Below are 973,590 nucleotides of genomic sequence, written 5' to 3' on the forward strand. Positions count from 1 at the left end.
AGAGAAAGCCGCACCCCTTGAACATGGAACAAGGAATCCAGTCTTCCCAGTTGAATGAGTTTTGGGAGGATTTACTTTGTGACATCTGTGTCCCAGTAAACAATTGAGCAGTACTGAACTGCCAGTCCCAAAGTCTGAGAACGGGATTTGTGACTGAACAGTACACAGAGGCCATGAATCTACTGAAAGAAGCTTTCTATACTCAGTGTTTCAAACAAATTTAGCCACCATTCGGGGACATGCAACAGCAAAGAATATTCACAATTATTAATGAGGCGTGTACTGGGTTATTTCACTGCATTTCACTAATGTTTGGAAACAAACGATTTTCAGGAATTCTGCTCCCTGCACCATTCCAAAGACCCATTGCTCGTCAAAGCCAGTGAGGAGTATGATCGAATATTCCCTACTTGCCTGGATAAGTGCGACTCCAACAACACACAAGACTCTTGACATTATCCAGGTAAATGCAGCCTGCTTGATATCCATCAGTCACCTTAAAGTCCCATTCTGTCCAGCTTCAATGCATAGTAGCAGCAGCACACACCCTCTGCATGATGCCCTGCAGCAACTCACTAACTCTGTGCAGACAACATTTTCTCTATGGTAAAAACAGGACTGCAGATGCTGGAAACCAGATTCTAGATTAGAGTGGTGCTGGAAAAGCACAGCAGTTCAGGCAGCATCTGAGGAGCAGGAACATCAACGTTTCGAGCAAAAGCATTCATGGTCCCCACTAACACAAAGGAAAAAGGCAACATACAAATAGGAACACCATCAGCTGCAAACATTCTCCTAACTCACACAGTATCAGAACCTAGAAATTATATCTCCATTGTTTTATTGTTGCTGGATCAAAACCATTGCAGCAGTGGGAGTGGTGAGAGCTGGGGGCTGCTGGGAAGGTAAATTTTTCCTGTTAAATACTTACATCATGAGTAAGTGGAGAAAATACACAACCGGAGCTGAAGCAGACACGGGGTCTGCTGGGAATGTGAACTGATATATTCAGGTTGCGGCTGAACCCGAGACACCACACGTGTAATAGAACATAGAACATAGAACATAGAAGGATACAGCGCAGTACAGGCCCTTCGGCCCTCGATGTTGCGCCGACCGAGTCCTACCTAACCTATACTAGCCCAATAACTTCCAAATGCCTATCCAATGCCCGCTTAAATGAACATAAAGAAGGAGAGTTCACCACTGATACGGGCAGGGCATTCCATGAACTCACAACCCGCTGTGTGAAGAATCTACCCCTAACATCTGTCCTATACCTACCACCCCTTAATTTAAAGCTATGTCCCCTAGTAACACCTGACTCCATTAGCGGTAAAAAATGTCTCCCACCCATCTACCTCCTCTAACCAAAACAAAAAGACCCTGTGTGGAGGGCTGCTAAGATAAGGACTTTTAAAATGTATTCAATCTCTGTTGGCAATTTTAGAGCAGAGGGGATGGAGGCTAGGGCAGCTGCATATGTCTCTTGCAGGATGTGGGACGTAAGGGTCACCACTAGTGTCTCTGCTGACTTCGCCTGCGAGAAGTGCACCCAACCCCAGCTGCTGACAGACCATGTTAGGGAACTGAGGCTGGATGAACTTCGGATCATTCGGGAGGCTGACGGGGTGATAGAGAGGAGTCATAGGGAGGTAGTCACACCTAAGTTACAGTGTAATGATAGCTGGGCGACCATCAGGAGAGGGAAAGGCAATAGGCAGACAGTGCAGAGACTCCCTGCGGTCGTTCCCCTTGACAATAAGTATATTGTTTTGGATACTGTTTGTGGTGGGGAGGGACCTATCAGGGGAAAGCCACAGTGGCCAGGTCTCTGGCACTGAACCTGACTTTGTGACTCAGAAGGGGAGGGGGGAGAATAGGACAGTGATAGTGCTTGGAGCATCAATGGTTTGTGGAACGGACAGGAGCTTCTGTGGTCGTGAACGAGACTCCCAGATGATATATTGCCCCCTGGATGTCAGTGTCAGGGATGTCTTGGATCAAATCTACAGGATTCTTAAAGGGGAGGGTGAGCAGCCAGAAGTTGTGATATACATCGGTACCAATGACATAGGTGGGGAAAGAGAGGAGGACCTGAAAAGTGAATATAGGGATTTAGGTTGGGAGCTAGAAGGCAGGATGAGCAGAGTAGTAATCTCAGGATTGCTACCAGTGCCATGTGCTAATGAGGCTAGAAATAGAGAGCGAGGGCAGATAAACATGTGGCTGCAGAGCTGGTATAAGAGGGAGGGCTTCAGGTACATGGATCATTGGGATATCTTCTGGGGAAGGTGGGACCTGTACAAGGATGACAGGTTACACCTGAACGGGAGGTTTGTGAAAGACATAGACGGTCATGAAACAAAGCATCCTAAATCAGGCATGGAAGGGATGCACCCAGTAAAAGCCCCAAACTCCAGTCCCATGTGAAGGAACGAAAAGGGCAACAGTAATAAGTGGATTTATTATTGGAGCCATCCACAGTGAGATAGGGGTCAGCTGCCACTAATACAAGGAAAATGCTGCAATTGGGGCACACAGACCACTTAACAAGGGACTGCAGGGTACCAGGCAGTTAGCACCATCACAGAAGCTAGGGTCAAGACCTCGATCCATGCTGCTTGAAGGACCAGACAGAGAGAGAAAGAGAGAGAGAGAGAGAGAGAGAAGCAACAATTATTTGGAGAATCCACTGCCTAACTCTTTGTACTCTCAGTTGGATAGAAACTCCAGAGTGTGATAGAACCATGCATCTCCACAATGAGTGCACAGATAGGACAGTGTGCGACTGCCCCTGGTAGGTGGTGAGATGGAAGACTGCCCCATCGACTCTTTATGGGATGGGGGTCCAGAAGAACACTTAACCCCTCCTGAGGTTCTCGTGCTTCCGTGAGAAAATTCTTCTCAGTGGATTCACTGGACACCAGCAGGAGGGGCACAGAAAATCAACCTATAGAATTATAGAGACAGTCTGCCACACCCAGCAATGCTGGTTAATCTCCATACAGACACCGAGCACATTTTAGACTCAGACCTTAAGATGAAGTTCAATGCATCTTTCTACCAGCCAATTGTTGCACTTGGCGAATGCCATCACACAGTGAGGACCCAGCAGAGATTTCAACAGGCCCGTTCACATAGAGAATCTGTACCATGAGGGAATTGTGGATTAGACCCACCAAAATGACTGAGGACCAGTAGCACAGGCAATTCTCACAGTGCACAAGAGTGTGTTCACCAGTCACAAATAATCACACACATTCCAGTTTATTCAAGCTGGAAAAAGACAACGTTGTCAAGGAGAATACTGAGTTAGAGGCTACTAGACTAGACGGGATTGAGGTTTACAAGGAGGAGGTGTTAGCAATTCTGGAAAGTGTGAAAATAGATATGTCCCCCGGGCCGGATGGGATTTATCCTAGGATTCTCTGGGAAGCCAGGGAGGAGATTACAGAGCATTTAGCTTTCAGCTTTATGTCATCATTGTCAACAGGAATTGTGCCAGAAAACTGGAGAATAGCAAATGTTGTCCCCTGTTCGAGAAGGGGAGTAGAGATAAGCCTGAGAATTATAGACCAGTGAGCCTTATTTTGGTTGTGAGTAAAGTGTTGGAAAAGGTGATAAGAGATAGGATTTATATTCATCTAGAAAGGGATAAGTTGATTAAGGATAGTCAATACATTTTTGTGAAGGATAGGTTGTGCCTCACAAACCTTAGTGTATTCTTTGAGAAGGTCACCAAACAGGTGGGTGAGGGTAAAGTGGTTGATGTGGTGTATATGGATTTCAGTAAGGTGTTTGATAAGGATCCCCACAGTAAGCTATTGCACAAAATATGGAGGATTGGGATTGAGAGTAATGTAGCAGTTTGGATCAGAAATTGGCTAGCTGAAAGAAGACAGAGGGTGGTGGCTGATGGGAAATGTTTATCCTGGAGTTCTGTTATGAGTGGTGTACTGCAAGGATCTATTTTGGGACTACTTCTGTTTATCGTTTTTATAAATGACCTGGATGAGGGCATAGAAGGATGACACTAAAGTTGTTGGAGTTGTGGACAGTGCCAAAGGATATTGTAGATTACAGAGGGACATAGATAAGCTGCAGAACAATAGTGTTTAATGCGAAAAAGTATGAGGTGATTCACTTTGGACGGAGCAACAGGAATAAAGAGTATTGGGCAAATGGTAAGATTCTTGATAGTGTTGATGACCAGAGAGATCTCAGTCTCCATGTCCATAGATCCCTGAAAGTTGCCACCCAAGTTTGATAGGGTTGTTAAGGAGGCATACATGCATTAGCTTTTATTGGTAGAGGGATTGGGTTTTGGAGCTATGAGATCATCCTGCAGCTTTACAAAACTCTGACGCGGCCTCACTTGCTGGTACGTTCCTTCCTCAGGTTCATGACTGAAAAAGAGCTCCTACAGACTTCCTACCCATGCCTTTTATTGCTCATTCAGAGCCCAATCTTATCTCATAGAGTCATTAAGTCATACAACGTAGAAACAGGCTCTTTGGCCCACCATGTCTATGCCGACCAACAAATACCAAGCTCCATTAATCCCATTTCCATGCACCTGATCCATAGCCTATTCTGCCCTGGCATTTTAAGTACTAATCCTGATGCTTTTTAAATGTTCTGATAGTACCTGCCTCTGCCACCCTCTCAGGTAGCATGTTCCATACATCTACCACACTCTGGCTGAAATGTATTTTTCTCAAACCTCCTCAAAATTCCCCCTCACCTTAAACTTTATGCTTCTGGTCTTAGACTCATCTGCCGGAGGGAAGAGGTTCTCAGGATCCACTGTGTCTATGCCTGTCATACTTTTGTATGCCTCAATCAGATTTACCTCCCACTCCGACCGAGCTTCCTCTGCTCTAAGGAAAACAAACCCAGACTGTCCAGTCTGTCCTCGTAATTGAGACTTTCTATCCCCAAGTAACATACTGGTGAATCTCCTCCACACCCTCTTCAGTGCAATCACATTCTTCTGATCGTGTGGTGATCAGAACTGCACACAGCATTCCATCTGTGGCCTAACCAATGTTTTATAAAGTTTTAACTAGACTTCCTTGCTCCTATATTCTTCACGCTGGCTAGTCAAGGCAACCATCCTATACACCTTCTTCACCACCCTGTCTACCTGCGCTGACACCTTCAGGGGATCTATGGACTTGTACACCAACGTCCCTTTAATCCTCAGTGCCCCCAGGAACTTACCATATATTGTGTATATTCTCTGATTGTAGGATATGGAGATCTATGGAGCCTGCAGGAAAATACCAGAATCAGAGGGAAATAAAATGAAAAAAAGAAAACAGACATAAGAAAAGTAAACAGCATCACAGACAATGCACAATGACCAAAGATGAAATGGAATCTAATTCACTGACATTCAATGTGAAGCCAGATAACTCAACAGTATTTACCTGCACTGTTCTGAATTCCACAGGAGGAACCTCATCGATCTGTCCATCCTGGAACACACTCACAGGACCTGGATGTGAAGACTACCACCTGAACTTGGTGGTAAAGCTGAATGGTATGTGAACTGGGTAAGAGGAGGTATTGGGGTGTGATTACAGGGGGAATATTTGGGAAATACAAAATGAGATTTGGTAATGTTTTAGGACAGAGAGCTGCCATTGAACAATTATGGAGTCTTTATTAAGTTGAAATTACTGCGTGTATAAACAGGTAGAGCCATGACAGACAGCAGACACAGATTTCCGAGGAGCTAGTTTTGCTGGATATTCTGTTGAGGAGGTAACAGCCCAGATATATGGACAAACGTGTAGATGGGGTTAACATGATCATTTCACAAAGTTCTACTGCAGATATTAATAAAATGATGAATGTTCTATTCAATGCTGTTTCTAGAATCTGATGAAATATTTTCTACTGACGAAAGCCCCTCATCATTGACAGCGCCAAAGGGACACAATGTGACTTTACCCTGCCAATTTGAACTTGACAACGCTTTGCCCTTCACTCTGCTTTGGATCACATCTGGAAATATTAACAAGTGTCTGTCCTCTGTTCACATTGAGCAATATGAATTTCATTTTAACACCCGCTGCTGTGTGGATGGCAAGTCAGCACAAAGAATCTTTAACCACAGCTCATCTAATCCTACTGGTAAAATACAGTTCCACAACCTTACCATTCAGTCAGTGGAGGTGATGGACACGGGCAGGTATCTCTGTGTTATACACGGTGTGACGAAAGAGAAACCTATCTGGAAGATTGCAGCAAACATCTCCCTCACTGTGACAGGGTCGAGTGTGGAATCTACTCAGAGCCCCACCTCAACATCTGGAATATCCCAGGGGACCAGTGATGGAACTCCCACAAACAGGAAACGTAAGTCTGACAGTTGAAATAGGAGTCATTCAACATCAACAATAATTCACCTGAGGGATGTGTTGTGCAGTTTGTATCTGAGGTAAAAGTTAGTTCAACTTCATTTGTTAACCAGTCGCCCCAGGAAACCTGCAGTGATGTCTGGAGTAGTGAATCCTCAGGCAACTCAATATCTGGAAGATACTCCATGATCAGCAGAATAGCTCACACAAACAGGAAAATTAAGTACAACAATCTGGATTATGAATTATTTCACATCAGAAATTCCAGCTGATAAATTCTGGATTTGTAGAGTTTGTAGCTGTTCTATTTCCTTCCTTCATCATGAATAATTCCGGATTCTAACCGGCATGTCAGGTAACCAGTGTAACCAACTGTACGTATAACACACAGCAGCACAGCGTCCATGCGTTACTGCTTCCTCCCTCTAGGTCCTTGTGCCATTTGCAGTAAGATGCGGATTTCTATCCTGGTTTTATACATGGTCGCACTAAGTTGCATTCACGGAGTGACTTACAGAATGAGAAGGGTAAGAAGCTCCAATGAAGGTATGTGAGAAAATGTAAAATGTTTGATCTCAATCTGGAAAATAGAGTTTCAGAAAAACTACTCAGGATGATTCATAAAATCATAATTCTAACAATCTCACATATTAATTTATCAAAGGGGAAATTACACTAAATAATATATATTATACTAATAGAGACCCTCCAAACTGTTATGCTACTCAATTTGATCATGCCTTCCCTCTCTCTTAAATCCATTTATCACTTTGGTTCGGTATCCCTTAACATTCATACCTAACAGAAAAATCTCTCAGTCTCAGTTTTTATATTTTCAGTGAACCCCAACACAGCAGCATGTTAGGAGAGACAGTCCCATTTCCACTGCTGCTTCACTTCCTGATATCAGCCCTGTAACTTCAACACCTTGTTTTCCAGCCACACACTAGAGAAACATTTTCTTTCCTTCTCCTTGCCTAAGTCAATCCTTCTGGTTATATGTTACTCTGTTAGATCATCCCACAGTTTTCTGCATCAAGCCTAGTCCATACAAGCTGTCCTCATTACCAAATTCTTTTAGCATCATGGGAAATCTCCATTACCTCCCATCAAAGGCTCATGTTGTCCTTCTGAGGTGCAGTAGACAGAACACGAGCATAATTTCTACCTTCCTACCCCTTTGTATTCCAACATGCATCATATACAATTTGTAAGGTGCAATTAAGGAGGGCCAATTGGATCCCCTCTTTTTAAGCTCCTCAGTTGGTAAAAACAATAGTTTTAATTCATTTTACTGTGCAACTGTACCTCAGACCAATCAAAATGTTGTTTGCTGGTTAACCTGAAGTGAACAAGGGGCCAATTAAAAGGTTTTTTTTTGTTTGAAAGGTGAAGCAGTTTTATTGTTTTCTAAACCCCAGAAAATTTAAAGCAAATTTATAACAAACACACAAACAAGGTCAAATATGTGTAAAAGGGAAAGTGTCAAGTCCAAAATAGAACATAAAAGAATATGCAGTTTTTGGTGTTAGGTTATAACCTGAGACTATGGCTGTTGAATTGATACCTTGTATGCTCAGCAGTGGTGAATATTGGAGATATCTTTGAAATTTTGGTGAACAGGTGGTTCTCCAATTTACATTATTACAGGATTGTGTTCTTTGAGAAATACTGAAAGAAAACAGGGAGTGGGGAGAGAAAGTGAGAGAGCAAATGCCCTCCAGTTCCAGTTATATATCAATCTTTTCCTCTCTCTAATGCACTGCCAAAGCAGCTGCTGAAATATGGTTTATTTATATATTGCCAAGCTGGCTTCATCGTTTTCCAAACTGGATAATTAGCACTTAGGTCTTTCATACAACATGTGAAACCTGTCCACAAAGCTGTAAGTTAAACAAGAGGTACAGATTTAAGTTTCAATGCCTTATGACAATTAGGTAACTTTCAGCTCAGACTGGACCTTGTTTATTGATTGTTCTCATGATCAGTTGATCACAGAAGCCATTTTCATCATTTTGTCTTCCTTTTAAAAAGAATTTTAGTGCATGACGATGAAATCACAAAATGTGAAAGCTGAAAAATCCATTATCCATATTTAATCATTACCATGACAAGTTTAAAATTCTATTCGCCTTTTTAACTACATTTTGTAACTGTCCACTATCCTTTAGTGATTCTGTACATGAATCCCTAAAGTTCTCTGCTCATACAGAATACTTAGATTCTCATTTTCATATTCTCCACCATCGGAGCAAACTGGATATCTTTACACTTCCACACAAGTGGAGAATGTTGTGGTTTTTCTAACCCTCCTCAAGTAATGTTCCAGTCCAAGCTAACAATAGATTTATTGTTCCTTGGATGCTGCCTGACCAGCTGCGCTTTTCCAGCAATACATTTTCAGCTCTGATCTCCAGCATCTGCAGTCCTCATTTTCTCCTAACAATAGATTTAGTCAAATTAATGGCTTCTTGAAATATTCTATTTGTTTCATATCTTATCTGTGAACTAGTGTCTTCTTCTCCTTACTTTCATTCTGCATTTATAGTTGTGCAGCTGTGGTTGGAGTCAGTGACAATTGGAGATGGGATTGAAGAGTTTTCCAGTGAGATCCAGGTAGAGTTTCTTTTTCCAGGAAAACCAAAGGAGCACAGATTCAGGGTAACTGTACAGATTGGCTAGGATCAGTTTCAGTGCTTCCGTTATATAAATACAACAAGGGGTCTTATGTAACTATTAAATAGCTCACTTTGAGATATACTTTTTGAATTCACCATTTGATCTGTTCAGAAGTCCATTTGAAATCACTTCCTGATTTTGACAATTCCTGAATCTGGAGAGTTTTGGAAAATCTTGTGCAGTATCCTACTTACAATAATTTTACATTGTTCAAACCTTACGTTATCAAATGCTCCTTATTGTTACAGATGGAGACAACCATGATATTCAGGAAGTGAGATGTGAGTAGATTCAGTCTTTCAGTTTCATCACCTCAGCAAACACCAAGACTCTTTGATCTTTGGATCACGTAATGAGAAAGTCCCAATTTATTACTGTATCTGCATGAAGTGGAGCACATTAAAGGTGTTTCCCTCTCTTAGTATCCAAAGTTAAAAATCACACGACACCAGATTATAGTCCAACAGGTTTATTTGGAAGCACTGGATTTCACAGCTACCTGATGAAGGAGCAGTGCACCAAAAGCTAGTGCTTCCAAATAAACCTGTTGGACTATAACCTGGCTTTGTGTGATTTTTAACTTTGTCCATCCCAATCCAACAGTGTCACCTCCACACCTTACTATCCAGGCAGAGAGCACAGGGACCATAAATGTGACAGTCCAGCTGATATCCTCAAAACCCAATGTGTTTTCACAGGTTATAAGACGGTAGACGCTCGAACTGCAAGGCTTCCTGCAGATAAATCTTTCACCTAATCGGCTGATTGAATCAAACCCCTGGCAGCAGCTGCTTGGCTCACTGACCGTGCTGCAGTAACATGGTTACCAACGCAGAACATAAAGACTGTCACTTTCCACTCTCAAACGGCAGAGGACCCGGGTCATGGAATGTTGTGGCTGGAATATGGGATATGTTCAGGGCTGCAATTGACGGTCTTTGACAGTTTCATTGTTAATTCAACAAGGATGTGACACAGTGTGAAATTCATGGAGTTTCACATCAGTAGCAAAGACCAATTTCAGTCCCTGCTGAGGAACAACAATGCAACACTGCGAACGATGTCGCTAATGCAATGGAGAGGCATTCAATAAACATTGTTTCAAATATATAATTGAATGATGTGATGCATTATCCCTTAAGCAGGAATTTTATTTTAAAAAATTTTAAAATGACCTACCGGTAGTGGCCAGAGGTGTTTTCCCTCCACAGAAGGAGCGGGAGCAGCTGTGGAAGTGACACGGACCAGAGGGGCTGCTGGGAAGGAAAGTAAGTGACCATATATATCAGCAAGGTGGCAAGCAGGGTCCGGGACATCTCCGATCAGGTGCATAAGATTCTGAAAGGGGAGGGCGAACAGCCAGAAATCGTGTTACATATTGGCACCAATGATATAGCCAGGAAAAGTATCGAGGATATAAAAAGTGATTTCAGGGAGTTAGAGTGGAAGCTGCAAAGCAGGACGAACAGAGTAGTGTTCTCGGGTTTCCTATCGGTGCCACGAGATAGCGAGGCGAGGAACAGTAAGCGGGCGCAGCTGAACACGTGGCTGCGCAGCTGTGTAGGAGGGAGGGCTTCAGATATGTAGATAACTGGGATGCCTTCTGGGGAAGGTGGGACCTGTACAAGAAGGACGGATTGCATCTGAACTGGAAGGGGACCAATGTCCTGGGTGGAAGGTTTGCTCGAGTTGTTCAGGAGAGTTTAAACTAGTATGGCAGGGGGGTGGGAACCTGAAAGGTGGGAATATACCAGAGGTGAGAGTTGATAGAGATGAGGCAATAGCAAGAGGTAGTGCAGCCAGTGGGAAGGAATTTCCTGGGAAAGAACCAAGGGATCGGTTAAAGTGTGTTTGCTTTAATGCAAGGAGTATCAGGAATAAAAGTGATGAGCTTAGAGCATGGATCAGTACCTGGTGCTATGATGTTGTGGCCATAACAGAGACATGGGTTTCTCAGGGGCAGGAATGGTTGCTGGATGTTCCAGGGTTGAGAACATTTAAAAAGAATGGGGGGGGGGTGTAAAAGAGGAGGGGGTGTAGCACTGCTAATCAGAGAGGGTATCACAGCTACAGAAGTTTCCATTGCCAAGGAGGCTCTGCCTACCGAGTCAGTATGGGTGGAAATTAGGAACATCAAGGGAGCAGTCACCTCATTAGGGGTTTAATACAGGCCCCCCAATAGCAGCAGGAAGATTGAAGAAAGCATAGGTGGGCAGATTTTGAAAAAGTGTGAATGTAGTAGGGTAGTTGTAATGGGTGACTTTAACTTTCCCAATATTGATTGGAACCTCCTTCAAGCAGATGGTTTGGAAGGCGTTGTTTTTGTAAGGTGTATTCGGGAGGGTTTCCTAACTCAGTACGTTGACAGGCCGACAAGGGGAGAGCCCATTTTGGATTTGGTGCTCGGCAATGAGCAGGTCAGCTGTCAGATCTTGCGGTGGGAGAGCATTTTGGGGATAGTGACCACAACTGCCTCACATTCTCCATAGCTATGGAGAAGGAGAGAAGCAGGCACAATGGGAGGATATTTAATTGGGGAAAATGAAACTATGATGCTATCAGACGTGAGTTGGGAAGCATGGACTGGGACATAGTTCCATGGAAAGGGCACTCTAGACATGTGGAGACTGTTTAAGAACAGTTGAGCGAGTGATGCTCAAAGGTGTCCCTCTGAGACAGGCAAGAAGGAGTAAGATAAAGGAACCTTGGATGACGAGAGCGGAGGAGCTTCTCGTCAAAAGAAAGAAGGCAACTTACGTAAGGTGGAGGAAGCAAGGGTCTTGCTCAGCTCTAGAGGATTACAGGCAGGTGAGGAAGGAGCTCAAAAATGGTTTGAGGAGAGCCAGGAGGGGACATGAAAAAGATTTGGCAGGAAGGATAGGGAGAATCCAAACGTATGTGAGGAATAACAGAATGATCAAAGAAAGAGTAGGGCCGATCTGGGATAGCATAGGGAACTTGTGGATCGAGTCTGAAGAGGTAGAGGAAGCCCTAAATGAGTTTTTTGCTTCTGTCTTTACAAAAGAAAAGGACCTTGTAGTGAATGAAATCATTGAGGTGCAGGTAAGCAGGCTGGAACAGATAGAGACTGAGGAAGTTCGTGTGTTGAAAATTTTGACAAACATTAAGATTGACAAGTCACCAGGTTCAGACCACATTTGTCCTCAGCTGCTTTGGGAAGCAAGAAATGTGATTGCGTCACTACTTGCAAAGATCTTTGCATCCTCGCTCTCCACTGGAGTCGTACCTGAGGACTGGAGAGAGGCAAATGTAATTCCTCTCTTCAAGAAAGGAAATAGGGAAATCCCCGGCAATTACAGACCAGTCAGTCTCACGTCTATCGTCTGTAAGATGTTAGAAAGGATTCTGAGGGCTAGGATTTATGACCATCTGGAAGAGCATGGCTTGATTAAAGGCAATCAGCATGGCTTTGTGAGGGGCAGGTCATGCCTCACAAACCTTATTGAGTTCTTTGGGGATGTTACTACACAAGTTGATAAGGGTCGAGTAGTGGATGTTGTGTATATGGACTTCAGTAAGGCATTTGATAAGGTTCCCCATGGTAGGCTCGTTCAGAAGGTCAGGAGGAATGGGATACAGGGGAATTTAGCTGTCTGGATATGGAATTGGCTGATCAACAGAAGACAGCGAGTGGTAGTGGAAGGAAAATATTCTGCCTGGATGTCAGTGGTGAGTGGTGTTCCACAGGGCTCTGTTCTTGGGCCTCTACTCTTTGTAAATTTTATTAATGACTTGGATGGGGAGATTGTAGGATGGGTTAGCAAGTTTGCAGATGATACAAAGGTTGGAGGTGTCGTTGACAGTATAGAGGACTGTTGTAGGCTACAGCGTGACATTGACAGGATGCAGAGATGGGCTGAGAGGTGGCAGATGGAGTTCAACCTGGATAAATGCAAGATGATGCATTTTGGAAGGTCGAACTTGGAAGTTGAGTACATGATTAAAGACAGGATTCTTGGCAGTGTGGAGGAACAGCAGGATCTTGGTGTGCAGGTACATAGATCCCTTAAAATTGCCACCAAGATGGACAGGGTTGTTAAGAAAGCATATGGTGTTTTGGCTTTCATTAACAGGGGGATTGAGTTTAAGAGCATTCAGATCTTGTTGCAGCTCTATAAAACTTTGGTTGGACCGCACTTGGAATACTGTGTTCAGTTCTGGTCGCCCTATTATAGGAAAGATGTGAATGCTTTGAAAAGGTTTAAAGGAAGTTTACAAGGATGCTGCCTGGAATGGAGGGCTTATCTTGCAAAGAAAGGTTGACTGAGCTCGGACTTTTTTCATTGGAGAAAAGGAGGAGGAGAGGGGACCTAATTGAGGTAGCTGAAAATGTGTTGCTGGTTAAAGCACAGCAGGTTAGGCAGCATCCTAGGAACAGGAAATTCGACGTTTCGGGCATAAGCCCTTCATCAGGAATGAGGAGAGTGTGCCAGGCAGGCTAAGATAAAAGGTAGGGAGGAGGGACTTGGGGGAGGGGCAATGGAGATGTGATAGGTGGAAGGAGGTCAAGGTGAGGGTGATAGGCTGGAGTGGGGTGGGGGCGGAGAGGTTAGGAAGAAATTGCAGGTTGGGAGGGCGGTGCTGAGTTGAGGGAATCGATTGAGACAAGGCGGGGGGAGGGGAAATGAGGAAACTGGAGAAATCTGAGTTCATTCCTTGTGGTTGGAGGGTTCCCAGGTGGAAGATGAGGCGCTCTTCCTCCAACCATCGTGTTGTTATGTTCTGGCGATGGAGGAGTCCAAGGACCTGCATGTCCTCGGTGGAGTGGGAGGGAGAGTTAAAGTGTTGAGCCACGGGGTGGTTGGGTTAGTTCGTCCGGACGTCCCAGAGGTGTTCCCTGAAGCGTTCCGCAAGGAGGTGGCCTGTCTCCCCAATATAGAGGAGGCCACATCGGGTGCAGCGGATACAATAGATGATGTGTGTGGAGGTGCAGGTGAATTTGTGGCGGATATGGAAGGATCCCTTGGGGCCTTGGAGAGAGGTAAGGGAGGAGGTGTGGGCGCAAGTTTTACATTTCCTGCAGTTGCAGGAAACTAATTGAGGTATACAAGATAATGAGAAGCATAGATAGAGTTGATAGCCAGAAACCTTTTCCCAGGGCAGAAATTGTTTACATGAGGGGTCATAGTTTTAAGCTGTTTGGCAGAAAGTATGGAGGGGATGTCAGAGGCGGGTTCTTTAAGCAGAGAGTTGTGAGAGCATGGAATGCGTTGCCAGCAGCACTTGTGGAAGCGAGATAATTGGGGATATTTAAGAGACTGCGGGACATGCATATGGTCACAGAAATTTGAGAGTTTGTACATTAGGTTTACCTCACATGAGGATCAATGGTCGGCACAACATCGTGGGCTGAAGGGCCTGTTCTGTGCTGTACTGTTCTATGTTCTATGTTCTAAATTAATAGAACAGATGATCTGACAGTTGTCAATGAGACCATTTTATCCCAATGCTGCCAATGCTTGATTCATTCTAGTGTTAAAGTTGTTTGACAGAGTAGATACAAGCCAACTGTGAAGAAGAGGGGAACATTAGTACAACATTAGAGTTAGACCTCTTTGGAGTAAAATCAAGAAGCACTTTTTAACCACAAAGCTTAATAGAAATCTGGAGCAACTTCTCACAAACAAAGGTTTGGTGACTTAGAGTTGTCAGGGGGTCTCTGCGCTGCCCTCTCCACTTCCTGACTCACAGACTGCAGTCAGTGGGAATAGGCAACAGCACTTGCTTCACAACAATCTTCAACACTAGTGCACCACAAGGCTGAGTTCTCAATTTCTTACAGGTCGTTCTGGTATAACATGTGCTTCATCAACACAAATTGGCTATAACATGATTGATGAACTATGGGTGCAGTTTGGATAATGCAAACTTCCTACTGAACAGATATAGCAATTATCTGTGCTGAGCTTCTACAGTGTGGTTTTATTTTGTGGTTTTCCATAATGCAATTTTCTATAACATGGGCTCACAGCGGAACACAACTGTCATGTTATAGCAGAATGACCTGTACTCTACTCCCTGTCCACTCCTGACTGTGTGGCCAAACTACATCCACAAGTTTGCTGATGATACCTTGGATCCCATGGGCTCTTAACTTTTGGACCAGTCTTCCATGTGGGACCTTGTCAAAGGCCTTACTGAAAGCCTTAGCTGCACAATCCTCATCAACATATTTAGTCACCATTTCAAAAAACTCAATTAAATTAATCAGACAGGATCTCCCTCGAGGAAATCTGTCCTGACTATCTCTGATCAGTCACTGCCTTGATCTCAGAATTTCTTCCAGTAATTTCTCTACCTCTGATGTCTTACTAACTGGTCAGTAATTATCTGGCCTATCCCTACTGCTCTTCTTGAACAAAGGAACTGTATTAGCTATCCTCTAGTCATCTGGCAGTTGGCCTGTGGCCAGAAAAGTATTAAACATCTCTGTAAGGGGCCTAACAATTCCCTCCCTTGCCTTCCAAACCAGATTGCGATACATCTCATCAGACCCTGGGGATTTATGTTTCATTATGCTACTAACACATCTAATATCTCCTTTTTATTTATCTTAGCATACTCTAGACCCTCACCATCCCAACTAAAATCCCCGGCTACAATGTCTTTCTCTTTTGGGGTGGTATAGTGGCGCAGCGGTTAGCACTGCTGCCTCACAGCGCCAGGGACCTGGGTTTGATTCCTGCATTGGGTGTCTGTGTGGAGTTCGTACATTCTCTTTGTGTCTTTGTGGGTTTCCCCAGATGCTCTGGTTTCCTCCCACAGTCCAAAGATGTGCAAGTCAGGTGAATTGGCCATGCTAAATTGCCCATACTGTTAGGTGCATTAGTCAGAGGGTAAATGTAGGGGAATGGGTCTGGGTAGGTTACTCTTCAGAGGGTCGGTGTGGACATGTTGGGCTGAACGGCCTGTTTCCATACTGTAGGGAATCTAATCTTTGTGGATAGAGATGAGAAATATTCATTTAAGATCTCACAATGACCACTGGTTTCATGCACAAGTTGCCCCTTTGGTCCCTAATGGGCATCAAATCTTTGTGTGGAAATCCTCTTGATATACTAATAAAAAGCCTTAGAATCACCCCCTCCCATCCCAATCACATCCCTCTTAATCCTTCTCCAACACTTCCCTCACTGTTAAACCTAACCCAGGTTGAATACCTCATCCACTGAATAGCCCCACTTTTATTATCATTGGCCTCCAGGAAGTTGAACCTATCTCCAAGTGTGGATATAAATAGTGATACAAAACTCATTGATGGCTCCCCACTCTGGCTATCAGGCTGGCCTCTGGGGGTGGACCAGCTAAACTATGGTTGGTATCTTAAATGGCGGCTTCACCACAGCCTTCAGCCTGTGGGTCAGGTGACTGAAACCTTCGCCCTTTCATTAGTATGATGTTGTTATGGGGCAACATTTAGGTAAGAAAGAGGAGGGGGTGCCAGACAAGATCCTTGAGGGTCACCAGAGGTAACAATGCAATAACATGCGCAGGAGTACAGTCTTAGCAAACTGAATAACCAACAAGAGATATTGGAAGGTGATGGTCAACTCATGTCAAAGAGATGAAAACATGGTTTTTGGTGATCAGAGTTGCCGAGGAAATGTCATTTCCATTTTTGGGTTTTTGTTAGTTCATTCAAGGCATGTCGGTGTCTCTGGCGAGGCCAGAATTTATTGTCCATTTCTAATTATCCAGAGAGCACTAAAGAGTCAACTACATTAGTGTGGGACTGGAGTCACAAGTAAGCCAGACCAGGTAAGAATGGCAGTTTCCTTTCCTAAAGGACATTGGTGAACTAGATGTTTGTTTTTTTCTGACAACTACATTCTTAATTCCAGATTTTTATTGAATACAAATCCCACCACCTGCCAATGTGGGATTCAAACCTGGGTCCCTGGAACATTACCAAGGTCAACAGTCCAGCCATAATGCCACTCATTTGTTACATCCCTTTAAAGTCTGGGATGAGGTGGAGTGAGAAAGGGAGGATGATGGATGGGTAGAATAAACATGTGGGAAGAAGAAATGAGCGATAAAATGTGTGGTGTGTGGTGAGGTTTCTGGCTGGCCTATGGGTGAGATGTGTGGGTGGGGTTCAGGGTGGCATGTATTAGTGGTTTTTGTGGTTGAAGTGTGGGTGAAAATTTTGTCCACGGTGTATGTTGATCAGAATCTATGTACCAAGGGTGAAAAGCAAAAATTTGAGATACTTGTTTTGAAAATTGAATTGAAAATGCATTTTTGACAAAGTAAATAAGCGAAGTAACACGTGATTGACGTGATAAAAATCTAAAAGTATTGAGAGGAAGGTAGGCCTTTAATGACAAGATCTGTGTTTATTGAATGTTGTACCCCATCAAAAGCTTTCAAAGACTTCACCAGAAAGTTATTCTGAAGTAGGAATATGATGTTTGCCATTGTGAATGAGGAGATAAGGAATTGTAAAGTTTGAGATTATAGAACCGAATAAACTAGACAGAGATGAGAATAAGGATTCAGGATTAAGAAAGGACAAGGGGTTAACATTCAGAAAAGCACAGTAATTCAGAGACTACACCTCAATAGTACTTCATTGGTTTTAAGTTGAAGTGGTGAATGGTGCTATATAAATGCAAGTTCTTTTACATTTTGTTCTCAAAACAATAATAAAACTGGAGCTAGAATTGTTACTAGAGCAGACAGGGAGGATGGGGAAAGGGAAAGTGAGAGTGAGGCCACAATGACAGAATCAGATTAGATTACTTACAGTGTGGAAACAGGCCCTTTGGGCCAACAAGTCCACACCGACCCGCCGAAGCGCAACCCACCCATACCCCTAACCTAACACTATGGGCAATTTAGCATGGCCAATTCACCTGACCCGCACATCTTTGGAATGTGGGAGGAAACCGGAGCACCCGGAGGAAACCCACGCAGACACGGGGAGAACGTGCAAACTCCACACAGTCTGTCGCCTGAGTCGGGAGTTGAACCCGGGTCTCTGGCACTGTGAGGCAGCAGTGCTAACCACCGTGCCGCCCACTCAGTGAGTGGAATCTCCTCAGCCCTGAACAACAGGGACTAGGGCGAGAAATTTAGGAGAATTGTGTAAAATGTCTAGTGAAGCTTTTCTCAATGCTGAGACTTACACTTTCCAAATAAGTCCCAGATGAGATTCTCACTAGTCAGTGGTCAGTAGTCCATTAATAGGGATAATTGCACATTATCACCCTCATTAGTACTTAATCTCAGCTCTCCTCTATCCTACCACCCACAGGATCGAAACTAGCTACTGGGAATTCCTGAATGGAAGTCTGAGTAGATATCTGACAACTCTGATTTGTTACTTGTTCCGCTAGAGCTCCACTGTGGACATTCAAAACCAACATTTCAGGGCAGCAACTGCAGGTAGCCCACATCTACACACACTGGTATCAGGCAGATACTAGCTTCTCCACATCTTTACTAACTGTAGTTTCTGCACGTCCACACTGCACTTTACAGCTCAATGGATCTGACGGACTAAATGCTGCTGCAAGGGTATGGTGTACACAGGGTTAGGCTCCCAGAGCCGTGTTTGCCAACACAACAACTGTGCGCAAAGGGCTCTGCCTGTGAGATCCTTTATGCATGCCCGGACTCTCAGCCGCACCGCATGCTGCCCTCGAAGCAGCTGTGGTGGGGACGAGACTGTCACACACCTCCTTCTGGAATGTGCCTACGCAGAAGAAGTCTGGAAAGGAATGCAGTGGTGTTTGTCGAGGGTCGTCCCAAGCAGCGCCGTGACGTGGGACTCTGTGCTCTACGGTCTGTTCCCCGGGATGCACAGTGAGACGGACATCAACTGTGCCTGGAGGATCATCGACTCGGTGAAGGACGCTCTCTGGGTGGTCTGAAACCTGTTGATCTTCCAGCTGAAGGAGTGTTGCAGACGGCACATTCCAAGGTCTAGGACTACGTGTTGAGGGACGCGCTGAAGCTTGGGGCAGCTGTCACCAAGGCGCCATGGGGAAAGACCACCGTGTAACATCAGCCTGCTAGGAAGAACAGGGGACCCACGCAGTCATTTGGGCTCTGCTGACGCCTCACTAATTATATGTACATATGATTGATAAACGTACAGACCTGCATATACAAATGATAAATTCTGATCTCTGTATGCAAAGAAATGGAATGTTTGCGTATGTATGGCATGACCAACTGTACAGACCATCAAACTATTTTATGAATAAAGTATATTTTTGAAATAAAAAAAAACTGTGCACAACTATACATGCGCTCCTTGGTTAATACATGGTTCAACGCACTGACATTATGACATTGACTTTATATCTGACGTCACACAAAAATGCATGATCATACACGTGCAGGGAAGCTTGCATGATTTTGAACTGGGATTCACTGGTGGGAAGAGATGTTTGCAGGATATTGGGGGTGTTGCCGGATTGAGAAGAGGAAAGGACCCATAAGCCAGAGGGTGGGCCTGGGACAAGGAAAGCCCAGGTGTTAGGAGGCCCTTTCTCTTTCTATCATCCACACTTCCTCATGGCTCTTACAACCCACCTTCTCCTTCAGGTCTCTGCCAGATTCTGACCTCCCTATCTCTCCCACTCTCCCCATCCTGATCTCCACCCCGGTCTGTCTTAATCTCTTCCTCCATAAGACCATAGGATAGAGGAGTAGCATGGGGTGGCACAGTGGTTAGCACTGCTGCCTCATAGCACCAGGGTCCCAGATTCAATTCCAGCCTCAGGGACTGTCTGTGTGGAGTTTGCACATTTTCCCTGTGTTTGCTCCGGTTTCCTCCCACAGTCTAAAGGTGTACAGGTCAGGTGAATTGACCATGCAAAATTATCCCATAGTGTTACGTGCATTAGTCAAAGGGAAATGGGTCTGGCTGGGTTACTCTTCGGACAGTCAGTGTGGAATTCCTGATGAAGGACTTTTGCCCGAAACGTCGATTTCGCTGCTCGTTGGATGCTGCCTGAACTTCTGTGCTCTTCCAGCACCACTAATCTTGAATGGTCTGTTTCCACGCTGTAAAGAATCTAATTAAAAAATTTGGCCACTCAGCCTATTAACTCAGTTCTGTCATTTGATCACGGCTGATATGTTTCTTAAACCCATTCCCCTGCCTTGATCTCCTTACTAAACAAAAAACTTTCAATCTCTGTTTTAAATACACGCAATGACTTGGCCTTGAAATACACAGAGATCAGTTAGGGATCTGGCCAGTCGTCAGTCAGAACTGCCCAGCCATTCAGTCTGGGGTTGGGGGAGGTGGGCCGGGGAAATGTTCTGAAGAATTGTCATACTGGACCCAGAACATTAAGTCTGTTTGTCTGTCAACCGATGCTGCCTGACTTGCTGACTTTCTTCTACATTCTGTATGTGTGCTTTTTCCGATTTCAACATCCATACATACACACACATATAGACTCTCTCTCTCTCTCTCTCTCTCTCACGGATATACACACTGTTATGAAGATGTGGGTGTCCTGTACCTTTCAGAGAGTTAAAAGCTAGCAGTGACAGCACCAAGTGTCTTCAATAAGACACAATGCCTAGAAATAACAAAACAGATTCACATTAGGCTAATGAGTTTAAATTGTGCCCCAAAAAATACCAATCTCCAAAGCAGTTTCAATTGAGTACACTGATAATCTTAAAATCCAATGACATAATCCGATGCTTTGGGGGTATAAGACTGGGGAAAGTTGAACAGTTGAGAGGAGAACCGCTCAGCTACCAACACATAAAAAGGCTGCCTGAAAAATAGCGCTCTTAAAAGCACCTTTATCGATCAGTAACCTGTGAAGCAGAAATTCCTAAATAGAAGAAAAGAAGATTGGCATTCTGAGAAAACAAAAGCTGCCTGGTTTTGAGATAAGACGTTTTGTGTTGTAAATCGTAATCGGGAGTTTTATTGGACTAGTATTATAGAAGGGAAGGTAACAGATAGGTTAGAGTAAGGAATTGTAAATAGTTTTTAGTTAATTATTCTGTTATACTTTAAGAAATAAAGTTGTTAATTTTTACTTTTAACTATTTCTTGGTCTATCGAATTTTCTCAGATTACTGCACGGGATAAATCTATTTTGTGTTGTTGGTGTTAAATTAAGCAGGAGAGTTTACCCCATGTTGTAACAATGCTCACATAATCACTCACTCACAGACAGATCCACATATACACTCTTACACACACTCTCACACATTCAAACTCACTCACACACATTTATCACACTTACTGTGGAACCCATTGACGATGAAATCATTAATTGGGGTTGTTAACCTGTGTCAATCAGGGAGCCTTGGCTGACAGAGATAAATTGGAGATTCCCTGGTCAAACTGGCCATAAACAGGTCCAGGCAGAGGGCTGTGGAAGGGGGTCGTGAGGGCTGACTGCCTGCCCCTCTTCTGCATTTACGTTAAGAGCCCGGGTGTCTCTGGAGAAGGAGCACACGGTGTCCACCAACACCCTGGAGTTGTTCAGGAGAGGTGGGCACCGCAGGGGGTGGAGTGCATCATTTCCCCCTCCAACTCTATTTTGATTTAGTCCCTGCCCTCCCCTGCACTGTTTTGATCACACAGCATTGCCCCTTGATGTGAAGGGCACTGCTTGTCACTGGCCACTCGGGTGTTTTCCTATTTTCCTGGTGATGGAAATTGAATAAAGATTTGTACACTTTATGTCTTTCACTGTGTCTCATACCTGCACACACACACACAGGGGTGCTGGGGAAAAATAAAAAATAAATAAATCGGAGATTCCCTGGTCAAACTGGCCATAAACAGGTCCAGGCAGAGGGCTGTGGAAGGGGGTCGCTAGGGCTGACTGCCTGCCCCTCTTCTGCGTTTACGTTAGGGCCCGGGTGTCCTTGGAGAAGGAGCACACCAACACCCTGGAGTTGTTCAGGGAGCTGTGGGCACTGCAGGGAGTGGAGCATATTATTTCCCCCTCCAACTCTATTTTGATTTAATCCCTGCCCTCTCCTTCACTGGTTGATCACACAGCATTGCCCTTTGATGTGAAGGGCACTGCTTGTCACTGGCCACTCGGGTGTTTTCCTATCTTCCTGGTGGTGGAAATTGAATAAAGATTCGTATACCTTGTGTCTTTCACTGTGTCTCACACCTGCACACACACAACATGGGTGCTGGGGAGAAAAATGAGCACTACCGCAGTTAGGTGGTAGTGTGGGGGTAATAACAAAAAAAAAGCAAAAAAAAAAGCAAAAAAGCCCAAAAAAACCCAGGAGATTCCCTGACCAAACTGGCCATAAACAGGTCCAGGCAGCGGGCCATGGAGGGGGTCATTAGGGCCAATTGCCTGCCCCGTTTCCATGGTTATGTTAGAGCCCGGGTACCTCTGGAGAAGAATCATGTGGCATTCACCAACATCCTTGAGCTGTTCAGGGAGAGGTGGGCACCGCAGGGAGTGGTGTGTATTATTTCCCTGTCCAACTCTATTTTGATTTAATCTCTGCCCTCCCCTTCACTGTTTGATCACACAGCATTGTCCTTTGATGTGAAGGGCACTGGCCGCTTGGGTGTTTCTTTTCTTCCTGGTGGTGGAAATTGAATAAAGATTTATACAACTTGTAAAAAGAAAAAGAGAAAAAAATAAACAGGAGATTCAGACAGTCTCCTGACTTCAGGGACTGACTCTGAGCTGGTTTGTCACAGCCAGTGTACTATGTAAATTTAAATCAAGGGTGAGCTTGGTGATGGGAACACACACACACACACACACACACACACACACACACTTTTAGAGTAAGGGAGGATAGATTGCCCAAAAAAGTCTGTAAAACATAAAACAAGAATTGGCAAATGGAGTTTAATATAGACAAGTGTGAGGTCTTGCATTTTGGAAACTCAAATCAAGGTAGGAGTTTGTGGTGAATGGTAGGGCCTTAAGGAGTGTAGTGGAACAGAGGGACCTAGAAGTTCAGGTGCAATGTTCTCTGAAAGTGAAGTCACAGGTAGACAGGGCAGTGAAGAAGGCTGACTCTGGTGAGCTCAATTTCAGTACTGAGCTGAGTTTTCTGTTCTTTGAGGCATATTGCTGTGGAATTGAATTCCTTCTTTAAAAAGAATCTGGCTCCTTCAGAATGGAAAAAATTAATAGACTTGGTCCAAGCTTGTTAGTTGGATGGAGGGAAGGATAGCATGAGTTCCACATAGCTCAACTCCTGCACCAATTCTCCTCAGAAACCCATATGCATGAAGCATGTAAGTAATTGAATTAGACATGCTGTCGCTCTCTGTCAGTCATTCAACCATCATTACATATTCCAATTATAGCTCAATAATATTTTAACAGTAGGTTCCATTGTCTAAGTGACTAGTCTTTAGTAATTCACCTTCCATAGTTAAACACTTCAAGAACAGTTGCCTGTTAATAGGGTAGGATGGGAAATCATTTGCAAACCCAGTTTGGAGTGGGATTGTTGTCTACGGTGGGATTTGCAGACTTTCTGTCTTATTCCAATAGGATTGTCTGGTGGGATGATGTATAATGTAATGTAGAGTCAACAAGTTTCTGTGACAACAAAGTTTATTCCTTTCAGAAGTTTAATTCCTGTTTTAAGCTGGTTAATTTAAAATGAGCATTCAAATAAGCATGGCTTCATGACATATGGAGCTCCTGAGTTCTGACTGAGGACACCCTGTGGAAATACAAACATAGAATGAGAAAAATTACTGGCAGTTTCAAACTATTTTTCCAGCAGATTCCATTGAAACACTCAATTTGAACCAAAAAACATAGAGTCCTAGAGTCATGGAGTCCTCCATGGAGCCATGGAGACAAGCCCTTTGGCCCAAACTAGTCCATGCCGATCAAAATGTCCATCCATGCTAACCCCATTTCCCTGCACTTGGCCCATATCCCTCCAAACCTTTCCTATCCATGTATTTGTCCAACTGCGCTTTAAATGTTGTTAATGTAGCCGCCTCAACCACTTCTGCTGGCAGCTCATTCCATATGCGCACCACACTTTGTATACAATAGTTGCCCCTCAGGTTCCCTTTTATTAATTCCCCTCTAACCTTAAACTCATGCCCTCATCCTCGATTCCCCAACTCTGGGATAAAAAACAGAGTGTATTAACCCTATCCATACCTCTTGTGACCTTATACACGTTTATAAGATGCCCTCTCAGTCTCCTACACTCTAAAGAAAGAAGGCCTAGCTTCTCCAACCTCTCCCTATAACTCATAACCATTGCGTCCTGGCAACATCCTCATGGGCGGCACGGTGGCACAGTGGTTAGCACTGCTGACTCACAGCGCCAGGGACCTGGGTTCAATTCCCGACTCAGGCAACAGACTGTGTGGAGTTTGCACGTTCTCCCCGTGTCTGCGTGGGTTTCCTCCGGGTGCTCCGGTTTCCTCCCACAGTCCAAAGATGTGCGGGTCAGGTGAATTGGCCATGCTAAATTGCCCGTAGTATTAGGTAAGGGGTAAATGTAGGGGTATGGGTGGGTTGCGCTTCGGCGGGTCGGTGTGGACTTGTTGGGCCGAAGGGCCTGTTTCCACACTGTAAGTAATCTAAAATTTCTTCCGCACTCTTTCCAGTTTAATAACATCTTTTCTCTAGCAAGGTGACTAAAACTGACCACAATACTCTAAGTACAGCCTTACTAACGTCCTGTACAACTACAATATAACTTCTTAATTTCTATACTCAATGCCCTGACTGATGAAGGCCAGTGTGCCAAAAGCCTTCTTCACTGCCCTGTCTACCTGTGACTTCACTTTCAGAGAACATTGCACCTGAACTTCTAGGTCCCTCTGTTCCACTACACTCCTTAAGGCCCTACCATTCACCACAAACTCCTACCTTGATTTGAGTTTCCAAAATGCAAGACCTCACACTTGTCTATATTAAACTCCATTTGCCAACTCTTGGCCCACTTCCCCAGCTGATCAAGGTCCTGCTGTTATTACTGACAACATTCCACACTGCCCACAACACTGCTTGCTTTAGTGTCATCAGCAAACTCACTAATCATGACTTGTACATTCTCATCCAAATTATTGACATAGATAAGAAACAGCAATGGGTCCAGAATCGACCCCTGAGGCATTCCACTAAGTCAGAGGCCTCCAGTCTGACAAGCATCCTTCCACTATTGCCCTCTGCTTCTTACCATCAAGTCAATTGTGTATCCAATTTGCCAGCTTCCCCTTGGATTCCATGCAATCCAGAGCAGCCTACCATATGGAACCTTATCAAATGCCTGACTAAAATCCATACAGACGAAGTCTACCTCCCTGCCCTCATCAATCATCCTGGTCACTTCATCAAAGAACTCGAACAAATTTGGGAGGCAAGATCTCCCACTCACGAAGCCATGCTGACTATTCCTAATCAAATGCTGTCTTTCCAAATGCATTCTATCCTATTCCTCACAATCTTCTCAAGCAAGTTGGGCTTTCCTCTTTTAAAAAATATGATAATGGGTGGCACAGTGGCTAGCACTGCTGCCTCACATGCAAGTGACCTGTGTTCGATTCAAGCCTTGGTTAACAATCTGTGTGGAGTTTGCATGCTCCCCCCATCCCTTTGGTTTCCATCAATGTGCAGGCTAGGTGGGTCAGCCATTATAAATTGCCCATAGTGTCCAGGGATGTAAAGGAGAGGCAAGGGCCTATTGGTACTATCACTGAACTGCTAATCCAGAGACTTGGGTAATGTTCCGGAAACCTGGGCTCAAGTTCCTCCTTGGCAGATGGTAGAATTTGAATCCAATAGAAATATGGAATGAAAACTATTATGATCATCATGAATCTATTTCCGCTTGTTAGAAAAACCCACCCAGTATATTAATGCCCATTAGGGAAGGAAACTGCTATCTTCACCTGGTCTGGGTAAAAACAATGACTGCAGATGCTGGAAACCAGAGTCTAGATCAGAGTGGTGCTGGAAAATCACAGCAGTTCAGGCAGCATCTGAGGAGCAATAAAATCGATGTTTCGGGCAAAAGCCCTTCATCAGGAATACAGGCAGAGAGCCACCTGGTCTGGCCTATGTAGGACTCCAGACCCAAAGCAATGTGGTTGACTCTTAACAGCCCTCTGGGCACCCAGCGATGCCCTCTTCCCATGTGTGAATTTAAAAAAGAGGTTAGGTGGATTAGCCATAATAAATATGGGGATAAGGTAGGGTTCTGAGTGGGATGCTCTTCAGAGGGTGGGTGCAGACTTGATGGGCTGAATGATCTCTTTCTTCACTACAAGGATTCGATGATTTGTATTTGCAAAATATTACCTTTCATTATCTCATGACATCCCAACGTCCATTTCAGCCAATTAAGTAATTGTTAAGGGTCACCTTTGCTGTGATGTAGGATATGTGGCAGCCAATTTAGGTACAGCAAGTTCCTTACAAGTGGCAACATGATAGTTACCAGTTAATCTAGTTTTGATACAGTTTGTTATGGACAGGAGAGGGATGATGGGATAGCTATTCCTCTTCTCATTTCTCAGATGTCTGTGACAAGATATATTTGAGAAGAAATCTTTTAACTGTTTGGTGTTGTGCTTCTCAGTCATCAACATAAAATAAGTTTTTTGGGTAAGTTTACATCAGAAGTAAAGGCATTGTTCATTCACACAAAACTGAAATGTAAAGACAACAAAATACATTCACTTTCTCATGCTCACAGAAACACAAACGCAAGGAAAGATGGATCCTCAAGACAAAACATTTGGTTTTGTTATGAGGACAAATACGAAAAGAAAATCAGATGTGCCAGTTTCAGTGCTTTAAGATGTATGTGGTGCAGGCCTGAGGAGCTTGTCTCTTGAGGCACTTTGATAAGTAGAAGTTGGCAGCCTCAGAGTTTCTAGACAAAATCATGGCCAATTTTCTGTTGAGAACCTTTGCAGGTGAAGGCAAGTTTTCTTTAATTCAGTCATAGGACATGAGCGTCCCTATGTGGCCACCATTTAATGCCAATTCCTGGTTGCTTTTCAGGAAGTGGTGGTGAGCTGCAGTCAATGTGTTATAGGTGGACCCACTGGAGGGAGTTTCGGCTTCAAAGTTTGGAGAGCTGTCTCACAGACTAGTCAAGCAACAGCTCATGGAATCATACCTTACAGTCAATGTCCCTGACATGACCACTAAGAGTAGTTCAGTAGCAGCACTCCCCCTAATCGAGCTCATGGAAGGCTCTATGAAGGACTCAAACAGTGAGACAATCTGGGCAGAGCTCAGAAATAGGAAGAGTGCGGTAACAATGTTGGGACTGTATTACAGGCCTCCTAACAATGAGTATGAGATAGAGGTACAAATATGTAAACAGGTTGCGGCATAAGGAGGGAGGAGGTATTGGGTACTCTAAAAGGCATCAAGGTGAAACAAGTCCCCAGGTCAGGTTACTGCAGGAAGCAAGAGAGGAAATAGCTGGGGCCTTAACAGATTCTTTGCAGCATCCCTGAGTACAAGTGAGGTCCCGGACAACTGGAGAATTGCTCCCTTATTTAAGAAGGATAGCAGGGATAATCCAGGAAATTATAGACCGGTGAGCCTGATGTCAGTGGTAGGGAAGCTGCTGGAAAAGATACTGAGGGATAGGATCTTTACATTTGGAATAAAATAGGCAACATGGTTTTGTGCAGGGAAGATCGTCTTACCAACTTAATAGAATTCTTTGAGGAAGTGACAAAGTTGATTAATGAGGGAAGGATTGTAGATATCATATACATGGACTTTAGTAAGGCATTTGATAAGGTTCCCCATGGTAGGCTGATGGAGAAAGTGAAGTCGCATGGGATCCAGGGTGTGCTAGTTAGATGGATAGAGAACTGGCTGGGCAACAGGAGACAGAGAGTCGTAGTGGAAGGGAGTTTCTCAAAATGGAAAACTGTGACAAGTGGTGTTCCACAGGGATCTGTGTCAGGACCATTGTTGTTTGTGATATTCATGAATGATCTGGAGGGAGGTATAGGTGGTTTGACTAGCATGTTTGCAGATGACACTAAGATTGGTGGAGTAACAGATAGTGAAGGAGACTATCAGAGAATGCAGCAGAATATAGATAGATTGGAGAGTTGGGCGGAGAAATAGCCGATGGAGTTCAATCTGGGCAACTGCAAGGTGATGCATTTTGGAAGATCCAGTTCAAGAGTGAACTGTACAGTAAATGGAAAAGCACTGGGGAAAATTGATATACAGAGATCTGGGTGTTCAGGTCTACTGTTCCCTGAAGGTGGCAATGCATGTCAATACAGTGAATAAGAAGGCATACGTCATGCTTTCCTTCATCAGATGGGGATATTGAGTACAAGAGTTGGCAGGTCATGTTACAATTGTATAGAACTTTGGTTTGGCCATGTTTGGAATACTGCATACAGGTCTTTACCTTTTGGTAAAGGATGTGGATAGTTTGGAGAGGATGCAGAGGAGGTTCATCAGAATGTTGCCTGGTATGGAGGGCATGATTTGGAGGTGCCGGTGTTGGACTGGAGTGTACAAAGTTAAAAATCACACAACACCAGGTTATAGTCCAACAGGTTTATTTGGAATCACAGGGTTTTGGAGCGCTGCTCCTTCATCAGGCAGTTGTGGAGGACACTAGCTCTGAAGAGAGGTTGAGTAGATTAGGATTATTTTCATTAGAAAGATGGAGGTTGGGGTGGGGGGGGAACCTGATTGAGATCTACAAAATCATGAGAGATGTAGATACGTTGGATAGCAAGAAACGTTTCCCAGAGTGGGGTCTCAATTACTGGGGGTCACAAGTTCAGGGTGAGATGGGAAAAGTTTAAGGGAGATATGCATGGAAAGGTCTTCACACAGAGGATGCCTGGAACGTGTTGCCAGTGGAGGTGGTAGTAGTGGGCAGAATAGTATCATTTAAGATGTATCTAGACAGATACAGAAATGGTCAGGGAGCAGAGGGAAACAGATCCTTAGAAAATAGGTGATAAGTTTAGATGGAAGATCTGGTTTGGTGCAGGCTTGGAGGGCCGAAGGGCCTGTTCCTGTGCTGTAATGTTCTTTGTTCTTGTCCAGTCCTAAAGGATATAGCTAATATATTGCGTCTGTGGTAAAGGAAAAAGAGGGAAAAACATACTTGGCCTCATACTTAGTAATCTGCCAACTACAAATGCATCTGTCCATGACAGTATTGATAAGGGTGACCATCACATGGCACTTGTCAAGACAAAGTCTCACCTTCACAGTGAAAATACCCTCCATCGTGCTGTGTGGCATGACTGGCAAGCTAAATGGGACAGATTTCCCATTTAGAAACAGATCTTGTAACTCAAGATTACATATTCACAAGATGACGAGGACCATCAGCAGCAGCAAAATTGTACTCCAGCACAATCTGCAATTTCATGGCCTAATATATCCCTCATTTGACCATTTAAGCAAGGGGATCAACTCTGGTTCAATGGAGGGAACAGGAGAGCATGCCAGGAGCAGCACCAGGTATACCTGAAAATGAGATGTCAAACTGGCAAAGCTGCCAAATAGGATTTCTTGCATGCCAAACAGAATAAGCAGCAAGTGATTGACAGAGCTAAATGACCCCACAAAAAAACAGATCAGTCCTGCCACAGCTATTTGTGAATCATGGGAGATAGTTAACACAATGGAGGAGGAGGATTCATAATTACATTGTTTGTGGAGATTCAGTGATGGTAACACTTTGGAATGTTAAGGGGTGATTGTTAGATTGGCTCTTATTGGTGATCATTGTCGCCTGGCATTTATGTGGCACAAATATTAGCATATATAATTGTGTAAAACTCAAAACTTTTAGACCACTTTTAAAGTTAAATTTATGGGGTCAACTATCATTTTGAGGGGCTGAAATTCATGGTACAGTCCAAAATACTGTATCATTAGCAGAAGCCCAATTGATCTCTAAATAATTAAAGAAACAAAAACACAACAAATTACAGAAATTACTGGATAAAGACATTAGAAACAATAATTAATTGTTAAGTTTTTAGTTATACAAAAAGTGAAGTCATAGAGTCATAGAGATGCACAGCACGGAAACAGATTCATCCATGCGGAACAGGTATCCTAACCTAATCTAGTCCCATTGGCCAGCACCTGACCCATATCCCTCTTAAACCCTTCCTATTCATATACCCATCCAAATGTCTTTTACATGTTTTAATTGTATCACCCTCCACCACTGCCTCTGTCAACACATTCCATACATGCACCACCCTCTGCATGATAAAGTTGCCCCTTAGGATCCTTTTAAATCTTTTCTCTCTCATCCTTAACCTATGCCCTCTAGATCTGGGCTCCCCCACCCCAGGGAAAAGACCTTGTCTATTTACCCTACACATGCCCTTCATGATTTTATAACCTCTATAAGGTCACCCCTCAGCCTCCGACGCTCCAGGGAAATCATCCCCAGCTTATTCAACCTCTCTCTATAGCGTAAACCCTCCAATCTTGACAACATCCTTGTAAATCTATTCTGAACTTTTTCAAGTTTCACAATATCCTTCTGATAGGAAGGAGACCAGAATTGCACACCAATGTCCTGTACAGCTGCAACATGACCTCAAATGAATGCTCTGTCCAATAAAGGAAGGCTTACCAAATGTCTTCTTCACTATCTTATCTACCTGCGACACCACTTTCAAGGAGCTACGAACCTGCATTCCAAGGTCTCTTTGTTCAGCAACACACCCCAGGACCTTACCATTAAGTGTATAAGTCCGGCTCTGTTCTGATTTGCTTTCCCAAAATGCAGCACTTTGCATTTATCTAAATTAAACCCCATCTGCCACTCCTTAGTATAAGTAGAATATTGCTTTAAATCACAATTACATGGTACATCATAAATTAAACATGTCAAAGACAAAAGTTCATTAAAATCCCACAAAATCACACTGCTCAACATCTTTAGCACCGAATAAAGCTTCATGATCTTCAGGATGAATGATATCATCATATGGATCCTCTTCATCTTCGCTGACCTTGGTTAGTGGCAGCACATCATCCGCTTCTTCTTCTTCATTTCTGTCATCCCATAGATATTCGTCCTTTGTACCGTCCAATGCCTTCGAAATTCCACATTTCTTGAATATTTTGAAAATACTGTCAGCTTTTGTTTCCTTCCATAACTCAACAATCCATAACTCACAGATCAGCGGCAGCGATGGAGCCCAAGTACCACTCTTTTCGCATATATTTTCTTCTCCATAACCCATCCAGTTATTCCACTTCTTTCTCATCATGTCTTTAAATGTCTTATTGATACCAACATCTATTGGTTGCAAAATACTTGTAAGTCTGTCAGGAATTGCAGCTATGCCAGTGTTATGTGAGCAGATGTTACCAACTGATTTCTTCACTTCTTGTGATCTAAACTGGTTCCAGATGAGCAAACTCCTTTCCACCAGGTAGTCCACCAGGTCGTAAATTCCAAACTTCCTTTATTCATTTTCTACATCTACCTTCATCCATCCAGCCTTGGGGATGCATATGGATGACAATTACTTTTGGAAATTTCTCTTTTGGCAAAGTTTTTCTCTTAAAATAGCCATCGGTTTAAACTTAATGCCAATCAGCCAATGAAGAAAGAACTAAAGTAAACCGACTTTTCTCCTGGCCAGTGGATTTACACCAATACTGTTATTCCTCTTTTATGATTCACAGTTCGATTCTCTGGCATGTCAAGAATAGAGTCATAAAGTCATGAAGATCTACAGCATGGGAACACAACCTTCGGTCCAACTCGTCTGTGCTGAGCAGTTATCCCAACCCAATCTAGTCCCACCTGCCAGCACCCAGCCCATATCCCTCTAAACCCTTTCTGTTCATATACCCATCCACATGCCTTTTAAATGTTGTAATTGTACCAGCCTCCACCACTTCCTCTGGTAGCTCATTCCATAACCACACCGCCCTCTGCATGAAAAAGTCTCTTTTAAATCTTTTCCTTCTCACCCATAACCTATGCCCTCTACTTCTGGACTCTCCAACCCAGGGAAAAGATGTTGTCTATTTACCCTATCCATGCCCCTCATGATTTTATAACCATCTATAAGGTTACCCCTCAGCCTCCAATGCTCCAAAGAAATCTTCCCCAGCCTATTCAATCTCTCCCTATAGCTCAAAACCTCCAATCCTGGCAACATCCTTGTAACTGCTTTCTGAACAGTTCAAGTTTCAGAACGTCCTTCCTTCAGGAGGGAGACCAGAATTGCACACAGTATTGCAAGAGTGGCCTGACCAATATCCTATACAGCCACAACATTACCTCCCACTCCTCTACTCAGTGCTCTGACCAATAAAAGAGAACATACTAAATGCCTTCTTCACTATCCTATCTCCCTGAGACTCCACTTTTAAGGAATTATGTAGCTGTTTTGTCCACGTTCTCAATGCATGACAACTTGTAGCCTTCCTTCTGCCGATTTTGATTATAAACTGGTGAACCTGCAATATCTTATCTGCTCACTCAGAGGCAGCTTTTGTGCAATCTTTGTTCTCTGCAGAAGTACTAAGCCATGCCTTGTCATGAATCATGTGCACCATCCAGCACTCGCTTTAAAATCCGAAATTCCATCTTTCTTTGATTCGCTTCGTGCATGGATTCGGATGGCTTCACCATTAACACATTTTCCACTTTGACAATTGTCAAGTACCCACTCAGCAACTTGTTTCTTCAATTGTGGCCATTTGCTAGGTTTACCTCAGTTGATTTTAACATTGTCTAACATTGGTTCGATCTTGCAGTCTCTCACAAGTTTCTCCCAAACATAAAATTCTCTTACTGCTACTCCAGCTATTTGTCTTCTCTGCAACATCAGTAATTTTCAGTTTAAATTTTGCTTACATTTTTAATTTTTTTGCGTTTTCTGGAGGGTATTTTTACACAAATTCATGAAGAAACTTCAAAATCTCTACTAGGTATATGACTGTATTCCATGAGGTTGGTTCTCACCTGACTCTGACCTGATGAGTCTTAAACTTTTGCACCAAACTGGTACGAATTGTACATCAAATCACATTATAGCACAAAAAATTAATTTCTTCATCATAACATTTACGTATAGGATAATACTTTGAGTTTAAAATGTTGATCTGTTATCTGTGAAATACTAGGGTTGACTTTTAAACCAGATACATGGAAAAGGCCAGATTATTTGGCCAAAAATAGGTGTTTAACTTTTACATGAGATTGAGTTTTAATCAAGTATATATGGTATTTATCACTTATCAGCCCAAACTTGGATATTGTCCAAATATTGTTGCAATTGAACATTGACTGCTTCACTATCTGAGGAGTCATGGATAGTGCTAAATACTGTGTAATCAAAAAATAAAGTGAACATCCCCACCTATGATGGAGGGAAGGTCACTGATGCAGCAACTAAAGGTGGCTGGGCCTGAAAGATTAGTCTGAGGGACTCCTGTAGTGATGTCCTGGAGTTGAGATGACTGATCTCCAACAACCACAACTATTTTCTACTGTGCCAGGTTTGACTCCAACCAATGGTGAGTTTGTTCCCTGATAGTCATTGATTCTAGTTTCGCTAGGGCTCCTGGATGCCACACTTGGTCAAATGCAGCCTTGATGTCAACGGCTGTCGCTCTGACCTCACGCCTGGAATTCAGCTCTTTTGTTCATGTTTGAACCTTGGGTGTAATGACGTCAGGAGCTGAGTTGCACTGGTGTAACACAAACTGAGGGTCACTGAGCAGATTATTGCTGAGCAGGTGCTGCTTGATAGCTCTGTTGATACCTTCCATCACTTTCCTGATGATCAGGTGTAGACTAATGGGGCAGTAATTGGCTGAGTTGGATTTATTTTGGGCGTAATCCTGCGATTACAATGTTTGAAGTTTTGCATTTTAATCTACTGCCAGCTCCTTGAACTCACTTATGCAAGATCTCAACCCTTGTTCTCTCTATATTGTTGATACCAATGTGTACAATGACCTCTGTCTTATCAACCCTGTTTTCAGAACCCCTGCAGCCACTCAGTGGCATCCCTGACCCTGGCACCAACACACTATCAAAGAGTCATATCTGAGGCTGCTGAAATGCCTGTGTGCCCCTACATAATGAATTTCTTACGATAATTGCTGCTGTTTCCTTCCTCCTCTTCTCCTGTCCAGTCAGGCTGCTTGTGGTATCAGAAGCCTAGTTCTGATTACACTCCCTTGAGGTAGCAGTGCCATCCTCAACTTCCAGAACAAGAGACTGCAGGCTACTCCTGCACTACTCGTCTGTTTCTCTTTGACTACCAGGTGCTCACCCATTTCCTTTTTCCCTCCAATCCCTTCAGATGTGGTGTGACCATCCCTCTAAATGTTTTATCCACAGATCTCTGTGCCTCATGGATGTGCCACAGTGTCTCCAGCTGCTGCTTGAGCTCTTAAACCCAGAGTTCCAATCTGTGCAGTTGGGAGCACTTCCTGCACACGTGGTCATCCTGGGCACTGAGAGATTCTGTGACTCTTCACATGTGACAGGTCAGACATTCCACTCAGCTGCCCGCATTTGCCATGATTTAAACTACCTCAGTCTTCCTTAAACTTCCTTAGCCTTACTAGCTAACTCCATCCCTAAATAATTTTAGCCTTTTTAAAAAATGTCAGCGATTTACCTGCCAATCAGTTCATTGGTTTCCTGTGCTGCTACCCTCATATTTTCCCCTAAGTCAGCAGGAATAAACTTTTATATTCGCTGCTCCATATACCTCTCCCACTGGCTCTGACTCCAAATCCTTAGGTGCTGAGCCAGATGAGATGATTTTTTAAAGTTTAGGGCGCTAAGGGTGAGAAAGGAATTGCTCCAGGGAGATTGATTTCCTCCCCTGCTTGTAGACCTCTGAAGGTAATGGAATCTCAGGCTCTGATGGTACCTTGAGCATTCCCAGGTGGTATTTGTTTAGCTGATGCCCTCGCATGGAGCCAAAGGTAAAATGCCAGCAAGCCGACAGTGTGATTCTAATCAGGGCTTAGGGCAGTTTAATCTGCTGCCGATCTCTTGGAGCAGTGACCCTCCCTCTGCCTGGTCCTGCTGGTGGGAAAATGTCCTTGAGGCTGGACTGCGTCTGGAAATGATCTGATGTTGCTCCCCGTTATTTTACTAGGCTCCACCCTCCTCCTGACCCATCAGATGTCCATGTACCTCTTCTTACACCAGCGAACCTTTAGGAACTGCAGAAACCAAAGGATGATGATAGTCAGTGTTCCTGACACAATCACTGTATACTTCACTGTGGGTGCAAGGCTGCATGTCTCTTGGCTCCCTATCATTGATTGGTTTGCTGAAAAAAACAGAGGTTGAGAGAGAAAACATTCCGTCAATTCATCTGTGAGCAAGAGCCCCTTTCTGGAGAACAATCATTTGAACAATATTAAAATGAGCAAGGTCTGGCCATTTGTTCCTTAGCGAGAAATGGCTGGTTTAACCTGATGGTGTCACCATGCCTCAGGCAAGGGGAGAGGTTGAGGAGGAGAGTCCTTTCTGGTCACCTCAGCCAGTACAGGAATTAAATTCATGCTCTTGGCCCAGATGTCCAGTCAACTGAGCTAACTGACCGAGGCATGCAGAAACCCAAGTACATCAGTTGGACTGTCCTCTCTTGGTTCATTTGGTGATTTATGGCTCAGTTTGTATCAGTCTTGTTCATTCAGTCAGTGTTCATTCAAGTTCCATTCTAAGGACTTTAACACAGAATTTACACTGCCATTGGCAGTGTGATATTAAAGAAACATTGCATCATTAAAAATGCTATCTTAAAATGAGATATCAAACTGAGGTCCTGTCTGTCTAATTGTATAATCATCAACAACAAACATTTAGATTAGATTCCCTACAGTATTAGATTAGATTACTTACAGTGTAGAAACAGGCCCTTCGGCCCAACAAGTCCACACCGACACGCAACCCACCCATACCCCTACACCTAACACCAAGGGCAATTTAGCATGGGTAACACACCTGACCCGCACATCTTTGGACTGTGGGAGGAAACCGGAGCACCCGGAGGAAACCCACGCAGACACGGGGAGAATGTGCAAACTCCACAGTCAGTCGCCCGAGTCGGGAATTGAACCCAGGTCTCTGGCGCTGTGAGGCAGCAGTGCTAACCACTGTGCCACCGTGCCACCCAAGGAACAGGTCCTTTGGTCCAACAAGTCCACATCGATTCTCTGAAAAGTTAGCCACCCAGACCAATTCCCCTCTGACTAAGGCACCTAACATTATGTGCTATTTAGCATGGCCAATTCATCTGGCTTGCAGATCTTTGGAGTGCGGGAGGAAAGCCATGCAGACATGGGGAGAATGTGCAAACTCCACACAGACAGTCACCTGAGGCTGGAATGAAATCTGGGTCCCTGGTGCTGTGAGGCAGCACTGCTAACCAGGACAGCAGCCCCTTAGTGCCTTTTGCAATTAAAATTCCCAAACTGTTTTAGAGGAACATTATGTCATAAAATTGCTCACTACTTCATAAAGTGAAATGAAGATAGAACATAGAACATAGAACAATATAGCACAGAACAGGCCCTTTGGCCCATGATGTTGTGCCGAACATTTCTCCTAGCTTAAGCACCTATCCATGTACCTAACCAATTGCCTCTTAAAGGTCACCAATGATTCTGACTCTGCCACTCCTAACCCTGACATCCCCCCTATACCTTCCACCCTTTACCTTAAATACTTGGTTAAACAGGACTTTAAAGAGGAAAGTGAAGTTGAAAGGGACAGAGCTTTAGGGAAGAGAATTGCAAAGGTCAGGGTTTGGGCAGCCGAAGCCACAGCTGCTGATATGGAATAATTAAAAAGCAATACTCAAAAAGCTAGATTTGGAGTACATACACCATGGAGAGTTGTGTAGTTAAAGGAAAGCAGAGAACGGGGGTGGGGGGGGGTGTGTGTGTGTGCAATTAGACATGAGGAAACAAGTCTGACCACGAGCCTAGTCCCAGTTTGAAGGTAACAAAGACATGCGTCATGTATGACTTGCACTAAGAAAGCATGATCAGAAATCCAACATGACAACAAATGCCCTACAGGCCAGAAAGCTTGCAGATTGTAAACCTGCTTCAAATCCCCCTTCAGATTCATACAAGAGAATTATCCAAAAATGATATTTCAGTACAATGATATTTCAGTAGACAATGATAGAACATAGAACAATACAGCACAGAACAGGCCCTTCGGCCCACAATGTTGTGCCGAACATTTGTCATAGCTTAAGCACCTAATCCATGTACCTATCCAATGATATTTCAGTGTACAAATTTATGGAACTGTCTTTGACTTTTAAAAAGTTTGTATAATACAGTTAAGATGGTAGCCAAAGGTCAAGTGACATTTTCAGCTTCTGTACAGACTAATTTTTGTTTCCAGCAAGTTCCCAAGTGAATAATCCTGGGTGAGAACTTCCCCTTTCAATGGACCTACAACAGAAGGAACCTAATTGTGGAATTTACACCTATGTTTCTTTATGGTTTATCCAAATCTCAAAATAAATAAAATTCCAGACCTCATATCAACAAATTCAAAATATTACAGGGAACGCACCAACACACTATCATATGTAGTAGGGACAGAAGGCCATCCATTCTCAAATATTTGGTGATGTCTTCTAGCTTTAATCATTCTGAGTGGACAACAATTGATCATGTGACCCCAAACAGTCTTCATTCTTTCATGCAAGAAGCAGAGAGAAACTGGTCTGTCTACACAAGATGATACAGAGAGGAACAGCACCTGCAGAAAGAGGTTATACTCAGATTTTCATTTTCCAAATTCACCATAACAAACTTCTATCTATTGACCCTGACACTGCCTAGTCCACCCCTTGGCAGACAATCTCTTTGTGAATTAATGTGCAATATCAGTTTTTCCTATGACAAGCAAAGACATGGATTTTGAGCAATTATTTTGTTTACAACCATATCTTTAATAAGTTTGTATGTGCTTGTACATGTATGTGAGTAATGTAGCCTTTCAATTTTTGGGGTGAATGTGTGAACAGATTATCCTCTCGATGTAAACTCACAAAAACCTACTGCTGAATTTTTTTTTCAATACTATATATTAGTGGTTAGGAAGCACCAATCTTACTTTCCAATAGTGCCCTAATAATAACAGGAACGAAAGAGGGACAAAGGCATCAGTTCTCTCCCTGCCCGCCCCCCTTCCACTCCCCCCCCCCACCCCCTCAACTCTACAATACATGTGCTATAGATCTGAATGACTCAACTGATGGAAAATGGGATTAGAATAGTTAAGTGTTGCTTTTGATTGGGGTGGTTGTGATGGCCAAAGGGCCTTTTACTGTGGTATACATTTCTACAATTCTATAAGGGTTTTAACAGCTGATGAGCTGAGACAGTGGTGGAATCAAGTAATATTGTGGAGATGACAATAGGTGCTTATGGTCTTGTCACACATATTGGTTTTAGGATCGCCTTGCAGTCAAATGTACCATCAAAATTAGTCTGTTGCTTTTTGTTTGGTCGCTAATGGGGTGTACAACTGGGACTAAAGAGAATGTTTTCTGCCTTCACAATGTTTTAACTGGAGGAAATCTCTGTTCATTCAGTATTGGATGTTGATAAGCAGTTTTAACATTTCTAACCAGTAGAGGGCTCAAGAGAGGTGATGGTGAAATTGAGCTGAAAACTGTAACACACGTGAAAAATAGCACTGTGCTTTTGGATGATGTCACCAAGGGGCAGTGTGCAGCTGAGAAATAGAAGGATTGGTGCAGCGAGAGAAGTCAGAGCAAGTGGAGGAAGATGGTGCAGTTAGCCATGTTAAGGCTGCAAATAGGGTGGGGAAGAATAATTTGCCTTGGTTGTAATCAGATAAGATGTCACTTGTAATCTTTTCATTTAAAAGTTCTGGTTGAATGATAAATACTGGCAGGACACCAGGAAGAACTGCCTTGCTCATCATTGAAGCAATGCCATGAAATAGTTTACAGCCATAACCCCATAAGACATCAAAGTAGGCGGAGGCTATTCAGCCCATTCAATGAGATCATGGCTGATTAGATTAGATTAGACTTACAGTGTGGAAACAGGCCCTTCGGCCCAACAAGTCCACACCGACCCGCCGAAGCGCAACCCACCCATACCCCTACATTTACCCCTTACCTAACACTACGGGCAATTTAGCATGGCCAATTCACCTGATCTGATAATCCTTATCTTCATTTTCCAGCCTTTCCTCCATGATTCTTGATTCACCTCCTGATTAAAACTCTTGTCACTCTCATCCCTGAATACACTTAATCACCTAACCTCTGCAGCCCTCCACACATTCACTACTCTCGAAGAGAAGAAATTCCTTCTCATCTCTGTCTTCCCTTTATCTGAGATTAAGCTCTCCGGTTCTAAACCCTCCCAAGGGGTAAAGGAGTAAATAACCTATTTGCATCTGCTTTGTAAAGTCCCTTAATCTCTTGTATGTTTCAAAAAGGTCATCTCTCATTCTTCTATATTCCACTAAGTACAAGCCCAACCTACTCAACTGCTCTTCAGAGGTGCAGTACCTCCATACCTGGTATCAGTTTACTGTACCTTCTCTGCATTGCTTCCAATGCCAAGATATATTTGCTTAGATAAGAGGCCCAGACTGTTCACAGTATTCCTGCCGTGGTCTTACTTGTACCTTGTATAGTTTTAGCAAAATCTCCCTATTTTTATACTCTATTCTCAATGAAATAAAGGCATTTGAAAGGCCAATGAGACCAAGGACTAAAAGTTGGAAGACCATACTTTTGTATATGCAGTAGTCTCTCAGTGGTGCATTTGAGCATCAGTCAGCAATTTGTGGTCAAGCATCTGAAACATAGTATGGAAAGACACCTTTCATCCTTTGACCTTATTCCACTATTCAATAAGGTCATAGCTGATCTGTGTCCAAACTCCACCTTTTCCCCCAATCTGTTAATTCCTTTGCTTAATAAAAAAAGTCTAGGATTCAAAATTTCTCACTTAGTTCACTACATACCGGGAAATACAATCTCTGGTAGAAATTATAGTGTGTAGTATTAAAAGATTTGTGATGACAGGCCTGCTAGGGATAGTGGTGGAGGCAAATACAAAATGGGCATTTAAAGCACTTTTAGATAAGTACATGAATAAGTAAGAAATGGAGGGATAAGGACCATGGACCGGCAGAAGGGAGTAGTTTAATTTGGCCTGTTCCCGTTCTGTATTGTTCTATATTACACATTCTATATTCCGTAACCCATATCCTGAAAATGGTTTGATCACCTAAAATCAAAAGTGGGTGACTGTGAGGATTTCAGAATTTAACATTTTGGCGGATAAGGGTGTTAAAATTACCCCATTAATTCAATTTCTCTCTCAACAGATGCTGCCTGACGTGGTGATTCTTACAAGGTTTTCTCTTTCTAATTTCTAATTTACAGCATCCATAACACATTACTTGTGTTTTGCTAAATTCTCCATCATTGGAGGAAGAGGCAGTGACTGTGTTATGTCTGCTTCTGTAATTCATTATCCGTCTGTGCTTTTCTTAATTATTTCTGTCATCGTCTGGATGGGGTATTCGATGGTATCAATTACACAGCTGGGTCTTAGCAAGGTTATTAATCAGACTGTTATATGAGAAAGCTTAAATCATCTGTATTTTCAATTCCCTGCTAATGAGTCTGTCATATTGTACAAGTTTGCTGTCTGTGAACAAATTGGGTTTCAGTCAAGAAGGAGACACTACTTTTTCTTAATGTTCCAGTAACTGAGCCAGGTCTGATTGATATTCCATAATTCTGGCAGTAAGTGCAATGATATGGGCTGAAGGCTGCTCACTGTAACTGAACCACATCATATATGTTACTCAGTTATTGCTGATTTGTGCTTCCAATACATAAACAGCAGGGTAGGTACAGAGGAAATATTTCCTCAGGCCAAATAATCAAGAATGAGGGACACAAGCTAAAAAAAAAGTAGAGCTAGGTGGTTCAGGAGCAAAATTCAGAAGCAAATTTCTCACAAGGGGTAGCAGAAACTTGGAGCTCTGGGTAGAATTTCCATATTGATTTGGAAATAGGGCAGGAGGTCTAGGTAAGGTCATTGAATGGTCAGTTGTTAGCAATTATCAAAGATGGGCTGTTGGTCTGAGTCTCCCACACACTGTGGTGTCAGAACAAGGCCTTATGGGTGGCGGACGGCCAGGGTCAGGGTCGGGGGTAGTATCAATCCTCCAGGTCGACTTTGAGCCCCAAACTTGGCCAATGGCCACAGCTGAGGCTGCAGTTTCCCTGTGGAAGGATTTTCTCTCCAACATGGAGTTGATGGCTTTACTCTTTTTTTAAAACATATAAATGTCTCTATTGCAGGAACAGGTGATGTAATGGTAATATCGCTAGGCTAGTAATCCAAAGCCTGAGCATAATGTTCTGATTCCTTGAGTTCAAAACTCACTTTAGTAAATGGTGAAATTCAAATTAAATAAAATCTGGAATTAAAAAATAACTAGCCAAATGATGTATTCACTGTCAAGTGCTGTAAAATATTATCTGGTTCACTAATGCCTTTCAGGGAAGAAAATTTGTCTATCTTTCCTGGTGGCATGGTGGTTCAGTGGTTAGTATTCGTGCCTCACAGCGCCAGGGGCCTGGCTTTGATTCTAGCCTCGAATGACTGTCTGTGTGGAGTTTGCATGATCTGCCTGGGGTTTTGCTAACTGCTCTGGTTTCCTCCCACAGTCTAAAGACATGCAGGTTGGGTGGATTAGCTATGGTCAATGCAAGGTTCTGAGGATAGTGCACTGGGTGGGTTTGCTCTTTGGAGGGTTGGCATTAGGCTGAATGGCCTCTTACACACTGTAGGGATTGTGTGATTCCTGGCTGGGCCTATGTATGACTCCAGACCCACACCAATGTGGTTGATGCTTAAATGGCTCAGTAGGAAATTAGGAATGGTAACAGGTTTTGGCCTTGTCAATGACTCACATTCGATGCAGTTTTTAAAAAAAAATTGCTGAAAAGGCACTCCAAGATGGAGTTTTCTCAAACAGCAAGAATCATAGAATCCCTACAGTGTGGAAACAGACCATTTGGCCCTACAAGTCTACACTGATACTCAAAGGAGTATCCTATCCAGACACATTCCTCCTGACTAATGCACCTAACCCACACATCCCTGAACACTATGGAGAAATGTGGCACGGCCAATTTACCTAACCTGCACATCTTTGGACTGTGGGAGGAACCCCCTGCAGAAATGGGGAGAACGTGCAAACAGACAGTCGCCCAAAGCTGGAATCAAATGTTGGTCCCCGGAGCTGTGAGGCACTAGTGCTAAGTACTGAGCCACTGTGCCACCCCATAACTCTTTCCAGGCTGAAGGGCCTATTACTGGACGCTAGGTGTGGAATCTTAACTAAAAAAAGTCAGTGATATTAAAAAGTAGCCTCAGAAAACTAAACAGTAGACCTTGATAAAATCTCAAGAATTACCTTAAAAAAAATCATTTTGACACCCTGTGGCAATATGGTTTACTCTTGTTTCTTTTACCAGCCATGATCTAACTGAATGCTGGAACAGATGCAAGGAACTTTTGTTCTTAAACTGCCTGTATTTGTTCAGGGCATTTCTATTCAATAAACATGCCCTAACTCTTCCTGGAGTTAATTCATTTTTGTTCATTTTGAGCCTATAGCTTTCAATTCATTTCCATTTACTCTTTCAATGAATCATTCACTTTTGAAAGATCTCCAAAGGCTTTCAGACACTAAAGAAGCTCCCCATAATCTTGGTCAAACTTTATGTCTTCAAATTTAGGTTTTAGGGTGCTATGGTGGCTCAGTGGTTAGCACTGCTGCCTCACAGCACCAAGGACCTGGGTTCAATTCCCACCTTGGATGACTGTGCAGAGTTTGCTCATTTTCCCCGTGTCTGCGTGGGTTTCCTCCCACAATTGAAAGATGTGCAGGTTAGGTGAACTGGTCATGCTAAATTGCCCATAGAGTTAAGTGCATTAGTCAGGGGTAAATGTAGGGTAGGGAAATGGGTCTGGGTGGGTTACTGTTCGGAGGGTTGGTGTTGATTTGTTGGGCCAAATGGCCTGTTTCCATACTGTAGGGAATCTAGAAGAAGGTGTAATCTGTACTCAGGAATCTTCCAAAGCCATCAATAGAAAGAATCTATGGGGGAAAGTTTTAACAACTTTTGTACCCACTTCATTCTCTGTATTTTAGGGAAATCCCAATTTGGTGAAAGAGTTCACCTAACCTCATACCAGCTGGTGTCAGGGTCTACTGTATTCAAGGCTTAAATTATGCGAATGGATTTAACATTCTTTTGCTTATTTTCCTATCAACACAAATGTTTGAAGGTAACAGGACAGGTTGAGAAGACTGTTGTAAAAGCAGACAGGGTCAGCTTTAATACTGGAGACAGAGAGTATAAAAGCAAAGAAGTAATACTAAACTTTTATAAATCATGTGTTAGATCTCAGCTGGAGTGTTGTGTCCAATTCAACACACTTGAGTTGGTTGCCAATTTGAATTGGATGTATTCCTGGAGGTTTCATCACATGATCTCTGCTTTCAACTGACAACCCAGTTAAACGGCCTTTCTCCAATCTCTAATATTTTTATAACTAACAAACAACATTGTTCAGAAAATGAGTTGGTCTCAGCACAGTCCAGCAGATTTAGTTTCCTATATCCTGTACACCTCAGAAAAATCCTGAGGAGTTGGCAACATCACATTTTAGGAATGAAATCAAGGCCAGACAGAGGGTGTCGAAGAGATTTACTCTAATGGTACCTGGGGTGCGGAATTTGAGTTACTGAGTGTGGAAAGACTAGAGAAACTGGGCTTGTTCTCCTTGGTCCTGAAGAAGGGTTACACCCAAAACATCGAATTCTGCACCTCTTGATGCTGCCTGGCTTGCTGTGTTCTTCCTGCCTGTTTACTTGTTGTCCTTGGAACATAGAGCATTGTGGGAGATTTAATACAGGTAGAAACTGCCTTCATTGGCAGGAGGACCATATGTTGGAGAACACAGACAAAAACAATTGGCAAAACAAATCACAGGAGAATTTTTTAAAAACTTATCCAGATTTTAATACTCTGAAATGTATCTTTTTGAAATCTGGTCCAAATTACCAACATCTACAACCGTTACTCCAGTGGTTCAATTTTGAAAATACTTGAAAAAGAGAAATTTGCAGTGATGTGAGGGAAGAGGAGGTAAGAATAATTGGACAGATTTTTCAAAAAGTCGGCACAGGAACAATGGGTTGAATGGCCTCAGTCTGTACTATATAATCCTGTCCACGAGTTGGTGTATTTAATTGAACTGGAAATGGGAGAGGAGAAAAAGCACAAAAAGTCAGGGATATGGCAGAGCTGTTCTGGGAGAGATGATCCTCAGAAGGTTGATGCAGATTCAATGGGCCGAATAGCCTCTTTCTGCACTTTAGGGATTATATGTGTGGTACGAACTGAACCTAGATGGGAACAAGTTCAGTCTGGGCAAGGTCATGATTTCCATCACAGAAACGAGTCCCTGAATTACAACAATTTCTATTCATATAGTACCTAATAAGAGTAGAAAAATGTCCCAAGGCATTTCACTGAGTTGTGATCCAAAAACATGGATGTGCAACTCGAAAGGGACTGGGTGGTAATAAATGGTTCAGTGATAGAAGTTCAGTGAGTTTTAAGAAGGGTCTTGGAAGAGCAGATGGACAAGGATAAGAATCATAAATTGGTGGAAAAATATTCTGCTTTCAGTCATGAAAATTATTGCACCTGTCACACTTTAATTCAGGAGGGGGTCCTGAATTAAAGTGTGACAGGTGCAAGAGACATATACTCCAATAGGCTTCAACATGTTCTCAAAAATATGTTAAATTGGCTGCTTTTCAGCAGAAAAATAAAAATATTGTTGGAATCAAAACCCACTGGGTCTTAATGGTGATCTCCTTGTCTTTAATCAGGTGGTTGTCAATTCTCACTCCATATACTTCATTTCAAATTAATGAGAGCTCTATGCTACTGAAAAACTGGATGTAAGTTAATTCCCTCTGAGGTAAAAATGGTGGCAGGGATCATTTAATCAGGGATGAAGGTCCCAGGCAGATCCTACAATCTTCCTGCCTTAGTCCAGGAAGAGATAGCTCAGAAAAAAAGTCTTACTGTTTTCCTCAAATTCATAGAATCCAAATTATATTAACTCACTGTAGAATCATAGAATCCCAACAGTGTGGAGACTGTATCTGGCCCATTCGGTCTGCACCCATCCTGCAAAGAGCAGCTCGTCCAGACTTTGCAACCCCATAACCCAACATTTTCCATGGCTAATACACCTAATCTGCATATCCCTGACACTATGCGGCAATTTAGATGGCCAATCCACCTGACCTGCACATCTTTGGGCTGTGGGAGGCAACCAAAATACCCAGAGGAAACCCATACAGACATGGGGAGAATGAGCAAACTCCTGAGTGAGAACTACTGAGTCACCGTGCCACCTGGATTTGAAATCGTGGTTTAATGCCCACTTCAGGCGTCAACCTCCTGCTGCTGGTATTCACCCAGTGGCCAGTGGAGAGACTAGCCATGTGGGAAGCTGGAAACGAAAACCATGCCGGGACTTCCAGGAATCTCTCATTCAAAGACATTCCACATCCGGTAAAGGGGGGAATGGCTGAGGAGCACACCACCTGCAGCCCCTATCCCATTAGCATTTCACTGGGTCACTCAGAGGGTGACCAGTGGCTGTTAGGGTGAAAGAATTTTTCCCATAGAAAAGGCCTGCCATTGTACACCTAATGCATAATTCATAGTTAATTACCACAGGAATCAATATGGTACTGTGGCCTCTCTGGTCTGCAGGAATGGTTCCTCTATGCTTACATTAAATACCTGCTGTCTTTCAGATGAGTATCACACAGAACCCTGGCAGCCTTCTCAATGGATGTAAAATATCCCATAGGACAAATGGAAAGAAGAGCAAAGGCATTTTTTCCCAATTGATCACTATTTATGCTACATTTAAAAGCAGTAATCCATATCTGGTTCACTAATGCTCTTAAGGGAAGGGAATCTGTCAACCTTTACCTGATCTGGCCTTCATGTGACTTCAGACCCACAGCAATGTGCTTGACTCATAACTGCCCTCTGCTCTGTTAGGGGTGGGAAATAAATGCTGGTCTGACCATGAAGGTAAGAGGGATTTGTCATTAAACTATATGATTGTTGTCAGAGTTCAGAAAGTCAGTACAGGTTCTTTTCTTTAGGAACACAAACATCAGCAGGTGTAGTTGATTAAAGGCAGGGTTTTATGGCAGAATGTCTTTTGTTGAAATTGTAGCAACATGAGATGGGTCCATGTTGCATGTAAATATACAATTTCATCCAGAAACATTGATTTCTGGAGATTGACACTTGAGGCAGGCATTGCCTGGCATGGAATCTAGCTGTGATGTTAGCAAAGCTTGGTACTTAGCAGACTGATGTTAAAGTAACTAGATCCCATACCAGATTGAAACAGGGCAGTCCAGAAATTAGAATTAGCCCCTGCAGATTCCATAATATAGGAGGGGAGTGGGGAAGGTTGGGCATGCTGGTGTTCACAAGACTGTAAGACCACCCATTGAAACCGCTCGGTCATTCAATTAAACACATAACAAAATAACCCAGAGATCACAGGCAAACCCATATCCCTGTGAGAAAGAAGGAATCAAGGAAGTGGATAAGCCAACCATGCTTAACCAGGAAAATTAAGAATAGCATCAAATTGAAAGTTAAATATACACTGTGGCACAGATTAGCAAGCCCAGGAATTGGAAAGATCTAAAAACTAACAGAATACAACCACATGAATAATAAGGAAGAAAGTAAACATTGAGGATAAACTTGCAAGATGGACAGCAAGAGCTTCTCTAAATATATAATAAGGGAAAGGCCAAAGTTAACATAAGCCCCTTAGGGAACAAGGCTGGTGAAATAGTAATGAGAACCAGGAAGTGGCAGATGTGAATAAATCCTTTACATCTGTCTTCAAAGTAGAAGATATTAATATCATTTCAATAATACTAAATAACCAAGGGAGAAGAGGAAAAAAAAATATAATAGCTATCATTACAGAGAAAGTGCTAGAATTTCTATTAGGCTAAATATTGACAAGTCACCTTGACATATTGGGATGTATTGGGATACATAATCATTTGGCTAACACAGATAGTAGATGTAGCACCTGTAATCTTTCAAGAATCCTTAGATCCTGAAAGAGTCCCAGAGGTTTGGAAAATTACCAATATAACACTTACATTTAAAAAAGGAAAGAGACAATAACATAAATATAGACCAATTGGCTTCTCTTATTGGAAAAGTTGCATTTAGAATAGAAAATGTAATCCAACAGGGTCAGCATGGCTTCATGAAGGGGAAATCATGCCTAACAAATTTAGATTAGATTAGATTCCTTACAATGTGGAAACAGGCCCTTCGGCCCAACCAGTCCACACTGACCCTCCAAAGAGTAACCCACCCAGACCCATTTTCCTCTGACGAATGCATCTAACAATACGGGGCAATTTAGCATGGCCAATTCACCTGACCCACACATCTTTGGACTGTGGGGGGAAATCCAGAGCACCCAGAGGAAACCCACACAGACACGGGGAGAATGTGCAAACTCCACACAGACAGTCACATGAGGCTAGAATCGAACCTGTGACCCTGGTGCTGTGAGGCAGCAGTGCTAACCACTGATCCACTGTGCCACCCACTAGAATTCTTTGAGGAGGTAACAAGCAAGATAATAAAAGGATAGAAATTTTTACATTTTTAAAAGGCTTTTGAAAAAATTCTGTCAGGCTACTTAGTAAGAGCCCATATATATAGTCAATTGGCTAACTCATCGAAGACAGATTTGGAATAAGGAAGGCATTTTCAAGATGGTAATCTGTATCTAGCGGAGTGCCACAGGGATCAGTGCTGGGGTCACAAATATTAATGAAGCGATATTAATGACGTGGATGAGGAAAGTTAATAACGCCAAGTTTGCAGATGATACAAAATTAGGTGTGAAGGCAAAAGGTGAGGATGACACAAAGAGTCTGCAGAGTGATAAAGTTAAGAAAGTGGATAAAAATTTGGTACTTGCAAAATAATGGGGGAAAATGTGAGATGATGCACTTTGGCTGGAAGAATTGCTATTACTTAAGTGGTGAAAGACTGCAGAGAGTTACAGAACAGAGGAAATTGGGAGTCCTCGTGCATGAGTTAACAAAAAGATAACATCCAAGTTCAGCAAGGATTAGGGAAAGCAAATTGAAGCTCGCCTTTATTTTAAAGGGAACAGAGGATAAAACTACAAACCATATAATGCACGAGTCAAATCACAGCGGGAATAAAGTGAAGGTAATCCACAGGAGGTTCACTCCCAGGGACACAGATTCTGTCTTATCAGGAGAGGCTGAGTAGGCTGGGCTTATATTCACTGGAATATAGAAGAATGGGAGGCAACCTTATTGAAACATACAGGACTTTTAAGGGACTTGACTGCGCAGATGTGAAAAGCTTTTACTCCTTGAGGGAGAGTTTAGGACTAGAGGGCATAATCTCAGGGTAAGGAGTCACACATTTAAAACAGAGATGAGGAAGAATGTCTTCTCTTGGACGGTAATGATTTTGTGGATTTTGTTTGCCACAGGAGGCTGCTGAGGCTGGAGTTTTAAGTTTATACAAGGCTGAGATAAACATATTTTTAATCTGGAAGAATAATGGGGAAAAGGAAGGAAAGTGGATTTGAGGATTATCAGATCAGCCACAAACCCGTTGAATAGATGAACAGAGTTAATGAGGTGAATGGGCTACTTCTGCTCCTATGTCTTATGATCTCATGTCTACCATGGCCACTTTTCTATCCTGCTTCACCTAGTCACAGCTTGTTACGTGATCATTTTGGAAGCCAAACATTACTACTCTCATAACTATGCAATAAAAAAAAACACCTTGACTGATACCAAGACCGCCCCAACTGTACAGTAATAAACTGTAGCCAGATAGAGAGCAAAACTATCACAAACTCAGGAATACAGGAACTGCTATTTGAGAAAAAAGTCAATAAAATTCTGGTATCCACATGATACAATAATAGAGTTGTTGACTGCTGGCAATGATCAAACTCTAACAATTAGTCTGTAACAGACCTAGGAATAAGGTTAGAAAAGTCCCAATGCTGGAGGAACTTGAGAACTTTAGGCTCAGAATCACTTATCATGTCTCAAAGTTACTCAGCTATTTAAGATTGAGAAATAAAAACTTAAATTATGCTCAAAATGAATGTTAAATCAAATCATAAAAATATACCTTGAACCTTTGTGAGAAACGCTAGCCACTTGAAAACAATAAGAATCATCGTGTTTCCAGAATGAACTGAAGGAAATTTTCAAAATGTTTTCTAGCCACAAAATAGGTTTTATTAGCTTTATGCTAATGAGGGGGAAGGATTGTGGGTTTCCTGTTTGATGTCAAATAGACCTTTTCAATCTATTTATAGCAATGGGATTAGTGATTTATCACATCAGCTCTCCGTACTGTAATGGGGTGGGCAGCTGCTCACATCTTGTTAGATATCAGTCATGGCCCACAGGGAGCTCACTGAGGTTAGATTCAGAGTTAAGTTTCCACTCCAGAGACAGGAGTTTAAAATCCAGTCTGACTCTCCCCCCCACCTCTTGTCCATCCCTAATTCCACAGTGGTCAGTTAAGAGTCAGCGTAATTGTTATTGGTCTGGAATCACATGTAGGTCAGACTGGGTAAGGATGGCAGTTTCCTTCCCTAAAAAACATTTATGAACCAAATGGGGTTTTTCCTAACAGTGGATTCATAGTCATTGTTAGATGATTAATTCCAGACTTTTATTGAACTTAAATTCCATTATCTGCTACTACAGCATTTGAACCAGATCCCCAAAACATTACCTGCATCTCTAGATCAACAGTAAAGCAATAACACCATGAGGCCATCAACTCTCCAGTACAATAATGAGGGAAATGTTCAGAGAAGCCATCTTTTAGATGAGATGTTAAACTGATGTTTTGTCCACATTCTCAGGTGAATACAGAAGATTTGCTGGCTCTAAGAAATAACATAATGAAAATGGATTGGTTAATCATTAGAAGTACATGTTTGTCTAAGTTATTGCTGTGGACAAATTGGCTGCTTTGTTTCTATCTTGCAACACTAAGAATAATTCAAACATTTTTCACTGACTTTAAAGAGCTTTGGGATGTTCTAAGAACATGAAATGTGCCTTATAAATGGCTTCTAGCTTTATTTTATACTCAAATGCCAATACTTTGTGCTCCATGTATGGTAAACATTTATATCTGTGATCGCTATGAACCTTTACATAAAAAGGTGGGCGGCACAGTGGTTAGCACTACTGCCTCACAGCGCCTGAGACCCGGGTTCAATTCCCGCCTCAGGCGACTGACTGTGTGGAGATTGCATGTTCTCCCCGTGTCTGCGTGGGTTTCCTCCGGGTGCTCCGGTTTCCTCCCACAGTCCAAAGATGTGCGGGTTAGGTGAATTGGCCATGCTAAATTGCCCGTAGTGTTAGGTAGGGATAAATGTAGGGGTAGAGGTATGGGTGGGTTGCGCTTCAGCGGGTTGGTGTGGACTTGTTGGGCCGAAGGGCCTGTTTCCACACTGTAAGTAATCTAAAATAAATATTCAATAGCAACAAACACATGTTCCTATACCAAGCAACTGCTTTAATACCAGTGCGAAACCAAATTTGATGAACTGATCTGGAATTGAAAGAAATGTTTACAGTAGATCATCTTTTGTTATTGAACAACCTTCAAATAAGCTGAGAATCAGCTAACCCATTTGATATACGATTGCTAAGAGAGCTAGGAGCGAGGTATAAAAAAATTTCTTTACTCAGTGAAATGCACTGCTTGGGAGATTGATGGAGGCAAATTGCATAGGAGGTTTCAAAGGAGAGCTGGAGATGTATTTGAAAGGGATGAAGTCAGAGGGCAACAGAGATAGGACTGGAGAATGGGACTAACTGGGTAGCTCATTCACGAGCTGATACAGACACCAGCTAATGGGTTGAACAGCCTCCATCTGTACTGTAACATTCTACGATTCTATCTATAATACAATAACATTTTAACGACTGTAACATTGTGTTCACAAAACTCAGTTAGCATGTCAATTAAATTAAGCTTTCCTGGTTGACATGAAAATTCATTATTTTATTGCGTATCTCTGAGGGCACGTTCATCCTGAGATGCCCTCATTCTCTACTTGAGTAGTATACACCATTCCTACTTAGGCTGCAGGTCATTTAAAGTTGTTGGCCCTCTGACTGGCCTAGCAGTTCAGAACTTGCCTACCATCCTTCAGTAAGTGGGACTCACAAGGCGGGCTATTCATTGAATTCCTCCAAAAAGAGTGCACAAGCAGGGTGGCCTCGCATATCTTCAGGGTGAAGTCTCATATTTGCCTCCACTTGGAGCAGGAGAACATAACAATTAGGAGGAGAGTAGACCATTGAACATACTATTCAAATGAACTTTTGCCTCAACTCACGTTTCTGTTTATTCCTCAATTTCCCAAACAAGAAAATTTACAACAGGCACTAAGATTTTACCCGGTGACTTTCATTTTGTTGTTTAACTTTCTCCACATTACAAGTGACTTCCCCTCTGGTCTTGGATATTCAGAAGCAGAAATCAAAATGATCACTTTAGTAAAAATTATCCATGTTTCAAATTTGACAAGCAAATTTTATATCAGTAATTTGGATAAATATTATGTTTCTAAAACTACTAAGGATGTTGCCAGAGTTGGAGGGTTTGAGCTATACAGAGAGGCTGAATAGGCTGGGCTGTTTTTCCTTGTCCTTCAGAGGCTAAGGGATGACTTACATAGAAGTTAATAAAATCATGATGGGCAAGGGTAGACTGAATAGCCAAGGACTTTTCCCCAGGGTAGAGGAGTACAAAACTAGAAGGTATAGGTTTAAGGTGAAACGGGAACAATTTAAAAGGGACAGAGGGTGGTGCATGTATGGAATGAGCTGCCACAAGAAGTGGTGGAGGCTGGTACAATTACAGCATTTAAAAGGCATCTGGATAGGTATATGATAAGGAAGGGATCAGAGGGAGATGGGCCAACTTCTGGCAAACAGGACTAGATTAGTTTAGAATACCTGATCAGCATGGACGAGTTGAACCAAAGGATCTGTTTCCATGCTGGACATCTCTATGACTCCATAACAGGATTTAAAACTTTAAAAAAGAGAGGTTTCAAAAAGACATTTGATTATTTTGTTGTTTAGAAATATATCAGAATAATGTCAAAAGTAGGTCACCATAGGGCTTCAGTTTGGTTTCTTTGTAGCAACAAGTGGCACAACGCCCACCAGGGATAGGCATGGAAGCCTTGACAGCAATGCCTTCATCGCTGGCATGAATGTAAGAAAGGCATATAGACTATTTCTATCCAATCAAACAAAGGTTGTCAGTGGCGGAAGGATTTTGAGAAGAAATTTGAGTTAAGGAGAAATGGGTGTGATGAAGATTTGCTTGGATTGATGAGGTAGTAAGTGGTTAGCACTGCTGCCTCACAGCGTCAGTGGCCCGGGTTTGATTCCAGCCTCGGGCGACTGTCTTTGTAGAGTTTGCATATTCTCATTGTGTCTGTATGGGTTTCCTCTGGGTGCTCCGGTTTCCTCCCACAATCCAAAGATGTGCAGATTAGGTGAATTGGCCATGCTAAATTGCCTCAGGGATGTGTAGGTTAGGTGCATTAGTCAGGAGAAATGTACATTAATAGGGTAGGGAAATGGATCTGGGTGGGATACTCTTCGGAGGGTCGGTGTGGACTTGTAGGGCCAAATGGCCTGTTTCCACTGTAGGGATTCTATGAATCTTTGAAAGACCATAAAACATAGGAACAGAAGTAGTCCATTCAGCCCAACAGGTCTGTCCAGCTATTCAGTGAGAGTTTAGCTGATCTGATAATCTCCAACTCCAGTTTCCTGGCTTTTCCCCGTAACCCTTGATTCCCTTCCTGATGTACAATCTATCACCTCAAGTTTACTTAACAACCCAGTTACGGCAGCCCTCTGTGGTCAGGAAAATTCCACTGATTCACTAGCCTCAGAGAAGAAATTCCACCCCATTTCCATCTTAAATGTGTGTCCCCTTATGGAAGGGAATTGCCTTCAAAAAGTTTGATATATTGGGAACAAACTGCAGGAAGGATCCCTCCAAGCACTGAGAATCTAAGAGATTTCCACATGGAAAAAGTTCTCTCTTTCTGAAAATTCACAACAGGACTGCCCAAGTAGACCCATTGTTTCAGCCTGCCCACAGAATACATCTCTTCCTACCTAGACTTGGCCTTTTCTCCCCGGTCCAGTCCCTGCCCACTTGTATTTGCAATTCCTCTGACAGTTTATGCCAGTTTCAGAATTTCCAGTTTGCAGGCTCCAGCCGTCTCCTCTTTGCCATGGATGTGTAATGCCTTTATACATCCATCCCCCATCAGGATGGGCTCAGGGGTCTCTGTTTCTTCCTGGAACAAAGACCTGAACCATCCCTACCTACCACCACCTTCCTCTGCCAGGCTCTGTCCTCACCCTGAACAATTTCTTCTTTTGGTGGCATGGTGGCTCAGTGGTTAGCACTGCTGCCTCACAGCGCCAGGGACCTGGGTTCAATTCCCACCTCAGGTAACTGTCTGTGTGGAGTTTGCACATTCTCCCCGTGTCTGTGTGGGTTTCCTTCGGGTGCTCCAGTTTCCTACCACAGTCCAAAGATGTGTAGGTTAGGTGAATTGGCTCGTAGTGTTAGGTGCATTAGTCAGGGGTAAATGTAGGGGAATGGGTCTGGGTGGGTTGCTCTTTGGAGGGTCGGTGTGGACTTGTTGGGCCGAAGGGCATGTTTCCACACTGTAGGGAATCTAATCTAATTCTTCCATCTCTGTCGCATATGTTCCAACGAGGTTTAAGGGCGACTCAGAAAAGTCCACCTTCTTCCTCAACCAAGGATTCCCCAACATCATTGCTGACAAGGTCCTCAACCAGGTCTGATCTAGTGATAGGGTTCCCCTTGTCCTTATCTACCATCCCATCAGCACCCACATCCAGAAGATCATTAGCTGCCATTTCTACCGCCTCCAGTAAAATGACACGACTGGACATATTCCCCTCCCCTTCTCTGCCTTCCGCAGGCACCATTCCCCCCCAGGACACTCTGTAACACCTATCCATTTAACTTCTCCCTCCTCAGTATCCAAGGACCCAAACATACATATAGGGCTGAAGCAGCACTTTGCCTACATTTCTCACAATCTAGTTGACTGCATTTGCTGCTCACAACGTGGTCTCCTATACACTGGGGAAATGAAGCATAGCTTTGCAGAACATCACTACCTGGTAAGGCAACTATACCATTCAAGATTGGAGACGGTTACAGAGAATGGTGAACTTGGCCTGGACAATCACAAAGGCCAACCTTCCATCTTTACCAGAATTTCCTTCCACGTACCAGGCCCGCTGTCAAGGAAAGGCGGCCAGCATTCTCAAAGATCTATCCCACCCTGGCAATGCTTTTCTACAATCTCTACCATCAGGGAGCAGGTACAGAAGTCTGGACACATGCTACAGCAGGTTTTGAAACAATATCTACCCTACTGTTGTTAGAACACTGAATGGACTCACAAACTCTTAACATTTGCCTGTATCCGTGTTTTTGTTTTTGCGGCTGTTTACCTATTATTTACTTAACTCTGCTATACTACTTAACTCTGTATTCTGCGTGGATTGCTCGCAAGACAAAGCTTTTCACTGTGCCTTGGTACACGTGAAAATAAATTCAATTCAATTCAGTTCTATGTTTGGCCCATGTAAAAGACGCTGAGCTTCCAGTTGCCTGTGACTTTAACACACACCTTGATCCCTGGCCAACATCTTGGTCTCAGGCCTGCTGCAGTGCTTCAAGCTGGAAGAACACCACCTCATTTTCTGCTTGGGGACCCAGACTCACTACTGAATTCAATAATTTTAGGGCCTGAACTATCTGATGCCATAGCCCCCAACCTCCCCACACTGGGCCTTGTTATCATATAGTCTGCCAGTGCCTATTGTTAGTCACTAACAATCTCCATTAACAGCTAATCACTCTCCCAACCAGATTGTTATCCACTCCTTTGTCTGTCCAATTGTTTTCTGTCTCTTTGTGCTGTATCCCCACCTATCATTTACTCCTTAACCCCCTCCACCCACCTTATCTTCTGCATATAAACCGACAAGTTCAGAGGAAGGATCACCAGACCTGAACTGTTAACTCTGATCAGTCTTCATAGATGCTGCCAGACCTGTTCAGCCTTTCCAGCAACTTCCGTTTTTGTTTCTGGTAAAATTTCAGGCTGCAGCTCTAGGCTCACCTCCCTCATGCAGGGTAATGAGTGAGGTGGGCCTAGAGATTACACAACTGAAAACCAACAGGTCAATCGGAGGGCATCAAATTAGTTTGGGCCAAGGGAGATACCCATTATCAAAGGAAATAGATCAGTCACCCAACAGCCCTTTGGTTTCATAGAATCGCAGAATCCCTACAGTTTGGAAGGAGGTCCCATGGCTAATCCACCGAGCCTGCACATCTCTGGATACCGCGGGTGATTTAGCATGGTCAAGCCACCTAACCTGCACATATTTGGACTGTGGGAGGAAACTGGAGCACACAAAAAAAAACTCATGCAGACATGGGGAGAATGTGCAAACTCCACAGCCTGATACTGGAATCGAACCCAGCTTCCTGGCACTAAAAGACAGCAGTGCTAACCACTATATCACACTCAAATGGAGAGTTGGATAGTGCCAGAATTCTTATTGAAATCCAAGATGGTTAAGTAGAATCCTCATGAGATTTCAGTAAAGGTAGGCATCTTCACCTTGCAAGGCAATTTGGCAAGAGCTCAGCGGGTGGGATTGGGGTGGAAAGGATCCAATTGAAAGAGAATGTTTCTGATCAGTAACCTTGTCAGGAAATTTAGCCGAAGTGTTTGGGGATTGTCCAGAGAGGTACACGGTTGGTGATTTTGCTTCACAAAGCAATTATTGCTTAAATGGTTAAGAGAATTTTTTTTTGTGAACTGCATCTGTAGTAACTTTAATGGTATTATTCATGGATCACACAAATTACTGGCCACAAATATATCCCCACCCCTTCTTGCTGAGCAAAGGGCCTATTACATTAAATCACAGGCAGATGTTCGAAACTTCTTGAACAGCTCAGTAAAACCATCAGTGCAATGTTCCCAGGCTGCTAAGAAAGCAAACAGAATGTAATGATGCATAGCAAGGGTCTGAACATAGAAATCCAGAGAAGTCATTTTAAAACTGTACTTGGCCTCAGTGACACCACATGTGGGTTTTGTGTGCGGTTTTGATCTCTCTCTTTCAAAGAGAGATTGGCTAACAGACAGAGAAGGCCAGTCAGTGCAAAAACAGAAATTGCTGGAGAAACTCAACAAATCTGGCACTGTCTGTGGAAAGAAAGCAGAGTCAACAGTTCAAATCTGCTGATCCTTCTTCAGAATCTCTCCTCACATTTCTCTGATGTACTGGCATTGTCCTCTGCAAGCATTGACTTCTCAAAAGGTAAAAAAAACACAGTAAAACTTGTAAATATCACAGGCTGGTCCGACTCATTGTCTATACTTCAAAAACCAAGGTATAATGCAACCAGGGTGATAATTTCCAAGTGTAAATGTTCTTTTACTGGTTTACCTTCTGGGTTGTATTGAAGGGTACACCAGCAACTTGCATTGAAAGGCCACAGTGGGGATACTTTGTGCACATTGGCAGACACCTGGCATGGAAAATAGTTCAGGAATGCTCTCTTTTTAAAAATTCATTCGTACGATGAGGGAATCACAGGCCAGGCCAGCATTTATTTCCCTCCCTAATTGCCCAGAGGGCAGTTAAGAGTCAACCACATTGTGAGAGTCTGGAGTCACATGTAGGCCAGACCAGGTAAGGGTGACAGTTTGCTTCCCTGAAGGACATTAATGAACCAGATGGTTTTTCCCAACAGTAGATTCATGGTCATCATTAGACTCCTAATTCTAGATTGTTATTGAATTTAAATTCCAGCATCTGTCATGGCAGGATTTGACCACAGGCCCCTGGGTCTCTGGATTAACAGTCGACTGATAATAACACCAGGCCATTGGTTCCCTTGCTCACATTGCATCTACGTGTACTTGCTCAGAGGCCATTCAGCCCATCAATGCTTTGCACTGCCACGCCATGCAATTAGTGCAATCATAGAAGCAGGCAGCTTTGCCTTTCTGCCAAACAGTCATCAGCTGGTAGGCATGTGCCAGTGGCTGATGTGGCAAGCACACTGCATGTGCAGCAAACAGGCAGCATGTCTCAATGTTTATGGGATTAGTCCTCAATCAAGTCTACAAAGACATCTGTCAGTCAAGACAAAGGAATTCAAGGACTGGCTCCTATACCAGGCGAGGGAATTGGCCACAGCCAGACTTCTGGTTGGAGGGAGTGGGTCACAATTCTTTCCTCATGATCAGTGAGAAACCTGATGTCAGGCACCTCCAACATTTCAGGTTCTCTCTGCCTGTTAAATGCTGTTGTCTCCTGTCATGAGAAAACAGAAGGCAATGAGTGAGATTACTGTGGTCAGTATGACTGTTCATTTGTTCCATGTGGGGGAATGGTGGGAAGATGACCTGAGGGACTGAGGAAACAGATTGGAGGACATGCAGGATTAGTGTGGGAGGCTGAATGCGGAGAGTGAATAGTAGCAGATGCTATAGGCAGTAGAGAGAGTGATACAATAAGAGGTTTGCTCAGAGGTGGTTGCAGTGACAGGATAGAATGTGTGAGGAGGCAGGCAGAAGAGAAGGACTTACACTGCTAGTGAAGTAAAGATCATTGACCTTCTTTCTGTGCAGCTGGCCATTCCTCTGCCCCATGGAAACAGCACTGACCTGGCTGGTGACCTCGGACCAAGCCAGCAGGGTCTGGAAGAGTAGCTTCCCCTGGCAGTGGAGGCCCTGCTTTGCAACACACCTTCCAGGAGGACCTCAGGTCCCTGTCAGATAATCACAACGCCATCCTCCCTTCCTTCAATATCTTCTGATTCTGTTCATGACCTGAGCAGGGTAATACCACGCTCATCCAATACGCAGTGGCATTTTAGAGATGGCACTGTGTGGCAGATATTTCTGGAAATGGCATGTGGTAAGAGGCTGGGAAGGCTATTAATGAGACAAAAAACACTGCAGCTGCTATAATCCAAAGTAGACAGGCTGGAAGAACACAGCAAGCCAGGCAGCATCAGGAGGTGGAGATGTCGACGTGGAGATAGACATACCTTGGATTCCAGCATCTGCAGTTTTTTTGTCTCTGCCTTCTCCTCTGTCTCTCCAGCCTTTCTTCAGCTGATCCTGCTGCCAGGTATGATTCTCTGTAATTTGTTCTAAACACCTCTCTCTGCCAAATTCCGGTGTCAGATGTATTATCTAAGAATGTCATGTACCTTTATGAATAGATGATGGTTCTTTTGGTGAGCATGGAAATGTTTGGGAGCAAGAGGGTTATTCCTCAGATGACAGGTGCTCCCCCCAAATTTCCAAATGCCCTCATCTTTTATACCCTCAACAACCTTTTAATTTCTTTACAATTAGACTTGTTCCAGGTAGTCAAATCCATCAGATTTAAATTTGATAGGTTTTCAGTATCTAAGAGCATAGTTTAAGTTAATTGCTGATTCAAGCTAATTCCAAAACATCAAAAGAAGCCTAAGTTTCCAATCATGCAGCCAATTGTTATATGTTTCCATTGTAGAACTGTCTGTACATCTGCAGCTGCTTACAGGCATTTTCTGGCTTTTCCTATAGGAGCCCTCTCTAGGAAAGTGGATTTTTGGAAATGCATCTTCTGAGGTGCAATAAGACATTGCCTTTAAAACTTCTGATTGCGAGGGGAGATCCAAGATGGCGGCGACTCAGCTAGTCTGAGTTTACAGAGCTCTTCCCAAAACCTGGGTAAAGTGAGTTACTCACCCCCACCACACTTACCAAACCACCCAAAAAAATTTCTAACCTTAATTAGCTGTTTACTATTATATTTAAGCAGTTTAATATTAAGTGGATAATGAGTAAACCAAAGGGATCCCGCAGCTCTCAGAAAACAAAGACCCCTCCCCCACCCTCCTCTCCTCCTCCGGCTGCAGCTGATGTAAAAACAGGCCTTGAAGAGATGATTGCCAGGCTGGAAACGACACTCGTCAATTTCATCGCAGAATCCAGACAGAGATGGAATGCATTCGAAGAAAAGTTACAAAAGCACAGCCAGGCTATTGAGGAATTACAGGGCCGAGTGGAGGGGGCGGAGCTAAAGGCCACAACCTCCGAGGCTGCAGCACAAACAGCTGCAGAACAGGTGCGAGCTCTGGAGCAGAGAGTCCGGGCCTTTGAAATCTACATGGATGACCTGGATAATAGAAATCGGAGAAAGAATATCCGTCTTCTGGGCCTCCCTGAACAAGAAGAGAAGGGACAGTTAGCATTATTTCTGGAGCGATGGCTGCCCCAGCTTTTAAACCTGGGGGCTGAAACTGACCGGGTACGGGTGGAGTGGGCCTACCGAGTCGCAGCACGCGGATCTGGCCCAAACCAGCACCCACGCCCGGTCCTGTTCCGGCTGCAGAGTTATAGGGAGAGGCAGATACTCCTGGACGCCTCCAGAAAGCTTGGAAAGGATCCTAAAGCTATGATTCATGAAGGATCCAAGACCATGTTATTTCAGGACTTCTCCCCGGCTTTGGCACGAAGAAGGAAGGCATTTGATGAGGTGAAGAAATGTCTAAGGAACTTAAATATTCAATACACCTTACGCTACCCAGCGACGTTATGCTTTAACCACGAAGGATCCGAGTATAATTTTAGATCACCAGAAGAGGCTAAGGAACTTTTAGACTCGTTTAAATAAATCGTAAGAGACAATTTATGTTGGCTTGCCTCTTCCACACTCCGTGGGGAGAAACGGATACTTTACTCTACTTTACTTTTGCTTCTGGGAGCAGGGTTGTCTTCCCTTGCTATTTTATGTTATTATACTTAACTGTAATTTGTTGGAGTTGTAATTTTATAGTTATGTGTGTTTGTACGTGGCATTGATGCTATCAGATATACTCAGGTATGGGTGGGGAGGGGTGGGGGTGGGGCACTCACTGTTAACTCTAGCTCGGTATTATATCTAAATCCTATTAAGGAGCGCCCGGGTCAAGGGTGGGACACTGTTTGGGAGAGGATATGGTGGACCTTTAGAAAGGAAGTAAGGCCCCCTGAGAACAAGGGGGAGGATCTCCATTCAAACATGTTTTTTTTTGTTCTTATTGTTTGGAAATAGTTTCCTTTTTATTATACTGTTATGAGTGTATTAGAGAACATTTTCTCTTGTTTGAAGGATGTAAGTGACTCAACTATACACTCTGGATAATTGTGGATTAGATTAGTAGTTAACTGAGTTTCATTGTTTTTCTTTCTTCTTTAGTATCATTCCTTTGAATTTTGATGATTATATATTTAAGATCTATTTTTATATTAATGTTTGTGCTTGAAAGTTCTGTTTATTTTTGTAAATCTGTTAAAATATTAAATTTCTAATAAAAATATCTTAAAAAAAACTTCTGATTGCATTGAATCTGTTCTGCTTCAATTGTTGTAAAGACTGGACTGACTCTATGTGAGTATTCTTCTATCGCCATGGAAACATTGTGACAGTCGATGTGATCACCAATGTTGAAAGTTGTATCTGCTGGAAGTCCTGCAATTGCTGGTCCACACATCTAGCCCTTCATTACCACTCTTGAGTATTTTCATAGCTTGATTAACCAGCTTTGTAACTGCTTGTTCTATGAAGCATATATGGTTTAAAATGTTTGAATTTGGATAGTGGATGAATGGCTTTCCCATTCTGAAAGAATGCATTCTTCTGCTGTTCTTTAATCTTTCTACTTTCAATTTAACTTTGTGCACTCCATCAATGCTTTCAGTACTGTAGTCAGTGTTGCTTTTTTTTTGGCTCAATGTTTGCTTTAGGGGTTGTTCTGTTGGCTCTACACTGCTTCTGAAAAGTCCACTCAATTTTGATATTTGCATTTAAGTTCATATTTTTAGGTTCAGCATGAGGTTGACTCCCAAGGTTGTTCAAATTTGAAGTAGCTTCTCAATAGGCATAAACCCAGCCAACGTGAAGATAGTCAGTTTCCAAATAAATCTTATTTACTCCTGCTTTTGTACTTTGGAAACTGACAGACTGCTGCTTTTCCTTTTGTTTGTTGCTACTTCACTTCACCTTCACGTTTGTAAGGCTGGCTTCTCTTTTGCTGTTATTTCTTTCAGAAAAGAATCTCAGCTGCACACCATGCAATAATATTCTTGTTACCTAAATGTAACACAAATGTACGTGGATTCTGTTTATTGAGGATCTGTGATGGGTTTATATACATCACAGACTTAAAATTCACACAACACCAGGTTAGAATTGAAAAATGTGGTGCTGGATAAACACAGCATGCCAGGCAGCATCCAAAGAACAGGAGGATCGACGTTTCGGGCATAAGCCCTTCTTCAGGAATGAGGCTGGTGTGCCAGGCAGGCTGAGATAAAAGGTAGGGGGGAGGGAATTTGGGGGAGGGGTGCTGGGAATACGATAAGTGGAAGGAGGTGAGGGTGAGGGTGATAGGCCGGAGAGGGGGTGGGGGCGAAGAGGTCGGGAAGAAGATTGCAGGTCAAGAAGGCGGAGCTGAGTCTGAGGGTTGGGACTGAGATAAGGTGGGGGGGGATGGGAAATGAGGAAGCTGGAGAAATCTCCATTCATCCCGTGTGGTTGGAGGGTTCCTCTCTCACTGCAGCCCCCAGGTCATCTCCTCTGCCCTGAAGCTCTTCAGCCATGTCCTGAAACAAAGCCTAGGAACCCTCCAACCACACGGGATGAATGTAGATTTCTCCAGCTTCCTCATTTCCCCTCCCCCCACCTTATCTCAGTCCCAACCCTCAGATTCAGCACCGCCCTCTTGACCTGCAATCTTCTTCCCGACCTCTCCGCCCCTACCCCCTCTCCGGCCTATCACCCTCACCTCCTTCCACTTATCGTATTCCGAGCGCCCCTCCCCTAATTTCCCTCCCCCCTACCTTTTATCTCAGCCCGCTTGGCACACCAGCCTCATTCCTGAAGAAGGGCTTATGCCCGAAACGTCGATCCTCCTGCTCCTCGGATGCTGCCGGGCTGCTGTGTTTTTCCAGCACCACAATTTTCATCTCTGGTCTCCAGCATCTGCAGTCTTCACTTTCTCCTAGTTGATCTTAACACTAGGTTAGAGTCCAGCAGGTTTATTTGGAAGCACTAGCTTTTGGGGTGCTGCTCCTTCATCAGGTGGTTGTGGAGTATAACATCATAAGACACAGAATTCAGAGCAAAAGTTTACAGTTATCAACTGAAATGATAATTGAAAAAGACCTGGATTGTTTGTTAAGTCTCTCATTTTTTTTAGAATGCCCATATTGGTTTCAGTTCTTTCATATTTAATCCCTAGAACTTTTTTTAAAGCTACATTCTCAAGCGAACTTTAACAATAAGTGCCATGTTAGCTCAGATAATGCATTGAAGGTGTGAAGTTAAAGTCTGTCTGTCTGTGTCACAGATATGCAGCTTCAAGTGCTAGAGTGCAAAGATGGCAAACTAACATCTACATGACTGAGGCCAGATGCCAACTTGCTGTCACCTCCTCCTACCATCCCCTCGATTATGACCCCACCTTCAAGCCATCATCTCCCAGACAAGATTTCTCTAGTTTCCTCATTTCCCCTCCCCCCACCTTGCCTCAGTCTAATCCCTTGAACTCAGCACCGCCTTCCTGACCTGCAATCTTCTTCCTGACCTCTCCGCCCCCACCCCACTCCGGCCTATCACCCTCACCTTGACCTCCTTCCACCCATCGCATTTCCAATGCCCCTCCCCCAAGTCCCTCCTCCCTACCTTTTATCTTAGTCTGCTTGGCACACTTTCCTCATTCATGAAGAAGGGCTCATGCCCGAAACGTCGACTCTCCTGCTCCTTGGATGCTGCCTGACCTGCTGCGCTTTCTGAGCAACACATTTTCAGCCATCATCTCCCAGACCATCAATAATCTCATCCCTTCGGGAGATCTCTCATCTACAACCTGATACTTCCCCAACCCTGCTCCAGCCGTTCCTTTCTCCTTCCCAAAATCCATAAACTTGACTGCCCCAGTCAATCCATTATCTCTGCCTGCTCCTGATGCACCAAAGTCATCTCCTCAGTTCCCTTAGTCCTCACCTTCCACCCATCAACCTCTGAATCCAACGCATCATCCTCTGACATTTCTGCCACCTGCAATCAGACCCCACCACCAGAGATATATTTCCCTCGCTACCCCTACCTGTGTTCTGCAGAGATCATTCCCTCCATGACTCTCTCATTAGGTGCATACCCCCAAGAAATCCACCATCCATACCGGACACCTTTCATTGCCACAGCAAGAGGTGTAAAACCTACACCCACATTGACCCCCTCACCTTCATCCAAGGCTCCAAAGGATCTTTTCACATCAGACAGAGATTTCCTGTGCATCCAAAGGGGCATGGATAGGATAAATAGACAAAGTCCCTTCCTTGGGTTGGGGTAGTCCAGAACTAGAGGGCATAGATTTAGGGTGAGAGGGGAAAGATATAAAAGAGACCTACAGGGCAACTTTTTCACGCAGAAGGTGGTTCGTGTATGGAACATGCAGCCTGGGGAAGTGGTGGAGGATAGTACAATTGCAACATTTAAAAGGCATCTAGATTGGTTTATGAATATGAAGGGTTTGGAGGGATATGGGGCGGGTACTAGCAGGTGGGACTAGATTGGTTTGGGATAGCTGGTCGGCATGGATGAATTGGACCAAACGGTCTGTTTCCATGCTGGACATCTCTATGACTCCACTGTATCCGTTGCTCTCAATGTGGTCTCCTCTACATTGGGGAGACAGGACAACAACTTGCAGAACGTTTCAGAGAACACGTACCAAACAACCCCACCACCCTTAGGCCAACCACTTCAACTCCCTTCCCACTCCACGAAGGGCATGCATTTCCTGGGCCTCCTCCACTGCTAAATCCAAGCTTCCCAACTCCTGGAGGAAGAAGTCCTCATCTGGTATGAGACAACTGGACACAGTATTTGGAGTACTGTGTCCAGTTTTGGTCCCCATACCTCAGGAAGGACATACTGGCACTGGAACGTGTCCAGCGGAGATTCACACGGATGATCCCTGGAATGGCAGGTCTAACATATGAGGAACGGCTGAGGATACTGGGATTGTATTCGTTGGAGTTTAGAAGATTGAGGGGAGACTTAATAGAGACATACAAGATAATACATGGCTTGGAAAAGGTGGACGCTAGGAAATTGTTTCCTTTAGTCGAGGAGACTAGGACCCATGGACACAGCCTTAGAATTAGAGGGGGTCAATTCAGAACAGAAATGTGGAGACATTTCTTCAGCCAGAGAGTGGTGGGCCTGTGGAATTCATTGCCACGGAGTGCAGTGGAGGCCGGGACGCTAAATGTCTTCAAGGCCGAGATTGATAGATTCTTGTTGTCTCGAAGAATTAAGGGCTACGGGGAGAATGCTGGTAAGTGGAGTTGAAATGCCCATCAGCCATGATTGAATGGCGGAGTGGATTCAATGGGCCGAATGGCCTTACTTCCACTCCTATGTCTTATGGTTTTATGGTCTTATGGTCTTATCTTCGCCTTGGGACCCACCAACCACACGGTATCAACATCGGCTTCACCAGTTTCGTTATCTCCCCTCCTCCCACCTAATGCCAGATCCAACCCTCCAATTTGGCACTACCCTCTTGACCTGTCCATCATCTTTCCCACCTATCCACTCATCCTCCCCTCCAACTTATCAGCATCACCTCCACCTGAATCTACCTATTGTCTTCCCAGCTACCTTCCCCCAGGCCCGCCCCCCACCCTCCTATTTATCACTCAGCCCACCTCCCCCGCCCCAATACATTCCCGATGAAGGACTTATGCTCAAAATATTGACTCTCCTGCTCCTTAGATGCTGCCTGACCTGCTGTGCTTTTCCAGTGCTACATTTTTTGACTCTGAACTCTCCAGCATTTGCAGTCCTCACTTTCTCCAGACCTAACCTGTCCACCTTCCTACTCACCCATCCATTCCACTTTTCCTACTGACCAATCACAATAACCCCCTATCTGCAACCACCTATCACCATCACAGCTACCTTCCCCCCAACCCCATCCTCCCTCCCTCTTTATATTTCTGAAATATATATTTATTCTTATTTCTCCCCCTCCAAGTCCTGATGAAGGGTTTCAACCCAAAATGTTGACTTTTCTGCTCTTCAGATGCTGTCTGACCTGCTGTGCTTTTCCAGTTCCATATTTATTGACACTTGAGTTCAAAAACCTGGGGGTGGTAGTCATGTAACAACTTCTGAGTACTTGATTTATTTGCATATTGAGCTCTTAAAGAGACTTTGCTCCAAAGCTGATTGAAGTAACTGCACAGAGACCGGTATCCCATCACCAGGTCACCCTTTATTTACATGTACATAGTACATGACACAGGTCTGACTTCCTCAAAGCCAGCTCTCAAAGTGAACAGAACCTTTGACACTCTTGTTTTTATCAGTCAACCAGGGTTCCCTGATTAGACCAGATTAACAGGCCCAAACAGAGAACCCATATTCTATGAGGTCTACCTGGCTGACCTCATTATAATGACTACTCTGATAACACAAACAGGGGTTACAGCCAAAACATGTCGAAGCCAGGCTAAAGGCAATGTTGGGCTATCAATGGTACCTGGCTACCAGACCATAGTCTTGGGATCTTGACAGGCCAGGTTTGACAGGCTTATTGAGCTGTGTTAAAGAGGTGTTGTGACCTTGGTGGAGGACTAACTATAATTGAGACAAGGTACTCCCCTCTTCCCCCTAAAGCAGGGTCCTCACTTTACTAAACCGCAGATTGACTAGTAAACATTGCTGGGCTACTTACTTGGCAACGGGCCTCACCTTGCAACAGGTAAAACCGTGGTAGGGGCAGAATGAGGCACTTCAAGATATATTAACTGGCCTTTAAGGACTTCAATAGGTCCAAACTGGTGGATGCCAACACCACTTCCACTAACTGCCCCTTAAAAATGGAAGACAGGCTGGGAGCTGGACTACTAATATAAGTGAGTAGGAGATTGATATGGAGGACTCTGGACTGTCCTGAGGGTACTGCAGAAATGCTAGTTTATTCTTAGTAAAAGGAGTCAATGTAATGGTTTCTGTTGCTGAGTTTGCTGCCATGACCTCTTTCATGTAGATTCACCGACAGTGAAGTTTTATGAATTAGCCCACCATAATTTGTCAAGAGGCACTGGCAGAGACTCCAGTGTTTGTTCTGAATATGACCCCACTTAATATTTCAGCCACTCTTGTGTACACAGTAATGAAAGATCATTGATCTAATGCAGCCTCTGCAATCCAATTGTCCCATTCTTACTCCATGGTTTGAATCTTATTTAATTAACTTACTTTATCAACATCCAGTTACATAAACACAGAGAGTTTGTTTCTAAGCAAACAATATGATGGACTGACACAGATGACGATCTGACCTCTCAGTCCGACTGCTCAGTCTGTCACAATCATTTCTGGAAAACATTGAGATTAAAGACTATCTGACAATGTTAAGATGATTTCTGTATCACTAATAGCCGATAGGATGTTGACTCATGATAATTAAGTAATGTTTACACGACAGATGATTAACAAAAACATTGTTTAAGCCCTCAGTCTGGCACGAGAGTTGGGAGCAGGAGAAGAATTGGTCAGCACGGCTGGCTTCTCTTTTGTTCCCACAGAAAGGGCCGATATATTTAGTAGAATGCTGCTTTTCATAAGGATAAGTGCCAAGTCCCTTCCCAAAGCAATTAACTTCCTCTAGAATACTTTGACTCTTTCCCACTCATGGCTGTTGAGCAATGAATGTGGGGCGTAGCAACAAACAATTAACTGTTCCAAAATCTTCAGAATAGCTGGGAATGTGTAAAGGTGCCAAGGTCAGTGAGTAGTTTGTCTTAATTAATTCACAATTGAAACATAGGAACAGGAGTAAACTTTTTAGGTCTGATAAGGACTTAAATGATTGTTTATTTGTATCTTGATACCATCTACCCGAGTTGGTTCCAAAATAAGTAACAAGGTTGCTTATCAAAATCCATCAACCTGTTCTGAAATTTTCAATTGATCCCCAACTTCATCAGTTTTTTGCAGAAGGAAAAGCACCTAGAATTTTTTACTGGTTCTTGTGTAAAGGGGTTCTTCCTGACAATACCGTGAATACCTTGCTCTGAAGTTAAGGCTATGTCCTTTTTTTTAATGGTTTATCCCAACAAAATAATTTTGCTCTATCGACTCTATCAAATCTTTTAATTGATTTCAACATTTTAATTGAGTCACTCCTTAGTCGGTCACACTCAAGGGGATACAAGCTTAACATATGTAACCTTTCCTCATAATTTATCATTTAAGCTGCTGTGCTTTCTTGAAACATGCCACTTTAACCAGAAATATTTCCTTGGATGATGTGACATCATCCTCCTTGTCTTTCCTAACTGATTGGTGAACCACAGTTGGGCTCTTAAAATAAAGCAAAATGCTATGGCTGCTGGAAATCTGAAATAAAACAGGAAACGCTGGGGCAACTGTGGAGCGGCAGATAGATTTACCGTCCACCACTGATACAGTGATACCAGTGTGTACTACATATAAGGTGCACTGTTGGAACTCACCAAGGGTCCTTCCAGAGCACCGTTCAAACACATGACCTCAACAATCACAAGGACGGAAGATGCAATGTAACATCATTGCCTTCAAGTTCATCTCGAAGCCACACACTATCCTTTCATTATCACTAGGTCTAAATCCAAGAACTCTTCTCAACAGCACCGTGGACTGAAATGGTTCAAGAAGACAACTCACCCTCACCTGTGATGCTGTTTGCTTTTGTTTTGGCGGCACGGTGGCTCAGTGGTTATTCCTACTGCCTCACAGTACCAGGGACCTGGGTTCAATTCCTGCCTCGGGCAAACGTCTGTGTGGAGTTTGTACATTCTCCTCGTGTCTGTGTGGGTTTCCTCTGGGTGCTCCGGTTTCCTCCCACAGTCCAAAAATGTGCAGGTCAGGTGGACTGGCCATGCTCAATTGTCCATAATGTTAGGTGCATTAGTCAGGATGGGTTGTTCTTTGGAGGTTAGGTGTGGACTTGTTGGGCCGAAGGGTCTGTTGCCACACCGTAGGGAATCTAATCTAAACCTTCTCACGGGCAACAAGGACAGTAGATGCTGGCCCAGTTGGTGATGCCCACACACCAGGAACAAATATAGAAACTATGTGTTCAGTTGAGTATCATATAAGCGTTGGCTATGGTACAGTTGATAGCGCTGTTCTTACTGAAGTGAGAAGGTAGTAAGTTCAAGGCTAGAGTACAAAGTTTAGGCTAACACTCTCAACCAGGCAGTAAAGGAGTGCTTTCAGACAAGACAATGAACCAATGCTTTGTCTGCCTTCTTATGTAGATGTAAAAGATTCCACAGTGCTATTTAAACAAAAGGTTCATGTTCATCTTCTTCAATATTTATCCCTCAACCAAATCATTAAAACAGATCACCTGGTCATTATCTAATTGTAATTTTCTGGAATTTTGTACACTGACTGTTGGTTTTCTTACATTACAGTGGTAACTGCCCTTCAAAAGCATTTAACTGGCTGTAAAACATCTTAGGACATCTGAGGTATGAAATATGTTTTTTTACTCATTTAAACTGCATGAGGAAATGTAGGTTCAGTTAATGCAATAGCAAGTTCGTAGCACTGACTGCAGGACATGAGTCATGGTTTCCAGCCCACACTTCTGGTCCCTGTAGCCTTAAAGTTAGAACAATTACATGCTGCCCGTTTCTGCCAGTTCTCACATTTTGGGTGTAATATTCTGAGTGGGTTACATAGGTACCTTCAGTAATGAAAGCAAAAATTACTGCAGATGCTGGAAATCTGATAAAAAAAAACTGAAAATGCCATAGAAACTCATCAGTTTTTGCACTTGAGTAATAACTTTGTTTTTCTCTCTCTACAGATGCTGACAGACCTGTAAAGATATTATAAAGACAAAAACCAAGGCCTGTCACATTGTAAAAGCAAATGACAGAGTGGAAGATTTGGAAACCTTGAATGTTCAATAAAGAGCGAATAAATAAGTCATAAAAGGAGCAAAGGTAGATTTGAAAGAAAATTAGCACAACATATAAAAACAGATAGCAAAAGCATCTGTAATTATATAAAAGGGAAAAGAGCAACTAAAATGAATGTTTACTGCTTGGAGGATGACACTGGGGACAGAAATGACAAACTCACTAAATCAACATTTTGTTTTAGTTTTCATTGTGGAGGATGCTAGCACCATCCCAATAGTAACAGGTAATGCAGAGTTATAGAAAGGGAGAAATTTAGAATAAACATCACCACTAGGGAAAAGGTACTGAGAAAAGTATTGGGATTGAAAGCAGACAGGTTTCCAGGGCCTACATCCAAAGATCTTAAAGGAAGTGGCAGCAGAGATAGTGGATCCATTGGTTGTAATATTCCAAAGTTCCCTGGATGTGGGAAAGGTTCCTGAGATTGGAAAAATGTTAATATAATGCTCTTACTCAAAATGAAAGGGAGGCAGAAAGTAGGGAACTACAGATCAGTTTAAGGTGTGCGATTGGAAAACTTGTAGAATCCATTATTAAGGAAGAAAGAATTTAGAAAGTCAAAATACAATCCATCAGAATCAGCATGAAGGGTAAATCATATTTCGCTAATTTGCTAGAATTCTTTGAAGATGTAACAGGCAATGTGGAAAATGGGAATCCCAGAGATGTAGTGTATCTGGACTTCCAGAAGGCATTTAATAAGATTAACACACAAGATAAGATTGTATGGGCTTAGGGGTAATTTGTTACTTTGGAAAGAGGGTTGACTGGTGAAAAAAAGGAGTCAGGATAAATGGCTCTGGTTGGCAGGATGTAACTAGTGAGGTGCTATAGGATTTGGTCTTTGGCTCCCAAGAATTTATAATCTATATTCGTGATTTGGATGCAGAGATAGAAAGTAGTATCGCCACATTTGCAGATGATACTACATTTAGTGGGAAAGTGAATTGCAATGAAGAAATAAGAAATTTACAAATAGATATGGATAAGCTCGGTGAATGGGCCAAAAGTTAGCAGATGAAGCTTTTATCATGGCTATTCAGTTTGGTCAGAGAAATAAAACGAGATCTTCATATCTAAGTGGAGAGAATAATTCAGAGTGCTTTGGTACATAGGGATCTGGGTGTCCTCCAGCATGAATTGCAGAAAACCACTATGTAGGGACAGGTAATGAGGAAAGCAAATGGAATTTAGGTATTTATTACTAAAGGAATAGAGTAGAAAAGTAGGGAAGTGTTACTGCAACTGTACAAGGCATTAGTGAGACCATACCACTTTGCATACTGTTTTGGTTCCCTTATTTGAGGAGGGATGTAGTTGGAGGTAGTTCAGAGGAGGTTTACTAGATTGATTCCAGAGAAGAGGGGTTTGTCTCATGAAGTGAGATTGAACAGTTTAGGCCTATATTGTCTGAAATTTTGAATCATGAGAGGAAATATAATTGAGGTATATAAGATGCTGCAGAGGATTGATAAAGTAGATAGAAAAAGAATGTTTCCTCATGTGGGATGATCAAGAATGAGGGGTCATAGTTTTTAGGATAAAGGGTTTCAAATTTAAGTCAGAGTTGAGGAGAAATTACTTCTCTCAAAGGGTTGTGAATCTGTGGAATTCACTGCCACAGAGTGTGATGGGGGCTGGGACATGAATTAACTTAAGGAAGAGATCAATTGGTAATGGGTTGAAGGGCTATAGCGAGCAGGCAGGAAAGTGTAGTTGAAGCCAAGATGAGATTAGTCATGATTGTACCCAATGCCAAAGCAAGCTCAAGGGGTTGAATGCCTTATTCCTGCTTCCAGTTCTTCTGTTCTGTAATTTCTTATTGAATGATGCTCATCATTCATGAAGGTGAAGAAAAATTGGATTGCAAGTTACAGCAATGTTTATCAACAGCACATTATTCCTTTTCTGATTATTGTGAAAGAGATAACATATTCTCCTGCACATAATTGGTGGCATTACCTTAAAACTAGAATCTGCCATCTGTTCAACTACCAGCAAAGGTGCCGTTAATTTCAATAGATTTAGAAGAGGACTTTCATTTCAACAAAGCATGTTGGGATAGCTTAACCTCCAGTGCTGCCTCTCACTCCCATTTATCCTTCGGTGAAAGAAAGCAAGTGGTTTCATGCGAACCCATGTCTAGGTTGAATGTGCAGAAACACAAATGTAGAAGTGAGCTGTGTAGATGGAAGCAGGTGGCTCCAAATTACATGAAAATATAAAATAGTTTGATAGAATCAAAATTCCTTTTTTCATCAGGAAGGCAGCCAAGGGTTGAAGCAAACAGAAAAGTGGAGTTAAGGCCATGGTTAGATCAACCACTGATTTAATCCTGATCTGAAAATCTTCAGATTATTTCCAGTGCACGTGCGAGTGAGGGTAAGAACAGGAAGATATGGCAGATGAATGCATGGCTTAAAGAATTGGTGCAGGGGGCAGGGATTCAGATTTTTAGATCGTTGGGATCTTTCCTGGGCCAGGGCTGATCTGTTCAAGAGGGATGGATTGCGCGTGAATTGGAGGGGACCAATATCTTGGCGACCAGGTCTGCTAGTGCTGCAAAGGAGATACAGTAATCAGAAATAGTTAGTTGAAGAGACAGGTCAAGCTAGAACATAATAGAGAGCGAAGAATGTTGGTTGGATTAAGTTGTATTTTTTCAATACAAAAGGGCTGATAGGCAAGGCTGATGACCTCAGAGTGTGGATAGGTCCGTGGGACTGGGATATTATAGTCATTACAGAAACATGGCTAAGGGAGGAATAGGACTGGCAGCTTAATGTGCTAGGGTACAGGTGCTTTAGGTGGGACAGAGGTGATGGGAGGAGGGAAGGGGGTTTTGTATTTTGCAGTCAAGGTTAGAGTGGTGCTGGAAAAGTACAGCAGGTCAGGCAGCATCCGAGGAGCAGGAAATTCCTGATGAAGGGCTTTTGGCTAAAATGTCAATTTTCCTGCTCCTCGGATGCTGCCTGACCTGCTGTGCTTTTCCAGCACTACTCTAATCTTGACTCTAATCTCAAGCATCTGCAGAACCCACCTCCGCCTTTTGTATTTGGCATTCAGACGGGTCTTACAGCAGTAGCCAAAAATGAAATAACTGAAGGATTATCCAGTGAGGCTTTGTGGATGGAGATAAGAAATAAGAAGGGCATGGTGATGTTATTGGGGTTATACTATAGGCTCCCAAATAGTCAACTGGAATTACGGGTACAAATATACAGGGAGATTGGGGAGACTTGCAGGAGCAATAGGGTTGTCATAGCAGGGGATTTTAATTTTCCTAACATAGACTGGGACTGCCAGAGCATTAAGGGCTTAGATGGGGTGGAATTTGATAAGTGAGTTCAGGAAGGGTTCCTCAAACAGTTGAAAGAGGGTCCTACTTGGGAAGGGGCAAAACTCAACCTATTCTTGGGAAATAGGGCAGGACAGATGACTGAGGTGACAATGGGAGAGCACTTTGGGACCAGTGACCATAGTTCTACTTTTTAAAAATAATTATGGAAAGGGACAAAACTGGTCCACAGGTTCAAGTTCTAAATTGGAGCAAGGTGAACTTTGCTGGAATTAGACAGGAGCTTGCAGGGGTTGATTGGAGTAGTTTGTTTGCAGGCAAAGGGACTTCTGGCAATTGGGAGGTCTTTAAAAGTGAGATAGCCAGAGTTCAAAATCTATATGTTTCTATTAGAGTGAAGGGCAAGGTTGGCAAGAATAAAGAACTCTGGAAGACAAGAGATATTGAGGCTTTGACCAGAAAAAAAGGAGGCTCAGTTACAGGCAGCTGGGACCAAGGGAATTCTTGGAGGTATACAAGGGATACAGGAGTTTGCTGAAAAGGAAATCAGGAGGGTGAAAAGAGGGCACGAAATAGCTTTGGCTGAGAAGATTAGGGTGCATCTAAACAGGTTCTTTAAGTATATTAAAGGAAAAAAAAGTAACTATAGAAATAATAGGGTCTCTAAAAGACCAAAGTGGACATGTAGGTGTAGAACTACAGGAGATGAGCGAAATCTTCAATGAATATTTCTCCTCTGTGTTTACCAGGAGAAAGACACGAAGACTCGGGAACTTGGAGAAGTTAATGATGATACCTTTTGGAGAGTACATATCACAGTAGAGGAGGTGTTGGATGTTTTAGAATGTATGAAGATGGATAAATCTCCTGGTCCAAGAACACTTCAGGAGGTTCGAGAAGAAATTGCAGGGGCCCTGCCTGATCATTTTGCATAATTGTTAGGCACGGGTAAGGTCCATGAAGACTGGAGGGTAGCAGATATTGTCCCATTATTGAAGAAGGGCTGCAAAGAAAGGCCTAGGAACTATCGAGTAGTGAGCCTAACATCTGTGGTGGGTAAGTTACTTGAGAAAATTCTGAGGGATAAAATTACATTTGGAAAGACAAGGTTTGATTAGGAGTAGCATGGCATTATGAGTGGGAGATTATGCCTCACAAATTTGTTAGAGTTCTTTGATGAAGTGACCAGGAAGGTTGATGAGGGCGGGGCTGCAGATGTAATCTATATGGATTTCAGTAAGGCCTTTCCCTCTGGAAGGTTAGATCGCATAGAATCCAGGGTGAATTGGATACACAATTGGCTTGATGGTAGGAATCAGAGGGTAATTGTGGAAAGATGCTTGTCAGAGGCCTGTGACTCATGGGGTGCCTCAGAGGTCGATGCTGGGCTCATTGCTGTTTGTTATCTACATCAATGATTTGGATGAGAATGTACAAGGCATGATTAGTAAGTTTGCAGATAATACTAAAAGAGGCAGTATCATGGACAGTGAGGAAGATTATCAGAAATTACATCAGGTCCCTGATCATCTGGGGAAGTGGGCCAAGAAATGTCAAATGGAGTTTAATATAGATAAGTGTGGGGTCTTGCATTTTGGGAAGTCAAATCAAGGTAAGGGTTTCAAGGTGAATGGTAGGGCCTTAAGGAGTGTAGTGGTACAGAGGGATCTTGGAGTTCAGATGCATGGTTCTCTGAAAGTGAAGTCATAGGTAGACAGAGCATTGCAGAAGGCTTTTGGCACACCGGCCTTCATCGGTCAGGGCATTGAGTCTAGAATTTGGGAAGTTATGTTGCAGTTGTGCAGGGTATTGGTAAGGCATGGAGTACTGTGTTCAGTTTTATTCACCTTGTTACAGGAAAGATGTTATTAAACTGGAAAGAGTGCAGAAGAAATTTATAAGGATATTGCCCGGACTTTATGGTCTGAGTTATAGGGAGAGGTTGGACAAACTAGGACTTTTCTCTTTAGAGTGTAGCAGACTGAGCGGGGGGGGGGGGGGGGCTTGTAGAGATAGATAAGATCATAAGAGGCATGGAATGGGTGAATGCACTCAGTCTTTTTCCTAGACTAGAGGGTATCAGTTTAAGGTTAGAGGCAGAACAATAAAAGGGAACCTGAGGGGCAACATTTTTACAAAGAGGGTGTTACGCATATGGAATGAGCTGCCAGTGGATGTTGTTGAGGTGGGTACACTAGCAACATTTAAAAGACATTTAGACATATACATGGATAAGAGAGGATTAGAATGATATGGGCCAAGTGCAGGGAAACAAGGAGGGACATTTTAATCAGCATGGACCAGTTTGAGCTAAAGGGACTGTCTCCATGCTGTTGGACTCTATGATTCATATGACTCACAAGGTTCAAGAGACCAAGTCATCCACTCCTCCTTGTAATATTTTTGTGCTAGTGTTATGATCTGTATTGTTCAACCTGAGAGGCTGCCATTGATTCAATCAAGAATTTTGAAAAGGAATTAGATTGCCATTAAAGATGTGGGACTGAGATGGTGATGGACAAAAAAAAAATGGGAATGTGGGACTAATCAGAATTACTCCACTCTGAGTCAAATGGCCTCCCTCTGTGCTACAAGTTCTTATAATTCTTCTCAAAGATGCTGAATATTCCAAATATGAAATGAACCAATTATAATGCTATACAATAACATGAACACAATGTTGTACAGTAAATTAATAAGATAAAAGATTAGTGTGCTAACGCATGAGAAATCATTTGTCTACTGGAGACAACACATCAATCCTGAAACATTCAAAAGAAACTGTAGCTCATTAGTAGCAGTGTCACCACAACATCAGTCACATCGAAGAAGGAATTTTTAGTCGGTCTGTAGGAGGTAGACTATTTCCTTTAATCACTGATTTTGGTTTAAACTCTGTGAGGATGGAATTTGACATGTTAATCTGCCAAACATACAAGAGGAAAATTTAGGAATCGAATTTCAGCAGATCTGCTGACTGGCCCGGATCACCATTCTGAGGCTTTACACTTCAGCTAATTGCAATATAATATTTTTGTTAAAAGAGTGAACATCCAGCCACACAACAAAGCTCTAGAGCTGTTTGCTTAGATTGTAGTAGAGTCAAAGTTTTCTGGATATTGTGGGGTACAGTAAAATAAATTTGGTATTGGATAAGTCACATCAAGATCACAAGTTCAAACTCACCAGTTGTAAGTTGTGAAATTGAATTCAATAAATCTGTCTGCCCCAAAACATTTACCAGATGGTCCCAAAAACCTGTTTTCGTAACATCCAACAGGAAAGAGAAAGTCCTAACCTTACCAGGTGCACTCTACACATGATTGCAGTCCCATATTGGTGATATGAATTGCTGTGACACATTTGTTCACATCCTGAGAAAAGAAAGGAGTCTTTTTTTCTGTAAAACAAAGAACTAGCATTTATATTTGTGTTTAATTACCTTAACCCAAAAGGGATTCACACTCAATGAACAACAAATTGAAGTGTAGTCATAGTTGTAACATAGAATGTACACCAGTAAATGGCTTCAAAACAAAGTTCCAGAAACAGCAATGTGACAATGACCAGACACATAATCTGTTTACGTGACATTGGCTGATGGAAATTGGTCAGGAAACTGGGAGAACTCTCCAGCTCTTCTTCAAATAGTTTCTGAAAGACAATGCCAAGTTCAACCTTTATCATGCTCCAGAATAGAAATACAGAATATTTTTAAAAGGGAAAGAGACAAGTAAATGTTTGACTGCAAAAGGCTTTGGTTAACCTCATACACGAAGCACAACATCAGCTACAGCAACTGCTACCTTGGATTTTATTGCAAGGATGTTGGAGTCAAACAAAATAAGAAAAAAAAAGAAAATAACGGTGACCAGAAATAGGCCATTTGGACCATCCAATAAGCTCATGCCTTATCTAAGCTAGCAGCAGTCAGCTAACCCAAAGTGATCTATTTCTTCCTATTCTGTTTCCTGCTAATTAGTCAATTCTCTATTCACCCCAATCCAACATGTTCTTGACTTGTGTAGGGTCATTGAACATTAAAGCAGAGGTAGAAGTATTCTTAACTATTAACAGGGAGTCAAAGAATAATCAGGAAAGTGGATTTGATGCCACAATCAGATCAGGCATGATCTTATCAAATGGTGGATTGGGCTTGAGGGACAAAATAGCCTATTCATGCTCCTAATTCTTCAGTTTGCTTGTTAGTATATTTTTACATTTCCTGCTGGTTTTCTCTCATACTCTATTTCCTTGCTTTTTGGCCAACTTCTGTTAGTTTTGAAAACTTTTCCAACAAAATATGACTGAAAAGCAAGAAATCAGAGTATAAAAGAAAATTTGTATGAAATATAACAATACACTGACATGCAAACAGATATTTTCTAAATTTCCCACCGTTCTTAATTTCTTTAGCTAGTCAAGGTGGTGAATCAAATATTTTCTTAAATATCTGCCATGGCTTCTTTTAGAAGCATGGAATCCCTGTAGTGTGGAAGCAGGCCATTTGGCCAATCAAGTCCACATGAACTCTCCGAAGAGCATCCCACCCAGACCCACCTCCCTACTATATCCACATAACATCATCCTATTTACCATATGTAATCTACTAATTTCTCAAAGTGAATGTTACATTCTACCATGTTATAATCATTCTTACCGAGAGGATCTTTTACTCTGAGGTAATTAATTATTCCTGTTTCATTACACATTACCTCATATCAAATAGCCTGTCTCCTGATTGGTTCAAGAACATATAGTTCATATACTCTATGAACACATCTTCCAGGATATCTTTGTCACTTAAATTCATCCAATCTATAAAATCTCCCATAAATAGTGCCATACATTTCTTATAACCCTCCCATTTCTTTTTATTGACTTATACTCTAGAGCATAGCTGTTGAAAGAGGGCCTGTCATTCATTCCTATCACTGATTTCTTATTTATCCACAATGAAATTGATTGTACATTTAGATCCTTGGAACCAAGATAATTTCTCACTATTATTCTGATCTGATTCTTTACTAACAAAGGTACTAATTTCCCTTTCCTTTTCTTCTATCTTTCTGAAATGTCAATATTCAGAAGCATTTCAGGTCCCAGTTGCACAACTGTGTGCATCTCTTCATGACTATCATTTTGTATGTATTTCTATTGTGTGTTCAATCCATTTATCTTGTTACAAATGATAAATTCATTCAGGTAAAAAGCCTTTAATTTTGCCTTTTGCTATTCTACTTTGACTTTATTTGATGATGCATGCTTATATTTGTATGCTGTGTCCCTTTCTGCCACATTCTGACTGTCATTACTTGGCACTATTGACTTGTTTTTTCTTTTAACCTGTCACATGAACTGCTTTCCCATTTAATCTATAGCCCTCTTTGCAAATAATATATCTTTCTGTATTTACATGGGAACCACATCTGGAATACTGTGTATAGTTTTGTTTTTCTTTCCTAAAAGGATCAACTTGCTACAGAAGATGTTCAATGGAGGTTCCTAGGTTGATTGCTGGAAAATAGGCTGTGTTATGTGGATTGATAGAGCAAATGAGCCTAATTCTGTGGCACTCAATAGAATCTAGGGTGACCTTTTTCTCAGAGGGATAGACAGAGTAATTACTGAGAGGCTGTTTCCCCAAAGTGCAGCATATAGAGCTAAGAATCAGATTCAGGATAATGGTTGGCCATTTAGGACTGAGATGAAGAGAAATCTCTTTGCTCAAAGTGATGTAAAGCTTTGGAATTCTCCGCAATGTCAGACTATGGATGCTTAATTTTGAGCATATTTTAGACTGAGACATAAGACCTTTGGATGAGGCATATGTCAAAAATTGGAATTGAAGTAGATGATTAGGTAACCAAATGACGGACTGGTCAAACAGCTACAGCCTATTCCTGCTTCTGTTTCCTAAGTGTCTTCAATCACAAGATTCTGGCTAGAAATGAGAGGTCTATCATTGAATCATAAGTGCCATCAAAAAGTCAGGGCAGTTTCTTTTGAACGTTGAACTACCCTTGATATATGCCCACTGATTTTCATGGTAACCTGGCAGATGTATTCATGTGGAATGTGGAATTGCAATTACCTTTCAGCTCTCATATCATTGTTGATAAATACCAGCATATATTTTGTTACAACAACTGCGTCAAAACAGAACTAGTTGGAGAACCTCAGCAGGTCTGGCAGCATCTATGGAGGGAGAAGCAGAATCAATATTTTGAGTCCACTGACCCTTCTTCAGATTGGTTGCAACTTGCAAAAGATGGTATTTTATGCTGAAGACATTTGAGGTGGAAGGGGAGTAGAAGAGAGTGAATGATCAGTGGAGATGGAATCTAGAGAGGGGCTTCCAGGTGAATCAGCGATTTACCTGCACTTTATTTAATTTAGTCTACTGTATTCGCTGTTCACAATATGGTCTCCTCTAAACTAGGGAGACAAAACAGACCAGACGACCGCTTTGCTGAACACTTACACTCTATCCATAATTATGACCCTCAACTTCCTGTTGCCTGCCACTTCAATACACTACTGTGTTCTCTGGCCACATTTCTGTTTCAAGATTGGTGCAGATGCTGAACGCAGGCTGGAAGAACAGCAACTCATTTGTTGCTTGGGTATTGTGCAGCCTTTAGGATTTAACATTGAGTTTAATGATTTTAGCGCCTGAACACCACCTTCCATGTCTTTTAACCACCCCATACCCCTAGCCCTGGCAATGCACAGGTTGCTTTCAGCACAGCCAACCCATTTTCACCACTGTCCCCATTATCACGTACTGCAGCTTTTCCTCTTCCCTGACATAGTATCAACTATCCCTTTGTCTACCTGTGTTTTTCTCTCATTTTATGCTCCATCTCTGCCTATCTGCTCACCTTTCTCTCCTTGTGCCCCCTATGGGGCCATCAATATAAATACCATCTTTTCCCCAGGTGGCATCAGTTCTGAAAAAGATGACAGGACTCAATGTTAACTGTGCTTTCACTCCACAGATGTTGCCAGACCTGCAGAGTTTTTTAAAAATTACTTTACAGTGTGGAAACAGGACCTTCGCCCAACAAGTCCACACCGACCCTCCGAAGAGCAACCCACCCAGACCAATTCCTCTACATTTACCCCTCCACCTAACACTACGGGCAATTTAGCATGGCCAATTCACCTAACCTGCACATTTTTGGACTGTGGGAGGAAACCGGAGCACCCAGAGAAAACCCACGCAGACACGGGGAGAATGTGCAAACTCCACACAGACAGTTGCCTGAGGCGGGAATTGAACCGCCTGTGCGCTGTGAGGCACCACTGTGTCACCATGCCACCCACCGTTTCTCCTGCAATTTCTGTTTTTGTTTCAGATTTCTAGCATCCTTAATTCTTTGTTTTATTCTAATATTGAACAGCAGTTATTTATTGAGAGCCACACTCCTGCTTCACACTAAACACATGTTCATGGCTCAAAAAAAACATGGAAGTATAAAAATTACAGACAGGAGTCTCATCTCAATTTTTATGAACAACTTGACACTTCTCCTTTAAGAGGCTGAAATGGAATTGGCTTGGTGTGTGACTACTGTGAGGGAAAAGGCTGAAGCTGATTAACAAGCAAACAATAATTTATTCTTCCTTTCATTGAGGGTTATATCATAGTTTTGGCTTATTAAAATAACCATGAATCCCTGCAGAAATGTATTTATAACTGTTATTGACAAAGAAATAAGAGTACAGAGTGTTCTAATCTGAGAAGTAAAATCCACTGAGAAAAAAGATAAAAGTTAACTAAAGAAAATAAATGTCAAGTTAGAACTGAGCTCACCATTGGGTCTGGAAAGCTCTGTTAAGCACCATTTGACTTCAGTCAAATATGGGGATATGGGATTTGATCACTTTCCTGGTCCTCTGGGAGTTGAAAAGTGTGGCTCTGGAAAAGCACAGCAGGTCAGACAGCAACCAAGCAGCAGGAGAGTCGATGTTTCGGGCATAAGCCCTTCATCAGGAATGTGATGGGGGCAAGGAGCTGAGAGATAAATGGGGTGAGGTGGGGTTGGGAGTGTAGCTAGCTGGGAAGGCGATAGGTAGATGCTGTTGGGGTCTGATGGTGATGGGTTGGAGCGGAGGGTGGAGCAGGTGGATGGGAAGGAAGATGGACAGGTAGAATAGTTCAAGAGGGTGGTGCGTAGTTGGAGGATTGATCTGTGATAAGGTGGAGGGAGGGCCAACTACACGACATCAACATCAATTTCGCCAGTTTCCTCATCGCCCCTGCCCCCACTTCATCCCAGACACAACACTTCAACTCAGCACCACCCTCCTGAACTGTCCTACCTGTCCATCTTCCTTCACACCTATCCACTCCACCCATCCACCGACCTATCACCATCACACCCCACATGCATCTACCTATTGCCTTCCCAGCTACTTACACCCCAGACCCACCCCTCTCTGAGTTATCTCTCAGCCCCATTCCCCCCATCCTCCACATTCCTGATGAAGAGCTTATGCTCAAAATGTTGATTCTCCTGCTCCTCGGATGCTGCATGACCTGCTGTGTTTTTCCAGCGCCACATTCTCAACTCTTATCTTCAGCATCTGCAGTCCTCACTTTCTCTTAGTCCTCTTGCAAGTAATCTTCCATTTATTTCCTTTTCGGATGCTTTCAAAACCAGTGGTTATAAACATTATAGAGTCATAGAAATGTACAGCATGGAAACAGACCCTTCGGTTTCACCGACCAAATATCCTAAACTAATCTGGTGCCATTTGCCAGCACTTGGCCCATATCCCTCTAAACCCTTCCTATTCATGTACCCATTCAGATGCCTTTTAAATGTTGGAATTGTACCAGCCTCCACCACTTCCACTGGCAGCTCATTCCATACATGCACTACCCTTTGCGTGAAAACATTGCCCTATAGGCCCCTTTTATATCTTTCCCCTCTCACCCTAAACCTATGCCCACCCCACCCCAGGGAATTGACCTTGCCTAATAATCCTATCCATGCCCCTCATGATTTTATAAACCTCTATATTGTCACCCCTCAGCCTCTGACGCTCTAAGGAAAACTAACCCAGCCTTTCCCTATAGCTCAAATCCTCCAACCCTAGCAACGATCTTGTAGATCTTTTCTGAACTCTTTCAGGTTTCATAACATCATTCCTATAGGAGGGAGGCCAGAATTGAACGCAATATTCCAAAAGTGGCCTAACCAATATCCTGTACAACTTCAACATGACCTTCCAACTCCTATACTCAGTGCTCTGACAAATAAAGGAAAGCATACTAAACGCTTTCTTCACTAACCTATCTACCTGAGACCCCACTTTCAAGGAAATATGAGCCTGCACTCCAAGGTCTCTTTGTTCAACAACACTCCCAGTACCTTATCATTAAGCACATGCACAGTTACAGAGATAGAGTTGGGGGTGTGAGTCTGAGTACTGTGCTCTTTGGAGGTTTGGTGTGGTCTCTATGTGGCTGAATGGCTTGCTTCCGCTGTAGGGATTCTAAGAAAATATAGATACATGGGAACACCACCTGCCAGTTCCTTTCTGAGCCACTCACCATCATTCTTGGAAACATGTCACCGTTCCTGCCCTGTCGCTGCATCAAAATCCTGGACTTGCCTCCTGAAAGGCATTGCGTGTCAACATATAGCACAAGTGGTTCAAGTAGGCAGTTCACCTCACCAGTTTCTCAAGGGCAGTTAGGGATGGGCAATAAATTAGGGATGCCCAGCCAGCGATGCCCACATCTGAGTGAATTTTTTTAAAAAATGCTTTCTAACTGTACAACAAGATTTCCCTACTTCTATGTTCTATACCCCGACTAATGAAGGCAGGCATTTGGTATGCTTTCTTCATTACCCAGTCTAACTGTGCTGACTCCTTTAGGGATCTTTGGACTTCTGAAGCTTTGGACTTCTGAAGGGATGTGAGATGGCACAGTGGCTCATTGATTAGCACTGCTGCCTCAAAGCATCAGAGATCTGGGTTCAATCCCAGCCTTGGGCAACTGTTTGTGTAGAGTTTGCACGTTCTTTCCGTGTCAGCATGGGTTTCCTTTGGATGCTCCAGTTTCCTCCCACAGTCCAAAGGGATGTAGGTTAGGTGAATTGACCATGCTAAATTGCCCATAGTGTTGAGGGATGTGTAGGTTAGGTGCATTAGTCAGGGATAAATGTAGGGGAATGCGTCTGGGTTGGTTACTCTTCAGAGGGTGTGGACTTGTTGGGCCAAATGGTCTGTTTCCACACTGTAGGGATTCTATGGTCAGTGTATAAGATCTACCCTAATTTGCCTTTCCAAAATGTAGCACCTCACATTTATCTAAACTAAACTCCATCTGCTGCTCCCTGGCCCATTGTACTCTGAGGTAAGCTTACTCACTGTCCACTACACCACTAGACTTCTGCCAATAAATCTAACAGGTAATTCAAGAGAAACTTCTTTAGCATTTGGAACTTATCACCCGTGTGGAATAATTGGCATAATTAGCACACATTAATTAAAGGGAAATGCTCAATAAATGCATGAGAGAGGTAGGAAAGATTTTTTTCTTTATTCATTCATGGGATAAAAGCTCCCATGTGTTGAAAGAGTTAGATAAAGAGGGAAAGGAATAATATCTTTATACTGAGAACACCAGAATAGTAGATGAGCTAAATAATCTGTTTCTGTGCTGTGGATTCTATGCAATTCTGTCTGATCATGACTAGAGATAGAATTTAGGGGTAATGACACCCTTCCCCCTTGTAGATATTTCTATGCAGCATCTATACTCTCTGATAAACTAGAGGAATGTGGGATTGATAATTAGAAGCCAAAGGGGGTAAGTCAGTTTTTCCACATCCACAATAACCACACCTCCCAATCCATTGGATCATCTTCCATTTGGCAGCCTCACTTAGAACTGATGCAAGATACTCATCAGAAGTGTGTGAACTGAAGTGAAAGATAGCCAAGAAGCTTAGAGTTTCACACAGTCTGAATGTGAGTTGCCAGATGAATCTCACACATTCTAGTTGCTGAATATGATAGACCGCTGCATAATAATAGTTGATGGGTCTGTGAATAGTCTGTGAAGTTGAAAGGTTTGAATTATGAGTGGATAGTTGGGCAGTTGGCAGCAGAACCTTGGCTGGAAATGTCCTAGCATCACATTTTAAAATGAGAAAATACAGAATACATATAACTTTCCCAGACATCACAAGAATGTATTTGCAGAATTGAAATAGGAAATTCCCAAAGACATGAAGACTGCTTTTCAAACTCCTGGCCCTGAACTGAGGCTCAAGCCTGCGGAGGTGTGTGATTGTGTAGTTCAACATTCGCACCGATATTAGTTTGAGAACTATAGTTCCTTGCTATAGTTATAATCTGTTTTTCAGATGTATTCAGTTTGTAGGAGCTGAAGAGGTGAGCAGGTGATAACTTTTGATACTTCATTGTCTCATCTCAATATCTCAGATCAGGAGCAATAAAATCATGTTTATCCTGCGCAAGGGTACATACTTGGTTCATAGTAGTCTCTCTATTCTGTGCCAGTTTTTTTCCCATTTGGCAATAGCTCCCTTAAAGTTTCAAGTCATCCAGATAATTTTACCTATCTTGAAAGCTTCCTTCCATAATGTCTCTCACAAGACCACTTCCTCTCAAAATGTGCTCTATCGAGAGTCTCTGCCTTCCCTAATCATATTCAACATTTCTTTTTGTCTATTCACTCTCTATAGCATTTCATCATGTGTTGCTTTTTCTGACTGGCTGATCGTTTCCAACAAACCCACATTTCAAAGTTATTCAGCAAGTTGGTCTCCTTCCATAAGGTCCATACCACACATTCATATAAAACAGTACTTCAAATCAAGTTCTTTACAAGTCCCTTTCTGAATAATACCTTTCTTTCATTTTGCTATCCTTATTTCTTTATTGCATCTTCCACCCACATGTATTATGCTTCCAAAATACATGAATTCTTGCACGTTTTTATTTTCATCCTTCTATGAATACATTAGTACATCTTGAAGTTATCACTGATACCTCACAGCACCAGGGACTTTGGTTCAATTCCACCCTCTGGCAATTCTTGCATATTCTTCCTATGACTGGGTGAGTTTCCTCTGGATGCTCTGGTTTCCTCCCACATTCCAAAGATGTGCAGGATAGGTGGATTGCCCATGCTAAATTGCCCATAATGTTCAAGGAAATACAGGCTAATGGGTTAACCCGAGGAATTACAGGTTACAGGGATGAGTCTGGGTGGGATGATCTTTAGACCGTCAGTGTGAACTTGATAGGCTGAATGGCCTGCTTCCATACTATAGTGATTCTATAATTTTTTGAGGGATGAGCTTTGATTTTGTTAGATTAGATTAGATTAGATTACTTACAGTGTGGAAACAGGCCATTCGGCTCAACAAGTCCACACCGACCCTCCGAAGAGCAACCCATCCAGACCCATTAATGTTTGCTTTCGTTCCAAACTTCATGCCTTTTGGTCGGGGTTATCCTTGGGCAAAGGGATGATTGAATATAGCAAAAGTCAGGAATCTGTTGTGTTAAGAACTAGTTAACATTTCCCCCCAGCCCTTTAAACTTCCTGATTGTCAATAGATTTCACCGACAGCCTTCAGTTCATTGTGTTCCTGTTTTCCATGATTTATTACAACTTTGAAAATAATCTGAACTTAAAATTTTGCACAGTTGCACTGATGAAGGGCTTTTGCCTGAAACGTCAATTTTCCTGCTTCTCGGCTGCTGCCTGACCTGCTGTGCTTTGCCAGCACCACTCTAATCTTGACTCTGAACTCCAGTATCTGCAGTACTCACTTTCACAGTTGGCAATACAGCCAACTAAATAGGTCCCATAGCTTGGGGGATGGTTTAGACCTATCTCAGTCAGTATCTGAATCATAATGTTCAAGAATATTATCATTGCCATTACTGCCCAAATGGCAACTGAAACACTGAATCCCAGTTGATGCTCCAGTGCAGAAGGCAGAGTGTGTAATATTGTCAGAGGTGTTGCCTTGCTTAACTAATCTTTTGGAATTCTATGAAGACATTATGAACATGGGAAACAACGGAGACCCAGTAGATATGGTTTATCTAGATTTCCAAAAGGCATTTGACAAGGTGCCACCCAAAAGGCTGCTGCGTAAGATAAAAATGCATGGCACTACGGACAATGTATTAGCATGGATAGAGGATTGGTTAAACAACAGGAAGCAAAGAGTGGGAAATAAATGAGTGCTATTCGGGTTGGCAATCAGTGACTAGTAGTGTGTCTCAGGGATCAATGTTGGGACTGCAAATATTCATAATTTATATAGATGATTTGGAGTTGGAGATTATGTGTAGTGTGTCAAAGTTTGCCGATGGTACTAAGATGAGTGAGAGAGCAGAGTGTGCGGAGGACTGCGAAACTTTGCAAAGGGACATCGAAAATTTAAGTGAATGGGCAAAGATCTGGCAGATCCAGTACAGTGCTAATAAATGTGAAGTCAGCCATTTCAGTAGGAATAACAGAAAAAAGGACAATTACTTGAATAATAAGAAATTGCAGCATTCTGCTGTGCAGGGGGACCTGGGTGCCCATGTGTATGAATCACACACGATTGGTCTGCAGGTACAACAAGTAATTACAAATGGCAAATGGGATTTTGTCCTTCATTGCGAAAGGGATTAAACTTAAAAGCAGAGAGGTAATGTTGCAGCTGTACAAGGTGCTGGTGAGGTCACACCTGGAGTACTGTTTGCAGGTTTAGTCTCCTAACTCGAGAAAGGGTATACTGGCACTGGAGGGGGTGCAGAGGAAATTCAGTAGTTGCTTCTGGAGTTGAGGGATTTGGCTTATGGGAGGTACTAAGTAGACTGGGGTTATATTCATTGGAATTTAGAAGAATGGGGGAATCTTATAGAAACATATAAAATTATGAAGGGAATAGATAAGATAGAAGTAGAGAGGATGTTTCCACTGGCAGGTGAAACCAGGACAAGACAGCATAGCCTCAAGATTAGGGGGAGCAGATTTAGGATTGAATTGAGAAGGAACTTCTTCACCCAGGGGTTGTGGATCTAGGGAATTCCCTGACCAGTGAAGTGATTGAGGCTTCCTCAATAAATGTTTTTAAGGCTAAGATAGATAATTTTTTGAACAGTAAAGGAATTAAGGGTTATGGCGAGAGGGCGGGTAAGTGGAGCTGAGGCCACAAAAAGCCATGATCTTATTAAATGGCAGAGCATTTAATGGGCCAGATGGCCTCCTCCTGCTCCCAGATCTTATGTTAAACCAAAAGTCTGTCTGCCTCTTCAGATGCATCAGGAGATCTGTATCTGTGTGTCGGAAGTATTCCTGATGTTCTGACTGAAAACAACAAATGTTGGAGATCACAGCGAGTCAGACAGCTCCCACGGAGAGACAGCAAGCTCATGTTTTGAGTCTAGATGACTCTTTATCACAGCTGACATGAAGTGTGGAGCAGACAGCATGCATACTATAGTTTGGGGTTGGGAGTTAGTGGTATGGGTGTAGAACAATGGTGTGTCTCCTGCCAGACTTGAAAGGACAGACAGTCCCACTGGGATAGGGGTAGAGGAGATAGCTCAGGATAACAGAATGTAACAAGGTTTGTGAGAAGATTTGTAGCTCGGGTGCTCGTTGTTGTGGTTCTGTTCGCCGAGCTGGGAATTTGTGTTGCAGACGTTTCGTCCCCTGTCTAGGTGACATCCTCAGTGCTTGGGAGCCTCCAGAGCACTCAGCCACTGACTCAATCAATAAGCACATCGACCTGGACCCAATATACCGGCCACTGCAACGGACAGCTGGAACTGACAACCGGAAGCGGCAGATTCAAACCACTACAAATGCTGGAGGAAACATCACAGAAGCGCTTCACAGGAGGCTCCCAAGCACTGAGGATGTCACATAGACAGGGGACGAAACGTCTGCAACACAAATTCCCAGCTCAGCGAACAAAACCACAACAAGAATGTAACAAGCTACAAGCAAGTGATGAAATGGGAATTAGTTCACAATTTGAAGGCGTTGAACACAATATTAAGTCCAGAAGGCTGTAAAGTGCCTGGTCTGAAAATGAGATGTTGTTCCTCCAGTTTGTGCTGTGATTCACTGGAGCATTACAACATACTAAGGACAGACATGGATATACGAGCCGGACATTGTTAAAATGACCGGCAACGGGAAGGTAACGTTTGTGCACAGATTGGAGGTGCTCTGCAAAGTGGTCACCCAGTCTGCATTTGGTTTCTCCAATATAGAGTTGGCCACATTGGATGTAGTGAATAAAATACACAAGATTGGAGGAAGTACAGGGGAAGTGCTACTTCAACTGGGAAGACAGTTTAGGCCCTTGGATGGTGAACAGGGAGGAGGTGAAGGGGCAGTGTTGTAACTTCTGAGGTTACATGGGAAGGTGCAAGAGGGATGGAGGAGTGGTGTTGGTGATTGTGAAATGGAATAGGGTGTCCCAGAGGGAATGATCCCTGTGAAATGTGGACAGGGAGTGAGGGGAAGATTTGTTGGGTGGTGGTGTTCTGTTGGAATAGTCTGAAATGGCATAGAATGATCCTTTGAATGCAGAGGCAGGCGGGATGAAAAGTGAGGACAAGGGGGACTCGATCGTACTGTTGTGAGTGATGGGAAGGGGCAAGGATGGAAGCACAGGTGATAGGTTGGATGTGATTGAGGTCCTTGTCAACTACAGTGGGGGGATACCACGGTCATGGAAGAAGCAAGTCATGTCAGCAGCTCTGGTTTGGATATCGTACCTAGCATTCATCAGCCAATTAAAAACTGAGGAATTGGCTATTATTATATTTCCTGTGGAAACCTTGCTCTACATAAGTTGATTAGTCTAACAACATGGATTAAATATTAAATTATGATGTGTTCTGAGATGATATGAATACAACTGTTAATTGAAATTACTTTCTTCAGTTATTTCCTCTTCACCTTTTGTGAAGACACTTTTAATGGCCTTAAATATCCTAATGCCCCTTAAGTTATATTATCTATTAAGTTATATCCTAATGCCCCTTAAGCTTTATTATATTGAAAGTGAAATGCAGGTGAGCCATTTCCAGGATGTTTCCTTACTGAAGACAGCTTTTGATTTCTCAGCATTCATTTCGGAAATTATATCTAATTTGCTTTATTTTTTCTGCAATATGAATCTTGGGGTTGGGAAAGTGCTCTTCCAGGATTATTATACAGCACGGGCACAGTGGAATAATACCTTTTCATCTCCGTGTTTGAGTCAAGACTTAGTTCGTTGGATGAAAGTCTCCTTTTTTCTTTGATTGCAATGAACTTGGTAAATTTCGGTCTAGTTCCTAGAAATCTGTAACATAAAGCTGCTTTCTTGTACTATTTGCCTCTAAGTTAGAGTATCAATGGCTGAAAATGATGGTTCAAGTCATAGAGTCATAGAGAATAGAGACGGGGAAGAAATCCTGGCTTTGTTGGTGACACTTGTATTCAAAAGTGAATTGAAAGGAAAAACACTTAATTAATGATGGAACTACACAATAGCACTGCCTTGCAACATACCATTCAGCCCATCAGATCCAGTTCATTAACATTTTGCTAGAATTTACATCATAGATTTGGAGAATGTTCAAGGAATTGAGTGCTAACTGGCTAGACTTTGTATTGAAAGGAACAGAAACTTCTCTCCATCTCCTACAAAATAACTGAGTACTGTCAACTGAGAGTTCCTGGAGCTGGTCCGAGATCACAGCCGTGCACATCAATGGCAGCTGCTAAGGTGAATTGATCTCTACAAGGGGAACATGGACTGCTCCAATTGAGGGCAGCCCTGGTAAGTAGCCTTAATCTTCGATGAAGATGTGTCATTGTCTTTCTAGTTCCTTGGTCAATACCGGTGGATCAACCAGCTTGCTACATCATTGCAAAAGGACAGTTAAATGAGGGATCCAAGATGGCAGTGGTCTGAGTGGTCTGCTGTGCTGGGCTCTGTGCCATACCCCCGAGCAATGTGGACCTTTACCCACCCCTCACTAACTACCCCCAGGAGACAAAAGTTCTAATTTAAACTTGTTGATCATCTGGAGCTGCTGAAATCATGTGTGATAGTTTTAAGGCCAGGATGAAATCAAAGGGGCCTAAAGGAGCACAGCAGACAGGACTCTCCCTACTGCATCGAGGGTGCCTGCAGCCAGTGTTCAAACTCCTGTGGCGGCCCCTCTGGATCTAACAGCACAGCAACACTTACTCTTGGAATTTGCCAAACTCTGAGAGAAGATTGAAGCAGCAGTAGAACGACTATTTGCCATGCTGAGGAAGCAGGAGCAGGAAATCCAACTATTGGACTGAAGAATTGAGGCAGTGGAGGAGAGGACTGCGGCATCTGAGACCATGGCAAAGGTCTCAGGAGGAAGGATCAAAACACTGGAAGACCAGGTTCGGGACCTTCAGGAACAAGTCGGCGACCTGGAGAATAAAAATAGGAGAAAAAACTTGCAGCTTGTGGGTCTTCTGGAACGTGAGGAAGGTGAGGATCTTGTAAGCTTCTAGAAGGGGTGGATCCCCAAGTTCCTGGGGCTGGAGTTGGAGTGAGCAAGGAACGGCCTACCGGATCCAATTGCGCAGGTCCGGGTCGGACCCGTGCCCCCATGCCCCGCGTGGTCCTCGTGCAGCTCCTGTATTATAAACAGTTAATAGTTGAAACAGCAAGAAGACTGGGAAGAAATTCACAGGATTTAATGTACAGAGGCTCAAGAGTAATGTATTTTTCAGGATTTCTCTGGAGCCCTAATTAAGAAGAGAAGGGCATTTGATGAAGTCAAGAAAGAATTAAGGAACCTGAACATTCAACATCCCTTGAGGTACACAGCCGTGTTGCGTTTTACCCACGGGGAACGGTATATAACTTTGACTCCGCAGTAAAAGGCAAAGGACTTTGTGAATTCTTCGAATTGAAGGACTTGAGTCGGGGTGGGAGGGGAGGGGGCATCGTTGCGGACAATGGTATAGGATATTTTAATTGCCCCCTTTTACTCACTTCTCTTTCCCCCTTTCTTTTTTGTGATTATTGGCTTTATATGTACAGCCTTGTTGTAAAACTGGAAATATTTTACATGTCGGTTGGTTGGGTATTATCTAGGGCCCCTTTTTTTTACTGCTGTCCTTTTGATTTTGTATTGGGCTGGATATAGCTGTGATTAAGATGAGTGGAGGGGGGATGCACATCCATTGTTAGCTTTCAGAATGTAAATAACAGGTTTTCCCCATTAGTGAATTGCCTGAGGCTAGGGCAAAACCTCAGCTACAGGGAGTTAAGATGGTAGTAAGGATTGGGAGAGTTGCTTCAGTCAAATGTAGTGATTAGTTTTTTAGTTGTAGTAGTTTTTATAGGAGTAGTTTTTAGACTTCATACAGTTAATGTCTTTGTAGCTCATCTCACCTCAGGTGAGCTTCCTTCTCTTGGGAAACTATGGGCTGCCCTGGATGACCATGGCTAGTGACTTGTTCAGGTGAGGCACCCGGAATATAAAAAGGGAGCCATTCTCCTATTAAAAGAAAGAAGATGTTGTCAAGCCTTTGGAAGGAAAGGGTGAACATTGCCCTACTGCAAGAGATGCACATAACTGATAAGGAACGTCTGAAACTGCAGTGGGCGGGGTTATGGCAGGGTATTCTTCTTCTCCTTCAGCTCTAAGAGTAGAGGATTGGTTATACTGGTAAGAAGGATTGTCCCTTTCCAGGTAACGGGGCAGATTAAGGACAAACATGGACAGTTTATCATTCTTAAAGCTGTAATACATGGAGAAGAGTATGGCGTCTTGAATGTATATTGTACCCCCAGTGCACCCCCTTGCAGTTGCTAAATTAATGAATCATGGGTTGTGCCACATGATCATAATCACCTAATAGATCCTGAAGTTGACAGGGTGCCAATGGGCCTGGCAGGTATACCCGCACAATCTAAGCAGTTGGTGGACATGTATGAAGAGTTGGGACTAGTGAACATGTGGGGGCATCTCCACCCTATTGGAAGAGACTTAATGTTCTATTCCAACCCATACAAGTGCCATACGTGAATTGACATGTCTTTTTTATGCCAATTGACGGTATGGACAGAACACTGGTGTGCAAAATTGTGAATATAGCTGTCTCGGATCATGCGCCAGTGTATTTAGATGTTAAAATAAGGGTAGTGGAATGGATGCATGGCACTGTCACATGGACCCATTTCTGTTAAGGGATAGCAAATTTGTTGAGTATATCAGAAGAGAGTTCAGGGCCTTCTGGGATATCAACTAATGTACGGCCAGTAATCCGGCAATACTTTAGTAAGGCATATTTTAGTTTAGCCACTAAGGCATATTTATGAGGCCTGATCATTTCATATTCTGCGACTAGAAGGAGGCAGAGGGAGGAGCAGCAACGGATGCTGGAGGCCCAGCTGCAGATAGCGGAGGAAACATATTATAATAGGCCCTCTTTGGTCAAGTTGCAGCAGGTCACGGCCCTCTAGGTGGCTCTCAACTCATTGCACATACAAATGGCTAAAAAAAAGGTCTCCTTTGCTAAACAAAGACAGTTTGAATTTGGAGATAAGCCAGATGGATATCTGGCATGTTTGGCTAAGAGGAAAAATGCTATTAGGGAGAAGGCTGGTACGATTACCCTTGAGTTGAAGAAGATTAATGTTAGATTCAGGGAAAAGTTCACAGAGCTATATTGGTCGGAGGGAGGCGAACACGGTGCAGCGAGAATGCAGTCCTTTTTTGAGAATCTGGACCTCCCCAGTATAAACACGGAACAGGCTTCCCTATTGAATGCGCCTGTAACGGTACAGGAAGTGCAGGAAACAATAAGGCATCTCAAGGGTTGCAAAGCACCAGGGCCAGATGGATTCCCAAGTGAATTCTATGAGGAATTCATAAATGCGTTGGTGGAGCCACTTCTGGGGATGTATAGCTATTCATATGCACAGGATTGTCTGCTGCCCTCTCTTAGGGATGCTAATATCGCTCTCATTTTAAAGAAGGGGAAAGACCCTGGAGAATGTGCTTCACATAGACCAATTTCACTGTTGAATGTAGATTTTAAAATTCTATCCAAGAAGCTGGCTCTGAGGTTGGAAAAGGTCCTGCCCCATATTATAAAAGAAGATCAGACAGATTTTGTTAAGGGCCATAGCTCCTCCAACAATATCAGAAGGGTGCAGGTATGCCAGCAAAGATTGATCCCAGGTTTTGGTGGTCTCCCTAGCCGCGGAAAAACGATTTAATTGGATAGATTGGCCGTATCTGTTTGGAGTCCTAGAGTGCTTTGTTCTGGGGGGGGGATCCTTTGCCAGATGGGTGGCAATATTGTATAATGATCCTAGGGCAGCAGTCATTACAAATGGAGCTAAGTCAGATAACTTTAACATTGGGAGAAGTAGTTGACAGGGGTGTCCTCTCTCACCGCTATTATTCACCTTGGCAATTGAGCCTGAAATAGTGGCGCCAAGGGTGAGAATGCAGGAGCATAAGATCACCCTATATGTTGTCGACGTCCTTTTGCTCTTGGCCAATCTGGAGAAGTCTGTTCCTTGACTGATTCAAACAATTAATTTATTTGGTGGTTTCTCAGGCTACGGGATCAACTTTACAAAATTGGAAGTGATGCCGGTGGGGGGATTAGTGGAGGTGCCTAATCTGAAGGATGGAATGCAGTTCCCATTTAAATGGTCGTCCAAAGGGTTTTTGTTTTTGGGAATTTTATTACCCCTTCCTTCCACCAGCTGTGTAAAGCTAACTATGTACAACTATTGGAGAGGATAAGACAGGATTTGCAGTGGTGGGAGGGGTTACCGTTGCCATGGTTGGGTTGAATAGCCCTGATTAAAATGAATGTTCTTCCTCACCTGCTGTACCCCATGAGAATGCTCCAGTTGTTGTTACCCAGACGAGTGTTACGGAGGCTCAATGGTTGGCAAGAGGCCTTCATTTGGTGCCACAGGTGTCCTCTAATTAAATTTACTAAATTGCAGTTTTCGCAGGGTGAGGGAGGGGTGGATCTTCTGGATTTGAAGAAATATCAAATAAACGCCCTGTTAGCATATGTTGGTGACTGGGTACGGGGGGAATTCGGAGTCAATTTGGTTTGACATTGAAGCCACGCAATCGAGATGTCCTCTAGTTAATTTATTATTAATGGATAAGATTAAATCCGTGACCGAGCAGTGTAAGAATCCAATCGTTTTAAATACAGTGAAAGCCTGGAGTTAAATGAGGTAAGATGAGGGCAATTGGTCTAAGACCTCGCCGTTTGCCCTGTTGGTGGGAGCCTAATGATTTAAACCTGGGGCAATGGCCAATTCACCTGGCCTGCACATCTTTGGACTGTGGGAGGAAACCCACACAGACACAGGGAGAATGTGCAAACTCCACACAGACAGGGTTGCCTGAAACTGGAATCGAACTTGGCACCCTGGCGCTGTGAGGCAGCAGTGCTAACCACTGAACCACTGTGCTCCCCAGATATATAGTGAAATGTAAGTTAGAACATAGAACATAGAACATAGAAAGATACAGCTCAGTACAGGCCCTTCGGCCCTCGATGTTGCGCCGACCGAATCCTACCTAACCTACACTAGCCCAATAACTTCCAAATGCCTATCCAATGCCCGCTTAAATGACCATAAAGAAGGAGAGTTCACCACTGCTACTGGCAGGGCATTCCATGAACTCACAACCCGCTGTGTAAAGAATCTACCCCTAACATCTGTCCTATACCTACCACCCCTTAATTTAAAGCTGCGTCCCCTAGTAACACCTGACTCCATTAGCGGTAAAAGGTTCTCAGTGTCGACCCTATCTAAACCCCTAATCATCTTATACACCTCTATCAAATCTCCCCTAAACCTTCTCTTCTCCAATGAGAACAGCCCCAAGTGCCTCAGCCTTTCCTCATAAGATTTTCCTACCATTCCAGGCAACATCCTGGTAAACCTCCTCTGCACTCGTTCCAATGCCTCCACATCCTTCCTATAGTATGGCGACCAAAACTGCACACAATACTCCAGATGAGGCCGCACCAGAGTCTTATACAGTTGCAACATGACCTCAGGACTCCGGAACTCAATTCCTCTACCAATAAAGCCCAGTACACCATATGCCTTCCTCACAGCACTATTTACCTGGGTGGCAACTTTCAGAGATCTGTGTACATGGACACCAAGATCCCTCTGCTCATCCACACTACCAAGTAGCCTACCATTAGCCCAGTAATCCATCTTCTTGTTACTCCTACCAAAGTGAATGACTTCACACTTAGCTACATTGAATTCCATTTGCCACATTTCTGCCCAGCTCTGCAACTTATCTATATCCCGCTGTAACCTACCACTTCCTTCCTCACTATCCACAACTCCACCGACTTTTGTGTCATCCGCAAACTTGCTTACCCAGCTTTCAAGCCCTTCCTCTAGATCATTTATAAAGATAACAAAAAGCAATGGTCCCAAAACAGATCCTTGTGGTACACCGCTAGTAACTGCACTCCAAGATGAACATAGTCCATCGACTACTACCCTCTGTCTCCTTCCAGCCAGCCAATTCCTAATCCAAACCTCTAATGTATCCTCAATGCCATACCTCCGTAGTTTTAGCATTAGCCTACCATGGGGAACCTTATCGAACGCCTTACTAAAATCCATATACACAACATCTACTGCTTTACCCTCGTCCACTTCCTTAGTCACCTTCTCAAAGAACTCAATAAGGTTTGTGAGGCACGTCCTGCCCTTCACAAAACCATGCTGGCTATCCTTGATCACGTTATTCCTATCCAGATGTTCATAAATCTTATCCCTTACCATTCTCTCTAAGACTTTGCCCACCACTGAGGTCAGACTCACTGGCCAATATTTACTAGGGCTATCCCTACTCCCTTTCTTGAACAAGGGGACCACATTCGCTATCCTCCAGTCCTCTGGTACTATTCCCGTTGACAATGACGACATAAAAATCCAGGCCAATGGCTCTGCTATCTCCTCCCTAGCTTCCCATAGGATCCTAGGGTAAATGCCATCAGGCCCAGGAGACTTATCTATTTTCATCCTCTCCAATATTCCCAGAACCTCTTCCCTGCATATTTCCAGGCCATCCATTCTAATCATTTGTGACTCCATATTCACATCAGCAACAGTGTCCTGTTCCTGAGTGAATACTGATGAAAAGTATTTATTTAGTGTCTCTCCAATCTCCTCCGCCTCCACACACAACTTCCCACTACTATCCTTGACTGGACCGATACCTACCCTAGTCATCCTTTTATTCCTGACATACCTATAGAAAGCCTTTGGGTTTTCCCTAATCCTACCAGCTAAAGACTTTTCATGTCCCCTTCTCGCTTCTCTTAGTTAATGGAGAATAAGGGAATCTCATGCCTGGGAGATTTGTTCAAGGGGGTGGTCCTGATGTCATTTAGTCAGTTAAGCCAGAAATATGGATTGTCTAATATGGACCTTTTCCGGTACTTTCAGATAAGGGGCTATATACAGAGGAATACCATGCTCCTGGCTCAGTGTTACAAGTCAGACGTGGAGAGAAGAGTACTTCAGTGTACGGGTGCTCTTTCAGTCAATACTTTGTATCATTTACAGAAAGGTCATGCCCTGGGGACGTGGAATCGACAGCTAGGAAAGGATATTTCATCGGATGTATGGGAAGATTAGATTCCCTACAGTATGAAAACGGGCCCTTCAGCTCAGCAAATCCACACTGACCCTCCGAAGAGTAGCCCACCCAGACCCATTTCCCTCCCACTTAACACAGTGGGCAATTTAGCATGGCCAATTCACCTGGCCTGCACATCTTTGGACTGTGGGAGGAAACCCACACAGACACAGGGAGAATGTGCAAACTCCACACAGACAGTTGCCTGAAACTGGAATCGAACCTGGCACCCTGGTGCTGTGAGGCTGCAGTGCTAGCCACTGAACCACTGTGCTCCCTAAATATATAGGGAAATGGAAGGAAAATTTCAGTATGTAACAGAACGCAGGCCAAGCAATTGAAAATCTTACACAGGGCTCATATGGCGCCAGAGAGGCTTGCGAAGTTCAAGAAAAGAGTGTCATCAGGGTGTCCCAAATATAACATTAGTATAGGCATTCTTACACACTGCTGCTGGTCATGTTGTAAGGTCCAGAGATACTGGAGTGCTATAGTAAGGGAGCTAAAGGACATACTGGGGATTGAAATTAACATGAATCTGGTATTTCTTCTTCTTTGGAAACACCACCAGGTCTTATGGAGTGGAGTAGGCTGGAGATCGAGTATATCCTCCAAGATTATCTCACAAATATGGTGCACCACAAAACGGAGCCATTTTACAAGACATGGCAGACCTTTTGAGATTATATTGACACAGACATATCAGCAATACTGATTAGGGTTGTAGGTTGCCAAATTTGCACTCTCTGGGGAAGAGATTGTGTAACATTCTTACCCACTGTGTGAGAAAGAACATTCTAGTGAATTGGACTTTGGAAAAATGACCAGGTCTTATGGGGTGGCGTAGTCTGGTGATGGAGCATCTCCCCCAAGACCACCTCACAAATATGGTGCATCACAAAATGGAGCAATTTTACAAGACGTGGCGGCCCTTTATAAATTATATTGATGCTGACTTATCAGCAATATTAAATAGGGCTGTGGTATAGCTGTGGGAGTTGGTATGGGTGCTCGTGGGGCGCTGGGAGGAGGAGGCTGGGGTAAAAAGAATAGGGGTACTATAGCTGGTGCTCCCAGGGATGGGAGCCTCAGTGGAGGTGTTATGAGTGAAATAGAATAAAGTAGTGAGATATAATATAAGTTAGTTGAATTTAGTTTAAGTTGATATTTATTTAATTTGTTTGTAGTTTAGTTTAAGCAGATATGTTTGTTTTGGTAGAATAGTAGATCGTTCATTAATAACAGTATCGCGTTATGGCTTTGTTGTGCTGCCTCTACGTTTCTGCTTTTAAGTGTTTTTTTGTATATAGATGTTTTGTAAAAGAGTTAAAAAGGTCTTCAACAAAAATAATTATTTAAAAAAACAACTACATGTTGGCCAGACCAGATAAGTATAGTGAGGGAATTCTCTTAACCATTTAACAGCAATTTGGTTGATTAATCTAGTAGTTTAGTCACCAATGTAACTAGCTTTTAATTTCAGTTTTATCAACTAATTAAATTTAAATTCCTCCAGCTATTGCACTGGGGATTTTTGCCCCCTCATCTGATCCTATTTGCTAGAATAGTTTAATGTTAGTTCATTTTGTCCCTTACTACCATAATTTAGTTATCATTATCCATATCACTATCATGCAATATTATATTGTTATTTCTTACTAATGTGGAATAACTCATTGTCTGAACTGGAGTTATGGTTTTATCTAAAGATGTGGAAACTAGTCAACTGAGTCAAGCATCAAGAAGCTCACATCTCCTGATTTAATTTACATTTGAACAAAACGGTGCACATATTGAACATGAATGGTTTGCCTGCAAATATTCAGCTTGGAAATACAATAGAGTCAGAATCAGGAATATACAAATGGACTATATTCCAGCTTGGCAAAGCAGAAGAGAAAAGGAAATGGATTTGGAACAGCAAGAAATGGAAGGCTCTGTTCCTGGCTGCCTCTCAAAAGCCAGAATTAATGATAAAATAAATCAGGGAAACATTCAACAAGAATGCAAGGTTTCTACAAACTTTGCTAGTGTGCAGGATCCAGGACATCAACTAAACAGTTGTGGTATCAGGCACAGCTCTCACACGTCAAGGACACCTAAGAATTTTCAAACTTTTGTCTCTGAGTCTGTTTGTTGTTAGAGTTTGCTGCTTTGCTGTAGGATTAGTAAATAATAAAGTTCCTCTCCTTCACTGAAGAAAACATTATAGTTGGCTCTTTAATTTTTGAAGAGTTCTGTGTTTTAATTGTAGAATGATGAAGCTGCGTAACAAAAGTATAAGTTGAGATCTACTGAGGGTGTTTAAAACAGTGCAGTGAATTCACTGTTCCTCACTTAGTTGTCACAGATTCAACAAGATGCCAGTCCCAGCATGGATCACCTGTAATGCAGTTTCATTTTTTTCCTCAATACAGGTACCAGTGCCCAATAAATTGAAACCCATTTCCCAGAAACCAATCTTTAAGAGGCACACATTTAACTTCCTGATCTTTCAGGCCCTATGACAATTTGATTATCAATCAGATAGTAATCGAGGGATTATTTCCTTTGCGCTTCTGCTTTACAATTTAGGCCCTCGCAGTTCCTAGTCCCCAAGAAGAACATTTCCTTAGCTCCATATTAAAGAGAAGAAGAGAAAACAAAACCTATAATGTTCAAATTGCACAGATAATTTGGGGAAATTAAATTTCATGTTTTGAACTATCAGCTTTCAGAAGTATGTATCTCTATTAGCTGCATATAATTCCACTTGCTGAATCTTATGCTGATTTGTGATTTAGGTATTCTGCATTGTGACACTCTAATTTAGAACACTCTGTACTTCCGATTCAAAATAATACTATACCCACATTGAAGTTAAACTACTGGCATCTGTTCTGTCTAGGCCAGAGGAAATTATTGCTGATAGCCATCACTGAATCAGCAGTTTCCTTCATTTAACTGATTGGAATGAATTTATAAATTTAATTAGAGATTACTGGTAATAATGGACTGATTGATTTTGCAACTCATTCAGCCTAACCATGATTTGGTGATAAAAAGAATGAAGCAGGCCGATATTCTGCATAAATCCCCTGATGCTGCAATTTCTTTGACCTCCACAGTTCATAGCATGAGGATTTCATCGTTAATTATGCTTTCAGGGTGGAAGGACTGTGGTGTAGAAGAAAGAATAATGGAAGTGAAAGAAAAGCTTTTGATTTGCTATAGACCAAATGAAGCCACCTCAAAATATACTGGGAAGATAGCCCAGATCCTAACTTTTTTTTATTTTAAAGGTAAGTGTAAGGCATTGCATTCTAGATGCAATTTGATTGGTCAAGCCACTTCATGTTAAGCAAAACATACTTTAGTTTTACAATACTGTTAAAATACAGATAAGATAAAAACAAAATAATTAGCTTAACTGTAACTCTATCGAAATGCTTAACAAAATGGTATATCTACTAAATGTTACTAATGAACTGTTCCAATATGGTAACACCCTTGGCAAAGTCAAACTCGATAAAATAGACTATTTCACATGCAATTCTAGCAGCAGGAAGAGAACCCCACCTTTTAGCTGTAACAGAGAGAAGAATAAGAATTTCCACATCTCGCCTCAAGACCCCAACCTCTGAACGCTAAAACTAAAAATCTTGATTCTGTTGGAGCTTGACCTCACCCATTCAGGCTGCTTCTTTTGTTCCACCTTTTAAAAAACCCAAGGCCTCATAACCTACTTCCTTTATTGACTTTGAGCAGATTGTTTAGCGCCTCTGTCTCAACTTTTCTTCATAAAAGAAAGACCAAAACATATCTCTTAAAGCCTGGTATCATCATACATTTAAATAAATACAGGTTATTCTGCTATAACGCGACAGTTGTGTCCCTCTGCAAACTTGCACTATGGGAAACTGCTAAAGAGTTTGTGCTGTAGAAAATCACGCTAAGGAAAACCTTGCATAGCCATTCAGCAGCAAGTTTGCGTTATGCATACAACATCCACGATTCATCAATTGCATTATACCAACTTGCACTGATGAAACATACATTACAGAAAGACTACCTGTAGAGATTGTCACAAGCTCAGAACATCCCAAAGCACTTTATTATAGTCAATGAAGTCATTCTGAAGTGTAGCTCTAGCTATAATATAGGAAACTAAGGCAGCCAATGTTTACACAACAAGTTCAAAAAGAAGGGAATGATCAGATAGTTAGTATTAGTGAGAAAAGTCTATTAAATAAAAACAGTGGCCAAAACAGTGGGAAAAACTCCCTGCTCATCTTAAAATAGTGATATGAATCTTTTGCATCCACTTGAGAGAACAGACGTCTCACCAAATAGCACAGCACTCCAATACTGAACGAGGAGTCTTGGCCTAGAGTTGAAAAGAGAAGTTTGGCCTAGATGACTTGAGTGGGACTTAAACCAACCTTCTGACTTAGAGGTAAGACTGCTTCTCATTGAACCACAGTTTGTACTTACCAAGTATGGTGTTGTTAATGTTTTGCTTGTTTACCATTGTTTATTGTGTTTGTTTAGCGAGACTGAAGTCATCGGTTACAGATAACACTGATGAGATACAATAGACAATAGACAATAGGTGCAGGAATAGGCCATTCTGCCCTTCAAGCCTGCACCATCAGTCAATATGATCATGGCTGATCATCCGTAATCAGCATCCTGTTCCTGCCTTATCTCCATAACCCTTGATTTCACTATCCTTGAGAGCTCTATCCAACTCTTTCTTAAACAAATCCAGAGACTGTGCCTCCACTGCCCTCTGGGGCAGAGCATTCCACACAGCCACCACTCTCTGGGTGAAGACGTTTCTCCTCAACTCTGTCATAAATGGTCTACCCCGTATTTTTATGCTGTGTTCTCTGGTTCAGCACTCACCAATCAGCGGAAACATGTTTCCTGCCTCCAGTAATAATCTTATGTCTCAATCAGATCCCCTCTCAGTCTTCTAAACGCAAGGGTATACAAGCCCAGTCGTTCCAGTCTTTCAGAGTAAGGTAGTCCCGTCATTCCAAGAATTGACCTCGTGAACCTACGCTGCACTCCCTCAATAGCTAGAATGTCTTTTCTCAAAGTTGGAGACCAGAACTGCACAGAGTACTCCAGGTGTGATCTCACCAGGGCCCTGTACAGCTGCAGAAGCACCTCTTTGCTTCTATACTCAATCCCTCTTGTTATGAAGGCCAGCATGCTATTAGCCTTCTTCACTACCTGCTGTACCTGCATGCTTACCTTCATTGACTGGTGTACAAGAACACCCAGATCTCTCTGTTCTGCCCCTTTACCTAAATTGATTCCATTTAGGTAGTAATCTGCCTTCCTGTTCTTGCCACCAAAGTGGATAACCATACATTTATCCACATTAAACTGCATCTGCCGTGCATCTGACCACTCACCTAACCTGTCTAGGTCACCCTGTAATCTCCTAACATCCTCCTCACATTTCACCCTGCCACCCAGTTTAGTTTCATCAGCAAATTTGCTAATGTTATTACTAATACCATCTTCTATATCATTAATATATATTGTAAAAAGCTGCGGTTCCAGCACTGATCCCTGCAGTACCCCACTGGTCACTGCCTGCTATTCCAAAATGGAGCCGTTTATCACTACTCTTTGTTTCCTGTCAGCCAACCAACTTTCAATCCAAGTCAGTACTTTGCCCCCAGTACCATGCGCCCTAATTTTGCTCACTAACCTCCTATGTGGACTTTATCAAAAGCTTTCAAATAGTCCAGGTACACTACATCTACTGGATCTCCCTCATCCATCTTCAGAGTTACATCCTAAAAAAATTCCAGAAGATTAGTCAAGCATGATTTCCCCTTCATAAACCCATGCTGACTCTGACCTATCCTGTTACTACTATCCAGATGTGTTGCATTTTCATCCTTTATAATAGACTCCAGCATCTTTCCCACCACTGAGGTCAGACTAACTGGTCTATGATTTCCTGCTTTCTCTCCCACCTTTCTTAAAAAGTGGTACAACATTAGCCACCCTCCAATCCGCAGGAACTGAACCCGAATCTATTGAACTCTGGAAAATAATCACCAACGCATCCACAATTTCTCAAGCCACCTCCTTCAGTACCCTGGGATGTAGACCACCAGGGCCCGGGGACTTATCAACCTTCAGACCTAACAGTCTCTCCAACACCAATTCCTGGCAAATATAAATTCCCTTCAGTTCAGGTCCTTCAGCCACTGTTACCTCAGGGAGATTGCTTGTGTCTTCCCCAGTGAACACAAATCTGAAGTGCCAATTCAATTCTTCTGCCATTTCTTTGTTCCCCGTAATATATTCCCCTGTTCCTGTCTTCATGGGCCCAATTTTAGTCTTAACCATTTTTTTGCCTTTCTCATACCTAAAAAAGCTTTTACTATCCTCCTTTATATTTTTGGCCAGTTTACCTTTGTACTTCATTTTTTCTCTGCGTATTTCCTTCTTAGCAATCCTCTGTTGTTCTTTAAAAGCTTCCCAGTCCTCTGTTTTCCCACTTATCTTTGCTATGTTATACTTTTTCTCTTTTAACTTTATATGTTTCTTAACTTCCCTCGTCAGCCACGGCCACTCATGCTTCCTCTTAGGATCTTTCTTCCTTTTTGGAATGAACTGATCCTGCATCTTCTGCATTATACACAGAAATATCTGCCATTGTTCCTCCACTGTCATCCCTGCTAAGGTATTGCACCATTGAATTTTGGCCAGCTCCTCCCTCATAGCTCCATAGTTCCCTTTATTCAACTGAAATGTTGTCACTTCCAATTGTACCCTCTCCCTCTCAAATTGCAGATTGAAGCTTATTGTATTATGGTCAGTACTTATGGCTCCTTCACTTCGAGGTCCCTGATCAATTCTGGTTCGTTACACAATACCAGATCCAGAATTGCCTTCTCCCTGGTAGGCTCCAGCACCAGCTGTTCTAAGAATTCATCTCGGAGGCACTCCACAAAGTCTCTTTCTGAGGTCCAATACCATCCTGATTCTCCCAGTCTACCTGCATGTTGAAATCCCCCATAACAACTGTAGTAACAAGTGCAAATGTCAAAAGGGCTGTCATGGTCCTGTCATCAACTATTTCTAGTTGCAAAAGATTGTTTTTGCTTCTCAGAGGCCATTTAATGTCCGTTTTTCTGGTTTGTAATTCAACTTGAAGACAGAATTATGAAATCACAAGTAGAAATGTATGAAATCTTAAGCTTTTAATACCTGCTCCTGCCACCTAAATAGTGAAAAAACACTGAACCATTAACTTTTCACAGTTTTCGTTCATAGCAATAATATTTGTAGGGCTCACCTTAAACAGGGTTCAAACTCTCATTTATAATTAGTTACATTAAAATTACAAAAGCTAAATTTAAATTGAACTTGAGACCTTTTGAGATATGCTATATTCATGAAAGAGATGAATGATGATGAATGATGAACTATTTTTCATGAACCAAGCTACAATGATGGGGGTGGGTATAATTAAGTTGTAAAAATGTTATTGGTGCATCACTCTAGGTGTGCATCTAACTCTCCAATTCTCCTCATTGGAACTGCATTTCCCCACTCAACTCTTTGATGTAATTTTCATTCTCTATCTGGAAGGCCAGGGGTCAGACATATTCTCTGCTCTACCAATAGGAGGAGCCCTCCTCCAGGACATACCAGGAACTCCTAGCTCTCCGTTTCTCACCTTTGCTGCATAATTCACATCAGATATCCAAAGATGTTTTGTAAAACATCCATGCATGTTAATGACACGTCAATGTTGGATGCATCTTTTTGAAAATTATTGGAAGCTCTTCTTCCCTTTTGTGAAAATCTATTTAGATGAATTCATTTCCATGAATGCATCTACAAATACTTACATTTACATAGCCCCTGTAATGTAAAAAGTCGACTCAAAGCTCATCACAGGACCTTTCAGACATCGTTAGATGAAAGAGGCCTGAATGTCCTTGTTGCTTCAAGAACATAACTCAATCAGCTTCAGTGAAGTTGCTGAGAGGAAAGCTGTGATTTGCTTTATATAACTTTTTATTTCTTATCATAGGGAGTGGTATTATTGGTTAGAAATTACTGGTCTCCTCATGACTGGTCTAGTAATTCAGAACCTCAGCAAATGCTCCAAGGAAATGCAGCTCTCACCAGGGTACATGATGCAATTTGAATTAAATGAAAAGTCAGTCTAATGACGAACATGTAACTATTATTGCTCATTGCAAAACAACCCTCTTGACCCTACAAGGTCCTCTTAATGAACAGCTGGGGGCTTGTTCTAAAACTGGGAGAGCTGACTCACAGACTAGTCATAGTTGTACTCATGGAATCATACCTTACAGACAATGTCCCAGACACCACCATTACCATCCCTGGATCTGTCTTGTCCCACCAGCAGGACAGACCCAGCAGAGGTGGTGGCAGAGTGGGATACAGTCAGGATAGAGTTGCCTTGGAGCATAAAACATTGACTCTGGACCGCATGAAATCTCATGGCTTCAGATTAAACATGTGCAACTTCCTGCTGATTACCATGTACCTCCCTTGGCTGATGAATCAGCACTCTTTCACGTTGAACAATACTTGGAGGAAGCAATGAGGATGGCAAGGGCACAAAATGCATTCTGGGTGTGGGATTTCAATGTGCATCACCAAGAGTGGCTTGGCAGCAGTACTACTGATCGAGCTGGTCAGGTCCTAAAGGACAAAGCTGTTTGACTGGGTCTGCAGCAGGTGGTGAGGGAACCAACAAGACGAAAATCATTCTTGACCTCATCCATACCAATCTTCTGGTTACAGATGCATTTGTCAATGACCACATCAGTAAGAGTGACCACAGCATAGTTCACACAGAGAACAACCTCCACTACGTTGTGTGGAACTATCACCATGCTAAATGGGACTCAAGACTGGGCATCCATGCTGTGAACCATCAACAATAGCAGAATTGTACTCCAGCATAATCTGCAACCTCATGTGTCAGCATATTTCACCACTCAACTATTGCTATCAAGGCAGGGGATTAACTCTGATTCAATGGAGAGTGCAGGAGGGCATGCCAGGAACAGCACAATGTATAATTAGAAATGAGGCAAAAGTGAGGACTGCAGATGCTAGAAATCAGATTCTACATTAGAGTGGTGCTGGAAAAGCACAGCCGGTCAGGCAGCATCCGAGGAGCAGGAAAATCGACGTTTCAAGCAAAAGCCCTTAAAAATGAGGCATCAACTTGGTGAAGCTACCAAACAGAATGACCTACATGCCAAGCAGCATAAACAGCAAGTGATTGCAGAGGTAAGTGATCCCACAACCAATGGATCAGATCTAAGCTCTGCAGTTCTGCTACATCCAGTTGAGAATGGTGGTGGACAATTCAGCAACTCACTGGATGAGAAGGCTCCACAAATATCCACATCCTCACTGATGGAAGAGCCCAGTATATCAGTGCAAAAGATAATCAAAGCAATCTTAAACCAGAAGTGCTGAATGGATAATCTCAGCCTCTTCCACTGGTTCCCAAAATCACAGGTACTAAGGATAAGCCAACTTGGTTCACTCCACATGATATCAAGAACCAGTTGGAGAGACTGCATACCACAAAGGCTATGGGCCCGAAAACATTTCAGCAATTTGACTGAAGACTTATGCTCCAGAACTTGCCGCTCCCTTAGCCTAGTGCAGTTACAACACTGGCACCTGTCCGACAGTATAAAAGATTCTCCAGATTTATCGTTTAGGTAAAAAGCAGGACAAATCCAACCCAGCCAATTACAGTGCCATCAGTCTACTCTCGATCAAGGGTCGAGTAATGGAAGGGGTCATCAGCAGTGTTATTGAGCAGCACCTGCTCAGCACAAACCTGCTCAGTGACACCCAGACTGGGTTCCACCAGGGCCACTCAGCTCTGACCTCACTACAGCCATGATTCAAACATGGGCAAAAGAGCTAAAGTCCAGAGGTGAGGTCAGTGTGGTAGCCCTTGACATCAAGGCTGCATTCAACCGATCAAGAAGCTCTACCTAAACTGGGTATCGGGGGACAAACTTTCCACTGGTTGGAGTCATACCTGGCAAATAGGAAGATCATCATGGTTGTTGCAAAACAACCCTCTTGACCCTACAAGGTCCTATTAATGAACAGCTGGGGACTCATGCCAAAACTGGGAGAGCTGACTCACAGACTAGTCATAGTTGTACTCATGGAATCATACCTTACAGACAATGTCCCAAACACCACCATTACCATCCCTGGATCTGTCTTGTCCCACAGCATGGATGCCCAGTCTTGAGTCCCATTTAGCATGGTGATAGTTCCACACAACATAGTGGAGGTTGTTCTCAGTGTGAACTATGCAGTGGTCACTCTTACTGATGTGGCCATTGACAAATGCATCTGTAACCAGAAGATTGGTATGGATGAGGTCAAGAATGATTTTCCATCTTGTTGGTTTCCTCACCACCTGCTGCAGACCCAGTCAAACAGCTTTGTCCTTTAGGACCTGACCAGCTTTGTCCTTTAGTCATCCAGGCTCACTGCAGGAGCTCCTCAACGTACTGTCCTAGGCCCAATCATTTTCAACTGCTTCATCAATGACCTTCCCTCCATCAGAAGGTCAGAAGTGGGGATTTTTGCTGATGATTGCGCAATGTTCAGCATTATTTGTGACTCCTCAGATAATGAAGTAGTCCATGATCAAATGCAATTCGATCTGGACAATATCCACTCTTGAGCTGACAAAAGTGGCAAGTAACTTTTGCACCACATAAAGGTCAGGCTCTGACCATCACCAATAAGAAAAATAATTGCACCACTATCCCTAAACATTCAATGGTGTTACCATCATTGAATCCCACCCTGTCAACATCCTTGGGGTTAACATTAACCAGAAATTCAACTGGACCCAATAAATAAACACAATGGCTACAAGAACAGGCCAGAGTCTATGAATACTGCAGCAAGTAACTGACCTACTGACACTCCAAAGTCTGTTCATCATCTACAAGGTAGGAGTGTGATGGGATACTCCTCACTTGCCTGGATGAATGCAATTACAACAACACTTAAGAAGCTTGATACCATTCATGACAAAGCAGACCGCTTGATTGGCACCACATCCATAAACATCCACACCCTCCACGAGTGACAGTCAGTAGCAGCAGTGTGTACCATCTACAAGATGCACTGCAGAAATTCACAAAAGATCCTTAGATAGTACCTTCCAAACTAATGACCACTTCCATCTAAAAGAACAAGGGCAGCACATATGTGGGAACACCACCATCTGCATATTCCCCTCCAAGCAACTCATCATTCTGACTTGGAAATATATCTCTGTTCCTTCACTATCACTGGGTCAAAATCCTAATGGCATTATGGGTTAGCCCACAGCAGGTGGACAGCAATGGTTCAACAGGGCACCTGCTTCATCACCTGCTTCCAAAGGCAACTAGGGGCACAAATGAGAAAACCAGAAACCAGGTGGTTTGATCAATGGCTTTCTAGGGAGGGAAGTCTGCTGCCCGAACCTGGTCTGACTTATATGTGTTTCCAACCAAGAACAATATGGTTGATTCTTAACCACCCTCTGTGTAATTAGAGAGGGGTTATAAATGCTGATCTGGTCAGTGATGCCATATCCCATGTACAAATTTTGAAAATTCTTTCCTCCTGTGTCATTCTCATTACTTCTCAGAAATCCTATCCCATTGTGTTTAACTTTACTCCCAACAGTTTCCCACTATGACTATACACAGCTCTTACCAATTCTTTTAAACTGAATCTAATTTTAATCTTTGTTCTAAATGGGAGCAAGATCAGAAGTGGGGATCCCATTTATGGGGAGCGGTCAGGAATGGGAAAACTCCCATCCATCCCAGCAGATAAAATAACTCACAAGAAGATTGAGCCCGTGCTTTAAATTATCTGGGTTTGCAGCTCAGAACATAAGGAACCAACACTCTGAGTAAGCAGGATGTCAGAGTCTGTGTCTTGAGATGGACAGGTATTCATATCTTGGCAATTTGCCTGCATGCCAAGGGCTCACATGTTCAGGACCCACAATGATTCACAGACGTGCAGTTTGGCGAAGTAAAGCTAAAAAAGACCCAGAGCAAGACTGAGTCAATTTACATAACCTGGCTTTATAACTTGATTGTTTTGTATTTTGATATAATTCTAGTGAATTTGCACTGCATACCATACAATACCAGTACTTCCCTCTTGAAGTGTAACACACAAAATTGAACAATTACTTCAGGTGGAGTCTGAGCAAACTTTGCATCATTGAGGCAAAACTTCCTCTCCTTTGTTTCAATTCCCTTCATTAAGAACAACATTCCATTCGTCTTCTGTTACCCATGTCCCTTTGCTCCACCAGTTTCTAGTCTCTTGATATTAAGAAAATATTCCTACTGGTCTTTTTTAGAACCAATGTTGTTTTCTATTTCACCACATTGAACTAAGTCTGCCACTGTTTTGATCATTCATTCAATCAATATTGTTGCTTTGTAATTTCCTCTTCTTTAAAATTCAGTATCAGTTATGAAAACATATATGACACCCTATTCCTTCATCTAGGTTGTTACGACATGAAGAAAATTCAAGGCATTTCAAGATGCTGGAGTCCACTAATTGGGACATTTAACTGCAACATCATTATCCTCCGCTATGTCCTGTTTCACAATCAACTGCTGATCACTTATCAATGATTAATTTGGTTCAGAATTTGGTTTATAGAGTCCCTACACTTGCAGAAAGAGGCTATTTGGCCCATCAAGTCTGTACAAGTCTCTTAACAGCATCCCATCCAGACGCATCCCATCCCCTAACTCCTTATGGGGTCTTTACTGTGATTAACCTGTCTAACCTGCACATTCCTGGACATTTTAGCACAGCTAATCCAGCTAATGCGCACATTCTTGGACTGCGGGCAGGAACTAGAGCACCTGAAGGAAACCAATGCAGACACAGCGAGGATGTGCAAACTCCACACACAGTCACCCAAGTCTGGAATCAAACCTGGGTCCAGCCAACTCATTACTTTCTAATGAATCTGCTCAGAGATGTTATTACAGAGGTGGAACTTGAACTAAGTCAATCCGTTTGTTTCATGTTAACATCAATTAGTAATTTCACAACTTGACTACCACCTCACAATCACACTCTATTACAAATACTATCTTACATTTAAAGCATATAGACTAAAGCACATAGAATTTCAATGAGTGTCCTTTAGTTGCAGATCAGTGGAACTCCTGAAAAAGACATAAAAGCAACCACTTATTAGCTTTTTGGTATTAACACTCAGAACATTATTTCTTGAGCCACCACACATTGCAGCACAGAGGAACTATGCAGAGCAGAGAAAAATCACCAAAACAGTGTATTCAAAAAGAATAGGTACCCAATGAACACAGTCTGCTGATTTCTCAGCGACAAACCCAACCAAGCAGACAAATCGCATCCAGAAACCCTAGCCACTCCCCCCTATATCAAAGACATGTCAGAAATTACTGCCAGACTACTCAGACCCCCTGGCATCATGGCAGCCCACAGATCCACCAACACACTAAAACAGCAGCTAATGAACTTAAAAGACCCTATAGAGACAACAAGCAAAACTAATGTCATTTACAAAATACCAGGCAAGAACTGTAACAAAGATTACATTAGACAAACAGTAGAAAACTAGCCACCAAGATACATGACCACCAACTAACCACAAAACTACATGACCCTCTCTCACTGGTATCCTTACATACAGATAAGGAAGGACACCACTTCAACTGGAACAATGCATCCATCCTAGGACAAGCCAAACAGAGACAAGCACAAGAATTCCTAGAAGCATGACATTCCAACCGGAACTCTATCAACAAACACATCGAGTTAGACCCCATCTACCATCCCCTGAGAAAAAGAACAGGAAATGACATCACCCCAGGAAATGACATCACCAACCCAAAGAAACCCAAACATATAAATAGAAAGCAGGAATCATCAGTAGCGCTTCGTCCGGAAGCTCACTGAAGATGTTATCTAGTTTAGTGATGAAACATCTGAAAATGAACCTTCCAGCTCAGCGAGCAAACCTACTTCCAGAACTGTTTATATTATTTCATTGGGGTACGTCAAGGTTATAGCAAAACATTTCGAGAATTCCCAAAGAAACTGAGGGTGAAGATTTTAGTCAATGCAGAGAATTTTTTTAGGTCACTTTTTTGTTTGACTTCCTTTAAGATCAGGCTCAGCCAAGGTCAAAATTCAGAATTCTGGCGTTGTTTGTACCTTCATTCAAAAACAAATAGGCAGTCTGAAATATTTTCATCTCAAAGTGTTTTATGCTTAGAATGAAATGTGGAATTTAAAGACAATTTATTCCATATGTAAGCTGGGCAGTCATGCGAGTGTGCTTGGAAATTATTTTCTGTGGCATAGCCCAAAGACTCACAAAACATGATTTTATTGGAAGCACTATGGTCTACTCTAGGTTTCAGCTCTATGTAAAATGTGAGGGAGTGATTGGAACAGAAATGGGGCATTCAGAGGATGGAAGTGATGCAGGGCTGGAGCAGTCAAGTAGTAAGAGACAGCAGAGCTGACTAACACTTTGAGTTCCTTTATTGTTTTGCCTTAGATCAACTCAAAAGCTAAACAGGTTGGAAAGTACTCTCTATACCGAGCAAAACATGTCACCCTATGTTTTAGCCAATGGAAACTGCTCATGTTTATTTTAAGTTCTCTAAGCTAAGCCATCATTTTTCACCCATATCTCTTCAAGAACACCAATTGTGATTCTTTTATAATACAAATCATCAAAGAGTTCATCCCATGTGTTTGCTGTTACCAAAGGAAAAGGCTCTTTCTCCAACATAATGCAGCTAGGTCTGGAAATTCACATATTTCACTTTGCATCTTCACAGGCTGGAATAGACGAGCACTTGTATTGAGGGTCTCACCTCAGGGTGCCAACAGAAATCTGAGCAAAGGACTCAGGGATAACCCTCCTATTTATGCAGCTGCTAAATGGGTATGTACAGAGTTGGAAAATGAAAAGAAATTCCACACTTGTGACTGGTGTCTGCAGGAATTGCTCATTGCTGGCTCTCGGCCCATGAAAGGGAAACAGACACACCCCCTCCAGCTGGCCTTTGATTCAGGTCTGGTGGCAGAAATCAGAAATCGGACACAAATCACCTGCACAATCTGGCAATTAGCTCCATCTCTTTAATTAATCATGTCATGTGATGCACAAAAGACTTTTGCCTGAGAAGAAGAACATTTTCGACTTCCAAGTATATGCAATAAACAAAGAATGAGTGATAGACATCATAAAATTCATCCAATGAGTTCTTAACTACACTAAGAGAGCAGGACCATTTTGGCTGAGCTCAACACACCAGATGTGTCCATCCATTTACGGGCCACATGGGTGGATTCCGTGTAAGCTCTGGGGTTCTATGCATAATTTAAATGTAATTAATTCTAATTTTAGTGTTTTCTATAATGATCACCTGATTAATACATTCCTATTCATATTTGGTCATGTTTTTCTAATATGTCTCTTTTATATGTAGTAGAACGTAACATAGTGCAAGAATATATGTGTGTGTGTGTGAGAGAGACAGAGTGGGCGGGGGGGTTAGTACTAAGCAGTGAATAATGATTAAAACTCTTTCCTTGAGTATCAATGGGTAATCAGTTCATTGAACACCACTACAACTGGAGCAGATGGAAATGCATGGAAGAGTGGGACAAAATTGACGTTCCTGGCATAGATATCAAACAGGAGGGAGAATTGTATTAAAGTTGAAGTACACAGAGATTTGGCAGGGCTCCACTACATGGAAAAGACAGACTGGACAAGAGTTAGAGAATTCAGAGTAAGACAGGATTGGAGCAGAGCTGGGACACTCATGGAGTGAGGGATTGGAGCAGAGCTGGGACACATGGGGAGTGAGGGATCGGAGCAGAGGTGGCACAAACAGGGAGTGAGGGTTCGGAACAGAGCTGGGACAGTAGTGAGGGGTCGGAGCAGAGTTGGGACTCACAGTGAGTGAGGGATCGGAGTATAGCTGGGACACACAGGGAGTGAGGGATCGGAGTATAGCTGGGACACACAGGGAGTGAGGGATCAGAGCAGAGCTGGGACACACAGGGAGTGAGGGATCGGAGTATAGCTGGGACACACAGGGAGTGAGGGATCGGAGCAGAGCTGGGGGACACAGGGAGTAAGGGATCAGAACAGAGCCCGGACAAACGGAATGACAGGTCGGAGACGGGCTGGGACACTCAAGGAATGAGAGATCGGAGCAGTGCTGGGATACACGGAGTGAGGGATCGGAGCAGTGCTGGGAAAACCAGGGATTGAAGGATCGGAACAGAGCTGTGACACATGGGGAGTGAGGGATAGGAACGAGCTGGAATACACAGTAAGTGTGGGATCGGAGCAGAGCTGGGATACAGTGAGTGAGGGATTGGAGCAGAGCTGGGACTCACTGGGAGTGAGGGATCGGAGCAGAGCTAGAACATACAGGGAATGAGGGATCAGAGCAGCGTTGGGACATACAGTGAGTGAAGGATCAGAGCAGAGCTGGGATACACAGGGAGTGAGAGATCGGAGCAGAGCTGGGATACACATGGAGTGAGGGATTGGAGCAAAGCTGGGATACACAGGGAGTGAGGGATCGGAGCAGAGTTGGGACTCACATGGAGTGAGGGATTGGAGCAGAGTTGGAACACACAGGGAGTGAGGGATCGGAGCAGAGTTGGAACACACAGGGAGTGAGGGGTCGGAGCAGAGTTGGGACTCACAGTGAGTGAGGGATCGGAGCATAGCTGGGACACTCTGGGAGTGAGGGATCGGAGCAGAGCTGGAATATACAGGGAATGAGGGATCGGAGCATAGCTGGGACACTCTGGGAGTGAGGGATTGGATCAGAGCTGGGACACACAGGGATAGAGTGATCAAGGCAGAGCTGGGAAACACAGGGAGTGAGGGACCGGAGTATAGCTGGGACACACAGGGAGTGAGTGATCAGAGCAGAGCTGGGACACACATGGAGTGAGGGATCGGAGCAGAGCTGGGACTCACAGGCAGTGAGGAATCGGAGCAGAATTGGGATACACAGGGAGTGAGGGATCGGAGCAGAATTGGGATACACAGGGAGTAAGGGATCAGAACAGACCCCGGACACACAGGGAATGACAGGTCGGAGACGGGCTGGGACACCAAGGAATGAGAGATCGGAGCAGTGCTGGGATACACGGAGTGAGGGATCGGAGCAGTGCTGGGAAACCCAGGGATTGAAGGATCGGAACAGAGCTGTGACACACGGGGAGTGAGGGATCGGAACAGAGCTAGGAAGGTAGTGATTGAGAGATTAGAGCAGAACTGGAATACACAGGGAGTGAGGGATCGGAGTATAGCTGGGACACACAGGGAGTGAGGGATCAGAGCAGAGCTGGGACACACAGGGAGTGAGGGATCGGAGTATAGCTGGGGCACACAGGGAGTGAGGGATTGGAGCAGAGCTGGGGGACACAGGGAGTAAGGGATCAGAACAGAGCCCGGACAAACGGAATGACAGGTCGGAGACGGGCTGGGACACTCAAGGAATGAGAGATCGGAGCAGTGCTGGGATACACGGAGTGAGGGATCGGAGCAGTGCTGGGAAAACCAGGGATTGAAGGATCGGAACAGAGCTGTGACACATGGGGAGTGAGGGATAGGAACGAGCTGGAATACACAGTAAGTGAGGGATCGGAGCAGAGCTGGGACTCACTGGGAGTGAGGGATCGGAGCAGCGTTGGGACATACAGTGAGTGAAGGATCACAGCAGAGCTGGGATACACAGGGAGTGAGGGTTCGGAACAGAGCTGGGACAGTAGTGAGTGAGAGATCGGAGCAGAGCTGGGATACACATGGAGTGAGGGATTGGAGCAGAGCTGGGACACAAGGTGAGTGAGGGATCGGAGCAGAGTTGGGACTCACATGGAGTGAGGGATTGGAGCAGAGTTGGAACACACAGGGAGTGAGGGGTCGGAGCAGAGTTGGGACTCACAGTGAGTGAGGGATCGGAGCATAGCTGGGACACTCTGGGAGTGAGGGATTGGATCAGAGCTGGGACACACAGGGAGTGAGTGATCGGAGCAGAGCTGGGACTCACAGGCAGTGAGGAATTGGAGCAGAATTGGGATACACAGGGAGTAAGGGATCAGAACAGACCCCGGACACACAGGGAATGACAGGTCGGAGACGGGCTGGGACACTGAAGGAATGAGAGATCGGAGCAGTGCTGGGATACACGGAGTGAGGGATCGGAGCAGTGCTGGGAAACCCAGGGATTGAAGGATCGGAACAGAGCTGTGACACACGGGGAGTGAGGGATCGGAACAGAGCTAGGAAGGTAGTGATTGAGAGATTGGAGCAGAACTGGAATACACAGGGAGTGAGGGATCGGAGTATAAGCTGGGACACACAGGGAGTGAGGGATCAGAGCAGAGCTGGGACACACAGGGAGTGAGGGATCGGAACAGAGCTGGGACAGTAGTGAGTGAGGGATCGGAGCAGTGCTGGGAAAACCAGGGATTGAAGGATCGGAACAGAGCTGTGACACATGGGGAGTGAGGGATAGGAACGAGCTGGAATACACAGTAAGTGAGGGATCGGAGCAGAGCTGGGACTCACTGGGAGTGAGGGATCGGAGCAGCGTTGGGACATACAGTGAGTGAAGGATCACAGCAGAGCTGGGATACACAGGGAGTGAGGGTTCGGAACAGAGCTGGGACAGTAGTGAGTGAGAGATCGGAGCAGAGCTGGGATACACATGGAGTGAGGGATTGGAGCAAAGCTGGGATACACATGGAGTGAGGGATTGGAGCAGAGCTGGGACACAAGGTGAGTGAGGGATCGGAGCAGAGTTGGGACTCACATGGAGTGAGGGATTGGAGCAGAGTTGGAACACACAGGGAGTGAGGGGTCGGAGCAGAGTTGGGACTCACAGTGAGTGAGGGATCGGAGCATAGCTGGGACACTCTGGGAGTGAGGGATTGGATCAGAGCTGGGACACACAGGGAGTGAGGAATTGGAGCAGAATTGGGATACACAGGGAGTAAGGGATCAGAGCAGAATTGGGATACACAGGGAGTAAGGGATCAGAACAGAGCCCGGACACACAGGGAATGACAGGTCGGAGACGGGCTGGGACACTGAAGGAATGAGAGATCGGAGCAGTGCTGGGATACACGGAGTGAGGGATCGGAGCAGTGCTGGGAAACCCAGGGATTGAAGGATCGGAACAGAGCTGTGACACATGGGGAGTGAGGGATAGGAACGAGCTGGAATACACAGTAAGTGAGGGATCGGAGCAGAGCTGGGACTCACTGGGAGTGAGGGATCGGAGCAGCGTTGGGACATACAGTGAGTGAAGGATCACAGCAGAGCTGGGATACACAGGGAGTGAGGGTTCGGAACAGAGCTGGGACAGTAGTGAGTGAGAGATCGGAGCAGAGCTGGGATACACATGGAGTGAGGGATTGGAGCAAAGCTGGGATACACAGGGAGTGAGGGATTGGAGCAGAGCTGGGACACAACGTGAGTGAGGGATCGGAGCAGAGCTGGGATACAGTGAGTGAGGGATCGGAGCAGAGCTAGAACATACAGGGAATGAGAGATCGGTGCATAGCTGGGACACTCTGGTAGTGAAGGATTGGATCAGAGCTGGGACACACAGGGATAGAGTGATCAAGGCAGAGCTGGTATACAGTGAGTGAGGGATCGGAGCAGAGCTGGGACTCACAGGGAGTGAGGGATCGGAACAGAGCTAGGAAGGTAGTGATTGAGAGATCGGAGCAGAACTGGAATACACAGGGAGTGAGGGATCGGAGTATAGCTGGGACACACAGGGAGTGAGGGATCAGAGCAGAGCTGGGACACACAGGGAGTGAGGGATCGGAGTATAGCTGGGGCACACAGGGAGTGAGGGATTGGAGCAGAGCTGGGGGACACAGGGAGTAAGGGATCAGAACAGAGCCCGGACAAACGGAATGACAGGTCGGAGACGGGCTGGGACACTCAAGGAATGAGAGATCGGAGCAGTGCTGGGATACACGGAGTGAGGGATCGGAGCAGTGCTGGGAAAACCAGGGATTGAAGGATCGGAACAGAGCTGTGACACATGGGGAGTGAGGGATAGGAACGAGCTGGAATACACAGTAAGTGAGGGATCGGAGCAGAGCTGGGATACAGTGAGTGAGGGATCGGAGCAGCGTTGGGACATACAGTGAGTGAAGGATCACAGCAGAGCTGGGATACACAGGGAGTGAGGGTTCGGAACAGAGCTGGGACAGTAGTGAGTGAGAGATCGGAGCAGAGCTGGGATACACATGGAGTGAGGGATTGGAGCAAAGCTGGGATACACAGGGAGTGAGGGATTGGAGCAGAGCTGGGACACAAGGTGAGTGAGGGATCGGAGCAGAGTTGGGACTCACATGGAGTGAGGGATTGGAGCAGAGTTGGAACACACAGTGAGTGAGGGATCGGAGCATAGCTGGGACACTCTGGGAGTGAGGGATTGGATCAGAGCTGGGACACACAGGGAGTGAGTGATCGGAGCAGAGCTGGGATACACGGAGTGAGGGATCGGAGCAGTGCTGGGAAAACCAGGGATTGAAGGATCGGAACAGAGCTGTGACACATGGGGAGTGAGGGATAGGAACGAGCTGGAATACACAGTAAGTGTGGGATCGGAGCAGAGCTGGGATACAGTGAGTGAGGGATTGGAGCAGAGCTGGGACTCACTGGGAGTGAGGGATCGGAGCAGAGCTAGAACATACAGGGAATGAGGGATCAGAGCAGCGTTGGGACATACAGTGAGTGAAGGATCAGAGCAGAGCTGGGATACACAGGGAGTGAGAGATCGGAGCAGAGCTGGGATACACATGGAGTGAGGGATTGGAGCAAAGCTGGGATACACAGGGAGTGAGGGATCGGAGCAGAGTTGGGACTCACATGGAGTGAGGGATCGGAGCAGAGTTGGAACACACAGGGAGTGAGGGGTCGGAGCAGAGTTGGGACTCACAGTGAGTGAGGGATCGGAGCATAGCTGGGACACTCTGGGAGTGAGGGATCGGAGCAGAGCTGGAATATACAGGGAATGAGGGATCGGAGCATAGCTGGGACACTCTGGGAGTGAGGGATTGGATCAGAGCTGGGACACACAGGGATAGAGTGATCAAGGCAGAGCTGGGAAACACAGGGAGTGAGGGACCGGAGTATAGCTGGGACACACAGGGAGTGAGTGATCAGAGCAGAGCTGGGACACACATGGAGTGAGGGATCGGAGCAGAGCTGGGACTCACAGGCAGTGAGGAATTGGAGCAGAATTGGGATACACAGGGAGTGAGGGATCGGAGCAGAATTGGGATACACATGGAGTGAGGGATCGGAGCAGAATTGGGATACACAGGGAGTAAGGGATCAGAACAGACCCCGGACACACAGGGAATGACAGGTCGGAGACGGGCTGGGACACCAAGGAATGAGAGATCGGAGCAGTGCTGGGATACACGGAGTGAGGGATCGGAGCAGTGCTGGGAAACCCAGGGATTGAAGGATCGGAACAGAGCTGTGACACACGGGGAGTGAGGGATCGGAACAGAGCTAGGAAGGTAGTGATTGAGAGATTAGAGCAGAACTGGAATACACAGGGAGTGAGGGATCGGAGTATAGCTGGGACACACAGGGAGTGAGGGATCAGAGCAGAGCTGGGACACACAGGGAGTGAGGGATCGGAGTATAGCTGGGGCACACAGGGAGTGAGGGATTGGAGCAGAGCTGGGGGACACAGGGAGTAAGGGATCAGAACAGAGCCCGGACAAACGGAATGACAGGTTGGAGACGGGCTGGGACACTGAAGGAATGAGAGATCGGAGCAGTGCTGGGATACACGGAGTGAGGGATCGGAGCAGTGCTGGGAAAACCAGGGATTGAAGGATCGGAACAGAGCTGTGACACATGGGGAGTGAGGGATAGGAACGAGCTGGAATACACAGTAAGTGAGGGATCGGAGCAGAGCTGGGACTCACTGGGAGTGAGGGATCGGAGCAGCGTTGGGACATACAGTGAGTGAAGGATCACAGCAGAGCTGGGATACACAGGGAGTGAGGGTTCGGAACAGAGCTGGGACAGTAGTGAGTGAGAGATCGGAGCAGAGCTGGGATACACATGGAGTGAGGGATTGGAGCAAAGCTGGGATACACAGGGAGTGAGGGATTGGAGCAGAGCTGGGACACAAGGTGAGTGAGGGATCGGAGCAGAGTTGGGACTCACATGGAGTGAGGGATTGGAGCAGAGTTGGAACACACAGGGAGTGAGGGGTCGGAGCAGAGTTGGGACTCACAGTGAGTGAGGGATCGGAGCATAGCTGGGACACTCTGGGAGTGAGGGATTGGATCAGAGCTGGGACACACAGGGAGTGAGTGATCGGAGCAGAGCTGGGACTCACAGGCAGTGAGGAATTGGAGCAGAATTGGGATACACAGGGAGTAAGGGATCAGAACAGACCCCGGACACACAGGGAATGACAGGTCGGAGATGGGCTGGGACACTGAAGGAATGAGAGATCGGAGCAGTGCTGGGATACACGGAGTGAGGGATCGGAGCAGTGCTGGGAAACCCAGGGATTGAAGGATCGGAACAGAGCTGTGACACACGGGGAGTGAGGGATAGGAACGAGCTGGAATACACAGTAAGTGTGGGATCGGAGCAGAGCTGGGATACAGTGAGTGAGGGATCGTTGCAGAGCTGGGATACACAGAGAGTGAGGGATCGGAGCACATCTGAGACACACAGGGAGTGAGGGATCGGAGCAGAGTTGGAACACACAGGGAGTGAGGGGTCGGAGCAGAGTTGGGACTCACAGTGAGTGAGGGATCGGAGCAGAGCTGGGACACAGAGTGAGTGAGGGATCGGGGCACAGCTGGGACACAGGAAGTGAGTGATCAGAGCAGAGCTGGGACACACAGGGAGTGAGGGATCGGAGTATAGCTGGGACACACAGGGAGTGAGGGATTGGAGCAGAGCTGGGACGCACAGAGAGTGAGGGGTCGGAGCAGAACTATAATACACAGTGAGTGAGGGATCGGAGCAGAGCTGGGACTCACGGGGAGTGAGGGATCGGAGCAGAGCTGGGACTCACAGGGAGTGAAGGATCGGAGCAGAGGTGGGACTCACATGGAGTGAGGGATCGGAGCAGAGCTGGAACACACAGGGAGTGAGGGGTCGGAGCAGAGTTGGGACTCACAGTGAGTGAGTGATCGGAGCATAGCTGGGACACTCTGGGAGTGAGGGATTGGATCAGAGCTGGGACACACAGGGATAGAGTGATCAAGGCAGAGCTGGGACACACAGGGAGTGAGTGATCGGAGCAGAGCTGGGACACACAGGGAGTGAGTGATCGGAGCAGAGCTGGGACACACAGTGAGTGAGTGATCGGAGCAGAGCTGGGACACACAGGGAGTGAGTGATCGGAGCAGAGCTGGGACACACAGTGAGTGAGTGATCGGAGCAGAGCTGGGACTCACAGGCAGTGAGGAATTGGAGCAGAATTGGGATACACAGGGAGTGAGGAATCGGAGCAGAATTGGGATACACAGGGAGTAAGGGATCAGAACAGACCCCGGACACACAGGGAATGACAGGTCGGAGACGGGCTGGGACATCAAGGAATGAGAGATCGGAGCAGCGCTGGGATACACGGAGTGAGGGATCGGAGCAGTGCTGGGAAACCCAGGGATTGAAGGATCGGAACAGAGCTGTTGACACACGGGGAGTGAGGGATAGGAACGAGCTGGAATACACAGTAAGTGTGGGATCGGAGCAGAGCTGGGATACAGTGAGTGAGGGATCGGAGCAGAGCTGGGACACAGAGTGAGTGAGGGATCGGGGCACAGCTGGGACACAGGAAGTGAGTGATCAGAGCATAGCTGGGACACACAGGGAGTGAGGGGTTGGAGCAGAGCTGGGACGCACAGAGAGTGAGGGGTCGGAGCAGAGCTGGGACTCACAGGGAGTGAAGGATCGGAGCAGAGGTGGGACTCACAGGGAGTGAGGGATCAGAGCAGATTTGGGTCACACAGGAAGTGAGGGGTCGCAGCAGAGCTGGGACACACAGGGAGTGAGGGATCGGAACAGAGCTAGGAAGGTAGTGATTGAGAGATCGGAGCAGAGCTGGGATACACAGGGAGTGAGGGATTGGAGCAAAGCTGGAATACACAGGGAGTGAGGGATCGGAGTATAGCTGGGACACACAGGGAGTGAGGGATCAGAGCAGAGCTGGGACACACAGGGAGTGAGAGATCGGAGTATAGCTGGGACACACAGGGAGTGAGGGATCGGAGCAGAGCTGGGGGACACAGGGAGTAAGGGATCAGAACAGAGCCCGGACAAACGGAATGACAGGTCGGAGACGGGCTGGGACACTCAAGGAATGAGAGATCGGAGCAGTGCTGGGATACACGGAGTGAGGGATCGGAGCAGTGCTGGGAAAACCAGGGATTGAAGGATCGGAACAGAGCTGTGACACATGGGGAGTGAGGGATAGGAACGAGCTGGAATACACAGTAAGTGAGGGATCGGAGCAGAGCTGGGACTCACTGGGAGAGAGGGGTCGGAGCAGAGCTAGAACATACAGGGAATGAGGGATCGGAGCATAGCTGGCACACACAGGGAGTGAGGGATCGGAGCAGCGTTGGGACATACAGTGAGTGAAGGATCACAGCAGAGCTGGGATACACAGGGAGTGAGGGTTCGGAACAGAGCTGGGACAGTAGTGAGTGAGGGATCGGAGCAGAGCTGGGATACACATGGAGTGAGGGATTGGAGCAAAGCTGGGATACACAGGGAGTGAGGGATTGGAGCAGAGCTGGGACACAAGGTGAGTGAGGGATCGGAGCAGAGTTGGGACTCACATGGAGTGAGGGATCGGAGCAGAGCTGGGACTCACAGGGAGTGAAGGATCGGAGCAGAGGTGGGACTCACAGGGAGTGAGGGATCAGAGCAGATTTGGGTCACACAGGAAGTGAGGGGTCGCAGCAGAGCTGGGACACACAGGGAGTGAGGGATCGGAACAGAGCTAGGAAGGTAGTGATTGAGAGATCGGAGCAGAGCTGGGATACACAGGGAGTGAGGGATTGGAGCAAAGCTGGAATACACAGGGAGTGAGGGATCGGAGTATAGCTGGGACACACAGGGAGTGAGGGATCAGAGCAGAGCTGGGACACGCAGGGAGTGAGGGATCGGAGCAGAACTGGGACACACAGGGAGTGAGGGATTGGAGCAGAATTGGGACACACAGGGAGTGAGGGATCGGAGCAGAATTGGGACACACAGGGAGTAAGGGATCAGAACGGAGCCCGGACAAACAGGGAATGACAGGTCGGAGACGGGCTGGGACACTGAAGGAATGAGAGATCGGAGCAGTGCGGGGATAAACGGAGTGAGGGATCGGAGCAGTGCTGGGAAACCCAGGGATTGAAGGATCGGAACAGAGCTGTTGACACACGGGGAGTGAGGGATAGGAACGAGCTGGAATACACAGTAAGTGTGGGATCGGAGCAGAGCTGGGATACAGTGAGTGAGGGATCGGAGCAGAGCTGGGACACACAGGGAGAGAGGGGTTGGAGCAGAGCTGGGACACACAGGGAATCAGGGGTTGGAGCAGAGCTGGGATACACAGAGTGAAGGATTGAAATAGAGCTGGAATACACAGTGAGTGAGGGATCGGAGCATAGCTGGGACTCACTGGGAGTGAGAGATCAGAGCAGAGCTAGAACATACAGGGAATGAGAGATCGGTGCATAGCTGGGACACTCTGGTAGTGAAGGATTGGATCAGAGCTGGGACACACAGGGATAGAGTGATCAAGGCAGAGCTGGGAAACACAGGGAGTGAGGGATCGGAGTATAGCTGGGACACACAGGGAGTGAGTGATCAGAGCAGAGCTGGGACGCACAGGGAGTGAGAGATTGGAGCAGAGCTGGGACTCACAGGGAGTGAGGGATCGGAGCATAGCTGGGACCCACTGGGAGTGAGAGATCAGAGCAGAGCTAGAACATACAGGGAATGAGAGATCGGTGCATAGCTGGGACACTCTGGTAGTGAAGGATTGGATCAGAGCTGGGACACACAGGGATAGAGTGATCAAGGCAGAGCTGGGAAACACAGGGAGTGAGGGATCGGAGTATAGCTGGGACACACAGGGAGTGAGTGATCAGAGCAGAGCTGGGACGCACAGGGAGTGAGAGATTGGAGCAGAGCTGGGACTCACAGGGAGTGAGGGATTGGAGCAGAATTGGGACACACAGGGAGTGAGGGATCGGAGCAGAATTGGGACACACAGGAAGTAAGGGATCAGAACAGAGCCCGGACACACAGGGAATGACAGGTCGGAGACGGGCTGGGACACTCAAGGAATGAGAGATCGGAGCAGTGCTGGGATACACGGAGTGAGGGATCGGAGCAGTGCTGGGAAACCCAGGGATTGAAGGATCGGAACAGAGCTGTTGACACACGGGGAGTGAGGGATAGGAACGAGCTGGAATACACAGTAAGTGTGGGATCGGAGCAGAGCTGGGATACAGTGAGTGAGGGATCGGAGCAGAGCTGGGATACACAGGGAGTGAGGGGTTGGAGCAGAGTTGGGACACACAGGGAGTGAGGGATTGGAGCAGAGCTGAAACGCACAGAGAGTGAAGGGTCGGAGCAGAACTAGAATACACAGTGAGTGAGGGATCGGAGCAGAGGTGGGACTCACAGGGAGTGAGGGATCGGAGCAGAGCTGGAACACACAGGGAGCGAGGGATCGGAACAGAGCTGGGACCCACAGAGAGTGAGGGTTCGGAGCAGCGTTGGGACATACAGTGAGTGAAGGATCAGAGCAGAGCTGGGATACACAGGGAATGAGGGATCGGAACAGAGCTGGGATACACATGGAGTAAGGGATTGGAGGAAAGCTGGGATACACAGGGAGTGAGGGATCGGAGCACAGTTGGAACACACAGGGAGTGAGGGATCGGAGCAGAGTTGGAACACACAGTGAGTGAGGGATCGGAGCATAGCTGGGACACACTGGGAGTGAGGGATCGGAGCAGAGCTGGAATATACAGGGAATGAGGGATCGGTGCATAGCTGGGACACTCTGGGAGTGAGGGATTGGAGCAGAGCTGGGACACACAGGGATAGAGTGATCAAGGCAGAGCTGGGACACACAGTGATAAAGTGATCAGAGCAGAGCTGGGACACACAGGGAGTGAGTGATCAGAGCAGAGCTGGGACACACAGTGAGTGAGGGGTTGGAGTTGAGTTGGGACACACAGGGAATCAGGGGTTGGAGCAGAGCTGGGACGCACTGTGAGTGAGGGATTGGAGCAGAGCTGGGACTCACAGGGAGTGAGGGGGTGGAGCAGAGGTGGGACTCACAGGGAGTGAGGGATCGGAGCAGAGTTGGGATACACAGAGATTGAGGGATCGGAGCAGAGCTGGGACTCACAGGGAGTGAGGGATTGGAGCAGAGCTGGGACTCACAGGGAGCGAGGGATCGGAGCAGAGCTGGGACATACAGGGAGTGAGAGATTGGAGCAGAGCTGGAATACACAGGGAGTGAGAGGGCGGAGCAGAGCTGGGACACACAGGGAGTGAGGGATTGGAGCAGAGCTGGGACTCACAGGGAGCGAGGGATCGGAGCAGAGCTGGGACATACAGGGAGTGAGAGATTGGAGCAGAGCTGGAATACACAGGGAGTGAGGGGTCGGAGCAGATCTGGGACACACAGGGAGTGAGGGATTGGAGCAGAGCTGGGACATACAGGGAGTGAGAGATTGGAGCAGAGCTGGGATACACATGGAGTGAGGGATTGGAGCAAAGCTGGGATACACAAGGAGTGAGGGATCGGAGCAGAGCTGGGACACAAGGTGAGTGAGGGATCGGAGCAGAGTTGGAACACACAGGGAGTGAGGGGTCGGAGCAGATTTGGGACTCACAGTGAGTGAGTGATCGGAGCATAGCTGGGACACACTGGGAGTGAGGGATCGGAGCAGAGCTGGAATATACAGGGAATGAGGGATCGGTGCATAGCTGGGACACTCTGGGAGTGAGGGATTGGAGCAGAGCTGGGACACACAGGGATAGAGTGATCAGGGCAGAGCTGGGAAACACAGGGAGTGAGGGATCGGAGTATAGCTGGGACACACAGGGAGTGAGTGATCAGAGCAGAGCTGGGACACACAGGGAGTGAGTGATCAGAGCAGAGCTGGGACACACAGGGAGTGAGGGATCGGAGCAGAGCTGGGTCTCACAGGGAGTGAGGGGGTGGAGCAGAGGTGGGACTCACAGGCAGTGAGGGATCGGAGCAGAGCTGGGACTCACAGGGAATGAGGAATTGAAGCAGAGCTGGGACTCACAGGGAGTGAGAGATTGGAGCAGAGCTGGGACATACAGGGAGTGAGAGATTGGAGCAGAACTGGAATACACAGGGAGTGAGAGGGCGGAGCAGAGCTGGAATACACAGGGAGTGAGGGGTCGGAGCAGAGGTGGGACACACAGGGAATGAGAGGTCAGAGCAGAGCTGGGACTCACAGGGAGTGAGGGATCGGAGCAGAGTTGAGACACACAGGGAATGAGAGGTTCGAGCAGAGCTGGGACACAGGGAATGAGAGGTCAGAGCAGAGCTGGGACATACAGGGAATGAAGGGTCGGAGCAGAGCTGGGACACACAGGGAATGAGGTGACGGAGCAGAGCTGGGATACACAGGGAGTGAGGGATCGGAGCAGACCAGGGACAATCAGAGTTAGTGACTGGAGCAGAGCTGGGACATTCGGAGTATGGGATCGGAGCAGAGTTGGGACACACAGGGAGTGAGGGATCAGAACGAGTTGGGATACATGGAGAATGAGGGATCAGAGCAGAACTGGGATACATAGGGAGTGTGGGATTGGAGCAGAGCAGGGACACACAGAGAGTGACTGATCAGAATAGAACTGGGACACACAACGAGTAAGGGATCGGAGTAGAGCTGGGACACACTGGGAGTGAGGGATCGGAGCAGAGCTGCAACACACTGGGAGTGAGGGATCGGAGCAGAACTAGGATACCCAGGGAGTGAGGGATCGGAGCAGAGCTGGAATAAACAGGGAGTGAGAGGTTCGAGCAGAGCTGGGACACAGGGAATGAGAGGTCAGAGCAGAGCTGGGATACACAGAGAGTGAGGGATTGGAGCAGTGTTGGGACACACAGGGAGTGAGGGGTCGGAGCAGAGCTGGGACACACAGAGAGTGAGGGGTCGGAGCAGAACTAGGATACACAGGGAGTGAGGGATCGGAGCAGAGCTGGGACACACAAAGAGTGAGGGGTCGGAGCAGAACTAGGATACACAGGGAGTGAGGGATCGGAGCAGAGCTGGGACACACAAAGAGTGAGGGGTCGGAGCAGAGCTGGGACACACAGGGAGTGAGGGGTCGGAGCAGAGCTGGGACACACAGAGAGTGAGGGGTCGGAGCAGAACTAGGATACACAGGGAGTGAGGGATCGGAGCAGAGCTGGGACACACAAAGAGTGAGGGGTCGGAGCAGAGCTGGGACACACAGGGAGTGAGGGATCGGAGTATAGCTGGGACACACAGGGAGTGAGAGATCGGAGCAGAGCTGGGACTCACAGGAAATGAGGGATTGGAGCAGAATTGGGACACACAGGGAGTGAGGGATCGGAGCAGAATTGGGACACACAGGGAGTAAGGGATCAGAACAGAGCCCGGACACACAGGGAATGACAGGTCGGAGACGGGCTGGGACACTCAAGGAATGAGAGATCGGAGCAGTGCTGGGTTACACGGAGTGAGGGATCGGAGCAGTGCTGGGAAACCCAGGGATTGAAGGATCGGAACAGAGCTGTTGACACACGGGGAGTGAGGGATAGGAACGAGCTGGAATACACAGTAAGTGAGGGATCGGAGCAGAGCTGGGACACACAGGAAGTGAGTGATCAGAGCAGAGCTGGGACACACAGGGAGTGAGGGATTGGAGTATAGCTGGGACACACAGGGAGTGAGGGGTTGGAGCAGAGTTGGGACACACAGGGAGTGAGGAATTGGAGCAGAGCTGGAACGCACAGAGAGTGAGGGGTTGGAGCAGAACTAGAATACACAGTGAGTGAGGGATCGGAGCAGAGGTGGGACTCACAGGGAGTGAGGGATCTGAGCATAGCTGGGACACACTGGGAGTGAGGGATCGGAGCAGAGCTGGAATATACAGGGAATGAGGGATCGGTGCATAGCTGGGACACTCTGGGAGTGAGGGTTTGGAGCAGAGCTGGGACACACAGGGATAAAGTGATCAGGGCAGAGCTGGGAAACACAGGGAGTGAGGGATCGGAGTATAGCTGGGACACACAGGGAGTGAGTGATCAGAGCAGAGCTGGGACACACAGGGAGTGAGGGATTGGAGTATAGCTGGGACACACAGGGAGTGAGGGGTTGGAGCAGAGTTGGGACACACAGGGAGTGAGGAATTGGAGCAGAGCTGGAACGCACAGAGAGTGAGGGGTTGGAGCAGAACTAGAATACACAGTGAGTGAGGGATCGGAGCAGAGCTGGGTCTCACAGGGAGTGAGGGATCGGAGTACAGCTGGGACACACAGGGAGTGAGGGGTTGGAGCAGAGCTGGGACACACAGTGAGTGAGGGGTTGGAGTAGAGTTGGGACACACAGGGAATCAGGGGTTGGAGCAGAGCTGGGACGCACAGTGAGTGAGGGATCGGAGCAGAGCTGGGACTCACAGGGAGTGAGGATTGGAGCAGAGCTGGGACTCACAGGGAGTGAGAGATTGGAGCAGAGCTGGAATACACAGGGAGTGAGAGGGCGGAGCAGAGCTGGAATACACAGGGAGTGAGCTGTCGGAGCAGTTCTGGGACACAAAGGGAGTGAGTGGTTGGAGCAGAGCTGGGACACACAGGGAATGAGAGGTCAGAGCAGAGCTGGGACTCACAGGGAGTGAGGGATCGGAGCAGAGTTGAGACACACAGGAAACGAGAGGTTCGAGCAGAGCTGGGACACAGGGAATGGGAGGTCAGAGCAGAGCTGGGACATACAGGGAATGAAGGGTCGGAGCAGAGCTGGGACACACAGGGAATGAGGTGGCGGAGCAGAGCTGGGATACACAGGGAGTGAGGGATCGGAGCAGACCAGGGACAATCAGAGTTAGTTACTGGAGCAGAGCTGGGACATTCGGAGTATGGGATCGGAGCAGAGTTGGGACACACAGGGAGTGAGGGATCAGAACGAGTTGGGATACATGGAGAATGAGGGATCAGAGCAGAACTGGGATACATAGGGAGTGTGGGATTGGAGCAGAGCAGGGACACACAGAGAGTGAAGGATCGGAGTAGAACTGGGACACACAGCGAGTAAGGGATCGGAGTAGAGCTGGGACACACTGGGAGTGAGGGATCGGAGCAGAATTAGGATACCCAGGGAGTGAGGGATCGGAGCAGAGCTGGAATAAACAGGGAGTGAGAGGTTCGAGCAGAGCTGGGACACAGGGAATGAAAGGTCAGAGCAGAGCTGGGATACACAGAGAGTGAGGGATTGGAGCAGTGTTGGGACACACAGGGAGTGAGGGATCGGAGCAGCGCTGGGACACAGAGAGAGTGAGGGGTCGGAGCACAGCTGGGATACACAGGGAGTGAGGGATCGGAGCAGAGCTGGGACCCACAGAGAGTGAGGGGTCGGAGCACAGCTGGGACACACAGGGAGTGAGGTATCGGAGCAGAACTAGGATACCCAGAAAGTGAGGGATCGGAGCAGAGCTGGGACACACAAAGAATGAGGGGTCGGAGCACAGCTGGGACACACAGGGAATGAGGGAGCGGAGCAGATCTGGGACACTCACGGAATGAGTGTTCGGAGCAGAGCTAGGATACCCAGGGAGTGAGGGATCGGAGCAGAGCTGGGACACACAAAGAATGAGGGGTCGTAGCACAGTTGGGACACACAGGGAATGAGGGAGCGGAGCAGATCTGGGACACTCACGGAATGAGTGTTCGGAGCAGAGCTAGGATACCCAGGGAGTGAGGGATCGGAGCAGAGCTGAGACACTCAGGGAATGAGAGGTCAGAGCAGATCTGGGATATACAGGAATTGAGGGATTGGAGCACAGCTGGGATACACAGAGTGAAGGATCGGAATAGAGCTGGAATACACAGTGAGTGAGGGATCGGAGTAGTGCTGGGATACACAGGGACTGAGGGTTCGGAGCAGAGCTGGGACACGTAGTGAGTGAGAGATCGGAGCAGAGCTGGGATATACAAGCAGTGAGGGATCGGAGCAGAGCTGGGATAAACATGGATTGAGGGATCGGAGCAGAGCTGGGATACACAGTGAGTGAGGGATCGGAGCAGAGCTGGGATACACTGGGAATGTGGGGTTGGAGCAGAGCTGGGACACACAGGGAGTGAGGTGGCAGAACAGGGCTGTGATACACAGGGAGTGAGGGATCGGAGCAGAGCTAGGACACACAGAGAGTGAGGGGTCGGAGCAGAGCTGGGACACACAGGGAGTGAGGGATCGGAGCAGAGCTGGGACACACATGGAGTAAGGGATCGGAGCAGAGCTGGATCAGAGCAGAACTGGGATACACAGGGAGTGAGGGATCGGAACAGACCTGGGACATACAGTGAGTGAGGGATTGGAGCAGAGCTGGGACACACAGGGAATGAGGGGTCGGAGCAGAGCTGGGATGCACAGAGAGTGAGGGGTTGGAGCAGAGTTGGGATACACGGGGAATGAGGGGTTGGAGCAGAGTTGGGATACACGGGGAATGATGGGTTGGAGCAGAGCCAACTAGAAAGCCTAACCCAATCTAGTCCCATTTGCCAGCAATTGGCCCATATCCCTCAAAACCCTTCTAATCATATACCCATCCAGATGCCTTTTAAATGCTGCAGTGCACTAGCCTCCATCACTTTCTCTGGCAGCTCTTTCGATTCATGCACCACCATTTGAGTGAAAAGGTTGTCCCTTAGGTCCCATTTGGATCTTTCCCCTCTCACCTTGAATTTATGCCCTTCAGTTCTGGACTCCCCCAACCCAGGGAAAGTGCTACGGCAAGCAAACAACCCAGGTCTCTCATGATTTTATAAATTTCTATAAGATCACCCCTCAGCCTCCAACGCTCCAGGGAGAACAGTACCAGTTTACTCAGCCTCTTCCTATAGCTCAAATCCTCCAACTCAGGCAACATCCTTGTAAATCTTTTCTGAACCCTTTCAAGTTTTACATCATCCTTCCAATAGGAGGAAGACCAGAAATGCACACAATATTCCAAAAGTAGCCTAACCAATGTCCTGCACAGCCGCAATATGAACGCCCAACTCCTGTACTCAATACTCTGACCAATAAAGGAAAGCATACCAAACATCTTCTTCACTATTCTATATACCTGCGACTCCACTTTCAAGTAACTATGAACCTGCATTCCAAGGTCTCAGCAATACTTCCTTCATCAATCCTCTTCGTTACTTCTTCAAAAAACTCAATCAGGTTCAAGAGACATGATTTCCCACACACAAAGCCATGTTGACTATCCCAAATCAGTCCTTGCCTAGCCAAATATACATAAATCCTGTCCCTCAGAATTCCCTCCAACTTGCCCAACCATGTCAGGCTCACTGGTCTATTGTTCCCTGTCTTTTCTTTACCATCTTTCTTAAATAGTAGCACCATGTTAACCAACCTCCAGTCTTCCGGCATCTCACCTGTGACTATTGATGATACAAATATCACAGCAAAGGGCCCAGCAATCACTTTCCGAGCTTCCCACAGACATCTAGGGTACATCTGATCAGGTCCTGGGGATTTATTCACCTTAATGCATTTTCAGACATCCAGCACCTCCTCCTCTGTAACATGACATTTTTCAAGATGTCACTATCTATTTCCCTACATTCTATATCTTCCATGTTCTTCTCCTCAGTAAACACTGATACAAACACTCGTTTAGTATCTCCCCCATTTCCTTCGGTTCCACACACAGGCTGCCCTACTGTGGGGTCTTATTCTCTCCCCAGTTACCCTTTTGTCCTTAATGTATTTATAAAATCCCTTTGGATTCTCCTTAGCCCTATTTGCCAAAGTTATCTCATGTTCTGTTTCTGCTCTCCTGATTTCCCTCTAAAGTTGTTATCTCTGGTTTGTTACCCTTGCCTTGTGCTAGCGAGGCGAGGTATAGGGTGAGAGAGAAGTTGAACACGTGGCTACAGGGATGGTGCATGACGGAGGGTTTCAAACATAACTGGGATAACTGGGAGCTCATTCTGAGGTAGGTGGGATCTCTACAAACAGGATGGTCTATACTTGAACCAGAAGGGTACCAATATCCTAGGGGGTAATTTGCTAATCTTATTCAGGAGAGTTTCAACTAATTCAGCAGGGGGAAGGGAACCAAATTGTAGTTTCAGTGCCCAGAAGGTTGAGAGTAGTGAGGTCAGAAATATGGTTTCAAGGTCGCAAGAGTGCACTGGCAAGCAGGAAGGTGGTTCGAAGTGTGTCTACTTCAACGCAGGAGCATCAGGAGCTTGAAGCATGGGTTGGTACCTGGGACTTTGATGTTCTGGCCATTTTGGAGACAAAAATAGACCAGGGCCAGGAATGTCAGGCAGGGAGGAAGTGGTCAATCAAAGGAGCCGGGGTTCACTAAGGAAGTTGAATCTCTCGTCAAGTAGAAGAAGAAGCCTCATGTAAGGATGAGGCATGAAAGCTCAGTTAGGGTGCTTGAGAGTTACAAGTTAGCCAGGAAAGACCTAAAGAGAGAACTAAGAAGAGCCAGGAGGGGACTTGAGAAGTCGTTGGCAGATATGATCAAGAAAAACCCTCAAACTTTCTACAGGTATATCAGGAATAAAAGAATGACAAGAGTAAAATTAGTGCCAATCAAGGACAGTAGTTCTCAGTTGTGTGTGGAGTCCAAAGAGATAGGAGAAGCGCTAAAAGAATACTTCTTGTCAGTATTCACACTGGAAACAGACAATGTTGTCAAGGAGTATACATGAGATACAGGCCACTAGACTAGACAGGATTGAGGTTCATAAGAAGGAGGTGTTAGCAATTCTGGAAAGTGTGAAAATCGACAGGAATAATGCCAAAAGACTGGAGGATAGCAAATTATGTCCCCTTGTTCAAGGAGGGGAGTAGAGACAACCCTGGTAATTATAGACCAGTTAACCTTACTTCAGTTGTAGGAATATTGTTAGAAAAGGTTATAAGGGACAGAATTTATAATCATCTAGAGACGAATAAGTTGTTTAGGCATAGTCAACACGGTTTTGTGAAAGGTAGGTTGTACCTCACAAACCTTATTGAGTTCTTTGAGATGGTGACCAAACAGGTGCACGGGGGTAAAGCTGTTGATGTGGTGTACATGGATATCAGTAAGGTGTTTGATAAGGTTCCCCATGGTAGGCTGGAAAAGCGCAGCAGGTCAGGCAGCATCCAAGGAGCAGGAAATTCGACGTTTCGGGCATATTCCTGATGAAGGGCTTATGCCCGAAACATCAAATTTTCTGCTCCTTGGATGCCGCCTGACCTGCTACGCTTTTCCAGCAACACATTTTCAGCTCTGATCTCCAGCATCTGCAGACCTCACTTTCTCCTCCCCATGGTAGGCTATTGCACAAAATACGGAGGATGGGACTGAGGGTGATTTAGCGATTTGGATCAGAAATTGGCTGGCTGTAACAAGATAGAGGATGGTAGTTGATGGGAAAAGTTCACTTACTAGTCATATACCACAAGGATCTGTTTTGACCTGTATGAGTGTGTAGAAGGATGGGTTAATAAATTTGTGGGTGACACTAAGGTTGGTGGAGTTGTGGATCATGCCAAAGGATATTGTAAGTTATGGAGGGACATAGATAAGCTGCAGAACTGGGCTGAGAGGTCACAAATGGAGCTTAATGTGGAAAAGTGTGAGGTGATTCACTTTGGAATGAGCAACAGGAATAAAGAGTACTGGGTTAGTGGTAAGATTCTTGGCAGTGTAGATGAGCAGGTGTCTGTGTACACAGATCCCTGAAAGTTGCCACCAGGTTTACAGAATTGTTAAGAAGGCATATGGTGTGTTAGCGTTTATGTTGAGGGATTGAGTTTCAGAGCCACGAGGACATGTTGCAGCTATACAAAACTCTGGAGTGCCTGCACCTGGGGTATTGCATACAATTCTGGCCACCGCATTATAGGAAGAGTGGAAGCTTTGGAAAGGGTTCAGAGTCGATTTACTAGAATGTTGCCTGATATAGAGGGAAGGTTTTATGAGGAAAGGCTGAGGGATTTGAGACTGTTTTCGTTAGAGAGAAGAAGGTTGAAAGGTGACTTAATTGAGACATATAAGATAATCAGAGGGTTAGATAGGGTGGTCAGTGAGAGCCTTTTTCCTCGGATGGTAATAGCTAGCAAGTAATAGCTTTAAAGTGAGGGGTGATAGATATAGGACAGATATCAGAGGTAGTTTCTTTACTCAGATAGTACTAAGGGTGTGGAACGCCCTGCCTGCAACAATAGTAGACTCGCTAACTTTAATGGCATTTAAATGGTCATTGGATAAACATGTGGATGAAAATGGAATAATGTAGGATAGATAGGCTTCAGATTGGTTTCACACGTTAGCGCAACATCGAGGACCAAAGGCCCTGTACTGCGCTGTAATGTGCCATGTTCTAAGTGTACTCCTATTGCCTTTATACTCTTCTAAGGATTCACTTGATCACTCTGTCTAATCCTGACATATGCTTCCTTCTTTTTCTTGACCAAAACCTCAATGTCACTAGTTATTCAATATTCCCTACACCTACTAGCCTTGCCTTTCACCCTGACAGGGACACCCTGTCTCCAGACTCCTATAATCTCATTTTTGAAGGTTTCTGAGCCGTCCATTTACCTGTGAACACCTGTCCCCACTCAACTTTTGAAAGTTCTTGCCTAATACCATCAAAATTGGCCTTTCTCCAATTTAGAACATCAACTTTTAGATCTGGTCTATCTTTTTCCATTACTATTTTAAAACTAATAGAATTATGGTCACTGGCCCCAGAGTGCTTGTCCACCAACACTTCAGTCACTTTCTTGCCTTATATCCCAAGAGTAAGTAAAGTTTTGCACCTTCTCTAGTAGATACATCCACATATTGAATCAGAAAGTTTTCTTGTACACACTTAACAAGTTCCTCTCCATCTAAATCCTTAACACTATGGCAGCTCCAGTCCAGGTTTGGAAAGTTAAAATCCCCCACCATAACCATCTTATTATTCTTACAGATAATTGAGATCTCCTTACAACTTTGTTTCTTAATTTCCCACCTACTACTGGGGGGTCTATAATCCCAATAAGGTAATCATCCCTTTCTTATCTCTCAGTTCCACCCAAATAACTGGATGTATTCCCAACAATATCCTTCTTAATTATAGCCATAATGTTATCTCTTATCAAAAACATCACTCCCTCCTCTCTTGCCCCCCTTTCTATCCTTCCTCAAGCATTTGTATCCTGGAAACATTAAATTGCCATTCCTGCCCATCCCTGAGTCAAGTCTCTGTAATTGCTAATGATATCCCAGTCCCATGTTCCTAACCATGCCCTGAATTAATCTACCTTCCCTGTTAGGCCTCTTGCATTGAAATAAATGCAGTTTAATTTCTCTGATTCTCTTTGTTCTGGCCTGCCCTGGCTGTTTGACTCGCTTCTGTTCTCAACTGTACCAGTCTCAGATTAATCTCTTTCCTCACTATCTCCCTGGCACCCAGATTCCTCCAAGGTCAGCTATGAACTTCATTGTTTGTTAGACCATAAGACATCGGAGCAGAAGTTCGGCCATTCAGCCCATCAAGTCTGCTCTGCCATTCAATCATGGTTGATATGTTTTTCAACCCTATTCACCCACCTTCTCCCGTAACCCTTGATCCCCTTGATAATCAAGAACCTATCTATCTCTGTCTTAAATATAGTCAATGACCTGGCCTCTACAGCCTTCCGTGGCAATGAATTCCCTAGATTCCCCACTCTCTGGCTGAAGAAGTTTCTCCTTATCTCTGTTCTAAAAGGTCTCCCCTTTACTCTAAGGCTATGCCCTCAGGTTCTAGTCTCTCCTACCAATGAAAACAACTTCCCAACATCCATTTTGTCCAGGCCATTCAGTATTCTGTAAGTTTCAACAGGAGCACCCCTCATCCTTTAAGACTCCATTAAATATAAACCCAGAGTGATCAAATGTTCCTTATATGTTAAGCTTTTCATTCTTAGGACCATTCTTGTGAATCTCCTCTGAACACACTCCAGGGCCAGTACATCTTTCCTGAGACATGGGGCCCAAAACTGCACTCAATTCTCCAAATGTAGTATGATCAGTGCTTTGTAGAGCCTCAGAAATCCATCCCTGCTTTTATATCCTTTGCCCTTTGCCCACTTTCCTAACATATACAAATCCTTCTGCAGCATTCCTGCCTCCTCAATGCTATCTGTCCCTCTACCTATCCTTGTATCATCTGTAAATTTAGCCAGAATGGCCTCAGTTCCTTCATCTAGCTCATTAATGTATAAAGTGATAAGTTGTGGTCCCAACACTGAGCCTTGAGGGACACCACATGTCACTGGCAGCCATCCTGACAAGGATCCTTTTATTCCCACGTTCTGCTTTCTTGCCAGACAGCCAAGCTTCCATCCATGCTAGCATCTTGCCTCTAACACCATGGACCATTATTTTACTCAGTAACCTCTTGTGCAGCACATTGTCAAAGGTATTCTTGAAGTCCAGGCAGATAACATCCATCGGCTCTTATTGATCTAACCTGCTCGTTACTTCCTCAAATAATTCTAGCAGATTTGTCAGGCATGACCTCCCCTTGATGAAACCATGCTGACTTTTCCCTACTTCACCAGATACTACCAAATATTCAGAAATCTCATCCTTCACAATGGATTCCAGGATCGTATCCATGACCGAGTAATTTTCCGTCTTTTGCCTTACTCTCTTTTTAAACAGGGGTGCCCCATTAATGATTTTCCAGTTTTCTGGGTCTCTCCCTGATTCTAGTCATTCCTAAAAGATCACCACTAATGCCTTTGTTACTTCTTCAGCTATCTTTCTTAGAACTCTAGGGTGTAGTCCATCTGGTCCTGGTGATTTATCCACCTTCAGGTCATCCAGTTTTTCTAGCAGCCTCTCCTTGGTGATGTCTACCATACTCTGCTCTACCCCCTCACTCTCTTGAATTTTTGGGATATTACTCATGTCTTCCACCATGAAGACTGACACAAAGTAATTATTCAGTTCCTCAGCCACTTCCTTGTTCCCTCATTAACTATATGGTACTCAAACAGATGAAAGACTTAACAATCAATTTCTCAATGTATAATTTCAATTACATCACACTGTAAATTTTGCTATAAATTCTGTGTGTTAGGATTGAGCCCTCCACCATCACCTGATGAAGGAGCGACGCTTCAAAAGCTAGTGTGCTTGCAATTAAACCTGTTGGACTATAACCTGGTATTGTGTGATTTTTAACTTTGTATGCTCCATAACAATCTTCTGCCAACCCGACAGGCCCGGGGTGAGAGGGAAAAGTTCTAAAAGGGACCTGAGGGGCAATTTCTTCACACAGAGGATGATGTGTATATGGAATGACCTGCCAGAGGAAATGGTAGAAGCAAGCATAATTACAACATTTTAGGGATGTTTGGACAGGTACATGAATACAAAAGGTTGAGAGGGATAGGGATAATGAGTAGGCAAATGAGACAAGTTTAGCTTGGGAAACCTGGTCAGCAAGGACAAGTTGGACTCAAGGGTCTGTTTCCTTGCTGGTCTCTATTATCTATATAAAAATAATCAATTTGAACATAGCTTCCATAGACAATGAGTCTGGGGAAATAATAATGGGAAGCATAAAATGGTAAAGGTATAAAAATACTTTGCATCATTCTTCAAGGTAGAAAACACTAATAGCATTCTATGTACAGTAAATAGTTCCCTGGAACCGATAGGTTGCATTCTGGGGTATTACAGGAAGTAGCTACACAGGTAGTGCATGTGCTGGTAGTAATCTTCCAAACATGCTTAGAAATGGAAATGTCCAAGAGAACTAGAAAACTGCATTCTCTAACATCCTCATTCAAAAAGGGGAGACAAAAAATAAGTAGCCTATAGGCAAGTTAATTTAACATCTGTCATTGGAAAAATGCTAGAGTCTATCAGAAAGGAAGTAATTTCACAGTATTTAGAAATACATAACACAACCAGAGTCAGCAGGGCTTCATAAAGGGTAAATCATGCCTGACAAATATATTAGAATTATTTGATGATGTAACAAGCAGGATAGGTAAGAAAAGATGAAATACATACAAAGGCATCGAGCACATCGTCAGGAGTCAGAGAGAGAAAGCAACTTACACAGCAGTGAATCCGTACACTTACTGCCTTTACTGTTTAAGTTCATGTATCTCTGGACTTCAGAGGGCGTCTAGGAAAAATTAACAAACAGCGAAATTCAATTTGGAGGAACCTGTATGGGAGAGCTCACATCAAAGGAACAGATGAGTGCATAGTTGTTAGCGTGTAATCTTGCTGCAAGTCTGCAGTAGTGAATACAGTGGGTTCTTTCTTGATTGCATGTTTCATTGAAATCTGTCTCTTCATTACATTTTAAAAATATAAACCATAAGTACTAAGTTAGCATGGAGCACTTATTTTAGGGCAAAAAGAGGGTGCTATTTTCTGGGTCTGTAGATTTTGAAGGCGTAAAAATGGCCTTTAGAACATCAAACATAGAACATTACAGCACTGTACACGCCCTTTGGCCCTTGATGTTGCACCAACTCGAGGAATCATTCTGAAGCCTATCTATTCTACACTATTCCATTTTCATTCATATGTTTATCCAATGACCATTTAAACGCCCTTAACTTTGGCGAGTCTACTACAGTTGCAGAGTGCCTACCACGCCTCTACTACTCTGTGTAAAGAAACTACCTCTGTCATCTGTCCTATATCTATCACACCTCAATTTAAAGCTATGTATCCTCATGCTAGCCATCACCATCCGAGGAAAAAGGCTCTCACTGTCCACCCTGTCTAACCCTCTGATTATCCTATATACCTCAATTAAGTCACCTCTCAATCTTTTACTCTCTAACGAAAACAGCCTCAAGTCCCTCAGCTTTTCCTTCAGCAGTATCCACAACTCCACCGACCTTAGTGTCATCTGCAAATATACTAACCCATCCTTCTAGCTCTCATCTAGGGTCATGTATAAAAATGACAACCAGCAATAGTCCCAAAGCAGATCCTTGCAGTACATCACTTGTGACTGTACTCCAGGATGAACATTTCCCATCAGCCAACACCCTCTGTCTTGTTACAGCTAACCAATTTCTGATCCAAAACTGCTAAATCACCCTCAATCCCAGGCCTCTGTATTTTGTGCAATTGCCCACTGTGGGGAACCTTATCAAACACCTTTCTGAAATCCATATATGCCACATTAACCATTTTACCCTCATCCACTTGTTTGGTCATCATCTCAAAGAACTCAATAAGGTTTGTGAGGCACAACCTACCCTTCACAAAACCAGATTATAGTCCAACAGGTTTAATTGGAAGCACACTAGCTTTTGGAGTGACGCTCCTTCATCAGGTGATTGTGATGCTATCCCTTATAACCTTTTCCAATACTTTACCCACAACCAAAATAAGGCTCACTGGTCTATAATTCCCAGGGTTGAACAAGAAGTAGAATGGAGTACTTTAGTAGAGTGATATGCTCCTCCTGTTGGATGTGGGAGTTTAGGGAAAGTTCCCATGTTATTGATGATTATGTCTGTAATAGCTGTGTTTGGTTGTGAATTCTATTGGATCGCATGGATCAGCTGGAGTGACAGTTAGAGGCAATGAGGAATTTGCAAGAGCAAGGGGGTGTGATTGATGGCAGTTAAAGGAAGGGAGAAAAGCTGCAGATACAGTCAGACAGATGGATTAACTCCAGGAAAAGTAAGAGGACCAAGCAGGTAGTGCAGGAGTCTCCTGTGGCTATCCCCATCTCTAACAAGTATGTTGTTTTAGAAAATGTAGGGGGTGATGGATTCTCAGGGAATGTAGCACGAACAGCCAAGTTGCTAGTATTGAGACAGGCTCTAATGCAATGAAGGGTACGTCTGGTTCCAAGTGATCGATTGTGATAGGGGACTCTCCAGTCAGAGGCACAGACAGACATGTCTGTGGCCAGCAGTGAAAAATCAGAATGGTGTGTTGCCTCCCTGCTGCCAGGATCAAGGATGTCTCAGAGAGGGTACAGAATGTTCTCAAAGGGGAGAGGTACCAGCAGGAGGTCGTTGTACACATTGGAATCAATGACATAGGAAGGGGAAAGGATGAGATTCTGAAGGGAGGATATCAAAAGTTAGGCAGGAAGTTAAAAAGGAGGTCGTTGAGGGTAGTAATATCTGGATTACTCCCAGTGATACAAGTGAGGGGAGGAATAGGAGGATAGAGCAGATGAATGCATGGCTGAGGAGCTGGTGTAGGGGAGAAGGGTTCACATTTTTGGATCGTTGGAATCTCTTCTGGTGTAGAAGTGTTCTGTACAAGAAGAATGGATTGCACCTGGAATTGGAAGGGGACTAATATACTGGCAGGGAAATTTGCTAGAGCTGCTCGGGAGGATTTAAATTAGTAAGGCGGGGGCAGTGGGATCCAAAGAAATAGTGAGGAAAGAGATCAATCCGAGACTGGTACAGTTGGGAAAGGGAGCAAGTCAAACAGTCAGGGCAGGAAGGAACAAAGCAGAAAACAAGATAGGACTGATAAATTAAACTGCATATATTTAGAGGCCTAACAGAGAGGGCAGATGAACTCATTGCATGGTTAGGAACATGGGACTGGGATAGCATAGCAATTACAGAAACATGGCTAAGGGATGAGCAGGACTGGTAGCTTAATGTTCCAGGATACAAATGCTAAAGGAAGGACAGAAAGGGGGTCAAGAGAGGAGAGGGAAGTGGCGTTTTTGATAAGGGATAGCATTACAGCTGTACCGAGGGACGATATTCCCGGAAATACATCCAGAGAAGTTATTTGGGTGAAACTGAGAAATAAGAAAGGGATGATCACCTTATTGGGATTGTATTATAGACCCCCCAGTAGCCAGAGGGAAATTGAGAAACAAACTTGTAAAGAGATTTCAGTTATCTGTAAGAATAATAGGGTGGTTAGGGTAGGGGATTTTAATTTTCCAAATATAGACTGAGACTGCCATACTGTTAGATGGAGAGGAACTTGTTAAGTGTGTACAAGAAAAGTTTCTGATTCAGTATGCGGCTGCACCTACTAGAGATGGTGCAAAACTTGACCTACTCTTGGGAAGTAAGGCAAGGCAGGTGATTGAGGTGCCAGTGGGGGAGCACTTTGGGGCCAGCGACCGTAATTCTATCAGTTTTAAAATAGAGGTGGTAAAGGATAAACTGGATCTAAAAGTTGAAGTTGTAAATTGGAGGAATGCTAATTTGGACAGTATTAGACAAGAACTTTCAAAAGCTGATTGGGGACAGATGTTTGCAGGTAAAGGTACAGCTGGAAAATGGGAAGCCTTCAAATATGAGGTAACGAGAATCCAGAGACAGTATATTCCTGTTAGGGTGAAAGGAAAGACTGGTAGGTGTAGGGAATGCTGGATGACTAGAGAAATTGAGGTTTTGGTTAACAAAAAGAAGGAAACATATGACAAGTATAGACAGGAAAAATCAAGTGAATCCTTAGAAAAGTATAAAGGCAGTAGGAATATACTCAAGAGGGAAATCAGAAGGGCAAAAAGGGGACATGAGATAACTTTGGCAAATAGAGTTAAGAAGAATCCAAAGGGTTTTTATAAATACATCAATAACAAAAGGGTGACTAGGGACAGAATAGAGCCCCTCAAAGATCAGCAAGGCAGCCTATGTGTGGAACCAAAGGAGACGGGCAGATACTAAACAAGCATTTTGCATCAGTGTTTACTGTGGTGAAAGGCATGGAATATATAAAAAGTAGGGAAGTAGATGGTGACATATTGAAAATGTCCATATTACAGAGGAGGAGGTGCTGGATGTCTTGAAATGCATAAAAGTGGATAAATCCCCAGGACCTGATCAGGTGTACCTGAGAACTTTATGGGAAGCTAGGGAGGTGATTGCTGGGCCCTTTGCAAAGATATTTGTATCACAAATAGTCACAGGTGAGGTGCTGGAAGACTGGACGCCTTTGACCAGTGGTGTGCCACAAGGATCTGTGCTGGGTGCACTATTTTCTGTCATTTATATAAACGCTTTGGATGTATAGGAGGTATAGCTAGTATATATAGTTAGTATAGATAGTAAGCTTGCAGATGACACCAAAATTGGAGGTGTAGTGGATAGCGAAGAAGGTTACTTCAGATTACAAAGGAATCTTGATCAGATGGGCTAATGGGCTGAGAAGTGACAGATGACAGATGGAGTTTAAATTAAATAAATCCGAGGTATTGTATTTTGGCAAAGCAAATCTTAGCAAGACTGATACAGTTAATGGTAAGATCCTAGGGAGTGTTGCTGAACAAAGAGATCTTGGAGTGCAGGTTCATAGCTCCCTGAAAGTGGAATTGCAGGTAGATAGGAAAGTGAAAAAGGCATTTGGTATGCTTTCCTTTATTGGTCAGAGTATTGAATACAGGAGTTGGGAGGTCATGCTGCAGCAGTACAGCACATTAGTTAAGCCACTTTTGGAAAATTGTGTGCAATTCTGGTCTCCTTCCTATCGGAAGGATGGTGTGAAACTTGAAAGGATTCAGAAAAGATTTACAAGGATGTTGCCAGGGATGGAGGGTTTGAGCGAAAGGGAGAGGTTGGTTGGCCTGGGACTGTTTTCCCTGGAGCGTCGGAGGCGGACGGGTGACCTTATGGAGATTTATAAAATCACGTGGGGCATGGATAGAGTAAACAGACAAAGTCTCTTCCCTTGGGTGGGGGAGTCCAGAACTAGACAGCATAAGTTTATGGTGAGAGGCAAATGAAAAAAAAACCTGAGGGGCAACCTTTTCAGTCAGAGGGTGGTACGTGTATGGAGTGAGCCACCAGAGGAAGTGGTAGTGGCTGGTACAATTGCAACATTTAAAAGGCATCTGGATGGGTACATGAATATGAAGAGTCTAGAGTGATATGGGCGGATTCTGGCAGGTGGGACTAGATTGGGTTGGTATATCAGGTTGGCATGGATGAGTTGGACTGAAGGGTCTGTTTCTGTGCTGTATATCTTTATGACTCTAAGTGATGTTATTGAAACAAAAATGTATCTTAGGTAGTTTGATGGGGTAAATAGCCCCCTTGTGAGGAGGGCACATCAACTCAGAATGAAGGCTTGTCCCCTCAAGACAGAGCTAAAGAGGAATTTCTTCTCTTAGAGAATAATAAATCTGCAGAATTCTTTGCTGCAGAGGGCTACTGAGGCTTGGTCATTAAGTATATTCAAGGCTGAGTTAGACAGATTTTTAATCAGTACGGGAATAAATGGTTACAGGGAAAAGGCAGGAAAGAGGAATTGAGAATTATCAGACCTACTAGCTAAGATATGGAGCAGACTCAATGGGCCAAATGCCTACTTCTGCTAGCTGCTCTGATAACCCCATGGTCACAATGATCAGGAGTTATTCTGATAATTTCCTGTAGAGTGCAACAATGCAATTTTAATTCCTGGTGCCTATAAAATATATTGGAAAACCTTATTGTTAAAGCTTCATCCATAAGAAAAGGGCAATACCTGTCTGGGGAGTATTTGTAGAAAGAAAGAACTCACATTTATGCAGCCTTCCTTAAAAGGTTCCAAAGTATGGAATGAATTACTTTGATATTTGTTGATAGGTGGCAATTATGACAGCACAGCAAGATCCCACATCAACAACGGGATCATTACTTTTTTTTCTTAGCATTACGTTGACCAGCACTGTCCTCCTTTTCTTCCAATACTGCCACGGGACTTTAAGGAACTGTCTGATGAAACGGACCAGACCTCTGCAAGACTGCAACTCCGACAACAGGAAACTCCCAGGAGCGTTAGCCTGGTCTGTGCATCCACAATTTGGATTTAGTTCAGATGTGGGAGAACTAGCGGACACCGCATGCTTAAGTAAATGATCCTCAAGGGAATGTTGTGTAGCACTCTGGCATCCTAATGAGTTAAACGTTACTGAAAGGTGGTCTCATCAACTTGCACAGAGCTGGAGCGGAAAAATATATTTGCAAAATTTTGTAAAACTCACAACTTGTTCTGCGTTAAATGTCGCGACTTTCTCAGGACACTGCCTTTGCCTAATGAACTATTTATTCACCATTGCCTTCCGTGTGGTTCCGTTACAGATTGTACCCATTTAAAGTGGAACAAACCCAAGCGGTAAGATAACTTCCAAGGAATGTTTCTAGGGTTCAAGACAAGTTTATATCAGAAAATTGCTGTGCACGCTTTCTACGAAGAAATAAATCCACATAATTACTTCAATTACTTCAAAAATCAGGCAATAAGGTATTGTGTAAGTATGTTTGCAGGTTAAAGCAAGGAGTCTTATTTCATTCAGTGAAATCTTTGTGTTTCACAGATTAAAGAACCCCCAGTTGTTTTTGAATAGTCTTTGGAGGCTCATTGACGCCAAGTTACATAGCTTATTCCACATAGCCTGTCAAATGCAGCATTGTCAGTGTGCCAAATTCTTCCCAAAGCCTTAAGGGAGCATGTTCAGCTGGACATTAAAAGAACTTTCCTTGAGAATGCTGTCAGCTCTCTGCTTCAGTCGGATGGCTCGATGCTCACAAATACTTTAGCGACAGATCACACTGTCTTTGTCCAAAAAGTTAAACAAAGAATTTATTTTATGGCGCTGCCCTTCTATTCCCTGACTGAAAGCCCGTTAGATAACTCAGTAAGGAGGAATGGAACTCAGACAGGTGGGGCCTCCTGGCTCATGTTCAGCGAGTTCTCAGCAGCTGGACGCTGAACAGATCCCAAGCTAATAGCCAGCTAGGTCAGTAACCTTCGGCTGCAGCCACATGACAAGGAATAATCGAGAGGCTCGCATTTATTCGCTCTTAAGTCTAACTGTCAGTCGTCACGTCTGCCAGCCCTACTGACCACAGCATTATAAAATGACAGCTCAGGCACAGCGAATATTTTTAAAGCATACAAAGGTTTTTTTCTCTTTTAATTGTAGTGTTTGACGCACTGACTAATGCTTTCCCTGCCAGCAGTGGAAAGAAGGCACAATCCAAGCTGACTTGTTTTCCCACATATAAAGATGAGCTGCAGCCAAATCCTCAAATTCGATCCCTGCAGCTTCTATTGCCTAAGTAGCTTTTTAATGGTTTTCCTCATACTCCCTGAGAAATCTTTCTCTCCATTCCTCAATGGCACTTCTGGTCTGAATAATTCAATTAATGCAAAAAAGGGGCATTTTAATTCAAATATAAAGAATAGTTTCCACTAACTATCGAAATGGTTGGCTTGAAAGACCTCTGAACATTTCAAAACTTCGTTAAACCCCTCTTTAAATGAGAAAAAATAGAATGGTTAGGAATTGATAGGCTTGGTGATTTCTTTTTTGTCATTGTATTTGTTTACAATTATTATTTTTTAAATAAATCTAAAAATGCTTTCAACATCATTCCATCACTTCTTTCCAAGAGAGAACAGACCTGGAGTATCTCTAATGTCCTTGTTCTGCATTTTTTCAATACATCAGTGTAACATTCTTTGAACCAGGAGATCAGCCTTACAATCAGAATTCCCGTCCTATAATTCTGGCATGTATCAAGAATTTGAGTGGAGTTTGATTTGCAGTACAACACCAAGAATATATCTTAAAGTTTTAAACTGTGTTTTAGGAGGGGGAGTGATTGAGATGTATAAAATTGAGGGGTATAGATAGTGTAGACAGTGAGAAACGTTTGATGGAGAGATCAGTGACCAGTGGGTATAGATTAAAGGCATGGGGCAGAGATTAAGAGCAATGTGAGGAAGAATACCTTTCCACCCAGAGGTTAGCGGGAATCTGGAATTGACTGCTGGAAGAGTGATGGAGGCAGAAATCCTCACAACATTTAAGAAGTATTTAGAGGTGTGTACCTGCAATGCCAAGGCATGTAAAGCCAAGCGCTGGAAAATGGGATTAGAATAGTTAGGTGATTGTTTTTTGATTAGTGGGACATGATGGCCTGAAGGGCTTTTCTCTGTGCTGAAGAACTCTCTATGAATTTAATACTGGGGTGAGGGTTATTTCAGAGTTTTTATTTCCTCTATCAATGGTCAATCTTGTTGTCATTTGTAAAAGATCTGGAGCTTTAAAAACATGATTTTCAGCAACTACAAGATTTAACTTTGGATCTAATTTTCTGGTTGGTTAAACATGTTTCACTTGAATTTGGAAATCCGATTCAGGGATTTCACCCAGGACAGATAATCCCACATATTGAATAGAAAAGCCTCCCACTTCCTAAGGTCTTAGTCCCAGGAATTTGACATTCTTCTCTCCATCCACTGGAATGTGATGCTTCCCTCCCCATCCGCAGGTAGTTGATATTTCCTTCCCAGTCCCAGTTTATTTGACACTTTCCTCATCATTCCAGGAATTTGACATCCCCAGATATCAGACACTTTCCTCTCATTCATGGGAATCTGACACATCCTGCTCAGCACAGGCATTTGCCACATCTCTCCTAATCCAAACAAATTGACACCAACCTTCAAAGGGATTTCACACTATCCTCCCCATCCCCAGGAATTTGACATCCTGAAACTTTGAAACATCCTCCATCCTCCAGAAATTTGATGCATCACTCCCTATCCTTTGTGGCAGCATGATGGGTGAGTGGTTAGCATTGCTACCTCACAGTGTCAGATTCCACCTTCAGGCAACAGTCTGTGTGAAGATTGCACATTCACCTTGCATCTGTGTGAGATTCTTCTGGGCCTTCCAGTTTCTGGTCACAGCCCAAGGATGTGCAGGTTAGGTGGATTGACCATACTAACTTGTCCATAGTGTCTAGGGCTGTACAGGCTAGGTGGATTAGCCATGGGAAATGTAAGGTTACAAGGATAGGGCAGGGGGATGAGTCTGGGTGGGATGCTCTCCAGAGGGTCAGTGTGGATTCGATGGGTTGAATTGCCTGGTTTCTCTCCTGGGAATTTTACAGTTCCTTCCCAAGTGAGGAATGTGACTCTTTGTTCGCCATCTTGGAAATATGACATTCCCCTCCTATAGGATTTGACACACACTTTGTTCCACATCCCAGGAATATTATACTTCCCTCCACAGGAATCTAGCATTTACCGAAACGGGTGCAGGAATTTGGGGAATATAGCATTGTCCTTCAATCTGGAAATGTGACACTCTCCACCACCTCCTCCCACCTGGGAATTTTCACACTACCATTTTGTTGGGAATTTGACATCTCCTTCCTAATCTCAGGAATTAGACACACTCTGCCCCATTCAGGAATTTGATACCTCTTTTCCCAACACCAGGAATGTGGCACTTCACTTGCCATCAGCAGAACTTTAGAACTCTCTTCCCAACCCCTGGGATTCTGACATTTTACTTCTCATTCTGGGATTTTGACACTTGGCTCCTCTGCCACAGAAATCTGACACTCCCATTTCCATCCCAGTCATTTGGCACTTTCTCCTCTTCCCAGGAATGGGGTATTTTCTTCTAGCCCAGGAATATAGCAGTCCCCTCCCCATCCTGGAACTTTGAAACTATCCCTCACTGGCCTTTGGAAATTTTACACTTCACTCAGCAGTCCCAAGAATCTGACATTCCCTCCTTAACCCTGGGAAATTTGATACTCTCATGTCCTGAGAGTCTGACATTAATCTCTCTCTGGAAATTTGGCACTGCCCACTGTATAGTGCGGAAAAAGGCCATTCTGCCCATCAAGTCTGCACCGATCCCACCCAATCAGCATCCCAACCTGAAGTGTACATCCCACCCATAACCCTGCATTCACTATAGCTTAGCCACTTAACCTGCACATCTTTGGACGATGGAAAGAAACCATAGCACTGTGGCAGAAACACACACACAGTCACCTAAGATCGGATTTTAACCCGAATCCCTCGTGCTGTGAGGCAGCAATGCTAACCACTGAGCCACCATGCCCAATATAGAACCCCAAGTTCTATATTGCTTTCCTGACATGCATCCACTTAATGTTGTTATGAGGCCATCTGTGGTTTGGAATGTACTCACCCTGAGCACATCACTCACTCATCATATTTCAAGCAGGGACATTGGAAATGAGCCGAAATTGAATTGAATTAAAGTGGAAACCAGCCTCTCACACGTCATATTATGTTGTGGTGAAAGTTGCTGTGTTTTTTGTCAATGTTTTAAATAAAATTGGAGAAACAGGCAAATTTAAACTTTCTTTCATCTCCCTGTCTGAATGGGACGTAGAAAACGTCCAGGCTATAGATGCTAAGCAAGACTGCATAAGTAGTATCAGATCACAATTAAATATTTGCTGATGTTGATATTCTGTAATGAGATTTGTGGCCTTTCAGTAACATGCAAAGAGTTTTTCTTTGATTAGGTTTGACTACAGGTGCCAAGCAGAATAAACACTGCAAGAGCTGGGACCAGACACTGCCTTCTGCATCAGGTGTCTCTGTGGGTGCACTACCAAAACTTCTGCATTACAACAGTTACTATAGGTGGATAGTGGTTGTAGACACTTTGTGATGTTCTGAGATTGTAAAGTGGGCTATAAAAGTGCAACCACAATGAAACAGAATACAGGAAAGAGACTAAGTGCTTAGCAGCGTGGTGTAAAGATAACAATTTCTCCATCAACGTCAGCAAAATGAAAGAGCTGCTCATTGACTTCAGGAAGCGGAGTGAAGGGCACGCCCCTGTCTTCATCACTGCAGCACAGAGGGACTACGCAGAGCAGAGAAAAATCACCTATACCATGTATTCAAAAAGAATTGGTACCCAATGAACACAGTCCGCTGATTTCTCAGCAACAAACTCCAACAAGCAGACAAAGCATGTCCAGAAACCCTAGCCACTCACCCCTACATCAAAGACATCTCGGAAATGACTGCCAGACTATTCAGACCCCTTGGCATCATGGTAGCCTACAAACCCACCAACATATTATAAGAGCAACTAATGAACTTGAAAGACCCTTTACAGACAATGAGCAAAACTAATGTCATGTACAAAATACCATGCAAGAGATGTAACAAACGCTACATTGGAGAAACAGGCAGAAAACTAGCCACCAGGATACATGAACATCAACTAGCCACAAAACGACATGACCCTCTCTCACTAGTATCCTGACATACGGATAAGGAAGGACACCACTTTGGCCGGGACAACATATCCATCCTAGGACAAGCCAAACAAATACACGCATGAGAATTCCTAGAAGAATGGCATTCCAACCGGAACTCTATCAACAAACACATTGAGTTAGACCCCATCTACCACTCCCTGAGAAAAGGAACAGTGACTTCATCACAGGAAATAACATTACCACAGGAAATAACATCACCAACCCAAAGAAACCCAAATATATAACCAGAAAGCAGGAATTTTCAGCATTGCTTCACCTGAGGCACACTGCAGATGTTGGGCTGATGAAGGGCTCTGGCCCGAAACGTCGAATTTCCTGTTCCTTGGATGCTGCCTAACCTGCTGTGCTTTAACCAGCAACACATTTTCAACACTGCAGATGTTACCTAGTAGGGTATTAAAACGTCTGGAAATGAACCTTGCAGCTCATTGAGCAAATCTACATTCAAAACCTCAACCTGAGCTACAAATCTTCTCAAAACTTGCTTCCATCCATTGAATACAATTATACTGCCTCGAGAAAGCAACCAACATAATCAAAGATCCCTCTCACCCTGGTTATACACTCCTCCACCTCTTCTGGCTGACAGAGGATATAAAATTTTGAATACATATATGAACAGATTCACGAACAACTTCTTCCTCGCTGTTATCAGACTTTTGAATGGATCTCTCAAATGTTAATTCTGGTCTCTTTCTCTCTACACCTTCTCTGTGGCTGTAACACTGTATTCTGCACTCTTTTCTGCCATCCTGATGGACTTTGTATGGTACAACCTGCCAGTATATGTCTCATTCCTGAAGAAGGGCTTATGCCGAAACGTTGATTCTCCTGCTCCTCAGATGCTGCCAAACAGAAGTTTTTCCAGCACCCCATTTTTCAACTCTGGTCTCCAGCATCTGCAGTCTTCACTTTCTCCCATGTATAGCATGTAAAACAACACTTTTCACTGTATCTCGGTACATGTGACAACAATGAATGGATAAATCAAATCTTTCTTTATAGACCATCAGAGACACATTGTTTATGCTGACAACCTTAAACTAAACTCTCTGGACTTAGTTGGATATGATTCTATAGGAAGACAGTCCTCAGTACTGGACAAAAACATCACTTGTGTAGGTTTGTCAGTGCAGATTGTTCAACAGGAATAGAAACTTCAATCAATTCCAAGGTTCAGCCATCTAGAGTAAAAATTCTTGTAATCCTTAGTGTTTGGAGTCTGTTCCTTTTGCTATCCAATATATTGGATTACCTCTTCAATGAGAACCTCATTGGCAAGACAATTTGTCTGTGGCACAGGCAGCTGTTAAACAGAAGATTGTAAGGGAACCTAACACAGGTAAAAGGAAGTCTTTCTGTGCTGTTAAAAAGTAAGGGCACAATTCAGCATTACATTTTCCATTGAGTCTGAATGCATCAAGTTGAATGAAGTAATTAATTATAAAATATTTGAGAGCTTGTGGAATTTCTGACACCCAAAAAAACTTGGGCAGTGTTACATCATTGGAGTTGTGCTCCTCCACCCTCTACCAGATTTGTTTCTTGGCTTCAACCCTGCTTCAAAGTGAAACAGCAGACAAGGAACACTAAGCTCAGCTGGGTACTCAACCAAGTTAGTGACACTGTTAGCCAGATAGTCTGGCATACTTACAATGTATCTCTCAATATTTGATGTAACTCCAGTGACGCTATCCACAACAGCTGCATCTGGATGGTATTGTACTTTAATAAAATCGATGAAAAAAGTGGGTAGATTGTCCAAAGTTATTCATCATAAAATCATAGTTAAATTAAAGAAAGCAGGAGAGAAGGAAGATAGGATTGCTTGTTAGATTGAGTTTTTCATTTCCTCATTTAGAACGAGTCCATAAATTAACATGACCAAAGTTTCAAAAGGACTCTTGATTAATTTCTGCTGTCTCCCACACTCAATAGTTGATTTAAAATTCATTATCAGGAAGATTTAAATTGTGTTGGTGAAACTTAATCACGTGTTTTTGTAATCTTTAGCCCAAGCTTGCAAAAGTTATTTTCTTTCTTTTGCTCCAGTCAGGTTTGCCTGTCACTATGTAGTGCTAAAGGTTTATTGGAAAGTTATTATTTTTAAAATCTGGTGGTGTTTAGGAAACTCCCAAATTTGAGTGAACTGGACGTGAAGCAATCTTGTGTATGATTAAGAAACAAAAATTCAGCAAGACATCAGGGGTCTTGATCAATTATGCCAGACAGCCAAGGAATGTCAGACGGAGTTTAATTCGGATAAATGTAAGGTGTAGTATTTTGCTAAGACAAATGAGGAGAGGACTTACATGGTTAAGGGAGTGTTGTCCAACAGAGAGACTGAGGATTGTAGGCTCATAGTTCCTCGAAAGTGGTGTCACAGGTAGACAGGATGGTGAAGGCACACTTGTCTTCATTGGTAATAGCAATGAGTATGGGAAGTTGGGATGTCATGTCACAACTGTACAAGACACGATAAAGCCATATTTGGAGTACTGTGTACATATCTGGTCACGATACTATAAGAAAGACGTTGTTAAACTGGAAAGGGTGCAAAAAAAGATTTATAAGAATGTTACCGAGACTGGTGGATTGAGTTATAAGAAGGGGCTAGATAGGTTGGGATTTCTTTCCATGGAATGTAAAGAGGCCGAGGGGTGACCTTATAGAAGGTGATGTGTGTATGGAATGAGCTGTTTGAGGAAATGGTAGAGGTTGGTACAAATACAATGTTTAAAATACATTTGGACAGGTACATGGATAGGAAAGTTTAGAGGGATATGGGACAAACACAGGCAAATGGGACTAATTCAGTTTAGGAAATGTGGTCAGCATTGATGAATTGGGCTGAAAGGCCTATTTCTGTGCTGTATATCTTTATGACTCCTAAAAACTTCTATTCCAAATTCCACATCCATTCTTTTGGGTTCAGCAACTTGGTTTATGTAAGTGGACCACTTGCATCTTATCATCAGGAACTGTCTCTACCTGCAATATCTAATACCAGAACTGCGTGATCAAATGACTCGCGAAACTGATAAATGTACTCGGTCAATCCTCTGAAAGATGATTAATTAATATTTCAGTGAGGCAAGGCCTGATTAGTCTGATTTTCCTTTCACTGGGATGTGCTGAGCTTTTTAAAGAATTGGAGAATGTTCCATCACAGTCCTGACTTGTGTTTTGTAAACGGTGGACAGGCTTTGGGGAGTCAGGAGGTGAGTTACTCACTGCAGGATTCTTAGATTCAGATCTGCTCTTGTAGCTACAGTATTTATACAGTTGATGCAAGTTCAGTTAATGGTCAATTAACAAGTCTTTATCTGACAGTATTGTTTAATTTGTCTCTGCATTCACAGGATTTTGCTAACTTCTTTATAATTAGTACAAACTGGGAGTTTGATTTACCATCATGCTGGTTCTGCTTACAGAATTTCAACCTTTCAGTAATCACCAATCATTTTGGTCAAAAATGATTGCATAGGACTCCTATTATTTCTTCAAATATTTTTGAATGGCAGCTTCTCTGGCTGTACCAGACTCCCTAGGATGTTAAAACATTTTCCCCCGGAATAAAATATTTTGTTCATTAGCAGAGTGATTAGACTTTAAAAGCCGCAAGGTTATGCTGCAGCTGTAGAGACTGCTGGTTAGACCGCAATTGGAATATTTTGTTCAGTTCTGATCACCTCATTATAGGAAAGATGTGGAAGCTTTAGAGAGGATGCGGAGGAGATTTACTAAGATGCTGCCTGGACTGGAGGGCTTGTCTTATGAACAAAGGTTGACAGAGCTAGGGCTTTTCTCATTGGAGAGAAGAAGGATGAGAGGTGACTTGATAGAAGTGTACAAGATGTTGAGAAGCACAAAGAGTGGATAGCCAGAGACTTTTTCCCATGGCGGAAATGTCTATCATGAGGGGTATAATTTTAAGGTAATTAGAGGAAGGTTTAGGGGAGACGTCAGAGGTAGGTTTTTTACATAGAGAGTAGTGGAATGCAATACTGGCAGTTGTGGTAGATTCAGATACATTAGGTGCATTTAAGCGACTCATGAATAGGCACATGGAAGATAGTACAATGAAGGGTATGTAGGTTAGTCTGATCTTAGAGTAAGATAAAAGGGCAGCACAACATCAAGGGCTGAAGGGCCTATACTGTGCCGTACTGTTTTATGTTCTATGACTTACAGTCCACTGGAGTAGTACCAGATGGTTGGAGGGTGGCAAATGTCATTTCCTTGTTCAAGAAAGGGAATAGGGATAACCCTGAGAAATACAGACAAGTCAGTCTTACATAGGTAGTGTGCAAATTATTGGAGAGGATTCTGAAAGACAGGATTTATGATTAATGGGAAAAACATAGCTTGATTAGAAATAGTCAGCATAGCTTTCTGAGGGGCAGGTCATGCCTGACAAGCTTTATTGAATTCTTTGAGGATGTGATAATGCATATTGATGAAGGTAGAGCCATGGATGTGGTGTATATGGATTTTAGCAAGGTGTTTGATAAGGTTCCCCATGGTAGGCTTATTCAGAAAGTAGGGAGGCATGGGATATCAGGGAAATTTGGTTGTCTGGATACAACATTGGCTGGCGCAGAGAAGACAGAAGGTGGTAGTAGATGGAAAGTATTCAGCCTGAAGCTCAGTGACCAGTGGTGTTCCACAGGGATCTGTTCTGGGACCTCTGCTCTTTGTGACTTTTATAAATGTCTTGGATGAGGAAGTGGAAAGGTGGGTTAGTATGTTTACTGATGACATAAAGGTTGGTGGAGTTATGGATAGTGTGGAGGGCTGTTGTAGGTTGCAACAGGACATTGACAGGATGCAGAGCTGGGCGGAGAAGTGGCAGATGGAGTTCAACCTAGAAAAGTGTGAAGTGATTCACTTTGGAAGGTCAAATTTGAATGCAGATTACAGGGTTAAAGACAGGATTCCTGGCAGTGTGGAGGAACAAAGGGATCTTGGTGTCCACGTCCATAGATCCCTCAAAGTTGCCACCCAAGTTAATAGGGTTGTTAAGAAAGATTATGGTGTGTTAGCTTTCATTAGCAGCGTGATTAAGAGTCTATAAAGATCTAATTGGACCACACTTGGAATATTTTGTTTAATTCTAAAAATCACACAACAGGTTATAGTCCAACAGGTTGAATTGGAAGCACACTAGCTTTTGGAGCATGGCTCCTTCATCAGGTGATAGTGCATGTTTAATTCTGGCTGCTTCATTATAGAAAGAATGTGGAACCTTTAGAGAGGCTGCAGAGGAGATTTACCAGGATGCTGCCTAGACTGGAGGGCATGACTTATGAAGAAAGGTTGAGGGAGCTGGGGCTCATTGGACCAAAGAAAGATGAAAAGTGATTTGATAGAGGTGAACAAGATGATGAGAGGCATAGATAAAATGGACAGCCAAAAACTTTTTCTCAGGACAGCAATGCTTATCACGAGGGGGCATAATTTTAAGGTGATTGAAGGAAGGTTATGGGGAGACGTAGGTTCTTTACTCAGAGAGTAGTGGGTGTATGGAATGCACTGCCAGCAGTCATAGTAGAGTCAGATATATTAGGGACATATTAGCAACTCTTGCATAGGCACATGGATGATAGTAAAATGAAGGGTATGTAGATTAGTTTGATCTTAAGAGTAGGATAAAAGGATAAACACTGAGGGCCGAAGGGCCTGTACTGTGCTATACTGTTCTATATTCTATTTCATTCTCCCAGTTACTCTGTCTTCATTGCATCTATTCTGATGATGTCACCTTCCATAGCGGACATCCAAAATGTTCATCTTTTCCCTCAACCAAGGATTCCCATGCCATAGTTAACAGGGCCTATATTCATGTTCAACCCATCTCCCACAGTTTGATCTTCATCCCTTCTCTTTCCTTCCAAATGTCAATTGGGTCTCCCTTGTCCTCACCTACGATCCCGCCAACCTCCATGTCCAAAGGATCATTAGCTGCCATTACTGCCACTTCCAGAAGGATACCATTGCCAGGTGGATGTTTCTCCCCCCCTCCCTTATCAGCCTTCTGCAGGGGCCATTCCGTTCAGGTTACCCTGGTCCACTTGTCTGCCTGCTTTGATTTTGAGTCTACATCTCGAGTTCAAAACATTTGCTTTGGCGTAGGGCACTCACCACTCATGGTATTCCTCCAAGGTGGAGTATGTGCGAACTTCTGCACCATTCACTTTTGCCCTGGGGCTAAATCCTTTTCTTTATCCCTCGTTGACTGTAGCTGCTTCAGTACAGTGACTCGTGTTTTTTGATATCTACTTTTTATCAAAGTGGCTCCAAAATTTACAATTTAGATTCTTTATTATATTAGTTTATTATAACAAATCAGTGGATTGATCCTGTGAATCTCAAAGCAGTTTTTGTCATCTATTCTAAGGCGCAGAGACCAAAGCATTAAAATACAGCAGGAGCTTTATTAAGGAGGTTATGAGCTGCAAGACTGATTTGTTTCCCACCCAAAATAGCAGATGACATCTTCATGACATCAAGTGATCAGACTCAAAGTGATAGTCCACCATAGTTACCAAATACACAACAAATGGTTAGATTCTCTCTTGTTGGAGATCATCATTGTCTGGCAAATCGTGTGACATATATTTCTCACTTGGGGAGGTGATGACTTAGTAGTATTATCAATGGACTGTTAATCAGAGACCCCGGCAATGTGTTGGGTACCTGGGTTTGAATCGCACCAAGGCAGATGGTGGAATTTGAATTCAATAAATATCTGGAGTTAAGAGTCTAATGATGTCTATAAATCCCTTGTTGATTGCTGGAAAAAGTCCATCTGGTTCACTAATCTCCTCTAGGGAAGGAAATCTGCCATCCTTATCCAGCCTGGCCTATATGTGGCTCCAGACCCACAGCAAAGTGGTTGACTCTTAATTTCTCCCGGGGCAATTATGGGTGAGCAATTAATGCTGGCCTAGCCAGTGACACCCTCATCCTGCGAATGAATAAAAAGAAATATCAGCCTAAACCTCCACACTGTCCAATGTTACTACATAAAGAGACAGACTGCTCCAGTATCTGAAGAGTTGCAAATAATACTTAATATCATGGAACCATTAGCAATCATCCCCAATTCTGACCTTATGGTGAAAAGAAAGGCAATGATGATGCAGCTGGAGATAGTAATTGGGCTTAGGACACTATGCTGATGAAGACCTGCAGAGATGTCCTGGGCTGTTTGGTTTTCAACAAAGCACAACCAGCTACATTTGTGTTAGGCATAACTTCATCCAGTGGACAGTTTTCTCCTAATTCCCACTGATTCCAGTTTTGCTGGTGCTCTTTAATGTCATACTTGGTCAAATTCTATCTTGATGTCATGCACTTACTCTCAGCTCACTTCTGGAGTCCATGTCTGGTTCAAGGTTGTAATGAGGTCAGGAGTTGAGTAGCCTTGGCAGAACCCAAACTGAGCATTGGTGATCAGGGCATTGCTGAGCAATGACAGCATCGTTGATGACCTTTCTATCATTTTTGCTTATGTTTAAGTGTAGACCAATAGAACAATAATTGGCTATCTTGTCCTGCTTTTTATGGACAGACCATACCTGGGCAATTTTCAATGTTGTCAGGTAGAAGCCAGTGTTGTAGCTGTATGGTACAGCTTTTTGGAGGAACGCTAGTTCGAGAAGTTCTGCTGGTTCAGTCTTCAATACAATTACTGAAATTTTGGCAGAACATGCCAATTTTGACCTGCTGGATCTGTTCAGAATCTATCCCAATTAACATGGTAATGGTACCACAAAATACAATGGAGGGCAGGATCAGTGTGAAGGCAGAACTTTGTCTTTCAAGGACTTTGTAATGTCACTTCTTCTGATATTCTCACAGACAAATGTACAAAAGATAGAGACTGAGGAAAAAATTTCTCTTGTCAGCTCCTTTACCATTTATCACAGGCCTAATCTGGCAGCAATGTGCTCATGACTTAGCAAGTTCAGTCAGTCATAGTATTATCAAGCTACTCTTCATGACAGACATTGAAATCTCCCAAAGAAGAGCATTCTGTACACTTGACACCCTTGATATTTACTCTCAGTAGGTTTCTAAGTGAGTTAGGGTAAATGATGTCTTTGTGGTATTATCACTAGATTATTAATCCAGAAACTCAGATAACGTTCTGGGAATTTGAGCTTAAATCTTGCCACAGAAGATGGTGGAAATGGAACTGAATGAACAACCTGGAATTAAAAGTCTAATAATGACCTCAAAACCATTGTCAATTGACAGGAAAACTCATCACAAAGTCATACAGTATGGAAATAGACCCTTCAGTTCAAAACATCTTTGCCAACCAAAATCCCAAACTAAACTAGTCCCACCTGTCTGTGCTTGGCCCATATCCCTCCAATCATTTCTTATTCATGTGCTCATCCAAATATTTTTTAAATGTTGTAACTGTACCCACACTCACCACTTCCTCTGGAAATTCATTCCACATTTGAATCACACTCTGCATAAAAAAAATTACTCCTCAAGTCGTTTTTAAATCCTTTCATCTTAAAAATATGCCCCCCTTGTCTTGAAATTCCTCACCCGAGAGAAAGGACACCGGCTTTTCACCTTATCTATACCCCTCATGATTTTATAAATCTCTATAAAGTCACCCCTCAACCTCTTAAGATTCAGTGAAAAAAAGTTGCAATCTATCCAGCCTCTCCTTATAACTCAAACTCTCCTTTCCCAGCAACATCCTGGTAAATCTTTTATGAACCCTCTCCACCTTAATAATGTCCTTCTTATAACAGGGTGATCAGAATTGGACACAGTACTCAAGAAGAAGGCTCATTAACATCCTATACAACGTAGAACATAAAACTGTACAGCACAGGAATGGGCTTTTTGGCCCACGATGTTGTGCTGAACATGACACCAAATTCAACTAATCCTTTCTGCCTGTCCTCGGTCCATATCCCTCCATTCCTTGCATATTCATGTGCTTTTCTAAAAGTCCTTTAAATGCCCCTATCCTATCTGCCTCCACTACCACCCCAGCAGTGCGTTCCACACTAATACCACTCAGTGTAAAAAACTTGCCCCTCACATTTCCTTTGAACTTTCCTCCTCTCACCTTACATACTCCTAGTGTTAGACATTTCAACTCTTGGAAAAAGATTCTGACTGTTAATCATATCAATGCATCTTATAATTTCATAGACTTCTATCAAGTCTCTCCTCAACCTCCACCACTCCAGAAAAAAACCCTCCATTTTCTAGCCTCTCCTTATAGTTACCCTCTAATACCCTTTTCTGCACCCTCTCCAAAACCTCAACATCCTTCCTTAATGTGGTGAGCGGAATTGAACACAATTCACTAAGTGTGGCCTAACTACAGCTTTAACATGGCATCCTGATTCTTGTACTAAACTCCCTGACCAACAACAGCAAACATGCCATTGGCCTTCTTCACCACCCTGTCTACTTTCAGGGAGCTGTGGACTTGAACCCCAAGATCCCTCTGTCCACCAATGCTGTTCAGAGTCCTGCAATTAACTGTATACTTTTCCTTAATATTTGATCTCCCAAAGTGCAGTGCCTCACATATGGATTAAACTCCACCTGCCATTTCTCTGCCCCTATCTGCGACTGATTTGTATCCCTCTGTATACTTTGACCCACCTTCTACACTATCCAGAACTCCACCAACCTTTGTATCATCTACAAAGTTACTAATCCACCCATCTACAGTTTCATCCAAGTCATTTATATATTTCACAACAGCAGAGGCCCCAGTACAGATCTCCAGCCTGAAAAATAACTTTCCACCACTATCCTCTGCCTTATATGGGCAAAGCCAATTCTGAATCCATGCAGCCAAATCACCGTGGATCCCAAGCTTCTTTATCTTCTGGATGTGCCTACCATGAGGGACCTTTCGAAAGCCTTACTAAAATCAATGTAGACAACATCCACTGCTGTACCCTCATCGATCACCTTTCTCACATCCTCAAAAAATTCAATTAACTTAGTAAGACATGACCAGGCCTGCACAAAGCTATGTTGACTGTCTCTAATTAGGCCATGCTTTTCTAAATCTACATAAATCCTATCCCTAAGAATTCTCCCCAATAGCTTCCCAACCACCGATGTGAAATTTACTAGTCTACAGTTTCTGGATTATCCCTAGTTCCCTTCTTGAACAGATGAACAACATTAGCTACTTGCCAGTCCTCTGGGACCTCTCTAGCGGCTAGTGAAGATACAAAGATCTTGGTCAAGGTCCCAGCAATCTCTCTCTTGCCTCTCTCAATAACCTGGGGTAGATACGATCAGGCCATGGAGACTTATCCACCTTAATGCTCTTCAAGAGACCACTTCTTTCTTCATCTCAAAATGCCCTAGCATAAGAACATGCTTCACATTAATCTAACTATCCTTCATATCCTTCTCCTGGGTGAATACCGACACAAAGTACTCACTTAGGATCTCACCCACATTCTCTGCCTCTAAGCACAAGTTCCCTCCTTTATCCTTCAGTGGTCCTATTTTCTCCATTTTCTATGTATGTATAGAATGCCTTGGGATTCTATTTAACCCTACTTACCAGGGTCATTTCCAAATATTGATGGGAAATACTATAGTTCGTGTACTTTGGATGGGTCAGTTTTTATCCAATGTGTGCAGGAAGAAGGTTTCTTGACACAAGTTTTAGATAGACTAACCAGGGGACGAGGCCACATTGGATTTGGCAATGGGTAATGAACCTGGCCAGGTGTTGGATTTGGAGATAGGTGAGCACTTTGGTGATAGTGACCATAATTTGGTTATGTTCACTTTAGCGATGGAAAGGGTAGGTATATACTGCAGGACAAGAGTTATAACTGGGAAAAAGGCAATTATGGTGCAATCAGGCAAGATTTAGGATTCATAGGATGGGGAAGGAAACTGCAGGGATGGGCACAATTGAAATGTGGAGCTTATTCAAGGAACAGCTATATCATGTCCTTGATAAGTATGTACCTGTCAGGCAGGGAGGAAGTGTCGAGTCAAGGAGCCATAGTTTACTAAGGAAGTTGAATCTCTTATCAAGAGGAAGAAGAAGGCTTATGTTAGGATGAGATATGAAAGCTCAGTTAGGGTGCATGAGAGTTTCAAGCTAGCCAGGAAAGACCTGATGATAGAATTAAGAAACGCTGGGGGGGGACATGAGAAGTCGTTGGCAGATAGAATCAAGGAAAACCCTAAAGTTTTCCATAGGTATATCAGGAGTAAAAGAAAGGTGAGAATAAGATTAGGGCCAATCAAGGACTGTACTGGGAAATTATACATGGAGTCCGAGAAGACAGGAGAAGCGCTAAATGAATATTTTTCATCACTATTCACACTGCAAAAAAAAAAGCTGTCGAGGAGAATACCGAGATACAGGCTGCTAGACTAGACGGGATTGAGGTTTACAAGGAGGAGGTGATAGCAATTCTGGAAATTGTGAAAATAGATGTCCCCTGGGCCGGATGGTATTTATCCTAGGATTCTCTGGGAATCCAGGGAGGAGATTGCAGAGCCTTTGGCTTTGATCTTTATGCTGCCGTTGTCTACAGGAATAATGCTGGAAAACTGGAGAATAGCAAATGTTGCCCCTGGTAATTATAGGCCAGTGAGCCTTACTTCAATTGTGGGCAAAGCTTTGGAAAAAGATAGGATTTATAATCATCTAGAAAGGAATAAGATGATTAGGGATAGTCATCTGTTTTGTGATGGGTAGGTCGTGCCTCACAAACTTTGAGAAGGTGATCAACCAGGTGGATGAGGTAAAATGGTTGATGAGGCATAAATGGATTTTAGTAAGGCGTTTGATAAGGTTTCCAAGGTAGCCTATTGCGCAAAATATAAAGGCATGGGATTGAGGGTGATTTAGCGGTTTGGATCAGAAATTGGCTAGATGAAAGAAGACAGAGGGTGATGGTTGATGGGAAATGTTCATTCTGGAGTTCAGTTACTAGTGGTGTACCACAAGGATCTGTTTTGGGTCTACTGTTGTTTGGCATTTTTATAAATTATCTGCATGGGGTCATAGAAGGAGGTTTAGTAAATTTGCAGATGACACTAAAGTCAGTGAAGTTATAGACAGTACTGAAGGATGCTGTGGATTACAGAGGGACATAGATAAGCTGCAGAGCTGGGCTGAGTGGTGGCAAATGGAGTTTAATGTGGAAAAGTGTGAGGTGATTCATTTTGGAAGGAGCGACAGGAGTAAAGAGTACTGGGCTAATGGTAAGATTCTTGGCAGTGTAGATGAGCAGAGAGATCTCAGTGTTCACATACACAGATCCTTGAAAGTTGGCACTGGGTTGATAGGATTGTTATGAAGGCATATGGTGTGTTAGCTTTTATTGATCAAGGGATTGAGTTTCGGAGCCAAGAGGTCATGTTGCAGCTGTACAAAACTCTGGTGCGGCCATGCTTAGAGTATTGCATACAGTTCTGGTCACCGCATTATAGGAAGGATATGGAAGCTTTGGAAAGGGTCCAGAGGCAACTTACTAGGATGTTGCCTGGTATGGAGAGAAGGTCTTATGAGGAAAAGCTGAGGGACCTGAGGCTGTTTTCGTAAGAGAGAAGGTTGAGAAGTGACTTAATTGAGACATATAAGATAATCAGAGGGTTAGATAGAGTGGACAGTGGAAGCCTTTTTCTTTGGATGGTGATGGCTAGCATGAGGGGACATAGCTTTAAATTGAGTGGTGATAGTTATTGGACAGATGTCAGAGGTAGTTTATTTACTCAGAGAGTAGTAGGGGCATGGAGCCTGCAACAGTAGTAGACTCGCCACATTAAGGGCATTTAAATGATCATTGGATAAACATATGAATGAAAATGAAATAGTGTAGGATAGATAGGCTTCAGATTGGTTTGACAGGTCGGTGCAACATCGAGGGCCGAATGGCCTGTACTGCGCTATAATATTCTATAATCTATTTCATGGCCCCTTCTTGTTCTCCTAATTCTCTGCTTGAGTTCTTTCCTGCTTTCTTTATATTTGTCATAGGCCCTGTCTGATTTTAGCTTCCTTAACCTTATATATGTTTCTTTTTCCCTTTTGACTAAATTCATATTTTCCCTTGTAATGGAAGGGTCCCTTACCTTACCATTCTTGTCCTTCCTCCTCACTGGAACATGCCAATCTTGAACTCTCATCAGCAAGTCTTTAAACAATTCCCAGATGTCAAATGTGAGCTTGTCTGATAACAGCTCTTCCCAATTAACACTTCCTGGCTCCCGCCTAACACTGACATAATTTGCCCTCCCCCAATTTAGTACTTTGCCACAAGGTCCTAACTTATCTTTGTTCATCGCTATCCTAAAACATAAGGAGTAGTGATCACCGTTTCCAAAATGCTCTCCCAGTGAAAGGTACTTGGCCAAGCTCAATAGCCATTACAAGGTCCAGTATGGTCCCTCCTTAGTTGGACTATCCGTATACTGCTTCAAGAAACTGTCTTGGATGCATTTACCAAATTTTGTCCTGTCTAAGCCTCTTGCTGTCAGGGAGTCCCAGTCAATATTGGGGAAATTAAAGTCACCCACTCCGGCAACTCTGTTTTTATTGCATCTTTCCATAATCTGCCGATATATTTGTTCCTCAGTGTCTGTTAAGGACCCTATCATATAATTCTATCAGAGTGATTGCACCCATCTTATTTTTGAGCTCTCCCCATGTTGCCTTAGTGACATTCTTCCTGATTAGGCATACCACGCCTCTACCTCTTTTAACACCCTCTCTAACTAGTCTAAAACAACAAAAGCCTGGAACGTTGAGCAGCCAGTCCTGTCCCTCTCTCAACCAAGTCTCTATCATGGCCACAACATCAGAGAGCCATGTGCTGATCCAGGCTCTAAGCTTATCCGTTTTATCTTCCTTGCGTTGAAATAAACACACTTCAGCCCATTCGTACCATTGTGTTCATTTACCTGTCTCTGCCTGTCCTTTCTTTCTGATTTATTGGTCCCAACATCTCCATTCCCCTGAATCTCTTCACTTACTGAACTGCTGCTTTGTTTTAAACCCTCCTGAGTAGCATTCATGAACCTCCTTCAACTTAATGTCCAAACTCCAATTCTCAAAAGTCTGAGTAACAAAGGCTTTTAGGGAAGGAAACTGGCATACATGTCACTCCAAACCCACAGCAATGTAGTTGACTCTCAGGGCAATTAGGGATGGGCATTTTCTGAATTAATAAAAAGGAAACATGGAGTGAGTGTGTCACCTGGATCAGCTGGAGATTTCCTTGTCCTTGTCTAACCTGATGGCATGAGACTTTATGCTGTCTACAGTCAATGTTAAGGATCCAAAGGCAATTGTCTCCTAACTCTAACATCACTGTCCCACACGAGGCAAGTCAGTGGACAGTTTCAGCATTGAAGTTCTTGGGCTACTTTTGCAGAAAATTCCAACATCTCCAAGTGTCTTATTCGCTGTTAAGAAAGACATGGCATCACATCTGGTTCACTTTCTTGGCATATATCCTGCTACTGCGTTAAACAGGATTGTTAAACAGCATTGTGCTGAATGATGTGTTTTTGGAACTTAAATGCAGATATAATACTGAAATACTAATGAATTGTTAGACTGTTTTTGCTTTGAGGCACACATCAAATTGCCATGAATTATCACAGACAGCATATATCATCTCTTGCATATTAAATAGCGAGAGGGATCACGTGGAAGTTTGAATTCAGTTGAACATTATATCTGTATCTCTAAAATTGTTTCAGATCTACTGCATCTCATCAATCGAGCCTTTTGTCACTGACACTGATGTTCATTTTTTTAAAACATGGTTTTTTTTTGGCCTGCTGCCAGCGTGGAAATGAATTGTAACTGAGGCTTGGTGTTATGGCCTAATACTTTTGGCTTAGTCCTCTGGTTCTGATTCATTACTGGTGAAACTCAGACTCCATGCGGCAGCCTGGTGCACATTTCATGTTAATGGATGGCCACAAATTCTGAATCTGAAATAAACAGATCTGTGCTCAATTAAAGTAAGAAACTGGCAGCGATGAACAGGTCAGTAGATCCGACAGTGTCAATACCTTAACCAACACTGGATGAAATTTGAAACTGGCCACTGAGTACAAGATAAGCATTGGGGACCAGTTCCTATAATAGAGGTGATCAGCTACAAGCTTTCCCCTATTTCTGACAATCTTTTCCTGAGTTTTGACTGTGAGTTTTCATCAAAAATTTCCCTACACTGACTCAGGAGCTGTTGAGTCGAGGTATGTCCACGTGGCTAAACACTGCAGGTTATAGCTGACATTTTGCCATTGTGGCACTGAACCACAACTAGCTGCTCGAGTACTGATTGCTAAAGAGAGAGGAGAATCAATTGTTGCCAAACTCTGTTAAATCTTGTGCAGCACACACAGAGAAGTACTGATAGTTTGCTGTTGTTTAAATGCATGAAATTTAAAGGCTGGCTCATTATTCTCTATTCTTCTATTCTACCTTCATGAAAAGAACACAATATGTCTCTACATCTGCCCTCCAGGAGTGAAGTACTTTTTCTTCAGTGGTTAGTAATTACACATATTCAGATGAATAACTAAATTATCTTTGCCAGAACACATGTATTGAGTATACAAGCATGCATGCAACACCTGTGATTGTGCAGCTATGCAGCATTTTGGACTGCAGTGAGACCTGGACAATATATCAGTGTAACACTAAGGACTCTGAATTCTGAGGAAGAGTCACTAAACCCAAAAGGTTACCTCCAATTTCCCTCCACAGATGTTTCCAGATGTGTTGAGCTCTTCCAGAAATTTCTGTTTTTACCATATATACTTGAGTAATAGTCAATCTCATGTAAAATAATCTGGAATTTTCCATCTATCTGTTGTAAAAGTTGACCCTAGTTCTTCACAGATAACAGATGAACGTTTATGAGTCAGTGTGCCGACTTTCACGTCCCGTCCGACTTTCACGTCCCGTCCAGCTTTCCAGTCTGCCGGTTGTTCTTCTTCACTCCCTGTATTCTAGTCCGCTGGCTGTTGTGTTCCGCTCCGGGTTTTCAGAATTACCGTAATTTGATTTTTTTTTCCATGTGTGTCTCGTTTAGAGATCAATTAGGCTTCTGCTGATGATACGGGCATGAATTTCAGCCCCTCAGAAATAGTTTTCATGTCAGAGTCGACCGCATAAATTTAACCTTAAGAAGTAGTAAAAAAATGTGACTATTCCTTGAGTCTATACAGTATTTCAGATTTACCAGGTTGTTGCCTGGGCTGGAGAGTTTCTATTACAAAGAGAGATTGAATACATTGGAGTTAATTTCCTAAGTATTTAGATGTGCATTTGCAATGCCGAGGCAAACAAGGCTATAGGCTAAGCGTTGGAAACATGATTAGAGTAGTTAGGTGGTTTTTTGAGCAATGTGGATACAATGGGCTGAAAGGTCTTCTTCTGTTTTGTATGTTTGTATGTACTTCATAAAGGCAGTTTATTTTCAATCATCAGTTGCTGTATCTCTTAACAGTCTTAAAGTCTTTCAACCAACCTCAAAGATATTATAAATGTGAAAGATTATGCCTCCTGTACCAAGTACAAGTGTGGGAGAAGGAAAATGAAAGAGTAGTAGGCCTCAAGAAGCCAAAAGGATTAGCCAAGCAAATCCTATCAACAAAGGCCATTGAACAGCTTTCCCTCAAACAATGACATTTTTATTTATGTTTGTGTGTTGGGCAAGTTTTATATGGGGGTTAAAATTTTAACTAGTGGAGAGATATGTTGACAGTTCATAACTGTCATCTGTAGCTATAATCTGTACCTTTTCAATAAATACTAATTCTTGTACTGTACAGAAATTTGGTCTATGCTTTCAGTCAACTTCGGTCTAAACCCTGGGGTACTGTTATAAAATGTTTAACTTTTGTGAATCTCTGGAACAGTGGGGCTTCATTTTCAGCATGCAACCCCAACAAGGGAGGACCATCATAATACTGCTATTGTTCTTCTTGAAGTCACCTTTATAAACAGTCAAACAAAACTCCAGCCAAATCATAAGACCAGAAAAACATAAGGATAGAAGTAGGCCATTCAACCCATTGAGTCTCCTCCATTCAATGAAATTATGGCTGATCTGATAATCCTGCCTTTTCCCCATAACCCTTGATTCTCATATTGATTAAAATTCTGTCTATCTTGGAATTGAATATACTTAATGACCCATCCTTGGGTCTGCAGTAAAGAATTCTGTAGATTAACTCTGCATTTTCCAGCCGTACCTTTACCTGCAAACATCTGCCTCCAATCAGCTTTTGAAAGTTCTTGCCTCATACCGTCAAAATTGGCCTTTCTCCAATTTAGAACTTCAACTTTTAGATCTGGTCTATCCTTTTCCATCACTATTTTTAATCTAATAGAATTATGGTCGCTGGCCGCAAACTGCTCCCCCACTGACAACTGAGTCACCTGCCCTGCCTTATTTCCCAAGAGTAGATCAAGTTTTGCACCTTCGCTGGTAGGTACATACGCATACTGAATCAGGAGATTGTCTTGTATACACTTATCAAGTTCCTTTCCATCTAAATCCTTAAGTGTGGCAGTCCCAGTCTATATTCGGAAAATTAAAATCCCCTACCCTAACCACCCTATTATTCTTACAGATAACTGAAATCTCTTTACAAATTTGCTTCTCAATTTCCAGCTGACTATTAGGGGGTCTATAATACAATCCCAATAAGATGATCATCCCTTTCTTATTTCTCAGTTCCACCCAAATAACTTCCCTGGATGTATTTCCGGGAATATCGTCCTTCAGTACAGCTGTAATGCTATCCCTTATCAAAAATGCCACTCCCCCTCCTCGCATGCCTCCCTTTCTATCCTTCCTGTAGCATTTGTATCCTGGAACATTAAGCTGCCAGTCCTGTCCATCCCTGAGCCATGTTTCTATAATTGCTATGATATCCCAGTCCCATGTTCCTGACCATGCCCTGAGTTCACCTGCCTTTCCTGTCAGGCCCCTTGCATTGAAATAAATGCAGTTTAATTTATTAGTCCTACCTTGTCCCTTCCGGCCCTGACTGTTTGACTCACTTCTGTTCTCAACTGTACCAGTCTCAGATTGATCTCTTTCCTCACTATCTCCCTGGGTCCCAGACCCCCCACCTTACTAGTTTAAATCCTCCAGAGCAGCTCTAGCAAATTTCCCTGCCAGTGTATTAGTCCCATTCCAATTTAGGTGCAATCCGTCCTTGTTGTCCAGGAAATTTCAACCTCTATTTTTCTATCTACTTGGGATCAAATTGGAATTGTTTCTTGATAATTGTTTTTTGATTATTTCTGGCTATGCAGCTGATTAACTCTGCATTCTTTAGCTTGTATTTGATTGGATGGATCAAATAACTGCAAATGCAGAGCATGCTGTATTCTTATTTGATCAGCAATTCATCAATATAACTGAATCAGAGGTGTCATTGTACAAAGGGAGGTTATTCAGCTCATCAGCCTGCACCAGTCTGTTAAATCTACTTTATTGTCTGCATTCTGTCATCACCATCTACAGCACAAATATCTATTTAAGTAGCACCTCTAATATAGTGAAACATCACAATGCGCTTTACTTGACAGACAAACAAATGAAGTGGTAAGAGTGTAGAGGACCCACTCAGTTATTTATACATATTTTACATTTTGTTTTCTCTTTCATCATCAATGACAGCCTCTTTATTTTTTGCACTGGGTATCTCCACAGGAAGCCATTGCAAAATAAACACCAACACCTTTCAGTTCTGAACAAAAATTGGAATGGACTTGAAATGTTAACTCTGTCTCTCTCTTCACAGATGTTGCCTGTGTTTCACCAGCGTTATCTGTGTTTGCATTTCAGATTTCCAGCATCTGCACTATTTTGCTTTTACTTGAAATGATAGTTGGTCAGATGGCCAACACCTTGGTCAAAGTGGTAGGTTTCAAGAAGTGTCTTCAAGAAGGAAAGTGAGATAGTGAGACGAAGAGCTGGAGAAAGTAAATTACAGAGATTGGGCACTAGGCAACTGAAAGCATAGGCACCAACGATGAATTAATTCGACTGGGACAGCAGCAGAGGCCAGAATGAGAAGTTCACCGATTTTTATTCAGTCATGGGATCTGAACTTTGCTGGCTGGGTCAGGATTTACTGTCGATGCCTGAATATGCTGGAGAAGGTAGTGGTAAGTTGCCTTCTTCTACTAATGCAATCCTTGAGGCATTAGAACCGTAGGCATTAGTTGCTGTTAGGAAGGGAGTTCCAGGATTTTGATTAAACAGTAATGAAAGAATGGTGATATAGTTCCAAGTTAGGATGATGTGTGGCTTGGGGGTGAACTTGCAGATGGTGGTATTCCCATACATTTCTCCTTCTAGGTGGTGGAGGTCATAGGTTTAGAAGATACTGTCAGAGCAGCCTTGATAAGTCACTACAGTGCTTCTTGTAAATGGACACATTTGATGCCATATGTTTTTATGGTGAAGGGAGCCAATCAAACAGCTGCTTTGTCCTAGATGATGGCAAGCTTCTTGAGTGTTATTGGAGCTTCACACAGTCAAGCAAGTGGGGTATATTCCAATGCACTCCTGACATGTGCCTTGTAAATGGTGGACAGGCATTGGGGAGTCAGGAGACAACTGACTGTTGTAGCCACTGTACTTATCTGTATTTATTCACAGTCAGGGAGGGAATGGATGACCACCAAGCAAAAAAAAAAGACATCTGGACAGGCAGTGTAGGAGTCTTCTGTGGGCATTCTCCTCCAAAACAGATATAATACTTTAGGTAGCTTTGGGGGGATGGCCTTTCAGGGGGAAGTAACTGTTTTACCACAGTTGTATCTGTTGTTCAGGATAGAAGGAATAAATGTGGAAATGCTATAGTAGTGAAGGATTCAATATTAAGGATAATCAATAGTTTTTGTGTAGCCATAAACAAGATTCCAAGATGGTATGTTGCCTTCTGGTTGCTAAAGTCAAGGTTGTTTCAGAGCTGCTACAGGACATTCTAGAGCAGAAGGATGAACAGCCAGTGGTCATGGTACACATTGGTACCAACAGTAAAGTCGCCTTCGTCCCATTGGGCTGCTCCCTCATAAGAGAGAGACAACTGTTCGAGTGTTTAACCTGAGGTCACCAACTCTCAGGCAATGGTAGAGGTTGAGAAGGCGGGACCCTTAAAATGCCCTCAGTTTGTATAGAATCCTGCAGTGTCATAAGTAAAAAGATGAGATGAGGTCCTGAAAACAGAATGAAGGGAGTTAGGAAGCAAGTTTCAAAATTAAAATCTCAATAACATTGATCTCAGGATTGCTACCAATGCCACGTGTTTGTTAGAGTAGAAACAGCAGCATAAATTAGATGAATATGTGATTGGAGTGACATTGTGAAGGACAGGAATTCAATCTCCTGAGATCCTAGTACAGCACTGCAAAAGACAAGCTGAAGTATTCAAGTTATGGTCATTGGTACAACCCCCACTCCAGGATGTTGGTCGTGGAGGATGTTGGTAGTGGAGGTACTGGAGTTACTTATCACTTATCAGTCCAAGCCTGGATGTTGGCCAGGTCTTGCTGAATTTGGACATGGACCACTTCAGTACCAGAGAAGTAGCGAATGGTGCTGCATATTATGCAATCATCAGTGAATGTCCCCATTTCAGACCTCATGATGGAGGGAAGCTCAGTGATGGAGCAGCTGAAAATGGTTAGGCCCAGGATATAGCCTTGAGGAACTCCTGCAGAGATGCCCTGGAGTTGAGATGATTGACCTCCAACCATTTCAATAGTGGAGAGTTTTCCCTTTGATTCCCAATGACTCCAGTTTTGTCATTCTCAATGCCATACTTGGTAAAATGCTATCTTGATGTCAAGGGCACTCAGCCTCACCTCATCCTTGGAGTTCAGCTCTTTAATTTGTGTTTTCACACACAGGTTCAAGGGGAGGGGCAGGATATTCAGGGAGGATGTGAAGTATTTTGTTTTGCCCTGAGTCTTGAATGCTCTGTCTGGAAGGGTGGCAGAGAAGGGTTGCCTCACATCCATTTAACAATACCTGGATGAGCACTTAGCACAGCAGGACATTCATAGGTTTGTGCATGTGTTGTTAAATTAGATTAGGTTGAAAGTTAGGTGTTTGTCATGCATCGGTGCAGAATTAATGGGCTGAACAACCTTTTCTTCACTGCATGATTCTGTGATTCTATGATTTTCTCAGATAAGATGTCACACATTAATGCTACTTAATAAGAAAAGAACCCATGGTTTCGGAGGTGATCTATCAATATGGATAGATGATTGGCTAACTAATAGAAAACAGAGAGTGGGGATAAGGGGGCATTCTCAGGATGACAGGTAGTGTTGTGCCACAGGGATCACTGTTGGGGCCAATTTGTTTACAACAGGTTTTAATGACTGTAATATACTATTGCCAAGTCTGCAGATGAATATGAATAGGCTAAGCAAATGGGCAAAATCTTGGCAGATGGAATATAATGTGAGAAAATGTGAGATTATACAGAAAGAATAGAGGAGTTGAATATTATTTAAATGAAGAAAGACTGCAGAAAACTATGGAACAGAGGGATTTAGGAGTCCTTGTCCATAAATCACAAAACAAAAAGTATCTAAGTTCAGCAGTTAATAGGAAAGGCAAATGGAATATTGGGCTTTATTTCAAAAGAAATGAAGTATAAAAATAGGGAGGTTTTGCTAAAACTGTTTAAGAGATGAGTCAGACCACATCTAGAATCCCGTGATCAGTTTTGCGCCCCTTATCTAAGGAAAGATATATTGATATTGCAGGCAGTTCTTAAGTTTACGAGACTGATGCCAGTTATGGAGGGACTATCTTACATGTAAAGGATGAGTAGTTTGGAATATAAAGAAAGAGAGGCAACCTTACTAAACATACAAGATTCTTGGGGGATTTGACATTGTAGATGCAGAAAGATTGTCTTCCCTTGTGGAAAAGTCAAGGACCAGAGGGCATAATTTCAGAAATAAAGGGTAATACACTTAAGACAGAGTGAGGAGACATTTCTTTTCCAAGAGCATAATGAATCTGTGGAATTCTTTACCTCAGAAGGCTGATGAGGCGGTGTTATTAAGTCTATACACAATTGCTGGGTACCATCTGGTTTAGGCACCATTACTATGGGTGAGTTCCAGTCACTGCAACTCACTTTGACTATGTTGTCTTGGAACATGCATTCAATCTCTTTTTGAACCTGAGCCAACTTTAATGGGTTAAGTCGATATGGATGTTGTTTAATTGGAACAGCATTTCCTATATCTACATTATGCATAATTAGCTTAGTACTTCCCAGCTTATTCCCACATATTTCCCCATGCAATAGTAATAACTCTTTAAGGTCATTTCTATTTTCCTGTGGAAGGTAACTCGTCTCAATTTTTGAGAACATCCTCATGGTCCAATTTAATTTGAGGAACGTCCAATTCAGAATCCTCTGAACTTGGTTCTTCACTTTGTGTTGTAATCAATAACACTTGTTTTCCTTGTACTTGTTTTCCATATTTAAATACCTTTTGGGCCTATTCAGATGACACACTCTGTGTGATTTCTTTCTATCTGGAATCCTCATCAAGTAGTTCATCTCACTCAATCTCCTTCAGATTTGCCTATCACTGGAAGTAACACGAAAACACTTTATTTCCATTAACAAAGTTGAGTTTTTGATTTTGTGTCTGCTTCCTATTTCATCATATGCTGTGATATTTTTAAATGCTGTCTAGCTGATGCCTCCACTCTATTTCATCGTTCCCTAAAACTTGACACATAATCCAAACATGTGGTGTCTGAATTCTGACTTACCAATTTCTCCTTAATTAATTTTAGCAGTCATCTCACTTCATGCCCAAACGCGAATTCAAATGGACTGTACTTGGTCGATTCATTTGGTGCATTCCTAATGGCAAAAAGTACAAATGGATTTCCATTATCTCAATCATCTGTATAGTCTTGACTATTAGCCCTTAACATGGTCTTTAAAGTCTGATGCCACCTTTCTAGCGCTCTTTGCGATTCTGGATGGTATGCAGTGGACTTGAATTGTTTTATTCCTACGCTATCCATGATTTCACTGAAAAGTTTTGATGTAAAGTTTGACCCTTGATCTGATTGATCTCTGTGGGTAGTCCACGTCTCGTGAAAGATTTGAGTAACTCTTCTATAATCCTTTTAGCTGCGATATTGTGTAATGGAATGACCTCTGGAAATCCATTATTGTCAACAAATACTGATTCCTACTTTTTGTTTTAGGTAGGGATCCTATACAATCAATTAAGACCTTTGTAAAAGGTTTCTCAAATACAGTAATGGGTATTAACAATATTGATATATATGACATGTCTTGCAAAATCCAACTACACCCTAAAGCAGTCCAGGCCAGTACAAGTGATTTTGAATTTTAGCTTGAGTTTTGCTTACCCCTAAATGACCTTTTACTGGTCTACCTGCAAGACCTTATTTCTGTAATCCACTGCTAATATAACTTGATGAACTTCTGCCTATTTCTCATTCGCCTGAATATGTGATGGTCTCCATTTCCTCATCAAGACATCATTTTCAAGATAGTAACATTCAGGAATACACTCAGGTTTTTCTTCTGTGTACGCTTTTTGATAAAATTGCTTCAATTTTTCATCTTTCTGTTGTAACTCAGTTAATTTCTCTGAGCTAAAAACATCCACTTTGTCCTCCACCTGTTCCTGTTTTGTCTTGACCATTCAATCAAACATGGTCTTTGATAATTTTACTTCAACTTATTTATCTGTATTCTTTGATTTCTCCACCTGTTTCAACTGCTGGCTTATCACACAGTCAGGAAAAATCCCAGGATTTTTAGATTAGAATCTCTACAGTATCGAAACAGACCATTTGGTCCAACAAGTCCACACTGACCCTCCGAAGAGTAACCCACCCAGATCCATTTACCTCTGACTAATGCACCTAACACTATGGGAAATTTAGCATGGCCAATTCACCTGGCCTGCACATCTTTGGACTGTGGGAGGAAACTGGAGCAACCGGAGGAAACCCATGCAGATACAGGGAGAATGTGCAAACTCCACACAGACAGTCACCTGAGGCTGGAATTGAACCCGAGGCCCTGGTGCTGTGATGCAGCAGTGCTGACCACTTGTGCCCCTGCCCTTAATAAGGGCTCACCCGGGATCTGAACCTGGGATCTCTTGCATGTCCACCTAGCTGAAAACCCGAAGCGAGTCACAATCCCCAGGACAGGATATGTTTCCTGTAATATCTCAGTTGCCTGATCCTCAACTGGCTTTTTAACCACAGTAGGCAGCACTCCTATGTGTGATCTAGTTATATCGTTAGCAAGGACAAATTGCATTCCTGGAGCCAAGAGTTTCTCCAGTACAGTTACCATTTCTCCACTTTTCAATGGACACTCCAACCTCATTTTATATAATGGAGCACTTCTCATCTCACCATGAATTCTACATACTAGCATCTTTTCTGGCAATAGCCCTTCTGAGTTACATATCTCCTCATCTATCAATATCAAAGATTGACATGATTCTCCATCTCTTAATATTGTAACCTCTTTACCTGCTACTCCTGGCCTATGCAGGTAAACCTTACCTTCGCAAGTAAATTGTTTAAAAAGTTCTGGCATTTCCTTCCCAACCAACCTCTGACCAGGTTGTACATTCCGGTGCAGCTTTTTAGCGTCTACTGTGCTTTCCTTTGCCACTTTAAAAAAATCACTGGCTTATTCCTGTTTTCTTACATCTGTCCTCTCAGTGCTTTTTCTAAACCACCAACACTGTGACTTCATGTGGCTTACTTTACTGCAGTGAAAAGACGTCAGCCTTTTAACTTCTGTTTCCCTTTCATGGGTTTTCTTTTTACTCTATGGTATCTTTATTATCTTCATTGAGAACAATTTTTCCCTTATCAACTGAGGACTTCTCTTCTTCATGGATTGAAATTGATATTGGAAGCCAAACATTGATTTATGAACCAATTCGTAATCATCAGCCATTTCACTGCTAATCTTGCTCTTTTAACTCTCTGCTCTTCCACATGAGTTCTCGCTATCTCAGGAAGCGAATTTTTGAACTCGTCCAAAATAGTATCTAAGAGCGTCATATATTTGACCTATTTTTAATGCCATCATCTACCGATCAAAATTTTGATTGATCCTTTCAAACTCAATGTATGTTTGACCAGAGTCCCTCCTGAAATGTTGTCTGTAACCTTGTGGCTCAAGCTGATATGTACTTAAGATGGCTTTCTTCATCTCCTCATAATCCCCAGATACCTCCTTTGATAGTGATGCAAATACTTCACTCGCTCTACCTACCAGCTTTGTTTGGATCAACAAAACCCACTTGGTCACCGGCTACCTTATTTGTTTAGGAAGACAAGCAGGAGGCTGGAAGAGCAAAGCAAGCCAGGCAGCATCAGGAGGTGAAGTCATTTGTTTAGCCACTTTGTCGAATGAAATGAAAAAAACTTCTACATCCCTTTCATTAAATTTAGGCAATACTTGAATATATTTAAACAGATCCCCACCAGGCCTTTGGCTATGATGGGTTTGCTCTTTCTCACTGAGCCTACTTTCTGCCTTCACCTCCACCATTTTAAGCTAACTTCCTTGTTTTAGTGGAGAAAGTGAGGTCTGCAGATGCTGGAGATCAGAGCTGAAAATGTGTAGCTGGAAAAGCGCAGCAGGTCAGGCAGCATCCAAGGAACAGGAAATTCGACGTTTCGGGCATAAGCCCTTCATCAAGGTTCTGACCTGAAATGCTGACTCCCCTGCTCCTCTGATGCTGTTTGACCTTCTGTGCTTGTTCCAATTCCACACTTTATCGACACTCACATTTTTTTGACTGCTACACCTAAGGCAAACTAAAATACACATGAACTGGAGAACTGGCCACTCCCCTTCCATTATTAAACAACTCTTTGGCACTTTTGCCTTATAACCTCTCCTTAAAGAAACCAAGGACAAAATAACCTTTTTAAAGTGACGGCATCATCACGTTTGAAACAAAAAAGGAAGCATATGTACGGTTTAGGAAACTGAAATTGGACAGGGCCTATGAGGAATATAAAGAAAGCAGGAAAGAACTCAAGTATGGAATTAGGACAGTAAGAACGTGCCATAAAATGACCTTGGCAAGTAGGGTTAAAGAGAGTCCCAAGGCATTCTGTAAATACATTTTAAAAAATGATAACTAGGGAGAGGGTAGGACCATGAAAGGAGAGAACTTGTGCTTGCAGACAGAGGATGTGGATGAATTCCTAAATGATCTTAGTCAAGGCCCCAGCAATCTCCTCTCTTGTCTCTCTTAATAACCTAAGCTAGATACCATTTGGCCCTGGGAACTTGATCCCGGAGACTGGTGAGTAGCTAGTGTTGCTTTTCTGTTCAAGAAGGGAAATAGGGATAATCCAGGAAACTATAGACCATGACTTTCACATCGGTGATTGGGAAGATATTGGAGAGAATTCTTAGGTATAGAATTTGTATGCATTTGGAAAAGCATGGCCTAATTAGGGACGGTCAGCATGGTTTGGTGCAGGGTAGATCATGTCTTGATTGAACTTTTCAAGGAGGAGACAAAGATGATCGATAAGGGTAGAGAAGTGGATGTTGCCTGTGTGGATTTTAGTAAGGCTTTCAACAAGGTCACTCATAGTAGGCTCATCCAGAAGATTAAGATCCACAGTGGTTTGGCTGCATGGATTCAGAATTGCCTTGTCCATAGAAGGCAGAGGGTAGTGGTGGAAGGGAGGTCCATGATTAGTGGTGTTCCAAAGAGATCCCTACTGGGACCTCTGCTGTTTGTGATACATGTAAACGACTTGGATGAAAATGTGATGGGGAGGTTTGAAGATGATAGGAAGATTGGTGGTGTAGTGGATAGTGTAGAAGGTTGTCAAAGGATATAATGGGATATAGATTAGTTGCTGATATGGACAGAGAAATGGCAGATGGAGTTTAATCTGGATAAATGTTGCACATTGGGAGATCCAATGTTAAGGAAAAGTAGCAGAGAGCGGCGGGAGCTGGGTGGAAGTGAAGTCGGAGCGCAAAGCCAGTCGGGAAGGTAAGTGATTGTTATTTAAGAACTTACCTCGACGCCAACGGTCTTTTCACAGCGGAGAGCGGCGGAAGCTGGGCAAAAGTGAAGTTGGATCGCAAAGCTGGTTGGGAAGGTAAGTGATTGTTATTTGAGTGGAGAAGGAACCCGAGACACTACACGTGTAGTGTCTCCCACCCTCCCTCCTCCTCTAACCTAAAAAAAAGTAAGCTACTTAGTGTTCTTGTTTTGGAGACTAAGTGTAGAGTTATGGCAGCACAGGCAGTGGAATGTTCCTCCTGCAGGATGTTTGAGGTAGCGGTGACCACCGATGCTCCTGCTGACTTTATCTGCAGAAAGTGCAGCCAGCTCCAGCTCCTCACAGATCGCGTTAGGGAACTGGGGCTGGAGTTGGATGAACTGAGAATTATTCGAGAGGCTGAGAGGGTGATAGATAGAAGCTCCAGGGACATAGTTACGCCAGAGAACTGAGGTAGCTGGGTAATAGAGGTGGGAAGGGGAGGAGGCAGGCAGTGCAGGGATCCCCTGTGGTTGTTCCCCTCAACAATAAGTATACCACTTTGGATACTGTTGGGGGGGATGGCCGAGCAGGTGTAAGCTGCAGTGACCGGGTCTCTGGCACGAGGTCTGGCTCTGAGGCTCAGAAGGGAAAGGGGGAGAGGAGGAGAGCGCTAGTTATAGGAGACTCTATAGTTAGAGGGACAGACAGGCAGTTCTGTGGACATGGGCGAGACTCTCAGATGGTTTGTTGCCTCCTGGGTGCCAGGGTCCGAGACATCTCAGACCGTGTCTTCAGAATCCTTAAGGGGGTGGGTATGCAGCCAGAAGTCGTGGTGCACATTGACACCAACGACATAGGTAGGAAGAGGGGTGGGGAGGTCATTCAGGAGCTCAGGGAGTTAGGCTGGAAGCTAAAAGCTAGGACGGACAGAGTCATCATCTCTGGGTTGTTGCCGGTGCCACGTGACAGTGAGGCAAGGAATAGGGAGAGAGTGCAGTTGAACACGTGGCTGCAAGGATGGTGTAGGAGGGAGGGCTTCAGGTATTTGGACAATTGGACTGCATTCTGGGGAAGGTGGGACCTGTACAAGCGGGACGGGTTGCACCTGAACCAGAAGGGCACCAATATCCTGGGAGGTCAGTTTGCTAGCACTCTTCGGGGGGGTTTAAAATTTTTTGCTGGGGGATGGGATCCGGACTTGTAGTCCAGCAAGTAGGTTAGCTGTTTTTCAGGATGTCCAAGAATGTAGGGAGGCAGTGGAGAAGGTAGCACTGACAGGGAATACTTGTGACCACAGAGATGGGTTTAAGTGTGTATACTTCAACGCAAGGAGTATCAGAAATAAGGTGGGTGAACTTAAGGTGTGGATTGGTACTTGGGACTACGATGTTTTGGCCATCACGGAAACATGGATAGAGGAGGGACAGGAATGGTTGTTGGAGGTTCTTGGTTACAGATGTTTCAGTAAGATTAGGGAGGGTGGTAAAAAAGGAGGGGGTGTGGCGTTGCTAATTAGAAATGGTATAATGGCTGCAGAAAGGCAGTTCGAGGGGGATCTGCCTTCTGGAAAGGTGCAGAAGCCACAGGGTAGTAGTCATGGGCGATTTCAACTTCCCAAATATTGATTGGAAGCTCATTAGATCAAGTAGATTGGATGGGGTGGTGTTTGTGCAGTGTATCCAGGAAGCTTTTCTAACTCACGATGTAGATTGTCCGACCAGAGGGGAGGCCATATTGGATTAGGTACTCGGTAACGAACTGAGACAAGTGATGGGCTTGTTAATGGGTGAGCATTTTGGTGATGGTGACCACAATTCTGTGACTTTCACCTTAGTTATGGAGAGAAATAGGTGCGTGCAACAGGGTAGAGTTTACAATTGGGGGAAGGGTAAATCCAATGCTGCAAGACAGGATATGAGGACCATAAGTTGGGAGCATAGGCTGTCAGGGAAGGATGTCATTGAAATGTGGAACTTTATCAAGGAACAGATACGACGTGTCCTTGATATGTATGCACTTGTCAGGCAGAAAGAGATGGTCGTGTGAGGGAACCTTGGTTGACGAGGGAGGTTGAATGTCTAATAAAGAGGAAGAAGGAGGCTTACATAAGGTTGAGGAAACAAGGTTCAGACAGAGCGTTGGAGGGATACAGGATAGCCAGGAGGGAACTGAAGAAAGGGATTAGGAGAACTAAGAGAGGTCATGCAAAATGTTTGGCGGGTAGGATCAAGGATAACCCCAAGGCCTTTTATGCGTATGTGAGAAACATGAGAATGACGAGAACGAGGGTAGGTCCAATCAAGGACAGTAGTGGGAGACTGTGTATTGAGTCGGACGAGATAGGAGAGGTCTTGAATGAGTACTTTTCTTCAGTATTTACAAATGAGAGGGACCGTATTGTTGAAGAGGAGAGTATGAAACAGACGGGTAAGCTAGAGGAGATACTTGTTAGGAAGGAAGATGTGTTGGGCATTTTGAAAAACTTGAGGATAGACAAGTCCCCCGGGCCTGACGAGATATATCCTAGGATTATGTGGGAAGCAAGAGAGGAAATTGCAGAGCCATTGGCAATGATCTTTTCGTCTTCACTGTCAATGAGCAAATGTTATGCTCATGTTCAAAAAAGGGAATAGGGATAACCCCAGGAATTACAGGCCAGTTAGTCTTACTTCGGTAGTAGGTAAAGTAATGGAAAGGGTACTGAGGGATAGGATTTATGAGTATCTGGAAAGACACTGCTTGATTAGGGACAGCCAGCACGGATTTGTGAGGGGTAGGTCTTGCCTTACAAGTCTTATTGAATTCTTTGAGGAGGTGACCAAGCATGTGGATGAGGTTAGAGCAGTGGATGTAGTGTACATGGATTTTAGTAAGGCATTTGATAAGGTTCCCCATGGTAGGCTTATGTGGAAAGTCAGGAGGCATGGGATAGTGGGAAATTTGGCCAGTTGGATAGAGAAATGGCTAACTGGTCGAAGTCAGAGAGTGGTGGCAGATGGTAAATATTCAGCCTGGAGCCCAGTTACAAGTAGAGTTCCACAGGGATCAGTTCTGGGTCCTCTGCTGTTTGTAATTTTTATTAATGACTTGGAAGAGGGAGTCAAAGGGTAGGTCAGTAAATTTGCAAATGATACAAAGATTGGTGGAGTTGTAGATAGTGAGGAGGACTGTTGTCGGCTGCAAATGGACTTAGATATGATGCAGAGCTGGGCTGAGGAGTGGCAGATGGAATTCAACCCTGTCAAGTGTGAGGTTGTCCATTTTGGAAGGACAAATAAGAATGCGGAATACAGGGTTAACAGTAGGGTTCTTAGTAAGGTGGAGGAGCAGACGGATCTTTGGGGTCTATGTTCATAGCTCTTTGAAAGTTTCTACTCAGGTGGATAGAGCTTGTAAGAAGGCCTATGGTGTATTAGCATTCATTAGCAGAGGGATTGAATTCAAGAATCGCGAGGTGATGCTGCAGCTGTACAGGACCTTGGTAAGGCCACATTGGGAGTACTGTGTGCAGTTCTGGTCGCCTCACTTTAGGAAAGATGTGGAAGCTTTGGAGAGGGTGCAGAGAAGATTTACCAGGATGTTGCCTGGAATGGAGAATAGGTCATATGAGGATAAGTTGAGAGTGCTAGGCCTTTTCTCATTGGAACGGCGAAGGATGAGGTTGATAGAGGTTTATAAGATGATCAGGGGAATAGATAGAGTAGACAGTCAGAGACTTTTTCCCTGGGTACAATAGAGTGTTACAAGGGGACATAAATTTAAGGTGAAGGGTGGAAGGTATAGGGGGGATGTCGGGGGTGGGTTCTTTACACAGAGAGTGGTGGGGGCATGGAATGCGCTGCCTGTGAGAGTGGCAGAGTCAGAGTCATTGGTGACCTTAGAGTGGAAATTGGATAGGTACATGGACAGATGCTTAATCTAGGATAAATGTTTGGAACAACATCGTGGACCGAAGGGCCTGTTCTGTGCTGTATTGTTCTATGTTCTATACAGTTAATGGCAGGACTCTGATCAGCATTTATGTACCAGGGGTGGGGGGGAATCTTGGGGTTTTAGTCCATAGCTACCCAAGAGTGGTCACACAATTCGACAGGGTAGTAAAGGAGGGGTATGGCATGTTTGCCTTTATTGGTCTGGGAACTGAGAGTCAGGATGTCATGTTGCAGCTTTATAAGACTTTGGTATTATGTTCAGTTCTGGTCACCACATTACAGGAAGGGTGGAGAGTATTTGGAGAGGGTGCAGAAGAGGTTTACCAGGATGCTGCCTGGATTAAAGGATTAGAGTGAGCAGGAGAGGCTAGAAAAGCTCAGGTTGTTTTCTCTGGAGCCACAAAGGCTGAGGGGAGACTTGATAGAAATTTATAAAGTTATGAAATACATGGATAGGGTTAACAGTCAGAGTCTTTTTCTCAGAGTTGAAATGTCTAAAACTAGGAGCCATGCGTTTAAGGTGATGGGGGAAAGTTCAAAGGAAATATGAGCTGCAATTTTTTTACACAGAGTGGTAGAATGTGCTGCTCGGGGTGGTGGTGGAAGAAAATACAATGGGGCATTTAAAAGACTTTTAGATAAGCACATGAATATGCAAGGACTGGGGGGATATGGACTAAAGGCAGGCAGATGGAGTTAGTTTTATTTGGTGTCATGTTCGGCACAACATCATGGGCTGAAGGGCTTGTTCTTGAGCTGTATTATCTTCTTTCATTGGGTGGTTGTCAATACTGTAGTTGTACTGGAACAGCTTTACAATTGGCATGGCTAGTTCGAGAGCATAAGTCTTCAATTCTGTTCTTAGGATGTTGTAAAAGGTCATACCATTTGCCATGTACAGTAAGTTAAAGTAAAAAATAATGTAGCCATAGTATCTTCAGCTATGTCTTGATATCCAGGATTGAATTTAATTTATTGAAGATTGGTAGCTTTTATAGTGGGAACCTAGGAGTGGCAAAAATGGATAATTGCCTCAGTGTTCTGACTAAAGATGCGTGCAAATAAGTTGTGACTTTTGCATAGCTCTGCTGATGTCCCATATTGTTGAGGAAGGGATATTTTTGAAGTCCTCACCTCCTATATTAGTTGTTTAAATGTTGACCACCAGTCATGGTTGGATGCTGTAGAACTTTGGGCACTCCTTGGTTGTGGGATCACTTAGTGTTATTTTCTGCATACTGCATCTATTGTTTGGTATGTAAGTAGTCCTGTGACTTAGCTTCACCAGGCTGGCACCTCATTTTTAATGTGTACCTGATGCTATTCCTGGCATGCCATCCTGTACTCTTCATTAAACCAGGGTTGATATCCTGGATACTAATGGAAGAGTGAGGGTTATGCCAGGCTATGAGTTTATAGATTATGTTTGAATGCAGTTCAAACACAATGACTCATAGATGCCCAGTTTTGAGATATTAGATCTGTTTGAATTCTTTTCTATCTAGCATGTTGGTAGATCATGCCAAACAAAAGTCATGTCTGAAGTTTGTGATTTTCGAGCAGATTACAGAGTTAGGGAGGTGGGGTGGGGAGGGGTTGAGAGCATGAAGAAATTTGAAAAGAAGAAATAGAATTTTTAAATCAAGCCATTGCTTGACCAGTAATCATTCAAGGTCAGTAAGGAGGGGAACCTGACTTGGTGCAAGGCAAGAAACAAACAGCAGAAATTTAGATGACCTCAAGTTTATAGAAAGTGGAATGTGGGAAACTAATCAGGAGTGTGTTGGAGTAGCCTAAATCCTGAGGTAACAAAGGACTGGAAAAGATTTCAACAGCAGATCAGCAGAGGCAAGGGTGAACATGGAGGTAGGAAAAGGTGGTTTTAGTGCTGTCAGAAATATGAGGTAGGAGGGTTATCTCAGAATCAAATGTTACAGAAAGGTTGCAAACTGACTGGGCTAATCTGAGACTTACCTAGGACAATGATGGAAGTAGTAGTTAGGAAACAGAATTTGGAATAGGTACTGAAAGGGAAAGGGAGTTTGGAAATTATTAGATAATTTGTGAGGATGGAGGGATGAAAGTTGTTTTTGAGGATAGTGCTGATGATAACAGAATTGACAAATATAAAAATAAAATCTGAAGAGAGAACACTATGAACAAAATCAGCTAACATGGGGAGCAGGAAGTGAATTTAATAAAAACAGAGTTGAGGGAAATGATGGTAGGGCTCTTGGGCAAGATTAGGTCATAGAGGGCATGAAGGGAGATAGAGCGAGAGAAAGACTGTACAGCCCTGAAAGATTGTGAATAGTTAATTCACCGGAGAGGTAAAATAATATTTCCATTTGTCTAAATGAACTATGAATTATTCCCCTTTTTTTTGTTTTTGAAATTAATCTGTGGCAATGATTTTGACATTTCTGGTTTGGCTCAATTCCATTGCCATTCTTAACAAAAGTTATTTCAATATCTCAGTTCATTGTGGCTGCATATACTTTTGTTAAGCTCTTAGCTTCCTGTTCTGGGATGTGCACAGTAGCTGCAACTAGACAAATGCAAATTATTTTTACAGCACACAAAAAGAACTACACAACTCACCCAAAGAATGTTTCCTCTTTCTCCTTGACCTTAGTCTGGCATTTTACTGATCAGTATAGTTCACTAGATAGCAGAAAGTAACATAACCTATTATTCAATAAAGCCTGGTGCCAATCTTGCACATTTTAATGTTGTCTATTCATGTCAATTGCAAGTACTACACTGAATAAAAGATGGAAAAATCTAAACTTAGAGGTGAACTGGTTTGTACCACATGGCTACCATTCAAATCAATGCAATTTTTGAACCTGGTTGAAACGAATATTTCAAAATATGTAGGATACAAAATGATCAAACATTTCATCTGCAATGCAGAATTAAATAACTCCACAGAGGCCTATATCCCATCATCAAGTCACCTTTTATTTATACATGCATGGTACTTGACACTGGTCTGGCTTCCTCAAAGCCAGTTCTCAGAATGAACAGAACCTCTGATATTCCTGATTATATCTGTCAGCCAGGGCTCCCTGCCTGGACCAGATTAACAGCCCCAATCAGGGAACTCAAATTCTATGAGGTCCGCCTGGCTGACCTCGTTATAATCACTACACATGAGCAAATTCTTAATTTACTAAAGTAATGGATTGTAAAGTAGCTGCACAATGATAACAAATATTTAGTTGAAACAACTGGCATTTATGGCATGTTTAACTTTAGCCACAAATGATTTTGGTAAATTCTGCTTGAATGATTTTAAAGTGTAATCAATTCTTTGTGAAAGTATCACCATCTCTGTGGGGAATTTGTAAAGGTTCTTGCTTGCAATGTGTAATAATCTTATTCTTGTCCTCAGCTTGCCAAGTATAATTGTTCCTTCTCTTAAAAAAGTATTCCTGTCACTCTCCACTTCGTATTTATTGATGTGCTCTACTCCGAACCATCTGCCTACAGTGCATAATGCTTCGCCCTGTTTTGCAGAACACAGTCCTTTTCTTTCTCTCCTCCTCCTTCTCTCCATAGCTAAAATACACCCTGTTTCTTTCTTTTCCCTTCCAAATATATTTGTAAAGTGACTCATTTCCCCCCATCCTTCAAAAAAAACTTTCGTAAGCTGTTTTACTTTAGTTTGTCTTTTGTAATGTACCATCTGTGAATGAAACATTACTGTCTTTCAGATGAATTGGCAGAAAGAATTTCTGAGAAAACAATCCGCCTAAATCCCAATTTTAGACAAGGAGAAAATTAAGAAAAATGATTGTTGTTGCTTGGCCATTTCAGTTTTTGACAGGCAGAATCTATAGTACTTCTGGTTCATCCCAGTTTATATTACAAGTAGGATTTGCAATTAAGGAGTTAAACTTTTTTAATGAAATGATGCATTGTTTGTCGAAAATGCCTGCCCAAAAACCATTCTGTCTTGAACATTTTAGAAAGTTTATAATACAAACAGGCTTCAACTAAATTCAGAACCATAATCATATTATGATATTTAATGAGTACAAGTGCCCAAATGGTCCCACAACTTTTTTTTAACATGCTTCCCTGCCCAGGACTTACACACTTAATGGTAATGTCCAAGGAAGTGTTGCTGAACAAAAAGACCTTGGAGTGTAGGTTCATAGCTCCTTGAAAGTAGAGTCACAGGTAGATAAGATAGTGAAGAAGGCGTTTGGTATGCTTTCCTTTATTGGTCAGAGTATTGAGTACAGGCGTTGGGAGGTCATGTTGTGGCTGCACAGGACATTTGGTTCGGCCACTTTTGGAATATTGCATGCAACTCTAGTCTCCTTCCTTTCAGAAGGATGTTGTGAAACTTGAAAGGATTCAGAAAAGATTTACAAGGATGTTGCCAGGGTTGGAGAATTTGGGCTACAGGGAAAGGCTGAATAGGCTGGGGCTGTTTTCCCTGCAGTATTGGGGGCTGAGGGGTGACCTCATAGAGGTTTATAAAATCATGAGAGGCATGGATAGGATAAATAAACAAAGTCTCTTCCCTGGGATGGGGGGAGTCCAGAACTAGAGGGCATAGGTTTAGGGTCAGAAGGGAAAGATATAAAAGAGAACTAAAGGGCAATTTTTTTCACGCAGAGGGTGGTATGTGTATGGAGTGAGCTGCCAGAGGAAGTGGTGGAGGCTGGTACAATTGCAACATTTAAAAGGCATCTGGATGGGTATATGAATAGGAAGGGTTTGAAGGGATATGGTGGTGCCGGTGGGACTAGATTGGGTTAATCATCTCATCAAATCTCTTCCTTGATATAGATCAGTTGAAAATATGGGTGGAGAAGTAGCAGATGGAATTTAATCTGGGTAAATTTGAGGTATTGCACTTTTGGAGATCAAATGTTAACAAAAGTAAACAGTTAATGGCAGAATCCTGCAACAGCATTGATGTACAGAGAGATTTTTGAGTTCAAGTCCATAGCTCCTTGAAAGTGGTCATGTGATTAGACAGGGTGGTAAAGGAGGAGTATAGCATGTTTGCTTTCATTAGTCGGGAATTGAGTACAAGAATCAGGATGTCATGTTGCAGCATTATAAGACTTTGGTTAGGCCACACTTCGAGTATTGCATTAAATTCTGGAGGCTACCTTACAGGAAGGATATGGAGGCTTTGATGAGGGTACAGAAGAGGTTTATGAGGATGCTGCCTGGGTTTAAGGGTATGAGCTATAAGGAGAGGCTAGAAAAACTTGGGTTGTTTTCTCTGGAGTGGAGGAGGCTGAGGGGAGACTTCAAAGAAGCCTATAAAATTATGATATGCATAGATAGGGTTAACGGTCAGAATCTTTCTTCCAGAGTTGAAATGTCTAAAACTAGAAGGATGCATTTAAGGTAATAGGGGAAAGTTCAAACAAGATGTGAGGAGCAAGTTTTTTATACAGACCAATGGTAAGATTCTTGAACATTCTGCCGGGTGGTGGCGGAGGCAGGTACGATAAGGGCGTTTAAAAGATTTTTAGAAAAGCACCTGAATATGCAAGGAATAGAGGGATATGGACCGAGGGCAGGCAGAAGGGATTAATTTAATTTGACATTGTGTTGGGTACAATATAATGGGCTGAAGGGCCTATTCCTATGCTATACAGTTCTATGGCCTATGTTCTCTGATGTAAAGCGCCATTTTGAAAAACAACTTCCTTTACATTATACTTAATGAAGGTAAAACAAATTGTTGTATTCAACTGTATAAATTCTGATTTTCAGGAGAAAATGCCGTTAAATCTACCAGTTCAAAGGTGGCATGTGGAGAAGGAACTCATAGGGGAACAAGGAAATGGCTGAGGAACCGAATCAGTTCTTTGCGTCAATCTTCACGGTGGAAGACAAGAATAATATCCTAAAAATTCAAAGAATTGGGGTCAGAGACATATACTGTGACCAACAGCAAGGAGGAGGTGCTACAAAAACTGAATGGTCTGAAAATGAATAAATCACCTGGAGCAGATGGGCTACAGCCTAGAGTTCTGAAGTAGATAGTTGAAGACTTAATGGAGGCTTTAGTGGTGATCTTACAGGTATCATTGGAGTCTGGTCCCAGAGGACTGGGAAATTGCTAATGTGACACCTCTATTTAAGAAGGGAGCAAGGCAAAAGATGGAAAAGTACAGGCCGGTTAGTCATTGGTAAGATTTTGGAGTCTGAATGATGAGATTTCTGAATATTTGGAAATGTAAGGTAAAATAAGACAAAGTCAGCACAGTTTCATCAAGCGGAGGTCATCCGTTAGAATTCTTTGAGGAGGTAACAAGCAGGTTAGACTAAGAAGAGCTAATGTATGTTATCTATCTGGACTTCCAGAAGACCTTTGATAAGATTAGATTAGATTACTTACAGTGTGGGAACAGGCCCTTCGGGCCAACAAGTCCACACCGACCAGCCGAAGCGCAACCCATCCATACCCCTACATTTACCCCTTACCTAACACTACGGGCAATTTAGCATGGCCAATTCACCTGACCCGCACATCTTTGGACTGTGGGAGGAAACCGGAGCACCCGGAGGAAACCCACGCAGACACGGGGAGAACGTGCAAACTCCACACAGTCAGTCGCCTGAGTCGGGAATTGAACCCGGGTCTCTGGTGCTGTGAGGCAGCAGTGCTAACCACTGTGCCACCGCGCCACACAGAATGCAGCTGAGTAAGATTAGGGCCCATGGTGTTAGAAGTAAGGTGCTAGAATAGATAGAAGCTTGGCTGACTGGCAGCAAGCAGAAAGCAGGGACAAAAGGGTCCTTCTCAGGATAGCAGCCAGTGATAAGTGGTGTTCCGTAAGGCTCGATGTTGATACCACAACTTTTCACTTTATACACTAATGATCTGGACAAAGGAATTGAGGACATTCTGGCTAAGTTTGCAGATAATACAAAAATAGGTGGAGGGGCAGGTAATATTTAGGAGATGGGGAGGCTCAAATATGTAGAACAGGTTAGGATAGTGGGCAAAGAAGTGGCAGATGAAATACTATGTGAGAAAGTGTGTAGTCAGGCATTTGGTAGGAAGAATAGAGGCATGAATTATTTTCTAAATGTTAGAATAATCAGAAATCTGAAGTGCAAAGGGACTTGGGAGTCCCAGTCTAGGATCTCTTAAAGTAAACTTGCAGGTTGAGTCAGTAGTTAGGAAGACAAATACAATGGTGTCATTCATCTCGAGAGGACTAGAATATAAAAGCAGGGATGTACTTCTGAGGCTTTACAAGGCTCTGTCTCCTGAAGAAGGGCTCATGTCCTAAACGTCAATTCTCCTGCACCTTGGATGCTGCCTGACCTGCTGCGCTTTTCCAGCAACACATTTTCAGCAAGGCTCTGGTCAGACCACATTTGGAATCTTGTGAGGAATTTTGGGCTCCATACCTCAGGAAAGATGTACTGGCCCTGGAAAGGTCCAGAGGAGGTTCATGAGAATGATCCCAGGAATGAAAGGCTTAACACATGGGGACTATACTCAATGCAGTTTAGACGGATGAGGGTGGCTCTGATTGAAATTTTCAGAATACTGAATGGTCTGGACAGAAGGATGTTAGGAAGATGTTTTTCAGAATGGAGATATGAAGAAACTTCTTTAGAATAGAACATAGAACATCTGGAAGTCCAGATAGATAACATACATTAGCTCTTTTTAGTTTAACCTGCTTATTACCTCCTCAAAGAATTCTAACAGATTACCTCCCTGTGATGAAACTGCTGACGTTGCTTTATTTTACCTTACACTTCCAAATATTACAGCGCAGCATAGGCCCTTCAACCCTCAATGTTGCACTGACCTGTGAAATTAATCTGATGCCCATCTAATGTACACCATTCCATTATTATCCATAGGTATGCCCATTTAAATGCCCTTAATGTCAGTGTGTCTACTACTGCTGCAGCTAATATGTTCCACATCCCTACTACTGTCTGAGTAAAGAAACTGCCCCTGACATCTGTCCTAAATCTATCACCCCTCAATTTAAAGCTATCTCCCCTCGTGTTAGCCTTCACCATCTGCGGAAAAAGGCTCTCACAGTCTACCCTATTTAAAATGCAAGTACGTAAAGAGCCTGATCTGAAACACTTGTATCGAAAGGCAGTATAGTTAGCAGGCCAAGCAGCGGCTTTTATCAAGGCAACAGGCTTTTGAACTTAGCCAATGAATTGAACGAGGCACTGAAATACCATAACAAAATTTAAATCTGATGGTTTTGACAACATGGGATCAATCCTATTGAAAGAAATATTGATATATCATCAAGGGTATAAAAGAAGGGGGCAGTTGGTAAAAAACACAGAGCTAACAGCTCTCAGCTCTCTCTCAAGAGAAATTGGCTCTCACAGTCATTAGAGAAAGCATTTAAATAACAGAGGCATTCTGACAGAAGAATCAGAGGAAAAGCTGTTCCTGACAGAAGAACCAATGGAGAAGTGTGACGAAGCTGCTCTTTTAACAGGGTTATGCAGTCCTTGGCTTTTTTTTCACAGTGGTCATAACCGACACAGATTCCAAAAAATCTGGAGGTGAAGGGTCTTAGGGTCAAGTTGATAAAAGTTAACAGAGACTGCATCAGGCAGACGGCTTTCAAGTTTTAAAACAATCTACTTGTACAATGAAAGAGGTGTGGCCAGTTCTCCCAGCTCAGCTTTTATCTGTTTTTTGTTAAGCAATAGTGTGAAAGAAAGGCTGCTGGACCCAAAGGAGCAGGTCCAGGCTGGTACTCGCTCTCTGACTTCTCTCCTGTAAGACCCTGTGTTTAATTTTTACTTTCTTGCCAAGGGATGCTTATGGGGATTGTTGCAAGAATTTGAAACAGCATCATTAAGATGATCTGTTCGGTTTTCAGATAGGATAAGTTATTTGCTATTCTGTTTTCTGTTGTTTGTGTTTCATTCAGCAATCTTGTAAATAAATTCTGTTCTGTGTAAAACTAAGTGATTTGACAAGCTCATTTTCTCCTGGAATATCTGCATTACACCTTCTTAAAACAGCTAGCAAAGTTAGGGTCCGGGCTATGTTCTTGAAATGTTTTGAGGATCTGGTTTTGTCCATAACAGATGGGAGCCTCTTTGTGGGATTTGTTTTGTAGTTCCAATTTGGGATTAGGGTTGTTGGACTCAAAGGCAGCGAGTAGTAGGTGTTAGTGTTTTTTGTTCTGGGAGTTGGTTTTGGTTGGGTAAAGATTGCTTAGGGTAGGAATGGCTCTTTCAGTCGCCAAGAGTTTCCTGGGGGTGGAATAAGTGACCTTGAGGGTTTTACAAAAGGTGATTAAGGCTGGAATTAGCAGACAAGCTGGGATTAGAGCTGTCTCCTTCCGTATGGAAAGGAGAGATAATTACAGCAATAACTTAGCATTTATATTTGCTGGAAACACCATCAGAATCTTTAGAGGTAGCTGAACTTCAATTGAAAATAAAGCAGCTTGAGTTAGAGGCAAAAGACAAGAAATTGCGATTAAAAGATTAAGAGAAAGAAAAGGAGAGAGAGGAAAGGAAGAAAGAAAGGGAGTCTGAACTTCAGAAATTGGCACTTAGACAGGAAAGTCAGCTTGACAGGATGGAGATGAAGGCTGAAGGTAGGCTTAGTGAGGAAGAGAAAGAGAATGAGCAAACAAATGGTCACCAAAGGTCTGGTGAGAAACTGTTTAAATATATTCACACAATGCCTAAATTTGATTAGAAGGATATGGAAGCCTTTTTCATCTCAATTGAAAATGTGGTTAAAACAAATGTGTTGGCCAGTGACAATGTGGATTTTGTTGATTCAATTAAAACTTGTAGGTAGAGCTAGTGAGGTATTCGCATCACTATCAGAGGAAGTATCGGGGGCATATGAGGAGGTGAAGAAAGCCATCTTAAGTGCATATTGCTTGTGCCAGAAGTCTGCAGGTAATATTTTAGGAATCTAAGGAGGGGCCCTAGTCAAACCTACATTGAGTTTGAAAGGATCAAATAATGTTGATAGTTGCATTAAAAATAAAGCAAACCTACGATGCTCTTAGAGAGACAATTATTTTGGAGGAGTTCAGAAATTCACTTTCTAAAGTAGGGAGAACTCGGGTGGAAGAGCAGAGTTAACATGGCAAGATTAGCAGCTGAAATGGCTGATAATTATGAGTTGGTACATAATGCAAAGTTTGGCTTCCAGAATCAATTTCAATCTGGAGAAATACAAATTGAGGAAAAGAGAAATCCTCATTTGGAAAAGGAAAGATACATCTCGGTGAAAATCATAAGGACAACTTACCACAGGGTTAAAAGGAAACCCTGGAAGGGGAAAGAGAAATTGAAAAGCTCAAATGTTTTCAGTGCAATAAAGTAGGTCACATGAAATCACAGTGTTGGTGGGTTAGGAGAAACACTGGGAAGCCAGATGTAGGAAAACTGGCTACGCCAGTAAAGTTTGTTGGAGTGCTAACTGAAAGCACGATGGAGGCTAGAAAGCTGCACCAGAAGGTACAAGCTGATCTGAGGTTGATTAAGGAGGAAGAGCCAGATCTTCTTAAACCATATACCTGTGGAAGTAAAGTTTATTTGCATAGGCCAGGAGCAGCAGGTAGGGAGTTTACAATATTAAGAGACACAGGATCCTTCTCAGTCTGTGATGCTGAAAAATGAGGAAATTTGTACTTCTGAAGGATTATAACCAGAAAAAATAATGGGAATTCACAGTGAGACAAGAAGCACTTAATTATGTAAAGTGAGGTTAGAGTGTCCAGTGAAGAGAGGAGAACTTGTGGTAGGAGTACTGGGCAAACTCTCAGCTCCAGGAATACAATTTGTCCTTGCTCATGATATAGCTGATTCTCCGGTAGGAACTCAGGCAACTGAACTATTGCAGGACACATAGAATTTTTCCTGACTGTGTGGTAACGAGGTCACAAAGTCACCAGCTGAAACAGGTGAGATCGAAGAGTACAGATAAGAAAACTGAAGTGGAATTAGCAGAGACCCTGTTTGATCAGATGGTTGGCACAAATCAGGAGCAGATAGGTGACAAAAGCAGGCATCTTTAGCTCAGATTAACTAAATTAACTGAAATAGAGCAGAAAGATGAAAATTTAAAGCAATTATATCAAAAGGCATACATAACAAATGAATTTGAATGTATACCTGAATGCTATTTGTCTTAAAAATGACTTTTAATGAGGAAATGGAGACCATCACATATTCAGGCAGGAGACAAATGGGCAGAAGTTCATCAAATCCTATTGCAAGTGGGATATAGAAAGGAGGTGTTGCAAGTGGCGCATGAGCTACCACTTGGGGGTCATTCAGGAGTGAGGAAATCACAGATTAAAATACAAAAACATTTTTACTGGCCTGGATTGCACAAGGATGTAGTTGAACTTTGCCAGATGTGTCATTCCTTGCATAGGTCCCTTACCTCAAACAAAAAGTGGGAATCAATATTTGTTCACTATAATGGATGTGTCGACTAGATTTCCAGAGGCCATTCCATTATGCAATATCACAGCTAAAAGGATTGTAGAGGAATTACTTGAATTTTTCACTAGATACGGACTACTGACAGAATTACAATCATATCAAGGGTCAAACTTCACATCAAAATTATTCAAGGAATTATGGACAGCTTAGGAGAAAAACAATTCAAAGCTACTGCGTACCATCCAGAATCACAGGGAATGCTAGAAAGGTGGCATCAGACATTAAAGACCATCTTGAGGGCTTATGGTCAAGACTATCAGATGATTGGGATAAGGGAATTCTGTTCGTGCTTCTTGCGGTCAGAGATGCATCAAATGAATTGACCAAATTCAGTCCATTTGAATTAGTTTTTGCACATGAAGTGGGAGGACCATTAAAATTGATTAAGGATTAAGGAGAAATTGGTAAGTCAGAATTCAGAGACAACATATTTGGACTATGTGTCAAATTTTAGGGAACAATTAAATAGCACTGGAAATTAGCTAAACAGCATCTAAAAGTATCACAACATACAATGAAACAGGAAGCAGGCAAGAAATCAAAAACTCACAATTTTGCTATCAGGGGCAAGGTATTAGTGGATCTGATCAAGTCAAAAGGAAATTGAGTGAGGTGAACAACTTGACAAAAAGAAACCTCACAGTGTGTCATGTGAATATGTTCGAAAGGTATTTTGACATGGAAGGAAAGCAAGTGGAGAATGTCTTATTGATTAAACACAGAGGGAAGAACCAAGTTCAGAGGATTCAGAATTGGACATTCCTCAAATTAGATTGGACAAAGAGAAAGTTGTCAAAAATTGGGATAAGTTATTGAGTTGCCTTCCAGAGGAAAATTGAAATGACCTGAAAGAGTCATGAAGATATAAATGGAAATAAGCTGGGAAGTACTAACTTAATTATGCATGATGTAGATATAGGAGATGCTGTTCCTTGTAGGCATAACCCTCTAAAGTTGGCACAGGTTTAAAAGTAGATGGAACGCATGCTCCAAAGTGACATAATCAAAGTGAGTTACAGTGACTGGAATTCAGCCATGATGCCAAAACCAAATGGTACCCAATGGTTATATGTGGACTATTGCAAAATCAGTGCAGTTACAAAGACTGATGCATAACCGATTTCATGTTTGGAAAACTGTGTTGAGAAGGTGGGACAAACAACTTATATTTTGAAGTTGGACTTGCTCAGAGTCAGAGTCATAGATGTGTACAGCGCGGAAAAAGACCCTTCAGTCAACTCGACCAGATATCCCAACCCAATCTAGTCCCACCTGCCAGCACCCGGTCCATATCCCTCCAACCACTTCCTATTCATATACCCATCCAGATGCCTTTTAAATGTTGCAATATTATAAACCTCTGTAAGGTCTCCAGAGAATACTGGCAGGTACCTTTGTCAGAAAGAGCAAAGGCATTTTCGGCTTTCGTAACGCTGAATGGACTGTATTAATTTAAAGTCATGCTGTTTGGCATGAAAAATACACCAGCCGCATTTCAAAGACTAAACAATAAGGTCATTGACATACTACCTGACTGTGTTGTATATGTCGATGACCTGGTAATTTTTAGTCACACACGGAAGGAATAATTACAACATTTATCAGACTTGTTTGATCAACTTCGGAAGGCAGGCTTGGTAATAATCATGGCGAAAAGTGAATTTGCCAAAGCCCAAGTCACCTTGCTGGGTCATGTTATTGAACACGGACAAATGGCACCTCAGATGCAAAATTGAAGGTGATTGGGAGTTTCCCATACCATCGACAAAGAGAGCAATACTACGGTTCTTAGAATTGAGTGGATTTTATCGAACATTTGTACCAAATTTTAGCAATGTGGCTGCTCCATTTACTGAATTGCTAAAGAAAAAAAAAGAAGTTTCAATGGACTGTGGACTGTCAGAAGGTATTCGACAGCCTGAGATTTATGTTAATCACTGCCCTCGTATTAGACACACCTATTTACGCAAAGCCTTTCATGATGGCTATCGAAGTGAGTGATGTGGATGTCGGTGTGGTGCTCTTGTAAGATGATGAGGCTAGGATACAGACAGTCTCTAACCTCACACCTTTATTGCATTGTCTGAGCTGAGATGTTACCCTTTTCATAAAATCTTAAATTATCTCGAGAATATGACTTAAAACAAGTTCTGGGATTTACATATTAATGAACCGAAACCTGCAACCCATTCTAAAAGATGAAAGACTTAACAGCAATCTTGGATTGTTCAATATATCATTTCAGTTGCATGGCACTGTGTCACAGCTATCTGAAAACTAATGCTTCCAAATAAACCTGTTGGACTATAACCTGATGTTGTATGAATTTCAATTTAACAAAGTTATGCAGTCCTTGGCTTTTTCCTTCAGGGAGGTTGAAACCGACACAGGCTACGGATAGTCTGGAGGTGAAAGGTTTTAGGGGAGAGTTGATAATAGCTAACATAGACTGCCTCAGGCAGAAGGCTTTCAAGTTTAAAAAAAAAACACTTGCACATGAAAGGGGTGTTGCCAGTTCTCCCAGCTCAGCTTTTCTCTGGTTTAGCTTTTTTTAGCAGTAGGGTAGAAGAAAGGCTGCTGGACCCAAAGAAGCAGGTCCAGGTTGGTACTCTCTCTCTGACATTCATCTATAAGAACTTGTGTTTGATTTTTCCTTAGGTGCTCAGGGGTGTTTATGGGGATTACTGCAAGTATTTGGAACAGCATCATTAAGTTACGATAACCAGTTGGGTTTTCGGATAGGATAAGCTTTTTGTTACTCTATGTTCTGTTGTTTGTGTTTCATTCAGTAACTTGTAAATAAATTCTGTTTTGTTTAAAACAAAGTAGTTTGACTTGCTGATTCTCTCCTGGATTATCTGTGTTACACCTGCTTAAAACAACAAGCAAAATTACCTGGGCTACGTTCTTGAAATGTTTTGAGGAGTTTGGCCTCGTCCATAACAGATGGCACAGGACATTCCGGAAGACATACAACCTGGCTGTAATTTCAAGAGACCACATTCTATTTAGCATTCCAGTGGAATCTTGTTTTATTCAGGAATAGTTAGTAGTTAGAAGGGATTTATTCACTTTGTTAATAGTTTAGTTGATTTGTTAACTTTTAGAGTTAGATAAATAAATTGTTATTGTTGATTTTGATGTGAGTGTCAGGGATTTATTTTATTTAACTACTAGAAGTTGCTGAAAAGTAGGTTACACCACGTTTAACACTCTTTTTACAGATTCTAAGATGAAGTGTTCATTTTTGGGTGTTTCAGTTTTAGTTCTTGAGGGTGGGTCAACCTCTACTTTATAACAATAAGAAATTAAGAAAATTTGGCTTGTTAAGTAGCGTTAAGATGTACAACTTTATTTCTGAGAATGAAATTTCTCCACGAAGTTTGGGATCATGAAATTAACTGCATGATTTCAACAATGTTGATTTCTTAATCTTTCAAACACAATCCAAATAGCTTATGTTCAGGAATAAAACATAAAGAATATATTACTTCTCTATTTCCAATGTCAAATTTCAAACAATCTTCAACCTTATCCTAAACTATCTATGTATGATTCTATACCATGATTTAGATGGGATATTTAAACCATCAGAACTAGTGACAGGCTAAAGCAGAAAATATTGTATAAAGTACCAAAGGTTTGCTTATGAATGAACAATATCAGCTAAATTCAGTGATTCTATCATTATTAAATCTTTCAATAAATGATAACATGTCAGTAATAAGCTTACAATTTCATATTGAGGGCTCTTGTGGTGTAGTGGTTGTGTTTTTACCTTTGGGAAAGAAGGCCTGGGTTCACATCCCACCTGCTCCAGAGATGTGTGATAACACTCCTGAACAAGTTGATTTGAAAAATATCTGTACGATCACAATACCAACTTTCTGACTTGCAGCTTCCAACTATGACCCTCCCTCCTAGCAGTCTTGTGATTTCAGTGGATCCATTTCCCTTCATGTTCGGTGTCATTGTAGCACGAGCCTCTGGTAACATCAAACAGAAACAGCATAGATAATGTAAGGTGGGAATAACAGTAACAATGCCTGATACAACCCAGCTGAACAACTTCTGAATTTATATGAAAAAATTCTAATTCATATATAAATAAATATGTGAATACATACAAGGCAGCTTAAATTGTTAGAACTGCTGAACAGGCAGAAGAAATGATCAAATGTATTTTCAAAAATTAATCCTTACACATCCCTTACTACAGCGCGATTTCAGCATCCTGTATTTTCTACATCCCCGTACACAGCTACAGAAAGTCTCTTTCTAGCATGTTGCTCTGATCTGGCCATATTTGTATTGGCTGAGTTCTTTGGACATGGTCATACATACCCCTGCAGAATATAAATGCCATACTGTCAGATCTTTAGACAAACTACTCCCTGTAGCATATACACATCTGCTAGTGTACTACAGTATTCATTCTCTGGATAAAATTACAGTTTGTTGATGCAGTGATACACTTTAGAAGATAATGAAAATAAACTTCAATGAAAAACATCTTGCAGGTACATTTCTCCAAATTAATAAAAACATCTTAATAACTTGATGAGAAACACTGAAATATACTGCAGCCCAAATAATATTAATGATTTAATTTAAAGCATTCTATTGCCCAGAGTATCCATCATAGTATGTTGAAGCCGTGAGAAATCTGCCATTGTTTTCTGTTGGTTCAGCTGTTTTTATACAGGTTTTCATTGTTTTAATTACAACAGCAATTGAGGTCTAAAAACATTTCTTAAACTGTTTTGGCATTTGTCCCTTATATTGGCAATAGTTCTTATAGACAAGAAAAAAATATTAAATGGGAACCAAAATAGGGCTTTGGAGCCAAAAAAAATAAAAGGCATGGGAAAAGTCTTAGAAGAAAAGAAAAGGTTAAGCTAGGTGACAAAGTTTAAAGCTCTTGAGATAGTGTTACTTTTCTAAAATATATAGGGCAGAAACATTTATGTCTAATGCTAAATTCGTGGCTCATTTTTGGCTAAATATGTTGCAGCGCCTGCTGTTCTGATTATACTTGAATTTGCATTAGGGTATGTTTACTTGGGTGTTTTTCTTGGTTCGATTGCCTGGATTTTTGAAAATTGAGAAACCAGTAGTTAACATATCATTTGGCTTAAGTACACTGGGCAGATTTAATATCCAGCAAGACATGGTGCTGTTTTAGTCAAGAGATTCCAAATTATGTAGCTAGCCACAGGATGTTTCACGACCAGAATGCCTTTAAAAAACTTTCATTCTAGAAAAGAGTCTTGAAGGAAGTTGTTTTTATTCATTCGTGGGATGTGGGTGTTGCAAATTATGTCAATTTTTATTCCCATTCTGAGTTCCCCTTCAGAAAGTGGTGTTGAGCTCCTTCTTGACCTACTGCAGTCCTTTGGGTGTAAGAAGGGAGTTCCAGGATTATAACCCAGTGATAGTGAAGGAACAGTCATATAGTTCCAAGTCAGGATGTTATGTAGCTCAGAGGAGAACTTGTTAATGCTGCTCTTGTTCTTTTAGATGGCAGAGATCACAAGTTTGGAAGGTGTTTGAGAAGTAGCTGAGAAACAGTTTCAATCTCTCGCGAGAAACTCATACTAGTACACACATGCTGACTATGTATGTGCAATCTCAAAAATCCATTCCTCCATGCCTGTATGCAATCTCTGTGTAAAGTAATCTGTTTGATTGGAAACATATTAATACTATTTAGATATGCTGGGCATGAAATGGCATTGCCCCAACTTTTTGGCATATAGGCAAGACACACATTTGAGTAAAAAATGAGGTTTGCAGATGCTGGAGATCACAGCTGAAAATGTGTTGCTGGTCAAAGCACAGCAGGCCAGGCAGCATCTCAGGAACAGGGAATTCGACGTTTCGAGCATAAGCCCTTCATCACACATTTGAGCTACCCACCACATCCTCAAGGTTTCAGCATAAAGCTGTAACTTCAGCTCTTCTTGTTCCTTTTAAAAGCATACTGCATCTGAATTGGAAGGTCGTAAGACTGTGGAAACGTTTGAGAAATTATCATCATAGTATATGGAAGTAAATAGATGACTGAAAGATATAGTGCTCAATGCATCAGTAGTATAGGTTGGAGAAGAAAATACTGTCATAGTGCAAACGTCACAACTTTAATAACTGATCATGGATTACGTAAATTGCAGGGCAGGCTGTTTCAAACAGGCAGTTAACCCTGAATGTGACAAGGAAATTGACTTCTGATAAGAAGGCAAGCTGCAGACTTGTGGTCTCTGGATGTGTAATCAATGTTGGGGATGAAAGAATCTAAAGAATCATCAATAATGTCACACCACAAACTTGAATGAGAGAATATTATATAAGAATTCAACTCCAGGATGTTTTGACAGCAGAACTCGAGAAGAACAACTCTACTCAAATATAGATTTCAGCATTAATCGGGTAATATCTAAGTTGAGTTGTGAGACTTAACTTGCTTACTTGGGTCTTATTCTGGTTGCAACGTTCAATAAATTTTAAGTATTTGTTTCAGTTTTTGATTCTGTATGAGATTTCTTAGTAAGTAGCCAAATTATAGGTAGCTTGTGGTAACTTACCCACAACAATATCCCATGGAATGAAGTTGACAGGACACCAGTGAGGAAAACCTTGAAAAGGGAGTAGGAGGAGGTGGCCAATGGTGAGATCCAGATTATGCATCCAGAACAACTGGCAGCAATGCCATAAGAGGTCCAATACCTCATGCAGTTAAGGCAAACTCTGAATACATCTTCACATAAGACCAAAAAAATAGGTAGGAGCAGAATTAGGACATTTGGACCATTGAGTCTGCTCCACCATTTCATCATAGCTGATATGTTTTTCAATCCCGTCCTCCTACCTCCTCCTCGTAATCCTTGATCATCTTACCAATCAAAAACCTATCTATCTCTGCCTTCAATACACTCAATGACTTGGCCTCCACAGCCTTCTGTGTCAATGAATTCTACAGTTTCATCACCTTCTGGATGAAAAAAAAATCATCTGTTTTTATTTGAGTCTTAGTCTCTACTAGCAAAAACATTTTTTTCTACATCCACTCTATCAAGGCCTCTTAATATTTGGTTTGAATCAGAACCCCATCATCCTTCTAAGCTCTATTGAATATGCATCCAGAGTCCTCAACTGCTAAGCCATTTTTGTAAACTTCCTCTGCACCTCCTCCAACACCATGACATCCATCTTGACGTATAGAATCCTTCTTTACATGGCCAATCCATCTAACATACACATCTTTGGACTGTGGGAGGAAACCAGAGCACCCAAAAAAACACATGCAGTATTTGCAAACTCTATACAAATGGTCACCCAAAGTTGGAATGGAACCTGGGTCCCTAGTGCTGTGAGGCAGCAGTTTAACCACTGAGCCACAAGGCTGTTTTTGGGGCCCAAAACCTCTCACCATATTCCAAATGCAGTCTGATCACAGCTTCACATAACCTCAGAAGTACATCTATGCTCTTAAATTCTAGCCCCCCTGAAATTAATGCTAGCATTGTTTTGCTTTTCTAGCTGCCAACTGAATCTGCATGTTAACTTTGAGAGTCCTGACCTATTTCTCCTAAGTGCCTTTGTGCTTCAGATTTCTGAAAATAATCTACACCTTATTCTTCCGACCAAAGTTCATGACCTCACACTTTCACACAATGTATTCCATCTGCCACTTCTTTGCCTACTTTTCTAGCCTGCCTAAGTCCTTCTGCAACCTCCCTGCTTCTCAACACTATCTGTCCTTCTACTTTTCTTTGATATCTTCAAACTCACCATATCACTGCTCAATGCACGACACTCATCGTGTGACTAGTGGCATCCCATTAGGTCTGATGGCTGACATCATCTTACCCTTAGACAACTACCAAGCTACCAGCCTCCTCACACCCACCTCTCACTACCAATCCAGCTATGGCTGGCACATCCCTCAAATGGCTGCAAAAGCATGAATGTCCTGCCCCCTCTCTTGCAGGATAAGGTGGTACATGATAGAACGGTGCATAGAGACATAGAAAATAAGAGCAAGAGTAAGCCATTTGGCCCTTTGGCCTAGTACACCATTCAATATGATCTTGGCTGATCAACCAACTCAGTACCCTTTTCCTGCTTTCTCCCCAAACATTGATCTCTTTAGCCCTAAGAACTATATCTAACTCTTTCTTGAAAACATTCAATGCTTTGGTGAAAACCACTTTCCAGAGCAGACAATTTGCAAAGGCTCATGAATCTCTGGGTGAAGATGTTTTTCCTCATCTCAGTCTACTCCATGATTTTAAATTGTGACCCCTGGTTCTGGACTCTCCAATCATCAGCAACATCTTTCCTGCATTTATCCTGTCAAATCCTGTTAGAATTTTATAGAGTTCTATGAGATTTCGCCCTTCCCATTTTTCTAATCTCCAGTGAATATAATCATAACCGTTCTATCCTCACTTCATGTATCAATCCTGCCATTCCATCACCTGCCGAAGAAGCAGTGCTCCGAAAGCTTGTAATTTCAACTAAACTTATTGGACTATACAAAAACAGAAATTGCTGTAAAAGCTCAGCAAATCTGACAGCTTAAGTGAACAGAAACCAGAATTAACATTTCAGATATGGTGACCCCTCCTCAGAACTGTTGGATTATCACCTGGTGTTGTGTGGTTTCTGACAAAGAAGAAGGGCAGCTGCAGCACAACTTTGTTGAAAATATCCTTTCATTTGATTTGATATTCATAGCTATCTTATACTGGCACTGAACAAACATTGGTGATTTATATAGAGTTGAGATCAACATGGGTTGAGATACCCAGCATGAATAACATACAACCAGACCAGAACTGATGATTATTTTGTTCATGAACTTACTGGAGAGCATGGTCGCAGTTGAGGACTGCTGTAGAGGACTCAGGTGAAGACTTTGATGGCATGTCTGATGTATGTTCATTGTATATTATAATTAAAAACCTGGGTTACCAACTGGGCAGAACCATAGGCAGATTTGATTTGTATTTTTTATGCTGAGTATTACTAAATGAAGGACATAATTCCTTTTTGATTTGTCCTGTGAGTCGTTCAGAGCATTTAAAGTTTGTTGACATTTGGTTTTTATACAGAGGGACACTTCTGGCTTGCTGCTGGATTCTTGGCAAGTGGTTGTCACAAGATAGATTTAACTTTAAAGCAGAAAATGTGTTGCTGGAAAAGCGCAGCAGGTTAGGCAGCATCCAAGGAGCAGGAGAGTCGACGTTTCGGGCATGAGCCCTTCTTCATCTTGAAGAAGGGCTCGTGCCCGAAACATCAACTCTCCTGCTCTTTGGATGCTGCCTGACCTGCTGCGCTTTTCCAGCAACACATTTTCAGCTCTGATCTCCAGCATCTGCAGTCCTCACTTTCTCCTTAACTTTAAAGCAGCATTGCACACCGCAGGGATGAGGTGAAGAGGGACTGCTCAAGAGTACAGAAGCCATGGGTAAAGAAATAGCATAAAAGCCCACCTGAAAGCCAAGAACTACTCCCAAAAGAGCTTGGCCGAGGTCTTTGCAAGACAGCAGCCAGAAGGGACAGGAGTCAAAAGCAGAGGAATACTAGCAGAGGTCTGTTTCAGAAGGCCTACCACAGTATGACCACAAAAATGATGACTGCAAATAAAATAAGAAAAGTGAATGGAGAGTGTTGTATTTTAATTAAAAATAGATGAACAACATTTTTGTCAAGGTGGAATTCAAGCTTGTATGCTTGAATTGTGAATAAATAATTTCTATAATGAAAAAGGTTTACATGGGACGACAACACAGTATAAATGAAATCAGAATAGTATAATATAATTTGGATGTACAGCAACAAATTTCATAAAGCAGAAGAACTAGGCAGTATTACTGACGCCAGTTATGTGGTTAGTGAACTCATTATAAAAAACTTAGGCCTCACTCTGACGGAGAGTTTGTAAAGGAGTACATTATTGTGACCAGAACTTTATGGGTTCCAGAGAGACATTATTTCAGAAGATGAGCTTGCCTTACAAAACTAAAAATCATACAACACCAGGTTATAGTCCAACAGGTTTATTTGGAAGCACGAGCTTTTGCAGCCCCGTGCCTTCATCAGGTGGTTGTGGTTCATTGGACGACGGATGGTATGGAGCTGTCCTTATGTAATGAATGCCATTTGACCTTAGGAAATTTTTGAATTCCCTGATGGTAACTGACATCCCATTGTCCATTACCAGTACTTCCGGGAGTCCGTGTATCCTGAACGATGCTCGCAGCTTCTCAATCATCATTTCTGAGTTTGGCAAATGAACGTTATGCATGTCCAACCACTTGGAATGGGTGTCCACAATGACCAGGGATATTGAACCCATGAAAGGACCGGCATAGTCATGGGTAACCAATCCAGGATTTACGCAGCCATTCCCATTAATGTGGGGGCATTGCTGGTGGCAATTTTTGTCCTTGTTGGCACTCTGGGCACGGTGCCACACAGCTATGTCAGCATCAAACCCTTCGCACCAAAAATAGCTTCTTGCAAGCATCTTCATCTTGGAAACCCCTGGATGATCCTGGTGGAGTTCAGTCAGTATCTAGCAGCAATCTTTACTCAGGACAATTACCCTTACTCCCCATAGTAGTATGCCGTCCTGTACAGTATTTGGCCATGCCAGGTGCAGAAAGGTTTCAACTAGGAGAAAGTGAGGACTGCAGATGCTGGAGATCAGAGCTTAAAAATGTGTTGCTGGAAACGCGCAGCAGATAAGGCAGCATAAAAGGAACAGGAGAATCGACGTTTCGGGCGTAAGAAGGGCTTATGCCCGAAACATTGATTCTCCTGTTCCTTTGATGCTGCCTGACCTGCTGTGCTTTTCCAGCAACACATATTTAAGCCCAGAAAGGTTTCAATCCCAGTTGTGATGGTCCTTCTGTTTCTCCCATTATCACCAGCTCTTTTAGTTTTGCAAGGGCAGGATCTTTTTAATATCATAGAATCCCTAAAGTGTAGAAACAGCCCCTTCGGCCTAACAAGTCCACATCGACCCTCCGAAGATTAACCTCCTCAGACCCATTCTGCTACCCTATTACTGTACATTTCCCCTGACTCATGCACCTAACCTACACATCCCTAAACACCGTGGACAATTTAGCATGACCAATTCACCTATACTGGTCATCTTTGAACTGTGGAAGGAAACCGGAGTACCCGGAGGAAACCCACGCAGACACGGGGAGAATGTACAAACTCCACACAGACAGTCGCCTGAGGCTGGAAACAAATCAGGGTCCCTGGCGCTGTGAGGCAGCAGTGCTAACCACTGAGTCACTGTGCTGCCCACTGTTGTGTCCTGTCGGATGTTGTCAGTGATAACTGGAAGGGTGTCCATGAAGTTTAATACCAAAACTGACTCTTCCGGGGAGGCACCACCAGCAAGGTATCTGCCAGTGGGAGGTGGCTCAAGACATCTGCGTTAGCCACTTGGCTTTTTGTACAGTGTACTAACTTGTACTTAATTAAAAATCATAAACATCAGGTACTTGAACTTTTATGTATTGAGAATAAGGGCCCAACACTGAATTTTACTGGAAGCTATGCACAAGCACCACCTTGGCTTCCTTCAGTTGCCCTCGCAGGGGTTTACCACCTGTTATTGTGACAAATTTCTGTTTGTAAATGTTTTGGCGGAATTTTCTTAAACCAAAGATGATCACCAGTCCTTTCTTCTCTGTCTGGGCATATTTGCATTCAGCATCAGCCAAAGTCTGGGAAGCATACACCATGGGGTGTTCCTGTCCATTGTGCTTTGCATGTGTGAGTTCAAAACCCACTCTCAATGCCAATACAGCGGCTGGTATCTTGTCACCAAGTCACCCTTTATTTACTAGTGCACAGTACACCGACTGTAGTCAGCCAGCTCGTAGTTGGCCCCCTGAACTGAGGAGATTCTAAATTTCCTGGTTATTTTAGTAGCCAGGGCTTTCCTGATTGGCCAGGTTTAAAACCACTATCAAGCACCTCGTAGTCAACAAGATCTCGCTGGTTCCAATCACTAGAGATGCATAGTTAGAGTTGAGATTCAGAATCTTTTTCCCACAGTTGAAATGTCTGATACTAGGGGGCATGTATTTAAGGTGAGGGGGAAACTTTAAGGAGATATGAGAGGTAAGCTTTTTATATAGAGAATGTAGGTGTCAGGAACATACTGCCAGGGGTGCTGGTGGAGGCAGATATGGTCGGGGCATTTAAGAAATTTTTTTGATAAGCAAATGAATATGCAAGGAATGGAGGGATATGGACCAAGGGCAAGGGGGAGGGATTGGTTTAATTTGGTGTTATTTTTGGCAGAACATTTTGGGCCAGATTTTGTGTTGTACTGTTCTGTGACACATGGAGAAAGGCAGAACTATTTAGAAGCTCAGGAAAATTGTGCAGTTTTTTTCAAAGAGAATCAGGTCATTTAGTAATGAAAGGCTGAAACAGTGGTCAGTACAAGTCCTGAATCATTAACATCAGGAAGAGAAGAGCTCCAAAAACAGAAGGGCATAGAAGAGAGGCTTAAGAACCCTGTCAAGAATTAAATAAATTATGTTAGCATCGTGGTTAAGGATCTCAGTTGAGATATTAACTAAATAAATAGTATCACCATATTGCTGAAACTTACTGAAAAGAAACTAATAAAAGCCATGCCAGTTGTACAAGGAACTTTCAAGTTGAGACAGGGTGACCTTTCATTGAAGATTGAGTATCTGTGAGTTGTTCTTGAGGATAAATGCATTGAATCTTTATTTTCTGATGTTTGTGATAAGAGTTTTAAAAAAAATTGTTATTTGCAAAGTGGGTATTGTGTTTTTTTTTGCATGCAATAAACTTTGCTTGTTAAAGGTAGATTGGCAGTCTCATGTTCAGAAACTGACCAGCTCTGGTTTATCAAACCAGGTTTCAACCTGGGATCCAATTTGACCAGTATTGCCATCAGCTGGGATCATAACAAGTGGAGGTTCTTTGTGGGATTGTGTATCTTTAAAAATGATTGAGTGAGGTTCTGAGCTTAAGAATAGGAAAGTTGTCATCAAGTATATTATCTAAGCTCAAATTTTAAAATAGCTTTGATCGTTGATAACATGTTTCTGAAATAGAAAACGTATAAGAAGATAGAAAATGGTTCAAAATCATTGACAGAGTGATCAACTGAGACAGTCTGCAGCTAAATTGCAAGCTGTTACTCCTCACTTGGATAGTGCATTGGAATCCAAGTCCTGCAATTCCCGAAGTCAACATAAAGCTTAAAGATATGATAGAATCACACGAAATTCCCAGTTTCCTCACCCTGGTTGATAGACAGCATGGACCAGGTGACAGTATTTAATAAGAATTACTATTGATTACAAGTAAATAGACTATAGATCTAGGTGAACAATGCCTAACGGTCTTTAACTCTATTACTTTGAAGCCAAATCCTCTACAAACTCTCCTTTGAACAGAGACACCAACAGGAAAAAAAACAAAATGGGTATTCTGGACAGAGGGAAAACTGGCAAAGCATTTCAGTGGTCTCTGTTCACAGGATGTGCCGAGATGGTTCTTGTACTGATCAGAATGCTGTTCCTCAGTCTTCCTTCTCTGGACGCTTTCACTGATTTACAGGAAGAATGTTTATAGAAGGTCTCTGATTTATTAAAAGTCATAGCTTACAGCAACTGCTGAAGGAGAGATAAATTGGTTTTCTTCAGGTTTAAAGTGGTTTTTACTGCACTGAACAGATACAGCCCCTGAGCTGGTAGAGGTCTGATGCCTTTGCCTTGTGCTGTTCACAGGTCCCAGCTATTCAGCTATGTGAGAAATAATCAAATAATTGTTAACAGGCAAAAGGTCTGTTATTATTAACTAGTCATTAACAGTCTCTTGTAATGCATGCTGAGTTTCTCTGTATAGTGATCGCTGTACTGATGTCAATCATGACAGTGATTTCCAATTCCAATGCCATGCACAGACTTCGAATACACACAGAAGAGACAAAATTAGGGGAATGTGCTGGTCCACAGAGCAATTAGCTATTTATTTCCAGCTGAATTTCCATTTCTACATACTCCCCATCTCCAGCTTGTCAGAAAAGAACACTTAAACTACTCCTTGAACAAGTCGTTGTGTGTACAGTGCTTACAATGAGTGTCAGGATACTTGCTTTGAAAAAACTGCAAAAAACCTTCAGCAATCCTTGTTTTTTCAAGCAGTTCTTTCCCATTCTAGTCCACAATTGAGAAAAAACAGAAAAATGAAAAGTCATGGTCTTAACATGCCTCCAACCTTAAATATGAATTGTCTTTTTAACAACAACAAAACGAGTGAAACACAAACAATAAAAGCAGGACTTACATCCATATATTTTCCTTCCCCTTTTAGAACTTGACACAATTTTAGCATTTCTTAAACCTTTAACTTTTTGGATTTTAGACTTTTTCCAGCATTGTGAATGGTATTTACATTAAATGGCTGCAGCAAAAGATACCGTCTGAATATTCTTGCATTCCAGGTTTTAAACTTTTTGGTGAAGTCCGGTGGAATATAATTGGTCTAAATCAGTCTTCGTTATCATGTCAGAGGAGAGGGTTGATATCTTGGAAGGATCATCAAATGAGTTGGACACACCATTGTTTAGTCATTTTCACATTCCAATCACTAAATCTGAACTATCTGAACTAAATCTTTTCTCCCCCAGCAATTCACACTCCAACCCTGCAATTACAGCATAAATGCTGTTTCCACCACACTTCATGTCAGCTGTTATGAAGAGTCATCTAGACCCGGGATGTCGATGTTGTGGCTATTTCAGAGACATGGATAGAGCAGGGACCAGAATGGTTGTTGCAGGTTCCGGGATTTATATGTTTCAGTAAGAGCAGAGAAAATGGTAAAAGGGGACAGATGTGGCATTGAAAGTCAAGGACGGTATTTCCAGTGGCAGAAAGGACATTTGAGGACCCATCTACTGAGGCAGCATAGGTTGAGGTTAGAAACAGGAAAGATCACTCTGCTGGGAGTTTTCTATAAGCTGGCAAATATTGTTGCCTTGTTCAAGAAGGGGAGTAGAGACAACCCTGGTAATTACAGACCAGTGAGCCTTACTTTGGTGGTGGGTAAAGTGTTGGAAAGGTTATAAGAGATAGGATTTATAATCATCTAGAAAGTTATAAGTTGATTAGGCATAGTCAACACTGTTTTGTGAAGGGTAGGTCATGCCTCACAAACCCTATTGAGTTCTTTGAGGTGACCAAACAGGTGGATGAGAGTAAAGCGGTTGATATGGCATATATGGATTTCAGTATGGCTTTCAATAAGGTTCCTCACTGTAGGCTATTGCAGAGGCATGTGATTGAGAGTGATTTAGCAGTTTGGATCAGAAATTGGCTAGTTGTAAGGAGACAGAGGATGGTGGTTGATGGAAATGTTCATCCTGGAGTTACGAGTGGTGTACCGCAAGGATTGGTTTTGGGGTCACTGCTGTTTGTCATTTTTATAACTGACCTAGTTGAGGGGGTAGAAGGATGGGTTAGTAAATTTGCGGATGATTCTAAGGTTGGTGGAGTTGTGGATAGTGCTAAAGAATGTTGTAAGTTACAGAGGGACATTGATAAGCTCAGAGCTGGGCTGAGAGGTAGCAAATGGAGTTTAATTTGGAAAAGTATGAGGTGATTCACTTTGGAAGGAGCAACAGGCATAAAGAACACGGGCTAATGGTAAGATTCTTGGCGATGTAGATGAGCAGAGAGATCTTGGTGTCCATGTACATAGATCTCTGAAAGTTGCCACCGAGGTTTATAGGATTGCTGAGAAGGCATACAGTGTGTTAGTTTTTATTGGTAGGGGGACTGAGTTTCAGAGCCACAAGGTTATGTTGCAGCTGTACAAAACTATGGAGTGCCCGCACCTGCATACAGTTCTGGTCACCGCATTATAGGAAGGATGTGGAAGCTTTGGAAAGGGTTCAGAGGCAATATACTAGGATGTTCTTGGTATGCAGAGAAGGTCTTATGAGGAAAGGCTGTAGTACTCGAGGCTGTTTTTGTTAGAGAGAAGGTTGAGAGGTAACTTAATTGAGATGTATAAATTAATCAGAGGGTTAGGTAGCGTGGTCAGTGAGAGCCATTTTCCTTGGATGGTGATGTCTAGCACGAGAGCACATAGCCTTAAATTGAGAAGTGACAGATATAGTACAGATGTCAGAGGTAGTTTCTTTACTCAGTGGCTGTGGAACACCCTGTGCAACAGTAATACACTTGCCAAATTTAAGGCATTTAAATGGTCACTAGATAAACATATGCATGAAAATGGGTGGCACGGTGGCACAGTGGTTAGCACTGCTGCCTCACAGCGCCAGGGACCTGGGTTCAATTCCCGCCTCAGGCGACTGACTGTGTGGAGTTTGCACGTTCTCCCCGTGTCTGCGTGGGTTTCCTCCGGGTGCTCCGGTTTCCTCCCACAGTCCAAAGATGTGCGGGTCAGGTGAATTGGCCATGCTAAATTGCCCGTAGTGTTAGGTAAGGGGTATATGTAGGGGTATGGGTGGGTTGTCGCTTCGGCGGGTCGGTGTGGACTTATTGGGCCGAAGGGCCTGTTTCCACACTGTAAGTAATCTAAAAAAATGGAATTGCGTCGGATAGATAGGCTTCAGATTGTTGCGACTTGTGGAACCATCGAAGGCTGAAGGGCCTACACTGCACTGTAAAGTTCTATATAGACTTGAAACGTTAGCTTGCTTTCTGTCCATGGATGTTGCCTGACCTGCTATGATTTCTAGAATTTTTTTTTGTTTTCAGTTCAATGAGGTCATATGAGTTGAAGTAAAAAAAAATCACAGAATGTGCAAGAAAGCTGCTTGCAAGAATGTTTCAGCTAGTACATAAAAAGCCCAACAAGGGAGGAGGCACGTCTGGATCTAATATTCAGAAATGAATCCATGGAAGGTGCATCAGCAGGGGAGTATTTTTGAGATAGGGTAGTGATTGGAACCAGGGCCAGGTGGATCTCATTAACTAAGAGATCCTTGACTGGGGGGCCTGGATCAATCAGGAAGCCCTGGCTGACAGATATAAAAAGAAGATTCAGTACCTTTCCTCAGTCCATTTCCTTAGAAATGAAATTAGAGGCTGGAAAGCGAAGGAATCATTAAACTAGTGCAGTTTGCAGAATGGGTAGCACCAGTCATACCGATTGTGAATCCTAACAGCTCAGTTTGCCTTTGTGGGGAGCTTAAACAGTATACTGCTTCTCCCAGCTGGATAAATACCCAATCCCTCGCATAGAGGACTGATATGCATAACTGGTGGGGGGAGCTGTCCTTCACAAAACTGGACATGAGCCACACTTACCTCCAATTGCAACTAGATGAGGAGTCCTGGAAGTATGCCACAATTAATACCCATAAGCATTTGTACAATATTCAAGACTGTTATTTGGCGCATCATCAACCTGCTCTGTTTTCCAAAGAACGATAGCGAACATTTTACAAGGTCTACCCAAGTTTTCCATTTATCTGGATGACGTGCTAATAACCAGGAAGACCAATAAAGAGTACTTGGACAACTTGAACATAGTGCTTAAACATTTCCTCCCAGTAGGCGTACATCTTACACGGGAAAAATGCATGTCCCAAGTGACATATTTGTGCTACAGAGTAGGCAAAACCAAGTTACACCCATTGGAAGATAAAGTGAGGGTGATCAAAGTTGCCCCTGCTCCAATCTCTATACCAGAACTGAGGTCCTTCCTTGGGTTGATTAATTATTAGAGGAAATTCATATGCAACCTGACCTCCATCTTGGCATTCTTACTCGTGCTATTGATAAAGGATCAGCTTTGGAAATAGTTGGGTCGCCAAGAAGCAGCCTTTAGGGAAGTGAGAAAGCAGCTACTGTCATCTAAGGTGTTGGCCTACTACGAACCCAAGTGAGAGGCGGTGCTGACATGCAATGACTCCCTGTACGGTTTGGAGTAATGTTGACTTACTGGTGCCCCAATAGACAGGAACACCTGATACCACATGTTTCCTGGACATTGGCTGTTGTTGAATGCAAACATTGCCTGACAGAGAAGGAAGGTTTGGCAGTCATCTCTGTGAGAAAGTTTCACCAATACCTTTACAAACATAAGTTTGCCGTAGTAATGGACCACAAACCCCTACTAGGGCTACTTAAAGAAGACAAGGCTGTGCCATCCCTAGCTTCTGGTTGAATTTAGTGGTTGGCCCTTATTCTCAGTGCACACAATTACAAGTTGGAACACCATCCAGGAGGCCAAGTGGCAAATGCTGATGCCTTGATCCGCCTCTCACTGACATATACTTCATCGATGATGCCTCCCCTGGGGCAATCATTCTCATTTTAAACTTTTAGGACACCCTTCCCATCATTGCTGACAATGTCCAAGTGTGGACACAAAAAGGTCCTATCCTGGCAGAAATAAAGCAGCTGATAGTAATGGGAGAAACAGAAGGGCCATCACAATCAGGACTGAAATCTTTCTGGATCTGGCAAGAGCAGTTCACCATAGAGGATGGCATTTACTATGGGGAGCAAGAGTGATTGTTCAGAGTATAGGTTACTGCCAGTTACTAGCTGAACTCCACCAGGGTTATCCAGGGGTTTCCAGAATGATGATGTTGGCAAGAACACAGAACACAAAACAGCACAGCACAGTACAGGCCCTTCAGCCCTCAATGTTGTTCCGACCTTTTATCCTACTCTAAGACGAAACAAGCCTACATACCCTTCATTATACTATCTTCCACAGAAACATAAAAACATAGAAAAAGTACAGAACAAAACAGGCCCTTTGGCCAATGATGTTGTGCCGAGATTTAATCCTAACGTAAAGCATAATAACTTAACCTACGCACCCCTCAACTCACTGCTATTCATGTGCGTGTCCAGCAGTCGCTTAAATGTCCCAATGACTCTGCTTCCACCAACACAGCTGGCAACACATTCCATGCATTCACAACTCTTTGCGTAAAGAACCTACCTCTGACGTATCCTTTATAACCTTCCTCCTAATACCTTCAAACTATGACTCCTCGTACCAGTCAATCCTGTCTTGGGGAAGAGTCTCTGGCTATTGACTCTATCTATTCCACTCATTATCTTGTATACCTCAATCAGGTCTCCTCTCTTCCTCTCTCCAGAGAGAAAAGTCCGAGCTTATTCAACCTTTCTTCATAAGGCAAGCCCTCCAGTCCAAGCAGCATCCTGGTTAACCTTCCTTGCATCCTCTCCAAAGCCTCTGTATCTTTCCTATAGTAGGGCAACTAGAACTGGACATAATATTTCAAGTGTGGTCTCACCCAGGAATTGTAGAACCTCGCAGCTCTTAAACTCGATCCCCCTGTTAATGAAAGTAAAAATACCATATGCTTTCTTAACGACCCTATCCATTTGAGTGGCAACTTTGAGGGATCTATGTACTTGCACACCCAGATCCCTCTGTTCCTCCACTCTGCCAAGAATCCTGTCTTTAATCCTATAGTCAACATTCGGGTTCGACCTTCCAAAATACATCACTTTGCATTTATCCAGGTAGAACTCCATCTGCCATTTCTCAGCCCAGCTATAACATCCACACTATCCATCAATCTCTGTATCATCGGCAAACTTACTAACCCATGATTCCACTTTCTCATCCAAGTCATTTATAAAAATCACAAAGAGCAGAGGTCCCAGAACCTGATCCCTGTGGAACACCACTGGTCACCAAGCTCCAGGCTGAATACCTTCCATCTACCATGTTTGTTGGCCAGGATTAGATGTAGATAAGGCTGTATTGGTGGGGCAGTGTCCAGAGTACCAACAAGGACAAAAGGTATCACTGGCAGTGCTCCCATATTCATGGGAATGTCAGGGTAAATCATGGATTAGTTATACATGGACTATGTCAGTCCTTTCATGGGTTCAATGTTCCTTTTCATTGTGGATGCCAATTCAAAGTGGCTGGACAGGCATATATTTTATTTGATTTATTGTAGTCACATGTACCAAAGCACAATGAAAAATTTTGTTTTGTGAGCAGTATAGGCAGATCATAGCAAATAAGGACATAGAGATCATTGGGTGCTTAGACAGAGCAAGGTGTGTAGGTCACCCTGCACAGGAGATGCATAAAGCAAGATCAACATTAGCAAGATTAAAATTAATTGAAGTTAAAGAGTCCATTCAGCAGTCTAATAACGACAAGGAAAAAGCTGTTCTTGAATCTGTTGGTCCATGTGTTCAAGCTTCCATATCTCCTGCCCAATGAAAGTGGCTGTAGGAGAGCATTAACGAATGTGAGGGGTCTTTGATAATGTTGGCAACTTTCCTGCAGCAATGAGAAGTGTAAGTGGAGTCCATGGATGGGAGGTTGGCTTCTGTGACGGTCTGGCTGTGCACACAATCTTCTATAGTTTCTTACAGTCGTGAGCAGAGCAGTTGCCGTTCCAAGCCAATATGCAACTGGATAGTATGCTTTCTATGGTGCATCTATAAAAGCTCCAGTGTTCACTTGGCGAACTCAGGGATGACCATTGAAAAGCTGGGAGTATTGTTTGCTATACACGGACTCCCGGATGTATTGGTCAAGGACAATAGGATGTCATTTACCAGTAGGGATTTGAGTATGTCTTAAGTTGAATGGTATTCGGCATGTTTGGACAACTCCATACCATCCACAGTTAAGGTGCCAGAGGACTGGAAATTTGCTGACATTGTCTCATTATTATAAAAATGGAGGAATGGATAAACCAGGAAATTACAGACCAGTAAGCCCTTCATTGGTGGGAAAGGTTATTAAAAAGAAGTCTGAAGATCAGAGGCACAGCATAGATTTGTTAAGGAGAAATCACTGTATGGAAATCAACAATTTGGAGGAATTTGGAGGAATATAAAGGTATTGAATTTTAGATAACAAGCTGAAGGACACCAAAATAGTAAAGAAAAATGGCTAGAATCTAAAAGGGCTGTAAAGATCGGCCACTTTGTCCTTGGTTGAGTCTGGCATGGCAGTGGCAAAACAGTAGCATAAGGGCAACACAGCAACATTGCTAAGGTGGACCTAACAGCAAGAAATGCAACCCTGACGTTGGTGGGTCTGGTGCATGTGATGGCAAGGCGGCGGCATAGGAGAGTCGGTCCAGCGATGAGAGTTGGTGCCTGAAGAATGGTGACTTCAATGTTGGTTAGGTCTAGTGTAGTTGGCGATGAGGTAGTGGAGGAGGGATGGCAGGACAGGCGTCATTGATGGACTCTATTTAAGCTACATCTTTCTTTTCTTATTCTTAAACTATTCAAATTGACACTGGATCATGGTGACTGCAGAAAAGCTTTTCACTGTATTTTACTGTTTTTCTCAATATAAAATACACATGAAAATATAACATTCAAGAAAATAATATGCTTTCATTAATAAAATTTGATATTCAAAGTTAGCTGCTGCAAGTTAAATGGAAGACTTGGCAGGAACATCCAAGAAATACCCTGGAAAGGGTAGATCAGGAAAGAAAATAAGTATTAAAGTATCGCAATAGCACAGGTGAAGTGTGTTCCCTTGAAATTAGTAGGAAGGGGCAGATGGTTCCCAGCAGTAAAGCAATTCTTTATTAATTATTGATAATAAAAATCAGACCACTGGAGTTTTGGAATATATTGCAAAAGGAGAGGTATTCCTTATTGTTCTAATCAAGCAGGTAAAGTAAGCAAAATGTTGAAAGACCAAACCAATCGTTGATGCAGCCTGATGATACAATTTTTCCTCCAGTAGGGCGAGTGAAGAAAAAAATTAAAACAATTTAACAAGACACTTTTGGATACAGATTTGTCTGCTATCTAGGGCATTTGTTTAACCTGGATGGTTAGGTTTGCTGAGCCCTGGGCCCTGAAGGGGGGACTCATGAGGTAATATGGGTATATATACAACACTTCCGTTTTTTTAAGATTAGATTAGATTACTTACAGTGTGGAAACAGGCCCTTCGGCCCAACAAGTCCACACCGACCTGCCGAAGCACAACCCACCCATATCCCTACATTTACCTCTAACCTAACACTACGGGCAATTTAGCATAGCCAATTCACCTGACCCGCACATCTTTGGACTGTGGGAGGAAACCGGAGCACCCGGAGGAAACCCACGCGTACACGGGGAGAACGTGCAAACTCCACACAGTCAGTCGCCTGAGATGGGAATTGAACCCTGGTCTCTGGCGCTGTGAGGCAGCAGTGCTAACCACTGTGCCGCCCACACAGAGCTTTGCACCGAGCATTGTTTTTTGTATTCTTTTGGTTTTTTTTGTTTTATTAGTCACTTACTTATTTATTGCTGTTGTTTTGCACAGTGTTTGGTTTTGTTTTGTATTATAGGGTAGGTTAGTAGTTAGTAGACAGTAGTTTATTGTAATTTGCATTTTTCTTTATTATCCTGGTATTTGTTATTTGTTATATTTTCAATAACTCTACATTTTTGTAAAGTCAAAAACCGTTTGTTTTGCTAATAAATACATTTACAAAATATGTATTTTTATTAAAGCTTTTCATCTTGCACAAATAAGGACAATTTACAAAAATACACAAATAAACCACAAGTAAGCCACAAATAAACATTACTCCTGTATGAAAGGAGAGTGCCCATTGAATTGCAGTTGGAGTCTGATTTTTAGAGGCTCTTCACAAGAGAATGCACCAGTTAATGATGATTGACCATTGCTACCAAGCTTTGTTTAAAGTTTAAACCAGGCAGGTTGACTCTGATTGGTTAAGGTAATATCCTGAGAAATTAAATATTGAATGGTTGTCACTTATTTTGTTGAATTGGAACAGGCATAGTGTGTGCACATATTCATTTTGCCTGCACAGAATAAGGCCTGTCTATTAGGATGTAAACTTCCAGTACACACTGGTGCATCAAGTTGACTGACAATCCTAAATTGGTTGCCAGCATGTTTTTTTGATAGCCAGGATTATTCAACAAATGTTGTCAATTATGCCATCAGATCTAACATTGAAAACTGTTTTGTGAGTCTTGCAAATACAGGGCTGTTTGGACATGGTCACTACCAGATTGTAGTGAACAATCAAAGGAATATGTTGTCTGATGCAGTCCTTGGGACATATGACTTACATACCTGACATCGCACATCACTGAAATGTATAAAGCACATTACTCATTTGCCTTAGAGGTAGAACATCTTTTTTGGTTTAACAGCAGCATCCAACCAGCCTATGCTTGCAAAATTCATAACTGTATCCAACACAATATGCAATTGAAGGATGTTTGAACAAATAATGTCAACTGGAAGAAATAAAAATATTCCCGTTTGAGGTTTCGTTGCTGGCGTTAAAGTGTTGGTATGACTATCTGCCATTAAAAGTGAGATTCAAAGAACTTTTTCAAATAAACAATATATTCAATGATGTGAATTGTGCAGAGAGTAGTCTAGACAGGAAGAAAAATCAACTAGCGTGCATATGGTAAAGTTACTATGACAAGGTAACTTTCGGTGGCACAGTAGCCCAGTGGTTAGCACTGCTGCCTCAAAGCGTCTGGGAACCGGGTTCAACTCAAGTCTCAGGAAACTATCTGTGTGGATTTTGCATGTTGTCTCCGTGTTCGCTGGGTTTCTTCTGGGTGTTCCGGTTTCCTCCCACTATCCAAAAGTGTGCAAGTTAGGTGAATTGGCCATGCTAAACTGTCCATTGTGTTCAGGACATGTGGGTTAGGTGCATTAGTCGGGGGTAAATGTAGAGGGAAAGGGTCTGGCTGGGTTACTCTTCGGAGGGTCGGTGTAGACCTATTGGGCCAAATGGCCTGCTTCCACACTGTACGGTTTCTAAGGGACAATGAACAGAAGTGCGTTTGCAGTGGGTAAAGACATAGGGAGTGAAATATAAGTTGGAGTGATCTGAAAATGAAATAAAAATAAAAATTTCTAAATCAAATTTTCAGTTATTAGAGTCAATAATAATACGCAGATTCCCAATACCTATGATGGAATATTATGCTAACTCACAGATAACAATTGAGGTGACTTACAAAAGCTATTACAGACTCATAAATCAATTTGTATCTATAGGCCTGAAAAAACACCTTTGACTGTATACAATGTCAATATGGGGAATGCATGGCTCATCAAACTGTATCCTTGTAGATATAACCCAAAGAAATTCACCCAAGTGAAAAAAAGATAAAGTTCAGGATGGACAGTGACATTATTGAACTGAGTCACAGAAGCTAGTGCAGAAATCAGATTGATCACAACTATTGGAAGTAGATTATTGCAATAACTTCATGGTAATGTTGATGAACTAGTAGTCCAGAACTCTAGGCTCTTGTTCTAGGCAAAACAAAAACCGAAAAAACTGCGGATGCTGTAAATCAGATACGAAAACAGAAATTGCTGGAAAAGCTCAGCAGGTCTGGCAGCATCTGTGGAAAGAAATCAAAGTTAACGTTTCAGAATGAATGACCCTTCCTCAGAACTGATTTCTGAATAATAGTCTGAAGTAAAAAGCCAGTTTAATGACAACTATGTAACCACTGTCAATTATCATCACAAACCACAACTGGACCTGCCCTTAGCTGCTTGCCTACACAAGTCTCCAGACCCATACCAATGTGATTGACTCTTAACTGACTTCTGGGCATCAGGAGAAAGTCAGGACTACAGATGCCGGAGATCAAAGTCAAGAAGTGTGGTACTGGAAAAGCACAACCGGCAGGCAGCCTCCAAGGAGCGGGAAGTTGATGTTTCGAACTTAAGCTCTTCATCAAGAACTTATGCTTGAAACGTTGACTGTCCTGCTCCTTGGATGTTGCCTGACCGGCTGTGCTTTTCCAGCATCACACATTTTGATTCTGCACAATTAGGGTAAACAATAAATGCTGCCCTAGCCAGTGAACTCCATTTCCCAAAAATGAATTTAGAAAACATCAATGCAGTAACAAAGGCAGAGAAAGGCAAAGTTATTAAAACTGACTTGTTAAGGGGATCTTGGCAAGTTCCATTGATTGATTCTGCCAAAAGTATCAGCTTTTACAACACCCAATGCACTTATCTATGTAAAGTTATGCTGTTTAGAATGAAAAATATAATAGCAACTTTTAACATGTAACAACAAGGTCATCAAAGGATTATCTAACTTTTTAAAATTCATTCACGGAATGCGGGAGTTACTGGCCAGGCCAGTATTTTTTACCTGTCCCTAATTTTAGGGCGGCACAGTGGCACAGTGGTTAGCACTGCTGCCTCACAGCGCCTGAGACCCGGGTTCAATTCCCGACACAGGCGACAGACAGTGTGAAGTTTGCACGTTCTCCCCGTGTCTGCGTGGGTTTCCTCCAGGTGCTCCGGTTTCCTCCCACAGCCCAAAGATGTGTGGGTCAGGTGAATTGGCCATGCTAAATTGCCCGTAGTGTTAGGTAAGGGGTAAATGTAGGGGTATGGGTGGGTTGCGCTTTGGCGGGTCGGTGTGGACTTGTTGGGCTGAAGGGCCTGTTTCCACACTGTAAGTCTAATCTAATTGCCCAGAGGGCAGTTAAATGTCAACCACACTGTTGTGGATCTGGGGTCACATGTAGGCCACCTTAGATAAGGACAGCAGATTCCTTCCCTAAAGGACATTAATGAACCAGGTGGGCTTTTCTGACAAGTCAAGGTAGTATGTAGAGCTACAAAATAAAGACTACCATAAATTTTCCTGTGCCTAAGACAAAATTTTGTGGTGTATTGGCATGAGTGTATTTTATCAAAAGGTTCTACTGAATTTCAACACTATATTGGCTCCTTTGATACATTTATTGAAGCAAGACAAGAAATTTGAATGAACAAAAGAATGGCAAAGCGCTTTTGACAACCTGAAAACGGTGTCTGCCACATCCTCCCACGGTTAAGTTAAACTAAGCTATTTAAACTGATTCTGGATCAGTGGTGCTGGAAGAGGACAGCAGTTCAGGCAGCATCCAACGAGCAGCGAAATCGACGTTTCGGGCAAAAGCCCTTCATCAGGAATAAAGGCAGTGAGCCGGAAGCTAGGGGAGGGTGGGGTTGGGGAGAGAGTAGCATAAAGTACAATGGGTGAGTGGAGGAGGAGACGAAGGTGATAGGTCAGGGAGGAGAGGGTGGAGTGGATAGGTCGAAAAGGAGCTAGGCAGGTCGGACAAGTCTGGACAAGTCATGGACAAGTGCTGAGCTGGAAGTTTGAAACTAGGATGAGGTGGGGGAAGGGGAAATGAGGAAGCTGTTGAAGTCCACATTGATGCCCTTGGATTGAAGTGTTCCGAGGCGGAAGATGAGGTGTTCTTCCTCCAGGCGTCTGGTGGTGAGGGAGCGGTGGTGAAGGAGGCCCAGGACCTCCATGTCCTCGGCAGAGTGGGAGGGGGAGTTGAAATGTTGGGCCACGGGGCGGTATGGCTGATTGGTGTGGGTGTCTTGGAGATGTTTCCTAAAGCGCTCTGCTAGGAGGCGCCCAGTCTCCCCTTGTTCATATCATAAACAATAGTAATGGCACAGTGTTATTACAAGAAGATGAGGCATGGATTAAACAGCAGGTCAGGCTTTTTTTCATGCAAATTCAATGTATATTGACAGAAATATTCAACCATGGAAAAGGAGACCAAGTTTGACATTGGCTGTTTAACATTTCAAGTCTACATATAGAGTCATGGAGTCATAGAGGTGTGCAGCATGGATACAGACCCTTTGATCCCACTCGTCCATGCCAACCAGATATCCCAACCCAATCTAGTCCCACCTGCCAGCACCCAGCCCATATCCCTCCAAACACTTCCTAATCATATAACCATCTAGATGCCTTTTAAATGTTGCAATTTTATAAACCTCTATAAGGTCACCCCTCAGCCTCCGACACTCCAGGGAAAACAGCCATAGCCTATTCAACCTCCCCCTGTAGCTCAAATCCTCCAACCCTGGCAACATTCTTGTAAATTTTTTCTGAACCCTTTTAAGTTTCACAACATCTTTCTGATAGGAAGGAGACCAGATTTGCATGCAATTTTCCAACAGTATCTAATAACTCTACAGAAACTGTTACTTGGACATATCATAATTGTCTAATTTTCTGAAAAAGATTTAAGTTGGGGAATCAAGGATTACAGGAAAATCGCAGGGAAGTGGATGTGAGGAATGTCCAATCAGGCATGCTCCTATTGATTGGCAGATGGGCTCAAGGGATCAAATGGCCTGATGCTGTTCCTATTTCTTATGGTCTTATGGCATGAAAGTCTGAGTGTTTCATTGGGTTTTAATGCTGCAACCATACAATTTAATCTTGGAAAAAACACTTTTATAGCAGATTCTTTATCTAAGGTAAAATGAAAGAAAACACATGTCCAGATTAAAGTAGAATATGATTGCTATGGCAACTTCTTGTGTGTTTAATGACAGTGGAGGAACAATGGTGGATATTTCTGTGTATAATGCAGAAGTTGCAGGATCAGTTCATTCCAAAAAAGAAGAAAGATCCTAGGAGGAGGTATGGATGGCCGTGGCTGACGAGGGAAGTTAAGAAACATATAAAGTTAAAAGAACAAAAAAGTATAACACAGCAAAAATAAGTGAGAAAACGGAGGACTGGGAAGCTTTTAAAGAACAACAGAGGATTACTAAGAAGGAAATATGCAGAGAAAAAACGAGATACGAAGGTAAACTGGCCAAAAATATAAAGGTGGATAGTAAAAGTTTTTTTAGGCATGTGAAAGACAAAAAATGGTTAAGACTAAAAGACTGAAGACAGAAACAGGGGAATATATTACGGGAACAAAGAAATGGCAGAAGAATTGAATTGGCATTTCAGATCGGTGTTCACTGGGGAAGACACAAGCAATCTCTCTGAGGTAACAGTGGCTGAAGGACCTGAACGGAAGGGAATTTATATTTGCCAGGAACTGGTGTTGGAGAGACTGCTAGGTCTGAAGGTTGATAAGTCCCCGGGGCCTGATGGTCTATATCCCAGGGTACTGAAGGAGGTGGCTCGAGAAATCGTGAATGCGTTGGTGATTATTTTCCTGAGTTCGATAGATTTGGGATCAGTTCCTGCGGACTGGAGGGTGGCTAATGTTATACCACTTTTTAAGAAAGGTGGGAGAGAGAAAGCAGGAAATCATAGACCAGTTAGTCTGACCTCAGTGGTGGGAAAGATGCTGGAGTCTATTATAAAGGATGAAATTACGACACATCTGGATAGTAGTAACAGGATAGGTCAGAGTCAGCATGGATTTTTGAAGGTGAAATCATGCTTGACTAATCTTTTGGAATTTTTTGAGGATGTAACTCTGAAGATGGATGAGGGGGATCCAGTAGATGTAGTGTACCTTTTGATAAAGTCCTACACAGGAGGTTAGTGAGCAAAATTAGGGTGCATGGTATTGGGGAAAAGTACTAATTTGGATTGAAAGTTGGTTGGCTGATAGGAAACAAAGAGGAGTGATAAACGGCTCCATTTCAGAATGGCAGGCAGTGACCAATGGGGTACCAAAGGGATCAGTACTGGGACCGCAGCTTTTTACAATATATGTTAATGATATAGAAGATGGTATTAGTAATAACATTAGCAAATTTGCTGATGATATAAGGGTGAAATGTGATGAGGATGTTAGGAAATTACAAGGTGACCTGGACAAGTTAGGTGAGTGGTCAGATGCATGGCAGATGCAGTTTAATGTGGATAAATGAATGATTATCCACTTTGGTGGCAAGAACAGGAAGGCAGATTACTACTTAAATGGAATCAATTTAGGTAAAGGGGCAGTACAGAGAGATCTGGGTGTTCTTGTACACCAGTCAATGAAGGTAAGCATGCAGGTACAGCAGGTAGTGAAGAAGGCTTAATAGCATGCTGGCCTTCATAACAAGAGAGATTAAGTATAGAAGCAAAGAGGTTCTTCTGCAGCTGTACAGGGCTCTGGTGAGACCACACCTGGAGTACTCTGTGCAGTTCTGGTCTCCAAATTTGAGGAAAGACATTCTGGCTATTGAGGGAGTGCAGCAGAGGTTCACAAGGTCAATTCCTGGAATGGCGGGATTACCTTACACTGAAAGACTGGAGCGACTGGGCTTGTATACACTTGAGTTTAGAAGACTGAGAGGGGATCTGATTGAGACATATAAGATTATTAAAGGATTGGACACTCTGGAGGCAGGAAACATGTTTCCGCTGATGGGAGAGTGCCGAACCAGAGGACACAGCTTAAAAATACGGGATAGAGGTGAGGAGAAACTTCTTCACTCAGAGAGTGGTGGCTGTGTGGAATGTTCTGCCCCAGAGGGCAGTGGAGGCCCAGTCTCTGGATTCATTTATGAAAGAGTTGGATGGAGCTCTCAAGGATAGTGGAATCAAGGGTTATCGAGATAAGGCAGGAACAGGATACTGATTAAGGATGATCAGCCATGATCATACTGAATGGTGGTGCAGGCTCGAAGGGCAGAATGGCCTTCTCCTGCAACTACTGTCTGTTGTCTATTAATCCAAATATTCATACCAAAGTGAAATCTGTATAAGTAGAACACTTATAGTGATGAGTAATTATTGTAAAAAAATGAAAAATGCCTCTTAAATGTATTTATTTATTTATTTTCTGCTGAAGGTTCATGATATTTTATTACTTGGATTCTAAAGTGGACTGAACCACGAATAGCTTTAAGTTTGATTTGTATTTTTACATCATGCATTTTAAGAAATTAAGGATATAGTGTTAGTTTTTGATTTGTCTGTGAATACTAGAACATGGAAAAGTATAGCACAGTTTGGACCCTTCGGCCCTCGATGTTGTGCCAACCTTTTACCCTACTCTCAGATCAAAATAACCCACATACCATACATTTTACTATCATCTATTTAACTATCTAAGAGTCGCTTAAATGTCCCTAACGTATCTGACTCCATTATCACTGCTAGCAGTGCACTCCACACATCTACCACTCTCTGTCAGAGTATCTGAAATTTACTGATATATGCATTTTGTAAGAGAACCTAAAGTCTTGGAGTAGTACTTAAGTGAACAGTTCACTGAAACAGAAGTAGCAACATAGAACATAGGAGCAATTACCCATTTGGCCCGTTGAGCCTGCTCCACTTTTCAATATAATCATGGTTGATCATCCAACTCAGTACTTTGTTCCAACTTTCTCCCTCTGATGCCTTTAGCCTGAACTTCTATTTAATTCCTTCTTAAAAACATTCAACATTTTGGCTTTACTGCTTTCTGTGGTAGCGAATTTCACATTCTCTCCACCCTCTGGTTGAAGAGATTTCTCATCTCGGTCCTAAATGGCCTACCTGTATCCTTAGTCTATGACACCTGGTCTGGATCCCCTGCCACTGAGGATATCATTCCTGCATTTACCTATTGATTCCTGTTAGAATTGTATAGTTTTCTATGAAATATCCCTCATTCTTTTAAACTCCAGTGATAATAATCCCAAATAATCCAGCTTCTGCCATCCCACAAATCAATCTAGTAAATCTTTGCTGCACTCCCTCCTTAACAGAACATACTTCCTCAGATAAGGACACCAGAACTGTACATTATACCCTAGCTGTGATCTCACCAATGCCCTGTACGTTTTCAACATGGCAAGACATCCCTGTTCCTGGACTTGAATCCTGTCACTTATCAAGGCCAAAATACTATTTTCCCACTTAACCACCTGTTGCACCTGCACTGCTACTTTGAACGGCTGGCGTACAAGGACAGCACCTTCACCTTTCCTAATCTATTGCTATTCAGATATTATACCTTCGTGTTTTTGCTCTCAAGGTGGGTATTCTCACAATTGTCCATATTATATTAAATGCTATGCATTTACCCACTCAACTTGTCTAAATCACACTGAACATCTCTTCATTCTTCTCACAGTTTAACCGCCCAACCAGCTTTGTGTTAACTGTAAATTTGGAGATATTACATTTAATTCCCTCTTCCAAATCATTAATACAGTGAATAGCTGGAGCTGAAGCACTGATCTCTGTGGTACTCCGGTAATCACTGCCTGCTACTAGGGAAAAGGCCCATTTATTCCTATTCTTGGTTTCCAGTGTGTCAACCACTTCTCTACTCATGGCAATACACTACCTGCAATCACATGTGCATTAGTTTTACATGCTAATCTCTTATAAGGCCATAAGACATAAAAATGGAAGTAAGGCCATTTGGCCCATTGAGTCCACTCCGCCGTTTAATCATGGCTGATAGGCATCTCAACACCACTTAACTGCACTCTCCCCGTAGCCCTTAATTCCTTGCGAGATCAAGAATTTATTAATCTCTGCTTTGAAGACATTTAATGTCCCAGCCTCCACTGCGCTCCATGGCAATGAATTCCACAGGCTCACCACTCTCTGGCTGAAGAAATGTCTCCTCATTTCCATTCTAAATCGACCCTCTCTAATTCTAAGGTTGTGCCCACGGGTCATCGTTTCCCTGCCTAATGGAAGCAAATTCCAACCTTTCACTCTTTCTAAGCTATGCATTATCTTGTAAGTTTCTATTAGATCTTTCTCAACCTTCTAAAGTCTAATGAATACCATCCCAGGATATTCAGCCATCAATCCTATGTTAGGCTTACCATTCCAGGGATCATCCATGTGAATCTCCGCTGAACACGCTCCAGTGCCATTATATCCTTCCTGAGATGTGGGGCCCAAAATTGGACACAGCATTCTACATGGGGCCTAACTAGAGCTTTATAAAGTATCAGAAGCACATCGCTGCTTTTATATTCCAACCCTCTTGAGATAAATGACAACATTACATTTGCTTTCTTAATCACAGACTCAATCTGCAAGTTAACATTCAGAGAATCCTGGACTAGCACTCCCAGATCCCTTTGTAATTTGGCTTTATGAATTTTCTCACTGTTTAGAAAATAGTCCATGCCTGTATTATTTTTTCCATAGTGCAAGACCTCGTATTTGTTCACGTTGAATTTCATCAGCCATTTCTTGGACCACTCTCCTAAACTGTTTAAATCTTTCTGCAGCCTCCCCACCTCTTCAGTACGACCTACCTGTCCACCCATCTTTGCATCATCGGCAATCTTCTCCAGAATGCTCCCAGTCCCTTCATTCAGATCATTAATATATAAAGTGAACAGCTGTGGCCCCAATACTGAACACTGCGGGATACCAATTGTCACTGGTTGCCATTCCGAAAAAGAACCTTTTATCCCAACTCTCTGACTTCTATCAGACAGCCAATCCTCAATTCATGCCAGTAGCTCACCTCGAACATTATGGGCCCTCACCTTACTCAACAGCCTCCCTTTAGGCACCTTACCAAAGGCCTTTTGGAAGTCTAGATAGATAACCTCCACAGGGTTTCCCTGGTCTAACCTACTTGTTACCTCTTCAAAGAATTCTAACAACTTTGTCAGGCACTACCTCCCCCTACTAAATCCATGCTGACTTGTTCTAATCCGACCCTGCACTTCCAAGAATTTAGAAATCTCATCCTTAACAAAAGATTCTAGAATTTTACCAACAATTGATATTAGACTGATCAGCCTATAATTTTCCATCTTTTGTCTTGATCCTTTCTTGAACAAGGGGGTTACAACAGCTATTTTTCAAACACCTGGGACTTTCCCTGACTCCAGTGACTTTCGAAAGATCACAACCAAAGCCTCTGCTATTTCCTCAGTGACCTATCTCAGAACTCTAGGATGTAGCCCATCGGGGCCAGGAGATGTATCAATTTTTAGACCTTTTACCTTTTCTAGCACTTTCATTTTTGTAATGGATATCATACTCAACTCTGCCACTGACTCTCCTTAATTGCTGGGATATTACTCCTATCTTCCATTGTGAAGACTGACACAAAGTACTTATTAAGTTCTTCAGCTATTTCTTTATCTCTTAGCGCTAGCCTTCTTGCATCAATCTGGAGTGGCCCAATGTCTACTTTTGCCTCTTGTTTGTTTGTTATGTACTGAAAGAAACCTTTGCTATCATTTGTAACATTACTGGCTAGCCTAACTTCATTTTGATCCTCTCCTTCCTTATTTCTCTCTTTGTTATCCTCTATTTGTTTTTGTAGTCTTCCCAATCTTCTGAATTCCCAGTACTCTTGGCCACTTTTTAGGCTTTCTCTTTTTCTTTGAAACACTGCCTGACTTCCTTTGTCAGCCATGGCTGTCTAATTTCTACCCTCCCCTCCGGATAATCTTTCTTTTCTTTGGGATGAACCTCAGTACTGTGTCCTCAATTACACACAGAAACTCCTGCCATTGTTGCTCTACTGTCATTCCTGCTAGGCTCTGCTTCCACTCAATTTTCATCAGTTCCTCTCTCATGCCTTCGTTATTTAACTGTAACACCATTACATCCAATTTTGCCTTCTCTCTTTCAAACTGCAGACTGAACTCTACCATATTTTGAAAGCTGCCTCCTAAGTGTTCCCTTACTTTAAGATCTATTATAACTTCTGACTCATTACATAGCACTAAGTCCAGAATAGCCTGCTCCCTTGTGGGCTCCATCACAAGCTGTTCCAAAAAGCCATCTTGTAAGCATTCCATGAATTCCCTTTCTTTAGATCCACCAGCAACATTATTCACCCAGTTCACCTGCATATTGAAGTCCCCCATGATCACCATGACCTTGCCTTTCTGACATGCCCTATCTATTTCCTGGTACATCTTGCACCCCTGATCCTCACCACTGTTAGGAGGTTTGTACATGACTCCCATTATGGTTTTTTTGCCTTTGTGGTTCCTCAATTCCATCCACACAGACTCCACATCATCTGACCGTATGTCGTTCAGTGCCATAGATTTAATTTCATTCTTAACTAAGAAGGCAACCCCATCCCCTCTGCCTACCTCCCTGTCTTTTCTATAAGTTATAAATACTTGGATATTTAACTGCCAGTCCTGAATCCTCTGCAACACATCTCTGTGATGCTTACCACATCATAATCATTCACGATGATTTGTGCCGTTAATTCATCTACTTTGTTACAAATACTACCAGCATTCAGGTATAGCGCCTTAATTTTTCTTATTCTCATGCTTTCCAACATCTCTTGTAATATGTCCTAAGTTGTCCTTCCTTTTTGCTTCATTCCTAGTCTGCCTTGAACTTAAACCCTCCACAAATGCTAAACTGTTGCTGTTCCTTCTACCTGACTCCGTACTGTTGCTTTCCCTTTCCCTTCCCCCCAACTCACAAGTTTAAAGTCCTAGTGACCACCCTATTTATCCTTTTTGCTAGAACACTGGTTTCAGATCGGTTCAGGTGGAGACCGTCCCATCGGTACAGATTACCCCGGTTCCAAAACTGATGTCAATGTCCCATGAAATGGAATCCCTCTTTCCCACATCAATCTCTTAGCCATGTGTTTGCTTCCCTATCCTTTTGCCAATTAGAATGTGGCTCAGGCAGTAATCCAGAGATTATAACCCTTGAGGACATGAACTTCAATTTCCTTCCTAGTGCTTGATACTCCCCAACAGGTCCTCTTTCCTAGCGTTGCCTATGTTGTTAGTGCCAACGTGGACCACAACAACTGGATCTTCTCCCTCCTGCTCCAATATCCTTTCAAGCTGGTTGGAAATGTCTGCATCCTGGTACTGGGCAGGCAACACACCACACAGGACTCTCCATCTGGTTTGCAAAGGATACTATCAGTCCCTCAAATTATAGAATCCCCTGTAACAACTACTTGGCTTTTTGCTCCCTACTCTGGACTGGGCTTCTGCACCATGGTCAGCTGGCTCATCCTGTTCACAGCCCTTTTCCTCATCATTACAGGGAGAAAAAAAATCTCATACCTGTTGGATAATGTCAAGGGCTGAGGCTCCTCCACTCCTGAACTCAGAATCCCCCAACCTGCTTCACTTACAGTCACACGCTGTTGTCCCTGATCATTAACTGAACTTGAATTGAAGGGTGTGACTGCCTCCTGAAACAAAGCATCCAGTAACCCTCCCCCTCCTGGATGTGCTGCAGTGTTTGAAGCTCAGATTCCAGATCATCAATTCTGATCCGGAGTTCTCCAGCAACCAACACTTGCTGTGGATGTGGTCTCTGCCGTTCACAATGGAATCACCCAGCTCCCATATCATACCGCTACAGCATATCATCTGTCCAGCCATATCTACTTATTTAATTAATTTATACAAATTTATGAGTCAAATCATTTCTAGTACTTGTCTATGGTCTTATTCAGGTGAAAGTGAGGACTGCAGATGCTGGAAATGCACAGCAGGTCAGGCAGCATCCGAGGAATAGGCAAATCGACATTTCAGGCAGGACTCCTTCATCAGTAATGTTTCTCAGATGCTGCCTGACCTACGCTGCATTTCCAGCATCAATCTAATCTATGGTTTTATTCAACTAACCAACTATCAGTAAACTTTTAATCAATCACACAATACACTAGAAATATCAATTGAAAAGCCTTACCTTAAGTGGGACTTTATTAAAAGCCTTCTGACAGTCTAAGTAAATCACAATCACTGACTCCCCTAATCAGCTGTATTAATTAAATCAGAGAGGAAAAAAAGGATGCTACCTCTCAACAAGATATTCATGATACAAAAGAAAGATAGAACCATCCAGAAGGATAGGCAGGTTTCTTTCAGAGAGAAGCAGGTTGTTCAAAGAAAAAAGGCCTTTAACAGCAGTAGTGCAGTTTGGCAGTTTCCAAAACAGGCATGGCAGAACAAAGTAAATCCTGAGTGGCTTAATGCCAATAAGAGAGGAGCAACAGAAACAAAAGATTGTAGTGGATTAATTTAAGGAACTCATGTTAAGAATCAATTGAGAAGTATTCGCAGTGTATGGGACCCAGAAACTGACTAAATAAAGAAGATTGAGTAAATGGTGAAATTTCTATAAAGAAAGCGAGTACAGCCTTGCTAACTGAACAATGAACTTTAAAGAGAAGACAGTACGACCTTTCACTGAGATTTGAGTGTCTGTAAGATTGTTTTTGAAAGTAAAAGGATTGAATCTTTATTTCTGATATTTTAATTAGACCACCTGAAATCATTCTTCTATAGCATAAAATAGTCTGTGTTTATTTTTTGTAATAATAGTTGACATTCTTCTGCTAAAAGTACATTGGAGCCACTTGCAAATGTATCAATGACTGACTACCATGGTAAACAAATTTCAAAAATATATGCTCTGCCAAGGCAAGTTTCACTTTGGGAAATGGCTTTTTAATATTGTTACCAGTTGGGTTCATAACAAGTGGAGTTAAGGAGTGCAATGATGGCAATCCACATTGAGGTGCTGCTTATACTGACTAGCTTGCCAGGTTACCTATGTCAATGTCTCATGAGGGGGTCCTTTAGTAAGGGACATGGTTTTTAAAAAAGGTGGTTACAGTCTGAATGTAAGTTTGCTCACTGAGCTGGAAGGCTTGCTTATAGACGTATTGGTGACATCATCAGGAGTCTCTGGTAAAGCACTGGTGGCATGTGTTTAGGTTTCCTTGGGTTGGTGACATCATTTCCTGTGTTGACATCATTTCCTGTGGTGATGTCTTTTCCTGTTCTTTTTCTCAGGGGATGGTAAATGGACCCAAGTCAATGTGTTTGTTGATAAGAGTTCCAGTTGAAATGCCATGCTTCTGGGAATTCTTATGTATATCTCTTTTTGTCCTAGGATGGATATATTGTCCCAGTCGAAGTGGTGTCCTTCCTCATCTGCAAGTAAAGATACTAGTTAGAGTGGGTCATGTCTTTTTGTGGCTAGTTGATGCTCATGCATCCTGGTGGCTACCCTTTTATGAGAGAGATGCAGATAATCCTTTTTTTTCAGATAGTTGTGTGGTTTTGATGATCTGTGTCCCCTTAAGAGGGGCCTCTTGGTTTGAGATCGGTCAAAGGAATCAACAAAGGCTGTCTATTCAAAAAGTAAAGTTCATTAGTTTATTAAATTAAGGTACCTTGATCCAATTCTATCCAGCAACACAGAGATTGAAGCTTCTGTGTTCCGGGGTGAAGTCGCTCAATTTCATTTGAAAATTACACATTATTTATATATTTTTTTAAGAAATAGTACAGCCTTAATTACAAGAAAGACCAATCACATATAATATAACATGATTAACAGCAAGTTGATCCAATGATATTTCCTGGGAAAGGGTTCTTAATTACAAAGAAAAATCCAATCAATTGTAATTTGGTGATATGATTGAAGAGAGACGAATCCAATGGTATTTTCTTTAAGAAGGATATCTAATGTACATAAATTGTCATGCCATGTATTAGTTTAAGGTTAGTTCAAATGGTCAATTAATGTGTCAGTATTCATCTTGTAAAAACTCTATTGTCCTCTTATCTTTAAACTGCAAGTTAATTCTGCAAATCAGCAGTATGGTTCACAGACCATTTTGTAGTATTCTTTTAAATCGAGAAACCATTTTGTTGAAATAAAATTCTACATATTTTGTTGCCTAAATTCCAATTTTAGATCCTCATTCTCCCTTTTGGTCATTTTATGATCACACCATAAAGGCATAGATCAAATCAATTCAATTCAATAGCAGCAAAAGACTGCCATACTTCCTCTTCCTCCGAAAGGGCACTAAGGGCAGGCAATGGTGTTTTCTCATCTTCATTTAAGTGGAGAAGGAGCATTTTCTGGGTGGAGCCAATATTGTCAATAGAAGTTAATATTTTAGCAATAATACACTTAACTATAGTAATGCCAATACAAAGACCAATTAAAACAATAGCACCATACATAGCCATATTAATAAGCCCAGTTGTACCATGAACCAAAACCCCAATCTCTCCATCCCACATCATCATTCGACTGACAAAAGTGCGTATCTTACTAATAGGTGTAGTAATGTTTTCAATAAGATCAGTGACTCCCATAATGCATTTTTCTTTAACTATAGCACAAACTCCACCTTCCTTCGCAAGTATGTAATTAAGGGCATATCAATTTTGTTGGGCAAATAGGCACAATTCTGAGAGCATGTCTCTAAGTTCTATCAAGGCAGCACTTGTCTCATTTCCCAAAATCGTGAGCCCATAAATCAAATAATTACGATTCTGATGACTAATAATTCTTTGTGACTTCCTGGGGTATGTGGATAACCCATGATTACATAATTTGGGCCTGGGCGTTGAGTGCGAAAATCATCTCATCGAATAAGGTGAGTTTCCTGATAAGAAACATAGTCGAGGTCCCAAAATGGCTCTACCCATCCAATAACTGGGAAAATATTAGTGCCGTTAGGGTTATCATAATGAAGGTGGGTGTTATTACCTTCACCACATAGAGTTTGACTCCAGCAGTAATAGGGATACACTTTTCATTCCGGCATACACGAGATGTGAGGTCCTTCAGAAATGCAGTGACGTCTAATACATTTAATCATAGCACAGAGAATAATTTTAGACACTCTTAGATAAGCACACCCCCATCCCTTACCATTGTAGCAATTTGGATAAGATATTGCAAATTTATTGGAGGAAGTCCATAAACAAGTAGCAGTTGGGGATAGGTAATAACTAGAAGATATATTATGTTCTGTAAATACTTTAGTATTGTTCCATATCCCCATATTAGGATGTGGCAGGATAAAAGGATAAAAGAATCTCTCGTTGAAGTAGGAGCGTAACAAACTACTTCATCCTCTGCAAATATTTTATGATGGGTTTCTAAAAATTATAGGCTAAAGGTAACATTCCCCCTTTGTCTCTTTTATTACGTGACCTATTCAAATGAGGACAAGGCTTATCAGGGTTTCCATAGTACAACTGAAATCAAATTTACACATAACACCTTGACAAGGTAAAGACCATTTGGAGTTTTCCTGTAAATGGACTGTTCAATCTTTTTGATGCAGTTGTCTGTTGTGACAATCATCTTGGGTAATGTTCCATTCATCGAAGGAGTCAATCTCTCGGCACACAAGAATGTCATCCTGACATAGGTGGTATACAGTCTCTTGTTGCCCAGGATCACACATATAGATGGTCCCCTCTTGTATACTAATACTGGCGAAGTAGGATTCTCCTGCTCCTTGGATGCTGCCTGGCCTGCTGTTTTTTTTTGCAGCATCACATTTTTCAACTCTAATATCGGCCAAGGCAAGTCCATATATTAGGATGAAAATAACTCTATTCTTGGTAGTCATTTCTGTGGCAAGTTAAAATACCTAAAACAAAAAGAAAATTACAAATCGAAAAGGCTTTTAAATACCTGGTGGTATTGTTGCCTCCAGCAGATGGCTCAACAAGTAAGTGATGGATGACTTACATGTCAGGAAGACAATCCTGGAAAAGGCATTCCTTGCCCTGCGGGGCAGGTACCCCTCCCTGAGGGACCTTTTTAAACTCTTCAATTACATTTTATTGAGTTAGAAAAAATGTCACAATTATAAATATTGCTAGTTATTGTTGATGTTTTCTCCAAATGGATTGAAGCTACTTCAAACGCTATTGCAAAAATTGTTGTAAGTATCCTGCTTAAGGAAATTATTCCCTGTTTTGGTATTCCTCTTTGTCTCTCTTCAGATAATGGTCCTCATTTTATTGGTGATATAAATGAGGAATTGTGCTCTCAATTTGGCATCAATTGTCAACTTCATTGTGCGTATCACCCACAGGCTGCGGGCCTTGTGGAACGCTGTAACCAAACTCTGAAAACTAAACTTTCAAAATTAACTTCGGAAACGGGCCTCTCCTAGGTTAAACTATTACCACTTGCACTATTTCACCTACACTGCATGCCAGTGGGAAAGACTCGTTTATCCCCTGCTGAAATAATTTATGGCCAAGTTTTTTGTACCCCCTGGAACGATACTATTGCCCCTGTCCACTTTCACCATATGATGATTGATATGACTTCTTATGTACTTTCCCTGACTAAAATTTTGTGACAACTTCATTTTAGAGTTTGTGCAGCTTATGAAAAACTCCCCACTGGTGAAGGACTTCACAATATTTAGCCAGGATTTTTTGTCCTTGTTAAAAATTGGATGCGCCTTGGCCTACAACCCTAATGAGAAGGTCCCTTTCAGGTCCTCCTCACTATCCCTATGGCTGTCAAGGTGACAGGGAGATCTGCATGGATTTACATCCATGATTGTAAAGTTATTGAGATCTATCTAAGAAGGGGGGGGGGGTGCGGAGATGATAGATATGGTGAAGAAAATCAGAGTTAATAACAGAATCATAAAGATAATTAGACAGTGGTGAAAAAATGAATGAAGAAAAGAAGTCAGAACCAGATCAGTACATCATAGTTGCCTTTTCGATTTGTAATTTTCTTTTTGTTTTAGATATTTTAACCTGTATACAAGTATACAAGAGGGGACCATCTATATGTGTGATCCTGGACAACAAGAGACTGTATACCACCTATGTTAGGACGACATTCTTGTGTGCTGAGAGATTGACTCCTTTGATGAATGGAACATTACCGAAGTATTGTCATAACGGGCAATTGCATCAGAAAGATTGAACGGTCCATTTACAGGAAAACTCCAGATGGTCTTTACCTTGTCAAGGTGTTATACGTAAATTTGATTTCAGTTGTACCAAGGGAAACCCTGATAAGCCTTGTCCTCTTATCTTTGAACTGCAAGTTAATTCTGCAAATCAGCAGGATGTTCAGCAGTATGGTTCACAGGTCATTTTGTAGTATTCTTTTAAATCCAAAAACCATTTTGTTGAAATAAAAATCTACATATTTTGTTGCCTAAATTCCAATTTTAGATCCTCAGTTTTGGCCTCACTGACTCTGAAAGTGGTGGAGCTGGGATTGCTAATTACTTCTAAGGCGTAGCTATATAAATTCCTGTTAGGCAAACCAAGCAAAGGTAATTGGAAGTACATGGAACATTTGACTTCAAACACAAAGAGATCAGCTATAATCTTATTGAATGGTAGAGCAGGCTTGAGGGTCTGAATGGTCTACTTAAGAAACTATTTCATGTATTCATATGAACCAGAGATACTAACTGCTGAACCCATACCTTTTGTAACAATTTTTACTTTCTCCTCTGACATCCTACAGAAGACACTCTGACAAACACACCAAAACCATCTGAAAGACAGTATGCTTTCAGTCACTTCCATTAGTAACTGTTCCAAAAATGTAACATTGACTTGGAAAACACAGCATGAACGGGTGGTAAAAGTAGATTCAATAGTTACTTTCAAAAGGGAGTTGGATATGTACTTGAAAAGGAAAAATCTGCAGGTCCATGAGGCAGGAGAGTGGGATTAATTTAATGGTTAAAGGGCAGGGCAGAGATATGGTAGTTCAGACATCTTTGTTCCAAGGCATGGTTCTTTGCATAGGATATTTTGGATGACAGTATTTCCCATTTGGGAAAGAAGTCATCCCACCACAGAAAACTGCCAGCCAACTGGATGACTGGCAAATCGTAGTCCCCAAAGCACTAAGTTCAAATCGACTACTGTCAGTTCCCAAAGTAGAAGAGGTTAAGGAAGTCAGACTAATGGCAAATCTGGGTTATAGGTCAACAAAAGGTGTGAAGAGAGTTGGGGCTGGGTGAGTTTGAAATTGCTGGGTGGCGAATGGATTAAAGAGCAGTAAAACCTTGGGGGTGCCTCCGATAAGCACAGGGAATCCCAAAGGAGGTGATCCCAAACCTTGGGCTGAGACGAATCTGCACAGTTGATACTGCTAGGGTTCGAGGTTCCACTTGCTGTCAGTAAAATAGTAGCAAGGGTGGCATGAGGTATTTATGTGTTCATTAATTGGCTGCTGTAAATACCTGAACAAGGCGAATGGATCCTTGACAACTCCAAAACACCCGTAAAATAGGAGACTGGTTAAGTCTCCTGACTGCATTTTATCAATCTCATGGTTTCAAATCTGCCAGTGGTGGAACACAAAATTCCATCTTATCGTCTTTTAATCACCCTCTGAAATAGCCAACAAGCCAATCAGCCAAGGCAAGTTGGAATGGGAAACAAATATTTGACTTGCTCGTGATAATAAATCCTGAGAATAACTTTTTAAAATTGATTTGCTTAAAATCAAGGTTCAGCAAAAACTCCTGCAGTTAACATTTGACAAATCTGCTCAAAGAATATATTTTTGTATTTCTGCTCAAATATTTTAATCTAAAAATGCATCTCAGAAACTTCTTCTTTCTCTCTGAAATGCAATCTTCACTCTGGAGAAATCAGACTGAACTCAAAACATTAACTCTGTTTCTCTCTCTGTAGATGCTGCCAGACCTACCGAGCTGGGTAATCCACACTGGAGGACGGAAAAGAATTGTGGCTGTAAGAGCTGCTCCTTTTTTGAGGTATTTTCAGTGTTGGACTGTATCTGTTAGGGTTTAGAGGGATATAGGCCAAGTGCTGGTAAATGGGACTAGATTAATTTAGGATATCTGGTCAGCATATGAGTTGGACCTAAGGGTCTATTTCCATGTTGTATAAGTCTATGACTCTGTGAGAAACTCCAGCATGGTCTGCTTTTATTTGAGATTTCAGGAACAGCACTATCTTGCTTCTATTTATGCAACCTCCATTCCATATGCCAGAGGGCACCATTTTAAGGTCAGAGAATAATAAATTAACTATTTTGCTAAATGCCAGGAAATGGGAGCTATCCAAGCAACACTTTTCCTATGTCTAATTCACCTTGAAACTACTTTTAAATTACTGTTAGTCACGTGCTGTAAATAATTGGTTAACTGGTTGCTGCCTGCATAAGAATTGAAGAATATATGAAACACGAGGATAGTCCACTGGTCCTTTGAGCCTGTCCTGCTATTCATGAATATCACTCAAAGGTGCTCAGAACTGCTGGCACTCACATAACAATAAAACTGTTAAATACTTTGTCTACAAATTGGGGCAAAGATGATCCATTCCCCATATTCGTTTGGTGCTTAACTGAAGAAAAGGTGTTCATTTGCAAGAGGTTAAAAGATATTATAAAAATGTTTTCTCCGAATTCAGATGATCGCTTGTGGCACCATTAGACTTCATGTGGAACTGGGGCCAGACTCCAAGAAATAGCCTCACTGCTCACTTGTTTCCATTCAATCTCCAAGGATGGACATTAACAGTTCCCTTTCTTTCTCAGAAATGCAGCACCTCAACTCTCTTCTATTCATTTCCACCGTAAAGGACTCCAAGCCAATGGATGAGCCTTCTTTGTTCCCTGGTAATCCATTTGTATAGCTCCTAATTCGCCCAGTTTCAGTACAAGTGGGGGGGTTTAGAGGGAAGACGGAGGGTGTCTGGATGAGCCTCCCTCTCACCTAGTGCAGCTATTGTTGAGGATGCCAATATAATCCTAAATTTAACTGCTGCTTTCATCCATGGTTACCCTGGCGTTGCAAATTGTAAATCACTTTTTCAGCCTTAAACGTTTCAATTAAATCACTTCCCATTTCTCTAAGCATTTGGAAACGAAGGGTTAGAATTCAGATAGCTAGCCAGGTCTTTAGATATTTACAATCTTTTGGTTATAAATCTTTTTGAATCAACCTGTTCAGAGTTGTTGTTACATATCTCTGCATCAGGTTGGACTTGAACGTGGGCCTCCTGGTTCAGAGGTAGGGACACCACCTCTGCACCAAAGAGGGCTCTAATCTTTCATTTTGTTCTCTCTTTCATTTTTATATCCACAAGACCCTGTGCCAAGAACCCAACTCCATTATTTTTGTTTCACCCTTGACAATAATGAAACAATTAAAAAGCATTAGCCATTGGAACTGAGGGTGGGGAAAGTCGGAGGTGTTTCAATTTTGTTGGAGAGGGAATTAATGTATGCCGACCCCACGCCTTTTTAAAGGCCTCAAGGGTATTGGTGAACAGCACAGGCTTCCTCTCCAAAGGTACTCAGATATAAACGTAAACATGGAAGAGGGGCAGCAAGTCAGGAACTAGGACCCCCTCTGCAGCCAGCTGCCCAGATATGTTGATGGATGCCTTAACCAGACTAAGGAGCAGGCCCACAAAGAGATCTTCCAACTTAACCTGCCATTGTGTACAGCAGGTGCCCAAAAGTTTGGAGTATGGAGCTGAAGTGCAACCGAAAGAACAGCAATAGATTTTGAAAACAATTACTCCAAAGCACCAAAAAAGGAACAGGTGGGTTAGGAGCCTATGAAATACCTTAACCTATGGTTGCATTAGACTATTGTATGCAACACCCTCTAGCCCAGGATTCCCATACAAAACGGCAGGACTCCAGCATAGAGAGCCCTTCACTGACTATACAACAGAATGACAAGGAGTGAGCAGGTATTGGATAAAGGAGCAGAAATGGATGGTGTGTAGCAGCACCAGCTTACAGCACAAAATGCACAGGGGACAGAATTCCCCGAGACCTTATTCATTGTAGAAAGTGACTTCAGCCAGGCCAATCTCAAGAGGATGCTAACAAAATATCACCAATACATTTCCTGTCCCACCAGGTGGCTAAACACCTTTGACCATTGCTACACAACTGTCAAAAGTGCCTACTGCTCCATACTCTGTCCACACTTTGGATAATCAGATCACAACACTGAGTTCCATCTCATCGTAGAAGCAAAATTTGAAACATGAGGACACTACAGAAAGCAGTGTCGTGTTAGTTTAATACAGAGGAGGAGCTTATGTGGGATTGCTTAAAATCGGTGAACTGGTATATATTCAAGAATTCATTGACCAACCTAGATGCGTATGCCACCACCATCACGGGCGTCATTAGCAAGAATGTAGAGGACTGCGGGCCAAAGAAGTCAATCCGTCTGTTCTCCAACCTGAAAGCATGGACAAACTGGGAAATCCATTACCTACTGAAAATCAGGTGCTTGCATTCTTGACCTTTACTGGAAATCCAGATATGACCTCCGTAAGGCCATTAGAGGAACCAAGAGGCAATACCAGACTTAGTTAGAGATTCAAACTAATCACATGGACACCCCCGCCTGTAGCAAGGCCTACATGACATAACGAGCTACGGAGTGAAGCAAAACAGAAGGATGGACAAAATACCTCCCTCCCCGATATGCTAAATACATTTTACTGTCAGTTCATCTGACAATCTCAGATGCACCTGTTCCCTCAGTGACTACTCCAGAGGTCAGATCAGACTTCTTGAGAGTGAACCCATGGAAAGAGAATGGCCCAGATGGAGTCCTGGATGTGCACTCAGATCCTGTGTGGACCAGCTGCTGGGAGTATTTGCTGACATCTTTAACATCTACTTGCTACAATCTGAAGTCGCCACCTGATTCAAGAAGACCATCATCATCATCCGAGTACTAAAGAAAACACATGCAACGTGCCTCAATGACTACTTCCTGGTCGTTATAACGTGTTTTGAGAGGTTGCTCATAGTTCATATCAACTCTAGCCTTTCAGCCTGCCTTGATCATTTACAATTTGCCTACTAATACAACAGGTCCACTGCGGATGTGATCTCCTACCCCTACACTCATCACTGAAACATCTGGATACTTCTAGTTATTGACTACAGCTCCATCTTCAACACTATAATCCCAACAAAACTATCTCTAAAGTCTGAGACTTAGGTCTCTGCTTCACCCTCTGCTACTGGATCCTCGACTTCCTGATCCACAGACTGCAGTCAGTGAATATAGACAACAGCATCTCCTCCACAACAATCCTCAATACTGGCATGCTGCAAGGCTGCATACTCACACTACAAGGTTTACAGTATTCCCTATACACTCATGACTGTGTGGCCAAATTTCGTCAGAACTCCATCTATAAGTTTGCTGGCAACACTACCGTTGTAGGCCGTATACCAAACAATGATGATACAGAATACAAGATGCTTGGTGGCATAGTGTAAAGATAACAATCTCTCCCTCAATGTCAACAAAACTAAACAACTGATATCAACTTCAGGAAGCAAGGAGGAGGGCATGCCCTATCTACATCAATGGAATTGAGGTGGAAATGGTCGAGAGCTTCAAGTTCCTAGGAGTGACAATCACCAACAATCTGTCCTGGACCACTAAAGTTGATGCAACAGTCAAGAAGGCACAACAATGCCTCTTCTTCAAGAGGCTAAGGAATTTCGGAATGTCCATAATGTTTCTCACCAACTTTTATAGATGTGCCATAGAAAACATTCTATTTGTATGTACCATGGCTTGGTATGGCAACTACTCTGCCCAGGACCATAAGAAACTACAGAGAGTTGTGAACACAGACTCGTGAATCATGCAAGCCAACCTTCCATCCATTGATTCCATCTACTTTTCTCACTGCCTTAGAAAGGCAGCCAACATCATCAAAGACCACTCCCATCCCAGTTTAAGTCTCCTCCACACTCTTCTGTCAGGCAGAATATATGAAAGCTTAAACACATGTACTAACAGGTTCAAGAACAGCTTCTTTCCTGCTGTTATTAAACTTCTGAATTGACCTCTCATACTTCAACATTATTTTGATCTTGCTTTTTGTGCACCTCCTTTGCAGCTTTGATTTTATATTATTCATTTTGTTCTATCGCACTGTGCTCTTTGTATGGTATGATTTGTCTGTACTGCATTCAAAACAGAACTTTTCACTGTACCTACGTACATGTGACAATAATAAATCAAATCAAATCAAATCAAAATATAGGAAACTACTTCACATCACATGGGTGGACATGAAGAGTATTTCCAAGAGGTGGAGCTGGCTCTGGGTGTGGGATCCTGAGGGAGGCTTTAGTATCTCGGGCTAATGTGCAATTCTCTCTGAGCAGGGATATATGCACTGCGCATTTGAGCACTGTCCAATTGGTATACCATGCAAGGTCTGAGCTCCATTGTTTTCAGGCAAGGAATGGTGTCAGCTGCAAGCTGGACACGGATGAGCGCTCAGTTCGCCAACTCCTGTAGCAACACCAACCCAACTCTCCAAAACCCAGTGTTATGGATCAGGCCAGAACCCCTCAAAACATTTCAAGAAAGTAGAGCAGACATTGCTAGTTGTTTTAAGCAGGTATAATATGGGATATTCCAGGAGAGATGCAGCTGGCCTAACCACTTAGTTTTAAACAAAACAGAATTTATTTACAAGATTACCATATGAAACACAAACAAAAGGGATCAGCATATAGAATAACTTAACTTATCCGAAAACCCAACAGATTACCCCAACTTCACATTGCTATTCCAAGTACTTGCAATAATCCCCATAAACACCCTTTGGCACAAAAGGAAAAGTCAAACCCAGGGTCTTACAGGAGAGAATTCAAAGAGAGAGTACCAGTCTGGACCTGTTTCTTTGGGTCCAGCAGCTTTTTCAACTCTACTGCTAAACCCAAACCTACAGAAAAAAGCTGAGCTGGGAGAACTGGCCACTCCCTTTCAATGTACAAGCATTTTTAAAACATGAAAGCCTTTTGACTGAGGCAGTATCTGTTAACTATAATCAAATTGGCCTTAAAACCATTCAAACATAGACCTCTCAGGGACTCTGCGTTTATGACTGTTCTGACAAAATAACCAAGGACAGCATAACCTTGTTAAAGGAGGAGAATTGTCACACCACCTCCTAAAAGAAACAATCAATATTCAAAGATGGCTTGATTTTAAAACCCCTTAATCTTATACAGTTGGTATGGTGGCATGGTGGCACAGTGGTTAGCACTGCTGCCTCATAGCGCCAGGGAGCCGGGTTCAATTCCTGCCTCAGGCAACTGTCTGTGTGGAGTTTGCACATTCTCCCCATGTCTGCATGGGTTTCCTCCGGGTGCTCTGGTTTCCTCCCACAGTCAAAAAATGTGCAGGTTAGGTGAATTGGCCATGCTAAATTGCCCGTAGTGTTAGGTGAAGGGGTAAATGTGAGGGAATGGGTCTGGGTAGGTTGCTGTTCGGAGGGTCGGTGTGGACTTGTCGGTTGTTAACGTGTCGGCAATTACATTTTCTCGTCCCGCCACATGCACAATTTTCAACTTGAATAGCTGTAACAACAAGCTCCATCTAAACAGTCTGGAATTTTTGTCCTTAAATTTCTCCACAAATTTCAATGGGTTATTAGTGTGTATGATTGTCTCAGACATATTATTGGTAACATACACATTGAAATGTTGTACGCCAACACCAAACTCAATGTCTTCTTCTCAACTATCAAATATTTAGATTAGATTAGATTACTTACAGTATGGAAACAGGCCCTTCGGCCCAACAAGTCCACACCGACCCGCCGAAGCCCAACCCACCCAGACCCACTCCCTAACACTATGGGCAATTTAGCATGGCCAATTCACCTGACCCGCACATCTCTGGATTGTGGGAGGAAACCGGAGCAGCCGGAGGAAACCCACGCAGACACGGGGAGAATGTGCAAACTCCACACAGTCAGTCGCCTGGGGCGGGAATTGAACCCAGGTCCCTGGCGCTGTGAGGCAGCAGTGCTAACCACTGTGCCACCGTGCCGCCCTAATGCTGATGAATGTTCAGTTTTCTGGAGAAATACACGATAGATCTTTCTATTTTCTCGTTGTCTTCTTGTAAGAGCACAGCACTGACACCCACATCATTCACACTGATAGCCATCTTGAGAGGCTTTGCATAAAAAGATGTGGGGCAGTGGTTAACACAGCTTTCAGGCTGTCAAATGCCTTCTGACAGTTCTTCATCCACTGAAATTTTCTGCACTTCTTCAATAAGTCAGTGAGTGGAGCAGCCACACTGCTAAAATTTGGTATAAAGTTTTGATAAAATCTACTCAATTCCAGGAATTGTAGTAGTTCTCTTTTTGTCAATGGTATGGGAAACTCCCAAATTACATTTGTTTTTGCCATTGTCCATGTCCAATAACATGGCCCAGGAAGGTGACTTGGGCTTTGGCAAATTCACTTTTGGCCAGGTTTATCACCAAACCTACTTCCTGAAGTTGATCGAACAAGTCTGATAATTGTTGCAAATGTTCCTTCCATATGTGACAAAAAAAATCACCAGGTCATCAATATAAGTGACATGATCCGATAATCTGGAAATGACCTTTGAAGTGAGGCTGATGCATTTTTTTAATACCAAACTGCATGACTTTAAACTGATACAGTCCATTCAGTGATACGAAAATTGAAATTATCCAAGCTCTTTTGGACAAAGGTACCAGCCAGTGTCCTCTGAGCAAGTCCAACTTAGAAATAGTAGTTGCTTGTCCCACCTTTTCAACATAGTCTTACAAATGCGGAATTGGATATGCATCAGTCTTTGTAATGGCATTGACTTTGCGATAGTCGGCCCATAACTACTGGGTACCATCTGGCTTTGGCACCATTTTTATGGGTGAACTCCAGTCACTGTAACTCACTTTGATTATGTCATCATGGAGCATGCGTTCAATCTCTTTCTGAAGCTGTCAACTTTAGAGAGTCATGCCTGTAAGGATGTTGCTTAATCGGAACAGCATCCCCTACATCTACATCATGCACAATTAAGTTAATAGTTCCCAACTTATTTCCACACATCTCCCCATTTGATAGTTATAACTCTTTTAGGTCATTTCGATTTTCCTCTGGAAGGTAACTCAATAATTTATCCCAATTTTTGAGTCCTTATCAAATAGTTCACCTCACTTGATAAGGTCCACTAAACCTTGCCTTTAAAGATTCACTGATCACTGGAAGTAGCAGATAATATTATCTCCGATTGCAAAATTGCAAGTTTTTGATTTCTTGTCTGGTTCCTGTTTCATTGTATACTGTGATACTTTTCAATGCTGTCTAGCCAACTCTCCAGCGCCATTTAATCGTTCCCTAAAATTTGACACAGAGTCCAAATATGTGATCTCTGAATTCTGACTTACGAATTTCTCCTTAATTATTTTTAATGGTCCTCTCACTTCAGGCCCAAAAATAAATTTAAATGGACTGGATTTGGTTGATTCATTGATCATAAGAAGTACAAAAGGAACACCCTTATCCCAATTATCTGGATAGTCTTGACAGTAAACCCTTAACATGGTCATTAATGTCTGATGCCACCTTTTGAACGATCCCTGCGATTCTGGATGGTATGCAGTAGATTTGAATTGTTTTATTCTTAAGCTGTCCATAACTTCCTTGAATAATTTTGACGTGAAGTCTGACCCTTGATCTGATTGTATCTCTGTGGGTAGTCCGTATCTAGTGAAAAATTTCAGTAATTCCTCTACAATCCTTTTAGCTGTGATACTGTGACACATCCATTATTGTTAACAAATACAGATTCCCATCTTTTGTTTTAGGTAGGGGTCCCATGCAATCAATTAAGACTCTTGTAAAAAGTTCCTTAAATGCAGGAATAGGTATTAAATGTGTGGGCTTTATTACTGCCTGTGGTTTTCCAATTACCTGACATAGTTCTACTACATCCTTGTGCAATCCAGGCCAGTAAAAATTTTTTTTTATTTTAGCTTGGGTTTTTCTTACCCCTTAATGACTCTCCAGTGGTAGTTCATGTACCACCCGCAACAACTCTGTTCTATAACCCAATGGCAATATAACCTGAAGAACTTCAGCTGATTTCTCATCTGCCTGAATATATCATGGTCTCCATTTCCTCATTAAGACATCATTTTTAAGATAATAACATTTAGGGATAAATTTGGATTGCTTTTCTGTATATGCCTTTTGATACAATTGCTTCAAATTTTCACCTCTCTGCTGTAACTCAGTTAATTTATCTGATCTAAAGATACCTGCTTTTGTTATCTATCTGCTCCTGTTTTGTGTCAACCATTTGACCTAACAGGGTCTCTACTAATTCCACTTCAACTTTCTTATCTGTACTCTTCTTCAAAAAACTTAATCAAGTTTGTGTGACATGATTTCCCATGCATAAAGCCATGTTGACTATCCCTAATCAGTTCTTGCCTTTTAAAATAATGTACATCCTGTCCCTACGATTCCCTCCAACAACTTGCCCACCACCGACGTCAGGCTCACTGGTCTATAGTTCCCTGGCTTGTCCTTATCACCCTTCTTAAACGTTAGCTAAGCTCCAGTCTTCCGGCACCTCACCTGTGACAATCAACGATACAAATATCTCAGCAAAGGCCCAGCAATGACTTCCCTACCTTCCCACAGAGTTCGAGGGTACATCTGATCAGGTCCTGGGGATTTATCCACATTTATGTGTTTCAAGACATCCAGCACTTCCTCCTCCGTAATTCAGATATTTTTCAAGATGTCACCATCTATTTCCCTGCATTCTATATCTTCCATGTCCTTTTCCACAGTAAACACTGATGCATTATACTCGTTTAGCATCTCCCCCATCTCCTGTGGCTCTACACAAAGGTCGCCTTGCTGATCTTTGAGGGGACCTATTCTTTAGGTAAAAACAATGACTGCAGATGCTGGAAACCAGATTCTGGATTAGAGTGGTGCTGGAAAAGCACAGCAGTTCAGACAGCATCCAAGGAGCAGGAAAATCGACATTTCAGGCAAAAACCCTTCATCAGGAATACAGGCAGAGTGCCTGAAGGGTGGAGAGATTAATGAGAGGAGGGTGGGGGTGGGGGGAAAGTAGCCTAGAGTACAATAGGAGAATGGGGGTGGGGATGAAGGTGATAGGTCAGAGAGGAGGGTAGAGTGGATAGGTGAAAAGGAAGATAGGCAGGTAAGACAAGTCATGGGGACAGTTCTGAGCTGGAAGTTTGGAGCTGGGGTGAGGTGGGGGGAGGGGAAATGAGGAAACTCGTGAAGTCCACACTGATGCCCTGGGGTTGAAGTGTTCCGAGGCGGAAGATGAGGCATTCTTCCTTCAGGTGTCGGGTATTGCATAGTGGCTCAGCACCAGGGACCTGAGTTTGATTTCACCGTTGGGAAACTGTCTGTATGGAGTTTGCACATTCTCCCTGTGTGGTTTTAAAAGAAACTGCTTGGGACCTATTCTTTCCCTGTTATCCTTTTGTCCTTAATGTATTTGTAAAAACCCTTTGGATTCTCCTTAACTCTAATTGCCAAAGCTATCTAATGTCCCTTTTTCCCCCTCCTGATTTCCTTCTTAAGCATACTGCTACTGCCTTTATACACTTCTCAGGATTCACTCGATCTATCCTGTCTACACCTGACATATGCTTCCCTTTTGTAACCAAACCCTCAATTTATTTCATCATCCAGCATTCCCTATACCTACCAGCCTTTCCTTTCACCTTAAGAGGAATATACTTTCTCTGGACTCTCGTTATCTCATTTCTGGAGGCTTCCCTTTTTCCAGCCGTCCCTTTACCTGCGAACATCTGCCCCCAATCAACTTTTGAAAGTTCTTGCCTAATACCGTCAAAATTAGCCTTCCTCCAGTTTAGAACTTCAACTTTCAAATCTGCTCTATTCTTTTCCATCACTATTTTAAAACTAATAGAATTACGGTTGTTTGCCCCAAAGTGCTCCCCATTGACACTTCAGTCATCTGCCCTGCTTTATTTCCCAAAAGTAGGTCAAGTTTTGCACCTCCTCTAGTAGGCACATACACATATTGAATCAGAAAATTTTCTTGTACACACATAACAAATTCCTCTCCAGCTAAACCCTTAACATTATGGCAGTCCCAGTCTATTTTTGGAAAGTTAAAATCCCCTACCATAACCTCCCTACTATTCTTACAGATAACTGAAAACTCTTTACAAATTTATTTCTCAATTTCCCTCTGACTATGAGGAGGCATATAGTACAATCCCCATAAGGTGATCATCCCTTTCTTATTTCTCAGTTTAACCCAAATACCCTCCCTGTATGTATTTCTGGGAATATCTTCCCTCCGTCCAGCTGTAATGCTATCCCTTATCAAAAACGCCACTCCCCCTCCTCTCTTGCCTCTCTTTCTGTCCTTCCTGTAGCATTTGTATCCTGGAACATTAAGGTGCCAGTCCTGTCCATCTTGTCCAGTCCTGAGTTCATCTACCTTCCCTGTTAGACCCCTTGCATTGAAATATATGGAGTTTAATCTATGCTTTGTCCCTGCTTACCCTGACTATTTGACTCACTTCTTTTATCAACTCCACCAGTCTCAGATTGATCGCTTTCTTCACTATCTCCCTGGGTCCCACGCCCTCACCTTAATAGTTTAAATTCTCCTGAGCAGCTCTAGTAAATCTCCCTGCCAATATATTAGTCCCCTTCTAATTCAGATGCAATCTGTCCTTCTTGTCCACGTCACTTCTACCCTAGAAGAGATTCCAATGATCCAAAAATGTGAAACCTTCTCCCATACACCAGCTCCTCAGCCATGCATTCATTTTCTCTATCTTCCTACTCCTACCCTCACTAGCTCGTAGCATCAGCAGTAGTCCAGATATTACTATTCTTGAGGATCTCCTTTTAAAATTCCTGCCTAACTTTGTATATTTTCCCTTCAGAATCTCATCCTTTTCCCTTCCTATGTCATTGGTTTCAATGTGTACAATGACCTCCTACTGGTCCCTCTCCCCTTTGAGAACATTCTGCACCCTCCCTGAGACATCCCAGATCCTGGCACCAGGGAGGCAACACACCATTCTGTGTTTTCGCTGCTGGCCACAGAAATGTCTGCCTGTGCCTAAGACTGGAGAGTCCCCTAACACAATTGATCTCTCGGAACCCGATGGACCCCTCATTGCATTACAGCCAGTCTCAATACCAGAAACTTGGCTGGTTGTGCTACATTCCTCTGAGAATCCATCACCCCTTACATTTTTCAAAATAGCATACTTGTTTGAAATGGGGATAGCCACAGAAGACTCCTGCACTACCTCCCTACCTCTTTTACCTTTCCTGGAGTTAACCCATCTATGTGATTGTATCTGCAACTTTTCTCCCTTCTTATAACTGCCATCCATCACATCTTGTAAATTCCTCATTACCTCTAACTGTCTCCCCGACCGATCCACGGAACTGACAGGATTCACAGCCAATGGCATTTATTGCAGATACAATCCTCAGTAACATGTAAACTCTCCCTAAACTCCCACATCCAACAAGAACACTCTACCAAAGGCCATTTTTGCTTCTTCCAATCTACAGACCCAGAAAATAGCTCTGTCTTATTCCTCTGCAAAACACTGCACCAGGCTAAGTTAACACTTATGGGTTATATTTTTATGTTTAATCAAGAGACATATCTCAATAAGACATATAATCAAGAAAGAACTCCTGCAAACTTACTGTGATGCCACATTTAAAAATATTCACTTACCTATTTCTGTGCTGTGACCTCTCCCAAACAAGTTTCTCCAAGATTAGTTGTTAATTTCCACTGTTTGTTAATTTTCCCAGATGCACTCCGATGTCCACCGATACATGAATTCAAACAGCAAAGGCAGTAACTGTACAGGTTCATTGCTGTGTCAGTTAGCAGTGTGAGTTTAATTTTGTCTCTCTCCTGCACTGACCTCACCATGTGCAGCTTTTGTCTAATCCTCTCCCTTTTAAAAGTGCTGTTGTTTTGACTTTTTCTTCTCCCAAGTTCTAAAACAATGCAACGGTATAAAACAGTAATAGCTGCTCCTAGAATTCAAGGAAATCACCTCCACTAACTAAAATACATCAAAAAAGAATCAGCTTGTTATAGCCAGAAATGTTTCCTGTCCTCCATCTTGGATTACGCAGAATCCTTGTATAGATTAGATTAGATTAGGTTCCCTACAGCGTGGAAACAGGTCTTTCGGCCCAACAAGTTTACACTGACCCTACGAAGATTTCTAATCAATATACGTAGAAATGTTATTACACACTTCTGCTGCAGATGGGACTTTAATGCAGGATTCCTAGCTGAGAGGTAGGGACACTACCATTTAATCTCAGGTGTCTCCCCCACCTCCCCCATGATTTGATGCTTGTTTAAATTATACCTTAAAGATTAAAATCAGAGATAAGGAGAAACCCTTTTTACAGAGGATTGTTCAGCTGTCGAGATGACAAAAGGTAACAGGTCTTGTTCTTCCAGCTTGCGCTGAGCAAGCCTCTGTAAAAAGATTTCTCCTTATCTCTGATCTTAATCTTTAAGATATAATTTAAACTCGGCAAGATTGACTCTGATTAGTCAAGGTATTGAATTGAAAAATGAACTAGAGAATGGCTATCAACTGTATGTTGATTTGAAACACGCTTAATATGTTTACAAGTTATTTCAGTCTGCGAAGAAATGGGTCCAATTAATTAATATATGTAGCTTCCAGTAATATGCAAGTATGTGACACTGTCAGCCTGATTGACAATCCGAAGTTGATTGTGTCAACCACCATCACTATTTTTCTTTAATTTTTCTTCTTTTTTGTTTTGGAACTGTGACTTAAAATTAAAAATTGAACTTTTAACAACAGCTTTTTTAAAAAAAATAAAGAAACTGGCCAGCAAGGTAATACAGCTTAATTATTGATCAATGGATACTAGACAAATTGGTATGGTATAAAAATAGTTTTTTTTAATTTTTAAAAATCTGCTGATACAGTTTGTATTTACAACTGACTTTGGTACTCTAATGAGCCTGTGAACAATTCATCATCCAAAGATTTCATCTGGTATCAGTCTTTGGGAACTATTTATTGAACTGGGAAATCATAATTCTTTTCTTTTTAAATATATGTTTACCTTTAATTGTGTTGTGAATCTAGTCACAATGAGGCTGATTAATTTGACTTGCTACTCCTGTATTGTGACAGTTTCCAACAAACTCTTCACACAATCAGGATTATCTAGTCACATTTTGTGAAAAAATGATCTGATCAGTGTAGTCTTTACAGGAAATGTGAGAAAAAACATTTTCACCCAGAGGGTGATGGGAATCTGGAACTCACTACCTGTAAGGGCAGTAGAAGCAGAAATCCTCATAAAATTTAAGAAATATTTAGAAACAAAATCAGAAATTGCTGGAGGAATTCAGCAGGTCATGCAGCATCTGGGGAGAGAAATTGGAGTTAACATTTCAGGTCCAGTGACCCTTCTTAACTGATTGTACCTCTGCAAAAGGTTGGTAAATATGCTAGAGAAGGAATGGGGGAGGGGAAAGGAGTAAATAATAGGTGGAAATGGAGTCCAAAGAGAGAAATACAGTTGGACAGACATAGGAGTCGTGAAAGTCAGTCTGGGAGAATCAATATCTGCTAATGGAGCCCATGTGATGACAAGGCATGGTGAATGGGGGATAGATTAAGGACATGTGAGAAGATGTTCAGGCCTTAAGATTATTTTACTTGATACTGAGTCCAGAAGCTTGCAGGGTTCTCAAATAGAAAATGAGTTCTTGTTCTTCCAGCTTGCACTGAGCTTCACTGGAGCACTGCAGTAAGCCTGAGACAGATGTTGACCAGGGAACACAGTAGTATGTTGAAGTGGCAGCAACTAGAAGCTCAGGGTCTTTTTTGCGGACAGAATGAAAGTGTTCTGAAAAAGTCACCCAGTCTGCATATTGTCTCCCCAATGTAGAGGAGACCACATTGTGAGCTGCAAAGTATTTAGTATAGGCACTTGCAATGCCAAGACATAAAAGGCGAACTACAGAATAAAGGGATTAGAATAATTAGGTAGTTGTTTTGACTGGTGTGGATGAAAAGGGCCTTTTTCTATGCTGCAGGTCCCTTGGACTGTCATTATTCCACAGGATAATATTCATGTACAGAATTCAGAAACATGCTTATACACTGAGTGAATGACTCAGATCTTATTTTTGAGACTGTCAATTAGGCCAATCTTGTAACATATGAAATTGTCAGAATCCTAGCAGTGAAGGTATTAGTGTGGAAGACAATAGTAGAGACTCTACTGAGTGATTTTTCCACTAGAACTTAAGGAAAAGGAACTTATTTGACTGCTTCATTCCAAAGGTAAGTTTGAGTGCAGAATGGAGACCATTAAGATATGCTACAGATTCATATTTGACAACTATATCAACTGCATTTCAGAAATATGCAAGATTTAGGAGGTCAGGTGTCATTCCACTGAATAAATGTTTCTCATGGAATCCAAAAACAATATGTATGACAGTGAGCCTAATGGGATCCCATGCAAATACTGTTAAAACTGAACTCAGCTGCGTGAGTTGCTGAATTCATAAGTTCAATGAATACTGATGATTTGGAGGTGCCGGTGCTCATGCGGATTCACACAATTGTGGCAAGTCTAGGTCGCCATGATATTCTACTGCACTACAAATGTCTCTGGCTTTCTTAAATGGAATTAAATGATCACTTCAGTTGAATATGATGCACATCTGACCCTATAACACGCACTCATTGAGGAAGACTTCAAGTATACTTGTTGCCACACAGGTTCCCTGGCTCTCCAGGGACCCCTGACACGAACATAGTCAAAGAGAGATAGGTAGTTAGATTGAACAACATCGTCAATGTCTAGTCCTCTGTATATGCTTTGGAACAAACAAAATCAAAATTAGCAAATGAACTGGATGACACCCCCTTAAAGGAGTTCTTTTGAAAAGCAAATTGCATGTCAGTTTTTATGCAAGGACACTGGAGTACATGAAGATTGTCTTGCCAAAACTATGTAGAACTTATGTGCATCAACACTTGGGATACTGCGCACAATTCTGATCTCCATATTTAAGAAGGAATGCACTTGCCTTGAAATCAATGCAACAAAGGTTCCTTAGACTGATTCCTAACCTTTGAAGAACTAAGTAAATCAGCCCATACACTTGAATTTAGAAGAACAGAATGGAATTCATTGAAACATTCAAGATTCTGGCTCGACAAAGTTAGACGTTGAGAGATTGTTTCCCTCAGGTGGGGAATCTGGACAATTGGGGTATACTGTCAGGATAAGAGGATTAATTAGATAGGATTTAAAACGAGGAAAAGTTTCTTCACTTGCATTTTGAGTCAGTATATTCCTTCCCGAGTAACTGAACTCTACAAAGAAGAAAGTGAGGACTGCAGATGCTGGAGATCAGAGCTTAAAAATGTGTTGCTGGAAAAGCGCAGCAGGTCAGGCAGCATCAAAGGAGCAGGAGAATCGACATTTTGGGCATAAGCCCTTCTCATTTCTGAAGAGGGGCTTATGCCTGAAACATCAAATCTCCTGCTCCTTTGATGCTGCCTGACCTGCTGTGCTTTTCCAGCAACACATTTTTAAGCTCTACACATAAGTGCCAGGTCATGTTGTTGGTTCACAGAAAAATACTTAGAAGGAGGATAATTTTTTTGACTGTTCTGGATTGCAGATAATCCGTTGACTTTGATCCATTGATCAAAGTTCACCAAATTTTGTTTACAGTGTTAATATTGGCTCATAATAAGTAATCTAAGCATGTTACAAGATCTCTGAGCATCTGTGGAGGAAGGCAGCTGAAAAACAGAACCAGGTAAGGACAGAATTGGAAATTTCTCAAATGGAGTTTCCAGTGAAGACATTTGAAATGAGAAGAAATTTTAAAGAAAAATGTGTCAATTCTATAGAAAATAAAATTACAACATTACCAAAAACTTTAGGTAATCATCTTTGACTTTTCTCTTTGGATAGTTAGAAAGGATTAGTTTTGCTTCAGTTGACAGGACTCATCAAGGAGAAAGTAAAGACTGCAGATGTTGGAGATCAGAGTTAAAAGTGTGGCACTGGAAAAGCACAACACATCAGGCAGCATCCAAGGAGCAGGACAGTTGATTTTTCGAGCATTAGCTCTTCAAAAGGAATGAAGAAGACTCATCAAGGGATTATCAATGAAAAGGAATATTGTGAAGGCCAGCATTTCATTTGTCACACGTATTTCTCCATGCTTGCATCATTACTGTCCACTAGAACAAAGAACATTACAGTGCAACAGATGCCCTTTGGCCCTCGATATTGCGCTGACTTGTGAAACCAATCTGAAGACTATTCCATTTTTATCCCTATGTTTATCCTCTGACCATTTTAATGCCCTTAACATTGGTGAGTCTATTACTGTTGCATGCAAAGTGTTCCACGGCCCTACTACTCTCTGAGGAAAGAAACAACCTCTGACATCTGTCGATATCTATCACACCTCAAATTAAAGCTATGTGTCCTCATACTAGCTCTCACTGTCCAACTATCTAATCCTCTGATTATCTTATATGTCTTAATTAAGTTACCTCACAACCTTCTTCTCTCTAACGAAAACAGCTTCAAGTCCTTCAGTCTTTCTTCATAAGACCTTCCCTCCATATCAGGCAACATCCTAGTAAGTAGACTCTGAACCCTTTCCAAAACGTCCACATCCTTCCTATAATGCAGTGACCAGAGCTGTAAGTAATACTCCAAGTGCAGCCGCACCAGAATTTTGTACAGCTCCAAAACTCAATCCCTCTACTAATAAAAGCTGTATGTCTTCTTAACAACCCTGTCAACCAGGGTGGCAACTTTTAGGGATCTATGTACAAAGAACAAAGAAAATTGCAGCACAGGAACTGGCCCTTCGATCCTCCAAGCCTGTGCCGATCCAGATCCACTATCTAAACCTGTGGCCTATTTTCTAAAGATCTGTATCCCTTTGCTCCCTGCCCATCCATGTATCTGTCTGGATACATCTTAAATGTCACTATTGTGCCTGCCTCTACCACCTCCACTGGTGTTCCAGGCCCCCACCACCCTCTACCTGAAGAACTTTCCATGCATATTTCCATTTAACCTTTCCCCTTTCACTTTTAACTCGTGACCCCCCCGTAATTGAGTTCCGCACTCTGGGAAAAAACTTCTTGCTATCCACCCTGTCTATACCTCTCATTATTTTGTAGACCTCAATCAGGTCCCCCCTTCAACCTCCATTTTTTTAATTAAAATAAGCCTAATCCAATCAACCTCTCTACATAGCCAACGCTCTCCATAACAGGCAACATCCTGGTGAACTTCCTCTGCACACTCTCCAAAGCATCCACAACCTTTTGGTAATGTGGGGACCAGAACTGTACGCAGTATTCTAAACGTAGCCTAACCAAAGTCTGATACAACTGTAACATGTTACAGTTGTATAGGACATTGCAATGAAGGAAAGCATGCCATATGCCTTCTTGACCACTTTATTGACCTGCGCTGTCACCTTCAGGGAACAAGGGACTGAACACCCAGATCTCTCTGTATGTCAATTTTCCCTAGGACTCTCCCATTTACTGTACAGTTCGCTCTTGAATTGAATCTTCCAAAATGTATCACCTCGCATTTGCCTGGATTGAACTCCATCGGCCATTTCTCTGCCTATCTCTCCAATCTATCGATATTCTGCTGTTTTCTCCAACAGTCGCCTTCACTATCTGTTGCTCCACCAACGTTGGACATCGAGATCTCGCTGCTCATCTACACTACAAAGAATCTTACCATCAGCACAGCACTCTTTATTCCTGTTGCTCCTTCCAAAGTGAATCTCCTCTCAATTTTTCACATTAAAGTCTATTTTCCACCTCTCAACCCAGGTCTGCAGCTTATCTATGTTCCTCTGTGAACTACAATATCCTTTGGCACTATCCACAACTCCACCGATCTTAACGTCATCCGCAAATTTACTAACCCATCCTTCTGCGCCCTGATCTAGGTCCATTATAAAAATGACAAACAGCAGTGACCCCAAAATAGATCCTTGCAGTACACCACTAGTAACTGAACTCCAGGATGAACATTTTCCATTAACCACCACCCTCTGTCTTCTTTCAGCTAGCCAATTTCTGATCCAAACTGCTAAAATACACTCAATCCCTTGCCTCCATATTTTGTGCAATGGCCTCTCATGGGGAACCTTATCAAATGCCTTACTGAAATCCTTATACATCACATCAACTGTTTTATCCTCATACACTTGTCTGGTCACCATCTCAAAGAACTCATTAAGGTTTGTGAGGCTCGACCTACCCTTCACAAAACCATTTGATTATTCCTAATCAAATTATTTCTCTCTAGATGATTACATATATTATCTCTTATAATCTTTTCCAACACTTTAGCCATAACTGAAGCAAGGCTTACTGGTCTATAATTACCAAGGTTGTCTCTACTTTCCTTCTTGACATAGGGGACAGCATTTGCTATCCTCCAGTCTTGTGGCACTATTCTTGTTGATAATGACAACATAAAGATCAAAGCCAAAGGCTCTGCAATCTCCACCCTGGCTTCCCAGACAATCCTTGGATAAATCTCATCCGACTCAGGGGACTTATATATTTTCACACTAATTTTATGTTTTGTCACCTACAAATAATTTTCTCATAATTCCAGCAAGTTTTCTATTAGATTGGAGAGTTGTGAACATTTGCCTCTGGGACGTGTAGTAATCTACTTTTACAAAATTGCTGCTGAAATGTTGACACACAAGAAGCAGAATTTACCATACTTATCTAGATTAGATTAGATTCCCTACAGCCCAACAAGTCCACACCGACTCTCCGAAGAGTATGCCACCCAGATCCATTTCCCTCTGACTAATGCACCTAACACTATGGGCAACTTAGCACCTGACCTGCACATCTTTGGACTATGGGAGGAAACCCACACAGACACGGGGTGAAAGTGCAAACTCTACACAGACAGTTGCCCGAGGCTGGAATCGAACCTGGGACCCTGGTGCTGTGAGGCAGCAGTGCTAACCACTGGGCCAACGTGCCACCCCATCTATAGCAGGTTTGGTAATAGGGGTGCTGAATCAGTTGGGACGGTGATGGGTGAATATTCTATTTTGTTCCCATCTCCCATTAAGGTGGGGTCATGAAAGCTTGTGGTCAGCTTTCCGTTGTAAGGGATGAACCTGATGCCTCTGGCATTTGGCAAGCAGAGTGGGGAACTCACCAAGTAGGAAGCCTGAAAAGAAACCCTGTCAAAGCAGCTTTGAGGTTCCATGGGACTGGTCCTTGTTCGAAGGTACTTCACATCTGATTGAAGGGTATTTGTCAGTAAGATAGCCATTCCCTTACCCTTGCAACTGATTCTGTTTTCCACCACTCCCATTCCCACTGCCCCATTCCATAACTTTCACCCCTTGGCCCACCTCCTGCTATCAGACCAGTTGTCTGAGTCTACCGTCGAACATAAACTTTGGTAGTTGTGTTATCAGTGGAAGACATCATATCTCCACTGTTTTGTTGAGAATAACACACTTACTGTCCTGATTGGTCAGTAGCCCTCAGATGTGGGCATCTTTGACTCCAGGTAAGGATAGGTCTCTCACTAATTCTCCAGTCAATGGATGAGAACCTCATCACTTACATTCAATATATTCTTCACCAATCAGTGAAAAATGGAATAAATTTTCATTACTGAATTCAATGCATTTTATTTTAAGCTTAACAAAGGTCTGTTTTAAATATTTATGAGATATATTAACTTTAAAGATACATGAGCTTAAACATAATGCAAAATATGCTTAAGTAAAGTGGAATTGGGAATAATTTTCAGTCAGATTGCCTTTACTGTAATTCCTCAGAGTTTTAGTGTAATTACTGTGCATCCATGAAAAGTCTGGTTTTCATTCTAACATAAGCTGACGTCAGCCATTTATTGGTGCATGTTCCCAGGCGGCAACTGTGGAACACTTGATTCTACAAGTTGTCATATCACATAGAAGATATTTATACTTACATTAACTGCTCACAAAACAGTAGAATAGAGACAAATATATGGAGAGAAACAACATAAAGGATAAAGACACAAACACAGTTTATGGCACTGTTAACATTATCTGTTAGGCTGATCATTTTTTTTAAATTTCAGAAACAGAATAGCTGTCATATAACAAAAAATGTAGAGTGGGATTAGCAACAGCAAATGACGTTAACTTGACTACAACTGCTGTCAAACAAACATCAACAATATGTAACTAAGTTGACGCCTAAGCAGTTTTACATATACTAAAACTGAACTAAGTGTCCGCAAGGCTTTCTTTTCATTGTAGATCAGATCCCTTAATTACAATTCACCCATTTGCTGTAAAATTCTGCAGTTAATGTTTAAGAAAAACAGTAGGTTGACTTTGCAGGGTGTCTGTCATTTTTTTAAACAGTAAATATCATTGAAAATGTTGAATACTGCAAATGTCACTCAGATAAAGAGATCACATTTCAAATGAGCACACTACAATTATTGACATAGATGACTTGTATTATATATTAAATAATAATATTTGTTAGAAAATGGGCATGGTAAAGTTCCTGGTTCTGCAAAACATTCTGAGCTGAGCCAACATGGATCATATTATTCCACTGAACAGTCTGATGGATGCCTTGACTGAGGTTTTTGTTACCCCCTTGACTGCCTGTAATTATTTCTCTTTACATTAAAGCTTGGGTTTAGATCCCACTTGCTCGAAAAGTGTATTATACCAAGTATGAACAAGTTGAGGAAAACCTAACATTTATTCATGTATGTCCCTACACTGAGGGAACCTGTGTATCACCAGGGTCACCAATTGTAGATAGAGCCACCCAGGTCTTAATCTTTAGTAGTCTGATTAAATAACAATTAATTCTACACAGTGGGGAACAGTAAAATTTAATATACATGCCACATGAATGGCAGGGTGAAACTGAATTAATGGCTGGGTTTCCTTTATAAATCAAACACTCTCAGAATAGTAGTAACTTGGGAGAATGAAAACTGTCCTTACACGGACAGTTTTTACACGGACCAAATAAGTATTGCCAAAAGTTAGATGGACGACACAATGACCATACAATGCAAAAGGGCTTGCATTTATTTTGTACTTTTCATGATTTTTGGACAGCCAAATCATTTTAAAGCCAATGAATTACTTTCTACTGGGCAACTTAGATCCTAGAATGAAACCCGACTTGATTGACCATATGTTAATGTATGTAGTCAGTCACTGTAACAGGGTCATATGAGGTAGTATCTGTATATTACACAAAGAACAAAAGAAAATCAAGGCTTATATAATTGCTAGATCTTAAATTAAGGTTCAAAGTGTTCTCCAACACTATTATTTTGCAGATACTTGGATTCAGAGAAATTTCATTCTTATCTTAACTCTAAGTGTTTAAATAGAGGCTTACCACCTTCCTTGAATGGCCAAGACAATTTTATGATTCCTTTCAGATTGCACTGACATGAATCTTTCAGAATTCTGATGGCCTAAACCTTTTCAAATCTAATAACTTGAAGATTTGTATGCATAAGCTCTCTGGCTGGGAAACTTCACAGACTAGAAACCACTTCTGCTGGGGTGACGGTTTCTCCTGAACCAAGAGTGTGAACTGACACCTTCCATTGTGAAGTCAAAACTAAATTAATGGTCTTGATGTACTTACATGATCTATCGGTCATCATCACAATAGTATAAACATTTTATCCAATAATATGATAGGTTTTCCTCGGCACTTAAATGTAGTCACATGCTTTTTGAAAATAAGGTTAATTACACCAATATTCTAAATGACACTGTCTACCTGCTTGCATCCACCTGCTTCCATTTTGCTACTCAAATCACAAAATATATATACTGTACACATTTCATTATGGTGTAGGCACAAATGTACTTTAGGGAAACTTATTTATGTGCAGTTACATCCCACGAACAGGCGCGTGATTACCACCAGATAATATGTTTTAGTAATTAGTCTACAGGGTTGCCGTGTCACCCGTCTTCCTGTATGAATTGGAGACACCTCAATTCCATGGGTGACATGGGTACATTGTAGTCTCTGTTCTGCTACTCTGGTGCACTTTGTATGGCATAATCTGTCTGTGTTGCACAGAAAACAACACATTTCACCGCATCCCATACATGTAACAACAGTAAGTCAAACTCAAACTCACTGGATACTGCAAAGGCTACAAGCCCTGACAATATTCCAGCAACAGTGAAGACTCGTACTCCAGATCTTGCTGCTCCCTGGGCCAAGCTGTTCCACAACAGTTACAACAGTGGTATCAACTTGACAATGTGGAAAATTGTCCAAGTATGTCCTGTACGTAAAAAGTAGGACAAATCAAACCCGGCCAATTACCAACCCATTCGTCTATTCTCGATCATCAATAAAGTGATGGAAGATGTCATCAACTGTTCTATCAAGCAGCATCTGCTCAGCAACATCCTGCTCAGTGATGCCCCGTTTGGGTTCCGCCAGGGCCACTCAGCTCTGGAACTCAATACAGCCTTGGTCCAAAGCATGGGAAAAAAGAGCTGAATTCCAGAGGTGAAGTGAGAATGACAGCCCTTAACATCAAGACTGCATTTGACCAAGTGTGGCATCAAGAAGCCCAAGCAAAATATAAATGACTAGATTTGAATGTAAAAGGCATGGTGAGTAAGTTTGTGACTGATAATGAGGAAGGTTATCAAAAATTACAGAGGGATCTTAATAAGGTAGAAGACGGAGGGTGGTAGTGGGGGTTGCTTTTCAGACTGGAGGCCTGTGACCAGTGGAGTGTCACAAGGAATGGTGCTGGGTCCACTACCTTTCGTCATTTATATAAATGATTTGGATGTGAACATAGGACGTATAGTTAGTAAGTTTGCAGATGACACCAAAATTGGTGGTGTAGTAGACAGTGAATAAGGTTATCTCAGAGTACAATGGGATCTTGATCAGATGGGCCAATGGGCTGAGAAGTGGCAGATGGAGTTTAATTTAGATAAATGTGAAGTGCTGCATTTTGGAAAAGCAAATCAGAGCAGGACTTATACACTTAATGGTAAAGTCCAGGGGAGTGTTGCTGAACAAAGAGACCCCTTGGAGTGCAGGTTTATAGTTCCTTGAAAATAGAGTTGCAAGCAGATAGGATAGTGAAGGCGGTATTGGTATGCTTTCCTTTATTGGTCAGAGCACTGAGTATAGGAGCTGGGAGGTCATGCTGTGGCTGTACAGGACACTGGTTAGGCCAATTCTGGTCTCCTTCCTATTGGAAGAATGTTATGAAACTTGAAAGGGTTCAGAAAAGATTCACAAGGATGTTTCCAGGATTGGAGGATTTGAGCTATAGGGAGAGGCTGAATAAGCTGGGGCTGTTTTCCCTGGCACATTACAGGCTGAGGGGTGACCTTACAAAGGTTTATAAAATCATGAGGAGCATGGACAGGATAAATAGACAAAGTATTTTCCCTGGGGTGGGGGAGTCCAGAACCAGACGGCATAGGTTTAGGGTGAGAGGGGGAAAATTTAAAAGGGACCTAAGGGGCAATTATATTTTACTGAAAGGGTGGTGCGTATACGGAATGAGCTGCCAGAGGAGGCTGATACAATTGCAGTATTTAAAAGGCATCTAGATGTGTGTATGAATAGGAATGGTTTAGAGGGATATGGGCCAAGTGCTGGCAAATGGAACTAGATTACGTTAGGATATCTGGTTGGTATGGATGAGTTGGACAGAAGGGTCTGTTTCCATGCTGTACATCTCTATGACTCTAAATGGGGAAGTGGGCTGAGGATTAGCAAATGCAATTCAATACAGATAAGTGTGTGGTGTTTCACTTTGAAAAGTGAAACCTAGGTAGGACTTATACAGTAAATGGTAAGATCTTAAAAATTGTTTTAGAACATAGGGGTATAGAAGTACAAGTATATAGCTCTTTGAAAGCTGCATCACAGATAGACAGGGTGGTGAAGAAGCCATTTACATGTTGACGTTCATCGGTCAAGGTATCGAGTATAGGAATTGAGGCGTTATGTTACAGTTATGTAAGTTATTGGCGAGGCCGCACTTGGCATATTAAGTACAGTTTTGGTCACCATGTTATAGGAAAGACATGGCTAAACAGGAAAGAGTGCAATTAACATTTACAAGAATGTTGCCAGGACTAGTAGGCCTGAGGTATAGGGAGAGGTTTTGCCAGGATAGGACTTTATTCCTTAGAATGTAGAAGAATGAGGCGGTTACCTTATTGAGGTGTATAAAATCATGAGGGACATAGACAGGGTGAACGCATATAGTCATCTTGCCAGGGATAGTGAATTGAAAACTAGAGAGCACAGGTTTAAGGTGAGAGGGGAAAGAGTTAAAGAATACCTGAGGGGCAACTTCTTCATGCAGAGAGTGGTGTATGGACTGAGCTGCCAGAGAAAGTAGTTGAGGCAGGTACAATAGCAACATTTCAAAACACTTGGATAGGTACATGGATGGGAAAGGTAGAGAGGGATATGGACCAAATGTGGGCAATTGGAACTAGCTGAATGGGCATCACAGTCAGCATGGACAAGTTTGCGCTAAAGTACTGCTCCATGATGTATTGCTCTATGACTTCTGGAATCAATGGGTATTAAGGGCAAACTCTCTGGTGGTTGGAGTCATACCTAACACAGAGGAAGATAGTCATTATTGTGGGAGGTTAGTCATCTCAGGTCCAGGACACCTGTGCAGGGGTTCCTCAGGGTAGTGTTCTCGTCCCAAACATCTTCAGCTGCTTATCAATGACTTTCCCTCCATCATAAGGTCAGAAATGGGAATGTTCACAGATGATTGCACAATATTCAGCACCATTCATGACTCCTCACATACTGAAGCAGTCCATATTCAAATGCAACAAGATCTGGACAATATTCAGGCTTGGGCTGACAAATGGCAAGTAACTTTCACGCCACACCAATGCCAGACAATGACCATCACAAGGAAGAAACAATCTAACCACCGCCCCTTGGCATTCAACAGTTACCATCACTGAATCCCTCGGTATCAACATGCTGGGGGTTATCATTTACCAAAAACTCATCTGGACTCCCCACACAAACACGGTGGCTACAAAAGCAGGTCAGAGGCTAGAAATACTGCGACAAAGTAACTCACCTCCCGACTCCTTAAAGCCTGTCCACTATCTGCAAGGCACAAGTCAGGAATGTGAGTATACTCTTCACTTGCCTGGATGAGTGCAGCTCCAACAAAACTCAAGAAGCTTGACACCATCCAGGATAAAACAGCCCGTTTGATTGGCACTACATCTACAAGCATCCACTCCTTCCACCACTGACACTCAATAGCAGCACAGAACATAGAACATTAGAGCGCAGTACAAGCCCTTTAGCTCTTGATGTTTCGCTGACCTGTGGAACCAATCTGAAGCCTATCTATCCAACACAATTTCATTTTTATCCAAATGCTTATCAAATGACCATTTAAATGCCCTTAAAGTTGGCAAATCTATTATTGTTGCAGGCAGTGCATTCCATGCCACTACTACTGTATGAGTAAACAAACTACCTCTGTCATCTGTCCTATATCTATCAGCTCTCAAATTAAGGCCATGTCCCCTCATTCTACCCATCACTATCCGCAGAAAAAGGCTCTCACTGTCCACCCTTTTTAAACCTTTGATTATCTTATTTGTCTTAATTAAGTCATCTATCAACCTTCTTTCTAATGCAAACAGCCTCAAGTCCCTCAGCCTTTCCTCATGAGACCTTCCCTCCATACCAGATAACATCCGAGTAAATCTCCTCTGAACCTTTTCCAAAGCTTCCACATCCTTCCTATGATGCAGCGACCAGAACAATATGCAATACACCAAGTGCGGCTGCACCAGAGTTTTGGATAGCTGCAGCATGACCTCATGGCTCAGAAACCCAATCTCTCTACCAATAAAAGCTTACACACTGTATGACGTCTTAACAACCCTATCTACCTGGATGGTAACTTTTAAGGATCTACTACATGGACACCAAGATCTCTCTGCTCATCCACACTATCAAGAATCTTACCACTAGCCCAGTACTCTTTGTCCCTGTTGCTCCTTCCAAAGTGAATCACCTCACACTTTTTTGAATGAAACTCCATTTGCCACCTCTCAGTCCAATTCTGCAGCTTATCTATGTCAGTCTGTAACCTGAAACATCCTTCAGCACTATCCACAACTCCAATGACCTTAGTTTCATCTGCAAATTTACTAACCCATCCTTCTATGCCCTCATCTAGGTCAATTATAGAAATGACAAACAGCAGTGGCTCCAAAATAGATCCATGCGGTACACTACTAGTAACTGAACTCTAGGATGAACATTTCCCATCAACCACCACCCTCTGTCTTCTTTCAGCTAGCCAATTTCTGATCCAAACACTAAATCACCCTCAATCCCATGCCACCGTATTTTGCGCAATAGACTATCATGGGGCTGAAGAAATAAATAGGAGGTTGGGGGGGGTGGGGCCGAGGGGGAAGGTAACTGGGAAGGCAATCAGTAGATGCAGGTGGGGGGTGATGGAGAAGGTCGGAGGGAAGAGTGGAGTGGAAAGGTGGGAAGCCCCCACCTGGGCCCCAGCCTTACCTGCCTCTTCGTCAGATATGCTCCTTTCCTGTGATGTCACTCTGATTTTTTTCAGAATGAGCAAATTTATATGAAGTGTTTATACTCACCACTCCGTTAACCTCCTCGGTATGTGGGCCCAAATCCTCAGCTGTAAAGTTTTTGTACTCATCGCTCTGTACACCACCTCCACAGACTCCAATTCCCAGGAAAGTAATAAATTTCTTTTGCATCCTCTCAAGCAGCCTCACATCATTCCTAACGTGTGGATGAAACTATCCATTTATGCCTTATCCAAAGCTTTATCAAAGTTCAGCACAACGCTGCCACATTTGTACTTAATGTCTTCATTTATGAAGACCAAGATCCATATGTTTTGCTAAGCACTCTCTCAATGTTTCTTGCCACCTTCAATGATCAGTGTATGTGCAGCCCATTTCTTCAGAATGTGCTATTTACTCTATATTACCTATTCCTATCCCTTCTGCCAAAATGTATCCTCTCATAATTCTCTGCCTTAAATTCCACCTGCCACTTGCCTGCTCATTCTGCTGTTTTACTAATGACATGCTAAGGGCAATTTGTACACTCAATTTGGCACTCCAAATTTGGTATCACTGAAAAATTTTGAAATCCCACTCCATAAATCAAGATCTAAGCCATTTACATAGAATCAGTAAAACAACAGGCTTAACATTTAATTCTTGATCAATAACAATTTACCATCCTCCATTTGTCACGACTTGTAGTTTTCTATTCTAATCACTGATTTTTCAGGTAGACCCCAAGTCAGGCTGTGTGCCTAAAATGCATCGAGGTCAAATGATGTACAGAGGCCCTGGGTTACTAATTTAGGAGAGGATAGATGTTAAAGCTGACGAGGTCTTGAAATGCTTCCAAGAGTGCCCTTCTCTTGATATATCTATAATTGGCACCATCACCTTAGGCAAACAATGGACCAAAACTGATCTGCCTTGGATTTCCATTTGGTGTAGACCCCGTCATCAGTTGGATTCAATTGGATTTTGATCATAAAATTGTGATAGCCTCATGCTCCAGCATTAGCATCCATTCTATCAATCAAAATTAACCTGCTTGACCCTGAGCTGAGTTTTAAATCCAATCCTTATCCTTTCCACTTTAACATTGCCCACAACTGTTTTGAACTCAACCCTGTCACTCTGAAGCTCTTATAATTGTAACCAACTACAGTTTCTCAAATGATCCTCCCTGGTTTCCACTCACCATAAATCCTAATTTTTCCAAACCTGTTTATGTTTCACCTCTTTTATTTTAGATTAGATTCCCTACAGTATAGAAACAAGTTTACACCAACCACCCGAAGAGTAACCCCCAGACCCAGTCCCCTACATTTACCCCTGACTAAGCCACCTAACGCTATGGGCAATTTAGCATGGCCAATTCACCTGACCTGCACATCTTTGGATTGTGGGAGGAAACCCACGCTGATATGGGGAGAATGTGCAAACTCCATATAGACAGTTGCCCGAGGCAGGAATTAAACCTGGGTCTCTGGCGCTGTGAGGCAGCAGTGCTAACCACTGAGCCACATTGCACACTTATAAAACATTCAATGTTTTCAGTTCTCACAACATATTAAAAATAAATTTTTGACATCTTTAAATCCCTCCATGATCTTCATTCTAACTTATCACAACAAACTTTACTAGCCCTAAGTTCTTTCCCAAAAACTCTCCAACCTCTTTGTATCCCTGTCCTTTCTCAGTTACAAGTCATATCCCGCATATCGCTTCCAATCAACCTCACTGCTTCCATCTCTCTTCTAACATTTAAAAAATTCTTCTAATACTCAGGTATTCAACAAATTTTCGATCAATCTTCTAAATTTTCTCTTTCTTGGTTTGGCATTCAGAACTGAATCATAGTATCCCTACAGTGTGCAAGCAAGCTGTTCAGCCCATTTAGTCCCCATTGACTCTGATTTACCAAATAATACAGCAAGAGCATATCACCAATGTTGGCTCTGCTGCCATGTCTTCCTTTAAGTCCCTTAGTTAGTCCCTTTTGAAAAAAAATGTAAGACTACTATTAACATATTTCCCTTAACATGTTACAACATGGAGACATTCAGCCAAATCAAATCATCTTCCCTAACCTAACCCTGTATTCACAAAAACGTAAATCTAAAATATTCAATCACCTCCATATTTGACCCCAATGGTTCCCAACCAAACTTCTTGAATGACCAATACCAGGTTTATAGCATAAACAAGAGATTTAACAATTTATTAATAATACAGTAGTTTTAACAGAGCAAAGTTAAACCACAGGTAATTAATTAATGTCTAAGATTTAAACCCCAGTCTCTTTAATTTTACTTTCAACTCTCACACAAAGTCAAACAAACAAATACAGGTATGAGATAAATCAAAAGAAAAAGAAATAAATGAAATGGACCTGGCCAGTTCACTTAAGCTGTTTCCATGATTAATCTCACAGGCACATTGCATCTGGTTTCTGATGACACCTATGCATGTAATAAGCTTCCAGTAGGCTCCAAAGTATGTTTATTTAATTCTTATAACTGAGATTCTATTTTGTGAACTTTCAATAAGCTGATATTGAGAGGACACCAGGGAGCAATCAAACTCTGCCCTATAGCCTTCATAGGCACATTCCTTCAGATCCAAACACAAACCATAAATGAGTTCAAATGCTGACCTCTCCCTGCCAAATTAACTGTCTTCCCACATTCCCAGTTAACATTCGACATCTGCTTGAGCTTAAGACCTCTCCAGAATCGAAGCATCTATTGAACACTTTTCAACAGGAAACAACCTGCGAATAACTATCAGGCCTAGCCTTGTGAACAAATAAGTTTGTTCTCCTTTTACAAAAAAACAACTGCTGCTAATAGTCCAAAGGTCACCTTGAGGTCTCAGTTCAGAGTTCACAGTTCCTAACCAAAAATTATAAAAAGAATGTTTAAAAATATTGAAATATCAGCAAGGGTTCTAAAAACTGTTTAACTTTACTATCCTGACCCTACTTTGCTTATTTATACTGCCTTATTATATTGACCCTGATTTTCACTTATTCTGGCTGTTGCTCAGTTAATTGCTTCTTCCAAAAAATAAAACACTTTTAAAAACATAAAGCATTCAATCTCTATTTCTCTGTGACGTCCCTATTGATTTGTGTTTTCGAAGCAGTAAACTCTTAAAGCTGCAGTTGTCAAACTTGGACTTCCCTCCCTCTGATCACTTGAAGCTGAAGAACATACTTGTACAAACTGTAAACCACAAAAAAGATCTTACAAATTAGGAATCAAAAGAAGTGGAAAGCACCCATTCTCTTTTGCATAAAATCCCACAGTGATCCAAATTTCCAAAGTACACACTCACGCAGGTTGTGTCTCACTCTCACTTATCATTACATGACAGTAATTAATTTGGCACTGGACACTTTAATTCTTGAGATTGGGCTTGTGGTCCTTGGAGTAGAGATGATTAAGAAGTGACCTCATTGAGGTGTTCAAAATTATGAACAATTTTGACTGAGTAAAGAAGAATATTCCATTTCCACTAGTTAGTACGTCAGTAACTAGGAGTCACAATGTTAAGATTATCAGCAAGAGGGTCAGAATGAGATCAGGAGAGACTTCTTTACTGAGGGAATTGTTAGTATTTGGAATATGCTGCCTGGGTGAATTTTGGAGGTGGATTTCATAGGAGGCTTCAAGAGAGAACTAGATATTGATTTGAAAGGGATGAATTTAAAGGGCTATGGACAAAGGGCTGGAGAGTGGGACTAGCTGGGTAACTCTTTCAGGAAGGTGGTACAGATGAGATGGATCAAATGGCCTTCTTCTGCACTGTAAAATGCTTTACTAATTTATTCTATTCTATTTTATTTCAGTAAAGATTTCCTTTAATAGCAAGTAGTATGTATACAGAATCATGGAATAATACAGAATGATTGTTTAGTCACCAATGTATCTATTTCTTCTCTTTGAAAGAGATATCCAATTAATTTCATTCCCCTGCTCTTTCTATATAAGTGAATTTTTTCCCTTTCTAAGTTTACATCTGGGTCATTGGATTATTCACCCAGTCAATTAACCATTACATGAGTGTACCTATGTGTTGCCAAATTCAAGCTGATTTGGCTTACACGTGGAATCCACATTATTCACTTTATCACATTAAACTCTATGTGAGTTTTATAAAATGGTATTCCGATCTTCAACTTATTTTGCATCAGCTTGACTGCATCACAACATTCTAGCATGATCTTTCATCCCATATTAACTTATTAACAGCAAGTGATGAAAGCTGTGGAATGTGCTCACTGACAGTTCATAAAGAGTGAGAATAAGCTGATGTGTCAGCTCAGTATAGTAGCACATAGTGCTATGTCTAAGATATTTCTAACGAGTTGCCTAACTGCCAGCACTAAACACAATCTTTTTAAACACAATTTTGATTAGAAGAAAATTTAAGTCAACACTACTTTTTGTTTTCAAGATGAGTTGAGTAAATTATTACAGAATTGCCTCCAGGGCAACGTAGAAAATTTTATGAGGGTGTGCTTTTATGAGCCTACAGGAACGGAAATGGATGAGCTATTCGGCAGGAGCTAGGATTTTGATTTCCCAGTGGCAGGTTGAGATGCAGATATTATGCCAGTGGCAGGCTGATGGCTTGTAGGACATAGGTAGACAAGCTGAAGGCTGGAACCCTTCTTCAGGATTGGTGGTGGGGGTAAGGGGAGCTGCAGATACAGGTGGGGGGGGGGAAGGGGTTGGGTAGGGAGAGGGTTGGGGTGAATGGTGTAGTAGGGCTAGGTGAACATAGGTAGAGGGTACGACCTGATTGGTTGATGAAAGGAATGAATTTAGTTAGGGGATGGGAAGGAAGGTTATTTAAAATTGGAGAACTCAATGTTGAGTCCTCTGGGCTATAGGCTGCCCAGGAGGAAAATGAGGTGTTGTTCCTCCAATATGCAGTCTGATTCACTGTGGCAATGGAGGAGGCTGAGGATTGTCATGTCGGAAAAAGAATGGGAAGAGGAATTAAAATGGGTGGTGACTGGGAGGTCAGATTAGCTCCTGCAGGCCCGGTGGAAATGTTCAGCGAAACGCACCCAGAGTTTATGTTTGGTCTCACCAATGGAGAGAAGGCCATATCAGGAGCACTGGATACAGTAAACTAAGTTGGAGGAGAGGCAGTTGAACCTCTGTCTCACCTGGAAGGACTGTTGGGCCCTGGATGGAGGAGAGGGATGGGAGAGTGGCGCGGGTCAAGGGTTAACGAAGGGAACTGTCCTTGTGAAAGGCAAAGAGGGGTGGGGAGGGGAAGATGTTCTTGATGGTGGGGTCTAATTGGAGTTGGCTGACATAGGATGTAGGACCTAATATTATCCTATGGTTGATTCTCACTTGTAATGTATTCATATTCCATGAACACTAGCAACTTCTAAACATTTTGAGGTTTAAGTCTAGCTGCATGATAGTCAGCCATGCAAAGAGAATCTTTCAGAACCGAGTTCACATTTGTTTAAAAGGGCTTGCAACTGTCAACTAAATACAGTTGTGTCTGAGATCAGTGATTTTCCTTTTCAAGTAAGGAAATGTTTCTCCAAATTCTCAGAAAACCTGAATATGTGGCTAGGGAGCCCTGACAACTTTCCCCAGCACTAGTACTAAAGACACGTGTACCAGAACTTGCCACACCTATAGTCAAGCTGTTCCAACCAATCTCCAACACTGGCATTTACCCAACAACGTGAAAAATTGCTCAAGTACATCCTATACATAAAACACAGTCAATTAAGCCCTGAAAGTCTGCTCTTGTTCATTAGTAAAGTGATGGAAAAGGTAATCATCACTGCTATTAAGCAGCTCATCCTTAGCAATAACTGACTGATGAAAGTGAGGACTGCAGATGCTGGAGATCAGAGCTGAAAAATGTGTTGCTGGAAAAGCGCAGCAGATCAGGCAGCATCCAAGGAGCAGGAGAATCGACGTTTCGGGCATAAGCCCTTCTTCTTTTTCAATAACTGAATGATGCTCAATTTGTGTTCTCCAAGGGCCAGTAATCTGCTGACCTTATTAGTGCCTTGGTACAAACATGGACAAAAGAGATGAACGCGAAAGGAGAGGTGAGAGTTGATGCCCTTAATACCTAGGTCACATTTGGCAGTGTGCCATTAACCAGCCTTAGCAAACTTTGAGTTAATGAAAATTAGGGAAGAAACTCTCATTAGTTGGAGTACAGCTGGCAGAAACAAAGTTGGAGATCAGTCATTTCAGCTCCAAGACATCTCTGCAGGAGTTCTTCAGTGAATCACAGAATCATAGAACCCCTACAGTGTGGAAACAGGCCATTTGGCCCAAAAAGTCCACACCAACCCATTCTCCTACCCTAATATGCTGCATTTCCCCTGACTAATACACCTAATCTACACGTCCCTGAACACCATGGGCAATTTAGGGTAGTATCCTAGGTCCAACCATCTTTAGTTGCTTTATCAATGACCTTCCCTCAGAAGGTCAGAAGTGGAGATGTTCGCTGATGATTGCATGAAGTTCAGTACCATTCATCCTCAGATTTTGAAGCATTTTGTGTCCAAATTCAGCAAATCTTAGACTAAAGTGGCAAGTCACATTCATGCCACAGACATTGGCAATCTCCAACTATAAAGAAATTAATCATTTTACCTTAAAACATTTAGTGGCATTACCATTACTGAAATGTTCACGTTAAACATTGTGGAGTGGTGTGGGGTGGGTTCCCAATGATCAGGAAGTTGTTATGTCATAGAGATAGCAAGCCATAGCAAATCATTCTCCTTATCCCTTATCTGCAACATAGTAAAATTTAAACATTCAAAGTTACCCTAATGGTGTCCAATCAGACTTTACAATAACAGATACCAGACACCAAATTTATATTTAAGCAAAATTAATTTATTATTAAATTAAAACTAAAACTAAACAAATTAATCTAAATAATGTCAATGATTTAAACCCATCTTCTTTGAAATTAGCCCCAATCACACACTGACAGACAGACAGACACAGTTAAAGATAAATTAAAAGAAAAATAAAAGTGATGTAACTGACTAGTTCACTAAAGCAGTTTCAACAATGCATAGTATCACAGGCACATGTACCTTGATTGATCTTTGAGGATACTGGTTAATGAAAATAGTTTCCAGTAGGGCTCCGACGAATATTTATTATAACTGGGTCTTTTTTGTGAATGGCAGACACAATCCTTCTGCTGCAAACATAATCCAAAAAGTTCAACCTCTGGCCTCTCCCTGTTTTCCCATGCTCTGGCAAGGAGCAGCTAGAAAGCCAGCTACACCAGTCATTTGGCCATGCATCATGAATAGCCCAACATTAAAAAAAGAAGAAAAGTTCACCAATACCAGCATCCTCCACCAGGCTAATATCCCTGCACTGAGGCACTGACTATCCTTGATCAGCTGGGATGGGCTTGATATGTCATTCGCATGACCATTCGCAAGACTCCCTAAGCAGGTTCTTTACTCCCAGTCTGAAACAAGCCCCAGATGGATAAGGAAGTGCTTCAGTGATAATCTCAAGGCCTCATTAATGAAGTACAGCAATCTCACAGACATCTGGCAATCACTGGTCCAAGACCATCCAAAGTGGAGGAGGAACATCCAGGAAGATGTTGAGCACCTTGAGACTTGCCATCAAGAAAAAAAGTAAAAGTCAGGAGAAAACAGTGTAAGGAACGTGCTGCCACACCAATGTCCCAACCACCCTTTCCCATGACCACCTTCTTCCCCAGGTGTAACACAGGCTGCAGAAGCCGCATCAGTCTGTACAGTCACCTACGGACTCACCCTGAGAGTGGAAGAGAGTCATCCTTGTCTGTGAGGGACCACCAATGATGATGAAAGTGTTACTGAAGTAAAGAGGATGTGGATTCTGGTAATATGTTTCTTAAAAAGTTAACATTAATTACTTTGTGATAATTAAACCGCTTTTGTCCTTGTCATCCTCTATGAATTTGATATAGGTTTCTGACACAAATTCCCTTCATCACAATGATAACTCTTTCTCTGTACCTGCCTCAGTGTATTTGCAGCTCATCCATGACCTCACAATGATCCAAACAACTAATCCAATATCCTCCTTTCACCTTTACCCTCTGTAAATATCAACTCTTGTGCTTGACTTCTATCACACACCAAAGTTCAGATCCCACATAATTTTTACTCCTGTTGACTTAAATCCGCAACAAATTTATCCATATGTTTAGACTGCTTCATTGCATGATCACTGAGGTTGTAATGAGACACCAATTCCTTTCCAGTCCCATTCCTCTATTGGTCAGGATAAATTTAAGTTTAAAGAGAATGGTAATATCACTAATTATGTGGGTTTTAAACTGTACCTAATTTGATATTCAGCCAGGTTTCTTCCAACAACCAAGTATAATCAGCATATCACAAATAAAACTTACTCAAATAAATCTGCAAAGATCACTGATGAGAAAAGTTTCAACTGTGCAAAGGTAAATATGACTTATATTCTAATAGCCCAAACTTAACATGAGGTGAATATGGGTAACAGGCTTACACAGAACACAACAAATAGCAAAGGCAATCAAAGAGATCCCATGAATATCTCAGCAATTTCACCCACCATTTCCTACAGCCACTTCCAAAGCAGGTCTTAGTGACAGTGTGGGTCAGCAAATCTCATTCCCGATAAAGCCCTTATGCCAGAAACATTGATTCTCCTGATCCTTGGATGCTGCCCGAACTGCTGTGCTTTTCTAGCGCCACAATCTCAATTCAGCATATCTCATTAAAGTTTCACAAGGCATTACGAATTCTTCACTTTTGATGACCTAGCCTTGAAACTGCCTCAAAATCTGCTGTTCATTCACTGCCTCAACAACTGCTCACATTCTGTTTGGTGCACCTTCCTTCCTTGGGTCTAGGCTTCCAAGATTTTTGGAAATTTTATTCCAGTATTTACTCATTGGACAACCCTAGCTTTTCCACAGAAAGTTTCTCCAAGCCAATACTGCTCAGAACTTACTTCCTCAGCTCTAATCTAGCTCAGTTGCACACAGAAAATACTGATTGTGGCTTTCAACCTCAATCTCTGCTGTACTCAACTATTAATTATACTTCTTCTATCCCTTCATATCTCCTAAGGTTTCCTAAAACCCTCACTATACTTAAGCTTTTCAAATACTCCTAGACTTCCTTCAGCCCTAAATATACTAAGCTGAAAATGTGTTGCTGCAAAAGCGCAGCAGGTCAGGCAGCATCCGAGGAACAGGAGATTCGACGTTTCGGGCATAAGCCCTTCTTCAGGAATCAGGAAAGTATGTCCAGCAGGCTAAGACAAAAGGTAGGGAGGAGGGACTTGGGGGAGGGGCATTGGAGATGCGATAGGTGGAAGGAGGTCAAGGTGAGGGTGATAGGCTGGAGTGGGGTGGGGGCGGAGAGGTCAGGAAGAAGATTGCAGGTTAGGAAGGCGGTGCTGAGTTCGAAGGATTTGACTGAGACAAGGTGGGGGGAGGGGAAATAAGGAAACTGGAGAAATCTGAGTTCATCCCTTGTGGTTGGAGGGTTCCTAGGCGGAAGATGAGGCGCTCTTCCTCCAACCGTCATGTTGTTATGGTCTGGCGATGGAGGAGTCCAAGGACCTGCATGTCCTTGGTGGAGTGGGGGGGGGAGTTGAAGTGTTGAGCCATGGGGTGGTTGGGTTGGTTGGTTGGTCTGTGGAGAGAAAAAAAACAAACTCTGGCCCTTAAAGTACTTTTCAGTGACCTCTGAACTGACTGAAGTGACTTATTGAGACCATTGTTAACAGGATCGCATGCTTCAAATGAAGGAAACCCTTAGACCTCTTTGTCCTTAACTATTGCCATTTTCTTGCAGGTTTAAACCACAAATGCCTACAAACAACAAAAAAGGAATTAATTACAAACCCTTCCTACTTATCTAACGTTCTCCAATCATATAATATGCTAACCAATACCGTGTTTGACCTTCTCTGTCTTTATTCCTCTGGTTCTGCCCTCTTGTGCAAAATCCCTTCTTTTGCCAACCACTGTCAGTCATATCTTCATTTATTAAAGCTCAACAGTTTGGAATCCTTCCTTACAATCTTTCTCTTGATATCCTTCTGTGCCTTAAAGACCTCCTGCAAGTTTTAAATTTTGACCTTCCCAATACAATATCATTCTTTAGTTTCCATTAGGTAAAAACAATGACTGCAGATGCTAGAAACCAGATTCTGGATTAGAGTGATGCTGGAAAAGCACAGCAGTTCAGACAGCATCTGAGGAGCAGGAAAGTGACAGAGGAGGAAAACTTCTTCAAGGCAGGCATCCTTTTCCTGCTCCTCGGATGCTGCCTGAACTGCTATCATTTCCATTGCTTTTCTGTCAAGTGCATTGATTTACTCTTCCAATGAATGATATTAATGGAAGCTAATATGAGATTGTTGACTTGTTAGCTGAGCGGTAAGTTTGTTTGCAGACTTTTCATCACCATACTAGGTGACATCATCAATGCAGCTTCGGTGAAGCATGGTGACGAAACGTCTGTGAACAAACCTACCAGCTCAGCGAACAAGTCAACAACCTCATCCACAACCTGAGCTCAAAATCTTCTTGAATACTTAAAACTGGGGTCTGTTGAATTTCCACGTTAGTTACGAATATGCATTATGCAAAGTATATAATGCTAGAATGATTTCAGTGTGTAGTGATGGAACTAGGAGAACCTTGTTAACTCCAAGGTCCTTGAGTGGCTTGTTAACCCAGGCCAATCAGGAAACCCTGGCCGACCAACATAAATGGGGTATCATGCAGCATTGCCCTCTGAGAAGTGCACTGCTTGTCAGTGGCCACTTGGGTGTCTCCTTTCATCCTGGTGGTGAAAATTGAATAAAGATTTGTACACCTGTTGTCTTTCACTGTGTCTAACACCTGCACACACACATCATGTGTGCTGGGGAAAATATAAGAGTGGTAGTGTGGGGTTAAGAAAAAAAATATAACCAGGAGATATAGAGTCTCCTCAGAAAAAAAAATACATAACAGAAGATTTACAGTCTCCTCAGTTTAGGGCAAAAAAACATGAACAAGGGATTTAGAATCTCCTCACTTCAGGGGGCTACTCTGAGTTGGTTGGCCACAAGTAAATAAAGGATGACTCGGTGACAGGATATCAGCCCCTGTGTAGTTATTTCATAGTGTAAGGCTTTTAAATACATTAGTGAGACCATATTTCCATGTTATAATTTGCAGCCTGAATGTGTCTGGCTGTGTTGCAGATATGTATTGCAAAGACCAACAAAGGATTTTCTGAATATTTTTGTATCACTGTGGGTAAGCTAATAAAAGGTGTGAAGAAACACTGAAAAAATATCTTTTTGGTGAGTGAAATATTTACTTGTGGTCACCTTGGTAGTTTTCTTCAGGTTTTCAAAATTATTTCTAAAATGAAGGTCCTCTAGTCATTTATATTCTATAACCTGTCAAATATTTTATAGTCATAGAGATATACAGCATGGAAACAGACCCTTCGGTCCAACCCGTTCATGCCGACTAGATATCCCAACCCAATCTAGTCCCACCTGCCAGCACCCTGCCCATATCCCTCCAAACCCTTCCTTTTCATATACCCATCCAAATGCCTCGTGAATGTTGCAATTGCACCAGCCTCCACCACATCCTCTGGCAGCTCATTCCATACGTGTACCACTTCTACGTTAAAAAGTTGCCCCTGAGGTCTCTTTTACATCTTTCCCCTCTCACCCTAAACCTATGCCCTTTTTGTATTGTTCTTTTTTGGGTTGTAAAGAATGAAGTCACTTTTAGACAGCAGCAATGGCTACTACAGATGTCTTCTGCATGCTATTTGGTAACTTCACTGTGTTTCCTCTTAAACCAATGGATACCTTCTAATCAACCTTTTCGAGGGGAAATCTCTGTATTGAGACAGAGGATATTGGTAGAGTGTGATCAAGAAGTTTACAACTGTGTTCACTTGGGGGATGGAGCATGTAGATACTGAATTTGGACAGGTGGACTGTTAGGTACTTCAGCAGACAGATAGGGACTGAGGGGGTATGGGAGGTGTGAAAGTGGACAAATCGCCAAGTCTGAATGACTTTTATTCCAAGCTGCTGTGGGGGATGAGGGATGAAATCATAGGGTCCCCGAATCAAATTTTCAATTCCCTACTGACCATAGGGGAGATGCCACAGGACTGCAGGACAGCTAAGGTGGGTCAAAGTTTCAAGAACGGTGGTAAAGATAAACCAGGGACCATCTCATCAGTGAGTCACACATCAGAGATAGAGAAACTATTGAAAAAATTCTGAAAGACAGAAGCAAGGTTTCTTCAGGAATAGTCAACATGGTTTTGTCAGAGGGAGATCATGCCTAACAAACCTAGTGACTTTCTTGAAGAGTCGACCAAGTGTGTAGATGAGGGGTAGTGCAGTTGATGTAGTTTATATGGATTTCAGCAAAGCCTTTGAGAAGATCCCATGTAGGAGACTGAGGAAGAAGATAAAAGTTCATGGGATCCAGGGTAACTCGGCAAGTTGGATCCAAAATTAGCTCAGTGACAAGAGACAAAGGGATTGCAAGAAGGCAGTTTGTAAGACTGAAAACTAGTGTCCAGTGGTATACCACAGAGATCAGTGCTGACTGAATAAATAGCAGGATACTAGGAAACTCAAAGGAAAGGATGGATCTTGAAACGTTTGTCCACAAATCCATGTACATGAAATTGCAGATTAATAGGATAGTTAAGCAGGCAAATGGGGCACTTACTTTTATCAGTCAAGGCATAAATTATGAAGGAGAAAGTGAGGACTGCAGATGCTGGAGATCGGAGTCGAAAGGTGAGGCGCTGGAAAAGCAAAGCAGGTCAGGCAGCAGCCGAGGAGCAGGAAAATTGACATTTCGAGCATAAGTCCTTCATCAGGAGTGTATGTCGATGTTTCGGGTAATAAGTCAACTCTCCTGCTCCTCGGGTGCTGCCTGACCTGCTGTGCTTTTCCAGTGCCATACTCTTTGACCCCACATACATTATAAAAGCAGGGAGATCCTGTTAGATTAGATTAGATTATTTACAGTGTGGAAACAGGTCCTTCAGCCCAACAAGTCCACACCGACCCTCCAAAGAGCAACCCATCCAGACCCATTTCCTTATATTTACCCTTTCACCTAACACTATGGGCAATTTAGCATGGCCAATGATTACTTTGATTATTTCACTGTCTTTAAAAAGCACTTGGATAAGCATTTGAAATGTCATAACATTCAAGTCAATGGACCTAGTGGGACTGGTGAAGATTTAGGGTAGCTTTCATGGTATAGATGTGATGGGACAAAGGGTCTCTACTGTACTGTATGATTCTAAAATGTTATTACACACCTCTAGATGACTACTCAACTCAATGGTGGTGAAGTAGCAGGGCTGCGTGCAGACTCTTGAGCCCCAGGCTCATTTGCTCCTATCTGCTCTTTTTCTTTTCTTTTTTGTTTCTTCTTGTTCATTTTTCTTATTTTTAAAGTCTTTTGCAGTGGATTAATCAGAAGCATCAGTACAGCAGCGAGAGCAGGCTGTGCATGGAATGGCAGCAGCCTCCAAACCATTGGAGGCGCTGGTGGCAGCAGCAACAAGGACAGCATCCCAGTGTTCGAGGCCAGCAGTGGCAAAGCTTCTCCAATGTTCAGAAAAGGCAGTGGCAGCAGATAGCAGCACCTGAAAGGCAGAATTTTAAGAGGATGGCAGCTGGAGTGGGACTCTTAGTGAGGTGGCAGTGATAGCGGCTTGGCCCGGTCGCAGAGCCAGGGACGCCTGGTGTTGGCAGCAGCAGCGCAGTATGCCTGGAGGGAGGACTCCTGACATCATCGAGATGGAGCCAGGGACTTGTGGTTGCGGTTGAGGCAGGCCTGGAGTGGGGAGTCCTATTTATTGATGAGGTGGTGGCAGCAGCCGTTCCTGGTCATGATAGGCCTGGAGTCAGGGACTCCTGGTCATCAGCGAGGCAGCGGCAGCAGCAGAGCTGGAGACTTCTGTTTGTGGGGCAAGTGTGGGATCAGCACAGGACGTTGGTGGTTGTGGTGAGGGTTGCCCAGCCACAAAGAGATAGCACCTAAAAAGTGTGGCAGTGAGGTGGTGGAGGAGGGATTGGTCATTGTTTCGCTGGCTCAGGACTCATAATGGAGATGGTGGAACAAAAATAGACTCTCTTCCACTTACATCTTTTCATCCTTAAACTATTTAAACTGGCGCCAGATTGTGAAGCTTTTCACTGTATTTTACTGTATAATTCACTGTAAAATGCAAGTGACAATAAATCATTCAATTAAACAGAGCAAATAGGATGTGAACCCAGGCTTCCTGGCTCAGAGGTAAGGAAACTATCACAAGAGCATTTACCTCTTGAACCAATAATTCAGTTTTTAAAATAGCTATACTTCTTGATGAGCAAACTGCAGTCATCCTCCTGTACAAACAAGAGGAGGTTTTATTTTATTCATTCATGGGATGATGGCGTTTCTGCCTATGCCAGCATTTATCACCCAGGGGCAGTTAATTCTCCACCTAAACAGGTGGAATTTAAACTTTAAAGAATATTGTAAAAGGTTTTGCAATTGTTTAGATATTTCTGCATCAAGATAATGGAATTGATGCTTCTATATTCAATATAGACATTACCCATCATTCATGCTTGTACTCACTACAGTCTGATCTCTAGAATAAACTGATTATTATTAGTACATTAACATTTAAGAGTTGTATTTATTATATTTTTTTCACAAAGGGAGATAGTATCTGCAATTCAATTTCTTAAATTTTATGTTTCCCATATTATTCAAAACTTAATATTTATTCACACTTCTTGGAGTAATTCTGATGTTTAGAAAACTGATCTCGAAAGCAGGATAGAACTTAAGTAGGGAATGAGGAGAGCAAGAAGGGGCCATGAAATGACCCTGGCAAGTGGGGTTAAAGACAAACCAAACACATTCTATATACATACATAAAAACATGAGGCTAATGAGGGAGAAAGTAGGACCACTCAAACATAAAGGAGGGAACTTGTGCTTGGAGGCAGTGAATGTGGGTGAGATCCCAAATGAGTACTTTGCATCGATATTCACCCAGGAGAAGGAAATGGAGGATAATGACATTAGCGTTGAACATGCTAATATGCTTGGGCATTTTGAGATCAAGAAAGAAGTGGTATTGGGTCTCCTGAAGGGCATCAAGATGGATAAGTTCCCAGGGCCATATGGTATCTACCTCATGTTATTGAGAGAGGCAAGAGAGGGGATTACTTGGGGCCTTAAACAAGATTTTTTTGTATCCTCACTAGCTACTGGAGAGAGCTTAGGGATTTGGCGAACAGCTAATGTTGTTTCTTAATTCAAGAAAGGAGATCCAGGAAACTACAGGTGAGACTCACATTGATGGTTGGGAAGCTATTGGAGAGCATTCTTGGGGGATACGATTTACATGCATTTGGAAAAGCATGACCTAATTAGGGACGGTCAGCATGGATTTGTGTGGGGCAGATTATATTTTACTAACTTGATTGAATTTTTTGAAGGGGTGATGAAGATAGTCGATGAGGGTAGAGCAGTGAATGTTGTCTACATGGATTTTCGACAAGGTCCCTCATGGTAGGCTCATCCAGAAGATTAAGATGCATAGGATCAATGGTGATTTGACCACATGGATTCAGAATTTTCTTGCTCATAGAAGACAGAAGGATGTTTGTTTGTTTGTTTGTTTGTTTGTTTCTTGGCTGGAGGTCCATGACTAGTGGTGTTCTGCAGGGATCTGTTTTGGGACCTCTGACGTTTATGATATAAGTTACTTGGATGAAAATGTAGAGTGGTGAGTTAGCATGTTTGCTGACAATACAAAGATCGGTGGAGTTATGGATAGTGTATGGATAGGGTTTATAGATCAGTTGGAGACATGGGTGGAGAATGGCAGATGGAGTTTAATCCTGGTAAGTGTGAGGTGCTGCACTTTGGGAGAACAAATGTTAAGCAAAAATATATAGTTAATGGCAAGACCCTGAACCACATTGATGTGCAGAGGGATCCTAGGGTTCAAGTCTATAGCTCCCTGAAGATGATCAGTAGATAGGGTGGTAAAGAAGGCTTATGGCATGCTTTCCTTTATTGGTAGGGGAATTGAAAACAAGAGTCCAGGGTGTTACGTTGCAGCTTTATAAGACTTTGATTAGGCCACACTTAAGGTATTGCATTGAATTCTGGTCGTTACATTACAGGAAGGATACGGAGGTTTTGGTGAGGGTACAGAAGAGATTTACCAGGATGCTGGATTAGAGGGTATGAGCTATAAGGAGAGGCTAGAAAAACTCAGGTTGTTTTCTCTGGACTGGCAGAGGGTGAGAGGAGACTTTTGATAGGAAGTCTATAAAATTATGAGATGCATAGATAGGCTTGATGGTCAGAATCCTTTTCCCAGAGATGAAATGTCTCATACTAAGAAACATGCATTTAAGATGAGAGGGGAAAGTTCATAGGAGATGTGAGGGGCAGGTTTTTTACACAGAGTGGTAGGAGTGTGGAACGCACTGCCAGGGATAGTGGTGGAGGCAGATATGATAGGATGTTTAGAAGACTTTTAGATAAGTACATGTATATGCATGGAGTGGAGGGATATGGATGAAGGGCAGGCAAAAGAGATTAGTTTAATTTGACGTCATGTTCGGTACAATATGGTGGGCCGAAGGCCTGGTTTCTGTGCTGTCCTGTTTCATGTTCTAAAGTTTATTTGCAAATAGAAATCCAGCAATGCAACACTTGCACTTCATGTATCTCTGAAAACACTTCCGAGAATGGTGCAATGCTTCTAATAGCAACTATTTTGTTCATGGATAATGGCTCACAGTGATGAAGGAGACCACCACAAACATAATTAAGTGATGCAGTCAGGACATTTACACCTCGAGACACTGTCCCAAGGATATGAGCTCTATTTAAACTTTAGGTTACAGAAAATTTCTTCAAATTCTTCCTGCTTCACCAATGTCATTTTGTCAGAAATGGGGCTGAATCAGCAATAATGGTAATGGCCCATTCTCAGCACTACCATTAATAAAATATGACTAAGAAATTTGAATCTATATTTTTTCCTGATTTTTAATAATTTCCACTTTGCTGGTAAACTGTACTTTTGACTTTGATCCAGTACAAAGGTGATATCAAACAAATATCTGATGAAGTATAAACGGATTAAATATTTTTACCAAAATGGTAATGAACATGAATGTTATAAGCTAACCTACTCCATAGTATAGCTATGTGCAGTTTTACATTGTAAATAGGAGATTCTCTCTGAAAGTGAACTCGTGACATTTAATAATGCAGAACATTTTAATACAGTGCACTCATTATATGCAAACAATGGGATGATTTTGTGCACTGTTAATTTCGTTGATTTTCTCAGTATAATGGACATATTATCTAATCATTACTGGGACAACTAATTAACAACAAACATCAAAATAGACAAGTAATTTTCAAAATGCTGAACCAGCTTTTTAAGACTGCCATTAATTAACTGAGTTGGCCAGGAGCAGGACATAATAGTTGAAACAATGCAGGAAACAAAAGTAATGATCTTGGTATTCAGTTTGGGTTCATTTATGTCTATGAAGGCCAAAATTTACTACAGAAGGGAAATGCTTTCCCTCCTTTTGTCCCATATCCTCATTTTAACTGCCAACTACATTTGTTGAACAATCCTTTGTTTCAATTGAAGCAGAAGCAAAGCAGATGTTGTCCACATTAATGAGGTAGGGTTCTAATGGAACATTTCCATTAGTTATCCTTGAGTACTAAAATTAACTTGAATGCAGTCTAGTTGGAACCATTCTTTCTTGACTTGGTCCTTAATGAGATAGCTACAGTTGTTACTAAACTCATATCACAACTGATTTTCACAGGAAGGTGGATAATGAACACAGAACAGTACAGTACAGGCCCTTCAGCCCATGATGTTGTGCCCAGCATTTATCTAAGATATCCTAACCTACACACCCCTCAACTTTCTGCTGTCCATGTGCTTGTCCAGTTGTCACTTTAATGTCCCTAATGTCTCTGACTCTACTACCATTGCTGGCAGTGCATTCCATGCACTCACCACTCTCTGCGAAAAGAACCTACCTCTGATATCTCCGCTAAACCTTCCTACAATCGTCTAAAAATTATGACACCTCGTGACAGCCATTTCTGCTCTGGGGAAAAGTCTCTGGCTATCTATTCTCTGCCTCTCATTAACTTGTACATCTCTATCATGTCATGTCTCTTCCTTCATCTCTCCAGTGTGAAAAGCCCTTGCTCCCTCAACCTCTTTTCATAAGACAAGCACTCCACTCCAGGCAGCATCCTTGTAAATCTCCTCTGCACTCTCTCTTAAGCATCTATATCCTTCCCATAATGAGGCGACCAGAAATGGATACAATATTCCAAATGTGGTCTAATCAGGATTTTATAGTGCTGCAGCAAAACCTTCCAGCTCTTAAACTCAATCATTCTATTAATGAAAGCCAAAACACCATACACCTTCTTAACAATCCTATCAACTTGGGTGGCAACTTTGAGAGATCTTGTCTTTAACCCTGTATTCAGAAGGGCTGCAGATAACTGGATTTAATCTAACATAAAGTACTCTCCAATGTTTCATTCAAAGAGGTAAAACATGGCAGGAAAGCTCAAAGTCTCAGTTTGCTCCTCTTGCTCCATGTGGCAGGCCAGGGACAGTTCCAATTCACCAGATCAGTATGTGTGCAGGAAGTGTCTCCAGCTAAAGCTTTTGGAAACTTAAATTTCAGAGCTGGAGCGGTGGTAGGGGACACCATGGAGCATCCGTGAGGCAGACAGTATTGTGAATAGCACCCATAGAGGTGGTCACACAGCAAGCTCAGACTCTATAAGCAGGAAGGGAATGGGTGACCAAAAGACAGAACAAGAGAGATAGGCAGGTAATGCAGGAATCTCTTGTGGCCATTCCTCTGCAAAGCAGACATACCGTTTTGGATATGTTGAGGGGAATGACCTCTCAGGGGAAAGCAGCAGCAGCCAGACTAGTTGCACCATGGTTCGTTCTGCTGCACAGGGGAGGCATAAAATGTGCGTCAGGACAATACTTATCTTGTCTTGGCTCATATGTTAAGGGAATAGACAGGTGTTTCCATAGCTGCAAACAAGACTCCAGGACGGTATGTTGCCTCCCTGATGCTAGGGTAAGAATGTCTAACTGGGGGAGAGGGAACAGCCAGTGCTTGTGATACAAATTGGTACAAGCGATATAGGTAAAAGAAAGTTAAGAAATGGGACCACAAAGGTAGTGATCTCAGGACAATTGGTGCCATGTGCTATTCAGACCAGAAATAACAGGATATATTGGATGAATTTGTGGCCGAGAAGTGGAGGGTTGTTAGGGGAGGGTTTCAAATTCCTGGGTGATTGGGACCAGTTCTGGGGGACGTGCCACCTGTACAAATTGGACGTGTTACATCTGAGCAGGACTGGAACTGATGCCCTAGGGGGAGTGTTCACTAGAGCAGTTGAGGATGGCTTAACCTAATATGACGGGGATGGGAAAATATATAAGGAGTTAGAGAAGGTGGGAGCAAGGACAAAAACAAAAGGTAGAGAAACCAATTAGAAAACTGATAGGCAGAGAAACCAAGGACAAATTTCAAACAGGATTATTGAGAAAAATATTGGTAGCAAGACAAAGAATGTTAAAAAGACAATCTTAAAGGCTTTGTGGCTTAATGCGCGGAGCATTTGCAATAAACTGAATGAACTAATCGTGCAGATAGACGTACCGTAAATGGATACAATATAATTGCTGTTATGGAGATATGGCTGCAGCATGGAAACTGAATGTCCCAGGGCATTCAGTATTTAGGAAGGACAGGCAAAAAGGAAAAGGTGGTGGATTGGCATTGCTGGTTAAAGAGGAAAACAATACTGAGAAAGGATATTAGCTCAATGTGGAGTCCGTATGGGTAGAGTTGACAAATACCAAAGAGCAAAAAACATTAGGTGTCACATATAAACCCCCTAAACTGCAGTGTGATATTGGAATGGCATTGAACAGGAAATTAGAGATGTATGTGATAAGGGAATATCAGTGATCACGGGTGATTTTAATCTGCACATAGACTGGGCAAATCAAATTGGTCACAATGCTGAAGAGGAGGAATTCCAGGAGTGTATATGGGATAGTTTTCTTGACCAATATGTGAAGGAACCAACTAGAGAACCAGTCATTTTAGACTGGGTACTATGTAATGAGAAGGGAGCCTTTGCCAACCTAGCTGAGCGAGACCCCTTAGGGATGAGCAACCATAACATGATAGAATTTTTTAACAAGATGGACAGTGAGGTAGTTGATTCGGAGACTAGGGTGCTGAATCTTAATAATGAAAACTATGAAGATACAGTAGCGCCTCGACATACGAACGACCCCGTTTACATACAAATCGGTTCACGAACAGGATTGTATGTAAACTTTTGCTTCAACGTACGTACGAAATTCAAGGTACGAACGCAAAAAGCCTGTGTGCGACCACGTGGTTTCATTGTTCTGCTTTGCTATGCGCTTGTTAAACACAAAAGCTCTCGGGCCCTGTGTGATCTCATTCAATTCGTCTTTGGCGCGTACGCTGTGAACAGCCATCCAAGCATTCTTACGCTATCCGAACAATGGGAAAAATTGATTCAGTTTGCGAACTTTTCGGTTTGCGAACTGGGTTCCAGAGTGGATTAAGTTCGTAAGTCGAGGCGCTACTGTATGAGGCATGAGTTGGTCTTGATGGATTGGTGAGTTACTTAAAGGAATGACAGTGGATCTGTTTCCATGCCGTATACCTCTATGAACCTATTCGCCTAACCTTGCATGGATCATAGCTAACCCAACTAACCTGCACAACCCTCGACACCATGGGGCAATTTAGCATGGCCAATCCACCTAACTTACAAAACTTTGGACTGTGAGAGGAAACTGGAGCACCTGAAAGAAACTCACACAGAAAAAGGGAGGATGTGCAAACTCCACATAGACAATCACTGTTAAGCAGCACTGCTAACCATTGAACAACCATACTGCCCATTATTGTAATGAAACTGAGGTATATCTGTATACTTTAATATGTTTGGGCTGTTGGAATTGAAGTTTTACATGCATATTTGAAGTTAACAATTGAGTTTTAAAAATTACAACATGCATTATCCTAAGTGAGAGGAAATTACCCCAAGTTTCTAGAGAATTACTCAGAGGGCTGAAAAGGAGAACTTTCTAGATTATGGCTTTCATCTTAAAAAGTGCTGAGAAGGATGAAGTAACATGAGCTACTCAGCATTTGCAAGAAAAAGTGTTTAAAGTAATGAAATTATCATAGAATACAAAGTTATCATTAATCACAGATCAGACAGTTGGAATACAGTGGCTGGCAAAGAAGTGATTTTTTTTGGAAGTATTTTTTAAAAAAAACAATAAGGAATTGAGGCTGTGCCAGGGTAGACAATATAGACAATAGACAATAGGTGCAGGAGGAGGCCATTCTGCCCTTCGAGCCAGCACCACCATTCAATATGATCATGGCTGATCATTCTTAATCAGTATCCTGTTCCTGCCTTATCTCCATAACCCTTGATTCCACTATCCTTGAAAGCTCTATCCAACTTTCTTAAATGAATCCAGAGACTGGGCCTCCACTGTCCTCTGGGGCAGAGCATTCTACATAGCCACCATTCTCTGGGTGAAGAAGTTTCTCCTCATCTCTGTCCTAAATGGTCTACCCCGTATTTTTAAGCTGTGTCCTCTGGTTCGGTACTCACCCATCAGCGGAAACATGTTTCCTGCCTCCAGAGTGTCCAATCCTTTAATAATCTTATATGTCTCAATCAGATCTCCTCTCAGTCTTCTAAACACAAGGGTATACAAGCCCAGTCGCTCCAGTCTTTCAGCGTAAGGTAGTCTCGCCATTCCAGGAATTGACCTCGTGAACCCACGCTGCACTCCCTCAATAGCCAGAATGTCTTTCCTCAAATTTGGAGACCAGAACTGCACACAGTACTCGCGGTGTGGTCTCACCAGGGCCGTGTACAGCTGCAGAAGAACCTCTTTGCTTCTATACTCAATCCCTCTTGTTATGAAGGCCAGCATACTATTAGCCTGCTTCACTACCTGCTGTACCTGCATGCTTACCTTCATTGACTGGTGTACAAGAACACCCAGATCTCTTTAAACTGCCCCTTTACCTAAATTGATTCCATTTAGGTAGTAATCTGCCTTCCTGTTTTTGCCACTAAAGTGGATAACCATATATTTATCCACATTAAACTGCATCTGCCATGCATCTGACCACTCACCTAACCTGTCCAGGTCACCCTGTAATCTCCTAACATCCTCCTCACATTTTACCCTGCCACCTAGCTTAGTTTCATCATCAAATTTGCTAATGTTATTACTAAAACCATCTTCCATATCATTAATATATATTGTAAAAAGCTGTGGTCCCAGCACTGATCCCTGCGGTACCCCACTGGTCACTGCCTGCCATTCCGAAAGGGAGCCATTTATCACTACTCTTTGTTTCCTGTCAGCCAACCAATTTTCAATCCAAGTCAGTACTTTGCCCCCAATACCAAGCACTCTAATTTTGCTCACTAACCTCCTATGTGGGACTTTATCAAAAGCTTTCTGAAAGTCCAGGTACACTACATCTACTGGATCTCCCTTGTCCATTTTCAGAGTTACATCCTCAAAAAATTCCAGAAGATTAGTCAAGCATGATTTCCCCTTCATAAATCCATGCTGACTCTGACCTATCCTGTTACTACTATCCAGATGTCATAATTTCATTCTTTATAATAGACTCCAGCATCTTTCCCACCACTGAAATCATACTAACTGGTCTATAATTTCCTGTTTTCTCTCTCCCACCTTTCTTAAAAAGTGGTACAACATTAGCCACCCTCCAATCCGTAGGAAATGATCCCGAATCTATTGAACCTAGGAAAATAATCACCAATGCATCCACGATTTCTAGAGCCACCTCCTTCAGTACCCTGGGATGTAGACCACTAGGCCCCGGGGACTTATCAATCTTCAGACCTAACAGTCTCTCCAACACCAATTCCTGGCAAATATAAATTCCCTTAAGTTCAGGTCCTTCAGCCAATGTTACCTCAGGGAGATTGCTTGTGTCTTCCCCAGTGAACACAGATCTGAAGTACCAATTCAATTCTTCTGCCATTTCTTTGTTCTCCATAATATATTCCCCTGTTTCTGTCTTCAAGGGCCCAATTTTAGTCTTAACCATTTTTTTTCCCTTTCACATACCTAAAAAAGCTTTTACTATCCTCCTTTATATTTTTGGCCAGTTTACCTTCGTACTTCATTTTTTTCTCTGCGTATTTCCTTCTTAGTAATCCTCTGTTGTTCTTTAAAAGCTTCCCAGTCCTTCGTTTTCCCACTCATCTTTGCTATGTTATACTTCTTCTCTTTTGACTTTTGACAACTTCCCTTGTCAGCCACGGCCACCCATGCTTCCTTCTAGGATCTTTCTTCCTTTTTGGAATGAACTGATCCTGCATCTTCTGCATTATACACAGAAATATCTGCCATTGTTCCTCCACTGTCATCCCTGCTAAGGTATTGCACCATTGAACTTTGGATAGCTCCTCCCTCATAGCTCCACAGTTCCCTTTATTCAACTGAAATATTGTCACTTTCGAATCCGATTAGGTTCCCCATGGTTGGCTCATTCAGAAAGTAAGGAGGCATGGGATTCAGGGACATACGGCTATCTGGGTACAGAATTGGCTAGCCCATAGAATACAGAGAGTGGTAGTAGATGGAAAATATTCAGCCTGGAGCTCTGTGACCAGAGGTGTTCTGCAGGAATCTATTCTGGGACCTCTGCTCTTTGTGATTTTTATAAATGACTTGGATGAGGAAGTGGAAGGGAGAGTTAGTAAGTTTGCTGATGACACCAAGGTTAGTGGAGTAGTGGGTAGTGTGGAGGGCTGTTGTAGGTTGCAATGGTACATAGACAAGATGCAAAGCTGGGCTGAGAAGTGGCAGATGGAATTCAACCTGGAAAACTGTGAAGTGATTCATTTTGGAAGGTCGAATTTGAATGCAGATTACAGGTTTGAAGGCAGTGTGGAGGAACAGAAGGATCTTGGGGTTCATGTCCATAGATCCCTCAAAGTTGCCACCCAAATTGATAGGTTATTAAGAAGGCATATGGTGTGTTGGCTTTCATTAGCAGACAGATTGAGTTCAAGAGCTGCGAGGTTATGCTGCAGCTATAAAGCCCTGGTTAGACCACATTTGGAATATTGTGTTCAGTTCTTGTCACCTCATTACAGGAAGGATGTGGAAACTTCAGAGATGGTGCAGAGGAGATTTACCAGGGTGCTGCCTGGACAGGAGGGAAGGTCTTATGAAGAAAGGTTGAGGTAGCTAGGGCTTTTCTCATTGAAGCTAAGAAGGATGAGAGGTGACTTGATCAAGGTGTACAAGTTGATGGGAGGCCTAGAGTGAATATTCAGAGACATTTTCCTAAGGCAGAAATGGCTAACACGAGGGGACATAAGTTTTGATGGTTTAGAGGAGATGTCAGAAGTAGGTCTTTTACATAGAGAGTGGTGGGTACTCAGAATGCACTACCAGCAGGGGTAGTAGTCAGAAATATTAGGGCCATTTAAGTGACTCTTGGATAGACACACGTATATAGTAAAATGAAGGATATATGTAATACTTTGATCTTAGAGTAGGATAAAAGGCTGGTACAACATTGAGGGCTGTAGGGCCTGTACTGTGCTGTGCTGTTCTATGTTCTATAAGTTTAAAATAAAGAAAAATTATAGGAAGATATTATTGAGAATACTTGACACTTTAATACATTATTGGTAGTGATGGTTGCTGTCAGATGACTGGATAAAAGTGGAATCTCCTGAGGTGTCTAATTATTATAGCATTTAGGTCATTTCATCCACTGTGTCCATGCCAACTCTGCAACAGCAATTCAGCTAGGCCCACTCCAGTCTCCCCACCTTAGCCTTGATAATTTCTTGTGTCAGGTGCTTATCCAGTTTCCTTTTTGTAGCCACAGTGAATCTTCCTTCACTGCACTCTGTTAATGCATTTCTGTTTCTAACCTTCCATTGCTTTTAAAAAAATGTTTTTTATGCCTATCACCTAAATTTACTGTCTTCTGGTTCATGACTTTTCGACAAATTGCCAGGAGGAGGCACGGGCTAATAACATTATCGCTTGTCTAGTAACCTAGAGACACAGGTAATGTGTTGGAGCAGATGGTGCAATTTGAATTCAATTTTTAAAAATCTGGAAATAAGAGTCTAATGATGATGATGAAACCACTGTAGTCAACTGGAGTAAAATCCATCTAGTTCAGTAATGACCTTTAAGGAAGTGACCTTTAAGGAAGGAAATTCCCAGTCTTACCTTGTCTGGCTGATGGATCCTTGGAAATGTGGTTGACTCTTAAAAGACCGAGCACGCAACTCGAGTCAATCGACTGCAGAAAAGGATAAAAACCGAACACAACTATGGCATTGACTATGGTTCCTGAAACAACAATGGCAAACATCTATTCAGCTGCACACTCCTCCTTACTAATACAGTAATGTCAAAATTAGGAGAGCTCTCTCAGAGACTTGTATGGCCCACCAACAGAACAGACCCAGCAAAGGTGGCAGCATAGTGATAATTAGTCAGGAGGGAACTACTCTAGGAATCCTCAAATTGACTCTGGACACCATGAAGTTTCAGGGCAACAGATCAAACAAGGAAACCTCTTTCCTTAAGGCTTTGTCTGGCATTATCTCTGCACAGAAAAACAATTGCATTTTAAGTCCAGTGATGTTTCATCTGAACTGGCAATAACTGGGAAAAGGTGGATTTTATGCCCAGCAAGAGAAAAAAAGGGTAAGCAAAAAAAGAAATAGCTGACGAGTAAAGCGAGAAAGATAAAGACTAGTGAGAATCGAATGAGAATGTGAACAGTTCAAAATAGGTTGACTGTGTAGGCAGCAATCACTGAACTACGAGAGTTAAGAGAGTGGGGGAACGTAACCAATATGGTAACCTGAAATAAAGCAGAAATTGCTGGAGAAATTCAGCAGGTCTGGCAGCAGCTGTGAAGAGAAAGCAAAGTTACTGTTTTGGGTCCAATGACTCTTTTTCAGAACCGATTGGAGCTAGGAAAGGCTTGGTAATATACGGAACAACCTAGGTTATCCAAACGTTATCTGAATTTCGGATTATCCGAGTAAGATCTCAAGGTTCCGTAAAAACGTTATCAGTTAGCCAAACAATCAGTTCTCCGAATAATTATTTATTTGAACAAAATACTCCTGGCCTGTCTCATTTGGATAATCAAGGTTGTTCTGTATATGGATGTTGGGATGGGAGGAGTAAATGATAGGTGGAGATGGAGCCGAGAGAATACAGCAGTTGGGCAGGCAAAGGAATGTGTAAGTGTCAGCTGGGAGAATCAATATATGGTAATGGGGACCTGATCTTTCCCCTCATTACGCCCCACCTGGTCCTGATCCGGATCAGAGGGTGGTGGTGGAGGGCTGTTTTTCAGACTGGAGGCTTGTAACTAGTGGAGTGGCACAGGGATTGGTGCTGGGTCCACTACTTTTCTTCATTTATATAAAAGATTTAGAATAGTAATGGAAAAGGACAGACCAGATCTAAAAGTTGAAGTTCTAAATTGGAGAAAGGCCAATTTTGACGGTATTAGGCAAGAACTTTCAATTCCAAGGTAAAGGGATGGCTGGAAAATGGGAAGCCTTCAGAATTGAGATAACAAGAATCCAGAGAAAGTATATTCCTGTCTGGGTGAAAGGAAAGGCTGGTAGGTATAGGGAATGCTGGACGACTAAAGAAATTGAGGGTTTGGTTAAGAAAAAGAAGGAAGCATGTGTAACGTATAGATCGAGTGAATCCTTAGAAGAGTATAAAGGTAGTAGGAGTATACTTACGAGAGAAATCAGGAGGGCAAAAAGGGGACATGAAGGAGCTTTGGCAACAGAGTTAAAGAGAATCCAAAGGGTTTTTACAAACACAATTGAGGACAAAAGGATATCTAGGGAGAGAATAGGGCATCTCAAAGATGGGCAAAGTGGCCTTTGTGTGGAGCCATAGAAAATGGGGAGATACTAAATGAGTATTTTGCATCAGTATTTACTGTGGAAAAGGATGTGGAAGTTATAGTAGCAAAATAGATGGTGACACCTTGCAAAATGTCCATATTACAGAGGAGGATGTGCTGGATGTCTTGAAACGGTTGAAGGTGGATAAATCCCCAGGACCTGATCAAGTGTACCCGAGAACTCTGTGGGAAGCTAGAGGAGTGATTGCTGGGCCTCTTGCTGAGATATTTGTATCATCGATAGTCACAGGTGAGGTGCCGAAGACAGGAGGTTGGCTAACGTGGTGCCACTGTTTAAGAAGGGTGGTAAGGACAAGCCAAGGAACTATAGACCATGTGAATATAGAACTGGCTCAAAGGTAGAAGACAGAGGGTGGTGGTGGAGGGTTGTTTTTCAGACTGGAGGCCTGTGACCAGTGGAGTGCCACAAGGATCAGTGCTGGATCCTCTACTTTTTGTCATTTACATAAATGATTTGGATGCGAGCATAAGAGGTACAGTTAGTAAGTTTGCAGATGACACCAAAATTGGAGGTGTAGTGGACAGCGAAGAAGGTTACCTCAGATTACAACAGGAACTTGACCAGATAGGCCAACGGCAGATAGAGTTTAATTCAGATAAATGCGAGGTGCTGCATTTTGGGAAAGCAAATCTTAGCAGGACTTATACACTTAATAGTAAGATCCTATGGAGTGTTGCTGAACAAAGAGACCTTGGAGTGCAGGTTCATAGCTCCTTGAAAGTGGAGTCGCAGGTAGATAGGGTAGTGAAGAAGGTGTTTGGTATGCTTTCCTTTATTGGTCAGAGTATTGAGTACAGGAGTTGGGAGGTCATGTTGCGGCTGTACGGGACATTGGTTAGGCCACTGTTGGAATATTACGTGTAGTTCTAGTCTCATTTCTATCGGAAAGATGTTGTGAAACCTGAAAGGGTTCAGAAAAGATTCACAAGGATGTTGCCAGGATTGGAGGATTTGAGCTATGGGGAGAGGCTGAATCTCTACAGTGTGGAAACAGTCCATTTGGCCCATTAAGTCCACACCAACCCTCTGAAGAGCACCCTACCCCCTATCCTATAATCTTGCATTTCCCATGGCTAATCGACCTCGCCTGCACATCTCAGGACACTATGGACAATTTAGCATGGCCAATCCACCTAACCTGCAGATCTTTATAGACTGTGATGCTGCCTGGCCTGCTGTGCTTTGACCAGCAACACATTTTCAGCTGTGATCTCCAGCATCTGCAGACCTCATTTTTTACCATTCTCTGTGTAAAGGTTCTGACTCTGATGTCTGTCTTAAATCTATCACTCCTCAATTTGTAGTTATGCTCCCTCGCCCAAGCTGACATAATCATCCTAAGAAAAAGACCTTCACTGTCTACCCTATCTAATCCTCTGATCATCCCGTATGTCTCTATCAAATGCCCTCTTAGCCTTCTTCTTTCCAATGAGAAAACCCAAGTATCTCAGCCTTTCCTCCAGACCAGGCATTTCCTGGTAAATCTTCTCTGCACCTTTTCCAATGCTTTCACATCCTTCCTGAAACATGGCGACCAGAACTGTATACAATATTCCAAGTGTGGCCGCATTAGTGTTTTGTACAGTTGCAGCATGATATTGCGGCTCCGGAATTCAATCCCTTTACGAGTGAAACCTAACACACCATATGCCTTCTTAACAGCACTATCAACCTGGGTGGCCACTTTCAGGGATCTATGTAGATGGCCTCCAAGATCCCTCTGCATATCCACACTACCAAGGATCTTTCCATTGACCCAGTACTCTGCCTTTCTGTTATTCTTCCCAAAGTGCATCACCTCACATTTAGCTGCACTGAACTCCATTTGCCACCTCTCAGCCCAATTCTGCAGTTTATCCAAGTCCCCCTGCAACCTGTAATATTCTTCTAAACTGTCCACTACTCCACCAACTTTAGTGTTGTCTGCAAATTTACTAATCCATCCACCTATGCCTGCATCTAAGTCATTTATAAAAATGACAAACAGTAGTTGTCCCAAAACAGATCCTTGTGGCACACCACTAGTAACTGGACTCCAGGCTGATTATTTTCCATCAACCACCACTCGCTGCCTTCTTTCAGAAAGCCAGTTTCTAATCCAAACTATTAAATCACTGTCAATTCCATGCCTCCGCATTTTCTCCAACAGCCTAGCATGTGGTACCTTATCAAAGGCTTTACTGAAGTCAATGAAGTTCATGGCTCACAGAAAAGATATATCACAGTGAGAAAGATTCTAGGAAGGAACTAACCATGGTGAACAAAGAAAATTAAGAATAGTAACAAATTAAAAGAAAAAAAGATGTTGCTAAGACGGGAAACTTGGGTAGCAGAATTGTAAAAGTCAAAAGATTGTTATACACCAAAGGATAATTGCATTCACATATAATTACAATCCACACTTTTTTACTTCAATAAGCCACCTTCCATAAAACTTGCACCCTATTGATTACTAGCTCCCCATATTTATTCAAGCAATTCAAACCCACTTAGGTCTTGATTAATATACCAATCACCTCTTCTCTAATTCAATTAGGTCTCAGGTATTCCTTCAGAGCATATTAGATAACAACAAAGATGACCGAAAAGAAAATTAAAGAGGAAGAAAATAAACTATGAAGACAAACTAGCAAATCATATAAAATCAGACTGTAAGCGCTTCTCTAAATATATAAAAGGAAGATGGAGGCTAAAGCATACATAGGCCCTTTAGATAATAAGGCTGGGAAACAATAATGGAGAAACAGGAAATTTCAGAGGATTTGAATAAATATGTTGCATGGTAGAAGACAATAATTAAGTAATCAATAGGCTAATATGGAGATGGGCGATAAACATGATAACTATCACTAGAGAAAATATACAAGGGAAAATTGGCTTTAAAGATTGATAAAGACCCCGGGGATCTGATGTATCCAAGGATTTTAAAGCAAGTAATTCCAAGACAGCGGATGTAGTGGAAGAATCCTTAGATTCTGGCCAAGTTCCAGTGGATAGGAAACGGAGCATAAATGTAACATTTTTATTCAAAACGAATAGGAAATAAATCAGTTAACTACAGGCTATAGAGTCAGAAGTCTACAGCACAAAAAAAGGCCCTTTGTCCCATCGAATCTGCTCTGTTCAAAAACAATCTAACTAATCTAATCCAATTTTTTTTTGCACTTGGGCTGTAGTCTTGTATGTCTTGGTACTCCTTAAATGTTTAATTTCTTAAATGTTACAAGGGTTTCTGCCTTCACCAATCTTACAGGCAGTGAGTTCCACATTTCCACCATTCTTTAGGTGAAAAACATTTTTGTCACATCCTCTCTAAAACTCATTACCCTTACCTTATGTCTATGCTCCTTAATAGTCCTCCACCATGGGGAAATGTTTCTTCCTGTTTACCCTGTATAATTTTATGCATCTCAATCACGTCCCTCCTCAGTTTCCTCTGCTCCAAGGAAAACAATCCCAATCTATTCAATCTCTATTCATAATTGAAACTCTCCAGATCAAGCAACATTTGGTAAATCTCATCTGCACCCTGACCAGTGCTATTATATCTCTCTGTAATGTGGAATCCAGAACTGCACAGTGGCTTAACCAGCTTTTATACAGTTCCGGACAGCCAGCTGGTTCAGTGGTTTGCTCAGCAGTTGACACTGCTACCTCACAGTGCCAAAGATCAAGGTTCAATTCCACCCTTGTGTGGCTGTCTGTGTGGAGTTTGCACATTCTCCGCATGTTTGCGTGGGTTTGTCCGGATGCTCAGGTTTTCTCCCATAGTCTATAAAGATCTGCAGGTTAGGTGGATTTGCCATGCTAAATTGTCCATAGTGTCCTGAGATATGCAGGCGAGGTCGATTAGCCATGGGAAATGCAAGGTTATAGGATAGGGGGTAGGGTGCTCTTCAGAGGGTTGGTGTGGACTTAATGGGCCAAATGGACTGTTTCCACACTGTAGAGATTCTATGAAACTTTCTGCTCGTAAACTGCATTGCTCAGTTAATAAAGGCAACTATGCCTTCTTAATCTATCTTCTATCTACATGCCCCACTACCCGACCGCTGGACATGCATACTAAGGCTGCTTTGATCTCCAGTGCTTCTCAGGTCCTGCCATTCATCAGGTATTCCCTTGCAATGATAGAACCCTGGAGAGTGTTGTCGAACAGAGAAACCTAGGGGTTCAGGTACATAGTTCCTTGAAAGTGGCATCACAGGTAGACAGTATGGTGAAGAAGGCACTTAGTATGCTTGTCTTCTTGATCAGAGCACTGAGAAAAGGAGTATTGGGATATATGTTCCAGCTGTACAGGAAATTAGTGATGCCACTTTTGGAGTACTGCGTACAGTGCTAGTTGTCCTTCTATAGGAAGAATGTTATTAAATTGGAAAGGGTGGAGAAAATAATTCCAACGATGTTGCCTGGACTTGAAGGCTTGAGTTATAAGGAAAGGCTGAATAGGCTGGGACCGTATTCCCTGGTGCATAGGAGGTTGAGGGAATTACTTTATAAACTCACAAGAGGCATAGATAAGATGAAGAGCTATTTTCTCTGGAGTGGAAGCTGCAACATTTATAAAATCATGAGGGGCACAGATAGGGTGAATGGTCAAGGTCTTTTCTCAGGGGTAGAGATGTTCAAAACTAGATTACTAGGGTACAGATTTAAGGTGAGAGGGGAGAGATTTAAAAGAGACTTAAGTGCAAGTTTTTCCACACAGAAGGTGTTATGCATGTGGAATGAACTGTCGGAGGGAGTGGTAGAGGCGGATTCAATTACAATATTTAAGACATTTGGACAGGTACATGAATAGAAAAGGATAGGGACATGGGGCAAACGCAAGCTAATGGAACTAGTTTAATTTGGAGAAATGGTTGGCATAGATGAGTTGGACTGAAGGGTCTGTTTATGTGCTGTATAACTCTATGACTCTGTGGTCCTGCCCAAATGATCACTTCACACTCATCACGTCTGAATTCCTTTTGCCACTGATCAGTCTATCTGCCTAGCCTGTCTGTATTGTCGAGTAATCAAAGGTTATCATTCTCAATATTTACCACACCACCAATTCTTGTATTATCCACAAATTTACTGGTCAACCCTTGTTCATTCAAATCTAAATAATCTACAGAAACCACAAACAGCAAGTGACCAAACACTGACTCATATTGCAAAACCCAATGGACACTGATTTCTAGTCAGAAAAACATCCCCTCAAACATCACAGTGATATAAGGTTAGCTTCTTTTCCCATTAAGCTTTAAGATGTTAGCTGTTAGCCAGATGGCTATACTGATATGCTAGGTTATGGGGTTATAAATTATGGTTGAATACAATTCTGCTGTTGTGAATGGTCCACATTGCCTCACATGTGCGCAGTTTTGAGCTGCTAGATATACTCTGAAATAATTAGATATAGAACATTACAGCGCAGTATAGGCCCTTTGGGCCTCGATATTGTGCCGACCTGTGAAACCAATCTGAAGCCCATCTAACTTACACGATTCAATTTTCATCCATGTGTCTATCCAAAGACCATTTAAATGTCCTTAAACTTGGCAAGTCTACTACTGTTGCAGGCTATCTATTCCAATCTACTACTCTGAATAAAGAAACTACCTCTGACATCTGTCCTATATCTATCACCCCTCAACTTAAAACTATGTCTCCTTGTGCTAGCCATCACCATCCGAGGAAAAAGGTTCTCACTGTCCACCCTATCTAACCATCCGATTATCTTATATTTCTCAATTAAGTCACCTCTCAACCTTCTTCTAATGAAAACAGCCTCAAGTCCCTCAACCTTTCCTCATAAGACCTTCCCTCCATACCAGGCAACACCTTAGTAAATCTCCTCTGAATCCTTTCCAAAGCTTCCACATCCTTCCTATAATGTGGTAAGTAGAACTGTATGCAATACTCCAAATGCAACGACACCAGTGTTTTATACAGCTGCAGCATGACCTCGTGGCTCCGAAACTCAGTCCCTCTACCAATAAAAGCTAACACACATATGCCTTCTTAACAACCCTATCAACCTGTGTGAAAACTTTCAGGACACTGTTCATCTGCACTACCAAGAATCTTACCATTAGTCCAGTACTCTTTATTCCTGTTGCTCCTTCCAAAGTTAATCAGCTCAAACTTTTCAGCATTAAACTCCATTTGTCACCTCTCAGCCGATCTCTGAGCTTATTTATGTCCCCCTGTAACCCATAACATCCTTCAGCACTATCTACAACTCTGCCAACTCTAGTGTCATTCGCAAATTTACTAACCCATCCTTCTACACCCTCATCCAGGTCATTTATAAAAATGACAAATAGCAGGGGCCCCAAAACAGATCCTTGCGGTACACTGCTAGTAACTAAACTCCAGAATGAACATTTCCTATCAATCATCATCACATCTGTGGGCGGCACGGTGGCACAGTGGTTAGCACTTCTGCCTCACAGCGCCTGAGACCCGGGTTCAGTTCCCGACTCAGGCGACTGACTGTGTGGAGTTTGCACGTTCTCCCCGTGTCTGCGTGGGTTTCCTCCGGGTGCTCCGGTTTCCTCCCACAGTCCAAAGATGTGCGGGTCAGGTGAATTGGCCATGCTAAATTGCCCCTAGTGTTAGGTAAGGGGTAAATGTAAGGGTATGGGTGGGTTTCGCTTCGGCGGGTCGGTGTGGACTTGTTGGGCCGAAGGGCCTGTTTCCACACTGTAAGTCTAATCTAATCTAATCTCTTCTTTCAGCTAGCCAATTTCTGATGGAAACCGATAAAACACTCACAATCTCATGCCTCTGTATTTTGTGCAATAGCCTGCTGTGGGGAGCCTAATCAAAAAGCCTTACTGAAATTCATATACACCACATCAACTACTTTACCCTCATTCACCTGTTTGGTCACCTTCTCAACGAACTCAGTAAGGTTTGTGAGGCACGACCTACCCTTCATAAAACCGTGTTGACTATCCCTAACCAACTTATTCCTTTCCAGATGATAACTGTTTCCAACACTTTATCCATTACCAAAGTAAGGCTCACTAGTCTAATTACCAGGGCAGTGTCTACTCTCCTTGGACAAGAGAACAACATTTGCTATCCTCCAGTCTTCTGGGACTATTCCTGTAGACGATGACTATGTAAAGATCAAAGCCAAAGGCCCTGTAATCTCCTTCCTGGCTTCCCAAAGAATCCTAGGATAAATCCCATCTGGCCCAGGGGACTTCTCTATTTTCACACTTTCCAGAACTGCTAACACCTCCTTTTGCGATCCTCAATCCCATCTAGTCTAGTAGCCTGTATCTCAGTATTTTCCTCAACAAAGTATTTTTCCAGTGTGAATACTGACAAAAAATATTCATTTAGCACATCCTCATCTCCTCGGACTCCACACACAAGTTTCCACTACTATCCTTGATTGGCCCTAATCTTACTCCAGTTTTTATTTCAGATATACCTATAGAAAGCCTTACGGTTTTCCTTGATCCTATCTGCCAATGACTTCTCATGTCCCTTCCTGGCACTTCTTAGCTCTCTCTTTAGGTCTTTCCTGGCGAACTTGTAACTCTTAAGCACCCTAACTGAGCCTTCACGTCTCATCCTAACATAAGCTGCCCTTTTCCTCTTGACAAGAAATTCAACTTCTTTAGTGAACCATGGCTCCCTCGCTCGACAACTTCCTGCCTGACAAGTATACATTTATCAAGGACACACAGTAGCTGTTCCTTAAATTAGTTGCACATTTCAACTGTGCCCAGCCCCTGCAGTTTCCTTCCCCATCCTATGCATCCTAAATCTTGCCTGGTCGCATCATAATTGCCTTTCCCCCAGCTGTAACTCTTCCCCTGATGTAAATACCTATTCCTTTCCATCGCTAAAATAAGTACAACCAAATTAGGGTCACTATCACCAAAGTGCTCACCTACCTCCAAATTTAACACCTGGCCTAGTTCATTACAAAGTACCAAATCCAATGTGGCCTCACCCTTTGTTGGCCTGTCTATGTACTGTGTCAGGAAATCCTCCTGCACACATTGGACAAAAACTGATTCATTTAAAGTACTTGAACTATAGATTCCCAGTCAAGATTTGCAAAGTTAAAGACCCCATAAAATCTACCCTGTCACTCTCACTCCTATAACAGGGTGACCTCTCCTTTCCTGTTTCTAATCTCAGCCCATACTACCTCAGTAGGCGAGTCCTCAAATGTCCTTTCTTCCACTGTAATACTGTCCTTGATTAACAATGACACACCGCCCCTTCTTTTACCATCTTCTCCATTCTTACTGAAACATCTAAATCCTGGAACCTGCAACAACCATTCCAATCCCTGCTCCATCCATGTCTCCGAAATGGCCACAACATCAAAATATCAGGTAGCAATTCATGTTGCAAATTCACTCATCTTATTCTGGAGGCACCTGGCACTGAAATAGATATACTTCAAAGCAATGTCTTGTTGCCGATGCTCTCTTGCGACCTTAAAACTTTATTTCTGACCTCACTATTCTCAACCTCCTGTATACAGGAACTACAATTTAGGTTCCCATCACCCTGCTGAATTAGTTTAAACCCTCCCAAAGAGCATTACAAAATTCACCTCCCCACCCACATGATATTGGTACCCCTCTGGTTTAGATGAAGACCATCCTACCCCAGAATGAGCCCCAATTAACCAGGAATCCAAAACCCTCCATCCTGCACCATTCCTGTAGCCACGTGTTCAACTCCTCTCTACCCTTATTCTTCACCTTGCTCACACGTGGCACGAGTAACACACCAGAAATAACAATCCTGTATGTCCTAGCTCTAAGCTTCCTGAATTTCTGCCTTAAATCCCCATCTCTCTTCCCACCTACGTCTTTGGTAGACCACGACTTGGGGCTGCTCCCCATACCCCTCAAGGATCGAGAAAACACATCATAGACCTTGGCAGCTTGGAGTCGCTCTTGTTCCCACAGAACGCCCTATCTGTCCCTCTAACTATGGAGTCCCCAATGACTAATATTCTGCTCCTCTTCCCCCTTCCCTTCTGAGCAACAGCAACTCTGTGCCAGAGATGTGTCCCATTGCCTACCCCCTGGTAAGTCGTTGCCCCCTCCCCAACAGTATCTAAAACAGCATACTTGTTTTTAAGGGGAATGACCACAGTGGATCGCTGCACTGACTGCTAGTTCCCTTTCCACCCCCTAATGGTAACCCATCTACCTTCTTCTTTGTATCTGAGGAGTAACCAGCTCCCTGTAACACCTCTCAATAACCCCCTTCACCTCCCGAATGATCGGAAGTTCATCCAGGTCCAGCTCCAGTTCCCTAACGTGGTTTTCGAGGAGTTGGAGTTGGATGCACTTCCTACAGATGCAGTAAGCAGGGACACTACTGGTGACCCTTACTTCCTACATTCTGCAGGAGGAACATTCAACTGCCCTAACCTCCATTCTCACTTATTTTAAATTCCCAACAAGACCACAGAAAGCTAAAAAAAATTTAAACAGTCACCTTGCCAATCTGGCTCACAGAACCATTTTTTTGGTTAGAGGAAGAGGATGGGTGGGAGACACTAAACGAGTATTATTTCAAGAAAAACAACTCCCCTAATCTATAACCTCACTCGCCTGGCAGCCCGTGTCATTTCCAATTCAGCCTGCACTTTGCCTATACACAAGGTAAGTTTTTATACTTTAAATTTACCTTCCTGACAGGCCCCTTGTCCTCACTGTTGCTCCTCCCTTGATTGTGGTGGTATTGCCTCACAACACTGTGGATATCCTTGATGTGACTGGACTTCAGTTCCACAATGAATGTGCAATGCAATGGCCCTCCTGTTGTGGTACATCTTTACATGGGTCTGGCTACTTTCTCTGTATACGTCACTCAAAGAGAAATTGTGCTGTATACCATCTGATTCAGTCTCAATGCAATTTTGTTCTGGGGAACCTGCAGACTCCAATATGTGTGCAAGTTATTCAGCAGTATAAGAAATTCTCAAAATCCTTGAATTAATTAAATAGGTAATTGGTACCTCATTTATTTAAGTTCAAAGAAGTACAGTGGCATGCTGGCTCAGTGGTTAGCACTGCTGCCTCACAATGCCAGGAACCCAGGTTTGATTCCAGCCTCAGTCTATGTGGAGATTGCATATTCTCCTTATGTCTGCTTGGGTTTCCTCCGGGTGCTCCGGTTTCCTCCAATAATCTAAAAATGTGCAGGTGCAGGATGGAGGGTTTTGGATTCCTGGATACTTGGGGCTCATTCTGTGGTAGGTGGGACCGCTACAACAGGATGGTCTTCATCTAAACCAGAGGGGTACCAATATCATGGGGGGGGGGGGGGGGGGGGGGGGGTGAATTTCGTCATGCTCTTTGGGAGGGTTTAAACTAATTCAGCATGGCCATGCTAAACTGCCTATGGTGTTCAGGGATGTGTAGGTTAGGTACATTAATCAGGGGAATGGGTCTGGGTGGGATACTCTTCAGAGGGTTGGTGCGGACTTGTTGGGCTGAAGGGCCTGTTTCCACACTAGGGATTCTATGAGAAAAGATTTGTACTCCAGAACTTGCCACTCCTCAACCAAGCTATCTAATACAATACTGGCAACTATCTGGCAATGAGTCATGTTCTATACCCAATCACCTTCAGCTTCTACATCAGTGACATGCTTTTATCATAAAGTCAAATATTTGCCTTTGATTATGCAATTATTAGGTACTATACTAGTCTATATACATCTGCAGCATGATCCAGACAATGTCCAGGTTTGGAATTAAAAATGTCAAGTAACATTCATGTCACACAAGTGGCAGACAATGGCCACAGCCAACAGGAGCAAATCTAACCATCTTCCTATGACAATCAACAACACTGCCATTGCTGAATCTCCTATCAATGTCCTAGGGGTTAGTAGAAAATTTACTAATCAGGTCACCTACACTTTGATCCAAATCATTCACATACACATATGTATATATTACAAACAACTGAGGTTGTATTGAATTGGGGGAGTGGGAATTCCAATGCTATTAGGCAGGAACTGGGGCGCTCAAATTGGAAACAGATGTTCTCAGCAAAATGCACAACAGAAATGTGGAGGTTGTTTAGGAAGCTCATGCTGATTGTACTGGATTGCTTTGTCCCACTGAGGCAAGGAAGGGATAGTAGGTTGAAGAAATCTTGGGTGACAAGGGATGTGGAACATTCAGTCAAGAGGAAGAAGGAAGCTTACGACAGGTTGAGGAGGCAAGGATTAGACAGAGCTCTAGAGTTATAAGGTGGCCAGGAAGGAATTGAAGAATGAACTTAGGAGAGCTAGAAGGGGGCATGAAAATGCTTTAGCAGGTAGAATTAAGGAAAGCGACAAGATGTGAGGAACAAGAAGATGGCCAGAGAAAGGATAGTGCCAATCAGGGAGAGTGGAAGGAAATTGTGCCTGGAGTCAGAGGAGGTAGGGAAATCCTTAATGAACACTTTGCTTCAGTATTCACTAATGGGGGGGGGTCTTGATGTTTGTGAGGAACAGCGTGAAACAGGCTAATATACTCAAACAGGTTGATTTTAAGAAGGATGTGTTGGAAATTTTGAAAAACGTAAGGATAGGTAAGTCCCCTGGGCAAGATGGGATATACCCAAGGTTTCTACAGGAGGCGACAAAGAGATTGCTGTGACTTTGGCAATGATCTTTGCATCCTCACTGTCCGCTGGAGTAGTGCCAGATGACTGGAGGGTGGCAAATATTATTCCCTTGTTCAAGAAAGGGATTTGGGATAACCCTGGGAGTTAAAGACCAGTCAATCTTTAGTAGGTGGTTGGAAAATTATTGGAGAAGGCTCTGAGAGACAGGATTTATTATTACTTGGAAAACCATAGTTTGATTACAGATAGTCAGCATGGCTTTGTGAGGGGCAGGTCATGCCTCACAAGCCTTACTGAATTCTTTGAGGATGTGACAAAACACATTGAAGTTAGAGCAGTGAATGTGGTAAACATGGATTTTAGCAAGGTGTTTGATAAGGTTCCCAATGGTAGGCTCATTCAGAAAGTAAGAAGGCAGGGGACACAGGGAAATTTAGTTGTCTGGATACAGAATTGGCTGGCCCACAGAAGACAGAGGGTGGTAGTATTTAGCCTGGAGCTCAGTGACCAGTGGTGTTCCGCAGGGATCTGTTCTGGGACCTCAGCTCTTTGTGATGTTTATGATGACTTGGATGAGGAAGAGGAAGGTTGGGTTAGTAGGTTTGTTGATGAAACAAAAGTTGGCGGAGTTGTCTATAGCGTGAAGGGCTGTTGTATGTTGCAACGAGACATTGACAGGATGCAGAGCTGGGTTGAGAAGTGGCAGATGGAGTTCAACCTGGAAAAGTGTGAAGTGACTCATTTTGCAAGGTCAAATTTGAATACAGGATTAAAGGCAGGATTCTTGGCAATGTGGAAGAACAGAGGAATCTTTGGATCCATGTCCATAGATCTCTCAAACGTACCAATCAATTTGATAGGGTTGTTAAGAAGCTGCATGGTGTGTTGGCTTTCATTAGTGGGGGATTGAATTTAAAAACCACAAGGTTATGCTGAAGTTCTACAGAGCACTGGTTAGACAACACTTGGACTATTGTGTTCATTTTTGATCACCTCATTATAGGAAGGATGTGGAAGCTTTAGAGACGGAGCAGAGGAGATTTACCAGCATGCTGCCTGGACTGGAGGGCATGTCTTATGAAAAAAGGCTGAGGGAGCTAGGGCTTTTCTCATTGGAGTGAAGAAGGATGAGAAGTGAGTTGATAGAGATGTACAAAATGATTAGAGGCATAGAAAGAGTGAATAGTCAGATATTTTCCCAAGACAGAAATAGCTATCACAAGGAAGCATAATTTTAAGGTGATTGGAGGACGATTTGGAAGAGATGTCAGAGGTGGGTTCTTTTCAGTGTGTGTAGGTATGTGGAATGCACTGCCAGCAATGGCAGTAGAGTCAGATACATTAAGGACATTTAAAAGACTCTTGGATAGTACATGGATAATAGTAAAATGAAGGGCATTTAAGTTAGTTTGATCTTAGAGTATGATCAAAGTATGATCATATAGTATCATAGAGTATGAAGGGTCTGTGCTGTGCTGTACTATTCTATGTTCATGATGCGAATCTAGTGATCATGACTCAGATGACGTAGAGTCCATTTGGATGGAGACAAATAACAAGAAGGGAAAGAATACACCAGTAACAGTAGGATATAGATCCCAAACAGTATCCACACAGTTAAAAAGGGCATAAATCAACAAATATTATGAGTATGCCGAAATAATAGAACAATAATTATGGGTCACTTTTAAACTTCATATTGATTGGTTCAGGTAAGTTGGAAAATGTAGCTACAGCAATGAATTCTACAGTGAAATGAGGAGCGTTTTCTAGAACTATATTTTATGAAACTAACCAGGGAAGAGACTATCCTGGATCTGGCAATGGGCAATCAGGCAGGCTTAATAAATGACCTCCCAGAAAGTAGTGATCATAACATGTCAGAATTTAATATTCAGTTTAAGTGTGAGAAACCCGAGTTGGAAGCAACTGTCTTTAATTTAAATAAATGACAATATAATGAAATGTGGACAGTTACCTAAAGCAGACTGGGCAGTAAGGAAGCAGCTGCAGACATTTAAGGAGATAAATCATGACTCTCAGCAAAAATATATTGCAATAAGGAAGAAAACTTCTAAGAGAGGGATAAGGGTCAAGAGTGTGGTGCTAGAAAAGCACAGCAGGTCAGGCAGCATCTGAGGAGCAGGAGAATTGATGTTTTGGGCATAAGTCCTCAGAATCTGCCTGACCTGTGCTTATCTAGCACGACACTCTCGACTCTGATCTCCAGCATCTGCAGTCCTCACTTTCTCCTGAGAGAGGGACAAACCAATTATGGCAAAACAAGGAAGTTAGGAAAATATAAAGTTGAAAGAGAAAGCATATGAAGGAGGCTAATGTCAGTGATCATCACAAACACTGGGATAAATTCAGAATCCGGCAAGGGAGGACGAAAACAGAGGAAGAAAATAAACTGAAGGTAAACAAGTGAGAAATATGAAAAACTGATAATAACAGTTTCGTTAAATGGGTAAAAAGGAACAGAACAGTCAAAGTGAACATGAAGTAAAAATGTATCAAGGGAAATGGCTATAGGGAATAAGGAAGTGGCAGAGGAGCTTGTAGTGATGACAACGAGGTCAGTCCAGTTGACCTCAGAATATGAGTTCACTGATTGGGGCTATTAATCTGGTCCAATCAAGGAGCCCTGGCTGACAGATATAAACAAGAGTGCCAGAGCCCTGGTGCCCCTGGAGAAGAAGCACGCGGTGTTCACCAACACCCTGGAGTTGTTCAGGGAGAGGTGGGCGCCGCAGGGAGTAGAGTGCACCATTTCCCCTCCAACTCTATTTTGATTTAGTCCCTGCCCTCCCCTTCACTGTTTTGATCACACAGCATTGCCCTTTGATGTGAAGGGCACTGCTCGTCACAGGCCACTCGGGTGTTTTCCTACTTTTCCTGGTGGTGGAAATTAAATAAAGATTTGTGCACTTTATGTCTCTCACTGTGTCTCACAGCTGCACACACACACCATGGGTGCTGGGGTTAAAAATAATAAGCACTACCGCAGTTAGGCGGTAGTGTGGGGGTTAATATTTAAAAGAAAAAAAAGAGAAAAAAAAGAAGAAAAAAAAACAAGAGTGCCAGAGCCCTGGTGCCCCTGGAGAAGAAGCACGCGGTGTTCACCAACACCCTGGAGTTGTTCAGGGAGAGGTGGGCGCCGCAGGGAGTAGAGTGCACCATTTCCCCTCCAACTCTATTTTGATTTAGTCCCTGCCCTCCCCTTCACTGTTTTGATCACACAGCATTGCCCTTTGATGTGAAGGGCACTGCTTGTCACTGGCCACCCGGGTGTTTTCCTATCTTCCTGGCGGTGGAAATTGAATAAAGATTCGTGCACTTTGTGTCTCTTACTGTGTCTCACACCTGCACACACACACCAGGGGTGCTGGGGAAAAATAAGCACTACCGCAGTTAGGCGGTAGTGTGGGGGTTGAAAGGAAAAAAAACAGGAGTGTAGGGCACTGCAGAAAAAAGAGAAAAAAAATAAACAAGAGTGCCAGAGCCCTGGTGCCCCTGGAGAAGAAGCACGTGGTGTCCACCAACACACTGGAGTGTTCAGGGAGAGATGGGTGCTGCAGGAAGTGGAGTGCATTATTTCCCCTCCCAACTCTATTTTGATTTAATCCCTGCCCTCTCCTTCACTGGTGCCCCTGGAGAAGAAGCACGTGGTGTTCAGGGAGAGGTGGGTGCTGCAGGGAGTGGAGTGCATTATTTCCCCTCCCAACTCTATTTTGATTTAATCCCTGCCCTCCCCTCCACTGTTTGATCACACAGCATTGCCCATTGATGTGAAGGGCGCTGCTTGTCACTGGCCACCTGGGTGTTTTCCTATCTTCCTGGTGGTGGAAATTGAATAAAGATTTGTGCACTTTGTGTCTCTCACAGTGTCTCACACCTACACACACACACACACACACACACACACCATGGGTGCTGGGGAAAAAATAAGCACTACTGCAGTTAGGCGGTAGTGTGGGGGGTTAATAAAAAAAAGGAGGGGAAAAAAATAATAAAAACAGGAGTGTAAGGCACTGCTTGTCAGAAAAAAAAATAAACACTGGCCAAAGAAAAAAAAATGAACAAGAGTGCCAGAGCCTGGGTGCCCCTGGAGAAGAAGCACGTGATGTCCACCAACACACTGGAGTGTTCAGGGAGAGGTGAGTGCTGCAGGGAGTGGTGTGCATTATTTCCCCCCAACTCTATTTTGATTTAATCCCTGCCCTCCCCTCCACTGTTTGATCACACAGTATTACCCTTTTATGTGAAGGGCACTGCTTGTCACAGGCCACTCGGGTGTTTCCTTTCTTCCTGTTGGTGGAAATTTGAAGAAAGATTCGTGCACTTTGTGTCCTTCACGGTGCCTCACACCTGCACACACACAATATGGGTGTTGGGGAAAAAAATAAGCCCTACCACAGTTAGGCGGGAGTGTGGGGGTAAAAGAAAAAAGATAAAACAATAAGAAAAAGAAAAAGAAAAAAAGCAGCGTCTCACTCTGAGAGCTGGCTCTAAAAAAAAACAAGTGTGCCAGAACCTAGGTGTCCCTGGAGAAGGAGCATGCGGTGTCCACCAACATGCTTGAGCTGTTCAGGGAGAGGTGGGCACCGCAGGGAGTGGTGTGTATTATTTCCCTGTCCAACTCTATTTTGATTTAATCCCTGCCCTCCCCTTCACTGTTTGATCACACAGCATTGTCCTTTGATGTGAAGGGCACCGCGTGTCACTGGCCACTTGGGTTTCTTCTTTCTTCCTGGTAGTGGAAACTGAATAAAGATTCGTGCACTTTGTGTCTTTCACTGTGTCTCACACCTGCACACACACAGCATAAAACATAAAAAAACAGAAAAAAAGGAGTATCAGAGGCTCTGTAAAAAAAAACAAGAGTGCCAGAGCCTGGGTGTCCCTGGAGAAGGAGCATGCGGTGTCCACCAACATCCTTGAGCTGTTCAGGGAGAGGTGGGCACCGCTGGGAGTGGAGTGTATTATTTCCCCCTCCAACTTTATTTTGATTTAATCCCTGCCCTCCCCTTCACTGTTTGATTACACAACATTGTCCTTTGATGTGAAGGGCACCGCTCGTCACTGGCCACTTGGATGTTTTCTTTTTTTCCTGGTGGTGGAAATTGAATAAAGATTTGTGCACCTTGTGTTTTTCACTATGTCTCACACATGCACACACACAACATGGGTGCAGGAGGAAAAATAAGCACTACCACAGTTAGGCGGTAGTGCAGGGGGACAAAAACCAAAAAAAAACAGGAGGGTCAGACATCCTGAAGAAACAAAAAAAAACGAAAGTGCCAGAGCCCGGGTGTCTGCGGAGAAGGAGCACGCAGTGTCCACCAACACCCTTGAGTTGTTCAGGGAGAGGCAGGCACCACAGTGAGTGGAGTGCATTATTTCCCACTCCAACTCTATTTTGATTTAATCCCTGCCCTAGTCTTCACTCTTTGATCACACAACAGTGCCCTTTGATGAGAATTGCACTGCTTATCACTGGCCACTCATGTGTTTCCTTTCTTCCTGGTGGTGGAAATTGAATAAAGGTGGGCACACCTGTTGTTTTTCACTGTGTCTCACACCTGCACACACAACATGGATGCTGGGGAAAATATAAGCACTACCACAGTTAAGCGGTAGTGTGGAGCTTTAATAAAAATAAATAAACAAGAGTGCCAGAGGTTCTGTTCACTTGGAGAGCTGGCCCAAGAGATCTGGATCAGCTTCAAGAAATCTTCACGTATGATTAAATGATGACTTGGTGACAGGATACCGGCCTCTGTGTTGTTATTTCAGAGTTAAATTGACATTTTGCATCAGTTTTTACGGAATCATAGAGATGTACAGCACGGAAACAGACCCTTCGGTCCAACCCGTCCATGCCAACTAGATATCCAAACCCAATCTAGTCCCACCTGCCAGCACCAGGCCCATATCCCTCCAAACCCTTCCTTTTCATACACCCATCCAAATGCCTCTTAAAGTTACAATTGTACCAGCCTCCACCATATCCTCTGGCAGCTCATCCCATACCACCCTCTGCGTGAAAAAGTTGCTCCTTAGGTCTCTTTTATATCTTTCTCATCTCACCCTAAACCTATGCCCTCTAGTTCTGGACTCCCCAACCCCAGGGAAAAGATTTATCCTATCCATGCCCCTCATAATTTTGTAAATCTCTATAAGGTCACCCCTCAGCCTCTGAAGCTCCAGGGAAAACAGCCACAGTCTGTTCAGCCTCTCCCTGTAGCTCAGATCCACCAACCCTGGCAACATCCTTGTAAATCTTTTCTGAACCCTTTCAAGTTTCACAACATCTTTCTGATAGAATGGAGACCAGAACTGCATGCAATACTCCAACTGTGACCTAACCAATGTACTGTACAGCCGCAACATGATCTCCCAACTCCTGTACTCAATACTCTGACCACTAAAGGAAAGCATACCAAACACCTTCTTCACTGTCCTATCTACCTGTGACTCCACTTTCAAGGAGCTATGAACCTGCACTCCAAGGTCTCTTTGTTCAGCAACACTCCCGCGGACCTTACCATTAAGTGTATAAGTCCTGCTAAGATTTGCTTTCCCAAAATGCCGCACCTCACATTTATCTGAATTAAACTCCATCTGCCACTTCTCAGCCCATTGGCCAATCTGGTCCAGATCCTGTCATAACCTGAGGTACCCCTCTTCGCTGTCCACTACACCTCCAATTTTGGTGTCATCTGCAAACTTACTAACTATACCTCTTATGCTCGCATCCAAATTATTTATGTAAATGACAAAAAGTAGATGTCCCAGCACCGATCCTTGTGGCACTCCACTGGTCACAGGCCTCCAGTCTGAAAAACAACCCTCCACCGCCACCCTCTGTCTTCTACCTTTGAGCCAGTTCTGTATCCAAATGGCTAGTTCTCCCTTTATTCCGTGAGATGTAACCTTTCTAATCAGTCTCTCATGGGGAACCTTGTCGAACGCCTTACTGAAGTCCATATAGATCACATCTACTGCTCTGCCCTCATCAATCTTCTTTGTTACTTCTTCAAAAAACTCAATCAAGTTTGTGAGGCATGATTTCCCATGCACAAAGCCATGTTGACTATCCCGAATCAGTCATTGCCTTTCCAAATACACATACGTCCTGTCCCTCAGGATTCTCTCCAACAACTTGCCCACCACCGAGGTAAAGCTCACCGGTCTATAGTTCCCTTGCTTGTCTTTACCGCCCTTCTTAAACAGTGGCACCACGTTTGCCAACCTCCATTCTTCCAGCACCTCACCTGTGACTATCGATAATACAAATATCCCAGCAATCATTTCTCTAATTTCCCACAGAGTTCTCGGGTACACCTGATCAGGTCCTGGAGATTTATCCACCTTTAACCATTTCAAGACATCCAACACTTCCTCCTCTGTAATCTGGACATTTTGCAAGATGTCACCATCTATTTCCCACCATCTATGGTGGAAGATATTTTGAACATTCTTAAAGAATATGAAGGAGGATTTAAGCACCAGAACGATCACTACAGAACGAGCATTAGAAACTAATCGGGCTAAAGGCAGATAAGTCCCCTGATACTGACAGCCTGTATCTGAGGATCCTAAAAGAAGTAGTTTACAGACAGAGTGGATGCATTGGTTGTAACTTTTAAAAAATCCTTCGATTCTGAAATAGTGCAAGAAGATGGTACAACTCACAATGTGACACTCTATTCAATAGGGACGGAAGCAAAATTGGGCAACTTTAGGCTAATTAGACTACCATTTATTGTTGGAAAAATGTTGGATTCAATTATTAAGGAAGCAATATCAGAACATTTGAAAACCATAAGTTAATCAAGTAGATTTGATACAGTTTCATGGAAGAGAAATTAACTACTAAGAGAAATCTTACTATTGGAAAACTTTACCAACCCAATGCAGCAACTTAACCAATTAACTGTTCCAATAATAATAACATCCCTTAAACACGATTTGGAGGTGCAGACAGACTTTAAACTTATACCTTCAATGCATTAATTGAGCTGAAATGGCACCTATTGCTCAATTTCACTCGAGAATGTAACTTTTTAAAAATGTTCTGGGATTTACATTTGAAAGAACTGAAACCAACATGGTTATTCTAAAAGATGAGAGACTTAACAATGTAAACTTTTGCTATAAGTTCTGTGTCTTATGATCTTATATTCCATACCCACCTGAAGGAGCAGTGCTCCGAAAGCCAGTGCTTCCAAATAAACCTGTTGGATGATGGTGTTGAGTGATTTCTAACTTTGTAATCCCTTAAACAAACCCCTTGGCAAAAAGGTAAATTCAAAAATGATTATTGCAGGCAGGAGGGAACAACATGGAGTCATACAGAATGGAAACAGACCCTCGTAGATATGACAAACCCCTCATCTCTGGGATCAATCTAGTGAACCTTCTCTGAACTGCCTACAATGGCCACTACATCTTTCCTCAAGTAATTCCTCTAATTAACTCTTCCATAAAATTTGACGCATAGTCCAAATTATAGTCTTTGAATTCTGACTCACCAAATTCTCTTTAATTAATTTCAGTGGTCCTCTCATCTCATACGTAAAAATTAATTCAAATGGACTGAATTGGTAGATTCATTTGGTGAATTCATAATGGCAAAACAGTACAAACTGAATTCCTTTATCCCAATCATCTAGACAGTTTTGACCATAAGTCTTCAACTTGGTCTTTAAAGCTTGACACCACCTTTCAAACGATCCCTGCAATTCTGGACAGTGTGCAGTGGATTTGAAATGTTGCATTTCTGAACTATCTACAACTTGATGAATAAATTTGATATAAAATTTGACTCATCATTTGTTTGGATCTCTGTGAGTAGTCCATATCGGGTGAAAGATTTGAGTAACTCATCTACAATCCTTTTAGCTGTGATATTGCATCCTGGAATGTCCTCTGAGAATCTAGGAGACACATCCATTACTGTCAACAAATACTGATTCTCACTTTTACTTAGATAGGGGTCCTACGCAATCAATTAAAACCATTGAAAAGTGTTCTCAAATGCAGGAATGGGTATTAGAAGTGCTGGTTTTATTACTGTCTGAGGTTTTTCAATTACCTGACACATATGACATGTCTGGCAAAAGTCAAATGCATCCTTATGTTGTCCAAGCCAGTCAAAATGTTTTTGTATTTTGGCTTGAGTTTTTCTTACCACTAAATTACCTCCTATTGGTAATTCATGTGCTGCCCACAACACCTCCCTTCTACAACCCACTGGTAATACAACTTGAACTTCTGTCCATTTACCATCCATCTGAATATGTGATGGTCTCCATTTCCACAGCAAGACATCACTTTTAAGATAATAACATTCAAGAATACACTCAGATTCTTCTTCTGTGTATGCTTTTCGATACAATTGCATCAATTTTTCATCTTTCTGTTGTAACTCGGTTAATTTCTCTGAACTAAAAAATTTACTTTGTCCTCCGCCTGTTCTTGTTTTGTCTCAACCATTAGAGCAAACATGATCTCTGATAATTCTTCTTCAACTTCCTTATCTGTATTCTTTTATTTCTCCTCCTGTTTCAACTGGTGTCTTTCTGACCTACCATAGAGTCAGGAAAACTCCCAGGATATATTTCATGTAATACTTCAGTTGCCTGATTTTTCACTGGCTATTCAACCACAGTAGGCAGCACTCCCACCTGTGATCCAACCATATCATCACCAAGGACAAATTGAATTCATGAAGCCAAGAGTTCCTCCAGTACCAGTTCTCCACTTTTCAACAGATGCTTCGACCTAATTGTACATAGTGGAGCACTTCTCATCTCAACATTAATTACACATACTAGCACTTCTTCTGGCAATAGTTCTTCTCATCTCTCAATAATGAAGATTGACATGATCCTATATCTCTTAATACTGTAACTACTTTACTTAATGCTCCTGGCCTATGCAAATAAACCTTACCTGCACAAATACATGGTTTAAGATGATCTGGCACTTCCTTCTCAACCAACCTCCAACCAGGTAGTACATTCTGGTGCAGCGGTTTAATCTCCACTGGGCTTTCCTTTATCACTTACAAAAAAATCAGTCTTATCCTGCTTTCTGACATCCATTTTCCCAGTGTTTTTTCTAAACCACCAATACTGTGACTTCATGTGGCCTACTTTATTGCAGTGAAAACACCTGAGCATTTTAACTTCTTCTCCCCTTCATAGGTTTTCTTTTTACCATGTGGCAAGCTATCTTTGTTATCTCCACTGAGATCTACTTTTCCCTTACTACCTGAGGAGTTCTCTTTTCCCCAGTTTCTATCCCTCACGGATTGAAATTGATGTTGGAAGCCAAATTTTGATTTATAAATCGTCTGCCATTTCAGCTGCTCATCTTGCTCTTTTAATTCTCCTGCTTTTCTACAAGAGTTCTCACTACCTCAGGAAGTGAAGTTTTGAACTCCTCTAAGAGTGTCATATGTTTGACCTATTTTTAATGCCCTTATCCACTTATCGAAAATACATAGAGTTTGAAGGGATAAAACAAAGTATGTTTGATCAGGTTTCCTCTTTAGATTCCTGAAACATTGTCTGTAGGCTGCTGGTACAAGCTTATTTGCATTTGAGATGGCTTTCTTCACCTCTTCATACTCCCCAGATACCTCCTCTAACAGTGATGCAAATACCTCACTCGATCTACCTACCAACTTTGTTTGGATCAACAAAATCCATATGGTCACTGGCCACTTCATTTGTTTAGCCACTTTTTCAAATGAGATGAAAAAAGCTTCTACATCCTTCTTGTGAAATCTAGGCAATGCTTCAATATTAGCATGTACGGTGGCACAGTGGTTAGCACTGCTGCTTCACAGTGCCAGAGACCCGGGTTCAGTTCCTGCCTCAGGCAACTCTGTGTGGAGTTTGCACATTCTCCCCCTGTCTGCGTGGGTTTCCTCCGGGTGTTCCGGTTTGGGCGGCACGGCGGCACAGTGGATAGCACTGCTGCCTCACAGCGCCAGGGACCTGGGTTCAATTCCCGACTCAGGCGACTGACTGTGTGGAGTTTGCACGTTCTCCCCGTGTCTGCGTGGGTTTCCTCCGGGTGCTCCGGTTTCCTCCCACAGTCCAAAGATGTGCGGGTCAGGTGTATTGGCTATGCTAAATTGCCCATAGTGTTAGGTAAGGGGTAAATGTAGGGGTATGGGTGGATTGCGCTTCGGTGGGTCGGTGTGGACTTGTTGGGCCGAAGGGCCTGTTTCCACACTGTAAGTAATCTAATCTAATATTTAAATAGATCCCCACCAGGCCTTTGGCTACAATGGGTTTGCTCATCACTATCCTCTTCACTAAGTCTACCTTCTAATTTCACTTTTAAGTTGACATTCCTGTCTAATTGCCCACTTCTGAAGTTCAAACTCTCTCTCTTCCTGCTTTTCTTGTCTCTCTTTTTCTCTTTCTTCTGCTCAGGCCTTCCTCTCCTTTACTTTCTGTTCTGTCAGGGCTAGTCGTTCCTTTCCTTATTGTTCTGCTAGGGCTAGTCTTTCCTCTGCTTTTAACTGTAATTCAAACTGTTTCAGTTCCTTTTCATGTCAAAACTGCTTCATCTCCAATGAATTCTAGTCAATTCCAAAGACAATGATGGCATTTCCTGCAAATTTAAATGTCGAGTTATTCCTGTACTTTCGTCTCTTTTTCTCACAAACAAAGGTAACCCCAAATCCAGTTTGTTTGCCAATTCCAACAACTTTGCCTTGCTCACTTTTTGTAAAGACCCCAATCACTTCTTCCATCCCCAGAAAACATTTAGTGACTGAAAGAGCCATTACTACACAAAGCACTGTTTAAAAAAGGCGAATTAAACACCTGAAATAAAAGACACTGAAGCTTACAATCCTTCTGGTACAAAACACCTTGTGACGCTACAACTAAACAAAACTAGAAAACTCTGAATTAGGGGAACTGTTAAACTTTTAGCTTTTCAGCTCCCTTGATTCTTTGTCATCTCTGCCTTTATAATCTCTCTCCAAACAAACCCAGGACAAAATAACCTTTTTAAAGTGACAGCATTGTCCCAAGTCTCAACCAGAAAAGATGGGAGGTATTAATAGATACATTATATTTGGACTTCCAAAGGGCATTTGGTGAGAAGATTAAGTCAAAAGAGCCCATGGATTTGAAGGTAGTATATTGGCATCGAGAGAGAATTGGTTAATAGGCACGAGATATCATGTAGGGATATGGGGTTATTTTTCAGATTGGCAACCTGTAATTGGTGGGGTTCCGCAGGGATCAGTGCTGGGACTGCAACTGTTTACAACATACATTAATGACTTGGAGGAAGGAAGCAAATTTATTTTGGCCTAATCTGCTGATGATAGAAAATAGTCTGAATGACAAGTTGCGAGAGGCACAATAACAGTTTTCAGAAAGATATTGATAGATGAAATAAGTGGACAAAAAGTTGGCAAAAGGAGCATAACATGGGAAAATCTAAAGCTGTTAATTTGAAACGGAGAACAAAAGAACATTGTTATTTAAATGGAGAAAGGCTGCAGAAAGCTGCAACTCCAAGAGACTTGTGCATGAAACATGGAGAGCTACCACACAGGTGAAGCAGGTAATCAGGAAAGCTAATTGAATGTTGTCCCCTATTTCAAGGGTTGTGAGTATAAGAGCAGGGAAGTCTTATTGCAACTGTACAAGGTGCTGGTGAAACCATAACTGGAGTACTCTGAGCAGTTTTTGTCTCCTTATGTAAGGAAAAATATCATTTCATTTGAGACAGATCAGAGAAGGCTCATTATGATGATGCCTGATATGGAGGGATTTTTCAGCAAAGGAAAAGCAGGTTAGGGCTCTACTCACTGGCGTATGGAAGAATTTGAAACATACAGAATTCTTAAAGGGCTTGACAGTGTTAGAATTAGCATTAGCCTTTATTGTCACATATACTCAATGAGTACTGTGAAAAGTCTTATAGCTTTGACAAAGAATATGCCCTTACTGGAACACTGCCTAGTTCAGAAATAGCACACACTCAGGGAAACTGAACCCTGCTCTCCTATTTGACAGGTGGGGAAACAAACCACTCTACTAATAAGAAGTTGCTGGTAAATGTTGAGAGGATGAGGTGAAACATGGAACAGCGAGCATAATCTCAGAATAAAGGGATGTCAATCTAACACTGAGATAAGAAGGAATTTCATATTCACATTTTTTTGTTTTATTCAGGTTTTTCTATTTTCTTTGTGTGGCATTTTTTGTTCAAACGAAGTGCTGGTAATTGGCAGTGGGGAAATCCCTGCACTTAGGACATGACTACTGTGCCGTAAGGGCCTTTAAAGACCCACTGTTAATCTCACAAGAGAATCTGGGTCATTATATTTAGTATGTGATATCATCAACTTTTTTTGAGCAACACCTCTCAGTAGCACCTTAACAGAATTTCTGATCACCAAGTGAGAACAGATATCACAGATCGCCTGTCATATCAGTAACTCCAAAACTTAATTCACATCTGCTTTCTCCAAGCCCCACATTTTCTTCTGCTTGGAGTATTTAGCCAATATGCACACGCAAGATTATTATTTTCAGTCTATCATTCATGTAGCAAATCATTTCATGCTCTAACAAACCTGTCTATAGGAATTTCTCCCACCACCTCACTAAGTAACAACTTTTAAATTTATATCCATACAAACTATTTTTTTACTCCATGATTTTCTAAACATTCATTTTGTAATCATGTTTAGCAGTTTTTCCAAGACCAATGGTAAACTAACAAGTCTTGTTATCCAGTTGGTTCTTCTTTCCAATTCTTCAAAGATGTTAGTTTGGCTACTTTCCAGCACCACTTGTTTCTCTTCAGTCAAACCTCATTTTGTATTTAACCTATCCTCGTGGTTTCTTTCCTCATTTTGGCGAATACATTTTTCTGAAATCAGATTTCTAGCTTTGATTCACATCCTCGCTTCAACCATTTCGCAACATCACATCTTCAGAACCTTTCCTACATCAACACCAGTTTCTTATATCCTCACTTAATTATACACTTAATTATTTTTATAACTTTGTTGTACAAATACTCATTCTCTTAAACCATATGCTGTTGTAAAACGCCCAGTTCACCCATTTTCATTTGAAGGTGGTCCCTCTACTATTGAGACACAATAGCAGCCTTCTACAAGGTGCACTGCAGGAATTTAACAAGGTTCCTTAGACAACACCTTCAAAATCCATTACTCCTATCATCTAGAAGGATAAGGGAATTGATGGGGGTGACAATGGTATAGATGCTAGACATATTTGTAGTAATTATAATGAAGTCAGGACCTAATAGAGATATGATCGCTTTTAGTCAACAATTGAAGAACCAGGGGAATCTGCATAAAGGTTTTGAATAGATTAAGATGACTGGCAGAAGAATGTGAACTGGGTTTAACCCTTAATGAGATGCTCATAAACCATCTAGTGTATGTGGGATGAATGATGTGACTATGCAAAAACATTAACTTGCTGAAGCTCAACTAGACTTCAAACAAGTGCTATAACTGACTTTATCACTGGAAAATGTGTCAAGTGGAGCACGAGTTGCATTTTGATGAAAGTGGATACCCTCATTAGTCCGCCTGAGCTTGGGGAACACTGCTTTAGTGCAGACAATTACGTAGCTTCACTCAGGAAAGAGTAACTCTAGATTGGCCCACATCAAAACACCAAAACAAAGCTAAATCTTGGCTAAACAGTAAAAATTTTCTTCAGGATCCTGCTGTTAACACATAGTAATTGTTGTTGATGTGCGGATTCAGGACACCAACAGAATCCTACTAGTCTTAAATGGAGTAAAACTACTGGTAGTCCAATGCGCAGGAGAGTTCATACTCTGGAAACTGGGTCTGGTTTGCAACAATTAAATTGTTTAGCAACATCCAAATCAGAACCAATTAAGATCGACCTCTGGTTAAATAACCATCCAGTTCAAATGGGAGTCAATATCAATGTAGCCATATCAGTGGTCACAGAACCAGTTTTTACTAAAATTCACCCTGGACCCCACCCTTAAATTTATGCAAGACTTCACAATGGCTGAGAACCTATACTTGCAGATTATGGGTTCAACTTCTGTTCCTGTCTCTTATAAAAGGTAGCTGGTTCGGTTACCAATGACTGGAGTTGAAGGCTCAGACCAAGCTTGATCGGGTGAAATTGGTTGTGAGATTCACCTAGATTGAATCAACATTCTTCATGTAGAAAACGGCTACCTGAATAAAGTCCTAATGAAATACCCAGAAGATTTTCAGGGGTATCTAGTTTATCAGAGGAGCCAAAGCAACTTTTCATGTTGACCAGGAAGCAATTCCGTGATTCTGCAAGTGCCATTTGCCTTATGGATAAAAGTAGAAGAAGAACTCAGAGACTGGATAGTGGAGGAATCATCAAATCAGTCCAATTCATGGAATGGGCAGCACCGATTGTACCAGTTTTGAAGTCTGATGGGCCAGTTCACTTTGTGGGAATTTTAAACAAACAATAAATCATTATTTACAGTTGGATAAATACGCAACCCTTCAGACAGAGGATTTGTATGCAAAGCTGGCAAGAGGTTTGTCCTTCATGAAGCAACCACACTTACTCAAATTGCATTTAGACAAGGATTCTCAGAAGTATGCTACAATTAATACCCATAAGAGCTTTCACCAATATATGAGATTGCCATTCAGCATATTGTCAGTCCATTTAATATGATTACATCTGATACCCTGAGCAGATCATCCAACCTGCACTAAAACAACTAAATGGTACAACACCACAATGCTAGCTGTAAGGAAACCGTTAATAAGGTGCTCAGACACATCAATGAGGTTCAGAATCAATCAAATGAAAGGCAAATTTGAGTATGATCAACCTTTCATTTTGTTCACCTCATCACACCAATATCAACAACATGTGGTGATCCAAACCTTTTACAGCAATCAATATCGGATATCCTGAAAAGGCAGGATGACACTCACAAGAGCTGAAATCAACAAAGGTGCTAATGCCAATATATTGCCATGTGATGAGGTGGCACTCAATGGTACAACTTTTAAGACTGTTTCTCAGTGCCAAAACAGAAGCTTATTTTAACGCTTCAGAATATTTCATTGGTAGATAACAATGATCCAGCAATATAGCTACAATATACCTGTAGTCCCAATTCATGACATTCATGGCAGAACAGACCACATTATGCAATCAAATCTGTGAACAATCTGCAAGGATATAACTTTGAGATGTAAACCTCGTATCAGTATGATTACATCTGATACCCTGAGCAGATCATCCAACCTGCACTAAAACAAAGATATTCCCCTTGATCAGTAAGTTAAAGCTGTAGACTACAAAGTTGAAAACATTCTGTTATACTTTGGTCAAAGTCAGTGTGGATAGTTGAAATCAGCAACTGCCAAAGGTAAGCATATAACAGTTGCAAAAGATCATTATCCAGGATTAACCTGATAGTATTAAAGATTCATTTTAGAAGATTTGTTCATTTTTCATACAGAAATAAACCTGTATATCACAACTAAAACATTTTCTAATAACAAAAGCACTGCATCAAGACTTCATGTACATGTTACACCAGGGACACATGGAATAATGAATGCACAAGATGGCTAGCACTTGAATCCATGTACTGACCGGGTATGAGTCAGGATTTCAATGACTCATGAACGTGTTTGAAGCATACTAAATGTATCAATCTCAGCAGTGGAGGCAGTCTCCACACCCATATATGGTGTTCCATCCGCTCCTTGTTTATATCTAGCAATGGACTCAGACACAGTCCGTAGGAAAGATTACATTCTTATGAGTGATTAATTCTTTTCACTGCCCATGATTTTATGACCAAGCAACACAATGGGCATGTCTGTTGTCAAGATGATTACATTTACTTTCAGTTCATTTAGTATCCTGAATCAAATGATGTCAGATGAGATATTAACTCATTTATTGGCAAACCACTTCAAGACATATGTGCTAAGTTGGAGTGACCCATATCACTCCTGTATACACATTCAACACAAGGTAGCAGAAGATACAGTACATACTATCAGTTCAATAATTACATGCACTGACAAAACATAATTTTTCAAATGCATGATTGCATTTTCATGTAATGCCACTGAAGAAGAGATTACTAGCCTCAATGCAACAGTTGCTCAGAAGGCAATCTTGCCCAACAAACAAATCCTAACAGAGAGAGAAGCAGAACCTCTTGAAACAAACCTGGAAGAGATGTGGCAGTGAGTTAAACACTAAGTAAGAAACCAAAATAACAGTGAATATCGGAAACCAGAAACAAAAGTAGAAATTGCTGGAAAACCTGAGCAGGTCTGGCAACATCTATAGCGAGAAGTCAGAGTTAACATTTCAGATGTATTGACCCTTCTCCAGAACAGGACACAACATAATAGCAAGCACAGAAGTAGTAAAACTGTGTACAGTGCAAAGTATGAATTAGAAGTTTAAATACAATTCCCTGAATCATGTTGGGAGTACTGTCCTGGTGATTTGAATAACAAGGGCATGGAAAGGGCTTTAAATATGTACGGAGGGAGGGTTCAGACAAAGCATATAAATGCTGTAGAGAGGATCAAATAGAGAAAAGTGTTTAAAAAGACAACATTAAGGCTCTTCACTTACTATTCAGAAAAATATACATCAATTAATTTCAAAATGGAGTTAATGGCTGTGCTTTTATAACTATTATGAGGACATGATCAAGTCTACAGGATTCTTAAGGGAGAAGGTGAGAAGCCAGCAGTTGTGGTACACATCGGTACCAATGACATAGCTAGGAAAAGGGATGAAGTCCTGAAAAGTGAATATAGGGAGTTCGGTTGGAGGTTAAAAGGCAGGACAAACAGATTAGTAATCTCAGTATTGCTGTCGATGCCACAGGCTAGGAACAGATTTCCAGTGCTGCTGAACACATGGCTACAGACCTTGTGAAGGAGGTAGGACTTCATATATGTGGATAGTTGGGATACCTTCTGGGGAAGGCGGGACCTGTACAAGGAGGATGGGTTTCTCGTGAACTGAAGGGGTACCAATATCCTGGGTGAGAGGTTTGTGAAAGCTCTTCGTGAGGGTTTAAACTAGTTTGGCTGGGGAATGGGTACCATTATTATGGACCAGAGGATGGGGTAGCTAGTGAACAGGCAGATACAGAGTACAGAAAGTCTGTGAGGAAGGGTAGACACTTGATACGGCAAAGTTGCAGTCAGTGTGATGGGTTGAAGTGTGTCTATCTTAATGGAAGATGTGTCAGGGTGATGAACTTAGAATACAGATCGGTACTTGGAGCTACGATGTTGTGGCCTTTAAGGAGACTTGGATACCACAGGGGCAGGAATGGCTATTGGATGTTTCAGCGTTTAGATGTTTCAAAATGAATAGGGGCAGAGGTAAAAGTGGTGGAGGAGTGGCATTACTAATCAGGGACAGTATCACAGCTGCAGAAAGGAGGTCATCGAGGAGTTTGTCTACTGAGCCAGTATGGGTGGAAGTCAGAAACAGGAATAGAGTAGAGTTTTTTTTGGGAGTTTTCTATAGACCCCCTCAATAGCAACAGAAATACAGAGGAGCAGACTGGGAGGCAGATTTTGGAAAAGTGCAAAAGGAACCGGGTTATTGTCATGAGTGACTTCAACTTCCCTAATATTGATTGGAACCTCCTTAGTGCAAATAGTTTGGATGGTGCAGATTTTGGCAGGTGTATCCAGAAAGGACTCTTGACTCAATATGTAGATAGGCCAACTCGAGGGGAGGCCACATTGGATTTGGTGCTTGGCAACAAACCAGGTCAGGTTCAGATCTCTCGTTGGGATAGCATTTCAGTGACAGTGATCACAACTCCCTAACTTTTACTATGGTCATGGAGGGGGATAGGAACAGATGGTATGGGAAAGTACTTAATTGGGAGGGGAAATTACAATACTATTAGGCAGGAACTGTGGAGCATAAATTGGGAACAGATATTCTCAGGGAAATGTACGACAGAAGTGTGGAGGTTGGTTAGGGGGCATTAGCTGTGAATGCTGGATAGATGTGTCCCACTGAGGCAAGGAAGGGATAATAGGGTGAAGGAACCTTAGATGAAAAGAGATGTGGAACATCTAGTCAAGAGGAAGAAAGAGGTTACTTAAGGTTGAGGAGGCAAGGATCAGATAGGGTCTAGAAGGCTACAAGATAACAAGAAAAGAACTGAAGAATGGACTTAGGAGAGCTAGAAGGGACATGAAAAATCATTGGTGGGTAAGATTAAGGAAAATCCTAAGGTGTTCTATACTTATGTGAGGAACAAGAGGATGGCCAGAATGAGGGTACAGCCAATCAGGAATAGTGGAAGGAACTTGTGCCTGGAGTCAGAGGAGGTAGGGGAGGTCAATAATGAATACTTTGCCTCAATATTCACTAGTGAGAGGGATCTTGTCGTTTGTGAGGACAGTGTGACACAGGCTCGAACAGATTGATGTTAAGAAGGAGGATGTGTTGAAAATTTTGAAAAACATGAGGACTGATAAGTCCCCAGGGCCAGATGGGATATACCCAAAGTTTATACGGGAAGCAAGGGAAGAGATGCTCCTCCTTTGGCAATGACCTTTGCATCCTCACTGTCCACTGGAGTAGTGCCAAATGATTGGAGCATAGCAAATGCTATTCCATTGTTCAAGAAAGGAAATAGGGATAACCCTGGGAATTGCAGATTAGTCAGTCTTATGTTGTTGGTGGGCAAATTATTGGAGAGGATTCTGAGAGATGGGACTTATAATTATTTGGAAAAGCATAGTTTGATTCAAGATGGTCAGCATGGCTTTGTGAGAGGCAAGTCATGTCTCACAAGCCTTATTCAATTCTTTGAGGATGTGACAAAACACTTTGGTCAAGTTAGGGCAGCGGATGTAATGCACATGGCTTTTAACAAGGTGTTTGATAAGGTTCCCCATGGTTGGTTCACTCAGAAAGTAAGGAGGTATTGGATACTGTGAATTCTGGCTGTCTGGATACAGAATTGGCTGTCTAATAGAAGACTGAGGGTAGAAATGGATGCGAAGTATTCAGTCTAGAGCTGGGTGACCAGTGGTGTTCCACAAGGATCTTTTCTGGGACCTTTGTGGTTTTTTTTCAAATGGCTTGGATAAGGAAGTGAAATGGTGGGTTAGTAAGTTTGCTGATGACACAAAGATTAGTGGAGCTGTGAATAGTGTGGGAGGCTGTTGTAGTTTGTAATGGGACATTGACATGCAGAGCTGGGCTGAGAAGTGGCAGATAGGAGTCAATCTGGACAAGTGTGAAGTGATTAATTTTGGAAGGTCGAATTTGAATGCAGATTATAGAGTTAAAGGCAGGATTCTTGGCAGTGTGGAGGCACAGAGGGATCTTGGGACCCCCATCCACAGAACCCTCAAACTTGCCAAACAAGTTGATGGGGTTGTTAAGAAGGTGTACTGTGTGTTGGCTTTCATTAGCAGGGGATTGGGTTTTAGAGCCAATTATGCTGCAGTTCTATAAAGGCCTGGTTAGACCACACTTGGAATATTGTGTTCAGTTCTGGTTGCCTCATTATGGGAAGGATGTGGAAGCTTTAGAGAGGATACAGAGGAGATTTACCAGGATGCTGCCTGGATTGGAGGGCATATTTTATGAAGAAATGTTGAGGTAGCTAGGGCATTTCTCATGGAACGAAGAAAGATGAAAGGTTACTTGCTAGAGATGATAAGAAGCGTAGATAGAATGGATAGAACATAGAAAAGTACAGCACAGTACAGTACGGTCTCTCCGCCCACAATGTTTTGCTGAGCATTCATCTTAATCTAAGATCAATCTAACCTACACACCTCTCAATTTACTGCACTCCATGAGCTTGTCCAGCAGTCGCATGAATGTCCCTAACGTCTCTGACTTTACTACCACTTCTGGCAGTACATTCCATGCACCCACCAATCTCTGCTTAAAGAACCTATGTCTGACATCTCCCCTGTACCTTCCTCCAATCACCTTAAAATTATAAATCCTTGTGGCAGTCATTTCTGCCCTGGGGAAAAGTCTCTGCCTATCTACTCTATCTATGTCTCTCATTACCTTGTACACCTCTATCAAGTCACGTCTCTTCCTTCTTCTCCCCAGTGTGAAAAGCCCTCGCTCACTCAACCTCTCTTCATAAGTCAGGCTATCCAATCCAGGCAGCACCCTGATAAACCTCCTCTGCACCCTCTCTAAAGCATTTACATCCTTCCTATAATGAAGTGACCAGAACTTGACACAATATTCCAAGTGTGGTCTAACCAGGGTTTTATAGAGCTGCAGCAAAACCTCATGGCTCTTAAACGCCCTGTTAATGAAAGCCAAAACACCATACATCTTCTTAATAACCCTATCAACTTGGGAGGCAACTATGTATATGAACCCCAAACTCCTGCTGTTCCTCCACACTGCTAAGAATCCTGTCTGTAATTCTGTAGTCAGCCTTCAGATTTAACCTTCCAAAAAGAATTACTTTGCATATGTCCAGGTAGAACTCCATCTGCCACTTCTCAGCCTAGCTCTGCATCCAGTCAATGTCTTGTTGTAGCTTGCAACAGCCCTCAACACTATCTACAACACCACTAACCTTTGTGTTATCAGCAAACTTACTAATCTATCCTTCCACTTCTTCATCTAAGTATTTATAAAAACTACAAATAGAGAGGCCCAAGAACAGATTCCTGTGGGACACCACCGATCACCGACCTCTAGGTGAAATACTTTCCATGCTTTACCACTCACTGAGTTCTTTTGGCCAGCCAATTCTATATCCAGATAAAATCAATGACTGCAGATGCTGGAATCCAGATTCTGGATCAGCAGTGCTGGAAGAGCACAGCAGTTCAGGCAGCATCCAAAGTGCAGCGAAATCGACGTTTCGGGCAAAAGCCCATCCAGACAGCCACATTTCCCTGTGTCCCATACCTCCTAACTTTCTGAATGAGCTTACCAGGGGGAAACGCATCAAATACCTTATTGAACTCCATATACACCACATCCACTGCTCGACCTTCATCAACTTGTTGCGTACATTCTCAAAGAACTCAATAAGGCTTGTGAGACCTGCCCATCACAAAGCCTTGCCAACTATCTTTAATCATATTATGTTTTTCCAGAGACTTTTTCCCAGGGTGGAAATGGCTATCATCAGGGGGCATATTTTTATGGTGACTGAAGGAAGTTTGGGGGATATGTCAGAGGTAGGTTCTTTACACAGAGAATGTTGGTCCGTGGAATGCACTGTCAGCAGTGGTAGTAGAGTCAGATACATTTGGGACATTTAAGCAATTCTTGGATCGGCACGTGGATGATAGTAAAATGAAGGGTCTGTAGGTTAGTTTGAACTTATAGTAGGATAAAAGGTCGACATAACATTGAGGGCCGAAGGGTCTATACTGTATTGTACCGTTCTATGATTACAAGGAGATCAATTCTGGAAACTAAATATTCAGATGTACACAACGTTCTGAAAGAGTAGCAGGAAAGGAAGTGGGGTGGATAACTTTGATAGTACAAAATGGAAAAAGTACAAAACCAAGAAATGAACTTGGATTGCATGATGTCAAATCCATAACGGTGGAGGTAAGAAATAACAAAGGAAAGAAGACACTGGAAGCAGTGGTGATAAGCCCCACTAACATAGCTTTGCAATAGAACAGAGAATAAATCAAGATAATGAGAGCATTTAAAGGAGGCAGTACACGCAGATTCCAAAAATTAAATTTGCAAAAGTAGCACAAGACTTCATATGTTGAGAACAATATGTTGTGCATCCAACCAGGGATCGGACTAGATTGGATCTGTTAATTTCTAAGGAGGCAAATATAATAAACATTACCGTCCTTCAAGTATAAAGTAGAAAAACAAAGTTATAAAGTTAAAGGTTCAACATCACAGTCCTTCTTAAGTGCTTAGCCATACTGGCTCACTCCCTGAACTGGCTGGATCTCCCCTGCAGACGCCAGGAGACTTTGGCTGCCTGCTCTCACCCCCATCCTAGACGCCAGGAGACCTTCGGCTGCCTGCTGTACGTACTGCTGCCCACTGTGCTCACCAGCTGACTGCCAAAATCTCAAATTAAGAGACCTTCAAGGAAAAAGTGACCATAACAAGATGGTGGCACTTGAGTAGGCAGCATCCAGGCTTCTGACTCCAGGGTTTGTACATTCTGTCCAGTTTTCTTTTTGTTCATTTTTTACTTGGCATCTGGAAAGAGCTTAGTCGTGGAGGCAGCAACAGCATGCAGCTTTGTCAAGATCCGGAGCATGCCTGTGGCAAGGGGCCCGGAACGGGATTTTGGCAGTCAGCTGGTGAGCACAATGGGCAGCAGTGCGTACAGCAGGCAGCCGAAGGTCTCCTGGCATCTAGGATGGGGGTGAGAGCAGGCAGCCAAAGTCTCCTGGCGTCTGCAGGGGAGATCCAGCCAGTTCAGGGAGTGAGCCACTACGGCTAAGCACTTAAGAAGGACTGTGATGTTGAACTTTTAACTTTATAACTTTGTTTTTCTACTTTATACTTGAAGGACGGTAATGTTTAACTTTTAACTTTATTTCTTTATTTTTCTACCTCGTACCTAAGATGCTGCCAGGAATGGCGACTTTCACTGTACTCCTGCACTTGAGTACATGTGACAATAAAATCTATATTTAAATTTAGCATTTAGTTTGAGAGTGAGAAATTTGGGGCAGAAACAACTGCTAATCTTAAATAAGAGTAATTACTCTGGGGGAGGCGATGGCCTTGTGGAATTATTGCTAGACTATTAATGCAGGTTCACCGAAGTGTGTAGGAGGGCATACCAGAAGCAGCCCAGACATGCCAATCTAGTGAACAGGCCTACTTGCATGCCAAGCAGCAAGTAACAGCCAGATCTAAGTGAGCCCACAATCAATGGATCAAAACTAAGCTCTGCAGTCCTGTCACATCTAGTCTCAAATGGTTGTGGATAATTAAACAACCCACTGGAAGAAAGTGAGGACTGCAGATGCTGGAGATTAGAGTCAAGGATGTGGTGCTGGACAAGCACAGCATGTCAGGCAGTATCCGAGGAACAGGAAAATCAATGTTTCGGGCAAAAGTCCTTCATCAGGAATGAGCATTTCTGCTCATTTCTGATGAAGTGCTTTTGCCCGAAATGTAGAATTTCTTGCTCCTCGGAATCTGCCTGACCTGCTTGTGCTTGTCCAGCACCACACTCTTGAACCCATTGGATGAGGCAGCTTCATAAATATCCTCACTTTCAAGAATGGAAGAGCTTAGCCCATTAGTGCAAAACATAACGCATTCATAACAATCTAGGCCTCCTCCAGTGTCTCAGACATCTGTTTTCAGCCAATTTCATTCACTCCATAAGAGATCAAACAATGGTTGGAAAAGTTGGGTACTGCAAAGGCTATGGGCCCTGACAATATTCTAGTAATAATACTATAGATGCAGAATTATGCTCCAGAACTTACCGCAACTCCAGCCAAGCTGTTCCAGTACAGCTACACCACTGGCATCCACCCAACAATGTGGAAAATTGCCTAAGTATATCCTGTATGCAAAAAGGACAAACTCAACAGATACTTATCGCCCTATCAGTCTACTCTCAATTAGCAGTAAACTGATAAACGGCATAATAAATTATGCTATCAAGCAGTACTTGCTTGGGCAATATCCTGCTCATTGGCACCAGTTTAGATTGAGTTGCCAGGGTCACTCAGCTCCTGACCTTGATACAGAAGCTCAGTGGATTACCCAGCTTGTGGGATGATGCCTCTTTTCAGGGTCATGTTTCCATATCTGGTGCTCCTTCTAACTTTAGTTCTCACCATCTTCTCCCTCCCTACTTTTGATTCATTTTCCCTCCCTTATAAGACTCCACCTTCCTGATCCTGACTGCAGTTTAGTACCTGGGGACTGACTACAGTTTCAGCCAGATATTACTGAGACTATTGGTAGGAATGACACTTTTAGAAAAAAGATTAAAGCTTTACACAATGTATATAAAAGGTTAGGTAGAAGATTTTAAAAAAACTTATAAGTGGTAATCTCTGGTTTACTCCTGATGCCAAACTCAAATGTGGGAAGGAGCAAAGGAATAAGGAGATAAATGGATGGCTGAAGAGGTGGTGCTTTAGAGCCATATAGCACTGAAAAAAATCCTCTGGTCCAACCAGTCCATGATGACCATCATCCCAAACTTGAGTTTCATAAGCAAGTTGAGAACTAACAAGAATGTTCTCATGTGCAGCAGTGATGATCAGCTCGGGTTTCATACAGATCTGTAACTTACCTCCAACCATCTCAACACACAATAAATTTGGAAGAAACAGTACATTGTGTAACACTGTAAGGGTTAGAGGACAACACCCTTGTAAATGCATGATGTAGAGGTGCCAGTGGTGGACAAAGTCAGAAGTCACATGACACCAGGCTGTGGTCCAATGGGTTTATTTGAAATCGCAAGCTTTTTGAGCACTGCTCCGTCGATGGGTGAAGTCACTTCACCTGGCGAAGGAGCAATGTTTTAAAAGCTTGTGATTTCAAATAAACCTGTTGGACCACAGCCTGGTGTCGTGTGACTTCTGACTAAATGAATGAGGAATGAAGAGCAATGTGATGCCCAACTACTAGAAAGAAAGCAATTGGTGAAAAGAAGTAAACAAGAGATAATACCTGGTTACCAGACACATTGGCACTAGGTGAGGGAGAGCAACAAGCTGTCAAAGAAGGCTCAGTTTTGTTCCCTCTTCCCCAGACTCCTCGGTGACAAGTGAGAGCAGAGTATGACCATGCCGAGCTGTCAGCTGATATAACCAAGCCGGGGGAAAACAATACAGTAAGAGAGAGACAGTGCAATCAGGGCAGCATTTACATTAAATTATCCTGTAAAGCACGAATCATTGAAAATATAACAACCTTTCTTTAGTAATGTAAAATAGCATTTGAATAAAATCTTAAGGCAACACAAATGCATATTAACCTGTTCTCCCACTTGTTATGAGAGAATTCTCCATCAGAGTGGGTTAACTGGGGAAATATTTCAGGAGGGAAGGGGTGAACACACGCACAACAGGCAGTGGGATAAAGCAGGTGATGGAAAGTGGCTGGATGGGTGATGTTATATTAGCTCAGTTCGAAAAGGGGAGAAAGTCAACATTCTTACCATGACCACAGACTGGTTCGCAAAGTGTGTGGCCATCGCTACTTCATTCAGTTCCTCCATTCCCTCTATCTCAGTAACAGTCAGCAGCAATGTGGCATGTTTCGCCTTCATGGTATTCACAGCAACAATCTGTGACTTGGTAATCTTCTGGGTACACACCTTCAACTGCACCTTTGTTCAGGGATTCAGGTTTTAGACAGTTCGAATCTCTTCTGGGACAGAAAAGGCCTGTTCAAAACATATTGTTTAACCTGAACTGGAAAGTCATCAATATCTTAGCAGGGAGATTTGCTAGTTTCATTGAGAGCAGGGGTGGGGAGGAATTCTAAGTAGCAGTGTTAATAGAAAGATTGAGGAAAGTCCTTAAAATGAAAAGACCAAGAAAGACATGAGAAAGTTAAGAGATGTATTAACTTTGAAGAATTAAATTGCATTTATTTTACAGCAAGGGGTCTTACAGGTAAGGCTCATGAACTCAGGGCATGATTAGGAACATGGGATTGGGACAGCATAGGTATTACAGAAACTTGGCTGAGGGATGGACAGGACTGGCAGCTCAATGTTCTGGGTTTTAGATGCTAGAGGAAGGATACAAAGGGAGTCAAGAAAGGAGGGGGAATGGTGTTTTTGATGTAAGAAAACATTACTGCTGCAACTACAGAAGATATTTCTGAAAAACTGTCCAGTGAAAAAGGATGAGTAAAAATTACATAAAAGATCACCTTGACGGAATTGTACTATAGCTGTCCCCAATAGTTAGAGAAATTGAGAAACAAATATGTAGAGAGATCTCAGATACAAAAGCAAAATAAGGTAGTAATAATGGGGGACTTTAATTTTCCAAACATTCACTAGGGCTACCATAGTGTTGAAAGTCTGGCCTCACAGTGCCAGAGATCCGGGTTCGATTCCAGCCTCAGGCAACTGTCTTTATGGAGTTTGCAGATTCACCCCGTGTCTGTGTGGGTTTCCTCCGGGTGTTCTGACTTCCTCCCACAATCCAAAGATGTGCAGGTCAGGTGAATTTTCCATGTTAAGTTGCCCATAGTGTTAGGTAGTCAGGGGTAAATGTAGGGGCATGTGTCTAGGTGGGTTACTCTTTGGAGGGTCAGTATGGACTTGTGGGCTGAAGAGCCTGTTTCCATACCATAGGGAATCTAATCTAATCTAATGGTGAAGAATTTGTTAAGTGTGTTCAAGAAGATTTTCTTTTTCAATACGTGGATGTGCCTACTAGAAAAGCAGCAAAACTTGACCTTCTTTTGGGCAATAAGGCAGGATAGGACTGAAGTGAAAGTAGGGGAACACTTTAGGTCTAACGATCATAACTCTATTAGTTTTAAAATGGTTATGGAAAAGGATAAGCCTTCCATAAAAGTCAAAGCTTTTAATTAGAGTAAGGCAAATGTTAATGGTTTGAGACAATAACTTTCAAAAGTTGATTGGAGTAGACTGTTTGCAGGAAAAGGGACAATTGAGAGGCTTTCAAGATGATGCGGATTCAGAGGCATTTTGCTCCTGTTCAAGTGAAGGGTACGACTGGTAAAATTAAGGAACAATGGATGAATAATTTAGGTTCTATTCAAAAATAAAAGAGAATCTTTTATTAGTTGCAGACAACTGGGTTCAAATAACCTCTTAATCAATATAGAGTGTAGAGGCATTCTTAAGAATGAAATCAGGAAAGCAAAGAGGGGTTATGACATAGCATTGGCAGATAAAGTTAAGGATAATCCAAACAGATTCTATAAAGCAGGACAGGTGACTGAGGTGTCAGTGGGGAGCACTTTGGGGGCAGCAACCATAATTCTATTTGTTTTAAAATTGTGATGGAAAAGGATAGACCAGATCTAAAAGTTGAAGTTCTAAATTGGAGAAAGGCCAACTTTGACGATATTAGGCAAGAACTTTCGAAAGCTGATTGGAGGCAGTTGTTCACAGGTAAAGGTGCGGCTGGAAAATGGGAAGCCTTCAGAATTGAGATAGCAAGAATCCAGAGAAAGTATATTCCTGTTAGGGTGAAAGGAAAGGCTGGTAGGTATAGGGAATGCTGGATGACTAAAGAAATTGAGGGTTTGGTTAAGAAAAAGAAGGAAGCATATGTAAGGTATAGACAGGATAGATCGAGTGAATCCTTAGAAGAGTATAAAGGAAGTAGGAGTATGCTTAAGAGGGAAATCAGGAGGGCAAAAAGGGGACATGAAGTAGCTTTGGCAAATAGAGTTAAGGAGAATCCAAAGGGTTTTTACAAATACAATTGAGGACAAAAGGGTAACTATGGAGAGAATAGGGCCCCTCAAAGATCAGCAAGGCAGCCTTTGTGTGGAACCACAGAAAATGGTGAGATACTAAATGAGTATTTTGCATCAGTATTTACTGTGGAAAAGGATATGGAAGATATAGACTGTAGGGAAATGGATGGTGACATCTTGCAAAATGTCCACATTACAGAGGAGCAAGTACTGGATGTCTTGAAACGGTGAAAGGTGGATAAATCCCCAGGACCTGATCAGGTGTACTCGAGAACTCTGCAGGAAGCCAGAGAAGTGATTACTGGGCCTCTTGCGGAGATATTTGTACCATCGATAGTCACAGGTGAGGTGCCGGAAGACTGGAGGTTGGCAAACGTGGTGCCACTGTTTAAGAAGGGCAGTAAAGACAAGCCAGGGAACTATAGACCATACTTAGATAACTTACAGTGTGGAAACAGGCCCTTCGGCCCAACAAGTCCACACCGACCCGCTGAAGCACAACCCACCCAGACCCATTCCCCTACATTTCACCCCTTCAACTAACACTATGGGCAATTTAGCATGGCCAATTCACCTAACCTGCACATCTTTGGACTGTGGGAGGAAACCAGAGCACCTGGAGGAAACCCACGTAGACACAGGGAGAATGTGCAAACTCCACACAGTCACCTGAGTCGGGAATCGAACCCAGGTCTCAGGCGCTGTGAGGCAGCAGTACTAACCACTGAGCCACCGTGCCTTACCTCAGTGGTGGGCAAGTTGTTGGAGGGAATCCTGAGGGACAGGATGTACATGTATTTGGAAAGGCATGAAGTGACTAGGGATAGTCAACATGGCTTTGTGCATGGGAAATCATGTCTCACAAACTTGAGGTTTTTGAAGAAGTAACAAAGAAGATTGATGAGGGCAGAGCAGTAGATGTGATCTATATGGACTTCAGTAAGGCGTTCGACAAGGTTCCCAATGGGAGACTGATTAGAAAGGTTACATCTCATGGAATAAAGGGAGAACTAGCCATTTGGATACAGAACTGGCTCAAAGGTAGAAGACAGAGGGTGGCGGTGGAGGGTTGTTTTTCAGGCTGGAGGCCTGTGACCAGTGGAGTGCCACAAGGATCGGTGCTGGGACATCTACTTTTTGTCATTTACATAGATGATTTGGATGTGAGCATAAGAGGTACAGTTAGTAAGTTTGCAGATGACACTAAAATTGGAGGTGTAGTGGACAGCGAAGAAGGTTACCTCAGTTTACAACAGGATCTGGACCAGATGGGCCAATGGGCTGAGAAGTGGCAGATGGACTTTAATTCAGATAAATGCGAGGTGCAGCATTTTGGGAAAGCAAATCTTAGCAGGACCAATACACTTAATGGTAAGGTCCGCGGGAGTGTTGCTGAACAAAGAAACCTTGGAGTGCAGGTTCATAGCTCCTTGAAAGTGGAGTCACAGGTAGATAGGATAGTGAAGAAGGTGTTTGGTATGCTTTCCTTTATTGGTCAGAGTATTGAGTACAGGAGTTGGGAGGTCATGTTGTGGCTGTACAGGACTTTGGTCAGGCCACTGTTGGAATACTGCATGCAATTCTGGTCTCCTTCCTATCGGAAAGATGTTGTGAAACTTGAAAGGGTTCAGAAAAGATTCACAAAGCCGTTGACAGGGTTGGAGGATTTGACCTACAGGGGGAGGCTGAACAGGTTGTGGCTGTTTGCCCTGGAGCGTCAGAGGCTGAGGGGTGACCTTATAAGGTTTACAAAATTATGTGGGGCATGGATAGGATAAATAAAGTCTTTTCCCTGGGATCAGGGAGTCCAGAATTAGAGGGCATAGGTTTAGAGTGAGAGGAGAAAGATATAAAAGAGACCTAAAGAGCAACTTTTTCACGCAGAGGGTGGTACGTGTATGGAATGAGCTGCCAGAGGATGTGGTGGAGGCTGGTACAATTGCAACATTTAAGAGACATTTGGATGGGTAGATGAATAGGAAGGGTTTGGAGGGAAATGGGACGGGTGCTGGCAGGTGGGACTAGATTGGGTTGGGGTATCTGGGTGGCATGGACGGGTTGGACCGAAGGATCTGCTTCCATGCTGTATAACTCGATGATTCTATAATAAGAGGGTAAGGCCCCTTAAAAATCAAAGCAGTTGATTTTGTGTTGAACCTCAGTAAATAGGAGATATTAAATTAATATTTCAAATTTACTTTTACTGTGGAAAGAGAAATGGAGGCTACAAAACTCAAGGAAATAAATATTGATGGTTTTAAAACAGTTCACATTACAGAAGAGGAAGATTTAGAGGTGTTAGAGAACATACAGGTGAATGAAACTTATGTATCCCAGAATGCTGTGGGAAGTAAAGGAGGAAATTTAAGGGCACCTTGCAGAAATATGTGCATAATCCATTGCCATGGGTGAGATGTCTGATGACCAGTGGTTGGCTAATGTGTCTTTGTTTAAGATGGATAGTAAGGAGAAAACATACAACTATAGATCTATGAGTTGGACTTCAGTTATAGGCAGGTTGTTGGAGATGATTCTAAAATATAGCATTTATGGACATTTAGAGAGGCAAAATTGATTAGAGATAGTCAGCATTATTTTGTGTGAGGAAAATCGTGTCTCTTAAACTTGATTGACTTTTTTTGGAAGTTACCAAAAAGATTGAGCGCAGAGCAATAAACATTGTTTACCTGGACTTTAGTAAAGTTTTTGACAAGGTTCCACATAGTAGACTAAGTTAGGTGAAATGAAATTCAGGACGAGCTTGCCAATTGGATACAATAATTAGCTGAATGGCAGGAGACAAACAATGGTGGTAGGAGGTTGCTTTTTGGATTGGAAGCCTGTCACCAGAGGTGTTGCACTAGGATTGATTCTCAGTCATCTTTTGTTTGTCATTTATGTAAATGATTTGAATGAGAATATAAAAGGCATAGTTAGTAAATTTGCAGACAACACCAAATTGGTGGCCTAGTAGATAGCGAAGAAGGTTTTTCTAAGGTTACAAAGGGATCTTGATCAAATGGACCAATGGGCTGAAAAAGTGGCAGATGGAACACAATTAGGATAAATGTGAGGTATTGCATTTTACTACAACAGACAGGGGCATGATTTGTACAATAATTGGTCGGGCTTTGGGTAGTGGTGCAAAACAGAGGGACCTAAAGGTTCAGGTACATAATTCTTTGAAGTTTGTGTTAAACATAGACAAGGTGGTTAAAAAGACTTTTTATAAAGGCTTGCCTTCATTGCTCAGCCCTGAGTTTAGAAAGTGGAAAGTCATGTTGAAGTTGTGCAGGACATTAGTGAGATCTCTTAGTTTTGGTTACCCTGTTATACCATGAATATTATTAAGATAGAGAAGGTTCAGAAGATATTTATCAGGATATTGCTGGGTTTCAATTTTAAGAAAGACTGGGACTTTTTCACATCGGAGTGTAGGAGCTTCACAGGTGACCTTACAGAAATTTATAAAATCATGAGAGGTGTAGATAGGGTTTATGGTAGGTTTCTTTTCCCTAGGATAGAAGATTTCAAGACCAGGATTGTAAATTCAGGTGAGAGGAGCGGTTTTTAAAAAATCATAAGGGGTGTTTAACTTCCTGAGGAAGTGGTGAATGCAGGCACGGTTGCGACGTTTAAAAGACACTTAGATGAGTACATGAATAGGAAAGATTTGGATGGATCTGGGCCTGGAGCAGGCAGGAAGGACTAGTTTATCTCAAGATTATGCTCCATGTGGACTGGTTGGACCGAAGGGTCTGTTTCTGTGCTGGCTGACTGTCGAGAGCTGCCGGTCAAAGGGAGTGTTAAATTGCTATGGCGTTGCCCGGCTTCAAATCGTCACGCTGTCTGGGGCAACAGGCGGTGTCAAAGGGACAACATCGGATCCGGCTCGTGAATACCATCTCTCTCCAAGCGCAGTCAATGTCGAGACGCTGCGAAAAACGATTTATGTTTTAAGTTTCCTCCACTACCCTCAGATCCGACGCTGCGGTGTGGAAATCCCTCTGGAACCTTCTACGGCCGGCCACTGACATCGACAGCTGAGCGCCTCGTGCCGCGGAGCAGCAGTTAGTCGTTGGTGCTCTCGCGAGAGCAGCGCGTGCTGTCGCCGGGGAGGGGGCGGTGCACGGCGGGTGACGGTTGGAGGGAAGGAGCGAACAGTGAGCGGCTGCGGCGTGAGCTGTTACACAGCCCAGTCTCGCACGGCACCAACTACACGCAGGCGAGTGGCTGCGGCAAGCTCGGGGGCCAAGACTTATATCTATATATTTATATAAGAGAAAAAATATACATTAGTTTTTTAAATATAAAAGTCCACTCGGTATGTCTTTCCCCCCTCTCTGCTGTTCAACTGGATCTCAACTAAAAGTCTGAACTTGGATTTCTTTTTTACCTTCATCTCCAACGCTCCTCAGTTTTCTTTTTTCTTTTGAAGAGATTTAATTTTTTTTGGCTTGCCTCTCGAAATTGAGAGGTGCCACTGCAATTGTGTTCTGTGTTTGCACCCCCCACCTCCCCCTGCCACCAACTTCTCTATCTCCTGTCTGCCTTGGAGCACCGAGTATTTGGCTGAGACGGGAGGGAGTCCAGCCCCGGCTACACTATGTGGATACGGTGGCTGCTGAAACTTTCCGTGGGATTTACAACTTTCTTATCTGTTGCGGTGCAGACAGGCGTAGGTGCGGCGCAGCAGAATCCCAATGCTGATAAATATAATAACAACAGCAACCAGAAGACTGCAAATAGGTTAAGACGACGAGGCGGATCAAGCCAGGACGTACTGAAAGGGTAAATGTTACCGTTACTCATGGGATTTATTTTATCTGCGAATATATCATTTTATTTTGCACAATCTAGTCTGTCCACACCTTGCAAAAAAAATCTAAAGTCAATGATTCAACTTAAGCTAATGGCGAGATGGTTATTCTGTTTAACCAAGCCTCGGATTTCTGCAGTTAAATGTAAATCGGACGTCAAGGCAGACTTTTTAATTAAAAACACGATTTTTATTTTAAAAAGGCGGACTTGGCGAGTATGTTACATTAATATTTTTCTGTTTGGAAATCCGTGTAATGCTTTGCTGGAAGTGGTTATTGCCAATGGGCTTTTTTTTCGCCAAAGTAAATACTTTTTTGTAAATACTGAATTTTAGTTCACGATTGCATTTCCACCTCAGTATATGTAGGCTTCTCTGTTCGTCCCCTCCCGAAGCAGTTCTCAAATTCCTGGATGTGAAGTTTGCAGGGACGTGTAGGTACAGACAGAAAAGAGCCCCCCGTCTGTACCTCTGATTTCTCTGAAAAATATTAACCCTTTAGCAGATGCTGTGAATTACTGATAGCATTGCGCTCCTTTCCATCTGGAACTTGTTTGCATTTTTGAATGTACAATTCGGTGTCCCAGAGTGCTGAAGTTCGATATTCGAAGCAAGACGTGAAACTTTTGTTTTTTCTAATGTTTAAAGATGATTTTGCTGAACTTCCCTCCTACTCTTCCTCGTTCCAGGGACGAGACGGGTCGGAATCGAACTGTTCTCACAGCTTTTTTTAAACTGGCAAAGTTATCGGCTATTTTGTTGGAAACATTGCTGTTTCTAACCACAGCATTAACATATATATTAAAGTGCCAAGATGAGATTTGGGGGGTGGGGGTGTTTGAATCTTAGCTGATTATTCTGATGACTGTAATTTTTAAAGGGATACAGGGAATATGCAAGTGCTTTTATTCGCTGCGTCCGAAATGTCTTGCACCTCAGTTTTACGAGTGCAGTTAGTAGATGAAATGAGACCAGACTCTGCGATTACCCAACTTAGTTCCATTTTCGGGCCAGGTATTGAAATGAAAACAAGCGCAATTGGAAACCTAACGAGGCAGGAATAGACAGAGAATTTGAGATAAATGAATAATGGTTACCTAAATATCACTTTACGATCAGGGAATCGAAAGGAAACCCCTTGTTGGAGCACAACAGCCTCTGGTAATATTTCCCGTTTTTCGTACAATTTTTGATCGCGTATGAGGACTTTTTTTTAGAACTTTCCTGGGAGGGAAATGTGATGTCGTTTTTGCCAAGGCTTTCAACTTCTCTCCGGATTGAAACGGCAACTGGGTTGCAAGTTCTTCTCAAAATACAGATCCCTACTTTATAGCGCAAAATTTGCGAGTTGTAATGTATCCGCTACTAAATCTTTTAAAGGTTTGAAACTCTCACTGTATTTGGAGAAAACAGGAGGGAAACGTGCCGCCTTTAATTCTCCATTCAATGTGATTTTTTTTCATAAGGAATGTAGTGTAGAGCTATGGGATGGATTTTAAATTGAGAGCTCTTTCGATGAAATGGCAATGGTCAAATAGTGTGTTTTCAGCAATTCTATAATTCTAAATACTCTTTGGAATCCACATTACAGGAGGTATGTAATATCACTGGAGAGGGCACAGAGGGGAGTTACCAAGTTGCTTGGCTGGAGAGTTTATGAACAGAGATTGGACAGACTGGTAGTAGTTTCCCTTGGAGTAGAGGCAATTGATATGTTTAAAACTAAGAGTGTAGATAGGGTAGACAGGGAAAAAAAAACTTTTCCCCATGACTGAGGGATCAGTGACCAGGGTTAAGGTTTGGAGGAAACACCTTACGCCCAGAGAGTGGTGGATATCTAGAACTCATTGCCTGTGAGGGTGGTTGAGGTAAAACCCCTCAAATGTGTCAGAAATACTTTTAGATTTGCACTTATGATGCTAAAACATACAAAGCTAACTGCTTGAAAATAGAATTAGAGTAGTTAGTTGGTTGATTTTGATCATTGCAAATGTGGGTGGCTGAAGGACCTTTGTGTCAAAGATCTGTTTCGATAAAAGCTTGCCTTCAAGGATAAATGCAAGTCTTCGGTCCATTTTTATCAACAATTTGGATAGGTTAATGAGGTACGGTTAGCAAGTTTGTGGATAACACCAAAATTGGTGATTATAGTGGACAGGATCACCATAAGGTCACCATCAGCCTCTGATGCTCCGGGGGAAAAAAATCCCAGCATATCCAGTCTCTCTTTCTAATTTAAACCCTCCAGTCCCAGTAACATCCTTGTAATTTTTTTTCTGCACCCTTTCTAATTTAACAACATTCTTCCTAAAGCAGGGTGACCAGAATGAGGTACCAATAAATCTTGGTTAGATGGCCCAAAGGGCTGAGAAGTGGCAATATGGAGCTTAATTTCGATAAATGTAAGCTGGGTTGCGTTGTGATAAGGCAGACCAGAATAGGACTTGGACAGTTGCACTTGGTAGGCCCCTTGGGAATGTTATAGAACAGATCTAGGGGTGAAGGTTCATAGTACCTTGAAGGTGGTGTCACAGGTAGATAGGGTGGTGATTATGTTTGGTGCACTTTCATTCATTGGTCAGTGCATTGAATATAGGAGCTAGAACCTCATGCTGGGGCCGTACAGGACATTGGTGAGGCCACTTTTGGAATGCTGTACACAATTCTGGTCAACCTCTTGTAGGAAGAATGTTAAATTAAAAAAGGTGCTGAAAAAGTTTACAAGGATGTTGCTGGGACTGGAGGGTTTAAGTTGTAAAGAGAGGCTGGATAGACTGGATCCTTTTCCTTGGAAAGTCAGAGGCTGATAGGTGACACTTTTTTTGACATTTATAAAATCGTTAGGGACATAGACAAGGTGAGTAGGCAAGGCCTTTTCCCAAGGATAGGAGAGTCCAGAATGAGATGGCATAGGTTTAATGTGAGCTGGGAAAGATTTAGAAAGGACCTGAGGAGCAAGTTTTTCCACAGAGGGTGGTGTGTGTATGGAATGGGCTGCCAGAAGTAGTGGAGGTGGGTACATTTACAACATTTTGAGACATCTGGCAGGTACATGAATATGACAGGTTTAAAAGGATATGTCCCAAATGCAGGCAAATGGATCTAATTAAATTTGGAATACCTGGTCAGTATAAATAAGTTGGACTGAAGGGTCTGTTTCTGTGCTGTATGACTTTGACTCTAATATGATTAGATGAGATTAGACTCAGTGTGGAAACAGGCCCTTCGGCCCAACAAGTCCACACCGACCCGCCGAAGCGCAACCCATCCATACCCCTACATTTACCTCTACCTAACACTACGGGCAATTTAACATGGCCAATTCACCTGACCCGCACATCTTTGGACTGTGGGAGGAAACCGGAGGAAACCCACGCAGACACGGGGAGACCGTGCAAACTCCACACAGTCAGTCGCCTGAGTCGGGAAATGAACCCGGGTCTCGGGCGTTGTGAGGCAGCAGTGCTAACCACTGTGCCACCATGCCAGTTCACTTCACAACCAACTAATTACTTTCTGGAGCAACAGTCTTTGACGTATGTGCAAGTGTAGCAGGCAGTATTTGTTAAGGTTTTAACATTCAGAAAGTGAAACATGACTGGGATAATGTTGGTGAGGGCACTATGTTAAGCATCCTCTACAAATACATCCACATGATTGGGTGGCATTGGAACAACCAGTACTGCCTGACCCTTTGAGTGGAATATGCCTTCACCGTCACCATGAGAAAGAGTTCTCCCTACAGATCCAAACTGGCAAAAAAAGGAGGAATTTTTCACTCTGAGCTGGACCTATGACTTCCCAAATGCACAATCTGATGGCACAGCTGACTGCTATTTAAACTTAGTATTATGCTGTGCTTTTCATGGTATCAAATTACTTTTGAAGTGAGTTCACTATTGTCAGAAAAATGGCCACCAAGTTGTGCACAGCAAACAGCCACCATCTAAAATGGTATGAACCAGATTATCTGTTTTTGTAGTGTTGATTAAGGATTTGATATTAGTCAGGACTTTGGGATAACTCCCCTACTTTTGAAATAGTGTCATGGGTTCTTTTTTTTATTGTCCCTCTGCATAGGCAAATGGGCCATGGGCAGGGCAGCATGGTGGCTCAGTGGTTAGCACAGTTGCCTCACAGTGCCAGGGACCCAGGTTCAATTCCACTCTCGGGCAACTCTGTGTTTGTACGTTTTCCCCATATCTATGTGGACTTCCTCTGGTGCTGCGGTTTCCTGCCACAGTACAAAGATGTGCAGGTTAGGTGGATTGGTAAATATGGGGTTACAGGAGAAGGTGGCGGGGGTGGTGCGTGGGATTATTAGTGGGATGCTGTTTGGAGGATTGGTGTGGACTTGATGGGCCGAATAGCCTGCTTCCATGCTGTAGGGTTTCTGTGTTTTTTTTTGGAAAAATACCCCACTTAAAAGATGGCATTGCTGACAATATGTACTTCCTCAGTTCTGCACCAGAATGCCAGAATTAATTTTTGTGCTCAAGTCTTGGGATGGGCCTTGAACCCAGGACATTAGGACTTGAGCAAGTGTGCTTTCAACTGAGCTATGACTGATGCACAAATGTTTTGAAAATAAACCCTTAAATGTTCAATGTATTTGAGGAACATAACTTTATTTTTAAATCCGTTTGGTTTCTCACTGCAATATTAATAGTGCAGTCATTAGTAATAGCTATAAATTTGCAGACTGTCCAAATTGCAAACTTTAAAAATATTCTCCCTCCATTAAAAATAATCAAAGGAAATCAGTTAATGTCCAGTCTGAAGTCAGTCCTAATATTTGAGTCTAGGTATCTTCCAGATATTTTTAATCAAGCTGTCTAGACATTTTATTACGCACCTCAGGAGCACATAGCACTTGAACTCAGATCTTCTGGCTCACAGGTATGGGTGCTACCATTGCACCACAACTGGGAATCTTTCACTTTTTGTTTCATTTATCTATTTAGTACAACTCTCACATGACATTCCTTGCTATTAGATCCTGCCTAAAAACAATAACAGATACAATTATGTTTTTCATCTTGAGATTATTGAATATTGCACCTTCCACATAATTTATTAGAATAATCTCACTGGTTTTGAAGTTAAAAATCACACAACACCAGATTATAGTCCAACAAGTTTAATTGGAAGAACTAGCTTTCAGAGCACTGCTCCTTCATCAGGTGGTTGTGGAGTACATAATGTAATGCTTCCAATTAAACCTGTTGGACTATAATCTGGTATTGTGATTTTTAACTTTGTACACCCCAGTCCAACACCAGCATCTCCAACTCACTGGTTATGTGACTATTAATTAGTCTTAATGAAAAAGGCAAATTTTTAGGACTTGTGCTTTTGCTCTGAAATTCATTTCGATAGTGGTTATCCGTCTGTATTCAGCTTTCTTTTGGGAAACTCTTTATTTACATTATACAGTTTTCCTTTAATCCTCCAAGAAGTTTTAAGCCAACAGCACTGCCTAGCATACTATTTAAGAGTCTGGTCAGAAATAGAAATTTACAGTTGAGTTGGATTTTGTAGTTTCCTTCATGTTTTGAAGTTTAGGGGGTGCGTTAATTTTCCTGAAACAGTTGTACTTTATATTAATCTATGTATGTACATAGATAAATGCAGTGACCTCTGGATGATCCATTTATCCATGCCATTGGAACTTAATTAGATTAGATTACTTACAGTGTGGAAACAGGCCCTTCAGCCCAACAAGTCCACACCGACGCGCAACCCAACTATACCCATACATTTACCCCTTACCTAACAGCTACAGGCAATTTAGCATGGCTAATTCACCTGACCCGCACATCTTTGGACTGTGGGAGGAAACCGGAGCACCTGGAGGAAACCCACGCAGACACAGGGAGAACGTGCAAACTCCACACAGACAGTCGCCTGAGTCGGGAATTGAACCCGGGTCTCAGGCGCTGTGAGTCAGCAGTGCTAACCACTGTGCCACCGTGCCGTGTGAACATGTTCTGTGATTTGTAAAGGATATACCATCAGATAGAAAGTGGGCCATTGTGAATATAGTGTTATTCATGTAATAAACAATTTCCAGATATTTTCCAAGATATTCTTGTGAAAACCTAGTTTTCATATAGAAGTGGCATTGCTTGAATTAGCTTTAAAAATATATGCAGGTATTTCTTTACAATGCTATGTTTGCATTCTTGTACAACCAAGCATTATAGGAAAATTTTGTTTTAGAAATAGTGCTTGAAGTGTTGGTGATGTAATCCCATTACAGCTAACACATGTTTTAAAAATTCGTGCTTTAAAAACAGTGCCCCCCCAACCCCAATTCATCAATCACGTTACAGCGAAATTAGTGTTAACAAAATGCGCGTTTTAGGCAATATGAACAACAACATTCACAAACGGCTATTTTATATTGCCCTGCATTGTGTTCCAACTTGCTCACAAATCAACTTGTGAACAGACTTCAGAATGGAACCCATTCGTAACATGGGGACTGCGTAAAGAAATGTGCAAAATACTGTATCCAGTTGCAAAATGCGAGTTGCATTAGAGTGGCACCACTTCCGTTTTGACTATGCCTAGACGTGTTAATATAAACATAAAGATGAAGCATTTATCTTGTTAAAACATGGAGCATTTTTATCTCAATAAATTTAATTGAATCCTCCTTTTTAGGCCAAATGTTTGTGGGTCACGGTTCCATTCATACTGCTGCCCGGGTTGGAAAACGTTACCTGGTGGAAACCAATGCATTGTCCGTAAGTGAAAGAAATGGGAATTGGGGTGGCAGATGTGAAGTAATGCTGGAAGTCAAACAAGTTAATAAAGATGGGAGTGTTAAAGGAGAAGGAAATATTGTAAAGCTATTCATTTCTATATTTGTCTTGTGTTATTTAAGAATGCATTGAGATTAAATACACCTTTTCCCTCATTTCAGCAATTTGCAGGAACTCATGTGGTGATGGCTTTTGTTCACGACCAAACATATGCACATGCCCAAATGGTCAGATAGCGCCAACATGTGGTTCAAAATCAGGTGAGTGAAATTGATTTTTTTTAATGAGGTGATTTATTTATTAGAGTTTATTTTGAGAATGTAATTAGAATGGTTGAAGAGAAACTTATAGATGTAGTATCCTTGAATTTTGAGAAGGTAATTGAGATGCTACATTTAGATTAATATGCAATCTAAGGGGTCATTGACCTGGGGGTGATAGGGAGCATCAATAGAAGACTCTTTTAATAGAAAAGAAGCAAAGGTTATGATGTATAAGCTTACAGGTTATAATTACTGATGTGACTGTAGAATCTGTTCTAGGGGGTCAACTATTTCTGATTAGTGATTAGATAAAGAGACAATGTTTCCAGGTTTGCTGACCATATCAAGATAACTGGAATATAAATTAAGAATACCTGGAGGTGTAGACCAGCTAAATGAGTGGGCAACTAGAATGGCAAGGGTATAGGAACCCAAACAGGGAGAACGGCAACAAGAATAGAAACAAGAGAAAGAAGAGGCTAACCAGGAAGACAGTAAAGCAAAATTGGCAGGAGTTTGTGGGTATAATTGAGGACACTATACAGAGGTTCATCCCCAAGAAAAGAAAGATTATCTGGGGAGGGATTAGACAACCATGGCTGACAAAGGAAGTCAGGAAATGTATTAAAGAAAAAGAGAGATCCTATAAAGTGGCTAAGAACAGTGGGAAATCAGAAGATTGGGAAGGATACAAAAACAAACAGAGGATAACAAAGAGTGTAATAAGAAATGAGAGGATCAAATATGAAGGTAGGCTAGCCAGTAATATTAGAAATGATAGTAAAAGTTTCTTTCAGTACATAAGGAACAAACGACAGGCAAAAGTAGACACTGGGCCACTTCAAACTGATGCAGGAAGCCTAGTGATGGGAGATAAGGAAATAGCAGGAGAACTTAACAAGTACTTTGCGTCAGTTTTCACAGTGGAAGATATGAGTAATATCCCAAAAATTAAAGGGAGTCACGGGGCTGAGTTGAGTATGGTTGCCGTTACGAAAGAGATAGTGCTAGAAAAGTTTAAAAAGTCTTAAAATTGATAATTCTCCTGGCCCGATGGGATACACCCTAGAGTTCTGAGAGAGGTGGCTGAGGAAATAGCGGAGGCATTGGTTGAGATCTTTCAAGAGTCACTGGAGTCAGGAAAGGTCCTGGATGATTGGAAAATGGCTGTTGTAACCCCCTTGTTCAAGAAAGGATCAAGACAAAAGATGGAAAATTATAGGCCAATTAGCTTAACCTCGGTTGTTGGTAAAATTCTAGAATCCATCATTAAGGATGAGGTTTCTAAATTCTTGGAAGAGCAGAGTCTGATTAGAACAAGTCAACATGGATTTAGTAAGGGGAGGTCATGCCTGACAAACCTGTTGGAATTCTTTAAAGAGGTGACAAGTAGGTTAGACCAGGGAAACCCAGTGGATGTAGTCTATCTAGACTTTCAAAAGGCCTTTGATAAGGTGCCACACGGGAGGCTGCTGAGCAAGGTGAGGGCCCATGGTGTTCGAGGTGAGCTGCTGGGATGGATTGAGGATTGGCTGTCTAACAGAGTTGGGATAAAAGGTTCTTTTTCAGAATGGCAGTGACAAGCGGTGTCCCGCAGGGTTCAGTGTTGGGGCCACAGCTATTCGCATTATATATAAATGATTTGGATGAGGGGACTGGGGGCATTCTAGTGAAGTTTGCAGATGATACAAAGTTAGGTGGACAGGCAGGTAGTACTGAGGAAGTGGGGAGGCTATAGAAGGATCTAGACAGTTTGGGAGAGTGGTCTAGGAAATGGCTGATGGAATTTAACGTGAGCAAGTGCGAGGTCTTGCACTTTGGCAAAAAGAGTAAAAGCATAGACTACTTTCTAAATGGTGAGAAAATTAGTAAAGACAAAGTACAAAGGGATCTGGGAGTCCTAGTCGAGGATTCTCTAAAGGTAAACATGCAGGTTGAGTCCGTGATTAAGAAAGCGAATGCAATGTTGTCTCTTATCTCAAGAGGGTTGGAATATAAAAGCAGAGATGTGCTACTGAGACTTTATAAAGCTCTGGTTAGGCCCCATTTAGAGTACTGTGTCCAGTTTTGGTCCCCACACTTCAGGAAGGACATACTGGCACTGGAACGTGTCCAGCGGCGATTCACACGGATGATCCCTGGAATGATTGGTCTAACATATGAGGAACGGCTGAGGATCCTGGGATTGTATTCATTGGAGTTTAGAAGATTAAGGGGAGACTTAATAGAGATGTACAAGATAATACATGGCTTGGAAAGGGTGGACACTAGGAAATTGTTTCCATTAGGCGAGGAGACTAGGACCCATGGACACAGCCTTAGAATTAGAGGGGGTCAATTCAGAACAGAAATACGGAGACATTTCTTCAGCTAGAGAGTGGTGGGCCTGTGGAATTCATTGCCACGGAGTGCAGTGGAGGCCGGGACGCTAAATGTCTTCAAGGCCGAGATTGATAGATTCTTGTTGTCTCAAGGAATTAAGGGCTACGGGGAGAACGCTGGTAAGTGGAGTTGAAATGCCCATCAGCCATGATTGAATGGCGGAATGGACTCGATGGGCTGAATGGCCTTACTTTCACCCCTTGGTCTTATGGTCTTATGGTCTAAGAAGAAGCAAAAATGAAAAGATAGCGACAAATAGAGCCAGAGAGTGAAGTAAAATTGAGGAACAAGGTTAAAAAGACAAGTCTAAAGGCATTGTGTTAATATGCAGAACATTCACAATATGAACAACAACATTCACAAACAGCTATTTTATATTGCCCTGCATTGTGTTCAAGCTTGTGCATAAATTAACTTGTGAACAGACTTCAGAATGGAACCCATTCGCAACATGGGGACTGCATAAAGAAATGTGCAAAATACTGTATCCAGTTGCATTATGGAGACATTTGTAAGGTGACCAAGAATGGCAATTGAACATCCAGCTGTATTCAGTACTTAGGATGTGCAAGTAGGGAAAGGAGGTAAAGCATCATCATTTGCAAAGGAATGAAAAATCAGTGTAATCGTTGGAAATGGTATTGGCTTGGAAAACTGTGGAATTTGTGTGGTGTTAGGAAAAGCCAGGGAGCAGGAACATTTAGGGATTGTCTGTCGGCCCCCAAATTGTGGTGAAGTAAGGAAAGACGTTATGCAGGAAATTAGAGACATGGACAATAAAGGTACAATTTGTAATGAAGGGTGACTTTAATCTTGTAGATTGGACACCAAACAAGCAATAATACTGTGAAATATGATTTCTTAGAATATATACAAGTTCAGATTTTAGACCAATATGATGAACCAACTTGAGAGCAGGCTATCCTATACTGGGTATTGTACAATGAGAGGTTAAATTAACAATCTAGATGTTGCAGAGTCTGTTGAGAAAGAGCAACCGTAAAATGATTCAATTGATCATTAAAGTGAATGTGAATTGGAAACTAGGGTCCTGAACATAACTAAAAGGAACTACAAATGTATGAGACATGAATTGGCAATGATGGATTAGGGAACCTTACTAAAAGTGTTGGCTGAGAACATGCAATGGCTAATGTTTAAAGAACCTTGCATGACTTGCAAAAATAAGTAGGATAAGTGGTTCAACCGTAGCCTACAAAAGAAATCAGGATAGTATTAAATCAAGATGAGACTTCTAAAATTGCCAGAAAAGCAACAAGTCTGAGGGCAGTTTAGAATTTTGCATAGGACAAAATTTGATCAGAAGGGATGAAATAGAGTACGAGAATAAATGTGCAGGAAATATATTACTCCTTTAAATATGGGTGTAGGCTTGCTCGCTGAGCTAGAAGGTTCATTTCTAGGCATTTTGTAACTCTACTAGGTAACAAATTCAATGGGTCTCAGGTGAAGCACTATTGATAGGTCCTGCTTTCTTTGTTTGGGTTTCTTTGGGTTGGTGATGTCATTTCCTCTGGTGAAGTCCTTGCATACGGATGAGGAAGGACACCATTTCAAATCAGACAACACATCCATCCTAGGACAAGCCAAACAAAGACACACGTGAGAATTCCTAGAAGCATGACATGGCACTCCAACTGGAACTCTTATCAACAAACGCATTGAGTTAGATCCCATCTACTACCACTAATCCAAAGAAACCCAAACCTATAAACAAAAAGCAGGACTTATCAGCAGTGCTTTGCCTGAGGCCCACTGAAAATGTTACCTAGTAGGGTGATGAAACATCTGGAAATGAACCTTCCAGTTCAGTGAGCAAACCTATATCCAGAACCTCAACCTGAGCTACAAATCTTCTCAAAGCTCAATCCTTTAAATACGTAAAGAGAAAAGACTACTGGAAATGTAGGTCCCTTACAATCAGAATTGGTGAAAATAAAGAAGAATTGCACTCATATAGTGGTTCTGTTTTGATGAAAGAGAATGCAAATAATTTCTCAAATGTTTGGGATAAAGGGTCTAGTGAGGGAGGAGTTGAGGGGAGGGAGTAAAATAATATTCAGTTTAAAAGTTTAAAAAAAAATGAATGATGTGGAATGTTGACAAATTACGAAGGTCTGATAATCTGCATCCCAGTGTGCTTAAGGAAGTGACCTTGGATGCATTGATGGTCATATTCCAAAACTCTGAACCAGTTTGTACAGATTGGATGGCTACAAATGTAACTGCACTTTCTTTTGATTGAAAAAGAGAGAGAAAAACATGATTGCAGATCAGTTAGCCCAACACCAGTCATGGAGAAAGTACTAGAGTATAATGTAAAATACGTCATGACAGCATTTAGAAAGCATTATTTTGGTTAGGTAAAGTCAGTTTGCCTTTATGAAAGGGAAGAGACAAAAGAAAACCTGTACATGCTGGGATCCAAAGCAGACAGGCAGGAAGCTGGAAAAACATAGCAAGCCAGGCAGCATCAGGAGATGCAGAAGTCGACATTTCGGGTGTAACCCTTCAACACTGGGGATGGGTATGGGGTGAACTGCAGATAAAGGCGATGGGCAGGGTGGTGAAGTGGGTCTAGGCGAAGATAGGTAGAGGGTACAACCTGCTTGGTCAATGGGAGGAATGAATCCGGCTGGTGGTAGGGAGCAGTGGAAGGGATTTGGGGGTTGGGGAGGGAGGTTATTTGAAATTGGAGAACTCGACGTTGAGTCTTTTGGGCTCTATGGTGCCCAGGCAGAAGATAAGGTGTTGTTCCTCCAATAGATGCTGTGGTTTGTTGTGGCAATGGTGGAGGCCAAGGGTGGTAGCCTCTTCCCATTGATGACTTCCTGATGCTGCCTGACTTGCTGTGTTCTTCCAGCCTCTTGCTTGTCTACTTTATGAAAGGGAAGCCATGCTTAATTAGTCGACTTTAGTACTTCGAGAATGTAATTTGCAAATAGGTAAGGGAGAAACAATGAATATGGTGTAAGATTTTTAATAGACTTCACAGGAGGATAGGAAGCCGCTTTGGGCGTGATCTAGACAAGTTGTGTTTGGGCACACAGATACAGTATAACATGGTTAAAGTTTATACACTTCATTGAGGAAAATTAAAAGGCAGCATATGACTTAAATGGTAATATATTAGATGTCTTTGTTAAACCAGTCAATAAAAGTAGAAGGTAGGTGCAGCAAACAATTAGGAAGACATTACAAGACAGTTTATATTCTTTTTATTTTGTCAGGGGATCTGAATGTTATGAGTGAGGCTAGCATTGATTGCCCATCCCTAATTATACTTTACCTGAGTGGCTTATTGCGCCATTTCAGAGACTAGCTGAAAGTCAGCCACATTGCTGTAGATCCAGAGTCGCTTGTAGATCAGACCAAGTAAAGACAGCAAATTTCCTTTGTTAAAGGGTATTAGTGAATCAGATGGAGGTTTTCACAGCAAGTTTCAGTAGTTACATGGTTATTGAAAAACCAGCTTTTAAGTCCATATTTTTATTCAATTTTTTTCATTTGCCATGGTGAGTTTCAAAGCTCCATCACAATGTTTGGTCTGTCGGCATCTGTGTAGAGAAAGTTAATGTTTCAAGTCCAGTAGAACGTTGGCATGTAGTATTGAGAGAGGATTAGCCATGATCATATTGAATGAGGGAGCAGACTCATAGGGCCAAATGACTGACTTATGCTCCTGGTTTCTTTGTTAACAAGGTGATAGATATAATATAACATGGAGAAGTGTGAGGTAACTTCTTTTATTGAAAATGTAAAAGAATTTTTAATGATCTGTGAAACTTGTAAATGTTGATATTTAGTGGGTCTTGGGTATATTGTAGTTGGAACATAATTACCTTGCAGGTAAAGTGTGCAATTAGGAAGAATGTTATTGCTAGACGATGGAGAATAAATAAGGAAGCCTTGTTATAATTGTTTGTTGAAACTACATTTGGAGTATTGTCCCAATTTGGTTGCTAAACCAAAGGAAGGATATGCTTATCTTGGAGCCTGTCTGATGAAAGCCAATTCAATTTATTTCTGAGATGAGATGGTTATCCTATGATTGGCTAAGTAAGTTGCGATTCTAATTTCTGGAGTTTAGGAAAATTAGAGGTGACCTTATTGAAATGTACAAAATTCTGAAGAGGCTTATCATGGTAGATAATCAGATTGTTTCCCTGTCTGGAGAATCTAGCATGTGGGAAGGCAATCTTAAAGGATCCCTTTAGCAATAAACAAAAAATCCTTCAGTCAGATTATGAATCTTGGAGGTTCTGTTTCAAAGGTTTGTGGATTCTCAATTGTTGAATTTTTTTTATTATTTGGATAGTAAGTCCAGAATTTGTTGTCCTCAAGGTGGTGAACCACTGAGATACAGACTTCTGATGTCTCGAGGGAACATCAGATCTGGATGTAGCAGTAAAGTGAAGCTAAGGCAAAAGATCAGATATGATTATACTGCATGGCAGAGCACATTCAAGGAGCAGTATAGTTGTCATTTCATTTTTCTTAATGTTGTTTTCTATCAAGCTCTTGCTTTTGTGAATTATTTCTTGTTTTCTACAATCTTTTGTGCATTAGCCTAAAAGTTAAGCTAATTAATACTTAAAGGATGCCACTTGAGTCCTTTTCCTTCTAATTCCCTCTAATTTCATGGGGAAGTGCTCGATTTTTGACTTGCTTCCTTTTGGCTTATGGTGAGATCCAGATGATGTGTAATTCTGGGCTGAATTCACTGTGAAGATGTACACTGACATACCATTTGTACTGTGTGACCATATGACTTCCCGGTGCTTTACATCCCTTCATGTTTTAGTCACAATCACTATTTGTTGAGTTCTTTTTACTTGGATGAAATACTATCCTATTAGCTCAGTATAAGATTTATACTGAATAACATATAGTTGTTGACAACACTTTTTGAAGACTTGGAGCCATTTTACTATTTTGAAAGATGCTATACAAATGAACATTGATGATACGCTTCTCCTTTTGAAGTGACATGGAGTAACTTCCAGCTCCTAATAAGCATTTGGATGTGAAAGAAAAATACATCTTTAGACTATAATAGTATTATATTTTGACTGAACTGCTTTGTTTAGTCAGCTTAAGCTGTGAGTCTTGTAGTCATAAGTGTAGGAAAATTTAATAATAGAAGAAACTTAAATCATTTGGAATAAAATTAGAGTTAACAGTGCACGTAGAAATGAATGGGTATGATTTATTGCTGATTACTGAGACATGGTTGCAGGAAGCACAAGTTTGGAAATAGGCAATAGACAAAAGGTGCATGAGTATGCCATTCTGCCCTTCGAGCCTGCACCACCATTCATTATGATCATGGCTGATCACCCTTAATCAGCATCCTGTTCCTGCCTTATCTCCATAACCCTTGATTCCACTATCCTTGAAAGCTGTATCCAACTCTTTCTTAAATAAATCCAGAGACTGGGCCTCCACTGCCTTCTGGGGCAGAGCATTTCACACAGCCACCACTCTCTGGGTGAAGAAGTTTCTCCTCAGCTCTGTCCTAAATGGTCTACCCCTTATATTTAAGCTGTGACCCCTGGTTCGGTACTCAACCATCAGCGGAAACATGTTTCCTGCCTCCAGAGTGTCCAATCCTTTAATAATCTTATACGTCTCAATCAGATCCCCCTCTGTCTTCTAAATTCAAGGGTATACAAGCCCAGTCGCTTCAGTCTTTCAGCGTAAGGTAATCCCGCCATTCCAGGAATTGACCTCGTGAACCTACACTGCACTCCCTCAATAGCCAGAATGTCTTTCCTCAAATTTGGAGACCAGAACTGCACACAATATTCGAGGTGCGGTCTCACCAGGGCCGTGTACAGCTGCAGAAGAACCTCTTTGCTTCTATAATCAATCTATTATAGCATGCTATTAGCCTTCTTCACTACCTGCTGTACCTGCATGCTTGCCTTCATTGATTGGTGTACAAGAACACCCAGATCTCTTTGTACTGCCCCTTTACCTAAATTGATTCCATTTAGGTAGTAGTCTGCCTTCCTGTTTTTGCCACTAAAGTGGATAACCATACATTTATCCACATTAAACTGCATCTGCCATGCATCTGACCACTCACCTAACCTGTCCAGGTCACCCTGTAATCTCCTAACATCCTCCTCACATTTCACCCTGCTACCTAGCTTTGTACCATCAACATTAGTAAATTTGCTATTACTAATACCATCTTCTATATCATTTAATATATATTGTAAAAAGCTGTGGTCCCAGTACTGATCCCTGCCGTACCCCAATGGTCACCGCCTGCTATTCCAAAAGGGAGCTGTTTATTGCTACTCTTTGTTCCCTATCAGCCAACTAATTTTCAATCCAAGTCTGTACTTTGCTCCCAATACCTTGCGCCCTAAGTTGCTCACTAACCTTCTATGTGGGACTTATCAAAGGCTTTCTGAAAGTCCAGGTACACTACATCCACTGGACCTCCCTTGTCCATCTTCAGAGTTACATCCTCAGAAAATTCCAGAAGGTTAGTTAAGCATGATTTCTCATTCATAAATCCATGCTGACTCTGACCTATCCTGTTATTGCTATCCAGATATGTCGTAATTTCATCTTTTATAATAGACTCCAGCATCTTTCCCACTGAGGTCAAACTAACTGGTCTATAATTTCCTGCTTTCTCTCTCGCTCCTTTCTTAAAAACTAGTACAACATTAGCCACCCTCCAAACTGCAGGAACTGATCCCGAATCTATCGAACTCTGGAAAATAATCACCAATGCATCCATGATTTCTCGAGCCACCTCCTTCAGTACCCTGGGATGTAGACCATCAGGCCCTGGGGACTTATCAGCCTTCAGACCCAACTGTCTCTCCAACACCAATTCCTGGCAAATATAAATTCCCTCCAGTTCAGGTCCTTCAGCCACTGTTACCACAGGGAGATTGCTTGTGTCTTCCCCAGTGAACACAGATCTGAAGTACCAACTCAACTCTTCTGTCATTTCTTTGTTCTCCATGATGTATTCCCCTGTTTCTGCCTTCAAGGGCCCAATTTTAGTCTTAACCATTTTTTTCCCTTTCTCATACCTAAAAAAGCTTTTACTATCCTCCTTTTATATTTTTGGCCAGTTTACCTTCGTATCTCATTTTTTCTCTGCATATTTCCTTCTTGGTAATCCTCTGTTGTTCTTTAAAAGCTTCCCAGTCCTCCGTTTTCCCACTCATCTTTGCTATGTTATACTTTTTCTCTTTTGACTTTATATGTTTCTTAACTTCCCTTGTCAGCCACAGCCAACCCTGCCTCCTCATAGGATCTTTCTTCCTTTTTGGAATGAACTGATCCTGCATCTTCTGCATTATACTCAGAAATATCTGCCATTGTTCCTCCACTGTCATCTCTGCTAAGGTATTGCATCATTGAACTTTGGCCAGCTCCTCCCTCATAGCTCCATAGTTCCCTTTATTCAACTGAAATATTGTCACTACTGATTGTACCCTCTCCCTTTCAAATTGCAGATTGAAGCTTATTGTATTATGGTCACTACCTCCTATGGCTCCTTCATTTCGAGGTCCCTGATCAATTCTGGTTCGTTGCACAATACCAGATCCAGAATTGCCTTCTCCCTAGTAGGCTCCAGCACTAGCTGTTCTAAGAATCCATCTCGGAGACACTCCACAAAGTCTCTTTCTTGAGGTCCAATACCATTCTGATTCTCCCAGTCTACCTGCATGTTGAAATCCCCCATAACAACTGTAGTAACATCTTTGCGACAGGCCAATTTCAGCTCCTTATTCAACTTACACCCTACATCCATACTACTGTTTGGGGGCCTGTAGATAACTCCCATGAGGGTCTTTCTACCCTTAGAATTTCTCAGCTCTATCCATGCTGACTCTATATCCCCTGGTTCTCGATCCCCCTGCGCAAGGGACTGAATATCATCCCTTACAGGGCCATCCCACCCCCTTTGCCCGTCAGTCTGTCCTTACGATAGCATGTATAGCCTTGAATATTCACTTCCTGGCCCTGTCCACTTGAAGCCATGTCTCAGTTATCCCCACAATATCGTAGCTGCCAATTTCCAAAAGAGCCTCCAGCTCATCCAAGGATACTCTGTGTTTCAGAAGGATAGGAAAAGGAGATGGTGCAGCTTTGTTAGTAAAGGCAGCGATCGTTGTTGTAATGAGAAATGATACATGTGCTGGAGACCAAGCCTGGATAGAAATAGCAAGGGAAGGAAATCATTAATGAGAATAATCTATAGGTCCCCAAATGATAGTTCTGCAGTGGGGCACAGTATAAGCCAGGAAATGCTGCAAACTAAGAAATATTTGACAGTCATGATTTTATCATGCAAAAAGACTGCAATAATCAAACTGGTAAGGGTAACCTTGATGGAGAGTCCATTGAATGCATGAGAGTTGTTCCTTGAAGCATTCTGGAGTCCCATACTGATGACCTGGAGCTAAACAGAAGTAATTACATAAGTATGGGAAAGATTAAGCCATAGTGGACTTGACAGGAAGACTAAAAGGTTGGAAGTTGATGTGCACTGCTAGCTATTTGAGGAGATATTTAATTCTTCTCAACTAAATTATATTCCAAAGGAAGGTAGATTGCAAGAGGGGGATAAAACATCCATGGCTAAGCAAGGAAGTGAAGGATGTAAAGACAGAAACTAAGACGTACCACATTGCAAAGGTCAGTGGTAGGCTGGAAGATTGAAAAATCTTTAAAGATCACCAAATATTTACTTAAAAATAATAAAAGTAGCAAAGATAAATTATGAAAGAAAACTAGTGCAAAAAGAAAACCAGGGGATGGCAAAAACTTCTAAGACTATAAAAGGGATGTAAGTAGTGAAAGTGAATGTGGCCCGTTGGGGGGTGATACTGGAGAGATAACGGTGGGGAACACAGAAGTAGCAGAAGGACTAAAACAATATTTTGCTTTAGTTTTTATTGTGCAGGACAATTGTACCATCCCACTAGTAACAGGTAATGCAGAAGTTATAGAAAGAGAGTACTATGGACCAGACCAAAAACACTCAACATCAAAGCTAGCCTAGACTCTATCTTTTATTTTATTTAAAGACCATTGTAAGGTACTGTGTTCCAGATGTGATTCAATTGGTCGAACTACTAAGCTTAAGCAAAATATTTTCTTACACCACAATTAAAATACAAACAAGGGAATTGGTGTAACTTTAAACATTTATCAAGATAATATATTATTTAACTGTTAATCAATGTTCTAATATAGTAGCATCCCGTAAAGGCAAATTCAGCAAAACAGTATTTTCTCTCTCTTGCTTTCTCCTTCAGTCTAGGAGAAGGAAGACTGACACAAGGAATCTAGCAGCAGAGTGAGAGAAAGAGCTGTTTATAGCACCTTCAACTCCAAAACCCCAAGTTCAACAAATGAAAGCTAAACCAAAATGCTGGGTCCATGTGAGCCTGACTCCACACACCCATGCTGCTTTTGTCTTCATTTTTTTTTATAATCCCAAATCTACTTACTCAACTTTTCATGGAGCAGACATCTTGGTACCTGGTTTGCAAAACCTTTCCAAGAGAAACAGGACAGAACAAATTCCTCTTTAGAGGCACATTTTGTCACCGGAGGAACTTGGTAATCATCAGCAAGGGAAAAAGTACTGTGAACTTGGGGCTGAAGACACAATTCTCCAGGCCCCATTGGGGAAATTGTTAGAATCCAATATTAAATAGGAATAACAGGACATTTGAAGAGTTTAAACACAATCTATCAGACTCAGCATAGTTTTACGAACGGTAAATCATTTGATTAATTTGTTTTGCTTAGACTTGCTGTTAGAGGTTTAGATGGAGCATAATTTGTAAGGAGCATCCAGGAGAGTTTTATAGTGCAGTGTTTAAGTCGTCCAACTTGGGAAGGGGCCATACTGGACCTATTGTTGGGGAATGAGCCTGGCCAGTGATTGACGTTTCAGTAAGGGATTACTTCGGGAATAGTGATCATAATTCCATAAATTTTAGAATACTTGTGGATAAGGGTGAGAATGGTCCTAAAGGAAGAGTGCTAAGCTGGGGTGAAGGCCAACTGTACCAAAAGTCAGCAGGAACTAGGGAATATGGACTGAGAGCAAGTGTTTGAAGGTAGTTCCACATTTGGTATGTGGGAGGCTTTTAAAGAGAGGTTGGTTAGGACTACAGGACAGACATGTCCCTGTGAAAATGAGGGATAAAAATGGCAAGATTAGGGAACCATGGATGACAGGTGAAAATGTGAGACTAGCTAAGGAAAAAGGAAATATACATAAGGCCAAGGGGACTGAAAACAGACCAAGCTTTGGAAGAATGTTGGGAAAGTACGACCAATCTGAAACGAGGAATTAAGAGGGCTAAAAGAAGTCATGAAATATCTTTAGCAAACTGGGTTAAGGAAAATCCCAAAGCCCCTTATTCATATATAAGGAGCCCCAGCTATGCCTGTCTCTTTGGCTACATGGAATAGTCGATCTTCCGTAATTACACCGGTACCACTCCCCACCTCTTCCTCTGCTACATTGATGACTGCATTGGCGCCACCTCATGCTCCCGCGAGGAGTTTGAGCAATTCATCAACTTCACCAGCACATTCCACCCTGACCTTAATTTTACCTGGACCATCTCTGACACCTTCCTCCCCTTCCTGGACCTCTCCATCTCCATTAATGACGATCGACTTGACACTGACATTTTTTACAAACTCACCGACTCCCACAGCTACCTGGATTACACCTCTTCCTACCCTACCTCTTGCAAAAATGCCATCCCATATTCCCAATTCCTCCGCCGTATCTGCTCCCAGTTCTACCACAGAACACACCAGATGGCCTCCTTCTTTAGAGACCACAGTTTCCCTTCCCACGTGGTTAAAGATGCCCTCCAATGCATCTCCTCCACATCCCGCACCTCTGCCCTCAGACCCCACCCCTCCAACCGTAACAAGGACAGAACGCCCCTGGTGCTCACCTTCCACCCTACTAAACTTCGCAAAAACCAAATCATCCGCCAACATTTCCATCACCTCCAAAAAGACCCCACCACCAGGGATATATTTCCCTCCCCACCCCTTTCCGCCTTCTGCAAAGACCGTTCCCTCCGTGACTACCTGGTCAGGTCCCACCCCCCCCTACAACCCACCCTCCCATCCTGGCACCTACCCCTGCCACCGCAGGAACTGCAAAACCTGCGCCCACACCTCCTCCCTCACCTCCATCCAAGGCCCTAAAGGAGCCTTCCACATCCATCAATGTTTTACCTGCACATCCACTAATATCATTTTTTGCATCCATTGCTCCCAATGCGGTCTCCTCTACATTGGGGAGACTGGAGGCCTCCTAGCAGAGCACTTTAGTGAACACCTCCGGGACACCCGAACCAATCAACCACACCGCCCTGTGGTCCAACATTTCAACTCCCCCTTCCTCTCTGCCGAGGACGTGGAGGTCCTGGGCCTCCTTCACCGCCGCTCCCTCACCACCAGACGCCTGGAGGAAGAACGCCACATCTTCCACTTCGGAACACTTCAACCCCAGGGCATCAATGTGGACTTTAACAGTTTCCTCATTTCCCCTTCCCCCACCTCACCCTAGTTCCGAACTTACAACTCAGCACTGTCCCCATGACTTGTCCTACCTGCCTATCTTCTTTTCCACCTATCCACTCCACCCTCCTCCCTGACCTATCACCTTCATCCCCTTCTCCACTCACCTATTGTACTCCATGCTACTTTCTCCCCACCCCTACCCTCCTCTAGCTTCTCTCTCCACACTTCAGGCTCTCTGTCTTTATTCCTGACGAAGGGTTTTTGCCCGAAACGTCGATTTTGCTGCTCCTCGAATACTGTCTGAACTGCTGTGCTCTTCCAGCACCACTAATCCAAAAAAAAACAGTAGTACACTGCTACCTCAGAGTGCCTGGTACCTGGATTCAACTCCAGCCTCAGGCAACTGTATATGGAGTTCACACATCTCCCCATGTCTATGGGTGTTTTCTCTGGGTGCTCTGCTCTCCTCCCACAGTCCAAAGATGTGCATGTTAGGTGGATTGGCCATGCCAAGTTTCCCATCGTGTTCAATGGTGTGTAGTTTAGGTGGATTCGCATGGGAAATGTGGGGTTACAGGGATTGGGTGGGTCTGGTTCCACAGTGTATGAAATCATTGATTCTTTGAAGACTAACAAGCAAGTAGATATTGGGGTTCCAGTAGATGTAGTATATCTGGATTTCCAGAACACATTGGTTATGTGCCATACCAGGTAGATCATGTGAGGTTGAGGTAATTTATTAGCTAGGCTGGAGGATTGGCTAACCAACAAATCAGAGTTTTGGGACATAGAGCCCTTTTCCTAATTGGCAAGATGTAACTTGCGGGGCACCTGAGGGTTTGTTGCTTGGTGCCCCAACAGCTTACAATCTATATTAATGATTTTAATGCAGAGATAGAAGCTACCCCAGTCAGATTTGCAGATGACTCGTAAAATAAATGGGAAAGTAAATTGTAACAATCGTAAATGGATAGGCTAGGCAAATGAGCCAAAATTTGGCAGTGGGGTTTAACTTTTTGTAGGTGTGAGATTATTGATATTTGTCAGATGAGTAAAATGGTAATTATTATCTAAATGGAGAGAAACTTCATAATGCTTTGGTGCAGAGGGTTCTGGGTATCATGCATCACTGGAAATAAGTATGCAGGTCATAAGGAAGGCAAATAAATTTTGGCATTTATTACTGGAGGAATAGAGTGTAAAACTAGGGAGTGTAGTACGGCTGCAACTGTACAAGGCATTCGTAAGACCACACCTGGAATATTGCATAAAGTTTTGGTAGTCTTTGAAGGAGGATGTAGTTGTATTTGAAGGCAGTTTAGAGGTCATTTACTTGATTGCAAAGATGAGTGATTTGTCTTTGAGTTTGAGTAGGTTAGGCCTATATTTTGGAGTTTAGAAGAATAAATGGAGATTAATTGAGCTAGATCAGCTCACGATGATTGACTGTGCAGATGCAGAAATAATGTTTGTGGGGCAGACTAGAGTGAGCTCACAGTTTTTGGATAAGAATGAGCAAATTTAATTTAAATATGAGAAACTGCTTCCCATTGTGAATCTGTTTAATCACTGCCTCAGCATGTGGTGAATGCTAAAGGATTATTTAAATTTTGAGAAGTTGGTCAGATTATTAAATAGTAATGAATTGAAGATGGGCAGGAATGTGAATTTTAAACAGTTGAGATCAGCCAAGACTGTTTTGAATGGCAGAGCAGACTTAAGGGTTGAATTGCCTACCCTTGCTCCTAGTTCTTCTGTTGTGTTCTAATTTGATAAGGCTGTGGTGCATGAAGAAGCATGTGGGATTCTTGGAGGACTGGAGGTGTGGTGCACATGTGACACTAAAGGTTGGCCACCTAAAAGATGTGTTCTGCATATTTTTGTTAGTAATCTGGATTCTCCTTAATAGTTATGAAGTTTTTTTTATATAAATAGTGATTGCTGAGAATTACCAGAATCTGTCTTTCCCCATATCTATTTCTGGCTATGTTAATATATAGAACATAGCACAGTACAGGCCCTTCGGCCCTCAATGTTGTCCTGACCTTTTATCTTACTCCTAAAATCAAACTACCTTACATTTTACAATCATCCATGTGCCTAATCAAGAGTTTGCTTAAATGTCCCGAGTGTATCTGAGTCTACTACCACTGCTGGCAGTCCATTCCACGTACCCACCACTGAGTAAAGAACCTCCCTCTGACATCATCCCTAAATCTTCCTCCAATCACCTTAAAATTATGCCCCCTCATAATAGCCCTTTCTGACCTGGGAAAAAGGTCTGTCCATCCACTCTATCTATGTCTCTCATCATCATGTACACCTCTATCAATGTCATTTCTCATCCTCCTTTGCTTCAATGAGAAAAACACTGGCCACCTCAACCTTTCTTCATAAGACATGCCCTCCATTCCAGGCAGTGTGCTGGTAGATCTCCTCTGCACCCTCTCTATAGGAAAGATGTGGAAGCTTTAATGAGGCAACCAGAATTGAACACAATATTCCAAGTGTGGTCTAACCAGGGCTTTATAGAGTTGCGGCATAACCTTGTGGCTCTTAAACTCAAGCCCCTGCTAATGAAAGCCAGCACACCATGTTCCTCCTTAACATTCCTATCAATTTAGGTGACAACCTCGAGTGATCTATGGACGTGGACCCCAGGATCCCTCTGTTCCTCCACACTGCCAAGAATCCTGCCTTTAACCCTGTATTCTGCATTCAAATTCAACCTTCCAAAATTAATCATTTCACACTTTTCCAGGTTGAACTCCATCTGCCACTTTTCAGCTCAGTTCTGCATCTTGTCAATGTCCTGTTGCAACCTACAACAACCCTCCACACTATCCACAACTCCTCCAACTTTCATGTCATTGGTAAACTTACTAACCCATCCTTCCATTTCCTCATTTAAGTCATTTATAAAAATCACAAAGAGCTGAGCTCTCAGAACAGGTTTCTATGGAACACTGAATACTTACCATCAACTGCCGCATCCTCTTCAATGGGCCAGCCAATTCTAAATCCAGACATCAAATTTCTTTGTATCCTATAGCTCTTTACTTTTTGAATGAGCCTATCCTGGGGAACCTTATCAAACATCTATTACACCAAGGCGTAAAGTCCACGTACACCACATCTACTGCTCTACCTTCATCAATGCATTTTTTCACATCCTCAACGAATTCAGTGAGGCTTGTGATGCATGACTGCCCCTCTCAAAAACCATGCTGACGATCTCTGATCAAGCTATGCTTTACCAAATATATGGTAATTGAGAATTTGTAGTCATTACCTAGAATCACCTAAAACTACCAGGCTTGCAAAGGTGTGAAGAGTGTCAGGAGAGGAATGGCATGCAAGGTTGTTGGCCTGCGATGCAAGTGGATGGGTGAAATGATGGAATTGGATGCATGCGACCAGATGGCAAGGAAAATTAATAGATATAGCTTATTCTTCAGAAGCATTCTGTTGCATTGAAATTATCATTTACTATTCTTGAGTGAAAATTTTAGAAAAGCCATCAGGTGTATTAGATTAAGTTGGTATTGTCTGATACTTACATTATGCAGGATTAAAATCCTGAAACACTGTTCCCAGCAGCAATGTAGGTGTAACTGCACTAGATTACAGTGGTGCAAAATGCCAGGCCACCATTGCCTTGGGGCATATAATGATCTGTTGACCTGTACCCTGTAGGGCTGCTACTCCATGAGCATACTGTGGTACAAACATAGATTCCAGTAAGGAGTGGTAGTAGTGTTGCAGTGTAACTTGACTCTTGAGTAAGTAATTTATCATGGAATGTGACTGATAGATAAAATAGTTTCAACAATAAATGCTGATATTACGGCAAGCAGATTTGAAGGAGATGCAATGTTCATAACTCAAATGATATTAAGCCCATTGGATACTTCGGTCAGGAGAAAACATTTCCATAACTACTTAAGTAGGAACTATTGAATAGGATCATGGCTGATCCAACATTTGTGACTCACTTTTCTAATAGTCTTGATCATAGAGGAAGAATTATCTTAAATATACACAAAGTTCTTCCCACAGTTCACTGCAACAATGGGGTTCCAAAGATACTCAGCCTTCTCAATTCCTCCTTGTCTCAGTCTTAATTTGGCACTTTAATTGTGAGACTGCCCTGTCCTAGACTCTTCCAAGAGGGGCGACATCCTCTCAGGATTTATTCTGTCAAGAATTTATCCCCTTAAGAATCCTATATGTTTCAATGAGATCAGGAGGTTGTGGTAGAGTGTTGTTATTCAGACTGGAGGCCTTTGACCAGTGGTGTACCACAGAGATCGATTCTGCGTCCACTGTTGTTCACTTTTTATATAAAATGATTCAAATGAGAATTTAGGAAGTATGGTTAGTAAGCTGACACCAAGGTTCATGGTATATTGGTCAGTGAACCTAGGTTATCTGAAAATGCAGTGAAATATTGATCAATTGAGTCAGTAGGCTGAGGAATGGCAGATGGAGTTTAATTTAGATAAATGCAAGATGTTGCATTTTGGTGGGTTAAACCAGGGCAGGACTTGCATAATCAATGGTACGGCCCTGGGGAGCGTTATAGAACAAAGATGTGCGAGTACAGGTTTGTGTCACCTTGAAAGTAGAGTCACAGGGAGATGGTGGTGAAGAAGGCATTCAGCATGGTTTCTTGCATCAGTCAAGAGTATTGAGTATCAAAGTTGGGATGTCTTGTTTCAGCTGTACATGACACTGGTAAGGCCACGTACTGCATGCAGTTCTTGTCACCCTAATGTAGAAAGGATATCATTAAACTTGAAAGAGTGTAGAAAAGATTTAACAGGATACTACTTGGACTGGAAGGTTTGAGGTATAAGGAGAGGTTGGATTTTATCTGGAGCATAGGAAATTGAGGGGTGACCTTTTATAGAAGTTTATAAAATCACGAGGAGTGCAGATTGGGTAGATAGCCAATAGTTTTTCCCAATCATTAGGGAATCCAAAATTAGAGGAAATGGGTTCAAGATGAAAGGAGAGAGATATAAAACGGTGCAGAAGAGCAACTGTCTTTCACATAGCAAGTGGAGAGTGTCTGGCGTGGGCTGCCAGAGGTTGTTGTGGAAGCAAGTATAATTTTGATATCTAAGAAATATTTAGACAGGTAGATGAACAAGGATACATGTATCAGGATGTGGATCATAGTCAATTGGACTAGTTTAATTGTGGAAATGGGGTGGGATGGGCAAGTTGGGTTGAAGGGCCTGTTTCCAATCTGTAGAGCTCCATGGCTATCTCGTCTTGTTCATCTAAATTCTAATGAGTACAGTCCCAACCTTTGCTCATAAGACAATTGCTCCATACCAGGGATCGTCCTAGTGAACCTTTTCTGAATTTCCTCCAATAAAATAATGCCCTTCCCTAAATAAGGGGACCAAAACTGCTTTCAATATTTCAGATGTACATTTAACTGTGAAATTCTATGGCCATAAACAAGTCATATGGTTGGACTCTTGATGAAATTTATATTCATATTTCTAAATCTGTTTTTACACATGAATAGTTTTGTATTTTTAAATATTTTCATTACAATTAGAAATTAAAGTAGTACTGCTGCAAGGATATTAATCTAGCAGAAGATTTGCTATTAATTTATCAGGAATTTATCATTTCACTTGATCACAAGAAGAATATTAAAATGAATCAGACTATCAAAGGCTCCTTTTCAAGAGATGTACTGAAATTAATTTACAGAAGATTTCTTTTGGGCATTCTGGAGCAAACACTTTCCAAGTACGTTGAGATTCCCTTATACACTGTGTAAATGAATATTTCCTTGAGTACTGGAAGAGAGTAAGTTGTTTTGTTTAACTGTGCAGTGATTAGCTGAGTTTGTTACTGGCATTTATTGTGTTAAGATTTAAAATGTTTTATTTCCCAGCACTGCTAGCCAGCTAGGATTTGAATACTTAATGAGCAATACTGTTTGAGCTGACTTTCAATTATCCTGTGCAACTGAAATAAGTTCACATCAAAAGTATTTAAATGTTACTAACCCAGCATCTGCAGTACCACTTCTGCCTTACCTATTCCATAGCTCAGATATCTTGGTGGCTTCAACTAGCTTTATATTCAGTTCCAGTTTTGCTTTTTACAGAAACTTGGAGGTTCAGTTTCTGTGTCAGTTTGGATCTGATCCAAAAATGCGAGTTTTTAAACCAGTACATCACCAGCATATTCATCAAGTCATCCCGACTGGTTCTGCAAGCAGCAAATCCCATCATAAGAACTTTAACAGAGTAAATTGCGAGGAAAGCTTGATTAATTGACACATTTTTAGTAGTATAAAACCAGATTAGGGTTAGATTCATGGAGCTACTCAATCATTTACAAAAATAATGCGCACAGATGAGTTTCATAATGATAGTAAGAATGTAATGTTGCGGAGGATGCAATTTTGTGGTAATTTTGTTGGATTACTTTCCTGTGAAGCATTTGGGATTTTTTAATGTTCACTATTCTGAAAATATGAATAGATTTTCTTAATTGAAGGGGATTACAATTTAAAATGTTATATTGAGGCTAGCTGTCATTTTGATCAAGGCAACAGATAATTTCCCTCCAGCTTAAAGCTCTTCAAAACTATGATCATGTGACTGTATATTTTTATTGGCTTCTATCCTATCAAGCATGTTTTATATGATAAATATAAATTGAAAGAGTAACTTTTTGCATAACGCTGTGAACAATAAATAAATTTGTATTTGCGATTAGAAGAACTATTCATGCAATGAATTAGTGAATTTAAGACCATTTGCTAAACAGGAAATGGTGCGATCTGCATGTTTCTCCTTTTATTTCCCATGGTTCTTTTAGAACATTCATGTTTGGATAAACAGTACTTCTTTTGAACCCATGAGGTGTTTTTTTTTCTACAGCATAACAGAACAAAAATGCACTAATGTAGGAAAATTTGCGTTTTTGGCAAGAGAATGTTAGCTGGAATTTAGCAAAGCAGTTTAGATCTGCATTTATGCCAAGTGAATCTCTACAGTTTGTTGTTTGTTTGTATTTCATAGTTTTAGGATGAATATTCAATCCATAAATAACCAAAAACATTGTGACAGTTAAATTATTGAGTTGAATCTGTTTATGTTCTCTATTTTGTGATGCAGAATTAGTTTGTTGGAAAGTACAGCTTTAATAGAAGGAAATCTTGAGGTTAGATCTTTGCAAGATTACAGTCTCGAACATCTGCATTCCCAACCCTAATGAGGGAAGATGCATTTTGATGGCATGATTGAAATGTTACTTAAAAGTTAGTGGCAGATATTTTTGTGTGAAAGGCTACTCCTTTTAGTGAAGTTTCAGCTTTGGCTTTTAGTTGTAACAAAAATTAGTGTCAGAGAGACGTACAGCACAGAAACAGACCCTCCAGTCCAACCTGTCCATGCCGACCAGATATCCCAACCCAATCAAGTCCCTCCTGGCAGCTCCCGGCCCATGATCCCTCCAAAGCTTTCCTATTCAAATAACATCCAAATGCCTTTTAAATATCGCAATTGTACTAGCCTCCACCACTTCCTCTGGCAGCTCATTCCATACATGTATCACCCTTTGCATGAATAAGTTGCCCCTTAGGTCTCTTTTATATCTTTCCCCTCTCACCCAAAACCTATGCCCTCTAGTTCTGGACTCCCTCATCCCAGAAAAGATGTTATCTATTTATCCTATCCATGCCCCTCATAATTTTGTAAACCTCCTATAAGATCACCCCTCTGCCTCCGATGCTCCAGGGAAAACAGCCCCAGCCTATTCAACCTCTCCCTATAGCTCAAATCCTCCAACCCTGGCAACATCCTTGTAAATCTTTTCTGAACCCTTTCAAGTTTCACAACATCCTCCTGATAGGAAGGAGACTAGAATTGCATACAATATTCCAACTGTAGCCTAACCAATGTCCTGTATAGCCGCAACATGACCTCCCAACTCCTGTACTCGAGACTGTGACCAGTAAAGGAAAGCATACCAAATGCCGCCTTCACTATCCTATCTACCTGCGACTCTACTTTCAAGGGGCTATGAGCCTGCACTCCAAGGTCTTTGTTCAGCAACACTCCCTAGGACCTTACCATTAAGTGTCTAAGTCCTGCTAAGATTTGCTTTCCCAAAATGCAGCACCCCACATTTATCTGAATTAAACTCCATCTGCCATTTCTCAGTCCACTGGCCCATCTGATCAAGATCCTGTTGTAATCTGAGGTAACCTTCTTCGCTGTCCACCACTCCTCCAATTTTGGTGTCATCTGCAAACTTACTAACTACAACTCTTATGCTCACATCCAAATCATTTATATACATGACGAAACGTATTGGACGCAGCACTGTGGCACTCCACTGGTCACAGGCCTCCAGTCTGAAAAACAGCTCTCTAGCACCACCACCCTTTGTCTTCTACCTTTGAGCCAATTTTGTATCCAAATGGCTGGTTCTCCCTGTATTCCATGAGATCTATACTTGCTAAACAGTCTCCCATGGGGAACATTGTGGAACGCCTTACTGAAGTCCATATAGATAACATCTACCATTCTGCCTTCATCAATCCTCTTTGTTACTTCAAAAGACTCAATCAAGTTTGTGAGACATGAATCCCCCCATACACAGCTATGTTGCCTATCCCCAATCAGTCCTTGCCTTTCCAAATACATGTACACCCTTTCCGTCAGGATTGCCTCGAACAACTTGCCCACCACTGATGTCAGGCTCACTGGTCTATAGTTGCCTGGTTTGTCCTTACCACCTTTCTTAAACAGTGGTACCACGTTACCCAACTGCCAGTCTTCTGGCAACTCACCTATGACAATTGATGATACAAATATTTCAGTAAGCGGCCCAGCAATCTCTTCCCTAGCTTCCCACAGATTTCTGGGGTTTCTGGGTTTGCTTTTCTTCTAGTTCTTTGTAGTTTTGTGTTTACAAATGTTTGCAAACAGCAACCTGGTATGGGAATTATATAATGTATTGGATTTTTAATCATTAATACATTGAGCATTGATTTAATAGATTTTGATAAATGTTTATTTCTGAAGATATGAATAATCTAAAGGGAAGGAGGAAATTTATTGCAAATTTTATAACAAATTATGAATGTGTTAGAATTAGGTTTTATTGTCATGAGAAATGAAGTTTGAGTACTGGAGTGCAATGAAAAGTATGTAGTCACCTTTCTTTAGTGCCATCTTGGTTCAAAAACCAGAACATAACAAATAAAAATAAACAAAGCAAAAAAAGAGGCATCTCAATAATGGTCTTTGGAATGGTCGGCCACCGATGCAGGCACCAGGACCTGTCCACAGCCTGCAGTCTTCTGCTGACCTTGTCACGTCTGATTATCGAAAGGAGGTTTGCTCTCATTGTCTTCACCGCTCTGATTGACGGGAGGAGTTGTGAACTTGCTGCCGCCGTGTGTCACACCACCATGAGACTGCTGACATTCCATGAACAGTGTGCTCTTGTTGCCATGCTGATGACCTGCTGCACAACACTTTAAAGAAAACTCTGAATGATAAGAGATTTCAAAGAGGCATAGAAAGACGAGGGGGGAAAAGACTGGCAGATGGAATATAGTGTGGGGAAATGTAGGCTTTGACATGAAGAAAAGAAGAGCTCAATTATTTAAATAGAGCAAGACTGCAGAAAGTTTTGGAAAAGAAGAATTTAACAATCCTAATCCATAAATCACAAAAAGCTAACAGCCAAGTTCAGCAGATAAAGGGAAGGTAATAGAACATTGGCCTTTATTTCAAAGGGAATGGAACATAAAAGTAGGGAGATTTTGCTGAAACAATACAAGACACGAATCAGTCCTCAAGATCACTGTGAACTGTTTTGGGGGCCTTATCTGAAGAATGAAATACTGGCTTTGGAGGCAGTCTTCAGTTGATACCAGTATGGAAGGATTGTCTTATGAAGAGAAGTTGAGTAGTTTGGGCCTGTACTCAGAAGAATGAGAGGAGATCTTATTAAAATATTCTTTTGAGGTCTTGACAGGATAGATGCAGAGGGGTTGAATCCAAAGGCATAATACTAAAATAAGGAGCTGCATATTTAAGACACCGACGAGGAAGAAATTTTTCAGTGGGTGATGAATCTCTGGAATTCATTAACACAGAGAGCTGTTGAGGCGGCGTCATTTAAGTAAATTCAAGGCTGAATGGATATTCAATCAGTAAGGAAATCAAGGAATACAGGAAAAGCTAGCAAAGAGTTTAGGATTATCACATTAGCCATGATCTCACTAAATGGTGCAGAATGTGTGATTTTTGCTTTTCAACAAATTCATTTTAGTTTTATTTCACATCAAGTCTCCCTTTACATTTATCTCATCTCACTTAGCTGCATACTTTGCAGCTGAAGGGACAAGCAAATAGCCAAACATATCTTCATAACCATTGCCAAAGCCAAAGTATAATCCAAGGTAGAAAGTTTGCCACTTTTCTGGTTTTCAAGTAAGCAGTTGATCTCTACGCAGTGGTGTCATCTACTTGTCTTCCAGGGAAGTGTGAAAGCTAATGCCAAATAAGATTGGCGTTTATTGTAGGGCTAACAATAATATGTAAGTATATTTGTTCCTGTGTTACAGCAGGAGTCAAAGAATTTTTTTTGGCCTCGGATTTTGCTGAGGGCGACTTTTATATTTTGGGCAATTTTTCTGGAGCATCCTTTTTCACTCTGGATAACTCTTTTATTAGAGGATGCAGTCACTTAGCACTATCTTCTATATTTTTTTGATAGCCGTTTCGTTTTAGGTAAAAAGTTGGCACATGTACCAAAGTTTGCATACATCTATCTTTTAACTTGAAAGCTATAATTAAAAAGATTTTTTGCCGAAGTCATTCACCAAAGTATGGTTAAATACATCTATTATGTAAAATGATGCAACATTAATTCTGATTTTCCAGGGATTATGTCTAACTAGGAAAGATATTTGCAAATAGCTTACTGGTCATCTATGTAAAATTGAATACATGTTAAATACAATCTAAGTAAACAGTTTTCAGAATATCTATTGCTTTGTATACTCTATACAAAGACTGTTTTAAAAAGAAACTCTATACTCTGTTGTGTCTCTAGACATTTAAAAAAATGTTGCAGCTTTAGCTCTTTGATTTTGCTTTGCCTTTCACAGAAAGTTCACTTGCATATCTTCTGCTATTTAATTATAAACTCCAACAAATGTGGTCAGTATTGGATTAAGTTACATGATGCATAAAGGTTGTGGTAACTATCCAACAATTATTGGATCACCATCTCCCCTTGACTGATGCCTTGGCTCTGCTGTCACTTTAAACCCTCAACCCCCAAAACCCTCTGGGTCAGTCCTTACCCCTGGCTGACACACAAACCTAAGTATCATGCTAAGTATCATGTGTTGAAAAGTGACTTGTGATCTTGTGAATCTCTGCATGGTAGCCTTTCACCTAATTGAAAGTTATTCCTCTACCTCATCCAATCATGGGCTGCCTCTCTTTGATTTTGCTACTCCTTCAATCAGAGCTTACTTCTCTGAAAACAAGAGAGGGAACTTGTGATTGGACTGCAGCAGCAGCATTGAAGACAGAATGTGAGATTGGAGGAAGAGGTCTTCACAGAATGTGTTCATCACATAGTGAATTTTCTTAGATTGATCACCTTGCCTTCACTCATCTTCCTGCCAAGCCCCCCAAAAAAAGTATTTTGAAGGTTATGGTTACAGCAGTGCTATTTAACTGATCATCGTGATAGGTTTAACTTCATTTTAGGATTAAAACTAAATTTGACTTTTCAAATATTTTAATGTGGGATGAGAGCATTGCGGGCTAGGCCAACATTGATTGCTCATCTCTAATTTTCCAGAGGGCATTTTAAGAGTCAGTTGTTGGTCTGGAAGCGCATACAAGCCAAACCAGATGATGATGGCAGTTTCCTTTCCTAAAGGGCATTAGTGAACCTGAGCTCGCTGAACCCTAAAACTGTTAACGGGCATGTCTTTTCAAATAAGTTAGTAGAGGAGCATGCATGTTTGCATTTAGAGCCTATCTGAGAATTTTTAAGTGTACAGACTTAGAAACTGTTTCAGTGGACTCTGTCAGGGTTATTTTAAGCAAATGGTTCAGCCTTATCTTTGCCACAATGAATCTGAGAGAATTGGACCGAAGGGTCTGTTTTCATGCTGTACATCTCTATGACTCTATATGGTTACTTGTTGGTATTCACTCTGGGGCTTCTGAATTTTTCTTAGTTTTCAATCAGAAATTATTAATTCGCTTGAGTTTATTTTAAACCTACAAAAGTTTGAATTGTACAAAATGGTCTAATTGTTGAACTAAATTGCAGCCCAAACTGTTTATTTTGCAGTTCAACAGTGTAACATTCGATGCATGAATGGTGGCTCCTGTGCTGAGGATCACTGTATTTGTCAGAAAGGATATATTGGGACTCATTGTGGACAGCGTAAGTAATGTTACCAATAGATAATTCTGATTCTTAAAAAAATTGTTTTTTAAATTCAATATCCTTCAATCATAATGTAATCAACCATTGTGCTCACATTTTCACTGTATGTATTTCCTTAATAAAAGCAAAACTATTGCTGGGAATACTGAGTATATCAGACAGCATCTATAAGAGAGAAACAACTAATGTTTCATGTCAAGACAATCTTTTATCAGAACTGAAGGAAGATGGAATGTAAGTTTTTTAAAAAATGAGTGGAGTGAGGAGATAGGAAGAACAAAAGGGATGCTTTGTGATAGGTGAAGGGTGGAGCGATTAAATGATAAAGACTTCAAATTGTAAAAGAATGGTGATGGGTATAGTACAGAACCAGAAGTTGTCACAAATGGTTATGTAGCAATCTTTTGAGTGTTGCATGAAAAAGACAAAAGATCAGTCTAATCCAGCAAAACAAAACAAAGGGGGAAAAAGGAAGAAAACAGAAGAAATAAAATGACAAGTTGGGGAACTTAAGAGTTCAGAAGCAATGGAGTTCCAAATCTAAATATCAAGTTTTGTGGTTGTTTTAATACCAGATTATTAACATCAATATTTTGGCTTTCTCATTTAGCTCATATTTCTCTTATAGTGACAAAGACACACAGGAGCAAATTAGGTGGCAGATTTTGGAAAGATGCAAACATAACAGGGTTGTTGTCATGGATGACTTCAATCTCCTTAATATTGATTGGGACCTCCTTAAAGCAAATAGTTTGGCTGGAGCAGATTTTGTCAGGTGTGTCCAGGAAGGATTCCTGACTCCATATGTAGATAGGCGGACTAGAGGGGAGGCTATGTTGGATTTGGTGCTCGGCAACAAACCAGGCCAAATGCCACATATCTCAGTGGGAGAGCATTTCAGTGATAGTGGGCACAACTCCCTGACCTTTTACTATAGTCATGGAGAGGGATAAGGAGTAGACTGCATGGAAAAGTATTTAATTGGTGGAGGGGAAATTGCAGTGCTATTAGGCAGGAACTGTGGAGCCTAAATTGGGAACAGATTCTCAGGGAAATGCATGACAGAAATGTGGAGGTTGTTTAGGAAGAACTTGCTGATGGTGCTAGGTAGGGATGGATGCAAAGAAGGGATAATAAGGTGAAGGAACCTTGGATGGCAAGAAATGTAGAACATCTAGTCCAGAGGAAGAAGGAAGCTTGCTTAAGGTTGAGAAAACAAGGATCAGATGGAGCTCTGGAGTGTTACAATGTAACCAGGAAGGAACTGAAGAATGGACTTGGGAGAGCTGGAAGGGGACATGAAAAAGTGTTGGTGGGTTGGATTAAGGGCTTCCCCCAAGACATTCTACACTTGAGGAACAAGAAGATGGTCAGAGTGAGGGTATGGCTGATCAGGGGCAGTGAAGGGAACTTGTGCTTGGAGTCTGAGGAGGTTGGAGAGGTCCTTAATGAACACTGCTTCAGAATTCACTAGAGAGGGGGACCTTTTCATTTGTGAGGACAGCGTGAAACAGGTTGATATGCTCCAACAGGTTGCTGTTAAGAAGGAAGACGTGCTGGAAATTTTGAAAACTGTAAGGATAGGTAAGTCCCTTGGGCCAGACAGAATATACCCGAGGTTACTATGGGAAGCGAGGGAAGAGATTACTGCGTCTTTGGCAATGATCTTTGCATTCTCGCTGTCCATTGCACAGATGATTGGAGGGTGACAACTATTATTCCTTTTCCTGAACAAGGGAATAGGGATAACCCTAAGAGTTACAGACCAATTGGTCTGACATTGACATTGGTGCTGGGCAAATTTTTGGCAAATAGTCTGAGAGACAGCATTTATAATTATTTTACTTTTAGAGATCGCCTTTGAAGATGTGACAAAACACATTGAAGGTGGAGCAGTGGAGGTAGTTAGCAAGGTGTTTGAGGTTTCCCATATTGGGCTCATTCATAAAGTAAGGAGGCATGGAATACAGGGAAATTTGGCTGTCTGGATACAACATTGGCTGGCCTATAGAAGAGAAGGTGCTAGATGATGGAAAATATTCAACCTGGAGCTTGGTAACCAGCAGTGTTCTGCAGGTATCTGTTCTGGGACCTCTACTGTGACTTTTTATAAGAGACTTGGATGAGGAAGTGAAAGGGTGTGGATGCTGATGGCACAACATTTTAGGAAGGATATAGAAGCTTTAGGGTGCAGAGGAGATTTATCAGGATGCTGCCTGGACTGGAGGGCAGATCTTGAGACATTGAGGAAGGTAGGGCTTTTCTCGCTGGAGTGATTGGGGGTGAGAGGTGACATTGGTAGTGGTGTAAAAGATGACGAGAAGCATAGATACTAGTGGATAGCCAGAGACCTTTTCCCAAGGCGGAATATGGCTATCATGAGGGGGCATAATTTTACGGTGATTGGAGGAAGGTTATGGGACGATGTTGGAGGTAAGTGTTTTATACAGAGTGGTGATTGAGTGGAATGCACTACCAGCAGTGGTAATAGTCGATACATTAGGAACTTTTAAACAATACTTGGATAGGCATATGGAAGATAGTGAAATGAAAAGTATGTAGGTTAGTTTGATCTTAGAGTAGGATAGAAGGTTCACATAACATAGAGGGCCAAAGGGCTCTGTTTTATTTCTTATTTGAATAAAGTATCAGTCATTGTTTTTTGCGGGAAAGTTGTCAGAGGAGTCTTGAGTCCTGAGTTCGATGATATAATTCAATCTTCGTGGAGAGCTCTTTACCAACGCAGTGTGGGGGAGAAATGAGGTAGTACCTGAGACTGTTGTGGTTCTGTTTGCCGAGCTGGAAGTTTTTGTTGCAAACGTTTCGTCCCCTGGCTAGGAGACATCATCAGTGCTCTGGAGCCTCCTCCTTCTTCGCAGGAGGCTCCAGAGCACTGATGATGTCTCCTAGCCAGGGGACGAAACGTTTGCAACAAGAACTTCCAGCTCGACGAACAGAACCACAACAACGAGCACCCGAGCTACAAATCTTCGCACAAACCTTGAGTACCTGAGACTCTTATAGTCCCAATCAAATACTGTATATTTTTACATTCTAGCTTTACAATAGCCACATGCCACATTGATCTTGCAGTTTATTAAAGACACTAACAATAGCTATTTCCCTTCAATAAATACCATTGACTTATACCCTCTAACTTCTTGACTTAAACCACTTGAAGTAATCACCAAACATCATCGCTTCACAATAGCCATGTTGACCTCACCATAGGTGACTGTTTGATCTTTGGACTTTCTATTCCTTCCTGTCAGTAAGCTAATGTGACTAACACCTGTGCTCTCCAAGCTTACTTCGTACCAGCATGTTTATTTCCCTGTATCATGCCAAGCTATAACTATATTTTCCTATGAATCGCCTCTTCAGTTCCCTCTAATTGTCCTTGTCCACGCCCAAAGTGGCCATGATTTGGTTATGGCACTTCCCTAATACATAGATGCGGCTATCTAAGAATGGCCTCAATTTCCCTGTTTCTCTAAATTCTTCACTATCACGGTTGCCAACTTTTCAGCTTTGGGATACTGTTTGTGTGGGAGTGAGGGCCCCTTTATGGGGTCTACATATGTTCCTGTTTGTATGGCTCACACCTCTGCATCCTAGCTATCAAAGAATCTCTACAGTGTGGAAGCAGGCCATTCGGCACATCGGGTTCAGGGAGTATCCCACCCAGATTCACCTCTTTTTTTTTTTCCCCCCTCCACCATCTTATCCCTGTAACCCTGTAGTTCCCATAGCTAATCCACCTAGCCTGCACATCCCAGACACTATGGCCAATCTACCTAATCTTCACATCTTTGGACTGTGGGGAGAAACCGGAGCATGTGGAGAAAACCCTCGCAGACACTGGGAAATGTACAAACTCCATATATAATTGTCTGAAGCTGGAATCAAACCCAGATCTCTGGTGCTGTGAGGCAGCAGTGTTATCCATTGAGTTGCCCCGATCGCTCCCCAGATTCTCTGATCGTCCAAGTCTACCTGCAATGTAGCATATCCTTTTGTTCCTATCCATACTGTGGTGAGAAGATTGCGATGTTATGCTTTGGGTTTCTAACTGTGTTCTAAAAGGTAAATTCCCAGAATGGCCCCTTCCTTATTCTCACATACCCAGATCTGAATGAATTCTGCAACATTCCTCATTTGGTTCACTTAGCCAAGCTTTTTCAATTCTTCTAATTTCTTTAATTTTGATTGAGGAGGTAAGGGACAAATCCATATTGGTCATCAATTATGGATGTTCCTCTATCTGTTAACATCATACGCTGCTGGCCTGTGACAGTGTTTCAATAAATATTCTTGTATTCTTCCCAATTAAGAGTGCTCCTCCCTCATGTATTTGCATAAGCATCCTTAAATGCCTGCACCCATCTTGTGGGTGTCAGTCAAACTTGTCTGCATGGGACCTTTTTAAATTTGATAAATTCTGCAACACACTCTTACAGACTTTGGCCCTATTAAGGATGTGTATCTCATTGTTGGTGAGACTGACCCTCTACCAGTTTGTCCATTTTCTCCCATTAAGGGCCTATCATTCCCTTCTACGTAGACAATTTGTTTAATGGCATTGATTGAGATATTGAGATAAAAGGTTCTAATTTAACTTCCTTTCTCTCCTGTTAATTCTCCTGCCTATTTCTCCAGCCCTTAAATACAACATGCAGAGATGCCATAGGTGTGGGTCTTTGATTTATAGTGTGTTGTTATCCCACCTGTCATCATCCTTATGTCCGTATGCATCCATTTTGTTGTTCAGTTCTCCCCAATCAATATCATTTATCCCATTACAGTCTGTCAGTTTAGGTGGGATGCTGGGCACCGTCTGACCTTTGGCTGAGTGGACTACATCTGAGTGTTGTCACTCATGCTGCTGCAGCTTGTTAGCCATATTCCTGACACGGGCTGTCACAGAGCTGTCTTCTCCTAATTATCCTTTTTCCTGTCTTAGCTTGTTCTGGTATTGGGGCTTTCTGGTATTGACTATTTCTTGATCAATTTCTGGTTCTGATTAACTGATGTCTGTACCTGCAGCACTCTGGCCCCCATATCACTTTTCCTGTACCTTTTAGTTTTACAGTCCATAAGACATAGGAGCAGAAATTTGGCCATTAAGTCCATAGAGTCTGGTCCACCATTCAATCATGGCTATTAAGTTTCTCAACCCCTTTCTGCTTTCTCCCCATGAGCCTTGATCCCCTTGATATTCAAGAATCTGTCCATCTTAAATATACTCAATGACATTGCCACAGAAGGGAGTGCAGGCTATGAATTCTATAGATTCACCATACTCCGGCTGAATGAGTATTTCCTTATCTCCATTCTAAAAGGTCTTCCCTTTACTCTAAGGCTATACCCCTGGGTCCTAGTCTGTCATGCCAATGGAAACATCTTCCTGACATCTACTCTGTCCAGGCCATTCAGTATTCTGTATGTTTCAATTAGATCCCCTTTTATCCTTAACTCCAGAGTCTTCAAACATTCCTCAATATTAAGCTTTTCATTCTTGGACTATTCTCGTGAACCTTCCCTGAGCATGCTGCAGAGCCAGTATGTCATTTGAGATATGGGGGTCAAAACTGCACTCCATCCTCCAAATGTGGTCTGACCAGAGTCGTCTGGCATGGTAGGAAGATCGTATGAGGAAAGGCTGAGGCACTTGGGGCTGTTCTCATTGGAGAAAAGGTTTAGGGGAGGTTTGATAGAGGTGTACAAGATGATTAGGGGTTTAGATAGGGTTGACAGTGAGAACCTTTTTCCGCTAATGGAGTCAGCTGTTACAAGGGGACACAGTTTTAAATTAAGGGGTGATAGGTATAGGACAGATGTTAGGGGTAGATTCTTTACTCAGCGGGTTGTGAGTTCATGGAATGCCCTGCCAGTAGCAGTGGTGGACTCTCCCTCTTTATGGTCATTTAAGCGGGCATTGGATAAGCATATGGAGGTTAGGTAGGCTTCGGTCGGCGCAACATCGAGGGCCGAAGGGCCTGTACTGCGCTGTATTTTTCTATGTTCTATGCCTTGAGCCTCAGGAGTACATCCCTGCTTTCATATTCAAGTCCTCCTCAAAATAAATGCCACCATTGCATTTGCCTTCCTAACTACTGACTCAACCTGCAAGTTTACCTTGAGAGAATCCTGGACTAGAACTCCCAAGTCCTTTTGCACTTCTGACTTCTGAATTGTCTCCCCATAGTTCATGCCTCTGTTCTTACCCAAGTGCATGACCTCGCACTTTCCCACGTTGTACTCCACTTGTCCCTTCTTCGTCCACTTTCCTAACCTCTTCAAATCCTTCTGCAGTGTCCCTGCTTCCTCAAAGGTACTTGTCTTTATGCATATCTTTGTATCATCTGCAAACTTAGCCAGAATACCCTCTGTTCCTTCATCTAGATAGTGAATGTCTAAAGTGAAAAGTTGTGATCCATCATTAAGCCTTGTGGAACACCACATGTCACTGACAGCCATCCTGAGAAGGACCCTTTTATCCCCACTCTCTGCTTTCTGCCAGACAGCCAAGTTTCTATCCATGCTAGCACCTTGCCTCTGACACCATGGGTCATTACCTTACTCAATAGACTCCAGTGCAGCACTTTGTCAAAGGCCTTCTTGAAGTCCAGATAAAAACTTACATTGGCTGTCCTTGGTCTAACCTGCTCGTTACTTCCTCAAAGAACAGACCTTCCCTCAATGAAACCATTCTGACTTTGCCTTATTTTACCAGACACTGCAAATATTCAGAAATCTCATCCTTCACAGTGGATTCCAGGATCTTACCCATGACCAAGGTTAGGCTAATCAGTCTATAATTTTCCATATTTTGCCATATTCTGTTTTTAAACAGGGATATCACATTAGTGATTTTTTCCAACCCTCTGGGACCCTCCTTGAATCTAACGATACCTGAAAGATCATGATTAACACCTCTACTTTTTGTTCAGCTATCTCCCCCAGATGGGTGTAGTCTATCTGGTCCAGGTGATTCATCCACCTTCAGGCCATTCAGTATTTCTAGCACATTCTTGGTGATGGCAACCATACGCAGCTCTGCCCCCTCACTCTCAAATATTTGGGATATTACTTGTGTCTTCCACTTTGAAGGCTGACACTGAAGTAATTATTCAGTTCCTCAGCCATTTCCTTGTTCGCCACAACTATCTCTTCAGTGTCATTTTTCAGCGGCCCAGCGGCCACTTTTGCCTCTCTCTTGCCCTTTTATATATCTAAAAGTATTTCTTTTCTATTACAGGCTAACTTAGTCTCATATTCAATCACCTTATTTCTTTTTGTTGCCCTCTTTTTGTTGGTCTTTGTCAGCTTCCCAATCCCCTGGTTTCTCACTGCCCGTTGCCACATTATCTGCTTTCTCTTTTGCTTTTATGCTATCCGTGACTTCCCTAGAACAACCATGGTTGCCTCATCCTCCCTGTACCAGGTTTATTTTTCCTCTAGGATGAATGGGTGTTTCCTGATTTATTCCCAGAAGCACCTGTCATTGCTGGTCCGGTCTTTCCTTCTACTCCCTCATGCCGCTGTAGTTTCCTTTATTCAGCTATAATACTGTTTGCTCTGATTCTGTCTTCTCCCCCTCAAATTGAAGAGTAATTTCAATCACTATGATCACAGCCTCCTATGGATTCATTCACCTTAAACTCCCTTGTCAAGTGTGCCTCATTGCACAATACTAAATCTAGTATTGCCATTCCCTAGTAGGTTCCACCACTAGCTGCTCCAAAAAGCCATCTCGTAGACATTCCACAAATTCATTTTCTTGCAATCCACTACAAGCTGATTTTCCTAGTCCACCTGCGAATTGAAATCCCCCACGGTCACTTTTCTATTTCCAGCTGTGTCTTGTGCCCCAGCTCCTGTCTATTATTAGGAGGCCTGTATGTAACTCCAATTATGGTTTTTTAACCTCTAGTTCCTCAATTCTACCTACACAGATTCTGCAACATTTGACTGTTTTTGGTTTCTTACTATTGATTTAATTTGGTTTCTTACTAATAAGGCAACCCACCCTCTCTGCCCATCTTTTGGTAGGATGTATATCCTTGAATATTCAGCTCCCAATCCTGATCCCCTTGCTGCCACATCTCTGCGATGCCTAATATGTCATACCTGCCAGTTTTGGTCTATGCCACACGCTCATTTACTTTATTCTGCATGCATTCATATATAGCATCATCAGTCTTGCAATAGCCATTCCTCTTCTCATTGTCATCCGTTTGTCCAGTGTGCTTGAAGTTTGATTGCTAACCCTTTCTGTACATTGTCATATTTGTGTCTGTGCTGGAGATTTTAATTACCTCAGAGTTCTGCACTTTTACGTCCTCGTTTAATTCAGGTTTTCTAATTTTCCCTACAACTGAGCACCCCCCCCCCCCCCCCCCCCCCCACCAATCCAATTTAGTTTAAAGCCCTATCTACAGCCCTAGTCCACTGCAGTCCTTCGGCTTTGTGCACTCTGAACCTCCCCTAATCGCCATGGCTGTTCTGTCAGTCTGTGGTTTTGCACCCAACTGAATTTAGATATCCTTCTTAGAGGCCTTCTCTTTGTTCCTAGTATGGGTTCTCTAATTCTCTATCCTGTTTTGCTGTGGATTATTCACCCATTCTGCTGTCAGCTCTATATAAATAGAAGGTCAATTGTGTTTTTCTTGATTAATGACTTTGTTTTGTGAAATTTAAAAACAAAGTTTCTGTGTTTATGAAAATAGATGAATACAAACACTGGACATTATTTTTTGTACAGTGAAACAAATCCTAAATGCATTTCCAAAATTAAAAATGTTGTTTTTCAGCTACCTGTGAGAATGGCTGTTTAAACAATGGAAGATGTGTTGCTCCCAATCGATGTGCCTGTACTTATGGATTTACAGGGGCACAGTGTGAACGAGGTAAGACAATCTTGTGCGTAACTGATTCTAAACATATCGTGATTCACTTGGACTGATGCCTGGGATAATGGTGTTGGCCTATGAAGAAAGGTTGAGCCATTGGATTTCAAAGAGTGAAGTGATTTCAATGAAATATAAGATTCTGAGGGTCCTTAACAAGGGTGGATGCTGGACGTCTTCTCTTGTAGAAAAAATTTTCTATATTATCAAATAGTTACTAGCGTATTAATTTACATTAATGCTGAATGCTATGTTTTATTTGATTGTAATCTCTTATTTAATTTAGTGTGCAAAACTTATGAATATAAATTTTTCTGCTTCTGGTTTGTTTTTGACGTGTGAAATCTAAGCTATTACTCCATGTCATTCCTCAAGGAAGCAAGAGGTGTGTACAGCCTGTAGAATTCTAGAGTCAGCCATGTCTTTTTGTGACTGCTTGGTCCCAATTTATTTTGTGGCATATCTGCTGTTTAGTTCTTTCAGACTAGATAAGCTGGTTGTAGCGTTTAGAGTTGGCCACCTTTATTGAAGGCATTTATCCACCTTTTTTTTTAAAAAAAAATCACCTAGTAGGTTTGGGAACATTTTTCTTAAATTGATTCTGTGATTTCTCATCTTGTTAAACTAGCCAAGGGTGTATCTTTAAGAATGTAGCTGAAAGGCTTTTTAGCAGTATGATCATTGCTTGGAATTGCTCCCATAACATTTATTGTTTCTGTCACCTAATGCCACAAGACTTGCCACATTCTTCTTGGCAGACTGAAATATACACAGCTGTTCATTCATGACAGCATACATTTGGCCTATTCATTAATATTTCCCAGATCTTTCAGTTTATTTTACATGGACATACGTGACGCATGTTTTACTTGTCTTGTCCAGCACCAATATTTATGTGCAGGTTATCTGAGGTTGGAATCCTTAGGCAGTGCAACAGTGACCAAAAAATTGCTGGACCTCCAACCAGTTGACACATAACCAGTGTCCACTCCCATTTACTTCTCATCAGATACGCAGTGACTTATGTTAGTATTTTGATCCTTTTGTAACTTATGTAGCTTTCTTAATGTTTGACACTGGTAATCGTGACACAGATGTTTGAGGTCTTACAGCACTAAGTGTTACTCCGTCATTAAAGGTGCTTGGAGGAAAACGAAGGAATTGCATTCATAAACTATGGTGCCTTTTTAATGACCACTGAACAGCCAAAAACACTTTTGACAATTCAAATACTTTTAAATTTGTAGTCATTATTTAATCTGGGGAATGTAGCTGCCAATTTGCACAAACTCCAGTAAGTAGTTAATGACCAGAATCTATTGTGTGATGTTGATTTGAGAGAGAAATATTTGCCAGGAAACTGGTGATTCGAAATAGTGAAATGAGATCTCTCATGGACACATGAAAGGGGGCTTTGGTTTAACATTTTATCTAAAAGATCACAACTCCAACAATGCAGTGCCTTCCCAGGTACTGAACTGTGGTGTCAGCTAAATTGTCTTGTCCAAATCCTGGAGTGGGACATGAGATCACAATCTTCTGACTTAAAGTATGCTTTTATACTGACTGAATTATAGTAGTCTCTAAAGTTTACTCATGATGTTTTAGAAACAAAAATGTGTAGACCATTTAGTCCCTTGAGCCAGTTCCACAGTTATACAACATCGTGGATGATTTGTGACTTAACTCCATATTCCTGCCTTTGGCTCCTATCCCTTAATTTTTTGTTGAGCATAGATATTATCCATTTCATGTTAAAATAACAACTGATCTAGCTCCGCTGGCTGTGGAAGAGAATTCCAAACAGCTACTGCCCTTTCTAATCTGTGTCTCCTCAGTACTCTGGCCCTAATTCTTAGGCTATACCTCCTAGTTCTAGAATCCCTAGCCATAGCCATAGAGATGTACAGATGGAAAAAGACACTTCTGTCCAACTCATCCATGCTGACCAGATATCCTAAATTAATCTAGTCCCATTTGCCATCGTTTAGCCCATATCCCTCTGAACCTTTCCCAGTCATGTCCTCACCCAGATGCCTTTTCAATACTGTGATTGTACCAGCCTCTACCACTTCCTCTGCTAACTTATTCCATACATGCACCAACCTCTGTGAAAAAGCTGCCCTTTCGGTTCCTCCTCTTTTAGTTCAAACCCTCCAGCCCTGGCAACATCCTTGTAAATCTTTTCTGAACCCTTTCAAGTTTCACAGCATCATCTTTCCTTCAGCAAGAAGACCAGAACTGAACATAGTATTCCAAAAGTGGCCTCACCAATGTCCTGTATAGCTGCAACATGACCTCCCAACTCCTATATCTATACACTGATCAACAAAGGCAAGCATACCAAAAGGTCTTCACTACTGTCTTCATGGGACTCCACTTCTGAGGAAGTATGAACCTGCACTCCAAGGTTTCTTTGTTGAGCAACACTCCCCAGGACCTTACCATTTATATGTCCTGTTATTTATCTAAATTAAACTCGGTTTGCCACACCTTGGCCCAACCTAGCAAGGTTCCACTGTGTGAGGTAACCTTCTTCACTGTCCACCACACCACCAATTTTGGTGTCATCTGTCAACTTACTAATCATACTTCCTACTTTCACATCCAAATCCTTTACATAAATGACAAAAAGCAGTGGACTCAGTACCGTTTCTTCAGCACACTGCTGGTCACAAGTCTCCATTTCAAAAAGCAGCCCTCCACCCTTTTAAGCAAAAGGGGTAACAGAAACCGAGACTTGCCAAATTCCCCCGCCCCGACACTACCCGCATCAAACACTCTGGGACTGGGGCTGCACCAGGTGAAAGGCAGGACAAGGCCCACACTGCTCTTTCAAAGCTGTCTTGACTCTGTTAAACAAAAATAAAGATCCTATTACTCTGGACGGGAGAAACAAAATCAGAAAAAAAAATGCACGCCCTTGACTCCATCCCCCTCAAATCCTTTGGGCAGGGACTAAAAGTGACCAAAGTAAAAATAAGCTCTAATGAAATCAAAGAAAACAAACAACTAAGTAAATAAATTGCCACTGCTCCATCCTCAACGAATGCTACTGGAACAGTGACAGTGTGGTTTAAAATCCAGAGGATGTTCCACTGCTCATTTAAACTAAAAATAATAGCCCCCCCCCTCAAATCTCCAAGCGCATTTTGGTACAGGGACAGTATGTGGCTAAAATAAATGTCCCCTTGTAAGAGCTCAGGGGTCCAACATTGGAACAAAGTGAAAATAAAATGCCCAGCTTCCCTGGGCAACAAACCAAAAACAAACTCAAAAGGCAAAAACGAAACCTGCATTCCAGAAACAATGAACAAAATCAGAATGTTATTATCCAGGTTGATAATGCCCTCTGGCCCCATGGCTCTGAGCTGCCTTGAAAGGCCTTGATCTGTCAGTGAGGACTGTGTGCACCCTTTCCAGGGATACCCGAGCACGGATGTAATTGTGACAGGAGGCAGATGTTAAGAAACAGTGAGCCCCTCTTTCGCTTGCTGCCTGAAACTGTTAATGGCCATCTTGGCCAGACCAGAAGCAAAGCCACGAGAAGACTTGTAGAGTTCCCTGCACTGGGTGCCTGTAGATCAGGAGTGTGGGACTGAAATGCAACCAATGTTTTAACAGCAGCCCCTTAAAAGAAAGCTAAGGGTCTGCAGGCGATCGCATTCAACTTGTAAGTGGAAGATTGTCTCTTCCAGGCCACACATTTACCATATGCCAGGTTGCCTACTCAGTTGCCAGTTGCACGGGACCGCCACGGTGCAGTATACTTCGCCCTAGATGTAAGAGGGAGGACCCCTTTGTAGAGAGCCCTCCACTGTGTGGATCTCTGCTGCCTCAGAGCAAAACATCAAGGTGCTGAAGTGGAGAGTGTGCAGCATCAACCGATACAAATAACACCTCCATGCTCTTTGTAAGGGCACTGGGATCGTATCCCCGAGATGACTCAGATTGTGGGGCACCACGTCACGGGAGTGGGTCTATGGTACAGACCCAATATGAGCTGACGGACGGCAGTCAGTTTTTTCAGCATGCTTGATCAGCCTTTAGTGCACGTGAGATGTCCTTGTCAGTCAAGCTCTGGATAGCTCGCGTCATGAATTGGAGGGATCCTCTCAGTCAACTGTGCTGGCATTATCTAGTCCGCTTCTCTGCCATCCAGTCTGTCCCCAACTCTGTTCAGCTCTAAATCCCAAGCTCTCCCCTCCCTTGGCCAGTGCAAACTTGCACTGAAGGAGGAGCCTATTCCTGAGCAGCAGCTCCCTGATGAGAGCTGCCATTCCCAGAAGAGGAGAGCCCCATTGTGAGCCAACTGTATCCCAGATCCTAGACCGGCAGTTCCTGGAAGAAAACGTGAGGCCGGGCCCACTTCACGAATGGGAATGTATTGTAATGGAGATTGTGCACCTGATGGAAGAAATATATCATTGGAGCACACCACCTTGGAGGCTCAGTGTAAAGGTATCACTGCTGGGTTGAAGGCAGAAAATTGCTACTAGGTGTGAAGGTACACAAGTACCTGACCACTCCCCTCAAGCGGGAGACTGAGAACTGCAGCAGCAACCCAATTTTACCTCTCGTCCCAGAGAAAGTTTTTCCTGGATGTAATGGCAAAGCGGGGGAAGGAGCAAAATGACCAGCTGGGACCACAACATGGCAGCCACCAGCTGGTTTGTGACCAGCCCTGTAGGATAACACTGAGCAGTCCTATCCAGTGAGCTAGGTGAGTGGTCACCTTGGTTTCTAACTCATGCCAATTTGCTGGCCACGATTCCTTAGCAGGGTGAAGTTGTACTCCCAGATAGAGGAGATGAGTGGTACTCCCATGGGAAAAGACCTCAGCTCCTCTAGCTGGGGCTCCAGCATTCCTGAACACTTGTTCCAGTTGACTCTTGGAGAAGATGCCACAGTAGACCACCTGACAGTAATGCTTCCTCCGGAGATCAGCTGGGTCTGGGAACATGAGGGTCACTTTGGCATGCGACAAGAGAGCCACACCCAGCCCTGGCCCTTGCAGAGCCAAACCTGAAAGCCGCGTACCCAAGAGGTACTGGAATGGCTTCACACAGAATAGAGTTGGCCGGACAGGAGCAGCCTGAACACACTACCCCCTCAAAGCGTAGGCATGCCATCAATCTTCACTGGACACTCTGCTGTGCAGAAATCTTATGGGCAACAGAATGGACCTGAATCTGAAAGCTCATAGAGTCCTGAGCAGGTGCTTGTGATCTACTTTGTTGAATACCTTTGCCTGACTAAAGGAGAGCAAGCTGCTTGACAAGCCAACCTTCTGAGAATAATGGATCACGTCCTGGACTAGGTGGATGTTGTTCTGGTTGCTCTGTCACGGGACACTGTAGGATTGGTCTGGGTGGATCCCACCATAGCCTGAGAGAGGGGAAGCCCCTCTGCAAAGTTCAGCCGCTGCTCAGTAAATTGGGTTTCATTGTTTTAACTGGTGGTGGTGGCAGCACATACCCCTGAGGCCTTCTCTCCCCTTCAGATGCTCTCCACACATCCCATTAGTGTCTACAACTGAGGTGGTTCCCTCTGGCAGCTGAGGAGGTGTCGAGAGGGGAGCGGCATTGGTACCTGGGTGTTGGCAGAAGCCTTTGAGGCAGGGTGGTACCTCCAGAGATGCCCCATCTTCTTGCAAGCGTGACAGTGCACATCCCTGCTGACTAGAAGACTGGTTTACAGCACTTTTGTGCTCAACCATGAAGGTGCTCCTCTGTTACCACCACCTGGGCCAGGCAAAATGAAAATCTGTCAATGGAAGAAGGAGATGTGTCACAGGTGCTCCTCCTCCAGAGTGCAGTAGCGGCACCACAGTTGAACTCGCTTCTCAGCTGGTGGAGGAGAAGGAGTTCAGATGAACCAAAGGGTGAGATGTTCAATTAAAGTACCCTCTGAGCAACTACCTTCAAGGGGTGATGGGTAAGGACATCCCACCAAAAGTCAGCCTCTTGTTCCAGGGTGCAGTTCCTTCACTGCCTGTCAAGATTCTGGAATTCCCCTCCCTAATGGCATTGTGGGTTAACCCACAGCAAGTGGACTGCAGAAGTTCAAGAAGACAACTCACTATTGTCTTAAGGGGAACTAGGGACAGGCAATAAATGCTGACCAGCTCGTGATGCCCTCCTCCCACAAAATAAGTTTTAAAAATGCACCGCCTGCTCACTCTTCAGGAAGGACACCCCCTTTCCATACATCTTTGCAGCAACAATAGTGAGGGTACCGTCTACCCCTCCAAGGCCACTTTGCATACCTCAATGGTCATGTTGGGGTGAATGTAACATTTTCACCCCAAGTTCTTTAGTGGGATAAAAGCCAACGAGGCCCCAGGGGAGTGGGGAATGCAAAAGATGCAACCACCTCTGCGTAAGAATGACTGGGCCCCACCTGGGATGTTGTTTTAGAGGGTTCTATGGTTGCCATTCCCACCTGCCCACTTCAAAAACCAGGACCAAATGGGAATTGAAACTAGAGGGCATAGGTTTAGGGTGAGAGAAGAAACATTTAAGGACCTGAGAGGCAATTTCTTTACACAGAATGATGTTTATATCGGGGCAGCATGGTGGCTCAGTGGTTAGCACTGCTGCTTCACAGCACCAGGAAATCCGTTTCAATTCCCACCTTGGTTGACTCACTCTGTGGAGTTTGCACATTCTCCTGCATCTGTGTGGCCATGCTAAATTGCCCATAGTGTTAGGTGCATTAGTCAGGCGTAAATATAGGGTAGGGGAATGGGTCTGGATGGGTTACTCTTCAAGAGGGTTGGTGTGGACTTGTTGGGCCAAAACGCCTGTTTCCATACTGTAGGGAATCTAATCATTTAAGTGGATGGCATGGTGGCACAGTGGTTAGCACTGCTGCCTCACAGCGCGAGAGATCCAGGTTCAATTCCTGCCTCAGGCGACTGACTGTGTGTGGAGTTTGCACATTCTCCCTGTGTCTGCGTGGGTTTCCTCTGGGTGCTCAGGTTTCCTTCCACAGTCCAAAGATGTGCAGGTCAGGTGAATTGGCCATGCTAATTGTCCGTAGTGTTAGGTGAAGGGGTATGGGTGGTTTGCGCTTCGGCGGGTCGGTGTGGATTTGTTGGGCCGAAGGGCCTGTTTCCACACTAAGTAATCTAATCTAATTTATATGGAATGGGCTGCCAGAGAAGATGGTTGAGGCAGGTACAATAGCAACATTTTAAAAAATCATGGAATTCCTACAGTATGGAAACAGGCCATTTGGCCCAATAAGTCCACACCGACCTGCTCCAAAGAGTAACCCATCCAGACCCATTTCCTTACCCTATTACTCTACATTTGTGCCTAACCTACACATCCCTGAACGCAATGGGCAATTTTGCATGACCAGTTCACCTCAGCTGCACATCTTTGAACAGAGAGGAAACCTGAAGACCTGGGGGAAACCCACACATTTGGATAGGTACATGGATGGGAAGGGTTTAGAGGGATTATGATCCAAATTCGTGCAATTGGAATAAGCTGAGAGGCTACATGGACCAGACTAGGCCTAAGGGCCTCTTTCCAGGCTGCATTACTCTGACACTATGATCTTCCTTCACACACACACAGACTAAAAGAAACAGAGTCCCATTAGCCCTTGCCTGCCAGTTCAGGCCCTTCAGGCTGCTGTCCCAACCTGCCACCCAATCCTCAGGTCAAAGACAATATTCCCCAATGCACAGAGGCAATAGTTGTAATATGTTGTAATACAGTCATAGCGAATTAAAAAGGAGATGGCCCAGGTTCTGAACAGTTCCAGACCCCAGAATCTGAAATATGGTGTCTCATTGCAAATGTTCAGGGCTGAATCCTTCAACTGAATAAGTCCAGGCTCCAGGAGCAAGCCTCCTAGGCACTGGCTGAACAGAAGTACAGACCACCACGCTTCTCAGGGCAGCGGCAGCAGCAGCAGCAGCAGCAGCAAGCCCCAAACTTGAGTTCTTCCATGCTACAACACCCAAGGCTCCAGGCTTCAATCAGCAGCAGCTTTTCCCCACCATGTGGCAGTCTACAACTTGTTAAGGGGAAATGCAGGCTTCCAAAGGCAGCAGCAACAGAATTTCAATACCTGTGGGCAGACAGACTGCAACACACAGCTTCAGCCAGATCCAGCTGCTCTGTTGCAACAGATTTTGCTGTTCCAGCTGCCCAATTTCCAATTCCAGCAGCAGCAGAGTGCAGATTCCTGGTACAGGGAAATCAACCCACCACCACCACCACCCTATGTCTCCCACTTCAAATGAATTTTGTATCCAAATGGTTAGTTTTCCCTGTATTCCATATGATCTAACCTTGCTAACCGGTCTGGAACCTTGTTGAATGCCTTACTGAAGCCCGTATTGACAGCGCTACCACTTTGCTTTCATGAATCAGCTTTGTTACTTCAGTAAACACAATCAAGTTAATGAAACACTATTTCCCATGCACAAAGCCATGTTGACTATCCCTAATTACTCCTTCTCTTTCCAAATATATACAAATCCTGTCCCTCCGAATCCTCTCCAACAACTTGGGGAAGCATGGTGGTATGATGGTTAGCACTGCTGCCTCAGCGCAAGGGATCCTGGTTCAGCCTCTAGTGACTGTCTGTGTGGAGTTTGCTCATTCTCTCCATGTCTATGTGGGTTCCTCTGGGTGCTCTGGTTTCCTCCCACAGAGCAAAGATGTGCAGGTTAGGCAGGGGCATGTAGACAAGGTGGATTACTGATGGAAAATGCAGGGTTACAGGGATAGGATAGAGGGTTGGGCATGAATGGGTTGCTGTTTAGAAGGTTCACAACATTCAAGGATACACCTGATATAGTCATGCGGAGTTATCCATCTTGACATGTTTTAAGACCTCCACCAACATTTCCTGTTGAACATGGACACTTTTCAAGATATCGCTATTTCTTTCCCCAAGTTCTCTCGCTTCAATATCCTTCTCCATAATAAACACTGATGCAAAATACTTGTTTGGTATCTTCCTTATCTCTTGTTGTTCTACACACAATCTTGCTGATCTTTGAGGCGCCTAATTCTCTCTCTAGTTAGTCTTTTGTCCTTAATGTGTTTGTAGAATCCTTTGAATTTGCCAAAGCCATTTTGTCCTTCTGATTTCCCTCTTAAGTATATTCCTACTACCCTTCTACTCTTTTAGGGATTCACTAGAGCCTGCTATCTATACCTGACACATGCTTCTTTCTCCTTCTTGACTAAACCTCAACTTATAGTGCAATCCCAATAAGGTGATCATTGGTTTCTTATTTTTCAATTCCACTTAAATAACTTTGTGGACATACTCCCTGGAATATCTTCCGTAAGTACAGTCATAATGTTATCTCTAATCAAATCACCATTCCCCCTCCTCTCTTACCCCTCCTTTCTATCCTTCCTATAGCATCTATACCCTGAAACATTTAGATATGGATCTGCTTTGTCCAACACTCTGATCGGCGGCAGAAAGGGGAGGAGTAGAGATGGTGGCTGGGAGGAGAGAGGGGAGACTTCACAAACACTTTTGTATGAGGTGCAAATCCAGGATAGGACCCTCTGAGTCCTGTGTTCAAAAATGTAAGAGAACAGGAAGTAGCCAGGCTTAGGAGATACCATCTTTACAGGGTCAAGTTTCAGCAGAAAGTGTGTATGGCCAATGGAAATAATTTATCTTTGTCGACCCTGTCTTTTCCTATTATCTCGAAGCCTTTGATCAGATCACTCCTTAACCTAAATCCTAGTGAAAACAAGCCTAATTGTAGTCTCTCCTCAAACATGTTCCCTGAAGTCCAGCTATCATTCCTGTCAACCTACGTTGTACTCCATCCAAAGCTAATATTTCTTCTTGAGGTGTGGTGCCAAGATCTGCCCGTAGTGCTCCAAGAGGGACCTAATCAGAGTTTTATAACTTTCTAAGTTTAATGACTTGAAACTTATTTCTGTTTCTGAAACTGACAGAGTAGTGTGTGATGACAAATATGCTTCTAGAGAGGTCCTCTCTAAAGTATCGCAGGCAACTGTGCAGGGATCTTACACTTCTTGACATACACAAAACATGTCCCTAACAAATTAACATAACAGATTCAAACTATTGGCAGATGATTGTAGAGTGCTCATAGTGAGAAATTTGAGATGAAATCAATATGTAGCAAGGTGATCATCTAGAGTTGTGAAAATGGCAGAAGCAATGGGAGCTAGTTGCTGCAGTTATGCTGGGTCTTAATGAGACCACACATTGGGATGTTGTGTAGTTTGGCTTCCTTATGAGAGACAGTGCTGTTGTTATAGAGAGAATATAACAAGAGGTTTACCTCACTGATTTCTGGGATGGTGGGACTGATATGTGAAGCAATGTTGAATTGATTAGGATTATATTCTTGGCATACAGAAAAGTGAAGGCAGGTGGTGGTCTCATTGAAACCTTTTAAAATTCTAACGGGACTAGATGGGTATATGCAGGAAGAACACTCCTTATGGCAGAGGAATCCAGAGACAGGTGTCACAGCCTATGGATACACCAGGGTACACGAAGAGCTTTTCGGACTGAGAGTCATAGTCATTGAGGCAGAGTTTTACAGCTCAGAAACAGACCATAAGATATAGAAGTAGAAATGAGACCGTTCAACACTTCAAGTCTGCTCTGCTATTCAATCATGGCTGATAAGCTTCTCAATCCTATTCTTCTGCTTTCTCCTCATAACCCTTAATCCCCTAAACAATCAAGAATTCTATCTATCTCTGTCTTAAATATACTCAATGACTTAGCTTCCACAGCCTTCTGTGGCAGTGAATTCCATAGGTTTACCACTCTCGGGCTGAACAGATTTCTCCTTATCTCCATTCTTTTACTCTAAGACTATATCCTTGGGTCTTGGTCTCTCATGCCAGTGGAAACATCTTCCCAACATCCACTCTGTCCACGCCATTCAGTATTCTGTATGTTTCAATTAGAACCCCCCCCCCCCTCATCCTTGTAACTTCCATCGAGTATTGACCCAGAGTCCTCAAATATTCCTTAAAGCTTTTCATTCCCAGGACCATTCTCGTGAACCTCACCTGAACATACTTCAGGGCCAGTACATCTTTCCTGTGATATCGGGTCCAAAACTGCAATCAGTACTCCAAATGTGGTCTGACCAGAGCCTTCTAGAGCCTCAGAAGTACATCCCTGCTTTTATATTCAAGTCCCCTCAAAACAAATGCCACTTGTCTTCCTAACTACTGACTCAACCTGCAAGTTTATCTTGAGGGAATCCTGGGCTAGAACTCCCAAGTCTCTTTGCACTTCAGACTTCTGAATTTTCTCCCCATTTAGAAAATAATCCATGTTTCTATTCTTCTTACCAAAGGCTAATTGGCCTCACACTTTCCCATGTTGTACTCCATCTGTCACTTCTTTGCCCACTGTCCTAACCTGCCCAAATCCTTCAGCAGCCTCCCTGCCTCCTCAATTCTGCCTGTCTCTCCACCTGTCTTTTTATCATTTGCAAACTTAGCCAGAATGCTGTCAGTTCCTTCATCTAGATCATTAATGTATTTAATGAAAAGTTGTGGTCCCAACACTGAACTTTGTGGAACGTGACTTTTCACCAGCTACCATCCTGAGAATCTTTATCCTCTCACCTTAAACCTATGCCCTCTAGTTTTGGACTCTTTCCCCCCCCCCCCCCCCCGGGAAAAGACCTTATCTATTTTACCCAATCCATGTCCCACATGATTTTATAAACCTCTATAAGATCATCCCTCAGTCTCCGATGCTCTAGGGAAAACAGCCCAAGCCTGTTTAGCCTCTTCCTATAGCTCAAACCTCCAACCCTGGCAGCACCCTTGTAAATCTTTTCTGAAACCTTTCAAGCTTCACAACATCCTTCCTATAGCAGGCAGACCAGAATTGCATGCAGTATTCCAAAAGTGGCCTAAGTAATGTTTTGTGCAGCCACAGTGTGTCCTCCCAACTCGTATACTCAATACCCTGGTCAGTAAATATATACCTACCATGTTGCTTACAAATCAAGAACAGAAGTTTAAAAAAAACAAGTTTCACTGAAATACTGAGGCTATGCTATGTTCCGAAAGTGCTGTAATTTGAATGAGAGGTTAAACAAATGTTTGTTTATTTGTTCTGACTGACAATTAAGGTTTAGTGGCATATTTTAAAACCTGTTCTTCTTCATTGCTTTTTCTCATTGTGCTTTTGTGAATAGTAATGCTACATATATGGTTTTATGATCTACTAATCCATTTCAGATTTTAGGGAAGCTTGTAAGATTACCATCTATTCTTTTCCTGCTCGTGAAGCCATTTCTTCAAAGAAGGTTCAGAGGACTCAACAGAGTTTATTAATTTTCCTCATATTTTTATCTGTTTTGATAGTAATTATTTTAAGTTCCTCCCAGCCTTTTGCTCCTTGATTTTCCACTTTTCTTGGGATGCTTTTAATGTATTCTGCCTTGAAAACAGGATGTTTAGGAATGGACTGCTGTGTTGGAAAGCTAGCTTTTACATGATTGAGCAAATGATGACCTGTGCTATAAATGATTAAAGAACCCTAATGCAGTAGCATGGAATTTGACAGAAGTTAACCCAGGCAAAACCCAACTTTGCATAATTCAAGCATAATTGCAGATGAAATCTTGAATTTTGAAAATAAGTGCACAGCAAAGGAGACTTAATTTTACGAAGTAAACAAGTATAGTGAGAATCATGGAATTGTTACATGATAAAATAAGGTCACTTTGTCATGTCTGTGCTAGTTTTCAAAGTGGGCAACTTGCCTAGTGCCATTACCAATCTTCTCTCCTCTTCCTTTTCCATTAATAATTCAATTCTGTTTTTATTGCCTCAGTTGAATCTTCCTCCATACTGGGGCAACATATTTCTTTTCTGCTCTCCGTTGCTTGTTTCACCTATGGTCTTAAATCAGTACCCTCCCATTCTCGATTCTTCATAGTCCCATAGAGTCCGACAGCACTGAAACAGGTCCTTTGGCCCAAAATGGTCCATGCTGAACAGTACACTAACCCCATTTCCCTGCACTTGGCCCAAATCCTTTTAAATCTTCTCTGTTGATGTATTTGTCCAAATGCCTTTTAAATACTAGTGTACCCACTTCAAATGCTTCCACTGGCAGTCATTCCATACGTGTACCCCTCTGTTTAAAAAAAAAAGTTGCCCTCCGGTTCCCTTTTATTCCTTCCCCTCTAACCTTAAACTGATGCCCTCTAATCCTCAACTTTCCCAGCCCTAGGAAAAAGACTGAGTGTATTCACCTTATCCATGCCTCTCATGATTTCTTCCCCCCACCACCCAAATATAGGTTATACCTACTGCTTAGTCCTCATCAACTTTCCTGGTCACTTCATCAAAGAACTCTAACAAATTTGTGATGCAATTAGTAGGAATGTTTCCTCCCATTTACTCTTCCTGAGCCATAATGATCTTAAGGAAAAAGTTTAAAAATAGAGGCCTGTTGAAATCATGAATGGCTAAAAGACGTTTAAGTTATGGAGTGAAGGAAAAATTCAGACACTGAGAGTTCAGCTGAGGTTTGATTTTGCAAAGAATCTCTATCTGATGCATAAATTCAAGTTAAGTGAGATTTTTTGTCTTAGAAAAAACATTTGCAAAGCTTGGGCAGCCACAGAAAAGTATTATTTTGGAAAGTACCTTAATAGGAAATGCTAGCCTTTCAGGAAAACAATGATACCTGATGATGGAGCATTGCTCTGAAAGCTAGTACTTCCAAATAAACCTGTAGGACTATAAGCTGGTGTTGTGATTTTTAACTTTGTGCGCCCCCAGTCCAACACCGACACCTCCACATCATTGCAAATACTTTGGATTAGGGAGGGTGTAGGTTACCTAAGTACTTTGTTCCAGAAAATGGTCTGCTAAGCTAAGGTTGTTCAACTTGTGCAGTGGTGAGAACTAAGAATGTGTGACTCCAATGAGGTGAGTAATGGGACTTAAAGTAGGAGTTTGGGAACTTTGGCTCTTGCAGATACCTTTAGAGATTTGAGATTCTTGCAGGGTGGATGGGCAAATTGACTAAGGCGCATGTATCTGAAGCCATTCAAATGGGTACGGTGAATAAGGATGCACTGGTGTTTTTTGTCTTCGTGGGATGTGGGCATTGTTTGTTTTAGTTGTTCAGAGGGCAGCTAAGAGTCAACCACTTTGCTGTCAGTTAGAATCTCTCATATGCCAAACCAGATAAGAGTAGCAAATTTCCTTCCTTATTTTAAAATAGTTATGAAAAAGGATAAGACTTCCATTAAAAACTAAAATTTTTAATTGGAATAATGCAAATTTTAATGGTTTAGACAAGAACTTTTAAAAATTGATTGGAGTAGACTATTCACAATAAAGGACATCTGATAAGTGGGAAGCTTTCAAAAGTTTGATAACGAGAATTCAGTCATTATGCTCCTTTTAGAGTGAAAGGTAAGGCTGGTAGGATTAGAGAACAATGGATGAATAAAGATATTGAGGTTCTAGTCATGAATAAAACAGAATTGTACATTGAATATAGATGAATGGGTTCAAATGAATCTCTTGAACAGTATAAAGTGTGTCGGGGCATTCTTAAGACTGAAATCAAAAAGGCAAGGATATGAGAGAGACTTGGGAAATAAGTTTAAGGATAATCCAAATAAATTCTACAGAGGAGCCTCGATTATTCAGCGCTCGATTATCCAATATCTGACTGTCCGGCAAGATCGCAAGGCCCCGATGTTTGGCTGAACAGTTATCTGACATTCAATTATCCGGAATTCAATTAACCAATGTAGTACTCCCAACTCATGTCCTTCGAACAATTGAGTTTCCTCTGTATGTTAAGAGCCAGGGAGCGTACGGCCCCTTTAAAGATCAAGTGTGGAGTCTCAGGAGATGGGAGAGATACTAGTTTAATATTTTGCATCAAATTTTACTGTGGTGAACAAAATGGAGGTTGGAGAACTTGGAAATAAATATTAATACTTTGAAAACAGTTAACGTTACAGAACAGGAAGTGCTGGAGCTCTTAGGAAATATCAAAGTGGATAAATCTCCAGAACCTAATTTAGTGAATCCCAGGAAGTTGTAGGAAGTCAGGAAATTGCCATGCCTCTTGCAGAAATATTGTATTATCTTTAACTATTGGTCATGTGACAGATGACTGGAGAATGGCTACTGTTGCCCCTTTAAGGAGGGATTTAAGGAGAAGCCTGGGGACTACATACCTGTGAGTCTGACTTGGGTGGTGTGTAAATTGTTGGACGTGACTCTGAAAGATAGGATTTTTATGCATTTGGAGAGGCCAGGAATGATTAGGGATAGTCAGAATGTGTGAGGAAACAATGCCTCTCAAACTTAATGGAATTTTTTTTGAAGAAGTAACCAAGCAGATTGAGGGTAGAGTCGTTGACATTGTTTACTTGAAGTTTAGTAAAGTCTTTGACACTTTTCCTTATGGTAGATTAATTAGTAAAGCTAGATCACGTTGGATTCAGGGTGAGCTTGTCCATTCAATTCAAAATGAATGAAACAAAATTGTATATTGGACATAGACAACTGGGTTCAAATGAATCTCTTGAACAGTATAAAGTATGTCGGGGCATTCTTAAGACTGAAATCGAGAAGGCAAAAAGGAATGAGAGTGCCTTCACAAATAAGTTTAAGGATAATCCAAAGAAATTCTACACATAGGAACTTCAATTATCCGGCATTTGATTCTCTGAATATCACAGCTGGATACAGAGCGATGGTGTAGGATTGTTTTTTTTTGGACTGGAGGCCTGTGACCACTGATATTCCACAGGGCTGTGTCCATCTTGTTTATCTTTAAATATGATTTAGATGAGAATACAGAAGGTATGATTAGTAAGTTTGCAGATGACACTAAATTGGTTTTATCATGGACAGTGAAGAAAGTTATCTAAGATTACAAAGAGATCTTGATTAGTTGGGTCAATGGGCTGAAGAATGGCAGATGGAGTTTTATTTAGATAAATGTGAGGTATTGCATTTAGGTAATACAGACAAGGGCAGGACTTGTACAAGTAAAAGTAGGGCTTTGATTAGTGTGGTAGAACATAGACCTAGGTGTACAGGTTCTTTGAAGTTTGCACCATGTTGAGAGAGAGAGAGAGCAAGTTTGCTTTACTTGCTCAGACTTTTGAGTAGAAGAGTTTGGACATTATGTTGAGGTTGTATAAGACGTTGGTGAGATGTCTGGTTCTGGTCACCTTTTTATAGGATGGAGATGGTTCAGAAAAGTTTTACCAGGATATTACTGGGACTGGAGAGTTTGAATTTGTTGAGGAAAATTACTTAGTCTAAGACATTGAGTCTTGTTTCCGGAAGCTTTATTTTTTGTGAATTCACAAAGAGGTTGCCACAGTTGTCACTGTCTCACACTCTCTCAAACTGAACAGTCAGCCTATACTTGTACAATGATACAAACAACTTCGCTTATATTCCGTAATTTACAATCATTCAAGATAACGATAAGCACAGTGCAGCTATCGTCTTTATTCTTTGATGTTGCTCAAAGAACAGAGAAACTAACGAGCTCAAGAAGCACCCCTACTAATGAGCTGATGATACACTCTCTATATTTTGTCAAATTATAATTACACAGCCTCAGTCTTTATCTCTAGTAGTATTTTTCCACTAAAGCTATGAGTCTGAGAGCCAACGTACCTTTTTCTCTTCATCAAGTATCCCATCATGCAGCAGTGTTCTTACTGCTTCCACGAAGTTATAAGGAGAGGCTGGATATGCTGCGACTTTTTTCACAGGAGGGTAGATGGTTGAGGTGTGAGAGGTATATGAAATCAAGAGTGGTATAGATAAGGTAAATGTAGGTGTCTTTTCCCTAGGGTGGGGAATTTCAAGAGTCGGGAGCATATTTTTAAGGTGAGAGGAGAAAGATTTAATGAACAATTTTTTTTAGAGTTTTGTGTGAAATGAACTTCCAAACGAAGTGTTGGATGTGGGTAAAATTGCAGCATTTAAAAGACATTTAGATAGGTATATGAGTAAGAAACTCATTTACATGGACTGTTCGGACCGAAGAGTCTGTTTCCGTGCTGTATAACACACTAACTCTAAGTGACATAGAAATGTAGGGACAAGAGTATGCCATTTTGGTCCTTTTGAACGTGCTCTGTTTTTCAATATGACCATGTCTGATCATTTCCTTTTGCCCCATACCCTTGATCTTTCTCCTCTCACATTTAAAAATATGCTCCATAGTCTTGATCCTTTTAGTCCTGACCGATTCAGTCAATCTTTGTATGTCAGTCCAATCATCCTAAGAATCAGTTTTGTAAACTTTTGTTGCACCCTCTCCATAGCCAGAATACGTTTCCTCAGACCAAAACTGCACGCACCACTCGGGCATGGTCTCTAACCAAGGCCCTGCACTATGTGAATTGAGTTGAGTTTTTGTTACAATCAACAGTGGTTAAATGCCATCAGTGCTCACCATCCAGATAGGTTTTTAGTTTAGATTTTTATTGAAATCAAATTTCACCATGTGCTATGGTGGAATTTAAATCAATCTCCAAAACATTACTTTGGATTTCTCAAAGTAGTCCAGTGACATTAGCATTATGCTACTGATCTCTTCCATCCAGCAGGGGACAGTATTATCAGGATAGGCTGATTTTCCTCAGAACAGCGAGTGAAAGTCCAGAGGCAGTATTGTCTGCATAGTGGAAGGTTTAGGAGATATGTGCACAAGGAATTTGCAGAAGAGGGGCAAATACAAGTGATCTGTTTTGCCTACACATGCTAATTAAAGTGCTCTGTGGAGTGTCACCCATATTTACTTAATGTTAAAGTATAAGTATAATGTTCTACTGCTTACTGTACAAAGTTTAAAGATTGTTTAAAACAAGAATCTTGTGCTTTGTTCTTTTGTAAGTTCCTGAGATCTTTCACCTTCTGTACACTCTCTAAGAAAATGCCACCTAGTCAGATTCAACATGAATTCAATGGTCAGGTCTGAGGTTACACTGCCCTACTTCTGTGTTCGTTATCAGTGACCCAACCACCTAAGCATTGCTATAATTTTCTACATCCTATTCTGCTAGTCGATCTGCTCTTCCTGACATATCAGGCTATCGATTTTATTTTTTGACTGCAGTAAAAATGGTTTAATGAACATAACTTTGACATTTTACACAAAGTTTTGTGTTGTCATAGAGTCAGATGTACAGCACAGAAACAAACTCTTTGATTCAACTCGTCCTTACTGATTAGATATCCTAATCTAGTTCCATTTGCCAGCACTTGGCCCATATCCTTCTAAACCTTGGTAAAAACAATGACTGCAAATGCTGGAAACCAGATTCTGGATTAGTGGTGCTGGAAGAGCACAGCAGTTCAGGCAGCATCCAAGGAGCAGCGAAATAGACGTCGCCCGAAATGTCAATTTCACTGCTCCTTGGATGCTGCCTGAACTGCTGTGCTCTTCCAGCACCACTAATCCAGAATCCTTCTAAACCTTTCCCATTCATGTACCCGTCTGGATCTATTTAGAATACTGTAATTGTACCAGCCTCCAACACTTCCTATGGCAGCTCATTCCATAAACGCACCACTTATTGTGTGAAAAAAGTTGACCCTTTTAAAAATTTTTCCCCCTCACCCTTAACTAATGGTCTCTAGTCCTGGACTCCTCCAACCCAGGGAAAAGACCTTGTCCATTTACCTATCCAGGTTACCCCCTCAGCCTCCGATGCTCCAGGGAAAATAGCCCCAGCCTATTCAGCCTCTCCCTGTAGCTCAAACTCTCCAATCCTGGCATTTTTGACCCCTTTCAAGTTTAACAACATCCATCCTACAGAAGGGAGACCAGAATTGCACACAATATTCTAAAAGTGGCTTAACCAATGCCCCGCACAGCTGCAACATGACCTCTCAACTTTCATACTCAATGTTCTGACCAATAAAGGAATGCATACTAAACACTGCCTTCACTATCCGATCTCCCTGAGACTCTACTTTCAAGGAAATATAAACCTGCACTCCAAGGTCTCTTTAATTGGTAACACTTCCCAGGGCTTGATCATGCCTTGATTTGCCTTTCCAAAATGCAGAACCTCACATTGATCTAAATTAAACTCAATTTGCCATTCCTCGCCCTATTGGCCCATTCGATCAAGATCCTATTGAACTCTGAGGTTCTTCTTCGCTGTCCATTATACCTCCAATTTTGATGTCATCTGCAAACTTACTAACTATACCTCCTATGTTCACTTCCAAATCATTTATATAAATGATAAAAAGGAGTGGACCCAGCAGCAATGCTTATGGCACACCACTGGTCACAGGCCTCCAGTCTGAAAGGCAACCCTCCACCATCACCTTCAGGTCTTCTAACTTCAAGCTAGTTCTGTATCCAAATGGCTAGTTCTCCCTGTATTCCATATAATCTAACCTTGTTAACCAGTCTATCATGAGGAACCTTGTTGAATGCCGTACTGAAGTCCATGTAGATTACATCTGCTCTGCCGTCATCAATCCTCTTTGTTACTTCTTCAAAAACTCAGTCAAGTTAGTGAGTCATGATTTCCCACTCACAAAGCTATGTTGACTATCTCTAATCAGTTCTTGCCTTTCCAAATACATGTACGTCCTGTCCCTCAGGATTCCCTCCAACAACTTGCCCACCACTGATGTCAGGCTCACTGGTCTGTAGTTGCCTGGCTTTTCCTTACCACCTTTCTTAACTAGTGGCACCACATTAGGCAACCTGCAGTCTTCCGGCACCTCACCTGTGACTATCGATGATACGAATACTTCAGCAAGGTGCCCAGCAATCACTATCCACAGAGTTCTAAGGTACACCTAATCAGGTCCTAGGGATTTATACATCTTTAGACATTGAGCACCACTGCCTCTTAATATAGACATTTTTCAAGATGCCACCATCTATTTCCCCACATAATTAAGGTTTTTTGACAATGCAAATTCAAGATGTATTTAGCTATGCGATGGGTATGCTTTATTTGTGTACTTAATATGCTCTGAGAATACTAGCATGCATATATATAATTAGTTGTTTTTGCATGAAAGATTTATTCAATATTTGGTAACCTTGGCAGCCATCATTCATGTTCATTTAATGATGGTGCTGTCCAAAATGAAATGCTATCTAAAAGATATTAAAGATATTAAGATACCTAGTTTAGAGTTTTCTCTAATCACTGTATTAGTAACACTAAAAACAATACTTTATTTTTTAGTCAAACCATAAATTCATTTCCTAAAGTTTATTGTTTCATTAGAAATAATAACCATGAGCGAGTCCTAATGCAGCAAAAGCAGATTGCAATTATGCAACACCTTTCATACATTAAAATGGCCTGCTCTATTCACATGAGTATTATTATACAAACTTTGCATAGTGCAGTGTCAATGTGGCCAAAAGTTTAGTCAAAGAAGCAAGTTTAATGGAGGACTGAGAGGTGGGTGGATTTATAAAGGGAATGCCAGAGCTTCTGTTCGAGTAGCTGAAGGCACAACTGTCAATAGATTAGGCGATGCAAACTGTGGATGTGCAAGAGGGCAAAAATTGAGGTGTAGACTTCAAAGAGTTTTAGGTCTATAAATGGTCACCGTGATAGGGAGGGCTGAGAGTTTGGAGGGGTTTAAGAAAAGAATTTTGAAACTGACATGTTGATAGACAGAGTCATTGTAGGTCAGGGAACAATTTACTACACTAAACTCATGAGACATAAGAACAGAAATAGGCCATTCAATTGATGAAGTTTGCTCTGCTATTCAGTGAGATTGATAATCCTCAACTGCACTTTTCTGCTTCCCCCCGCCCCCTCACCCTTGATTTCTTTAATGATTAAAAATCCGTCTATTTCAGGCTTGAATATACTTAAGGAGCAGGAGAATCGATATTTCGGGCATGAGCCCTTCCTGAAGAATGTTTCCTGAAGAAGGGCTCATGCCCGAAACGTCGATTCTCCTGCTCCTTGGATGTTGCGTGACCTGCTGTGCTTTCCCAGCAACACATTTTCGGCTCTGATCTCCAGCATCTGCAGTCCTCACTTTCTCCTTGAATATATTTAACCCAGCCTCTATAGCCATTTGCAGGCCTCAACTTTTGTTCTAGGACTAGGTACGTTATTTTCCATCACCATGTGGCTCAAACGCGTTCAAAATCAAGTATGCAGTCTAACTGGTGTCATATATAGACCTGATTGAATGTTAGAATTATTATCAGATTTCCTTCTGTCAGAGGACATTAGTGAACTATTTGGGTTTTTGAACAATCCAGTTACCTTTTTTGAGCTTTTATTTTCTGACCTCCTCTCATTCATTGAAATCAAATCAACTATTGCAATCATTAACTTATTATGATGAACATAACTCAGAAATTGTACCTGTTTGTGATTGGACAGTTAGATCGTGTAAGATTATCAAATGTTAACATGCAAGAGATGCCACTGAAAACTGGTTATCTTAATAGCCAGAGGCCAGCATTTCATTTTGGAGAACACCATCATTAACTGAAAATGAGTGATTGCTAACAAGTCTATCAAATACTGTATAAACTGTTTCATGCAATCTTACAGCAAATCTTACTTTTAGACTTTATATTGGAATTTTTCATACAAGTCAGTTCAAACCTTGGTATCAATGTGGTACTTATGCTAAAATTTGTAACCTTGGTCAGTCAATTATGCAAATACTTAGCAATTTATTAACAATATAGTAATGTAAGCAGAGCAAAAATTAAACAAGAGTATTCCAATTGGTCTACGCTTTAAAGCGAAAGACTTTTATTTACAGCAAGCGTGCTAAACGGCTTCTTAACCGCCCCATCTGTATGTGATGGAAACATCAACATTATGTACCTGAAGCCTTAGGTCTTTCTATTTGACAACACCACTCAAGGCCTTCACCCTTTTTGAATTCAATAAAGGCTGCATCTTTAAATTCTGGAACATTTGCATATTACCTTGGGCACTAAGTTATGTATAACCAATAAATCTTTTTCTTAGTGTCATAATCCTTAGAAATCTCCTCTGACAGCAAAGCATATATTTCTTGTGCTTGCTTGTCGATTTACTCTGCATGAGCGATGTCCAGTCTTGTTTTGTCTAATTAATTTGTCTAGCCATTTTTTAAATGACACTAAGAATGACTCCATGTCCTTTTCTTCAAATTTTAATCAGGTCTATGCAGACTTAAACATTTCCTTATTGGACTGATGCATCTGATGTTTCCTTTTAAATTGAAACTCGTTCTCTGGCTTTCTTTTTCTTGCCTTTCTAATTCTAGTTGCCTCATTTCTTTTTTTTAATTCCATTTCCTTTTTCTTGTCATTTTCTACACCTAACTCTGATGTTTTAGTAACTCATTTACCCAGCCTGTCTTATTTCCTCTAAACCCAAGTGATGTGCTTGTACCTCAATTATCCATGCCTTTTTGGCTTTTTAAGGCAGTGCTACATCCAATTTCCCTGATAAGTCAATGAACCTAGGATTTGAAAGTTCTCTTAAAACTCCCAGGGACAATTCTTAAAATCAATCAGTGTTATTTCCAGATTGTCACAAAAGGTAAAGAATTAGAAAAACTTGCCGAATTCCCAGTTGACATGATTTTCAGACCTAGTTGACAGTAATTTTTAATAAGAATTACTAATTACTTTGGCTTGTACAGATAATTGATTATGAACTGCTGGAAACTAATTCTACTAATTGAAACTCTAATCCCCCACTTATAAACACTCCCTCAAACATACATACTGACTGACACAGAGGAAATAAAAGGCATGGATATTTGGGCAGAGGGAGAGTCTGGAAAGGCAGTTTGGTGTTCCCTGTTAATAGGGATTTGCAGGGATGATATTTGTGTTGATCTTTCTACCCAGGGTGTTTTCTCATGTTTGTAGGAGGAGCAGGTTGACTAACCACACTTGCAAAGGCCTCTGACTTATTAATTAAATATCACCGTTTACAGCAACTGCTGAAAGAAACTAAACTGATTTTCTTCACGCTTAAACTTTTTTTCTCTGCAGGGAATAGTCAGCTCTGGACCCCCTGGAGATCTGATTGGTTCTCCTTATATTGTTTACAGATCCAAGCTGTTCTGCTACCTGGAACCAATCATGTAGTTGTTGGCAGTTAAAGAAGGCCTTCATCATTAATAATTGTTCATTAGTCCACAGACCAATCAGCTACTTGTGCTATTTCAGTCCACAATCAAAAATACAAAAAAAAGGATAGACCTTACTTAATGACCATTTCCAGCAAGAGAGAATCTGACCCCTCCTGTTGACATTCAATGGCACTACCATCACTGAGTCCCCTATTATTAACATCCTGGAGGTTAGCATTGACCAGGAACTGAACTGGACAAGTTGGATTCCAGAGTGAAACCTGGCTTATTAACTTTTGCAGTTGGTTAACATGGCAATTAGTATTCAAATATATCCAATTAAGGCTGCCAATGCCCAATAACGGAGGAATTAAAGGTTACTGTACAAGAAAATAAATAAAGTTGTGTGTTTATACAACAATTTTGAAAGATTTTAACATAAAAAAGTTTCAACTTTTTTCCCCATGATAGCTTTTACAGAATCATTTCCAGTAAAGCATCTTTCCTACCTTAAGTCTTTAACTTCTTACTTACCTGACTCTTGTGTTCTGATGACCTAAACCACTTTATAGTTCTGCCAACTTGAAAAAACTTGTACACAGACTCCCATAATTTGGCGACTTTACACGTTCTCAGATTCTACAAACTAAACATTCTGAATTTTCCACCAAAACATCAGGCTAACCTGCATGAGGATGATACTATTCTTTTGCACCGAAAGCCAGTTCTACTGAACTGAACACTCAAAACTAGTGGCTTATTGTCTTTTTTTTGTATGCTGTAAAAGTTAAACGTCATAGACATTTGAGCAGTTAACATTACATATATCTTGTTAGGCACATAACTAAAGTGACATACTTGCTTGGAAATGATGATTCCTTAGTTCACAGTTCCAACTTGTTTTTGACTACGTTTTAAAAATGATATCTTCACAAAACTGAAACCACAAATCCATTGAATTTAACATTAAAATCCAAATTCCAAATAGTATATTCATAAAACTTTATCTCGCATACCCCCGAGATGAAGATTTATTCTTAAGATACATCATTGTTTATATTTAAAAGTAAAAAATATTTTTATTCTGCTCAGACATGTTATGACACAACTCCGGAATAAGTGGGACTTTAAATCCAGACCTTCCACCCAGAGATAAGGGACACTGCCACTCCATCACAAGTGCAACATTAACGTTTCTATTCTGTTAACTTGAGGAATATATGTTTACATACAATGCACTAGGCTTGTCATAACACTCAAGCAAGTCAATTTTGGCCTGAATTATATTTCTCATATTTTCTCTTGTAATTTTTCTGACTTTTCTAAATTTGTATAATGTGTAATATTATATTCGGAATGAAACAAGCTTTGATTTTTGTTACTGAACCTCTCCCAGAAAAAAAAATGTTCCTCATAAATAAGTTTGAGTGTTGTTGGATATGGAAACTTCAAATTGATGTAGAGCCAGCGCTAGGCTTGGTGTCACTACCTCCAACTACCTCCACTATCAAATCAATCCCTATCCTATATTCATTTTACCACTGCACCAAAACTGTTACTGACATCCACAGCTAGTTTAGATGGTAATTTGGTGCTTCTAAAGCTGGTGCCAGTTTCCCAGAACAGCTTTCAAATTGTCAACGGCAGATTGCAATCTTTTGTCTGTTCACATTCTTTCATGAATTCTTTATGGAAATTACTACAGTGCTAAAATTTGGAAGGAGCTTCCATTAAACTTTATTAGTGCCAATAATCTCAGAATTTCACATTTTGTCTTCAATGTAGGAATATCCAAGATAGCCCTTCTTCTTTTTATTCTAATTGACCTTCAACCACAATGTGACCTAAGTAAGTTTCTTGTTTTGGCAAGTTTACATTAAGCCAAACTACGATTCTTTGAATTAGCTCTGAATTACCTCTTTGTAATCAACCAGACAGTTCATTCAAATGAAGTAAATGTTCTTACCAAGATTGCTTTTACATTTAACCAAATCATTGATGTTGACAACACAGTTGTATAATCCCTCAACAACCTTGTTGGTTAATTGTTGAAATGTCGGCAGTGTATTTTTCTTTCCAAATAGCATGATCTTGCATTGATAAAGTTTGTCCGGTATTGCAGAAACAGATATTTCTTTAATTCTGTCACTCAATGGAAATGGCCATTACTCTTTTAATAAGTCAGTTTTTGTAATAGGATCTCCTAATAGGATCTACCAATCATGAAATTGGCTAAGAATCCTCCTATTGTCAAAAGAACAATCTGAATAGTAACTGGTGTCCATATTCATTGCTGTGTCTATCAACACATTAAAGTCCAAATGTCTTCTGGCTTCTTCATCTTTTGAAATGAGGTGAAGTATGTATCCACTCTATTCTCTGTAAATGTAAGCACTGAATATAGGTTTCTTCATAAAATAAATTTCTCCGTGATCAGAATTGATATTTAAATTACTACTACCTATTCTTTTTTCTTTTATTCTTTATTTTGTCTTTCCAAATAATGGTGTTTGGATTGTCTCTCTTCTCTTAGGATTGCAGACAGTTAACTTCAATTTCCCTTTTTTCGTTTTTCTTTTGGATGTCCAGCTCAAGCCATTTTCAGTTAGAACTTAATTTTCTAATTCTGGCAGTGACACATTGATTTCAGGTATTCCTCCTTTTAATTTAAAAGCTAAGTCATCACTAGCATCTCACCCTAATGAGATGCTAGTTTTATTTCTTTAGTCTTAGAGAAGGACTTCAAGGTGGCTCAGTCGTTAGCAGTGCTTCTTCACAGCACCGAGACCCGGGTACGATTCCAGCCTCGAGTGACTGTGTAGAGCTTGTACATTCTCCCCATGTCTGTATGGGTTTCCTCCGGGTGCTCCAGTTTCCTCCGGGTGCTCCAGTTTCCTCTCTCAGTCCAAAGATGTGCAGGTTAGGTGAATTTGGCCGTGCAATATTGCCCATAGCGTTCAGCGATGTGTAGGTTAGATGCATTAGTCAGGGGACATGTAGAGCAATAGGGTAGCAGTAATGAGTCAGGATGGGATACTCTTCGGAGGATCAGTGTGGACTTATTGGGCCAAGTGGCCTGTTCCCACACTGTAGGGATTCTAAAACAAAATCTTCTGTTACATTGTCTTCTCCCAGAAAATTCTTTGCAATGTTCAAGGCCATCTTTGTAATGTGTGTAATATTCATCACCCTTCTGTTTTATGTCAAGTATCTCCATATAATAATTTTTTTAAAGATTCACAACTACCTCTTAATTTATTAAATTTATATCTTGCAAGAACCTCTTCTTTATAATCGTAGCTGATGTTAATAGAGACAAGTCAAATTTTTAGTGTCAAACCTGTGTTGATAGATCATAACATAAATTTTATAGATTAGATTACCTGCGGTATGGAAACAGGCCCTTCGGCCAAATAAGTCCACACAGACCCTCTGAAGAGTAACCCATCCAGACCCATTCACATACCCTATGTTTACACCTGACTTGGCAATTTAGCATAGCCAATTCATCTTTGGATTGTGTGAGGAAACCCACGCAGACATGGCAGACAGTTGCCCGAGGCGGGAATCAAACCTGGGTCCCTGACGTGTGAGACTGCAGTGCTAACCACTGAGCCACCGTGCTGCCCTTTTGTAGTTAGATACTGTGGTGCTTCGTCATTGACAGCCTTGTGAGTATGTTGTGTGTTCTTGAACAAAAGTTTTTATGCAAAAGAGAACAAAGCTAACATCAGTTTTATCTAACTCTTTAATTTCTTACTTAACTAACTTTTAACAATTCTGATAGCTGGAGACTTCTTTCCAGTTGTAATGGCCTGGATTCCTTTTCAGTTCTGATAGCCTGCACCTCTCTTCAGTTTTAATAGCTTGAAAACTTTTACACAAATTCTCATAATTTGGGGATTCTATAAACTTAAGTCTTGCTGGAGGTTTCTTCACAACAAATGGACGGTCACTCTGCGACAATGGAACTGTTCTCCTGCACTGAAATCTGATTCTTAACTAAAAACATCTAGTGCCGACTGGTCTGTTTTTTTCTTTTGTCATTTAAAGTGCAAAATAAATACTTTGTCTTACGTAAAAGTGTAAAATACATGTACAGTAAGTAAAATTGCTGGAAGCAAGTAATATACTACTTTAAAGTCTTGTATTTTTTTCCAATATGTAGCTGTTCATCTTCCACAGGATCTTGATTGCCTCTTTCCCACTTCACCTCAATTTTTAATTGATCTGTATAGATATAGAAGGCAAAGAATTAGCTACAAATGTGCTAAGTCCTTAATACAAAATAGATGACATCCTCAGTGCTTGGGAGCCTCCTGTGAAGCGCTTCTGTGATCTTTCCTCTGGCATTTGTACAAATGCCGGCACAAACCACTACAAATGCCGGAGAAAAGATCACAGAAGCACTTCATAGGAGGCTCCCAAGCACTGGGGATGTCACCTAGACAGGGGATGAAACGTCTGCAACACAAATTCCCAGCTCAGTGAACAGAACCACAACAACAAGCACCTGAGCTACAAATCCTCGCACAAACTTTGAACAAAATAGATGATGTGAGAAACGAAGCTCACTGATCAATAATTTGAATCCTAGTCAAATTCTGAAGCAGTCTTTATTCATACGGTCTTGCAAGCCGGGTGACCGTAAAGTAGGTACCTCGATCAGGAGATTACATTACAATTTATACAATTCAGTTGAGTCTCTCAGTACTCCCCTTTTACTTCATATCTGATAGTTGTATTACTCTGTGCAGTTGCTAATCTAATTGGCTTACCACATCTGTCTGTGGCCTGTTGTCGGCGTGCAACCCCCCCCCTTGATAGCTGGGTCTTATTACTTTTGCTGACGCAACACTGGATCTTATTTGGTTATCTTAGTTGGTTCTAACTCCCTATGTGTGTGACAATTGCAACTGTCATGTCAATACATCTGTTTCTACCAGTCGGTCACTTTCCTTTTCGGTTAGTTATTTCTTGGTATATACTCATGATTCCGCCTTGCAATTTTTGCAGAAGCAAGATACAGTTACTTGTAACTGTTTGTGCAAGCATATCTAGCTTAACATACAACCCACCCATAACTCAGCCTTGTGATTTTTGCAGAAACAGCAACCTTCGCAAGGGCCTCTCAAAATTCCATCTTTTTTAAAATAATTTTTGTTTTCTGCATTTCTCTCATATGTCGCCCCCAAATTTGCAAGCGTCATCTCCGAGACTTCACCCATCCAAGGTCACCCATTCCCTCATTGATCAAGAGGTAGAGTTCCTCTGCCTGATTATCTTTTAGGGGCATTTGTTTTGCCAAGGCTGTCTCAATCAGCCGTTGGATTAGTCCCTGTATACAAGGTATGATACAACAGCCAATTGCTACCAGTATCCCTGCTACCACTATCAGAGAGGTGAGGATGGAGACTACCACTCCCTTCCATTGTCCAAATCATGATTCCAGCCATCCCGTGAGTGATGTGTCCACCAATGAATTCTCAGCCAGTTCTTCTGCCAAGGTGGTCAATCCTCGCAAGGCATGAGTGATTGCCCCATCAGGTGCTGTATTATTTGGAATAAAAGTACATCAGCTCCCTCCTAACATCATGCATACACCCCCCTTTTTCAGTTAAGATCATATCTAAGGCCATTCTATTTTCCCAGGTCATTCTACTGGTTGCATCAAGCTGTTCTGTTATGCCTCTGACTGCATCCCTAGTGTAATTGATGAATCTTTACTGATTATTGAAAATATAGTTTATCCAGTCCACATTCTTGTTGACCGTTACCCACCAGAATAGAGCCGATTCAAAACCTGCTGCAATCTGGTTGTGAGCCTTGTACTCATCCGGCACCCCTCTAGGAACTCCTATAGAGTCTAGATAAATCCTATCATCAAAAGAGGTGGCTAATAATGATTTTTTACTCCTTCCCCTTTTTGTTGCTAACTTCTCCTTTTCAAATGCCAAGGTGAATGGGATTGGTAGTTGTACAATTGCCCGTATCTCCCTCCAATCTGGAGGTAGGGTGGGTCTCAATATTTTGCCTCCACAGTGTCACCACAGATCCGTTTGGGGAACCATCGGTGCTTAGTAGTTCCCTCCCTTGTCTGTTTCGGTGACATTCTCAATTTCTGTACATAATTTCAGCTCCCCCAAATCTCTGGACCGATTTGTACCTTGTCTATGTGCACACGACGTGTGATTTCCAACTGCGGCTGAAAACGTGTTGGGGGTGGGGGGAGCTTTTAAGTCTTTCTTGTCCAAGGGAGGGAACATTAGAGATAGGAACTATACCTCCCTATCATTCCATGCAGTCTTAGCCTGATACAGGGCTATCATACATTTCATGCCCTTCCTGTCTCGCTTCCACCCGAGTGGAAAGGGGACGACCTGGGCCACTGGTCTACCGGAAGCACATGCATAGCAATTGCTCTTTTTCAGACTTTTTACAGTATACTTTACCCATTCAACCCAGGCATTTGCATCCCTGTATCCAGTTTCTATTTCAATGGTCTGTTTCAAGTCCTTCACCTCTAATTTTTACCACCTTAGGGTCATCGGGAGGGGTGAAAGTTTGCATCTTATCATCCAGTTGCTTTGCCCACTTTCCCTTTCCTACGCTAATTCGGAAACAACAATCTGAGAAATCATTCCCGTTTGTTTTCATTTCTATCCCAAATGTTTCATTTAATTGTACCTGATAGGTGCTCCCCCCTAGAATCGCTTCGTGTTAAATGGTTTTCTTTATTGTTAAGTACATTGGGTTACACTTTTTATCGAGACAATCGAGAGCTGGTCGGAAGGGGGCCCGGTGTACTGTGATGAGACCATTACACCAAGTACCATCCCCAAGGTCATCCCCACAGGACTCTCTGAGCTGCTGTATTGTCTCTGATTATCTACATTCCCACAATTTACTAAGCTGCATGTATCGGCATCTATTACTTGTGGATTATCAGACTCAGGGACCGTTAATAACAAGTATGAAAATGATACTTGACAAAATCCCAATACTAAGAGAGCTAACATTATAACCCTAAGCATTCTCAGCATTCTACAATAGTATTGAATCACCAAGAAACTTTACATGTAATCTATAAAAAAAAAACTTTTAGCGCTCGTGTCGCCACGCTATAATCAGTCACTCAAAGTCTTTTTAGCCTGAGTTTCAGTGGTTCTTGCATTGATTCGGCTGTCCAGACTTCTTTCTTAACCGGGGATTCCACTGGACTGTTAATCCTGGTGTAGTGAGTTCAGCCTTTCTCCGCCGTTCTTATTGCCGTTTCGGTAGCCAAAAGAGCCTGGTATGGTCCCTTCCAATCTGGTTGCAATTTAGTTTCTGTCCATGATTTAATTAGGACCCAATCTCCCGGCCAGATGGGATGAATGGTAAATTCAAGGGGCGGAGTCTGTGCCAACAAACCCTGTTTCCTGAGGAAAGACAAAGAGGAGGACAAGCCCAGTATATATGCTTCTTTAAGAACAAATCTCTAGTTTCTGGGATTGGCAGTACCCCTTTTAATCCCATGTTGGGCAGGCCAAACAATATTTCATAAGGGGACAGCCCCAAATCTTTCCTTGGGACCGTCCGCACTCACAAGAGGGCTATAGGTAAACACTTAGTCCAAGGGAGTTTGGTTTCTATTATTAATTTAGATAATTGCCTCTTGAGTGTCTGGTTCATTCTCTCAACCTTTCCTGATGAGGGTGGGTACCAAGGGGTGTGGAACTCCCAAGAGATCCCCAACCCCTTCATCGTTCCCTGGAGTACCTTGGAAGTAAAGTGAGTTCCCTGATCCGAATCTATACACTCCGCTATCTCGTATCTGGGAACTATGTGTTCAAGTATTATCTTGGATACCCCACTTGCGGTGGCAGTGGCCAGGCGATGCGCTTCCACCCATCCAGATAAATGATCAACTGTTACCAACATATATCTCAACCTTCCCACTTGGGGTAATTCAGTATAATCTACTTGGATGCTCTGGAATGGTCTTCGCCTAGGTTCTCTCCCTCCTGGGACTTGTTTCCTTAGCCCCTTCCTGTTTACCTTCCTGCATGTTATACATCCCTCACACATCTGTTTGGCGATCGTATATATCCCTTTGCATCCATATTTTCTTAAGACCAAATCACAAATTGCTTGCATTCCCCAATGACTCCCCTGATGTAGGACAGCCATAATCTCTCGCATCATCATTTTATTAGCATCTCCCTCCCATCAGATAACATCCAGCGCCCATCCGCTGTCTTTGCGCCCCTAAGTCTTTTAGTTCCTCCTCCTCCTTTACAGTAAACAACGGGGTACCCTGAGGATCCGGAATTATAGGTATTAGGGAGTATATCGCTGCTCCTTGTGGATTCAGGGCCGCTTCTTTAGCTACCTCATTGGTCAGTCTATTTCCTCTTACTCCTGGATCATTCCTCTTTTGGTGTCCATTTATATGAACTATCGCTATTTCCCTCAGGAGTAACAGGGATTCTAATACTCGTTCGATTAGTTCCTCGTGCTAGTTCTTTTCCTCAACTATTTATTAGTCCTCTTTCTTGCCGCATTTTTCCAAAGGTGTGCACCTCTCCAAATGCATATTTGGAGTTTGTGTACACCGTCCCTTCCTTGTCTTCTAAGGCTCTGAGAGTTCTTTCTAGGACATAGAGTTCACAAGTTTGGGCTGACCAGCTGTTAGGCAGTCTCCTAGCCTCGATAACTCTTCCCTCTATCCTATCTACTGCAACATATCCATTATGTCTCTTGCCCTCAATTATCTGGGAGGACCCATCGATAAACAACTGAGCTCCCGCGTAGAGCGGGATGTTCCTTAGGTCCATCCGCACTTTCATCTGATATTCAATAATATCAAGGCAGTCATGTTCAGGATTACCAGGGGCCTCCCCCTCTCCACGCCACAGGAATGTGGCAGAATTTAAGCAATTATCTGTGAATAACACGAGGTCATCCTTCTCCATTAAAATTGCCTCATATTTCAGGATCCTAGAGTCTGTGAGCCATCATCCTGCTTTTTGATTTAATATGATCTGTACCTGGTGTGGAGTGCTGACTATTAGGGCTCCCCCAAAGGTAAGTTTCTAACTCTCCTCTACCAATAAGACTGATACTGCCACTGCCTGCACACATTCTGGCCGCCCCCTTGAGACCGGATCTAGCAATTTAGACAAGTAGACAACCGGTTGTCTCATCCGTTTCTCCCCCCCCCCCCCTCCCCATCGCTGGGTTAGGACCCCTAGAGCCACTCCCGTGTGGAAGGGCTTGTCTAGGGAGGGTAATGTAAGGGCAGGGGCATGGATCAGGCTCTTTAGTTCTTCAACCAATTCCCTCTCTTCATCTGTCCAATTAAATAATTCAGGTTCTTTCTCCAATAGTTTCAGATATAATTTCTTTGTTTTCTGTGCATACGAGTCTATCCATAATCTACAGTACCCTGTTAACCCCAAGAATTTTCACAACTCCCTTTTGGTCTTGGACAGTGGCATTTCCATGATTCCCCGTTATTCTTTCTGGGCTTATTTTTCGTTTTCCTTTACTGATTAGATGTCCCAAATACTGAAATTCCTTTTCTACATACTGTAATTTCTTCTTGGAGACCCTCAATCCTTGTTGTCCCAGAAAGTTTAGTAATTTGTTTGTGGCCTCTAATGTTTTGTGTCTCTTCTTGCCTGTTACCAGAAGATCACTTACATATTGTAACAGTAGTCCCTTTGGGACTACTGAATTCCTCCAAGACTTATTCCAACACCTCACCAAAGAGATTCGGGGATTCAGTGAATCCTTGTGGGAGTACTGTCCACCTGTACTGTTGTTTTCGTCCTGTCTTTGGATCCTCCCATTCAAAGGCAAATATATTCCTACTTCCTTCTGCCAATGGACATGCCCAGAAGGCATCTTTTAGATCCACTACACTGAACCATTTATGGTCATGGAGAATCTTACTCAATAGTGTATAGGGGTTAGGGACCACAGGGTGGCAGATTTGTACTGTTTGGTTCAACGCCCTCAAGTCTTGTACCAGATGGTAAGTGCCGTCCGATTTCTGTACTAGAAGAATAGGGGTATTGTAAGGGGACTTGCAGGGCTCCAATAATCCATCCTCAATCAACCCCTCAATTACTGGCTGCAATCCCCTGCATCCCTCCGTTGAAATTGGATACTGTCTTTTGCATACTACGTCTCCCTCTCTCTCTTTAAACTGATCTCCAAAGGAGGTATTTGTAATCCTCCCGAGCCCGTACTGTGGGTTCTATTTCTCTCTCCTCTTCCTCAATCAGGATGGCCATTTTTATCACTAATCTCTGGTCCCATACTCCAATTTCCAGTCCCAAGATTATGATTAAATCCCTCCCCAATAAATTACTTCCAATATCAGGGATATATAACAGTTCGCCTTCGACTATCAATCACTTTCAATTATCATAGGTTTAAAAACTGGAACTGTAAATCCCTCCCCTTTTACCCCAGAGACAGTTAATATTTACTTCACAATTCCCACTCCTCTGGGCTTGAAATTTAGAGATGACCTCACTGCCCCCGTATTGACTAAGAAAACTACATCCTCTGTATAAGGTCCCACCTTTAAGTTTATCAAGGGTTCCTGGTGGGTCCCCAGGAGCAGGAACCCCTGACACCCCTATTCTTCATCAAAGTTCGTAAGCAGTACTGCTCTCTCTTTTCAGATCCAGACACTCCTGCTTAAAGTGACCTGTCTTTCCACAGTAGTAACATCCCGCCTGTGGGGATTTCCACCTTGATCCCTGTCCCTGTTGACTGGACCCCCTAACGGGTCCTCCTTGCCCTCTTACCCTACCTCTATTTTCAACATGCTGCCAGCCACCACTCCGGTTGCTTACTATCGATTCCACTCTTTTCTTAACTATCTCATCAACTGTGGCTACCATCATTTTTGCCTTTTGTTTTTGTTTCTCATCTTCTCTTCTCTCAAACACTTTCTGAGCTTCCCGCAACAACTCATCTAGGGGCTTTTTGCTCCACCCCTCTATCTTTTGAATCTTTTTCTAGATGTCTGGCCATGATTTTGTTACGAAATGTACCCTCAGTAGCCCTTCTTCTACTGACCCTTCCGGGTCTATTCCAGAATATTTTCTCATAGAATCTCTTAATCTTTGGAGAAAGGCTGAAAGGGTCTCATCCCTTCCCTGGCACACTTCGGCATTGCTTCTCTGATTCCCTTTATTATTAAGTCTTTGAGCTCTTTCATTTCCTCTCTATGATCTTCATTTTGATTATCCCACCCGGGGTCCTTAAGGAGAAACTTTGCTTCACCTTCTCCAGTCTGCCCGTCCTCGACTGGATGCTCCCTGTCCCAGATCTTAATTGTGGCTCCTCTAATGAGCCCTCTTTCCTCTCCAGTAAATGAAATGTTTAATATAGACATTAGTTTTGCCCAAGTGTATAAACTGGCTCCTAGAAATTGGTCGATTTGTTCAGACAATCCCACCGGGTCTTCTATGAGGACTTTCACTTCCTTCTTAAAGGTCCGTACCTCCCCGCTTGTTAGGGGTGCACTTACAAACCCGACTTCCTTATCCCCTATTGGGACTTCATGGAGTGGATACACAGTGGAACTTCCTTGTGGATCTTTGTCCAATTTTTCCTTCTGCATTTCCTTTTGTTTGTGGGTAATCATCCCTGTCGTTCTAGTTTCCCCCGGCCCTGGTCCTGGTCCTGACTTTGACTGGCTCTGGCCCTGTCTCTGCGGCTGATTCCCCTGTTCCTGCTCCTCCTGAGTCCCCTTCTGCCCTATTGGCTGGTTTGTTATATGGGGGTGGCAGATTATATGGTGCCGTGGGAGAGTCTTTCTTCTCTGTTTTAACTAAATGAATATTTGTTCCTGAACCCCTCTTCCGATGTGATGCATAATTTGATTCCTCCTGACGGAGGGGCTCTTTGGTATTGACATGTTCAAATATTAACAAACCCAGCCCTTGTCCGACCTGTACTTTGGCCAGAAGACGGTGGGACGAAGATTGGGCTCCTTAGTCCATATAAAACAACACTATTTAATCATCTTCTTCCTATCCTTTTCCCTTGTACAAGTTTTATGTTTCCAATTCCTCAACATCCTCCCTAATGGACTTTCTGGAGGTATGTTGTTAGGGACCCCACCTCCATTTCCATTTCATTTTTCCCTGGAGGTTTTTTCTTTACCCTTGGCACAGCCCATACTAAGTTCCTTCGTTAGTCCCTTATTAACTACTAGAACTCAATCCCAGCCACCAAGTCAATTTTCTTACCTTGGTCTGTGCACGGAGTTACCTGGCTCAAAGTCTCCCTGTGCCTACCATTCAAGTATTACTGCTTAACTCTTTCCTGGTTCAGAAGGACTCCCTGAGGATTCTGGTCAGTCTACTGGGAAGGGCACCCATCATCAAGAAACACGGGACCGTTCTAAAAGGGAATGGGACGCGTCTTCCCAGCCGTCGACGGTACATACTCCGTCGGTGGTGACAGGATCCTGGATGAGCCCCCAGTTGTGAGAAATGAAGCTCACTGTTCAATAATTTCATTCCAAGTCAAATTCTGAAGCAGCCTTTATTCATGTGGTCTTGCAAGCCAGATGACCGTAAAGTAGGCACCTCGATCAGGAGGTGACATTACAATTTATACAGTCCAGTTGAGTCTCTCGGTACTCCCCTTTTTAGTTCATATCTGATAGTTGTATTGCTCTGTGCAGTTGCTAATCTAATCAGCTTACCACATCCTACTGTGGTCAGTTGTTGGTGTTCAACCCCCCCTCCCCCCTTGATAGCTGAGTCTTATTACTTTTGCTGACGCAACACTGGGTCGTATTTGGTTATCTTGTTCGTACTAACTCCCTATGTGTGTGACTATTGCAACTGTCATGTCAATACATCTGTTTCTACCAGTCGGTCACCTCCCTTTTTGGTTAGTTATTTCTTGGTAGATACTCTCATGATTCTGCCTTGCGATTTTTGCAGAAGCAAGATACAGTTACTTGTAACTGTTTGTGCAAGCATATCTAGCTCAACCCCCCCACCCCCCACCCAGGACTCAGCCTTGTGATTTTTGCAGAAACAGCAACCTTCGCAAGGGCCTCTCACAGATGCCAAGTAACAAAATCAGTGTCAGACTAGTATTTGTCTTTGTTGGTGCAAGGTCTGACCTTGACGTTGATGGACAATGGGCACAGCTTGCAGCAGACAGATGCCAGAGTGTCTCCAATTCCTGGATTAACACCAACATAGACACTTTCATACTTTCTGTCTTTCATTCTGTTTCTCTCTCATACTTCCTCAATGCAATTGCAGATTTGCGCTCTCATGCTCACTGGTTCACATATTTTCTTCTAATATCATTTCTATGCTCTCTCATGGCCTTTCTCGCGCATGTGCTTTATCTTGCACCTGACCTGGCATAAGTGCTCTGTCTTGGGTCCTTGTTGTGCATGTGCACTCTGTCGTGTGCGCTTTTGCACATTTGATCCGCACAGCCCTCTCACCCCCACCCACTTCCCTGAAACACTTTCTCTTCACATGCCCCACACCCCCATTGTGCTCTTTGCTCCCACACCCTCGTGCTGTTCCTACTACAGCCCGCCCTTTCCCCTCCCAGTTATGCTATGCCTGCCCTTAATGGTTTTCCACTCTTGTCACTACTCCATTGCGCTCTTTCCCCTGCTTTCCCACTCGTTGTGGAGGTGAGGCCCCAGATTATTAATCCAGAAACTTGGCTCATGTTCTGGAGACATGGATTCAAATTCTGCAACGGCAGATGGTAGAATTTGAATTCCATTTTAATGAAGAACCTACCGATGATCAAAGAGTTGTTGATGATTGTCAGAAAAATCCATCTGATGTCCTTTAAGGAAGGAATCTGCCATCCTTACGTGGTCTACCTACATGTGACTCCAGACCCACAGCAATGTGGTTGACTCTTAACTGCCTTCTATAATAGCTTGGAGCACCAGTCAACTCAAGGGCAGCTCAAGATGGCCAATAAATGCTGGCTAGCTAGCAACACCCATGTTTGACATGTGAATTAAAAAAAGACCTCCACAGAGTTTCTATGATCTATGATCAGCACTGAGTATCTATAACAGAGGGTGTGACACAGTGCAGATGATCTCACATTCACCAAGCTGTGTAGCCTCGTGGTGAAGTTACCTGCCACCAGTAAATCACAACTGGTAACAGCAGGTATTTCTGCTCATTGTTTCAGGCACATAGTTACTTCTGGTAAGAATTAATGTTCCAATAGCTGCTGGTGATGACTGGTATTTAAGCAGTAAAGACAGGTAGATGCTGTTACTGGTGCCAACTATTTTTTCTTTCTGGGTGAGTGTCTGTCAAGGATATTGCTGTTCACGTTGAGATATTTCTGACTTTATATAGTTTATATTTTCCTAATAAAGTTGTGTTTTTTGTGAAAACATTGACAGTCTCATGTGAATATGTTCAGTCACTAATCACCATGGTAACCACCTACAAAAATTAATCTTATGATTTGACTCTGGGCTTTGCTTTACCCAGGTATTACTGTTTGCTTGATGAGCGTTATGGGTTCTTGAGGGAAAGGGAATAAAAACCACACCACCTGTTCAGCATGATAATGAAGCCCAAACAAATTGTGTACCAATGTTTCACTGAAGCTTATGACACACTGAGCCTTGAACTCATCTCACAGATGAATCAACAGTTTAATGTAGTCATATACTCTGAATCATTCCTTACAAATGATGTCCCAGGCAACACCTTTGTGCATCTCTTGGTATGTCTTGATAGACTGGCAGGACACACCCAGTAGAGGTAGCAGCACAATGTTATACAGTCATTTGGAATGTTATCTTAAGAGTCCTCAACATTGAGTCCGGACTCCATGAGGTCATCATAAGCAAGAAAATGTCCTACTGATGAAATGCTCTCCAACCTCCTATCAAAAGCTGATGAATTAACATGCCTCCATTTTAAACACCACTTGGAGGAAGCGTTCAGTGTGAAAAAGGTGCAGAATATATTTTGTGTCGATGCGAAATGTTCATCACCAAGAGTGGTTTGGCACCACTGTTGACCTGATCTAGTTCAAAAGTGGTGGATTGGATCTGTAACAGGTGCCGGGAGAACTAATGACGGGAAAAAACATGTTTGACCTCATCCCCCCAATACGTTGCAGATGTTGTTGTCTGTGATAGTATCTATAAGAGTGACCACTGTGAAATCCTTACAGAGATGAGGCTCTTGCTCACATTGAAGACGTTCTTCCTAGTGTTGTGTAGTGCTGCAAAATTACCGTGCTAAATGGGTTAGGCTTTGAAAGGTCTTGCATCTCAAGATAGGGCATCTTGATGCACACATAGAACGTAGAACAGTACAGCACAGAACAGGCCCTTCAGCCCATGATGTTGTGCTGACCCCACTGATCCTCATGTATGCACCCTCAAATTTCTGTGATCATATGCATGTCCAGGAGTCTCTTAAATGTCCCCAATGACCCTGCCTCCACAACTTCTGCTGGCAACACATTCCATGCTCTCACAACTCTGTGTAAAGAACCCGCCTCTGACATCCCCTCTATACTTTCCTCCAACCAGCTTAAAACTATGACCCCTCGTGTTGGTCATTTCTGCCCTGGGGAATAGTCTCTGGCTATCGACTCTATCTATGCCTCTCATTATCTTGTATACCTCAATTAGGTCCCCTCTTGTCCTCCTTTTCTCCAATGAAAAAAGTCCGAGCTCAGTCAACCTCTCCTCATAAGTCCTCCAGTCCAGGCAGCATCCTGGTAAACCTCCTCTGAACCCGCTCCAAAGCATCCACATCTTTCTTATAATAGGGCGACCAGAACTGGACGCAGTATTCAAGTGCGGTCTAACCAAAGTTTTATAGAGCTGCAACAAGATCCCACGACTCTTAAACTCAATCCCCCTGTCAATGAAAGCCAAAACACCATATGCTTTCTTAACAACCCTGTCCACTTGGGTGGCCATTTTAAGGGATCTATGTACCTGCACCCTAACATCCCTCTGTTCCTCCACACTGCCAAGAATCCTATCCTTAATCCTGAACTCAGCTTTCAAATTCGACCTTCCAAAATGCATCACCTCGCATTTATCCAGGTTGAACTCCATCTGCCACCTCTCAGCCCATCTCTGCATCCTGTCAGTGTCCCGCTGCAGCCTACAACGGCCCTCTGTACTGTCAACGACACCTCCAACCTTTGTGTCATCTGCAAACTTGCTGACCCATCCTTCAATCCCCTCATCCAGGTCATTAATAAAAATTACACACAATAGAGGCCCAAGGACAGAGCCCTGTGGAACACCACTCACCACAGACTTCCAGCAGAATATTTTCCTTCTACTACCACTCACTGTCTTCTATTGGTCAGCCAGTGCTGTATCCAGACAGCTATGTTCCCCTGAATCCCATTCCTCCTGACCTTCTGAATGAGCCTACCATGGGGAACCTTATCAAATGCCTTGCTGAAGTCCATATACACCACATCCACAGCTCGACCCTCATCAATGTTTCTAGTCACATCCTCAAATAACTCAAGGTTTGTGAGGCATGACCTGCCCCTCACAAAGCTGTGTTGACTGCATTTAATCAAGCCATGCTCTTCCAGATGGTCTGAAAATGTGTTACTGGAAAAGCGCAGCAGGTCAGGCAGCATCCAAGGAACAGGAAATTCGACGTTTCGGGCATAAGCCCTTCATCAAGAAGTGTGCCTGCTGGACACACTTTCCTCATTCCTGATGAAGGGCTTATGCCCGAAACGTTGAATTTCCTGTTCCTTGGATGCTGCCTGACCTGCTGCGTTTTTCCAGCAACACATTTTCAGCTCTGATCTCCAGCATCTGCAGACCTCACTTTTTCTTCCAGATGGTCATAAATCCTATCCCTCAGAATCCTTTCTAACACCTTGCAGATGACAGACGTGAGACTTACTGGTCTGTAATTGCCGGGGATTTCCCTATTTCCTTTCTTGAAGAGAGGAATTACATTTGCCTCTCTCCAGTCCTTAGCTACGACTCCAGTGGAGAGTGAGGATGAAAAGATCTTCGCAAGTGGCGAAGCAATTGCATTTCTCATTTCCCAAAGCAGCCAAGGACAAATCTGGTTTGGGCCTGGCGACTTGTCAATCTTAATGTTTGACAAAATTTTCAGCACATCAGCTTCCTCCATCGCTGTCCATTTCAGTATGCACACCTGCTCTTCAAAGATTTAATTCACTACAAAGTTTGTTTCTTTCGTAAAGACAGAAGCAAAAAACTCGTTTAGGGCTTCCCCCTACCTCCTCAGACTCCAATTCCCTATGCTATCCCTGATTGGCCCTACTCTTTCTTTGACCATTCTCTTATTCCTCATATAAGTGTAAAATGCCTTTGTGTTCTCCCTAATCCGTTCTGCCAAGCCTTTCTCGTGCCCCCTCCTGGCTCTCCTCAGACCATTTTTAAGCTTCTTCCTCGCCTGTTTGTAATCCTATAGAGCTGAGCTTGACCCTAGCTTCCTCCACCTTATGTAAGCTACCTTTTTTCCTTTTGACGAGAAGCTCCACCGCTCTCGTCAACCAAAGTTTCTTTATCTTACCACTCTTGCCTGTCTCAGAGGGACCTATTTATTCATTATTTGCAACAACTGTTCCTTAAACAGTTTCCACATGTCTATAGTGCCTTTACCACGGAACAATTGCTCCCAATCCATGCTTCCTAACTCATGTCTAATCGCATCATAGTTTCCTCTTCCCCAATTAAATATCCTCCCATTTTGCCTAATCCTCTCCTTCTCCATAGCTATGTAGAATGTGAGGCAGTTGTGGTCACTATCACCAAAATGCTCTCCCACCACATGGTACCTGATACCTGTCCCGGCTCGTTTCCAAGCACTAAGTCTAGAATGGCCTCTCCCCTCGTCGGCCTGTCAACGTACTGAGTTAGGAAACCCTCCTGAACACACCTTACAAAAACAGCTCCATTCAAATCTTCTGCTTGAAGGAGGTTCCAATTAATATTGGGAAAGTTAAAGTCACCCATTACAACAATCCTACTATGTCCACACTTTTCCAAAATCTGCCGACATAAGCTTTCTTCCATCTCCCTGCTGCTATTGGGGGGCCTGTAGTAAACCCCCGAAGAGGTGACTGCTCCCTTGCTTTTCCTAATTTCCACCCATACTGACTCGGTAGGCAGATCTTCCTCGACAATGGAAGCTTCTGTAGCTGTGATACCCTCTCTGATTAGTAGTGCTACACCCCCTCCTCTTTTTTTCCCCCCTGCCTATTCTTTTTAAATGCTCTAAACCTTGGAACATCCAGCAACCATTCCTGCCCCTGAGAATCCCATGTCTCTGTTATTGCCACAACATCATAGCACCAGGTACTGATCCATGTTCTAAGTTCGTCACTTTTATTCCTGATACTCCTTGCGTTAAAGCAAGCACACTTTAACTGATCCCTTGGTTCCTTCCCAGGAAAATCCTTCCCACCAGCTGGTCTACCTCTTGCTATTGCCTCATCTGCATCAACTCTCACCTCCGGTATACAACTCAGGTTCCCACCCCACTGCCTAGTTTAAACCCTCTCGAACTACTCGAGCAAACCTTCCACCCAGGACATTGGTCCCCTTCCAGTTCAGATGCAACCCGTCCTTCTTGTACAGGTCTCACCTTCCCAGAAGGCATCCCAATTATCTGCATATCTGAAGCCCTCCCTCCTACACCAGCTGCGCAGCCACGTATTAAGCTGCACATGCTCCCTGTTCTCGCCTCGCTATCTCGTGGCACCGGTAGTAAACTAGAGAACACTACTCTGTTCGTCCTGCTTTGCAGCTTCCATCCTAACTCCCTGAAATCACTTTTTATATCTTCGATTCTTTTCCTGGCTATATTATTAGTGCCAATATGTAACACGATTTCTGGCTGTTCGCCCTCCCCTTTTAGAACCTTATACACCCGATTGGAGACGTCCCGGACCCTGGCACCAGGGAGGCAACATACCTTCCGGGAATCCCAATCCTGACCACAAAATTTCCTGTCGATTCCCCTAACTATCGAGTCCCCTACCACGAGTACTTTTCTATTCTGTCCCCTTCCCTTCTTTGCCACAGTGTCAGTCTCAGTGCCAGAGAACTGACTGTTATAGCTTTCCTCTGGTAGGTTCCCCCCCCCCCACCAGTATCCAAAACGGTATGCTTATTGCTGAGGGGAATGTCCAGAGGGGATCTCTGCACTGTCTGACTGTCCCCTTTCTTCCCCTAACTGTAACCCATTTATCCTTGTCCTGAGCCTTAGGAGTGACCAACTCCCGGTAACTCCTCCCAATTAACCCCTCAGCCTCCCAAATGACGAATGCACGTCAGCAAGAACAGAATTATACTCCAAACACAATCGGCATATCCCCCATTTTATTGTTACCAGGCCAAGAAGTTAATCCTGGTTCAATAAAGACTTCAGGAAGACATGTCAGGAGCAGCACCAGGTATACCTAAAAATGGAATGTCAACGGAGTGTCACGACATGGCAGTGAACCCCTCTGTTAATCAAACCAAACACCCAGAAAAGCTCACCTCTCTTTGCAATCTGTTAAAATATGAGACTCAGAGAACTCCGGATTCCGCTATTTGAAGAAAATAACATCAATTTATTTTTTAAACTCTAAAATTGAACATTAAACAACATCTATTCACAACTTTAAGCCCCCCTTTCTCTTTACTGCTTATTATCTGTCTAAAACTCTATAGCAATGTGTTGTTCCAATAAAACACACTAAAATTACCTCAGCTTAATTTCATAACTATACAGGACCTGTCATTTTCAGTATCTTTCTTCTTCCAGCTGATGATCTCCCTGGGTTGTCTTCTTTCTTTTTAATGCGAATATGTTTCAGATGAAAAGGTATGTTTGATAGACAGTGTTTCCCAATTTCTTTCATCTGTGTTGTGTTGATGGGGCATTTGCTCTGTCTGATTTTCAAAATGCCTGCCTTTTTTATATCTCCAACATGAGATCGGCTCATTGGTTTGATGTTGGCAAAACAGTAAATTGAAACTCTATTCGGTTTTAGTATCCTGGGGCACAACTTAAACTAGTTAAATTTGAATTGTTATCAAAACAATAACAAACTCAAATATCCATTTCACAGTCAAATGTTATATGTTTTCAATTTCCCAGTACACTCTGAGACTGCCATCTAGTCATATGAGAGGTACTTGTAAACTCTCAGTTCAGAACAGTTTTCACTCTCTTAAAGGTACAGTACACAGCTTCAAGTTCATAACACTAGTGAAACTGCAACACTGGACTAAAACTAGAAATATGTGGAGAAATCCAACAGGTCTGGTAACAACTGTGTCAAGAGATATAGCATTGACATTTTGACTTCAATGATTCGCAACAGTTTCCTGCCCTTTCCCCATAACCTTTGATTCCCCTATTGATCAAGAATCTATCTGTCTCAACCTTAAATGTGTAGAAGAATTCTTTCTCTGCAGCTTTTTGTGGCAAGGAGTTTCACAGATATTCCTCATCTTAGTCTTAAATTGGCACCCTTTAATTGTCATTCTATGCCCTCTTGTCCTAGGTTCTCCCATGAAATCTCCTTTTTGCATTTACCCTGTAAATTCTTGTAAGAATCCTATATGTTTCAATGAGATCACTTCTCATTCTTCTAAATTCCAGTGAATCCCAAGCAGTTTAATCCTTGTTCATGAGACAATCCCTCCATACCGGGGATCATTCAAGTGAACCTTCTCTGAACTGCCTTGAAATAAAGCAACTAAAACTGTACTCAGTACTCCAGACACAGTTTCACCAGCACCTTGTACAGTTGCAATCCTGCCCATCTCACATTTATCCAGATTGAATTTTATTTGTCACTGATTAGCCCATCTTTATCACCCTGTAATCTAAAGCTATCCTCTTCACGAAGTACCACACCACCTACTTTTGTTTTATCATCCACAAACTTATAGATTGATCCTGTTGACTTCAAGTCCAATTTGTGTATATTTTCCACAAACAGTAGAGGTCCAACAGTGATCCCTCTGTTGAATCCCACTGGACATGCTTCTAGTCACAGAAACAGTTCATGATCTCTGTTTCCTATGAGTCAGCCAATTGTGGATCTAATTAGCCAAATTGCTTCAGATCCTATGGGATCTATAATTCTCCTATGTGGGACCTTAATAAAAGCCTTGCTGAAGTCCAAATAAGCTCATCTACATACCTGGTCATCTCTTCAAAATATTCGACAAATTGGTCAGGCATGACCTTCCCTTAACAAAACAATGCAGACTTTGCTTGTTTACTCGCTGCCTATCCATGTGCAGATTAATCTATCCCTCAGAATCCCATCCAATTGTTTCTCTACCACTGAGGTTGGACTAGTTAGCCTGTAGTTTCTTGATTTATCTCTTGCTCCCTTCCTGACTGATTGTACCACATTGTTTGTCCTCCAGTTCCCTGGTATCTCTCCTGTGGCTAAAGAGATTTGAAAATTAATGACAGCACCCTGCTGTTTCTTCTCTTGCTTCAGTCTGGGTGGTATTTCATTTGGCCCTACAGGTTTATTCACTTTTAAGCCTGCCTGACTACTCAGAACCTCCTCTCTGTCTTCAATTATATCACATGATGTCTATACCGACATTGTCCCTAACACGAGTGGGCACCAACATTATGTACTCATTTAGAACCCGACCGGTATCTTGTGGTTCCAAGCACAAATTACCCATATGGTCATTTGTCATTCTTGTACCTTTAATGTGTATGAAAATTAATTTAGGATTTTCCGTTATTTTACCTGTTGTTATCGTACCATGCTGCCTTTCTGCTCTCCTAATTTCCTTAAATTGCCTCTTGTGCAAACTTTTCTTGAGCTATTTTAAGCCCTTGGTTTAGTAGAATTAAAACCTGATAGGTCCCCAGGGCCTGATGCTCTGTATTCCAGTGTTCTTAAGGAAGTGTTCCTAGAAATAACAGACGCAATGGTGATCATTTTCCGGCATTCTGTAAACTCAGGATGCATTCCACTGGAGTGGAGAGTAGCTAATTTAACTCCACTCTTTAAAAAAGGAGGGAGAGAGAAAACAGGGAATTACAAGCTGTTTAACCTGACATCAGTGGTAGGGGAGTTGCTGGAGTCGATCATTAAGGATTAATAACTGAGCATTTGGAAAGTGGTGACAGAATTAGTCCTCGTCAACCTGGATTCCCTAAAGGGAAATCATGCTTGACAAACCTTCTGGAATTTTTTGAGGATGCGACCAGTAGAGTAGACAATGTTGAATCACTAGATGTTGTGTACCTGGACTTTGAAAAGGCTTTTGACAAGGTTTCACACAAGATTAGTAGGGAAAATTAAAGCTTATGGTATCAGTGTAAAGTATTGAAATGCATAGAGAACTGGTTGGCAGATATGAAGCACAGAGTTGGAGTAAACAGGTCCTTTTCAGACTGGCAGACAGTAATGAGAGGGGTACCGCAGGTTTCAGTGTTGAGACCCCAGCTGTTTACCCTGACTGCTAATGATTTGGGTTAAAGAATTGAGTGCAATATCTCCAAATTTACAGTCAATGCTAAACTGGGTGGCCGTGTGTGATGTAAGGAAGATGCTAAAAGGCTGTAGGGTGACTGGCTGAGTAAGCAAATTCTTGGCAAATCCAATATAATGTGAATAAATGTGAGGTCCTGGGGAGTGTCGCTGAAGAAAGAGACCTTGGAGTGCAGGTTCATAGTTCCTTGAAACTGGAGTCACTGATAAAAAGGATAATGAAGAAGGTGTTTGGTTTGCCCTTCCTTTAATAGTCAAAGCATTGAGTATAGGTGTTGGAAAGTCATGTTATGGCTGTACAGGACATTGGTTAGGCCACCTTTGGAATATTGTGTGCAATTCTGGTCCCTTTCTAATTGGAAGGATGTTGTGAAACTTGAAAGGGTGCAGAAGAATTTACAAGGATTTTGCCAGGGTTGGAGGATTTGAGCTAAAGGGAGAGGTTGAATAGGCTGGGGCCGCTTTCCATAGAGCATCGGAGGCTGAAGGGTGACCTTATGGAGGTTTATAAAATCATGAGGGGCATGGATATGGTAAATACACAAGATCTTTTCCATGGGATGGGGTAATCCAAAACGAGAGAGTATAAGTTTAAGATGAGAGGGTAGAGATTTAAGAAGGACCTAAGGGGGAACTTTTTCATGCAGAGGATAATGCGTATATGGAATGAGATGAAGTAGTGGAGGCAGTATTTAACAAGCATCTGGATGGGTATATGAATAGGAAGGATTTAGAAGGATATTGGCAAAATGCTGCCAAATGGGATTAGATTAATTTAGGATATCTGCTTGGTATGGATGAGTTAGACCAAAGTGTCCGTTTCTGCACTGTATATGTCTATGACTCCTGAGCCTCTATTTATCCAATCCCGTGAACTCCACAATATCCAGGATTTGCGAGATTTGTTGGTCCTATTATTTTGCTTTATTGGAATATGTTGGCCCTATACTATTCCTGTTTCCTCCAGGAATGCATACTGCGACTCTGATTTACCTAGAGTTAGATTAGCTTGAAAGTTTCTGTTCCCAGTCCACTCTGGTCAAATCATATCTCATGTTATTAAATCGGCCATCTCATAGTTTAGAGCTTATATCTGGGCCATCCCAGTCCTTTTCTATAATATTTGTGAATCTAGTGGATTAAACAGACTTTGTAGTTTGTGTGGATGGCTACCTACCTAGTGTTCTGACATATTTAAAGTGAGCCAGGAAATTATTTATGTAACTTTCAAGTAGTCACACCTCAAGTACAAGAAAAAGGCCAATGTGTTACTGTCAGGGTACAGAAAGGGAGCCGGCAGGCAGTGCAGGGAACCCCTGTGACTGTTCCCCTCAATAACAAGGATACAGTTTTGAATACTGTTTGGGGATGGGGGTGGGGCGGGGGCGACTTACCAGGGGTACGTCATGGAGTATAGGTCTCTGGCACAGAGTCTACCCCTGTTGCTCCTAAGGGAAGTGGGGAGATGAGGAGAGCATTATTTGTTGGGGACTCCATAGTTAGGGGAACAGGTTCTCTGGGAGTGAGAGAGATTCATGATGTGTTGCCTCCCGGGTGCCAGGGTTTGTAATGTCACGGATCGTGTTTTCGGGATCCTTTGGGGGAGGAGGAGCTGCCCCAAGGTATGGTCCACAAAGGAACTAATGACATAGGGAGGAAAAGAGATGGGGATTTGGGGCAGAAATTCAGGAAGCTTAGTACTAGAACAAAGAGTTGTTAGCTCTGATTTATTGCTTGTGCCACGTGCAATTGAGGCAAGGAATGGGAAGAGAGAGGAGTTGAACACTTGGCCACAGGGATAGCGCAGGACGGAGGGTTTCAGATACCTGGATAATTGGGGGTCATTCTGGGATAGGTCGGACCTCTACAAACTGGATGATCTACACCTGAACCAGAGGGTTACCAATATCTGGGAGGAGGTGGGGGGTGGGGGTGCAGTGGGCGGAGGAGGAGGTGTGGAATTTGCAAATGCTATTCGGGAGGGTTTAATCTAATTCAGCAGGGGGATGGGAACCTAAATTGTAGTTCCAGTCTCCAGGAGGTCCAGAGTCCTTAGGTCAGAAATAAGGTTTCAAGGTTGCAAGAGTGCACTGGCAAGCAGGAAGGTAGTTTGAAGTATGTCTACTTCAATGCTAAGAGGATCTCGAATAAGGTGGGTGAACTTGCAGCATGGATTGGCACCAGGGACTTTGATGGTCATTTCGGAGACATGGATAGAGCAGGGACAGGAATGGTTGTTGCAGGTTCTGGGGTTTAGATGTTTCAGTAAGAACAGAGAAGATGGTAAAAGGGGGATGGTGTGGCATTGTTAGTCATGGACAGTATTACAGTAACAGAAAGGACGTTTGAAGACTGAGGTAGTATGGGCTGAGGTCAGAAACAGGAAAAGAGAGGTCACCCTGTTGGGAGTTTTCTATAGACCTCCGAATAGTTTTAGAGATGTAGAAGAAAGGATAGCAAAGATAATTCTGGATAGGAGCGAGAGTAACAGGGTAGTTATTTATCAGATGTTTAACTTTCTAAGTATTGACTGGAAGTACTATAGTTTGAGTACTTTAGATGGGTCAGTTCTTGTCCAATGTGTGCAGGATGATTTCTTGACACAGTATGTAAACAAGCTAACAAGGGGTAATAAACCTGGCAAGGTGTTAGGTTTGGAGGTAAGTGAGCACTTTGGTGATAGTGACCACAATTTGGTTATGTTTACTTTATATATACCACACGCAAGAGTTATTTGCTGAGGGAAAGGCAATTATAATGCATTAGGCAAGATTTAGGAAGCATAGGATAGGGAAGGAAACGACAGGAGATGGGCACAATTGAAAATTCAAGGAACAGCTACTGTGTGTCCGTGATAAGTATGTACCTGTTAGGCAGGGAGGAAGTGGTCAAGCGAGGTTTACTGAAGAAATTGAATCTCTTGTCCAGAGGAAGAAGAAGGCTTATGTAAGGATGATACATGAAGGCTCAGTTTGGGCTCTTGAGAATTACAAGTTAGCCAGGAATGACTTGAAGACAGAGCTATGAACAGCCAAGAGGGGACATGAGAAGTTGTTGGCAGGTAAGATCAAGGAAAACACTAAATATTTCTATCGGTATATCAGGAATAAGAGAATGACTAGAAAAAGATTAGAGCCAATCAAAGATAGTAGTGGGAAGTTGTGCGTGAAGTCTGAGGAGATAGGGGAAGCACTAAATGAATATTTTTCGTCAGTATTCACACTGGAAAAAGACAATGTTGTCGCAAGCAGGAGTTAGCAGTTCTGGAAAGCGTGAAAATAGATAAGTTCCTTGGGCTGGATGGGATTTATCCTAGGATTCTCTGGGAAGCCAGGGAGGAGATTGCAGAGCCTTTGGCTTTGATCTTTATGTCGTCATTGGCGACAGGAATGATGCCAGAAGACTAGAGATAGCAAATGTTGTCCCCTTATTCAAGAAGGGAAGGAGAGACAACCCTGGTAATTATAGACCAGTAAGCCTTACTTTGGTTGTGGGTAAAGTGTTGGAAAAGGTTATAAGAGATAGGATTTATAATCATCTGGAGGAGTATATTGATTGGGAATAGTCAACACGGTTTTGTGAAGGGTAGGTCGTGCCTCACAAACCTGATTGGTCACCTTCTCAAAAAGACTCAAATCAGATGGATGAGGGTAAAGCAGTTGATATGGTGTATATGGATTTCAGTAAGACATTGTTAAGGTTCCCCACGGTAGGCCATTGCACAAAGTATGGAGGCATGAGATCGAGAGTGATTTAGTGGTTTGGATCAGAAATTGGCTAGCTGAAAGAAGACAGAGGGTGGTGGTTGATGGGAAATTTTAATCCTGGAGTTCAGTTATTCATGGTGTGCAGCAAGTATCTGTTTTGGACCGCTGCTGTTTATCATTTTTATAACTGACCTAGATGAGGGTGTGGAAGGATGGGTATCTAAATTTGTGGATGACACTAAGGTTGGTGGAGTTGTGGATAGTGCCAAAGGATGTTGCAGGTTATAGAGGGACATAGATAAGCTGCAGAGCTGGGCTGAGAGGTGACAGATGGAGCTTAATGTGAAAAACTGAGGTGATTCACTTTGGAAGGAACAACAGGAATAAACAGTACAGGCTTAATGGTAAGATTCTTGGTAGTGTAGATGAACAGAGAGATCTCGGGGTGTCCAAGTACATAGATCCCTGAAAGTCGCCACCAGGTTGATAGGATTATTAAGAAGGCATACGGTGTGATAGCTGTTATTGGTAGAGGGTTTGAGTTTTGGAGCCACGAGGTCACGCTGCAGCTTATAAAACTCTGGCATGGCCACACTTGGAGTATTGCAAGCAGTTCTGGTCATCGCATTATAGGAAGGATGTGGAAGCTTCGGAAAGGGTTTAGAGGAGATTTACTAGGACGTTGCCTGTTATGGAGGAAAGGTTGAGGGACTTGAGGCCGTTTTTGTTAGAGAGAAGAAGGCTGAGAGGTGACTTAATTAAGACATATAAGATGACCAGAGGGTTAGATAGGGTGGTCAGTGAGATCCTTTTTCAGTGATGGTGATGGCTAGCACAAGGGGATGTAGCTTTAAATTGAGGGTTGATAGATATATGACAGATGTCAGGAGTAGTTTCGTTACTCAGCATAGTCGGGGTGTGGAACGCACTGCTTGCAACAGTCATAGATTCGCCAACTTTAAGGGCATTTAAATGATCATTGGATAAACAGATGGATGAAAATGGAATAGTGTAGGATAGATGGGCTTCAGATTGGTTCCATAGGTCGGTACAACATTGATGACCGAAGGGCCTATATTGCACTGTAATGTTCTATATTTCACCAGTTCGCCCTTCATTTTGTAGAACAAAGCCATCTACCTTTCTCTTGCCCTTTGCTTTCCTGATTACCATTCTGGTTCAATGATCAAGGATGTGACACTGGTATATTTCTTGGACTGAGTCATGCAGAATATCTTTGGATTGATCCAATTTTATTGATATCTGTCTTTGTATAAGGGTGCCATAAACAACTTCTTTACTCTAGGATCGGGCAAACAATTGTTTCATAAGCTATAGCTATGATATTTTGATGCAGTATCAAAAATGCTATATAAATACAATTTTTGTTGCCGTACCAACCTATTTTAAACAAATTAAAATAAGGCAGATTGGAAGAAACTTTTCTTGGTGGAGGGACCAGTGATTTGGCATGGGCAAAGAGTTTGGCTGAGGAGATTTGGATGGAATGTGAGAAAAAACGTTTTCATCCAGAGGGTAGTGGCAATCTGGAACTTGCTGCCTATGATTGTGGTAAGGCATATACCCTCATAACATTTATGAAGTATTTAGATATGCACAAGGCACTCAAAGCTGTAGGCCAAGTGCTGGAAAATGGGATTAGGATAGTTAGGTGGTTGCTTTTAACTGCCACAGACTTGATGGGCCACAAGGCTTTTTTCCTGTTCTGTAGACCTCCGTGACTCTAAATTAAATTAGGGTATAATTTAGAGAAGAAATTATTTTTTGTTGGTTTTAGCTGTAACTAGACACTGCCAATTCAGGATCTGTTATAGGATCCTAAATTATACGTGCAATAATAATTCTAATAAGGCCTGACTACGCCTTATTCATTAAAAAGCTTTGTTTCAGAATAGACTATTTTGTCATAAGATAAAGTATGATTCTACTGAAGTTTCTTTCTGCTTCAGCAAGCATTTGAATAAAAAGATATCTGCACTTAATGTTCTGGAACTTCTGGCCATTGGACACTGTCCGAGTTCTTCTATCTGTGATTTGGTTTTGTTAGAGTACAGATTGTTGCTGCTTTGTACATTATTAGAAATGATTTCATCTTTTAAGTTGTTTTAACAGTGATGATATTGCATTTTTTTAAATAAAGCATTAACTTTTGTAACACATCATAGTTTTTAGTGTTCTATTGTAAAGTGAATCTGAAGGCATCTTGAATTAAAGGGAAATGTTAGTTTTCTATTTATGTTGAGGCAGTTTCACTTGGATTTAATACAAATAATTCTGTCTTATCTGTTCTCATGATGTGTATAACTGTCCAATGAAATATTGGTATACAAGAAGGCTTGAATACAATGGCCTGATATTTACTGTGACCTAACATAAGAAATAAAAACACAAATTGGCAATCTAACTCCTCAAGTCTGCTTCACCATTTAATATGATCGTGACTTATCTCAACCTCAGCTTCACTTTCCTGCCTGGTCCCCATTACTCCTTAACTAGTTAATAATTAAGAATCTATCTCTCTACTGCTTAGATTTATTCATTGTCTCAGCATCCTCTAGATTCTGGGTTGATGAATTGCATAGATTCATGATCCGTTGAGAGAAGTAATTTCTCCTCACCTTAGTTTTAAATCTACTACCTTTAGCCTTAAAACTATAACCTCTCATTCTAGGTTTCCCCACAAGATGTCTCCATTGTCGATCTCCTTAGCATTTGAGCTTAGTTAGATCTCATGTGATTCTTCTAAACCTTAGTGAGTCTAAGCCTAAACTGTTTAATCTGTCTTTGTTAGATAAGCCTTTGATCTCTGGAATTAATTTAGTGAACCTTCTCTGAACTGCTTCCGATATAATTACGTCCTTTTCCAAGTAAGGATACCATGACTGTACACAGTACTTGAGACGTGATCTCACCAACACCTTGTACAGTTCAAACAGGGCTTTCCTTTTATACTCCATTTCTTAAGCAAAAAATATCACAGTGCCAAATTCCATTTCTTGTGAGTTGGTGGGGTGGAAGAATGGAGTTTTGACTCTTAAGTGTGTGTCTTTATTTGTTCAAGCAGGTTTTTCACCCAAATTGCAGCCTAAAAGACAGATTTGGCTCCTTTTTGGGCAGAAGCCTTCCTTCTTAGGGCATGTTTTGGGAGTGGTCACAATCTAGGTGCAGGTCGAGAATCTGCAGCTGGGTAGTAGTGTACTTGTGGAGGAGCATACCAACACTTCCTAAAAATGTGGGGTTGTGATAAACTTGAGGAAAAATTAAACCCAAAGAGTAGATTATATGTGAGGCATGCAGTGTCATTAAGCAATTTAAATAGTCAACACATTTCTTGGAAACAAGTTGGTTGCCCGGATCATTAAAATTAAAATATGAGTGATTGAGGTTGGACTGGAGGTTCACTGTGATTGGTGAAGGTTTAAACTAAATTGGCAGGGAATGGGCATCAGCATAAAGGAGTAAATGGCAGCACAGTGGTTCACTGCTGCCTCACAGCACCAAGGACCTGGGTTTGATTCCAGCCTCGGGAAACCGTGGAGCTTGCACATTCTTCCCATGTATTCTTCTTCCATGGCAAATATCGAGGCAATGAGGACATTTTATCAGGTGGGATGGTAATGGGTGGTAATCAACCTCAATTAGTGCAAAGTGGGAATGGTGATGGACAAGCTACCTTCCATCAAATAAGGCCCTTACGTGAGAAATTAATGACCTCTTGCTGACATGCTACGTGGACCTGTCTTCACTTACAGGGAGTGATCAGAACTTTGTTAAATTCCAAATTGTTACGGAAAAGGACAAAGATGAGTCTGAAATCAAAGTTTTTGACTCAGGTCAGGCTGACTTTAATAACACTGGATATGACTTGGCTAGAATAAACGGGGTCTACATACTTTCAGGTAAGTCTTCTCAGAAAATTGGGATGCATTCAAGAAGGAAATATAGAGAGGAGAGAGCCAACATGTAGCAATAAAGAAAAAAGGGTGGGGCCATCAAATCCTGAATGTCAAGGTATATACAGCAATGAATTAAGAGAAAAGGTAAAGTTATAGTAGATCCTAAGGGCTCAAAACAGCAGAAGTCCTAGAGGAGTATAGATTATGCAAGGTTCAACTTAAAAGGGAGATCAAGAGAGCTGCAAGTATATATGAAAGGACACAGGTAAAATAAAGGAAAATCCTAAATTGTTTTACAGGTATTAGATTTAAATTTATTGTCACATGCAAATAAAAATACAGTGAAAAGTGTCTTTTCCTGTGTTATATAAATGTGTTGCAAAGTTCCTGCATCATATTGAAACACTGAATATAATGCAAGATTTTACTGCTATAGAGTTCATCATTCTACACTCTTCTTGGTCCTCCTCCTCTGCTCGTCCAATCATTGCTTAACATTGGCTGGCGTCTCTGTAATAGGTGCTGGGCTCTTGATTATGTGTCTCCATTGTTGTCACTGTATAAAATGTTGGTTAGACTACACCTAGATTATTGTGTGCAGTTTTGGAATCCATATTATGGGGTGGACGTGATAGCATGCGATTTACCAGGAGTGTTGCATAGGCTGGAGATTTTCAGTAATGAAGACTGATTGGTTAGACTGGGGTTGTTTTAGTCAGAGCAGAGAAGATTGAGAGCAAACATGATTGAGTTGTATAACATTATGAGGAGCATAGATAGGATAGACAGGAAGACACTTTTTCCATTGATAAACAGTGACCAGAGAGCAGAGACTGTTATTATTTGTTGGCATTATTAGCTCACTTCAAGACATCTCAAGGTATGATTGCTTCCAGATGTTGCAGAAGCAATCAGCCTGACCTGAGTGCTGGCCAGATGGAATATGTAGGAAAGGCAACTGGAGTGAACCCAGCTGTTTCTGAAATTGCAGGAAATCATGGATGAGGATGAGTGTAGTGTTTCTGAAGGAATTCTGACCAAAGTTTATTATTTGCTGAGAGTGATGGCAGTCCTATAAAGAGTATTTGTTGGTATGATTTTGAAGCAAGATTTATGAATGTGCATAAAAATGAATTTTTCCTTCATAGAAATGTAACAAATGTGTTTGACTGCCTAATAAATTTTGCACTGATACAACTAGGGATTGAGGCTTAGTTAGTTATTAGAGCCTCCATTTACAGTTATTTTTGTATTATTGTACCTGGTATAAAGTATATCTGATGAATTGTTATTGATGAAAACTATGTTAACCTGAGCACTTGATAATCCTGTATTTCATAACTGTACAGAATAGCAGGTACTGGTGGATTTTAGTGCTGCCCTAGCGACATTGTATTGTATTTGAAAAATATTGAACAGTCATCAAGTATGGCCTTTTAGAAATGAGGCATTCAATGATAACTTTGATTTGCTGTGTCTGCTTTTGCGAATTTCAGTAGATTTTGGTAATGCCCAGCCCATTTTGAGTAAGCATGTGATCTTAAAAAATATTTGCATCAGAACACCAGCTAAGGTATAATACTTCACTCAGATCAAATTTGAACCCAGATCTACCCATCATCCCTGATATCGGAAGTTACTTGAAGCTATACATAAAGTTTGTTTCAGCTTCTGTTAAAGATTTTTCAAATGGTGATCCTGTATTCACCTGCAAGGTGAAGCATTCAGCCTATTTTAAAATGGAATCAAGCTACATATTAATTAGATTTGTTTTAAATTAAACAATTCTTGTGCAGTGTTTGCAAACCATACAGAATAATGGAACAGGCCTAATAAAACCATTGTACACTTTCTAAAATGACAAATATTAATTAGGGATAACTATTTCATATGAAACAGCATTTAGTGAACAATATCAATGGAACATCTAGACTTCTGAAACAGAAAATTATTTTCTTTATTCTTTCATGGGCATAACTGGAAGGCAAGCATTCATTGCCCTTGAACCAAGTGTCTTGCTAGGCAATTTCAGAATCACCCATATTGATATGGAATTGGATTAACTGTAGGCCAGACTGGATAAGGTTGACAGATTTCCTTCCATGAGTGAACCAGGTGGGTTCCTATGACAGTTGATCGTGGTTTTGTGCTCTCTATGCCAGATATATGAACTGAACTAATATTTCATTAGCTGTTCTGATGGAATTTGAACCAGTAACCCCAGGCTATTAATCTGGACTCCTGGATTACTCATCCAATGATATTATCACTGTGCCACTGCCTCTCCCTCTCCCATTAAGTTTTAAATTACAGAGAGTCCCCAGTCAGTGAATGGGTTTTACATTTACTTAGTAAAATGCAACCTGCTTTAGTAATATGCAATATTCTTTCCAAAACAGAAGCCACATATATTCAGTTGATGTTAAATAAAAAATAGCAGTGGAAATTATTTGAGTGTGTTCAGAGAATAGATAGTTCTGACTGCCCTAAACATAAGGCCACATTTAACCAACTATGCATCAAGAAGACCTTGCCAAATTGAAGTTAACCCAGGGACGTCTCTGCTAGTTAGAGTTGCAGCTATTGTTAAAGAAGATGGTAATGTAATGATTGTTAAAACTCAATAATCTCAGTCCTAGGAAGTAACTGCAGGAATTTCCGAGGCTAAACGATAGTTTAGTTGCTTCATTAATGACCTTTTATCCATCAAATGGTCTGAAGTGGGATGTTTGCTTTTGATTGCACTATGTTTAGCACCATGCACAACTCTTTCAGAGACTGAAGCTGTTCATGTCCAAATGCAGCAAGTCTAGACAACTTCTAGACTTGGGTTAACAAGCGGCAAGCAATATTTATGCCACAAAAGAGCCAGGCAATGATCATCTTCAACAGAGAAAATCTCCCCATCACATTCAATAGCATTATCATCGCTGACTACCCCAGTATCAACATTCTAGGTGTTGCCATTGACTGGACTGAAGAAACTAAACTGCACAAGCCATACTGAGAATACAATTGAAAATCAGAGACTAGGTATTCAGCAATGAGTAACTCACTGTCAGTTTCTCCAATGCCTGTCTACCATTTCCAAGGTACAAATCAGTAATGTGATGGAAACTATCCATTTGCCTGCATGGTTGCAGCTCCAAAAACATTCAAGAAGCTTTGACTTATAAATTATACAGTGCTAGTCTGAAGTAACGGATTAGCTCTAACATGGAGTCAGTGGACTGATCCATATTCAAGAACTCAGCAGGCAACCTAAATGAGTAGGCCTCTACCATCACATACTTCATCAGAAAGTGTGTTGAGGATTGCGTACCAAAGAAGTCAATTCAAGTATTCCAGAAAATATGATGAAGCAAGAGATCCACTCCCTACTGAAGTCCAGGTCTGAAATGTTTAAATTAGGTGAACCTGGCCTGTACAGAAAATCTAGGTATGACCTTAGAAAAGCCATTAAGGACACCAAGAGACAATGCCAGACTAAACTGCAGTCCCAGACTAACTACATGAATACATGTCGATTGTGCCAAGGCTGATGTGATATAATGGGCTAAAAAGTGAAGTTGTAAAGTTTCTGCGGCTGACAGTGAGAAAACAGAATGATATCTTGGAGAGAGTACAGAATATTCTCAAAGGAGGGTGGGACCAGCAGGAGGTTGTTGTACACATTGGAACTAACAACATAGACAGGAAAAAGGACGTGATTCTGAAGGAAGAATATAGGAAGTTAGGTAGGAATTTGAAAAGGAGGTCCTCAAGGGTAATAATTTCTGGATTACTCCCAGTGCTGGTGAGGGTAGGAATAGGAGGATAGAGCAGATGAATGCTTTGCTGAGGGAAGATGGATTCACATTTTTGGATCATTGGAATCTCTTCTGGGGTAGAATTGAAAGATGGATTACATCTGAATTGGAAGGGGACTAATATACTGGAAGGGAGATTTGCTAAAGTTGCTTGAGAGGATTTAAACTAGTAAGATAGTGACCCAGGGAGATAGTGAGGAAATAGGGCAGTTGGGAAAAGGAGCAAGTCAAACAGTCAGGGAAGGCAGGAACAAAGCAGGTAGGACTGATATATTAAATTTCATTTATTTCAATGCAAGAGACCTAATAGCAAAGGCAGATGAACTCAGGACATAGTTAGAAATATGAGATGGGGATATAGTATAGCAATTACAGAGATGTGGCTCAGGGATTGTCAGCACTGACAGCTTAATGTTCCAGAATACAAATACTATAGGAAGGGGAGCAAAAGAGAAAGGGAATGATGTTTTTGATAAGGGATAACATTACGGCTGCACTTTTGGAGAGATATTCCTGGGAATATGTCCAGGGACATTGTTTGGGTGGAACTGAGAAATCAGAAAGGGATGATCACCTTATTGGGATTGTCCATAGATGCCCCAATAGTCAATGGGAAATTGAGAAAAAAATTTGTAAAGAGATCTCAGTTATCTGTAAGAATAATGGGGTGGTAATGGTAAGGGGTTTTAACTTACCAGATATAGACTGAAACTGCTATAGTGTTAAGGGTTTAAATGATGGAAAATTTAAGTTTGTACACAAACATTTTCTGATTCAGTATGTGGATGTATAGAGCACTGCGTACCAAAAAAGTCAATTCAAGTATTCCAGAACCCATGATGAAGCAGGAGATCTACTCCCTACTGAAGTCCAGGTCAGAGATGTTTAAATTAGGTAAACCTGACCTGTACAGGAAATCTAGGTATGACCTTAGAAAAGCCATCAAGGACACCAAGAAACAACGCTGCTGTCCCAACTAAACTGCTGTCCCAGACTAACTACAGGAACTCATTGTCGATTGTGCCAAGGCTGATGTGATATAATGGGCAAAAAGTGAAGTTGTAAAGTTTCTGCAGCTAACAGTGAGAAGATGCAAAATTTGACCTACTCTTGGGAAATAAGGAAAGGTAGGGACTGAGATGTCAGTGAGGGGACACTCTGGGACCAGTGACCATAATTCTACTAGTTTTAACATGTGATGGAAAAGGATAGACAGGATCTGAAAGTTAATGTTCCAAATTGGAGGGAGGCCAATTTTGATGGTATTAGACAAGAACTTTCAAAAGTTGATGGGGGGGAGGGGCAGAGGGGGCAGATATTTGAAGGTAAAAGGACGGCTGGAAAATGGAAAGCTTTCAAAAATGAGATAACAAGAGTCCAGAGACTGTATATCCCTTTAGGGTCAAGGGCAAGTCTGGTATTTGCAGGGAATGTTGGATGACTAAAGAAATTGAGCTTTTGGTTAAGAAAAAGAAGAAAGCATACGTCAGGTATGAGCAGCAGGAATCAAGTGATTCCTTAGAAGAGTATAAAGGCAGTAGGAGTATACTTCAGAGGGAAATCAGGAGGGCAAAAAGGGGATATAACACAGCTTTGGCAAATAGGGTTAAGCGGAATGAAAAACTATTTTATAAATACATTAAGGATAAAAGGGTAACTAGGGACAGTCTAGGACCCTTCAAAGATCAGCAAGGCAGCCTATGTGTGAAGCCGCAGGAGACAGGGGAGATACTAAACGAGTATTTTGCATCAGTTTTACTGCGAAGAAAAACATGGAAGATACAGATTGTTGGGCAACAGATGGTGACATCTTGAAAAATGTCCATACTACAGAAGGGAGGGGCTGGATGTCTTAAAATGCATAATGTGAATAAATCCCCAGGACCTAATCAGGTGAACCCTGGAACTCTGTGGGAAGCTAGGGAAGTGATTACTAGGCCTCTTGCTGAGATATTTGGATCTCAGGATCCAAAGATAGTCACAGGTGAGGTGCCGGAAGACTGGAGGTTGGCTAACCTGGTGTCACTATTTAAGAAAGGTGGTAAGGAAAAGCCAGAGATTTATAAACCTGTGCTCCTGAATCGGTGGTGGGCAAGTTGTTGGAGGGAATCCTGAGAGATAGGATTTCCAATTATTTGGAAAGGCAAGGACTGATTGGAGATGGTCAACATGGCTTTGTGCGTGGAAAATCATCTAGGAGATCAGAGTCAAAAAGTGTGGCACTGGAAAAGCACAGCTGGTCAGGCAGCATCCGAGGAGCAGGAGAGTCGGCATTTTGAGCATTGGCTCTTCATCACATTCCTGATGAAGAGCTTATACTCGAAACGTCAGCTGTCCTGTTCCTTGGATGCTGCCTGACAGGCTGTGCTTTTCCAGTGCCACACTTTTTGACCCCGGTGTGGGAAATCATGTCTCACTAACTTGATTGAGTTTTTGAATAAGTAACTAAGAGGATTGATGAGGGAAGAGTGGTGGACATGATCTATATGGACTTCAGTAAGGTGTTTGACAAGGTTCCTCATAGTAGACTGGTTAGCAAGATTCGAAAAGTGTGGCACTGGAAAAGCACTGGATCCCGGCAGCACCTGAGGAGCAGGAAAGTCGATGTGTTGGGTATAAGCCCTTCATCAGGAATGTGGAGGGGGAAGGGGGCTGGAGATAAATAGGGGTGTGTGGTTGGGGCTGGAGGGGGGAAGGTAGCTGGGAAGGTGATAGTGCATCCATGTGGGGTTAAAAAGTCCTACTACACCTCCATGATAATCTTCAACACTAGTCTTTCGCAAGGCTGTATACTCAGATCCTTACTATACTCCTTACACACTCACAACTGTGTGTCCAAATTCTGTCTAACTCAATTTGCAAGTTTGCTGATGATACCACCCTAGGGTGTTGGATCTTACACAGCAACAGAGTTCAAGAAAGATAGAGAGCTTAGTGGCATGGTGCAAAAACAACACCGTCTCCCTCATTGTCATTGACTTCAAGAAGTAGAGTGGAGGACATACCCCTATCTGTATCAGTGATGGTGAGATGGTCGACCAGAGATGGTCGAGAGCTTCAGGTTCCTAGGATTAAGTATTATCTGTCCTGGTCCATCCATGTCAACACTATGATCAAGAAAGCAAACCAGTGCTTCCTCAGTTGGCTAAGGAAATTTGCATGTCCATAACAACTCTTAACAATTTTTATGCATACACTATAGAAAACACCCTATTCAGATGCATTACAACGTGATGTGGCAATTGATCGACCTAAAACCACAAGAAATTACAAAGAATTGTGAACAGAACCCAGTCCATTGACTCTATCTACACTTCCCACTGCCTCGGGAGAGCAGCCAACATAATCAATGACCCCTCCCACCTTGGTTATATATCTCTTTCAACCTCTTGCTTCAAGTAGGAAATATAAAGTTTGAAAATACGTACCAACACTTTCAAGAACGTTTTTCCCATGGTAGAATCAGAGAATCCCTGCAGTGTGAAAACAGGCCATTTGGCCCAACAAGTCCACACTGACCCTCCAATAAGTAACCCACCCAGATTAATTCCCCTGAATAATGCACCTAACCTACGTATCCCTGAAAAACTCTGGGGAATTTGGCATGGCCAGTTCACCTAATCTGCACAGCTTTGGATTGTGTGAGGAAACCCACACAGACAGGGAGAATGTGCAAACTCCACACAGACAGTCGCCTGAGGCTGGAATTGAACACTGGTCCCTGGCGTTGTAAGGTAGCAGTGCTAACCACTGAGCTACCATACTGCCCTAACCATTAAGCCACTGTGCTGCCCTTTTAACAGACTTATGAACAGACCTTTCCTTTATTAAAGTTATTCTTTGTCGGCACCTTCTCTATAGCTGTAACACTATATTCTGCATTCTCTTCTATTACCCTAATGTACTTATGTAAGGTATGATTTACCTGAATAGCATGCAAAACAATACTTTTCTCTGGATCCTAGTACATGTGACAATAATAAATCAATAAAATAAAATCAAAATCAAATCAAATCTAGGATAAAACCATTTTTTTTTTGGAACCCCATTACCTTGAATGTTTGATCCCTTCACCGTTGGTGGCCTATGACAGCAGTGTACAGCAAGTGTACTGTGTATTACTCCTTACAGCAATTTATGGAACACCCCACCTGCAAGTTTCTGTTAAAGCTGTCACTGGGACCAAAATCCTGGAACTTTCTTCCTAATGATACTGGGTATACCTACACTCTAAGGACTGTGGCAGTTCAAGAAGACAGCTAACCACCTGCACCTTCAGGGCAAAAATGGACAGACAATTAATGTTGGCCTAGCCTTTAACCTCCACATTTGTGAAACAGAAGAAGTTATATTTAATTGCATATTTTGGTTTTTGCTTCATAGAAGAGGACACAAATAATATTTCAAAAATACAGGGTCTAATGAGAGTGAGGAACTGAAGGGAATCAGATTTAATAAGGAAATGATGTTGGGGAAATTGATGAGATTAAGGCCTCAAGGTCATATAATTTACATCCCAGATTACTTAAGAATATAAGAATTAGGCCATCGAAATACTGTGCATATAATAGGTATCCTTCAAGATTCAATCGCAGGGGTTTTCAGCTGGTGAAATGGCCTGGTGAGAAGTTTGTCTCAATCTTTGGGAAGCGACGCTGATTTGTGTAGATATTTGATACTATGCATTCATGAGACATTTCCATGTGTATGCACGGAAGATGGGAAACCCACTTGTATTGTGCTGTATCATCCTTCATCATTTCCGCCACCTCCAAACAGACCTCACCACCAAGGATATATTTCCCTCCCCTCCCTTAACAGTGTTCTGGAAAGACCACTCCCTCCGCGACTCCCTCGTCAGGTCCACACCCTCCCACCACCAACCCAACCTCCACTCCCGGCACCTTCCCCTGCAACCGCAAGAAATGCAAAACTCCCCCCTCACTTCCCTCCAAGGCCCCAAGGGATCCTTCCACATTCGTCACAAATTCACCTGCACCTCAACACACATCATTTACTGCATCCGCTGCATCCGATGTGGCCTCCTCTACATTGGGGAGACAGGTCGCCTACTTGTGGAATGTTTCAGAGAACACCTCTGGGACACCCGCACCAACCAACCCAACCATCCCATGGCTAAACACTTTAACTCCCTCCCACTCCCATTCCGCCAAGGACATGCAGGTCCGTGGCCTCCTCCATCGCCAGACCATGGCAACACGGTGCCTGGAAGAGGAGCGCCTCATCTTAAGCCTAGGAACCCTCCAACCACAAGAGATGAATGCAGATCTCTCCAGCTTCCTCATTTCCCCTCCCCCTACCTTATCTCAGTCCCAACCCTCGGACTCAGCACCGCCTTCTTGACCTGCAATCTTCTTCCTGACCTCTCCGCCCCACCCCCTCTCCGGACTATCACCCTCACCTTAACCTCCTTCCACCTATCGCATTCCCAGTGCCCCTCCTCCAAGTCCCTCCTCCCTACCTTTTATCTTAGCCTGGTTGGCACACCTTCCTCATTCCTGAAGAAGGGCTTATGCCCGAAACGTCGATTCTCCTGCTCCTCGGATGCTGCCTGACCTGCTGTGCTTTTCCAGCAACACATTTTTCAGTTCCTGTCACTTTGAACCTGTGTCCCCTTGTAATTGAAACTTCAACGCTGGGAAAAAGCCTCTCATAATTTTATATACCTCTATCAGGTCTCATCTCACGCCATCTTTCTAGTGAAAACAACCCTAGTCTTTTTAACCTTTCCTCATACCCAGTGCCCTGGAGACCAGGCAATCTCCTGGCGAACCTTCTCTGCATTCTCTCCAAAGTTTCTACATCCCCCAAGTCCTTGTGGTGACCAAAACTGCACACAATACTCCAAATATGGCCTTTATATAGCTGCAACATGGTTTGCCAATTCTTGTATTCCATACCCCATCCAGTGAAGGCAAGCATACTATATGCCTGCTTAATCACCTTGGCCACAGTTCTAGGGAACTGTGGACCTGCACCCCAGATCCATCTGTATGTTATTATTCCTAAGGGTTCTGCCATTTATAATAAAATTCAGAACTAAATTTGAACCTCCAAAGTGCATCACCACGCATTTGTCTGGATCACACTCCAACTGCCAATTCTGTGCCCAAGTCACCAATCTATCTATATCCTGTTGTATCCTTTTACAATATTGGGCACAATGAGCAACTCTACCAATCTTCGTGTCATCTGTAAACTTACTAATCATACCACCCGCATTTTCCTCCAGATCATTACTACAAACAACAGAGGACCTAAGACTGATCCCTTTGGAACACCACTAGTATTCATTCTGAAAAGTACCCTTCGACCGCTACCCTCTGTCTTCTATGACCAAGCCAGTTTTGAATCCATCTAGCCAGCCTACCCCAAATCCCACGTGATTGTAGTTTTTGTATCAATTTATCATCTAAGACTATATCAAATGCCTTACTAAAGTCCATATAACTGCATCTACAGCTCTTCCCTCATCAATAATCTTTGTCACTTCTTCAAAAAAACTCAATCAGGTTGGTGAAATGTGACTTTCCCTATACAAAACCATGCTGCTTGTCACTAACTAGTTGATTTTCTCCAAATGTGCATATATCTTGCCCTCAGTATCTTCTCCAAGAGCTTCCTCACCATGGACATCAGACTCACCAACCTATAATCTCCTGGATTATCCCTGCTTCCTTTCTTAAACAAGGGAACAACATTGGCTAATCTCCAGTCCTCTGGAATCTCACCTGTGGTCAAAGATAATGTGACGATTTCTGCTAATGCCCCACCTAGTTCTTCCCTTACCTTTCGCAGCAACCTGGGATAGATCCATTTTCCCCTGGGGACTTGTCTACCTTAATGCAATTTAGCATACCCAAAACATCATCCTTCAATATATTGATATTCTCTAGAGTAGTCACACACTCATTCCTGATCTCAGCAGTAATCACTTCCTTCTCCTCGGTGGAGAATGCCAATACCGATACAAAGTTTTTATTAAAGATATCTCCCACTTCCTGTGGCTTCATGCATAATTTCCCTCCTTTATCCTTGAGTGGGCCTATTCTTTCCCTTGCTACCCTCTTCTAATATAGGCATAAAAAAGCCTTGGGATTCATCGTGACCTTCTTTGGTACATTTCATGGCCCTATTTAGCCTTCCTCATTCCACGTTTAAGTTCCTTCCTGATTTCTCTATACTCCTCAAGGGCTTTGTCAGTTTGTAGCTGCCTAAACCTGTCATATGCTTCCTTTTTCCTTATGGCTAAGCTTACAATTTCTGATGAAGGGCTTTTGCCCGAAACGTCGATTTTGCTGCTCCTTGAATGCTGCCTGAACTGCTGTGCTCTTCCAGCACCACTAATTCAGAATTACAATTTTTCTTGTCATCCATGATTCCTGAATCCTGCCATTTCTATCCTTCAGTTTTGCTGGGACATGCACGTACTGCACTTAAATCAAATGGTCTTTAAAAGCCTCCTACATGCCAAACATAGATTTGCTCTCAAATAACTGCTCCCGCTCAACATTTCCCCAGTTCCTGTCTAATTTAGGTGTAATTGGCCTGTGCCCAATTATGCATCCACACCCAAAGGCCACTCTTATCCTTGTCCATGACACTCGAAATCTTACGGAATTATGGTCACTAAGCCTAAAATGCTCTCTGACTGAAACATTAATCAACTGTCCTGGCTCATTCCCAAAAACTAGTATGGCCTCCTCTCTGGTTGGATTATCAACATACTGTCTCAAAAAGCCCTCCTGGACATATCTAACAAATTGCTGTTCATATGAGCCCCTGGTTCTAAGCGACTCCCAGTCAATAAGAGCAAAGTTGAAGTCACCCCTACAACTACCCTGCTTTTTTCACACCTTCCTAGTATCTGACTACATATCTGCTCCTCTCTGACTCCTGTGGGTTGTTGGGAGGTCAATAGAAAACTCCCAACATGGTGATTTCACCCTTCCTAATCCTGAGCTCCAACCGTAATGCTTCACTGCAAGATCCCTCCATAGTGTCCTTCCTCAACCCAGCTGCGTTGTGATCCCTAATCAGCAGTGCAACTTCCCAACCCCTTTTGTTTCCCTTTCGGTCCAATTTAAAACAGAATATGTTTGGTGGGGTATTGTGCTGGCAGTGACAGAAATGGCTGCTAATGATCTTTTGCATGTGAATGCTGGTGAGATTGTAAATGACAACAAGAAGGTCCCTATCATTTTTGTTGGAGGGAAGAGAGAGGTGAGGGATGAGGTACAGCAGATGGGTCAGACATGCCTGAAGGCCCTGTCACTCTTGATGGTGGGGAATCCCTGGAAGAAGTAATGTGGACATTTTAGAGGCCCTCTTCTTGAACTTGGCATAATTAGAACAGATGCGACAGAGACCGAGAAACTGGGAGAATGGAATGGAATCTTTATAGGGTGTGAAGGTCTATAGTCATGGTAACTGTGGGTGTTGATAGGTTGTAGTGAATATTGTTGGCCAACCTACCCAGAAATATAAATGGAGATGTCAAGGAAAGGAAGGGAGGAAACAGAGGTGGACCAAAGAACAAAAAACAGCACAACACAGAAACAGGTCCTTCAGCCCTCTAAGCCTGTGCCAACACATTTTGCCCTTCCATATTAAAACTGTCTTTACTTACCGGTCCACATCCCTCTATTCCCTTCCTATTCATGTATTCGTCCAGGTGCTTCTTGAATGCTACTATTGTGTTTGCTTCCACCATCTCCTCTGGCAGCACATTCCGGACACTCACCATCCTTTATGTGAAAAGCTTACCTCGTGCATCACTTTTACACCCCCTGCCCTACACCTTGAACCTATGTCCCCAAGTAATTGACCCCTCAACCCCGGAAAAAGCCTCCTAATTTCCACTCTATCCATGCCATTCACAATCTTTTAAACTTCTATCAGATCATTCCCTCCAATCTCCTGTGTTCCATTGAAAACTAATCCAGTTTATCCAACCTTTCTTATTAGCTAAAATGTTGCTTTACCCGGCAACATCCTTGTAAAGCTTTTCTGTATCTTCTCCAAAGCATCCACATCCTTCTGGTAGTGTGGTGATCAGAACTATGCATGATATTCCAAGTGTGGCCTCACAAAAGTTCCATAAAGCTGCAGTATAACTTGCGTATTCTTATATGCAATGCCCCTTTTTTAACTATTTTATCTATCTGCGGTGCCATCTTCGGTGATTCATGGACATGCACACCCAGATCCCTCTGTATATCAATATTCCTAATTCTGTTCTGCCATTTACTGTATAATTTCCATCTGCACATGACCTTCCAAAATGCATCACCTCACAGTTGTCTGGATTAAACTCCAACTGCCATTTTTCTCTCCATGCCTCCAACTGATCTATATTCTGCTGTATCCTCGGACAATCCTCCTCACTCCACCAATCTTCTTACTATCCACAAACTTGTGAATTAGACCAGCCATGTTTTTCTCCAAGTCATTTATGCAGAGCATGAACAGCAGAGGCCCCAGTGCTGATCCCTGACAAACACCTCATGTCACAATCCTCCATTTTGAAAAGTATCCTTCCACCACTTCCTTCTGTCTCCTATTGCTAAACCAGTTCTGTATCAGCTTGCCAGATCGCCCTGATACCATATGACTTCACCTTCTATACCAGTCTGCCATGAGGGCCCTTGTTAGATGCTTTACTGAGTCCATGAGGACAACATCAACTGCTTTTCCCTCATCAATCATCTTCGTCACCGCCTCAAAAAATTTGATTAATTTAGTGAGGCACAATCTCTCCTGCACAAAACTATGCTGGCTGTCGCTAATGAATCCATTTGCTTCTGAATGCTTATAGGTCTTGTCCCTGAGGGTCTTTTCCAATAATTTTCCTACTACCGACGGGAGTTGCACAGGCTGCAATTTCTTGGATTATCCCTGCAAATCCTCTTAAACAATGGGACAATATTGGCTATTCTCCAATTCTCTGTGATCTCATTTGTGGTCAAAGAGGATACAAAAGTGTCTGTCCATGCTCCAGCAATTGTTCTCTTGCCTCCCTTGATATTCTGGGATAGATCCCATCAGGACCTGGGCACTTATCTATGCAAATACGTTTTAAGATACAAATCACCTCTTCCTTTTTAATAGCAACTTGGCTTAGAAATTCAATACTCCCTCCCTGAGATCATCCTCTACCAATTCCTTTTTGGTGAATACTGACACAAAGTGTTCATTTAGGACCTCACCTAAATCTTCTGATTCTACATGTAGATTCCCTCCTTTGTCCTTGAATGGACCAACTCTATCACTGGCTACCCTCTTACTTTTTATGTATGTTTTAAAAAGCCTTGGGATTCTCCTTAATCCTGTTTGCTAATGACTTTTAATGAACCATTTTAGCCCTTCTACTTTCTTTTCTTTCCTACTTGTCTGTGTACTCTAAGGGCTTCATCAGTTCCCATCCTCCTAGACTTGCTTCCTTTTTCTTTTTGACCAACTTTATAAATCCCTGGTCATCCAAGTTTCATGTAACATGCCATACCTATCCTTCATTCTTGTAGAAATGTGCTGCTCCTGGACTCTTATCTACTGCTGTTTAAATACTCCCATATGTCCCATATGGAGTTACCCTCAAACAGCTCCCTCCAATCAAAATTCTCCAGTTCCTGTCTAATATTGTTATAGTTCACCTTCGCACGGGCACTGCTGTTATCCCTAACCATGACTATCTTAAAATTCACGATATTATGGTTACTAGTCACAAAATGTTTCCCACTCAAACTTCACTCACTTGACGGGGATCATTTCCCAAAACCAGATCCAGTATAACCACTTCCCTGTTTACATATTGTGTCAAAAAATCCTCCTGAATGATCCTTACAAACTCTTCCCTGACCAAACTCCTAGCATGTAGTGAGTCCCAGTCAATATAGGGGAAGTTAAAACTACCCACCTAAACAATCTTGCTGTTTTACAGTTTACCAAACTCTGTCTACATATTCTGTCCTGTGCCTCATGCTAGCTGTTGGGAGACCTGTAGTATACCTTCAGCATTGTAATGTCACCTTTCCTATTCCTGAGTTCTATCTCATTCAAGAGGGGCTGCAAAGAAAAGCCTGTGAATTATGGACTAGTAAGCCTGACATGAACGGTAGGTAAATTACTTGAGAAGATTCTGAGATAAGATATAAATACATTTGGAAAGTCAGAGTTTGATTAGGAATAGTCAGCATGACTTTTTGTGTGGGAGATCATGCCTCACAAATTTGTTGATGAAGTGACCAGGAAGGTTAATGAAGGCTGGGTGGTAGACGTCGTCTATATGGATTTCAGTAATGCCTTTGATAAGGTTCCACATGGTAGGTTGCTCTGGAAGGTTATATTGCATGAAATCCAGAGGGAGCTGGCAAATAGGATACACAGTTGGCTTGATTGTAAGAAACAGAGAATAATAATACTTGTCGATCTGGAAGCCTGTGACTAATAGAGTGCCTCAGGGGTTCGTGCGGGGACCATTGTTGTTTGTTATCTATATAAATATTTGGATGAGAAAGTACAAGACATGATTAGTAAATTTGCAGATGACACTAAAATAGGTGGTATTGTTACTTGAAGAAGGTTATCAGAAATTGCAGCAGCACCTTGATCAGCTGGGGAAGTGGACCAAAAAAATAGTAAATAAAGTTTAATATAGATAAGTCTTAATATAGATAGGTCTTGCATTTTTAAAAGTCAAATCAAGGTAAGAGTTTCATGGTGAATTAGATTAGATTACTTACAGTGCGGAAACAGGCCCTTTGGCCCAACAAGTCCACACCGACCCGCCGAAGCATAACCCACCTGGCCCATTCCCCTACACTTACCCATTCACCTAACACTACAGGCAATTTAGCATGGCCAATTCAGCTAACATATACATTTTTGGATTGAGGGAGGAAACTGGAGCACCCGGGGGAAACCCATGCAGACACGGGAAGAATGTGCAAAGAATCGCCTGAGGTGGGAATTGAACCCAGGTCTCTGGCGCAGTGAGGCAGCAGTGCTAGCCACCATGCCGCCCACATGGTAGGGCTTTAAGAGTGTAGGGCACAGAGGGACTTTGGAGTTCAGGTGCACTGTTCTCTGAAAGTGGAGTTAGAGGTAGAGAGGGCATTGAATAAGGCTTGTGGCATACAGACCTTCATCAGTCAGGGCATTGAGTATAGAAATTGGGAAGTTATGTTGTAGTTGTATAGGACATTGATGAGGCTGCACTTAGAGTATTGTGTTCTGTTTTGGTCACATTGCTGTAGAAAGGATGATATTAAACTGGAAAGAGTGCAGAAGAAATTTATAAGGATGTTGCCAGGGCTCAATGGTCTGGGTTATAGGGAGAGGATTGATAAGATAGGACTCTTTTAGAGCTTGGGAGACTGAGGGTGGTCCTTGTAGAAGTGTATAAGATCTTGAGAGGCATGGATAGAGTGAATGCACTCAGTTTTTTTTTCCCAAGCTTGGGGAATCGAGGACTAGACGGCATCAGTTTAAGGTTAGCGGCCAAAGAATAAAAGGGAACCTGAGGGGCGATGTTTTAAGCAGAGGGTTGTATGCATATGTAATGAGCTGCTAGGGGAAGTGGTTGAGGTGAATATGTTAACAACATCTAGAGTCATAGAGTCATACAGATGTACAGCATGGAAACACACCTTCGGTTCAACCTGTCCATGCCGACCAGATATCCCGACCCAATCTGCCCACCTGCCAGCACCGGGCCCATATCCCTCCAAACCCTTCCTATTCATATACCCATCCAAATGCCTTTTAAATGTTGCACTTGTACCAGCCTCCATCACTTCCTCTGACAGCTCATTTCATACATGTGTGAAAAAGTTGCCCCTTAGGTCTCGTTTATATCTTTCCCCTCTCACCCTAAACCTATACCCTCTAGTTCTGGACTCCCCGACCCCAGGGAAAAGACTTTGTCTATTTATCCTATCCATGCCCCTCATGATTCTATAAGTCTCTATAATATCACCTTTCAACCTCTGACGTTCCAGGGAAAACAGCCCCAGCCTGTTCAGCCTCTCCCTATAGCTCAAATTCTCTAACCCTGGCAACATACTTGTAAATCTTTTCTGAACCCTTTCAAGTTTCATAACATCTTTCGGACAAATATATGAATAGGAAATGTTTAGAAGGATATGGGCCAAGTGCAGGGAAATGGGTTTCGTGTGAATGTGTATTTTGTTGGGTGGCACGGTGGCACAGTGGTTAGCACTACTGCCTCACCGCGCCAGAGATCTGGGTTCAATTCCCACCTCAGGCGACTGACTGTGTGGAGTTTGCACGTTCTCCCCATGTCTGCGTGGGTTTCCTCCGGGTGCTCCGGTTTCCTCCCACATTCCAAAGATGTGCGTGTCAGGTGAATTGGCCATGCTAAATTGTCCGTAGTGTTAGGTAGGGGGAAAATTTAGGGGTATGGGTGGGTTGCGCTTCGGCGGGTCGGTGTGGACTTGTTGGGCCAAAGGGCCTGTTTCCACACTGTAAGTAATCTAATCTAATCTAGACCAGTTTGGGCTGAAAGGCCTGTCTTTCGGCTATCAGACTCCCTGACTCTATGTTGCCTTGCTGCTCAAGTCCTCTGATGTATCCGCCCTTAGCACAACTGTGATATGTTCCTTTACCAGTAATGCAACTCTCCTGCCCCTTTTCATCCCCTTCTGAGACATCTGAAACATCTAAATCCTGGAACATTCAACTGCCAGCCCTGTCCCTCTTTCAGCCAAGTCTCCATAATACAATAATGTCATAGTTCCAAGTACTAACCAAAGCTCCAGGTTCATCTATCTTGCCTATTATACTTCTCGCAGGACACACATGCATTCCAGGCCTCTCCAGGTGTTCTGTATTATTTCCCTGACTGTTCTTGTTTTTCGTCATGTTTGCTTTGATTTCTATCTGTCCCTTAACTTCTGCATCACCAGGTGAAAGTGAGATCGGGGTGGAAATTGGAAGTGAAATCGATATACTTTTCCAATGTTGAAAGGTCGCTGGACCTGAAATATTAATTCTACTTTCTCTTCACAAACTCTGTCAGACCTACTGTTTTTCAGCAGTGTCTCTGGTTTTGTTTCTGACTGTCTCAACTGAACTAAAATCCTCTTGTAATAGATGCCAATATACCATTTGTCTTTCTTAAAATTTGCTGTACCTATTTGTCTCCCTTTATTGACTGATATACAAGGACACCCAGATCTCTTGGTACACTGACACATCGCAATATATCACCACTTGAATGATCCTTTTCTTTCTGTTTTTCATACCAGAGAGTATAACCATGTCTACTGCATCTGCCATGTTTGCCCACTCATTCAATTTGTCTAAATTGCCTTGAACCTCTTTACATCCTCCTTATTAACCCCACCCAGCTGTGTGCCATCAGCAGTCATGGAAATTTTGCATTTGACTTAGTGGTTAGCACTGCTTTCTCACAGCACCAGGGACCCAGGTTCAATTCGGGTGATTGTGTGGCATTTGCACATTCTGCCCATGTCTGTGTGGGTTTCCTCCGGATGCTCCGGTTTCTTGACACAGTCCAAAGATATTCAAGTTAGGTGAATTGGCTGTGCTACTTTACCTATAGTGTTCAGGGTGTGCAGGCTAGATGCATTATTCAGGGGATATGTAGAGCAATAAGGTAGGGGTAATAGGTCTGGGGTGGGATACTCTTCGGAGGGTGGGTGTGGACTTGTTGGGCCAAATGCTCTGTTTCCACACTGTGGTGATTCTATGATTTGGTTCCCTCAGTCAGGTCATTTATGTATGTTATGAATAGCTGAGGCCCAGCATTGATCCTTACTGTGTCTCAGTGGCCATTTAGGAAAATAAACATTTCATATCACTTAGTTTTCTGTCTGTAAACAAATTCTTGATTCATACCAATCTATTACGCTCTATCCCATGTGCTTTAACTTTTTCCACTAACCTCTTACATGGGACGTTATCAAAGCCTTCTGAAAATCCAAATGTGCCATATCTACTCTACTAATTATATCCTCAAAAAGCTTCAGCACATTTGTTAAGTATGATTTGTCGTTTATAAACCCACACTGGTTTTGTCCAGTCCCATTACTGCTTTCTAAATGTTCCATTGTCACATCTTTTATGAAGAGCCTAACATTTTTCTTACTACTGCTGTTAGGCTAACTTATACATAATTCTGTGCTTTTTCTTCCCCTCCCTTTTTAAATAGTGTGGATACATTTGCCGCCCTCTAATCTTCAGCAACAGCTTCAGAGTCTGTAGAATTTTGGAAGGTGACCACCAATGCATGTTGTATTTCCAGGGTCACTTCCTTTGGTACTCTAGGACATAGATTATCAGGCCCAGGTTATTTGTCAGCCTTTAACGCCACAAATTTTGCTAATACTATTTTGTTACACATACTGATTTCTTATTCCTACTGAACAGTTCAGAGGAAGAGTCACTAGACCTGAAACACTATCTCTGCTTTCTCTCCACATGTCCTGTCAGACTGTTGATTTTTTTTATCCAGCAGTTACTGTTTGTGTTTCAGATTTCCACCATTTGCTATTCTTCATTTTAATTTTGACTTTTGACTTGACTTTATAACCTTGTTAGTCACCTTAGCCTTATTTTGCACCATGGCCTCATTTGTTTCTTGCTCTTTTTGTTATGCATTCCATTTTTGCTTACCTTTCTATCTTTTGTATCTATCCTTGCTTCTGCCTCAGTTTCCCTTCTCAGATTTCTATCTCTTTGCCATTCTAGTTGAAACCTTCCCGATAATACTAGAAAACATCCTATCCCTGAGGGCATTGGTCCTAATCCTGCCCAGATGCAACCTGTCTTGCTTGTCCAGGTCCCACCTTCCCCAGGATCCAGTGTCCCAGGAATCTGAATCTCTCCCTCCTGTTTCCATTTCTTTGAGTCACATGTCCATCTGGCGTATCCTTTTGTTTTTACTCACACTAGCACATAGCACTGTAGTAATATTTTAAAACAAAACCCTGGACTTAAGAATCTAATGATGACCACGATGACCATTGCTAATTGTTGGAAAAACCCATCTGGTTCACTAACATCCTTTAGGGAAGGAATTCTGCCATCCTTACTTTGTCTGGCCTACACGTGACTCCAAACCCACAGCAATGTGGTTGATTCTTAGCTGTCCTCTGGACAATGAGGGATGGGCAATAAGTCCTGGTCAGCGCTCCCCATATACTATGAAGGAATAAAAAGTAAATCTTGAAATTACTTACCTTGAAGTCCATCTTTTTAATTTAGGTCCTGATACCCTATATCCCTTTTTATTTTGTCAATGGTACCAATGTTTATCATGACCACTGGCTGTTCACCTTTTCCTTCAGAAAGCCCTGCACAAACTCTGAGACATTTTTTGACCTTGGCACCAGAAAGGCAGCATACCATCCTGGGGTCCCTTTTACAACTGCGCAAAAAGCTTTCTGTTCACCTTATTATTGAATTTCCTCTCGCTATTGCTGCTATTGTCCCTCCCCTCTTGTATACTAGAACCACCCAGGCACCATGGCCTTGGCTTCCACTGTTACCCGCAGACATGTCGTTAATCAAAACAAAGAAACATAGAAGATAGGAGCAGGAGGAAGCCATTTGATCCTTTGAGCCTACTCCACCATTAATCACGATCATGGCTGATCGTCCAACTCAGTAGCTTAATGCTGCTTTCTCCCCATCACCTTTGAATCTATTTGCCCCAAGTGCTATATCTAGCTGCCTCCTGAATGCAATCAATGTTTTGGCATCAACTACTTGCTGTGGTAATGAATTTTATCGGCTCACCACTCTTTAGTGAAGAAATGTCTCCTCATCTTCGTCCAAAATGGTCCACCCGAATCCTCAGGTTGCAACCCTGGTTCTGGATGCACCTGCCATTGGGAACATCCTCCCTGCATCTACCCTGCCTAGTACTGTTAGAATTTTAATAGTCTTTATGACATTCTCCCTCATTCGTCTAAAGTCCAGTGAAAACAATCCTAAACATGTCAATTTCTCCTCATACTTCAGTCCCGCCATCCCTGGAATCAGCCTGATAAACCTTTGCTGCACTTCCTTCAGGGCAAGAGCATCCTTCTTCAGAAAAAGAGACCAAGAACTGTATACAATATTCTAGGTGCAGGATAGGTCTCACCAAAGCCCTGTATATCTGACTGCAACAGCACTTACCTGCCTCTGTACTCGAAACCTCTCGCAATGAAGGCCAACGTACCATTTGCCTTCTTTACCACCTGCTGTATCTGCATGTTTACCTTCAGCAACTGGTACACAAAGGTACCCAGGTTCCGCTGCACACTCCCCCTCCCAATTTATAGCCATTCAGGTAGTAATCTGCCTTCTTGATTTTGCTTCCAAAGTGAAGCATTTATCCAAATTATACTGCATCTGCCATTGATTTGCCCACTCACCCAAGCTGACTATGCTGAAGGATCTGTACATCCTCTGCACAGTTCACCGTCCCACCCGACTTGGTATCATCTGCAAACTTTGAGATATTACCCCCCAACAGTATCCAAATGGTATATCTGATAGAGGGTGGTTGGCTACAAGGGACTTCAGCATTACTTCCCCTCCTCTGTTCTGCCTGTAGTCACCCATCCCCTTTCTACCTGTTCATTCTTTACCAGCAGTGTGATTCTTTCACTGAACATGCTATCTGTGGCAGTCTAAGCTTTGCAGATGGCACATAGTGAGTTGAACTTGCTATTCCAGCCTCAACATGCAGCTGGACATACTTCCAACAGATCGTTGCCAGGGACACTGGAAGAGATATCATGGAAGATCGGTTGAAACAGCAGTATGGTATACTCAAAGATTTGGGTTGACCAGCAAAGTTGAATTTTGTCTATCGAAAAGACAAAGCAGATTTTGTGACACTTTACGTAAGACTCTGAAAGCAACAGTGGTAGAGAATATGAAGGAGCATTATTTTTTTTTAAATCCTGAAAAAAATAAGAACAATGTTGGAAGAATCATTTTGACAGTCTGTATGAAAAAATTTAAATACCTGACCTGCTTGAACCAGAAAAAGAGTTGATATTGATCTTGTAGTAACTAGAAATAGAGAGTGAGATAGAAGTAGCAATAATGGGATCAAAACTGGATAAATGACTGGATTAGATGAAGAAACTACAGAATTACTTAAAAACATGGAAAGAGCTTAACATTTATGTTTGTGGAACTGTGCAAAGGTATTTACCTACAAGGAGATTGCATTCACTACGTAGCTAAAAACAGGTTGATGTCTGGTTTTGAAACAGAAAGTAGTATTGAGAATTCTAACGGAAGAGTGGGTGTGAACAAATGGAGCTGTTTTAGAGAATCATCAGTTTAGATTCCAGGAAAGAAGTACATGGAGTATTCTGAAGAGGTAGAAAAAAATCTAGAACAAACAGAAATGATGAGTAGCTAATGGGGAACCAGAACCGTGTGATTTTAAGAGGTATTTGACATGGATGTTGCTTATCATCAATCTTCAATATTTATGGAAAATTAATGAATCCAAAGGTCTCAAACATCACAGATGGCTATCTTTCATTCCATGTGATATCAAGAAATGTTTGGAGGCACTAGAAACTGCAAAGGCTATGGACCGTGATAACATTCCGGCAATAGTAATGAAGATGTGTTCCTGACCTTGCCATGCCCCTTGCCAAGCATTTCCAAATTATCTACCTGAAAATGTGGGAAGTTACCACATATGTCCTGTACACAAAGAGCAGGAAAAATCTAACCTGGTCATGTAACACCATATCATCTTCTTAATCATCAGTAAAGTGATGGAAGGTGTCATCAGCACTACTATGAAGCAGCAGTTGCTTAGCAATAACCTGTTCAAATGACACTTAGGTTGATTTCCTCCAGGGCTACTCAGTTCCTGTCCTCATTACAGCCTTTGTTCAAATTTGGGAAAAAGGTGAACATTGGCAGGACCAATGCATGTCTCAAAGTCACCAAGAAATAGTTACATCTAGAAGGAAGAGATCGAGAATAGGTATAAAAATTTGAAATATTTTGATACATACTATCTGCAGATGGAAGATGCAACAAAGAAATAAGAACAAGGTAGTAGTGGAAAAGGCCATATTTGGTGAGCCATGATGTGGAGATGCCAGTGTTGGACTGGGGTGGACAAAGTTAAAAATCTCACAACACCAGATTAAAGTCAATCAGGTTTATTTTGGGCGTACGAGCTGTCAGAGTGCTTCTCCTTCATCAGGTAACTAGTGAGGCAGGATCATAAGATACAGAATTTATAGCAAAAGATCACAGTGTCATGCAATTAAAATGATATATTGAACAAATCTAGAAAGCTGTTAACCCTTTTGTCTTTTAGAAGGGGTTGCAGGCTTCGGTTCATTAATATGTAAATCCCAGAACTTCTTTTAAGTCAATTCTCGAGATAACTTAAGATTTTATAAAAAAAAGGTGATATGTTAGCTCAAACAATGTATTAAAGGTGTAAAGTTGGAGTATCCCAATCCTGAGTCTTTATCAGGATTGACTGCCTGCATATTGTGTGCTTTTTAGAGCAAAAATAGAATGTATCTGCAAAAAAAGGTTCTGCAAATGCACAGTCACCCCATAGACTTATGTTTGGGTATGTATGTATGTGAGGGAGAGAGAGAGTGTGTGAGTGTGAATGTGTGTGAGAGCATGTGTTTGCGTGTGTGCATGCTTGATAGAATGTGTGAATGAGTATGATGGAGTATAAGCCTGTGAGAAAATGTGTGCATGGGTGTGAGTGTAGGGATTGTATCCGTGTGTGTGTCTGAGAGAGAGTGTATGGTATGAGGGAGGTTCTGCTTAAGTGTGTGTGTATGTGTGAGTGTATAGTGTAGTGGGGTCAACTGTAGTGTGACATGAATCCAAGGGCCTGGTTGAGCCATACCAAAATTGGCTATCAGCCTTTGCTCGGCCACTCTGTGTTGTTGCATATCATGAAGTCCACCTTGAAGGATGGTCATCTGAAGATCTGAGGCAGAATGTTCTTGACCACTGAAGTGTTCCCCAACTGGGAGGGAACATCCCTGTCTGGCGATTGTTGCACGGTGTCGTGTGACTCAGCCGACGTTGTCAGCGTTCTCATACGCTGCAGGCAAGGATACCTTGAGTTATGGTACATTGGCGAGACTAAGTAGACGCTACAACAATGGATGAATGAACATCGCGCAACAATCGACAGACAGGGATGTTCCCTCCCAGTCGGGAAAGACTTTGGTCAGAGAAGTTCGGCCTTGGATATTTGGGTGATCATTCTTCAAGGTGGACTTCGAGGTATGTATCAATGCAGAGTGGCCGAGCAGAGAATGATAGCCAAATTCGGTGCCCATGAGGATGGCCTCAACTGAGACCTTGGTTTCATGTTACACTATAGGTGAAACCATTACACTATACACTCACACACACAAAGAACACATACACATACTCATATACTCACACAGTCACGTGGACCCTCTCTCATACACAGTGTCTCTCTCTCTGACAAATGCACATGCACCTCATATACTGTCACCCACGCACACATCCTGTCATAGGCTTATACTCCATCACACTCACACACACGACCAAACAGACGCGCGCACACACACACACACACACACACACACACACACACACACACACACACACACTCTCTCTCTCTCTCTCTCTCTCTCTCTCTCTCTCTCTCTCTCTCTCACCCATCTATGGGGTGAATTTGTATTTGCAGATACATTCTATTTTTGGTCAAAAACACACAACCTGTAGGCAGTCAATCCAAATAACATTTCATAAATTCCTACTTTGGACATAGAGCCGGTACAACTCAAGATTGGATACAGACAGACTCTAAACTCATACCTTTAATGCATTGTCTGAGCTGAGATGTCATTTGTTTTTAATAAAACCTTAAGTTATCTCGAGAATGTGACTTAAAAGCAGTCTCGGATGTACGTATTAATGAAATATTAATATTACTAATATCTGCAACCCATTCTAAAAGATGAAAAACTTAACAGCAATCTACATTTGTTCAATACATCATTTTAATTGCAAACTAGTGTGATCTTTTGCTATAAATTCTGTGTCTCACGATCCTGCCCCACTAGTTACCTGATGAAGGAGCAGCGCTCTGAAAGCTCGTACTTCCAAATAAACCTGTTGACTATAACCTGATATTGTGTGACTTGTAACTTTGTATTTGCCAAGAACAGACTTAAATGGAAAGCTGAATAAACATTTTGAGAAGCAACTTCAAAAGAAATTGATTTGAAGTGTTTTGTATGGATCTTATGGAAAGAGGAGATATGAATAGCTTTTAAATGTGGGTTTGGAAGAGAATGAACAGGATTTGTTGGAGAGAAGTAACAAGATGAAATGTTGTGGAGTGTAAACAGTGAAATAAATTTGTTGAATGTGATTAGGAAATTATTAGGAATAATCTGATTAGTGATAGTCAATATGGTTTTGTGAAGGGCAGGTCTTGCCTCACAAACCTTTTGCATTCTTTGAGAAGGTGACCAAACAGGTGGATGAGGCTAAAGCAATTGATGTGGTGTACATGGATTTCAGTAAAGCGTTTGATAAGGTTTTCCATGGTAGGTTATTGCAGAAAATATAGCGGCATGATATTGAGGGTGATTTAGCGGTTTGAATCAGAAATTGGCTGGCTGTAAGAAGACAGAGGGTGGTGGTTGATGGAAAATGTTCACCCTGGAGTTCGGTTACTAGTTGTGTACCCCAAGGGTCTGTTTTGGAGCCACTGCTGTTTGTCATTTTTAGAAATGACCTGGATGAAGGCGTAGAAGAATGGGTGAGTAAATTTGCAGATAACACTAAAGTTGGTGGAGTTGTGGACCGTGTAGATGATCACAAAAGTTAGAGATTTAAACAAAATAGTCAAAGGTTTACTGTTTACCTGTCTAATAGACTCAGGTTAACAAAACACTGACCAGACTTCTGTACTTTCCTGTACTACTACAGGAAAACAAAATATGAATCATCTACTTAAACTTTCCTAGGTGACTCTCTAGCCCTGTTCTTAAACCATATATGCATGCAGGCATTTACACACAAACAAACAAATATTAGGAATGGAGAAAAAAAGACTAGAATAATAGTTCAGTAGCACTAGCCTACAGGATTTGATCGGGTTTCCTTTCATTTCCCAAGTTCTTCCAATTCTAAGATTCTTATTCTTCCCAAATCCTTTACTACAAAGCCAGGGCAGTTGGCACATTAATTGTTCAGTCTTTCAGTCACTGTGTGAAGGCTTACAGCAAAAGGTGAGAAAGAATCTTCCAGGTTTTGGAATAGCCTTTTCTCTATTACAGTTTGGATGCTCTGTCCCTGTTTTATTCACACATAGTGTTTACCTGCCCAGGAGACAGTCACAGGGTTGTTGTCATGATCATTATTTGGAGATGCTGGTGTTGGACTGGGTGTACAAAGTTAAAAATCACAAAACACCAGGTTATAGTCTAACAGGTTTAATTGGGAGCACACTAGCTTTTGGAGCGACGCTCCTCCACTATCACCTGCTGAAGGAGCGTCACTCCGAAAGCTAGTGTGCTCCAAATTAAACCTGTTGGACTATAACCTGGTGTTGTGTGATTTTTAACTTTGTCATTATCATTGTCAGTGATACTGTCTATCACTTCCTTCCATGGGGATGGTAATTTGTTAGATTGGATTTGTCCTGCTTTTAATGAAAAAGACAACCTGGTCAATTTTCCTTGTTGTCTGGAATATGACAGTATTTTAGAATTAATGGAGCAGCATAGCTAGGGAAATGGCTAGCTCTAGAGTCCTATATGTTTGTGTGCATGTCTTGCGTATTCTCCCTTATCTCTGAGAAGTTGGTGGTAAACTACCTACTTGAACCTTGAATAGGGATGGAATATGGAGGGAAATGTGCTAAAATGTTGCCAAAGTCAACAGTATCTAGTGCATTCAGCTTTTTCCTCATGTCACATTAAGTGAATCAAATTGTCTAAAGGTTGGCATTGTCATGCTGGGACAGTTCTCCTTGAAAACAGTTGCAAATACATCAGCCTAGTTTCTTTTGCTGATTTGTGGGGCTGTCCTTTTGTTGAGGATGAGAATGTTATGAAGCACCTCCTACATGCTAGACATGGGATTTACAGATTGGAGTTGAATGCAAGTCATCTTATGCTGGTGCCTCAAAGGTGCCCAGATCTGAGCTGCTACACCTGTTGTTGTGGTTCTGCTCGCCGAGCTGGAAGTTTTTGCTGCAAACGTTCCGTTCCCTGGCTAGGGAACATCATCAGTGCTGTTGGAGCCTCGTGTGAAGCGCTGCTTTGATGTTTCTTCCGGTATTTATATTGGTTTGTTCTTGCCGCTTCCGGGTGTCAGTTTCAGCTGCAGTGATTTGTATGTGGGGTCCAGGTCGATGTGTCTGTTGATGGATGTTCTTGCCGTTTCCGGATGTCAGTTTCAGCTGTAGTGGTTTACTTTACATTCACTTTACATTCAACAATCAGATATACGAACAAATCAACGGAACACCCATGGGATCACCAATCTCGGGACTCATAGCAGAGGCAGTTATGCAAAGGTTAGAACATACAGCCATACCACAAATCCAACCCAAACTCTGGATCAGATATGTTGATGACACCTTTGTAATCATCAAAAACACAGATATAGAAAAAACACACCGAATCATCAACGCCACACTCACAGGAATCCGATTCACACGAGAAGAGGAAAAGGATAGCCAACTCCCATTCCTAGACGTGTTAGTAGAGAGAACACCCAACGGAGAATTCACCACAAGGGTACACAGGAAATCAACACACACAGACCAAGTCTTAAACTATGAAAGTAACCACCCCAACACACACAAACGAAGCTGCATCAGGACACTATTCAAAAGGGCCACAACACACTGCAGTACACCAGAACTGCGAAAAGAGGAAGAGGAACATCTATACAAGGTATTCGCCAAAAACGGATACCCACGCAACTTTATCACCAGATGCCTAAGAGATAGACCGAGGAACGAGGACATGCCACAACCAAAAGGACTAGCCACTCTACCTTACGTCAGGAGCGTCTCAGAACTGACAGCCAGACTACTGCGACCCTTAGGACTCATAACAGCACACAAGCCAACATCCACGCTCAGACAACAACTCACTAGAACAAAGGACCCAATACCCAGCATGAGCCAAACTAACGTAGTTTACAAAATACCATGCAAGGACTGCACAAAACACTATATAGGACAAACAGGAAGACAGCTAACAATCCGCATCCATGAACATCAGCTAGCCACAAAACGACACGACCAGCTATCTCTAGTAGCCATACACTCAGACAACCAGCAACATGAATTTGACTGGGAAAACACCACTATCATAGGACAAGCCAGACAGAGAACAGCCAGAGAATTCCTAGAAGCATGGCATTCATCCCCCAACTCCATCAACAGACACATTGACCTGGACACCATATACAAACCACTACAGCTGAAACTGACACCCGGAAACGGCAAGAACATCCATCAACAGACACATCGACCTGGACCCCACATACAAATCACTGCAGCTGAAACTGACACCCGGAAGCGGCAAGAACAAACCAATATAAATACCGGAAGAAACATCAAAGCAGCGCTTCACACGAGGCTCCAACAGCACTGATGATGTTCCCTAGCCAGGGAACGAAACGTTTGCAGCAAAAACTTCCAGCTCGGCGAGCAGAACCACAACAACGGATACCCGAGCTACAAATCTTCAATCAGATTTTTGCTACACCTGTTCTGAATCTATCCAATTTAACATAGTGCTAGTGCCACAACCTGATGTGTTACTTTGAAGGCTGGGCTTTGTCCCGACAAGGTCTGCAGAAAGGTCACGTCTGCTACTATTGTTATTGGTAGGTAGATTAATGTGCAAAAATCCAAGTAAAGCTTTCCTTTTTGTTGATTCCCTTACCACTTGCCACAGGCTAAGCCTGGTGGAAATGTTGCTGATTAATTCATGATTTCGGACAGGTTCATCATAAGTATGTCACTGAGCCACTCTTGGTGATGAACCTCGAAGACCCCATCCAGGCTTTTTAAAAAAAGACTTTTGTGTTATGTGGGTATCTTTGGCAAGGCCAGCATCAATTGACCTGACCTGGGATAATGTGCTGGAAATCAAATCCCACTTTCTCAGAGTTATCAGAAAAGCTAAAGATCTACACACAGGCATGTGCGCACCCACTTGTGGCACCCACACGCATTGATAAGGTGTGGCGTGTATTTCTGCATGGCGCACCATTTCCCATTCGGTATATGAAATAGATGGGCTGTTAATTGTTTGGCTGCTTTGCCTAGGTTTGTACCTTTGGAACTGCACTCCTTAGGATAAGTGGAGAGTTTTTCATCATACTGTGGACCTACCGTGCAAATAATCGAGGAGTCAGGAAATTAGTTGCTCACTGGAAATTCCAAATCTACAACTTGCCTTTGTAGCCGCAATACCTTTATGCCTTGTTCAGTTCAGCTTCTTGAGAGTGATACCCAGGATGCTGTTAGTAAAATGCTGATGTCCATTGAATGCCAAATGGCAGGTGAGGTGAATCGACTGTAATGGTACATTTTGTATTTCAGATTACAGAACTGGACCATGTTTCACATCAGTAGAAAAACAGATGTGCCAAGGACAATTGACTGGCATTGTCTGTACCAAAGTCCTTTGTTGTGCAACAGTTGGACGAGCCTGGGGGCATCCATGTGAGATGTGTCCCGCCCAACCACAACCATGTCGTCGTGGTTTTATTCCAAATATTAAAACAGGAGCTTGTCAAGGTAAGAAATTAATCATATGTAGAATTTTTGAAATGTAATTAAAAATCATGTTTAATTAACTTCTGTTGTTTCGTAAATACAAGATGAAAGCAATCTTAAATGTAATTAAAAATCATGTTTAATTAACTTCTGTTGTTTCGTAAATACAAGATGAAAGCAATCTTAAGGAGATTATTCATCCTTAGGGCATGGTTCCCTAAATTTGCCAAAGATTGGCTATTGTTAGTAGGAGTAAATACCAGAAATCGTATGATTACAGTGCTTGAATGTATACAATATTTTAGTGAACCAAATGCTAAGACAGCACAATATAGGCCCTTCAGCCCTCAATGTTGTGACGAGCATTTATCATAATGAAGATCAGCCTAACTTACGCAGCCCTCAATTTACTGCCGTCCATTTGCTTGTTCAGCAGTCGCATAAATGTCCCTAATATCTCTGACTCTACTCCAACACTGGCATTGCATTCCAAGCATCCACCACTCTCTGCGTAATGAACCTACCTCTGACATTTCCCCTATGCCTTCCTCCAATCACCTTAAAATTATGACTCCTTGTTACTGTCATTTCTGCTGTGGGGAAAAGTCTCTGGCTATTTACTCCATCTGTGTCTCTCATTACCTTGCAAATCTTGACCAAGTCGCCTCTCTTCCTCCTCCTCTGCAGTGTGAAAAGCCCTAGCTCACTCGATCTCTCTTCATAAGACAAGCCCTCTGATCCAGACAGCATCCTGGTAAATCTGTTGTGCACCCTCTCCACACCATCTACATCCTTCCTATAATGAGGCGACCAGAACTTCCCACAATATTCTAAGTGTAGTCTGACCAGGATTTTGTAGAGCTGCAGCAAAACCTTGTGGCTCTTAAACTCAATCTCCCTGTTAATGAAAGTCAAAACGCCGTATGCTTTCTTAACAACCCTAACAACTTGGGTAGCAACTTTGAGGGATCTATGTACGTAGTCCCCAAGATTCCACTGTTCCTCCACACTGCCAAGAATCCTGTCTTAACCCTGTATTCCGCATTCAAATTCAACTTTCCAAAATGAAGCATTTATGCAGGTTGAATTCCATCTGCCACTTCTCAGCCCAGCTCTACATCGTGTCAATATCTTGTTGTAGCCTGCAACAGCTCTCAACACTATCGACAACACCACTGAACTTTGTGTCGTCAGCAAACTTACTAATTCACCCTTCCACTTTTTCATCCAAGTCATTTGTAAAATCTACAAAGAGCAGAGGCCCAAGAACAGATCCCTGCGAGACAGCACTGGTCACCGATCTCCAGACGAAATATTTTCCATTCATTATCACTCGCTGTCTTCTTTCAGCCAGCCAATTCTATATCCAGACAGCCACATTTCCCTGTATCCCATATCTCCTAACTTTCTGAATGAATCTACTGTGGGGAACCTTATCAAATGCCTTATTGAAATCCATATACACCACACGTACTGCTCAACCTTCAACAACTTTGTCGACACATACTCAAAGAGCTCAGTAAGGTTTGTGAGGCATGACCTGCCCCTCACAAAATCATGCTGACTATCTTTAATCCTTTAATTGTTATCTTATAATTGTTCTGCTGCTTGTTCATTAAAAACAACTGATAGAAACATTTTTGAATGTTTGCAGGTTTTTAGCCAAAGTCGACCAAGTTTTATATAGTTATTTATGTAATATATTAAACATGTACTTCAGATGTAACATATCTTTTGCATTTTTATAAAATATATATCATTAGTAAAACATAACATTAGGAATAAAGTAAGACAAACTAACAGCACTATTTAATCATATTGTAACAGGAAGGTCAAAAATGAAATTTCCCTGGAGGAGTTTATGATTAGTCATCTTTAGAAAAAAAAAAATTTTTGAACAGTGTTTAGAAACATGACACTTTCACTATCATGTTTATGAAAAGTGGCAGATTTGAATATTTGGTGATATTACAGAAATGGATAATTTGTAGTAATAGGAGGCTAGAGATGAAATGCACCTTGAGAAATGTTGCAGGGGCAAGATTTTTAAATTCCTGAGCACCGACTGTTATCTGGGGAGATGTGAACTGTAGATACCAGATTGTTCCAGTTTCAACATGGCCTCGTTAGGTTTGTTTACTAGAGTTGTTGAAAAGGATATACATGTAAGCTAATTTGGCAGAGAGATGGGGTAACAAGGTACGGCATTCGAAAGGTGAAACGGGAACAAAGGATTAATAAAGCTCAGTAGCACTTAGAGAAACGAATAGGAGATTATTAGGTAAAGTCAGACTAAGAAAGTTTAAGATAGATTTACTATGCATGTATGTAAATGCAAAGAACAAGGTAAATAAGGACAATGACAAAGAGCCTTATGGGAGTATTACATTCTGGCGATTGAGGTGACCTGGTTCAAAGTTGGGCAGGATTGTTTGGAATGTATTCTTGGATACAAGAGGTTTAAGGGAAATAGGATAGTAGCATTATTTGTGAATGATAATATTATATTGCTGGAGGGAGAGGTTGTCCTGGAGGAATCAAAGACAGAATCCATTTGATCAATGTAGTGATTGTAACAAAGTCAACCAGAATATGAGTTCCCTGATTGGGGCTGTTAACTTGATCTAATAAGGGAGTCTGGCTCATTGCAACAGTTGTCTTTGTGTTGGGGGCATGCATTTCTGTCATTATGTCATTATTTGGGAAGCTTAACTTGTTCAAGCCTGCTGTTGAAAATTCGGCCCAGTATGTGGAGAGAATGCATTATTTGTTCCAGGCAAACAACATTGTGGCAGATGAAAGACAACAAGTAATTCTCCTGACAGCTTGTGGACCCACAGCTTTTTTGGTTATGAGGAGCCAAAAGTTTCCTGAGGCATAGATACTAAACCCTTTCAAGAGTTGACGATGTAGTTAAGGAATATTATGACACAAATCCTCCTCTCATTCTGAAACGCTATTGGTTTTATTCAACAGTTCAAGAACCAGGGAATTGCTGTCGGGATTTTTGTCAAGGTTAAGATGACTGGCAGAGGCATGTGACTTTGGTTTAACCATTAATGAGATGCTGAGGGACCATTTGGTATGTGGGATTAATGATGTAACCATGCAAAAGTGCCTTCGAGCTGAAGCCCAACTAAACTTCAAACAGGCGGTACAACTGATTCTGTCATTAGAAAATGTGGCAAGTGGAGCATATGAGTTACAGGGTATGCCAGTGGAAGTGGACAACCTTGCCAGGCCAGCTGAGCCTGCAGGACAGCACTGAATAAAGATAATTGCATAGCCTCAGTCAAGACATACACTGAACAGAGGAACTTGCAGTAAAATCCCAAAACAAAACCTAAACCAAAGGGTTAACATTTTCTCCAAGATCCAGGTCAGCAAGCCACTGCAGTTGCTGCCGGTATGCAGACTCAAGATAGCAAAGGAGTCCCACTAGGCCTGAATTGAGCAACAGAACAAATAGGCCAGTATCCAGGAGTGTGAACACTCCTTAAAGCCCATCTACACCTGGCTTGGAACAGTTAAATCGCTTAACAACATCCAAATCAGACCAATCACAATAAACGTTGTGTTAAATAATCACCCAATTTTGATGGATATTGATTCCTGCTTGGCCTTATCACTGATTACCAAGCCAGTCTTTAACTACATTTGCTGTGGACTCCAACCCTTAAAATATGCATAACACCTCAGCTATACTGAGAACCTACATCAGGGAACCTTTACAGATTAAAGGCACAACTTCGGTTCCAGTCTCAAATGTGAATCAGCTTGTTTAGTTACTAGTGATTGTAGTAAAAGGCTCAGGCCCAATCCTGATTGAGCAAAATTGGTTGAGAAAGATTCACCTTGATTGGCTCAACATTTTTCAATTAGAAAATGGCTGCCTGCGTGAAATCCTAGTCCTAGAAATCAATATCTGAAAGATTTTCAGGAACGTCTGGAGACTATCAAAGGAGCCAAGGCCACTTTGCGTTTTGACCAGAAAGCAATTCCACAGTTCTGCAAGGCCCGCACAGTGCCATTTGTCTTATCTGCAGAAGTAGAGGCAGAAATCAAGAGGTTGAAAAGTGAAGGAATCATCAAACCAGTACAGTTTGCAGAATTGGCACCATTGGTCATACCGATTGTGAAGCCTAACAGGTTGGTTTACCTTTGTGGGGATCTTAAACAAACAGTAAACCACCTCTTGCAGCTGGATAAATACCCAATGCCATGCAAGATGGACTTATATGCAAAGCTAGTTGGGGTTGGCTGTCCTTCCCAAAGCGAACTGCATACTTGCAATTGCAGTTAGATTAAGATTCCCAGATTATGTTACAGTTAATACGCGCTATGATAAGTATCAATATACGATACTGCCCTTGGGGTATCATCAGCCTTTGCCATTTTTCAGCAGTCAATGGAGAACATTTATCTGGATGGCATGCTAATAATGATGAAGACTATTAAAGAGCACTTAGATGTTTCTCCAAGTCAGACATATGCCTTAGAAGGGAAAAAAGTGTGTTCCAGGCACCCCAAGTAACCTATTGGGCTACAGAATCAACAAGACCAGCTTACACACAATGGAAGGTAAATTGAGGATGATCAAAGATGATCCTGCTCCCACATCTGTGCTGAAGCTTAGGTCTTTCCTTGGATTGGTGAAGTATTACAGAAAGTTGCTGTTGAAAAAGGGTCAGCCTTGGAAATGATTATGTAACCAAGACATATCCTTTAGGGAAGTGAAGAAGCTGGAAAATTGTTGGTAAATTATGATCCCAAGCGTGATCTAGTCCTGACATGCGATGCCTCCCCTAACGATATCGGGAAAGTCAAAGGTGAGGACTGCAGATGCTGGCAATCGGAGTCTGTGCTGGAAAAGCACAGCAGGTCAGGCAGCATCTGAGGAGCAGGAAAATCGATGTTTTGGGCAAAAGTCCTTCATCAGGAAATCACTTTTGCCGCTATCGGGGTAGTGTTGGTTCACAGATGGTCCAATGGAGAGGAATGCCCAATAGCGTATGCTTTGCAGACTTTGGCTGATACAAAGCGCAAGTATGTCTGGATAGAGAAGGAAGGTTTGGTGATCATCTATGGTGTGAGAAAGTTCCAGCAAAATCTTTATGGGTGTAAATTTGTAATGGGAACATACCACAAACCCCTGCTAGGACTACGCAAAGAGGAGGCAAAAGTGAGGACTGCAGATGCTTTTGCCCAAAACATCGATTTTCCTGCTCCTCGAATGCTGCCTGACTGGCTGTGCTTTTCCAGCACCACTCTAATCCAGACTTTATGCAAAGAGGAGAAGGCCAACACTGCCTACAGCTTCAGTTCTAATTCAGCAGTGGGCTTTCACTCTAAGTGTGTACAACTACAAGTTGAAACATTGTCTGGGAGGCCAAATAGCAAATGCAGACACCTTGAGCTGCCTCTCACAATCAGATATACTGGAAGAGTCTGTTTTGGTTTTAAACTTTCTCGGTATCCTTCCATCACCACTGACAATATCAGACTGTGGATGCAAAAAGGTGCAGTCCTGGCAAAACTAAAACAAGAGGAAACAAAGGGACCATCACATCTAAAATTGAAACCTTACTGGACCAGATCGCCATAGAGGATGGTATTTCATTATGGGGATCAAGAGAAATTGCCCCAAACAAAGGTCGCTGCCGGATACTAGCTGAATTCCCCTAGGGTTGTCCAGGGTGTCCAAGATAAAAATGTTGGTGAGAAGTTATGTCTGGTGGCCAGGATTGGATGCAGACATAGCTGCATTGGTAGGGCAGTGCCCAGAGAGCCAGCAAGGACAATAGTTCCTGACGGCAGCTCCCCCATGTTCATGGGAATGGCTGAGTAAACCCTGCACTCGGTTACACTTCGAATCTGCGGGTCCTTTCACGGTCATTATTGATGCCCATTCAATATGGTTAGACATACATAAAGTTAATTTGTCAAAGACAGATGACAATATGTGGGCTCCCAGAAGTGTTGATCACAAACAATAGGCCATCATTTACCAGCAACGAATTTGAGAATTTCCTAAATGGCTTTCAACATAAGGACAGCTCCATACCATCCGTTGTCCAATGGTCTGATTTGCAATGGTTTGCAGTCCAAACTTTGAAGGCAGACTGATAGAAACAGCCTACGACTTCGCGTGATATGTAATTCCTTTGATTATTGGATCACCTCTCATGCAACTACAGAGATAGCTCCAGCTGAATTGCTAATGGGGAGAAGAGTCTGCACCAGGTTTAATGTGATATTCCTTGATCAGATTGGGAGGATGAAACAATATCAGGAATGGCAATGCCATATTCAGCACTCCTGTCAGCATCAGATACCATTTACTTCAGGGGATGAAGTTTGGTGCCGAAATCATGGAAGTGGCCTGCAAGGGGAACAGGCATCATCAGCATGAGGTCAGGTCCCATGAAGTACAAAGTTTGGGTAGAAGAGGCAATTCTGAACGAGCATGTTGACCATTTGAAAGATGCAAACTCACTAACTGGCCAGAGGTCAACAGCGAGAGGGCACTAGTTTAAAATGATTGTGAGAAGAACTAAGCGACATGAGAAAATTTTTTATCTGGCAGGGTTGTTAGCAATGCCAGAAAGATATGCAGTCTATTCACTTGGCTTTCAAAAGGAAACATCTATCTAAAGAAGAGAGAATAAAGCTTAGCTAAATTGTTTTTGCAATATGCTGGCAAAGCTCAATGGGGTAAATTGCATCTGTCTATAATTGTAACTGTCCTATGATGCATTAGCACCCATTAAAAGTAATCAAGCTAATTTAGGAACTGACAATCTGATTACTGCAGCAGATGGAAAACCAACTGAACAGAGTAAAACTTTTCCCTCATTGCTGAATATAAAAAGGTTTTTTTTCTGTTTATTGTTTTTTTTCATTTTCTGTAGCATTTAAATTCTCATAATGCATGTTGACAGGATAATCAGATGGTAAAAGGTCTAAATGTGTCATCCTACAATTAATGTTCAAGTGAGATGATGTAGTCCATATAAAAATTGTAAGAAACACATCGTCAGAAATGCCATGATCAGGGGCCAGTTATGCTATTGATGATCATTTTGACCCAGTGAGTATACATATATTCTAGGAAAAATTGAGAAAACACGTTTATTACTATGAAACTGTATAATTTTGTGGGTGTCAATTATTTTGTTTAAGCTAAATATTCTGAAATTTTCATCTGTAAAATCCACTGGATAGTGTCAGATGTACAATTTGTGGGCGGCCTCACAGCGCCAGAGACCCGGGTTCAATTCCTGCCTCAGGCGACTGACTGTGTGGAGTTTGCACATTCTCCCCATGTCTGCGTGGGTTTCCTCCGGGTGCTCTGGTTTCCTCCCACAGTCCAAAAATATGCCGATTAGGTGAATTGGCCGTGCTAAATTGCCCATAGTGTTAGGTGAAGGAGTAAATGTAGGGGAATGGGTCTGGGTAGGTTGCGCTTCGGCAGGTCGGTGTGGACTTGTTGGACCGAAGGGCCTGTTTCCACACTGTAGGTAAGTAATCTAAACAATCTAAATTATCTTTGGGTGCTGCTGTGATCAGGATTCTACAGACAGCCTTTAAGGATGAAACTTGCATTTATTTAAGCATGGGGAAAGTGAGAAGTGTTTTGATCCCAGCTGATATTATCACTGGATAAATCTGAAATCTAGCTTGATAGAATTTTTTAAAAAATTAGCAATATTGTCTTTTGCTGAAACACAAGCGTGCAATGTTACAGATCTGGTTTTAAAAGTAAAATGCAAGTTGATTACACATCAGAAAAGGTAAAATAGAATATTCCAAATTCCAAATGAGTCTGATATCAGTGAAGAATAAGTTATTGGAGGGGATTCTGAGAGACAGGGTTTACATGCAGTTAGAGAGGCAAGGACTGATTAAGGATAGTCAGCATGGCCTTGTGCTTGGAAAATTGCCTGTCACAAACTTAATTGAGTTTTTTGAGGAGATGATCAAGAAGATTGATGAGGGCAGAGCAGTAGACTATTATAAAGTCTTTGACAAGGTTCTATATGGTGGACTGATTAGTAAAATTAGATCACATGGGATTCAGAGAAAACTTGCCATTTGGACACAAAATTGGCTATCCAGTAGGAGATAGAGGGTGAGTAGTGGAGAGTTGTTTATGCCTGGAGGACTGTGACCAGTGGTGTTCTGTAGGGATCGGTGCAGAGTCCAGTGCTGTTTGTCGTTTATATAAACAATTTAGATGAGAATATAGGAAGGTTGGTTAGTATGTTTGTGGATCACACCAAATTTGTTGTTATAGGAGATGATGAGGAAGGTTATATATGATTAGCCCAATTGATCAAGATCCTTTGTAATCAGCTAAGGTGTGGCAAATGGAATTTAATTGAGATAAATGCGAGATATTGCATTTAGGTAAGACAAGCAAAGACAGGGCTTACACAGTTAATAGTAGGGCCCTAGGGACTGTTGTAGAACAGAGACCTAGGGGTTCAGATACATAGTTCATTAAAAATTGCTTTGCAGGTAAACAGATCGGTTAAGAAAGCATTTGGCACATTTGCTTTCATTGCTCAGAATGTTGAGTATAGAAGTTGGGACATATTGTTGTTTTGTACTGTATGTTGATGAGTCTACTTTTGAAGTACTCTAAATTCTGATCACCCTGCTTTAGAAAAGATATTATTAAATTGGAGAGGGTGCAGAAAAAATTTACAAATATATTGTTGTGACTGAACGATTTGAGCTATATGGAGAAGCTGGATAAGTTGGGACTTTTTTCGCTGGAGCATAGGAGGTTGAAGAGTAACACTACAGGGGTTTTATGAAATCATGAGGAGCGTGGATAAGGTGAATAGCAAAGGTCTTGGGGAGTTTAAAACTAGAGGGTATAGATTTAAGGTGAGAGGAGAAAGATTTAATAAAGGACCTAAGGGGCAATTTTTAACACAGAGGCTGGTTGTGGGCGGCATGGTGGCACAGTGGTTAGCACTGCTGCCTCACAGCGCCAGAGACCTGGGTTCAGTTCCCAACTCAGGCGACTGACTGAATGTGGAGTTTGCACATTCTCCCCGTGTCTGCGTGGGTTTCCTCTGGGTGCTCCGGTTTCCTCCCACAGTCCAAAGATGTGCATGCTAAATTGCCCGTATTGTTAGGTAAAAGGGGTAAATGTAGGGGAATAGGTGGGTTGCGCTTCGGCGGGTCAGTGTGGGCTTGTTGGGCCGAAGGGCCTGTTTCCACACTGTAAGTAATCTAATCTAATCTAAAAGTAATCTAATCTAATATGTGGAATGAACTGGCAGAGGAAGTGGTAGATGCAGGCACAGTTACAATATATAAAAGACATGGACAGGTACATGAATATGAAAGGTTTAGAGGGATATGGGCCAAATGCAGGCAAATGGGATTAGTTTAGTTTGGGAAATTTGGTCAGCTTGGGCAAGCTGGAACAAAAAAATCTGTTTCTGTGCTGTATGACTCTATGACTCTATTTTTGTATAATTCATCTATGACTCTATGACTCTATTTTGTATAATTCATCGTTTAAAAAATTTCAAAACACAGTAAATACAGTATTCCATCTGTTCTTACAGAGTTTGCTTGTCTCACATCGTTAAGTTTAATTTAAATTTTTCTTTTAATTCTTTTAATTTTAATAGGTTACTAATTAAATAGTAACCTATTTCGAAATTCACTGAACCAAGTCCTTAGAACATAGAACAGTACAGCACAATACAGGTCATTTGGCCCTTGATACTGTGTTGACCTTTCATCCTACTCTAAGATCAAACTAACCTACATACCTTGCATTTTACTTTCATCCATGTGCCTATCTAAGAGTTGCTTGAATGTCCTTCACGTATCTGCCCCAACTACCATTCCACGCACCCACCACTCTCTGTGTAAAAAACCTTCCTCCGACATCTCCCGTAATCCTTCCTCCAATCATCTTAGAATGATGATAGCCATTTCCACCCTGGGAAAAAGTCTCTGGCTATCCACTCCATCTATTCCTCAAATTATCTTGTACACCTCTATCATTTTCTGATTCAGTATGTGGATGAGACGAAAGTGCAAAACTTGGGAAATAAGGCAGGCCAGGTGACTGAGGTGTCAGTGGGGGGAGCACTTCGGATGGCCAGTGACCGTAATTCTACTAGTTTTAAAATAGTGATGGAAAAGGCTAGACTGGATCAAAAAGTTAAAGTTCTAAATTGGAGAAAGGCCAATTTTGACAGTATTAGGCAAGAATTTTCAAAAGCTGATTGGGGCAGATGTTCGCAGGTAAAGGGATGGCTGGAAATTGGGAAGTCTTCAAAAATGAGATAATGAGAGTCCAGAAACAGTATATCCCTGTTAGACTGAAAGGAGAGGTTGGTAGGTGTAGGGAATGCTGGATGACTAGTGAAATTGAGGTTTTAGTTAAGAAAAAGAAGGAAGCATATGTCAGTTACGGACAGCAGAGATCGAGTGAATCGTGAGAAGTGTATAAAGGCAGTAGAGGTATACTTAAGAGGGAAATCAGGAGGGCAAAAAGGGGACATGAGATAGCTTTGGCAAATAGGGTTAAGGAGAATCCAAAGGGATTTTATAAATGACAAAAGGGTAACTAGGGAGAAAATAGGGCCCCTCAAAGATCAGCAAGGCAGCCTATGTGTGGAACCTCAGGAGATGGAGGAGATACTAAATGAGTATTTTGCATCAGTGTTTACTATGGAGAAGGACATGGAAATATAGAATGTGGGTAAATAGATGGTGACATCTTAAAAAATGTCCGTATTACAGAGGAGGAGGTGCTGGACATCTTCAAAAGAAGCATAAAGGTAAATAACTCCCCAGAACCCGATCAGGTGTACCCTAAAAGTCTGTGGGAAGCTAGCAAAGTGATTGCTGGGCCCCTTGCTGAGATAGTCATAGGTGAGGTGCTAGAAGACTGGAGATTGGCTAATGTGGTGCCACTATTTAAGAAAGATGGTAAGGACAAGCCAGGGAACGATAGACCAGTGAGCCTGACATTGGTGGTGAGCAAGTTGTTGGAGGGAATCCTGAGGGACAGGATTTCCATGTATTTGGAAAGTCAAGGACTGATTAGGAATAGTCAGCATGGCTTTGCACTTGGGAAATTATGCCTCACGAATTTGATTGAGTTTTTGTAGAAGTAACAAAGAGGATTGATGAGGGCAGAGCGGTGGACATGATCTATTATGGACTTCAGTAAGGCATTCTACAAGGTTCCTCATGGGATACTGGTTAGCAAGATTAGGTTTCATACAGAACATGCTTGAAGTTAGAAGACAAAGGCTGGTGTTGGAGAGTTGCTTTTCACACTGTGATTAGTGCTGTGCCACAAGGATTGGTGCTGGGTCCACTGCTTTTTATCACTTATATGAATGATTTGGATGTGAACCTGGAAGGTTTAGTTAGTAAGTTTGCAGATGATACCAAAATTGGAGGTGTCATGGACAGCGTAGAAAGCTACCGCAGTACAACTGATCAAATGGGCCAATGGGCTGAGGAGTGGCAGATGGAGTTTAATTTCGATAAATGGAAGGTACAGCATTTTGGAAAAGCAAATCCAAGCAGGACTTACGCACTTAATGCTAAGTTCCTGGGGAAAGTTGCTGAACAAAGATATCTTGGAGTGCAGGTTCATAGTTCCTCGAAAGTGGAGTCGTAGGTAGATGGATAATGAGGAAGGCGTTCGGTATGCTTTCCTTTATTGATCAGAGCATTGAGTACAGGAGTTGGGAGGTCTTGTTGTGGCTGTACAGGACATTGGTTAGGCTACTTTTGGAATACTGCGGGCAATTCTGGTCCCCCTCCTATTGAAAGGATGTTGTGAAATTTGGAAGGGTTAAGAAAATATTATAAGGATGTTGCCAGGGTTAGAGGATTTGAGGTATAGGGAAAGGCTGAATAGGCTGGGACTGTTTTTCCTGGAGCATCAGAAGTTGAGGGGTGATCTTATAGAGGTTTATAAAATCATGAAAGTCATGGATAGGGTAAATACACAAGGTCTTTTCCCTGGGTTAGGGAAGTCCAGAATTAGAGGGCATAGGTTTAGGGTGAGAGTGGAAAAATTTAAAAGGGACCTGAAGGGTAACTTTTTCACACAGTGGGTGGTGTGTGTATGGAATGAGCTTCCAGAGGAAGTGGTGAAACTGGTACAATTACAACATTTAAAAGGCATCTGGGTATGTGTATCAATAGGAAGGATTTAGAGGGATATAGGCTAAGTGCTGGCAAATGGGAGTAGGTTAGGTTAGGATATCTGGTTGGCATGAACGTGTTGGACTGAAGGGTCTGTTTCCGTGCCATACATCTCTATGACACTTGAGTCACCTCTCATCCTTCTTTGCTCCAGTGAGAAAAGCATAACTCCTTCAACCTTTCTTCATGAGACATGCCCTCCCGTCCAGGCAGCATCCTGGTAAATCTCCTGTGCTCCCTCTCTAAAACTTCCATACCTTTCCTAGAGTTGCAGCATAACCTCACAGCTCTTAAATTTAAATGAAAAGTTACACACCATACAGCTTCTTAACAACCCTGTTGTTGAGTTGGGTGGCAACTTTGAGACATCTATGGACATGGACCCCAAAATCCCTCTGTTCCTCCACAGTGCCAAGAATCCTGCCTTTAACCCTATAGTCTGCCTTCAAATTTGACCTTCCAAAATGACTCACTTAACACTTTTACAAGTTGAACTCTGTTTGCCATCTCTCAGCCCAGCTCTGCATCCTGTCAATGTCCCATTGGAACCTACAACAGACCTGCACACTATCCACAATCCTACCAACCTTTGTATCTTTGGCAAACTTAAAGGTGGCAACTTTGAGGTATCTATGGACATGGACCCCAAGATCCCTCTGTTCCTCCACACTGCCAAGAATCCTATAGTCTGCATTCAAATTTGACCTTCCAAAATGACTCACTTCACACTTTTACAAGTTGAACTCAGTCTGCCATCTCTCAGCCCAGTTCTGCATCCTGTCAATGTCCCATTGGAACCTACAACAGTCCTGCACACTATCCACAATCCTACCAAACCTTTGTATCATCGGCAAACTTAATAACCCACAAATCCACTTCCTTATCCAAGTCATTTATAAAAATCACAAAGAGCAGAAGTCTCAGAACAGATCCCCGTGGAACACTACTGGCCACTGAGCCCCAGAATGAATACTTTCCATCCACTACCTCTCGTTATCTTCTTTCGGCCAGCCAATTCAGTATCCAGACAGCCAAGTTTCCCTATATCCCATTCCTCCTTACTTTCCGAATGAACCCACCATGTGGAAACTTATGAAACGCCTTGTCAAAATTCATATACACCACATCCACTGTTCTACCTTCATCAATGTGTTTTTTCATATCCTCAAATAATTTTTGCTCCAAGCTTGCTATGTTCCTCCAGGAGAAAGTGAGGTCTGCAGATGCTGGAGTATCAGAGCTGAAAATGTGTTGCTGGAAAATCGCAGCAGGTCAGGCAGCATCCAAGGAACAGGAAATTCGATGTTTCGGGCATAAGCTCTTCATCAGGATTCATTCCTGATGAAGGGCTTATGCCCGAAACATCGAATTTCCTGTTCCTTGGATGCTGCCTGACCTGCTGCGCTTTTCCAGCAACACATTTTCAGCTCTGCTATGTTCCTCCAGCTAACTTCAACTAAGACTTCTGCAAACTAAAACTAAAAAGCTTTTCATGATAGGGGTGTTTTCCCCTAATCAAAGATATGTAAACTGCTGAGCTTTCTAACTGAAAGCAGCCTAATGGTTGTGAATGTTCATTCTATCTGGCTGTATAACTGTCTCAATGATAGCAAGTTCACATTCACATCTCATTTCTGGTTTAAAAAATAAATGTGGCTTCGGAGATACTGACAAATTAAGCATTAAATCTCCTCATAGCACAGACTGGTGTTAGTGCAGGGTAACAATTCAAGATATATGGGTGGGTTCTTATTGACCATGGGAGGGAAAGGACATACTCTCAATCATTATCACTCTGGTCCCAACTTGGAAATGTATGAATGACAAGGGTGTGACAATTCTAAAACCATGGGTTCTGGGAATGAATTGGGAAGATTAACCATTCAGGAAGGGACTGAACAGAAGTAAGGAGGCTGAAAGGCCTTTAGAGACAACAACACAGAATGTACATGGGGTATAATTGTTCATCTCAGGTGAGCCTGCAACTCATAAGGATGAAGTAGCAACCTTGTCATTTTTGCACCAAACTCAACTGGGCCATAACAAGAGAAAAAGGTTGCCACCACATGCAGAGTGGATGGAGTAAGTTACTATTTTTCTCTTCAGGAATAGAGTAGAATTCTTTACATGTCAGACCGTCTGGTAGTCGTAGTAATCATGCATTCGCTGATTGTGTAATGCCATCTATCAACCATCAAATTGGACTTTGTTAAAAGGTATTTTTGTTTGCAAGAGTGAACGTAAAAACATTATGACCTCAAGTAATCGTGACAGTTACATTTTTTGCATTGATTGTTACCTATAATATCAGATATGCAAAGTCATGTAGTTGCAGACCTCATAATTACATTGGTGTTGCCATTTCTTCTTCTTTCTTCTGTAACAATGAAGATAACACTTATCAGCACACCTAACTACTTGTGCAATGACATGGTCTGTGATATTCAGTGATCGCTTTATTTGGGAAGAAGCACTATAGTAGTGGATAAGTGCTTGAATTTTACTTCGCTCCTTTGGATCTGAATTAGGTGACATAACCAAGAGCACCATATCAAGACATGACATTAGCCTCTTTGCGAAGTCTCCATGACAAACTGTGTCGATGCATAATGTAGTACTTGTGATTGCAATCAGAAGTATTTCTAAAGAACAGTCTTGAAAATGTGTTGCTGGTTAAAGCGCAGCAGGTCAGAAGGGCTTATGCTCGAAACGTCGAATTCTCTATTCCTGAGATGCTGCCTAACCTGCTGTGCTTTGACCAGCAACACATTTGCAGCATCCAAGGAACAGGAAATTCAACGTTTCGGGCATAAGCCCTTCATCAGGAATGAGGAAAGTGTATCCAGCAGGCTAAGATAAAAGGTAGGGAGGAGGGACTTGGGGGAGGGGCGATGGAGACGTGATAGGTGGAAGGAGGTCAAAGTGAGGGTGATAGGCCAGAGTGGGGTGGGGGCGGAGAGGTCAGGAAGAAGATTGCAGGTTAGTAAGGCGGTGCTGAGTTCGAGGGAATCGACTGAGACAAGGTGGGGGGAGGGGAAATGAGGAAACTGAAGAAATCTGAGTTCATCCCTTGTGGTTGGAGGGTTCCCAGGCGGAAGATGAGGCGCCCTTCCTCCAACCGTCGTGTTATTATGTTCTGGCGATGGAGGAGTCCAAGGACCTGGATGTCCTTGGTGGAGTGGGAGGGGGAGTTAAAGTGTTGAGCCACGGGGTGGTTGGGTTGGTTGGTCCGGGCGTCCCAGAGGTGTTCCCTGAAACGTTCCGCAAGTAGGCGGCCCGTCTCCCCAATATAGAGGAGGCCACATCGGGTGCAGCGGATGCAATAGATGATGTGTGTGGAGGTGCAGGTGAATTTGTGGCGGATATGGAAGGATCCCTTGGGGCCTTGGAGAGAGGTAAGGGAGGAGGTGTGGGTGCAAGTTTTGCATTTCCTGCTGTTGCAGAGGAAGGTACCGGGAGTGGAGGTTGGGTTGGTGGGGGGTGTGGACCTGACAAGGGAGTCACGGAGGGAGTGGTCTTTTCGGAACGCTGATAGGGGAGGGGAGGGAAATATATCCCTGGTGGTGGGGTCCGTTTGGAGGTGGTGGAAATGACGGCAGATGATACGCAGTATACGGAGGTTGGTGGGGTGGTAGGTGAGAACCAATGGGGTTCTGTCCTGGTGGCAGTTGGAGGGGCGGGGCTGAAGGGCGGAGGAGCGGGAAGTGGAGGAGATGCGGTGGAGGGCATTGTCGATCACGTCTGGGGGGAGTCTGCGGTCTTTGAAGAAGGAGGCCATCTGTGCTGTACGGTATTGGAACTGGTCCTCCTGGGAGCAGATGCGGCGGAGACAAAGGAATTGGGAATATGGGATGGCGTTTTTACAGGGGGCAGGGTGGGAGGAGGTGTAGTCTAGGTAGCTGTGGGAGTCAGTTGGTTTATAGTAGATGTCTGTGTTGATTCGGTTGCCTGAGATAGAAATGGAAAGGTCTAGGAAGGGGAGGGAGGAGTCTGAGACGGTCCAGGTGAATTTGAGGTCAGAGTGGAAGGTGTTGGTAAAGTTGATGAACTGTTCAACCTCCTCGTGGGAGCACGAGGCAGCGCCGATACAGTCATCGATGTAGCGGAGGAAAAGGTGGTGGGTGGTGCCAGTGTAGCTGCGGAAGATGGACTGTTCTTACCAGGATTGAAAAGTTTACTCTGTTTCTTTTTTCACATACACTGCCAGACCTGCTGAGTTTCTCCAGCATTTGTATTTGTTTCACTCCATCAGTGTCCAGCTTATCTGTGACCATAGAGGCCAAGTTTTGAAGTTATGTATCAGATATTCTGGAAGCTGCCATGCTATGTGCATGCTGATGAGTTTTCAGGTTCTGAAATCCTTTCAAATTCCTTGGGTCTTAAAGGCTGCTGGCTGACGAGGATGGCCCCTTTCAAACATGGCTGATAAACCTTTACGAAATGGCCAGACTCTCTCACAACAGAAATACAACACTGCCCGTGCTTCCACCAGGACCATAATAGAGAAAACCAGGTTTCAATAGAGGTTTCAATAATTGGACTGCTCCAGCAGGGCCTTGCAAGGGTGCACTGCACAGTTGTGATTTGTTGTGTCCTTCACAATGGTAGCTGATAAATGTGGTAATGAGCTGATAAATGTGGTAATCTCCCAAATGCAGATAAAATGAAGCATCAAAAACGACCTTCTGTGGATGATGATCAGGACATTGTTAAGGAGGGATATCCAGGAGACCAAGACAGAGTTATGCATTGTCGAGCATGAGAGGTCAACCAGACCCTAATTGATATGTGCTTCCAGGATGCATACTTTGGATTTGAACTTCCTTTACATTGTGTTAGGTTTTATTGAGTAAATTGCTGTCAGCTGCTGGTCAGTCCATAGTACACATGGACCTGGTTATTTTCAGAGTAGCTGATTCAACTTTGAAGTATTTGCACTTTACAGGGCCTCCTCAGCATTTGGAACAAAGCAGCAGTCACCGAGGCAGGGCAGTGATCTGGCATGGTACTAAGATGAGGTGGCTATATGCACGTGTTGACTGAAGCCTTAAAAGCCACCTAATTTCAGCACCTTACCATGTCACAACCCCGTTACTTTTAAACTGGGAGCAAAATAGGGTATCCAAGTGTTGAGCAGTCCACTTCCTCAAGACAGACGGCAGATTAAGAAAGAGTACCTTTTTTTCATCCCTGCATCATTGGCTGTCTACTTAGACTGCTAAAATGTCCTGAAATGCTTCAGCAACCTGTAAACAGTGTTTAATATGAGAGAGGCATCATTTTGTACAGTTTCAGTCAGCAGGCAACTGAGCTACGAGGGAGAGTGAAGATGTGAACTTCCCATTACATATCTCCCAGAATTGAATAAAAATACACTCTCTGAAAAGCTGAAAGATAGTATTAAACCTATCCCACAGGTATATTTGAAATCCTTGTTGATTCTATCCTGTCATTGTCAGAGTGGATGTAAGTATGGATAAACTATGCAGGGCAGGCCCCAGATTTGGCTTCAGTTTTTCCACATTAAAGTACAATGCCTTGGTTACAGTTGACAACATAATGGCTCAAGGACCCTTAATGCTATCTGCAACGAGGGAGTCATTTGCTTCTAAGAGATGAGCAATGCTTGGACATTACAACTTCTTTCATCCTTGAGATATTTGAAGAGGGTGCTCATTTCTGAAATGGGTGCAACTTCACCAGATTTGACAACCTAGAGAAGATAGTTTAAGAATGTATTTTCTTTCTGAAAATACATGATTATTTACAATGAAATGTGATCTGTGCCACCTTTAAAGCCTTCAGTGGGATGTTTTCTTATTTTCTTGTTCACTATATCCAAGTGGAGTCTCAATTTTTGCAGCTGGGGTGAAGGGAGCCTGCTCTTTAGTCAGCCCTGTTGGCCTGAAAAACCTGGTTGATCACTCCAAGCCCTCTGAGCGAGGCCTGTCCAGATGTTCACCTTCATTGGCTTTGACTTCTGCAGGTTTTGACACCACAAGCATTGGAGAGGTACTGGGGAGGAACCTCTGGAGTTGCCTGAGAGGAAGATTCTGGGTACCTATGTGTGACTCTTTTCTCTTGGAATGCCTGCAGGTATCCCTGGTTCTCTGAGAGGAGGAAGTACCTGGAGTAAGGTGAAGCTGCATAGACGTTTATGATGAGTAGTGTCAAAGATTGATGAAGTGCATATCTGTCAAGTACTGAATGTGGTGAACCTGGGTCTTTATGGTGGTAACCAAACTGTCAATGAAGGAAGTCATACACATGCATGCTGGAACCAGTATGATACTGATAGCGTTGATGCACACCTCTATCCTTTGATTCAATTTACTGACGGCCTCTTTCCACCCAACGTTATGCTCCTGTGTCTTGTGTATTTTGATGAAGTCATTAATGGCAGAGACCATGGGATTGTTTTTTGCCTGGGGCTGAGCAAGTGCTTAGTGCTGGCAGTCCTCTGAGTATTAGATTATTTCTTTCTCAACTTGCTATACGTACATGCCCTTTACATTTTCTGCACTTTAAGACTATCAGGCCAAAACCATAAAGGTATACAAAATTTACTGAACTGAAAATAAATCTTAAAAATAGATTGTAATTTAAGTTCCTCAGAATTTCCATTAAAATACTATGGCTAAGTGTTAAATTTTACTGTCTCTCAGCGTTATCTGAGCAGAGTGCAAAAAGTAACATTTAATGAAGGTGACTGAAATCCAACAAAACTCAACAGATTCCTTTACATTTATTTAAAGTAAAAGAACTCAAATGATGTTGGCCTAACATGGCAAATTTCCTCCTCTGTTCTCCACACAAGTGATGCAAACTCCACAGGTTGTAAAGTCTAACATTGATTATATATGTCTCTAATTTATATTAAAATAAGAGTGCCTAATTTATTATTCCATATGATTTCCATTGAGCGTATTATTTTAGTTGAATTGTTTTTTGACAATTCTGGTAGAAACACTTTATTGCCATGAATTTGTTTATAAAAAATGTTTGTTTTGATTCATGCAGAATCTATGAGAAATGTAAATCAAAATATTACAAAGTATGAATGCTTTGAAATCTGAAATAATGAAACCATTTAAAGTTATGTTTTTGGGTGATCATGACATACCAACTCTGGGAATTCTTTTTACTCACCCTCAATGTCAAATACTTTAGATTAAATCTATATTATTACTAACAAAAGTCCTCAACCTCTGCCTGAACTGAGGCCCACTCAGCAGAAACTATGTTGCTGATCAGCCCTATCATAGCTTGCTTCACTAAAGCTTTTTGGAAAGATTCTGTGCTGCATTTGGCTTCCATTCTAATTCCTCCAGCTGTGTAAATTCTTGTGTTATCTGTGTCTGGAAGGAAATATGGGAAGATTAAAAGGGAAGCTTTCCTAGACTGGTGTACTTACTAGTATCACACATTTGAATTTGGAAAATTGTATACTTGCTTAAAGGACAGTGCTTGTATTCAGGCACTGATTTTAAGATAATATATTTATGATAATTTAAAAAAATTACCAGATGCCAGACATATCATAGGGATTCGTATTTGTGTTTCTTTAGATGCTACACAGAACAATTAAACTACAAATGTTTATATTCAAAACTATTGAGTAAATTCCTGCAATTAGTATGAAGGAAAGCATTCACTCAGTGAGAATCAAATTTGACTATTAAACCGTCTTAAAATTAATAATGAGGTTAAAAATTCATATCATCACATAATCTGAAGCACGAGTATCAAATTAATAAATTTTTGAACACTTATTTGTCATTAAGCAAAGGATGTAAATCCCATCCAAAAACTCATTTGCCCACTCATCCACTAAAGAATAAATGCCTTGATTCTGCTTCTAAAATTTAGGATTAATCTGTTTGATAGAGTATAATATTGAGGAGAAATCTATTTCCTCCATGTTTTTGTCCAAATTCAGCTCTACTTCTCGACACCATCTGAAAATGGATGGATTTATTTATTTATCTATTTATTTAGATTAGATTAGATTACTTACAGCATGGAAACAGGCCCTTTGGCCCAACAAGTCCACACCGACCCTCCGAAGAGCAACCCACCCAGACCCATTCCCCTACATTCACCCCTTGACTTAACACTATGGGCAATTTAGCATGGCCAATTCACCTAACCTGCACATTTTTGGATTGTGGGAGGAAACCAAAGTACCTGGAGGAAACTCATGCAGACACCGGGAGAATGTGCAAACTCAACACAGACAGTGGCCTGAGGAGGGAATTGAACCCAAGTCTCTGGTGCTGTGAGGCAGCAGTGCTAACCATTGTGCCACCATTTTCTTTGTTCTTTCATAAGATGGCCGCATTGCTTTGGGTCTGGAGTCATTGGGATTTTCCACCCTAAAGAGCAGTAGTGTAGCAGATGAATTTTTGAGAGTTAACTGAGGCTAATTTTGTATACAGATTTAATACAGGTGTTTTCCAAGGGTTGGGTAATCAAGGACTACGGGGTATCGGTTTAAGGTTAGAGAGGAAAGAATAAACAGGAACCTGAGGGGCAACTTTTCTTACGCAGAAGGTGGTATATATATATGGAATGAGCTGTCAGCGGAAGTGGTTGAGGCAGGTACATTAACAACATTTACAGGGTATTATGGGCAAATACATGGATAGGAAAGGTTTAGAAGGATATGGACCAAGTGCAGGGAAATGGAGTTACTGTGGATGGACGTTTTGGTCAACTTGTGCCAAAGAGCCTGTCTCCATGCTGCAGGACTCTATGATTCGATAACTGAATTTAAATGACGTCAGTTACTGTGTTGGGATTTGAATCACTGGACCTCTGGATTACTAGGCTAGTAACCTGACCACTATGCCCTTATTCTTTCAAAGAAATTAGGCTGTAATTGCATTGGAATATATATATCTTATTTTTCATTATTGCTGCATTAATATATATCCAATATCAAACAGGTGTCCTATGATGCCAGCTGCTTGTAGTTATATAGAATATATAGAAACATATAGAATCCCTACAGTGTGGAATTAAGCTATTTAGCCCAACAAGTCCACACTGACCCTCTGAAGAGTATCTCACCCAGACCATTCCCCTACGCTATTACTCGTCATTTCCCCTGACTAATGCCCCTAAGCTGCACATCCCTAAACAATTTACCATGACCAATTCACCCAAACTGTACATCTTTGGATGTGGATTCACATCACATTACACCACATTAGGCAATTAGAAAGAATTGACCAGATATTTCTTTTTTTTTGTTCCTTTCCTTGCTATTTTTTTAAAAGCTTTGGCTTTGAAATGGGGTTTCAACTTGCATGCCTCATCAATTCTATAGAAGTACTGCCAAAGGAAATACCTTGCTATCTCTCCTTTTGAAAGAGTAAAGAAGAATCAACAGAAAGAGACCAATCACTCTTGAACACAAATGGTGTTTGCCAATAGGCCATTCTACAATATATAAATCATGATATTCAAAGTTTGTGAGAAGATTTATAGCTCGGGTGCTCGTTGCTGTAGTTTTGTTCGCCGAGCTGGGAATTTGCATTGCAGGCGTTTCGTCCCCTATCTAGGTGACATCCTCAGTGCTTGGGAGCCTTCTGTGAAGCGCTTCTGTAATCTTCCCTCCGGCATTTGTAGTGGTTTGAATCTGTCGCTTCCGGTTGTCAGTTCCAGCTGTCCGTTGCAGTGGCCGGTATATTGGGTCCAGATCGATGTGCTTATTGATTGAATCTGTGGATGAGTGCCATGCCTCTAGGAATTCCCTGGCTGTTCCCTGTTTGGCTTGTCCTATAATAGTAGTGTTGTCCTAGTTGAATTCAAGTTGCTTGCCATCTGCGTGTGTGGCTACTAAGGATAGCTGGTCGTGTCGTTTCGTGACCAGTTGGTGTTCATGGATGCAGATCGTTAGCTGTCTTCCTGTTTGTTCTATGTAGTGTTTTGTGCAGTCCTTGCATGGGATTTTGTACACTACATTGGTTTTGCTCATGCTGGGTATCGATCCGCATCCATGAACACCAACTGGTCACGAAACGACACAACCAACTATCCTTAGTATCCACACACTCAGATGACAAACAACATGGGTTCGATTGGGACAACACTACTATTATAGGACAAGCCAAACAGAGAACAGCCAGGGAATTCCTAGAGGCATGGCACTCATCCACAGATTCAATCAATAAGCACATCGATCTGGACCCAATATACCGGCCACTGCAACGGACAGCTGGAACTGACAACCGGAAGCGACAGATTCAAACCACTACAAATGGTGGAGGAAAGATCACAGAAGTGCATCACAGGAGGCTCCCAAGCACTGAGGATGTCACCTAGACAGGGGATGAAACATCTGCGACACAAATTCCCAGCTCGGCGAACAGAACCACAACAAATCATGATATTGGATCAGAAGATGCAGAATCTATATAGTTGGATGTAAGAAGTAACAAGGAGAAGAGGACACTGGTGAGAGTAGTCTACAGGACCAGTGCCAGTAGCTACACAGTAGAACAGAGAATAAATCAGGTAATAGCCCTGTATAGACTGCTGTTGCACATCATCCACCTCTTTTCCCTCATCTATCACCTGGACATGCCTTGGTGTTCCCATTTGCCACCTGGCAGTGGGGATCTCCAATGGAGTGCTCTCTATGCAGGAGTCGTCCTCCCGCTTTCGCTTAGTGATCTGGGGTGGAGGGTGCTGCATGCAGTCCCCTGCAACCACAAGTTGCGGTGGTTCATGGGCTCCCAGCCCAACTGTTTCTTCTGTGGTGCTGCAGAGTCCGTGTACCATGTATATATTAGGTGTGGGCATTTGCACTCTCTTTTTGATTTTCTTAAAAACCTTCTTCCCTGTCTCTGGTTGCACTTCAGTCCCACACTACCTGGGCACAGATGGGAGGATAGGTCAGAAGATGTCCTCGTGGGTTTGCTCCTGGGCGTGGCCAAACTGGCCATAAACAGGTCCAGGCAACGGGTCGTGTATGTCCGAGCTCAGGTGTTCCTCGAGAAGGAGCAGGCAGTATCTACCAACTCCCTCAAGCTTTTCGGGGGAGGTGGGCACTGCAAGGAATGGTGTTTTATTTCCCCCTCCAACTCTATTTTGATTTAATCCTACCCTTCCCTTCACCTTTTTGATCATGTAGCATTGCCCTTTGATGAGAAGGGCATTGCTTGTCACTGTCCACCCAGGTGCTTCCTTTCTTTCTGGTGGTGGAAATTGAAGAAAGATTTATACACCTGTTGTCTTTCACTGTGTCTCACACCTGCACACACACACAATATGGATACTGGGGAAAATATAAGCACCACCGCCATTAGACAGTAGTGTGGAGGTAAAGAAAAACATATAACCAGGAGATGCTGGAAAAAATAAATAATTGTCTTGCATGTAAAATGGCAAGACATTAATCAATTATATATACTATATTCAAGGCTGAGATAGGTTTTTAATCAGTCAAGGAATTGCGATTACAAGGGAAAATGCATGTAAACCAAAACCAACAAATCCATTCTAAAAGATGAAAGATTTAACAATCTAGGTTTTTTTTATTGTATCACTGTAATCTTTTGCTATGAATTCTGTGTCTTATGTTCCTGCCTCACAACCACTTGATGAAGAAGCGGTCCTTTGAAAACTAGAGCTTCCAAATAAACGTGTTGGACTATAACCTGGTCTTATGTGACTTTTAGCAAAATTAGGAGACATCATTGATAGCGAGGTAAGTTATTAAAAATTACAAAGGGATCTTGATCAGATGGGGAAGAGGGTTGAGGATTACCAAATGCAATTCCATATAGATAAATGTGAGGTTTTGCACTCTAGATAGTCAAACCAAGGTAGGACTTATACAGTAAATGGTAAGAACCTGACGAGTGTTGTGAAACGGAGAGACCTAGGGGTACAAGTACATCGTTCCTTGTAAGTGGCACCACAGGTAGAAAGGGTGGGGAAGAAGGCATTTAGCATGCTGCCATTCATCATTCGAAGCATTGAGTATGGGAGTTGAGACATTATTTAACAGTTGTATAATTCGTTGGTGAGGCCGCACTTGTAGTATTGTGTACAGCTTTGGTCACCCTGTTATAGGAAAGATGTAGTTAAGCTGGAAAGAATGCAAAGAAAATTTATGACAATGTTGCCAGGAATAGTAGGGAGAGGTTGCCAGGATAGGACTTTATTCCTTGGAACATAAGAGAGTGAGAAGTGACCTTATTGAGGTGTATAAAACCATGAGGGGCATAGACAGGATGCATGCATATAGCCTTTTTTTCCCAGGAATGGGAATTCAAAACTAGGGGGCATAGATTTAAGGAGTGAATGTGGTGCAACGTTTTCATGCAGAGAGTGGTGTGTATATAGGATGGGTTGCTAGAAAACATGCCAAACGTGAGGACTGCAGATGCTGGAGATCAGAGTCGAGATCAGAGTCAAGATTAGAGTGGTGCTGGAAAAGCACAGCAGGTCAGGCAGCATCCGAAGGGCAGGAAAATCGATGTTTTGGGCAAAAGCCCTTCATCAGGAATGAGGCAGGGAGTCTCCAGGGTGGAGAGGTAAATGGGAGAGGGATGGGGCTGGGGAGAAGGTAGCTAAGAGTACAGTAGGTGGATGGAGGTGAAGGTGATAGGGTGGAGCGGATAGGTGGAAAGGAAGATTGGCAGGTAGGACACGTCATGAGGATGGCGCTGAGCTGGCAGGTTGGTACTGGGATGAGGCGGGGGGGTAGGGAAATGAGGAAACTGGTGAAATCCACATTGATGCCCTGGGGTTGAAGTGTTCCAGGCGTTGGGCAGTGAGGGAGTGGTGGTGGAGGAGGCCCAGGACCTGCATATTCTCGGCAGAGTGAGAGGGGGAGTTCAAATGTTCAGCCACGGGGTGGTGGGGTTGATTTGTGCAGGTGTCCTGGAGATGTTCCCTAAAGTGTTCTGCGAGAAAGTATCCAGTCTCCCCAATGTAAAAGAGACTGCATCGGGAGCAACGGATACAATAAATGACATTTGTGGATGTGCAGGTGAAACTTTGGTGGATGTGGAAAGCTCCTTTGGGGTTTGGACAGAGGTGAGGCGGGGGGTGGGGGGGGGGGAAATGTAGGAGGTTTTGCAATTCCTGTGGTGGCAGGGGAAGATACTAGGAGGGGAGGGTGGGTTGTTGGGGAGCATGGACCTGACAGTCACAGTGGGGAACAGTCTTTGCGGAAAGTGGATAGGGGTGGGGTCGGTTTGTAGGTGGCGGAAATGTTGGCAGATGATGCACTTTATGTAGAGGTTGGTAGGGTGAAAGGCGAGGAAAACATGGTTGAGGCAGGTACAATAGCAACATTTAAAAAAAACATTTTGATAGGTACATGGATGGGATGGGTTTAGAGGGATATGGACCAAAAGAGGGCAATTGGAACTAACTGAGTGGACACCATGGACCTGTTTGGACCAAGTATTCTGTTTCCATGCTATATTACTCTATGATTCTAAGTATGTTGTTAACTGCAAATCTGACTAAAGCTATCACATTTCAGGTTAACCTACGGTGCTGCAATGTTTCTGTCATTGTGTGGTTGATGCTACCAGTTCCCCTGTTATTTGCTTATTCTGGAAGACCATATGTATTGCATGCATATATATCTAATATATGTAGAATATTTGCACTTTATTAAAGTGAATAATCTCATGATTTTTGCCCCATAGCTACTCAGTAACTCTCCTATTTCAGAAGAAGCAGTGTGATAATAACTTATAACACCTGCATTTCCTGGTCACCATGCTGTATGCGATGCTTTTGTGGTTATCTTTTTGTTAATATCTCCAAGGAATTGATGGCTCATTAATGTCTCATGTGCATTGTTGTGAACAGTGGAAGAGATTTAAAAATGTTTGAGTAGCTGCGTTTGTGACTTGATTAAGTAGCTAAAAGAAAATATCAATCAAGTGTGCCCATAGGTTTTCTGTGTTCGTATAGCTTAAGGATGAATAGTAGTAGAATGTGATAACAAAGCTTTCATTTCTTTCACACTTTTGTTCGCACCTTCTTTCCTCCTGACTGCTTTCCCAACTGCTGCCATGTGTTTGTTATATTGGGTGAATGTTGGTTGGGTAATCTATTGTCAGGCTTCCTCCTTCCTTTTACTCTTTGTAAAGAAAAATGTAGGTGATGTTTTCCAGTTGCAGTGTGATGGAAACTAATAACATGGCAACATGTTTGCAGATGTGTGAAACAGCAGTTGTGCATCATGTGAAACTTTCTGTGTGACATTTCATGAAAAACTGTCAATGGAAGAATGCTTGTTGATAAACCATCCTATAGAATCTCCAGGATATCAATGTTAAAATTTTGGAATATCTTCAACATAATGAGGATAGATAAACTAGTAGAAAGTGAGGTCTGTAAATACTGGAGATCAGAGTCAAAAGGTGTGGATGCTGGGAAAGCACAGCAGATCAGGCAGCATCCAAGGAGCAGGAGAATCGACGTTTCAGACATAAGCCCTTCATCATCAGGAATAAACTAGTGTCAAACAATGGGAGTTCTTGGAAGGTCTATTAAATTCTGATTACCACATCTGACCTGTGTCAGATCATTAAGCTTCTAACATGGCGTTTCTTGTGGAGGCTCATAGAAGTAGCACTTATTGTCAGAGCCTTCTACAATTGTAAAATCCCTACAGAGTGGAAATAGGCAATTCGGCCCATCAAGTCGACACTGACCTTCTGAAAGTCATCCCACCCAGACCTCCCCATCCCTGTAACCCTGCATTTCCTACAGCTAATCCGCCTGGCCTACACATTCCTGCATACTATGGGTAATTTAGCATGGCCAGTCCATCTAACCCACACATCTTTGGACTGTGGGAAGAAATAGGAGCACATAGAGGAAACCCACGCAGACATGGAAGAATGTGCAAACTCCACACGTCAGTCGCTGGAGGGTGGGGTTGAAACTAGGTGAAGCAGCAGTTTTACCTTCTCTTGCCCAATCTCTCTGATATATGCTTTCACTGTTTCTTGGCTGGTAATTTACCCAAGATGCCAGAAACTGATAGCAACCTGAAAATTAGAGGCTTCATATAACACTTGCAGCTGAATTTGTTTCAGTAACATTCCATGCAATTAACCATTTTTAGAAGGAACTTATTTTTCTGATGGTTAGTGATAGAGCAAGAACAGAATTCATTTGAGCCTGTTTTCACAGCTTGAATCCTCTCTGAACATCACAATTGATGTTTCTTTCAGAATGTGTGTCTCCAATGAATTCCAGGGTTCAAATTGTCCAAATCAAGACACTCGAAGTACAAATAGATCAGTTGTTAAAACAGTCTGATGGTCCTTCAGGCTGATGGAGTGACAATCTTGAGTTTGTTAAAAGCGTCGAGTGTATTTACTCCACTTCAAATTAAGATAAATTGCAATATGTACTTTTGACTTGAAAAGTACAATATATGTGATTATATTTGTTCACTGAACTGTTAAAATTGACGGTATTAATTTATATGTGGAAAAATTTAAAAAGTAGTTGAAATTTAAAATCAGTGCAATCTTGTTGGTGAAATTCACTGTTACTTAATGTTGGTTACATTTATGGATTCCATTTGCCTCTTTTCTGTTACTGAAATAAGTTTTTTGAAGTGGCACATTATTGATAAATTTAAAGGGTTGTCTTCTTGAATTCTTATATATGCTTAACATCTAAAAGACCAGAGAAAAAGCTCAAGTGAAACTTGTGTTCTATTTTGATTTCCAAGATAATTTACTAAATGGTGTCAGCAGGAATCTGAGTTGTTTAATTGCCCCTAAGTATGTTGGTGAATAAGAATGTGAAAATGATTTCTTATGCTGTGCAGATCCATGAGAGGAGCAGGATCTTTACAGATTTGACTCCTTAAAATTTGCTAATAAAATTTACAACATGGATACAGTAAATAGATAATTGTAAATGGTTTGTTGTTGAATATTACTAAGGGTTGTGCAATTTTTGAAAATAAAAGATTGAATTAATAAAATATTTTCATTTACTTTGATAGATGTTGATGAATGCCAAGCTATTCCAGGAAGCTGTAGTGGAGGAAATTGTATAAATACTGTAGGCTCCTTTGAATGCAAGTGCCCAGCTGGACATAGATTTAGTGAAGTGACTCAAAAATGTGAAGGTAAGACAAAAGCATATTATAGATCAGTGCACAACAAATATTTTAAAAATCATTGATTTTATTGACTGTAGACATTTGCATTCTGGAATTTTATATATACTTAACAACAAAAACAAATCACTCAATAAATAATTCTATCTTCATCTTTTTTAGAATTTGTGTGAAAATTAAAAATCGTAACAAAGATGTACTCATTAAATAAGTTGTATCCTAGAATGTAAAAATAGTTGATAACATTTGTTTTTATGGTTGTTTCCACACACCTTGTCATGTCAGTGCTCCATTGGAAGTGAGGCAGTATTTTGAAATTAGTAAATCTGTCTTTGCCACAGCTATGAATCGTCTCTACTGCAGCTGTGAATTTACTGTTAAATTCTCACATAGTTTATATTTCTTATTAAAATAAGTTTGCTGCATCCTAAATTTCTATAGAAACTATGAAGCAGAACATTTGGTCTATTTAGTCAGCGCTGTGTTTACCCTGATAAGCCCACCTTGTTGCCACATCCCTTTCCTCACCTTTTCTTCAAATCACTCATCTAATTTATTAATATTGGCATAGTCTCTCTTTTAGTCACAAACTCCAACAGTGAATTTCACAGCCTTATGGCTACTCATAAAAGAAAAGGTTTCTCCTCTTCTGTCTAAAATATCATGTATGTAATCATCAATTTATGTCCTCCTGTAATTTAGCTTTGAATTACTCATCATAATTTATTTCTACTTAGTCTTGATTAACCAGTAAATCTCAACATTTATATTTCGCTCGACATTAAACTCAGTATTCCATTAAATTTTTATATAGCTTTTTAAAAATATAACATGAGAGTGCTGTTGCACATCAATGAATCCATGGACCTTGACACAAGGTAGATGCAGTTCCAATGGCAAAAAACCTTGATGACTGAGTATGCTGCAAGCCTTCATCTGCTGTCAGATTTGTGAATATCACATGAATGTCATCTGCCTGATTCAGTAATGAGCACTTGATTTTCATTGAGCTTTGTCTCATTCTTCCCGTTTAACCTTGCTATCATGGCTGGCCATTGCCAGGAACTAAGATTTCCTGATAGCATTGCTCTCAGGTTTAATGGAACACTCAAGCCTCTCCACAGCAAGGCAGAAATCCATGGAGTGGAAAAAGATGTCTCACACAAGACATCTATGTGGAGGACTTCAAAGCCTCCATGCACACAACACAAACTCTGCAGGATTAGGCAGTTAGTGACATGAACACATGAACACAGTTGTGAGATCTGGAAGTTTCCAAGTTTGAACCGATGTGTAAGTGGTGAAGTTTGATTCAGTCGTTTCACTCTTGGAATAAGAACAGGAGTGCATTTTGGCAACTGCCTTCACAACTGAGCAACCCTCTTCTACAGCATTTAAAAGATGTTTGGTCAGGTACATCAGTAGGAAAGACGTGAGAGATATAGCCAAATGCTGGCAAATGGCACTAGTTTAGTTTGGGAAAGTTGGTCTGCATGGATGAGTTGGACCAAAGGGCCAGTTACCATGCCATATGTCTCTATCCATAGCTCTTACCCCACATGAAGAATGGGCTAGAAATGGTGCCCTAAAACTAGTCTATTCCATTACCCACCTGGTTAGAAAATCATGCATCTACCTGCGGCATGAAAATCAAAGTCAAACTCAATCTTGGAACCTGGAATGTAAGGAAAAATCATGGATAATGAACAATACAATCACCTGGAATGAAGTACTGTCCTTGTTACCTGTGAACTCAGCCACTTCATCATTGATATTGCTGCCCTGCAGGACACATGAAAAGAAGACAAAGGGCAGCTGACAGAAGAAGGTGGTAGTTATACCTCTAGGAAAAGAAAACCTGAGGATCAATCCAGGGCAAGTGAAATTAGAATTAAGAGTGAACTCATCAACTGAATCTCATAGCTTCTTATTGGTATCATAAATCTCCACCAACGACTTACCAAAAACCAAGGCAATGGTTTTGAGTGCCTATGCCCCACCCCTTAAATCCAAATAAAGCTTGTACTCCATCCTGGACACCATGCTCACCAGCATCCCTCAGGAAGATAAACTATCCTCCTTGGATGCCAAGGTTGGAGAGGACTCCCGAAACTGGAAAGGAAGGACAACTCCAATGTGATTCTCCTGCTCATCAAATGTGAGGAATGCCAACTGGTCATCACCAACACACAATTCCGCAAAACATTAAGCTCAAGACTTCTTGGCGGCATCCATGATCAAACCACTGGCACATGCTTGATTGCGTAATCATTCAATTCCAAGATCAAAAGTAAATTCTCATTACCAAAGGGCTGACTAGTGTAGGTGATTGTTGGACAGACTACCGGTTTATCCACTGCCCTATGTCCAACATATGCCACCAGAAACAGCTGAAAATGAAGAGGAAATTCAGAAAAAAGCAGATGATCAAACTTTGAACAATGTCTTCATCAAATTCTCCAAGTTCATTTTAATGGAGTGGAAAGAGCTGAAAACAGCCGTCATGTCATTATAATGAACAAACCATTGGCTATAGGATGATGAAACGCCGTTTGACGAATGACCACACCATCCAAGACCTCATTAATAAGAAGAGGATAGTTCTCCTTACCTTGCAAAATGACATCACCAACGAGTTAAAGAGGAGAACTCTTCAAACAACAAAGGCTGAGTCATAGAATCAAGAAACAATGGCAGACTCAGAAAGCTAAGGAGTTGCAACTGCTTGCCAACAGTCATGGTACCTGGCTGCTTCAATGCTACCAAGGCAAAATACAAACCCAATACCTTTGGTCTCAAGCTGGTGTAGAGTAACCTTTTGAGAGATAGAGAGAAAAGCAAATTATGACAGCAAGAGCACCTCAAAGAACTCTTATGATCTACAATTAAAATGTGTTTGAATCCTCCAACGTCCCATCAAAGATGAAGAATGGAAAAGCCTCAGAGGCTCCCAATAGTCAGCATGAAATCAAGGAGCAAATATATTGGGAGATTGCAGATAGCTGTAACAGCAACAGGGTTATCATAAATAATTTTAACTTTCCAAACAGACTGGGACTACCGTGGTGTTAAGGGCACGGATAAGCTTGAATTTGTTAAGGTCAAAAGAGTAATGAGGGAGAAAATAGGGCCTCTAAAGATCAAAGGGGTCATCTATGTACAGAGCTGCAGGAAAGGAATGAAATCCTAAACAAATTTTTCTTGTTAGTATTTACCATGGAGAAAGATGTGGAAGCTAGGGAACTTGGTGATGTCTTGAAAAGTGTCCACATTACAGAAGAGGTGGTGCTGGAAGTCTTAAAATGCATACACATAGACAAATCCCTGTGACCTGATCAAGTGTATCCCAGGATATTGCAGGCAGCTGGGAAAAAAATGCAGGGCATCTAGTGGAGATATTTATTATTGACCGTCGAGAGCGAGGTGCCGGAAGACTGGAGGGTGGCTAACATTGTGTCATTATTTAAGAATGGCTGCAAGGAATGACAGGCGATGAGCCTAATGTCAGTGTAAATAAGTTGTTGGAGGGGATTCTGCGAGACAGGATCCACATGCATTTAGAAAGACAGGGACCAATTAGGGATTGTCAGCACAATTTTGTGTGTAGCAAATCATGTCTCACAAGTTTTTGAAGAGTTGACCAAGAAGATAAATGAGGACAGCGCAGTAGATACTGTCTATATGGACTTTAGCAAGGCTTTCGACAAGGTTCATCATGGTGGACTTGTTAGCAACGTTATATCACATGGGATTCAGGGAGACTTTGGATACAAAATTGGCTTGATGGTAGGAGACAGAGAGTGAGCGATAGGGGTTGTTCTGACTGGAGGCCTATGACCAGCAGTGTGCCGCAAGGACTGAAGCTGGGCCCACTGTTGTTCATTATTTATACAAATTATTTGGATAAGAAAATATGAGGTGTGGTTAGTAAGTTTGTGGATGACACCAAAATGGGTGGTATGGTGGCCAGTGAAGATTACCTAAAAGTACAACGGTATGTTGATCAACTGGGCCAATATGCTGAGGAATGACTAATGGAATTTAATTTAGATAAGTGTGAGGTGTTGCATTTTTGGAAGACATACCAAGGCAGGACTTTCACTGTTAATAATAGGGCCCTGAGGCGTGTTGTCGAACAGAGAGACCTAAGGGTGTGGGTACATACTTCCTTGAAAGTTGCATCACAGGTAGATAGGATGACGAAGAAGGTATTTGGAACCTTTGCTTTCATTGGTCAGGGTATTGAGTATAGGAGTTGGATGTCATATTACGTTGTGCAAAACATTGATAAGTCCACATTTGGAGAACTACACGCAATTTTGGGTGCCCTGCTAAAGGGTGGAAAAAAGATACACATGGTTGTTACCAAGACTGGAAGGTTTGAGTTATAAGGAGAGGCTGGATAGGCTTGGACTTTTTGCTTTTGCCCGAAACATCGATTTTACTGCTCCTCTGCTGCCTGAACTGCTGTGCTTTTCCAGCAGCACTAATTCAGAATCTGGTTTCCAGCATCTGCAGTCATTGTTTTTCCTGGGACTTTTCATCCTGGAGCGTAGGAGGCTGAGGAGTGACCTTATAGAGGGTTATAAAATCATGAGGGACATAGGTAAAGTGAATAGCCAAGAGCTTTTTCATAGGGCAGGGAAGTGCAAAATTAGAGGGCATAGGTTATAGGGGAGAGGGGAAAGATTTAAAAAGGGACCTGAGATGCAACTTTTTACAAGGATGCTGTCTATATGGAACAAGCTGCCAGAGGAAGTGGCAGAGACAGGTACCATTACAACAGCTAAAAGGCACTTCGACAAGTTCATGGATAGGATAAGTTTTAGAGGGGCATGGGCAAAACTTGTTCACTTTAGGAAACCTGGTCAGCATGGATGAGTCAGGCTGAAGGGCCTATTTCTGTGTTATATGACTGTCTGACTCTAAATGGATTGGATCCTAGTGAAGATTTTCAAACTTGGAGGTGCAGGGCTAACCTTCTTCTCCATCAACTGTTCCTGAAAATCTGGGACAAGGAAGAAATTCTTGCCAATATCTGGGATGCTATCACCATCTTCAAGAAAGGAGGTGAAGTAGACTATGGGAATTACTGAGGAATCTCCCTACTCTCCATCAGTAGGAAGATTGTCACCTTGAATCCTTGCCAAGTGCCCTGTCTCAAATTCTGAAAAAATCCTCCCAGAAACCTAGTGTGGCTTCTGACCAAACCATGGTATGGACATGATTTTCACAGCTTGACAATTACAAGATAAATACCAGGAACAACACCAACTAATCTATGGCCTTCATCAATCTGACCATAGCTTTTGAGTGAATCAATTGTGAAGTGCTAAGTAAGACCTTGTCAAAGGCTGTCTGTCTGGAGATATTTATCAACATATTCTACCTCCTCCACGACAAGATGTTGTTGACAGTCCTCACCAATAGTATTGTGACAGAAACCTTTGAAGTCAAGACAGGAGTCAAGCAGAGATACATCATTGCCACATACCCTTTTCTCCATCTTCATTGCCGCCAGTCTTCATCTTGTCAACAGCAAGTTTCCCAATAGGATGGGCAGTATCTGCAAGATTGATGAAAAAAAAGGGCACTGATATAGCTTGTGGAACTTAAGTATGTGGATGATAATATGATCATTGTTCTCTGGCAAGAGACTCTTCAAGCTTTATTTCACGCCTTTGCGGAAGCACACTGATGGATTCTTCTGAGCCTCAAGTAGGCTTGAGTCCTTTATCAACCCACCTAGAGCAAGTTCTGATCTATTTCTCCATTAAGATCAACAAGGAGATCTTCTCAAAGATGGAACATTTCCCTTACCTAGATAGCCATTTCTCATCTAAGGTTGAAATCAGTGCGGAGATCCAAAACTGCACCCAATCTGTCAGCTTCACCTTTGGACTCTTAAGGGTGAGAATCTTCAATGACTGTGCCAACCGTACTGAAATTAAGATCCTTGTGTCTAAGGTAGCATCCTTTGGACACTTCTGTGTGGCTCCTAAACTTGGACTGCGTGTGGATGCCACCTCAGTACCCTTGGGAAGTTTGAGATAGATTTTCTATATCAGCTGGGAGAACAGGCATATTAACATCAATGTCATTGGATGATCCAATGCGTCCATTGTCAAGGCCAAATCATCTGAAACCAACCTCACTGGGTCAACCATGTGCTTAGGATGTCTGGTTTCTGACTGCCAAAGAAAATTCTCTTGACCCAGCTAAGAAACACATTCGAATGGAAAAAAGACAAAGGAAGTATTTCAAAGACTCCGTGAATGTTTCCTTCAACAAATGCAACATAAAAGTCAGCATGTGGGAGACTCTTGTTCAAAAGAAGCTGACTTGGAGGAGCTTCCTTTATGAAGGAACACTATTCTTCAAGAGCACTTGTCAACAAGAGGAGCTACAGAAATGGAATCTGAGAAAGGAATGCCATCTTCATTGCTGCCAGTCTTCACCTTGTCAACAGCAAGTTTCCCAGTGGTATGGGCAGCGTCAGCAAGATTGATAAAAACTTCTCATCCTTGATCAACTGAAATGCCAAAGTCTAATTCCACCTCTTGGAAACACCTGCCAAATGTGTGATCAGAGATGTGGCTCTTGATTCAGGCTTATCAGCCACGCAAGGACTCAAAGAATCCACAACTAGTGATATGGCATGTCCTATGCAGACAATCACACTAGTTAGTGAATGAGTTTCAATAATGATGTGAGCTAAGTGCTGCCTTCAAGGTCTTGCATTTCTGATTTCCTAAAAATACCTATTATTTATCATCAACCAACTCCCTATCCTCCCTCCCATTCAGAGCATAGTAATTTCATCATGTGCCACATCAGCTTTACTGACACTGAATTTCATGTTTTTCACCTTTCATTCAGTTTTGTGCTCAAAATTATTTCGTAGCTTAGATTCCTGACTGTATGGAAACAGGCCATTTGGCCCAGCAGATCTACGTGACCCTCCAAAGAGTAACTCACCCAGACCCATTCCCCTACCCTATATTTACCCCTGACGAGTGCACCTAACACTGTGGGCAATTTAACATGACCAAGTCACTTGACCTGCACATCTTTGGATTGTGCAAGGAAACTGAAGCACCCAGAGAAAACCAAAGGAAGCATATACTATGCTTATGTTGAATTTTTTTTTGAATGTGGGTACTCTTTAGTCCTCCATCTAAATCATTGCTGTGTTTGGTGAATAGTTGCAGTTGACCATCCCAATTGCAACAATTCAGAAAAAACAGCCTTTAACTTCATCTCTATACTTCATCCCTTCTTAAAAGCATTAAATTCTAATTTGTGTCACTTGCTCTATTTTATATTCTTAATGGTTTCCAATTGCTCTAAAATTATTTTGCATGACTACTGGTCATAAAAGGCACTGCAAATAATTTTAAAAATATTTTACTGTGTAAAATGTCAAATGTTTCTATGAGGACAAAGTTGCAGTAAATGTGGGGGATGTGGAATTGCAATGCAATCAGGCAGGAACTGTGGACCATAAATTGGGAACAGATATTCTCGGAATTGCACAACAGAAAAATGGAGGTTGCTTAGAGCGCACTACCTGCGAGTGCTGGATAGGTTTATCCCACTGAGGCAAGGAAGGCATGGCAGGGTGAAGGAACCTTGGATGACAAGGGATGTGGAACATCTAGTCAAGAAGAAGAAGGAAGCTTACTTAAGGTTGAGGAAGCAAGGATCAGACAAGGCTCAAGATAGCCAATAAAAAAACTGAAGAATGGATTTAGGAGAGCTAGAAGGGAGCATGAAAAAGCCTTGGTGGATCAGATTAAGGAAAACCCCAATGCATGCTATACTTATATGATGAACAAGAGGATGACCAGAGCAAAGGTAAGGCCAATCAGGGATAGCGGAGGGAATTTGTGCCTGAAGTCGGAGGAGGTAGGGGGAGTTCTTAATGAATACTTTGCTTCAGTATTCACTACTTAGAGGGACATTGATGGTTATGAGGACAGTGTGAAACAGGCTGATGTGCTTGGACAGGTTGCTGTTAAAAAAAGAGGATGTGCGGACATTTTGAAATATTAAATGAAGATAGATAGGTCCCCGGGCCAGATGGGATATACCCAAAGTTTCTACGGGAAGTGAGTTTAGAGATTGCTACGGCTTTGGCGATGATCTTTGTGTCCTCACTATCCACTGGAAAAGTACCAGATCATCGGAGGGTGGCAAATGTTCAAGAACGGGAATAGGGATAACCCTTTCAATTACAGACCAGTCAGTCTTATGTCGGTGGTGGGCAAATTATTTGAGAGGATTCGGACAAACAGGATTTATGATTATTTGGAAAAGTGTAGCTTGATTAGAGAGAGTCATCAATGCTTTGTGAGCAGCAGGTCATGCCTCACAAGCCTTATTGAATTCTTTGTGGATATGATAGAACATATTGATGAAGTTAGAGCAGTAGATGTGATGTATATGGATTTTAGCAAGCTGTTTGATAATGTTCCCATGGTACGCTCATTCAGAAAGTAAGGGGACAATGGGATACAGGGAAATTTAGCTGTCTGGATACAGAATTGGCTGACCCATAGAAGACACAGAGTGGTAGTAGATGGGAAGTATTCAGCCTGGAGCTCGGTGACCAGTGGTGTTCCACAGGGATCTATTCTGGGAGCTCTGCGCTTCATGATTTTTATACATGACTTGGATGAGGATGTGGAAGAGTGGGCTAGTAAATTTGCTGATGACACGAATGTTGGTGGAGATGTGGATAGTGAGGAGCGCAGTTGTAAATTGCAATGGGACATTGACAGGATGCAGAACTGGGCTGAGAAGTGGCAGATAGAATTCAACCTGGAAAAGTGTGAAGGTTGAACTTGAATGCAGATTATAGGGTTAAAGGTAAGATTCTTGGCAGTGTGGAAGAACAGAGGGATTTTGGGATCCAAATCCGTAGATCCCTCAAGTTGGCACCCAAGTTGATAGGGTTGTTAAGAAGGTGTATAGTGTGATGGCTTTCAATAGGAGGGGGATTGAGCCATGAGGTTATGGTGCAGCTCTATAGAGTCCTGGTGAGACCACACTTGGAATATTGTATTCAGTTCTGGTCACCTCATTATAGGAAATATGTGGAAGCTTTGAGAGGGTGCAGACGAGATTTGCCAAGATGGTTCAGGTTGAAGCCTGGAAATAAGACCTGTGGGCGCAATGTGCTAAAAATGGCCCGAACATGGGAAATGAATGCCATCCGACAGAGTGCCACCCGTGAACAGCTGTACTTCCTGCATGAATGCATAAGAAAACAGGTACTACCTAAATGTCTTAAATATAAACCTCCTCTTAACACCCTGCTAGCTAAAAGTATAGTAGAGTGAAACGGCCGTAGAATGCTTATAGAAATGATTAATTACCTTAACCTGAGCTACAAATCTTCTCAAAACTCACTATTTACCAGGATGTTGCTTGAACTGGAGAGCAAGTTTATGAAAAAATATTGAGCAAGCTAGGGCTTTTCTCATTGGAGCCATGATGGATGAGAGGTAACATTGATAGAGGTATATAAGATGTGAGGCATAGATGGAATGGATGGCCAGAGACTTTTTCCCCAGGGTGGAAATGGCTATCATTAAGGGGCATAATTTTAAGGTAATTGGAGGAACATTTTGGGGAGATGTCAGAGGTAGGTTCTTTACACAGAGAGTGGTGGGTGCGTGGAATGCACTGCCAGCAGTCATAGCAGAGTCAGATACTTTAGGGACATTGAAGCGACCCTTGGATAGGCACATGTAGGGTGTGTAACTTAGTTTGATCTTAGAGTAAGATAAAATGTTGGCACACCATTGAGGGCTGAAGGGCCTGTATTATGTTGTACTGTTCTATGTAGTCTATTTAAGCCACACCTATTGGACTCCCTAAAACCACATCCACTGCATTTTGCTATTCACTACATCTTTCACCTCTTCAAATAATTATACCATATTTCTGAAGTAAGATATTAATTTCTGAAACCTATGTTGGGTTTTTGTATATATTTTCTTTGTGTTTAAATGTTTAATAATTCTCTCAGTGAAGGTTCTAAGACATCCCCTACTAGAACTTTTAAAAAATTACCCATGGAATGTTGGACGACCTTCTTGAACTGCTGCAGTTCATTTGGTGTAGGTACACACACACAATGCTGTTAGGGAGAGAGTTCCAGGATTTTCATACAATTACAGTGGAGGAACTGGAATATGTTTCCAAGTTAGGATGGTGAGATTCTTTGGATAGGAACTTGTAGATTGTGGTTTTCCCATGTATCTACTGCCCTTGTCCTGCTTGGTGGTACTGCTTTTGGTTTAAAAGGTATGGTCTAATGTTATGAAGGTGTAAGTGTGTACTGTACCTTGAAAAGTTGGCAAGGACTGACTAAAAGCACAGAGTGTGCTGAACAATTTAAGAAATGTAACACTTTGTTGCAGCAAATAGCTGGAGTTGCATTGCTATGGAGCAAAAACCAATTCCAATTCGGCCAATCATTTTAAATTATACCCCAGATACCGAGATTCATTCGAATTTGAATTTTACTGCTTGGGATAACATCAAACCAATGAAATGATCTGATGTTTTGGGGTATAAAACCAGACATTTTGATCAGTTGGGGGAGAACTGCAAAGAGCACCAACGAATACAAGCTGCTCGCTGAATAGCTCTCCGAAAGGTGCCTGTCCATAAAAAAGTTGCAAAAGACCAAAGATAAGATGGCCCAGGAAAATACAGAAGAAAATCTGTAAAGAAGAATTGACAGCTGGCTGGTTTATGAAATGTTTTTTTTTGTAAATTGCATTTGGGGTTTTTTAATCAGACAAGTATTGTAGAGTGGGAGGTAAGCAATAGGTTTAAGAGACAGGGGTTGGAAATAGTTGTTATTTTAATGCTCTGTGTTAGACTTTAAAGTAAAAATTAACATTTTTCTTCTTTAATAGTGACATCTGGAATGGTTCTTTGCCACGAAATTTAACAGTAGTGGCGCAAGGTGAGCTTCTCTGTGTGTTGGGTTTAAATTCGCAGAGGGGTTTACCCTATGTCATAACAGTTGTTATGAAGATGTGGGTGTGTACTGTACCTTTGAGAGAGAGGAAGCTAGCAAGGACTGACTGAAAGCATAGAGTGTGCTGAACAATTTAAAAATGTAACATTTGGTTGAGACAAATAGCTGGCATTACACTGCCATGGAACAAAAACAAATTCAAATTTGATTGGATTTTGGTATCTGGGACATAATTTAAACTGATTGGCCGAATTTGAATTGGTTTTGAATATATTGACATTAAGTTTTCTAGTGCTCTTTAAGGAATGCTCAGTCGGATGCTGCCTTGATGTCACAGGCAGTGAATCTCAAATTTCCTCCATGTAATTCAGCTTTTTTCTCCTCATTTGGACCAAGGTTTTGATGATGCTAACAGTTGAACAGCACTGGCTTAGCCCAGACTGAGAGTCAGTGAGCAGTAAATTAGTTAGCAAGTGTTACTTGATAGCACTGTTAATAATAGTGGAAGGAGATGAGGGTGAGGGTGATAGGCCGGAGAGGGGGTGGGCGGAGGTCAGGAAGAAGATTGCGGGTCAAGAGGGCGGTGCTGAAACCGGGGGAGGGGGGGTACTGAGATAAGGTGGGGGGAGGGGAAATGAGGAGGCTGGAGAAATCTATATTCATTCCGTGTGGTTGGAGGGTTCCTAGGCGGAAGATGAGGCGCTCTTCCTCCAGGCGTCGTGTGGTCAGGGTCTGGCGATGGAGGAGGTCAAGGACCTGCAGGTCCTTGGTGGAGTGGGAGGGGAAGTTAAAGTGTTCAGCCACAGGACGATTGGATTGGTTAGTGAAGATGTCCCAGAGGTGTTCCCTGAAACATTCCGCAAGTAGGTGGCCTGTCTCCCCAATGTAGAGGAGACCACATCGGATGCAACAGATACAGTAAATGATGGAGGTGCTGGTGAATTTGCGATGGATATTGAAGGATCCATTGGGGACTTGGAGGGAGGTGAGGGGGGAGGTGTGTGCACAGGTTTTGCACTTCTTGTGGTTGCAGGGAAAGGTGCTGAGAGTAGAGGTTGGGTTGGTGGGGGGTGTGGACCAGTCGCGGAGGGAGTGGTCTCTCCGGAACGCAGATAGGGGTGGGGAGGGAAATATACCCATGGTGGTGGGGTCTGTTTGGAGGTGGCGGAAATGACGGAGGATGATACGATGTATCCGGAGGTTGGTGGGGTGAAGGTGAGAACCAGTCCCAATCCCTGGATTCAGCACTGCCCTCTTGCAATCTTCTTGCCGACCTCTCCGCCCCACCCCCTCTCTGGCCTATCACCCTCACCCTCGCCTCCTTCTACCTATCGTATTCCCAGCGCCCCTCCCCCAAATCCCCTCCCCCCACCTTTTATCTCAGCCTGCCTGGCACACCAGCCTCATTCTTGAAGAAGGGCTTATGCCCGACTCATCGATTCTCCTGCTCCTCGGATGCTGCCTGGCCTGCTGTGTTTTTCCAGCATCACGTTTTTCAACTCTGGTCTCCAGCATCTGCAGTCCTCACTTTCTCCCAGCACTTAATAATCCCTCCATAACTTCCTTAATGGTTGAAAGTGGATAAACAGGGTGGTAATTGACTGAGGTAGATTTATACTGCTTTTTGAGTAAAGGACATTGGGCAGATTTCCACATTGCCAGATAGCTGCCAATGTTGTAGCTGTACTGGATCAGCTTGGTTTAAGTGCAGCATGTTCAGGAGTGCAAGTCTTCAGTGCTATTACTGGAATATTATTAGGACCCATAGATCCAATGACTCCAACTGTTTCTGGATTATACTGGCATTTGTGATGCTTGGGCTGTCCAGAGGAGGCCAAGATGGATCATCCACTTGGCACTTCTGGCTGAAGATTGTGCTTCAGATTATTTTCTTGTACTGATGTGTTATCATGGTGCAATGATAACCTTTCTCTCAATGTTGGCAAAATAAAAGAACTGATCATTGACTTCAGGAAGAAACGAGGAGGACACCCTCCCATCTACATCAATGAAACTGAGGTGGAGGGGGTCGAGAGCTTCAAGTTCCTAAGAGTGACAGTAATTGACAACCAGAAGGCACAACAATGCCTCTTCTTCCTCGGGCACCTTAGGAAATTCAGCATTCCATAAGGACCTTTCGCAACTTTAACAGATGCACCATAGAAAGCATACTATCTGGGAGCATAATGGCTTAATATGGCAACTGCTGTGCCCAGGACCATACGAAACTAGAGAAGATTGTGTGCACAGCCCAAACCATCACTGAAGCCAACCTCCTATCAATGGACTCCATTTACACTTCTCATTGCCACAGAAAGGGTTCCAATGTCATCAAAGACCCCTTCCAACATGATAATGCTCTCCTACAATGTCTTCTGTCAAGCATAAGACACAGAAGTTTGAACACACTAACAACTTCTTCCTTGCTGTTATTAAACTGTTGAACTCTAACTTTAGATAATGCTGATCTTGCTAATGTTGATCTTGCTTTGCGCACCTCCTATGCAGTGTAACCCGTATGCTTCGCTTCTTCAACGCACCATATGATCTTTATATCCTTGTTTGCTATAATCTGCCTGTACTACTTGCATAACAAAGCTTTTCATTGTACTTAGGTACATGTGACTACAATAAATCATATCAAATCAAAATGAATTTTCCAAGCATTGAGGATTGGGATAGAAATGGAGCTGCCTCCTCCTGTGAATTATTTGATCGCCCACTACCATCCATGACAGATTGAATGAATGATTTTACTGTCCAATATATTTTACAGTAAGAATACAGTAAAATACAATGAAAAGCTTTCATTTGTCACCTCGAGTCGGGTGTGATTTTGAATAATTTAAAAATAAGGGAAAAAAGGTATAGCTGAAAGAGCATCAGTACTGAGCCAACTTATTGCCATCTTTTCCACCATCTATGCCAGACCCAATCAATGTCAAAGTCACTGATTCTCAGGCATCATCTTTTGGTGCTGGGCCAATACTCCTCCTCAACCTCGCCACAGCCTGCACCACCAACATCAGAGTTGCATCTCTCACCATTAGGCCCATTTTGTTGATGTCACTCTGATGCCTTTCCACTACCACTTTGCTGCCATCTACACCTGACGCAACCAACAATAAAGTTGCCGATCCTAAGGCACTATCTTTCACTGCTGGGCCTATCTTGCCGATGTCACCTCCACCGATGTAGCAGCTGTTGATTCTGATACCAGGACCTGTGCTCAACCCATAAAATTAAGTAATGGCTGACTCCATTGAGGCCCGTGTGCTGGGCTCACTCAAGGTCCACGCTGGGCTCTTGTTGCCGCCAATGCCATCTGAGCTCAGAACAAGGGGGAAACAAAGATATAAAGAGAAAAAAACAGAAAAAAGAACAGAAAAGTGGTCAGAACAAACAAACTCCGACTCAGGAGCCCTATTCGGCCACCATCTAGTTTCCGAAAAAGAATATAGATTTGATCTGTTGTTTGTGGAAATGCTTACCCTTGTCTATCACTTGCTACTTATGCTGTTTTGCATGCTATCAGTCCTGTGTTGTAGCTTCATCAATTTTATGCATCCCCGGTGTTGGTCCTTGCATGCCTTTTTTGTACTCTTCAGTAAGTTGCACTCTCCTCTTGGTTTTATCAATGAAATAAGTATATTGCAAAAAATAATAAGAATATAGAATAAGCTAATCTAGTTTTAGACAACATATTTCTAAAGATTTGAAACACTCAGAAGGAACATAATTGCATTAATCCAAACAGTATTTTGTACATAGAGTTTGACTTAGCCTTGGCTTCAATTCGCAGTCATGAGAATCTGATAGCCTCTTCCTTGATTTCTCATATAACTGAGCTTCATATAACTCCTTTGGAATTTTAACCAAACACTTCTAAACTAAACTTTTTCCACTGAAGTAACCAATTTTTAATCATTTTAAACAATCTTTTCCCTTTCTCAGACGCAACTGCTCTGTGCATCCAGTTCAGTTAAATACTCTGTGGAAGAGCCCTGGACTAAAATTAAAAAGGAATTTTCCAAGCTATTGACATTTCCCCTAAGCCTGGAAAAGCAATTCCAGAACCTGAAAGCAGAATATACTACACTGTTTGCTTTGCTTGCTAATAAATTATCCCAGTGTAAATAAAAACTCATTTACTCCCCTGGAAATCTTTTGTACTGTCACCATGGCTACAGAAATAATTAAAAGTCGATCATTAAACCCCTTCAGAAAACCTACATACCACAACTTTAAGTTTAAACATCCAAACCTAATAATAAATGGTAAAATAAATATCAATTACACACATTACATCTCTAGGATAAAAACGCCATTCCGTATACCAACCAGGTTCTTTTGCTGACCCGAAGACTCAGTATCTGAAACACTTTGAACTTAACTATAGAATCTAATTTGCAGAATTGAACCCTTTTCCCCTTACTGCAATAATTTAGTATTGTAAGAATGATTTTTGTTTTGCTGTCTTGCAACAAATCATAGAATCCCTACAATGTGGAAACAGGCCATTTGGCCCAGCAAGTTTGCACTGACTCTCCAAAAAGTAGTCCACTCACACCCATTCTCGTATCCTATATTACTCTACATTTCCCTTGACAAATCCACCTAACCTACATGTTCCTTTGCACTATGGGCAATTTAGCATGACCAATTCACCTACCCTGCACAATTTGGACAGTGGGAGGAAACCGGAGCACCTGGAGGAAGCGCACGCAGATGTGGGGAGAGTATGCAAACTCCACACAGTCACCTGAGGCTGGAATTGAACCTGGGTCCCTGGCACTATGAAGCAGCAGTGCTAACCACTGACCACTGTGTTGCCAATGTAGTTGAAAATTGGCATACTGTTTTAGTGTTTTGGTAACTCTGGATAATCAACTCATTATAACTGTAATGAGTATTGATTAATACAAATTACAATGTAATTGTGAAGCTACAGATCGAACAACTTTGACAATGTTTCTTTAGGGATGAGATGGCGGGAAGGATAAAGTGATGGTTGCATGTTCAGTCCCATTGCAGGGTTGTACTGGTGCATGTTCTATCTGTTTTCATGAAGTTTTGTCTGTTTTAAAATGAATCTAAGGAGATAATGGAAGATTCAATGGAATCTGCAAGATTGGGAATTATGTATGTGGGGAGACTGAATTTGTGGAATACAATTTCCCAATGGTGAGTTGAGATGCAGAGATTATCTGTTCTCATGGTGTTGTGTGGAATGTCTATACATATGATGCTTTTGCATGCCATAAGTATTCATTAAAAGAGCATAAGAAATAGCAATAGGAGTAGACTATTCCACTTCTGCATCTCACTCTACCAGTCAACAAAATAATTTGTGTTGTAATCTATTTTTTTCTGGTGCGGCATGGTGGCTCAGTGGTTAGCACTGCTGCCTCACAGTGCCAGGGTCCGGGTTCGATTCCTGCCTCGGGCAACTGCCTGTATGGAGTTTGCACACTCTCCCCGTGTCTGCGTGGGTTTCCTCTGGATGCTCCGGTTTCCTCCCGCAATCCAAAGACGTGCAGGTTTGGTGAATTGGCCATGCTAAATTGTCCATAGTGTTAGGTGCATTAGTTAGGGGAATGTATCTGGGTGGGTTACTCTTCGGAGGGTCGGTGTGGACTTGTTGGGTCGAAGGGCCATTTCCCTACTGTAGGAATCTAATCATTTCTTCTGCTATTGCCAAGTGCCTTGCTGTTATAAATATATAGAAATCTATCAGTCTTCAACATACTCAACAACTGAACCTTCACAGCCCTGGGGTAGAGAATTCCAAAGATTCACCCCCTTCTCAGTAAAGGAATTCCTCCTCATTTCAGTCCTAAATGACCTGCCTCTTATTCTGTGATTGTATTTTGGTACATTAGTAATAGTACTAAAACATCTTGACTGCTGCACTGTCATCCTATTATAAAGGGTTCAGTGAATCAAGAACAAGCATGCTCAGTTCCTTTGAGGTTCAACACTTCCCAGCACCTCTTGTAGGGGACCTTACCTGTGGTTGTGTGAAAATGTAAATTCAGTCACTATTATGGATTCTAGCAAGTTCCTTAGAACTAATGTTAGACAGAAATTCTGCAAAGAGCAGAATTCTGCAAATTCTCAAACAGCACCTTCCAAACCCATGATTTGGAGGTGCAAGTGTTGGTCTAGGGTGCATAAAGTTGGACCATAAACCATTTAGACTACAACCTGGTGTTGTATGATTTTTAACTTTCCAAACCTACGACCACTTCCATCTGGAAAGATAAGGGCAGCAGATATATGGGAACACCACCATCTGCAAGTTCTCCTTCAAGTCACTCACCATCCTGACTTGGAAATATATTGCCCTTCCTTCACTGTCGCTGGATTAAATTCTTGGAATTCTCTCACTAATGGTGTTGCAGGTCAACCCACAACAGGTGGACTGTAGCATTTCAAGAAGACAGCTCACCATCACCTTTTCATGGGCAACTTGGAATGGACAATAAAGACTGGCCAGTCAGCGACTCCCACAGCCCACAAAATGAATAATAAAAGGTCTGTATTAAATGTTGGAGTTTCATTTGCCACCTGCAATCTGCAGGAACCACTCCTGGGTCTATACAGTTTTGGAAGGTGACACAAATAAGTCCACTACAGCTATTTATTTCAATACTCTGGAATGTAGATTATCAAATTCAAAAATTTGTTTAATTTTATGTCTTATTAATTTCTCTAGTCATATTTTCTTATTAATATTAATATTTTTCAGTGCCTTATTTAGACTAGTCTCTAGATTCTACATTGTTTCTAGAAGGTTTTCAGTATTTTTTCCATGAAGACAGTAATGAAGTATTTGATTAGCTCCTCTGCCCTTTTCTTATTCCCCAGCATAGTTCTCCTGATTCCACTTGCAATAAACCCTCATTTATCTTTATTAACCCTTTCTTTTCTATATGTTTACACAAGCTTTAACAAAATATTTTTGTTACTTACTAGTTTACTCTTACTCTGTCTTCCTTAATCATTTTCTTGGTCCTCCTTTGCAGAATTCTAAAATGCATCTAAAACTTTCTAAAATTGCCTCTAATCTTAAATTTTGTGGCACCTGGTTCATATTCATTTAAAGATGGTGTGCGCCAAGCAGCTTTGTGCTGTTATCAACTGCTTGAGTCCTTGTTGAATTCTTTGGCACAAGAGCAGAGAGTAGGAGAATGACAACTTGTGGTACACCTGTCTGGGTAGCATGTTGGGAAACAAGGCTTGCTATTCCCAGAATTGTCACCAAAGTTAAAAGTTTTTAGAAGTATGCAGAATTCCTCAATTTTCCTGGTATTTAGACCAAGGTTGACAGAAAACCTGAAACAGGTTTCTGTACTTAACAGGAATTGCTATTTATTATTAATAAATTGATTCAAAATATAGATGAACTGTTAAGAACCTTCAACATAAAATTCTACTCGTTCAAACTCTAACCCACTGATAAAACTTGTTCTTGACAGACAGATACGCACACACAAAGAAGGGCTGAAGAAGGGCTTATGCCCAAAATGTTGATTCTCCTGCTCCTTGGATGCTGCGCTTTTCCAGCACACATTTTTCAGCTCTGATCTCCAGCATCTGAAGTCCTCACTTTCTCCCAGATATAACACACACACCCCTATGGAGTAAAGACTGGGAAGGGCGTTCAGTGGTTCCAATCCACATGATTTCCTGACGTAGTCCTTTTGTTACTAAGAATACTGACTCTCAATCTTTCTTCTGGTGCTTTCACTTGTTTGCAGGAGGCCCAGGGAGACTGGTTCACACTCATAACCATCTCTAATTTATCAAATAAAGATCACAACTTACAAGAACGGATAAGAAAATAAACAGGCTATTTTCATGCTTGAGATGCAGAGCAAAAATAGTTCTTTCCATTTCAGATGTCAGTTCTGTTCTTTCCCCATCCATTGTGGGTCAGTTGATTATTCTTACTCTAGATTGACTTATGTAATTTCCTACTATCATACTAAACTTTATTATCACTGTCCCAAAATGTACTCCATTTGCCACTTGATTTACTTGGCCCATTCCATCCCCAAGCATCAGGTCTCACAGTAAATCCTTTCTTTATACACATGCTGTTGTAGGAAATTCTCCTGGAATCAGTGCCCAATCTAGGAATGCTTGTTCTTTGCTACCTGTTATACTACCACAATTCCCAGTTGATATACAGGTAATTAAAGTCCCCATTATAACTACTCTGTTTACACATCGAAATGTCCTTTCAGAGTTGTACTTCGATATTCTTTCCATTAGCTAATGGTCTCTATATTGCACCAAGCAATGTGATTGTGCCTTCATATTCCTGAGGTGTAATTAAATTGATTCTATCCTTTATCCTTGTGAAGCAGCAGTTCTGGCTCAATTCAGATGCAACCAGTCTGGTTTCTGCTATCTCCCCTAGCCAGTCTCAGTGTCCCAAGAATCTAAAATGCTGTCTCCTGCACCTAGTTCCTAACTTTTGACCACGTCCTCTTTCCTACCTATGTTTTTAGTACCAATGTTAATCGGCATTTTACCAAGAATGTCCTGCAGCTGTTCTGTAACATTCCTAACCCGAGACACTATCTTAGAGTCACATTGGCAGATACAGAAACGCCTGTCTGTTCGCTTAACCCAAGTTTCCCCTCTCAATACTGCCATTTATCGCTTCTTCCTCTCCTCCCTTTCTTGTGCAGTTGGGCCACTGGAGCTGCCATGGGGTTGATGCACTCCTTCATGGATCCATCACCCTCACTGATTTCCAGATCAGAAACTGATCAGTGAGCAGGACTTCTTGGAACTCCTACACTACCTGCCTGACTGTTTTGGACTGTCTGATGATTACCCATTCCCTATCAGAGTTGAAAATGTGTTGCTGGAAAAGTGCTTCCCATTCCCTATCAGCCTGCTTACCCCAAGCTTGCAGTATGACCACCTCTCTAAACATTGCATCAACACAGTTCTTTGTGTAATAAAACAACCTCAATACTTCTAGCTGCTGTTCAAGCTTTGAAATCCAAACCTTCCTGCACATGTGCTCACCTAAATCACAAGGAGTGTCGATTACTCCAAACAAGCCACAGGATAACTATTCTGCTTGGCCAATTGCTCGGTCATACCTTAACTTATACTTTTAACTTGCTTATTATAACTTTAATGACCCTTAATTAAGACTGCAGTTCAGATGGATCCCCGATTTATGAACATCCAAATTACAAATGCTTATAGTTACGAGCACTATACAATACAGGGGTGTAATTTTAAAGTTCCAACATATGAACATTTCCTGCAAAAACGAACACTTACACTCCTGCATTGTGTTCCAATTTGTATACAAATTGACTAGCAAATGGATTCCAGAACAGAACCCATTGCAACTCAAGGATTGTCTGTAGTAAGAAGTAGTTCTTCACCCTAACTGACAAATTACTCCCTTCCCTGTGCCTATAAATTCTTTCTTTACCATAGCCACTTAGAAATTTGATTTTCAAAATTAGATTGAACCATAGATCCTGGACAATTCGTCCACTCTCTTATTTCCTGTAATTTTGCTCTTCAATTTTTTTCTTCTCATCCTGTTTTCTCTGATATCACTCCTGTCTGTTATGATTGTAGGTGCTGGTGACCATCTCTGGGTCCTCCTCCCTTCTGCTCTTTTGCATATTATTTATTAAATTAAATTTACATATCAAGGCGGAATTCTACTGTCAATTTTGTCTCTACATCAGTCACTGCATTCCAAAGAACTTAATTGTGTGAAGTATTTTGAGACATTTTAAAAGGGTGTTTTAAAATGTAATTTTGCTAAAGTTTGAAGGAATGGTGACCCTTAGTATTGCGACAGGGTTACAATTAACTAGTGAAATAATCTGTAACACAGAATTTCTGATTTGTGTAACACTGTGTATTGAGTATGTAATAGGTGACCAGAACTGCATGCAATACTCCAAGTGCTGCTGCACCAGAATTTTGTACAGCTGCAGCATGACCTCATGGTTCCAAAACTCATTCCCTCTAATAAGAAGAGCCAACACACCATATGCCTTCTTAACAGTCTTATCAACCTGGGTGGCAACTTTGAAGGATCTGTGTACATGGACATTGTGATCTCTCTGCTCATCTGCACAACCAAGAACCTTACCATTCAACCATTGGTAAAACAGTTAATGTGAATGAAAAATTAACCCGCGAAACCAAAGAGAAGATCAAGAAAATCAAACAATACCCCTGAAGAGGAAACCTTGAGAAAGTAAAACTATGCCCTGTTCCCTTCATTCGGGAGTCAAACTCTCTAGTGTCATCTATTTAGGTTTGAGATTAGGACAAATTTTTTTGTACAAAATGTTGTAAACCTTAAGTGTTCTTCACTGCACAGAGCTATCAGGAAAATTGAGGAATTCTGCATACTTCTAAAAACTTTTAACTTTGGTGACAATTCTGGGAATAGCAAGCCTTGTTTCCCAACATGCTACCCAGACAAGTGTACCACAAGCTGTCATTCTCCTACTCTGTGCTCTTGTGCCAAAGAGTTCAACAAGGACTCAAGCAGTTGATAACAGCACAAAGCTGCTTGGTGCACACCACCTTTAAATGAATATGAACCAGGTGCCACAAAATTTAAGATCAGAGGCAATTTTAGAAAGTTTTAGATGCATTTTAGAATTCTGCAAAGGAGGACCAAGAAAATGATTAAGGAAGACAGAGTAAGAGTAAACTAGAAAGTAACAAAAATATTTTTTTAAAGCTTGTGTAAACATATAGAAAAGAAAGGGTTCATAAAGATAAATGAGGGTTTATTGCAAGTGGAATCAGGAGAACTATGCTGGGGAATAAGAAAAGGGCAGAGGAGCTAATCAAATACTTCATTACTGTCTTCATGGAAAAAATACTGAAAACCTTCTAGAAACAATGTAGAATCTAGAGACTAGTCTAAATAAGGCACTGAAAAATATTAATATTAGTAAAAAATATGACTAGAGAAATTAATCAGCTAATGGTCAAACCAGCTATACAGAAACACTTGTTTAATAAATAGGAATTTAGTTCTGTTACATTTTGGAGATTGATATGCAAATTTTTAGCCTGCGTCATCAGTCCTGCTTATTGAAACAAAGACATTCATAAAATAAATTATGATGGTCTTCACATGGGCAGAGTCATAAATTTTAAAATTGATTACAATTTTTCATTACTGTTCTTAAAATGAATAGTTGGATGAGTCTCTGTAAGAGGCTGTAGAGGCCACCTGTTTCTAAGAATAATGTTTGTTGCACCTTTTAGTTATAATTACTGGTATTCAATAATCTAGATAATCATTTTAACAAAATATGGATGTTGATAAAAGCAACGATTGAAGCAATTACGAGGGAAAGATGGAATTCATATAAACTAAAGCAGTTTCCATCATTAAATAACTTAATAAGCAGTCTTTAGTGTTAAAACTGGTCTAAATATTCCCCTTTGATATTACTGGAGAATTGATGAAGAAATAGAAATGTTACGTCACAGAAGTATTTGCTGTTTTTTAAATTGAAAGCAATTGTCATGCTGAAATAGAGTACTTTCAATATAAGAAACTGGAGAATGATTTGTCTCATACAGCCGATTTTGCCATTCGCTGATTCTTTATGTCAAAAATCACACAACACCAGGTTATAGTCCAATAGGTTTACCTGGAAGCACTAGGTTTGGGAGCGCTGCTCATTCAACAGGTAGCTGTGAAACAGGATCATAAGACACAGAATTTATAGCAAAAGATTACAGTGTCATGTAACTGAAATGATACATTGAACAAACCTAAATTGCTGTTCAGTCTTTCATCTTTTAGAATGGGTTGCAGGTTTCGGTTCATTAATATGTAAATCCCAGAACTACTTTTAAGTCATATTCTCAAGATAACTTAAGGTTTCATAAAAAAAAGTGACATCTCAGCTCAGATAATACATTAAAGGTGTAAAGGTCTGTCTGTAACTCAATCTTGAGTCAGACTAATTCTATTTCCAAAGTAGAAAATTAGAAAATATTACATGGATTGACTGCCTGCATATTTTTTGAACAAAATAGAATGTATCATGCAGAATGTATCTGCATGTATGTATGCTTGTGTGTGTTGTGTTTGGGAATGTATAATGTAGTGGGGTCACCTGTAGTATCCTCATGGCTATCAGCCCCTGCTCGGCCACTCTGATTGTTGTGTATCTCAAAGTCCACCTTGGAGACAGGTCACCCATAGATCCAAAGCCGAATGTCCCTGACAGTTGAAATGTTCCCCAACTGGGAGGTAACATCTCTGTCTGGCGATTATTGTGTGATGTCCATTCACCATTGTCATAGAGTCTGTTCGGTCTCACCAATGTACCATGCTTTGGGGCCTCCTTGTCTGTAGCATATGAGATAGACAACATTGGTCAAGTCACATGAATACTTGCCATGTACATGATGGATGGTGTCCTCACGTGTAATGATGGTATCCATGTTGACACTGACACGTCTTGCAGTGGTTGCTATCAGGGTTGTACGGTGTTGTGGCCCATATCGTCCTGAAGGCTGGTCGGTTTGATGTTAACAGTGGTCTGTTTAAGGTTTGGCATTTGTTTAAAGGTGAGACATGCTGGCGTAGGGAAGCAATCTAGGTTTGTTCAATATGTCATTTCAGTTGCATGACCCTGTAATCTTTTGCTATAAATTCTGTCTCTTATTGTCCCCTTTCACAGCCTCTGATGAAGGAGGAGCTCTCTGAAAACTAGTGCTTCCAAATAAACCTGGTGTTTTGTGATTTTTAATTTTGTCCCCTCCAGTCCAATACCAACTGCTCCACATCAAGGCTAATTCTTTATGTGAGCTGCATTTGAATGATCCCCATATCTTCTATTTTACACTGTCCTTAATCTCTGGGTTCCTGTAGTCCCCAAGATCTATTCATTTCTGCCTTGGATATAATCAATGACTAAACATGCATAGCTCTGTGCAGTGAAGAACACTTAAGGTTTACAACTTTTTGTACAAAGAAATTTGTCCTAATCTCAAACCTAATGTAGTATCCACACTAAATCTAAAATAGATGACACTAGATAGTTTGACTCCCGAATGAAGGAAACAGGGCAGAGTTTTACTTTCTCAAGGTTTCCTCTTCAGGGGTATTGTTTGATTTTCTTAGACTCCTCTTTGGTTTTGCGGGTTAATTTTTCATTCTCATTAACTGTTTTATCAATGGGTGAATGGTAAGATTCTTGGTTGTGCAGATGAGCAGAGAGATCGCGGTGTCCATGTACACAGATCCTTCAAAGTTGCCAGCCAGGTTGATAAGACTGTTAAGAAGGCATATGGTGTGTTAGCTTTTCTTAGTAGAGGAATTGAGTTTTGGAACCATGAGGTCATGCTGCAGCTGTACAAAATTCTGGTGCAGCTGCACTTGGAGTATTGCGTGCAGTTCTGGTCACCGCATTATAGGAAGGATGTGAAAGTTTTGGAAAGGGTTCAGATGAGATATACTAGGATGTTGCCTGGTATGGAGGGAAGGTCTTACGATGAAAGGTTGAGGGACTAGAGGCTGGTTTTGTTAGAGAGAAGGAGGTTGAGAGGTGACTTAATTGCGACATACGAGATAATCAGAGAGTTTGATCGAGTGGACAGTGAGAGCCTTTTTACTCGGATGGCGATGGCTAGCACAAGGGGGCATAGCTTCAAATTCAGGGGTGATAGATATAGGACAGATGTCAGAGGTAGTTTCTTTACTCAGAAACTCAGGGGCGTGAAACACACTGCCTGCAACAGTTGTAGACTCACCAACTTTACGGACATTTAAATGGTTACTGGATAGACACATGGACAAGAATGAAATAGTGTAGATTAGATGGGCTTCAGCTTGGTTCCACAGGGTGGCACAACATTGATGGCCAGGGGGCTGTACTGCGCTATAATGTTCTAAGATGGATAAATGGTGCAGTTGAGCAGTCATATTACCATTTGTAGGTAAAAAATGAGGTCTGCAGATGCTGGAGATCACAGTTGAAAATGTGTTGCTGGTTAAAGCACAGCAGGTTAGGCAGCATCCAAGGAATAGGAAATTCGACGTTTCGGGCATAAGCCCTTCATCAGGAATGAATGATCAAACTACTAGGCTTTAAGCTAAACAAACTTTATTCTTAACACCACAGTTAAAATATAAACAAAAAATGAAGAATTGGCATTACGTTAACCCTGTTGAAATACTTAACAAAATAATATGTATTTTAACTGCTAAACATTAACTATTCCAATATTAGCCGCACTCCATAAACACACATTTAAAAACAGATTTCCCTCACTTGCAATCTTTTCCAGTCCAGGAGAAAGGAAAAGTTGAAAGCATGAATCGAGTTACAGAGAACTCAAGCTTTTTGCAGCAGAGAGAGGGAACTCTAGCAGCTTCAACTCCAAAAACTCTGATTTTAGCAACCTAAAGCAAAACTAAAATCTTATGTTTGTTTGAGGCTGACTCCACCTGCTCATGCTTCTTTTGTCTTTTTTTTAAATCCAGAAGTTATTTACTCTGCTTTTCATGGAGCAGATATCTCAACACCAAGCTTACAGCATCTCTCTTAAAAAGAAACAGAGCAGAACAAACTCCTGATAAAGGCATATTTTGTAACATCATATATACCCACCCTAGGAGACCTTGCAGTAATTCCCTTCTGCCTTTGTGGCATTCCATCTTTCCCCAGCTTCCCCTGCACCCAACAAGCTGATGCACCCCTTCCTGGATATAGCTGTCAAAGATAGCTCCCATGTCTCAATCACTGCTGGAACCTAAACCGCCTGCTACTCCTACAATCATTAGTTGTTTTTCTCTCTCCCATTTGTTACTGTTAGGTTACTTAAGGGGCTATCAACAGTAACACAGGAGAGCACCAGCATGCCATTGGAGGAACAGCTCCTCAGCTTTTCCAAACATTCTGTTTGTGGGGCAACTTTCTTCTTAGTTCAAGATACCAGTATGTAGATTCGATTTGACTCATGTTAAGAAATAATAAGGAAAGAAGTCACTAGTCTATAGACCCCTTAGCAGTGACTACAATGTGTGACGAAGTGGACCAGAAGAAGAATTGGGTGCTTGTGATAAAGGGATGGCAATAAACATGGATGACTTTTAATTGTTATTTGATGAGGTACTGCATTAAAAGTTTTTACATAAAACTGAAGTTTTTGATATCAGAGGTAAGCATATTCACATCAATAGAGGATTTACCAGCTGGCAGAAAATAAAGTATGTATAAATTTGTCTTAATCTGATTCAAAATATGCGGCAATTGGAGTCTTGCAGAGATCTATCTGAGGAGTTGCAACTTTTTACAATTCATACCAATAACTTAGATGAGGTAATGCATGAGGTAAATTTGTAGATGACACAAAAAACAGATAGGAATACATCTTGTGAAAAAGACAATCGGATTGCAGACAGATTTAAATAAATTAAATAATTAGGCAGATAGCATTTGATGTGGGGAAGTGTAATGTGCACTAAAGGAGTGAGTCTTAACAGAGGTAATTTTTCAGGAGACATCAGAGCTCGAGCCAAGTAGTAATTTATTCATATATTCTACTGCTACAATACTAGGAGAGGCCAGACTTCCCTTAAATCTGGCCTTGACATGAGGACTCAATTACCCTCTTAATCTGCAGCTCAGATTGGAAGAAACATCAATGACACTCTAATTTAAACTTCAAGTGAAATGTCTTTTATACATTTTTCATGTGACATTAACACAACGGCACATACTCCTTCCCCATGTTTCTGTATATATATTTCTATAACATGTTGGAATCTATATCGAAAATTGTCTTAAAGAATCTTAATTAAAGCCTACTTTTAGTATTATAACTGATTAGAAAAAGACTCAAAAGAAATAACTAATTGGTATGAAATGTTCTTATCTTTAGGGTAGCAAAGAATGTTGCATATTCAGTCTTACTGAGGAACAGACTGCATTGTCCTCTATGCTGAGAACACATTAAGCAGGTGTTTCTCATACTTCATAGTTTTTGTTAAACATGCACCACAAAGCTTGTTGGGGCTGTCTTCAGCCACTTTTGCTGTACTGTCATGGAGTAGCACTAATAGTCCCCCAGTTGGGCCCATGGCCAGAAGATAGCTATAGGGACACCACTTAAATTCTGAAGACATTCACATATTTGTTGGATCATTCCCACTTCCCTGATGGGAATTTTGAATCAGAAATGGTCATCATTTTTAAAATTTGTCCCATTAATTCTTTCAGGCCATAGGAATGTCTGCACCAAATTATAAATATAAAAATTCAGTTGCCCCAGTCTCTGCAGAAGGGATTCATTTTGGCAAAGTGATCCATTTTGCTACTTTGGAATCAAGAAAAAGAATTGGTCTTGGGGGATACCGCCCTTTGATTGTATGGGAATGTGTGAACAACCCCAGCAACTAGAGATATTAATGTGTTTGGCATAAGCCAATGGCATGTATATAAACTTGCTAATGTTAAGTGTTCTCTCTACTGTATGCCCATTGATTCTCGGGATAAAAACCAAAAGAAGCCCACAGAGGAGTCGCGTTTTCATGCTTACACTGCTATCATGTCATTCTTAACTACAATTGCCAGTGCACAACTGCATCACAAACTGTTTTTCGAGGAGTTCAGAATTATGTTGATTGTTGGCAAAGTTCTAAGATAATAGTGTTAGAGGGCATCCTATGATCTGAGAAAGAGAAAAGAAAAGAAAATGTCAAGTTTGCTGGTAGCTGTTAGTTTCTATACACTTTTAACTGAACAGGATGTATACATTTACCAATTCCATTTTAATTAACATGTGCGCTCCTATTACCTATTAATATTACCTCATGTGTTTCATCCCATTGAGGAAATAGGGCTTCCTTGCATGAGATTATATTTACCAGGACCTTTAATTCTGGTGCTGATGCTCCTGTTTGTCATGGGCGTCCCTCAGATTCCCAGTTCTTGACAATCTACTGGTCTCATGCTTATCTTTAAGTTATGTGTAATGCTTGCAGAGGGATTTTATGTAATCCCAGACGTGTCTCTTACTGTTAGTATGTTATGCTGCCCCAATAATCATGTCCTTGGGGGAATGTCACTGCCTATCCTGTCATGAGCTCAAAGGCTTTTAGTCCAGTGGCCCTTGAGGGTGTTGCTCTGTTGCCCATTAAAATGGCTGGTAGGGATAGGGTCCATTTAACCCCTTCTCCTATCATTGCCTTAGTCAAGGCATTTTTCAGAGTTCTATTCATTCTGTCTACCATATCTGAGCTTTGTGGGTGATAGGGAATATGGTACTTTTGTGTGATTCCCCAGAGTTTGTATGCTTCTTTCAGGCATTTGCCTGTAGAGTGGGTCCCTTGGTCTGAGTCCAATTGTATGGGAACTCCCCATCTAGGTATTATTTCTGTGGCAAGTATTCTTGCCACTGAAGGTTGCTGTATAATCCCTTGCAGGGAAGGCTTCTATCATTCTAGTGAACTGGTCAACCATGACCAGGCAATATTTTCTATTCTGACTTTGTAGGAGTGGTGTTATAAAATCCATTTGGATGTGTTCCCATCATCCTCATGGACGGGGCTGGTGGCTCATTTTAATGTGAATCCCTCATCTTGATTTTGTCTGCGCACATGCAGTGCGTCTCTGACAAAATTTAGCTCTATCTTTTCCCATTCATTTCCTCCACCAGCAATTGTATATTAGTTTATTTTTTTATTCCTCCCCATGTGTGCTCGTCTATGGTAAATATTGCATTGGGTCTGTTGACAGAACGTGGGAGCTACTACCTTACCTTTCTTCCTCCAAACATCATCTGCTCCTAACACTGCCCCATCTTTAATCCATTCTGCTTTTTCTTTTAACCTATCTGCTGCTTGTAAACTTACTCAATTTGTCATCTTGGCTTCTTGTTTTCTCATAGTTGCTACTGTTATCACTTTCTGATCTAATATTGCTTTTGCTGCCCATCTGCAAGTTTGCTTCCTCTCTGTTCTGGCATTTGGATCTTTCTTTGTGCTTTAATTTTAATTATTGCTCCCTCTTCATAAGGTAAGTAGTTTTTAATTTATTTTTTAGTAGTCTCTTTAGGAATTTAGAATCATGGGAATGGCGGTAGGACAGATGACTGTTCCTCCTGAAGAATGTCAGAGGTAAGAGTCACCAATAGTCTCCCAGCTGACTGCATCTGCAGGAAGTGCACCCAACTCCTGCTCCTCAAAAACACATTAGGGAACTGGAGCTGAAGCTGGATGAACTTCGGATCATTCAGGAAGCAGAGGGGTTATTGAGAGGAGTTACAGGGAGGTCGTTTCACCTCATATACAAGACAAAGGTGACGGAAAGGGAATCGGCAGGCAGTGCAGGGATCCCCTGTGACGGTTCCCCTCAACAACAAGTATACCGTTTTGTATACTGTTGTAGGGGGGACTTACCAGGTGTACAAGTCTGTGGCAAAGAGTCTGTCTCTGTTGCTCAGAAGGGAAGGGGGTACAGTGGCAGAGCATTAGTTTTGGGGACTCCATAGTAAGGAGGACAGATAGGAGGTTCTGTGGGAACAAGAGAGGCTCATGGTTGGTGTGTTGCCTCCCAGGTGCCAGTATTCGTGATGTCTTGGATCTTGTTTTCAGGATCTTTAGGTGGGAGAGGGAGCAGCCCCAAGTCATGGTCCACATAGGGAACATCAAGATAGGTGGGAAAAGAGATGGAGACTTAAGGCAGACATTCAGGGAGCTAGGGTGGAAGCATAGACCTCGAACAGAGTTATTATCTTTAGTTTGTAACCCGTACCACGTGCTAGCGAGACAAGGAATAGGGAGAGAGAGGAGTTGAACACATGGCTACGGGGATGGTGCAAGAGGAAAGGGATTCAGATGCCTAGATAACTGGGGCTCATTCTGGGGTAGGTAGGACTCAAAATTATGAAACAGGATGATCTACACCTGAACCAGAGTGGGGCCAATATCCTGAAGGGGTGGGAGGGGGGATGTATTTGCTAAAGCTCTTCAGGAGAGTTTAAACTAATTCAGGAAGGTGTTGGGAACCTGAATTGTAGCTCCACTGCCCAAGAGGTTGAGAGTAGTGAGGTCAGAAATAAGGTTTCAAGGTTGCAAGAGTGCACAGGCAAGCTGAAAGGTGATTTGAAGTGTGTCTGCTTCAGTGCCAGGAGCATCCAGAGTAAGGTGGGTGAACTAGCAGCATGGGTTGGTATCTGGGACTTCATGTTGTGGCCATTTTGGAGACATGGATAGAGGGACAGGAATGGTTGTTGCAGGCTCTAGGATTTAGGTGTTTCAGTAAGACCAGGGAAGGTGGTAAACGAGGGGGAGGTGTGGCATTGTTAATCAAAGACAGTATTATGGTGGCAGAAAGTACGTTTGAGGACACATCTACTGAGGTTGTATGGGCTGAGGTTAGAAACAGGAAAGGAGAGGTCACCCTGTTGGAGTTTTCTATAGGCCTCCGGATAGTTCCAGAGATGTAGAGGAAAGGATAGCAAAGATGATTCTCAATAGGAGCGATTGTAGCAAGGTGGTTGTTATGGGGGTGTTTAACTTTACAAATATCGACTGGAAATACTATAGATTGAATACTTTAGAAAGGCCAGTTTTTTTGTCCCAATGTGTGCAGGAGGGTTTCCTGTCACAGTATGTACACAGGCCAACAAGGGTGAGGCTACATTAGATTTGGTACTGGCTAATGAACCAGACCAGATATTAGATTTGGAGGTCGGTGAGCACGTTGGTGTTAATGACCACAATTCAGTTACGTTTACTTTAGCGATGGAAAGGGATAGATATATTCTACAGGGCAAGTGTTATAACTGGGGAAATGCAGTTATCATGCAATTAGGCAAGATTTAGGATGCATAGGATGGGAAAGGAAACCGTAGAGGATGGGCACAATTGAAATGTGGAGTTTATTCAAGGATCAGCTGCTGCATGTCCTTGATAAGTATGTACCTGTCAGGAAGGGAGGAAGTGGTTGAGCGAGGGAGCCATGGTTTACTAAAGAGGTTGAATCTCATGTCAAGAAGAAGAAGAATGCTTATATGAGGATGAGATGTGAAGGCTCAGTTAGGGCACTTGAGAGTTACAAGTTAGCCAGGAAAGACCTCAAGAGAGAGCTAAGAAGAGCCAGAATGGGACATGAGAAATCATTGGCAGCTAGGACCAAGGAAAGCTCCAAAGCTTTCTTTAGGTATGTCAGGAATAAAAAAAATGACTAGAGTTAGATTAGGACCAATCAAGGGCAGTTGTGGGAAGTTGTGTGTGGAGTCAGAGAAGATAGGAGAAGCGTTAAATTAATATTTTTTTCGCCTCAACAAAAATGTATTTTTCCGTTGTGAATACTGACATACAGGCTACTAGACTAGACAGTGTTGAGGTTCACAAAAAGGTGTTAACAATTCTGGAAAGTGTGAAAATAGATAAGTTCCCTGGGCTGGATGGGATTTATCCTAGGATTCTCTGGGAAACTAGTAAGGAGATTGCAGAGCCTTTGGCTTTGATCTTTGTCATCATTGTCTATTTAAACCTATTCCTGAGATGCTGCCTGGCCTGCTGTGCTTTGACCAGCAACACATTTTCAGCTGTGATCTCCAGCATCTGCAGACCTCATTTTTTACTACTTATTTAAACATAGTGCCAGAATTATGCCAGAAGACTGCAGGGTGGCAAATGTTGCCCCCTTGCTCAAGAAGGTGGGTAGAGACAGCCCTGGTAATTATAAACCAGTGAGCCTTACTTCGGGGATGGGTAAAGTGTTGGAAACAGTTATAAGAGATAGGATTTATAATCATCTAGAAAGGAATAAGTTGATTAGAGATAGTCAACATGGTTTTGTGTAGGGTAGGTCGTGTCTCACAAACCTGATTGACTCCTTTGAGAAAGTGACCAAACAGGTGGATGAGGGTAAAGCGATTGATGTGGTGTACATGGATTTCACTAAGGTGTTTGATCAGGCTCCCCATGGCAGGCTATTGCTCAAAATATGTAGGCATGGGATTGAGTGTGATTTGGTGGTTTCGATCAGAACTTGGCTAGGTGAAAGAAGTCAGAGGGTGGTGATTGATGGGAGGTGTTCGTCCCGGAGTTGAATTACTAGTGATGTACCACAAGGGTCTATTTTGGGGTCACTGCTATTTGTCATTTTTATAAATGAACTGGATGACGGTGTAGAAGGATGGGTTAGTAAATTTGTAAGTGACACTAATGTCAGTGGAGCTGTGGATTGTGCTGAAGGATGTTGCAGATTACAGAGGGACATAGATAAGCTGCAGAGCTGGACTGACAGGTGGCAAATGGAATTTAATGTGAAAAGGTGTGAGGTGACTCACTTTGGAAGGAGCAACAGGAATACAGAGAACTGGACTAATGGTAAAGATTTTTGGTAGTGTAGATGAGCAGCGAGATCTGGGTGTCCATGTGCGTAGATCCCTGAAAGTTGCCACCCAGGTTGATAGGGTTGTTAAAAAGGCATACACTGCATTGGCTTTTATTGGTGGAGGGATTGAGTTCCGGAGCCACAATGTCATGTTACAACTGTACAATACAGTGGTGCAGATGCGCTGGGAGTATTGCAAACAGTTCTGTACACCACGTTATGTGAAGGATGTGGAAGCTTTAGAAAGGGTTCAGAGGAGATTTAGTACAATTTTGCCTGGTATGGAGGGAAGGTCTTATGAGGAAAGACTAAGGGACTTGAGGCTGTTTTCACTAGGGAGAAGAAGGTTGAGAGGTGACTTAATTGAGACATATAAGATAATCAGAGGGTTAGATAGGGTGGACAGTGAGAGCCTTTCTCCTCAGATGGTGATGTAGCTTTAAATTGAGGGGTGATATAGGACAGATGTCAGAGGTAGTTCCTTTACTCAGAGAGTAATAGGGGCATGGAATGCCTTGCCTGCAACAGTCATAGACTCGTCAATGTTAAAGGCATTTAAATGCTCATTGGATGAACATATGGATGAAAATGGAATGGTTTAAGTTGGATGAGCTTCAGATTGGTTTCACAAGTCGATGCAGCCTCGAGGGCAAAATGGCATATAATGCGCTGTAATGTTCTATGTTCTCTTTAATTCAATAGTTTCTTGACTTGGGTTTCATTTTGATTTGGGCAACATAATATGGCCTTGCTTTGCCCGTGCCATCATGCCGTCATGGACCACAATAAAGGCATATCTACTGTCTGTGTTGATGTTAACCCTATGTTCTTTATCTAGCTGGAGGGCAGCAGTAAGTGCTTTACTTCAGCCGCTTGTGCAGAATGACATCCATCTATACTTCCTCCAGCCAAAAATTTCTGTTTAAAATTAACCATTGCTCACCCAATACGGGCCTCACAATTTTAATACTTCAATGCTCCATCTACAAACATGCATTTTACATCTGGCTCTTCCTTAACTCGATCTTGTCTGTCTTCCTGCTCCATGAGGGGGATACAATCCTTTCCTTCCTGATTCAGTAGCTTGCTGAGTTCTCTTGATTGTCATTAACCACTTCAATATGCTTATCTCCTGGCAACACTGTGGCTTCCCATTTGTCTCACCGACTGTCCGTAACACCTGTCAGCCTGTTAACTTCTAAAGCTGGACTATACTAAGTTGGGAGTGTAGTATTACCATCTGCAGTTGTTTTAAGGGGGAGGATGTTGTTAGTGCCCTGTAGCATATAGGATGACAAACAAACCATCATGACCGGGGCCATTTTCCCCGAATAGTATCCCACAGGTCAGAACTTGTCTCTGTGACTCTGTAATATTACTGTAGATAGCAAAGGTGCAGTTTCAGGTCGGGGAGCAGTAGTACTGGTGCAGAGGCCAATGTATATTTAAATTCTTGTTCCTCCTTGCCTCCATGTTGGAACCAATTGTCTCCTTTTTTGTGTCTTAGATTTCCACGGTTGTCACGTTTCTTATTGGGGCAGTTCTTGGCGAAGTGCCTGTCCTTATTGCACATGAAACACATTCCCTCCTTTTGCTCTTTCATACACGCTCCTTGTCTGTGTCTGTTTCATGTAACAACATGTAACATGCTGCCAGTTTCTTAATATTCCCATGGTTATTTTCTGCATTCATAGTCCAATTGGATACTTCCGTTAAAGTTATTCCTGACTGGCGACCCTAGGTTAATTGCTGTTTTCAAGTGTGGCCCATCTTGTTGGAGAAGGTCTTGTTCATTCTGTTGGTGGTTGTGGATGCCCCCACTTTCTCAATCTGCCTCAGACTTGCATTTGGCATAATTGTCTACCGATTCCCCTTTTTTCTGAGTGATCATGGTCACTTTTGGCCACTTTGGAATTTTCTGTAATCAAAGTGTGCTCTTTAAAAGGTGCTGCTACACTTTCCCACACTGCCCTCCGGACTTTGGCTTTTGTAAGGACTTGCAGGCTGTCCAGGGTCATTTTGTGCCCTTCAGCAAGCTGTCCCAATTTTTCTTTTTTTTTTAAGATTACTTACAGTGCGGAAACAGGCCCTTCGGGCCAACAAGTCCACAGGACCCGCCGAAGCGCAACCCACCTTACCTAACACTACGGGCAATTTAGCATGTCCAATTCACCTGACCTGCACATCTTTGGACTGTGGGAGGAAACCGGAGGAAACCCACGCAGACACGGGGAGAACGTGCAAACTCCACACAGTCTGTCGCCTGAGTCGGGAAATGAACCCGGGTCTCAGGCGCTGTGAGGCAGCAGTGCTAACCACTGTGCCACCGTGCCGCCCTTGATTAACCACTCTGTATTGGTTAAGTTTCTCACGGGCTTTGAGAGGGCACCTAGTAATGCTTGTCTCTACACCTCCTCCCGTCGGTTGAGGGGGGTGGCGGGAGAGCGTGCTTCCATCTTTTACTTCGTAATTCTCCCTCGGAGATTCGTGGAGTACCTAATGCGAATCAGGCCATGGAATACTGAGGGTGGTCTGTCCCCATCTTCATACCTGTCATTCTCATAGTGTTCAAACATTGTGTGTTCAGAGTCTAGGTTGCAATCATTGGAATCATCAATGCCCTCGTCTCTCATATACCGCCAAGAGTTTTCAGGCATTTCTGACTTCGGTGGTGCTGATGGCTGAAGTTGAAACATGACTCCTTTTGGAAGACTTTTATCTTGTTCTCTTTTGGCTGCCATTGCAGCTGTCTTAATATTTTTTTCCCGCTGTTTGTGCAGCATTTTGTTTAAAAAGAGCTGCTAAGGTAATTAACTCTTTCTGTGCCTGGTTCTTTTCCTGGCCCAACCACTAAGCCTTCTGTTCTGATTCACTCCCCTCATTAGTCATGATTTTGGGTCATCTCTTTAATTAGTGCTTTGTTCTTTTCAAACACTATCTGCAGGATTGAGCTATTGGGACCCCAGCTATTCTTAGCATCTCGACTCTTATCTGCCATTGCCTCCTGTTTACCTTTGTTTATGTTTAAGACAGTTCTGTTGCCTCTCCTATGCGTATTTATTAGCACAGGCCTTTATTTTGAGACAATTTAAGGAGGAAAAAATCAATTATGTCTTTTTTGACTTTCCATTTACTTGAAACAACTGTGACCAATTCTAAGAATTTTTTTTACCATACTTTAAGACACAAATTCTAAATCAACATTTCCTAGTTGGTTTTTTACACAACCAAGACTCGTTCCCTTAAAGTGACGCCACTTTAATCATGCTTGATCCAAACTTAATACAGACGTACGCACTGTAATTTCAAATCATCATACGTTCCCCAAAATACAAATTAAACTCAAAATATCCCCACTTCTCGAGCTGCAGAGAACAAAAACACACAAGACAACATGTAACAACGAACGAGCAAAGATGCATTCAAACCAGACCACAAAAGACTAATGCGATACCCATAAATTAGTGTCTCTCTCTCTCTCTCCCTCTCTCACTGGTAGTTTGTCCAAGTAACTGTACACTGCCTGCCTCTTGATACCTCGACTTTTTTGTGCACTCCTTTGCACCCCAGCGGATTATTTTACGGGGGTATTTTTTGTGCATTCCTTCGTCCCCCGGTGGTTTACTTTAGCCCGGTAGTTTTGGTTTTGCGCAGTCCTTCATGCCATTGTGGTTTCTTTTACCCTGATATTTTTACACGCGTCCTTTAAATTACCTCACTCTCTAACTCTGTTTTCTCTGTATTTCTCCTCTTTTGTGTTCTGACTTGGAGACATGCATACACACTGAATGCCACACTATTTAAGGGTGGTAATCAAAATATTCAACCATCCCATGTTCCGCGGTGTGTCAGTATCAGGCAGAACATCATGCTGACAGCGCCAAAAACTGTAGCAACGAGTCTTACGGAGATAATAATTTCTCAGGAGACATTCGAGCTGGAGGCAGGTAATAATTTATTCGTACATTCCACAATAATGCTACAATGAAAGGCAAGGCCAAAGACTAATTTCAAGTAAAATGTCTTTTTTATATTTTTCAAATAACATTAACATACTGGCACATACTCCCTCCTCATGTATGCTTTTGGTTAATTAGTGCTGGGTTGTTCAACAGTACATCCATTGTTCAACAGTACATTGGGTTCCCAGTATATCGTTCAATTGGTAATCTTGCTGCTATGATCAGCAGCTCAGTTTAGAAGAAAAGTCTATTTTGGGGACTTCTGCTCCACTTCTGTCACTGGTCCCTAATTAGTTTCTAAAGTTTGTCTGCTGTAAATTGGATTACGGTTTGCTCACTATGATTGCCATTGTGTGCTGCCCCATGACATTGCAGCAAAAATAACCAATGACAGCCCCAGCATTCGCTTTGGAAAACTGGAAAGCAGAGTACTATTTAAATGGAGAAGGACTGCAGAATTTTGAATTGCAGGGGAATCTAGGTGTTTTGATGAATGACTCACAGAAAGTTAGTATGGAAACACATAACCAAGTTACTAGTCAAGAAGGCTAATGGGATGCTGTCCTTTACTTTGAGAGAAATTGAGTATAAAAGTGACGATGCTATGCTTCTGTTATGCAAGGCATTGATGAGACTTCACCTTGATTACTGTGTGCAGTTTTGATCTCCATATTTAAAGAGGAATTTAAATGCATTAGAAGTGATTCAGAGGAGGCTTACAATATTGATACTAGGAATGAGTATGTTGTCTTATGTGAATAGTTTGAATTGTGACAAGCTGAATGTGAAAATGATATTTCTTCTTGTGGATGTGTAGAACAAGGGACCAATGTTTTAAAATTAGAGGTCACTGTTTTAGGTAGAGATTTTTTCTCAGAGTTGTGAGACTTTGGAACACTCTACTTCTGAAGGCAGGGCCTTTAATTATTTGTGAGGCATAGAGAAAGACAATCTTTTTGGGTAATTTGACATGACTACAATGATTCTTAACAATTTTTATAGATGCACCACAAAAAGCATCCTATCTAGATGCATCACAACTTGGTATGGCAACTGGTCTGCTTTAGACTGCAGCCCAGTCCATCACGAAAACCAGCCTTCCTTCCATGGTTAGGTGCATAAGTCAGGGGAAATGTAAAGTAATAGGGTAGGGGAATGGGTCTGGGTGGGATACTCTTCAGAGGGCCATTGTGGACTTGTTCCGCCAAATGGCCTGTTTCCACACTGTTGGGCTTCTATGATTCTATGACTCCGTCTGCATTTCTGCTGCCTCAGGAATGCAACCAACTTCCAATTGACTTATTCTCTCTTCCACTTCCTTCCATTGGGCAGAAGATATAAAATTTTGAAAAACCATCCCAACAGCTCCTTCTCTCCTGTAATCAGACTTAGGAACAGACTTCGCATATGTTAGAGTTGATCTTTCTTTGCATCTTCTCTGCAGCTGTAACATTATATCCTGCATTCTGTTCTATGACCCTGATGTAATGCAATTATGAAATCCCTACAGCGTGGAAACAGGCCATTCGGCCCGTCCTCTCACCTTAACCCTTAATTCCTTCATTGTGCAAAAACAATCTAAGCTATTTTTCATTCTCGTATTCTGTTCTATGTGCAATGAAAATTTGAAAAGAAAGCTTTGTGAATATATTTTCCTTTGGGAAAATTATTAATATGTGTGTAAAACATGGGGAGTCACTTTATACACGTCACTAAAGATTATTAATGAGTGAAATGAAAAGGACTGGAGTGTTTCAACCTTTCAATGTCACAGAATATCTCAAAAACACTTTACAGTCAGTTAAGTACTTTAAAAGTAGTCACTTATAAAAAAGAGATGCAATAGACAAATTTCGTCAGCACGGTCATATTAAAAGCAGTGTGATCACAACTAGGAGTTTTTATAATTTTTGTGCAGGATAAATATTTATTAACTCATCAAGAATAGCTCTACAGCTCATTGAAATAGTGCCTTTGAATCTTTTACGTTTACCTGGGAGGGCAGACCAGATCTCTGGTTAATTCATCTAATAGACACTTCAGTACTTACTGAAGTGTCAGTTTTTTGTTCTCGAGTTCTAAAGTGTCACTTGAATCTACAACTCATTGACTCAACTATCATGTATGGTTGTAATGAAATGAAAATTATTCAATGTGATATAGCTTCATTTGCTGTAGATAAATTAATTGACTTCTACAATAAACATTGTAACTTAATTTTGAATCTAAAATAAAAGTTAAAAGTGAAAATTAAAGATGAAGTGTGCCTATTGAGATATTTGATTTCAAGTGCGAAAGAGTGAGACTAGAGAACTAAAAAATATTGAACGCAACAAGAAAATTGGCCATTAAGAACATTAGACTGTTACTAGAAAGCTGGACTTTTCAATCATATATGAACCACTGTACCATAAGTGATCTTCAAAGGGTGTGTAAGTAAAAGGAAACAAATAAATTCACATTAGCGAACAAAGTATACTCAAAGAAATTTGATGTAAGATGTGGAGTCATAGAGGTCCACAGCACAGACAAAGCTCCTTCAGGCAATCAAGTTTGCGCTTGTCAAACATAATCACCTAACTATTTTGAACTTATTTTCCAGCACTTGGCCCATAGCTTTGTATTCCTTGCATTGTAAGTGCATATCTAAATACTTTGTAAATGTTATAAGGATATCTGCAGCTACCACCAGTCAGGCAGGATCCGAGGAGCAGGAGAGTGGATGTTTCGGGCATAAGCCCTTCATCAGGTTGACCGAATGTCTCAGCCTGCTCCTGCCTCACCAAACTTATCTCTACATACCTTGACACCGACCTGTCCCCCTTCATCCAGGAACTGGCCACCTACATTCGGGATACCACCCATGCCCTCCACCTCCTTCATGACTTTGGTTCCCTTGGCCTCCAACATCTTATCTTCACCATGGACGTCAATTTCCTGTACACACCTACTCTCCATAACGAAGGCCTCCAAGCCCTCACCAGTTCTGAAAGAAGTTGTAGAGAGAAACAGCATTAGCATTTCAATTCCTTTTCAGAACTGAAGAGAACTGGAAATGGAGATTTGTATTGGCAATTTGACTGAAAGAAAGGAAAGACCTTTTTATTTTGGCACCCGGCACTGCTAACATCATAAATTTGACAGTCTCCCTGGGTCACACGGCTTCTCCAAGATGACTGTTTTGTGTACTTATGAAGGTGCTAGGAAATAGGAACAAATGACACTTCAACGCACTATTGTAGCATTTGCTTTCAATGAGAATCTGGAAGGAAACTTTGCTGATTGAAATCACACAAAGAGAAAAGCAATATAGTTCTGGTTATTGGGCATCAATCATCTCAGTCTATACCATCATTTCAGGAATTCATCAGAATAGTTGCAAGAACAAGATCAAAGAAAATTACAACACAGGAACAGGCCCTTCGGCCCTCCAAGCCTGGACCAATCCAGATCCTCGATCCAAACCTGTCGCCTATTTTCTAAGGATTTGTATCCCTCTGGTCCTGGCCCATTCATGTATCTATCTAGATACATCTTAACTGACTCTACCACATCTGCTGGCAACGCGTTCCAGGCACCCACCACCCTCTGCATAAAGAACTTTTCATGCCTATCTCCCTTAAACTTTTCCCCCTCGCCTTGTACTCATGACCCCTTGTATTTGAGACCCCCACTCTGGGGAAAAAGCTTCTTGCTATCCACCCTGTCTATACCTCTCATGATTTTGTAGACCTCAATCAGGTCCCCGCTCAACATCTGTCTTTCTAAAGAAAATAATCCTCATCTACTCAATCTCTCTTCATAGCTATCACCCTCCATATCAGGCAATATCCTAGTCAACCTCCTCTGCAAGCTTTCAAAAGCATCCACATCCTTTTGATAATGTGGCGACCAGAACTGTACCCAGTATTCCAAATGTGGCAGAACCAAAGTGCTATACAACTATAACATGACCTGCCAACTCTTGTACTCAATACATTGTCTGATGAAGGAAAGCATGTTGTATGCCTCTTGACCACTCCACTGACCTGTGTTGCATCCTTCAAGGTACAATGGACCAAGACATCCAGATCTCTCTGTACCTCAATTTTCCCACGGGTTTTTCCATTTACTGTACAGTTCACTCTTGAATTAGATCTTCCAAAATGCTTGAACCTTGCATTTGCCCAGATTGAATTCCATCTGCCATTGTCTGTCCAACTCTGCAATCTATCTATATTTTCTGCATTCTCTAACAGTTTCCTTCACTATCTGCTACTCCACCAATCTTAGTGTCATCTGTAAACTTTCTAAGACCACTGGTCACAGGTCTCCATTTTAAGAAACTCTCATCCACTCATACAATCTGTCTCCTCTTGCCCAGCCAGTTCTCTATCCATCTAGCTAGTACACCCTAGACTCCATGCGACTTCACTTTCTCCATCAGCCTACTATGGGGAGCCTTACTAAAGTCCATATATATGACATCTACCACCCATTCCTCATTAATCAACTTTGTCACTTCTCAGAGAATTCTGTTAAGTTGGTAAGATGATCTTCCCTGCACAAAACCATGTTGCCTGTCACTGATAAGCCCATTTCTTCCAAATGTAAGTAGATCCTATCCTTCAATATCTTCTCCAGCAGCTTCCTTACCACTAACGTCAAGCTCACTGGTCTGTAATTACCTGGATTATCCTTGCTACTCTTCTTTAATAAGAGGACAACATTAGCAATTCTCCAGCCCTCTAGGATCTCACCCTTGTTCAAGGATGCTGCAAAGACATCTGTTAAGGCACCACCTATTTCCTCTCTCACTTTCCTCAATAACTTGGGATAGAACCTATCCTGACCTGAGTACTTTCTCCCTTAATGCCTTTTAGAATATCCAACACTTCCTCCCTCCTGGTGTAATCCAACATCTATCCCTAATCTTAACATCCATCACATTCCTCTCTTCCATGAAAACCGATGCAAAGTACTCATTAAGAATAACAGGTATTTTCTGTCACTTCACCATAACTTTCCTCCTTTATCCTTAAGTAGGTCAACCCTTTCTCTAGTTACACTGTTGTGCCTTATATTTGAATAAAAGGCTTTGGGATTTTCCTTAACCCTGTTTGCTAAAGATATTTCATGACCCCATTTAGCCCTCTTAATCCCTTGTTCCAGATTGGTCCTACATTCCTGATATTCTTCCAAAGCTTTGTCTGGTTTCAGTCGCCTAGACCTTACGTATGCTTCCTTTTTCCTCTTAGCTAGTCTCACAATTTCACCATTTATCTATGGTTCTCTCAACTGCCTCTTCTATCCTTCATTTTCACAGGGATACGTCTGTTCTGCACTCTAATCAACCTCTCCTCAAAAGCATCCTTCAAGCAGCTGCTCACTATCCAAATTTTGCTATGGTTGGCCTTCCCCCAGTTTAGCACTCTTCCTTTAGGACCACTCTCATCTTTGTCCATGAGTATCCTAAAACTTACGGAATTGTAATCACTATTCCCCAAATAATCCCCTACCAAAACCTCAACCACCTGGCCAGGCTCATTCCCCAACACCAAGTTCACTTTGGTCCCTTCCTGAGTTGGAAGTGAGGATTGCAGATGTGGAGATCAGAGTTGAGAATTTGGTGCTGGAAAAGCAGCCAGATGGAGGGCTTATGCACGAAACGTCAATTCTCCTGCTCCTCGATGCTGCCTGACCGGCTGAGCTTTTCCACCACCACACTCTCGACCCCCTTCCTGAGTTAGACTACTGACATATTACTCTATAAAATCTTCCTGCTGGCTCCCTAGAAATTCTGTTCCATCTAAACTTCTGATACGAAATGGATCCCAGTCAGATTTGGGAAAATTAATATATCCCGTCATCATCGCCCTGTTGCTCCTACATCTTTCCATAATCTGTTTACTTATTTGTACCTCTACCTCTCTGTGGGGATGCCCCGTAGTACAGTCCCAACATTGTTACCGCATCCTTCCCATTTCTAAGCTTTGCTCATATTGCCTCACTGCTCAAATCCTCCATAATGCCCTGCTTCAGCACGGCTGTGATACCCTCTCAGACCAGTAATGCAACTCCTCCACCCCTTTTCCTCCCTCTCTATCCTGCCTGAAGCATCTATATCCTGCTATATTTAGTTGCCAATCTTGCCCTTCCCTCAACCAAGTCTCAGTAATAGCAATAATATCATGCTCCTAGGTACTAATCCAAACCCTAAAGTTCATCTACCTTACCGACTATACTTCTCACATTAAAGCAAATGCATCTCAGACTATCTGTCCCTTTACGTTCATCATCTGCTCCCTTCCTATTCTTCCCCTTAGTCGTGCTGACTTCATTATCTTGTTCCTTACAAGCTTTAGTTATTACCTCCTTGATGTCCACTGCCTCTCAAGCCACTCATTCTTCCTGCCTATTTTTTTCATTTCTACTCTGAATAGCGCTGGTAGAAATCCTAAGATTACTACCTCAGAGGTCCTACTTCTTAACTTGGCTTGTAACTCTATAAATTCTGCTTGTAGGGCCTCATCCTGTTTACAGAGGAGCTTTGATTATACGGTATTCGATTATCTGATTATCCGAATTTCCGATAATCCAAACAAAATAGACCCCATCTATGTCTTTTGGATATTCAAGGTTCCTCTGTATTACCTATACCATTGGTGCCTGTATGCAGCACGACAGCTTCATCAATGACCAACCTTTCATTACAAAGTCAGTGATGGGAATGTTCGCTGACGATGACAATGTTCAATACTATTTGTGACCCTTCAGATACTGACGTATGTAACAAGACCGATACAACATTCAGAGTTGGATTAGTGGCAAGTGGCCATACAACTGCCAGACAATGACCACCTTCAATAATTGTCAATGTCATTGCCATTGTTGCATCCTGTCATCAACATTTTGGGATTTGCTACAGTCTCAAGCCCGAACTAGACCAGCTATATAAAGTCTATGGCTACATGAACAGGCCAGAGGCTAGAAATTGTATAAGAAGCAACTCCTATCTCCCTAAGGCATGTACCTACACAAGTCACAAATCAGTATTGTGATAGAATACTGTTCACTTTCCTGAATGAGTACAACTCCAATAACGTTCCAGAAACTCGATGTAAAAGAAGCCCATGTCTTCAAGCTCCTAAACATTAGTTGCCTTCAATTATAATATTGTGCACTATATTCATGCAGTAACTCACTGCTCCTCCTTTCATTACCTCCAAACCCATAACCTGAACCACGTAGAAGGACAATAATATAGCCTGATGAAGGGCTTATGCCCGAAACGTTGATTCTCTTGCTCCTCGGATGCTGTCTGGCCTTCTGTGCTTTTCTAGCACCACACTCTCGACTCTGATCTCCAGCATCTGCAGTCCTCACTTTCTGTAATAAAATAGCCTTGTCAGCAATATTCATGTTTATATGAAAGAATATTTTTAAAAACATTGATACAGTTTTGCTTTATAAACCCCTAATTTTTCTTTTGCATTCCTTCTTCCTGTGGAGCTATGTGTTAGCTTCATTTAAATTCAAGGAAACTCATGATTATGAAGCATTAAGAACTTCATGACTTAGTGCATCATTAAATCAACAGTGTTTTACATCATTCCTCATGCTACGTTAGCTGTGCTCCTGTTAAGTACGGCCATGTTAAAATTAAGCTGAATGACTTACTTCTGTTCTTACATTCAATGTAACTTTGAGACTCCATAAATATATGTGTTGCAGTGTTTGAGTCCAGGATTAAGTTGTTTCAAACTTGCACATCAGCAGGTTTTGCAACAAATTGTAAATTAATCTCTGATCTTGGAACACAAATGAGAAGAAAATGGCATTGAAACTGTCTTAGATTTATGCATAATTAACTCCCTAACTTCCAAAAAGCATTTGATACCGTGTCGATCAAAAGCCTTTGTTAAGTTCATGGAATATTAGGGACAGCAGTAGAAGTCATAGAATCATACAGCACGGAACCAGACCCTTTGGTCCAACTGACCAGACATCCCAACCCAAATCTCATCGCACCTGCCAGCACCATGTCCATATCCCTCCAAACCCTTCCTATTCATATACCCATCCAGATTTGGCAGAGGTATAGTAATAGGTAAAAATGGTTAATGGATTATTTTTCTGTTGAAGATCTATTTCTAGTGAAGTTTCCAAGGATCAGGGTTAGGACCCTTTAATGTATTTCAATCTTAGTATGCAAGGACAACTTCAAAGTTTGCAGAGAATAAAAAACTTGGGAGCATTTTAAACCATGGGGAGGACAGTGTAGAACTTACAAGGTTTATCTATTGGGTGGATAGATGGTAGATAAAGTTACTGTGGAGCAGTACGAAATGATATTCTTTGATACAGGTCATTCTGCTATAAAGCTTGTTTCATCAGCACGAATTGATAAAACTTAATGGACAAATTGTGGACATTATTTGGATAATGCAAACTTTCCGCTGAACAGGCATAGCTGTTTGCTATTAATATCTTTTACAGTGCAATTTTCAATAGCAGTTTTTCATAGCATGATTTTCCAAAGCATGAGGTTGCAGAGGGACACAACTGTCAAATTGTAGCAGACCAACCGTTGAGATATCTTTAGCAAACAAGGTTAAGGAAAATCCCAATGCCTTTTATTTATGTATAAGGAGCAAGAGGGTAACAAGAAAAAGGGTTGATCCACTCAAGGACAAAGGATTAAAATTATGCATGGAGTCAGAGAAAATTGGTGAGATACTTAATGAGTACTTTGCATTGGTATTCACCAAGGAGAGGGACATGACCGATGTTGAGGTTAGAGATAGATGTTGGATTACTCTAAGTTAAATTGGCATAAAGGAGGGAAGAAGTGTTGGATATTCTAAAAGGCGTTAAGGTGGACAAGTCCCCAGGTCTGGATGGGATCTATCCCAGGTTACTGAAGGAAGCAAGAAAGGAAATAGCTGGATTCTTAACAGATATCTTTGCAACATCCTTGAATACGGGTGGGGACAAAATGCCAATGTTGTTCCCTTGTTCAAGAAGGGTAGCAGGGATAATCCAAGTAATTATAGACCGGTGAGCCTGACGTCAGTGGTAGGGAAGCTGTTGGAGAAGATACTGAGGGATAGGATCTGCTTACTTTTGGAAGAAAATGGGCTTATCAGTGATAGACAGCATAGTTTTGTGCAGGGAAGGTCATATCTTACGAACCAAATAGAATTCTTTGAAGAAGTGACAAAGTTGATTGATGAAGGAAGAGCTGTTGATGTCATAAACATGGACTTCAGGAAGGCATTTGAGAAGGTTCCCCATGGTAGGCTGATGGAAAAAGTGAAGTCGCATAGGGTCTGGGGTGTACAAGCTAAATGGGTAGAGAACTAGCTTGGCAATAGAAGACAAAGAGTAGAAGGAAGTTTCATAAAATGGAGACCTGTGACCAGTGGTGTCCCATAGGGATCTGTGCTGGGACCTCTGTTCTTCGTGATACAGTGTATACATAAATGATTTGAAGGAGAGTATAGTTGGTCTGATTAGCAAGTTTGCAGATGACATTACGATTGCTGGCATAGCACATAGTGAAGGGGACTGTCAGAGAATGCAGCAAACTATACATAGTTTGGAGAGTTGGGCAGAAAAAAAAGGCAGATGAAGTTCAACCCAGGCAAATGCGAGCTGATACATTTTGGAAGATCCAATTCAAGAGCGAACCAGACTGTAAATGAAGAAGTCCTGGGGAAAATTGATGTCCAGAGATATCTGGGTATTCAGGTCCATTATTCCCTGGAGGTGGCATTGGACGGGGTATCGAGTACAGCAGTTGGCAGGTCATGTTACAGTTGTTAAGACTTTGATTTTGCCACATTTGGAATACTGCATGCAGTTCTGGTCACATTGTTTAAAGGATATGCATGCTTTGGAGAGTGTACAGAGGAAGTTCACCAGGATGGTACCTGGTATGGAGGGAGCTAGCTCTGAAGAGAGGTTGAGTTGATTAGGATTATTTTCATTAGAAAGATGGAGGCTGAGGGGAGACCTGATTGTGGACTACAAAGTATGAGAGGTATAGACAAGGTGGATAGCAAAAAGCTTTTTCCCAGATTGGGGGACTCAATTACTAGGGATCATGAGTTCAAAGTGAGAGGGGAAACATTTAAGGGAGATATGTGTGAAAAGTTCCTTACACAGACAGTGATGGCTGCCTGGAACATGTTGCCAGCAGAGATGGTAAGGACAGGCAAGATTGTGTCATTTAAGATGTATCTAGACGGATAGATGAATGGGCAGGGAGCAAAGGATGAAGACCCTCCGTACAGGGGAACCTTGATTATCTGAACGAAATAGGCGGGCACTATTTTGTTCAGTTGATTGATTAAATGCCTTTCCTCTGGGGCTTGGAGTTTTTAAAGTCTGCTCTCCGTTCAGGAGACTGCACCAGCACACAGCATGCGAGATCCCGACCCCAACACTGCCTCCCGCCTGCCCCCCAACCCTGTCCAACACTGCCTCCGCTCCCAACACCACCCCCGCGCCCTGACAACACCTCCCCCCACCCCGATTCGAACATAACCCACCGCCCCCCCCCAAAACCCGTCCATCACCAACCCCCACCCGCAACACCCCCCCCAAACACCTCCCCCTGCGCCCAACACCGCCTCCGCCCCCATCCCCGTCCAGCACTGCCCTCCCTGCCCAACCCCCATCCCTGTCTAGCGCTGCCCGAGCCCCTATCCCCATCCAGCACTGCCCTGCTCCACTCCAGCACAGCCAGACTGGACACCAACAAAAAGACTGCTGCTGTGCTGCCTTTGTGGGGTAAGTCTCCAAATAGCGCACGCACGCACACACATATATATATTATATACATACACACACCCACATACACACTGCCACACCCCCACACACACATATATATATATATTATATACATACACACTCAGCCACACACACAACGTTTTACTGTAACTTTTTGACAGGTTCCATCTCTGCCCTGTACAGGACGATATTGGTCAGATTATCTGGGGATGTGGGGGTGGAGGGAGGGTACACCCCTCTGTAGAACTCCAGGGAAAACGTTGGGGGAGAGAGAGGGCGGGAGGTCAGTCATTTGGAGACGGTGCCTGTTTAATCATTGCAAACAAAAGACGCGATTATTGTTGGAAACACATATTTGATGCAATGTTTCTATCGGGACCTCAAGATCCTCTTCGGATAATCTGATTTTCGAAGAAATGGCATTTGGATAATCCAGGTTCCTCTTTAAATAGGCGGCAGGTTTAGATAGAGGATCTGGATTGGTGCAGGCTTGGAAGGCCAGGCGGCCTGTTCTTGTGCTGTAATTTTCTTTGTTCATTGTAAGGTAGTATCAAGCAAAAGATATTATTTGAAAGGGTGTGCAGCAACAGAGAGACTGGATGTATATTTGCATAAAGTTAACAACAGGTGGAACAGTTAACAAATTGTGCAGTTTTTTTGGGCTTCATACACAGTGGCATAGTGTACAACACCAGGAAGTTATGCTGAAATTATAAAAGATATTAGTTAGACCTCAGCTGGAGTGTTATGTCCAATTCAGAGCACCACAGTATAGGAAGGATGTGAAAGAATTGGGATGTATGCAGAAGACATTTCCAAGAATGGTTTCAGAGCTGAGAAACTTCAGTTATGAGGACAGATTGGAGAAATCAATACTGTTTCACCTGGAGGGAAGAAAGCTAAGAGGAGAGACCCGATAAGGATCTGGACAAAGTGGGTTGATGGAAAATGTTTCCGTTCGTAAGAGAATTAAGGAACAGTGTGTGCAGATGTAGTGTTTTGCAAAAGAAAGCAAATGTAAAATAAACAAATCTTTAGGTACTGTCCACAGACGCTGTGGAGACAAATTCAGTTAAGGTATTGAAGAGAGCATTAGATAATTGCTTATATTCAAATAACATTAGGGTTATGGGGAAGGGGCAGGAGGTTGACACTGAGCCAAAATACTGAGAGAGCCATTGTGGACATGATAAGCCAAATGGCCTCCTGTACTATAACTATTCTATGAACTCTCAGCAGTGCTTTTCAGGCAAAGCACTGACAGCTGGATCCTGAAAATGGTAGTGTCCTTCAGCTGTACTTTGAGGATATCAAATCTTTAACATAAACTGAAGAAGATAATAACTTTTTATAATTAGATTCATTTATTGGATGTGTGGTTGCTGGTTAAAGTCAACATTCGTTGCCTATCCCTTATTGCCCTAGAACTGAATGGCTTTCTAGGCCTTGTAGAGAGTAGTTCAGAGTCAGCCACAGCTTGGTGGATCTGGAGTCACATATAATGTGAGGCAATGTGAGGGTCCCACGTTCCCTTCTCTGAAGGATAGTGAACCAAATGGAATCTTATGATTAGATTAGATTCCCTACAGTGTGGAAACAGGTCCTTCAGCCCAACCAGTCCACACCGACCCTCCGAAAAGTAACCCATGCAGACCTATTTCCCTCTGATTAATGCACCAAACACAATGGGCAATTTAGCATGGCCAATTCACCTAACTTGCACATCTTTGGACTGTGGGAGGAAACCGGAGCACCTGGAGGAAACCCACACAGACATGGGGAGAATGTGCAAACTCCACACAGACAGTCGCCCGAGGCTGGAGTCGAATCTGGGACCCTGGTACTGTGAGGCAGCAGTGCGAACCACTGAGCCACCATGCCACTCTATTATAACTTTAGATAATAGCTTCATGAAAGGATTTGAAAAGTGTTCCGTGGACATTAGCCTGGGCCTCTGGATTGTTAGTTCATTGACATTAAGCAAAGACTATCATGCACCTGACCGTGTACAGCGGAACCTCAATTATCCAGCATTCACTTATCCAAATTTCAGATGAGCCGAAAAAGTTCGCAAGGTCCCAACTCATGGTTAACTATTTTATCCGGCATTCGATTAAACGAACAAAATACTTCCCAGCGTGTCCTTTGGATAATCAAGGTTCCTCTGTATTAGCTATACTTATTTTCTTTAGAGGTGTACCACAAAATTATTTGTGTCATAAGATTTAACAGATGGAAAGTTTGATTGTATTTGATTTCATTGTATTTGATTTTGTGGCTTACTTGTAAAGTGTTTTATACAGACCGAAAATCAGTTACTTGATTTATTGCTTTGGATCAGATTTACCAGACTTTCTCAGTAGTTCCCATGCAATTTCCTAATATGACTTAGACATACCCAATACATTTTATTGGTTTACAGTTGATAATTTATTTCAGTTGGTAATCTTAATCCTGAAACATCCAAAATGTAGAGGGTTTTGGGGATGATGAGGTGGAAGATGGAGAGTGGGAGAAAAACTGAGATTTTCTGACATTACTATATAGGGGAATGTGAAATATTTAGTGCAAATTGAACAAGGAAATGCAAGAGCTCTCGTTAGGTGATCATGTGCTTGTGCTCCAGAGAGCTGTATCATTTGAGGTCACAAATGTTGCAAGCTGTATTCAAATCCAGTAAATGGACCTCTTTTAAAATTGTCGAGTAAAAAATGAGGTCTGCAGATGCTGGAGATCACAGCTGCAAATGTGTTGCTGGTCAAAGCACAGCAGGCCAGGCAGCATCTCAGGAATAGAGAATTCGACGTTTCGAGCATAAGCCCTTCATCTGCCTGGCCTGCTGTGCTTTGACCAGCAACACATTTGCAGCTCTTTTAAAATTGGTTTGACTTGCATCAAGAGCATTTGTAGTGTATATCCAGTGCTGTTTTCAATGTACATCATTGACAAAAAGAGTCATTATCTCTCCAGAATCCTATACCATAAGACCATAAGACATAGGAGCGGAAGTAAGGCCATTCGGTCCATCGAGTCCACTCCGCCATTCAATCATGGCTGATGGGCGTTTCAACTCCACCTACTGGCATTCTCCCCGTAACCCTTAATTCGTTGTGACATCAAGAACTTATCAATCTCTGCCTGGAAGACATTTAGTGTCCCGGCCTCCACTTCACTCTGCGACAATGAATTCCACAGGCCCACCACTCTCTGGCTGAAGAAATGTCTCCGCATTTCTGTTCTGAATTTACCCCCTCTAATTCTAAGGCTGTGTCCACTGGTCCTAGTCTCCTCACCTAACGGAAACAATTTCCTAGCGACCACCCTTTCCAAACCATGCATTATCTTGTAAGTTTCTGTTAGATCTCCCCTTAATCTTCTAACTCCAATAGATACAATCCCAGGATCCTCAGCCGTCCCTCGTATATTAGACCTACCATTCCAGGGATCATCCGTGTGAATCTCCGCTGGACATACTCCAGTGCCAGTATGTCCTTCCTGAGGTGTGGGGACCAAAACTGGACACAGTACTCCAAATAAGGCCTAACCAGAGCTTTATAAAGTCTCAGTAGCACAACGGTGCTTTTATATTCCAACCCTCTTGAATAAATGACAACATTGCATTTGCTTTCTTAATCACGGGCTCAACCTGCATGTTTACCTTTAGAGAATCCTCAACTAGCAATCCCAGATCCCTTTGTACTTTGGTTTTATGAATTTTCTCACTGTTTAGAAAGTAGTCCATGCTTTTATTCTTTTTTCCAAAGTGCAAGACCTCGCATTTGCTCACATTGAATTCCATCAGCCATTTCCTGGACCACTCTTCCAAACTGTTTAGATCCTTCTGCAGCCTCCCCACTTCCTCAGTACTACCTGCCTGTCCACCTAACTTTGTATTGTCGGCAAACTTCGCTAGAATGCCCCCAGTCCCTTCATCCGGATCATTTATATATAACGTGAACAGCTGCGGCCCCAACAGTGAACCCTGTGGGACACCGCTTGTCACCAGAATTTATACCGTATTTATACACTTAGTGTTAACTTTTGATTCACAAGAATCTGGATATTTATATGGGAGAAGTGTTGCAATGAAGATTTAGTAGAATGTTTGGAGGCTGGATATATTATAAAAACATTTGCTTCAATGTAATTATTAAAAGGACTAACAAATCTAGAGATTAAAATGATACAGCAGGTTAATTTTTTAAATTTTGTTTTGCTATGAATAAAATTTCTTTTACTAACATTTAATTTTTTTATTGATTAGATGTTGACGAGTGCAGTACTGTTCCTGGTATATGCCATGGAGGTGAATGCTCAAACACAATTGGAAGTTACTTTTGCAAGTGTCATCATGGCTACCACCCTGCTGGAGATGGTTCAAGATGCATTGGTGAGTGATGTGGAATTAAATGGATAAAGTAGCCAAATGTAAAGAATTAAATCTTTAGATTTAGGGCGGCACGGTAACTTACTGGTAGGGCCGGCATGGTGGCTCAGTGCTTAGCACTGCTGCCTCACAGCACCAGGGACCTGGGTTCAATCCCAGTCTTGGGCGACTGTCTGTGAGGAGTTTGCACATTCTCCCCATGTTTGTGTTGGTTTCCTCCGGGTGCTCTGGTTTCCTCCCACAGTCCAAAGATGTGAAAGTTGGGTGAATTGGCCACAGTGTTCAGGAATGCGTAGAGTAGGTACATTACTCAGGGGTAAATGTAGAGTAATAGAGTAGAAGAATGGACCTGAGTGAGTTACTCTTCGGAGGGTCGGTGTGGACTTGTTGGGTCGAGGATCCTGTTTCCACACTGTAGGGATTCTACTCTATTCTAAATGTCATTTTGCATTTTAGTAGTAATGTATTTATTTGTTGGATTGTTCAGTAAATCAAATAAAAGTTGATGAATCCTCGTAATTAGTCTATTCAGTTTTGGAAGAGTTTTTTTTAAACAGCTTGAAATGCAGTACACAGTTGAAATTGAAAATAATTTAAGAAAAGACAAAACTGTTGAGATTATGCTATAGAATAGATTAATGTATTTGGCAGAGAAAGAAATTTCAAACTCCATTTTTGTTTCGTAATGTAATTTCAGGACAAAGGTAAATTTATGAAGTAGTCATTAAACAGTGCTAAGTTTGGATTCTAATTACCATAATGATAATGTAAAGAAGAAAGGTTAAGTCACATTCTACTTTTTAAAACATTACAAGTGTCGAATTTTAATGATGCGTTTATATTATTGAGTTCAGCAAGTATATTCACTTAATGACCTTCAGAGATGCCAACACAATTGCACTAAAATGACTTTGGCCTCCACCCCATCAGGGTGCATCTACAGAGTGGCCATTCCAGCAACTGTTCCATAGAGGGGAAAGTCTTCTCCATGCCACCTTGTGTTTTAAAGGAGTGGCATTCCTCCCTTTTTGGACATGGTGTGCACTCTTCTTTTCACCAGAGGCCTCCTATTCCACATGAAGTCTGGTCTTAGTAAAAAGCTCTTATTGTCACAGGCACAAGTTAGATCTTTGGTATAGTTGAATAATGTTTGTTCTCATGCATGGGGTCAGGCCCAATGATGTGTACTAGCACAATTGCAGACTTGACTGCACACATGATCTCAACTGCAGGACAATTCTTGGGTTCTGAGATTTTGTCATGCCTTCTTTCCACACATGTGCTTCTCATCTCATTTTTTGATGTGCTTGCCTTGGCTACTAGAGTTAATACCCCTTGCAGGGTTTTGAATGGAAGTTTGAGGGAGGTGGGACAGTGCCAGCCTTGGTTGTTGTATTGGTTTTGGGAGCCTGAGCCATTTTTTTCTCATATGCCCTACTTTTTTCCAAGCATGGCTCCACATGCTGTCAGATATTGAACAGTTCTAGTATGGGCTACTCATCTCGTGCACACTTCCCAACCATTCTTTGAAAAACACTTTGTCACTGGAAGGACTACATGTGCTAGAGACTTCCCTCAGCCCTATCTTGACCTCACTTCCCTCAGTTGTTGAAGATAGGGCAGGAAGAGCTCACCCAGACAAAATGGTAGTTGAAGGAAACATGGTGTTTTGCTGAAGTGCATCTTGCAAGCATTACATACCGATGTTGTTATGAGTTGGTGATGTGGAGAGTGAATGTTGAAGACAATAGAAAGGTTGTCGGTCAAGAATGCTGATTTATCATGGATACTGATGAGTTTTGTGAATGTTGTTGAAATTGCATTCATCCAGACAAGTAAGTATTGCATCATACTCATGATTGAAAAATTTATTCACTGAATATGGGAATTGATGGTGAGGCTAGTATTTACTACCCATATGTAATTGCACCAAGGAATGTAGTTGTAAGCTGCCTCCTTTAACTGTTGCAGTCCTCAGAGTGTAGGAGCACAGTGCCATTAAGAAGTGAGTTTCATGATTTTGACCCATAACAGTCAAACTGTTATAATGGTGATATAGTTCCAAGTCAGGATAATGCATGGCTTGGAAGGGAACCTACAGGTGATAGTATTCCCATACGTCTGGTACCATTGTCCTCCTAGGTGGTAAAGGTTGTGGGTTTGGAAGATGTTTTTGAAGGAGTCTTAGTGAACTACTGCTATGAATTCTAAAGAATGTACTATCTGATACTACTGTGTTGGTGGTGGAGGAAGTTAATGTTGAAAGTAGTGGGTGGAGTTGTGTCTGATTTGGCCTGAATTCTGTTATGATTCTTGAATACTGTTGGAGTTGCACCCATCCAGACAGATAGGGACCATCACATCTCTGACTTCTGTCTTTTTGACAGTAAACAGGCATCAGAGAGATGGCAGGTGAATTACCCATCCAAGAATTCCTAGATCCTGGCGTACTGTTGTAGCCCTGTATTTTTCTGCTGCCTTGATGCACTTTGTGTGGTTTGATCTGCTTGTACTGAGCACAAAACATTAAAACTAATATTCAGGCTTACATAGAACAGTCCAGCATAGGAACAGGCCCTTTGACCCTCCATATCTGTGCTGACCATTATGCCATTCTAAACTAATCCTATCTGTCTTTACATGGTATGTATACTTCCTTCCCTGCTTGCTCATATCTGACACACACACACACACACACACACACACACACACAGCACATTCCAGGTACATGCCTTGCCTTACACATCTGCTTTAAACTTTCCTTCTGTCATCTTAAATTGTAGCCCCTTAGTATTTGATGTTTCCACTCTGGGGGAAAAGACAACTCTAACATCCACCCTAATCCTCTCATAATTTTACATACTATCAGGTTGCCCCTCAGCCTCTGACACTCGAATGAAAACAAGTTATTCAACTCTTGATGATCTTCCACCATTGAGTAGGATCATACTGAACTGAAATTCCTGACATCCATTCTCCTGCCTTTTCCCTATAACGCTTGATTCCCATATAGATTAAGAATCTACGTAGGAGCAAATTACTGTAGATATTGAAATCTGTACTGAAATCAACAAATCTGGAGATCACAGCATATCAGACAGCTCCCAGGGAGAGACAGCAATCTAAAATTTTGAGTCTAGATGACTGTTCATCAGAGCTGAAGTGAAGTGTGGAGGGAGCAGCATTTATGCTATAGTTGGGGGTGGGTACAGTGATGGTGGGGTGTAGAGTGCAGGGTGGAGAAAAGATGTTGATAGTTCAGCTTAAGTGATTGGAATGTGAGAATGGCAAAACAATGATATGTCTACCTGCTAGACTTGAAAGATTAGACAGCGCCACTGAGGTGTGGAAAGGGAAGAGAGGACATCGTAGTAAAGAATGTAACAAGTAAAGTAAAAAGAAAGGGAAGAAATGGGAGAATGTAAAAAGTAAAGCTAAAAGAAAGGGAAAAAATAGGAGTTGGTTCACAATTTGAAGGTGTTAAACTCAATATTGACTCCAGAAAGCTATAAAGTGTTGAGTCTGAAGATGAGATGTTGTTCCTCCAATAAGCTTTTACTTAAGTCGTCTTCTGTAGTCAGCTTGACATCTCTGCCTTACAGTCTTCCTTCAACCAGACAAAATAACTTCTTAAAGTGACAGAATTGTCACATCATCTCTGACTTAAGTAGGCAATGCCTTACTTTGAGATTATTCCTACTAGTCCCAGACTTTCCCACAAAGGGAAAAAAAAAATCTCTGCATCTACCCCCTATAAAACTCCTTAACTATCTTGCATTGTTTAATAAGATGTGCTATCATTCTTTTAAACTTCAGTGAATACAGGTCCAACCTACTTAACAGCTCATCAACAAAAGTCCCTTGAGACCTAGAATCAACCTTGTGAACTTTCTTTGGACTGCTTCCAATGCCAGTTTCTCTTTCCTTCAACGAAAGGACTAAAACTGTTCACGGTATTCCAGTTTTGCCTGACAAGTGCATTGTACAGTTTTAGCAGAGCCTCCCTACTTTTGTAAATCATTTGCTTTCCCTCTTTTATTCTTCATTCACTTTGAAAAGAGTGGCACCATTCCATTTGCCTTCACTATTACCTACTGAACCTGGATGCTAGTGTTTGTGATTCATGTATTAATATCCCAAACTGCTTTCTGCAGATTTTTTCCATTTAAATAATATTCACTTCTTCTCTTCTTCTGCCAAAGCACACAACCTCACATTCCATCTGCTAGTTTCTACTAATCCATTTAATCTGTAACCTTGTGTATCCTTCTGTTGACTCCTTGCCTTCCCACATATTTTTGTGTCATCTGCAAATTTGATCATAATACAGTCACTCTGTCATCTATGCCATGAATATTTGAAATAATTGTTACTTCAACACTAAAGCATTCCACTAGTTAAAGATTACCATCCTGAAAATGCTTGTTCATTCACAATTCTATCTTCTATTAGTTAGGCAACCCTCTGTTCATGTAGAAAGTTGCATATCAACATTATCAGTGAGCCTCAATGAATGCCTTTTGAAAGCCTAAATACGTTACATCTACTGCTTCCCCTTTATCTGTTTTGTATGTTAACTTCTCAGTGAATTAGAGTGTAGAACATAGAACTATACAGCACAGGAATGGGTCCTTCAGCCCACAATGATGTGCCAAACATACCAAATTAAACTAATCCTTTCTGCTTGCCTTTCATCCATATCCCTCTACTCCTCGCATAATCATGTGCTTATCTAAAAAGTCTTCTAAGCACCCCTATCATATCTGCTTACACCACCATCTCTGGCAATCCACACTCCTACCACTTGCTCAACACATCTCCTTTGAATTTTCTCCCTCTCACCTTAAATGCATGCCCACTAGTTTTAAAGATTATAACTCTGGGAAAAAGCTTCTGACTGTCAACCCTATCTACACATCCCATAATTTTATAGATTCCACCAAGTCTCCCCTTAGCCACCACTGCTCCAGAGGAAGCATCCCAAGATTTTCTAGCCTCTGCTTATAGCTCATACCCTCTAATCCAGGTAGTATTCTAGTAAACCTCACCCGCAACCTCTCCAAAGTGTTTGCATCCTTCCTGTAATGAGGTGACCAGAATTGAATGCAGTGCTTTAAGTGTAGCCTAATTAAAGCCTTATAAAACTGCAACATGACATTATGACTCTTGTACTCAATGTTCTGACCAATTAAGGGCAAAAATGTCATATGCCTTCTTTACGTTTCCCATTCAGCAGCTATGCACTTGAATCCCTAAATCCCCCTGTAGATCAATGTATTATATTTGTCAGTCATGATTTCCCCTTCTTGAAATCATGCTGACACTATTTGATTGTATCATCTTTTTCTAAATGATCTACTATTGCATCCCTTCTAATGCATTCTAACATTTTTCCACCGACATGAAACCAGTGTTAAGCTAACTGACCTGTCTTTTTGTCATCTCCCTTTTTGAGAGTTGTTACATTGTCAGTTTTCCAATCTTCTGGGACACTTCCAAAATTGAAGAATTCTTGGAAAATTGCTGCCTGTGCATCCCCTATTGCTGCAGTTCCTTCCTTTAAAATCCAAGGTTGCAACCAATCAGGTCCAGTGGCCTAGTACCTTTCGCTCCATTATTTACCCTAGTACCTTTCTCTGGTGACATTTATTGTGTTTATTTCCTCTCCACCTCACACCCTTTAGTCCCTTGATTATTTAGTATTTTTGGAATACTATTACTGGCTTCCACAGATCTAGGGAATTAGAATACAAATGTATAGAAATCATCATACGTTAGTGGTTCAAAACCCTGGTGTGGTTAAATCTGGAGTATTGTAAGCAGTTCCGGGAAGACTAAATTGGCTTTGGAAGGATTATGGCTGAAAATGTGTTGCTGGTCAAAGCACAGCAGGCCAGGCAGCATCTCAGGAATAGAGAATTCGACGTTTCGAGCATAAGCCCTTCATCAGGAATGAAGGATTATGGCATAGATTTGTAAGACTGATATACAGACTTCAATTCTTAAACGAGAAGTTGAGATTAATTAAACTAGCAATGTATTCCATGAATTCAATGAGTTATGATTTGACCAAAGCTTTCTAGACATTAAACACAATGGAGAGGATCAGTGGAGGGAAAGTGTTCCAACTGCTTGGAAAGCCAGATCTCTCAGTGGTGAAATTAGGAAACAAATTATAGGTCCCTTATGATTAGAATCAGATGAATAACGAACACCAAAGAGATGGCAGACCATTCGAACAAATGGATCTGTCTTCACTAAGGAGGTCACAAATACTATTTTGGAAATGCTAAGGGACAAAGGATCAATTAAGAAGGAGGAACTAAAGGAAATCCTTATTAGTCAGGAAATGTTATTGGAAAAATTGGTGAGATTAAAACTCGATAAGTGCCCAGAGCCTGGGCAAGGAGTGTCAGAAATAAGTGTGATGAACTTAGAGCATGGGTCAGTACTTGGGGCTTTGCTGTTGTGGCCATAACAGAGACATGGGTTTCACAGGGGCAAAAATGATTGCTAGATGTTCCAGAGTTTAGAACATTTAAAAAGAACAGGGAGAGTGGAAAAAGAGGAGGGGGTGTAACATTGTTAATTAGAGAGTGCATCACAGCCACAGAAACGAAGGTTTATGAGGAAGGTTTGTCTACTGAGTCAGTATGGGTGGAAGTTAGGAATACCAAGGAAGCAGCCACCTCATTGGGGGTTTTCTACAGATCCCATAATAGCAGTAGAGAAATTGAGGAATATATAGGCTGGGAGATTTTGGAAAAATGCAGATATAGCAGGGTTGTTATGGGGTGATTTCAACTTTCCCAATGTTGACTGGTACGTCCTTAGTTCAGATGGTTTGGATGGAGCTGTTTTTGTCAGGTGTGTTCAGGAGGTTTTCCTTACTCAGTATGTAGACAGGTCGATGAGGGGAGCGGCCATTTTGGATTTGGTGCTTGGCAATGAGCCAGATCTTGCAGTGGGAGAACAATTTGGTGACAGTGACCACAGCTGCCTCACATTTACCATAGCCTTGGAGAGGGAAAGGAGCAGTTACCAAGGGAAGATATTTAAGTGGGGGAAAAGGAAACTATGACACTATCAAACAGGGGTTGGGAAATACAGACTGGGAGCAATTATTCCACAAAAAGGGCACAGCAGACATGTGGAGACTGTTTAAGGAGCAGTTGTTGTGAGTGATGCATGAATTTGTTCCTCTGAGACAGGTAAGAAAGGATAAGATTAAGGAGCCTTAGATGATGAGAATAAAGGGGCTTCTCATCAAAAGGAAGAAGGCAGCTTACGTAAGGTGGAGGAAACAAGGATCTAGCACAGCTTTAGAGGATTATAGGCTTGCTAGAAAGGAGCTCAGAAATGGACTGAGGAGAGCCAGGAGGGGACAAGAGAAAGGCTTGGCAGGAATGATTAGGGAGAATCCAAAGGCACTTTACTCATATGTGAGGAATAAGAGAATAATCAGGGAGAAGTTAGGACTGATCAGGGATAGCATAGGGAACTTGTTGCGTGGAGTCTGTGCAGATAGGGGAAACCCTCAGTGAGGTTTTTGCTTCGGTTTTCACTAAGGAAAGGGACCTTGTTGTGAATGAGAACTTTGAGGAGCTGGGATACAGGCTTGAACAGATCAAGATTGATGAAGCTGATGTGCTAGAAATTTTGGCAAACATTAAGATTGATAAGTCCCCACGGCCAGACCATATTTATCCCAGGTTACTCCGGGAAGCGAGAAAGGAGGTTGCTAAGCCGCTGGCGAAGATCTTTGCTTCCTCATTCTCTACGAGAATCGTACCGGAGGATTGGAAGGAGGCGAATGTTCCTCTTTTCAAGAAAGGTAATAGGGAAATCCCTGGCAATTAAAGACCAGTCAGTCTTACGTCTGTGGTCTGCAAGGTTTTGGAAAGAATTCTGAGGGATAGGATTTATGACTATTTGGAAAAGCATAGGGTGATTAAAGGCAGTCAACATGGCTTTGTGAGGGGTGGGGCATGCCTAACTAATCTTATTGAGTTTTTTGAGGAGGTGACAAGACAGGTCGATGAAGGTTGAACAGTGGATATAGTGTATATGAACTTCTGCAAGGCATTTGATAAGGTTCCCCATGGTAGGTTCATTCATAAAGTCAGGAGGTATGGATACAGGGAGATTTGGCTATCTGGATTCAGATTAGTTAGTTGACAGAAGGCAGAGAATGGTTGTAGATGGGAAGTATTCTGCCTGGGGGTCAGTGTTGAGTGGTGTCCCGCAGGGATCTGCTCTTTGTAGTTTTTATAAATGTCTTGGATGAGGAGGTTATGGGGTGGGTTAGTAAATTTGCAGTTTTGCAGATGACACAAAGGTTGGACGTGCCATTGATAGTACCGAGGGCTATTGCAGGCTGCAGCACGACATAGACAGGATGCAGAGGTGGGTTGAGAAATGGCAAATGGAGTTCAACCTGGATAAATGCAAAGTGATGCATTTTGGAAGGTCGGACCTGAATGTTGAATACAGATTAAAGACAGGATTCTTGGCAGTGTGGGGAAACAGAGGGATCTGGGTGTGCAAGTACATAGAACCCTCAAAGTTGCCACCCAAGTGGATAGCGTTGTTAAGAAAACATATGGTTTTTTGGCTTTCATTAACAGGGGGATTGAGTTTAAGAGCTGAGATAGTTTTGCTATAACTCTACAAGTCCCTGATGAGTCCACACTTGGAATATTGTGTCTAGTTCTGGCTGACATACTATAGGACAGCTACAGAGGGTTTGGAGATGACGCAAAGAAGTTTACCAGGGTGCTGCCTGGACTGGAGTGCTTGTCTTATGAAGAGAGGTTGACTAAGCTTGGACCTTTCTCTCTGGAGAGAAGGAGGAAGAGAGGTGACCTGATTGAGGTATACAAGGTGATGAGAGGCATGGATAGAGTCAATAGCCAGAGTCTTTTCCCCAAAACAGGATTGACTGGCACGCGGGATCATAGTTTTAACGTATTAGGAGAAAGGTATAGAGGGGATGTCAGAGGAAGGTTCTTTACGCAGAGAGTTGTGAATGCATGGAATGCGTTGCCAGCAGTGGTGGTGGAAACAGAGTCATTAGGGACGTTTAAGCGATTGCTGGACAGACACATGGACAGCAGTGAATTGAAGGGTGCGTAGGTTAGGTTATTTTATTTTACATTAGAATTAATCCTTCGTGGGCCGAAGTGTCTGTTCTGTGCTGTGCTTTTCTATGTTCCTTGTTCTATTATCCAATCGTGTAACATGCTCATGTCTTCTAACTGTAAGTATGTACTTATGATCATCAGAAACTCTTTATTGTTCTTTTCTCCCCCTTTCAGTCCCTCATGCTGGCCCTTGATAAATGCCCATGTAAGCTAAATATAGATGCTAAAAACTCCTTCTTAGTCCTTTGGATGGCCAGTCCAGACTTCAGGTGGAGTCCTAAACTACTAAGCTATATACACAATTTTTCATAGAACTTCTCCTTTTCCATTTTCCTGGGTTTGTTGTGGGACTTTGTACTGTTGTACTCCCTGGTGATGACATAAGGCAAATTGATCACACTAGCACACTGTCAGGGATATCTGAAAATCCTCCCATTAATGTCTCTGCTATTTTGTATGCTTGGCAGATCTGGCCAACTTGGTTGTTGTTTGGGTAGTGAGATTCACTTGAATGTATATTTGATTTATTTGTTCCTTGATTGAATGCACATATTGGTATGCCAACTTTGTGGGCTTTTATAGTTTCATAGTAATAGAAGCAGAAGTAGGCTATTTGGCCCATCAGGCTTTCTTTGCCATTCATTAAGATCACGGCTGATCCTACTTGCATTATCCCCACAATCCTTAATTCCACTATCATACAAAAACCAATCCAACTGTGACTGAATATATTTAATAAAGGTGCCTCTACTGCTTCCTTGGACAGAGAATTCCTTAGATTCACTACTCTCTGGTATAAGCAGTTCCTCCTCATCTCTGTCCTAAATCTACTCCCTCTATTCTTGAGGCCATGTCCCCTAGTTCTAGTCACACCCACCAGAGGAAACCACTTGCCTGCCTCTATCTTATCTATCCATTTCTTCCTGCCTCAGGCACCTGTCTGTGTAGAATTTGCACATTCTCCCCGTGTCTGCGTGGGTTTGCTCCGGTTTCCTCCCACAGTCCAAAGATGTGCAGGATAGGTAAATTGGCCATGCTAAATTGCCCGTAGTGTTAGGTGAAGGGGCAAATGTAGGGGTATGGGAAGGTTGCGCTTCGGCGGGTCATGTGAACTTGTTGGGCCAAAGGGCCTGTTTCCACACTGTAAATAATTTAATCTAATTTTATATGTTTCTATAAGGTCCCCTGTCATTCTTCTAAATTCTATCAAGAACAGTCCCAGGTGGCTTAACCAGTCCTTATAGGGTAACCCCCTCATCTGTGGAATCAACCTGGTGAAACTCCTCGGCACCCCGTCCAAAGCCAGTATATGCTTTGTTGCGTAAGGAGACCATAACTGTGCACAATACTCCAGGTGGGACCTCATCAATACCTTGTACAATTGCAGCAAAACCTCCTAGCTCTTAAATTCAATCCCTCCCTTAAATTCAATCCCTCCCGCAATGAAAGCCAATATTCCATTTGCCTTCTGATTACCTATTGCGTCTGCAAATCAACTTTCAGCAATTCATGTATGAGCACTCCTCAATCCCTCTGCACAACGTCATGCTGCAATCTTTCACCATTTAAATAGGAGTCCGACCTATTATTTTTATTTCCAAACTGGATAACCTGACATTTACTGACATTGTACTCCTTCTGACAGACCCTTGCCCACTCACTTTACCTATCTAAATCTCTCTGCAGATGCTCCACATCCTCTGCACGAAAAGATGTTCTGGAAGCATTCCAAATAGGATGTCCCCTACCTGACCTACTGTTCAAACTAAGCCCCATGCCATCATGTCAAGTACCTTTTCATTGTATCGGAAGTTGGTTGCATCAACTAGTCCTTTGCCGCTAAAGTTTATTGCCTCCTGCCATCCTTTTCCTAGCATTATAATAGCTGTAGGGCATAAACTGTTCAGTGAACATTTTATTGGAATTCCTTGTCAGTTTCATCTGTAACCCATGATGCATAATAGTTTAATTAGTAAATTTAAGCAGAATTTAGTGCTGAGTTAGCACTTGCATAAAGGCCCACTATGTCTTTTTCCACTTTCTCTTCCTCATGTACCACGGGCAATCTGAGTCTTATAGTCATCAATTATTTGTATTTATAATTATAGTTTGCAGGCTACTTCATAGAGCTTGGATGTTTATGACAGTCATTATAGGGCAGATTCTAAAATTGTAGGTTACTTCTCCGCATAGCATGAAAACGTGCAAAAGAGATTTTGTCTTCCCTGTCCTAATGATCTCACCTGGAGGTGTACTCTGTTTGGGCATCGAGTCAGTTTTTGGTAGCCACAAATACATAGATTGTAAGATTTTACATCATTACTATATCTTTCCCCTCTCACCCTAAACCTATGCCCTCTAGTTCTGGTGTGGGAGAGTCTAGAGAATTAATTGATGATCACTAAACATTATTTCTTTCCCTTTGGCGGAGGATGTGGTCCAGTGACATCTATCTGTATTTTGTTCACAGAGCCCCTTGAGACATGGTTGGTTTTGGTTAAAAAAAAGGAAGGAAGCATATGTCAGTATAAAAAGGAGAGATCGAGTGATCTTTAGAAGACTATAAATACAGTAGGAGTACACTTAAGAGGGAAATCAGAAGGGCAAAAAGGGGACATAAGATAGCTTTGGCAAATAGGGTTAAGGCGAATCCAAGGGAATTTTATAAATGCATTAAGGACAAAAGGGTGACTAAGGAGAGAATAGAGCCCCGCAAAGATCAGCAAGGCCGCCTGTGTGTGGAACCGCAGGAGATGGGGGAGATACAAAATGAGAATTTTGCATCAGTGTTTACTGTAGAGCAGGTCATGGAAGATACAGAATGTGGGGAAATAGATGGTTACATCTTGAAAACTGTCCATATTACAGAGGAGCAGATGCTAGATGTCTTAAAACACATAAAGGTCGATAAATCCCCAGGACCTGATCAGGTATACCCCAGATCTCTGTGGGAAGCTAGGGAAGTGATTGCTGGGCCTCTTGCTGAGATATTTGTGTCTTCTATAGTTACAGGTGAATTGTTGGAGGACTAGTGGTTGGCTAACATGGAGGTGGGCTAACTATTAAGTAATGAAAAGCCATGGAACGATAGACTGGTGAGCCTGACATCAGCGGTGGGCAAGTTGATGGAAGGAATCCTGACGGACAGGATTTACATGCATTTGGAAAGGCAAAGCTAATTAGAAATAGTCAACATGGCTTTATACTTGGCAAAACATGTCTCACTAACTTGATTGAGTTTTTTGAAGGATGTAACAAAGAGGATTGATGAGGGCAGTGTGGTGGATGTGATCTATATGGACTTCACTGAAGCATTCGACAAAGTTCCTCATGATAGACTGGTTAGCATCATTAGATCACACAGAATACAGGAAGAACTAGCCATTTGGACACAGAACTGGCTCAAAGGTAGAAGACAGAGGGTGGTGGTGAAGGATTGTCTTTCAGACTGGAGGCCTGTGACCAGTGCTGTGCCACAACAATCAGTGCTGGGTCCACTGCTTTTCATCATTTATATAAGTGATTTGAATATGAACATAGGAGGTATAGTTAATAAGATTGCAGGTGACTTCAAAATTGGAGCAGTAGTGAACAACAAAGAAGGTTATCTCATTAGGAATTACAATGGGATCTTGATCAGATGACCCAATGGAGCAAGGAATGACAGATGGAGTCAAATTTAGATAAATGTTTTGTGCTGTATTTTGGAAAGGCAGGGCAGGACTTATACACTTAATGGTAAGTTCCTGGGGAGTGTTGCTGAACAAAGAGACCTTGGAATGCAGGTTCATCATTCCTTGAAAATGGAATCATAGAGAGATAGGATAGTGAAGAGGACATTTGTTATGCTTTTCTTAATTGGTTAGAGCATCAAGTGTAGGAGTTGGGAGGTCATGTAGCGGTTGTACAGGACATTGGAATATTGTGTGCAGTCAAGTCGAGCATAAGCTCTTTGACATTCCTGATGAAGAGCTTATGCTCGAAATGTCAAATGTCCTGCTCCTCAGATGCTGCCTGACCAGCTGTGCTTTTCCAGCACCCCACTTTTCGACTCTGATCTCTCACATCAGCAGTCCTCACCTACTCTGAATAATGTGTGCAATTCTTGTCTCCCTCATATCAAAAGGATGTATAGGAGTTGGGAGGTCATGTTGCAACTGTACAGGATTGGTTCGGCCACTTTAGGAATATTGTGTGCAATTCTGGTCTCTTTCATGTAGGAAGGATGTTGTAAAGCTTGAAAGATTTCAGAAAAGATTTACAAGGATGTTGCCAGGGTTGGAGGGTTTGAGCAATTGGGAGAGGCTGAACAGGCTGGAGTTTTTCCTGGAGCATTGGACACTGAGGGGTGACCTTATAGAGGTTTATAAAATCATGGGGGGGCTTGGAGCAGGTAAATTGACAAGGTCTTTTCCCCAGAATGGGAGAGTCCAGCTTTGGAGGGCATAGGTTTAGAGTGAGAGAGGCAAAATTTAAAAGGGACCTAAGGGGCAACTTTTTCTTGCACTGTGAGGTGCTTGTATGGAATGAGCTGCCAGAGGAAGTGGGGAGACTGATACAATTATAACATTTAACAGGCATCTGGATGGATATCTGAATAGAAAAGGTTTCGAGGGATGTGGGCCAAGTGCTGGTAAATGGGACTAGATTAGTTTAGAATATCTGATCGGCATGGACAAGTTGAACTGAAGGGTCTGTACATCTCTATGACTCTATGCTTCTAATAATAGCAGGGCTGTCCACAATCTTGTAGTGGGGATGTAACTACATTTCAAAGCCATATGTTCTTCAGTGAACATATATATTTGAGGATGTGGTGCTGGAAAAGCACAGCAGGTCAAGCAGCAACTAAGGAGCAAGATAATCGACGTTTCGGGCATAAGTCCTTTTTCAGGAATGAAGCTTGTTGCTCGGTGCTGAGAGATAAATGGGAGGGGGGTGAGGGTTGAGGAGAGGTGGCTGGGAAAGCCATAGGTGGATGAAAGTGAGGGAGAAGTGATAGGTCAGAGGGGGCAGTGATGGACAGATCCAAAGGGTGGTGCCGAGTTGGAGGCTTGGGACTTTGGATAATGTGGGGGTAAGGGAAATAAGGAAGCTGTTGAAATCCACATTTATCCCATGTGGTTGCAGGGTCCCAAGGCGGAATCTGAGTCATTCCTTCTCCAGGCATCGGGTGGTTATTTGGCGATGGAAGAGGCCCAGGACCTGCATGTCCTTGACTGAATGGGAGGGGGTGTTGAAGTGTTCAGCCACGGGCTGGTAGGGTTGGTGGATGTGGGTGTCCCAGAGATGTTCTCTGATGTTCTCCAACCTCAAATTCACCTGGACCATCTCAGCAACATCTCTCTCCTTCCTGGACCTCTCCATCACCGTCTCTGGCGATCTAACCACAGACATATACTACAAGCCCACTGACTTCCACAGCTACCTAGACTACACCTCCTCCCACCCTACCTCCTGTAAAAATGCCACCCCTTATTCCCAATTCCTCCACCTCCGCTGCATCTGTTCCCAGGATGACTAGTTCCACCTCAGAAAGTCTCAGATGACCTCCTTCTTCCATGGTCATAACTTTCCTTCCCACGTGGTTGACAATACTCTCCAGTGCATTTCCTCCACTTCACGTACCACTGCCCTTGAACCCCACCCCTCCCAATGCAACAAGAGCAGAAACCCCCCAGACCTCACCTTCCGCCCCACCAATCTCTGCATACATCACATCATATTCCGCCATGTCGAAACGGACCCCACCGCCAGAGATATATTTCCCTCCCCACCCCTATCAGCGTTCAAAAAGACCATTCCCTCTGTGACTCTTTCATCAGGTCCACACCCCACTCCTGGGACCTTTCCCTGCCACCGAAAGAAGTGCAAAACCTGCACCCTTACTACTTCCCTCACCTCCGTTCAAGGCCCCAAGGGATCCTTCCACATCCATCGCAAATTCACCTGTACCTCTACCAATGTCGTCTACTACATCCGTTGCACCCGGTGTGGACTCCTCTACATCGGGGAGACAGGACGCCTTCTTGCGGATCATTCCAGAGAACATCTCTGGGACACCCACCAATCCCACCGCTCCATGGCTGAACAGTTCACCTCTCCCTCCCACTCCATCAAGGACATGCAGGTCCTGGGCTTCCTCCACTGCCGAACCATTACCACCCAATGCCTGGAGGAATAAGCCCCTCATATTCCGCCTTGGGACCCTGCATTCACATGGGATAAATGTGGATTTCAACAGTTTCCTCATTTCCTCTCCCCCCACATTAGTCCAGTCCCAAGCCTCCAACCCGGCACCGCCCTCCGGACCTGTCCATCACTCCTCCACCCCCTCGCTCCCCAACCTATCACCTTCTCCCTCACCTTCATTGACCTATTACTTTCTCAGCTACCTTCCCTCCAAACCCCACCCCTCCTCCCATTTATCTCTTAGCCCTGGCCCACAAGCTTCATTCCTGATGAAGGGCTTATTCCCGAATTGTCGATTCTCGTGCTCCTCGGATGCTGCCTGACCTGCTATGCTTTTCCAGCACCATACTCTCGACTCTGATCTCCAGCATCTGCAGTCCTCACTTTCTCCTCGTGAACATATATAGCCCATCTAGCTTTTTAACCAGTCAGATTGGGGACTTGGTGGTTGAGGTGATGTCTACCTCAAGGTCCCTTTAGGTCCTTGGTTATATGAAATACTGCCTTCCTGACTTCTGCTTTAATTGGTTACTGTTTGTTAGGTGGGTGTGGCATGTGTCCACAGTCCTGTTTATCTTTTCCCCATATGTCTGGAAGCATTCCACCTAGTCCCCTACATTCTTCCTTTGTTTGACAGTCATTCCAATCTATTCTACAGTGCCAATGCAAGTATACACAACATTTCTATATGCTGAGTAAGTAAATTCCCATTTTTTCCATGTCCGTGTGTTCTCCTGTGGATCTAGATTTGCCCCCAGTGGTCATAGTGTGTCTATAGGTACAATAGAATTCTCACTATTCCTGAAGAAAGGCTCATGCCCGAAACGTCGATTCTCCTGCTCCTTGGATGCTGCCTGACCTGCTGTGCTTTTCTAGCAACACATTTTCAGCTCTGATCTCCAGCATCTGCAGTCCTCACTTTCTCCTATACTTAAAACTGGTCTGGTAATTCTCTTCCTTCCAGTTCTGGATACACCCATTTATTTTTCTTAGCTTATATTCTTTCCCCTCCTACACCTTGTATTAATGTTGGCTGCTCTGTCATCAGGAATTGTAAGACATATTGATGCTTCTGTGACTATTAACAGTCTGCAATGCTGGCCCCAAACACTGCATCAATAAATATTTGTGAGTTTTCATCTCTTTTCTGGGGGTTGATGCTACCTATTTGACCTGTATGAGCTTCATCAAGTCTGCGTTTCCTTTATTAGATAGCAACCTCCACATTTTCAATTTTATTCAGTTACCTGGGTTCATTACCCACTCAGGCTCTTTTGATTGATCAGCAATTTTCTTTTCTGATCCACTTTCTGAACGTTGGTACATTGCATTCTCCTTTTGTCTCACTATTGGTGCTACTCTGCTAAAGTATCTGACCTGCCCACAACTAAAACAGATCCCTAACTGTTTTGCAGCAGCTACTTTGTCACTTCCATAGTGGCAAGTGTCGCTACTTTTTCTTTTACATCTAATCTTCTATTCTCTAGTTCCTCTATTCATATTATCAGGTTGTTGTATGTTTGGGCCACCACTAGCCTTACTAATCTTCAGAGTCGAAGAGTGTGATGCTGGAAAAGCACAGCCAGTCAGGCATCATCCAAGGAACATGAGAATCGATGTTGTGAGCATAAAGCCCTTCATCAAGAATCACCTTACTAATCTTCACTCAACCCTTCCCAAACCATAATCAGGAATGGCACATCATCTTTAGTGGGCTGTATTGTTTGGCTGTACTGCTTGAACACTGCCCACTTCTTTTCTTCAAGCTGTTTCCTTTTGTCTTGTTCCCATTGCGGTTCCCCAGTTAGGCCTCTCTTCATCCATTGCTTCTTGTTACTCTTTGTTAACATCTTCATCTTACATTCACCTAATATCTGATACCCGTCTCTTTGTATCTTGTTCAGGTAAGTGCTGTCTCTAATCTGTGATATCATTTTATCCCAAGTCCCCTGTCAACCTTTGTTTTTCCTAGTGTGTGGCAATCTCTGAGAGCTAGCAAGTAGGACTCCCTCAATTCATCTAACATTTGCCAAAAGTTGGCATGTCCACTATTTTACTTAAGAGTGAGAAGTTATTTAATAGTATGTGTTTTACTTTTGTGTCCCTGACAGTCCCAACCCCTTCCTTGTTTGCTTATCTATTGTTGAGTGTGGGGCCATCAGTATTGAATTTGGGAGAGCTGTTATAATGGTCATATTTCCTCAACCATCTCCCCTCTATACCAACTCTGGTTGCCTCATTAGCCCAGTTCTACAGTTTGCTAGTCTTTCTGAGATAACTCAGCCTGTTGGAGCTATTAGCGCTATTGACTTGATGTGTGTTTGGATGATCTCAATTTGTTGCAGATGCAGGCTCCGTATAATATGTGTAGTCTTATTAACTTTGTCACTTGTCTGCTTTTTTAACCACTCATTAGAGCACTATTATTTCTTCACCTCACCATTCAGCGGGAGATTCACGTTCTGTCTTCTGTTCTACTGCCATTTTATTTTAAAAAATGTATTGTAATGATCTTATCTGAGACTCTTATGTCCTGAATTAACTGGATATAATTGTTCTGCACTAAAGTGTAACTAATAATGTCTTTCTCTCCTCTAGAGTTTATTTAAAGCTTGTCCCTGAAGTTAAACATTCTGTGCATACAGGTGCTGAATCTTTCCAGTGTTGCTTGGGCCTTTCTGATGTTTTCAGAGATTTCTCGCATGTGAATGTCCATGTAAGCCTGACTTGTTTCTGAGTCCTCCTGATTCTATGTTCTGATATGCTTTGGGTCCCAGACCCAACATTGAATTCGCAACTCAACATGCGTGCCCAATATGCTCCTGGTCCTTGACCAGCTCTGAAATATCAATATCCCTGACTTGGACTGGATGTACTGATCTGCCTCCAGGTCTCCAACTTATTCCAAGTCACCAACTTGGCTGTTTGTGTTACAATCTGCTCCAGGTCCTAGACCCAGCTTCAAAATACTGACCTGTCCAAGTCCCTGATGCACTGACTTGCTATGAGGTCACAGACTCAACTCCCAAGTTTCTGTCTTGGCACACGTTCCAACATGTTCCAGGTCCCAGACCTAACTCCGATGGATCAAAGTGTCTATCTTAGCGCAACAAACCAACTGCTCTGTAGGTCTGTGGTCCAAGTACAATGCATGTTGCTAGGCCTCTTAAAGCAACCTGAATCCCAGGTCTGAGGCTCTGATCTGATTGGGCCTCCGTTCTGGTGGTGCCAGTTAGTATATGAAAAGTAAATAATCCCTAGATTACTGCCTGCTTTAACAGAGCCCGGGTCAGTCCTGTCGGCTATACCATTATAAAGGTGAATTTAAATCTATAATTCTTCTTTTAGGTAGGATGAGACTCAGATTTCTTTGTCCAAAGTTCTAATCATGCATTTATTTGGGATTATGTTCGGCATGGATTGGTTGGACCATAGGGTGTGTTTCCATGCTGTGTGATTCTACATATGGGAGGAGGATCCATCAAAGATGCGTACAACTCAAATGTTATGCCAAAAATCAATGGTTTTATATATTGTACAGATAACAAGTTTTCAATCAAAAGTTACACATTCACTCAAGCATATTTCTATCCAATAGTGTTCACATTTCAGTTTAGTACATATGACGGTATTATCCAATCCTATTCAAACTAGTACACATGACTACATTATGAAATCATATCATAGCATGTTCATATCATCTAGCTGTAAGTGCAACCTTGTAATTGTCAAAGACTCTTTACAGTGTTTTTACCCTGCTTTCATTTTTAGATGGTGGAGGTCATAAGTTTGGATGGTGTATTTGGCAAAGCCTTGGAGAGTTACTGCAGTGTGTCTAGTGATTGTAATGGAGATCATGAATGTTTACAGAGTCTGAAGGATTGCCAATAGAGTTGCTAACTGTGATCAAAATTTTTCCTGAAGGTTTCATCATATAACTTGGCCCTGTGTTACAGCAATTATTAAGCTAATGCATCCATACATTTAACATACTGCCTTCATACTTCAATTGGGAGCAAAAAGACTTTTAATCAAATTGACAATGCTTGACAATCAACTGGAAATAGCCTTTTGTTCTCTATTTTCAAACTTTTTGTATCTGACAAAATAAAGTTCAAAAACCTTTAACGTTCAAATCTCCAGCATTGCATGCTATAATTCTCTGAAGACTGATCTTCAAATACTGAAGACTCCAGGTCAGTCCTAGCAGATTGGCAACCTGAGTACTGATCAAGTGGGTTGCATTTTCTTTAACAGTTTTGAGTGCTTTGGTGTTGTTGGAACTTCATTCATCTCGGTGAATGTTTTTTCTGTTATCGTATAAGATCATAAGACATAGGAGTGGAAGTAAGGCCATTCGGCCCATCGATCCATTCAGCCATTCAATCATGGCTGATGGGTATTTCAACTCCACTTACCCGCATTCTCTCCGTAGCCCTTAATTCCTCGAGACATCAAGAATCTATCAATCTCTGCCTTGAAGACATTTAGCGTCCTGGCCTCCACTGCACTCTACGGCAATGAATTCCACAGGCCCACCACTCTCTGTATGTGACACATACCTTATAGCTGATGAACAGACTTTGAAGAGCTTGTGGAGAGTTAGTTACTGCAGATTTTCTAGCCTCTGACCTTCACTGGTAGCCATGTATGGCTGGTCCAGTTAAGTTTCTGGTCAATGGTAGTCTCGAAGCATGATGGTAGGGGAATTCAGTAATGTTACTGCTGTTGAATTACCAGCATGGTTGATAGAGATGTTTGTTTCCCTCCATTGGTGGTGCACATATTACTTGCCACTTACTAGCCCAAATTTAAATGCTCAGTCTTGCTGCTTAGAAACAGGCTGTTTCGTTATCTGCAGAATTGAGAATAGAATTGAACACTGCAATCATCAATAATGTAATTGTCAAATACTTCTTCCTGTCTTTTTACCCTGCTTTTATTTTTACATAGTGGAGGTCATAAGTTTGGAAGGTGTATTTGACATTATTAGTGCTGACCTTATAGCAGAGGAAAGGATGTTGACGAAGAAGCTGAATATGGCTCAGCTTAGGATATTGCCCTGAGGAAGTTTTGCAGCAATGACAACAGCAACAACCACCTTCCCATCTACAAGATATGAATTCAGCGATTGAATAGTAGCTATGGAAGTTTGGAGAGTTGCTGCAGTGCATTTTGTAGACAGCATCTTAAGTGGTAGAGAGCATAAATGTTTTTGAGTGTTGGAAGGAGTGCCAATAAGATTGCCAACATGAATTTACTTTATTAATAGAGATTTTATTGCATGACCTTCCCACATGCTCCAGTCATTCTTTCGTTGGTGCTTCATCCTTTTTGACATAAAGCCTTCCAATGCCTTTAGGAAAGCAAAAGGCTCATTACCAAGATGAATTGGATACTTGGGTGACTGGCTGTGTGGAGTTTGTAGATTCTGCTGCTGTCAGTGTGGGTTTCTGCTGGGTGCTCTGATTTCCTCTCAGTCCAAAGATGTGCAGGTCAGGTAGATTGGCCATGCTAAATTATCCACAATGTCCAGAATGTGTAGGCTAGGTGGATTGGCCACGGTAAATGTGGGGTTACAATTTTGGATAGGCTGGGTCTTCAGAGGGATGTTCTTCAGAGGGTCAGTGCCGACTTGATAAGCCAAATGGTGTCTTTCCACACTGCAGGGATTCTATGCTTCTATGATTATTCATGACGTCTGCGAAACAAATCTTTCTTCCATATTTTCAGTATTTTCATACCATATAAAGACTTCAATTTACTAGAACTCTTAGATAAGACTATAAGGTATAGGAGCAGAATTAGGTCATCTGGCCCATTGACTCTGCTCCGCTCTTTGATCATGGCTGTTTCACAATATGTTTCTCATACTTTTTTCTTACCTTCTGTCTGTAATCTTTATTATCCTTACTAATCAAGAAACTGTCTATCTGTCTTAAATACAGTCAATGACTTGGCCTTCACAACCTTCTGCAGCAAGAAGTTTCATAGATTCATCCTCATGTCTGTTCCCTCAGTTCCTAGTCTCTCCCACTAGTGGAAATATCTTGTTCACACGCTGCTATTTCTTTCTTTACAATAGACTCTAGCATTATCCCAAAGACAGTTTGAAAGCTAACTAATCTATAGTTAGAACAAAGAGCAAATAAAATTTACAGCCCAGGAACAGGCCCTTTGGCTCTTCAAGCCTGAGCTGATCCAAATCTGTCTAAACCTGTCATCGAATTCCTAAGCATCTGTATCCCTTTGCTCCCCACCTACTCATGTATCTGTCCAGATGCATCTTAAATGAATCTACCGTGCCTGCCTCTACCACCCCTGCTTGCAACAAGTTCCAAACGCCCACCACCCTCTGTGTGAAGTACTTGCTGTCTGTATCCCCTTAAACTTTTCACCACTCACCTTGAAACCGTGACCTCTCGTTATTGAATCCTTCACCCTGGGAAAAAGCTTGTCTCTATCCACCCTGTCTATACCCTTCATGATTTTGTAAACCTCAATCAACTATTACTCTTTGTCTCCTGTTGCTCAACCAGTTCTTTATCCACCTAGCTAGAATATCCTGCACACCATATGACTTCACTTTCTCCATTAGTCTACCATGGGGACCTTATCAAATGCCTTACTAAAGTCCATGTATATGACATCAACAGCCCTCCCTTCATCTATCAACTTGGTCACTTCATCGAAGAACTCTATTAAGTTGGTAAGGCATGATCTCCCCCGCACAAAACCATGCTGCCTATCACTGATAAGCCCATTCTTTTCTAAATATAAATAGATCCTATCCCTCAGTACCCTCTCCAGCAACTTTCCCAACACCGACGTCAGGCTCACTGGTCTGTAGTTACCCGGAATATCCCTACTACCCTTCTTGTACAGGGGGACAACATGAGCAACCTTCCAGTCCTCCGGCACCTCACTTGTATTTAAGGATGTCACAAAGATATCTGTCAGGGCCCCAGCTATTTCCTCTCGCACCTCCCTCAGCAACCTGGGATAGATCCTATCTGGTCCTGGGGATTGTCCACCTTAATAACCTCTAGCCTACCCAACACATCTTTCCTACTTATGTCATCATGATCCAGACTAATCAAACTTCTATCATACTGCTCCATAAAACTCTCCTGGACACTTCTTACAAATTGTACCTCATCCAGACCTCTTAAGCCATGTGTATCCAAGACAATGTTGGGAAAATTAAAACTTCCTGCTTCCTACCTATCTCCCTCCATCCCTCCCTCCCTTCTTGAATGGGATATCACATTAGCAGTTTTGCATTCCGTTAGTATCCTCTGGAATCTGCTAATTTCTGAAATATTTCAGCGAATGTCTCCACTATTGCTGCAACCATTTCTTTAAAGCCTTTGGATACAAACCATCAGGTCCTGATAATCTGTCTACCTTTAGTCTCATTAGTTTGACAAATATTTTATTCCTTGTGATAGTAAATGTTCCAAGATCCTTCCTCCTATTATTAGTGCTATATCTATTTTCTTTGAAATGTTTGTAATGTTCTTCACAAGATTGTCGTTGCATTCTCATTTTGGGCTCCGCCTTCACTGTAGATAGTATGTTCCTCCTCCCATTAGTTTTTTAATAGATCACTCCATCAGCACTGGGTGTAATAGGATTACAGACCTTTGATCTAATCCACAAGTCACCACTTTATTTATAGTAGGCTGCTGTTGCTATTTAGCATGTCTGTAAAATCTATGCTGTAGTTTCACTTGGATGGGATGCTCTTCTGAGGGGCACTTCAGACTCAATGAGCCAAATGGCCTCTTTCTGCACTGTATGGACTCTGAATTTCAATCTCTAACATATCTTTTTTTGTAGAGTCATAGAGTCCTACAGCACGGAGAAGGGCTTTTGGCCCAAACTGGTCCATGCCAGCATGCTTTTCTCTGCACTTGGCCCATATCCTTCTAAACCTTACCTGTCCATGTATTTGTCCAAATGCCTTTTAAATGTTGTTAATGTACTCGCTAAACCACTTTGGCTGGTAGCTCATCCCACATGCATACTATTCTCTGTGTAAAAAAGTTGTCCCTCGATTCCCTTTTATTCTTTCCCCTCTAACCCTAAACTGATGTCCTCTAGTCCTTCATTCTCCAGCTTGATAATATCCTTCCTATAGCAAGGTGACCAAAACTGAATACAGTACTCCAAATGCAGCCCCACCAATGCCCTGTACAACTGTAACATAGCTTCCCAACTTCTATAGTCAATGACCTGACTGATGGAGGCCAGTGTGCCAAAAACAGCCTTCACCCCTGTCTACCTGTGACTCCACTTTCAGACAACCATGCACCTGAACTCCAAGGGTTCTCTGTTCCATTACATTCCTTAAGGTCCTACCTTCATTTGATTTTCCAAAATGCAAGACCTCACATTTAAGTATATTACACTTCATTTGCCATTTCTCATCCTACTTCCCCAGCTGATTAATTCCTGATCAATTTTATTACTATTTTGGTGTCATCTGCAAACTTGCTAATCATTCTCATCCAAATCATTGATATGGATAACAAATAGTAACGAGTTCAGCACCGACCCCTGAGACACTCCACTAGTCACAGGCCTCCAGTCCAACAAGCATCCTTCTACTATTACCCTCTGCTACCTACACAAGCCACTTGTGTATTCAATATGCCATCTCACCCTGGATTCCATGCAATATAACTTCCAGTGTAGCCTACCATGTGGAACCTCACCAAAGACTTTACTCAAAGCCATATAGACTACGTCTACTGCCCTGCCCTGTCAACCTTCCTGGTCACCATCAAAGAACTCTAACAAATCTGTGAGGCATGATCTCCCATGCACAAAGCCATGTTGACTCTTCCCAATCAAATCCTGCCTTTACAAATGCATGTATATCTTATTTCTCAGAATCTTCTCAGGTAATTTGCCTACCATAGATATTAGTCTATAGTTCCCAGGTTTTTCTTTGCAGCCCTTCTTGAATAAGAGCACAACATTCACTACCCTCCAGTTTTCCAGGACTCGTCTGTGACTAATGATGATGCAAAAATATCAGCCAGGGCTCTTCTATAGCCTCTTGATATATCTGGTCAGGACCAGGAGACTTATCCACCTTCATATATTCTAATACACCTAACACCTCCTCAACTGTGATATGGACTGACCCCAAGATATGACTACTAAATAAAGTTCCCAAGTCTTCATGTCTTTCTTCACAGTAAACACAGAGGAGAAATATTCATTGTGGACCTCACTCATCACCAGCAGTTCTACACATTCAGGTCCACTTTGGTCCTTGAGGGATCCTAATGTCTCTCTAGTTATTCTTTTTCCTTTAATATACTTGGAAAGAACCTATTTGGATTCACCCTAATCTTCTCAGCCAAGGCTATCTCATGCCCCCTTTTCACCCTCCTGATTTCCTTCTTCAGTAAACTCACAAAGTATTGTAATAAACTATTGTCATTAACTATGTTCAAGCTGAAATAGAATGCTTTTTAATCAGTAGGGGAATGAAGAGTTATAGGGAAAAGTCAGGAAAACTGAGTTGAGGATTATCAAATCATTCCTAATCTCACTGAATGGCAAAACATTCATGATAGACTGAATTACCTACTTCTCTACTATGTCTTATGGCCCGCTAATAAAAATATGCCAGTTCTGTGATAACTATCAGTGAGGACCTTATTGAATATTGTGCCAGTTGTGATAATTTAAGTGTTTGCCTAAAGTGTAACAACAATTGTTGGCCTTGATCCATTAATCTGTGTAGCTTTCTTTGAGTTCATACTTAATGTTTCCAGTTTAGGGAAATGATTTATAGTGCTTGTTTCAGTATGCATACTCTTCATTTTTCTTTCCTTTTTATTAAAACATAATATTATGTTTATGACTCATTCAGAAGTTGAAATTTAGTTTTGTTTGGGCAGACATACTTAACGGAAAACAAGTATTTAGTCATGTCGATGAAAACATTTTGTTTTCTGATGTAAAGCTGTATGTAAAGTATAAGATGTTACATATTGTATTGTAACAAAAACATATATTTCTTCATTTGTTTGTCCAAAATCTGTCAATCCTACAGTAGAAATCCTAAGGTCATGACCAATTCATGATTTCTGTAGAGTAGTCAAATGTATGTCATGTGTTTTCTCCTTCATGATTGACTTCTTGTTTCACCATTGAACCTTTTTGTAAGCTTTGAACCACATCTGTCCAAATAAAAACACAACCTCTGGCCCTTTTTAAATTATTCTTCAAGAAGGAGGCCATTTACAGTCATAGAGATATGTAGCACAGAAACAGAACCTTCAGTCCAACTCGTCTATGCTGACGAGATGTCCTAAATTGATCTAGTCCCATTTGCTAGCATTTAGCCCATATCCTTCTAAACTCTTCCTATTCATATATCCATTCAGAAGCCTTGAAAATGCTGTAATTGTATCAGCCTCCACCACTTCCTCTGGCAACTCATTCCATACACGCATGAAAATATTCCCCTTAGGTCCCCTTTAAATCTTTCCCCTCTCACCTCAAACCTATGCCCTCTAGTTTTGGAATTCCTCACTCCCAGATCTTTAGATTAGATTACCTACAGTGTGGAAACAGGCCCTTTGGCCCGACAAGTCCACACCGACCCGCCGAAGCGCAACCCACCCATACCCCTACATATACCCCTTACCTAACACTATGGCCAATTTAGCATGGCCAATTCACCTGACCCGCACATCTTTGTGACTGTGGGAGCAAACCGGAGCACCCGGAGGAAACCCACGCAGACACGGGGAGAACGTGCAAACTCCACACAGTCAGTCGCCTGAGGCGGGAATTGAACCCAGGTCCCTGGCGCTGTGAGGCAGCAGTGCTAACCACTGTGCCACCGTGCAGGTTCAGGATGTAGATTTGCTCGCTGAGCTGGAAGGTTCATTTCCATGTAGATTTTCTCACTGAGCTGGAAGGTTCATTTCCAGACGTTTCGCCACCCTACTAGGTAACATCTTCAGTGGGCCTCCAGGCAAAGCACTGTATATGATTCCTACTTTCTGTTTATATGTTTGGGTTGGTGAAATGAACCTTCCAGCTCAGCGAGCAAATCTACATCCAGAACCTTGTCTGTTTAACCTATCCATGTCCCTCATGATTTTATAAACCTCTGTAAGGTCACCCCTCAGCCTCTGATGCTTCAGTGAAAATAGCCCCAGCCTATTCAGCCTCTCCTTACAGCTCAAACCATCCAACCTGGTCACATCCTTATAAACTTTTTCTGAACTATTTCATGTTTCACAACATCCTGCCTATAGAGGGGCGATCAGAATTGCACATAGTATTTCAAAAGTGGCCTAATCAATGCCCTGTACAACAGCAACATGACCTCTCAACTCCTAAACACAATGCACTGACCAATAAAGAAAGCATACCAAACATCTTCTTCACTATCCTGTTTATCTGTGAATCCACCTTCAAGAGCCCATCACATGTCTGTCGGTCATAGCTTAATTGTACTTTTCAAGGTTTCATTCATAACCACATAGGTTAAAATATTCAGCAACATATCCAATGTGATGAGGGTTTCTACCCCAGCATGATTTTCAACCAATGGGTTCTAAGCTTTCAGCAACCTCTTGGGGTTAGATTTAATGCAGTTCAACATGCTGCAAACATAATGGCTTGACCCACTTAATGACAGGAGCCACCCCATATATTTTGCAGTGGCCTCCCAGGAGTGCGGCAAGTCTTCCATTGTCTGCCCAATTGAGGGAACCTATCATTGAAAAGAGGTGAAAGACCCCTTACCTCTGACTGTGACCTGCAATTGCTTATTTCCATCATGCTTTAAATTGCCTCGAAGCTAGGATTCTACAGTGATTTTCAGGCATCTCAGGTCCTAGCAGCGTGAAAGTTTGTTGGGCTGTGTTTGGCCAGCAGCTGTTGACAATCAGGAAATGCCCCACGGGGAAATTAATTGTGGGTGGATAAATTGTTGGAAGCGATCCAAAAAGGTAGGATTTATAGACATTTAGAATCCCTACAGTGTGGCAACAGGCCCTTTGGCCCAACAAGTCCACACCAATCCTCTGAAGACTACCCCACCCAAACCCATTACCCTTCCCTATTACTCTACATTTACCCCTAACTAACACATCCGTGGACACTATGGGCAATTTACCATGGCCAGTTCACCTAACCTGCACATCTTTGGATTGTGGGAAGAATCCGGAGCATCCGAAAGAAACTCATGCAGACATGAAGAGAACGTGCAAACTCCATACAGACAGTTGCCCAAGTCAGGAATCGAACCTGGGTCCCTGGCACTGTGAGGCAGCAGTGCAAATAATTGAGTCATCTTGCCTCTCTTAGACAGGCAACAATTGATTTGGGATAGTCAGCATGGTTTTGTGTGAGGAAAATTATGTTTTGATTGAGTTTTTTGAGGAGGTTACGAGAAAGGATTGATGAGGGCAGAGCAGTAGAGGTTGTTGGCTTCAGTAACACCTTTGAAAAGGTTCCACACGGTAGACTAATCTATAAAGTTGGTTAAAAGGAGTTCAGGGTGAGCTTGCCAATTGGATACATAATTGGCTTAATAGCAGGAAACAGAGAGTGGTGGTGGTGGAAGGTTGCTTTTCGGACTGGAGGCCTGTCACCAGCGGTGTCCCAGAGACATCAGTCCTGGGTCCTCTTTTACATAGAAGACATGGTTAGTAAGTTTGCAGATGACACCAAAATTGATGGCATAGAAGACTGTAAAGAATATTTTCTAACATTACAATGGGATCTTGATCAAATGGGTCAGTGAGCTGAGAAACAACAGATAGAGTTCAATCTGGATGAATGCATAGTATTGCATTTTGCAGGGTCAGGACTTATAAAATTAATGTTAGGCCCTTGGATAGTGTTGTAGAATAGAGGGACCTAAGGGTTCAAGGATGTAATTTTAATCACATATAGACAGGGTGGTTAGAAAGGCGTTTAACACGTTTTCCGTCATTGCTCAGTATTAAACATACGAGTTGAGATATCACGTTGAGGTTTTACAGGACATTGGTCAGGCCTCTTCTGGTGTACTGTGTCCAGTTCTAGTCGCCCAGTTATAGAAAGGATATTATTAAACTGGGAAGGGTTCAGAAAGGGATGTTTCTGGGGATGAAAAGTTTGAGTTATAAAGACAGGCTGGATAGATTGGGACTTTTCTCACTGAAGCATAGGAGATTGAGAGGTTATAGAAACCTTATAAAGGTTTGTAAAATCATGAGGGGTATAGATAGAGTTAATGTTGGGTATCTTTTCCCTTGAATGGGAGATTTCAAGACTAGGGGACATATTTTTAAGGTGAGAAGAGAAAAATTTTCAAAAGATACGAGGGACATATTTTTACATAGGGTGCGAAATGAACTTCCTGAAGAAGTAGAGGATATTGACAAAATTACAACATTTAAAAAGACAGTTTGATAAGTACATGAGTAGGAAAGGTTTGGAGAGACATGGACCAGGAGCAGGCAAGTGGGACTAGTTTAGTTTGAGATTATGTTCAGCATGGACTGGTCAGACTGAAGTGTCTGTTTCCGTGCTGTATGACTCTAAGAACCTATGAAAGGCTGGATAGTGGCCGCTTAAGTAACTTAAAGCCACATGATTCTGTGAAGTCCTCTCCAGAAACCGATAGCACTCCCTATCAGTTCTCCAACCAGTGGACAAGATCTCTATCAGCCCAATAAAATCTCAGATCTTGGATAGTCAGCAAGGTGTTTGTGCGAGGAAAAATCATGTCTTACAAACTTGTTTGAGTTCTTTGAGGAAGTTACCAAAAGGTTGATGAGGGCAGAGCAGGAGAGGTTGTTTACTTGGACCTCAATTGAAGCCTTTGGTAAGGTTCTGGATAGTAGATTGATCAGTAAAAAGAGGTCACATGGAATTCAGGGTGAATTCAGGGCTGATATCCATCCAAAATCTTGGTGAAAGATAAACTGTTGATTCATCTCTAATTTTAAACCCATTCCTCCTAGTTATTGACTCATTTAGAAAGGGAAATGGGCTCTATTTTTGTGAACGTTAAGATGGCTTCATGTAACAATATGTGCCAGAAGTCATCCTTCAGAGCCAGGGTTGCATTATTGGAAATCTGAAATTAAGCATAGACAACTCAAAGAAAACATCATTAATTATGTCTTGGATATACATAGAATGGAGTACAAATAGGTTTTTAACCCTTGTTCACCTGGATGACTACATTTGATATCCTGCTGCAGAACCTGCGTCTTGAAGATATTTCAAAAGGAAATAAAAAATAATGATTTTTGCTTCTGATATCCGGTCTCATGACACACTCAAAATCTTTCATCCTCAAAGGCAACTGTGCAAAGCAGGTTAGATTTCAGGAGGAAGTGTTACAATCGATTAAAATATTTATACTTTTAACCTCAATTTTCGTGTTGCATAGGTTAATGAATGTACAGTTGCTTCTCGCTCTCTGCCTGGTGAAAACCCAAGAGAAATTTGTTTTTGCTGGTCTCAGTTTAGTTGTCCAAAATTATGTTGTGATTAGCAGATTTAGATAGGGGTTAGAATGGGAAACTTGCAGAAAAAATGATGTGTTAAGGCACTTTCTTAGAATAGACATGAAGGGAAATTTTAAAATGCTGTAATTGATATATGAATACTGGATTCTTGTGCACTATGTGGCAAAGTAATTGTTCCCTCATATTGAGACATTAGGTTGTAGAGAAAAAAAGATTTTGGAAGTATAATTTTGAAAATCATAATACAGTGTGATATTGCTATCTTTGAGAGAGATACAGAAATGAATTCTCACGTTTAATGCTGATGCCTACTGTGAAATAACAAATTTCATTGAATATTCAGTGCCCAGTCCTGTTCACCAGACAGTGATGTTTTTATAATGGCAGTTATATCATGACTATTTACCACTTTTACACCTCAGATCATTTATCATATTGTGAATGCTGCGTGCCATCTTTCCACATTTGTGGCACACTTAATTTTTGGTTTTGTTACTCCTGTCTTCTAGTCTCTCTAGCTGCTTTCCTACTTCAGATATTCACCTTTACTCCTTTCCAGTTTGGGTCCCATCCCCCTGACAACCTCATTTAACCCAATACAACAGCATTTTGGGTCCACTAGACCTTGTTTAGAACAGGATATTGGGGGAGACCCCGTTTCTTGACAATTGTTTGCACACGCTGACATATAGATTATTGCTTCATGGTATTGTTTCTGTAGGTGACTGAAGAACAGTTTTGATGAAGCATTTGGTAGACAGAAGTTGAAATTGTTTGGCTTGGTTTGTTTACTTCTTTCTGAAAAGACTTGTAAGCATTATAAGAAATTCACAGAACAACAGTGATGCTGATCAGAAAGAATTGAAGTTTAATTAATTAGTTACCTTTCATAAGGAAAAAAGCATATTTAGCTGGAGAAAGGAACTTAATCTATATTGTTAAGATCTTGAAAGTTGCTGATGCCATGATTCAATCTATGGTTTTTGAAAACAACAGATCAGATAAAATAAAAGACAGTCTCGTTCAAAGATAACATAAAGTGCAACTGGTTCATACCATTTGCTAAGTAAATCATAAAATCAAAGTAGGTATAAAACTTTTCAAATGGTATCTGTCCAAAACGAACATTTTAGAGACAATAGCTTACTAAACATGCATACAGTAGTGTAGTGAATGCTTGTTCTTTTAAAATATCCATGAAGACGGGCAAATTTGTGATTCAGTATGGAGTGAAGGAGTAGAGTAGAATGATAATTTCACAATGTTCTGTTCTCAGAGTGCACCCCAACGCCTCAACCCAATTCATAATTTCAATCCATTGAATTGAAGTAACAGAAAACTATGTTGGCATCCCATCAAATTCAGTTTGCACTCCCAATGGTGAAGTACTGTGCCAAGTGAAATCATTTCTCAAAATTACTCTTCTCTCTCTAAAATAAGAGGGAGTAAAAGTACGAGTATTCTACATGAAGTTAAATTAAATAAACTAGCTTGAACACTTGCCTTTTTTATAATTCTTATATTGTGGTTTAAATAAAATTTGAAAACATAGACACTTTGCTATGAATGGTTAACAGATTACAAAATTGTGTAATGTTAGGTATCTATTACTAAAATTTGTTGAAAATGTAGCATGATGCTAAGCTTTATGTTACTTGAGCATTAAAATAGAACACTTTTCAATAGATGCACGTCCTGGAATTTGCTATTCTGACCTGGTTAATGGTCGTTGTGCCAAAGAAAATCCAAGACCTTTAAACAAATTGCAGTGTTGCTGTGACACGGGTCGGTGTTGGTCAGCTGGTGTAATTCCTGAAATGTGTCCAATGCGTGGAACTGGTATGTCTTGTTTTTGTCTCTTTTTAATGATTCCTGTATTTTTTTAAGAAAATTTATGTATATTTCAGCTGGTCTAAGGTGATCTTTCTTTATGAGACAAGACAAGGTTGCCTGATATAATCAGAGGCTCTGCTGTGTGATTTCTGAGCACAAAGTTTGTTTTATTGCTTGTTCTTTTATGCTCTAATTCTTCTGTAAATTGTTTTGCAATGTTTCATTATGTTATAAAGCATAAAAAATGTAAATTGTTGAGTTTTAATGTCTGTAGTAATTTTCTTCATCCTGAAATGAGCACTTAGTTATAAAGCCAAATTTGGTCATTGAGGAAGGTCTCATGAATTTCACATTAAGAAGCTGAATTTGTGTTTAAGTTTTTCTTTTGCAACCATAGAATTACTGAACTATTCAAAATGTAATTACTTATAATGCTAACCAAGTTTAAAGATTCCATTTACATGTTGTATTTCTATCTCTCTAGATCTCTGCCTTGCTTTACTCCTTTAAAACACTTAAAACCTAGCTCTAATTCTTCTGTAAATTGTTTTGCAATGTTTCATTATGTTATAAAGCATAAAAAATGTAAATTGTTGAGTTTTAATGTCTGTAGTAATTTTCTTCATGCAGATTTCAGGACTTTTGGCTTGAAGTTCAGCTGAGATGCATTTTTAATTAGTAGCAATTATTAAAGGGAAATTACATTATGAATTAAAAGAATATTCGTCTTGAATAATTCGTTGCTACATGAACCCTATAATACATTTTTATGTCAAAGAACAAAGAACACTACAGCACAGGAACAGGCCACTCCAAGCCTGCACATTTTGAAAACAGCCTATTCCTTTCCTATTCAAGAATTCGTCCAGTTGGTTCTTGTACCTGTTTTCACCACTTCCTGTGGCAGCTATTTCTAGGCACTTACCTCCCTTTATGCGAAAAACTTGTCTTGCACATCTCTTTTAAGATCCACAAGCCCAACTACCCTGACCAACCCATCGTCCCTGGATGCTCCGGCTCCACTGAACTCATTATTCTTACCTTAACTCCATTCTCTGCCCCCTTATTCTAGGCACTTCTCACCTACATCCGGGACACAAACCACACCTTCCACCTCTTCAGAAAGTTCCAGTTCCCTGGCCCCCAGCACTTCATTTTCATTATGGATGTGTAGTCCTTCATTCTTGATGAAGGGCTCTGGCCCGAAACATCGAATTTCCTGTTCCTTGGATGCTGCCTGACCTGCTGTGCTTTAACCAGCAACACATTTTCAGCTCTGATCTCCAGCATCTGCAAACCTCACTTTTTACCCCTAGTCCTTATACATGTCCATATCCCACAATGATGCCCTGCAGGCCCTCAGTTTTGAGTTATATAGAAGCTCTACAGTGTGGAAAAAGGCCTTTTGGTCCAACAGGTCCACACTGACCCTCCAAAGCGTAACCTATCCAGACTCATTCCCCTACCCTCTTATCCTACATTAACCCGTGACTAATGCACCTAACCTACACCTCCTTCAATTTTCCTTCAATTCTTCCCACTTTCTCCAAATCCAGAAAGTGGCCATAGCATTCTCATGGGCCCTAGCTAATGCCTGCCTCTTGTTGGTTATGTCAAAAGGTCCTTTTCAGTACGTACACTGGGGCTGTTCCCCAAGTCTTCTGCCATTTCAACGATGACTGCATTGGTGCTGTATCCTGCACCTAGGCTAAGCTGGAGCAGTTCACCGACTGCACTAACCACTTCCACACTGCCCTCAAATTCACTTGGTATATCTCGGACACCTCCCTCCCCTTTCTTGACCTCTCCATTTCCATCTCCAGCGCTTATGCACTGACGTTTACTGTAAACCCACAGACTCCTATACCTACCTGAACTACACCTCTTCCCACCCTGTATCAGGCAAAAACTCCATCCCATTTTCTCAATTCCTCGGTCTCTGTTGCATTTGCTCTGATCAGATGTTCCATTCACAAGCATCCCAGATGTCCTCCTATTTCAAAATGTTTTTCCCCCTCTCTGTCATCAAAAAGATTTCCACCACTCCTTCTACATTCCCCACTCTACTGTTCCAACCATTCCGCAAAAATAAAGATAGGGTCCCCCTTGTCCTTATTTTTCATCGCTCCAGCCTCTGCACCCACCATATCAAAAAATCATCCTCAAAAACTCCAATTGGACGCTAGCACTCAGAGCATCTTCCCCTCCCCACCTCCCTCTGCCTTCCGCAAGGATCGTTCTCTTTGCCACTCCTTGGTTCGTGTCCTGTAACTGAAACAGATGCAACATCTGCCCGTACACCACCTCCCTCCCCTTCGTCCAGGGCCCTAAATAGTCCTTCCAGGTGAGATAGAGGTTCACCTGCATCTCCTCCAATCTTGTCTACTGCATCCTGTACTACTGATGTAGTCTGCTGTACATCGGTGAGACTAAATGTAGACTAGGTGACCATTTCACCGAACATCTTCACCTGGCCCGAAATGGCCAGCCTGACCTCCAGTCACCGTCCATTTCAATTCCCCACCCATTCCTCCCTCCAACCTGTCCATCTTCAGCCTTCTGCATTGTCACAGTGAATCAGATTGCAAATTGGAAGAACAATACCTTATCTTCCACGTGGGCAGCCGACATTGAGACTTAGCATTGAGTTCTCCAATTTCAAATAACCTTCCACCCAACCCTCCACTCCCTTTTCAGCTCCCCCCATTTCATCTGACAACACTTCCTTCCAGCTACCATTCGAATTCATCCCTCCCATCAAGCAACCAGGTCATACTATCAGTAACACCATTTCACTACTCCCCCCTCCCTACTGCCCCATCTGTACCTCCCCTTACTCCCACACCTAGTCCTGATTTCTCCACCTCCTGATGCTGCTTGACTTGCTATGTTCATCCAGCCTCCTGTTTGTCCCCTAGTAACTGATCCTTCAACCCTGGAGATAAAAAACGACTTGTGTTTTCCACTCTATTCATGCCATTCACAATCTTATAAACGTCCATTAGATCGCCACTCAACCTCCTGAGTTCCAGTGAAAACACACCCAATACATCCAACCTTTCTTCATGGCTAAAATCTCCCATACCAGGCAACATCCTGGTTAACCTTTTCTGTACCCTTTCCTTCTGGTAATGTGGTGACCAGAACTGTATGCAATATTCCAAGTGTGGCCTAGCTAAAGTTCTATGAAGCTGCAGCATAGCTTGTCTATCCTTATACTCAGTGCCCTTTCCAATGAAGGCAAGCATGCCAAAACTTTTGTCATTACTGTATCTACCTGTGCTGCTACCATCAGTGAGCTATAGACCTGCACACCCAGATTCCTCTGCATATCAATACTCTGAAGGGTTTTGCCATTCACTGCATACTTTTTGCCTGTATTTGACCTTCCAAAATACATCAGCTTACACTTGTCCGTACTAAACTCTATCTGCCATTTTTCTGCCCATGCCTCCAACTGATCTATATCCTACTGTATCCTCTGACAATCCTCATCATCACCTGCAACTCCACGAATCTTTGTAACGTCCGCAAACTTACTAATTAGATCAGCCACACTTTTCTCCAAATCATATTTGTGAACCATGAACAACAGAGGTCCCAGCACTGATCCCTGTGGAATTAATCATAACCCTTTATTCTGTAAAGTATCCTTCCACTGCTACCCTCTGTCTCCTATGACTAAGCTAGTTCTGTAATCTTGTGAAGCTCATCCCAATACCATATAACTTCACCTTTTATATTTTTTCTATCTGTAATTTTAAAAAATTATGATCTAACATATTGTGCCAATGTAAATAAATATCTATTCTTAAATATTAACAACAGCCATTATAGATTACAAAGACCAAAGAATAGGATGTTGTTATTGTAAATTAGCATGAAATAAAATGGCTGAAAATGTAATTGGTAACATTTTTATATGTTGGCTGAAAATAGAAATAATTAAGTTAATAAAATGTTCATTCAGTTGAAGGTTTTTTCCTCTGTGTCTCATGATAAGTGTATCTCTGTATTTTCAGATGAATATATCAAGTTGTGCATTGAAAGTTCTTGGACAGATGGTGGACTTAGACCCAGGCCTGACAGCGGTCTCCGGCCTGACAGCGGTCTCCGGCCTGACAGCGGTCTCCGACCTGACAGCGGTCTCCGGCCTGACAGCGGTCTCCGGCCTGACAGTGGTCTCCGGCCTGATGGCAGGCCTGACTATTGGACTAATGGGGGTCGTCCTCACCTTGGACCAAGTAAGATTGAAATACCATTGTTATTATTTACTTATTTCAATATTTGTTAGCTATTTCTTTAATAAAATTATGATTTTTTTCTCCCATTTCTTTTTCAGGGCCTTTAAATGTAACTGATTATTGCCAGATTTATAGAAACCTCTGTTTATATGGACAATGCATTCCACTTCAAGGACCTAGTTATCGCTGCGAATGTTATATGGGTTATAAACTTGATGCAAGAGGAGAGTGTGTTGGTATGATTCAAATTGCTTTGTTGGGATGTATTATGTTAATCCCTATCTGATGATGGGGTTTGTTTGTTTTTTCAAGTATGATAATGTTTTCATTAAAGGCAATGTGAAACCAGTGTTTCTGGCTTGGTAGATATTTTAATTGTTTTTAAATATATATAGTCAAAGTATTGTAAAATTGTTTGCAAGTTAAAGTAGTTAAGTTCAGCTGTGCGCTGTTCTTTATTACATTTTTAAATGTTCTAATTTCCAAACATCTATTTTAATAGCCAAAAATGAACATATTTCAACATAATTACAATATTTTGCTTCAAACAGATGCTGATGAATGTATAAGCAATCCCTGTATGCATGGAAAATGTGAGAACACACAAGGCTCTTACTTTTGCCGTTGTGATCCTGGCTTTCAAAGCACTGCTACTAAGATTACTTGTGTGGGTATGTTATATTTCCATATTTTCAGTACTCCATTTTCCTTTAAATACATTATGTTAGAACACTCAACTGTGAAAGAAATTGTTACTCTCCGGTACATTATTGAAGAATCTATTATTTACAATGCAATAAGAAGCCCAACAACCTGTAGCAGAAAACCTAGTTCCAAGTTCTAAATTCTAACTCAGAGTAAAGAAGTTTATCCAGAATTCTTTGTTTATTCTGGGAAATCTTACGTTTATGACTTAATTTTTGAATATAAATATTGCAATTTATTAAACTCATTCGTAATTTTAAAGACCTCTATTAGATCAACCCTCAGCTTTTTCTAGATAAAAGAAAATCCAACTTGATTGTTTTTTCCTGATAGTTATTAACTCTTTTATTCTGTTCACTAATGTCATCAACCAAACTTTGTCTCTGATTTAGATAACTTAGACTGATACATCTCGCTCAATTGAAATGTTTCCCAGCTTGTTTGTGATGTTACTTGAAGCAATTGTTGTGTGATATAATTATCTATTATTACATAAGGTCTAAGGATTTTGAACAACTTAAGACAAATGTTTTTTGCCCTACATTTTGAAATTTTGTGTAATGCCCTGTACTCTGGTCAGGTCAGAGATAACCATGAAAACCTCTAAAGCTAATTACGGATTTGGAAGTGTTGTCAGTTCTGAGAAAAATTATTTCAAATAATACAGAAGAAGAGTATAAAGGATTTGTTGGAGGGAGGATTGCTAGGAAATAAGCATGTTTCAGAAATGAGAAGTAATTTTTGGCACATCTGTGTAAGTTCATAAAATATAGGAGCAGAATTAGACCATTCGGTCCATCGAGTCTGCTCCACCATTTGATCATGGCTAATATGCTCCCCAACCCCATTTTCCTTCCTTCTCTCTATATCCCTTTACCCCATTACCAAGTAAACATATGTCTAACTCCTCCTTAAATTTACTTACTGTCCCAGCATCCACCGCACTTTGGGGCAGTGAATTCCACAGATTCACAATCCTTTCGGAGAAATAGTTTCTCCTCCTATCTGTTTTAAATTTGGTACCCTTATCCTAAGACTATGCATTCTCATCCTAGAAAGCCCAACAAGAGGAAGCATCTGCTCCACATTTATTTTATCCACACCTTTTATCATCTTGAATACCTCAGTTTGATCTCTCCTCACTCTTCTTAATTCCAGAGAGTATAGGCCTAAACTGTTCAATCTCTCTTCATACAACAGACCCCTCATCTTGTGAGGATTAAAATAGTGAACCTCCTGTGAACTGCCCTCAATGCCACTACATCTTCAATCAAATAAGGGGACCAAAACTGTGCACAATACTCAAGGCGCAGTCTCACCAAACATTGTATAGTTGCAACAATATTTCCTTATCTTTATATTCTATTACTGTGGCTATAAAAGCCAACATTCCATTTGCTTTATTTATTATCTGCTGTATCTGCATGCTGGTCTTCTGTGACTCATGAACAAGTACATCTCTCTGCACCATCTGCCATGTTTTGGCACACTCTCCTAACCTATCTATATCCGTTTGTAAGGTTCTTATTTCCTCATTGCAATTTACTGTCCTGCCTATTTTTGTGTTGTCCGTAAATTTGTCTCTAGAGCCTTCTATCCCTGTATCCAAGTCGTTAATATAGTTTGTAAATAGCTGGGGTCCAAGGACCAAACCCTGTGGCACACCACTAGTTACATTTTATCATCCCAAAACAACACCCACTCTATCTTCTGTCAGTCAGCCAGTCGTCTTTCCAGGCTATAAATTACCCCTAATCCCATATAATACAACTTTGTGAATTACCCTTTTGTGTGGAACCTTATCAAATGCCTTCCAGAAGTCCAGATAAATTATATCCACAGCATCCCCATTATCCACTTTGCTTGTTACTTCTTCGAAGAACTCTATCAAATTAGTGAAATGTGATTTGCCTTTCATAAAATCATGCTGACTCTGATGGATAGTGTTTTGACTTCGAAATGTCCTGCTATTGCTTCCTTCAGTAATTGATTCTAACACTTGCCAACAACATGCAAAACTAACTGGTCTGTAATATCCCACATTTGGCCTCCTTCCCTTTTTGGATAAGGGCATTATATTAGCCATTTTCCATTCCACTGGAATCTTTCCTATGTCCATGGAATATTGTAACTATTTAATTGGCTATTTCCATTGTCACTTCCTTTAATACCCTGGGATGTAGGCCATCAGGCCCAGGGGACTTGTCTGTCCTCAGTTCTAATTGCTTACAAGTGCCTTTTCCCTATCGATATTGATTGTTCTAAGTTCTAGACTATTTTGATTAGATTCCCCTACAGTGTGGAATCAGGCCCTACAGCCCAACAAATCCATACCAACCCTACGAAACGTCACCCACAGACACATTTCCTTTTGACCAATGCACCTAACACTATGGCCAATTTAGCATGGCCAATTCACCTAACCTGCACATCTTTGTGATTGTGGGAAGAAACCAGAGCACTCGGAGGAAACCCACGAGACACGGGGAGAATGTGCAAACTCCACACAGACAGTCGCCCAAGGCTGGAATCGAACCTGGGACTCTGGTGCTGTGAGGCAGCAGTGCTAACCACTGAGCCACCGTACCACCCTATTATGCCTATGTAATTTATTGCCTCTGACTTACCCATTCCAACGGGAATGTTATTATTGTCTTCTACCATGAAAACTGAGGCTAAGTATTGATTCAACATCTCTGCCATCTCAGTATTCCTTACTCCTTGGTCTCAGCTTTCAAGGGATCAACATTCACATTTGTGATGGTCTTTCCTATTATGTATCTATAGAAGCTTCTGCTATCCTTTTTGGTATTTTGTGCTAGCTTTCTTTCATAATTTACCTTAGCTCTTTTTTATTAATTTTTTAGTAACCCTTTGTTTATGTTTGCATGTTTCCCAATCTTCCATCCTGCCACTGGCCTTTGCAATTTGGCATACCTTAGTCTTTGACTTAATATTGTCCTTGACCATCTTGTTTAGCCATGGATGCTTTTTACCTCCCTTACCATCTTTCTTTCTCACTGGATACATTTTAGTTGTGAGGAATTGAGTAGCTCCTTAAACATCTGCCACAGCTCATCCGCTGTCTGACCATTTAGCCTTACTGCTCAATCAACTCTGGACAAATCTGTTTTCATGCCTATGTAATTTCCTTTGTTTAATTCCAGAACACTACTGTGGGACTTCATTTTCTCACCCCCAAATTGAATTTTGAATTCTGTCACACTATAGTCACTACCCCCTAGAATATCCTTAACTACGATGCCATCAATTAATCTCTTCTCATTACACAGTACCAAATCCAGAGTAGCCTGTTCTCTGAATTGGTTCCATAACATACTGCTCCAAGACGCAATCTCTAATACATTCAATACTGCCTCCAGGCTACTATTGCCAATTTGATTCTTCCAATCTATGTGCATGTTAAAATCACCCATGATTATTGCCATAACTTTCTTGCAAAGCTCTAATATTTCCTGGTTTAGACTGCCAAACTGCAGAACCACTGTTTGGGAAGCTATAGATTACCCCTACCAAGTACTTCTTCTCTTTGCTGTTTCTTAATTCTACCCAGACTGATTCAACATCTTGACCTCCTGTGCTTATGTCATTTCTCATTACATTATGTCATTTCTCCTTCTTCAGCAAGGCCACACCACATCCTTTTCCTTTCACGTGGTACGTGGAAAATTCCATCTTCCGCAGTTACACCAGCACCATTCCCCACCATTCCCTCCACTACATCAGTGACTGTATCGGTGCCACCCTGTGCTCCCACAAGGAGGTTGAATAGTTCATGAACTTCACTAACACGTTCCACCCCAACCTTAAATTCACTTGAACCATCTCAGACATTTCCCTTCACAATCTGGAGCTCTCCATCGCCATTAACGGTGACCAACTCAGCACAGGCATCTACTCCAAACCCACTCACTCCTACAGCTATCTGGACTACACCTCCTCCCACCCCTTCTGCTGTAAAAATGCTATCCCTTATTTCCAATTCCTCAGTCTCCACCACATCTGCTCCCAGGAGGACCAATTCCACTATAGAACATACCTGATGGCCTCCTTCTTCAAATACCGCAATTTCCCCTCCCACGTAGTCGATAATGCCCTCCAGCACAATTCCTCCACTTCCTGCACATCTGCCCTCAAACCTGACCCCTCCAACTGCAATAAGGACAGAACCCTCCGGTCTTCACCTTCCGCAAGAATTACAAAACCTGTGCCCACATCTCTCTCCTTACCTTCATCCAAGGCTCCAAAGGAGCCTTCCACATCCATCAGATATTTACATGCACTTCCACCCACATATTTTACTGTATCAGTTGCTCCCCATGTGGTCTCCTCTACAATGGGGAGACAGGACGCCTACTGGCAAAATGCTTCAGAGAACATCTCCAGGACACATGCACGAAACAACCCCATTGCCCCGTGGCTGAACATTTTAACTCCCTCGCCCACTCCTCCAAGGACATGCGGGTCCTGGGCCTCCTGCATCACTGTTGGGGAAAATAAATCTTGTGCCAAATCATTTAAAACAAAATAATCAAGAGAGGAGACCTTGAGCAATTAACTAGCTTTATCGTGGCCTTAGGGAACCAATCTTCATTCAGAACAAAGTCTGACGTATTCCAATGAAATACAGAACGTTACAGGTTATATCATAAAATAAAAGCCCACTGCCCATTAATTACGCAACCTAAGGGCAGTTTAAGGTTCACATACATTTTCCAGACCTACATTTCTTAATGTCTACAGAACTGAATGTTATCTTACACTACAGGTTCAGCTAGGCTAAAACAACAGATAAGGGACAGAGAGAAACAGTACATCATTCTATGAGCAGAACTATCTAATGGCCCGAGGAGCAGAGACAGCCTGCAGCTGCAAAGTCAGGCTATCAAAACAGAATTCCTCAGCCAGGGTTCTGACAGCATTATGCTAGCAGGCTAAAATCTTACTGCAAAAATTGCTTTGTGACAAGATGGCTTCCACACAGTTTTGTGTCAATTTTGGTCAAATTCTCCCACAAACACCAAACCCTTGCCACCTGACGCCTGGAGGAAGAACGCCTCATCTTCCGCCTTGGGACCCTCCAACCACACTGGATTAATGTTGATCTCACCAGTTTCCCCTTCTCCCATCTTATCCCAGATTCAACCTTCCAACATGGCACCACCCTCTTGACCTGTACTACCTGTCCATCTTCCTTCCCACCCATCTTGTCCACCTTCCTCTCCGACCTAACACCTTCATCCCCACCTTCATCTACCTATTGCATTCTCAGCTCCCTTCCCCCCCAGCCCCACTCACCCCCCATTTATCTCTCTGGCCCCTTGGACCCCCCACATTCTTGATGAAGAGCTTATGTTCGAATCATCGATTCTCCTGCTCCTCAGATGCTGCCTCACCAGCTGTGCTTTTCCAGCACTACACTCACGACTCTGATCTCCAGCATCTGCAGTCCTCACTTTCTCCTTTTCCTTTCAGTCTGTCTTGCAGAATTGCTGAGTACTCCAAATATTCAATTCCCAGACCTGGTCTCCTTGTAACCATGTCTCAGTAATTGTTACCAAATCGGACCCCCGGTTATGCGATTCACTAGGACTCTGGTACCAGTTTGATTCAGGTGAAGACCATCCAATGGAACAGCATGATTCTTCCCCAGTAATGGTGCCATGAATTCAAACCCATTTCTCCCATACCAATCTTTGAGCCATGCATTTACTGCTTAATCTTACTGACCCTGTGCCAATTAACACATGGCTCAGGTTGTAATCCAGAGGTTATTACCTTGTTGGTTCTGCTTTTTAATTTAGCTCCTAGCTATTCATACTCCCTTAGCAGGACCTCTGCCCTAGTTTATCTATGCCTTTGGTCCTACATGGACCCTTTACCCTCACATTCCAGGTTCCTCAGCAGCCCAGATGAGATATCCCAAACCCAAACACCAAGTAGGCAAAACAACCATCGGGACTGTCGATCCTGTTCACAGAGCATCCAGGTAACTCTCCCCCTCCCTGATATATCACAATGCTTGAATCTCGGACTCCAACTCATCAACTCTGAGCCAGAGTTCTCCAAGCAACTAACATGCTACAGACATGGTCACTGGGAACCACAATGGTGTCCACCAGCTCTCATATCATGCATACACAGCACATCACCTGCCCCAGCATCTTTATTTAATTAGTTTTGAATGTTTTTGAACTGTTTTTATATTTCGGCATTTAATCTTAATCTAAATGTAAGTTGCAAGCAGTAATTTCACAAGGTTCAATTTAGCAAAGAATCACATTTAACACACATTCAAATTTAGCAGACTCCCAAACGGCCAATCAAATCACAGCCCTCCTGTGATATCATTTTTCAGTTTCCCGCTCAGAATCAGAAACTCTTACCTTCCCGGGTTGCTTTCCTCTCACTCCCACTCAGCTCTACTGCTGTAAATTTCTGACATAAGTTTTATATTAATTATTTTCCCAGGCTATTCATCACTTTTTCCCACTCAGCTCCATTGCTGAAGTTCGAAAGCAGCATGGTGGCTTAACATTTATCACAGTGCCAGGAACCGTTGTTCGATACCATCCTCTATGTGGAGTTTGTACATTCTCCCCATGTCAGTGTGGCTTTCCTCCGGGTGCTCAGTTTCTTACTACTCAGTTACAGGGATAGGGTAGTGGGGGGTTGGTTTGGGTCAGATGCTCTTCAGAATGTCAACGTAGATTTGATGGGCTGAATCCCTTGTTTCCACATTGTAGGGATTCTATGGTTCCTGTATTTTTTTTAATTTGAGGTTAATGATGAGAGAGTGGTTGATAACTCAAGTAAACTTTGCTATGTATAAAAGCTCTCTGCTTAAGTTTAAGACTCACTGAATAGATAAGAATTGTATTGAATTGATTTTATGAGTTCATTTCAACAAGCAAATAATAGCAAATAAACTAAAATTTAGTTTGAGGTGTTTGTTGGGCTATTTATATAATCATAGAAATAAAACATCTTAGAACCATGCCAATTCAGCCTATACCTTTCTTCTTCACTCATGTGATGTGTTCATTGCTGGCCAGGTTAGAATTTATTGCCAATCCCTAAATGCACTTGAGGTCGCAATGAGCCACCTTTTTGAACTGCTGCAATCCATGCGTGTTAGGTACACCCACAGTTAGGAATTTTGCTGTACTGACAATGACGCATACATTGGTGTCACCGGTGGTGTCATTCCAAGTCAGAATGGTGTGTGACTTGGAGGAAAACTTACAGGTGATAGTATTCCCATCCATCTGTTGCACATGTCCTTTTTGGTGTCAGAGGCTGCAAGTTTGAAGGAGCCATGGTAAGTTACTGCAGTATATATTTTGTATAATGCTGACTGCTGCCATGGTGAGTCGTTGGTGGTATAAATGTTGAAGGTGGTGGATACAGTGCGAATCAAAGAGGCAACTTTGTATGGGACTGTGTTTAGCGTTTTGAGTATTGTTGGAGCTGTATATATCTGGGAAAGTGGAGAACATTCTATCATCCGTCTGACCTGTGTCTTGTAGATGGTGGACAGATTTCCAGGAGTTAGGAAATCATAGTGATGTAGAGCTGTACAGCATGTAAACAGACCCTACTGTCCAAATCTTGCATGCTGACCAGGTATCTGAAATTAATCTAGTCCCATTTGTCTGCATATGGCTCATATCCTCTAAATCGTTCCTATTCATATACCTATCCAGATGCCTGTTAAAGGTTGTAATTGTACCAGCCTCCACCATTTCCTCTTACAGCTCATTCCATTCATGCACAACCCTCTGTGTGAAGAAGTTACCTCTTCAGTTCCTTTTAAACGCTTCCCCTCTTACCTTAAACCTATGCCCTAATGTATTGGAAACCCTCATCACAAGGAAAGACCTTGGCTATTCACCCTATCCATGTCCCCCATGGTTTTATAAACTTCTGATCATCCCTCAGCCTCTGAGTGTGCCAGTAAAAATAGCCCTAGCTTATTCAGCCTCTCCCTATAGCTGAAAGCCTTCAACCCTGGCAACATTCTTGACAATCTTTTCTGAACCATTTAAAGTTGCACAAAAACCTTCCAATAGCAAGGAGACCAGAATTGCTTCAAAAGTGGCCTAATCAATGTCCTGGACAGCCATAGCATGTTATCCCATACATATTAAACGTTTTCATTCAAGGAGTTATGAACCTGCACTCCAAGGTCTCTTTGTTCAGCAACATTCCCTAGGACCTTACCATTAAGTGTATAAGTCCTGCTAAGGTTTGCTTTCTCAAAATGCAACAGCTCGCATTTATCTAAATTAAACCCCATCTGCCATTCTTCAGCACATTGGCCCACCTGATCAAGATCCCATTATAATCCAAGGTAACCTTCTTCGGTGTCCACTACACATCCAATTTTGCTGTCATCTACAACTTACTAGCCATCTGTTCTATGCTCACATCTAAATCGTATAAATGATGAAAAACAGTGGATCCTGCACCGATTCTTGTGGGACACCACTAGGTACAGGCAACTAGTCTGAAAAGCAACCCTCCACCACCACCCTTTGTCTCCTAAGTTTGAGCCAGTTCTGTATCCGAATGATTAGTTCTCCTGGTATTCCATGTCATCTATCCTTGCCAACTAGTCTTCTATGAGGTACAGTGTTGAACCCCTTACTGAAGTCCATATAGGTTGTGTCCACCACTCTGCCCTCATTGATCCCCTTCATTACTTCTTCAAAAAAATTCAAATCAAGTGTGTTATATGAAGAATTTTTTTCAGAGCTTTCAAGCATTCTTGTATCCACATGGACAAATTAAGAAAGGAAGTAAATTAGTCACTGGTATTACTAATCATTGTGCAGACTGGAAAAATAAAATTGGCAAAGTTAGTCATAAAGGAGAATTTGTAGTATGCTCAGGACACTTTCTTGAAACAATATACTGTGGATGCAACCAAGGATCTATGACATTATATTATTATTTGGATCTGACAAAATGTAGTGAGACAAGACTAAAGAAATTGAGGGTTTGGTTAAGAAAAAGAAGGAAGCATATGTCAGGTATAGATAGGATAGATTGGGTGAATCCTTAGAGGAGTATAAAGGAAGTGGGAGTATACTGAAGAGGGAAATCAGGAGGGCAAAAAGGGGACATGAGATAGCTTTGGCAAATAGAATTAAGAAGAATCCAAAGGGTTTTTACAAATATATTAAGGACAAAAGGGTAACTAGGGAGAGAATAGAGCCCGTCAAAGATCAGCATGGCAGCCTTTGTGTGGAGACACAGAAAATGGGGGAGATACTAAATGAATGTTTTACATCAGTATTTACTGTGGAAAAGGACATGAAAGATATAGACTGCAGGAAAATAGATGGTGATAAATGTCCATATTACAGAGGAGGAAGTGCTGGATGTCTTGAAACAGTTAAAAGTGGATAAATCCCCAGGACCTGATTAGCTGTACCCGAGAACTCTGTGGGAAGCTAGAGAAGTGATTGCTGGGCCTCTTGCTGAGATATTTGTATTATCGATAGTCACAGGTGAGGTGACAGGAGACTGGAGGTTGGAAAACGTTGTGCCACTGTTTAAGAACGGGGGGTAAAGACGAGCCAGGGAACTATAGACCGGTGAGCCAGACCTCAGTGGTGGGCAAGTTGTTGGAGGGAATCCTGAGGGACAGGATGTATATGTATTTGGAAAGGCAAGGACTGATTCGGAATAGTCAGCATGGCTTTGTGCATGGGAAATCATGTCTCACAAACTTGATTGAGTTTTTTGAAGAAGTAACAAAGAAGATTGATGAGGGCAGAGCAGTAGATGTGATCTTTCTGGACTTCAGTAAGGTTCCTCATGGGAGACTGATTAGCAAGGTCAGATCTCATGGAATACAGGGAGAACTAGCCATTTGGATACAGAACTGGCTCAAAGACCTTTTCCAGGTGATGGTGGAAGGTTGTTTTTCAGACTGGAAGCCTGTGACCAGTGGAGTGCCACAAGGATCGGTGCTGGGTCCTCTACTTTTTGTCATTTACATAAATGATTTGGATGCGAGCATAAGAGGTACAGTTAGTAAGTTTGCAGATGAAACCAAAATTGGAGGTGTAGTGGACAGCAAAGAGGGTTACCTCAGATTACAAAGGATCTGGACCAGATGGGCCAATGGGCTGAGAAGTGGCAGATGGAGTTTAATTCAGATAAATGCAAGGTGCGGCATTTTGGGAAAGCAAATCTTAGCAGGACTTGTACACTTAACGGTAAGGTCCTAGGGAGTGTTGCTGCACAAGGGAACTTGGAGTGCAGGTTCATAGCTCCTTGAAAGTGGTGTGGCAGATAGATAGGATAGTGAAGAAGGCATTTGGCATGCTTTGGTATGGTCAAAGTATTGAGTACAGGAGTTGGGAGGTCATGTTGCGGCTGTACAGGCCACTGTTGGAGTATTGTGGGCAATTCTGGTCTCCTTCCTATCGGAAAGATGTTGTGAAACTTGAAAGGGTTCAGAAAAGATTTACAAAGATGTTGCCAGGGTTGGAGGATTTGAGCTACAGGGAGAGGCTGAACAGAATGGGACTGTTTTCCCTGGAGCATCGGAGGCGGAGGGGTGACCTTATAGAGATTTACAAAATTATGAGGGGCATGGATAGGATAAATAAACAAAGTCTTTTCCCTGGGACCGGGAGTCCAGAACTGGAGAGCATAGGTTTAGGGTGAGAGAGGAAAGATATTAAAGAGACCTAAGGGGCAATTCTTTCATGCAGAGGGTGGTACGTGTATGGAATGAGCTGCCAGAGGATGTGGGGGAGGCTGGTACAATTGCAACATTTAAGAGGCATTTGGATGGGTATATGAATAAGAAGGGTTTGGAGGGATATGGGCCGGGTGCTGGCAGGTGGGACTAGATTGGGTTGGGATATCTGGTCGGAATGGACAGGTTGGACCGAAGGGTCTGTTTCCATGCTGTACATCTCTATGACTCTAAGTTCAAGAAATGATCTGAATAAAAGTTTCCCCTAAGGAACAACAACCATAAAATGGTAGAGTTTAGTATTGTAGTTTGAAAGTGAGAAAGCTGGTTTGGAAACAACTGAGCTAAGTTTAATTATGAGTTGTTAAATAGAAATGAGGGCAGAGATAGCTGGAGTGAACTAGGAAGATAGATTAGAAAAACTGAGCAAGTCTGGCAGCTGTGGAAAGGAAGCAGAGTTAACGTTTCAGGTCCCATGACCCTTCTTCTGACCCCTTCTGAGGAAGGGCCACTGGAGCTGAAACATAACTCTGGGCTTTCTCTCCACAGATGCTGCCAGACTTGCTGAGTCTTTCCAGCAATTTCTATTTTTGTTTCTGATTTCCACAACCACATTTCTTTTGGCTTTTTGTTTGGGAGAGAAAAGTTTAACAGAAAACACTGTTGTACCTGCCTCAACAACTTTCATCGGCAGCTGAATCTATATGCATACTACGCTCTGGATAAAAAAGTTCCCCCTTCAGATTCCCTTTTATTCTTTCCCCTCTAACCTTGAACTGATGCCCTCGAGTCCTCGATTCCCCAGCCCTGGGGTGGGGGGGGGGAAATAACAGTACGTTCACCATATCCATGCCTGTCATGATCTTATACATGTCTACAAGATCCTCCCCCCCCCCCCCCGCTCAGTCTCCTGCATTCTAAAGAAAAATGTCCTACCTTGTCCAACTGCTCCCTATAATTCAGACCCTTGAGTCCTGGCAACATCCTTGTAAATTTCTTCTGCACTCTTTCCAGTTTAATAACATCCTTCCTATAGCAAGGTGACTAAAACTGAATACAATACTCCAGTGTGCCCTCACCAACTTCCTGTACAATTGTAACATAACTTTACAACTTCTGTACTCAGTGCCCTGACTGATGAAGGCCAGTATGCCAAAAGGAGAAAGTGAGGACTGAAGATGCTGGAGATCAGAGTAAGCCTTCTTCACTGTCCTGTCTACTTATGACTCCACTTTCAGAACCACGCACCCAAATGTCAAGATTCCTCTGTTCCAGGGAGCACCAAATACTATAATGACCCAAGTCATTATTTAATAGATGTAATATATTTGGATTTGCCAAAGTATCACACATTAGACAACTTAATAATGTAAGAACTGGTATGTTAGGGGTTGTGTATTTACAAGGATAGAAGATTGGATGAATAATAGAAGGCAGGGAGTTGGGATAAAGGGGACATTTTCAGGATGATAAACCAGTGAAGTACAACAAGATTCAGTACGTTTATTTACAGAAATTAATGACTTGGATAATGGAAGTGAATGTACTATTGCCATGTTTATGAGTGGGAAAGCAAATAGTGTGGATGACACAAGGTGTATACAGAGGGATACAAACATTTTAAGAGAGTGAGTGGAAACATGGCAGGTGAAATATTATTTAAATGAGGAAAGACTGCAGAAAGCTGCATCACAGAGAGATACAGGATCCTCTTACATGAATCACAAAAGTCTGATTTCACCAAGTAATAGAGAAGGCAAATGGACTATTGATCTTTATTTCAACTGGAATGAAATGTTGGTAGAGCTGTATAAGCCACTAGTCAGACCACAGGAATAGTTTTGATCCTCTTATCTAAAAACAATATACTGGCATTAGAGGCAGTTCGTGGAAGCTTCACTGCATTGATTCTGGAGGGATTTTCTTATGAGGAGAAATTGAGTAGGTTGGGCTTGTATTTGTGAGAGTTGAAGAGAATTAAAGAAGACATTATTGACACAGAAGATTCTTATGGGACTTGACATTGTAAATTTGGTTTATTCCCTTGTGTGCAAGTCCAAGATGAGAGAGCATAATCTTCATAGAATCCCTACAGTGTGGAAACAGGCTATTTTGGCCCAACAAGTCCACACCAACCCTCTGAAGAGTACCCACCCAGACCCATTACCCTAACCTATTACCCTACATTTCCCCTAACATATGGGCAATTCACGTAACTTGCACATCTTTGGATTGTGGGAGGAAATTGGAGCACTTAGAGGAAATCCACAGAGATTTGAGGAGAATGTGCAAATTCCACACAGACAGTTGCCCGATGTGGGAATCGATCCCGGGTTTCTGGCGCTGTGAGGTGTCAGTGCTGACTACCGAGCCAGTGTGCCCACCCATATGTATCTGGACCAATTGAGTAGGCAATGCAGATATCATTTAGGGTTAGTGGAGTATGGGGTTGAAGTGGGTGACAATAAAGGAGGGAGGATGTTGCTGGCAGTAGTCAGAGTTATAGATTATGCTCCTTTGTGAGAGGTGGATTCAGGAGCAGAAATCATGTAAGTGTGAAGCACTGGGGAGAAGATGATATGTACTTGCACTGGCAGAGTGGAGAGGAAAATTACTCTTCTTCCTATGGTCCTGGGAATTCCTCTAGACTGCTAAGACTGCTCTGACCCAAGTGGCAATCTCAGACCAGGCTATCATGGTCTCATGTTGTGTCTTCCACTCCGAAGAGATAGGAGGAGCGTTAAATGAATATTTTTAATCAGTATTCACGCTGAAACATGACAATGTTATTGTGGAGAATACTGAAATACAGGCTATCAGATTAGACATGATTGAAGTTTATAGAAGGAAGTGTTAGCAATTCTGAAAAGTGTGAAAATAGATAATGGGATTTATCCCAGGATTCTCTGGAAAGGTAGGGAGGAGGTTGCAGAACCTTTGGCTTTGATCTTTATGTCGTCATCATCTACAGTAATAGCGCCAGACGACTGGAGGATAGCAAATGTTGTCCCCTTCTTCAAGAAGGGGAGTAGGGACAACCCTGGTAATTATACACCAGTGAGCCTTACTTTGGTTGCGGATGAAGTGTTGGTTAAGGTTATAAGAGATCAGATTTATCATCATCTAGAGAGGAATAAGTTGATTAGGGATAGTGAGCACGGTTTTGTGAAGGGTAGGTCATGCCACACAAACCTTATTGAGTTCTTTGCGAAGGTGATCAAACAGCTGGATGAGGGTAAAGCAGTTGATGTGGTGTTTATGGATTTCAGTAAAGCATTTGATAAGGTTCTGCAATACCTGAAATTGCAGAAAATACGGAGGCATGGGAATGAGGGTGATTTAGCAGTTTGGATCAGAAATTGGTAGGTGAAAGAAGATAGAGTGGTGATTGATGGGAAATGTTCATCCTGGAGTTCAGTTACTAGTGATGGACCACAAGGATCTATTTTGGGGTCACTACTGTTTGATTTTTCTTTAAATGACCTGCAAGGGGATGTAATTGAAGAGTGTGTGGTGCTGGAAAAGCACAGCTGGTCAGGCATCATCCGAGGAGCAGGACTTCTTACTGTTGATGGGCTTTTGCCCAAAACGTCGACTCTCCTGCTCATCGGATGCTGCCTGACTGGCTGTGCTTTTTCAGCACCATACTCTTTGATCTCCAGCATCTGCAATCCTCACTTTCTCCTGAATTAGGGTGTAGAAGGATTGGTTAGTAAATTTGTGGATGACACTAAGGTCAGTGTAGTTGTGAACAATGCTGAAGGATGTTGCAGGTTACAGAGGGACGTAGATACATAGATAAACTGCACACGCTCAATGACTTCCGCGCCCACCCCTCCTCCTCTCCCCCCTCCCCACTGCCGTGTTTGCCCCCACCAACGCCACTCACCTGCATTCTGCTGACACCCCCCCCCATAGATCCCACTGTCACCATCCCCATCCTTTAGGAACCCACAGGGGAACACCACCCCTGCTCATGACTCCATCCTCATTCCCCCCACCACCACACCCAGTCCAGTTACCAACTCTGCCTCCACACCCACTCCAGTTACCGGCTCCGCCCCCACTCCCAGCTCCACACCCACATCAGCTCCCAGCTCCCAGCCCTGCCGAGTTTTCACCATCCCTCCAGACCTCCCCCTCACTGAGGACGAACGATCAGTCCTCAGCAAAGGACTCACCTTTATCCCCCTCCGCCCATGCATCAATGAATTTAATACACGCCGTGACATCGAACACTTCTTCCATCGCCTCCACCTCCGAGCTTACTTTCACAATCAGGACTCCCGCCCACCTTCCGAGGACCCCTTTGCCCACCTCCAACACACTGCATCTACCTGAACACCCCATGCTGACCTATTACCCACCCTTGATCTCTTCATTTCCAACTGCTGCCAGGACATTAACTGCCTCAACCTGTCTACCTACCTCCCCCACTCCAACATCTCATCCTCACAACGCGCAGCCCTCCACTCCCTCTTATCCAATCCCGACCTCACCATCATGCCAGCAGATAAAGGGGGCACAGTGGTAGTCTGGCGCACTGACCGCTACACCGCTGAAGCCAGACGCCAACTTGAGGACACCACTTCCTACCGTCCCCTCGACCATGACCCCACCCCCCCTCACCAAACCATCATCTCCCAGACCATACAGAACTTCATCACCTCTGGAGATCTCCCACCCACAGCCTCCGACCTCATAGTCCGGGAACCCTGCACTGCCTGGTTCTACCTCCTTCCCAAGATCCACAAGCCTGACCACCCTGGCCGATCAATTGTCTCAGCATGCTCCTGCTCTACTGAACTCATCTCCACCTACCTCAACACTGTCCTAACCCCCCTAGTCAGAAACTCCCCACATACATTCGAGACACCACCCATGCCCTCCACCTCCTCCAAGGCTTCCGTTTCCCCGGCCCCCAATGCCTCATCTTCACCATGAATATCCAATCCCTCTACACCTCCATGACCAGGCCCTCCAAGCTGTCCGTTTCTTCCTCTCCCGATGTCCCCAACAGTACCTTTCCACCAACACTCTCATTTGTTTGACCGAACTGGTCCTCACCCTTAACAATTTCTCCTTCAAATCCTCCCACTTCCTCCAGACCAAAGGGTTAGCCATGGGCACCCGCATGGGCCCCAGCTATGCCTGTCTCTTCATTGGCTATGTAGAACAGTCCATCTTCCGTAATTACACCGGCACCACTCTCCACCTCTTCCTTCGCTAATTTGATTATTGCATTGGTGCCACCTTGTGCTCCCGCAAGGAGGTTGAGCAATTCATCAACTTCACCAACACATTCCACCTTGACCTTAAATTTACCTGGACCATCTCTGACACCTCCCTCCCTTCCTGGACCTCTCCATCTCCATTAATGACGACTGACTTAACACCGACATGTTTTACAAACCCACTCGTTCCCACAGCTACCTGGATTACACCTCTTCCCACCCTACCTCCTGCAAACATGCCATCCTACATTCCCAATTCCTCCACCTCTGCCGTATCTGCTCCCAGGAGGACTAGTTCCGTCACAGAACACACCAGATGGCCTCCTTCTTTAGAGACTGCAATTTCCTTTCCCACGTGGTTAAAGATGTCCTCCAACGCGTCTCGTCCACATTCTGCACTCCACCCTCAGACCCCATCCCTCCAACCGTAACAAGGACAGAACGCCCCTAGTGCTAACCTTCCACCCTCCTAACCTTCAAATAAACTAACTTACCCGCCAACATTTCTGTCACGTCCAAACAGACCCCATCACCAAGGATATATTTCCCTCCCCACCCTTTCCGCCTTCCGCAAAGACCGTTCCCTCCGTGACTACCTGGTCAGGTCCATGCCCCCCTACACCCACCCTCCCATCCTGGCACCTTCCCCTGCCAACGCAGGAATTGCAAGACCTGCGCCCACCCCTCCTCCCTCACCTCCATCCAAGGCCCTAAAGGAGCCTTCCACATCCATCAAAGTTTTACCTGCACATCCACCAATATCATTTATTGTATCGGTTGCTCCCGATGCGGTCTCCTCTACATTGGGGAGACTGGACGCCTCCTAGCAGAGTGCTTTAGGGAACATCTCTTGGACACCCGCACCAATCAACCACACTGCCCTGTGGCCCAACATTTCAACTCCCCTACCCACTCTGCTGAGGACATGGAAGTCCTGGGCCTCCTTCACCGCCGCTCCCTCACCACCCGACGCCTGGAGGAAGAACGCCTTATCGTCCGCCTCGGAACACTTCAACTCCAGGGCATCAATGTGGACTTCAACAGTTTCCTCATTTCCCCTTCCCTCACCTCACCCCAGTTCCAAACTTCCAGCTCAGCACTGTCCCCATGACTTGTCCTACCTGCCTATCTTCTTTTTCACCTATCCAGTCCACCCTCCTCCCTGACGTATCACCTTCATCCCCTCCCCAATTCACCTATTGTACTCTATGCTACTTTGTCCCTACCCCCACCCTCCTCTCATTTATCTCTCCACCCTTCAGGCACTCTACCTGTATTCCTGATGAAGAGCTTTTGCCCGAAACGTCGATTTTATTGCTCCTTGGATGCTGCCTGAACTGCTGTGCATTTCGTCTAATCCAGAATCTGGTTTCCAGCATCTGCAGTCATTGTTTTTACCAAACTGCAGAACTAGGCTGAGCGGTGGCAATAGGTGTGTAATGCAGAAAAGTGTGAGGTGATTCACTTTGGAAGGAGTAACAGGAATACAGAGTATTGGGTCAATGGTAAGATCCTTGGTAATGTGGAGGAGCAGAGAGATCTCGGTGTCCATGTACATAGATTCCTGAAAGTTGCTACCCAGGTTGATACAATTGTTCAGAAGGCGTATGGTGTGTTAGCTTTTGTTGGTAGAGGGATTGTGTTTCGGAGCCATGAGGTCATGTTGCAGCTGTACAAAACTCTGGTGTGTGCCCACTTGGAGTATTGTGAATACATCTGGTTGCCGCATTATAGGACGAATGTGGAAGCATTGGAGAGGGGATTTACTAGGATGTTGCCTGATATGGAGGCAAGGTCTTATGAGGAAAGGCTGAGGGACTTGAGGCTGTTTTCATTAGAGCGAAGAAGGTTGAGAGGTGACTTAATAGAAACATACAAGATGATCAGAGGATTAGATAGGGTGGACAGTGAAAGCCTTTTTCAGTGATGGTGATGGCTAGCACGAGGGGACATAATTTAAAATTGAGGGGTGATAGATATAGGACAGATGTCAGTGGTAGTTTCTTCACTCAGAGTAGTAGGGGCATGGAACACCCTGCCTGCAACAGTCATAGACTTGCCAACTTTAAGGGCATTTAAATGGTCATTGGGTAAACATATGGATGATAATGGAATTGTGTAGGATAGACAGGCTTCAGATTGGTTTGACAGGTTGGCGAAGCATCGAGGGCTGAAGGGCCTGTTCTATACTGTAATGTTCTATGTTCTAAAACTTTATAGGCCTTGAGGCAAGAAAAGGGGCCCGCTGAAATACTTGACAGAAATTGCGATTTTCCAGAAACTTTAAGATTCAGCCAAAAGTCTCTGACATTTGAAGGAAGTCACTATTGTAGCAGTTTATGAATGATAATGACATCTAAATGGAAAAGCAGCAAATTTAATAGGCAAGCTGACTAGAATGATAACTTTTCTACTCAAAAGTAATCTAATTTTTAATAGATAAATACTTAGTAATTATGTCACATTATTGAGGAGTCTTGATGAGGATTTGGACACGCATAGTGATATGGCAAATGGAATATAATATAGAAAAGGTTGAGGTTATCTGCTTTGGTAGGAGTTGCAGATGTGCAGAATATTTCTTAAATAGTAAATGTTTGGGAAGTGTAGATATACGAAGGGGCCTAGATGTCCTTGTCAGTAAATCTAATATGTAGGTTGCAGATTGCTTTTAGGAGAACTAATGAAATATTGGACTTTTTTGCAAGAGGATTTGAGTACAGGAATAGTGAAGTGTTGCTTCAAATGTATAAGATCTTGGTTAGACCGTACATAGAAGACTGTGTGCAGATTTGGTTCCCTTTTTAGAAAACTATTATTGTCGTAGAGAAAGTGTAATGAAGGTGCCCCAGACTTGTTCTTGGGATGCTTGATCTGTCCTCTGAAGGGAGATTGGGCAAACTGGGCCTTCATTCTCTAAAGTCTCAAAGAATGAGAACATATCTCAATGAAATCTATAAAATATTTGAAGTGGTAGATGGAATAGGTGTTGCTAAAATGTTTCCACACAATTTAAAAATAAGGGGGATGCCACTTAGGTCCAAGATGAGGAGAAATGATGTTACTCAGAGTTTTTTGAACCTTTGGAATTCTCTAGCGGCACTGTGGTCGTTCAGTCTTTGAGTATGTTTAAGGTAGAGATGGATAGTATTTCTGACGACCAGTGGGATACAGAGTTAGGGTGAGGAAAAGGCATTGAAGTGTTCGATCAGCCATGATCTTATTGAATGGCAGGGCAGGTTCAAGAGGCTGAACAACTTGTTCCTGTTCTTTGATTCCTATATTGTATTTATAATATTCAGTTAGCAGCCTCGTAATTGTACTTCATGCTTTCAAACACTTGAGCACAATACTTTCTTGCAACCACTGGTGATTACAATGAAATGACACTGACAATTGCTCAAAATGATGAAGGAGCAACACTCCAAAAGCTCGTGCTTCCAAATAAACCTGTTGAATTATAAACTGTTGTGTGATTTTTAACTTTGTCCACCCCAGTCCAATAGCGACTCCTCCACATCATAGTTTTTAAATTTGTAATTGTACCCAGCCTCCACCACTTCCTCTGGCAGCTCATTCCATCCACATACCATCCTCTGTGTGAAAAAGTTACCCGTTAAGTCCCTTTTAAATTTTTCCCCTCTCACCCTAAACCTATGTTCTCTAGTTCTGGACTCCCCCAACCCAGGGAAAAGACCTTGTCTATTTATCCTATCCATGTCCCTCCTGATTTTATAAACCTCTGAGGGGTGTAAGGTCACCCCTTAGCCTCCAAAGCTCCAGAGGAAACAGCCCCAACCTATTCAGCCTCTCCTTGTAGCTCAAATTTTCCAACCTTGAACATTTCTGTCACCTTGACTTTCTTCCATATGCTGTCATTCCAAGCCCTATACCTTCTCAAAACAAAGCAGATAACCTCAAATTCCTCATCTCTGCCATATGTAGCCTTCCAACCTGCTGCTTTCTTCAAGAGCCAATTCCTGTATAACACAGGACATAATGCATATATGAACACAACTCCTTGAAAATTCATCCCTTTATGCAAGGTGGTAATTTTAAATCACAGAGGAGATCAGCCACAACTTGTATTTATTCCATACTGTGGTTGTCATACCAAACTTATGTCTTGGCAAATAATCAAGCCCAGGTGCTTAAATTTGGTTGCCTAATTAATTTATAGTGTCATTGCATCTTAGTTGGTCCAGAAAGGAGCAATGCAGGTATATGGACTGCTTGCCATACATCTTTAGCCCATTATTTTTAAGGGCATTTTACCATCAACTTTCTCTTTCCAGTAGCCCTTTCACACTTTTGTGATGACTGTCACAATATATACATACAGTATGTGCCAGGGTGGGTCTGACTTCAGTACCAACTCAAGGATGATCAACAGTAGCGGGCTGAAAGCTGAGCCTTGGTGGATGCTAACTTCTGGCTCAGACTTTTGGCTTGACTTAGACATGCTACTCTGGTAATCGCCTCTCTCTCTCTCTTTCTCAGGCATTCTCAGATCTTTCTTCTTGGTACACAATACGACACTTTTTTAAAAAATCCATATCAAGGAAGGACAGATATAAGTCCCTTTGTCCCTTATAATATCTCTTGAACAATTGGTGAAAGGTGAAATGGCAGTGTGATCTTTCCAGGCATGAAGCTGAACTGCCTATTACTGGCGTCCATGACTGTTCTTAGGCAAGAGTCCATCATATGTTCCCACCCCTTGAAGATGTAATACATCAATTTTACCACATTCTTGAACATCTCCCTTCTGTTAAAAAGCTAATACCAGAATAATTTCTTTTGGTTCATCTGGCAAACCTTTCCCTGACCTTGACTACAGATGATTCAGGGTTTCTGTTTCCATGTTGCCAAGGACCTTCCAGGCCTCCATTGGGATCCTATCCGGTCCTTGAGCCTTCACTCAGCTCACAGCCATTCTAATGTATTTATTTTACGATGTCAGCTATTGCAGGACAATTCTTTCCTCCATTGATCTGTTGTCCCAATTTTCTAAATTAGTACTCTTTGTTCAGCTGCTCTTCAAATTAGGAGAGCCTTTTTTTTAATTGCTTCTGTACATATGAAATTACACTCTGCACTATCTTTGATCTGTCTTATATGGTTCAAATCTCGTCAGCTCTTTTGCTTTTTCATGATCCTGGACACCTCATTGTGACCACCTTTGGACTCAATTCTTTTGTACTTCTGTTGCCTCAGCCTTGAACCTTCATTGCAGGAGTTTTGGTCATCATCTTCTCCGTTTCATATTTAGTCTGATCCATCTTGAAATAAGAAATTAACTTTTTTCAAAACAATAAAATAATTATTTAATGTCAGTGGATTCTGTTGTTTTTCAGATATTGACGAATGTGTACAGAATGGTCAAATCTGTAAATATGGACGTTGTGTGAATACAGAAGGCAGTTTCCAGTGTATTTGTAATGCTGGGTTTCAGCTGACGCCAGATGGTAAAAATTGCATGGGTACGTAGAACATTTGAACACAATAAAGTCATATCAATAAGCATTTACTTGTGAACTTTAATTTTTTTTCTTCTGTTAATATTGTCTGCATTTTTAAAACTTGTCTTTATAAATTTATAAATTAAGACATTTTTGTTTAATTATCTATTAAACTGTTGTCCATTGGCAATGTTTAGATAAAAATAAATGCTGAGGTATAAAATGGGTTTTGATATTTATGCAATTCATTACTGTAAAATTCTATTTCAGACCAGGATGAATGTTCCCAGAAAAACATGTGTATGAATGGAATGTGCATCAATGAAGATGGCAGCTTCAAGTGCATCTGCAAACCTGGCTTTGAGTTAGCTTCTCATGGACGCGTATGCATTGGTAAATTTGTTATTAGAAATTAGCTGCATTTTAAAAAGTCATTGGACATATAACGGTTACAGCTGGGAAAGAGGCCATTCAGCTCTGTGCCAGTAAATATCCGTTTAGCTCATTGAGTCCACATTGTCTGCCTGCAACACAATCCAATTAGTCTGATTTCCATTCTCTATCCCTGAAACCTTCAAATGGATTCCCTTCAAGTGCTCATACAATTTCTGTTTGAAATAATGTTATTTCTTCTTGCTATCTCATTCAGAAATTACCATTTGCTGCCTAAAAACAAAATTATACCATCTGCATGATCGGGACATCTGCTCTTTAGAACTGTGCCATTATGTCTACTTTGTGTTTCTCTATCTTCTGCTAAGATGCCTCACTTCACACTTTTCTACGTTAAATTCCGTCTGCCACGTGTCAACCAACTCTATTGACTACCTTTTTTCTTTTGTAGTCAATTGCAATCATCTTCACTTATTTGCAGTTCTGATCTTGTTAGGTACTGATGACATTAACTAAAAAAAAGTAAGCAAAAAGAATCCAAGCAAATGGTCAACAGAACCACAGAATATAGTTTCACATTTTACAATAAAGCGCATTTTTTATGTTTAGAATAACAAAACAGATAATCATTGCAAGGTATGTTATAACTTTGCATTTGTTTTAATCCATACTCACCCCATCACCCCACTCCACTAATTTCCCCGTTACGTAACCACCAAAGCGCACAGAGGGAAGTGACCCATTGTTTAAATTCCGCCACCTATTTTAAAAAACAATCTGCAGTCCTCGTCCTGAATATTGGGGAATACCTCATAGAGTCATACAGCACAGAAAGGGACCCTTTGGTCCTACTCATACATGCTGACCAGATATCCCAACCCAGTCTAGTCCCACCTGCCATCACATGGCCCATATCCCTCCAAACCCTTCCTATTCATATACCCATCCAGATGCTTTTTAACTGTTGCAATTGTACTAGCCTCCACCACTTCCTCTGACAGCTCATTCCATACACGCACCACCCACTGCATGAAAAAGTTGCCCCTTAGGTCTCTTTTATATCTTTCCCCTTTCTCCCTTTACCCTCTAGTTCAGGATTCCCCCAGCTGAGGGAAAAGACTTTGTCTGTTTACCCTATCCATGTCCCTCATGATTTTATAAACCTCTATAAGGTCACCCGTCAGCCTCTGATGTTCCAGGGAAAACAGCCCCAGCCTATTCAACCTCTCCCTGTAGCTCAAATCCTCCAACCGTGGCAACATCCTTGTAAATCTTTTCTGAAACCCTTCAAGTTTCACAACATCCTTCCAACATGACATCTCAACTCCTATACTCAATGCTCTGTCCAATAAAGGAAAGCATACCAAACGACATCTTCACTATTCTATCTACCTGCGACTCCACTTTCAAGGAGCTATGAACCTGCACTCCAACACTCCCTAGGACCTTACCATTAAGTGTATAAGTCCTGCTAAGGTTTGCTTTCTCAAAATGCAGCACCTCACATTTATCTCAATTAAACTCCATCTGCCATTCCTCAGCCCATTGGCCCATCTGATCAAGATCCCATTGCAATCTGAGGTAACCTTCTTCACTGTCCACTACACCTCCAATTTTGCTGTCATCAGCAAACTTACTAACTATACCTCTTAAGCTCACATCCAAATTATTTATATAAATGACGAAAAGTAGTGGACCCAGCACCAATCTTTGTGGAGCTCCGCTGGTCACAGGCCTCCAATCTGAAAAACAACCCTCCACCACCACCACTCTCTGTCTTCTACCTTTAAGCCAGTTCTGTATCCAAATGACTAGTTCTTCCTATATTCCATGAAATCTAACCATCCTAACCAGTCTCCAGTGGGGAACCTTGTCGAACACCTTCCTCATGTCTTTATAGATCACATCTATCTCTCTGTCCTCGTCAATCTCTTTGTTGCTTCTTCAAAATACTTAATCAAGTTTGTGAGATATGATTTCCCACGCACAAAGCCATGTTGACTATCCCGAATCAGTCCTTGCTTTTCCAAATAAATGTACATCCTGTCTCTCTGGATTCTCTCCAACACCTTAACCACCACTGAGGTCAGGCTCACTGGTCTGTGGTTCCCTGGCTTGTGCTTACCACCTTTCTTAAATAGTGGCACCTCTGTGTATCTTTGTTCTCAAAAGTAGCATTTACCACAATTTTCTCTTTAGAGTAGGAAATTGCCACTCTTACTTTGTCTGACTCAGACCCACAACAAAATGGCTGATTTTTAACTGCCTTCTGAAATGGCCTAGAAAACCGTTCCGTTATCTCAACCACTAGAAAGAAAAGAAAGGAACGAAACCAAACAAAACATCCTCGCATTGATGAAGCCATCAAATATGATAACAGTAAACACAGCTCTATTAAAGTTCTCCTTGGTAACATTTGGGGGAGGGGCGGATGCTAATGCCTAAATTGGGAGAGCTGTCTCACAGACCAATCAAGCCTGACATACTTATACTCATGGAATAATAACTTTTAGAACCAGTAGTACAGCACAGTGGTGTACAGTCGGATGGGAGCTGTTTTTGGAGTCTTCAATGTTGACTGCAGAACTTATGAGGTTTTGTGGCATCAGGTTAAACATGGGCAAGGAAACCTCCTGCTGATTACTGTGTCTTACCCCACCCCTCAGCTGATGAATCAGTGCTTCTTCATATTAAAAAACACTTTGAAGAAGGATTGGTCGGCATGGACGAGTTAGACCAATGCTGTACAGCTATATGACTTTATGATTGAGGGTGATAAGAGCAGAAAATGTAGCCTGGGTTGGGGACTTCACTGCCCATCATTGAAAGTGGCTCAGCAATATCACTACTAAATGAGCTATCTGCTCGACTGTATCTGTGGCAGGTGGTGAGGGAAACAATAGGAGGGAAAAATATATTTGCCCTTATTCTCGCCAGTCTGTCTGCCAGAGTATCTGACCGTGACAGTATTTGTAAGAATGATCACCAAACAGTCATCTTCATACTAAGAATGTCCACTGTTGTGTGGTGTGGCACTAGCAACGTACTAAGTAAGATAGACATCAAATCGATCGAGCAACTTGAGACTGGTCACCCTTGAGGCACTGTGGGCCATCATCACAGCCAATCTGTGCTCCAATACAATTTATAACTTTGTGGCCTGGCCAATGCTCCAATCTACCATTACCATCAACCCTGGTTCAATGGAGCGTGCAGGAGGTCATGCCAGGAACGGCACCAGACATGCCAAAAGATGAGGTGTCAAGCTGGTGAAGCTACAAAACAGGGCTAATTGTGTGCCAACAGCCTAATCAGCAAGTGATAAAAGAGCTAAATTATTCCACAACCAATGGATCAGATCTGAGCTTTGCATACCTGCCACATTCAGTTGTGAATGGTGGTGGATCACTCACTGAAGGGGGTTTCTCCTCAAACCTCCCCATCTCAATAAGTCCAGTACAACAGTTTAAAAAATAAGGCTGAAGTATTCACAACGATCTTCAGCATGAAGAGCTCAGTGGTTAATATATCTCAGTATCCTCCAGAGGTCCCAAGCATCATAGGTAGCATTCTTCAGCTAATTTGATTCACTCCACGTGGTATAACAAATGTTTGGAGGCTGCAAGTGCAAAGACTATAGGCCCTGACAGTATTCTGGCAGTAATATTAAAGACTTGTACTCCACAACTTCCCACTGTTCCAGTACAGCTGCGATACTGCATCTACTGAATTATGGATTGATTATATACTGTCTGTAAGTAGCTGCAGCCTGTCTGGATTCTGCAACATGTTTATTAGCACGGTCACTTTGGTCAAGGCTTGCCTTGTTTTCCCAGCATGCTTCAGTTATTGTCCAATCTTTGTAAATCCATCATAAGTTCATCATTTTGAATGGACCATCCAGCCACAGTCAGCTTTTGTCCGAAACGTCGATTTTGCTGCTCCTTGGATGCTGCCTGAACTGCTGTGCTCTTCCAGCACCACTAATCCAGAATCTGGTTTCCAGCATCTGCAGTCATTGTTTTTACATCATTACAACATTAGTCTAAGCATGGTCAAAGGAGCTGAATTCCACAGGTGAAGTAACATCAAGGCTGCATTTGACTCAGTCTGGCATCAAGGGGTCTCAGTAAAACTGGAGTCAATGGGAATCAGATTATCACTATGATAATTGAAGTCATACGTGACACAAAGGAAGATGACTGTGGTTGCTGGAGGTTAGTCACCTGAACACCTCAGGTTAATGTCTTTGACTCAGTCATCTTCAGATGTTTCCATCAATGATCTTCCCTCAGTTATTAAGTCAAAGTGGGAATGTTTGCTGATGTCTACATAAATGATCAGTACATATTTGTGACTCCTTAGATACTGAAGCAACCTGTGTCCAAATGCAGCAAGACCTTGATCGTGTCTGGGTTTGGAGTTGACAAGTTGCTGAGGCACTACATTTTAAACCCAGAAATATTACCATATAGAAGGACAAGAGCAACAGATCAATGGGAACCTCACTTCAGGCTTCCCTCCCAGCCACACACCATCCTGTCTAGGAAATATGTCACTGTTTCTTCAGTGTCATTGGGTTAAAATGGAAGAATCTCCTCCATTTATTAGCAGAGTGTGTTTACCAAAGCACATGGATTGCAGTAGTTTAAGAAGATAATTCACTACCACCTTCTCAAGGGCAACTAGCTATGGACAATAAATACAGACCCATCCAGCAACACTGACATCCTAAAAATGAATTTTTTAAAGAAAACTGCCACATTAGATGGCATTACCATGACTGAATCTCCCATTAATAATTGTGGACCTACTATTGAGCAGAAAGTATATTGGATTAGCTTATATAAATAGCGTGGCACAAATCAAGGTGTATGGTAGAATACCCCATACTTGCCTGATGAGTGTGTCTCCAGTAGTACTCAAGAACATGGCTATAATCCAGGAAAAAAGCCCATTTGATTGGCATGGTATACATATTCACTCCACCAGGTAAAAACTATGACTGCAGATGCTGGAAACCAGATTCTGGATTAGTGGTGCTGGAAGAGCACAGCAGTTTAGGCAGCATCCAAAGTGCAGCGAAATCGATGGTTTGGGCAAAAGCCCTTCATCAGGAATCTGATTCCTGATGAAGGGCTTTTGCCCGAAACGTCGATTTCGCTGCACTTTGATGCTGCCTGAACTGCTGTGCTCTTCCAGCACCAATTATCCAGAATATTCACTCCACTGCTGATGCTTAGTAGTGGCTGTATGCACTACAGAAATTCACCAATGCTCCTTAGGTTGCACCTTTGAAACCAATCATCATTTACCACCATTTTGAAGGACAAGGGTAGTAGATACATGTGAACACCACCACGTCCATGTTCTTGTCAAAGTTGCACACTATCATGACTTAGAAATATATTGCACTCCTTCAGTGTAAAATTAAACTGGACTCATCATATAAATATAATGGCTAGAAGAGCAGGTCAGGGGCCAGGAATATTGCAGCAAGTAACTCACCTGACTCTTCAAAGTGTATCCACTGTCTACATGAAACAAGTGGGGAGTGTGACAGAATACTTGCCTGAATAAGTGGTTAAGATGACACCTCCCACCTGCCAGGAACTATCTAATTGGAAATGCCAGATTCTGCTCACAGTTCTAAACAGGAGTTAATACTTGAAACCACACAATATGAATTCATTGAGGAGAAGCTATTTGAAACACTGACTATATAGTATTTTTTATGATGAAGAAAATATTAACTACCTGTCCCATAATCACCACATACTGCCTCCGCAACTCTCCCAGCCTCGTTGATTGTGTTGTAAGGTACATTAGGCTCTCAAGCTTTTTTAGATTTTTTTAGAAGAAAATCTCCAAAATTAAAGTGTTTCATAACAACTGACCAGCATATATGTACTCAATTGTGTAGGTTGTTCTGCAAATCAACCAACACATCACAGTAGCAAACACTTGTGCAAGCTAGCGATGGGGACAAATATAGAACTCCACTAGTAGCCTTCAGTCATTAACCTGTGTACACGTAGTCTCAAAGTAATGTAGTTCTCCAACTCATATTCTCCTGGACCGTCAGAGCAACTGATTTCAGATTCAGCACTGCTGTGCCCAATTTAGGAAAAAGGAAGAGGAACATGCCTTTCCACCTGCCTGCTCAACAAGGTACTGCATATTAGGCTACTTAATAAGACAAGAGTCCTTGATGTTGGAGGTAGAATATTAGCATGGATAGAAACTGATAGAAGACAGAGAGTTGGGACAACTAGTAGAAGACAGAGACTGAATATTTTCAAGATGGCTACCTAAAACTATTGGAGTGCCACATGGATCAGTGCTGGAGCTGCAGTTATTTATAAAATATATGACTGACATTGAGGAAAGTGAATATACTGTCACCAGTTTTGCAGATGGCACAAAAACAGATTAAGCAAGTGAGGTTATACACTTTGGCAATAAGAATAGAGGAGCTAATATTATTTAAATGGAGAAAACTACAGAATGCTGCAGCCCAAGAAATTTGGATGTCCTCATAAATGTATCATAAAAGCTAACTTCCAAGTTCCGCAGGGAAGGCAAAGGGAAATGTTGGCCCTTATTTAAAAGGGAATGAAGTAATAAAATCGGGAAACTTTGCTCGTTAGATCACAATACAATACTGCCAACAGGTTTTGTTCCCTAATCTAGTGATCGGAGGCAGTCCAGAGAAGGTTCACAAAGTTAGTTCCAGATATGGAGGGATTTTATTATGCAGTGAGGTTGAGTAGATTGAGTCTGTACTCTTTTGGAGTTTAGAAGAATGAGAGAAGACCTTATTGAAATCCAGCATTCTTAAGGGTATTGACAGAATCATACTTATGGAGATGAGGCAGAAATGTGAAATTAAGGATAATCAGATTTGCCATGCTTTCACTGAATGGCAGAACAGACTCATGGGCCAAATGGCCCTTTGTCTCTACATAAAATCAGGTCACTGGTTCACTGCGGTAGAGACATAAAGAAAATTCAAACTTCAAGAATAACTATGATGATATACAATTAATGGATGGTCAGACAAGTATGGACCAAACATCATAGCTTGATTGCTAGCAAGGTACAATATTAATACAGTAGTCAAGGAACCAATGTTGCCTCTTCTGCTGAGTTCACTATCTCTCTGATGCCTTAGTAAGCTGCACACATGCCTTCCTTTGGACCAAGGACATGGAGATCGTGGAAATCTCAACCTCGGAGACCTATCATCCACCTACAACCCTCATACCTGATTAACTTCTCCTAGCCCCTAAACATGACTCAGAAATTGATATTAAATTCCTCTTGAAGTATGCATTCCACTGTTTTGGCACTTCCAAGAGTTGGCCTCGACAGTCATGTTGAGACGTTTTTGTTCAATCTGAATTAACATACAAACTCAACGCACTTTGCAATTTGACACATGGTACCTTGAAGAAGTCTTGCTTGAAGCCAGTCTGCATTATATATCAATGCCTCTACACCAGCAATGATATTCCAAGTAAAGTTAAAGAAGCATGTTAATTTCATGCAAGATCTTCAAAGTAATGCCACAGCAAGCAAGCTCATCATCCTCGCTGATTTCATGTTCATGTCCAGGCAAATGTGAGGTGATGCATTTTGGGAAGTCTCTAGACGAATTATACCGTAAATGGAAGAGCCTTGGGAAAAGTTGAAGAACAGAGAGATCTGGGAGTTCAGGTCCATTGTACCCTGAAGGTTGCTGCACAGGTGGATAGTGTGGTCAAGAAGGTATACGGTATGCTTCCCTTCATCGGACGGGGTATTGAATATAAGAGTTGGCAGATCATGTTAAAATTGTACACGACATTGATTCAGCCGCATTTAGAGTACTATGTACAGTTCTGATCGCCACATTACCAATACGATGTGGACGTTTTGGAGAGGGTGCAGAGAAAGTTTAAGAGAATGTTACCTGGTATGGAAGATGCTGGTTATGAAGAGAGGTTGAGTAGGTTAGGTTTGTTTTCATTAGAGAAAAGGAGATTAAGGGGGACCTGATTGAGGTCTACAAAATCATGAAGGGTATAGACAGGGTAGATAGTGATAAGCTTTTTCCCAGGGTGAAGGGTTCAATAGTGAGAGATCACGCTTTCAAGGTGAGAGATGAAAAGTTTAAGGGGATACACACTGCAAGTACTTTACACTGAGAGTAGTAGGTGCCTGGAAAGCGTTGCCAGCAGAGGCGGTAGAGGCAGGCACGATAGATTCATTTAAGATGCGTCTGGACAAATGCAGGAGTAGGTGGGGAGCAGAGTGATACAGATGCTTAGGAATTGGACGACAGGTTTAGACAGTGGATTTGGATTGGCTCAGGCGTGGAGGGCTGAAGGGCCTGTTCCTAGGCTGTAAATTTTCTTTGTCCTTTGTCCTTATGTTGATGCAGGCTATCACACATGGAGGGCAATGTAGTGTCATTGCAATTGGTCAATTAAACTGCAATAGCAGCTTCTCTCAAAGTGTTGCATCAACATGGACGGACCCTAGCTTTAAAAGTTTTTGATCTGAAACAAATAAAAGCAGAAGTTGTTGGAGAAACACAGCAGGTCAGGCAGCATCTGTGGAGTGTATGCCATCACCATCACTGAAGTAGTATTAGACAAACTAATGAACAGAATATTACTTAAATGGAGTAAAAAAAATCAAAAAGGTGCAACACAAAGGGACTTGGGGATATTTGTTTAAAAACAACAAAAAAAGCCAGCACACTGATGCAACAGGTAGTCAGGAAAACTAATGGAATATTGGCACTTATTTCAAGGGTTTTGGAGTCTAAGAATAGGGAAGTCTTATTGCACCTGCACAAGGTGCTGCTGAGAACATATCTGAAGCATTATGAGCAGTTTTGATCCCCTTATTTAAGGAAAGATATCATTTCATTGGAGGCCTTTATTGTTAAGGGCATTGAGTCAGGACGTCATGTCGCAGCCTTATAAAACTTTGGCTAGACCTCGCTTAGAGTATTGCATTCAGTTGTGGGCACCACATTACAGGAAGCATGTGGAGGTTTTGGAGAGGGTGCAGAAGAGCTTTACCAAGATGCTGCCTGGATTAGAGGGTAGGAGCTAAGAGGAGGGGCTGAACAAACTAAGGTTGTTTTCTCAGGAACAGCGGAGGCTGAGGGGGACACCTGATAGAAGGTCATAAAATTCTGAGAGGCATAGATAGCATTGGCGGTCAGAATCTTTTCCCCAGAGATGAAATGTCTTAATACTAGAGGGCATGCATTTAAATTGAGAGGAGGAAAGTTCAAAGGAGATGTGAGGGGCAAGTTTTTGACGCAGACTTGTAGGTGTCTGGAACACACTGCCAAAAGTGGTGGTGGAGGTAGTTACAATAGTGGCATTTAAGGGGGTTTTAGAAGTGCACATGAATAAGGAATGGAGGGATATGGACCATGGGCAGGCAGAAGGGATTAGTTTAATTTGGCGTTGTGTTTGTCACAACATTGTGGGCTGAAGGACCTATTCCTGTGCTGTACCATCCTATGTTCTACATAGATTCTATAAATCTGGTAGTCAAAGTAATCACCAGGTAGAAAAAAATCAAAGAGTAAAAAATGAGGTCTGCAGATGCTGGAGATCACAGCTGCAAATGTGTCGCTGGTCAAAGCACAGCAGGCCAGGCAGCATCTCAGGAATAGAGAATTCGACGTTTCGAGCATAAGCCCTTCATCAGGAATAAGATGAAGGGCTTATGCTCGAAACGTCGAATTCTCTATTCCTGAGATGCTGCCTGGCCTGCTGTGCTTTGACCAGCAACACATTTGCAGCAGAAAAAAAATCAAATACCATCAAGCAAAGCACTTGCTGAAGATCATCTAAGTGAAATGAAGAACTAATGGTGAGTGAACAAGGGTTCAGAAACTGCCACAAAGCAAGACCTGATTGCTGTCTGTCAAGTTCTGTAAGTGATCTAGGTTAAAAACAATGACTGCAGATGCTGGGAACCAGATTCTGGATTAGTGGTGCTGGAAATGCACAGCAGTTCAGGCAGCATCCGAGGAGCAGTAGAATCAACGTTTCGGGCAAAAGCCCTTCATCAGGAATAAAGGCAGAGAGCCTGAAGGGTGGAGAGATAAGCTAGAGGAGGGTGGGGGTGGGGAGAAAGTAGCATAGTGTACAATAGGTGAGTGGGGGAGGGGATGAAGGTGATAGGTCAGGGAGGAGGATGGAATGGATAGATGGAAAAGAAGATAGGCAGGTAGGACAAGTCATGGGGACAGTGCTGACTGGAAGTTTGGAACTGGAGTGAGGTGGGGGAAGGGGAAATGAGAAAACTGTTGAAGTCCACATTGATGCCCTGGGGTTATACGGAGGCAGGCACTGAGGAAGCAAGTGTGGCTGTGGTAGCGGGTTTGTTTCAGGACAGGACAGAGGAAGTGACCTGGGAGTCGCAGTGGGAGAGGGACTCCCTGAGATTCTTGTAGAGAAAGGAGGAAAACTCCTTCAAGGCAGGCATCCTTGCAAGAGGATTCGCAGTACGGTTAAAATCAACTAGGTAAAAACAATGTTCTGTGATCTGCCTATGGCTCCAAACCAACCACAACACCTATCCTCTCAGTAGATGACAATCAGCTCCAAACAATGATATTCGGTTTTGTTTGGCGGAGCACTTTAATAATCCCCTGAACCAGTGATCCACAGGGAGTGATGACACTATTGAATCAATTCTGCTGCATCCAGTGCTGGATGAATTTGCTATTGTTTCCTGTCAAATCAGTAAGTCAGTAAGAACAAAAAGCAACTTGACAGCATTCCACCTGAAGTATTCAAGTGTAAAGGAATTCGCCATGGTTATGAAACTTCTCTGCTTAATCTGGAATCAGGCATTGTGGTACAAGTTTACAGTGAAATTTCCATACTCGCCGATAAAACACGAAAGGAAGACAATCAAGTCCATCTTTGACAATTATTGTGGCATTTTACTTCTCTTCATAGCAGAAAATAAGCTTGTAGATTTATCATTCACTTTACAGATTTGATATGCCCAGAATGACATTGTGTAGTTTTTCTCGTGCACAAAGAACAGTCACTATGATCTTTGCATTTATCACACTTAAGATTGGTTCTGCAAACAGAAGAAGGACATCTGCTTTGTGTTTATTGACCTCATGACGGCCTTTGGAAAGTACTGTGCATAAATAACTAATCTGAAAGAGTAATCAGGATCACATCATTTCATAACTACATGATGGGCAGAGAGATGCCTCATTCGATGTTTTTCCTGACACCACAACACCAGGAAAGGCTCTGTAATGGCTCTAGTTTTGTTTGTCATCTTTTTCCCAATGCTCTTGTATTTACTTAAAGATCCTGATGTTGGCGTACATTTTCAGTGTAATTGGCAACCTCTTCAATTTTCAAAGGCTTGCACAAAGGTTATAACAGTTACAAAGTGAACTCTTATTTGCCATGATTGTTGTGATAACACATTCCATGGATGGCAATCTATTTGTTGGCTGCTTTCCCCAATTACAACCTTGCAATAATTCTGAAAACAACAGAGATCTTGTACCAACCTTCCCCTGACCACAAACTCTGAGTCCCCATTCATCTCAATCAACTAAATACCATCAACTCAATACAGGAGATTCTGCTTTTTTAGGAGTATTCTCTCCAAAAATACCACCTTGTGGTCTAATGAAACTGCCCATTGCCTGGCAAAAGCAAGCTGCTCATTTAGCTGGCTAACCCACAGGCTTTGAAAAGAGTATGAAGTTATTTCAAGTCTACCAAACATTGGTTCTCAAAACATCTTTTTTAAAGCTGTAAGATGTAGACAACCTACTAGTGTCTCAAAGTGATATGTACATTCCACTTTTGTTCCTAAGGATCTAGCCAAACCATCGAATGGCAAGACAAAACTCCTAATGCCAAATTTCATGGAAGATACCGCCCATCTGACAGCAAGAATATGTACATTTGACCCCTTTTTGGCTGCTTTCCATCTCATGAGTTGACAGCTTACACTGCTGTGGTTAACTCTGTATTGAATATCACCGAGTTTGACTCAGGCACTCCATTCTGTCATGGCTGCCTTACACATTTGCTGTGGAGCAAGATCATTAGCTAAGAAAATGCAGGAACATTTAAGTTAGACCCCACCAAACAGGAGACTAAAGCAACCCTAGGCAGATTCAAATGGAGGAATTGCTACCATCAAATGATCTCCATATTTGGAAACAAAATCAAGTCATGGTTGAGCAAGTGTGTGCCGCCAACAAAATAATTGACTTCATCCACCCCTCCGGAAGTGACTTCATATGTAACATTTGCAATTGAAATTGAAGGTCAGTATTGGATTTAACATTACAAATGAGACAGCACCAATTAGACAAGTGAATATTTTGTCCCTTTGCTGAATGCAAATCTGTCAAATGATGACAGAATCCTTACAACTAATTTTATATGTAAAATACCTTTCCACATACATATGTCTTTACATGTCATATCCTTCCTTAGGACAATGAGTGACATATGTCAATTGTGGAAACTTATTCAAATATTAGTGTCAAAACTAGATTTCTACTTGCTGAATTTTGTGTAGACTAATTGTAAACTAATCTTCAAGGAAATGTTGCTGTGCACTAGGCTACAGAATTAGAAGAAAGCCTACAGATTGTACTAGTAATGAGTTCTCAAGTACAGACATTGTGTAACATTCAAGATGCAATAAATCATGATTTACCCTTAACCAAGATTCACTTAAGCTTATTTAGTGCAATGCATTTTCAATTATTTTTATGTTATCTTAATGAGTGTATGTTCTGCTTTTTTAATAGACATTGATGAGTGCCACACACCAGGAATTTGTATGAATGGGCGGTGTGTGAACACAGATGGCTCCTACAGGTGCGAATGTCCTCCTGGCCTAGCTATTGGACTTGATGGACGAGTCTGTGTTGGTAAGAAAATCAATTGAAGCATATGCAATAAACAAGGTTTTGAAAAGCATGTATAAAGTATTTTAAAAACCATTGAAAATATTTTGTATTGTTCAAACTCACTTTACGTAAGCATCTGAAATGTTCCTTCATCAAGTTATTTCAAATTTCAATTTGTGTGCTTCCAATTTCTTTTCAAGGAGTTAACCATTAGTCTCATTCTGTAGAACCAAAATTGGTTTTCCTCCTAAAGTAATTTCATTTGATGCATATGACATCAAATATAAGGTAGTATTAATAATATAATGTTATTAACTATAGTTAATAAATTGGTTATTATTGGTTATTAAATACAGTCATAGAATTGCATAGCATAAAACAGACCCTTGTGTCAACTGGTCTTGGCCAACCAGATATTAAACATAGAACATAGAACAATACAGCATTGTTCAGGTCCCTCAGCTGACCTTTTATCCTACTTTAAGACCAAACTAACCTACATACCCTACATTTTATGATCATCCATGTGCCTATCCAACAGTTGCTTAAATGTACCTAATGTATCTGACCGTACTACCACTGCTGGCAGTGTATTCCACGCACCCACCACTCTCTGTGTAAAGAACCGACAACTCTGACAACTCCTCTAAACCTTCCTCCAATCATCTTAAAATAATGACCCCTTGTGATAGCCATTTATGCCATGGAAAAAGTCTCTGGCTATCCATTCTATCTATGCCTCTCATCATCATGTATACCTTTATCAAGTCACCTCTCATCCTTCTTTGCTCCAATGAGAAAAGCCCTAGCACCCTCAACCTTTCTTCATAAGACAAACCCTCCAGGCAGCAGCCTGGTAAATCTCCTCTGCATCCTCTCTAAAGCTTCCACATCCTTCCTGTAATGAATCGAATGCAATGTTCCAAGTGTGGTCTAACCAAGGCTTTTTAGAGTGCAGCATAACCTCAAAGCTCTTCAGTTCAGTCCTCCTGCTAATGAAAGCAATACACCACGTGCCTTCTTAACAACCCTATCAACTATATTCTAAACTGATCTAGTCCCATTTGTTAGCACTTGGTCCATATCCCTCTAAACATCTTTCTATTCATGTACCCAGATGCCTTTTAACTCTTGTAATTGTACCTGCCTCCACCACCACATACAAGCAGCACCCTCTGCATGGAAAAAGTTGTTCCTCAGGTCCCTTTATGATCTTTCCCCTTTCACCTTGAACCTCTGCCCTCTAGTTTTGGATTCCCCTAACCTGGGAAAAAGACTTTAGTTGTTCATCCTATCCATGCACATCCTGATTTTATAAACTTCTGCAAGGCCACCCCCTCACCTCCGATGCTCCAGAGAAAAAAAACCCAGCCTATTCAGTCCATCCCAATGGCTCAAACACTCCAATCCCAGCACACCCTTTCCCCTCCCACGTGGTTGAAGATGCCCTCCAATGCATCTCATCCACATCCCGCACCTCTGCCCTCAAACCCCACCTCTCCAACCACAACAAGGACAGAAACCCCCCTCACCTTCCACCCACCAACCTCTGCATAAACCGCATCATCTACCAACCTTTCCACCATCTACAAACAGACTCCGCCACCAGGAATATATTTCCCTCCCCACCCCTATCTGCTTTCCACAAAAACTGTTCCCTCAGTGACTACCTGGTCAGGTCCACACTCTCCAACGACCCACCCTCCTCTCCTGGCACCTTCCCCTGCCACTGCAGGAATTGCAACACCTCCCCCCTCAACTCCATCCAAGGTTCCAAAGGAGCCTTTCACATCCATCAGAGTTTCACTTGCACATTCACGAATGTCATTTATTGTATCCATTGCTCCCGATGCAGTCTCCTTTACATTTGGGAGACTGGATGCTTTCTCACAGAGCGCTTTAGGGAACATCTCTCGGACACCTTCACCAATCAACCTCACCACTCTGTGGCCAAACATTTCAACTCCCCCTCCCATTCTGCCAAGGACATGCAAGTCCTGGGCTTCCTCCACCACCACTCCCTGACCGCCCAACAAATGCAGGAAGAATGCCTCATCTTCTGCCTCAGAACACTTCAACCCCTGGGCATCAATGTGGATTTCTCATTTCACCACACCCCACCTTACCCCAGTCCCAGCCTTCCAGCTCAGCACCGTCCTCATGACCTGTGCTACCTGCCAATCTTTCTTCCCACCTATTCGCTCCGCCTTCCTCGCCGACCTATCACCTTCATTCCCACCTCCATCCACCTATTGTATTCTTAGTTACCTTCTCCCCAGCTCCACCATCCTTCCCATTTATCTCTCCACCTCGGAGGCTCCCTGCCTCGTTACTGATGAAGGGCTTTTGCCAAAAACGTCGATTTTCCTGCTCCTCGGATGCTGCCTGATCTGCTGTCCTTGTCCAGTTTGAGTCTGATCTCCAACATCTGCAGTCCTCACTTTTGCTTGCAGTTGTTTGCACATCAGTGATGCAGGTCTTTTCATGGGCTCAATGTTCTTAGTCATTGTGGACACCCACTCAAAATGGCCGGACATGCGTTGAGTTCATTTGTCAAACAGAGAGATGAAAGAGAAACTGCATACCTTTTGCAATGCATAGACTCTCAAAAGTGTTGGTCACAGATAACGGACCATTGTTTACTAGCAGGAATTTGAGTATTTCCTAAAGGTGAATGGTATTTGTCATATAAGAACAGCACTATCCATTATCCAATGGTTTGGCAGAAACAGCAGTCCAAACTCTGAAGACAGGTTTAAGAAACAACCTACAGCTTCACTAGTCCCGGTTCCTATAGGACCACCCCTCATGCAACTACCAGGATTGCTCCAGCAGAGTTGCTAAAGGGGAGAAGACACTGCACCAGGTTAAACCAGATCTTCCTGGACCTAGGGTGAGGGGTGAAGTGGTATCAGGAATGCAAGTGCCGGACACGTGACTCCACTAAGCGAGAGAGGTGGTTTACTTCAGTTGATGAAATTTGGTGTCAGAACCACAGGCATGACCCTGTCTGGGTATGATGCATGGTCAATGCATGATCAGGTCCAATGATGCATAACGTTTGGGTAAGTGCGATGGTCCTGAACAAATATGTGGACCATATGAAAGCTGCAAACAGTGTGAGAGCAAAACATGTCCGGCTCCTCAATGGACTTTGCAACTGTTCCGGAACTCCTGGGTTCCTCTCCATCAACTGTTGAGGATAACTTGGAATTTAAGATGGACATGGCAGTTGTTGCCACCTCGATGCCATTGCAGCCTAAAGAGGAGAATACATTTCTTCTGAGATGGTCCGAGTGCAAAAGACAAGCTACTGTATATTACATGCCACCTGTATCAGAGGCCAAGTTGGAGGAACCTGACCCAGTGTTAAAACACCCTAGGAGGATCTACAATTAAAAAAAAGCCTATGTTCTCAGACTCACGGGAAGAGATATAGTGATTGTAACAAGGTCAGCCAGGTAGACCTCATAGAATATGAGTTTTGGATTGGGGCTGTTAATCTGTTCCAATCAGGAAGCCTTGGCAGGCAGATATAAATAGGAATGTCTTAGAGTGGTCAGAAGGTGGGAGGGATGTGGGCTTGCTGGGTCTGTATTGTATGCACTGTTTTTTCTGTAACTGGATTGGCTTTTTATGTACAAATGTCATTGTCGCTGTCTCATCATATGTGAAACTGGGATTTGAGGTTTGTCCTCATCTCTCTGTAAACTGGTTGAATGGTAGGGTTTGGGGCCTGGCTTCGCTGCTCCTTTTCCTTGTAAAATTGCTGTTGTATACAGCTGTAAATGTTTACTGTTTTTTGTAAACTGTGTTTTGTAATTTGCTTAATAAAATAAAAAAAAGGAATGTCCTGCGCACACACAACATGGGTGCTGGGGTAAAAATAAGCACTACCGCAGTTAGGCGGTAGTGGGGGGATGTAAAAAAAGAAAAAAATAAATAAACAGTTGGAATGTCAGAGCTTCTGTTCACTCTGAGAGCTGGCACTTAGGGAGCTAGATCAATGTCAAAGGTTCTCCACATTTAAAAGCCTCTTGGGCTGGGGATCCAGCTGCTGATGTTGCCCAGATTAACTTCTTGTTCCATTGCTGCCATTGCTTTTTTAAACAGCACTAGTTTATTTTTCTGATAAAGGATGAAATATCACCTGAAATATCTCAACTTTACCTCCACTGATGCGGACTGACCTATTCAGTGTTAACTATTTTCCACTTTTACATATGTGACAATTGTTCGTTCTCAGGGCCAAAATCCATCTGTATGAATCTTCAGTATTTCTACATCATGCATGTACCCCAATCCCAATGTTTCTAAGACATTGGAATACAAGCCATTTAATCCTGAGATTACAACTGCCAGGATTTAGTTGTGAGCAGGAAACCTGCCCAGCCTCACTTCTGATGACAGCATAATGCCACTGGGAATCTCAGTTCCCAGTAATGCTAGTCTTGCCTTCATTGAAGGCTTGAAAATCTCATTTGTGTCTGAATCAGAATTTCTATCAGGACTGTTGAAACTATAATCTTTCCTTTCTATATTCAATCATTCCTTCCTAGTTTTATTTTGTCTTAATTTGTCCAGTTTGTTTTTTTTTGAATATGTTTTACTCTGTGTTATAACTTTGCTCTCACTAAATTATTACTTATATGTTGTTTATGTTGATAAACAGATACTCATATGAGAAGCACCTGCTATGGTGGTTACAAGAGAGGCCAGTGTGATCGTCCATTACCAGGAGCCTTCACCAAATCTCACTGTTGTTGTGCCAATACTGATCACGCCTTTGGAGAGCCTTGTCAACCTTGTCCAGCAATAAATTCTGGTGAGTACTTTGCGTATAACTGCTGTAAAATAAACCATGTTAATTTATTATCTTGTTCATCAATTGCTAAGGCAAAATAAAGTCTGAAAAGAATTTAAAAATACAAATGAAAGAAAAACAGCTGTCACATTATGATTTACAAAGGATTCATTATTATCGCTTACTTATTCAGCAAGCACATGTAGTTGCATTTTAAAATGGCAGAAAAACACATTTCTGCTCAATGCATTTCAGCATTATGAATCAGGTGTCATTAAATTTAAAGTAAATAGAACATTGATGTCATTATAGCGGGGGAAACAACATGAATCACACCGTAAATACATAATCCAGTTTTAAAAATATATTGTTCTGGACCCTGAACAAAAAGAGCAAAAGTAATATCTTTGTCTTGTCTTGGCATTTACACTAATTAATTGTGTCGCTCAGGAATGCACATCAACAAAAATAACTTTGTGCCTAAATGTTTTAAAACCTCATGAAATCATTATTCTTATTGCCTCGTGGTGCAATATCATGAAACACTTTGATGATCAAGTACTAAGATCTGCATTCAACCTCTAGCAGGGGTAGAACTGTTCCGAAATACCCCTTGCATACCTGTTTGTATTTAAGTAACTGCAGATCCTCTCCCTTATTGCTATCTGTCGTAAGGAGTACTTACTTAGGACATCCAAAAGACATACCTTGTAAAAAGAAAGTTTCACTTTAGTATTCCCACTTCAGGAGAACCAACAGCCAAACACTTGTCTCCTAATTTACATACCCAACAGTAACATTCTTCAAATGCTAGGTAGAAACTGAGCAGTCAAATCTGGCAAGTAGTTTCATGTATAATGGCTCCATTATTTGTGACTTTCTTTCATAATAGGAGATTTGCTGTATTATGTAATGTTATACAGTTAGAGGATTCATTGAAAAATTGATTAAAACTTGAAAAAATTGTATCAAATTATCTGTAGTTAATGTTCTTTGTTATAAACGCTGCCTGTATGGGTGCATTATTTTATGTTGTAATATTTTGTAAGTCATTAGCTTTTTTAACAAAAAATAATTGTTTGACAAGTGTTGTGTTCATGTCACTATTCTTCACTTGGGTTCAGTGCTCTTTTTAGTGTTTGCAAATGACTGCTATTTTAAATGAGTTAGAATTCAAATAGATTTAAATAGTTTTAACTATATATCACACAGTTTGGTGCAGATTTGTTCAACAGTGCACTGAAAGTAGCACACAGAAGTGTGGATCTTGGTTGGCAATCTCTCAAACTGTATCATAGGTTACTCGTCACTTTCTTGGTCTTTACTGTCAGCTTCACAGGAAGTTATTTGCTCTCAGCTCATTATACAGCAACTGATGGATTGTTATAAGGAACTTTGTGTAACTTTGAAAGGTTACAAACAGTTACGTACAGGAGTAGGCCATTCAGCTTTTGGAGCCTGCTCTGCCATTCAATACAATTATGGCTGATCTGATTGTAATCTCAAATCCACATTCTTTCATAGCCCATTAACTTTTCATCACCTTGCTTAACTAGAACTTATCTGCTTTTACTGTAAGGAATATTCAAGGAATCTGATTTGACTTATTTATTCCAAAAGGTAACTTTATTTAAACAGAATTCAAGATCATATTCTTATATCTTTCAGTCCATAAAGTGCACACTATTCTCATCTCATTTCCTTCCACTTGGCTTATAGGTTCTAACAAAGTTGCCAATGCAAGTTTGCATCTGAACTGTTTGGTAAGAGCACTGGAGATTTATACCATTCCTGGCCTGGAAGAAGTGTTTCCCCCATGAAGTGGGAACAACGTGCAGGCATGACTGGGATATGAACCCAGGATTGCCTGTCCAGTAGGCAAGCACTTTAACCAACTAAGCAAATGCGCCACTCCACACTCTAATGTTGAGCTCTATTTCATTAAAGACAAGTAACATGAAACTAATCCCTATAGATTTCTAGTTCCCTAAATTTGTACAACCAATTCAAACCCAATTAACTCTTAATTAATATATTCATCACCTGCTCTCTCATTCCATTAGGTCTCAGGCATTCCTTCAGAACATAATTAAATGATAAGAGATTCTCATTTTTATTTTTATTTTTTAAAAAAAATGACAGCATAACATGTTTGGCTTTGCACTTTAAATTTCCAAGTGTTGTTTGGCCAGTATGTCCAACATTTTCTTAGAACTTGCTGCTTTCCTTGTACACAATCAGACAGCTGCCTGCTTCTATCCACCCATTTCAGTTTAGAGATCTCTACAATCTGTTTTAATACTGCAATATCAATTCCCATACATTCTGTTTGATTTTGTTATCCAAAAGTGACTTGTAATCAATGTGGCACTCAGTGAGTATTGCTGCTGATTCACTTTTTGAATTTCTTCCAAGAGAGGAAGAAAAATGCCATATTTCACCATGATGTGGAGATGCTGGTGTTAGACTGGAGAGGACAAAGTTAAAAATCACACAACACCAGGCTATAGTCCAACAGGTTTATTTCGAAGTACAGGCTTTCAGAGCATTGCCCCTTCGTCAGGTAGCTAATGGGGCAGGATCACAGGACAAGGATTTATAATAAAAGATCAAAGTGTCATACAACTGATGCGATGTATTGAACAAACCTAGATTACTGTTAAGTCTTTAATCACTTAGAATAAGTTGCAGGTTTCAATTGATTAATATGTAAATCCCAGAGCATTTTGCAAGTCACATTCCCGAGATAACTTAAGGTTTCATTAAAAAAATTACATCTCAGCTCAGACAATGCATTAAAGGTGTGAGGTTAGAGTCTGTCTGTATTCCAACCTTGAGTCAGTCTGGTTCTATTTCCAAAGTGGGAATTTATAAAATGTCACATGGACTGACAGCCTATCAATTGTTTGACTTTTGAACAAAATATAATGTATCTGCAAATACAAGTCTGCAAATATAAATTCACCCTATAGACTTATATATGTGTGTGCATGCATGTAAGGGAGAGAGAGAGTAAGAGTGTGTGTATGGGCGGGGAGAGTGGGAGAGATTGTGTGTGCATGCGTATGTGCATGCTTGGTAGAGTGTGTGCACGAATGTGAAGGAATATATGCCTGTGAGACAATGCGCATGAATGTGGGTATATGTCTGAGAGAGAAGATCTGCGTGAGTATAGTGTGGTGGGGTCACCTGTAGTGTGACATGAACCCAAGATCCCAGTTGAGGTCATTCCCATGGGTACCGAACTTGGCTGTCAGCCTCTGCTCGACGACTGTGATGTTGAGTATCCCAAAGTCAACCTTGGAGGACGGACATCTGAAAATCCAAAGCCGAATGTCCTTGAATACGGAAGTGTTCCCCAACTGGGAGGGAACATCCCCGTCTGGCAATTGTTATGCAGTGTCAATTCATTTGTTGTCATAGCGTCTGCTTGGTCTCGCCAATCTACCATGCCTCGGGACATCCTTACCTGCAGCGTATGCGATACACATTGGCCGAGTTATATGAGTATCTGCTGCACACGTGGTGAGTGGTATCCCCACGTGTAATGCTACTATCCATGTTGACACTCTGATACATCTTGCAGAGATTGCCATGTCAGGGTTGTATAGTGTTTTGACCGATGTTGTCCTGAGGCTGGGCAATTTGCTGCAAAGATAAAGCTTGGCAGTTGTTGGCGGAGGTTTTGCTAGAGCTCTTTGGGAGGATTTAAACTAGATTTTTTAGGGGGTTGGGAACCCGGGGCTACAGATCTGATGATGGTAGTGAATAGCCAGATACAGTGTGTAGAGAGTCTGTGTGGAGGAATACGCACTTGATAGGGCAAAGATGCTGTCAGTGGGATGGGTTGAACTGTGTCTATTTTAATGCAGGAAGTCTCAGGAATAAGGGTAATGAACTTAGAGCATGGATCAGTATTTGGAACGATAATGTTGTGACCATTACGGAGACTTGGATATCACAGGGGCAGGAATGGTTGTTGGCTTTAGATGTTTCAAAAGCAATAGGGGCAGAGGTAAAAGAGGTGGAAGAGTGGCATTGCTAATCAGGGATAGTATTATAGTTGCAGAAAGGGAGGTAGTCAAGGACAGTTTGTCTACAGAGTCAATTTGGGTGGAAGTCAGAAACAGGAAAGGAACAGTCACTTCATTGGGAGTTTTCTATAGACACCCCCCACTAGCAACTGAGGCATGGAGGAGCAGATTGGGAGGCAGATTTTGGAAAGGTGCAGAAGTAACAAAGTTGTTGTCACAGGTGACTTTAAGTTCCCTAATATTGATTGGAACCTCTTCAGTTCAAATAGTTTGGATGGAACAGTTTTTGTCAGGTGTGTCCAGCAACAGTTCCTGACTTAATATGTAGATAGGCCTACTCGAGTGGAGGCCATATTGTGCTTTTCAACGAACCAGGACAGGTGCAGGATCTCTCGGTGGAAGAGCATTTCGGTGATAGTGATCCCAACTCCCTGACCTTTACTATAGTCGTGGAGAGGGATAGGAGCAGATGGTATGGGAAAGTATTTAATTGGGAGAGGGGAATTACAATGCTATTAGGCAGGAGCTGGTGCATCCCGATTGGGAACAGATGTTCTCAGGGAAATGAACGACAGAAGTATGGAGATTGTTTAGGGAGCACTTTGTGCGAGTGTTGGACAGGTTTGTCCCATGAGGCAAGGAACGAATGGTAGGTTGAAAGAAGCTTGGGTGACAAGGGATGTGGAACATCTAGTCAAGAGGAAGAAGGAAGTTTACTTAAGGTTGAGGAGGCAAAGATCAGTCAAGGCTCCAGAGGGTTACAGGGTAGCCAGGAAGGAACTGAAGAATGGACCTTAAAAGAGCTAGATGTGGGCATGAAAAATCATTAGCAGGTATTGGTATCATTGGGGATACCAATCTATGAGTCAGAATCAGAGTTCAATGACAGAGTTAATTGCACAAGAAAATACCGAAGCTCCGGGGAGAGAAAGACACCAACGACATAATGGTCAGCTGCGAGTCTTTTCTCAATCCGAAGCACATGTCAAGAAACATTTATACATCTTGTGATACAATAAGTCAGTGATGAGATTATTGTCTTTGTCACATGGTTTGTTTATGGCAATCATTGCAGAATCATTGATAGTTTTGATACAGTCTTTGTCAGTTCCAGCACAGCCTTTGTTAATTTCCCGTGGTCGTTGTCAGTTTCAGTGTAGACATTGTCAGTTTCAGTGTCTGTACGGAAATCCATTGCTGTAGTAATGGGCACTAATCGCTCTTCCTGAGAAGGACGATTACTGCAGCCCTGTATTACGTCTGTACTAAGCTGTTAGCATTTCTATGACAGGTGTTGACTGATCACTTTGGCGGGCAGTGTTCATTACTCATGTATTGTCTCCCCCCACCCACCTGAAACTAGTCAACTGAGTTGTGAGTATATTGTACTGGCATTCTGGTGGCCCCAGGCAGTGTCTGTATTCGCTCTGCTTTTTCTCTCCATATTGTGATCTGGTGGCCATCTTGTGTGTCAAGTTGGCCAACTGATGGCTCATTGGCCATCTTTTGTGTCAGTGTTCCTGCTGTCACCCTGCCCCTTGCCATCTCCCTCTTTACCAGGATGCTGCCTGGACAGGAGGGTGTGGATTATGAAGAAGAGGGAGCTAGGGCTTTTCTCATTGGAGCGAAGAAGGATTAGAGGTGACTTGATAGAGGTGTGCAAGATGATGAGAGGTGTAGACAGGGTGGGTAGCCAGAGACTTTTTTCCCATGGCGGAAATGTCTATCATGAGGGACATAATTTTAAGGTGATTGGAGGAAGGTTTAGGGAAGATGTCTGAGATAGGGTCTATTCTCAAGGAGTGGTGGGTGCATGGAATCACTGCCAGCAGTAGTAGTAGAATCAGATACATTAGGGACATTTAAGTGTCTCTTGGATAGGCACAATGAAGGGTATGTAGGTTTGTCTGATCTTAGAGTAGGATAAAAGGTCAGCACAACATAGAGGGCCAAAGGGCCTGTACTGTTGTGTACTGTTCTGTGTTCTATATTTAAAGGTAAGAAGTGGAGGCGGTAGGGAAGATCTTGGTGAGGTTCTCATCCTCATCAATACTGTGTTGCAGGCTGCAAAAAGCATGGTGTAGTTTCTGTGTTCCCAGGAAAAACTGGACAATGAAGGGTACCCTATCAGTTGCATACTGAGACGGTCTCCTGAGGAGGTCATTATGGTTTCCCGCAGTGGCATGCCGGAACTGGTGATCGATGAGTTGAGCATTGTATCCTGTTGAGCAGATCCTTCACCATCAGGTGTCCATCATGTTCCTCCTCATCTGAACAGATCCTGTGCATGCAATACGGCTTGTCCATTGACATGGCTGTTTAATATGTTTAGAGTGGAAGCTAGAGAAGTTCAGTGTCACGAGCTTATCCGGTTTATTGATGGAGGTGCATGTGTTCAAGAATGACACTGATTCTAAAGAGTACTCCATGATAAATCTGATGATGGGATGAAACTTGTTGATATCACTGTGTCGTTATTTCAGTGACTCCTCGCATGAGTTCAGAGGAATAAATGTCGTTAATATATCTGGTGTAGAGTGTTGGTTGGAGGTGTAGCAAAGAAGTCTTCTTCGAACTTATGCATTAAACTGTTGGCATATTGGGATGCAAACTTGGTCCCCATGGCAATTCTGTATGTCTAGATGAAGAAGTTGTTGTTAAAGGTGAAGAAGTTGTGGTCAAGAATGAAATTGATGCATTGTAAGATGGTGCCCGGAGATTGGCAGTTGTTGATGTTGAGTACTGAGGTTGCTGCAGCGACGCTGTCATCATGGGGGGAGGCTGGCGTATAATGCTGAAACATCCATTGTGACGAAGAATGTTCCTGGTTCGTCTGGGTGCTGAGTTTCTGTAAGAAATCTGTAATGTCATGACAGAACCTGGGGATCCCCTGTACGGTGGGTTTCAAGGTGCCCTCGATATAGCCAGAGAGGTTCTCACACAGGGTCCCATTGTCTAATGCAAAGGAATGTCCAGTTGTATTGGCTTTGTGTATCTTCAGAATGCAATAGAAGTGTCCTACTTGAGAGGTAATCTGAAGGACTGGATCAAAAGTCTTGATCAATCTGTTTAGTTTACTGGTGTGTTTTTTGATTGGATCGGCCGGTAGTTGCATGAAGTGTTCTTGGTTGTTCAGTTGTTGGTACGTGTCGTTGCATTAGTCCATTCTATTCTGAATGACGATGGCTCCTCCTTTTTCTGCTGGTTTGATGACAATGTTACGATTAGCCTTGAGAGCATGGACCGTGTTGCATTATGATAGGGTGACATTTTGCTGTACCTTGTGAGTGCAGCTCATGAATCTTGCATTTACACATTTCCTGACAGTTTGAGCAGGACAGCAGCCCTCTGAAGGTGTCAAATTGATTCCGTCTTTGTTCGCTCCACTACGGATCTCTCTGACGACTGTTCCAGTTCATTAGTTGTCTCATTGGACACACTGCTGACATCTTGGAAGAATTCCTGGAGACTCATTCATCTGATGAATACCTCCATGTCTGTCATAAGATCAATGAGGTGCATTTTGGTAGGGGGGGAGCAGAAATCGAACCTTCGGCTAAGAAGTTTAATCTCTTCCAGTTGAAGGGTGCAATCCAATAAGTTGACAATCGATTTCCCCATGGTGCACCATTTTCAAATTGTGCGAGGGAGGCTTGGTTATTGGTGCTGGTGATGCCAAGTTCCTTTATCTCTCTCTCACACACACACACACACACACACACACACACACACACACGGTGTAATTTGCAGATACACTCTATTTTAATAATAAGGCACACAAACTGTAGGCAGTCAGTCCATGTGGCATTTTATAAATTCCCACTTTGGAAATAGAACCAGTCTGACTCAAGGTAGGAATGCACACAAACTCACACCTTTAATGCATTGTCTGAGCTGAGATGTTACTTTTTTTTATCAAACCTTAAGTTATTAAACCTGAAAGCTTGTTCTTCAAAATAACCGTGTTGGACTATAACTTGGTGTAGTGTGAGTTTTTATTATAATTAACTACTTCACCCATGACGAGATGCTTAGGTACTTTTTACAACTCCTATGATCTTTTTAGCTTCACAAGTTGAAGAATAACATTTACTTCGCTTTCTCACAAGAAAACCTATAAACTTCCTGCATTCATAAACTCATAGAATTTACATAACAAGAGTCACTAAAGGAAATAATCTTTATGTTCCTGGCACTTCCCAGTGATGGAGATTTTAAAACACGATGCTGCATTTTTAACTGAAGTATATTGCTTGCCCACATAATAATTTCCGTGGAACTTTCCATAGTTGTACTCAAGTTTAATATTTAAAAGCCTGCACCTGGCCTTGCTTGGATGCCCAGCTAATTCACTTGTCCAATTAGATTTTGCACTGCCCCACCTTACTTTTGAAAGCTGTTTCATCATTTTCTGAGGCCCTACTTTGACTAATTGCAATGGACAGATATTTTCCAAAAAAGATTACTGTTGCAAAGTGATACGTGATCCACTCTGCATGATTTCTAATCCACTGTACTTATAAACCCCAGAAATATGACTTACAATTCAACCTTAAGACCATTTATGACAATATTTTCAAAACAGCTTTTCCCACCTGACAAAAAAAATCTGCATGCATGGTAAAAATGCCTGAAAGCTTCCCCTTATGACCACAGTAGGGTCTGCATTTAACTCAGATTTTATTGAGAAGTGCCAATTTCTAGGGGTATTATCAAACATTTATTTAACTTTCAGAGTGTTCCCACTACACTTGGTGCCCTTTTGAAGGACGAAGAACCATTTCCCTATTAAACTTATCACCCTGCAGAAATTCAGCTTTAATATTAATTAATCTACATTCCCATGCATCTGTTGCTAAAAGCTTTAAGAAATGTCTTTTCCCCCCGTTATTAATAAAGCTATCCTTATGTTTTGATTCCCAGTTATTCTTCAAAATGTTGTGTCACTAGCTTTGCTTTAGCCTTATAAATTCCAAGGGACTCTTTTCTGTATACAGCCTCTATGCGATAGGTCAGTTTGTCCCCTATCTGGTATCTGTGTGGTACACTCCATATTCTTCAAACTTTGTAGTTCTTATTATCTTATTATTGTCTTCTAGTTTGTTTATGTCCACTAAGACTCCCCAGTCACGTGAGTTTCTGCTCCTGGTCGTATTGCTGGTTTGTTTTGTATTGCTGTCACTATTAAACTGTACTCTCTATCTTGCCTCTATCATTTTCTGGACTGCTATTTCTTTCAAAGATTCATGATTTTTTTTCTAGGAGCTTGTTTACTCTTGGGCCCACTCTTTGAACTTTCAACTTTGTATTTCATATTCCTAATCCATGGTCCTAACCTCCTGTCCCTGAACTGTACATTTATATTTTCCTTGGCTTTTATATTTTCCAGTGGCTTTCTATGCTCTACTTGTAATTGTCACATTTCTCCGTTGACTAACCCTTTTTGGTGAGCAATTGATTCTAACACCCACTTTTTGCAATTGTCCTTTAGCACTCATGGCCTAACATTGACCATCAGAAGTGATCTGTCCGACATCAGACAAGCTGTCAATTGTGGCAGTTTGACCCTCATATCTGTTCAACATTTGGATGTGAGAAGTACCTGCTCTTCACTGCTTTCCATAAATCTTTTGGAATCTGCACGTTTGTAATCCATACCAAGCAATTATGAAGAGTGTACTCAAACAGTGTGATTCCCATGTTGTACAATTATTGTTTTTCTGGCTTTACCAATAAACTTTCCAGGCCTCTTCACTTTGTAGAATATCCTCATAATAAACCATATCTCCCAGGTTGAAACTGGTATCTGTTGGCATTACCTTATATCTTGAGAATCATTAAATTCTTTGAGACTAGCTTTGATAAAAGCCTTTCTGCCTGCATGGAGTGTATTCAAATATTCTGACAAAAAAACTCATTGTGGCCCTTTCCCCTGTTGTGGAGTGATCACTTATTATTGATGCAACGTTAGGACTGTTGTGAAATTCTCCCACCATCTGTAATTAATTCTAAGCATGCATGGTCCATGCTATTGCAGATAATAACTTACTGTTTGGCTGATCTGCCAAATGTTTACAAAGAAAATAGGATCAAGTGTAGGCCATTCAGCCCTTGGAGCCTGCCCCGTCATTCAATCTAATCGTCATCTAACTCAGTACCTTGTTCTTGCTTTCTCCCCAAACCCTTGGACACCTTTAGCCCTAAGAACTGTATCCAACTTCTTCAAAACATTCAATTTTTTGGCCTCAACTACTTTCTGTGGCAGAAATTTCTGTAGGCTCATCACTTTCTGAGTGAAGAAATTTCTCCCCATTATAGTGCTAAATGGTGTATCCCGTATTCGTAAAGTGTGACCACAAGTTCTGGACTCTCCAGTTATTATGAATATCCTTCCTGCGTTTACTTTGTGTAATCCGGTGAGAATTTTATAGGTTTCTATGAGACCCTTCCTTATTCTTCTGAATTGTAGTGAATAATGTCCTGCCATTCCAGAAATCGGTCAAATAAACCTTCATTGCACTCCTTCCAGCGTTAGAACATCATTCCTCAGATAAGGAGACCAAAACTGTCCACAATACCCCAAGTATGGGCAAATCAATGTCCTGAACAATTGCAACAAGACATCCCTGCTCATATACTTGAATCCTTTTTCTATGAAGCACAACATATAATTTGCTACCTTTACTGCCTGCTACATCTGCGTGCTTACCTTTAGTGATTGGACTGCAAGGACACCTGGTTTTATTTATTGCATCTCCACCTTTCTCAATCTATTGCCATTGAGATTATCTGCCTTCCTGTTTTGCTTCCAAAACAAATAATTTTACAGTTATCTACATAATACTTCATCTGCCTTTCATTTGCCCACTGATTCAATAAATTACATTAAAATATTTCTACATCCTCCTTATGATTCACCTTCCCACCCAGTTTTGTGCTTTCTCCAAACTTGGAGGCCTTACATTTCGTTCGCTCATCTAAATCATCAATAAATATTGTAAATGACTGGGATCCAAACACTGTTCTATACAGTACCCCACTGGTCACTGCCTACAATTCGAAAAAGACCCATTTATTCCTACTCTTTGTTTCTTGTCTGCCAACCAAGTTCTCTATCCATGTCAGGTCACTAACCCAAATCCCATCCCATTTTTAAATTTCTTATGTGGGACTCTATCAAATGCCTTTTGAAAGTTCACATTCACTGACTCCCCCATATCAACTCTTCTAGTTACATTCTCAAAAAAATTCCAAAAGATTCATCAAGCATGATTTCTATTTCATGAATACACACTGACTATGTCTGATCCTGTTGCTGTTTTGCAATGGACTCTAGCATTTTCCCCAAACCATTATCGGGCTAAGCAGTCAATAATTCCCTGCTTTCTACCTTCCAGTTTTCTAAATGGTGGGTCATATTAACTACCTTTCAATCCGTAGGAACAGAATCGATAGAATCTAAAAAGGTGAACATCAATGCATCCAATATTTCTAGGACGTCTTCCTTTAGTGTTCTCGGACTATCAGGCACTCGGACGATCGCAAGTTGGCAGATCCCTTGTCAGATCCACGCCCCTGGTTAGCCCTCACCCCACTCCCGGAACCTTCCCCTGTCACCGCAGTAAGTGCAAAACCTGCACCCACACCTCCCCCCTCACCTTCCCCCTCACCTCTCTCCAAGGCCCTAAAGGAATTTTTCACATCCAACAGAAATTTACTTGTACCTCTACAAAGGTCATCTACTGTATCCATTGCATCCGATGTGGTCTCCTCTACATCGGGAAGACAGGGCGCCAACTTGTGGATCTCTGGGACATCTGCACTAACCAACTCCACCGTCCTGTGGCTGAACACTTCAACTCCCCCTCCCACTACACCAAGAACATGCAGGTCCTGAGCCTCCTCCGTCGCCAAACCCTAACCACCCGACGCCTGGAGGAAGAACACCTCATCTTCTGCCTTGGGACCCTGTAACCACACGAGATTAATGTGAATTTCACCAGATTCCTCATTTCCTCTCCCCCCACCTTATCCCAGTTCCATACCTCCAACTCAGCACTACCCTCTTGACCCGTCAATCGTATTTCCCATCTATCTGGTCCACCCTCCTCTCCGACCTTTCACCTTCTCCCCCACCTTCATTTACCTATTGCATTCTCGGCTACCTTCTCCACACCCCCACCCCATCCCATTTATCTCTCAGCCCTCCGGCCCACAAGCTTCATTCCTAATGAAGGATGATTGCTCCTGTAGTTGAGCAACCTTACCGGTATAAAGTTCACCAAAGAGGAAGACAGCAACAGCAGACTCCCCTTCCTAGACGTCACAGTAGAATGCAAAGCCAATGGAGAGTTACAGACCAGCGTTTACAGGAAAGCCACACACACTGGCTACAGGAGCAATCATCCCAACACCCACAAATGGAGCTGCATCAGGATATTATTTAAACAAGCCACAACACACTGCAGTACCCAGGAACTAAGAGAAGCTGAGGAAAAATACTTGCACAACCTGAACAAAGAGTACCCGATAAGCGCAGTCCGCCAATTCCTACATAACAGCCCTAAACAAGAAGACACAAAACACTCAGAAACTCTAGCCACCCTGCCATACATTAAAGACATCTCGGAAATAACGACCGACTACTCCAGCTCCTGGGCATCATGGTAGCCCACAACCCTACTGCTACATTGAAACAGCTCCTGATGAATTTAAAGGATCCTGTACCAACAATCATCAGAACAAACATCATATACAAAATACCCTGCAAGGACAGCAACAAACATTACAATGGACAGACGGGCAGAAAACCAGCCACCAGGATACATGTGCACCAACTAGCCACCAAAAGACATGACCAATTTTCGCTAGTATCCATACACACAGACAAAAAGGGATGCCAGTTTGACTAGGATAATACATCAATCCTGGGACTGGTTAACCAAAGACACACATGGGAGTTCCTAGAGTTTTGACATTCAAACTGGAACTCCATTAGTAAACATATCGATTTGGACCCCATTTACCAACTTCTCAGGAAAAGACCCAGAAGTGATGTCACCCACCACAACAGACCAAGACAGATAAATAGCAAGCGGGACAGTACACTAGCACTTCATCGGAGGCTCTCTGATGATGTTACCTAACATGGTGAAGAAACATCTGAGAACAAATTTACCAGCTTAAAGAGCAAACTTATAACCTGAACATAACTTATATGGCTAATTATTTATTAGGACGTTCATCATGTGCATTCTATCTCCCATCTGTTGTTCCAGAAATATCACAAAAAGGCCTCCACAATACAATTATCATTCTTATTGTTTTTATACACCTAAACAATGAAAATGTGACACAGCATTTAGAAGAATAAAGCTCTTGACCCTGGTGCTTATTCTTGGTGGGCCACAGATATGTTGGGATAGCTGCTGAGAATCTGAAGAGCCGAGTTCAGAAGTTCTATTCTCAGTAGACTGTGGACTGTGACGACTCTGCTTTAGTCTGTACTGTCTTAGCACCCCACGGGCAAGAACAATGGCAGAGTGAAAAGGGAGGAAGCAGCAATTCTGGCATCCAGAGAGAGATAAGTGGGTTCCTGCTCAGTGATTTAATGGCACTAACTCTATTGCTTTCTTCAATTGCCTATTGATGGGGGATACATTTGTGAGTGTGAGAGACATCTTTTACCTGAGAAACACCAAGCATCATGGCAGGAGACTGAACTTACATTACAGCAAGTTTCTACAAGCTACAGGGAAAATTGTGAATACAGACACTGCATGATATCGGGCCCCATGGGTTGTGACTGGAAGTTTTTAAAGGAGGTCAAAGGTTGGTTGGACGAAGTCCAGATATAGAGTCATAGAGGCCTACAGCACTGAAAAAAAAGTCCTCTGACCCACTGAATCTGCACCAATCAAAAACGACCACTTATTCAAATCCCATTTTCCAGCACTTGCCCCATCATCTTGTATGCCTTGGTATTGCAGGTACACATCTCAATGTTTCTTAAATGTTGTGAGTTTTTCTGTCTCTTTGACCCTTACGGCATATATTTCTTTAGTTGGAGTTTTGTTTCAATTTGCACATCACAAATCTCCAACCTTGTTCTCTATTATTTGTTCCCCATAAATATATTTACATCCAATCAAATACTCACCCAATATCCCTTACTTAGCAAATGATCATAATTTGTTCCCTAATTCGATATGATCTCGGGCATCCCTGTCAGACCCTATTAGATTACAGAAATAATCAGCCTCACTACACTGGAGAAGGTGCACTACAATGATTTATATCAGGCCATGGACAAATTGGATTCAGTGATTCAGAATCTTTTATTTCTCCCCAGCCCCAACTTGTAATCTTTTGACCATTACACCAGGTATTTGAATTATTGCACTATTGGCCTTCATTTGTAGCTTAGCTCTTTGAGGCACAATGTGACTTGCACCTCTCCACTCATCCTTCATCCCCTGACTACCAGAAAGATGAGAAGAAAGTGTGGACTGCAGCTGCTGGAGATCAGAGTCAAAAAGTGAGGTGCTGGAAAACCATAGCAGGTCAAGCAGCATCTGAGGAGCAGAAGAGTCGACATTTCCGGCATAAGCCCTTCATCAGAAAGATGACACATCTGGTGCCCTTTCCACTCTGTACAAGTACTTACCTGAAGCGTCCAGTCCGTATCATTATGAGCTTCCTTCTTCTAAACTAGCCTTTAAGTTGCACATGGGTTCATGATATTGAGCCCAAAAGGTTGTAAACTGCTTGATTTAAAGATGAGATGTTGCTCCTCCTGCTCGTGCTGTGATTTGCTGGAGCATTGCAGCTTACCAAATATCGGCGAGCGGGCAAGACACTGTGTTAAAATGACCTGTTATGGGAAGGTCAGGATCAAATAGTCTTTCCAAGTGAAGCAGCATTTCACCTGTACCTCCTTCAATCTTGTGTATTGTATTCAGTGCATTCAATGTGGCCTATTCTATATTGCAGGCTGAGTTAAAAATCACACAACATCAGGTTATGGTCCAACAGGTTTATTTGGAAATACTATTTTTCGGAGCACTGCTCCTGAATCAGGTAGCTCTGGAGCAGGATCATAAGGCACAGAATCTATTGCAAAAGATTACAGTGTCATGCAACTGAAATGATATATTGAGCAAACCTCAGTTGCTTTTAGAATGGGTCGCAGGTTTAGGTTCATTAATATGTAAATTCCAGAACTACTTTAAAGTCACATTCTCGAGATAACTTAAGGTTTTATAAAAGAATGTGACATCTCAGCTCAAAAAATGCATTAAAAATGGGAAGTTAGAGTCATGCAAATTTGCATCCCATGTCATAGAGTCATAGAGATGTACACATGGAAAGAGACTCTTCGGTCCAACCTGTCCACGCTGACCAGATGACCCAACCCAATCTAGTCCACCTGCAAGCACCCGGCCCATAACCCTCCAAACCCTTCTTATTCATATACCCATCCAAATGCCTCTTAAATGTTGCAATTGTACCAGCCTCCCCCACATCCTCTGGCAGCTCATTCCATACACGTACCATCCTCTGAGTGAAAAGGTTGTCCCTTTGGTCTCTTTAATATCTTTCCCCTCTCACCCTAAACCTATGCCCTCTAGTTCTGGACTCCCCAATCCCAGGGAAAAGACTTTGTCTATTTATCCTAACCATGCCCCTCATAATTTTGTAAATCTCTATAAGGTCACACCTCCGCCTCGACACTCCAGGGAAAACAGCCCCTGCCTGTTCAGCCTCTCCCTATAGCTCAAATTCTCCAACTCTGACAACATCCTTGTGAATCTTTTCTGAACCCTTTCAAGTTTCACAACATATTCCAACAGAGGCCTAACCAATGTTCTGTACAGCCGCAACATGATCTCCCAGCTCCTGTACTCAATACTCTGACCAATAAAGGAAAGCATACCAAACACCTTCACTATCCTATCTACCTGCGGCTCCACTTTCAAGGAGCTATAAACCTGCACTCCAAGGTCTCTTTATACAGCAACACTCCCTAGGACCTTACTATTAAGTGTATAAGTTCTGCTAAGATTTGCTTTCCAAAAATGCCGCACCTCACATTTATCTGAATTAAACTCCATCTGCCACTTCTCAGCCCATTGGCCCATCTGGTCCAGATCCTGTTGTAATCTGAGGTAACCCTCTTCGCTGTCCACTACACCTTCAATTTTGGTGTCATCTGCAAACTTACTAACTGTACCTCTTATGCTCGCATCCAAATCATTTATGTAAATGACAAAAGTAGAGGGGGCCCAGCACCGATCTTTGTGGCACTCCACTGGTCACAGGCCTCCAGTTTGAAAAACAACCCTCCACCACCACCCTCTGTCTTCTACCTTTGAGCCAGTTCTGTACACAATGGCTAGTTCTCCCTTTATTCCGTGAGATCTAACCTTGCTAATCAGCCTCCCATGGGGAACCTTGTTGAACGCGAACGCCTTACTGGAGTCCATTTAGATCACATCTACTGCTTTGCCCTCATCAATCTTCTTTGTTACTTCTTCAAAAAACACAATCAAGTTTGTGCAACATGATTTCCCACGCACAAAGCCATGTTGACTATCCCTAATCAGTCCTTGCCTTTTCAAATACATGTACATCCTGTCCCTCAGGATTCCCTCCAACAACTTGCCCACCACTGAGGTCATGCTCACCAGTCTATAGTTCCCTGGCTTGTCTTTACCGCCCTTCTTAAACAGTGGCACCACGTTTGCCAACCTCCAGTCTTCCGGCACCTCACCTGTGACGATCAATGATACAAATATCTCAGCAAAAGGCCCAGCAATCATTTCTCTAGCTTCCCACAGAGTTCTCAGGTACAACTGATCAGGTCCTGGGGATTTATCCACCTTTAACCGTTTCAAGACATCCAGCACTTCCTCCTCTGTAATATGGACAATTTGCAAGATGTCACCATCTATTTCCCTACAGTCTATATCTTCCATATCCTTTTCCACAATAAATACTGATCAAAATATTCATTTAGTATCTCCCCCATTTTCTGTGGCTCGACACAGAGGCCGCCTTGTTGATCTTTGAGGGGCCCTATTCTCTCCCTAGTTACCCTATTGTCCTTAATATATTTGTAAAAACCTTTTGGATTCTCCTTATTTCTATTTGACAACACTATCACATGTCCCCTTTTTGCCTTCCTGATTTCCCTCTTAAGTATACTCCTACTTCCTTTATATTCTTCTAAAGATTCACTCAATCTATCCTGTCTATACCTGACATATGCTTCCTTCTGTTTCTTAACCAAACCTTCAATTTCTTTAGTCATCCAGCATTCCCTATACCTACCAGACTTCCCTTTCACCCTGACAGGAATATACTTTCTCTGGATTCTTGTTATCTCATTTCTGAAGGCTTCCCATTTTCCAGCTGCCCCTTTACCTGCAAACATCTGCCTCCAATCAGCTTCAACTTTTAGATCTGGTCTATCCTTTTCCATCACGATTTTAAAACGAATAGAATTATGGTCGCTGGCCCCAAAGTGTTCTTCCACTGACACCTCAGTCACCTGCCCAGCCTTATTTCCCATGAGTAGGTCAGGTTTTGCACCTTCTCTAGTAGGTACATCCACATACTGAATCAGTAAATTGTCTTGTACGCACTTAAGAAATTCCTCTCCATCTAAACCTTTAACACTATGGCAGTCGATGTTTGGAAAGTTAAAATCCCCGACCATACCTACCCTATTATTCTTACAGATAGCTGAGATCTCCTTACAAGTTTGTTTCTCAATGTCATGCATGCACACATACATACAAGTCTATGGGGTGAATTTGCATTTGCAGATGCATTCTGTTTTGCTCAAAAAGCGTACAATCTGCAGGTCGTCAATCCATGTAATATTTTATAAATTCCTACTTTGGAAATAGAACCAGTCTGACTCATGTTTGGGATACAGACAGACTCTAACCTCACACCTTTAATGCATTATCTGAGCAGAGATGTCATTTTTTAAATAAAACCTTAAGTTAGCTCAAGAATGTGACTTAAAAGAAGTTTGGGATTTACATATTAATGAACCGAAACTTGCAACCCATTCTAAAAGATGTAGGACTTAACAACAATCTAGGTTTGTTCAATATATTGTTTCAGTTGAATTACACTGTGATCTTTTGCTATAAATTCTGTGTCTTATGATCCTGCTCCTCAGCTACCTTTTGAAGAAGCAGTGCTCCAAAAGCTCATACTTCCAAATAAACCTGTTGGACTATAACTTGGTGTTGTGTTATTTTTAACTTTGCCCACCCCGTCCAATACCAGCACTTCCACATCATATTGCAGACTGGGTGACTACTTTACAGAACACCACCGGTCTGTTTGCAGACAAGACCCAGACCTTCCAAAACACTTGTTACATTCCGTGTAACCTTCTCTCTCCTCCCCACACACCAATGGGATTGTCTATTTTTTCTAGTCTGGAAATTAGAGACACCATTGCGCTGCCATTCTCATATTCCAATCCTTTAATGTGAACAATCAATGCACTACAGCACTCAACTACCTCCAGCTGCCCCCCCCCCCACCCCCGTATTGCATATCCCTGCACCCTTCACTTCAGCTCTGATGAAGAGTCATCTTGACTCAAAACATTAGCTTGCTTTCTCACCATGGATGTTGCCTGGCCCGCTGTGATATCCAGGATTTTTTGCTTTCAGTTCAGATTCCAACATCTGCAGTAATTTTCTCCTGAGTTACACATGGTGTTGGTCTCTGAACTGGTATTTCCAACAGTGGTGGTTATTGGTGGTGTGCATTTTTCCTCCTTTTCCTCCTCCACATGATAAGGTGGGTTCTTCTTGAATTTGCTGTGTGGAAAAGGGTGGATTTTACTGCTGGATGCATGCAGTGATGAAGCTGGAAGGGTTAGGCTGTAACATTTGTGACTACTGTAGGAGAATGTCCGTGCTGAAACCATATGGAGCATGTGAATCAGAATATTTTTGGGTGATTAGAGATTGTGAAATATTGTGTATCTGCTAGGAAGCCCAAGTGATTACTTACCTCTAAGTAAGATGCCTATTCTCTGTCTCTGGCTAGAACGCTTCCAAATTCCTACTTTGCCTCCTCAAGATGAGTAATATCAAAGAAATGTGGGTAACTAACCCCTGTAAGGTCCTACTACTGCCTGTTTTTCTCATGGTGGAGTAGAATTAGTGATTGTGAACGAGAATATTTGTAGATACATTTTGCATGTGATGTCTCATGTTGAACAGCTGTGAGGTACACAGATTGTTGAACGTTGTAGGATAGGTTGAAAAAATGGTTGATAAATCTTTCAGGTTCCTGGTCCGATATTGCAATAGCTAGAGTGATTTGGATAAGAAGTTCAATTCTAGCATAACTAAATTTGCAGTTTTTAAAAGAACAGGTAGCTTTCATTTTACTTATATTTTGGGAATTAACTGCCGAGCACAGAATAACTTGCATGGTATATGACATTGTGCGCATTACAGAGATTATAGTGATAAAATGTAATGTTTTAATTTTCATTCCACCACCATGAAACCAGCAATGAAATGTTCCTTTCTCATCTATCTTTTGACTGACAAAGTTCAAAGTTTGTGAGAAGATTTGTAGCTCGGATGCTCGTTGTTGTGGTTCTATTCGCCAAGCTGGGAATTTGGATTGCAGACGTTTCGTCCCTTGTCTAGGTGATATCCTCAGTGCTTGGGAGCCTCCTGTGAAGCGCTTCTGTGATCTTTCCTCCACCATTTGTAGTGGTTTGAATCTGCCACTTCCGGTTGTAAGTTCCAGCTGTCCGCTGCAGTGGTCGGTATATTGGGTCCAGGTCGATGTGCTTATTGATTGAATCTGTAGATGAGTGCCATGCCTCTAGGAATTCCCTGGCTGTTCTCTCTTTGGCTTGTCCTATAATAGTAGTGTTGTCCCAGTCGAACTCACGTTGCTTGTCATCTGCGTATGTGGCCACTAAGGATAGCCGGTCATGTCGTTTCGTGGCTAGTTGGTGTTCATGGATGCGGATCGATACCCAGCATAAGCAAAACCAATGTGGTGTACAAAATCCCATGCAAGGACTGCACAAAACACTACATAGGACAAACAGGAAGACAGCTAACGATCCGCATCCATGAACACCAACTGGCCACGAAACGACACGACCAGCTATCCTTAGTAGCCACACACGCAGATGACAAGCAATGTGAGTTCGACTGGGACAACACTACTAATATAGGACAAGCCAAACAGAGAACAGCCAGGGAATTCCTAAAGGCATGGCATTCATCTACAGATTCAATCAATAAGCACATCGACCTGGACCCAATATACCGACCACTGTAGCGGACAACTGGAACTGACAACCGGAAGCGGCAGATTCAAACCACTACAAAATGTCGGAGGAAAGATCACAGAAGCGCTTCACAGGAGGCTCCCAAGCACTGAGGATGTCACTTAGACAGGAGACGAAACGTCTGCAACACAAATTCCCAGTTCGGCGAACAGAACCACAACAACTGACAGGTTGCTAATATTGTAGTGCTAATTTTCTATAATTGTCAGAACAATTACATTCCTGTGCAGTTTAGTTATTCACAGTATTGTACATGGCTTGCACTACCTACACCTTTGACTTGACTTAGTTTCTTGCAAGTTCACTTCTTCTATGATTTAAAGAGCATAGAACAGTACAGCACAGTATCGCCCCTTCGGCCCTCGGTGTTGTGTCGACCTTTTATCCTACTCTAAGAAAACATTTTCAGTGGAGAAAATCTGAGATACCTTGCAAGTCATTTTTAAAGCCTAAACATCTCTGTACTTCAATGAACTAAGTGCTTTAGAAAGGATACCTGTGATTCTAATAGTACCAAATTAGTAAATTATGAAGTTAGTGCTGCAAACCAATAGATGTTGACGTTTTTCACGGAAGTCTTCACCTATGGCAATTAACGCAAAACAGCTCTTTCAGGAATCATCTCAGCTTCATTTTTTTTAATAGAAATGCAATACAGCAGGATTATTTTGTAAACCTGTAGTTCAAGTATCTGTCTTCTTTGTGTGTCTGGAACCAAAATTTACAAAGTGCAAATGATCCTCAAGAGTTCACTTTTGATGTTTGCTGCTGCAATAATGAAGAGGGTTGCCTTGCTGATGACAAGTTGAGGATCTTGTTATTTTTCTGAAAAACGTTCTAGTTTGGCTCAGCAGTTTTCCATGGCAGCATTTTTTTCACTGTAGTTTGTTGCATAGCTACATCTTCCAAGCCAAGTGATTTTACATCTAAGACAATAATGTCAAAAGATAAGCCTGAGATTGCAAAGTAACTGCAGCAAAAAAATTATGATTGCACAATTTCAAATGTTACAGAGTCATAGAGTTATACAACATAGAAATAGACCCTTCAGCTCAACTTGCCTGCACTGACCAGGTTTCTTAATAGTTCCATTTGCCTGCATTTCGCCCATATTCTTTTAAACTTTTCCTATCCATCCTGTCCAAGTGTCTTTTAAATATTGTAAATGTACTCCCCACTACCATATCCTCTGGCAGCTCGTTCCATATTCACACTGCTTTCCATGTGAAAACATTGCCCCTCAGGTGCCTTTTAAATCTTTCCCCTCTCACCTTAAACCTATGCCCTCTAGTTTTGGACTCCCCTAACCTAGGAAAAGACCTTGGCTATTCACTTTATCCATGATTTGGAGATGCCGGTGTTGGACTGGGGTGTACAAAAATCACACAACACCAGGTTATAGTCCAACAGATTTAATTGGAAGCACACTAGCTTTCGGACTCCTTTATCAGGTGATTGTCATCAGACACAGTGCTCTGAACGATGCTGGCAAGTATGCCAAACACCACCTTCACCACCCTGTCTGCCTGTAATGAGAGTGTGCTGCTGGAAAAGAACAGCAGCATTTGAGGAGCAGAAAAATCCGAGAGTTTGGTGCTGGAAAAGCTGCCTGACCTGCTGGTCTATTCCAGCACCATACTCTCGACTCTGATCTCCAGCATCTGCAGTCCTCACTTGCTTTCTGTCTACCTGTGACACCAATTTTGAGAAACTATATACCTGCATGCCCAGGTTTCTCTGTTCAACAACACTCCTCAGAGCCCTAGACATTAACTGTGTAAGTTCTGTCCAGGTTTGTCTTACCAAAATGCATTTACCTAAAATAAAATTCCATCTGTCGTTCCTTCGGCCCACTGGCCCAGTTGATCGAGATCCCACTGTACTGTTAGAAAACCTCTTCACTATCCTATATACTATCAGTTTTGGTGTCATCGATAAACATAATAACAGTGCCTTGTATATTCTCATCCAAATTATTTATAGAACTGACGAACAGCAGTGGACACAACACACATCCTTACAATTCACCGCTGGTCACTGGCCTCCAGTCTGTCTCCTACTGTTAAGCCAATTTTGTATCCACTTAGCTAGCTCTCTCTGGATTCCATATGATCTAACCCTATTCATCAGTCTACCATGTGGAACCTTGCTGAAGAGCTTGCTAAAGTCTATGTGGACAATATCGACTGCTCTGCTTTCATCTATCTTTTTGGTCACCTCTTCAAAAAAATTCAGTCAAGTTTGTGAGACACGATTTCCCATGCACAAAGCCATGTTGACTACCTAATTATTTGCTGCCTTTCTAAATGCATGTAGATCCTATCTCTCAAAATCTCCTCCAACAACTTACCCACCACTGATGTCACTGGTCTGTGGTCCCCGGTCTTTCTTTGCAGCCTTTCTTAAGTAACGGCACAACATTAACCACTCTCTCTAGTCTTCTGGCATCTCAGCTGTGACTGCAATGGTACAGGGTGGCTCAGTGGTTAGCACTGCTGCATCACAGTGTCAGGGACCACAGTTCAATTCCCACCTCGTGCGACTGTCCATGTGGAGTTTGCATATTCTCCGGGTGCTCCGGTTTCCTCCCACAGTCCAAATACGTGCACGTCAGGTGAATTGAGCCATAATGTTAGTTTTGCTAATACTATAGGTGAAGACTTCTATGAAAAATGTCAGCAACTACTGCTTACTGCTGCACTAACTTTATAATTTACTAATTTGGTACTATTAGGAGCACAGGTACTCTTTCTATTGCTAAATTGCCCATAATGTTAGATGCATTAGTCAGGGGTAAATGTAGGGGAATAGGTCTGGGTGAGTTACTTTTCGGTTGGTTGGAGTACACTTGTTGGGCAGAAGGGCCTGTTTTCATACTGTAGGTAATCTAATAATTCTAAAAAAGATTCTTGAGATATCTCTGCTAAATGTCCTGGGATATGCTTGATTACGTCCCAGGGATTCGTCTACCTTCATGCATTTAAGACCTCCAATCCCTCCCTTAGCTTCCATGTCTTTGTCCACAGTAAATACTGACGTGAAATGTTTGCTTAGGATCTCACCATCTCCTATGGTTCCACATATAGATGGCCTTGTTGATCTTTAAGTGATCCTATTCTCTCCCTAGTTACGCTTTTGCTCTTATTATCCTTGTAGAATCTCTTTGGATTCTTCTTTACCTTATCTGCTAAAGCTATCTCTTATATCCTTTTTGCCCTCCTGATTTCCATTTTAACTGTACTGTCACACCCCCTATATTCCTCAAGAGAGTCACTCAATCTGAATGGTTTATATCTGACATATGCCTCTTTTTTTCTTGACTATACCCTCAATATCTCTATCCACCAGTGTTCCCTATTCCTGCCAGCCTTGTCCTGCACACTAACAAGAACATGCTGTCCCTGAACTCTCATTAGCTTGCTTTTGAAAACTTCACACATCAGATGCCGTGAAGTGAACAGCCACTCCCAATCAATTTTTGAAGGTTCCTGTCTAATATCATCAATATTGGCCTTACCTCAATTTAGAACTTTAACTTTTGTACCAGGCTATCCTTTTCCATAACTATTTTCAACTAATAGAATGATGGTCCCTGGTCGCAAAGTGCTCCTATCACATTAGTTCACTTGCCCTGTCTTCTTTCTCAAGAGGAGCTCAAGTTTTGCCCCTTCTAGTGGGTCATATAAATATTGATTAAGAAAGTTTTCTTGAACGCACTTAGCAAATTCCTTCCTTTCCAAGCCCTGTGGTAGTTCCAGTCTATGTTTGGAAAATTAAAATCCCCTACTATTACAAACATGTTATTCTTACAGCTATCTGTGATCTCCCTGCATATTTGATCCTTAATTTCCAATTGACTATTGGGACCTGTAGTACAATCCCATCAAAGTGATCAGCCCCTTCTTTTAACTGGAGGAATGGCCTATTAGATAGTCCTTGATTTACACTATGCACTGATCTGATATAAAATGATTCCTCACTCTGGTTCCATCCAGAGTTCAGCTAGGTAAATATTAAGAGATTGAGAAACAGGCAAAGTCCAGGCCCACTCTGTGTTTTCTCTGTCAGTTTCAGAGTTGTAATGCCATTGTACTATGGTAGCTATTCATTTTATCGGAATTGTTTAACAATTGCTATTCCCCTACCAAACTACTTCAACCAGCCATGAGTTCTCTGTGATCTGAGCTGGCCATTCTGTATCAGTGTAACCAAAACACTTAACATTCTCCAGGAAGGTGGCATATTCACTTCAGTGTTGCTCATCTCTCTTAGTCTTATTCTTCACAAACAATCTTTTAACCACATTTTCAATCATCTTAAAGATAAATGGCAAATGAATTCAAGTTGTTATTGCCATTTACTATCTTGTCAATCAAGTTGCTCCAATCAATTTAATATGTATAATCTGCCTTAAATTCTGTGACTTCTGAGAAATTTTATCTTCTGTGAACACTTGGTAAATTTCAGGTATATTCTCATCCCAAATATGCAAATATATTCAGCAGAGGACAGAGCAGCCAGTCAATATTTCTCTCACAGATGTTTCTGACTATCACTATTGGCTATTTCTTGCTTTTTATCTGGCTTCAAATTTTATTATATTTCATAGAATCATAGAATGGTGACAACATAGAGGTCACTATTTTGCCCAAGTTTTTCATGGTGGATTTCTGCAAAAACAACTCTACTTTTCCATTCTCTGACCCTGTCCCCAGAGGAGTGGGATTCACAGAGTTGCTAATCATGGTTTGCAACAGTTCCTGTCAAATATCAAATTTAACAACTCTAAAAATATAATCACTTTTCTTGAAACCAGTAAAATCAATCTTCCAAATTTTTAAAATTTGTCACTCTATAAACATTGGGAGAAACAAGGTTGTGATTCTTGGAAGTCAGTCATCTCAGCTCTAAGATACAATTACAAGTGTTCCTGATGGTAGTACCATGCACCCACCCAACATCCAACCTTCCTTAAGATCAGAAGTATGATATTTATTGATGATTGCACAATGTTCGACATCACTCCTGACTTCTTAGGTATTAAAACAGTCCAACTACAAAAACAGCAAGACCTGGATGGTACTTAGATGTGGCTATCACATGGCAAGTAACATTCATGTCACACAAATGCCAAGCAATGACCATTTTCAAAGGAGAAAAACCAGGCATCACTCCTTGACAGTGCCATTGACAATGCTGAATCCTCCATTATTAACATCCGGGGATTACCATTGACCAGAAACTCAACTGGACTGGTCATACAATTATTTATAGTATATAAATGATTGTATGAGGAAAATGAATGTACTGTAACCAAATTTGCAGATGACATAAAATTGGTGAGAAGGCAAGCAGTGTGGACGAAACAAAGAGTCTCTGAGGGAAATTGACAGGTTAAGCTGTTCGGCAAAACCTTGGCAGATGAAGGATAACATTGGAAAATGTGAGGTTATGTGCATTGACAGGAAGAATAGAGGAGTTGTTTATTATTTAAATGGTGAAAGACTGCTGAAAACTTCAGCAGAGGGGGATTTGGGAGTCCTCATGCATAAATCACAAAAAGCTAATTTCCATGTTCAGTGGGTAAGGGAAGGCATATGGAATGTAGGCCATTATTTCAGAGGGAATGGAATGTAGATACAGAGAAGTTCACTAAAATCATAGCTGTTCAGACCACTGCTGGAATACGGTGAACAGTTCTGAACCTATTATCTAAAGTAAGATATATTAGCATAGGAGAAAGTTCACTAGGCCATTCATCATGCATTCCCTTGCCTTGTTTGTCCTGCCCAAGTGCATCATGCCACATTCATCCTGATTCACCATAACCTCTATGGCACAGGCACCATAAGGCACAGGTCAGGATTATGATGTAATACTCTCCACTTGCCTGGATAAGTGCAACTCCAACAACAGCAGTCAAGAAGTTTGGCACCATGCAGAAAAAAGCAGCCTAGTTGATCAGCACCACATCTATTGACAGTCACTGTTTTCACCAACAGTATACAGTGAGGGCAAAGTGTACGATCTACAAAAATCATAGCAGAAATTCACCAAGACTCCTTAGACAGCAACTTCCAAATCCACAACTACTATCAGCTAGAAGTAAAAGGACAGTAGATGCATGGGAACACCAAAATTTGCAAGTTACTCTCCAAGTGATTCACTAACTTGGAAATAGCTTGCTGTTACTTTTCTCATTAAAAATCCTGAAACTCCCTATCTATTGACATTGTCGGTCTACTTACACCACATGGACTGTAGCAATTCAAGAAGGCAGCTCACTGCCAGCATATCAAGGGCAGCTGGGATGCTTAATGCATGTGCCATTCCAGCAAACGAAGCCCACATTGAATGAAAAAGAATCATGTGTTTAACATAAAGGCAAAATTATGTCAGAGAACCTTAGGAAAATGCATGATTTGGTGCCCTCTGCTGACAGTTTAATTGTCCAGCTTTGCAACAGCCATTCCTTTTTGATTTCTATTCTTTGTAAAAAGCATGACAGTTGTAGGAGATTATATTTTTCAGCTTGGAAATTATAATTGTGATTGTGCATATGATTTCATAGTACAAAATTGCTTACAGATGCTGCAGAATTTTCAAATTCTACTGATTTTAGTTTGGGAATTGATAAGGTTCTGTACATGAACTTGCAAAAAAACACATTCTACTGCATTGTAATGAAAGAGATTCCAAACAGAAGAAATAATTCTGTGTTCTGGCTAACTATCATCACTCAACCAACTAAGGTGGAAAAAGGAATTTTGTACGTCATTAGCTTGTTGCTGTTAGTGGTACGTAGTTATGTGAACATTACATTACAGTGGTGGTAAGAATAACTTATAATTTAAAGTTAAAAATCACACAACATCAGATTATAGTCCAACAGGTTTATTTGGAAGCACTAGCTTATGGAGTGTTGCTCCTTCATCAGATGGTTGTTGTGTGAGTTTTTTTTACTTTGTCCATCCCAGTCCAACACCGGCACTTCCAAATCATTATTATTTAAAAGAAGTTATTGCCTGTGATTTAAATGTCCTAAGTTCACGAAAAACACCATATAACTACTTTTTCTTTGACTTTCTTGTCGCTGACATAAAGATAGAAAATAGGGGCAAGAATAGGCCATTCAGTCCATCAAGCCTGCTCCGAATTCAGTATGTCCATGGCTGATCATCCAATTTGGTATCCTGTTCCAGCTTTTGCTTTTCATATCTTTTGATTCCTTTTAACCCTAAGAAATATATATTACTGTTTTTTGAAAGCATTGTGTTTTAGGTTTAAACACTTTCTGAGGTAGGGAGTTCCACAGGCCCACCACATTGGATGACCAAATTTACGCTCATTTGAGTCCTAAATAGCCAACCCTGTATCCTTAGATGCTGAACTTATTATTCCTTGGAAATATCCTGCATGAGTTTATCTGTCTAGTCCTGTTAAAATGTTATAGGTTTCTCTGACATTCAGCCTTATTCTTCTGAACTCTTGTGAATCTAGTCCAAAGTGATCCAGTTACTTTTCGCATGTCAGTCCCATCATCTCAGGAATCAGTTTGATAAAACTTTAATGCACTCCCTCCTTAGTCGAAACATCCTTCCTCAGATAAGGAGACCTAAACTGAACATAGTACTTCAGGTATGGTCTCACCAAGGCCAGCACAGTTACAGCAAAACATCACTACTTTTGTACTCAAATCTTCCCAATATAAAGACCAAATTGCCATTTGCATTCATCACCACCTGCTGCACATGAATGCTTACTTTCAGTGACACGGTGTACAGGGGCACTCCGGTCTCATTACATCTTTCCTAATCTATTGCCATTCAGATAATCTGCTTCCCTCTTATGCTACCAATGTGAATAATCTCAAATTTATTCACGTTATATGTCAACTGCCATGCATTTGTCTACTCATTAAGCTTGTCCAAATTACGCTGAAGTAGCTCTACATCCTACTTACAGTTTGCCCTCCCATCTACCTTTGTGAAATCTGCAAACTTGGAGGTATTATGTCATTACTACTTAGGTATTATTTAGCTACCTTATCCTAATAATTAATATGTGTTGTGAATATCTGTTGAGTTAGATTATTGTACAAAATAACCTCAGGAGTTTGAGGTACAGGTTAATGAGGGTTTATTTTGCCAATGTGGTGAGAGAACACCACCCAGAGAAACTCCCAAATAGAGCTTTACCCTCAACGAGAAAGCTCAAATATTCATACAAGTAGACAGTATCTTACTTGAAATCCAAATTGGTCAGTGTTAGAAGAATACTGATTTTTCTCACATTCCAAAACTGCAGGGATGCTAACATCCTTGTTTTATCTACTTGCCCATATGCCAACCTGTCTCCCTTCTAAAGCCTGTGCTATTCTCACAGCCTTTAGATCTGTATGAGTGACAACCGTGCAGTTGTTGTAGGCAACCATGTTCCTTCATTCTGAGGGGACACCCTCCATACCGCTGTGCTAAAATGGATAGATTTTGAGCAGATTTTGTACATCAGGATTAGACATTCATGAAGTGTTGTGGACTGTGAACAGCAGCAGAATTGTATTCGACCATAATCTGCAACCTCATATACTGGAATATCATCCATACTACTGGTCGTATCAAGCCAAGGAATCAACCTTAGTTTGGTCAGGAGGGCATGGCAGGAACAGCATCAGACATACCTAAAAATTAGGAATCAGCCTGGTGAAGCTACAAAACAGAACCAATTATATGGGCAGAGGACTTCCATGGATAGATGACTAGTTAACCAATAGTAAAGCAAAGAGTTGGGATAAATAGGTGTTTCTCTGGTTGGAGATCAGTGGTGAGTGAGGTGCCGCAGGGGTTGTTGTTAGGCCCACAACAGTATAAACAGTTTGGAAGAGGAGACCGAGTGTAACGTATCCTAATTTTCTGATGACACTAAATTGAGTGGAAAGGCAAACTGCAGAGGCTGCGGCGGTGGTGGTCGGTTGGGGGGTTAAGTGAGTGAGCAAGAGTCTGGTTGATGGAATACGTTGTTGGTAAATGTGAGGTTATCCACTTTGGAAGTAAAAATAGTACGTCAGGGTATTATTTAAATGGTGAAAGATTGCAGCATGCTGTTGATTTGCGGGTGCACAGGTAATCAGGAAGGCAAATGAACTATTGGCTTTCATTGCTTGCAGGATTGAATTTATGAGCAGGAAGGTTATGCTGCAATTGTACAAGGTGTTGGAAATGGCCGCACCAGAGTAATTACGCAGTTCTGGTGTCCTTACTTGAGGAAGGATATATTGGATTTAGAGATTCACCAGGTTGATTCTGGAAATGATGGGGTTACCGTTTGAGGAGAGGTTGAGCTGCCTGGGACTGTACTTGCTCGAATTTAGAAGAATGGGAGGAATTATAAAGAAACATAAAATTATGAAAGGGAAATTATAAGATAGAAGCAGGCTAGTTTTTTTTTCCCTGGTGGGTGAGACTAGGACTAGAGGACATGGAGTCAAGATTAGAGGGAGTAGATTTAGGATTGAGATGAGGAGGAACCGCTTTTCCCAGAGAGCAATGCATCAGTAGAATTCTCTGCCCAAGGAAACAGTAGAGGCAACTTCATTAAATATATTCAAGAGAGAATTGGATGGGTTTTTGCATGGTACGGGAATTAAGGGTTATGGGGATAATGCAAGTTGAAGGAGCTGAGACCATGGATAGACTAGCCATGATCTTAATGAACGGCGGAGCAGGCTTGACAGGCCAAATGACCTACTCCTGCTTCTATTACGATGAAAAAATAGTATGCCATACAGTGTATGCGGTAAGTGATAGAGCTAAGCAATTCCACAACCAACAGATCAGATATATACTCTACAGTCCTCCCACATCCAGTGGAACTGATGGTAGAGAATTAAACAATCCGCTGGAGGAAAAGGCTGCACAAATGTTCCCATCCACAATGGTGGGAAAGCTCATACATCAGTGCAAAAGAAAAGACTGAAACATTTGGATGTGCCTCATGGATGATCCACCTTGGCCTACTCCAGAGGTCCCAAACATCACAGATTGCAGATCCCAGTCAATTAGATTCATTCAGTGTGACAGCAAGAAACATCTAAAGGTACTTTTCACAAACGTACAAACAAATAACGAGGGTCAGCACGTGGGCCTTCAAGGCTCCTCCACCTTTCAATGGATTATGGCTCAACTGATTTTAACTTCAACTGTACATTCTTGGATATCCCCAAACATCTCACATTCCTTAGTAATCAAGAATTTATCAACCTCTGCCTGAAAAATATTAAAAGATTCTGTATCTCCTGCCTTTTTAGGAAGGGAATTCCAAGACTTAACTCTGTGAGAGAAAACCTTTCTCCTCATTTATGGCTTAAGTGAACCGCCAAATATTTTTAAACAGTGATCTCTAATTCTAGATTCTCCCACAAAACGAAAAATATTTTACGTCCACCCAGACAAATCCCCTCAAGATGTTGTATGTTTCAGTTAAGTCACCTCTCATACTTCTAAACTCCAGAGCATATCAGTATAACCTGTTAAACCTTTCCTCATAGGTCAATCTACTCATTTCAGGTATTAGAATAGCAAATCTTTTCTGAACTGCTAACATATTAACATCCTTTTATAAATTCAGTAACGTACTGTACACTGTACTTCAGATGCAAGTCTCATCAATGGTCTTAAGACTGAAGCATAACCTTCCTACTCTTGCATTCAACTCACCTTGTAACAAACTGTAACATTCTATTAATCTTTCCAATTACTTACTGTACTTGCATATTAACCTTCTGTGATGTACTAGGACATCCAGTTCTTTCTGCATTTGAGTTCTGCAACCTTTCATCATTTTGGTCATATGCCTTTTTTATTCTTTCTGCCAAATTGGACTATTTCACTGGACACTTAACTACATTATGTTCCATTCGCCAGAACTTTCCCTACTCACTTAATCTATTTATTTCCCTTTGTAGGCTCCTTATTTCCTCTTCATGACTACTTTCCCATTTATCTTTGTGTCATTAGCAAATTTAGCTGCCATACCTTGGGCCCCTTCATCCAAATAATATATGCAAAGATTAAAGAGTTGAGGCCTCAGGATTAACCCTGTGCCACAACTCGCCTGTCAGCCTGAAAAAGACCCATTTATTCCTCCTTCCTGCTTTCTGTTAGTCAACCAATCTTCTACCTATGCCAATATGTTACCTCCAAAACCACAAGCTTTTGTTTTCCACAATAACCTTTGCTGTGAAACCTTGTCAAAATGCCTTTTGGAAAAAAAATTGGCAAGTCATGTTGCAGCTTTATAGAACTTTAGATAGGCAACATTTGGAATATTGTGTATATTTCTAGTTGCCACTCTTGCAACTAAAGGCTTCTGAGACAGTACAGAGGTGGTTTAACAGGATGTTAGCTATGAGGAAAGGTTGGAGAAATTTGGTTTATCTTTACTTGAACATTGAAGGGTGCAGGATGATCTGATAGATTATGAAATTGAGAAGGCATGGATAGAATGGATAGTCAGAGTCTTTTTCCCAAGGTAGAAATGTCAATTACTAGGGGACTTAAGTTTAAGCTAAAGGGGGTGAGTTTCAAGGAGATGTGAGAGGCAAGTTTTTTACACAGTGTGATAAGTGCCTGGTATGCCCTACTAGAAGAGGTGGTGGAGGAGGATACAATAATGATGTTTAAATGACATCTTGATAGATATATGAATAAACAGGGAATAGAGAGGTGCAGACGGTGTAGAGGCAAAAAGTTTTTAGTTCAGAAAGGCATTGTGTGTCGCTGCAATCTTGGTGCGCTGAGGGCCTGTTCCTGTGCAGTAATGTTCTTGTTGAAACTGCGTAATGTTTTGGCCTCCTTACTTAAATAAGGATGCAAAGCATTGGAGACAGTTCAGAGGAGAGTACTAATTTGATACCTGGAATGAGTGGTTTGTTTTGAGGTAGTTTGAAAGTGTGGTCTTGTTTCCACTGGAGTTTAGAAGAGTGAGGGTGATTTAATTTAAGTGTGAAAGATCCTGAAAGGTCTTGACAAAGTTGACATGGAAAGTTGATTCACCCTCATGAGTGAGTCCAGAATTAGGAGACACTGTTTCAAAATTAAGTATTGCCTTTTTCTGATTGAGATGAGGAAATTTTTTTCTGGGATTTATGTGAATTTCAAGCTGTCTAAGAAAGTGCTGGAGAGGATCAGTAATCAAGAGTTGTACAGATGTATAGCAGGGAAACAGACCCTTTGCTCCAACTCGTCCATGCCAACCAGATATCCCAATTTAATCTAGTCCCATTTACCAGCACTTGACCCATATCTCTCTAAACCCTTACTATTCATATACCCATCCAGATGCCTTTTAAAGAGGAACCTCAGTTATTTAAACGAGATGGGTGGACACTATTTCAATCAATTAATTGATTATTCTGATCATTTTAGCTTTAACAGGGGAAGCCATGCTGATCTAACACTGTACTCTACCAGAGAATTTGTTTAAGTCTGTAATTTTAACGAGTGTGCCATTTAAACAAACTAATCATTGCAATCTGCAAATTACAGGTTAAAATGAGAAAAACTAAACCCTTACCATGAAATCCCAGCATTAAACAAGGGCCCAAACTGCTTGTACAATTGCAAGACCATTTATAGTATTAGTTTCCGGGAACCCAGTCTCGCAATAGAAAGATGGAAGCCCTGCCTCATGCATGAGTTTATATTCTTGACCTTTTTTGTTAAATGACCGTTTGGTAAAGTGACTGGAATATTGTAAAACACTTTCTTTTACAAAAGGCTCTATAACAATCCTTACCTAAAAAAATCCAGTCATTGATGCTTGAGCTGCTTGTGTTTCATTGTTTTTGCCAGCGTTTTCACATCATCTTCAGTACAGGTAAATCACATATACTTACCTCTTTGGTGTAATGTTTTTGTGAGACCTTGAAATCTTCTTTGGATAATCCGATATTCGGATAATCGACATTCGGATAATTGAGGTTCCTCTGTATGTTACATCCACTGCTTTCTCCTTATCCAATGCACAAATTACTTCTGTAAAGAACTCCAATAAATTAGTTAAACATGACTTCTGTTTGACAAGGTCATGTTGGTTCTTCCTGATTATCTAGGACTCATCCAAGTGCCATGTTATAACTTATTAAATAATAGATTCGAACATTTTCCCTATGACTGATGTTAAGCTAACTGGCCTGTAATTTCCTTCTTTCTGCCTCCCTCCCTTTTTGAATGAAGGAGTTACATTAGTTACCAAAGGGACTTCTAAAGGAACCTTCCCTGAATCGAATAAGTATTGGAAAATTCAAATCAACACTTCAACTATTTAACTAGCCATTTCTTTTAAATTAAAAGTCACACAACACCAGGTTATAGTCCAATACAGGTTTAATTGAAAGTACAAGCTTTAAGAGTGCCTCTCCTTCTTCAGGTAGCTTGTGGGACAGGTACAAAGGACACCGAATTTATAAGTAAAAGATCACAGTGTCGTACCACTGATGCAATGTATTAGACAATCCTGGATGGCTGTTAAGTCTTGCCCTGGGCTTGACATGTATGCTGAAGCAGTCAGGAAACATGTGAACACCAGATTCATCACCCATACTCACAAGGTAGAGCAAAACATCACCTGAACACAACGCAATGCCATCTAGGTTCTCAATACCAATCACAACATTGTCATCAAACCAGCAGACAAAGGAGGAGCCATCGTCATTCAGAATAGAACAGCTACTGCAAGGATGTGTACCGACAACTGAACAACCAGGAACACTACAGGCAACTACCAGCCGATCCGACCAAAGAGCACGCCTTTAAACTAAACAGATTGATTCAAACTTTTGATCCAGACCAGCAGAGTACCCTATCGACTCTCATCCTGTGTACTTTTTGCATTAGGGACTTCTACTGCCTTCTGAACATGCATAAAGCCAACACACTCTGGATGACGGGAGCCTGTGTGAGAACCTCTCTGGCTATATCAAGGGCATCTTGAAACTCATTGTACAAGGGACGCCAGCTTTTGTCACTACAGTACAGATTTCTTACAGAAACTCAGCGCCAGTTGAACCAGGAACATGTCTCGTCGCAATGGACGCACACCCACCCTCACTTGCTCACGCACACGCGTTCTGTCTTTCTCTTTCGCACACATACACTCATGCATATGCATGCACATGCACACACTTTCCCTCTCTCTCACATATGTCTTTGGGGTGAATTTGCATTTGCAGATTTGTGTTCGCAGATATGTTCTATTTTGTTCAAATGCACACAATCTGTAGGCAGTCAGTCAGCGTGACTTTGTATAAATTCCTACCTTGGAAATAAAAGCAGTCTAACTCCAGGTTGGGATACAGACAGACTCTAATCTCATATCTTTAATGCATTTTCTGAGCTGAGATGTCACTTTTTTTATCCACTGATAAAACCTTAAATTATCTCGGATCTGTGACTTAGAACATAGAAAAGTACAGCACAGTACAGGTCCTTTGGCCACGATGTTGTGCCGAAATTTAATCCTAATATAAAATATAGTTATAACCTACACACCCCTCAACTCACTGCTATCCATGTGCATGTCCAGCAGTCGCTTAAATGTCCCCAATGACTCTGCTTCCACCACCACCGCTGGTAACGCATTCCATGCATTCACAACTCTTTGTGTAAAAGACCTACCTCTTTATACCTTCCTTCTAATATCTTCAAACTATGACTTCTCGTACCAGTCAATCCTGCCCTGGGGAAATGTTTCTTGCTATTGACTCTATCTATTCCTCTCATTATTTTGTACACCTCTATCAGGTCTACTCTCTTCATCCTTCTCTCCAGAGAGAAACGTCCGAGCCTATTCAATCTTTCTTCATAAGGCAAGCCCTCCAGTCCAGGCAGCATCCTGGTAAACCTTCTTTGCACCCTCTCCAAAGCCTCTGTATCTTTCCTATAGTAGGGCGACCAGAACTGGACACAATACTCCAAGTGTGGCCTCACCAGGGACTTGTAGAGCTGCAGCAAAACCTCACAGCTCTTAAACTCTATCCCCCTGTTGATGAAAACCAAAACACCATATGCTTTCTTAACAATCCTATCCATTTGGATGGCAACTTTGAGGGATTAGATTAGATTGGATTACTTACAGTGTGGAAGCAGGCCCTTCGGCCCATCAAGTCCACACCGACCCGCCGAAGCACAACCCAATAATACCCCTACATTTACCCCTTACCTAACACTACGGGCAATTTAGCATGACCAATTCACCTGACCCTCACATCTTTGGACTGTGGAAGGAAACCAGAGCACCTGGAGGAAACCCACGCAGACATGGGGAGAACGTGCAAACTCCACTCAGTCAGTCGCCTGAGGCGGGAACTGAACCCAGGTCTCTGGTACTGTGAGGCAGCAGTGCTAACCACTGTGCCACCGTGCCGCCCACTAATCTATATACTTGCACACCCACATCCCTCTGTTCCTCCACACTGCGAAGAATCCTGTCTTTAATCCTATATTCAGCATTTGAGTTCGACCTTCCAAAATGCATCACTTCACATTTATCCAGGTTGAACTCCATCTGCCATTTCTCAGCCCAGTATTCTGTCTATGTTGCGCTACAGCCTGCAGTAGCCCTCTATACTATTGACGACACCTCCAACCTTTGTGTCATCTGCAAATTTACTAACCCACCCCTCAACCTCCTCTTCCAAGTCATTTATAAAAACTACAAAGAGCTGAGGCCCATGTACAGAGCCCTGCGGGACCCCACTCAACACTGTCCTCCAGACAGAATACTTTCTATCCACAACCACTGTCTGCCTTCTGTCAGCCAGCCAATTCTGAATCCAGATAGCCAAGTCTCCCTGTATCGCATACTTCCTGACTTTATGAATGAGTCTACCATGGGGAATCCTATCAAATTCCTGAAGAAGGGCTCATGCCCGAAATGTTGACTCTCCTGCTCTTTGGATGCTGCCTGACCTGCTGCGGTTTTCCAGCAACACATTTTCAGCTCTGATCTCCAGCATCTGCAGTCCTCACTTTCTCCTAGAACCCTATCAAATGCCTTGCTGAAATCCATATGCACCACTAAAAAGACTTGAAAGAAATTCTGGATTTATATATTAGTCGATCAAAACCTGCATCTCCATTCTAAGTGTTTAAAGACTCAATAGCCCCCTAGGTTTGTCGAATACATCACATCAGTTTTATAACACTTTGATCTTCTACTTAAAAATTCTGTGTCCTGTGTACCTAGCTAACTGATGAAGGAGCAGCATTCTGAAAGCTCGTACTTTCAAATAATCCTGTTGGTCTATAGCCTGGTGTTGTATGATTTTTACGTTTTTCCACCCAGTCCAACAACGGCACCTCCACTTCATCACTTCTTGTAAGACACTGGGATGAAATACAGCAGGATGTGGGGACTTGTCATAATGTCTCCAGCACTGGAAAAGGCCCATTAGCCTATCAAGTGTGCACTAGTCAGAAATAATTTCCTAACTATTCTAACCCAGCGCTTGGCTCACGATTTTGTATACCTTGTCAACTTATAGTTCCAATAATTTACTCAGTACTACTTCCTTTGCATTCATAATTTTCTTAAGTTCCTCAGTTTTAATTCCTGATTTACAGCTGTTTCTGGGATGTTACTTGTGTCCTCTCTAGTGAAGACCAACACAAAACATCTGTTCAATTTCTCTGCCATTTCTTTATCCTCTATTACTAATTCTCCAGCTCATTTTCCATAGGACCAGCACCTAGTCGTTTTACTCTTTTCTTTTTAAAATATCTGAAAAACCTTTTCCTACCTGATTTTATAATTTTGGCAAACTTTCTCTCATACTCATAATTTTTCCCTCCTTATTAATCTTTTAGTAGGTTGTATCTTGTATTCTGTCCAGTTTTCTGACCTACCAACTATCTCTGCACAATTATGTCTTCCACAGTGTGGAAACAGGCCGTTCGGCCCAACAAGGCCACTCCGACCCTCCGATGAGTAACCCACCCAGATGCACCCTATTATCCTATATTTACCCCTGACTAATGCACCTAACCTGCACATCCCTGAACACTATGGTCAATTTAGTTCACCTAATCAACGCATCTTCTGGATTGCAGGAGGGAACCTGAGCACCCAAAGGAAACCTACACAGGCAGAATGTGCAAACTCCACAGAGACAGTCGCCCGAGGCTGGAATTGAACCTGGCTCCCTGGCACTGTGAGGCAGCAGTGCTAACCATTGAGCTACTGTGCCGCCCCCTTCAAGTTTGATACTATCTTAAAAATCACGCAACACCAGGGTGTAACAGGTTTATTTGTACCACTGGGTTTTGGAGCGCTTCTCCTTCATCAGATGATTGTGGAGAATAAGATTGTAAGACACAGAATTTATAGCAACAGTTGACAGTGTGATGTAACTGAAATTATAGGTGTTCTCCCAGTCGGAGAACACTTCAGCAGTCCGGAACTTTCGACCTTCAGGTGACCGTCCTCCAAGGTGGACTTCGGGACAGGCAACAATGAAAAGAGGCTGAGCAGAGGCTCACAAATGTTGCAAAACTTCTCTTTTGATGAGTTCTTCCATAATTTAACTAATGATCAAAAATAGACTAATGGGGCAGTAACTGGCCAGATTGGATTATACTGCTTTTTACGTACATGACATACCTGGGTCATGAGGATGGCCTCAACCAGGATCTTGGGTTCATGTCACACTACAAGTGACCCCATTGCAGTATACACACACACAGACAATCCTACCTACACGCACACACACACACTCTCTCTCTCTCTCTCTCTCTCTCTCTCATATGCTCACACATACACTCCTACACACACACCCTCTCACAGACTTATATCCCTTTACACTCACATAGACACAGTCTCTCACAGATACTCATAATCCCTACCCCACGCACCAACACATGTACACATAGACATATAAGGTTGTTGGGTGAATTTGTACTTGAAGAATTACATTTTACTTTGCTCAAAAACTGTAAGATTCTGTAGATCTGCTTTTTAGATTAAAATCAGTCTGACTATTGTGGCACAGACAGTCTCACACAGGGAAGCTCACACCTTCAATACATTATCTGGGCCGACATGACATCAATTGTTAAAGTTCACTTGAGAATGTAACTTTTTTAAAAAAGTTTTGCAATTTACATAAGAAAGAACTGAAAACAACGTGGTCATTCTAAAAGATGGTATACTTAACAAACAATCCAGGTCTTTTTCAACATATAATTTCAGTTACATCGCACTGTAAACTTTTGTTATGAATTCTGTGTCTTACAATCTTATTCTCTACAACCACTTGATGAAGGAGAAGTGCTCCGAAAGCTATGCTTCCAAAAAAATCTGTTGGACTATAACCTTGTGTTGTGTGAATTTTAACTTTGTACACCCCAGTCCAACACTGGCATCTTCAAATCGATACTATCTTAGATATTCTTAGTTAACCTCGGAATGTGGGTCCGTCCCCTAGAATTTTTATTTATTGGATTATATCTGTTCTGTACTTTATGGAATATCTCCTTAATTTTTTGCCATTGCATTTCTATTGTTCTCTTCTGTAGCCAGTTAAGTTTCGCTAGTCCTGTTTTCATGCCCTCATAATTGCCTTTATTCAAATTAAAAGTAGTCCTGTACCCACACTTTTATCTCTTAAATTGTGTGCAAAATTCAATCATAATATAGGTGCTGCCATTCCTAAATGCCATATATCCTGCTACATTCAGGTCCAGTCTTGGTCAGCTTGCAGCCATGTCTCCGTAATGGCCACAAGATCTTACTTATTTATCTTAATTTCTACTACTAGTTCATCTGATTTGTTTTGGGCTCCATGTAAAAATGCGGTGCCTTAAGTTTCATCCTTTTCGCCATCTTAAAGACTGGAGAGCACTGTAAAGGCAATGAGCCCTGGGAGTAATTCAGCAATATTATCTAAGTCTTTTACTCTAGAACTTGCCGTGCCCCTAAGCCAACTGTTTCAGCATAACTACAGCATTGGCAATGTGGAAAATTACCCAGGTATGTCATGTATGTAAAAAGCAATATAATCCAATCTGGCCAGTTACTGCTCCATTAGTCTACTTTTGATCATCAGTGAAATGATGGAGGAACTCATCAAAAGAGAAGTTTTGCAACATTTGTAATAATCTGCTCACTGACAATCAGTTTAGATTCTACCAAGTTCAGTCACCCCCTGACCTCATTACAGCCTTGGTTAAAACATGGACAAAAGAGCTGGACTCCAGAGGTGAGCTGAGATTGATTGCCCTTGACATCAAGGCTGCATTTGACTGAGTATGGCGTAAAGATCCAAAGAAAATTTAAAGTCAGTGGCAATCAGGGAGAAACTCACCATTGTTTGGAGTCAAACATAGCATAAAGGAAGATGGTTGTGGACATCAATCATCTATGTCATAGCCCACTTGGGACCATATCAAGCCCTCGTATTTCCTGAGTCACCACAAATGTGAATATTGAATTAAACTACAAAACTGTTTGAATTACCTTCAGATTCTGGTTTAAAGAAATACACAACAGTGTTTTATCATTGGCAAGCAAATAATTATTTATTATAAACAAATTGATTGTTTTGCTAAATTATGACTCTGACACTTAAACTTTGTGTCATACATGTATATACACATACACCCTCAAAAAAAACAGACTCATCGAAAGAAACAGACAAGACATAGATATTATGGGTGAAGAGAAAAATACTAGTCAAAGAAAAACAGTGCTGTGTCACCAGCCCAGATTACAAAACGGGATAGATTGCTTTCACACTCTTTTTGATTTCTTTGATGATGGCATAATGTTATCTGCACAGCAATGATCACTTTGATTAATTGGTTGGACATGGGTCTTTCCTTTTTGTTTGGGTTTTAGTCTTAGTTCTTTCAGCAGCTCTGAATGAAGCTTTCTTGTTGTTTTGGCAGAGAATTAGAGAAACCAATTTTACAGATAAATGATGCCGAGAGAGATTTTGATGCAGCCAGGTTTACCATTGCTTCTGTTTGCATTTCCCTCAGTGCCTATATTAGGCTGTGCCAGACCATTGAAAGGGTTATTTTGATGTTGAACTGTCCTGAATCCACAACAGATGAGTCCAGGCATATTTGCACCACTGTCCCCAAAATGTAACATTGTCTCATTTGCATTGAATAGCTTCACTTGTTTTCTAAACAATTCCTTACACATTATAACCTCTCAAAATCAATATCCACATTTTCAGTCCAAAGTCCAAAAATAGAAAGGTGCAGTCTTTACATTTCAGCTCTTGAAATATTTGATCTTTTATTGGGCTAAATATTTAAGCCTCGATAGGGGATTAGCACAAGATTATCTGTTTATCAGTATGATAGACCATCTCTCTAGAGGGAGGAGGTGACAGTAGCAGTACCTGGTCACTATTAGAGACAATCCTTATCAGCTGACACAGTCAAATATCCTCTCTTTAGTCCCTCTCTTCTTTATATCTGCAACTCATCTCTTTCTTCTAAAAGACCAATATTGACCTCACTAACATGGAAACAGCTACCTGGTCTTCAACTCCTTTTCTTCTGCAAAGTGCATGAAGAAGTAGTCACCTTCCAAATTCCATCTTTTACAGAACTTGAGATTTGATACCCTCTAAATAAAAATCTACCCCATGCCTCAGTATCAAAACTGCTCTTATCAAAGTCATACTCAACAATCTGTTTGACTTTTACAAATGGTTAAAGATGAATGGTCAGATAAATCCCACCTCATTGTTCTTGTTCTGCCTACACACTTGCTCACAATTTCATGAAGTGTTCCCCTCCATGCCTTTACGCTGGTTTAACACCTAGATGGACCTGCACGTGCCTGGTTCTTTTTCTAATCATAGTAAGACTATCACTTGTACCCATGCCATACTCTCATGTGTCTCCCAAGGATCTTTTGTTTTATCTACAATGTTGCTCCTTGGTAACATGCAAGATTAGCTTTTATATGTACACTGAGCACACCAACCGTATCTCACTACAAGCTCTTCCAGCTCCTTCACTGTGATAAATTATTAGATTGCTTTCACAACACCCTGCACTGGATGGAAGTTCCTCCAAGTAAATACGAGGAAGATGAGCTATTGTTTTTGATCCCCACTGCAAATTCAAGTTTACTATCCACTGAATATTTCACTCCCTAACTGAGGTTGAAAGACTATTGGTAGCCTGGGTGGCATACCAGACTCCAAGATAAGCTAACCAACCACATATTTGTACAATAATTAAGAGCTCAGCCTGTGTTACATTGCCCAGCTGTTTATCTGCCTCAGCCCCCCTAGTGCTGAAACACTTAACCATCCTTTTGAAATCTCTAAAATTTAGTATTGCAATGCATTTCTTGCTCGTCTCTCACATTCTGTAAACCTGAGGTCATACAAAGCTCTGATGCCACTGTTTCTTACTTGCACCAAGTCCTGTCTATTTTGCTTGCCATGTATTGATGAAAGACACACTTTTGTCTTTTTCGTGTCAGGACAACTTGTAAGAATATCAATCCAAGGAGAAAGCTAACATGTGTGAAAAGAGAGTGCTAAATGGTTGGCAAGTGAAATCTGGTTAGTGGAGGTTTTGCCATGGTGCATAAACTCATTAGTGCTGATTGACAGTTAACTGCCAGGTTTTGTTTAAATTTTAAACCAGGCAGTTTGACTTCCATCAGGGCATTGGCCTGAGAAATGAACCAGCAAATGCTTGTCATTTATTTTTTATTTAGTTGAAATAAGTGCAGTGCATTTGTGTGTTCTTTCTGTCTTCAAAAGATAAGGTCCTGTGTATAAATATATATATAATAGCTTCCAGACATGCAAGCATTCCACACTAAGAACCTGATTAACAATGCTCAGTGCAGAAAAATATCTAATGTTGGACACTGCTGTGTTTTGCAAGTGCGGGTTGATTGGATATAGTTAATACTTTGTGTGATGCAAACAACCAAATGGATATGTTATTTGATCCACCAGTCTTTGGGACCTCAGCCTAATATCTGGCATCACACTAGCACTGGAATTGATATGCAACATTATTCATTTGTATGACAAAACATTCTTTGGCTTGACAACAGGTCCTGTTAGTGACAACACCACTCCTTCTTATTCCATATTAATAGCATGAAACAACTAGCTTCAACATTTGCTCAAAAATTTGAGATACCTTATCCCCAAATTAATCTGAGTTAGAATATGCACTTTTCAGGACCAAAATTAACTACTATTTAGCCTTTCATAAGTTTGTGTGATATTTAAAATCTGATTGAAGATTTGTAGCTCGGGTATCCGTTGTTGTGGTTCTGCTCGCCGAGCTGGAAGTTTTTGCTGCAAACGTTTCGTTCCCTGGCTAGGGAGCATCATCAGTGCTGTTGGAGCCTCGTGTGAAGCGCTGCTTTGATGTTTCTTCCGGTATTTATATTGGTTTGTTCTTGCCGCTTCCGGGTGTCAGTTTCAGCTGCAGTGATTTGTATGTGGGGTCCAGGTCGATGTGTCTGTTGATGGATGTTCTTGCCGTTTCCGGGTGTCAATTTCAGCTGTAGTGGTTTGTATATGGTGTCCAGGTCAATGTGTCTGTTGATGGAGTTTGGGGATGAATGCCATGCTTCTAGGAATTCTCTGGCTGTTCTCTGTCTGGCTTGTCCTATGATAGTGGTGTTTTCCCAGTCAAATTCATGTTGCTGGTTGTCTGAGTGTATGGCTACTAGAGATAGCTGGTCGTGTCGTTTTGTGGCTAGCTGATGTTCATGGATGCGGATTGTTAGCTGTCTTCCTGTTTGTCCTATATAGTGTTTTGTGCAGTCCTTGCATGGACGAGGAACGAGGACATGCCACAACCAAAAGGACTAGCCACTCTACCATACGTCAGGAGCGTCTCAGAACTGACAGCCAGACTACTGCGACCCTTAGGACTCATAACAGCACACAAGCCAACATCCACGCTCAGACAACAACTCACTAGAACAAAGGACCCAATACCCAGCATGAGCCAAACTAACGTAGTTTACAAAATACCATGCAAGGACTGCACAAAACACTATATAGGACAAACAGGAAGACAGCTAACAATCCGCACCCATGAACACCAACTAGCCACGAAACGACATGACCAGCTATCCTTAGTAGTCACACATGCAGATGACAAGCAACATGAATTTGACTGGGACAACACTACTATTATAGGGCAAGCCAAACAAAGAACAGCCAGGGAATTCCTAGAGGCTTGGCACTTATCCACAGATTCAATCAATAAGCGCATCAACCTGGACCCGATATACCGACCACTGCAACGGACAGCTGGAACTGACAACCGGAAGTGGCAGATTCAAACCACTACAAATGGTGGAGGAAAGATCACAGAAGCGCTTCACAGGAGGCTCCCAAGTACTGAGGATATCACCTAGACAGGGGACGAAACATCTGCAACACAAATTCCCAGCTCGGCGAACAGAACCACAACAACAGAAATATCAGTCATACAGAAAAGGGAGAAAAGTTGTCTGTAATTTGAAGTTGAGCATATATTAGACAACTGAAATAATTCCACAGAGGCTGATATCCTATTACCAACTCATCTTTTAAAATGTGGAAAGTCCTCGACCCTGGCATAGCCTTATCACAGAGTGTCAGTATCTCAGACACTCCTCTTTCTACCTGTCAGCCAGTGCTCCCTGATTGGACCAGATTAACCGCCCTAATCAGGGAACTCATATTCTGTGAGTCCAGCTGGCTGACCTTCGTACAATCACTATAGCAACATAGTGCAATTTTTCGTCATCTTACTTTAGCTTGGAAGACAACGTAACATTGTACATGTGCTCAATATATTTACTTTCCATTCAAAGTACATCTAATACTGCCCAGAAAATTTTAAAATAGTTTTATTATTTCTCTACAGCTGAATATCATGCACTTTGCAGCAGTGGACCTGGTATGACAAGTGACGGGAGAGGTAACTGTTGTTTGCTTATATAAGCTATACCATAAGACTCATTTTCATAATATTTTCATTAGAATGTTGTTTCATACAATATAGACTAAATCAACACTTTATAATGCTGTAATATATATCTTGTGTTCCAAAGTACTTCATCTCAATAAGCTTGATTGCAATACAGAGGAACCCCGATTATCCGAACAAGATGGGCAGGCATTATTTCATTCAGAGAATTGATTATTCAGTTAATTGATTCAATGCCTCTCTTCTGGGGCTCAGAGTTTTCAGAAGTTTCCTTTTTCCTCACTCTGCCTGCCTTGCTCCCTCTCTCTGTCTCAGGGTTTGTTTCTGAGCAGACACACACTTGTGTATAAGGGACCTGCAACATTGCTTAAGACCTGCCCCACCCCCCTCCCCCCCACACACCTTAGTTCAATGGGATTGACACACAAGCACTTGCTAAGTCCGCTCCCTGTTCAAGAGACTAGGCAGCAACACACCGTGCACGAACCGTCCGCACCCCAATCTCTACACCCCCCCCATCCACTCCTTAATCCCATCCAACCCTTCCCCCACCCCTGTCCAACCCTGCCACCGGAGCAGCTGGATTGGACGCCATTGCAAGACTGCTGCTGCCTTTGGGGGAAGAGTCTCAAAATAGCACACATGCAAGCAGCCACATACGCAACTTTTTACTGCAACGTTTTATCGTACAGGACAATGTTGGAGAGATTATCTGGGGAAGGGACGTTTAGGGGACACCCCTCTGTAGAAGTCCAGGGAAAGTGTGGGGGGGGAGAGAGAGAGAGAGAGGGCAAGCGGTCAGTCATTTAGAGACAATGCCTGGGCTCCCATCGATGTCCAACACTGTTTTTGGCAGCATTTCAGTAAGCCGAGTTCATTTTTAATCATTGTAAACAAAAGACATGGTCAGTGTTGGAAACACCTCTTTGATGTAATGTTTCTATCGGGACCTTGAGATCTTCTGATAATCCAAAATTTGGATAATTAATATTTGGATAATCGAGGTTCCTTCAGTGAGGAAACTGCACATTAGAACAGATTAAATAAAAATATTAACAAACTCAACAGATATTTGGCAGCTTTTGAGTTTAACAATTTATACACTTGAACATAAAAAACATTTCACATTCATGAGTACAATTTATTTTTATAAATTGAGCATCTTTTTTGGTGAAAAAAACATGGTAATTTTGTTATTTTATCATCTGACAATATTATGGGTTATTTATTACTGCTAAACAAAGGAAGTTCTTTTTTTTACAGACATCAATGAATGTGCATTGGATCCTGATATTTGTCCTAACGGAGTGTGTGAGAACACTCGTGGCAGTTACCGATGTGTTTGCAATTCTGGTTATGAAGTTGATATATCTGGGAAAAAGTGTGAAGGTATGTATGTAAACAGTGGTTAGTAGAAATTACGTCAAATTGACTTAATTATCAAGTCAGTGAATGTATTTATTGATCTTAATTCCTTTGCATCCATGAAACTTAATGCTTTAATTTAGTAAGAGCTAAAACTAGCCATTTTCACTTATAATAGAATAGTTGTGAGAATAATAGAAATATATACTTTGCAATTTGGCATTGATATTTTATGTCATGTATTTCTGTATGTTTAATTTCATGGTCTCTGGTTTCATGTTGATCTGGTGGCTATAGTCTGTAGATGAAAACTGTTGTCATGCTTCCCACTTTTTTCTGTGCTAATTTATTTTTTTCAGCCCTCACTGCTAGTTAGAAGTGCAAGCATGAGAGTCAAATGTGTAAGTCTTACCCTTATGTGAGTCAAATGTGATAGTCTGTCCATCAGCAGTTTCTCTGCTGTGCCTAGAAACTGAGAAGCTTTGCAACTGCCAGTTAAAGTTTTGAGGAGACGCGCAGTAAATAGGCCCACTGGTGTGCTGTGGTGCTCATAAATCAAACTCCAAGTCATATATGAACAGCTCCACTGCCTTGGCAATACTTCTGTAAAATTGAACGCTAAAGAGGTAAATCCTGACAAAAAAGTTAGAATGTGCCCCAAAGGCAGTCTGATGTCTAATGTATCATCTTTCCAGCAAATGCTGTTATAAAGCTAGTATCTGTTATACTTTGCATAATTTGGATCCCACCATGGAGATAGAGATGGGCAGCCCATCGTCTTAGTAAATTTTGCACTATACACTGCAGAAAATTCTCAACTTTTGCTGCAGAACATTATCTCCAACATAAGAGTCAACCGTTACAATTGTTCATTGATATAGAAAATGTATATTATGGACAGTTTATAATGATAGAAGGAATCATTTGTCCCATCGGTCAACCACCACCCGCTTCAAGAATGGGCAGCCATCAGTTAGTAAACTGATGACCAGCCACAGTTCACCTGCCTCAATTGACGCTTGATGTTTAAATTCTGTACTCAAATAGTGGACCAGATCTAACACATCAGATAAACAAACAGAAGATGATGCTACCTGTAAAAATAGCAAGCTGGAACATTAAGACTAAACTGACGGACACTTACATGTGGTTATTGATATGGGTAAGACAGCTGTGATCAGCGTGGAACTTGATAGGCTGAACATTGACATTGCTTCCTGACAAACATGATGTTTGACAAGAATAATTCACTGAAAGTAAAACATTACTTTCCACTGGCAGGCGAATTCTGAGGTAAAGCAAGAACGTGTGTAGGCTTTGCTTCAGGAAACTGCTGCTCACAATGATAGAAAACCAGCTAAAAATGGTTCAGGTTATGTTCTGTCTATCTGCTTCCAACTCAAACAGCAACAATCGATATTTATATTTATATAATAACTTTATTGTAATAAAAAGTGGCTACTCAGGAGCATTATAAAGTCAAATATGACACCAAGTCAAATAATGAACTGTTATTCCAAAAATGAAAACCTACATCAAAGAAGAAGGTGTTCTAGAAAGTGTCTTAAGGGTGAGAAATGATGCTCCAGACTCTGCTTTAAGGTACAGTCAAAAGACCAGTGTTATGCTGAAATCAGGATTGCTAACAATAGATTTATCAAATTAGGATATCTTACCAATTGGGCAATGAGCCAAGCCACAACATGTCCTGGCAACATTCAGGACATTGACACCAGCTGAAACTGATCATCATTATTTCTCAGCAATATTCTAAATGCATACAGTATGAGGTTACAGCCCTCAAAGCTTTATCATTTCAGTAGAAAGACCATCCTGGTCAGCCATGATTTCTGCCCAGATAGGAATTCAGTTGATTGAACTGGCACTTTCTGGCAATTCCACACAATGCAGGGGTGAAATGAATCACACTTTGAGATATTGTTTACAATGCTCTGCACTCAGCAGATGGAATGTAAGAGTGGTTCAAAACTGACATGACTATAATGGGAGTAAAGCAGTTCAGCCTCATTAATTTCAGTAGGGGTCTGAATGGAAAGGTTCTGATGCTAACTCTACAACTGGCAAGCTGGAACATTAAGACCGGACCGACAGACACTAGTATTTGGTTAATAATATGGGTAAGGCATCTGTGGTCAATGTGGAACTTGATAGGCTGCCTGAAGTAAAGTCCAACAGATTGCAAAGCCCTTATGTGAGTCAAATGTGATAGTCTGTCCATCAGCAGTTTCTCTGCTGTGCCTAGAAACTGAGAAGCTTTGCAACTGCCAGTTAAAGTTTTGAGGAGACGCGCAGTAAATAGGCCCACTGGTGTGCTGTGGTGCTCATAAACTGTACAGTAGCTACAGGGTACAGTTGCCAGAATATCCAGATGTCATTTTGCACACAGCCATTTATAATAGATCTAAAAGATAATAGGCGTGTCAGTAAGGAATGCAATTCCTTTGTAAATAAGGGAATCGGATATAATCACCAACTCCAATAAACAGTTGAAGAGATGGATGAAGCACTACCTTGAACTGTACTCTGAAGAACAAGGTCATCGAGGGCTCTCCAGACAAAAAGAGAGCCTGCCTGTCATAGAAGATCTAGATATTGTAACCACAGTTAGGAGTTTAACAAAGCAATTGATTTATTGATTGATGTGCTCGTCGCAAAGTTCAAAATGTAATGCCATAATACATTAATCAAACACAGTTACTGACCCTCAAATGGTGACTACATGAATTTCTCGGGCAGTGCTACAGAACATACATGGTACACAGATTGTTGTGACCTTGTATAAGAACAAGGAATGACTGCACCAGTGCTGCATCCTGCACCCATGCTGAACTGAAGCAGTTAATCGACTTGGCTAACAATTTCCACCCCGCTCTCAAATTCACTTGGTCTATTTTAGACACCTTCCTCCCCTTTCATGACTTCTCCGTTTTCATCCCTGGTGACAGCTAATGGATCGACATTTTCTGTAAACCCACAGACCCCCACCTCCTCCTACCCTGTAACATGCAAAAAATTCCACCCCATTTTCCTAATTTCTCCATCTCTTATGGATCTGCTCTGAGAAGGAGATGTTCCACTCCCAAGCATCCCAGATGTCCTCCTATTTCAAACAATGTTTACTCCAGCCTTCAACTGCACCTCCTCCATTCCCTGTTTCACTGCTCTAGACTCCTCCCCAAACATAATGAAGATACGGTCCCCCTTGTCCTCACTTTCCACCCCACCAGCCTCCGCATCAAACATATCATTCTCAAATACTTCTGCCAACTTCAATTTGACCCTACCATCCAGAATATCTTCTCCTCCCCACCCTTCTCTGCCTTTCACAAGGACCGTTTGCTTTGCCACTCCTTGGTTCACACCACACTCCCCACCAACCCTACCTCCTCCCTTCCATTCCACATGCCAACCCTTTCTTCCAGCTACAAACCGGATTCATCCCTCCCATCTACCAACCAGGTCGTACCCACTACCTGTGTCCATCTATCACTACCTCACCATTACACTATTCTCCCCACCCAAACCCCCCCTCTTTATCTGTAGCTCCCCCTACTCCCACATTTTGTCCTGAAGAAGGGTTAATTCCAGAATATTGACTTCTCCACCTCTTGATGCTGCCTGGCTTGCCGTGTTCTTCCAGCCTCCTGTTTACCTACTTTGGATTACAACATCTATTCAGGCATCTTTCTGCTTGGTATCTTAGTATCAAAATTATTTGTCTGTGTTGCCCATGTCAGACTATAGATCTTGATTGAATCCATGTACCCCCCCAGTCCCCGTTTGGTTTCACTGGAGGATCCACATTTGACATGAGCTCCTCAGCCTGGCAGATGTAAAAGAAATGCTGCAATCAAATGAAACTGCCATATATTGTCTGCATTGATCTCACCAAGATATTTAACCCGTTTCAACAGCATCATGTCTGCCCAAGTAGATGCTGCTACCATGGGATCATCTCTGGACCCAACTCTTGCTGATACTTTCATTGGCTACAATACGAGGTGTGAACTCGATTGACTGGCTGCTAATCTCTAGCTACTTGCATTCTTCCATTGCATTATTTACATGAATCTAGGCTGAATCAAATCATTTCTTCACACAGCTTTATAAACGCCATCCTGCACTGAAATTTTACTGTTGAAATGCAGCAATTCTTGATATGTTAATTGCGAAATCTGTCATAGTCATTGTAGTCTACAGAACAGAAAAAGGCCCTTCAGTCCATCCAGTCTGTGCCAGTTTAAAGCAGTCACCTATTCTATTCTAGTACTTGGCCAATAGCTTTATATTAGAGTGGTGCTGGAAAAGCACAGCAATTCAGGCAGCATCCGAGCAGCAGTAAAATTGATGTTTCGGGCAAAAGCCCTGATGAAACTCTAATCTAGTCTCTGGTTTCCAGCATCTGCAGTCATTGTTTTCGCCCAATAGCTTTATAGGCCTTGGCATTGCATGTGCAGAACTAAATATTTCTTAAATATAATCAGGGTTTCAGCCCTGACTACCCTTTCAAGCAGTGAGTTCCAGATTCCCACCGCCCTCTGTGTGAGAAAATTTTCCTCACATCCCCTCTAAACCACTTACTCCTTATCGTAAATCTATAACCCTGGTCGTTGATTCCTCCACCAAGCGGGAAATGTCATTTCCTGTCCAACGTATTCTGTGCCACCGCCATCCCCCTAGCACTGCCCCCCCCCTCATAATTTGATGCAACTTAATCATGTCCCCCCTTAGTCTCCTCTGCTCCAAGGACAAGCACCACTGTCTCTCCAATCTCTCCTCATAAGTAAACATTTCCAACCCAGGCAACATCCTGGAAAATCTCCTCTGCACCCTCTTCAGTGTATTAACATCCTGTCTCCAATGTGGATTCCAGAACTGCACACAACACTTTCGCTATGGCCTAACCAGACTCATTGACTCTGTTGCCTAACTGACTGTCAGAAAAGGGCAACTTCATGGTAATGATCTCTGGCTGGCTACTCTGCTAAAATGATTGTACAAGAGATATTCATGAATATGGCAATCTTTCAGAAAACTATGGTGTTTCAGGAAATAGTCTGCAACACAACATGTAAAGACAAGACGTTGTTTCAGTAAGAATTATGCACTGGTTGTGCAGATAAGGTCAAATAAATATTTCATTTGTGTTAAGTATCTTCCCACCTGCTACTGGCCCAGTGTGATGTATGCTTAAAGGAATTGGATCGCTCTGACCCTGTCTTAGTTGTGGATATTGATGTCCTCCACTTGAGTACATTCAATGTCATTGCGGCTCTCAATATTTTTTTCATGTGTTGTTCAATGTGCATTACTTATTGATAGTCTGAGAGAGATCAATAGATCTCAACAAGTAAGAGATTTCAAGTTTAACCTGGTGCCACAAGATTTCATGGAATCCAGAATCAATCATGGTCAGGACCACTCCTTTCTGACAGTATATCACAGAGCTCCCACAGATCTCTTTGATTTGTTTTGTTGTTAGATACGCTCAGGGATAATGACAGAGGACAAAAACAAAAATGCAAGAATTGCACAGCAAATCAGACAGCAAAAATTAACCTGAAACCTAAACTTACATCTTTCTCTGCACAGATGCAGCTCAGGTATTGTTAAAGTCAGAGCTAAAGTTTCAGGTTGATGACGTTTCCACAAATGTTGTCTGACTTGCTGACCTTATATTTTGCGACATATTTTGTTTTTGTTTCAGATTTCCAATATTCAAATGTTTTCCTTTTGTAAGATAATAGAGGAGCCTGGCTTGTTGGCTGAAATGTCTAAGTGTGTTCTGATTTCTATTCTGAAATCTGTTTCTGATTTCCAGCATCCACAATTCCTTGGGTTCTTGTAATATAAATATGTTGTTTGACTGGTCAATGGAACAGCTGTCCAGTATTTTGTATGTATTGCATATCCCCAAAATTTAATGAGGAAATATTCGCAAGTCTGGTTGTCCCTTGTCGTTTCCAGTGTTAGGCACAACAACGATTATCTCACTTCATTTCTGCATTGCAGTTTGATACAACTGAGAGTCATGTTAGGTCTTTTCAGAGTGCGACTGAGCTTCATCCATATTTCTATGATTTAGAGTCATATAGGACAGACTGGGACAATGCTGTAGATGTTCTTCCCTAAAAAATGTTCGTGAACAAGGTCGTTTTTGAAAATTATCTAGTTGCTTCTTAAGTATTGTTCCATGTTCAAGTTTCTTTTATTCCAGATTTATTTAGTTACTGTGTGTCATAGGGATTTGAATTGTCTCTGGATCATTAGTCTGTGAGTCTGGATTATTTGTCCAGTTACATAATCACTATGTTACACAACCAAACTCCAAAAACAAATGTCAGTGAAACGATTGATAAAATATACTCTTAATGGTTCTACTTTCACTGAGATTCACAAATGTGTTAAATCCACACATCACAGTGATTTGTTCACAAGTAGTCCATGTTTAAAAATTTTCGTATCATTATAAAGCAACATCTCTATGCACATCACAAGCATGTTCAACTTCACATCTAAAGTAAAAAATATTGATTTCAGGTTGTGATATCTAACCATTTTTTTCAAATACCACTCTTATAAATCTTTCAGAATGTTGTGATATGTCCTGAAACCCTGAGAATCGTGAATGCTAAAATTATTTATCTCTTGTGGCAAGATGATGGACTGGGTCATTTGGTCCCAGGATACTCTTGACTACTCACTAAGAAGCTGGTGATGTAGACTTCCCTTAAACCATGCAATTAGGAAATGTTTACTCGCTATTCACCGTTTTATTGAGATAGAGAGACTGAGAGTGGAATCAAACCTGCGTAATTCTTTTGCAGAAGCATAAGCACATCTCATTGCTTGAAGATAAGTTTGTCTTTCACATATTGGCACGGTGGCACAGTGGTTAGCACTGCTGCTTCACAGCACCAGAGACCTGGGTTCAATTCCCACCTCAGACAACTGTCTCTGTGGAGTTTGCACATTCTCCCTGTGTGTGCGTGGGTTTCCTCTGGGTGCTCCGGTTTCCTCCCACAGTCCAAAAATGTGCAGGTTAGGTGAATTGGCCGTACTAAATTGCCCGTAGTATTAGGTGTAGGGGAATGGGTCTGGGTGGGTTTCTCTTTGGAGGGTGGACTTGTTGGGCCAAAGGGCCTGTTTCCACACTGTAAGCAATCTAATCTAATCATATTGTGAAATTAATCTCCTGCTGAGTTTTAAATAATAAATTTAATGTTTGTTTGTTATTTTAATGCTTACTAAGAATGTTTCTTTATTTTCAGATATCGATGAATGTTTTATTAATAGTCTGTTATGTGACAATGGTCTCTGCAGAAACACACCTGGGAGTTTTACTTGTTCCTGCCCGAAGGGATATGTATTTAAACCTGAATCTGAAACATGCGAAGGTAAAACCTTCAATCTACACAAGTGTCCCTCTAGGGGCTTTTTAACTTGCCTGTTTTCATATAAGATTCGTGGAGAATAGTTTCGTGTATGTCATGTTGGATACATGTGAAGGATGAAGTCAACAGTTACATCTGACAACATAATTAATTTTAGCCCTAATGAGCAATCTCTGTGCTAAATTATACATTGTGTCAGATTCTCAATTTGTGCACTGTTGTATAATTCGGTGTCATGCAATAGGACTAGAAGGTTATTCCAAATGATACAGTTTTGTGCTCACCATTATTGATACTAGCTTTTTATTTCAGAATTTGAAAATTCTAACTGCTATGATGAGATTTGAAAATGTGCTTGTATCAATAGTTCATGCAGTAGTTTCAAAGACAGTGGACTTCTGTGAAAGTGGAAAATACAATCCCTATAGCTCAGGATTGTGATTGATTCGTTCAATTTTATATCTTCCTATTTCCTTAGGCCCTGAGAACACACGTGTCAGTAAGAGTAAGGACTAAAAATGCCAGGGTATTGAAAATCTTTGGTGAATGCAACCAATCTGGCTACACTAAATATGGATCATTTGGTCAATTTTCTTTTATGTAGAAGAAATTCTGTAATTGGGTGGCTAATGAGGACATACCACAGAGATAATTTAAGAATTGGGATAGGGCCTCTGTTATTTCCCCCTCAACTCCCACAGCAGCTTGGGATGTAAATCAACCAAACATGGCGATTTGTTCACTTTTAAACCCTCTAAAGCCTCCAATGCCTCCTTGCTTCTGATATAAAACTGCTCAAGAACATCACAGTTAATCTTCTTGAATTTGGTACTTACATGCTCCTGTTCTGGAGTAAAGACAGATGTGAAGTACTTGTTAAACATTCCACCAAAGTCCTCCAGCTTCATGCATAGATTTCTTCCTTGGTACCTAATGGGCCCTATTCTTCCACTGATTATTCTCTTCCCCTTGGTATACTTGAAGAATATCTTGGAATGCACCCTAATCTTGCCATCCAATCTTCTTCATGGCCCTTCTTTAAAACATAGAACAGTACAGCAAAGTACAGGACCTTCAGCCCTCAATATATGCCAGCCTTCTATCATACTCAAAGATCAGACTAAACAACACACCCTTCATTGTACTAACTTCCATGTGCCTGTTCAAGAGTCACTTAAGTGTCCCTAATGTATCTGACTCTACTACACTGCTGGCAGAGAATTCCACGCACCCACCACTCTCTGAGTAAAGAACCTACTTCTGACATCTCCCTGAAACCTTCTTCCAATTACCTTAAAATTATACCCCCTTGTGATAGACATTTCCACCATGAGAAAACATCTCTGGCTATCCACTCTATCTATGCCTCTCAACATCTTGTAAACCTCTATCAAGTCATCTCTCAGCCTTCTTCACTCCAATGAGAAAAGTAAAAAGTGAGGTCTGCAGATGCTGGAGATCAGAGCTGAAAATGTGTTGCTGGTTAAAGTGCAGCAGGTCAGGCAGCATCCAAGGAACAGGAAATTCGACGTTTCAAGTTTCCTGATGAAGGGCTTATGCCCGAAACGGCGAATTTCCTGTTCCTTGGATGCTGCCTGACCTGCTGCGCTTTAACTAGCAACACATTTTCAGCTCCAATGAGAAAAGCCCTATCTCCCTCATCCTCTCTTCTTAATCCATGCCCTCCTGTCCAGGCAGCATCCTGGAAAATCTCCTCTGCACCCTCTCTAAAGCTTCCACATCTTTCCTATAGTGAGGCAATCAGAACTGAACACAATATTCCAAGTGAAGTCTAACCATGACTCTATGGAGCTGCAGCATAACAGCTCTTAAATTCACTGCTAATGAAAGCCAGCACACCACACGCCTTCTTAAAAGCCTATCAACCTGTGTGGCAACTTTGAGGGATCCATAGACGTGGACCCCACGATTCCTCCATTCCTCCACACTGCCAAGAATCCTGCCTTTAACCCTATATTTTATGTTCAAATTTGACCTTCCAAAGTGAATGACTTCACACTTTTCCAGGTTGTACTCCATGTGCCACTTCTCAGCCCAGTTCTGTATCCTGTCAATGTCCTATTCAACCTACAACAACCCTCCATACTATCCACAACTCCATCAACCTTTGTGTCATTGGCAAACTTACTAACCTACCCTTCCACTTGCTCATCCACTAGTCATTTATTTCTTTGCTTTCTTAATTGCTTTCTTGAGCTCCCCACTCCTGCATTTTCCATCCCTTAGGTCCTATATTGTTTTGCTACCTTTGTACCTATTATTCATCTCTCTTTTTTTATCCAGTTCTGAATATTCCTAGACATCCTGGTTTCTTTTAGCTTGTACTCTTATATTTCAGCCTAAAGGGAACATATCAAAGGTACTTTTCCCAGTACCTTTGTGTACACTTCCTACTGTTCTGCTGTAGATTAATCCTCAAGAGTTGTTCCTGTCTGCCTTATTTTACTAAAGTTTGCTTTACCCCAAACCCAAGCCCTCTTTTTATAGACCGTATTTCTCCTTTTCCATAACAGATCTAAGACGCATTATATTGTGGTTACTATCACTAAAATGCCCCCACTGTCACCTCAAAAAACTGTCTGGCTACATGCCCCAGAATTAGGTCCAGCACTGAACCATCCCTTGTATGGCCACCTCCATATTGATTTAAAAAGCTTTCTTTTTGAGATTTTGAGAAATCTACAACCAAACCTTTTGTATTGAAGTAACTGAAATCCACTAATAATCTATTATTATGTTTACACTCCTTAGTGAATTGATCCATATCTGCTGCTCAATTCCCCACTGACTTTTTGGGAGCCTGTAATGCACTTGTAATAGTGTGACTGCCCCCTTTTTATTCCTTAGATCTACCCACAAAGTGTCATTTGATGACATTCCAAGGTATCATTCCTCCTTATCACAGTAACTGACTCACTAACTAATCACAGAATCAGAGAGCTACAACACAGAAATGGGCCATTCACCCCACCACATGCTCACCTGTCAGAAATAACCACCTAATCATTCTAAACCCATTTTCCAGCAGCTGAGCCATAGCTTTGTATTTAGCATTACAAGTGTTACATTTGAATACTTCTTATATGTTTGAAGGTTTCTGCCTGTAATAATGCAACATCAACTCCACTTTTGCACCCTTCCCTGTCTTGCCTGAAGATTGGAATCTTCAATTTGCCAGTCTTGTCTCTTCCTCAACCACATCTCTGTGATGGAAACAACATCACAATTCCACATGTCAATTCACAAACTTAGCTTGTCTGTTTTACCTTTAATATTCCTGTGAATAAAGTAGATACCATCCAGACTGGCCTTACTCCCTTGAGATACAAAATAGCTGAAGTCGCTGTACTTTTCTGTCCTGCCGTGTCACTGTTGAACTAATTCATTCTGTCCCCGCCACTGCTGAACTAACTTAAAATCCTCCTTGCAGCACTAGGAAACTCTCCCGCAACAATGTTAGTCCCATTTTGGTTTAGGCGCAGACAGTTCCACTTGTAAAGGTCCAACCTTCCCCAGAAACGCTTCCCAGTGATCTGGGAATCTAAATGCCTCCCTCCTGCACCAACTCTTAAGCCATGCATTCATCTGCTTTATTCTCCTATTTCTGTGTTTGGTAGCACATGGTACCAGGAGTAATCCTGAAATTACTCCCTTCAAGGTCCTGCATTTTAATTTACTACCTAGCTCCCTGAACTCTTGATGCAAGACCTCTTCCCTCATTCTACCTATATTGTCAGTATCAGAGTGTACCACAACCTCTAACTTATCACCCTCCCCTTTCAGGATACCCAGCAGTCATTCAGTGATATCCCTTACCCTGCTGCCAGGCAGACAACGCAACATTTTGGAGTCGCAACTGTGACTGCAGAAACGCCTCTAACATTGCCTTAGTAATGAATCCCCTTTTGAACTATTGCTCTTTCGTTCTTCTTCCTCCCCTCCTGTACATTCAGACTGCTTGTGATACAAGAAGTCTGACTCTGACTGCATTCCCTTGAGGTACCAGTGGCACCCTCAGCTTCCAGAACAGAAAGGTGATTTGTGAGTGGGACTACAGGAGTCTCCTGCAGTATGTCTGTTTCTCTGCAACTGCCTGGTGGTCACCCATTTACTTCTTTTCTCCAGTCCTTTGAGTTGCAGTGTGACCATCTCTCTTAACGTGCTGTCTATGTACCTCTCAGCCTTACAGACGTGGCATAGAACCTTCAGTCACCACACAAGCTCTGAAACCTAGACCTCAGGTTTGTGTAGTTGGGAGCACTTCCTGCACACATAATCATCTGGACACTGGTAGGGTCCATGACTCCCTATGTATAACAGATCACATATTCCACTCTGCTGCCTTTCGCTGCCATGATTTAAAGTTTGTTTGTCTTACTCGCTGTCTTTATCCCTCAGTAATTTTACGCTTTTTAAATAACTGTTATTTAGGGTGAGTTACTAGTGATAGCTCCCTTACCAGCAAATAACTCACTACTTCCCTGTGATGTCACCTTGATTATTTCCCCTAGTTCAGAATGAATGAATTTGTCCTCAGCTGTAGGTTTATGCTGTCAGCTTTATGCCCATCATCCACTAGCTTCCCAGGAAAAAGGCCTGAATCCTCTGGATTTCTTTAACATTCTTCTGTTGATCCCTTTCTTATTTCAAAAATGTCAGATTTCAGAGTTCCCAGTGGGAATACAGGCTATTCCCAGCTGTGATACGAAGGTAGAACGTTTTATACCACCTTTTCATGATTCCAGATATCCTTACTTTTTAAGTTCTTTCATGGAACTGAGTATACCAGCAAGGCCAACATTAATGTTCATCCTGAATTGCCCTTGAGAAGGTGAACCACTGTAGTCCTTGAGGTGTAGATACACCTAAAGTACTGTAAGGAATGGAGTTTCAATATTTTGACCCAGCAACAGTCAAGGAATGAAAGAATATTTCCACATCACGATGTTGTGTGGCTTGGAGGAGAATTTCAGCTTGCGATTCTCCCATACATCTTCAGGGCCTCTCCGGTTAAGTGGTAACGAGTTTGACCATAAGACCCTCCTACTAATGGAAACATCTTCTTCACTTCCACTCTCCCCAAGCCTCTCAGTATTGTGCAAGTTTCAATGAAATCCCCTATTGTTCTTCTAAACTCTTGAGTGTAAACCCAAGCTGAACCACTCCTCATATAACAAGCCCTTCAATTCCCTTGATCCCTCCAATGCCAGCATAACCTTCCTTAGATACAGGGCCCAAGCTGCTCACAATATTTCAAATTATACAGCATTATCAGTACATCCCTGCCTTGTATTCCAGTCCTCTCAGAATGAGTACCAATATTGCCTTCCTAACTGCCAACTGAACCTGTGTGTTAACCTGAAGAGATTCCTAAATTAGAAATTTCAAGTCCCTTTGTGCTTCAGAATTCCGAAGCCATTCTCCATGCAGAAAATAGTCTATGCCGCTATTCTTCCCACCTAAGTGCACAACCTCACACTTTCCAACATTGCATTCCCTCTGTCACTTCTTTGCCTACTCGCTTGTCCAAGTATTTCTGCAGCCTTCCTGCTTCCTCAATACTACTTTTCCCTCCACCTATCTTTGTGTAACCTGAAAACATAGCAATATTGCCATCAATTCCATCATCCAGATCTTTAATGTATAACATGTATAGTTGTAGTCCCAACATGGACCCCTGCAGAATTCCACTAGTCACTGGCTGCCATCCTGAAACAGACATGCCCACTCTGTCTTCTGCCAGTCAGCCAATTCTCTAACCATGTCAGTAGCTTCCCCCAAACACCATGAGCTCTTATTTAGCAACCTCCTCATCTAATTTCATCCTTAACAATAAACTCAAATCTTACCAATGACTGAGGTCAGACTGATTGACCTTTAATTCCCCATCTTCTGCCTCCTTTCCTTTTTAAACAGTGGTGCCATTACATTAGCCATTTTCCAGTTCTCTGGAATCCTCTTTGAACATAGAGCATTACAGTGCAGTACAGGCCCTTTGACCCTCAATGTTGCGCCTACCTGTGGAACCAATCTGAAGCCCATCTACCCTATTTCCATTTTCATCTATATGTTTATCCAATGACCATTTAAATGCCCTTAAAGTTGGCGAGTCTACTACTGTTGCAGGCAGTGCGTTCCACGCCCCTGCTACTCTCTGACTAAAGAAACTGCCTCTGACATCTGTCCTTTATCTTTCACCCCTCAATTTGAAGCTATGGCCCATCACGCTAAGCCATCACTATCCGAGGAAAAAGGCTCTCACTGTCCACCCTATCTAACCCTCTGATTATCTTACATGCCTCAATTGTCACCTCTCAACTTTCTTCTCTCTAACAAAAACAGCCTCAAATCCTTCACCTTTCTTCATGAGACCTTCCCTCCATAACAGGCAACATCCTGGTAAATCTCCTCTGCACCTTTTCCAAAGCTTCCACATCCTTCCTATAATGCAAAGACCAGACCTGTACACAATACTCCAAGTGTGGCCACACCCCAGAGTTTTGTACAGCTGCAGCATGACCTCATGGCTCCAAAACTCAATCCCTCTACCAATAAAAGCCAATGCATTGTATGCCTTCTTAACAACCCTATCAACCTGGGTGGCAACTTTCAGGGATCTGTGTACATGAACACCAAGATCTCTCTGCTCATCTACACTACCAAGATCTTGCCATTAGCCCAGTACTCTTTATTTCTGTTGCTCCTTCCAAAGTGAATCACCTCACACTTTTCCACATTAATCTCCATTTGCCACCTGTCAGCCCAGCTCTGCAACTTACCTACATCCCTCTGTAACCTGCAACATCCTTCAGCACTGTCCACAATTCCACTGACCTTAGTGTAATCCACAAATTTACTAACCCATCCTTCTACAGCCTCATCTAGATCATTTATCAAAATGATAAACAGTAGTAGCCCCAAAACAGATCCTTACGGTACACCACTGGTAACTGAACTCCAGGATGAACATTTCCCATCAACCACCACCCTCTGTCTTCTTTCAGCTAGCCAATTTCTGATACAAACAACGAAATCATCCTCAATCCCATGTGTCCATATTTTATGCAATAGCCTACCATGGGGAACCTTATCAAATGCCTTACTGAAATCTATATACACCGCATCAACTGCTTTACCCTTATCCACATGTGTGGTCGCCATCTCAAAGAACTCAATAAGGTTTATAAGGCACGACCTACCCTTCGCAAAACCGTGTTGACTATCCGTAATCAACTTATTCCTCTCTAGATGATTATAAATCCTATCTCTTAAAACCTTTTCCAACACCTTACCCACAACCAAAGTAAGGCTCACTGGTCTATATTTACCAGGGTTGTCTCTGCTCCCCTTCTTGAACAAGGGGACATTTGCGATCCTTCAGTCTTCTGGCACTACTCCTGTAGACAATGATGACATAAAAATCAAAGCCAAAGACTCTGCAATCTCCTCCCTGGCTTCCCAAAGAATCATAGGGTAAATCCCATCCAGCTCAGGGGACTTATCTATTTTCACACTTTCCAGAATTGCTCACAGCTCTTCTTTGTGAACCTCAATTCCGTCTAACCTAGTAGCCTGTATTTCAGTATTCTCCTTGACAACATTGTCTTTGACTCCAGTGATTGCTGAAAAGTCACCAATAATACATCCACAATCTCCTCAGCTGTCTCCTTCAACATACTTGGGTGCATTTCATTGGTCTGGGTGGATTATCTTCCTTCAGATCTTTCAGTTTCCCCAGAACTTCTTCAGTGATGGCCACTATAATCATATGCTCTTGAAGTTCTAGTATGGTGCTGGTGTCTTCCACTCTGACGACTGACGTAAAGTACCCATTCTGTTTCTCCTTCATTTCTTTGTTCCCCATTACTACTTCTCCAGTCTCATTTTGCAGCAGTCTAGTGTCAATCATTGTTTCTCTTTTATTTTTAATGAAAAAAGGCTCTTACAATCTTATTATGTATAACTAGCTAACTTACCCTCACGTTCCATCTTCTCCTATTATTGCTTGTTTTAGTTGTCCTCTTCTTGTTTTTAATGGTTTCCCACTAATCTTAACCACATTGTATGCTTTTTCTTTTGCCTTCACATTCTCCCTGACTTACCTTGTCAGCCATGGTTGCCTTATCCTCCCCTTAGTATGTTTCATCTTCCTTGGGATGAATTCCTGCTGTGACCCCAGAATTACTCCCAGAAAGATGGCTTCCCCCACTTTCCTGCTAGGCTACCCTTTCAATCAGTTCTGGCCAACTTCTTCCCTGTGTCTTTGTAGTTACCTTTACTCAATTATAATATTGTTACATCTGATTCAATCATCTTCCCTTCAAATTGCAGGGTGAATTCTATCATATTGTGGTCACTACCTCCTTGGAGTTCCTTCACCTTAAGTTCCCTAATCAAGTCATTAAACATCTCCAAATTCAGCTCTAGTGGGCTGCACCACACATTTCAAAAAAAATTTCATAGGCATTCCATGAATTCCTTTGCTTGGGATCCACTACCAATCTGGTTTTCCTAGTCCACCTGCATATTGAAGTCCCTCATGCTTATTGTATTTGGGGCGGCACGGTGGCACAGGGGCGGCACGGTGGCACATGGGGCGGCACGGTGGCACAGTGGTTAGCACTGCTGCCTCACAGCGCCTGTAGACCTGTGTTCAATTCCCGACTCAGGCGACTGACTGTGTGGAGTTTGCACGTTCTCCCCGTGTCTGCGTGGGTTTCCTCCGGGTGCTCCGGTTTCCTCCCACAGTCCAAAGAGGTGCGGGTCAGGTGAATTGGCCAAGCTAAATTGCCCGTAGTGTTAGGTAAGGGGTAAATGTAGGGGTATGGGTGGGTTGCGCTTCGGCGGGTCGGTGTGGACTTGTTGGGCTGAAGGGCCTGTTTCCACACTGTAAGTCTAATCTAAAAAAAACCTGTCTTACATGCCTTTTCTATCTTCTGATTTATTTTCTGCCCTGCACATAACTGCCATCAGGATCTTTTCTCTCTTTGCGGTTCCTTAGCTCTACCCACACAGATTCTATGCCTTCCGACCTATATCATTTCTTGCTATTGATTTAATTTAATTTCTCACTAACAAGACAACCTTACCCTTCTGCTCATCTGCCTAGCTCTTATATCCTTGGATATTTAGTTCTAAGGTGTCCTTGCAGCCATACCTCTGTGATGCCTACAACATCATACCTACCAATTTTAATCTGCATTGCCAGCTCATTCACCTTGTCATGTATACCAAGTGCATTTAAGTACAACACACTCTGTTCTGCATTGACCACCCCTTTTCTCAGAGTTATCTGCTGTGCCTGAAGTTAGACTCCTGATCCTTTCCATACTGTCTGTCCTATTACTTGTTCTAGAAACTTGAAGACTTCTCCCCAGCCTTCCCTTCCTTTAACAAGCTTAAAGTCCTCGTGACCACCCTATTTAGCCTATCCACTAGAATCCTGGGTTGAAAAGTGTGGTGCTGGAAAAACACAGCAGGTCAGGCAGCATCTGAAGTGCAGGAGAATCAATGTTTTGGGCATCAGTCCTTCATTAGGAATGCTGGGGGTATGGAGAAGGGGTTTGAGAGTTAAATAAGAGGGTGGGGGTGGGGCTGGGGAAGGTAGCTGTGAAGACGATAGGTAGATGGAGGCGGGGTGTGATGGTGATAGGTCAGAGGGGTGCCTGGAGCAGATAGGTAGGAAGGAAGAGGGCAGCAGGAAATCAGCGCCCACACCTCCCCCCTCACTTCCATCCAAGATCCCAAAGGATCCTTCCACATCCAGCAGAGATTTTCCTGCAACTCTAAACACTTCATCTATTATGTCTATTGCTCTCAAAGTGGTTTCGTCTACATTGGCGAGACAGGACGCCAACTCATGGAACGTTTCAGAGAACATCCCTGGGACACACATACCAAACAACCCCACAGCCTTGTGGTTGACCACTTCAACTCCCCTTCTCACTCCACATGCTAGTCCTGGGCCTCCTCCACCTCCAAATCCAAGCCACCGGACACCTGGAGGAAGAAAGCCTCATCTTCCACCTTGAACCTCCAACCACACGACATCAATGTCAATTTCACCAGTTTCCTCATCTCCCCTTCCTCACCTCACCGCAGTCCAATCCTCTAAATCAGCATCGCTATCTTGAACTGTCCTATCTGTCCATCTTCCATCCCACACACTATGCAAAGCTCTTGATGTAACGCACAAAGGATGCTATCTGACCCCCTAATTATAGAATCCCCTAGTACTATCATTTTCCTTTGTGCTGCTATCACTTGAATGGCTTCCTGGACCATGATGCAGTGGTCGCTATGACCATCTTCCCTGCAGACTCTTTCCTCATCAACACAGTGAGCAAGTTCCTCATACCTGTAGGACAAGCTCAAGAGCTGAGGCTCGTCCATTGCTATGTTTAGGATCCCTCTACCTGCCTCACTTGTCACACCTTCCTACCCTGACCAGTAGTCAAATTTGAAATATTTCAGCTACAGGATGTGACTGCCTGGAAAACAGTATCAAAGTAGCTCTCCCCCTCCCAGATACGCAGCAGTGTCTGAAGCACCGATTCCAGCTCATCAACTCTGAGCTGACGTTCCTTGAGCTGGAGACACACACTGCAGATATGTTCACTGTGGCTCACAGTATGGTCCACCAGCTCCCACATCACACATGAACAACATATCACCAGTACTGCCATTTCTACTGTCTTTAATTAGGTTTTATTTATTGTTCAAAAGAATTATTTTTGGCCAATCCCTAAGTTATTATGTCCCCTTCTGAATCTACTACAGGTCATTCTGGTTTATCGCACGCTTAATTAACGCGATTTCGCTATAACATGATTGACGAATTGGGGGCACATTTTCTAAAGCGTTTTAAAAAGTGTTAGCTGTAACGCAATTATGTCGCCAATACTTCAAGCTCTGTTTCTTAAGCATGGGTTTTCTATAATGCAGGGTTACACAAGAAAGCAACCATTGCATTATAGAAGAACCACCTGTACTATTTAGGGCTAATTTGGAAGGTGCGATTGGAGGAAGTAACATGAATGTTGCATTGCATCTTGTACATTTGTTATGTTTTGCCAATCAAGCAAGAGACTTTGTCCATAAGACACAGGAACAGAAATTAGGCCATCAGCCCATTGAGTCTGCTCCCCCATTCAGTCATGGCTGATATGTTTCTCAACCCCATTCTTCTGCTTTCTCCCATAACCCTTGATCCCGTTGATACGCAAGAACTTATTTATATCAGTCTTAAATATACTCAATGACCTGGCCTCCACAGCCTTCTGTGGCAATGAATTCCATAGTGTCACCACTCTCTGGCTAAAGATGTTTCTCCTTATCTCCATTATAAAGGGACATCCCTTTACTCTAAGGCTGTGCCCTCAGGTTCAAGCTCTCCTACCAATGGGAATATCTTCCCAACATCTACTGTGTCCAGGCTATTCAGTATTCTGGATGTTTCAATTAGATCTCCCCTCATCCTTCTAAATTCCATTGAGTACAAACCCGAAGTCCACAAATGTTCCTCATATGTTAAGCCTTTCATTCCTGGGACCATTCTCGTGAACTTCCTCTGAACATGCTCCAGAGCCAGTACATCCTTCCTGAGATATGGGGCGAATAACTGATCACAGTACTCCAAATGTGGCCTGGCTCAAGCCTTCTAGAGCCTCAGAAGTACATCCTTGCTTTTACATTCAAGTCCTTTCAAAATAAATGCCATCATTGCATTTGCTTTCCTAACTACTGACTCAACCTAAACCTGGACTCGAACTCCTATGTCTCTTTACACATCAGACTTTTGAATTTTCTCCCCGCATAGAAAATAGTCCATGCCTATATTCTTCCTGCCAAAGTACATGACCTCACACTTTCCCATGTTGTATCCCATCTGCCCCTTCTTTGCCCACTTTCCTAACCTGTCCAAATCCTTCTACAGCCTCCCCACCTCCTTAATGCGACTTGTCCCTCTACCTTTCTTTGTATAATCTGCACACTTAGCCAGAACGCCCTCAGTTCCTTCATCTAGATCGTTAACATATAAAGTGAAAAATTGTGGTCCCCACTGGTCAGCAGCTGCCATCCTAAGAAGGATCCTTTTATCCCAAATCTCTGCTTTCTGCCAGACAGATGGTCCTAGATTGTTTGAGTGTTTTTGGTGAAATACTCATGCAAGCAAGTGGAGAATTTTGCATCACATTTCTGACATAGTCATGGAAAAGTCATGACAGTCCTGAAGGAGACCACTTGGCCCATTTCATCTGCAGTGTTTCTCTACAGAGTAGACAGAGTAATCCAGTTTGTTCCTTTACTTGCTCTATGTCCAAATCCTCAGAAATTTGTTCTTTTCAATTGCCCATTAAATTTCCTTTTGAAATCACTGATCATCTCTGATTTATTGGTTGTGCATTCCAGATCATTACCATAACAAAATCCTTTGTCAAATTCCCACCATTTTAACTTTATGCTAATGACTCCACTAGAAAAAAATAGTTTATTTGTAACTACCCTATTAACTCCCTTTAAAATTTCACAGATCATGATCAGATTACCCCTGCATCCTCTAATGTCAAACTAAACATGTATTCATTATTGATCTCTTTAAGCCCTGGTATCATTTTGAGGAATCTTGTACAAATATCACAAGCAGGTTCTGGAAGTCTTGGACCAGGGCTTCCCGAACTGTAATGCTTCCCAATATCCACAAACAGGACTGCCCAGACAGACCCATTATTTCTGCCTGCCTCTGCCCAATTGAATCATCACTTTCTATCTTGACTCGGTCTTTTCTCCCCTGTTGCAGTCCTTGCCCATTTACGTTGCAGTTCATCTCACACTTTATGCCGGTTTTAAAATTCCAGTTTGTGGGCATCAGCCATCTCCTCTTTACTATAGATGTGCAATCCCATTACTTATCTGTCACCCTCCAGGATGATCTCAGGGCTGTCCACTTCTTCCTGGAACAGAGGCCTGAACTGTTCCCATCCACTGCCAGCCCCCCTTGCCTAGCCAGCTCATCCTCACCCTGAACAACTTCTCTTTTAACTCCTCTCATTTTCTTCAGTGTGGTATCTATTTCAGCCTCTACCTACAGCTCTTTTTCCGGTATATCAATGATGTCGTCAGTGCTGCTTCCCTCTTTCATCCAGAATTGGAAAAATTTATCGATTTCACTTCCAATTTCCACCCCGCCCTCACTTTCACCTGGTCCATCTCTGACTACTTCCTTCCCTTCCTCAACATCTGTGTTTCCAATGCCCAGGATAAGCTAGCCACTAATATCCAGTACAATCCCACCGGCTCCCATAGCTACTTTGTCTATACATCCTCACACCCTGCTTCCCGTAAAGACTCCATTTCATTCTCCCCAGTACCTCTGTCTCTGTTTTGGGACATCCTTAATCCTGATACTAGAAAAGCAGCATGTGCTAGATTCACACTCCCTGCAGCAGAATCTCCTGTCTGTGCCTTTGACAGGAGAGTCTCCAATAACAAAAATTCTTTTAAATTTTGTCAAACCCAAACTAACGTAAGATTTGTTCTTAGCGCCCAAGACTGCCTTTTCTGTTTTCCCCTGAGAGACTATCCTTTTCAACAGTACACAAAACTGAATATCTGTTTGAGAGAGGAATAGCACAGGAGACTTCTGAACTACCTTCTTAGCTTTCTTGACAGCCATCCATCTATCTGAGTGATCATGCTGTATAATCATTTTTTAAATCTACTAGTCATCACGTTCATGCCTCTTGTTTGCCCTCAGTGACATTAAACCAAAAAGAAGTAGCTTATTCTATGTTCTATACTAGCACCTTTTATATGAAACAAATTACCTGTCCTTACTCAAAGAATTAAGATTAAACATACAAAAAAAATAAGAATTTTTTTAAAAAATCAAATATGAATCTTAAATTAAGCAACCACTTAACCAAACAACAGAATTTAAAAAAGACTTCTCTTCAAGTTCCAGCAGCCAGCTTTCAACCTTCTGAAACAAAAAATAACTCACTCAAGAGCTGTCCAAAAGCTCCATAAACACAAATCCATTTTAAAAAAACTCTCCTCTCTTCTACGTCTATAATTATAGAGAAAAGAAATGAGTTGTCCACATGTAGGTCTCTCCAAAAGGTCTGTTAATAGAACTCTTTACTCCAGTACTAAAATCCTCTTCTGATGAAGGCCAATGTACCATTTGCTTTCAGAACAGTTTGATGCACCTGTACATCAGTTTTCAGTGACTTATGAACAAGGATATTCAGGTCTCTTTAGACATGAACAATTTCCCAATCTCTTACCATTTACAAAATCTGTGTGCTTTTCCATGTGATATTCCTTCAGCCACATTCTTGGTCCTTTATGCAAGCTGTCCAAATCCACTCCAACACTGAAAATGTGTTGCTGGAAAAGCGCAGCAGGTCAGGCAGCATCCAAGGAGCAGGAGAGTCGACGTTTCGGGCATGAGCCCTTCTTCAGGAATGAGGAAAGTGTGTCCAGCAGGCTAAGATAAAAGATAGGGAGGAGGGACTTGGAGGAGGGGCGTTGGAAATGCAATAGGTGGAAGGAGGTCAAGGTGAGGGTGATAGGCCAGAGTGGGGGTGGGGCCTCCTCTATATTGGGGAGACAGGCCGCCTACTTGCGGAATGTTTCAGGGAACATCTCTGGGACACCTGGACCAACCAACCCAACCACCCCGTGGCTCAACACTTCAACTCCTCCTCCCACTCCACCAAGGACATGCAGGTCCTTGGACTCCTCCATCGCCAGACCATAGCAATACAACGGCTGGAGGAAGAGTGCCTCATCTTCCGCCTGGGAACCCTCCAACCATAAGGGATGAACCTAGATTTCTCCAGTTTCCTCATTTCCCCTCCCCCCACCTTGTCTCAGTCAAATCCCTCAAACTTAGCACCACCTTCCTAACCTGCAATCTTATTCCTGACCTCTCCGCCCCCACTCTGGCCTAGCACCCTCACCTTGTCCTCCTTCCACCTATCACATTTCCAACGCCCCTCCCCCAAGTCCCTCCTCCCTACCGTTTATCTTAGCCTGCTGGACACACTTTCCTCATTCCTGAAGAAGGGCTCATGTCCGAAACATCGACTCTCCTGTTCCTTGGATGCTGCCTGACCTGCTGGGCTTTTCCAGCAACACATTTTCAGCTCTGATCTCCAGCATCTGCAGTCCTTACTTTCTCCAAGTCCACTCCAAGCCTTCTTGCATCATCTTTGCACGTAGTTCCCATTGTGTTAACCAAGTTGCAGACATTTGGTCCCCGTATTCAAAACAAAAGTAAACTTTCCCAGTTTGCTGAACAGGAAGAGTCCTGTCCTTCAGTAGTTTGTCACACACAGACAGGGTGTAGGAAGTCCTATGTCCACCTATTCATCAATGAATTGTCATTGCTAATACCAATACAATACAACAGACTGTGTCCCTTGACCTTGACCTAACTCTGGACATGGTGTGTGTGGAGAGCTGAGACGATGTGTCCCTGTCACCACTTGACCAGTGCTTAAAGTCAGGGAGTTTGGTTACACTATGACTGGATAAGCTGTGATTGGCATCCTAAGGGGGAGATTGAGCACAGACATCTAAAGTCAAGAGAGTTGCAGAAAAGATGATGGTGAGAGACTGTTTCTAGTGGCAGGAGGGTTGGTTACTTGATACAATTAGAATACTTGGCAAAAGACAACTTTTGCATGAGCTGTGGTTGTTGGGTAAGGGCTTAAGGTTGTCAGTGGACTGTCTTATTCTGTATATATCCCTCTAAGGTCTCTGTGTCATCCTCACTACTTGTCTTTCCACTTATTATTGTTTTGTCCACAAGTCTGACAACAGTGTATTCATTTCTTTTGTCCAAGCAATTAATATATATTTTACTAATTGTGGCCCCAACACTGATCTCAGTGGCACTCCACTAATTGCACAATGGCCTCCGAAAAACAACCCCCCCCCCTTCCCCCCCCCGCATCCCAGCACTGTATCTGCTATTAGTTAGCCGATATACTGCCCTCTCAACGCCAAGGACACTTATCTTCTAAGTAGCCTAAAGTGTTTTACCTATTGAACTTTCCTCCACTGACTGCATTTTCGCTAAAGAAATTAGCCTGCCTTAATCTGGAGATATGACAACAGTTCTCAGTCTGAAGTCCTGTATGCAATTTCCAGGAGAACTTTCAAAAGGGAATTGGAGAAATATTGGTAGGGGGAAGAGAGACTTCTGGCTCATAGGAACAGAATGTGAAGTAAGATTGACAAATACTCTGGAAACAGGGTTAACACAGGCCCTGTGGGATAAATAGCCTCCATCTGCACATACCTTGCTGTTCATATCTCAGTCCATCAAACTTCCCAGCCATGTGGAGATGAGACAATGCAGAAAATGCAGTCAGTGGAGGATAGTTCAAAACGTTCAACATTGCTTGTACTCCTGTAAACTGACATGTATACCTTTGTTGCTGAAAAATGTTATGAGACATTTTTTTATCTGGATGATTGCCTATTTACATGATATAATTTCTCTGTACTAACAAAGGGACAATCCTAATATTTGCAAACATCTAGATTCATAAATAAATCAGTCTACCTGCCTTTATTTCACAATTTTCAATACTCTAACAATAGTCTAACAAACTATTAATCTTTGTCTTTCAATTTTACAAAATTTTTTTATTCATTCATAGGATGAGGACATCGTTGGCTCTGCTAGCGTTGATGTCTCAACACCTTTTTGAGGGAAAGTTTCAAATTTCAATTACACTTTTATACAAATGGCCAGTTTCTAATTTCCTGTTTAGTTCTGGAGGGGAAATATTTTTGGTCTAAGTATCCAAGCAAGTTCTTTAATTGCCTTAAACACATCAGTTACATCAGCACCTAATCTTCTGTACTCAGTAGAATGCAAAACTAGCATATGCAACTGAAGGCTAATGCCAAAGTATTGAGCACACATATAATTTATAAACTAACTATTCATAGCCAAGTAGCATCACTGTTAAAATAACAGAGAACTACATTTGAAAATACAATTTCACTCCAAGTTTGACAAAAACATCTACAGATTCTACTCTGTGGCTCAGCAGCTGGATAACATGCATCTATTTTACTTTCAGATGTAAATGAATGCGAGACCAATCCTTGCATTAATGGAGATTGTAAGAACGTACCCGGCAGCTATTCTTGTCAATGTTTTCCAGGAAGTACTCTAGACACATCAAGAACTCGGTGCATAGGTATGTCCATTTAAATTTATTTTAAACATATGAAAAAGGCTCTCCCATTTCGACATGTCACTTAACCATTAAAATAACAACTGCGTTTTGAGTGCAAAGAAGCTCTAACAAACTATTTTTTGTGGAAGAAAAAGCAGTATGGATCTACCTATCAAAAAACAAATTAATGATTATATGCAGTTTTGGTCTCCTTACCTGAGGAAGGATGTACTTTCTATACAGGGGGTGCAGCAAAGGTTTACCAATTTGTTTCCTGGAATGGCAGATAAAAACCAAAAGAACTTGGATGCTATAAATCAGAAAGAAAAACCGAATTGGCTGGAAAAGGTCAGCAGGTCTGGCAGCATCTGTGAAGAAAAATCAGAGTTAACATTTCGGGTCTGGTGACTTTTCTGCTTTTTTGCTAGAATGGCAGGACTGACATGAAGAATGATTGAGCTGGTTAGGATTATATTCACTGGAGATCAGACAAACGACAGGGGATCTTCTAGAAACCTATAGAATTCTAATTGAACTAGGCAGATTAGTTTGATGGTGGGGCAATCCAAAACCAGGGGTCTTGTGTAGGGTAAGGGGCAAACCCTTTAAGACTGAGATGAGAAGAAATGTCTTCACCCAGTGGGTGGTAAGCCTGTGCAACTTACTATCCCAGAAATGTCAGGTTGAGGCCAAAATATTGCGTTTTCAATAAAGAGATAGATATAGCTGTTGTAGCTAAAGATATCAAGAGATGGGAGGTTGGGATCCAGGTATTGAGCTCAATGATCAACTATGATCATTATATATAGCTAAGCCGTCTTGAGGGGTCAAATGGCCTACTCCTGATCCTATCTTTTATGTTCCTCATTCTCTTGAGTGTTGTTTAGTTACACTTGCTAATTCATTGCCTTGATAGTACCACACCAGAAAACTGATGTTACCAAAAGTAAACATTTATGTGTGTTCTTTCAAAACTGAACAAATGCCACTAATCTACTGTGGATGAGAAATATAATTGGCAAATACGGTGTTTTTATTGCACAAGAAATGTCATTTTGACAACGTGAAAATGAATTTGAAATAATATATTTAATGGTTTCTTTGAGGTGATAATAGAAAAAAAAGTTAATAAAAGCCGTAAAGTTTAAATTGAATGTCTGGCTGCTGAAATTCCCATGCTTCGTGTGTAATAGAGACATGGGAAGTATGCTGTGATGAAGTAGAAATAGCCGTTGCCAGCCTCTTAAACCATTGTAATCTACGCAGTGCAGATGTTCCCCATACTATTAGATTCATAGAATCCCTACAGTGTGGAAACAGGCCATTCGGCCAAACAAGTCCACAATGACTCGCCAAAGAGCATCCCACCCAGACTCTTCCCTCCTGCCCTATCCTTATAACCCTGCATTTCCCATGGCTAAACCAACTAGTCTACACATCTCTGGACACTATGGGACAATTTAGCATGGCGAGTCCACCTAACCTGCACATCTTTGGACTGTCGGAGGAAACCCACACAGTCACGGAGAACGTGCAAACTCCACACAGGCAGTCACCCGAGGCTGGAATTGAACCCAGGTCCCTGGCTCTGTGAGGCAACAGTGCAGACTGCTGAGCCACCATGCTGCCAGTATTTCAGGATTCTCTTGGAACGATGATACATTTCAAAGTTGGCGTGAACCAACTAAGTATCAATCTAATACTTAAGCCATTATTTTTAAGAAAGAAAAACATTGGAAACCTAAATGCAATCTAACAATATTATTTTTAATTTAAAGACTATAAATATTCACCAATCTATTTACCAATTGCCTTCTTTCCCCACACTTGGGTATTACTGATATCACTCTCTAACTGTAGATCGGCCTTTCTGGATCCATGCCTTTCATCCTCTCCCACTCAACTCTCGCTCTGGAGAGTTTATTTCTTACAGTAAACCTCACTTCAGGCACCTTTGGATCAAATTTCTACTTTGAACCAAATTTCCAACTGTATTGTCAGTAACTCATCAGGCTTTATCTCACTAGGCTGTAGTCCCACAGTGCATGAAATACTGTATTTGAGGCGACGCTTTTGACTTATTATCTAGGAATATATAAAATAATGAAAATCCTTTCTATGCCATAAAGCTAGTGCTACACTATACTGTGGTTCATTCAAAAGGCTTACAGTCTTTACACTGATTCTTTACCTATTCTAAACAAAGAAATGCAGGTTTTGAACTTGAAATATATGAAACTGTGTTTATTGTAATTCAGTGCAGTGTTAGTTCATGCGTACAAGTGTAAGACAGTTGACATGCCTGCTATTTTTTTCTATTAATGTACTTTTTTTTAAATTCATGGAATTTAAGATTATTCTAGTTACTAGAAAGAAATTCTGCCAAGCAGTGTTTTCATCTAGAGTATGTTTATTTTTCTTACAGAAACTGTTAAGGGTACATGCTGGTTGCAACACATTGGTGGACAATGCGAAATAAACATCAATGGTGCCACACTGAAATCAGAATGCTGCTCAACGTTGGGTGCTGCATGGGGAAGTCCATGTATTCCTTGTAAAATAGGTAATCATTTCTATTAGGTGCCACCGTATTAAAACAACTTACTTTGCACCGAGCTTATTTAACTCACTTGTTGGTTAATAATGCCACTACTAAAATTTTAAACTTTCTTTTTGAGAATATATACTATATGTTGTCACAGACATTGTTAAAGTATAGTTAATTAATTTTAACCCGAGGACTAGCCAGCAAGTCAGGGGAAGATAGCAAGCAGCCAAGTTACACTTCACATAGAAATGGAAGAAAATTAATAAAATCAATGAAGCAAGAAATAAGGTACATGCATATTGATCTGTGCTTGGATTTGCAGAAAGCATTTGATACAGTACCACGTCAAAGCTATTGCACAAAAAGGAAGTTTGTAGTGTATGGCATAACATATGAGCATGGATAGAAATTGGCTAAAAACGTAAGAGTATGCATAAATAAGTCCTTGTCTGATTGGCAGGATGATGTGAGTGGGAGTCCTGTGCTGGAGTCTCAGTGTTTTAAAATTTCAATCCGTGAATTAGATGAAAAGAGCAAATTCTGGTCACAATTTTGGCGGATAACACCAAGAGAGGTAGGATGGTGTGTTGTCCAGAAGTTATGAGGTTACAATCAAATTTAGATAGGTTGAGTGAGTGGACAAAATTTGGCAGATGAAGTATAATGTGAGAAATGTGAAGTTGTTCACTTTGGCGGGAAGAATGGAAAAGTAGAGTACTTCTTAAATGCAGAATGACTGCAGAATTCCAAGTTTTAGAGGCATCTAGGTGTTCTATTGCATGACTCACAAAAGGTGTGCCACTACAACAGATGGTGCAGTGGTGACAGTGTGTTTTTTTCTGACTGGAGATCTGTGACTAATGGTGTTCCACACAGATCAGTGCTTGGAGCCCTGTTGTTTGTAATACATATACGTGATTTGGATGAGAATCTTAGTTGCCTGCTGAGTTTGTGGAAAACACAAAGACTGAGGGTGCTGCAGATAGTTAGGAGGACTGCCAGAGAATACAGAAATATATAGATATGCTAGAGACTTGGGTGAAGAAATGGCAGATGGAGTTTAATCACAAATGCAAAGTGATGCATTTTGAAAGATCTACTACAGGAGGGAAGAATACAGAAAATGGCAGCAGTTTTAGTACCCGATTCACGTTCCCTCAAAGTGGTAACGTAAGTGAATAAGGTGATCAAGAACGCAGATGGAATGTTTGCCTTAATTAGTTGAGGCATAGCGTACAAATATTGGCAAGTCAGGTTGCAGCTTTATAGAACTTTAGTTACGCAAAATGTCGAATATTGTGTATATTTCTAGATGCTACACCTGCAGAAGGATAGGGAGGCTTTGGAGAGTGTACAGGAGTGGTTGACAGGGTATTAGCTATAAGGAAAAATTTTAGAAATTTGGTTTATCTTTACTTGAACACTGAAGGGTGCAGGGATGATCTGATAGATTACAAATTGAGAAGGCATGGATAGAATGGATAGTCAGAGTCATTTTCCCACGGTATAAATGTCAGTTACTAGGGGACTTAGATTTATGGTAAAAGCGGTGAGTTTCAAGGAGATGTGAGAGGCAAGTTTTTTTACACAGAGTATGATAAGTACCTGGTATGCCCTGCCAGAAGAGGTGGTGGAGCAGGATACAATAGTGACGTTTAAATAATGTCTCGACAGATATATGAATAGGCAGGGTATAAAGGCAAAAGGTTTTTAGTTCAGAAAGGCATCGTGTATTGGTACAATCTTAGTCAACTGAGGGCCTGTTCCTGTGCAGTAATGTTCTTGTTGAAACCACATCTCAACAACTGCGTGACGTTTTGGCCTCCTTACTTAAAGAAGGATGCAAAGTAATCGAGACAGTTCAGAGGAGAGTACTAATTTGATACCTGGAATGAGTGGTTTGTTTTGAGGTAGTTTGAAAGTGTGGTCTTGTTTCCACTGGAGTTTAGAAGAGTGAGGGATGATTCAATTTAAGTGTGAAAGATCCTGAAAGGTCTTGACAAAGTTGACATGGAAAGTTGACTCACCCTCATGGGTGAGTCCAGAATTAGGAGACACTGTTTTAAAATTAAGTATTGCCCTTTTCTAATTGAGATGAGGATTTTTTTTTCTAGCAGTTGTGTGATGTTTAAGCTGTCTAAGAAAGTGCTGGAGAGGATCAGTAATCATAGAGTTTTACAGATGTATAGCACGGAAACAGATCCTTTGCTCCAACTCGTCCATGCCAACCAGATATCCTAACCTAATCAAGTCCCATTTACCAGCACTTGGCCCATATCCCCCTAAACCCTTTCTGCTCATTTACCCATCCAGATCCCTTTTACAGAGGAAACTTGATTTGCAAATGAGATGGGTGGGCACTGTTTCGTTCAGATGATTGATTATTCAAATAATCAATTTTACCTTAAACAGGGGAAGCCATATTGATCTAAAACTCTGCTGCACTTGATAATTTATTTAAATCTATAATTTTAATGTATTGAACACAAGAGGACACAGATTTCACATGATGAATAAAATAAAGCAATAATAACATAAGAAAACTTTTAAAATGCAGCAGTAGTTAACATTTGGCAAGGAGTACTGAAGACAGTATTAAACGAGGTCCTAAACAGCTTCCACGATCACAAGAGCATTTGCCAGTTTCCGGGAACTAAGTTGCATGATATAAAGACAAAAGCACTGCCTCGTGCATGCATTTACATTCTCAGCCATTCTTTTCATGATTGGCCCAGTGAAGTGACTGGGATAATGTAAAACACTTACTTTTGCAAAGGGCTGTGTAATAACCCTTACCTAAAAAATATCCAGTCGCTGATGCTTGAGCTGCTTGTGTTTCTTTGTTTTTGCCAATATTTTACATGTTCTTCAGTACAGGTAAATCAAATACACTTACATCTTTGGTGTAATATTTTTGTGGGACCTTGAAATGTTCTTCAGATAATCCGAAATTCAGATAATCGATATTCGGATAATTAAGATCCCTCTGTAAATGCTGTAATTGAACTAGCCTCCACTATTTCCTCTGGCAGTTCATTCCATACACACATCACCTTTTGCGTGAAGAAATTGTCCCTTAGATCCTTTTTAAATCCTTCCCCTCTCACCCTAAACCCTAAGCCTATGCTGTCTAGTTCTGGACTCCCCCATCCCAGGAAACAGATTTTGTCTATTTACCCTATCCATGCCCCTCTTGATTTTATAAACCCCTTTAAGATCACTCCTCAGCCTCTGACGCTCCAGGGAAAACCAGCCCTATTCAGCCTCTTCCTGCAGCTCAAATCCTCCACCCCTGGCAACATCCTTGAACATCTTTTCTGCACCCTTTCAAGTTTCACAACATCCTTCCAATAGGAAGGAGACCAGAATTGCACACAATATTCCAAAAGTTGCCTAAACAACTTCCTGTACAGCCGCAAAATGACCTCCCAACTCCTGTACTCAATACTCTGACCAATAAAGGAAAACATGCCAAATGCCTTCTTCACTATCATATCTACCTGTGATTCCACTTTCAAGGAGTTATGAACCTGCATTCTAAGGTCTCTTTGTTCAGCACCACTTCCGAGGACCTTACCATTAAGTGTATAAGTCCTGCTCAGGTTGGCTTTTCCAAAATGCAGAACCTCACATTTATCTATATTAAACTCCATCTGCCATTCCTTAGCCCATTGACCCATCTGATCAAGATCCTGTTGTACTCTGAGGTAACCTTCTTCACTGTCTACTGCACCACCAATTTCAGTGTCATCTGCAAACTTACTAAGTATTTCTCCCATGTTCGCATCCAAATAATTTTTATAAATAATGAAAAACAGTAGATACAGCACCAACTCTTGTGACACACCACTGGTCACAGGCCTCCAGTCTGAACAACCACCACCCTCTGTCTTCTACCTTTGAGCCAGTTTTGTATCCAAATGGCTAGTTCTCCCTGTATTCCATGAGATCTAACCTTCCCAACCAGTCCCCCATGGGGAACCTTGTTGAACACCTCACTGGAGTTCTTATAGATCACATCTACCACTCCGCCGTCATCAATCCTCTTCGTTACTTCTTAAAAAAAACTCAATCAAGTTTGTGAGACATGATTTCCCACGCATAAACTCATGTTGACTATCTTGAATCAGTCTTTGCCTTTCCAAATACATGTACATCCTGTCCCTCAGGATTCCGTCCTACAATTGCCCACCACCGATGTCAGGCTCACTGATCTATAGTTCCCTGGCTTTTCCTTACCACCTTTTTTAAATAGTGGCACCACATTAGCCAACCTTCAGAATTTTGGAACGTCACCTGTTGACTATTGATGATATAAAAACTTTGCAAGGGCTAAGCAATCACTTCAGTAGGTTCCCACAGAGTTCTAAGGTACACCTTAATTAGATTAGATTACTTACAGTGTGGAAACAGGCCCTTTGGCCCAACAAGTCCACACCGACCCGCCACCCACCTATACCCATACATTTACCCCTTACCTAACAACTACGGGCAATTTAGCATGGCCAATCCACCTAACCCGCACATCTTTGGACTGTGTGAGGAAACCGGAGCACCCGGAGGAAACCCACGCAGACACGGGGAGAATGTGCAAACTCCACACAGACGGTCGCCTGAGTCGGGAATTGAACACGGGTCTCAGGCGCTGTGAGGCACCAGTGCTAACCACTGTGCCACTGTTCCACCTGATCAGGTCCTGGGAATTTATCCACGTTTATGCATTTGAAGACTTCCAACACCACCTCCTCTGTAATATGGACACTTTTGAAGATGTCACAGCTACATAACAACTTCAATTATCCGAACATCAATTATCTGAATTTCAGATCATCCAAACAAGATCTCAGGTTCCTGTAAAAATATTATCCACTGTCTGAACAATCAGTTATCCAAACAAAATACTCCCTGCCCATCGCATTTGGATAATTGAGGTTGTTCTGTATTTCCCAGCATTCTATATCTCCCATGTCCTTCTACACAGTAAACACTGATGCAAAATACACATTTCGTACCTCCCCCATCTCCTGTGGAACTGCGTTTAGGCTGCCTTTCTACTCTTTGAGGGGGGTCTCTTCTATCCTTCAATACCCTCTTGTCTTAATGTATTTATAAAATCCCTTTGAATTCTCCTTAACTCTATTTGCAAAGGTGTCTCATGTCCCCTTTCTGCCCTCCTGATTTCCCTCTTACGTATACTACTACTGCCTTTATACTCTTCTCAGGATTCACTCCATCTCTGCTGTCTATACTTGACATATGCTTCCTTCTTTTTCTTAACCAAAACCTCAATTTCTTGAGTCATTCAGCATTCCCTACGCCTACCAGTCTCTCCTTTCATCCAAGCATGACTAAACTGTCTCTGAAATCTCGTTCTCTCATTTTTGAAACCTTCCCATTTTCCAGCCATCCAAACATCGTCCCCCAATCAGTTTTGAAAGTACTTGCCTAATACCTTCAAAATTGGCTCTCCACCAATTTAGAATTTCAACTTTTAGATCCGGTCTATTCTTTTCCATCACTGTTTTAGAACTAATAGAATTATGGTCGCTGGCCCCAAAGTGCTCCCCCATTGATACCTCAGTCACCTGCCCTGCCATAATTCCCAAGAGTAGGTCAAGTTTTGCACCTTCTCTCATAGGTACATCCACATACTGAATCAGAAAATTTTCTTGCACATACCTAACAAGTTCGTCTCCATCTAAACTCTAAACACTATGGCAGTCCCAATCTATATTTGGGAAGTTAAAATCCCCTACCATAACCACCCTATTATTCTTACAGATAACTGAAATCTCCTTACAAATTTATTTCTCAATTTCCCGCTGACTATTACAGGGTCTATAATACAATCCCAATAAGGTGATCATCCCTTTCTTATTTCTCAGTTCCACCCAAATAACTTCCCTGGATGTATTCCCAGGAATATCCTCCCTCAGTGCTGCTGTAATGCTATCCCTTATCAAAACGCCACTCCTCCTCTATTGCCCCTCTTTCTGTCATTCCTATAGCATTTGTACTGTGGAACGTTGAGCTGCCAGTGGTGTCCATCCCTGAGCCATGTCTGTAATTGCTATGATAGCCCAGTCCCATGTTCCCAACTATGCCCTGAGTTCATCTGCCTTCCCTGTTAGGCTTCTTGCATTGAAATAAATGCAATTTAATTTATCAGTTCCACCTTGTTCTCTGCTTTGTTCCTGCATGTCTTGACTGTTTGACTCACTCCTTTTCCCAACTGTACCAGTCTCAGATTGATCTCTTTCCTCACTATTTCCCTTGATCCCAGCGCCCCCACCTTATTAATTTAAATCCTCTCGAGCAGCTCTAGCAAGTATATTAGTCCCCTTCCAGTTCAGACGCAATCTAGAATAGATTCCAATTATGCAGAGATGTGAACCTTCTCTCCTGCGCCAGCGTCTCAGCCATGCATTCATCTGCTCTATCTCCCTCTTCCTGCCCTCACTAGCTTGTAGCACCAGGAGTAATCTAGATATTACTACCTTCGAGGACCTCTTTTTAAATTCCTGCCTAACTTTATACATTCTCCTATCAGAATCTCATCCTTTTCCCTTATCCTTTTAAGGGAGAGTTTGATTATTGTTAGGCAAGGGAATCAGACGATATTAGGGGTGAATGGGAATGCAGAATTCAAAATAGAAACAGATAAATCCAAATCTTAGTAAGTGGTAAAGCAAGATTGAATGGACTACTACTACTCGCACTTCATAAGTTTGTACATTAGATTCTTGAACCTGCTGTCAGAAATTACTTTGTCATATAATGAAATAAGGGAAAGGAACTAGATAAAGTTATTAGTCTTTTTTAAAATTACAGCTTTAATATTTGCTATTCATCTCTGACAGTACTTGGCAACTTTTCATTATTCAGTGCTTGCATTTGCTTCATTAACATTTTCAGCCACAAACAATTAGACATTTGCTGACCCAAAGGATAAGCGAGAGTTAGGAAACCTTACCTACTTGTCATATTGTTGAAATCACTTTCCTTGCTGATCTATTGCTGGATAACAGTTATGGTCTTGTTGCCCCGTTTACACCGATCTGCTTTCTCCTTTGAAGGTAATTTCCATGTTGTCGATGAAATGGATAGAAATTCTAGGGTGTGCTTCCATAACCAATCCCAGAATGCTCGTTGTTTGCTAAACCAAATATGCTGATGCCAATCTTTCGGATTGAAATTGTCCCTTGGGGCAATACTTATTGTTGGGAGAGCTGAAAAATGCCACATTTATAAAAATAGCTTTTAAATGAAGTGAATCTCTGAAACTGAGTGTATTTCAGTATCGGGGCGGCATGGTGGCTCAGTGGTTAGCACTGCTGTCTCACAGCACCAGAGACCTGGGTTCAATTCCCACCTCGGGTGACTGTGGAGTTTGCACATTCTCCCCGCATCTGTGTGGCCACGCTAAATTGCCCATAGTGTTAGATGCATTAGTCGGGGATAAATATAGGGTAGGGGAATGGGTCTGGATGGGTTACTTTTCAGAGGGCTGGTGTGGACTTGTTGGGCCAAAAAGCCTGTTTCCAGGGAAATCTATTCATTTGTTTTCGGCACATGCATTTTGTATTCAATTCAGTTGTCAAATGACATGTTGGTATTTTTAGCATTTAGAATTTTTAAAAAATTAATTGTATTTATGAATCTGAGCAAATATTTTAATTTTCTGTACTTACAGCTTCTTGAATGATTCAAATAAGATATTCATGAAAAAACGCAATTGTTTTATAGTTTGAAGTAAGCTGTAGTACAAGCAGTGACTGTCTTGAAACTTGTACAGATGCAACAATGTCATTCTGATTTTAATACTGAATTTATTTCATGTAATCAAACTGTACATTTTCTGGATGTTTAACCATACCGTTTCAATTTGGCAGACTTACAGCCATTATGCTACAATTGTTAAGCTATCAAGCTTCTAATTGTCCAAGAAAAGCTTCACATGGCAGTCTCGGTATTGATTATAATTTTTACTGCAGGCTAAAATAGAGGGAACATAGAACAAAATTAGCTCATGTCACTAAAAGGTGACATTGAATAGTTTCAAGACCATAAGACATGGGAGCAGAAGGAGGCCATTCAGCCTGTCAACTCTGCTTCTTCATCAGTGAGATCATGACTAATCTGATAATTCTCAACTCCATATTCCTCACGTTTCCCAAGATCTTTGAGTCCCTTTCTGATTAAAAATTTCTGTATCTCAACTCTGAATATACTTAACAACCCAGCCTCAACAGCCCTTTGAGATAAAGAATTCCACAAATGCATTACCTTTGAGAGAAGAAATTCCTTCTTATTTTTGTCTTAAATAGGCTGTCCCTTATTCTAGGATTATGTCCTCTGGTCCTGGATTCACAAGAGGAAAATAATATCAGTCTGCATCTGTCTTGTCAAGTCGTAGAGTCATAGTCTTAGAGGTCTACATCATGGAAACAGGCCCTTCAGCCCAACTTGCCCTTGCCACTCAATTTTCACAATTAAACTAGCCCCATTTTCCTGCATTTGTACTATATCCCTCCATATCTACCCCATCTCTGTACCTCTCCAAATGTTTCTTAAATGATAAAATTATACTTGCTTCCAGCAGTACCTCTGGCAGCCTGTTCCAGATGCTCACCATCCTCTGTGTGAAAAATTGCCCCTCTGGACCTTTTTGTATCTTTCCCCTTTCACCTTAAACCTAAGCCCTCTAGTTTCTGTTCCTGTGAGGATAAAATATGAGAATGGCAAAATTCAGAACCCTGCATAACGCGATATTGAAAGAGTTTTGTCAAAAAGAAAAAGGCATATGTAAGATTTAGGAAACTAAAATCAGACAAGGCCTTTGAGGAATATAAAGGAAGCAGGAAAAAACTTGAGCAAGGAAGTAGGAGAGCTAAAAGAGACCGTGAAATATCTTTGGCAAGTATGATTAAGGAGAATCCCAAGGCAGTCATATGTATATATTAGGAGCAAGAGGTAGCTAGGGAAAGGGTAGGCCCATTTGAGGGCAAAGAAGGGAATTTATGAGTAAAGCGAGGGGAAGTGGGTGAGGTCCTTAATGGGTACTTCACCAAGGAGAAAGACATGATGATGGTATGATTAGGGAGGGGTATTTTGATTTCTAGAGCATGTCAGTATTAAGGAGGAAGTGTTGGGCACCTTGAAAAACATTAAGCTAGATTAGTCTGCAGGACCTGATGAGACCTATCCCAGGATACTTAGGGAGACAAGAAAGGAGATTGCTGGGGCTTTGACAGAGATCTTTGTGTCCTCTATAGCCATGGGTGAGATCCTAGAAGAGTGCAGAATAGCCAGTGCTGATCTTTTTTTTAAAATTGCAACAGGGATAATCCAGGAAATTGTAGGGCGATGAGCCTTACATCTGTGGTAGAGAAATTATTGGAGAAGATCATTAGGAACAAGATTTATTCACATTTGGAAAATAATGGATTTACTTAGGATAGCCAGCATAGCTTTGTCTCGGGAGGTCTTGACTCAAATTTGAATTGGTTTTTTGAGGAAATGGCAAAATGATTGATTAGGTATTGCAGTGGATGTGTCGACGTGGACGTTTCTAAAGCATTTGACAAGGTCCCTCAGCGTAGACTTGTCCAGACGATTAAGTCGTATTTAATCCATGGTAAATTGCTAAATTGGATACAAATATGGCTTAGTCATAGAAGTCAGAGGGTAACTGTGGAGGGACATTTTTCTGACTGGAGTCCAGTGATGTTCTGCAAGGATCAGAGCTGTGATCTCTGACGTTTGTAATATATATAAATGATTTGGATTAAATTGTAGGTGGTGTGATTAATAAATACACAGGTGACAAAAAAAATTAGTGGAGTTGTGGATAGTGAGGAAGGTAGTCAAAGGATATAGCATGATGTAGATCAGTTGAAACGTTGGGTGGAGAAATGCAGATGGTGTTTAATTTGGACAAGTGTGAGGTGATACACTTTGGGAGGTCAAATGCAAGAGGAACGTATACAATAAATGGCAGAACCTTTAGGAAAATTGATATACAGACTCCAAACCTCTATGAAAGTGGCAGCACAAATGGGTAAAGAAGGTGTACAGAATGCTTGTTTTAATCTGTGGGGGCACTGAGTATAACAGTTGGTAAGTCATGTTGCACCTGTATAAAACTTTTTGTCACCCATATTTGGAGAATTGTGTGCAGTTCTGATACAACACTATAGGAAGGATGTAGTGTCTTTGGAGAGGGTGCAAAAGAGATTTATCAGAATAATGCCTGGATAGGAGTGTATGAGCTATAAGCAGAGTTGGACAAACTTGGATTGTTTTCACTAGAGCATTAGAGGCTGAGGGAGGATCTGATAGTAGTATATAAAATTATCAGAGACATGGATAGGGTGGACAGTCAAAGTCTTTTTCCCAGGGTGGAAATGTCAATTACTAGGGGGCATAGATATAGAACATAGAATAATACAGCACAGAATAGGCCCTTCGGCCCACGAGGTTTTGCCGAACATTTCTCCTAGCTTAAGCACCTATCCATGTACCTATCCAATTGCCGCTTAAAGGTCACCAATGATTCTGACTCTGCTACTCCCACAGGCAGCGCATTCCATGCCCCCACCACTTTCTTGGGAAAGAACATCCCCCCTATACCTTCCACCCTTCATCTTAAATTAATGTTCCCTTGGAACACTCTGTTGTACCCGGGGAAAAAGTCTCTGACTGTCTACTTTATCTATTCCCCTGATCATCTTATAAACCTCTATCAAGTCACCCCTCATCCTTCGCCGTTCCAATGAGAAAAAGCCTAGCACTCTCAACCTATCCTCGTACGGCCTATTCTCCATTCCAGGCAACAGCCTGGTAAATCTCCTCTGCACCCTCTCCAAAGCTTCCACATCTTTCCTAAAGTGAGGCGACCAGAACTGCACACAGTACTCCAAATGTGGCCTTACCAAGGTCCTGTAGAGCTGTAACATTACCTCACAACTCTTGAATTCAATCCCTCTGCTAATGAATGCTAATACACCATAGGCCTTCTTACAAGCTCTATCCACCTGAGTGGCAACTTTCAAAGAGCTATGAACATAGACCCCAAGATCCCTCTGCTCCTCCACCTTACTAAGAACCCTACTGTTAATCCTGTACTCCGCATTCTTATTTGTCCTTCCAAAATGGACAACCTCACACTTGACAGGATTGAATTCCATCTGCCACTCCTCAGCCCACCTCTGCATCATATCTAAGTCCCTTTGCAGCTGACAACAGCCCTCCTCACTATCCACAACTCCACCTATCTTCGTATCATCTGCAAATTTACTGACTCACCCTTCGACTCCCTCATCCAAGTCATTAATAAAAATTACAAACAGCAGAGGACCCAGAACTGATTCCTGCGGAACTCCACTTGTAACTGGACTCCAGGCTGAATATTTACCATCTACCACCCCTCTCTGACTTCGACCGGTTAGCCAGTTCTCTATCCAACTGGCCAAATTTTCCACTATCCCATGCCTCCTGACTTTCCGCATAAGCCTACCATGGGGAACCTTATCAAATGCCTTACTAAAATCCATGTACACTACATCCACTGCTGTACCCTCATCCACATGCTTGGTCACTTCCTCAAAGAATTCAATAAGCTTTGTAAGGCAAGACCGACCCCTCACAAATCCATGCTGGCTGTCCCTAATCAAGCAGTGTCTTTCCAGATACTCATAAATCCTGTCCCTCAATACCCTTTCCATTACTTTGCCTACCACTGAAGTGAACTAACTGGCCTGTAATTCCCGGGGTTATCCCTATTCCCTTTTTTTGAACAGGAGCACAACATTCACCACTCTCCAGTCCCCTGGTACCACCCCCATTGACAGTGAAGACGAAAAGATCATTGCCAACGGCTCTGCAATTTCCTTTCTTGCTTTCCACATAATCCTAGGATATATCCCGTCAGGCCCGGGGGACTTGTCTATCCTCAAGTTTTTCAAAATGCCCAATACATCTTCCTTCCTAACAAGTATCTCCTCTAGCTTACCAGTCCGTTTCATACTCTCCTCTTCAACAATATGGTCCCTCTCATTTGTAAATACTGAAGAAAAGTACTCATTCAAGACCTCTCCTATCTCTTCCGACTCAATACAGTCTCCCACTACTGTCCTTGATCGGCCCTACCCTCGTTCTCGTCATTCTCATGTTTCTCACATATGCCTAAAAGGCCTTGGGGTTATCCTTGATCCTACCCGCCAAAGATTTTTCATGCCCTCTCTTAGCTCTCCTAATCCCTTTCTTCAGCTCCCTCCTGGCTATCCTGTATCCCTCCAACGCTCTGTCTGAACCTTGTTTCCTCAACCTTATGTAAGCCTCCTTCTTCCTCTTTACTAGACATTCAACCTCCCTCGTCAACCAAGGTTCCCTCACACGACCATCTCTTTCCTGCCTGACAGGTACATACATATCAAGGACACATCGTATCTGTTCCTTGAAAAAGTTCCACATTTCAATGACATCCTTCCCTGACAGCCTATGCTCCCAACTTATGCTCCTCAGATCCTGTTTGCAGCATCGTATTTACCCTTCCGTCAATTGTAAAACCTACCCTGTTGCACGCACCTATCTCTCTCCATAACCAAGGTGAAAGTCACAGAATTGTGGTCACCATCACCAAAATGCTCACCCACTAACAAGCCCATCACTTGTCCTGGTTCATTACCGAGTACCAAATCCAATATGGCCTCCCCTCTGGTCGGACAATCTACATACTGAGTTAGAAAAGCTTCCTGGACACACTGCACAAACACCGCCCCGTCCAATCTACTTGATCTAAAGAGCTTCCAATCAATATTTGGGAAGTTGAAATCGCCCATGACTGCTATGCTATGGTTTCTGCACCTTTCCAAAATCTGTTTCCCAATCTGTTTCTCCACATCTCTGCTGCTATTGGTGGGCCTATAGTAAACACCCAACAAGGTGACTGCTCCTTTCCTATTTCTGACTTCAGTCCATACTACCTCCAAAGGCAGATCCGCCTCGAACTGCCTTTCTGCAGCCATTATACCATTTCTAATTAGCAACGCCATACCCCCTCCTTTTTTTACCACCCTCCCTAATCTTACTGAAACATCTGTAACCAGGAACCTCCAACAACCATTCCTGTTCCTCTTCTATCCACGTTTCTGTGATGGCCACAACATCATAGTCCCAAGTACCAATCCACGCCTTAAGTTCACCCACCTTATTTCTGATACTCCTTGTGTTGAAGTATACACACTTGAGCCCGACTCTGTGTCCGCAAGTATTCCCTGTCAGTGCTACCTTCTCCACAGCCTCCCTACATTCTTGGACATCCTGAAAAACAGCTAACCTACTTGCTGGACTACAGGACATTGTTTAGGCAACTTTTGGAATATTGTGCAATTCTGGTCTCCTTCCTGTTGGAAGGATGTTGTGAAACTTGAAAGGATTCAGAAAAGATGTTCAAGGATGTTGTCACAGGGAGCTACAGGGAGAGGCTGAATAGGCCAGGGCTGTTTTTCCTGGAGTGTCGGAAGCTGAGGGATAACTGTAAAAGTTTATAAAATCATGAGGGTCATGGATAGGATAAATAGACAAGGTCTTTACCCTGGAGTGCGGGAGTCCAGAACTAGAGGGCATACGTTTAGGGTAAGAGGGGAAAGATATAAAATGGATGTAAGGGTCAACTTTCTTACACACAGGGTGCCAGAGGAAATGGTGGAGGCTGGTACCATTACAGCATTTAAAAGGCATCTGGATGAGTATATGAATAGGAAGTGTTTAGAGGGATTTGGGCCAAGTGCTGGGCAAATGGGATGAGATTAGGTTAGGATATCTGGTCGGCATGAGCAAGTTGGCCGGAAGAGTCTGTTTCTGTGCTCTATATCTCTGTGACTCTATGACTCTAAGGAAAACAACCCCAATCTGAACAATCTCTTTGTATAACTGAAATTCTACAATCAGGCAACATGCTAGTGCATCTCCTCTCCAAACTTTCTGGTGCTATCATATCCTTCCTATTATATGGATTCCAGAACTGCACATAGTATTCTAACTGTGGCCTAGCCAATATTTTATACAGTTTCAGCATAACCTCCTTGCTCTTAAACTTTCTACTCTTACTAACAAAGCCAAGTATACCATATGCCCTCTTGACCACTTTATCCATCAGCCCTGATACCTTAAGTGACCATTGTACCTGCACTCTAAGGTCACTCTGTTGCTTAGTTCTTCCCAAGGTCCTGCATTTAACATTTACTCCCTTGCCTTGTTTGTCCTGTCTAAGAACATTATCTTACATTTATCCAGATTGAATTCCATTTGCTTCTGATCAACCCATCTGACCATATTCTCCTATTTACCATCCCACTAAATTTTGTTTCATCTGCAAATGTGCATTATTGTGTTAAGTAATAAAAATATCAGATTAAAAGTAATCTCTGAATTGCCAATTTTATTTAACATATGAAAGGTGATCTTTTAAAACAAAGGTTTATTGCCATTTTAGGTTAAAGGCTTTCCTGTTGAGTTTGTAAATTGTGTCACAAAATATGAGTGGAACATTGCAAATCTATCATGATGACAACCATTGCACCCATTCAAACATCTTCCTAGTTTCTTGTAAGTTAAAATAATTACACATCTTTGTTATATTTTCTATTTTAAAATAGCTGTTGAAATAATGATTATGTTTTATTTTTAGACAGCATCTGCCCTAGAGGATACACAAGAGTTAATGGAACAATCTGTGAGGGTATGTAAAGTTCTGCCTGAATATATTACATTTCTTATTTGCTATCTGTCAATTCTGAATGCTAGAACATAATATATATTAATAAGCGGCAACAAATAATTAAAGACTGTAAGTGTTTGTGAAGAATTGAATAAAAGCATGTGAAATTTAAATGCCTATTCAGGTAACGTAAAAGCTTAAGAATAGGATGATGTTTGTTATTGACATATTTGAAGATTTCTATTATTACATTTAAACAGGATATACTGGAAATATTCAGCAGGTCCAACTGCTTATAGAGTCATACAGATGTGCAGCACAGAAACAGACCCTGCAGTCCAACTTTGTCCAAGCCGACTAGATCCTAAACTAATCTAGTCCCATTTGCCAGCATTTCGCCCATAACCCTCTAAACCCTTTCTAAATTGTACCAGCTTCCACCACTTCCTCTGGCCGCTCATTCCGTACTCACACCACCCTCTGCATGAAAAGGTTGTTCCTTAGGTTCCTTTTAAATCTTTCCCTTCTCACCTTAAACCTATGCCCTCTAGTTCTGGACTCCCCTACCCTGGAGGAAAGACCTTGCCTACTCAACCTATCCATGCACCTCATGACCCTAATATACCTCTACAAGGTCACCCCTCAGCCTCCAGGGAATATAGCCCCAGCCTATTCAGCCTCTCCCTTTACCTCAAACCCTCCAACCTTGACAACATCCTTGTGAACCTTTTCTGAACACTTTTAAGTTTCACAACATCCTTCCTATAGAAGGTAGACCAGAATTGAACTCAGTATTCTGAAAGTGGCCTAATCAATGTCCTGCACAGCTGCAGCATGATATCCCAATTCCTATACTCAATGTATTGACCAATAAAGACAAACATACTTGATGCCTTCTTCACCATCCTGTCTACCTGTGACTCCATTATCAAGAAGCTATGAACCAGCAGCCCAAGATCTCTTTGTTCGGCAACACTCCGCAGGACCTTAAGTGTTTAAGTCCTACCCTGGTTTGCCTTAACAAAATGCAGCATCTCACATTTATCTCAACTAAATTCCATCTGACACTCCTCGGCTCACTTGCCCATCTGATCAAGGTTCCTTTGTATTCTGAGGTAACCTTGGCTGTTCATTATACCACCAATTTTAGTGTCATCCCCAAACTTACTAACCACGTCTTCTATTATTCACTATATGCATCAGCAGTATCACCCCTTTCAGCAGGTTTAATTACAACATTAAGGTTGAACCTTCACAAACAAGTGCTACCAATTCAGGTTAGCTCAAATGAAGAAAACAAATGTATTAAGATGACTATGTCATGCCAATAAAAGGGTTCAAATGAAAGGAGAGTATTGGAGACAAGCAAAGCAAGCTATTGAAGTGATGTAAGAGATAGAAAAAAAATCACAACTGTTAAAATTGGAGCTAAGGATGGAACATATTTTTAGGGCAAGACTTTTAATCAAAATGCAAGTATATTCTTAGGAAAAAAAGAACAGGAGTACACCATTCAGCTCATTGATCTTGTCATACCTTCTATTTCATCACTGTTCTTTTCCTCAATGTAATTTTTCTGCACTACCTCCACATCAAACTATGATGCTTCTAACTGAAGTCTATTGTAATTCTTTAAAGATGTAAATGAGTGTAAAGTCTTCCCTGGCGTGTGCACCAATGCTGATTGTGTGAATACACCCGGATCATTTAAGTGCGTTTGTTCTAATGGTATGACCTTGGACAGTAGTGGACGAACATGTGTTGGTAAGTATAGATAATATTTTTCAGCCATTTCAGATATTGCAAGATATATATCAACTGCTCTTATGAAGAAAAGCTTTATTTTAGAATGGCCTTTTGCTTTAATGACAAGATTTGCTTTAAGAGAAGTAGGGATTTTTCTACAAATTAATGTACTTCCAGTTTATTTCCCCATAATACTTGAATGTTCAGTGTCCATACACCTGCAGGGAGCTATTTAGCTGTCCATTTGCTATTGGTAGTGGGATGTTAATTTTTCTGAAATATACAGAAAATCTACTTAACTATGTCTGGTGGATAGATGATTAAATTGCATGCGGTAAACTGTTGGCAATGCCCAAATGTAAACTGAGAGATCTATTGGCACAATCCTAAATTGCTAAACAACCTGTGCAACTGAGTTTTGCTAAAAAATAAATATTGCAGGAAAAACTATACTGAAGGGATCAGTGTTATTTTCCCTAGATTTTATTTAATTTATACAGTTGTCAAGAAGTTAAGTTTACATGTCCCATGATCTTGATGGGCAGAAAAGCATTTTCACAATCGGTATATATTCTATTTTGATCATTTAAATATAAAACAAAAAGTGAAATGATGAATTATTTGTTTTTTTACAAAGCATTTGAATTGGAAAGGTTTGGAGGAATATTAGCCAAATGCAAGCAAGTGGGATTAGTTTAGTTTAGGAACACAGTCAGCATGGACTAGTTGAATCAAAGGGTCTGTTTCCATGCTGTATGAATCTATGATTCTGTATAAATGGTTTGGATTGAGGACATCAAAGGCACAGTGCTAAATTTGTTGCTGACACAATGTAGAAATAAGTTATGAAAAGGACTTGAGGCTGCAAATATGTATAAAAAGGTTAAATGAGTAGGCAAAAATTTGTAAATGGAGTGTACTGTGGAAAAATGTGAAATTATGCATTTTGGCAGGAGTATTAAACAGAAGCATATCATCTGAATGGTGAGAGGTTGCAGAGTTTTGGAGAAATCTGGATGACACAGCACATGAATCACAAAAGGCTGGCATACAGATTCAGCAAGTAATTAGCATATCTCAAACAGAATTTTATCATTTAAGGTGAGGAGAATTGAATAGAAAAGTACCAGTTAAAAAAGAAAGAAAGAAGTGGAAAAAGAACAGGCTGAAACAAAGGGTCTGCCAGAGTAATGCTGTTTACAGAATTTGGGCAGAATATAGAAGTGGGGTGTGGAGGGTTGGGAGACGATCTGGTGAGAGGCTATGGGTGATCACCAGAGGGGGTAAGATTAGTTACAGTCCTGCAGACAACAGCTCGAGATTCAGTGGTGAGATCTTGGTGTAGGGGGGAGGAGGTATTTGAGAGTTGATGCTCAGCCTCTACAAGGTAAAGATTGACAGATCTCTACCTTCCAGATGATAGCAACATCATCCTTGTCAGCAGGTTTAATAAAGTCAGGATTAGATCTGAGAGAAGAGGGTGCAACAGGATTAGATGGAGACAGATTAGATTGTTTGAGTGGAGCAGAAAAGTTAAGGCAGCCACTGTCACATCAATAATTCTTGGTGAGAAAATCAAATGCAAATCAGAGGTTAGTTTTGGAGAGAATTAGAAAGGTCTGCAGAGTAAGGAGAGGACTGGAGACCTCTGACCAGTGGTGTGCCACTAGGACAAGTGCTGGGACTTCCAAAATGATTTGGATGTGAACGTAGGAAGTATAGTTAGTAAGTTTGCAGATGACACCAAAATTGGAGGTGGAGTGGAAGAGGGTTACCTCAGAGTACAATGGGATCTTGATCAGACGGACCAATGGGCCGGGGAGTGGCATATTGAGTCTAATTTAGATAAATGTGAGGTGCTTCATTTTGGAAAAACAAATCAGAGCAGGACTTATACACTTAATTGTAAGGTCCTGGGAAGCGTCGCTGAACAAAAAGATCTTGAAGTACAGGTTCATAATTCCTTGAAAGTGGAGTCGCAGGTAAGTAGGATAGTGAAGAAGGAATTTGATGTGCTTTCCTTTATTGGTCAGAGTTCTGAGTACAAGAATTGGGAGGTCATGTTGTGGCTGTACAGGACATTGATTAGGTCATTTTTGGAATATTGCATGCAATTCTGGTCTCCTTCCTATCGGAAATATTTTGTGAAACTTGAAAGGATTCAGAAAAGATTTACAAGGATGTTGCCAGCGTTGGAGGATTTGAGCTATAGGGAGAGGTGGAATAGGCTGGGTCTGTTTTCCCTGGAGCATCAGAGGCTGAGGGGTGACCTTGTAGAGGTTTACAAAATTATGGGGGTCATGGATAGGATAAATAGACAAGATATTTTCCCTGAGTTGGGGGAGTCCAGAACTAGACGGCCTAGATTTAGGGTGAGACAGGCAAGATTTAAGACGGACCTATGAGGCAACTTTTTCACGCAGAGAGTGGTGTGTGTATGGAATGAGATGCCAGAGGAAGTGATAGAAGCTGGTACAATTACAGCATTTAAAAGGCATCTAGATGGACATATGAATAGGAGGGGTTGAGAGGTTTATGGGCCAAGTGCTGGCATATAGGACTAGGTTAGGTTAGGATATCTGGTCGCCATTGACAAATTGGACCCAAGGGTCTGTTTCCATGCTATACATCTCTATAACCCTGTGAAGCCTAAAGAACTGGGTATGGACGTGAAGTCAGTTGAAGAAAATTTCAAAATCATGCCATGTTCAGAGTTTACTGAAGTGGGACACAAAGGAATAAAACTGATTCCCTTACTGATGGATAAATAACAGGCTATAATGAAGAGTTTCATTTCCTTTTTATTTCAGATCATCAGCATCAGCAGTGCATAGTGTTTATTTTACAGGACTAATACCTGGGATGCTTGTGAGGAGCAATTAGTCAGAATAGGCTTCTACCTACTGGCTTGTGGAGGAGTATTGTGTGACTTGGCTGAAGCATTTACAATCCTGAGGGAGCTTAACAGGGTAGATGTAGAGAGGATGTTTTCTCTTGTAGAAGAATTTAGAACAAGAGTATACCATTTAAAAATAAGGGTTAATTTAAGACAAAGATGAGGCATTTTCTCTTCTCCACGGGTCAATAGCTTTTGGAACTGTCTTCCACAAAAGGCATTGAAAACAGAATCTTTGAATATTTTTAAGTCAGAGATAGATTATTGGTCACAAAAAGGGTGAAAGATTATAAAGGGTAGATGGGATAATCAGATCAGATCAGCTGTGATCTTACTAAATAGCAGAGCAGACTTGAAGGGTCAAATGGACTATTCCTGCTCTTAACTCATGTTTGTATGATCTATCTCAGCCTCCTCTTGAGGTCTGCAGCATCTCACTTGCTAGCCTTCAACCAATTCAATTCATTCCAAAGATGTGCAGGTTAGATCAATTAGTCATGCTAAATTGCCCATAGTGTCCAGGGATGTGCTGGCTGGTTGGATGAGCCATAGGAAATGCAGAATTACAGGGATAGTTTGGGTCTGGATGGGTTGCTGTTCGGAGGGTCGATGTAGACTTGATGGACCAAATGGCCTGCTTCAACACTGAAGGGATTCGATGAATCAATATGCTATCAAAACACTTCTGATTGCACTGGATCTCACAACGGCCACGGGCCCAAATAATATTTCAGCAATAGTTCTGAAGACATGCCCCAGAACTAGCTATACCCCTATCTAAATTGTTCTAGTATTGGAACGTCTGCCTGGCACTGTGGAGAATTATTCGGATATGTCCAGTCCACAAAAAAGCAGAACAAATAAAATGTTTTCAATTGCTATGATAGTTTGCTTAAGTTCAGTTTGGGTTCCATCAGAACGCTGGTCCCTCGTCTTATTGGTTCAGCCTTGGTCCAAGAATAGACATGAGCCGAATGCCAGAGACGCTGTCTTTTACGTCAAGGTTACTTTTGACCTAGTGTGACGTCAAGAAGCCCCAGGAAAGTTAAGTCATTGGAGTTTGAATTGGTGCAGTGGGAGGAGCTCTCTGCTTGTTGGAGTCATATCTGGCGCAAAAGATGCAGTTATGGTTGGTGGAGGTCAATCATCGTTATCTTAGGATATCATTGCAGGTTTTATAGGGTAGTGTGCTAGGCTTAAAGATCTTTAGCAACTTTACCAATTACCTTCCCTCCATTGTAAGGCTAGAAGTGAAGATGTTTGCTGATGATCTCACAAAGTTAACATCATTTATGACTCCTTAGTTACTGAACCAGCGAATGACTGTATATAGCAAGCTGCATGCACCCTGATGAGTAGTAAATAAAATAAGTGCCACAAGTGCCAGCCAGTTATTTAATCAAATTTTGTTCTCCTTCAAGTAAGAGAGAATCTAAACATCACCACATGGTGTTACCATTGGAGAATTCCCCCAATATCAAAATCCCAGAGTTTCCATTGAGCAGAACCTAAACTGGACAAACCATATATAAGTACTGTGGTTACAAGAACAGATAAGAGACTAAGAACTCTGCAGCAAGGAGCTCATTCTTGTATCATCAAAACATGTCTGCCAGGAATATTCCTGATGAAGGGCTTATGCCGGAAATGTCAACTGTCCTGCTCCTCGCATGCTGCCTGACCTGCTATGCTTTTCCTGCACCATACATTTTGACTCTGACTCTCCAGTATCTGCATCCCTCTGAGTACTGCTCCAACCACAGTCAAGAAGCTCAACACCAACCAAGACAAAGCAACTTGTTTGTCGAGCACCCCACCTACCATCATCAACATTCACTTTGTCTCTCTCTCTCTCTCTCTCTCTCTCTTCATAGGCAACACTGTACCAACTACAAGATGCAGTGTAGAAATTCAGTATGGCTCCTATGACAGCACTTTACAAATCTGTGACCTCTACCACTGAGAAAAGGAAGGATAGCAGACATATGGGAACACTACCATCTGCAAGCTCCTTTCCAAGCAAGATGCCATTGCCAATTTGAAATTGTATCACTGTTCCTTCATTGTCTCTACATCCAAATTGTGGAACTCCTTTTTGATACTGTGATGAATATCCTTTCTCCCATGAACTTAAGCAGTTCAAGACGGCCGTTCACTGCACCCTCTCAAAGGCAATTTTAAAAAATGGCATTGCTTGAAATGATCACATCTTATGAATGAATTTTTAAAACCTGTAAAAGGAAATTTAGCCATTCCTTATCCATCCCAATTTAATCATCTGCAAATAAAAATTATGGGCAGTTTGGTACAAGGTATTCAGGAAAGATAGAAAAGTAATGGGTGTTTAGGCCATTCAAAGGATCATTCTTCACCACTTCAGCAATTCAGACAATTCTAGTGGAACATCACCACCAAATATATCTTCTCCTCATTGCCCCATCTGTACTTCACATTTCACAACCACCAACCACACCCCCACTCACAATGGTACCTTTCCATGTAACTGCAGAAGGTGCAACACCTGCCTCTTTACCTCCTCCCTGCTCACCAACCAAGGACCTAAACAGTCTTTCCAGGTGAAGCAGCATTTGACCTGTACCGCCTCCAATCTTGTGAATTGTAATCACTGCAACCAAAGTGGCCTACTCTACATTGGAGAAACCAAATGCAGACTGGGTGACTGCTTTACAGAACACTTCTGGTCCAAGCACAAGCTGCACCCTGTACAGCTGCAACACAACCCCCCTGCTTTTAATTCAATCCCTTTAACAATGAAGGACAAAATTCATTTGCCTTCTTAATTAACTGTTGCACCTGCAGACCAACCTTCTGCAATTCTTTCACAACGACACCCAGGTCCCTCTGCATAACAGCATACTGCAATTTTTTACCCTTCCAATAATAGTCCTTTTTACTGTTATTCCTACCAAAATGGATGACTTCACATTTATCAACATTGTACTCTATCTGCCAGACTTTTACCCACCCACTTAAACTATTTATATCCCTCTTCAAACTTCCAGAGTCCTCTGCACTCTTTGCTATACCACTCATCTCATTATCATTCACAAACTTTGACACACTATGTATCATTATGAATGGTAAACAATTGTGGTCTCAACACTGATCCCTGAGGCACACCATTAATCAATGAACACCATCCAGAAAATCACACACTTTTCACCACTCTTTGCTTCCTATTAGTTAACCAATCCTGTATCCATGCCAATACATTGTCCATAACTCCATGTACCTTTATGTGACACTGCAGCCTTTTGTGCAGCACCTTGTCGAATGCCTTTTGGAAGTCTAGATACACCACACCTACTGGATCCCTGTTGGCCACCTTGCTCAATGTCTTCAAGGAATTCCAGTAAATTATTAAAAATAATTTACTTGCCTTTCATGAACCCATGCTGCATCAGCCCAATGGGACAATTTCTATCTAGATATTTTGCTATTTCTTCCTTAATTAATAGATTCAAGCATTTTCCCCACCACAGAAGTTAAGCTAACCAGCCTATACTTCCCCTTTTTTGTCTACCTCCTTTTTTACACAGTGGCATCACATTTGCTGTTTTCCAATCTGCTGGAACTATCCCAGAGTCCAGTGAATTTTGGAAAATTACCCAGAGCACATTTGTTATTTCTCCCACCATCTTCTTTAGTACCCTGGGTTGCTTTCCATCAGGGCCAGAAGACCTGACTACCTTTAGCTGCATCAACTTGCCCAACACTACCTTTTTCATGTTAATTATCATTTCTAGGTCCTCACCTACCTTCGTCTCCTTGTCAGCTACTGCCATATTATTCATGCCCTCCACCAATTCAATTCATTCCAAAGATGTGCAGGTTAGATCAATTAGTCATGCTAAATTGCCCATAGTGTCCAGGGATGTGCTGGCTGGTTGGATGAGCCATAGGAAATGCAGAATTACAGGGATAGTTTGGGTCTGGATGGGTTGCTGTTCGGAGGGTCGATGTAGACTTGATGGACCAAATGGCCTGCTTCAACACTGAAGGGATTCGATGAATCAATATGCTATCAAAACACTTCTGATTGCACTGGATCTCACAACGGCCACGGGCCCAAATAATATTTCAGCAATAGTTCTGAAGACATGCCCCAGAACTAGCTATACCCCTATCTAAATTGTTCTAGTATTGGAACGTCTGCCTGGCACTGTGGAGAATTATTCGGATATGTCCAGTCCACAAAAAAGCAGAACAAATAAAATGTTTTCAATTGCTATGATAGTTTGCTTAAGTTCAGTTTGGGTTCCATCAGAACGCTGGTCCCTCGTCTTATTGGTTCAGCCTTGGTCCAAGAATAGACATGAGCCGAATGCCAGAGACGCTGTCTTTTACGTCAAGGTTACTTTTGACCTAGTGTGACGTCAAGAAGCCCCAGGAAAGTTAAGTCATTGGAGTTTGAATTGGTGCAGTGGGAGGAGCTCTCTGCTTGTTGGAGTCATATCTGGCGCAAAAGATGCAGTTATGGTTGGTGGAGGTCAATCATCGTTATCTTAGGATATCATTGCAGGTTTTATAGGGTAGTGTGCTAGGCTTAAAGATCTTTAGCAACTTTACCAATTACCTTCCCTCCATTGTAAGGCTAGAAGTGAAGATGTTTGCTGATGATCTCACAAAGTTAACATCATTTATGACTCCTTAGTTACTGAACCAGCGAATGACTGTATATAGCAAGCTGCATGCACCCTGATGAGTAGTAAATAAAATAAGTGCCACAAGTGCCAGCCAGTTATTTAATCAAATTTTGTTCTCCTTCAAGTAAGAGAGAATCTAAACATCACCACATGGTGTTACCATTGGAGAATTCCCCCAATATCAAAATCCCAGAGTTTCCATTGAGCAGAACCTAAACTGGACAAACCATATATAAGTACTGTGGTTACAAGAACAGATAAGAGACTAAGAACTCTGCAGCAAGGAGCTCATTCTTGTATCATCAAAACATGTCTGCCAGGAATATTCCTGATGAAGGGCTTATGCCGGAAATGTCAACTGTCCTGCTCCTCGCATGCTGCCTGACCTGCTATGCTTTTCCTGCACCATACATTTTGACTCTGACTCTCCAGTATCTGCATCCCTCTGAGTACTGCTCCAACCACAGTCAAGAAGCTCAACACCAACCAAGACAAAGCAACTTGTTTGTCGAGCACCCCACCTACCATCATCAACATTCACTTTGTCTCTCTCTCTCTCTCTCTCTCTCTCTTCATAGGCAACACTGTACCAACTACAAGATGCAGTGTAGAAATTCAGTATGGCTCCTATGACAGCACTTTACAAATCTGTGACCTCTACCACTGAGAAAAGGAAGGATAGCAGACATATGGGAACACTACCATCTGCAAGCTCCTTTCCAAGCAAGATGCCATTGCCAATTTGAAATTGTATCACTGTTCCTTCATTGTCTCTACATCCAAATTGTGGAACTCCTTTTTGATACTGTGATGAATATCCTTTCTCCCATGAACTTAAGCAGTTCAAGACGGCCGTTCACTGCACCCTCTCAAAGGCAATTTTAAAAAATGGCATTGCTTGAAATGATCACATCTTATGAATGAATTTTTAAAACCTGTAAAAGGAAATTTAGCCATTCCTTATCCATCCCAATTTAATCATCTGCAAATAAAAATTATGGGCAGTTTGGTACAAGGTATTCAGGAAAGATAGAAAAGTAATGGGTGTTTAGGCCATTCAAAGGATCATTCTTCACCACTTCAGCAATTCAGACAATTCTAGTGGAACATCACCACCAAATATATCTTCTCCTCATTGCCCCATCTGTACTTCACATTTCACAACCACCAACCACACCCCCACTCACAATGGTACCTTTCCATGTAACTGCAGAAGGTGCAACACCTGCCTCTTTACCTCCTCCCTGCTCACCAACCAAGGACCTAAACAGTCTTTCCAGGTGAAGCAGCATTTGACCTGTACCGCCTCCAATCTTGTGAATTGTAATCACTGCAACCAAAGTGGCCTACTCTACATTGGAGAAACCAAATGCAGACTGGGTGACTGCTTTACAGAACACTTCTGGTCCAAGCACAAGCTGCACCCTGTACAGCTGCAACACAACCCCCCTGCTTTTAATTCAATCCCTTTAACAATGAAGGACAAAATTCATTTGCCTTCTTAATTAACTGTTGCACCTGCAGACCAACCTTCTGCAATTCTTTCACAACGACACCCAGGTCCCTCTGCATAACAGCATACTGCAATTTTTTACCCTTCCAATAATAGTCCTTTTTACTGTTATTCCTACCAAAATGGATGACTTCACATTTATCAACATTGTACTCTATCTGCCAGACTTTTACCCACCCACTTAAACTATTTATATCCCTCTTCAAACTTCCAGAGTCCTCTGCACTCTTTGCTATACCACTCATCTCATTATCATTCACAAACTTTGACACACTATGTATCATTATGAATGGTAAACAATTGTGGTCTCAACACTGATCCCTGAGGCACACCATTAATCAATGAACACCATCCAGAAAATCACACACTTTTCACCACTCTTTGCTTCCTATTAGTTAACCAATCCTGTATCCATGCCAATACATTGTCCATAACTCCATGTACCTTTATGTGACACTGCAGCCTTTTGTGCAGCACCTTGTCGAATGCCTTTTGGAAGTCTAGATACACCACACCTACTGGATCCCTGTTGGCCACCTTGCTCAATGTCTTCAAGGAATTCCAGTAAATTATTAAAAATAATTTACTTGCCTTTCATGAACCCATGCTGCATCAGCCCAATGGGACAATTTCTATCTAGATATTTTGCTATTTCTTCCTTAATTAATAGATTCAAGCATTTTCCCCACCACAGAAGTTAAGCTAACCAGCCTATACTTCCCCTTTTTTGTCTACCTCCTTTTTTACACAGTGGCATCACATTTGCTGTTTTCCAATCTGCTGGAACTATCCCAGAGTCCAGTGAATTTTGGAAAATTACCCAGAGCACATTTGTTATTTCTCCCACCATCTTCTTTAGTACCCTGGGTTGCTTTCCATCAGGGCCAGAAGACCTGACTACCTTTAGCTGCATCAACTTGCCCAACACTACCTTTTTCATGTTAATTATCATTTCTAGGTCCTCACCTACCTTCGTCTCCTTGTCAGCTACTGCCATATTATTCATGCCCTCCACCAATTCAATTCATTCCAAAGATGTGCAGGTTAGATCAATTAGTCATGCTAAATTGCCCATAGTGTCCAGGGATGTGCTGGCTGGTTGGATGAGCCATAGGAAATGCAGAATTACAGGGATAGTTTGGGTCTGGATGGGTTGCTGTTCGGAGGGTCGATGTAGACTTGATGGACCAAATGGCCTGCTTCAACACTGAAGGGATTCGATGAATCAATATGCTATCAAAACACTTCTGATTGCACTGGATCTCACAACGGCCACGGGCCCAAATAATATTTCAGCAATAGTTCTGAAGACATGCCCCAGAACTAGCTATACCCCTATCTAAATTGTTCTAGTATTGGAACGTCTGCCTGGCACTGTGGAGAATTATTCGGATATGTCCAGTCCACAAAAAAGCAGAACAAATAAAATGTTTTCAATTGCTATGATAGTTTGCTTAAGTTCAGTTTGGGTTCCATCAGAACGCTGGTCCCTCGTCTTATTGGTTCAGCCTTGGTCCAAGAATAGACATGAGCCGAATGCCAGAGACGCTGTCTTTTACGTCAAGGTTACTTTTGACCTAGTGTGACGTCAAGAAGCCCCAGGAAAGTTAAGTCATTGGAGTTTGAATTGGTGCAGTGGGAGGAGCTCTCTGCTTGTTGGAGTCATATCTGGCGCAAAAGATGCAGTTATGGTTGGTGGAGGTCAATCATCGTTATCTTAGGATATCATTGCAGGTTTTATAGGGTAGTGTGCTAGGCTTAAAGATCTTTAGCAACTTTACCAATTACCTTCCCTCCATTGTAAGGCTAGAAGTGAAGATGTTTGCTGATGATCTCACAAAGTTAACATCATTTATGACTCCTTAGTTACTGAACCAGCGAATGACTGTATATAGCAAGCTGCATGCACCCTGATGAGTAGTAAATAAAATAAGTGCCACAAGTGCCAGCCAGTTATTTAATCAAATTTTGTTCTCCTTCAAGTAAGAGAGAATCTAAACATCACCACATGGTGTTACCATTGGAGAATTCCCCCAATATCAAAATCCCAGAGTTTCCATTGAGCAGAACCTAAACTGGACAAACCATATATAAGTACTGTGGTTACAAGAACAGATAAGAGACTAAGAACTCTGCAGCAAGGAGCTCATTCTTGTATCATCAAAACATGTCTGCCAGGAATATTCCTGATAAAGGGCTTATGCCGGAAATGTCAACTGTCCTGCTCCTCGCATGCTGCCTGACCTGCTATGCTTTTCCAGCACCATACTTTTTGACTCTGACTCTCCAGTATCTGCATCCCTCTGAGTACTGCTCCAACCACAGTCAAGAAGCTCAACACCAACCAAGACAAAGCAACTTGTTTGTCGAGCACCCCACCTACCATCATCAACATTCACTTTGTCTCTCTCTCTCTCTCTCTCTCTCTCTTCATAGGCAACACTGTACCAACTACAAGATGCAGTGTAGAAATTCAGTATGGCTCCTATGACAGCACTTTACAAATCTGTGACCTCTACCACTGAGAAAAGGAAGGATAGCAGACATATGGGAACACTACCATCTGCAAGCTCCTTTCCAAGCAAGATGCCATTGCCAATTTGAAATTGTATCACTGTTCCTTCATTGTCTCTACATCCAAATTGTGGAACTCCTTTTTGATACTGTGATGAATATCCTTTCTCCCATGAACTTAAGCAGTTCAAGACGGCCGTTCACTGCACCCTCTCAAAGGCAATTTTAAAAAATGGCATTGCTTGAAATGATCACATCTTATGAATGAATTTTTAAAACCTGTAAAAGGAAATTTAGCCATTCCTTATCCATCCCAATTTAATCATCTGCAAATAAAAATTATGGGCAGTTTGGTACAAGGTATTCAGGAAAGATAGAAAAGTAATGGGTGTTTAGGCCATTCAAAGGATCATTCTTCACCACTTCAGCAATTCAGACAATTCTAGTGGAACATCACCACCAAATATATCTTCTTCTCATTGCCCCATCTGTACTTCACATTTCACAACCACCAACCACACCCCCACTCACAATGGTACCTTTCCATGTAACTGCAGAAGGTGCAACACCTGCCTCTTTACCTCCTCCCTGCTCACCAACCAAGGACCTAAACAGTCTTTCCAGGTGAAGCAGCATTTGACCTGTACCGCCTCCAATCTTGTGAATTGTAATCACTGCAACCAAAGTGGCCTACTCTACATTGGAGAAACCAAATGCAGACTGGGTGACTGCTTTACAGAACACTTCTGGTCCAAGCACAAGCTGCACCCTGTACAGCTGCAACACAACCCCCCTGCTTTTAATTCAATCCCTTTAACAATGAAGGACAAAATTCATTTGCCTTCTTAATTAACTGTTGCACCTGCAGACCAACCTTCTGCAATTCTTTCACAACGACACCCAGGTCCCTCTGCATAACAGCATACTGCAATTTTTTACCCTTCCAATAATAGTCCTTTTTACTGTTATTCCTACCAAAATGGATGACTTCACATTTATCAACATTGTACTCTATCTGCCAGACTTTTACCCACCCACTTAAACTATTTATATCCCTCTTCAAACTTCCAGAGTCCTCTGCACTCTTTGCTATACCACTCATCTCATTATCATTCACAAACTTTGACACACTATGTATCATTATGAATGGTAAACAATTGTGGTCTCAACACTGATCCCTGAGGCACACCATTAATCAATGAACACCATCCAGAAAATCACACACTTTTCACCACTCTTTGCTTCCTATTAGTTAACCAATCCTGTATCCATGCCAATACATTGTCCATAACTCCATGTACCTTTATGTGACACTGCAGCCTTTTGTGCAGCACCTTGTCGAATGTCTTTTGGAAGTCTAGATACACCACACCTACTGGATCCCTGTTGGCCACCTTGCTCAATGTCTTCAAGGAATTCCAGTAAATTATTAAAAATAATTTACTTGCCTTTCATGAACCCATGCTGCATCAGCCCAATGGGACAATTTCTATCTAGATATTTTGCTATTTCTTCCTTAATTAATAGATTCAAGCATTTTCCCCACCACAGAAGTTAAGCTAACCAGCCTATACTTCCCCTTTTTTGTCTACCTCCTTTTTTACACAGTGGCATCACATTTGCTGTTTTCCAATCTGCTGGAACTATCCCAGAGTCCAGTGAATTTTGGAAAATTACCCAGAGCACATTTGTTATTTCTCCCACCATCTTCTTTAGTACCCTGGGTTGCTTTCCATCAGGGCCAGAAGACCTGACTACCTTTAGCTGCATCAACTTGCCCAACACTACCTTTTTCATGTTAATTATCATTTCTAGGTCCTCACCTACCTTCGTCTCCTTGTCAGCTACTGCCATATTATTCATGCCCTCCACTGTGAAAACCAGCACAAAATACCTGTCGGCTAGTTGATCATTTCCTATTATTCAATCCTCCTGCTCATCTGCTAAAGGACTAATATTTACCTTAGCCACTCTTTTTCACTTGATATATTTGTAGAGACAGTTGTTATCTATGTTTATGTTCTGAGCTAGTTTACTCTCATAATCTATCTTGCTTTTCTTTATAGCTTTTTTTGTGGTTTTCTGTTGACCTTTTAAAGTTTTCCCAATCTTCTAATTTTCCACTGGTCTTTGCCACTTTGTATGCCTTATTTTTCAATTTGATAGCCTCCCTTAATTTCTTAGATACCGTTGGCAGATTACCTCTTTTCCTATAGTGCTTCCTTTTCACTGGAATGCAATTTTGCTGAGCACTTTGAAAAATTGCTTTGAAAGTCCTCCACTGTTCCTCAACTGTCCCACCATAAAGTCTTTGTTTCCAGTCTACTTTGGCCAACTCCTCCCTCATCCTTTGTAGTCTCTTTTGTTTAAGCACAGGACCCTGGTACTGGATTTTATCTTCTCACTTTCCATCTGTATTCTAAATTCAACCATGCTGTGATCCCTAACTATGCGATCATTAATTATTCCTGTCTATTATGCAGGATCAGATCTAGGATAGTTGGCTCCCTCAACACTTCTATTCCATACTGTTCAAGAAAACGAATGGAGATACACTCGATGAACTCCTCCTCAAAGCTGCCTTGACCAAGCTGGTTTGAACGATCGACATGTAGATTAAGATCCCCCATGATAAATGCTGTACCATTTTTACAGGCATTAGTTTTTTCTTTGTTGCCCGTCCCAGTGTGATGTTATTATTTGGCAGCCTATCGACCACATCTATCAGTAACTTTTTCTTCTTAGAATTTCTAATTTCCAACCAAAAGGATTCAACCTTATTCTCCACAGAACCTATATAATCTCTCATCACCTACCTGATGTCATCCTTAAATGTCAGAGCTAGCCACCTCCCCTACTTTCCTATCTGTCCTTCCAATCACAGATAGCTGTAAAAATAATAGGGTTGTATTGGTAGGGGATTTTAATTTTCCAGACACTGACTGGGACTGCCATACTGTTATGTGCCTGGATGGAGAGAAATTTGTGAAGTGTGTTCAAGAAAACATTCTCAATCAGTAAGTAGGTGCCCCTACTTGAGGAGAGGCAAAATTCAACCTCCTCTTGGGAAATAAGGTAGGGCAAGTGAATGAGGTGTTAATAGGGACACTTTGGGACCAGTGACCATATTTCTGTTAATTTTAAAATAATCATGGAAAAGGTTAGACCTATCTCACAAGTTGAAATTATAGTTGTCAATGGGGCAAGGCCAATTTTGATGGTATTAGACAGGAAAACTCAAAAGTCTTTTGGGGGAGGCTGTTCACAGGCAAAGGGACATCAGGCAAGTGGAAGGCTTTCAAAAGCAAGATAACAAGAGCTCAGGGATAACGTTCCTGTTAGTGTGAAGGACAAGGCTGGCAAAATCTTTTCCCTAGGGTCGGGGAGTCCAGAACTACAGGGCATAGGTTGAGGGCAAGAGGGGAAAGATATAAAAGAGACCCAAGGGGCAACCTTTTCACACAGAGGGTAGTATGGGTATGGAATGAGCTGCCAGAGGAGGTGGTGGAGGCTGGTACAATTGCAGCATTTAAGAGGCATTTGGATGGTTATATGAATAGGAAGGGTTTGGAGGAATGTGGGCCAGCTGCTAGCAGGTGGGGCTAGATTGGGTTGGAATATCTGGTCGGCATGGATGGGTTGGACCGAAGGGTCTGTTTCCATGCTGTACATCTCTATGACTCTGTGACTATGCCTCTAAGAGTAGGGAGCAGCGTAAATTAGAGATATTGAGGCTTTGGTCAAGAAGAAGAAGGAAGCATATGTTAAGTGGATCCTTTCAGGAGTATAGGGAGCATGGATGTACACTTACAATGCAGGAGTCAAAATGGGGACATGAGATAGCTTTGGTAGATAAGGTAAAAGGAGAATCCAAAGAGATTCTCCATAGTATATTAAGGGCAAAAGTGTTACTAGGAAGAAAATAGGGCCCTTTACAGATCAATGAGGCCATCAATGTGTGGAACCACATGAGATGGGTGACATCGGAAGCAAATATTTCACATTAGTATCGACTATGGAGAAAGACATGGAAGCTAGGAAACTCAGGAAATAAATATTCATGTCTTGAAAACACTCCACTTTACAGAAGAGGAGGTGCTGAAGGTCTTCAATGCATAAAGGTAGTTAAATCCATGGGACCTAATCAAGGACATTATGGGAAGCTTGGGAAGACATTGTGGGGCTCCTCACAGAGGTATTTGTATCATCACAGATACAAGTGAGGTGCCAGAAGACTGGAATGTGGCTAATGTGCCATTATTTTAAAAAAGGCTGCAAGGAAAGGCCAGGAAACTGTAGGCCAGTGAGCCTGACGTCAGTGGTTATTGGAGGGGATCCTGAGAGGTAAGACCTACATATGTTTGGAGAGGCAAAAATGATTAGAAATAGTCAGCAAGGCTTCGTGCATGGGAAGCTATGTCTCACAAACTTGAAAGAATGTTTTTAAGAGGTGACCAAGAAGATACATAAAGGCTACATTGGCATTAGCAAGGCCTTCGACAAGGTTCCACATGGTAGACTAGTTAATAGGTTAAATCACATGTCATCCAGGGACAGCTAGTCAATTGGATACAAAGTTGGCTTGATAGTAAGAGACAGACGGTGGTGGGTTGATGATACTTGGTCAGACTGGAGGTCTGTCACCATAGCCATTCAGGCAGCATCCGAGGAGCAGCAAAATCGACATTTCGGGCAAAAGCCCTTCATTAGGAATAAAGCCTCCAGTGCCTCATCTTCACCATGGATATCCAATCCCTCTACATCTCCATCCGCCATGACCAGGGCCTCCAAGCCCTTCGTTTTTTCCTCTCCCGACGTCCCCAACAGTACCCTTCTACCGACACTCTCATTCATTGGCCGAACTGGTCCTCACCCTTAACAATTTCTCCTTCGAATCCTCCCACTTCCTCCAGACCAAAGGGGTAGCCATGGGCACACGTATGGACCCCAGCTATGCCTGTCTCTTTGTTGGCTACATAGAACAGTCGATCTTCCATAATTACACCAGCACCACTCCCCACCTCTTCCTCCGCTACATTGATGACTGCATTGGTGCCACCTCATGCTCCCGCGAGGAGGTTGAGCAATTCATCAACTTCACCAACACATTCCACCCTGACCTTAAATTTACCTCGACCATCTCTGAGACCTCCCTCCCTTCCTGGACTTCTTCATCTCCATTAATGACGACCGACTTGACACTGACATTTTTTACAAACCCACCGACTCCCACAGCTACCTGGATTACACCTCTTCCACCCTACCTCTTGCAAAAATGCCATCCCATATTCCCAATTCCTCTGCCTCCACCTTATCTGCTCCCAGGAGGACCAGTTCCACCACAGAACACACCAGAGGGCCTCCTTCTTTAGAGACCGCAATTTCCCTTCCCACGTGGTTAAAGATGTCCTCCAACGATCTCGTCCACATCCCGCACCTCCGCTCTCAGACCCCACACCTCCAACCGTAACAAGGACAGAACACCCCGGTGCTCAATTTTCACCCTACCAACCTTCGCATAAACCAAACCATCCACCGACATTTCCGTCACCTCCAAAAAGACCCCACCACCAGGGATATATTTCCCTCCCCACCCCTTTCTGCCTTCCGCAAAGACAGTTATCCGTGACTACCTGGTCAGGTCCACGCCCCCCCTACAACCCACCCACCCATCCTGGCACCTTCCCCTGCCACCGCAGGCACTGCAAAACCTGTGCACACACCTCCTCCCTCACCTCCATCCAAGGCCCTAAAGGAGCCTTCCACATCTATCAAAGTTTTACCTGCACATCCACTAATATCATTTTTTGCATCCATTGCTCCCGATGTGGTCTCCTCTACATTGGGGAGACTGGGCGCCTCCTAACAGAGCGCTTTAGGGAACATCTCCGGGACACCCACACCAATCAGCCACACCGCCCTGTGGCCCAACATTTCAACTCCCCCTCCCACTCTGCCAAGGACATGAAGGTCCTGGGCCTCCTTTACCACTGCTCCCTCACCACCTGACGCCTGGAGGAAGAACGCCTCATCTTCCGCCTCGGAACACTTCAACCCCAGGGCGTCAGTGTGGACTTCAACAGTTTCCTCATTTCCCCTTCCCCCACCTCACCCTAGTTCTGAACTTCCAGCTCAGCACTGTCCCCTTGACTTGTCTTACCTGCCTATCTTCTTTTCCACCTATCCACTCCACCCTCCTCCCTGACCTATCACCTTCATCCCCTCCCCCACTCACCTATTGTACTCCATGCTACTTTCGCCCCACCCCCAACCTCTTCTAGCTTATCTCACCACGCTTCAGGCTCTCTGCCTTTATTCCTGATGAGGGGCTTTTGCCTGAAGCATCTTTTTCTTTTCTTTTTCAAAAGCTTAATTCCCGATGAAGGGCTTTTGCTAGAAACGTCGATTTTGCTGCTCCTCGGATGCTGCCTGAACTGCTGTGCTCTTCCAGCACCACTAATCCAAAATCTGGTTTCCAGCATCTGCAGTCATTGTTTTTATCCGGTCTGTGACCAGTGATGCACCTCAAAGATGGCTGCTGGGTCCACTGTTGTTCGTCATTTATGTAAAGGTTTTGGATGAGAATGTTAGTAAGTTTGTAGATGACGCCAAAATTGGTGGTTTAGTGGGCAGTGAAGAAGGTTACCTAAGAATACAGAAGGATTTTGATCAACTGGGCCAGTGGACCAAAGAATGGCAGATGGAGTTTAATTTAGACAAACGCAAGGCGTTGCATTTTAGTAAGACAAACCAGGATAGGACTTATACAGTTAATGGTAGGGCCCTGGGGAGTGTTGTCAAACAGAGAGACCTAGGTACCTAGTTCCTTGAAAGTGGTGTCAGAGGTAGACAGGGTGGTGAAGAAAGTATTTGGTATGCTTGCCTTCATTGATCAGAGCATCGAGTATAGAAGTTGGAATGTCATGTTTTGGCTATAGAAGACATTGGTAAGGCCACATTTGGAGTACTGCATCTAATTCTGGTCACCCTGCTATAGGAAGGACGTTGATAAATTGGAAAGTGTGCAAAAAAGATTTACAAGAATGTTACGGAGACTGGAAGGTTCAAGTTATAAGGAGAGGCTGAATCGACTGTGACTTTTTTCCCTGAAGCATAGGTGGCTGAGGCATGACTCAGGTTTATAAAATCATAAGATGAATAGCCAAAATCTTTTCCCCAGGGTAGGTGTGTTCAAAACTAGAAGGCATTAGTTGAAGGTGAGAGGGGAATGATTTAAAAGGGATGTGAGGAGCAACGTCTTCACATGAGGGTAATGTGTGCACGGAGCAAGCTGCCAGAGAAAGTGGTAGAGGCAGGTACATTGATATAGGCGCCATAGCTGGATTACTTATAAAACTTTTTACTGTATTTTTCATGTAAAGTGCATGTGACAACAAATTTCTATTCTCCTCTATTCTATAGTTACAGCATTTAAAAGACATTTGGACAGATGGGTGAATAGGAAAGGTTTAGAGAGATATGAACCAAATGCAGACAGTCGGGACTAACTCAGTTTAGGTTGCCTAGCCGGCATGGATGAGTTACGCCAAAAGGTCTGTTTCCGTGCTGTATAGCTCTAAGTGTACCTGGATTGCATGCATGAGAGCTTCCTACAGCAGTATGTTTCAAGTACAACATGGAAGGATAAACTATTGGACCTTGTTATTGGAAATTAACTGTATCAACCGTCAGTTGAGAAATATTTAGAACTCAGTTTCATTATATTGTAAGGTTCAGGATGATGGTGGAGAATGATGTGTAACAATCCAGTGTGAGAAGAATCAGTTGACAGACAACAGACTTCACTGGGATAAGAATAAAGTTGGGAAGGATTGACTGGCATGAAGGGTTGGCAGGAAATAGAGAACAGAACAATAGGCTACCTTCAAAAAGATTATGGTTTGGGCATGTTCAAGGTATATCCCTTCAATTGTAAAAGGTAAAACAAACAATTCCAGAGCTCCCTCGATAGCAGAGAAATTGAGAACCAGGAGGAATATTGAAGCTGAAGAAGGGAGTTGAAAAAGATTATCACTACCTTTCTTTTATTTTCTCACTTTTTTTGGTTTGGAACTGTAAGTTGAAGTTCAGTACTGAACTTTGAACAGTAGCTCATTTTAAAAAGAAAGCAAAGGCAGATGTTTTCTGTTCAGAACTGACCTTGAAAAATAATACAGTTTAATTGCTGACACTCGAGATGAATGGCTTTGAAATTTTGCTATGCTCAGGGCTGGTTGCAGATTGGATATTGGAGAGGTAACAGGCTTGAAGAGAGTGACAAGGTTGAAGTGGTGTACATAAACGTTCAAAAGACATTTGAAATGGTGCTACACAGCAATCCTGTAAAGAGAGTTATGGGTCATGTAACAAAAGGATCAAAACTCAATATGAACACAAAATTGGCTGATCAACAGGAAACTGACTGTAAGTGTGAATGGATATTTTTTGGGCTGGAGGAATGTTTGTCATGGAATTCCCCAGGGTCGGTATTGGGACAGTTGCTTTTCCTGATCTATATTAATGATCTAGATCTTGGAATGCAAAGTGCAGTTACAAAGTCTGCAGATGACACAAAACTTGGAAGAATTGTAAACAGTGAGAAGGACAGTGTAGAATTCAGGAGCAAATAGACAGGTTCGTTGAATGGCAGGTGAGGGATTTCAGTTATGAGGATGGATTGAAGAGGTTGGGACTGTTGTCCTTGGATAATTATTTAGTTAAAAACAATGTGAAAAGCTATGGCGGAAAAGCAGAAGGTTGACACAAGATCATGATGTTTTGTTTAAAGAAGCTGGTACAGGCACAATAGGCCGAATGGCCTCCACTGCCCTGTGGCATTTCTGTGAAGTTGTGGCAACCATAAAATCAGATCTTTGTCTTTTATGTGCTCTCAGTATGTGATCCAATGTGAATATTTTGTTAGATCATACAATATAATTCTATATAAATGTAGGATTCCTTTATTTTGTATTCCCAATTCAGTGTAAGAACTCTGATGCCATCCATTGTATTTTCAGCCTGACTACAGCAAACAGTGTTTGCTGAAAACATCTGCCACTTCCACCTTTGATCTCAATATTTTGTGCATACTAACACCAAACTATTAAAAGACAGACAGTGCAGGTGTGGAAAATGAAAATATAGTTATCTTTACCTCAACTGCTGATGATTCATGTAAACTCTTATTCATTTTATAGAATCAGGTGGCCATTCAGCTCAGCAAGTTCATGCTGGATAGATGTCAGTTTGTGCTTGTGCATCTATTAAAGGCCATTTACTTGAAACAGTTTGTTTATCTCTCCAGAGATGCTGTCAGACCTGCTAAATATTTGAAGTAATTTGTGTTTTACTTATATTTTAACCTTTATTGATATTTAATTTGATCAGATATTCGTTTGGAGCACTGCTATTTGAAATATGATGAAGATGAATGCGTACAACCTTTAGAAACCCGATTACGCATTGATGCTTGCTGCTGTTCTATCGGTGCTGCTTGGGGACCAGACTGTGAGAGATGTCCAAAAAAAGGCACAAGTGACTACAAAGCTCTTTGTCCACGAGGATCAGGATTTTCTACCAGAGGAGAGCCCAATGGGAAACCGTTGGTAAAAGGTAAAAATGTTTCAGTAAAATAAAACAAATTTATAATTTGTAATCTTATATAGATCAGGGAATAAATGCAATATTTTATAGTAAAAGCCAAGCAAATTTTTCTCAAGGCATGTGGAATTAGTAGTTAATTAGTAAGTTCTGACACTTGATATAGGAGGACGTTATCTCTGTGCCATCATAGAGGAGAAAAACATTGATGCTTTAGATACTGACGATTTATTGTGCTAATATTTATCATTCTACTTCCACAATCCAGTTCTAAATCCTGTTCTGAATTTTGATTAATGCAGAATTAACTTTAAAGAAGATGTGGATCTGGATTCCACGTGTATCAAGATTTCTATTAAATACAAACAACATATTAAATCAGTAAATATTTGTAAAGACAACTAATTGAATCAATATAATTAGAACAAGAAAGAGGCACATTGAAAATGTTTGGATGAATGGATTTTGATTCTAGTTTACTTTATCGAAGTCTTAAAGTGGATTGACTCATGTGGGTACAATATATTTGTTATAGTATTGTGCCTAACTGAGGTATCTTATGAGTAAGACTATAATAAGGCATGATTAAAATTCAGTGATTAAGTTTTTTTTATATACTATTACTTGTTTAGGTTGAATTGTGAGAATCAGGTGTCTATGACCCAATTTGGAGCATTTGCGTTATTACTTGGGCAGAATTGTAATCACATGAAACTAATCAATAAGATAAGAACTGATGTTGCATTTATAACAAATAAACTGATAATTTGATCTTTCAGTTTTATGGCAGTGTGTATGCTGCCCATGACCCCCTGCTCCTCAGATTTAGAATCTGAGCTAAACAGACAGCACTATAAAAGTAAAACCATATAGTGGAGAAATTTGTAGTGCAAAAGACTACACTTTTGTAATGTCCTGCTTCATTAGTATGTTTTACCTGTATGTTAAAGATGAGAAGTGAAATGCACTGGATCATTCAAAAAGATTAGTAGGAATCTTTAGTATTAAAATATTAAAATCTTTAGTATTAAAATATCTATGCCTATATTGGTGCAACTACTTATTACAGAAATTATTTTCAATATAAATTGCAGTAATTGCAAAAGTAGATATTATAACTGATTGCAAGAAGAAATGTTCTGTCCCATGTCAGAATAACTGCATGTCATGAGGGCCACATGCCATTACATCTGTTGGAGCTGTGGTGTTGAAAGATACTATACAATCAAGTACTTCCTCAAAGTTCCTCAACGGAACAAAAATAAAATTGGGAGACAGAAAAGGGAACTTGCCTCCAGGCAGCCAGTTTTACAACAATTGTACATAGTTCCAGGAATGTTGTTCACATATGATGTATTATAAAATAGGGCAGAATCAACATGACTTTGTCAAGGGAAGTCATGCCTGACAAATCTGTTCGAATTCTTAGATAAACAGACTATGGAAAGATGTAGAGGCAACAGGGTAGTGGTGATGGGAGATATTAATTTTCCCAACATTGACTGGGATATGCTTAGTGTCAGAAGTCTGGTTGGGGCAGAATTTGTAAGAAGCGTCCAGGAGAGTTTTCTAGAGCAGTATATCAGTAGTCCAATGAGGGAAGGGGCCATATTGGACCTGGTATTGGGGAATGAGTCAGGCCAAGTGGTAGAAGTTGCAGTGTGGGATTTCTTTGGGAATAGTGACCACAATTCTGTAAGTTTCAGAGTACTCGTAGATAAAGAAGAGAGTAATCCGAAGGAAAGAGTACTAATCTGGGCCAAGGCCAATTATATCAAAATAAGATAGCAGCTGGGAAATGTGGATTGGACGCAGCTATTTAAAGGGAAATCCACATTTGATATGTGGGAAGCTTTCAAAGCTAGGTTAAAAATAGTGCAGGATAGGCATGTCCAATTGAAAACAAACTGTGGATGACAGCAGAAATTGTACGACTAGCCAAGAGGAAAAGAGAAGCGTATATAAGGACCAGGCAGCTAAGAACTGAAAGGTCCCTGGAGGAATATCGGGAGAGTAGGACTAGTCTTAAATGAGGACTTGAGCAGGCGAAAAGGGGTCATGAAATAGTTTTAGCAAGCAGAATCAGGGAGAATTCCAAAGCCTTTTATTCTTATATAAGAAGCAAGTGGGTAACTCGAGAAAGGATTGGTCCACTAAAGGATAAGGAAGGAAGGCTGTGTGTCGAACCTGAGAAAATGGGTGAGATTCTGAATGATTTCTTTGCATCAGCATTCATTGAGGAGAGGGAAATGATGAATGTTGAGATTAGAGATAGAAGTTTGATTACTCTGGATCACATTGACATAAATAGGGAAGATGTGTTGGATAGACTAGAGGGTATTAAGATAAACAAATCCCCAGGACCAATGGGATCTATCCCAGGTTGCTGAGGGAGGCGAGAGAGGAAATAGCTGGGGCCCTGACAGATATCTTTGTGGCATCCTTAAACACAGGTGAGGTTCCAGAGGACTGGAGGATTGCTCATGTTGTCCCCCGTACAAGGAAGGTTGTAGGGGATAAAATCAATTTATATACGGAAAAGAATGGGCTTATCGGTGATAGGCAGCATGGTTTTGTGCGAGGAAGATCATGCCTTACCAACGTAAATAGAGTTCTTTGAGGAAGTGACCAAGTTGATAGATGAAGGAAGGGCTGTAGATGTCATATACATGGACTTTAGTAAGGCATTTGATAACGTTCCCCATGGTACACTTATGGAGAAAGTGAAATCACATGGTGTGCAGGGTGTTCTAGCTCGGTGGATAAAGAACTGGTTGAGCAACAGGAGACAGAGAGTAGTAGTTGAAGGGAGTTTCTCGAAATGGAGAAAAGTGACCAGTGGTGTTCCACAGGGATCAGTGCTGGGGCCACTGTTGTTTGTGATATACATAAATGATCTGGAACAGGGCACTGTTGATATGATCAGCAAGTTTGCAGATGACACGAAGATTGATGGAGTAGCAGAAAGCATAGGGGTCTGTCAAAAAATACAGATAGACTGGAGAGTTGGGCGGAGAAGTGGCAGATGGAGTTCAGTACAGGCAAATGTGAGGTGATGCACTTAAGCAAGACTAATTCTAGAGCGGATTATACCGTAAACAGAAGAGCCTTGGAAAAAGTTGATGGGCAGAGAGATCTGGGAGTTCAGGTCCATTGTACCCTGAAGGTGGTTGCACAGGTGGATAGAGTGGTCAAGAAGGCTTGCCTTCATCAGATGGGATATTGAGTATAAGTGCTGGCAAGTCATGTTAAAATTGTACAAGACATTGGTTCAGCCACATTTAGAATACTGTGTATAGTTCTGGTCGTCACATTATCAAAAGGATGTGGACGCTTTAGAGAAGATGCAAAAAAGGCTTACGAGGATGTTGCCTGGTATGGAAGGTGCTAGCTATGAAGAGAGGTTGATTAGGTTAGGTTTGTTTTAATGAGAAAAAAAGAGATTGAGGGGGACCTGATTGAGGTTTAGAAAATCATGAAGGGTATAGACAGGGTAGATAGAGATAAGCTTTTCCCAAAGGTGAAGGATTCAATAACAAGAGGTCACACTTTCAAGGTGTAAAGTTTAAGGGAGATACATGCGACAAGTACTTTATATAGAGGTGGTAGGTGCCTGGAATGTGTTGCCAGCAGAGGTAGTAGAGACAAGCACGGTAGATTCATTTAAGATGCGTCTGAACAGATGCATGAGTAGGTGGGGAGCAGAGGGACATAGATGCTTAGGAATTGGACGACAGGTTTAGACAGTGGATTTGCATTGGCTCAGGCTTGGAGGGCAGAAGGACCTGTTCCTGGGCTGTAAATTTTCTTTGTTCTTTATTCTTTTAGCAAGTAGTGAGCAAATTAGACAAAGGAGAGCCAGTAGACATGATCTGTTTGGATTTCCAGATGGCCTTTGACAAGGTGCCACCCAGGAGGCTGCTAAATAATATAAGAACCCATGGTGTTGGGTACTGGCATAGATAGACATTTGGCTGACTGGCAGAAAATTGGAAGTATGGATAAACGGATCTTTTTCAGGATGGCGACTAGTGACCAATGGAGTTCCGCAGGAGTCAATATTATCACAATCACTTGCATTATACACTAACAATCTGGACGAAGGAATTGAGGGCATTGTTGTTACATTTGCACAAAATTAGGTTGTGGGATACTTCTGTGATTCTGTGGTAATTTTGCAGAAGCAGGCAGTCTACATTAGGGCTTCAACAGGCCAGGGGAGTGGGCTAAGAAGCGGCAGATGGAATACAATGTGGGAAAGTGTGGGAAAAGAAGCATAGAGACACAACCACTTTCTAAATGGGGAAAGGTTTCGGAAATCTAAAGCACACAGAGACTTGGGAGTCCTAGTTCAGAACTCTCTTCAGGTTAACACATGTTTATTTGGCAGTTAGGAAGGCAAATGCAATGTTAGCATTCATTTCAAGAGGACTAGAATACAAAGGCAACAATGTACTCAGACTGTATAAAGCTCTGGTTAGACCACATTTTGAATATTGTGAACAGTTTTGGCCCCTGTAGCTAAAGAAGGCTGTGCAAGCCTTGGAATGGCTCCAGAGGAGGTTCACAAGAATGATCTCTGGGATGAAGGTCTTGCCATATGAGGAGCGGTTGAGGACTCTGGGTCTGTACTCAATGGAGTTTCGAAGGATGAAGGGGACTCTGATTGAAACTTAAAGGATACTGAGAGGCATGGATAGAGTAGACATGGAGAGGATGTTTCCAGTAGTAGTACGAGAAACTAGGAGCAGAGAGCCTCAGAGTGAAGGAATGACACTTTAGAAGTGATGATGCGGAAGTGCCAATGTTGGACTGAAGTGGGCAAAGTTAAAAAATCGCATACTTAGGTTATAGTCCAACAGGTTTATTTGGAAGTAAAAGCTTTCGGAGCGCTGCTCTTTCGTTAGGTAGCTAGTGGAGTAGGATCATAGGACACAGAATTTATAACAGTTTATTAACAAAAGATCCTTTGCTATAAATTCCAAATAAACCTGTTGGACTATAACTTGGTGTTGTGTGATTTTTAGTTTTAGAAGTGAGATGAGGAGGAATTTATTCAGCCAGAGGGTGGTGAATCTGTGGAACTCATTGCCGCAGCGGGCCATGGAGGCCAGGTCATGAGTGTATTTAAGACAAAGATAGATAGGTTCTTGACTGGTGAGGGAATCAGAGATTATGGGAGAAGGCTGAGAAACGTATCAGCCATTATGGAATGGCAATGTAGACTTGATGGGCCAAATGGCCTATTTTTCTTCCTATATATTATGTCCTTATGGTGCACAGAAACTCTAGAGAGGGGAAGAGCTTTCACCGTCAGTTAAAATCGTTGATAGTCTTGCAGGGCTTATAAGTCATACCCGCAGTTGAGACTGCAAAATCTACTTCCTCATGCAATGTCCAGCTTGTACACTTTAATTTAGTGCGCTCATGAATCAGATCAGTCACTCATTTTACACCAGGCCTGGTATTATTGTCCAGGCAGCTCAACTGAAAGTAAAGTGTGTAGTCGATTCAACCTTCTCTGTTTTCCTTGCTAAATTAGTTTAACATTAAAAATAATGTCTATTAAATCTTTAGAAGTTATGACAGGAATATTTATTCTTTGTATATAACTGGATAAATGCATGATAAACATTGTAACGCCAGATGCATTTGACAATGGATTTAATGTTTAAGTCTGAATTTTTTTTTAAGTGATACAGATGTTTTTTGTTACGTAAATGTTATTTAACCACAATTGGGTTTTGACTCTATGAGCCTTCTTACGTGTTATTTCAGCTGTTTGTGTATAATTGCATTAGATTACTTAAAAATGAAATTAACACAGCAATTGTGCTGATATGTTTAAAAGTTGTGGATGGGAATTTTAGAATACTGTCACTTCCAATAAAAAAAACTCCAACACATACTTGCCCTAAGGTTAAGAATGCGGTCTCTTCCATTCCCATCTTGACATTGCACAGCAGTTTTATTTTACTGAAAGTAAATAAGGTAGAAGCAGACTCTAGGCTTACATCAAACTTTGTGACATTAAAAATGTGATGCCAGATAGAAAGCTAAACTGCTTTTTAATGTCATCTTATACATAAAAGTAAAACAAATATGCTCTTACTCCAGCAATTGACTTCAAAGTACAATGCTGCTTATGCAACAAATTTTGTTTTGCTGTAAACCTAATGTTCAATTGAAATAAATGTCTGTAAAAATAAATGTTGCACCATTTCTTTCTAGATATCAATGAATGCAGGACTATCCCAGGTATCTGTAGCAATGGGAAGTGCAGAAACACCATTGGGAGCTTTAGATGTAAATGTAATAGTGGCTTCGCCCTTGATTCAGAAGAAAGAAACTGCACAGGTAAACCACTTACTTACCTAATCAAATCAGTGGTTAACAGTACTTCTGGAAATGTTGTGGGGAATTATGTTGTGAGGCAGAAGGGAGAAAACTTTGCGGAAGATTGGTTTTGCACAAAGTGAAAGCCGTGGTAAAATCCTTAGTCTTATTTTATTCTTGCTTTTGGATAAAAATTTTGAATATTGCTGAAAAGGGATACATTTTGTCTAAGCTTTTCATATTGCAGTTGTCAGGACAAATTGCAAGAAATATTGATGTATAGGGAACAACATTTATACTGTATGAAAGGAGAGTACTGATTGGTTGACAGATGGACTGTGATTGTTAGACATGTTGCCAAGAATATGCATCAGTTAATGATGCCCAATGCAGTTAACTGCCAAGCTTTATGAACAGTCAAGGCATTGCCCCAAGAAAGAAATCAGAGTTAAAACAGGCACAGTGCATGTATATTTTCTTCCCATCTGCAAAGAACAAGGCCCTCTGTATTAATACATGTAATTTCTAGTACACGCAAATGCCCCAAGATTAGTGCCCAAAATCAGTTGTTAGGGTACATTTTTGTACGCTCAGGATTAATTAGTAAATGTTGTCAAATTGCAGAATCACATCTACTGGTGGACACTTGTGAGTTTTGAAAGCACAGGTTGATTAGTTATGGTCAGTTCCTTGCATGATATGAAGAGCCAAAGGAATATGCTTGCCAGCAACATCCTGTTATTAGTGTTGCTACTGCATAGGAGTGATGTGAACAGTAAGGTATTCTGGTTCATGTCTCAGAATATTAGAATATTTTAGTTTTGAAGTTACAACATGGATGGGATCAGGTCAGTCAGAAGATTTTCAGGAACCAAGTTTGGAATTTCTTTACACTTTGGAGATTTAACTCCACAGCATATCCACTAATCAGGGTAGCAAACTTTGTTTTAACTGGCATTTTGCGAACCAGCTCTCTTGATATACCAGTGTTGCACCTGCCGCTCAGTGTGTTCTGACCCTTATATTCAGCAAAGAATTGTGAGTTGACACATCAATAATAAGAAATTATCTTTATCTATTTCAACACAATTAATACTATAATAACAAATACAAACTGATGACTAACACTATAAATCTAATTAACCAACATACATTAGCTTAACTTTGAATGATCAACTCGACTCACCAACTTTAAGGGCATTTATATGGTCATTGGATAGGCATATGGATGAGTATGGAATAGTGTAGGTTAGATGGGCTGCAGATTGGTTTCATAGGTTAGCGTAACATCTAGGGCCGAAGAGCCTGTACTGCGCTGTAATGTTCTGTGCTCTATGTCCTAAATGCCACCACACTAGATCTTGGCCTTGATCCACGTGGCGATGCTCATTTGGTTCTCTTCTGGTGGTCCCAGGGTTGTCTTCTCTTCACGATTGTTCGCCTCAAGTTACCACTGTCGAGGGTGGTGTTGCGGTGATTCTTATACTTGGAAGTTTTCACGCTTTGGGAGGGTCTTCAATTCCTACAAATGGGTCAATCAAGGCTTGATCTTCCTGATCGACTGGGACCAGGATGTGTTGATGGTGGGATGGTCCTTGGGCTTCCATTCCTGAAGGTGTTAGGGGCATGTAGTCAAGTAGCCTTTCCCAAATAAGAATTGTGAGATGCCCCTTTGTTCTGGAAAGCAACTTAATGTTTCCTGTTGTCCTGGGAATGGACTGGGTCATTTGTATATTGTGAAGTCTGTGGCATGTTTATTTCAGTGATTTTAACACAGGTACTTATGGCAAGGCTTGGCTCAATTTTCCAGCATGCTTTATTTGTTATCCAGTTTTTCATAAATCCACCATTTTGAGTGGCCCGTCCAGCCACAGTCTCTCCCCTTGACCCTGAACGCAAAATACGATGGATCACATGATCACAGACCAATTTCCATGTGGTGATTTTATGATCATCCAGGCTCAAGCAAAGTACTGCATACACTCAAACAACTAAACTCTGTTGTTTATCACAGATAGCACATTGGAAAATGACAACTAACTGAGGTCAATAAAACATTGTCAAACTCTACATAAATGAAACATCAAAATTCAGACTGAATGGCTAATTAAGCAAGTTTTTTAAATTAGAAATAAATTAGAGATTGGAAATTCATGGCAAAAATCAAGCAACTTTACAAATCCAGGGTCACATCTTTAGCAGAACAGTGATCAAATAAGGGTCGTTGTGTACAAATGCACAAACAATCCGGAGGAACATGTTAAACAAACAGGATAAATGAATATTTATAGTGACTTTTTAAAAGGCTTGCTGAGATTGTGAATTGAGTGAGGTCTCTATGTTCAGTCTTTGGGATAGTTCTATTTTCTGCCTGGTGAATTTGACAGTGAGGATAACCAGGATTAGCAACACAGATAGATATGACACATGATGGACCCAGGGATGGATTTGTATGTTGAAGCCCCGGTCCCAGAAGTCTGTCCACGAAGTAGTAATTTTAATTTCTTTTATTCATTCTTTGGCATTGTTGGCCTGCTGTATTACCTTGGTGAAGGTACTATGGGCTGTGGCCAATAGGTTTGAATTTGGTGTAACTCCTCCAGCAGAGGTTTGAGACCAGTATTTTTCTTCTCCCAGTATTCCCCCAGACTTTGACTGTGTTTCTCATGTGCATTAAATTCCACCCTTTCCCTTTTGTGTATATTTATCAGCTGAGTTAGGCCTACCCTGGCAGATATATGTGGCCTAATACAGAAGGTGATGTTGGTAACATTGCATTGTGCATTCCCATACTGATATGTGCTAAGTGAGGTTGTGTGCTACCCATGTTATGTTAGTGTCCAAGTTGCAACCCTTTATGGGGCAATTCAGACTGGTGATTATTTTGAAGCTACACAATGCATTTTCAGTCAAATAAATTGGGTACAGGCATGTTATTTCTGTGTTAGCTTGTTGTCATCCATCCAGAGTATTGCCTATGAGCCTCCCTTCCTTCTCCAATGCGTACAGTAAGGTGCCAACGTATCTTATCCATTGACCTTCTTGAATAGTGCTTATGTTTTCTGTTTTGAACACCCTTTGTCGAATTCTGTCATATGTGGTTATTGAGACTCTTAATACCATCCCTTAGGCTTTCCCAGGAGTCCCTTTACAGTCATCATTGAACCACATTTTGGTCATTTGGCAGTCTGATAAGTTGGGATGTTTCTTTCCCCTAAGTAAATGCTCTACCTGTCCATCACTGATCCAGGATGGAACCTGTCTCTAGCTAACCTGATTGAGATTTTCTGTCAACTGTTCTATCATCTACTGTCCATATGTGCTGCACACAGTCCAGTTCTGTTGCCTGCTATCATCTTCCAAATTCCATTTTATTATCTGGTTTATTATTTTGGCATGTCGTTCTACTACAGCTACCATAAGACTACCGACTTTAATCCCACTACTTCCCCTTCGCCAGGCTGCAGACTTTCTCATTAATTGTATCCAAAGTCTGTTTTACTTGTTGGATCAGGACTCTGAGTTTTTTGTCCAGGTCGGTCAAATCAAGGGCTTTAATCATTGATACCCCTGTCCCATTTGCTCTCACTACATCATTCAACACTTCCGTTTTATGTTGCTTCTTTGTTCCAGGTTTGGCCTTCTCTTCGTCTATCCTTATCTCCCATCCCAATAATCTACAGGTGAAGTGGAGATGTAGTCTTTTAAGTTGGGGTGGGGGGAACACCACCCTGCCAGTTGGGTTCCTACTAAATTCACCCCTACAGGTACCAATTTGTGGTATATGTTATCAGACAGGACTTTTCCAATGAGTTTTAAAACTAGCCCATCTTGTGGACCAGGGGTGGCTTCTGGACAAACGGCTTGGGGCGCCACTGTGGCTGGCATTAGGCTGTTCCTCATGTCGTACAGAACGAACTTCACCTCTTTGAATTTTCCAGGTCATCGTGGTCTGAGTCTCAGTCCCTTTTCTACACCACTTGCTCAGCATCCTCTCTCTGGGCACCCATTGTTTGCCAATCCCTACCAATCACCCATGACTTCTATACTTAGGTAGCAAACACTTGAACTCCGATATGTTTTCCTATGTACTGCCCGCTGGTTGTTACACCCGGACATTATACTTTTATTGGGGTGTGCCCATAACACATGTCCTCACGTTCGCCTGTTTCCAGTGGGTCAAACCATAAGTACCCTGGCTACATATATCCTGGTCTGATCGGTGTTTCTTGTGTATTATTTCTAGGAATGATGACAATCCCAATGAGGTAGGCTAGATTATGTTCCATGTGGCCACAGTTGTCCTGGGGAGGGATGAAGGTTGTTTCTGTTGTCATCCTTGTCGAAGATACGAATAATTTAGAACAGGTGTAATGCATACACTCTAACCCTTTCCCACTATGTTTTTAAGGGATGGGAAACCTATATAGAATTTTAATTCAGATCTAGATGTCTGGTAGGTTCCAACCTCGGTTTATAGTGGCTGTGGACTCATTTCCTAGTTGTAGGGATTTATCATGTATGTAGGTTTAAATGGCCTGGCCATGGAGTGGTCGGAAGAGACTGGAATGAGGTGGTCAACTCGGACCCAAAAATGTACATTTGGTACTATGAAGTGGTCATTATGACCAAAAGATTAATAATACAGTAAGGTGAATTCAGTCACAGAGGTTGTATCAATTGAGTGACACTGGGAATCTGAAGGTTGGATGGCAACTTGTAGGAAATTAGCTGTAAAGAGACAAAGTGACATCTGGAAGTAAACAGGCAGTTGTCTGAACTGAGTGAAACTGATCTTTGATCTGTGCACTACTTTTCTAACATGATTAATCCTATCAGAACTTATAAGAATATGAATTGGCCTCACTGGACCTATAGAGAAGTGTGAATTATGTTTGAGTGTGGACAATCAGAAACAGTTGCACCCCACTTTGGATGTCTGTCAGGAACCAGTTCTTCATCTGGATTAATGACTTAGTACATTCATTAAATAGGCACCCAGCAGAGACTCATCAGTTTGTTCCGAATCCTCTGTTTCTGTGTACCTGGCAATATTGTATCCTCCAAATTCCCATGTTCATGATCTGTCATTACTCCTAGTGGTGATGCTTTGAATGCTGAACTTTGCTACCTGACAGTCTGATTCAGTCTATCTTTCCCTTGTCTGCACTAGAGTCTTAGTAGTGTCCCACATCCATGTTGTAGATACACCACCTAGGGTCCGAATTATAAGGACTTGAGGACTTTCGATTTCCTTGCCTGCCAGGGAGTTATTGGGGAGTTCTGTCTTGTCTAGACTATCGGGAGTGTGTAACATGTCACTAGCGGGTTGTTCCATCTGTTAGAGAGTCCTCTGTTAAGTCAGTTAGTTCGTCTGGGGGTCCCACAGGTGTTGAAGGTGCAGTCAGTGGTAGTGATGGGAGAGTGTAAATTTCATCAGGGGGTGCAGTCTGACTGAGAAGATGTCAGGGGTATCCTTGGTATCTGGACTAACCTTGGTCTTATCATTTGCTCTAGGGTAGTGTCATCTGCCATACATAGCTCAAAATGATGTGAGTGGCTATATTGAGTGCCATAGGCCTTTAACTGGTTTACACGGTACCAGCCAGTCTTTCCTGTGGCTAATAGAACCTTGTATACTGAAAACTCACCTTGTCCACTGCGATGTGGGGACGTGAGTATTTAGGGGAGGTATCCTATAGGGTATTCGTCAAGGTTAACTTTACTATCAAAGTAAGCCTTACTGAATTTCCTTTTATTCTCTAACCTGATAGCTGCTGCTAACTGAGCAGCCTTGATACTTTCGGTGAGCTGCTGCACCGTTTTTTCTTGGGTGAGGGCAGGTTCTGTGAGGTCGAGGCCAAATAGGTGGTCGACCCCTTTCATGGGTCAGACTGTCGTTAGGGCATGGGAGTACACCGTGTGGATCAGGAGATGGTGTTGCACACTGTCATATGACAAACATAAGTACTGTGTCCCAGATTTTATTGTTCTACTGCACCGTCTTCCTAAACACCCCTTTTAGGGTATGGTTTATGTTTTCCATGATCCGACTAGAATGAGGGTGGTATGCAATATGGAATGTGATTTCAAGCATAGTCATCACATTCTGCATGACTCAGCCAGTGAAATGGGTTCCCTGATCTGATTCGGGATTGGAGGGAAGATCCCATCTCATAAGTACCTATTGTGGTAGGATTTGTACGGTCATTTTGGCTGGATTTGTGCTCGAGTCATAGAGTCCTACAGTATGGAGACAGGCCCTTTGGTCCAAACTGGTCCATGCCAACCAAAATGTCCATTCATGCTAACCCCATTTCCCTGCACTTGGCCCATATCCTTCTAAACCATTCCTATCCATGTATTTGTCCAAATGCCATGTTGTTAATGTACCCATCTGAACTACTTCTGCTGGCAGTTCATTCCATATGCATACCACCCTCCGTGTATAAAAGTTGACCCTCAAGTTCCCTTTTATTCTTTCCCCTCCAACCTTAAACTGATGCCCTCTAGTCCTCGATTCCCCAAACCTGGGAAAAAGACTGAGTGTATTTACCCTATCCATGCCTTTCATGATCTTATACATCTCTATAAGGTCCCCCCTCAGTCTCCTATGCTGTAAAGAAAAAGGTCTTAGCTTGTCCAACCTATCCTGAGAACTCAAACTCTTCAACATCTTTGTACATTTCTTCTGCACTTTTTCCAGTTTAATAACATCTTTCCTATAGCAAGGTGACCAAAACTGAACACAATACTCCAAGTGCGGCCTCACCAACATCCTGTATAACTGCAACATAACTTCCCAATTTCTATACTCAGTGTCCTGACTGATGAAGGCCAATGTGCCAAAAGCCTTCTTCACCTGTAACTTCACTTTCAACGAACGTGCACCTGAACTCTCAGGTCCATCTATTCCACTACACTCCTTAAGGCCCCACCATTCACCATGGAACTCCTACCTTGATTTGACTTTCCAAAATACCAGAACACATACTTATCTATATTAAACTCCATTTTCCATTTCTCAGTCCACTTCCCCAGTTGATCAAGGTCCTGTTGCAATTTCTGACAACCTTCCTCACTGTCCACGATACTGCCGATTTTAGTATCATCAGCAAACTTACTATTCATGCCTTGTACACTCTCATCCAAAACATTGATATAGATAACAAACAGCAACAAGCCCAGTACTGACCCCAGAGGCCCTCCATTAGTCACAGGCCTCTAGTCCTACAAGCATCCTGTCACTATTACCCACTGCTTCCTACCATCAAGCCAATTTTGTATCCAATTTGCCAGTTCACTCTGAATTCCACATGATCTAACCTACCAGAACAGCCTACCATGTGAAACCTTATCAAATACCTTACTGAAATCCATATAAACTACATCTACTTCCCTGCCATCATCAATCTTCCTGGTCACCTCAGCAAACAGCTCGAACAAATTTGTGAGGCATGATCTCCCACTCACAAATCCCTGCTGACTACTCCTAATCAAACCCTGTCTTTCCAAATGCATGTATAGTTTATCCCTCAGAATCCTCTCAAGTAACGTAACCACCACAGATGTTAGGTTTGCTGGTCTATAATCCCTGGGCTTTTCTTTGTAGCTCTTTTTTTTATTCATTAATGGGATGTGGGTTTTGCTGGCTAGGCCAGCATTTATTGTCCATTCCTAATTGCCCAGAGGATTGTTAAGAATCAACCACATTGCTGTGGATCTGAAGTCACATGTAGGCCAGACCAGGTAAGCATGGCAGTTTCCTTCTTTAAGGGATATTAGTGAACCACAGACATTCTTGAATAATGGTACAGCATTCACTACCCTCCATTATTCCAGAACCTCACCCTTGGCTAATGATGATGCAAAAATATCAGCCAAGGCTCCCGCAATTTCTTCTCTAGCCTCAACTTCCTCAGAACGCCACCTCATTGTGGGTTGACTCTGCAGGATTGAAGTTCACACGTGCCTTCCTCTCTCTTCAGTGGCTTGTGAAACTAAAGTCTGAGCCCACTTAGTTGAGTCAGTCACAGATAACTGATGCCTGTTTAAATCTCCCTAGACTCTCGCAAACTGTATCCATAAATGACTGGCGAAGACAGTGAGGTGTTATCCCTTCTTTCGTCTGCACTTGTTTAGCCCATCTCCAGGGTCTCCTCAGTTGTACCCAATTGCTGTTAGGATTGCCTCTTTCATGTTGGCTAGGGTTCCTTCCCCTGCATTTAGAGCGGCTGGGATTGCATGACTATGCTGACTAGCTCAAACGCATTACATTCAGTCTACCTCTTTCTCATCTCACCCATTCAAAACTTTTTGTTGTCTGACTCTCTCAAAGCATACATATGGATCTGTAGATGGCTCAAAATCTGGAAACGTATGAATAATTTCAGCTCATTGTACTGCCATAAATGGGGTAGTGTATGTTATTGCTGGACCATCTTGGAGGGTGCTGAAGGTGTTGGCGCCTCTGGGAAGGGTGGCGGCATACCCTAATCCTCCGCGGCCATGACATACTGCCATGCATCTTCCCTGAGCTCATCCCACAGTACCTCCAGTCCTTCCCTTTTAACATGCCCATTTACGCACATTACTCCATTGCAGAGTGAGAGTTGGGATTTTAACTTTTCAATCTCCAGTAGGCACTTAGTGTGGTCTGCGGCTGCTTATTTCTTATATGACTGATGCATTATCTTTTGCTGCTGCTTGTAGATCTGCACGTTCATTTTTTTAATGGCTTACTTTGTTCTCAGTGACTTCTTTAGCTGACACTGCTCGCTGAGTATGCTTTCTCCCATTGAGTTTGCAATTGCGCCATGTGTACTACGTTGGCCTGATTTCTTTGGTCCTGAGTCACATTTTTCAGTTTCAACTCTGCTACTTCTTTCCTTGCATCTTCTAATTCTTTACAAACTTCATTCAACTCTTGCTCAGTTCCTAGTAATTGTCCCAGACAGCATATTATTGCTATGAGTTTTTCAAGTTTGGAAGCCTCCTTCCATTGAATTTTCCTCAAATCCTCCCAATATATTTGTTCTCGGGATCCTGGTCGCGTTTCATCATTACAGCAAAATTCTGCCCATATGGACCACTTTTTCTTTCTGATCTATTGTCTTAACTTTTTCTCCCCATATGGGACAATCCTCTACTCTGGCGCCTTGCTCTGCGATTCTGTAATAAACTGAAGGGTATAGGGGGCGGATCAAACTGAAAATACAGCTTTCACTATGTTCCAGTCCTAATCCCACCAGGTTTATACCGTTGTTCGGTCTTTTAACTTACCTATACCACTAAGGATCGCGCACACCCACCCACAAAGGATCTCTCTCTCTCTCTCATACACACAGAGAAACAATCATTTGCTTCATTAGGAGTAGACACCTGTTGGCTTTATCCTTTAAAGAACAGTCCAATGTAAACCTTTCTATTACCTTTGATTTAGTTGAATTCCTGCCGTTACTTGGGACCTCGTCCGCTTAACTCAGGCTTAGGCAAAAATGTTAGGGAATACTAGGTTCCGTGGGGTTCGACTTTAGAGCAACGAAGTCATTTTTAATCGAGTCCCATCCCAATTTGTTGTACCTGCCACACACTATGTTTTGACCCTTATAATCAGCAAAAAACTGTGAGTCAACTCTTAAGAGTAATAAGAAATTATCTTTATGTATTTTGACACAAATAATACTATAACAACAAATACACTACAAACTAACAATTAATGCCATAAATCTAATTAACTATCTTATATTTTAACTTAACTTTAAATGATCAAATACCACCAAACTAAATCTTGGCTTTAATCCACGTGGTGATGATCATTTGGTCATTGTTTTCCGGTGATCCCAGTGTTGTCTTCTCTTCACAGTTGTTGGTCTCAAGTTACCGCTTCTGAGGGTCGTGTTGTGATAATTCTTATACCTGGAATTTTACGTGCTTTGGGAGGGTCTTCAATTCCTACCAATGGATCAATCAGAGCTTGATCACCCTGATCGACTGGGCCCAATCAGGTGTACATGTGTTGATAGTGGGATGGTCCTTGGGCCTCCATTCCTGAAGGTATTAGGATTTGGACAGGTTAGGAGAGTGAGCAAAGAAGTGGCAGATGGAATACAACATGGAAACGTGTGAGGTCATGCACTTTGGTGGGAAGAATAGAGGCATGGACTATTTCCTAAATGGGGAGAAAATTCAGAAATCTGAAGTGCAAAGAGACATGGGAGTTCTAGTCCAGGATTCTCTCAAGTTAAACTTGCAGGTTGAATCAGTGGTTGGGAAGGCATATGTAATGATGGCATTTATTTCAAGAGGACTTGAATATAAAAACAGGGGTGTACTTCTGAGGCTCTGTAAGGTTCTGGTCAGACCACATTTGGAGTATTGTGGTGCAGCTTTGGACCCCATATCTGAGGAAGGATGTACTGGCCCTGGAGTGTGTTCAGAGGAAGTTCACGAGAATGGTCCCAGCTTAACATGTGAGGAACGTTTGAGGACTGTGCGTCAATACTTGATGGAGTTTAGAAGGATGAGAGGGATTGAACTGAAACTTACAGGATACTGAATGGCCTGTATGGAATGGATGTTGGGAAGCTGTTTCCATTGGTAGGAGAGACTAGAACCTGAGGACACAGCCTTAGAGTAAAGGGAAGACCTTTTCGAATGGAGATAAGGAGAAACTTCTTCAACCAAAGATCGGTGAATCTATTAAATTAATTTCCACAGAAGGCTGTCATTCAGTATGTTTAAGACATGGATAGGCTCTTGATTGTCAAGGGTTATGGGGAGAAAGCAGGAGAATGGGTTTGAGAATCTTATCAGCCATGATTAAATTGTGGAGCAGATTCAATGGGCAGAATGGCCTAATTTCTGCTCCTATGTCTTATGGCATGTAGGTCAGATAGCCTTTCCCAAATAAAGATTGTGAGGTGCCCCTTTATTCTGGAGAACAACTTAATGTTTCCTACTGTCCAGTGAATGGGCTGGATCAATTATGTATTGTGCTGTCTGCAGCTGCAGCCTGTCTGAGTCTGTAGCTTGTCTGAGTCTGTAGCTTGTCTATTTCAGTGTTTTTGCGCAGGTACTTCTGATCAATGCTTGGCTCGATTTCCCAGAATGCTTTATTTATTATCCAGTTTTTTGTAAATCCACAATTTTAAGCGGCCCATCCAGCCACACCAGTGAAAGTTTGGACCTGTAATAATGGAAGTTTACTGTTGTCATGATTGCCGCAATGTCCTAAGTAGTCAGATGAGAGCGTGAGTGAGAAGGCTCTCTGCCAGTAAGTTTTATTTAAAGCAAAGTTGTGTTATTATTCATTATTTATGCTGTAAATGAAGTAACATTGATTAATGTCCCCTGCGTTTCGTTTCAATTACTTAGTGAGTGGCTTTACATTGATTATGTGGACCTCTCAATCAACCAGCACACTCCTGCTCCCATAGTAATGCAGCAAACATTTTATTAATCCCATAGATGCCGATTAATAAAATGTTTGCTGTATTACTGATTAGTTCACATTCCGGAGTCCAGCCTGATTACACAGTGTGACAGTTATTAGGAACATGTCCAATCTGACGGCCTCAGGCACATTTTTGGATACTGAAAGGAGGTACGAGGTATTTACATCCTGAATGTAGATTAAAGTGCCAGGTTTCTACCACTTGACAGTTCAAGTTGAAAAGAAGAATAACAATGTTTTGATTTCAGTCTGCCTCTTCTGAGTACATTTGTCATCTAGCCATCTTCTGGACTCAGTCAAAATTAGAAATAGGCATTTTTTGGGTTTGGGAATGATTTTACCAGAGGTTAACTCCCTCCCCAGCCAAACTAAGCCAAATTCAACTTTTTGTTAAGTTAAAATTCCCCCGAGGGAGAAATTAATTGTTGTTGCATCTGCTTTTCATATGCTAAATGGTTCAAAGTTTGTGCGAAGATTTGTAGCTCGGGTGCTCGTTGTTGTGGTTGTGTTCGCCGAGCTGGGAATTTGTGTTGCAGACGTTTTGTCCCCTGTCTAATGCCGGAGAAAAGATCACAGAAGCGCTTCACAGGAGGCTCCCAAGCACTGAGGATGTCGCCTAGACAGGGGACGAAACGTCTGCAACACAAATTCCCAGCTCGGCTAAATGGCTACCTGGAGGAAATTTTGCAGACCATTGTTGCCATATTTGATTATGGGGGATGGCTAGCCTTCATAATTATCCCCAACCTATCTCCCACATTAGCTTGGGTGGGTAAGGGGTCAGTGAGCTGCTTACCTCAGACCTAATGAGTCCTTTGAATAGTCAGTTAAAGGCCACTTTATGGCCTCTTTCCACCTCTGTTGTGATGGGCAAGGCAAGGTGGAAGAATTGGCCAGTCTGCTACTTTCTGAACAGATGAGAAGAAAGAAGTTAACCTCCTGAAAAACACTTCTAATCGCTTTGGTATAGGTAGAAAAAATGCATCCATAGCCCCGTGTCTTAGTCACACCTCTAACATTCCAATCAATCTCAACTGTCCTTCAGAAGTAAGACATTTGCCATTGATCTTTTCCAACGTGCTAGATTACCTGCCTTCACTGGCTGAACAAATTTGTTTTATGTTTTTACCTATACTGTAGTAAAATTGATGACAAAGAGGGATTTTAATCCTCAAGAATTGCAGATAAGCATACTAATCAAAAAATATCAGAAACAGCGATATTTACTGAATTTATGCATGCTTTAAAAGAAGAAATACTGCTTTCCTGGTTCAAAATTAAAGAAGCATTTTAACCATGACTGACACAATTTTTGATTTCAGATATTAATGAGTGTCGTATCTCCCCTGATTTATGTGGTCCTGGAACTTGTGTTAACACACCTGGAAGTTTTGATTGCGAATGCTTTGAAGGATATGAAAGTGGATTTATGATGATGAAAATTTGCATGGGTGAGTTACAAATGAGAGAAACAGTGATATCAATTGTTTACCTGAATGCTACAGGAAACGAATGTACCACTGAAGTGCCCATAATATTTGTACATGTTTTATAACCTAAAACAAAAATCTACTTTGAAAGATTTAATTTCAGTTTCTAGTCATGTTATAATTGGAACTACTTTTGTTGCCTGTATTGATGCTGTTCCAGTTCACCGCTGTGTAAGTGACATGGTATACTTGGAAACCACAATGCCATATGTTGTATCTTTAGCTAAAATTGAGGGGATTTTGGAAGTACATAAGTTGTTTCTCCACAAATTGAGAGTGAGTCAGCTGAACAATTTTGTACACTTCTCAGGGCTTGCTTTCAGAGCACTATTTGTAAAAGTTTAATTGCAGGTTGCCTCTGCATTCTAGCTCAAATATAAATTACATGAGATGTGGGAAGGGAAGGGAGGGAATTTTTATAAATTAACTAGGTAGTCCCACTTTGCATTCTGTGCAATAGCCTAATTTCCTCTTGGAAAATAACTGCTGGTCATGGGCAGTTAACTACAAAAAATTGACCATTATTGAGTTTACATCACAGTCTGCTACAGCTGCTGCATAATATCAAAGAATAAGTGATTGTTTCCCCAAGGAGAATGAAACTATGTATTTCACTGGCCAGCATTTCATGGTTCTATAAAGATTTCATTATCGTTTGATCTTTAAGTATTGCTGAACATTCTTGAAACCTTTATTATTTGTTGGTTTGTTCTGTTTGAGATTTGTTGTATGTGCCTATCTATCAATGCAGCTGACTTTCCCTTATCTTCCTTTGTGTCATTTTCCATTTGGGCACATTTACCTTCTCTAAAGAATGTTTTGATTCCCCCTGTTTGTTACCTCATCCCAGTCAGGATTATCATAAGGGCATTGGGATACTGAAATATTGACTAAAATTTATCACACTTCTAACTACACATCAAAATTCAGCATCCTGTGCTGGATTTCCACACACATGGATGTTGTGAAGATGGGATCAGATCTAGCTGTAATGCCTCCAAGATTCATTAGCAAATCAGACTCCACATTAAGAACGTCAGATGACAAATAACCATCCAAGAAAAATTTTTAAAAAACAGTGCTCGATGGTCATTACTACCATGAAATCATATTCAAATAAGATGCTGACCATCTGCACTAATTTATGGTTCGTATAAGAGTGCTTCATAAAGTGTTGTCACTAAACATGTTGATGTACACTATATATTTTTATTTTACAAAAACTGGCATCTCCACTTCAAAACACAACTTTTAAGAAGTCTGATGAATAATAGACATTCTCTGAAGAAGGTCTTATGCCCAAAACGTCAATTCTCCTGCTCCTCAGATGCTGCCTGGCCTGCTGTGTTTTTCCAGCACCACATTTTTCAACTCTGGTCTCCAGCATCTGCAGTCCTCACTTTCTCCTAATTCTTTTCTAAAATCAGTGTTTTCAAAATAGTTAGATAACAATTTTTTGAACAAATCTTAACAGCTAGCTAATCTCCCAAACTTTCATTTTTCCTGAATCGGAGGCCAAGTGTTGAAACAGCTTGATTTACCTGAAAACATTGATCTCTAAATGTCATATGGTGCTGCAAGTTGAAATTGAGGATATCCTTGAAAATGTATCAATGTCGTGGTAATCGCTTTAAGAGAAAAGTCCATGCCTCAAGGCAGAACTTTATTGATAATTGATGCAGCAGCATTCGAGTATATTTAACAAAAATTATTTACAGCAGTGATACAAGTAAAGTTATATTGGTTCTTTCCCAGAAACATGCATTGGAGATTAAAGCTGGAATATGTTTGAAATGTAGAAACATAACAGAAATATTTGAAAATTCATTTTTGCAATCTACTCAATTTGTGATTTACAGTGCTATGTTTTGTCTTGTATTCAATCCTTGTATGTTATAAACTTCAAAAATATCTTCTGTAATTCCAGATATTAATGAATGTGAACAAAATCCTCTTCTGTGTCGTGGTGGTACCTGTGAGAATACAGATGGAAGTTTCAAGTGTGTCTGTCCTCGTGGCCATGAAGTGTCTGTAGATGGAACGTCATGTGTAGGTGAGCTGCAATGAATGACTGTAGACAAGAACTCTTATCCAAAGTGTGCTTTTAAAGGATAACTTCAATTCATTAAAGTGTCTTTTTTTTATATATGATGATAAAATTTTAAGAATTTTAGAATAATTTGAACAAGAGAAAACCAGTTATGTTGATTTAATGGTGTTTTTGATGAAAAGAGTCGCAGTAATTTCATGATAAAGCATTTGGCAAGGTTTCTGGGTGGCCTTCCCAGCCTTTGAATGAGGTGGGGCATGCAAGAAAGTTGAGAAAATCATGTGAGATGTTCAGCGAAGAGCTTCTCGCATCGACAGCAAAATTCCCCCTTTTCCTTGTAAATGTTGAGACAAACTTCTTTCAATTGATTGGGAATCTGGGGGAGGTAAAAGTTGGTGTGGTTGTCAGAGAGGAGTATGAAGAAAGGATTTGGGGATTCACCAGTCATCATTGACCTTCTTCTTACACTGCTGAATGTTTCTCTGGACAGTTGAGATGCACTGATCCAGATGGAAACTTTCGATCAGCTGGCAGAGTCTTCTCACATGGTCTCCTCTGCCTAAAGATAAGAGGACATCCCTCCCCTGCACGACATCATTTAACAGAGCCTCCAGTTCCCTCTCCATGAAGCTAACACTAGTTTAATCATATCTGTCAACTCCAGGAAAACTTAATGACCTTGCAAGGCAGTTCTAGTCTGCCAATGCTTGACCTGGTGCATTGTGGCTTTTTAATTATCTTGCCAGTGCCAGGAATCCCGCGAGATCCTAGCAGTGGCAAGTACTTCTTCCTACAGTGAGTGAGAGAATTACACCATAGGAGCATGATTTGTTGTTAGTGAGATGTGTTTGAGACAGTCACACACCAAGCCTCGCAGAGAGAAGCCTTCCATCAAACTTGACAAAGTGATGCTTATTCGTTTCTGGTACAATTCAGTCTAATCTGTTTGTTTTTAAAGCATGAGGACAATTCTTTTAATAAACTTTGAGTGTACCTTTTTTCTTTATCCCAAACTGCAAATTAGGTTTGCAAAGAACATAAAACAATACAGCGCAACGATGTTGCGCCGACCTGTGAACTAATCTAAGCCCAGCCTCCTGCACTATACCATCATCATCCATGTGCTTATCCAAGGATTGTTTAAATCTCCCTAATGTGTTTGAGTTGACTACATTAGCAGGTAGGGCATTCCAAGTCCTTGCCATTCTCTGAGTAAAGAACCTGCTTCTGACATCTATCTTAAATCTGTCACCCCTCAACTTGTAGCTATGCCCCCTCGTCCAAGCTGATGTCATCATCCTAGGAAAAAGACTTTCACTGTCTACCCTATGCAATCCTCTGATCATCTTGTATGTCTCTATCAAATCCCCTCTTAGCCTTCTTCTTTCCAATGAGAACAGACCCACGTGTCTCAGCCTTTCCTCATAAGATCTTTTCTCCAGGCCAGGCAACATTCTGGTAAATCTCCTCTGCACCTTTTCCAATGCTTCCACATCTTTCCTGTAATGGGGTGACCAGAACTGTACATAATATTCCAAACATTTTGTGTAGTTGCAGCATGTCATTACGGCTCCGGAACTCACTCTCTCTACCAATACAACCTAACACACTATATGCCTTCTTAACAGCAACTATCAACCTGGGTGGCAACTTTCAGGGATCTGTGTGCATGGACTCCAAAGATCTCTCTGCACATCCACACTACCAAGAATCTTTCCATTGACCCAGAATTCTACCTTCCTGCCATTCTTCCCAAAGTGAATCACGTTTAACTGCATTGACCTCCATTTGCCACCTCTCAGCCTAATTCTGAAGTTTATTCAAATCCCCCTGCAACCTGCAACATTCTTCCACACTGTCCACTACTCCACTGACTTTAGTGTCATCTACAAACTTACTAACCCATCCACCTATTCCTGCGTCTAAGTCATTTATAAAAATGACAAACAGCAGTGGTCCCAACACAGATCCTCGTGGCACACCACTAGTAACCGGATACCAGGCTGAATATTTTCCACCAACCACCACTCATTGCCTTCTTACAGAAAGCTAGTTTCTATTCGAAACTGCTAAATCACCCTCCATCCCATGCTTCTGCAATTTCTCCAACAGCCTACCACGTGGAACCTTATCAAAGGCTTGACTGAAGTCCATGTACACCATGTCATCAACCCTACTCTTATCCACATGATTGGTCACCTTCTCAAAAAACTCAGTGAGGTTTGTGAGACATGACCTGACCTTGACGAAACAATGTTGACTATCTGCAATCAAATTGTTGCTTGCTAGATCATTATAAATCCTATCTCTTATAATTCTTTCCAAAACCTTTCCTACAACAGCTGTCAGGCTCACTGGTCTATAATTAACTGGGTCATCTCTACTGCCCTTCTTGACAAGTGCACAACATTTGCAATCCTCCAGTCCTCTGGTAATAAACCTGTAGACAATGATGACTTAAAGATCAAAGCCAAATGCTCCAACACTTCCTCCCTAGCTTCCCAGAGAATCCTCGGATAAATCTTATTCGATTCAGGGGACTTATTTATTTTCACTTCTTCTAGAATTGTTAACACCTCTTCCTTACTAACATTGATCCTTTCTACTCTAATATCTCGTATCTCATTTTTCTCCTCTACAATATTCTCCTTTTCCTGAGTGAAAACTAATGAAAGATACTCGTTTAGCACCTCTCCAATCTCTACAGAGTCCACACACAACTTTCCACTTCTAACTTTGACTGGACCTATTCCTACCCTAGAAAGTTTTAGGGTTCTCCTTTATTCTATTTGCTAAAGACTGCTCATGTCCTCTCTTTGCTCTTCTTAACTCACTCTTTAAATCCTTCCAAGCTAATCTGTAACTCTCCATTGCCTCATCTGAACCATCTCGTCTAATCGTCACATAAGCCTCTTTCTTCCGCTTAACAAGAGATGCAATTTTTGTAGTAAACCATGGTTCCCTTACCTTGTCACTTTCTCCTTAACTGACAGGGACATACCTTTCAAGGACATGCAATACCTGTTCCTTAAATCAGCTCCACATGTCGATTGTCCCCATCTCCTGCATTTTGCTACCATATTCTATGCATCGTAACTCTTGCCTAATTGCATTATAATTGCCCTCCCCCCATCGGCAACTCTTGCTCTGTGGCATGTATCTATCGCTAAACTATACGTAACCAAATTATGGTCACTTTCTCCAAAGTGCTCACCTACCACTAAATCAAACACCTGGCCTGGTACATTGCTAAGCACCAGATCCAGTGTGGCCTCCCTTCTTGTCGGCCCTTCGATATACTGTGTCAGGAAACCCTCCTGCACACACTGGACAAAAACTGATCCATCTGACATACCAGAGTTATAGCATTTCCAGTCAATGCTGAGGATGTTGAAGTCCATCATAATGACGACCCTGTTCCTTTCACTCCTACCCAGAATCATTTTGCCAATCCTGTCATCCACATCTCTGAAACTCTGCGGAGGTCTGTAAGAAAAACTCTCCTGTTGCTAACCTCAGCCCATACTACCTCAGGAGGAGTCCTCGTCAAAAGTTCTTTCACTTTTATACTGTCCTGGACTAACAAGGTAACCCCCCCCCCCCCCCTTACTGCCTCCGTGTTCTTAATGAGAGATCTAAACCCTGGAACTTGCAACATTCACTCCTGTCCCTGCTCTGTCTAAGTCTCCAAAAAGGCCACAACATCAAAGTCCCAGGTACCTATCCTTGCTGCAAGCTCATTTATTCGGATACTTCTGGCTTCGAAGTAGACACACTTCAAACCAGATTGCTGTCTGCCAGCATATTCCTGTGACTGTGAAATCCAGTCCATGCCCTGGCCTACTCTCATCCTCCTGTGCACTGGAACTACACCACAGGTTCCCATCCTCCTGCTGAACTAGTTTAAACCCACCCGCATAACACCATAAATTTCCCACCCAGGATATTAGTACCCCTCTGGTCCAAGTGAAGACCGTCCTGTTTGTAGAGGTCCCATCTTCCCCAGAATGAGCCTCAATTTCCCAAGCGCCTAAAACCCTCCCTCCTGTATCATGCCTGCAGCCACGTGCTCAGCTGATATCTCTCCCTATCCCTTGCCTTGCTATCACGTGGCTCGGGTAACAAACCAGAGATAATAACTCTGTTGGTTCTAGATCTCAGCTTCCACCCTAGCTCCCTATGCCTCTTTCTAACTATGTCGTTGGCAACTTTGTGGACCACGACTTGGGGCTGGTCCCCCTCTCCCTTCAGGACCTCAAAGACACGATCCAGGACATCACGGACCCTGGCACTGGGAGGCAATGCACCAACCATGAGTCTCGTTCCCAACAAACCTTCTATCTGAACCTCTAACTATTGAGTCTCCAATGACTAACACTTTCCTCCTTTCCCTCCTTCCCTTCTCTGCTACAGAGACAGACTCTGTGCCAGAAATCTGCACCCCACTGCATGCCCCTGGTAAGTCATTACCCCCCCCGCCAACAGTATCCAAAATAGTATATGTGTTTTTCTGGGGAAGACCATGGGGGATCCCTGCACTGACTATTTTTCCCTCCTTCGAACAGTTACCCAGCTTTCTTTTTGCTTAGGAGTAACTGCTTCCTTGTAACTCTTATCTGTCACAGCCTCTGCCTCCCGAATGATCCGAAGTTCATCCAGCTCCCGCTCCATTTCCCTTGGTCTTGGAGGAGCAAGAGTTAGGTGCACTTCCTGCAGGTGTACTTGAATTGGATACTAATGGCGTCCCTCACCTCAAACATCGTAAAGGAGGAACACTCCTCTCCCAGCTGTCCCAATTTAGAGATTCTGCCCTATTAGGGAACGTGATCGTACAAAAGCAGATAGCTGTTTGATATTTGTTTCAATTAATGGAAGTAGAAGATATGAGTACCAGTAGCATACACAGCCTGAACCGTTTTGGCCTTGCAGTTTTCTCTTTGTTGGAGTTAGTAATCAAACCTAGTCACTTGCTGCATTTCCCAAAATGCAGAATCTTTAGGATCAAAATGCAGTGATTGTTCTTTTACATTTTTTAACATATTGTCTAGTTTAACTATTTCAAATATTTTTATAGATATTAATGAGTGTGAGTTGAGCGATAACCTTTGTAAAAATGGACGCTGTGTCAACATGATTGGACAGTACCAATGTGCTTGTAATACTGGATATCAAGCAACACCTGACAAACAAGGTTGTGTTGGTAAGTGCTGTTAAAACTTATTGAATTATTAAATTGGTAAATTACTAAAGTAACTAGATTACAAGAAGTTATTTTCCATGGACTGGTAGAATGGTTCATTGTACCCTTGAACCCCACAAAAGTAAAGAGCACGCTTATATAGACTGCTTAACACAGGATAAGTAATCCTTCCATCTATCAAGAAAAAGCAAAATTAGATGGATAATCTTTATAAACGTGTGTGTATCCTGACAGCTCGCCAATATTTGTATTGCCAGTTGCAAGTTTTCAGCTTCATGGCTATGTGGGTTGGGAACAAGGACTTCAGCAAAGACAAAAAACAATAATTTGCATTTATGTAATGCATTATGAAGCGAGCTTCACAAGACACTTTTCATCACATAAAAATGCTATTGAGTCACAGACAATATCAGGACAGATGACCAAAAGCTGGCCAAAGAGTTTGGTTTTGAAGATCACGTCAAAATGGGAGAAGAATTTAGAGGGAATTCCACAGTGTAAGGCAACTGAAAGTATAGCTGCAATCCTTGGACCAATTAAAATTGAGGATGTACAAAGATGCCGGAATTGGAAAAGCAGGGAGGGGCAACACAGTGATTCAGTGATTAGCACTGTTGCCTCTCAGTACTAGGGATCTGGGTTCGATTCCACCCTCGGGGGACTGTATGTGTCAAGTCTGCACATTCTCTCTGTGTCTCCTTGGGTTTCCTCTGGGTGCCCCAGTTTCCTCCCACAGTCTAAAGATGTGCAGGTTAGATGGATTGGCCATGCTAAATTACTCATAGTGTTCAGGGTTGTGCAGGTTAGGTGGACTCGCTGCAAGCTAAAGTAGAGAGTTTTTGTATGAGAAAGAAGATGGGTGGACAGTGAAGAGAGCATTGGAATTGTAGAATCTATAGGTAATAAAATCATAAGAGTTTTGGGAATATTTGTAGCTCAGGTTGAAGTTCTGGATATAGGTTTGCTGGCTGAGTTGGAAGGTTCATTTTCATATGTTCGTCACTATACTAGGCAACAGCTTCAGTGAGCCTCCGGACTGCTGACGTTTCCTGCTTTCTATTTATATGCTTGGGTTTCTTTGGGTTAGTGATGTCTTTTCCTATAATAGTGTCATTTCCTGTTCTTTTTCTCAGGGGGTGGTAAATGGATCCAAGTCAATGTTTTTGTTGATAGAGTCCTGGCTGGAATGCCATGCTTATAGGAATTCTCGTGCATATCTCTGTTTGGCTTGTTCTAGGATTGATGTGTTGTTCCAATCAAAATGGTGTCCTTCTTCATTCGTATGTAAGGATGCTAGCAAAAGAGGGTCATGTTGTTTTGTGGCTAGTTGATGTTCATGTATCCTGGTGGCTAGTTTTCTGCCTGTTTGTCCAATGTAGTATTTGTTACAGTTCTTGCACGGTATTTTGTAAATTATATTAGTTTTGATTGTTGTCTGTATAGCATCTTCCAAGTTCATTAGCTGCTGTTGTAGTGTGTTGGTGGGTTTATGGGCTACCATGACGTCAAGGGTTAAAGTTAATGCATCTTCTCTGAAGTATTCCAGTGCAAATATATTCCTCCTTAAATAAATGGGCCAAAACCGGATAGTTATGGTTTCAGCAATAATCTGATCAGTTGTAGCGATGCTTCTCTTCATTTATTCTCTAGTGCCATGCTCCTTTGCCTTGGGTTTATTTGCTCGGCTTCCCCATTCAGTGAGTATACGTGGGGCCCACTACAAAGCTATTAACCCCGCTACATAATGTAGGGATCCAGTCAGAGAATCAGTGGATTGGTGAATATTTTTTATTTTCCACTTCAGGTAAATTCAGGAAAACGTAATCCCATGAACCCCTGGAAAGACCATGTAAAAGGCAAACATTATAACAAACAAACTAATCTTCATTCTTTTTCTCCACTGGGAATGGTGGAAATTAAATATGAACCTCATACTCAAAATTGACAGTAAAAAAAAGACCAAATTGCTGTATAATTTGATTTGATTTATTATTGTCTCATGTACAGAGATACAGTGAAAGGTATTCTTTTGAGTGCTAACCAAATAAATCATACCTGATATAAATACATAAGGGTAACACAACAGAATACAGAGTGTTCCAGCTACAGAGAAGGTACAGAGAAAGATCAGCTCTGATATATGAGAGGTTTTATTCATAAGTCTAATAACAGCAGGGAAGAACCTCTGTATAAGTTTACTGCACATTTCAAAAACAATGTCTTTATTGATTTGTTCATCAAAAGATGTAAACTAAAGAATGAGTGCACTCGTACACCACATTGTAACAATTAAATTTGCACTCCAGCTAGCACTTGAAGGTCTTTGACATTAAATGTTCTGTTTCTGGATTGCAAAGTTATTGGTTTCAAACTCCCGTTATTGTTTTCATGCTACAGGTTTACCTTATTTTACGTACTGTACTTAACATCATGTGGTTGCATTATCAGTTCAGATTTGAAAATGTACTCTACCCAAACTAGACTGCAAAACTTATTCTCAAGTTACTTTCTGTTACAGACATCGATGAATGTACAATCATGAACGGAGGATGTGAGACTTATTGCACAAATTTTGATGGCAGTTATGAGTGCAGCTGTCGGAGTGGCTATGCATTGCTCCCAGACCAACGATCCTGTACAGGTAAGACATAATTATTCAGAAACCGTTTCGCTATAAATACAGACAGTTAAGCAATTTCAGCAATAATCTGCAATTCCAAATGTATTGATCTCATAAGAATGTTCACTATTTCAGATTGAATCATTATTAAGGGATATTAGAATTAATTCTGTGGTCTACTTTTTAACTCTAAGAGACATGTTGAAATTTTAAGTTATCTTGTTTGTGTCAAGATATTCCATTGTGTCCCAGCAAAGTCAATTATAATAATTTTATAGCACTAGCATAATTTTAGTTAATATCTGTCAGTCATCTTTCATGAATTGAAACTTAGACTTTTTTTGTTATTAATCATGAACATGTCATTAATATACATGCAGCCTACTGCCCTGTTCCTATTTTTAAATTCTCACTTCCAATGTTGGAACAGAGAAATTTCATGCAAACTGTGTTTAGATGTGTTATATTTGCTATTGTACTTTAAATAACTATAACACGTTATTTAGAGTACATTCCAATATAAAATAACTTAGATTTCTCCCATTTTTTTTATTAATTTTCACCTCCCCTCCTCAAATAATTGACTGCTTGTTGAGATATGTTCAATTGAGTAACCTCTTTATTCAGCTTTTCTGTTAGAGCATCACATAGTCAGCAAGTCAAATGTAATTCTATCGTTACCTGATATTCACACATGCAGTTCCAGTAGGGGCATTGAATAACCATTGTTAGAACACTAGCCAATTTTTCACTTTCGAAATTCATGGATTATGATGCCAGTTGTAATATGCATTTAACACTTCCCCAGTAAACTCAGGCCTATTGGGGCAACTAATTCACATCAAGCTACATAGCCTTCTGTAGCCCAATTGATCATTTGACGAGCCTGATGTGTATTTTTCTAACACTTAGTGTTTATGTATCAGTTTAGCAAATATATTTTACAAAGTACAAAGTTGACTTTCTTCAAATAACAGCTATTGGTGTGACTTGTAGTTCTGTTCAAGTTTAATGGCACAATGCCAAGAAAAACAACAATTGTACTTTTACTGAAAAGCAAGAGAAGAACCATAATTATAATTTAAACTCTTAGTTGCTTTTACTCAGATATAGTCAATGATAAAGAATGACAGCTATGTGGAGAAGAATGTTTCCACTGCCTATCAAGACACTGGGAATGTGGGGAGGAGTTATAGGCATCAACATAGAGAAAAAAAATACAGCACAGTACAGGCCCTTCGGCCCTCATAGAAATATTCTGGCTTTTCTACAAAACTGATTTCCAATAAATTGTAATTCAGTAAAAATGTTTCCTTCTATTTCAATCCATGCAGCATATCGAAGCACAGAAACATCTGAGTTTTCCACAGTAGTTGTTTTTAAAACACAATGACTGTCATTTTAAGGATTCACTCAATTAAAAAGGGATGTCAAAACTATTATCAGTAAACAGTTGTACCTAGTGAAATAAAATCAATAAAGTACTGGAATTACTCATAAGGTTAGGCAGCATCTGTGCAGAAAAACAGAGATTGAATGATAATACAAACATTCAAGTTTGGAGCAGAAGTACCCCATTGCTGCTTCGAGATTACTTTACCATTAAAAAAGATCATGGTTGATCTCTTTATGTGCTGAATTCCATAAGCCCTCTTAATCTCAACTGAAAGAACTGTGGATGCTGTAAATCAGAAATAAAAACAGAAATTGTTAGAAAAGCTCAGCGGTTTGGTGGTATCTTCAGAACAGGGAAGAAGGGTCACTGAACATGAAACATTAACTCTGATTTCCATCCGTAAATGCTGCCAGACCAGCTGAGCTTTTCTAGCAATTTCTGTTTTTGACTCTGATTAAAGACATGCATACTAATTTTTCATGACTTGCAATGGAAAGCAACTTGTGTAAAATTTTTACAGGGAGGTGAATTTGAATTCAATAAAAATCTGAAATTGAAATTCTAATGATGACCATGAAAGTGTTGTTGATTGTCAGAAAAACCTTTCTGGTTCACTGATGTCCTTTAGGGAAGGAAATATGCCATCCTTACCCGGTCTGGCCTACATGTGAGTCCAGACCCACAGCAAAGTGGTTGACTCTTAACTACCCTCTTTCTTAAATGAATAAAAATAAATAGATTTGTGCACTAGAACACCTACCTTTCTGCGTCTTGGAATTGACAGTTAACCTCCATTTAAATCTTATTCTGTTTTTTTATTCTTCCTTCTATGGAGGTCAATAGTGTAGAAAAAGGCCTTTCAGCCCATTATATCTTTGCTATTCAAATACAAGGAACTAACTGTTCAAATCCCATTTTCCAAAAGATGGCCCATAGCATTCTATGTCCTGGTATCACAGTGCACATATAAATATTTTCAAAATAGTGCGTGGATTTCTGCTTCTACTGTTCTTACAGGCAGTGAGTTCCAGATTCCCACCGCCCTCTGGCTAAAAAAAATGTTTTCTCTCATCCGTGAAATCTCAGCTAGATAAGGTCATGAAGAAGGCTTTCAGTATGCTTGTTTTCATTGGTCAGAACACAGTACAGGAAATGGGACATCTTGTGTCTCTACAAGACGTTGGTGAGGCCACATTTGGAGTACTGTGTGCAGTTCTAGTTGCTCTACTGTAGAGACGGTATTATTAAACTAGAAAGATTGCAAAAGATTTATGAGGTTGCTACCTGGACCGGAAGAATTTGTTATAAGGAATGGGTGGATAGGCAGAGACTGAGAGGTGACCTGAAAAAGGCATATAAAATCATGAGAGGCATGATTTTATGAGGTAGATAAGTAACAGCTTTTCCCCAAGTTAGGGGAGCCTAAAACTAGAGGTCACAGATTTAAGGTGAGAAGGGAGAGGTACACAGAGTCCAGAGGGTCAGCTTTTTTTTCACACTGAGGGTGGACACCGTCTAGAACGGGCTGCTAGAAATAGTGGTGGAAGCAAGTATAATTTTATTATTTAACAAACATTTAGTCAGGTACCTAGATGAATAGGTATGAAGGGATACGGACCAAACGTAGTCAGGTAGGACTTATTTAATTGTGAAAACTGGACGGTATGGGCATGTTGAGCCAAAGGGCCTGTTTCTATGTTGTAGACCTCTATGTCTCTATCCCCTCTAAAACCCCTACCGCTGGCCTTAAATCTATGCCCCGGTCATTAATATCTCCAACAAGGGGAAATGTTGCTTCCCATCTACCCAATCTACACCCCTCATAATTTTTTTTTCATTTAATCATAGAAGGTGGGCATTGCTGGCTGGTCAGTATTTTTTGCCTATCCTTAGTTGCTCTTGAGAAGTTGGTGGTAAACTGCCTTCTTGAACCTCTGAGGTCCATGTGCTATAGGCAGATTAACAGTGCTATTAGGGAGGCAATTCCATGATTTTGACCTGGGAGAATGAAGGAATGGAGATATATTTCTGAGTCAGGATGGTGAGTGGCTTGGAGGGGGACTTGCAGGTGGTGATGTTCCCATGTAGCTGCTGCTCTTGTCCTTCTAGATGGAAGTGTAGATTGGGTAGATGGGAAGCAACATTTCCCCTTGTTGGAGATATTAATGACCGGCGCATAGATTTAAGGCCAGCGGTAGGGGTTTTAGAGGGGATAGAGACATAGAGGTCTACAGCATGGAAACAGGCCCTTTGGCTCAACATTGATGACTTAGGATTTTTGGCAGATTTCTGCAATGTATCTTAGAAAGCACACACTGTTGTTACTGAGTATTAGTGGTGGAGGGAATGAATGTTTGTGGATTTGGTGCCAGTCAAATGGGTTGCTTTGCCTTGAATGGTGTCAACCTTCTTGAGTGTTGTAAGAGTTGCGCTCATCTAGGCAAGTGGGGAGTATTCCATCGCACTCCTGACTTGTAACTTGTACATGATTGTCAGGCATTAGGAAGTCAGGAGGTGAGTTACTCACTGCAATATTCCTAGGCTCTGACCTGCTCCTGTCACTGTGTTTATGTGATGATCCAGTTGAGTTTCTGGTTCATGGTAACCTATTGATAGTGAGATATTCAGTAATTGTAGTGCCATTGAATGTCAAGGAATGGTGATTGGATTATCTCTTTCTGGATATGGTAATTGCCTGGCATTTATGTGGCGTGCATGTTACTTGCCACTTTTCTGCCCAAGTCAGGATATTGTCCAAACCTTTCAAAAAAAAGTACTTCAGTATCTGAGGAGTGCAGTTATCAGTAAACATTCCCACTCCTGACCTTTAAAATGGAAGTAAGGTCATTGACGAAGCAGCTGAAGATGGTTGGGCCTAGGACGCTAGACTGAGGAAATCCTGCAGAGGTGTTCTAGAGCTGAGATGACTTACAAAACCATAACCATCTTCCAATGTGCCAGGTATGACTCCAACCAGTCAAGAGCTTTTCCCCTGGTTTTCACTGATTGCAGTTTTGCTAGGGGTCCTTGATGCCATACTCAGTCAAACATAGCCATCACTAAAAAGGAAGTGCTGGGAAGCTGAAAGTTCTGAAAATGGATAAATCACCCAGAATGGATGGACAACCCTCCAGAGTTCTGAAGGAAATGGCTGCGGAAGTTTTGGAGACATTGGTGGTGAACTTTCAGGCATCATTAGAGTCAGAGATAGTCCCAGAGGACTGAAAACTGGCTAGTCTAACACATCTGTTTAAAAAGGGAGGGAGGCAGAAAACAGGCAGGTTAGCCTGACCTCAGTTGTTGGTAACATTTTAGAGTCCATTATTAAAGATGCGATTGCAGAGTACTTGGAAGTCCGTGATAAAATAGGCTGAATCAGCACTGCTTCATCAAGGGGAGATCATGCCTGACAAATCTGTTAGAATTCTTTGAGGAAGTAATGAGCAAGTTAGACAACGGAGAACCAGTACATGTAATCTATTTGGATTTCCAGAATGCCTTTGACAGTCGCTGCAAAAAAGACTGCTAAATTAGATAAGAGCCAGGGGTAAGGTATTATCAGGTACCAAGGATTGATTGACTAGCAGAAGGCACAGAGTGGGGATAAAGGCATCTTTTTCAGAATGGCAGCAATGACTGGTAGTGTTCTGCAAGGATCCTTGTTCAGATCACAACTGTTCACGTTATACATTAACAATTTGGACAAAGGAACTGAAGGCACTGTTAAGTTTATAGGGGGCACAAATATAAATGCTGGGACAGGTAGTGTTGAAGAGATAGGGAGGCTGCAGAAGGACTTGGGCAGGCTAGGAGAATGGGCAGACAAGTGGCGGATGGAATGAAATGGGGGAAAGTGTGAGATTATGAACTTTGGTTGGAAAAATAGAGGGAAAGACTGTTTTCTAAATGGGGAAAGGCTTTGGAAATCTGAAGCACAAACGGACTTAGGAATCTTGGTTCAGGATTCTCTTAAGGTTCAGTTGGCAGTTAGGAAAGCAAATGCAATGTTAGCATTCATTCAGGTTAGCACTGCTGCCTCACAGGACTAGGGACCTGGGTTCAACTCAATCCTCAGACAACTGTGTGGAGTTTGCGCATTCTAAGAAGTCTATAATTAAGAGTAGGGATGGACTGCTGAGGCTGTATACGGCTCTAGTCAGACCATAGTTGGAATATTGTGAGTGGTTTTGGACCCCAAACATAAGGATGGATGTGCTGGAGAAGAATTACAAGAATGATCCTTGGGATGAAGGGCTTGTTGTGTAAGGAGCAGTTGAGAACTCTAGGTCTGTACTCAATGGAATTTAGAAGGATATGGGGACATCTGAGACCTGGTTAAAGTGGATATGGAGAAAATGTTTTCATTAGTAAAAAGAAACTAGGACCCAAGAGCACAGCCACAGAGCAAATGACCCCTTAAGAACTGAGAACAGGAGGAATTTCTTCACCCAGAGCGTGGGGAATCTGGGAAGATCATTGCCACCGAAGGCTGGGGAAGCTAAGTTATTTGGTGTATTTTAGACAGAGATAGGTAGGTTCTTGATTAAAGAGATCAAAGATTATGGGGAGAAGATAGGGGAGTGGAGGCAGACTCGATGGGCAGAATAGCCAAGTTCTGTTGTTATATCTTATCCTCCAGGTGTTGCTCAACATGAAGAAATACAGATTCCTCAGCTGCAGAAGTATGATACATGGTAATTAGCAGGGGGTCTCCTTGCCCAGTGTTTGACGTGATGCAATGAGACTTTTATGGGGTCCAGAGTCAATGTTGAGGACACCCAGAACAACTCCCTGCTGACTTGTACCACTGTGTTGCCACCTGCTGGGTCTGTCTTGCCAGTGGACATATTCAGGGATGATGATGGTGATGTCTCGAACATTGTAAAGTGTGATTTTGTAAGTATGACTATGTCAGGCTGTTGCTTGACTAGTCTGTGAGACAGTTCTCCAAATTTTGGCACTTGCCCCCTGATGTCAGTAGGGAGGACTTGGCAGGGTTGACAGGGCTGCTTGTATCATTGTCATTTCTGGTGCCTAGGTTGATGCCCAAGTGGTCCGTTCAGTTTTATTTCTTTGTTGAGAATTCATAGTGATTGATACAACTGAGTGCTCAGCCATTTCAGAGGGCAGTTGAAAGTCAATTACATTGCTTTCGGTCAGGAATCACAGGTAGGTCAAACCAGGTGAGGATGGCTGGTTTTCTTACTTGAAGGACATCTATGAACCAGATGCATTTTTCTAACAATCAACAGTGATTTCCTTGGTCATCATTAGATTCTTAATTCCAGATATTTGTTTAATTCACATTCCACTGTCCGCCATGGGAGATTTGAATCTGGATTCCCCAGAACATCTGCTGAGTTTCTAGATTAATAATCTAACAATAATACCACTAACTCGTTGCCTCCACAACATCTCAATCATACACCCTCTCAGCCTCCTCTGCTCCAAGGAAAACAAACCCCAGTCTATCCAGCCCAGGTAACATCCTGGTAAATCTCCTCTGCACTCTCTCCAGTGCAATCACATCCTTATATGATTCCAGCATATTCCTGCACCTACTTTCTGTGCTTCCTATGTGATCCTCCATAGTGATCAATTCTAGTACTGTTCCTATGACAGACATAAAGCTCACTGACATAGTTTCCAGTTTTCTGCTTTCCACTCCCTCCTTCCCTTGATTAGTGGATTTAACTTGCTATTTTCCAGATAGATGCAATATTCCCAGAGCCTCATGAATTTTGGAAAATTAACACCAATCATTTAATCGCTCAATAGCCCCTTTTTTTAAAGAACTCCATAAGTCCATAAGACATAGGAGTGAAAGTTAGGCCATTTGGCCCATTGAGTCCACTGTGCCATTTAATCATGGCTGATGGGCATTTTAACTCCATGAACCCACACTCTCCCTGTAGCTCTTGATTCCTTGCGAGATCAAGAATTTATCAATCTCTACCTTGAAGACATTTAACATCCCGGCCTCCACTGTGCTCCATGGCCACAGGAATTCCACAGGCCCACCACTCTCTGACTGAAGAAATGTCTCCTTATTTCCATTCTAAATTGACCCCCCCCCCCTCTAATTCTAATGGGTGCTAGTCTCCCCCACCTAACAGAAACAACTTCTCAGCATTCACCCTTTCTAAGTCATGCATTATCTTGCAAGTTTCTATTAGGTCTCCCCTCAACCTTCTAACGTCTAATGAATACAATCCCAGAGTCCTCAGCCGTTCATCATATATTAGGTCTACCATTCCAGGGATCATCCTTGTGAAACTCCGCTGGACACACTCCAGTGCCAGTATGTCCTTCCTGAGGTGTGGGGCCCAAAATTGGATACAATATTCTAAATGGGGCCTAACTAGAGTTTTATAAAGTCTCAGAAGCACATTGCTGCTTTTATATTCCAACTTTCATGAGATAAATGACAACATTACATTCGCTTTCTTATCACAGACTCAACCAACAAGTTAACCTAATGAGAATCCTGGACTAGCACTGCCAGATCCCTTTGTACTTCGGCTTTATGAATTTTCTCACTGTTTAGAAAGTTGTCAATGGCTGTATTCTTTTTTCCAAAGTGCAAGACCTCGCTTTTGCTCACGTTGGATTTCATCAGCCATTTCCTGGACCACACTCCTAAACTGTCGAAATCTTCCTGCAGCCTCCCCACCTCCTCAGTACTACCTGCCTAAGTCATACTACCTGACTCAGACAAAGTCCACCAGAACCCGTGAATCCCATTAGTTTGCTCAGTACTACTTCCCTCATGATTGTAATTACACCAAGTTCCATTTAATGGGCTTCTTTTATATCTTCCATGATGAGGGTAGAAATCAAGTATTTATTCATTACACCCACCATTTCTTCTCACCTCTGGACGACCAACTCGCGCTTTATTTTTTTCTTTTTAGATACCTGTAGAAACTTTTGTTTGAACTCTCTGCCTCAAAAGACTGTAGAGACAAGGTAATTGAATATTTTTGAAGCAGAGATGCTTAGATTCTCATAAGGTAGAGGAATAAGTGTTATTAGGACAGACGGGAATGTGAAATTCGAAACACAAACCAATTAGCTCGCATTTTATTGAATGACAGAGCCAGCTTAATGGCCAAGTGATCGACTTCTGCTCTGATTTCATATGTTCATAAAATCACCCACAATTATTACCATCCCTTCATCATAAGCACTCAATACTATTGCTTGCATACTTCTTCCTACGTTGTGGTTACTGTTTTGGGAACTTGTAGATCATTCTCAGGTGACTTCTATCCCCTATCATTCCTTATCTTTACCTAAAACAACTCTACACCATGATTTCTCTGAACCAAGGTCATCACTAACTGCTGCAGCAATGTCATCTTGATTAGGGGTGCCTCCCTCTGCCTTTACTTATTCTTTGGTATTCTTGAATATCAAATATTCCTCAATCCTTGTCATCCTGTACCCCAGCCATATCTCCTTGATGATTATCAGATCATACTTGTTCACTTTTGCTAAGTGATTTAACTAATTTATTTTGTTACGAATGCTATTAACATTTAAATAGAGTCTTTAGTTTTGCATTTTCTTTTGTTATCTGTGTAGCATCTATTCTATTGCTGACATATTCTTAGGTTTTCTTTCAGTCTTCCTGACATTCTCTGACCTTCATTTTCTGTATCTGTATTTTTCTGTCCAGCCTTAATTCTACCCCATAATTTATGACATTTATCCAAGCTTGATCTCTCACTGCTCTTTATATTAGTTTAACATTCTCTCCACTTCCCTCACAGTTCACAAGAACATCAGTCGCATCATGGTTCAGGCCTAGACTGTCCCAATGATATAGATCCCACTTTTCACAGTACTGGTGCCAGTACCTCAAAAAAGCAGGACCTACAACCTCAACGCTAGTCTTTGAACCATGCATTCACTCCTCTATTCTTATTCATCTCATATAAATTTGTGCATGGCTCAGGTAATAATCCAGAGATTATTATTGTTGAGGTTGTGATTTATAATTTAGCACCTAACTTCTCATACTCTCTGAGATGAGCCTCTTTCATAGTTTCCCTGCTCTCTCATATCATGGGGCCATGATTGGTTAGCTCATCCACCTTGCCGCCCTCACTCTCATCCAACCTCAAACCTATTGGGCAATTAATGAACCTCCTGCGTTCCTACTCTCTGAATCTCCTTACCTGCCTCACTTGCAATTATGCTGTCCTATCCTTGACCATTGCCCAATTCAGAATATCCTATCCTAAAGGAGTGTGACTACCACCCAGAATAAAATGCCCAGCTAAGTTTTCACCTCCCTGATATGCTGCAGTGTCTGTAGCTCCACCTCCAGCTCAAAATATTTTCTAATCAACCTGTTCACAGATGTTATCACACATTTCTAGAGCAAGTAGAACTCGAATGCAGGCCTTATCGTTCAGAAATATACAGCATAGAACAGTACTGTGCAGTACAGGCCCTTTGGTCTTCAATGTTGTGCCGACGTGGAACCAATGTGAAGCCCATCTATCCTACACTATTCCATTTTTATCCATATATCTATCCAATGACCATTTAAATGCCCTTAAGTTGGCGAGTCTACTACTGTTGCAGGCAGTACATTCCACACCCTTACTACTCTCTGAGTAAAGGAGCTACCTCTGACACCTGTCCTAGATCTATCACCCCTCAATTTAAAGCTATGCCCCCTCATGCTAGCCATCACCATCCGAGGAAAAAGGCTGTCAGTGTCCACCTTATCTAACCCTCTGATTCATATGTCTCAATTAAGTCACCTTTCAACCTTCTTCTCTATAACAAAAACAGCCTCAAGTCCCTCAGCATTTCCTCATAAGCCTTTCCAGGCAATATCCTAGCAAATATCCTCTGAACTCTTTCCAAAACTTCCACATCCTTCCTATGATGTGGTGACCAGAACTGTACACAATACTCCCAAGTGTGGCCACACCAGAGTTTTGTACAGCTGCAGCATAACCTTGTGGCTCTGAAACTCAATCCCTCTACCAATAAAAGCTAACACCCATATGCCTTCTTAACAACCCTATCAACCTGGGTTGCAACTATCAGAGATCTATGTACATGGACAGTGAGATCTCTCTGCTCATCTGTACTACCAAGAATCTTACCATTAGCCCAGTACTCTATGTTCCTGTTGCTCCTTCCAAATGAATCACCTCACACTTTTCCGCATTAAACTACATTTGCCACCTATGGACACTATCACTGTACCATAAGAGCCTACCCAATAACTCTGAGCTGAAATTCCTTGAGCTGCAAACATTTACTGATGATGTGTGCCCTATATCACACCAGCAGTCTGAAACTTCCACTTTCTGCAGTCAGAGCACATTGTCTGTCTTGCCATCTCTACTATATGTCAGTTAATTAATAATTGCTGATTGATCTATAAATAGCAAGTTTTGTGAAGATTTGTAGCTCAGGTTGAGTTTCTGAAAGTAGATTTGCTCGCTGAGCTGGGAAGTTCGTTTTCATACGTTTCATCACTCTACTAGGTAAGATCTTCAGTGAGCTTCCTAGTGAAACAAACCGGAGATTTCACAGCAACAAACCCAAACAAGAAGGCAAAACGTGTCCAGAAACCCTAGCCCCTCTCCCCTACATTAAAGACATCTCGGAAATAACTACCAGACTAGTCAGACCCCTTGGCACCATGGTAGCCCACAAACCCACCAACATACTAAAACAGCTGCTAATGAACTTGAAAGATCCTATACAGACAACAAGCAAAACTACTGTCATTTACAAAATACCTTGCAAGAACTGTAACAAACACCACATTGGACAAATAGGCAGAAAGCTAGCCACCAGGATACAAGAACATCAACTAGCCACAAAAAGACATGACCCACTCTCACTAGTATCCTAACATATGGATGAGGAAGGACACCTCTTCAACTGGGACAACACATCCTTGGACAAGCCAAACAGAAACAAGCACGAGAATTCCTAGAAGCATGACAGTTCAATGGAACTCTATCAACAAACACATTGACTTGGATCATATTTACTACCTGAAAAAAAACAGGAAATGATATCACCACAGGAAATGATGTCACCAACCCAAGGAAACCCAAACAAAGAAATAGAAAGCGGACTACACCACCAGTGCTTCATCCGGAGGCTCACTGAAGATCTTACCTAGTAGGGTGATGAAACATCTGAAAACGATCCTTCCAGCTCAGCAAACAAACCTACATCCAGAACCTCAACCTGAGCTACAAGCCTTTTCAAAGCTCACTAACACCTGTGGGCACAATATTCTAAACGTGGCCCAAAAATGGAAAACCAATGTCATCCACAGAGTGCCACCTGCGAACAACTGTACTTGCATGAATGCCTAAGGAAACAGATACCATCTAAATGTCTTAGATACAAACGTCCCCTTAACATCCTACTAGCCAAAAGAATAGCAGAGCAAAATGGCTGCAGAATGCTTAGAGAAATGAATGATGATGCCCACAATAGACTCCGTAAATACAACTGGGACATTTTGTACCAAAGATTTTTACTCACTCACGCAACAGGCCATGAATGGACAGACACAGTACAACAACCATAGATATTAGACATCGACCAAAACAGAAAATGAAAAAAACTAGACCTGCAGAAAAAAAAAGACAAACTTACACAAAATAACAACATTGACAACACAGAAGCATGGAAAAAAAACTTATCTGACCGAACCTTACCAGACACTGAAAAAGCAGTCTAAATAAGAGGATTAAATTACAACTTGCAGGATGGGGACAAGAAAGATTTCTTAGCAGCGTTAGGAACAACACTGAAAGACAACCAATTCACAGAAGAAACCTAGCAAACTATCAGACAGGCAGTCACATCAACATTAAGCAGGAATAAGGAAGGAAACACACTCAATCAACAAGAAAGGATAGCACTAGAAAGACTAAAAAAAGATAAAAATATTGTTATCCTACCTGCAGACAAAGAATGCTTGACAGTCATTTTAAATTAGAGACTACATTGAGAAAGTGAACTTACTACGTGCAGATACCAACACTTACCAACAAGCGGCAATAGACCCAACCCCACAACTAGAGAACTGAATCATAGCCCTACTCAAAAAACCTCAGAAATCTGGAGACCTAATTAAGACCGACTTCCAAAAAATGAAACCAGATGGATCCAACACACCACGCTTCTACGGATTACCCAAAATTCACAAACCAGGAGCCCCCTCAGACCCATACTCTCGCTACCTTGAACACCAACTTTAACATTGGCCAAGGAGCTATACCAAAGACTAAAACACTTAGTAGAAGACTCATGCCACTCCATCCACTCCACCTAAGAATTCCTGAAGACCATCAAAGACACCAAGATAGAAGAGGATGAAATAATGGTCTCCTTTGACGTAACAGCCCTGTTTACATCCATCAACATCAACCAGGCCAAGGAAACACTGACTACACTATTAGAAGAACTAAAGACAGATACACCAAACACCACCAACTTCATCAGGATGGACATTATCATCAAGCTAGTGGACCTATGCCTTACCACCCACTTCACTTTCAACAACAAAACCTACAGACAAACCAACAGAACAACGATGGGATCTGATATCAGGCTTCTCAGCAGAGGCAGTAATGCAGAGACTCGAACAAATAGCCTTGCCAACCATCCAACCCAATTGTTGGGTCCAATACGTGGATGACACCTTTGTCATTACTAAACGAAACAAGTTAGAGGAAACCTTCAATACCATCAATAATATCCTTATTGGCATAAAGTCAACTAAAGAGGAGGAAAACAACAACAAACTGCCATTCCTAGATGTCGCAGTAGAACGAACAGCCAATGGGGAACTTCAAACCAGTATCCATAGGAAAACAACACATACAAATCAAACATATTGAACTACAGAAGTAATCATCCTAAAATCCACAAATTAAGCTGCATTAGAACATTATTTCATTGAGCCACCACACACTGCAGCACAGAGGAACTATGCAGAGCAGAGGAAAATCTCCTACACAGTGTGTTCAAAACGAATAGGTACCAATGAACATAGTGTGTTGATTTCTCAGCAGCAAACTCAACCAAGCAGATAAAATGCGTCCAGAAACCCTAGTCACTCTCCCCTGCATCAAAGACATCTCGGAAATGACTGCCAGTCTACTCAGACCCCTTGGCATCATGGTAGCCCACAACACACTAAAACAGCAGCTAATGAACTTGAAAGACCCTATACAGACAACAAACAAAACTAATGTCATTTACAAAATACCTTGCAAGAACAAAATATGTTGGATAAACAGGTAAAAAACTAGCCACCAGGATACATGAACGTCAACTAGCCACAAAAAGACATGACCCACTAGTATCTTTGCATACGGATGAGGAAGGACACCTCTTCGACTGGGACAACTCATCCTCGGACAAGCCAAACAGAAACACGCACAAGAATTCCTAGAAGCATGACAGTTCAACCGGAACTCTATCAACAAACACATCGACTTGGATCATATTTACTACCCCCTGAAAAAAAAACAGGAAATTATATCACCACAGGAAATGATGTCACCAACCCAAGGAAACCCAAACAAAGAAAGAGAAAGCGGGCTACACCACCAGTGCTTCATCCGGAGGCTCACTGAAGTTCTTACGTAGAATGGTGATGAGATATCTAACAATGAACCTTCCAAGTCAGCAAGCAAATCTGCATCCTGATCTATAACTGAAATTGTCTACACCTTCCAGTCGGTCTGAGCACTGTCAGTAACACGTACAGTACTTGTCAAATAATACAATACTTACAAAACTTATTTTCTAGCGATAGTTACTGATTTACCTTCTTCTACTGCTGCACAAAAGTGGAACTCAAATTCTGCAGGCTGAAAGAAAGAGTACAGTAGAAGAGAAAAACACTCTCTCCCACCCCCACCCCCACCCCCACCCTTCCCCAGTGACCCTACACTGCATACTTCTTTCTGGAACCCTTACTTAAAGCAATTCTTTGAGCTTACTTAAAGTACCCACGTTCAGCCAAATTCCCAAATCTCTCTGTCTCACTAAGGCGAAGTCTGTCCTGCACTGATCATGCATGCTTGCTGATCCTTCATGAGAATAGAGATAATATAGAAATTAACAGATTATGAAAAAGTGAAAGGGGATGTGACGGAATAAAGTGCAGGAGAGATTATAAACTAAAGATTTAATGGTAATAGGTTAAGTAGATATAAAAGATGTATCCAAACTGAGGTATGAATGATTAGATAGCATCTATCTAAATGGAAGTAAACAAATGAGGAAAGAAATTTGACAAAAAGGAAACCGAAATTTGTGATCTAAAAATTTTTGCATTCAGTTATAATTCCAGAGTTGAGTTGAAAAGTTAGGTGCTGTTCTTCAAGTTTGGGTTGAATTTCATTGGAACACTTAACCAAGCCGGTGAATAGAAAGGTCAAAGTGAGAGCAAGGTGAAAAATTGAAATGATAAGCATTACCAAGGGCAGTTGTTCATGAACACTGAACAGCTGTCTATCTTAAAGGTGTCACCCCATAATAGAGGAAATTATGTGATGAACAGCTACTGAACCCTGTCAATATAGATATTAAAATGAGTAGACTAGGCTTCCATCGATATTACTTTCTTTTCCCATTGTTTGAATTTTAATTGTGGACCTGAACATCTTGAAAGACTTATTCATATTACTGTGACTCTATCATATGATCTAATAGGACTTCTATTGATATACTGTCTTATTTTACCTCTGAGCATTGTCTCAGAGCCTTTCATACTTTTGGTGGTTTTGGTTGATGGCACAAGGAGAAACAAAATGATGCTCATAGATAAAGTAGTTAAGAAGGCATATGGGATATTAGTCACGACATAGAGTTTAATAGCAGGGAAGTTCTGCTGGAACTGTATAAAACTTTGGTTAGGCCATAGTGAGAGTACTGTGTGCAGTCCTGGAATCCATGGTACAGGTCAGATTTGATTGCATTGGAGAGAATGAGAGGAGATTTATCAGAATATTGCCTGGGTTGGAGAGTTTTAGTTATGAGGAGAGATTTGATATACAGAGGAATCTTGAATATCTGACATTCGATTATCCAGAATTCAATTAACCCAATGAAATACTCCCAACCATGTCCTTCGGATAATCGTGGGTCCTCTGTACTGGGATTGCTTTCCTTGGAGTAGGGGAGACTGAGGGTGGATATGATTGCCATGTATAAAATTATAAGTAGCGTAAATGTGGTAGACAGGAACAGACTTTCCCCTTGTTGGAAGGGGTCATAGATTCAAAGTAAGGGGCACAAGATTTAGAAGGGATGCAAGCAAGCATTTTTTTTTGCCTGGTGGTGGTGGAAATCTGGAACTCAGTGCTTCTAAGGGTGGTAGAAAAAGAAACTCTCATAACGTTGAAGAAGTATTTCAATGTGCACTTGTGATGCCAAGGTGGTTCTGTGGATTAGTAATCGAGAAATATTACCATTAACCTGTTATGTTAAATTAGTGGGCGGCACAGTGGTCAGCACTGCTGCCTCACAGCGCCACAGACCCGGGTTCAATTCCTGCCTCAGGTGACTGACTGTGTGGAGTTTGCACATTCTCCCTGTGTCTGCGTGGGTTTCCTCCGGGTGCTCCGGTTTCCTCCCACAGTCCAAAAAATGTGCAGGTTAGGGGAATTGGCCATGCTAAATTGCCCGTAGTGTTTGGTGAAGGGGCAAATGTAGGTCTGGGTGGGTTGCGCTTCGGTGGGTTGGTGTGGATTTGTTGGGCCGAAGGGCCTTTTTCCACACTGTAAGTAATCTAATCTAATCTAGTGTGTTAAACACTGGAAGGTAACTATATTTAAACAGACTTCAGATACACACTGTAGTGATTGTAGTGAGGTCAGCCAGGTGAACGTCACAGAGTATGGTTTCCTGATTGGGGCTCTTAATCTGGTCGAATTAAGGATTCCTGGCAGACAGGAATGTCAGAGGTTCAATTCACTCTGAGAGCTGGCTCTGATGAAGCTGGATCAATATCATGGACTTCTCACATGTAAATAATAGGAGGCTTGGTGACGAGAAACCTGCATCTGTGTAATTATTTCACATACTTTGTAAGGATTAATTACACTTTATTAAACTCTCGCTCCACTTAACTAATATGTCCACCAACTGGTCTCTTATTCCTCCAGTCTCAGGCATCTGTTCAGACCATATTAAATGGTAACATTGGCCACCATCTCCCCAGCATGACAACATAAACTACGGTTTTTCTTTCAGATATTGATGAATGTGAGGATAATCCTGATATTTGTGATGGAGGACAATGTGCCAATGTACCTGGAGAATATCGATGTCTCTGCTATGATGGATTCATGGCTTCTGAGGATATGAGGACCTGTCTAGGTAAGACTTGGTTGGAGTTTTCTTGCTAATATCCTAAGATTATAGCTGACATGTTAGGCTGAGTACATGAGAAAGTATTAAAAGTAATTATATGAATTGTATAATATTTAGAAGTGCATCATTCAAACTGTATAGCACTTTGCTAAACAATTATTGACAATTCAGTATCCTAGTGCTATGAATGCTATAACTTAATTTTAACTTTGATCCACAGATGTCAATGAATGTGAACTTAATCCAAATATATGTCTCAGTGGCACTTGTGAGAACACCAAAGGATCATTCATTTGTCACTGTGAGCTAGGCTACTCTGTGAAGAAAGGAACAACTGGTTGTACAGGTAAGCAAATGTTTTACTCATTTTTACTTGCAGAACACATCTTTCTCCATTTAAATGTTGTACTTTTAAATATGTAATTGTTACTGGTAATTCCCTATACCTAATAAAATTTCTAACAATCCTTTATTTTCCATATTTAAGGATAAGGTAATCAGCTTCTAAAATAAAACAGCAAGCCCTCCTGACACCCTCAAACTGTCTCCATGTTAATGTAGGAGAATAAGGCATCTTGTTTGCCCATGGGCTTTAGAGACCTGAAGGCAAAAGCAAGGTGGCCAGTCCAGCACTGTCCCTATGCAGTCCGCTATTTTTGGTTATAGGTGGAAAGGGCACCTACTTTGAAAGGTTGTCCTGTGCCTATCAGATGCAGCCTCTTCAAAGTTTGTGCCTACCATTTTTAGAATCACCCCTGCCCTGGCTTCTAAATTAAGCCCCCCCCCTCTTTGCTTTAGTTTGCCAGGGAGCCTGTCCATATCTGAAGTTCACAAATCATCAGTCTTCTTCAGGACTGATTATAGTATGCGAATGCCACCATTCAATCTTGGGTGCTGCTGATACTGTAGAGCTTCCAGCCAGTCAGATTTTCCAGCAACTCTCTTCGTTCAACTGGGGTTAGAAGTCATATTCTGAGTCGTTTAAGTCTCTTCTAGTGTAATATTGCTGCAGGGCAATGGGTGTTCAGGTGGGCAGGCTGACCACTGTCCTTTCAGCTGGGGGTAGTGTAGATATGGAAAAATGTCCTCCTCACCTCTCCCCCACACCCCCTGCCACCACCCCCCCCCCCCCCCAACCCCAACATGTGAACTCTGCTCCAAAATCTCATGTCTTTATCTACAATGTCATGCCTTGTCATCAAAGGAAGTTTTAATACAGCAAAACAAAATAAATATAATGAATGTGCAATTTCTGTTGTTAAGTTCGTTACTGTAAGATTAAATCTAAACTTTATAACAAATATTTTATCATGCATTGAAAAGAGACAAAGCATCTTTAAGGTTATGTTTCAGTCTTTGTCCTGTAAAATTAATCAGCAACTACTTTTGAGTTAATAATAGGTAAGAACATGATCACAACCTGAAATGTTAATAGTGACTCTTCTGTAAAATTATTTCCCAATGAAGTTACAAAATAATAAGTTTGTTTTGACTTTAACCTTTGGATTTTCAATTTATGATAGATTAAATTAATCAGATGGGTTTAAGCGATTTTAGCTTTGGACTCTTGATCTCACTACATAATGATTAAAATTTTGAATGCTGTAATTTGAGCTGAATGATGTTTTTTGATCAACTAGATTTTGACTGACATGGAAACTAATTTTCCATGTTAAGATTTTACAAGTCAAAATAATGAAACGGCTATACCTATAGATTCTCAGCTCAATTTATGGTGTAAAACTGATTGATGCCATTGAACTATTGTGTTCAAACCTATTGTGGTCATGAGAATATCTGCAGCACCACATAAATGATCAGGAAACTTAGTCAAGTTTTATTCTCAATATTGATTTGTTCAGGCAGGCTAAGTAGCCACCTGGAGATCCCAGACCCCACCACTAGGGATATATTTCCCTTCCCGCCTCTATCTGCATTTCAGAGAGACCATTCCATCCATGACTCCCTTGTCAGATCCATGCCCCCCCCTTTAGCCCACATCCCACTCCCGGCACCTTCCCCTGCCAACACAAGAGGTGCAAAACCTGCAACCACACCTCCCCCCTCACCTCTGTCCAAGGCCCTAAAGGATTCTTCCACACTCGACAGAAATTTACCAATACTTCCACACACGTTATCTATTGTATCCGTTGCACCCAATGTGGTCTCCTCTACATCGGGCAGATAGGACACTAACATGCAGATCGTTCCTGAGAACATTTCTGGCACACCCGCACTAACCAACCCTACCACCCTGTGGCTGAACACTTTAACATCCCCTCCCACTCCACCAAGGACCTGCCTGATCTGCTGTGCTTTACCAGCACAATGCTCTCCAGCACCATGGAGAGATTTGGCAGCCATTTTATAAGTGTGATCTTTATAGATAAAGCTTCCAAAATTCCAACTTGTTTTCAATTCTTAAATTCAGTTGGGTAAATTACCAATAATTGAAATAGTGTAAGATATGCACATCAGTTGGTTTATCTATAAAAGGAACTGTCAAGTAGATTTCAAACTGACATTTTTCATTTATGTTGGGAAGTAATTGTTTATCATTGTATAAATATATATTTCCAGGCAAATTATTTGATTAATAGTAGGAAAAAATAAATAAGTAACTGCCAATTCTTTCTACTGTATTATCCTACTTGGCATGATTTAGTTCATGAAAGGTCTTACCAGCTTTAACATAAAATTTTTGCAAATCTTATCATCACCTCTGCTCCCCACTTACAATGCTGTATTCTTCAAAAAATGGTTGAAATTTTCCATACAGTCAATACCTTGAAATTATTTTCACTTTGGGCAATCTTGACTAACTAAACTAAGTTTGACTGCATGTCATTAATATCTGGCCTCTTATATTCTGAATGGATATTATCATGTATTTTCCTTTAAAATGTGGTCAGAATAGTCTCCTGTAATGACAACCCTTCTTTATTAATCATGATTAACATGGGAAATCAACAGCCCTTTTCTCCGTTTAATCTTAAACTCGATGTTATGATCTGGTGAGGAGGGGTAATAAATTGTTACTTCAAATTTTAAAAAGATGATAAACTTTAAGAAGAGTTTGGAAGTACGGTAGCTAAATGCACCAAAGGGTTTTCTTTTAATTCCTTCATCGGTTGTCAGCATTGCTCACTGATCACTGAGCTGTTTTCTTGAACTGCTGTAGTCCCTTTGCGGTAGGTCACACAATGAGGGAGTTCCTTGATTTTGACCCAGTGACAGTAAAGGAATGACAATATATTTCCAAGTCAGGGTGGTGAGTAGTTTCAAGGGAGCTTGTAGGTGGTGGCATTTCCATGTAATTGCTGCCCTTGCCATAGAGTCATGCAAGCACGGAAACAGACTCTTCAGTCTAACCAGTCCGTGCTGAACATAATCTCAAACCAGTGCCACCTGACTACTCCTGGCCCATATCCCTCCAAACCTTTCCTATTCGTGTACTTATCAAAGCGTCTTTTAAAGGTTGCAACTATGCCAACTTCCACCACCACCTCAGGAAGTTCATTACACACATGAACCACCCTCTGTGTAAACGGTTGCCTCTTATGTCTTCTTTAAATCTGTCTTCTCTCACCTTAAAAATATGCCCCCGAGTCTTGAAATCCCCCATCCTGGGGAAAAGATACTTACTTTTAGCCCTATCAATACCCCTCATGATATTATAAACCTCTATAAGGTCACTTCTCAACATCCTACGGTTCAGTGAAAAAAATCGCAGCCTAACCAGCCTTTCTTTATAACTCAAACCTTCCGTACCCGGTAACATCCTTTTCTGACCCCTCTCCAGCTTAATAATATCCTTCCTATAACAATGTCCTGTACAACTTGAACATATCATCCCAATTCCTATACACAAAGGACTGAGCAGTGAAGGCAGACGTGTTAAATGGCTTTTTAACCACCCTGACTATATGTGATGCAAACTTCAAAGAATTATACACCTGAACCCTTGGGACCCTCTGTTCTACAACACTACCCAAGGCCCTACCATTAATTGTATCAGTCTTGCCGCATTTATTGTACCAACATGCAATACCTCACATTTACCCAAATTGAACTCCATCTGCCATTTTCGGACACATTTGATCAAGATCCCTTTCTAATCTTAGAAAATCTTCTTTGCTGTCTCATGTGCCACTAATTTTTGTGTTGTCTGCAAACTTACTGACCATGCCTTCTTTATTTTTATCTATATCATTTGTAAAAATGACAAACAAGAGAACCCAGAACTGATCCCTCGGTACACTGCTAGTGACAGGCCTCCAGTCTGAGAAGTAAACTTCTACCATCACTCTTGACTCCTGCCATTAGGTCAGTGTTGTATCCAATTGGCAAGCTCACTATGAATCTTATGTGATCGAATTTACTAATTAGTCTACCACACAGAACCTTGTCAAAGGCTTTACTAAAGTCTAGTAAACAATGTCTATTGCTCTGCCCTCATCAATCTTTTTAGTAACTTCCTCAAAAAAACTCAATTGAGTTTGTGAGACATGATTTTCCTCGCTAAAAGCCATGCTGACTATCCCATATCAATTTTTGCCCCTCTAAATGTCTGTAAATTCTATCTTTTAGAATCACCTGCAACAACTTACTCATAATCGAAGTCAGACTCGCAAGTCTATAGTTCCCCGGTTTGTCCTTATAACCTTTCTTAAAGGCACATTAGTCATCAGACATCTCACCTGTAGTTATAGATATTTCAGATATTTCAACAAGGGGCCCTGCAGTTTTCTCCCTTACTTCCCACATCCATCTAGGATAGAGTAGATTAGGTCACACATATTTATCCACCTTTATATTCTCTAAGACCTCCTGAATTATACGGCTAGTCCAGTTGAGTTTCTAGTCCATGGTAACTCCTAAGATGTCGATAGGTATTCAACGGTGATTGAAATCAAAGAATGATTGTTGGGTTTTCTCTTGATGAAGATGGCCAATGCCTGGCACTTGTATGGCACCAAAGTTACTTCTCAGCCCAAAACGCCGTATGTGTAGGTCTTGCTGCATGTGAACATGACTGCATTAGTATCAGAGGATAATCAAACTGCTTAATTCTGGCTTTGTTTTCAAAAGCTGTTGTGTTTTATTTTTTAAATTGGGTAACTCGTTATTATTAGATTTCTGCAAGTAAGTCTGCAAGTGCTGCTTTTGGATGCCTAAGGATGCAAGTCTTTGATGACCGTGACATCTGTGCTGATACTAAAATCTTTGGGTATAAGGCAGTTATCCTCCATCTATTCTGAGAATTAAATGATTTCAAAATTAGGACTATGTTTAGGTGCCACCTCAAAACTCTTGAGACACACCATCAATGCTGTGTGAGAGAGATTTTCTGCATCAGCTGGGAGGACAGTCTTAATAACATCAGCAGCCGATAATGAAACCATCTCCACTGAACCAGCCATGTGCTTAGGATACATGAGTTCCACAGCAAATCCTTTTTACCCAGCTCAAGGAAGGCAGTCAAACCAGAAGAGAACAGTAGAAGTGTTTCAAAAGCTCCCTAAAGCTTCCTTCAAGAAATGTAACTTAGATGTCATTGCTTGGGAGACCCTCATTCAGAAGAAACCGACGTGGAGAAAGTGCCTATTTGAAGGGGCACAATATTTTGAGAGCAATCTGAAAAAGGAATGCCAGTGATCTCTAGGTTAAGGGGCAATTCCACCACCCAGAAACACCTGCCAAGCCACACTTCGACCCACAGACCCCATGACCAGTGACACTGAATTTCCCAGGTGGGCAATCATACTTAAGAACTCTAACCCTAACCCTAACCCTACTCCTTTACTGTTCAAAACGTTATCTATCTTAGCCTTAAAAACACTCAATGAGGAAGCCTCAACTACTTCACTGGGCAGGGAATTCCACAAGTTGACGGCCCTCTGGGTGAAGAAGTTCCTCCTCAATTCAGTCCTAAATCTGCTCCCCCTAATTTTGAGGCTGTGCCCTCTTGTCCTAGTTTCACCTGCCAGAGAAAACATCCTTCTGCTTTTATCTTACCAGTTTCCTTCACAATTTTATATGTTTCTATAAGATTCCCCCTCATTCTTCTAAATTCCAATGAGTATAGTCCCAATCTCCCCTCATTAACCGCGCCCCTCAATTCCAGTATGTACTTCCTCTGCACCCCCTCCAGTGCCTGTACATCCTTTCTCAAGTGAGGAGACCAAAACTGCATGCAGTACTCCAGGTGTGACCTCACCAGCACCCTGTACAGCTGCAACACAACCCCCCTGCTTTTAATTCAATCCCTTTAGCAATGAAGGACAAAATTCATTTGCCTTCTTAATTACCTGTTGCACCTGCAGACCAACCTTCTGCAATTCTTTCACAACGACACCCAGGTCCCTCTGCATAACAGCATGCTGCAATTATTTACCCTTCCAATAATAGTCCTTTTTACTGTTAATCCTACCAAAATGGATGACTTCACATTTATCAACATCTCTATCTGCCAGACCTTTGCTTACCCACTTAAACTATTTATATCCCTCTTCAAACTTCCAGAGTCCTCTTCACTCTTTGCTATACCACTCATCTCATTATCATTCACAAACTTTGACACACTATGTATCATTGTAAATGGTAAACAATTGTGGTCTCAACACTGATCTCTGAGGCACACGATTAATCAATGAACACCAACCAGAAAATCACTCACTTTTCACCACTCTTTGCTTCTTGTTAGTTAACCAATCCTGTATCCATGCCAATACATTGTCCATAACACCATGTACCTTTATGTGACACTGCAGCCTTTTGTGCAGCACCTTGTCAAATGCCTTTTGGATGAACCAGGATGTAGAGATCTGAAATTCAGTGCCCTTTTATAACAGTGTTAATTTTGGCTCAGACTGAACTTGTGTAGTGATCATTTTATCAGCTTTCCCTACCTGGTCAGATGATCACAGCAGCCATTTTAGGTCAGTGTTTTGTATTTTTAAAACCCATTTGTAGTCTGTGATAAAATCACTATTAAAACAAGTAATCATTCTTAAATATTGGTAGTCCGTGCTTATTGTTGTCTCACTAATGTTGTCATTCATGTTATTACATTAATGAAAATGCAGTGCTTTTGTTTTATTATACAAAAGGGTAAAATTAAATCTAGTGAAATAAATAAATGTGTAAATATTTCATATAAGAATAATACAGATAAAATAATAAATTAAATAATAAACATTAGCAAATCTGGACAATAACAAACTCTAAAATAAAACAAAGAGCTAGATGCTGAAAATCTGAAACGAAAAAGAATTGTTGGAGAAACACAGCAAGTCTGGCTGCATCTGGAGAGAGAGCAGTCCAGTGACCCTTTGGAACTTAATTGAAAAGTTCTAGTATGGTGTAGCACAGCATACAAGACCATTCAGCCCATTGGGTCTCTTTTAAGGAGCATTACATTTCCACTCATCTCTTTCCTCACATTCCTGCAATTTTCCTTCAAGTATTTGCTCAATTTATTTTCAAAGCATACTGCTGAATCTGTATCCACAAGCATCTCTGGCAGTGTATTCTAAACACTAATTTTTTTTTTCTTGTTAAAACTCCTATGTCACTTCTGGTTCTTTTGTCATTTCCACAAATCTAGGCCATTTCTTGGCCTTTGGAAGCAGTTTCTGTTTATTAACTTTATCTTAATCCTTCATAATTTTGAACATGTCTAACAAATTTCCTCTTCATCATCTCGGCTCTTAACTTCACCAGTTTATCCACCTGACAGCATTGCCTCATTCCTGACACCATTCTAGTAAATTTCTACAGAAAAAATATAATGGAAGCTGGAGATCAGTAATAAAAACAGAGTGTGCTGGAAATACTCAATAGGCTTGGCAGTATCTGTGGTTTGAGAAGTAGAGTTTTGAGTCTCCAATGTGATTCTTATTCTAAGACAATTTTATATATCATGGAGATTTGGTTTACATTGATAAATTTGATTATCACATGAAGTTTCCCTACTCACCATTTTTAAAATATAAAAAAAACGTGATGCTGTGAGTTTTCTGCATTTGCAGTCATCAAACCAAGTTTATTTTTCTGTTCACTTGAGTGGTGGGCAAGATTGTGGAAACGAAAGGAAAACGTAATGAATTCTGTGTTGAGTTCGTAATCACACTTCTTTTTTGAAACTAAGACAAAAATAAACTGACCTGTTACTACACAGTGCTTTTCATGACCTCAGTGTTGTCAAACAAGAGTGTAGTAAAGGAAGTACTTTTTTTAAGTAAAGTCACTGTTATAGTAAGGAATTGGACTTATTGAGCAAAGTAAATTTCCATTATATCTGACTACTTCTCTGTCTTATCACACAGCTTCATGATTGCTTTTTTCCATTTATGAATTGACTCAGTGTTCCAAGTGAAACATTAAATTGCTGTGTACTTGGATTAAGCATGAACAATTTGCAAATGTAACATTGAACATCCCTGCAATCTAATATGGTTACATGATTGAATGTTTACCTGTGCCAAGTTAGAACAAGTGATCTCAGTCAGAGCAAGAGTGGCCTGCATCATTACTCCAAAGTTCAAGCTCCTATTTATTATCCGCCAACTCCCATTTGTACTTGTGTGGACATTGCGTGAAACCACAGTCAGAGGTGAACCTGATATTGTACAGCTCAGTAAAAAAGACACATTATAGGGCACTAGGAGAGTTGATAAAACACTTCCTTGGTTTCAAGTGGCATAATGAAGGAGTGATTTGGAAGGTTTAATTGGGGAATTCGATACCCAAATACATGGCACCATGGAAGGGCAGAGGAAATTAATGATGTACAAGAGGCCAAAATTAAAAAAGTAAGATTGTAGGACTGGAGTGGTTGTTTGTGAGTCAATTTTATTTTAAAAAAGATGTGTATTATGACGTGATTTGAAGAAAGGAGGAGCAATCATGGAGAGAGAAAAGCTTTAACACCAACATTTAAGTGGGAAACATGGAAGACAGTTGGGTAGTCAATAACAGTAGAGTGGAGGAAGCAGGAAATGGGTCTCATCGGCAAAATACACTTGGAGAGGGTACAAGAATTGAGCTCTTGATCTGAATTCGGGGCTAGGTCAATGTGGAATCTTAGATAACATTTAGATCGGTAGGCATGGGGAAATGAGGGAAACATCTGAGGCAGCTGAAAAAATATTTTATCCTTATTTACAAAATTCCCTAATCACCTCACAATTCATGTGGGTGATGAGAGTATAGAAGAAGGGGAGAGGGATTAAAGAAGGCAGTTTACTGTAGACAAAAGAAATGGGAGTTATCTTTGTATTCCACAATGATCCTAAGGCAGTGATTTTTAAAAAAGTAGTAATGATAAATGAAAATGAATGTTTTATTTCAGATACTTGTTAGGAAGAAACCAATTGTTTTGTCTTTACTTGGAATAGCTGCAAATGTGTTGCTGGTCAAAGCACAGCAGGTTAGGCAGCATCTCAGGAATAGAGAATTCGACGTTTCGAGCATAAGCCCTCCTGATGAAGGGCTTATGCTCGAAACGTCGAATTCTCTATTCCTGAGATGCTGCCTAACCTGCTGTGCTTTGACCAGCAACACATTTGCAGCTGTGATCTCCCGCATCTGCAGACCTCATTTTTTACTCTTTACTTGGAATAGACATATTCACAAAATGAAATATGACACTCCTCAGCCCATTGACCCAATTGATCAAGATCCCTTTGGATATCTTAACTCTTCACTGTCACCAATGTTGGTCTTGTCTGCAAACCTACTAACCATGTCTCCTATATTGTTATCCAAATTATTTATATAAATGACAAACTACAGTGGACCTGGTACTGAACCGTGCAGAACACTGCTGGTCACAGGCCTCCACCCCAAGAAATAACCCTCCACCACCACCTTCTGTCTCCTACCATCAAGCCAATTTTGTATTCAATTGACAAGCTGTCCCTGAATTCTGTGTGATCTGACTTTACTAATTAGCCTACCATGAGGAACCTCATCAGAGGTTTTGCTGAGGTCCATGGAGACGATGTTTGTTGTTCTACCCTCATCAACCTTTTTGATTATGTCCTCAAGAAGTGCAACCAAGTGTGTGAGACACAATTTCCTATGCACAAACCAACGCTGACTATTTGTAAACAGTCCCTGCTTCTCCAAACACATGTAAAACCTATATCTCAGAATCCCTTCCAAAAACCAACTCACCACTGATGTCAGACTTGTTCCCAGGCTTCTCCTTATGGCCTTTCCGAAATAAAGGCACAATATTAGCCACTCTCCAGTTCTCCAACACCTCACCCATTGCTATAGGTGGTTTAAATATCTCTGCTAGAGGTCCCGTGATTTCTTCTCTAACTTCCTACAGTGTCCTGGGATACACTTGATCAGTTCCCAGAAGATTTGCCCACCTTTGTTTTTTTTAAGGTCTCCAGCACCTCCTCCTCTGTAATGTAGACTGTTTTCAAGATATCAGTATTTATTTCCCTGAATTCCTTAGCCTCCATGTCTTTCTCCACAGTAAAAACTGACACAAAATATTCATTTAGTATTTCTCCCAAATCATGTGGTCCTACCTGTTGATGACCTCGTTATAAGAAAATAATGATTTTATTGCTAGCTGAAAACTAGCAAAAGCTAAAAAAGCAAAATGTTAAGTCTGAGACTCCAGCGCAAAATCATCTGCTAGTGAATCTTGTGATCTGCTTTCAGCATTTGTGGCCCTTTTCCTTAATGTTTAGTGAGTAAATCCACCAATCTTGTACTCCCAACAAGGAAGCACACGGAAAAAGAATGTATTCATGGGATTTAGGTATCACTGGCTAGACCTCTTATTTATTGCCCATCTTCATTGTCCCTTTATTTGAGTGGCTTGTTAGAGCCATTTCAGAGGGCAGTCAAGAGTCAAATGTGTATTTGGAATCAAAAAGAAAAGTCACCATTGTATTACCAAATCAGAGGACTGTTTCCCATTTGAGATGAAGTGAAAGAGACGACTGATGGTAATTTAACCTGAGGGTCACCTAAGGTGAGAGGAAAGACTGACAGGGCGAATCCTTCATGTTGACCTCAGCTAGTGTGGGAATTGAACCCACACTATTGGCCACACTCTGCATCACTAAGCAGCTGTCCAGCCAACCAAACCCTTTGGCCATGCTGTAATCACATGTAAGCAGAAGGATGAGAGATTTCCTTCCCGAAATGGCATAGTGAACCAGATGGGTTTATCCAACAATCGCCGTTAGTCTAGCTTTTAATTCCAGATTTAACCATCTGCCAGGTACAGTTCAAACTCATGTCCCCAGAGCATTAGCCTGGGATTTTGCATTTCAGTCCAATGACATTACCACTGTGCCATTGCCTCCCCTGTCATTCATTAAGCAGCACAATACCTCACAGGGAGCAAGGAATCAATTAATTTATTTGAGACCATGTTCTCTCGAACAATTTGACAAGCACTAACTAACGTATAGTCATTCAAACTTTAAAGTTGTGTACACAGTTTATTTCACCCAAGCACATTGACATTTAAGCAGTAAACAAAATATGCAATCAAATAACTTCTGAGTGTTTATAGATTGTTCAAGTCCCAGATAGTTTCTAAGAGAAAATTAAATGCAGACTTTATTTCAAATCTTACTCTTGCTACATTTTTATTGCATGCTGTGTTTATTTAATTGTAAGTATAGCACAATAATAAACTTGAGTGACTCATTCAATAAGCATTTCATACACGGACTTCATGTCTGCACTTTGTTTCTGGTTTAGGAAGTTTTTGGCATTTAGCCTTTAAATTTAAGTTGTTTTGTTTCAATGAAAACAATAAAGCAATTATGAGAATGTAAGTATTTCCCATATATTAATCAATTAAACACAGATCATGGTTTATATTCCTAGTAGCTTAGAGAAGGCATTCAATGCTTTCTTAATTACAATGATGAAAATTTCTTAAATACTTACTTTGTTTCCCAAACTATGCTGAGTAAACATGACCTCATTCGATTTCTGTTAATCTCTTTCTGTGCTTCAAGACAAAGTTGGCCCCTCAGTTTCCTGTAAAGAGTGGGAGTATCATTAACACAGTTGTCGCTACCATGTTCATTATTTTTGATTGTTGCCTCGAACTGGTTTCCATAAAATATGAAATGAATAACCTGAGACACCTCTGGTGAACTATGTAAATCTGCATCTTAAAAACAAGCCTATTGAAATTATATAAAATTAAATGTAAATGATAGTCTACCACAAACAAACACAGAGAATGCTGGAGAAACTCAGCAAGTCTGACAGCATCTGTGGAGAGAGAAACTGAATTCATGTTTTGAGCCCAGTAAGACCTGCTGAGTTTCTGCAGCATTTTCTGTGTTTGTTTCAGATTTCCAGCAACTGCTTTATTTTGTTGTGGTTCTGTTCGCCGAGCTGGGAGATTTTCTTGCAGACGTTTCGTCCCCTTTCTAGGTGACATCTTCAGTGCTTGGGAGCCTCCTGTGAAGCGCTTCTGTGCTGATTCCTCCAGCTTTTATACTGGTTTGAATCTGCCGCTTCCGGTTGTCAGTAGCTGTCCGCTGCAGTGGCCGGTATATAGGGTCTATGTCGATGTGTCTGTTGATCGAATTCGTGGATGAGTGCCATGCTTCTAGGAATTCCCTGGCTGTTCTCTGTTTGGCCTGTCCTATAATGGTGGTGTTGTCCCAATCGAATTCATGTTGTTTGTCATCTGAGTGTATGGCTACTAGGGATAGCTGTTCGTGTCGTTTCGTGGCCAGTTGGTGTTCATGGATGCGGGTTGTTAGCTGTCTTCCTGTTTGTCCTATGTAGTGTTTTGTGCAGTCCTTGCATGGGATTTTGTAAACCACGTTGGTTTCTGGCCACGAAACAACACGACCAGCTATCCTTAGTAGCCATACACTCAGATGACAAACAACATGAATTTGATTGGGACAACACCACCATTATAGGACAGGCCAAACAGAGAACAGCCAGGGAATTCCTAGAAGCATGGCACTCATCCACGAATTCGATCAACAGACACATCGACATAGACCCTATATACCGGCCACTGCAGCGGACAGCTACTGACAACCGGAAGCGGCAGATTCAAACCAGTATAAATGCTGGAGGAATCAGCACAGAAGCGCTTCACAGGAGGCTCCCAAGCACTGAAGATGTCACCTAGAAAGGGGATGAAACATCTGCAAGAAAAACTCCCAGCTCGGCGAACAGAACCACAACAACGAGCACCCGAGCTACAAATCTTCTCACAAACTTTGAATTGCTTTATTTTGCATTAAATGATAATATACTGCTCTTCCTGTTTTAAACCATTAAAAATTGAGCAAAATTGGCTTAGTACATGGCAAACTTCAATCAACATACAAACACATTTCCAAAACATAAGAACTAGGAGCAGGAGTAGGCAGTTCACCCCCTCCAGCCTGCTCTGCCTTTTTTATGATCATGACTGCTCTCATCTTAGCCTCAATTCCACTTTCTTGCCCACTCTCTATAAGCTTTCAACCAATTACTAGTAAAAACTCCATCAATTTCCTCCTTAAATTCTCAAAATGTCCCAGCATTCGCCATATTCTAGGATAATGAATTTCACAAATTCATGACCCTTTCATAGAAGGTATTTCTCCTTGTCCCTGTTTTAAATCTGCTACCCCTTATCCTAAAAGTGTGACCTCTCATTCTAGATTGCTTCATGTGAGGAAATATCCTTTCTACATCTGCTTTGTCATTCCCCTTTAGCATCTAATATACTTCAATTAGCGTTATCATTCTTTTAAACGGCAGAGAATATCGGCTTAAACTGCTCATACAAATCCATCTTCTCTGGAATCAATCTAGTAAATCTCTCCTGAACTGCCTACAATACGACTACATGTCTCCTCAAGTGAGAGGAGCAAAATTGTAGGCAATACTTAAGGTACAGTCTCACTAATGTCTTGTACAGTTGCAGCAACACTTCCCTACTTCTATGCTCTATTCCTTTAGCAATTTATGCCAAAATTCCATTTGCCTTCCTTATTACCTGCTGTACCTACATACTCATTTTATAAAATCCATGCACAAGGGCACTAATCCCTCTGCATCAAAGAGCTATGAAGTTTCTCTCTGTTCAGATGATAAGTTGCCTTTCTAACCCTCTTTCTAAAATTGATAACCTCACACTTATCCACATTAAACTTCATTTGACAAATTATGACCCATTCACCTAAACTATCCTTTTCCATTTGTAAATTTCTTATTATTTCTTTGCAACTTTTCCACCTGTTTTAGTGTCATCTACAAATTTGACTTTTGTGGTATGACTAAGCTACCCTTTGATCTTTGTTAGATTCTCCTAACATCCATTTGAACAACTCTCATTTGATGAAAATTCCATGCACCTATAACTATTTCACAAGGTAGTACTCAGCCACATGGCATTGAAATCATGTTTATCTACAAGTATGGTTCAAGGGTGAGCATTGTGTTATTAGAATATCGTGATACAATATTGAGTAAACTATTCATCAGTGCTGATTGATTATCTGCAAAGTGGAATTTTTAACCTGTTCCAGTGTAGATTCATAGATACATGCAATGCAGAAAATGCCCTTCACTCCATTGAGTCTACATAACTACCACTAAAAGTGCACTGATTCCAATTTCCTGCACTTGTCCCATATCCTCGAATGTTGTGATAATGCGCTTCTGATTTGGTTATGTGTTTCTGCAAGTTTCCAGATATACTAGTTGTTTTCTCCCCACCCACAATCAGAACATACAAACATCTCTCTGTATAACGTACAGTGAGCATTTATTTTCTTTGTAGCCAATTTGGAAAAGATATTCAGAAATGTCACTGATTGGTTTAATAGAATTTCATATCTGAACAGAAATACTTTGTCACCTTCCTCTGCTCCTTTGACTTCTTTGTCAGGGGGAGTATCTGCAATTGAGACTAATCAGTGGTAAATTCCTCTGACGAGATATAGCAGTGCAGTCACAGGACAGGCCCCAAAGAATCCCTGGATAGCAAGGCTGGCTGCCATGGTCCCCACTGCCATAAATAGAGACACGAGCAGGGTGACCACTGCATGGGAATACCTGTACTTGCAGGGTACTGTATCTGTTAGAAGGCTGAGTAGATCACAGTGCTGTCTGGAACATTTTAATAGATAAGAATTTTAAAATAATGAAATGGATTTATGTAATGTTTTATACACTATTAACATGAACTGTGAATTATGATATATGCAGATGTCATCAGATTCTCACCAAGGCTGTGAATACTGCTGTAGGTAGACCTTCTAAATGTGCCAAATGTATTGGGAATTATATTGGCTTGATTGCCATTCTGTAGCGGCTGAAGCTTTATCCTGTGTCAGAGATGCGTTCAGTCATCTACTCAGGGATCTCTCAGCTGAATTACTATTAAATCAGGAAGTCTCTTTTGACAATCTCGTCCTGCATGGACTCTTCCATCACATTTCCTGGTGTGCCATGAAGCAAGACTGCTTTCCCCACCCACGTTTCAGTCTTCTTGGCCTTGATTCCCCTTACTCTTCTCATCCACTTTCTTTCTTTTCTCCTCATCTTACTTTGCCTTCTTCCTCATCTTCCAAAAATGTGAGCACTCCCTCATCCTCCTCCTCTTCAGGAACCACTGTCCTTAGATGCAGCATACAGCATGCAAAGGGTATCCGGGATAGTTTAGCAGATGAGTATTCAAGAGCTCCACCAGAATAGTCAAGACTTCGGAATTTGCATTTTAGCATGGCCATGACCTAGTTAGTGAAAGTCCTGGTGTAACACTGGCTGTCAATATCACTGAGTTGAAGTTTTGTCTGTGGATCCCAAATGGAGTATGAAGCTCTGTTTTCACAGGGTGGACATTGGTGACCAGAATCCGTCCATGTAATGAGAGTATAGGGTAGAATAGCTGAGGTAGTCTTGACTTGAAGGATATAGAATTATCATGGCAACATCCTGGAAAGCTGTGCAATAAATTGTTCATGTGGATGCAAACCTTCTGCTTGCTTACTGAATCGTACTCCCTGCTGGTGGTGAAGTAGTCTGAATTCTTTGTTGGTGCCTTGATATGTCCGATCCACAACACTGTAAGATTGCTGGAAACTTACTTTGGAAATTAGCTACACCTATTTAGAAGTTGATGAAGTCAACACACTGTGGGAAGGCATCTCAACAGTATGTAAATCTGACTGGGATATTCCACAAAGGTCAGCAGCAGAGCATTGAAGTCGTCAGTGGCTGTAGTGGCTTTCAGTATGACAGGTACAGCATGACAATGGACTTAGGGACCAGGTCACCATTCAGAAAGAAGATTGGTCACTGTCTCACAGGACAGCCAAATTCTTCTCCTGTGCTAGCACTTCACATTTCCAGGAGGGAAAACCATTACAGTGTATATGTTGTGGCTATTTTCTGATTCTTCTCTTTAGCAATGGCCACTGAAGCTTTGGCTCTAGCCTAATTCTTGGGAACCTTTCGTTGTAGCATTTTATCAGGGCCGTGACCTGGTCAATGAATGTCGTGGTATAGTGCTGGCTCGCATTATCACTTTGTGAATCTCTGAGTCGAGTTTGAAGCTACGTTTACAGAGGCTACTGATACTGTTCCTGGGCTGCTCATTTGTTTGTCCAGAATCATAGAATCCCTACAGTGTGGAAATAGACCCTTCAGCCCAACAAGTCCACACTGACCCTCCAAAGAGTAACCCACCCAGATCCATTCCCTACTACTCTACATTTACCCCAGATCTACACATCCCTAAACACTATGGGCAATTTAGCATGGGCAATTCACCTAAGTTGCACATCTTGAGATTGTGGGAGAAAACCAGAGCACTGAAGGAAACCCATGCAGACACGGGGAGAATATCCATCTGCACAATCGCACTCTTGACTTCAGACAGAATGCATCTTGATCACAGGACATTCAATTTCTTGGTCAATAGCATTGGGACTTTTGCCTGTGATACTCACCTGTCTGCTTTCAGAAGGGACAGTACAGAGCAGTTTCTTTGTCTTGATACACCACATGATGGAATACATTCTAGGTTACAACAGTGATCTACACATAACCAGTTCTAACTTCCTTGTTCGTTCTTCTTTCAATAATTCCTCGTCGATGACTCCTTGTAAGTCAAACTATTAAAAACATTTTTTCAGTATCTACCTTATCAAAACTGTCAGTTCTGAAAAGCTGTGTTCATATTTCCTTAACATGCTTCATTCCCACAGGAAGTTCTGTTTTTCAAGCAAGTCTTCAAAGTTCTCATCATGGTATAATATTCCCACTGACATTAAACCAAGTCCATTGAAAATCGATATCACTTCCGCAGCTTTGTTTTCAGTGTCTCTATATATAAAATTATGAACCAAAATAGAATTTGCTGGAAATATTCAGCAGGTCTGGCAGCATCTGTGGAGAGAAAATAGAGTTAACATTTTGGGTCTAATGATACTTCTTCAGAACTTTTCAGGTCCACACCCTTCTTCAGATCATTGGGCCTAAACGTTAACTCAGGACCTCCTGAGTTTTTTTCAACAATTTCTGATTTTGTTTCTGAATTCCAGCATCTGTTGTTCTTTGGGGGTTTTCTTTTAAAAAATATGAAGTCCACTTGTGTTTTTATAACCTTTCTTTCCCTGTAGTTTTCACTTCATGTTCTCATTATTTATACTTTGAGAACTCTCTGCTCCCCCATTACATTAGAAACCATACTTCATAACATATTTTTATTTTCTTATTTTTCCAAAGTGTGTTATTCCCTTTATTTGTTTGTTTTGTATGTCCACATTGTAAAAGAATGTGTGCACCCTTGTGCACTTTCACAAGACGAACTGCGTTTGGTTCTAAAGAAGTCATCCTGGACTCAGAAGGCTAATTGCTTTCGTCTGTCCACAGATGCTGCTGGTCCTGTTGAGTTTCTTCAGCACTTGTTTTTAATTTCTGATTTCAACAATGTTTTATTTTTATTTGAATTGTTTAATTCGCGTCCAACTCCATTCCTTCTAATCCCCATCCCGGACATATATTCATAATAACCAGTGACCTTCCCCTCTGATACTGAATGATATACACTCAGCAAAGGACTTAGTTTTATCAATTTGCACCCCATCTAATAAAATTTGGCATGAAATGATGTTGAACAGTTTTTTTTCCCATCATCTTCACCTTCATGACTGCTTCTTTGGACAATAATCCTGTCCCCACTTCACAGACCCTTTCTCCCACTTCCAATATTCAACCTTCATTAGGACTTGATCTCTCCATCGAGAAAGGCTGGTATAACATCAGTTGCCTTAGTTCCTTTCGCATTGAATTTATGTCTCTTTTATCTTAACTTAATTTTTTTCCATCCTTATTCACTCTCTTCCCACCTACATTTGTGATTCTTCTGACATTTGGGTCAGATCTACAATTCCCAGTTTTTTTAGCCTTCACTGTGAATGTGCAATTCCACTACACATCCATATTCCATCAGGAGAGTCTAAAGGCTACCAGCTTCTTTCTTCAAAAGGCATGGGCAGTACCCATTTCCTATTGCTCCCCTGGTTGAGCTTGTTCTCACTTTGGACAGCTTCTCCTTTGACTTATGTCATTTTCTCCAAGTCAAAGTGTATTTATGGGTACAGCCAAACTAGTCTCTTTGTGGGGTATGTAGAATATCCCCTGGTCCAGTCCTACTCAGGCCCCACCAATAACTCTTTCTCTGATACATCAGTGATGTCATCAATACTGCTTCATGCTTTCATTGAGAATTGGAAAAATTAATAAAGGCTGAAAGAACTGCAGATGCTATAAATCAGAGACAGAAATAGAGGTTGCTGGATGAGCTTGGCAGGTGTGACGGCGTCTGTGTAGAGAAATCGGATTTGGAGTTTCAGGTCGAATGACCCTTCCTCAGAGGAAGTTCTGGGGGAGGGGGAGTGACTCGACCTGGAACGTTGACTCTGTTTTTTCTCCACATATGCTGCTAGTGTGTTGGAATTATTCAGCAATTTCTGTTTTTGACATAGAAAAATTAATGTTTAATTCCAATTTCCATTCTTCTGCCACCTTCACCTGGTTCCTCATCCCTTCTTTTATTTGACTTGGGCAGTTTTCCCTGGAGCATCGGAGGCTGAGGGGGTGACGTCATAGGGGTTTACAGAATTATGAGGGGCATGGATAGGGTAAATAGACAAAGTCTTTTCCATGGGGTCAGGGAGTCCAGAACTAGAGGGCATAGGTTTAGGGTGAGAAGGCAAAGATTTAAAAGAGACCAATGGGGCAACTTTTTCACACAGAGGGTGGTACATGTATGGAATAAGCTGCCAGAGGAAGTGGTGGAGGCTGGTACATTTAGGAAACATTTGGATGAGTATATGAATAGGAAGGGTTTAGAGGGATATGGATCCGGTGCTGACAGGTGGGACTAGATTGGTTGGGATATCTGGTCAGCATGGACGGGTTGGACCGAAGAGTCTGTTTCCATGCTGTACATCTCTATGACTGTGGTGGCTATAATTATGGTGGATATATGCTGGAAGAGTTTAAAAATGTAACCTAGCAGGTGCTAAATTGGGAAAGTACATTGAATCTCCATATTATGCCTGAGTGTCTATCCTCATACTACTAAGTTTCCAATCACAACAGAATGAAACTGAAAAGAGTCCAGGGCTTCAAATTTTCCATATACTGACTATATTAACACATTTGTTTCAATGAGTTACTATTAGCTTTATGTTAATAAAAACCTTTATATAGGTGCTTCTTCACAGACAATGTAATAATCATGAAGGCGAATCATCCCAGATGGTCTTGTACCTTCTCATTACTGGTTCATAGCAGCAATGGAAAGACTCAGGGAAAGGCTTCCCTTGAAGTAAAGATTATACATGACCTAGAGTAAACTGGCAAAAATATAGAGTAATATTCACAAAAAAATCAAAACCTGACTTGAATATAATTTCTTCATATTGTCATTTGATGTAGAATAAAATACTTACAACAGTTTGCAGTAGTAAAGTAATCTGTAAGTCTACAGTCTGTCCAAGAAACTACAATATGGTATATCAAATATTTCCATTGCCTAAAGGAGACGAGGGTGAAATTTGACTAGGATGGACTGTTATTGTGTCTGCTGCCAGCTGTGCACTCCATTGATATTTTGTGCATCTAAGTCAGTGATTCTGAAAATGGGGCATGAAACAAATGGCAGATACAATGCATTATATCTCTGCCCAAGTCAAATTTCACTCTCAATATTTTGTGAATTGAAACTTCTGAAGTAGTGCTAAATATAGTTCACTGTAAAGCCATAAAATCTGAATAAAGTTTAAGATAAGTTCCAGTTATTTTTGGTCAGTGCTATATGACAGAATAACATTTTTATTAAGGTGGCCAGTGTGATCTAGCAATACAGAGCTGGTACCCAAGAACCAACACACTCTTATGATTTAGAGGTGCCAGTGTTGGACTGGGGTGGATAAAGACCGACAGGTTTATTTGGAAATACAAACTTTCAGAGTGCTGCTCCTTTGTCAGGCAGCTACTCTTAATTTAGACATACCACGCTAAGTAATTCCAAATTCAATCTGTCAAGGACTGATGTCTTTGTATTCTAACATCTACTTATTCAATGGTGAAATAGTCTACACTCTATTCTGCGTTGATTATTTAAAAGCATAACAGACATAGAGTAGACAACAACTAAAATTCATAGTTACATAATTATAGTAAAGGGTCAAGAATGATTAATTGACTGAGACTTAGTGCAATGTTGGAATTATTTGTAATATGGATCAACTCCAACTGCATATTGAAAACATTATCAAATAGAGAAACATTAGCAGATGATGTCAAGATCAGGAGACTGAAGAAAAAGTATAATGAACCAACAATTATGTTTATGTATGGAATAAAAAGCAATACTCCTTTCAGGAGTGAGGAACTCAACTGCTGGAATATTGTGTCCAATTCTTGGCACTTTATTAGGAAGGATGTGAATGCTTAAGAGAGGATGCTAAAAATATTTATGAAAATAATTCCAAGAATGAAAAACTAGAGATTACAGAAGCCTTTCTTTAAAAAACTTCGAATCATAGAGTCACAGAAATATACACCACATAAGCAGACCAATAAGTCCAACTTGTCCATGTTGACCAGATATCCTATATAAATCTAGTTCCATTTGCCAGTATTTGACCCATATCCCTCTAACCACTTCCTATTCATATTCCCATCCAGATGCCTTTTAACTGTTGGAATGGTACCAAACTCCGCCACTTCCTCTGACAGCTCATTCTATACATGCACCACTGGCTGTGTGAAAAAGTTTCCCCTTAGGTCCATATTATGTCTTTCCCCTCTCACCTTAAACCTTTAGCTTTGAACTCTCCCACCCCGAAGAAAAGACCTTGCCTATTTAACCAATGTATGCCCCTTATGTATGCTTTTATAAACTGCTGCAGAGAAAATAGCCCCAGCCTATTCAGCCTCTCCCTATACTGAAATACTCGACCCCTGGCAACACCCTCGTAAATCTTTTCTGAACCCTTTCAAGTTTCATAATATCCTCCCTATAGGAGGGAGATGAGAACAGCACACAATATTCCAAAAGTGGCTGAACCAATGTTCTGCACAGCTGCAACATGACTTTCCAATTCCTACACTCAATGTTCTGACCAATAAAGGCAAGCATACCAAATACCTTCTTCACTATCCTATCTATCTGGGACTCCACTTACAAGGAACAATGAACCTGCACTCCAAGGTCTCTTTGTTCAGCAACACTCCAGGACCTTGGTATTAAGTGTATAATTCTTGCCCTGATTTGCCTTTCCAAAATGCAGCACCTCCCATTTATCTAAATTAAACTCCATCTGCCACACCTTGGCCCATTGGCCCATCTGATCAAGATCCAGTTGTAATCAGAGGTAATCTTCTTTGCTGTCCACCAGACCTCCAATTTTGGTGTCATGTGCATACTTACTAACCATACCTTCTATGTTCACATCCAAATCATTTATATAAATGACAAAAGGCAGTAGACATAGCACCAATCCTTGTGGCACATGCAAGTCACAGGCCTCCAGTTTGCAAAACAACCCTCCACCACCATTATCTTGTCTTCTACCTTCAAACCATTAAATATCCAGATAGCTAGTTCTCCCTCATTCTGGGTGATCTAACCTTGCTACCCAGTCTACCATGAAGAACTTTGTCGAACGCCTTGCTGAAGTCCATATAGATCATGTCCACCGCCCTGCCCTCATCAATCCTTTTTGGTACTTCTTTTAAAAGCTCAATCAAGTTCGTGAGACATCATTTCCCACAGACAAAGCCATGTTGAATATTCCTAATCAGTCCTTGCCTTTCCAAATGTAAATCCTGTCCCTCAGGATTCCCTCCAACAACTTGCCCACCACCAATGTCAGGCTCACCGGTCTGTAGTTCCCTGGCTTTTTCTTGCCACCTTCCTTAAATAATAGCACCATGTTAGCCAATCTCCAGTTTTCAGGCACCTCACCTGTGACTATCAATGAAACAAATATTTCAGCAAGGGGCTCAGCAATCACTTCTTTCGCTTCCCACAGCGTTCTAGAGTACACTAGATCAGGTCTCAGGGGTTTATTCCCCTTTATGTATTTTAAGACGTCTAGTACCACCTCCTCTGTAATATGGACATTTTTCAAGATGTCACTATTTATTTCCCCACATTCTATGTATGCCTTCTCAGTAAACACTGATGCAAAATACTCATTTAGTATCTCTCCCATCTCTTGCAGTTCTACATTAGGCAGCCTTGCTGATCTTTAAAGGCCATATTCTCTCACTAGTTACCCCTTTGTCCTTAATGAATTTGTAGAATCCCTTTGGATTCTCTTTATTTGTCAAAACTGTTTTATGGTCACTTTTTGCCCTACTGCTTTCCCGCTTAAGTATAAAATCTTTATACTCTGCCTTTATACTCTTCTAGGAATTCACTCGATCTCTACTGTCTCTACCTGACATGGGCTTCTTTCTTCTTCTTGACCAAGATCTCAAATTCTCTAGTCATCTAACATTCCCTAAAGAGATGGAGAGGAGATTTCATAGAGATATGCCAAATTATTGAGGCGTGTTGCCAGAATACACAAGGAGAATTATTTCCATTGATTTCTAATTATCACAAAATTATTCAAGGACAGGAGTAGTGAAGTCTTGCTTCACTTGTCCAGGAACTTGCTTAGACCACATCTAGAGTACTGTGTGCAGTTTAGGTCTTATCTCAGAAAATATATTATTGCCATAGAGAGAGTGCAGTGATGATTCACCAGACATGTTTGCAGGATGGTGGGACTGTGCAATAAAGAGAAATTAGGCAAACTGAGCCTGCATTCTTTAGAGTTTTGAAGAATCTTTCAGTAAATCATAATGGGTGGTTTTATCAGACTAGTATTATAGAAGGGAAAGTAATAGATAGGTTAAAAGAAGGTGTTGTAAATAGTTGTTAGTCAATTATTCTCTATTATACTTTAAGAAATAAAGTTGTAAATTTTTACTTTAAATAGTTCTTAGCCTCTTGAAGTTTCACAGATTACTGCATGGCATAAATCTTTTCTGTGTTGCTGGTGTAAATTAAGCAGGTGATCTCATTGAAACCCAAAAATATTCAAAGGGGTTAGACAGCATAGGTGCAGATAAGATGTTTTCTGTCATTGAGAGGAGTATAGAACCAGGAAAGCATGTTTTAAAAATAAGGAAAATACCATTAAGGACTGAGGTGAGGACCTTTTTTCACTCAGAGGGTTGAGAATCATAGGAATTCTGTACCCCACATGGCTGTTGAAGATCAGACTTTGAGTCTATTTAAAGTAGAAGCTGATAAACCTTTGATTATAAGTTGCATAAATGGTTATCGGGATTGTAAAAGATATTAAAGTGTTCAAAATGCATTATCCTATTAAGTAACAGAGCAGACTTGATAGGCTGAATGGTCTATTCCTGTTCTTCTGTTGACAGAAAGATTGGAACCAGAAGTCCTGAGTGTAAGATAATTGACAACGGTGCATTGCATATTTGCTATGACACGGGTAAACCCCCCCTGCTTAATTTACACCAGCAACACAGAAAAGATTTATGCCATGCAGTAATCTGTGAAATTTTGAGAGGCCAAGAACTATTTAAAGTAAAAATTAACAAGTTTATTTCTTAAAGTGTAACAGAGAATGATTAACTAACAGCAATTTACAACTCCTTCCTCTAACCTTTTACTTTCTGTTCTATAATATTAGTCTGATAAAACCACCGATTATGATTTACTGAAAAATTTGAATTTCAAAACCAGCCAGCTGTTGAATCTTCTCTTTATATCTTCTTATTTAGATTTGCTCTCCAGGTCGGTGTTGATGTTTTTCTCTGTGCAAACTCCTTCTCTAGACAAGTACTCTCAGAGAGTTCTGACTAGCAGCCTACATCTGTTCGTATTTTGGCAGTTCTCCCCCAAGTGTTCAATTTTCCCCAGTTTTATATCTCCATTGGATTGTGTCATTGGCTTTAAATGTTGTCAATATACTAAATTCAAACTTGATTGGAGTCTTTTGGGGGGGGGGGGGTGCGCAGGCGGGGGGGGTGTCTAATGAAATTGGCCGCATTCGCATTTGTTTTTGTCTCCAGACAACTGCTGGACCAAAAGGTTACATTGTATCTTGTTGAGAATACTTGGTGATGTCAGGTAGTTCTGCTAGCTGTTAACTTTCTGGAAGGTACAGTCCACCCACACCTTCATAACATAATGAAAAACACTTCAAATAGGTGAGTGTTTAGGACCTGAAATGAGAAATCTGAAATTTTGAGAGCATGGTAGAATAGATGCAGTCATGCCTTCTAAAAGGAAATTGGAAAACCACCTGAAGAGAAAAATATTTCTGGGTTGTGGGGAAATGGAGGGTAATGAGATCAGCTAATTTGCTCATGTAGTAAGTTCATACATGAACTATGAGTGTATGGCCTCCTTCTGTGCAATAACTAGTTTTGTGTTCTTAGGGCTGTGTGTGTGCATGGTTTAGTCAGAAAATCTCTCATTTTTTATTTTGTGCAAACTTTATTTATTTTGTAGTTAGCGTTAAACTGAAAGCTACAGTTCTAGTTCTGTAGTTCTAGAGTTTTGAAGTACAGAAAGATGCCCTTTGGCCCATTGTGTCTGTTCAGGTCATCAAGCACCTATATATTCTAACTAATTATCTAATCCCATTTTCCAGCACTGATCCATAGCCTTGTGTGCTTTGGAGTTTCAAGCATTCATCTGAGGCATATTCCCTCAAGCTGTGGGACCATGAAGCCCCTTGGAGGTTCCAAACACTTGAATTGGTGTGCTGGTGGAATGGGCTTCACTTGAACTGTGATGACACCAACATTCAGATTAATCTAATAATAAGGACAATAGAGAGGGCTTTAAACTAAATTGAAGTAGGGGCAAAGGGGATAGAGAGACTTGCAAAGCAAAGGATATGGCAGAATTGCAGGGCAGCTACTTAGGTAATGAGACCCAGAGTAAGACAGGAAAGGACAGGGTGTACAAACATTTAAAAATGGTGGGGGTTGGGGGAGAGAATGGTAAAAAGGCAAAATTAATGCTGTTTAAATGCAAGGAGTATTTAGATCAAAATAAATGAATTAAAACACAAATGGAGGTTAATGGGTATGATCTGATACCCTTATAACCATGTATCTGTAATAACTAGCAAAGCAAAGAACTAAATATTCAGGGTCATGTAACTTTTTCAAAAGGACAGTCCAGAGGGAACATGTTGTGGTATAGGATGAATAGGCATGATAGCAATGAATGATCTTGGATCAGAAGGTGTTGAACCCATATTGATGTAGGAAAGAAATAATAAGGGAAAGATTGCATTTCAAGAAATAGTCTCCTCCACCCACTAACAATAGCTGTGCTCTCAGACATAGAATAAATCAAGAGATTATGACGGCATGTAAAAACAAAAGTACATTAACCATGTAGGCCAGGAAGATTAAATTGGCAGAGCTGACCATGAGAAAGAATTAATAGAGTGTATTCAGAACAGTTTCCTCGAACAAGAGCAGCATGGTGGCTCAGTGATTAGCACTGCTGCCTCATAGCGCTCAACTGTCTGTGTAGAGTTCCAACATTCTTTCCATGCTAATATGGGTTTCCTCTGGGTGCTCAAGTTTCCACCCACAATCCAAAGATGCGCAGGTTAGGTGAATTAGTTGTGTTAAATTGCCCATAGTATTCAAGCATGTGTAGGTTAGGTGAATTAGTCCGGGATAAATGTAGAGTAATAGAGTAGGGGGAATGGGTCTGGGTGGGTTACTCTTCCGAGGGTCGTTATGGACTTGTTGGGTCAAATAACCTGTTTCCACACTGTAGACATTCCATGATAAGAAGAAATTGGGCTATTTTGGATCCGGTAATGTGTAATGAGGCAGGTTCGTAAGTGATCATGAGTTAAAGATCCCCTAGGAAATACTGACCATAATAGTAGAATGAGGGCAGAGTTGGTTAGAGTGGGTTGGGAAAGGAGTTTAACTGGAAAGATGGTTGAGAAACAATGATAGATGATTAAGAAATTAGTTCATTATTCACAAGAAAGATGTATCCCAATGAGGAAGGATTCTTGGAAGGGGATAATCCAAGCATGTTTAGTAAAGAAAGTTAAGGAGAGTATCACATTAAAAGCAGAAAATGTGAAAAACATTATACATAAGGCAGAGGTTTGGAAAAGTTTAAAAAATGAGCAAAAGGTTACGAAAAAATATAGAGAGAGAGACAATGAACTTTGAAGGTAAACTATGAAATAAAAAGATAATAGTAAGAACATCTATAAATGTGTAAAAAGGAAGGGAGAGGCCAAAATGAACAAATGAAGTGAGAAAGAATTTCTCCTCTTGGAGGGTAGTGCATCTGTGGAATTCTTTATTAAAGAGGATGAATTGTTGCGTATTTTAAAGGTTCACATTGAGATTTTTAATCAGTAAGGGAATCAAATGTTATTAGGAAAAGGAAGGAAAGTGGATTTGAGGATTACCAAAGCAGCCATGATCTCATAGAGTAGCAGAGAAAACACAATGAGCCAGATGGCCCTCTTCTGTTCGTCTTTCTGTTCCTCTATTTGTTCAAAATACTATTTAGCAAACAGTAGTACCATATAACATAAAGCATGCAATATTAGTTCATAACATACTTAATGACCGATACTTAAATTTCTTGAATGTAAGCTTTTCAAAGCTCTTCAAAGATGGACCATGATATTCGAAAAGATGAGGCTGGATATGAATCGATATCATGTGATGGTTAATATCAAAGTAGCTTGGTTAAATCAGTCCAACTTGGCTTCTCAGTAATACCTTATCAAGCACACTGTGCTTTCCCACATTGGTGAATTGTATTGCCTAACTAAGCCAAGGTAGTTCTAAAACAAAAATAGAAAGTACTGGAAAAACTCAGCAGGTCTGGCAATATTTGTGGAGAGAAAGCAGAATTAACACTTCAGGTCCAGTGACGTTTCTTCAGAGTAAGTAATTCTAAATTACTGTGCTGAATTTAACCTCTTCAGTCTTTTCTGGGCCTGACTATAGTTGTGGGGTCTGTTATTTTGACTGGCTATGCTAATCATGCCAAGTCAGAACTGTCTAGACCCTGCATTTGTCAGTGCAGTTTTCAAAAAGATAGCCATAAATGGCCTTATGCTCTCCCCAAATAGGAACATGCTTTCAAATTTCTTGCAGCTTAACAAATGTTTAACAAAGTGGATATGGCTCATTGGTCAAATACTGAGATATGCCAGGAGTTAAAAGAGAAAAGCCCTCTAGTTGAATAATGAATATTACATATTGCTGTTTCCCAAATCGCTTCATGGTTAATGAAATGACAAATTGGGCACCATCTGGTTTTGAGCCTTCCCATGCAACTTTGAGGTAGAATGACACTTCTCAGATCCAAAAGTTGGAAGCTTAGGTCTTAGTCCCATTTATGAGTATACATAGCGATCACTGGATCAGTAAGTGAACGTTGTTACCATGCTTGAGGAATAGGAGGATGCTGCCATCAAGCTAAAAAGATCAGCTTACCACACAAATGACAGATGTGACAAATGATTTCAGTGCTAGTCCAATGCCACATATGTAGGTTGTATTTACCGATGACTGCTGGAGTGTATCAAATGGCATGTCATTTTGGCTGTTGGCATTAAGCAGAGTACTGACGATATTCAAGTTACCTGTGCAAAACACAGAGCTTAATGTCTTATATTAGATTTAATTCTGTGGTTAATTACTGAACAATCTTGAAAGTGCAAGGATTAGACCAACAATCAATTTAAGATTATCAGTCAAGATTTCAAAATTGCTTGCTTACACCAGCTAGAAGCTACTTGGCTTGATGTGCAGAGACTGGTTCTCTGCAGAAGAAAAAAAAAGTCCAAGAATTGCCTTTTTGAGTTAAACATAAATGTGATGGAGCAATTGTTCCCTAGTGAATTCTCCATTGTGATGCATTGAGTAATCACCCTCATTATACCAACCCTTTTCTTCATTGTGAAAATTGTTGATCCCTTTAAATGCAAATCCCTTTTTGCATCTGTCCTGAAGAAATCTAAGATGCAAGGTTTGGTGGCTTGTCTTTTTTTTTGACATTTCAAGTTAAAGGATTTCTATGAAAAATAATTCTCTGTAACATAACCTAACTAATAGTACATGTAAAGAGAAGAAAACTCTCTCCAAAAATGAATAGCTGATTCCTCTTCATTGCGATTTGTTATATTACAGTTTTGAAAATATTAAAACTGTAGATGTAAAAATACTCTGGACGTTGATGAATTGACGTCAGCTGATAATGTACCTATTTCTAATGAATGGTAACTGGATAATACAGTAAATTAACAAGAAACTTTAAACTGATCTCTAAACAAATCCTGTCTGGCATTTGTCTTTTTTTCTATATTTGAAAAGGTGTTATTAGATGTACTTCTGGAGTATTAGGTTGGTATGTAGTGTCTGCTTTATGATAATTAACAAGAAACACAAACCTTTAATACAATGCATGTTTGATGATGTATCTTCACAGGTAAGTGAAGACCTTACATTTTGAGTGTTCATTGAATGGCACTTCTGACAGTAACTTACTAAAAATATGCATTTTGCATTTTACTGTTGGCAATAGTTTCTATTAAACCAATGACTAACCCTAATGATTACTAAATTATTCAGTAAGAACATGTTATCTCAATATAAGATAAATAACTGCATGAAGCATGCCCAGTTAAATTTGCAATGTTAAGTTCCAACATTTACCACGACATTACTGAGTCCAACTTAAAACTAGTTTTAAAGAAGCAATGTACAGAACTAAGTATTTAACTAATTTTTTTAGACTAGACTTACAGTGTGGAAACAGGCCCTTCGGCCCAACAAGTCCACACTGACCCGCCGAAGCGCAACCCACCCATACCCCTACATTTACCCCTTACCTAACACTACGGGCAATTTAGCATGGCCAATTCACCTGACCCGCACATCTTTGGACTGTGGGAGGAAACCGGAGCACCCGGGGAGAACGTGCAAACTCCACACAGTCAGTCGCCTGAGTCGGGAATTGAACCCAGGTCTCAGGCACTGTGAGGCAGCAGTGCTAACCACTGTGCCACCGTGCCGCCCACAAATTTGAAACCAAGTGTTACGACACGGAGGTCAAATCCCTCTGTTAATTAAAACCACACACCCAGAAAAGCTTGCCTCACTTCATAATCTGTTAAAATGTGAGTGACAGAGAATTCCTAAATTCCACTATTTAAAGAAAAATAATTTATGTTTTCTAACTCTGATTGCAAACACTAAACAAAAACTATTCACAAATCCAAGCCCTTCTTTTCTTAACTATTTACTATCTGACCCCAACTCTATAAAACAATATGCTGTTTCAATAACACACTTATTAAACATTACATTAACTTAAACTCAAGACCACACAGTCTCTGTCTTCTTTGGTGTTTTCACTCTTTCAGCTGCTGATCTCCTTGTGTTATCATCTTTCTTTTTTACTGCAAGTATGTTTCACTGAAAAGGTACCTTTGATAGAAAGTGTTTTCTAATGTCTTTGAGAGCAAGATGTTAGATGGGCAGTTAGCTCTCCAGCAGTTGCTCACTGTTCAATGGTAGTTGCTCTCCTTCTAATGTTCAAATACCAGGTTTATATACTCCCCATGACACATTAAATGTTTATAATTTAGTTAGTTTACAGGTGTAAAAACAATAAAATTTAAATTCCATTGGCTTCTGTATCCTGGGCATAATTTAAATTAATTGGTTAAATTCAAATTGTTGTCAAAACAACAACCAAAACTCAGGTTCTATTTAACAGCCAATTGTTACATTTGGAACAGCCCAACCTTTAGCTGGCTACTGTGGCTGGACTTCAAATTCAGAAAAACACATTCTATCTTAAAGTGACCATACATGATTTCAACTTCATAACACAAGCCTTTGTTTGAACAGCTGATAAAAATACACTTTTACTTCAATGTGGTATTCTAAAAGTTGCTTCTGTTGATCTTTGTTGACCCAAAGATCATGGTAGCATTGATGACTAGAGGAACAATTGCGTTATACTATATACTTCATGTAGCACAGTGTAACCTATCTTGCTATACCACAGTATGCATCTCTGATGGGTTGTTTAAATTCAAAATATTATCAGATTAAATTCACAACAAATTACAACTCTATTGCTAATAGGGCGTTATTACAGGATAATGTTACATTCCTAATGTAATTTATTGACCCAGATCTAATTACTTATCTTTACAGAAAGGCAATGTTAGAGGTAATAAGGATTTAACAAAGTCTAGGTTGCATTTTGAAACAATTACAAACATTTTAAAATGACTCCAAATGATGTACTTTAACATTGTTTTATTAATTTCCCTCTCCAGTATTTAAAAACAAATATTCAATTATTTGCTTTAATATTTGAACAGAACCAATATATCACAAGAGTTTGTTAGAAGTACAATTTATATTGACTATGTAGATAATTATTCTTATGAGTTTACATTAAAGATTTCAAAATGATTATACAAAATTATTAGCTTACACAGCTGCAGTAGGAAAGGAAAATGAAAATTTTCTAAAAGCTTGTCAAAATATAGTCAGGTTCACTATTTCTGGATAAAATTCCTTGCAAATCCTTTCACATCTCTGACACTTCTACAAGCACCTCCCCATGCTTTGAGTGAACATAAGAGATGTATTAGCAATATTTAAAAAAAATAATTTTCGCAAGATATCTCCATAGATTGCTGTAAGACTGCACACAGTGAAACAGCACACATTTCTGCATCCTATCCAAGTTCATACAAGAAGAAAAGGAATTTAATGTTAGTTAAGTCCACATTTTTATGTGGGAGTTTTATTTCTGTTAACCACACTCCATAAAACTCACCCCCACTAATTAGCATCTTCCCAGACTTATAAAATCATTTCAAATCCAGTTAACTTAATTAATATATCCATCATATGTTCCCTCATTTGGTTAGTTCTCAGGCATTGCTTCAAGCTGTATTCGATAGTTACACTTAGATTTCAATTGAAAAGACAAAACTGGTAGAGTATTAGTTGAATGAGTGATTTAAATTGGAATGTATTTTCTGTGTAAATTGATTTCTTATAATATTAAATTCATGAGAAAAGTAGCATTTCTTATTGTCTGAACTTTTAAAGTAAGCCTGCTTTTAGTTGCACATGCATGTGCTTTGAATTTGCAGTGAGTTGACTGCAGTTGGCTGAACTGATAAGTTTTTATTCTTTGATCTCCTTTCTTTGAAAATGTTTGCAAACATCATCCCTTATTTTGGAAGAAGATGATGCCCACATTTGTATCAGGGAGGATACGGACCCACTTTAGTCTCCTTAATCATGCAGAAATATCTGTTGTTCATTGCTACTTATCAGTGCAAAGCCACACTCTGTGCCTTGCCACTTTAAAATTTAATGCTGAATGCTGAAAATATTAATTAAAATGTTAATGTTTCTCTGACAAATTCCAGCATCTGTACTTTGAAGCTTCCCAAATAAATAACTCTCCTTTTGCATTGTTGAAATACCATTCTGCACTGAAGCTCCATCCTGTGTTACGTCCTTAAGCAATTAAGTGTTTTCAGCTCATTACTATTGTCATCTCATGGCTTCATGGCTGTCCACATTTCTGCTTATTTAGAATGTGATTTTTTTTAATATCATTTATTTTTATGTTTACATTTTAGAATTTAGCATTAGTGACATATAGATTTTTCCAGGGTTCTGGAGAGTTTAATGATTAGCATAGGTATTACTGTAACAATGGCAATTTCTTTTTAAAACAACCTGAGGGAGTTAGTTTCAGTAGTAAAGGGGGCTTTGTATATGTTGGGAGAGGTCTACTACCAAACAAGATTATCAAGCTTGAGTTTTTTTTAAAAATTCCCAGACCTTGATAAAGGCTTTTTCAGTTTTTGCAGAAGCCTTTAGATAAAGATAGATGGAGAAGTGCTTCTGAGAAAGGGAGAAAATGTAAAAGTAAGGTTACTTGAGAAAAGGAGTTTAGTGACAGTCCCAGACATGAATGGGGCTCAATGGGGCTGTTTGAAGCTGGCAGGTGTATGATTGCTTCTGGAAAAGGCTATCTGAACTTCCAGACTGGAGTTGAAATTACATTTAAATTCAGTCTACTGAGGTGTTAGAGAAAGAGACTTTGTTTTCTGGTATGGGTATGTTTGGGTACTGTACAGGGGTGTTTTGGGGATCTGTGAAGGAGGTTTGTAGGGGATTAATGGGAGTGTATTTTACCATGATTTTGAATTTTTTTGCATTTGTGTTATGAGTCAGTAGCCTGGTTTCATTCTTTTTTACTCCTGCTTAATACACATGCCTTTTTGTTATTAAAATCAAATCTGCAACATTGTTTGCTTGATCAGCTCATTAAAACCAAAATGAAACAAAATATTATCTAACAAGCCAGATTTCAGTCTGGCATCTGACTTGTCCAGTAATATCAGCTGGCATGAGGTAAGTGGATAACTATATAACAAGGGAGGAACAAACATAAAGTAAACTTGAGATTTTGGAGAAGATTCGTAGCGCAGGATGTGGATAAGGTTGTAAGTTTGCTCATTGAGCTGGTGGATTTGTTCTCAGACATTTTATCATAATGCTAATTAACATCGCCAGTGAGCCTCTAGTGAAGCGTTGGTGTGTTCTGTCCCGCTTGCTATTTGTCTGTCTCGGTTTGTTCTGGTGGGTGATATCGTTTCCAATTCTGTTTCTGAGAGATTGATAAATGGGGTCTAAATCAATATGTTTGTTAATAGAGTTCCAGTTTGATTGCCAGGCCAATAGGGTTTCCCTTGCATGTCTTTGTGTAGCCTGTCCCAGGATGAACGTCTTGTACCAGTCAACCTGATAACCTTCTTCGTCTGTATGTATGGATACCAGTGATAGTTGATCATGTCTTTTGGTGGCTAGTTGGTGCTCATGTATCCTGGTGGCTAGTTTCTTGCCCGTTTGTTGCAGTTCTTGCAGGGTATTTTGTATATGACATTCGTTCTGCTGATTGTTGGTACGGGGTCCTTTAAATTCATCAGCAGCTGTTTCAGTGTGGTTGTAGGTCTGTGGGCTACAATGATGCCTGGGGCTGGAGTAGTCTGGTTGTCATCTCTGAGATGTCTTTGATATATGGTAGGGTGGCTAGAATCTCTGGGCATGTTGTGTTTTTCTGTTTAGGTCTGCAGGAATTGGTGGATTGTGCTTCTCTGTACCTGTTGGACCTGAATACATTATATAAATGTTTCTACTCAGCTCCTTGTAGATCCTGGGTGCTGCAGTGTGTTGTGGCTCATTTAAATAATGTCCTGATGCAGCTCCATTTGTGGGTGTTGAGCTGGTATTCCTGTAGTTGGGTATCTGGTGAGTGTGTGTGGCTTTTCTACAGACGCTAGTCTGCAGCTATCCAGAGCTCTCCATTGAGTTTTCATTCTGTTATGATGTCTAGGAAGGGGAGTTGGTTTTGTTCACCTCTTTGGTGAATTTTAGACTGATGAGGATGTTGTTTATGTGTTTGTGGGTTTCTTCTCATTTGTTGCATTGCGTGTTAGCCCCACAGTGGACCCAAAGCTTGGACTCCATCGTGGGAAGGACTCTCCATTCTAGCCTCAGCATAACTCTTCTGCTATAAGTCCTGATATTGGTGAACCCATAGATGTCCCGTTGATTTGTTTGTAGATCTGTCATGAAGTGGGTTGTGAGGCATAGGTCTACTAGTTTGTGTATGCTGTCCTTGCTGATGGAGTTGGTGCTGTCAGGTGTTTGTGTCCTTGGTTCGTCTAGCAGTGAGGCCAGTGTTACGTTGGCTAGGGTGATGTTTATCAATTTGAATAGGGCCGTCACACAGAGGGAAACCATGACCTCGTCATCCTCTACCTTGGTGTCTTTGATGAAGTTAAAGAATTCCTGAATTGAGTGGACAGAGTGGGTTGCATCTTCCACCAGGTGTTTCAGTTTGCGATGCAGTTCCTTTGGTAGCTTGTATGTTGGTGTGCTGGGAAATTAGATATGAGGGGCTGAGGGAGGGTCATATACCAAATACGTTGCAAGGACTGCAACAAACATTTCATTGGACAACGGGCAGGAAGCTAGCCACCAAGATACATGAGCACCAACTAGCTACCAAAAAACATGACCAACTATTACTAGTATCCATACACACAGATGAAGAAGGACACCCGTTCAACTGGGACAATACATCCATCCTGGGACAGGCTAAACAAAGACATGCATCGGAATTCCTAGATGCGTGGCATTCAAACTGGAACTCCATTAACAAATATATAGATTTGGACCCCATTACCTAACCTCTCCGAAACAGAATCGGAAATGATATCATACATCACAATAGGCCAATACAGGTAAATAGCAAGCAGGAGAGTACACCAAAGCTTCACTGGAGGCTCACTGATTATGTTACCTAGCATGGTGATGAAACGTCTGAGAACAAAGCCACCAGCTCAGCGAGCAAACTTACATACTAAAAAGTAAACTATTGATACTGAAGTTTAGTAAAATTAAACAGTATATGTTGCTTCAAACTTTTGAGTAATAGAGATGCTTAAAACATATGAACTACTATTCTCAATATTGTTTTAAAAACAGATAGTGCATCTACTTTACATCTCTATGCCTCCTTCATCACCATTCTTTGTGTCTTGTTTTGGACACTTCCTTCTAAAATGGTGGGGTGAGATGTGCTACCTTCTAAACCATAGCAATCATTCTAAAATCAATGGAATTTTTGGAAGATAATCACTGATCTATGAAGACCTTCAACTTTCAGCCCTATTAATTTCTCAAGTACAGTCTTGTCACAAACATTAATTTCCTGCAACTCCTTCAATTCTCTCTGCCCACTTGGATCTCTACTTTTGAGAGAGTTCTTGTATACTCATCAATGAAAACAGGTAAAGTAATTAATTAGTACCCCTGCCCTTTCTTTATTCCCCATTGTAAATTATGCTAATTCTGTCTTTGTTTTAGCCAGCTTTTATATTCCATTCTTATGTTTTTTGCCAGATTACATTCATATTCTATTCTACCTTTCTTATTATTTTCTTGGTTCTTCTTTGCTGTATTCTATAAGTCTCCCAGTCCTCAAAATTACTACGGTTCCTAATAACTTCACAGGCAATTTTTAATCTCATGCAATCCTAAATTGTTAGCAATGGTTGACTGAACATTTTTGAGTTTTTTTTTCACCTTGAAGGAATGTGAAGTCATGCAATAGTTATTTAAAAGCTATCCATTTTCATACAGCTTTTAATCTACCTCAGCTAATTTGTACCTCATGCCTTCATAATTTCCCTTATTCAAGTTTAACACTCTTGATTCAGAATAAATTACCTTATTCTCAAACATAATGTAAAATTTTATAATATTATTCAGACATTCCAAAACAACTCTGTTGTTTTCTCTCTGTAAACTCTGTTGAGTTTTGTCCAACATTATTATTTCAGATTTCCAGCATTTGCAATATTTTACCTTTACATCATTTTTGGTTTGTTGCCATGCATTTGAAAATGTAATCTATCTTATTTTGATAAAGTATGGCCACAATCATGGGTATTTTGTGAATCTCATGGTACTTATTTACTAGCACAATGAAAATCTTGCTGTAACAACTTGTTCATTTGGTAAGGTGTCATAACAAGAATGGTTTTCACCTTAAGTTCCTCTTCTCAAAAAGTGAAAGAAAACTCACAAATGCAGCACCTTCTTAGTTAAACATCATCTAAAACAGCATGTACAATTACATTCCATGAATTGAGAAGGCTTTAACACAACCCGCTACTTTAACCTTTTATTTTAACATTATTTTTTTCTCTGTTACAGATATTAATGAATGTGAGATCAGTGCACATAATTGTGACAAGTTTGCTATATGTACCAATACACCAGGAAGCTTTAAATGTGCCTGTGCAGATGGCTGGTCAGGAGATGGCATCAAATGTACTGGTAAGAAAGCTTTTATTAAAGATAATTTTAATAAATAGAGGATAAAATCCAAGCTCTTGTTGATTTACTTTAAGATTTTCAGTTTCTTGACAATTGGCCATGTTGTAAAATTAAAATTCAGAGTTATGGCCTAACCTATAAATTATTTTCCCAACCTTACTAGCAGTGAATAAAGAATGATGCAAGTGGTGCCTCCGATCATATGAAACCAAATTCTAGTTATTCTCACAGGAGTGTTTTTAAGCTTCAATTCTAAACCATAATTAAAATGTCGGGTATTGAAGTCTTCCCTTCATTTGAGTTGTCATGCTTCTTACATCTCATAGGATCTTCTTTGTGTTGTCATTATAATTACAGTGTAATTGTAATCATGGATCAATTGTCCGTCAATAGTATCAATAAGCAATATGAAGCATCAAAATGCTTTCATACATTAGGCAAGGATGTTGAGTTGTAATTAGTACTGGTCCTTACCTTTAGACTATTATAAACGTCCAGTCTGAACTAAATAGCTTGATCTCAATTCCAAATGTGATCAGATTTCTCAAATGATTAATTTTACGTGGATGACAAAATGGGACTGAATGCTGTCACATGATTGGAGGAAACGTTAACCTATTCTGAATGCAATAACTATTTATCATTTTGTTTGCAAAGATGTGGATGAGTGTTCGAATGGAACCCATAAGTGCAGCCCCACTGCTGAATGCATGAACACAGATGGCTCATATCGATGTACATGTAAAGAGGGTTACAAAGGAGATGGCATGTTTTGTACCGGTAAGCTCAAGGATCAAATGCTTTTTAAAAAATATTCTTTTATTCATTATCATGCATAACTTTAATTACTACAAGGCATTAATCTGTTTATCTGTTGGTATACAAGATTATATTTTCCATTTTGCTTAAGATTTAACATTAAAATAGACAAATGAAAGTTTCTTGTCCACCAATGTTGTTCTTGCTGTTACAACTTATATTTAAATAGTGCTTTCATATAACAAACCTGAAACCAAAAGTGATCAAAGGAAATTTAAAGGAAAGTGATCAAAAGTATGATTAAAGATACAATTTTGAGGAGGAACTTAAACAAGTATACAATTAGCAAATTGGAGGACTTCCAGAATATAATTCAAGATGGTTTAAAAACACTATTGAAGCAAAAGCAGGAAACTCAGCTCATGGAAGTAACTGGAGCAATAGGAGGTTGCACAAATAAGTAGGAGGTAACTATGTAGATAACTACAAGGATTATGAATTTGATGTGTTGTGGGACCAAGTGTATTTGCAAAGACAAGATGGTGGGCTGGCAAACTGTAGAGTAGTCATAGTTTATAGATTATCTGGAAGGAAACACAAAGTCAGCATTCACCAACAAATGAGGTCAACAATAAAGACAGAAGTGAGTAATTTTGCAGTAGATATGATTTCACTTTGTCATAAAAATTAGCATTAATATTAATTATTTTCTTTACAAAGTCAATGCTTATTATTTAGATTTAATAAACTTTAATAGGTTATTTATTCTTAATATTACTGTTAAAATTTTAAATGTATTCATCTTTTCGAGAATCTTTTCATAATCTTCATTATTGAAGGCTTTAATCCTCAAAAGAATTATTGACCTTAAAGAGTTTTGAGGCACAATTTGAAAAATAGGTTGATAATTATTGCATTAATACAATCCTTTGTGATTTGAAAGCATCACCATTCACTGCAGGTTCCCTACAGTGAATAGCTGAATCTTTCAAACCATGAAGATTTCAGGTTTGGTCTATGATCTGTGCTGAATAAACTATCTAAACTGGAGAACCATTAAGGACACTAGAATTAGCCACAGTGTGCAAACATGGGGGTAGAGTTCCAAGTCCTGATGGATTTCCAGCAGCCTGTAGTTAGAATAAAGGAATTTGAGCAAAAGGATTCTTTGGAACTGGTTCTAAATATGTTTCTGAAAAGGGACTTCTCTGTATATGCTCCTTTGTGTTCTCTCCATTCTGGTCAGAATAAAATGCACCCTTAAATTTTTATACATAATAAAGAGTTTTAGTGTTCTCAGTATGTTGAATTTTTCATCTTTTGTAACAGACATTGACGAATGTGCTGAAAATGTGAACTTTTGTGAGAATGGCCATTGCTTAAATACACCAGGGGGTTACCGTTGTGAATGTGACATGGGCTTCACGCCAACTGTGGATGGCAGGGCATGTCAAGGTATGAATCATCTATCCATTTATAATGTGATTATCTTCTCTCTAAACATTAGACATGCTGTGGAAATTTTATGTAACATGGATATTGATATCCAAAAACTGCAGTGTGTTTTAACTGGACCATATTACTGCTCAACTTATCGGGCAATCAAATAATATATAAATTGGCCTTGCCTCTTGTCAGGTGGGTTCATGATACTGTACAGAACTTATCTGAAAAACATTTAATCTCAATTTAGATATTCAAAGCAGTTTCTGTTGCAAATAGACACTTTAATCATTTCATCCATGAGCACATCTTCATAGACTTTCCATGAGATGAGATTTAAAGGACCATGTAAATAGTTGATTTCTTTTTAAAGATAAATAAGTATTGAAACTAAATTCTGCTGCACTTGGACATTCATTTAGATTAGAGGATATTCAATATGACAATAGTATTTATGGTGTGAATTGATTAATGCAAAGATTTCATGAAGTGTAAATTCAATGCATGATTGATAAGATTAACAAAGTAACCAACTAAAAAAGCCAGAATAGACGCACATTCATTCACCCAAATGAATAATTTTTTGGGACAAATGAGACTTCCCTCCAACCCCACTTTACACTACATTGATACATATTATGTCAGACAGAGTCATAGAAATGTACAGGATGGAAACAGACCTTTCGGTCCAACTTGTCCATGCTGACCAGATGTCCAAACTTAATCTAGTCCAGTTTGCCAGCACTTGGCCCATATCCCTCTAAACCCTTTTTATTCATATACCCATCCAGATGCCTTTTAAATATTGTAATTGTACTGTCTTTAGACTTAACATAAAGTTTTACTGCAATGGTATTAAAACTTGTTTTTGCCTTGCACTATTAGTGTAACTTAATGCAATGTTTTCCAGAGTATTCTCCTCTGTATCTGTTGCAAGTTTTCAGAGTTAAATAAATGATGAATAGATTTTGTTTTATATTTATCAGTCCAATGAACACTTACTCTATGTTCTACAAGGTCATTTTCTGTAAGTTCTTAATTTTTTTTTCTAGATATTGATGAATGCTCATTTGCTGATATTTGTGTCTTTGGAAGATGCCAAAATCTTCCAGGACTCTTCAGATGCGAATGTGATTTGGGTTATGAGCTGGACAGGAGTGGCGGCAACTGCACAGGTGAAATGTTGTCTTCTCTTGATAAATTATATTAGCAAGGTATTAATTCTCAGAAATTTAGAACAAGTAATGAGAGCTTTACGGTGATTAAGAGCTTGTCTTGAAAACATCTAATATGTTTTGAAAATCTTTTACAGATGTCAATGAGTGTGCAAATCCAGTTAATTGTATAAATGGAATTTGTGTTAACACCCCTGGAAGCTATGTTTGCAACTGCCCATCTGAATTTGAGTTGAACCCAACTGGAGTGGGATGTGTTGGTATGTTACAATTCATATTAAACAAGTTGGATAAGACAATTTATGTCATAATCATACTTTAGCAATGATCTCAAAGTTACCAAAAATAAAAATGGGAAAGTTACTCATTTTAGAAAAAAAATATTGGTGAACTTTAGCACCTCATGGCATAGTGTGTTGAATGCAGGTTCAAACCTATTAGTAGAGTGTTACTGATTTTCAGAGTCATGGAGCCTCACAGCATAGAAACAGGCCTTTGCTGTTTATGTTGTTCTACACTCACCAAGAAGCACTACAGTCCAAAGATGTGCGGGTCAGGTGAATTGGCCATGCTAAATTGCCTGTAGTGTTAGGTAAGGGGTAAATGTAAGGGTATGGGTGGGTTTCGCTTCGGCGGGTCGGTGTGGACTTGTTGGGCCGAAGGGCCTGTTTCCACACTGTAAGTCTAATCTAAAAAAAATACCCTAACTCCATTTACCTGCATTTGTTCCATAGCATTTGTTCAAATGACCTAGCATTTTAAGTGCTCATCCAGACATTTATAAAATGTTGCTCCACCACCCTCTTAGACAGTGTGTTTAACATTTCCATCACCCTCTGGGTAAAAACAGTTTTCCTCAGATCCCCTCTAAATAACTTACTCCTCACCTTAAATTTATGCCTTTGGTCTTAGACATGTCTGCCATGGAGAAATGATTTTCACAATCTACCTTGTCTATGCTTCTCATAATTTTGTATACCTCATTCAGGTCTCCCCTCAGCTTCCTCTGCTCCAGGGAAAACAAAATCATTGATCTAATCTTTCCCAACTGAGACCTTCCATCCCAGACAACATCCTTGTAAATCTCCAGTGCAGTCACGTTCTTCCGATATTGTGGTGATCAGTATTCTATCTGTAGCTTAACCAATGTTTTATAAAATTATAGCAAGGCTTTCTTAATGACCTTTATACCCACTAAAACATTTAATAATTTCTCCTTCCTTATTGCGCATAATTTAAGAATATCTCAAGGAAAGGTGGATTCACCCCCAGAGGAAGTAGAGAATTATGAGTTGGAGAGTTATACGGAAACACACTTATAGCCCTTTCAATGGCAGATTTCATCGTAATATTACTGGTAACCTGTAAGCAGGCAGATAATGAAACTCTTAACCTGGAATAATATAGATTGCAAAGAGAACCAATATAAGAGAATAGGTGATAAAAGTATTTTTCATATAATTTATTTGGGATCAGCTTGTAGCAATACGTTACATTGATTCATGTCCTGGGTACATCATTAGGGCCCAAAAGTCATTTTCATGGTATAGAGGATGTAGAACTGGATACGAAAAAAGAAACTAAAGCTATGTAATCATTTATCATAATGGTTAGACTGCTTGGTAACTGGTTTAAGGTTTCCTTTTTCAGGTCTGTGCATACAGCTTTAATTTAGAACTGTGACCACGTTCTGATCCATTCTTTCAATTTTAAGTAATTCTTTAGTATTAGCTATGATAACTGTGAAGCTTTTACTTCTTATTGGATTTATATTTTTAAATAATCTGTTTGAATATGTTACACACTGTACCACTGTACCACAAGAATCCTATTACATTTATGTGTACAACCACAGTTTAACATTGGAAGTGCCTTTTAAGGAAATATGCAACATGTGGTTCAAAGGCAACTACTTAATATTTACTGCAGCAAAATTATTAACATTTGTAAATGATGCATCTTATTACTAGATCCTCGCTTGGGCAGGTGCTTCTTGGAATATTCATTGCGTGGAGATAACACCCTTTCTTGCAGCAATGAGATTGGAGTGGGAGTTTCAAGAGCATCTTGTTGCTGTTCTTTGGGCAGAGCCTGGGGGTTTCCATGCGAACTGTGTCCTTCTATCAATTCATGTAAGAGTTTGGAAATGCTTTAAAGCTATTTTCTAATTTCATTTGTGATATTTCACTCTATCAATAGTACTTGCTATTATATCGGTTTATTGAGATAATTAAAAATTGATTATTATTTTGCTGTACAGTTTTGCTGCAGCATATAGTTCTTTCTCATTCCAATGCTATGTGAGTATTTGAGTGATAGAAAGTCATACAGCACAGAAATGGACCTCTCGGCCCAAGTCGTCTATGTCGACCAGGTTTTCTTCACTGACCTAGTCTCGTTTGGCCCATATCCCTCTAAACTTTGCCTATATACCTATACAAAGTACTTTTAAATGTTGTAATTGGATCCACCTCTACCACTTCCTTTGGCAGCTCATTCCATACATGCACCACCCTCCATGAGAAAAATTTGCCCCTCAAATCACTTTTAAATCTTTCCCCTCAACTTAAACCAAACCCTTAACTTTGGACTCCCATGCACTGAAAATATCCCGACTTATCCAACCTGTTCTTATAAATCAAATCTTCCAGCCTTGATGTCAGCATTGTAAAATGTTTTTGCACCCTTTCTAATTTAATAACATGCTTCCTATAACACGGTGACCAGAATTATATGCAATACTCCAAATGTGGTCTTACCAATGTCTTGTACAGCTGTAACATAACATCCCAATTCCTGTACTCAGTGCTCCAACTGATGATGGCAAGCATGCCAAACGCCTTTATCATCACCCTGTCTACTTGTGATGTCACTTTCAAGGAATCATGTACCTTCACCGAAATAACTGCACAGCGACTGGTATCCTGTCACAATCACCCTTTATTTACGTGTTGTTGACAATGATCCAGCCTTCTGAGTGAACAGGGCGTTTGACACTCCTGTACTTATCTGTGAGCCAGGGTTCCCCGATTGGACCAGATTAACAGTGCAAATCAGGAAACTCATATGCCATGAGGTTCACCTGGCTGACCTTGTTATAACTACATCCCTTCCCCTCTGAGTAGGAAGGCATAAGCTAATTCTTCTTTTTTGTAGCTTCTTTTAGAGCATTTTAGCACCAGGTTAGGTTCCTCCAACTCTGCTTCTCATAAAGGCAGCATGTAACACACACTAGCTCGTCCTTGCGCCCAGAGTGTCTCGAAAGAAATTCATTTTCTTCTTTACACAGTGGCACCCATCATGTCCATCTCAGATTCCAAGCTATCTTCAATGCTTGATGGAGAGAGAGAACCCACAGGTTCCGAAACAGTCGGAAAGATTGTCAAGGAGGTGGGCATATTTTGCTCCTATATGTTTGCGAGTTTGCAACTTTCATATGGTCCGTGTGATTGTTCAGGACCGTCGCATCTCCCCGAACATTCTACGTCACTGGACTTGATCTTATGTTGACCATGCATCTTGTGCAATGTAGAACCATTCGTGTGCTTCCTACACCAACTTTCATTCCCTGAAGTAAACTGTCTCTCTCACTTAGCGGAGTCTTGTGTCTGGCATTGTTGTTCCTCATGCTATTTTACCCTTCCCCTCCCGAGGCCCAGAAAGATCAGATTTAACCTGATGTGGAGTCTTCTCCCCATTAGCAACTCTGCTGAAGCTATTGCTGTAGATGTATATGAGGTTGTCTTATAATCAAATAGTATCGAAGACAGCTTGGTATCTAGTGAAGCTTTAGGCTTTAAGCCTGCCTTCAAAGTTTGGAGCGCTCTTATATATATCGAATACCATTTGTCTTTAGGAAATACTCAAATTCCCTACTGGTAAACAATGGCCCATTATCTATGACCAAAACTTTCCAGAGTGTATGGATTGCAAAAGATGCGAGCAGTTTTTCTACTGTCGTCCCTGTGTTTGACAAATGAACCCCATGCACATCCAGCCATTTTGTGTTGGCATCTGCAATAGCTAAGAACATTGAGCCCATGAAAGGACCTGCATAGTCAACGTGCAACCAAGTCCAGGGTTACTTGGCCATTCCCACAACTGCTGGCGATAATTCTTATCCTTGTTGATACTCTGGGCATTGCCGATCGAATCAGCTATGTCTGCACCCAGTCCTGGCCAACAGACATAACGTCTTGCCAGCATCTTCATTTTGGACTCCTCTGGATGACCCTGGTGGAGCTCAGCCAGTATCTGATCACTCTTACTCCCCATAATTATATGCCATCCTCTCCTGTGATCTGGTCTCTCCGGGTCCAAAATGGTTTCAGTTCTGGTTGAGATGGCTCTTTGGCTTCCCCCATTACTGCCAGCTGTTTCAGTTTTGTCAGGACCAGATCTTTCTGTGTCCAAAGTCTGATATTGTCAACTGTGACTGGGAGAGTGTCCAGAAAATGTAAAACCATTATGGACTTTTTAAGTGGCAGTACCATCGGTGGTATATCTGCCAGAGGGAGGCAGCTCAATGTTTCTGCATTTGCTACTTGGCCTCCCGGACGGTGTTCTAATTTGTAATTATACACACTTAGTATTAGAGCCCACCACTGAATTTCACTGAAACTATGGATGGTACTGCCTTGTCCTCTTTAAATAAACCTAACAGGGGTTTGTGGTCTGTTATTATTATAAATTTACATCCATAAAGATATTGGTAGAACTTCCTGACTCCAATTATGACCTCCAAACTTTCCCTCTTTATCTGAGCATATTCATGCTCTGCATTAGTTAAAGTCCTGGATACATACACTATTGGGCATTCCTCTACGTGGGGCCACCTATGAGCTAATAATACACCAATGCCCACGGGGAGGCATTGCAAGTCAATGCCAGAGCTTGTTTCCAATACCTTAAAGGATGATAGCTGTTTCTTCCCTTCCCTGAAAGCTATTGCCTGGCTACACAACCATTTGAAAGGTTGATTCTTTTTTAAGGGTTGATGCAAAGGTACCAGGATGGAGGCAATGTTATGTATGAACTTCCTGTAATAATTCACCAGCCCAGGCACCTTTAACCAACCTCACATTATCTTCCAATATATGTAACCTGGCATTGTCAACTCTGTCATTTGGGACGTCTGGAACACATATTTTTCCCTTCTAACATGTAGCTGGCCTGGGAGAAAAGTGTAAGTTCGCTCAGTGCTCCTTATTGGTCTTCCCTGTTATTAGAACATCATCTAGATAAATGGCAACTTGAGGTAGACCTTGTAAACTGTTCTCCATCAGCCACTGAGAAGTTGCACAGGCTGACGATACCCAAAGTGGCAGTCTTCTATACTGATATAAACCTTTATGGGTATTAATTATAACATACTTCTGGTAATCCTCATCTAACCAGAATTGCAAGTACAGTTGGTTCATGTCCAGCTTTGAGAAGGACAGCCCCCTTGCCAGCTTTGTGTCTAAATCCTCTATGTGAGGAAGTGGGTATTTATCCAGCCTCGAACAGCAGTTCACTGTTTGTTTAAAGTCCCGACAGAGACGAACCCACCCATTAGGCTTCACATTCCAGTGTTGCCCATTCCACAAACTGGGCTAGTTTGATGATTTATTCGCTTTCCAATCTTCTGATTTATATCTCTACTTTTGTCTGTAAGGTAAATAGCACTGGGCAGGCCTTGCAGAATCATGGAATTACTTCCTGGTCAACATGCAAGGTGGCTCTGAACAGCCAGATTGCTAAAACCAAACCAAACCAAACCAAAAGAAAGCTGAGCTGGGGGAACTGGCCACTCTCCTTTCATTATATAAGTGTTTTTCTTTAAACTTGAAAGCTTCTTCAAGTAGATCAAGCCAGACATTTCGGAACTAATGTCTCATAAAACACTTCTGAAAAAAACCAAGGACAACACAACCTTGTTAAAGGAGCAACATCATCACAGTACAAGTTCTCAGTTTAGTCAAGGTCTTACATAAATTAAGAGTTAGAGTCCAGAGCAAATTTGGAAAGGATTGATCCTGAGATCACTAAAACAGCCACGCTGGTATTGACCTCCATTCGAACATGGCGACCATTTAAACAGACGTTTATTTTGATTGGTTCTGATTTGAATGTTGCTAATTTAACTGTTCCAAACCAGAAGTAATTGGACTTTCCAGGATGTGCACTTTCCTGGAAACTGGCCTATGAGTTATCTTACTCCGTATTAGTGGGATTCATTTACTATCTCAAGTACACACGCATGTAGCAACTAAAGGGCTTGCTGGTCCAGATCCTGAAGAAATTTTTAACTGTTTGACCAAGATTTGACTTTGATTTGGGGTTTTGCTGAGCGCTGACCTAGAGTCCCTCTATTCAGGGTATGTCCTCAGTGAGGCTATGCAATTGCCTTCACTCAAGTGGTGTTCCCAAGCTCAGTCCGACCAGTGAAGCTTATATCTGAATACCTTGCATCACATATGCTCCTCTTGCTGCATTCTCCAATCGTTGAAATATTCCTTAACTAAATCTGTCAACTCTTGAAAGGTTTTAGTATCTGGTGCCTCAGTTAAAGTTAGACTCCTAATAACCAAAAAAGCCACGGGTCCACAAGCAGTCAGGAGAATTACTCATTGTTTTTCATCTCCCTTAATGTCATTTGCCCACTAAAAGTAACTAATTTTCTTCACAACTGGGCCCAGTCTTTTTAAGTTCAAGACAGAGCAAATAGATTGGTGTGTAAATATATATATATATATATATATCAACAATAGACTTAAGAGAGAATTCAAACAATGGTACAAGCAAAAGAATGTTACATAAGCAATAATCCATTGTCGTATTACCTACCTGAAATAAAAGTAGCTTGTTTCTTGGGATCAAAGTACATAGAATGAAAACAAAATTGGTAAGCTAAAGAAAACAAAATTTCCCTTAACCTGACTAACAATTCAAGGCTTAAAAAATACATTGATTTACTTTTGTTTGTATTATTGTAACACTCTGGACCTTTACTTTTTAAACAGCGGAATACAGAACTCTTTGTCCTGGAGGAGAAGGCTTTCGTCCTAATCCAATCACAGTTATTTTGGAGGGTAACCACTTATTCCATTTTGTAAATAACATTTCAGATGTTGCACAATGAATATTGTTAACAATTTATTCAGTTATCTCTTACTGCTTTATGCAGATATTGATGAATGTAAGGAATTACCTGGATTGTGTCAAGGCGGAACATGCGTCAACACTTTTGGAAGCTTCCAGTGTGAATGTCCACGTGGTTTCTATTTGAATGAAGAAACCAGAGTATGTGAAGGTATATTTGTTGAAGTTTGGCATTATTATTTATAATGTCAGAGCTTTCCTTTTGATTCATTGCCCTTTATTTTCCTTAAAGTATTAGTGATACATATGATTCATTTTTCTATGTGCTACTTCTTGGAGACAAAATGGGTGACAAAACAGAATCTAGACCAAGAGAAGAAGAGATCGTGAATAAATAGTGCTCAAATTAATGTATTCCCACTGGCTGCCCTTCCTAGATTAAGAAATTAATGCAGGATTGCACCGACATTGTGATAATGTGTTAAAGCACACCAGTATGCAGTGCCATTAGCTGGTTTAGTATGTACTTAATGTCCAGTTGCACTGACTTCCTAATCTCACTGTACTGCTGCAAGAACTTTCTGATTAACAGCTAGATAGTAATTTTTGTAATTCAACATTCCTAACCTGGTGCTTTTCCAGATGGGACTACAGATTGGAAAATTGTACCTCTGCCTTTAGATGCTCGCCAACTTTTCACTTCAAGCAAAGGATTATAAAATAGCTCATTGTATGCTTCATGACAGACTGAGTTGCTTTTGTACAAATGTAATCAGTTTAAAAATTATTGGCAGATACTTAGAAACAAGTAAGTCGCAGTCAGTGTGTAAATTGGCTTGAAAATTGAGAACTTACATTAAAGAAAAATAAATGTTAGGGTTTTAAAAGTTGAGACTGCTGAAAAATTAGCATTATATCTTGAATGCACTTTATATAGTCCTTCAGGAGATGTCTTATTATTGTCTGGAAATTGTTGTTGCTGTGATGTTTAATATTAACCACTGTGTAGACCATTACGTTGCACAATGCATGTTCAGTTTTCCACAAATTTAAAATTGTAGCTGTATTGAAATGCTGTGCACTACAGTGCTTAAGTTGTACATTATACATGTTGTATCCATTCTTTCTAAGATTACTAGTCATTAAGAAATAAGCACACAAATTTCCAATCTCCATACATTGTATAGACAATGTACTCAAGCACTCGTGTAAAATAGATGATTTTGTTAACCAAAAGAGAAAATGCTGGAAAATCTCAGCAGGTCTGGCAGCATCAATTGAGATTTTCCAGCATTTTCTCTTTTGTTTTCAGATTCCAGCATCTGCAGTGATTTGCTTTTATCCTGATTTTGTTAACCTTGTATTTTAGGATCTAAAAAGAAACTAATGCAGACAGAAAATATAATAAAATGGAAAATTTGTGCGCTGCTGTCAAACCATTTGAGAGGAAGCAAAGTATGGATGCCAATTCACCAAATTTAATAACTACTTCCCTTAAGAGTGACTGCTATTTCAGTCAGGAAAACCAACACCTTGATTTCTTTTCCCACTGACCAATAACAAGACAAGCCTGTGTAATTCTGCAAGTGATTGACATTCCTAAAGCACAAGAAATGTTGGCATATGTATGAGAGCTATATAAGTAATATATAGTATTCTACCACAATTATGATTTGTAACGACCATGAACATATCACACAGATCAAGTAGCTACTTTCAGACAGAAATACAAGCTCATACCCAGTGTATTTGTGGATATTTGGGGACTGGAAGGATGACATCTTGGAGACCATGGCAAATCTCTTTAGCTAGTGCTAATAATGTTATTGCAAAGGCAAATACACATTTTAGAGAGCATCACACCGATCAAGCAGGTACTGATTAGTGCTATGTTTAATTTTAAATATGAATGCAGTAAGGAACATTGCTGCATCAGATACTTATCCAATATATATTTAACCTTCTCCTTTAATAAACACTTCTGCATGCAAAACATTCCTTGAAAACCTTTTTTTTAGCATTGTGTAGGGAATCTCCCTGAAATGAAACTGGATCCTATAAATCTACAGTCTGCATTAACTGTCAGCATAAATTGAAACCAAACTACAAACTTTTCTTTAGAACTGGGAGATCTTACACTGCCCCAGCAAAACTTAAGAGGAAAGATCATAGAAGCGTAAGGTTTATTCTGTGTATGGCAATGTCACATCTGATCTGAGTGATTGATGCGGATATTGGGGTGACAGAAAACGAAAGGGTAGCTGTTGACCCACCCTGAATTCAATGGAAAAGTTTATTACAGCCTTACTGTAAAATAGTTCTTATGCAATATATGCTGCCCAGAATAAACTTTTCCATTGAATTCAGCATGGTTAAACAGCTACCCTTTCATTCTATGTCATCGTCTCAAAAACATATTGAGAAAATATTTTAATTCCAACAATACCGATCCTCAATTTGATCATCACAGGTTTGTCTTTTTGTTGAACTGATAATTCAATAGGAAATTTTATAAGTTCTCTGCTACCAGCTGGGAGCCCAACCAGTAACACAAGTCAAGGATTTGGGCACTCACTGTTGGCAAAGAGTCATTATCATCATACCCAAATTTTCAGTAGGAGTTTATGGCTGATGAGGATCCTTGGATGAAAATTACAAATTGTGTCAAATCCTGGTTTCAGCATCATTCTGCACTGAGCAGGTTAGGTGCAGAAGTGCGAACAATCAATCAAATAATATAAATGTGAAAATGGGCGGTACTAATCTCAATTTGTTTTTTGTTTAAATAAGGAAAGCTTACTGTTTATACTCTCCAAACATTTGTTTGTCTGCTTTTTTTTCCAGATGTTAATGAGTGCAGTGCTTCACCAGGCATTTGTGGCCCTGGTACCTGTTTCAACACGGTAGGAAATTATACCTGCATCTGTCCACCAGATTATATGCAGGTTAATGGTGGAAACAACTGTATGGGTAAGCATTCATCAACTAGTTAAAAGGATATTAGAAACAATAAATCATGTTTTTCATTCAACTGATTTCAGTTGTGCTTATCTATAATCTAGCAACTTAATGACCAGTTTTATCCTTTCAATCTACAGACAATAGGAAGAGCTTCTGCTTCAAATATTTTGACCGTGAAAATGGTACCTGTAATGGCGAGCTGGCCTTTAATATGACAAAGAAGCTGTGTTGCTGTTCATACATGATTGGAAAAGCTTGGAACAGACCATGTGAGCAGTGTCCACTTCCTGTCACAGGTAGGTTTCAATGTATCAAGTTCAGACATTTAGAATTAGAATTCATGATATGTGTAGTATATTGACAATATGCTAAATTGTGTTTCAGATGACTTTTTGTTCCTCTGCGGCAGTCGAAGGCCTGGGTATATTATTGATATAAGCGGACAGGCAGTTGGTAAGATCTATTTTTGTTTTCTAAAGAATTACATTTTTTAATGATAGAGACACTTAAGTAGTGAAATGAATAAAATGTGATTATGTTTCTTCAAAAATGATTACCTAGCTACTATAACTGCGTTTCATGAGATCATTTGAAGACAGATATTCAAGTTAGACATGCCATTGTTCTGCCATTCTCACATTCTAATCACTTAACCTGAACCATCAGCATCCTTTCTCCCCCAGCACTCTAACCCTCAATTATTGCATAAATGCTGTCACTCCATACAATGTCATCTCTGATCAAGAGTCATCTAGACTCGAAAGGTTAGCCATCTTTCTCTCCATGGATGCTGCCTGACTTGCTGTGATTTCCAGCATTTTTTTGTTTTCAGTACAGATTCCAACATCTGCAGTAATTTACTCCAATGTTATCCAGGTCTTGCTGTATATGGGCACTATGATGAATCCTTCCTTTTCTAAGTGTTTCTGGTGCTGCAAAAACCTACACACTTTAGATCATTCAGCCTATCAAGTCTGCTTCACCATTCAGTCATGGCTGATAAGATTCTCAACACCATTCTCCTACTTTCTCCCCGTACTTGATCCCCTTGACAATCAAGAACCTATCTACCTCTGTATTAAATATGCTCAATGACCTGGCCTCCACAGCCTTCTGTGGCAATGAATTCCATAGATTCACCACTATCTGGCTGAAGATATTTCTCCTTATCTCCACTCTAAAAGGTCTTCCCTTTGCTCTAAGGCTGTCTTTCCCGCTAATGGTAACACCTTCCCAGCATCTACTCTGTTCTGTATTCAATATTCTGTAAGTTTCAAGTAGATCCCTCTCCATCCTTCTAAACTCCATTAAGTATAGACCCAGAGTACTCAAATGTTCTTCATATGTTAAGCTTTTCATTCTTGGACCATTCTCATGAACTTTCTCTGAACACACTCCAGGGCCAGTACATTCCTCCTGTTATGGGGCCCAAAGCTGCACACTATGCTCCAAATGTGGTCTGACCAGAGTCTCATAGAGCCTCAGAAATACATCCCTGCTTTTATATTCCAGTCCTCTCAAAATAATGCCAACATTGCATTTGCCTTCCGAATTACTGACTCAATCTGCAAGTTTACCTTGAGAGAATCCTGCACGAGAACCTCCAAGTCTCTTTGCACTTCAGACTTCTGAATTTTCTCCCCATTTAGAAAATAGTCCATGTCTGTATTCTTCCTACCAAAGTGCATGACCTCACACTTAGCCACATTGTACTCCATCTGCCACTTTCCTAACCTGTCCAGGTTCTTCTGCAGCCTCCCCGCCTCCTCAGTACTACCCGTCCCTCTATCTATCTTTGTATCATCTGCAAACTTAGCCAGAATGCCCTCAGTTCCTTCATCTAGATTGTTAATGTAAAAGTGAAAAGTTTTGGTCCCAACACTGAGCCTTGCAGAATGCCACTTGTCACCAGCTGCCATCCTGAGAAGGACCCTTTTATCCCCACTCTCTGTTTCTGAGCCAGACAGCCAAGCTTCTATCCATACTAGTACCTTGCCTTTAACACCAAGGACCCTTATCTTACTCAGTAGCCTCCTGTGCGGCACCTTGTCAAAGACCTTCTTGAAGTTCATTTAGATAACATCCCCATTGGCTCTCCTTTGTCTAACCTGCTTGTTACTTCCTCAAAGGATTCTAGCAGCTTTTGTCAAGCATGACATCCCCTTGATGAAACTATGCTGATTTTGCTCTATTTTACCATACACTACCAAGAATTTAGAAATCTCATCCTTCACATTGGATTTCAGGATCTTACCCATGACCTAATCAACCTGTCATTTTCTGTGCTTTACCTTATGACCTTTTTAAACGGGCGTCACATTAGCGATTTTTCAGTCCTCTGGGACCTTCCTCAAATCTAGCGATTCCTGAAAGATCCCTACTACACCTCCACTATCGCTTCAACTATCTCCCTTAGAGCTCTGGGGCATAGTCCACCTGGTCCAGGTGATTTATCCAGCACTATTTCTCCAGCATCATTTTCCAGTGGCCCAAAATCCACTTTTACCTCTCTTTTGCCCTTTATATATCTAAAGAAACTCTTACGGTCTTCCTTTATTTACTGGCTAGCTACCCCTCTTATTTAATCTTCTCCCTCTTTATTTCTTTTTTGTAGCCCTCTGTTGGTCTTTGTAAGCTTCCCAATCCTCTGGTTTCCCACTGCCTTTTGCCACATTATATGCTTTTTCACTATACGTGATTTCCCTAGTCAGCCATGGTTGTCTCATCTTCCCTGTACTATGCTTCTTTTAACTCAGGATGAATCTCTGCTGTGTCTCCTGAATTACTCCCAGAAATTCCTGCCATTCTTTTCCACTGTCTTTCTTGCTAGGCCTCCCTCCCAGTCAATTCTACCCAGCTCCTCTCCTTGCTTCTAGCTGCCTTTATTCAGCTGTAATACTATTTCCTCTGATACTATCTTCTCCTTCTCACATTCCAGAGTAGATGCAATCATATTATGATCACTGCCTGTTAAGAGTTCCTTCACCTTAAGCCACCTTATCAGAACCCTCTTGATCCTCACCTTCTACCCCACCAACCTCCAGACACATTGCATCATCCTTTGCCATTTCTGCCACCGACAAACAGATCCCACCACCAGAGACATATTTCCCTCCCCATCCCTATCTGCGTTCCAGAGAGACCATTCCCTCCGCAACTCCCTTGTCAGGTCCACACCCCCCACCAACCCACCACCCACTCCTGGCACATTCTTCTGCCACCACAAGAAGTGCAAAACCTGCGCCCACACCTCCCCCCTCACCTCCATCCAAGGCCCCAAAGATCCTTCCACATCCAACAGAGAATTTACCTGTACTTCCACACACATCATCTACTGCATCCATTGCTCCTGATGTGGTCTTCTCTGCATTGGGGGGACAGGATGCCCAATCGTTTCAGAGAACATCTCTGGGGCACCCAAACTAAACAACCACACCACTGTGGCTGAACACTTAAACTCCTTCCCACTCCGCCAAGGACCTGCAGGTTCTGGGCCTCCTCCACCACCAAACCCTAACTACCTAACACCTGAAAGACATATGCTTCATCTTCCGCCTGGGCATTCTCCAATTACACAGGATCAATGTGGATTTCACCAGTTTCCCAATTTCCCCTCCCCCTACGTTATCCCAGATCCAACTTTCCAATTCGGGACCACCCTCTTGAACTGTCCTACCTGCCCATCTTCCTTGCCATCTATTTGCTCCACCTTCCTCTCCAACCTATCACCTTCACCACCACCTTCATCTACCAATTGTATTTCCACCAATCTTCCCCCCCAGCCCCACCCCTGCTCCCACTTACCTCCCAGCCCTCTTGGCCCACAAGCCTCATTCTTGATGAAGAGCTTATGCCTGAAACGCCAATTCTCCTGCTCTTCGGATGCTGCCTAACCGGTTGTGCTTTTCCAGCACCACACTCTTTGACTTGAAGAAGGGTCACTGAACTTGAAACATTAATTCTGTTTTCTCTCCACAGATGCTGTTAGACCTCATGAGTTTTTTCAACAATTTCTCTTTTAGCAGCAATAAAACTGTGCTTTACATCATGTAGATATGTGATAGTAGGTATCCGATGTGGTATTATTGAGGCCTTACTCATTAGAAAAGTTCACAACTGCATGACCGCAAGATATAAGTAAATTGGCCAAACTTTCACTTGGATTATACCTTCCATGATTTTCTTAAAGGTGCCCTGAGATGTACGGATGATTGAAATTTGTTGATTCCAACAATTTATTGAGTTTAGTTGGAGAGTGTATGCCATGGAAGGAAATAAAATCTATAAAATCAAGACATTTTTGCTTCCCTGACTAATTCTGATTTAATGTTACCAAATAATTTTGATGCTGGTGTACAAAGTGAATTGTGTTATCTAATCTAGTCCTCCATTTCATCATGGAGTTTCTGGCCACACTGTACCTTCACATCTTGAAGAGTATAGTAGATATCAGTTTACTACAGATGTTCCAGTCCAAGAACATTTGACTTTGAAATACCACTCATTAAAAGTAGTTTTAATACTATTAATTAAAATATATGCAAGATCATTAAAAGAGTATTATATTCACATAATCATTTGCTCATGATTGTAAATGGAGAAAAATATACTTCAGCAAAAATATAAAGCTTTTCTACAAGGTTAACCTGAAAGTACACTTCATTGCAGACATTGACGAATGTCATTGGATTCCTGGTATTTGTGCAAATGGTGTATGCATTAATCAACTTGGAAGCTTCCGATGTGAATGTCCCATGGGATTTCAATATAACGATCAACTGATCAGCTGTGAAGGTAATAAAGAAATGTTTCTTAATTTGTAATCTCTTATGAATAGATTCCTTCAATTTATTTAAGACTATATGGAGAAATAAATAGTCTGTTCTTTAAGGTATTCTGTTGAAGTTAAGAACGACAACAGAATCAACAGAGCAGAAACCTCAAGAAGGAATCATACAGTATGGTCAAGTGAAATAAGGATTGATAGGAAGAGTGAGGGAAGTAATAAATTAAAAATTATATGAATGCACAAAGCATCAAAAATAAGGTGGATGAGCTTGAGGCTCAGTTGGAAATTGGCAGGTACAATGTTGAGGGGATAACTGAGACGTGGCTTCAAGTGGACAGGGCCTGGGAAATGAATATTCAAGGCTATATGTGTTATCAAAAGAACAGACTGATGGGCAGAGGGGCCCTGTTGGTGAGGAATGATACTCAGCCCCTTACAAGGGGGGACATCAAGTCAGTTTGGATAGAGCTGAGAAACTCTAATGGGAGTCTGGATGTAGGATGTAAGTTGAATAAGGAGCTGAAATTGGCCTGTCACAAAGGTATTACTACAGTTGTTATGGGGGATTTCAACATGCAGGTAGACTGGGAGAATCAGAATGGTATTGGACCTCAAGAAAGAGACTTTGTGGAGTGCCTCCAAGATGAATTCTTAGAACAGCTGGTGCTGGAGCCTAACAGGGAGAAGGCAATTCTGGATCTGGTGTTGTGCAATGAACCAGATTTGAGCAGGGATCTCAAAGTAAAGGAGCCATTAAGAGGCAGTGACCATAATATGATAAGTTTTAATCTGCAGTTTGAGAGGAGAAGGGAGAATCAGAAGTGTCAATATTGCAGTTGAACAAAGGAAACTGTGGAGCCATGAGAAAGGAGCTGGCCAAAGTTCAATGGTTCAATACCTTAGCAGGGATGGCAGTGGAACAACAATGGCAGGTATTTCTGGATATAATGCAGAAGGTGCAGAATCAGTTCATTCCAAAGAGGAAGAAATATCCTAAGGGGAGGCAGGGGTGGCCATGGCTGACGAGGGAAGTTAAGGATTGTATGAAGATAAAAGAGAAGTATAACATAGCAAAGATGAGCAGGAAGCCGGAGGACTGGGAAACTTTTAAGGAGCAACAGAGGATAACTAAAAAGGCAATACGTGGAGAAAAAATGAGGTACAAAAGCAAACTCGCTAAAAATATAAAGGAAGATAGTAAATGTTTTTGTAGGTATATGAAAAGAAAACAAAATTGGGCCCTTGAAGAGTAACCTACCCAGACTCATTTCTGTCTGACCAATGCACCGAACATTATAGGAAATTTAACTTGACCAATTCACCTAACCTGCATATCTTTGGACTGTGGGAGGAAACTGGAGCACCCGGAGGAAACCCACGCAGATGCAGGGGGAATGTGCAAACACCGCACAGACAGTCGCCTGAGGTGGGAATTGATCCCGGATCCCTGGTGCTGTGAGGCAGCAGTACTAACCACTGAGCAACCGTGCCGCCCATAAAGGAAGACACATGTAACATCACAAAAATGTTGGGGAACATGTGATCCAGTGTGAGAGAGCATCTGAAGAAAATTTATATTAGTAAGGAAAGACTGACAAATTCCCAGTGCCTGATAATCTACATCCCAGAGTAATTTAAAGAAATGGTCCTTGGATTAGTGTGTGCATTGGTGGTCATCTTTCAAGATTCCCTAGACCCAAGAATTGTTCTTATGGATTGGAGGATTGCTAACGTAACCTTACTATTTAAGAAAGGAATTAGAGAGAAAACAAGGAATTACAGATCAGTAGTATGGAAAATGCTAAAGCCCATTATAAAAGATTTAATGGCAGAGCACTTGGAAAATAGTGACAGAATTGGATAGAGTCAGCAGAGAATTATGAAAGGAAAATTATGTTTTAACAAATTTGTCAGGATTTTTAAAGGATGTAGCTTCTAGGATGGATAAGGGACAGCCAATGGGTGTGGTTACTTGAACTTTTAGAAGGCATTTGATAAGTTGTGGATAAGAGGAGAGTTGTGTTAAAGTTAAAGCAGATGGGATTGTGTTTGTGTACTGACATGGATAGAAACTGGCTGGCAGACAGGAAACAAAAAGTAGAATAACATAGTTCACTTTCTGAATGACAGCCAGTAAACAGTGCGGTATCACAGAGATCATTGCTTGGACCCCAGCAATTCACAATATATATTAATGATTTATATGAAGGGACTAAATGTAATATCTTCATATTTGTAGTCAACACAAAGCTGGGTGGGAAGGTGAACTGAGGGGAATGCAGAAGTGCTTCGGTATGATTTAGATAAGTTGAGAGTGAATTGGAAAATGCAGATCAGGTGAGGTATAATGTGGATAAATGTGAGGTCACCCACTTACGTAGCAAAACAGGAAGACTGAAACAGCAATAGACTGGAAGAGGGAAAGGCACAGTGAGACCTGGATGCCCTTGCACATCAGTTTCTGAAAGTAAGCATGCAGCTGGAGCAACGGGTGAAGAAAGCAAATAGTGTGTTGGTCATCATGGTGAGAGGGTTCAAGTACCGTAGCAGAGATGTCTTGCTGCAATCGTTCGCGTCCTTAGTGAGAGCACACCTGGAGTATTGAGTGCAAGGGACCTTTGCCGTAGGCCATGCATGAAGGTGTGGAAGAGGAAGGAGTTAATAGAATAGGCATGGGCATTATTGGAGGGATATGGAAGGAGCATTGAGCAAGGTTGGAATATGCAAGGACATAGGAGGGAAATATGAACTGGGAGGTGAATATGAGCTATGAAGGATGTGGGAGGTGGGTTAGCACTAAAAGGTCTAATATACAAAAGGAACCTCGATTATCACAAGGACTCAGACGGGGAGTATTTTGTTCGGTTAATTGAATACCAAGTAACATAGTTTAGCCAAGCATCAGGACCTTGCGATCTTGCCGGATAATCCGAAATTTGAATAATCGAATGCCGAATAATCAAGATTCCTCTGTACATGCAGGACTTGGACAGTGCTGCACTGACCAAGGCTGGCCTTCTAATCAATTCGCCTCTCCACCCATGTAGCTCTAGTGCTGCTTTGGATCTTTTCCTGGGTCTACCCAGTTTTGTGTTGACTCATGGAAACCAAACTCTCACAGGACTACCCCAACTTTCAGAAATTAGGAACATAACATTGGGGAGAATTTTAGCCCAAGGTATACAAACCAAGATGCAGTGTGCTCAAGGCTAAATTTTCTTAGAATTTGGACATAACCTTACATGAAGGTGTCTCTGATTTTATTAATTGCTGGCTATCTTCTGAGATTAGTTGGAGGCAGACACAATTTCCAAGGAGCACGAGTTTATGGCTTCAGATCTTGCCACTAATTCTCAGACTGAATGAATTTGGTTGGTTGAACCATCTCGACCGCACCCCTATTCACAGCTGTTCTTTCAATTTTATTTCTTCTCCGCTAATATAATTCACAACTTTCCTTATTCTCAGATAAAGTAGTGTTTTGCCGACTTCTTAATTTGCTACTATAACTATAGAAAATGATTTATAGCATATTTGTGCAGCATATTTAGAAAATTAGGTGTGATAATTCAATTCAATGACATTCTTTTGTCGCAACCCAGCAGACAAGTCTCCTTCCCACCACATCCCAACCTTAGACTTCCAGAACATCAGATAATATGTGTCAGAACAAGTCAGTATAGGTACTGTCTGAATGTCAGTTTAAGAACCAAATTCTTCATTCTTATGATATGTTTGAATAAAATGTATGATATGGCTTTTGTATCATTTGATAACTGGGCTACTATTTCACCATACATGCCTTGTAAACAAAGATAATGGCAAAAGCCACAAACAAAAAAGTATGTACATCTTAATTCTTTATAGCTGTTTGAATTTTATGGTAAGGGTATTGATGACGAGCTCCCTTTATAATTATCAGATCAATTGTAAAAACCCTGATTTGGAACGTGATGCCAAAGCTATTTTAATTTGTTAATGTATTCTTTGTTCACTCAGATATGGATGAATGTCAGAATGGCCCTCTTTGTCAACAGAACGCTAATTGTATTAACACTCCTGGGAGCTATCGTTGCGAATGTTTGCCAGGTTACCGTCTCACAATAGCAGGACATTGTATTGGTAAGCAATATCTATTAAAAGCTAAACATAGTTATGTTTTCAGCTATGAACAGTCTTACCCTGCATATCAGGTAGATCTCCTTATTTTTGGAAAAGAAATATCCTAGTTTGATAAACATTTTAAACACTGCACAATGTATAGATTGGTTGTTAACCCTTATCATTAAAGACCTGTTGTGTGGTTTTCAGGCAGAATAAACAAAAATACAAAATGTTTAATTGTAACCTACAATACCTATTTTTAATTAAAAGGAAATATCATTTTCCTGCAATTATATTCATTTCTGAATGTTGTGTAAAGATAAGCGTATAATAATTTTAAAATATCGTTGTGAGGGTCAGAATGCTTTACATGAATATAAAAACATTCCAAAGAAGTACTTGGGAAAAACTGATTTACATGTTAAGACCCTACTGATCTATTGGTATGCCATTCTAAAGAATGATTCAGTGGAATAGTTGAGAACTTGTTAAAAGTAGTAAACTGGTAATTGTTTTTTCATATTTCAAATGAAAGAAAGCAAAATAAATTGGTCTGATTGACGTTGGTACATCCTTTCACTGAGAGAGTACGTCAATATTTTACATATCCCCAACTTACAATTTTCCATCCATTAATATAGAATCATAGAATCTGTACCGTGTGGAAGCAGACCATTCAGCTCATCAAGTCTGCATCAAACCTCTGAAGAGCATCCCACCCAGACCCACCCCACTACCCTACCCATTTAACTCCACATTTCCCATGGTAATCAACCTAACCTACACATGCTTGGACACAATGGTCAATTTAGCACGGCCAATCCATGTAACCTGAAAATCTTTGGACTGTGGGCGAAAACTGGAGCACCCAGAGGAAATCCACTCAAGCAGGGAGAAAATGAGAAAACATGCATACTGCACACAGACATTAGCACAAGGGTGGAATTGAACCCAGATTTTTGGCAGTGTGAGGTAGCAGTGCTAACCACTGAGCCACCATTCCATCCTAATGAAGCTAATGAAGTAAAAGAAATCATGGTCTAAAGGTTTGTAGTTAATAGTATACATTCAGAGTACAGAAATGAAAGTGTTTACCCAAATTGAGAATCGCCTTGCCATTTCTCACATGTACTTCAATATTCATAGCATTAAGATTGAGAATACGTGATGGAATTACATGGCTGCTTCACGTGTTGTGTAATATCTATCAAGATGCAGTCGCAGAGTATTGCAGCAGTGAAAGAGACCCTTCAACCCATTATGTCAGCACCAGCCATCAAGTACCTATCTACCTAAATTCCTTTTCTCAGCATCAATCCATTGCCTTGTACACTTTAGCGTTTCAAGAGTACACCGAGGTACTACTTAAGTTTTGAAATAGTTCCCAGTTTTACCGTCTTTCAGGCAGAGTTCCAGATCTCCACCACCTTTTAGGTACAAATGATCATGATTTCACAGCAAGCAGCAGAGAGGTTCCTGTTAATGCTATTTAAAATATATTGTTCTAATCCAAAAGCTCAGTTGGTGGGGGATAGAACTGGCATCAACTTTTACAGACTTGTATATATGTTTAGAAGTACTCATACACAAGCTTAAACCTCCTAACCCTAAAAACCACAACTTTAGTCCATGTCTACACACAAAGGGGTGATAGAGGTTTGGAACTCTCTTCCACAATGGCAATTGGTGCTAGATTGGTTCTTCATTTTACTTAGATTACTTACAGTGTGGAAACAGGCCCTCGGCCCAACAAGTCCACACCGAAGCACATCTACCCAGACCCATTCCCCTACACCTAACACTACGGGCAATTTAGCATGGCCAATTCACCTAACCTGCACATTTTTGGACTGTGGGAGGAAACCGGAGCAACCGGAGGAAACCCACGCAGACACGGGGAGAATGTGCAAACTCCACACAGTCATCGTCTGAGGTGGGAATTGAACCCAGATCTCTGGCACTGTGAGGCAACAGTGCCAACTACTGTGCCACCGTACTGCCCGTGTAAGTCTGAGATTTACAAATTTTTATTAGGCAACTGTATTAAGGGACTTGGAGAAAGGCCACAATCACATTGAATAGCAGAACAGGCTTTAGGGCTGAAAAGCTTAATCCTGTTCCTATGTCTATTTATAGGAGTGAAATGGATCCTAACTGACTGCTCATCACCTACAGGCAATTAAACACAATCTCTAAACATCGGAGTTCACTTTCTGATGTGTACTAGTGTTACCACATATATAATGTGTACAGAAAAACACAAGACATTAGAAATACAAATCCATCAAATCCGAAAAAGGCAGATTAATGGTTGAAGCAGGAACATGCAGCAAAACTGGTCTTCACTTTTCATTTCAGATACTGACCAACTACTGTACGTTACAATATTTTTAATCTTATTTAAATTCTTGGTATTCAGATGTTATTTTTAATTGTTATAAACTTTACCCTCAGTTGTATGAAAGAATGATTATTGCTCGTTGTTTCAAATTTACTTGCTCTGTTTTTGGAAAATTCCATTTCTTTTGTATGCAGATCGTAATGAATGTCATGATATCCCCAATGTTTGCAGTCATGGTCAATGTACTGACACTGTAGGAAGCTATTACTGCACATGTCGCAATGGCTTCAAAGCAACACCAGATAAAACAATGTGTATGGGTAAGTAAACAATGAACCATGGTCTTTGGAAGTTCATAGCATGAAATTGCACACTCAATGACTTTCCTAATTTTGCAATCCAATCGGCTATATTCATTTGTGGTCATAACTAAGTAGAAAAATGAGTGGAGATATCTTGCATCAGATTTCCTGAGTTTGTGTCCATCCAGTTTTCTGTTGGATTTTATGCTCCGTGTACATAAATCCCTGAAAGTTGCCACTCAGCTTGACAGGGTTGTTTAGAAGGCATAGGGTGTGTTAGCTTTTATTGGTAGAGTTTTGGAGCCACGAGGTCATGCTGCAGTTGTACAAAACTCTGGTGCGGCCGCGCATGGATTTTTGTGTACGGTTCTGGTCACCGCATTATAGGAAGGATGTGGAAGCTTTAGAAAGGGTTCTAAGTATTAGAGAGGTGCCCACATTGCGGATTAAAGGACTAGAGAAAGGAAGGGAATTGGTGACCACCAGACAGTCCAAGAGAAATGTGCAGGGGTCCCCTGGTGTCCCACTGACAAATCATGTTTCAAGTTTGGAAGTTGATGAGGCTGCTGGTTCCTCAAGGAAGTGCAGTCAGAGCCAAGCTTCTGGCACCACAAGTGACTCAATTGTAACTGAGCGGAGGAAGAAGAAAAGAGGAGCAATAGTGATAGGTGATTCATTAATTAAGTGAATAGACAGGTGTTTCTGTGGCTATCAACATAACTCCAGGATGGTATGTTACCTCCCTGGTGCCACAATCAAGAATGTCCTGTACTCTCTCTGGCATTCTTTGGGGGGAGGATGACCAGCAAGAGGTTTGGTCCATGTTGATACCAGTGATTCTGGTAGAAAGGGGGCTGGGCTTCTGCAATTGTGTGCGGCACGGTGGCACAGTGGTTAGCACTGCTGCCTCACAGCGCCTGAGACCCGGGTTCAATTCCCGACTGTGTGGAGTTTGCACGTTCTCCCCATGTCTGCGTGGGTTTCCTCCGGGTGCTCCGGTTTCCTCCCACAGTCCAAAGATGTGCGGGTCAGGTGAATTGGCCATGCTAAATTGCCCGTAGTGTTAGGTAAGGGGTAAATGTAGGGGTAGGGGCGGGTTGCGCTTCGGCAGGTCGGTGTGGACTTGTTGGGCCGAAGGGCCTGTTTCCACACTGTAAGTAATCTAATCTAATCTTAGTGAGCTAGGTAGAAAGTTAACCACAAATGTAGTAATGTCAGGATTACTCGCACTGGCCACTTGCAGGCCACTACAGGAACGGGAGGATAAGGCAGATGAATGCAGGGCAAGACAGATCGTACAGATTAGAGGGCTTTAAATTGCGGGAGTGACTCTGGGAGACATAGCACCTCTGCAAACAATATGGTTGCACCTAAACAGAGCTGGGACTCAGGTTCCTGCAGACGGTTTTGCTAGTGCCATTGAGAGGGCTTTTAAGTAACTTGGCAGAGCTGTGAGAACAAGAAAGAATAGTGGAGAAGGATATCATAGCTTGCGAAATTCTTAGGACTACAGTTGGCACTAGCATAGAAAGTAATAAGTTGATAAATGAAGTCCGAGTAAAGGAGAAAGAAAGTCCAAAATAGAGTTGATGTGCATGTAAGTAAATGCATAGGGTATGGTAAATAAAGCTGGGGAATCACATGTGCAGATTGTAATGTGGAATTATAATCAGTGATGGAGACCTGGCTTAGGAAGGGCAAGATTGGGTGTTTTCCTAGGTGTAAGTTGTTCAAGGAAGATCAAAAAGTAAAGTAGCACCATTAGTTCAGGAAAACATTGCAATGCTGAAGAAAGATGATGTCTTTCACTGTTCAAGGACAGAGTCAGTTTAAAGAACAAAGAAAGTTTACAGCCCAGGAACCGGCCCTTCGGCCCTCCAAGCCTGAACCGATCCACATCTACTGTCTAAACCTGTCGGCCAGTTTCTAAGCACCTGTCTCCCTCTGCTCCTCACCTACTTAAGCATCTGTCCAGACGCATCTTAAATAAATCTACCATGCCTGCCTCTACTACCGCTGCTGGCAACGCATTCCAGATACCCACCGCCCTCTGTGGAAAATTTGGCAAGAGCTATAGAATAAAAGGGTACAATTACGTTGCTCACTGTAGTCTATAGACTACCAACTTGTAAAAAAAAGTGTAGAGGAACAAAACTGCAGGGAAATTACAAAGAAGTACCAATATTATGGAGTAGTTATAATGGGTACTTCAATTGGTCAAATAGGCACTGGGATACTGGTAGTGTTCCTAGATTGTCTTTCGCAGAGTTTCCTACAGTAATATGCTTTTAGTCGAACAAGGAAGGTGCAATGTTAGACACGGTCCTTGAAAGGAGGAGGGCGAAGTTGATCAAGTATCTGTGCAAGCCTAAGATAGTGATGTTGGCCAGGAATAAGGTGATGTGTTTAAGTGGCAGACATCTGGAACCTCAGGGTCTTTTTTGCAGACAGAACGCAGGTGTTCTGCGAAGCAGCCACCAAGTCTCAGCTTCGTTTCCCCAATGTAAAGAAAGGAAACAGGATTAGCTGAGTGATAGGAGACAGATAGTAATGGTCAGTGGATGTTTTTCAAATGTGGAAGAACTGTAACCTGTGAGGAGGACAGCATAGAACTCCAAAACAAAGTAGACAAGTTGGTGGATTGGATGGATAGGTATCAGATGAGGTTAAATGCAAGGGGGTATGAGGTGATGCAGAAGAACGTTCAAGGACAATATAAAGTGAGGGCTACAATTCTAAATGGGGTGCAGGAACAGAGGGACCTTGATGTATATGTGTATAGATCATTGCAGGTGGCAAAACAGTTGAAGAGATCAGCTAATAAAGCATATAGCGTTCTCAGCTTTATTAAAAGGGGCGTAGAGTAAGGAGGAGATGATGAACTTGTACAAGACACACTTGTTAGACCTCAGCTGGAGAATTGTGCACTGTTGTGGGAGCCACGTTATAGCAAAGAAGTGAATGCATTGGAGAGAGTGTAGAAGCTATTTACATGAATGACCATAGGAATAAGAAACTGCAGTTATAAGGATAGATTGAAGAGGTGGTTGTCCTTAGGGAGAAGAAGGCTGAGAGGAGATTTGATAGAGATTTTCAAAATCATGAGTGAGTTCAACAGAGCGTTGAGGGAGAAGGCATAGGGTTAGTGTATGCCTTCTCCCACTTGTGAAAGAAAAAAAAAACAGGAGGGCATAGATTTACTGATGTGCAAAGAAAAGCAAGGGTGTTACGGGAAAAAAAACTTTTACACACAACGGGTGTTTAAGGTATGGAATGCAATGCATGGAAATGTGTTGGAGGCAGGTTCAATTGAGGCATGCATGACAGCATTGAGTGATAATTTGGGCAAAAATAATGTACATGAATATCGGGAAAAGGCAGGAGATTGGTACTAGGTAATAGAACCAGTGCGAGTCCAGTGAGCCAAATAGTCTCCTCCTGAGCCATAACAATGTTTTGGTTCTGTGATAGTAATTGGCAGCTATGTCAAAAAATCAAATCATTCTGCATCTTTGCAGACATGTTTTTCTCAGGAGGGCGACAAGCAGGATCACCTCATTCTGCACTGTTTTTATTTTACCTGGTCAAATGGGATTTAACTGTTAAACCAATTCATTACTCATCACTCTCATTTTCATCCCTTCACATTTATTATATTAAACAAAGGACTTTGCCTGACAGTTTTGTAATCTAAACAACTAACTTTGTTTATAAGTACTTATAGAAATGATTATAAACATCTATAAGGAAAATATGCATTTTTGTCCCTTTTTAATGGGCACATTTTTCCATTTAACAATCACCTTTTTATCAATCCTTTTGCTGCTTATATGGAATTTCTTACCTCCTGTAATAAATTCAAAGCAAAATTCTCAACATGTCCAAAACATCTCCCACATTATTAAGCTGGTGCTGTTCATCTATCATTCCCTTGCTCACAAACCAACAATAGTTACTAGTCAGTACCACTTCAGTTTAAAAATTCACAACTTATTTTCAAATTCATCTAGAGTCTTATCTCTCTGTCTCTGTAATCTTCTCTGACATTGCAACCCTCTGAAATCATTGACTTCCCACAGTAATGATCTTTACCACATCCCTGATTTTTAATTCCTCCACCAATGGTAACTATTTTTCAGGCTTGAGCCTTAAACTCTATAGGATTCTGTTACTTTTCATTTCTCTCCTGCTTCATAATAGTCCTTAAAATCTAACTTTTGAACCAAATTTTTTGTCACCTTTCCTAAATTTCCTTACATAACTTGTTGTCAAATTTTGTTTGGAAATGTTGCTGTGTAGTGATTTAAGCACTTTACAACATTAAAAGCACAGTATAAACACAAGTTATTGTAGAAAATAATGCATTGGGCACCAAACTAATTACATTCAGGAATATGGAGATAGTGTGGGAAAACTGCAATGAAAAGTTGATCAACTATAACTATAATGGTAAGGCAGGCTGAATGGACTGAGGTGCCTACTCCTATTCCTGTGATCCCATACCCGCTTCGCTGTTTTGTGTAATCTTTATTACTGGATATACTATTATACTGTGGCAAATCAGGGGTATAACAAGCTAGTTTCTTTTTGTACTCTGAACTAGAGAGATAATAGAAAATGGAAATTTGGTGGAGGTTTATATTCACCAGTACCATGAGATGGACCTCAAAGTTAATGTTGGAACTGCCAGTCCCTGTTATTGACACCAGGAAAAATAATGATTCAGTGGGTGCAAAGGTTGAAAAGCTGATCTTGTGAAAAGTAAATTGTTTGCCTGAGTAATGTGTTCTGATAGTTGTTTTTAATATATAAAGCAAAAAGCTCAGAGACCTCCTGCAGCAGAATGAAGACCTGAAGTAACCAGCCAGCTTAATTAGTCAACAGAAAGGTTGCATGATGAATAACATATGAGCATGTGACTGCTCATAGCTCCTTGTTGAGAAGTCATGGGTTTAATCCATATGTCATGCTACTGAGGAATAAGGTGTGCATTTACTCTGTGGTCTCAAGCTACGGTTCTAGTTGGACATTCCAGAGAGTCAGTTTATGCTGCTTTTGTATGCCTTCTGCCAACTAATTCAGATTTGCATTGGCAGTGGAGTGACATCAGATTAGCTATAGTTGTCATTTAACCCGAAGGGAGAAGGATTGAAGGGCAATATTCTCTTTATAAAGTACATTATGTGAAGCAAAGGGATTCCTATCAATAGAAAAGTTGCATCAAAATAATGCATGTTTGCTAGTCTGATTACTTATTTCAGTACTTTTTTTTTAAATGTATAGAAAATCAGATGCAAAATAAAGTTTTTCCCAAATTAAAAGGTAATTGATAATTCCCTTTTCAATTTCCCAGATATTGATGAATGTGAACGGCAGCCATGTGGCAATGGGACCTGTAAGAACACAGTAGGTTCCTATAGTTGTTTGTGCTTTCCTGGATTTATGCTCTCACATAACAATGACTGCATTGGTAAGTTAATCATAGTGTTATTCTGAGCTAAGCAAATGTAGAAGTCTACAGGCAACAAGTTTAAATGTTTCATATTTTATATAATACATGGTGAATCCTGTAATTAACTTCTAGATTCTGGATTTTAAAAATGAAGGAATTTTGCATGAGAATCTTTTCTATTTTGTATTGAGGGGAAACACAAGAAAGGATTCCACTCTCCTAAAAGGGAGCTGCGCTCAGGGATCGTTGTTTCGCCCTATCTGCTCCTGTGCAGTACTTTTTTCCCTATGGTTTGAGACTAAGCAAAGTCATTGATTACCTGACACATTAGCAGTGAAGTCTGTAAGCATAGTATTAATCACAAAATAGGACTTTAAACAAAGCTGCAATTATAGAAGTATAGCTTGTATGAGGTCATACTTTTATTTCTTTTAAATATACTCTCAGTGCATATTACTCTAGTTTGTCTTCTTGGTACCGTAGTCAGTATATATTTCCTTTAATTGAAGCATTGTGACATATAGAAACTTAATTTACACAATCAAAGCATTGGTTGCCATGCAAATAAAATGTCTCTGGGTTTAGAATAGTTTAATGATTGTTATTGACCAACACGCACTCGATGGGCGAAAGAGCTTTTTGCCTTGCTGTGTACTCCTTATGACTTTATTCATAAATTAATAAGATATTTGAAGTCCTGTATCACGATGAGATTTCAGTTGACAAGCTCTAAGTTGATAGACTGTTAAAGAATATTCATGAGTAGAGTACAATATTACTGTCAAAAAATATTTGTTCTGGACAATAACATCTCCAGTAAGAAAGAGCCTAACATTCCATTCCTCCCTGGCACTCAGTTGCACTACCATCACCATCAACATCCTTGGAATTACTATTGACCAGAAGCTTAACAGGACCAGCCATATGTGTACTGCAGCAGCCTGTCAGAGATTGGGTGTGCTGGAGGCAAGTGACTCACCTACTGCCTCCATAAAGCCATACCATCATATACAAAGTGCAAGTTAGTAGTGTGTACTTACCTGGATCAGAACTGCTCCAGCAACATTCTAGAAGCTCAACATCATTCAGAGCAGAGCAATTACCAGCATCCTCCACCAGAAATGCACTATCACATGTATCATCTACAAGTATAAGATTTGGTGATTGCTTTCTCTCTTTCAGAAAGTGTCTGACAACTAACCATAATTAAACAGAATATTACAAATCCTATGCTTGGTTAATTGAGTAAAAATGTCATTTTTGAAAAATAAGAGTTGAGCGGGTGTTCTTGGGAAAGCACAGCAGGTCAGGCAGCATCTGAGGAGCAGGAAAATCAATGTTTCGGGCCAGAGCCCTTCCTGATGAAGGGTCTTTGCCCAAAACGTCAATTTTCCTCCTCCTCAGATGCTGCCTGACCTGCTGTGCTTTTCCAATAACACAGTCTCAACTCTGATCTCCAGCATCTGCAGACCTCACTGTCCCCCATTATTGAAAAATAACTCAATCTGATACAACAACCACTTTTACACCTCCCCAAGGCTTCTTCAGCAACAACTCCCAAACCTGCAACATCCTCTGCCTTGAAAGACAAGAGCAATAAATGTATGGGAAAACCAGCATCTCAAGTTCCCCTATCAAATCACATGCAACTAAACTTGGAAATATATCACTGTTCCTTAAATATTGGGAAGTGCCAACCTGACAGAACTGTGCAAGTACCTTCACCACACAGACTGCAATGGTTCAATAAGATATCTCATCACTTCCTTATCATGGCTAATTTGGGATGGGCAATAAATGCTGCCTTGCCAGCAATGCCCACATTTCAAGAACAAATAAAACCAAAATTTCACGTTGATATAGAATATGCAACCAGGCAATTCCCTATGAATTATGTCATCTTTTTAACATGTAGAAAATTGGGTTCTGGTTTGTCAATGAACACGGCTGTTCAAAATTAAAAATATGGTATTACATTAAAACAGATCATAAAAGATCATGAAATAAATCAATATATTAAAACCAAAAATGTGACAATAATTTTCTGTTCCTCTTTAGATATTGATGAGTGCACTACCATGAATGGTGCTTTGTGTAGAAATGGACAGTGCATCAATACCATTGGAACATTCCAGTGCTTCTGCAATGAAGGTTATGAACTGACAGCTGATAGAAGAAGTTGTGTTGGTAAGCAAAGCTAATGAACCGAGGGGGAACAAGGATTGTACATCTTTGCCTATTCCTATTAAATATAGGAGCATACTACAACATCAAAGTTGTGAACACTTGCTTGTTAAAATCACAACTTTGTGGTATAGGACCATGTCTTTCTATCGTCATTGTAACATTGTAAAGGGCTATGTTATCTCCTCCATCCATGCTAATATATTAGTTCCAGCACAATATCGTGTGTACTAATTCCTGAAGAAGGGCTTATGCCCAAAATGTCGATTCTCCTGCTCCTCGGGTGCTGTCTGGTCTGCTGTGTTTTTCCAGCACCACATTTTTCAACTCTGGTACTCCAGCATCTGCAGTCCTCAATTTCTCCTCGTCAAGGAGAGTTTCTCCATTTCTGGATTGCAGATGAGAGTTAGATCATTTTGCAAAAATGGAGGAATCGACAAAGATGATGATGCGGAGGAGCTTGATGTCATCAAAGTAGATGTAAAAACTAACTGTATGCTTTAGAATGCTGTTGCCAAAGGATGTCGATCAGAAATGTAAGAGGACTAAGTGAAACTGTGTGGGAGCAGGAAGAGAAATCATTACAAGTGATAGTCTGACTGTGATGAGAAAGGTAAACATGAAACCAGATGAGACTATTCCTAACCAGTTACATTGATGACTGTATCGGTAGTTCATCAACTTCACCAGCACCTTCCATCCTGACCTCAAGTTCACATGGACCATCTTCACCATCTCCGTCCCCTTCCTGGACCTCTCCAGCAAACGACTCAACACCTATTTTAAACCCACCAACTCCCACAGCGACCTTGATTATACCCATCCCATCCCACCCCACCCAACCACCAAAAACCCCTTCCCGTAACAGCACGATCCCTTACTCCTAAAATCCCCACCTCCGCCGTATCTTCTCCCAGGAGGAGCAATTCCACTCCAGGACATCGCAGATCTCCTCCTCCTATTTATATAGCGCATTATCCTCCACCATTTTCACCACCCACAGTCAGACCCCACCACCAAAAGTATGCTTACCTCCCCACCCTTGTCTGCATTCCACAGAGACCATTAGGTCACACCCTCATTAGGTCACACCCCCCCACCAACCCACCCTCTACAGCTGGCACCTTCCCCTGCCACCGCACTAGGTGCAAAACCTGCGCCCACACCTGCCCCCTCACCTCTATCCAAGACCCTAAAGGATCATTTCAGATCCACCAGAGATTTTCCTGTACATCCACCCACCTCATCTACTACATCCATTGTTCTCAATATGGTCTCCTCTACATCAGGGAGGCCAAGTGCCAAGTTGCAGAGTGGTTCAGGGAACATTTGTGTTCCACATCCACCAAACAACCTCACCACCCTGTGATCAACCATTTCAATGCCCACACACCCCCACCTCACACTGCCCTAAGAACATGCAAATCCTGACACGCTTCCACCGCCAAATCAAAGCCATTCGCCAACTGGCAGAAGAATGCCTCGTCGTCCACCTCAGGACCCTACAAGTACATGGCATTAACATTGATTTCACCAGTTTCCAAATCTCCCCACCCCCCCAGCTCATCCCAGATCTAACCCTTGAACTCAGTACAGCCCTCTTAAGCTGACCTAATTAGCCATCTTCCTTCCCACTGAGTCCACCCTCCCCACCGACCTATCAAATCACCTCCCACCTGCATCCACCTATCGCCCATCCCACCTACCTTCCCCCTAGCCCCACCCTCACCCCCTATTTATCTCTCAGCCACTTCCCCATCCTCATTCCTGATGAAGGGCTTATGCCTGAAACGTCAACTCTCCTGCTTCTCAGATGCTGCCTAACTGCAGCACACTTTTTGACTCTGACTCTCCAACATCTGCAGTCTTCACTTTCTTCTGGATGACAGTAAGACTCATTGAAGAAGGATGGTGTGGTAGCCAAGTCAAAATTTGAAAATAGGTAAAGAAGAATGAGATGGTTTACTTTTGTTGCAGTGACATAGGACACGGTTTGTGATGTTCATAAGAATTTGTACAGTACTCCTGGAAAAGATGGGCTCAGTTCTTGGAAGGTGAGATATTTTGTAGTAAAAGGAGAGATTGCAGATGGGTTGATGACCTGCAAAGCAGATGGGGTCAGGGTTAATCTTTTTGAAGAATGGAAAGATAATGGCTGATTTAAAAGAGAGAGGGATAAAGCAGGAAAACAGAAAATTCTTAAAATATCTTGTAGGGACCATAAGGGGATGTTGGATAGCCAACAGTTTAATGGAACTTTGACTTGAAGGCAGAAGTAAGAGAGGAGGCAGGAGAGCTTAATTGAAGGCAAGGTTCAGACACCTCCGTTTTAGCTTCAAGACAGCCAGAACAGTGAAAGGAACATTTTATAGCTGCAGCTAAACACACAGAGTGGATGTATAATCAAACAGTGATGTCACAGGGAACTGTTGGGTAGATTCAGTAAATGCTGTTAGATTCAGTATGCTATTAATATTGTAAAAGAACTTTAAAAAATTTTGGCCCTTAGCTACTTACAACTATGAGTAATTTTTAGTAGTATTGGTAAAGTTTACTGCTATTACTAAACTGTAGGTGTGGCATTTATTGATTGTAAACTAGTTAACATTGTTGTTTAGTTAACACAAAATAAAAATGACAGGGCATTGTTGATCCAGGTCAAACATGTCTGCAGTAAGTGTCTGCAACTTCAGGTACTTGGGCTTGGAGTCAATGAGCTGGAGCTGCAGACACTGTGGCACATCAGGAAGGAGAACTGTGAGCAGAACACATGATTCCAGGAGGTGCTTATATCCCTTAGATTTGTCCAGTGGTCAGGGACAGGAGAGTATGACTGTGAGTGAGGTAGTAAGGCAACCCAGAGAATGGGGGTGCAAGAGCCTCAGCCTTTATAATTTTCCAACTGGTTTCAATGTTTTTTTTCAGCTCATTTGGATGGCAGTAAGGATTTCAGGGTAGAAGAAGCTAGCAGTAGGAGCTGGAGAATCCAGTGTTTATAGTCCATGTCGGTCCATGCCATTGACGTAGGTGGAACTAGGAATGCAATTTTGCTGAAGGAGTATGAGAAGTTAGGCACTAGGTTAGAAAGCAGAACATCAAGGCCCGAAAATTTACCTGAGCCATGTGCAAACTGGCATAGAACAAGATCGATAAATATATAGCTTGTGGGGCTCGAGCACCAGTACTATGGAAAGTGGGGTCTGTGCATTTGGCGCAGTCCCTTCCGGAACCATGCTAGGACTGTTTTCTAGTGAACTACATAATTCGGAAGTTAGGGAGCCTTTAAACAAACTCTAGATGTTAAGGGATCAAGCTTGGAAACATGTTGAGTCTAGTCAGAAAAGAAAAATAGTAGTTTGGGAAATAAAGGTCAGGGAATGGGTAGGAAGTAACAGAGAGAATAATCCTAAGAATACACCAGCAGTCAACACAAGATGTTACAAACATCACAAAAAGACAGGGCTAAAGGGTTTGTACCTCTATGTACATAGCATTCTTAATAAAGAAAACAGACAGTGAAGGTACCCTTAGGAAGCATCAACCATAATATGATTGAATTTTATATTCAGTTTGAGGGAGACAGAAGAAAGATTTATTTCTAAAATTTTAAATAAGAACATTCATGAGGGCATGAAAGCACAGCTGGCTAAAGGGTTCTTAATCAGCTCCAATCAGGGAGCCCTGACTAATGCATAAAAGGGTTTCAGAGATGCTGGCATTCTGGTACCTGACTCCGAATGAGGCAGTATTAAAGTCAAGGACTGTTCATGTATAAATAAAGAGTGACTTGGTGATGGGATTCCAGCCTTTGTGGAATTTTTTCACTGTCATCATTTATCACAAGGGGAATTGAATACAAAAGTAGGAAGGTTATGCTTCTGTTAAACAGAATGCTGAAGAGATCGCATCTGGAGTACTGCGCACATTAATGGTCACTTTATTTAAGGAAAGCTGTAAATGTGTTGGGAGGCATTGTTTGTGAGGGGTCACTAGTTGAATGCCTGGGTTGAGTGAGTTGCCTTAGAAGGAAAGGTTGGATAGCTAGGTTTGTATAAACTGAAGTTTAGAAAAATAGGAAGTGACTTGATTGAAACATAAAAACTTGAGAGGTCGTGACAGCATTGGTGTAGAGTCAATGTTTATCTTGTGGGAGAATCTGTATCTGGCGGTCACTGTTCAAAAATCAAGGGTCATACATTAGAAACAGAGATGGCAGAGATCTGGATATTTTTAAGGCAGAGCTAACTAGAATTTTGTTAGGCTAGAGAATGAAGGGGTATCAGTGGTAATCGGGAATATGGAATATAAAACACAAATGGATCTTAATGAATGGCGGAGCTGGCTTTAGGGACTGAAGGTCTACTCCTGCTCATGATTTATATGTTCATCTATTATTATGTAATTGAAATAAATAACTGTTACACAATGCTTACAGAGACAGAACTACGTGATGACAAAAATTGTGTCCTAAATGTTAAGGGAAATTTTACATTCAGAAAGTATAAGAAGTGAGGTAAAAGTGGAAGGATGTTACTGTTAATCAAAGATGGCATTGGTGCAATAGTTAGGGATCAGCTTGGTTCAAGAGATCAGGATGTAGAAGTGGTTTGCTTGGAGATGAAAAATAGTAGGAGAAAGCTGATTAAGACTAATGTACAGACCTCTTAACAGTAAACACAATGACACATGAAGTGTATAAGAAGGAATGCCAGGAAATCAGTTTGGCAGTAGTAACCCAAATGAGGAATTCAACAAATGTTTTCAAACTGGAACCAACCAGAGAATAAGATTTACTGGACTTGATATTCTTTGATGAGATAGGATTAATTAATGACCTCAGAATAAAAACACTTCAAAGCAGCAGCCACAAATTGATTGAATTTTACATCCAACTTGAAAAGGAGAAGCTTGGATCTAAGACTAGTATGTTAAAGTTGAATAAGGGCAATTATGTGTGAAGGAGACCTGGAATCCAGGAACAGGAGTAAGCTAATTAGCTGTTCCACCATTCAATATGATCATGGCTGATCTTTTCTCACAATTCCCACTTTCTCTCTATACTCCTCCATACCATTAAGTAATTTTTCAAATTTTATTGCTTTCTTGAATATATTCACTGACTTGGCCTCCACAGCCTTCTGTGGTAGAGAATTCCACAGGTTCACTAACATTTGAGTAAAGAAATTTTTCTTCTCCTCAATGCTAAATGGACTACGCTGTATCCTACCGAGGTAAGCAGATGATCTTATTTGAATGGCACTGAAGTCTTTGAATCTACTTCTGCTCCTAATTCATATGTTCATAACTAGAGAAAGGTGCCAGTTAAGAGCTATGCCAGGGTGGAATTTAGAGTAACTTCGGCAAGTGGACATATGAAGAGACGCAATCAGCAAAAGCGACTGATCAGATGTTCTCAATCTTTGTGAAAAAGAAGTCCATTTACTCCTCCCACTTGTTGGAGGTGAGAATGGAGGCCACAGAGGAGAGAGATTTAAGAAAATGCTTTGTGATCACCTATTTTGAGAATCCATAGGAGAGTAAGAATTTCCATAAATAGGTAGGGGAATTGGTCTGGGTGGGTTACTCTTCAAAGGGTCAGTGTGGACTTGTTTCCACATTGTTGGGTTTCTATGATTCTCTGATCTCGGTGTCCTGATAGCTAAGTCACAAAACGTTAGTATGCAGGTTCAACAAGTGATTAGGAAGACATGTAAAATGGTATGGTTTACTATTTGGGGGATGGATTAGAAAACTTGGAAAATTTTACCGCAGCTATATAGTATTAGTGAGTCTGCATCTTGAGTACTATGTACTTATTTTAAAGAGAATTTAATGTGTTAGAAGCAGTTCATGTGACTCATTCCTGGGATGAAGGGATTGGCTAATGAGATAAGTTTGGATAGAGTCAGTCTGTACCTATTGGAGTTTAGAAGAATGAACAGAGATTTTATTAAAATAAATAAGATAGTGAGGAGACTTGATAGGGTAGATAGCTGGAAGATATTTCTTCTTGTGAGAGAAACTAGTAATTGGGGGAAAAAATGGTTAAAAATGAGAAGTCTTCCTTTTTTGCTGGAGGTAAGAATAACTTGTATTTTCAGATAGTCATAATGACAGTCAAAACACTATGGGCAATTTAGCTTGGCCAATTCACCTAACCTGCACATCTTTGGATTGTGGGAGGAAATTGGAGCACCCGGAGGAAACTCTGTACCTCAGATTTCTGCCATCTCTCCATTTAAACAACGAGCTGCATTTAAATTTTTTTCAAAAAGAACATTTTATTTAACTTTGTTTTCTGATCAACCTGTTCAGAAATTGATAGAATTTGGAATTTGTTTCTCAGCTAACAAGTTAAATGGCCTAATCCTGCTCCTATTTCATATGATTGAAGGTTTGGTTGATTAAAGGTAAACTAGTAGTCATAGTGTATTTGCATTTCCAATAGTTTTCTAGGAAGTGCCACACAAAAGTTACAGTACAAATTAAATGAGCACAGAAGGTGTAGATGAGATATTATCAGTTAATTGACAGGAAACATCAACTCAAGAGCCTGATTTTTTAAAAGTAACTCATGGAATGTAGGCATTGCTGGTTGGTTCAGCAGTTAATGCCCCTCCCTAACAGCCACTACTGTCTCATGGGCAGCTGGGGATGGCAATAACTGCTGACTCAGCCAGCAATGCTCTTATCCCATGAGTTACTTATCCCATAACTTCTTAAAAATAATTTCATGTTGATAAACTTTAACTTGTGGCTGCCATAGCTGGGGCCTCAACTATTTACAGTCTGTCTTAATGATATAAATAAAGGGCCAGAGTATATTGTAGTTAAGTTTGCTTATGATTCAAACATAGATGGGAAAACAAATAATGGACACAGAGACTATAAAAGGCTATAACTAGGTGAAGTGAGTGGGAAAAGGATCGGCAGATTGAGTAGAAGGTAGGAAAATCTGAGGTTATCTACTTAGGAAAAATAAAAAATAAAAATATAATTGAATGGAGAGAAACTACAGAATACTGTAGTAAAAAGTGATCAAAAAGTTAACATACAGGTACAGCAAATAATTAGGAATAAAATTTGAATGTTGGCCCTTTATTGCAAGAGGAATCGAGTGAAAGTAGACATGTGTACAGTTCTGGTCTCCTCATTTAAGGGCAGCTATTGATTTGGCGCTGCTCCAAATAGATTCAGGAAGTTTAATCTTGGGATGAAGAGGTTGTGTTATGAGAAAAAGCTTAAGTTGGGCCTTTGGTTTTCAGGATAACGAGTGGTGATCTTACTGAAACATAACAGTCTGATGGGGCTTATAGATGTTGAAGGGATGTTCTTCATAAAGATATCTAGAACAAAGATCTGGATTCAGAACAAAGGGTCTCCCACTTGAGATGGAGAGCAGGAGGAATTTATTTTCTCAAAGCCATTAATCTTTGGAATTCTCTTCTACAGATTACAGTGGAGTCTGGGTTAGTTTATAAATTTGAGGCTAAATTTTGATCCACATAGGAGCTGAAGGTTTGGGGAATAGTCTGGAAAGTGGAATCGAAAACAGAAATTGCTGGAGAAACTCAGACTAATGTTTTGGGTACAGTGACCCTTCTGGTAGCATTTGCTTTCTCTTCACAGATACTGCAAGATCTGCCAAGTTTCTACAGCAATTCCTTTTTTTTGTTTTGGATTTCCGGCATCTGCATTTCTTTGGTGTTTGTAGTTTGGAAAGTGGAGTTGAGGCACAATCAGCCATAATTTTATAAATATATTTGAATGGCAGAGCAGACTCAAGGGGTCAACCTGCCTACCATTACTCCTGTTTCTTATGTTTTTATGTTTGTGTGCTTGGACCCCAAAGGTTTCTTTGGGCCTGCTCTGTTTCTAGCTTTTCACCATTTAGAAAGTAATCTGATGTATCAATATTAGGTCCAAAATAGATGACTTCCTGTTCACGTGCATCTTGAAATCCTTTTGCATATATGTTGAAAATAATGCAATATCGTTTCTTCTGATTTCCACTTACTTTGGAAGATACTTTTCTTAAACATACAACAGCTATCTAATGCTCATGTAGAAAAGGACTTTTAAATTGAGTATGTGTTAGGAACTTGTATGCCAACTTAAAAAAAATTATGAAATTTGTCATGTTACTAAGAAAGATAAATTAAGCTAAATAAAAATCAAAAGAACTGTGGATGCTGTAAATCAGAAACAAAAGCAGAAATTACTAGAAAAGCTCAATAGGTTTGGCAGCATCAGTGTAGGGAAATCAGAGTTTAACGTTTCAGGTCTGGTGATGCTTCCTCAGAACTAAGTAAGGGTATATTGAGGAAGAGTCACAAACGTTAACTCTGATTTCTCTTCACTGAAGCTGCCAGACCTGTTAAGATAAATTGAGCTATTTGTCATGTTACTAGTTAATAGTATTTTTGTGTTTATATTTTCTCTATAAATTTGTTTCACAGATATCAATGAATGCTTGACTGTGCCTCGCCCTTGTACACCAGGCACCTGTCAAAACCTGGATGGTTCTTACAGATGTATCTGCCCTCCTGGATACTCGCTGATTGATGATAAGTGCATTGGTAAGGAATTTATTGTTGAAATATGTTGATCATGATAAGGAATAATGCCAAGAAATTCATTGGTAGTGCACTAATGTTTAAGATGCACAACTAATGTCTAAATAACTGGTGGGTAAGCGAGAGACGCAAGTGTATTTACATCCAAAAGTGTGCTATCTGCTAATTTGGTAAATGCGGAAAATTAGTTCATTTCTGAAACAACATTAGTACCTTTTCATATGCAAATAGTGTTCTGTTTCATATGCCACATACCCATGCAAACTTGCATTGGGTTTATCTCAATTTTGGTAGGGAAGGTCCTAATTGCTGGTAGGATGCTGTATTTACAAAACTGAGCTGCCCTGGATAGAGCCGGGATGGGGTCAATGTTCAGTCTAATAAGTTGTCTGTACAGAACTACAAGAGATCATCAGCAAAAAAAAGGTTCTTAACTTTTTGAATCCTTATCTAAATCTATAACTGAGAGATGCAGGCGTATGCCTCTAAGCACAGCTGGAATAGATAAGAGGGTGCCTACCAAATCTTTCCTTCCAAATCAGGTAACCCAACACTGAACCCACTAATCTCCTAATTCAATGCATCATCTTCCGCCATTTTCACCACCTGCAGTCAGATCCTACCATCAGATATTTCCTTCCCACCCATATCTGCTTTCCTTAGGGACCATTCCCTCCATGACTCCCTTGTAAGATCCACACTCCCCACCAACTCATCTTCCACACCTGGCACCTTTCACTGCAGCCACAGGAGGTGCAACACCTACCCCACACCTCCCTCTCACCTTCATCCAAGACCCCAAAGAATCATTCCAAGTCTGGCAGAGACTCCCTTGCATTTCCTCTAACCTTATTTACTGCATCTGTTGCTCCCAATGTGGTCTCCTCTATATCGGAGAGACCCAACTGCAAACTTAGCAACCGGTTCAGGAAACATCTACAGTCCACACACTCCAATCAACCCACCTCTCGGTTGCCAGCCATTTCAACTCCCCCTCTCACTCCCCTAACGACATGTCCATCCTCGGTCTCCTCCGTCATCAAAATAAGTCCACACATAAACTGAAGGACGAACACCTCACCTTCCACCTCAGGAGCTTACAACCTTATGGCTTCAACATTGCTTTCAAATCTCCTCAACATCTACCTCCACCCAGGTCTAGCCCTCGCTCTCCACCCGACCTCTTGACCTGACCTACCCTACCCATCTTCCTTCCCACCTATCCACTTCACCCTTCCCACTAAGCAATCTCAGACACCTCCTACCTGCATTCACCTCTCGCTATCCCACCCCAAGCTCCACACCCCTGCCTTTATTTATTTCTTACCCCCCTTCCCACATCCCAGGGCTGATGAAAGGTCCTGCCCAAAATATTGACTCTCCTGCTGTTCTGATGTTGCTTGGCTTGCTGTGCTTCTTCCAGCGCCATGTTTTATTAACTCTGGTTTCCCAACATCTGCAGTCCTCACTATCTCCATGTTTCTGTATTGCTTGTCCAGTGATGTTACTTCCACATCATTTCCCCAAGTTTCAGCTTTCCCCTGTTTTTTCCCACCTAACAATCAGCCAAGATGCCATTTTTCCCACTACAAGATAGGAAACTGAAACAGGGAGAAGAAATCATCAAGACTTTCCTGACCTCACAAGTGCCCACATGCACGCCACCTTATCTATGTCGTAGAGTCATAAAGATATACAGCACAGAAACAGACTCTTTGATCCAACTCATCCATGCCAAACAGATATCCCAACCCAATCTAGTCTCACCTGCCAGCACCCGGCCCATATCCCTCCAAACCCTTCCTATTCATCCAGATGCCTTATGTCCTGCTGTAAGAATTCCCAGGCTGGTCTCTCAAATACATGTACTAACAAAGCATTCCAAAACAAAACATTCCTATTGCATTACTGTATGTGATCTGATTTCATTTTCCAGATATCGATGAATGCGCATCAGACCCTGGGTTGTGTGTTTCTGGTACATGTACTAATACTGAAGGAAGCTACGAGTGTATCTGTCCACCAGGATCAATTCTGTCAGGTGGAAGAAGGTGCATCGGTGAGTCTGCGATAACAACCAACCAGAATTACTGTCGAAGATCACAATAATAAGTGCTAAAGTTTTTATGCTGCACAAGAGAGCTCACAGAATGCTAGATCAGGAATTTGGTTTCTGTCGAGGCCTTGAGGCATCCTTACCTGCAGCTTATGAGATAGACAACGTTGGCCGAGACACGTGAGTACCTGCCACCACGTGTAATTGTAGTATTCATGTCGACACTCTGACATGTTTTGCAGTGGTTGCCATGGCAAGGTTGTATAGTGTTGTCGTCGATGTCCTGAAGGCTGGGCAGTTTGCTGCAAACACTGATCTGTTTAAAGTTTGACAGTTGTTAAAAAGTGAGAAGTGGAGGCGTAGGGAAGATCTTAGCGAGGTGCTCATCCTCATCAATGATACATGCAGGCTGCAAAGAACATGGTGTAGATTCTCCATTCCTGGGAAGTACTGGACAACAAGGGTAGCCTATAGGTCATTTCCTGTGTTTGTCTCCTGAAGAGGTCATTGCAATTACTCACTGTAGCATGTCGGAACTGGTGATCGATGAGTTGAGCATCATGTCTTGTTCTTATGAAGGCATCCTTCAGCATCTTCAGGTGTCCGTCGCATTCCTCCTCATCTGAACAGATCCTGGATACGCGTAGGGCTTGTCCGTAGAAGATGTTTTAATATGTTTAGGGTGTAAGTTCGAGACATGCAGTGTCATGAGTTTATCAATGGGTTTGCGGTAGAGTGAGGTACTGAGGTTCTGGATTAGTGATACTGGGAGAGCACAGCAGTGCTCGCTCTTCCAGCACCACTAATCCAGAATCTGGTTTCCAGCATCTGCAGTCATTGTTTTTACCTGAGGTACTGAGGTGCCCATCCTTGATGTAGATGAGTGTGTCCAAAAAATGAGGCAAGTACTAAAAAGTAGTCCATGGTAAGTCTGATGGTGGTTTGAAATTTATTGATATCATTGTGTAGTTGTTTCAGTGACTTCTCGTTGTGGGTCCAGAGGAAGAAAATGGCAAAAGTATATCTGGTGTATAGTGTTGGTTGGAGGTCCTGTGCAGCAAAGAAGATTTATTCAAACTAGTGCATGAAAGTGTTGGCATATTGGGTTACAGATTTGATCCTCCTGACTGTTCCGTGTGTCTGGATGAAGAACTGATTGTCCAAGATGAAGATGATATGGTCGAGGATGAAGTGGATGAGTTGTAGGATAGTGCCCGGAGCTTGGCAGTTGTTGGTATTGAGTGCTCAGGCCATCATCATGGGGAATGTTGATGTCGAGTGCCAAAACATCCATTGTGATGAGGAATGTTCCTGGATTGACTGGTACGTGGGTACTGAGTTTCTGTAAGAAATCTGTAGTGTCATGATTAAAGCTAGGGGTCCCCTATGCAGTGGATTTCAAGATAGCCTCAGCATAACCAGAGAGGTTCTTACACAGGGTCCCATTGCCTGATATGATGGGACACATTCAGGTGTGTTGGCTTTGTGTATCTTTGTTGCCTGTAGTGTTCCTGGTTGTTCAGTTGTCGGTACACTTTCTTTTCTGTAGTCGGTTCTATTCTGGAAAGTACTGACTATAACCTGGTGTTGTGTGAGTTTTAACTTTGTCCATCCCAGTCCTATACCAGCACCTCCACATCATAACTTTTTTCAGAACATTCCTCTGAGATGTTTGTCAACAAGGAAAATGAGCCTACTATGACTAAGTTTGCAGATAACATAAAAATAGATGGGAAGGTATGGGGTGAAGATGGCACAGAGGCTACAAGGTTCAGTTCAGTAAATGAGCAAAAGTGTGACAAATATAATATAATATGGAAAAATGTGAGGTTTACACTTTGACAGGAAGAGTGAAGATGCTGAAGATTACTTAAACGGAGGAAGCTGTGTCACTGAGAGGTAGTTGGGAGTTCTTGGATAAAAATCACAAAGCTAGCCTACATGTTCAGCATGTAATAGGGGAGGAAAATAAAATGTTGACATTTATTTCAAAGAGAATGGAGAATAAAAACAAAATCTTGCTTAAAAACTTGATAAAAATATCCAAGCATTAGTTGGAATACAGAGCGAAAGTGAGGGCTGCTCCTCAAATGTTGCCTGACCTGTTGTGCTTTTCCAGTGTAACATTCTCAGCCCCACATCTGGAATACAGGTTTGGTCCCCTTATCAAAGTGAATATGAATAGACAGGGAATAGGGGAATAGGGACACGCAGACACAAACGATTTTTAGTTTAGAAAGATATCATATGTTCCTGCAATCTTGGAGAGTCGAAGGGCCTGTCCGTGTGCTGTACTGTTCTTTGTTTTTTGGAAGATAAACTGGCATTGGAGGTTGTCCAGAGAATTTTCATGAGTTAGGCCTGTGCTTATAGGAGTGTAAAGGAATGCGAGGTGACTTTACTGAATTATAGAGAGAAAGGCTATACAAGCTGGATATTTTTTTCCCTGGAGCATTGAAGGCTGAGGTGACATTATAAAGGTTTACAAAATCGTGACGAGCATGGATAGGTCTTTTTCCTCGGGTGAGGGAATCCAAAACTAAGGGTGCATAGGTTTAAGATGAGAGAGGGAAGATTTAAAACAGACCGAAGGGGTGATTTTTTTCACGCAGAGGATGGTGCATGTATGGAACGAGCTGCCAGAGGAGGTAGTGGAGGCTGGTGCAATTACAATATTTAAACGGTATCTGAATGGTATATGAATAGGAATGGGCGGTCCAATTTCACAAAATTGCATTCTCAGCGATAAGAATTGCCCATTAAAGTAAAGTATTTAGTCAAAAATTGAACTTCTTGTACCTGATGTTTAATTATGTTGCTCCAAAGGACAACTGTGCACTGTTAATAAACTTTCCTGTCGGACATTGACTTATTCAGGAAGTTTCAGAATGTTTTAAAAGCAAACCGTGTTTTGATTATTCTTCTTTAAGAAAGCAATTGTTTTTATTTTCAAATAAATGTTTTAATCTAAGTTCATCCAGCCAGATTTATTAATTAATGAATTTGACACAATGTTGCAGATGTGAAGTGTCTTGAATTATTTTTTCATAGAACCCTACAGTGCAGAGAGGCCATTCGGCCCATCAAGTCTGCACCTCCCTCCAAAGGACATTCTACCCAAACTTAGCCCACTACTCTATTCCAATAACCCCACATTTACCATGACTAATCCACCTAACCTGCACACCTTTGGCCTGTGAGAGGAAACCGGAGCACCTGACAGAAACCCACACAGATTCAGGGTGAACCTGCAAACTTCATTCAGTAAAACATCCAAGACTGGAATCGAACTCAAGTCCCTGGCACTGTGAGGTGGCAATGCTAACCACTGAGCCATCTTTGCAAGCTTCACAGATCGCAAAGTTGACCTGAGAAAGGCGAAAAAAATCACAACTCATTGATTTGTGGACGGAATGCATTTAGTGGCAATAAGAATTGCCCACTAAAGTAAAGTATTTAGTCAAAAATTGAACTTCTTGTACCTGATGTTAATCATGTTGCTCCAAAGGACAACTGTGCACTGTTAATAAACTTTCCTGCTAGACATTAACTCATTCAGGAAGTTTCAGAATATTTTAAAAGCAAACTGTGGACATTCACTAGAACAAGTTAGAGAAGACATGATGATGCATCCCGATATGCTGAATATTAGACGAAACATGCAATCCATGCCTCTCAAAGCATCTAGAAGTATTTTACTGTGCCAAACATGGTAGCTGCAGCTTCCATTTTTGTTGCAGTCAGCCCTAATGGAGGAGGAAACAAACAGCTTCCTTCCTAGCTTTCCTAAGCTGAGATTCTTCAGCAAACTGATGTGTAAACATGAAATTCATTCTCTTTGTGCAAAGCAGGTGGTAACATTAAAAAGAATTCTTCAACAGTTTTATAAGATGTGTATTTTGTGAATGCTACCATCAGTATCAAAGTGGTTGTATTTTTCACATCGAGAAATCTTATTTTAAAAACTTCTGTACACTTTATTAAATGTAGACAAAGACATTGTGTTCGAGTAATTATGCTTTCGGTGATTTTTACCATAAGAGTTGCTTTTGTGAGAAGTGTTACAAGACTAACTTATTTTATGCTAATACATTTTTTATATCATTTGTAGATATCAGAGAGAGTTATTGCTTCTCTAAATTTGAGAATGGTGTCTGCTCTGCACCCAAGTTCAAGAACATCACAAAGGCAACATGTTGTTGCAGTTTAATGCCAGGAGAAGGATGGGGTGTCCCATGTGAGATTTGTCCCAAAAGCACAGAGGGTGAGCCAAATGTTGGTACAATAAATTCATATTACAGTTGAGGTAACAAAAGTAACAAAACTTCAAGGATGAAGTTTTGAGCATCCATTGTAATATTCTGAACAATGTATATAGAAATAGAAATGATTAATTTTGTGTTTGTACTGGGTAACTCATAGAATCAGTTGTCAAGAATGAACTTGTGGTTTATCTGTGCAATAATAATAATCTGAAAATCAATTATTATAAACAGACTGCATGACAGCCACATGATTAGCAAATATATTATCATAAGCAAACAATGACAAACTGGAAAACAACAACCGACGTAAATTCAGAAAAAGCAAGCTGACCAAACTCTACTTTTATGAGCTTGTTACATTTTAAATTGGACTGGGAAAATCGAACATCACAGCACATGTCTGTTTTCATGATTGGAAGAAAACAGATGAAGTGTAAAAATCAACAGAATGTCTTTGCAGTTCATGTCAGGAGTGCTGAGTGGAGTTCCTTCAGACGCATTCATAACCTCTATAGTTCTGCAAAAAATTTGAATTGTTCAACAATAAAAAGCTTAACTCAAACTTTAGGTCTTTTTTCCATCCTGTGGAATAAGGTATGAAAAAAAGAAAAATAATTTATGATTTTGCTACTTAGCTTAAATTAATAAACATATAATTATAAAAACACTCAGAACAGTCAAAATTTCATGTACCAGAAAATTATCAGGCCTATCAAGTCCCTTGCAAAAAGAAAAGAGTGCATTCGCACTAGTGATTGACAAATATCTAGCTATACAATTTGCCTGGAAAATTGTCCTGCCCATCTAATCTTTGAATTTCTTATTCTTATTGCCTATAATTATGAATTATTTCTGGCTTATTGGAAGCAAAAACTTGTAAATTTTAAATGATTTCGAACCTCTTTAAAAAAAATACGTTTTTGCATGATGATGGCACTGAGCTACCAATCAGTATTAGAGAGAATGTGTTTAATACTGATTGTGATTCAAGCTGTCACTTACCCACCAAGAATATAGGAGGAACTAATCCAGAGACAAATTTGCTAATTCTAACACAGACAAGGGTTTGTTTTTCATCATAAGGAATATATTGATTTAATTTTAAGTGGAGCTGATAACTTCTGAAATTGCTCAGCCTCACCACATTGATAACAATAAATCTCACGTCCTGACAGTGCTGTCTGTTTCTCTGTAACTCCTGCTTGTGTTCACCCACTCTCCATCACGTCCTGACAGTGTTCATCCACTTCTCTCACTAATCTGACAGTGTTCACATCCTCTTTTATCCCTGCCTCTGTTCATTCTAACCCAATGAAAGTATGTAAATTCTCAGTGCTCATCCCCTTCACTCCACAACAACACTGGCCAGTCCAATATCAGCCAGACAGGAGCAGAGATTTCCAGAGGTAAATCAGAAGAGGAAGTGCTGGAAGAGTGTGCACACTGTATGGAATGAATACTACCCCTGAGTCAGTGGGAGAGGAGGGGTGAACATTTCTGTGGGTGATAACTTGTTTTGACACTCCATCTTATTTATTTGCAAGTTAAGCTGGTTTTGAAGTTAATATTAAAATTCAGTGAAAACCAGGATCCATTTAGAGCAAATATTCCAAGTCTCTGAGACCTTGGTCATCTGATCTCACTGTCATGGGGCAATCCAGGCAGGGTCAAAGCAGCAATCAGATCTTTAGAACTTGCCATATACGTGCCACATATGTGCAAATGTTGATTTTCTAAAGATCCCAAGGTGCATCACTGATCTAAGTTAAGACAAAAGCCTCTCCCCCATATCGGAAGATTTGTGTGATTGATTCAGTGCTGACCTGCAATTTCTTCTGGATCTTCCTAATCTTGACTAACCAAAATACGGAGCACTGCATTCCTGGGGAAACTGGGGGAGTGTAGTAGAACCAAAGGAGGACAAAACCTGCGCTTCCCTTCCCTTTAAAGCACACAGCTGGAAAGTTTAAAGTTCTAACCTCTAATTATGTTTTGCTGAATTGGTAGACAGGCAGGAGGCTGGAAGAACACAGCAAGTCAAGCAGCATTAAGAGGTGTAGAAATCCATGCTTTGGGTGTAATCCTTCTTTCCACCCCCCCCCCCCCCCCAACCTGCCCCAAAACGTCGACTTCACCACCTCTTGATGCTGCCTGGCTTGCTGTGTTCTTCCAGCCTCCTGCCTGTCTACTTTGGATTCCAGCATCTGCAGTTTTTTTTTGTCTATAACAGAATGGGTGAGCATGTGAAGGTTGGTGGATAATCAAGTTAGATCAAATGTTGATCAGTTAAGAGGACAATGGAGTTGGAGTCAGCAAAAGTGCAGCAGAACAGAGAAGTGCAAAGAATATAGATACTCTGCACACAATCTGTACAATAGAGCTATAAGAAAAAGTAACTGTTGCTTCAAATGAAAGGGAAAGCCTCTCACAGTCCCCATTCATTCCTCCTACTCCCACTCCATGTTCCCTAACACCTTGCTTACTACCTCTTCTGCATAATGCTTCAATTATCAATCATCCTGCTCACTATCTCTTCATTCCCCAACTTTTCCACTCCCCAACCCTTTGGCTTGACCCCCCCTACACTTTCCAGTCCTCCCCTTCATCACTTTTCTCCCTAGTTCCCTTCTTGACTCTCCTTCTTGTTTGTGCTTTCATCTCCTAAAACATGGATATGACCAAAGGGGCAGTGAGCATCTATGTAGACCCACCTAAGATGATGCTAAAGCAGAAAAGTTCCACTGCAAAATAAGTAGATTTGACCCATTATTAATATGGCAAAAGAAAATCTTGGATCATTCTTTGCGCATTGTCAGCTAAAATAGTTAGAACTCAAATTTAAGAACAAAGGAAATTCTAGAAATGCGCATAAGATATGCCAGGGTCGAAAAGCAAGGCGCATTATGTTTCATCTATGAATTTAGAATCTTCTGAGCATAATCACCTGAATACATCATAAGTGTTGTAATCTGCATTTTCACATTGCTGACGTAAGCTTCTTTGTGTTTCCAGACCTTTTCTGTTTTTATTTTAATGCTCTGTGGTAACAATCTGGTACAGTCAGTTCTGCTGTAACGCAGTAGTTCCATTCTCGTGCAATCTCATGTTACAAGAAAATTGTGTAATAGCAGCTCTATTTAAACTAATGGCGTCGCAATCACATTACAACCAATACATGCTTTAAAACTTCATATTTTAGAAACAGGGTCCCCAATTTGTCAGTCGTATTATACTGAATTTGTGTTAATGAAACGCGCATTATAGCAGAAGACCTGTATCTACTAACATTAGAAAACATAATGCCAATGATTTTATCACTAATTAAAACATACAGATAGGTATATATTGTAATATGTATTTCTAGTTTCTTTTAAAAACTGATTTCATTTCGCCTTATTCAATTCGACTGTAGAAGCATTTGGAAAACTGTGCCCCGGTGGCTTAATTGGAACTAGAATTGATGTGGATGGATCACATGTAGGTGAGTTAATCTTTTTATACACCATGAAATCAAAATAATTATCTGACTCCCAACAATTGAAAAATTACAAGTTCAGTTATAGGAAGCACTGTGTTAAACATGAAATTGCTTTATTCTTAATGTTAACATCTTTGCATTCATGTAGTTACAAACCTAACTGGAAGAGTTATCCTAAGAGACTTTGTTGAAGCAGAATGCATGATCCATAAAGAAGCAGTGGAGAGGTTTTCCACTGTACTCAAAAAAAGCAACTAATTCCCTTCAAACAGTACAAGACAATCCGGCCTTGTGGGCTGAACAGTGGAAGGCTAACTTTTAATTAACTATCATTATAAATCCAACATTAGTTTCACTACAAGGCAAAAATTAATCCAGCTATTACATTAAAAAGTGAATTTTAATTAGTTACTCTGTACCAAGATTACTGTAGGTAGATTTCACTACCTTAGCACATTTGCAATATTAACCGTTACTTCTTGATTATAGAACCATGTTAAATTTGAGTCAGTTATAATTAGTCTGAATATTTTTCAATAATTCTAATTTTGCCACTTGTTTTTCTTGGTGAAAGACACTGATGAATGTGCCATAGACCCAGGAATGTGTAAAAACGGGCAGTGCATCAACACTGATGGTTCTTTCCGCTGCGAATGCCCATTTGGCTTCAGTATCGATTATACTGGAATCAACTGTGAAGGTAAGTTCCCTGGAAACACAGAAAACAAGTAATGCAATTAATATTCTTTAATATGTCGCTTTTGTTTGGTAAAGGCAGAGTTCCCACCTATTTTAAATTTTGACGTAATAGTGATGAATTGCACCATTCATCACTGTCATCATTCAACAACTCTGCATACTATATGAGCAACAAAATTGATATCCCATTGGAAAGACATAATTTTACTGTGGAAAGAATCTGTATTCCTGAAGCTGGAAGGGTAAAAAAAAATAAGTGCTAGACGATTGCTGCAATTTTGGGAATGACTCAATTCCAGTTGATTCCTATCCTCTGAATTGGCAATATGCAGTCATCTTCTAGAAATCCCATCAATTCTGCCACATTTGGCTCCAGTGTGAAGTAGTTCTGCATGATGTCAGTGTCTTGATGACATCTGACAGAAAAGAAACCTAGAATTGTATTGCTTTGAAATTCTTAGCCCTCTGTGGCAAACACACTAGAAAGACCAGCAAGGGTGCCCATCATGTAAACAAATGCTTTCTTGATCCTGTGAAACTGCAGAGTTTTTTGGCCAGCAATTTATTTCTACTGTTTTGTTCTACCTGTAACAGACACAAATGAATGTTCTGTTGGTAATCCCTGTGGCAATGGGACGTGTACTAATGTGATTGGAGGATTTGAGTGTGCATGTGAAGAAGGTTTTGAACCAGGACCGATGATTACTTGTGAAGGTAAGCCTTTTGTTTCCATGTCCCTAACATATACATATGACGAAACCAGGATATCTATCAGGCAAATACGCTTGCTACATTGAGCCACATCAATCAGTGAAGTTCTAAATTTCATGCCTGGTGTGACTTGACCTAATTGATGTGAATCACAACTGTAGTAGAAATAATACAAGTATTCTGGCTATTCTGAAATGCTAAGCAAAAACATTTATCATGGTATGTACTTTGATCATTTTCCAGTTAACTTGCCCATTGGTTACTGTATAGGTCTCATTGGAGTTGAGAAGAATGACATGAGACCTTATTGAAACATACAAGATTGTTAGGGGCTTGACAGGGTAGATGCAGAGAGGTTGTTTCACCTAGTGGTAAGTGTTTAGGTCTAGAGGGCATAGTCTCAGAGGAAGGAGTCACCCATTAAAAGTGTGGAATTTGTTACCGTGGAGGACAGTCAAGGCGCTAGGTCATTAAGTATATTTAAGTCTGAGCTATACAGATTTCTAATCAATAAGGGAATCAAAGGTTATGAGGATAAGACAAGAGTTGAGGATTTTCAAATTAGCCATGGTCACCCCCCACAGAGTGGTGAAGCGGACTCAATAGGCCAAATAGCCTTTTTCTATTCCTACCTCTTATGGTCTTGAGAGCAGGTGAGAATAGATTTTAGATTAGGTATGCTACCTGTCATCATCAAATATTGAGTGCAATAATGAACGTTGCAAGTATCTTTGAAATTATATTGCAGTCACAGTCAATACCTTCAACAGAAAGATAGTGTAGAAAGTAAACAGGGATGAAAAGGCTACATAAATTGATCACTATGAAGTTTTGTATTTAGTAAGGGAAAAAATGTGCTTGTTCTTTTTCAGACATTAATGAATGTGCACAAAATCCTTTACTCTGTGCATTCCGATGTATTAATACCATTGGTGGGTATGAATGTACATGTCCTGCTGGTTATGTTCTAAGAGAAGATGGGAAGATGTGCCGAGGTTAGTACAAATTTCCATTTTAATATTGGATGACTTCCTATCTTTATCTTTATCAGACTGTTGAAAGCAAAACCATTTTCCGTGAACTTTGTTATACCACCAAACTGGGATTTCTTGGATTTGATACAGAGCATGGTAGACCAAGGCTCTCTATTCTCTACTATTGACCTCAAAACCTAGACCAAATTCTCTGCTCTTTGTTCATCTGCTCCAGTATAAATTTCCCCATTTACTGCTTCAGTTATCATTATGGCATTGCTAATAGATATGTCCATGTTATAGTGAGCACAGAGGACAAAACGTAATAGGATAGATCTGGAATTTGTACATTGATACATAATGGGTAAATGGCACTCAGTAGTTTACTTTGTACCTTCCCCCAGTTTCCCTTACTTGGTGTGCTAACTTAGTTTTTTTTGCTGGATTTGAACCAAGACCAAAGATATTAACAGACAATGCGAATCATGAAATATCTACTACAGGATTTACAAAGTAGTCTTTTGTCTGAAAACTGACTGTGAATTCTAGAAACTTTTAAAAATTATTACAATTACTCAGTTGATAACAAAAATAACCAAAAAATATTTTTCAAGTTCTTAATAAAACAAAGAATTGAAGATGCTGGAGATCAAAAACAGAAACAGAAATTGCTAGCAAAACTCAGCAGGTCTGGCAGCATGAATGAGAAAAAAGCAGAGTTAACGTCTCAAGACCAGTGATGCTTTATCAGAACTAAGTTTTTTAGAATTTTAATTTTTAATCTCTTTTTCAAAGATTTTACCAGAGTTTCAAATTCAGATTTGAAAAGAATGCCCATTAAGGTTAAGGAAAGATTTGCATTTATGTAATACTGTATCAGATCCATTTGAAGGCACTTTATTTGCAACAAATGGTCTATTGTTATGCAAACATCGAAGTAATTTAAACAGAGCTGGATCCCACTAGCAACAATAAGAATCGTCATCTGAAATCTCTTTTGATAAAGGAAGAGCTGCTGGCCAGGATTCTGAGCAAACTATCTCCTTTTCTTTGAATAATGCTGTAGGGCTTTGTTGTCAATCTGTACAAATGGAAGAGACCTTGACATTAGCATCTCATCAAAAATTTGCACTACAACCAATGCAAAATCTCTTTCTGTCAATCGACATAATATGCTCAAGTTGTGAATTTGATTTTAAAGCCGAACATTCTGATTCCGTCAAGAACGTTACCAACTGACCCAAAATCTCACATTTCAAAAATAATTAACTGGCCAATTTATAATAAGTATAATAGGTTCATATTTTGAGTTTTACATTCCTTTTGCTCTTGTTGCTCTTGTGAATATTTTTCATTTGTGCTGACAGTGTTAATGAAAATCACCAAATGCTTCCCAATTTTGCAGATCAGAATGAATGTGAGGAACAACTTGATGGTTGTGCATCAAGAGGAATGATTTGCAAGAACCTGATTGGAACTTTCATGTGTATCTGCCCACCTGGATTAGTGCGTGCGCCAGATGGTGAAGGGTGTATTGGTAACAAACAAATCTTTTTAATCAACTTACTCTTCAGCTTTCAACATACTAAAGTTCATTTTTGCAACATGCAACAATAAATCAGTACTATAACTCTTTCCTGTAGATGAAAATGAATGTCGCACCAAACCTGGCATTTGTCAAAATGGCCGATGCATTAATACCCCTGGTAGTTACAAGTGTGATTGCAATGAAGGATTCACAGCAAGTTCCACACAGACTGAATGTATTGGTGAGTTTGACATTTAATTAAAAGATGTGGGGTATTAAGTTCAGTAGCAATTGTAATTTATAAATTGAAATTGTAATTCCCTTGCAGCACCCCACTCAGCATCATCTGCTGACATGAAAATGACCCGACTGCCTGTTTCCAGTCCATTAGCCAATTCTGTATCTGTGCTAATATATCACTCAGTGCCAATATGTCACTCAACTTCATGAGCTTTTATCTTATCCCTTTGTATGATACCTTTGGAAGTTACGTATACTGCATCTAATGATTCCGATTTATCTGAAACTGTCATGCTTCAAAGAACCTCAAAAAATGTTTTATAAATTTGTGAAACAAGATTTCCTTTTCATAAAATCATGTTGATTTGTCCAGTAGTACTATGCTTTTCTAATATTGTTAAGACTTCCTTAATAATAAATTCTAGCACTTTTCTGTTAACAGTTATCGAGTTAAACCTTCCCCTTGTGATCTTCCATTTGTTGACTTAAAATCTGCTGACACTGTTCCAGACTCGAGGAAATTTTAGAAAATCATAGCCAGCACACCACTATTTCTGCAGCTGTTTCTGTTATCATGTAAATCCAAAAGTGTTGGGGATTTGTCAGATTTTAGTCTCTTGAGTTTCTTTAGTACTTTTTCGCTGCTGATATTAGTTACCTTAGTTCCACACTCTAATTAGGCCTTAGGCTGCTGTCTGTTTCTAGTAGGTAACTTGTCACCTAATGTGAAGTCAGGCACAAGATTTGTGCAATGACATTGCAATTTCCTCAATCCCTATAATATGAGGGCCTTGGAAGTGGAGTTGCAAGTAGACAGAGTAGTGAAGAAGACATTTGATACTCTTGCCTTTATTGGTCAGTGCATTGTATACAGGAGTTGGAAAGTCATGTTGCAGTTGTTGGTTAGGCCACTTTCAGAATATACTGTGTTCAATTCTGGTCTCCTTGCTATAGAAAGGATATTGTAAAACTTAAAAGGGTTCAGAAAAGATTTATGAGGATGTTGCCAAGATTGGAGGGTTTGAGCTTAGGGAGAGGTTGAATAGGCTGTTTTCCTTGGAGCATCGGAGGCTGATGGGTGATCTGATAGAAGTTTATAAAATCATGAGGGACATGGAATAGAGTAAATGGTCAAGGTCTTTTCCCTGGGATAGGGGAGTCAAAAACTAGAGAGCATAGGGTTCAGGTGGGAGGAGAAAGATTTAAAAGGAACCTAGGAGGCAACTTTTTCATGCAGAGGGTGATGTTTATCTGGGATGAATTGTCAGAGGAAGTGGAAGCTGATGTAATTACAACATTTAAAAAACGCTTAGATAGGTGAAATAACTGCACAGAGGCCAGTATCCCATCACCAAGTCACCCTTTATTTACTTGGGCACAGTACACTGGTTGTGGCCAGCTTGAAGTCAGTCACCTGGACTTAGGACAGCTAGCACTGCTGCCTCACAGCACCAGGGTCCCAGGTTCAATTCCAGCCTCAGGCGACTGTCTGTGTGGATGTTGCACATTCTCCCTGTGTCTGCGTGGGTTTCCTCCGGGTGCTCCGGTTTCCTCCCACAGTCCAAAGATGTGCAGGTCAGGTGAATTGGTCATACTAAATTGCCCGTAGTGTTAGGTGCATTAGTCAGAGGGAAATGGGTCTGGGTCAGTTTCTCTTCGGAGGGTTGGTGTGGACTGGTTGGGCCGAAGGGCCTGTTTCACCGCTGTAGGGAATCTAATCTAAATCTCCTGGTTATATTGGTCATCCAGGGCTTTCCTGATTATGGTTGTTAAACTGGGCCAAAGATCCCATAGTCAACAAGATCCTGCTGGTTCCAATTACTACAGGATGTCAGCCTGGTGTTTCTCTTGTAGCTTTTTTTGCATCGTTTTCGTCCCAGGTCTGGTTCCTCCAACTCAGACTCTGACGTGGGTGGCATGTACCAAATAGTAGCCCATCTCTTGCATCCAGAGCATCTCAGGAGAGTTTTATTCTCTCCTTCTGGCAGTAACAGTATTGAGGCTGCATCCATCTTGGACTCTGAGGTTTCCACAACATTAGACAGAGGAGGAGACTCTACAGTTTCTGACAGGCCTTCTGGCTGTTCTGAGGGGCCAGAGATGTTTTGTTCCTGCCCAGTTTGTGAGGTAACAGCTTTAAGGTGACTCACGTGTTTATTCAGGACTGTATCACCTACTCGAACTTTGTACGTCACAGGACTGGACCTTGCATCAAGCCATACAGGGCCATTCCCATGGTTTCGGTACCCTGAATTAAATCAGTGGAGTCATGTGGCTGGCATTGGTGTTCCTTATCCTCTTCTCCCACCACCCTTTACCCCAACCCTCACTCCTCAGTCCAGATACATAAAGGTTTAATCTGGTGCGGAGATTTCTCCCCATCAGTAAATCTGCTGAGCCATCCCTGTTGTTGCTTTAAATGAACAGGAACTGGGACAGTTTGGTATCAAGTGACGTTTTGGGCTGCTTCTTTAAGCCTGTCTTTAATGTCTGGACCACTCTTTCTACTAGAGCATTGGACAACAAATGGTATGGATTTGTCCTTATGTGCCATTTGACTTTAGGAAATATTCAATCCCCTGATGGTAAATGACATGCTATTGTCCATGATGATTACTTCCAGGAGTCGAGAGTGTGGTGCTGGAAAAGCACAGCAATTTAGGCAGCATCTGAGGAGCAGCAGCATCAACATTTCAGGCGTATGCCCTTCATTGGCTTATGCCCAGAACATCAATTCTCCAGCTCCTTGAAGGCTAGCTGACCTGCAGTGCTTTTCCAGTACCACATTCTGAACTCTGATCTCCAACATCTGCAGTCCTCACTTTCTACCAATACCTCTAGGAGTCCGTGTATCGCGAACAATGCTTCCAGTTTCTTACTCATTATTGCTGAGTTTGCCGAATAAATTTTCTGCACATCCAACCCCAATGACAAGGAACATTGACCCCATGAAAGAACTAGCATAGTCGACATGCATACAACCAAGTCCAGGGTTTATCTGGCCATCCCCATGAATGTAGAGATGTTGCTATTAAATTTTCTGTCCTTGTTGGCACTCTGGGCACTGCCCAGCTATGTCGGCATCCAACCCTGGCCACCGGACATCGTTTCTTGCTATCATCTTCATCTTGGAAACACCTGGATGACTGTGGTGGAAATCAGCCAGTATCTGCCAGTGACCTTTACTCAGGACCTTTGCTCCCCACAGAAATATGCTATTCTCTACAATGCTCTAGTCTTACAAAGTCCAGAAAAGTTTCAATCCTGGTTGTGTTGGCCCTTCTGTTTCACTATTACCACCAACTGTTGTGGTTTTGCTAGGACAGGATCTTTTTGATATTGTCCACAGTGATTGGAAGGGTGTCCAAAGTGGATTCTTCCAGAACGACACCACTGGTGGAGCATCTGCCAGTGGGAGGTGGCTGAAGACATTTGTGTTAGCCAATTGGCTTCACGGACAATGTTCTAACTTGTACAGGCTGAGAAGAACGGGCCAGTGCTGAAGCTATGAGTGGCACCGCCTTGTCGTCTTTCAGTACCCCTAGCTGAAGTTTGTGATCTGTTACTATGACAAATTCCTGTCGATAGAGATACTAGTAGAACTTCCTCACACCCAAGATGACCACCAAACCTTGCTTCTCTATCTGGCTATATTTCCGTCCAGCATCAACTAAAGCTCAGGAAGCATATGCTATCGGCATTCCTCTCTGTTGGGCCACCGGTGAGACAACGTTACCCAGGTACCATACGGGGAGGCATCACATGTCAGCACTGCTTCTCGCTTTGGATTAGTGGGCCAACACCTTAGATGATGATAGTTGCTTTTCCATTTCCCTAAAGGCTACTTCATGGCTACGGTACCGTTCCCAAGACTGACCCTTTTTTGAAAGCATGTGTAAGGGTGCCAAGATGGAGGACAGGTTACATATGAATTTTCCATAATAATTCACTAACCCAAGGAAAGATGTAAGCTCCAGTACAGCTGTGAGAGCCAGGGCTCCTTTGATCGCCCTAACTTTATCCTCCAATTGATGTAACCCAGTTTTGTCAACTCTGTAACCCAAGGAGATCACTTCGGGCACCTGGAGCACACATTATTCCCTTCTAAGGTATGCGCCTGCCTGGGAGAAATGTTTAAGCACTCTGTTCAAGTTCTCTAAATGCTCTGTTTAGGTCTCCCTGTTATTAGTACGTCATTCAGATAAATGGAAAACTGGGGTAGCCCTTGTAAAATGTTCTCCATGGTCTGCTGAACGGCAATCTTTTATATTGATATAAATCCTTATGGGTACTAATTGCAGCTTATTATTGGACCTCCTCATCCAGTCACAATTGCAGGTAGGTGTGGCTTATGTCCAGCTTCATAAAAGAGAGCCGCCTCCACTTCCCTGGCCAACTTTGCATACGAGTCCTCTATGTGAGGGATCAGGTATTTATCCAGCTGCGAGAAGTGGTTTACCGTTTGCTTAAATTCCCCACAAAGGTGAACTAAGCCGTAAGACTTCACAATCGATACAACCATTCTGCATACTCCAAACTCCACTGGTTGCATATTAATGGCCAGCCTGGTCAGGCCCAGGACAGACCCATGAGGAGATCCCCTGACCTGCCCTCCCTCCTCCACACTGGGTGCCCAAAAATCAGGAACATGGATCTGAACCAAAAACATAAAAGAAGATTCTTAAGGAACCAAAAAGGAAGTGCAGATGGCCCCACCCCATATATACGTCGTCTGTGGAGTCCACAGCACACAGAACCAGCAGTTTGCCTGGGAGTCTGTGAACCACTACAATCTGCGATTGCAAGGGACTGCTATGTGCAGCACTCTCTACCCTTTCCTAAGCTTTTTTGCCTGTAAACCCCCACACTACTCTGTAACAGCAGTAGTGCTTATATTTTCCCCAGCACTCATGTCGTGGATGTGCAGGTGTAGGACACAATAAATGAATGAATGAATGCAGAAATCTTTATTCATATTTCACCATCAGGAAGAAAAGAAATACCTGAGCGGCCAGTGACAGGCAGTGCCCATCTCATTAAAGGGCAATGCTGAGTGATCAAAAAAGTAAAGGGGAGGGCAGAGATTAGATCAAAATAGAATCAGAGGTGGAAATAAAACACTCCAGACCTCGAAATGCCCACCTCTCCCGGAAAACCTCAAGGGTGTTGGTAGACACTGCATGCTACTTCTCCAGGGACACCCGGGCCTGGACGTAACTGTGGAAGAGGGGCAGGCAATCAGCCATAACAACAGCCTCCACAACCTGCTGCCTGGACCTTTTTATGCCCAGGAGCAGACCAACAAGGAGATCCTCTGACCCATCCTCCCCGCTGCTACACCGGGTGCCCAAAGATCAGGAGCATGCGACTGAAATGCAACCAAAAGCAGAGGAGAATGTTTTCCAGAAAACTGAAAAGTGAGTGCAAACGCCCACACCCCGTATATATATGGTCCACGGATTCCACCCCACCACAGAACAAGCAGTTGGACTGGGTGTCCGCGAACCAACACAATCTGCGGTTAGAGGGGACTACTGCATGCAGCACCCTCCACCCTCTCCTGGTTATATTCTTTTCTCCATAATGCAGCAATTGCTCACCTCTCAACACACACACAGGTGTTCAGTCTTTACAGAGGCCTAGTCACCCACAAAGAGCCAGGCCTACCCATATGGTGCCAGCTCATCTCACAAGGGCTCAGTCCAAACACCAAACAAGTAAAAAGACATTCGAAAGAAAGAAAACCAGAGTGCAAGGGCTGAGCCCTGCCTCTAAATCAACATAGTCCTCTTCTCGAAGGCCGTAACAAGCCAGTGAAACAACAGTTCCCTAATGAGAACTGAGCTACACATTTACTGTGTTGATCAGGCAGCTTAAAAATCAATCCTCAATAAAAAGCAATACCAGTTAACAAACTGACTAAATAATTCAGCCAGTTCAGGAATCAGGTTTCCCCCAAATAAAAGCAGAAACCAACAGCAGCAGTAACACACTGACTATGGCCCAGCCAGGAGAGTCAGTTCCCAAAACTGAGGAGACTATATCTCCTGGTTATGTTTTTCTTCTAATTTTCTTTTTTTTAAAATTTTTTTCCTTTTTCCCCTGCACTACCACCTAACTGTTGTAGTGCTTATTTCTCCCCAGCACCCATGTTGTGTGTGTGCAGGTGTAGGACACAGTGAAGAACAACAAGTATTTAAATCTTTATTTGTAGTCCACCACCAGGAAGGATGGGTAATGCTGCATGATCAAAAAAGTGAAGGGGAGGGCAGTGATTAAATCAAAATAGAGTTGGAGGGGGAAATAAAATATTCCACTTCCTGCCGTGCCCACCTTCCCCTGAAAATCTCGAGGTTGTTGGTGGACCCCATATTCTCCTTCTCCAAGGACACCCAGGCTCTGACATATCCGCAGAAGATGGGCAGGCAGTCAGCCATAATGACACCCTCCACGGCCCGCTTTATGGCCAGTTTGGCCAGGTTCAGGAGCAGACCCACAAGGGTCCTCTGACCTACCCTCTCTCCTCTGCATCGGGTGCCCAAAGATCAGGAGCATGGGGCTGAAGCGCAAACAAAAACAGAGAAGAAGGTTTTTAAGAAAATCAAAAAGAGAGTGCAAGTACCTACACCTAATATATACATGGTCAATGGACTCTGCAGCACCACAGAACAAGCAGTTGGGCTGGGAGTCCGTGAGCCAACACAATCTGCGGTTGCAGAGGACTACTACATGCAGCACCCTCCACTTTCTTCTGGTTATATTTTGTTTTTATTGACTAAAAATATTTAATGCAAATTGTCAAGAATTACAGTATGACAATATTTAGAATGATTGCAAGGTTTTTACACAATAGAATTGTTATACATACATGATAAGCTTGCATAAGACCGTTTTTTACTGGAGACCCAGTGACCCTGTTAAAACGTTTTACACCATGTTTATCTCATAAGTAGGTACAATTATTTAAGTCAAAACAATTATGCATTAAACTAACCCCACATTCACAGTATGACTTAAATTCAAACAACTCTCAAATGCTCTTGACAGCTATTCAGTAAGAATAAAAACAGTGTCAAAATGAAGTTGTTCAAAATGCATGGTAGAACTATCATACAGGTTAAACCATTTTATTTTATAACTAACTAATACTTGCAGCCCCTCTCCTGGTTATATTGGTCAGCCAGGGCTTTCCTCGATGGCCCAAGTTAACAACCCTAATTAAGGATCTGGTCAACAAGATTCAGCTGGTTCCAATCAAAAACAATGAGTATATGAGTAGGAAGGGTTGAGAGGGATATTGGCCAAACGCTGGCAAATGGGACTAGATTAATCTAGGCTATCTGGTCGGTATGGATGAGTTGGACAGAAGAGTGTTTCCCTTGTGTACATTATTATGACTCTGTGATTCTTCGGCACAGTGGTAATATCCCCACATCATTCGACCTTGCTGCAAAAAAATACCCAAGTCCATCTCACAATTAGCCAATAAAACATTGTCATTGAGTCACTACAATGTGGAAGCAGGCAATTCAACCCATGAAGTCCACAGCAACCCCTCCGAAATGCACCCCATCCAGACCCACTCTCCTACTTTATCCCTGTACCTTGCATTTCTCATTGGCTAATCCACCTAGCCTGCAGTCCTCTGTATTGTATGGGCAATTTAGCATGGCCAATCCACCTAACCTGCACATTTTTGGACTGGTAAGATTCAATTCAAAGTCCCAAAGTTGGAAGAACAGTCCCTCATTCTAAATTCTAAACAAACTGCAGATTCCTTCTTGAAGTGTGCGCAGTATTTACCGTGACATGTATGTTAGAGCTGAAATTTGCAATTGTTAGAGAAAAGCAATAGGGTATAGGTTTGCTCGCTGAGCTGTAGGTTTGACCTCCAAGCTTCACTTGGAGGTCGCCACTGATGATGTTACTTAGCCAGGTAATGAAACATCTGGATATCAAACCTATAGCTTAGCGAACAAACCTACACCCTAAACTTCAACCTGAGCTACAAACCTTCACAAACCTTGCAGAAAAGCAATAAACAAGACAAAGAAAATATTTTTAAAAATCAAAATTATTAAGTTGAAAGAAATCTATTTGGGAAAATACGAGTTTGTTCAATTTGATCGACGAGATTGTAAAACAGAGAATTATTTAAATGGAGAGGGACTGCAAAGTTCTGTTGTACAAAGGGATAGGAGTATCCTCTTACATTAATTGCAAACAGCATGCAGGCGCCATAAGCATTTAGGAAGGCAGTTAGAATTGCACTTTATTGTAAGAGGGATGAAATATAAAAGTATGTAATTCTTGCTGAAGCTATTCAATAAATAATTTGCAATATATAGGTGAAATCACAGTTAGAGTGCTTCATACACTTTTGACCTCACTACGCAAAGAGCCAATTCATAAGTTCATTCCTGAGATGAAAGAGTTGGCTTTTGAGAAAGGCTGAAATAGTTTGGATCTCTGCCAATTGGGCCTTAGAAGAATGAGAGTAGCCTTAGTGATGCATGTAATGTTCTGAGGAAACTTGACAGGATGAATGATGAGGGAATGTTTCTCCTTGTGGAGAAATCTAAAACTGGAAGAATAATTTAAAAGTAAGGAGTCTCTCAGTTAAGACAGACCTAAACATTTTATTTCTCTCAAAAGGACATTAATCTTTGAATTTCTCTACCCAAAAAAGCAGTGAAAACTTTTCATTCATAGAATTCAGTCATAGAATCCGTACAGTATGGAAACAGCCGAAATGGCCCAACAAGTCCACATCGACCCTCTGAAGAGTAACCTACCCAGACCTATTCCCCTACCCTATTATTTTACCTTTCCCTGACTAATGCACCTAACCTACATATCCCTAAACTATATGGGCAATTTAGCATGGCCAATTCACCTAACCTGTGCACCTTTGGACTGTGGGAGGAAGCCCATGCAGACACAGGGATAATGTGCAAACTCCACACAGACAATTGCCCAAGGGTGGAATCGAGCCCGGGTCCCTGGCGCTGTGAGGCAGCAGTGCCAATCACTTAGCCACCATGCCACCCCTTGAAGATATTAGAGAAAAAACAAAATTTTTGCTCTGTCATCCCACCATTGTTTTAGTACATAGAACAGTACAGCCCCTTCAGCCCTCGATGTTGTGCTGACCTTTAATCCTAGTCTAAGATCAAACAAACCTACATACCCTTCATTTTACTCTCATCCATGTGCCTATTCAAGAGTTGCTTAAATGACCCTAATGTGTCTGACTCCAGTACCACTGCTGGCAATGCATCCCACGCACCCACCATTCTTTAACATCTCCCCTAAACCTTCCTCCAATCACCTTTAAATTATGCCCCCTCGTGATAGCCATTTCCACCCTGGGAAAAACTCTCTTATTATCCGTGTCTATCTATGTCTCTCATCATCTTGTACACCTCTGTCAAGTCACCTCACATCCTTCTTTGCTCCAATGAGAAAAGCTCTTGCTCCCTCAACCTTTCTTCATAAGACATGCCCTCCAGTCCAAACAGCTTTCTGGTAAATCTCCTCTGCACCCTCTGGAAAGCTTCCGCATCCTTCCTATAATGAGGTAACCAGAACTGAACACAATATTCCAAGTGTGCTCTAACCAGAGCTCTGTAGAGCTCAGCATAACCTTATGGCTGTTAAACTCAATCCTCCTGATAATGAAAGGCAACACACCATATGCCTTCTTAATAACCTTATCGACTTAGGTGGAGGCTTTGAGATATCTGTGGAAGTAGACCCCACAATCCCTCTGTTCATCCACACTGCCCAAAATCCTGCCTTTAACCCTGTATTCAAATTCCTCCTTCCAAAATGAATCACTTCACACTTTTCCAGGTTGAGCTCCATCTGCCACTTCTCAGCCCACTCTGCATCCTGTCAATGTCCCGTTATAACCTACAGCAGCCCTCTTCACTATCCAAAACTCCACCAACCTTCGTGTCATTGGCAAACTTACTAACCCACCCTTCCACTTCCTCATCCAAGTCATTCATAAAAATCACAAAGAACAGAGATCCTAGAACAGATTCCTGTGGAACACCACTGGTCACCGAGCTCCAGGCTGAGTACTTTCCATCAACTACCACCCACTGTCTTCTGTGGGCCAGCCAATTCAGTATCCAAATAGCCAAATTTCCTTGTATTCCATGTCTCCTTACTTTCTGAATGAGCCTACTATGGAGAACTTTATCAAAAGCCTTGCTAAAATCCATGGACACCACATCCACTACCTTTATCGGTGTATTTTGTCACATTCTCAAAGAATTCAATAAGGCTTGTGAGGCATGACCTACCTCTCACAAAGCAATGCTGACTAGCTCTAATCAAGTCACACTTTTCCAAATAAACATAAATCCTGTCTCTCAGAATCCTGGTCTGTAATTCCCACGGTTATCCCTAATCCCTTTCTTGAAAAGGGAATAACATTTGCCACTCTCCAATCATTTCATACTATTCCAGTGGACAGTGAGGACACAAAGATCATTGCCAAAGGTATAGCATTCTCTTCCCTCGCTTCTCATAGAAACCTTGGTATATCCCATCTGGCCCAGGAGACTTATCTATCCTCATGTTTTTCAAAAATTCCAGCACAGCCTCCTCCTTAACATCAACTTGTTTGAACATATCAGCCTATTTCATGTTGTCCTCACAAACTCTGACCATCCTTTTCTTCCTCACATTAGTGTAGAATGCCTTGGGATTTTCCGTAATTCGACTCACCTAGGCTTTTTCATATTGTCTTCTCGCTCTCCTAAGTCCATTCTTCAGTTCCTCCCTGGCTGCTTTGTAACCCTATAGAGCCCTGTCTGATCCTTGATTCCTCAACCTTAAATAAGTTTCCTTCTTCCTCTTGACTAGATATTTCACATCTCTCGTCATCCAAGGTTCCTTCACCCTGCTATCCCTTCCTTGCCTCAGTGGGACAAACCTACCCAGCACTCACAACAAGAGCTCCCTAAATAACCTCCACATTTCTGTTGTGCATTTTCCTGAGAATATCTGTTCCCAATTTGTGCTCCAAAGTTCCTGCCTAATAACATTGTATTTCCCCCTCCCCCAATTAAATACCTTCCCATACCATCTGCTCATATCTCTCTCCGTGGCTACTTTAACGGTCAGAAAGTTGCAAACACCATCATGGAAATGCTCTCCCACCAAGAGATCTGACACCTGGTCTGGTTCGTTGCCAAGCACCAAATCCAATATGGTCTAGTCGGCCAAATCCTTCCTGGACACACCTGACAAAATCTGTTCCATCCAAACTATTTTCTCTAAGGAGGTTCCAATCAATATTAGGGAAGTTGAAGTCACCCATGACAACGTTGATGCTATTGTCGATAGATGATATCTTTCTTACAACTTTTGAAATAAATAACATAATGAAGCAATTTACGAACTTAATAATTCCTTTTTTCATAAAATAATCTATGATCTGTGAATGCATTTATAATAAAATAGTGAATTATTTTATATACAGTAATTTTTAGAGAAAGTAGTGACAAATAACATGATTTGTCATTAACTATTTGTGTATTTTTAAAATTATAAGCATACAAATGTGAGTTTCAAAGTGATAGGTATTGTATGTATGTTGGTACTCAATTTTAAAGGAATTAGTGCTTTGTAAATTCATAAACCATTGCATTTCAGTACTTGTTATTAACAGTTTTAAATGCAATATTGGCAATGAATTTCAAAACCTTGGAAAAATCAAAGCAGCAGGAGTGAATGTTGCCTGACTTATCACATAGCATATCCACATTTAGTGATATGGATGAAAATAACTGTTACATTTAAACAAAGTAGATGCTTATGAAAGGAATGTGATATAAATTGATTTAATCACATGTTGCAACACCTAATTTATTGCAGACAACCGTAAAGGTTTTTGTTTCTCCGAAGTACTTCAGACTATGTGTCAGATGGCCTCCAGTAGTCGACGTCTTGTTACAAAATCAGAATGCTGCTGTGATGGTGGACGTGGCTGGGGTGCACAATGTGAAATCTGCCCTTTTCCAGGAACAGGACCCTATAAAAAACTATGTCCACTTGGACCTGGTTACACCACAGATGGAAAAGGTAATTTGTCAAATTTGATCAGAAATACTCTATAATTTCTTTTTTTGGTCTGTGTTTATATATTTCGATTCCATGTGTTTACATATCATATGGGCGGCACTGTGGCACAGTGGTTAGCACTGCTGCCTCACAGCGCCAGGGACCTGGGTTCAATTCCCGCCTCAGGCGACTGACTGTGTGGAGTTTGCACGTTCTCCCCGTGTCTGCGTGGGTTTCCTCCGGGTGCTCCGGTTTCCTCCCACAGACACAAAGATGTGCGGGTCAGGTGAATTGGCCATGCTAAATTGCCTGTAGTGTTAGGTAAGGGGTATATGTAGGGGTATGGGTGGGTTGCGCTTCGGCGGGTCGGTGTGGACTTGTTGGGCCGAAGGGCCTGTTTCCACACTGTAAGTAATCTAAAAAAAAATAATATATTGGATAATGACAGAATAATCCAAGTAATGATTTTCTTTATGAAAATAGTTCTAAAATTTGAAAGAACACTATGTTTTCATTCTTATGAGTGTTTTCAGATGTGTTGATGCGTGCTCTATTAAAGCATGCATCCCTTCCTTTTCTTCCAACCCCGCCCCCACCATCGCACTAGCCCACCTCAGCCAGTGAACCCCAATCCTGCCTTCACTCAGCAGTGGTCTAGGTCATTCACTAATTGGGACTCTTGAATTACCACAGCTAGCTACATTTAAAGAGCAAGAGACAAAGAAACTGCAGATGCTGGAATCCAAGGTAGACAAACGGAGGCTGGAAGAATACAGCAAACTAGGCACTGTCAGGAGGTGGAGAAGTCAACATTTAGGGTGTAACCTTTCTTCAGAACTGGGGGTGGTGTGAGGGGAGCGGCAGATAAAGGAGATGGGGAGGACAGGGTGATGAAGTTGGGATAGGTAAAGACAGGTACAAGGTACAACCTGGTTGGGAGGAAGGTTCGATGAGAGGAATGGAAGGGAGGGGGAGGGAAAGAGGCTGGGAAGGGAGTCAGGTGACAGGAAGAAAGGTTATTTGAAATTAGAGAATCCATTGTTGAGTCCTCCAGGCTGTAGGCTGCCCAGGTGGAAGATGAGGTGTTGTTCCTCCAATTTGCGGTTTGATTTGTCGTGACAACGGAAGAGGCCAATGTCTGAAAGGGAGTGGAAAGGGGAATTAAAATGGGCAGTGATTGGGAGGTCCAGTCAGCCCCTGCAGGCCCAGCTGAGATGCTCAGTGAAATGTTCCCTTCGTTGGTCCCCCGATATAGAGAAGACAGCGTCGGAGCACTGGATGGAGGAGAAGCAGGTGAACCTCTGTCTCTCCTGGGTGGACTGTTTGGGGCCCTGGATAGAGGTGAGGGAGGTAGTGTGCCAGCAGGTTTTGCATTGTTTCCGGTTGCAGGGGAAGATACCTGGGTGTTCGGGGTGGGGTTGGTGGGGAGGGTGGTGCGAACCAAGGATTGGCGAAGGGAACGGTCCTTACGGAAGGCAGAGAAGGGTGGGAAGGGGAAGATGTTCTTGGTGAGCGGGACTCTATTTGGAATTGGCACACATGCTTAAGGATGATGCGTTGGATATGGAGACCGGAGAGGTAGTTGATGAGGACAAGGGGGAGCCTGACATTATTTCGTTTAGTGGGGGATGGGATTTAGAGCAGTGGAATAGGGAATGGAAGCAGTGTGGTGGAGGACTGTCTGGGTGACAGAGGGAAGAAAAGCACGTTGTTCAAACTAGGCGGACATGTGGAATGCTTGGGAGTGGAACGTCTCCTCGTCTGAGCAGATGTGGCAGAGGCAGAGGAATTGGGAGAATGGGATGGAGTTTTTGCAGGATACTGGGTGGGAGGAGGTGTAATCCAGACAGGTGTGATAGTCTGTGGATTCATAGTAAATGTCCGTCTGGAGACTGTCGTCGGAGATGGAAATGGAGAGGTCAACATAAAGGAAGGGCGCGTCTGAGATGGACCAAGTGAGTTTGAGGGCAGGGTAGAAGTTGTGGGTGAAGTCGATGAACTGCTCCAGTTCAGCCTGGGTGTAGCAGCAGACGTGTTGTGACACAGTGCCCCAAATAAAGAAATGCCAGCATCCAATTAGCCAGACTATCATCTCCCCTCCTTATCACACCACCACCTTGACTGAGGAACGACAAGCTGCTGGCTACTTAAACGATGTTCTGACATGTACTACAGTGGGCCTTCCCTGAATGAAGTGATGGAGTTATCCCATTGACTGTCAAGTTATTTGAATTATGTTCTGTCTCTGCTATGAACTCAACATACTCACTGAAACTGGATATTAAAGAGCAGTTATTTTCTGATCTAACTGCAAAGAGTTTCTTAAAACTGAACTGCTCGAACTTATTACCTTATATTTAATGTTTTTTTGTTGGGTACATCAAATAGCCTCAGAAGTACACTGCCTGCACTTGTCATTAGCCAAGTAAGCTTCTCGACAAGACCAGGCGCAGTCAAAGGAAAACTGTTTTCACAGTCAAAGATTCAAAAGGTAGCTTGTTAAAGGTTTGCAATTTAGGCCTCTCCAGAAGTATTTGAGGATTTAAGGTAAATATTATGACTGTCATTGGATTTGCACTTGCTGATTTCTCTGAAGTTGCCATGTTATTTGTAATGGAATGTATAAAGTCAGCTGGTGATGGACATGTTAGTTTCAGCAGAAAAGTAGGGGTATAGTAGTCAGCCCTACTCTGAATTTTTTTTTAAAATAACAGGCCGATGATCTTCAATTATCAACTTTCATAGCCAAAGAAAGATATCAACGTTTACTCCAGAGATCAGATTTCTACTCCTCTATCCACTTGTTGCTGCTATTGCTTCAGGCTTCTCAGTGTCACTTGGTAACCCTTCGGGACACTCTGTGATGATGCTTGCATTGTGTAATTTGAATGAAGGTAGTGTGCAATGAGACCCATAACCTCTACTTGCCCTCTAGTTCCAGAGGTATACCTGAAGACAAGGAAGAAGAAGGAATGTTGGAATGCTCTTTACAAGACAAAGCTTCAAACATGTTTCAGTAGTGATGTACACTATGACCACTTTTAATTGGTGTTTCCTTTTGTCACAATAAGTCATTGAGCAGCAAGTATAGATCTTAACAAAATAAATATCCTAATACCTGATGAGGGGGGGCAAGGAGTCTAGCCTTTCATTGCATTAGTTTGCTAACCTGTACATAGACGATGATTTGTAATAGGCAAGTACCACAGTCCTCATTCCTGATGAAGGGCTCACGCCCAAAATGTCGATTATCCTGCTCCTCGAATGCTGCCTAACCTGCTGTGCTTTTCCTGCACCACATTCTCGACTGATCTCCAGCATCTGCACTCCTTACTTTGTTCAAGAATGACACGTGACCATGTCTAGCAGGAGAGAATTTAACCATTTCCATCCAACATTGAATTGCATTGCTATCACTGAATCCCCAACTTCAACATCCTACACATTACCATTGGCCAGAAACAGGAATGAGAAATTTTCACCAATTGGTGAATTTCTGACTTTTTGAATATAGAATGTTGGCATTTGAAATGTTTTCTCGTCATTTGCTTCTTCCTATGAGAAGAAATGGTATGAATGTTTTAGGTCAATGATATATATTAGAAAAGTGTTATAAGAAACTGTATTTGGCCACAACATTCACGCAAAGGAGAGGTCCAGTTTCAGATTGACAACCTTCACATTTAGAAAGCTTGTCAGTGCCGTAGCCTGGGCGCAGGAGAAATCACCAATTCAAAAAGCTAAGATGAACCAAATTATGTTACAGATATCCCACCATGTGAGCAACCAGTACCTTCAGGAGAAAAGAAAAGCAATTATTTTGTGTTCTTTTAGGCCGATTCTATTGTACTTCGACGATCTTGTATTAATTATTTATTTTGTTTCAGATATTGATGAATGTCAAGTTCTTGCAAACCTGTGTCTGAACGGACAATGTATTAATACTGTGGGATCATATCGATGTCTGTGCAAGACTGGTTACACCACCGATCTGTCTGGCGTATCTTGTGTAGGCAAGTATTTAAAAAGTAGCTTTTAGGTACAAGGCGAAAGATCATTAAAAACTGTGCTGATACATTTAAGAAAATAATGGATATAAACACTCAGCAATTTAATGCATGTAGCAAACGATAGCCATTCATCTTTGAACACCACATTAAAACCAAAATTAGCTAACCGTAAGAAACCAAACGTTCTTGACAGTGCAACTAATCTGTTAATGCTCACAGATCCCCTATATTTCAGTATTCGTAAACATTGATTAGGGTAGCTTTAATGTTGTAAATGTCCTCAAACACTTCACAAAAGATAAACCTGTGGCAGAATTATTTTGAGAAAATTTAGACCTTGACAGAAAGAACTTTGGAAGCAGGAAAGAACTCAAGCAAGGAATTAGAAGAGCAAGAACAGGCCATGAAATGACCTTGGCAAGTAGAGTTAAAGAAAATCCCAAGGCATTCCATACATTATTAAAAGCAAAGGGATAACTAGGGAGAAGGTAAGATCACTCAAGGATAAAGAAGGAACATGTGTTTGGAGACAGAAGATGTGAGAGAGATCCTAAATGTGTCGGTATTCACGCAGGAGAAGGATATGGAGGATAGTAAGATTTGTGTGGATCCTGCTACTATGCTCGGGCATTTTGAGATCAAGAAAGAAATGGTGTTGGGCCTCTTGAAGAGCATTAAGATGGATAAGTCACCAGGGCCTGATAGTATCCAAGCCAGGTTATAGAGAGAGGCAAGAGAGGAGATTGCTGGGGCCTTCACCAAGATCTTTGTATCCTCACTAGCTACTGGAGAGATCCCAGAGGACTGGCAAGTAGCTAATGTTGTTCCTCTGTTCAACAAGGGAAGCAGGGATAATCCAGGAAACTATAAACTGATGAATCTCACAATGATACTTGGGAAGAAGCTATTGGAGAGCATTCTTAGGGATAGGTTTTACGCACATTTGTAAAAGCATGGCCCAATTAGGGACAGGAAATTCGACGTTTCGGGCACAAGCCCTTCATCAGGGCTTGTGCCCGAAACGTCGAATTTCCTGTTCCTTGGATGCTGCCTGACCTGCTGCACTTTAACCAGCAACATATTTTCAGCTCTGATCTCCAGCATCTGCAGACCTCACATTTTACCCAATTAGGGACAGTCAGCATGGCTTTGTGCAAGGCAGATCATGCCTTGATTGAATTTTTCAAGGAGGCGACAAAGGTGATTGATGAGTAACGTAAGATGTCTGCATGGATTTTAGTAAGGCTTTCAACATGTCCTTCATGGTATGCTCATCCAGAAGACTAAGATACAAGGGATTTACAGTGACTTGGCTGCTTGGATTTAGAATTGACTTGCCTATAGAAGCAGAGGGTAGCGGTGGAAAGGTGTTTTTCTGGCTGGAGGTCCATGACTAGTGGTGTTCCGCAGAGATCCAGACTGGGACCTTTGCTGTTTGTGACATTTTATAAATAACTTAGATGAAAATGTAGATGGGTGGGTTAGTAAGTTTGCAGACAATACAAAAATTGGTGGAGTTCAGGATATTGTAGAAGTTGTGGTTCTGCTCGCCGAGCTGGAAGTTTTTGCTGCAAACGTTTCGTTCCCTGGCTAGGGAACATCATCAGTGCTGTTGGAGCCACGAGGCTCCAACAGCACTGATGATGTTCCCTAGCCAGGGAACGAAACGTTTGCAGCAAAAACTTCCAGCTCGGCGAGCAGAACCACAACAACGGATACCCAAGCTACAAATCTTCAATCAGATTTTATATTGTAGAAGGTTATCAAATGTAGCAAAATATAGATCAGTTGCAGATATGGGCGGAGAAGTGGCAGATGGAGTTTAATTTGGGTAAGTGTGAATGTTGCACTCTGGGAGATCAAATGTAAAGGAAAAGTGTACAATTAATGGCAAGATTCTAAATAGCATTGATATACAGAGGCGTCTTGGGGATCAAGTCCATAGCTCCCTGAAGTGGCCACTCAAGTAGATAGGGTGGTACAGAAGTCCGATAACATGCTTGCCTTTATTGGTCAGAGAATTGAAAATTGATGTCATGTTGCAGCTTTATAAGACTTTGCTTAGGCCACACTTGGAGTATTGCATTCAATTCTGATTGCACACTACAAGAAGGATATGGAGGCTTTGGAGAGGGTGCAGAAAAGATTTACCAGGATGCTGCCTGGATTAGAGGTACAAGCTGTAAAGAGAGGTCGGAAAAGCTTGGGTTATTTTCTCTGGAGCAGCGGATGCTGAGGTGAGAGTTGATAAAAGTCTATAAAATTATGCATCGCATGGATAGGGTTGACAGAATCTTTTATCCAGTGTTGAAATGTCTAATACGAGGGGGCATGCATTTAAGGTGAGAGGGAAAAAGTTCAAAGGAGATGTGAGAGGCAAGTTTATTTTTTACATAGTCTGGAACGCACTGCCAGGGGTGGTGGTGGACGCAGATATGATAAGGGCATTAAAGGGACTTTCAGATAAGTACATGAATATGCAAGGAATGGAGAGATATGGACAAGGACAGGCAGAAGTGATTAGTTTAACTTGGCATCGGGTTCGGCACAACATCGTGGGCCCATTCCTGTGGTGTAAAGTTCTATGTTCTGTTCTAATTTTGGAACACTTAAGGTGAGAATTCCCAGAGTATATGACCGAAGGCAAGGACATTAACAGGATGGTTTTGGGAAGGTTTGAACTGCGAGCTACTCAATTATTACCAGAAAAAAATGAAACGATGCTCGAAAAATTGTCTTTCTATTTCAATTTTCAGGAAAACCTTGTGAATAGGTACTCAGCCTTCACCACACAACAGACAAGAAGCTACTTAAATAGCAAGTTGTGGTCATTGTCTGTTGAAGGGCCCATTCACAGTTTTTATGTTCAAGTGGGTGAGGTAACTATTCGGCAAGATTGTATCAAATATACTAAGCATTAAATGCTTAACATAAGAGCACATAAGATATAAATCAGGAAAAGAAGTAGGCTTTTCAGTCATTCAATCTTACTCCACCATACAGTAGTATCATGGCTAATCAATTTATGTTTTGAATTGGACAGGCTAGGGTTGTTTCCCATAGAGCAGAGGAGATTGTGATTGAGAGGTATAAAATCATGAGTGGCACAGAAAGGGCAGACAGTATGAAATTTTCCCTTTGATGGAGGGATCAATGACCAGGAGGCAGGACAATTTAAGGTACGGGGCAGAAGGTTTAAGAAGTATTTTGATATGTAGTTGGGAAGTGAAGGCATGCAAAGCTTTGGACCAAGTGCTGGAAAATGGAATTAGAATAATTAGATGGTTGCTTTTTTTGATCACTGCAAATGTATTGGACCAAATGCATCATTTCTCTGTGCTGTATATCTCTATGACTCTAAAGGACCAATATTCACTTCACTTATTCTTGTTGTAGAAATGACTACAAGCCTCATATGAAATTTGCGTTTCTAGCCACCCTTTCTCTCATTCTATAATTTCTTTCTCCTAATTGCTTTTTGTCATTCTTTACTGTTCTTCATTTTCCATCCAATCATCCTGCCGCGGAGAGATAGACTACAGTAAATTAGGCATGCCTTTCTTAAGATTGTTGATTTTTAAAAAGAAAAGTCACGTTGTTTCAAAGTAACTATTAACATTTGATAGATGTCCTAATCTTAAAGAGCATGCCATTAGGCAAAGTATATGTAGTTGTTGTATCAGTTCTAGTGGCACTGTGGTAGTATTCCTACCTCTAAACCAAAAGGCCTGGATTCAGGTCCCACCTGCTCCAGAGGTGAGTCATAATATGTCTGAATGGGTTGATTCAAAAACATCTATGTAATTGTTGTAGGTGTACATTCAGGTGTTTTTAACATCTGTCTATTCACACTTCCTTACAACTTATATTTAATATGAATTTCTTAATATTTATGTTAGTTTAGTTATGAAGCATTTCAAAAATATGTTTCCGTGTTATAATAACAAACAATACATGTCAGTATATATAATTTGTAATTTCCTTAATTTGTAGATCTTGATGAATGTGTCCAGGCACCGAAACCTTGTAATTTCATCTGCAAGAATACAGAAGGAAGTTACCAATGTGCATGTCCTAGAGGATATTTGTTGCAGGAGAATGGAAAAAGTTGCAAAGGTAATGTAATATTGAATTATATCTTAACCTGATCCAAAGATTTGCTTTTCCTCAATAATGATGTTCAATCAACCCAGTCGAGTTATTCAGTCATTTTATCAGCTGAAAACAATAGCTATCATTGTTTCGTCTCATTTAAACCATGCAGTTTAATCTGAGAGGCAAGCCTAGTTACTAACAGAAAGAATGGTTAAACTTAAAAGTTCAGCCCTGTCTCTTCAATCCCTTTTACTCATTGCAAATGTTTCTTCTGTCCTTGTCCAACTCACCACTTACTCAAAGCTTATTCTAACTTTTCCCATTTCTGATGAAAGTTCACAGACCTGAACTTAATTCTTTTTCTTTGCACACAGATGCTGCCTAATCTGTTTAATATCTCCAGCATTTTCTATTTCTATTTCACACTTCTAGCATCTGCAATATTTTACTTTGCAAATAAAGCTTAAAGGTAGTTATTTAGGTTGGAGAAAAATAAAAGGGATGTTCCTCAAGGATAAGTAGCTGGAAGTGTTATTATTCATAACTTGCAATAATTATTGCAAATCAAGAAACACAAATAATTCTATCCTCAAAAATGGTGAAGATCAGCAAATCGTTGCAATGGTCAGGCTGAAGCATTTGCAAGTACCTACAGCCAGGCATTGAGTAGATAATCAATCTCTGTCTCCTCCTGAGGCACTTGGGGCTGTTCTCATTGGAGAAAAGAAGGTTTAGGGGAGATTTAATAGAGATGTACAAGATGATTAGGGGTTTAGATAGGGTTGACAGTGAGAACCTTTTCCACTAATGGAGTCAGCTGTTACTAGGGGACACAGCTTTAAATTAAGGGGTGGTAGGTATAGGACAGATGTTAGGGGTAGATTCTTTACTCAGCGGGTTGTGAGTTCATGGAATGCCCTGCCAGTAGCAGTGGTGGACTCTCCCTCTTTATGGTCATTTAAGCGGGCATTGGATAAGCATATGGAGGTTATTGGGCTAGTGTAGGTTAGGTAGGCTTTGGTCGGCGCAACATCGAGGGCTGAAGGGCCTGTACTGCGCTGTATTTTTCTATGTTCTATGTTCCTAAGATTGCCATCATCACAGATGTTAGTCTTCATCCAATTTGATTCATTCTATTGATACCAAAAAATATTTGAAGGTACTGGATGCTACAAAGATAATAGACCCTGACAACATTCTGGCAAAAGTACTGAACATTTGTCTTTTGGAATTAGCCAGGTTTATAGCCAAGCTGCTCCAGTACACATAGAACATTGGCATCTACCCAGCAATATGGAAAACTGTCCAGTCCATAAAAAGCAGGACAAAGTAATCTGATAATTTCCGCACAGCAGTCTACTCTCAATCATCGGCACAGTGGTGAAAGAAGGGATCGCAACAGTGTTGTCACCAATGCAGTTCACTGATGTTCGGTTTGGGTTCCATCAAACCAATCAGCTCCAGACTTCATTATAATCAGTGTGCAAACATGAACAAAGGAGCTGAACCTGAGGGAAATTGTAAGCGAGTGTCCTTGACATCGAGCCAGCATTTGAATGAATAAAGCATCAAGTGATAACTGCTGGCTTGCTATCAATAATAGGGCAGTTAAGTCTTGAAATTGTCACCATAGAACCTTGCTTTGACAGGAAAACGTGTAGTTACATATATGGGAGCATAGGAATAGAAATAGGTCATTCAATCTCTTGAATCTGTTCAGCCATTCAGTGAGATCGAGGCTGATCAGTGGCTTAACTCTATGTCGGCCTTGCCCCATATCTCTTCAACAAAAATGTATCTAACTCGGATTTAAAGTAATAACTGATTTAGCATCAGCTGCCATTTGTGGAAAAGGGGCTGTGTAGCAACACATCTGAATAGATTGATTAGAAAATATTGTTGTGGGAACAGGAATAGATTATTTGGCCCCTCAGGCCTGCCCCACCATTCAACAGAAGTCATTACAGCTCAGCAAAGCCAACATGTCCCTGTTACTTGAAAAGTCTATCTGTCTCCTCTTGAAAAACTGTCAGTAATCTAGCCTCCACAACTCACTGGGATACAGTATTCCAGACATTCATGACCCTTGGGGAGAAGAAATTGCAGCACATCTCGGTTTTAAATGAGTGTCCCCTAGATCGAGATGTCTCACAAGTAGAATTGAATGCTTATCCTGTCAAGAACTCTCATAACCTTGTATGTTTCAATAAGATCACACATTCTTTCAGACTCTAATAAAGAAAGTCCTAACCTGTTTAGATGTTCTTGATAAATCAGTCACTTCATTCCAAAGAATCAGCTTAATGACTCTCTTGTGAACAGCCTCCAGTGCCATCATATCCTTGCTTAAAATTTTGGGACAAAAACTGTATACAGTACTCTGTACAGTTGGAATAAGATTTGTCTGTTTTTTACTTAACTCAATTGCAGTAAAAGTCAAAATTATATTTGTTGTCTTAATTATTTGCAGCACCTGTATGCTAACTTCAGGCGCTGCACGTTCAAAAACATTCAGATTGCTCTGTGCTTCACCTTTTTGGAGATTCTCTCAATTTAAATATTGGTCTTTCTTTTGATTATTTCTGTTAAAAGTGCATGACCTGGCACTTTCCTCCACTAAATTCTATTGGCCAACTTTTCACCCACCCGCTCAACCTATATATATCCCCTTGCAGTTAGTTAAGGGTCATTTAGTCCTAAAGAAGGGTTACAACCGAAACATTGACTTCTCCATCTCCTGATGCTGCTCGGCTTTCTGTATCCTTCCAGCATCTGCAGCTTCTTTTGTCTCTAATTCAGTTGGCTACATGACAGGTTTGTGATGCAGAATGATGCCAACAGCATAGGTTCATTTCCTGTATTGGTTCCCGTACTACCATGAAGATCTCACCTTCTCAACCTACCCCTTGCCTGAAGAATGGTGACCTCAGGTTAAGCCACCACCACTTGTGTCTGTCTAATGAGAGAGCAAGGCTATGGTCCTCCATAGGCTTTACCTTAAGCTCTAATAGAGGCCTAGAGCTCATCCTTGTGGCAGTCCACTAGTTATGTTATTCCAACTGAAATTGACCAATTCTAAATAACGTCTTTTGTACGTTATTAGTGGTAATTGTTAGTTAGCATGTTATGATAGTACATAATCCATAATACCATGAGCTCCTAATTTGTACAGTAACCTTTTCTGTAGCATCTTATATACCATTAATGAAGAAGGGCTGCAAAGAAAAGCCTGGGAACTATAGAGCAGTGAGCTTAACATCTGTGGTGGATAAGTTAGTAAGTTATTTGAGAAGATTCTGAGGGATAAGATATATATGTGTTTGGAAAGACAGAGTTTGATTAGGAGCAGTCAGCATGGCTTTGTGAGTGGGAGATCATGCCTCACAAATTTGTTAGAGTTCTTTGATGAAGTGACCAGGAAGGTAGATGAGGGCAGGGCGGTAGACATATTCTATTTGGATTTCAGTAAGGCCTGTGATAAGGTTCCACATGGTAGGCTGCTCTGGAAGTTAGATCACGCGGAATCCAGGGGAGCTAGCAAGTCAGATAGAAAATTGGCTTGTTAATAGGAACCAGAGGTTAATTGTGGAAGGATGCTTATCGGACTGGAGGCCTGCGACTAGTGGAGTGCTTCAGGGGTCGGTGCTGGGCCCATTGCTGTTTGTTACCTACATCAATGACTTGGATGAGAATGTACAAGGCATGATTAGTAAGTTTGCTGATGACACTAAAATAGGCGGTATCATGGACAGTGAGGAAGATTATCAGAAATTACATCAGGTCCTTGATCAGCTGGGGAAGTGGGCTAAGAAATGGCATATGGAGTTTAATATAGATAAGTGTGGGGTCTTGCATTTTGGGAAGTCAAATCAAGGTAGGAGTTTCATGGTGAATGGTAGGGCCTTAAGGAGTGTAGTGGAGTTCAGGTTTATAGTTCTCTGAAAGTAGAGTCACAGGTAGACAGGGCAGTGAAGGAGGCTTTTGACACACTGGCCTTCATCACTCAGGGCATTGAGTAGCGAAGCTGGGAAGTTATGTTGCAGTTATACAGGATGTTGGTGAGGTCACACTTGGAGTATTGTATCCAGTTTTGGTCACCTTGTTATAGGAAGAGTGCAGAAGAAGCTTACAAGGATGTTGCCTGGTCTCAATGGTCTGAGTTTTAGGAAGAGGTTAGACAAGCTAAGACTTCTTTAGCGTGTAGGAGATTGAGGGGAAATGTTATAAAGGCAGGAAATGCATGGATAGGGTGAATGCACTCAGTCTTTTTCCCAGGGTTGGGGAATCGAGTTCTAGAGAGCATCAGTTTAAGGTTAGAGGGGAAAGAATAACAGGAAACCTTTCGGGCAACTTTTTTTACACAGAGGTAGGTATGCATGTGGAATAAGCTGCCAGTGGAAGTGGTTGAGGCAGGTACATTAACAACATTTAAAAGGCATTTGGACAAATAGATAGGAAAGGATTAGAAGGATATGGGCCAAGTGCAGGGAAATGGCGTTAGCATGAGCAGACATTTTGGTTGACATGAACCGGTTTGGGCCAAAGGGCCTCTCTCCATGCTGGAAATCAAGGACCCTATCTTATTAAACCTCCAAGTACACTGCATCAACCAGTTCCCCATTATCAAGTATTACAACACGAAGGTGAACCCCTCTGTTACTTAAACCAAACATCCTGAAAAGCTCATCTGTCTTCGTAATTGTTAAAATATGAGACAGAGAACTTCCAAATTCCACTATTTAAGGAAAGTAACATCAATTTACTTTTTTTAACTCTAAAAGTGAACATAACAATTATTCACAATTCTAAGCTCCGCTTTCTGTTAACTGCTTACTACCTGCCTCCAACTCTATAACAATATATTGTTCCATTAAGACACTTATTAAAATTACATCAACTTAATTTCAAAACGACACACTCACTGTCATCTTCTATGTCTTTCTTCTTCCGGCTGTTGATCTCCCTGGGGCGTTTTCTTTCTTTTTACTGTGAGTATGTTTCATATGAAAAGATATCTTTGATAGAGAGGGTTTTCTAATTTCTTGGAAAGCAAGATGTTAAATCTCCAGGCTTTTCTGTCTCGATGGCAGTTGCTCTCTCTCCAATTTTCAAAATGTCTGCATTTCTATATCCCCAAAATCAGATCATCTCATAGGTTTGATGTTGACAAAACAATAAATTCAAACTCAATTGGGTTTCAGTATCCTGCGGCGTAATTGAAACTGATTAGTTAAATTCAAATTGTCAAAACAGCAACCAAAGGTATCCTTTTCAAAGCCAAATATTACATGTTTTCAATTTTCCAGTACATTGTGGGACTGCCATCTCGTCAGATACACAGGTGCTTGTAATCTTTCAGTCCAGAACAGCATTCACTCTCTTTTAAAGGTATAGTGCATGTCTTCAACTTCATAACCTCTGTGTTAATCATTTATCAACTCTAGCATGTGTGTCAAACATGGCTTCCCTTTCGCAAAACCATGTTGACTCTAATTGAGTCGAGCTTTTCTAAATATCCTGCTATTTCTTCCTGAATAATGGATTCTAGCATTTTCCAAACGGCAGGTCATAGGCTAACTGGCCAAAAATTTCCTCCTTTCTGTCTCCCTCTCTTGTTGAACAGGGGTGTCACATCAGCAGTTTTCCAATCTGCTGGAATCAAGTGAGTTCTAAATTATTTTGATCCATGATATATGCAGCCACTTCCTTCAAAAGTCATGAATGCAGGCAATCACATCCGAGCTGCTTTCAGTCTCATTACTTTGTCAAATACTTGTCCTTTGTAACAGGAACAAAAGTTACAAATGGTTACAGAATCATTTCTCCCATGCTTCTTGCTTATCTGATATCTTTTGGAGGTTTCTACTGCCCTCCGCCGTGAAGACTGGTTAAACATATTGGTTTAAATTATCTGTTCCCTGTTATCAATTCCTCAGTTTCATTCTCCAAGGGTTCCGCTGTTCCTTTGGCTACTCTTTTTATATATACATAGAAGCTCTTGTTGTTTGTTTTTATATTTCTTACCAATTTACTTTCATATTCAGTTTTTTCCCTCTTTGTTAGCTTTTAAACGTCCACTGCTGGTTCTGAAAAATATTCCCAATAACTGGCCTTCCATTAGTTCTAATCACTTTGTATACTTTAGTTTTTAATGGATACTCTCCTTGACCATTTTTGTTAATCAAATATGCTTTGTCCCTCTCATTGAGCCCTTTCTGACTGGAATAAATCTTTGCTGACCACTATGAAGTATCTGCTAAGTGTCCACCTTACTTTATTTTCCCAGCCGATTTAGAACATAGAATGGTACAGGTCCTTTGGCCTACAATGTTGTGCCGAATATTTACCTTAATCTATAATCAACCAAACCTACACGCCCCTCAATTTACTGCTGTCCATGTACTTGTTCAGCAGTCACTTTAATGTCCCGAAAGTCTCTGACTCTACTACCACTGCTAGCAATGCATTGCGCATACCCACCACTCTCTGCTTAAAGAAACTACCTCTGACATCTCCCCTATACCTTCCTCCAATCACCTGAAAATTATGACCCCCTCCTGACAGCTATTTCTGGCCCAGGGAAAAGTCTCTGGCTATCTACTCTATCTATGCCTCTCATTACATTGTACGCCTCTGTCAAGTCACCTCTCTTCCTTCTTTCCAGTGTGAAAAGCTCTTGCTCTCAATCCAGGCATTCTGGTAAATCTCCTGTGCACCCTCTCTAAACCATCAACATCCTTCTAATAATGAGGCGACCAGAACTGGGCATAATATTCCAAGTGGAGTCTAACCAGTGTATTGTAGAGCTGCAGCAAAACCTCACGGCTCTTAAACTCAATCCCCCATTAATGAAAGCCAAAACACCATATGCCTCCTTAACAGCATCAGCTTCGATGGCAACATTGAGGGATCTATGTACATGGACTCCAAGATCCTGCTGTTCCTCCACACTGCCAAGAATCCTGTCTTTAACCCTGTATTCTACATTCAAATTCAATCTTCCAAAATGAATCGCTTCACATTTATCTAGGTTGAACTCCATCTGCCATTTTTCAGCCCAGCTCTGCATCCTGTCAATGTCTTGTTGTAGCCTGCAACAGCCCTCGACACTATCTACAACACCACCGACCTTTGTATCATCAGCAAACCTACTAACCCCCCTTCCGCTTATTCATCAGTCATTTGTAAAACCCTCAAAGAGCAGAGGCCCAAGAAGAGATCCCAGTGGACGCCACTGGTCACCAACCTCCAGGCAGAATACTTTACATCGACTACCACTTGCTGTCTTCTTTTGACCAGCCAATTCTGTATCCAGATAGCCAAATTTCCCTGCATCCCATACCTCCTTACTTTCTGAGTGAGCCTACTGAGTGGGGAAACTTATCAAATGCCTTACTGAAATCCATATACACCACATCCACTGCTTGACCTTCATCAACTTGTCTTGTCACATCCTCAAACAACTCAATAAGGCTTATGAGGCATGACCTGCCCCTCTCAAAGCCATATTGACAATCTTTATTAAACTATGTTTTTCCAAATAGTCATAAATCCTATCTCTCAGATTCCTTTCCAGTACCTTGCTTACCATAGACGTAAGGCTGACTGGTCTGTAATTCCCAGGGATTTCCCTATATCCTCTCTTGAACAGGGGAACAACATTTGCCTCCCTCCAATCAGCGGTATTACTCCCACGAAGAGTGAGGGTGCAAAGACCATCACCAGAGGCACAGCAATCTCATTCCTCATTTCCCGTAGTAACCTTTGATATCTCTGGTCCTGGGGACTTATCTATCTTACTGTCTCCCAGAAGTTCAGCACATCCACTTCCTTAATATCAATCTGTTCAAGCCTATTAACCTGGTCCACGGTTTTCTCACTATCAACAAGGTCCCTTTCTCCGGTGAGTGCTGAAGCAAGAAACCCATTTAGGGCCTCCCCTACCTTTTCAGACTCCAGGTTCAAGCTCCCCCTACTATCCCTGATTGGACATACCCTCTCTCTGATTATTCTTATACTCCTCAAGTGTGTAGAACACCTTTGGGTTTTCCCTCATCCTTCTCACCATGCCCCCTCCTAGCTTTCCACAGTCCATTTTTGGATTCTTTCCTAGCTACCCTATAATCCTCTCAAGTTGTGCCAGACCCTTATTTCCTCAATCTTAAGTAAGTTTCCTTCTTCCTCTTGACAAGAAGCTCCTCTTCTCTTGTCATCCAAAGCTTCTTTACCTTACCATTCCTTGCCTGTCTCAGTGAGACAAAGTTATCCAATACTCGCAACAAGTGTTCTTTAACACCTCCACATTTCTGTTGTGCACTTTCCTGTAGAACAATTGTTCCCAATTTATACTCCACAGCTCCTGTCTAATAGCAGTATAATTTCCCCTCCCCCAATTAAATACTTTTCCATTCTGTCTGTTCCTATCCCTCTCCATGGCTGTGGTAAAGGCGAGGCAGTTGTGGTCACTGTCACCAGAATGCTGTCCAACCAAGAGACCTGACACCTGGCCTGGTTCGTTCCCTAGCACCAAATCCGATATGGCCTCTCCCCTAGTCGACCTACCTACATATTGAGTCAGGAATCCCTCCTGGACACCCCTGACAACATCGGCTCCATCCAGACCATCTGCACTAAGGAGATTCCAATCAATATTGGGGAAGTTGAACTCACCCATAACAACAACAACTCTGTTACATCTGCACCTTTCCAAGATCTGCTGTCCAATCTGTTCTTCCATCTCTCTGTTGCTATTGGGGAGGTGTACAGAAACCACCCAATAAAGTGACTGCTCCTTTCCTGTTACTGACTTCCACCCATACTGACTCAGTAGACAAAACCTCCTCAACAACCTCCTTTTCTGCAGTTGTGATGCACTCTCTAATTCACATTGCTATCTCTTTTACACCCACCCGCCACCGTCCCATTTTTTTAAAAAAAGATCTAAACCCTGGAACACCCAGCAACCATTCCTGCCCCTGTGAAATCTATATTTCTGTTATGACCACAAAATTGTAGTTCCAAGTATTTTAGATTAGATTCCCTACAGTGTGGAAACAGGCCCTTCAGCCCAACAAGCCCACACTGACCCTCCGAAGAGTAACCCACCCAGACCACTACCCTCTGCCTAATGCACTTAACACTATGGGCAATTTAGCATGGCCAATTCACCTGACCTGTGCATCTTTGGAATGTGGGAGGAAACTGGAGCACCCGGAGGAAACCCACGACATGGGGAGAATGTGCAAGCTCCACACAGACAGTAGACCAAGGCTGGAATCGAACCCTGGCCTCTGGCACTCAGGCTGCAGTGCTAACCACTGAGCCACTGTGCCACCCTGTACAGATCCATGCTCTAAGTTCATCATTCTTATTCGTGATATACCTTGCATTGAAACAGACACACTTTAACCCATCCCTTTGCCCTGTCAACTGTGTGTCCTTCCTGACAGACTCTTTGCATTCTATTTCTGCCTGTTCAACAACTACTCTCTCCTCTGATCTGTAGCTCTGGATCCCATCCCCTACCAAACTAGCTTAAACCCTCCTGAAGTGCTGTAGCAAATCTCCCACCCAGGACATTGGTGCCCCTGCAGTTTAAATGCAACCCATCCTTCATGTACAGGTCCCACCTTCCCCAGAAGGTACCCCAATGATCTATGTATCTGAAGCCTTCCCTCCTGCATCAGCCTTGTAGCAATGTGTTTAGTGCACTCACTCCCTGTTCTTCGCCTCACTAGCACGTGGCACTGGTAGTAATCCTGTGATTACTGTTCTGCTTGTGCTGCTTTTTAGCTTCCAATCTAATTCCCTGAAATCACGTTTTAGATCCTCATTCCTTTTCCTGGCTATGTCATTGGTTCCAATGTGCACCATGACTTCTAGCTGCTCACCCTCCCCCTTCAGAATCCTGTACACTCGATCAGAGATATCCCGGACCCTGGCGCCTGGGAGGCAACGTACCTTCTGGGAGTCCCGTTCGCGACCACAGAGTCTCCTGTTCGTTCCTCTCTAGCTATTGAGTCTCCTACCACTACCACTTTTCTATTCTTCCCCCCTTCCCTTCTGAGCCACAGACTTGGCTTCTATGGCTTCCCCAGGTAGGCCATCCTCCCCAACAGATCCCAAAACGGTGTACTTATTATTGAGGGGAATGGCCACAGGGGTCCCTCCACTGTTCCCTTTCCGTCCCTTGACTGTCACCCATCTGCTTTTGTCCAGTACCTGAGGTGAGACAATTTCCCTGTAACTCCTCTTTATTACCCTCTCTGCCTCCCAAATGATCCCAAGTTCATCCAGCTCTGACTCCAATTCCCTAATGCGGTTTCTGAGGGGTTGGAGTTGGCTGCACTTCCCACAGATGAAGTCAGTGGGGATGCTAGTGATGAACCTTTTCTCCCACATTCAACAGGAGGAGCATGCAACTGCCCTAACATCCATTCCCACTGTTCTAAATTCCCAAAGAGACAATTGTAAAATAAACTAATAACCTTATTGAATCAGCACACAGAACCTTTTATTCCGGTTAGAGGAGGAAGATGGATGGGAGACACTCCCTAAGTAGTGTTTTGGGTAAAGCGATACCCAAATATTTTACCTCACTTACGCAGCAGTAAGTCCACTCTTGCTCAGCGTGCACTTCGCCTATTCACAAGGTAAGTTTTTAAAGGATTAATTTACCTCCCCAGTAGCCCCTGGTCCTCGCTCTCACTGCTCTCACTGCTGCAAAAATTCATTTAGATGACTCTTTCTTTGTACCTCTGTAATTGCTCCTCGTTAATTGAGAACATTGGTTTGAAACCGAGTTCCCTCAAACTAAAGTTCAAATTCAACACCTTGTGATCTCTACCCCCAGAGGATTCATAAATATGAGACCTCTTATTAATCCTACTTCATGACTCACTAAATCAAAAACATTGCACAAAAGCAATCCATGATATACTCCAGAAATTCATCATCCATACCATCTTCTCTGGTCGATGTGAGTGATTTTAATTGTTCTGAGTGATCTTAATTTGCATATTGACCAATCATCATGACCTTCTTACACACCTCCATTATTTGCCAATTTGTATTTGTCCAACAAGGAACTGGTGTGTCTGTGTGAGCTTCCGTTCAGTGCTCCAATTTTCTCCTGTTAGGAGGATTGGCTATGCTAAATTGCCATGTAGTGTTCAGAGATGTGCAGACTAGGTAGATTAGAAATGCGGGGTTACAGGGGTAGGGTTGGGGGCTCAGTCTGGTTGGGATGCTGGTTGGAGGGCCTTTAGGGACCTCGTTCCCTTACTACTCCTTATTTCCAACCAAACTGATTGTACCTATGTCCTTATTTCCAATTGCACTGATGCCTTGTCTTATTAACAAAGCTGCCTCACCTCCTTGCCTATTCTTCTGAAATGTCAAATAACCTTGAATATTCACTTCCCAGTCTTGGTCATCTTGTAACCATATCTCTGTAACAGTTATCAAGTCATGTTCATGTATTTCTACTTGTGCTGTCAACTCACCTATCTTGTAATAATTGCAGTGTGCAGTCATGTACAGAGCCTTTTTACCATTATTACTGTCACTGGTTTAATTTCTGCTGCACTGGTCTGCATATATTTCCCAACCTTTCCTGTCCCACTTTGTTTATCATTCACCCCTTCAAGACCCTATGCCTGTGCACGCTTGTTTCTTTTTCATTTTTGAAACTTTGTTCCAATTGAACCCTCCTATCCACTAATTAATTTAAACATTTGTCTATAATCTTAGTTCGTGGAATCATAGAATCCCTACTGTGCAGGAAGAGGTCATTTGGCCCATCGTGTCAGCACCAACCCTCCGACCAGCCTCCCAACCAGACTGAGCCCCCAACCCTCCCCCTGTAACCCCCCCATTTCTATCTACCTAGCCTGAGCATCTCTGAACACTATATGCCAAGTTAGCATAGCCAATCCACCTAACGGGAGAAAATTGGAGCACTGAACGGAACCTCATGCGGACACACCAGTTCCAAAAGAGTCCCATCCCAACAGAACAGGTCTCTCTTTCCCAGTACTGATGGCAATGCCCTATGGCTCAGAACCCATCTCTTCCTCACCAATCTTTGAACCACACATTTACCCTCTTATTCTTATTGACCCTATGTTAATTTGCACGTGGCTCAGGTTGTAATCTTGGCATTATTGCCTTTGTGGTTCTGCTTTTTAATTTAGTCTAAGATTCTCATAATCCCTCAGCAGAACCACTTTTCTAGTCCTAGCTGTATCAGTGGTTCCTATGTGGACCACAACAGCTGAATCCTTCCCCTCCCATTCCAGGTCAGATGACATGTGCTGACCCTATGCACCAGGTTGGCAACAAGGCCTTGGGGGCTCTGTCAATGCTGCAGAGAATATCTATTCTCCTAACTATGCTGTCCCCTGTTACTGCTACATTTTTTCTTTTCTCCCCCACTTGAATTACTGTTTTATATGCTGGTGTTTTGTTTGGAACTTTGGAGAAAAAAAACTCAAAGCAATGGCACTTTGAAAAGGGAGAGGAACAGACAAAGGCAGCACATGGTCAGATCAGTGCAGGGGAGAGAGAGACACAATGTTATTTAGATATATCTCTTGATTAAACTTAAAAATATAAGCCATAATTATTAGGTTAGCCTGGAGCATTGTTTTGTAGAGGAATAAGATGGTGCTATGTTCTGGGTCTGCAGATTGGAAGAAGCAAAAATGGCCCTTAGTAGAGTGATACGCTCGGATGAGGGAGTTTAGGAAGAGTTTATGTGTTACTGAGGATTATATCTGCAATAAATGTCATTGGTTGCGAATCTTATCACATTGAATGGATCGTTTGGAGCGACAGAGGCAATGAGGAATTTATAAGAGAAAGCAAGTGTGATGGAAGGCAGCAATAGGAAGGGAGAAAAGTCGCAGATACAGTCAGATAGATGGGTTAACTCCAGGAAAGATAGGAGAAGTAGGCAGGTAGTGCAGAGGCTTCGTGGCTATTCCAATTTCAAACAAGTATGTTATTTTGGAAAATGTAGGGGGTAATAGGTTCTCAGGGGAATGTAGCATGAACAGCCACATTTCTGGTATCGGGACTGGCTCTAATTCAATGAGTGTTACATCGGTTTCCAAGAGATTGATTGATTGTGTTAGGGGACTTTCTCTTCCGAAGCACAGACAGATGTTTCTGTGGCCAGCAGTGAAAAATCAGTATGGTGTGTTGCCTCCCTGGTGCCAGGATCAAGGATATCTCAGAGAGGATGCAGAAGGGGAGAGGTCATTATACACATTGCAACCAATGACATAGGAAGGGAAAAGGATGAGATTCTGAAGGGAGAATATAGAGAGTTAGGCAGGAATTTAAAATGGAGATCCTCAAGAGTAATATTGTCTGGATTACTCCCGGAGCTGTGAGGGTAAGAATAGGAGGATAGAGCAGAAGAATACATGGCTGAGGAGTTGGTGTATGGGAGAAGGGTTCACATTTTTGGATCATTGGAATCTCTTCCGGAATAGATGTCATCTGTACAAGAAGGACAGATTGCACCTGAATTGGAAAGGAACGAATATACTGGCAGGGAGATTTGCAAGAGCTGCTCAGGAGGATTTAAACTTGTAAGGTGGGGGGGTGAGACCCAGGGAGATAGTGAGAAAAGAGATCAATCTGAGACTGGTACAGTTGACAAAAGATGTGAGTCAAACAGTCAGGGCAGGCAAGGGCCAAGCAGAGAACGAGGTAGGTCTAATAAATTAAACTGCATTCATTTCAATGTAAGAAGCCTAACAGGGAAGTAGATGAACTCATGGCATGTCCAGGAACATGGGAATAGGATATCATAGCAATTCAGAAATGTGGTCAAGGATGGACAGGATTGGCAGCTTAATATTCCAGGATACAAATGCTACAGGAAGGACAAAAAGGGAGGCAAGAGAGGAGGGGGAGTGGCATTTCTGATAAGGGATAGCATTACAGCTGTACTGAGGGAGGATATTCCCAGAAATATATCCAGCGAAGTTATTTGGGTGGAACTGAGAAATAAGAAAGGGATGATCACCTTGTTGGGATTGTATTGTAGACCCCCTAATAGTCAGGGGGAAATTGAGAAGCAAATTTGTAAGGAGATTTCAGTTATCTGTAAGATAGAGGATAACTGTAGTTATGGTAGGGGAATTTAACTTTCCAAACATTGACTGGGACTGCCGTAGTGTGTACAAGAACATTTTCTGATTCAGTATGTAGATGTACCTTCCAGAGAAATTGCAAAACTTGACCCACTCTTGGGAAATAAGGCTGGGCAGGTGACTGAGATGTCAGTGAGGGAGCATTTTGGGGCCAGCGACCATAATTCTATTAGATTTAAAATAATGATGGAAAAGGATGGACCATATCTAAAAGTTGAAGTTTGAAATTGGAAAAAGACCAATTTTGATGGTATTAGGCAAGAACTTTGAAAAGCTGATTGGGGGTAGATGTTCGCAGGAGACTGAGAGGTGACCGGATAGAGGTTTACAAAATTATGAGGGGCATGAAGAGGGTAAATAGGCAAAGTCTTTTCCCTGGGGTTGGGGAGTCCAGAACTAAAGGGCATAGGTTTAGGGTGAAAGCGGAAAGATATAAAAGAGACCTATGGAGCAACTTTTTCACACAAAAAGGGTGGTACATGTATGGAATGAGCTGCCAGAGGAAGTGGTGGAGGCTGGTACAATTGCAACATTTAAGAGGCATTTGGATGGGTATATGAATAGGAAGGATTTGAAGGGATACGGGCCGGGTGCTGGCAGGTGGCACTGTATTGGGGTTGGGATATCTGGTCAGCATGGACAGATTGGACCGAAGAGTCTGTTTCCGTGCTGTGACTTTATGGCTGGAAAATGGAAAGCCTTCAGAAATGAGATAACGAGAGTCCAGAGACAGTGTATTCTTGTTAGGGTGACAGGAAAGGTTGGTATGTGTAGGGAATGTTGGATGACTAAAGAAGTTGAGGGTTTGGTTAAGAAAAAGAAGGAAGCATATGCAGGTATAGACAAGCTAAATCGAGTGAATGCTTAGAAGAGTATAAAGGCAGTAGTATTATACGCAAGAGGGAAATCTGGAGGGCATAAAGGGGGCATGAGATAGCTTTGGTAAATGGAGTCACAGGTGAGGTGCCGAAAGACTGGAGGTTGGCTAATGTGGTGCCACTATTTAAGAAAGGTGGTAAGGACAAGCTAGGGAATTGTAGACCAGTGAGACTCGGTGGTGGGCAAGCTGTTGGAGCGAATCCTGAGGGACAGGATGTACATGTACTTGGGAAGGCAAGGACTGATTAGGGATAGTCAACATGGCTTTGTGTGTGGGAAGTCATGTCTCACAAACTGGATTGAGTTTTTTGAAGAAGTAACAATGAAGATTGATGAGGACAGAGTGGTAGATATTATCTATATGGACTTCAGTAAGATGTTCAACAAGGTTCCCCATGGGAGACTGGTTACCAAGGTTAGATCTCATGGAATACAGGGAGAACTAGCCATTTTGATATAGAACTGGCTCAAAGGTAGAAGATAGAGGGTAGTGGTGGTGGAGGGCTGCTTTTCAGACTGGAGGCCTGTGACCAGTAGGCTGCCATAAGGATCGGTGCTGGGTCCACTACTTTTCGGTCCTTTATGCAAATGATTTGGATGTGAGCATAAGATGTATAGTTAGTAAGCTTGCAGATAACACCAAAATTGGAGGTGCAGCAAAGAAGGTTACCTCAGGTTACAACGGGATCTTGATCAGATGGGCCAATAGGCTAAGGAGTAGCAGATGGAGTTTAATTTAGGTAAATGTGAAGTTCTGCATTTAAGATAGCAAATCTTATCAGGGCTTATACATTTAATGGTCAGTTCCTCGAGAGTATTGCTGAACAAAGAGACCTTGAAGTGCAGGTTCGTAGCTCCTTGAAAGTGGAGTCACAGTTAAAAAAGATAGTGAAGAAGGCATTTGGTATGCTTCCTTTATTCGTCAAATTATTGGGTACAGGAGCTGAGAGGTCATATTGCAGCTGTACAGGCATTGCATGCAATTCTGGTCTCATTCCTCTCGGAAGGATGTTGTGAAACTGAAAGGGTTCAGAAAATATTTACAGGGATGTTGTCAGGGTTGTAGGATTTGAGTTACAGGGAGAGGCTGACTTGGTTAGGGCTGTATTCCCTGGAGCGTCAGAGGCTGAGGGTTAACCTTATAGAGGTTTATAAAATCTTGACAGGCATGGATAGGACCAATAGACAAAGTCTGTTCCCTGGGGTGGGGAGTCCAGAACTAGAGGGCATAGGTTAAGGGTGAGAGGGAAAAGGTTTAAAAGAGAACTAAGGGGCAACTTTTTCACGCAGAGAGTGGTACGTGTATGGAATGAGCTACCAGAGGAAGTGGTGGAAGCTGGTACAATTGCAGCATTTATAAAGGCATCTGGGTGGGTATATGAATAAGAAGGGTTTGGAGGTATATGGGCCGGTTGCTGGCAGGTGGGACTAGATTGGGTTGGGATACCTGGTTGGCATGGATGGGTTGCATCTCTATGACTCGATGAATAGCACTGTGGACCACCGTGCTGTGTCAGTTTGCGTGTCGTCCATGCAATCTGTGCCTTCGTCCACACTGGGAGCAAAACCTTTGTACTTAGTGGATAACAGCACTGACTGAGGCTCATCCAAAACTAAATTCTAGATTCTCATACATCCCACACTGTCATTCATACCTTGCTATCTATGACCATGGACCAAATTTGATGTAATTAATCTTAGAATTGTGATTGCCTCCTGAAACACATTGTCCAGGGATCTCTCCCTCTCCCTGATGTGTCGCAATGTCTGAAGCTCATCAACTGTGAGCAGAATATCCTTGAACAGCCAACATTTACTGTAGATCAATCAATAGAAACATAGAAAATAAGAGTAGGCCACTTGGACCTTCAAGCCTGTCCCACCATGGCTGATCATCGCACTCAGTACCCTCTTCTCGCTTTCACTTAACACCCTTTGATACCTTTAGTCCTAAGAACTACATCTAATCCTTCTTGAAATCATTCAGTGTTTCGGCCTCAAATATTTTCTGTGGCAGAGAATTCCACAGGTGAAACTCTCTGGTGAAAGCATTTCCTCCTTATCTCGGTCCTAAATAGCCATCCTTGTAGTCTTAAACTGTGACTCCTGGTTCTGGACTTCCCAGTCAACAAGAACAATCTTACTAAATTAACCATGTCCAGTCCTATTAGAATTGTACAGGCTTCTATGCAATTGCCCCTCATTTGTTTAAACTGCAATGAATACATTCCCTCTTCATATGTCAGTTTTGCCTTCCTGGGAATCAGTCTGGTAAAATCTTGTTGCACTCCTTCCATAGTTGGAACACCCTTCCTCAAATGAGGACACCAAAACTGCACACAGTATTCCAGGTGTGATCTCACCAAGGTGTGGTACAATTGGTGCAATAAACTCCCTGATCCTGTACTCAAACCCTCGTGATAGTTAAGGCCAAATTACTATTTGCCTTCTTCACTGCTTGCTTCACATGCCAGTTTAAGTTCATTTACTGGTGTATGTTTATCCACATTACATTTCATCTGCAATGCATTTGCCCACTCACTCAACTTGTCCAAATCACATCAAATATTTCTGCTTACCCCTCACAGTTCAGTCTCCCACCCAACTTTGTATAATCTTCAAATATTTAATTCATTTATTTCATCTCAGAAAATGAGGACTGCAGATGCTGGAGATGAGAGTTGAGAGAGTGGTGCTGGAAAAGCACAGCAAGTCAGGCAGCATCCGAGGAGCAGGAGAATCGATGTTTCGGGCATAAGTTCTTCATCAGGAATCCTGCTCCTTGGGTGCTGCCTGACCTGCTGTGCTTTTCCAGCATAACACTCTCGACCTCATTTATTTCATGGCCACTTTAAGGCCTCAGCTCACCAGACCTTAATCACCTGCTTCCCAACAGGACCACCACCTTCAGCCAGGATCACGAGGCAGGGAGGGGTTTTGGTGGGGTGATCCTCCAATTGTCCCAATCTGGAGACAGCCAAGAAATGAATATAAGGCAAGGGGATAGCCTCTGAAGCCATCCTGCTCCTATAAATCTCTCTCACCATCCTCCCCCTGTGATACTCATCCAGTGTTCCTTGAGGTGTAGGCATCCACTACTGGTCTTTAGGATCAAGATCAGCAGCTTCTGATGAGCCAGGAGGCAGTGTTAAGGCCCCTGGTTTGCTAAAAAACTCACTGAAGTTTGCTGGCTAGCCATAATGAGCTGATTCATACGGTGATTTTCTCAGCAATTCTTTGTCTTCCAATTTAACACCATAATGGATTAAAATATTTCTTCCTTTCTTTTAGATCTGGATGAATGCGCTACAAAGCAGCACAATTGCCAGTTCCTTTGTGTCAATACAATAGGTGGATTTACTTGCAAGTGTCCTCCAGGATTCACACAGCATCATACAGCATGTATTGGTAAGTCACTGATTAGGGCAAAAACAAAGAAAAATGTTGCAGAAAAGTCAAACCTGGAATATCAGAGATATGCAGCATGGAAGCACCACAGCCACTTTATAGGTACAGTGAATTAGTTCATGCTGATTCCATCAGCAAAGTTTACAACAGCATACGCTGTAGAGGATAGAGTTATTGGTCAGCAGTTTCCAGATTTCACCAAATAGGCAGATGTGAAAAGTTGCTGTCTGGTTTTCTCAATAATAAGCCTCACCATTATTGCTGTTGCATATTCTGGGTCACTTCAAACTTTACTTCAAACTTTATGGGCGGCACGGTGGCACAGTGGTTAGCACTGCTGTCTCACAGCGCCTGAGACCCGGGTTCAATTCCCGACTCAGGCGATTTACTGTGTGGAGTTTGCACGTTCTCCCCGTGTCTGCGTGGGTTTCCTCCGGGTGCTCCGGTTTCCTCCCACAGTCCAAAGATGTGCAGGTCAGGTGAATTGGCCATGCTAAATTGCCCGTAGTGTTAGTTAAGGGGTAAATGTAGGGGTATGGGTGGGTTGCGCTTCGGCGGGTCGGTGTGGACTTGTTGGGCCGAAGGGCCTGTTTCCACACTGTAAGTAATCTAGTAATCTAATCTAATCTTCACTTCAACTTGTTTTTGTCAAATCTTTATAAACTAAGTTAAAGGTAGAACTAATCTCCATAATTACCATACCCTTATTAATCTTTTCATTTTTGTCTCACTCCACAAATTAAACAAGAAACTCAGAATTTGGAGAATAGCTTGTATGTCACAAAAACCTCATTAATACTCACTGTATGGTCTCTTCTGAAATAGTTAGCAACTCTTTGCCGAAACACAAACTTGTGATATACATCCGTATCCATTTAGAAATATATCAAAACTTCATAGCACCTGTTTTCCTTAAAGCATGATCATGACAGCTGTACATCTCTGTCTTTTCACAAAATATGTCAAATGATTTGTGTATTGGTAAATTATCTCTTTATTCATTTCTGTAAGTTTAGTACTTCAAGCCTTGGAATTGGAACAACCCTGCTTTTAACATTTTAAAAAGGTTACCATGGCTAGCCATAATTTGGTTAATTTTATGTTTGTTTTAATAGTTAGAAAAGTTTGTTATTTACCCACAGTAGAAATGTAGTGACTCAAGATGATCCATCTTCTGTGCAGGGCCAGTTGCACTGAGAAAGAGTCATATTGCATTAAAGATTATGGAACAAATGTGTAATGTTTCCATTTACTGAGAACATATTACGAATCAGGTTACTAATACCTGGGAGAAAGCTACAAGGTACAAAGTTTAGATGATATCATGAACAATGGGAGTAATGACTATTAATATCATTGAGATTCTAGCGTTAAATTCCAGCCCCTAATTTGTTCTTTGGTTCTTTTTCATTTTATGTCAGTGGTGCACCATTTTATGTTTGCCTGCCGTTATATATAATGGCATACTGAGATGCCAGTGACATCATATAGAACTATAATCATAACTGCTAATTTGAATCAGGTTTTGAAAGTATCCCTATTATATAGAGATATTACTTGAACATCTAGTGATATGAAAGAATCCAATTTTGACTGAAGCATATGTACTGTTTTACCTGTGATAAATAACAATTACAGCAGATATATTTTGGATCCATTTATCCTTTATGAAAAGGCAATGCATACTCAATATTTTATTCTTAAGCTACTTACAATTTTCAGTATTTTTTCTGTCGATTCTTCACGCTATAATCTGACAGAATCATTTATTTTCATTCAGTCAAAACAACCTAAAGGATAGCTGGAGTATGAGCTGGATAAATACCGAATCCTTCTCAGAGCAGATTTAAATGCAAAAGTAGCAAGGGGGCTGTCTTTCACGAATATGGGACATGAGCCATGTTTACTTGCAATTGAGAATACCCAGAAGTATGCTGCAATTAATACCAATATTGGGTTTGTACCAATATATGAGACTGCAATTTTGGAGTATTACCAGCCTGTGTAATTTTTCAGTGGTGATGGCGACATTTTACAAGTTCTACCCCAGATTGCCATTTATCAAGATGACATGCTAATACAGGGGAGACCGATAAGGAGCACTTAGAGAACTTGGACATCAACCTTGGATGTTTCTCCCAGGCAGGCGTGCACCTTAGAAGGAAAAAAATGTGTGCTCCAATGACCCCGAGTGACCTACTTGGGCTATTGAGTTGACAAGATAGGGTTACACATACTGGGCGATGAAGTGAGGGTGATCAACTGTGCCCTTGCTCTCACATCTGTACTAGAACCTAGGTCGCCCGTTGGCCTGTGAATAATTACTGCTGAAAATGTGTTGCTGGAAAAGCGCAGCAGGTCAGGCAGCATCCAAGGAGCAGGAGAATCAACATTTCGGGCATGAGCCCTTCTTCAGGAATGAAGGGCTTATGCCTGAAATGTCGATTCTCCTGCTCCTTGGATGCTGCCTGACCTGCTGCGCTTTTCCAGCAACACATTTTCAGCTCTGATCTCCAGCATCTACAGTCCTCACTTTCTGCTGTGAATAATTACGGAAAGCTCACCCATAACTTGGCTTCCATCCTGGCACTTCTGAATCAACTCCAAAAAAATGTCGTAGCCAAGTCATAGCTTTCAGGGAAGTGAAGAAATAGCTATCTTCCTGTAAGGTGTTGACACAGTATGATCCCAAACAAGATCTGTTAATGACATGTGATGTCTCCCTGTATGGCGTTGGGGTAGTATTAGCTAATAGATGAACAAATGGAGAGGAATGCCCAATAGCATAAGCATCCAGGACTTTGGCCGATGCAGAGTGTAAATACACTTGGATAGTGAAAGAAGATTTGGCTGTCATATTTGGAGTCAGGAAATTCTACCAATACCTTTATGGATGTAAATTTGTAATAATAATGGACCACAAACTCCTGCTACGACTACTTAAAGAGGACAAGGCAGTGCCATCCATAGCTTCAGGCTGTATTCAGCAGGGTGTCCTCATGGCAAGTATGAGTTGGAACACCATTTGGGAGGTGCAGATGAATTGAGCCACCTCCTACTGGCAGATACTCCACTAGTGGTATGTCACTGAAAAAGTCCATAGTGGTTTTAAATTATCCAGACACACTTCCAGTCACAGCTGACAATATCAGACTTTGGATGCACAAAGATCCAGTCCTGGCAAAACTGCAACAGCTGATGGTGTTGGGGGAAGCTAACAGACCATCCTAACCAGAATTGAAACATTTTTGGACCAAGAGAGCCCAGATCACAGTGAGGACAGCATATTGTTATGGGAAACAAGAGTGATTATCCTGAACACAGATACTGGCTGAACTCCACCAGAGTTATCCAGAAGAGTCCAAAATGAAGATGTTGGTGAGAAATTATATCTGGCCAGAATTGGATGCAGTCATAGCCGCATTGGTAGGGCACTGCACAGAGTGCCAACAAACACAAAACTCATTGCCAGCTACTCCCCCACATTCATCTGAATGGCCAGGCAAACCCTGGATTTGGCTACACGTTGACTATCCAGGTCCTTCATGGGCTGAATGTTATTGTGGACACCCACTCAATGTGGCTGGACATGCATAAAGTTCATTTGTCCAACACAGGTAAGACAATAGTAAAACTGTATGCATCTTTTGCAATACACAGACTTTCGGAAGTGCTGGTCACAGATAAGTTATCATCATTTATCAGCAGGGAATGTGAGTATTTCCTAGAGTTGAATGGAATTTGACGTGTATGGACATTTCCATAACATCCAGCATCCAATGGCCTGGCAAAAAGATCAGTCCAAACTTTGAGGCACATTTAAAGAAATAGCCTACAGCTTCACTCGATACCAAACTATCTAGGTTCATATTTGATTATAAATCACCCCTCATGAGTTGCTAATGGGAGAACACTCCCCACCAGGTTAAATCAGATCTTCCCAGACTGGGGACAGGGAAGCATGAAACAGCATCAGGAGTACTGATTGGCATTGCTGCCTCACAGTGCTAGGGACCCAAGTTTGATTCTAGCCCCAACTGACTGTGTGGAGTTTGCACATTCTCCCGTGTCTGCAAGGATTTTCTCCAGGTGCTCTGGTTTCCTCCCACAGTCCAAAGAAGTGCAGGTTAGGTGGTTTGGCCATGCTAAATTGTCCATAGTATCCAGGGATGTGCAGGCTAGGTGGATTAGCCGTGGGAAGTACAGGGTTACAGGGATAGGGTGGGGAGGGGGTCGGTGTTGGGTCTAGTAGGGATGCTCTTCAGGGCTTCAGTGTGGACTTGATGGGCTGAATTGCCTGCTTCCACATTGCAGGAATTCTATGATTCCAGCGCTAATGCTGGACACAAGACTCTGCTAAGGGAGAGGGACAGTTTACTTAAGGGAATGGCCCTGCATGGGTAAGAGGCTTAGACGATGCAAAGTCAGGTCCATCAACTTATAAAGTTAAAGTAGGTTCAACAGTCCTGAACAATCATGTGGACCCTATGAAAAGCTGCAAACTTGCAAACGGTGTGGGTGCAAAGTGTGCCCGGCTTCTTGACAGCCTTTCCGACTGTTCCAGAACCTGTGGGTCCTCCCTCTCCGTCAAGCATTAAAGATGCCTTAGAATCTGAGATGGTCACAGTGGATGCTGCCACCTCGGCACCTTTACCACCTGAAGAAGAGATTTAATTTTTTTTCCGATCATTCTGGGCAGAGCATATCAAAGGCAGAGTTGGAGGAACCTGACTGGTGCTAAAATGCCCAGGAGGATCTACAAAAAAAAATCAGACTCTGTCCTCAGACTCAGAGTGGGAGGGATGTAGTGATTGTTACAAGATCAGCCAGATGGACCTCTAGAATATGAGCTCCCTAATTGAGGCTGCTAATCCGGGAGCCATGACTGACAGATAAAAACAGGAGTGTCACAGGTTCGATTCGCTCTGAGAGCTGGCTCTGAGGGAGCTGCATCAGTGTCAAGGGTTCTCCCCGCGTAAATAAAGGGTGACTTGGTGATGGGATAACAGCCTCTGTGGCGTTATTTCAGCGTCTTTTTGCCGAATGTTTTGGAAGGTAATCAAGATATTTATTTAATCTTAATCCATGTCAAGTATTAGCTATTTGAATCCTGGGATTTTCCTTTAAATTACAGTAATTTAAATACCTTCACTGGCTGACCAAATATATTGTCTGATTGATCTTTTACAGATAACAATGAATGTATTTCTGAAACCAATGTTTGTGGAGCTAAAGGAGTGTGCCAGAATATCCCAGGCAGCTTTCTCTGTGAATGCCAGCGTGGATTTTTGCTGGATCAAACTGGCCACAGCTGTGAAGGTAAAGTTTGAATTGAGCTAGTAAAACGTCTTCGATAACAATCATGTAACAGGAATGGAGAGAGGCCACAAGTTGAAGGTTGGGAAGTGGAGAAGACACCAATTGGATTGCACTGGAATTGGCATTCAACAAATCTTGTGACCTGCAATAAGAATACAAGCCTTATTAACTTATTAATACTAAATTAAGCAAAGTTAAACAGAGCAACTTTACAAGAGGACTTACTCCACTATACCAATGCTATCTTATCAAGGTTCTATACAATTGTAGAAATATACCTTTGCTCCTGTATTCAAATGACGTTACAGCAAAGGCCAATGCACTACTTGCCTTGTTAATTGCTTATAGCACCTCATTGGCCCCTTTTACTGACTTATGAACGAGGAAACCCAAGTCCTTTGAACACCAGCACTTCTCAACCACTCAGCATTTAATAAATATTCCATTCTTTTGTTCTTTCTACCAAAGAGGATAACTTCACACTTATTCAAATTATATTCCATGCCATGTTCTTACCCATTCACTTAGTCTCTCCAAGTCCCCTGGACACCTCCTTGCATCCTTCTCACAACTTCGATTCCTAGCTAGCTTTGTCATCTTGCAAACTTGGAAATATTTTATTCAAAAAACTGTCGATGCTGGAAATCAGAAACAAGAACAGAAATTGCTGGAAAAGGTCAGCAGGTCTGGCAGCATTAGTGGAGAGAAATCAGCATTAATGTTTTGGTAAAGGTCCAGTGACTCTCCTTCAGAGTCACTGGACCCGAAATATTAACTCTGATTTCTCTCCACTGATGCTGCCAGACCTGCTGACTTTTTCCAGCAATTTCTGTTCCTGTTTGTGTTATAAATATTACATTTGGGCCCCATGTCCGAACTGTTTATAGAGGTGGTGAACAACTACTGTCCCATACTGATACATGAAGTACCCAAATGGTAACAGCCTACTTTCCTAAAAATGATCCATCTTTTCTTATTCTGTTGTTTTTTTCTGTTAAACATTTTTCACTGCACAATTATTATCTGCAACCCATGGTCTTTAATTATGTTTACTACTTCCTCTGTGGGTCTTTGTCAAAAGTCTTCTTAAACCTCAAATACACAACAACCATTGGCACCCCCTTATCTAGTCTGTTAATAGCATTCTTGAAAACTCCAGGTTCGTGACACATAAATGAAAGCAAAAAGTGTTGGAGAAACGAGCAACTCTGGGATAATATTTCAAGCCCAATATGACTGTTTGTCAGAATCAGAGAATCCCTATAGTGTAGAAATAGGCCCTTCGGCCCAACAAGTCCAAACCAACCCTTGAACAGTAACCCACCCAGACCCATTCCCCTACACTATTATTCTACATTTACCCCTGACTAATGCACCTAACCTGCACATCTTTGGACTGTGGGAGGAAACCGGAGGACCTGAAAAAAACCCACGCAAACAAGGGGAAAATGTGCAAACATCACACACGCAGTAGCCCGAGGCTGGAATCGAACCCAGGTCCCTGGCACTGTGAGGCAGCAAAGCGAACCAGTGAGCCACTATGCCCTCCACCCCGGAATATGGAATAGAACATGAGTTCCCTTTCATAACTCCATGTTGACTCTGCCCATTCATGCTATTATGTAGTAAGTGTCTTGTTATCACACACTTTGTAAAAGCTTCTAATATTTTCCCAACTTCTGACATCAGCCTAACAGGTCTATAGTTCTCAATTTTCTATCTCTGCCCCTTCTTAAATTGTGGAGTTATATTTGCTACTTCATAGTGTACAGGAATCTTTTCCGAATCCATAGAATTTTGAAATAATAACTACAAATCTATTCACTATCTCTATAGCCACCTCCGTGAACACTGATGTGGTCACTTGGTCCTGGGACTTTATCAGCCTTAATACCAATTGACTTTCAAACACTTTGTTAATATTCATTACTTTCTGTTTCTAATTTTCACAAGTCCCTTGGTTCCCTCATATTTCTAGGAGGTTTTCTGTGTCTTAATTGAAAACAGACACAGAGTAATTGTTTCCTTTTTCCACCATTTTCCAATTCTCCATTATAGATTTTCCTCTCTCTGCCTGTAACATAATGCTTTGCTAACCTTTTCCGTTTCTTTACCAGTTTCTGGTCACACTTTACTGTATTCTAAATTGCTCCCAATCCCTGGGTTTCTCACTTTTTCTAGTTATAAGCTAATCCTTTGATCTAATGCAGTCCTTTACTTTGTTAGCCACAATTTATGTACCTTGTCTTTTGGGTTTTGTAACTTGGAAGAATCTGTATTTGTTGTAGATCATACTTTTTAAGCACTAGCCACTGCCTGTCAACCATTAAATCATTTTGTATATTTTCCCAATCCACCATAGCCAACTTGCCCCTCATATCATCTCATTTCCTTTATTTATATTTTTCTGGATGCGAAATGTCCAAAAGGATGTATTGCCGCCTTTAACATTGTGTCCTATGGGAACCTATGATGTTTAAATCGCGATTTTCAGCAGCACAATCATAAGTGAGGACTCTTCCTGTGCTTATTTCTCAAGCCAAGAATCTGCCTGTTAATGTTGATAAGAAACCCGAACATTACATCTATTACAGTACCATATGACAGATTCTATCTCTGGCTGTTTTCATTCATCAATATGATCATTTTATTTAACTTGGTTGAGTTTGTTGCCAAGGCTACCATCAGGCTGCAAGTTGTGTTTTGCCTGGGTCAAGCAGTATCCTCAGAGCAGACAATTTAGTATTGGCCAAAATCGAGGAGAACAGCTGATTCGAACTAACATGACTTGTGGATAAGTCTTGTTAAACTAGCCTCATAAAAGTACAGCCAAAATAACCCCCATAATGGCTGAATCTTGGTGGTGAATGTGTTAGCTCATAAATACTCAACAGGGCCTTCATTAAATGGCTGCAGCAATGGAATTCTTTTCTTGAAAGTTGTGTATATAAAATCATACAAAGTTATTGTAACAAATTACAATCCTGTAAAAAAAAACCTTGCTGTTCACTGCAAGTATTAATCTTAGAGTATAGATTTTAAGTACGTCTATGTATTTTAAATCACTTGTTAGATATTGATGAATGTGAAGGAAGCCATCGTTGCCAGCATGGCTGTCAGAACCTGATTGGCGGATATCGATGCAGCTGTCCACATGGTTATCTGCAGCACTATCAATGGAATCAATGTGTTGGCAAGTACCTCGTTCTTAGGAAACAAACTTTTGAGTGAAAGAATTTTTGTGTTGGTTTTGTTAACAGTATGTAAGTAATTCCCTCAGTTTTAATTTCTTACTCAGCGTTCCCACCTCCTAGTTCAGAACAATCTGATACCTACATTAACACTGGCAATACTGAACACAATTTACTATTTCATGTGTCCCCATCGCCAAACTGGCCAAACCTTAATGTCTGATTTGCTGTGTTCTGAAACTCTTTGGAGATTGAACAGATCTTGTTGTTTACAAACATTGAATGCCCCCAGTTCTTGCCTGCACTATCTCAGGCCTCACCTTCATTACTGTCATCTGTCTGCCACTGCACCTTTTCTTGCAGGTCTGTGACAAACCAACACCCAACAACCACCACCACCCAAGATGTACACAGACACGCGCGCGCATGGGATCAGGCTACTGGCCAACATTAAGACTGAATTACAATGGGAAAAAGTTTAGAATGCACTGCTCAACATAGCAATCCAAGAGAACAAAAATATCTCTGCATCTAGGGAGAGCAAAGGGTCTCAATCTTTGATTGCGCAGTGTCTGATAAGTAAATACCACACTACCACTAAAAATGCTTGGGTCCCATTCCATGTAAATTTAAATGTACTTCCATAAATGTGGGATTTAAAAAGAACAGGGATCCCTTTGTGATTATTGTCTCCACATATCTTAACAAATTATTGAAACCAGGCTTCTCAAAGGATCTGTAATTTGATAATTTGCTACTCACTGCCAAAGTTGTAATAGTTTCTTTCAGAATATAAAGACAGCTATTAATATCACTAAAGAAAAATATATGGTAATTTTAAAAAAATACTTTAATTAGAATCATTTACAGTAGACTACAAGAGAAATCTTGTTTTCAACAAAACTGCTGCATCACAAAGAATCTGAGCACCACATTCCTGGAACATCATTGTTTTCTGGATATTGCTTCTTCATACAAAATTAAGGTGATAATCTTTTTAAAATCTTACACAATCTAATTGTGAGCAATTGACATCAGGAGGTGTTGATTGCCTGTTACCAACAAAACCATGTTTTTCCTATCTTCTCAATATTCTACTACTCTCTGATTAGTGTACATGTTTCAGCCCACCTATCCCTTGCCTTGGTGCAAAGAAACATGAGAAGAATTTTTTCTTTACCAAGAATTCACAAGTGCAACAAGCAGAGTCAAGAGTTGACCAGTCACGTAGAGCAGAATAATAAATTCTGAAATTTCTAACTTAGAACCATCAAGAATTCCCAAAGATGAGCAACTTAAATTTCTTCAAAGTCGTTATATGAACATTAAATGAGTCATGAGCTACATTTTGAACTTCTGACTATGTCTTTGTTTTGTATTTTTAGTTGTGGACTGACATGGGACAAGAGCTATTTTAAAGCCAAAGATAGCTGGAGGATTATTGTATGATTATGAAAGCAAGTAACCTAACACTCTTTGTAAACACTGTTTGCATTGTTGACAGATCCAGTAGTAGTTATAGAATCATGGAACAGTGTGGAAACAGGCCATTTGACCCAACAAATCCACACAGACCCTCTTAACCATAAACCACCCAGACCCATTCCCTTACCCTATTTGCTCTACATCTACCCCAAACTAATGCACCTAACCTACACATTTCTGGACACTATGGGCAATTTAGTTGGCCAATTCACCTAACCTGCTCATCTTTGTGATTGTGGGAGGAAACCAGAGCGCACGAGGAAACCCACACAGTCACCCAAGGCTGGAATTGAACCCATGTCCCTGGCACTGTAAGGCAACACTGCTAACGACTGAGCCGCCGTGCCGCCCAGTGAAGTGACAGGAGCTTTGTTCCATAGGATTCAGAGATCAGTCAGGACAGGGCCTGAAGTGGGGGAGAATGAGAAGGGTTGGGGAGCTTTAAAATCTGAAGTGTAGTTTGCATAGAAGCTGGAGCTGAGAGTTTCTGTACAAATGGAACTTATCGATAGCAAAGACCGTCTGCCTGTGAACAACTATGTGATTTGTTCCCAGACAGCTGTATAGCTTGGGCTATGAACAAGGTAGTGAGAAGCCTTCAGATCTCCATTACCTTAGGAGCTCTCTCTCTGTTCTCTGTAGTAAAAGCTGCTTTAAGCCTGAAAAGAAGCAGTTTATCTTACCTCCAGCAGTTGCTGTGTGAACCAACCCCTACCACCTCCTGCAAACCACTGAAAAAATTCAGAGAGGGCTGACTGAGAAGCAGCATTCTGATCAGCACATAAACTATGAACAGGACATGCTGACCTGCCTCCCCAATTCTCCCTCCACTCGTAACAATCATGTTTTTGTTCCCAGTTTATCTGCATATCTGTATATGTGTGGGGAAGTTTGTAAGGTGATTAGTTTCATAACTAGTAAAGTTCATAATTGTTTACCTGTAGCTAGAGTCTTTTTAATTATAACAAATAGTAATTCTTATTAAGCACAGAAAAATGATTAATGCTTTCTGTCAGCCTGGATCTGAAAGGTAGGTAAATTGGGGAATTTTGTGTACTTCTATGAAATCTTTAACTTTTGTGATGTCTCTCACAATTGTGGAGTTTGACTTGCAGGATGCTATCCTAGTGAGACATAATATGACATATATTTTGAAACATAATTGAAAGTTGTGAACAGAACCATATTAAAAGCTGCACGAGTAAGCTTATTTTAATTTTCTACATTATTTAAATCATGAGATCACAACACATAGGAGCAGAAGTAAGCCATTTGACCCATTGAGTCTACTCCACTATTCAATGAGATCATGGCTGATCTGATAATGCTCAATTCCATTTTCCTGTCCTTACCCCATAGTCCTTGATTCGTTAACTGATTAAAAGTCTGTATATCTATTTAAATTAAGGGGCAGGGTTTTGCAACAAGTGGCTATTTCCTCCTTCATTTTTCATAAGAGGAGGAGGCTTCACATTTCTGAGACAAGATTCTGCTCAGGGCTCCCTGAGAAAAGCAGGGCCGCAGTTCCATTCTGACAGTCCTTTTGTAACACAGTTGAGGAGGGAAAATCACACCCCCTTTTCATAGCTGTCAGCTAACATGTTTTGAAATGCAAAAGTTCTAACAACTATTTTGACAGCTGCTGTCAAACAATGATTACATAAAGTAACTGTGATATTGGAGTGGCAGATGGGTAGGGGGATTGGGTGCCAGATTATCAGGAGACCAAGCTGGGTAGGATGCAAGGGTCATATATCAGATGGGAGGTGGAGAGTGCCTGATGAATATGGTGCCAGCTGGGAAAAGGGTTGGGTGCCGGGGTAGTGACTAAGTTACCAGGTAAGTTGGTGTGAGATAGGTGACCAGGTAAACAGGGTGCTTGCTGGATGTCAGGTTGATGGGACACCAAGTGGAAAGGGAGTAAGTGCCAGATTTGCAGCAATGGTGGTTGTCAGGTTGCTGGGTGGTGGGGGCTAGTTAAGGCATAAGGGTAGTGGATGGGATCGGGCAGGCTGTACTGATGTGGGACTGCTCTACAGGAGATGCATGGGTGAATTTGGATGGTTCTTCAGAAGTTAATTTTATATTTTTAATAATCGAACTTTACTTGAGTAACTATTTGACTTAATTTCATTGGAATGCTCCAAAGTCTCCCTTTTAACTGGAGACTTTCAGAGGGTTCCAGGTATGGAGGACTTGCCCAGTGGAAATTTCAATTTCCTTTGTGATTCATTTGGTGTCTAGTATGATGGAGATTCCACAGAATCTGTATGTGCATCTCCTATCTATGCCTGAATAACAACTGTCTGGCAGGAAACAATCATGATGTTTAAATTTGAACATGTATTAGATACCCTAATTCAGATTGGACATTCACCAGTCAAGAATGTAGGTGGGCATTTGACACCATCAAGAAAAAAAAGTACATTGACTAGTAGTTATAGAACTCTTAAAATAATTCCTAAACTGATTTTCACAAAAACATGAGAATTATTCAAAATAATCTTTCTGGATATGAGGAAATTCACTTGCTTATGCATTTAAAATTTCATCACACAACTCATTAGCAAACTTGATTTCTCAGGCACATTTTTTGAACTGCCATGACAACCTTTCTTATTCAATATTGCGATGTCAATTATCACAGTGTAGTTGTGGGCCCTAGGCATTATATAGATCTACTGAATAATTCTCTAGCTATCCCATCAATGTCTTGTCTATAAAGTAAAACTTGTTCACAGTTCAGTTTGTTGAAAAATATGACATTATAGGCAATTTATTAATTTCCATTGTTTATATTTGTGTTGAATGTTTTATTATTTTCCAAGCATATACAAGAGGCAGAGATTAGAAACACGGAAAATATACTTTAAAATGTATAAATCTGAATCCTCAAATTGTTTTAAATAATTGTTATAATATTTTCTTGTCCAACAGATGAAAATGAATGCATGAATTCTCAGGTTTGCGGAGGAGCTTCATGCCACAATACACTAGGAAGCTACAAGTGTCTTTGTCCAACAGGTTTTTCTTTTGAGCAGCTGACTGGGTCTTGTCATGACGTTAATGAATGTTCTTCGTCCAAAAATCCATGCAACTATGGCTGTTCAAACACTGATGGAGGTTACTTGTGTGGCTGCCCACCTGGATATTACAGAGTTGGTCAAGGGTAATAGTAGATAAAATTATTGCAATTTAAAACTAAGTTATTCCAAATTATTTCCTTACTTAATTCTAAGCCATAGTTCTTTTTTTGTTAATGCCGACATGAAGTATACTGCATCTTCATTGATGATTGCTTGATGATAAGTTACACTTTCCAGCATGTGGCCTGTAACTTTGCATGTCTTGGCATCGCAAGTGCACATCTAAATACTTCTTAAGTGCTATGAAGGTTTATGCTTCTACCAGTCTTACAGGCAATGAGCTCCTGATTCCCATCACCTCTGGATGAAAAAAACTGTCCCTCTCATCCCCTCGAAATGTCCTGCCCTCAGTCATTGATCCCTCCCACCAAGAGGTAAATTTTCTTCCTGTCTAAAATCTGATGATTTTATACACCTCAATCATGTCCTCCCTCCATCTCATCTTCAGCCCAGGTAATACCATAATAAATCTGTGCACTCTCTCCAGTGCAGTCACATCCCTTCTATAATGTAGATTTCAGAACTGCACTCACTGCTGTAATTGCAGCCAAATCAATATTTTATAAAGTTCCATCGTTATCTACCTGTTCTTAAATTCTCTGTTTTGATTAATAAAGGCAAGTATCACATCTGCCTTCTTTACCACTTTATCTATCTGTCCTACTTTAGGGGGCCAGTATACAGGCACTGAAAATGTGTTGCTGGAAAAGCGCAGCAGGTCAGGCAGCATCTAAAGAGCAGGAGAATCAACGTTTCAGGCATGAGCCCTTCGAAATGTTAATTCTCCTTTCTCTTTGGATGCTGCCTGACCTGCTGCGCTTTTCCAGCAACACATTTTCAAATCTGATCTCCAGCATCTGCAGTCCTCACTTTCTCCCAGTATACATGCATGCCAAGATTCCTCCTCCCTCAGGCATTCTCAGGTTCTGACCATTGTCCCCTTTGTTCTGCCAAAATGCATCATGTCAGACATCTGGTTTGGATTCCATTTACCACTGATCAGCCCATCTGACCAGTCCATCTATATTTTCCTGTAGTCTGAGGCTTATCCTCCTCACTATTTACCATCCCAAAAATTTTTGTAACAACCACAAACATACTGATCACCCTGTTGCATTCAAATCCATATTACTCAGATATACCCCCAACACTGATCTCTGCAAAACCCCACTAGACACAGGCTTTCAGTCACAAAAGCACCCCTTGACCATCACCCACTGCTTCCTGCCACTCAGCCAACTGTAGATCCAATTAGCCAAATTTCCTTGGAGTCCATGAGCTTTTATCTTCACTGTCAGTCTCCTATGTGGGACCTTATCAAAAACCTTGCTGAAGACCAAGCAGATTACATCAAATGCATTGCCCTCATCTAAACACCTGATCCACTTCTTTAAAATAATCAATCAAATTAGTCAGATGTGACCTCCACTTAACAAACCCATGCTAACTGTCCTTGATTAATCCCTGTCCCTCCAAACACATACTAACTCTGTCTGTCAGAATTGCTTCCCAATAATTTCCCCATCATGAAGGTTAGATTGACTATCCTGTAGTTTCCTGGTTTATCCCTTTCTCCCTTCTTGAAAAACAGTACCACATTGCCTGAGCTCCAACCCTGTGGCACTCTTCTGTGGTCCGAGAGGAATTAAAAATAATTGCCCACGCCCCTGCTATTTCCTCCCTGGCCTCACTCTACAGCCTGGGATACGTTTTATCTGACCCTGAAGATTTATCTACTTCTAAGCCTGCCAGACCACTCAGAAACACCTCACTGTCTGTGCTTATTTCTTTAATTGATTTAAACCCCTATTTTCTCTGTCTCCACACAAATCCAATTGCATTTCATAAGCAAAAAATTTTTGCAGGTGTGAATCGTTTTACCTCTAATTGTAGTTTCTATGGGGTACATTTTCATCAACAACTTGATAAGTAAGTAGGAGAAATAAATAACCTATCTGATTTTAAATGAACTGATTTCAATAAAATTAAACAGATGATGGGTGGCCTTTTAAATGAGTACCCTGATGATGATGATAAAAATCTACCCCATACCTCTAATAGTTTTTAGTCCTAAATTACCTTGGAATTAATATTTTCTCACTAGGCATTGCGTTTCTGGAGTAGGATTCAGCAAAGGCCAGATGTTTCCAATAGGAGGTGACACAGAGGACAATAGTCTGTCACCTGAGGCGTGTTATGATTGCAAAATTAATGGCTACCCAAAAGGAAGAACTCGAAGAACAACAAATGAAAAAGAAGCTATAATTTCAAATGATGTAGAGGTAAATATTGCCGACTTTTATGTTGGTCAGCAGTGATTGCCATTATATGTCAGAAGACAACACAGTGTTTTCTTTTGCAGAGAGATTTCAGGACATTTGAAAGTACTCATTTCAACTGAATCTTTTCAGTAATACATGATAATTCGAAATATAATTATGTGAATTTAGCTGATACAGTCACAAGTTTTAATTCTTAGCATGTTTCTGTGGGAAGAAAGGGCAGATGAGGTGTGTACAGAGGAGAAAGGGGAAAACGAAGAAATCAGGATGTTCTTTCACAATATTTTGTATATCTTGAGAAAATTATTGCAACAAGTTGTTAAGGTTATGACACTATTTAAACAATCCTTAGAAAGTCACTTAGATTCAGCTGGTAGGTTAACATCAATGTTATTGGGCGTTTGAAACTCAAGAATAACAAATGACTTGCCTATAATACCTCCTGCTCGCTGATGATAGTATGTGGCATTAGCCAAGGAGGTATACTAGCATTTGCTAATCCCCCCATTTGAAGGGGTTTGGCTGGAGACAGTAGTTTCTGCTCAATGTGCTAAGTGCTAGAAATGGAAGTGTTTAAGATGTAACTTTTCACTAATCACTATTTGCTTTTGCATAATATTTTACTGCAATCGGCTTGTTAATTAAGTTAAGGAAAGGATTAGTTGAGATGTAGTAACAGATATTTAAGAGGATATTTCAGAATATACAAAATAGAATGATTTCTAGGAGACACACCACTATTCTTGATTAGCGAAGAAAGTGTCATTGCACAAAGTGGCAAGATACAACATAAAATAAAATTTAGATTGATTAAAAGATTAGTAAGGAGGGAAAATTACAGCCTGAGAGAAAGCTGGCTAGAAATATGAAAACAGATAGCAAGAGTTTCTATAGACACTTTTTTTATAAAAAAAAAAGTTAACAAAGTGAAGCTTACTCCTATAGCAAGTGATTCTGGAGAAATAAAGAGATTACCAATGAACGAACAGGCATTTTGCAAAGTCTTCACTGTAGAGGATACAAGTAACATAGAACAGTATAGAGCAGTATCATCCCACAATTACTGTAAATCAGGAAAAGAAGGAATTAAGAGACCCAAGAAATTATAATCTCCAGGGATGTAGTATTGAGCAAATTGTTGGAGCTAAGCAAATTATTACAGCTCTGGGCTGACAAGTCCTCATGTCCTGATGGACTAATTTCGAAAATTTCCTTAATTCTGGGATGGTTCCATTAGATTGGAAAATAGTGAATTTATTCAAAAAATGGAGATAGAAAGCAGCGATATACAGGCTGGTTGCTGTAAATGTCATGGGGAAGTCATTAAAAGTTACTAAAGTTCTCATATCGGCACTTAGAAATGACCATGGTAATCAGGCAGAGTTAACAAAGTTTTGTGAAAGGAAAATTATGTTTAATCAACTTAGTAAAGTTCTTGAAATAAATAACATGCTGTGATAAAGTTTGCCTGACGGAACCTAAATTTCCAGAAGGCACTTGATATGGTGTTCCATCAAAGCTTAGTGTAGACATAGGAACCCATGGTATAAGAGTGGCATGGATAGAAGATTGGCTAGCTAACAGGAAATTTTAAAAAAGGGCACTTATGGGACATTTTATAATTGGCAAGATGTAATGAATGATGACTCACCGGGACCAATGATGGGGCTGCAACATTGAGTCATAAAGTTACTGAGATGAAAAGAACGAAGTGAGGATTGCTAAATGTGCTCTAAGTTGTGAAGGGAATATATATATATAATCTGACAAATGGATGATGGTGTGGAAAGATGTGAAATTGTCCGTTTTAATAGGAAGAATAAAAAAGGTGCATCTTATCTAAAAGCTGAGGAATTGCAAAGTTCTGAAATTCAATCGGTCAGGGAGTCTTAGTGTATGAACAACAAAGGGTTAGTGTGCAAATACAGCAAGTAATTAAGCCAACAGAATGTCATTCTTTCTTGAGAGAGAGGTTGAATACATATAAAGCATTGGTAAGATCACATCTGTAGTACTGGCATTGGTCTCCTTATTTAAGGGAGGATCTAATTTGTTGGAAGCATTCCAGAGAAGCTTTACCACACTAATTCTAATGATACTTGTCTTATGAAGAAATGTTGGACAGACTAGGTTTGTATTTGCTAGATGAAAGTGAGGACTGCAGACGCTGGAGATCAGAGTCAAGAGTGTGTTGCTGGAAAAGCACAGATGGTCAGGTAACATCCAAAGAGTAGGAGAGTCGACATTTCAAATATGAGCTTAGGAAGTATTTGCTAGAGTTTAGAACAGTAAAGAGGTTATTCATTTGAAACATATGCGATCCTGAGGAGTCTTTACAGGATGATTGTGAAAATAAGATTTTCTCTTGTAGGAGATTCTAGATCGATCAGTCACTGTTTAAAAATAAATGGTCACCGATGTAAGACGAAGATTTATTTGTTTTGTCAAAGAGGGCCATTAGTCTTTGGGACGCTCTCTCTCGTGAAAAGTAGTGAATTAAAAGTCTTTTAATCTCTTTAGGCTGAAGTAGTTGGACTCTTGATAGTAAGGGGATAAATTTTTGTCATTTTGTAGGTAGATCAGCCATGATGTTTCTAAGTTGAAAAGTGTAGCGCTGGAAAAAGCACAGCAGGTCAGGCAGCATCCAAACAGCAGGAGAATCAATTTTTGGGCATAAGCCCTTCATCAGGAAGATGGAGGAGGAAGACGGTTGAGAGATATAGGGATGGGGGTGAGGCTGGGGGTAGGTAGGTGGGATAGCAATAGATGGATGCAGGAGAGAGGTGACTGTGATAGGTCAATGGGGAGGGTGGAGCGACTAGGTGGGAAGGAAGATCAACAGGTAGGTCAGGTCAAGAGAGCAGTGCCGAGTTGGAGGGTTGGGTCTGGGGTGAGGTAGAGGAGTGGGGAGATTTGGAAACTGATGAAGTCAATGTTGATGCTGTGTGGTTGTAGGGTCCCAAGGTGGAAGGTGAGGCTTCTTCCACTAGTTGGTGGGTGGCTTTGATTTGGCAGTGGAGGAGGACCAGGATTTGCATGCTCTTGGCGGAGTGTGAGGGGGAATTGAAGTGGTTGACCACAGGGCGGTGGGATTGTTCAGCACTGCCCTCTTGACCGGAACGTCGCTCTGACTCTCCAGCATCTGCAGTCCTCACTTTCTCCTGTGATCTTTCTAAGTGGCAAAGAAGGTTGAGTGGCCGATTGGACTACTTTACTCCTTTGTTATGTTTGACTGAATTTTATTAAGAATGATGCATGGTAGTTTATTTTTCATTCCTCAATTCTTGTATGTAACATTGTGCTATAATTAAAGGAATTAGTTCTTTTTTGTGTTTTATTTGAAAGATCAAAATATCAATATTTTAAAGCCAAAATCAAAAGAATAATAATATGTCATTACCTGACCCTAATCACGCAGGAATCAAAATTCCACGAATAGTACACCATTAGGATATCACCATTTACTTACAGATATGTGACTTAGTGAATTAGGATTTGGCATTTTCACCTCTTTTTAAATTGGAGCAATGCAAATTGTGTGACCAATACCCTGCATCCAAGTAACATCTGAAAAACATCTGGCTAAAGTACAAATGTCATTGTTGATGTCTCTTTATATTTTTATATGTGAAACTGGGATTTGAGGTTTGTCCTCATGCCCCTATAAACTGTTTGAACGGTAGGGTTTGGGGCCTGGCTTTGCTGCTCCTCTCCCTTGTAAAATTGCTGTCTCTTGTATGCAGCTGTAAATGTAACTGTTTGTTGTAAACTGTTTTTGTAATTTGTTTAATAAAATATATATAATCAGGTGAAAAAAAGAAAAGAAAAACATCTGACTCAAATATTGTCAGTCCCTTCATCTGCTAACTGCTTAAGTTACAAGCAATAAAGTCACCATAGTCCAGCTGGACTATAGTGCTGCTCTTTCATTGAGAGAGATGACTGATGGGGATTTAACCTGAGGGTCACTACAGGTGTGAGGTTGAGAAGGCAGGACCTTCATGGTAGCTTCAACTGGTGCAGAAATTGAACCTACACTGTTGCCATCACTCTGCACCACAAACTAACGATCCAGTCAACTGAGTTAACCAGTCAATATTCCCTTTAATAAACAAATGTTGCACACTGGAAGCATGCTGAAAGTGCTATAGTTGTTTGCAGATTAATAAATTATCACTTTGTTGCAACAAGTTTATACTCCGTTTTTTTCTTTCCCCAGGAGAAAGGTGCAGACAGTTTGAAAATGAGCCTTGCCAGTTTAAGTACAGATAATCCATTTATCTTCAATCTCAACATTTCTGAACTCAGCAATAAGGACCACATCTTGCAGTTTGTTCCAGCTATTTCTACCTTGACAAATCATGTACGTTACTTGATTGACCTTGGCAATGAAAAAGGTCTGTTCAAAATTAACCAAAAGGATGGTATAAGCTATCTACATCTGACCAAGAAGAAGCCACTTCCCGGAGCCTACTCATTAGAAATAAGCAGTATGCCCCTCTTTAAAAAGAAGGAACTTGATCGTCTTGAAGATAAGCACGATAAAGACTACCTCACTGGTGAACTTGGTGGAATCCTCCAAATGAAAATTCAGATTGTGCTTCATTAATACTGAAAAAGAAGATTACACTGCTTCAGCCAAAAGACGGACTCTTCTATTGCCAAACAGATTCTACATATCATGGATACAATCTCTTATTAATTGTAATATGACTGAGCACTGCTTACATCTAATGTTAGAAAAGTCAGGATGCATACCATAGCTCGAAACCACTTACTCAGGCTTTGTATAAATGCAGCGCTGCTATTTCAGTAAGACTAGCTTTAGATGTTGTATAATGATATGTTGAATCTTGAAAAACACAGATATGAACGTTCCAATCCATTTGTTGGACCACTGATGCTAAGAATTTCCACTGATTTTTAGCAGAGCAATAACATCATTCTCTGCATTGAAAGACATTTCTTTTATTGATCTTTTAAGTTTTACTTTTCAAGTTACGTTTCACTAGAACAAACATTTATATATGTACCTGGTGCTAGTAACATGTCAACCTAGATTGTGACTGCACTGTAATATTTTACAAACTTGGTAGCCAAAAATGCAATTACTCAGTCTAAGTATTACCAGATTGTTTGTTCCATTACTTAACAAAGAACCAAAGTTAGTCCAGTAGCTTAACTCAGTTATGCATTTTTCACTCATGTAAATTAAGTGTGTGTATACTGCAACCATGCTACTTTTTAATCATGGAAAATTTTGTATACCAGATTTCTCTTGTGTGTGTATGTGTGTGTGTATGTGTCCGCGTGCATGAATGTTTTCATTCCAACCCTGAGTGAGGGTGTTGCAATGGTGCTTTCAGAACAACTATTTCTAAAAATTAGATGCAATATCCCTCTGTGAATAATAATATACGTATTGAGGACTTAATGAACAGGAACAAATCAGGTCATAGGATTTATAGCATTCTCAAAAGCAAGACAATCAAACTGTCAAACACAGCCTCATGTAAACCAACATATAACTGTACCAATATTTTTATGCAGTTCACCATCAACAAATGTTTAGATCTTCATTGTCAGTAATTCCACAATAAAACAGTATTTTCAGTTTTAATACTAACCGTGTTAACTGTTATGATTCCTTTCTGACAAGGACCAATTTCCCTGTCTCTATTGCAGTTGTGCCTGACACGCTTTCCTGCCTGTCAAGTATCTTTGAGAATGTAGTTGCGCTTATGTGACTTTCAGAAATTAAATGTTCACAAACTAAAACGTCTGCATGGGAAAAAACTGGAATGGAATTCCAAACTTTCAAAAAACGGGACTGACACTGGCATGGATATGACTGCCATGTTTATTGTTTCTTTGAATCTATAATGTGAATTTAATGCACCCTTGGCTTGTGCAGAAAAGAAATCCTCTCCAACAGTATTTAATATGCACTATAACCAGAAGAAATATTTGGTAAGATTTCTTGTGTTTCTAATAAAATCCTATCTGTTAATAATGTAATAATTACAATTTTATTAGAAATCTTCATCTTAATAGATCTTCCTACTAATTAGGATGCTAGTAACTAAAATCGAGCAGAAGAAATATTTTTCCGTTGAGTCTTTAGAATTGCCATTGATGTAGATATTGGAATTTAAAACATAATCCTCTTGTTTATGATGTGTTGTTTCCAACATTGACTTCTCAATAGTATGAACACTTATACCTCATAGTGGTACATAGACCATAGAATATTCCAGTGCAACACAGGCCCTTTGGCCCTCAATGTAGCACCAACCTGTGAAACCAATCTAAAGCCCACGTAATATACACTATTCCATTATCATCCATATGATCCAATGACCATTTAAATTCCCTTAAATTTGGCGAGTCTACTACTGTTGCAGATATTGCGTTCCATGCCCCTACTACTCTCTGAGTAAAGAAACTATCTCTGACATCTGTCCTATATCTATCACCGCTCAAATTAAAGCTCTATCCCCTCATGCTAGCGATCAGTATCCGAGGAAAAAATGGTCTCTCATTGTCTACCCTATCTAACCCTCTCATTGTCTACCCTATCTAACCCTCTGATTATCTTGTATGTTTCAATTAAGTCACCTCTCAACCCTCTTCTTTCTAACAAAAACAGCCTCAAGTCCCTCAGCCTTTCCTCAAAAGACCTACCTTCCATACCAGGCAACATCCTAGTAAATCTCCTCCGTACCCTTTCCAAAGCTTCCATATCCTTCCTATAATCCAGTGACCAGAACTATACGCAATACTCCAAGTGCAGCCGCACCAGAGATTTGTACAGCTGCAGCATGATCTCATGGCTCTGAAACTCAATTCCTCTACCAATAAAAGGTAACATACTGTATGTCTTCTTAACAACATATCAATCTCGGTGGCAACTTTCAGAGATCTATGTACGTGACACTGAGATCTCTCTGTTCATCTACACTACCAAGAATCTTACCATACCCCAGTAGTCTGCATTCCTGTTACCCCTTCCAAAGTGAACCACTTCATACTTTTCCGCATTAATCTCCATTTGTCAACTCTCAGCCCAGCTCTACAGCTTGTCTATGTCTCTCTGTAACCTACAACATCTTTCAGCACTATGCACAACTCTGCCAACCTTAGTGTCATCCGTAAATTTACTAACCCATCCATCTATGCCCTCATCCACGTCATTTATAAAAATGACAAACAGCAGTGGCCCCAAAACAGATCCTTGCGGTACACCTCTAGTACTGAATTCCAGGATGAATATTTCCTGTCAACCACCACTCTCTGTCTTCTTTCAGCCAGCCAATTTCTTAACCAAACTGCTAGATCATCCTCAATCCCATGCCTCTGTATTACATGCAATAGCCTATCATAGGGAGCCTTATCAAACGCCTTACCAAAATCCATATACACCACATTAACCACTTTACCCTCATCCACCTGTTTGATCACCTTCTCAAAGAACTCAAGATTTGTGGGCGGCACGGTGGCACAGTGGTTAGCACTGCTGCCTCACAGCGCCTGAGACCCGGGTTCAATTCCCGACTCAGGCAACAGACTGTGTGGAGTTTGCACGTTCTCCCCGTGTCTGCGTGGGTTTCCTCCGGGTGCTCCGGTTTCCTCCCACAGTCCAAAGATGTGCGGGTCAGGTGAATTGGCCATGCTAAATTGCCCGTAGTGTTAGGTAAGGGGTAAATGTAGGGGTATGGGTGGGTTGTGCTTCGGCGGGTCGGTGTGGACTTGTTGGGCCGAAGGGCCTGTTTCCACACTGTAAGTCTAATCTAATCTAATCTAATCTAAATTTGTGAGGCATGACCTACGCTTCACAAAACCGTATTGACTATCCCTAATCAACCTATTCCTTTCTAGATGATTATAAATCCTATTTCTTATAACCTTTTCCAACACTTTACCCACAACCAAAGTAAAGCTCATTGGTCTGTAATTCCCAGGGTTGTCTCTATTCCCTTCTTGAACAAGGGAACAACATTTGCTATCCTCCACTCTTCTGGCACTATTCCCGTAGACAAAATAACAATATGAAGATCAAAGCCAAAGGCTCTGCAATCTCCTCCCTGGCTTCCCAGAGAATCCCAGGATAAATCCCCTCCAGCCCAGGGGATTTATCAATCTTCACACTTTCCAGAATTGCTAACAGCTCCTCTTTGTGAACCTTAATCCCATCTAGTCTAGTCGCCTGTATCTCAGTGTTCTCTTCGACAACATTGTCATTTTCCAGTGTGAATACTGACGAAAAATATTCATTCAATACTACCCCTATCTTCTATGACTCCATACACAACTTCCCACTGGTCTCCTTGATTACCCTAATCTTTCTGTAGTCATTCTTTTATTCCTGATATACCTAATTACCGTATATGGTATTCTATACAGATTAGGTACACAGTCATTTGTGGTCACCATTCCTACATATTCCCTCATATTTGGGTATGCATTTTGACAGGAGACAAAAGCAGTTTATGTACTGTATGATGTACTAAATATGCTAAAACATGCCAAGGTGCTTTCTAGCTTTATCAAACAAAATTTGACAGTGAGCTACATTAATATTGTTACAAATAGTAACAAACACGTAGATAATAAGGAGCAATTTAAATAAGACGATGATAGGTCATGAGCAAAGATGTTTAAGGAAGAAAATGCAGAGCATTTGATTATTCTCATATATTCACTGTGAATTTATGCGAATGCAATCAGTTGTTACAACTGAAGTATGTCTATGCATGATGTTTACTCATGGTCTTCTGTTCAGTTTAAGCAACACTTTGTCTCAATCTATTTTGTAGTGCTTATTTTACATTAACTATATAAGTTCTGTATTACACTTCATATTCTGAATAGTACAGTACTGCATTTATCAGCAGGCAGTTATTTATTTTAATATATGAAGCTCAGATAAGTATATTGATGAAGAGAACTGAGTTTTGAGAGGATTTGTAGCTCAGGTTGAGGTTCTGGATGTAGATTTGCTCACTGAGCTGGAAGGTTCGTTTTCAGTTTGTTTCGTCACCATACGAGGTAACATCTTCAGTGAACCTCGGAATGAAGCACTGGTGGTGTAGTTCACTTTCTATTTATATGTTTGAGTTTCCTATGGTTGGTGATGTCATTTCCTGTGGTGTTGTCATTTCCTTTTTTTTAACTCGGGGGTGGTAAATGGGATCCAAGTCAACATGTTTGTTGATAGAGTTACTGTTGGAATGCCATGCTTCTAGGAATTCTCATGCATGTCTCTGTTTGGCTTGTCCTAGGATGGATAGGTTGTCCCAGTCAAAGTGGTGTCCTTCCTCATCCCTATGTAGGAATACAAGTGAGAGTGGGTCATGTCATTCTACATTTTGTCCAATGTAGGACAAACAGTCAGAAAACTAGCCACCAGGATACATGAACATCAACCAGCCACAAAATGACCCACTCTGACTAGTATCCTTATGTACAGATGAGGAAGGACACCACTTCGACTGGGAAAACACATCCATCCTTGGACAAGCCAAAGAGAGACACGCACGAGAATTCCGAGAAGCATGGCATTCCAACCAGAACTCTATCAACATTGACTTGGATCCCATTTACCACCCCTGAGAAAAAGGAACAGAAAGTGTTGTCACCATGGAAAATGATGTCACCAACCCTAGGAAACTCACACATATAAATAGAAAGTGGGCTACACCACCAGTGCTTCATTTGGAGGCTCACTGAAGATGTTACTTAGTATGCTCACGAAATGTCTGGAAATGAACCTTCCAGCTCAACAAGCAAACCTACATCAATGAGGAGAATCATTTTACGACCATACATTATGACCTTTTTATCAAGGTAAGTCACTGAAGGTTTATTTGCACATTGATCAATTATACACAAACACAAGGTCAAAAGCAGTAGGGAAAAAAATACATTATTGTCTAATTTTGAAAAGGTTAAATAACCCTTATCACTTTGATTGGGAATAGTTATAATTGTTGTGTATAACATAGTTTGTGTCCCTATTCTGTATGAGTTTGGCTCATATATTAACTGGGACAAAGTGAGGACTGCTAGATGCTGGAGATCAGAATCAAAATGTGTGGCACTGGAAATGCACAGCAGGTCAGGCTGCATCTGAGGAGCAGGAGAATCTATGTTTCGGGCATAAGCCCTTCATCAGGAATGTGGGGGAAGGGGAGAGGGCGGCTGAGAAATAAATAGGGAGGGGGGGAAGGTAGCTGGGAAGGCAATGGGTTGGTACGGGGGGGTGGTGATAGTGATAGGTCAGAGTGGAAGGTGGAGCAGATGGTTGGGAAGGAAAATGAACAGATAGGACAGCTCAAGAGGGTTGGACCTGGCAGCTTAATGTTCCAGCATACAAATGCTGCAGGAAGGATAGAAAGGGAGGCAAGAGAGGAAGGGGAGTGGTGTTTTCGGTAAGGGAATAGCGTTACAGCTGTATGGAGGGAGGTTATTTCCTGAAATACATCCAGGGAACTGAGAAATAAGAAAGGGATGATCACCTTATTGGGATTGTATTATAGACCCCCTAATAGTCAGAGAGAACTTGAGAATCAAATTTGTAAGGAGATCTCCATTATCTGTAAGAATAATAGGGTGGTTATGATAGGAGATTTTAACTTTCCTAACATTGACTGAGACCGCCATACTGTTAAGGGTTTAGATGGAGAGGAATTTGGTACAAGACAATTTTCTGATTCAGTATGTGGATGTACCTACTAGAGAAGGGGCAAAACTTGACCTACTCTTGGGAAATAAGGCAGGGCAGATGACTGATGTATCTATGACACTTTGGGGTCAGCAATCATAATTCTATTAGTTTTAAAATAGTGATGGAAAAGGTTAGACCAGATCTAAAAGTTGAGAAAGACCTATTTTGACGGTATTTGGCAAGAACTTTCAAAAGCTGATTGGGGGCAAATGTTCGCAGGTAAAGGGATGGCTGCAAAACAGGAAGCCTTCAGAAATGAGCTAATGGGGGTCCAGAGAAAGGACTAGTCAGGTAAGTATACACTGGTGAGCCTGACATCAGTGATGGGCTAGTTGTTGGAGGGAATGCTGAGGGACAGGATGTATATGTGTTTGGAAAGGCAAGGACTGATTAGGGATAGGCAACATGATTTTGTGTGTGGGAAATCATGTCTCACAAATTTGATTAAGCTTTTTGAAGAAGTAACAAAGAGGATTGATGAAGGCAGAGCGGTAGATATGATCTATATGGACTTCAGTAAGGCATTTGACAAGGTTCCCCATGGGAGACTGATTAGCAAGGTTAAATCTCATGGAATATAGGGAGAACCAGCCATCTGGATACACAACTGGCTTAAGGTTGAAGACAGAGGGTGGTGGTGGAGGGTTGTTTTTCAGACTGGAGGCCTGAGACCAGTGGAGTGCCACAAGGATCGGTGCTGAGTCCACTATCTTTTATAATTTATATAAATGATTTGGATGTGAGCATGAGAGGTATAGTTAGTAAGTTTGCAGGTGACGCCAAAATTGGAGGTGTAGTGGACAGCGAAGTAGGTTACCTCAGATTAAAATGGGATCTTGATCAGATGGGCCAATGGGCTGAGAAGTGGCAGATGGAGTTTAATTTTGATAAATGTGAGGTGCTGCATTTTGGGAAAGCAATCTTAGCAAGACCTATGCACTTAATGGTAAGGTCCGCGGGAGTGTTGCTGAACAAAGAGATCTTGGAGTGCAGGTTCATAGCTCCTTGAAAGTGGAATCGCAGGTAGATAGGACAGTGAAGAAGACGTTTGGTATGCTTTCCTTATTGGTCAGAGTAATGAGTACAGGAGTTGGGGGTCATGTTGAGGCTGTACAGGACATTGGTAAGGCTACTGTTGGAATATTGCGTGCAGTTCTGGTCTCCTTCCTTTCGGAAAGATGTTGTGAAACTTGAAAGGATTCAAAAAAGATTTACAAGGATGTTGCCAGGGTTGGAGGATTTGAGCTACAGGGAGAGGCTGAATAGACTGGGCTGTTCTCTCTGGAGCATCGATGGCTGAGGGGTAATCTTATAGAGGTTTACAAAATCATGAGGTGCATGGATAGGATAAATAGGCAAAGTCTTTTTCCTGGGGTGGGGGAGCCCAGAACAAGAGGGCATAGGTTTAGAGTGAGGGGAAAACTTTAAAAGGGACCCAAGAAGCAACTTTTTCACATAGAAGGTGGTGCATGTATGGAATGAGCTGCAAGGGGAAGTGGTGGAGGCTGGTACAATTACAATATTTCAAAGGCATTTGGGTGGGTATATGAATAGGAAAGATTTAGAGGGTTAGGGGCCAAATGCTGGCAAATGGGACTTTAGGATATCTTCGAGTAAAAAATGAGGTCTGCAGATGCTGGAGATCACAGCTGCAAATGTGTTGCTGGTCAAAGCACAGCAGGCCAGGCAGCATCTCAGGAATAGAGAATTCGACGTTTCGAGCATAAGCCCTTCATCAGGAATAAGAGAGAGAGCCAAGCAGGCTAAGATAAAAGGTAGGGAGGAGGCTTGTAGAGGGAGGAAGAGAGCTTCTTCAAGGAAGGCATCCTTGTAAGAGGATTCGCAGTAGGTTAAAATCTTCGAGTAAAAAATGAGGTCTGCAGATACTGGAGATCACAGCTGCAAATGTGTTGCTGGTCAAAGCACAGCAGGCCAGGCAGCATCTCAGGAATAGAGAATTCGACGTTTCGAGCATAAGCCCTTCATCAGGAATCAGAGAGAGAGCCAAGCAGGCTAAGATAAAAGGTAGGGAGGAGGCTTGTAGAGGGAGGAAGAGAGCTTCTTCAAGGAAGGCATCCTTGTAAGAGGATTCGCAGTAGGTTAAAATCTTCGAGTAAAAAATGAGGTCTGCAGATGCTGGAGATCACAGCTGCAAATGTGTTGCTGGTCAAAGCACAGCAGGCCAGGCAGCATCTCAGGAATAGAGAATTCGACGTTTCGAGCATAAGCCCTTCATCAGGAATCAGAGAGAGAGCCAAGCAGGCTAAGATAAAAGGTAGGGAGGAGGCTTGTAGAGGGAGGAAGAGAGCTTCTTCAAGGAAGGCATCCTTGTAAGAGGATTCGCAGTAGGTTAAAATCTTCGAGTAAAAAATGAGGTCTGCAGATGCTGGAGATCACAGCTGCAAATGTGTTGCTCAGCATGGACGAGTTGGACTGAAGGGCCTGTTTCTGTGCTGTACATCTCTATGATTCTATGACACAGTTCAAATTGAAAATGAACAAGCATACAGAAAATTAGAGTGCCTTACCACTCCAAGTTATGCATGCATGCAGCATGGATCACAGCTGTGATGTTTTAACTGAATATGTTTAATTACTTGAAAATGAGAGTTTGGATTTTAAATGTGTACTTGAGGCACAGTTTATTTTAGGATTAGTTTCTGAGTGTTGCTTTAGTTGTTTTAGTATTCCTTTCTGTACTTTTCCTTTAAGTACAATGAGCCACAATAAGTACAAGTGTATAGATTCTGCTTGGTTACTGATGTCCACTTCACATTAAATACCCACTAGAATAAAATAAGTTGTTAATGAAAGTAAAGATTATTACTGTGATTTGCAAAGTTAACAGCTCTATCCTAAAACAGTATGAAGTGTGCAATACTCTCTAATAAGTGTTGAATGCCTTTTTTGATTCATTCATAGGATGTGGGCATCACTGGTTAGGCCAGTATTTAATGCCCATCCCTAAGAGTGAACCACATTGCTGTGGATCTGGAATCACATCTTAGTCAGACCAGGTAAGGACAGCAAATTTTCTTCCCCATAGGACATCATTGAAGGATATAGCTTTTTGCAACAATCGACTGTAAGGTTGTCATTAGACTAGCTGTTTTTTATAACAGAATTTTATTGAATGCAGATTTCACTATCTGCCATGGTGCAATATGCATCTAATTCCCCAAGATTAGAGTGGTGCTGGAAAAGCACAGCAGGTCAGACAGTATCCGAGGAGCAGGAAAATCAACATTTCCAGCAAAAGCCCTTCATCAGGAATGAAGGTTTGACAATCAGTTCACATGCTGACACAATAACCACATTTTAAAGGTAATTTATTGACCTTGAACTATTTTGGGCCTCCTGGAGGATAGATAAGTGCTATTTCATAAGGGAGATATAACACTTTATCTTCAGTCCTTCCATCCTTTTTTGTAAAAAGAATTAATTTTAGCAGTTAAGAAAGTGTTGGATGAAGTAATTCATGAGGATATCACTCCTGATCTCAGTTGAACTGCACTGAAAATGGCAATCTTTGACTGATAAAAATCGCAATAATGAGGATTTGAGATCAATAGTGCACAAAATGTCTTGAGCATATTTTAATATATTTGTGCCTATGTTCTTAAGGTAACTTATTAATGGATGATGCAGAATAATAAGACAAATAGCGTGAAATGTTTTCACTCTGGGTGACTCTTTACATAGAAATTAAACAACGAGAGAAGTTAAATGTATTTTATTTGCTGAAATCACTCATTTTCTACTACTTGAATATAATTGCTTTTGCATCCTAATGAATAGAAATCCATGGATACATTATATGAGACTATAACTCACACTGTCGATCCACATTCTTGCAAGCAAAAAGAAAATTACGTTATTGATGCAATAAAAGAAATAGAAGGACGATTACTAATTATGGACAAGAACAGGAAAGGCAAATGTTTGTCATATCAAAAAGTGAGAAAAGCAAATCATCCGGGAACATTTTATTTCCAAATGTATACATTTATTAAATAAACATAGGACTTAGGAGTAGGAGTAAGCCATATGACTCCTCGAGTCTGCTCTGTCAATTAATACGATCATGGCTGATCTGATTATTATCTCAGCCCCACACCTACCTCCAATTATCATCCAGTTTGCTTATCAAAGACCTTGTCACATTTGTGTTTGACAGGGGGTCTTTGTGGTCTTTATGGTATGCCAACAGTAAAAACATTTACATGAAATATGCACTGATTTTCATAAAAACATACTTTACACAAGTTCATTTTGGTCATGGTATTTAGTTTTATTCATATTTGCTCTTGATAAAGCATTGCTATAACATTGAACTCCAACTAAATCATCTTAGATTTTTGTCAGAATTTCACCCAAAAAATAAACCTGAGTTGTGGATCATATAAATAAGCCCCTTCTGAGTTGTTGGGTATATACATTTTGAATGTTTGTAGAGCCAACACAAGGTCAGTGTGTTTTTCTCAACCATCAAATACTTGTGTTAACAAAAGTGTAACGTAATCATAGAGTAAACTTGCATCAATGGCCAGTTTGTAAGGCTTCTCATAATCAAAGATACTCTACATTCTTTTGTTCATTCAAATTTCTTGCTTTTCTTTAATAAATTTGTCAAAGGAGCCTCTACTATGTTGACATTTGGAACAACTTCCAATAAAATCCACGCCTGCCAATATATCACAAAATTTGATGTTTTGTCTTAGGCGCAGGGAAATCCAGATAACCTTTATTGTTGATTCTCTCGGTACTGTTTATCCTTATTCCTCAATAAGGCTCAAATAAGTCACCTTGCTTTAGCAAATTCAGTTTTAGTCAGATTTATGACCAAAATGATTCTTTGTAGCCAATGAAATAGTTTGGTCAAGTGGTGCTAATGTTGCGTTGAATTTTGGATGAAGGCAAGCAAGTGATTAATATAAACAACGTAATCCTTCAATTACTTTGTTGATAAATAATTAAAACATTGATGCTGCATTTTTCATTCTAAGTGGCATGACTTTAAGTTGACAAATACCATCTGGTGTTACAAAAGTTGATACATTTATGGCCATGTCAGTCAGTGGAATTTACCAATATCCTTTTAATAAAACATTATTTTTGATAAATCATGCCTGTCCAATTCTCTCGATACAATCTTCCAGTTGTGAAATAGGCTAGAAATCCACTTTTGTTACTGCATTGACATTGCCATAACCGGAGGAGAGTCTGTGTGACCCAACTGATTTTGGTATGATATGTAAGCTCTAACGACCATTTTAAGTGAACATCATAGTGAACTTAAATTATTCCCTAACATGAGCTAATGTATCAGTATTGTGTCAGCAAATATGTTGCTTTATGAGTAAAGCATTCTCTATATTAACATGCATCAAAGATTTTTTTCTGACTTACTCACGCAGATCAATTCATGAGTCTTTTTTCTCAGATTAGATTCCCTACTGTATGGAAACAGGCCCTCCAGCCCAACAAGCACAAACCAACCCTCCGAAGAGTAACCCACCCAGACCATTCCCCTATATTTACCCCTGACTAATGCACCTAACACTATGACAATTTAGCATGGCCAATTCACCTGGCCCACCCATCTTTGGGGGAGGAAACCGGAGCACCTGAAGGAAATCTACGCAGACACAGGGAGAATGTGCAAACTCCACACAGACAATCGCCTGAGGCAGGGATCAAACCCAGGTCCCTGGCGCTGTGAGCAGCAGTACGAACCACTGAGCCACCATGTCGCCCATAAAAAACTTCCCATAAGAGAGACTGGATTTTGAGTCTTTCTCCTGCAGTCAGTGTTGAATTCCCTCCTGAACATATACACACACACACACACACACACAATCCCAGAGTGTCTCACTGTACCGCTCTGCCTGACTTTTAAGTGTATAGCTTTTGAAAGAAATGTGATAGTTTTGTCAAAGCAAGTATAATTTTCCATCGAGTAAAAAGTGAGGTCTGCAGATGCTGGAGATCAGAGCTGAAAATGTGTTGCTGGTTAAAGCACAGCAGGTTAGGCAGCATCCAAGGAACAGGAAATTTGACGTTTCGGGCATAAGCCCTTCATCAGGAATATAATTTTCCATTTAACTTTTTAGCACACTATTATCCAGTCTGTTGTGGAAATTTTGAGTTTTCAGTTTCTGATCAATTTTCCAATCATTCTGAGATTTTTATTTCACATTTTATTTCTTTCACTGCTGTGCGCACATTTTTTTCCCCGACTACCTTCCCTGTCATAGTACCTCCTGGTCAGGCAATCTTTGCTGTTACTGGTCCCCCAGCAACAACAGTAACTACCTTGTCTCCTGTAACAAAATCTCAAACTGGCTTTTTTTTCATCTGCTGTAACTTCCATTGTTTGTAGAGCACACTTTAGTTGTATTTTAAGCCAACTTGCTTGCTTTGGTCCATTTCTTTTGAACACTAGGTACATCAGTCAGAATTGTAGTTTCTGAGCATTAGTTTATAAGTTTATGTCTCATGAGTTTAAGGGATCCTCACATATTATATCCCTATCTCAGTTCAAAAGGATTCTTGTGGACTCATTAGGAGCATTTCTAATTGTAAACGGTAACAAAGGAATTCCTTTACTCCAACCATTAAAACTTCACTGACAATTTCTCACCTTTGACTAATCAAAGTTTGATGGCATCTTTGTAATACTGCTTGAGACCCTAGATAGTAAATTGAAAATTTAATTTTTTTTATTCTAAAACTATTCATTATTTCTTTGAATATTTGTGACACAAACTTTGAAACTTGTGTTTCTTTAGGTAATCCATATCTTGTGAAAAATTGAACTCACTTTTTCATTACCATTTTTGTTATATTTTTCCAAAAAAATCTTTTAGGAAGTCTTTTTGAAACTTCTGTAACTGTCAAAAGATACTGACTCCCTTTCCCTGGATTTATGTAGAGGTCCTATGCAACCTATAAGAACCTGGAAAAACAGTTCTTCAAGAGGTGTTGTAGAAACTAAATTTAAGGGATTGATTGAGGTTGGAGTTTGCCTGCTACCTGACATATGTGGAGAAAGTGAGGACTGCAGATGCTGGAGATCAGAGCTGAAAAATGTGTTGCTGGAAAAGCACAGCAGGTCAGGCAGCATCCAAGGAGCAGGAGAATCGACGTTTCGGGCATAAGCCCTTCTTCAGGATTCCTGAAGAAGGGCTTATGCCCGAAACGTCAATTCTCCTGCTCCTTGGATGCTGCCTGACCTGCTGCGCTTTTCCAGCACCACACCTGACATATGTGGCATGCCTGGCAAAACAATCACCAAATATTCTTGTAATTCTGGCCAGTAAAAATGGTTTCATATTTTAGCCTGTGTTTCTGTAATATGTTAGTGACCCGCCATTGGATTTTGTGAACGTTTGGACTGTTTGCTGACTCTACTGTTGTTATGACTCAATTTCCAAATGCATTGTTTGGTATAATTCCCTTAACTGACATGTTACATTTCTATTATAGATGATGAGCTGGAATTATCAGCTTCAATCTCTTTACCTTCAGTTACTATTTCTGTTTTAGTTGTTTCAGATAATCATCTCCTTTATCATAGATACTTTTTACCTGCCCTGAAATCTCAATAGAGTCAGGAAACAATCCAAACGCTCTTCCAGTAGCGTATCAGTTCCTTTTTACTTCTATGCACCACCCTGGATGAAGCCAATACTTTGGATTCAGTCAGATTATTCCCCAAGTAAAACCAGTTCTTTCTATAGGCATTTGTTGCATTATCCACAATTTTTTCTTTTACAAAGTCATTCTTTAATCCGATGCAGTATAATGGGACTGGTTTGCAACCTTCAAATATATTAACAATTAATATCTCGTCCTTCATTCGCCTTTCTGGAAGACAAATTCTACCATCATCTAGCATCAGCAACGGACTTAGTCCAGTGCCTCCCAATATTTTTATTAGTTTACCTCCTTGATTTAAAGAATAAGGACATAAAGTAATAATAATATGAAATATTCAGAGCCTCCAGTGGTCTGATCCTTTTCATTTGTGTTTGAGAAATTTAAAAGCCATGATTAAATGATGGAGCAGCCTAATTCTACTCCTGTATCTTATGGTCTTATAAATAATTCAGGAAGAATTTGTTTGAGTACACTATGTTATCTCTCCTTCCCTAGTAGATTCCAAGACGGCATGTTCCAATTGTAACAAAACTTCAGTTTTATTATCCGTTTCCTTTCCCAATACCAACTTTTCTGGTGATTCCTCATGTGTTCTTATTTTTGGAATTGGCTTCCCATTATAGCTTCCAGCAATTGGCTTTTGTATGTCCTGTCTTTTTTATTATTCATTCATGGAATATGAGCATCACTCACTGCCTTCTTGAATCGCTGCAGTCCCCATGCTGTGGGTTGACCCACAATGCCATTCAGGCAGGAATTCCAGGATGTTGACCCAGCAACAGTGAAGTCAGGATTTCCAAATCAGAATGGTGAGTGGCTTGGAAGGGAACTTGCAACTGGTAATGTTCTCCTGTATTGACTCCCTTGTCCTTCCAGATGGAAGTGGCCATGGGTTTGGAAGGTGCTGTATGAGGATCTTTAGTGATTTTCTGCAGTGCACCTTGTAGTTAATACACACTACTGCTACTGAGCATTGGGGGTGGAGGGAGTGGATGTTTGTGCATGTGGTGCCAATCAATGGGCTACTTTGTCTTGGATGGTGTCAAGCTTCTTGAAAGTTGTTGGAACTGCACCCATCCAGGCAAGTGGGAGTATTCCATCACACTTCTGACTTGTGCCTTGTAAATTGTGAACAGGGTTTGGGGAAACAGGAGGTGAGTTACTACTGCAGTATTCCTAATCTCTGACCTGCTGTTGTAGCCATTGTGTTTATGTGGCATTGTTGGTCAATAGATGTTGATTGTGGGGATTCTTAGTACAATGGAAGTATGTTATTTTCATTATATTGCTGTTAAGTTTGGGTTTTTCCTCTTTATTATTTTGGAATCTTTCTAATATCTTTTCCTCCCCAGATTTTTTTATTCCTCCAATTTCCTTGTGGATCATTATATGACTGTTGTTTAAAATGACTTACTGTGTGAGCTATCATGATGTCTGTGAGAGCTGCTGTTTTTCAATTCTTTGAAAATTGACACTTGCCTAAAGACGTGGAATCTTCCCAGCCCTTAAATGACATGACCCATGTCCTGAAAGTTGATGAAATCAGGTTAGATTTTCAGCAAGGACTTTCTCTATGTTGAAGGCAAAAATTGATCAAGTGTTGAATGACAATTCGTGGTTCACACTACAACATGGAAAAAAGCATCTCAGCACATATTGTCACTTATTAACAGCCTCATTATTACTTAATGTCAAGTTGTGAATTCACAACTTCCCATTCTCCCTCCTGTTGGAGATAAACTAGAGGCTGAGTATGAAAGACAGAGCAGTTACCTGGTAACTCCATGTTGCTGTTTACTCCACCAGGCCTCCATTTTGGACACTCAGCACCAGCATTTCAAGGTGCACTCCAGTGAGTACTTAACCCTCACATCCATGGACCTTGGCATTTGCCACCTGCCAGCTTCACCACATTATCATGGTACATTTCTGATCCACTCAAAGCTAGGCAGATTGTCAGTCAAGAGGACGGGCATGTTACTTTATACAACCATACGACTCCAAACTCTCAACTGCATTCTGTGCCACCTGCATACATGCCAAGTGGACTGCATGTGCATCAACCAACAAGCATGTGGCACAGTCAAAAAGTGACACAGTCCTTACTAAAGTCAAGGGAGATATCCATCATGCAAATGGTAGAATCATAGAAGTTTGCATACAGAAGAAGGCCATTCAACCCATCATATCTATACCAGCTCCAGAAAAAGCTACCCAACAAGTCGCACTCTCAAGTTCTGTCTCTGTAACCTTCTGACTTCATTCCTTTGAAATATATATTTAGTTCTATTTGAAACCTCCTATGGAATCCACCATGATTACTCTCCCAGGCGGCACATTCCAAATCCTTGACAACTCTCTGAGTAAAGAAGTTTCTCCTCATCTCACTCCAGGTCTCTTGTTGACATCTTGAAGTTGTGACGCCTAGTTACTGACATATCAACCAGTGGAAATAGAATATCCTTCTTCACCCTGTCAAAACTCTTCATAATTTTTAACACTTCATTAAGTGTTCACCTTCTCTGCTCCAAGTAAAACAACCCCAATCTCTCTAATTTTCCATGATTGTCCCAGAAAGTCAAGTCACAACAAAGTCAATCTTGGACATGGTCAGTCGATTGCTTGAAGTGGTCACAGTTAGGAATCCTCTTGTTGTAAGGGTGAGAACCTAAATGTTGGATGCTACACCACCAAATATAGCTCTTTCTGTCCTACAAGAGTTACAGAGATGTATTGCATGGAAACAGACTCTTTGGTCAAGTTCGTCCAGATAGCCTAACCTAATCTAGTCCCACCTGCCAGCACCTGGTCCATATCCCCCCAAACCCTTCCAATTCATATACCCATCAAATGGCTTTAAAATGTTGTAATTTTATCAGCGCCCACCACTTCCTCTGGCAGCTCATTCCATACACGCACCGCCCTCAGTGAAAAAAATTGCCCCTTCGGTTCCTTTTAAATTTTCCCCCACACCCTAAACCTATGCCCTCTGGTTTTGGTTTCCCTCACCCCAAGGAAAAGATTTTGTCTATTTAACCCGTTCCATGCCTATAAACCTCTATAAGGTCACCCCTCAGCATCCAACACTCCAGGGAAAACAGCCCCAACCTATTCAGCCTCTCCCTGTAGCTCAAATCCTCCAACCCTGGCTATATCCTTGTAAATCTTTTCTGAACCCTTTCAAATTCACAACAGCCTTCCAACAGGAGCGAGACCAGAATTGCATGCAATATTCCAACAGTGTCCTGTACAGCCGTAATATGGCCTCCCAACTCCTGTACTCAATACTCTGACCAAGAAAGGAAAGCATACCAAATGCCTCCTTCACTATCCTATCTACCTGCGACTGCACTTTCAAGGAGCTATGAAACTGCACTCCAAGGTCTCTTTGTTCAGCAACACAGCATAGGACCTTATCATTAAGTGCATAAGTCCTGCTTTGGTTTGCCTTTTCAAAATGCTGCACCTCACATTTATCTAAATTTAACTCCATCTGCCACTCCTCAGCCCATTGGCCCATCTGATCAAGATTCCGTTGTACTCTGCGATAACCTTCTTCACTGACAGTAAGTGTCATCTGCAAACTTACTAACTATACCTCCTATGTTCACATCCAAATCATTTATACAAATGACGAAAGGCAGTGCATCCAACACCGATCTTTGTGACACACTACTGATCACAGGCCTCCAGTCGAAAAACAACCCTCCACCACCTTCTGTCTTCTACTTCAAACCAGTTCTGTATCCAAATGGCTAGTTCTCCCTTTATTCCATGAGATCTAACCTTAATCAGTCTCCCATGGGGAACCTTGTTGAACTCCTTACTGAAGTCCATATAGATCGCATCTATTGCTCTGCCCTCATCAATCCTCTTTGTTACTTCTTCAAAAAACTCAATCAAGTTTGTGAGACATGATTTCCCACGCACAAAGCCATGTTGACTATCCCTATTAGTCCTTGCCTTTCCAAATACATGTACATCCTGTCCCTCAGGATTCCTTCCAGCAACTCACCTGCCACTAATGTCAGGCTCACCGGTCTATAGTTCCCTGGTTTTCCTTATCACCCTTCTTAAACAGTGGCACCACATTTGCCAACCCCAGTCTTCCGGCACCTCACCTGTGACTATCGATGATGCAAATATCTCAGCAAGAGGTCCAGCAATCACTTCTCTAGCTTCCCACAGAGTTCTAAGGTATACCTGATCAGGTCCTGGGGATTTATTCACTTATATGCGTTTTAAGACATCCAGCACCTCATCCTCTGCAATATGAACATTTTTCAAGATGTCACCATCTATTTCCCCACAATCTATATCTTTCATGTCCTTTTCCACAGTAAACACTGATGCAAAATACTTGTTTAGTGTCCCCCCCATCTCCTGTAGCTCCACACTATGGCCACCTTTCTGAACTTTGAGGGGCCCTATTCTCTCCCGAGTTACTCGTTTGTCCTTAATGTATTCATAAAAACCCTTTGGATTCTCCTTAACTCTATTTGCCAGAGCTATCTCATGTCCCCCCTTTTCCCCTCCTAATTTCCCTCTTAAGTATACTCCTACTGCCTTTATACTCTTCTCAGCATTCACTCAATCTCTGCTGTCTATACCTGATAAACCTCAATTTCTCTAGTCATTCATCATTTCCTACACCTACCAGCCTTCCCTTTCACCCGATCAGGAATATACTGTCTCTGGACTCTCATTACCTCATTTCTGAAGGCTTCCTATTTTCCAGCCGTCCATTCACCTGCGAACATCTGCACCCACTCAGCTTTTGAAAGTTCTTGCCTAATACCATCAAAATTGGCTTTCCTCCAATTTAGAACTTCAACTTTTAGATCCGGCCTATACTTTTCCATCACTATTTTAAAACTAATAGAATTATGGTCGCTGGCCCCAAAGTGCTCCCCCACTGACACCTCAGTCACCTGCCCTGCCTTATTTCCCAAGAGTAGGTCAAACTTTGCACCTTCTCTAGTAGGTACATCCACATACTGAATCAGAAAATTTTCTTGTACACGGTAAACAAATTCCTCTCCATCTAAACCTGTAACACTATGGCAGTCCCAGTCAATGTTTGGGAAGTTAAAATTCCTTGTCATAACCACTCTACTATTTTTACAGATAAATGAAATTGCCTTACAAATTTGCTTTTCAATTTCCCGCTGACTATTGGAGGGGGTCTACAATACAATCCCAATAAGGTGATCATCCCATTCTTATTTCTCAGTTCCACCCAAATAACTTTCCTGGATGTGTTCCCAGGAATATCCTCCCTAAGTACAGTTGTAATGCTATCCCTTATCAAAAACACCACTCCTGCTCCTCTCTTGCCTCCCTTTCAGTCCTTCCTGTAGCATTTTTAACCTGGAACATTAAGTTGCCAGTCCTGTCCATCCCTGAGCCATGTTTCTGTAATTGCTAGTTCCATGTTCCTAACTATGCCCGTAGTCCATCTACTTCCCTGTTAGGCATCTTGCATTTAATTTATCAGACCTACCTCGTTCTCTGCTTTGTCCCTGCCTGCCCTGACTGTTTGATTCGCTCCTTTTCCCAACTGTATCAGTCTCAGATTGATCTCTTTCCTCACTATCTCTTCCCCCACCCCCCAACCTTACTAGTTTGAATTCTCCCAAGCAGCTCTAGCAAATCTCCCTGCCTGTACATTAATCCCCTTTCAATTCAGGTGCAATCCATCCTTCTTGTACAGGTCACTTCTACCCCAGAAGAGATTCCAATGATCCAAAAATGTGAATCCTTCTCCCATACACCAGCTCCTCAGTCATGCATTCATCTGCTCTATCCTCCTATTCCTGCCCTCACTAGCTCGCATCTCTGGGAGTAATCCAGACAATACTACTTTCGAGGATCTCCATTTTAAACTCCGGCCTAACTTTCTATACTCTCCCTTCAGAATCTTATCCTTTTCCCTTCCTATGTTGTTAGTTACAATGTGGACAATGACCTCTTCCTGGTCCCTCTCCCCCATGAGAACATTCTGCACCCTCTCTGAGATACCCTTGATCCTGGCACTAGGGACGCAGTGCACCATTCTGATTTTTTGCTGCTGGCTGCAGAAACGTCTGTCTGTGCCTCTGACTAGAGAGTCCTCTATCACAATCATTCACCTGCAAGCCAATGTACCTCTCATTACATTAGAGCCGTTCTTGGTACTGAAACTTGGCTGTTTGTGCTACACTCCCCTGAGAGTCCATTACCCCCTACGTGTTCCAAGACTGGGTACTTGTTTAAGATGGGGATAACATGCCCTGCCTCCCTCACCTACTTTTCCTGGCAGTAACCCATCTACCTGACTGTATCTGCGGCTTTTCACCCTTCCTATAATTCCTATCCATCACACTCCCAGGCTCCTGTAACTTCTTCAGTGTCTCTAGCTGCCGCACCAACCAATCCATGCAATCTGCCAGGATCTGAAACCACATGTCCTGCCAGGCATAACCATCAGTAACATGGAAACTCTCCCTAAACTCCCACATCCGACAGGAAGTGCACATCACTCTACTAAAGGCCATCTTCCCTGCTTCACAATCGACAGACCCAGAAAATACCTCATACTGCCATGAGCTCCTATCCTGTACAACAGCTTTTCTGTTTAACATCTTATTGAATGCTTCCTGAAAATCCAAATACATCTACTAATTCCCCTCAATCAACTCTGCTTGCAATATTCTCAAAGAACTGTAGCAATGTTATTAAAATGTATTCATTCATGGGACATGCTTGTTATATACAAGTGATAATGAGCTGCCTTCTTGAACTGCTGCAGTCCATGTGGTGCAGGTAAACCCACAATGCCTTTCGGGAGGGAATGTCAGGATTTTAACCCAGCAACGTGAAGGAATGGCTATATATTTCCAACTCAGGGTGGTGAGTGTCTTGGAGGGAGCTGGGAGTTGGTGATGCTCCCAACATATTTGATGCCTCTGTCCTCCTGGATGGAAATGGTCATAGGCTTGGGAGGTGCTGTCCAAGAATCTTTGGAGAATTTCTGCAGTATATCTTGTAGATCATACACATTGCTGCTACTGAGCGTCAGTGATGGAGTGACTGAATGCTTGTGGATGTAGTGCCAATCATGCAGACTGCTTTGTCCTGAATGGTGTCAAGCTTCTTGAATACTATTGGAGCTGAACCTATCCAGAAAAGTGGGGAGTATTCCATCACACTGTTGACTTGTGTCTTGTAGATTTGGGAGCCAGGAGGTGAGTTATTTGTTACAGTATTCCTAGCCTCTGACCTGCTCTTGTAGCTACTGATTATATGTGATTTGAGTTTCTGGTCAACGGTAACCCCTTATATGTTCATAGTACAGAATACAGTGATGGTAATGCCATTGAATGTCAAAGGTCAGTGAATGGATTGCCCCTTATTGCTGATGGTTCTGTCAACATGCAAATTAAAAATGCCCATGACAATTGAGATGCTCTTCTTACATGCCTTCGTTATTTCCTGATATATACTTTTCCTACAGTTATATAACACTTCAGGAACTACAGGCAACTTCCACCATGAATCCTTTCCCTTACAATCATTACTTTCACTCAAACAGATTCCTCTTTAAGATCTTTTGCACTTACATCACTACTCACTACTGCACCCTTACATTACGAACAATGTTACCCCACCTTCTTTTCCTTTCTCCATATATTTCTATTTATGCCAACAACCCATCTATCTCATTACAGATGCTGTGTGCATTGCGCATTCACACAAAGGGACTGACATTTTGACTATTATTACAGATCTGATTGTAGTTTCTGCTGTATCCTACTGTTTAAATTTTCCATCCCTTCTTGTCACACTTATCATCCACCTCTTCACTACGCTGTGTTGTCTAAATCTTCTGCTTTTTAAACTTTTATATGATTGTAGCCCATTCCACTAATTAGTTTAAAGCCCTACCTACAACTTTCATTGGACAACAAAGATGGAACCCAGCTTAATGAAGCAGCTCTTGCTTTCCCAAGGACTGGTGCCGATTACCACAGCTCAGAACCCATTTCTCCCACACCATTCTCTGAGCTATGTATTTTCTTCTTTAACCTTATTTATCAAATGCCAATTAGCACATGGCTCAGGTAGTAACCCTTAGATCAGACCTGGGCATTTTACGGCCCACAGGCCATATCCGGCCCTTTGGTCGTTCCTGTCCGGCCGACATGAGGTCAATCTTAAACTCGAACATAAATGAAAAAGTATTTACACCATGCACACAATACAACTTTTGATGGGGCTTTTGTTTTGTAAAGGATGCTTTTATTATTTACGTATGGACGCACATGTGTGTGTATTTGCGTGCGTGAACTGTTAAAAGTGATTCTTGCTGGCTAGCCCTCAAAATGTCAGCTCACGCCAAGACAAGTTATGTCATATCCCACAAAATCGCCAGAAACAGTAAACCGTTCTCTGATGGAGAGTTTATTAAGGAGTGCTTGTTGGACTCTGCAGAACTTATGGGCAGCACGGTGGCACAGTGGTTAGCACTGCTGCCTCACAGCGCCTGAGACCTGGGTTCGATTCCCGACTCAGGCGACTGACTGTGTGGAGTTTGCACGTTCTCCCCATGTCTGCGTGGGTTTCCTCCGGGTGCTCCGGTTTCCTCCCACAGTCCAAAGATGTGCGGGTCAGGTGAATTGGCCATGCTAAATTGCCCGCAGTGTTAGGTAAGGGGTAAATGTAGGGGTATGGGTGGGTTGCGCTTCGGCGGTCGATGTGGACTTGTTGGGCTGAAGGACCTGTTTCCACACTGTAAGTAATCTAATCTAATCTAATATGCCTGGAGGAAAAGGAGGCATTTGAGAATGTGCCCCTCTCCCGACACACTATCACGAGAAGGATTGCGGACATCGCGAGAAATCTGGAGCAGTCAACTTTGACTTTTTCTCCTTGGCTTTGGATGAGAGCTGCGATGTACGTGATACAGCCCAGCTACTCATCTTCATACGCGGGATAACTACGGACTTTAAAATCATGGAGGAGTTAGCAGTCATGCGGTCAATGAAAGGAACAACAACTGGTAATGATTTGTTCATGGAGGTAAATGCGTGTTTGGACACGTTGAGACTGAAACGGGACAAGCTGGTGGGTGTGACAACGGATGATTGTCCAAATCTAACGAGAAAAAATGTTGGACTCTTAAAGAGAATGCAGGATAAAGTGACAGAAATTGACCCTGAACAGAAATTGGTATTTTTGCATTGCATTATACATTAGGAAGTGTTGTGTAAGTCAGTGTTAAAAATTAACCATGTGGTTGATGTTGTAAATAAAATAGTTAACTTCATCAGGGCAAGAGCTTTGAATCACAGGCAGTTTGTTGCACTTTTGGAGGAAAATGAGACTGAACATCGTGACATAGGCTACCACACAGCTGTCAGATGGCACAGCCTGGGCAAAATGCTGAAAAGTGTGTGGGACCTGAGAGAAGAGATTCAAGATTTGTGTGTGAAGAAAGGGAATGGCATTCCACAGCTTTCAGATGCAGACTGGATTGCAAACCTTGGTTTTGCTGTTGATGTGACTGCACTTATGAATGAACTGAATGTGAAACTGCAGTGAAAGGGCCTTTTTGTGCATGAAATGTACAACTTGGCGAAGGCTTTTGGGAGAAAGTTGCAGCTTCTCTCAAGCCAAATGGAGGACGACATTCTCACCCACTTGCCAACACTGAAGGAAGCCACACCTTCAGCTGATCACCCCCACAGGTACTCATCTATGTTAGAAGCTCTGCATGGGGAATTTTCAAGGCGATTTCAAGACTTTAAAACAGTTGAGAGTGAAATGCATATGATTTTTTTTACCCATTTACATGCAATGTGGAGAATGCACCTAGTGATGTTCAGCTTGAACTCATTGACCTGCCATCTGACACACTTCTGGCAGAGTACTTTAGGTCAGTCTCACTGCTTGATTTTTATTCTCCCTCTAAGAGGAGAACTTCCACACATGAGGAGGCATGCTCCAGAAGATTCTAGTCCTCTTTAGATCTACCTATATATACGAACAGACATTCTCAGTGATAACGTTCAACAAATCCAAATCCCGATCCTCTATCACTGATGATCACCTCTCAGCTGTCCTTCGCATATCCACCTCAGACATTCAGTGTACTTGTTCAAGCCCAAAACAGACTGGAGTTTTCTCACTAAACAAGTAAAATGAGCTGAAAAACATCAAAAGTACTTATTGCTTTTTGTATAGAGTTGTTTGTTTGTAATACTGAACAATAATGAAACAACTTTTCATTATTGCTTTGTGAGATTAACATGTTAAAAATAAAATGAAATACTGAAATTATTGTTTTTACCGTTTATTTATTCTATATTTGACCTATCCCACAATTTCATATCTTTATTGTAACAGAATATCCTTATTCTTTTGATTAGAAGTTTCAGTGCAAAACTATATAATTTAGTACATTTTACAATCGGAGAAAATTAATACTGAGCAGAATTATGTTCAACTTATTGTTGGTTCGGTCCTCCAACACAACTCAGGTTTCTCATGTGGCCCCTGGAAGGATTAATTGCCCACCCCTGCCTTAGATTATTGACTTTGTGGTTCTAATTTAACCCCAAGTGGCCCATCATCCCTCTGCAGAACTTCTTTCCTTGTCTTATCCATCACTGGTGTTTGTTTGGGTCACTTACTGCATGTAAAAAATGAGGTCTGCAGATGCTGGAGATCACAGCTGCAAATGTGCTGCTGGTCAAAGCACAGCAGGCCAGGCAGCATCTCAGGAATAGAGAATTCGACGTTTCGAGCATAAGCCCTTCATCAGGAATAACTTACTGCATCTTTCCCATCCCATTCCAAAGAGATGTTATTGATGAACTTCAAGGAAAAGCTTTACTCATAGTTTTTAGATTGTTCTTCAGATAAACTGACATAGATATTCACAGCCACGTCTGTTAAAATACTCCATAACATTAAGGCCCAAATACCTTTTGGCTACTTCACCTTCCTAGCTACCTTTGCAATGGGGTAAAATAGATTTCCACGCCACATTTAAGCAATGAAAATAGATTTCTAGTCAAATCCCTCAATAACATCAAAATCATCCTCTGAACTAGCCCTACTTTCTTATTCTCTTCTCTCCAAGTTATGTTTTCTGAATTCACTGGGACTTTAAGATGAAACTTTTAAAATTCTATTTCCATTACTCTTCTTTGTTGTTCTTGTTTCTCCTCTAACTCGCTTTTTTTGTTTTTACTTCTAACTGTATTTGAGTTAATTTAAGCATTAACACCTCAATTTTGTAATCCCTCTTTAACAAAAGAATATGCATTTAGTGCATAGGTTTGTTACACAGAGAAGTTCTAAGTAGTCTGGCAAGCTTAAAGGGGAGGTTCATTCAGAAAGTTAGGAGGTATGGGATACAGGGAAATGTGGCTGTCTGGATATAGAATTGGCTGGCCGAAAGAAGACAGTGAGTGGTAGTGCATGGAAAGTATTTTGCCTGGAGTTTGGTGACCTGTGCTGTCCCACAGGAATCTGTTCTTGGACATTTGCTCTTTGCAGTGCTTATAAATGACTTGGATGAAGAAGTGGAAGGGTGGGTTGGTAAGTTTGCCGATGACACAAAGGTCAGTGGTGTTGTAGATAGTGTTGAGGGCTGTTGCAGGTTATAACAAGGCATTGACAGGATGCAGAGCTGGGCTGAGAATGGTGCTTAACCTGGATAAATATGAAGTGATTCATTTCAGTAGGTATAGATAAAGTAGATAGGCAGAGACTTTTCCCCAGGGCAGAAATGGCAGTCACAAGGGGTCAGAATGTTAAGGTGATTGGAGGAAGGTAAAGGGGAGTTGTCAGAGGGAGGTTCTTTACACAGAGTGTGATGGGTGCGTGGAATGCACTGCCAGTGATGGTAGTAGAGTCAGGGTCATTAGGGACATTTAAGCGACTGCTGGACAAGCACATGTAAATTGAGGGGTGCGTAGGTTAGGCTGATCTTAGATTAAGATAAATGCTCACATAACATCATGTGCTGTACTGTTCTATGTTCTCTGTTCTGAATGGGCTGGCAGCTTAAAGGTAGATGATATTCTGAGTCAGATGAAATCTGTCTCAGCTTGTTGAGTGAGGCAAAGAAGGAAATATTATCAGCAGCAGCACTTGCAAGAATTTTCAATTCCTACCTGGCCACAGGAGAGGTACTGGAGGACACAAATGTTGAGGGAGCAAGGGATAAACTAGGAAACCACAGGCCAGTGACTCTAACCTCAGTCATGGGAAAACTACTGCAAACAATTCTGAGGGTCGGAATTAATCTGTATTTGGAGAGGCAGAGATTAATCAAGGATGGTCAGCATGGTTTTGTTAAGGGGTGGTCAAATCTGACCAATTTGATTTTTTTTTAAAAAAGAGTTGACCAGGTGTGTCGATGAGAGCAATGCTTTTGATGTCATTTACTTGGATTTCAGCGAGACTTTTGAGAAGGTCCCTCAGGAGATTGCTAACAAAGATAAGAGCCCCTGGGATCCAAGAAGATTTGACAAATCGAGTTCACTGTTGGCTGAGCAGCAGGAAGCAGAGGCTGGTGGTTAACAGGAGGTTCTCTGACCGAGCTCTGTGTCCAGTGGGAGAGTTGATCAATAAGTTCGCAGATGATACCAACTTGGTGGGGTAGTCATTAGTGAGGAGGATAGGGAGATGATGGTATTATGGCTAGACTATTAATCCAGAGATCCTGGTAATATTCTGGGTATCTGAGTTAGAGTCCTACTATGAAAAATGGTGGAATTTGAATTCAATAAAAATCTGGAATTAGGAGTCAACTGATGACCATGGAACCATTTTCACTTGTTGGAAAATCCCAACCCGTTCACTAAAGTCCTTCAGGAAAGGAAATTATCACCCTTACCTGGTCTGGCCCCTACATGTGATTCAAGACCAAGTGTAATGTGATTGACACTTAACTGCCCTCTGGACAATTAGGGATTGATAATTAATGCTGGCCTGGTCAGGGGCACCCACATTCCATGAATTAATAAAATGAAAGGATAGAGACAGGCTGGTCAGGTGGGCTGATCAGTAGCAAATAGAATTCCATCCAGATAAATAACAGGGCCTTGAGTAGCACCAAGGATCCGAGAGACTTTAGTGTGCAGGTACACCGGTTCCTTAATTAGATTACTTACAGTGTGGAAACAGGCCCTTCGGCCCAACAAGTCCACACCGACCCGCCAAAGCTCAACCCACCCATACCCCTACCCCTACATTTACATTTACCCCTTATCTAAGGCTACGGGCAATTTTAGCATGGCCAATTCACCTGACCTGCACATTTTTGGACTGTGGAAACCAGAGCACCCGGAGGAAACCCGTGCAGACACGGGGAGAACGTGCAAACTCCACACAGTCAGTCGCCTGAGGCGGGAACTGAACCCGGGTCTCTGGCACTGTGAGGCAGCAGTGCTAACCACTATGCCACCATGTCGCCCACTGTATCAGGACAGGTGGTGATAGGGTGATAGTTTCCTTACCTAAAGGACTTTAGTGAACCTGTTGGGTTTTCCCAACAAGCGACAATGGTCCCATGGTCATCAGGACAGGTGGATAAAATGGTTAAGAAAACATATGTTATAATTGCCTTATTAGCTCAGGTATCATGCTTAAGAGTAGGGAAGTTAGACTGAAATGGTATAAATGTTGGTTAGGCATTGTGCTTGAGTATTGTGTTCATTGCTGGAAGCCACATTATAGGGGAGATGTGAAGAGGACGCAGAGGAGATTTACCAGGAAGTTGCATCTGCTAGAATTTTCCATGTTGAAGAGAGATTAGACAGAGTGGGGTTGTTTTCCTTACAGCAGAGGAGATTGTGAAGGGATATAATTGAGATGTATAAAATTATGAGATGTTGCCAGAGTTGTTATCTAGGAGATGGATTCAAGTCCCATCATGGCAGCTGGTGAAATTTAATGCAATTGTTATAAAAGCCCATCTGATTCCCGAATGCCTTTTTCAGAGAAAGCAACTACCATCCTTGCTTGGTCGAGCCTACTCCAGCTCCAAAATAATGTGGTTCACTCCTAACAGTCCTCTGAAGCAGTATCGCAAGGCAGCCAGTTGAAGGGCAATTAAGAATGGTCGGCACATGCTGTCCTTGCCCAGGAACACCTACATCCCAGGAAAAAAATAAAGGAAAAAGAAGCATGCTGTCATCAAATCTCATTGTGGTAATAAAATCAGTGACCTGATGGGGCTTAAAACTTAGGCTAAGTCTATCCTCTCAGTGATAAAGTAACAAAATAACATGTACCCCTCCTCCTCATTTAAAGAAGAGAAAAAGACATCAGCCAACCTCCTTAAATAAAATAGATGTTCTATTTATTTCTCTGATTACCCTTTGTGAATCTAATGTGTGTGTAATGCCTGCTGTACTTGCCTGCACTTTAACAGTCCCTACAGTTCAAAGATAGTGCTTTGCTGCAAAGCATTTTGGGAACTCCTGAAGTCAGGAAAGGCACTGTATAAATGCAAGCCTTTTCCTTATTGATATCAGCACCAGTCCAAAGTTTCACTGGCCAAGATAGTTCAGATCAAACCATTCTTCATTGTTCAGAAAACATGTTGTTTCAATTATCAAGCCTGGTTATTTCACAGAGATTGGCATAGAATGAATGCTGCATTCTCTTCGATGTACAATAGCTAGTTGGCACCACTTCAAGTTACTGTTCTGGTAACAGATATATTTTTTCTAGTTACAACATATTACAGATGATACACATTCTAACAAGTTGTAAACTAACGCAAGCGTTTGCATTAAAAAATGAACAACAATTTTGGAAAGAGTACAGATTTACTCTGCACCTACTGCTGGTTGATTTCTCTTCAGACTAAGTTTGGCTCTCAGTTTCTAGGTCAGCCTTACTCATTGTACCAAACAACAGCACAGTGAGAGCTCAACGGCCTCCCTGATACAGGATAAGTAATAAGAGGCAATACAGCTCATTGTGGTTACTCTATCATTCTGTGGCTGATCTATGGCCTCAACTTTCACTTACTTGCCCACTCCACTACCACTGATTCCCAGGAAGACCAAGAATATCTCTATTTCAACCTAAGCATATTCAAAGATGGATACCACACGATACCCACCGGATTTTTCCAAATATTCACAACCTTTTACGTAAATACATTTCTCCTCATCTTACTCCTAACTAATCAGCCACAGGATATATTCTGAAAGACTGTGCCCTTCTTTCTTAGTTCCTCAGCTCGGGGTAACCATACCTTTCCCTAGTGCTGTGGAAACAGTTTGAACTAGAACACTTGCTTTGCCCATGTTTCATTTTCCTGACCATTAAACTCCATGCATTGTTCATGTTGGGCAGTTTTGTCACTATAAAACTCTGTCTGGGGTCTGACTCTTAAATAAGTGTGTTCCTTCACAGATCAATGTCAAGTTGGGAACCATTGGACTCATCAAAGACAAACCCTTTTTCTTCTCCCCAAAGGACTGTATTCACCAGGGTTTTCCTACAGATTCTGTATCTCTCCAAACCAATGCCTGAGGCTAAACAAGACCATGCACAACTTTATTTGACCCTGAGACTGGTGTACAACCTCAGTATTGTCCTTCCCACCTCTTGAACATCTCCTGTCTCTGTCCTGCCCCAGGTCATTTGCTACTGAAACTCTCATGCAGTTTTGATTATTCCAGTATTCTCTTTGTTTGCCTCCAACCTTGCATTTCCATGAAGGTTTACTCATCCAATCCTCTGCTGTCTGTATCCTAGCCTGCAAAACAGGCTGTTCTTCAAATAGCCCTGTACTTGCTAACTCACATTAACATGGTTGTAAAATTCTCATCCATGTGACCCAACTTATTAAAGCATTACAAGTGAAATAATTGCATCCTTAAAGTTCCAAGTGTTGGCCTGTTTGTGTTTAATATTTCACTTCTAGGGTGATGTTTGGATTCCTACCAGTCTCCCTGAGGCACATGGGTAGGAGGCAAGAACTCAACAGAATTCAGCATAAAGCAGGCTACTTCCAAGTTCCACTTCTAAAGGCCACAAGCCGTGCTAACCTGGACGTAAGATATCTCGGCCTTTTGGCTAAGATCACGTGTCTGTTCTTATCAGGACAGGTGTCAAGTTGCGAGTCATCAGAGCTAGTGGAGAGATCATCGCTGAATCGTGATTGGGCGTTGGAGGATCATTTGGTTGTGCTGACCTGCTCTTGGTGGATCTTCATGCTGGCTTCGGCCTAATGCCAATTCAGGGACCAGCCAATCTCGGAGCCATGGCCTCAGCAGCCGTTCGCAGCCCAGGCCAGGGCATTCACAACACAGTCAGGGTGACTGTGAAGAAGGTGGAGGAGCACACACCAGTCGATCGGATGGTATTTGTGAAGAAAGTCTTGCTGGAGTGCTGTGGGTTTGTTGATTGTTTCTATCAGGGATACGATCGCCTACGTGCAGGACAGAGGGTTGGACGCCTGCCTGATCAGCCTGGACCAGGAGAAAGCCTTTGACAGGATATCACACAGGTATATGAGAGATGTTCTCTCCAAAATGGGCTTTGGGGAGGGAATCTGCAATTGGGTCAGACTGCTCTACACCAACATCGTCAGTGCAGTCTCAATCAATGGGTGGGAATCAGATAGCTTCCCAGTCAGATCTGGAGTCAGGCAGGGCTGCCCTCTCTCTCCTGCCTTGTTTGTGTGCTGCATAGAGCCATTTGCCGAGTCCATCAGGAAGGATGCGAGCCTGAGAGGGGTGACTATTCCGGGCAGCGGATCCTGCAGGTTAAGGCCTCCCTGTACATGGATGACGTCGCCGTTTTCTGCTCGGATCCGCTGTCCGTGCGCAGACTCATGTGCATTTGTGACCAGTTCGAACGGGCCTCGGGGGCCAAGGTAAACCGAGGCAAGAGCGAGGCCATGCTCTTCGGGAACTGGGCCGACCAATCCTCGATCCCCTTCACCGTCAGGACCGACCACCTGAAGGTGCTGGGTATTTGGTTCGGGGGGGCTGGGGCGTGCGCCAAGTCTTGGGAGGAGCGTATCAGTAAAGTGAGGCAGAAACTGGGCAGATGGAGGCTACGGTCGCTCTCCATCACGGGAAAAAACCTGGTCATCAGGTGTGAGGCACTGTCATTGCTGTTGTACGTGGCACAGGTCTGGCCTATTCCCAGAACCTGCGCCGCTGCAGTCGCCCGGGCCATCTTCCAGTTCATATGGAGTTCAAAGATGGACCGGGTCCGAAGGGACTCATTATACAAAGATCTGGGCAACGGGGGAAAAAATACACCCAATGCCACCCTCACCCTGATGGCCACCTTTGTGTGTGGCTGCATCAAGCTGTGCGTGGATCCCCGGTACGCAAACACCAAGTGTCACTACGTACTGAGGTTCTACCTGTCCCCGGTGTTGCGAAGGATGGGCCTGGCCTCGCTGCCGCGGAACGCTCCGAGTAGTTGGACCGTTCCGTACCACCTGTCCTTCGTGGAGAAATTTCTGAAGAAAAACACCTTTGACCACAAGTCCATCAGGAAGTGGTCAGCACGTAGCGTCCTCGAGACCCTTCGGGAAAAGGAGAGGGCGGATCCTGTTGAGTGGTTCCCTGAGCAGACTGTCAAAGCCATTTGGCAGAATGCCTCATCGCCAGAACTTTCCAACAAGCACCAAGACATGGCTTGGCTGGTGGTGAGAAGGGCTCTACCTGTGAGATCGTTTATGCACGCCCGGACTCTCAGCCGCACCGCACGCTGCCCTCGAAGCGGCTGCGGGGGGGATGAGACTGTCACACACCTCCTTCTGGAATGTGCCTATGCAGAGGAAGTCTGGAGAGAAATGCAGTGGTATTTGTCGAGGTTCGTCCCGAGCAGTGCCGTGACGCGGGACTCCGTGCTCTACGGCCTGTTCCCCGGGACGCACACCGAGACGAACATCAACTGCGCCTGGAGGATCATCAACTCGGTGAAGGACGCTCTCTGGGTGGTCTGAAACCAGTTGATCTTCCAGCTGAAGGAGTTGACCCCGACTGAGTGTTGCAGACTGGCACATTCCAAGGTCCAGGACTACGTGTTGAGGGACGCGCTGAAGCTTGGGGCAGTTGCCGCCAAGGCGCGGTGGGGAAAGACCACCGTTTAACATCTGCCTGTCTAAAGAAAAGCAGGGGGCCCATGCAGTCATTTGGGCTCTGCTGGGGCCTCAGCTCAATACATGAGTGAGAGATGCACAGAGCTGTATGGAATAATGATAATTCGGAGCTGTGTATGTAAATGTGGAAATATGAATGGCATTACCTAATGTACAGTGTATCAAATTATTCTATGCATATTTTATGAATAAAGTATATTTTTGAAATAAAAAAAAAGTTTCTTGGCCTTTTGGCTTGGAATATGTATAGTTCCTGAGGTCCAGAGGAAGAGCTGCAAATGTGTTGCTGGTCAAAGCACAGCAGGCCAGGCAGCATCTCAGGAATAGAGAATTTGACATTTTGAGCATAAGCCCTTCATCAGGAATAAGAGAGAGAGCCAAGCAGGCTGAGATAAAAGGTAGGGAGGAGGGACGTCCAGAGGAAGAGATTCTGCTCGAGAGCTGCAGGTTCGACGCTGCGGCCGTGCGCTGGCGGGAGAAAAACCAAGGGGTTCGTGTTGCGAGTCGGAGCTGCTGGAGACCATCGCTGGATCGTGATTGGCCGCTGGAGGATCGTTTGGTTGTGCTGACCTGCTCTTGGTGGATCTTTATGCTGGCTTCGGCCTAACGCCAATTCAGGTATCAGCCAACCTCAGAGCTATGGCCTCAGCAGCCGCTCGCAGCCCTGGCCAGGGCATTCGCAACACAGTCAGGGTGACTGTGAAGAAGGTGGAGGAGCACACACCAGTCGATCGGACGGTGTTTGTGAAGAAGGTTTTGCTGGAGTGCTGTGGGTTTGCAGCAGTGGACGTGTACTGCCTGCAGGATTTCCCTGGGGCAGGTTACTTCGACGTGACCTTCAGGAGCGTGAAGCATTGTGAGCAGCTCCTGAAGGTCTTCAAGGAGAAGGAAGGGGAACCTCTGTTCTCCATCTTGTCGGCGGTCCCATTGTGTGTGCTTCCTGCGCAGAGGAGTTGGGTTGTTACAATCTAAATGTACAACCCTTACGTCCCAGCGGCAGATGTTCTCACCTTCTTGAAGAGGTATGTCCAGGTCGAAGGAGAAAGCACCGATGTGGTCGATCCTTTCGGGATCTGGACCAGCAAAAGACAGGTCAAGGTAACCCTGAGGGTCGATGGCAGCGGGAACATCCTCCACCCACCCTCCAGCTTCGCCATCGGAGGAAGCAGAGGTTACCTGACGTACGCTGGGCAGCCGAAGGTGTGCCGAACCTGCGGGAGGTCAGGCCACATGGCGGCCGACTGTAAGGTGACCGTATGCCGAAATTGCAAACAGGAAGGCCACCTGACCAAGGATTGTAAGGAGGCCAAGAACTGTAACCTGTGCGGAGAGGCGGGCCACATGTACAAGGCCTGCCCAAGACGAGGAGCCGCCACTTACGCACAGATGGCCGGAGGTGGCAACACGAGCCGGGGACCGCCAAAGACCAGCAAGGCACCACAAAATAGCACGGAAACGGTGCCTGGAGGCACCCAGAAGGAGGAGCAGGCTGTAGTGGAGCAGACGGCAGACAGCGGGGAGATGCAGCAGCCGATCCAAGCTCCTTCAAGGCAGATGGAGGAAATGGAAGAGGCGGAATCAAAGGAGGCAGAGGATTGGATTACGGTCAAAAACAGGAAGAGGAAACCTCTCGGGGGCCCCAAAGCCACGCAGAGAAGGGGGAAACGACACCTGCAAGTCGAGGACACAGGCAGCTCTTCCGATGGTGAGGACGGGCGCAAGAAGGGTCGCCACCAGAGGAAGAGGCAGAGCGCCGTGGGGAGAAAGGAGGGCAGCACCGCCCAGGAAGGGAAAGACGATCCCTCTGAGGGGACGGGTAAAGGCCTCCCCCGACCCGATGAGAACCAAGAGTTACCCACCGTCCCACAGCTCCAGGTAACTGGTAACAGCGGTCCTGTGACAGCCCCGCTGTCAGATGGAGAACTGGACGGTGCGGACCCTGGGCTCGACACAAAGACACCAGAGCGGGGAAATGGCTCCAGCGTGGAGCCGGACAGTTACCTCAGCCCTGGGATGGTCCAGCAGTTTGCCGTCACCACAGGGATGCACACAGCTACCCCAGAGGAGCAAGACCAGCAGCAAATGGACACTGTTAACCTTGTAAGCTGTTAAAATGGGGTTTAAAATTGCCAGCATCAATGTGCGTAGCATCAAATCGGCTACGCAGTGTGTTTCAACGATGGCCTTCCTGGCCAGCGTTAAAGCCGACCTCCTGTTTCTGCAGGAGTGTGGGATACCGCACTTCAGCAGCTCATGGTCGAGCTTGTGGGCCCATGGGCCGTCAGTTTGGTCGGGAGACAACGATAGCCGCACCTCCGGCCTGGGTATCCTGTTGCCAGGAGGCAACTTCACCATCTCCGAGGTTAAGGAGGTGGTGGGCGGGCGACTCCTCGTCGCCGACGTTATGTACAGTCCCTGAGACTGATTAATGTGTACGCCCCAGTGGGTAAGAGGGAACGGTTGGCCGTCCTGCAGCAGCTTCCACTGTTGCTGGCTACGTCCAGGCCGGTCATTCTGGCCGGAGACTTCAACTGTATCATTGATGCAGATGGACGATCCTGCGGGGGGGACAGTAAACTGGACGCCACGTCCAGAGCCCTGATGGACACGGTAAAAGATGCCAAGCTGCACGACATTTTCAGCGCCCCTGCAGATGGAGGCAGCGTAGATACACCTGGTCACGGGCAGACGGGTCTATCCGCTCAAGGATAGATTACCTGTTTGTGTGCCGAACGCTCTCGGTCAGATCCACCGACGTCAAGCCGGTGTTCTTCTCTGACCACTGCCTCCTGCTGGCCGACTGTCACCTACAGGATGAGCAGCGGGCGGGTAAGGGAACGTGGAAGCTGAACACTAAGCTGTTGACCCCGGGGAACATCGAGGAGCTCAAGAGGGATTATGCAGGTTGGAGAACCATGAAGCCCCTCTTTGAGTCCCCAGCAGACTGGTGGGAAACAGTTAAAGGGAACATCAAGAGGTTCTTCATCCTCAAAGGTGTTCAGGAGGCGAGAGAGAGGTGGGGAAAACTGTCCCAACTCCAGGAAAGTATGCAGAACCTGCTCCTGCTGCAGACGATGGGGGTCGATGTCACGGAGGACCTCAAGGAGGTGAAGGGCCAGCAAGCCTCGCTCTTTGCCTCGGAGGCTTCCAAGATAATCTTCCAGTCCAGGGTCCGCTCGGTGGAGCAGGACGAGACGTGCTCACATTTCTTCTTCCAGAAGGTGCACAAAGAGAGCTCTGTGCTCAGCAGCCTGAAGGAAGAAGACGGCTCGGTAACGTCATCTCAGGCTGACGTCATGAGGATCAGTAAATCCTTCTATGCCAGTCTGTATGATGTGAAGCCGACCGACAACGCGGCCTCCCAGTCGTTCCTGTCCTCTATCACGGAGGTCTTAGACGACAGAACACGGGAGAGGCTGGACCAGCCGCTATCTCTGGACGAGCTGACCAAGGCCCTCGAGTCCTTCGAAAAGAATAAAACTCCCGGAAGCGACGGCTTACCGGTCGAGCTCTATTCCGCTCAGTGGGACTTGATTGGCCAGGACCTGCTGGAGGTGTATGTCAGTATGCTTCGGGCAGGTACCATGAGTGAATCCATGAGGAAAGGCAGCATCACCCTCATCTACAAGCGGGAGGGAGAGAGGGAGGAACTCAAAAATTGGAGACCGATCACACTGTTGAATGCGGATTACAAAATCCTGACAAAGGTCATCGCCAACTGGGTCAGGTCTGCTCTGGGGTCAGTGATTCACCCTGACCAAACCTGTGCTGTACCGGGCAGGAAGATCGCTGAGAGTCTCGCACTCCTCAGGGATACGATCGCCTACGTGCAGGACAGAGGGTTAGACACCTGCCTGATCAGCCTGGACCAGGAGAAAACCTTTGACAGGATATCACACAGGTATATGAGAGATGTTCTCTCCAAAATGGGCTTTGGGGAGGGAATCTGCAATTGGGTCAGACTGCTCTACACCAACATTGTCAGTGCAGTCTCAATCAATGGGTGGGAATCAGATAGCTTCCCAGTCAGATCTGGAGTCAGGCAGGGCTGCCCCTCTCTCTCCTGCCTTGTTTGTGTGCTGCATAGAGCCATTTGCTGAGTCCATCAGGAAGGATGCGAGCCTGAGAGGGGTGACTATTCCTGGCAGCAGGGGCCTACAGGTTAAGGCCTCCCTGTACATGGATGATGTTGCCGTTTTCTGCTCGGATCTGCTGTCCGTGCGCAGACTCATGTGCATCTGTGACCAGTTCGAACGGGCCTCCGGGGCCAAGGTAAACCGAGGCAAGAGCGAGGCCATGCTCTTCGGGAACTGGTCCGACCAATCCTCGATCCCCTTCACCGTCAGGACCGACCACCTGAAGGTGCTGGGTATTTGGTTTGGGGGGGCTGGGGCGTGCGAGGAGGAGCGTATCAGAAAAGTGAGGCAGAAACTGGGCAGATGGAAGCTACGGTCGCTCTCCATCGTGGATAAAAACCTGGTCATCAGGTGTGAGGTACTCTCAGTATTGTTATATGTGGCACAGGTCTGGCCTATCCCCAGAACCTGTGCTGCCGCAGCCATCTTCCAGTTTATATGGAGATCAAAGATGGACCGGGTCCGAAGGGACTCGATGTATAAAGATCTGGGCAGGGGGGGAAAAAATACACCCAATGCCACCCTCACCCTGATGGCCACCTTTGTGTGTGGCTGCATCAAGCTGTGTATGGATCCCCGGTACGCAAACACCAAGTGTCACTACGTACTGAGGTTCTACCTGTCCCTGGGGTTGCGAAGGATGGGCCTGGCCTCGCTGCCGCAGTACGCTCCGAGTAGTTGGACCGTTCCATATCACCTGTCCTTCGTGGAGAAGTTTATGAAGAAAAACACCTTTGACCACAAGTCCATCAGGAAGTGGTCAGCACGTAGTGTCCTCGAGACCCTTCGGGAAAAGGAGAGGGCGGATCCTATCGAACGGTTCCCTGAGCAGACTGTCAAAGCCATTTGGCAGAATGCCTCATCGCCAGAACTTTCCAACAAGCACCAAGACATGGCTTGGCTGGTGGTGAGAAGGGCTCTGCCTGTGAGATCCTTCAAGTATGCCCGGACTCTCAGCCGCACCGCACGCTGCCCTCGAAGCGGCTGCGGGGGGGATGAGACTGTCACACACCTCCTTCTGGAATGTGCCTATGCAGAGGAAGTCTGGAGAGGAATGCAGTGGTATTTGTCGAGGTTCGTCCCGAGCAGCGCCGTGACGTGGGACTCCGTGCTCTACGGCCTGTTCCCCAGGACGCACACCAAGACGAATATCAACTGTGCCTGGAGGATCATCAACTCGGTGAAGGACGCTCTCTGGGTGGTCCGAAACCTGTTGATCTTCCATCTGAAGGAGTTGACCCCGACTGAGTGTTGCAGACTGGCACATTCCAAGGTCCAGGACTACGTGTTGAGGGACGTGCTGAAGCTTGGGGCAGCTGCCGCCAAGGCGCGGTGGGGAAAGACCACCGTGTAACATCTGCCTGCCTAAGAAGAACAGGGGGCCCATGCAGTCGTTTGGGCTCTGCTGGGGCCTCAGCTCAATATAAGGGCATATGAGTGAGAAGTGCACAGACCTGTATATAACAATGATAATTTCTGATGTGTATGTAAATGTTGACATATGCATGGCATTACCTAATGTACAGTCCATCAAATTATTTTATGATTATTTTACGAATAAAGTATATTTTTGAAATTAAAAAAAACCTGGACATAAAATATCAGGTCAAAAGCATAAAATATTTTTGTAATGGTCTTGTGGGAGTGCCTTCCCCACATGAAGTGTAATGGTTCAAGATAGTGTCCCACTGTTTTCTCATGAGTAACTTGAGTTGGACAATTAAGTCCATCAGGAGTAGTTGTGTGCCCTTCGAGCCTCCTGCACCATTCAGTAGGATCATGGCTGATCTGACACAGCTCACATGCGCTTTCCTGCACTTTCCCCGTAATCCTTAATCCCCTTACTGATAAGAGTCTATCTGTCTCAGCCTTGCTCTCAGTGGCTAAGAATTCTGAAGGTTTTCAACACTGAGAGAAAAAAAATCCACCTCATCTCAGACCTATATCAGCGTCCCTTTATTGTGAGACTCTGTCCTCAGTTCCTAGACTCTCCCATGAGGGGGAAACATCCTCTGCATGTTTTAGCGACATCACTTCTCATTCTCCTGAATTCTAATAGGAGAGCCCCAACCTATTTAGCCTTTGCTCACAAGACAATCTTTCCATACCAGGGATTATCCGAGTGGATCTTCTATGACCTGCCTCCACAGAAATGAAATCTTTCCTTAAACAGGGAATCACAGCACTCCAGACATGGTCTCATCAGTACAGTTGAAGTAAGACTTGCCCTGCACGTACTCCTCACACCTCGAAATAAGGGCCATCATTTCATTCACCTTCCTGATTCATTTTATATTCACTCCCCTGAATACTCTTTTCAAAACGAGGCACTGTGATAAATTTCTTGCTGCACACGTCTGCTCAGTTAACCATCACCGAGTCCTTTACTGTTTTCCATGTGGGTTCCTACATTTCCAAGATTTGTAGTGAAATTATGGGTCTAAGTCAATGGAATTATTATATATCAAAAACAGCAGTGGTCCTAATACTGACCTTCAGCAACAACATTGTATAATTTCCTACAGTCTAAAGTTACCATCGATCGCCACTTCTCTTTGTACATCTCTATGACTCTGGGTCTGTACTTGATAGGGTTTAGATGGGCAAGGGTCCTCTCTACATTTCAGACACCTTCACCCACCTCTAACACGATCCATATATCTGGACACCTCCCTCTGGCCTTTTACCTGAACTCAACCTGTTCTTAAAGTGCTATTGACTTGAACATCGGTCACCTCAATTTCTCTGCTTCTCCCCCTTACTCATTCAAACCTATCTCCGTGTAAACTGCATGCACTCGTGCTAAAAAAAGTTCTGATGCAGGGGCACTGCAGCTGAACCCTAACCCTACCCTCTCCACAGACACTGCCAGGACTGCTGAGTTTTTTCAGTAATTTTTGCTTTTGTATTTTATGGTCTTATCGAAGACCATAAGAGGCGGGTGCAGGGAGAGGTGATGGTTTTCAGCTTCACAGGCTGGTAGCCCAGGGATGGGTTGGGTTTGAGTTTAGGTTTAGTTTTAGGTTTCCTCATGTCTGTTGATAGCTGGTGGCGGAGGGTGGGGGGTACATTGGGGGCAGTAATTGACTGATGGTTCATTCTACTGCCTCCCACACCCACCATTTAAAGAGACTGATAGTCAACTACCAGGCCTTGTTTAAGTTTTAAACAAAATGAATGAGGAACAAGACTAGACTGTTAAGTCCTTCAAGCTAGTCACATTGACTCTGATTTCTCAAAGGATTGGGTGTCATCACTGCAGCCCTGCAAGTCTAACCAAGGTCAACATTTCAGGTCACCAGTTCTGATGAAGGTCCATTGGAGGTTGGATTGAGTGGGAGGCCCAACCACCCCATGGATAGGAAGCATTGATCTGCCTGCCTAGTTTGTCCCTCTATTCATAATTCCTGATGAAGGGCTTATGCCCAAAATGTCAATTCTCCTGTTCCTCAGATGCTGCCTGACTGGCTGTGCTTTTCCAGCACCACACTCACGACTTTGATCTCCAGCATCTGTAGTCCTCACTTTCTCCTCCATTCATAACACCAATTTTTTTGTGTCAGTGTATAGGAGGGAGCTTTATAAGGGAGTTAGAGTTTTACCCATTACAGTTATATCAACAGTTCATAGTTGTTTAGATTAGCTTAGATTCCTTACAGTGTGGAAACAGGCCCTTCAGCCCAACTAGTCCACACCGACCCGTCGAAGAGCAACCCATTCCCCTACATTTACCCCTGAATAATGCACCTAACACAATGGGCAATTTAGCAAGGCCAATTCACCTAACCTGCAGATCTTTGGAGGAAACCGGAGCACCCGGATGAAACCCGACAAACGTGGGAAAATGTGCAAACTCCAAACAGACGGTCGCCCAAGGCGGGAATTGAACCCAGGTCCCTGGCGCTGTGAGGCAGCAGTACTTGTAGCTGTGGTCTGTTTATTTATAACTAGTAATAATTCTTACTAAGTACCGAAGCTTTCTGTCATCTTGGGTCTATAAACAGGTGAATTGTGGATGCCTGTGAACTTTGATAACATCTTTAACTTTTGGGAAATAGTGGGGCTTGATTTTCAGGACAATACACCTAATGGCACATGATACCAAGCTTTAATGTTAATATTCTCATTCTTCTGATAGAGTCTTTTTAAGGCTTTGCCCTTCTAGTTAGGCCCAATCCTAGCTTTGTTTTCCATACTTCCCTACAAATCCTTTATCTTCACATTCTTTTGCCCAATTCCTTCTTTAACATGACATTTTCCCTTCTGTGTTTTTATCTCTCTGGTGCCAGTAGAATCAACTCTGGAACTCTGGCTCCGTGATTGTTGTTAGGCCACATAGCCGATCAAGTTGCCATGCTGGGTAGAGCTTACCCAGGAGCCCTGGTGCCATGAGGAAGGAGCTGAATGTTATGTCAGTCAGTCATTCTGGAAGCTTAGACACACGGTGATGTGAGTCACTCTCAGCTGTAAATGTGATCAGCAAATCACCTACATATCTCACAAAGATTTCTAGACTGTCAAAAGGCCAAGCATCCAACTGGCATGTGGGACCATTAGACAAACAGAAGTAGGCTGTTCAGCCCATCAAGGTTTCTCTGCTATTCAATGAGATTCCCTTAACTTCAGCTGTTGGGAAGTTAGTGGACATACTGCATAAATCTTAGCATGACTTATACACTTAATGGTAAGGTCCTAGGGAGTGTTGCTGAACAAAGGGATCTTGGTGTGCAGGTTCATAGCTCCTTGAAAGTGGAGTCGCAGGTAGATAGGATAGTGAAGAAGGCGTTTGGTATGCTAGTCTGACTCTATTAAAGAGGTTCGTTGAAAAGTCACATAACAGCGGAGAAGAAGCTGTTCTTAAATTTGCTCATATGTGTATACAAACTTTTATGTCTTCTGCCCAATGGAAGAGGGTGGAGGGGAATATAACCAGGTGGGAGGGGTCTTTGATGATGTTATTTTCTTTCCAAGGCAATGGGAAATATAAATGAAGTCAATGGATGGGAGGTTGGTTTGTGTGATGGACTGGGCTGTGTTCACAACTCTCTGTAGTTTCTTTCAGTTTTGGGAAGTGCAGTTGCTGTACCACACTGTAATGCATCCAGATAGGATGGTTTCTATGGTGCATCTATAAAAAATGTATAAGTGTCTTTATGGACGTGCTGCATTTCTTTAGTCTCTTGAGGAAGTAGAGACATTGTTGTGCTTTCTTAGTCATTTCAATGTGGGTGGGCCAGGACAGATTGTTGGTGATCATCACTCTCAGGAACTTGATGCTGTCAACCACCTCTACCTCGGCTCCGCTGATACAGACAGACACGTGCCCTTCACTCCACATCCTGGAGCCAATGACCAGCTCCTTCGTTTTGGTGACATTGATGGAGAGTTTGTTGTCTTTAGACCATGCTGTTAAGCATTCCATCTCCTTCCTCTCTTTGACCTGGCATTGTTAGAGATCCGACCTACAACATTGATGTCATCAGCAAACTTGTAAATGGCGTTGGTGTGGAATTTGGTCACACAGTCGGAGTGTATAAAGAGTGCAGCAGGGGGCTGAGTACACAGCCTTGTGGGGCACTGGTGATTCAAATTATCCTGGAGAAGGTGTTGTTGTCTATCCTTAATGACTGCAGTCTGTTGATAGGAAGTCAAAAATCCAATACATAGTGGGGAGCAATGACTCAGATCCCTGAGTTTGGTTGGATTTATGGTGTTGAAGGCAGAGCTGTAGTCAATAAGTATGAGCCCGATGTGGTGTATCCCTTTTATCCAGGTGTTCCAGGGATGAGCATGGGGCAGAGATGTGGGGTCTGCTGGAGACCTGTTGTGCCAGTGGGGGAATTGCAGGAGATCAAGACAATCTGGCAGGCTGGAGTTGATATGAACCATGACCAGCCTCTCAAAGCACTGCATAACTGGGGAGGTCAGAGCGACCGGGCAGGAGTCGTTGAGTCACATTGCATGATTTTCCTTTGGGAATAGAATGATGGTGGTCTTCTTGAAGCAGGTGGGGACTCCAGGTCGTAAGAAGGAGAGGTTTCCCACCAGCTGGCTCTGCATAGGATGTGAATGCACGACCGGAGGTTCCATCCAGGACGGTCACTGTTATGAAGACTGATCTAACATTTGCAGCAGTGACCAAGGGTACTGGCCAATGGAACAGGTGATACCATTTTACTGCCATTCTATTCAAAGCAAGCATACAAAGCAGTTGCTTTTTGCACTAGATGTGGAAGCTCTTAGTCCTCTCTCTGTTACAGCTAAAATCTGGGGTTCTCTTCCTGCTGCAAGAAGTGCACGTGAAACAATCTATTTTACTGAATTTGCCTTTGCTGAGCATTTATTAATAGGATGTTACTATATTGGAATGGTTAATTGGTAGTAGTTATTATTTTGTTAAATATTTTAATAGAGTTACAGTTAAACTAATTATTTTTGTTATTTTAATTTTGTCCATATTTTAATTATAGCTTATGAATAAAGGGTGTTTTGTTTCAAACCTGGTAATTTGACAAATCAGACCAGAACACAATGCTTTACACTCAAGTTTAAAATAAGAAAATGTCAGGGTCATGCACTCAGAGCACGCGCGGATCAACTGACAGAGGTCTTCTCAGACATCTTCACCCTCTCCCTGCAGCAGGCCACTGTCCCTCCCTGTTTCCCGAGAGCCAACATCATCCCTGTGCCTTAGGCGGCTCATGCGACACTTCTTAATGACTACTGCCCAGTGACCCTAACGTTGGTGGTCATGAAGTGCTTTGAAAGGCTGGTCATGGCATTAATCAACTCCAGCCTCCCCACTACTCCTGACCCACTCCAGTTTGCCTATCGGACCAACAGATCCACATATCACTTGCCCTTCACTCCTCCCTAGAACACCTTAACATCAAGAACTGCTACATAAGAATCCTACTCAATGACTACAGTTCAACACTATTATTCCCCTGAGGCTGATTACTAAACTTAGTGATCTCGGACTAAGCCTCACTCTCTGTAATTGGATCCTCAGTTTCCTGACCCACAGGCCACAATCAGTGAAGATTGGGGACAGTATTTCATCCTCACTAACACTCAACACTGGAGCCCCCCTTCCATATTCACTGTATACCCATGACTGCGTCGCCAAATACCAGACTAATGTCATTTACAAATTAGCTAATGACCCCCCCATAGTCGGTCAAATCTCAGATGGTGATGAAACAGACTACAGACAGGAAGTGGAATACCTGGAAAATACCTGAACAACTAGCTCTCAATGCCGGCAAAGCCAGGAAACTCATTATTGACTTTCGGCGGTATGTTACCCATGCCCCCCTATACATTAACAGCACAGAGGTGGAACAAATGGAGAGTGCTTCTGGGAGTGGTCATCCACAACAAGCTTTCTTGGACTCTTCATGTGGACGCACTGGTTACAAAGGCCCAATAATGTCTCTTCTTCCTCAGGCAGCTGAGGAAATCTGGCATGACGGTGAATACCCTTGCCAACATTTATACGTGCGCCATGGAGAGCATTCTGTCTGGATGCATCACTCTCTGGTATGGCAGCTGTACCATTCAAGATCGGAGACTGTTACAGTGAGTGGTGAACTCGGCCTGGACAATCACAAAGGCCAACCTCCCATCTATAGAATCCATCTCCCAGGCCCGATGTAAGGAAAGGCGGCCAGCATTCTCAAAGATCCATCCCACCCTGGCAGTGCTTTTCTACAACCTCTACCATCAGGGAGAAGGTACAGAAGCCTGAACACACACAGCAGCCGGTTTCAAAACAGTTTCTACCTTACTGTTGTTAGAATACTGAATGGCTAACATTCACCTGTACCTGTGTTTTTGTTTTTGCCACAGTTTACCTATTATTTATTTAACTCTGTGAACTGCCTGTATTGCTTGCAAGACAAAGCTTTTCACTGTGCCCTGGTACACGTGACAATAAATTCAAATTCAATTCAATTCAGGGTCTAGTCTACCTTCTTAATATATTTTGAGAGGGTTTGGTCTGGTCCATAACAATGAGGTAAAACGTTTACCCCCCCCCCAGAGGGTGTTGGGCATCTGCCGTTCACTGCCAGGTCTGGAGTTTGAGGCAAATACCCTTGACTCATTTACAGAGAGTCTGCATTTCTGAAAAGTCACACCAAGACTAGAAATGTTAACTCTGATTCTGTTTCCACAGATTCTGCCAGAGACAATCTACAGAATAAAAAGAAACATAGGAGCAGGAGTAGACCATTCAGCCCCTCAAGGTCTGCTTCAAGAGGACCAGTTCAGCCAATCAAATGAGTGTGTCAGTAGAAGGGTACCAGTTGAGTCAGTGTGTGTCGGTATAAGGGTACCGGTTGAGTCAGTGTGTGTCAGTATAAGGGTACTGGTTGGGTCAGTGTGTGTCGGTAGAAGGGTACCGGTTGGGTCAGTGTGTGTCGGTAGAAGGGTACCGGTTGGGACCGTGTGTGTCGGTAGAAGGGTACCGGTAGGGTCCGTGTGTGTCAGTATAAGGGTACCGGTTGGGTCAGTGTGTGTCGGTATAAAGGTACCGGTTGGGTCCGTGTGTGTCGGTAGAAGGGTACCGGTAGGGTCCGTGTGTGTCAGTATAAGGGTACCGGTTGGGTCAGTGTGTGTCGGTATAAGGGTACCGGTTGGGTCCGTGTGTGTCGGTAGAAGGGTACCGGTAGGGTCCATGTGTGTCAGTATAAGGGTACCGGTTGGGTCAGTATGTGTCGGTATAAGGGTACCGGTTGGGTCCGTGTGTGTCAGTATAAGGGTACCGGTTGGGTCAGTGTGTGTCGGTAGAAGGGTACCGGTTGGGTCAGTGTGTGTCGGTATAAGGGTACCGGTTGGGTCGTGTGTGTCGGTAGAAGGGTACCGGTTGGGTCAGTGTGTGTCGGTATAAGGGTACCGGTTGGGTCGTGTGTGTCGGTAGAAGGGTACCGGTTGGGTCAGTGTGTGTCGGTATAAGGGTACCGGTTGGGTCGTGTGTGTCGGTAGAAGGGTACCGGTTGGGTCAGTGTGTGTCGGTATAAGGGTACCGGTTGGGACCGTGTGTGTTGGTAGAAGGGTACCGGTAGGGTCTTTGAGCCCCTGAAGTCTATCCTGCCATTCAACAAGATCATGGTTGATCTCCCCAGGCTTCAATCAATCTTTAGCACCAGATCCTCATGTCCCTCCAATCCTCAATATTTCAAATGATCTATCTTACTCTTCTATAAATACATCCAGTGATATTGCCTCCCCAACACTTAGGGAAAGAAAATTCCAGGCATTCATACCTCCTCTGGAAGAAGAAATTCCTTTTCGATGAGGGACCTGTTATTCTGAATCTATATCCTCCACCAGTGGAAACATCTTCTCAACATCTACCCTCGCAATCCCACACAGAATCTTTTATGTTTCAATATAATTACCCTCATTCTGATAAGCACTTTATAATGAAGGAGAGCAATAGGTAATTCAGCCCCTCAACCCTTACTCACCCAACACTGGATATCTGTCAAGGAGCGAAGCAACTCAGAAATTGGATAGGAATCAAGGGAACTAATAGTGAGGTCAAGCTGAATGTTATCAGTATGCATCTGAAATGTGAGGCTCTGCTCCTTATTTCTAGCTTTTTTAACAGCATTTCCCCCTGTGTGATGATCCTGCTCCTTTAATAAGGTTATGTTGTCCTTGGGACTCACACATTCTACAGATTATAGGGGGAGGTGCTCCTCAGAGAGGTCAGAAAAGCAGCAATTCCGAAAAGTCTGCCTTTCGATGGGCTTTAGGGCCGGTTTGATCATAGATAACAGATACTGCCTCAAGAAAAAGGCTTTCAAGTTAAAAGAAAAGCCCTTGTGCATTGAAAGGGGAGTGGGCAGTTCTCCCAGCTCAGCTTTTCTCTGGTTTGGTTTGGTTTGAGCAGTAGTGTGAAAAAGCTGTTGGACCCATAGCAGCAGGTCCATGCTGATCCTCCTCTCTCTGACATCTCTCCTGGAAGACTCTGTGTTTGATTTTACCTTTTGTGCCAAGGGAATTGTTTATGGGGATTGTTGCAAGTATTTAGAACAACATCATTCAGTTGGGGTATTCTTTTGGGTTTTCGGATAGGATAAGTTATTTGGTATTCTGTTCTCTTTTGTTTGTGTTTCATTCGGTAATCTTGTGAGTAAATTCTGTTTTGTTTAAAGTGTTTGGGTCAGCTGAAATATCCACCTGCTTAAAACAACAAGCAAAGTTCGGGCCCAGGCTACTTCCTTGACATGTTTTGAGGAGTCTGGGCTGGTCCATAGTAGGGGAGTTTAAACTCGAGGGCATAGAAATACAAAAGGGTTCAGGGGGCAATTGTTTCACACTCAGGGTATGAGTGTCTGCAATAGGCTGCCAGAGGTAATGGTGAAAGCGAATACAATTTCATCATTTAGGAAGCATTTAGACATGTACACGGATGCGATAGATATGGAGGGATAGGGACCAAACTAAGGCAAATGGGGATAGTGTAATTGTGAAAACTGGGTGACCACTATGACCTCTATGACTGGGAACTCACAGAAAAGTTAAGTATTGTTAAAAAGAGGAAGTTGACCCCACCTCCCCCCCCACCCCAGAACTAAAACTGAAACACTCAAAGAGGAGCACATCCCCCTGTAATCTGTAAAATGTGTGTGAAAAGTGATGTAACCCACTTTTCAACAACTTCTAATGACTAAATAAAACATACAATAGACAATAGCTGCAGGAGTAGGCCATTCTGCCCTTCGAGCCCTGACACACACTCTAAAATCAACAAGTAACAATTGATTTATCTAACTCTAACATGGAACAAATGAACTAAACTATTAACAAACTAAATAAACCTCTTCTAACCACTAACTATTCCTGAAAAAAAAACCGAGATTCTAATGGTATGTTCCAATAAATACAAGTCCCACTCACATAGAAAATAACAGAATTTAGTCTCTCAAAATTACAGACAGGTTATGTGTCTTCCAGAATATTCTGTGCCTTCTCCGTCATTTCTTCCATGAGGAATGCCTTCTCCTTCATTCGTATTGTTCTTATTTAGATGGTGCTTTCTCTAAAACATGGATGAGGCTGTGAGAGCCAACAATTCTCTCTCGAGAGCGGAGAGCCGTTAGCTCTGGTGGCTGGCAGCTTGCTCGGGGGCCTTCGTCCAACTGCCCCTGTCTGTTATACCCATGAAGGCTTCTCAACATTTCATACAATAGGATTGGTCCCATGCTGTCAAAACCATCAGATTTACGTTTATTAGGTTTTTTGGTATCTAAATGCCTGGTTCAAATTGATTGGCTAAATTCAAAAGCCTATTGTCTTAGTGAGAACTGCTGCTTGGCCTGCTCACTGTATGGCCTTTCGATATGAAGGTTTCAATTCGGATGGTCTCTGTGTACTTGCAAACCTCCAAGCTGCTGCTCACAGACATCCATTTCAAATCTCTAAGCACAGAAAAAAAAACACGTGATCTTTTAAAGGGACCATGCAATGCTTTCCCTGTTTTACATTTTTATAAACACCAAATTCTAACTCCCTGCCTCCTAATCTACAATTACTCTATGCAATTTTGCAAAACTCTGAAATGCCATTTTTTGCAAAGCCATGGGCAGAGATTGCTAAAGGTCTTGCAGGGATTTGTAATATGCCAGGTATCTCATCATTGTTGGTGAATTGCCACTTGAACAGTGGAATCATTTATCATTATCTTTTCAGGTCCACAATATAAAACAGCCAGGACTACAGCAGATTGACCAAATAGTGATAAATTGGCATATGTTTCTCACACAATTTCAAGCTCAAATCTCCCACACCGTTCCAACAAATAAAACAAATATAAGCTCCAGAACAAATACCAGAGACTGACTCAAACAAGTATCAGATGTTGCAGGTCTTTCTGAGGAAAATAAATAAGAAAACCTCGGATTATGATCCACTGTGAGCAAGTGTGAAATCGTGGATGTACAAAATGTAGGAAGGAATAAGAAATGGAGCAAAATTGTCTGTCTGTAATAAAGGAGAGACAATCAAGACATTCAAAAATAATGGAAATACGTGAATCAAACAGATGGAGGGAGAAAATTAAAAAAAGTGAAACAAATATAGAAAGAATGAGAAAACAGACCTTGAGTTTATATTAGCCTTGAGGAATTCCAGTTCCCTGAGGCGTACTGTATGATATTATTTTGTGGTTCTTACTGGCAGCTGTGCTTTCAGAACCAATAGAGGCCCTGATTTGGTGTTGGGCAATATCTTTGGATCCCCACAATTTATATTAAAAGTTAATCCAATCCACAAGACTGGCATACAATAATCTGTATGTTCACCTTCTGGCAGTGCAGTCAGAACTTCCTGGAAATTTGCTCACAATTCTCCTTCACTTACCTTCAAAATATTGGCACTTAGAAGACACACTAACTTCAAAATTAAATTCATCGCAAGAAGTTTACAAGGTTATCTGTCATCATGCTTTCCAAATAGAATTGAATAGTTGACAATGAGCCAGACCTTCCTATAAAATCCACCCACTCTGATGAATCTATAGTGGGAACGAGGCGTGAATCAGGCATTTCCCTGATTCCCCAACAGTTTCCCATAAATAAATCAACAAATTTATAATCAGTATTGCCAAAGAGGACACTTTTTGTCAAAACTTTTGCACTCATCAGGACAATTTGTACAATAACCAATCCAAAGGAAGAGCCACATTCGTATTACATGAGAGGAAAGTGCTGATTGGTCAGCAAGTTGACTCCAATTGGTAAAACTATTATCATGGGAAATGCACCAATTAATGATGATTGACAGTTATCTGCCAGGCTTTGCATAAATTTTAAATCAAGCAGTTGGCTCTGATTTTTCAGGACATTGTCTGAGAACAAAACCAGTGAATGGCTGACATCTATGGGCCTAATGTATGGAACTTCCTGTGAGCCAGTCTAACAAACCCGATTGTCAACATGATCCTGTGTACTCAGGATTATTTGGTAAGTGTTGCCCAATTGCAGAATCACATCCATTATTGGATACTGTGATGCAAGGACAGAAGGTTGTGTACAATCAGAAACTTGCTTGTTGCAGACAGCCAAAGGGATATGTTATTTGATATGATCTAACAATCTTTGGGACATATGTCCGACATACCTGGCATCACACCAGCACTGAAAATGTGGTGCTGGAAAAGTGCAGCAGGTCAGGCAGCATCCAAGGAGCAGGAAATTCGACGTTTCGGGCATAAGCCCTTCATCAACACAAGCACTAAAATTCAAACAGCACATTATCCATTTGTATAATAGGCATTTGTTTTATCACTTAATGGAGGCATTTGTGTTGCTATTCCATTGTAACATTGCAGCTAATTTGTTGATCGAACATTTCATCCGGGGTACCTTCCAAGGTAATCTGAAGTGCATTGGATGTTTACCAGGGCCAAACGTCATCAAGATACATTGATATTAGAAGGCAGTGATTTATTTATGCAGAGCCTTAGGAATCCATATAACCTGATTAGATTAGATTACTTACAGCGTGGAAACAGGCCCTTCGGCCCAACAAGTCCATACCGACCTGCCAAAGCGAAACCCACCCATACCCCTACATTTGCCCCTTACCTAACACTATGAGCAATTTAGCATGGCCAATTCACCTGACCCGCACATCTTTGGACTGTGGGAGGAAACCGGAGCACCCGGAGGAAACCCACGCAGACACAGGAAGAATGTACAAACTCCACACAGTCAGTCGCCTGAGGCAGGAATTGAACCCAGGTCTCTGGCGCTGTGAGGCAGCAGTGCTAACCACTGTGCCACCGTGCCGCCCACTAATGTGAAAGGTGTAGCCTCGATAAGCAGAGTGTTCAATTAGGAAGCAAAGCACAAGCTATGAGATAAAGATATAAATGGTTAGGTGATTAAAGAAAGGATAGGAAATTTGCAATTCCAACAATATAGAAACCTATTGCTTAAGCAATCAGATTGGCGAGGGTAAAAATAACTAACCATTTGTTGTGAATGTTATTACCCCTGTTTTAAAAATAAAGGACATTTGGACTCAGGAGGCAGTGTTTAAAAACAAAGTCCCCTAACAAAATCAAACAAGAATGGCACAAGATTTTATTTTTATTTTTAGAGTCATTATTGCTTAAAACGATCCACTTTCTGATTGTTTGACAAGAAATAGGTAACCACTATCGCTTGGAGAAAGCAAGGGTTAGTAATGAGCTATCAACTGAAAATAAGAGCATTTTTCAGGAAATAGAATCAGTTGGAATGCTTCCGAAACATGTCAGGAAATTAGGGAAGTGTTTTACAGGTCATTAGAAACCAAATGCTAGGAACACAGCCCCGATTCCAATTGTTATAAAAGGTCAGCCGTTTCATCTAGGGTACAGCTCAGTATTTGTAGCAACACGTCTATCTGGTTCTATCCTGAAGGAAGCAATTCAAGAGCATTTAACAAGGACAGGCTGAACTCAAAGCCAACCTGGCTGTACACAAACCAGATCTTATGTAATGAATTGGGTTTGTCACAGTTTGATGAATGATGGTCATTTTGTTGCTGTTGTGATTCTGTTTTCTGAAGTTATTTGACAATTGGCCTCCTAAAAGACCTTTCAAAGCACCAAGACTAAAGGAGTTGTTACAAAGTGAAAATAAAATTGGCAAAATAATCAGTAAGAAAGTAATAATTCTACTTCAACAATTGTAATATGACCTCTGTTTGAAATATTAACAACGTTAATGTTAACAATTAACTCAGATCCATCGTATCACTACCAGGGCCACCATCACACAAACTGGCTAAAGAGCTACAGCAGAAACTGAAACACCTGATCAGCAGATCCAGACACTCTATACAATCAACATAGGAATTCTTGGACATCATCAGAAATACACACATAGATAAGGAAGAAACTATGGTCTCATTCGATGTAACGGCACTGTTCATCTCTATCGACAAAACCCTAGCCAGAGAAACAATAGCCAACCTGCTGGACATACAGAACAGACAACAGGACGTTGAACCTATCAACAAAGACGGCACACTTAAACTACTGAACCTGTGCCTCACAACACACTTCACATTCAACAACCAGATATACGAACAAATCAACGGCCTACCCATGGGCTCACCCATCTCCGGACTCATAGCAGAAGCAGTAATGCAAAGGTTAGAACAAACAGTCTTACCGCAAATACAACCCAAACTGTGGGTCAGATATGTGGATGATACCTTTGTAATCATTAAAAACACAAAAATAGAGAACACACACCGGATCATCAACACCACACTCATAGGAATCCGATTCACTAGAGAGGAAGAAAAGGACAACCAACTCCCATTCCCAGACGTGATGGTACAGCGAACACCAAACGGAGAATTCACCACAAGGGTTTACAGGAAAGCCACACACACAGACCAAGTTCTGAACTACGAAAGCAACCACCCCAACACACAAAAAAGAAGTTGCATCAAGACACTATTCAAAAGGGCCACAACACACTGCAGTACACCAGAACTGCAAAAAGAGGAAGAAGAACACCTATACATGTATTTGCCAAAAACGATATCCCCGCATTTTCATCAACGGATGCCTAAGGGAAAGACAACGGAATAAGGACATGCCGCAATCCAAAGGACTAGCCACACTACCATACATCAGGAGCATTTCCGAACTGACAGCCAGACTACTGCAACCACTAGGACTCATAACAGCACACAAACCAACAGCCACTCTCAGACAACAACTCACCAGAACGAAGGACCCAATACCCAGCATGAGCAAAACCAATGTAGTGTACAAAATCCCATGCAAGGACTGCACAAAAAAGACTACATAGGACAAACAGGGAGACAGCTAACGATCCACATCCATGAACACCAACTAGCCACGAAACAACACGACCAGCTATCCTTAGTGTCCACACACTCAGATGACAAACAACATGGGTTTGATTGGGACAACACTACTATTATAGGACAAGCCAAACAGAGAACAGCCAGGGAATTCCTAGAGGCATGGCACTCATCCACAGATTCTATCAATGAGCACATCGACTGGACCCAATATACCGACCACTGCAGCAGACAGCTGGAACTGATAACCGGAAGCGGCAGATTCAAACCACTACAAATGCCGGAGGAAAGATCACAGAAGCACTTCACAGGAGGCTCCCAAGCACTGAGGATGTCACCTAGACAGGGGACGAAACGTCTGCAAAACAAATTCCCAGCTCGGCGAACAGAACCACAACAACAATTAACTATGACATAGCCTTACTCGGCCGATGGATGGTGTTTGTGGGCTGAGGATGCAACTACCTAAACAAAAGGTTACTATTAGATGAGATTTCCTACAGTATGAAAACAGGCCCTTCGGCCCAACAAGTCCACACCAACCCTCCGAAGATTAATCCACCTAGACCCATTCCCCTACCCTATATTTGCCTGTGACACCTAACACTGTGGGCAATTTAGCACGGCTTATTCACCCTGACCTACACATCTTTGGATTGTGAGAGGAAACCCACGCAGACACGGGGAGAACGTACAAACTCCACACAGTCACCCAAGACTGGAATCAAACCCAGGTCCCTGGTGCTGTGAGGCAGCAATGCTAACCACTGTACCACCGTGCCACCCCAAATTAAGATAATTGGAGAGATGAGATTAATTAAAACAATTGGAGAGATGAGGTTGGAGTTGTATTTTTGAACATAGAGGCCCCAAAAGGATTGAGGTGGAGGCGATGGTGGGTTTGATGCCTCAATGTGGTCAGAGAAGCTGGGAAAGCCGAAGATGCGGAAGACTTTCCGAACTTAATAGCAGAACCTCATGAATATTATTCCCCCAGTTTCCTGCCCAGCAGCTCGCGAAATGGACATTCTGTCCACGAGGAGGCCACAGCCAGGGATAGACAATCACCAACTATCAGGAGGCTGGGACACCAGAGGAAACTCAGTTCTTAAGACTAGAGAGACGTGTAAAGGTTAACTCTCTCTGTCTCTCCACAGAGGCTTCCCGACTGACAAGTCCCAGCATTTACATTTTTATTTTACATTTCCAACTATTTTCCTTCACTATTTGGTGCAGTTGTGTAATAAAACCTCCTGAGACACTTCTCAAACAATATAAGGACACTGAGTCACCTCAGGAGATGTTAGAACAAATGACCAAACTTAATCAAAGAGTGTGCCTTAGGGAAGGAAAACGAAGAGGAGAACTGTAGGGAGGGATGGTCGTGTACAGTGTGAGGCACGACCTTTGGCAATTGCAGGGACAGACATGAATAATGGAACCATTACACCAGGGATGCATGCACAAGAGGCTAGAATTAATGGAGTGTGAAATCTTGGAGGAATATGGCTGGAGGAGATAAGAGATAGGGAGGAGTGAAGCCATGGGAGATTTAAAAACAAGGGAGAGAATTTTAAAATCAAAACATTACCTCACTTGGTGCTAATGTAGGTCAGTGAGCATAGGGGTGATAGGTGGGGGGACATGCCATTCCTGATGAAGGGCTTTTGCCCGAAATATCGATTTTCCCGTTCCTCGGATGCTGCCTGACCTGCTGTGCTTTTCCAGCACCATTCTAATCTTAACTCTAATCTCCAGCATCTGCAGTATCACTTCCACCTGCCATTTAAGGCACTGGTGATGGGGCTTTCAGTCAGTGCAAGTACTCAAAGTGTGTTAGAATAGTCACCAGTGACAATAGTTTAGGTGACAAAGGCATAGATGAAGGGTTCAGCAATAGGCAGGCCCAGACAGTGCAAAAAGTCAAAACTTAGTGTCAATGTGAACCTGGGTCCTTACCATGAGATGAGCCATGATGCCAAACTTACAGCAAACTGGATTAATC

At 41.8% G+C, this 973,590-nt stretch overlaps 2 protein-coding genes across 9 annotated transcripts; both read left to right on the plus strand.

The window, feature by feature from the left end:
- Nucleotides 1-5,331: 5,331 nt before the first annotated feature.
- On the plus strand, nucleotides 5,332-10,163 carry LOC132834819 (uncharacterized). Of its 7 annotated transcripts, none has more exons than XM_060853880.1 (5): nucleotides 5,332-5,548; nucleotides 5,887-6,369; nucleotides 6,801-6,917; nucleotides 9,299-9,331; nucleotides 9,749-10,163. In XM_060853880.1, exons 1-5 carry the CDS (start codon nucleotides 5,365-5,367, stop codon nucleotides 9,805-9,807), a joined length of 876 nt encoding a protein of 291 aa, XP_060709863.1. In that variant the 5' UTR covers nucleotides 5,332-5,364; the 3' UTR covers nucleotides 9,808-10,163. The 7 variants fall into 7 exon arrangements, with proteins under 7 accessions (XP_060709863.1, XP_060709865.1, XP_060709864.1 ...); XM_060853882.1 differs by having other exon boundaries at nucleotides 6,801-6,898; XM_060853881.1 differs by lacking the exon at nucleotides 9,299-9,331.
- Nucleotides 10,164-331,009: 320,846 nt separating this feature from the next.
- On the plus strand, nucleotides 331,010-920,708 carry LOC132834735 (fibrillin-1-like). Of its 2 annotated transcripts, XM_060853700.1 has the most exons (65): nucleotides 331,010-331,585; nucleotides 338,283-338,365; nucleotides 338,545-338,643; nucleotides 364,972-365,067; nucleotides 373,887-373,982; nucleotides 456,666-456,863; nucleotides 485,053-485,178; nucleotides 536,563-536,688; nucleotides 568,214-568,366; nucleotides 572,383-572,604; nucleotides 572,703-572,840; nucleotides 573,156-573,275; nucleotides 594,639-594,764; nucleotides 595,014-595,136; nucleotides 607,960-608,082; nucleotides 612,734-612,886; nucleotides 657,169-657,222; nucleotides 658,495-658,620; nucleotides 665,889-666,014; nucleotides 683,138-683,257; nucleotides 685,662-685,799; nucleotides 700,477-700,527; nucleotides 702,145-702,270; nucleotides 723,230-723,454; nucleotides 729,674-729,799; nucleotides 742,556-742,684; nucleotides 744,651-744,776; nucleotides 749,848-749,973; nucleotides 752,492-752,614; nucleotides 769,257-769,382; nucleotides 769,597-769,722; nucleotides 805,782-805,904; nucleotides 806,562-806,684; nucleotides 807,993-808,118; nucleotides 809,159-809,281; nucleotides 809,419-809,541; nucleotides 811,252-811,413; nucleotides 816,286-816,354; nucleotides 816,450-816,575; nucleotides 819,209-819,334; nucleotides 819,463-819,621; nucleotides 819,710-819,778; nucleotides 823,994-824,119; nucleotides 828,114-828,236; nucleotides 830,754-830,879; nucleotides 836,215-836,331; nucleotides 838,372-838,500; nucleotides 846,957-847,076; nucleotides 849,010-849,132; nucleotides 853,241-853,393; nucleotides 856,807-856,875; nucleotides 857,447-857,572; nucleotides 858,166-858,285; nucleotides 859,155-859,277; nucleotides 860,662-860,793; nucleotides 860,900-861,025; nucleotides 872,917-873,123; nucleotides 876,990-877,115; nucleotides 881,106-881,228; nucleotides 899,543-899,659; nucleotides 904,850-904,978; nucleotides 908,052-908,171; nucleotides 912,592-912,823; nucleotides 914,905-915,082; nucleotides 919,302-920,708. In XM_060853700.1, exons 1-65 carry the CDS (start codon nucleotides 331,401-331,403, stop codon nucleotides 919,689-919,691), a joined length of 8,679 nt encoding a protein of 2,892 aa, XP_060709683.1. In that variant the 5' UTR covers nucleotides 331,010-331,400; the 3' UTR covers nucleotides 919,692-920,708. The 2 variants fall into 2 exon arrangements, with proteins under 2 accessions (XP_060709683.1, XP_060709684.1); XM_060853701.1 differs by lacking the exons at nucleotides 657,169-657,222; nucleotides 658,495-658,620; nucleotides 665,889-666,014; ... (44 more) ...; nucleotides 914,905-915,082; nucleotides 919,302-920,708 and adding an exon at nucleotides 622,391-622,618.
- The last annotated feature ends 52,882 nt before the right edge of the window (nucleotides 920,709-973,590 follow it).

The sequence above is a fragment of the Hemiscyllium ocellatum genome, chromosome 42 (genome assembly GCF_020745735.1).
Source record: "Hemiscyllium ocellatum isolate sHemOce1 chromosome 42, sHemOce1.pat.X.cur, whole genome shotgun sequence".
Classification (NCBI taxonomy): Eukaryota; Metazoa; Chordata; class Chondrichthyes; order Orectolobiformes; family Hemiscylliidae; genus Hemiscyllium; species Hemiscyllium ocellatum.

Bases quoted from the DNA above. Each gene is read 5' to 3' on its own strand.
- LOC132834735 (XM_060853700.1), top strand. From the start codon at position 331,401: ATGTGGATACGGTGGCTGCTGAAACTTTCCGTGGGATTTACAACTTTC. The intron at 536,689-568,213 runs GTGAGTGATGTG...ACTTTTCAATAG, and splicing joins AGATGGTTCAAGATGCATTG to ATGCACGTCCTGGAATTTGC. The intron at 573,276-594,638 runs GTATGTTATATT...GTTGTTTTTCAG, and splicing joins TACTAAGATTACTTGTGTGG to ATATTGACGAATGTGTACAG.
- LOC132834819 (XM_060853879.1), top strand. From the start codon at position 5,365: ATGACCAAAGATGAAATGGAATCTAATTCACTGACATTCAATGTGAAG. The intron at 5,549-5,886 runs GTATGTGAACTG...TGCTGTTTCTAG, and splicing joins CTTGGTGGTAAAGCTGAATG to AATCTGATGAAATATTTTCT. The intron at 6,918-8,919 runs GTATGTGAGAAA...CTGCATTTATAG, and splicing joins GGTAAGAAGCTCCAATGAAG to TTGTGCAGCTGTGGTTGGAG.